Source organism: Geotrypetes seraphini, chromosome 7 (genome assembly GCF_902459505.1).
Source record: "Geotrypetes seraphini chromosome 7, aGeoSer1.1, whole genome shotgun sequence".
In the NCBI taxonomy this organism is placed as follows: domain Eukaryota; kingdom Metazoa; phylum Chordata; class Amphibia; order Gymnophiona; family Dermophiidae; genus Geotrypetes; species Geotrypetes seraphini.
Window position 1 is genome coordinate 109,499,329 of NC_047090.1, and position 1,153,433 is coordinate 110,652,761.

The 1,153,433-nt window shown below is 42.7% G+C and overlaps 3 protein-coding genes across 21 annotated transcripts in view; all 3 read left to right on the top strand.

The window, feature by feature from the left end:
• The first annotated feature begins 17,421 nt into the window (after window positions 1–17,421).
• On the top strand, window positions 17,422–329,405 carry PCNX1 (pecanex 1). The gene is given in 37 exon segments (XM_033952015.1): window positions 17,422–17,828; window positions 67,308–67,516; window positions 87,175–87,280; window positions 99,650–99,689; window positions 103,589–103,678; window positions 108,789–110,465; window positions 129,501–129,633; window positions 164,568–164,752; window positions 189,091–189,184; window positions 189,734–189,791; window positions 204,340–204,557; window positions 205,005–205,158; window positions 217,167–217,199; window positions 221,387–221,558; window positions 226,708–226,818; window positions 230,352–230,443; window positions 240,967–241,076; window positions 253,382–253,421; window positions 253,423–253,488; window positions 257,241–257,333; window positions 258,867–259,017; window positions 261,276–261,417; window positions 263,398–263,575; window positions 263,926–264,034; window positions 273,516–273,645; window positions 278,822–278,880; window positions 281,994–282,209; window positions 288,882–289,135; window positions 290,401–290,631; window positions 294,299–294,399; window positions 298,406–298,556; window positions 309,449–309,679; window positions 317,651–317,925; window positions 319,838–320,046; window positions 321,376–321,815; window positions 323,142–323,282; window positions 327,300–329,405. Coding segments are annotated over 37 exon segments (6,993 nt in total). The 5' UTR covers window positions 17,422–17,675; the 3' UTR covers window positions 327,441–329,405.
• A 142,259-nt stretch (window positions 329,406–471,664) lies between these two features.
• SIPA1L1 (signal induced proliferation associated 1 like 1) lies at window positions 471,665–955,886 on the top strand. 12 transcript variants are annotated; one of them, XR_004540063.1, is made up of 24 exons: window positions 471,665–472,305; window positions 613,268–613,335; window positions 632,257–632,328; window positions 724,180–726,009; window positions 738,355–738,485; window positions 771,325–771,513; window positions 782,363–782,537; window positions 794,838–794,941; window positions 819,274–819,431; window positions 839,962–840,538; window positions 844,772–845,046; window positions 854,816–855,094; window positions 861,205–861,357; window positions 882,211–882,335; window positions 889,959–890,074; window positions 896,101–896,546; window positions 909,991–910,230; window positions 917,369–917,534; window positions 935,323–935,548; window positions 941,593–941,739; window positions 942,062–942,176; window positions 948,132–948,213; window positions 954,205–955,528; window positions 955,669–955,886. XR_004540063.1 is itself a non-coding variant. In XM_033951213.1 (24 exons), the coding sequence occupies exons 5-24, from the start codon at window positions 724,509–724,511 to the stop codon at window positions 954,346–954,348; spliced, it is 5,349 nt and encodes a 1,782-aa protein (XP_033807104.1). In that variant the 5' UTR covers window positions 471,665–472,305; window positions 573,244–573,408; window positions 613,268–613,335; window positions 632,257–632,328; window positions 724,180–724,508; the 3' UTR covers window positions 954,349–955,886. The 12 variants fall into 12 exon arrangements, 11 of the variants coding, with proteins under 11 accessions (XP_033807104.1, XP_033807105.1, XP_033807102.1 ...); XM_033951213.1 differs by adding an exon at window positions 573,244–573,408 and having other exon boundaries at window positions 954,205–955,886; XM_033951214.1 differs by adding an exon at window positions 573,244–573,408 and having other exon boundaries at window positions 613,273–613,335; window positions 954,205–955,886.
• Window positions 955,887–1,066,182: 110,296 nt separating this feature from the next.
• Window positions 1,066,183–1,153,433, top strand: part of RGS6 (regulator of G protein signaling 6) — a 497,670-nt gene continuing 410,419 nt past the window's right edge. For 3 of the 8 annotated variants that reach the window (XM_033952617.1, XM_033952622.1, XM_033952616.1), the window contains exons 1-2: window positions 1,128,679–1,128,784; window positions 1,135,952–1,136,055. In XM_033952617.1, the coding sequence (XP_033808508.1) occupies window positions 1,128,754–1,128,784; window positions 1,135,952–1,136,055 (135 nt within the window). In that variant the 5' untranslated portion in view covers window positions 1,128,679–1,128,753. Of the gene's footprint in view, window positions 1,066,274–1,069,252; window positions 1,069,550–1,069,930; window positions 1,070,182–1,085,642; window positions 1,085,776–1,128,678; window positions 1,128,785–1,135,951; window positions 1,136,056–1,153,433 lie in introns of those variants that run through there. The other 5 variants (XM_033952620.1, XM_033952619.1, XM_033952621.1 and 2 more) reach the window with 5 other exon arrangements.

Consider the following 1,153,433-nt stretch of genomic DNA (forward strand, 5'->3'; position numbering starts at 1 on the left):
TCTTAGGGGCATGGTGTGAAAGAATCATATGGTAGGACTCAGTGACTGTACAGCAGTAGAAATGGCATTAGAAGATTTATGTTGCAAACGGTGGAGGCACATTATCATCTATGCTGCCATATTTATATGGTAGAGGAGGTGTGGTGCTGTGGCTAGATTGGTTTCCCCAAACCCCTGAGGTTGCGAGTTCAATTCCCACTTGATGCTTCATTGAGGCATGTACCAAATAAGCAGCTGTTTAAATATGTTTTCTGAAGGAACAAGATTATTCTTGTGAATTGAAGTGAAAATTCAATAAAGAAATAAAGTATTAAAAAAAATATGTTTTCTGAATTGTATATATTTAGGTCAGATCCTCTTTACACTCCCTCTCCCCACACACAAAGGTTCAAAGAAGAGCAACCAAGATGATAAAGGGCATGGAACGCCTTGCATATGAGGAAAGACTAAAAAGGTTAGGGCTCTTCAGTTTGGAAAAGAGAAGGCTAAGGGGAGATATGATTGAAGTCTACAAAATCCTGAGTGGAGTAGAACGGGTACAAGTGGATTGATTTTTCAATCTATCAAAAATTATAAAGACTAGGGGACACTCGATGAAATTGCAGGGAAATACTTTTAAAACCAATAGGAGGAAAAATTTTTTCAATCAGAGAATAGTTAAGCTCTGGAACATGTTGCCTGAGGTTGTGGTAAAAGCGGATAATTTAGCTGGCTTAAAAAAAGGTTTGGCTAAATTCCTGGAGGAAAAGTCCACAGTGTGTTATTAAGACATGGGGGAGGCCTCTGCTTACCCTGGATGGGTAGCATGGAATATTGCTACTCTTTGGGTTTTACCCAGGTACTAGGGACCTGGATTGGCCACTGTGAGAACAGGCTACTGGCCTTGATGGACCATTGAGTTGACCCAGTAAGCCTATTCTTATGTTCTTAATGAGTTACATATGACCATCATAACACCACTATAAGACAGGGATTGCACCTGGCTTGAGTTTTTTGCCCTTCTGTTGGTGGCCTCATCCAGCCGCTTCCCATTTTCCCTCACCATGTGCACAGTTGAACTGTGCAGTTTCACATTGAACTGTGCAGTTTCACAACATTAGATTGACATGTGCATATATGTTAATCCCAGCTGCCACCACGTACACATTCTTTCAAATATTTTGTTTCATTACCATTGTTGAGGTTCTTTGTGCATTGGAAATGTCCCCTATGATACATGGATGTCCCCATTTGGAGGGACACAGATGATGAAGCTATAGCTATATCATTGAATGTGCTATACTGATGTGTCACCTTACCTATTTCCAAGATATATTCCCCCCCCCCAGTTTTCTGTCGCTAGCTAGAGAATCCTATTTGTCTGATCACAAAGATAAGTAGCTCAACCCCCTATCTTTGCCAAGGGATCCCTTGCCATCAGTTGATCATGACACAAGAATCCTCACATGAAACCTCAGCTTCTGGCGAGATCTTGACAAAAACTGAAGCAGAAAGAGACTTAGGGGTGATTGTCAGGGAAGACATGAAGTCTGCAAATCAAGTTGAGCAAGCTTCATCCAAAGCAAGGCAAATCATAGGTTGCATACGCAGGAGTTTCGTCAGCCGTAGACCTGAAATCATTATGCCACTGTATAGATCCATGGTGAGACCGCACCTGGAGTACTGTGTGCAATTTTGGAGGCCACATTACCGCAAGGATGTACTGAGACTGGAATCGGTCCAGAGAATGGCCACCAGGATGGTCTCGGGACTCAAGGAGCTCCCGTACGAGGAGCGGTTAGGGAAGTTGCAGCTCTACTCACTCGAGGAATGTAGAGAGAGGGGAAATATGATCGAGACATTCAAGTACCTCACGGGTCGCATCGAAGTGGAAGAGGATATCTTCTTTTTCAAGGGTCCCGCGGCAACAAGGGGACATCAGTGGAAAATCAGGGGCGGGAAACTGCACGGTGACACTAGGAAGTTCTTCTTCACCGAAAGGGTGGTTGATCACTGGAATAGTCTTCCACTTCAGGTTATTGAGGCCAGAAGCGTGCCAGATTTTAAAGCCAAATGGGACAAACATGTGGGATCTATCCGCAAAGATAGATAGGGAGGGTCATTGGAGTGGGCAGACTTGATGGGCCGTGGCCCTTATCTGCCGTCTATTTCTATGTTTCTATCCAGCCTGGACCTGACCACTCCATAACAATGCCTACTCTTCAGAGTGCAGGGGGCCCCAGGTGACAGACCTGTGGTCTCTATCAGCGAGACTGGAACATGGATGAATTTTGCTCTAAATGAGCTTGATAATGTTTTCGATTTAAAACGTTTCTTCCGTTTTTTAGCTCTAGCACTGTGACATTTCAAAATACATTGGTAGTTGAAACTATACTTTGAAGTCAAGCAGCCACAGTTAGAATACATGCATTGGTTTGGGAACCACTGCACTAAACCAAGGGAGAAAAAAAAATTACATGTACTTAAAATAATAAGTTTCATTTAAGCTTCACAATTTAGAATATACCAAACGATTCACAAAGAGAGATATGATTTAACTTTTACTAAATGCAATAGAAGCTGCTGTTGGACATCTTAGCTAAATTAAGTTTATGTGTTTCCTACTGCGTGTAGATCAAAATTTGACATAAAAATAGCTAAGAAGAGAAGAACTTAAACCCTAAAGCTGAGAGATTGTGAATTGCATGGCTAGGTGAAACAGAAAGATTCTGGAGCACAAACCTATAGATCAGGGTTGCCCAAGATTGGTCCTCGAGGGCTGCAATCCACTCAGGGTTTTCAGGATTTCCCCAATGAATTTGCATGAGATCTGTTGGTATGCACTGCTTCCATTGTTTGCAAGGTAGATCTTGTGCATATTCAGGGGGAAATCCTGAGAACCTGAACGGGCGAGGGCCAAAATTGGATGCGTAGATCATGGCACAGAACTGCAGATCGTTATACATTTAGTGGCTGGGTGCTGTGTGCTGATGGCCGAAAATCACAGCATAGCTTAAACAACATGAGCACTATGAGAGTGATTTTATCGTGGATTTTATAATACGTGAATGTCCTCTCAATAGTGTACAAGTGGTGCCAGAAGAATATGTACTTACAACTCACGTTGAGGGATGTTGTGGGGGGGGGGATAGTGCAGTGGACCGACTGGAGTCAAAGTATGGATATAGCTTATAAATTATGCACTTATCAGTGTGTTCCAGCTGCACACACTTACACCTGCTCATGGGTGCATTTTAGTTCTTATTATATAATTTTCAGAGACTTTGGTGCTCGTTATCAAAGCAGATGGATGTCTCAAAATGTCCCAAAAGTCCATCTACTAAAAACATCCCAATCTCAATTTTAGAAAGTCAGAATTTGGAACTTTCAAATCACAGTTTGTCCAAATAGCTGGGGGGAGGGGGGGGAGGAGGGGCATACCATAGGCATGTTCTGGATGGGATTAGGGAGGGTCCAACAGCAGGATGTCCAACTGGGATTTTTCAAATGGGAAGAGAAGCCCATGTCTAAAAAGAAGGATGTTTTTCTCAAGACCTGTTTCAGTTATGCTCTGACTGAGTGGCTGACCACTGGATGGACTATTAATCCCTCCTCCAGTGGTGTTCCTGTTCCTCTCCCCTGAGAGTGAAACCGAAAAAGGAAAACCAGGCCGTGTTGTCAGCTGCAAATATTATGGCCATTCTGAACAAAGTAACGGGTCAGTAGCCCGGTGGTTATTGCAGTGGAAGGTAAAGCAAGAGAGAGAATTTCAAATCCGACTGTATCCAGTGGCAGTGTGAGGGACGGTGGTGCCCCCCCTCGCTCCTTCTGCGCCCCCACGCCATATTTGCGTCCTCCCTTCCCACTCCCGTACCTCTTTAAATCTTTGCCGGTTTGGGTAGCTTCTCTGGCCCGCTGCTCGGGCTCGGGCAGGCAGTGGCTTTCCCTCGGACATCACTTCCTGGCCCCACGACCTGGAGGTGATTTCAGAGGGAGCTGGGCCATCTCGAGCAGCGGACTGGAGTAGTTGCTCGTACGGGCAAAGATTTTAATAGAGGTAAGTGGGGAGGGGGCAGGGAAGGGAGGGTGCAAGCATGGTTCTGGGGGAGTGCGGAGAGATGCCGGTGCCCCCACCAAGACGGTGCTTGGGGTGGTTCGCCCCCCCCCCTTTACTATGTCACTGACTGTACCCCTATTTTTTTCTGGGGCTTCCTCTAGCAGTAGAAAAATATCTTGTGTATCTAAAGATGTAAAATATCTACAAAAATCTCATGCACGAATACAGGTTGTCCGGGGCGGTACTTGGAGAGACCTCCCAGGAAAGGGACTTGGGAGTTCTGATCGACAAGTCAATGAAGCCATCCATGCATTGCGCTTCGGCAGCGAAAAGGGCGAACAGAATGCTAGGAATGATAAAGAAGGGGATCACGAACAGATCAGAGATTATCATGCCGCTCTACCGGACCATGGTACGAACTCACCTGGAATACTGCTTCCAGCACTGGTCGCCGTACATGAAGAAGGACACGGTACTACTCGAAAGGGTCCAGAGAAGAGCGACTAAAATGGTTAAGGGGCTGGAGGAGTTGCCGTACAGCGAAAGATTAGGAAAACTCGGCCTCTTCTCCCTCGAAAAGAGGAGATTGAGAGGGGGACATGATCAAAACATTCAAAATATGGACAGGTTGTTCACCCTTTCCAAGGTAGGGAAAACGAGAGGGCACTGTCTAAAATTGAAAGGGGATAGATTTCGTACAAACGTAAGGAAGTTCTTCTTTACCCAGAGAGTGGTAGAGAATTGGAACGCTCTTCCAGAGTCTGTCATAGGGGAAACACCCTCCAGGGATACAAGACAAAGTTAGACAAGTTCCTGCTGAACCAGAACATACGTAGATAGGGCTAGTCTCAGTCAGGGCACTGGTCTTTGACCAGAGGGCCGCCGCGCGAGCGGACTGCTGGGCACGATGGACCATTGGTCTGACCCAGCAGCGGCAATTCTTATGTTCTTATGTCTATTCCATACCAGTTTGGGCACAGAGACATTTTTCATTTAAATGTATTGCAAGGAACGTGTTTGTCAGCTGAAGAGAGAGAAGACACTCCAAGGAGAGTTAGAGTAGTGTGCCTTTTCGGATTATAGGATGGTTATGCTATGTATTATTTGTACATATACTTTACTCATTTGTGCACATGAGAAATACTTCTGGCTCCTTGTAACTGTGTTGGGAATCCATTTGAATACCACATACGATGTTTTTATCTTGCATAATAGTGTGTTTATTTGCAGATTGGTTTTGCCCTAAATCTTGGGCAGACCAAAGAAAGTTTAAAGCCTAAAGGAACTCTGTGTTTTGTCTTGTTTGTATCGTCACCACTGGGGTCCCACAGAACAGCCAACAGCACCCCAAGTGGCCATAGGCAAAACAACTGGACTGGGCATACTACTCAAAATGGAACTAGCCCTGCAGAGTTTAAAAAAAAATAAGGAAAAATAAAGAGTGCAGAAACACCTTCCCCATACAGGTTTATTTGTCAGGAGGCATCAAATCCCTCCAGTGAACTTAAGCACAACAAAAATAACCATCAAGGAGAAAATCCCTTGTAGAGCTGGGGCCAGGAGCCTTGCCACAAGTTTGCCTTTTCAATAGCTTCTCAAGTTGCTTTCAAAATTCCCACCCAAGATAGTGGCAATGCTCAGCTTCCTACTGGCTTGGCTGTAAAGTGAAAAGCCAAGAAAAACCCCCAAAACAAAACAAAGTTTCTTTTTCAGGCATCAGTTAGTGCCCAACCCCCACACAGTCCAAAAACAAACAGCTGGGGTTTTTAAACACAGAGGCCTAAATTCTCTATTACTGCGTTTAACTTAGGCGTGCTTTGGACGTCCGCTGCAAGTGAATAATTACGGAGTTAAGGGTCTTAATTGATGTTAATTGGGTAATTAACGACACATAGACGTCCCTAGGTAGTACATAACGAACTAACGTCTATTGAAAGCATAGTCCCGTCTGCAGCTCTGGACGTGGGCGTTCCGTGGGCGTTCCGTTGGGCGTGCCAAGTGGGGACGCTAGATAGGCGCTACTTGGGCGAACGCGTGCGTCTAAATCTCGTGAATTATGTAGACGTAAGAAACCCTGGTCTAGCTTGGATTTCAATGCCGTTTTAACTATCGTAATTGCGGCTCTTTGTTACACGCGAGGCAGACGTCCACTGTGTTTTTCATCAATAATTCCAATAGTGAATTTCAATAGGTATATTTCATCTTTTCTCTGTCCGAATAAATATAATGACACCATAACAATGGAACACATTATATTGCATGGATAACAAACCACATTTCATCCCAAACCATAATATAATTTTCACATGGCTTTTACAACCCACTTTTTTGTCTCAACAAACAGCACTGCAATCGGCTCTCTTTTGAAAGCAAAGAAAAACCAGCACACATTATCAGCACTTAAAAAGAGAATAAACAGATACACACCTTAACAATCCAGCTTCCCTCATTGCAAAATGGAGGTGTTCAGTTGTACAAAACTGACCTCATTGTGACCTCATCAATCTGCATCTTCCAGTAATATGCCACAATTAAAAGACGTGGTGGGTGTTGAACCCACAACTTCTGGATGTTAGCAGCACAGGCTGGGCTCCTAACCGATAGAGCTACAGCTGCTTGACTGAACTGTCCGTGCTTCATTAGGTATCATATCAGGATGAACTCAAATAAGTTTAAGCAAAGGAATGCCTAAAGATTTGGAACGTTTTCAAGTAGAAAACAAATATGAAATATGTATTAAAGAATTGCAGCACAAATAACGCCTAAACGGAACAGATTATTTACAGTCCTATATGCATTAGTACAGTCCTTAGAATTAAGATTAGCGTGTGAGAAAAACGGAGCTCCACCTCACATGCATTCAAGCACACTTGGGAATATGGGTTTGGGGCTCAGTGAAAGCAGCCTACTATGACATTATAGCTAAACTCCTTTTCCCTTAGCACTTCACTAAGATATGATATGACAAGGGAACCAGAGGAATTGGAGCTGTGGGTCAGTGAGGAAAGGCACTCTCTACCAATTGTCCGGCCTTTGAGGGTTCAAATCCCAGCCTGTATTTTACTTGTGGCGTATCTGCCTTCCAGGTGCACTTTGATGATGCTTTCCACTTCTTATAGGAGTTGAATATAACATTTCTCCATTTAAACATGGCATACGTTGTTAGTTTTTATCGTGGTAAAGTATACATTTCTGAAATGGTGAAGAAATGGCAGAAAGTGGTATAAGCAAATCCAAACTGCTATAAGCACAAGAAAGCATTTGTAGCTCAACACGCTAATGCTCCTTTTCTGAGCTTTGCCATCTAAAACTCCCCAGTTCGACTCCCACCTTTGCTAATTTTAATAAGGTGCTAGTTTTTTGCTATTAGCTCTTATAACATTTCCCTTTGCAGGCAAACCTATTTTCAACTTACCATGGCTCGGACATCCTAAGCAGTGATGAGAGCACATTAACCAGGCGATCCACAAATGTCATCTTGCTGTCAGAGGAAAGGTGTCTCTCATCACTGCTTAGGATGTCCGAGCCATGGTAAGTTGAAAATAGGTTTGCCTGCAAAGGGAAATGTTATAAGATCTAATAGGAAAAAACTAGGACCTTATTAAAATGAGCAAAGGTGGGAGTCAAACCGGGGAGTTTTAGATGGCAAAGCTCAGAAAAGGAGCATTAGCGTGTTGAGCTACAAATGCTTTCTTGCGCTTATAGCAGTTTGGATTTGCTTATACCGCTTACTGACGTTGTATATTATTGTTTCTTCACCATTTCAGAAATGTATACTTTACCACGATCAAAACTAACAACGTATGCCATGTTTAAATGGAGAAATGTTATATTCAACTCCTATAAGAAGTGGAAACCATCATCAAAGTGCACCTGGAAGGCTGATACGCCACAAGTAAAATACAGGCTGGGATTTGAACCCTCAAAGGCCGCACGATTGGTAGAGAGTGCCTTTCCTCACTGACCCACACCTCCAATTCCTCTCGTTCCCTTGTCATATCATATCTTAGTGAAGTGCTAAGGGAAAAGGAGTTTAGCTATAATGTCATAGTAGGCTGAGACAAAAGAGTGTTAGCTCAATGGCTAAAAGCACTGCTTTCACTGAGCCCCAAACCCATATTCCCAAGTGTGCTTGAATGCATGTGAGGTGGAGCTCTGTTTTTCTTACACGCTAATCTTCATTCTGAGCACTGTACTAATGCATATAGGACTGTAAATAATCTGTTCCGTTTAGGCGTTATTTGTGCTGCAATTCTTTAATACATATTTCATATTTGTTTTCTATGAGTTAAATCAAACTTCAGAGGGCTTGGACAGGTGTTGAAGAATGATCCAGTTAGGGGGGGATGTTTTTGGTGGGGGGAGGGTGTTCAGCATGAGAGAGAACAGGTTGCATTACCTATTAGACAATGGGCTGCACATAATAAAAGCTGAAGCAAAATATTGATATGTAAAGGCAAGGCTAAAGAGTTACCATGTGTCCTGGCTGAGAAATGAATATAACCTATTTGCTAACCTTACTCAAGACTTGAACCCCCTGATGTATGGAAGATGAAAAAAAAGCAATGCCTTAAGGCATAGAGCTATAGAGGTAACTTTGTTTAGAACATAGAGCTTAGAGATGTGAAGGAATTGACTACAACGTCACTACAGCTGTATATTGCTAAACCACATCCAATGCACATCCAATTAGATTTGAATCCTAACGGTTCCTATGACGTCCGCCGCTAATTAGGCGTGCTTAGTATATAGAAAGCTTTGGCACAGCCATTTTCCCTATGTAAGACCCCCTCATGTGAGTTGGTGTTTGTGGTGTTCCGTTTCCTCAATGATGAAACTTTGTGCTATGAAACTTGCCTGTTCTCCTTTATACTCCCTTCTGCCTTTGACACTCCTCCCCACCCCCATTATCTGTATTTCTTTCGTTTATGGATTTTTCTGGGTGTTGGTGTGAGGGATTGTTGAGGACTTAAATTTTGTGTTAAGTGTGGAGGGGAATCAATTGTTAGGGAAAAGAAGGGGCCAGGCTAGGTTACACACAGATGCCTACACCCACCACTCTCCCTGCTTTCAAAATGTCATGGTCTGCCCCACTTCCATTTTCCATATCTGCAACTCTCCATGCAAGAAATTCGATTTCCGTTTTGGAGCCATGTTGTAAGGTGAAGATATCTTTTCAGGCTACTTGTAGAACACGTTCAAACACACCCCCATAGAATAGCCAATGAGGTGTGATAGGCGTGGTTAGGAAGCGGGCCAAGGAACCGCACCCGAACGGTGCCCAATAGGCATTGAGAAACCTTTCCCGTCCTACTGACGTCAGACGTTAATTAGGCGTGCATGGGTATAAGAAGGTCCAGGTGAGCAGTGTTTCTTTTCTATTCTGTTCTATTCCTTATGCAGATGTTTGAGACTTTACTCTGTCTTAGTCTTTTACTTTTTTTTTTCCTATCTCTGCCTCCCATTTCTCTCTATTCCACAGAGCCATTAACAAGCTACATGTCATTCTAATATGTTGTTTTATCTTTTCTAGAAGTAGCTCAGATAGTAAGTCCAGGTGAGAATGATATTTTGTAAGCTACTTAGGTGTCCTTATGATAGAACTAAAGAAACCAACCAGCAAAAACTGACTTCTCTTTATGGGCTTTCATTGTGTGCTATTGTTTATAATAGTTATTTTATTTCTGATATCTCTTACTCTTCATTCCACAGGGCTGACAAAAATGACTGAGAAGACTGATAAAGACCATGCTGGTAGAAATTTTGCTGGTAGAAATATGGATATATAAGTAAAATGGATGTGTTCATACATCTGAGAGGGTTTACTCATAGAGCTAAAGTTAATTCTTTGTAGAATCAAATTACAGGCAAGTTAAAATCAGGTGAGGAATGGTTCTGTGTACTAACTCATTGATAAGAACAGGTTGGGTGTGTTGGGGGGGGGAAACACTGCCATTCAGTGGACATCCAATCAGTGTACATGGTTCAGGTGGAAAACTCCTAATGAGTGGCTAATGGCTGCCATTTTTAATAAGGAGTCTAAAGGTATGTTAGCACTTCTGTTACTTCTAGGTGTGTGTTCTGCCACAACTTCAGTGTTTCATTTTGGAGACATAGATCTTTGTTAACAGTTTCTCTATTCTTCATTTCAGGTTAACTCTGCTCATCAGCTCAGCACACCAGCTTGCACCTAGCCAAACAGTTGTAGGTGAGAATGATACTCTACTATTCTTCACTTGAGTCACTCTTCTGATGAGTGAAATAAATGTTTCACACTTCTATTGTTCTCTTCACACAGGTATCCTTGATGACTTTCAGGAACAATAGTAAATTGATAATGTTGGCCTCATAGAACACCATGGCACGCATTCCTGCTGTTATATGCACACAAACAGCAGCTCAACATAAATGAGGTTAACACATTGCTTCAGGGAAGGGAGGATAGATATGGACCTTGGGGGTTGAACCCCCTGTTTGTGAACCTTGTGTAAACCAGCTTCTCCTCTTTTCTGTTTTCAGGTGTCTTAAACAGGCAACTGCAGTATTGTCAGATGGAGTTTTGTATTACTGAGAGCAGTGCAGCTGTGAGCATCTTTGTGGTTTCCACACCTGCTTAACCAAAATAGTGCAGCTCAAGAACCAGGAGGATAGATTGAGGTATGTGGCCTTTACTTCCATCACCTTCCGTGAAAGGAAGAAAAACCCACATGTCTCATTTGGATTCTCCTGGTGTGGAGCCAACTCTTAGTAGCAGTAACCCTATTCCTTAACAACAAATCTACCACAGTGACTTATATTTTCTTCCTTATGTAGCCATTTACTTTGGAACAGGGACTGCCTTATTTTGCACATCATAGCTGAGATGTCGTTATCTACCTATAGTTGCATATACCCTTGCATTCACTTACTTTTTTCCTAGATTCTGCAATGATTTGACATCAGAGTGGCTAGCAGGTAATAGAATGAATGACAGACCCCAATAAAGATTGTCAAACTTTCTATATGTCACCTTCTTGTATATTGAAAAGGGCCCATTCAGCAGTCCCTCCTGAACCCCTATCTACCTTGGACTCTGTCCACTAAACTGCTGATGCTACATGGTTAAAACCACACAGGAAAGTTTAAACTATAACCAACTTTTTTATTAAAATATAAACTTTTTAAAACTTTTAAAAACTTAAAACTTTTTTTTAAATAACTATTTACATACACATAACACAGGGAAAGAGGGTAGGTGCCCCCCAAGAGCAGCTTGAGCTACCTCAGGCGAGGGGGGCGGAAGAGGTGCAGTCAATGAGAGGGTGTATGGCTGCTGGCACCATGCCCTCTTTCGGCTACCAGCCGCAAGAGGGCATGTTCCATCCTCTCCACACACCCTCTCATTACCTGCACCTCCTCCAAGATGGCAGAGTAGGCCGCCATCTCCCTGGCTGCCCCCTCCTGAGGCTGGTCGGGCTGCTCCTGGGGGGGAACAGCAAGGAAAGTGGGTGGGATGGGAACAGGAAGGGCAGGAGAGTGAGGGGAAGGGCTGTGGGTGGGGGAAGGGGAAGGTCCAACAGGGGATGGTGGTGGTGGTCCAGGAGGTAGTGGTGGGGCAGGCGGTGGGGGTCCAGGGGGCAGTGGTGGGGCAGGCAGTCCAGGGGGCAGTGGTGGGGGCAGTGGTGGAGGTCCAGGTGGCAGTGGTGGAGGTCCAGGGGGCAGTGGTGGTGTGGGCGGTCCTGAGGGCTGCCAGGCCTCCTCCTCCTCTTCCTCCTCCTCCATCTCCTCTTCCTCTGCTGAGGACCAGGGTGGGGCTCCCTCCATCACCTGCGGGGCCTCCTGAGGGGGTGCTTGCGGTGCTGCTTGACAAGAGAGAAATAGGATACAGTCAGATATGTCCACAACACTTTTGAACATGACATTATTTACTACGTTATTTTCTTCAAATGCTAATAACAGGATGCAAAGCACCTACTCCACTGTAAACATCAAAATGTAGCGTAAGTAAGTGAGGCAAGTAGAACACCATAAAGCCATTGTGACATGATATCACAATAGCAGCTTTACTGCAGATTTTATGATTAAGAATGGTTGACAGCTACTCAAGCATTTTCATCTATTTATTCTGGTAGGCTGATCACAAAGAAACACACGCTGGACTCATTACTCACCGGCTTCAGCGCGCAATTCCTCCCTCACCCCCTCAAGGAAGGCCCGCTCCTGGCGCCTCAGCAGCCGCCCCCTTTTCCTGAGATCCTCAACCTAGATAATAGAGAGAGAGAGAAAGAACAGAGAGGGAGGGATATGATGAGTGCCATCTAGCACTGTGGCATAACATGTTTACTTAAGTATTGACCTCTATAAGCACATAAAAATGGAGTACGCTGCCCTCCAAGAGCCGCTATCCGCTTTGCTGCCTGCCTCTACCCCCTTCTGCCACATGTTTTACATGAATGTATTCACGTACTCCAGCTCTTTCCCCTTTCTGTGCTGGAGGCATCGCTATCTCTCTACTGTACCTGGGACAGTGGGGGGGGGGGGGGTTTGAGGTGACATGGCCAGCATCACAAGGAGGAGTGTGGGATTGAACTCACAACCCCAGGGTGCTGAGGCTGTAGCCTATCAGCACTGCCCCACATTACAGCATGTCCTGGTGAGCTTACAATCATACAGCAGGGGCAATAACATAGTTTGGTCAGAAGGAGCAGCGTGGCTTGAAACCCCTGACGTCAGGGTACTGACGCTGTCACTTTAAACGTCATGCCACTATCTCCCTAGACCAGCAGATTGATCCAGGAAAGGTGAAGGTATTTGAAATGACATAGCAGCAATTTGGCAAAGTTGATTTCAAGATGTTTCTATTACAAATGCGAAGCTTGTGACCCAAAAATTAGTTGTGTGCATGTTGTGAATGGAATAGATGCCTTCTAGGAGCTGAATTTGACATTTGAAATCCTACTACTGCTCCTTTGGGATGTGCTTTAATTTCAGTATTCAATGTAAAAGATTTATTATGCACAATTGTAGTTTTTAAAAGGAATCAAAATTTACCCACAAAAACATGAACAATTTGATTGAGACAGGTTTCCATCATTACATTTTACATGATTATTTGTGAGGGCCTGACTTGGAATACTTACTTCCCTGGGACAGGAGGCTCTACGATTGAACCGCCGGGTCAGGCGGGTCCAGGAGTCCCTGAACTGCAGGTATGACCTGCGATGGCCTGCCACTCTAAAATAGTGGTGCTCATGCCCTAAAAAGAGCCTGGCCAGCAGCCTGGAGTCCTCTGTGGAGAAATTTGGCTGTCTCCTAGCTGCCATTTTAGAGGAAATAACTGCGTATGAAGAACAGCCGATTCTATGATGTCACAACGCAAAAAAACGCGATGACGTGTTTGTGCCGCTTGGGCGTGCTTGCGGTGGCAGTTCCGCACTACATCAACACTGTTAATTACATCCTAAACCACGCCGATATCGCTGTTATACAAAAAAGTACAGCAGAATGAACCACCTCCACCAAACACAATGACAAATTAAATAAGTGAAGATTGGGAAGTGAGGTTCACATGCTTAGCTATGCATGTTTGGGTGGGTGGAAAAAAAAAATATTATGTCTTTGGTAACCTTAGTCAGGACTTGAACTCCTGACCTTTGGAAGATACAGGCAGTGCTTTTAAGCACTGAGCTATGGTGGGGACTTGGGAATGGGAGTCTCCAGAAATGGCTTTAGGTACAAGATTTGACAAGGGGTAATCATTGCATCACTAAGGTATGCTTTGACAGGGGAACCAGAGACACAAGTGTAGGTTAGTGAGTAAAAGCACTATATTGATCATCTGTAGGTTGTGAGTTCAAGTCCCGGCTTGTCTTTTACTTGTGGCATATCTACCTTCCAGGTGCACCTTGATGATGTCACAATGAGATCAGCATTGTGCTGCTTGCTATTTCCTCTTCCTGTGAACTGGAAGCCACATTCAGGTTTAATCTGTGTTTTGATTCTGTTTCTTGTTGTGAAGAATGAGCTGATTGTTGCAATGTTTTAAGACCAGGAGAGTGTTCTTTCGAGCAAGATATCACTTCTAAACTATCCTCTCTGAAATAATGTCTCTGTGAAATCGAGAGAAAGCTTATTGGATGACTTAGGGTGCCTTTCCTGCCAGTCTTTGTGGAAGTTAAACGAAGTTTATAAAAAAAGTCTATATGGTGTTCAAAGTCCTATCCTTTCCACTTCTAATAGGAGGTGAGTATGACATTCCTGTACAGCTTTCTGTGTAGCACACATCTACCGGTTCCCACCTTTCATACTGATAATGTAAGTTCAACACCCACTAGGTACATTTCATCTTCTAGTTCTCCTTTGAAACATGACATATTTTTTTTCCTTGTATTAATGGTAAACTGTACAATTCTGATATCCTAGAGGAAAAAGATACAACACAGAAGTGTTCTCTGCTAGATTAACTAATATATAGTTTAGAAAATGGTATACTGTGTTTTAGTTATCTTTTTCATCATCCTATACTTACAATGCTGAATGTGTGATAATAAAGAGTATAAATAAAGTATAATTTAACAAAAAAAAAACAACAAAAAAAAACAACGTACCTACGTCTATCATGGGTCCATTGGAGACGTCCAAAAAACCTTACCCACGTCTATCATGGGTCCATTGGAAACGTCTTAATGACGTTTCAGAAACCTGCGTTTATTTTACGCGGCTAGATTGTCGGGACGTCTACCGTACGCCTAAGTACCGGTTAATTGGCCCTGCCGTTTCTGGACGTCTAAAGCACGCCTAACTTAGACGTACTAATAGAGAATTTACTCCAGAGTACTTAACTTTAGTACCAAAGCAGTACAATTCAGTCAGTAAGCAGAAAAATATCCCCAAAAGAAAACAGCAAAACACAGTCATTTCAAAAACAATGTCCCAAACTCAGCACTGCATTTAATAGTGCTTGGCAGCTAGACTCACGTCCATTAACTCAGTTTCCTGGAACAGCTCTCCTGAAATCAGCTCCTCCTGACATTCCCCTCCTGGGTTGGTGCTGCAAATTCTGTAGAACCAGCTTCCTCTATTTCCATAGGGTCCAAGGTATTACCCTGACTTGAGCAGGGAAACTGCTCCTGAAGCAGAAGCTTGTTCCTCCTCCCTATCCTCTCCAACAGCTTAGTCAAATCTGCAGGCTTTTCATGAGAAGAACCACACCTTAATTTGCCTGAGCTTGCGTCTCTCTTGGGCTCCACGGTAGTTGTTAGGGAGACTGCATGACTTCCTGTAAACAGGACTGGATTTAAAACCTATGTTTCTAGGTGGGTTTAAAGGAGTATTGTGACTGGGGAGAGTTTCCATATCTTCCCACTTTGGGTCTGACCCATCCTCAGGTTGTTCTATCTCAGTGGTCTCAAACTCGAAGCCCGGGGGCCACATGCAGCCCGCCAGGTACTATTTTGTGGCCCGCAGCCTGTACTAGTACTGTCTGTACTAGTGCTGCCCACTCTTTGCAACATCCTCTGGCTTCTCCACTGGCCTCCCGTTCTTACCTTCAAATAATTACCGCAGCCTGCAGAGAGAATTGCCATGCTGTAGCGATCCTTGCAGGCTGCTGTCGTCCTCAGCAGCATGTTCCCTCTGCCGCGATCCTGCCCCTGATGTCAGAGGAGGGGCGGGACCATGGCAGAGGGAATGTGCTGCGGAGGCCGATGGCAGCCTGCAAGGAACACTACAGCACCAGCGATCCTCTCTGCAGGCTGCGGTAATTAGCTGAAACTAAGACCGGGAGGCCAGGGGGGAAACTGGAGGATGCTGCAAAGAAGGAGGGAACATGCAGGCCTTCAGGGGGGGGGGAGAAAATTTATAAACTACAAAGAGTTTTACCTCATGCAAAATTGTCATTTCTTTAATAAGACATGAACTATTTTTTCTGCGGCCCTCTAAGTACCTTCAAATCCAAAATATGGCCTTGCAAAGTCTTTGAGTTTGAGACCACTGTTCTATCTGGATCTGTGTTCTAGCTTTCTGGGTTTACCGCCACCTTTCTTATACAATTTCCCTGGGACCACAGGAGGCATGGAGCCTGACTGGTCACAGTATCATGTGGTCTCTGTTTTGTCCGTCTGTTTTAAATTATGAGGTACCCCAGGAAATATAATACATTGTCTATTTCTAGAGCTCTTTCCAAACCAGTTCAAAACTACTTAATTAAGACCTATATCAGATAGCATGTGAATAAAAATCATATCTCCCCTCTCCTGCCTTTCCTCCAAAGTATACATATTGAGATCTTTAAGTCTGTCCTCATACGCCTTATGATGAAGACCACACACCATTTTAGTAGCCTTCCTCTGGACCTACTCCATCCTTTTTATATCTTTTTGAAGGTGCGGTCTCCAGAATTGTACACAATATTCTAAATGAGATCTCACCAGGGTCTTATACCGGGCATCAATACCTCCTTTTTCCTACTAGCCATACCTCTTTCTATGCACTATTATGATGGGGAGCAAGGTCTGTGGGGAGCTTTTGTGCACCCTCAATCATTTTGAAAAGTTGGCTCCTATGTCCACAGGTTCAGGAACAGAGTGTCTGTTGTAGTAAAATGCAATTTTAAAGGGTATTTGAATACAAAGAGTGTAACATGGGAGTTTTTATCAGAAAAATATACAATAAATGTGATTTTCTTTCAGGGCCTTTATCTTGCTTTTGATTATTTTTAACATTCTTCAGGTTAATAATTTTGTCCTAGCAACTCCATCAGTACCAGAACATTGAACACAACTGCCAAAGAGTTAATATTTTGATTTTTTACTGTGCTTTGCCTTTTTCTTTAAATTATACCAAGACAAATTATTGAGCAGTATGCACTATGTTTTACAACTGAGCAGGTCAGCAATAAAACGCCACAATCTCTTGAAATGGAAACCAACCGTGGCCAACAGTAGAGTGCGTCAACATTATAGATGCCAGCATCAGAGAGCTATTCATAGAATCGCTGTACATTGGTACAAAATGTGAATATTTATTAACCCCCAATAGCAATTGAATGGAAAGTATGCATTCTCGGGGAAAGAATTACTTGGGCCTAAGAATTGATAGTTCACATGAGTCAACAATTTCCACAATGCTGCTTTTAAAACGAGATGATCTTGTGCGAGCTCCCCTTTACCGCGGTCGCTTATTTGACAAAGTTTTAGCCTGGACTTCAAGCAAGTCTTTGCCTTATGAAAGGAAACCCTTGGAGGATTTGTGCAGGAAATCGCTCCATATTTTCCCTCCCCAACACCCTTCCACCTAGAAGGCAACAACACGACCCCCAAGTCATTCTCCCCGTGAGTCACCAGGGCGGCGCCCGCGCCACCGCCCTGAACCACCGAGCCCTCACAGAGCCCTTCTAGCCCAACTCTCGTTGGTCTCTTCCTAGTGCAGTCTGTGTTGGAGCTTCGGGCGGTGCGAGCCATGGCAGTCTAGTGGGGGGATCGGCTTTGGAGCACGAGCTCCAGTCTTCCGGCTGCTGGGAGACAAGATGGCTGCCACGAGGGTACCCAGGCCAGTGTCTAGTTACCGAGTCCCGCTGTTCGCTTACAAAGGAGGATAAATGCGCGGAGGAGCGGCCTCCCTCGGGTATCGCGGAGGTTCCCGCTAGTGTTCCGAGGCCACGATGGGCTCGCAGACCCTGCAGATTCTCCGGCAGGGAGTCTGGGCTTCCATCACCGGGGGCTGGTACTACGATCCTCATCAGAATACATTTGTGAATGCCCTCCACCTCTACATCTGGCTTTTCTTCTTGTGTTTTCCCTTCACCCTGTATATGGTGAGTCTGTGCCCTGTAGACACGGAGCTCAGTGGCGTTTCCAGCGCACTTCACTTCTTTGGGAAGGTCCGACGTGGGAAAGCTGTTGAGTGTCTTTACCCTGGGGACCTGCAGTCGTAGGGCTGTGGCCGTTGCTGGTTTTCTATGTTTTGCATGGGAAGAGAACAAGGCGTCCAAGCAGGGACTGTTAGACATGTTCACGTTTTTTTATATATAGTGAATAACCTGAAATGTAGCTTTGATTTCGGGCCTCTGCATTTATGCTGATGGGCTAAGGACTTTTTCACACCAATGTTTAATTTCCGTGGAAATATTAGTTTCGAAGAATGCACTGTATTAAAATGTATTGTAGTATTGTTCTACGTGTGATCGTGTTGGATATAGTTCATGGTTGTGTACACTTCATATGTTCCTTTTTTAAAAGGTATTGTTTTTATAAAAGGTGCGTTGCCAAATTTCTTAAGTTGGCACGCAACATGCTAGAAAAGCTACCATATACCTGTTGTTTTCATTTTTAAACTCTAGTATGTTTTTCTTTGTTATTCCTCAAAGACCCAGGCTTTTTACATTTGGACATCTGCCATGAATGTTGTTGCATAAGAATAAATTGCTTTTTCAAGTTGGCACGATTTAAATCTTTACATTTATTACTACTAGTACTTATTTCTATAGCGCTGCTAGACATATGCAGTGCTGTATATCAAAACATAGAAGAGACCAGTCCCTGTTCAAAAGAGCTTACAATCTAGTCAAGACAGACAAACTAGTCAAGAAAGTACACAATGCTCAGGTGGGGGAAATACAGAGGGGAATGGTAAGACAGGTATTGATGCTTAGCAGGTGGGTTGGACTTTGGAATTGCAAGAATGTAACTTTGGTGTAGCATATTTTGGAGCAGAATAATCTTAATTGTTGATGTAAGCTTTCGTCATCAAACAGTAGCATTATTTCTTAATTACTGAACAGAGTTCCTAGAGAGTATATATTGACTTTCTCTGTGTTGGGTGTGTACGTATGTACATGTATATTATTACATATATGCATATATATTATATATTCAAATAATCCAAATATTTTGCCTGTAAAGACCACCTTCTGACAAATTAAAAACAACAATTTAGAATGGCTATATTAGTGAGATTGTGATCGACAAAAGTACAAATTATTTTACATTTATTGGCTCCCTACTCCATCTAAACTGTAAGGCACAAATGATAATCCACATAGCATAGTGCAGTGTTTTTCAGCCGCCGATCTGTGGACTGGTGCCAGTCCGTGAAGAATTAGTGTCCCCTGCAAGTGCGTGTTATGGTTGGCTGAGACAGGAAGGCATGGGCATCCTTCCTACTGATCTTCACGAGGGGAGGGGACCGGTTAGATAGCAATGAGAGTAGGCATCGCTCTTGCCTTCTGATTTTTTTTTTTAAATGTTTGGGGGTGGGGGAGGGCCCAGTACGACTTTTTAAAATTTTTTAATGGACACAGATATTGAGCGCATTCCCTCTGCTGCATCACTTCCACATCACTGATGATGTCATCAGCAATGTGGCTCATGGAAGGCCCCGGCGGGAGAAGGCAGTGAAGCAGCCTGGTTTGCTGCCGATGCTGCTCTGTGGAGGGAAGTATGTAGGTCTTGCAGTCGGTGGGAGAGAGAGACGGAAGGATGGGAGGGTCAGATGGGGGTGAGGGTGGGAGGAAGCACTGCTGCCAGCGAATCCAGGGACTAGGGCTTATTTTGGGGGGAGGCTTATATTAAGACCTACCCCAAAAATCATGCTAGGTCTTATTTTTGTGGTAAGTCTTATTTTCAGGGAAACACGGTATTATACTACCGTGTTTCCCCGAAAATAAGACAGTGTACTATTAATTTTGGGCCCAAAAAAGGCACTAGGTCTTATTTTCGGGTAGGCCTTATTTTTTTTCATGTATAATGATCATCTACATAAGTACATAAGTAGTCGCCTCCGCCGGGGCAGACCAGAGGTCCATCCTGCCCAGCGGTCCGCTCACGCGGCAGCCCATCAGGCATATTGCCTGAGCAGCAGTCCCTGACTAATTTTATGCCTACCTCTACACTTATCTCTAAACCTTCCACTGCTCTTATCTGTACCCCTCAATCCCTTTGTCCTCCAGGAACCTATCCAGGTCTTCCTTGAAACCCTGTACTGTGCTATTTCCTATCACGGCTTCCGGAAGGGTGTTCCATGTGTCCACCACCCTCTGTGTGAAAAAGAATTTCCTTGCGTTTGTTCTAAACCTGTCCCCCTTCAATTTCATCGAGTGACCCCTTGTTCTTGTGGTTTCTTTCAAATTGAAAAATCTGTCCATGTCAACCTTTTCGATGCCCCTCAGGATCTTGAAGGTCTCTATCATATCTCCTCTGAGTCTGCGCTTCTCCAGGGAGAACAGCCCCAGCTTCTTCAGTCTGTCAGTGTATGTAAGGTTTTCCATACCCTTAATCAGTTTAGTTGCTCTTCTCTGGACTCCCTCAAGCATTGCCATGTCCTTTTTGAGGTATGGTGACCAGTACTGTACACAGTATTCCAGATGCGGGCGCACCATAGCCCGATACAGTGGCAGGATGACTTCCTTCGTTCTGGTCGAGATACCCTTCTTAATGATACCTAACATTTGGTTTGCTTTCCTTGAGGCTGTGGCGCACTGTGCCGACGCCTTCAATGTCGTGTCTACCATCACTCCCAGGTCTCTTTCCAGCTTACTGACCCCTAGCATTGATCCCCCCATTTTGTAAGTGAACATCGGGTTCCTTCTCCCTATATGCATGACCTTGCATTTCCCCACGTTGAAGCTCATTTGCCACTTTATCGCCCATTCTTCCAGTGTCGTAAGATCCCTTTGGAGTTCCTCGCAATCTACCGTGGTTTCAACCTTGCTGAATAGTTTGGTGTCATCTGCGAATTTGATGACCTCACATTTTGTTCCCGCCTCCAGGTCGTCGATGAATATGTTAAACAGGAGCGGTCCCAGCACTGACCCTTGAGGAACCCCGCTCGTGACCCCTTGCCAGTCTGAGTAGTGGCCCTTTACACCAACCCTCTGCTTCCTGTCTGACAGCCAGTTTTTGATCCATCGGTGGACCTCCCCTCGCACCCCGTGATTCCATAGTTTCCTGAGCAACCGCTCATGTGGTACCTTATCGAAGGCTTTCTGGAAGTCTAGGTAAATTATGTCTATGGGTTCACCTTTGTCCACCTGGCTATTTACCCCCTCAAAGAAGTACGGACTCTATCTTCCTTGTGCTGCCGTTGAGTTTCTTCCCCACCATTTTCCTCATTGCATCATAATTCCCTTTTCTGAAGTTGAGCGCTGTTGTTGTGGTTCTTTTCACCCTGGATGATCCCAGTTCTAGTCTGCACTGGATCATGTTATGATCGCTGTTCCCCAGTGGGTCTAATACTGCTACTTCCTTTGCAGGTCCCCCCAGTCCACTGAAGATTAGATCAAGAGTAGCTTCTCCTCGTGTAGGTTTTGTGACCAGCTGCTCCAGGAAACAGTCCCTCGTGGCTTCCAGGAATTTGGTCTCTCTCACGCAACTTGAGTGCCCAATACTCCAGTCTATCCCAGGGTAGTTGAAGTCCCCCATCACCACCACACTTCCATTTTTGCATACCTGCCGCAGTTCAGTCTCCAGGTCCCGGTCGATTTCTTCCGATTGGTCAGGCGGACGATAGTATAGACCCAATTTGACGTCTGCTCCAGATCCTCCTGGTAGCTTAGCCCATATTGATTCCAAGCCGTCCGCCCTTACTGCTGTTTCCATTTTGGTTGAGGGTATGGAGTCCTTTATGTATAGCGCTATTCCTCCACCCTTCTTGTGCGTCCTGTCTCTCCTGTAAAGTTTGTACCCTGGTATGACTACATCCCATTTATTGTCATCAGCCCACCACGTTTCTGTGATTCCAATTATGTCTAGGGCTTTTTGACTGGCTATAATTTCCAACTCTCCCATTTTGGCCCTGAGGCTCCTCGCATTTGTGTAGAGGCAATATAGGTCCTGATTTGTCGCCCGCCCTGCTGTTTTCTTTCCATGGCTCGGCGCTCCCACCTGACTTGCCTTTACTCGGTCATCCACCTCCCGTGGCGTGTCCGTTTTGCCCCCAGCCAGTATCCCCTTCCTCTTCTCCACCCCAATTATTCCTATTTCCTTTCTCTCCCCCACATAGGCAGCATCTTTCCTCCCCTCTCACCCATCCCCTTGTACAGTATCTTTCTATCCCTCCCTCCTCCTCTCCCATCCCCCTATGCAGTAGAATCCTTGCAGCTTCTATCCCTCCCCTTGTGCAGCAGAACCCCCTCCCTTCCTCCCATCCCCCTGTGCAGCATCTTTCTATCCCTACCATCCCCCCCGCTGCCACTGCGCACCGCCTCCCGCTGACCCTTTCATCTCTCCCTCCCATCCAAACCCTGACCACAAGCCGAAATACCTGGAAACAAATGGCAGCACAGGCTACATTGTGGCCTGCCCTTCTCAAGTCCGGGTATTCCTCTGCTGCATCACTGATGATGTCATCAGCAATGCGGCACCGAATAGAAGGACGTGAGAAGGGCAGGCTGATGCTGCCATTTGTTACCAGGTATTTCGGTCTCGCGGTCAGAGTTCGGATGAGAGGGGGAGATGGAAGGGTTGGGGGGAAGCGCTGCTGTCGGCAACTAGGACTTATTTTTGGGGTAGGGCTTATATTAACACCTACCCCAAAAATCATGCTAGGGTTTATTTTCAAGGTAGGTCTTATTTTCGGGGAAATACAGTAATATACTATTTTGAAATGAGACAGTTGGGTGATTGAGTTTTATAATCATTTATATTCTTAGTAAAGAAATATTCTGATGTTTTATCTTTGATGTAGCTAATGAAGTTCTCATCATGTAGGAGGAATGTATTAAATCTCTATGGAGTGGGATTCTTTGACCACATGGGTACAGGGTTGTCTTTTGAACATGTAATTTGTATTGTATGCTTTCTTTCATTCTGTGGATGTATATTGCACTATGTTGGGGGGTGGAGGGGAATGGAGTTTGGTTGTATCTGTTCAATTTTGATGTGATGTGCATTGATTTTTCAATAATAAGATTATTCTCATCTCCATGGAGGTTTGGAAGTCTTAGAGAGAACATTATCAATCACTAAAAAAATTGCAGTGATCAGATACTGTTCTGCTCAAAATATCAGCAGCACTTCCAAATGAGAGTAGAGCAGAAGAAACGAGAAAAAGTTCAATAGGAGAGAAACTCTGATGTGGTGGAGAGAAAAAGGTGTAATCAACGTTCTTTTGGGTGTAAAATTTGCTGAGGATCAGTTCATCCAAATAATTTTTCGGATCAATAATTTTTACAAAACTGTAGCATGTTTTTTTGCATCAGCCTCAGCAGTAACAGCTCCAATGCTCATATGAATTCTATGAGCGTCTGAGCTGTTACTACCACAGCCAGCGCTAAAAAATGTGTTACAGTTTTGTTAAATGTTGAGGGGAGGGGATTTTATAAGGGCTGTTGGATTTTCTGTCCAGTACCACATCTAGTATTTGGTTGAAGTCGCCATCAATAATAACGTGCTGGTGATTAGTGCTAGAGGAGTGTGTGGCGCAGTGGTTGGAGCTACAGTCTCAGCACCCTGGGGTTGCGGGTTCAAACCCCGCGCTGCTCCTTGTGACCCTAGGAAAGTCACTTAATCCTCCATAGCCCCAGGTACGTTAGATAGATTGTGAGCCCACCGGGACAGATAGGGAAAATGCTTGAGTACCTGATTGTAAACCGCTTAGATAACCTTGATAGGCGGTATATAAAATCCTAATAAAATAAATAAAAAATAAAATAAATAAATAGCCAGTTTAGAAGCAATTTCTTGAAAGAAGTTACGAGAGTCTTTGTTGGAAGCATACTTGTATTTAATTGGATATAGTTTATCATCTTGATTTTTAATTCTAATATAACCCATCTTCCCTGAGTATAATTTATCTGTACCAAAAGTGGCTTACAGGGATTTATGAATGAGAATGGTGACACTATTATGTTTGTTAATGTCAGGAGAGAAACCAGAGACTGTATATTTATTATTACATAGCCTCATATTATCTGAGAGATTTAGATGGGTTTCCTGGAGATAAATGATGTCTGCATTAAGTTGATTAAAATATCTATTCAATTTAGTCCTTTTAAACGGGTTATTTAAACCCTTAATATTGAGTGAGATGATTTTTCATCGGGTTCGTATTAATGTAATATATAGCACCTTTTCGTAATTCTATATTGTTGGTATCAGGTGTTATATAATCTTATTTTTAGCAAAGATTAGTGAGTGGAGAGCGTATATAATAGAGCATAAAAAAATATAATAATCAAAACAGTACAACCAGATTTGGAGCAAAACTATGGATCATCGGGTGTTGGATCACATAGAAGTGAGTACCTTAACGAATTAATTGATGCAAAATGCAGCGGTCAAACTGATCTTTGGGCTGAGGAAGTTTGACCACGTGACAACCTACTACCGGCAGCTGCACTGGCTGTCAATGGAGGCGCGCGTAAAGTTTAAATTTGCCTGCTTCTGCTTCAAAGCACTACACGGACTTGCCCCTAAATATATACCGTATTTTTACACATATAACGCGCACGTTATACACGATTTTACAAACCGTGCATAACCTTATGCGTTATACGCGTGAGCGCGTTGTACAATTTTTTTTTACATAGTTCCCTTCCCCCGATGTCCGATTCACCCCCCCCGCAGGACTGCTCGCACCCCACCCCGAAGGACCGCTCGCACGCACTCCCACCCGCACCCTGAAGGACCGCTCGCACCCCCACAGCCTCCCGACCCCACCCCCATCATGTAGAAGCTCCTACCGGTGTCCTGCTGCTTCCTCTTGGCGGTCCCGGCCCTTCTGTGAGCCCTGCGCCTGCGCTGCTTCCTCTTCCGGTGGTCCCGCCCTTTCTCTGATGTCAGAGGGCTCACAGAAGGGCCGGGACCGCCAAGAGGAAGCAGCAGGACACCGGTAGGAGCTTCTACATGATTGGGGGGGGGGGTCGGGAGGCTGTGGGGGTGCGAGCGGTCCTTCAGGGTTGGGGTGCGGGTGGGAGTGCGTGCGAGCGGTCCTTCGGGGTGGGGGTGTGGGTGGGAGTGCGTGCGAGCGGTCCTTTGGGGTGGGGGTGTGAGCGGTCCTGCGGGGGGTGAATCAGACGTTGGGGGCGGGGGCATCAGGCTTTCAGGGTGGGGACAGGACTTCAAGGGGGAGAGGAGAGTCGGGACGGGCGAAAGCAGAGTCGGGGTGGCCTTAGGAGAGTCGGGGCAGGCGAAAGGAGAGTCGGGGCAGCATGCGCGGTATACGGGTGTGCGCTGTATATAAATTTTTTTTTACATATTTTGGTTTCCCGTGCGCTATACCCGTGTGCGCGTTTTACACGGGTGCGCGTTATCTACGTGAAAATACGTTAACTGACCTTTTCGTCTTCTCAGCCAACAGACACAAAAGAAGCTCACATTCCAATTTCGTTTCCCCCCCAGTGAGAGGTTGTAAACTGAAAAAACACCATGAACATCTTCTCTCGCACCAAGCAGCATCATGGGGTAAAGACCTAGAACAATTGCTTTCGCCTACTAATGAGGAATTTAGGAAACGTCTGAAAACACACCTGTTCCTAAAGTATCAAGACAACTGATCCTCTCTTCTCTCTCCCCTCTATAGCGATTAACTTGCTCTATTGATCACTCTCTCCTCAAAAATGGATTTCCTGTCCTATTAACCCTTTTTCTTCCTCCCCTCTTAAAGTCAATCAATTTGTACCTTTGCTTAATCTTTGTAAACCGCATAGAACTTCACGGTATTGTGGTATATAAGCTGTTATTATTATTATTAATAAAATATATTACATATGGTGGAAAGAAAAAAATCAAATAATTTTTGATCATATCAAAAGCGTATTTGTCATGTAAAGGCAATTGATCCCTCTAATCCTATCTACTGTGTTTAACAATCCTCTGCCGCCCAGACCACCAAAGAGAAAATGTCAGGGGCCAAAGCTGCTCCAGAAACAAAGCCTGAAGCCCGACCACCTTACTAACAACATCTAGTAAGTGATATATAACCAGCAAAGATAGATTGTATATAAGCAAATTTATCTAATACATTTTGTTCCAACAGGGAGCAGGAGCCATATGCTCCAGTATGGGCTGACCAGGTCAAGTGAACAATTGCATCGATTAAAGGGAAACTGTTGATCTATTGAAATGGCCAGCACTGAAGATGCTGAGACTGCCCGTCTGAGGGAGAACTCTGAAAAGCATTTAATAAAGAATTCAGAATTGAAGAGATTTTATTGATGAATTGTAGCTGAGCTCCAAATCCCACTCCAAAGTGCCCAACACTCTGCACTGCCCCAACCCCCGAAGGGAAACCCCAGGGGCCAGAGCTGCACCGAGACATTTTGCACCCCAGGCGGCAAACTGAAGCCCAACCGTCCAATCATAACATTAGAAAATGGTGTGGGAACAGCAAAGATAAAAACATCCAATCAGTAATCAACAAGTCCTCTTGATATGTTTTATTCTATCAAAGAATACAAGACCTGCATTTCAACCTAGGTCAACCGAGTTTGACATGTCAGGAGAGATCATTAATGTGCCGAACTGGTTTGTATCCAAATCATACCACTCAGATGGTATGGAAAACATTGAAAGGCATGTTCAATAGACAAAGGAGAATCAAATGATCAATTAACTTTCAATAATATCAAACCTGAAGCCTGTATTGCAGTCCAGAGATGATCAGTGTTTAAGAAGCATGAAGTAGGAATGAATCAAGGTAGAGTTGTAAAGCTGCTGCATTGTTGAAGTTGTGGGTAGAGTTATGGAGAGATTCTCATTCGTGCTGGGTAAAGAATTCCATGTTGTGCACCCAATTTCTTCAAGCAATCTCAAAAAGCCAGGAAGGATTTTCTTTTTTTTTTTGTACTGTGCTTATTAAGGTCAGGAAAAAGCTTCCGCTTCATTTTGTCATGTATTGCAGATGATTTTATTCTAGCCTTTTGTGGTATTTGCAGGGCTTATGGGTAGCGAAGTATTTTAAAATGAATGGTCAGGGATATTTTTTGTTGTTTAGTTTTTGTATAAGGAGTACAATGAGCATGTTCTATTTCCAGTGGTTTGTCTAATTGTAGGTCTAAAAGCTTTGGAAGAAGAGTTTCAAAGTACTTCATTGGATCTGTGCCTTCGAAGCCTTCTCTGATACCTAATAATCTGATATTATTTCCTCTAGACCTGTTTTGATCCTCTGGGTCTCTTTTCAGGATATCTATTTCTTTTATTTTTTTATGAAGCACTAGAATATTCTCTGAATTGACCCTGCATTGTGCTTCAGTAGTAGCAGAGTATGGCTGAACTCACTAAGTTGAGATTTTAATTAATTGGTATCTTCATGAAGAACTGATAGTGCGTTGTGATTATCTTGCAAAATACCTTTATTGGAAAGAATTTTATCCATGTGTGCAGTGAGATAACTTCTTCTTTAAAAGGAGCCATCTTAGTAGGTGACTATGCCTTGTATTTATGCCATTTTGAAACTGGCATTGAGCTGGAAGCCTGTTTTGGCAGACATGAAGGGAGAAGTATGAAAAAGAAAATAGAAAAGAAAGATATTCTTTTTGCTGGAGAAAATGTTATTAATCACCAGGATTTGTAATGGAAACTTGGGAGCTCAGCACTCAAGCTTCCATGTTAGTTGAAGCTCACTAATGTGTACCCTCCTCCCTATTGGCAGGAAATGAAAAACCCCTTTTATCAATCCATGCCATTCTCTAGTATAGCTAGATTTTGAGAAAGCTTTTGACAAAGTGCCTCATGACAGACTCCTGAGAAAAATAAAAAGTCATGGGTGAGGCAGTGTTCTATTGTGGATTAGAAATTAGTTATTGGATGTAAAACAAAGGTTAGAGTTAAATAGCCATTTTTCTAAATGGAAGAGGATAAATTAGAGTGCTGCAGGGATCTGTACTGAGAGCAGTGCTATTTAACATATTTATAAATGATCTGGAAATTGGAATGACAAGTGAGGTGATTAGTTTTGTCATCTACAAATTTATTCAAAGTTGTGCAAACACGTGTGGACTGTGCAAATTTGCAGGAAGATCTTGGGAAATTGGAAGACTGGGCATCCAAATGGCAGATGAAAGTTAATGTGAACAAATGAAAAATGATACACATTGGGGAAAAATAATCCAAATCATAGTTAACAGATTCTAGGGTTTACTTTAGCAATCAGCACCCAAGAAAAAGTGCTGCCATTTGGCCTAGTGTCGGCACCCAGAATATTCACAAAATGTTTAGTTGTAGTGGCTGCAGCACTCCGCTGTTACGGCTTTCATGTATTCCCTTATCTCGACGACTAGCAGATTAAGCTTGTCACCTCAAGCTGCTCACGTAGCAATCAACCATATATCTCCTGGAACTTCTAGGATTTGCAGTCAATTACCAGAAGTTCTATCTCCAACCAACCCAGAAGCTGGAATTCATTGGGGCCCTACTGGTCACAACGCAGACTCAACAGAGACTAGACATTGTTCTTCATCTCTGCAAACATGTTTCTACTCTCCAAATAATCATTGCAAGACAAATGATGCAGCTTTTAGTACACAGGGCGTCCACTGTTCATGTATCTCCATTTGTATGCCTTCATCTCAGAGCCTCAGTGGACTCTTGCCCTTCAATGGGCTCAGTCCACAGATTGGCTATCCCAGAAACTTAGTTACCTCCCTACGTCGGTCTCTTCAGTGGTGGTTAGTACTGACAAATTTATCCAGGGGTCTTTTTTTCCATGTTCCTCTACATCAGTGGTTCCCAATGGGGGCGCTACCACCCACCGGTGAGCGCTGAGAAGTCTAAGGGGGACAGTCATATTTAGGGGGTGTTGAGGACCAGCCACCGCCCCCTTGAGCAATTGGTGAATCCAGTAGCCACTGATGGCAGCACTGCCCCAAAGCTTCTCCTCTGATGCAAGCCGCCCAGGCGAAAACAGGAAGTGCATCAGAGGAGAAACTTTAGGGCAGTCGCACGGGAATTAATAAGAGCGTTGTTGCATCAGGACATCTCAGAAAGAAAAAACTATTAAGAGTGCCCACGAAGGTGAAGGGAAGGGAGGAAGGTGGCCTGATGAGGGGAAGAAGTTGAGTGGCGCTGAAGGGAAGTGGAGGGAGAGGGGGGAAGGGTAACAGACACTGGAGGGGAGAGAGAGGGAAGCAGATGCTGAAGGGAAGTATGTACACTATAGTGTACCAACGGGGGCGCTATCGAATCATTCACTGAAAAAGTGGGCTCTGATTCAAAAAAAGGTTAGGAACCTATGCTGTACATCACAGGTGTCAAATAGAGAATGACACGGTGACAAAATTCATCACCGTTCCAGTCCCCGCGGATAACCGCGGGAAATAAACCCATGTCATTTTCTAGTGTCTATTTCATCCTCTGTCCTTCTACACCAGCATTATTCAAAGCAAAGCTTGCGGGTCAGTGATTGTGGCCATTCATACTCTGATTCTTCCCTCTTTCCTTAAAGTATGACATGAAGATGATTTCCCGCGGTTATCTGCGGGGACGGGAACGGTGATTAATTTTGTCACCGTGTCATTCTCTAGTGTCAATTGTGTCTCTAGTGTGATATTGTTGCTATCACAGAGACATGGTTCAGTGAATCACATGGATGGGATGCAAACATACCGGGATATAATCTTTTTAGGAAGGACAGAGATGGTCATAAAGGTGGAGGAGTAGCTCTCTATGTAAAGATCAATATCCAAGCGACCGAAATGCAAGGGACCTGGGGAGAGGAAGAAGCGATATGGATTGCTCTGAAAAGAGAAGATGGAACTTCTATCTACGTGGGTGTAGTCTACAGACCTCCGACTCAATCGCAGCAAATTGATAAGGATCTGATTGTGGATATCCAAAAGTTTGGAAGGAAAGAGGAGGTTCTGCTGTTGGGAGATTTCAACCTGCCGGATGCGGACTGGAATGTTCCGTCTGCGGAATCGGAAAGAAGTAGGGAGATTGTGGATGCCTTTCAAGAGACTCTGCTCAGACAAATGGTGACGGAACCCACAAGGGAAAAAGCGATATTGGATTTGGTCCTCACAAATGGAGAGAGTATCTCTAATGTGATCATCTAGTAGTGATCATCAAACGGTTTGGTTTGATATAACGGCTAAAGTGGAGAGCGGCCGCACGATACTTAAAGTCCTAGATTTCAAACGTACGGACTTTAATGCAATGGGAAAGTATCTGAAGAAAGAACTGTTAGGATGGGAGGACATAAGAGAAGTGGAAAGACAGTGGTCTAAGCTAAAAGGAGCGATAAAAATGGCTACGGACCTTTATGTGAAGAAAAAAGAAGCCGATATGGTTCTCCAACCTAGTGACTGAGAAAATAAAGGCGAAAGAGTTGGCGTTCATGAAATATAAAAAAACCCAAGAAGAGGAGAGCAGAAAGGACTACAGGGTGAAACTGAAAGAAGCCAAGAGAGAGATACGTTTGGCGAAGGCACAGGCTGAAGAACAAATGGCTAAAAATGTAAAAAAGGGAGATAAAAATTTTTTCAGATATATTAGTGAAAGGAGGAAGATAAAAAATGGAATTGCTAGGCTAAAAGATGCTGGGAACAAATATGTGGAGAGTGATGAGGAGAAAGCAAATGTGCTAAACAAATACTTCTGTTCTGTGTTCACAGAAGAAAATCCTGGAGAAGGACCGAGATTGTCTGGCAAAGTTACACGAGAAAATGGAGTAGATTCTGCGCCGTTCACGGAGGAGGGTGTTTATGAGCAACTTGAAAAACTGAAGGTGGACAAAGCGATGGGACCAGACGGGATCCATCCCAGGATACTAAGGGAGCTCAGAGAGGTTCTGGCGAGTCCTATTAAAGACTTGTTCAACAAATCTCTGGAGACGGGAGTGATTCCTGGGGATTGGAGGAGAGCGGATGTGGTCCCTATTCATAAAAGTGGTCACAGGGATGAAGCAGGAAACTACAGGCCGGTGAGCCTCACTTCAGTTGTTGGAAAAATAATGGAAGTGTTGCTAAAAGAAAGGATAGTGTACTTCCTTGAATCTAATGGGTTACAGGAACCGAGGCAACATGGCTTTACAAAAGGTAAATCGTGCCAAACGAACCTGATTGAATTTTTTGATTGGGTGACCAGAGAGCTGGATCGAGGACATATGCTAGATGTAATTTACTTGGATTTCAGCAAAGCCTTTGATACAGTTCCTCATAGGAGACTGTTGAACAAACTTGAAGGGCTGAAGTTAGGACCCAAAGTGGTGAACTGGGTCAGAAACTGGCTGTCGGACAGACGCCAGAGGGTGGTGGTTAATGGAAGTCGCTCGAAGGAAGGAAAGGTGACTAGTGGAGTCCCACAGGGTTCGGTGCTGGGGCCAATCCTGTTCAATATGTATGTGAGTGACATTGCTGAAGGGTTAGAAGGAAAAGTGTGCCTTTTTGCAGATGATACCAAGATTTGTAACAGAGTAGACACCGAAGAGGGAGTGGAAAACATGAAAAAGGATCTGCAAAAGTTAGAGGAATGGTCTAATGCCTGGCAACTAAAATTCAATGCAAAGAAATGCAGAGTAATGTATTTGGGGATTAATAATAGGAAGGAACCGTATATGCTGGGAGGAGAGAAGCTGATATGCACGGACGGGGAGAGGGACCTTGGGGTGATAGTGTCCGAAGATCTAAAGGCGAAAAAACAGTGTGACAAGGCAGTGGCTGCTGCCAGAAGGATGCTGGGCTGTATAAAGAGAGGCGTAATCAGTAGAAGGAAGAAGGTGTTGATGCCCCTGTACAGGTCATTGGTGAGGCCCCACTTGGAGTACTGTGTTCAGTTTTGGAGACCGTATCTGTCGAAAGACGTAAGAAGACTTGAGGCGGTCCAGAGGAGGGCGACGAAAATGATAGGAGGCTTGCGCCAGAAGACGTATGAGGAGAGACTGGAAGCCCTGAATATGTATACCCTAGAGGAAAGGAGAGACAGGGGAGATATGATTCAGACGTTCAAATACTTGAAGGGTATTAACGTAGAACAAAATCTTTTAAAGAGAAAGGAAAATGGTAAAACCAGAGTACATAATTTGAGATTGAGGGGTGGTAGATTCAGGGGCAATGTTAGGAAATTCTACTTTACGGAGAGGGTAGTGGATGCCTGGAATGCGCTCCCGAGAGAGGTGGTGGAGAGTAAAACTGTGACTGAGTTCAAAGAAGCGTGGGACGAACACAGAAGATTTAGAATCAGAAAGTAATATTAAATATTGAACTAGGCCAGTTACTGGGCAGACTTGCATGGTCTGTGTATAGCCGTTTGGTGGAGGATGGGCAGGGGAGGGCTTCAATGGCTGGGAGGGTATAGATGGGCTGGAGTAAGTCTTAACAGAGATTTTGGCAGTTGGAACCCAAGCACAGTACCGGGTAAAGCTTTGGATTCTTGCCCATAAATAGCTAAGAAGAAAAAATTAAAAAAAAAAAAAAAAATTTAAATTGAATCAGGTTGGGCAGACTGGATGGACCATTCGGGTCTTTATCTGCCGTCATCTACTATGTTACTATGTCAAACTCAAGGCCCGTGGGATAAATCCAGCCCACCGGACTGTTATATTTGGTCCGCGGTCTGATGGTGTTATCTTGTGGTGGCTCCCTCCTCCTCACAGCCGCAGTGTGCACGAGGCCATGTACAGCAGCTCCTCTCGCGTCCTGTGCCTCATCCAGAAGCATTTCCTCTAAGGTTGCGACGTCAGAGAGAAGGCTTCCGGTTCAGGTGCAGAACGCGCACTGCGGATGTGAGGAGGAGGGAGCCGGCCACAAGATAACACCGGGAGTATCAGACTGCGGGCCGCATAAAACGGCCAGGTGGGAGCTGGCTAGAAGGTAAGACACCGGCCAGAGGGAGGCACAGCATGGAGGGAGGGAGACAACAAAGGTAAGGGGGATGATTTTCTTTTCAAGTTAGTGTTTGAATTGTGTCAATTTTGAGAAATTTAATCTGCTGTCTATATTTTGCACTGTTCAGGAAGAAATGCATTTGTTTCTATTTCTTTGGGGTTATACTGCATGCAGAGTCTTGAATCTTAGGGTTTCCTTTTTATATATATTTACTTTTAGTTTTTGGTCCCCTATTTGCATAGGGGTTATCTGTGTTCTGGTAGGAATGAATGTTGAGAAGCATACAGTGTGCTTTGTGTAGTTTAATTTTGTGGTTAACCATTATGTGTTCATAAGATTATATTGTGTGTGTATATATGACAAATGAAAGGAAAAAAATGTGTTATAATTAGTACTATTATGGGGGTGAGGTTTGGGGCGGAGATTGGGTGGGGTCTGGCCCGTGACTTAGCCTGTATTTTGGATTTCAGCCCCTTAATGGGATTGAGTTTGGGTCATTCCATGTCAAGTGATCAGATTCTTGGAAAGTGCCCTGCATGACCATCACAGATTTTGATGAAACTTCATATCAGAGTCCACCATGTCTCAAACGAACTTTGGTAAAGTTTTAGTTTCGCCTGTGGAATATTTGTGGAGATATAGCCATTTGTTTGACCCCATACCACAATGAAATACAGTACGACAATGACATTCTGACAACTTTGAGACACAATATCTCCCGAGCTGTGTTTCCAAAAAAACTGAAACTTAGCTACCCTGCACAACTTTTTGAGCTCTCTTCATTGCTACCAATAACAATTTTTGCCGAGCACTGATTGAATGCCTGAATTACAGTAAACTTGGCCGAAAAAATTAGTGCTCCAAAAAAAGTCAGTTTGACATTACTTAGCTCCCACAATAATTGAGTAATAAATGCGAAATTTGGCGCATAATGTCTCAGTACAACGTTGTTTTCAAAAGTACAATTTCAACCTCCAAGCTCTTTCCATTAGTTTACAAATTAAGTGTAAAGTTGCTAATTTGTGTAAAAAGGCCAAAAATAGGGTATTTTCAGCCTGCTTTTACAGAAAAATACCTTTTAGAAACTCTTTCAAATCAGTCTCATTAGAAAGAGCATATTTCAAACCCCCTAGAAAAGTGGACTTCGTTTTTCAACGCAGGTTAACAATGGCTGAAAAAGGGGGACAAAGTTGGGAGACGTTGCCACGGCAACAACCTCTATTTCAACATAGTTCTGTCATTTTTAAAGTTACAGTTTTGTATTGACGTAGTATTACTACTACTCTATTGCGTTGGTCCATGGTTTCATTGTCACTACCAGTTCAAGAGTTTGAACTGGCAACCCCATCGCCATAGGGGTCACGTCCGATAGCTGTGCAATACCAGCCACGGGTGGGCCACTTCGTCCAGGTTCCCAAGCCTCGCATTTGGTTTCTTTGTCAAGGTTCCAAAGCCTTTTGTTGGTATCTTTCTGGTTCCAAAGCCAATGATTAGGGTGTCTTATCCTAGGTTCCCAAGCCTAAATTGGGTATCTTATATGGTTCCCAAGCCGAAGTGAAGTCCACTTTGATTTTAACTGCCAGCAATTTTTATAACATTCTGTTAAATTTTTGAGCCACTTTCTTCAATGCAGTTTCTGGAAATTGATATTGGCGTCCGGATGATGTAACTGAAGGGGCACAAAGCATGCAGATGAGGTGTTGCTCTGGAACCCAACAAACGTCTTGCCTTTCTGGCCAATAAAACGAATGAGCTGGACCGTGAGGATGCATAAATTTTATCAATCCATCATTTTATTCAATTGAGACTTAAACAACGTTGCCTATCCACCATTGATTATCGTAAGTACAGGCAACGTATCAACCAGGAAAGATTTCGGACACTTTCAAATTTGGAATGGCAGTATCAGAAATTTTGTCAACAAAATTTATTGTGTCATTTGAAACTTTGCTGACACGAACCGAGTTTGAGTCGACTGGTACAAATTGGTGGTGCTCTCTGGTACCGGCTACTATGCTGCTTTCATGCCATCTTTCTTCTTGAAACATTTTGCTTTCTTCAATTTCTTCTTTTGGAATATAAATGTATTTAACTCCGTGTATATTTTGGTCACAAAAGTTAAATAGATCCATTGGCGTCAATATTTGATCCGTTGATGGTCTTTGGAGGCTAGCCCGGGCAGCCAGTCGTTTAGTTGTTCCACCAACTACATCGCAGGGTGATTTTCCGTGGCTAGTTCCAAAAAAATTCCATTCAGCCTCAATGTTGAAATCATTTCTGTGATTGCACAAATTCACAAAGTTCTTGTAGTTTTTATATTGTGCAGCTGAGCCGTCACTGAAGTAGTATATTTTGGTAATGTTTGTTTGAGTTACCAAAAATTCGATCAACTTTTGAATAAACACGTGTACAGATATCGTATCATGTTGCATATGATCAGAAATAATGCAACAGTTTACAACTTGCAATGTGCCCACTTCATTGAGGTAATATGCAACAAAAGGATGTACCGTAGCTTGTGAATTTTCCCAGTGAAAGCCTTGGGCGGCATCCTGTACAACAAATGAGTAATTTTCAGCGAAATCCATCAAAACGATCATTTCCGTTTCTTTTAAGCCTTTCTTCAACATCTTCAAATATTCACTTTGATGTTTTGAAATGAAATGGTGGCTTGACAACTTCCAAATCTTGCTTGCAAGTCTTTCAATAAAGTTGTCCATGGTTAGTACGCTTGTTTCTAATGTTTCACGGTCAGCGTGAACCCATTGCTTAAATTCTATTGATTCTTCTGGATCTAAATCCTTGAATATTTCTTCCAGGTATGCTGTTAGTGCTTCTTCACCAGGGCAGTTTTGACATCGTTGTAGCATACAGTCCTTGACATTTAGGTCGCACACAGTTTTTTCCATAAGAACTTTGTAGTTCTCTTTGACATTGGCGCCTTGTAGCATGAGCTTTACATTTTGATGTATCGTGCAGACACACACGGAGTGTGCACCTTGTCAGTTTTGCATAAAGAATATATTATGTAAATAGGGGAAAAGAAAAGCAATCAGTTTCAGTTAGTGACCCCCCCAATGTATGGTGGTAGGGGTTAAGTGAAAGGCGTCCTGACAAACGCTGGTCCCAGGTTCAGTTCCCTCACAGAAGTTTCATTAGGGATAGAATCAAATAAGAAGCACAGCCAGAGGTGATTATATAAAGAATATATTATAGAAATAGTCTTACAGAAAAGCAATATTTATAATCATTACAATTAAGCATTACAATTAAATAGAGAGCATAGCAGTTTCCCTGCCTTACAGAGTTGAGAGGCAAAGAGGGACATAGAAGCTTGCAGTTCTAGGAAGAGCCAGAGAGAGAGAAAAGGGGGATGGTCTAAGCTTCGTGTTCCATAGATAAAGGGAAGGATAGATAGATAGAGGGAGGACCAAGACAGAACCAGAGTGCCAAGCAAAGAGCCAAGAGATAGCTAGATAGAAAGAGAGATAGATTGATAGAGCAGAGAGCAGGCTTTTATACCTTGGAATCTTATTCTGAATAGAGAAAATATTGTATCTCCCAGTATCTTTCTGTTTAGAACTTGCAAACTGTTTGAGACAATGGTCAATTTAATTGACAAAGGAGGGTGTGATATCTGCAAGCATGGTGATGGGATTAGCCTTTGGCTTCTTTGTCCCATTCAAGCAGGCCATTGTCCTAAGCACCCTCTTAATCAGACATTAACACCTTTTAGCTAGTCATGATTCAATCAGGGAAACTTAAAACATATGAGGGATACTTAAAACAGTTTCCCTGCACTCAGGGTCTATCTGCATTCCCATGCTAGAGTCAGATTGATATAATTTCCCATAAGCCTCGCTGACATAAGTAATGCCAACTAAAATGCTGAATGGTAGCGACAGCTAGGCTGACACACCTGATGCACCAATGGTTACACACCACTTTGGCCTGAGCTCACAGAATTTGGAAAAACCAATTTCAGTTCCGTATTTGTTACAGTACGCCACGTACAGCTCTTTTAAATTACACAACAGCAGCCGCTTTTGCTTTTGTACTTTTAAACCATTGAGGTGGACTGAAATGCAATCTTTTTTGCCAGGACATATTCTGCTGAATTCATCGTCTTCGTAAAAATCTTGAACTCTATTTGCAATTTCTTTTGGAAGGGAATTGCCAATTTTTGCATCAGGTATAGAACAAATGCCTTTCTCTTTCTTTACTTTTTGGGCTGTTCTGACCATGCTCTCTGAAACGCCAAACTTCATTGCTGTTTCCTTTATTGACCAACTTTTTGGGGCCATCGTCAATAATTGAACTTTCATTGACCTGTTGGATATTGCAATTTTCGTTTTCATTTCTTCAATGAGGTCAGTGTAATCTTCACATAACTTGCATTCTACAGACTGACGAGACAGCCCAACTTCTTCAGCTGAAACTCCAGCAGCAGATGTAATCTTCTTGGCTATCACATTCTGCAGAAGTTCAATTTTTCGTATCACATAGCCGGCTTTATCTCTACTAGCTAACCTTCGAATTTTCAATGGAGAGGTTCCTAAAGCAGTCAAGCTTTGATCAACTGCATCGGAGATGCTGATATCAAAATCGTCTGAAGATGAAGATGCTGCAGTAGCTTCACTCATTGAAACGTATTGGGCTTTGCACCTACTGCAAAGTTTCTGACCTGGCTTGATATTTATTTTTGCCACTTTTCTAAAATCATTAGACATGGCAAGATCGACTTTTAACAATCCACTTTGAACAATGTGATTTTTCTTTTCAAATGGATTACAACACGATGTTTGCTTTAATTCGTATTTGTCGAGATACTTTGCTTTGTGGTGGAGGCAGATTTGGTCTTTATCCATCAGTTCAACTTCAGAGCGCCGAGTGATAAGCAATTTTTCATCGGTTGACAAATTATGTAAAAAAATGAGCCCACATTTTTTAGAATAAAATGTGCCGTCATGACACTTTGACAACAATTTTTGCCCAATGGCACAGTCTGGCAGAAAAGGATTATTATTAGTCGATTCGTTGGCATCCATTTTAAACTGAATTAATAATAATGTGGATCTGAAAAAGAAAACAAGTTGTAATTTGTGATCTGCATGCAACAAAATTATCACCTCAATTTCTAGTTAGGAATAGTCATTAATTAAGAACACTATAATTGTACCCAAAGCTTGAGTAAAAATAAACAGGGAAAAACAGTGTGAAAAGTGACATAATTGTAAGTTGAAACGTAGGCCTTTGCCATGGTGACATCTCCCAACTTTGTCCCCCTTTTTCGGGCATTGTTAACCTGCATTGAAAAATGAAGCCCACTTTTCTAGGGGGTTTGAAATATGCTCTTTCTAATGAGACTGATTTGAAAGAGTTTCTGAAAGGTATTTTTCTGTAAAAGCAGGCTGAAAATACCCTATTTTTGGCCTTTTTACACAAATTAGCAACTTTACACTTAATTTGTAAACTAATGGAAAGAGCTTGGAGGTTGAAATTGTACTTTTGAAAACAACGTTGTACTGAGACATTATGCGCCAAATTTCACATTTATTACTCAATTATTGTGGGAGCTAAGTAATGTCAAACTTTGACTTTTTTTGGAGCACTAATTTTTTCGGCCAAGTTTACTGTAATTCAGCCATTCACTCAGTGCTCGACAAAAATTATTATTGGTAGCACTGAATAGAGCTCCAAAAGTTGTGCAGGGTAGCTAAGTTTCAGTTTTTTTGGAAACATAGCTCGTGAGATATTGTGTCTCAAAGTTGTCAGAATGTCACTGTCGTACTGTATGTCATTGCAGTATGGGGTCAAACAAATGGCTATATCTCCACGAATATTCCACAGGCGAAACTAAAACTTTACCAAAGTTTGTTTGATACATGTGGGACTTTGTGCATAAAGTTTTATCAAAATCCGTGATGGTCATGCAGGGAGCCCTTGATCACTTGACATGGAATAACCCGTTTGACACCCTTGCTCTATATCATAAGATACTAGCAACAGATGCCTCCATGTTTGGACGGTGAGCCTACCTAGACAGCCTTCAAACTAGAGCATTTGGAGCGTTCAAGAAAAATCTTTGCACATAAATCTTCTAGAGCTATGAGCGGTTCGTAGTGTTCTTCAGACCTTTCAAGATCACCTTCTCAACCAAGTAATACTGATTCAGACGGACAATCAAATGGCCATGTATTATGTAAATGGGGAGGTGCAGGGTCTCGCCTGTTCTGCCGAGAAGCAATACAGATCTGGAATTGGGCAATTCCGTGCAACATGTTTCTCAAGGCTTTGTACCTAGCTGGCAAACAAAACACTCTGGCAGACAGACTGAGCAGATTCCTTCAACCTCATGAGTGGTCAATCAGCTCGATTGTATTACATAAGATCTTCTCAATCTGGGGAACCTCACAAATAGAACTCTTTGCGTCTCCTAGCAATCACAAGCTTCAACACTTCTGTTCCAAACTATACTCTCCTCTTTATCTGGAGACAGATGCTTTTCTCCTGGATTGGACAAACAATCCCCCATCTGCCTTAATTCTATACCATTTCACATAGCATCATCAATGAAGCTCTGGGTATTGTCTTAGATTGCAAATTAACATTTCACTATCAAATCAGTTCCGTTGGTTCAAAAATGCTTCCACAAGCTATGCCTAATACACTCTCTCTTCAAAGTTCTTGAGTCTCTGCACTGGACACTCTGATACATTCTCTGGTTATTTCATGTTTAGATTACTGTAACTCACTATATAAAAGCATCACACAAAAAGAGGTCGGACGTTTGCAAATTATACAAAATACTACAATAAAACTCATAGAAAATGCAAAAAAATTTGACTTTGTCACACCTCTGCTAATAAAAGTGCACTGACTTCCAGCTACATCAGAGCTATGAAGATCATGGTGGCTGGTTCCGGTTGCAGCTTGAATAGAGCCTTCTTTTTCAGAGGAATTGGAGGGAACGCAAAGAGAAATTTCAAGTTTTAATAAAATTTGATATACTGTCTATCAAACTTCTAGGCAGTTTTTTTTTTTTGCATATTTAAAGCTATAAAATTTGGGTAACGAATATTGTGACATAAAAGACATACTGCATCGATAGAGATGGCCGTCAGTTGTTGAGGCTTGGGGATCCCTACTAGCTACAGCAGGGAAGATATTCATTTTGAGGGCGCCTAAGCTCAAAGTGGGAGGCCCAAAAAAGCAGCAATATTTACCCTGATTAAATGATCCTCCATGTGCGCTGCTGACAGCTGATTCAGCATCCCCGCTCTGATGAGACTCACCTCTGAAGAGGCTCACCGTAGCTGTAATAGAAGTGAATGGGAAAACCAGGACCGCGCATCCCTGCTCATTCGAGTGGGGATGCGGAAGCCTGTGGCTGCTCCCACTGTCGGCGGTGTATGTGGAGGATCACTCAGTCAGGGTAAGTATTACTGCTTTTTTTGGGTTCCTCTCCACAGTGTCCCTTTAATGAAGGTTTATTATTAGATACGAACATCTTCAATATTAGTGATTGCAAATTTGGGACCTGCTCAACCTTTTTTTTGCTCATCAGCTAGTATTAGTATTTGTGCGGCCCCAGAAAAATTTTTTTCGGCCAGTACGGCCCAGGGAAGCCAAAAGGTTGGACACCCCTGCCCTAGGTAATATGGAAAGAGTGGAGGGAAGTTGGCATCTAAACCAAGAATACATTTTGTAGAACTGCCTGGCTGAACTGACTATCCCATTTAGAATGATTCTCCAGACAGTAATGAGATGGGAAGGTATAATTGGGAGGACCAGGTTGTTGCTTTACATATATGTCCTCAATGGGAGTAGAATGAAGATAAGCTACTCAAGTTGCCATTGCTCTAACTTTATGTATGGTGACCCGACCTTTCAGCAGCAGCCCAGCCTGAGCATAACAGAAGGAGATGCAGTCCGGTAACCATGTAGAGATTGTTCTCTTGGTTACCAGAGTTCCTAGCCTGTTAGGATCGAAGGACATGAATCGTTGAGTGAAAGTTCTATGTTGAGTGAAAGTTCTATGAAGCTTGATTTGATCCAGGTAATAAACCAAAGGATGTTTACAGTCCATTGTGTGGAGTGCAGCTTCACCAGGATTAGAATGAGGTCTTGGGGAAATGACAGATAGAACTGTAGACTGGTTGAGATGACATTCTGAGACTACTTTTGGTAGGAATTTGGGATGAGTGTGAAGGACAACGATCATGATTCTATAGGGTGAATCTGAGACAAGTGCTTGTAGTTAACTAAGTGTGCAGAAGTGATGCAGACTAAGAAAATGTACAGTGCTTCCCAAGTGAGGTGCTTGAAAGTTGAAGTCGCAAGTGGTTCAAATGGAGGCTTCATCAAAGTGAAGAAAACAACACTGAGGTCCCAAGCAACTGGAGGAGGTCTGATTGTAGGTTTGAAATGAAGTAAATTCAAAATAAAACAATTTTTTCTACCTGGTTGTCTGGATATTTTGTTTTTCTATCATCTTGGTACCAGTTTCTCTTTCTGCTTTTTGTTGATCTTCTACCAATTATCTTTCCAGTGTCTGATGTCCAGTTTTTCTCCTCTTCTCAATACTGTTCCATTCCTTCCTTATGCCTATTTCCAATGCATTGATTTTTCCCTTTCAGCTTTCTTAACTTTTTCGCCTCTGTCCACTCAAATCTTGCCTTCTTTCTCAACCTTCTTCTTTTTAAATGTTCAGCTACCTCTCAATTATCCATCTTCTCTCAGTCTCTAGCTCTCCCATTTCCCATCTCATTCCTTTCCCAGCCTTCTATTCCCTTCTATCTACTCCCCATTACCACATTTCTACCACTGTACTCACTGCTCTCTCACTCATCTTGTCATCTCCCTTTTAACCTCATCCGCATGGCTCATCACTTTCAGAAATCCCCTCCCTCTCTCCCTGTCCTTTTCTATCCATCCCCTAGCATCATCTTTTATCCCAGGACAAGCAGGCAGGCTATTCTCACATATGGGTGATGTCATCAGCGGAGCCTGGATGCGGAAGCTCGCAAGCAGACTTGCTTGAAGAAACTAGAAGTTTCGAATTGACCGCACCGTGCATGCGTAGGGTGCATCTCCTCAGTTCTCAGTTTTCTGTGGAGCCGAGAAGTCCATCTTTGACTCTCTGCGTTTAACGTCGTTACTTCGTGCCTTCTCTGAACCGCTGTTTGTATTTTTTTCTTCACGAATCGCTGTTCTTACTTTATTTCTAGTTAAAAAAAAAATTTTTTTCAATCTTCCGTACGACTGCTGGGGCAGGCCGCTCGGCCGAAGCCCAAGGGCTTCGATTTTGCGGTGGCCGTTTTTCCTTCTATATCCTGGCCAGTAACGGGCTTCAAGAAGTATAGCCAGTGCCAGCGTGCGATTTCCCTTACGGACCCACACCGTCGGTGCCTCAAGTGCCTTGGGACGGATCATCAACCGAAGTCGTGCGAGCACTGTGCTACTCTTCAACCTCGAGCCCTTAAACGTCGTCATCTTTTGGTGGAGAAGCTCTTCGGGATGAATTCTTCCTCCGATCCCTTGACTTTGAAGGCGACCTCGGACCTTTGACCAGGACTCCTTCTGTTTCTACTGCTTCCACCTCGAGCCTCATCAGACCTTTGTCGTTTGCAGCGGCTCTCTCTTTGACGACATCTATATCTACCCCTATTGTCTCAGGTCAGATAGCTCAGCAGAAAGCTCCAGTGGTGGTGCTTAAAGTGCCTAAGACTTCCAAATGGAAGCACATTTACACTGCCTCGGTGGAACCTCCAACCAAAGCAGGTGGTCCAGTTTCAGACGCGGATCCATCCTTGCCAGCTTCTTTCCAGACCTTGTTGGAGAAGCAATTCATTCAGTTCCTTACTAATATGGGACCGAAGCTTCTTCCTCTTATCCAGGCTGGGCATTCTGCAGACTCCCGCGAGGTCGAGTCGCTTCCTTTGTCTCAGTCTGAGCTTCCACACTCTTTGCAAGGAGCAGAGTCTCTGCAAGTGCCTCGGCAGGAATCCTCACACTCTATACAAGGAGCAGAGTATTTGGGAGTGCATCGAGGTTCCTCCATCAAGCCTCTGGAGCTTCGATCTACAGCCTCCAGTCATATCCATTCTTTGGCATCGGCTGCTTATGTCTCTGAGGCGAAGTCTCCTCGATCTTCGAGATCTGCTTCCAAGCACCGTTCTCACCGATGATCGGAGCCTTCATCGAGGCATACTTCAAGGCATAGTTCTTCTTCTAAAGAAATACCTCACGGGGCTACAGGTTGGACATCCCTGACCTAGGGCGTCCCATCTGTGAGAATATGCTGCCTACTTGTCCTGAGATAAAGCACAGTTACTTACCTGCATCAGGTGTTATCCAGAGACAGCAGGCAGATATTCTCCCAGCCCTTCCACCTCCCCTAGTTGGCTTCTTAGCTTTTTTTTTTTACTCAACTAATGGGTCACACGAGCTGACATCTGGCAGGAAGGCACCAGTGCATGTGCGGTATGGACAGTCTTGCGACTTTTGAAGAAAGTGACAGTACGCTTTGTACTGTCTGTACAAGGGCTCCATGAATGATGTCACTCATCTGTGAGAATATCTGCCTGCTGTCCCTAGATAACACCTGTTATCATTTTTGTCCTGGATCTATAAAGTTATATTGAATTTACCAGTACTTTAGATCCAGAACAAAAACATAAAGCCAAATATCAGTATGAACTGGAAAGTAGAAAAATAGAAGAATTGGAGTTGAAGGTTTGGTGTACCGACTCCATAGCCCTGCTGACAATTCCCCCAAAGATTTTCCAAAACACTGAAACTAATCTTAGTCTCCCTCCACCTCTCCAGTCTGTACGATTTGAATAACTTTATCCCAGATTTCTTGTGGTGGCTTTGTGTTTGGCGTATTTAGATCTTTGCTTTAAATTCACTTTGCATAGCAGAAACAGCTTGATTCTTCATCCAGGAGTATTAGATCTGATCATTTACTGTGATTAGACACAGCTGGTCTTTATTCAATTTATTATGGGCCTTGAAGCAATTTTTAGAAGTGAATCTAATTTCACAAAGGGTATGAAGGATTTGCAATCAAGACATTTTGGTTTTGTATTCCTAATTTACTTTTTGAATATTTCTTTAATTGTTCTGTCACACTAGTTGTGTAGATTGTGCTGTGTAACTTGACGAAATAGCTCCTACTTCAATGATTTTGAATTATGCTTTTTAGACTTCCGAGTGTAAAATATATTGCAAGTATGTAAAGACTTTCAAATTAGAGAGTTGCGCAGGGACAGAAATCCCACCTGTCCCCGTCAAAGTCCCACCCATCCCCACCCGTCCCCGTGAGGAATCCCTCCATCCCCACCCGTCCCCGCGAGGAATCCCCTCTGTCCCCACCCATCCACGCGAGGAATCCCCTCCGTCCCCGCCCGTCCCTATAAACTTCAGAAATAGTTATTTCATTTAATTATGCTACTGAATTAAAGGCTCTGGTAGAAACCCATTTACAAATAAGCAAAGAGACTTTATTAATTTGGAAATATTAATTGGGAAGAATACATACTTTGTAAACGGGTTTCTACCAGAGCCTCTAATGTTTATAAATTTTTATCAACACAACTAATATACTACTTTATCCTGAATTAAAAAAAAAAAAAAAGAAATAGAATTTTTTTTCCTACCTTTGTTGCCTAGTTTCTGCTTTCCTCGTGTTCTCATTCAATTCCTTCCATCCACTATCTCTCTTCTCTCTGCGTCTTCCATTTGCTCTGTTACTCTTCCTTTCTCCCCCCTTCCAAATTGGTCTGGCACCCATCTTCTTCCCTCCGCACCCCCCATAGTCTGGCATCTCTGTCTTCCCTGCCAGCGTCTTCGCCCCACTCTCTCTTCCCCATTTCCTTTCAGCGTCCTTCTCCTCCCTCTGTCTTCCCCATGTGCTTTCAGTATCCTTCTCCCCCTCTGTCTTCTCCATGTCCTTTCAGCATCCTTCTCCCCCCCGTCTTCTCCATGTCCTTTCAGCGTCCTTCTCCACCCTTTTGTTTTCCCCATGTGCTTTCAGCGTCCTTCTCCCCCCCTCTGTCTTCCCCAGTGCTTTCAGCGTCCTTCTCCCCCCTCAGTTTTACCCATTTCCCTTAAGCGTCTTTTCCTCTCCACTCCACCTTTCCTCCCTTTCTCCCTCCCTGCCCCTTACCTTTGTGGCGCTTCCCCGCCTGCCCGACAACAGAACAGGCCCGGTCCAACAAACCTCCCTGCCCTGAATCCAGCTGCTGTAAGAAGGTAATTTAGATTCGTGGCTACAGGGCAGGGAGGTTTGTCGGACCGGGCCTGTTGTCGGTCGGTTGGGGGAAAGTGCCACGAAGGTAAGGGGATCTGGCCAGCTCTGCACCCCCCCCCCCCCGTAAGGCTGCCCCGGGGCGGACCGCCCCCCCCCCCTTGGTACACCAGTGCCGTGAATTTTTCCTACCTGCCCTGCCGCAGCACACAGCCGACCGTAAGTCTTCCCGATGTCAGCGCTGACGTCGGAGGGAGGGAGGGCTTTGCTTAAGCCCTCCCTCCAACGTCAGCGCTGACATTGTGGAAGACATCCGGTCGGCTGTGTGTGGCGGCAGGACAGGTAGGGAAAAGAAGACGAGCCTCGCTGCTCAAGTGCATCCAACCTCGCAGGAATCCCGCGACCCTAGGGGGCGTCCCCACGGGATCCCTGGGACCCGAAGGGAGAACTCACGGGTCCCGCGGGATTCCCGTCGTCCCCGTTCCCGTGCAGCTCTCTATTTCAAATGCACTGTATATTCCATTTTTTCTGCCTGCTGTTTGTATAAATTGGGTTAAAATATGAGAAAATACATATCAGTATTATGACACAAGAATAAAATTGTAAAATGTTAATCCTAAAAGAAAAGCATAAACAATATACAATAAAAGTGTACATAATTGAATAGCTATTTTATGTTTAATAGGCAACTGTTTAGTACAAGTATGGAGGATTACAAATTGTGTAAAACCAGTATATCATCCTAAAGGGGGTAGAAAACAGTCTTTACTAAGGTGCGGTAGCCGATTTAGCGCACGCTAAAAATTAGCGAATGCTAACACGTCCATAGGATATAATCCAGAGTGTTAGCACATGTTAGCATTTTGCGCTTGCTAAAACGGCTAGCACGCCTTAGTAAAAGGACCCCTAAGGGATAATCTTGAAAAGTAGGTAAGGGGTACTGAGCCAGAGAGCTCTTTGGAAATAGTTATAGCAGAGCTGTTAAAAAAGTATGGAAGACTTTTAGGGTTCCTGATTAATGTGAATAAGTCAGGTCTTGAATGTAAATTTGCCACTTGAGCGGGAGGAGGCCCTGTGACACTCATGCCCATTTCGGTGGGTGCAAACCTAGTGCTGCCCAATTCAGGAAAAAAAAAATTTGATTCCTTGCAAGGAAATGCAGAGGAGGGGTGGGACCGCAGCAGAGGAAACAGCTCAAAGCAGTTTGCAAAGACGCTAGTACCGCGATCTGCTCTACAGGCTTCACCTATAAGGTAAACGGTGTGGGGAGGCCAGGGGATAAGCGGGACGCCAGGATGGGAAATCGGACACCAGGGGGGGAACCGGACGCCGGGGGGGAAGCCGACAACAGCACTTCCTGACTGACCCTCCCTCCTCGCCCTCTAAAGCAGGTGCAGCAGCGGCCGGCCAGCAAGCTCAGCGCTGTCGCTCCTGCTTTAGGGGGTGAGGGGGGAGGGTCCGAATCGGGAAGCCGATTTTTGGGAGTTTTAAATCGATTCGAAAAAGATTCACCCAAAGTGAATCAGTGAACCGATTCGAATCATGAATCGGACAGCACTAGTGCAAACAGCAATTTGGACACTTAATCTGGGGTCTCCGGGGACCTCCCTATTTAACTTAAATTATATTCCTTTTGTATGTAGGGCTTGTGTTTTTCGCGGCTAGGTAGGATAGGGATTATTAAACTGATGATCCTACCGTATTTAATTAATTTTGGGCCAGCAGGTAGAGACCAAAATAGAGCTGGTATTTCTCCATCAATTTCCATCTTCCTGGAAGCTGCTGCTGACTGCAGCATGGAAGCAGTCATGCTCATCTGATTGGTGATTCATAAATTAGAAGAATGGCATGCCCTATATAAGCAAACTGTCTTGAAATACCATAAAATGGAGAGTTTTGCCCTCAAATGGCAGTGTTTTGAAAACTGTATGCACATGTTAAAGGGGAGGGGGAAGGGGGAAATTTTGCTTTAAAAGTTTGTGACTAATGATGGGAGCACTGAAGAAACTCTGTCCTATCATTTACTAACAACTTCTTGCTTGTTAAATAGGATGTGTTTTTTACTTGTCTTATGGTTATTGAATAGAACTCAATAAAAATTCTGCTGCAAAGGATATATGAGTCCTGACAATATTCCCATACTTGCGAGTTGGTTGCAGAAGGATGAAATTTATATTCTTCAGATCCGCCTCCTCCAGTGCTGTAGAACCTCCTTCAGTTTTTTTCCTTCTGTAAGCAAGTTGAGACGATGTGATTCTGATCTGCTCTGATATTAATTTATTATTTTTGGGTTGTTTATCAGAGTTCCAGGCTTTTCAGTGCTGGAGAGGTCTCGGGTGACCCCAGGGCAGCTCTGCCTGGGAGAGGACGCAGTCTGGGACAGACATCTGCAGCTGGCAAGGCAACCCTTGGGGTTCTTGTCCAGCTGGCCTGCATTGGATCTTGTGGAACTCGGGGTCCGTTCCCCTTGAAGCTGGCTTATATCCTGATTTATTAGTTGCTTGAAGGCAGGCTGTTTGGCCCCAGTTTTAGTCCAGTTGCCAACAGTTGCCAGCTGGTTAAACTAATCTCTCTGCTCGTGCATAAATCTGCGGGGGTTGAGGACTCGGTCAGACTTTAGTCTGATTGACAGCCCGAAGATCCCAGCATATGGACTGGTTTGCTGAGCAAAAGAGACAATCAATGTCTTCTTCATTTCCAGCGTCTGACAGCTACAGCAGGCTAATTAGCACAGAAAGTGAGTACTGCCTATTGAAGTCTTTGGGGGGGGGGGGTCTGAATTTGCAGGTTCTGAGGATTTCTGGTGCTGTTTTTAGGGTCCCCAACATTTATTGACCCTTAGGTGGGTTTTCCCAGGCTGTTAATTGAAATACATAAAACAAAAATTAACAATTGAAATATAAAACACCATTGTAAATAGTAAAAAAATCAGCATTCTTGTTTATCAAATAAATAAAGTTTTTAATAATTTCCTGAATGAAAAATAAGAATAGGCTTGAGCAATCAACGGACTTATCCAGGAGTTTATCTTCCCTGCCTGATAATCTAATGTCCTGTCCAAGAAAGTCTTATAATGACAGGCCCTTGGGTTAGGGAAGGTGAACATACCTGAATTTCTAGTACATTTTGTTGAATAAAACAATTTTAAATAACATACCAAATAAGAGGGATATAATCCAAAAAGTGCCTTATAACAAATACACCCAAACTTAAAAAACACTCTGGCCCTAAATGGCAGCCAATGCAGTCTGGCATAAAAAGGACTAACATGATCACATTTTTTAAGACCGAAAATCAGACGAACTGTAGCATTCTGAACCAGTTGGAGTCTTAATAAAACCTTTTTTGGTAACCCTAAATAAACACTATTACAATAATCCAGAGTAGACAATATTGTTGACTGAATCAGCAACCGAAAGGACTCTATGTCAAAAAGCTTCTTTATGGTCCTCAATTTCCACAATATTGTATAACTTTTTTAAAATTAACAAATCTGTATGCTTCCTAAAAGTTAAGCTACGATCCCAAAGTTATTCCCAAAATTTTCAAATAAGGCACTATCTCAAAGCTTTGACACTGCAACTGAATAATTGTTTCCTGAATTTTATCATTAGGGCTAGCTAGAAAAATCTTGGTTTTTTTTTTCAGGATTAAGCTTCAACCTAGCCTGTAACATCCATAATTCTACCTTTTCCAAAATATTAGAAATTTGGGTAATCAATTCATTTGAAATTGCCTTGCAGGGTAACAATATAGTAATGTCATCTGCATAAATATGGAAACATTACGTTTAAACTTTGGAGTAAATATGCCAAGGAAACTAAGTATATGTTAAACAATGTTGGAGATAAAGGAGAACCCGGCGGGACTCCACATGAGTTCCTTCATGAAAATGAGTATTTATCTTCAGTAAACACTTCATATGTTCTGTGCTTCAAAACCCACTAAACCAGTTTTTTTACATTACCACTAATCCCAATTGAATCCAAGCAGCTTAACAGTAGATCATGATCCACCAGATCAAAAGCGCTTCTCAGTAGTGCTGTCCGATTCATGATTCAAATCGATTCACCGATTCATTTCGGGTGACTCGATTTGAATAGATTCAAAACCAAAAAAAATCGGCCTCCCAATTCGCTGTATGACTCTCCCCCTTCTCCCCCTAAAGCAGGTTCGGCAGTGCTGCTGCTCCTGCTTTAGAGGGCGAGGGGGGAGGGTCAGTCAGGTCAGTGCTGCAGTGTTCGGCTTCCCCCCTGGCCTCCCGCACCTCCCTTTACCTGATTGCGGCAGAGAGCAGCCTTGCAGGTTGCCATAGACCTCAGGAGCTGTCATCCCTCTGCTGCGATCCTGCCTTTGATGTCGGAGGAGGGGCGGGACCGCGGCAGAAGAACGACAGCTCCTGAGGCCTATAGCAATCTGCAAGGATCGCTAAAGTACCCACGATCCTTTCTGCAGACTGCTCTCTGCCGCAATCAGGTAAAGGGAGGCGCGGGAGGCCAGGAGGGAACACACAGTCCGGGGGGAGAGGTGCAGTCCTGCAGGGGGGTGTAGGCCTTCAGGGAGGGTGCAGGCCTTCAGGAGGGATAGACCTTCGTGGGGGAGGTGCAGGCCTTCAGGGGGGACAGACCTTCGGGGGAGGTGCAGGCCTTCAGGGGGGACAGACCTTTGGGGGGAGGTGCAGTCCTTCGGGGGTGGACAGGCCTTCAGGGGGGGACAGACCTGGGGGGGCAGGACTTCAGGGGTGGGGTGTAGGCCTTCAGGGGGACAGACCTTCGGGAGGGAGGTGCAGTCCTTCGGGGGGACAGGCATTCGGGGGGACAGACCTTCAGGGGAGGGGGGTCCTGGTGTAGAAGTACACGGAGGGAGGGAAGGGGGGGTTCAAAGATACGTGCATATGCTGGACTTTGGGGGGAAGAAATAATGGGTCTAAAAACAGGAGTGGGAGAGAGATGGTGGATAATGGGATTTAGGGAGGGAAGGAACAGAAAGGGAGAGAAGTTGGACACAAGGGATGATGTAGAGGGGGGATAGAGATACTGGATAGGAGGGTAGTTGGGAACAGAAAGGGAAAGATGGTGGACCCTGGGGTGGTGGGGAAGGAGGGAGAGATGCTAGATGAAAGGGATGGATGGAGGCGAAAAAAAGGAAAGATGCCAGACCTCCAGGGAAGGGAAGGGAAACGGAAAGGGAGACAGAGATAGAAGATTGATGGTTAGCACGGAGAAAGAAGAAAAGAAGGAGACCTGGCAAGCAAGTTATCAGAAGACAACCAGAGCCTGGGACCAACAAGATTTGAATATTGACCAGAGAACAGAAGGTAGAAAAAATAATTTTATTTTCTGTTTTGTGATTACAATATGTCAGATTTGAAATGTGTATCCTGCCATAGCTTTTATTAGACTGCAAACATGAGCTAGGATTTAACAGAGAGAGGAAAAGTCTTTTTGTTTGTTTATTTTGTTTACACCACAGCGCAAGTGTGGTTAGGAGAAGGCAAAGTGGGTGAAGAGGCTATAAGATAAGGCCACCAGGATGTTTTATAAAAACACCCAATTGGACAGGAAAATCGAATCGGAAAATTAATTTAAGAGGCTGAATCGAATCAAAAATTTTTTTTTTTGAATCGGGCAGCACTACTACTCAGATCCAACTGCAAGATCAGGGCACTAGCACCAGTGTCAATTAAAAAAAGAAGAAATGAAGTAGTTAAGAGATATACCTTGTTTTTCTTAAGGAAAAGAACGTATTTTCTTCCAAGAGTGCCCAAGAGAGCTAGCTGTAGGTTTTTGTTCTTCAACTATAGAACCCATTAATTGTACCTGATCATTCAGGATACCTTTATAAACAAACCAGAGAAAGCTTGTGGGTTTTTTTTTCCTTTGTAGAGTATTTCTGCATTTGTTAAAATTCTAATTTTTAAATTTTGGAATGAATAAAGTTTACCATGGACTGGGTAAACATTGGGTTTAGGGTACTAGCAATTTAAAGAATGCCAAAATCCTCAGCCTTGGACATCATTGCCAGTTCCCCACTTGGTCCAATTATTAAGTCTTTTCTTTCTCTTTTTCTTTCATCCTCAAATCCTTTAAGCTTAGGTTCTGGCAGCAGCAGCACAGCATGAAGATAGGCTACCGTTAACCAGCCTTGGGTTTTCCCTCTGCCCTGTCCTGCGACCTCTGAAATGTCCTGTGGGCAGAGTAATAATAATAATAACAGCTTATATACCGCAATACCGTGAAGTTCTATGAAAGAAGACCCAGAGGCTAGCTGAAAGCAGCCTGTCTTCATTCTGCTGTTGCCAGCAACCCACATAAAGTTTATATGACCATGGGTGGAGAGGTGGGGGAGAGGTAGCAGTGCTGAATCTGCAGGGAAGGGAAGAAGGTGAAAGAAAAGAAAGATTCCCAAATCAGAAGGAGCAGGAAGCCAGTGGGAATGAGGGATGCAGTTAATGCTGGGGGAGGGGAAGGGGGCTCAAGTGCCTATCTCGGTGTGCCATAATCCCTTAAACTGTCCCTGTTGGTAAAACTAAAAAAAAATAGAAAAAAGTTCATATGTTGATATCCTTTGTTCTAGTATTTGTAAACCACAGCAGGCTCCAGTCCCCCAAAACCGACCTGTTGTCTTCTTTTGTGTGACAATATGTATGATGTTCTGTAGTGGTAGTATGTTTTCAGTAGGGCTCTTGAAAACATTTCTTCCATGATACTGCAGGGTCCCTCATTCCTGTGATGTCAGTCTTTTTTAGCAGATAATAAACAGATCTGCTGGCCAGGCTGCAGCTGGCACAGGATACTTGAAAGAAATTAAATCAGACTGAAAGAAAGCAAAGCCGCTGTTTCTGAACTCTTCCCCAGGCCCATCTTTTCCTTTCACTTAATGGTACACTAGGGATTATATTATGGCGAGTGATGCCTTAATATGCCTTTCTTAAGAAAGCCTACTTAGAAGAAATGGCTTTTTTCCTGTAACTTTTAGCTCACAGTTGGTGAGTTCACTGGTTAAAAAAGAATTTGTTCTCTGAAACATTCTTCCAAATGGTTTTGTAACTTGATCTGATCTGTTTGTTGCTCTTTATAATTTTGCTGCTTTCTTCTTTAATAAACCATCACCTTATTTTGCACTTTTCTGTCACCATAGAGATTCTTGAGCTCAAGCTGTTTATGCCATATATAAAATTATCCCAGGACAAGCAGGCAGGTATTCTCACTAGTGGGTGATGTCATCAGACAGAGCCCCGGTACGGACGTCTCACAAGCACGTGTTGCTTGTAGAAACTTAAAAGTTTCTAGATGCCCGCACCGCGCATGCGCCGGTGCCTTCCCGCCCGGAGGTCCGGGCGTGTCTCCTCAGTTCTTTTCTTTCCGCGGAGCTGAGAAGTTCAACTTCATCATGCGCTAGCTGAATTCAGTTAAATTTGCCTTCCTTGTCCGCGTTTTCGCTTTCTTTTAATTACAGTTAACAGTACTTTTCTTTTTCAGTAAAAAAAAAAAAAAAAAAAGAAGATTATTTCCTCCGGCGGGTCGAACGGGCCGGCCACGTGGCTCAGGCCCACTGGCTTCGACCTCGCGGCGGAGATTTTCCGGCCTATGTCCCGGCCAATCACCGGGTTTAAAAAGTGCAGCAAGTGCCAACGCGCGATTTCACTCACGGACCCTCACCGGCGCTGTTTGCAGTGTTTGGGCCCTGACCACATTCCGAAATCGTGCAGGCCTTGCTCTACCCTTACGGCACGCTCATTCAAGCGGCGTTGCCTATTGTGGGAATCGATGTTCAAGATGGACGCAGCTAAGGATCCCTCAGCCTCCACTTCATCTGATACCTCCCCGGTTCGGGCGAAACCAGTATCGACCCCTCCTGCATCGAGTGTGGTGAAACCGGCATCGTTCATCCCGACACCATCCACGAGCTCGACGTCGGTGCCTGCCCCGGTCTCCTCGGTTCAGGTACCTCTTCCTTCCACAGTGCCACCAGTGGTCATCAAAGTGCCGAAAGCTACTAAGCAGAAGCACTCGACCTCGAAGGAGCGCGATGACCGTGCAGGAGGACCCCCTTTCGGTGCGGATCCCTCCTTATCGGCTTCGCTACGGTCCATGCTGGAAGCTCAATTCGTTGAGCTCATGCAGACCATCGGACCCGGGCTCATCGCTGCCATACAGGGTGACCTCCCGGTACCGGTCCAAAGGGGCGGTCCGCCCCCTCCCCCTCCTCCACGCCGTTCGACCTCGAAAACCGACGAGGACGAACGGGGGAGGGCGGCGATGCCCATGCGGCAAGCCTCGCTTACCGATATGCCGCCATTAGAGCCCATTACGCCTCCGCGCCAACATGGGACCAGACCTCCGATCGATACTCAAAGCCCTGGGCATAGTCAGGAAGAGTTCTTCCGTACTCCTTACCAGACTTGGGTAGCATCGCAAGAATCCGCATCGCAACCCCAGTTGCGATCCACCGCTTCCAGCCCTATCCACCACTTGGGGGCCTCGGGAGACCATGCGATGCACAGACGATCCCGATCCCCGTCCCGCCACCGAGACGGGCACCGATCAAGACACTCATCCTGGCACTCTTCACGCCATTCGGAGGTGTCACCGCAGAAAAAACAGCAACGTATGGGATACTCCTCATCAGAGGTGTCCCCTCCGGAGGGACCGGAGTACGAGGAGACACCCGTACCCGATTCTCCTTGCCACTCCCCGATGTCCATGGACCTGGAGGCCTCCTCCTCCTCCAGCCCGTCCCACAGACCGACGCTGGCGGATCAATTGTCTTTCTCATCATTCCTCCGACAAATGGCGGATGATCTGGATGTGACCCTTGACACGGGCTCCCGATACTCCAAAGAGTATCTGGACACCATGCATTTACCTAACCCTCCAACGGAGTCGCTTCGGCTCCCCCTGCATAAATTGCTGGATCAGACCTTCATGCAGTGTTTCGAAACACCGTACTCCATACCGGCGATTCCCAGCAAACTCGATGCTCGATACCGCATCGTGCACCATAAAGGGTTTGAGGGCCCTCAACTCTCCCACCAATCCCTACTGGTCGAGTCCTCTCTTAAACGCTCTCATCCCTCCCAGGTCTACGCCTCTGTACCGCCGGGCCGAGAGGGGAGAACGATGGACAAATTTGGTAGAAAATTCTATCAAAACTCCATGATGGCGTCACGGGTGCTGAACTACAATTTCTTTTTCTCTTCCTATCTGGAGTTCTTCTTGCCGGTGCTCCGCAAGTTCACTCCGTTCATAGACACCCAAGCTCGATTCGAGTTCGAGGAAGTGGTAGCCTCCCTCTCCCAATTACGCCTCCAGCTGATGCAATCCTCCTTCGATGCATTCGAACTCTCGGCACGTGCTGCCGCAAGCGCGGTAGCCATGCGTCGCCTGGCATGGCTCCGTACAATCGATATGGATCCCAACCTCCAGGACAGACTCGCCAACGTACCATGTGCGGGAGCTGACCTGTTCGATGAGTCTATCGAAACTGTTACCAAGAAGCTGTCGGATCATGAAAAATCTTTTCAATCCATCCTGCGGCCCAAACCCAAACCTCAACAGTCTCGACCTTCCAGGCCACCCCTGATTTACCAGCGGCGTTACATGCCCAGACAAACGCCTGCTGCGAGACAACCTGCGAAGAGACAACCTCCCCAGAAGTCTCAGCAAAAACCTCAGCCACCGGCTGCACCTAAGGCTCCCCAGCCCTTTTGACTCCCCTCCCGGGAGCATAACCGACACCGTTCTGCACTCAGCCTCTCCCATAGGGGGCCGCCTCCATCTTTTTTACCATCGATGGGAGGCCATAACCACGGACCTATGGGTCCTTACCATCATAAGAGAAGGATACTCTCTTCAATTCCATCGGGTCCCCCCGGACCATCCTCCAAGAGAGTATCCTTCAAGCTCGACGCAGACCGCCCTTCTTCTTCAGGAAGTCCAAACCTTACTTCAGCTTCGGGCTGTCGAGCCGGTCCCGTCAGACCAATTGAACCGAGGGTTTTACTCCCGGTACTTCCTCGTCCCGAAGAAAACGGGCGACCTGCGACCCATTTTAGACCTTCGGGCCCTCAACAAGTTTCTGGTCAAAGAGAAGTTTCGCATGTTGACTTTGGCTTCTCTATACCCCCTCCTCGAGCAGAACGACTGGTTATGCTCCCTGGATCTCAAGGAGGCCTACACTCACATCCCCATTCACCCGGCCTCCCGAAAGTTCCTCAGATTTCGGGTGGGAAATCTGCACCTACAGTATCGAGTGCTACCATTCGGCCTATCTTCGTCCCCCAGAGTCTTCACAAAGTGCCTGGTGGTAGTGGCCGCGGCACTCCGGGACAGGGGTCTACAGGTGTTCCCATACCTCGACGACTGGCTCATCAAGGCCCCGTCAGCCCCAGAGGTCACTTCGGCGGCCTTGGCTACAACCTACTTCCTCCAGAATTTGGGCTTCGAGATCAACTTTTCCAAGTCTCATCTACAACCCACCCAGTCCCTCCCCTTCATCGGAGCGGTCCTGGACACCACCCGACTCCGAGCATTCCTGCCTCTGCAACGCATGGAGTCGCTTCTTCATCTCTGCCAGTCGGTGTCTACTCGCCAAACCCTACCGGCGAGACAACTGATGGTGCTCCTGGGCCATATGGCCTCCACAGTACATGTGACACCCTTTGCCAGACTCCATCTCAGGATCCCCCAGTGGACCCTGGCATCACAGTGGAATCAGACGTCCGATCCACTATCCAAACGCATCTTAGTCACACCTGCTCTTCGGCAGTCTCTACTTTGGTGGATGACCTCTTCGAATCTATCCAGAGGTTTGCTGATGCACTCTCCCCCCCATCAGAAAGTTCTCACAACCGATTCGTCGAATTATGCATGGGGGGCCCACCTGGATGGTCTCCGCACCCAAGGATTCTGGACCAGTGCGGAAAGACTACACCAAATCAATCTACTGGAACTCAGAGCCATCTTCAATGCGCTCCAAGCTTTCCAACACCTACTTCACAACATGGTGATCCTCATTCGCACAGACAATCAGGCCGCCATGTATTATATCAACAAGCAAGGAGGCACGGGCTCGGCCCTCCTTTGCCAGGAAGCTCTACGAGTCTGGGACTGGGCGGTGCGCCACAACGCCTTCCTCAGAGCAGTCTACATTCAGGGGGAGAACAACGTCTTAGCAGACAAACTGAGTCGTCTACTACAACCGCACGAATGGACTCTCCATTCCAGCCCCCTTCACCAAATCTTCACACAGTGGGGGACGCCTCAGATAGACCTCTTTGCGGCTCCCCACAACTCCAAACTGCCTCAGTTTTGCTCCAGGATCTACACCCCTCATCGCCTCGAGACAGATGCTTTTCTACTGAACTGGGGGAAACGATTTCTATATGCGTTCCCACCATTCCCGCTGATCCAGAAGACTCTGGTCAAGCTGAAACTCGAACAGGCCACCATGATTCTAATAGCTCCTCGGTGGCCCAGACAACCTTGGTTCTCCCTCCTACTTCAACTCAGCAGCAGGGAACCAGTACCACTTCCAGTGTTTCCTTCACTACTTACTCAACATCAAGGATCACTGCTTCATCCCAACCTGCAGTCTCTCCACCTGACAGCTTGGTTCCTCTCAACGTAACCCCTCACCAATTCTCTCAAGAAGTGAGGGAGGTCTTGGAAGCTTCCAGGAAGCCCGCCACTCGACAATGCTACTCCCAGAAATGGACTAGATTCTCCTCATGGTGTGTTTCTAAATCAAAGGAACCTCAGCGAGCTTCCTTATCCTCCGTGCTGGACTATCTCCTACACCTATCTCAATCCGGGCTCAAGTCTACATCCATACGAGTCCACCTGAGCGCTATTGCGGCGTTCCACCAGCCCCTACAAGGGAAACCCCTCTCGGCCCATCCGGTGGTCGCCAGATTTATGAAAGGACTCTTCCATGTTAACCCTCCTCTCAAACCACCCCCAGTAGTTTGGGACCTCAATGTAGTCCTTTCCCGTCTCATGAAGCCCCCGTTTGAACCACTCAACAGGGCCCCTCTTAAGTATCTCACCTGGAAAGTGCTTTTCCTGGTAGCCCTTACGTCCGCTCGCAGAGTCAGCGAACTCCAGGCATTGATGGCGGATCCACCATTCACAGTATTCCATCATGACAAGGTGGTCCTCCGCACTCACCCGAAATTCCTGCCTAAGGTGGTCTCAGAATTTCATCTCAACCAATCCATCGTACTTCCAGTATTCTTCCCTAAGCCCCATTCTCACCACGGAGAATCGGCCCTTCACACTCTAGACTGTAAACGTGCGTTGGCTTTCTACCTGGATCGCACCAAGCCACACAGAACCACTCCTCAACTTTTTGTCTCCTTCGACCCTAATAAGTTGGGAAGACCCGTATCAAAGCGCACCATCTCTAATTGGATGGCGGCTTGTATCTCTTTCTGCTATGCCCAGGCTGGATTATCACTTCCTTGTAAGGTCACAGCCCATAAGGTCAGAGCAATGGCAGCCTCAGTAGCATTCCTCAGATCAACACCAATCGAGGAAATTTGTAAGGCTGCCACCTGGTCCTCGGTTCACACATTCACCTCACATTATTGTCTGGATACTCTCTCCAGACGGGATGGACAGTTTGGCCAAACAGTATTGAAAAATTTATTCTCTTAAGTCGCCAACTCCCCCTCCATCCCACTGAGGTTAGCTTGGAGGTCACCCACTAGTGAGAACACCTGCCTGCTTGTCCTGGGATAAAGCAATGTTACTTACCGTAACAGTTGTTATCCAGGGACAGCAGGCAGCTATTCTCACGTCCCACCCACCTCCCCTGGGTTGGCTTCTCAGGCTAGCTACCTGAACTGAGGAGACACGCCCGCACCTCCGGGCGGGAAGGCACCGGCGCATGCGCGGTGCGGGCATCTAGAAACTTTTAAGTTTCTACAAGCAACACGTGCTTGTGAGACGTCCGTACCGGGGCTCTGTCTGATGACATCACCCACTAGTGAGAATAGCTGCCTGCTGTCCCTGGATAACAACTGTTACGGTAAGTAACATTGCTTTATTGCTTCTTGTTCCTGGCTAATGTCTTCTTTTTTAATTTACTTGTCTACTGATTGGGAAGAAGGACTATGAAGTCACAACAGTTTGAAAACATCACCATTGTTCTGTGTTGGGCTTTTTTTTTTAAATTAAAGTATTTGCCCCCTAGAAATTTTATTCCAGATGTTTAACGTCTGAAGATTATTCAAGTTGGTTTTCACTTTTCATGTACATCCTCTGACTTGATTATCTATATCATTCTCGTCTTATTAGAGGGCAACTGAATTTAGGTTTTGGATTTCAGCTGAAAATGCCCATGCATTTTTAGCTCAAACTATAACTTGGGGGTGGCACTTTCATTCCCAGGTTGCCCTTCGTGATTTAGTGACCTCCTTCAAGGCAAAATGAACCCTTTCCTCAGTGTTGACGGCAGGTGAATCCAGAAACGTGTGGGTTGTCATTGTGTACCAGCAAGTGGATATAGAGCAGGGGTCTCAAAGTCCCTCCTTGAGGGCCGCAATCCAGTCGGGTTTTCAGGATTTCCCCAATAAATATGCATGAGATCTATGTGCATGCACTGCTTCAATGCATATTCATTGGGGAAATCCTGAAAACCCGACTGGATTGCGGCCCTCAAGGAGGGACTTTGAGATCTCTGATATAGAGAGAGCACTGTACTGTATCTCATAGGATGGCACTACTCCTGGTCAGTTAGTATATCTCTATCTACAGCAGGCGGTAGATAATATTTTTCTCAAGCTCCTAGAATCATTTGTCTGGCAGCTCCAGTTAGTGGTCTCTGTGGGGAAGGGGTAAAACACGGACCTTACGGACCTCGCGGATCTAAAACCTCACGTCCTTAAAAATCCTAGGTCCGTGCATTGACAAATCCGCCTTCGCTTTCCCTGCAGCTCAGCTCAGACCCCCGGCTCCCTCGCAGACCTCACGGATCTGAACTGCACGTCACATCCTTAAAAATCCGAGGTCCGCGCCACTTTTGAGGTCCGTGCTACTTTTAGTCTCTGGCTCTGACAGAGCTCTATGACAATTTAACTCTGACAGATCCTAATGCTTTTCCCTCCCTATGCTAGGATCCGTCAGAGTTAAATTGTCATAGAGCTTTGTCAGAGCCAGAGACTAAAAGTGGCACGGACCTTGGATTTTTAAGGACATGCGGTTTTAGATCTGCGAGGTCCGTAAGGTCCGCGTTTTACCCCTTCCCGTCTTAGGTGGGCTTGCAGGCTCCCGGTTGTGCCTTCAACATAGGCGGCCTGCCTGGGGAGCATTTAAAAAAAAAAAAAGGCATCCCGATTGGCCTACAATTGCCTACAATCGAGATGCAGTTTACAGAATCTGGGCCTAGGTGCCACCTGCTTAATGTAACACTTAAATAGCTTCTACAAGACAGAAGGTTAGGGTTTTCTTTTTCTATAATTTCCTGCTAATCAAGCCTTCCATTTAAATTCTTCATCCACACATACTTGTTCAAAGTAATGCACAATCAATTTTTAATGAACTCTAATTTGCCTATGTTGTTTCACTTTCCATTTTTACATTGGCTTTTTATTGAGTCTCAGATGTGTTTTCAGGGTTTTGATCCTCTATGCTGTCCTTGGCTTAATCTAATGTTTGTCTTGATTTGCTGTCTCATTCTGTTTTGTTTTAGTACGATCTCCTTCAGTGGCAAAAGATTTCTCATGCTGAAACAATATTCTACTATGGGGAATCGGTGTTCTCCCCAGAAATTTTTTCTAGCCGGGTGGCATGAAAAAGTAGCCGGGCGGTACAGGGAAATTTGGTGGTTAGAATAGGGTCATTAAATCAAGTGGCGTACCTAGTATATATGATAGCCAGTGCTGATCATTTTTTAACAGTTCCCTCCTCTATATAAAAAAGTTATTTTTACTAATAATCCTTCAGCCACACAACAAGGGTGCACCTAGGAAAAGACAGCATCTTAAACACTGCAGTGAGCACTAGAACACCAACACACAAATTGTAAAACTAAACAAACCAGATCCTGCAGTCAATTGATTTTGTACAGTCAATGCTAACAGAAAACTCCGAAAAACTAGGTGATTTTTCAAACCCTCCCGTAACACTAGCCTGGACTAGCAGCAGCACCGCTCTCTCCTTATTGTAATTTTCCTGACAGCTGCCGTAGCTTCAGCGAGTCAATTCCCTCCAGCAGCCTTGGGGCCTCTGTTAGGCCGTCCCGCCTCCGAGAAAGAAGGAAGTTGCATCATCGAAGGTAGGGAGGCCTAGCAAAATCTCTGAGGCTGCAGAAGGGAATCGATTCGATAACACTACTGCAGCTGTCAGGCAAGTTGCAATAAGGAGAGAGCGGTGCTGCTGCTAGTCCAGGCTAGTGTTACGGGGAGAATTTGAAAAATTGCCTGGTTTTTTGTTTTTTTTGTTTTTTTACTTTCTTTGGCCGGAGTCGAACACAGAAATTCAGGCTGTGCCGAGTCAGGCCGGGGAATCCCCAAGCCAGTGAGAGGGGTTTTAAAAAATGTTTGAGTTGCTGCATCGGCAGCCACAGGATTCGCGACAACGATGACAGCCGGGCGCTCACCTAAATTAGCCGGGCGGAATGCCTGGCTAAAAAGTGCTAGGGAGAACACTGGTGAATGTTGTTCCCCCAAGTGCTTATTGAATTTTGCCCTCTCTTAACATTTTACTACTGCTTTTTTTTTATTTGATTTTTTTCTTCTGAACTAATGTGGTTTTTATTTTATTTTCTTAGGCTGCTTTTCCTCAAAATTCAAATTCAGTTCCCTTAAATTGTCATTTCTAATCTTCAGTCACTTCCTCAAAAATGCTAAACAATCCATATTTATATTTTTGTGAAACTGTTGAAGAAGACTATCAAAATATCAAATTTAAAAGCTGGTTTTGCATATGGTGTCTAGACAAGAAATGATCAAAAAGAAAAGAGGAAAGATCCCTGCAGAATCACAGATGAAGAACAACACAGCAATATATATAAAATGAAAATATTTCTGGAAGGCTCCTAAAGGTTAGATTTTTGGCATTAGTGGGACAAAAGCAGGAGCAACTTGTAGCAAAAGCTCACTCCAAGATGGAGGAACTCATGTAGGGGGTAATTTATCAACGTGGGCTACCATTAAGACAGGTTATTTTACTACAAGCTGTGCTGTTTTAGCACAGAGTCCCACTTTATGCATTGAGACCCTATGTCAATGAGACCCTGTGTTAAATAGATTATTTTTACCATAAGTTATGCTTGATAACAGCCTCCCTCCCCTTTTAAAGACTTGATTAATGCTGCATTTTTTTTATTTTTTTTTTAATGTGTCACTTTTTATATCCTACGTTTTAAAAAAAATCTAGATTAATTACATTCTTACAGAGGGCCAATTTCCACAAGATCTCACCAAAATCATCATAACCCCCATTCTGAAAGACCCAAAAGGGGCTACAGATCATCCATCCAATTACAGACCTATAGCCTCAATACCGCTTTACGTCAAGCTAATGGAAAGCCTCATAGCAAAACTTCTCACTGAATACTTAGAAAACCACATCATATTCCACCCCTCACAATCAGGTTTCAGAGGCAACTACAGTACAGAGAAGGGGTCTCAAAGTCCCTCCTTGAGGGCCACAATCCAGTCAGTTTTCAAGATTTCCCCAATGAATATGCATGAGATCTATGTGCATGCACTGCTTTCAATGCATATTCATTGGGGAAATCCTGAAAACCCGACTGGATTGCGGCCCTCAAGGAGGGACTTTGAGATCCCTGGTACAGAGATACTACTAGTCTCTCTCCTAGACACAGCCAGACAACACCTGAGCAAAGGCAAACAAATGCTGCTCATACAGCTTAATCTCACTGTGGCATTTGACCTGGTAGATCACAACATCTTACTACAAGCACTGGAAGCAATAGGAATCGCAGGCAAAGTCCACAATTGGTTCAAAGGATTCCTTTGCTCAAGGAGATACAGAGTCAAATCAAACAAAGAACAATCTGAATCCTGGACTAACCCCTGTGGAGTCCCACAAGGCTCTTCACTATCTCCAACACTCTTCAATCTTTACATAGGCACACTCAGCACCTGCTTAGGCAACCTAAAAATAACTTCATCTTCATACAGCTACACAGGTGATATCACCATACTCCTCACTTACAACCAATCCAATCCCAACACTACAAACCAACTACACATAACACTAGAAACAGTGCCACAATGGATGAGAGACCACAAATTAAAGCTGAACCAAGACAAAACCAAATTCCTACTTCTAGAAAAAAACAAAACCCCAACCATAACAAACCTAGAAATAAACTCCATCATATATCCCCTACAACCCAACCTAAAACTGCTGGGAATAATGATAGACAAAGGCTGCATCATGCAACTTCAAATCAGTCCAGAAAGCATTTGCAGTTATGTGCAACTTAAAGGCAAATCTGAAAATACTTCAACAATGAACAGTTCAGGGTTCTGGTCCAGTCCCTAATCCTCGGACTCCTGGACTACTGTAACATCCTTTGCCTGCATCTCCCCCTCCCAAAGGCTGGCCTGCCTATCTCCTCTGAAGGCCTGTATCCCCCTCCCCTGGAAGGCCTGCGTGTTCCCCCAGCTTCCCGGAATGAATTTTCCTAATTTCGGCAGCCTTCAATAAGATCGCTGGCGCTAGTGATCTTTGCAAGCTGCTATACAGCTTTGGAACTCTCTTCTCTCTGCCGCGGTCCCGCCCCTTCTCTTCTGTTTTCATCTGGTGGTCAAGAAGGGGCACAACCACTGGTTTGGATTAGTCTAGCAGGATTGAAGGAAAGGAAATTAACAGGTATGAATAATTTCTACCTTTTGAAATGAAGACATTTGGTCGCAGCTGTGGTACAGTAGCAAGGATATGCAAAGCTAAGCTACTTGATTGGCCCAGGGTACTGAGGTATTTCTGTGGCTGTTTTCTGGGAACCTAACTAGCTAGGTGTGCTTATCAGGGTATGTATAGCGAATGAATATGAGAGACACAATGTATGCAAAATCTGTATATTCATTCCTGAGAACCTGTCTGGGCTAGGTATGCTCTGGAAAAGGATAAGGATAAGCTGTTTTGAAAATTTTCTGAGATTTGGTTTCAGTCTCTAACTTTTGATATAGTAAGTGTAAACCGGTGGCTGTCAATTTAGTCTTGGGCAAAACCTAGCCAGTGAGGCTTCAGGCTATGCACGATGAGTGTGTATGAGAAACATTTGTATGTTCTGTCTCTTGTATGCATATTTCTCATCCATATTCATTGTGAATATCTTGAAGCCTACTGGCTAGGCTGCCACCAAGTCTGTGTTGAAAAGAACCACTGATGTAAGCAAGTATGTTTTGATCTATCACCCAATCCCCAGCCCCCAGTCAAACATTTAAATAAAGCCAACTGTCTGAAAGTAATCCAACATGAATTTGTGACAACAAGGTTAATGAGTGAAGGAGAGTAGCCTTTGGTTAGACCACTGGGCTGACAACCAAGAAAGCCCAGTTCAAATCCTGCTACTGCTTTTAGTCTTGGGCAGCTCACACTCTGTTGCTCCAGGTATGAGCTTAGATTGTAAGCCCTCTGGGAAGAGAGAAATACACTTCTCCCTCATTATTCGCGGGGGATAGGGGTAGAGCCGGACCGCGAATGGTGAAAAACCGCGAATATCTGGCTCTGACCCACCCCCGCCTCCCTTCCGCCTTCCCTTGGCATCCCGTCCTTACCTGGTGGTCTAACTGTTTTTTTGGGCAGGAGCAATCTTCCTACATTCCTGCCCGGTGCAGATAGCCATTAAGAAATGGCTGTGGGGAGTTCCCGTAGTCTCTCGAGAGACTATGGGAACTCCCCACAGCCATTTCCTAATGGCTATCTGCATGGGGCAGGAGTGTAGGAAGATGGCTCCTGCCCCGAAAACCAGCTAGACCACCAGGTAAGGCAAGGATGCCGGGGGGGAAGACAAAAATATGGGTTTTTCCCCCCTCCTCCCCCCCAAAAAATATTGCGATTATGTGAAATCGCGAGTAGGGAAACCGTGAATGGGGAGGGGGAAGTGTACATTCAAGTACACCTTGAGCTATACTGAAAAATGTGTGAGCAAAATCCATATCAATCTTTAAAAGATGTTTAGATTCCATGTGACCAGCTCTGAGACAGTTCTTTTTAATCTGATTTGAAGAGTTCAAAGGAATGGCATGAGAAAAGAATACACAACATCAACAACTTGGACCATATTTTTAGTTTGTAGTGCTTTAATGATTTGAGACTGGGGGAAACCATGGATTTAAAAAAAATCATTTTGATATAGAATTCAGTAATTTCAGAATACAATTATTTATGTTCTCTATATAATTTCATTTTAAAAGAATGCTAATTAGATGGGAAATTTAATTATTTATTTAGTATGAGAACAAAGTTCTGTATATTTTTACTTTTAGCTGTCATGTAACCATTTTAAGGTTTTATTGGTCAGAAGTAAAGGATACAAGGTAAAGAAAGGGTCATGAATCTGATATACCTTCTTTCTGTAGTACAGCCAAAGTAATTTATATATATATATTTTATGCAAGTACCTTCTTTGCCCCTAGTGGGTTCTCACAATCTGTGAAGGTTAATTTTTGTACCTAAGGTACCGTATTTTCACTCATATACCGCGCACCCGTGTAAAATGTGCACACGGGTATAGCGCGCGGGAAACTGTAATTTATGTAAAGAAATTTTTATATACCGCGCACACCCGTATACCGCGCATGCCGCCCCGACTCTCCCGTCGCCGCCAAACTCTCCTTTCGCCCGCCCCGACTCTCCTCTGGCTGCCCCGACTCTCCTTTCGCCCGCCCCGACTCTCCTCTCCCCCTTGAAGTCCTGTCCCCACCCTGAAAGCCTGATACCCCCCCCAATGCCCAATTCACCCCCCCTGCAGGACCGCTCGCACCTCCACAGCCTCCCCCCCCCCCCATCATGGAGAAGCTCCTACCGTTGTCCTGCTGCTTCCTCTGCCGGCGGTCCCGGCCCTTCTGTGAGCCCTGCGTCTGCGCTGCTTCCTCTTCCTCTTCCGGCGGTCCCGCCCTTTCTCTGTCAGAGAAAGGGCGGGACCGCCGGAAGAGGAAGCAGCGCAGACGTAGGGCTCACAGAAGGGCCGGACCGCCGGCTGAGGAAGCAGCAGGACAATGGTAGGAGCTTCTCTATGATGGGGGGTGGGGGTGGGGAGGCTGTGGGGGTGCGAGCGGTCCTTCGGGTTGGGGGTGCGGGTGCGAGTGCGAGCGGTCTTTCGGGGTGGGGGTGCAAGCGGTCCTGCGGGGTGAATCGGGGGGGGGGGAACTATGTAAAAAAAAAGTTGTAAAACGTGCTCACGCGTATAACGCGCATGGTTATGCACGATTTGTAAAATCGTGTATAACGCGCGCGTTATATGCGTGAAAATACGGTAATTGGCTTGCCCAAGGTCACAAACAGCAGCAATGGGAATCAAACCCAAGTTTTCATGTTCTCAGCCCACTGCACCAATTGCATTTTACCACTTTGCTACTGTGTAGACTCAGAGGCCAAGGGCAAAGATGATCCATCTGCTCAAAATCACTGACCATTTTGGCCAGACTATGAAGAAGTGAACATAAGGCGGCTGCTTGGAACGTAGACAGGAAGATTAGTCACCAGTTAAAAACTGAATGCTTTCCTCCTCTGTAAATGTTGTCTAGACATAATCAAAACAATCATCACAAGCAGCTTTTCTGTTTCTTTCTATTACTAATTCCTGTTTGAACATTTTGGAGCACATCCGTTGCAAGACATGCAGTTCTATTCTAATCAACATGCTACATAGAGGGATTAATATGTTCTTCTAGGAAACCACATTTTGTTTTCCTTTTTTGCTTTGGTGCAGAGTAAAAAGCCTGGAGGAATCTTTTTTTCTTTTTTTTTTTTTAAGTTTTCCAGAGACTTCTCAGGTTTCAAGAAATGCTTTTTAGTACAGGTACACCGCTGATTTTCTGGCATCCCCGATTCCAGACCCTTGCCGAATTAATCATTTTGCCAAATCGATGGTCACCCCAGCACCTCTCCTCTTCTCTGTCTTCCCCTCCCCGTACCTCTTTAAATCTTCGTCGGCAGCAAGCAGCATCTGCAACCAGTTGCTCGTGCCGGCCTCAGCTTTCCCTCTGTCACTTCCAGGTTGCAGGACCAGGACGCCACTTCGGAGGGAGAGCCGAGGCGGGAGGGAGCAGCTGATTGCAGATGTTGCTTGCCACTGGACTAAAGGAAGTGCCGGAGCATCCATTGCTGGAAAATTAGTGGTGTACCTGTAAAAGATTTCATAATTGTATATTTCTTGATTTGCTCAGTATTGAGTGTGCAACTTTGTTTCAAGTAACTAGATGCACTAAACATAATCACTAATACTGACTGGATTGCTGTTGGCCAATTGCAGAAGAGCAATCAATGTACCAAAAAGATTGTATACAAATGATTTGCACAAAAAATGGCAGGAGAGATGCTCACTCCCTCCTGCCAAGCTGTCCCCACCACCTTCCCACAAGAGAAAATTGTTAGGAGGGATGGCCACACCCTCCTGCCAATCAAGGCCTTAGGCTCCTCCCTCTGTATCCCATGTGATACATGGGGAGGGGGTCTAAGGTTCTGATTTGCTAAGACGTTGGACATTAGCTCCTCCCTGTGCATCGCATGGAATACAGAGAGAGGAGCCTAAGGACCTGATTGACTCAGAAGCCAAGGTTCCTCCCCTGAGCCAATTAGTGCATCCCCATGCATCACAGTGCACCGGAGAGGGGAAAGCCCATCATTTTCGACGGACAGGCCTTGGAGCTGAAGGGACCGTGCTTCCCTCCAGCTTCCAACGTCTACCAAAGGTACAGGGTGGTGTTCGGGGGAGCATCCGGTAGCAGGAGGGAGAGGGCATCCCTCCTGTCAATTTTCTCTCTCTTTTTTTTTTTGGGGGGGGGGGATTCTCGGTGCTGTGTTCGTCGGGGAGGGCTGTCATCGGTGGAGTGGGACTTTTTTCCATTTTTATTTTATGGGACAGATATTTTGCATATATAACACACATAAAATATCTGTGCTACTGAGAAAAAAACAAAAAAACCCAAGGCAGACCTGTCGTTTTTTTTCTGATCGCTAAAACCCCTGGATTTTTTTTTCTTTTGCATAGCCAAGGCGATGTTAGTGTATCAATCACCTGGTTACTTTGCATAGGTTTCTTCTCTCTTTGCTAATTTTTAATATTTCTCTTCTTTCAAGGCCCTTCCACCTTCTATGGTGATAGTAGCCATCTATTGCCCAGTGGTAGCTGCTGTTTTTATTGTTCTGAAGATGGTAAATTACCGGTTACATAGAGCCCTGGATGAGGGGGAGATTGTGGAAAGAAGTGCCAGTGAGCTGACTGATAGAGCAATCAAAACTGAACGAAGCGATGGCTCAGCTAGGAGAGAGGACAGCAGTGGACCCAGGTAGGTATCTGGGAGCTACCAAATTATGGTAAGAATGACTTTGGTACTATAGAGTAGTGCTGCCTGATTTGTCGATTTGAAGCGATTCATTTAGGTGAATTGATTTGAAGCGATTCATTGTCCTAGAAAATCGGACTCACCGATTCAGCATCCAACCCCACCTCCACCCTGGTGAGACCTGACATACCTCCGAGGCCTCCTTAAGCAAGTGTCATCATTCTGAATGAGCTGCTCATGGCCTGCTTCGCCGGATCCTTCCCTTTGCTGTGTTACTGATGCCGTGGCAGAGGGAGGCCCTAGTGGGGCAGACTGCGAGTAGCCCGTTCAGATTGATGCCGCTGCTGACTGTCCACCGCCACTGCTGCTTTAGGAGGCCTCGGAGGTATGTCAGGTCTCATGATGGGCGAGTCGGTGGGGTTCTGCTGCACAGGGGGATGGGTGGGAGAGATGGAAATCCACTGCACAGGGGGATGAGGGGGTGGGAGGGATGGAAAAGTGCTACACAGGGGAATGAGTGGGAGGGGATGAAAGCTGCTGCTCAGGGGGATGGGAGGGTAGGAACGATCCTACACATGGGGGGGGGGGGCAGAGGAGAGAGGAAGAATTGTTGGGGTGGAGGAGAGGAAGGGAGAAGAGAGGTAGAAAGGGGTGAGGGAGAAACCCTGCATATGGTGGAGGGGAGGAAAACATGCATGGAAAAGAGAGAGAGAGGGAGAAATGTTGGACATAGGGTGGAGGGCAGGGAGAGATGTTGCATGGGAGAGAGAAAGAAATGTTGCATGTGATAATGGAGGGGAAGAAGCAAAATATGCTGGACATGGGGAAATGGAGAAGTTTGACTTAGGGCACAAGGCAGGGAGAGATTTTATTCCCGGTTTTATATCTGCGATATATCAAATAAATTGAACTTGAACTAGAGATGGTAGACAGTAGGAAAGAAACAAATATTGGATATGGCAGTGGAAGGTAGAAAAAAATAATTTTATTTTCTATTTTGTTAAAGGGAAGCAGCCAGCTAGAGAGGAAGTGGGACCGCTGGACGACGGAGACAGGAAGGGAGTGGTGAAGGAGGAGAAGGTAGTGGCAGAAAGGCTTAACATGTTCTTCTCGTCTGTATTTACTAACGAAAACACGTCCAACATGCCGGAACCTGAGCAATTCTTCAACGGAAGTCAAGCAGAAAAATTAACATTCATAGAAGTGAGCATTGAGGACATTCGCAGGCAGATAGAAAAATTAAAAACTGACAAATCCCCGGGTCCGGATGGCGTACATCCAAGGGTTCTGAAGGAATTAAAAGAGGAGATAGCGGAACTACTGCAGCAAATTTGCAACTTATCCCTGAAAACAGGCGAGATCCCGGAGGATTGGAAGATAGCCAACGTTACGCCCATCTTTAAAAAGGGATCAAGAGGTGATCAGGGAAACTACAGGCTGGTGAGCCTGACTTCGGTTCCGGGGAAAATGGCAGAAGCACTGATAAAAGAAAACATTGATCAACATTTTGAAAAACACGAACTTCTGATAGTCAGCCAGCATGGTTTCTGCAAGGGAAGATCGTGCCAAACAAACTTATTGCACTTCTTCGAAGGGATTAACAAACAGATGGACAAAGGAGACCCCATTGACATCATATATCTAGATTTCCAAAAAGCCTTTGACAAGGTGCCCCATGAACGTCTACTCCGGAAACTGAAGAACCATGGGGTGGAAGGAGACGTACATAGATGGATCAGAAACTGGTTGGAGGGTAGAAAACAAAGGGTAGGGGTGAAGGGCCACTACTCCGACTGGAGGAGGGTCACGAGTGGTGTCCCGCAGGGCTCGGTGCTCGGGCCGCTGCTATTTAATATCTTCATAAATGATCTAGAAACAGGGACGAAGTGCGAGATAATAAAATTTGCGGACGACACTAAACTATTTAATGGAGCTCGGACTACAGAGGAATGCGAAAAATTGCAAAGGGACTTGAACAAACTAGAAGAATGGGCGACGAGATGGCAGATGAAGTTTAACGTTGAGAAATGTAAGGTATTACATGTGGGGAGCAGAAACTCGAGGTACAACTATAAAATGGGAGGGATATTATTGAATAAGAGTACCCAGGAAAGGGACTTGGGGGTATTGGTGGACATGACAATGAAGCCGACGGCACAGTGTGCAGCGGCCGCTAAGAGAGCGAATAGAATGCTTGGTATAATCAAAAAGGGTATTACAGCCAGAACGAAAGAGGTTATCCTGCTGTTGTATCGGGCGATGGTGCGCCCGCATTTGGAGTACTGCGTCCAATATTGGTTGCCGTACCTTAAGAAGGATATGGCGATAGTCGAGAGGGTTCAGAGGAGAGCGACACGTCTGATAAAAGGTATGGAAAACCTGTCATATGCTGAGAGATTGGAGAAGCTGGGTCTGTTTTCCCTGGAGAAGAGAAGACTTAGAGGGGATATGATAGAGACTTATAAGATCATGAAGGGCATAGAGAGAGTAGAGAGGGACAGATTCTTCAAACTTTCGAAAAATAAAAGAATAAGAGGGCACTCAGACAAGTTGATAGGAGACAGATTCAAAACAAATACTAGGAAGTTCTTTTTTACCCAACGTGTGGTGGACACCTGGAATGCGCTTCCAGAGGACGTAATTGGGCAGAGTACAGTACTGGGGTTCAAGATAGGATTAGACAAATTCCTACTGGAAAAGGGGATAGAGGGGTATAGATAGAAGATTACTGCGCAGGTCCTGGACCTGTTGGGCCACCGCTTGAGCGGACTGCTGGGCACGATGGACCTCGGGTCTGACCCAGCAGAGGCATTTCTTATGTTCTTATGTGATTACAATATGTCAGATATGAAATGTGTATCTTCCCAGTTCTGGTGTTAAGACAGTGAGCTAGGACCTAACAGAGAGAGGAAAAGTCTTTTTTGTTTATTTTGTTTACACCACAGCACAGGTCTGGGGTTGGAGAGTGAAAGGGGGGTGGGATGGATGGAAAGGCTACAAAATAAACCTTTCAGGATGTTGGAAAAACAATGCCCGATTGGGCAAGAAAAGAGAATTGAATCAAATTGATTCAGTAGGCTGAAATGGGCAGCACTACTGTAGAGACCAATAAATTATTCTGCTTAAGATCAAATATAGTACTTGTGCATGTTTTTGTGTTCTTTTCTTATGTGTGAGATTTATTATATTCGCAGTTGAGTATATATATTTTATTTTATCTTTTTTGCTTTTGTGCACTTCTGCACATTTTGTTTTCATTTTCTGTATTAATACTTAAATCATCTTTTTTTGCATAGAGCTATCTGTTGTTCTGGATGGCTACCCTTTTTAATATCTCTAGGTTGTTTCCAGTGACAAACATAATTGGGCAGCATTTGTTAGAAAAACAAGTCTTACTCAGACCCGCTCTTGGACCTCTGATGCTGCTTTTCAGTGATTGGTATGGTAAGGGCCATACACATAGAAGTGAAGATGCAGGTTTTTTCTTGTGTTGCTATGTAATTCACCTGCCCTCATTTAAATATGAATCTTTGTGGAGTTAAGGTTCCTGACCAATTAGTATACTTTATTTCTTTAAATTGTTAATCAGAAGAATATAATAAGTATATAGCATAAGAATGTAAGAATTGCCATACTGGGACAGACCAAAGGATCATCACGTCCAGTATCCTGATTCCAACAGTGGCCAACCCAGGTCACAAGTACCTGGCAAGATCCCAAGGAGAAAACAAATTTTATTTTGCTTATCCTAAGAATAAGCAATGGATTTCCCCAAGCCATCTTAATAATGGGTTATGGACTTCTCATTTAGGAAATTATCCAAACCTTTCTTAAATCCTGCTAAACTAACTGCTTTTATCTCTGGCAACAAATTCCAGCATTTAATTCCCTGTTGAGTGAAGAAATATTTTCTTCTTGTTGTTTTAAATCTACTACTTAGTAGCATCATCGCATGCCCCATAGTCCTAGTATTTTTTTGAAAGATTAAACAAGTGATTCACATCTACTCATTCCAATAGATCTGTCATATCTCCCCTGAGCTGCCTCTTCTCCAGGCTGAAGAGCCCTAACCGCTTTAGCCTCTCCTCATAGGGATATAATTTTTCCTCATAGTGAAATTGTTCCATCCCTTTTATAATTTTTGTTGCTCTTCTCTGTACCTTTTCTAATTCCACTACACTTCCCCCTCTGAATCTACGGTTTCAGCATCTGCGGATTCGGTTATTCGTGATTTTAAAACAAAAAAAACATTTTAATTTTTCGGGCTATTTTAAGCCCTGCAAGCACCTCCTTAAGCCTTACTTGGTGGTCTGGCGGGTTTTCGGGCAGGAGCGATCTGCCCACACTCCTGCCCCGTGCAGATCGCTCACAGGAAATGGTTGCCTTGAGCTCCTGTCATCTCTCGAAACTCTGACGGGAGCAAGGCAGCCGTTTCCTGTGAGCGATCTGCACGGGGCAGGAGCGTGGGAAGATCGCTCCTGCCCAGAAAACCCACTAGACCACCAGGTAAAGCTTAAGGGGAAGCTTACAGGGCTTAAAATAGCCAGGGGGAAGTGGGGGTTAGGGGCAGAACTGGCCCAAATATTATTCGCGGTTTTTTAATATTCGCGGGCCGGCTCTGCCCCTAACCCCTGTGGCTATGGAGGGAGAAGTGTATATCTTTTTTGAGATGCAGCAACCAGAACTGCACAATACAAAGGCAGGGTAATATTTTCATCTTTGTTTTCCATTCTTTTCCTGATAATTCCTAACATTCTATTTGCTTTCTTAGTCACTGCCACACTCTGAGATGAGGGCTTCAATGTATCCTCAATTATGATACCTAGATCTTTTTCCTAGGTGGTGACTCTTGATGTGGAACCCTTCATCACATAGCTGTAGTTCAGGTTCCTCTTTCCCACATGCATCACTTTGCACTTTTTCACATTAAATATCTGCCATTTTGACGCGCCGTCTCACAAGGTCCTCTTGCAGTTTTTTACAATCCTCTTGTAATTTAACAACTTTGAATAACTTTGTGTCATCTGCAAACTTAATTATTTCACTAGTTATTCCTGTTAAAAAGCAATAGTCCCAACATGTACCCTTGGGGACTCCCACTATATATTATGGTAATAAATACTTCTCAATCTATAAATTGTTTTAAAAATTATCCCAAAAATGGTGATGAATAACCCTTCTTTCCACTGTTACCACTAATATCTTTGGCCGAACTTCAAGTTATATGCAAGACCACTAATGAATAAACCGTTTTTTCGTTGTTATGTTAGTGATCTGATATAGGAGGAAAAAGTCTCAGATCCCCATATGCCACCAGTACTAGACTTTTACAGGATATACTCAAAAGGGAAACTACCCTGTTGGCTTCAAAAAACCCACTATATAACCCTTTCCATTGAGAATACTGACCATTTAACCCTACTCTCTGTTTTCTTTCTTTCAACCAGTTCTTAATCCATAATATGTTGTTACCTCCTATCCCATGATTTTCTAATTTCCTAAGAAATCTTTCATGAGGTACTTTGATGCTTTACCATCCCAGACAGGTGCAAAGTATGTAACAACTGAGATAAGATACCAGTAATCTCTTTTTCTAGTGCAATTACATTACATTAGTGACTTTTATTCCGCCTTTACCTTGCAGATCAAGGCGGATTACATAAGAATTGTTATGATCTTAATACATAAGATTATATAGGAATATTTTCTAATTTGCTAAGGAGTAGATTGGTAATGCCGGTGGAGTTTGGAACTTTCTTGGTAAAGTTATATTGGTTTTATGTGTTTTTTGAAGAGTAAGGTTTTTGTTTCTTTTTTAAAGTTTTGTAGTCTGTAGTTGAAGTCAGCAGATTGGCGAGTTGTCGGTCCATTTTTGCTGCTCTGGTGGCCAGAAGGTTGTCGTATATTTTTCTTCGTTTGACATTTTTGGTTGGCGGGTGTGTGAATATTGTGTGGGTTCTCCTGTGTCTGATTGAGGTGGAAAGAGTTAGTTGATTATTCCAGTAGGAAGGGCTGTTTCCGTTTATAGCTTTGAATAGTATGCAAAGGAATTTGAAGTGTATTCTGGCTTGTATTGGGAGCCAGTGTGTCGTGGTAGGCCTCCGTGATGTGGTCGTATTTTTTCAAAGAGTAGATAAGTCTTAGGGCTGTATTTTGTATTGTTTGGAGTTGTTTCATCTTTGTTGTTGGGCAGGGGAGATATAGTATGTTGCAATAGTCTATTAGGCCTAGGATTAGTGATTGAACCACAAGTTGGAATTGTTTTCTATCAAAGAATTTTTGGACTTGTCTAAGGTTTCTCATAGTGGCGAATGATGTTTTTATAATTTTGTTGATTTATGGTGTAAAACCTCTGTCTACCAGCACTCTGAGGAGTTTTAGCGTGCGTTGAATGGGGTATGAGATCGAGTTAATTTATATGTTTGTCAAGGTTGGGGTTTTGCAGTTTTCCAGGAGGATGAAGTTTGTTTTGTCCGGGTTAAGTTTTAGTTTGTGTTCTTTCATCCATGTTGCTACTGTTTCAAGTGTTCCGCTTATTGTGCTTATCATGGATGGTTCGAGTTGGTCGAAGGGGAGGAGTATGGTGATATCATCTGCGTAACTGTAAGAGGTAATGCCTAGTTTGTCTAGGTAGGAACTTAGTGAGGCAATGTATAGGTTGAAAAGTGTGGGAGATAGGGGAGATCCTTGTGGCACGCCACATGGGTTGGACCAAGGATTCGATTTTTCTTTGTTTGTTTTGACTCTATAAGTTCTGGATTGTAGGAATCCTTTAAACCATGTTAGAACTTTTCCTGTAATTCCTATTGCATCTAGAGTTTATAAGAGGATGTCATGGTCTGCTAGATCAAAAGCTGCAGAGAGGTCTAGTTATATGATCATCATTTTTTTCCATTGCAGAGATGTTGTCTTGCGATGTCCATGAGTGTTCCTAGTAGGGTCTCCGTGCTGTAGTTGGTTCCGAAGCCAGATTGTGTGGGGTGGAGTAAGTTATGGTAATCTAGGTAATTGTTTAGGGCTTTAGCTACTAGGCCTTCCATTAGTTTGACATATAGTGGGTTTGAGGCTATAGGTTTATAGTTTGATGGTTGGTCTGTTGCTCCCTTGGGGTCTTTTAGGATTGGATAAGTGAGACATTCTAGGCAAGTGAGATGTACAAAAGCAGTCCCAAAAGGTTAGGGTGGGCTGACTGCACCGACCCTCAAGGCTGGCTACCATCTCACCGCCACATCCACTCTGTAGAATTTGGCAAATGTGTGCAGAGTAGATCAAGTAGCTGCCCTACAGACCTCCACGAGGCCATGCTTCTGGTAGAATAATAATAACTTTATAATAATAATAACTTTATTTTTCTATACCGCCACAATCTTGCGACTTCTAGGCGGCTTACAATCAAGAGAGCTGGATATTCAGCGAAATACAGTAAGCAGATATTCAGAGGAAATATAGAGAGCAGAGACCTTAAGAGGCAATAGTACAGAAATACAATTTGCTGACCAAAATTATAAGATGTACAATTTGCTGAACAAAATTATAAGATGTACATTTTAGTAGGTGATGTCCGACTGGGCTTGTTGGGAATAAGTAGCAATGTAAAATTATGATAAGAGGAAGATAACAGATTATATATATAACAGTGCTGTGAATTCTGGTGGGATAGGGAGGGGGAGGGGAGAGCGGGTCAATTGTTTAGGTATTTCTGGAACAGGTATGTTTTTAGGCGTTTCCTAAATTCCCCGTAAGTAGTTAGCGAAAGCAGTTGGTCTAGGTCTTTGCCCCATAGGGCTGCTTGGTGAGAGAGAAGGTGTTCATGGTATTTTTTCATTTTGCAGCCTCTAACTGGAGGGGAAATGAATTTAGAGTGTGTGTTTCTCTTGAGTTTGTTGTTAGAGAATGAGAAAAGGTCCGTTATGTATTTGGGGTAAGGCCGTATAGTACTTTGAAGCAGAGGCAGGCAAATTTAAACCTTACTCGGGCTTCCATTGGTAGCCAGTGCAGCTGCCGATAGTAGGGTGTCACGTGGTCGAATTTCTTTAGCCCGAAGATAAGTCTGACCGTAGCATTCTGTTGGAGAAAGTGCAGAGGCGAGCCACGAAACTCGTCAAAGGAATGGAGCATTTGAGCTACAAAGAACAACTCGGGAAACTGGGACTGTTTACCCTCGAGAAGAGAAGACTGAGAGGGGATTTGATAGAGACTTTTAAAATATTAAAAGGATTTGATAAGATAGACCAAGAAGCAGAAATGCTAACATTTTCAGATGTGACACGGACAAGAGGTCATAGCCTGAAACTGAGTGGTAACAAGTTTAGGACAAATCTCAGGAAGTTCTGCTTCACTCAGCGAGTGGTGGGTGCTTGGAATGCACTCCCGGAGGAGGTTGTGGCGGAGACTACGATACTGGGATTCAAGCGCAAGTTGGATGCACACCTTCGTGCATATCATATTGAGGGATACGGTAAAGTCGGGTCTCCAAAAAGGAGTACCTAATTGGGCTGCCACATGTCTGGAGCACAGGACTAGATGGACCTCGGTCTGATCCGGTGAGGGCATTTCTTATGTTCTTATGTTATTTGGAGACGTCTCATATTCTTTTGTGAGATTACTAGATAGGCGATGTTGCAGTAGTCGAGTTGACTCAGTATGAGGGATTGCACTATGGTTCTGAATGTTGGCATATCGAAGTATGATTTAATGGTTCTGAGTTTCCAGAGAGTAATGAAACCTTTTCTGAATAGGGAATCCACTTGTTCTTTCATTGTTAGGCATTGGTCTAGAGTAACTCCTAGTATCTTCATGGTGGGCTGGATAGGGTAGTTGAGTTTATTGATGCATAATGGGATTTTATTGTCAAGCGGGAGAGGGGAGGCAACGAAGAATTTTGTTTTTTCTGGGTTGAGTTTGAGCTTGAAGTCTGTCATCCATTGTTCCATCTCGTTTATGGCCTTAACAGACACAGGAGACTTTTTATCACCAAGAATGTGGGCTGACGAACTGGCCTTACGTATCCACCTGGAAATAGTGGCTTTGGAAGCGGCAATGCCCTGTTTAGAAGAATAAGTCAGCACAAACAGATGGTCAGAGAGGTAAAACTCATTAGTGACCTCCAGATAATGTAGAACTACTCTTCAGACATCCAACTGTCACAACATGTGGTCCTGTATCTTAGAACCTGTAGGCGGAAAAATAGGCAAACGCACTTTCTGATGAACTTGGAATGCTGACACCACCTTTGGTAGAAACAAAACTGTGTGGAGAGAGATCCCCGTCTCCGAGATCCATAAGAAAGGCTCTCTATAAGATAGAGACACGTCTTGCTGAGTTAATGGCGACCAGAAAAACTGCCTTCAGTATCAGATCTAAGAGAGAAGCGTCTTTCAGGAGGTTCAAACAGAGCCTTGGTGACCAAGTTAGGGACTCATGAAGGGAATGGCAGTTTGACTGGTGGTTTAATGCGAAGAGCAGCCTTCAGAAATCTGGCCATGTCAGGTGAGATGCAAGGGAAGGACTATAATCCTAGGTTCTGAAACAAGAGAGCCTGGTGACTTGGACCCACAGAGAAGCCACAATCAAGGCCCACCTAAAGAAAAGCAAGCACCATGGAAATTGGAGTGGAATATGGCTCCTTTCTTGGCCGTACCAATGTTGGCAAGTCTTCCACGCTTTAGCGTAGGCAGACACAGTAGATGACTTCTTAGAGTTCATAAAAGTAGAAATAACTTTATCAGAAAAGTCTTTGCGCTCTAACACTTTGTGCTCAATAGCTATGCCATAAGAGCAAAGCGAGCGGGATCCTCCATGCAGGCTGGACCTTGAGAGAGAAGATCTGGAAGAGGCTGCAAGCGAATGCTACAGTCTATGCGAAGATGCATCAGATCTGTATACCATGGTCTGCGAGGCCAGACTGGAGCCACCAGAGTGACCCTTTCCTTATGGGTCGCAATCTGTGACAGCCTTACTCACTGTGACCTGTGCTGGAAATGTACTGCAGCCTGTCTCAAGCTCTCTCACAATAGCTGGATAGGAAGAAATAAGTGCCTCATGCTGGAAATGCCTCTTCTATGCTGCTCTTTGGGCTGCCAGTCAGACACGGTGCCTGAACTTAGCTCCACCCCTGCGGACCAACGGACACCTTACTTAAAACGGGTGGAGACGAAAACGCAGCTGGCACCCTGCGAGACCCTGCTGAGCCTCCAAAGGACGCCTAACAGTCTGACTCAAACCCCTGCTTAGCAAAGGATGAGAGAAAAGTGGGAATGGCCCCAAGCTCTACAGAACAAATGCAGGCTGGCCAACAGGTACCACCAGGGATTTGCCTGTAAGCTGCAGACCAGAGTCTGCATCTTCTCTACGTAGGAAGAGCTGAAGAAATGCTCCAAGCACAAAAAATCCCAAAAAGGGATGAAAACATCAAAATAACATAAGAAAAAGGGAGAACAGAACAGAAACACTCCTTCGGGCATGCATGAAGAAGGGGCAAAAAACTAGAGGTGGAGCTAGTCACAGAAAAAAATCCAGAGTGAATTCCTTCTGCATAGGGCACGCGGCCATTGGGATACAACCCGCTTGTCTAGAATGTCTCACCTATTGCACTGGAAGCATATTTACATTTAATTTATAAGCACTGAATACTGTATCAGACCAAAGGTATATGAGGGTCGTGTATGAAATGTGTCATGTTTATGAGCATTAGGTATACTGACTGAAAAAAGGTTGAGAACCACTGAAATTGCCTTTGTTCTTTCAAGTCCAATACAACTTCTCTCAGTTCAATAATTTTTATTAAGTATTTTAAAGGATACAAGAATCATTTAAAGTACATAGAAACAAAATAAAGCTTCCTGTATATAAAATATATAAATCTATGTTTAACTGTATAGGAGCAAAGGCTCCAATTATTAAAAATGTATGTAAGGGATATATAAGATGAAGATGAGAGAGAGCAGTAAAGAAAAAGGAAAGAAAAATGAAAGAGAGAAGAGAGGAGAAGAAAAGGATAACAGGAGTGTCTAAGAAGATGAGCGTACATAGGAGTCTAAGAATGACCATGGAGATTTGTTGTATTTCAAGTTCATGCAGGTTCGGAATGTAACTCTCTTCTCATATGCATAGGATTCAAATCTATGATACATACTCAGAGAGTTCCACCAAAAGGTATAATCTAATAGCGAGGGTGATTTCCAATTTTTTAGAATGTGCATGAGAGCAGTCACCAACATGGTATCAATGAGTTTAGGTGGACAATTTGATTGTGTGAAACATGGGTGTTGAGAGCGAAGGATTACAATGTCTATAGAGATTTCTTCTGAGCAGTTAGTAATAGATTGTATGGTGTTCCAGACATAGGTCCAAAAAGAGCGGACTAGAGTACAATGAAATAACATATGATCAAGAGTTCCTTCCTCTTTCAAACAGTTCCAGCAAACAGAGTCTTGCTTTAAGTTAGCTTTCCACATGCGAAGTGGGGTCCATATTGCCTGCCACATAAGAAAGTACATTGATTGTGATACTCTAGAAGATAAAAGCGGGCGATTTGTTGATGACCAGAAAAGCTCCCAATCAATGTCAGAAAGCGGAGTGGTAAGTATAGCGTCCCAGTGCTTCATAGAGTGAGGTGAAAAAGTGAAGGAGTGATCTCTTAAAATACTGTAGAAGGATGATATCGCCTTGCCTTTTAATAGAGACAGAGAAGACCAGTTGTAAATAGTATTTTTGGAAGTCATATAGTCAAATCGTATATGCAAAGAAGGCAATACTCCAGTGAGAGAACGCCATTGTGAATAAGTAGAAGGAGGCAGCGAGTATGTAGAGCACAGTATATCGAATGGAACTAACGAGTTGAGGGTAGACAATTGATGGACAAACCATATACCTGCCCGCTGCCACCTTTTCCATGATAGAGATTTGTCGTGATTTTGAATTTTGGGATTGTTCCAAAGGGACATGAGTGGACTAACATTAACTGAGATTTCAGTCAATGTATCTATAAGATAAAGAGCATGCTGCGTTGCACCCAATAAAGAGTATCTCTTTAAGTGCCTTGGTATTGACACCGTTAGTAAGCATGAGATGTGTAAAGGCGTACATAAAAAAATTCCATTTCAAACCAGGCAGGAAGATCTTGAGTGGGAAGATTTTGAGTGGAGGAGTTAGTGAGCCAGTAAGCTCCATATTTGGCTAATGAAGCAATATAATAGTGATAGAAATCAGGAAAGTTGAGACCACCGTTGATCTTAGAGGCTTTCAGTTTGGCGAGAGCAATTCGAGGTTTTTTCTTGTTCCAAATGAATTCAGATATTTTCATATTTAGCCAATTAAATAATGATTTCCAGCATAACAGAGGGAGCATAGAAAGGATATAATTAATTTGAGGGGCCAGAGTCATTTTGATGGATGCAATTCTACCCCACCAGGATAAAAAGAGTGGAGTCCATCGAGATGTAGTGTTTAGAACTAGATTTTTGACTTTAGATATATTAAGATCTTGAGCATGAACCGAATCTTTATGTATTAAAATCCCCAAGAGCTTCAGCTGGCGATAGTTGAATTTGATACTTGTTCTCTGATATTGGGAGGGGACTTTAATCAAATTCAAGATCTATATATTGACAGATCTTCTTCTTGTAAACCCTCCAAATCCAAGTCTTTCACAGCTCTTCATGCTTTAAAGGACGCCTTTTCTCTTGTGGATCCTTGGCGCTTGCTTTACCCGAAAGGTAGAGAATACACACATTTTTCACCTCCACATAATACATACTCGAGAATCGATTATTTTCTCTTATCCCCTTCTCTTATTCAAGATCTCACCAATACCATTATACATCCAATCTCTCTCACTGATCATGCTGCCATCTCTTTATATATATCCATCTCAGCCCCACATAAGGAATCCCCTTCATGGCGGCTAAACAACGCCTTACTGCTAGACGAGGAAATTATTGAAAAAATCAATTCTTTCACTGCGGAGTTTTTTGAAAATAATTCTAAAGATCCTGAAATTTGCCCTTCCATTGTCTGGGAAGCATACAAAGTAACCCTTAGAGGTGAATTGATTAAAATTGCCTCTTGGAAAAAGAAACAGTCCATGAGAAAGGAAAAAGATTTAGAAAACTCCATCAAAACCTTAGAATTACAACATATGTCTAATCACATACATGACCCAAATACTTTCCAACGTATTCAAAATCTTAAATATGAATATAATACTTTAGTTTCATATATAGCTAGGCGTGATATTTTTATCTCTAACTCTGGTCATTACATGGGAGATAATATAATGGGTCGTCCTTTGGCCAGATACCTTAAAAATAAATCTAAAAGACTACATATAACGGCTATTCAGAATCCATCAGGTCAATTAGTCAAAACCAGATCTCTAATTTCCTCTCAATTTGAAAAATTCTATACTTCTTTATACCAATCCGAATCTACCACTCCTGAAGCAGATATAGACTCATTTCTTACCTCCTTAACTCATCCGACCATTCCAGAATCTGTTAAATTGGAACTTGATTCTCCAATAACTATATTAGAAATTGAAACTGCCATATCTTCCTTACCTGCTGGGAAAGCCCCTGGCCCAGACGGCTTCACGAACGAATTCTTTAAGCAATTTCGCACCCTACTAGCTCCTCATCTCCTTAAATATTATGACTTCCTCCACTCCACTCCGGACAAGCAATTCAATTTCACCGAGGCCACCATTGTAGTAATCCCTAAACCTGACAGAGATGACACTTTAGTTAAAAACTTTCGCCCCATCTCTCTCAATTTAGACTACAAGATAATGGCAAAATTACTTGCATTAAGACTTACCAAAATAATCCCATTGCTTATACATAAAGATCAAACAGGGTTCATTAAACAAAGATATATAGGAGACAACCTGCGCCTATTTCACTATATTAACGCTCATGCTAAAACAATGTCAGACCCTGTAATAGGCCTAGCTATTGATGCTGAAAAAGCCTTTGACCGAGTGGAGTGGCCTTTCCTTTTCCATGTCCTGAAGTGGTATAATTTTGGCCCATTTTTTACAAACTGGATAAAAACGCTATATCATCAACCCACAGCTCGTATTAGGATTAACAATTCTTTATCCAATAAATTTCCCCTCCATAGAGGTACTCGACAAGGCTGTCCTCTCTCACCATTGCTATTTAATTTAGTGTTAGAGCCACTCCTTTCAGCTATACGACAAAGTCCCTCAATTAAAGGTATTCCCTCCTCTGATCGAGATTTCAAATTAGCAGCTTATGCAGATGATGTTTTACTTTTTCTGAGAGACCCTTTACTCTCCCTTCCCAATCTTATTCACATTATCACTCAATACTCCCTCCTTTCCGGATACTCTGTTAATTGGGAGAAATCAGAGATCTTCCCTCTAAATGATAATATACTTCCATCAGATTTGGCTCATTTTCCTTTCTCATGGTCACATGAAGCTGTGGAATACAACTTCTCTCATATTCAGTAACAATCAGCAATACCTAATTTAGGCAACACTTTAAAGCTTTAAGGCTACCAAAGAGAAAAGCACACATTATTTCTTCCTTGTTCAGATACTCAAAGTTGTAGTCATCTCTGTAGGGTGTGAAAATGATCACTGAACTTAATTTCCTGCTATATAATTAAAAAAATGAAAGCAGAAGAGTATAATTAAATTGGTCATGTATTAATGAAACAGAAAATTGGACTTTTAAACTTTTGATAATATATAATAGCTGTAGCAACAGAAAAGATCCTGATGGCTCAGGTATTTACTGTCTCAGTACAAGTGCCGATGAGGTCACCTTTTAGACTATTTACTTAAAGGGGTAAAGAATGATGGATGGACTTGATATACTGCCTTTCTGTGATACATCCAAAGCTGTTCACATTATATGCAGGTCCCTCGTGGGCTCACAATTTAAGCTTTTGTGACTTGCCCAGTTCCCCAGGTTCTCATCCCACTCCACTAACCACTGCACTAAATCATAAGATTACTCCTCCACTCCACTATCTACAATGGCACTCCACAAAAATATGATTTTAATTTGCACTGAATACCACAGTATGAGTAATAAGAGCTTGAAAATACGAGAATACGCCAGCCTGATACTGAGAAATCTTATAACAGCTGCCTATTTGGCAGTCAACCCAATTCAAAATACTGTATTAAAAATCTTTATACTGCTTTCCCAACTCAAAGTTGGCCAAAGCAATTAAACAACTACCGTATTTCCCCATGTATAGGCCACAGGAAATGCCGTTTTAGATTTTAAAACTCTTAGATAAGCCGCCCCATGTTACTAGCCGCGACTTATCTAAGAGTTTTAAAACCTAAAACGGCATTTCCTGTGGCCTATACATGGGGAAATACGGTAGTTGTTTAATTGCTTTGGCCAACTTTGAGTTGGGAAAGCAGTATAAAGATTTTTAATACAGTATTTTGAATTGGGTTGACTGTTGTTAGTTCCCTTTTTTAAAAAAAATTGTACATCGCTTAAAAATTTGGATAATGCGATTTTATCAAATTTTTTATTAAACTTGAAACTTATTAACTAGAGGTAGAGCCAGAGAGCACAGTGAAGTAGAGCAGAGTCACAGAAAAAAATCTGGAGTGGATTCCTTCTGCATATGGCACATGACTATTGAGATACAACTTACGTATCTAGATTGTCTCATCTATCTACTGGAAAAGAGCTTACCAGGGTAAGTACACAATCTCTTTTTTTTGTATCCACAAAAACATTTTCTTCCCAACAACAAGTGCAGATCATAACTAGTACATTTTCTCCTTGGAAGTTACCAAACCAAAAAAGAAATCTGATTCTCATGTCGCCACTGCTAGGCACATTATGACATACAAAACCTGAAAAAATCATTATTCAACATAAATACTACAGCACTACTGCCTATGATTCAAACTTGAACCCTACCTAAGAACAGGCAGCACTGTAAATGTCACATGAATCCCTAGAACATCAATATACCTACTAGTAAAACACATCAAGTGGGACTGCTATAGAGTTCTGCGCAAAAACTACCTTCAAACAGAATACCATACCTTGGACACATGCAAAACTTGGACAAACCCTTTCCCAATACAGAAGAAGGGATAATAAATTAGAAATAGAAATATAGTCAAAACTTGAACTGAAAACCCTAAAAGTTAAAAATAGGCCTTTTCTTCTCTAGTGAACAATATTCAAAGACATCTGTGGTGCACATTTCCCAAAGCTAGCATGTTCCATATAATAATTTCAAAATAAAATGCTTTAAAAAAAATTTCTACCTTTGTTGTTTGGGCATTTTATTTCTTAAAGCATACTGGTCTCGCTATCTCTCTTCTGCTTTTTTGCCTGTGGGTGCTTGTCTGTTTGTTTTTGTCTACTTTCCTCCTATCTTTTTCCATTCTCTCAATACATCTGTTGGATGTATTTCCTCTCTCTCCTTTTTCTGTCTGCCCTCTCTATAGTCCTTTATATTTCACGTACCTATCAACTTTCCATCTCCTCATGTCATCCTCTAGCTCTCCTGTCTCACTCCTTCCGTGGCCTCCTTTTATATTATTTCACCTACCCTCCATTACTATGTTGTTTCCTTCTGTATTTTCTCCATCCTCTTCCTGGTCATCAGAAAACCCTCATGGTCTTTCCCACATGGTTCCACCATGCCAAGCAGCTTCCCTACCTCATCCTTCCTGCACTCTCATAGCCCAGCATCTTCTTTCTTTCTCCACCCACACTTGTAGCCTACATCTACCTGCCCCCCTCTCTGCTTTACCAGTGTTGTCTCTGTTCCCTCCCTAACCCCCCCTCAAAAAAAAAATTAGTGCAGCTTTAATATTCAGCTAGACAGCAGTGATGGCAGGAAATGTGGCTGTACAAATCTTGATGTTCTGGTCCTTCTTTTGTTGTATAGGTGACAGACTGCACACTTACAGTGAGACTGTTAAGTGTGATTTTACTGTCTACACCAGGGATGCCCACACTTTTTGGGCTTGCGAGCTACTTTTAAAAAGACCAAGTCAAAATGATCTACCAACAATAAAATTTTTTAAAAACACAAAGCACACTGTACGCAGAGAAAATGTTAATTATCATTTATATTCTGGGTTTTTTTTCCAAAGAGGTCAAGGCAGATGACTCTATGCACTGTCACCTCAGTAACAACCATACAAAAATAGACAAATATACCCCCCTCCCTTTTTACTAAACCGCAATAGCAGTTTTTAGCACAGGGAGCTGTGCTGAATGCTCCGCGCTGCTCTTGACGCTCATAGACTCCCTGCGCTAAAAACTGCTATTGCGGTTTAGTAAAAGGGGGGGCCATAGTGCAAAATATAGACAGCAGATATAAATTTTCAAAACTGACACATTTTGATCACTAAATTGAAAATAAAATCATTTTTCCTATCTTTATTGTCTGACTGTGCATCCAGTATTTCTTCCCTTCTTTCAGCCTGTATACTTTCAGCCTGTATGCTTCCTCTCCACCAGACTTCATTCCCTCCCCAAACTTTTTCTTCCTCTCTCCCTGCCTCCCTTTCTTTTTTTCTCTCTTCATGCCCCCTTTCTTTCTTTCTGTGTCCCTACCTGCCCCCTTTCTTTCTTTCTCCCTGTCCTCCCGCAAGCCACCGCTGCCCCTATTGGGGAACAGGCCTCCAAGTCACTGCCGCCCCAAGCTCTCCATGCAGAAGCGTTGGGCCGATCAGCATTCCTCTCCCGACGTAAATTCTGCCATTGGAGAGGAAGTTCCGGCACAGCCAGGCAGCGATTGGCTGGCCCAGAATTGACAAAGGGGAGAGGAAGGCTGGTCAGCCCGGTAGATTCTGAAGGCAACGCGAGTCTGTTATAGTAGATAGATATCCAATAAAGAAAAACAGCAGCTTATAAGTCTTTTACTTATCCTTTAATGCAGCGTCTCAAGCATAAGCATGCCCCGACGGGACCCGTTTCGCCCATACAGGCTTTTTCAAGGATTCAAACAGGAGTTCTTATTACAGCTTCCTCACAATTTAGGGGCCTCAGGATTTGGGGTACCTGGGAGTTTGCTTTCACATTGACCAGAACAAAGTGTTCTCATTAGAAGAAGCTCCAACAGGTTATCGGGGACATTCGGCCACACCGGTCCCAATGGCCTGGTAGTACCTCCAGGTTCTGGGGACCATGGTGGTGACGATCGATGTGGTCCCTTGGGCCCATTTGTGTCCGCTACAGGATGCTCTGATTTCTCACTGTAGTCCGCAATGGGATCCATTACAAGCACCCCTGCCCTGGACGACAGTGGCACGGAACAGTGTTGCCTGGTGGCAGCGACCTCTTTTGCTCTCCAGGAGTCTTCCCCTCCGGATTTTGGAGTGGGTGATTCTGACGTTGGATGTGAGTCTCAAAGGCTGGGGTGCGGAGTGTATGCCATCCCTGTTCAAGGCTGGTGGGCTCCCTCAGAGTGCAAGTGATTGAACTTCTATGATCTGTGCTTCAAAATTGTCTGGGGGAGACAGAAATTAACTATACTAATGTTAAAATCATAAAGAAGCGAAACCTGTGCAGAGTGCACATTCAACTCTAGCCTCCTTCAAATTGTCTCTAGGTGTACTTAATGATTATCTTTCTTTCTCATCTCATATTACTTAACAGGTCCAGAAATCATTTCGTGCATTTTAGGAGGATTTGCTCTCTTGGACCTTATTTTAATGATAAAGCTCTAAATGTACATTGGTTCAGATGCTGGTCATAAATCATTTGGATTATAATTCTCTCTTAGTTGTGTTTCCTGTGTTTTGACTTTGTCGCCTTTAGTGCCTTCAAAATACTGCTCTGAAATTCCTTTTATAATTCAAGAAAATATGATCATGTCTCTTATGTTGATTGAACAACATTGGGCTTGTGGGATTTCTAGGGTTCTGACCTTCCAGGCATATTACACTGATATTCTCTCATCTTTAGTTCTTCTGGTCCTTTATTGCCCAGCTCAGTTTCTAAGATAGGCCAGTTCTAATTTATTTGTGGTTTCCTCTGCTTCCTATATCTGGCTCGGTAGTTCTCAGAATATAGCATTCTGTTATATAGCTCTTTCTCTTTGGAACAGTCTCCCCATCCTTGCCCCATCTTTGCTTGATTTCTTCTATCATGAATTCAAAACAGTTCTTAAGACCTGGTTCTTTGAAAAGGCTTTTACCATTGCTATTGCTTGATTTTTCTTTGTTTGTTTTCTTGGCCTTCTTACACCCACCTCCCCCTTCCCTGGTACATGTTTTTGAAATGTATCACCTAAGGGTAATTTATTGTGCTATTCCTCTATCCCCGTTCTTTGTATTTCCTTTTCTTTCATGAGTTGTTGCTGTTGCCTATTTTCTGATTAATTTTTGATTTCTAAAACCACCTTAATATCTTTGGATGATTTAATATAACAAACATGCAAAGTAAAAAATAAATAAAATAAGTTCTGTGAAAAGCAAATGTATTTTGTCTAAATTAATAACTTTAATTGGTTATATTGCCAGCTGACCTAAACTGTTTGTCATGCTCAGATTTTACAAACGTTGCATCATTTTCTATTTTCTTAATAGCCTGTATCAGATACCATAAAGTACAAGAATAAAGAGAACAGTGGAGCACCATACTTAGTTGATTGGTAATGATTTATTGCCCTGATCATTGTGGTTTGTTTTTCAGTGACCCTGGAGGAGGGATTGAGTTGTCAGAGTTCATTCGAGAGGCCACTCCTCCTGTTGGCTGCAGTTCACGTAATTCATATGCTGGTGTGGATTCAATCAACCAAGTAGGATTCTCTTGTTTAGTTTTGTAACCCAATAGTTTGCAGGCTTACTTAACTCTTGTTTCTAGTGCAATGTGTCTATCCCAAACAGTAAGTTGCTTGTAGAAAACTGTCAATCATGTTTTCCAAGTCCTTCTCCTTCCCAGGGAGCTGCTCCTGCCCCCTCTGTTTGTTTTCTGCAAACAAGTTGCTCAGAAGTGTTTTTGAACTGCTCTGCGTTTAGAGAATGACACGGGGAAAAAATTTGTCCCTGTCTCTGCACCGTGAGCTCGGTTCCCTGCCCTGTCCCCGCCCCATCCCCACAAACCATATGATCCCATCCACACAAGCCTAGAATAGTTTTATACTGAACTTATTTTAATAAAGCATAAAAAGAAACAACATTCTGTACAATTGTTATTTTATAAATCAGAGCTATGTCAACACAGCTACATACTGCTTTATTCTAGAGCAAAAAAAAAGAAAAGAAATTATTTTACTACCTTTGTTGTCTACTTTCTGCTTTCCTCATCTTCTCGTCATTCTCTTCCTTCCATCCACTGTGCCTTCTCCCTGCCTCTTCCATATGGCATCTGGGTAACAAAACAGTTAGACTTGGGAGAATCCGTGGACGTCATATACCTAGACTTCAGCAAAGCTTTCGATAGTGTCCCGCATTGCAGGCTGTTGAGCAAGATGAAATCAATGGGGCTGGGAGAAACACTAACTACATGGGTCAATGACTGGCTGAGTGGCAGACTTCAGAGGGTGGTAGTTAACGGTACCCTCTCTAAAACATCGGAGGTGACCAGTGGAGTATCGCAGGGCTCAGTCTTGGGCCTGCTCCTTTTCAACATATTCATAGGGGACCTAACTCAGGGCTTCAAGGTAAGGTAATGTTATTCGCTGACGACGCCAAACTATGCAATATAGTGAGAGACGGCAATTCACCCGATAGTATGACACAGGACCTACATTTGTTGGAGCTTTGGTCCTCGACCTGGCAGCTAGGCTTCAACGCTAAGAAATGCAAGATTATGCACCTCGGCAGCAGAAATCCGTGCAGAACTTACACCTTGAATGGTGAGACCTTAGCTAGAACTTCAACAGAACGAGACTTGGGAGTGATCATCAGCGCAGACATGAAAACTGCTGATCATGTGGAGAAGGCTTCATCTAAGGCAAGACAGTTGTTAGGTTGCAGCCGGAAGCCTGAAGTCATAATGCCATTATACAGAACCATGGTGAGGCCTCATTTGGAATACTGTGTGCAATTCTGGAAGCCACACTACCGAAAAGATGTGCTGAGAGTAGAGTCGGTGCAACGGATGGCCACCAGGATGGTCTCGGGGTTCAAGGACCTATTGTACGAGGAAAGGCTGAAAAATTTGCGGCTGTACTCACTCGAGGAACCTAGGGAGAGAGGAGACATGATCGAGACGTTTAAGTATATTACCTGCTGTATCGAGATGGAAGAAGAGATTCTCTTTCTCAAAGGACCCTCAGCCACAAGAGGGCATCTGCTCAAACTCAGGGGCGGGAAATTTCATGGCGACACCAGGAAATATTTCTTCACCGAGAGAGTGGTTGATCCTTGGAACGAGCTCCCGGTGCAGGTGATTGAGGCAAACAGCGTGCAAGAATTTAAGAGCAAATGGGATGCCCATGTGGGATCCCTTAGAGGGTTAAGCCAAGGGAACCTGTCACCAGGAGTGGGATCCCTAGGATAGTAGACTTGGGGGTGGGTCAGTAGAGTGGGCAGACCTGATGGGCTATGGCCCTTACCTGCCGTCATCTTCTATGTTTCTATGTTATTTCTATTCCTCTACCAGAAACTGTCTGCCTCACCCTTCCATCTCTTCCCCCCCCACCCCATTGGTCTGGCACCCATCTTCTTCCCTCCACTCCCTCCATGGTGTGGTATCTGTCTTCTTCCCTTCCATCTCTCACTCCCTCCCCCAGGTGGTTTTTAGCATCTCCTTTCCTCCCTTCAGATCTGGTATCTGTCTCTTCCCCCTCCCCCAATGCTCTGGTCTCTCTCTCTATCTCTCCTCTCCCTTCCTTTTTCTTTTTTGCTCTTCCTTCTCAATTTGTTTTCTATCTCTTGTCTACTTATGTTCCAGTCCTCAATTTCCCGTTCATTGTCTACCTACAGCTTGCCACCTCTTTCCCTCACCCCTTTCAGTATCTCACTAAATCTATCCTCTTCCCCCAAACCAGTATGTGCTCTTTTTCTTTATCCCCTCCTTCCATCCAGTATGTGCTCTCTCTCTTCTCTCTACTTCCTTCCATAGTCTGCTCCCCTCTCTATCCTCTCCCATCCAGTGTCTGCTCCCCTTTATCTCTTCCCCACTTCCTTCTAGCGTCTGCTCCCTTTCTCTCCACTTTCATCGTCTGCGCCCCTCTCATGCTCCCCTTCCAACTGGCATCTGCTTCCCTCTCTCTCCTCCCCACTTCCATCCAGTGTCTGATCCTCCCTCCCTTCAGTGTCTGTTTCCCTCTGTCTCCTCTCCTCACTTCCCTTCAGTGTCTGTTACCCTTCCCCCCTCTCCCTCTACTTCCCTTCAGTGCCATTCAACCTCTTCCCACTTATCGGGCCACCTTCCTCTCACCTTCGTGGGTGCATTTCATTTTCTGAGGTGTCAGCATTCTTACAAGTCCATGTGACTGCCCCAAAGTTTCTCCTCTGACACAAGCCAGCCAGGTGGAAACAGGAAGTGCATCAGAGGAGAAGCTGTGGGGCAGTTGTGCGGGACTTGTGAGAATGGTTACCACGTCCAGACACCTCAGAAAGAGAAGATTCTGAAGAGAGCCCGCAAAATTGAAGGGAAGGGAGGGAGATGGTTAGACGAGGGGAAGAGACCCTCAAATGTTTTTTGGCGCCAGTGGGAGGGAGAAAGTGTTGCGATCGTGAGGAGGGCTGCTGACTAGAAAGGGGGTGGGAAGGAAAGCAATGCGGCAGATACTTTACTGCGGGAACAAGGCCATTCACCACTCCAAGGGACAGAGAATGGTCTGGTCCCCTTACCTGCGGCAACCAGTTTTTTTCCTCTCTGTTTCGGCAGGTTACCTTTGGCTACCTGCGCTAGCCGCGGGTAACAATCACCTGTGTTTTTTTATTATTTTCATGTATTTTTGCTCAGTGTTTTTTGGTGACTCAATGCTTGGAAGTTCCCATGTGGTGGGCCATCTGCCTGGGAGAAGACACAAATTTGCATGGCAGGATCAGCCCTTCAGGGACACCTAGCTAGCCAGCTTGATGGAATTATTTTTTAAGAGCTCAGTTTGAAATGTCTTCTTTTAAACAATGGCAACAAATATTGTTGTATTCCAATCGGTCACTCCAGCGGGATGAAAGAAGAGTACAAAGCCATCTCTTTAATCTTGGAAAAGATAAATTGCCAAGTCTGGAGGCAAGCAATTCAGAAGACTCCTTGGAAAGATTTAAGTCCATGATCAGATCACTCAATTCATTCTGGTCAAAACATTCACTATGAAGTTGTTTGGGAATCATTGTCATTGCCCTCATTTTCTTTACCTTCAAGATTCGTCTTCTGAGAGCTGTAGTAGTTCACGGAAAGGTGGAAGGGGTACAAGATCCGAGTGTGGAACAGGTCTCCTGGCTGAAGGTAGATCAGGATAAGACCACTTGTCACAATTATTTTGATTGATTGCCTATGATATTAACAGTAATACAAAAATAACAGTCGTCAAAGTGGTTTTTTGGTTCCCTTCAAACCATTGGTACTCCAAATTTCAGGCAGCTTCTCTTTCCATTTGTCCAGTGGCACAAATACTCCATACAAGTTTTGCATACATTATGAGGAGCCCATGGCTTATCTTGATCTCCAAGCTTGACACCAAAATTACCTACATATGTTCTTTTTATAAACTTAGAAATAGGTTTTCTAATTGCTTTCAGTGTGTACGCTCCACAAATATAGCAAAATACATCAGGATGATTCAAGCAACTCCATCTTGAAGTAGCCATAACCTCTACAGTTCACACACCACACACCCAATGTTTTGTGGACTCTCACTATATCTGTTAACGTAAAACCCATTTAAATCTGTACAGTTGTTTTAAACAGATCAGGTTTAGAAACCTTTGAAATACAAATTTGTGTAGTCTAGGGAGACCATGTTTTCCTTCTAAATTTTTTGCACATAATTATGTAATATAACAGAAAAAAAGCAATTTTGTCACTTGAGCTTTACATTTTTATGCCAATGTGCATTATAGGAAAAAAAGTAGATGAACAGTTGTGAAACAAGGGCCTGTTTTACAAAGCTGCGCTAGCGGCTGCCACATGGCAACAACCCCGAAGCCCTTTAAATCTCTATGGGCTTCAGGGCTGCTAGCACGGCTTTGTAAAATAGGCCCAAAGTCATTATACACAAAAAAATATGTGGGTAATTTTAATACATAAATTTCCCATTCAACAAAGAAAGCTTATCACATCCTGGTTCTGCAGAAAAGATCTTTTAAATAGTGATAAAATAATTAATAAATTCAACCATAAACTACAAAACTAGAACTGATGTGGTCTATTCAGTGCAATTTTCTGAATCAGTGCCCCAAATAACCCCAGGAACAGGTCAAAAAACCCAAGGCACCAAGAAAAAAAAATGTTTTTTTGTTGGCCTGTGCTATTGGTGGCAGGTTCTGTGAAACAGTTTAGCACTTGAGGGAGATTAGTTTATACCTTACCTGCTTTGTGACTGTTGCCAGGGTAGCTTCTGCTGTTTAATCATGTTCCTTTGACATTTTTCTGGTTAAATTCTCGGAGCTGGCATAACTAACGTGACCATTTATTTTTTTCATCAAAAGGGGACATCTATTAATTGTCAGTCCCGCCACCAATCCTGCCCTAGCCCCGCCCCCAATCCCACCCCCAATTTCTTCCATTCATTTTTCATGTACACATAATATCTTCATATTAATTCATAATGGTAACCTTAAAATTAAAAAAAACTACAAAGCAAACTATACGCAGAGAAAATGTTAATTATCATTTATATTTGGGGGGGTTTCAAAGATGTCAAGGCAAGTGACTTTAAAATATTCAATGTCACCTCAGTAACTATAGAAAAATAGACAAATATAGTGCAAAATATAGACAGCAGATATAAATTCTCAAAACTGACACGTTTTGATCACTAAATTGAAAATAAAATCATTTTTCCTGCCTTTGCTGTCTGGTGATTTCATGAGTCTCTGGTTGTATTTCCTTCTTACTGTGTATCCTTTCTTTCATTTCTTTCTTTCTTTCTTTACTCAGGCCCAACAATTGTCCCTTTCTATTCCCTCCCTCCTTCTTTCCTATGTCCTTAGTGCCCCCCAGTGCCTCTGTCCTGTGTCCCTAGTGCCCCAGTGCCTCCTTCCCATGTGCATAGTGCCCCCAATGCCTGTCCTGTGTCCTTAGTGCCCCCAGTGCCTACTTTCCATGTCCCTAGTGCCCCCAGTGCCTCCTTCCTATGTCTTCTCTTGCCTTTGTCCCTCCCCGAAGCCAGTCTGCCTCCTTCCCTCTCTCCAGTGCTTGATTCACCACCCCCACCCGCAGATTCTACCCCCCCTGCGCGATTCAACCCCCTGCCCACCCGCCAGCCCGTGTACTGCCGCTGCTTGCCTGTCTGCCTCCCTGCCACGCCGATTGAAACGCTGGGCCACAGCCACTGCTTCTTGGCTTCTTCCGACGTCAATTTTGACGTCGGAGAGGAAGTTCGGGCCAGTCAGGCAGCGATTGGCTGGCCTCGAACTTCCTCTCCAACGTCAAAATTGACGTCGGGAAGAACAAGAAGCAGCAGCGGCGGCCCAGGTTTTCAATCTGAGCGGCAGGGAGGGAAAGTTATCGGCTGTCCTGGTATCCCCGCGCACAGCTTCGGGACGCTGTCCCTGAAAACGGGACATCTTTGGTGTCCCGAAGCGGTGGGCCCGAAAACGGGACATATGGTCACCTTAGGCATAACTGATTTGCTTGCAATGGCACTGTAAGTTGAAATCAGAAATGTGTAAAGACCTATGGCCGGCATAGTTGTACTGCAATGAAAAGTAATATTAAATATACATTTTTAATTTTTTCTGATGTTAATAAGCTTGAAAAGCGAAGATAATCTGTACATTTCATAAATTCTGTTTGGTTATCTTTTTATTCAGAAGAAATGTTAAAATGAAGAGTATATTAAAGGGTTTATATCTTAAGTACAGTATCCCAGTAGTCATGTGGAAAAATTGAAAAGATAGCCACTTAAGCTAAAAGATATATGAAAATAAATCTAATTAGGCTAAGATCTTGACCATGGCTGATGCATAAATAAAGAAATAAAATTCTAGTGCAATAGGCACATCATTCTTGAACCTGTGGGTTGTGTACCTCTTGATTGTGAGATCTGGTGAAGAGAGCTTCATTTACCGTTTTCTGCTCTGCCTCCCATCACTGTGGGCTGCTGTCCTGTAATTCATCAGTTTTACTGTCTACCCGTGAGATGGTAGGAGCCTGTATGACCTGCCCTTGTTTATTTTTCCTTTAATTTTGAGTTTTTTATCCAGTTGTGAGGCTTTTCGTTACAGCAGAGTTATCCCAGTTATGGGATATCTCTGGCTGTAACAGAACCCAGACTCTGAGGGCAGTAGTCTGCAGCCTGCTTGGCCAGCCTACACTACCAGTTCAGGAACTCAGGGACTGTTCCCCTGGGAGCAAGGCTCTCTCCAGGTTTTATCTGCAGATAGCTTGAGTGCAGCTTAGATGACCCATGGTGGTTTTTCACCAGGATCCAGTGCCAGCTGCATTTCCTGCCCCCGACTTTACGCGTGAGCTCTGGGTGGGGGTTTGAGGTCTTAATCCGGCTAGTAGGACTGAGGAACAATCTGAAGAAGCAAGCTATCAGGGTTTCCAGGCTTGTCTGAGGCAGAAGTTCTCTGGCTGCAATTTCAGCCTAAGCAGCACCCAGCGCTTGCATGGCACAGTGAGTACACACTGTAGCAGCCTATGAGAGAAACGGGAGGGTTTTTCTCAAATTATTCCCCAAATTTTTTTTACCCCTTATTTAGATCCCACAGGCTGTTTTTGGTGCTAAAATCACTGCTGGTGCGGCTATCTTAGATTTCTCAATTTTAGAATAAAAGTCTGTATCTGCCTCAGAACACCTTGATTTGGCTCAAAATCAGTCTAGATAGACTCCTCAGGCCAGGATTCATGTCAGATGTTGTGCTGGCTGGCTGGCCGAGGATCTTCCATGGGACACGTGAAGGTTTGGGCGCCATTGTTTGGAGTGTTGTACCGAAGCGTTCAAGTAATGCTGAGCAATGTTCATAGAAGCTGTACAGTGAATTCTTTTTCTGATCCCCAGAGGAAGCTTTTGGTGAAACGGATCCTGTGAGGATCAGGACCTCACAGATAAGCAGGTTTTTTTTTTACAAATATTATATCAAGATAAAAATCATAAGGAGATTTAAAAAAAAAAGACCTGTGATTAAAGATATCCCATTAGATTGGCTTGCATTGTTTGCCTATGAATGTTTGAAGGGAGTCTGAGGTATTTTTTCCTCCTTTATTGGAAGCTCTCAGCATTTATGGCACAAAAAAATATAATATTGATATATTTAACATCCCAGATATTCTGATTTGGGCATCTTATTGAAAGCCAGAGATTTCTGTCTTGATGTTCATTTCCACTAGAGAATATTCATGTAACTAGTCGAAAAGTTTGGATAGCAAGAATATTGGCAATATCCAAAAAGATCTATATCTGTTAAGATAATTAATCATTGTGTTTGGTACCCAAGTATTGCACTTATACCACATAAAATTAAAGTGCTTCACCAGTTTGTATAACCATAACAAAAAGGAACCTTGCTAACACACATCCTTAAAAAAAAAAAAGAAAAAAAGAAAAAAGAAAAGTTGTTTCTTGCTGTGGTAGCCCTGTGACTTGTAATGCAGTTCTGTAATACAAGGACACTTGAGTATGATGATCCTTTAGGATGGGACTATTGGAACCAGGGCTTAGAAATGAAGTCTGCTGCCATGGATGGGATGTGGCTATAACAGGATATAATTTACTATGCCGACACAGAGAAAGCAAAAAAGGATGAGGGGTAGTGCTATATATCAAAGAGAAATCAAAGTTACCAGAATCACAGGTGTCAGGTATCCAGGGGAGTCCCTCTGGGTGAACCTTGCCAGGGGAAGTGGCAAATGCCTGTATTTGGGCATTGTATACAGACCTCTTAAACAACAGGACGACATAGACAAAGAATTAATCGAAGACATCGAGACCATCACTCTACGTGGAGACACTATACTGTTTGGGGACTTCAACATGCCAGATGTAAACTGGAACAAACTTTCAGCTACGACCAGCAGCATCAGAAGGCTACTAACCTCTATAAGGGGAGCACGACTCAAACAAATGGTAGTGGAGCCCACTAGGGATCAAGCAATTCTAGACCCAATACTCACCATTGAAGATAGTGTCACAGAAATTTCAGTAGGTGATGCATTGGCCTCCAGCGACCACAACATGGTGTGGTTCACCGCGGGAAAGGAACCACTAGGTCGAACACATCAACAAAGGTCCTTAACTTTAAGGGCACTAACTTCAAGAGCATGGGAGATTTTGTCTATAAGGTGCTGCAAAACTAGGACACAACAGATAATATGGAAGAAATGTGGTCAGCTCTGAAATCTACCCTACAGGACGCAACAAATCTCTATGTAAAAGCCGTGAGCAAACGACAGAGAAATAACAAACCCCAGTAGTTCTCTGCGGAGATCTTGGAACTCATAAAACAGAAGAAAAGAGCATTTGGATCCTACAAACAATCACAATGACTAAAAGTCAAAGAAGCCTATCTAGAGTTGTCAAAACAGCGGTCAGAAACGCCAAACTCCAGATGGAAGAAAAGTTAGCTGTGAATATAAAAAAAAGGGGATAAATCCTTTTTCAGGTATGTCAGTGATAGAAAGAAGAATACAGACGGGATAGTGCGTCTAAGGAAACCCAACGGTACCTATGCAGAATCGGACTCCGATAAAGCCAAACTACTAAACAAATACTTCTGCTCAGTCTTTACCTGTGAGGCGCCGGGATCCGGTCCACAGCTGCAAACAAGGGAGAGCTCAGAAGACCCATTCAGGAATTTTGAATTTACTACCAGCAGCATCTACCAAGAATTATCAAGGCTCAAAGTGAACAAAGTCGTGGGACTGGATAAATTGCACCCCAGAGTGCTTAGGGAATTGATACACGTCCTGGCAGAACCATTAGCCGCACTCTTCAATCTTTCCCTGAGCATGGGAAAAGTTCCATTAGACTGGAAAACAGCTAACGTCATTCCGCTTCACAAAAAGGGATGCAAGTCAGAGACTGCAAATTATAGGCCGGTAAGTCTTACATCAATAGTGTGTAAAATTATGGAAGCGTTGATTAAACACAAATTAGATATGGTTCTGGACGATGGGAGGCTGAGGGATTCCCACCAGCATTGATTTACAAAGGGAAGGTCCTGCCAATCCAATCTAATCAGCTTCTTTGACTGGGTAACAAAAAAACTAGATAAGGATAAGTCCCTGGATGTGGTGTATCTGGACTTAGTAAAGCTTTTGATAGTGTCCCACACCGTAGATTATTGAACAAGATGAGCTCGCTGGGACTAGGAGAAACATTAACTGCATGGGTTAAAGACTGGCTCAGTGGCAGACTTCAAAGGGTGGTGGTAAACGGGCTCAGTCCAATCCTATTTAATATCTTCGTACGGGATCTGCCTCAGGGCTTCAGAGTAAAATTGCATTATTTGCCGATGATGCTAAATTATGCAATGTAGTGGGCAGAGGAGGTACCTTACCCGACAGTATGACACAGGACCTACTTTTACTGGAGAAATGGTCTACTATTTGGCAGCTGAGCTTTAATGCCAAGAAGTGTAAAGTTATGCACCTTGGTAGCGGAAACCTTTGCAGAACCTATACTCTGAACGGTGAGACCTTAACTAGAACTGTTACAGAACGGGACCTGGGAGTAATCATTAGTGAAGATATGAAGGCTGCCAATCAAGTGGAGAAAGCTTCATCCAAGGCTAGACAAATGCTGTGTTGCATCTGGAGAAGTTTTGTCAGCCGAAAGCCCGAAGTGGTGATGCCGCGTTACAGGTCCATGGTGAGACTGCATCTGGAATACTATGTTCAATTTTGGAGGCCACATTATTGAAAGGATGTGCTGAGAATAGAATCGGTTCAGAGATGGGACACTACGATGGTCTCGGGACTCAAGGATCTCCCATATAAAGAATGTCTAGGTAGGTTGCAGTTATACTCTCTTGAGGAACGTAGAGAGAGGGAAGACATAATAGAGATGTTCAAATATGTTACTGGCCATATGGAGATGGAAGAAGACATCTTTTTCCTTACAGGACCTACGGCGACAAGAGGGCATCCGTTAAAAATCAGGGGTGGGAGATTTCATGTGGATATTAGGAAGTATTTCTTCACCGAAAAGGTGGTTGATCATTGGAATAATCTTCCACTTCAGGTAGTCAAGGCCAGAAATGTGCTCGATTTTAAGAATAAATGGGATAAACATGTGGGTTCACTTTGAGGAAGTGCTTAGGGGGGTGGGTTATTCGAGTGGGCAGACTTGTTGGGCTGTCGGCCCTTTTCTGCCGTCATACTCTATGTTTCTATGTTACTATTGGCTACTCTTAAAAGAAATTGCTTATTATGTGGATGTACTTGCTTGGAGTTCAGATGTTATAAAGAGAGCTTAAAATGAAGTTAAAAATGTTTTTTCACGGAGCTTACCTAAGATGGCACCCTGATACATCTGCGGGAACGCCGTTGAGCTTTTGGTGGAGTGTTTCCTTTTAAGCCCCATGGGGCTCATGCATGCTATGGTGAAACAAAAATCAAAAATTCGGGTGTTTCCCGATGAAGCGGCAGCACCATTTGGCCCGATGGACACCTTCGTGGTTCACGGCTCACAAACTCCACAACTGGAGATTTCCACAGCTGGAGAGAATGTGCAAGCTGAGGCGCGGGATTTCTCCTTCGAGGCTGCCACTCTATCTCTGGATGAGCGGAGCCCACCTAGCTGCCCTATAGCGACAGAGGAGTCGTTTTTTGAATGCCCTCTTGCCGGCCTCTCTGAGTGGGAGGATCCACCCTGGTAGGGGGAAGGAGGAGCTTCAAAGATCACAGCAGTTGGTGAGATTTCAGCAAGCCTAAGAAGTTTCTCTGATTACTAAGGAGGCTACAGTTAGTTTGGGAGCCGAGAAACTTTCCTTGATAACTGAAGTGGCTACAGGTACTTTGGGAGCTACTAGGAATTTTAGAGCTGAGACTGTTCCTTTACAAAGGCCTAAGGTAATTACTATGGAATCCATATGGGAGGCTATATTAAATATGCAAACTACACTGTGGAATCAAATTCAACAGCTTTTTTTGCGTTGTACTATTGCGCTTTCAGAAAATTTGGAACTTAAAAATAAAGTATCAAGTTTGGAGAACAAAACCATTGACTTTGAGATTAGGATAAAAACGTTGGAAGTACAAGCTCTGACTTGGACAAAGGACAGTACTAGTTTGCACTTTAAACAGGAAATGATGGAAAATTCTATTAGGAGATGTAATCTCTGTATTATTAATTTTCTGAAAATTCAACCTACAAATGCCTTAACTATGTTTAAAATATATTTGAATGAAATTCTGAAAGTACCAGAAACCTCACATCCACCTCTCTCAAAAATATATTACCTTCCAATGAGAGTTAAATATCAAAATCCCAATCAGCAGAATTTATCTGCTGATAGTCTGGATTTGACACAGTTTCTAGAGAGGTCCAAAACTGAGGTTCAGGTTTCTGCTACATTAATAGTACAGTTTGCCATTGACTCGGATAGGTATTGGATGCTTAAGATGTTCTTTAAGCATAAAGATGTTCCCTTTTTGAGAAGAAAGCAGTTTCTTATATTGAGACCTCAGGCTGTACAATTAGGGGCAGCTTTTGTTCTAAGATATCCTTGTAAGTGCGTTATGACATTTAGAGGTAATAGATATATATTTTATGAACCACAGCAGTTGTCTAAGTTTATTTCAGATAGAGAAACCACATGAGTCTTGCTGATCTCAAGATAGCTCAGAAAAGAAATGTTCATGAGTAGTCAGGTTACCTCTTTAGTTTGCCTGATATATATTTTCTTTGGTGTCTTATTTTTTTTCTTCAGCTACGTGTAATAAGGAGATATTCTTTAAGTAATTTGCAATGTTAGTTTTATTTACAGTTTCCTTTATTGGCTCATAATGATTGTCAATAGTTAAAAATTATAAACAAAGAATTTAAAAAAAAATGTTTTTTCCCCATTCAAAGCCCATCTTTATTTTTGTGCTTTGCCATCAGATTGGATTGTCTCGGCTTACAGCAACAGCAACAGGTAAAGGTAAGACTTTTGCACAGTCTATAGGGACAGCCATCCCATTGCCAGAAATGGAAGTTTTACTATACGGAGGGACAAAATGAAAGTAACTTATGTGCTCAGAAATAGCACTATTTAGTTGCTGCACAGTTTGACCTCATGATAGCTCAGCATTATGAGAAGCCAAACATTTTCTCCTCAGAAGTGCCATGTGATGCTAGCTGCACCGGATTTTAAACCACTTACATTTTTCTCAGTTATAATGTCAATTTAACTGTTTGAAATGTTAGAGTTTGGAACTGTTTTTAAAAATTGACATAAAAAAATTTTCTTCTTAATACCTCTTAAGTCATCCATTTCTTAAACCCTTTAATCACATGATTCATATATATTTGAGAATTTCTCTTATCAGGTTCGAGGAACTGGTTGCTCTTGTTTTTTTAACATTGTCTTATGTAAAATTTGCAAGTTTGTGTTAACTGTATCATCTGTTTCCTTCAAATATGCTAGAATTGTGCACTGTGGGTAATAAAATGTAGCCAATCTAAAATGTAATATTTGTGCCTCCCCTATTATATAAATATTTTTTAATACATTAGACTCTCCATTAACTAGAACTCAAGCAACTGGCAAAAAGTCTCCCCCCCACCTCGAGACCACCTTTACTGCTACCCTCCACTCCAACACCCCCCCAAAGCCACTGGCATTACTACCCTCCAATTCAAATCCCCCCTCCCCATGGCCACCAACGTTGCTGTCCTCCACTGCAAACCGCCTCCCCCCCCAGACCACCAGCACTGCTCTCCTCCCATCAACGCCCAAGATGATCAGCGCTGTTGTCCACCTCCTCCCCCCAACTGACTGGCACTGTGCTTACCATATACATGCCAGTGCTGAAAGAGCCTGAAACCGATGTTCTATGTGGGCCACTGCGGGGCCTTGAGCATCTGCACATGCTCAAGGCCCCACAGCGGCCTAGCATAGAACATCAGTGGTAGGCTCTTTCAGCACTGGAATGCGTATGGTAAGCACAGTGCCGGTCAGTTGGGGAGAGGAGGTGGACAGCAGCGCTGATCATCTTGAGTGTGAAGAGAGGAAAACAGCGCTGGTGGCCTTGTTGGAGGGGAGGGGGTTGTGCAGTGGAGAATGTCAATGGCCTTGGGGTGGTGGGGGGATGGAGTGGAGGGTAGCAGTGCCAGTGGCCTGGTGGGGTGGAGATTGGAGTGGGAGAACAGCAGCAACAGTGGTATTCGGGGGAGGGGGTGGCTCAAATATAAACTGAGACCCCTAAATCTCAGCCAGAAATCTCAGTTTATATTTGAGTATATACGGTAGGTATTTTTAATAGTAACTCTTAAGCAACCAGAAACTACATTTATCCGGCATCTACCAAATCCCCATGGGTGCCGGTTAACTGAAAGTGTACTGCAGTGGCTCCCAAACTTTTTTAGCTTTGGCACACTAAACAGAGCAAATGTTTCTTGCAGCACATTATATTTGAAATTATAAAATTACAAAACCAACAAAAATTTAAATTTGAGTTATTTATTAAAAGTTCTTTAAGCTATGTATGGGTAATTGTAACAATGGTGAAACTAAAGTAGATAGAATAGAATTGCTATTCAATGCGATGGATGTGCTTATTTTTGAGTGCAAATTAACTCAAAACGGGACTCGATAGTTCATCATCCACCATCTTTTTTTTTTTTTTTTTTTTTAATTTAATTTCTGTCAGCTGAAAATCCAAGTTTGCAAAGATAAGAAGATCCAAACGGTAACAAAGCCTTAATTGCTTTGTTGATCGTTAGGGTAACTACTGCATAAAAAATAAAACTAAAATTACTTGTCATTAATTTTCATGAACCAGTCACATCAAAGAATGATGTTTGTCTGGACGGTGGTCTCCTTACGCACACAGACACTCATAATTTCGTATTTGACGTACATGCCATTTATTCTAGTGTGTTCTTAGGGGGAGTGTGTGGCACAGTGGTTAAAGCTACAGCCTCAGCATTCTGGGGTTGTAGGTGCAAACCTATGCTGCTCCTTGTGACTCTGGGCAAGTCACTTAATCCCCCCCATTGCCCCGGGTACATTAGATAGATTGTGAGCCTGCTGGGACAGACAGGGAAAAATGCTTGAGTGCCTGAATAAATTCATGTAAACCATTCTAAGCTCCCTTGGGAGAGACTCTGGACAATATAGCTGCCCTCAGGATTTCTTGGAAGTTATGAGAGAGTTGCTTAAAAAATGACCTACCAGTAAAACTTTCTATTGCAAATGCAAGCAGTGTCTCACTTCCGGCTCACCACACAATTGTTTCCCACGTATTTACCTTTATAGGACCCCCAGGAACCCCTGAAGAAGACTTTTTGTCGAAACGCCGACCATGTTGGGTCCTGTATCCCTAGCGGACTAGGTCCTTTAAGGCTCTTATGTGGATGATTTATTTTTATGTGGATGGAATTATTTTATGTGGATGATTTCAGTTTACCTATGGAACTTTGACACTTTCAAATAAAGTCCATTTAGGAACATTGTCACTCCACAGAAGTTTTTTTTTTTTTGTTTTCTCTGGATTTTCTTCTTTGTGGATATTTTTGGGTCAATTCCTTTTGTTTTGTGCATTACTGCTTGCCATAGATATGCTTGAAATACTGCAAGTACCCAAAATAATTTTATTTGATCAGGTAGCTGTAGTTTTACAGCAAGTGTATAAAATCAGACAAAAGAAAACTACAAATTTTTCAAATTTTGCTTATCCTTTTCAAAATGGTTTTGCTCTTATATATACCATCTATTGCAGATTACACTAACAGTTTTAGTAACTAGATTTTATCCTCTGGCCAGAGATTTGTTGCTAGCTCTCTCCTGCTTTGTAACTACTGTAACTTGCATCTTCTTTGATTCCTACAGCATACATTTTTTTTGTTACTTCAATCTTGATTTTAACACTAGAATGTTTTATAGTAATCATTTTTTTAATGCTTATTTCCCTAACAAAACCTCTTTGTCCATCTGGCTTTCTTTGCTTATTGATCTCCAGTGTTTTTTCCCTACATATTCTCCCATCCAGAGGTGCAATGCAGGATATCCAAGAAAAAAGAGATCTTCAATGTGGATCCTCTGCACCAGGGGCCTTTTTTTGAAACTGTCATATGGGAATCCCGAATTTGAATTTATGCCACCGTTCTCATGTATAAATTAGCTGTAGCAACGTCTTTGGTTTTAAATGAAACAGTAAATGATATAGCTCTTTTCAGAACCCATTAATAAAAGTGAATTGGATAGGACCATTATACAATCAAACCTTGATTTATGAGTATCGCGGTTTGCAAATGTTTTGCAAAACATTTTTGCAAATCGTGACTCACAAACCGAGCATTGACTCAAATTTGTGAGTCCCTGCGCCCACAAATGCCATCCCCCCCCACGCAAACCGGCATCCCCCGCCCAAACTGAAGGCTTACCCCCAATGTGGCACCAGCACACAGCACCAACCACAGGAGATGCCGGTGCCCTAAGATCCTGCCTCTTCCCGGACTGGGCCTTGAGCATCTGCGCATACTCAGGGCTTTCTGGCTCCCACCTCTCTCCGAGAGAACGAGAGCCAGAAGGCCTTGAGCATGCACAGATGCTCAAGGCCCAGTCCAGCAAGCAGCACGATCTTCGGGCACCTCCTGTGGGTTGGTGCTGTGTGCTGGTACCACACTGGGGGTAAGCCTTCAGTTTCTGCGGATGGGGGATGCCGGTTCACAAGGGGGGTGATGCTGGTTTGTGGATTGCAGCGTTTGCAGGGGGGGGCGATGCCAGTTCACGGGGGGGGGGGGTGAAAGCACACTGGTGGCCTTGGGGGGTAGGGTGGGGTTCTATCTGGCCTACTAGATTTTAAGCTGTTGAGTATTGTCATTTCTGATCTGCAGGTGATACAGATACTGCAAAGACATCAGATGATATAAGCTTAAGTCTTGGGCAGAGCTCTAGCTTATATAAGGAAGGAAGTGAGGAAAGAGGTAAGCCCTATTTCTGTACTATAGTATATGGTTAGGGTATACTTGCATTAGATTCATTTACAATTGTCTATGCTATATTTGATAATAGCTAAACTTATGAAGACTATAGGGAGTCAAATTTTTAGTAAAACAAGCAACTTATTATTTTAAGAATAGCAAATTATACAGAAAGTTGATTACTTGTCACAGATTACTCCAAAGTACTTGATGGGTCAGATACGAAATTGCTGTGAAAACTACTTAAGATGCAGTTATTTGTAGATGCCTTTTTCTAGCTATCTCTAGTAAAATTTATGAACTATCCATGATCTTTAGTATCCAAATTATGATATTCTGCGGATTGTTTGCATGTTTATTTTATCACATGTCTGTTTTATCAAGTATTTGTTTTATCATGTGTTTATTTTTATGTTATGTATGTAAGTTATATAAACCGCTTAGTTTTAAACGGAATATAAATTTTTAAAATAAATAAATAAATGATGTGCCTGAATTCTGTATAAATAAGAAGCAAACTTTTCCATTTCCTGTACTCTAGTTCAGAAACAGTTTCAGATGATTAAGATAAACTTTGTGGCCTTCTACAGTAGATATATAATGTTAATATCTACTGCACCAGAATGTACACCACTACTAATGTTTATAGCCATTGGACTGCTTCCTTAATCTGGAAAGTTTAAATGCAGAGAAGACCTGCAGGGTCTTAAATTTTTCTTTATCATGATGTGAAATTTGTCTTATTATGTCCTCTAGATTTTTCTATTAACGTGATTTGAAATGTTGAAATTAAAAAGTATATATATTTATGGAATTTAGGGCATATCCTATATAATAAAAGGCTAACTCACGCATGTGCACTCCTATTTGCGTGCTTCCATGATCAGTAGTTCCGTGGCTGCATGAGTGCGCATGCGCGAATCCCCAGCACTTCCCTACACTCGCCGGAAAGACTGGACTGTACGAGTCCCCAGCACAAGCATGTAGCCGACCCAGGATTGTGGGAGGATGCGCCGCACACTACTGGAGGGGGAGGGACATACCGGTTCTGCACATACCGGCACAAACCTCCCTCCAGCGTTGGCAGCTGCAGCACGCTAAACTGGCTGCTTCGGGCTTTCTCCTGCAGTTGAGTCCCTCTGCCGCGTCACTGATGACGTCATCAATGACGCGACAGAGGGACTCAACGGCAGAAGAAAGCCGCGAAGCAGCCTGTTTAGCGTGCTGCGGCTGCCAGCGCTGGAGGGAGGTTTGATATTAAAGTCATCTCGCTGGGAGAGAAGCGTCTGCCTCGGGTGCTTCAGGCAACAGCAGCATTTACAATTCGCTGCTGTTGCTGGCTTCAGGCCTTCTCTCTGGCCGGTCCTGCCTATTTCCTGTTTTCATGAAGACAGGACCGGCCAGAGAGAAAGACCTGAAGCCAGCAACAGCAATGAATTGTGAATGCTGCTGCTGACCAATGAAGTAGTTAAATGAGGAAAGGGAGCAGAAGGGGAGAGAATGGCTTGGAGGGAAGGAGGAAGGTATGCCAGACCAAGGGAAAAGGAAGGAGGAGATGGAGAGAGGCCATATGGAACAGAGAGAGAGAGGGCAGACACTGGATGGAAAGAGAAGAGAGGGGCAAGACAGAGGGTGAACAGTAGATGGAAGGGGTAGAGAGAGGGAGACATACCGAATGGAAGTGTGGAGGGCAGGGGGAGCAGACGTTGGAAGGAAGTGGGGAGGAGAAAGAAAAAAGGCCACATGCAGGATTGAGGGAAGAGGATAGAGTTAGAAAAAAGATAGACAGACAGGGGGCCAGGGAAAGACACAGACAGAAAGAATGACAGCGTCCAAGGAGAGAGAGACAAATTAAAAAAAACAAAACAGACAGACAGACATCTACTCTAGCACCCGTTAATGTAACGGGCTAAAACACTAGTTTCTCAATAATACTGTTTTATCTTTAGAAATCAGACATTTTCATAGTTGCAGAAAAGGTAAAGATTGTAATGGAGCAAACTGACCTTTCACTTTGTGTATGTATCAACAAAACACACATCCACTCAAAAAGATAATAATGGACAAGTTGTGGTATGTTGGGACAAAAAGGTACAACATACCAAAATATTCATCAACAGCTTATCATATGTACTCAAATATAAACTGAGATTTTTGGGCCACAAGAATGGCCGAGAAATGGGGGTCTTGGTTTATATTCGGGTCAGCACCCATCCTCCCCAGCTGGGCCTGCGGTAAGACCTGGTGGTCCAGCAGTGGGCTGGGACAGGAGGGATTCCTCCTAACTTCTGTTCTGGCTGACTCTTAACAGCTCTCTCAGCTTTCCTCCCTCCTGCCTCCCTGATGAGTAAAAGGTGTACCTTTAAAATCCCTGGTAGTCCAGCAGTGAGCAGGAGCGATCTATGTTCCTGTCCAGTGCAGAGCCACTATCTGAATGGCTGCTGCGAGTTCTCGCAGTCTCACAAGGTTGCCACGAGAACTCACAGCAGCCATTCAGATAGCAGCTCTGCACAGGGAGGAGCTTAGGAAGATCGCTCCTGCTGCAGTTCACAGCTGGAGCCCCAGGAAGATATACTTTTTCCTAATTGTGGAGGTGAGAATTTAGAGTTGGCCGGGACAGGAGGTGGGAGAGATCCCTCCTATCACAGCCACCAGGGTTTACGGTAGGCCTGGTGGAAGCCTGCAAGGCATTAGGGAGGGGGGAACTACAGGGTACAGAGTCTGACAGGGAGGGGGGCTGGGTGCAGAACCTGACAGGGTATTTGAATATACCCCTCCCCCCATCCCGGTTCATATTTGAGTCAACCTTTTTTCCTCTTTTTTTGGGAGGAAAAGGCTACCTCAGTTTGGTTTATATTCAGGTATACACGGTAAATATATTTTCTATATAATAGGGGGAAAAGGCTTCAAAATCCCTCCTCCACTCTAGTGATTGGATGGTAGAATATCTTGGATGGAAAAACCTCATTGGCATAAAAAAAAAGTCCTCAAATGAAAATACAATTTATAGTCCATGCAATGTATGTGAAATGACAAATCGACAGAAAAACCAAATATGCTTATCTTTGCTGAAGATCAAACACAGCGATGGTGGCCAACGATTCACTTTTAAAGCTGCCTCAGAGTGTGAATATACTACACGGATAAGCACCAACTGCCTGGTGTCTAAATTGCTTCACTTTGTATATGCGTAGCATACATATGCTTGCTAGCACTATACAAAAATAATAAAGCAACTGTAGTAGCATAGTTAGGTCTGAAAAACAAAGAATGTTGGCCTTAATAGACAGTGACATGCAAATTGCTGCACTGGCAGGTTATGCCTGGTGGCCTTTCGGTCTTTGCCTTCAATGGCTGTGTCGCACTTAAGGCTACAGACTGCATCCTACTACACAGCCATTTTATTCTCTGTTAATTGTACTGTATATGTCCCAAGCAGGACTGTCTGAAGGGTTGGGCAAGAATAGCAACTACCATGGATGGCTAAATGGAAGGAAGGGATGGATGCATATACACTTCTCCCTCCATATTCGCGGTTTCAGCAACCGCGGTTTCAATTTTTGCAGTTTTTAGTTTGCTGGCTCCTCCCCCCCAAAATTACATCAGCTTGCATAGAGAAATCGCTGATTCCAAGCATTTACAGGGAAAATCGCCGATTCCCAGCACTTTCTTCACCGTGTTTTGCCTCTCCTTCAGGAACAGGCCAGGTTATTTGCGGTCTCACCATATTCACGATGGTTTTTAATAGAAAACAACGAATAACATATGAAAAAGTTATTTGCGGTTCTGTTAATCCCCTATCACAGCGAATACGGAGAGAGAAGTGTACTACCTTACATTTTTATGTTAACTTTTTGCAAGATATGCTTGAAATACTGCAAGTACCCAAAAGGCTATATTTGGGTTTTTTTTTCTGCCAGGTCAGACTGAAAATACTAACCTGGATTCTATTTGAACTGTGCTAGATTTGTGTTAACATATTTTTTTGGCCGCAGTTCAAGGCTTAGGAATCTGGTGGAAGGTGCCACCTGCTTAATTACCAAGCATTTCCAAAACTCATAGGCTGATGCATCCTGGCCATCAAACTCCCTACAGTGAATTCCAAAAATGATGAATGTGCAGGGATGGGGACCATTTGTGGATCTCGTCTCACTAGCTACAATAGCTAGAAGCTGTCGCCTATTTGGTCTATACTTATGGTGTGGTGAAACTCTTCTTGCCAGCCTTCAAATATATTAGGACACTCTTGGCACCGTAGAAGCTCATTTGATGGGACGATAGGAAGGAGAAGAGAAGGTCAGCATGGTGAGAGAAGAGAGAGTTTGCTTATAGCCCCCTCATGCCCCAGTACCTCTTTGTTTCAAAATCAATGCTGACTAATAACAGTCTTTGCACAAGATGTTGGTCAGCGCAGTAGCTGCCCTGCTTGTGCGCATATATAAGGTATGACATACAGGAGGTTCAGAGTAAAATTTTGTGATCTTTGGGGCAATTACAGGTTATCTTTTGGTAGGCTTATGGAAACACCCTGTAGGAAATATATTGTTTTGGAAGCAGTCCTTTATTTTGATCATGTATTACTGTATTCCCAGTCTGGTTTTGTTTTGTTTGTTCTCACTGATATAGCATGTTAAGTTTATTTCTCAGCATTGCTGTATACTTTGAGCTTCTACTACCTAGCTTATTGATATCCCTGTATGATTATTGTTTCTTGATTGAAGACTATGTCATAGTTTTTATATTGTTGTTTTATAAATGGAATATTGTATTGTGCCTCTTTGAATGCTTTGCATTATCACTGAAATGTTCAGTCCTCTTTGTGAACCGCCTAGAACTTTTTGGGTGTTGGTGGTATAGAAAAATAGTTGTTATTATTATTATTATTACTGTGCCTTCATTCTGGTTAACAAGGTAATCTTACATATACATATGCTACTGAGATGCCTTTCAAGAGATGTATATGCTGTGCCTGTAGCATCCCCAGCCATAGAGAGCAAAGTTGTTTGTATTTATATTTTGCATGTTGTAGTATAAATAGTTTATTTTTCTATAACTAAAACAAAAATCAAAATGTTACTTTTCTCACTAACTTTTCCTGCTGTTTGTTAAACAGATTTGACATCGGATCACAAGCTTTTCCATCTGGTCTCCAATGATTCCTTTGTCTCAATCCAACCTTCATTGTCCTCTGGGGGTCAAGACCTTCCAAGGGACTTAAGTGACAAAGCGTGCCTCTCAAACCATAGCCACCATGTTGATCAGTCACTGTCTAATGCATGTGACATAGAAGTGGCTTCTCTTGTACCTTTGCACTCACACTCTTATAGGAAAGATCACCGGCCACGAGGTGTTCCAAGGACATCCAGCTCTGCTGTAGCGTTTCCAGACACATCCCTTGGTGATTTCCCACTGTATCAACAAAGACGAGGGCTGGACCCTGTTAATGAGTTAGAAGCTTCTAAACCCCATTCTGGTTCCAAAGAATCTTTACCTGGGAATGCTTCTGCTTCAGGCATTTTTCAACTAGATGATATTCTGAAAAGCAGGAGCACACAGCAGTTAGCTAGAAACAATCACAAGACACTAAAACCAGATAAAAGTATGGACAGCTTAAGAAGCCTTAGTACAAGGAGTAGTGCATCAACGGAAAGTTATTGCAGTGGAACAGATCGTGATACCAACAGCACCATCAGCAGTTACAAAAGTGAGCACACCAGTTCAACTCATGTAGAAAGCATTTTGTCAGAACACGAGGAATTGCCGAAAAATGAGGAAGTAAAACACTGTAGTGATCTAGAACCTGAAAGTAGTTCGATTACTGATAAAAGGACTAGTAGTGAAAGGACCGCTGTAGAAATTAGTATTGCTCAGGAAGCCAAGGATGCCAACACATCTGATGATGTGCACAGTCATCAGGGGCTTAGTTCTTCAGGATCAGAAGAAGCAAATAAAAATCCTCATGCAAATGAACTTAGTACACAGACTGATGGACCACTTGACAAAGCTATGGTGAGAAAAGAAGAGGTGGTTGACAAGTCTACAATTTTAGTTGATTCAAGGACTTCTAAAGATGTTGGAGGCAAGCAACGACATAGTGATGTACGACCTAAGTCCTCCAGTTTAATCCATCGAACTGCCTCCACTCATAAATCATGCAAGAGACGGACAGGGAAAAAGCGAGCAAACAGTTTTGACTCCAGCAGGCACAGGGAATTTATGTCCTTCCGTGGTGCAGCTGGTACCAAAACGCACAGCACTGGTTTTTGTCATGATGAAGACTCTAGTGATCAAAGTGACTTGAGTAGGACCTCAAGCATGCAGTCAGCTCACCGTTTCAGTAGTGATAGCTCTTCTAGCACCACCTCTCATTCCTGCCAGTCTCCCGAAGGCAGATATAATGCTCTAAAGACCAAATATCTCATAACAAAAGGAAGAGGCACGGACTCTGAAAATGCCTCTAAAGCCCACTTAGGCTGTGAAGGAACTAGCAAAAAGCGTTCGACACGTAGGACTTCTAACACAAACAGCACAAAAAGTCGTGCTAGAGTGTTAAGCCTGGACAGCAGCACAGTAGTCTGTTTAAATGACCCCAATAGACTGGCAGCTCCAGAAAGCGTAAAGCCCTTAACAACTTCAAAATCTGATTTGGAAGCCAAAGAGGGAGAGGTGCTAGATGAGCTATCTCTCTTGGGAAAAGCTTCTCAATTAGAGTCTGTTACACGCTCTAGGAATAGTTTGCCTAGCCAGGTTACATTTCCTGATGGGGAAGAACGTGGAACAGTAAACGGAGGTAAGTTACAGGAGGCAGTGTTCTTTTGTGACCACAGAGAAAGTATCAGCTTTGTGTTGTGTACGTAGGCAATAATTCATAACTTCGAGGGGGTGTAGAAAAGTTCTCAGCCCAACCAAGAAGAGAATGACGTCAGTGTGGTTCAATCAATGATCTGAAACGATGTCGAAACAGAATTTTGTTTCTGCAAATTGGCACTTAATGAAATAAGATAACACTCTTTTCAGTTACAGTGGCAAAATAACGCTCAGAATTTAGGAAGTTGGGCTGAGAACTTTTCAGTATCCCCTTGTAAAACAGATTCTGTGTGGTCCTTCTTGAGAGTATATGCTTACCAGCCTATAAAATGTTGAAAAATATGTTCTATTGCATTACAGTATTGGTTTATTGTACTTGAGAAAAGGATATTGTTGGAGAAGAAACTCAAGAGAAGTTTGGAGAGAGATTGAGTGTAGGGATCCCATTAGATTCATAGTAGATGGGTCTCCTTTCCTCTTCTTTCTTATCCCTCACCCCTTTTTGATGGGATTTAACTAAAGGACAGAGTGGAGTCCTAGAGTGGTCTGTTTGCAAGTTTTGAACATTAGAACTGGTAAGTGAAATACATCATTAATTATTTGTGAGAAGGTTGGCCACGTTGATGCTTGCATTTGTTTAATGGAGTTTTCCATCTGACCTATGATATAAAATCACTCCCATCCCCTCCTCTTTTCTTTTTTCTTTTCTTCTCTCTATGGGATGGTATCTGCCAAATTGAAAGTGACAAATGATATGTTTGACCAAAATGAGTGTCTTAATCTAGTAATGTAATCAGGAAACATTTCCATTTGATTGAATCTATGGTTGAGCTATATTGATAAGTGAATTAAGAAAAGAAATTTTCAGTTGTATTTCTTTTTTGTAATCTTAATCTTAGGTAAAGAATACTTGACAGTGACAATCATTTAGTTGCAGCTTGGAGCTGTTTTCTAACATAATTGTGATTGTGTAGCCTTACTGGCTTTTGGTGTGTTTTTTTTTTTTTGGGTAGGGGCTGCAGGCATCTCTTCATTATATTTTTATAGAATGCTTCTTGCATGTGACTATTGTATACAATAAACAAAGTTGATCCAGAGAATGATTAACAAATGTTCACATTCATCTAACCCTTTTAGAAATCTCTATTACCAACCCCCAAACAAGTGGCCTAGTTATTTTTAGAATCAGAGTAAGGTGCTTTGTTGGGTGAAGGTATTTGTTTTGTTTTTAATTGTCTATAAATGAATGATTATAATGAGAGACTAAGTTGTCATAAAGATTGAATATCTTATTTTTTTATAGTTGTTTTATAAAAATGTTTCTTGGAAGATGAAACAAAATAGGTAATATAGCCATTTGACTATTTTGACAAGCTTTGACTCTTAACAGATATGTTCTGTGGAATATATGTGACCCACTTAGCAAGCAAGCTGAAAGCAAAACTAATTTAATTGAAAGGATTCTGTTGCTTGTACAAATTGTACAGTCGACTTGCTATTTTTGGAAAAAGCTGTCAAACATCAACGTTTTCTATTCAATTGGACATATAAACAAAAGAGCAGGCCAGTTTATTTGAGTGCTCTTAATCTATATGCATATTTAATTAATTGGTATGTGAGCTTTGGAAAGATGCATTGTATCCATAATGAAAAAAAAAAAAAAAAATTAATGCAGGTCGAGGAGAGGTGAAGGAAAGGGTCAGTATAGGCATACTGGTTTCTTTCACTCTTTCTAAACCTAATTAAAAAGGATGAGTTATACCAGTGTTCTTCAACCACCGGTGCCGGTCCACAGAAATTTCCTGCCAGTCCATAGGGCCAGCATGTGCATCAGGCCCCAAAAAAGTGTTCTTCAACCGCCAGTCCACAGTGCGATCAATGCGGCGTTAGCTTCGAGCCAGCTCCCTCTTCCTCACTGATTCAGTGCACAAAGCCAAGGGCAGTGGTTCCTACGCACATCCTGCGCCTGAACCGGAAGCCTTCTCTCTGACGTTGCAATGTCAGAGGGAAGGCTTTCAGATGAGGCATGGGACATGCAAGGAGCCACTGCCCGCAGCTTTGTGCACTGCATCAATGAGGAAGAGTGAGCCGGCCTGAAGATAATACCGGGGGTGGCATAAAATGGCCAGGTGGGAGCAGGCCAGAAGGTAAGGCATAGCATGGAGGGAGGGAGACAACAAAGGTAGGGGAGAATGATTTTATTTTGAATTTAGTGATTGAACTATGTCAATTTTGAGAATTTTCATTGGCTGTCAGTGTGCTTTGTGTAGTTTAATTTTGTGGTTAATCATTATGTGTTGTTAATAAGATTGTATTGTGTATTTGTGAAAAATGAATGGAAAAAATGGTGTTACAGTTAGTACTATTATCCCAGGACAAGCAGGCAGCATATTCTTAACGCATGGGTGACGTCACCGACGGAGCCCTGGTACGGACACTTTTAACTAGAAAGTTCTAGTTGGCCGCACCGCGCATGCGCGAGTGCCTTCCCGCCCGACGGAGGAGTGCGTGGTCCCCAGTTTCTTCGTTTCCGCGGAGCGAAGAAGACGCATGTCGTTGAAAAACGAATTTTTGCCTTCCCGCTCGCGTATTTTCTAATTTTTTTTTCTATTTTCTCCTTCGGATTATCTTTATTTTACTTTAAAAAAAAAAAACAAAACAAAAAAAAAACCTCGTCGAGTTTTCCTTATTTTTTCAACCCGGCCCCGGCGGGGCCTGTTGCCACCATACAAGCCTCCGGTTTCGATTTTGCGGAGGCCGTCTTTCCCTTCATGCCCCCTCAACCGGGCTTTAAGAAGTGCCAGCGGTGTGCACGCCTGATCTCTCTCACCGACCCGCACAATTGGTGCCTACAGTGCCTGGGTCCGGAGCATTGGGCTGACACCTGCACCCGCTGTGCTACTCTTAAAAAGCGCACATTGAAAAATAGGCAGATCCAACAAAATATTCTTTTTGGCACCGGATCTGCCATGGAATCTGCCGTGACATCGACGGCACCCCAAAAGTCGGCACCGACTACTTCGACGCCACCGGATCCTTCTTCGGGTCGCTGGCCCCAGGTAAGCCGACTAAGAAGCCTTCCACTTCCCTTGAGCGCCCTCCTGCCACGGTTGCGACGCCGGAGCGTAGAGCGGCACCTATGGTACCGAAAAAGAAAAAAGCGGTACCGGTGCCCCCTCTGGACGACCGCATTGCGGCCATACTCCAAACACAGTTACAGGAGCAGCTGCAGCAACAACTCCAACAACTCTTGCCGGCGTTGCTGGCACCGCACCTTTTGGTACAGGACCGGTCCGAGCCTCGCACCGTCCCATCGGTGTCGACCCCCTCGGTACCGCTCAACACTTCCATGCCGGTCCTCTCGGCTGAACCACATCTCTCCCAACCTGCGGTACAGACCCGCTCCGATACCTATCCTTCTCGGTACCACGAACGACACCGGTCTTCCTCTCCCGGTACCGCCTCTATACGCTCCGGCAAGTCTCTCTCTAAGACCCGCCATGCCGAGCCCTCCACACCAATGTCCCGCCGTGCGCACCCCGACATCAGGGACCCAGACTTATGGGAAGATTCCCCACACGGTACCGAGGAAGACGCTTCATTGACGGACGAGGAACCCTCGGTGGCTGATACAGTTTCAAAACCTGAACAGTCCTCGTTCACCAAATTCCTCAGGGAGATGTCAGCTGCTCTTTCTATTCCCTTAGAGTCCGACTCTAAAAAGTCACAGGCCTTTCTCGATGCCCTAGACTTTGAGCAACCTCCCAAAGAATTCCTCAAGTTACCCGTACATGACATCCTACGGGAAACTTTTTATAAGAACTGGGAGAACCCCCTCACTGTCCCTGGGGCCCCTCGCAAATTGGATAGCTTGTACCGGGTCATTCCCATCCCAGGTTTTGACAAGCCGCAATTGCCCCATGAATCTCTCCTGGTGGAGTCCACCTTAAAGAAAACTCAGGGCTCCAGTGTCTATGCCTCCACCCCTCCTGGCAGAGAGGGAAAAACTATGGATAAGTTTGGCAAGCGCCTTTTCCAGAATGCAATGCTGGCCAACAGGGCAAATAATTACTCCTTTCACTTCTCCTTCTACATGAAGTATCTGGTGCAACAACTCTCCTCCTTACAAAAATACATTCCTGAACGTAAGGTCCCTCTTTTTCAACAACAAATTTCCAGTCTGCTCCAACTCCGGAAATTCATGGTGCGCTCTATTTATGACTCATTTGAGCTAACCTCTCGAGCATCTGCCATGGCTGTTGCCATGCGGCGTCTGGCATGGCTGAGAGTTTCTGACCTCGACATTAACCACCAAGACCGCCTGGCTAACGCACCTTGCCTTGGTGATGAACTCTTCAGGGAGTCCCTGGACTCAACAACCCAGAAACTCTCGGCTCACGAGACCAGGTGGGATACTCTGGTAAAACCTAAAAAGAAAACTCCACCTGCTCGCGCCTACAAACAGTAGTCTTCCTACCAACGCAGGTTCTCGGCCAGACCTCTCAACCAGCCTCAACAGCAGCCGCGCCGAACTCGGCAACAGCATCAAACTCAGGCTCGCTCTCAGTCTCACCAACCTGCCAAGCCTCTACCTCTGTCAAAACCATCTCAGCCCTTTTGACTCTTTTCTCCAGGGCATAGCCAGTCTCCCACCATCATTGCCTCTTCCTCAGCCTATTGGAGGTCGCCTCCAACTCTTCCTCAGCTGTTGGGAGGTCATCACATCAGACCAATGGGTCCTCAACATCATTCGCCACGGCTACTCTCTCAACTTCCAGACTCTTCCACCAGACAATCCTCCCATAGAGTCTGCTTCTCACTCCTCCCAATCCCTCCTCCTCTTGAGGGAGGTCCAATCCCTCCTTCTTCTCAATGCCATCGAAGAGGTCCCCTCAAACCAAAGGGGTCAGGGATTCTACTCCCGCTACTTCCTGGTTCCCAAGAAGACAGGAGACCTCCGTCCCATCCTCGATCTCCGGGATCTCAACAAGTGTCTGGTCAAGGAAAAGTTCAGAATGCTCTCCCTTGCCACGCTTTACCCTCTTCTCTCTCAACACGACTGGCTATGTTCCCTGGACCTCAAAGAGGCCTACACTCACATCCCAATCAATCCGACTTCACGTCGCTATCTACGGTTTCAGATACAGCACCATCATTATCAGTACAAAGTGCTACCCTTTGGCCTCGCATCATCACCCAGGGTGTTCACCAAGTGCCTTATTGTGGTGGCGGCCTTCCCCAGGTCTCACGACCTCCAGGTGTTCCCCTACTTGGACGATTGGTTGGTGAAAGCACCTACGTCTCCGCTTGTGCTACAAGCCACTCAACACACCATCTCATTCCTCCCTCTCCTGGGGTTCGAGATCAACTACCCCAAGTTGCACCTGCTTCCCACACAGCGCCTTCAATTCATTGGTGCAGTTCTCGACACCACTCTGATGAGGGCGTTCCTCACCTCCGACCGTCAACGGACCCTGCTCCACCTCTGTCGTCAGGTGCTCCTTCATCACGCCATCTTAGCTCGGCAGATGATGGTCCTCCTGGGCCACATGGCCTCGACGGTCCATGTGCTTCCTCTGGCGCGACTCCACCTCAGTGGACTCTAGCCAACCAATGGTCACAGACTAAGGATCCTCTTTCTCATCCCATCTCTGTGACATCGTCTCTTCAGCAATCTCTTCAATGGTGGTTGAACTCCTCCAATCTTTCCAGGGGTCTACTCTTTCATCTACTCCCTCACTCCATGATCATAACCACAGATGCCTCCCCCTATGCATGGGGAGCTCACCTGGGAGATCTTCGCACCCAGGGACTCTGGACCCCTCAGGAGCGTCAACATCACATCAATTTCCTGGAACTCAGGGCCATGTTCTATGCCCTCAAGGCCTTCCAGCACCTTCTCTACCCTCAGGTTCTTCTCCTGTGCACAGACAACCAAGTCGCCATGTACTACATAAACAAGCAAGGCGGCACCGGATCTCCCCTCCTCTGTCAGGAGGCCATCCGCATCTGGACCTGGGCCACGGCCCACAGTCTCTTCCTCAAGGCTGTCTATATCCAGGGCGAGCAGAACTCCCTGGCCGACAATCTCAGCCGCATCCTTCAACCTCACGAGTGGACTCTGGATCCTCCCACACTCTGCTCCATCTTTGCTCGGTGGGGCACTCCTCAGGTGGACCTTTTTGCAGCTCCTCACAATCATCAGCTGCCCCAGTTCTGTTCCAGACTCTTCTCTCCTCATCGTCTGGCCCCGGATGCCTTCCTGCTCAACTGGACGGATCAGTTCCTCTATGCCTTTCCTCCACTACCTCTGATGTTGCGGACGTTATTCAAACTCCGCAGGGACAGAGCCACCATGATTCTCATCGCCCCTCGGTGGCCTCGCCAACACTGGTTTTCCCTCCTGCTCCAGCTCAGCTCCAAAGAGCCCATTCCTCTTCCTGTGTTTCCTACTCTACTTACACAGCAGCATCAGTTTCTACTGCATCCCAATCTGTCTTCGCTCCACCTGACAGCTTGGTTTCTCTCGGGCTGACCTCTCCAGACAATCTGTCTCAGCCTGTCCGTCGTATTTTGGATGCCTCCAGGAAACCGACCACCCTCCAATGTTACCATCAGAAGTGGACCCGGTTCTCCTCTTGGTGTCTACTACATCACCACGATCCCACCTCATTGGCGGTGGAAGCTGTTCTGGACTATTTGCTCTCTCTATCCGACGCTGGCCTCAAGTCTACCTCAATCAGAGTCCACCTCAGTGCCATCACTGCGTTTCATGAGCCTATCCTCGGAAAACCTCTCACGGCTCATCCACTGGTTTCCCGGTTCATGAGAGGCCTCTTCAATGTCAAACCACCGCTGAAGCCTCCTCCAGTCGTCTGGGACCTGAATGTAGTTTTATCCGCCCTCATGAAACCTCCTTTTGAGCCTCTTGCCTCAAATTCACTCAAATTTCTTACGTGGAAGGTGCTTTTCCTCATTGCCATCACCTCTGCCAGGAGGGTTAGTGAGCTGCATGCACTGGTTGCCGACCCACCTTTCACAGTTTTTCACCATGACAAGGTGGTTCTGCGTACCCATCCTAGATTTCTCCCCAAGGTGATATCGGACTTCCACCTCAACCAGTCCATCGTATTACCTGTCTTTTTCTCTAAGCCCCATTCTCATCCTGGGGAACAGGCGTTACACACACTAGACTGTAAGCGTGCCCTTGCGTACTACCTTGACCGTACCAGGGCTCACCGCTCGTCCTCTCGGCTCTTTCTGTCCTTCGACCCTAACCGTCTAGGTCGTCCTGTCTCTAAATGGACGCTTTCCAACTGGCTTGCTGCCTGCATTGCGTTCTGTTATGCTCGGGCCGGTCTCTCACTGGAAGGTGCTGTCACGGCCCACAGGGTCAGAGCTATGGCTGCTTCTGTGGCTTTCCTCCGCTCCACGCCCATCGAGGAGATCTGCAAGGCTGCCACTTGGTCCTCAGTTCACACGTTCACTACTCACTATTGTCTGGATGCCTTCTCCAGACGGGATGGACACTTCGGCCAATCTGTGTTACAAAATTTATTTTCCTAATGGCCAACCATCCCTCCTCCCTCTCTGTTAGCTTGAAGGTCACCCATGCGTTAAGAATATGCTGCCTGCTTGTCCTGGGATAAAGCACAGTTACTTACCGTAACAGGTGTTATCCAGGGATAGCAGGCAGATATTCTTACGTCCCACCCACCTCCCCGGGTTGGCTTCTTAGCTGGCTTATCTTAACTGGGGACCACGCACTCCTCCGTCGGGCGGGAAGGCACTCGCGCATGCGCGGTGCGGCCAACTAGAACTTTCTAGTTAAAAGTGTCCGTACCGGGGCTCCGTCGGTGACGTCACCCATGCGTTAAGAATATCTGCCTGCTGTCCCTGGATAACACCTGTTACGGTAAGTAACTGTGCTTTATGGGGACGGGGTCTGGGGTGGAGACTGGGTAGAGATGGGTGGGGTCTGGCCCACAACTTAGCCCAGTGTTTTTCAACCACCAGTCCACGGACCAATGCCGGTCCACAGAATAATTCTTTTATTTCTGCCGGTCCATAGGTGTAAAAAGGTTGAAAAACACTGAGTTATATGACTGAATAATTTGTAAGGGTGCTTTTTAATACAAACCATGTGGTCAGGTCAAGTAGAGGAATATCCTCTGAAATACTTGAGGAGACAAAAGAAGGTACAGGCAAGAGAAAAAAATCAAGCTGTGATTTTGTTTGTCATAATGAAAAGTCTTAGGTTATAGACTTTAAAAATTTGTAGTCAGTTGCCCAGTTTAGAGTGGATTAGACAAGTCGGCTTAAACAACGGGAAAGGTACTGTTAAGGCTTTGTTCAGGAATCCTTTGTTAATATACAGTCGAATCCTATAAGCACTCGGTATGGGTGGTCACAGTTTATATGTACTATGGCTCCCATAGTTTCATATGAAAGAAAGAGAAAACAGTTTCAGGCTTGGAACAACATAGGACATACCTGGAATTTTGGCTGCTGTGGGCTCAAGTACTTATGATATGTTTATAGTCAAACTCCTACTGTTTTTCTGAAATTATTATTATTATTTTTTTAGTTCAATATGTTAAGCTTAATATAGTACAGCTTACAAGCATAAACAAACAGTGTATAGGTATATAAATATAAGGTATTATATATATATATATATATATATATATATATATATATATATATATATATATATATACACACACTAGTCGTTAAGCCCGTTACATTAACGGGTGCTAGAATTTATGTCTGTCTGTATTTTTCTTTCTGTCTCTTTCCTCCCTCCATTTCCCTGTGTAGCGCTGTCTCTGCTTTCTTCCTCAGTCTGCACTCTCAAGCTGTAACATTACTGCTTAGCTTTTTCTCCCTGCAAGCATCTCTGCTCTCTTTCTCATCCCCAGTCTCTTTGCTATTTTTCTCTTCTTGCAGGGGTCTCTGCTCTCCTTTCTCTATATGTTCCTGATTCCTGCAAACTTCTGTTTTCTCTGTATGCTCTTGATCCTGTGTTTCCCTGTAGGTGTCTTTTCCCTTTTTTTTTTTTTTTTTTATTCCTTCTTCATGTATGGTTGATTTATTAAAAGTTTTTTTATTTTTCCTATTTGTTGCATGCCTGTCTCCTTGGCCGCTGTATGTTTCTAATTTTTTTGCTTTGTGTGCTTGTTTGTGTTTTTTTGCTGATTGTCTACTTGGTCGCTGTCAGTCTGTCTGTCTCATTGGCTGCTGTATGTCTGTATGCCTTTTTTTCAGTCTAACTCCTTGGCCACTGTATGTCTGGAAGGTTTTTTTTCCTGAATTTATCCTTGGGCATTGTAATTTTTATTTTTTTCTGTTTGTCTCCTTGGCTGTTTGTATTTTTTTGCTGTCTCTCTGTCTGTCTACTTGGACGCTGTATGTAAGTATGTCTGTCTCCTTTGCTGCTGTATGTCTGTTTGTCATTTTTTTTCCTGTGTCTCTCTCTCCTTGTCCTCTGTGTTTTGTTATTTTTTCAATCTGTGTCTTTAGCCCCCTGTCCTTCTGTGACTGTCTGTGTGTCTCTCTCTACTTGTGCACTGTTGTTTGTTTGTTTTTTCAATCTCTCTTTAGCTCCTGATCCCCTCTCACTGACCCTTGCGCGACTGCATGTAATTCCGGTTAGGTTTCCATGGCAACCCTGCTCGCGGGTCTGTGAGTGTAGGGCCGTTTTGTCGGGTCTGGCGGCGCCGGGTTGGGAAAAGTCCTGGCTCCTTTTTTGGTTTGGGCCCGTGCAGAGGGGCTCAACAGCGCACAACCACCTTTCCTTCCCTCCCTCCATCAGGTGCAGTGCAGCTCCACCAATGTTAAAAGCAGCCGCGTCAAAATCGGAGCCCTGCCACTGCCGTAGCACTTTCCCCTCTGCCTTGGTCCCGCCCCTTCTCTGACATATGGGACCGCGGCAGAGGGAACGTGTTACGGTGGCGGCAGGGCTCCAATTTCAAAGCAGCTGCTTTTAACATAGGCGGAGCTGAACTGTACCTGATGGAGGAAGGGAAGGAACGGTGGGGCAAATTTGGTCAAAGGCAGGAATTGTTTGGCGGACCAAACACTGTGAAACCGTGAGGAAGGCCGCCGCAGCCTCGCAGCTAGGTAGGGGGACAACAATGGCGCTTATGCTCAAGCCCCCGCCGCAGCTCCTCTCTCGATCCTGGTGCGGTTCGAGAGAGGATTCGTGGTGGCGGCTTGAGCATAAGCGCAATTGTTGTCCAAGTTGCCGAGTTTGGTGACGTAAACCCGCGCATGCGCACTAAAAAAAGCGCGACGGATCAGGGAACACATTTTTTTTAGTGCGCATGCGCGTCCTACCATTTTATTATATTAGATAGGAACAATTAATCACATCCTGCATGTCAATATCTAGAGCTAATATCAATAATTCTGTTATGTTCCTTCTAGATTCAGTATGCTAGGTGTTCAGTCCCTTTCTGCAATCCAGGAGTTGCAGAAATCATACCACTTTTCTGTAAAAAAATGTTTAGGATCATGTAGATTTGATCTGTATTATTTAGGAAATACAGTATGTCAAACTATGTTAACTCAATGACTGCCCTGTACTAGATTGAAAATGTAATTCTCTGGAAATGGCCAGATATTTATTATTGTAATCCGTCTAGAACTGAAAGTTTAAGGTGGAATAGAAGTCAATAAATGTGCATAATGTAAACAATTGAAAGTCAATTAATAAGGTGACCATAACCCTTTAGTGTCATGAGCCAGAGACAACCTTTACATCCACAGACAGGAGAAAAATAACAATCCGCAGCGTCCCACCACCTAGTCAACAACTAGAACTAAATGAGAAATAAGTACCCCACTGGAGGGGAGAAGCCTATAAGAGGAAAACAAAGAAGGCATGAACCAATCCCCACAAACGTAATCAAACCTGAGAGAGTAATATCAAATGAAATACAACATTAACTGCCAGCAAATAGTGAATGAACAAGTACTTAAGAATATCAATTAAACAATATGGATTAAAGCTCTTAATACAAATATTAATATAAACCATCATTTAGTCTAGGAAGCTATGACTGAGCTGTTACAAACTGCTAGTGTCCATAAGCAGGGCGTCTTGTTCTGTGAGAAATTTATCTAGACCACCTGGATTGAGATAGTTCTTTGTTTTGTTGCGATATGTGATTTTTATCTTGGCTGGTGCTAACAAACCATAGTGGACCTCCAGCAGTTTTAGTCCAGGTCACCGCACTAAGACTTGACAATGTTTCTCTACTGTATTTTTAGTGAAATCTGGAGAATTGTAAATCAGTTGACCATTTCAGTGGATTTTGTGTATTTCTTTCATTTTGGCCATTCGCTTCAACTTGTGGGTAGCGAAGATTTTTTTTTTACTATCGCACGCGGTTGCTGATCACTGCCGGGAGCCCACTCCAGCATATGGTGAGCGCTCGCTGTATCTCAAATGGTCTATCGAAAGATAGATTTCTCATACATTCTTATGATGTGGAGATTATTTCTACGATTGCAATTGTCTTAATTTTCCAGAAGAGATTCAAGATGGCCTATAGTCTTGCGATCCATATGTTGTTGAGCAGCAATATTGTCTTAACATCTTATACTTTTGTTCCAGAATCCCCAGCCAGGCATCCTTGTGTTAAGATGAGATATTTTGGGCTTTCTATCTTTAATGTCTGTTTTGCTTTCTGATAGGAGCATAGATATTTGCTTCAATTGTTTGTCTACCTCAGTCATACTGTCTTTGGGGTAACACTCCATCGTTCTTTTGAGAGTAACGGATGATCTTGTTTGGGTCATTTACCGCTTGGAATAAGTCCAAAAGCTACCTCAGTTTTACTGGTTTTATGTTGAGGCATCTCTTTTGTATTTTAGTAAGGCTCTAACTGATATTAGGCAATTAATAAGTAAAGAAAAGCGGCTATGAGGGAAGGAGCTGACACGTTATCCCTCCATCCCTATACCTCAACCAGACCACTGATCAACATTTACTAGTTATTCCCTCACTTAAAATTATTAACGCACGGCGGCATTTCATCTTTTCCGTTACAGCTCCTCAAACATAGAATTCCCTCCCTATTTACTTAAGGGAAGAAAATTTTTTTTATAAATTTAAGAGCAAACTAAAAAGCTTTCTTTTTAAAGATGCATTTAATAATTAGAAAGCCTGACTAGGAGTTTCATTTCAATCCCATAACTTCTCTGAGATTTATTGTTCTTTCCCTTCCTATTGTGTTGGTTTTTGGTTTTTTTTTTTTTTACCATAATTGTCTTCTCTTTTATCAATTAATTTGTATTTCTTTTCCCATCCTTTCCTCGGGTTTTATTATGTTTGTAAAGTTAGTTTTCAATATGTTTCGTAAGGTTTAGTTCTCTGTTTTGTTGCCCTCTTAATTTTGTAATTTTACTGAGATGTTCATCGCTTAGAATTTTGAATAAGTGATCAATCAAATTTATAATAAACTTGAAACTTGAATATAAACCAAGATTTTTGGGCCAAAAATGGCCCAAAAAATGGGGGGTCTCGTTTTATATTTGGGTCAGTGCCCATCTGCCCCCACTTCTGGACCCTTTTGCAAACCTCCCCTGGGCCTGCCGTAAGCCATGGTGGTCCAGTGGTGAGCCTGGACAGGAGGGATTCCTCCCACTTCCTTTCCCGATTGACTCTGACACATCAGACCTTTTTTTAAAAAAAAAAAACAAAAAACAACCTATCGTTAAATCGCAGTACAGCGGTGAACTGGGCAGGGGCGATATTCCTACACTCCTGCTCTGTGTAAAGCCGCAATCTGAAATGACTGCTGCAAGTCCTCACAGCAACCTCGTGAGTTCCTGCATTCTTGCAAAGTTGCCTCAATAACTCACGGCAGCCATTTCAGATAGTAGCTCTGCACAGAGCAAGAGCATAAGAAAATTGCTCCTGCCCCGGTTCACTGCTGGATCATCAGGTCTTGGGAGGTGGAATGTGTCCGAGTTGGCCAGGACAGAAGATGGGTAGAATCCCTAATGTCCTGGCCTACTACTGGACCACCAGGGCTTATTTCAGACCTGGGGGAAGCCTACAAGGCATCAAGGAAGGGAGGGTGGCTGGGTGCAGAGCCTGGCAGGAAGGGAGGGGGACTGGGTGCAGAGCCTGGCAGAGGAAGGAGTGAGGGAGGGGTATTGGACGCAGAGACTGGCAGGGCACTCAAATATAAACCCATAGTTTATATTTGTCAACATTTTTTCCTCCTTTTGGGGGGGAGGGAAAGGTTATCTCGGTTTATATTCAGATCAGTTTATATTCAAGTATATAATGTAGTTCATTTAACTTCTGAAACTACTGTGTGTTTTGTAGGTTGGAATTTCTTCATGTGCTATTATCTGAGTCCACTTTGCTTCTTGCATGAAAATGTCTGTATGAAACTTGCATGAAACTTAATGACTGTAAGTTCTGCAGATACTCTAGAGAGAAAAGGTAAACTAAAAGAAATGTGCTTTCTAGCTCATTTCTACAACTTATTGGAGAAGGAAAAATAAAAGCACTTAGTATATTATAATTCTCCAATAAACATTTTTAAAATGTGTGAGGAAACAGAGTATACAATATTCATAGTTTAAAAGATATCTTTAATCCAGTAAAGTTTGTTGTAATTTGTGGCTTATTACTGTAGACCAGGGGTGCCCACACTTTTTGGGCTACTTTTAAAATGACCAAATCAAAATGATCTACCAACAATAAAATTTTTTAAAAACCCCACAAAGTACACTGAAAGGCAGAGAAAATGTTAATTCTCAATCAAAATACGGGGTTTTTTTTTCCAAAGAGGTCAAGGCAGATGACTCTATGCAATGTCACCTCAATAACAACCATACAAAAATAGACAAATATACCCCTACCTTTTTACTAAACCGCGATAGCAGTTTTTAGTACAGGGAGCTGCGCTGAATTCCCTGTGCTGCTCTCGATGCTCATAGGCTCCCTGCACTAAAAATGCTATTGCAGTTTGTAAAAGGGGGCCATAGTGCAAAATATAGACAGCAGATATAAATTCTCAAAACAGACACATTTTGATCACTAAATTGAAAATAAAATCATTTTTCCTACCTTTGTTGCCTGATAATTTCATGAGTCTCTGGTTGCACTTTATTCTTCTGACTGTGCATCCAATATTTCTTCCCTACTTTCAGCCTCCTGTATGCTTTCTCTCTTCCAGACCTCATTCTTTCCCCCAACATTTTCTTTCTTTTACCCTGCTTCTTTCTTTCTTTCTTTCTCCATGCCCCCTTTCTGTCTGTCTCCCTGTCTTTCTGTCTCCCTGCCCCCCCTTTCTTTCTTTTTGCCCTCCCCCAAGCCACCGCTGCAGGGGAACAGACCGCCGCCGAGTTCTGAGCTCTCCCTGCTTCCCTTGCCCATAAAGAGGACGCTGAAGCGCTGGGCTGACCAACTTTCGCCACTCGACATCAATTCTGACATCAGAGAGGAAGTTCCCGGCAGCCTGGCAGCGATTGGCTGGCCCGGAACTTCCTCTTCGACGTCAGAATTGACGTTGGGTGGCGAAAGTTAGTCTGCCTGGCGCTTCAGCGTCCTCTTTATGGGGAAGGGAAGTAGGTTGGACACCCCTGCTCTAGCTAGCTGAGCCGCAAGCTGCACTCAAGTGGCTAAAGAGCCGCGGTTTGCCTTCCACTGGTCTAGAGTGATGCTGGAAATTAACAGCAACTCCAGTCTCCAGTCCCTCTATTTCAAACAGTTTACAAAAGATAGGGGTACTTAACATCAATAGATTCTATTCAAGTCTCAAACCTATAAATATGAGAATGATCATCTCAACAAGGCGCCCTGTCTCAGTGAGACTTGGGATGGAGGGCTTAGCTCCCTGCTCCTGGACGTGACTGCAGTGCTATGTGCAATCCCCTCTCTGGTCCTGCCATGCGGCAGAGAGAATGACCTGGAGCCGAATAGGGACTCTTTCACGTTCTCCCTCTTCTCACCCCTGCACCCTCACCTCACCTCTCTGCCTCTCTCGCATGTGCTCGCAACACCTCGCTACTCTTTCACTCATGCATTCCCAAACTTCCCCAAGCCGTGCCTCTAAAATACTTACCCACAACGGTTTGTGGCGTACCTAGCCACCTCTTGCAGTGTGCTAGTGTGCACCAATGGCCTGAAAAACACAGAGGAGCAGCGCATCAGTTTCCTGCTATGTGAGCCTTTGCAGCCCTGAAGAAGTGGCATGTCAGCCACGAAACAATCGTTTTTTGGATGCACATAGTTTGTAGTTCCTGCTAGCACAGTTTTACACAGTGGAATTAGTAATATGATTGATTTTCATGTTTTTATTTTTGCACTTCTCTAGATATGTATAGTACCCACGAAAGGTTTTTCTACCTATTATGGATAGATGGTTGGGTAGTTTTTTCCCCCTTTTGTATAACAGGCTTTTTCTTTTGTTGGTTTTTCATGTGGTATCAGAGTTCAGTGCTTGTTGCTGCGTGTTCAGTTTTCTTTTGGGGAGATTTTGTAAACGGTATTTAGATTGCCTATACCCCCATTTCCTCCTTTTCAAGTTTCTAAATTTATAATCAAAATTTAATCAAGGTTCTAAACTTATGAGCATAAAAAGTGGACGGCAATAGGAGCAGATTTAGGGTAGGAGATAAATAGAAGCTTAACTCTGAACTGCAGCACTGAGGGCATAAATTAGGTTCATAAATCTAAGCAAATGAGAGGCAGGCCTAAGTATTATTAGCTAAAATATTAAGCTCCTAAATTAAGATGCAATTTCAGCTGAAAATGGGGCACAAACTTGGAAGTTTAAATGTCAGCTTTAATATCAGGCGTCAGGCCCCTTGTTTATACTAATATTCACTTAACCAGTGTTTTTTGAATGTCTAGAGTGCTTTAAGGTAAAACTGTTCTATTTCAAGATATATATATAGTACTTGAAAACATGTAGAAGGGCTTTTTTTTTTTTTGTCATACAATTCTGAATTGGGACGTTTTTCTCATTACGTCCAAAAAAGAAAAAAAAATCCATCTTAGATCCATTTTCAAACCGGAAAAATGTCTGGGTTTCCTTTTCAAAAATGGCTCAAAGATGGATGTTTTTGCACAGGTCTAAAAAAGAGAGATTTTCCAAACTGTGTGCCTAAACACACACTCTAAAACCCCCCCCCCCAAAAAAAAACCAGGCACAAGAACATCTGACATCATTTTGAGAGAAATGGCCACACAGATGTTTTCAGATCAGAGGAGCAGCCTAGTGGTCAGTGCAGTGGACTTTTAACAAAGGCACCCAGGTAGAGTTCCCACCATAACTTTTATTTTGTCTTGTGAGCCCTCCACGAACAGAATAAAACCTACTGTAGCTGTGCACCACTGCCATAGGTTCAAGCCTATCTGTGTCTCCTAGATACATTAGATCAGGGATCTCAAAGTCCCTCCTTGAGGGCCGCAATCCAGTCGGGTTTTCAGGATTTCCCCAATGAATATGCATTGAAAGCAGTGCATGCACATAGATCTCATGCATATTCATTATGGAAATCCTGAAAACCCGACTGGATTGCGGCCCTCAAGGACTTTGAGACCCCTGCATTAGATAGTTTGCTTGTATTTAGAGAGCTCACAATTTCCACCACAAATGTACTAGGTAGAGTGAGATTTGGACCTGATCCCTTTGTTCATAGCCTACTTCACTGACAACAAGGCTACTCCTGGGAGCTGCTTGCTGCTCTGTTGCGTATGCCTATAATACATGATGCTGTCATAGTGCCCTGATATACCCTTTGAGTTTTATTTCTTACAGAGTGGAAGGGGGACCACATTTCAGTTTGGGGATTTATGGATGGGTCAAGCCTTAATCCTCCAGTTGGTCAATCAGAGCACCTTCTAGTTAAATGGACATGATTAAAACAGAATGGGATCACTCTAGTCCTGCCCAGAACATGCCTCCAACATGCCTTGTTGTTCTACGAACTGGGTGGAAAATGTTCAAATTCCTTCTTTTCGAAAACCATTTCATACAGCTTTCTGAAATCTCTGACATCAGTGTGGAAATGTTGACAACTTTTTGACAACAGGAGACGACCTTTCTTATGTTATGGAGAACCATTTCTGTAGTAGAAATATTTTTCTACACTAGTTTCATTTATTTTGGTTTTAACTCCTGCTATATAATATGTTGTCATGTTAAGGATATTATAATGGAACTTCATCTGTCATGTATTACTGTAAAATAGTGGGGAGTGGTTTCTGCTGAAGATTTTACCTTTATCTGAATATCATAGGATTGTTGGAATTTTTTAATAGCTTTTTGCACTTAAAAGAACCCTTTTACCAAAGCTTAGGGCTCCTTTTACAAAGCCGCGCTAGCAGTTTTAGCGCGTGCTAGCCGCTACTGCCTCCTTTTAAGCAGGCGGTAATTTTTCAGCTACCGCGCCCTAATCTTGTGCGTGCGCTAAAAACACTAGCGCGCCTTAGTAAAAGGAGCCCTTAATGCGCTAAGTTCCATGTGGCCCTGACCCATATGGCACACAATATTTAGCATGTGCTAATATCCATTAGCATATGCTAAGCTTTAGTAAAAGGACCCCAAAGTTCTTTTCTTCTTCTTGTCACACAGCTCTTGATACCATATTATAATTTTTGCCTCATTATGTAACTGAAATCCAATATCATTAGTATGTGATATGTTATGGGGAGTGGAGCCAAGTTCAGTGCAGTGTTTGTATTCCTACTTTCGGATTTTACATTTTTAAAATTCTTGTGGCTAAGTAGCCAAGTATATTTTCAGGCACAAATATGTGCCTGAAAAAATAGATGTTCACTAAACTACAGAAATATTCTGTAAGACAAAACATTATCCTGTTTGTCAAAAGGGATTATTTTTTGTCATCCAGATATTTACATCAATGTTGAGTGGTTTGTACTTCCTTTTTTTGATGATTAATCTTTCTGATTCCAGCTTTCCGCCACAGTGTGTACACATTAGCTTGAAAGTGTTCTTTGGGTTGTCAACAGGTTAGCGGCATTGTAGGTTTGGTTGCATGCAATTTCATATTAAGATAAAATGTTCTCAGCAGGGCATTTAATTGCAGGCTGCAGAAACAGCACTACTGTTATACTCAAAGAGGATGAGTGAATTAGGTAAATCAATTTGGCATTTTCTGGTTTATATTTCGTAGTGCTGCAGATGGTCACGTAAGTACTGATACATTCGTGTAGCTATGTGCCACCAACAAGGTAAGAGGAAGAAAATAGGAAGAGACTAGCTTCATTGGTGGCACCTACCTACATATAAAGTTATTTTATGTCGATCTTTCTACTTGGGAAGCAGAGCATTATAGTATTTTCCTTCTCGCCTGATTTTCTCTTCTATTTTCCTTCTCCCTTCTTAACTTACCCTTCAAGTCAGTTTATGCTCTTTTTCTAATGTTGCTGAACTCTAGCTTCTCCTCCCTGCACCACCTCTCACGTTTGTTCTCTTTCTCTCTGCTTCGGCTCACTCTATTTTGTTGCTTTTTCTCCCAGTCCATTTCCTTCTCCAACCCCCTTTGCTCTTCCACAAATGGTCCACAGGAAGGGAGCACTTTGCGTTCCTGCTCCTATTTCTGTTACTTCCGTAATCTACTGGTCAGCTAGTAGCCAACAGGCTGCAGGAAGGGTGCTAGCAGCAAAAAGAGCTTCATTTAAATACTGCTATGTCTCCTTCCACAGCATGCTGGAACCAACTTGTTAATCCTTTACTGGTGAGTCACTTGCCAGTGTGACATTTTCCAGTTGCTGGTGACAAGCTGGTGATTGCAGATTTCACACCCTAATTTTAAAAATGTTATATTTGAAAGGAATGCATTGCCATGGTTAGATTTGTTTACAGAAATACCATTATCAAAATAGCATCATGTAAATTGTGTATTTAATTAAAAGCCCTGCTTGTGCTGTTGCTTAGTAAATGCCCATAAAATAAGAGGTATGCTTTTATAACAAGCTGCTTGGCCTGGTCTCCTAATTGACCTCAAGTCTCTTCTGCTGCAGCAGCACAAGCCATTGAGGAGACTGTCGTGTTTCACCGTGAACGCAGTACATTTAGGCGTCAGGCCGTACGGCGCCGACACAATGCAGGGAATAACCCCACCCCTTCTGCTTCGCTCATCGGATCACCTCTCAGGTACGGTATTTCAAATACCACCGTACAGCATGCATTAAGAAAGCCTCTCCCTTATATCTAGTACTTAAGACATCTAAATGCCTTGCTTTCCTGACATTTCCTGTCTTGATCCTTTTGGACTGTCTTGCATGACTCTGGAGGCTCTTTATATGCACTAAGTTGAACTATGCACAACTTTAAAGGGCTTTTTCCTCAGGGGTTTTTTTTTTGTGTGTATGTGTGTGGGGGGGTTTTACAAGTCACTAACTCCCCCCCCTTACAAATCCGCAGAAGATGTTTTTAGTGCCAGCTGGCACGCTAAATGCACTGTGCTGCTCCAACGGTCATAGAGTTCCTATGAGCGTCAGGCAAACAGCGATGAATATTCAGCCTGCTGGCTGGTGCTAAAAAAAACCACTTGCACGGTTTTGTAAAAGGAGTGTGGTAAGAATGAAGTAGTCAAAAATATGATGTATGTTTAAACTAGGCCCTTGCTTGCAAAAATGTATTCCATGCCAGTGTCGGATACATTCCAGCCAAAATAAGCATGTTCTCAGTTTTTGATGACAGACCAGGATAGTGGTATGATGAGTAGGGTCTAAATTGATAGTGAAACATATGTTGAAAGGTGTGATTTTTCCTTATTATCCGTCATCATATTATTTTGTTGTCCCTTTGTAAAGTTTTTGTTAATTCAATAAACCCCAAAATTCTTAAAGTGAAAGCTACCTTTATTATTTCAGCACTGGACTGCATCCCACATGTGTTTTAAAGTTACGTGGAGGAAGACAACCTTGGTCTATTTTGAGGTCCTTCTTAGCTTATTAGGAACAGTGGGTCTAAGATGTAGCTAGGTGAACTTTGTAATGGTGCTCTTTCTAATGGTGAAAAGAAGAAAAGGATTGGAGAATATATAGTTGTGATATATAGCTTCAAACATAGCTAAAATTTGCATACATTTATTTTCATCAGTTTTGATGAAGCTTTTATTTATCTCATTAACAAAAACACTGTGGTCTTTAAAATTTTGTGGGGCATCCACTCTTTTTCCTGAATTCTTAACCCTGGGATGTTTCTAGATTAGGAGGCATGACTAGTCAAACATGCACTTGCGTATTCTGCAACAATCTTTTTTTTACCAACTCTGTGGCTGCCTAGTGATCCAACAAAGCATCTGTCACTGTTCTGAGCAGTATGTTTGGATTAAACCTATAAAGGTGTCCTAGAAATGTGGTTTTCACCCTGGTTGGAAATGACAAAATCCACCAGGAGAATTCCACAGGAAAAGCAAGAAGGCAGGAACAAAAGGAAACAACTGTGAAACTGATAATCTTGATGCAAACTTTATTCAGAAACTCTAGATATGCAAAGTGTAGTTCATAAGACCAAAATGATCATACATAATAATAATAATAATAATAATAACAGTTTATATACCGCAGTACCGTTAAGTTCTATGCGGTTTACAAAAGATTAGTGAAGTACAATTTGAGAGAACTTAAGGGAAAGGGGAACAAGAGGGGGAAAGGGCAAGAGAACCGTTATAGAGGGGAAAGAGAGGAACGGGTCAACTGTCTAGGTACTTCAGGAACAGGTGAGTTTTGAGGCGTTTCCTGAACACCTCGTAAGTGGTGGGTGAGAGGAGTTATTCTAGTTCTTTACCCCATAGAGCTGCTTGATGTGAGAGAAGGTGTCTTTAGTGTTTTTTTAGTTTGCAACCTCTAACCGGGGGAGAAACGAAGTGCAAGTGGGAGCTTCTCTTGTGTCTGTTTGCTGAGAAGGAGAAGAGGTCAGTTATGTATTTAGGGGTTAGACCGTAAAGAACTTTAAAGCAAAGGCAGGCGAACTTAAACTTTACACGAGCTTCCAACGGCAGCCAGTGTAGCTGTATGTAGTACATAGTAGATAAGTTGTTGTATAGACTCAACACGGTTTGTGTTTTGGTCGAAAGTGACCACTAAAGATGCTATGCTGATGAGCAAGACAAAATGCTGTGTATTGGTGAGCATAGCTGATTAAGCGAAGCTGCCTAGTTGGCAGAAAGAAAGACGCCTCAGGAAGAGTGAGCATAAAATGTGCCCCTGGGATAACGTCACTATGTGGACGAGATGACCAACTGTTTTTGGGGTTTTTTTCTATAATCTGAAACCAAAGTTGATATCTTTTTAGTATCTTCCGCGGATTAAAAAAAGTGGCCCAAATAAAGGGGCCCCTAAATCTGGATCTAGTTGCGATTATGCCCCAAAACTTTGATTATCTTCATTAGAGATCTCAACATATCCCCTAAAAAATTTCATCAATTTCTGAGATGGTTGAGTAGGGAGCTCTGGACCACTTGACATGAAATGGCCCCCAGATGGATGAGGACCTACTTTTTGGTGTTCCCTAGGAGGGATGTTCATACCCAAGGCCAGCTTGTGAGGAAGGCTTTACTAGAGTTGCTATGTTTACTTCTGATATAGCTTATCAGTACTTTGTGACCAGTAAATGTAAGATATTGATAAGATAGATCTGTCAGAATTCCTCCTTCAGGGGGAACTTCATAACCTCTCCTCTATCCGTCAGTGACTTGTAGTAGGTTAACCTATGATTTTGAGATGGCATCAAGAGCCTTTGCCATAGGTGTAAGATCCCACAGATACTTGCAGTTGCAGACGTTTGGACCTAAGATGCAGTGTGAAGCAAAAACTTACCAATGTGCCCTGCAAGGGAGAAAATCTCTTTGGAGAAAGTCAAGGAAGCAGTGAATCAGATCGAAGATCACTATTTTGTGCTTCTTTTCCTATATACAGCTATTATTCAGGAATTAATCAAGGAGAGTATCCAGAAGACACTAGCATGCAGTAAAGAGAGATTATCTTCTGCCTCCTTGCTCCCATCAGCATAAATGAGGAGCTTGACCTCACAACAGAGCAGAGGATCCAGAAGCCAGAGTTGGCGCCCCATCTGGGATGTGGTTTTTGAGAAATGCAGGAAATGTTGCCAATATTCCAACCACCATTTCAGAGTATCTTCCTGACAGAGAAAGACTTAAGAGTATATGTACTGTAAATTGTTGGCCTTGTATTTACTGTATTTTCACTCAAATACCGCGCACCCGTGTAAAACGCGCACACTAGTATAGCGCGTGGGAAACTGTAATTTATGTAAATAAATTTTTATATACCGCGCACACCCGTATACTGCGCATGCCGCCCCGACTCTCCCGTCGCCGCCTGACTCTCCTTTCACCCGCCCCGACTCTCCTCTGGCCACCCCGACTCTCCTTTCGACCGCCCCGACTCTCCTCTCCCCCTTGAAGTCCTGTCCCCACCCTTAAAGCCTGATGCCCCCCCGACGTTCGATTCATCCCCCCGCAGGACCGCTTGCACCCCCACCCCGAAGGACCGCTCACACGCACTCACACCCGCACCCCCACCCCGAAGGACCGCTCGCATGCACTCGCACCCGCACCCCCACCCCGAAGGACCGCACTGTATAATGTTGTAGGGCGCTCTCAATGTGAACCCTCAGTGATAGGAGCGCAGCTCCGACACTTCATTTCTGGGTCAAGGCGATAAGCCTCCACCCGCACACCATCATCGAGCGCCCTGTGTGTGCAAGAATCAAACCAATCAACAATCAAAGTGAGTAAATGAAACTCAACACAAACAACCTGAGCGACCCCCACACAAACCCTGCCAGCCAAACCCCCTCAAAAAGCACGCACAAAATCACAAACAAAATCAAAAACCATACCAAAAAGTGAAAAACATATCCCCGCCCTCCAGCCGTCCTCTCTGCTCGTGTTCTGTTGGAGGCCAGGTTCCTGAAGAAGGGCTCCTCCCGAAACCAGCGCGGTTGAACCTTTCCTCCTGGCGCGGTTTTTCCGTTTGTGTGACAGTTTTGGATAAGTATTGCTTATTTTTGGATATGTTTTTCACTTTTTGGTATGGTTTTTGATTTTGTTTGTGATTTTGTGCGTGCTTTTTGAGGGGGTTTGGCTGGCAGGGTTTGTGTGGGGGTCGCTCAGGTTGTTTGTGTTGAGTTTCATTTACTCACTTTGATTGTTGATTGGTTTGATTCTTGCACACACAGGGCGCTCGATGATGGTGTGCGGGTGGAGGCTTATCGCCTTGACCCAGAAGTGAAGTGTCGGAGCTGCGCTCCTATCACTGAGGGTTCACACTGAGAGCGCCCTACAACATTATACAGTGTGACATGCTTTTTGACATGTTACACTGTATTTGGTTTGTAAGTTGTGAGCCAAGTTTGGCACTTTGAGCTTCCCCCACGCAGACCTTGAAGTGACTTGGTTGCCTTCCTTGTTTTTTCTAGTTTGCAATACAATCAAAGCAGACACATTACAAAAGATCTACCTTATAAACATAAAACTGCATTCCCTTCAGTTAGTGAAACAAATGAATTAAACTTACATCGGCACTTAACTCTGTGCTCAAAAGGCTAGTAAACATGGAAACCTTGAGGTCAGATTTTGAACTCGACGGCGTCTGATGTCATAGACCTGCCTACAGCTTGAGCTGTCCAATCCCAGTGCTCCCTGACTCAAACTAGGCTGGCCATTGGCTCAGCCCCACCTTTTCAATCCAGGAACCAAAGCTTCCACAGCGTTCTTAATCCCAAACAGTGTTTAAAATGTATGCTATATACTGTAAAGCATGGATAATGTTCTTATGTGTATGTTGTATACTGTAAAGCATGGACACATGAAGACCCGCCTACAGTTTGGGCTGTCAAGTTTCAAGTTTATTAAAACATTTTTATACTGCTTAATCAAATTTCTAGGCGGTGTACAGAAATAAAAAGTATCTTAAAAAAAAAGTTAAAGTTAAAATACTAAACAGAACCAGGTTAGGTTAGTAGACACATACCAGAGCATATATACTAACTACACACAGTTAGGAAAGAAGGTCGAGAACTACGATCTTTGAGAAAAGAGCACACTTAGGGGAAAAACCCAATGCTCCCTGTCCAATCCCAATGCTCTCTGATTCAAACTAGGCTGGCCATGTTATGTTAATTGGCTCAGCCCATCCTTCTCCATCCAGGAACCAAAGCTTCCACAAACATTCTTGATCCCAAACAGGGTTTAAAAAGTTCTTATATGTATGTTGTGTACTTTAAAGCATGGACACATAAAGATTCTCAGATCGAATTTTAAACTCGACAGCGTCTGTCATTGCAGACCCGCCTACAACCTAAGCAACCCAGTCAATACACTCCCTTACACTGCCCAATCAGAGCACTCCCTTACTGAAACTAGGCTGGCCCTATTGTTAAACATACCATGCCTGTTCACAAATGCCAGACAGTATTTAAATGCAATGGTGTTTTTTGTTTCACAAATACTGTTATTCAAATTCACAAAGGATTTAATTACAAAAGAAGGGGCCATTCCTTTAAACTTACAACGTCTGCCATTGCAGACCCGCCTATAACTTAAGCAACCCAATCCAAGCATTCCCTTACACTGCCCAATCGGAACACTCCCTTACTCAAACTAGGCTGGCCCTGTTGTTAAACATACCCCGCCTACCCTGTTCACAGATGCCAGACAGTGTTTTAAATACAATACTGTTTTTTGTGTCACTGATACTGTTCAAAAATGTGGAATTCAAAAAGGATTTAATCACAGGAAAAGGTGCCAATCTATCCTAGAATTTAGATCTCAGGGTTCCTCTGTACCAAGACGGATGATCCATTCCTGTTCACGCTGTAACAATTTCCTAGTTCTATCTCCTACAGTTTCAGGAATATGATCTATAACACTGCATTTTAAAACGGAGAAGCAATGATTTTCATGTTTACAGTCCTGCACTAATGGCTTTTCCAATCACTCACAGTTAATACTACTCCTGTGCTCTCCAAATCGTGTTTGGAACCGCCGAGTTGTTTGTCCCACATATAACTTTGGGCAAGGGCACCATACTATGTAAACTTCAAATGCAGTTCTGCATGTTGTTCGTTCTAGAAAAAACTTTTCTTTAGTTTGAGGATGTTCAAAATGCTTTTCCCATTCCATGGTAGAATTACACGTCAAACAAGTGTCACACTTCCTGTGCCTACCCACTTCTTTAGGGGTTGTGTGATTGTGGAGTGTTTCACTTAGTAATTAGGATAAAACCCCACTATTTACCCTTCTCCATTGAGAACATTGACCATTTAAATCTACTCTGTTTTCTGTCTTTCAACTAGTTCTTAATCCATAATAGGACATTACCTCCTGTCTCATGACTTTTCTGATTTCTTCACAAGTCTTTCATGAGGTACATTGTCAAATGGCTTTTGAAAATCCAAATACAATATCAACTGATGCACTTTTATCCACGTGTTCATTCACCCCTTCAAAGAAATGCAGTAAATTGGTGAGGTTTCCTTAACTAAATCCATGTTGGCTTTCTTTCATTAATCCATGCTTATGTATATGTTTTTGTTTTTTATAATGGTCTCTACCATTTTGCCCAGCACTGACATCAAGACTCACTTGTCTATAATTTCCCAGATCACCTCTGGAATCCTTTTTAAAAATCAACATCACGTTGGCCATCCTCCAGTCTTCTGGTACTATGCTGGATTTTAAAGAAAAATTACTCAAGCAGCCCCAGCACCATTATCTCCTGTACCAATTCATGCGCTTCACTAAGAACCAGATCTAGAGCTGATTTGCCTCTCATCAGTTCCTGAACTAGCTGCTTCATAAAGCAGTCCTTGATTTCATCAAGGAATATTATCTCTAGCTTGCCCTGATGTTACACATTTATCCAGTTAATATCGGGGTAGTTGAAATCACCCATTATTATTGTGTTTCCCTGTTAGTTAGCCTCCCTAATTTCCGATAACATTTCAGCATCTGTCCATTCATCCTGGTCAGGTGGACTGTAGTATACTCATCACTATCCTTTCCCTCTTTATACATGGAATTTCTAACCATGGGGATTCCAAGGTGTGTTTCTGCTCCTGTAGAATTTTCAGTCCATTCAATTCAAGGCCCTCCTTAACATAAAACACTATGCCTCCACTAATTCGATCCAACTCATCACTGCGATATAGTTTGTTCCCCGATATGACAGTGTTCCATTGGTTATCTTCCTTCCATCAGGTCTCATAGATGTCTATTATATCTATCTTTTCATTTAGTTCAGTATATTCTAACTCTTCCATCTTATTTCTTAGGCTTCTGACATTTGCATACAGATATTTCAAACTTGTTTTTTCAAATCTTTTTACAATTTGCTCAGCAGTTGGCATGGATAATTTGTAATTTTTAAAATCAGCCTGCTCTGTACTTAATAAAACCTGGTCTATTGTGGCCTTTATTGCATTCTTGATAATGGAATGCTCTGTTTTCCTTTTTGTGATGATATCTTTCATCCTTTTTCTGAATCATGCTCTTTTGAGTGACTGTCAGCCTTCCCCCCCCCCCCGTTTCTGCATTCATAAATGACCTAGAGATAGGACTGATGATTGAGATGATCAAATTTGTGTTTGACACAAAATAATTGGGAGGATTTGAAGAAGGATCTAATGAGACTAGGAAACTAGATATCTAAATGGCAGATTAAATTTAATGTAGACAAGTATAATGTGATGCACATAGGTAATAATACCAAATACTGGTACAAATGCTGGGTTCTGAGTTAAATGTTGCAAAGGGTTTTTATGGATAATACACAGGCATTTTCAACCCAGTATGCTGCAGTTGCTGAAAAAGGAAATAGAATATTAGGGATTATTCAAAAAGGTGATGGAAAATAAAACCGTATCATTACCAGGTTCCTGGTGTGATCATGTCTTGAGTACTGTGCGGTTCTGGTCATTCCATTCCAAAAGGATATAACACAACTAGAAAAAGTTCAGAGAAGGATGACAGCATTGAATGGATAGAACAACATCTCCTTCATGAAGAGAGGCTGAACATCTTAGGGCTCTTCTGCTTGAAGAAAAGACAACTTAGAAGGGGATATTGTAAGAGTTTATAAAACTGAATGGGAAGAGTTGTTTAATAGAGAATGACACGGTGAAAAAATTGGTCCCCGTCACCGCCCCGTCCCCGTCTCACCATCCTCTGCACCGCCCCGTCACCGCCATTCCCTTCACCGCCCCGTCACCGCCACTGCCACCCCATTCACCGCCCCGTCACCGCCACTGCAACCCCATTCACCGCCCCGTCACCGTCACCGCTGCATACATAAAAGCCTCAAACGGGTACGATTTTATATACTTTTCTTTATTTACGTATAAAGGAAACATTCTTTAAAACTTTAAAACTTAGTTAAATATTAGTTAATAACTATACAAAAACAAAACACGCAGAGAAAAAATTAATTAATATAAATTCTCAAAACTGACACATTTTGATCACTAAATTTAAAATAGTTATTTTTCATACAGTTTTTCAATCACTAATCTTCCACCACCCCTGGGGCTAGCAATGCAAAAACAAACACGACATGTACTTTAAATGCTTACAATGTTAGCCTACATGGTAAGTAGACGCGGCCGCTGTACCTAATCGCGGCAAAGATCTCCCTGCCGTGATTAGCATAGTGACCGCGGCTACGGCTGCAAGTCTCCCCTCCCCCCAGCGATCACGGCAGGAGGGCACCCAACCCCTCCTGTAGACCCCCCCCAACGGCCCTCCCGACAATCGCAGCAGAAGGGTACCCAACCCCTCCTGCTGGACCCCCCCCCAACGAACCCTCCCACCCCGGAACCCCCTTAGTCTTACTTTCCAAGTTGGACCGGACGGCTCCTCACACGTATGGCCAGCAGGCTTGCCTCCGTCCAAATGAGGCGGGCCCGCCCCTACCCTGCCCAACCCACAGGATCCTAGGGCCTGATTGGTCTAGGCACCTAAAGCCACTCCCGCTATAGGAGGGGCCTTAGGTGCTTGGGCCAATCAGGCCCTAGGATCCTGTGGGTTAGGCAGGGGAGGGGAGGGGCGGGCCCGCCTCATTTGGACGGAGGCAGGCCTGCTGGCCAGACGAGCGAGGAGCTGTCCGGTCCAACTTGGAAAGTAAGACTAAGGGTGGTGTTTCGGGATGGCGGGGTTTGTTGGGGGAGGGTCCGGCAGGAGGGGTTGGGCACCCTCCTATTGGCGATATAGGGGGCCGTTGGGGGTGCCGGCAGGAGGGGTTGGGCACCCTCCTACCAGTGATCATAGGGGAGCTGTTGGGGAGCTGGCAGGAGGGGTTGGATATCCTCCTGCTGCGATCGTCGGGGGGGCTGTTGGGGTAGGCAGGAGGGGATGGGTACCCCCCTGCCGCGATCGTTGGGGAGGGCTGGTTCTGTCGGCATGAAGGGTTGAGCACCTTCCTGCCGGCGATCGTCGGGGGGGGGGGGCGGGTTCTATTGGCAGGAAGGGTTGATCTGACAAATGAGGAGCACGGTGAAACACAGGTAAATAGCGGTTCCTAGAAGGGGGTACATTGGCCTGCGGGGACAAATCTTTTCACCGTTTTTGCGGGCGATGAAAACTTTTGTCCCCGTGTCTGCGGCGATTTGGCTTTGGAGTCTCCATAACCCGCAGCCAAACCGCAGCCACGCTGCAGCTCCCTGCGGGGATCGCTCCCCGTGTCATTCTCTATTGTTTAACTTGTCAAACAATAGGAATCTCCATGAAACTAATGACTAGCAGATTGAAAATAAATTATAGAAATTTTTTTCTTCCATACAGTACCTAATTTAAATTGTGGAATCTGTATTGACCACATTATCTAGCAACAGTCAACATAGTAGGATATAAAAGAGGTTTGGGCAATTTCTATATCAAATCTGTAAAATATTAGCTAGAATTGGTAGAGCCATTGCTCATCTATGAAAATGAACGTGTATGAGAAAAATCTACTTCTTGATATCGGCTGGGCAGTGTGACCCAGTCTGATTGATTGTCATCTCCTAGATTGAATAGAAGATCTTTAGAAGGGACTGAGGAATGACTTACTGATCGAAACATGTGAGGGTTTCCACTCTTGTGGCTGTGGTCTTTCCCAGTTCTAATCCAACATCTTCAAGGAACTCTGTTAGATCTCAGCATCCTCCTATCCCCTAGTCCTGTCTGAATTTTGAAAATATACTTAGTCTAAACTTGTCTGATCATTTTAAATACCTTTGGCTTCTAAGAAAGTCCACTGGATGGCTGACAGTTTTAATAGACACGTCTTATTCACAGAAAATAAAACTATTATTCACAAGCAGGGCTATGGAGTTGATAGATAAATCCTTCGACTCCGACTCCTCAGTTTCTGGTACCCACGACTCCAACTCCAGATACCCAAAATGTCTCCAACTCCTCGACTCCCACTCTGACTCCACAGCCCTGTTCATAGGTGAGTCCAGTATTTAGAGTTTAGATTCTTCAATAACAAATTCTTTAGATAGCTTCAAATTTCAGCCACTAACTATTTTGTCTTGAAATACTTTAATTGACAGCTTTATCCTTCTATTTAATGAAATCTGTTGATAGTTTGAGAAACACTGATTATTTGTATGAGTGACATTACATCATTGTTGCTCATGTTGCACATACATTCTATTGTTTTCAGGTGGACCCCTTTTCCAAATACTGAAAGCTCATTGGGAGAGAAAGAAAATAGTTCCTGTGGTGTAGACTAGTGCTGCCCGATTCACGATTCATATCGGTTCACCGATTCATTTCGGGTGAATCAATTCAAAACAAAACAAAGATTCCCCTCGCCCTCTAAAGCAGGAGCAGCAGCACTGCTCTTGCTGGCTGGCCGCTGCCGCACCTACTTTAGAGGGCGAGGGGGGAGGGTCAGTCGGGAAGTGCTGCTGTCGGCTTCCCCCCTCGGCGTCCAGTTCCCCCCCCCCCTGGCATCCGTTTCCACCCCCTGGCGTTCGGCTTCCCCCCCGGTCTCCCACTTCCCCCTTGGCCTCCCCACACTGTTTACCTTAAAGAAGCAGGCTGCAGACAAGACCGCGATGCTAGCAATCTTTGTATTTCTTTAGAACTGTTTGTTAAGGTTTGAATAACCTCACTTTCATCTTCAACTGGGACTGAGTGTCTACTGTTGTAATTGCCCCGAAGCCCTTAAAGATTTAAAGGGCTTTTGGGCTTTTGCCTCATGGCAGCTGCTAGTGTAGCATAGTAAAAAGGGGAAAGGCGTTAATAAATCCAAATAAATAAATATAACATATCAACATTCATTCTGACAGATAACTTAAGGCAGTTTATTATTAACTATTTAGCTAATAAAACATCAATGTTATCTTTCTCTGCTGAGATTTTTTATTTTTTATTTTTACTTTCATAGCCTAGATTTAGAATGAAAGGCCATACATATTTTCCCCCATAGTGATGATACTGGTGTGTATCCCATGGCAAATATTATGCTATAAGTTTACCATTTAAAATTAAGGGGTCCTTTTATCTAGTCGTGCTAGCGGGGTTAGCGTGTTGGAGATTTCATCACGCGCTAACTCCCGCGGCAAGCAAAAAAACTAACGCCTGGTCAATGGAGGTGTTAGCGACTAGCGCAGCAGGCGGTTTAACGCACGGTATTCTGCGCGTTAAACCCCTACCGTGCCTTGATAAAAGGACCCCTAAATCTTTAATATAGTTTGAGAAAAATATACTATATGTGCCTTGAGTAAATTTAAGGCTAGAAATGGTAGCAAAAGGGACTGCATTGGCTTAGTTTTGCCATTTTAATGACAAATTGTGTCCATATTACTGAAAATTTAACTGTCTGGGCTCTTATGGGTAGAGGTTTTTGTTTTCTCCGAGAACAAGCAGGCATAATTTTAACATATGTGGTTGACATCATCCATGGAACCCAGTACGGGCAATGCCAAGGATACTGTCATTTTAGATCTTTAGGCAGTGCCCATACCATGCGCGTGCTGGTGCCTTCTCACCCAATATCAGCTCAAGGCACTATCAATTCTCAGTTTTCTGCAGAGCCAAGAAGCTATGTCTTCAGTTTCTCTTCAGTGTTTCAAACTTAGAAGTCTTTTTGTGCTGTCATATCTTTATTTTATTGTAGTTTTCTTCATAATTCTTTCTTTTTCTTGTTTTTTGGTCATTCCCAAATTGTCTTCATTTTTTTTTTGTCTTAGTTCCACTTAGTCCTTTTTCACCCCTGTAAGTGTTGGATGTTTTCATCATGTGGGCTATCAAGCCTTTTGACTTTGACATGTAGGGAAAAACATGACACCAAGAGGGTGAAAGCAGCTTCAAGAAATGTACCTGATGTAATTGGACCATTTCAAGCTCTGACCCTCCCCCCCCCCCCAATAATTGGTGTGTTCAGTGTCTAGGCACTGACCATCGGGACATTCATTTTGACCTCTGCCTATGTATGCAAAAGAGGATACTTAAATCCCAACAACTTCAGTGTGAAAGACTTTTTGGTTTGGTATGAACATTGAGTATGATGGGAGATTTGGGATCCAGTGCAAAGTGTGCATTAACACCGTGTGCATCAACGCCGCATAGAGAGTGTCAAGTATCAAGTTCTCTCCAAAGGCAGGACTGAACATCGTCTTCCTCCATGCCTCACCTATCAGGGTGGCAGCACTTAAGAAAGCTAAGAAGCATAAACATTATTCCCCTTCTAGGCATGGCATGACATCATCCCAGGTATTCATCTCCTCAATGCATAGTAGCTTTTGATGTACCATACGTTACTCTTCATCACTGCAGATCATGTCTCCTCCCAGGTTTGCATCGACATTGAGGTCTTCCATGCACAGACAACATTCACTGCAGACTGCTTCCATGCTGATGTCTCTTCAGGTGCAGACACCAACTCTTCAGGAAGAGATCTGGGCTGTGCACAAACAAGGGCTACTGTATATGCAGTTTACAAAGGCTTTAAAGGCGTCCTTGCGTGCCATAGCTCAACCTGAGCATAAGTTGAAGCATCGATTGAGGACAAGGTCATGCACCCCTGCTCATGTTGAGCATTGGAGTTGGCACATATGTCGTCAGCAAAGGAGTTATGTCCTGGATTAAAGTATCAACCCACGCCACGATGCACAGTTGATTCTTCTCTTGACGCCCACTCCCTAACTCCCTTAGAAGGGAATATTTTGAGGAGTCTGATTCATATATCTCCATCCATTCATATATCTCCATCCATTTACCAGACTACTCAGCAGAAGAAATCCTATGGCATACTCTCTGATCCTTCTCCTCTTCCTCAAAGTCATAAGTCTGCACCAGAGAGTATATCCTTTACTGACTTTGTTAATCAGAGAAACATATCCACAGCATTCACTATCTCCTCCTCTCCCTAATAGATCCCATGTGCCCAGGGCTGTGGAGTCGGTAGATAAATGTTCCGACTCCGACTCCTCAGTTTTTTGTACTTCAGACTCCAACTCCGACTCCAGGTACCCGAAATTTCCTCCGACTCCGACTCCACAGCACTGATTAATTTTCAGATCGTTAAAATGGAATGTCAAGTTGAGAGAAATGAGCATTTTCGACACCACCTTCTTTTTGCTTTTAATCAAGGTTCTAAGACCGCAGAAGCTGCTCGCAACATTTGTGCTGTGTATATAGTGGGTGCTATAGCTGAAAGAATCACTCGTGATTGGTATGCCAAGTTCAAAAATGGAGTCGGTAGATAAATGTTCCGACTCCGACTCCTCAGTTTTTTGTACTTCTGACTCCAACTCCGACTCCAGGTACCCGAAATTTCCTCCGACTCCGACTCCACAGCCCTGCATGTGCCTGTCCTACTCTTTGTCCATTAAAATGGAGACAGGAACTAGCTTTTTTGAGCTTCTTGACTATGACTGTATCAAGGTGCTTTCACATAGGGTCACGAGAGAAACCCTATTTAAGAAGTGGGAGACCCCTCTTTCAGTCCAGGTAGCTCTCCCCCTTGCAATCTGTGCAAAACTCTGCCGCACAACTCATCTTCTACCAACCTTACTATGCTCATGTCACCCCTCTTCTTAAGTCACTTCACTGGCTCCCTATCTGCTGTCGCATACAGTTCAAGCTCCTATTGCTGACCTCCAAGTGTTTTCATTCTGCTGCCCCTCAATATATCTCCTCTCTTCTTATATTCATCCCAGAGAACTCCGTTCCTCATATAAGCCACTCTTAGCTTACCCTTCTCCTCCACTGCCAATTCCAGACTTTGTTGCTTTCATCTAGCTGCCCCCTATGTCTGGAATAAATTACCCGAGTTTGTCCATCAAGCCCCTTCCTTTACCTTGTTTAAAAAGCAGACTGAAAACCCACCTTTTTTGATACAGCCTTCAATCCTTAACACTACTACTCTGCCCTCCAACCCAGCCAGCTGATTAACTGTATCCATGACATCCTGTTTGTATGCCTTGGCTGTTTAGATTAGATTGTAAGCTGTTTCGAGCAGGGACTGTTTTCTTCTTCTTTGTGACTCTGTACAGCGCTGCATACATCTGGTAGCACTATAGAAATAATTAATAGTAGTAATAGTAGCTCCTAAAAAAATTCATACAATGTACAGAATACAGAATTATTCAGGATTTGAGAGAGCACAACTTCAACATCACTCTCTAGTTATGGATTCTATTCTAAAACACTCACACAGTTCTAGGTCTTATGTTTCTGCTCCTCTAGGATGGGGAGCCAAAACACTAGACTCCTTTGGTAAATTGATTTTTCAGTCATCCATGGTCATAAATAGAATTAAGGACTACCAATTCTATTTTCCATTTATTTAAAATTCTTGCTTAAACAACTTTCAAAGTATGAGGAATTCCTCCATCAAGAGAAACAAAAACGTGTTCACTACTAGAAAGCTCTTAGCTAGAGACATATTTGATGCATTCAACTTATCTTTTAGAACATCAACAATGGCAATTGGTATGTGCCATTTATCTTTGCTCAGAGTTTCTGATCTAGAAACTTCAGTCTAGGAATGCCTTTCAGATGTTCCTTGCAAAGGAGATGATCTAACTAAACTAAACTAAGCCTTAGGTTTATATACCACATCATCTCCACGGAAGTGGAGCTCGACACGGTTTACAAAGCTTAAAAATATAAGAAGAGAGGAGAATGATTTACAAGAGTGTATGAGTAGAAGGAATATAAACAGGAGAAGAAATGATCTTATGTTAGAAAAAAATGATTATGTGCTAGAAAAGAGCCAGGTTTTCAATTGTTTGCGGAATAATTGGAGGGATCCCAGGTTCCACAGCGGGATAGTGAGATCGTTCCAAAGGCCCGTGATTTTGGAGACGAGGGACTTTCCCAGTTTGCCCGCGTAGAGAATACCGTGCAGAGAGGGGAAGGATAGTTTATGTCTGTGGGCGGATCTGGTGGTAGCAGGCCTTGAGGCGTTAAAAGATAGTGGGATTAGGGGCGGAAGGATGCCGTGAATGATCTTGAAAGCCATACAGGAGCATTTGAAATGAATTCTGGAAAGCACTGGAAGCCAGTGAAGATTGGTGAGTAGTGGGGAGACGTGGTCGAATTTGCGTTTTGCAAAAATCAACTTGGCTGCGGTATTTTGGATAAGCTGGAATCTGTAGAGACTTTTTTTGTAAGTCATAAATAAATGGCATTACAGTAGTCGAGTTTGGAGAGAATGGTGGATTGTACAAGGATGGCGAAATGTTTTTGGTGAAAGTAGGATCTTACTTTCCTCAGCATGTGGAGGCTGAAAAAGCATGATTTTGCCAAGGAATTGAGGTGATTGTTGAGGGAGAGAGAGGAATCGATAATGATGCCGAGGACCTTGCTTGAGAACTCAAGGTGTAGAGCCGAGCCTGTGGGTAGTGTGAAAAGGGTAGGCAGGTATTCTAGTTTTGGGCCGAGCCAGAGTAATTTTGTTTTTGATTCATTTAATTTCATCTGTACTGAGAGGGACCATGTGTGACGTCTCATTATGCATGAAGTAATGTTTTCTTGGAGGTTCTTTAGAGACAAGTTTGAAGAGGTGACTGATAAAATTAAAAAACACACAGACACTATGACAACTTTGTCTAAGCCTCAAACTTATTAGTCATCCTCTTCTAGAAGATATTCTGCTCTATCTAGGCCAGAGTTGTCTGTTGGTCCTTAAGGGCCACAATCCAGTTAAGTTTTAAGGATTTCCTCAGTGAATTTGCATAAGATCTATTTGCATGCACTGCTTCCATTGTATGCAAATAGATCTCATATTCATTTGGGAAATCCTGGAAACCCGACCTGGTGAGGGCCAAGGTTGGATGCCCCTGATCTAGATGTTCATACTATTGCAACATGAAACATTGTTTTAATCAGCCATCTTCATCCTAGAGTCTAGGCCTGCTGGTTAGTGACCTCATAGAAAGCATCAGAAGACACTGAAATCTTAATCCAATTAGCAGTCCTTTTGACTCTACCTCATACTCTTCCCATCGGAGGCTATTGATTCAATTTCACCAGTGTTGAATTCTTGTTGCGACGGATCACAATGTACTTCGAGTCGTCACTCGAAGCTATGTCTTTCATTTGATCAGAAAACCTACAAACCATCCACCAAAAGTCTCCTTTCAACTTCCTCCAGAAGACCTTTCTTCACCATGAACTCTCAGCCCTTTAGCTAAACGCAGGAGAGCCTGTGCCTCTGCAGGAGAGGGGCCAAGCATTCTACTCAGTTATTTCCTGATACCAAAAAAGACTGGAGGCCTTCGACCTATTCTAGACCTCTTAGTCCTAAACAAATTTTTGCTGAAAGAGAAGTTTTGCATAGTCTCTCAGAGAACCCTTCTACTCCTGCCGGATAAAGATCTCAAAGAAACGTACACTCACATTTCCATCCTATCTGCTCACAGGATGTAATCTCCACTTCCACAAAGGTCCCCAACACTTCCAGTACATGGTGTTGTCCTTCAGACTAGCCTACCCTCTGCTCCTCTTGGCTTCTTGAAATGCCTAGTGGTAGTGGCATCAACCCTTTACTCATGGGGTTTTCATATATTTCCCTACTCAGGCTTCATCATTGCAAGCAGCTCAGCATGCCATAATCTCAACAGTTAATTTCCTTGAGCTTCTAGGGTTTGTAGGCAACTACCAAAAGTCATAACCACAGCCATCTCAAACCTTGGCATTCATAGGAGAACTCTTGAACACCATTCAGGGTTGGGCTTTTCTACCCAAGCAGAAGATTGACAATCTCATTCACCTGTATCAATCTCCACCCTCAAGCATACTTCCCACAATCCATATATTATGCCACCTTAATCATGTGATCTAATTTGCATGTTTTCACTTCAGGATTCCATAGTGGACCTAATGGTCCCAAGCCATAGGATCTCCCTCTGCTCCAGTTCGTCACCCAGATCTACAGTGGCCGCTAGCCGTGGGTAACCCGCTGAAACGGTGACCAAAAAAAAAGGTCACCGTGAGATCGGGGACAAGGCTATTCACCACCCCGTGGAGCGGTGAATGGTGAGCACGCACGTTGAACAAGCGTGCGGTCCGGCAGCCCCCTCTCTCCCGCCGGCCGTGCATCTCCATCCGTCCCTCCCTTTCCCTTACCTTCTCTTGTGCCGAAACTATACCTTCTCCTCTCCATCCCCCTATCCCCAGCACCCTTCGCGGTCCAGCAGCTCCCTCCCGCCGGCCAGCCATGCATCTCTCTCCCTCCCTTTCCCTTACCTTCTCTTGTGGCGAAACTGGCGATTTCTATAAGGCTATGCACTGTATTACAGCCGGAGCCTTGAAGTCGCGTCATGTTGCCTGCTGGAAAAGTCTCTTCTGACGCAACTTCCAGTTTACGGTTGCATCAGAGGAGACTTTTCCAGCAGGCAACGCGACGCAACTTCAAGGCTCCGGCTGTAATACAGCGCATAGCCTTATAGAAATTGCCAGTTTCGCCACAAGAGAAGGTAAGGGAAAGGGAGGAAGATGCACGAGTTGCCGATGGCAGGGAGCTGCTGGACCACGTGAAGGGTGCTGGGGGTAGGGGGATGGAGAGGAGAAGACGCTGGAGCAGCCTGAAGGGAACTGGGGAAGAAAGAGAGAGGAGAAGACACTGGGAAATGTGGAAGAGAGAGTAGGGAGAAGACGCTGGGAAATGGGGAAGAGAGAGTGGGGAGAAGACGCTGGGAAATGGGGAAGAGAGAGTGGGGAGAAGACGCTGGGAAATGGGGAAGAGAGAGTGGGGAGAAGATGCTGGAAATGGGGAACAGAGAGTGGGGAGAAGACGCTGGAAGGGAAGAAAATGGGGGGGTGAAGGGAGAGGCACAGTAAGAGCAAATGGAAGGTGCAGAGAGAAGACAGACAGTGGATGGAAGGAATTGAATGAGAAGATGAGGAAAGCAGAAACCAGACAACAAAGGTAGAAAAAAAATTTCTATTTATTTTCTTCTTTTTTTTACTTTAGGATAAAGTAGTATATTAGTTGTGTTGATAAAAATGTATAAACAAAGCCCTGCCAGCTGAACATCTCTTTCTCCAGTTCAGCAGCCAGAGCTTTGATTTATAAGGAAGGAATAAGCTAAATATTGCAGTACTGAGGCTTGTATGGATGCTGCCGGGACGGGGCGGTGAATGGGATGGTAGTGACAGTGACGGGGCGGTGAAGGGGACGGTGGGATAACTTCTAAGGGTTATTTCTATTTTTATCCTTGTCATTCTTGGGTTAATTCCCCCTCCCCCCCCAACAAGTCAACCAAAAATGGTTCATAAAAAAAGGCATATTTTGAATATTTTAACAATTTTTCAGGCTTAAGTTTTCTGCTTTTTAATATATGCTGGTGTATATGAATTCTTTGTGCAAACCCTATTAGAATATGAGCAATAAAATCACATTGGCAAAGCAATCCAAATATGAGGAAATTAAAATTACAGAAAATAGAGAAGAGCCACAAGAAAATTTTGCACTTTGTACAAAGGGGGCACAGTCTTTTGAAAAGGTGTGCACTATGTTCAGAGGGCACCCAGTTTTCATGGTCATATTGTCAGAAAAGAGGACACCCTTTTTGCATAGCGTACAATCTAAGAATGACATTTTTGCAAATGATAACCCATCTGTAGTCAAAAATGTTCTTTACTGTCCATTTGGAAATGTTTTGTAGCCTTTGTGAACAATTGTTCTGTCTTTGCATGATGTGCGTTAGTCTCTTTTTTTTTTTTTTTGCAGTAATTAGCTATAAATCTTGACTTTTTTCTGGTGGTTTTCTAGGAATGTTATTATATACTTGGTTTTAATCCTTTTAGGTTTAGGCAACCATAACTACTTGTTCCCTTCCTACATAAGAACATAAGAATTGCCGCTTCTGGGTCAGACCAGTGGTCCATTATGCCCTGCAGTCCGCTCCTGCGGCAGCCCTTAGGTCAAAGATCAGTGCCTTAACTGAGTCTAGCCTCACCTGCATATGTTCTGGTTTAGGAAGAACTTGTCTAATTTTGTCTTGAATCCCTGGAGGGTGTTTTCCCCTATAACAGCCTCCAGAAGAGCGTTCCAGTTTTCCACCACTCTCTGGGTGAAGAAGAACTTCCTTATGTTTGTACGGAATCTATCCCCTTTTAACTTTAGAGAGTGCCATCTCGTTCTCCCTACCTTGGAGAGGGTGAACAACCTGTCTTTATCTACTAAGTCTATTCCCTTCAGATTTCTCATTGTTGATTGTCAACTATGTAGTAGCTGAACTTCCCCACTGGAGACATGAATCATACCAAATAAGTAAATTTGACTAAAACTACTTTATGGAATTGATTTAGTAAATATAAAACTGAGATGAACTGGTCAATCAAAATCATACATTTTAAGAAAGTGTGTTTTGAATTTTCTGCACTACAGCTTTGCCCTTGTTCCCTACTATAATAACAAACCATATATTTTAAATTCAGTAGTAGAAAAATATTAAGATGTATTTGTATAAAAAATAGTGGGATATCTGTGCAAAAAGTAGTGTGATGATCAGCAAGCCAAGTAGATAATGTCATCTGTGCCAAATATGAAAAAAATCTAGCAAAGTTTAGAAAAGGCTAGAAGGCTTTTCTAAGCATACTTGATAGAAAAGTGATTAGAGCTTCCAGGATTCAAATCCTGCAGTTGCTTCTTGGAATCTTTGGGCCCGCCATTTCTTCTTCGGTTGCTTCAGCTGCAAACTAAGAGGCCCTTTTACTAAAGCTTAGTGTGCACTAGTGCTGCCCGATTCACGATTCGAATTGGTTCACCGATTCACTTCGGGTGAATCGATTTAAAACAAAAATAGGCCTCCTGATTTGATAACTGACCCTTGCCCCCTAAAGCAGGAGCAGCAGCGCTGCCTCTTGCTGGCTGGCAGCTGCCACACCTGCTTTAGAGGGCGAGGGGGGGAGGGTCAGTTGGGAAGTGCTGGTGTCCGGCTTCCCCCCTGGCCTCCTGCTGGTGTCCTGCTTCCCCCCTGGCCTCCCGCTGGTGTCCGGCTTCCCCCCTGGCCTCCCGCTGGTGTCCGGCTTCCCCCTGGCCTCCCGCTGGTGTCCGGCTTCCCCCCTGGCCTCCCGCTGGTGTCCGGCTTCCCCCCTGGCCTCCCGCTGGTGTCCGGCTTCCTCCCTGGCCTCCCGCTGGTGTCCGGCTTCCCCCCTGGCCTCCCGCTGTTGTCCGGCTTCCCGCGCACCATTTACCTACTGTCAGCAGCCTGCAGAGAAGATTGCTGGGGCTAGCTAGCGATCACTGCAAGCTGCTATAGATCCTTGGAGCTGTTTCCTCTGCTGCGATCTTGCCTCTGATGTCAGAAGAGGGGCGGGACCACGACAGGAAACAGCTCCGAAGACCTATAGCAGTTTGCAGAGATCGCTAGCCCCAGCTATATTCTCTGCAGGCTGCTGCTAGTAGGTAAATGCTGCGCGGGAGCCAGGGGGATCACGCAGGCCTTCCCGGGGGGGGGGGGTACAGGCCTTCAGAGGGGACAGGCAGGCCTACAGGGGTGGGGTGCAGGCCTTCAGGGGAAGGGGGCCCTGGTGTAGAAGTACACGGAGGGAGGGAGGGAAGGGGGGGTTCAAAGAGATGTGAATATGCCTGACTTTGGTAGGGATGAAATAATGGGTCTAAAAACAGAAGAGAGGGAGAGAGATGGTGGACAATGGGATTTAGGGAGGGAAGGAACAGAAAGGGAGAGAAGTTGGACACAAGGGATGGTGTGGAGGGGGGGATAGAGATACTGGATAGGAGGGTAGTTGAGAAAAGAAAGGGAGATATGGTGGACCCTGGGGTGGTGGGGAAGGAGGGAGAGATGCAGGATGAAAGAGTAGATGAGAAAAGGTGGATCTGTGTATGGAGATGAAAAAAAGGAAAGATGCCAGATCTCTGGGGGAGGGAAGGAAAACAAAAGGGGAGGATAGAGATAGAAGATGGATGGTTAGCATGGAGAAAGAAGAAAGAAGGAGACCCTGTCAAGTGAGTTATCAGAAGACAACCAGAGCCGGGGACCAACAAGATTTGAGTAATGGCCAGACAATAAAAAGTAGAAAAAATATTTTTATTTTCTGTTTTGTGATTACAATATGTCAGATTTGAAATGTGTATCCTGCCAGAGCTGGTGTTAGACCGCAAACGTGAACTAGGATTTAGCAGAGAGAGGAAAAGTCTTTTTTGTTTGTTTATTTTGTTTATACCACAGCGCCAGTGTGGTTAGGAGAAGGCAAAGGGGGTGAAGAGGCTATAAAAAGGTGAAGAGGTTATAAAATAAACCCACCAGGATGTTTGAAATAAACACCTGCCAATTGGGCAGGAAAATCGAATCGAAAAATCGATTCAGTAGGCTGAATCGAATAGAAATTTTTTTTTTCCTGAATTGGGCAGCACTAGTGTGCACTAAGTGCTATATGACACAACGGCATAAAATAGCACATGCAATATTTAGAACACGCTAATTCCTTTAGCATGTGTTGTGCTTCAGTAAAAGTACCCTTTAGCCTGTTATTTAACAAGCCCCATTAGGTCCAATAAGAAGAATATCTAAACACATATCCTGCATTGACAAGCATTAATGTTTAAAAAGGTAGCAGTAATCTGCAGCTCATTACAAAATGTCACCTTTCCTTTATAAAAAAAAGTTCTTGAGAACTAGAGAATGTACCTTTTATTGCTTAATTGATCTAAAAATATATGTAATAGGAGAAAACCATATGTTCAGATGGGCACTGATTCAGAACATGTCTGTCTAACCACATTGTACCCAATTTAATTATTGCAGCATGAAAAAACTTCAAAACACTTGAAAATTGTGTTCAAACATACAATAATATAGCAATTTAATTTATTTTTTTTAAAAAAGGCACTCACCTGATTAAAAAGTATCAAAACAGCTTGAAAAATAAGGTTTTACAACCCAAGATGAAATACAATAGAGGCCATTCCATGTCAAGTGGTCTAGGCCTCCCCATGTGACCATCTCAGAAGTTGATGAAATTTTTTTCTGAAAGCACAATAGGACATGCAATGAATATGTTCAAAGTCTTAGAGCAGGATCTCAACTTCTTCCAAAGTTTAGGCCACTTTTTTTTGTTCCATAGAAGATAGTAAAAAAAAAAAAGTCAACTTTTGGTTCAAGTTGTGGAAAGGATAGTTGCTCGACCAAGCTATGTTGTATTTATAGTACAACTTTTTGTGCTGAATCCAAATATACCACTCAGATCATTGGCTCATGCTTTGTGTATCACTGGGGAACCACAAAATATATGAAAAAATTTGACGTGGAATGCACAGACAAATATTTGACACAATATAGCTCCTGAACAGAAAGCACAATAGGGCTCAGAGTTTAGGAACTGGAACAGATTACGACCAGTTACTGCCCCATAAACGTTTAGGCACACTGCACTTTTTTTTATGAGATAAATCTTTATTAAGATTGTTGAAAAAAAATGCAAATCTTCACCTATATTTAATGTAATATATTACAATCTCTTGCTTGCACCACCAATTAATATTCTGATACACTCTTGGTTATTTCAAAAATTGATTATTGCAATGCTCTATTCAAGGGCATTACTCAAAAAGAAATAAGACGCTTGCAAATCATCCAAAATGCCTCTATTAAGCTCAACATGAATGCTAAGAAATATGACTTTGTCTCGCCTCTTCTCAAAAAAGCACATTGGCTTCCGGGAGCTCATCGCATTACTTATAAAATATGTCTGTTAACTTTGAAATCTCTTCTTTTTAAAGCTCCAACGTTTATCGATAGACTCTTGGTTCCCTATGCTTCTGCCAGAATGCTCAGATCTAGTGATCAACACTTATTGACAGTTCCTTCTCTTAAAATCATTAGTACACGTTGACAGTATATTTTTTCCTGTCACAGCACCACAAACCTGGAATTCCTTGCCCTTTTATCTAAGAGAAGAACGTCTTATAAACAGATTTAAAAGCAACTTAAAGTGCTTTCTTTTTAAAGATGCCTTTGACTGATTTAGTTTTATTTTTAAAATTTAGTCTTCCCTTTTGAATTTTATACTCCGTTGTTTTTATTTACCCCCTCCTGATGTTTAATCTTGTTTCTTTTCTATTAAATATTGTATTTCTTACCCTTTCCCCCTTTTTGTAATGTATGTCTTGTTCGTTGAGTACTGTTTATGTGTTTGTTCTCCCTGAAAATTGTAAAGTTTTTATAATGTTTGCTTTGAAGTATGATTAAGCGATTAATCAAACTCTAAATAAAACTTGAAAGAGCAATTTTTTGGCTACAAAACTCACCAAGCCACATTTTTGACCCGCTATTCCTAACAGCTTAAAACAGGCCTGAAAGGACACCAAGGTTTCACCCTGCATTTATGTTAAAATATGTTGGAGATGTAGACTGGCACTGGAATAATGAGAGAAACTTGGAATTGGAAATTTGTGGCTTTCTAATAACTAAATTTTTATTAGAATGAAAAATTAATGTGATCAAAGAACAGAGGAAAGAGTAACAATTTCAAAGACAAATTGTACAGGAGGGGTGAGACTAGGAATAAAAAAAATCAAGTGCCGGTTACCCCAACAACATAGAAGATTTCAACACCGCTACACAAGAGAACTCAAACAACAACCCCATCATAATCATTCAGCCCACTTTCTCAAGCGAAGTTTAGTCTTCCATGGTCTAACCTTTAAATAAGCAGTAGGGAGAGTTGTTTTATTGTGCAATAACACACATAGCACAAGTATATAGAAATTAATGTTGGGAGAATGCTAGGTAGTGAATGTATTGCAAAATATGCCTAATTTTTGGTTCAGACTAAGTCCAAATATATATGGGGAAAACCAAAAAACTGGTACTCTACTAAGAAGAGTGATTAAAGGGAAACATACAGAAGTCAAAAAATCACCAAATGGAGCACTCAGCAAAACTCTCAAAAAGTGGTGGTGTTTCAAAAATTCAAGTTTCATTCATATATTTGAGCCGCCTCCACTGATTTCTCATATATATGAATGAAACTTGAATTTTTCAGACACCACCACTTTTTGAGAGTTTTGCTGAGTGCTCCATTTGGTTCCCTGACGCAGGATCGAAACGGGCCCTGTCGGAACCTTTGATCAAGCTAAGGGATTGCTTGTCATTGTTCAAAGTATAAGAGCTTTGTCTATGCTAGTTTGCAGCAAAGAATTTTGTTTTTCACTGGAATTTACAATATGCAATGATTGGGTGGTGAGGCAGTTTTCTCTTGGGGCTGAGGCTCCATGCTGTTGCCTTCGTGTCTCTGAGCATATTTTTGAATTCTAAGTGTGTTCTAGAAGTATTCATTTCACTATTACACCTATTGAGTGATTTTTTGACTTCTGTAATTTTGGGTTCAGGCAAGATCCTTTTTAAACAGCTGGAATGAGTGGGCATGGAAAAGTAAATTATGAGCTATGACTAGTTGGTCGAGAGATGAAGTGAAGTTTTTTGTCTGCACTATGCAATTTCACACTTCTAGTTCATTTTACACATTACACAGTAGGATTCCTAAGATGCCCTTTTTTTACCACTGCATGTATATGGACGTAAATAATGCATGCATTTGAGACCTAACTTCTGACCAAAGCAAGGCCAGGTCAAATGTGAAACAAAATGGCTATTGTAACAAAAAAGAAGCTCTTTCAATCAATATAAAAAATTAAAATAAACTTGGACGATGTACAGTTAAGAGATTTGCACTCAAAAATGGCCAAAATTTGTATAAAACACTAATATTTGTGTAATTATATCTCTTCTTCCAATTGGCTGCAAAGCCTCTTAATGCAAATTGTTCGAATATGTCATATGCCATGACTGCTGGTACAGTTATGACTTGAATCAAAATACAGATCAAGAGCCAATGAGGAGTCAAAGTAGGTATTAAATTTCTTTTATAACATTTTTTGCTGGCTTTGCTGGCTCATAACAGGGGAAGTCAACTAATGTTATATTCCAAACTTTGCACAAAGAAGTTAATGCCAGGGATTGTATTAATCCATAAAATTTCAATTCTCTTGGAGGCTTTGTTAGGCTGTAGTGGCTGGACAAAGTTGCCATTTTCTGTTATGCAGAGCATTGTACTCAGTTATCTACATTCAACAGCCTCTAGGTCTCAAACCAATAGAGATCCAGCTGAAACATTTTACATGGTTTCATTTGAGGCTATAGGGAACATCCACACAAAATTTTATTCAATTTGGAGGAAGTCGAGTGGGGATGAATTTCAATATTGGACCACTTGACATGGAATGACCCATTGGTTTTTCTATCAATTTAAGGTTACTCCAACATGATCCATGTTTCACCTACCAGGAGGGCTTCTCAGGAAGAACATTTCATCTAATAAGATAAAGCTGCAAGATCTCATGTAACCAATTGGGTTTTTAAATTCGATCACTGCTCAGTAATGTAAAAAGTTAAAATGATTCAAATATACAGCTTAAAACAGAAAATATTAAATGGTACAACTTGAAATAAAGCAAGAGACTCCAAAACGGAATAACTGCTTATAAAAATGTAGTATTTCTAAAAGTAACTATCAGAAAACACCTTCACGTAAAGGATTGTGGAGTCACATGGCTATATATGTTACAAGGAATGTTCATGTAATGATGTGTGATGCCCTTGTAGAGACTTGATTATCCCTTGGGGATGAGGCTTTTTTATGTCAATCATGGCCTCCCAGATACACGTTCTTTTGTCACCATCGAGAATGTTGGAAAGGGGGTGGTTTAGCAGTTCTGGTTTCTTCTAAAATTATTACCCATTTGCAAAATCAAAGCTCTGCCCCCACTTCCACTTTAGAGTATTTAATCCTACAAAGTTCCTCTCCTTTTCCATTGACGCTTCTTCTAAGCTACAACCCACCTCCAGTTACTTGCTTCTCTCTCTTAGCTCTGCACAAACTCATCAGCTTTTACTTTACTTCGCCCTCCCTACTTCTCATTTTAGGTGTTCTAAATATTCACTATGACAATCCTTCAGATGTTCTTGCCCAGGACTTTTCAACCTACCTTCGTGATTCTGCTTTCCAACAACTAGTTTGTGGACCAACTCATTCTGCAGGTCACCTTTTAGATATTGTTTTAACCCTTCAATCACATCCCTCCTGCTTCTCTATTCCTGTTACTCTCTCAATACTGTGGACTGAGCATTTCTTTCTGCTCACTAACCTCATGCCCCCCTCCTGTCCATGCTTCTCCTGTAAGACAGGGTAAGAGACTGAAGTGAAGTCCCTCACCCCTGATGCCTTTGTCAAACACTGTTAAGCTTTTCCAGTTCATTTCTCTTCTTACTCTTTTTCTGATCAAATTACCACTTGGAATCAGTCCTTGATTTTTTTGCGCCCTTGCATTCCTTTTCTTTAATGGGTCACTCTTCAAAGCCTTAATACCAGTTGAGTCTTACACCCTTGCACCACCAACTATGATGCACCAAACACTCCTGATGCTGAAACCTTTCTTTTTTCACATTGTGTAACTTTAAAAGTACCTTTCAAACGGTATTCTTACATGTTGTGCAATGCTAAATGCATATACACCTCCAATGTTCTTAAATGTGATCTAAATTTGTCATATTTTTATCGTCTACTCTGTGATCCATCTCCCCTCTTACTCTCCTCCTTCTTTTACTGTTGAAGACTTTGCCTCATTATTTCATGCCAAAATTATTAATTTACAGCATTCATTATCATACACCTTCAACTGTCATTTGTCCTCCAACCTGATTCCCGTTCCCCCTCTATACCTATTTATTTATTTATTTATTCATTCATTTATTTATTCAATTTTCTATACAGTTCTCCCAAGGGAGCTCAGAACGGTTTACATTAATTTATTCAGGTGCTCAAGCATTTTTCCCTGTCTATCCCGGTGGGTTCACAATCTACCTAATGTACCTGGGGCAATGGGGGATTAAGTGACTTGTTCAGGGTCACAAGGAGCAGCGTGGGTTTGAACCCACTACCCCAGGGTGCTGAGGATGTAGCTTTAACCACTGCACCACACACTCCCACCCTATAGTGCTTGTAGCCTCACTAACTTCTTTTAATCTTCAAACCACCATTTTCATGAAGAAAACAATTTCACTTCTAAAACCTTCATCACCGCCCATTGACTCGATCCCTGCTTCTCTTCCCTTGTGCTTTCTAGACCCACTCCTTGAGCCCCTCTTGTCAATGGCCAACAATAGTCTTTCTGTTGTTGACTTTGCAAGCAACTGGAAGAAAGCAATTGTCACTCTTGTGTTAAAGAACCAAAGGTCTGAACCCACTATTATAGCTAATTACAAACCAATTTCTAATCTTCCATTTATTTCCAAAGTCATCGAAAAAGTAGTTGCAATCCAACTGTCAGAGTTCCTAACAAACACCAATTCACTTCACCTGTCAGCTGCAGTATTTCCTGATTATTCCTTTGCATGCTTCAAACAGGATTCAAGGATTTGAGAAATGGATTCCTTATTGCCACCTGTCATTCAGGATAGATATGCAGAACATGAGGTACTGGGGCCACACACATGTTTGGACCAGTCTTGACTGTGGAAGACTATCTATTAAGATGGGCCCCTGAGCAAGAATGTGGATAGAGAGGCTAGGCACAGGGCAGAGTCCAGCAAAGTGGAAACCAGTCGTGGGATAGGAACCACCTATGATGTAGGAATTGGATGCGAGATAGGGTCCAAAGGTAGAATGGGAATTAAATGTAAAGTAGGGAAGAACTGGCACTGAAACAACACAAGGAGCCGAGATAGCAGTAGATAGAGGTGAGGCCCAGTAAAAACTATTGAATCAGCAAGGGTGTGTCTAGCTGGACTTCTTAAATTGCAATTGATAAGACACTCTTTGCTGGTCTAGTAGAGTTTCTCAACTTCTTCAAGCCAAGTACCCCCTATGTCTAACAAATATTAACCAAGTACCCCTGCCACCCAGACCCCACCACCATAATAATAGTAGTACTAATTGTAATGCAGTTTCTTCCATTCATTTTTCATATACACACAATATAACCTTATTAATTCATAATGGTAACCACAAAATTAAAAAAACACAAAGCACACTGTATGCAGAGAAAATGTTAATTATCATTTATATTCATTTTTTCCAAAGAGGTCAAAGCGGATGACTTTAAAATATGCAATGTCACCTCAGTAACAGCTATAAAAATAGACAAGTGTAGTGCAAAATATAGACAGCAGATATAAATTCTCAAAACTGACGCATTTCAATCACTAAATTGAAAATAAAATCATTTTTCCCACTTTTGTTGTCTGGTTGTTTTGTTGTTTCATTAGTCTCTGGTTGCTCTTCTTTCTGACTGTAAATCCAGTATTTTTTTCTTTCTGCCTCCTGCACATTTCCTCTCCTCCAGACCTCATTCCCTTCCCCAACCAACAACTCTCTCTGTACCTCCAACTTTTCTTCCTCTCTCCTCCACCCCTACTGGCAACATGTCTCCCTCTCTCACTGTCCATCTCTCTTTCATTCCCTCTCTTGCTGCAAAGGGAGTGGGGAAAGAGAGATAGAGATCCAGAGTGCATCTGCCCCACCCCCTCTACTGCCACATCCAACATTTCTCCCTCTCTCATCACCCAGATCATGTGAACATTTTTCACCTCTGCCCACCAACCCAATGCCCATTTCTCCTATCACCCCTCTCCAGCACCATGCCACAACTCTTCCTCCATCACTATGTCCACATTCCTCCCCCTTGCATCACCTTCAATCTGTCCCTCTCCACCACCATATCCAACATTTCTCCTTCTCATCTTTCTATTCCCCATACGTCTCTACCTCACTCCTCTCTTTCTCTCTATGCCCAATTTTCCTTTCTTCCTTTCTCCATGTGCACCCATCTCTTTCCCTCTCACTCACACACTCATGTCCAACAATTCTCCTATGTCACAAGTTAGTGCCCCCCATCCTCCCTTGTATTCCAACTTCATGCCATTTCCCTTCTGCCTGTGTCCCAAAATTGTGCCCCTACCATGTCCCAATGCGCTCCTTCCATCCCTTCTTTCTTCCTTTGTTCTAGATCATGTGCCCTCTCTCCCTTACTCGCTCTAGAAAAGTATTCGCTTCCTAAAGGGCCATCCAGCTGCACCGCTCCTTCCTGCCTTCAGCGGCACTTGTTGCAGCAACACAGGCAGTGGCTCTTACATACTGCACGTGGTTGACCCACAAGCCTTCCCTCTGACGTCGGAGAGAAGGCTTCTGGGTCAGCAGCGTGCAAGAGCTGCGTGTCCCTGCAACAAGTGCCACTGAAGGCAGAAAGGAGCAGCCCACCTGGAAGGAGGTAAGAGGGTACCCTGCTGACATGGAAGGCTTCCCTCCGATGTTAGCTCCGATATTGGAGGGAAGCTTTCCAGCTCGGCTTCGGGGAGGAGGGTGAGCAGGAAGAGGGTATGGGATCCCTGGCGGCGGCAGCAGTGGCTTAGGCAAAAGCCAGTGGGCAGGAAGGAGGGCATGGGATCCCTAGCGGTGGTGGCTTTAGGAGAAGTGGCGGGAGACCCACGCAATGCCATGTACCCCCAACAAGCAGCTCTAAACCCACCCAAGCTCTGCCCCAGATCCTGCCCCCTTTACTAATTGTAATGCAATTTTTTCCTTTCATTTTTCATATACACACAGCAACACAGCAGATATAAATTCTCAAACTATAGGCCTATAGCTAATCTTCCTTTTATGGCTAAACTGACGGAAAAGATTGTTTTCAACCAAATTTCCGAATTTGCTGAAAAAACAAACGTGCTTCATCCGAACCAAACAGGATTCCGGCCACACCATAGTACTGAGCATTCATTAATAGGAATGACCTCCTCAATACACTATTACTTAGATCATCACCAATTGGTCTTATTAATATCCATCGACCTTTCTGCGGCTTTCGACACCATAGACCACCATCTTTTATTAGACAGACTTTCTTCAATCGGTATTACTGATCAAGTAATGTCTTGGTTCAAATCTTATTTTACCGAGCGTACTTCTACAGTTCTATTTAATAATTCAAATTCTAAAAGTTCTTTAACCTCCCATGGTATTCCCCAAGGTTCTATTCTGTCCCCCTTGCTCTTCAATATTTTTCTTGCACCACTGATGACCGTTTGTCAATCTATAGGTTTTCACGTATTTGCATATGCTGATGATATTCAACTTTTGCACCCGTTAGATCCTAGCAACCCTTTGGATATCACAGCTATTAATAATAAATTAGAACAAATCCATTATTGGTTAGACACAAATAGGTTAGCTCTTAATATTGAAAAAACAAAAACGGTGCTTTTTCCCTGGAAAGAAAATCCTAAACTTATCACCCCTATTAATATAAAAAATATTCCTTTGCAATTAGTTGATTCAATTAAAATTCTAGGAGTCATATTTGATAGTAAACTTACTTTTCATGAACATATAGGTAGTATCGTAAAATCATCATTCTATAGACTCCGTCAAATTCGCTCTCTGTCACAATATCTTTGTACCAAATCTCTAAATATCCTGATCCACTCTTTAGTAATCTCTAGAATCGATTACTGCAATGCCCTCTATAAAGGAATTGCACAGAATGAAATAAGACGACTTCAAATAATACAAAATACTTCAATTAAATTAATAACAAGGACAAAAAAATTTGATCACGTAACACCACTCCTCAAGAAAGCTCATTGGCTGCCAGTGTCCCATAGAATAACATATAAACTAAGCCTACTCACTTTTAAAGCAATGTTTTTTAAAACACCTGCATTTATTTTTAATACACTAATTCCCTACTCTATAAATAGAACATTACGATCCAACGAACAGCATTTATTAACAATTCCATCTCTCAAAATCATTAACACTAGAAGACAATTTATCTTCTCTGTTACTGCTCCACAAATTTGGAATTCTCTGCCAATATATTTAAGGAAAGAAAATGATATTGAGAAATTTAAAATTAACTTAAAAACATTTCTTTTTAAAGATGCATTTGATTAACAAATTCTTCCCTTGAATTTAATAATGCTGCTTTCGACAATTCTTTGAACTCCCATCCTTATGTTTTTCCCTACCTACTTTTCTATTATAAATTGTATTTCATTTCCCCTTTTTCCCTTCGTTCATGTTTGTTTTTATTTAATGGTTATATATTAATTAATGTTTTATTGTTAATTTTAAAAATGTAATTTTATCTTATAGTTGTAATTTAAATATTTTCTTTTATGTATGTACATCGCTTTGAAGCAAGATTAAGCGATTAATCAAAAATTTTAATAAACTTGAAACTTGAAACTTGATTTCAATCACTAAATTGAAAATAAAATAATTTTTTCTACCCTTATCTGATTTAATTAGTTTCTGGTTGGACTTCCTTCTGACTGTGCATCCAACATTTCTTTCACAATCCAGCCCCATCTCCTTTGGGTCCAGGTCTCTATCTCTGCTTACCCTCCCCAGATCCAGTGTCAGTTTTCCTATGTAACCAACACCACCTTTGTTCCACGTCTCCATCTCTCTTCCTCCTCTGTTATGATCTTGAATATCTCTGTTCTTCCTCAGGGTCTCCCCTCTGTCTGCACCTCCCATAGTCCAGCATCTACCTCCTGTCTTTCCGCTTTGGTCCAGGCCTCTCTCTCTCTCTGTCTTTCTTTGCTTAAAACCCGACCTCCATGTCCAGCATTTGTTCTCCTTTCTTCCAGGTCTTTCTCTGCCGCTTTCTCTCCCCTTCCTTGATCCAAAATCTTTCCACCTCTCTGCAGTCTCTTTCTCTCTCTTCCTTCTAGACACCCCCAAGTCCAACATCTGCCCCCTCTCTTCTGCCTCCCCTTTGTTTCAGGTCTTTCTGTCTCTCTCACTCTCTCTGTCTTCCTCCTCCCCAGGTCCTGGCATCTCTTCATCTTTCTTCTGTCCGCGCCTCGACTTCTCTCCCTCATTCTCAAATGCCTCATCTCTACGTCCTACCTAGAAACCTGTCTCTGAAGTTTCCAACAACACCCAAAACTTTGCTTCTCCAACGTCCCACTCCCTCTGCCGCAACTTTTTTCCATGTGCCACGTCCCGCCCTGCCAGAAACAGGAACTTGCGGCAGAGGGAGTGAAACGTAGCTGCTGGAAAGCTTCGGGGCTGTTTCCTGTTAGTGGGAGAAGTTGGCACGGTAACTGAACCCCCCATGGGCAGGAGAGCGGAGTGAGAACCGTATCAGGTGCGGGCCGCAGTGAGAGCCGTTTTGGGCCACGGGCCATATGTTGTGCAGGGCTGCCATACACCTTTATTTTCTTAATCATCCTGACTGTGCTCCAGAAAATGTTCATGGAGTTTGTAGTTTTTATACCCACCCTCTTATCTGTGCTTTTTCACAATTTTGTCCTAGACATTTTTGCTAACTCTTGGTATGCATGGTATACTTAACATAACATATAACATATCGCAAAAACCTTTCAGTTCTATGCGGTTCACAAAAGAGGTGGACTTTGCTTATCATGTGACCGCACCACAATTTAGCTCTGGTGCAACTAAAATATTTAGAAATGCTATGAAAGTTCATGTAGAGTGGACACATATCAACCCAAGGTGTGTGTTTTTTCCTGTTTTCTTAGGTTTTCTGCATGAGGCTATAGCAGGGGTGTGTAGATATCTGAAACAATGGTTTAATGCACTTTTTTTTCTAGGCTGTAAGGCAGCAAATGGTGAATATTTTGTTTAAAGGGGATATAGCTACATAATAAGTGTTTTTAATCAGAAAATAGATTTCAGCTGCCTATAAACTGAAGAGCACTTTTGCAAATTCACTCATTCCTTTTTCTTTTTTTTTTTTTTTTTTTCATTCCAACACTTTTGTCTTTGTTTTGTTCTATTTCTATCATTTAAATTTCTCCAGAATTCTACTGTTCAACGGTTCCCCTTCTGCTTCTATTCCTTTCTCTTCTCTATTCTACCTTCCAAAGTATTTAGATCAATGCTGTCTTGTTAAAATGTTTATTTTATTTTTATTTTTCCTCTAACTCTACTTTTCACTTCTCTATTACCCTCCAGGTACTTTAGTTAGATTGTGAGCCTTCGGGACAGTAAGGGAATTTTTCAAGTACCTTTCTTATTTCTAATCTTAATGTATATTTTCTGTAAACCGCTTAGAACCTAACGGATGTAGCGGTATATAAGAAATAAATTACATTACATTACATTACATTCCATTGTTTTGTCAGTTTGAAGCTATGTAATTAATTTCATTCAAGGCAAGATTTACTGTAGCTTATTCCTGTGCCAAAACTTATGGACTGAGGGAGTTTTGGAAAATTGGTCTTCACTTGGGAAAGATGGTTAAAACCAATTTTGGTATTGATTTTGACTGTGGTAAATACCCTTTACAAACATTTTGAGTGAAAAGAATATCTCTGGATAATGTGCACAGTCTTAACATCAAAAAAAAGAATTATTGGACTTAAACTAGTTTTTCTTCATCTTAGCAAAGCTGCAGTCTAAAAAAGTCAGAGTTTGTCTATAGACTTCTGTGGAAAACATTTTAAACTAAAATATTCAGAAAGATATACATATTTTCTACACAAAGTGCACCGCTTGAATTGTGTTATGAACTAGTTGTAATAAGACAAAAATTACAGGAAACAGCTAATCTGATGCCTTGTGAAAAATTATTAGATAAAGGAAAAATAAATAGCACCAATGTTATGCTTGAGAATAGTGAATTAAAACTTGATCCAAAATGATTGAGAAACCAAAATGAAACATAAGTGTTTTGAGAAGTATATAAAATGCATTTCTCCCTCCGTATTTGCGGGGGTTAGGGACAGAGCCGACCCGCGAATATGGAAAATCATGAATAACTTTTAAGGCCGACTGACCCACCCCCCGCCTCCCTCCTTCGTTCCTGACCTCCCCAGACCTTACTTGGTGGTCTAGCGGGGCAGTAGCGATCTTCCTACGCTCCTGCCCTGTGCAGAGCCGTCAACAAAAATGGCTGCCACTTTTGTTGACGGCTCTGCACGGGGCAGGAATGTAGGATGATCGCTCCTCCCCTCTTCACCGCTAGACCATTAGGTAAGATCTTGAGAGGTTTGGGACACAGGAGGGAGGCAGGGATGGATCAGAGGCAGCCTTTAAATTTAATTTATGGGGGAGGCAAAAAACCACGAATAATCAAAGTCATGAGTAATAAACCTGCGAATGCGGAGGGAGAAGTGTAGTGTTTGAATATGGGATATACAATTAGGTTCTTCATGTGTTCAATTTTAGAAATATTTAAGTATACTTCCTCTACCAGGGTATGTCAGCCTATATGTTTAAAAATATTTCTTATTGGGGGTAATTTTATAAAGCATTTTCAACATGTAAAGGATTTTTTTATTTGCAGAAAATAAAAATAGCCCTTCCAGGGGTGGCGGGGAACTACCTTGTACAAGCATCAGAGCAGGTGTAAATTTGTGAGAGCATTGTTCACAATTGAGTATAATTATTTTATAATTGCACCTAGGTGCTTATGTATCATTTATGAAAGAGGCATAAGACTGGTACATTTTTGAAACATTTGTTGTACTCGGTTTATAAAATTACCCCCCCTTTTTTGTCTTGGTATTGTTTTATCCAATTGATTTTATCCAATTGTTCCCCAATCCATGTTTTTTTGTAGCCTTCAAGATGGTCAGCAGGGCCAGCAGTCCACATCCCAAGTCAAAGTCCAGTCCCGCCCCCCTTCCCAGGTTGCAGTGCTGAGCGCTAGCGCCTCCTTGCTGGTGAGAAATGGGAGTGTCCTCTTAGAAGCATCACATGACAGTGCATCTGCCGTAGGCAGTAGCAGTTTGCACGATGAACTTGGTATGCAGGCCTTATATAACCTTGGTGACATGGGAATTTTAATACAGCATTTTGTATATAATAATATAGAAGCAGAAAAAAGTGAGGACGAAAGGGTAGTCCTTTCTTAGGAAGGCACAATCTTTATTGGAGAATCACATAAAACAGATTACAGCTCAGCTGACTTCCAGTGTTTCAACATATAAACCATGTGTCTTCATCAGGAGTTGTTACAAATCCTCTTAAATGTGTGAGATTGACAAACTGTAGGCAGTAATCCACAAACGGAGTGATTCAGTTTGTAATCCATTTCATGTGATTCTCTAATGAAGATTTTGTGTTCCTAAGGAAGGACTATCTTTTCGTCCTCACTTTTTTCTGCTTGTGCATATAATAATGTAGTGCATCTAACTTTTCATTTTAGAATTTGTGTATGCATCTCGCAGGATTTAGCGTTCATCTACAAGAGAAAGAATGTTACTATGTTGAAGAAATGTTCCTATTTGTCTACACTTTCCTTCTAGTGTAATTTTGACTAGAAATGTCCTTGGTGTTAAAATTCTAACTCATGAGGCACAGTTGTGATTAACCTGTCTCGTTTCAAGTTTATTATATATTTGAAATCCCGCCTTTCATTACATCTAGGCGGTTTATAATAAAAATTTCCTACTGATATGGCATTTTTTTAGGTAGGACGGAGATGCCAAATGTTTCTCTTTTAACATGTAATAAATTCTGTGAAATCACTTCCCAAGAAGTGAACATAAGACTATCCTTACTGGGTCAGACTAATGGTCCATCTAGCCCAGTATCCTGTCTTCATGATGGCCAATCCAAGTCACAATTAATTTTGCTACATTTCCTTCCATTAGAGCAGCATGAAATGTTTTGTGATGGAAATATTCTAACAGAAGCTTTGATCAGTAAAGGTGTTGTAAAGTATCTTTTATATCAGACAAATATCTGTTCAAGATGGTATAATTTAAATGTGCTATTTGCATAACTATTTACATCTAATAGAAATAGACCAAACCAATGTTTACCTTTGGATCTCATCATAAAGTATACAGTGGTACCTCGGTTTACGAGTGCACCGGTTTGCGAGTGTTTTGCAAGACGAGCAAAACATTTGCAAAATCGGTGCCTCGGAAACCGAGCATGGCTCGATTTACGAGCACCCCCCCCCCCCGCAATCCGGCACCCCCCCTGCGATCCGGAACCCCCCCTGCCTTGAACCGGCACCCCCCACCACGATCCGACCCCCCCGCCACGATTGGGCACCCCCCCCCGCCACGATTCGACCCCCCCCCCGACACAATTGGGCACCCCCCCCCCGCCGCTTCTTACCCTCATCTGGGCACTCTTGAAGATCGGCCTACTCGTCTGCTGGGCCTTGAGCATCTGAGCATGCTCAAGGCCCAGCAGACGAGTAGGCCGATCTTCAAGAGTGCCCAGATGGGGGTAAAAAGCGGCGGGGGGGGTGCCCGATTGTGTCGGGGGGATGTCGAATTGTGTCGGGGGGGGTACCCAATTGTGTCGGGGGGGATGTTGAATCGTGTAGGGGGGGTTCCCAATCGTGGCGGGGGGGGGTTCGGATCGTGGCGGGGTTGGGTGCCGGTTCGAGGCAGGGGGGGTGCCTGATCGCAGGGGGGGCCTTCGAGGGGAGCAATGCCGGTTCTCGGGGTGGGGGGGAACGCATCAAAGCGAGTTTCCATTATTTCCTATGGGGAAACTCACTTTGATAAACGAGCATTTTGGATTACGAGCATGCTCCTGGAACGGACTATGCTCGTAATCCAAGGTACCACTGTATATCATTAGACTGAATAGTTTTTCAAACTAATCTTGAGTTGCAGTCCCATAAATCAGTGTTCTTCAACTGCCGATCCGCATAAATTTCCTGCCGGTCCGCAGGGCCGGCATGCACATTGGGCCCCAGACAGTGCTCATTAGCCGTCGATCCATGGTGCGATCAATGCGGCGTTGTCTTCGAGCCGGCTTCCTCTTCCTCAGTGCTGCAGTGTACAAAGCCATTGGCAGAGTTTCCTACGCGCGTCCTGCACCTGAACCGGAAGCCTTCTCTCTGACGTCGCAACGTCAGTGGGAAGGCTTCCAGATGAGACGCAGGATGCATGAGGAGCCGCTGCTCACGGCTTTGTGCACTGCAACACTGAGGAAGAGGGAGCCGGCCCGAAGATAACACCAGTGGGCAGGCCAGAAGGCAAGGCAAGGCGCAGCATGGAGGGAGGGAGACAACAACGGATAGGGCAAATGATTTTATTTTTTAATTTAGTGATTGATTTATATCTGTTGTCTGTTCAGGAAGAAATGCATTTGTTTCTTTTTCTCTGGGGTTGTACTGCATGCAGAGTCTTGTACCTTAGGGTTTGTTTGTATATATTAGTACTTTTAGTTTTTGGTCCCGTATTGGCATGAGGTTATCTGTGTTCTGGTAGGAATGAATATTGAGAATCATACAGTGTGTTTTGTGTCGTTTAATTTTGTGGTTAACCATTATGTGTTGTTGATACGATTGTATTGTGTGTGTGCATATATATGAAAAATGAATGGAAAAAATGGTATTACAATTAGTACAATTATGGGGGCGGGGTCTGGAGCGGAGATTGGGTGGGGATGGGCAGGGGCTGGCCCACGACTTAGCCCAGTGTTCTTCAACTGCTGGTCCACAAAATAATTATTTTATTTCCGCCGGTCCATAGGTGTCAAAAGGTTGAAGAACACATATAGGTGTGAACCTGCCAAAGTGTAGATAATATGGTATTATGGACATAATCCTTTTTTCTTTTTTAGGACCCATCTTTAGTATGATGGGGAGGAAGGATTGAAAATATAAGAACTATGAGGCCAATGTTCAATGCTATTTAGCTGACCGGGAATGGCTCCCAGACAGGTAAATAGTAGTCTGAATATCCCGATCTCCAGATTGACCAGTGACCTACTTTGTTGCGTGATACAGCTGATTATCACCAATATTTATTAGCTTGCCAGCTAAGTTCTGCAGCCATAAACAACTGCCTGAAAGGATGGTATGTCGTTAGCTGTTGAGACTTAGCTGGCTAGCCGCTGAATGTTGGCATAGTCAGCTATGTTTTGGCCGGCCATAAATAGACCAGAAATTCAGCGTCGGAGGCCGGATACTCCCAAGGTCTGAATATGATGAGCCTGTTTATGTACTTCATTGTAACTGACCTGGAAACCAAGCTTTTGAAATGCTTGGTCTGATTTAAAGCAGCAGTCATCTCTATAGCCCTAAAAAAATTATACATTTTTTAATTTTTATATATTTACTGTATTTTTATTTTCAAAAGTTATATGTACAATACAAAAGGTACAACAATCTGAAAACAACTCAGAACCATAAAGTAACAAAATGATGAGAGTCTACCGCGTGGTTTCTTCACGGAGACATCAGGAACCCATCAAGAACAAACCAGAATCCTCCCCCCCCCCCCCACCACCACCAAAGCACTCCATTGTCAAAAATTCAAAAGAGCACTTTGGGCTCCATGGGATAAACTCTCCCAAACCAGAGCCCAAATAGCCCAGAATGTTTTCCAACGACCAGGGCCACATTAACATCCAAATATTCAAATTTTAACAAAGTAAACATTTCATTTCTCCACATAGTGTAACAGTAGGTACCACAGCCTGCCACCAAAGTAAAAGACTACATTTCCTAGCCAACAAAAATCTTTCTACAATAACAAAGAATTACCCTTAGACAATCCCAAATAAAATATACATGAGAAAATATAGATGAGAAAAATATACATTTAAGAATCTACGTTAGTATGATTACCTTTATATTGGTCCTTTTGTTGTGTTTTTCACTTGGTCTTTTCTTTTCCATCAGCAGTATTTTATGATTTTCTTATTATACCAGTCTTCTTAATATAAATCTGAGCGTTACCTCATTTTCAGTTACCTGTAATGTGTTCTTGTCGTAGTTGTGTCATAGTTGTGTCGTAGTTGTGTAGAAATTTCAGGTTTGCCTATATTGCATGCATCTCTGAGATTATGAAGTGGTTAATAGCATTGCATAAACATAAAAATACAATACAATAAAAACAACATAAAAACAACCCTAAATAAAATAATTCTCAAATAACCAAACATTACTTAAGAAAAGCCAAGAGATTATGCATAGAAAAAGATTGAAAGGAAGCCTATTTCAAAGTAAGGGGCCCACACAGCTTGGTTGTCACTTAGGGCTAGATTCATTAACCTGCCCAATCGTGCCTGATCCGGGCCGGTCTGATGGATTCTTCAAGCCACAATATTCTAATGGAGGCGTTTGGAGGAATTCCCCCATGAGTCGACATGCATGCATGCGCAGCCCATCTGCTTTCCCTGTAGATCAGTGGTTCTCAACCCTATCCTAGGGGACCCCCAGTCAGTTGGGTTTTCAGGATATCCCTAATGAATATGCATAAGAGAGATTTGCATATAATGGAGGAGACAAGCATGCAAATATGTCTTATGCATATTCATTAGGGATATCTTGAAAACCCAACTGGCTGGGGGTCCCCCAGGACAGGGTTAAGAAACACTGCTATAGACGGTCTACGCATGCGTTCGTGTTCATTTGCTGCGGGGTTTTTTTGTTTGGATTTATGGGGGGGCCCAACTTTATCCCTGGTGGCAGCAGCAGCCTCTTTTTTTAAAATTTTTTTCTCAATTTCTTTGCAAGGCCGTGGTTTTAACCCACTTAAACCCGTGGGTTAAAACCACGGGCTCGTTGTGCAGGAGAGATTCAGGGGAGAGCAGGGTGGCAGGCAGGAGAGATTCAGGGGAGAGCAGGACAGCAGACAGGAGAGATTCAGGGGAGAGCAGGGCGGTGATTCGGGGGAGAGCAAGGCAGCGATTCGGGGTGGCAGGCAGGAGAGATTTGGGGCAGAGAGAGATAATTGTCAGGGCATCAGAGAGCAGGGTGGCAATGGAGCTGGAGAGTCGGAAAGGACGTTTGCGACTGGTCCCCAGCAGTCGCTTCTTGGGTTGATCAGCCAGCCCAGTCGATTCGCAAAATTTGTTTTGTGAATCGCGTCCCTGCTTACTTTGCATGCTGTTCCTCTCATTTGCATGCGCGGATCGGAATCGAATCAGCAGAGAGGTAAGTGAATCGGGTCGGAGTAAAATCGGGTCGCAAAGGGGTCGCAAATCGATCGGTTTGCTTAGTGAATCTAACTCTTAGTGCATCAAACCTGAAATTTGAAGAAATGCTTGTTGAAACAAGTACAGACCCATTCATACTCGAGGTCTGCAAAATTATAGTTCTTTTAATTGGAGAGTTAATGCCTATGACATTCCACATCACCAACTTTACCTTATTCCTAAATATGGCTTAGCTTAATGGTAAAATGTACCAAAAATTTATAATAACAACAAAAACAACATAGAGAGACACTAAGATTCTCAAACTGTCAATAACATATTATTATAAGAGAATCCAAATTTTGCATTTTGCAGAATCAGGGCCTTTATGTCAAGTTTGTTTTTATTGAAAAAGAACAATAAATCAGTACAAGAATAACACTACATAGTCTCCAATATGCTTAATATAATAAGTGGGGTCAGATTCCTTAGAACTCCACAGTGTTACAACCACAAAAGAATAGGAAAGTAGGTTGAAATGTACAGCGTCAACATCTGTGAGACAAACATGGTTATTTTTACTACATAGGATTTTTTGGACCCCAGTTCGATTACAAAAAATAGATAATTCTAAATCTAATAGATGCTGGCATTTGTCATATTAATATAGGGACTTTGGATCATCTGTTATATTTTTGTCCATTGATACTTAATTTCTGGAAGTCAATTTGGGGACAAATAAATCTTATTCTTAGATATCTATTCCCTTAACCTATGAAGCTGTAATTTGTGGTACGTTACTACATGTTAAGCCTACTTTAGATAAGTATAAAAGTCGCCTTTTCCTGATCATGACGGGAATAGCTGTTCAACTGATCACACATAATTGGAAGAACCATGACAGGATTATAATATTGAAATCGCATCATATGTATTATTGTATTAATAGTTAAGATGAGGATGGGAGTAAATGACTGTTTAATGTAATAATTGTATAGTTATTAGTGCGTTCTATGTAGTATTTATGATTTACCAATTGTATTGCACTATCAAAGTTTGAAAATCAATAAAGATTTAAACATAAAAAAAGAATAGGAAAGCATTCTCCTGACATCAAATAATGATAAAAAGACATTTTATGCAAAATATCTAGCAGTATTTTATTAAATGAACTTTTAATATCTGCACTTTAATAGAAACTTAACATACTTTGCTAATAGCTAAACATGTACACTTTGGTATAGTCAATGGTGTCACTATCAATGGTGTTCCAAACACTCAAGCGTTCAGTGTCTTGAGATAGTCATAAAGCCTTTGATGCTGTTCAACTCCTTTCAACTGAGTAGAACTGCTCATTGCACAATGTATTGCTAAGACAAGCAAATAAAATTGAGTCTAGTTATGTCAGGGACTGTATGGAGCATAGGAAGAAAATTACCGTATTTTCACTCATATACCGCGCACCCGTGTAAAACGCGCACACGGGTATAGCACGCGAGGAACTGTAATTTATGTAAATAAATTTTTATATACCGCGCACACCTGTATACCGCTCATGCCGCCCCGACTCTCCCGTCGCTGCCCGACTCTCCTTTCGCCCGCCCCAACTCTCCTCTGGCCAGCCCGACTCTCCTTTAGCCCGCCCCAACTCTCCTCTGGCCAGTCCGACTCTCCTTTAGCCTGCCCCAACTCTCCTCTGGACAGCCCACTCTCCTTTAGCCCGCCCCGATTCTCCTCTCCCTCTTGAAGTCCTGTCCCCACCCTGAAAGCATGATGCCCTCCCCCCGACGTCCGATTCCCCCTCCCCCCCCCGCAGGACCACTCGCACACACACCCCGAAGGACCGCTCGCGCTGGAACACGCACCCACAGCTGCACCCCCACCCCGAAGGACCGCTCGCACCCCCACAGCCTCCCCACCCCCCCATCATGTAGAAGTTTCCTACCGTCGTCCTGCTGCTTCCTCTGCCGGCGGTCCTGCCCCTTCTCTTAGCCCTGCGTCTACGCTGTGTCTACCCTGCTTCCTCTTCCGGCGGTCCCGCCCTTTCTCTGACATGAAAATACGGTAAATGAGTTAGTTTCTCCCATCTATGAAATGGTGATGACACAACGCATGTGTATTCCTACAGAATAGTCTGACTTTACTTAAACATCTGTTCAGATTAGTGTTTTCTATAAAGAATTTTGAAAAAATTGTTCTGTTGAGATTATTTTTTTGAAAAGCTATATTTGTCACAGCTACATGGACCTTTTTCACTTTAAGTGGGGTTGGACTCGATCGTTTTTTGTTTTTGAAATTTAGGATTTGCCTGTTTTTGCAAATGCAATGCAAAATGAGCAGCTATACCGCATTGAAAGTCTGCTTTTAAAATGAGTCTCCCCCTGCTGGGGGGAGGGGGGTGTCAAATTTAGCACAGAATTAAACAAAACCATTCTTGAAGACTAAAACTTTTATTTGAATTTGGCTTTCTTGAATATATGTCTCATTGCTGCAGAGACTGTGTATAATAAAGGTTGACTATCGCTATTGTAGATGCTAGACATTAATAAGTATAGAAATTGAGGATTTGAGTGACTGTTCATTGAATGATAGTATAGTTTTGTTGGCTCTTGTTTTGCATTGTGAAAAGTAGCAAGGTATGCTTCCTCTCTTTTTTTTTTGTAAACCATAATATTAAAAGAATATCTAAAACAGGGATGTACAACCTTTTGGCGTCCCTAAGCCGCATTGGACGAAAATAAATTTTCTGGGGCCGCACAAACACTAACACTAGCTGAGCAAAAAAAAAAAAGGCTGAGCAGGTCCCAAATTTACACTCACTAATATAGAAGATGTTCGTATCTAATAATAAACCTTCATTAAAGGGACACTGTGGAGAGGAACCCAAAAAAGCAGTAATGCTTACCCTGACTGAGTGATCCTCCACGTGCACCGCTGACAGTGGGAACAGCCACAGGCTTCCGCATCCCCATTCTGATGATCAGGGATGCGCAGTCCTGGTTTTCCCATTCACTTCTATTATAGCTACGGTGAGCCTCATCAGAGTGGGGATGCTGCATCAGCTGTCAGCGGCGCACATGGAGGATTGTTCAGTCAGGGTAAATATTACTGCTTTTTTGGGCCTCCCACTTTGAGCTTAGGCTCCCTCAAAATGAACATCTCCCCTGCTGTAGCTAGTAGGGATCCCCAAGCCTCACCAACTGATGGCCACCTCCTCCCCCTCCAACTTCCTAAGTTCTGCAGCTGGCAGAAGTATTACAGAGCTGCTGCCTTCCCTCCTCCCTGCCCCCCCTCACCTTGGCTGTCATGCATGCATGAAAGCAATGGCAGCTTGATGATATTGCCATTGTCTGCAAAGCTTAGAGATTTGGGGTTGTCAGACTGGAGGAAGATGTCTTCAGGTGGCAGGGCTTGGGAATCCCCAATAGCTCAAGTATTTGTAAATTGCACTCAGGTGGGAAGAAACTTTGGTACCCATCCACCAATTTTGGGCTCCAGTCTCTCCCTTAAATTAGTGTATATGACTACGCCACTGAATACAAAAATAATTGTGATGCACATATCCCAAAGCTAACATATTCCAGTTAATAAATTCAAAATAAAACCATTTTTTCTACTTTGTTGTCTGGATATTTTGTTTTTCCATCATCTTAGCCCCAGTTTCTCTTTCTGCTTTTTGTCTATCTTCAACTAATTCTCTTTCCAGTGTTTGCTGTTCATTTTTTTCTCCTCTCTTGTTCCATTTCTTCCTTATGCTTGTCTCCAACGTATTGATTTTTCCCTTTCAGCTTTCTTAACTTTCTCTTTTCTTTTTTGCCTGTCCACTCAAATCTTGCCTTCTTTCTCACCCTTCTTCTTTTTAAATGTTCAGCTACCTCTCAATTCTCCATCTTCTCTCAGTCCCTAGCTCTCCCATTTCTCATCTCACTCCTTTCCCAGTCTTCTATTTCCTGCTATCTACTCCCCATTACCACATTTCTACCACTGTACTCACTGCTCTCTCACTCATCTTGTCATCACTCTTTTGACCTCATTCACAAGGCTCACCACTTTCAGAATCCACCTCCCTCTCTCCACTGATCAGACTATAACTCCCTGTCCCTTTCTTTCCATCCTTTTTCTTATCCCAGCTCTCTTCCCTCGTGCCCTCCCATGGGTCCTTCTCTCCTCCTCTATCCCCATGGTCCAACATTTTGCTCCCTCTCTTTTCTGTTTTTATTCTTCCCTCCCCCCTTGATGCTGAACAATAAAATGGAGGGGAAAAAAAGATGCTGCATCTCTCTGCCTTCCATCCACAGACCTAAAATTTCTCAGATCCAACTTATCTCCCTTTCTCTTCCCAACTGCTCCCACCCCCATCTCTCCCCCTGCCTCCCTCCCCCAGGTCTACCATTTCTCCCTTTCTCTTCCCAACAGTTCTCCCTTCAGACCATTGCCCACCATCTCTCTCTCTGTCCTCTGTTTCTGGCCCCATAAGCTCTTCCCTCACATCCAATCTAGCACTTCTTTTAATACCCTCCCCCTCTATACTTAAAAAACAACAACCCCAAAACAGTCCAGGAAGCTTCCTTGGCCTAGCATGTTCTCCCCCTCTTCTCCGCACCCATGCATCTCTACCTCACTCCTCTCCCACCACCATGTACAATAATTCTCTCTCTCCCCCTCCCTCCTCTCTCTGCCTAACAGTTCTCCTCTTTCTTCATCTCTCCATGTGCACCATCTCTTTCCCTCTCTCAGACACCCAGTTCTCCCTTACTGTTCCCTCCCCCTCACTCCCTCCATTCTTCAATCCTAAGGCTCATGCGCTCTCCCTGTTTCCATCATCATTTGTCCAAAGTTTGTGCTCCCTCCCTCTCGAGTCCCAACACAACCTTCTCCCTCCCTTCTGGCCGGCTGCCATGCTGCAATTGTTTTTCTGGTGAAAGCTGCGGGTGGTGGTGGCTGGCTCTTCCTCACGCGATCCGTGGCTGTGCTGGAAGTATTTATTTTGTGGCCGTCGGCGATCTGCGCCTGTGCTGGAAGTGTTTCCTTCCTTCTGTGCCTCCCGGCGAGTATTTATTTTATGGCCAGCTCCCTTGCTGCAGTCATCTGCGAGCGGCATTGGCTCCTCGCGAGCGATTCACGACTGATTCAGAAGCCTTCTCTGACATCTTGATGTCAGAGGGAACGCTACTGACACAGTCGCAGATCACGCACGAGGAGCCGCCGCCCACGGACAACAGCAGCAAGGGAGCCAGCCAGAAAACTACCTGCCGAAGAGAGGGAGGGAGAAGCTGGGCCGCACAGAACTCCTTGTTGGGCTGCGGGTTGGACACCCCTGATCTAAAATATTCTAGGAAAAAGGAACTTTAATTTTTTTGTTATTTTTAACTGGAGTTATAGTTAATATGATGCTCAGAGAATACAGATACCAATGTACAATGCAGGAACTATTCCTGAGGTAATTGTTCCACATGCAAGATTTTCTAATACAGGGGTGTCAAAGTCCCTCCTCAAAGACTGCAATCCAATCGGGTTTTCAGGATTTCCCCACTGAATATGCATGAGATCTATTAGCATACAATGAAAGCAGTGCATGCAAATAGATCTCATGCATATTCATTGGGGAAATCCTGAAAACCCAGCTGGATTTCGGCCCTCGAGGATGGACTTTGACACCCCTGCTCTAATACAACAAGGTACCTGTTCAGTAAGCTGTGTTAGCTGTTAACTGCTAAGGTACCATGTTCTCTCATGGTAATGTAGAATGAGATGGAGAAGGAGTGGGGATGGCATCTCATAGTTTTAACTCAAAAGTAGTTACTGTGCATCATTAATTCAGAAAGCAGCTCGGATAAGTTAATTGCATTATATTATCTACATTGCAATAACACATTAAATTGAATAGAAATTACTGGGAGCATGTCATACAGTTAATGCAGACATTTTGTGGTTACAGCACATTAACTACAAAACCTTACTGCACCAGTAAATAGGTTCCTAAGATAGAATAGTACTTTTGCCTTTTTACAAGTTCTGAAATATCTGTGTGAAGCTTCAAGGGAGACTCAAGAATAATATCAGAAAGTATTACTTTACATTGAGGCTGGTGGAGGCTGGCAGCCTACAGATGGAAATAATTGACATAATGATTCTAGGAGACACAGAATTGCAATTGTAATCGGTCACAGTTTGAGAGGATATGGCAAGTATAGACAATTGAAGCAAAACAGAAAACAGCAAAGGAAAGCCTAAAATCCATGTGGGTTTATGACATCCATTAGGAAGTAGTTATGGTCACTGCTGTCTTAAAACCCAGATACATAGTGCTGGTAGGTTCAACCATTCTTTATGTATTCAATTTATTCACTTTTTCCATATGGGTGTATAGAGTTCCAAAATTTAAAAGAACACCTCCACCCTACTTTGTAACTTACACATTTAAATGTCTCACCTAACACTTGTAGATGACCATGATCCACCATCTTGAGGAAATTTATGGGGGCTTTAAACTCCAGAGGGGGTAAGGATAATCACAGGGTCAAACCCAATGTGAAAACAAGCTGATCTGTTAGTGATTTGTAACCTATCACTAAAATTGTCTGTAGTACCTGAAGATTGGAGGTTGGCCGATGTTACGCTGATTTTTTTAAAAAAAGGGTTCTAGGAGAGATCTGGGGAATTACAGCCTGGTAGGCCTGACTTCAGAGCCGGGCAAAATAGTGGAAACAATTATAAAAAATAAACGTGTGGAACATGTAGACAAACATGATTTAATGAGACAGTTGGCATGGGTTCAGCTGAAAGAGGTCTTGCCTTACCAATTTGCTCGATTTCTAAGAATGTGTGAATAAACATGTGGATAAAGATGAGCTGGTTGATATAGTGTATCTAGATTTCCAGAAAGCTTTTGAAAAAGTTCCTCATGAGAGGCTTCTGAGAAAATTAAAGAGTCATGAGATAGAAGTCAATGTTCAATTGTGGATTAAGAATTAATCGGACAGAAAAGAGGGTAGGGCAATGGAGAAGGACAAATAGTGGTGAGCCACAAGGATCTTTACTGGGACCAATGCTATTTATCTTATTTATAAATGATCTGGAAATTGGAACTACAGTACGAGTGAGGTGATTGAACAGTTTAGTGTCATCTGAAAATTTAAAGTTGTTAAAATGCATTCGGACTGTGAAAAAACTGCAGGAATATCTTAGGAAACTAGAAGACTGGGTGTCCAAATAGCAGATGAAATTCAATGTGGACAAATGCAAAGTGATGCACACTAGGAAGAATAATTTAAATCATAGTTACTGGATGTTAGGGTCTACCTTGGGGGTCAGCACTCAAGAAAAAGATCTGGGTGTCATTGTAGACAATACGCTGAAACCTTCCACTCAATGTGTGTTGCGGCCAAAATAGCAAACAAGATGCTAGGAATTATTAGAAAAAGGATGGTAAACAAGAGTAAGAATGTTATAATGCCTTTGTATCGCTCAATGGTGCGGCCTGACTTTGAGTATTATGTTCAGTTCTGGTCTCCTTATCTAAAAAAAAGATATAGCGGCACTAGAAAAGATTCAAAGAAGAGCGAACAATATGATAGAGGGGATGGAATGCCTCTTGTATGAGGAAATATTGAAGAGGTTAGGGCTCTTCAGCTTGGAAAAGAGACGGCTGAGGGGGGAGATATGATTGAAGTCTACAAAATCCTGAGTGGTATAGGGCGATCGATTTTTTTTTTTTTTTCTCCCCCCCCCCACCCCCCCTTACCGTATCAAGATTTGCAAAGACTGAGATGATTGTTCAGGACATATCCAGAAGATGGAATTTTACTCTAGGTATGATCCAGAGAATGGTTCAGAACAAAGACATGGATGGTGATAACAGCTTTTACTCATCCTCAACATAACACATATTGAGCCTGCTAATAGTGTCTGAGTTGGGAGAAGCTTCATTTGATGAAGACCATTCTTAAATCAATCTCCACCCAGCATTTTTGCACAGTTCATTTCATGCTTGGTAATACTGTCAACCGTATGCCATCTTCATCCATTTAATGATGATGACTATCCAGCTTAAAAGAAGCATTTAGTACTGATCTAAGAGGCCGACTGCTAAACTGGTCCTGGCTGAACACTGCAATTGCGTTGGACCCCTGTTTCAAACTTCTTAAGTATATGCCAAAGTAATGTCTGGAAGGAACTGCAGTCTATAGAGTCATGTGCTGAAACGGATGCTAAAATTGAAACAATATCCACAGAACCATCAAGAAAGAAGCTTTGCTTATATGAAGAACTGCAACCAACATCTGACAATAAAGCTGTTGACTGTTCCATTGCTGATCAAGAGTTAATGCCTACTTCTGTGGCAGAAGTCACATCTAGTCATTGCTAGACTGGCTATGAAAGAATTTCTATCAATGATATTTAAATAAAAAATAAATAAATACTTAGGAACACCAGCAGCAACTGTTCATTGTTAGGAAACAGTAAAAAAATGCAGCTCTTTTGCCAGGTAATGCTGCTTAACATGTGTACCTTAGTGGTTGGTTAAAATATAAGACAATGCATATTTTCTAATATTAGGGTTGTGCCAAATATTCATATTCGATTTGATTTGGCCCCATATGGTGCCCCAAATTCATTATTCATATTTGACTAAATAGTGATTTAAATTTTAAATATAAATAATCTGTGGCTCTACTGTTCTAAATCCTACTGAAATAAACATTTGATCTGTATGCCATCTACTTGGTACGCAGGCAGATTGATAGGTTTAAAATCGAGCTATAGCTGAACTGCTCCAACTAATAGCCATTCTGTCGATCAAATCGGGAAGGATTCCAGAAGACTGGAAAGTGGCAAATTTTATGCTGATCTTCAAAAAAGGTTTGAGGGGAGAATCAGGAAACTACAGACCAGTGAGTCTAATCTCGGTATCGGGAAAGATGGTAGAGGCACTCATAAAGGACCACATCATTGATCATCTAGACAGACACAATCTGATGAGGACCAGCCAGCACAGCTTCAGCAAAGGAAGATCTTGCTTGACGAACTTGCTGCACTTCTTCGAGGGAGACAAGGGTGACCCGGTCAACATTATATATCTGGATTTTCAGAAGGCGTTCGACAAGGTTTCGCATAAACGACTACTTTGAAAAATTGCGAGCCATGAAATCGAGGGTGAAATACTCACGTGGATTAAAAACTGGTTGGCGGATAGGAAACAGAGAGTAGGGGGTAAATGGACAATACTCGGACTGGAAAAGCGTCACAAGTGGAGTGCCGCAGGGTTTGGTGCTTGGACCCGTGCTCTTCAACATATTTATAAGCGACCTGGAAATTGGTACGACGAGCAAGGTGATTAAATTTGCAGACAATAAATACAAAGTTATTCAGAGTAGTGGGGACGCAGAAGGATTCCGAAGACCTACAATGTGAAATAAACACGCTCAAAAAATGTGCTGCGACATGGCAAATGGTTTAACATGGATAAGTGTAAGGTGATGCATGTCGGTAAGAAAAATCTTATACACGAATACTTGATGTCCGGTGCAGTACTTGGAGAGACCCCCCAGGAAAGAGACTTGGGAGTACTGGCCGACAAGTCAATGAAGCCGTCTGTGCAATGTGCGGTGGCAGCGGTGAAAAGGGCAAACAGAATGCTAGGAATGATTAAGAAGGGGATCATGAACAGATTGGAGAACGTTATAATACTGCTGTACCAGGCCATGATACACCCCCACCTGGACTACTGCATCCAGCACTGGTTGCCGTACATGAAGAAGGACATGGTACTACTCGAGAGGGTTCAGAGAAGAGCGAGTAAAATGGTTAAGGGACTGGAGGAGTTGCTGTACAGTGAGAGATTAGAGAAGCTGGGCCTATTCTCCCTTGAAAAGAGGAGATTGAGAGGGGACATGATCGAAACATTTAAGATAATGAAGGGAATAGACATAGTAGATAAAGACAGGTTGTTCACCCTCTCCAAGGTAGAGAGAACGAGAGGGCACTCTCTAAAGTTAAAAGGTGATAGATTCCGTGCAAACGTAAGGAAGTTCTTCTTCACCCAGAGAGTGGTAGAAAACTGGAACGCTCTTCCGGAGTCTATCATAGGGGAAAACACCCTCCAGGGATTCAAGACCAAGTTAGACAAGTTCCTGCTGAACCAGAACGTAAGCAGATAAAGCTAGATTCAGGGCACTGCTCTTTGACCTAAGGGCCACCGCGTGAGCGGACTGCTGGACACAATAGACCACTGGTCTGACCCAGCAGCAGCAATTCTTATGTTCTTTTTGCTTCTTTTGTTATTTATATCAAAGCTCAATGCCTATTTATATTCGACTGAATAGTATTTTTCATTATTCCTATCCAGCCAAATAGTAAAATATTAGTCAGCACAGCTCTATTTTCTATATGTTGAATGCATTTCTTAACTGCTGTTATTGTTAATAATGACAGTATTGTTAAGTTTATTTTGTTTCACTGCTTTCTTCTGATATTGAATTTCGAGTGCGTGATTAAAATTTTTAATTGAAATTGCAGCCTTAATTCTAACCTAATGTGTGAACAGAATGAAATTTATACATAAGTGATCAAAAAGGTCTGCCTGGGGATGAAATTACTTGTGAAAATTTAAAGGCATAAGGCCAAATTATGGCATGGAGGGGAACTGGTGTAAAGTAACATAAAATTTGAAATTGGGAAAGGCTAGACTTAGAGAGTCCAGAGAAATAAATTCCCAAAATATGGCCTAATGCATTTCTATGGGAGAAGCAGTTCCAACTTTTGCAACATAGAAATTTTGACTGAAACCTACCAGAGAACTGCTCCTTTGAAATTGCTTCTCTTTTCTGCTGTTCCAATCAGGCCTACATACACATTAGAAATAATTTCATGAGGATTGCTCTGCTTGCTTTCATGTGTAATCCCCATCCCACTATCACTGATGAGCTGCCTCAGTAATTAATGTGTCATGTTCCTTGTTGCAAGCTCTAAAATGAAACCTATTTGCTGAACTGTATAGCTTTTTTCATGGTTGGAATATGTACTATTAACTAATACATGTTACCACAGAAGTGGCCAAATTATATGTATACCAATATTAACGAAAGTCCAGTCCTGAAGAAATTGGTATAGAATAGTGATAAACTCTCCTTAAACCACACTGGAGACGGTATGAGGAATGTGCTACCAAAGAATAATAAATAAATAAATAAGAATCAATAAATAAGAGGACCAGTCAGTACGGGCCCAGTGCCCTCGTAACAACCAATGGCCCCGGGCAGGTGTTTATGGACTCCATAAACACCTGCCCGGGGCCATTGGTTGTTACGAGGGCACTGGGCCCGTACTGACTGGTCCTCTTATCTATTTATTATTCTTTGGTAGCACATTCCTCATACCGTCTCCAGTGTGGTTTAAGGAGAGTTTATCACTATTTTATACCAATTTCTTCAGGACTGGACCACAGAAGTGGGACATCCTTTAGTTAAAACTGTATGACATCTTAATAATTGGATATATCTTTGCACATGGTTTCATTTTATTATTTCCAAACCAGTGTTTCATTCAGACTGGTCCCTGTTGCTATATGGACAGAAAATCACATCAGTTAAAACTTTCTGGTTAGCTTTTCTTAAGAGTACCTGGAAGTAAGAAATTGTTTACCATAAGCATATTTTAAAGCGAGGAATTCATTTTTGAATATTTTTTTTAAAAATAGAGTTGCACAATAACTGAAAATTTTAGTTACTGTAGGTTACTGTTTTAAGTTGGATTGTTACAACACTGTACTCTGTTCTGAACAAAAAAACAAACTTTTTTTGGTATCAGTGCTATGTTTTTTTGTTTGGTAGTTTTTTTTAAGAAATCTATTTTGCATGTCTGCTAGTATAGATTCAGGTATATAAACTATCCTAACACTGATTTAAAGAAGTTGGATAATTTCTAATAATCTAATAATTCTAGACCATAGAGTTATTTCCCTTTACTCTCATGGGTTGCAGAAGAGAATTATAGTTTTTCACTCTGTCTCTAGGGTACATCACAGGCCAGCTTAGCTCCTCCCATCAGTCTTCTGCATGTGGTTGCAGTGTGTTAGTTCTGCTTTCTTCAATTTATTATTTATAATTCAACGTAGTTTCATAACCTTTCACGGTTCTTTTGCGTTTGACGAAGGTTTGAAGTGCCGCCTGCTTGAGAATTCACAGACTTCGGTCTGTAGCTGAGAGGCTGATCCTTGATCCCTTCGGGGTACCTATCAGCCAGTCTGCTTAGTCTTCCTTGGATGTCAGGGCCATCCCTGACCTTATCTCACTCCCTGTTAAACGGGGGTGGGGGGGTGGGGTATGTGTGTCGAGCGCAGACTGTTCAGCACACTTAGGGGGCTAAGCGGTGTTCCACAGCGTGTAGGCTGTGTTTCAGATCTCCATGCACAGTCGGTGGTCCGCAGAGGTGGAGGCATTGTCAGACAGTGGAATCTGACTTGCCCGAAGATCAGCTTGAGGACAGCTTTTCCAGCAGTGTGGTAATGAATTCTCATTCTGGCTCTTAATCGGGGCTAGAGAGCATCTGCAGTTTCAGTGACCAGTGTTTGTGACTGGCTCCAACAACGATTTCTAAAACTTAATTTTGAGGGATTTTGAGTGTTTTCCACCTGAAAAATGCTCATTTTTTGAAAGGGGCTCTTTGGTCCAGCCACCCCGTTAAGCATTTGTTCCCGATCTGGGACCTTGTCTTAGTTTTGTCAGGCCTTGTCAGAGCTCCTTATGAGCCTCGTCTGGATGTGTTTCTTCTGGACTTAGCTCTCATGACTGTTTTCTGATCGCCAACACTTATGCCCGTAGGGTTTTCAGTATGTGGGCGTTGTCTTGTCAGGATCCCTTTCTCCGCATTTTGGAGATACGAGTTTCTCTACGGACAGTTCCTTTTTGCATATGGTGGTTTCAGCTTTCCCTGCCATTCAGGAAGTGTGTTTGCCTGTTTTTCAGCTGATGAATTCCAAACATCAGGATTGGCTTATGAGGAAACTAGGTATGCGCAGGATGCTTCTACGCTCTCTGGAGAGCACTATCAAATTTTGTCTTTCTGGCCCTCTGTTTTTGCTGACTCATTGTTGAAGCTTTTAGGGCCACAATCTCCAGGTGGATCCGTAGAGCCATTTCATACTCCTACATTCTTGCAGGGAAAGAGCCCCCTGTGTTTGTTTGGGCCTATTTTGCCAGGAGTGTAGCTTCTTTGTGGTTCAAAGCTAGATCTTTTCCTCCTGAGGAGTTTTTTAGGGCGTTGATCTGGTTGTCTCTTCCTCCATTTGCCAAATTTGACAGAGTGGATGGTGCTGTCTGTCAGAACTCTGCTTTTAGGTTCTCAGTCTTGAAGGCCAGCACAGCAAGCCCACCCTGACTAGTTGGGGAACTGCTTTTGTGCGTCCCTATGGTCTAGAACAGGGGTCTGCAACCTTTAAGACATAAAGAGCCACTTGGACCCGTTTTCGAAAAGAAAAAAAAAACTTGGAGCCGCAAAACCATTATAAAACAAATCTAACACTGCATATATTGTTTCTTATCTTAATGCTATATACAGGATCACTAAATTGAAAATAAAATCATTTTTCCTACCTTTGCTATTTGGTGATTTCATGAGTCTCTGGTTGCACTTTCTTCTTCTGACTGTGCATCCAATCTTTCTTCCTTTCTTTCAGCCTCCTGTATGTTTCCTCTCCTCCAGACCTCATTCTCTCCCCCAACTTTTTTTTTCTGTCTCCCTGTTCCCCCTTCTTTCTGTCTCCGTGCCGTCCCCCAAGCCACTCGGTTTGCTGTCACTGCAATCGGGGAACAACCCCCAAGCCACCGCCGTCCCAAGCTTTCCCTGCAGAAGTGTTGCGCTGACCAGCATTCTGCTCCCTGATGTCAATTCTGACGTAGGAGAGGAAGTTCCGGGCCAACAAGGCATTTCTCCTCATTCCATCCAGCCTGAGCCCCATCTCTCCTTGATCCAGCATTTCCCTTCTGTGTCTGTCAGAATTACCATTCCACCTATTTTCCAGCATCACCCTTCTTTGTGTCCATCTCACCTATATCCCTATCTCACCACTTTTTCAGAATCTTCATTTGTCTCTGTCCTTATCTTTATGCCATGTTCACCATTTGCCCTTTCAATGTCTTTATCTCCCCCCACACACTTTTTCAGCATTACTTCTATGTCTCTATTTCACCTCCTCTTCATGTCCCCTCTGTATCTCTATCCTTATTCAGTAGGTCCTGCTTACCCTTTCTCTTCTTTGTATCACTATCTCCATTTTCAGCTTTCCCCCCTTTTCCTTTGTTACTGCACCCTGTAGCTAGAATCTTTCCACCCTCCCTCCACTCCGGCCCAGCCCAGTATGAAATATTTCCTTTTGTTTCCCTCCCCTCTCTCTTTCTCTCTCTCTTCTCCTCCCTCACCCACGAGTCCTGCATCTGGCCCTCTCCCTTCTACCTGCACCTGGCAACACCCCCCTGCTCCGCGGCTCTCTTCAGCAACTCGTCAGCAGCGGTGATCAAGACAAGCTGCCGACATCGAGGCCTTCCCTCTACGAGTCCCGCCTTTGTGGAAAAAGGAAGTTGAAACAAGCGGGACTCGCAGAGGGTAGGCCCCGACGTCAGAAGCTGCTGCTGAGTTGCCGAAGAGAGCCGCGGAGCAGGGGATGTGGCCGGAAGCAGGTAGAAGGGAGAGGGAGATAGGAAGGCTGTAGATCTCCGGAGCATGACACCGACCCCGGCCAGGATGATTTCTTTTTCAGGCGTGCACCTTACAAGTCCAGCGTCGCGGCGGGAAATAGCCATGCTGAGCAGTGAGCTCAGCACTACACAGATGAAAGCCTTGCTTGCTGATTGGTCCGGCGGCACGGCGGGGCGGGGCCGCCGGACCAATCAGCAAGCAAGGCTTTCATCTGTGTAGTGCTGAGCTCACTGCTCAGCATGGCTATTTCCCGCCGCGACGCCGGACTTGTAACTGCATGCCTGCGTGACACACTACCGGAGCCGCAGCAAAGGTGGAAAAGAGCCGCATGCGGCTCTGGAGCCGCAGGTTGCCGACCCCCGGTCTAGAATGTCTCACCTATTGCACTGGAAAAGGAGATTATGTACTTAACCCTGGTAAGCTCTTTTCCAATAGATAGGTGAGACATTCTAGACACCCGCCCTGTCCTTGCTGTGCTTGCTTGCAGATTTCAGAGTTCAGGTCAGATGTCTGTCTCCCTATGCTTCTCCTATCTGTTTGTGGAGACCGGTCAACCCTTTGGGGGCTAGGGAGAGTTTTGTGAATATGTTCTCCATGTTATGGGAGTAATTTTTAAACTTCTTTGAAGTCTATATTGACGGTTAATAGTGCTGTTTGTTTTGGCCAGAACTCTTGTTTAGCTTGTCGTTGCAGATGCTTCAACTTCACAGATGGTAGAGCCTCTCTATGCTTGGGTACGGACTGATGGGAGGAGCAAAGCTAGCCTGTGATGTACCCTAGAGGCAGTGTGAAAAACTTATAATTCTCTTCTGCAACCTATGCGAGTAAAAGGAAATAACCCTATGGTCTTCTAGAATGTCTCACTTATCTACTGGAAAAGGGTTTACCAGGGTAAGTACATAATCTCCTTTTACGCTGTGAAACAAGTAGCCCTAAGCTAGTGGTTCAGGGCACCAGATGGGGTCACATAATCAGTGGATGGGGGACCCAGGAACAGGATTTCTCTCTTCCCTCTGAACCTTCACTATGATCTATACTCAATAGTGGCATTCAGCATGGGGACTAAAAGGGTATGTGTGACCTTGTTATCCTGGAAACCCATGCAGAGTATTTGAGGGGTCCTGTGTTAACGCTGCTGCTTCCATGCTTTGGATAAGTGGCAGAAAGAAAAGTGGATGAGAGAGGAGACAGAGTTAGGGGGTCTTTTGTTTTGTTTTCAAGTACAAAAATAGGATCATATTGGATAAAAGTTCAGGAAGCACTGACTTGGGCATTGAATCAAGAAGAAACAATGGAGCTGAAATTTAAAAAACAAAACCTAACACATTGATATTTTGAAGAACTTGCTTAGTAGCAATGCTTTAAACTGTTTTGGGACCACCAGGCATTGACTAAATAGCTTTTAGTCTGTCAGTAGTTCATGTCTAATTCTGTCTGCCCAGAATTTCTTATGGGTTAATATATTTTTCTGAACAGAAATGTACTTGAAATTGTAATGTAATGCTCAAAATGGAAGTAGCTTATTAATCATAGGATTTCAAAAGAAAAATTGAGTGCAGCATCAGGTGAGCCCTTCCGATAGTAAATTTGTTTTAAAGAAACCAAATAAGCCAACAAAGCCTCTCTGTAAAGATTTCAACAGCACTGAGCCATTTCCATTGTTCACTCTGCCTGGTTGCTTAGATGTTGTCATTGGTTGTAGCTAAGATGATTGTTAATGCAGAGAGGGTAGTGTTGGAGACTATTTAAAAGTGCTGTAATGTGTCTGCTAGGTAATATTAATGTACTGCGGTGAGTTCTAAACTATTGAATTAGTTCCAGCAGACAGGCTTTTGTGAGGGACAATGATCCTGTCAGATTTGCATTTCAAGCTTGAATCCATTATATAGTTGGATTCGAACTTGAAATTTTGAATTAGCAGTTGTGGTTCAGCTCCATGTTAAAACTTTAGGGGGGAATTTGAATCTGGGAGCTAATAGCAACCCACCATGGAGGGAGCAAAGTAGGGAAAGACAAATCAGCTGGAATGTTTGACATATTAGTTTTTCTCGCATGAATGCTAAATTTATAGTAGCATTGGTACAAAATACACCACGAACAGGCAGTAATTAGAAAAACTTGAAGTAATGCTTTTTTATATACTAATGTTTTATTAACATTATAAAACAGCATACAACAGAGAATAAACCAACTACAATCAGCATAGAAAAACAAGCAGAACAAAACAATACAGTTACGTATTGTAATATAAAGTTTAATGGCTGAGAAAGTAAAGTGACAGTTTCAGCACATTAATTAAGCAATCTTAATGAAGTGAGGTGTGAGCTCTGCTGATTTGAAACATTTATATAGGTAATCATTTGCTAGTTGCAGCCTTTAATATCAGTTTGCTACTTTGTTAGAAAACAGTTGGCAAAATTCACGCTGGCTTCTAACTTGACTTTTCTGGGATGTTCACTACAAAAAGGTTCTTTTGAATGTCAGAATTTAGTTGTTTATAGACGCAGGGTGACAAAATTCATCACCGTTCCCGTCCCTGCAGATAACCGCAGGAAATAATCCCAAGTCATTTTCTAGTGTCTATTTCAACCTCAGTCCTTCTACACCAGCATTCTTCAAAGCAAAGCTTGAGGGTCAGTGGTTGTGGCCATTCATACTCTGATTTTTCCCTCTTGCCTTAAAGAATGACATGAAGATGGTTTCCCGCGGGGACAGGAACGGTGATGAATTTTGTCACCATGTCATTCTCTATTCTGGAGTTCTTATGGTTCCATCTAAAACTACCAAAAAGAATTGCGAATTTTAATCTAGTTCGCGTAGAAAATGTGTAGTGAGTGATTCCATATTTTTAATAAAACAATTTTAGGGCCCCTTTTACAAAGCCGCAGTAGCGATGCTGCAACGGTAAATGCACCAAAGCCCATTCAATTCCTATGGTGCATTTACTGGTGCAGTATCACTACTGTGGCATTATAAACGGGGCCCTTAAAGTTTTTCCTTAAAGCCATATCCATTATACATTATAGTGTGCCCATAGGGTTGGTGTATCCTTAAACTGTAGAGCCTTCTGTTAACTTCATGGGGTTCATTCTGTCTAGAACAATGGTCTCAAACTCAAACCCTTTGCAGGGCCACATTTTGGATTTGTCGGTACTTGGAGGGCCTCAGAAAAAATAGTTAATTGTCTTATTAAAGAAATGACAATTTATAGTTTAGAAATCTTTCCTTTTGGCTAAGTCTTCATAATAATATTGTCATTTCTAGCTAAAGAGACATATGATCAAGAAACTGTTTTATTTTACTTTTGTGATTATGAGGGCCTCAAAATAGTACCTGGCAACGCATGTGGCCCCCGGGCCGTGAGTTTGAGACCACTGGGCTAGAATAATGTAGAGCTTACCAAGTGTTTCACCTGTGGAATTGCAGTGCCTCTTTCATGATATAAAAGCTTTAAGCAGTGTGATGTATCTTACAAGTGCACTGTTTGTAACGTAAAATCTTGTTAATGGAATGACTTTGGTTATCCCCCAGGGGGTTATTTGTGCCTGCATCACTACAGATATACTTCCTTTCATTCAAGTTCACAAGATCTAGCACTAGATTTGCATTTACCAGATTTCTATGGAAAGAAGCCTGTTTAACACTTGTTTTATTACAGGGCTGCTTTTATTGGTTCTAGTAGCCCTTCACTGTTGTAAGCTCTATGGTTCAACTGCAGAAAAAAATAGTTTCTATCTTTTATCTTGTTTGGCATGTCAACGAGGGCTAAAAGCCAAATATCCTCTAATAATAATAAGCTTCAACTCATTATGACAGGGGTTGCCATACAACAGATTACGAATAATTGGAAAAATTGGGATAGGCTGATTTAAAGCTTTTGGTGGAACTCTTTGTGTCACATATTCAAAATGGAAAGGATAATTGCTGTGCAGCAGGGAAATTTTTAAAAAATTTCAGGTTATTTGGGAGCCATTAACAAGATACTATAAAGATTGAAATTACTGCATAGAATAAATATTAATTTTTTCCTTTTTGTTCATACACGTCCAGGGTGGTGGTGGGGGGAATATTTTATGATTTCTTTTGCTTATGAATAACTGTTGGGTATAAGGGAGGGGGGATATTTAATGCGAGTTAGAATTTGATGATATATTAAGTGATGTTAAAGTATAAATGATTGTATTATATGTTACACTTATTGTGAGCTTTAAAAATGAATAAAGATTAATTAAAAAAAAAAAAGGAGGGGAGGAGTGAAGGAAGACAGTTGTATCTTAACTTAAATCTTAATATGTTTTGATGCATTTTAAGAGATGTACACAAATATTATAGTTTTGCGGTATATAAACCTAAGGTTTAGTTTAGTTTAGTTATGTGAGATTTTGAGACTGCATGTTTAAGAAGGGGAACTATGTGGTCTCAAAAGCTGATGTACTGCAACACTTTAGAAAGGTATTGCAGCTTACTAAGACTTCAGGACTATTAGAACTAATTGTAGAAAACTTCAAAGCAGTTTTGAATGTTTACCCCATTTTCAACTTTTTATTTGCTAGGCAAGTTTACTCCAACCCTGTATGAGTCAGGTGGATGTGACATGTCTCTGGTGAACTTTGAACCAACAGCAAGAAGAACATCTAATAACCTCTGGTTCGTATAAATTGGTTTGTTAGCCAAGATTTTCTTTTGTAATGGAATATCAGTGGTTACTAAATAATAGTTAAAATAAGTTGCAGTATTTCTCAAAGTCCTTGTTACAGCAGAGAATTCCCTTATTTTATAAGCCAATTTTTATTTTTGTTCTACAGTGTACACAATTTGCTGAATAATTTTGTTTTAATTTCAAATTTATACAATTGTTGGATAGGAAGATGGATTTCTCTAATCTTTAGGTCATTAGACTTAAGAAATGTTTGCCGGCAGGAACATGAACCTTTACCAGGAATCTGTGCTGTACTTAATAAATTGTCTTGTAGGTGCATGCCATTGTAGATTCAGTACTCTTTAAGGACTCAGGTTCAGCTGTAAGATATGAAATAATGATACTTTTGGACTACATAACAAAAATACACCCTCATCAAAAACTAGAAAGGAAAGCGTGACATTAGGAGTTATAGCAATATTTTGCTAGCATTTTTAAGAAAAAATAATTTGCCTCTGATGTAAATGAACCTCAACTTTTTCTTTATTGTAATACAGTGACACAGATTCCCATGTATCAAGTTCTACCTCAGTTCGATTTTATCCCCATGATCTAGTAAGTGTAATATTTAACATGTGAACCGTGTGGGCATCAATTCACTTATTCATTTTCTGAGTATTGGTATATCATAATCCTTATTGCCTTTTGAAAAGATCAGAAAACATTTTTCTAGGTCAGATCTCTGGGGAAGCCCCAATTGTCTTTTGGGCTTTTATTTCCGCTACTCTGTCTCCCTACCCAGGTTCAGGACTGAAAGGGGAAAGTGGATGGGGAGGGGAAGTCACATGCTTGAAGGCATTTCTCAATAGACAAAATGCATTTGGAAATACAGTGATGCCTTGGAATCCGAACTTAATCTGCTCCAGAACCCCATTCGAGTTCTAAAGCGTTTGAGTTCCAAGACAATTTTTCCCATTGAAAATAATAGAAACTGGATTAATCCGTTCCTGGGTCCCACAAACTCAAATTTTAACAGTAAATACACTGGATTTTAAGGTAAAATATTAACAAATATTCCAAAGCAGTATTCAGATTTTGGGGCAGAAACACACACATACAATGTGCAGGGCGTTCGGATTCCAAAGCAGAGTTTGGATTCTGGGGCAAAATTTACTACAAAAAAATGTTTGGATTCCAAAGCGTTCGAGTTCTGGGGCATTCGGATTCTAAGGTACTGCTGTGCTCACAACATTGAGGCTACCCTCCAATGAAGTTTGAAGGTGGGCTGATGAGGATAGATGTCCTTAAGCTTCTGCAGCTGACGTCATGATCGATGCAGTTGTCCAGGTCTTGCTGTGTCTGAATAAGTGGAACCAATGTTTCGGCCATCGTGCTGTGGCTTTTTTTTTTTTCCAGAGTATGAAGAAAGCTCTGTGCAGTGGGTCCAATAATAAACTCCCCCTATGGACTTTTTGGTAACAGAAGAAAGGAGAAAAGTAGTCGCTCTTAAAGGATACATCTGTATAGTCTGATATGGCAAAAAGCCAATCTAATATGCACAAAGTTCTTTGTAGGAAATGTAGATTTTGTCCCAGGCCATGAGAATGCCACATTCAGGAGATGGGAGGGTCAGGGAATCCAGTTGTTGGAGTATTTGATGGGAGAGGATGGCCAGCTTCTGACTTTTGATGATTTTCGACAACGGGTGTCAAGCCACAGTTCAGATTATTTCGCTTTTTGTCAAGTTTCCCATTGCATACATTGTATGAGTCTCTCCCATTTGTCTCTGACTGTGGTTGTGCAAGTAAGGGAGTTTCTGAACGGGTTGAAGATAGGCATGTCACAATATCAGGTCTTCATAAGTTGCTGCTTAAAACTCTTCCTCAGAAAGATTATACTTCGATTCGGGAAACTTGGATGAGAGATTTAAGAGAGTCAGCCCAGCCACTTAATTTTACTGTGTTGGTGGTTTGGATTCCGCAATTAGTCCTTAACGCTGAACTTCAGGAATGCCAATTTAGAGTAGTCTACAGAGCGTATTTTTCCCAACATAGAGCTTATATGGTGGGTTGTGCAAATACAGCACTCTGTGATAAATGTCATTTGGTGCCCAATAACTTTTACCATGGGATCTGGAGTTGCCAGAAGATACAATTGTTTCGGCTGGCTATTTTCCATTATTTGCAATGGGTCTTGAAACATTCTTTGGTGTATTCTGAGTTGGGTATCTTATTTCATGATGGCAGCCGCTTGGATGCCTTGATGAGAAGTGAACATAGGTTTTTAGGGATGGCTTACTTGGAAAAAGAGTATTCTAAATCACTATGTACATGACCAGCCCCCATTGTTTTGTTAATGGCACAACAAACTCCATGCCCTCATGTTGTGGGAATCTTATGGGGCCTGTAGCCATTATAAGAAACAACAAGCTTTCCTACAGATTTGGGACAAATATATACAAACCCTTTCACCGAGAGCTCGCAGCCAAGTATTAAATGGGTTTACGACTCTACACACCAGGATTACTTAGAGAACCACACATGTTGGGAGGATTTGGGGGATGAGAGGTTGGGAAGGGGTTTGATTTCCTAATAAGTTTGTGGATTGGATTTCTTTTCCATTGCTCGGGTACCATAAGAGTCGAGACACCCTGGACCTTTCGGTCTCTGACTAGTTCTGGTACTATCTGTTGGGTACAGTTAAAAATAATTCAATAACTGTATTATCTCTGCTTTATTCTTTGTTCTGATTCTTGTATTGTTGATGTACATTATTTCTTTAATAAAACAAATTTAACATTAAAAAAAAAATTCTTTAAACTATGTATAGGTAATTGTAACAACTGTGAAACTAAAATAGGTAGAATAGAATTGCTAATCAATGCAATAGATGTACTTGTTTTTTTAGTACAAATTAACTCAAAACACTTCTCGATAGTCAACAAGTAAACACACATTTCATCATCCACCATCTGCAATGATTCTCTCTTTTTCAATTTAATTTTTTTGTCAGAGCTGAAATTCCAAGTTTATAAAGATAAGATCCAAATGGTAACAAAGCCTTGATTGCTTTTTTGCTCGTTAAGGTAACTATATCATAAAAAATAAAAATAAAATTACTTGCCATTAGTTTTCAAGGACCAATCACGTCAAAGAATGATGCTTGTCTGGGCTGTTATATCCATATGCTCACAGACACTCATAACATTGACAGATTCTTGCAAACGTGATGTACATATTAATCTATTCTAGTGTATACTTATGAAGGGAATTTTTAAAAATAATATTCTGGAATCTCTCATGGCACATCCAGAATCTCTTCAGGCACGCCTTGGCACACAGTTTGAGAGACACTGATTTAGACTCTAGAGATAAATTTCCTGTAGATGCTGCTGAGATATGTCTATGGTCAGTTTGGGCCTGATTCTCTCTAGGACACCGATCTTGGCAGACATCTAAGTGGCCACTGATCACATGTTAATCACACATTGGTGTCCTAAAGAGAATCGAGTCTACATTGCTGAACAGACGCCTTAAATGTAGGCCAGCATTTTACTGCTTATTCAGGATAGCTATAATACCTACAGCTGACAAAGAGCTTGGATTTCTTTTCCAGTTTCAATTTGGAGGGACAGGGAAGAGACTGCAATCACTGGGGGATTCATGAAAGGTCATGCTTTAATCCCTCTAGTGGTCAGCTGCTCAGTTGGAGCAACTTCTTGTAACTTGGACATGGGTGAAATACATCTAGATTGGTAGTCCTCAAACTTTTTAAACAGGGGGCCACTTCATGATTCCTCAGACTTTTGGGAGCCGGACTATAGTTTGAAAAAAACCCCAAAACATGATGAATTCCTATGCATTCTGCACATATCTTATTTGTAGTGCAAAAAAAATGAAAGAACAATACAATATTTGAAATGAAGAAAAATTTTAACCAACATAAACATATCAGCTTTTGGCTGATGTGATAGTCAATGTCTGGTCCCATGTTTGTCACTATAGCAAAATCTCCAAGACAAAATATCCTTAAAAGACACCAAAATATAAGTTAGGCGTTCCCTAGGGCATTGCAGGAAAGTTAACTCCCTAGACTCCACCAAAAATATATAAACCTCAAATCTAAATTTTTAAGATAAGGAGCACCCTCAGCGTGAGTTTGAAAGCTTTAAAGAGCGACTCAAAGAGCAGCTCTAGTGCTTAGAATAGCAAAGCCAGCAAACACTGAGAAGAGATTACCACTCACTGCCAGCCGCACACCATCATCTGGGTGCTCTTGTGTGCTTTAAAGTGCAAGTCAAGTGCAAACAATGTGCAATAAATTATATATAAAAGTGGAAGACAAAACATTCACTGTCCTGCAATGCCCCAAATGCCTAACCCACTGATATGAACAGAGAATGAAAAAATTAGTCACTTGTCCCTCCAGTCCTGCCAATCATAACAAGTGATGCAAGTGTGTATCAGTCTGGATCTGGTTGGAGATTTCAGATGTTTCATTTGGGAAAAGTCTTCACAATCATAGGTTCTGCCAAAGATGGTTGCCATTTTGAGTTCATGGTTCCTGAGATTAAAATATGTCTAAGAGGGGAGAAATGCATAGAAATTAGTACAGCTGCTTAACTTGAATGCGTCTTTCAGAGAGTCACAATTCTGTAGTTTGGCTAGCTCCATTTGGTAAATAGGATCAACAATTTCAATGTCAACAGAAAATGGGTTCCAGAAAAGCTGTATGTCCTGTTTCATGGAGCTAAAGCACTTTAAATCTCATTTGAAACTCCCTTTGCAACATTTCTAGTGAATCCACACATTTTTTTGTTTGGGAATGCAACTGTTGGTTTCTCAGCTTTTGAGTAGCGGATAGATGGCAGAAGTTTTCCTTCTTCACTTGTTTAATGAGGAGGTCCAATTTTACTTCAAATGCTTTCACATGTGAATGCATATCACAGATGAGCTTTCCCTTTCCTTGACGTTGCACATTGAAACTGTTGAGTAGCTCTGTTACATCTGTTAGAAAGGCAAGGTGCCATTTCCATTCTGCATCTTTAAGCTCTGGTACTTCTTTGTTTTTTGAAAGCAGAAACAAGTAAGTCATAAAAACTCTCCCTCAACTCAACCAACAGACTTCTGTGTGGTACAGAATATCTTCATAGGCAACATTCAGCTCAGACAGAAATTCCTGAAACTGTGGTTTAGTGCATGAGGCCTAATGAAGTTAACACAGGACACCACAACTTTCATGACAAGAGTCCCACTACAGTGATTTACAACACTGCGCTTGTTGGTGGATAAGGCAGTGTATGACTATTGGACACAAATGGTTGTATTTGTCCATCTCTTGGTTAATACGTGCAACCACTCCTTTCATAGACTCCACCATGCTAGGAGCCCCATCAGTTGTAACACTGGCTAGTTTAGCCCAGTCCAGCTCCGAATCATTCACAGTTTTGCGAACCTTTTCATAGATATCATCTCCTGTTGTTCCTTTGATGCTTTGCAGTATAGCAAGCTCCTCTGTAACTTTGAAATGATAATTTGTCCCAGAAATGAAAATTAGAAGTTGTGCAGAATCACAACCATCATTGCTTTTGTCGAGTGCCAACGAAAAATAGCAAAGTTTTTTTGAGGAGTTTTACAGATGCTGATGTAAATTGTCCCCCATTTCTTCAATCCTTCGTATAATTGTAGGTCCTGAAAGACTCACTGTACTAAATAAATCAGCCTTTTCTGGGCATATCTCGTCAGCAACAGAAAGAAGACATTCTTTAACAAATTCTCCCTCTAGGAATGGTCTGCCAGTGCACACTATTAGCTGGGCAACTTGAAAACTTGCTCGCTGTGATGAAATATTTAGCTGCTTCTGCTTCACAAAAGCATTTTGCTGAGTTGTTGATCCATTTTTCAGTTTTAATATTTTGTCTTTTCTCACTTGTCTGCCCAAACAATCATATTTGTATTTATGTCAAGTTTCGTAGTGTCGACGCAAACTGTATTCCTTGAACACAACCACTGAATCCTGGCATACCAGACAAATGGCTCTCTTCTTGTACTGCATGAAAAAATAATCGTAGATCCACTGTTTTTTTAATATCCTGCACTCAGAGTCAATTTTTCTTTTCCTTGACATAATTGTTTCCTAGGGATGCACAATGGCTTTTACTTTTTTGGGATGGGCGCTCACATCTGCTGCTGGCCTTTGCTTCTGGGTATTGGGTGGCAGGAGGTAATGAATACATACACTTTTTGTTGGTGCTGTGGGGCTCTGGTCAGGCCCAGGATGTGGGCAACTGACTGATTTTGGCCTGCTGGCCTGAGCTTAGGGTCAGACTGATGGCATTGCTGGCTTGCTGTTGTGTAGGGGGCCCTGCTCTGGGCCTTGCTACTACCTGTCTGCCTTACATAGTTATGGTGGCTTGGCACGTCCTCATCCCCAGCACGTCGCCTTGTCCCCCCAGCTGACGCTAATGACGCTGGATGCAGCGAGGGGCCGAGTAAATGAACTTGGAGGGCCGTAGTTTGAGGACATCTGGTCTAGAGAAAAACATCCTTCTTTTTAGACATACTGGTAGATGCTTCTTCTATTCAAAAATCCCTGTTGGATGTCCTAATTTTGGGCCCTCCCTAGAAATGCCAAAACACACCCACAGCATGTCTCCTTGCTATTTAGACAAACCGCAGTGTGACGCATCTAAATTCTGACTTTCCAAAATCGGAATTTGGACTTTTATAGCAGATGGACTATTTTTAGGCATTTTAAGATTTCCTTCTGCTTTGACAATGAGCACCATTTTACTTATTTTCAAGAGTTTCTCTATTCCCTCTTTTTTTCACTTGCCTCCTTCCTTTGTTTGCATCTCTTTACCTTTCTGTGGTGGGATAGATCAGAACCTCTTTTCCCTTTTATTGTTATGTTAGCTATTTGTATAAATGCTTAAAAAAGATTAAAGTACTTAAGGTGTGGGAAGGGTTTTAATGTGATAAAGTTGGAGTGTAAAAGTGAACAAACTAGTGTACTTTCTATGCTAATGCATGGAATTAGTCCCAATGTAGAAAAGTGCTTTCAAAAATATCTTTACTTCCATTTCAAAGCTGAATTTTGCTTCATTTCCAGAGAGTGAAGTAAAGATTCAACTTCTCTTTGCTTCCTGAAAAATAATAGAATTTAAATAAGTAAATAATAATAATAAATATCTACTATTTATATATAATCACCTCAGTCCCCCAGTTTGGGATGATCTAGACGTTGATTGGAGAAGCCAATCTATAGGAAACATCACTGGTGGTGGGTAGAGAAGAAGCTGTATTAAAGTAGATGTGGGGAAAGCCATTGTTTAAGCCCTTGAAATAGACCAGTGTTTTTCAACCTTTTTTGGGCAAAGGCACACTTGTTTCATGAAAAAAATCACGAGGCACACCCACCATTAGAAAATGTTAAAAAATTTAACTCTGTGCCTATATTGACTATATATAAAGTAATTCTCTTGAATAGGAATCAAATAAACACAAAGAAAGTATTTTATAATGCTGCCTCTGCCACTGGGGAATAGGCTGCCACTGCCGCCATCGGGAACAGGCCGGCACCGAGTTCTCCCTGCTTCTCTTCCCCGCGGGGCCGACCAACTCTCGCCACCTGTCGTCAATTCTAACGTCGGAGAGGACGTTCTAGGCCAGCCAGGCAGCAATTGGCTGGCCCAGAACGTCTTCTCCGACGTCAGAATTGACGCGAGTGGCGAGAGTTGGCCGGCCCCACAGGGAAAAGCAGGGAGAACTTGGCGCCGGCCTGTTCCCGATGGTGGCGGTGGCACTCAAGTGGCTAAAGAGCTGCAGTTTGCCGGCCTAGGGACAACACTGGAGGGTGGCCAGCTGTGCACCCCCTTGGGACGTAAACCCGGGGTGGGGCAGACCGCCCCCTCCCCACCCTGGTATGCCACTATCTGTACCTCACTCCCTCCCTATGACCAAAAATTCTCCTTTCTTTCTATTCCCTGTGTACACAACCATCTCTTTCCCTCCCTTCCTCTCTCCAAAGTCCATGCCTTCTGTGTCCAAAACACTCTTTCCCTCCCCCACCTCAGCATCTCTTTCCCTCCCTTCCTCTCTCCCAAGTCCATTTCTTCTGTGTCCAAAACGCATTCCCTCCCCCACCTCAGCATCTCTTTCCCTCCCTTCCTCTCTCCCAAGTCCATTTCTTCTGTGTCCAAAACGCATTCCCTCCCCCACCTCAGCATCTCTTTCCCTCCCTTCCTCTCTCCCAAGTCCATTTCTTCTGTGTCCAAAAATGCATTCCCTCCCCCACCTCAGCATCTCTTTCCCTCCCTTCCTCTCTCCCAAGTCCATGCCTTCTGTGTCCAAAAACGCATTCCCTCCCCCACCTCAGCATCTCTTTCCCTCCCTTCCTCTCTCCCAAGTCCATGCCTTCTGTGTCCAAAAACCCATTCCCTCCCCCACCTCAGCATCTCTTTCCCTCCCTTCCCCTCTCCCAAGTTCATGCCTTGTGTCCAAAACGCACTCCCTCCCCCCTTTTGTGTTCCGTGTTTGCCTCCCAGCCCATCTTTGCAACTTTCTCAGCAAAACGAAGCTCAAGCCGCGAGGCTTGTCTTCTGCTTCCTGCCTGCCCTGCCACGCACAAATAGCCGAACGGAAGTATTCTCCGACGTCAGCGCTGACGTCGGAGGGCAGGCTTTGCTTAAGCCCGCCCTCCGACGTCAGCGCTGACATCGGGGAACGCTTGCGATCGGCTATATGTTAGCTGCAGGGCAGGCAGGAACAGAAGACGAGCCTCGCGGCTGGAGATGTATTGAACTCCGCGGGTCCCCTCGTCCAGCTCTCTCCTGTCCACGTGGGGCGGACCGCCCCTCTCCCTAGACTGGTGGTACTGCCCTGATGGCGGCCCTGACCGTACGGCACACCAGGCAACATCTCGCGGCACACTAGTGTGCCGCGGAACAGCGGTTGAAAAACACTGAAATAGACTACCTGCTGCTTATCTACGTTTTGGGATCCTACCAGGTACCTGTGGCCATGGTTGGAAACAAGATTTATCCCAGGACAAGCAGGCAGCATATTCTTGACTGATGGGTGACGGCACCGACGGAGCCCCGGTACGGACAATTTTAGAGTGATTGCACTCTAAGAACTTTTAGAAAGTTCTAGCTCGGCCGCACCGCGCACGCGCGAGTGCCTTCCCGCCCGACAGAGGCGCGCGGTCCCTCAGTTTCTTAGTTTCCGCGGAGCTAAGAAGACGCGTTTTCAACGGCTGTTGAAATTTTCTTAACTTGCCTTCCCGCTCGCGTAAACTTTTTGGCTTACATTGCCTTTTTTCTTTCTTTCCATTTTGTTTAAAAAAAAAAAAAAAAAAAAAAAACTTTCATTTTTTTCTTCAGTTTTCGGTTTTCCCCGGCGGGGCCTTCTGCCACCATCGAAGCCTCGGCCTTCGATTTGGCGGAAGCCGTTTTTACTTTCATGCCCCTCAACCGGGTTTTAAAAAGTGCCAGCGGTGTGCTAGGCCTATATCTCTCACGGACCCACACAACTGGTGTTTACAGTGTTTGGGTCCTGAGCATCAGGCCTCTTCTTGCACCCGCTGTGCTACTTTAAAAAAACGGACATTAAAAAATCGCCAAATTCAGCAGCGATTGTTGTTCGGTGCCGAGATGTCCGACCCCGTTCCTTCGACTCCGGCTTCGGCACCGATTCAGTCGGCTACCCTCGTCTTCGACGCCGCGTGATTCCACACCGGCATCTCAACAGTCAGGTAAGCCGGCTAAGAAGCCTTCCCCGCTGGAACGTCTTCCGGCCTCGAGTGCAGTGAGTCCAATCCTGCCGCCTGTAAGACGCCAGCGGAAGCGCTCCGCCCCTATAGAGGTGAGTCCCTCGACATCGGGCTCCTCATCTCCGGGGCGTCGAGCGGCACCGCAGGTACCGCAGAAGAAAAAAAGCGGTACCGGTGCCATCCCTCGATGACCGCATTACGGCCATCCTTCAGGTGCAGCTTAAGGAGCAATTAGAACGACTCCTTCCTGCTATCATGACACCGAACCTTCCGGTGCCAGTCCGCACCGAGCCACCGGTACCGGTTGTGGATCAACCCGTATCGATACCGGTTGTGGAACCCGTGTTGCCTGCTTCCACTGTCTCGGTACCGCTTCACCTAACCTCATCGGTATCGATGCCAGTCCTTGCACCGGAGCCGAGAGCTCACCATCAATCGGTGCAGACTTCGGCACCGGTGCGACCGATAACTTCTCCTGACTCAGTATCGATGAGGTCGGGTAAGTCGGTGCGCAAAACCCGACACATGCAAACGTCGACACCTGAGTCTCGGGACCATTCTTCCCATGTCAGAGACCCTGATCTGTGGGGAGACTCAGAGGAACCCTTTCTTTCTGAAGGCGAATGTTCCTCAGAGGAGGAGGATTCGGCTGTCCCTGACCCATCCTCCAAACAGGCCACTTCCTCTTTCTCTAGTTTTTTGAAAGAGATGTGTGAGTCCTTGTCCATTCCTTTGGAGGCTGAATCCAAAAAGTCTAAAGCTTTTTTGGATGCCCTTGATTTTGATCAGCCTCCAAAGGAATTCTTGAAACTCCCCTTCATGACATCTTGAGGGAAACTTTCTATAAGAATTTAGAGACTCCTTTAACTGTCCCAGGGGCCCCACGTAAACTGGATTCTCTATATAAGGTAATTCCCATTCCTGGGTTCGACAAACCTCAACTTCCACATGAATCCTTATTTGTCGAATCCACCCTTAAAAAGACTTCAGGAGCCAGTGTATATGCATCTGTCCCTCCTGGCAGAGAAGGAAGGGCCATGGATAAATTTGGTAAGAGGCTCTACCAAAATGCTATGTTGGCAAATAGGGCTGGTAATTATGCTTTTCATTTTTCTTTTTATTTAAAGCATCTCCTTACCACCATGGCTTCTTTCGAAAAATATCTTCCTTCACGAAAGCATCCTGCTTTTCACACATGCTTGTCGTCTCTTCTACAATTACGTAAGTTTATGGTTAGATCCATATATGACACCTTTGAACTAACATCCAGAGCGACAGCAATGTCAGTAGCTATGCGTCGTTTGGCCTGGCTTCGGGTATCCGAGCTTGATGTTAACCATCAAGATCGGTTAGCCAATGCCCCATGCCTAGGGGATGAGCTCTTTGGGGATTCCATGGACTCAACCACACAAAAGCTCTCTGCTCATGAGACGCGCTGGGATACCCTGCTCAAGAATAAAAAGAAGCCTCCTCCGCCAAGACCATATAGGCAGCAATCGGCCTATCAACGCCGCTTCACAGCTCGTCCATTGCCTACCACTGCTCAGCAACCTAGGCGTCACAGGCAACAACAACGTCAGCCTCCCAGACAACAGCAGCAGCAACAAGCTGTAAAACAACCTCCTCAGCAAAAGTCACAGCCCTTTTGACTTCATTCTCCACAGTATAGCCAGTATCCCTATTCCTGCTCTCCTGCCTCAGCCTATAGGAGGTCGACTTTCTCTGTTCCTCAGCCGGTGGGAAGTAATCACATCGGACCAATGGGTCCTCAACATCATCCGCCACGGCTACTCTCTCAACTTTCAGACTCTTCCACCTCAAAGCCTGCCAAAAGAGTCTGCTTTGAACAGTCCTCAATCGGCCCTCCTTATTCAGGAGGTCCAATCCCTCCTCCTTCTGAACGCTATAGAGGAAGTTCCTCTAGATCAAAAGGGGCAGGGATTCTACTTCCCGTTACTTTCTAGTTCCCAAAAAGACAGGAGATCTCAGACCCATCCTAGATCTTCGCGATCTCAACATTCATCTAGTAAAAGAAAAGTTCAAGATGCTTTCTTTAGCCATCCTTTATCCCCTTCTAAATCAAAACGACTGGCTATGCTCCCTCGATCTCAAAGAGGCTTACACTCACATACCGATCAATGTAACCTCAAGACCATATCTCCGATTCATGATCAATCATTGTCATTACCAGTACAAGGTGCTGCCCTTCGGTCTTGCCTCATCTCCAAGGGTATTCACCAAATGTCTCATTGTGGTAGCGGCATTTCTACGCTCTCACCACCTGCATGTATTTCCTTACCTGGACGACTGGTTGATCAAAGACACATCCGCTCAAGCAGTCCTTCTGGCCACCAACCAAACCATCCAGTTTCTACAACTTCTGGGATTCGAGATCAATCTACCCAAATCTCATATCATTCCCACTCAGAGACTGCAATTCATTGGAGCGATCCTGGATACACTCCTAATGAGAGCTTTCCTACCATCCAATCGTCTCCAGACTCTTCAGTCTCTATGTCACCAGGTGCTTCCACTGCCGTCCATCTCAGCAAGACAAATGATGGTACTCTTGGGGCACATGGCATCCACAGTTCATGTCACAGCCTCATGCCCGTCTTCACCTGCGCACTCCTCAATGGACCCTTGCTACCCAGTGGTCCCAAGCGTCGGATCCTTGCTCACGACACATATCTGTGACATCATCTCTTCGTCAGTCTCTTCAATGGTGGTTGGTATCCTCAAATCTATCCAGAGGTCTTCTGTTCCATCAGCCTCCTCATCAACTAGTCATCACCACCGACGCCTCTCTGTACGCATGGGGAGCTCACTTGAACGAGTTCCAGACTCAAGGTCTTTGGTCAGCCCAGGAAAGGAAGCATCAAATCAATTTCCTGGAACTCAGAGCGATGTTTTACACCCTCAAGGCCTTCCAACACCTTCTCTTTCCCTCAGGTCCTTCTGTTGTGCACAGACAATCAGTTGCGATGTACATACATCAACAAACAGGGTGGGACAGGCTCTCGCCTTTTATGCCAGGAAGCCCAGAAGATCTGGACTTGGGCCATAGATCATCATCTCTTCCTCAAAGCTATTTACATTCAGGGGGCTCAGATTCTTTAGCGGACAAACTCAGCAGAATTCTCCAACCTCACGAGTGGACACTCGATCCCGTAACTCTGCAGGTCTATCTTCGATCAATGGGGCACGACCTCAGATAGACCTCTTTGCAGCTCTCACAATCATCAGCTGCCCTATTCTGCTTCCAGACTTTACTCTCCGCACCGTCTAACAGCAGATGCTTTTATCTCCTCGACTGGTCGAATCTGTTCCTGTACGCCTTCCCTCCTCTGCCTCTCATGTTGAGAACCTTGTTCAAGCTTCAAGAGGGAACGAGCCACCATGATTCTGATTGCTCCGAGGTGGCCCAGCAACATTGGTTCTCCCTTCTACTTCAACTCAGTTCCAGGGAACCTTTCTTCTCCTCTGATTCCTTCTCTGCTTACGCAACAGCAGGGAACCCTCTACATCCCAACCTCCAGTCTCTACACCTGACGGCTTGGTATCTCTCGGGCTGAACGCGACTGATACTCTTTGTCTCAGCCCGTTCGTTCCATTCTGGATGCTCCAGGAAACCAGCCACTCTACAATGTTACCATCAAAAGTGGACGAGATTTTCTTCCTGGTGTCTTCTTCACCATCTTGATCCCACTTCCCTAGCAGTGGAGACGTTGTTGGATTATTTGCTTTCTTTGTCTGACTCTGGCCTTAAGTCTTCTTCCATCAGGGTCCACCTCAGTGCCATGCAGCTTTTCATGAGCCAGTCCATGGAAAACTTCTTTCAGCTCATCCCCTGGTGTCCAGGTTCATGCGTGGCTTTTCAATGTTAAACCACCTCTTAAAGCCCCTCCGGTTATCTGGGATCTCAATGTGGGTTCTTTCAGCTTTAATGAAACCTCCATTTGAACCTTTAGCTACTTCTCCTTTCAAGTTTCTCACTTGGAAAGTACTTTTCCTTATTGCTTACTTACCTCTGCAGGAGAGTCAGTGAGCTTCATGCACTGGTTGCAGATCCACCTATTTACGGTTTTTCACCATGACAAGGGTGGTTCTGCGGTACACATCCAAAGTTTCTCCCCAAGTGTTGTTTCTGAATTTCATCTCAACCAATCCATTGTTCTACCGGTTTTCTTTCCAAAACCTCATTCTCATTCTGGGGAACAAGCTCTGCATACTTTGGATTGTAAAAGGGCTCTTGCTTACTATCTGGAGCGTACGAAACCCCACAGATCAGTTCCCCAGCTTTTTCTGTCCTTTGATCCGAATAAATTGGGACGCCCTGTTTTCTAAAACGTACGTTGTCTAATTGGCTGGCAGCGTGCATTTCATTCTGTTATGCTCAGACCGGACTGACACTGGAAGGTTCTGTCACGGCCCATAGAGTCAGAGCAATGGCAGCATCTGTAGCTTTCCTCCGTTCCACTCCTATTGAGGAAATCTGCAAAGCTGCTACTTGGTCCTCAGTTCACACTTTTACATCTCATTATTGTCTGGATGCATTCTCCAGAAGGATGGTCACTTCGGCCAATCTGTTTTTACAAAATTTGTTTCTTAATGGCCAACCTTCCCTCCATCCCTCTTTTGTTAGCTTAGAGGTCACCCATCAGTCAAGAATATGCTGCCTGCTTGTCCTGGGATAAAGCACAGTTACTTACCGTAACAGGTGTATATCCAGGGACAGCAGGCAGATATTCTTGCGTCCCCACCCACCTCCCCGGGTTGGCTTCTTAGCTGGCTTATACTAACTGAGGGACCGCCGCAGCTCTGTCGGGCGGGAAGGCACTCGCGCGCGTGCGCGGTGCGGCCGAGCTAGAACTTTCTAAAAGTTCTATAGAGTGCAATCACTCTAAAATTGTCCGTACCGGGGCTCCGGTCGGTGCCGTCACCCATCAGTCAAGAAATATCTGCTGCCTGCTGTCCCTGGATAACACCTGTTACGGTAAGTAACTGTGGCTATCTGGCTTGATGAAACTTTGTTTTCATATGGTATCTAGAGTAGGAATGGGACCTTGGGAGGTTACAAGACAGAGCAGACTAGAGAGCTTAAAATTATCTTCCTTTTTAATTGAATGACAAGGGTTAATGAGTTGAGTGTTTAACCTCTAATTCTTGATGATAAAGTGGAAACAAAATAAATGGAGGGTTTTAGCACTTCAGTTTTAGTACATAATGTAGAGTAATGGGCTCTATTTATCTCATTAACATATTGAAATCAGAAGTAAAGTAAATAAAAAATCAGCACTAAAAAATGTGGTGGTTGAATTTTTACTAAGAAGCTTTTTATAGATGGGCATATGTAAAAATAATCCTCTTCCTCTTAATGACATTCTAGTAGCTCTCTCTCCCCCAGATCCAGCTGAACAGGCTGCTCACCATAGACACAGATCTTTTGGAACAGCAAGACATTGACCTAAGCCCTGACCTACAGGACCACATACAGCCACAGGAGGAAGCCGCTCATAAAGTCAAACATTACTACCGCTTCTGGATCTTACCCCAACTCTGGATTGGCATTAACTTCGACAGACTGACACTCCTAGCCTTATTTGATAGGTAGGATACTGGTGATCTGACTTTTTTTTTTTAATAATGCCTTTAGCCTGAAGCTTTTGTGAAGAATAGGTGATGACTAGCAAAAGCAGGGTTCAAATCCTGCTTCTTCCCCCTTACTCTTTGTGTCCTTGGGCAAGTCACTTCACACACTTGCTTCAGGTACAATTTAGGTCTTAAGTCCACTTGGGCAGCAAAATAATCTGTGTACCTGAACTTGTAACTGCTTGAACACAGATTTGAAAAGGCAAATCAGAAGATCTCAAATCCAATCCTTAAAGGAGCTTTTAGTTGGCACTATATCTTATTCATATAGGCTTACTAAAGCTATGTTCTCTGTTCTCTTATGATGTGAAATTAGATGGGGGGGGGGGGTTTACTTTCAGGATTAACTTGTGTGTTAGTTTTTAAGTTAGTCCCCATTAAGTACATCTCATTTGTATTTTGCAGGAATCGTGAAGTTCTGGAAAATGTTTTAGCAGTTGTTCTGGCTTTTCTCGTTGCCTTTCTGGGTTCTGTACTCCTTATTGAGGGCTTCTTCAAGGATATCTGTGTCTTCCTGTTTTGTCTGATAATAGCCAGCTGTCAGTACTCTCTGCTTAAGGTATGTATATTTTTTTCCTTTTTCTTTTCAATTTCTGTTGTAAATAATAGCAACATATTCGTTCTTTTAGTACAAAGATTACAAGTTGTCAGATAATGTTTAGTATGATTGAAGACAAGGACTTGATATCCAGGCTGGTGCACATAACTGCTTTATTTTGCTTTCATTTATTATGACAGTCCCCTACTCATGTGTTAACTAGGCATAAAACACACAGAAGATGAACTTTGTCTTTAGATGGGCAAACATAATGATATCCAGAGTAAACAAAAAGTCAAGTCCATTATAATATAGATCCAGCAAAACATCAGAAAACCTTTTGTAACACACCACACACTATTTCATTATGAAAAGCAGTGGCGTGCGGGTAACGATTTATAACAGGAGATTCCGTATACATGCCAAACAATAAGAGGGGCTTGGCACCCCTATGTGGTACTTTCCATTATCACAAAAACAAGGGGTACTCAGCAGCCCCTACGTAGTACTTCCCACCACCAATCCTCCCATTTCAATAAGAACACAAAGAGGGGCTTGGTAGCCCCAAAATAACAGCTCCCACCACTATTGGAAATAGTGGGACTCAGTAACCCCAACAAATCCCCACCTGTATCGCTTCCCAGTCCTCTTTTCTGATGTAAACTGTACCCGACAGCTTATTTCTCGCCCTCTCTTATCCCTTGCACGTCTTCTCACCCTTATCTCCCATTCCTTCACTCACACTGCCCTGCCCCTTATCCTGCTGTCTACTTACACCTCTATTCCCATATCCTCTCACTCTCTCTGCTTTCTCTTTCCCTCCTGTTGCCTTCTTCCTATCCTACCCCCACCCTCTACTCTCCTCTACCCTTATCCCTTTACTCTTTCCTCCTTGTGCCCTGGACTTCATCCCACCACCCCTTCTTTTGCCCCACCTTCCTTTTTTCCATCCTGCCTCTGCTCCAACCCATTTCTCTTCTCCCTCTTGTTACTCTAAATTCTGAACCCCCTCACTATCCCCTCGGTACCCCTTTTTGCCCACATTCCTTTTCTCTAACCATTCCAAGAACCAACCCAAACCTGCACCTCACCTCTTGCTCCCTAAACTCTTCTATCTCCATCACAACCTAACCAGACCAAAATAAGAAATGGAGCCTAGAAGGTCCATTCTCCTTCTATTTCCAAGACGATGATGATCCACCTCTATTTCTTCCTTCAATGACCTGTGGGGAAAAAGAGATGGAGGAGACAAAGCTATAAGGGAAATGCTGCTTGCTGTTGCTTCTCTGGGTTCAGGTTGCTTAGGGTAGCCAATGATTTGAAAGACAAAAAAAAAAAAAGAAAGCCCACACTACCTACCATACCTGTGCTCTGGCCTCTACCTACAATACCTTCCCTGTCCTCCATTCTACCCTCCTCCCTGCCCTGCAAAATACGTGCAGGTAGTGGTAGCAGTACAGGATTCAGCCTGAGGGAAAGGGGAGTTCAAGAGGTTGCACTCTTCAGTATCTATTGAGCTGCTGTCTCCCAAAACATATATGCTTCCTCCATATGGTATTAAAACCAAGCAAATTCTGTATCTACAGACCTCTCTCTCTCTCCCAACAATGAATACAGAGCATAGCTGAGACATTTTCCTATAAAACTCACCATACAAAAAATATTTCTGTTTCTAGTGTAATCTCAGTAACAGCAATATAAATCCTCCCGTATCGGGCATCAATATTAAGAAGTAATATGACTCTAGACAAAAAGTCACTCAGGCTCTAGGTCAAAACCACCATTCCAGCACTAACATCCCAAAAAAAGTACCCTACTGCAAAACGTCAGTAACTAAAATATTGTACGAAAAAACAAGGACCAGGAACTCCACGAAAAACAACTAAAAGCAAGCAAAGTGTGGATGAGACAGTACACATCAACCACAGATAAGTGTATTAAAAAAAGAGGCATGAAATGAATGTTGGTAAAATGAATGTTGTATTCATACAAAGCGGGCACAACTTTTTGTGATTTTCAACACTGATCGCGATATAAGAATCTGCTTTTTGATTGGTGTTTGTTTAGCTTGTTTATGTACCCCTGAGGCAGGCTTTTGAGCTGAGACACAGACTGTGTTGGGTCCATCAATAAAGCACATCTGTTACCAACATTCGTATCAAGCCTTTTTATCCTTGGTTGATATGTACTGTTCCATTCCTACTAAGTAACTTAAATATTTCAGTGAGCCACGGAATCTCAGTAATTCTATTGGGGAAAATTAAGCAAACCAAATTACTACAGATAGCTAAATAGAAAATTTACACTAATAGAGTACCTGGTCTTGGTCAATCACACAGAACACAGATGCCAAATACAAAATACAATAGAAACATGTAGGCATAGAAATACCAAGAAACCAGATTCTGCATGTAGCACAGCACCAGAGAAATAGAAGAAGATGCATTTCCCCTTGTGCTGTGCAAAATAAAAAGATAGCTGATGTTAGAGATGGTGTTAGCGGATGTGTGCAACCAGGAGGCCCCAAGATCTGCCTGAACCTGAAAAAGGTCTCAGCTTGGTAATTAATTGAGCTCTACCCACGTCTAAATGCAAACTCTGACAATTGTATATTACAAAAAACCGACAAAACTAATCAATAAATAGAAAATGAATTAATTTTTCTACCTTTGTTGTCTGATCATTTTATTTTATAAATTGGGTCAAGTCTCTGTTTCTTCTCTCTTTTAGCTTCTCTTTAACCCTTGCTAGCGTCTCCTGTTTAAGTACATTCACACTAAAGATGGCACTATTTAACTCTGTTTCATTAATGGTTGGGAGCTATGCAACACAAGTCTCCAATACTTCACCCAACCTCCACAGTATCCAACATCCCTCTCCACAAAATTACAAGTTGTTCCACATGCTCTCATGTATTCAAATCTGGCAAAAATGTGGCCTCAGGTACACCATCCTCCACCCTTAGTAATGTTCAATAGCGGTAGGGATACCGGTGTTTTTATTCCTCATTGGCCAACATTCTTTTATTGCAGTTTTTTAGGTAAACTTTTTATCCACCATAATCTTTTAGAAGTTTCCTTGAGATTATTCTATTTAAACATATTCAAATAAATTGTATACTTAGCTAGTAATGCTACTGGGTTACATGATCCGACATGTTTCGCAACAATTTGCTTATCAAGGATCCCCCTGTAAAATATTAAAAAAAGCTTTCAGTACTTTATATCTTACTAAACAAACTCAACCCAGACTACCTAATACCTTCCACCAGTAACACACCCTTCAGTGCTTACCAGAGCCATTATGTCCACCATCTTACTCAGAGTTTTTTGCAAGATGGGGGCGGCTCACTTTAGGGCTCCTTTTATAGTACTTCCTCCCATGACTAAAGCCCCTCCCCCATAGAGGAACTAGATCAATGTGGCCCATTCAACCTCAGAATTTAGGCCGTTTGAAGCCACCGTACCCAATCGGTGAATCCAGCCCTGCTCTTTGAAGTTTAAAACTTGTTCCATATTACCCTCCAATGTTTCAATCACACGCCATTTCATATCTTCAACTGTGTGTTGCTTACATATCCAGTGGTGTACCAATGGTGCTTGCTCTTTCTGAGTAACTATATGAGATTTATGTTCGTTCAATCTGGTTTTCACTGCCCTGCTGGTACGTCCTATATGTATCAGTGAACAGGGGCAAACAATTGCATATATTACCCCTGTAGTATTGCAGTTAATGTTACTTTTTGCCTTGATGGTATATCCCTTATTGGGAACTATCCAAATACGTCCCTCTAAAGTTTTATTGCACCATTGGCATCGGCCACAGCTGGTGTGCAGATAAGTATCTTCTCCCCTATTATTCCTATTCTTATTAAGATGTAACCTTTGGCCTATAGTCTTACCCCTGTTGTAAGCTACCATTGGAAATTGTTTCAGAGATAGGTATAGATCCAGGACATGCTAATACTTCCTCATAATCTGAATAAATTTTCCTGCTATTGGCGAATATGGGATAACACATACTAGACTATACTGAGCATTCTCCTCCTCCACTTCCCTTTTCTGTAATAAAAGTTCACGCTGTGCAAAGCGTGCTCTCAAGTGTGCCAATCTAATGGACTTCTTAGAGTAACCTCGTTGTCGAAAACGCTTCTCCAGTGATCTGTCTTGAATTTTGTATTCATCAAGGGTGGAACATAACTTGCTTATTCTTAAAAAATGACTAACTGGCAGGTTGAACTTCAATTTATAGGGGTAAAAGCTGTCAAAATGTAAAAAGGTGTTCCTAGTGACAGGTTTTCTATAAAGTGTGGTTAAAAAAAAAAACCTTCACCCAAGTGTATAGACAAGTCTAAAAATTCAATACATTCACGGCTGGAAGCCATAGTAAACTGGACTTGTCTATTTCTAGCATTTAGATATTCAACAAATTCCAACACCTGCTGAGTGCCTTGGCACAAAAAGAATACGTCATCCAAAAATTTAGTCCATAATAATACCTTTTTTAAGTATTCCACATAATGGCTTTGGGGATCCTTGATAAAGCAAATTGTTGCAAAACATGTCGGATCATGTAACCCAGTAGCATACTAAGCTAAATATACAATTTATTTGAATATGTTTAAATAGAATAATCTCAAGGAAACTTCTAAAAAGATTATGGTGGATAAAAAGTTAAAAAGTTGGGAGGAAGTGACGTCATCGGGAGCGATGGGAGCTTGACATCGTTGCTCCTCCAAATCGCGCTAGAATTATAGCTTTATTTTTGCAATGAGAGGCTAATATTTTTCACTCTATTGATAATTATTGCGTGGAAAACTAGCGAGGTGCAGATGGCAAACCAAGAAGGGCGCGCTGATTTGAAGACTTATGCTTATCAGCCGCCGGACATTTCTGAGGCCTGTGAGGGTGGCGACTCGCAACGCGATCAGGGCGTTGCCCTGGTGAGTGCGGAGTCATCTGCTTTGGCGTCTGATGCTCGTCCCGGCCACATGTGGGGAAATGCGCTTTTGGATGGCTGATTAAAATCTACAATGCTATCTATCCAAAGCTCACTGCAATCGGAGGTGGCTAAGATTGGGCAATCGTGCAGGATATGGGGGCTCGATTGCATGAATTCGAAGAACGAGTGATTGATCACGATACGGATCTTGTGGCCCTACAAACGCGTTGTGCTCATCTTGAACGCAGACAGGAGGATTTTCAACTTCATCTGGAAGATGGAGGGAATCGCAGCCGACGGAGTAATGTGCGGGCTAGAGGAGTTCCTGAATCATTGGCTGCAACTGAGTTACAGGCTCATCTGTCAGATATATGTAACAACGCTTTCTTCAAGCAGCTGACCCAGGGGCTCTCATACCAGCGATGGATTTCGAGAGGGTTCATCGAGCTCTGGGTCCCCGGGTGGGTGATCGGCCCCGGGATGTGGTAGCTTGTTTCTCTCGCTACCCGGTTAAAGCCCAAGTCCTTCAAGCCGCTCGAAAAGTGGGACATATAATTTGGGAAAATTACCAAAGTGGAATTGTTTGCGGATCTGTCAGCGATTACTCTCCGGAAGCGTCGGAACTTTCGGGAGGTTACACACTGTTTACAATCCCATGCCATTAGCTATCGATGGCTTTTTCCTTCTGGACTTGCTTTTCAAATAGCTTCTCAACAGCATAGAGTTACATTGGTGGAGGAAAGCTGTTGTAATATTACAAGAAGCTCAACTTTATTTGCCTCTGGAAGAGCCGGCTACGTCATCTGGAACTGGTGCTTCATCGCAACGCTGGAAGCGGATTCCTACTAATAGCAAGCGGCTACAGCGGCGATCTGGTCCGGAGCAGGGTTCGGCTTCTGGATTTATCTGAATTTTTGTGCTGGTTTGTTCACTAGCTGAAAGACTTGGAGTGTATTTTTCTGGTTTGGCTGATCCCTTTTGATTGATTTTAGAGTGTATGGCATCTTTTTGTACCAACTATTGTATGACTAGCGTGATTTGGGGTCTGCTGGGATGTTACTTTCTTTTCTAGCCCGAATTATTGAGGGCCTTTGTTTTGGTAAGGGTTGGGGGAAGGGGGGTTGGGGGGAGGAATGGGGACTAGGTTTTCTTACTTTGTTGTTGTATATTATTGCGGGGTTTGCTATGTTGGGTTGTGATGGGTTGTTTGCTGGGAGTATGATAGTGTGCGGGTATGTTGGTATGAATGGCTCCTGACGGTATTTGTTTTTTACTTTAAATGTACGGGGTCTAAATGTACCTCGAAAGAGGCAATTGCTTTTTAAAGAGGCTGATAGGTTGAAGGCTGGGGTGGGTTTCTTTCAGGAGACTCATCTTAAACCTCAATATGAGTCGCTATTGAAACATCCTCGTTATCCCCATATCTATTTTGCTTCGAATGAAGAGGGGTCTAAAAAACATGGTGTAGGGATTTTATTTGCTAAGCATCTTGATCCACAGGTTAAACAAGTGGTACGTGACCCGGAGGGTCGTTATTTAATTTTGAAAGTGGAGCTTCAACAAGTGTTATATACTTTGTGTAATCTTTATGCTCCCAATTCAGAGCAAAAAGCTTTTTTGGAGTCTTTAGATCTGGTGTTGCGAGGGGTAGTAGAGGGCCCTTTGCTAGTAGGAGGGGATTTTAATTTGACTTATGATATTGAGTTGGATAACTCGACTCAGTTGATACATTATGGAAAACCTGATAGAAAGCAATTGCACTCTTTCTTTACGTCCTGGGCTTTGATTGATCCTTGGAGACATTTATATCCTTCCACCAAAGATTATACTTATTTTTCAGCAGTGCATGATTCGTATTCTCGTATTGATTTTTGGGGGATTGATAAGGCTTTACTTTCCCAGGTATCTGATGTTTCTATAGCTCAGCGGGTGTGGTCGGATCATGCTTCGGTACATTTTGTTTTGCACCCTCATATGGCTTCTTTTGGACGGCGGTTTTGGCGACTTTGTGATAGCTTATTGGCGGATTCTATAATAGTGTCCAGGATAGAACAGAGCCTAAGGGATTATATTCAGTTTAACACTAGTGATAAGATTTCTCCTTTGATATTTTGGGAAGGTATGAAGGCAGTCTTACGTGGCCATATCATTTCTATTGGGGTACATCGACGGCGGGAACGTGGGCGAAAACAGGAAGCCTTACGACAACAATTGAACTATTTAGAACAAATGCATAAGCAGACTCTTTCTGCTACTTTGTTACCTCGATTGGATAAAGTGTGAAAGGATCTTCAGGTGATGCAGTTAGATGAATTGTCGGACCAATTACAATCGGTTCAACAAAAGCATTTTGAATGTGGCAATCGGGCGAGCCGTCAATTGGCTTACAAGTTGAAGGCTAAAAAATTGAGAAATATGATTACTAAGGTGCGAGCCCCTGATGGTTCTGATTGCTATACTCCGGAATCTATTGCTATTGCTTTCCTTTCATTTTATCAACAACTTTATACCCCTGAGAATATTGTATCTCAGGTTCAAATTGACGATTATTTGGCTAAGGTTCGGCTCCCTCACTTGACACCTGAGGAAGCTGAACAATTATCTGCTCCTATTTTAGAAGATGAAACTCAGTGGGCGATCTCTACTCTAGCTTATGGGAAAGCACCCGGATTAGATGGCTTCACGGATCGATTTTATAAATGTTTTCGGCATCTACTTGTGGGCCCCCTTACTCGGGCTTTTAATAGTTGGATTTGGGTATGGAGCTGCCTCATTCATGGAGATTAGCGGTAGTAACGCTTATTTTGAAACCCGGAAAAGACTCTGCGCAATGTGGATCGTATCGTCCAATCTCACTGCTAGATACCGACTATAAGATCTTTACAAAAAATTTTGGCTCGTAGGTTGCAATGTTATATGCCTATATTTAGTACAAGATGACCAGGCGGGTTTCATTGAAGGGAGACAAACTTTTGACAATATCCGTAGATTGCTTCATTTGATTTGGTTTGTACAGCGCGAACAGTTGCCAGCTTTACTTTTGAGTGTAGATGCCGAAAAGGGCCTTTGATAGGGTGTCTTGGCCGTTTTTGTTGAGCACTCTATCAGCCATGGATGTTGGAGGAAAAATTTTTTACGTGGATTCAGATTCTCTATACAAAACCTTAGCAGCTCTTCGTATTAATGGGAGTTATACGGAAACTTTTCAGTTAGCCCGAGGAACCAGACAAGGCTGTGCGCTTTCGCCGTTACTCTTTGCGTTGGCTATGGAGCCTTTAGCCTCTCATGTTCGTGCTCAGCATTCTATTCACGGAATGATATGTGAAGGGCTTACTACTAAGTTGCTGATGTTTGCTGATGATGTTATTTTCACGATAACTAATCCCCGTTGTTCCCTCTCAGGAATTAATAGACAAATTATCTGGTTATGGTGCAGTTCAGGTTTTCGTACTAATATGGATAAGTCAGAGATATTGAATTTATCAGTGCACTCTAGGGATTGTGATTTTTTGAAGGCTAAATATCCTTTTAAATGGGCGTCTAAATTATACGTTATTTGGGAATAATGTACCAGCACGGCTTTGTTCTTTATTTGAAGTTAATTACCCACCGCTTTTGCAATCCCTTTGGGCTGATTTGGATAGATGGGAGAATACTTCTATATCTTGGTATGGTCGCATCCAAAGTGTAAAGATGTTAGTTTTGCCAAAAATACTTTACCTTTTTCAGGCTTTGCCAATTCCTTTGTCTGCTGCTTTCTTTCGTGGGGTGGCCAGGAAAATCTTTAAATATATTTGGAAGAGTCAACCCCCGCGGGTACCAAAGAGTGTATTGCATCAATTTCGAAATCAGGGGGGTATGGCGGTACCTTGCTTGCGGCGGTATTATGAGGCAGCTCAATTGAAATTTTTTTTGACTTGGTGTAAGGACAGATTCAAGGAGCTGGGTTCGCTGGGAAAAGATTTTGGGTTGGAAGAACTGTGTAGGGTGATCCCTTGGCTAACAGTGGAAGAGGCTCGACAATTATTTAAAGGGGTTAACCCTTTTTTGCATCATACATTTATGATGTGGGTCCGGACGCGTACTCGGTTTTTCCTTTCTCGATTGTATTTTCGTAGTACTCCGTTGTGGGTGGCATGGGGTTTTGCACCTGGTAAGCTTGATCGTTGCTTCCGTGTGTGGGCCCAACAGGGTCTTATGGATTTGGGGGACTTTGTGGAAGACGGCCGATTGCTATCATTTACAGAATTGAGGGAAGCTTATGATCTGCCGTTGACTGATCATTTCCGCTATCGTCAGGTGATGGATTTTATTGGTCGCAGGGCTCTTAGTGATCTTTGTCTGGAGGAAACCACTTTGGAGTGGGCGATTATGGGTAGTAGTGGTAAGGGGTGTATTACTAGATTTTATAAAGCCCTTATTCAACAACAGGCTTCCCCGATTAAATATATATCTCTTTGGGAGGGACTTTTGCGCCCAGTGCCGCCGACTGTTAACTGGGAGCGGGTGTTCAGTCGCCTGCTCCGAGTATCAATTGCTAGTTCTTTGGTGGAAAATGGATACAAGATGCTTTATCAATGGTACCTCACACCCCAGCGTCTTCATCTTATGTTTCCTCAAGTTTCTAACTTATGCTGGAGACGTTGTGGTCAGTTGGGTATCTTTCTTCACATTTGGTGGGACTGTCCGAGGGTGATACCATATTGGGATATGGTTTTTGAGCTATTATCAGATATTTTAAGCACTACGCTTACTCGAACTATGGGTAGTGCTCTTTTACATCTCCCCTTGGTTCCATTGATTGCTAATGCCCATAAATTGGCCTGTTTTATTTTTACTGCTGCTCGACTTTGTTGGCAGCTTATTGGAAGCAGTCTTTTCCTCCAGGGCGGACTCATTTATTACGAAAAAATGGATTTATTTTTCGTATGTCCAAATGACGGCATTGACAAAGACTTGTCTTACTCCTTTTTTTAAGGTTTGGAATCCCTATATTCGGTGGTGTGAAAATCCCTCATGACCTATGGTTAGCTATATTTTTGTTTTTATTATTTGTAATCCTTATATATATCTTTTAGATAAGTTATGTTTTTGATTTTGGGTGGGATGGGTGGGGGTTTGATTTTGATGTATGTGATCTTATGCATTGTACTGAAGAGTTACAGTACGACTTTATGTTTTAAAAAATTTTTACTTTGGATTTGGGGGTGAGGGGTTGGGGAGAATATGTCTTTTTGTGAATTTTTGGATTTATATTTGCTATATCTCTGAGCTTTTGTATTGTAATTTGAAAATCTTTTCAATAAACAAATTATAAACAAAAAAAAGTTTACCTAAATAACTGCAATAAAAGAATGTGGGCCAATGAGGAATAAAAACACCGGTATCCCCACCGCTATTGAACATTACTAAGGGTGGAGGAGATGTACCTGAGGCCACATTTTGCCAGATTTGAAATATATGAGAGAGCATGTGGAACAACTTGTAATTTTGTGGAGAGGGATGTTGGATACTGTGGTGGTTGGGTGAAGTATTAGAGACTCCTGTTTAAGTACATCATCCATCTTCTCTTTGTGTCTCTATCCTCCCCACACCCAAGTTTCAGCATGTCTCTTTTCTATGTCCCTATATCCCTATTCTCCCCCATATCCAGCATTGCCCCCTATATTCAAGCCCCCCTTATTCAGGATTGTTCCCATGTCCCTAAGCTCCCATGTCCAGCATCACCTCATTGGTTTAACACTGTTATTGATTCTGTTCATACATGACTGTGATTCCTTCCTATAACTGTTTGGAATTATTGTCCTTTCAGTTTTGTAAACCACTCTGCCTTGCATGTCAGATGGAGTGGTATATATAATACATTGGAAATAGATTGCTGTCATTATCCCCCAGAGTGTCCATCATGGCCCGTGACCCTACTCCCTCTCTATCCAGTATCACCCCTGTGTATCCATGTCCCAGTGTTCCCACCGTACTCAGCATTTTCCTTCTGTGTTCCTATCCCTTCCTGGATCCAGCTTTCCCTCTCTCTCTTTGCCCTCCTCACCCAACACTTTCTCTCTGTGCCCTATGCTTCCCTCCATGCATATTTGGTCTAGCATCTCTCTTTCTCTCGCTATCCCCCACCTCATCATTTCCCTTCCCTGTTCTGTCCATTCCCTACAGTCTGGCATCCTTCTCTGTCTGTCTTGCTTTTCTCTCCACCTCTCTACCCTCCAACTCCCACAGTTCAGCATCTCTTACTTTGTCCTTCCTCCTTAATCTGGCATCTCCCTGTTCCTCTTCTCACAGAAGTTAAGACCTCTCATTTATCCCCAGCTCTTCTCTGATTTTTGAGCTGCGACTAAATGATGTATGCAGCAAGAAAAGGGGCTTATCCTTGATAAAGCCTTATAGTAAACCTGTGGCATATTGGATAAACAATCTCCTGACTGAGTAGATTATAATAAGATAGGTGGAAACTTAAATGTAGGAGTGACATGTAAAAAGATTATTATAGTAGAGTATATTTTATATAGTAAAAAGAAAATAAGAAAGTGGAAAAGACTAATGAAGAGGTTGGTGCATAAACTTAGTGGCTATGAGATGGTTTGAGCCCCAAGTGGCTCCAATAAAGTCCTTTTGGAAAGAATACTAAGAGGGATGATGAAGCCTTGAAGGTGTATATTAGAGAATGACACAGGGACAAATTTTTCCCGTCCCTGCGAGTTCTTTTCCTGTTCCTACCCTATTCCTGCAAGCTCTGTCCTCATCTGCACAAAGCTCAAACACTTTAAAATCATAAGTGTTTGAGGCTTGTGTGGTTAAGGCAGAGCTTACAGGAATGGGACAGCAACAAAACTTGCTGGGACGGGGAAATTGAGTTCCCGCGAGGGCGGGGAAAAATTTGTCCCCCTGTCATTCTCTAGTCTATATTTAAAAAGCAGCATTTGAATCCCGTATTTCTTTTTTATTTGTTGGGGAGGGGAGAGTTGTTAGCACAACATGTAGACAAGTGTTCTTGTTAGCTACTCAACTGGATCATGTCTGTCATGTTCATTTTTAGACTGTTTCTTAAAATTTAAGCAGTGATATTTGTTTTTCAGAGTGTTCAACCAGACTCTTCTTCCCCTAGACATGTAAGTTATCACTTTTTTTTCCTCTCTGGGGAAAAAACACATTAAATTTATAAGCCATCCATTGCATACATATTCATTTGGCATCTCAGGATAGGTTTGGAAACTACTGATCTCTACTCTTGACTTCTGTTTTGATGCAATTTTACAAGTTCTGGTGTTGACTTAAGCTTGTGAACTTCATATACCTCAGAAACATACCTCCTCTTTTACAAAGCCGCACAGCAACAGCCCCAAAGCCCTTTAAATCTCTATGAGCTTCGGGGCCATTACCTCAGTGGCCCGCACTAAAAGGTTTCGTAAAAGAGGCCCATAGTACCGTATTTTTCACTCCATAAGACACACCCTAGATTTAGAGGAGGAAAACAAGAAAAAAAAACAACATTCTGAACCAAAATATGTACTAATATATACCAGGCTCTGCACCCAGCCCCCCTCAATCCCTGCCAGGCTCTGCACCCAACCCCACATTCCTTGCCAGGCTAAGCACCATTACGTATAAACAATTTTTATTGTTGACATAGCACATCAAAAGCCAAAGCAGTAAATACAGCAAAATTACATAAATATCTCAGCAAAGATAATACAACATACAAAGATCAACATCTTATTCTCCATCACCAATATTTCCATAATAACATAGAAAACCTATAACTCTATACCAGTACACCTCCCCCCATTTTGCAATAACCCCCTCCCCGTCCCTCCAAATAACTACCCTATTCAAGCCAAGCGATCCAACTTATCACCGAGACCCTGTGTTCTTATAGGTCTCAGAAATCAGATAAAAACAACAACAACCCATAAATGCTACCAGTTCCCCAAACCAAAGCTAAACCAATCAACCAACCACCCCCCCCCCCCCACCACCACCACCACATCTGACTGAAGGAGAAATACAATAAGTTCCGGATACCGGGAGGCTGTGCACCATTAATATACTGGTAAATGACATGCTGGCTGAGCTGGAAAAAGTAATTTGCTCCTTACCCAGCAGGTCACCAGTGTATTCCCAGTAGATCAGGTATCCCCTGAATTTGATGCTGCCGGCCCATGCACGTGTCAGCGAGCGCATTAGCTGTATGAGCCCAGGCAGACAGCAAGAGTGGCTACGCTCGTACATGAGCACCGTAGGAACTGCTCCCGTCCCCCAGCTCTGGCTTCCCAATGGAGAATGGAGATCGCCCGCAACAAGTACCGCCCTCTTCTGATGCAGCGTCCTGTTTCTGGCAAATGCAGAACGCCTGCGAGGGAGAGAAATTGTGTCAGTTGTGGTTGGGGGACCGAAAAAGGAAGGCTGCAGGATTTGGTGGTGGGCGAGCTCAGGTACTGGACTTTGACGACGGGAGGAGGAGGGGGAGGAGGGAGAGGTGCTGATGGCAGCCATTTGTATCTTCACTGCATAAGACACACTGACATTTCCACCCACTTTTGGGTGAAAAAAAGGTGCATCTTATGGAGCGAAAAATACGGTATATTCTAGCCATTTATCAACATCAAGCATACTGTACTATAAAGAGACTTGACTGGATTATGTGTTGGTTTTTAGAAGTCTAGATAAGCTGTAATGGCAGTAAGTACCTGGACAATGTCTGGACTTGCTAGTATTGTGAAACCAGTTGCTATCCTAGATAATTTTCCATTAGTTTTAAGAAATAGTTTAAAATTTAAAGCTGTGCTGAGGGTAATTTACTAATAATTTCATGGTATGCTTTATTGCTGTGGGCGTTAACTAACCACAGGGAAAGTGTGAGCACTGTATTTATTCAGTTGTCATAAGTACTGCCTCCATGCTAAAGTGCAGAATATTGGGAACTATAGTTATATGCTGTGAAGTGCTATTGGGAATTGCTAGTGCTATAGCAAGGGTCAATTAGTCTCCATATGAAAAGGGTGGATACTAATCTGTCTTGTTCAGGAAGACAAAAGGTCTTGTAACCCTGAGAAATAAATACTTGTTTTAATAAAACTGGACCCACAGATTTAAACGAAAAAGCTTTCAGCCTTCATGACAGAAAATCAGGATTCACCCCACCTAGAAGATTTATTTAAATTGTTTTCCCATACATGCAGTCGGGTGCTGAAGGAAGTGTTTCTCTAGTCAACTTGCTAGTATGGTTAAATGTTTTAGGCATGGAATTGTTTGTTTTTATAGCAATCAACTTTAAATATCTGTATTAACCTGACAGTTTGACCTAAAGTATGATTTTGCTCCTTTGCAGTTGTAATACTGTACTTTTTCATTGGACAAAATCTAAAGTGGTTGTACACTTCTCCCTCCGGATTCGTGGGGAATAGGGGCAGAGCCGGACCGCAAATGGTGAAAAACTGCGAATATCTGGCTCTGACCCACTCCCGCCTTCCCGGCCTTACCTGGTAGTCTAGCGGGCTTTTGGGGCAGGAGCGATCTTCCTACGCTCCTGCCCCGTGCAGATCGCCATTAGGAAATGGCTGCTGTGAGTTCCCGTAGTCTCTCGAGACTACGACGGGAACTCCCTACAGATATTTCCTAATGGCGATCTGCACGGGGCAGGAGCGTAGGAAGATCGCTCCTGCCCCGAAAGCCCGCTAGACCACCAGGTAAGGCCTGGATGTCGGGAGGAAGACTTAAGGATGTTTTTTTTTTCTTTTTTTTCCCCCTCCCCAAAAAATCACAAATATGTGAAATCGCGATTACTGAAACCGCGAATGGGGAGGGGGAAGTGTAGTAAACAGTACTCATGAGAATATACAAACTGTTTCTCATGTATGAAGAAGGGGTTTTTCTGGAGTCAAGTTAAAGTACTACAATATCCTTTTCTTTTGACTCATCAAATGCTATTGTAGCCTAAAATTTCAATTTTCTCATGTACCAGTATGGGTATTAGAATAGCAAAGACATTTTATTAATAATATTTTAGACTTTATAGTGATTTTTCCTCAGTGAAATATACTATTTAGAGGTTAAGATTAATAAACTTTTGGCCATTTTATCTTGAACCACTGTTTAGTTTTGGATTTGAAGTTTCCTGCAATCTCTAGGTGGATTACATAAAAAATAATTCAGAAAAAAGAGGGACAAAGAACATCTCGTCCTTGGTGCGTGGATTAATTGCACTCTATTACATGAGAGGTTCTTTCCTCTATGAGAAAATGTGTAAATGGGCTTGGTAAGAATGACTGACTGACTTGACTTTGCAGTCCTTTTCTCATGAACCTTCAATATTCATAATGTGTTGAACGCTGTAGTTTTTATATTGGGAAATGATTTTGAATAACTTTGGGCTTTAAGCTCTAATATGCGCAACTGCAGGACTTACTCAGGCGTCCTGTGGTAACTGCCAAATGTGCATGTTAACTGTGTGCTAAAATTTTTCCTTTTTTTTTATTTTGAGAGGGCATGTCGGGGCAGAGAGTGGATGTTCTGTACGAATCGGGTAACGCAACTACGGTTCTGCATGCTAACTGGTTAGCACGTGAGCCCTTACCACCTACAAAACAGATGCCAGTAATTTGACAAAATAGGGTTTAAAAAGATAAGTGTCTATATTTAGTTTTATCATAGTGCCAGATTACTGATGGTTTCCTGCTCTATATTTAAAATTTGGGAGACATAGATATTGGACATTAAATCATTGATAAATATAAAGTATTTAAAAATTGATAAAAAAAAGATTGAATTAACTTAAAAAAATCATAACAGAGGTTTTTGACCTATGATGATACCCTAACCCTAAATTGGAGTCCTAGGGTTGTTTGAGGTCTTTTTCCTCTGCTTTGTAAAAGAATTATGCATTATACATAATTTGATAGTGTTCTATGTTATTTATGACAATCTAAGGATTTTTGGACTTTGAACACTTACTAAAGGTCTCCACCAACTTTGCAACATTTGCACATGACCATTCATACAAAAAAAAACAGGAAAAAAAAACATTTTTCAGCCGAGGTAAAAATGGCTTTAGTGTATGGAAAAAACCATTCCACAGCTTAGTAAAAGGACCCCTTTATAAACCTCCAACAAATATATTTACATTCAGATTACTTAATATGCTTTACAGTGTCTTAAAATAAAAGCTTATATGTCATTATTAAATATTTTAAAAAGTTGAGTAGAATTTCAGATAATTGCTCAAGATTATTATTAATCTTATCTGAAACTACTGTATTTAACATGCCATTGGTTGATTTAAACCTCTATTTACTTTTAGGGTCACAACCGTATTATAGCCTATAGTAGGCCTGTTTATTTCTGCATCTGTTGTGGTCTTATTTGGTTGCTCAATTACGGCAGCAAGAACATGTCTACAACCAAATTCAGGTTATATGGAATGGGTTTCATCAATCCACTGCTGCTCATGTCAGCTAGAGACATAATTATAGGTGAGTACATCACCTCCTTAACTTAGTAACTCACTGATTACACCAGAGTATGTGTTTTCTGTTAAATAAAAACTGAATACTCGCATAAATTTGACTTAACTTGTTTTGTATGTGTCTCAAATTGAGCAGTTTCCCCATCACATGAACTGGTCTGGGTATCATGAAGGGCTTCTCAAACTGCCATTCCCTATGGCCTTTTTGTTTGTTTTCACTCTTTTTTTCCAACTGCCTTCAGCCAAAAATTTTATTGATCTCTTCTTAATTTTCTAGTCAGATGTGTTTTGGCTTTTCCTATTTCTTTCTTTTTTTTTTTTTAAATCTTTATTCATTTTCAAATATTACAAGTGTATAATAGTCAAACAGAAATCTTTAACTAATCACTTGACAATCTTACTTAAATTCCTTCAAACATATAAATATAAAAGAATCCCTACCCACCCACCCATATTAATAATTAACAATTATCAATTATTATCTTTCACCTTCCCACCCCCCCTATATTTAATCTAATACTAAGGTGTTTAAGAGGGTTTTCCTATTTCTTTTTAATATTCTGACAAATTGTTTCTACCTCTTAACTGATATTTTTTCTGTTAGTACTAAATGAAGCATCAAGCAAGTCCTTTGGTTAGATTTTTTTTCTCTCAAGTGTATTTCTGCTCAGATTTCATGTCGCTGTTTTTTCTCTCAGAAAAGCAGGTCGGCAACTTCAAATTCTGTCCCAAGTGTGAGTGATCATGGAAAAGTGGTCTTGTATCTGCCTTATAAAAGAAAAAAATTATTGATGGCCATGAATTTTGCTCTAGGATGACACCCAGAATAGTTGTTTTCAACCTTATATTTTTACTGGCAAGGGAAGCCAGCTCTAAGAAGCTTGCTTCAAATGCTTTGTCCACTAACTGAGATGCCATCCCTTGGTTACCATGTTGGCCAGGCTTTGCAAAAGAGGTTTGCAGCTTCTTTGATGCCTGATTCTAAAGAAGGGCCTAAGATTTAAGCCAAGTCTGTTTTGTTTGAATAGGGGCATCAAAGACAGCAGGTGCTAGCTCTCTAATAGAAGTTTTGACAAGTTAACTCTGTTCCTCAGTAGTTTTGTCTGCATGGTCCACAAAACAATACAGTCATGTGAAAAAATTAGGACACCCCATTAAATATTCAGTTCTTTCTTAAGAAATGTTCACATATCGATGTCAACTCTTTTTTGTATTTATGTCTGGAAAGCAAGTGATGTAATTGCAGGTAAACAACAAAGATTTTCCTTGATTTACTCATGAAACAAATAATATCCACAAAAATGTGTATTCTAACTGAGGAATAAATTAGGACACCCTACGCCCTAATAGCTAGTGTTACCCCCTTTGGCTGAAATAACTGCAGTGAGACTCTTGTAGCCATCTACCAGTCTTTGACATCGGTCTGAAAAAAGTTTGGCCTACTCCTCAATGCAGAATTCTTTCAGTTGTGAGATGTTTGAGCTATAGCAGTTGCGTGACCCCTTATGGAATAGTGTTTAGGATACTTAAATTGCACATAAGTTATTGTTTTTCCTGCATTTACACAAACAATGGACACATAATTGTGGATGATTAATTACAGAATTGCCTTTTATATGGACAGTGTGATATTAAGTAAATCTAACAAAAACAGGGCACAGGTTATAAATTAGAAATCTACATAATTTACAGATTATTTGCATTAACATGAAGAATTAAGGCAGCATCTCATTGCCAGAGAATGTGGTGAAATCAATTAGCTTAGCAGGGTTTTAAAAAGGTTTGGATAATTTCCTAAAAGAGGCCATTATTGAGATAGCTTGGGGAAATCCACTGCATATTCCTAGGATAAGCAGCATGGAATCTGTTTTGCTACTTGGGATCTAGCTAGGTGTTTGGGACTAGAGGTCTGCACGGGAACGGGGATCGCGGGGATCCCGCGGGTCCCGCGGGGATCCCGCGGGTTCCCCCCCTGGCCCACGGGACTCCCACGGGGACGCCCCCTGGCCCACGGGACTCCCACGGGGATGCCCCCCTGACCCACGGGACTCCCACGGGGACGCCCCCTTGCCCACGGGACTCCCACGGGGATGAAAACAACCTACCTAAATTCTGGCGATGCAAGTCTGGCGATGCAAGTCTGGCGTCGGGTCGGGAAATAGCCATGTTGAGCAGTGAGCTCAGCACGTACACAGATGAAAGCCTTGCTTGCTGATTGGTCCGGCGGCCCCGCCCCACCGTGCCGCCGGACCAATCAGCAAGCAAGGCTTTCATCTGTGTACGTGCTGAGCTCACTGCTCAGCATGGCTATTTCCCGACGCGGGCATTAGGCTGTTTTTTGTCATTTCGGGTGGGGGATGGTAGCGGCAGCGGCAGCAGCAGCCTGAAAAAGAAATCATCCTGGCCGGGTTCGGTGTCATGCTCCGGAGCTTCTACAGCCTTCCTATCTCCCTCTCCCTTCTACCTGCGGCTCTCTTCGGCAACAACGATCGACACAAGCTTCTGGCGTCGGGGCCTACCCTCTGCGAGTCCCGCTTGTTTCAACTTCCTTTTTCCACAAAGGTGGGACTCGTAGAGGGAAGGCCTCGATGTCGGCAGCTTGTCTTGATCACCGCTGCTGACGAGTTGCTTAAGAGAGCCGCGGAGCAGGGGGGTGTTGCCAGGTGCAGGTAGAAGGGAGAGGGCCAGATGCAGGACTCGTGGGTGAGGGAGGAGAAGAGAGAGGGGAGAGAAATAAAAGGAAATATTTCATACTGGGCTGGGCCGGAGTGGAGGGAGGGTGGAAAGATTCTGGCTACAGGGTGCATTAACAATGGAAAAGGGGGGAAAGCTGAAAATGGAGATAGTGACACAAAGAAGAGAAAGGGTAAGCAGGACCTTCTGAATAAGGATAGAGATACAGAGGGGACATGAAGAGGAGGTGAAATAGAGACATAGAAGTAATGCTGAAAAAGTGTGTGTGGGGGGGGGGGAGATAAAGACATTGAAAGGGCAAATGGTGAATATGGGGTAAAGACAAGGACAGAGACAAATGAAGATTCTGAAAAAGTGGTGAGATACGGATATAGGTGAGATGGACACAAAGAAGGGTGATGCTGGAAAATAGGTGGAATGGTAATTCTGACAGAAACAGAAGGGAAATGCTGGATCAAGGAGAGATGGGGCTCAGGCTGGATGGAATGAGGAGAAATGCCTTGTTGGCCCGGAACTTCCTCTCCTACGTCAGAATTGACGTCAGGGAGCGGAATGCTGGTCAGCGCGACGCTTCTGCAGGGAAAGCTTGGGACAGCGGTGGCTTGGGGACTATTCCCCGATGGCGGTGGCAGCAAACCGAGTGGCTTGGGGGAGGGCACGGAGAAAGAAAGAAAGGGGGCAGACAGAGAGACAGAAAGAAGGGGGAACAGGGAGACAGAAAGAAAAAGTTGGGGGAGAGAATGAGGTCTGGAGGAGAGGAAACATACAGGAGGCTGAAAGAAAGGAAGAAAGATTGGATGCACAGTCAGAAGAAGAAAGTGCAACCAGAGACTCATGAAATCACCAAACAGCAAAGATAGGAAAAATGATTTTATTTTCAATTTAGTGATCAAAATGTGTCTGTTTTGAGAATTTATATCTGCTGTCTATATTTTGCACTATGGCTCCCTTTTACTAAACCGCAATATTGTTTTTTAGCGCAGGGAGCCTATGAGCATTGAGAGCAGCGCGAGGCATTCAGCGTAACTCCCTGTGCTAAAACCTACTATTGTGGTTTAGTAAAAAGGGAGGGGGTGTATTTGTCTATTTTTGTATTTTGTTACCGAGGTGACATTGCATAGAGTCATCTGCCTTGGGAAATGTATATGGCAGATATCTTTGTTTTGTGTTCAAAAGAAAAGGAAATGCATTTCTGGTTTTATTTCTACAGTGTTGAAGTACTTGTTGGCCCTTGCTGTGACTGGTGGGGATCCCCAAGCACCGCCAGCAGAGGACCTCCTCTAGAGATGGTCAGAACTCCCCTCCACCAAGCGCAGCAGTTGCTGGCAGCAACCATGAGCCACTGAGGTGCCAGCATCTGTGACTCAGGGACGCTACTGCTGCCTGCCAAGCTTGGCAAAAGGGACCCCAGGCCAACTGCAAAGGAAGTCCTCAGCTGACAGTTTGTGGGTTCTCATCAGCTGAGTATTTATATTTTATATTTACATTAGAGGTTCTGGTAGAAACCCATTTACAAAGTATGTATTCTTCCCAATTAATATTTCCAAATTAATAGTCTCTTTGCTTATTTGTAAATGGGTCTCTACCAGAGCCTTTAATTCAGTAGCATAATTAAATAAAATAACTATTTCTGAAGTTTATAGGGAAGGATGGTGACGGAGGGGATTCCTCGCGGGGACGGGTGGGGACGGAGGGGATTCCTCGCGGGGACGGGTGGGGGCGGAGGGGATTCCTCGCGGGGACGGGTGGGGACGGAGGGATTCCTCACGGGGACGGGTGGGGACGGAGGGATTCCTCACGGGGACGGGTGGGGATGGGTGGGATTTTGGCGGGGACGGGTGGGGACGGGTGGGATTTCTGTCCCCGCGCAACTCTCTATTTGGGACCTGGTTTGGCCACTGTTGGAAACAATACTGAGCTTGATGGATCTTCAGTCTGTCCCAGTATGGCAATTCTTATGTTTTTATGTAGGTTCATTACATTTTTCAAAAGCTTTGTTGGAAGTTTGTAGTAGTTCTGAAAAGTATTCCAAACAAATGCAGAAATGGCCACAAGAGGCACGAAAAATAAGTGCTAGCTTTTGCATAAGGAAGTTGAGTTGGGAAAAAGGAGCAGAAGTCATACGTAGGTGTAGAGAGTGATAAATTGTGTAAAATGTCATTGACTGAAGATTCAGGCCAGGCAAAAATCTAAAATGTTACAGAATGCTAGGAACAGTACTGTTGAACTGTCTTATGTCAGAGTCTGCTTATTCCACTGAATATGATATTGTGATTTAGTTAAGTGGCTGTTAGTGAAGCTGAGCTTTATAGTAAGTAAGAGGTAAAAATAAAGCTTGTGTGCAAAGGCACACCAAACAGATATCAATGCACACTGCTCTGTCATCTTGTGCATATGCATAAAGCAGCTGCAGTGAGAATACCTGATTTGCCAGTTTTGTTTTGTTTTTTCTTTACCTCTAGTGTTCACACTGTGTTTTCCAATAGTGTTCTTCATGGGTCTTCTGCCTCAGGTGAACACATTTGTGATGTACATTTGTGAACAGCTGGATATTCATGTTTTTGGTGGTAATGGTAAGTGCAGTTTTAATCCTCTTGTTGATTGATCAGATACATAATATGATCAGAGAGAAGGAGAGAAAACTTATAAACGGCACATTCTCTCCCAAAACTTCAGTGGAGACAGTCTATTTAACATGCAGAATGATGTTTCTTTTGAGGTGAATTTTATATTTATGAAAATAAATGATTAAAATCACTGGGTCCCATAATGAACTGGCAAAGTCATAGTCATAATAAATTAATACCTTGTTTTCCTGAAAATAAGCCCTAGCATGATTTTTGGAGTAGGACTTAATATAAGCCCTACCCTCGAAAATAAGCCATAGTCGCAAGTAGTACGCTTCTCCCCAACCCTCCCCCCAGCCACACCCCCCACTGACCTTTCCATCTCTCCCCCGCCAACTGCAAGACCTTGTAACAAACAGCAACGTCAGTAGCAATCTAGATAGGCTGCTTCGGGCCTTCTCTCGCTCGGGCGTTCCTCTGCCGCATCACTGATGATCTCATCAGCAACGCGGCACATGGAACGGGTGAGAGAAGGCCTGAAGCAGCCTGTCTAGATTGCTGCCGACGTTGCCATTTGTTACAAGTTATTTCGGTCTCGCGGTTGGCAGGGAGAGATGGAAGGGTCAAGGGGATGGGAAGGATAGAAGCTGCAATGGTTCTGCTGCACAAGGGATGGGAGGGAGGGATAGGAGGGAGTGCTAGAAAAATGCTGCACATGTGGGGGAGAGAAAAGAAATAGGAAGAATTGGCGTGGAGGAGAGGAAGGGAAAGATGATAATTGTACATGAAAAAAATAAGATCTGCCCCGAAAATAAGACCTAGTGCCTTTTTTGGCCCCAAAATTAATTTAAGACAGTGTCTTATTTTCATGGAAACACGATATGCGTATTCAATGCCACAACCATGTCAGCACCATCTGTTTAGATTTAGGCCTAGGCCTATTTTCAGACGTTATCTGTTTAGTGGCTGAATATCACTATTAAAACAGAATTTCTAGTGACACCTTCACCTCTCCCTTAATCCCCCCTCCTAATTACATCAATTAAAATCACTGAAAGTTCAGATATTATATTGGTCCAGTATTCATATAACTTTTGAAGATATATGGATAAGAAAACTATGTATTTTACCACTAATTGGCAAATGCAAAGCTTGCTTTTTGTTGATTTTTATAATTATGTTCAAATCAAAAGATTTTGGCACACCAAAGGTAATTCAAGTGATCAAAAACTAGGCAAATACAATGTAATATAAATATTATTTTAGAAATTATACAAGATTAAGTATAATGGATCACCCACATTAGTCCACTAAATAAAGAGGAGAAGATGGAAAAGGAGCCAAAAACAAAATCATTGAAGCTAAGGAGCCCAGTGAAGTTCAGCAGAGGCACAGAGAAAAAATATGGAGTGGATTTCTTCTTCAGTATGCACGCAGCCATGGGGACACAATCCATCTGTCTAGAATGTCTCACCTATCTACTGGAAAAGAGTTTACATAATCTCTTTTTCTTGCAAATGTTCTGAGTGAGTAGTTTGATAATATAGTAACATGTTGTGCTTGTTAAGTATTTACCATGTTTCCCCAAAAAAGGCGGTAGGTCTTGTACAATGATCATCTCTCCCTTCCTCTCCTCCACTCCAATTTTTCCTATTTCCTTTCGCTTCCCCATATATGCAGCATCTTTCCTCCCCTCCCTCCCATCCCTTGTGCAGCAGAGCCCTAGTAGCTTCTATCCCTCCCTCCCACCCCCGCCCCCCACCCCCGCTTGCCCTTCTATCTCTACCCACCAACCACGAGACTGAAATACCTTGTAAGAAACGGTAACGTCGGCAGCAATCTAGATAGGCTGCTTCAGGCCTTCTCCTACACAGGAGTTCCTCTGCTGTATCACTGATGTCATCAGCAATGCGGCACATGGAACGCCCCGACGAGAAAAGGCCCGAAGCAGCCTGTCTAGATTGCTGACCCCGTTTGTTACTAGGTATTTTGGTTTTGTTTTTAGCAGGGGAGAGATGGAAGAGTCAGCGGTGGGTGGGGAGGGGGGCGGGGGGAGCACAGCTGCTGGTGATTAGGGCTTATTTTCAGGGGTAGGGCTTAAATTAAGACCTACCCTGAAAATCATGCTAGGGCTTATTTTCGGGGTAGGTATTATTTTCGGGGAAACACGGTAGTATTACATTTACATGCAGAGAGTTTTTATAGAGTGGCCTTATAAACCTTGTCATTCAATCTTAGTGAAACAGACCATAAGAATCCAAAATTATAACACAAAGCCTTATTATCCTAGGTGCTTGCACCCAGGGTGATAGACAGATACTTCTAAGGAGGCTGTGACAGACACCCTTACTACCTCGGCACCATCAGCTTCACTCCCTCCGACTGCAAGAGTGATAGATTTTAGTTCTCCTGTCTTAACTCCCCTAAAATTCTGCTGCATTTGATCTGGCGAAATCTCTTCCTTGTGTACCAATTGTAAGGGTGTAACACTATAGGTTTAGGATTTACAGTTTCCTCAACATTCTTAATTATACTGACATCATTGGTCTGTGCTCTGTAACTCTGGGAAAGACAGTATTCCTACAGAGATACAGGGGAGAGAGTAACATCCAGCTTAAGTTGGGGAGTAATTCAGACCTCTTTCCAACAGCAGGCTCTCTGCCCATTTGTTGAGCGGTTCCACTAATGAATTTCCCAGTGGTGTGGTATGAGGAATTAAGCTTCATTTCCCCTTCCATTTGATTATCTTGGCAGAAAAAAGTAGGAAAAAAAAATATTTGAGGAAAGTAATAGAAGAACTTAGAATTTGTGTGTGTTCTCAGGATGCCATCTTGGGTCCGCGCTTGAAACCATAACTTTCTTTGAATATCAAATTGAGAATTTGAAGTGAGATTTATTTTGGCTAAGTAAGCTCCATTCTCTTTTCTTCTGTGTTCTTTGGTCCTGATATGCACATCATAGCACTTGTCTACTACTAGAAATTAATACAGCAGTGAGGTGGGTCATACAAAATAGGGGGGTTTTAGCCAAATTTTTAATCCACTCATCAAAACATCTAATAGAGTACAACAAAATATAAAATAACATAAAATCAAAATATATATGAAAGATACATAAAACAAGGTTACAGCATATATCAAACTAAAACTTGCAGGGTTAAAGCAGTAGTTTTGAAGGCTTTTAGAATGATGCCTAATATTTTATCAGTGATATGAGAGAAACATTTTAAATACTAGCTTGCAAAAGTAAACCAAGTACACCAGTGAGTAATCGGTTTCCCTTCTAATCACTGCCACTATTCCTGTTCTCTCTCTGCTGTAATAAAATAACTTTCATTGAGGTTCCTGGAATGCCACTTGATTTGTAAAGGGCTATCTCAAAAGCTTTCAGTTCCAGTGAATTAATTATTTTGGAATAGGTAGGATGTATTCATAAGATGTGTCAAATATCATAAGCCTAGTTGAATATTGTACAGCATGCAGTTTAATATGCACAACCGTATAAAAACTGATTGGTCTTTGTCTCTTTGCTTTGTCTAGCCACCACAAGCCTTTTTGCAGCACTTTACAGTTTTTTCCGTAGTATTGTGACAGTAGCATTACTGTATGGACTCTGCTATGGTGCTTTAAAGGTAGGCAAATAAACTGATGTACCAAATATCTATAAACATGTATTTCTGAAAGTTTGTCTTATTTGTGAATGCTACTAGTAGCCAGTGGTGTACTGGAAACTTATTAACAATAGGTGCGCTCTCTGGGTATAGCCAGTATTGCAGTTTGGAGGGTGGGACTTGTGTGTGTGTGTGTGGTGGGGGGGCAACACATTCCTCTCTTTCCCCCTGTGCAGGCACGTTAGGCATACCTTTGCTGGCAGGGATGCAAAGCCCCGCCAGCCAAATTAATGGACTGCCGTTTCTCCCTGCTGCTTGTTTCTGGTTCTGAGCAGCGTGCCAGAGCTACTTGCACATGCTCAGAGCATGCACAAGAAGCCCAGAGCCAGAAATGTTCAGCGGGGAGCTGCGGCAGTCTGTCTATTTGCTATTTATTTGGCTGGCAGGGCTTGGTATCCCTGCCAGCAAAGGTAAAGGGGAGTTCAGAGATGCCAAGGGTGGGCCATCTCAAAGCTGGAGATTTATGCTGGAGATTGAAGGCCAATGAGTGAGGTTTTTCTCATGGGCCCCAGCCATGTCTAAAAGAAGAAGCACATTCCAAAACCTGAATATACTAATTAATAAATAGAAAATAAAATTCTTTTTTTCTACCTTTGTTGTCTGGTCATTTTATTTTTCTTATTGTATTGATCCCAGTCTCTGGTTTCTGCTTTCTTCTTTTGACTGTTTTATCAGAATCTCCTTGTCCATTTGGCATTTCTTTTCTCTTCATGTCTGCGCTCCATCATCTCTTCATCCCTATCTGACCCAGCATCACCCCCATCTTCCCACCATGTTGAGCACCTACCATCTCTGTGTTCCTGTTCTTGCCCTGCCACTTGCTAGCATTTCTCCCTCTCTCTTCCCTCCCTCTACCACCCCCCAGGGGGTCCAGTAAGTGTTCTACTCTCTTCCCTCATTCCTGTTCTGTCTCTGCTTTGCAGAGCTAGCACCTCTTTCCATTCTTGTCTTCACCCCCCACCCCCCATTGATTCTCTTTCTTCCCAATCTGATCTCCCTGTCCAGTACCTCTTTCCTTCCTTTCCTCCACCCCTGATATAGCACCTCTCTCCTGCTTTGTCCTCCCCCTGCCCCCCACAATCTGGTACCTTTCTTTGCTTCAATTTTTTAATGTAATGTCGGCACTGTCAGCAGTAGCATGGTGCCTCGGCCAGTCCTGCCCTTTCAGTTCCTCCAGGGCAGGGACGCATCTGAAAGAGACCCCCAGGATTGGATGAACCAGCCTGATATTGCTGATGAAGCTGGCACTATATAAAAGAATCACATCAAGGGGTGGTACTGGATTGCAGGGGAGGACAAAGAGGGAGAGAGGTGTTGCATTCAAGGGGAGAGATACCTGAGCTGAGCCTCTGGGGAGGAGGATGCCAGGAAGGGGGGGGGGTCCTGATCCCAAATTTTGGGAATCAGTAGTTAAAATAGCAGCAGGGGGCCTACTTTAACTGGCTCCCATTAAGAACATAAGAAGTTGCCTCCACTGGGTCAGACCAGAGGTCCATCGCGCCCAGCGGTCCGCTCCCGCGACGGCCCATCAGGTGTATGACCTGTGAAGTGGTTCCTGACCATTTCTATAACCTACCTCTACTTCTGTCTGTACCCCTCAATCCCCTTATCGTTTAGGAACCTATTAGAGAATGACACGGTGGCGGTTTACCCGCGGCCACCGTGTTTAGCCGTGGGTAACCCGCCAAAACGGGGAACAAAAACTAGCAGTCGCTGCGGGGACGGGAACAAGGCCATTCACCGCCCCGTGGAGCGGTGAATGGTCTTGGCCCCGCAGTGAGGCATGAAGGATCGCGCGGTCCCCGCAGCCCACATCCGCCTGCTCAATCGATCGTAGTGATTAGCCAGCTCTCTCCCTTCTCCTCACCTTAGTTTGTAGGTTTTCTTTTTCGGCGACCCGCACGCTATCAAAGAGCCGCGCACCCGCTGCTGCTCAGTTTTGATCTTCTGCTCTGACGCAACCGGAAACAGGAAGTTGCAGCAGAGCAGAAGATTGAACACTGAGCAGCCGCGCGTGCGCGGCTCTTTGGGAAACGTGCAGGTCGCCAAAAAAGAAAGCCTGCAAACTAAGGTGAGGAGAAGGGAGAGAGCTGGCTAAACACTAAGATCGATTAGGCAGGCGGGTGGGGGCTGCGGGGACCGTGCGTTCACCCGTGTTCCCGGCTCAAACTGGAAGGAGGGAGTGAAAGGGAAAAGGATTCTGGGCCAAGGAGATGAAGATGGAAAGAAAAACCCACAGCAGGAAAGAAAGGGAAGGACAGGCAGGTGAGCCAGATGCTAGAAGCAGGGGGGGGGGGGGGAAGAAAGAGGGGGAAAAAAGCTAGATGGGGTTGAAAAGAAGAGACACTGGTATGGAAGAGGAAGATAGGGGAGAAATATGGACACAGGAAGGTAACAGAAAGAGGGGAAATTATGTGCATGGGGCATAGGGACAGAGACATAAAGGGGACATGCCATGGGGATGGTATATGGACACAGGGGGGGGGGGGCAAGGCAGATACATAGGGGAGATATTAGAAATGGGGAAAATAGGAGCACAGAAGCGAGATGGTTTGTGGGGATGGGACAGGGACCGAGCTCGCAGGCTCCAGTGACTTGCACAAATTACATTGTAACGTGCCATGAAAATAAGAGGGAGGAAAGTAGATAGATAGGCCACGCGAGAGGAGCTGAAGGTGTGGTAGAAAGGAACAGATGGTAAAGGAGGGAGGGAAGGGTGGTGGTGGAAAGGAATAGGACAGACATTGAAGGAGGGTGGAGAGGAACAGACCCTGAAGGGAAATGTGGAAGACAGAATGGGAAGAAGACAGATGCCAGACTATGGGGGAGCGGAGGGAAGAAGATGGGTGCTAGACCAATTGGGGTGGGTGAAGGGAGAGGCACAGTAACAGCAAATGGAAGACGCAGAGAGAAGACACACAGTGAATGGAAGGAATTGAATGAGAAGATGTGGAAAGCAGAAACCAGACAACAAAGGTAGAAAAAAAATTATATTTATTTATTTTTGCTTTAGGATAAAGTAGTATATTAGTTGTGTTGATAAAAATTTATAAACAAAGCCCTGCCAGCTGAACATCTCTTTCTCTAGTTCAGCAGCAGGAACTTTGATTTATAAGAAAGGAATAAGCTAAATATTACAGTACTAAGGCTTATATGGATGCAGCGGGGACGGTGACGGGGCGGTGAATGGGATGGCAGTGGCGGTGACAGAGCGGTGAAAGGGATGGCGGTGACAGTGACGGGGCGGTGAAGGGAACGGCGGTGACGGGGCAGTGCAGAGGATGGTGGGCCAGGAACGGGGCGGTGACGGGGACAGATTTTTCCCCGTGTCATTCTCTAGAACCTATCTAAACCTTCCTTGAACCCCATTAATAGCTAAAGTTATTGAGAATCCAGTAAAAAACAGGTAGCATGAATCTGAGAGAATGCATAAAAAGATTTTTTAACAATTGTGGAGATGTGGGCTGAGAATGTTAGACAGTTGTCTATGGTAAACCCTAAAATCTTTAGTGTCTTTAAAAGAAATTTGGTCATCATATATGGCTGGTAATCAGAGGAGTGGGGGGGTACTAAAAGGAAAAAGGACAGCGATTTGCTTTAAAGCATCCAGTTTTAGACTATTTTCAGAGAGCCTGATTCCTTTGTGTTATTTTGTAGGTGCTTTGCACTGGCATCCAAGGTGAGAGTTTCAGATTAAAAGGAGAACAAAGGCATGCAGGAATGTTGCATTTTTTGCTAGTGTATCTTGGAGAAAAGTGCAGATTTAGCACAGATACAAATGCAGATCATAAAAGTTATTCAGTTGCAAAAATTATAAAGAAATTGTCATAGATAAATGCAAGAAAATAAGGTAATAAATTTAAAAATATAAAATTTAATCACCACAGAAATGCTCATTGAAGCTTGATGCTAATCTTGAAAAGTAGATTTATAAATGAGACTGATTTGAATTTATTTTACATTTTGATGTCTGTCTTCTAGATCAAACCATTCAACCGAACACTCTATGATAGGACTTACAACCAATATTCAATATCACTTAGAATTCAGGGGTGTCCAACCTTTTGGCTTCCCTGGGCCATATTGGCTGAAAAAAATTTTCTGGGGCTGCACAAACGCGCAAATGCTGCAGCAAGACAGAGGAGGAAGCCGGCAAGACAGTAAACACCCGGGGGCAGCAGAAGAAAGCACTGCATCGCCCTCGACTAGGGCCGCACAAAATACTTCACTGGGCCGCAGGTTGGATACCCCTGACTTAGATCATCACAAGTCTGTTCTTTTGGTTTCACTTGACTTATCTGCGGCATTCGACACCATAGCCCATCATTTACTCATTAAAAGACTATCCTCAATTGGAATCTCTGACCAAGTACTAAACTGGTTCAAATCATAGTTTCAAGATCGTTCAGCTAAAGTTATTTTTAATAGCTCATCATCAAACACTTTCGCCAGTTCATACGGGATTCCTCAAGGTTCAATTCTTTCCCTACTTTTATTTAATATCTTTTTATCACCTCTCATAACCCTCAGTCAATCTATAGGATTCTCCTCCTATGCATATGCAAGATGATATTCAGCTCCTGTACCCCTTAAATACAGCAGATATCAATGAGATAACAACCATAAACAACAAACTAAAACAAATAAGCCAATGGCTAAAGGATAATATATTAGCATTAAATGCAACCAAATCTTCTGTAATGTTTTTCCCATGGAAAAATGATCTTACACTTTCATCACAGATTCTCTTAGACAACACCCCTCTTCAAAAAGTAACCACAAGAAAAATATTGGGAGTAACATTAGATCAAGAACTTACCTATCATGACCAGATTAGTTCAGTGGTTAAAAATTGTTTTTATAAATTATGTCTCATTAGATCCTTATCAAAAGTCTTAAAGCACAAGGCCCTTAACATTCTAATACATTCATTAATCATTTCAAGACTGGATTATTGTAACTTTATATCAGGGCATAACACAAAAAGAAATAAGAAGATTACAGATAATACAAAACACAGCAATAAAAATTATCACTAACTCAAAAAAATTCGATCAAGTTACACCACTTCTACAAGCAGCTCATTGGCTACCAATCACACATAGAATAACCTTTAAAATTTTACTGTTAACTTTTAAAATTCAACAAACTCATGCTCCAACTTTTCTACATCGTTTCTTAACACCGTATTCTCCATCCAGGGCATTGAGTTCAACACAACAACAGCTATTAACTATTCCTTCATTAAAGATAATAGGAACCAGAAGATCTACCATTTTCTCAATTATAGCACCCCAGCTTTGGAACAATTTACCAATTTATATTCGTAATGAATCTTCTTTAGAAAAATTCAAGCGTTCCTTAAAGTTTTTTGTTCAAGGATGCTTTTGAAAAATAGACAACAAAATTTCACAAATCACCAAACTTCTTAGATCTAAATTAGATTTCTGTATAGATTATAGTCATCTTTTCTCTTCTTTTTTTTTTTTTTTTCTTTTTTCTCTCCTTTTGTGTTACCTACCAAATGTGTTCCCCGTTAAATGTTTTCTTTCTCTCTTTAAAGATTGTAGTTCATCCCTTTCACCTTCCGTACCAGTTATGTATTAGAATGGATAGAATTTGATTGTAATTATGTTAAAGAGTTTTGTTCTACCCCCCATTTTTAAAATGTTATACGCTTTGAAGCTTTTGATATTGCGTACATAACAAAAAATTTAATAAACTTGAAACTTGATAAGAGCATTTTATTGGATATGCTTTGTCAAAGGCTTTATGAAAGTAAATTTTTTGTGATCAAATGCATAGTTGTGTTTTATCTTTTGAAAGCCAGTTTCTATATACTGAAAATTTGCATAAAAAAGACACAGTCAAAGTCGTGTTTTTCATATAGAAGATTTTTCAAGATTCTGCAATAAGAGGTAGCAGATTTATCTGGAACACTTACATTACATTAGAATTTATGGATTGCTAATATGTCCCAGAGGGGAGTTCAGTATGATATCTAGTGCAATGTGTCTAGTAGTCCTGAACGCTAGGGGTTATGTCCCTGAACCCACAAGTTGATTGCAAAAGGATATCATACATCTTTCAACTTTTCCTCCTTCCCAGTGGGCTGACCCGTGCTCCTTCAGTTTTCTCTTTTGCACACAAGTTGAGAAGGCATTTTTCTGATCTCTGGGGGCGTTTTTTGAGTTTTGTTTTTGGATCTGATTTTTGAGGCTGGGTGTTCAGAGGTTCTCTTTAATCTGGGACTTCTGCCTTGGAGAAGAGGCAGACTCACTGAGCCGAAATCTGCAGCTAGCAGGATTAATCTTCAAAGATACCCATCTTGCCAGCCTGCTTTAATATTTTTAGAGCTCAGGGGTAGAGAATGACACGGTGGATGTTACCCACGACTAGCCGCGGGTAATCCGCCAAAACAGTGGAAGGGGGAAAGGTGCGCGGCCCCCTCCCTCCTTTCTACGAATCTATCTCCCTCCCTCCCCCTTACCTTTGCTGCACATTTTAAGGTTTCAGAGTACTTGTTGAAAGCTGCCGGAGCCTACGTGCATTACGTGCGTATGTGGGCAGAAGCTTCTCCTCTGACGCAACTTCCGGTTGCGTTAGAGGAGAAGCTTCCACCCACACAGAGAATTTTAAATGAATCAAATGCGGAGTAACATTGGTCATTTAGTTTCGCTTTACAGAGTAATCATGCTGCTGACTTCTGAAGAATTTGAAGACAACATAGATTAGATGAGGAAATCCCACAATATATTGAACTGCAATAATCTATTCTGGATATTACAAATGCATGAATGAACATGTGTTGTGCTTCAAAATCTAGAATAGAATTTATAGATCTAATTCTATGTAGCCAATAATAACTTTTCTTTAGTACCTGGGAAATATGAAAATCAAAGGAAAGTGCTGAAAAAGGGGATAGAAGGGTATAGATAGAGGAATACTGCACAGGTCCTGGACCTGTTGGGCCGCCACATGAGCGGGCTGCTGGGCACGATGGACCCCAGGTCTGACCCAGCGGAGGCATTGCTTATGTGCTGAATCAAAGACTACTCCCAAGTAACAAAATGAATTGACAGGCTGCAAATAAATTCCAAACAGAGATAATTCCAAGGAGATAATAGTCCACCAATCCAACAAACTGTTGTTTTTGAAGGATTAAGAATCATCCCATGAGCTTTGAACCAAATCGATATTGCATCAATACAACTTTGCAATGGTGAAAGGAGAACCCAAACACCATTCATGCACACCTCCCAATCAGAGGTGTCAAATGCAAAAAAATATACAATGGCCTACTGGCCACGCAGGCAGCGAAACTTGACCACCAATTATCCAATCTACTGATAACTACAAAACCTTCAGAAAAGAAATTAAAACCCTACTATTCAAGAAATCCATCAAGACAAACTAACTCCACAGAAAGTATCTTAATCCCCCAAAGTAAACTGCTCAACTAAGTAATCTCTTCCGGAACTGTCCAGATAACCTCTAATGTAATCCGCCTTGAACCGCAAGGTAATGGCGGAATAAAAGTCACAAATGTAATGTAATGAAAGGTCAATATTGAATGGTGAAACAGCAAAGGTCAATAATATGTCATCAACATAAATAAATGCCTTGATATGAAAATCTGAAGTTGTAAGTGGACTTAAAAAAAAATATTAACTAGTAGAGGGGATAGGATTGATCCTTGCGGTACTCCACAATCCAAGTGGATGAAGATGAGGAATAAATGAGGTTAAAACTCAGAATTTTCTATCAGTGAGATACAATTTAAACCATGATAAGACTGTACCATCGATTCCCAATGTAATTAACTGACAGATTAATAATGAATGATTAACCAAATCAAAAGTGGCAGAAAGGTTAAGAGAGACTAATAACACAATTTTACCAGCATCCAAATAAGAATGTAATTCACTATTTAGAGCAGCAGTAGTAGTTTCTTTGCTCTGATTTGTTCGGAATCCCATTTGCCGAGGATGTAAAATAAATTTCTTGTCAATAAAATCCAATAGTTGCTGAAAGACAATCTTTTCTGTAAATTTAGAATACAGAGATTAGAAGTTGGGCAAAAATATTCAGGAAGGTAAGTAATGGTTGATGAATTTTTAGAAACTGGTGATACATTTGCAATTTTCCAAATTGAGGGGATGATACCAGAAGAGAGGCTAAGATTAACTAGATGAAATGCTAAAGACATGAGTCCATGTCTTTCAATTTTCAGCCAGTTTGATGGAAGAGGATCAGAAAATTATGTAGTAGAAATTAATTTGAGAAATGATTTTTGAGAATTGTATGACTGAAGGAATAGAAAAGGAACTCCAAGTTTCCAATCCTGATTTAGAATTCCTCTTACTAACTAAGAAATTAAAGAAGACGCATCAATAGAAATCGGTTTTTGCAGATTTGAAATTTTCATCTTTAAGTAAGATGCAAATTGTTCTGAAGATGGGAGAAGATCTTCATCCAGTTTTGTAAGAGAATTTGATAAAATGAAAAAGATTGTCCTAGATCTCAAGTCTGTCAATGTGGCACTGAAAGTGCTTCATTTCTGAATAGAGGCTATATGTTTGGTTATTGTGGCAAGGTGATTGTGGCAGTTGCCGCTTAGCTCCGCAAGGCAGGGGTACAGGTGCACCCATAATTGGCTGATTGGCTGATGAGAGCACAATCCAGGGTAGAAAGAGAGCAAGCAGTGATGTGTGTGTTCCAGCTTTTTCAGGACCTGGGATGGATAGTTAATTTTTTTTTAAAAACCATTTGGTTCCCATTGGGCTGTGTCTTTCTTCCAGAGCCATGCGGATAGAAGCTTACAAAACAGATATTGGACCTCCTGCAGAGGCCAGTTCCTTCTGCATGGCATTACCTTCAGGTTTTGGGGTCAATGGCAGCGACAATAGAGGTGGTTCCTTGGGCAAAGGCTCTTGGGCATCCTCTTCAAGACTCTCTACTGTCCCGCGCAGACTTGATTTATCTGCAGAAGGACAAGAATCTCCGATTATCAGTCCACATGGGTCTTCTGTATCAAGGTCAGGTTTCATGGAGAACCAGAACATGGCATGGCTCTTGAGCAGGCAGCCATAGTTAGGAAAGGTTATTCGGAAGTGGTCATTGCCACTCCATCGACAGTTGGACAAGTTTCTGGAGGAAAGGTCCATAGTCTGCTATTGAAATAGACATGGTGGGGGAAACTGCTTCTTGCCCTGGGATTGATAGCATGGAATGTTGCTACTATTTGGGTTTCTGTCAAGTATTTGTGACCTGGATTGGCCACTATTAGAAACAGATACTGGCAAGATGGACCATTGGTATGGTCCAATATGGATGTTCTTATGCTCTTAGGATTTAAAGAAAGGTGAAATGTAGACATAACTTTCCTTGAATCCTGCCAGATCATTTCAGGGCCCACCTGGGAAGTCTTAGTAGTAGAAGTAGGGTGTGCTTGTGCTAGTCTGGGCCTGGTGAAAGGGGGAACCAGTGCAGTGTTGAAGAAGAGCCACACATTTTTAGTCTGCCAGGTCTAGAAAGAGAAGCCTTGAATTAAAAAAAAATAAAATAGAAGTGGTTACTTGGATTTTGAGGGTTTAGTTGCAATTGTAAGGGTATGCTTTGACAGTTGACTACTGGCTGCCCAATGCTACTATATTCTGAATTTATCAGAGGCTGGAGATTTGTTATGTCTGGCTCTACCTGCTGATAGGGGGGTATAACTAGATTGTCTTTTACCAGGGGTATCCAGGCTCAACCCTTGAGGGCCACAGTCCAGTCAGGTTTTCAGGATTTCCTCAAAGAATATCATGAGATCTATTTACATGCTTGCATTTTATGCAAATAGATCTCAAGCATAATTGTTGGGGAAATCCTGAAGACCTGACTTAGCCACCCCTGATGTTAACTGATTTGAAAGGAAATTTAACAATCCAAATTTTACCTTATGTAAAGTTTAATTATAATTTTGAATCTATATTAAAACTTCTGCTGGGAGGAAGTAATCCTTTATATAAGAGATTCATATTTGATTATTTTTCTTATCTGCTTGTTGTATTAGTTTTTGATTTGATATCATTTAGATGTCACATAACTATGTCTGTGTTTCAACATATTTATTATAAGAATTGATGATAATATGCTAAATATGCTAAACCATAGCAGATGAAACCCCTGTTCACTGGTCTTTAATATTTTCATGCTGTCACTTATCAGTCCTTGTATTTATGCCCATAGCACATCAGGTTACTGGAGTTCACATTTTGTTAGCTTTGAGGATTGTATGTTCTTTCCCTTGTCCCAATATTGTTAAAAGCTGTATTTGTTGAGCATAGTTGTATAAGAATTTTGTTTGATGTTTAAATCAGTATTTGTGCCTGATTAGCATCGTTTTGATTGAACCCAAGTAAGGCACAAAAAAGTAACATAATCATAGTTAATATTCTACTGTAAAACTGATTTATTCTATTGAATCCCTTTTTGTTCAGGATCCGTGGGACGCCCAACATGTTCCAGTTCTCTTTTCAATTTTTTGTGGTCTGTTAGTGGCGGTATCCTACCATCTCAGCAGACAGAGCAGCGATCCCTCTGTGCTCATGTAAGTGATTTAGAGAAAGAAGAGCATTTTGAGATGATGGGTTCATGAAGAAAAGTACTTCTACTATTAATTATTTCTATAGCGCTACCAGATGCACGCAGCACTGCACAGAGTCACAAAGAGTAAGAAAACAGTATAAACAGGCAAGACAAACAAACAGGATGTCATGGATACAGTTAAGGGGAGCGGTTAATCAGCGGGCTGGTTTGGAGGTCGGAGGAGTAGGGTTAAGGATTGAAAGTTATATAAAAAAGGAGAACCTAGGCCCATAAGCCACTCTAATCACTACTTTTATGGTAGAACATGTGAGCCCACCCAAACCCTGCCATATAGATGCCACCTGCAGCATAAGTGCTATTGGGATGGTACACAGGAGGGTATAGTAGGATTTGGGGGTGTTTTTTGAGGGGGGGCTCACCCTAATTTATGAGGGGGTTATGGTGAGATATATAGCTGGTACCCTTTATGTGACATTCACAGGAGTGCCCTCTAAGGTTTATGTGGCCAGTCTATTACTATTCTTGCCCTGCACACATCCAGATGGTCAAGATTCGGACATTTTCAATCTGGATGTTTTTCTGATTGAAAATGGGGTATACAAAAACATATTTCAGGTAGTCTTGTTTCAGCATGAATAGTATCCAGTTATTCTTAGCCAGCAATTGTGCAGAGGAGCTAGGCAAGCTTCACAAACATTAGTCTTTGTACAGTCTTATCTTGATGTAGGCCACATTGTCTGTTCAGACTTAGTGACATAAACTATCGATGATGCCCAAGTAGGTTTGTGGGTACCATCATGAGATGATTAAGCAGTGATAGGTCATAGCTACCCTTTAAATCTGTCTGAGCTTGATAACAGAAGTGGAAGTAAGCTTCAATTGTAAAGTGAAGTGAGAATCTAAATGACTGTTTTTTTAGCAAGAGTTATAAGTTTAGCACATTATTAGTGTTGTATCAAAGTTGGTGCTGTTCTAAAAAGAGATGTAAAACAGCCTGGGAAGGTTTGCTGATTCCAGAAAGTATTGTAACGTTCTATTCATGTACCTTTAACCAGGAGGGGAAAATTAGTTAGGTAACTTGGCTGTTAAGCAAAATATTTCAGGAGTCTGGGTAAATTTATTTCTCTGTATCCACAGGATAATGCAGACACACTTGGTAGTTACCTCTTTACAGGCTGCTTGCCTGGAGCCATTCTCTCTAGCTTGATTGTCCAATGATGTGCAGGGCTATCCTTTCCACCTTGCTGATGTCCACAAGATCATTAGTTCTTTCTTTTCCGCACTGCACAACAAATGCTGTCCTCTCACAGAAGGAATGGAAAAGCAAATTTTATCACAAAACTCGATGGAAATATCAGTATATGCTGAACCAAAGGGTCTAATAATGGTATCAGAAAGATTACGTTCTGGTACCACTCTAAACACTGACCATATGGGCTCTTCCTGAGTACCAGTGAGCCTCAGCATGTGGACCTTACTCTTGCCAGTCCACCTTTTCTGTCAGCACAGACCTACAGGCTGACATAGAACCAGTCAAACAAAATATGACTGTGGAAGGTATCAACTATAGCAAGTTCATTCAGGAAATTTTAAGAGCTTGCACTGGAAGCCAAAACCACTTCTGCAAGTAAAAAAGATTTTGAAACTATCATGAATGCAGTTGATATGCTTACAGATCCAATAGCTGTGCCTATTCATTCAATGTTAAAGGGTTTTCATTCAAAGATTTGGAAAAACCCATGATCTGCAGCCTGTTTCTATGTGACTTGATGCTAAATATAAATTACAGACTGCACTAGGACACAATAACTCACAGCTGGCCCACCACTCAGTGGTCTTAGAAGCAGAACTCAGTAAATTCAAAACTGTCAAATCCAATGCTTTCTTTAATCCTGGGAAAGATCCCAAAGTCCTGGGCATTGTATGCAGAAATGATTTCTCTTAGTACAATGCTACCTTTAGAATTGCTGTGCATCAGTTATAAATTTTGCACTATCAACATTCCAAGTTATACAAAACCATGAATTCTATTTCTTCCACTCTGCTAGAATCGGTTTCTTCTCTTTTAAGCATTTTAGGGGAAATTACATTCTATCTTATAAAGAATATCTGTGATATTTATGATACCACATCAAGAATATCAGATTTTTCCATAGCTGCCAGATTAATTGCTTGGCTTTCAAGCATCTGTATTGCACAATAACCTTCATGATCTCTGGCAGACACTTCAGGTCTGATTCTGGAAGCTGTGCCTGCTGTGGATAATGCCTGCAAAATGGGCGCCTGCCACATGTCAATCACTGGCAGGCGCTGTGTCCAGAATCGTGTCTTTTTAATCAAAAAGATTTGGGGGCCATTGATTGCATATTCTAATGATTAGACACCTTGGACACCTTTTTATTACATAGGACTATATTTAATGTGGGGATGGGGAGGTATGTTATGTGATTTAATGGGTGGGGGAGGGGTCTTTTTTATATGCATTTGACAATAATTGTTAGAATGTTAAGCGATTTGTACGCATTATCTGATTGAATATTGTACACTTGTTGCAAGAGTTAAAACTGAATAAATAATTTTATTTTTTTTTTTAAAAGGCTTTCCTGTGCACCTCTGTAGGCATCCCTATGTGCCTTTAAAGGCGTGAGACAGGCACCTATGAATGGTGCATCCTGATTGCTTTGTTAGACAGTGGTAGGACGCCTACCGCCACCTAACTTCGGGGATGCCGTTTGAAGAATTTGGCCCTTCCTTTCAAGGCAATAATCTATTTGATAACAAGATAAAAAATGTGGTTTCCCAGGTTAAAAATAACTGCTCCATTCTAAGAGAACTTTCAAATCCTTCATCGGATCCTTCATCTTAGAGAAAATTTTATTCCTCTTCATAGAGATCTACTATTCACAGTATTTTCCTCAGTCTACCTACCATGAATTGTATCAAGCATATACATGCTAACAGCCACTTCAGTCTTCAGACATATTTCAAGTGGCAGAGGTCACATGAGAGAGAGGTCCAGTCTTTAGCATCGGCCATGACCAAACCTAATCCCAGTTTTTGACAATTTTCCACTAGGAGGTTGCATTCACTTCTTTTCAAAGGAATGGCATAACATTACCACAGATAAACGGGTTCTAAAAATTGTCACACAGAATTATAAAATAAATTTCTCAAAATATATTTTCCCCTCTCACATCTTTGCAGCACTCTTCTCTCAAATTCCCAGCATTCTATTGGAGGAAATTCAATCTCTCCTTCATACTCAGGCAGTAGAGCCAGTTCCCATAACAAGTGTCCATTAGGGCTTTTGTTCAGTTATTTTCTAATTCCAAATAAATTGGACAGATTGTGTCCCATATTAGATCTTAGGAAACTAAATCTCTACATTAAAAAGAAAAATTCAGAATGTTGTACTTAACAATGATTTTGCTCTGGATTATCAAAAACAGTTGACTTACAACTCTAGGTCTCATCATTGGTAGTACCCTATTCATCATCATTGGTAGTACCCTTGTTTCACCTTCCAGAATATGCATTTTTAGTATATTAGTATTTTAGTATATGCATTTTAGTATTTTTGAGACTTTCTTCGGCATCTAGAGTATTTACCAAGGGGCTGATTCTATAAATGGGCGTCCCGATTGTAGGCGGTGGTGGCAGGTATCGTACCACCATCTGGAAGCCAATTAAGACATACCCCGAGGTAAGATGCTTACACTGTAGGTGTGGGCGTAGTTTCTCCAGAAGTGGCCTTCGGCGAGTTTAAGCAGCTCTAGGCATCTTAGGCTAAGCCCATTGCACCCCAGTTTGCACCGGGAAGGAGACCTAAGGCATTTGAGCCAATCAGGTCCTTAGGCCCCTCCCCAGTGCATCCTAGGATGAACCAGGAAGGGGAAGGTCCACCATTTTGAAGAGGCACGCATACTAGCCAGAAGAGTAGGCATCCTTCCGGCTGGCTTTTCTTCACAAAGGTATGGGGGGTAGGGGTAGGTGTCGGGATGGGCTTAGGAGTTCTGGGGTGGAATCTTGAAGTTATTTTTTTTGGGGGGGGGCGGGGGTTGGCGGTGGGAGAAGAGATTGGGGAATCAAAGTGGCCGCTCGCAGGAGGAAGTGGGCATCCCTCCTGCCAATCGTGATGGGAGGAGAGTGTTTAGCGTCAGGTGGGCCGGCAGCAGGAGGGAGGGCATCTCTCCTACCATTCGTCATGGGGGTGGCATCAGAGCTTCAGGGGTAGGGGCTGGCAGCAAAGGGAGTGGGTGTCCCTCCTGCCATTCGTCATGGGGGGAAAGATTGTCGGAGCTTCAGGAGAACCAGTGGCAGAAGGGAGTGGGCATCCCTCCTGCTGATTTTGGGGGTATGTGTTGGGAGGGGCCTCTGCCACTGCCAGCTCAGCTGATCACAGCAGGGGTATTTTCCCCCTATCATCTGAGCCGGCAGGACTCTCCACTTCTTAGGTGGCCACCAAGATTGGTGTCCTATACAGAAATGGCCCCCGAGTGTCTTGCAGTTGTAGTTGCCTTTCTCAGAATGGAAGAGTCCTTTGTTACTTAGATGACTAACTCGTCTTTGCAAAATCAAAACATAAATTACTGATTTTGATGCACTTCACCAAGATTACATTCCAGTCCCTGCGTTTTGTCTGAAACACTGAGAAATCCATTCTTACCCTAGACAAATCCATTCAGTTAATCAGATCTATATTGGATATGACTCATGCTCAGGTCTTACTCCCTCAAGATCTTTGTGATACCATCCAACATCTTACATCTTACATCCCTAACACACCAATGTTCAGCCAGATTACTCCTGAAACTCTGTAATGCACATGTCGGGTACAAAAGTATTTAGATCAATGCTGTCTTGTTAAAATGTTTATTTTATTTTTATTTTTCCTCTAACTCTACTTTTCACTTCTCTATTACCCTCCAGGTACTTTAGTTAGATTGTGAGCCTTCGGGACAGTAAGGGAATTTTTCAAGTACCTTTCTTATTTCTAATCTTAATGTATATTTTCTGTAAACCGCTTAGAACCTAACGGATGTAGCGGTATATAAGAAATAAATTACATTACATTACAATAAATTACATTACATTACATTACATTACATTACATTACAAAAGCAGTCATCCCCACTGCAAAGCTATACATGCCACCTATTAAATGGAAACTAAAGTTCCAGTTAGACCAGGGGTAGGGAACTCTGGTCCTCGAGAGCCATATTCCAGTCGGGTTTTCAGGATTTCCCCAATGAATATGCATTGAAAGCAGTGCATGCACATATATCTCATGCATATTCATTGGGGAAATCCTTAAAACCCAACTGGAATACGGCTGTCGAGGACCGGAGTTCCCTACCCCTGAGTTAGACCAATACCACCGACCCCTCAGCCATATCATTCTTGCTCCACAGATGACAAAAGGATTAAATGGCACCATCCGCAAACTTTAATAGTGTGTGCACCTTTTAGATACCCTACACTGACGATGGATGCCTTCCTAAAAGGGTAGGGGGGTGCACCTTCTCCACTGTTGCACCCAAGGACTCTGGACACATGCAGAGAACACACTCCACATCAATATTCTTTAACTTCAGGCATTATGAGGTGTTTAAACTTGCAATAACAGTAGTCAAACATGTCATAATAGTGAAAACTAGTGCTGGCCGATTTGCGATTCGAACCGATTCACTTTGGGTGAATCGATTCATTTTTACAAAAAATCGGCCTCACCGATTCGGTGACCAACCCTCCTCCTCATGCCTTCAGGTCTCCTAAAGCAGGAGCGGCAGCGCTGCCTCTTGCTGGCTGTCCACTGCCGTACCTGCTAGAGGAGGCAAGGGGGTAGGGTTAGTCGGGAAGTGTTGCAGTGCTTAGGTGTTCTTTGCAGCGTCCTCTGGCTTCCCCTTTGGCCTCCCGGGCTTTTCACTCGCATACAACCAGTTGTACTGCATATCTGCGTATAGCACTTTGACTGATCTTCATTTCGGTAAGTCTGTCGGTTTTACTTCATTTTGTTTTTGCTGGCTTTTAGCTTTGACCTGCTGAGTTTAGCTTTTTATGGACCGTTCTTCCTAGTTGGTTTTTGTTCCGTTGAATTCTATGTGGTATTTACCACCTTTACTTTCACTTTGCAAAGTTTGAGACCGCTGCCTCTTAACTCATTGTCAGCATTCCTCTTTTCCCTGCTGTTTTCATGTCAGAGACTTTATTGATTTAGCTTCCCCACACCTTTTTTTCCTAGCCTCTGGGTAGAGTTTTTATTTTTAGTTGCCTTGTAGTTTAGTTTTAGCATATTTCACGATGTCATGTCACCGCGTTTCTATAATTTACGACAGAGGATCGGGCAGTTTTTCTTAGACTCCCCTTTGGTTGATCAGGTATGTGTTACATTTTACTCTATTCATGCCCCGTTTGTTTTCGTGCCCCGTTCCCTGTTTGTTTTATCATAGCCTCTGGGCAGAGGTTCTATTTTTAGTTTTCTAGTGGTTCTGGTTTAGTTTGGCTCTTTGCTCTTTATGCAGTCTTACATCAGCGGCTCTACATTTTATTACAATAGAGGATTGGGTAGTTTTTTCCCACAAACCCCCTTTGGTCTTTTGTGCAGATGTATGATATTTTACATGAGACAGTTTATTTAACAAATGTATATGCAGGTCTTAGATATGTTTTTATGACATTTTTTAGAGAAAATTTTTGGGCTAATTCAGGATCCCCACTTAGTTTTTATTTAGCATACACATATATAAGTTGTTGTTGTTGTTGTTTTACATCTGTTTGTCTTACATTTTTACTTAGGAAATTTGTCTGGCTAATTTGCACACCTTTCCTTATTTTAAGGCCTCCTCAAAACCGCATATCATTTCTGCTATACTAACTATTTGTTAGTTATTGACTGATATGCTTTATTCCTTTACAGCACTTTTTAAGATGTCACAGTCTTCTTATCTCATTTTATGATGCTTCTAATTTTTAACATAATTTGAATAATGACCAGACAACAAAAGGTAGAAAAAATAATTTTATTTTCTGTTTTGTGATCACAATATGTCAGATTTGAAATGTGTATCCTGCCAGAGGTGGTGTTAGACCGCGAATGTGAGCTAGGATTTAGCAAAGAGAGGCAAAGTCTTTTTTGTTTGTTTATTTTGTTTACACCACAGCGCCAGTGTGGGTAGGAGAGGGCAAAAGGGGTGAAAAGGCTATAAAATAAACCCACCAGGATGTTTGTAAAAAAAAACAAAAAACACCAAATTGGGCAGGAAAATCGAATCGAAATTTCGATTCAATAGGTTGAATCGAATTGAAATTTTTTTTTCCTGAATTGGGCAGCACTAGTGAAAACCTATTACACACACAAAATCATCACCATGTTTTATCTGAACAAAAAGGCATGAGATCACCTCCCTCTGAGCCAAGCTACCTACACTTCCGGCATTCACAATGTTCTGATGGACAAACTGAGCACGGTGCTACTACCCTATGAGTGGGCTCTCTCCACATCAATCAAAAACAAAATATTTCTTAGCGATTCTGTTTTCCTTAGAGCAGTGGTTCCCAACCCTGTCCTGGAGGACCACCAGGCAGGTCAGGGTTTTCAGGATAGCCCTGATGAATATGCATGAGAGAGATCTGCATATAATGGAGGTGCCAGGCATGCAGATCTTCTCCGTGCATATTCATTAGGGCTATCCTGAAAACCTGACTGGTCTGGTAGTCCTCCAGGACAGAGTTGGGAACCACTGCCTTAGAGATCAACAGTATCACCTATTTTGTTACAGGATACCCTCCACAAACAGTCTCTCCATTGATGCATTCACCCTCTCATATACCACAGATCACCTTTATGCCTTCCCTCCAACCCCAGTCATTTACAAGATAATTCAAAAGATCATCCAAATGCAGCAGGCATAATTCTTATAGCTCCAGACTGGTCTCCCCAACCCAGGTACCCATGGTTTTCAGTTCTAGCAGTAGCTATCCCATTCACCTTGGATCTTACCTGTCTTTCCTTTCTCAGCACGAAGGCCATCTTCTCTATACCAATCTCAGTGCTTTAGCCCTCCTTCCTGGAGGCTCAAAGGACCATTATACAAGATCTCTCTCCTTTAATTCAGGATATTCTTTTTTTTATTTATTTATAAATTTTCACATTATTTAACAAGCATACCATCTTGTACAGAAAGTGTAATTAAGATAACATAATATTTAAATTACTTTCCATCCAAAAAATAAATCAAAGTATAATAGGAAAATATCTCTCTATTCAATCACACACTAGTCCTCAAAATTAAGATCCAAGATTAGAGAATAGGAGTGATTAAAATATAAAATAATAAGCAAGAAAACACATTATCTGATACTGAAATAGAGCTAAATTATTACTTGGACATAGATATTTCTCCATTTTCAAGGCGCTTCATGGAGAGGAAAGCCGTCAAATGAGCCGGTTCAAAGAACACATATTTTAAAGTATGATAACTCACTACACATTTACAAGGGTATCTAAGGAAAAATAAACCCCCAATCTGAGTCACACCTGGTTTCAATATTAGAAATTCCCTTCTTCTATTTTGAGTCTCCTTAGAGACATCAGGAAAAATTTGAATATGGAAACCAAGGAAGTCTCTAAATCTATTTTTAAAGAAAAGTTTAAGGATCCAATCTTTGTCTGGAGCCAAAGCCACAGATAGTAAGAAAGTAGCTAAAATAGCCACTTCTCTATCTGATTGTTCCAATAAAGCGGAAACATCTAGAGAACTTTCCTGAGGTTTTCCAAGATCTTCTTTCTTCTGAGAATCCTGTAGGTAAATAATACACACTTGTCAATGGTGGTAAAGAATTCTCAGGAATTTTAAGTATTTCCAGAAAGTAGCGCTTTATCATTTCTCTTGGGGAAATTGACGAAACCTTTGGAAAGTTAATTAAGCGTAAATTATTAATGCGACTATTGTTTTCAAGTGCTTCCAATTTTCTCCTTGTAATCAAATTCAGGATATTCTTAAAGTAGCCCACAAACCTTCAACACAAAAATCATATTCCTTAAAAAGAAAAAGATTATCAGTTTGGTGTACATCACATAGATATGATAGTCTCAACTGCTCTGTGCAAACTTTATTACAATATCTTCTCCATCTTTTCTATTCAGGGTCTCAAACCATCTTTTCAGCACCCTGAGGTTGGATCAAATCCCAGCGCTGCTCCTTGTGACCCTGGGCAAGTTACATAATCCTCCTTTGCCCACCGCTTTGAATATATAACCACAAAAAGGCAGTATACAAGCCCCATTCCCTTTCCTTCTCCCCCCCTCCCCCTGTAAGAGTACATCTTGCAGTAATAACTGCTTTCCACATGGTCTCCTGAGGAAAGTCTCTTTCTTATGATCCCTTGATAAGATGTTTTCTCAAAGGACTAATTCATCTTCACTCACCTACACAACTGCCAACTCTTTCATAGGACCTCAATCTTGTTTTATCACAATTATGTCCACCTGTATTTGAACTCCTTTTATCTACATCATTAAGGTTTCTCAGCTGGAAGACTATTTTTCATCGCACTCACTTTAGCATGTAGGATTGGAAAAATACAAGTCTTAGTGCATTGTTCCCTATACATGGAATTTATTTTTCCTATGAATGTAGTTCTATATACTCATCCTAAATTTCTACCCAAGGTAGTCTTGTATTTTCGTCTAAATCAAGACATCATTCTTCTTATATTTTTTTCCAAAGCCACATTCCCCTAGACAGAAGCAACACTGCATAGTCTTCGTTGTAGGACTGCTTTTTTGTACTATTTAGACGACGCAAAAACGCGCAGAAAATTCTCCCTGCTTTTCCTTCCATGTCATCTGTACACAATGGGACTTGCAGTTTCAAAGAATATACTATCATTGTGGTTAACTGACTGAATACCTTTTTGCTACCAACAAGGACAACTTAATCCTTCTCCAAGAATCAGAGCATATGCTTTACATGCCATATCCACTTCTACTACTCATCTGCAGGACATTCCTCTCTTGGACATTTGGAAAGTTGCCATGTGGTCCACATCTAATGCTTTTACTAGACATTACTGTATTGATGCTGCTTTCAGAAATTATGCAAAATTTGGACAAGCTGTCCTCCAAAATCTATTTGCATAACCATGACTTCCAATGCCCTATTTTTTTTTTTCATGACTGGGTTGCAACTACTACTTCATTTCATTATCAGCATCCCTCATCATAGGTTTTTTATTTTTTTTTATTTATTCAATTTTCTATACCATTCTCTCAAGGGAGCTCAGAACGGTTTACATTAATTGATTCAGGTACTCAATATTTTTCCCTGTCTGTCCTGGTGGGCTCACAATCTACCTAATGTACCTGGGGCAATGGGGTCACAAGTGTCTGCATTTTCCTGTGGACACAGAGAAAGCATAGTTGCCTACTTTGAAACATGTGCTCTCCAAGGACTTCATCATAATGCAGACACCTTCCCACACACAATCCCCTATATAAAAATAAAAGATACACACCATTCTATTGACTTCATTAAGACATTCTATTACATATCCTGCATATTCAAGATTACAATTCTTTGCCAGTTACTTACTGAACTTATGATCTCACTGACAACGTTAGCAAGGCCAGAAGGACAGCCCCTCAAATCATTGATTGAACTGTTTGACTATCAAGCTAGAGAGATCAGTTCTGCGCAGGCAGCCTGCAAAGAAGAAACTACCTAGAGCTAGATGCACTAAAATCAGCGACCACCGCTAAAAATGTTTTCACAGCTTTAGCAATGATCGCTTTTATGCACAAACGGTCCACTGCGTGTATTTCCACTCGATCGTCCATTTTCCGAACCGGCCATGCAAATTAGCTAAAACACTGTATATAGTAGCCAAACGATTGATGCACTAACATCATTTGGCTATTTCAAAAAATAGGGTTTTAGCAATTGGTAAAGCTGACTGTCCCAAAATGAAAAAAAGTCCCCCACCGCCGATGACAGCCCTCCCCGATGAACCCCGACAAACGTGACACATGCACACCACCCTTGTGCCATACCCACCCCCCTGTGCCAGGCACCCCCAAGCCACTGTCCTCCCCCGAACCTAAAAAGAATGGCTTTAGGTTCTTCCCTAAGTATCCTGGATACAGAGGGAGGAGCCTAAGGTCTGATTAGTTCAGATGCCTAAGGCCCCACCCCTTGGAAGGAGCCTCGGGCATCTGAACTAATCAGGTGCTTGCGCCGCCCCCGCCCCCCCTGTGCATCACATATCACACATATTATCTTTGCCATTAAATAAAAAGTAGCCCTAACAACAGTGACAGGAGGCCGCTTCCCCTGTCACTGCTGTTAGGGCTCTGCACATGTGTCAATTGCTCACTGAGCGATTGATTGGTCACATTTGCATGCAAACTTGATAATGCATCGATTGCTGCTCGAGAATCTGCCAGAGAATTGACCAACAGCGATCCAGTCAGTATCTTTAGTGCATCTAGACTCTAGTATATACATCATCCTGATGTCTGCAGAGAACACCTATTACAAGTAAGCAACTAATGCATTTTTGCTTATTATCAATCTAAAGTTTTAATTAATTATTTTTTATTTGGTCTATTTTCTGGAATGGTGATTTTTTTTTTGTGCTACCCTCTGTTTAGTCACTTCAACTGCTTCTATCCAGCCTTTCCTATCTCCTACCTCTCACGAGCCTCCCATGTCTTTTTCATCTTCCCTCCCTCCAGCCAACTTCTTTCCCTCCCTCCACAGCCCTTTCTCCAGGGAGTTCTTTTTTCTATCTCTTCTTTTCCAAAACACAGGATCAGGTGCCAGAAGTTAAATTGTTGAATTCATAATGCTTGGCATGTTTATATTACTACCTTAAGCTATCTTGGTTGCTATCTACTGACATTTATTCTGAAAATTAAGATTATCAGAAAAACAACTTTTGGCATGTCTTGCAATTTCTGTAACTGTAACATACCCCCATCTTTTCCTAACGTGTCCATAGACTAACATGCACGCGTTAATGTTTAGCGCGCGCTAAATCGATTAGCGCACCTTAGTAATAGAGGGCCATAATATTTGTAACAGTTAACAGAAATTTTTCAAGCATCACACTTCATCATTGCTTTGTTCCCTTATGACCTGTAAAATGCAAATTTTTTATAACAATTCAGTGGGTCCTGTTGACTAAACAGCACATAAGAAAGCATTTCAAAATGGTCCTGTTCTTCTTTTCTTTTTTATGCATGCATATTACTATGTATGAAAACATTAGTGCACAGTAATCATGATTTCTTTCTTCCCATGTTAGCTCTTTGGTGCAATCAAAGGTTTTTCCGAACTCTGAAGAAAAAAAATCCAGAGGATCCTTTTTCAGAAGTCAAAGACCCTCTTCCTGAAAAGCTTAAGAATTCTGTTGTAAGTTTGTTTTCTATAGTTGTTGTGTGGTGGGGATTATTGGTAGCTACTTCTTTATAGTGTAGTTATACAGTGGTGGTCAAAAAGGTTTTACTGACTATTACTGTCTTTGTCTCATGAAGAATTTCTTAAATGGAAGATCCTAAAAATTGCTTTAATGTAAATATTAAATATGTACTCATTACTAATTAATAAAGATTTTCTTAATCATGTGAGATTGATATCTGATATTAGGTATTTTGTACTCTGACAGTAATTGCTATAAAAAATCATTGAAATGCTTCCAACCTCTTCAAAAATCACTGATTGTATGATATCAATTATATCTTGTTCACCAAAATTAATCAAAAGTATCTAAAGGCAAAAAAATAATTTTATGCAATAGTTTTTATAGTGTTATCTAGTTATTGAAGGGAGTTTCTAAACCCATTGATTGTCAATGAGGCCAGTATGTCAAAATCAAGCCATTGCCAAACCTGGAAAGAGGTTTACTATTATCTCATAGGAACACAGGTGCAAATAACTTTTAAAGGCTTTTCCTCCAGCACATACAATACTTTTTAGATTATGCTGTACAGCTTTAAACACCACTTTCTTGTACTCACCCTGATGTTTAGCTCCTGTACTCAGTGTTTTAAAATTGCGATAGCCAAGGTTTTTATTTTTTTATTACTGCATGTTTAACATCTTGTTATAATCTATGTTCCCATGGAAAACAGGCAAATAGTCACAAATTTGGCATGTTATCCATGTAAGAGCCCCTAGCACTAATGCTTCAATTTTTTTCTTAAATACACATTTCTTAGTTGGTAATGCCCCAACTAATGGGCTGGTATCCCTCCAGCATGAAATGCCAGACCTTGAACTTAATTTCAAGTGCAGTAAGTGAGACATTCTAGACAAGTGGGTTATATCCCAGTGGCCAGGAGAGGAATCCACTCTGGATTTTTTCTCTGACCCTCCTGTATTTCACTGAGAGCTCTACTGCTACCTGTAGTTTTTCCCTTCTGCACGCGATTCTGATGGAGTGTTTCTGTTCTGCTCTCCCTTTTTTATTATATTATTTTCTTCAGTGTTTTTCATCCCTTTTCAGGGTTTTCTTTGTGCTCAGAGCGTTTCTTCAGCTCTGCCTGCGTAGAGAAAACACAGACTCCAGTTTGTAGCTGACTGGACGATCCCAGGTGCTACCTGTTAACCGGCTTGCATTTGTTTCTTTGGAGCTCAGGGCTTTCCCCACTTTTTCTTCACCTTCTCTTTTGCAGGGGTTCGAGTGCAGGCTGTTAGGCATCCTTTGGAGGCTCAGTGGTGTCTCACAGGACACCAGCTACATTTTTGCCTCCACCCTTTCACTAGCATGTCCATTGGTCCATGGAGGTGGCAGTATAGTCAGGCACCATGTCCGACTAGCAGCCCGAAGATCATAATCAAAGAGACATTCCCAGCATGAGGTAGTGATTTTCTGATTTCAGCTACTTTAAGAGAGCTGAGGCAGGCTGCAGCACATTTCCATCACAGGCCACAGTGAGGTGGATTGGGGGGGAATTTCACAGTTTTAGAAATTTCTGCATATCCCCCTGGAAGAAGCAACAGTGCCATTCTTAACCTCTCCCCTGTCTAAGCAGGTGACGAAATGGGCAGTTATTTCTTTTTTCAGGGCTTGGCAAGGCTGAAGGTTCTGTGTGAAAGGATGCAGACACCCCACAGCCCAAGAAGCGCAAGGTCAAGTCATCTAAGGGTGACTCAACCCCCCAGAGGCTGGAGGCCTTCTCAGAATTTATGAAATTCTTGTGGCATTCCTTTCAAGATAGCTGTGCTTCTCCTGCACAGTTCCGCTCCATATCGGACTTGTTTCTCAGCAGTTTTGCCTCTTTAGGCATGTCCTCTTCTCATTCAGCCACTGTTCCTGAGTTAGCTGGCCCTGATTTGGGCGATGCTTATGATGATGATCAGCTTGCAGACCCCTTGTTTTCCAGGGGCGCTCTTTTTGTAGAGGAGGGACAGTATGCTGGATCTTTGGATCCTTCTCTGACTTTAGAACCTGAGAATGAACCCACAGTTCTGCGTTTATTTGTCTGCTGCTTTGCCTGATCTCATTTGGAGACTTTGCAAGAGTTGAATTTAGTCAATTAGTCAGCTCCTTCTGCCTCCTCATCTCTCCTTTGTGTAGTTCAAGCTCAATCTTTTGCTTTTCCCTGGCATCCTGATATGAGCATTCTGATCTCGGAGCAATGGGATTCCCCAGAAGGAGGTGAGGAATATGTCCTATTTGTACCCTATACCGAAGGAGTACCAGCAGCTTCTTGGTTAGCCTAAAGTGACTCTTTTTGGTTGTGCAGGTGACTAAGCACACCTACCTCCCAGTGAGAGTAGCCTTAGAGGTGGACTCACCAGCCCACTGTCTAATCCAGAGCAATCTGCGAGCAGAGATCTAATATGCAGATACCTTATCCAGGACCCACATAAAGTCATATAGGGCATCAGAAACTGGCTATTGGTTGGTTGTTGTTCTAATGTTTCCTTTTTGAGCAGAACAGTTGATTCTTGAGAATGTTCTCATTGGTGACCCTACTTCACATACTAACGGTGGAGCTCTTTGTGCTTGGGTACTAATTACAGGTGGCAGTATAGCTCTCAGTGAAGTACAGGAGGGTCAAAGAAAAAAATCTAGAGTGGATTCCTTCTGCAGATGGCTTGCAGCCATTGGGATATAACCCACTTGTCTAGAATGTCTTACCTATCTCCTGGAAAAGATATTAGCAAGGTAAAACCATATTCTCTTTTTATGAAGGTGTTTTCCAAGAGGCAAATACAGGAGATAAACCTTTTTGATAAATCCTAACCTCTTGAGAATTAAAAAAAACTTGGATGTTTTCCAATAGTGTCCATGTTTCATGCAATGAGTGACACACAAAAAATAAAATATCCATTCAGTTTTGATCAACTGTCAAAATCTGTGCAACGCAGTAACAGAACAAATTGAGCTTTTTCATTGTTCTTATCAATTCAGAGTTATCGCTTCATATGTTAATCCAGGGATGAGCAACCACAATCCTCAAGAGCCACAACCTGGTTGAGTTTTCAGTATTTCCACAATGAATATACATGAGATTGATTTGCATATATTGCTTCCATTGTATGTGGATAGATTTCATTCAAATTCATTCTTGAAAACACAACCGGGTTGTGGCCCTTAAGGACCATGGTTGCCTAGTCCTGTGTGTTAACCATTTTCTTTCTCTCACAATGTGACCATAAACATTTCAGAGAGATCACATCCTGGCATGGCTTTTAGCGCCGTCAATGAAACAATTTTACTACTGAAAATAAGCTGGACTTTCAGAGGTTTCACAATTTCTAGTACCTGAGCTCAAAAGCTTTTCTTATCTCTGTGCTGCAAAATGTTCCGACTACTAGTTTCAAGTTGCATTCTGGCTTCTGCTGCAGTACAACTGGAACAGAATGGGAGTCTAGAACAGTAGATATTAGATTGTTGGGGTTAAAATGCTTTTCGTTCCATCTCCATTGTGCTTTGTCAGAATCAAATTTTGTGTTTGGAAGTGATAATGTCCTCTGAATATGCAAGAGGTAGATGGGAGGAGCTTACTGCTAGGGGTGTAGTAAACTTCAGAAGATTAGAACACAATGTACCTTGTCATTTCTATAAATGTGTATAGATAACCAGTATAGATAACATGGGAACATGTATTTTTCATGTCAATTATTAAAATACTTTTTTCTTTCTTATTCCATAGAATGAGCGATTACAGTCGGATCTGATAGTGTGCATTGTGATTGCTGTGTTATATTTTGCTATACATGTTAGCACAGTGTTTACAGTTCTTCAGGTAACGTGCTATTATTATTATCTTGGATTTTGTCTTCACACTTGGGGGGAGGAAAAGAGGAAAGTTAGATTACAGGAAACCTCTTTTTACTATCCAACCAACCAAATGCAATAATTACTGCTTTCCTAATGAATGGGCAAAATCATTTTTAAAGAGAGAGTGATACTTTTCTCTCCATGGATTAAGGCACTTGTGCCCTTTTAAAAAAAAAAAAAAAAGTACTTATATTGTAAATGCAGCCTATGCACTTATGTGCCTTTTTATAAAACAGGTTCTCAGACTGATCCCCAATAGTGCAGAAATGCTCGTTCACAAATGTCCATGTGCTTGAAGCAGGTGTAAACGTGCATGTATAGCAGGCAGAACAAAAAAGATAACTGCAGAAAATGTAGAAGGTGCCGGAATTTTTAGATGTGGATAGGTACTTCTGCAACTTTTAGTTTGAAGGCCTGTCCCACCCCCCACACCGAAGGACTGCTCACATACCTCCACCCGGAATGCCTGCGAGTTCCCCCTGGCCTCCCACTGGTGTCCGACTTCCCCCCTGGCCTTCCCACACCGTTTACCTTTGAAGAGCAGCCTGCACAGAAGATCGCAGTGTTAGCGATGTTTGCAAACAGCTTCGGAGCTGTTTCCTCTGCCGCCAGACGCCAAGGGGGAGAAAAGCAGATGCCAGGGGGGGAACCGGACAGCAGCACTTCGCGACTGACCCTCCCCCCTCGCCCTCTAAAGCAGGTGCGGCAGCGACCGGCCAACAAGAGCAGCGCTGCTGCTCCTGCTTTAGGGGGCGAGGGGGGAGGGTCAGCCGAATCGGGAAGCCGATTTTTTTTTTTAAAATTTTAAATCGATTCGAATCGATTCACCCAAAGTGAATCGGTGAACCGATTCGAATCGTGAATTGGGCAGCACTAGTCTAAGGAGCTTTAAAAACTTTGTTTTCTTTCAATATTGTGATGATATTATATGAAATTTTTCCTTGTATACTTTAAGCTGTATTACTGTAACAAGAGTTTGTTCTTGTAAATATAATTTGAAATTGGAGAAATAAATATTTTTAAAAAAAGAAAATGGATCCCTAAATGTTTTCCCATAAACACAAAATGAAAGAAACCTTTAGTAAATAAGCCTCCAAGATAATAAGTCCTTGAGAGCACGGAAATACCAGCTACACCTGAAGCATAACTCACCTTAGACTTAAAAAATCCAAAGCCATATTCAACAAGATGAAACAGATTATTTCTGCCACAGCTATATGATACAATGCATACTTTTTAAAAAAAAAATTTTAAATCAAATGACCCATTTTTTTCCCAAGATGAAAACTATGAAAAGCACAGTATTCAGCTTCTTAGAATATAGCCCTTCATATTTTATTTCTTAAACAATATTGGTGATATATCATTTTAAAGAACAAACTGTAAAGTAATGTAAAAGTGTTTGTTTCATTTTAGTGCCATTCTCTTATCTGAAGCTTATGCTTTTGCTGATTTATAGGATGCATAATTGTAACATTTTGTTTTCTTTTTATTTTAGCCTGTCCTGAGTTATGTCCTCTATGCATTGGTGGGCTCAGTAGGCTTTTTAACCCATTATGTGCTGCCCCAGTTCCGAAAACAGCTTCCGTGGCACTGTTTCTCTCACCCACTGTTGAAAACTAAAGAGTACTACCAGTTTGAAGTTAGAAGTAAGTAGTGATTTTACTGAATCATGTATTAAAAGAAGTGGCTCAAAATTACAAAATATTTTCTCCAAGGACAAGCAGATGGTATATTTTTACATGTGTTTAACGTTATTCATGAAACCCAGTACAGACATTGCCAAGCGCACTGTCAACTTAAAATTTTTAGGCAATGCCAGTGCCTTCCTGCCCGATGTCTGCTCCCAGCACCATCAGGTCTAAGTTTTCCACAAAGCCAGAATCTGTGACTTCCTCAGTGCATTAAATTTTAAAGTCTTCCTTTGTGCCTTCCCAATATTGTTTTATCATTCTTTTCTTCAGAAGTCTTCATTTTTATTGTTATCCAGTATTTTCTTTGATTTTGGTTCATTTCTGTCAATTTATTTTTTATTTTTGGCCTAAGGGTCATTCTGAGGCTCTTTTTCTACCCAGGGAGTGTCATTGTTTTTCGGTATACTTTCCACTCTTGTTCCCTGGGCCATCAAGCCCTCCATTTTTCCCTCCATGCCAGAGGATGTCAAATGGCTTCAAAAATACACTCGATGTAACGACCATTTCAGGCCTTGACCCCCACAATTAGTATGTTCAGTGTCTAAGTCTAAGTGTCTAAGACCATTCAAAAACTCAACAAATTTAGTGTGAACTTTTCAGTTCAGCATCAACATCAAGCATTGTGGGAGATTCAGGGCCCGACGCTCAACATGCATTAACACCGGCATCAGTATCGATGCCACGTGCACCAATGCCACATAGAGAACATGGAACATCGGACTCTCTTCAGAGACAAGACTCAACATTGACTTTATCCATGCCTCATGGAGTAGGAGGCGCTTCATGTAAGAAACTTATAGAAACATAGAAATATGATGTCATTCTCTAGTTGTGGAATCTGTTTTAAAACGTCCAAGGTCTTAGCCTCCAAAAAGGGAAGTCAGAACATTAGATTCCTTTGGCAAACACATTTTTAATCATCTATGCTAACAAATAGAATCTTGGATTACCAATTCTAGATTTCCATTTATTTAAAGTCTTTAAACAACATCCAGCCTTTGAGAAATTCCTCCCACAAGAAAAACTTATAAAAGTTGTGTAAAAACTTGTTTACTACAAGGAAGTTTCTGGCTAGAGGCATTTTCGATGCAATTGATGATTCTTCTCGAGCATCATCAGGGGCAGTAGCAATGCGCAGCTTATCTTAGCTCAGGGTATCTGATTTTGAAACCTCAAAACAAGAACGCCTCTCTGATGTCCCATGTAAGGATGATGATCTGTATGGAGACAAAATTGAAGAGGTGGCTGATTGTATTAAAAACATACAGATACTATGACAACTTTGTCAAAGCCACAAACCTCTAGATCTTCTTATAGAATATTCTGTTCCACCCAGACATTCTTACTATTATAATATGAAACAACATTACAATCGGCCATCTTCATCATCTTCTAGGCCTAATCGGTGCTGCCTTGCAAAGCAACAAAAGTTGCAGTCTCATTTGCAATCAAAGCAACAGTCATCCTTCTAACTCTTTTCTAGAGAGCATTTCCAACATCTTCCTGAATCTGTCTCTCGATCTCCCGTTAGGAGGCAGTTTGCTCTTTTATCAATAATGTTGGCCTCTTATTACAACAGACCAGTGGGTTCTTTGAGTTATCACTCAGGACTATAAACCTACATTGGATCAAGTCCTATCCCCTTCTCCCACAGAATACATGCATACATTAAAAAAAAAAAATGGTATGTATACATTCTCTTATCCCCTACTTCCTGCCCTTCTTCCCCCTCCCCTCAAAAGTATGTTTTGTGAACCCTTCACATGCTTTTTAAACGCTCTGAGATGGCCAGTTTACCTTTTGTAAATTAACATTTACTTGTGTAAATAACAAAATGCCATCCTCTGTTTGCTCAAATAAAATTATATATAAGGGAAAATAGACGTTTATTTTTCTTCATGAATTAAAGAGAACTGTAAATACCCAGAGAAGGTTGAATGCAGGGTGCTTCTTTTTGATGAGATAAAATGAAATAAAGTGCTTATTTTTCATGGCATAACAGAAAATATCTGTGATCTGGCTGTCTCTCAAGGTGAGAGAGCAGACGTCCATGAGAAGAGGTTCAAATAATGCTATTTGACAGAGACTGGAAAGAACTTATAAGTGGTGTTGGATGAAAGAGTCTCTTTCCTCAATAAGTTTTTAGTCTGTAAGATGCCATCAGTTTCTAATTTTTGTGACTGCTAACTTGGCTACTCTTCTTTTCTTGTCAGATGCTGCACATGTGATGTGGTTTGAGAAGACTCATGTCTGGCTCCTCTTCCTGGAGAAGAATGTTATTTACCCCTTGATTGTCCTTAATGAGCTCAGCAGTAGCGCCAAGGTCATTACCATCCCAAAGAAACTGGATAAAGAGTAAGCATAAAAGTCTGGAATTGTATGAATAAATTGCAATTCTGGAGTAATCAGATTCTTCAGATATGTGGTCCTACAGTATGTTTTTAATTTTCATCGGAACATTCATTGTTTCTCAATTTTTCTTTTGAGAGCTTTCTATTAATCCTAAACATCACATGGCATGGAACTTGGAGCCCCTCTGGACACCTATACGAAATATTCATAGAGATACGGTGATTAAAGCAAGTGCATTGTTTTCAAATTGTCACATAGAGAGCCAGTAGATCAGGGCTGCCCAAGTCCGGTTCTCGAGATCTACTGGCAGGCCCGGTTTTCAGGATATCCACAGTGAACATGCATGAGAGAGATTTGCCTGCACTGCCTTCTTGGTATGCAAATCTCTCTCATGCATGTTCCTTGTGGATATCTTGAAAACCTGGCCTGCCAGTAGATCTAGAGGACCGGACTTGGGCAACCCTGCAGTAGAGAAAAAGAGTCCATAACTCAGATTTTAGGCTTTCTCAGTTCTAGCCCACTGCACTAAGGGCTCCTTTTACAAAGCCGCATTAACGGCTTTATCGCACGCACATTTTTAGCGCCTGCTAACCCCTGCGCTAGCCGAAAAACTACTGCCTGCTCAAGAGGCAGCTAGCGCGGCCGGCAAATTAGCGTGCGCTATTACGCGTGTTAAACCGCTAACGTGGCTTCATAAAAGAAGCCCTAAATGTTTGGCTGTTGCTTCTCCAAAATTGTGTACGAGTTAATGATCATAAAAATAGGCATCTGACAATTGCTGTTCTAGTTCAATAGGAACAACAGTCTTGGACCTGTGGGCAATGTCTCTCTGATCATGAGATCTAGTGTAGAGAACCTCATTTATATTTTTCTGCTCCACCTCCTATTACTCTGGGCTGTCCTGTAATTCCTCAGTTTTCTTTCTACATGCCAGATGGTAGGAGCCTGTCTGTTCTGCTCGTGTTTATTTTTCTTTAATTTTGGGTTTTTATCCGGTCGTGAGGCTTTTTGGTGCTGCTATAATGGGATCTGTTTATACCTTCTCAGTGCTGTGCTTTATATGTGTTTATGAGAAGTTATTGAGATTTAAAATTGGGTTTTATTTAGTTCAAATCAATAGTAACTCAGATCAACAATCTAAGGTCAGATTAAAGAAATATGTAGAAACTTACAATCTCTATGTCTCAGTAAGACGTTATGTTTAATGTTTCCACACAGAGTCAATTCCGCATATTTACTCTAGTTTACCCCTTGTGTAGTGAATGGACTTGAACTTTGCTGTCAGGCTAGTACTGCTCTAAAATGTCTGCTTTAAAACAGAATTTCACTGTGGCAGCATTTCTGATGTTAGCTCAATTTGAATAGATTTTTCTCACCTCTGCCCAGGAAGAGATTGTCATTTCCTCCCTTTCTGGCAAGGCATCCTTCTCCATGGCAAGGCAAGGCTGGAAACCACTAATTCTATCTCACATTCTGTCATGCTCTCACTCTTTTATTCTGGCTCTCACTCATATTTAATTCTCTCACATTTTCATTCTCGTTCTGCTAATATCCAGGAAATCCATTGTTATATAGGATTTGTCTCCATAGCCATTAATGGTAAATCCCATAATTGGCAGTTGACAGGCTAAGTAATGGAGCTTGGCAGGAGGGTTTAAAATGTGAGAATTATGTGTCACCATCTGAATGGTGCTGGCAGAAGAGATGAGCACAGCAGCAGCAAAAACCAATCTGCTGCTGCTGGAAAGAAACACCAGTAGTAGTGTCCCACTCAGACATCAACCATCCATGAATGCAACTGCGTGATGGCATTAACAACCTGAGGAAAAACGCAGTTATACAACTAGAAACCTCGTTATAGGGGTTTTCCTGGTACAGTGGAAAAATCAAAAGCACTAGCTATAACTCACTGCTGACATTTTGAAATGAACACATTTTGAACACTGTTTTTTTCATTTCCTCACTACTTGGTTGCTTTTTTAGATTTGGAGCATTAATGATCACCATCGCAGGTCTGAAACTGCTTCGATCTTCCTTCAGCAGTCCAACCTGTCAGTACGCCACTGTCATCTTTACAGTGCTCTTCTTCACCTTTGATTACAAAGCTTGGTCTGAGACGCTATTACTAGACCTCTTCTTCATGTCCATATTATTCAGTAAGGTAAGTCCACATGCATGCATACTCGAATAATTCTCAGTTACAGTACTTGCAATCTAATTGGCAGACTAGATGAAATGCATGCCTTTGCCTATTGTCACATTCTCTGTTTTTTGAGCTAGTGAAACTAAAAATAGTGATGCTAATACTATTGCTTTCCAATGAAAGTACAAGTTGTTGAGAGCTCTGCTTTTAAGATACATAAATTTCCAGGTAGTTGAAATTGAGGAACCTGACTGAAAAGAGATATAAGATAGCTCAGAACAAGAAAAGATACTCTGGATTTTTGTACTCTGTGTAAAATGTGGATCTTACTTAGCTAAAGTAATTTATATTTGTTTTTCTTCTCCTAGCTTTGGGAACTCTTTTATAAATTACGGTTTGTGTACACATACATTGCTCCCTGGCAGATTACATGGGGATCTGCTTTCCACGCTTTTGCCCAACCTTTTGCTGTACCTCGTATCCTTCAAATGCCCATGAATTTATCTCTGATTTAATAACACTTTCTTATGGATATACTGCTGCTACTTTCATCCAAGGTTAATTTGTATAAGCTACTTAATGTCATCTATGCTGCAGAAGTGTACTTAGGATGTTACAAACCAGTGACAAAATTTTTCTTGTCTGAGTAAGTCTAAAGCTAATCTGGAAAATATACATTTATAGAACTAGAAGAAAATGATAGGATATATCTTTTTAGATTTCAGAAGGTGAAATGAGGGCATTTATAAACAGTATATAATTTTTAAATATAAAACACTCATTATCCAAGGACAAGCACGCAGCATATTTTCACATGTGGGTGATCTCATCCACAGAGCCTGGTACGGACAGTACAAAAGCGTACCATCACTTTAAAAAAACAAAAAACAAAACTAGAACTGCCCATACTGTGCATGCACAAGTGCCTTCCCACACACTTCTGGCTCGCAAGACCATCATTGGTTCGTTCTTTTCTGTGGAGCAGAGAGGATGCTTTTAGAGTTTCTCTAAGGCTGCCTTTTTTGTATGAATGTTTTATGCATATATTGTATGCGTACTTTTTGTGCCTTCCCGTCGTTTAGTCATAATTTTTAATTCTCTTCTTATCCCTTTCATTTGATAACCAAAATTTTTAATTTTTGACTCTTATTTTTTGGCCTACTGGCCTTTTTCAACCTGTTCTAAAGTGCGGAGTGTCGCCCCTTTTTTCGGTTATCTTGTACTTAACCTCCTAACCATTTAAGTCTTTTTACCTCATGTTGATGATTTTCCCATCCATGTTCAAGGTTTTAAGCGAGTTCAAACAGTGCACTTGGTGTCAAAGGACCATTTCAAATATGGACCCATACAACTGGTGTGTCCATTTCTTGCATGTTCTGCTCTATGTTGCAGAAGAGGTCACTTAAAGCCAGAAAGTTAAGATACAAAAATTTTATCAGGTCAGCTTTGGGGACATTGATAATGTCTGAAAATTCAGATGCTGACACACAGCATCAAACATCTGTTTCTCCAGTGCTGCCTATTTCAGGGGAATCTGGTAAAAAAAAAAACCAAAAAGCTAAAAAGTGTAAACATATTCCTTCCTCGAGGTCTGTATCCACATAGTCTTCACCATCAAAGTGCTCTAAGCACCAACATGCAGAGACTGAATCACCTAAACATAGAAACATAGAGTATGACGGCAGAAGAGGGCCGGTGGCCCAACAAGAAGCATGCCCTAGAGTTGCAGCCCACACCAATGGAACTTTTGCAAGTATTGGTACCAGCGCCCTCAATGCATGATCAGAGAACTATTGCAGAAGGAACTAACTGGACTGCTGCAGGCACATACTATGCAAATTCCTGCCTTGACATTCCAAGCCTCTGCTCAGACTGAGCATCGAGCACCAACCTCATTGATGCACAATGTAGACTCAAATCATAGGTGTTCATTATACACACAACGTTGGTGGATGTCAGATACGTTCAACCTCAATGCACAGTGTCGAAGAACATCGCTACTGTCCTTCAGTGAATGAACTGAGACATATCATCGCTGTCCATCGGTGTACAATGCCGAAGTACAATCCCAGCGGCCACTGGTGCACAATGATACCAAAATCTGCAATGGAGTAGATATGCTAGATGGTGTGAATAACATGAAGAAAGACCTGGCGAAGCTTGAAGAATGGTCTGAAATTTGGCAGCTGAAATTTAATGCTAAGAAATGCAAGGTCATGCATTTGGGCTGCAAAAACCAGAGGGAACGGTACAGTTTAGGGGGTGAAGAACTTATGTGCATGATGGAAGAGCAGGACTTGGGTGTGATTTTATGTGATCTTAAGGTGGCCAAATAGGTTGAAAAGGTAACGGCGAAAGCTAGAAGGATGCTAGGTTGCATAGGGAGAGGTATGGCCAGTAGGAAAAGAGGTATTGATGCCTCTGTATAAGACTAGTGAGACCTCATTTAGAATATTGTGTATAATTCTGGAGGCTGCACCTTCAAAAAGATATAAAAAGGATGGAGTCGGTCCAGAGGAAGGCTACTAAAATGGTGTGTACTTAAAGATCTCAATCTGTATACTTTGGAGGAAAGGCGGGAGAGGTGAGATATGTCGGACGGCATCATCAAAACAAGCTGGCCTAGCAAAGGCCCCGAGACTCCCGGATGAAACCGCTTCTAAATTAATCCTAGCGGCAGCTGTGTGACCAAGTTAAAAAGCATACAGCTGCTGCTAGAGACATGAGAAGTACTGCTGGACAAGGGAGGAAGGAAAGGGAAGGGAGAAGGGGTATTGCTGGGCAGGGGGAAGGGGGAGGATGGAAGGGAGAAGGGGTACTACTGGACATGGGGAGAGGTAGAGGTGCTGCTGGACAGGGGGCAGGGAAGAGAGAAGAGGTGTTGCTGGACCTGGTAGAAGGGGAGGAAAGGAAAGATTCTACACACTGGAGGGGAGGGTGAGATGGTGGATGGGGAGATAGCATATTAGCTGTGAGTGGGGTTGGGGGAGGGAGGGAAGGAAGGAAAATTGTTACAGGAGGAGTGAGAGTAATAGGAGAGGGAGAAATGGAAATGGGGTGGAGGAAAGGGAGAAATGATACATGGGTTGGGGAGTGAGAAGTAAGGATGCCACTCGAGGGAAGAGGCAAGTAGAGAGAGAAAAAGTGTGCAGGAGGCAGAAAGGGTTGGACTCATGGAGAGGGTGAGATGGATGGGAAGGAGAAATGCCACACTCGGGGGGGGGGGGAAGGAGGAGAGGGCAGAGAGTGAAAAGTTGGACTCATGGAGAGAGAGAGAGATGTTGGTTAGGGGAGGGAAGGAAGACCGGAGGAGAAGCATGCAGGAGGAAGAGAAAAAAATGTTGGACTGGTAGAAAGGAGGGAGAAATGTTGGCTGGGAGTGGGACCAGAAAGGAGGAAGAGAAAGGAGATGGACTGCAGGGGGCAGAAAGGAGGGGAAAGAAAAATGTTACACGGGGGGGGGAGGAAAGATGACTAAAGGAAGGAAGAGATACCAGACCAGGGAATAGAAGGGAAGGAGGGGAGTCTGGTAGCGCAATAGTTATAATAATAATAATAGTAGTAGTAGTAGAGAGAGATGCCAGATTATGGGAAGGAGAGAAGAGAGATGCCAGACTGGGAAGAGGGAAAGGAAGGAGAGAAATATCGGACCACTGGGAGGAGGGAGGGAAGGAGAGAGATGTCGGACCACTGGGAGGAGGGAGGGAAGAAGAGAGATGTTGGACCACTGGGAGGAGGGAGGGAAGAAGAGAGATGTCGGACTACTGGGGGGAAAGGAGGTAAGGAGTGCGATGTCAGACCATGAAAACGGTGAAGGAAGGAGAGAGAAGGGAAGGGAAGACATGGAAAAGTAGATTTTGAGAAGAAAGCAGAAAAATGGAACAATTGAATAAGTTAATGTCAAAGATGGATGCAAGGCAGAAAATGAAGAAGGAAAGAAAAACAGGCAATGGATAAAAAGGCACTGGAAACATAGTTAAAAGCACAGAAAAATAAAGTCACCAGACAACAAAGGTAGGGAAAATGATTTTATTTTCAATATAGTGATAGAAATGTGTCAGTTTTGAGAATTTATATTGTATATGTATATGAAAAATGAATGGAAAAAATTGCATTTCAATTTGTAAAGGGGGCGGGATTTGGGGAAGAGTGTGGGTGGGTCTAGCGTGGAGCTTGGGAGGTCTGTGGTTGGGGTACTTAGTTGATATTTGTTAGACTTCCCTGCTGGCATGCCCTACTGGCATTTCAGGGCCTGTCTGGAGGGCCTCTTCGCATGCGTGGATGTTGATGTGATGATGTCATGCATGCGCATGATGTCATCATGGTGACGTCCACGCACTTCCGGGTGCCTCGAGCTGTGGCCACTACCTTTAGTGTGCCCCAGCTCGAGAAAGTTTGAGAGACATTGGTCTAAAAATTCCATTCCATGACCTCATGAAAGAGTCTTTGTTAAAAACAAACAAACCTGGGAATCTCCTCTCAACGTCCAAGTATCACCAAACAAATTGGACAACTTCTATAGAACCCAGTCCTGATTTTGATAGACCACAATTACAACATCAATCTTTGGTCGTAGTCTGCCTTGAAGAAGGCATTCAGTACCAGAAATGCCAGTAATCCCCCAAGGAGAGAAGGTAGAACTCTAGATAAATTTGGATGCAAAATATTCCAAACAACCATGCTGGTAAACAGAATTTTAAACTACAATTTTTACATGACAGTTTATCTAAAATCTCTGGTTCTAAAGATCTCTCTTTATAACCAATATATTACATCAGAATATCTTCACTCGTACTATCATTTAGTCAATAATCTTCTCAAGACAAGGAAATACATGGCTCGTTCTACATTTGATGCCTTTGAGATTACCCCTCAAGCCTCTGCAGTATTCATTGCAATTCGCAAACAAGCTTGGCTGCGGATATCTGATCTGGATGCCAACATTCAAGACCATCTCTCTAACATCCCCTGCATAGGAGATGATTTATTTGGAGAACATAGAAGAGGCCACTCAAAAAAAAAAAAAATCAAACATCATACTGTCTATACGATGACCTTGACCTTAATCTCATCAATCTTATTCTATAAGGAGACTTTCAAGCGCACAAATTTCTACTCAAAACAAATTATATCGCCAGCCTGCTACGTCTACTCGACCAACAACTCAGATGGTCCAGACAACAAAGGCAACAAAAAGCTTCTGTGCCTTCTCAGTCCAGACCATAGCAGTCCTTTTGACTTTCTTCTGGAGAGCATATCCAGTATTTCTCAACCTTCACCTCAGACTCTAGCTATCAGGGGACAACTCATCCATTATCAATGCTGGACCCTTATAACTTCAGATCACTGGGTCCTGCAAGTGATGAGTCAGGGCTATGCCCTTCAATTGCCGAAAAGATTCCCGAATCATCCTCCAAGAGAGTCTTCAACTCCCAGGAAAAGACCCTCATTTGCCAGGAGCTCTTATCCCTACTCCAGCTTAATGCCGTAGAATAAGGTCCCTTACAGGAGAGGGGCAGAGGGTTCTACTCAAAGTATTTTTGCATACTGAAAAAGACCCGAGGTTTCCATCCAATTCTAGATCTCTATACCCTCAACAAATACTTGGTGAAGGAGAAATTTCAAATGGTCTCTTTGGGAATCTTATTACCTCTATTGGAGAAAAATGACTGGCTCTGTTCTCCAGACCTCATATACCCATCCTCCCAGCCCACAGGAAACCTCTTTGTTTTCCACTGGGAGCACAACACTATCAATACAAAATGCTCCCTTTTGGCCTGGCATCTGCACCCAGAGTGTTCACAAAATGCCTTGTAGTAGTGGCAGAAATCCTTCACTCATTTAGTTTTTATGTGTTCCCTTGTCTAGATGACTGGTTGATTAAAGTCTCCACACCTCAACAGGCTGGCCAGGCCATGAATGCAACAATTTGTCTGCTCAAATTTCTAGGATTCACAGTCAGCTACAATAAATCACATCTAAAACCCATGCAGATTCTGGAGTTCATTGTAGCCCTCTTAGACATGTCCCAAACTCAAGCCTATCTGCTTCAACAGAGACTCAATATTCTACTTCAAATTTGTCAGAGGGTCTCCTCATATTGTTGCATAAAAGCACAATAATTGCTACAACTTCTAAGCCACAAGGCCTCTATAGTACATGTAACTCTATTTGCCCATTTATATCTCTACTATTCCAAGCACTGCATCAAAAGATTTGACAACTGATGCTTTCATGATTGGATAGGAAGCCCATCTACTCAAACTTTGCCAGGAACAAGCCACCATGATTCTAATAGCACCTTAGTGGCCACGACAATCATTCCCTTTCCTCGTACAGCTCAGTGTTAAGGAACTCATTACACTTCAAATCTTTCCTACCTTGCTGACACAAAAATGAATGGTCTATACTCGATGGCATCTCACTCTCAGCCACTAAATACCTTAACAACATCTACACCAGTATCAGCCATCATTGAAGCCTCTAGAAAGCCATCTACTCAGTGCTGCTCTCATTTCAAATGGACTTGTTTCACAATCTAGTGCAATAACAAATCTCTAGATCCAATCTCTTGTCCTCTTCCATCGGTCCTGGACTACCTTCACATCTCTCTGACTCTGGTCTAAAAACTAATTCAGTCTGAGTTTATCTCAGTGCTATTAGTGCTTTCCATACACGGCTAGAAACATGATGGCAGATAAAGGCCAAATGGCCCATCTAGTCTGCCCATCTGCAGTAACCATTATCTCTTTCTTTCTCTGAGAGATTCCATGTGCCTATCCCAGGCCCTCTTGAATTCAGACACAGTCTCTGTAGCCACCACCTCTTCCAGGAGACTATTCCATGCTTCTACCACCCTTTCTGTAAAAAAAAGTATTTCCTCTTAACTTCATCCTATGCCCTCTTATTCCAGAGTTTCCTTTCAAATGAAAGAGACTAGACTCATGCGCATTTACACTTCTCCCTACTTATTCGTGGGGGATACGGGCAGAGCCGGACCGCGAATGGCAAAAAACCGCGAATATCCGGCTCTGACCCACCCCCGCCTCCCTTCCGCCTTCCCCTGGCATCCTGGCCTTACCTGGTGGTCTAGCTGGTTTTCGGGCCAGGAATGATCTTCCTACGCTCGTACTCCCCACAGCCATTTCCTAATGGCTATTTGCAATGGGCAGGAGCGTAGGAAGATCACTCCTGCCTCGAAAACCAGCACTCCCAACCGGCAAAGCGCACTATCCCGCAAGCCGGAATTCAGCTCCTGCGCACTACCTCAGACAGGCGCACGCCCGATGCCCGAACTCAAACGGCCAGAAAACAATTGCTCCCTCGTTCCCCGTGCCACCGATACCTCTGTGTCTACAGCAGAGCGACTGTCCCGAACAACGAGGCCTGCACAAAATGGAACACAAAGCCCAAATGACTCACCCAGCTATCCTGCATGACACAGCCAGGTAAGGCCGGAATGCCGGGGGGGAAGACAAAAATGTTTGGGTTTTTTTCCTTCTCCCCCCCCCCCCCAAAAAAAAAATAGTAATTATGTGGAATCGCGAGTAGGGAAACCGCGAATGGGGAGGGGGATGTGTACATTATGTAGGTATTTAAATGTCTCTATCTGCAGATGTGTTATTGCTTTGTACTGTTCTGTATGCTGTTGGCTTGCTCAATAAAGAAATATACACACAAAAAAAAGTCTCTGTTATATGTCCCCTCTCACGCCTTTCCTCCAAAGTATACAGATTGAGATCTTTAAGTCTGTCCCCATAAGCCTTATGATGAAGACCACATACCATTTTAGTAGCCTATCTCTGGACTGACTCCATCCTTTTTATAGCTCTTTGAAGGTGCGGCCTCCAGAATTATACACTATTCTAAATGAGGTCTCACTAGATTCTTATACAGAGACATCAATACCTCCTTTTTCCTACTGGCCATACCTCTCCCTATGCAATCTAGCAGCCTTCTAGCTTTCGCCATCACTTTTTCATCCTGTTTGGCCACCTTAAGATGGAACTCCTCTCGTATAAGGAAAGGCTAAAACGGTTAGGGCTCTTCAGCTTGGAAAAGAGACAGCTGAGGGAAGATATGATTGACGTCTACAAAATCCTGAGTGGAGTAGAACGGGTACAAGTGGATCGATTTTTCACTCCGTCAAAAATTACAAAGACTAGAGAACACTCAATGAAGTTACAGGGAAATACTTTTAAAACCAATAAGAGAAAAAAGTTTTCACTCGGAGAATAGTTAAGCTCTGGAACACGTTGCCAGAGGATGTGGTAAGAGCTGATAGCGTAGCTGGTTTTAAGAAAGGTTTGGACAAGTTTCTGGAGGAAAAGTCCATAGTCTGTTATTAAAGACATGGGGAAGCCACTGCTTGCCCTGTATCAGTAGTGTGGAATAATATTGCTACTCCTTTGGGTTTTGGCCAGGTATTAGTGACCTGGATTGGCCACCGTGAGAATGGGCTACTGAGCTTGATGGATCATTGGTCTGACCCAGTAAGGCTGTTCTTATCACATAAAATCACACCCAAGTCGTGCTCTTCTGTACATCTTTTAGTTTCCAGATTCGTGAAAGGCCTTCTCCATATTAGGCCTCCAATTAAACCTCCTACACTGGTTTAGGACCTTAATTTTGTACTTTCAACTCTTGATAAAGCCTTCATTTGAGCCTCTCTAAAACATCTCATTTAAAAAGTGATATTCTTTGTAGCTATCATATCTGCTTGTGTCAGAGAATTTCAAGCACTTGTATCAGATCCAGCTTATTACAAGATTCTACCATGACAGGATAGATCTTTGAACTCATACAAAATTCCTCCTGAAGATTGACTCGGAATTTCATCTAAGCCAATCTATATTTCTCCCTATCTTTTTTCCAAGACCATACTCTCATCTTGGTGATGTGGCACTACATACATTGGATTGTAAGCATGATTTTGCTTATTATTTGGATCCCACCAAACCTCACAAGACTTGAACTCAAATGTTCCTATCATTCGAACCTAACAGACTAGGAGCTCCTGTCACAAAAAGAACTATCTCCACTTGGTTGACAGACTGTATCTCCTTATGCTGTACTTAGACTGGGCTGATGCTTGAAAGCCATGTTAATGACACATAAATTTTGAGCAATGGCAACTTCAGTAACTCATCTACATTCCACTTCTATCCTACATTCCATTCTCACCTAGTTTTCAATTCATATCTTCATATCCTACTACTATCTAGAGATTCATTCCAGAAGGGATAGTCGGTTCAGCCAAATAGTTCTACAAAATTTATTTTCCATTTAGAAGTCAACTTCCCTCCAACTGTGTTGGTTTTGCTAGGCTCATAGTAGTTGTCAATAACCCTCTTCTGAAAGGCATGAGCCTGGTAGCTAGAGAGTCCATATGTGAGATATGCTGCCTGTTTATCCTTGGATAAAGCAAAGTTACCTACCTGTAGCAGGTGTTATCTGAGAACAGCAGGCTGATATTCTCACAACCCTCCCACCTCCTTTGTTTGGCTTCTTAGCTTTGTAACTGAACTGACGGTTCTGTGAGCCAGGAACAGGCGGGAAGGCACTTGCGCATGCACAGTACAGGCAGGTCAAGATGGATGATGTCACCCACATGTGAGAATACCTTCCTGCTGTCCTCGGATAACACCTGCTACAGGTAAGTAACTTCACTCCCTACTTACAAAAGATGTTTGCTCAGGTTAAGCTAGTTGATTCTATAAGAAATTGTACATGGATGCTTTTGGCATGTGTTGGATTGCTTTGCCAGATAGGGCATGTGCTCTAATAAGAATGTGTTCCTATGCAGTGTTCATCCCTTACTGTAAGCTGTTGTATTTCCTTGAGCATTAGGTGGTGTTGAAAGACATACTTTTTTTAACACCTCATATAGCCCTCACATTTGAACCTCCCTACTTACAAAAGATGTTTAATATAATTTCCTTAACTAGCTTCTGTTTAGATTCTGCAATGCTGTTTGTCCAGGCTGTGATATCTGCTTTCTTCTCTACTCCACTGAATCCCTTTCTTGGAAGCGCTATATTCATCACTTCATATGTCCGTCCAGTCAAATTCTGGGAGAGAGACTACAAGTGAGTGAATCCTAAGCAGTACTGCTTGTATTAATGACTATTTAAAAACATGAGAAAATCTATGCAGAGTCGGACCAAGGTTCATTGAGCGCACATCTAATCTCCGATGGAAGCCAAACCCAGTCATAAGTACACAGTAGATCCTAACAAGACATATTTCTTTTTAGCTCATTTCCAGGGATGAACAGTGGCTCTCCAAGTCTATCTGGCTAAACATTTTTATAAACGTTTCTCTGAGAATTTGTCCAAACATCTTTTGAGCACTTCTTTAGTTAGTCTTGATCATATCCTATGGCAACAAGTACCACAGTTTAATTATACGCTATGTGAAAAAAAATTCTATAATTTTGTTTTCGATCCACTAGGGGGAAAAATCAAATGAACTGATGCTTTTCAGTACTGTTAGGCTAAAGTTCCCAGAAAACTGCCTCTCTCTTTTTTTTATTTTTTTTTTTTTTAAAGGGCCTATAATCACGAGAACTGGTAAGTCCATTATTTCAGTGGTACAGTTCTGTGTTGCCATGTAGAAAATATGTGATGAAAACTTTTGTGTTGGAAGAAGCATTAAACCTCTGGACTCTGGCATCTAATGCTGAAGAGTTTTATGAAAATAGAGCACTTCCATAGGGCTTTGCATCCTACCACTGTTGAAAAAAAGAAAAGTAGAGCAGTGTTTCCCAAACTTGTCCCACAGCCAGTTGTGTTTTCAGGATATCCACTAAGTGAAAATGTTGAAAATGTTTGGTGGTGCTGAACTCATAATTCACAATAAATTTCCCCTTACTGAACAAAGAAAATAAATTTATCTGATAGTGCAGATTCATGAAAGGCCTTCTCCATACTAGGCCTCTGATTATTAACGTTTATCTGTCTTTTATTTTGTTTTAAAACTTATGTATGTAATATTTTGTAAACCATTTAGGCTTTGAAATTTTTAAAATAAAATAATAAAAAAACCTCCTCCACTGGCTTGGTACTTTAATGTTGTACTTTCAACTCTGATGATGCCTCAGTTTGAGCCTCTTTCAACTTCATCTCTTAAACATCTCACTTGGAAAGTGATATTCCTTGTAGCTATCATATGTGCTCGTTGAGTCAGTGAACTTGAAATGCTTGTATCAGATCCACCTTATACAAGATTCTACCATAACAGGGTAATTATTCGAACTCATCTTAAATTCCTACTGAAGATTGTCTCAGAATTTCATCTAAAACAATCTCTTAGTCTCCGTCTTTTTTTTTTCTAAAACCACATTCTCACCCTGGTGAAGCGGCACTACATATGTTGGATTGTAAGCGTGCTCTTGCTTATTACTTGGATCGCACCAAACCTCAAAGGACTTAAACTCAACTATTCCTATTATTCAATCCTAACAGACCAGGAGCTCCTGTCACAAAAAGAACCATCTTCACATACTTTTAGTTGACAGACTATATCTCCTTTTGCTATGCTCGAGCTGGGCTGACACTTGAAGGCCGTGTTACAGCACATAAATTTTGAGCAATTGCAACTTCAATAGCTCATCTGTGTTCCTCTCCTATTGAGGTTAGTTGAGGTTTGTATGTGTGCAATACTGTTGAACACTCAAAATCTCAAGAAATGCACTAGAATTTCAATATCATATAATCAAAAGACAGTCCACCACACAGTGTAAATGTTCAAATCACACTATGTTCCTCAGAATGCCACACGATAGAATTGTGTGGTAGCAGTCCTCACTGGAACTTTTTATGATGTGATATTTTGAACAAGTGTGCAACTATTTGCATTTTAAGTTATAATAATTTATAAAGTGTCAGTGCTTATTTTTATATAAAACATGATGATCACTGTAAAGTTATTCAATGCATAATGAGTAACTTAGCTTTTAAACCGGATCTGCCTTGTTCCCCACCGACGCGTTTCAATATTTCCTCAGGGTCGGGAACAGAGAGAGCTGAAAAAAATATAAATAGATCAGCAAACCGGTAAAAAAAAGTATTCAAGCTAAGAAACAATCATAGGTATGATATATTTACCAGAACTATCCGGGATTTTAGGAAACGCTAATTCTCTATAATTCTCGCCGGAGCTGCAATATGGCTGCGGCGTTCAAAGTGGAACTGATAAAGTCACTCCCCCTGTCATATGACTCAATCTGACCAATGAACTAACTGACAGATCAAAGATGTACGACTCTAAATAAAAAAACTCTGAATGAACCTACTTTAGAAAGATTGTGAGCCCACCGGGACAGAGAGGGAAAACTGCTTGAGTACCTGAATAAATGCATGTAAACCGTTCTGAGCTCCCCTGGGAGAACGATATAGAAAATTGAATTTAAAAAAAACAGCAACAGCTAAAGGGAGTCATGTGACGGAAGTCATCCAATCACTCGTGAGATTGAGTCCATGAGGACTCATGGTGTTCAATTCGAACATCCAGCGAAGTTCTTTGATATTTAGCTTATGTTCTATGTTACGGCACCTCTAGTCCGGCATTGGTCATTACTCAAACATAAAATCATTGACTTGCGGTGGCGGATCATAGACACAGTACATGTGGGGTGGGAGGGAGGCAACATAGAACATAAGCTAAATATCAAAGAACTTCGCTGTATGTTCGAATTGAACACCATGAGTCCTCATGGACTCAATCTCACGAGTGATTGGATGGCTTCCGTCACATGACTACCTTTAGCTGTTGTAGTAGGTTCATTCAGAGTTTTTTATTTAGAGTCGTACATCTTTGATCTGTCAGTTAGTTCATTGGTCAGATTGAGTCATATGACAGGGGGAGTGACTTTATCAGTCCCACTTTGAACGCCGCAGCCATATTGCAGCTCCTGCGAGAATTATAGAGAATTAGCGTTTGCTAAAATCCCGGATAGTTCTGGTAAATATATCATACCTATGATTGTTTCTTAGCTTGAATATTTTTTTTTACTGGTTTGCTGATCTATTTATATTTTTTTCAGCTCTCTCTGTCCCCGACCCTGAGGAAATATTGAAACGCGTCGGTGGGGAACGAGGCAGATCCGGTTTAAAAGCTAAGTTACTCATTATGCATTGAATAACTTTACAGTGATCATCATGTTTTATATAAAAATAAGTACTTTATAAACTTTATAAATTTATAACTTAAAATGCAAACAGTTTCACACTTGTTCAAAATATCACATCATAAAAAGTTCCAGTGAGGACAGCTACCACACAATTCTATCGTGTGGCATTCTGGGGAGCATAGTGTGATTTGAGCATTTTCAATGTGCCTCTCCTATTGAGGACATCTGCAAAGCAGTCACCTAGTCTTTAGTTCATACCTTCTCATCCCATTACTGCCTGGAGATTCATTCCAGAAGGGATAGTCAGTTCGACCAAACAGTTCTATAAAATGTATTTGCCACTTAGAAACCAACTTCCCTCCAACCCTGTTGGTTTCACCAGGCTCATACTAGTTTTGGGTAACCCTCTTCTCAGAGGCATGAGCCTGGCAACTAGGTAGTCCATTATGTGAGATATGCTGCCTGCTTGTCCTCAGATAAAGCAAAGTTACTTACCTGTAGTAGGTGTTATCCAAGGACAGCAGGCAAATAGTCTCGCAACCCACCAACCTCTCTATTTTCAGAAAGCTTTTGATAAAGTTCCTCCTGCGCAAATGCTCAAAGCCTTCTGGTCTCGCTCTCTCCGAGATTATCTCGGAGCATGCGCAAATGCTCAAAGCCTAGTCCAGCCCGGCAGAGGAAGAAGGAGGATCTCTCTCGCACCGCCCGGCCCAGCCCAGCCCAAACCAACGAGGGAAGATCTTCGGGCACTGGCACTGGCACATGCTGTGCATTGGTGCTGGTGCCGGTGCCGGTGCCCAATCGGGTAAGAGTTGTATTTGCAGTGCTGGGGGGGATGTAGGATCGCGGGGGAGGGGGGTGACGCGAGTGGGGGGGGGAGGAGGATGCCGGATCGTAGGGGGAATGCCGGATCAGATTATCTCAGATCAGAGGGGGAGGGGGGGTGACGCGAGCGGGGGGGAGGATGCCGGTTCGGGAGGAGGTTTTAGCATGCGCGGTATACGCGTGCGCATGCTATATTAACATTACATAAATTTGTGTTCCCCATGTGGTATACCCGTGTGCGCGGTATATGAGTGAAAATATGGTAGTTTTTTTTAATAGAGTTCCAATTTTTAACAAAGTCTTCATCTAAAAACATTTTGGGCTCTTTTGATATATGAAGACCTCTTGGGATCATTTTTACTCTGCAGTTTTCAAATAGTGATGCATGAAGAAGTTCTGCTCAAACATCACTTAATCAACTGTTTTCTCCTAGCGGTCTGCCTGATACATATTATCCATCATGTTGAAGATCAACTCTTTTGGGAGTATATCTCCATTAGAACTTAATTGTCTCATGGGTGAGTGGCCTCAAACAAGTCAGCAAGACAACAAATGAGGCAAGGCTTTACAAAATATGTTGAAAAAGCAGAAATACTTAATATAGTTGTATTTATTCTAGTAATGAGCCCTTGAAGCAGAAATTCTTATAATACCCCTTACAAAGCCGCAGTAGAGGTTTCTACCATGGGCTGGCAAGGTAAATGCTCTGACTCTTGTAGAAGTCCTATAAGCATCAAAGCTTTTACCCTGCCAGCCTGCAGTACAAACCTGCAGTACTAGGTTTGTAAAAGCCAGCATAAATCTTGTCGTTGGTGTACTATTTTTAATTTAGTACATATGGGTGTCCTTGAGGACTTGGAGAAAGACCTGTTATAGATAAATAACTGATTTCCCTTTGCCCTGTTTCCCCTCATCTTGAAAGTACTGAATTTGACGAAAGTATGTGTGTTGTGAAACAATGTGCATTCTCTCTTTTTTTTTTTCTTCTTTTTGTTTTAAGTTCAAATCATCTTTCCACAAATAAACAAGAAAAGCAAAAATGTGTGTTATAAATTCTGTATGTTTGTTGGAATCTGCCTAGAAATGTTGATAGAGTGGAATATATATTCTCTTACCTATAGGGAGTATAGACAATTTTCAGACACCTCATTTGCACAAATAACCATTATCCGTATATAAATGGTGCTTGAAATTTGTTTTCTCCACTAGCATTCAAACTTTGGTGCAATTAGAATTATTTATCCAAGCTCTGTAGAATCTGCAAATGCTTGCCACTATTCAGATGAAAAGTGTTTCGTGTTTTTCAGCACCAAGCGTGTGGACCATTCAAACACAAGATTGGCATCCCAGCTTGACAGAAATCCAGGTAATCTTCACTAACAGCACCATGCACAAATATGAAATGAAATTCTTTAAAGCCTCAAGGTTGAATATTAAATTCCTACAATTCCAATTAATATTACTATGCAGATCAAGTTTCAAGTTTATTTAAAATTTATTATACCGCCCACTCAAGCTTTCTAGGCGGTGTACAAAAATGGCATAACAATTAAAATGCAATATTATCAAAAACAAACCGAGGGAAAAGTCAACTTAAGGACAAGAACAAACGGGAACAAAAGGGGAGAAAGGATTGGAACTGCAATGATAAAAATAAAAAAAAGAGAAGACTTAAGGGAAAAAACAAAAGGATGGGGACTATAAAAGAAGTCTTTTTAAAATCTGAATCTAAATCATCCTTAAAAGGACAGATGAATGTTAATATCTTATTGCCAAGAGTTAAAATGTTATAACATTTATTTCTTTATTAAAATCTAATCTAATCTGTTATTTGTGCATCGCACAATCAGTAATTAGACTCAAGTCAACTTACATCAAGAAGGAATTACGTTGGAACATGAAAGGTTCAAATAGGAATGGAGGAATTTAGAGGGATTTGAGATTAGGGCAAAACCTAGACATAATGGAATTTCTGAAAGGGAGGAGAAGGAGGGAAAGAATCAGGAGAGGTTGAACTTAGAGAGATCAGCTATCAAAAAGAAGGGCTTTCAGTTTCTTCCTAAATGTGGTGTGGTCAGATTCTTTTCTGATACGCATTATCCATATCACAATTACACCATGTAACAGTCTAGGAGAGGGTATGAAGGAGGGAGAAGGGTGGTTGGGAATATTTGTTGTTTGTGATTTCAGTGAAACGTTGGAGAATTTAGCTGATGTAAATTTTTTCTTCGATATTAAAACCCGATTATAAGTTCCAAAATTATAGTAAAAAGAATATTATAATGAATATATACTGTATGGTTTAGTCATATATAGGGCTCCTTTTACTAATGTGCGCTAGCATTTTTAGCACAAGCAGGAAATTACCGCGCGCTACACCACGTGCTACGCTTCTAGAACTAATGCCAGCTCATTGCTGGCATTAAGGTCTAGCGCGTGCAGCAATGTAGCGCGTGCTATTCTGCGCATTAAAGCCCTAGCGCACCTTAGTAAAAGGAGCCCATAATCTTTTTGTTTGAAATGAGAGAGGTAGGTCACCCCCCCCCCCCATAATTTATATTTCTTCAGTATCTGTACTATTCATTGATTGTTCAGTTCTATTTTTTGTGAACCGCCTAGAACTGTGTGGTGTGGCAGTATACTAGAATAAAGTTATTGTTATTATTATATGTCAGGGATCTCAAAGTCCCTCCTTGAGGGCCGCAATCCAGTCAGGTTTTCAGGATTTCCCCAATGAATATGCATTGAAAGCAGTGTATGCACATAAATGTCATGCATATTCATTGGGGAAATCCTTAAAACCCGACTGGATTGTGGCCCTCAAGGAGGGACTTTGAGACCCCTGTTATATGTGTATCAGGCTGTATGCACAGTAATTAGCTCATCTTTTTTCTCACAGTATATGACTGACTGCATGGCAAAATGGCAAGTTTCTTCTGCCCTGCTAGAAAGAAAGCCAGGCTTCCCTGGAACTATAAATTGAGCTGACCACAACTGTATACTGTACTTGTCAAGGAGCTGGAGAGCCTTGCCTGATTTGCCATTTTGCATGGAGGAATTCTTAACATTTTTAAAGCAAAAGCAGCACTACCATTCTTAATTTTCTGCTTCATAGAATTCTTTTCTTTAGCAGCTTTTTGTTTGTTTATTTTTTACACGTGGGTCTTTTTTTAACCATATCAGTAATGATAAAATGATAGTGCTAAACCCCGCCCCCCCCACCCAGCAGCCTAAAGAGGAAATGGAAGTCTGTTCAAAAGTACAAAGTAACTTGGCTGTAGCTCCAGGTTAGAAAGGACAGACTGTTATATGAATGGGCTCTTCTCAGCATCATGACCACCATAATTGGTACCTGTGGAAATTTCTTGATATATTCAGAACTGAATACAGATACAAAATGGGGGAGAGGGATTGCTTTGCCAAACTGGTCAGAAGATTGCATTTGTCATTTTGTATGTGACCTAACCGCCATGCCAATTAAACTGTTCTTGGTTGATGCCATTTTATGTGAAGTCTTGATCTTCAAAGAAAAAAATAGACCTACAAAATCATGGATACAGTGCAGGACTGGCTTAGCTTGTCTGCTTGTCATGCAGTCGGTTGAGGAGCTGGTTGAGATGAGCAATGAAAGTTGGTCCTCGAGGACTGCAATCCAGTCGGGCTTTCAGGATTTCACCAATGAATATGCATGAGATCTATTTGCATGCACTTCTTTCATTGTATGCTAGTAGATCTCATGCATATTCATTGGGGAAATCCTGAAAGCCCGGCTGGATGCGGCCCTCGAGGACCGACTTTGACACGTGTGCATTATAGTAATATTTGCAAAAGCTTGTGTAGAGCACTTCCCTAAACTAACATCAGTGAAAATAATTCAAGTATTGTCTTTTTCAGTTGTCTACAATGTTGCTGCTTCAGGAATTTTTATTTTTAAAATGATAAAAGCTATGAGAATTAATGAGCAATTCAGCATTGTTTTTACTGAAGGTTAACCAGCTTCTTGAGAGAATGTCTGTCTTTCAACATTGATTTTCTAAATGATTTTAAAACTTTTGAGCTTTTGTGGAGGAAAATGTTGAAAGTAGCTTTTTCTTTAAGGAACATGAATAAGCCATTTTCTGTTACGGGAATGATCTTGTCTTTAAGAAATAGGTCACTTTCTCAGTATTTTTTCCTTATTCTGTACTAGAATTATAATTGCATTTTTAAAAATGTAAAGATTATGTAGGGTTCAAAGTTCTTCCTGTATTCTTATGATCCAATAGATTTTAATCTGTTCAGCCATTAGCTTAAATCATCCAAATAAGTTGGGCGCTAGGTATCTTTGACTTCCACAGAATATGCTAATCACTTAAAATTCATTTATATATTTCTCACAGGCCAAGAAATTTCATATTTGAGTACATCTGTATGCTTAGCATATTATGGATAAGCTATAATTTTCAGGTCATTAAAGTTTTGGTTAATTTATTTCTCCAGGTTCTGATGACAATAACCTCAATTCAATCTTTTATGAGCATTTGACCCGCTCCTTGCAACACAGCCTATGTGGAGACCTTTTGCTGGGCCGCTGGGGAAACTACAGCACAGGGGACTGTTTCATTCTGGCATCTGACTATCTCAACGCACTTGTGCATCTTATAGAGATTGGCAATGGTTTAGTCACCTTTCAGCTGAGGGGGCTTGAATTCAGAGGTAAAGCATTAATACCTTTGTCAACCCTTTAAAGGCCTGGGTAGATACCTTCAAAAGGTTTTGCTATTTTATAATAATCATCTTCTGTTCCCCATCTAAGCCTCTCAAAAGTAACATGATCCTGGCAAGCTGAAAATATAATATACTGTATAGTGGGAGGAGGAGAGTAATTTTGGTTTAATTTCCTAGTAATCAGTTGAATATGCATACTTTGGATGAAGGGTGTATTTGGCATTAAATATATTTGACTGGTAAGGATGCACTATAAACTGATTATAGCTTTAGTTTTCTAGCTTTCGCATGTCATTATGTCCAGCTTTTATTTGACTAATACTTTATCTGCACTTTTGTATGTATTGTGGAATTCATTTTAATTAGGAACATAAGAAAAGCCTTACTTTGTCAGACCAATGGTTCATCTAGCCCAGTATCCTGTCTTCACAGTGGCAATCCAGGTCACACGTATCTGGCTAAAATTCACATAGCAACATTCCATGCTACTAATCCAGGTCAAGCAATGCCTTCCCCCGTGTCTTTCTCAATAACAGACTATGGGCTTATCCTCCAGGAATTTGTCCAAACCGTTTTAAAAATTAGCTACATTAAATATTCTTACCACATCCTCTGGCAACAGGTTCCAGAGCTTAACTATTCTCTGAGTGAAAAAATATTTCCTCCTATTGATTTTAAAAGTATCTCCCTGTAACTTCATCAAGTGTCCCCTAGTCTTTGTAATTTTTGATGGAGTAAAAAATCAGTCCACTTATCTACACCACTCAGGATTTTGTAGACTTCAATCATATCTCCCCTCAGCCATCTCTTTTCCAATCTGAAGAGCCCTAACCTTTTTGGCTTTCCTCATACGAGAAGAGTTCCATCTTGGTTGCTCTTCTTTGAACCTTTTCTAGTTCCACTATATCTGTTTTTGAGATAGGTGACCAGAATTGAATGCAATACTCAAGGTGAGGTCACATCATGGAGCAGTACAGAGGCATTATAACATTCTTAGAGCCAGATTCTCTAACATTCGCGCTAAAATACGATAGGCTGCTGTCATGGCCGTAAATGTAATGATTTGAAAAATGAGTTATTCTCTAAAGACCATACATGCAAATGAGGTTCGCAGAGGGTCACTAAGTTTACATGGGATGAGTCGCTGGTGATAGCGAATGGCATATGCGCAGAATACACCTCGCAAATTTTTTTTTAAAAAGAGACCTCCCAAATTGAAGATCAGCAGGCAGGATTCCCATTTCCTCTCGTCACCACTGCTGGGGACTCTGACAACCCAACATTCAACTCCCCGACAGTAGGAGGGATGCCCACTCCCTCTCCCCCACCCCCAGACAACCAAACACCCGACACCCTGGCAGCAGGAGGGAACCTTAGGTGTCAGGGACTTGGGCCCTGTCCCGGTGCATCCTGGGATGCGCCAGAGAGAAGCCTAAGGCTGGTCCAGACACCTAAGGCCCCTCCCATTTTGTAAAAGTTACCTAGTGTAAGCCCTGTCCTTTAGAGTCACCCTAGTCAGCTGCCTAGCGTGCACTTTGATATATGAAAGCAGGTTGAGTGCACAGTATGTTTGTTTTAGGGCGTAGGCAAGTACTGGAGATTTCCCCAGGAAGCCAAATAAGACTTCGTCCATGTACCCTACCCACTGCACACTCCTTCCTTATAAAGTCTCAGGTCATGTTGTTAGATGTGCTCTGAGCTATAAGTGTTTACAGAGGAACTTGATGATTGGGACATTAAGAAAAGGCAGTAACAATGCAGATACTTTAGAAAATATTTATTCTTCTCTTTTACAGTATTTCACCTTAGTAGGTGAGGCTCTGTGACGAATCCTCTCATATCTCTCTTTAAAACTTCTCTTCAATCTTACATACAGCCAGCATAATTTTAGAGGTTAAATTGGAAAAGATTTGCAGATCTCAAAAAGGTGTCTGGGCTCAGAACCTGCCTGTCTGCAACAGTAAAGACAAGTCGTCACCTTCTTTGCATATAGGGCCCACATCTTCTGTATAGATAACTCCATAATACCCATCCCCTCTAAGACCTAAAGCCTAATATCTCATATTACTTTGTCAAACTTAAAATCGCCCTCTCTGGCCCTTCTATGTGTTTGGTTAGTATCATAATCACATTCCTCATATTACAAACCCCTGTTATGCCCTCATACAAATTCTGTCTTATTTTTATCTGTCCAACAGAATTATCAAGAGCAATTTTGTGTCTATATTAAGACATGCTATGGGTCCATTTGACCCCCATCTCCTTTGGGTCTCTCTGCTTTTCCGTAGCACTATGATTAGTTCTTGCATCACCTCTGGTAAGAGATTCTCCTGCCAATACACTGCTGTCATATCTTTTAAGGACTACCATGAGTTAAAATTGTAGTATCTTGTAGAACTCTGACTCAAAGCTATCTAACCCAAGACCTTCCTAGCCTTTAATTTCTGATAACTGCATATACCTCTACCTCCCTAATTGCTAATTTGCAAATCAACCTTGGCTCCTCTCATACCTTAAACCAGTGGTTCCCAACCCTGTCCTGGGGGACCTCCAGCCAGTCGAGTTTTCAAGATATCCCTAATGAATATGCATGAGAGAGATTTGCATACAATGGAAGTGACAGGTATGCAGATCTCTCTCATGCATATTCATTAGGGATATCTTGAAAACCCAATTGGCTGGGGGTCCCGCAGGACAGGATTGGGAACCACTGCCTTAAACCACTGCAAACCCAAGCAGAATGCCTCCAATATTTGGTACATGTGACTCCCACTTACCATAGAACTTTCTATAATGCTTCTTCTCTCCTCTTGCTATTGACTCTTCCCACTCTGTCTTTGACCCCTTTAATAAACACTGGTTTCTGTGTTATCATTAAATTAGCTGGAAGCCTTCATATTTTATTTTTATTCAAGTACAGCTGAAATCTGTAATATTGCAGTGGCTTGATTCACATAGAGCAATTGATTTAATGATGCACTGGCATTGTATAATATCTCCCTCTGCTCTTGGGTTAATCTTGCTATATGCTTAATCTGCTTCTCTACTATTCTCTTAAGTGCAGTATTTTCACATCCTTTTTTTCCCTACTTCTTGCTAGTGTAAGCTGTTTCTCCCCCTTCCATAACAAAATGGCACGGGTCTCTTGCAGGTTAAACTCGAGATACTCCCTCCGCTTTCCCTCAGATGTCCTACAAACCATCCACTACAGTACAAACCATATGCATTCACCATCACCTTCTTCCCATTTTTGATTTCCCAATTCCACATCAAGCACCAGTGGCACATGTTCCCTACTTTGCTGTCCTCTTTGCCAAGAACAGTCCTGATGTTAAGACATGATCTTGAATAACTATTGTGAATGTATGAGTAGAAAGTAAACTCTAGGATTCCCAGATATCCAGCGATTCCAGGTGCTTCATTACCAAATTTACACCCTCCTCTCCTTTGGAGCATGCTCAGTTTGCACATCTTCATTCTATCAGATACTGTGTCTTAACACCACCTAATATCTGGAATGTGCAATAACATGAATGATAACATTCCCCCCCCCAAAAAAAAAAACAAAAACAAAACACCCAAATAAATAAATAACCACCTCTAATAAATGTTTGGGACATACTGCACAAGAGCATTTTACAACCATACAGTGTACCCAGCTTGATTGCACAGCACTCTCATCTATTTTCAATATTGCTGACTCCATCTCAACTGGAAGCTTTTTATGTACAAGTTGGCTACTACTCATTGGCCTACTGGAAATTCATGTATTCACCACACTGGCTTATCCATTTTCACTTTCTTAAGCTTCCGATGCTCTGTTGCAGGCAGATGTTTGCAGAAGTACAATATACATTTTTAGTTTATTCTGCAGTATTTTTTTCTTTTGATTGGGAAGTATATGCCATCCACATTAAGCATAAATACAATAACTTCAGCCATCCATTCTCTGTTCACACTTTTTTTTATCTTGTTGAGAGTCAATCCTAGATTGGCCCCCTGCCATAAATCAATGGGCCCAGTATTTTTCAATCTAAGCAATGCACCCTTCCCTCCCCCCTCCACACCCCCAGTTTCCTGCCACTCTTCTATAATGTTCTACCATTTTTACCTTCTGTAGTTTCTTCTCCCTCCTCCACACTTCTCTCCTCACTCACCTACTCATTTATTCCTCTATTCATCCTAGTATAAACACCCATACTTCCATACCTCGCAGTGTCCAAACACTACCATCATTTGGTGCATCCTGGATGAGCTTAGCAGACCACCCACCTTCCAGCCCATAGCTAGAAACTCCAAACTCTTTCCCGAAACAATTATACCAAATCTTCCTTGCCATAATTTTTCTGACAACCCACACTTGAGTCTTTTTACTGTGTGGTCAAAATGTCCTCATTGAGGGCTCTTCTCCCCGTGCCCTCTTGTGTTGAGTCCATTAAGCTAGTTTCTCCCCTCCTTGCACTCCCCATTGATCCAAGAAGGGTTAGCACCTTCACATCACACAAAATATAAAGAAAACAAAATGAAAAATAAGATAATACCATTTTATTTGACTAATATATTTTTCAAATAGTTTTCAGTGCCTAAACCTTCCTCGGGTTAGTATAGTATACCGCTCTTATAGTTTCCTGTCCTGACCTAAGGAAGGGGGTCTTGGTCTCTGAAAGTTAGAAATGTATTAAAATTAGTCCAGTCAAAGGATCACTTATTTCTATTTTCTGTTTATAAACATTTATTAGCACAGTTAAGAAAAAAAAAAGGAAACTTCATTTTTTTACCTTTATCGTTTTCTGCTTTCCTCATATTCTCTTCTCTCTTCCTTCTATCCACCATCTTTCCTCTTTCTCTGTCATTTCCTTTTCTTATATATGGCATCTGCCCTCTGCCCCTTCCATCCAGCATTTCATCTGCCTCTGTTGTCTTGGCATTTTTTCTTGTTTTTGGGCTGGCCCCTTTCCTTTTTTTCTTTCTTTACTAGGTTTGTCTCTCCATTCCTTCTCTACATTTGTCTGCCACTAAATTTCCTGTTTATGTTTTTTCCCTACTTTTCTCTGTTTATATCTGCCCATTTGATTTTACCCTCATTCTTCATTTTTTTAGTCTCCTTTTCTACCTCTCATCTACCTACCAGTTTTTCCCAACTACCTCTATCTATTCTCCAGCACTCCTATTGCTGCCTCTTTCTCTCGTCCTCCAGTCGCCTATCGACCGATTTCAGTTTTACTCTTTATTGAGAAAGTAGTATTAGATCAATTAGTCCAGTTTGTGGGAAAAAGTAGGAGACTTAAGACCATTGACCATTTTCAGTATGGATTAAGGACAGTACATGAAGTAGAAACTTTAATATCTACAAGTCATCAAATTAGAAGGGAGATGGATAAAAAAAAACACCCCAATCGCTAGTCCTGAATTTCCCTTCTGTGTACTCATCCACTCAGTTCTGATTTAGCCTCCAGCGCATCGCATTTCCTCACCATTAAATCTTCATGTCCTTGTCCTCATCTGCTGTTCTCCCACCCCCTAGCCCAGCCGTCTTCTGCTCTGTTCTCCCACCCACCCAGTTAATAGTCAAAAATTGGGAAAAATTTCACTCTTTTGAACTTCCATTTTTGGTGGGAAACAGTATGCCTTTATTAACGATATAAAAGTAATTTAGCTGAAAGATCTGGGAATATTGTCCCCTTTATAGATATATGGGGCCCTTTAGAAGGTTTTGTTAAGCAATGTGTGTGATTGTATGAATGACCTACCAGACAAATGGCAGGAAGGTGAAGGATGGGGTTGGGTAAGGCAGGGATGGGAGGATAAGAAATTGATGTGTTTTTGCTCAGATTTTCTTAATGTATGTATACATATGTTATGATCGACTTTGTCAACACCTGGACTCCATATTTGAACATTTTGTTCCCTATGAATCATAGCCATATCCTGAATAGACTCCAATTGTATTCTGGTATACCTGTTTGACATCTAATTCCCCGTCTGTGTACTGTAGTATTTCTGTTGGTGGGGGTGGGAGGAAAAGGGGGTGGGTGGGGTTCCTTCTGTGGGGTAGGGGTGTTGATCATGACCGTGGAGGACATAACAGTCCAGTCCTCTGCGTTAGTTAGTTTCTATTGTAAACCTTGTCTTATGCTTTTGTTGTTTCTGCTGTTGTCACTGTTTAATAAAAAGATTTAAATATAAGAATTGCATTATTCTGTAAGATGTTAAAATTTAATAAAGATTGAACTAAAAAAAGAAAGCACTAAAAACAAGCTGCTTCGGCTGGTCCCTGTTGTGTCCTGCCTCATGAGACGCACCTTCCTGTGTCCATAAGTTGGACACGAAAGAGGGAATGCTTCCAGGGCCAGCTGTGCAGTTTGTTTGCCTTTCTGACACTGCTGGCAGCCCACAGGATTAGGAACGAGGGAAGCGCTGAGGACCCTGGTCATTGGAACTGGGGTGGCAAGTCATTTTGGGGAGTGGCATTTGGCAACCTGTGCCACCCCCTAGTGCCGTTTGAGCGCACGATGGAAGGCTTGGGTCCGCAGACAGTAAGAGAACTGCAAAGTAGCCCCTTCGGGACTGCACCCAGGGCGGACTGCCGCCCTTGGTACGCCTTGAAATGCCGCGAGCATGGTTTTCTTCACTGTTGTGCTCTTTATTGCTTCTCTCCAGGCACTTACTGTCAGCAGCGGGAAGTTGAGGCCATCACTGAAGGGGTGGAGGAAGATGAAGGGTTCTGCTGTTGCGAGCCTGGTCACATTCCTCACATGCTGTCCTTTAATGCTGCCTTCGGTCAGCGCTGGCTTGCCTGGGAGGTCTTGGTTACAAAGTATGTTCTGGAAGGATACAGCATTACTGACAACAGTGCTGCCTCCATGCTTCAAGTGTTTGATCTACGGAAAATACTGACAACATACTATGTCAAGGTATAGCACCCAGTTGTCTATGAATGTACTGAAAGTATAACCTTGAATAAATTCCAAAACTACTCTTTTAGAACACTGTCTGCAAAAGAAGGGTTCACAGCTACACAAACAGGTGCTAGAAAATGCAGAGACTATATGTATAGGGCAGACATGGGCAACTCCGGTCCTCGAGGGCCGGAATCCAGTCGGGTTTTCAGGATTTCCCCAATGAATATGCATGAGATCTATTTGCATGCACTGCTTTCAATGCATATTCATTGGGGAAATCCTGAAAACCCGACTGGATTCCAGCCCTCGAGGACTGGAGTTGCCTATGTCTGGTATAGGGAATGGAATAGCAGATTATTGGTTAGAACAGGGGTAGGGAACTCCGGTCCTCGAGAGCCGTATTCCAGTCGGGTTTTCAGGATTTCCCCAATGAATATGCATTGAAAGCAGTGCATGCAAATAGATCTCATGCATATTCATTGGGGAAATCCTGAAAACCCGACTGGAATACAGCTCTCAAGGACCAGAGTTCCCTACCCCTGGGTTAGAACATCAGGCTGCTTCAGAATCTTCTTCCCACCTAGTCACTTCTTCTGATGTTACTTCCAGCGAAACCACCATATCATTCTCTCATGCTTGCAAAGCTATATGCGGGGCAAGATTTCTCGGAGAGGGCAGGAACCAACAAGCCTTGAGCCTGCACAGATGCTCAAGTCCCTGCACCAACCCAGTGCATAACTTTGCAAGTGCCTGCTTGGGAAGCAGGTAAGAAATGAATAGCTGGTCATTGGGTGGTTACAGGGTGGAGGAGAAGGTGAGAAATGTCTGTGATGGGGAAGGGGGGGGAGTAGCAGGTTGAGGGAAAAAAATGCCGATCAAACCAAGATCACAATTTTTGATTGTGAGCCCACCGAGACAGATAGGAAAAAATGCTTGAGTACCTGAATAAAGTCATGTAAATCGTTCTGAGCTCCCTTGGGAGAATGGTATAGAAAATTGAATGAATAAATAAAATAAAGCTTTATAAATTACCCTCTTCATGCATTAAGTCACCTACATTTAAGTTGCTTTTCTCGTGATGGTGTGCATTTTTTTCATGTATGTTAACTTATAACGTTTATGAAGTTTATAATTTTTCTGTAATGACCTATGGGTAGAACGCAGGGATGGATTTGTTCTGTTTATTTTATCTGTATGTTTGACTTGGATATAGAGCAGAATGTGTTCATTTTATAAGTAGTTGAATGCGTACACTTCTAATTTCTGCCCTACTTTAGGGCATTATCTACTATGTCACAGCCTCTTCTAAGCTGGAAGACTGGTTGGCCAATGAAACTATGCAGGATGGGCTGCGCACTTGCTCTGACCGCAGTTACGTTGATGTAGATCCTACGTTTAATCCAAACATTGATGAAGATTATGACCTCAGACTGGCAGGAATATCCAGAGATAGTTTCTGTGGGATTTACCTCAACTGGATTGAATATTGCTCCTCAAGGAGAGAAAAGGTATGTTTCCAAATGGGGACTTGTGATATATGTATATTCCTACACTTAAGCTGAGCAATTGTGTAATGATAAAACAATCATGTGACAGTGCTGCATACGGTGAGACCAGCAAAAACAAAAGGTGACCCAAGTTTCCACAGGAGAAACGGTAAACCAAACAAGACAAAAAGTCTCAGAATCTTTAAATAAACCCGATTCTGTAACTGACATCCATGTTGGGTCCATGGAACACAATTTGTGGTTTTTAAGCCTTTTTCTGAAGAAATAATAAAGAAGGTTTTTACATTGTTGTTTTCCACATTTTTTGTCGTCTTTGGTTCACAGTACTGCATACGTCCAGTATAACTATAAAAATATTATGAGCACAACACAAAAGGTTTGTTGCCTATAAATGCTTGTTCAGCTTTAAAATTCATATATTCTGTAATGTTGAGTATTGAATGAGGTGGCACCTACAATGGTGTGCAAAAATCTGAAACCACTTCTGAATTTTGTATTCTTTCAACTTTCTGACCTTTTATTTTAATTTCTTGGTTGACCCAATAGATTTGTCTGTGTACCGTTTTGGGATAAATTTGACTATTAGAATCTACTTTTTAAAATCACTTGTTTCTAACTTTACAATTTTGTTGATACTGGAACATAGCTACCATAACGTTTACAGATTATGCTTCAAAACTGGATCAAGACTGTACAATCAGCATGCGTTTTCTGATCAATCAAGAGGCTGTTTTTATCAGCCAATCATAGGCCAGATGTCTAGGTAACAGGGCAGCTATAAAAAGTGAAGGCTTTTTGGGTTTCATACACTTTCTGCATCAACTATAAACAAGACTCGGAACCTGACTTTGCAGGAGCATGTTCGTGTGTCCATGATAAGCAAAGAAGGATTTTTGTGCTGCCATATTGCTATCAAAGTTGGCTGCAGTTACAATAAAGATTCTACAAAATAAGAAAGTGATGGGTCAATAGTAGACAAGCTGTGGTCCATTCGTCCACATGCATCAATATCACGTCAAGATTGTACACTTTTAACGTATTTCATTGACCAATTGCAAGTTGACCTCACCTCAGCTGTGAGTGATCAGATGAGTTTCATGTCAAGTGTCAGCTCATCAACAGTTCGTTGCCAGTGCCTGCAGTTTGGTATGCGGGGTTGCAAAGCACACAACAAGCCACTGATGATTGACATCCAAAGGCACAACCAGATAGCTGGGCGCAGAAGCACTCAAGCTGGACTTGTAAAATGTGGAAAAAGGTGCTTTTCAGATATGAAAGCACCTTCTGCCTGTTTGGTAACCAGGCAGGCCCACACCTACGTGAGGAGGTTTCCTGGAGAGGAGTTCAAGCTTGAGTGCCTCAATCTCACTGTGAAGCATCCTTTGAAGGTCATGGTCTGGGGCTGCATGGCTGCCAATGGCGATGGACGTCTGCACATCGTCTATGGAATGGTCAGCAGGATTAAGTACATCACAATGTTGCAAAAGTGCATGGTTCTATCAGCTCAGCAGTTGTTTCCAGGCCAGTTCTGTTTCAAGATGACAACGCACCTTGCCATCACTCCAGACAGGTGATCAACTGGAAGCGTCAGAATGACATCAAGTCAATCGTCTGGCCTGCCCAATCTCTGGATCTGAATATGATCAAAAACTTGTGGCGCAAGGTGGCCTGGGAGATACCCAAGATACATCTAACATCAAAATATGAATTGATTGCAGGCTAGAACATGTCACCCATGATCACCACATCAAAGTGGTTCACAATGCCGACACGGTGCAAACAGGTGATCAAGAATAGAGTGGTTCACCAAATACTGAGCCATCACTGGCTTTTTCAAGGCCATCTACATGAATTTGAAGGAGGGCCCTGATTGCCTTAGAAGCCTAAGACCACTCCCCATGCATCACATGATGCACCAAGGAAGGAAAGCCCCCCTATTTTAGATCGGCGAGCCTTGAAGGTGGAGGAACCGTGCTTCGATCTTCAGGATCGAAGGCCTCCTGGTGCCGTGTTAGTTGGGGGTCATCAGGGAGGGCAGTCATTGGTGGGGAGGGGGCTTTTTCTTTTTTAATGGGGCAGATATTGTGCGAGTGTAACACGCACAGCATCTGTGCCCATTAAAAAAAGAAAAGAAAAATTTCCTGCCCTGAACAGCCGAATGACAATGGGAGGCTGCTTTTGGGGCTTCCTCTGCCTCTCAGCTATTCGGGCTTCCCCTGCCAGCTCTGCACATGTGTAAAAGTTACTCCCACAGCAATCAGTCGGACGGCAGAGTCAGGGATTACAACGAACCTCCATGTGAATCATTTGCATTCAAACCTTTTAGTGCATGAATTGCTCTTTTTGAATCGGCCAAAAATCGGATCGGAGCAGACCCACACGGTCTTATTGATCCTCTTTAGTGCATCTAGCCCCCAGAATCTTTCTTGATGTCCGCTTTAACAGCCATTAAATCTACTGATAATGTATTCGGTGTCCTCTGTTTGTCCAGTGCATAATCCCAACTCAGCTCAGAACAGAGTCCTGCCAAAGCTGCCTTTAACATCTTGTCTAAACATGGACATTTCCTTGTTAAGGTCTTTAAAACGAGCAGAGAACATCTTTTTTCAAAATCTCCCAGGTGTCTTCTCCCATCTGCCGGTTGTCATCATCCTCCAATTCTGAGATATCTGCCACTATGTTTTTCCTAGCGCATGTGTCTGCCAATGCATTTTGATGATCACCAGCTTCCAAAGTATAGGAAAACATTTCCAACTTTTGCTTGTAGACATTGTATAGCTATCATATAGAGGAGCTTACCCACTACCAAAAAATGCACTGTGGGGTTGAAGAATAGTGAAAAGTACTGAACCCCTTATGGCAGCCATCACGAAGCGTGATGTCACTTCCTCGCACCCACATTTTATTGTTTTGACATTTTATTTTCCATGTAATACTGTACAGATGTGAACACAAAAGGCTAGATGCAGCATTTTTTTCTTCAGATGAGCCATACCCCTATAATTGTCACCAGTTAATGCATCTCAAAGTGGTGTTCTAGCTGGATTATAGGTGGGTAGTTTTCAGACACTCTTATCTGGATACCCTAGCACAGGAGTGCTTATTGTCGGTCCCAAAACCTGACTGAGTTGCAGCTGTTGAGGATCAACATTGAGCACCCATACCCTAGCATGTACCCAAGCATTTGAAAATGGCTCTTATTTTTTACAAATGTGACGTTCCTCTGATTTTCGCATGCCTGTAGCTTTTTATTTAAAATAATAATTAGCAAGAAAGATTCTTCAGATTTTCTGTGGTCTGCCAGACTTAATGTTTAGGTGCAGGAGAAGTGTAATATTTATTATTCTTAACTTAAGGTATCCTCTTTTAGATAAATCTTCCCATACATGCATGCTTTATGCTTCCTGTACACAATCCACGCATGAGATTACATTCAGACTTTCTGTGATGTCAGGGCTAATGAGATGCAAAGAATATGGTCCTTGAAAGTCTCTCGTTCTGAGCTTCATGATAACCTAAATCCAGATCATTATTGGCATGTAAATGTCAGCAGGTATTTGTCTTACTTTAGGATTTTTTTTCTCACTCTGATATAACTAGCTTAACGGGGATGTTTCATGAGTGCATATGTTAATACTTCTCACTTTGATCTGTCATTCCTTTCAAGCGGCTGGATGCAGGTAAAGACTCAGCCCTGGTGACTCTTTGTTATGGACTCTGTGTTCTCGGAAGGAGAGCTTTGGGAACTGCTTCTCATCATATGTCCAGGTAAATGAATGAATTTATTTTGAGATAGGGGTGTGAGAAAACTCAAAGAAATAGGGCAAGTTCCTTTGCATATAAAAGCTTAAATTTTTTGTTTAAAAGTTTCTGAGAATTCCTTAAGCTAACATATTTATAGCCTTATTTTTCATTGCTGCCAGCTTGAAATATAAAAAAAATTGTCTTCATCTTTGGTGCTCAGAAGTGCTTTGTATATCAGCTTTGTATATATACACTCTTTCATCAGACTATATACAGATTCACATTGTAATAGCATAAGAATAGCCTTACTGGGTAGGACCAATGGTCTATCAAGCCCAGTATCCTGTTCTCATGGTGGCCAATTCATGTCACTATTACCTGGTCAAACCCAAGGAGTAGCAATTTTCCACGCTACTTATCCAGGGCAAGCAGTGGCTTCCCCCATGTCTTTCTCAATAACCAACTATGGGCTTTTCCTCCATGAAATTGTCCAAACTTTTCTTAAAACCAGCTACGCTATCCGTCCTTACCACAACCTCTGGCAATACGTTCCGGAGCTTAACTATTCTCTGAGTGAAAAAAAATTTCCTCCTATTGGTTTTAAAAGTATTTATCTGTAACTCCGAGTGTCTCCTAGTCTTTGTAATTTTTGACGGAGTGAAAACTCGATCCACTTGTACCCATTCTACTTCACTCTGGATTTTATAGACTTCAATTATATCTCCCCTCAGCCGTCTCTTTTCCAAGCTGAAGAGCCCTAACCTTTTAAGTCTTTCCCCATACGAGAGGAGTTCCATCTCCTTTATCATCTTGGCTGCTATTCTTTGAACCTTTTCTACTGCCGCTATATCTTTCTTGAGATAAGGAGACCAGAATTGAACACAATACTCCAGGTGATACTGCACCATGGAGCGATTCAGAGACATTATAATATTCTTAGTCTTGTTAACCATCCCCTTGTTAATAATTCCTAGCATCTTGATTGCTTTTTTGGCCGCTCTCGCACATTGGGCAGAAGATTTCATTGTATTGTCTACAATGACACCCAGATCTTTTTCTTGGGCTCTAATCACCAAGGTGGACCAAACATTTGGATATGGGAGGGGCACTAGATTTGGCGTACTTGGATTGTAGCAAAGCCTTTGACAAGGTTCTGCAAAGGCAGCTGATAAACTAAGTGCCCTCGGTATGGGACCTAAAATGATGGACTGGATTAAAAATTGGTTACATGGAAGGAGATAAAGAGTAGTGGTAAATGGAGTTTGCTCCGTGGAAAAGAAGCATGACAGTGGAGCACTGCAGAGATCCTTGGGCCGTCTCTTTTTAACATCTTTGTGAGTGAGGCTGCGGAAGGACTGTCTTGTAAAGTTTGTCTTGTAAAGTTTGTAGATGATACCAAACTCTGTAACGGTAGACATCCTGGACAGTGTGGATAACATGAGACAGGATCTAGCGAAGTTTGAAAATTGGTCCAAAAACTGGCAATTAAGACTTAATGCTAAAAAATGCAGGATCATGCACTAGGGCTGCATAAATCCAAGAGAATAGTATAGTATAGGAGGTGAGGTACTTTTGTGTACGAAAAAAGAGCAGGTCTTGGGGTGATTGTGTCTGATGATTTCAAGGTGGCAAAACAGGTAGAAAAAGCAATGGTCAATGTCAGGAGGATGATTGGATGCATAGGGAGAGGAATGACCAGTAGGAAAAAGGAGGTGATAGTGCCATTGTATAAATCTCTGGTGAAGCCCCATTTGGAATGCTGTATGCAATTCTAGAGACTGTACCTTCAAGAAAAGATATAAATAGGATGGAGTCAGTCCAGAGAACTACTACAAAATTGGTTAGTGGTATTCGTCATATAGTATATGGGGACAGACCTAGATGCATATACTCTGGAAGAAAGATGGGGGAGAGGAGATACAATACAATACAATTTTTATTTGTATACCGACAATACCTCATTCAAAGTTCACAGCAGTTCACAAACAATGACAAACGAATAGGTGTTTGGGAAAACATCCCTAGCTGTCCAATAGGCTCACAATCTAACTAAAGCACCTGAATAAACAATTGCTTACATACTAAGGAATTAGAGATATGATAGAGACGTTTAGATATCTCTGTGGCATTAATGTACAGGAGGCGAGCCTTTTCCAAATAAAGGAAAACGGCATGAGAGGTCAGGAGTAATCTAAGGAAATACTTTTTTACAGAATGGCTGGTAGATGCATGGATTCTCATGGTAGTGGTGGTGGAGACAAAAACTATGTCTGAATTCAAGAAAGCATAGGGCGGGCATGTGGTATTGCTTAGGGAAAGGAGATAGTGAATGCTGGAGATGGGCAAACTGGATGGGCCATTTGGCCTTTATCTGCTGTCATGTTTCTAACTTTTGTGCAATATTCACTCTGATATTGTATTCTATGTTTGCACCAAAATATTCATCCAGTTCGAATTTTCCAAATACAGCAAATAAGAGTTTTAATCCCTAAACTGTCTTTTGAAAGAGAAAATGCTCTTTAGCAAAGTGTGGTGGGGCTTTAGTTTAAATGGTACCGTATATACTCGCATATAAGTCGATCCAAATATAAGTAGAGACCCCTTTTTTCCCTCCAAAAAGGAGGATAAATGGTTGACTCGAATATAAGTCGGGCGGCTTAATATTCAAGTGTCCTGCCTCGTCAGGCTCTGCACACAGCACCCTTCCATCCTACCCTCCCCTGTCAGGCATTGCACCAGCCCCATTCCTTCCCCCCTCCCCTGTCATGCATTGCACCAGCCCCCTTCCTTCTTTTCCCTGTCACCTCTGCACCCTCCCTCCCTACCCTAGGCTCATACGGTACCTCATCTTGGCGATCCGCAGTGGAGGTTCAGCGGGAAGGAGTGAACTTTCCAAGTTCTGCGCTGCTGCTAACCGGCTACCGCAAATTCTTTCGGCCACTGAGCAACATGAGCAGGAGCGCGATTTGGCGCTGCTGCTCGGTACTGAGAGGCATCCTTACTTGCTCCCGCAAATTCTCGCTTCTCTTTCTATTGTAAGTCCTGTTGAACAGAGAACTAACTTATGAAAATCACCTTGGAAAAGGTGAGTAAATAAATGTAATTATTATATCATTATTAGTATTCACTGTACAATTAGTTCATAGCAATAAAATGAAGTTACTCAGCTATAACAGATATTCTTTGAGGACAGTAGAACACATTAGGCCACATATGAGTTATATCATCCAATAAAGCTTGGCACAGACACTATCCAGTGTTCTAGTGAATTCTTTGTTTTTAATTCTTTATTCAATTTTAACATATTACATGCCTCAGAAAATAGCTATTACATAAAAAATATAATGCAAACATAAAATCATGAAAATCATGTATCAAGAATAGTCATATAGCTAAATCCCCTGTAAGTCCTCAAATAGAAGGGGAGAAAATTATTAGGAAACTGGGATTTGACATTGTCCTCATCGGCACCAAGGAATCCCAAGGTTGCTAACTTCATAGAAGAAGCACAGACAATGGTCCTGCTTGAAGCATGGTGCCAGGCTCTGGGTCATTCGCACTGCCAGTACTAGAGCATTGTTGATGCTTCCCCTCTGTGGAGCCTGTGCCAATAAAGAATGTTGGAATGGATGCTCAGGTGCAGTTTAAGCTTTGTTTGCATTATTTCCTGTAGTTTGACTTTACCAAGAAGGACCTGTAGCTCTAAAAAAAAAACTAGAGCAAGTGAATTTTATCTAAAAATGAAGGATTTTTTTGTTTGGGATGAGAGGGAGATAGGATGTCACCTGCTTCTTGTGTGTCCCAATCTCTGTGGTAATCAATACTACACCTTAAAGGAAAGAGACAATAGTAACTGTGGCCTGGTATCTATTTAACTTAAGAAAATGAACTGCACTTGAAAAGGGAAAATGTTATTTTAGTATTTCACACATTAAACATTTAGAAAAGCAAGTAAATGTAAACTATGCAGATTTGCTCCAATGTTAGAGCCCACCTATGAACTCAATAGTAGTTTGTTGTTCCTTAACAGCAATTTGGAGTCTTTCTTGTATGGACTTCATGCCTTATTTAAAGGAGATTTTCGTATTTCATCAATCCGGGATGAGTGGATTTTTGCGGACATGGAATTATTGAGGAAGGTGGTGGTTCCTGCAATACGCATGTCGCTCAAACTTCATCAAGTAAGTAGTTGTAAGATTACTCTGGCATCTATCCTTTTCAGCTACTGTTTTCCTTATATCTTTTCTCTGCCACAGATACGGCCCTTTCAGCTCTGGGCTCACAGCGACATCCAGAGGCATATCTCTGGATATGTCCAGAAATTCAATTTGATTATCGACACTTAAAAGACCTGTCTTTTAGGTTGTCCAAGTGCCGACTTGGGCAGGTTTTCAGATGTGTTTAAGTTTCAATTATGGGCCCTATAGCCATTAAATATGTTAGGCACTCAATTTCTTTTCTTAAACTATATTGGGAATGTCTTACTTCTGGGGATTTACAACTAGTACTTGATTTCAAGGGTTATTTCAGTGCATGAGAAGGAGGAGGTTTAGGCTTGTTGAAGAATCTCCCGGATGTTATACTTATTTACTTGTCGAGAAAACGGGTAGTTACACCCTACTTGTTCATGGTCAGAAGGAGAATGAGTTTGTTTCTATAGAAATATATTGCTTCATAAAATGTTACAAAAAAAAAAGATGGATATGCACTTAGTCATGTCTGCTATCTTGTAACATTCCACATTCTTGACTTCCTTATTTTTAATTTATTTATCTGCAGAGATGGGCAGTCCCCTTGTAAACCAGCAGAAGGCATTAAGGGAAAACTTGTACAAAAACAATGTAACCAAACTATTTCTGACAAATTTTAATGCAAGTCAGCTTAATTTTTTTTATCACTGGTTAAGTGACTTTTTAATAAGCCTGTTGACATTTGTTTGCAATAAACATAGTTGGCTGATCTGCATTTACACTAAAACACTCTTTATTTCCCATTTAAAATACAAATTTTAATCAACGATGGAATTTTAGTGCAGATGTTGTTGCTTTATTTCCAGTATAATAAACTAATGCAGAAATCACCAAAATAAAATCTGTAGTTAAACTGAAGTAAAATTTAAAAGTCCATTAACTTCTGAAGTTAACTTCATTTTATTTACCATAATTTCACATGCATTTTAACTTCAGGGGTTTTTTGGTCCTGTCCATAATGCCCTTGGAGGAGGGGAGTGGCTTAGTGATAGAGCTGCTGCCTCTGCATGCAGAGGCTGAGGGATCAAATCCCAGGGCTGCTCCTTGTGACCCCAGGCAAGTCACTTAATCCTGCACTGCCCCAGGTATATGTAAACTGCTTTGAGTATGACAGTATAACTAGAAAAAAGGTGGTATTCAAGTCCTAACCCCTTTCCCTAGTACTCCCTGGATTAGCATACCCTGAGGCAGGGACATCCTGCCTGGGACCTTGAGTAAATGTGTCCTGAGACTAGGGAGACCCCCAAACTTGCTCACCTACTCAAGTACCCTTCCCACACATTTATCTACCATCCCCTCCACCCACTCAACCATTACTCGCCTACCCTACAGACTCTCATCCCCCTTAATGGCCCCCCTATGTACAATTTTTAGGAATTGTGATATCCTCCTTCAGTAGTATCTGCTTTTTCTATCCTCGACTTTAAAAATAGTGGAAGTTGATCTGAAGTCAATGGAAGCCAACAGAAGTAGATGTTAAAGAAGAATGGTGCTTTCCCTGTATAAGCTCTGTTAGGAGGATGGGTTAATCAGGGGTAAGGCTATAGAATTGGTTATGTTCTAGGTAGGTAGGGATTAGTGGGAGATTGAGAGTATGGGGGCTAGGTAGCTATGTTATTGGGGAGAATACTTTAGTGGAGTTTGGTGTTTCCTTGTCCTAGAGCACTTTTCCAGGTCAAGCAGGTCTCAATCAATGATCAAACCTTTGAAATCATTCCTTTTATTAGGATCTTAGGGGTTACCGTATTTTCACGCATATAACGCGCGCGTTATACGCGTTTTTACCTACCGCGCATACCCCTCGCGCGTTATATGCGTGAGCGCGGTATACCAAAGTTTTAAAACATAGTTCCCACCCCGCCCGACGCCCGATTCACCCCCCCAGCAGGACCGCTCGCACCCCCACCCCGAACGACCGCTCGCACGCGCTCCCATCCGCACCCGCATCCACGATCGGAGCAAGAGGGAGCCCAAGCCCTCTTGCCCGGCCGACTCCCCGACGTCCGATACATCCCCCCCCCCCCGGCAGGACCACTCGCACCCCCACCCCGAACGACCGCCGACTTCCCGACAATATCGGGCCAGAAGGGAGCCCAAACCCTCCTGGCCACGGCGACCCCCTAACCCCACCCCGCACTACATTACGGGCAGGAGGGATCCCAGGCCCTCCTGCCCTCGACGCAAACCCCCCTCCCCCCCAAGAACCTCCGACCGCCTCCCAGCCGACCCGCGATCCCCCTGGCGACCCCCACGACCCCCCCACCCCCCTTCCCCGTACCTTTGGTAGTTGGGCCAGAAGGGAGCCCAAACCCTCCTGGCCACGGCGACCCCCTAACCCCACCCCGCACTACATTACGGGCAGGAGGGATCCCAGGCCCTCCTGCCCTCGACGCAAACCCCCCTCCCCCCCAAGAACCTCCGACCGCCCCCCAGCCGACCCGCGATCCCCCTGGCGACCCCCACGACCCCCCCACCCCCCTTCCCCGTACCTTTAGTAGTTGGCCGGACAGACGGGAGCCAAACCCGCCTGTCCGGCAGGCAGCCAACGAAGGAATGAGGCCGGATTGGCCCATCCATCCTAAAGCTCCGCCTACTGGTGGGGCCTAAGGCGCGTGGGCCAATCAGAATAGGCCCTGGAGCCTTAGGTCCCACCTGGGGGCGCGGCCTGAGGCACATGGGCCCAACCCGACCATGTGCCTCAGGCCGCGCCCCCAGGTGGGACCTAAGGCTCCAGGGCCTATTCTGATTGGCCCACGCGCCTTAGGCCCCACCAGTAGGCGGAGCTTTAGGATGGATGGGCCAATCCGGCCTCATTCCTTCGTTGGCTGCCTGCCGGACAGGCGGGTTTGGCTCCCGTCTGTCCGGCCAACTACTAAAGGTACGGGGAAGGGGGGTGGGGGGGTCGTGGGGGTCGCCAGGGGGATCGCGGGTCGGCTGGGGGGCGGTCGGAGGTTCTTGGGGGGGAGGGGGGTTTGCGTCGAGGGCAGGAGGGCCTGGGATCCCTCCTGCCCGTAATGTAGTGCGGGGTGGGGTTAGGGGGTCGCCGTGGCCAGGAGGGTTTGGGCTCCCTTCTGGCCCAACTACCAAAGGTACGGGGAAGGGGGGTGGGGGGGTCGTGGGGGTCGCCAGGGGGATCGCGGGTCGGCTGGGGGGCGGTCGGAGGTTCTTGGGGGGGAGGGGGGTTTGCGTCGAGGGCAGGAGGGCCTGGGATCCCTCCTGCCCGTAATGTAGTGCGGGGTGGGGTTAGGGGGTCGCCGTGGCCAGGAGGATTTGGGCTCCCTCCTGGCCCGATATTGTTGGGGAGTCGGCGGTCCTTCGGGGGGGGGGGAGGGATGTATCGGACGTCGGGGGGGGGGGCATCAGGCTTTCAGGATGGGGACAGACCTTCAAGGGGGGACAGTGCACGGAAGTCAGGGGGGATGAACGGAGAGTCGGGACAGCGCACGGAAAGTCAGGGCGGGCGAAAGGAGCGTCGGGCAGCATGCGCGGTATACCAGTGAGCGCGGTATATCAAAGTTTTTGTGCAAATCATCGTGATTTCTGCGCGCTATATTCGTGTGCGCGTTTTATACGGGTGCGTGTTATTTGCGTGAAAATACGGTACACTAGAGACAGCTAACATTTGAGGATCATACCGACCTAAAGATAAAAAGATATTTTACGATCCTCTGGAAACTCAGAACTATCTAAAGATATTTTGATTTTGTTTCTTTCAGAATTTTGGTACAATCTTTAATTCTGTCTGTCCTCAATTATTGTAATATTGTCTATCTCGCATCATTTAAGAAAAATGTACAACGTTTTCGATTAGTACAAAATACGGCAGTGCGCTTAATTTTTGGCCTGAAGAAATATGATCACATTAGCCCATTTTATCGGCAATTACATTGGTTGCCTTTTGAGGCAAGTATTGTTTTTAAATTTGGTTGTCTTTGCTTCAAATCTCTTTTTGGTTTGGCTCCAGGATATCTAGCCTCTCAATTTAATTTTTATAATTTCTAAAAAAAAAAAAAAAATAAAATACCTCATTGAAAAATACTCGTAATAAGTTAATGTTTATGTATCCTTCAGTTAAGAACTGTCATTACAAGAAATTATCCCAGGACAAGCAGGCAGCTATTCTTGACTGATGGGTGACGGCACCGACGGAGCCCCGGTACGGACAATTTTAGAGTGATTGCACTCTAAGAACTTTTTAGAAAGTTCTAGCTCGGCCGCACCGCGCACGCGCGAGTGCCTTCCCGCCCGACAGAGGCGCGCGGTCCCTCAGTTTCTTAGTTTCCGCGGAGCTAAGAAGACGCGTTTTCAACGGCTGTTGAAATTTTTTCCATAACTTGCCTTCCCGCTCGCGTAAACGTTTGGCTTAATTTGCCTTTTTTCTTTCTTTCATTTTGTAAAAAAAAAAAAAAAAATCTTTTATTTTTTTTTCTTCAATTTTCGGTTTTCCCCGGCGGGGCCTTCTGCCACCATCGAAGCCTCGGCCTTCGATTTGGCGGAAGCCGTTTTTCCTTTCATGCCCCCTCAACCGGGTTTTAAAAAGTGCCAGCGGTGTGCTAGACCTATATCTCTCACGGACCCACACAACTGGTGTTTACAGTGTTTGGGTCCTGAGCATCAGGCCTCTTCTTGCACCCGCTGTGCTACTTTGAAAAAACGAACATTAAAAAATCGCTTAATTCAACAGCGATTGTTGTTCGGTGCCGAGATGTCCGACCCCGTTCCTTCAACTCCGGCTTCGGCACCGATTCAGTCGGCACCCTCGTCTTCGACGCCGCGTGATTCCACACCGGCATCCCAACAGTCAGGTAAGCCGGCTAAGAAGCCTTCCCCGCTGGAACGTCTTCCGGCCTCGAGTGCAGTGAGCCCAATCCTGCCGCCGGTTCGACGCCAGCGGAAGCGCTCCGCCCCTATAGAGGTGAGTCCCTCGACATCGGGCTCCTCATCTCCGGGGCGTCGAGCGGCACCGCAGGTACCGCAGAAGAAAAAAGCGGTACCGGTGCCATCCCTCGATGACCGCATTACGGCCATCCTTCAGGTGCAGCTTAAGGAGCAATTAGAACGACTCCTTCCTGCTATCATGACACCGAACCTTCCGGTGCCAGTTCGCACCGAGCCATCGGTACCGGTTGTTGAACAACCTGTATCGGTACCGATTGTGGAACCTGTATTAACCACTTCCACTGTTTCGGTACCGCTTCACCTAACCTCATCGGTATCGATGCCAGTCCTTGCACCGGAGCCGAGAGCTCACCATCAATCGGTGCAGACTTCGGCACCGGCGCGTCCGATAACTTCTCCGGACACGGTATCGATGAGGTCGGGTAAGTCGATGCGCAAAACCCGACACATGCAAACGTCGACACCTGAGTCTCGGGACCATTCTTCCCATGTAAGGGACCCTGATCTGTGGGGAGACTCAGAGGAACCCTTTCTTTCTGAAGGAGAATGTTCCTCAGAGGAGGAGGATTCGGCTGTCCCTGACCCATCCTCCAAACAGGCCACTTCCTCTTTCTCTAGTTTTTTGAAAGAGATGTGTGAGTCCTTGTCCATTCCTTTGGAGGCTGAATCCAAAAAGTCTAAAGCTTTTTTGGATGCCCTTGATTTTGATCAGCCTCCAAAGGAATTTTTGAAACTTCCCCTTCATGACATCCTGAGGGAAACTTTCTATAAGAATTTAGAGACTCCTTTGACTGTCCCAGGGGCCCCACGTAAACTGGATTCTCTATATAAGGTAATTCCCATTCCTGGGTTCGACAAACCTCAACTACCACATGAATCCTTATTTGTCGAATCCACCCTTAAAAAGACTTCAGGAGCCAGTGTATATGCATCTGTCCCTCCTGGCAGAGAAGGAAGGGCCATGGATAAATTTGGTAAGAGGCTCTACCAAAATGCTATGTTAGCTAATAGGGCTAGTAATTATGCTTTTCATTTTTCTTTTTATTTAAAGCATCTCCTTACCACCATGGCTTCTTTCGAGAAATATCTTCCTTCACGAAAGCATTCCGCTTTTCACACATGCTTGTCGTCTCTTCTCCAATTGCGTAAGTTTATGGTAAGATCCATATATGACACTTTTGAACTTACATCCAGAGCGACAGCAATGTCAGTAGCTATGCGTCGTTTGGCCTGGCTTCGGGTATCCGAGCTTGATGTTAACCATCAAGATCGGTTAGCCAATGCCCCATGTCTAGGGGATGAGCTCTTTGGGGATTCCATGGACTCAACCACACAAAAGCTCTCTGCTCATGAGACGCGCTGGGATACCCTGCTCAAGAATAAAAAGAAGCCTCCTCCGCCAAGACCATACAGGCAGCAATCGGCCTATCAACGCCGTTTCACAGCCCGTCCATTGCCTACCACTGCTCAACAACCTAGGCGTCAGAGGCAACAGCAACGTCAGCCTCCCAGACAACTGCAACAGCAACAAGCTGTAAAACAACCTCCTCAGCAAAAGTCACAGCCCTTTTGACTTCATTCTCCGCAGTATAGCCAGTATCCCTATTCCTGCTCTCCTGCCTCAACCAATAGGAGGTCGACTTTCTCTGTTCCTCAGCCGGTGGGAAGTAATCACTTCGGACCAATGGGTCCTCAACATCATCCGCCACGGCTATTCTCTCAACTTTCAGACTCTCCCACCTCAAAGCCTGCCAAAAGAGTCTGCTTTGAACAGTCCTCAATCAGCCCTCCTTATTCAGGAGGTCCAATCCCTCCTCCTTCTGAACGCTATAGAGGAAGTTCCTCTAGATCAAAAGGGGCAGGGATTCTACTCCCGTTACTTTCTAGTTCCCAAAAAGACAGGAGATCTCAGACCCATCCTGGATCTTCGCGATCTCAACATTCATCTAGTAAAAGAAAAATTCAAGATGCTTTCTTTAGCCATCCTTTATCCCCTTCTAAATCAAAACGACTGGCTATGCTCCCTCGATCTCAAAGAGGCTTACACTCACATACCGATCAATGTAACCTCAAGACCATATCTCCGATTCATGATCAATCATTGTCATTACCAGTACAAGGTGCTGCCCTTCGGTCTTGCCTCATCTCCAAGGGTATTCACCAAATGTCTCATTGTGGTGGCGGCTTTTCTACGCTCTCACCACCTGCATGTATTTCCTTATCTGGACGATTGGTTGATCAAAGACACTTCTGCCCAAGCGGTCCTTCTGGCCACCAACCAAACCATCCAGTTTCTACAACTTCTGGGATTCGAGATCAATCTACCCAAATCCCATATCATTCCCACTCAGAGACTTCAATTCATTGGAGCGATCCTAGATACACTCCTCATGAGAGCTTTCCTGCCATCCAATCGTCTTCAGACCCTTCAGTCTCTATGTCACCAGGTACTTCCTCTGCCGTCCATCTCAGCAAGGCAAATGATGGTGCTCTTGGGACACATGGCATCCACAGTTCATGTCACACCTCATGCCCGTCTTCACCTGCGCACTCCTCAATGGACCCTTGCGACCCAGTGGTCCCAAGCGTCGGACCCTTGCTCACGACACATATCTGTGACATCATCTCTTCGTCAGTCTCTGCAATGGTGGTTGGTATCCTCAAATCTATCCAGAGGTCTTCTGTTCCATCAGCCTCCTCATCAACTAGTCATCACCACCGACGCCTCTCTGTATGCATGGGGAGCTCACTTGAACGAGTTCCAGACTCAAGGTCTTTGGTCAGCCCAGGAGAGGAAACATCAAATCAATTTCCTGGAACTCAGAGCGATGTTTTACGCCCTCAAGGCTTTCCAACACCTTCTCTTTCCTCAGGTCCTTCTGTTGTGCACAGACAATCAGGTTGCGATGTACTACATCAACAAACAGGGTGGGACAGGCTCTCGCCTTTTATGCCAGGAAGCTCAGAAGATCTGGACTTGGGCCATAGATCACCATCTATTCCTGAAAGCTATATACATTCAGGGGAAACAGAATTCCTTAGCGGACAAACTCAGCAGAATTCTCCAACCTCACGAGTGGACACTCGATCCCGTAACTCTGCACTCTATCTTCAATCAATGGGGCACTCCTCAGATAGACCTCTTTGCAGCTCCTCACAATCATCAGCTGCCCCTATTCTGCTCCAGACTTTACTCTCCACATCGTCTAACAGCAGATGCTTTTCTCCTCGACTGGTCGAGTCTGTTCCTGTACGCCTTCCCTCCTCTGCCTCTCATGTTGAGAACCTTGTTCAAGCTCAAGAGGGAACGAGCCACCATGATTCTGATTGCTCCGAGGTGGCCCAGGCAACATTGGTTCTCCCTTCTACTTCAACTCAGTTCCAGGGAACCTTTTCTTCTTCCTCTGTTTCCTTCTCTGCTTACGCAACAGCAGGGAACCCTTCTGCATCCCAACCTCCAGTCTCTACACCTGATGGCTTGGTATCTCTCGGGCTGAAATCGACTGATACTCTTTTGTCTCAGCCCGTTCGTTCCATTCTGGATGCCTCCAGGAAACCAGCCACTCTACAATGTTACCATCAAAAGTGGACAAGATTTTCTTCCTGGTGTCTTCTTCATCATCTTGATCCCACTTCCCTAGCAGTGGAGACGTTGTTGGATTATCTTCTTTCTTTGTCTGATTCTGGCCTGAAGTCCTCTTCCATCAGGGTCCACCTCAGTGCCATTGCAGCTTTTCATGAGCCAGTCCATGGAAAACTTCTTTCAGCTCATCCCCTGGTATCCAGGTTCATGCGTGGGCTTTTCAATGTGAAACCACCTCTTAAAGCCCCTCCGGTTATCTGGGATCTCAATGTGGTTCTTTCAGCTTTAATGAAGCCTCCATTTGAACCTTTGGCTACTTCTCATTTCAAATTTCTCACTTGGAAGGTACTTTTCCTTATTGCTCTTACCTCTGCCAGGAGAGTCAGTGAGCTTCATGCACTGGTTGCAGATCCACCTTTTACGGTCTTTCATCATGACAAGGTGGTTTTACGTACACATCCTAAGTTTCTCCCCAAGGTTGTCTCGGAATTTCATCTTAACCAATCCATTGTTCTACCGGTTTTCTTTCCCAAACCTCATTCCCATTCTGGGGAACAAGCTCTGCATACTTTGGATTGTAAAAGGGCTCTTGCTTACTATCTGGAGCGTACGAAACCCCACAGATCAGTTCCCCAACTTTTTCTGTCCTTTGATCCGAACAAATTGGGACGTCCTGTTTCTAAACGCACGTTGTCTAATTGGCTAGCAGCGTGCATTTCTTTCTGTTATGCTCAGACCGGACTGACACTGGAAGGTTCTGTCACGGCCCATCGAGTCAGAGCAATGGCAGCATCTGTAGCTTTCCTCCGTTCCACTCCTATTGAGGAAATCTGCAAAGCTGCTACTTGGTCCTCAGTTCACACTTTTACATCTCATTATTGTCTGGATGCATTCTCCAGAAGGGATGGTCACTTCGGCCAATCTGTATTACAAAATTTGTTTTCTTAATGGCCAACCTTCCCTCCATCCCTCTTTTTGTTAGCTTAGAGGTCACCCATCAGTCAAGAATAGCTGCCTGCTTGTCCTGGGATAAAGCACAGTTACTTACCGTAACAGGTGTTATCCAGGGACAGCAGGCAGATATTCTTGCGTCCCACCCACCTCCCCGGGTTGGCTTCTTAGCTGGCTTATACTAACTGAGGGACCGCGCGCCTCTGTCGGGCGGGAAGGCACTCGCGCGTGCGCGGTGCGGCCGAGCTAGAACTTTCTAAAAAGTTCTTAGAGTGCAATCACTCTAAAATTGTCCGTACCGGGGCTCCGTCGGTGCCGTCACCCATCAGTCAAGAATATCTGCCTGCTGTCCCTGGATAACACCTGTTACGGTAAGTAACTGTGCTTTTTTGAATAGGACATTTGCCTTTCAATTAGGCAAACTAAACGTTTGGTTAAACAGATTCTTATAATGCTTTTACAAAATTTTTAAAAACACACTTGTTAGTTAAATAACTGTAATTTTCTTCTTATCATTCTTTTTTTTTTAACTTGATGTATCTTTCACTGATTGTACAGTTCTTCTTTGCTGTTAACCACCTGGAGCTTTGTGGTTGGGCAGTATACAAGAATAAATTTTTTATTATTATATTTCAACTTGCTAGTTTATTGCATCAGAAGTAATTGCTCATGCAGCTCATTAGCATGCATTTTGCAATAAAGGTAAAGGGGATGGGACTTCATACACCGCTTTTTCTGTGTGGTTTACAAAGCGGTTTACATATTTTAGACAAATACTTATTTTAGACCTGGGGTGATGAAGTGTTGTGACTTGCCAAGAGTCACAAGGAGCTGTAGTGGGAATTGAATTCACAAACTCAGGGTGCTGAGGTAGCTGCTCTAACCACTGGACCACTCCTCCACTCCCAGTAGCCTATGTTGCTAATTCCCCCTTAGCGTGAGCAGAGATTGTGATGTCACAATGCCTCATTCTACCAATAAGAATCAACGTTATCAATGATGTCACAATAGCTTGATTGTAAAGGGTAAAGGACTTGATATATTGCTTTTTCTGTGTGGTTTACACAATTAAGGTGGTTTACTTGGGGCAATGAAGTGTTAAATGGCATGCCCAGAGTCACAAGGAGCTGTAGTGGGAATTGAATTCACAAACTCAGGGTACTGAGGCAGCTGCTCTAACCACTATGCCACTCCTCTACTGCATTACATTCTGATTAATGGCAGATATTTTTATGCATTAAATCTTCACACATACAAGATCAGCAGTAAATTGGAAATAATCTACTGTACTAAACTTAGCACAATTTATTCGTTCTGCTGTTAGATGTTTAGTTTACCTCCTTATTACATTAAACATCTTTTAATTCCTTTGTATTTGTTTTTCATTCAGGATCATTTCACTTCTCCAGATGAATATGAAGATCCTGCTGTTTTGTATGAGGCCATTATGTCTCATGAGCAGAACCTGGTAATAGCACATGAGGGGGATCCAGCTTGGAGAAGTGCTGTGCTGTCCAACTCTCCTTCCCTGCTTGCTCTACGCCATGTGATGGATGAAGGGACCAATGAATATAAAATCATTATGTTAAATAAGCGCTATCTCAGCTTTCGAGTCATCAAGGTAAGACCTTTAGGGTGAAAAGCAATGTTCAATACTGGCTAGTCACATACTGTAAGTTCAACTGAATTGTATTTTCATTTATTACAGCCAAAATCATTGGCATACACATCTGGCTGTTTAAAACTGAGCATACTAATTTTATTTTGTTATCTGCTATCTGGGTGTAAGTGCTTGCTTGTTCTATTAAACTTTTAAAGCACTAGCTTTGTCAGATGATAATGATCAGAATTAGCCAGTGTAGAGGTCAAAATGTTTCCCTCCTATCCTCTCCCCCTACTCATCATGAATGTTCCGTCAACATCATCTGCTCCATTCATAGACTGGCCCTATAGAGCGAAATTCACCTGTATGTGTGTTCCTCTAGTTGCTGACCTTAATTTAAAAATAATTCTAAGTTTAAATAAATGTATGTCTTCAGAATCGCTCATATTGTTCTGTGGAAATTATTTTTACCACTTTTTAGCCTTTTGTTGTTTAATTTATGTGAGTCCTATTGCTGCTTTCTCCATACCCTTTACCTGCCATCCCTGTTTCTTGTAGAGCCAGAGCTCATGTGCCAAACTTATATGAAAAAGGGATTTTGACATCTTTCCCTTGTACATCAGAATAAATCTCTGTGGTAACAAAAAATTGGCACTATTTTTATAGCATATCTAATGACCCAATTCTTGCTATATATAGTGTCAGGGCTGTGTTTCATCAGCTCCTAATAATTACCCTGCTTACACAGTTCATCTGCAGCTCATTCCAGTGGAAAAAGCACATGAGTCCTGAACCCGTGAAGTATGCAGAAGGCATCTACATTTTCAACTGAATCACGAGCCACTGCCCTCTTCTCAGTTTTTTTTCCTTCTGTAAATGAATTGAGAAGGTGTCTTTTTTCATCTGCTCTGCTTAAATTTCTTATTTTCGGTTATTGTTTGACATTTTTCTTAGAGGCTTTGGGTGCTGTAGAGGTTCTCAGTCCTGGGACACCTCTGCCTTGGAGAAGCTGCAGACTCAGTGTTCTGAGGTCTCTAGCTGGGTGGACTACCCTTGCTGCAAGGTACTATCTGGCCAGCCTCTCCTAACACTTGGATTGGCTTGGTGTTCAGCCCTTGGAAGTCTGCTCACCAGGTTTTGACTGAAACGCATGAGCGTAGGTTGTATTTGGACTCCGCGCTGAACGGAAGACCTTGCAGGTGCCAGCCATGTCCCTCGTGTGAGCCTGGTAGGATAGAGGGTTTCAGGCTGTATAAAAGGCATCCAGAAGAGACAAGCCCCTGGAGATCTAGATTGCTTGTCTGAGGCAAAAAAGCTTTTCCTTCAGCCACTACAGTGAGAGCTGATGCAGGCACAGCACATGGCAGCACAGTGAGTATAGCCCATTACTGTCTATAAGAGACATCAGGGTGGAGTTGATTTAGTGGGTTTTAAGAGTTTCTGGGGCTTCTTTGAGGGGGCCCCTCACCTAAAATCCTGTGTTTGAAATTTTTTCTCCATTTTTTTGTAGCTCTCCCAAGCCGTTTTTGGTGCCAAAATTGCTACCACAGCAGCCATCTTGAATTCCTGATTTTATTTTAAAAGCCTCCCCTTGCCTCAAAACACCTTGTTTGTGTCTGGAAACAGTCAGGGTGGACTCCACAGTATCATGTCAGTTTTGTGCGGGATGGGCGCCTGAGGAGTGCCTGTGTGCCACATGCCGTGCCACGTGAGAGGGTGGGAGCAGTGGGCTTAGCATCCTCTCAGGACCCTCCAGAGACAGAGGACTCGAGATGTGGAACATAAATCCCTTCTAGATCTCTCCACGTACAATCCAGCGTTGCTAGCAAAGAGAAAATGTGTGGATGCCACTGTGACAGGGAAGTCCTTTTAGGGAGTCCTAAAAAAGATCACCTGGGGACTCAGGTCATATTTTTGACACTGATTTTGTGGCTCTGATATTTGATGCCTATGTAAATTGCAAACAGTTCCCAAATCCACCTGGTTAGCACGCAGGAAGGTTTATCCCTGCAGTCTCTAGCTCTTTTACAAGAAAAGGATCTCTGGGAATCTGAGATCTAGTCAAAGGAATGATTGAGGATCCAAATCTTTGCCTCTTCTTTCCAGAATTGCTTCCTCTATAAGAGAAACAGGTTCTTGTGGGGGTGAGTACAGCCAGGAAGCTGTAATAGCCCTGGAACAGGGAGAGGACCCAATATTGTAAGGGCTCTTTTAGCTGACCAACTTAAATGAGATCATTGCAATCTCTCTGTGGGAACTAGATTTAGAGGCTCCGCAAACTGCCTCAATGCTGCGTTCACTGCTGAGTAGCTCCAAGACCCAGTCCACATTATTTCTGTCGCATCCTGAGATCATTATGATGCTGATGGAGCATTGGGAAATGCCAGAGACGCCCTTGTGAAGGGGCTAGGGTGAAGACTAAGCCTTATCCTATGGCTTCTGATTTCCAGCAGCTGTTTATGCCACCTAAGGTGGATTCCTTGGTGGCACAAGTCACAAAGTATACTTCTCTGCCCAGTGAAAGCAGTGGGTCTGAGGGATGCACAAGACCACAGACTGGATCTGATTCTAAAAAGGCAATTTGAGGCCTTTGCTTTGTAACATAGTAACATAGTAGATGACGGCAGATAAAGACCCGAATGGTCCATCCAGTCTGCCCAACCTGATTCAATTTAAATTTTTTTTTTTTTTTTTTTTTTTTTTTTTTCTTCTTAGCTATTTCTGGGCGAGAATCCAAAGCTTTACCCGGTACTGTGCTTGAGTTCCAACTGCCAAAATCTCTGTTAAGACTTACTCCAGCCCATCTACACCCTCCCAGCCATTGAAGCCCTCCCCAGCCCATCCTCCACCAAACGGCCATATACAGACACAGACCGTGCAAGTCTGCCCAGTAACTGGCCTAGTTCAATATTTAATATTATTTTCTGATTCTAAATCTTCTGTGTTCATCCCACGCTTCTTTGAACTCAGTCACAGTTTTACTCTCCACCACCTCTCTCGGGAGCGCATTCCAGGCATCCACCACCCTCTCCGTAAAGTAGAATTTCCTAACATTGCCCCTGAATCTACCACCCCTCAACCTCAAATTATGTCCTCTGGTTTTACCATTTTCCTTTCTCTGGAAAAGATTTTGTTCTACGTTAATACCCTTTAAGTATTTGAACGTCTGAATCATATCTCCCCTTTGGGTCTTAAGGCAGTGGCTTCCTTCATGATATGCGCCTGCCATAAAATGCTTTGCCAGGTTTTAGTTTTGGAGGTGAATGCCTACCCCCAGCTGGTTTGCAGACGTCATATATGACTTGTTTCGAGTCATAAGCAAAGTGTTTGCATACTCTATTTCCACCCAAAGGATGCTTTGTATCAGACAATGGGCTTCTAAAGCCATGTTGAGCAAACTGCACTTTAAAGAGCAGATGCTTTTTGGCAAAGGGCTAGATGATCTCATGACCAGTGTGATGAACAGGTGTCCTAAACTTCTCCAAGGTAGCAAGCTATGTGCGCCTCGACGGACAAGTCATGGTTCCTTTTGAGGCTACAGACATCTTTGGCGAACTTCTCTTCGCAGAGATTTGGTGCCTCTAGCCGAAACCCTACATCAGATAATCCGTTCAGCACCCAACTCTAAAAAGTCCCAATGATGCTAAATCCCTCTCTGATCTTCCCTGTGTGTGTGGGGGGGAGCTGGCGGAGTATTGGGAGCACTGATTTGCACGGACCAGTGGGTGCGGGACATCATTCGAGAGGGGTACAAGCTTGAATTTTTTCAGCTGCTTTTTCATAGATTCCCCTGTGGGTAGGCCAGAGAAAGCAGAGTACGAGCAACAGTGAAACAGCTCCAAGCAGTAGAAGAAGTCCTGGATGTCGACTGGGCTCAGGCATATACTCTATATTTCATCATGCCAAAGGAAAATTTGGACGACTGGAGACTGATTCTGGATTTTAGGTCGGTCAATGCAGCCTTAAAAGTGCCCTTGTGCCATATGGAGACAGTAATATCAGTTATTGCATTGGTTGCTCCTGGAGAATATCTAACCTCTCTGGATCTCACAGAGGCTTACTTGCATTTTTCTGTCTCACAGAAGATTTCTCAGATTCCATGTGCTGGAAGGATATTTTCAGTTCTCTGCGCTCCCATTTGGACTATCAACAGCGCCATATGTTTACCAATGTAATGGTGGTGGCAGCAGCACATTCGCACAGAGCTGGGATTCAGGTTAGATATACTTGGATGACTGGCTCATCAGGGCGGCATCCCAAGCAGAGGGCCATAAGAGCTCAAGTAGTCCACCTATTGCAGGAACTGGGCTGGATCATCAATTTGCAAAAGTCATCTGGATTCTCACAAACCCTGAAGTATCTGGGGATTGTAGTCAACACGACAGAGGGTCTTGTCTTCCCCTCAGAGGCTCACCAGCAAAACTTGAGGCAACAGATTTTAGAAATTCTGGCAATGCCATCCCCCATGGCATTTTAATTATATCCAAATATTGGGCAGTTTCTTAACATTCAATAAACTTTCATAACGCTAAGCTTTACACACCCACCTCCTCATTAGCCTTTGATGATTAGTTTATGAGCCATTTTTAAACAGCTTTATCATATAACTATCGCTATAGTAATATAGTTTAACTTTTGTCCATCGGTTAGGGGAGACATGCCCAGCATGTCTCCCCGACAGTACGGCTTTCTCAAGGACATCCCCATACACCACTTCAACCCCTGTTTAGTTCGAACTTATTAAAGTGGTCAGAGTTTTCTTGGACAATACCGTAGCAGTGGCTTATATTGACAGACAAGGAGGCACCAAGAGTGCACATTTAAAATTGGAGGCCCAGCTGTTCTTTCACTGGGCAGAGATCCATCCCAGCAGCACATGTAGAGGGAGTGAACAGTGTTCAGGCCGATTTTCTCAGTCAACAGATGCTGGACCCGGGGGAGTCGACAGGATTGTTCAGTGCTGAAGGCACCTGGCATTCAACCTGATGGCACCAGCCCGTACTCACAAGACCACACAATACTTCAGTCAAATGAGCAAGCAGGGAAGTGCCAATGTAGACACTCTAGTACAGTGTCTCGCAGCACACTTTAAACTGGTGGCCACGGCTCAAAGGCACCCAGAAGTGCGCAGACATTAATGCGATGATGTCATGCGCATGCATGTTATCATCACGTTAACGTCTGCACATGCGCGGAGACCCTACAGACGGGGCCCTGAGTTGCCAATGTGGGGTGCTGCAAAAGAAGATGCACGAAGAGGAAAAGAAATGCTAGGGAAGAAGAGAGGCACGTCCTGTAGGCAGTCAGCCAGCGTTGGCGCCTCTCCTCCCTGGAATCTCGCAGCACACAGTTTGTAATACACTGCTCTAGTACAATATTGGCTCACCATAACCATAACCAATAATAGGCTGAGTCATCCAAAGAATAGCGACGTATTGAGGGCTGGTGATCCTCTTGGCTCCAGTTTGGTCGTGTCATCCATTGTACGAAGATCTAGTCCAACTGTAAAGAGACCAGAGTCTGAGACTCCCTCTCTATCTGATGCTGCTCTCGCAGGGCCGAATCACCTTTGACAATCTGGAATGCTTTGGGCTTACAGCAGTGTGTCGCAAACTGTGTGCCCCAGCAGATTCCAGGTGTGCCTCAACGAGACATCGGTAAGGAGGAGAGGCGCTGGCTGACTGCTTATAGGATGTGCCTCTCATGGCGAGAGGCATGTCCTGTAGGCAGTCAGCCAGCGCCGCTCCTTACCGGTGTCTCGTCAAGGCACACCTGGAATCTGTTGGGTCACACAGTTTGCAATACCACGTCACCCGTTGCTTTGCAGATGCACGGGGCTCTGGCCGTCATGTGGCCGATGAAAGGCCAGCCGCTGGCAAGACCCGGGAGAGCAGGCATGCGCCACTGAGCAGCAGCATTAAAAGCGGTGCATGCAGGTGGCGGATTGGGGGCATTTGCTGAGCTCTGGGGAAAGCATGAGCATGCGGGAAGATGAGGGGTGGGCATCTGCTGCCAGCCAACCAATTAAAAATCACCTTGTTGCTGCCGTTGTCCACTCAGCTTTCCCTCTGCCACCAGAGTCCTTGCTTCTGATGTAACTTCCGGTTTCGCAAAACCGGAAGTTACATTAGATAGAAGGATTCCGGTGGCAGAGGGAAAGCCCGAATGGGTCTCTAGCAAGGGGGCCGACGAATCGGTGAGTTTGATTTTTTTTTTACAAAAAACAAATTGATTCGAATTGATTCACCCGAAGTGAATCAGTGAATCGATTCAAATTGCGACTCAGACAGCACTACTACCCACAATTTCATGTGCTTTTCTACTGGAAAGAAGATTATTGAGGTAAGAACCTAATCCTCTGTTGATTGTTTACTCATCAATGCACTCAGTAACATGATCTACTAAAAACAATATGCATAGTTAAAAAAATATATATAAATATATATATATAAAATGTGGTGTACAGTATTGATTGATGCTACATAGTTCTACAAAGTGGTTCATCTCTATAGAAAACCCTTCTATATTTAACTACATAAAATGTATTTATATGAACATATACACCTGTGCAATTTTATAATGGTCTTTTCTCTTTTAAGAAGTGTCTTTTGCATGTGGAAATCTTTATAAAAAAAAAAAAAATTGCCTGTAAAACTCCCAGAAAATAAATGTGATTTTGGTTCCTTAATATAATTCTTTTGGTTTTTTTCATTGTTTATCCAAATATCATACAAAGCAAACAAACATACTTTGACACAATTTCAAAATTGTGGAATTTAAGAAAAATACAATCAAATCTTCCATAAAAGAAAATAAGTATAATCCAGCATGCTTTCTAGCCCACAAATATGGGAGACCAACGAGGGAATATAATAGCAGTGGGGTACATTGCTTATATACTGTATAATCTGACCTACACAAATCACTAATATCAAATGGTAACCTTAAATAGTCCTCGGTATGATTCTGCTAATTAAAACGTCCATGAAATGGCCAGGGCTGAAATATATGACCTGGAAAGTTCTGCTCTTAGAAGCTGTTACTTCTTTATGAAGAGTAAGCAAACTTCAAAAATTACTGTATTAGTTTCTATATTCCATAGTTCATATCCCAAATTCTTCCACAGTGTTAGTCTCACAAACCCAGATGATCATTACCGTAAGGTGAGCAAGACCTTACGTAGACTGAATGTAAAAGAGTATGGACTTATTTCGTGAACAGTCTTATTGCAATCTACCCAACTTTTCAATTATGTAGAGGTGCAACATGTTTTTATATTTACACAGATTTACCTTTGGGCAAATAGTTCTATGAGGCCTTTTAAATTAATGGTCAATTTTTCCCAAGTTAAGTTGTCTTGAGATTCTGTAAGCTAAATTAAAAGGAGCAATCTTTGGCTATGGGTATTCTCCCTGATTCATCTTGCTTGTCAGAGAAATTAAAGTTGCTTACCTGCAATGGGGATTTTCCATAGTTGGCAGGATAAATTAAAACACACCCACCTACCATCAAAGAGAGTTGACATCTGAGGCTACAGCAGCTGGATAGCATGCAGAAGGCAGTGCCTGTATGGGAAGTGCCATGCATTCTCAGAATAACCTTCAACTCTCAGCTTGTCTACTCTTTCCACAGAAGCCTGAGGAATTCTGGGGGGGGGGGGGTTTGTCTGTGTTCTAAGAGCAATTTGGTTTGGTGCTATCAAATGATATTTCCAACTAACATAATCTAAATTTGTTTTCTAGAAAGAAAACCCTAATTACGGGCAAGCAGCTTTGGTTTTTCAAAGGAGTCTTCATTTCTTGCTGATACTTCACTATTGTCCCTTATTATTTTTTGGTACAATATCACTTTATATTAGTATATTGTAGCTCCAGCTCATAATATTTTGATATTTTAATATCTGAAATATTATCACGAGTCTGTAGTTTGTCTGCATTGTTCTTTTTGTGTTTGCTCTGGCTCATCACTTGGATTTATGTGTCTGTGCAGGTTAATAAAGAATGTGTGCGTGGTTTGTGGGCAGGTCAACAGCAGGAGCTGGTTTTCCTGCGTAACCGCAACCCAGAGAGAGGAAGCATCCAGAATGCCAAGCAGGCTTTGAGAAATATGATCAACTCCTCATGCGACCAGCCGATTGGCTACCCTATTTATGTCTCTCCACTTACAACCTCTTACTCAGATAGCCATGAGCAACTCAAAGATATTCTTGGTGGGCCCATAAGTTTGGGAAATATCAGAAATTTTGTAGTATCTACATGGCATAGGTAAGCAGTTACCATTCTTCTGCAAAATAAAGAAAGAGAAGATGTGCTTACAAATGAATTTTTCCAAATGGATAGACATTGTGAAAACAGAATATTGTGAAATAATGCCTATACTTCAGCTCTTAGCACTGTGAAGTGGTGAAGGAGATTCATGTTTGAGTCTCGGGTGTTTCATGTACATACTATGTTCATCCCCTGCAATAAGAGTAGATAATTGTCATACAACGGCAACCTGTACTGGCATTAGAATAAAAGAGGTTCATTCCTATGGCGGTACAGTAAAACCTTGGTTTGCGAGCATAATACGTTCCGGAAGCATGCTCGTAATCCAAAGCACTCGTATATCAAAGCAAATTTCCCCATAGTAAATAATAGAAACTCAGACAATTCGTTCCACAACTCAGAAACTTTAATACAAAATACTGTATGTTGTGAGCGCTTGAGCTATGGGTAAATTACGTTCAACCATGCTTGGCATAAGATGCGTGTATGTCGTGCGTGCTTGAACTGTGGGTAAATTAGGCATGACGCTTTTTATTACATTCAGCCGTGCTCAGCGTAAGATGTGCACACTTCAACTGTGGGTTCTGATGACGTGGCGCATGATATGTGCTCATACTGCAAGCAAATGCTCGCTTATCGAGTTAAAATTTAATAAAATGTTTTGCTCGCCTTGCAAAATACTTGCAAACCACGTTACTATCTAAGGCAGGGGTGTCCAACCTGCGGCCCGAGGGCTGCATGCGGCCCAGTGAAGTATTTTGTGCGTCCCCGGTCGAGGGCGATGCAGTGTTTTCTTCTGCTTCCCCCGGGTGTTTACCGTCTTGCCGGCTCCTTCCTCTGTCTTGCTGCAGCATTTGCGCATTTGTGCGGCCCCAGAAACATTTTTTTCGGCCAATGCGGCCCAGGGAAGCCAAAAGGTTGGACTCCCCTGATCTAAGGTTTGACTGTATAAGCCTATTTTTGGTCAGCAGGGGACAACCTAAGTGGCCTGGACTCTCATCCCACAGAAGATAGTGAGAAAGATCGCTGGGATGGTTTATAAAGGTGTTGGTAAAGGTTCTGTATATTCATGAAGAAAAATCTACCTTATTTTGTGTTAAAACTGTTAATGTACTTTCATTTGATATCTTTTGCCAGAGCATAGGAAACACTTTACAAAGATTTTAACATGCACCAACCAGAGTAATGGGTGTTTTATTTGTTTATATTGGAGGGGGGTTAAGTATTTCCTACAAGGGTCAGTGATAAATCCTAAAATGAAAAAGAATATCTACTTGAAAGTTACTTTACTTAAGCTTTTAATCCATTATTACCTTTGAAGAAGCAGTAGTCAAGCTGAATTGATTTCAAAATTTTTTTTTTTTTTTCATTTAGCTCATGCCTTTTTCAACAGCATTTTGTGAATCAAAATAAACCTTCTTGTAGAGCAGTGGTTCCCAAACCTGTCCTGGGGGACCCCCAGCCAGTCAGGTTTTCAAGATATCCCTAATGAATATGCATGAGAGAGATTTGCATACCTGTCACTTCCATTATATGCAAATCTCTCTCATGCATATTCATTAGGGATATCTTGAAAACCTGACTGGCTGGGGGTCCCCCAGGACAGGTTTGGGAACCACTGTCTGTAGAAGAAGGATTACAGGGGCTTCATCATTTTGAATGAATGAAAAAAAATTGTGACCTAAGCTTCACCTTGCCAATAAAATATACCATGGAGGTAGATTTGACAATGTTAACAGATAATTATTTGCCATTATTGTGATATTTTTGTTAATATGAATTGCTTTACTGTAAATGCCATAACCTTATAATGGAAGCCTTCTGACATAAGAGTACAGCTTTAGGCCATAATCTTTCATTATTCTCTATCACACTGAACTAATATATATTGTCTGCATTTTATGATCAGATTAAGAAAAGGTTGCGGAGCCGGATGCAACAGTGGTGGAAATATAGAAGATTCAGATGTTGGAGGCGGGGTCTCCAGTACAAATAACAATGCAGCAACCACCAATGAGTCTCAGAACAGCAACATAATGCAAGGAGGTGCTGGAATCACAGGGCAGGGCCCTGGAGTAGGACTTCAGCCACCATTTGTGTCTCACCCTGCAACACTAGGTAAAACCAGCTGTCTTTACATCTGCGTAGAAAGCTCTTCATTTTTCTCTTCATGTTAGGATCACTTGGTATAATTGTGTGGATGACAAATTTCCAGTGATGCAAATTTCTACTTGCCTCAGGCTACTGCTGTTAATGCAATGATTTCTTACAGCACTTACTGCTATACTGTATATTAAAAGTTAACATATTAGAACTTCACATTTGCTTGATTACTGGTGAACCTCTGTATGTCTTGGAGTGCTGGCACCTTCTGGATTGACAATAGGTGGTTTCCTCTAATATCTGGAATGTTGTGTTATATCATCTATTAAAATGAATAGAAAGGGTTTCTTTGAATAAGTGGTATGTGTTTGTATATACAGTGATACCTTGGAATCCAAACTTAATCCATTCCAGAACCCTGTTCGAGTTCCAAGACAATTTTTCTCATTGAAAATAATAGAAACTGGATTAATCCGTTCCTGGGTCCCACAAACTCAAATTTTAACAGGAAATACACTGGATTTTAAGGTAAAATATTAACAAATATTCCTAAGCAGCATTCAGATTCTGGGGCACAAACACACATATACAATATGCAGGACGTTCAGATTCCAAAGCAGAGTTTGGATTCTGGGGCGTTCGGATTCCGAGGTACCACTGTATTTTGTTTGCAGCTTATGGCATTATTCATAAGTTTTACAGAAAAATGGTGTTGATCAAACCAGTAAAGTTTCCCAGTACATTTATAGAGTAACATAGTATATGACAATAGGTACAGATCACATTAGCCTATCCAGTATGCCCAGTTAATAATCTACTTTTTGGTAGATAAGCATACAACTCAACACCCGTTATCCTCCCTCCCAGTATATTTTACCTAACATCTTGTCACTGCCTTCCATATCTGTCCCAGGCATTTCCAAAACATTACAGGTGTTGGTCCTCCACCGCCTTTGCTTTTAGCTCGTTTTAGGACTTTTTCCAGTGCTCAGTCCCCCTTGCATGTCTTCTTACTGTACCAAGAATAATTGACTAAGTATTCAACAGCTAATCGTGTGCACACTGTGTTGATTTCTTGTGCTACATGGTTTTTTATTTTTTGTAAATTCAAATTTTAATAAGTTGTATACCTGATATATTTAGAGTTGTAGGTGTGTAATACTTTTGACAGGGAAATTCAAGTATCAGTTTAGTTTGTAATGCACACAACATATTCAGAATGAGTTGTATTTTTGTGCAGCATCAGACAACTTTCTTCAATAGCCAAACTGTTGCACCAGTATATTTCAAGTAATGTAGAAGTGTTATCTGTTTTTATACTAGAAATATCTTTATTATTTTTAGGCACAAGCCACAGTTCCCACTCTGTACAGTTAAGCCTCATCAGGCAATCTCCTGCCCGTGCATCAGTAGCCAGTCAATCATCTTATTGCTACAACAGTCGCCATTCCTCTCTCCGCACATCCACCACGGGCTTTGTGCCTTGCCGACGCTCCTCCACCAGTCAGATATCACTTCGCAACCTCCCCACATCCATTCAGTCCCGCCTGTCTATGGTGAATCAGACTGATCCCACGGGCCAGTCCGTCATTATTGGTATGCAGCATGGCTTGCCGTCTTCTAGCAGCTCCAGCCAGAGCATCCCAGCCTGCAAACGTCATACCCTGGTGGGCTTTCTGGGGACAGAAGGAGGAAATAATATCAATGATGGACAGTCGGGAAGTAATTCAAGCCCTACAAACAACATACAAGCCAAAAAAGAAGAAGTAGTTTATAGAGTACAGGTGAGCTGGCTACGGTGACTGTTCCTAGATAGCTGTAATCCCCTTGTCTGTGCTTTCAAAAATATTCAGCTCTGTAAGTAAAGAATATTGCTCCTTAGCATTGATGAAATTAATGTCTTTATAAAAAACTGTTTTAACTTTTAGCAAGTTGATGAGACTCAGAAATTCAGAGAGCTTATCTTTGACAGACTGTTGTATACACTTCCCCCTCCCCATTCGCGGTTTCCCTACTCACGATTTCACATAATCGCGATTTTTTTTTGGAGGGGGAGGAGGGAACCCCCCCCCCCCATATTTTTGTCTTCCCCCTGGCATCCTGGCCTTACCTGGTGGTCTAGCTGGTTTTCGGGGCAGGAGCGATCTTCCTACGCTCCTGCCCCGTGCAGATAGCCATTAGGAAATGGCTGTGGGGAGTTCCCGTAGTCTCTCGAGAGATTACGGGAACTCCCCACAGCCATTTCTTAATGGCTATCTGCACGGGGCAGGAGCGTAGGAAGATCGCTCCTGCCCCATAAAACAGCTAGACCACCAGGTAAGGCCGGGATGCCAGGGGAAGGCGGAAGGGAGGCGGGGATGGGTCAGAGCCGGATATTCGTGGTTTTTCGCCATTCGTGGTCCGGCTCTGCCCCATCTCCCGTGAATAACGAGGGAGAAGTGTATGATATTACTTATCAACCAAAATTCAAACAGTTGATAGCTGAAGAATGTTAATAGATTAATAGATGAAAGTCTTAAAAATGAACAAAAAATAGTGAAATCAACCTTTTATTGCTGTTTTTAATTTTCTGGTCATGCAATTTCTTATGAAAAATTGCATTGTTTCTTTGAAAACCATTTTATTTGCTAAACACTTTGAAAATTAATCTTCCGAAACTTAGTCTTATTCTTTAAGGTTTTTATTTGTTAAGTTAATTATTGTAAACCGAGTCGAGCTTTCTTGGACTGATGTCTCGGTATATAAAGCCAAGCATTAGATTAGATTAGATTCTTTACAACCATAGATGAGGCTTTAGCACATTCTATTCCGTTGATTCCACAGTGGATGGCTACTAACAGATTTCAGCCTAATGTTGCTTAAATTTGGGTTCTTTTTTTTTTATTAAAATCTGATTGTTCTACTGGCTTTTGCTAGATGGATGCTCAGTGCCTATTCTTTCTGAAATTCAGTTCTTAGGTGTTTTACTTGATTCCTTTTTGTCCTTAGGAGGTCATTTCTTACCAACATATTCTATTGGTTTTAGCTTCTGTTTATCATTTTTATAGTGTTATCAGAGTAAGAAAAGTGACATGCGGTGTATTTTTTTTCCTTCCTGGCTTTTGGTTTAGCTAGTAGATCTTAGCCAAGTACTGGAAGGAGTTAACGTGTCCAAACGGAAGGAACTGCAGTGGCCAGATGAGGCAATCCGGTTAAAGGCTGGAAGGAACAGCTGGAAGGACTGGAGCCCTCAGGAAGGGATGGAAGGCCATGTAAGTACTCCTAATTGACGCACTGTATTAAGTACCACTGTTCAAGTAGCATGGGATTATCCCATGCTACTTGCAAATAAGGGAGACAACGCAGGAGCAGAAAAAGATACCGTGAAAGAAACAGTAGAGACTGCTAAGCTTAGAAAGTCCAAGGAGGTAACACACAGAGAACTCAAATGTATGTATGTATGTGAATGCTAGAAGTCTGAGAAACAAAATGGGAGAATTAGAGACAATAGCAAGACACGATGAACTGGAAATCATTGGCATAACAGAAACAGTACTTTGCTTCCCCATTCATTCACGGTCATTTTCCGCAAATGACCGGGCAGGAGAGGGCAGCCGGAGAAACAGGAGAGAGCAGCCGGAGTGCCGGCGAGTGATAGAAATTACTTGCGGTATGCTCCGAACGCCTCTTCCTGCATTAAAGTCGGGCCTCACCAATCAGGAGGTGCGCTCTCCTGCCTCTCCGGCTGCCCTCTCCTGTCTCTCCTGCTGAAAACCGTATTTGTGGTTTTTCAAGATTCACAGGGGTTCCTGGAACGGAACCCCCGCGAATATCGGGGGAGTACTGTATACATGGCAACAAGTAGCAAACTAAAGGTTCTGCCACATTGGCCATAAAAAAGCTACAGTCCAGTCGCTGGTTTTCAGACTAGAATTTGCCCTCCCAAAAATGGAATGCACATATAGGTATGGCAGCAGTGGGGGCAAAGCACTAAATTATTTTCAGTAATTTTGTATGTCAATGAGGGAGAGAAGAGAGAGAGAGGAGAAAAGGTTTGAAAGGAGCAAGTTCCCTGATTAATGTGTCTTGTTTATCAAAGTTTCTATGCTATAGCAGCTGAAACTCCTTTTTCCCAAAGAAATACATTGGACTATTTTTGAGGAGATTTATTTCTCTGGAACCCCTGGTCCAGCTTGGCCCATTTTCAAATTCTGTGTATCTTAACTGTTTTTTTCCCCCCATTACCAATTTGATCCCATTTTGTTAAATATGTGAAGTGTTGGTTCACCCCCCCCCCCCCGTACCCCTTTTGCATCCCCTTTTGAATTATTGTCAACATTATATGGGGTTAAAATCTAGCTATTTATTCATTGACACATGAATGCATCAGACATGGTATATATTGGGATAGGAAAGAGAGGATCAGAAGAAGATATAGTAGAGCTAACAAATAGGGGTTTTTAAATTGCCTGTATTATATTGCTTTCTTGGTCCAACACAGCCACCTGACCACCTAAAACAGCAAATTACAAAACAAGTTTCAAGTTTAATGGAGATTTGATTAATTGCTTAATCATAATTCTAAGCGATGTACATAATAATAAAATTACAAAATGTGGGGAACAATACAATAAATAACAAAAATCAGGTCTGACAAGACTATTGACAAACGTAACAAAACTAAGAACATAAGGGAAGAGAGGGATAAGAACTACAAATTATTTAAAAGTTAAAGAGACATATAAGGGAGATAGAGAAGGAAAGGGAAGTTAAAAATTATTTCAATAAAATTAGAGAGAAAAAGTAAAATTGGTTGGAAGACTAAATGGCTAATTTTCAAAGGCGTCTTTAAAAAGAAAGCTCTTTAGTTTACTTTTGAATTTTTCTAAGTTGTGTTCTTCCCTCAAGTGAATAGGAAGTGAGTTCCTCAAGTTTGGGGGGCTGTAACAGAAAAAATCAATACTTATGTTTGTTGCTTGTTTGTTTATTAAAACTTTGATATACCTCTTGGGCTGACTTGTAGATCTCAGTGGTTTTACTTCATCAAAAACCAAAATATAAACATACAATAAAAAGAATAGGACAGAAACTTTTAAACCACAAAAGATGTATAAGCATGGGTGACGGGTCCACGTAGTAACCCCCTCGTCTTTGTATCTTTGGAAAGAATAAACACGCAGTACACTCGTTCCACTTCCCTTTATCATATCTCCCCTTAGCCTTCTCTTCTCCAAGCTGAAGAGCCCTCTTTAGCCTTTCCTCATAGGGAAGTCATCCTATCCCCCCTTTAGCATTTTTGTTGCCCTTCTTGGTACCTTTTCTAACTCTATTACATTGCTTTTGAGATGTGGTGAGTAGAATTGCACCCAATATATGAGGTGTGGTTGCATTATGGAGTGATACAAAGGCATTTTAATATTCTCTATTTTGTTCTCCATTCCTTTTCTAATAAATCTTAAAATTCTATTTGCTTTCTTATCTGCTACTGCACATTGAGCAGAGACTTTCAAAGTATCAACGACAATATCTAAATCAGCGTTCTCAAACTCAAACCCTTTGCAGGGCCACATTTTGGATTTGTAGGTCCTTGGAGGGCCTCAGAAAAAAATAGTCTTATTAAAGAAATGACAATTTTGCATGAGGTAAAACTCTTTATAGTTGATAAATCTTTCCTTTTGGCTAAGTCTTAATAATAATATTGTCGTTTATAGCTAAAGAGACATATGATCAAGAAACTGATTTATTTTACTTTTGTGATTATGATAAACATACCGAGGGCCTCAAAATAGTACCTGGCGGGGCCGCAAGTGGCCCCCAGGCCTCGAGTTTGAGACCACTGATCTAAATCCTTTTCCTGGGTGATGTCTTAACGTGGAACCTTGCATGACCTAGCTAGAGTTGGGTTCCTCTCCCCTACCTGCATCGCAGTCCATTTGCTCACATTAAGGGCTCCTTTTACAAATGTGCATTAGGACCTTAACGCGCAGAATAGCGCGTGTTAAATTGCTGCACGCACTAGACCTTAACGCCAGCATTGAGCTGGCGTTAGTTCTAGAAACATAACGCGGGTTTAGCGCGCACTAAAATCCTGCGTGCTCTATAAACGCTAGCACACCTTAGTAAAAGGAGCCCTAAGTGTCATCTGCCATTTGGATACTAGGTCTCCCAGTCTTGCAATTTTTCACAATCCACTTGTGATTTAACAACTTGGAATAGTTTTGTAATGTTAGCAAATGTGATCACCTCGCTCATTATTCCTGCTTTCAGATCATTTATGAATATATTAAAGAGCAGCAGTCCCAGCACAGATCCCTGAGGAGCCATACTGTTTACTCTTCTCCATTGAGAATATTTACCATTTAACCTTACTCTTTCCATCTTTTATCCAGTTCTTTTTCCTTCTATCCTTTAAGATCATAACAATAGCCTTACTGGGTCAGACCAATGGTCTATCTAGCCCAGTAGCCTGTTCTCATGGTGGCCAGTCCAGGTCACTAGTACCTGGCAAAAACCAAAGAGTAGCAACATTCCATGTTATCGATCCCGGGCAAGTAATGCTTCCCCCATGTCTTTCTCAATAACCGACTGTGGACTTTTTAATTTCCTCAGGAGTCATTCATGAGGTACTTGCCTTCTGAAAATCTAGATAAACTACCAGTATATCAACCGGCTGACCTTTATCCCCTTAGAATGTAATCCACCTAAAGATACCTCTGGATCTGATAGTAGAATGTTGTACATTCTGAACAGAAGAGAGTGTCTGACTGGAAAAGCTAGCATGGCTCAAACCAAACCAATGACAAGGCCTAAATGACTAGAATTGGATTCTAAAACTATTTGGTTTTTCTTTTATTTCATTCTGCTGGTCCCTCCAAATCAAACATATATCTTATTATAATTTTGTGGTAATTTTTTGAGGGTCTGAGCAGGCTATCCCACTTATAATTCCTCCCATCCTAAATCTTATTCTCCCAAACCTTTACTCCCCTTTTATGAAGCAGCGTTAGCATTTTTTATCGCTGGCCATGACGCTAAAAGTTCCGACGCTCATAGGAATTTTATGAGCATCTAAGCTTTTACCGCCATGGCCAGCGATTAAAAAAAAAAAAAAATGCTAACGCAACTTCACAGAAGGGGAGAATTTGTTGTAACTTTGTAGTCATCGCAATACATATAAACTAAAATGTCAGCCTTTTTCCTATTAACTATTTCCATTTTACCAAATCTTTAATATGTACAATCTGTTCATTCATTTTATAAGCAATTCTTTTTTTCTTTTCATGCTACAGGTGATTCACCGCTGGGTGCCTTGCAGTAGAGATCCAGGTAGTAGGTCCCACATAGACAAAACCATCCTGTTGATACAAATTGAGGACAAGTATGTTGCAGTCATTGAAACTGGAATCCTTGAGCTTGGGGCTGAAGTCTAAATTGCCGCTTTAAAAGTTAAAGGATTTGGAAATGAGATAAAAGGAATTTGCAGTTTTGTGCTTTATTGTTGCCATCTCAGCAGTTCAAAGACCAGGCCTATCATGAAGAAGAAACTCTGAAGAGAAGGACTTGCTTTAAACCCTGACATATTTTTTATCATATGTGTACATATATATTTTTATGTTCAGTTACTTGCAGGGAAACATGTGTGATAGTTAAGATCTGTTAAAAACCATGTTATGTTAAAAATTTTCTATGCTTTAAATCAACAATCTACTGTAGTTTAGTTCAAAAATATGATGTCTACATATTTTTCTAATTTTTTTGCCAAAAATATTTTGCCATGATTTCTTATATAGCATGTGAATTTGTTTGCTGTATTTTCTTAGTCTATTCAGTGTACAGAAATTTCCCATTCAGCTAATAAGTCTGTTTTATGTAATGCAGCAAACATAAACATGTTTTATCTCATTTCATTTCTTGTGACCTAAAAAAAGGCAAGGAGAGAACTGCACTTTTTAAAAAAAACAAAAAAAACCTTTTTACAGCAATGCACTAAAAAGAAAATCTGAGATTACTCAGAACATTATTTATATAAAAAGATAAGATACCATTATTTAAATTGCCTTTGGGATTACCCTTTACCTTTGCTGTGTTATAGCCTCAGTTTCCCTTCCTGAGTCTCCTCTTCCACCCTATCCCCTTATTATTATCACAGATGGTAGTGCTGTGGAGCTAACTTTATTTTTTTTTTTTGTACCCATGCTTTAATGTGGCACATTTTATTTACAGTATATGGAAGAATGTTAAATGTCTCAGATGATTTTCCGTGTATGCTATTCTAGTGATGCACACAACACCATGTTATTTTGTCCCTCTGGATTTCAGGTTGTCACTCACTCTGCTGTTTCCCTTTTCAAAGGGAAAAATTACCCCTTTAGCTATTGACTGGTTTAAGGTCTTTTTGCCTACAACTCAAATACAATGTAACACTGCTAAGTCAAACACGTATCGTAATCCTTAATACACTGGAAACAAGGACCATGATCTATGAACCCGAGAGAGAATAAACCTGAGTCGGATAAATGGTTTAGGCCAGGCTTGTCCAAGTTCAGTCCTCAAGGGCCACAAACAGACCAGGGTTTCAGGATATCCCTGTTGAATTCAGTAGGAGCATCCTGAAAACCTTGCCTGTTTATGGCCATCAAGGACTGAACTTGGATAAGCCAATCAAACATCACTTTATACATACAATGGAAAAATGTACATTTTTGTCTCCTTTTTTGGTCTAAAATTGTGTATACTATTTTATATGGAGTTCTTTTGTTTGGAAGCAGCCATCTCTTTCCTCGTGAAGTGGAGAATTGTGAATGATGTTAGTCCACTTGGATATGTGGAGTCCACAACCAACTTGTAGGTGATACCTTTTCATTGGACTGACTAAATGAACATTTAGCAAGCTTTCAAGAGTTAACGCTGACAAAGAGAGGACAACACTTCAAAGCTTGTCAAAGATACCTTTTTATCAGTCTAACAATATATCACCTATAACTTAGGTCTTGACCCTTATATCCTTATGAAGTGGAAATTTGATTTTGATTACTCTTCTATCTCCCTTGCAGCTTCAAAAATAAGGAACTGATCTGTAATAAAATGTCCTAGTATTCAGAGGGTGGGTTAGTCAATAAACAGAAAATATTTGAAATGTTAATTATTATACAGTTCTATAATGACACTAAGCACATAATGTTTGTACTATAAATATTGTGTGCTCAGTTCTGGGAAAGGAGGGAAATGTTGCTGCTAATCTTTTACCCCTGGTGCTTCTTAGAATAAGCTCTTCCAAGCTTTGGGTTTGCAAGGGTTTTAGAGCATTGCTAGCATGCCATATGAGAAAGCTAGTCAAAGATGTTGCAGGAAAGTAGAAAAGGCAACCCCCCCCCCAAAAAAAAAAAAAAAAAAAACACCCTATACCAGATGTTGCCAGTTTAGAAGAACAGTCTGGAATATTCTGTCATGCTACTAAATATGGTCTGACTAAGCTTTTTGTGTTATACTTAGAAAAATGAACTAAGTGTAACAGTATTACAGTATCATAAATCTGTGTACTTTTCTGCATCTGTGATACTTTGTGCAGTATGTTTCAGAATTTGACTGAGAAGATTTAACACTACACACCCATAGGTATCAAGTACTGTAGATATATTGCAAATGTATAAAGCCTTAGGAAATAGTTAGTATGTAATTAGAGTATTTAGTAACTTAAAGAATTAAGATTTTGGGACTGATTTCATCATGTTATGGCATCCAGTAGTATAACCTTCTACTGAACTTCAGTTTATTAGTAGTACAAGAAAATATATAGTGGCCCATCATACTTTAAAGTAACAGTGCCTTCACTTTGTAGAAAGATTCATATTTGCCACAAATAGGATAAGTTTTATTAGTTCAGACCACCAGTTCCATTGTTCTTAAAATCAATGGATAAAAAAAATAAATAAACACTGTTTCTCTATCTGAATTAGAAACATGAAGGTGTCTGTCAGGCTGTGGTTCCCCCACCCCCCAACTTCCTTTCTTACCACATTGTCTTGGGTTTTTTTGTGGGGGGTTTTCATGAAACCTTTACTGCCCTTTGGGTGAGTTTGAATTGGTTTCCAGTTGATAGTATAGAGCAGTGGTCTCAAACTCAAACCCTTTGCAGGGCCACATTTTGGAATTGTAGGTATTTGGAGGGCTTCAGAAAAAAATAGTTAATGTCTTATTAAAGATATAACAATTTTGCATGAGGTAAAACTCTTTATAGTTTATAAATCTTTCCTTTGTAATTTATAGTTAAAGAGACATATGATCAAGAAACTGTTTTATTTCACTTTTGTGATTATGATAAACATACTGAGGGCCTTAAAATAGTACCTGGCGGGCCGAATGTGGCCCCTGGGCTGCAAGTTTGAGACCACTGGTATAGAGCATGGTGACAAGAAGCATTTTTTTCTATTGGTTTTAAAAAAATGTATATACCACCAATTCTCACACCATTAGAGATTTGCAGAAAAACATAGCATGTCATATAAACACTTTACTTCTCCCCTCTCCATCATTATCTAAGATTCCCCCCTCCCCAAAAAAAAAAAAAAAAGATTACTTTTGATAGCAAAAGAAGCTACTACGAGCCAGGCCTTGAATTTTTTTTTTTTATGTGTAATCTTTTAGATCATGCTCTAGCTTTAATTCTGAAGGCAGTGAGTTCCATAAACATGGGCAAGTGATCAAAACTGCATGATTGCATACAGCAAATTAGTGTGCAACCATCAAAGATGGTACTTCTCAGAATCCCTGATTTTGAGAATGCATAGCTCTCTCCAGAAATTGAACATCAAATGTAGAGGCTTTGACAGTCTCAGTTCTTTAGCAAAACCTTGGATTTTGATTGTGCTATCATCGGTAGCTAGTACAGGCCTTGTAACGCTGTAGTAGTATGATCTTTCAAATTTACCCCAGTAAGGAGCAACAACATTTTGAGCTTATCTGCAAAGACCTTATTGTTGGACTAGGAAGATCAAACAATAATGACTAAAAAAAAAAAAATCTAGGGAAGATAAAACTAGATGATATAGAATGAAGAGCAAGAGCTTAGAGGCCATTTTGATTAAGTGTATAACACTGAGACTTAAATGTGAATTTTAAATCTACAAATACACCAAGATACCAAGAGATGATCACTTTGTTCCCAGCACAAGAATTCAGGGTCAGGTATGAGGAGTATTAACTATTATCCTACTTGCTAAGCCTTTCCTCATTGAAGTCAGTACAAGTATATCCTGTTTCATCTTAAGAAAGCCAACCCTAGAAAAATCAAGTGTGCTTCAAAGAAGGATATCAAAACCAAAACTGAATCGATCAAACCTAGAACAAATGTAAAGTACCTTCATATAGCTTGAATAATGTAGTATGTATAACAAAAGTGTTAAAAAGCAGTAACAGACTTAGCTCAATGCCAAAGATTTCTGGAGGGTCCCAAAGATTTTGATGCAAAGGAGTTCTATTTCAACCTCAGAACTTTTCCTGTGTTAAATGTAAATAGGGAACACCGACATAAAGAGGGATACAAATGGACAAGGCATATAGATTTTCTTTCTTTAGGGCTATATCCTACCAAAATATGCTATTATAGATCCCATTGCATTAAACGGGACCTGCAGTAAACTAGCACATATTAATGTAGAGTAATTTAGTAAAGCTGGCTCTTATTGTGATAAAAGCAGACAACATAGAATGACAGTAGGTGGCTATGGCCTTAAAATCTCTGCAGTAACTTATTTGAAAGTTTTCTTCCGTACCTTCGTGGATTTTTGAACTAGCCTTGTTATCTAGTTGTCATTTTGTTGAAATGACTGCTAACTAACTTCAGTTTTCAACCCTCTGCAAAATTGTAGAATAAAAACTGAATTTACTAATAATTATCTTTTTTTTCCCCACAATATGGGACTTTCAAGACCCTACATCTCATTGAGACTAAGCAATCTCCTCCAGCCCTCCCAGGTACCTGTCAGTTCTACAGGTAGTTAAGAAATCCTAGAAACTCCCGTAAGCTCAAATAAAATGCATCAGTCATGTTTATGGTCTTTTATTTAAAACATATACATAATAAAATACACACATACATACATGATAAAATGCATAACCATACAAATACATTGCCATACTGATAAACATAAATACATATAAAATTAAACATAAAAATAGAATCATCGCACCATCTTACTAAATAATAACTCCATTGCACTCATCCCCATCACAATACCTCTTTATAGAATATACAAAACGGTTAAAAGTGTTTCATTTTTTTTCAACACCCATATTTCATTTGGCAAAACAAATGGCATTTTAACAAATGTTTAAACATGCTCAAATTCCCTTGCTGCCGTATATAACCTGGAAATTTGTTCCATTTTGCTGGACCCTCACTTGAAAAGGCCGCAACCCTCATGGAGTCTAGTGTGTTAGTGAGTTGTTTCTGCTGTTTTGCATTTGTTATTTTTGAAAGGGGGGGAGATGGGGTTGGGGAGGGGGGTTTATACATGCTTGTAAGTTGCCTCATGAACATTGAAGGCAAAAAGCCCTATTTCTTAATAATGTATTCCCATTTTTTGCATGATATTTAAAAAAAAAAAATCTTTGAATAGGGTTTTAAAAAGACAGTTTTCTAAGAAAAGATTATTTTTATGAAGTAGGATGGAAAGGCTTTGTATATATATTTCAGGATCCTATATATTAGAAATGGTTAGATCCCCAATATTGTATGGGAAGGGGACAGAATAGGAGCAAATGTTACAGTAGTGTGATTATACTGTGTTTATTAAAGGAAGTGTTACTTATATAGATTTATAAGTTTCAGCTTTCAGTGAAACAGAACCAATTGTAGCATTCAACCAGTTGCTTTGTGTGCCTTTGAGTATTGCTGTGATGAAATATAACACCAGACTAATGGTCTGTTGTATCCTTAGTTTTGCTCTATCTTGCAGACAAAAGTTGAGGATGAGATGGCTGCACCCAGAAATTTCCAGGAAATGTATTATTCTCACTCTCTAAGGCAAGGATGTCAAATGTTGGTCCTCGAGGGCCGCAATCCAGTCAGGTTTTCAGGATTTCCCCAATGAATATGCATGAAATCTATTTGTATGTACTGCTTTCATTGAATGCTAATAGATCTCATGCATATTCATTGGGGAAATCCTGAAAACCCGATTGGATTGCGGACCTTACAAATCGACATTTGACACCCCTGCTCTAAGGTCTTTTACCCCCCCTCCCCCCCAAGATGTGGTAAGCGCTAGCCCACACTTACTGTAAAACACACTTAGGCATCCTGTGGTATTTTTCAAATCTGTGTGTGCAGACCACATGCTGAAAAATATTTTTATTTTTGTCACGGGGATACGTATCGGGGCAGAGAGTGGACGTTTCTGCACTAATCACATCTACATTATTGCATATTAACTGATTAGCACAAAATTAGCATATGAACCCTTATCGCCTACAAAATAGGTGTCGGTAAGCGCTCATGCATTAGTATATTTAATTGCCACGTGCTAATGGCAAAATTAATGCATGGCCATTAATTTTTTTAAAAAAATGGAATATTGGATATTTCCCAGCTGCAATGGCTTTAGCTCATGGAAAAGATACTCATTAAGGGTGTGCTGAGGCCACTTTTTGCTCAAGCTTAGTAAAAGCAGCCCTAAGTGTGCAACCAGCTGTGGGGCCACTTGTCAAAGTAAAATGCAGCCTGTGCATTAGATTTCCCATTCTTTAAGGCAAAACTATTTTTCAAAATAGAAGCCTAGATCATCTGAATGCTATTCAATTTCTAATATTTTCATGCTTACATTTCCAGCAGAAATTATTCCTCTATATGTATGCAACTAATGATGTCACAGAAGTAACAGAACACTTTCAAGGTGTTGACTTAATTCACCGGATTATGTAACAGTCAGAAATTGTGGCTATAAAAGTGAATGAAAAGGTAATAGATTCACACTAAGGGGAAGTAATCTTTAATATGTGGGTAATATTGGGATGCCAAAATCATACTTCACCACTACCAGCATATGGCGCTTGGCCGGGGATAGGGTTTTAAATGTACTTAATGTATGTCTGATATAATATTGTATATATGTGTGTATGTTGGAAGTAGCTTGTAAATACTATATTTGTTTAAAATAAGGAAAACATTTTTTTGAAATGTTGCAGAAAAAGAAAACAGTATTGATAGTGGGAAAACCACTAAGAAATAAAATGATTTTCTTTTTATTTTGTTGCTTCTGGTTTTGTGTGTGTTTTTTTATGGGGCCTTGTTGAAGGTTAGGAAGTAATTAACACTTGAGGGGGGGTTCCATGTAATTATTTCATTCTGTCACTGAATGTGCAGGGATCAGTCCCAAGAAAGAAAATACCGTATTTTTCACTCCATAAGACGCACCTGACCATAAGACGCACCCACCTCTAGAGGAGGAAAAAAACAAGAAAAAAAATTCTGAACCAAATGGTGTGTCCTGTACCCTGTCCCCCCTCTGGTGGTCTAGTGGTAAGCCTGTACAGGGCACATCTAGTGGTGGGCACGTCTAGTGGCAGGCAGCCAGCCTGCCAGCCCCAAACTAGCCCCAAGCAAACCAGCCAGCCCCAGGCAAGTCCCCCCCCCCCCCATTACCTTTTAAATTCTGCCCAGCAGCTCCAGCCGGCTTCCCTCCCTGCCTGCCATGGCAGCCTTCGCTCTTCCGGCATCCTTATTTCCTGGCCAGCGGTGAAACAAATCAGGAGCAAGCTTTACACTCTCCCGCTCGGCCCCGCGCTGCTTTCCGAATGGCTGCTGTAAGTTCTCATCCTGCGAGAACCTACAGCAGCCATTCGGAAAGTAGCGCAGGGCCGAGCGGGAGAGTGTAAAGCTTGCTCCTGACGTCTGCGCTGCTGATCTGTTTTGCCGCTGGTCGGGAAATAAGACGGCGCTGAACCACCAGGTAAAAAGGGGGAGCGACGACCGACGGGCGGGGGGGGGGGTAAAAAAAAAAGATGGTGCGGTAGCAGGTGGGTGGGTTTTACAGGGGGAGGGTAACAAAATATGTACCTTTGCTTCATAAAATGCACCGAGATTTCCACCCACTTTTGGGTGGGAAAAAAGTGCATCTTATGGAGCAAAAGATACGGTATTTATCAAGCCATGAATTTCAACTGAGAACTAACTCATACTCAACCACTTAGGGGTGATATGCTTAATTTAAAAAAATGTAAATCTCTAAAGGTCATTCTTCAAGTGCCTTGATGAACTTCCCATTTATATAGTAGCAAACAAAATTCAGATACAGACCCAAACTGTAGTTAGCATGTAGTAACAAAATTTAACTCTACTAACCATGGAAGAATTTGGCAGAAGCTACTTTTGTTTTGTACTGGTGTACACTTCACCCTGCCAATTTGCACTTTTAAGACTTGCAATTTTGGTTATTCGCAAGTTTTTTTTTAACCCGGAACCACCCCCACCTCCCGGACCTCTATACAGCTTACCTGGTGGTGAAGCGGGGCAGCAGCGCTTTTCCTATGCTCCTGCCCTGTGCAGAGCCTTGTACAAAAATGACAGCTGTGAGTTCCCATGGTCTCACGAGACTTCAGCGGGAACTCAAGGGAGCCATTTTTGTGGACAGCTCTGCATGGGGCAGGAGCGTAGGAAAAGCGTTGTTGCCCCGCTTCACCGCTAGACCACCAGGTAAGCTGTATAGAGGTCCAGGAGGCAGAGGTGGGTCAGAGTCGGTCCTAAAAGTTGTTTGTGGGGTTTTTTTTAATATTCGTGGGCCGGCTCTGCCCCTAACCCCTGCGAATATTGAGGGGGAAGTGTATACTGAAAGTCCATTTGTTTCATAACTCCTTTCCACCTCATTATTTACCCTTATATTAACTGCACTGATCATTTTTTTAACTTCTCTTTAAAAATAAACATTACAGACAATATATTTGGTTTTCCTTCTTCCATCCCAGATTTGGTCACTGAAAAATGAAAACTAAAAGCAATAACGGTTGTGAAGGTTTCTACCTTAACCTTTTAACTCTATTTTTATTTTTATTTTTTGGGGGGGGGAGGGAGATTGACTGTAATAGAAAATGAATAACTTTCTGCTTGCATCAATTTTTCCCAATACATCTTCAGTCTCACCCTAGGCTTATAACTACTGTTTTATGTAAAACTACCTCACTGAGCTAATTTTCCCTCTATCTTTTTGCCTTGACCTGTTCTGCATTTCCTTCTCTTTGTCCCTATTCTTTCCTGAGATCAGCATTGCCCTTCTGTTTCCCTATTCCTTCTCCCTCCACACCTGCATCTCTTCTCTATCTCCTCATCCCTACCACTTCTCACCCTCACCTTGGGGCCAGCATCTCTCCTCTCTCATCCCACTCACCCCACACACAGTTCAGTATGGGGCTCATTTTTTTAAAAAGATAGACGTCCAAAAGGCAGCATAAGCCAGCACTTGGACGTCTTACTAGTCAAAATGCCCAAGTGAGCATTCTCAAAACAGACTTTCTAGATGTCTTTCTGGTTGTTTTGTCTCCAGCATGTTAGAAACGTGTTTTGGGTGGGCTTAGGACTTGGACACTCCTCAGGCATAACCAAACCTTTAACAAAAGTCCTGGAGCTAGATCTGTTTTAAAAGCTAAAAGGTGCCCAAACTGACCAGATGGCCACAGGAGGGATTAAGGCATGACCCCCCCCCCATCCCTTTACTCCCCCAGTGGTCACTGACCCCCTTCCACTAGTAGTGAATGTGTCTCAGAGTGAAAGATGGGGAACTAGACTCCCACGATGTCTCGTGCCTTAAAAGCCAAATAAAATATCTCTCACAAGATGGCAGCATAATCTTATGCCTGAGGTCTTATTGCTGTTAGAGACCTGATAAGTCAGTAAATTAAACACTGAAATTCTCTGACTTAGAACTATTCATTTCTCTGAACAGTGAGCTTCCCCGACAGTAGAAGTGTACCTGAAATGATTTTGGGCATTGCACTGTGTGTGCTGGTACAACAGATTAGATATGTGAAAATAATGAACTTGGTATATCTGATGGAAAAGAAACAGCCACTGTATAAACTCATTTTCCTGTTCTCCAAGACATAATATGGACTCTGCACATTCACTGTGTAAATCTCTCCTTTACTGCCAAATCCAAACACTGTCCCTTGTGAATGGTATAACTATTTTTAATGGATGGGAATTGAGTAGGGGTTTGGAGGGACTTTGGCATTTGGAAAATGGCCATATACCCCAGATGGAGGATGATGGTTGATAGTGTTGGTGTAGGGAGGATGGATACTGGCTTTAGGGAAAGTTGCCAACTCCAACTGGATCCTTATAATGTTGTCCTCTGGCATGGATTTTTCTCTGGGCTGTGTTGAAAAGCTGGGCATCGCAGCTAGGACATTTGTGGGCATTTCTTTTGATTGATCTTGTTCTGTTTTAGGGCCAAGATCCCTAGTAATTGCCTGAAATATTTCTAAGATTACATCACCTATAAAAAGACATTGGATCTTATATGGTCTTGAATGACACTGAGCATCAGAGTTTTAAATGGGATTCCGTGGATGAAGTTATATATCCATCTCAGGGTTTCCGCAGCTGACATTGTGCTTGTTGCAGGGTTTCCAGGTCTCACTGCGTCTTGTCGGATAGAAACTGATGTTTCAGCCACTATGCTATGGCTTTCTTCAGGGTATGCTCTGCAGTTTGACTTTGTAAATAGTGGGTTTACTGACCTGATTGGGAACAGGGCAGTCCACCAATTTGAATTTTGGCAGGAAAGTCAGTTGGTCAGAAATTTGCCAGCTGTGAAAATCCTGAGAGAACATCTAACCCAGTTCCATGGGAAGAGCATCTTTAAACCTGCCAGAGACTTTTCCACTCTATGGACTTTCACAACAAAATTCAAATTTCTGACCAACTGACTTTCCCGCCAAAATTCAAAATGTTGGACTTCCCTGTTCCCAATCAGGATAGTGAACACATTATTTACAAAGACAAACTGCAGACTTCAGAGCCACAGCATGGTGGCTGAAATGTCAGTTTCTACCTGATAAGACACAGCGAGACCTGGAAACCTGCAACAAGCACAATGCCAGCTCTCTCATATAATTTAAAACCAGCTGCAGAAACCCTGAGAGAACATCTGACCCAGCTCCCCTGGAAGAGCATCTTTAAACCTGCTAGAGACTTTTCCACTCTGTGGACTTTCGCAACAAAATTCAACCCTGAGAAAACATTTTGCAAGATAGCTTAAGGTACTTCTTTTTAGCATGGTGTGTGTTTTGCCATTTTATTTACTTGCATACTATGTGGTTTATTAGGTTTTATGGTTTGTGCTAGCTATAGCTCAGTTTTTAGAAGCCCTATTCACTTGTAAATACTGGCATTTACACCTGTATATAACATACACATGCAAGCAAGCCAGAGAAGTCAAATACAAAGAAGTCCAACAAATGGAAAACCCATGAAGGAATAACCAGTGACTATAGTGGGATTGAACAATGGACTTTCAAAAGAGGAGCCAGGAGAAAGAGGCAAACAAGAAGTTTACATGTAATTTCACAGAAATTTAAGCCAGAGAAGTCCATTTGCTATTATTAAGGAGTTGAAGAAATCCACTCCTTATACTTTGGATAAGCAGCACAAATTCAGTTTTACTCTTTGGGATCTTCCCAGGTTTTTGTGATCTGGGTTGGCTACTGCTGAAATCAGGATACTTGGCTTGATTATGAATCCAGAAAAAGGAGGGCGGATTGAGACAACTCGGTTTTACTTCCATTGACAGCAGTGGAAGTAAAACCTGGATGTCTCAATCCATCTTCCTTTTTCTGGAGCCATGTGGTAACCCTAGGTTTGATGGACCTGCGGTTCATCCCAGTATGGCAGCTGATATGTTCTTATGTGTATCTGCACTGCATGTAGATTATAAGGGGGCTTGGTTTGGACAGAACCAAAATCTTTCTCTTCCTTATTTTACAAAGGGAGTGTACAATGTATGTCCTGAATGTGAACATCGGGATCTACAACTGCTCTGACATGTATAAGTTCAATAAAGTACTCGTTTTAGCCAGCCCTTTACAGGAGCAGTTAAGTTTATGATATACCGCTAAGCTTTGTGAAATCCTCCTTATTCTGCCATTTTATATTTCCCTATCCAAATTGAAACTCGCAGTTAAAGTACTTAATTAGGAGTATTCCTAATTGGCAGACATACATGTGCAATTGTTCACACATATGCAAGTTCTGAAATCCAGTTTACGTATGTGCTGAGACTTGAGTCAGTCCAGAGAACGGCCACCAGGATGGTCTCGGGACTTAAGGATCTCCCGTACGAAGAACGGCTGGATAAATTAAAGTTATACTCACTCGAGGAACGCAGAGAGAGGGGTGACATGATCGAGACATTCAAGTATCTCACAGGCCGCATTGAGGTGGAAGAAGATATCTTCTTCTTCAAGGGTCCAGCGGCAACAAGGGGGCATCCGTGGAAAATTAGGGGTGGGAAACTGCACGGGGACACCAGGAAATTCTTTTTCACTGAAAGGGTGATTGATCGCTGGAATAGTCTTCCTATACAGGTTATTGAGGCCAGCAGTGTGCCAGATTTTAAGGCCAAATGGGACAGACACGTGGGATCTATCCACAGAGAAAGGTAGGGGAGGGTCTTTGGGGTGGGCAGACTGGATGGGCCGTGGCTCTTATCTGCCGTCTAGTTCTATGTTTCTATGTGTTGAGATTTAGATGTGAATATTGCAGTTTACTCTATTGATGTTTTCCACATACAAGTGAATTGCATTCCTGCTTGTGTTTTTAGCAAAGGCTTTATGTCAGCAAATCCTTTTCTAAAATACTGGTATACGTCCTGGCCTGGATGGATCAATTCTGATTTCTAGGTTCTATTGCTTTTCTTATCCCCCCAAGGAAAGTAGTTATTTGAATCAATAGATATAAGTGTATACTAAATAAATAGAATACATAAGAGGCTCCTATATTCCACTTTATTTCACCTGCACTATCCAAAATGATTGCACCATCAATTTTACAACTCAAAGGCTACAATTCCCCCCCCCCCCAAAAGTACTATTAGAGCTCTTTTATTAAGAGTTTCTTAAATGACATTCTATCAACAAACAAACAAAAAGTCAACATAGTCCACCTCCGTGGGAAGAAAGTTATTATTAAATGTAACAAAACAAATGAAATTTGGAAATTAAATGTACAATCTACAATCTCTTTCTTCCTCCCCTCTTAAAGTCAATCAATTTGTACCTTTGCTTAATCTTTGTAAACCGCATAGAACTTCACGGTATTGCGGTATATAAGCTGTTATTATTATTATCTCCCTGAGAACTTCTTAAGGCCCTAACTTAATATAACACTACCCAGTAATAAACCCAGTAGTACACATGAACTGACTTCTTCATCCAAAAGTAATCTCTCAAGCTGTGATTGATCATGAAATACCACGAGGTTGTTTTTTTTTTTAATATAACTGGACCCTACTTATCACTATTGAGCAAACCAGTAATTTTCTCATTTCTTCCCTTAAAGATGTGAGTATGCTTCTAGTTCAAACAGCAAAAGCAGAAAGTGTGATCTGACCTTCTGTACCACTCACATCTTCATTTTTATTTTTAATTACTTTAGAGCTCACACTGTCATAAATACCTACCAACAAACCTTTTACGACGTGATAAAACCCTCTTTTAGAGACTGGAGTGTAATTACTGCCCTACTTACACAAAGTTTTTGTGACAACTGACACCAAATATCCTGTAGGTATTGTATATTTCTTAATAGGGAAGCTATTTAATATTTTGATGCAACTTAAAGCCAAAACACAGTATCTCTTGTTAATGGAAGATACATGAAGCCAGAATACAGTACTTGCCAACCATCAAAACTTCTGATTTTATTACATTCAGCTGTAACCTATTTTCCTTGATCCAACCATCCACCCCATATTCCACTGCAATTGAGCCAGGACATCAGTCCCTATGGCTAGATTCACTAGGTCCACCGATCAAGTCCCAACCACTTAGCAACCCCTTTGTGACCCAATTTCCCTCTGACCCGTTTCACTAACCTCTGTCCCGATCATCCTCCGATCCGCACATGCAAATGAGGGAGAACGGCATTCAAATGTATGCAGGCAGCGATTCACTAAAAAAAATGAGGGACACCGACTGGGCTGACTGATCAAAAAATAAGTGACTGCTGAGGACTAGTCACTCAGATCCTTTCTGACTGCCCTGCCTTCTGCCGCCCTGCTCACTGCCCTGCTTCTCTGCAAGCCCCGGTCTCCTGCTTCTCTGCCAGCCCCGATCTTCTGCTTCTCTGCAAGCCCCGGTCTCCTGCTTCTCTGCCAGCCCCGCTCTTCTGCTTCTCTGCAAGCCCCGGTCTCCTGCTTCTCTGTCAGCCCCGATCTACTTCTCTGCCAGCCATGATCTCCTGCTTCTCTGCCAGCCCCGATCTCCTGCTTTTCTGCCAGCCCCGATCTCCTGCTTTTCTGCCAGCCCTGATCTTCTGCTTCTCTGCAAGCCCCGGTCTCCTGCTTCTCTGCCAGCCCCGCTCTTCTGCTTCTCTGCAAGCCCCGGTCTCCTGCTTCTCTGTCAGCCCCGATCTACTTCTCTGCCAGCCATGATCTCCTGCTTCTCTGCCAGCCCCGATCTCCTGCTTTTCTGCCTGCCCTGATCTCCTGCTCTCTGCCCCGGCTCTCCTGCCCTTCCCCACAGTGCAAGCCCGTGGTTTTAACCCACGGGTTAAAACCACGGGCTTGCAAAGTAAAGAAAAAAAAAAGTAAAGTTCCCCCCGACTCAAAACAAAAAAAGTTTCAAGCGCAGCAAGCATGCGCAGACCATCTACAGACAAAGTAGAAGGTCTGCGCATGCGTCAGGATCACCGGAGAGTGATCCGGGTGGTCAATTGGGGACGTGATTCCAAACGCCCTCATTTGCATGAGAGCGCTTCATGAATCAGCTCCCTGGCCATGGATCGGATCACTCACGGATCGGATCCGATCCACGGCCTTAGTGAATCTAGCCCTATGTGAACTGAAAAATAAAACTGCACATCGTCAGCATACATTCAGAACCTTAACCCTAAGTCACTATGCAACCTCCCCGGGGGTGCCATAAAAAGCAATGCAATACTTTTTTTTTTTTTTTAGTAATTGGCATTCCTTTCTTGCTTTTATCTTTTATTGTATGAATAATGAATCTCTAAGTGGATAAGCAAATGGAATGAACCTGAAAGAAATCAGTACTTTGGAATTTTTTTCCATATTTACAGTCTGAACAGTTGCTGTGTGCTGGCTTTTCAGGGCAGAATAAGAATGTACAGTTTAGGGTATCTAAATGTAACTGATGATATGGATGGGCAGACTGGATGGGCCATATAGCCTTTATCTGCAGTCATATTTTCTCTGTTTCAACTTGAGATACTTCCAACAAAAAGGTGTAAGAGAAATATAAATAATTTAAAGCAGTGCAAACTGTGGATGACATATAGAAAGAAAATAATTTTTATATTTTTAGTATGTGCAGAATAGAATTTGTGCATTCAAAATGATTTATGTGTCTGCTAAAATGCAGAAACGGAACAAAAAATGAAAAACATAAGGTTTTCTCAGGCAGATCCCTAATACAAAGGGGAGGGTATTGCAGCCTGATGGTTAGTGCTGCTGCCTCGGTACCCTGAGGTTATGAATTCAATCCCAGCCTGTTCCCTGGGCAAGTCGCCACCATTAGACTGTGAGTCTGCCAGGACAGATAGGGAAAATATCCACGAATACCTGGTTATCATTCAATGTACTGTAAACTATTTTGGGCGAATCTCTATATAAAAAAGGTAGTAAAAATAAATCCCAATAAATACATTTTGTTCCTATTTGTAAATGGCATTTTCTAATTGCTTACACATGAAAATAGCATAGCACTTTTTGCATACAAATATTGCTAATGTTAAGAATTGATTTCAATTTATATATGAATTTTCTTAATACTGCAGAAACTACAGATAACAGTTTGTATTGGCAAAGGTTCATTGTGTGAACTTTATTAGGGAAAGGCAGATGAGTCTCGCTAATATCATCCCTGCGACACTTAAGATCAGCAACTGATTTGCTATGTTAGACTTCTTTGATGCACAAAAGTAAAGGTCAGTAAACCGAAAAACAAAAGTAAAACTTAATGGTTAGTGCAGTGCTCTAAGAACCAAAGGAACAAGGTTTGACTCCCACTACAGCTCCTCTGGGCAAGTCACTTAACCCTCCATTGTCCCAGGTACAAAATAAGTATATGTAAACCACTTTGATCGGAACCACAGATGGCATTCTCTTCCCCTTTATCAGAGCAGGTCATAGAAACAGATACCTAAATATGAAGCGAATATTAGTATTACCGGTAGGACTGATGTTAGGTGGTAGCAATCAAGGCAATTGCCCTGGATATCAAGTCTGCCTCAAGGGGGAATGAAGCATAGCCTGAAGGTGGGATTTGAGGCCCCCCTCCCCAATTTCTGTCCTGAGCCCTTCCATATCTAACTTCAGCCCTGATTACCAGACTTAATTCTGCTGCATCTTTGTTGCCTTAGGACTTTGCTAACACATCAGGGGGCTCATTTACAAAAGAGGAAAAGCGTTCCCAAAATGTCATTAAGTAAATGGCATTTTCTAATTGTTTTCACATGAAAATAGCATCGCAGAAGTGACATTTGGACATTTTTCTTGCTAAAAGGTCCAAATCACTGTTTTGAAAACCCATATTTTAGACATCTTTGTAGGCTGGTTGTCCCCTATTTGTCTAAATTCCAAGGGGGCACGCTGAAGGCTTGTTTTGTGTGGGCTTAGGAGGACTTTTTGCAACAATAGTCAAACATTTAACAAAATATCCAGGGCACCATTTAGATGTTGGGGGCTAGACCCATTTGAAATGAACACGGACCAGATGACCACCAGAGGGATTAAGACATGACTCTCCCCCCCCCCCCTTACTCCCCAGTGGTCACTGACCCCCCTCCTACCACCCAAGTACTTTCCAGCTTGTATTTGTTTTGCTTTTAGGTTTTTTGGGGTATCTGTTTTCCAGTTAATACGACACATAATATAATGCAAACAACAAGCTTTTATTCCCTGTACATCAGTCTAACAAACTGCTCATGCACATATACATAAGTTAAACAGAAATTAAATAAACATCACCGTTGAAGTACATATTACCTATGCCAGTGACTGGAGAGATCCAAGTTGCAGCCAAACACAGAGAACTTCAACGGGCCAAACGCCCTTGGACGTCCACACAGAAAAGATCTCTAAGTCTGAATGCTACCTACTCCCTTTTATACATTATCCAAGCCGGATAATTAACTCATAATTACTAAGGCTGGCATTTTGCAGACAGAACATTTACCATCTCTGGACACACTTAGGAATTAGCCAGATTCCAGAGTGAATCAAAGACAGTGTCATTCCTGTCCTCAGGTCCTAACTTGTCAAGCAATTATGTAAGTTAATTAAACACATGGAATAAATATTGTATGTGTGTTTTCAATTATACTTAAAATTTTTCTTTTCATAATAGCTTGTAATCAAGTTGTATAGCTCATAAGCAGTACTTTTAATTACTAAAGCAGCATTGAACAGGCTTCTACTCAAAACTTTGCTTTTAGTCAGTTTACAAGTAAGTTTGTAATGTAATGTAATCTTATGGTAAGATGTGTACCTGGGACTTTTTAATGTAACGTTCACTGCAGTACCCCCTAAAATGCCCTTCTTTTCTGCTGAAATTTCTCTTTGGCTGCTCTGCTAAAATGCTTGCTGCTTCTATATCCCAATAGCTTATTTGTGTATGTTTTTCTTTTGGATGTTTTGTTTTTTAAAAAAAAATTCATAAAATATAGATGCACTAATCTCAAAAACATCTAGGAAGAAGTCTTTTTCAAAACAAAAAGTTAGATTTTTTTTCCAATTTGCAAATGGTCATTTTCACTACTGGATTTTTTGGATGTTTTTCCCAAAATGTCCAAAATTGGACTTGGATGTCCTATCGAAAATGCCCCTCCAAATCTCCCAACTTCCCCCCCCAGCATATACAGTGAATAGAATCCAATCACACAACTCCTGTAGTGTAAGTGTCTCCATTTTGTTCCCTTGATGATCTGTGGTTTTTCCTTCTATTGAAATATTTTTCCTATTACATATCTCCTACCAGAGCACAATTCAGGTTAAAAAAAAGTTCTACTGTCCTTCCAATCAAACAAATGTACTGCTGTAGAAGTATTACTGAGACCACCATTCACTCAAAACAACACACATTACAAATAATATGTAAAGACAAAAGTGGAGAAAACCAGACCTTAGTTCTCTGGCTTCTCGACTTACAAGTCCATCTGAGTCCTTATCATCATAGGTCTATTTAAAAAAACTCCACATAACATAGAAAATAACTCAGTCTAGAACTAGTGACTCCAAGGAAAAATGAATTGGTTTGAAAAATAAGAAATTATAGACTGTGAGGTATTTCTTATGTTATGTGGAGATTTTTTTTTAAAATAGACCTATGATAAGGGCTCAGATGGACTCATTGTAAGTCAAGAAGCCAGAGAACTAAGGTCTGTTTTTTTCCACTTTTGTCTATACATAATATTTGAGTTTTGAGTGAATGGTGGTTTCAGTAAGGCTGTGGAGAACCACAATGTTCTTGACTTTCCTTTATTTCTTAAGGATATCTTCGGACAATGGTAAAAACTACCATGACCCGACACGGGCCGTGTTTCGGCTGACAAGCCTTTTTCAAGGGTCCTAAAGTTAAAAACAAACAAACAAAAAAAAAAATGTGTACGTCAACAAATGAAAAGAATGTATATAAAAATAATATAATTACAATAAAAAATGTGATAAATGTGAAATTAAAGATAAAAAGAGTGAAGAGGGTATTTATTTATTGGTTAAAATTAACCATGACTGTGAGTGTCATATATGGGAAGTGCATGATGTGAAACATGTGTATGGTATAAAAAATTATGTTGTGGTAGTGTGGCACCTATGGGCTCTTTTTATCAAGCCGTGCTAGCGGGGTTAACATACGCGACTTTTCATCACGCGTTAACCCCTGCACTGGCAAAAAACTACTGCCTGCTCAAGAGGAGCCGGTAGGCTAGCATGGCCATTACACGCGTTAAACCGCTAGCGCGGCTTGATAAAAGGAGCCCTATGTGTGTTAACAGAAAAGTTAATTGAAAAGCTGTGTATATTGGATGACCACAAATCCCTTGTGAATAAATATGATGATAGTGAAACGGAAAAGTGATGGATTAATGAAAAGGTAGGAACTGGTAGCAAACCATTCAAACACTGGTAGTTGGTATAATCAAACTGATAGCAGTGGCGGAGGGTCCTTGAGACAAGGAAAAGTATACCAAATTAAGAAATGACAAAGATTAATTTTAAACCAGTTAGAAATCCAAGTTGAGAGACATACAAAAACTGTGTCATGGAACTGTGTCATCTTTAGGAGCCTTAGAAAAAATGCTATAAGCCCACGTGTCCAAAACAAACATCTCTGTGTAAAAGGACAAGTAAGGTGCTGCTACCTTGGTCCTTAGAGTTCTCCACAGCCTGTTTTCTTTTGGATTGCTTCTTCTTCTTCTGTGGAACATTGGGTCTTTCTGTTTTGGGTTTCAGTAATACTTCTACAGCAGTACGTTTGTTTAAAATTTGTTGTATATTGGAAATGTCTGCGTCCATACAAGTACAGTGCTACTACTATATCTTTCCAACCATCCAAAGGGCCCTTTTACTAAAATGCGATAAAATCTGAGTTTAACGCACTAGAATACAACACTTTACTGCATGCTAAGCTCAGATTTAATATTTTAGGGCGTTTATCTTTTATTTGCAAGTCATGTGCTAATGTTCCCACTAGCATGTGATATCTGCAGAAAGTTAACATGGAAGCACTTAGGTCCAAATTCTGTAACCAGCGCCTAAAGTTAGGCACCTATTTTGGAGACGCCCACCTAGATAGACGCCTTTCTAAATTGAAGAACAAGCTCAATTAAGCTTTTTAATCAGCACTGATTCCAAATTGATTTCCAAAATTCTAGTATATATGGACAATAAAATAACAAGTGATCTAAAGTCCCTGCTTCAAGATGGCAATGCCAGCATCTATCAGATTTAGAGCTATCTAATTTTTTTAAACGAACAGGGGTCCAGAAAGCTCTATGTAATAAGAAAAACCATGTTTGCTTCATAGACGCTGACATTGTACATCTCATCCTCCAAGACCAAATACGTGGCCATTGAGATGCCGTAATTTCGTACTTAATCTCAATGCTCCAAAGGTCTCTAAGACCAGTCCTTGGGTTTTTATTCAACAATCCAGATATTAATTTGTACCACTGTGCGGCCTGGTGTCCCAGAAAGTCCGCTTGGAAGCATAGGAATTCTAAACTATATTGATTATTAAGATTTTTCATAGTAACATAGTAGATGACGGCAGATAAAGACCCGAATGGTCCATCCAGTCTGCCCAACCTATTAAATTTTTATTTTTTTTATTTTTTTTATTTTTTCTTCTTAGCTATTTCTGGACAAGAATCCAAAGCTTTACCCAGTACTGTGCTTGGGTTCCAACTGCCGAAATCTCTGTTAAGACTTACTCCAGCCCATCTACACCCTCCCAGCCATTGAAGCCCTCCCCTGCCCATCCTCCACCTAACGGCCATACACAGACACAGACCGTGCAAGTCTGCGGGGAACCCCGCCTGAATGGCCTGCTTCAGTTGCAGCCATTTATAACTTTGTGATTTATTCAAGCCAAATTTTTGTTCCAACTGGGAAAAATCAAGCAGTTTACCATTGGACATTACATCTTCAAGAGTACGTATCCATATATATTAGAATTTTGGAAATCAATTTGGAACCAAATGAATTGTCTTTTAGAAAATCATGTGGCATTATCATATGACACAGTATTATTTGACATGGAAATGAGGGCAAAGAAACAAATTTCCTCTAATAATAATAAATTATTGCTCATTTTAACAGGGGTTGCCATTCAACAGATCACGTACAACTGGAAAAACTGGACTAGACTCAATTACTGTTTCTGGTGGAACTCTGTGTGCCACATATATAAAATGGAAAGGACATTAGCTGGCCAAAAAGGAAATTATAGCAGATTTCAGGATGTGTGGAGGCCATTGATAGATTATTGCAAAGATTAAAAATATTCTTCCCTGATTATAATATATGACATATGAGGGAGGGTGGGGGGAGGTTAAAATTTAGGATGATACGATCAAATGTAAGAATTTAAGTGTTTTTAAATGTTCAATTGTTAAACATCATTTACTGTACTTGATTTTAAGATATGAAATGAATAAAGATTTAAAAAAAAAATAATAATCAGCACTGATTGAAACATAGGCGCTTATCAAGAAAGTGCGATTCTGTAACATGTTAGGCGTGGGCGTGGCTACGTGTTAGGCGCCTTCTTACAACGCTGCTCTTAAGTGTGCTTAAGTGCTCGCATGGGCGCCTAACTTTTAGTTGTGCCTAGAGCTGGCCTATTTCTTGGGCGCCTCCAAAATAGGTGTCGCTCAGCGCGATTCACTAAACAGCACCCGATTTTACTTGAATCGCGCTGAATGGTGCCGACGTGGGCGCCTAACTTTTGGGCACTTCTTATAGAATTTACCCTTTAGTTCCTCTTATTTAGGAGGTATTAAGTGCTCCCATGTTAACTCTATTAGCCAATTAGTGCACACTCATCATAATGTGATAGCTGGTTAATGCTTCAACACTTATGCTCTGCCTGTCTCCCCCAGAAAAAAATTCTTAAATAATGCGTGGTTTTGTGTGAAAACCCCCCCAGAAAAATAACCATGCCTTATGTGTTTAACATCCTTAAGTAAAAGGGCCCCCAAGTTTGATTGAGCTAGGTGTATTTGTTCAAAAGTTATACAGAAAGACATACTAAGATGTCATCACGATTTGATAAGCCTCTCTGTCTATTGAACCAAGGCTAAAAATAATTCCAGGGAGCAAGAAATGAATACTAGCCTTGACCAAGGAAGGTTAGCAAGAGATAAACTACTTGCATGCTCTGTGCAGTTAAGCCTAGTTTACAAAGAGCCATCAGATGCCAAGTACTGAGTCAGAGGATGCAGAATGTTTTATGGAACCAGTTGTACAGATGGTTTCATAAATGTATGCAAATATGTGCCCTTTATAGCTTTCAGAATTATAAATGTACATGTAACACTCCAGCCTACAAGAGTATGGATTTAGTTCACCATTGACTCATCTGCCTAGAGCTGTGTGCTGTAGACTGCAGTAGTAGGTTGCCTATGTTCAGAAGCTGGCATGCTATTATGGAAACCTTTCTTCTCTCTGATGAGCGAAAAATGAAATACCATACCATACAGTTTCTTATAGCCTGCAAATTTCAGCAAGGATTCAATGCAGTTTACAATAAGATTCTTAACCCTTTCAGGACCAAGGGACATATTTGTCCCATAACTTTAAAATCCTATAAATTTTGATTGGGATAGTCTACAGTTCTAAATTTGATATGTACGGATTCCATATGATACTGCCTTTATGTAAACAAACTGGTTCCGACATTCATTCATTAGCGTCGTTGCCAGATTGACGAGAAGATTGACTTGCCACACTGTCCATAAGCCAGAAGTTTGATTTTTTTTAAAAAAAATAATGATATTTCACAAAAAAAAATCAATTTTTTGGCATCTGCAAGCCCTTTTTACAATAAAAATGTCGTCAAAACCACAAAAATTGGCCTACGATCCTTATGGTCCTGAAAGGGTTAAACCATTAAATATGGACAACAGTTGACAGAATTAAAGAGAGAAGAGGTATGTCTTTAACATTTTCCTGAAGTGCTACTGTGATTCCAGTTGAGAGTGTGGCGCAGTGATTAAAGCTACAGCCTCAGAACCCTGAGGTTATGGATTCAAACCTATGCTGCTCCTTGTGACCCTGGGCAAGTCACTTAATCCCCCCATTGCCTAAGGTACATTAAATAGATTGTGAGCCCGCCGGGACAGACAAGGAAAAATGCTCAAATACCCGAATAAATTAATGTAACCGTTCTGAGCTCCCCTGGGATGACTGAATAAATAATTAGATTCAGCTGTTATTTTCCATGCTAATGTGGTAAACATACAGTGGAATATTATGGCAGCTAAATTGTGGTGGTAATTTATTTTATTTAGAGATTTAGAGATTCTTAGGGATGAGGTACAATAAATTAAGAGGCTGATATTCAAAGGACTAACGCTCCTCTGAGAGTTATTCTCCTAAATTGGTCTCTTGGAAATTTACGAGGGTTGCAAGCCTACCTTTATACAGTGGTGCCTCACACAATGAACTTAATTCGTTCCAGGAGCAAGTTTGTTATGCGAAAAGTTCGTTATGTGAAACGCGTTTTCCCATAACAATACATGTTAAAAAAAATAATTCGTTCTGCAGCATAAAATATGCTAAGATGACATAAAAAAAGATAAATTTGTCAAAATGGTGAAAATGGTGGTCTTGCTGAGGCCAAACTCTTTGACGAGGTCACACTGTTTTACCCCACATTCACTCCTTCTAATTATTTCCCGTTTCATTTCAACAGAAATCACCTTCCTGCTTTTTTTAGAAGCCATGATATATAAAAACTATTGAGTTTATCTTAAAAGGACGACTGTATACAGTGAGAGAGGGCAGAGTCTCAGCGGCAAAAACTGGGACTTAACTTTTCTTTTTTTTTTTTTTCTAGCATCGGGGAAGCGGCAAGAGTAGCTCAGCCCCCCCCAACGCATCAGCAGTAGGCGCCGGGCCCCTCCATTAAAGGAGGCGAGCCGACGGTCCGCCACTGCACAGGGAGCCAGGCGAAGGGCTGTGAGAGAGGGCAGTTAAGCGCAGTGACTAACGACTGCCTGCAGTGCCTGCGCGGAAGGATGCAATACATCGGCAGCTCGGGCGACTTCGTTGTGTGAAACGAAGTTCGTTGTGTGAAACGAAGTTCGTTGTGTGAAACGAAGTTCGTTGTGTGAATCAAGACATGAAGTTCGTTGTGTGCAGCGTTCGTTGTGTGAGGCGTTCGTTATGTGAGGCACCACTGTACTCATAAATTTCATTAAATAGCAGAATTTAGGGACCTAGAAAGTGGGTGGCAGAAAGGATGCATTTAGGATGGGGAAAACAAAGTTAGGAGCTTAGCACTGATTTTCAGCAGTAGGCTCATAAATCTAGGCAAATGAATGGCAGGCTTAAAATTTAGAAGCATATTTTTAAGCTCCTAAATTTATGAGAATTTTCCAAAGCAAACTTAGGGGTCCTTTTACTTAACATTGGGACTCATACATCAGCCATTCAGAAATACAGCACTCATTTATAAATAATAACACAGGACATCATGCATATTGGGCAAATAATGGCCACAGCTTTATTTCATATTATTTCCAAACATTAATTTAAAAAATTTTTGTGAACATCAGCAAACTTCACACTTAACCATTTATGATTTCCCTCAAAGAGCTATTCGGTATCGACAGTAGCTCCCTTATCCCCAACTTTCTCTTAACTCCCAGTGACTTACGGTGTCGTCAAGCCACCTCACCTCGTAGCGGTGTCACACACGAGGACATATTACTATTCAAAATGATAGTACTTCAAATTCTATCAGTCTCTAATAACGGCTCAGCCCTTAGGCACCAATCAACTAGCTGCGACCGACCTCTCCCCCCCCCCAAATTCCCTACCTCCTCCATCGTGCACCTGTCACATCCCTAAATCCCCAATAGCGGTGGGAGAGAGGGAAACTCAAAAAACGTTTACTCTCCTCCCTTGCTCTTTCACCCTTACTTTCTTCTCTAGCCCGCCAATTTCTTTCCTTCTCTCCTCCTCCCAAGCTCCACCCCTTTTTCTTTTCCCCCCAATCCCCTACTCTCACTACCCTCCAATCAGAATTATCCTGCTGTTACTAACCCCTATTCACTCTTCTTTCCCTCCCCCAATTCAAACCCCCTTAACTTCATATTCCCGGCTTCGATGTCGCCCATTGTTAGTGGCCTTTTAAACTACAGTAAGTGCTAGCGCATGTTTACCACATATCTAAAAGGGTTAGTGCAGGATGTGCATTGGCATCCTGAGATAAAATGGCCAATTTACATGCGCACACTAAAATTTTTTTAATTTTCTGGGAAGGAGGTATGTTAGGGGAGTGGAGAGTGGGTATGACCGCTAATCAGTGCATGAGGCACTGTCGCACGCAAATTGATTAGAGCGGAGTTAGCATGGGGGCCCTTACCACCAACAAAACAAGTGATGGTAGGGGCTCACATGACAATTTTTCTTTTTTTAAATGGCTGAACACTAATAGCACAATTAGCAAGTGGCCATTAATTAGGAAGATGGGAAAATCGACCCATTTTCGGCCATGGCAAAAGTGGCCTTGGTGTGTGGCAAAGGCCCACAGTAAGGGCATGCTAAGGCCAGTTTTGCCATGGCTTTGGTAAAAGAACCCCTTAGGCTGTTGTGTTGACTGAAAATAGTGCATAAATTTAGAATCCTAACTTAAGGGCCTTTTTACTACAGTGTGGTAAAACGTGGGCTTAGTGCATTCTAGCGTAGAACTTTCCTGTTTGCAAAGTCAGATTTACCAAGGCATAGTTTATAAGCTTTTACCTTTCCTTTTTTACAGGTCATATACTAATGTTGGCATTAGTTTATGTACAATATGGGCGCACTTACCATAGGGTTACCAGATGTCTGGGTTTCCCAGCTCATGTTTTGCTACTTTTGTCTGGGGAAACTATACATCTAGTAACCCTACAGCAGCAGCAGCAGCACCTATCCAGAGCCCCCTCCCTTGCCCCAGCGAGATCTGGTGCTTTCTCACCATTCTTTCCAGTAGCACCGCTATAACTCTTCAGGCTGATGGCAATGTGAATGAAGTAAACATGCTGCTTTTGACGATCCAGAAGCTTTCTCTCTGCTACTGCTTCCTACATATGTCGGGACTGGAAGCAGTAGTAGAGGAAAGGCTTCTGGGTCACCAAAGGTAGCGTGTTTACTTCACACTGCCATCAGCCTGAAGAGTTATAGCGGTGCTGCTGGAAAGAATGGTGAGCAAGCACTGGATCCCATGGCAGGGGGAGGGGGGATAGCATGGGAAGGGTAAGAGACATGCTAGACCTCCAGAGGAAGAAAGGGAAAGGGCAGGAGAGTTGCCAGACCACAGGATAGGGGGGGAGGAAGGAATGGAAGGAGGGGAGAGAGATATCTGACCGTGGAAAGGAAAAGAAAAAGATCCCAGATCATAGGAGGGGAAGGCAAATGTCAGATCATAGGAGAGAGAAAGAGAGGGAGGAGATGGTACTCAGGGATGGAAGAGAAGGGAAAAGAGACTGAGGACATGGTGCACAGGGATGGGAAAGGGAAGAGAGATGGAAAAAATACAGTCTATGGATTAATGAGAATAGAGGAGAAGAAAGAGAGAGGATATGGCACACATTGAGGGGAAGGGAGGAGAGAGTGCACATGGATAGATGGGAAGAGAAGGGAAGACATGGAAAGGTAGACAGATTTGTGAAAAAGCTGAATTTTCAAACTTAATGTCAAAGATGGATGTAGGGCATAAAGTGAAGAAGGAAAGAAAAACAGCAAATGGATAAGAAGGCCCTGGAAACACAGTTAAGATCATAGACAGAAGGAAGTGCAACCGTATCATATTAATATTACAATAGTTTTCCCTATTGTAATATTAATATGATATAAAATTCTGATAAAGGGTTTATTTAATTCACATTGTAAGAACATTTAATAATAATTTCAAGTGTTTTTTCATAATTGAATGTATTACATGTATTTCACTTGATGTAAGAATTTAAAAAAAGAATAAAAAATATTTATTAAAAAAAAAAAGAAGGAAGTGCAAACAGAGACTGGGAAAAGATGAGTAGAAAAATAAAATCAACAGGCAACAAAGGTAAGAAAAGTGATTTTATTTTCAATTTAGTGATTGATATGTGTCAGTTTTCAGAATTTACATCTTTATTTTGCACTGTTCAAGAAAAAATGCATTTGTTTCTATTTCTCTGGGTGTTGTATTGCATGCAGAGTCTGGAATCTTAGGGTTTCATTTATGTATATTAGGAATTTTAGTTTGAAGTCCTGTATTTGCATAGGGTTTATCCATGTTCTGCAAGTGTGACCAAAGCCAGGTGGTCCGGTAGGAATGAATATCATGGGGCATTATTAGTGTCATAGCCCCAACTAGGAAGATATTTGTCGGCAGTTTGTCCGGGTTTTTGAAGACTCTGAGCTTGGGGCTGCGTCTGGAGGGCCTCTGCGCATGTGCGGACGTCAGTGTGATGATATCGCACGTATTTACACGTGAGCATGATGTCATCACGTTGACAACCACACATGCGTGAAGGCCTAGTCCTGGCTCGGAGCTCGGTGGAAGGACACACAAGGCTCATGCGTGGGTGGAGCGGGGGGAGGGGGCGAAACAGGGCACGGCTAGGTGTAGAATGGGGTGGAGTCACATGTCCTCTTTTTTATAGAGAAAATCTAGTAACCCTAACTTACCACCTTCTATTTGGAGGTGCTAAGGGTTACAATGTTAACCCCGTGTTATCCACTCCACAGAGACTGCCCTCACCGATGTCTGCAGTGACTTGTTCATAGCCAGATCTCAGGATCTTTACTCGATCCTCATCCTCCTTGACCTGTCTGCTGCCTTTGATACTGTTAATCACAGCTTACTCCTTGATACGCTGTCCTCGCTTGAATTCCACAAATCCTCTCCTGGATCGCCTCCTACCTCTCCCATAGCACCTTTAGTATATGTGTTGATGAGCGCTCTTCTGCTGCTAACCCGCTAGCAGTTGATGTACCCCAGGTTTCTTTCTTAGGACCTCTTCTCTCTCTACTCCGTCAAAAATTACAAAGACTAGGGGACACTCAATGAAGTTACAGGGAAATACTTTTAAAACCAATAGGAGGAAATTTTTTTTCACTTGGAGAATAGTTAAGCTCTGCAACGCGTTGCCAGAGGTTATGGTCAGAGTGGATAGCATAGCTGGTTTTAAGAAAGGTTTGGACAAGTTTCTGGAGGAAAAGTCCAAAGTCCGATTGGTAGCATGGAATGTTGCCACTCCTCGGGTTTTGGTCAGGTACCAGGGACCTGGTTTGGCCACCATGAGAACAGGCTACTAGGCTTGATGAACCATTGGTCTGACCCAGTAAGGCTATTCTTATGTTCTTATGCTCTCTTCCCTCATGCTCTGATCTCCTTCCATGGCTTCCAGTATCACCTATATGCTGATGACTCCCAGATCTACCTCTCTACTCCCAAAATTTTACCTAAAGTCCAAGAAAAGTCTCTGCATGTTTGGCTGACATTGCTGCCTGGATGTCCTGCCATCTTCTGAAATTAAACATATCCAAGATTGAGCTGCTCCTCTTTCCTCCTAAACCCTCTACTCCTCCTCCTCTATTCTCCATCTCAGTAAATAATACTGGCATCGTTCCAGTCTCCTCTGCTTGCAACCTTCGAGTCTGACCTCTCATTTTCAACGCACATCCAACAAACCACTAAGGCCTGTCGCTTTTATCTCTACAATATCACCAAAATTTGCCCTTTCCTCTCTGAGCACTCTACCCATAACATCACACTTAGATTACTACAATCTACTTCTAACTGGTCTTCTGCAGTGTTGCCTCTCCCCCCTGCAATCTATCCAAAACTCTACTGTACGACTCATCTTCTACCAACCTCGCTACACTCATATCACCCCCCCTCTCCTTAAATCACTTCACTGGCTCCCTATCCACCTTTGCATACAGTTCAAGCTCCTATTGCTTAACTACAAGTGTGTTCATTCTGCTGCCTCTCAATATCTCTCCTCTATCCTTATACACCTCCCAGAGAACTCCATTCCTCAGATAAGCTGCTCTTAGCTGTACCCTTCTCCTCCACTGCTAATTCCAGACTTCATTCCTTTCCCCTAGCTGCTCCCTATGCCTGGAATAAATTACCTGAGTTTGTCCACCAATCCCCTTCCCTTACCATGTTTAAAAGCAGACTGAAAGCCCACCTTTTTGATATAGCCTTCAAGTCATAACCCTACTCCCCTTCAACCCAGCCAGCAGATTAACTGTTCCCCTTAACTGTATCCATGACATCCTGTTTGTCTTGTCTGTTTAGATTGTAAGCTCTTTGAGCAGGGACTGTCTTCTTTGTGACTCTGAACAGCACTGTGTATATCTGGTAGCGTTATAGAAATAATAGTAATAGTAGTGTTTGTTAGCTGGATAATGCTTCCATATCCATTCTCTGCCTAAGATGTAATCCCTCCCAAAAATATTTTTTACAAATAGCTAGTGCATAGTTTAGCACAGACAACATATCGTAGAACACTTTAATGTAATTTGTGATAAGCTTTTTCTTCTATGCTATGCACGTTAAGGCTTAACACCCTTTAGTAAAGGTCCCCTTAATTGTCTAAATGTAAGCAATCAATTCTTTTTTTAATATCAGACTTTGAATATTTAACTTGGGGAATAACTCCTAACTTGGAAGTGATTTTGGAGATGAGGAACATGACTCTCAAAGTTAGAAGCACTTTGAATATTGGGCCTGTAGATTTTATTTTTTTTTTTAGTTCAGGGTTGGTTTAACTCTATATTGGGCTCTAGGCAACTATATATTTGTGGGCTGCCTCCCCCATCATTAGCGGAAGGAGTAGCTTAGTTGTTAGAGCTACAGCCTCAGCACCCTGAGGTTGTGGGTTGAAGCCCTGTGTTGCTCCTTGTGACCCAGGGCAAGTCACTCAATCCTCCATTGCCCTAGGTATATTAAATAGACTGTGAGCCCACCGGAACAGATAGGGAAAATGCTTGCGTTTCTGATTGTAGACTGCTTAGATAATCTTGATAGGTGGTATATAAATACCTCGCGGCATGGAGCAGTTACAGCATGTTCTGCAGGATGATGGGGCCCTTCTTTCTTGCGATGACCTGGAGCGGCAGGGAATTCCTGAACTTGGCCTTCCTTTTGCCTATTGTCAACTCAGGCATTATGTGGGCTCTCTCCCGGAAGGGTTCCCTGGGTGGGGATTTTGGGACCCGCTTCTGTGCTTTTCTGGCAGGGGATCAGGACACTAGGGTCTCAATTTCTTGCTTTCATAGATTATGGATCTTCGACCGCCTAGGGTTTTCCCCGGGGTTTTGGCAGCCTGGCAGCGTGATTTGGGTAGGGATCTTGGGGACAGATTTTTGTTAAGGATGCTGAAATGCACAGTTGGCTTAGTCTATAATGCTGAATTACGGAAATGTCACTATCGCACAGTCCTGAAGGCTTATGTTTCCCAAAGTCATGCTTATTATATGGGATGTGTGTTGTTCTGTTAAGGTTAACTCTTATTTTCATGGTATCTGGAGTTGTGAGGGATTACAGGCCTTTTGGAAGGCGCTGGCTTCCTTCTTGCAGGACCTTTTGCAGGTTCCCGTGCCTGTATTGGTGTTTTCTATGTTATTTGCTCATTTTTCCTTGCTCTCCGTGTACACTTCTTAAGAAAAACTATTTCTTAGTAAATGTTTCATTTTAGGGAAGAAATGTATCTTATGTTGTTGGCTCTCTTCTGAACCCCCCTCCTTTTGACTTTGGACGAATCGACTACATGAGCTTATGGGCTGGGAGGCCTGCTTGGCCTGTTCTTCTCGTCGCCGGAACAGAGACTTTGTCAATAACTGGACTCCATATTTGAACATTTTGTCCCCTGCGAGTCGTAGCCATATCCTGAATAGACTCCAATTGTATTCTGGTATACCTGTTTGACATCTAACCTCCCTATCTGTACACTGTAGTATTTCTGGTGGTGGGAGAGGGAGGGAAGGGGGGTGGGTGAGGTTCTTTCTGTGGAGTAGGGGTATTGATCATGACTGTGGAGGACATAAGAGTCCAGTCCTCCGCGGTAGCTAGTTTCTATTGTAAACTGTCTTACGCTTTTGTTGTTCTTGATGTTGTCACTGTTTAATAAAAAGATTTAAATCATAAATTATTCACCTCTCCAGAAGTAGCAGGGAACAGTGCAGAGCCTGATGGTGGGTATGATAGCAGTAACAGTATGTGAGTGAGCATAGGAACTGTGCAAGCACATGCTTTGATTAGAGCATAATGGCTAGAGCTGGAGGGTAGCCAAGTTACCCAGTTTAAAAGGGAAACTCAGTCCTGGATTTCTGCAACCCTATCTTGGTATATTAAGAGACCTGAAGTGCTGATTTCAATTGGTGGCATCAGGGACTACAAATAGAAAACTATAAGTTCAAAAATAGGACTGGCCAAAAAGGTCTTCCTCGGTGCTGAGTATCTTGGCATATTTGCAGTAGTGGGCTGAGAATCAGGGAAGCAGGGCAAGTCATTTTCACTCTCCATTGCCTCTGGTGTAAACCAGAGATTCTAAGGGTTGGGTTGCTCAGGAGTAAGATTTAAGGGCAATGTGTACAAGAAATAAATTTACAAAGTTTTATAAGTGAATGAAGGTTCACAAATGGAAAAGGCAAAATAAAATATTTAGGTTTTTTTCTTACTGCTTCTGAAAAGTTACAGTTAAAAGGGTTCAGAGAGTAGCCGCTCAAGGTAAATCACCTGTACACACAACGCAAAACATGCGTAAATTTAATAAAAATAAAGTGTAAGGTGCCCTCAGTGTGAGGGAGCAGCGATGGGAAACAAGGCTCCAACGTTTCACAGAGTCAGGTAAAGGTAATATACCTCCACCCGCACACCATCACTGGGCATCCAATGTGTGCAATAAATGAAAGGTGAAAACTCACAAATCAATAAAGTTGAATTAATATGTGTAACAAGTGAGAACCACTGAGCGACCACTCACTGAACCCCCCAGCCAACTCCCCAACAAAAATAAAAAAATAACGGACTTAGCTGAAAGATGAAAGCATTCCTGAGGCTCAAAAAGCAAAATTCCTGATATCCTGCTTTCATCTTTCAGCTAAGTCCGTTATTTTTTTATTTTTGTTGGGGAGTTGGCTGGGGGGTTCAGTGAGTGGCTGTTCAGTGGTTCTCACTTGTTACACATATTAATTCAACTTTATTGATTTGTGAGTTTTCACCTTTCATTTATTGCACACATTGGGTGCCCAGTGATGGTGTGCGGGTGGAGATATATTACCTTTACCTGACTCTGTGAAGCGTTGGAGCCTTGTCTTGGAGCCTCTTAAGGGGCAGTGGGGAGTAAGGAGAGATGTAATGGGCTAAACCAGGGGTGTCCAACCTTATGGCTTCACTGGGCCGCATTGGCTGAAAAAAATGTTTCTGGGGCCGTACAAACGTGCAAACGCTGCAGCAAGACACAGGAGGGAGCCGGCAAGACGGTAAACACCCAGGGGCAGCAGAGGAAAACACTGCATTGCCCTTGACCGGGGCCACACAAAATACTTCATGGGGCCGCAGGATGGACACCCCTGGGCTAAACTAAAAAAAATCCACCTACCTAGTCATAATTCTGGCTTTGAGGCAGGTAATGTACACTTTTTTTTTAAATCCTGAATATATACAGGCAGCTGGCAAACCTAATTTCCTGACTCTTGAGCACATCTGATAAAGCCCCCCTAAACCTTTGAGCCCAAGGCACATGCCTAATTTGTCTATGCCTTAATGGCTCTGGTTTTAAGTGGGAAGGAAAAAAAGAATGTTCTGCTATAATCCTAACATCAGAAAACTCACTTATTGATTTAGATGAAACATGTTCTCTTGCTAGAAGAAAAGTGATCATTTACCTTGAATTGCCTTTTAGGTTCCAGAGTTATTAGATTCAATAACTCTACTTAAGGGCAGCACTTAGAGTTTTGTATTACTACAAAGAGGAAGGAAGAAGTCTTGACGAATTACCCACAGTTAAGTGATCCAATTCTGCTGAACTTTGTTATTCCAAAATTAACAAAGCAGTTCACTTTAGTTTGTTTGCTTTAGTTAGGCAGTTCATTAATTAATTTGGGGGGGGAGGGGAACCAATGCAGATGCTAGTCATTGTTTTCTGGAGATAAGGAGATTTTATTTTTTTGCACTGGTTTAAATGTTCACCAATCAGTGCTTGTGATCAATGCATCTGCCACTGGCTTACCTCTCTATCCAGAGTTTTAGGAAGGTTTGCTGCTGATACAAATTCTTCAAACCCTCCCCCCTGTCCAATAACTTTTATTCAGTAGTGAGAACTTTCCTGTGGTTAGATGCTGAGGTACACTGAATATAGTAGAGCAGGGGTGTCCAACCTGCGGCCCAAGGGCCGCATGCGGCCCCGTGAAGTATTTTGTGTGGCCCCGGTCGAGGGCGATGCAGTGTTTTCCTCTGCTGCCCCTGGGTGTTTACCGTCTTGCTGGCTCCCTCCTCTGTCTTGCTGCAGTGTTTGCGCGTTTGTGCAGCCCCAGAAAATTTTTTTTCGGCCAATGCGGCCCAGGGAAGCCAAAAGGTTGGACACTCCTGTAGTAGAGGGTGTGTGTAATCGTAGCTTAAAGGGCAAAGTCGTCAAAGAATTACTGTATAACTGGATAAGACTTCTCAGTATGCAAATAAGCAAAATATATATCTGGCTTATAAAATAAGTAAAGTGTTCACATACACTCAGAATTGCGTAGCCCCTCCTTTCCTGGGACTATGCCAGCACATTCACCTTTGGTATTTAAGCCAGCAGTTCACTCGGTGGCTCTACAGCTGTCATATGAATGAAGCAGTGAAGCAAAGTTACGTTATGTATATGGCATTAGTGTGGGGGGGAACAAACAGTATTTTAATACCTTTTTAAACTTCAGTGGCGCTCAGAGTCCAAGATGGAGTAAAAAACCTCAATGTGGGGGTACAAAACCCCTAAAGAGTGTTTTTTGTAGAATCTATCATTGCACCATTGAAAGTGAAAAGGTAATAAAAATGCTTATTCAAAAAACATGCTTAAATTATTATGTCCATATAGCAAAATAATTCTTCAATATGTGAATAAATTCAAAAAACGTGAGTTCATAAAGAACTTATCTTGAATGTTCAGTTAGCGTTGACCCGGCGAGGTTCTGACGCGTTTCGCCAACCCTGGCTGCTTCAGAGAACCCGCTAACATGCTAGTGAACCACTGCTTAAAATGTGTCCTGGTTCAGAGGAACTTCTTTTACATTTCCTGTGACCTCTGAACCAGGACACATTTTAAGCAGTGGTTCACTAGCATGTTAGCGGGTTCTCTGAAGCAGCCAGGGTTGGCGAAACGCGTCAGAACCTCGCCGGGTCAACGCTAACTGAACATTCAAGATAAGTTCTTTATGAACTCACGTTTTTTGAATTTATTCACATATTGAAGAATTATTTTGCTATATGGACATAATAATTTAAGCATGTTTTTTGAATAAGCATTTTTATTACCTTTTCACTTTCAATGGTGCAATGATAGATTCTACAAAAAACACTCTTTAGGGGTTTTGTACCCCCACATTGAGGTTTTTTACTCCATCTTGGACTCTGAGCGCCACTGAAGTTTAAAAAGGTATTTAAAATACTGTTTGTTCCTTCACCAGTTGTTGCTGTATCGATGAATTTTGGGAACAAACCCTGAGTTTGAATCTTCACCCAGTTGTGTGTATTATGGCAATAGTGTGACCATATGGCTCCAGAAAAAAGGGGACGGATTGAGACATCCGGGTTTTACTTCCATTGAATGCAACCAAGATGTCTCAATCTGTTCTCCTTACTTCCATTGCTTTCAATGGAAGTAAAACCCGGATGTCTCAATCCGTCCCCTTTTTTCTGTGTTGCTTTTTGAAGAGTTGTATTATAGAATTTCTCTTTAATCATGGTTATTGTGCAATCACATGTGAGTGACATTTTATATTTTAATTCACAGATTACAAGTGTTTTGCCCGTATCACACTATTCTTATTTCCTTGGCATTTTGAGCAGTTTACATCACCCTCTGGGTCCCTTGAGAAAGAATTTCGAAACATGGTCCATGTCGGGACCTGCTGACACAGTTGAAAGCTAAGTGGGAACTTCTTTCTCTCTTTTGCCATTGAAAATTAGTTGAGCACTTGAACAGTATGTCCTTTTCAAGCTCTTTTTCAAAATAAGTCATACACAGAGATGGGGTGGTGGTTTTGGCTATAGGAGCTAATGCTCTTGGTCAAGTTTCACAATTCTGAGTGTATGTGAACACTTTACTTATTTTATAAGTCAGATATATATTTTGCTTATTTGCATACTGAGAAGTCTTATCCAGTTATATAGATGCTGAGGTAAACACAATATACCTCTGCCCAACAAATCAACTGCTAGGTTAAATTAGCAGCTCTTTATTTCTGCTACCTCTTCGGTTATAGTGAGCAACCATATTGCTAGTTTATCATTCCCATCTTTTCTAAGCTGTATTGCATGTTAGACAGCTGGGTCAGATATACATTTCAGCAAAATCAATCAAAAGAAATATACCAAAGCTCTGTCTAGATTAATTTGCGTGTACTATTTTGGTGGAGTAATTTTATAAAGGCATATAGGGGAGAATTCATTAGGGTTTAATGCACCATAATGTGCGTTAAGGGAATTAGTGCATAGGTATAAAATGGGCTTTAGAATTTAGCACACTAATTCCCTTAATGCTACAGGACTCTCCTCTATATTTTATTCAATATATTACTCTCATCACTAGGGAAAAAAAACTAGAGACAGCAGGTTATCGTGTGTTTATCTATTATGCTGATGACATTACTATCCTGTTACAATTGGAGAATGCATTACAAAATATGAGTCATAAACTTTCACTTTGCTTTCACTTGATTATAGATTGGATGAATGCAACATATCTAAAACTGGACAAAGATAAAACTAACCCCCTCTTTTACAAAACCGTAGCCCGTTATTTAGCGTCAGCTGCAGCAGTGTCAAAACTGTTACCGCTGCGGCCAGCGCTAAAAACCATAGTACGGTTTTGTAATAGGGGGTAAATTCTTATTAATAGGTTCTAGAGATTTGCAAGAGGAAGAATTAAATCTTAAAATAGATGGTCTTCATTACAAGTCAGAATTCTCAGAAACTGTTAGGAATTACTCTAGTTAGCACACAAAACTAACCTGCTGGACTAAACAGCTGCCAAAACGTCCTAATAATAAATAAATCCAAAATGGGCAAACCTGGTTAAATTCTTAGAGGGACTGTTAAAACTTGTGAAAGCCAACATAAAAAATAAGAAGTAGAAATATCAGAAGAGAGGATTTGACTTGCAATTATATTATATATATATATTACAATTTTATATTACACATATTCACTTGCTCAGGTTGTGGCACTTTTTACCTATTGTATTTATTTAGCACTAGCACTTTATTCTAGATATAAGTTAGTAACTTGGGAGTTCTTAAGCCTTTCCATTAGGGTTATCTCTTAAAGGGACTGTTGCATGTGATTTACCTAACACTTTTTTTTACAGTGTGATTGACACAATAATGGATCAAATGATGTATGAGGTAATGCTTATTTAGACTTTGTCTGATGCTGGTCATCCATAAGTCACTACCTGAGCTCAATACCCTTCGTTTAAACCCTAAGAGCTCATACTGAGGCCCTCTGAGTTCAAGTCAGTCAGTTATTTATTATTTTTTATGTTGGCTTTCACAAGTTTTAACAGTCCCTCTAAGAATTTAACCAGGTTTGCCCATTTTGGATTTATTTATTATTAGGAATTACTCTAGACAGCAAACTGACCATGGAAACGCAGATTAATTATCTTGCTAGAAATGCTTTTTGGACTTTAAGAAAATTTAGAAATATTTGCAGCAAGATCAATTTAGATTGGTAGTGCAGGCACTAATATTAAGTAAACTGGATTACTGCAACATAGGCCCTCTTTTACTAAGGTGCGCTGATCGATTTAGCACACGCCAAACGCTAATGCGTGCATGTTAGTCTATGGACGTGTTAGCATTTAGCATGTGCTAATTCAATTAGCACGCTAATAGGTTAGTGCACCTTAGTAAAAGAGGGGGATAGTTTATCTGAGAATTCCTAAGTATTTACTTAAAGGTTTGCAAATACAGAATTTAGCTGTTCGTATAATCTATAAAATTGAGAAAATCAGACATATATGTTCTTGTATAGCTTTACATTGGTTGCCAATCGAGGATAGAGTTATGTTTGGTATGCCGTTTGGAATTTAAAGCCCAGCCTCAATATATAAGGAATTGCAAACCTTATATACATAAACCTTTCTCAATTACAAAATCCTCGCTGAGGAAGATTTATTGAGGGGGGAGGTGGCCTCACTGAGGATCATGTGTCTTGAGAGAGGTTTGCAATTCCTTATATATTGAGGCAGCGAATTATTATTGCCTTTTTCTCTAAGAAGTTATATGAGTTTGATGCTTCTGAGTCCAAATTGTTTAGAATTTAAAAACATGGGGGAAATTCTAAAACTGGCGCCTAAGTTAATTGAAGAATACAATCAAAAATGGCAAAAACAGTTGAAGGTTGAAGCACCTACCGGCACCTAAATAAAAAGCACCGGAATCATACCTATGTAAGCACTTTAGGCTACTGGAAGTGGCATTAGGTGGCTTTAAAGCACCTACGTAGGTGTAAGTCACGCAAAGATAGACCTGGAAAACCCTAGCCTACATTTTCTGCGCCTCTCTTTCCCTTAGGTGCGATTCTGGAACTGGCGCTGATGCATGATTGACAAGTGAATATCGGTAGCCGCTTTTAATGTTTGTAATACTTTAACATTACAGTTTAAAAGGAAGTACGGTATATCTAAAAGGCAGGTTACTAATTACTATCTCTTTTCCCTATCAGGCTGCTTCTGCATGGTCAATTTTATCAATTCAAATACAATCTATAGTGACTTTTACCATTTAAAAAAAAAAAAAAGTGCGGAAAGCTTTCTTGTTTCAGAAATTTACAGCTTCTTGTACAAAGCCACGCTAGCGGCTGCGCTGCGCTAACGGCCCTGAAGCCCATAGAGGCCGTTAATCTCAGTAGTTAATAGTAGAACAATGTTTTGTTATTCATATATATTCTAACCCGTTTAATCTTTTTCTTTGTCTGTAATCCGCTATGAACTACTCGTTGGCAAAAGCAGAATATAGATGATCTAACTGCTCAGAAAGAGCTAGGAATCTTATTGTAAGCCACAATGAATCCTTGTTGAAATTCTGCAGGGTATAAGAAATTGTATGGTATGGTAACTGTACTGTAACTACCTTTATGCCGCTTGATGAATTCCCTCCCCCCAAACACCTAGGTGTTTTTATCAAATAGGTACATATTTGACCTTCACACATGAGTGACTTGTTATAAAATTATTCTCTATAATAGTGGTTCTCAAAATTGTCCTGAGGGACCCCTACCCAGTCGTTTTTTCAAGATAGTCCTAATGAATGAAAGGGAATGTATGTGAATTATTTTGTATTGTTGATAAAGTTGTGATGTTGGTGAGCCTTGCAAACACAGCTCCTGAAGACTCCAGGTGGTGAAACACAGTCTTGTGTTGAGCTGAATGCTTTATGAATTGAAGAACAGGACCATCATGACGACAGAGAGGCCTGCCGATTGTGTTTAAAAGAAACTGTGATTTTCATGTGCTAGACCGGGGTGCCAACACTTTTTGGGCTTGCGAGCTACTTTTAAAATAACCAAGTCAAAATGATCTACCAACAATAAAATTAAAAAAAACACACACACAAAGCACACTGAAAGGCAGAGAAAATGTTAATTATCATTCATATTCCGGGTTTTTACAAAGAGGTCAAGGCAGATGACTCTGTGTAATGTCCCCTCAGTAACAACCATACAAAAATAGACAAATATACCCCCTCCCTTTTTACTAAACCGCGATAGCAGTTTTTAGCGCAGGGAGCTGTGCTGAATGCCCTGCGCTGTTCTCGACGCTCATAGGCTCCTTGCGCTATAAACCGCTATTGCGGTTTAGTAAAAGGGAGCCATAGTGCAAAATATAGACAGCAGATATAAATTCTCAAAACAGACACATTTTGATCACGAAACTGAAAATAAAATCATTTTTCCTACCTTTGTTGTCTGGTGATTTCATGAGTCTCTGGTTACACTTTCTTCTTCTGACTGTGCTTCCAATATTTCTTCCCTTCTTTCAGCCTCCTGTATGCTTCCTCTCCTCCAGACCTCATTCTCTCCCCCAACTTTTTCTTTCTTTCTCCCTGCCCCCTTCTTTTTTTCTGTCTCCCTGCCTTCCTTTCTCTCTCTCTCTCCATGCCCCCTTTCTTTCTGTTTCCCTTCTTTCTTTGTCTCCTTGCCCCCCCCTTCATTCTGTCTTCCTGCCTGCCCCCTTTCTTTCTTCCTGCCCTCCCCCAAGCCACTAGGTTTGCCGCTGCTGCCATCGGGGAACAGACCCCCCAAACCACCACCACCCCAAGCTCTCCCTGCAGAATCGTCGCGCTGACCAGCATTCCACTCCCCAACATCAATTCTGACGTCGGAGAGAAAGTTCCGGGCCAGCCTGGGAGCGCTTGATGTGGCGGTGGGGGACATCGGGGAGAGGAAGGCTGATCGGCCTGGTAGATCAGGATGGCAACATGAGTCTATCACAGAGCCCAGGATGGGGTCCGCGATCAACTTGCATTGCCTTCCCGATCTACCAGTTGATCGCATTCGACATATTGGGCACACCTGTGCTAGACTGTTGTGCAACTCTGTTTGAAGTCTCTCTGACTAGATGATCATGGACTAATGAACTAACCAAGATCCAGTTTTGGATAAAAGTAATCACAATGACTGTAGTATGTGTGTGAAAGTTGGGAAGTGAGTGATGGGGATTAGGTTCACTGACTAAATTATTCTGATATTTATTAATAAATTAAGTATTGGTAAGTTGTAAAAATACTGTAATGAAATGAACTGTGGGAGATAAGATTAAAATTGAATTGAATCAGATAATACTTGTTTGTATTAAATATTTAATAGCTGATTTTAAGAATTTTAGTTAATGAATATGCATGAGGTAGATTTGCATGCCTATTATATGCAAATCTGCCTCATGCATATTCATTAGGGATATCTTGAAAATCTAACTGGCTGGGGGTCCCCAGGATAGGTTCTCTATAAGGTCAGTTTTCAGCAGAATGTTTATGGAATAATGTCAAATGTCTACTTTAGATGATTTAAATTATTCTTATATTCAGTGGTTCTTTACATACACACACACAATTTTGTTTCTCACTAGGATGGTGGGATTTTCTGCTATAAAATTTCTTAGAATGTTTAATTTTAAAAAATAATGCTGTTTGAAAATATATCATGTGAAATATGTTGTGAGAATCTCATACACAGGCATAGGTGAAATAAAGTTATTGTTTACATTATCACAATTTCATTTTGTTCATCTACAGCAGTGGTCTCAAACTCGCGGCCCGGAGGCCACTTGCGGCCCACCAGGGACTATTTTTCGACCCACATTCTGTACTAGTGCTGTCTCTACTAGTGCTGCCCGCTCTTTGCAGTGTCCTCTGGCTTCCCCCTGGCCGTCCGCTCTTACCTTCAGATAATTACCGCAGTCTGCAGAGAGGATCGCCGGTGCTGTAGCGTTCCTTGCAGGCTGCCGTCATCCTCTGCAGCACGTTCCCTCTGCCGCAATCCTACCTCTGACGTCAGAGGAGGGGTGGGACTGTGGCAGAGGGAATATGCTGCAGAGGCTGATGGCAGCCTGCAAGGAACACTACTGCACTGGCGATCCTCTCTGTGGTAATTAGCTGAAACTAAGACCGGGAGGCTGGGGGGGAAGTTGGAGGATGCTGCAAAGAAGAGGGGAACATGCAGGCCTTCGGGTGGGGGGTGGGGGAAGATTTATAAACTAAAGAGAGTTTTACCTCATGTGAAATAGTCATTTCTTTAATAAGACTTTAACTATTTTTTTCAGCGGCCCTACAAGTACCTACAAATCCAAAATGTGGCCCTGCAAAGGGTTTGAGTTTGAGACCACTGATCTACAGGATGGTACAGAGGGGAAAAGAGATCCATGAAGTTTGCTATCCCAAGAACTTGGTGGGAAACCACTGGCCACTTCAGCAACTGCATGGTGGACCCTTCCAAATGTTGAACTGGCAAGCATGCATCTGCAATCACATATCCAGATATTCCTTCATCCATCGCCCCAGTGCCACATTGACCTGATCTCCCCATACTCACTCCCTCAGAGAGAGAGCAGCTGTCTTTAGAACAGAGCAATTCAGATAGTGAGGGAGACGTAGATCCAATTTACAATATCAGTGGTGCAGCTGATGAGAGAAATCCATTCTATCCGAACAAAAAAGACCTCAATGGCTTTATCCGAGATCTTGATTTCACCAAATCCAGTGCTGAGCTTTAGAAGTCTAACTTGACAGTGAAACTTGGATGAAAGTATGTAAGTCAATGATCAGAGGATGCGTCACCAATCTTTTTCTACCTTCACCCATCAAGATGGGCTCTGCTTCTGCCACAATGTGGCCAGTCTGTTTGAGGCAATTGAAATCGCCTGTAACCCAAAAGAGTGGTGTCTCTTCATTGACAGCTCATCCAGGAGTATCAAAGCCATGCTGCTCCATAATGAGAACAAGTACCCATGTCTTCAGTCCACCTCAAAGCGCCTTGAAGTATGATGAGTATGGCTATGAGGTCATCGGAGACTTCAAATGATGGTATTCCTAATAGGTCTCCAAGGTAATTTTACCAAGTTTCTCTGTTATCTCTGCCTTTGGGACAGCAGGCACACAAAGGCACACTACAAAAGATGGGACTGACCACAGCAGTCCGAATTCTTTGTGGGGAGAAACAATGTCAAATGGGAACCACTGGTGGACCCCTGGAAGGTGCTGATGTCATACTTGATCCAACATTCACTGAGCCACTTGGAACAAATTTTTCATTAATGCCATAAAACGGCTGCTTCCGCTGCACATGCTAGAAAATACATGTGTATTTCTGCAAGTATTAAAGAAAAAGACTTTGCATCAGTAAATCCTTTTCCAAAAATCCACCAAAACTGAGCACAACCCAACCTGGACAAATTTCTAGCTATGTGAAAGTTAATGTTCAACTAAAGTTAGCCCATAGTTAAAACATGCCCGAAACCCTATAATAAAAGGCCTGCCAGCCCCATGGTATTTGTCAGTGGGAGAATGCTGATGGAAAGGGGGTTAGAGAAAGAGGGTGGGGCCATCCAGTCAGTTAGGAATTGCTTCAAGCTCTGAGTGGGCTGATGGGCTGAGGTTTTCAGTTGCCTATCAGAACCCTGATGTAGAGAATGACATAGGGACAAATTTTTTCCCGTCCCCATGAGAACTCATTTTCCGATCCCTGCAAGTTCTTTTCCTGTCCCTGCCCCATTCCTGCAAGCTCTGTCCTCATCTGCACAAGCCTCAAACACTTTAAAATCATAAGTATTCATGGCTTGTACGGTTAAGGCAGAGCTTACAGGAATGGGACAGGGACAGCAACAAAACTTGTGGGGACAGAACAGGGAAATTGAGTTCTCGTGTCATTCTCTACCCTGAGGCAGTCAATGGCCAATAAGCTATCCCACTTGCACTTCATGGGAAACTCCATTAAAAATAATCTTATAGACTCACAGCATTGGATGAAAGTTAATCTCCTAGAGCAATGGTCGGCAAACTGCGGCTCACGAGCTGCATGCAGCTCTTTAGCCACTTGAGTATGGCTCGCGGATCGTGGCTCAGCTAGCTAGAGCAGGGGTGCCCATCCTGCTTCTATTCCCCGTAAAGAGGACGATGAAGGACCTGGCCGACCAACCTTCGCCACCCAAAGTCAATTCTGACGTCGGAGAGGAAGTTCTGGGCCTGTCAATCGCTGCCTGGCTGGCCCGGAACTTCCTCTCTGACGTTAGAATTGACATCGGGTGGTGAAAGTTGGTCGGCCCGGTGCTTCAGTGTCCTCTTTATGAAGAAGGGAAGCAGGGAGAGCTCAGAACTCGGTGGTGGCCTTTTCTCTGATGGCGGTTGCAGCGGTGGCGGCTTGTTCCCCTGCGGCAGTGATAGCCTGTTCCTTAATGGCAGTGGCTTGGGGGAGGGCAGGGAAAAAGAAAGAAAGGGGGGAACAGGGAGACAGAAAGAAAGAAAGAAGGGAGACAGGAGACAGAAAGAAAGGGGGCATGGAGACAGAAAGATAGGGAGACAAACAGAAAGGGGGTATGGAGAGAGAAAGACAGACATACAGAAAGAAAGGGGGCATGGAGAGAGAGAGAAAGACAGATATACAGAAAGAAAGGGGGCATGGAGAAAGAAAGAAAGAAGGGGACAGGGTGAAAGAAAGAAAAAATTGGGGAAGGGAATAAGGTCTGGAGGAGAGGAAGCATACAGGAAGCTGAAAGAAGGGAAGAAATATTGGATGCACAGTCAGAAGAATAAAGTGCAACCAGAGACTCATGAAATTATCAGAAAATAAAGGTAGGAAAAATTATTTTATTTTCAATTTAGTGATCAAAATGTGTCCGTTTTGAGAATTTATATTTGCTGTCTATATTTTGCACTATGGCCCCCTTTTACTAAACCTCAATAGCGTTTTTTTAGCACAGGGAGCCTATGAGCATTGAGAGCAGCGCAGGGCATTCAGGGCAGCTCCCTATGCTAAAAAATGCTATCGCGGTTTAGTAAAAAGGGAGGGGGTATATTTGTCTATTTTTGTATAGTTGTTACTGAGGTGACATTGCATAAAGTCATCTGCCTTGACCTTTTTGAAAACCCACAGAATATAAATGATAATTAACATTTTCTCTGCGTACAGTGTGCTTTGTGCTTTTTTTAAAAACTTTTATTTTTGGTAGATCATTTTGCCTTAGCCACGAAGGTAAGGGGGAGGGAAGGAGGGGAGCTGCTGAAAGACATCTAGTAATCTTTGCAGGCTTGACTGTTCAGGGAATTATTTTTCTAAAATCATGTTTTGTTATGTGACTGGCATTATTTAGACTTTAATTTCTATGAATGAATAGAATGAAAATGATATAAAATTGCTTGCTTGTTTTTATGTGCGTGCGCTGAAGGGATGTGGAGAGAGAGTGGGCAGAGAACACTGAAGGGAAATGGGGAAAAGAGATTGGGGAGAAGACGCTGATTTTTAAATTGACAATTGTACAGAATATTGTTTCTTTTTATAATTTAATATAATAAGTTCAGTATAAAACTATTCAAGGCTTGTGTGGATGGGATCAGATGGTTTGCGGGGACGGGGACCGAGCTCACGGGGACAGGGCGGGGACGGAGACAAATTTTTCCCCCGTGTCATTCTCTAGGCTCTACCATGAATCGATTTCGACTACATGTGGGCGAGTGGGGTGTCAATCGGGTTGACATAACCGTCATAGCGCAAATGGGCGCAGGGTATGGCTCTCAAAAAAAATCTTAATCGTTGTACTGCTGATCTTTGGCTCTTTTGACTAATGAGTTTGCCTACCACTGTCCTAGAGGATAAAGTTCAAAGTAATTTACACGGGTTAATATCAATTTAACCATGTAACATGGACGTCTGAAAATTGCCCTATGTTAATAGGGCTAAAAGTACATGCTACATTCCACATATGGATGCATATGGAAGGGGCCTGGGAAGGATTCAAATTTAATGTGTGCATAGATTACATTTCCAAATTTTTGTGCATTATTTTCCATAGAAAGCCTACCTGCACAAAAGCACAAGCGTAAAAAGTACATAGTATTTTGCAGCTGTGGTAAGCTTTTAAGTGGAAACATGTACATATTGAAACTTTGTGCAATGTCTGTGGATAAAAAAAAGTACCCATACGCTTCATCCCAAAGAAGATAGTCTAAAAGTTGTCTTTGTAAAGGTCAAGGGACAAATATGTAGATGGTCTACACAATCTACCAATGTTGGCTCAAATCTGAAACATTAAACTGCTCAAGAGTGAGATTGGATTCTGATTCTTAAGTAATCTTGACTTTCTCCCTAGTTTCTTAGTTGCAAGCTATAGCTATTTGAGAACTTATGGTATAGCTGGTCATTTTCACAAAGTAGTACAAGTGTTTTGTCATAACTAGCATATGAACTTTTGAGACCACATAGACTTCTTCTTTGGATGTCTTTGTGGATGAGGCTGAAATTTAGAGAGTTTTATTATTTGAAATAATTACAAAAAATATAAGAGGATGCAAATAGAAACGTGCACCTTTGAAGAAGTATTGTGAAATGAGGAGCACTACAGTTCTTATGGACAGTTCATGCAAATCATGAAACTTGCTAGATTGTCAATATATACTTATACTGAAAGTCACTATATAGTTCTCATATTGGTATATCAATGAACTGTACTTGTTACAGAGAGGCTTTCTCAAAACTGGTCAAACATTTTTACTATTTTCTACTTTGCCCTCTATAAGTTTACTTTCTCTTGCCTCCTTCAAAGTGAAAGAAATATATCATCCTTTTTAAAAAAAAAAATAACTTCAATCTCCAACTTAAGAGCAGTCTAATATTGGCATATCTGGTGCCATGTCTGGAAGAACTGGGGTTTCAGGTTTCTGCCTATTCACTCTCACTCTTACATCTCTGCTGTGAGTATGAATCAAGTTGCCAATGTGCTTTGATTGAGATGGTACTTGTGATGCAGCTGTCTTTCCACCAAGACTTGAAATAAGACTAAGAACATAAGAATTGCCGCTGCTGGGTCAGACCAGTGCTCCATCATGTTCAGTAGTCCACTCACGCGGCGGCCCTCTGGTCAAAGACTAGCGCCCTAACTGAGACAGCCCTACTTGAGTACATTCCGCTTCAGCAGGAACTTGTCTAACTTTGTCTTGAATCCCTGGAGGGTGTTTTCCCCTATGACAGACTCCGGAAGAACGTTCCAGTTTTCTACCACTCTCTGGGTGAAGAAGAACTTCCTTTTGTTCGTACAAAATCTATCCCTTTTAACTTTAGAGAGAGTGCCCTCTCGTTCTCCCTACCTTGGAGAGGGTGAACAACCTGTCCTTATCTACTAAGTCTATTCCCTTCAGTACCTTGAATGTTTCGATCATGTCCCCTCTCAATCTCCTCTGCTCGAGGGAGAAGAGGCCCAGTTCCTCTAATCTTTCGCTGTACATTTCATCCAGACCAGTACTACAGATTTAAGCTGGATTTGTACAAAGAGATGGAAAGATCTAAGAGCCAGATATACTAAGCAATTTTACTATGGCCATAGAAGAGGGAAGACCTTTCAGTACATCTGGCCTATATGTTTGTACTGAACATCCATTCCCTCTGCGTAAACATTGCTAAATTTACTAGCAGCAAAAATCTGTTTTCAATCTCTCATTGCCTGACACATCAGAAAAGTACAGCAAATTAAGTGCATCAGTCAGCTTTGGGGCAAAATTAACCTTGACAGTTGAAAAGGCCGTTTTGTCTTAACATTAGCTTGTCTTTGAAAGAACAAGAAGACAGTCACGAACCTTGCTGACTCTCGCATGGTCTTACTACAATCAAGAATGACAGCATTACTCTCAGCCTGTGCAATATTATCCTGGCTTGTTATTAAATGAACTGCTTTTTGACCCTACCAACAGAGGGCTCGAGGGCTCAATATGGCAGGATCATTAAGTATTCTATTTATAGAAGATGAGTTCTTTCTTATTTATATACTCTGTAACACACTGGATAATACAGATACATCTCATCACTGGCTTCTTAAAGTACATTAAATTGTCAAAAGACATAAGGGTCACATGTAAAACTGACATTAATAAATTGCACATATCAAATGCAAAAGCCATAGAACTGATAGAAACACTAGATATACTACATGATCTTTCCTGTTTTATGTCTGTGGGAAATTATTTAGTATAGCTGACAATCATTTACAAAGGGGCTGTATTACTTAGAGGCTACTAAACTTCTTTACCCACAAAGAAAAATGGGCATTGGTGCAGATGTCTTGGACTCCCCTGGACTCCTCCTTGAGGGTCCAAGAGGGTGGTTCTTGATTACATTTTATCTTTGACATTTCATAAGAACATAATAGGCATACTGACTAAAAATAATGATCCACCTAGCCCACTTTCCTGTTTCCAGTTCATCACAAGTACCTGGCAGAAACCCAAATAGAAGCAGCATTCCATGCCACCGATCCAGGGCAAGCATTGGCTTCTCCCATGTCTGACTTAACAGCAGTTTATGGACTTTTCCTCCAGGAACTTGTCCAAACCTTTTTTAAAACCAGCTACATTAACCGTTCTTACCACATCCTCTGGTAACATGTTCCAGAGCTTAACTATTCTCCGAGTGAAAAAATGTTTCCTCCTATTGGTTTTAAAAATCTTAGCCTGTAACTTCTAGTGTCTTGATGTAGTGAAAAATCGATCCACTTGTACCTGTTCTACACCACTCAGGATTATGAGGACTTCAATCATATCTCCCCTCAGCCATCTCTTTTCTAAGCTGAAGAGCTAACCTTTTTAGTCTTTCCTCATACAAGAGGAGTTCCATCCCCTTTATAATCTTGCTTGCTTTTCTTTGAACTTTTTCCAGTGCTGCTATATCTTTTTTAAGATAAGGAGACCAGAACTGAGCACAATACTCAAAGTGAGGTCACACCAATGAGCGATGCAGAGGCATTATAACATTTTTAGTCTTGTTTACCATCCCTCTTCTAATAATTCCTAGCACCTGTTTGCCTTCTTAGCCGCCAACGCACATTGGGTAGAAGGCTTCAGCATATTGTCTACGATGACACCCAGATCCTTTTCTTGGGTGCTGACCCCCAAGGTGGTCCCAAGCATCCAATAACTATGATTTGGATTATTCTTCCCAATATGCATCACTTTGCATTTGTCCACATTGAATTTCATCTGCCATTTGGATGCCCAGTCTTCCGATTTCCTAAGGTCTTCCTGTAGTTTTCACATCCACAGGCATTTTAACAACTTTGAACAGTTTAGTATCATATGCAAATGTAATCACCTCGCTCATAGTTCCAATTTCTAGATCATTTATAAATAAGTTAAATAACACTGGTCCCAGCATAGATTCCCACTGCACACCACTATTTACCCTCCTCCACTGATAAAAATGGCCATGCAACCCTACCCTCTGTTTTCTGTCCAATAACCAGTTCTTAATCAAATGAACGTTGCCTCTTATCCCATGACTAATTTTCTCAGGAGTCTCTCATGAGGAACTTTGTCAAAAGCTTTCTGGAAATTTAGACACGCTATATCAACCAGCTCTCTGTTATCCATGTTTCTTCATATCTTCATAGAAGTCAAGCAAATTGGTGAGGCAAGACCTCCCTTGGCTGAACCCATGCTGACTCTGTATCATTAAATCTTGTTTGTCTACATGTCCCACAATTTTATTTTTTATAATTATTTTCTCTATTTTGCCTGGAACTAAGGTCAGGCTTACCGGTCTGTAATTTCCCAAATCTCCCCTGGAACCCTTTTTAAAAATTGGTGTAACATTGGCTACCCTCCAATCTTCAGGTACTACAGACGATTTTAATGATCAGGGCAGGATTAACCAATAGGCCAAGTAGGCACGTGCCTAGGGCCCGAAATGGTCTGGGGGACCCGATGAAGGAAGGCATCAACATTGTTTATTCCAAATGGCGATGGGCCCCTCCAGCATCGATCGGCAATGTGGGCCCCCCGATTGGCAATCCCCCCCCCCCCATCGATGGAAAGTAAGACAAGCAAGCAGCGCGGGTAAGAAAGGCAACGGGAACAGTAATTGTGCAAGCGGTGCTACTTCCCTCTGACACAGCTTCCTGTTTCCACCTGGGCGCGTGGTGGGGTGGGGCGGGGCAGGGGGGCCCAGTGTACTTATGTGCCTAGGGGCCCTCGATGAATTAATCCTGCCCTGTTAACGATAGGTTACAGATCACTAACAGCAGATCAGCAATTTCATGTCTGAGTTCTTTCAGTACCCTGGGATGTATACCATCCAGCCCATGTGATTTATCATTCTTTAACTTGTCAATTTGGCTTAATGCATCTTCCAGGTTCACTGAGATTTTTTTCAATTCCTCCACCTCATCACCCTTGGAAACCATTTCCAGTTCAGGAAGATTTCTTACATCTTCTTCTGTAAAGACTAAAGCAAAGAATTCATTCAGTCTCTTTACTATGGCTCTATCCTCCCTGCGTGCACCTTTTACTCCTTGATCATATGAAGTTCCCACGGATTACCTAACAGGTTTTCTGCTTATGATGTACCTAAAAAAAAATTGTTACTATGAGTTTTTGCCTCTTTGGCAAGTTGTTCTTCATATTCTGTTTTGTTTTCTTTATCAATGCTTTGCATCTAACTTGCCAGTGCTTATGTCTCTTCTTATTTTCTTCATTGGGATCCTTTTTCCATTCTTTAAAGGATGTTTTCTTGGCTGTAATGCCCTTCCACTTCACCTTTAAACCATGCAGGTTCTCATTTTCTCTTCTTTCCACCTTTGTTAATACGTGGAATACATCTGGTCTGTGCTTCTATAATGGTGTATTTGAATAATATCCGTGCCCGGTTTACACTTCTGACCTTTGCCGCAGACCCTTTTAACTTCTTTTTAACCATTTTTCTCATTTTATTGTAGACGCCCTTGCGAAAATTAAATGCCGCTACAGTAGATTTCTTTAGCGACGTCACTCCAGTTATCAACTCAAATTTGATCATGTTATGATTACTGTTTCTCAGCAGGCCCAGCACAGTTACCTCTTGCACTATGTTCTGCATTCCACTAAGGACCAAATCTAAAAAAGCTCCCCCTCTTGTCGGTTCCTGGACCAGTTGCTCCAAGAAGCAGTCATTTATGACATATAGGAATTTTACCTCCCTAGCATTCCCTGATGCAGCATTTGTCCAGTCAATGTTGGGATAGTTGAAATCACAAACTCAAAAGACACACATGCCCTATGTTCAATCACAGCATACCCCTTCTACTCTGCAAAGCCCCCCACAATAATTAAACCCAAAGCAACCACTGAATAATATTTGAAAAGTGGAGCAAAAACTTCAGTTCGACTTCATTGGTAAAAAAACCCAAACAACCAACCCTCCATTCTTCAAACTCAATGGATCTATCAATATCTTCTTATGATTTTTAAAGAATTCAGTGAAGAATTTTATGAAGGAAATCACAGGGCATATTAGCAGTCAGAGAGGAAACTTCCCAATTTCAAAAATTGTTCATTGCTCATCACGGGAAACAATTCAAAGGCATGCATAAGGCATTGATTTAATAATATATTAGACCAGGGGTAGGGAACTCCGGTCCTCGAGAGCCGTATTCCAGTCGGGTTTTCAGGATTTCCCCAATGAATATGCATTGAAAGCAGTGCATGCAAATAGATCTTATGCATATTCATTGGGGAAATCCTGAAAACCTGACTGGAATATGGCTCTCAAGGACCGGAGTTCCCTACCCCTGTATTAGACCCTTCTTTCACTTACTAGTATCAGAGTTCACAACTTCACACAGGTCAAAATGGGAGAGGGGAAAGGTTAAGTGCTTGGCGGTTAATAAGCCAGCTATTTATGTGGCCTATTAGAGTCACCAAACATAGCCAGTTTGGCACTGAAGATCCGTGTCTTGCCAGCTATGTCACAAAATATAGCCACTAACCATAGATATTCAGCGGGAGATAGACAGTTATGTTCCACTGAATATCCATAGTTAGGTAATAAAATACTATTTAACCTGCTAGGAGCCATTTCTAGCCAGTTAAATAGCTTTGAAAATTGGTCTTTTTTAGAGCCATAACTTATGAAATAACATGTTTATTTATGGATGAACTAGATTTAGTGCTGGATTGTATTCAATATTGAAAAAATTAAATTCAAATGGTCTTAGTGGGGGTTAACATTTTGTAATGTACTAAAAATGAAAGCATGTTAGTTCCCTCTTAATATCCATTAGGATAATCAAGCTAATTATGCTGAAATCTTGTGACTGGTGGTGGTTACCTTTTCTCTATTATTAGCTCGCTCCATGAGATTAAAAAAAAAAAAAAATCAAATACAGCATTTAGATTTTGAACTGCAATTAAGCAGAGGTTGCCATGGAGTCTCTTCACACACTGCTTTCTCCTTCTTTATATATGGCTGTAATCCCCAACAAAACCAGAATTTTTCCTTCTGAAGCCATTCTCTCTTTTCCTTAATCTCCTGCTACAGGATTGTTTTAGGCTCTCCCTTTTTTCAGAATATATATATATATAGTACATTTCTGTGGTGATGTCAGAAAACATATTATTTATTCAGACTTTTAATCTGCTCAGACAGAAGTTAAAATACTGGTTGCACATTCTCTACAGCTGAGTCTTCACATGGCTAGAAGGAGGATATACACGTGGTTTACTTATGCATGATTATCAGTTTTATTTCATATGTCATTCATATTCTGAGTGAAAAATATTTGCTATCTATAATATGCATTAGCAACTTTTCCCCCAGCAGTCTTTTTTTCTGTTACTTTAGGTTTCTCAATCAAAACTGACCTCCATCAGGCTGTAGCACTATAAACCTTCATTAAGAAGAAGGGGGAGGAGAGGGAGCTATGCCTATTATTGTTTTCTCAACTCAGCGAGGGTCAATGAGGGTAAAATGACTCCTCATCATTTATCCTTGCCTGCCTTAGATATGGGAAAAGCAATTCTGAAAAATAATTTCCCTGGATATAAGCTTTTTACTCATATAAATTAACTTTTTAAAAATTGCTTACCCTAAATGCAGGAAAAAGCCCACACATTTATTCTACAATATGTGTGTGTTTACCTGCATTGCTCAGGGTCTGCTTAGGTCAAGGATGCAAAGATAGCATTTTCTAATGTGTGAGTGGGTTTCCTTTAAAACTTACCTTGCACAAAAAGCAGGTGAAAATACCATAGCGAGGATCCAAGATGGCTGCACTCACCTGACGCATGGGAGGTCTCTTCTGGGGTTTTTCCTCCAACTTGTAGTTTTCCTGGGTACACAGGAAACTCTTTTCTTCATGCTGAAGCGACGCAGTAGGAGTGCCACTGGAGACTTGCGGCACCCCGAGTCCGCTCAGCTGGGCTCATTGGATAACTTTTTGAAGAGGCTACAGATTGAGATGAAGTCAGAAGGATGCCCTCTGGAGACACCGGCATGGAGTGGAGGCATTGCAGATCTCCCAGGGCTGGATACCACACTGAGTCCTGACTGAAGAGCGCCTCCTCCTCAGCTGCAGATTGCCAATTCTCCGAATTGGGTTCAGGATACACCGAGGTTGGTAGTGGTTCCTGTCCTGGAGGCTTTAGTGGTAGCATCAGCGGGCCTGGATTCTCCTCAATTGGAGGAAGGACCATCTAAGGTAGTAGTCTCAAACTCAAATCCTTTGCAGGACAACATTTTGGATTTGTAGATACTTGGAGGGCCTCAGAAAAAAATAGACACCCTTTTACACCCTGCTCCTGCACACTGCCTCTACCTGACTCCGTGCTGTTGCTAAGTCTCTCCTCACTTAGCAAACCGTTTCACACACGATCCAAACAAGCCCTGCCTCTCAGCTTAAAAGGCTCCCCAAGTTCCACCATGAAGCCTCCCTTCTGGCTCCTATTCCTCCTTCTCTGCTCTTCTCTTAAGATCACCCTCTGTCTGATACCCCCCTCCCCCAATCTACCAGACTCCCCAAATGTCACTATTACCTGCCCCGACCTCAAAATTCCCACGCTGATGCGCACCAGAAGTCACTCTTACAAACAAAAACCCCGCAAAGCCAACCTCGCCTCTTTAAAACCTGTGCCCCCTGCCAACCTTCCCAACCACGCCCCAGATTCTCTAACCCCAGTCCCGTTACTCTACTGCAATGCCAGATCCGTATGCAACAAGACCCAAATTGTGAAAGACCTTCTCGCAGATTCTGATCCTGGATTCTTCTGCATCATAGAGTCCTGGATCACCAAAGACGATCTCTTTACACAAAACGAGCTATGCCCCCAGGGCTACCAAGGCCTCTTTTCTCCTAGATTAAACCGAAAAGGAGGTGGCCTGGCACTCCTCTACAAATCTTTCTTTGATGTTCAGCTTCTCGAAAAAGGCAGTCATCGCTCACTTGAATACATGTTAGCCTCAGTCAACGATGAGCTCCATCTTCACCCACTGGGTATCTTATCATTATATCGCCCGCCCACCCCCTGGAGCAATTCCTCCGAGCTTGTTTACGAGACCATATCTAACGCGTTCCTTAAGTTCCAAAGACTCCTGATCATTGGAGATATCAACCTCCACCTCGATGACTCCACCAGCAAAGATGCATCTGATTTCAATAATTTCCTCACCTCCCTTGGCTTCTCTCCCCCCGCCTCCTCTCCAACCCACGACAGAGGCCACACACTAGACATCATCAGCTTCCTTGATCTCACGGATTACAAAACTTCGACCAATGACATTCGTTGGGACCACGTCCCCTGGTCCGACCACTTCTTAGGAACCTTCTCCCTCCCCATCTTCATGTCACACCTTGGAACCTCATCCCATACCTCTAAGTCCATTACTTTCCGCAAGAAAATTTCAAGTGATCAGTTCTGGTCCAAATTTCTCGACAATCTCTCATCCAAGCCTAAGCCTCCAGATTCTGTAACCAACTGGCACAACTGGATTACTCTCTCAGAATCCACCTACCACTCTCTTGCCCCACTCTCCACCAAAACCGTCACCTACTCCCGTAAGGCCCCCTGGTACCTCCCACACCACAGGGTACTAAAACAAAAATGTCGATCCCTGGAACGCATCTGGAAAAAATCTAAATCCCCCACAGACAAACAAATCTGGAGAGTCAACATTAAATTTTACAACAACGCACTCAAAAGCGCTAGGAAAAACTTTTATGGGGACAAGATCTCCAGATCAAACAACCAGAACAGCATGCTGTTCAATATCTGGCGCTCCCTAATCCCCAACACCAACCCTTCCTTACTCCCCTCCTCCCCATCAGCCGACCTACTAGCAAACTTCTTCAATGGAAAGGTCACCACCTTAAGAAGCTCCTTCCCTCCCGCAGTCTCCTACAATTCTCTAGTGTTCGCCACCCCCAATCCTACTCCAAATGTCATCACCCCTGTCCCAGTCAACAGATCCTGGACTGCCTTTGAGCAAGTATCCGAATCGCAGGTCCTCAAGCTCTGCCAGAAATTGAAATCCTGTAACTGCACCTTGGATCCATTTCCATCCTATCTATTTGAGAAAATACCCACACAGGCCATCTCATCACTCACCAAACTCATAAATTCTGCTCTACTATCGGGCCTCTTCTCACCTGAAATGGGACACATTGCATTGACCCCCCTACTGAAGAAAGCGGACCTAGATCCCTCCATCCCATCCAATTATCGCCCTATAGCGAACATCCCACTCCTAACCAAACTGCTTGAGTCCATTGTCTCCTCCCAACTCTCAGCCTACCTGGAAAGATTCTCTATCCTCCTACCCTATCAATACGGCTTCAGACCTAACTTCAGTACTGAAACCCTCCTGGCCTCCCTAATCTCGAAGATCCAACAACTCCATTCTCACAAAAAATTTGCCGTTCTACTCCAATTCGACCTCTCTGCAGCCTTCGACGTTGTCCATCATGACATTCTAATCTTCCTACTCTCCGAGATAGGCATCAGCTCCACGGTCCTTGACTGGTTCTCGAATTTCTTACGTTCTCGCTCTTACAACGTCACCAAGAATGGTACCTCATCCTCCCCGTGGAAACCGACATGTGGAGTTCCACAAGGCTCCCCCCTATCTCCTATCCTCTTCAACATTTATATGTCCTCCCTGAACCTCCTCCACCTTTCCCCCCTAGAAATACTCTACACTTACGCTGACGATATCCTGGTCCTCCTCGAGACCGACGCAAACCTCACCAATCTCGCAGCAAACATCTCTTCATGCATAACCAAACTTCAATCCTGGGCTCTCGCTGTACAAATGAAACTGAATGAGTCCAAAACCAAACTACTTTGGCTTGGCCCTAAACTTGATCATTTACCCACTTCCATCCCACTGCCCACAGGCTCCTCTCTACAACTAGAGTTCTCTAGCAAAGTTCTGGGCATCACCATAGACTCCTCGCTATCCTTCAACGACCACCTCAACTCCCTGATAAAAACATGCTTTCACAGCCTTCACATGCTGAGGAAAGTGAGGTCCTGCTTCCACCAAAAACACTTTGCCGTGCTCGTACAGTCCATCATCCTCTCCAGATTGGACTATTGCAATTCCATTTACCTTAGTTTAACAAAGAAAAGCCTCCACAAACTCCAACTAATCCAGAACACCGCGGCCAAACTTATCTTCTCAAAAAGCAAATTTGACCACGTCTCTCCGCTCCTGTCCAAGCTGCACTGGCTTCCTGTCATCTCCAGGGTCCATTTTAAATGTGCCTGCTTAACCTTCAAGATACTCCACGGCATCCTTCCACCTCTTATTCCTCTATCCTGGAATTCCTCAAATCCATTCTCCACTAGATCCACGCAAAAATTAAAATTATCCTTCCCCTCCTCAAAAGGTATCTCCCTCGTCGGTAAACTCGGGTCCTCCCTCCACTTCAGAATCGCTCAGCTTTGGAATAGTCTCCCTTCCCCTCTCCGCAACTTGAGCCCCCTCCTACCATTCCGTAAGCTTCTGAAGACTTGGCTCTTCTCCAAAACGTAACCCGTCCCCTCCCTAGTATTATCACACCTAACCTCTCTCTTACTTACTTCTATAAACCCATTGGAGTTCCGTTGCTTCCCTAACCATGTAAACCGTGTCGAGCTCCACCTGTGGAGATGATGCGGTATATAAACCCAAGATTTAGTTTAGTTTAGTTTAGTTTATTAAAGAAATGACAATTTTGCATGAGGTAAAACTCTATGGGTTTCTTATATCAAACTGCGCTAGCAGTTTGTGGCGCAGTGAACCATACTGAATGGTCCGCGCTGCTCCCGATGCTCATAGAGTTCCTATGAACGTCGGGAGCTGTGCGGGCCATTCAGCGCGGCTCTCGGCGCTAAAAACTGCTAGTGCAGTTTGAAAGAAAAGGCCCTTTATAGTTTATAAATCTTTCCTTTTGGATAAGTCTTAATAATAATACTGTATTGTAATTTATAGCTAAAGAGATATATGATCAAGAAACTGTTTTATTTTACTTTTGTGATTATGATAAACATACCGAGGGCCTCAAAATAGTATCTGGCAGGCCCAATTGCTGAGAAGGAGCAGGATCCCAATGGAGGCAATCGGGATGAGAACAAGATTGGTGAACAGTCTATAACTGTGCAATTGCAAAATTATTCCTTGATTAAACCTACTGAAGTAACTCTTGACTCTCTATGGGACTTAGTGGCTAATTTGGAGGAATCATTGTGCCTTCAAATTCAGTGTCTGGAAGGAAGAACTAAAAAGCAAGAAGAACTGAAAGAATTAAAAGTCGAAATGGGTTCTTCTAAACTTCAGCTTGATGAATATGTTAAGGACTTAAGTGAGGTATGTCAAACTCAGGATGTTGTAATTAAAGATAATATGAACGCGAGAAGGAAAGAAGGGGGCAGGGAGAGAGGAAGAAAATGTTGGGGGAGGGAATAAGGTCTGGAGGAGAGGAAGCATACAGGCTGAAAGAAGGGAAGAAAGATTGGATGCACAGTCAGAAGAAGAAAGTGCAACCAGAGACTCACAAAATCACCAGACAAGGTAGGAAAAATGATTTTATTTTCAATTTAATGATCAAAATCTGCTGTCTATATTTTGCACTATGGACCCCTTTTACTAAACCGCAATAGCGGTTTTTAGCGCAGGGAGCCTATGAGTGTTCAGAGCAGCGCTGGACATTCAGCGCAGCTCCCTGCGCTAAAAACTGCTATTGTGGTTTAGTAAAAAGGAAGGAGGTTATATTTGTCTATTTTTGTATGGTTGTTACTGAGGTGACAGTGCATAGAGTCATCTGCCTTGACCTCTTTGAAAAACCCCCAGAATAGGAATGATAATTAACATTTTCTCAGCGTACAGTGTGCTTTGTGTTTTTTTTAAATTTTATTGTTGGTAGATCATTTTGACTTGGTCATTTTAAAAGTAGCTCGCAAGCCCAAAAAGTGTGGGCACCCCTGAGCTAGAGCATTGAAGCTGCGTGTGGCTGCCGTAAAGGTCATCTCTGACACAACCAGAAGTTGCATCAGAGACGACCTTTACGGCAGCCATATGCAGTTTAGACATCGCCGGCCACAGGCAGGGAGGTTTGTCGGACCGGGCCTGTTGTCCGGGGATGGGGGGAGGTGCGTTGCAGATCTTGTTGCCAAAATCAGAAAGGTGAGGAAGGGAGAAAGATGGGCCTATAGTGGATGGAGAGATTTAGAGAAGGGGGCAGATGATGGAAGTGGGTAGAAAGGGGAGAGAGAAGAGGTCAGATGATGGAAGTGGGGAGAAGGGAGAGCAAATGCTGAATGGAAGTGGAGAAAGAGAACACATACTGGATGGAAGGAGGGATAAAGAAAAAGGACATATGCTGGATTGGGTAAGAAGATAAGAGTTAGTGAGATAGTGGAGGGGTGAAGGAAAGGGGTGGCATGCTGTGGGTAGACATAGTGAAAAGAGGGAAACTGAGGACTGCATAGTAAGAAATAATTTAATTTAAATGGAGGCAGAAAATAAAGAAGGAAGACCAGAGAAGGAAAGGGAAAATAAAGAAATGCCAGAGAATGGGGAAGGAGACAGAGATATCAGTTCTGAGTGGAGGAAATGAGAAGAGAGAGATGCTAAAAACCACAGGGGGGAGGGAAAGAGAGATGAAAGGAGAAAGATGCCAGACCATGAGGGAACAGAGGGAAGATGATGGATGCCAGACCAAAGGGGGAGGGGTCTAGAGGAGAGATGAAAGGGGGAGGCATACAGTTTCTGGAAGGGGCATAGAAGGAGAGAAGATGCCATATAGGGAGAGGCAGAGAGATGGCAGACAGTGGATGGAAGTAAGACAGTAACAAAAAGATGAGGAAAGCAGAAACCAGAGAAGACAAAGATAGAACAAAAATTTTCTATTTATTTATTGCTTTAGGAGACATATGTCACTGTTTCTGTGGTGTTGCATTTTATGCAGAGTCCAGCTTCTTGCTGGTTCAATTTAACCTTTGTCTATGTATTTCTATTTTATCCCCCCTTTTACAAAACTGTGGAGCATTTTTTAGCGCCAGCCTTGGTGGTAGCAGCTCTGATGCTCAGAATTCTATGAGCATCAGAGCTGTTACCACCGTGGCTAAAATCCACACTACAGTTTTGTAAAAGGGGGAGGGGTTAGTTTGTGATGACATATTCCATACTAGGCGAAGGTGTTTTCTGTGTTCTGTGTGTTCAAAAGACATGGTTTTCTGTTAGGATTGACGGAGTAGGATTGATCTGTACTGGTCTGGCTTGTTTAGTTTTTCAATGGGTGTATTGATGTTGTACTGCTCACTGCAGTATGTAAGATGCTGCCTTTTCCTAGGTACTCATGTGTGACATGTGGCTTGTTACTAAAAATCATATTTTTCGTACAGATGTGGGGGGGTGCCAAGAAATGATGGGCCCCGGGTGTCACATATGCTAGGTACGCCACTGCCCTAAATATTACTAATACTCTTCCTATGGTCTAGCAGTCATGTGACTCTTATCTTGCAAAAACTTTTCTAAATGACTTGGATCAAAATACCTTGAATTGAAATTGCACTTCTTGAAATGTATAATCCCAATTAATTTCCACACTATCAAGCGTGAGCTGTTACATATAATGCTTAAAGTACATAGAGTCTTCAGATTGCCGATAGTATAGTATAACACAGCATGGCTGCAATCCTCACTAGTCCCCAAACACTCCCCCCCCCGTACCCCCTCCGTACCTTTTCATTAAAGTTGGAGTAGGACGGAAGCTCAGTCTATCTCGCTCATAAACCCACCAGTCCAGAATGGCGGGTCTTTCCCTCCCCGGTGCATTTTGTGATGCACGGAGAGGGGCCTAAGGTCCTGATTGGCTCAGATGCCTAAGGCCCCTCCTCTTATGAGGGGCCATAGGCGTCTGAGCCAATTATGGTCTTAGGCTCCTCCCTCTGTATCCCATGATACAAGGGGGAGGAGTCTAAGGCCTCTTGCCTTTTTTCTTGGGGGAAAAGGGGAGGGGGCACCTGGCGTGGGAGTGGGCCTTCAGTAGCAGGAGGAAATGGGCATCCCCCCTCTATCCCCTTTTCCAGTAGGTAATTGTCCAATCCTTTCTTAAACCCCATTACCATACTCTGCCCTATTACGTCCTCTGGAAGCGCATTCCAGGTGTCCACCACACGTTGGGTAAAGCAGAACTTCCTAGCATTCGTTTTGAATCTGTCCCCTTTCAACTTTTCTGAGTGCCCTCTTGTTCTTTTATTTTTTGAAAGTTTGAAGAATCTGTCTCTCTCTACTTTCTCTATGCCCTTCATGATCTTGTAAGTTTCTATCATATCCCCTCTAAGTCTCCTCTTCTCCAGAGAAAAGAGACCCAATTTTTCCAATCTCTCAGCGTATGAAAGGTTTTCCATACCTTTTATCAGACGTGTCGCTCTCCTCTGGACCCTCTCGAGTAACGCCATATCCTTCTTAAGGTATGGCGACCAAAATTGGACGCAGTACTCCAGACGCACCATCGCCCGATACAACGGGAGAATAACTTCTTTCGTTCTGGTCGCAATACCCTTAAGTTTAAGTTTAAGTTTTAAGTTTAAGTTTAAGTTTATTAGGATTTTTATATACCGCCTATCAAGGTTTTCTAAGCGGTTTTACAATCAGGTACTCAAGCATTTTCCCTATCTGTCCCAGCGGGCTCACAATCTCTCTAACGTACCCTTCTTGATTATACCAAGCATTCTATTCGCTCTCTTAGCGGCCGCTGCGCACTGTGCCATTGGCTTCATTGTTGTGTCCACCATTATCCCCAAGTCCCTTTCCTGTGTACTCTCATTCAATAATATCCCTCCCATCGTATAGTTGTACCTCAAGTTTAGGTTTATTTATTTATTGTATTGGAATTTATTAACCACCTTTTCATGAAGAGATTCACCCAAAGCTTTTCCAAGTTTGGCTTTATTTTAAACAGCTTCTTAACAAATGGCAGAAGCATAGCATGTTTTACATACAGCAAGTTTCAACATAAAGTTCAGACTCTGTTCAAGTTTCTATAATAAGTCTATAATGCAGGCTTACCTGAAGCATGGTTTCAATATATTCTAAATCTTCAGTAATTCAAACAGTATAATTAGTTCAGTTCAGTTCACATAACCTCAGTGCTATTCATTCAATTAACTTAGGTCCAGACATAAACACACAGGTGAAGTCCCTTGGTCAACCCTTAACAACTTCACATCAACAGCTAAGAACTTATGAATAGGTCATTTTACATGGATCACGGTATGCATAAATTGATAACTGGATTAGGAAAACCTCCAGTTGCTAGAACATCCTGTTTCTAGCAATCCCTTGTTTAAGCTTAGTACTTTAACAAAATGACTCGCAGTAAAAAGAGCCCCAATAAAATATATGAAAGACTATATAGTCCTTGACAAAACAGTGTTTGTGTTTAATGTTCCACCTTAGTACCACAACTGTAGGCAAAAAGTAGCCCCAGCAGTGATATGAGTTATCACCAATGGGCTAGACTGCAGGAATAATCAACATAAAGGTTCAGGAAACAGTTCAAAGGGAAAGGTCCTCATTGCAGTGGCTTACCAAGGGGGGGGGGGATGGGGGATGTGGTCCGCCCCAGGTGCAACTCCAAGGGGTGCACAGCTGGCCAGGTCCGGAATCTCCCGCGCTGCTCTAAACGGTACCTCAGTACGGCTGCCGTACATACTCCAGAGCAGAGTTGGCAGCCGCATTGAAGTGCAGGAAGGTCCCGCGATGACTGCGTCTACCACCTCTGCTCCAGAAGAGCTAAGTTGTGTCGGAGGGGGATGGACCGGCAGCTGCAGTCATCGTGGGACCTTGCCGCAACTCCCTGCATCTGCCAGCCCACCCACCTCCAACATCACTTACCTCTTCCGGAGCAGAGACAGCAGAAGTAGTCATCGCAGGACCTTGCTGATTTGGATGGAGAGAGAAAGGAGCAGAGCAGGGTGGTGGAAGAAGAAAAAGGGGGTCAGGGTGGTATGGAAGGGTGGTGGAAAGAGAGAAAGGGGGCAGATGCTGATGGAATTGGTGTGCAGGAAAAGGGGAAAGAGACATAAGGGGGAAGGATACTGCATGGAATTGGGTTAGAGGGAAAGAAAGGGGGCAGATGTTGATGGAAGTGGGAGTAAGGAAGAGGAGAGAGTGAAATGCCAGACCATGGGGGTGTGGGAGAGGGAAGGAGAGGAGAGAGATGCCAGACCATTGGAGGAGGGAAGGAAGAAGATGGATGCCAGACCAATGGGGGTGAAGGGAGAGATGGAAGGGGGAGGCATAAAGATTCTGGAAGGGGAATAGGAGAGAAGATGCCATATAAAAGGGGCAGAGAGAGGGTAGACAATGGATGAAAGGAAGAGAGTGACAAGAAGATGAGGAAAGCAGAAACCAGAGAAGACATGGTAGAAAAAATACTATTTTTTTTTTTTTTTGCTTTAGGGGAGATGCATCGCTATTTTTGTGGTGTTGCATTGTATGCAGAGTCCAGCTTCAGTTTAACCTTTGTCTACGTATTTTTATTCTATCTCCCCATTTACAAAACTGTAGAGCGTTTTTTAGCATTGGCCATGGTGGTAACAGCTCTGATGCTCAGAATTCTATGAGCATCTGAGCTGTTACCACCGTGGCCAAAAACCACACTACAGTTTTGTAAAAGGGGGAGGGGTTAGTTTGTGATTACATATTCCATACTAGGCAAAGGTGTTTTCTATGTTCTGTGTGTTCGAAAGACATGGTTTTCTGTTAGGATTGACTGTGTAGGATTGATCTGTACTAGTCTGGCTTGTTGGCTTGTTTAGTTTTACAATGGGTGTATTGATGTTATATTGCTCACTGCAGTATGTAAGATGCTGCCTTTTCCTAGGTACACTCTTGTGTGACGTGTGGATTGTTACTAAAAATCATGTTTTTCATACAGATGGGGGGGTCAAAAAATTATGGGCCCCAGGTGTCACATATGCTAAGTACGCCACTGCCTCATTGAAGCCCTGAAAAAGTCCACTGAAGTAAGCTGAGGCAGGGTGGTGCCCTAGCAGTATCAGAAATGGCTGCATGGGGTGGAGCAGTGTGGTTGCCTCTCAGTTAATTAGTACCAGGTCTCAATGCCATATCCCTTGTTGGTGCCATGCTTCTGAGAGGCCTCTGTTGCTCCTGTTAGTGTCTGTGCACTGAGTGGCACTGAAAGTAATTGAGGCAAAGAACCGTACACTAGCATAGTTGTGGCAGACCAGCCTGTAGCCCTCCCTTTATAAGTGCTGCAAAATGGAGTCATATAAGGGAAGGTTCCCATGCAATGTCATCCAGCACTGGAGCCAAGAGAGGCCCAGGAGATGGAGCAGGTCCTCAGCCCCAGCAGGGTCAAGAGTTGGAGGCCATGCAGAACATCGACACCAGCAGAGTTAGACACTGGAGGCTGTTGTTGTTGTGACAGAGGAGAAAGTGCAGTATCACAGCTTCTGGTGTGGTGCATACATATTATGCACTAGTCCTTCTGAGGCATTGTGCTGCCATTACGAATAGAGCCAGATGTAGGGATGGAGATCTGATAAGTTCTGATCCAGGGCATCAGAACACAGGCGGGGTCAGCACACAGGCAGTTCTGAACGCAGGCCAGGTCGGCACACTGACCTAGGCCCTGTTTGTGGATCTAGGCCTGTGTGTGGATCTAGGCCTGTGTTTGGATTTGAGGCCTTGTTTCTCATTTCCTTTCCCTTCTTGCCATGCAGCCATTCTAAGTAAAGGAAAAATACTAGTATCTTGTCACAAGACTTTTGTCACATATTAACCTGACACACATTTACCCTTTTTCCTTATCTTGTATAAGCATCCCTTATATGGGCAACAATCAGACTTTGCCAACAGCTTAAGGCTAAGGAGCATGCATTATAACCTTTGGACTGTCACATATTTATCTTATTTGAGCTGTCCTTATTTGGTAAGGACATCAGCTAACAGGCATTGCACAGGCATTGCATATGTGCAAAGACTCGGGCCCTGTCCACGTGTTAATCAGGCCCTTGTCTAAGTGCTGAGTTGGAGGATGATCACGAGGTAAAAGCACGAGGTAATCACGAGGTAAAAAGCATGTACCTATCTTTGTATCCACCAATGTAAAACCATGTACTTTTGTACCCACCAATCATGAGATGTGTAAACGAGGGAATTACTATGATGTCATTAGCTTAGAAGCATAATAAATAGGGACTCGGGAGCTAGTCCTTACTAGCGCCTCCTCCCGATTCTAAGATTGCATGTGTGTTTCTTTTATGGCATTCCTACAAGTGGCGCCCGAACACAGGGACCTTCGCCAACCCTCGCCCTGCTTGCTCCGTCTGACGATTAGACTTGGTGCACCTCATCCTCCGGGATCCCTTCGAGTAAGTATGGGCAATTCCCTGTCAGATTTACAGCATGCTCATGTGACAGAATTGAAGAATATTCTGAGACATACAGATAGAGAGGCCTCTGATTCACAGTTAAACTGTTTAGTACAAGAGATAGGAGAGCACTGCTCCTAGTATTCAGACAAGGGATTATTAACATTAGAAGATTGGCTTAGAGTCGGGAAAGTTTTGTATGCTGAGCCTCTGGCCTCGGCAGCCATATGGGTATGGCCTCAGTGTGAGCGTGCCTTGGAAATTGTAAGGACAGAGACGCATTCCAAGGTGTCCACGGTTTCATTAACCGTTCCCCCACCTGACTATTCAAGTCAGAACACATATCCAAAAATCATACCTCCAGCACAGGTATCCCCAGCTCTTTTACAGGAAAAAAAAGGCAGAAACATCAGTGCAATATATCTCAGAGCAGGTTTAAGAAGTAATTTCACAGCCGGGTTCTTTGAATCCATGGCTGGAGCGCATACTTTCATACCAGACGTTATGCGCATGGTATTGACTACGGGTCAATATGTTATGTGGGATAGTGAAAATAATAAGGAGGCTCAAAGTGATTCAATGATAAAAAAGGCCAGAGATGAAGGGCAATTAGCAACAGAGGCTATGAAAGATTTAATTCCAGCCTGTCCAGTCACATATGCCTAAGATCCTAATGGTCCAGGACAGATAGCTACTTATCAACCATTGTCCTTTGCAATGTTGCGAGAAATCCGTAAATCTATTTCAGAGACAGGTTTAAAACCAGGACACTTCAAACAAAACTTCAAGGCAAAAATTACTAAACTGCCCATATGGAACATAGGCCGACCCCCTAATATTGGCAAGCACAAAGCCAACTTTTCAAGTTAAAAATCTGAAATAGCTCACAGTGCAGGCATAGCTTTATATATTCAAGCAGAACAAGAATTGACAAAAAAGCACCAAGGATTTAGAAGCTGCGTCTGTGTGTGAGGGGGCTGCCTCCCTGAGAGGTTTTTTGTTCTTGTGTGTTTCTTTTGTGGCATTCCTACAGCCAGACACTCGATGAAGTTACAGGGAAATACTTTTAAAACCAATAGAAGGAAAAAAAAATTTCACTCAGAGAATAGTTAAGCTCTGGAATGCGTTGCCAGAGGTTATGGTAAAAGCGGATAGCGTAGCTGGTTTTAAAAAAGGTTTGGACAATTTCCTGGAGGAAAAGTCCATAGTCTGTTATCGAGAAAGATATCGGGGAAACCACTGCTAATAAATTCTTTTTAGTCACTCAACTTTCTAATTAGGTTGAGATTGTTTGCCTCTTTTCTATTTTTGCCCTGGATTGGTAGCATGGAATGTTGTTGCTCCTTGGGTTTTGTCCAGGTACTAGAAACCTGGATTGGCCACCGTGAGAACGGGCCACTGGGCTTGATGGACCATTGGTCTGACCCAGTAAGGCTATTCTTATGTTCTTATGAGAAGGGCACTAAGGTGAGAGCTAAAGCAAGAACCCCAGGGTCTGTGTCAGTGTATCAGCACAATTGGGATTGAGATGGCCATATGGACAGTAAACCAAGCTGCAGACATCTGGGTCCATTTGGCATAAACAACTCCCCATCACTGCAGTCCAGCCTTGTGGAGGTGCTCCCAGTGAAATCAAGGGGACTCCCAAACTAAAATGTTAAGCAGAGAAGGGCATGTGGTTACTTCACAACCCTTATTCTCCATTACCTGAAAATTGAAATTCAGGCGGGATACCTAGACTCAGAGGACTCACAAAAATATAATTTAAAATAAAATAATAAACGGCGAGCAGGGAGTCTCTTCCACTGGGCTTTTATGTCAGGGCTATTTTGTCTTTGAGCTATTTTGGTGGAGTTATTTTGTCAGGACTCTTTTGTTCTGGGCTGTTTTGACTGGTCAGCTCTAATTCCTAGGACCAATCCAGTTCCTCTGCCAGCAGACTCAGCACAAGGTCTTCTCCTTTGTATTAGCTTACTTTCATCAAAGTCCTTGAGTCAAAGCACTGGTTGCCTAGACCAGGGATTCTCAACCCTGTTCTTGGGCCACATCAGCCAGTCAGGTGTTCAGGATATCCAAAATGAATATGCATAAGATAGATTTCCATATACTGCCTCCATCTATCTCATACATATTCATTGTGAGTATCCTGAAAACCTAACTGGATTGAGCATCCCTGTCCTAGACAAGCCAATGGTCAGATCTGACAATAGGGATCTTAAACCAATGGAAGAGATAAAACCACTTTTAATCATCTCACTATAAATAAACATAAGATGGGAGATCTTTCAGGAAATTATGAAAGGCTGTTGTAGGCCTCAGTCACAAGCATAATAAAATTACAACCTCAAATACATACAGGAGTCTCCCCTTATCCGTGGTTTCAGTTATTCACGGTTAACCCCAATCTGAAAATATTAAATGGAAAATTCCTAAAATAAACAAGTCATACGTTTTAAATTGTGTGCCATTCTGAGTAGCACTGTGAAGCACCTCACAGTATTGCTATATTACAATGTCAGCACCTTACTTCATCTCATCACGCATGCATTGTATCATCACAAGGAGAAGGGTGAGTACAGTATATTAAAATATATAGGGTTTGATATTATCTGCGGTTTCAGGTATCCACAAGGGATCTTGAAACATATCCTCTGCAAATAAGGAGGACTTCTGTACATCCAAGTTTCCACGTTTATGGAGAATTTACTATCCAGACCATCACACAAAGACAACTAGACGACTCACAATCTAAATACAGAAAAGAAAAGTAAAAGAGGTGGTATAGACAAAACAAAGTAAGTAAGTAGGGAGAGACTTACAACATTATAGACTAGAAAAGAATGCAACATAAAGGAAGGAATACTATCTCTTTAGGCCTGTCACAGATGAGTGATGATTAGATATAGGTGTCTACAAATAGAAAAGTTTTAAGGCCTAATTTTAAATTTAGTTTGGATGTCTGTTAATGAAGATGTTCTGATAATTGGTTCCAACATTCAGGGCCTTGGACTGAAAAAAAAATGTCTGTCATGGAGTGAGGGGAGGGGTCATTAAATGATGTTGAGAAGAAGGTCTTAAAGTTCTCTGAGTTCAATAGGGGGTCAGTAACTGGGACAGGTAAGGAGTCCCAATACAGATTGACTTTGTATATCAGCAACAGAGTTTTATAAATGATAAGGTGGGGCAATGGTAATCAGTGGGCTGCTTTTAGTAAAGGGGTTTCCTGGTCAAATTTCTGTGCTCCAATAATAAATTTTATAGTGGGTTTTTGTATTAGCTTTAATCATCATATATCCTTTTTCTTAAGACCATTATATAGAGCAGGGGTACCCAACCTTTTGGCTTCGCTGGGCCGCATTGGCCGAAAAAAATGTTTCTGGGGCCGCACAAACACGCAAACACTGCAGCAAGACAGAGGAAGGAGCCGGCAAGACAGTAAATACCCGGGGGCAGCAGAGGAAAACACTGCATCGCCCTCAACCGGGGGCCGCACAAAATACTTCACTGGGCCGCAGGTTGGACACCCCTGATATAGAGCATTATAATAATCTACATGATTGACTGATAAAGAGAGAGTGAATGAATGATTTGAACGAAACTTGGTATGCTTATCCCTCACTACCTGGGGTGATATGTTCTGGGGGTCTCGCAGCCCACCTGCACACGTGGGCGGAGCTACAAACAGAAAATCAGATTTCACCCATTCATGTCAATGGAAAAAATGTAAACAGCTGCCATTCTCACAGTAATTCCAACTACCTGGGGTTATATGTTCTGGGGGTCTCGTGGCCCACCTGCACACGTGGGCGGAGCTACAAACATAAAATCAGATTTCACCCATTCATGTCAATGGAATAAATGTAACAAGCTGCCATTCTCACAGTAATTCAAAAACGGCTTGACCGATTTGAACGAAACTTGGTATGCAGACCCCTCACTACCTGGGGTGATATGTTCTGGGGGTCTCTCGGCCCACCTGCACACGTGGGCAGAGCTACAAACAGAAAATCAGATTTCACCCATTCATGTCAATGGAAAGGATGTAAAAAGCTGCCATTCTCACAGTAATTCCAACTATAAAACACTTTCAATGACACTATAACCACTAGGGACATCGTTTCTATTCTATCACGGACACCATACATATAGAGTTTGTATGTTCTAACTGTGTTTGTAACTGTTTCCTTCATGCACCCCAGTTCATAATGTTATTACATTACATGAGTACTCACATATGCTGAACTAGGAACACAGGTTCCATTCTGAACGGGGAAAAAACTGCATGGAGTTTATTTTCAACCTGAGTTTCCACATATTGAGTTGTTTAAATCAATATTGAAACTTTTGGATGCCACTTATTCCAACAGATCTTCCTTTTCAGTTTAAGAGATTGCAAATTCCAGTGAGACTTGCATTCTCTATCACAATCAACAAATCACAGGGACAGACTATTACATACTGTGGAGTGGATATAAGATCCCCCTGTTTTTCCCATGGACAATTCTATGTTGCTTGCTCAAGGGTGGGTTCACCCATGAATTTATATGTTCTTGCTCCTGGAGGTGAAACTAAAAATGTTGTTTATAATCAAGTTTTGTGTTAGTTGTATTGTATTCATTTTGTCAAATATTTCACATTATAATTTGAATATTGTACTTTTTATAAAGCTGTTAAAAAATAATTTCATTCACCACTATAAAGTATCTTTATTTGAATCCATTTACAGTGTTATTGCTATAATTAAATACCCGTGCAACGCCGGGGCATCAGCTAGTAAAGGAATATAATTAGAAATTTGTTAGCCCTAACAGACTGATACCACAGTCTTTCTGAACCTTATATTAGATAAGAACAAGATGCCAACTGGAAGTGATTAATCTCATTTTTCATCTAGTTACAATATAGAAGGTTAAAGTATATTATTTAATTGGATAATTTACAAGCAGAGCAAATCTCTTTTGGTACACTGTACATTGTAGAATACAAATAAGCAAACTAAAAATGAGAGGGTAGACATACATTGGCAGAATTACGCATTCATATTTGTCAGACTTACACCTCAGATGAGTTGATTCTGCAGAAGGAGATTTAGGCTTGTATTCCAGTTTAAAAAAAGGTTGTTTTTTCTTGAACACAGAGGGGTAGAAATTAATTTGGAAGAATTCAGTTTTCAGGAGACCAATTACTAGACTAGAAAAGAATGCAACATAAAGGAAGGAATACTATCTTTAGGCCTGCCCCAGATGAGTGACGATTAGATATAGGTGTCTACAAATAGAAAAGTTTTAAGGCCTAATTTAAAATTTGGTTTGGATGTCTGTTCATGAAGATGTTGTGATAATTGGTTCCAGCATTCAGGGCCTTGGACTGAAAAAAAAAAAATGTCTGTCACGGAATGAGGGGGGGTCATTAAATGATTAAACAATCACTTAGAATAGCATAGTTATGGGGCTAAACATCACACACTGCGACAGGACTAGTAGTAGGCTAAATCTTAGTATCAACCCACAAATCCACACCAGGAAAGGTGAAACGGTTGACTCTTTGTTTGACTATCACACCACACTTGCATCTTATGGCTCAGGGAACCAGATATGCCTGTTCTGGCTGGGAGGAGTTCCCAGGCATACAGATACTGTTTTCCCATAGGTGGCAGCAGCCAGAAAGTGATTTCAGATTGCCTTGGGTTAGGCCCCTATTTTCAGCCAAATTTAGGCTCTTGGGCTGAAAATAGATGCATGTGCATCTGAACCAATGATCAGGAGTGTGAATTGGGAAAGGAGTCCACGTTTTTGATTTTTCAGTGCTGAAAATCAAATGCTCTGTTAGTCAACTAGATCATTTTGTGATTAATCTTATAGGAATGGAGAAAAGCTTCAGACTGAAAACCAGGGGAGCCTACTGCAGCTCCTTGTGATCTTGGCCAAGTTACTTACCCTTCCACTGCCTCAGGAACAGAAAAATACCTACTATACCTGAATGTATACCAGTTCAATGGCTTTCAGGCTTGTAGGCAACATATAAACATAATAATAATTAGAGCATTTATATTTAAAATCTTGTTTTTTATAATGCTACCATTAAGAACAATGTCTAGTTAAGACATCTGTTAAAAGTCAACGGTGTTAATTATATGGAAAAACTCCAGAAATGTTCTCTTAAATTTTAGCCTTCTTATTAATGCAACAGAATTTATGTGGGAGTCTGTCAGAATTAGATATTATGGTTGGTGAGACTCTACATCAGCGCAGATGTGCCTTAGTAATATAAATTGAGCACAAAACCTAAGGTCTGATTCACAAAGAGGTCAATCTACTATAATAAAATGCTAAGTGCGCATGCGCACTCCTACCTGTGTGTTCCATGATCCGTATGTCTGTGGCAGTCAGGAGTGCGCATGCGCGCTTACAATGGCCCCACTCAGTACTCCAATGAGCGAAATGCCCTGGCAGCTGAACCCAAAGTGAATCGCGGCCCCATATAGTACTCCCGCGCTTACAACAACCCCACAAAGTACTCCAACGTACCCATCCGACCCTCCCACTGCGGTCTGACCCTCCCATACGACCCTCCCTTCCCGTGGACTGGCCGGCTCCTGTAGTCCCTTGCCACACTCCCCCCTTCCCTTCCCGCGGTCCCAACAAACCTCCCGACTCCAGCAGCAGCTGCAGCACTCTATAAATACTGCTTTGTGGCCTTCTACTGCCCTGATTTGCTCTGCCGCGTCTCTGATGATGTCATCAGGGACGTGCCAGAGTAAATCAGCAGTAGAAGGCCGCGAAGCAGCGTGTTTAGAGTGCTGCGGACGCTGCTGGAGTCGGGAGGTTTGTCGGGACCGCAGGAAGAGAAAGGGGGGGGGTAGGGAAAAACGCTGTTATTGCTGCACAGTGATGTGGAGGGGAAGTGAAATGCCGCTAGTGTACAGAGAAGTGGTGAGGGCGGGATGTGGGCCGACCTAGTCTTAGTCATACTGCAGGGATAATTGAAAGTTTTACGAGGCTGCCTAGATGGAACTTATACGTTGTGACAGGCGATCTAAAACCAGGTCTAAGTGCCCAGAAGGTATCCAAAGTGACCAGATAACTACTGCAGACACAATGTACAGACCCCCACACACTCCCCCAGTGATCACTGACCCCCTCACACCCCTATGAAAATCAGAATAAAAACGGACATACCTGTCTCCGGAACATCAACACCTGGTATAGGAAAGCCTAGTAGAAATGCACAGAGGTCTCTTAAGTAGCCTGGGGGGTGGGCTAGTGAACCATAGAGAGGAGGACCCACTACATTCATGGTGGAAAATGTGAGCCCACCAAAAAAAAACAAATCTTACTGTACTGCCATATAGGAGCCACCTGCAGCCATAAGGGTTATTGGGGTATAGTGGGTTTGGGGGGGCTCAATATTACTTATATGGGAGTTCCAGTGAGATATTTATGTGGCACTCTTTTTGTGACGTTCACAGCAGTGCTCTGTAAGGTACTCCACTACTCTGTTGCAATGTCTGGATGGCCAGTCCACCACATTGCTGGCCCCTCCAACATCCAAAAAGTCTTGTTCTGGGCATTTGGGACTTGGACAAATATTTGGATGAGAATGTAGTATAAAGATAGACGATCAAACACCTGGACATACAGATGGACGATTTTCGAGAAAATAATACTTTAGACGTATATTTTTGAGAATGGACATTTGTGCCCTGCCGACTTTGGGCGACTAACACCCTACGTCCAAATTCCAAATTGGACTTAGACGTATATTTTGATTATGCCCCTCAATGTGTATATCTCATAGACACATCCGAAACCTGTCCATACTCTGCTCATGTTTACGCCCCCTCTCACTTATACGCAAAGTGACGTTGGTGCTTTTTTTATAAAATAGTGCCTAGCACCTAATACCAATTAGTGACTTCATTTACATGCACAAGGGCACCAATTCTTAAGCACCTCTTATAAAATTGTCCTTCACGGGCATAAATAACCAAAATGAATTCATTTCTCCTCAAGCTACTTGAGCATTTGTTTTCCTCATTTTTTCAACTAGAGCCCATGAAACCTGGCAGAGGGGAAATGTAAAATTATTCATGATGCAACTTATTTCACACAATGCCAGACAACTGATTAATGAAGCAATATTCTTCCTGCATACAGAGCAAAGAAGTCAAGTTATTAATGATGCATTGACAGCTGCTGACTTCAAGGACCTGTTGGAGCGTCTATAATGTTATTCAGTGACTCTTTTTTTTATGATAAACCTTGCTCATAACTAATATTGTCTCCTACAAATTATGCTTCTTTTGTGTTGGCCATGTCATTAGATATTGCCCTGTAACAAATTTGTTGCTTTTAATTAAAGAATGAACATTTATCACATGTACCTGCCAAACTTGAAAACTTAATAGAGGGACAGACAAAGGGTAAGTAACTTGGAAGAATAGGGAAAGTATGTCGATTTTTCTTTCTTTCTTTTTTTGTAACTAAAATGTGAACTATTTCAAGGTAACAGATATAATTAAGCTGTGTTGGGTTTGCCCTTGTAGTTAAAACCACAGCTCTTTACACTGCTGTATGGAAAATCTAAGTTCAAATTTCCCAGTTATAATGGCCAGTCAAGACTCGGCATGCTATAAGCTGATGTACTCAGGTACAAGGAGAGAGGGAAGATATCAAGTGCTATTGAGATAGCCCTTGTCAACCCACAAGCTGCAGAAGAAAGATCTCCTCTGGACTTCAGGTTTAGGGCTCAGTTACTCCAGGCATATCAAGGGGGGTTTGAAGAACAAAATAGTATCAAAAAGATTTTTAAAAAGTTGTCATTATACAGAGATAGGGAATTTGCAGAACTTTTTTCCACAGGTAAATTATGTTTACTCATGAAAATACACCTTCTGTAAATTTCTCCCTTTCTTCAATGCATGCATTCTCCACAATATATACTGTTCCACATGACAAGCAGGGAAAGTATCTACATCTAAGCTCCCACAATGTTAATAATAGGATACTATAGTATCCAATACTCTCCAGTATTATACTAAAAAGCTCTGAAAACCAAAATTTGACACTTCATTTATGTTTGAAGGCATTGCTCCAGGCCCATATTTTGGCACATGTTTGTGTTTGAAGTACTGTACTTGAAATGTTTAATGTTTGCCTTATTTTGAAATAAAAAAAGGTCTGGTGGCAATTTAGTGGTTTTATGGTCTGTCTTTTTCTGACTTAAAATTATTATTCTAAAATCTGAAAAGTTCCAAAAACTGAAATATGCCTTATCCCAAGGACTTCAGATAAAGGATCTTTATATCTTTCTAAAAAAACATATTTTAAATGTCAGCAAACACAACTGGTTCAATCCATATAAGTTCAGTTTCCTGAACAATTCATTCACTGTGGGAATGCAATGGCCCTTATTTTAGAAGCTCTATTCATGTTTTGGACATCTGAAAAGCAGCATTCAGACTTCCATATCACATAGACATCCAAATTCTTATTTTATAAAACCAGGATATGGATGTCTAAAATTGCATTGAGGGACACTTTTGAAAGGACATCCAAGTCATAATGTCCTAAACGGACATCAGTCTCATATGTATTTTCGAACAGGATACAGACTGGATGTCCATGTGCTGAACATCCATTTTACAAACTTAATCATGCAAAATTTGAACAGGGAGGAAGGGGAACAAGAAACTATCTCTTCCTCTCTCTAACAGATTCCACGTGACTATCCCAGGCTTTCTTGAAATCAGAGACAGTCTCTTTCTCCACCACCTCTACTGGGAGACCGTTCTACGTATCTACCACCCTTTCTTTAAAAAAGTATTTCCTTAGATCAGTGGCGTACCTAGGGTATGTGGCACCCGGGGCCCATCATTTTTTGACACCCCCCCCCCCCCTCATGTAAAATTTTTTTTTTTTTTTTTTTTTTGCAATAACCATGAAATGGAATAAATGGTCAGAATAGAAACAGGCAGTGAAAATTTTCTTTTTTTTTTTTTCAAAGTATTTTTATTGAGAATGGCAAAAGGTCCAGACAAGCAACCATGGTCTGTACAGAAACTTATACATTATCAAAAAGAACACAGAATGAGAGTAACAGCAACAACAAGCATGAACAAGCCTCTCCCAAGAGAAAATTGCCAATGAGAGGCATAGCAATACACAACAAAAGGCCAAAACTTGGGGCAAGCAAACAAATCCCACCCCAGAACCCACAAGAATAATAAGCCGGACTAGACCCTCAGCCATATTTTATAATGAAAAAAACCCCCACAAGCAACAACACCCAGACCGCTCACCAGACACACCAATCCGCACAACAAGCACCCAAGAAACACCCAGCCACCACCCAGACAAAACTACCAGACACACCTACCCCACCAAGCCCAGACCCAACCCCCCCTCCCCAGAGAGTGCAAGCGCAAAGTGGACCGTGAAAAGGGCAGCTGCAGAAGTGGAAAGCCCCAGATAAGTAGGTTAGCTAAAGAAAGCCCACAGATAGAAGAAATCAGGATAACAGAAGTTCCAACAAATGCTCCCACAGAAAATTTTCTTTTATTGAACCTCATTTATGTAACCATTATTCCAAACATAACATAACATAAATTATGTCTGAATTGTCATGACATCAGAAGTACATATGGAGTAGTTGCAGGTGATGCTTGGGACAGTTCTGATTATGTTAGTTTGGTTTTATGTGTTTTTTTAATAGAAGGGTTTTTATTTCTTTTTTTAAGGTTTTGTAGTTTGTGGTCGAGGTCAATAGGTTGTAGAGTTGGGGGTCAAGTGTTGCAGCTCGAATGGCTAGGAGGTTGTCGAACAGTTTTTTTCTTTTGACGTTTTTGGTTGGAGGGTGTGTGAATGGTGCGTGAGTTCTCCTATGTCTGTTTGAAGTGGATTGAATTATTTAGCTGAAGAAATTAGTTACCCCCCCCCATTCCACACACATTAATTCTCTTCCATTTTTGTTCCCATTATAAAAAAACACTGATAAGTTCCCAGGAAAAAAATACATTAAAATAAGAAGTGAAAACAAAGGCCCCTACAGATGAGAACATAACATAAGAATAGCCTAACTGGGTCACACCAATGGTCCATCATGCCCAGTAGCCCATTCTCATGGTAGCCAATAGTGCTGCCCGATTCAGAGAAAAATATTTCATTCGATCCGATTCACCCTGTTGAATCGATTTTTCGATTAGATTCACTGTTAATGACACCGCTTTTTAAGTTTAAACAAAGTATAACAATAAATTTCACAACAACAATAAATTTCACAAAGTACTTTAAAAAAAAAAAATCACATTTTTCCATTAAAGCAGTTCTGGAGACATTTGCTTGAACAGTCTTTTTTCCCAGTCCATAAGCAAGCAATATGAAAAAGATTTCCTTAATTATCTACTCAAACATTTTTGCTATTTACTTTCATTGTACCTAGACTATTATTCAGTAGAAAAAATTTAGTTTGTTCAATCAAGCAGAACATTCACTCATAGAAGTCCAATGTCCACACAGGATTTGATTGAACAAACAAATTTTTTCTACTGAATAATAGTTTAGGTATACTGAATAGCAAAAATGTTAAAGCCACACAGAAAAGCAGTAAAAGTCAATAGGTTCTCCAAGTGGGAACAACTGAGTGCACCAATCCAGGGCAAGCAGACGCTTCCCCCATGTCTTAATAACAGACAATGGACTTTTCCTCCAGGAATTTGTCCAAACCTTTCTTAAAACCAGCTACGCTATCTACTTTTAACATAACTTCTGGCCACTTCATTTTTAAGCTTAGATCTTTCCTTCCAAACAGAGACCTTGCTAGATGTCAAATACAGCACAAGGTAACTTCACATGGACTTAACTGTGCAGGAAATGAATCTCCTCATACACCCACCATATAGTGCAAAAATGTGCAAAGGTCTGTTTTTTTCTTTCGATCACTACATAGCCTAATGCCACACAAGCAGCGCTGTTACAAACATATTCTGAAGGTCAATGCTAAGGTTGACAAAGTTTCCTTCCTTGGACCAGAAGGAGATACTGACAAACCACTGGAAGAGATTCTAAAACAACTACCCAGAAATAACACCCAAAGACCCACTCAGTGTGTGAACCAGTTGAGTGGAGTGGACTAACTGGGGGTGGAAATGGGCCCAGAGTTTGCTCAGCAGAATTTCCCAGACTACCTCTTCCTCTCAACACACTGACATGCTACCACCACCACCAACACTAGGAACACCTCACCGAGTATGCCAGCAATGCTTATAAACTTTATAAAACACATTATTATATTTTCTTATAAAGCATATATTTTAACTGAACTCAGCCTTGCCATTCACAAAAATAGAAAAGTTCCCATTTCAAGCTGTCTCATGTACACTTTTCAAATCTAACATATTGTAATCACAAAACAGAAAATAAAATTATTTTTTCTACCTTTTGTTCTCTGATCAATATTCAAATCTTGTTGGTCCCAGGCTCTTGTTGTCTTGCTTGCCAGGGTCTCCTTTCTCCGTGCTAACCATCCGTCTGCCATCTCTGTTCTCCCCTTCCGTTTCCCTTCCCTCTCCCGGAGATCTGGCATCTTTCCTTTTTTTTGTCTCCATCCACAGATTCACCTTTTCTCAACTCCCCACCACCCCAGGATCCACCATCTCTCCCTTTCTGTTCCCAACTATCCTCCTATCCAGTATCTCTATCCCCCCTCCACACCATCCCCTGTTTCCAAGTTCTCTCCCTTTCTGTTCCTTCCCTCCCTAAATCCCATTATGCACCATCTCTCTCCCACTCCTCTGTTTTTAGACCCATTATTTCTAACCCCCAAAGTCTGGCATATGCACGTATCTTTGAACCCCCCCTTCCCTCTCTCCCTCTGTGTACTTTTACACCAGGACCCCCCTCCCCCGAAGGTCTGTCCCCCCTCCGAAGGGCTACACCCCACCCCTGAAGACCTGCACCCCCCGAAGGACTTTACCTCCCACCCGAAGGTCTGTCCCCCTCTGAAGGCCTAAACCCCCCCCCTGAAGGCCTGCACCCTCCCCGAAGGATTGTACCCCCCACCCGAAGGTCTGTCCCTCCCTGAAGGCCTGCACCCATCCCGAAGGCCTGCACCCACCCCGAATGCCTGCACCCACCCCGAAGGCCTGCACCCACCCCGAAGGCCTGCACCCCCGAAGGCCTGTCCCCCCCCTTGAAGGCCTATCCCCCCTTAAAGGTCTGCCTGTCCCACCCCCTTGTAGGCCTGTCCCCCCTTAAAGGTCTGCCTGTCCCACCCCCTTGTAGGCCTGTCCCCCCCTTGAAGGCCTGCCCCCCCCTTGAAGGCCTGCCTGCTTGTCCCCCCTTGAAGGCCTGCCCCCCCCTTGAAGGTTGGCCCCCCCCCAAAGGCCTGCACCCCCTTGTAGGCCTGTCCCCCCCTTGAAGGCCTGCCTGCTTGTCCCCCCTTGAAGGCCTGTCCCCCCCCTTGAAGGCCTGCACCCCCCCTTGAAGGTTGGCACCCCCCCAAAGGCCTGCACCCCCTTGAAGGCCTGCACCCCCTTGAAGGTCGGCCCCCCCCCCTGAAGGCATGCACCCCCCCTGAAGGCCTGTCCCCCCTTGAAGGCCTGTCCCCCCCCTTGTAGGCCTGCACCCCCTTGTAGGCCTGTCCCCCCCCCCCTTGTAGGCCTGTCCCCCCCTTGAAGGCCTGCCTGCCTGTCCCCCCCTTGAAGGCCTGCACCCCCTTGAAGGTCTGCACCCCCCCCCCCGAAGACCTGCACCCCCCCTCGAAGGCCTGCCTGCCTGCCTGTCACCCCCCTCCCCCTTGAAAGTCTGCCTGCCCGCCCGCCCGCCCCACCCTGAAGGCCTGATGCCCCGACCCACCCCGAAGGACCATTCGCCCCCCTGGCCTCCCCGCACTACCTATGAAGCAGCCGCAGCAGGATCGCGACGTCAGCTATATTTGCGCTACTTAGGAGCTGCTTCCTGCGTCGCGGTCCCGCCCCCTCCTCTGACGTCAGAGGAGGGACGGGACCGCGGCGCAGGAAGCAGCGCCCAAGCAGCTGAGGGATTGCTGACGTCGCGATCCTGCTGCGGGCTGCTTCATAGGTGTGCTGGAAGGTCAGTGGGGCGAGCGGTCCTTCGGGCGTGGGGGGGGACTGAGCGGCAAGGCCGGGAACACCCCCTCAGGGCTGGTACCCGGGGCGGCCCGCCCCCCCCGCACCCCACTAGGTACGCCACTGCACCGAACCAAACTGATAGAAGGAGAATGAGCTTCTTCAGGGATCTGACCCAGTTCTAATACCTCTCCGTCTCCGTGCCGACCGACCCCCTCAAGGACCGACCCTTGGAAACATGTTTTCAGGCTTGGAATCCAGTTAAAAGGCAATAGACGCTCTGTCTATACCTGGGACCAAACTGAAAGAAATTTGTCCAGCCCTGGCAAGTTCAAACCCAACTCAAACCAAATTCTGCACTCCTGGGGAAGGGGGAGGTTTTGCTTCTGAGAAAGTGCTCCTTAGTACATCAGAATCTCTGTCTGCTTCTTGGCACCAGCACTGGAGAAATAATGAGACGCCCTACTTTCTTTCTGCATGTGAAGCCATCTGGAGGGGGGGGGTGTGTGTTTGTGAGTACCAGAAGGCACTGCGAGGAAGGAACGGGGTATATTAGTAGATCTGTGTGTGATGGAGGGCACTAGGGCCAGCAGGAGTGAGGTACATAGTTAGAGCTGTAGAGGGGGGGGGGGGAGAAGGAGGGTGTCCCTATTGCAAGGGAGGAGTGAGGTTTTCCCTCGCCTTTTCTTCAGTCCTAAAGTTCACATTTTCTGGCTTTGGCTGCCTTCAGCAGTCATGCGACCGGGTAACAAAGCCCCCTGACCCTGCACGCTGTCTGATTCGGCTGCTGTTGAACAGTTTGCGTGCCGGAACCCTTCTCAGGCTGAGTGGAATTTGGGTTATGAGCTGCAGGGAGTGGTTGTGAATTTCTCCGTGAGAACCTTGTGCATCCTCCTCCAGCTTGAGTTCCGATCCTCCCCGAGGCTGACGTATTTCCTGTTGCCTCAGCTTTCAACAGCAATCTGACCTGGAGGAGGGGAGAACAAGGCCTGGGAATGCATTTATCTGAGTTTGGGGTTTAGGTTTCTGCCACTTGGTGCTGAATGTAAGACGCGCGCACGAGGACGCGCACGCGTAGACGTCCGCACGTAGACGCCCGCACTAGACGTCCCCACGTAGACGTCCGCACTAGACGTCCGCACTAGACGTCCCCACGTAGACGTCCCCACGTAGACGTCCGCACTAGACGTCCCCACGTAGACGTCCGCACTAGACGTCTAGTGCGGGCGTCTAGTGCGGACGTCTACGTGGGGACGTCTAGTGCGGACGTCTATTGCGGACGTCTATTGCGGACGTCTAGTGGGGACGTCTATTGCGGACGTCTATTGCGGACGTCTAGTGGGGACGTCTATTGCGGGCGTCTAGTGGGGACGTCTATTGCGGACGTCTAGTGGGGACGTCTAGTGCGGGCGTCTAGTGGGGACGTCTAGTGCGGACGTCTATTGCGGACGTCTAGTGGGGACGTCTATTGCGGACGTCTAGTGGGGATGTCTATTGCGGACGTCTATTGCGGACGTCTAGTGGGGACGTCTATTGCGGGCGTCTAGTGGGGACGTCTATTGCGGACGTCTAGTGGGGACGTCTAGTGCGGGCGTCTAGTGGGGACGTCTAGTGCGGACGTCTATTGCGGACGTCTAGTGCGGGCGTCTAGTGGGGACGTCTATTGCGGACGTCTAGTGGGGACGTCTATTGCGGACGTCTACGTGGGGACGTCTAGTGCGGACTCAAGCTGGAGGAGGATGCACAAGGTTCTCACGGAGAAATTCACAACCACTCCCTGCAGCTCATAACCCAAATTCCACTCAGCCTGAGAAGGGTTCCGGCACGCAAACTGTTCAACAGCAGCCGAATCAGACAGCGTGCAGGGTCAGGGGGGCTTTGTTACCCGGTCGCATGACTGCTGAAGGCAGCCAAAGCCAGAAAATGTGAACTTTAGGACTGAAGAAAAGGCGAGGGAAAACCTCACTCCTCCCTTGCAATAGGGACACCCTCCTTCTCCCCCCCCCCCCTCTACAGCTCTAACTATGTACCTCACTCCTGCTGGCCCTAGTGCCCTCCATCACACACAGATCTACTAATATACCCCGTTCCTTCCTCGCAGTGCCTTCTGGTACTCACAAACACCCCCCCCCCCCTCCAGATGGCTTCACATGCAGAAAGAAAGTAGGGCGTCTCATTATTTCTCCAGTGCTGGTGCCAAGAAGCAGACAGAGATTCTGATGTACTAAGGAGCACTTTCTCAGAAGCAAAACCTCCCCCTTCCCCAGGAGTGCAGAATTTGGTTTGAGTTGGGTTTGAACTTGCCAGGGCTGGACAAATTTCTTTCAGTTTGGTCCCAGGTATAGACAGAGCGTCTATTGCCTTTTAACTGGATTCCAAGCCTGAAAACATGTTTCCAAGGGTCGGTCCTTGAGGGGGTCGGTCGGCACGGAGACGGAGAGGTATTAGAACTGGGTCAGATCCCCGACCCACCCCGAAGGACCATTCGCCCCCCTGGCCTCCCCGCACTACCTATGAAGCAGCCGCAGCAGGATCGCGACGTCAGCTATATTTGCGCTACTTAGGAGCTGCTTCCTGCGTCGCGGTCCCGCCCCCTCCTCTGACGTCAGAGGAGGGACTGGACCGCGGCGCAGGAAGCAGCGCCCAAGCAGCTGAGGGATTGCTTACGTCGCGATCCTGCTGCGGGCTGCTTCATAGGTGTGCTGGAAGGTCAGTGGGGCGAGCGGTCCTTCGGGCGTGGGGGGGGACTGAGCGGCAAGGCCGGGAACACCCCCTCAGGGCTGGTACCCGGGGCGGCCCGCCCCCCCCGCCCCCCCCTAGGTACGCCACTGCCTTAGATTACTCCTGAGCCTATAACCTCTTAACTTCATCCTATGTCCTCTCATTCCAGAGCTTCCTTTCAAATGATAGAGACTCGACTCATGTGTATTTACATCACGTAGGTATTTAAACATCTCTATCATATCTCCCTTCTCCCGCATTTCCTCCAAAGTATAAAGATTGAGATCTTTAAGTCTGTTCTCATATGCCTTATGACGAAGACCACGCACCATTTTAGTAGCCTTCCTCTGGACTGACTCCATCCTTTTTATATCTTTTTGAAGGTGTAACCTCCAGAATTGTACACAATATTCTAAATGAGGTCTCACCAAAGTCTTATACAGGGGCATCAATATCTCCTTTTTCCTTCTGCCATACTTCTCCCTATGAATCCTAGCATCCTTCTAGCTTTCATCATCACCTTTTCAACTTGTTTGGCCACCTTAAGGTCATCACATACAATCACACCCAAGTCCCGCTCTTCTGTTGTGCACATACGGTAAGTTCTTCTCCCCTAAACTGTACCGTTCCCTCGGGTTTTTTCAGCCCAAATGCATGACCTTGTATTTCTTAGAATTAAATTTTAGCTGCCAAATTTCAGACCATTCTTCAAGCTTCACCAGGTCTTTCTTCATGTTATTCACACCATCCTGAGTGTCTACTCTATTGCAGATTTTAGAGTCTGTACAGTAGCATTCTTAGAAAATGGCCACAAAGGTGTCCATGCAGAGCAGAGGGCCAGCTTAGAGATTAATGCAATAGACTTGTAAACCGAGGGACCCAGGTTCAAATCCACTATAACTCTGTTTTTGTAATTGTTAGCCCTCCAGGAAAAGAAAATTACCTACTTACCTAAATGTACACCATATGAATAGCCTTCAGGCTTACAGGTATCTTATATATTTAGATACAATAGGTATTTTTCTGTTTCTGAAGGGCTCACAATTAAAAATAAAGTTTCAACCTGGAGACCTTAGTTACAGTCTTCTACTGTACTGACCATTAGGCTATTTCTCAGACCTGCTTTCTTAATGCCCATAATTGTAGCCACGTTGCAGTCCCAGACCGGGGCTCAACAGCACTCCCTGTGGCTGAACATAGAAAGAACACCAGCGTGTGACCCGGCCTGGAGTCACCCTGCAGGATTGAACTGACACAAAAAAGTGGGAAAAAAAATCAAAACACACATAGAAGGTTTAAATGAAAAAGACTTCAATTTACTGATCAAAATATAAAGGTCAGGATGACAGTTAACACAGTCCATAATGTTCAATGCAAAATTAATCTGTCTGAGTCAGCATGGAACTGGGTAGCTCTTGGGCTCCTCTGATGGTGACCTAAATACTGACTACCAGGAAGTTTCTTAGTTAGCTCAGGCTCCCCCTGGTGGTCAGCTGGGAAATTATCATGATCCGGGCCAGGTCGGACTTTGTAAACTCTCTTCCTGGGTTTCCTATTCACTTTCCCATCAACCTTTACTAGGACGCTGGCAGGCATGGCGCCTGACTGGTCACATAATACATGAATCTTCATCATACAGCCGGGTATCCTCTTCTGGTTTCACTTTCAGGGGAGAAGGAGAGGGACAGCAACTACTGGGAGATTAAGGAAGTGTCATGCCTTAATGCTACCAGTGGACAGCTGCTCAATCAGAGCACTTTTCTATAACCTAGACATTCCTGAAACAGGTCTAAATAAGAATGTCCTTATTTTTAGACATGGAGTAACATAGTAACATAGTAACATAGTAGATGACGGCAGATAAAGACCCGAATGGTCCATCCAGTCTGCCCAACCTGATTCAATTTAAAAAATTTTTTTTTTTTTTTTTTTTTTTTTTTTTTCTTCTTCTTAGCTATTTCTGGGCGAGAATCCAAAGCTTTACCCAGTACTGTGCTTGGGTTCCAACTGCCGAAATCTCAGTTAAGACTTACTCCAGCCCATCTACACCCTCCCGGCCATTGAAGCCCTCCCCTGCCCATCCTCCTCCAAACGGCCATACACAGACACAGACCGTACAAGTCTGCCCAGTAACTGGCCTAGTTCAATCTTTAATATTATTTTCTGATTCTAAATCTTTTGTGTTCATCCCACACTTCTTTGAACTCAGTCACAGTTTTACTCTCCACCACCTCTCTCGGGAGCGCATTCCAGGCATCCACCACCCTCTCCGTAAAGTAGAATTTCCTAACATTGCCCCTGAATCTACCACCCCTCAACCTCAAATTATGTCCTCTGGTTTTACCATTTTCCTTTCTCTGGAAAAGATTTTGTTCTACGTTAATACCCTTTAAGTATTTGAACGTCTGAATCATATCTCCCCTGCCTCTCCTTTCCTCTAGGGTATACATATTCAGGGCTTCCAGTCTCTCCTCATACGTCTTCTGGCGCAAGCCTCCTATCATTTTCGTCGCCCTCCTCTGGACCGCCTCAAGTCTTCTTACGTCTTTCGCCAGATACGGTCTCCAAAACTGAACACAATACTCCAAGTGGGGCCTCACCAATGACCTGTACAGGGGCATCAACACCTTCTTTCTTCTACTGACTACGCCTCTCTTTATACAGCCCAGAATCCTTCTGGCAGCAGCCACTGCCTTGTCACACTGTTTTTTCGCCTTTAGATCTTCGGACACTATCACCCCAAGGTCCCTCTCCCCGTCCGTGCATATCAGCTTCTCTCCTCCCAGCATATACGGTTCCTTCCTATTATTAATCCCCAAATGCATTACTCTGCATTTCTTTGCATTGAATTTTAGTTGCCAGGCATTAGACCATTCCTCTAACTTTTGCAGATCCTTTTTCATATTTTCCACTCCCTCTTCGGTGTCTACTCTGTTACAAATCTTGGTATCATCTGCAAAAAGGCACACTTTTCCTTCTAACCCTTCAGCAATGTCACTTACATACATATTGAACAGGATTGGCCCCAGCACCGAACCCTGAGGGACTCCACTAGTCACCTTTCCTTCCTTCGAGCGACTTCCATTAACCACCACCCTCTGGCGTCTGTCCGACAGCCAGTTTCTGACCCAGTTCACCACTTTGGGTCCTAACTTCAGCCCTTCAAGTTTGTTCAACAGCCTCCTATGAGGAACTGTATCAAAGGCTTTGCTGAAATCCAAGTAAATTACATCTAGCATATGTCCTCGATCCAGCTCTCTGGTCACCCAATCAAAAAATTCAATCAGGTTCGTTTGGCACTATTTACCTTTTGTAAAGCCATGTTCTTTGTAAAGCATTATCTTTGGGACATTGCTGAAACAAGGCTGCCCTGTGATCTTCTAAAAGCTAAGTTACTCACCATTTCATATTCTGCTCTTTTCACTGGTTTTCAGCATTATATCTGCTTAATTTCTCTTCTCCTCCCTGTTTCTTACTAAAAAAAAAAAATATAAAAAAGCACAAAAAAATCCTTCTCTTTCCTCTGTTAAATCTTATTTCCTCTTTCTGCAGTTTTGTTTAAAATACTGTGTTTTAGGTGGTATAGAGCCTATATTTCTGGTGCCTGTGGCTCAGAGTGACTAAAGTAGGGAAAATCCTGTTATAAATCCTGTGTTTTAGGGTAGCACTGATAGAACCTGCAGTTTTGTTTAAAATACTGTGTTTTAGGTGGTATAGAGCCTATATTTCTGGTGCCTGTGGCTCAGGGTGACTAAAGTAGGGAAAATCCTGTTATAAATCCTGTGTTTTAGGGTAGCACTGATAGAACCTGCATTTTTGTTTAAAATACTGTGTTTTAGGTGGTATAGAGCCTATATTTCTGGTGCCTGTGGCTCAGAGTGACTAAAGTAGGGAAAATCCTGTTATAAATCCTGTGTTTTAGGGTAGCACTGATAGAACCTGCAGTTTTGTTTAAAATACTGTGTTTTAGGTGGTATAGAGCCTATATTTCTGGTGCCTGTGGCTCAGGGTGACTAAAGTAGGGAAAATCCTGTTATAAATCCTGTGTTTTAGGGTAGCACTGATAGAACCTGCATTTTTGTTTAAAATACTGTGTTTTAGGTGGTATAGAGCCTATATTTCTGACTCACTAGTTTTTAGCCATTGTGTTTGATTAGGTGGAGAAGGGAGGGGTTCTGTTTTACTTCTAAGGTTAATTGCATTATCTTTGGGACATTGCTGAAACAAGGCTGCCCTGTGATCTTCTAAAAGCTAAGTTACTCACCATTTCATATTCTGCTCTTTTCACTGGTTTTCAGCATTATATCTGCTTAATTTCTCTTCTCCTCCCTGTTTCTTACTAAAAAAAAAAATATAAAAAAGCACAAAAAAATCCTTCTCTTTCACAAGCCAGCTCGAACTGGCCGGCGTGGGAGCCCTGCTCCGCCCCCCCGTTCCCGCAGGAGGACACCATTTTAAAAAAAAGACCCGACGCCAGCACCACACAAGCCAGCTCGAACGGGCCGGCGTGGGAGCCCTGCTCCGCCCCCCCGTTCCCGCAGGAGGACACCATTTTAAAAAAAAAGACCCGACGCCAGCACCACACAAGCCAGCTCGAACGGGCCGGCGTGGGAGCCCTGCTCCGCCCCCCCGTTCCCGCAGGAGGACACCATTTTAAAAAAAAGACCCGACGCCAGCACCACACAAGCCAGCTCGAACGGGCCGGCGTGGGAGCCCTGCTCCGCCCCCCCGTTCCCGCAGGAGGACACCATTTTAAAAAAAAGACCCGACGCCAGCACCACACAAGCCAGCTCGAACGGGCCGGCGTGGGAGCCCTGCTCCGCCCCCCCGTTCCCGCAGGAGGACACCATTTTAAAAAAAAAGACCCGACGCCAGCACCACACAAGCCAGCTCGAACGGGCCGGCGTGGGAGCCCTGCTCCGCCCCCCCGTTCCCGCAGGAGGACACCATTTTAAAAAAAAGACCCGACGCCAGCACCACACAAGCCAGCTCGAACGGGCCGGCGTGGGAGCCCTGCTCCGCCCCCCCGTTCCCGCAGGAGGACACCATTTTAAAAAAAAGACCCGACGCCAGCACCACACAAGCCAGCTCGAACGGGCCGGCGTGGGAGCCCTGCTCCGCCCCCCCCGTTCCCGCAGGAGGACACCATTTTTAAAAAAAAGACCCGACGCCAGCACCACACAAGCCAGCTCGAACGGGCCGGCGTGGGAGCCCTGCTCCGCCCCCCCGTTCCCGCAGGAGGACACCATTTTAAAAAAAGACCCGACGCCAGCACCACACAAGCCAGCTCGAACGGGCCGGCGTGGGAGCCCTGCTCCGCCCCCCCGTTCCCGCAGGAGGACACCATTTTAAAAAAAAGACCCGACGCCAGCACCACACAAGCTAGCTCGAACGGGCCGGCGTGGGAGCCCTGCTCCGCCCCCCCGTTCCCGCAGGAGGACACCATATTTAATTTGACCCAGGGTCAACGGCGCACCGCCGTTCGGCGCGCCGACGAAGGCGCACGACAAAGGCGCCTGCGCCTTAGTGAGCGCCTTCGTGGAGCACCTGAGAGGAGCACTTGCGGACCTAGGAACCGGGAACACCTACGCCCCAAAGACCACTCCACAGGACCTCCTGCCGACCTCCAACATAAGGTAAGGAGCGTAAGATCCCCGCTCCTCCCACTCCTCCCAGCACGAAAAAACCAGCCACTCCCGATCCAGCTGGGACTCAAAGGGAGAACCATTCCTTCTACCTAACACTCCGAACCAGTCATCAAAAATGAAGTTCTCCTTGCATACACACACTCTAGCCACCCTTTTGATAATCCTCCTCATTTCTAGTTGGAAAGCAGCAGCAAACAACTTACCCACCACAACCACATCCTCCAGTACAACCAACTTCCAACTCCCCAACAGAAGAATAATCACAACAAGAAACTCGAACCACCACACCAGCACTCAACACTCCATCACTGTTACCTGGAGAAGAAGATCAACACTTCCGAAAACAAAATCTCATCCATCTCCCACAACACTCATATACCCGGAAACAACACACATTCCCCAGACTGACACGACCTCCCTTACATGTGCCTATGTTAACATCAGAGCACTAGGACCCAAAACAGAAAACATAAAAAATTGGATAAAAACAGAAAAACTTGACTGCCTATTCCTCACTGAAACCTGGTTAACCTCAGACACAGACCCAAGAATAAAAGAAGTATGCCCGCCGGGATACAAAATAACAGTAACCTGCAGAGAAAAAAAAAGAGGAGGAGGACTAGCAATAATAATCAAGAATTCCCTAACTCTAAACATACTTGAAAAAACATCCACCCCGCAAATGGATTTCCTAGCATGTCATCTCACAAACCCAACACTAAAAAACTCACTAAACTGCTTGCTCTGCTACATAACACCAGGAAACTGGACCACAGTGAGACCTGAATTTGAAAACTTCATCTACCAAAACTCATTAACAGCAGAATATAACCTCATCCTAGGAGACCTAAACCTACACCTAGAAGACACAACCTCCACACCAGCAAATAACTGTCTATCCTTCCTCAATGCCTTATCCTTCCAGATCCTAAATCCACAAACCACCCATGAAAAAGGTCATCAACTGGACATTGCTGCATTCATGACTCACCAACCATCCAATCCAGCAATCCAAACTCCTAACGGAACATGGTCCCCTTCCCTATGGTCAGACCACTACACATACAACTTCAACATCAACTGGACCATGACCAAACACACACCTCAATCAAAAAAAACCACATATACCACACGCAAACATATCGACCCAACCATTTTTTGGTCAAATGTAGACGAAACTATCCAAGACTGCGACCCAAAAAACTTCATCTCCCACTGGAAAAATATGTCCACCAACATCCTTGATGATCTGGCCCCCCTACAAACCAAAACCAGAACCAGCAGGAAATCAGACCAATGGTTTGATAATGAACTACTCCAACTCAAAAGACAGTGTAGAAGATTAGAAAGAAAATGGAGAAAAAAGAACCAAGATCAAACAAAAACCGAATGGAAAAAAATCAACAAACAATACAAAATTCAACTAAGGGATAAGAGGAAAAGCTACTATACTAATCTCATAGGCACGGAAACCCAAGACTCCAAAAAAATATTCCAAATCCTGAAAGAATTAACAGACACCAAACCATACACAACCACCACGAACACACCTCCACCATCACCCACCCTCTTAGCAGAACACTTCAAGAACAAAATTACCAACACCAGAGCCACTCTCATCCTTAACCCATCCCATCAAAACCCAATCACAATCCACCCTTCAGGAAAAGAGGCATCTGCAGCAGACAGAATTTGGACTCAATTCCCCAACATACAATGGTCAGAATTCAACAAATTCTACAAAAAATACAGCCATGCCTCCTGTGACCTCAACCATTGCCCCTCATATCTCCTTACCACCTCGAGTGTAAAATTCCGCACCATAATTCTACAATGGATTCAATTCACGCTCACAGAAGGCACATTCCCTGCTGACCTCAGCGAAATCATCATCACCCCAATCCAAAAAGACCCAAAAGCACCACAAAACCTCCCATCTAACTTTAGACCTATAGCATCAATTCCGCTATATGTCAAAATTATAGAAGGCCTAGTAGCCAAACTCCTCACCAACTACATAGATGACCACAACCTACTCCACCCCATGCAATCAGGCTTCAGAACAAATTTCAGTACAGAGACACTACTAGGCTCCCTTATGGATACCGTCAGACAACACCTTAGTACAGGGAAAAAAATGCTTCTCATACAACTGGACCTAACTGCGGCATTCGACTTAGTGGATCACAACATCCTTCTACAGATCTTAGACGCAATAGGCATCTCAGATAAAGTATACTCTTGGTTTGAAGGATTCCTAAAACTCAGAACCTACAGTGTAAAATCAAACAAAGAAAAGTCAGAATCCTGGTCAAACCCCTGCGGCGTACCACAAGGATCTCCACTATCCCCCACCCTCTTCAATCTCTACACTGCTTCTCTAGGAACGCATCTGACAATCTAGGCATAACCACTTATAGTTATGCTGATGACATCACCATCCTCATCCCATACGATCATTCTAAACCTACCATGACAGACAAACTTCACCAAACACTTGAAACAGTCACAACCTGGATGAAAAATCACAAACTTAAACTCAACCAAGACAAAACAAAATTCATCCTTCTCGAAAATGACAAGATCCAAACCACAACCAACTTAGACATAAACGCAATCAAATATCCCATCCAAACCACCATAAAACTACTTGGCATGACCATAGACAGATGCTGCACTATGCAACCGCAAATAAATAAAACAATTCAGAAATCATTCGCAGTCATGAGAAATCTGAGACAAGTCCGAAAATTCTTTGAAAGAACACAATTCCAACTTATAGTACAATCCCTAATACTAGGTATACTGGACTACTGCAACATCCTCTTCCTTCCTTGCCCTGCAACTACGATCAAACAACTCCAAACAATCCAAAATACAGCATTGAGACTCATCTACTCATTGAAAAAACATGACCACATCACTGAAGCCTTCATCAACTCACACTGGCTTCCAATCCAAGAAAGAATCCAATTCAAATTCTACTGCATACTATTTAAAACCCTACACGGAGACAGCCCATCATACTTGAACAATCGCCTCATCCAAGCACCCACTACAAGACACAGAAAAACGCACTCCCCATTCATACCCCCCCCAATCAAGGAAGTAAAAAGAACAAAACTACACGACGGCCTCCTAGCCACCCGAGCCGCAAGGCTGGACAACAAGATCTCCAACCTCTTGATGACCACCCCAGACTATAGGACGTTCAGAAAAGAATTAAAAACCACACTTTTCAAGAAATTCCTGAAGCAGCAATAACATCACGACCGTTTAATAACTCTAAAACTGACATTTGACCTACCCATTACTGCACGAATAATAACAAAAGAACTTCCACTATGACCACCTATTAACTCTTTCACAAATCACCTCACCCTCAACAACCCGCTAAATGTTTATAAGATCTACAACTTACCTCTCTTGCTAATCATTGTAACTCTGTTTTTTTAAATTAACCTTTTGTAATCCGCCTTGAACCGCAAGGTAATGGCGGAATAGAAATCCCTAATGTAATGTAATGTAATGTAATGTAATTTCATATTCTGCTCTTTTCACTGGTTTTCAGCATTATATCTGCTTAATTTCTCTTCTCCTCCCTGTTTCTTACTAAAAAAAAAAAAATATAAAAAAGCACAAAAAAATCCTTCTCTTTCCTCTGTTAAATCTTATTTCCTCTTCCTGCAGTTTTGTTTAAAATACTGTGTTTTAGGTGGTATAGAGCCTATATTTCTGGTGCCTGTGGCTCAGAGTGACTAAAGTAGGGAAAATCCTGTTATAAATCCTGAGTTTTAGGGTAGCACTGATAGAACCTGCAGTTTTGTTTAAAATACTGTGTTTTAGGTGGTATAGAGCCTATATTTCTGGTGCCTGTGGCTCAGGGTGACTAAAGTAGGGAAAATCCTGTTATAAATCCTGTGTTTTAGGGTAGCACTGATAGAACCTGCATTTTTGTTTAAAATACTGTGTTTTAGGTGGTATAGAGCCTATATTTCTGACTCACTAGTTTTTAGCCATTGTGTTTGATTAGGTGGAGAAGGGAGGGGTTCTGTTTTACTTCTAAGGTTAATTGCATTATCTTTGGGACATTGCTGAAACAAGGCTGCCCTGTGATCTTCTAAAAGCTAAGTTACTCACCATTTCATATTCTGCTCTTTTCACTGGTTTTCAGCATTATATCTGCTTAATTTCTCTTCTCCTCCCTGTTTCTTACTAAAAAAAAAAAAATATAAAAAAGCACAAAAAATCCTTCTCTTTCCTCTGTTAAATCTTATTTCCTCTTCCTGCAGTTTTGTTTAAAATACTGTGTTTTAGGTGGTATAGAGCCTATATTTCTGCCTTACTAGTAGTCTTACTTATAGTCCCACCAACCCCAGGGACCACTATTCATATATAGAGACCCATATAATCAGGACTTCACAACCAATCAAGATGACCTTTATTCTATGCAATCACTGTGGTGCTTTAATTCCAAGACATACTATTTGGAGGCTTAAGGCTTGCCCCATCTGTCTTCAACTTGCCAGTATTAAGGAGGAGCTCTGCAAACTTAAACAGGAATTGAATACAATTAAAGCAGCTTCCATCACTCCACAAAATCATACCAAGTTACCACCTCTACCTCAAAGAATAAAACAGCCCAGGAATAAATGGGTCACAGTAGGCTCAGGAAGACTGCGACATGTAACACAGAAACATCCACCTTCACTAATATTACCTCTACAGAATTCCTTCGCTCCACTAGTGCACTGCGATATTCAGGAAAACAGAAGGGAGGTGGGACTGGAACCAATGAAGGTAACTCAAGAGAACAAGCGCATCCTAAGTACAAATAAAAAAGCCAAAAACAGAAAACTATTACTGTTGGGGGATTCCATCATCAGAGGCATTAACCTTGGAACACAGGGCGAGGAGTCCAAAATAGTGAAATGTCTTCCAGGATCCTCAGCTACCAGGAGTTCCAGGCAAATACTGACTATAATTAAGGAAGAAACTAAGGATTTTAACACTGATGTTGTTATCCATCTGGGAACAAATGACCTGGCCAACAACTCCACACTTGCAGCACAGAAAGCTTTTCGGGAGCTTGGTGAGGGCGTGAAACCTTTTGTAAAGACTTTAGCTTTTTCTGAAATACTGCCTGCACATGGAAAAGGAGAGCAAAGAATGAAAAACACAGAGGACTTTAATAGATGGCTCAGAGCCTGGTGTCATCAAGAAGGCTTCAGGTACATAGGAGGATGGAGAAATACATGGAAGGACAAGAAGCTATATTGCACTGATGGGCTACATATTACTACAGCAGGAAAAAGAAACCTTGCAGAGAAATTCAGACAATATTTTTCCAGGCATTTAAACTAGAAGGTGGGGGTGGTGTATGTACGAAGGACAATTATAGAGACCACCCCCGGCAAAAGAAAAGATGTGATAGTAGTAAAGGCTGCAACATAAGCAATATCAGCAACTCATTTCTTAGTATTGCAACGGAAAGTGAAACGACACAAAAATCCATACGAAAAAGGAGATTATCGCTGAAAAATAGCTGGAAAGCGATGACCACAAATGCTCGCAGTCTAAGCAACAAAGTTCATGATCTGCAAGCCCTGATATTAGAGGCAGATCTAGATATTGTTGCTATCACAGAGACATGGTTCAGTGAATCACATGGATGGGATGCAAACATACCGGGATATAATCTTTTTAGGAAGGACAGAGATGGTCATAAAGGTGGAGGAGTAGCTCTCTATGTAAAGATCAATATCCAAGCGACCGAAATGCAAGGGACCTGGGGAGAGGAAGAAGCGATATGGATTGCTCTGAAAAGAGAAGATGGAACTTCTATCTACGTGGGTGTAGTCTACAGACCTCCGACTCAATCGCAGCAAATTGATAAGGATCTGATTGTGGATATCCAAAAGTTTGGAAGGAAAGAGGAGGTTCTGCTGTTGGGAGATTTCAACCTGCCGGATGCGGACTGGAATGTTCCGTCTGCGGAATCGGAAAGAAGTAGGGAGATTGTGGATGCCTTTCAAGAGGCTCTGCTCAGACAAATGGTGACGGAACCCACAAGGGAAAAAGCGATATTGGATCTGGTCCTCACAAATGGAGAGAGTATCTCTAATGTTCGAGTGGGTGCTCACCTGGGTAGTAGCGATCATCAAACGGTTTGGTTTGATATAACGGCTAAAGTGGAGAGCGGCCGCACGATACTTAAAGTCCTAGATTTCAAACGTACGGACTTTAATGCAATGGGAAAGTACCTGAAGAAAGAGCTGTTAGGATGGGAGGACATAAGAGAAGTGGAAAGACAGTGGTCTAAGCTGAAAGGAGCGATAAAAATGGCTACGGACCTTTATGTGAAGAAAATCAATAAAAACAAAAGAAAAAGGAAGCCGATATGGTTCTCCAACCTAGTGGCTGAGAAAATAAAGGCGAAAGAGTTGGCGTTCATGAAATATAAAAAAAACCCAAGAAGAGGAGAGCAGAAAGGACTACAGGGTGAAACTGAAAGAAGCCAAGAGAGAGATACGTTTGGCGAAGGCACAGGCGGAAGAACAAATGGCTAAAAATGTAAAAAAGGGAGATAAAAATTTTTTCAGATATATTAGTGAAAGGAGGAAGATAAAAAATGGAATTGCTAGGCTAAAAGATGCTGGGAACAAATATGTGGAGAGTGATGAGGAGAAAGCAAATGTGCTAAACAAATACTTCTGTTCTGTGTTCACAGAAGAAAATCCTGGAGAAGGACCGAGATTGTCCGGCAAAGTTACACGAGAAAATGGAGTAGATTCTGCGCCATTCACGGAGGAGGGTGTTTATGAGCAACTTGAAAAACTGAAGGTGGACAAAGCGATGGGACCAGACGGGATCCATCCCAGGATACTAAGGGAACTCAGAGAGGTTCTGGCGAGTCCTATTAAAGACTTGTTCAACAAATCTCTGGAGACGGGAGTGATTCCTGGGGATTGGAGGAGAGCGGATGTGGTCCCTATTCATAAAAGTGGTCACAGGGATGAAGCAGGAAACTACAGGCCGGTGAGCCTCACTTCAGTTGTTGGAAAAATAATGGAAGTGTTGCTGAAAGAAAGGATAGTGTATTTCCTTGAATCTAATGGGTTACAGGAGGTTTCTTCCCTTTCAATAATTGCTGTTGAATATCCAGATTTCAGACCCTCCCTAGTTCCATCCAAAATATCCCCTTGCTATTTAGATACTGTAGTGTTAGACATCCCTGTGCTGCCTTTGCAAAATTGGAATTTGACCATTTCAAGCACATGGATATCCATTTTGGCCTTTTGAGATATCCATATGATTTGAAAATGAGTGCTAGTATTTCCTTAGAGCAAAGTGGCATGGTGTGGGTGTAATGTGTTGGGGAGAACTAGGGAGGGCCAAAATATGGACATCAACTTGAGAAGGGGAAGGGATGTCTAAGAGTATATCCAAAAAGATAGATGTTATTTACATCTGATACTTAATGTCCAGGTTACAAAGAGGTGCTCTGATTGAGCAGCAATGGTTGCTATTCCCCTCCCTCTCCCAAATGTGAAACTAGGAAGAGATAACAGGCTGTAAGTATGACAGCTTTAAGAACTATGGATGATAATTTAAAAAAAGATTTTAGTATAATAAACTTCTTAATAGATCTCCATGCAGAATTGAAGAGTAGCCTAATGATTAGTGTAGTAGACTGAGACCCAAGGAACCCATTTTCAAATCTCACGTTAGTTCTTTGTGATTTATTTTTATAAATGGGAGCCCTCCGGGGACAGAAAAATACCCACTATACATGGAGGAGTGTCCTAGTGGTTAAAGCAGCTGCCTCAGCACTCTGAGGTTGTGAGCTCCATTCCCATTGCAGTTCCTTGTGACTTCATTGCCCCAGGTAAAAAATAAGTACCTGTCTAAAATATGTAAACCACTTTGATTGTTTAAACCACACAGAAAAAGTGGCTAGGGCTCTTCAGCTTGGAGAAGAGACCACTCAGGGGTGATATGATACATGTCTATAAAATACTGAGCGGAGTGGAAATGGTAGCTGTGAATCGCTTGTTTACTCTTTCCAAAAACACTAGGACTAGGGGACATGCAATTAAGCTACTAAGTAGTAGATTTAAAACAAACTAGAGAAAATATTTCTTCACACAATGTGTAGTTAAACTCTGGAATTCATTGCCGGAGAATGTGGTGAAATCAATTAGCTTAGCAGGGTTTAAAAGAGGTTTGGATAATTTCCTAAAAGAGAAGTCCAGAGGCCATTATTGAGATGGCTTGGGGAAATCCACTGCTTATTCCTAGAATAAGCAGCATAGAATCTGTTTTGCTACGTGGGATCTAGCTAGGTGCTTGGGACCTGGATTGGCCACTGTTCAAAACAGGATACTGGGCTTGATGGATTTTCAGTCTGTCCTAGTATGGCAATTCTTATGTTCTTACAAGTCCCATCCCCTTTACTATTGAAGCAATATACATTCAGGTTCAGTAGGTATTTTTCTGTCTCTGGACAGCTCACAATTAAAAAATAAAATCCAAAAGAACTGAAGTGAGATTTAAGGCTAAGTCCCCTGGTTCGCTGCCTACTACTCTAACTACTCTTCTACTCTGCATCAACATCTATGTGGCCATTTTATAACATGGATGTTCTTATGCTGCCACAAGGATGTCTATGTCCTTTGTTTTCCCCATTCATAATTTGAACATTTCAGTTTGTTAAATCAGTGATCAGGATGGATGTCACCAGCACATGCATATCCATTTCTCATGTGTTTTAGAACAGGCTGTATGTCGACAGGGTCATTGGGGTGGGCAGACTAGATGGGCCATGGCCCTTATGTGCTGTTTATTTCTATGTTTCTATCCTGTTCTAAAATATATTAGAAATGGAAGGCCACATGTGAGGTACTGATTTGGATGTCCATATTCTGGGTTGGACATCTATATATATAAAATCGGAGGTATGTATGTGTGTATGTGTGTGTGTGTGTATGTGCCGCGATCACGCAAAAACGGCTTGACCGATTTGAACGAAACTTGGTATGCAGATCCCTCACTACCTGGGATGATATGTTCTGGGGGTCTCGCGGCCCACCTGCACACGTGGGCGGAGCTACAAACAGAAAATCAGATTTCACCCATTCATGTCAATGGAAAAAATGTAAAAAGCTGCCAACGCAAAAACGGCTTGCCCGATTTGAACGAAACTTGGTATGCTGATCCCTCACTACCTGGGGTGATATGTTCTGGGGGTCTCACTGCCCACCTGCACACGTGGGCGGAGCTACAAACTGAAAATCAGATTTCACCCATTCATGTCAATGGCAAAAATGTAAAAAGCTGCCAACGAAAAAACGGCTTGCCCGATTTGAACGAAACTTGGTATGCAGATCCCTCACTACCTGGGGTGATATATTCTGGGGGTCTCGCGGCCCTTCTGCACACGTGGACGGAGCTACAAACAGAAAATCAGATTTCACCCATTCATGTCAATGGCAAAAATGTAAAAATCTGCCAATGCAAAAACGGCTTGCCCGATTTGAACTAAACTTGGTATGCAGATCCCTCACTACCTGGGGTGATATGTTCTGGGGGTCTCATGGCCCACCTGCACACATGGGCGGAGCTACAAACAGAAAATCTGATTTCACCCATTCATGTCAATGGAAAAATTGTAAAAAGCTGCCAACGCAAAAACGGCTTGCCCGATTTGAACGAAACTTGCAACACATCTTCCTTTTCAGTTTAAGAGCTTGCAAATTCCAGTGAGACTTGCATTCTCTATCACAATCAACAAATCACAGGGACAGACTATTACATACTGTGGAGTGGATTTAAGATCCCCCTGTTTTTCCCATGGTCAACTCTATGTTGCTTGCTCAAGGGTGGGTTCACCCAAGAATTTATATGTTCTTGCTCCTGGAGTTGAAACCAAAAATGTTGTATATAATCAATTTTTGTGTTAGTTGTATTGTATTCATTTTGTCAAATATTTCACATTATAATTTGAATATTGTACTTTTTATAAAGCTGTAAAAAAATAATTTCATTCACCACTATAAAGTATCTTTATTTGAATCCATTTACAGTGTTATTGCTATAATTAAATACCCATGCAACGCCGGGGCATCAGCTAGTCCTTTATAAAATGTTGTTCAATCTATGTGATTCTCCAATGCTTAATATAATTTAAAACAAAATTCTCAAATAATCATCTCACGAACAAATAAGGGGGGGGGGCACCATTGTTCTGCAGTCACAAGATAACTATATATAAGAAGCATATGATCAACTAAATGACAATAGACATTATACTCGATTACCATCTAACCCCATGGAAAAAGTTAAAGTACAAATTGAACAACTGGTGAAAACAGCTTTAAAAGAAAAGATAATTGCCCAGAAAGAAGCAGAATTTTTGATGAAAAAACATCCATGTACTCCTAAAATTTATTTTCTCCCAAAAATCCACTGGCCGCCCAATTGTCTCTATGAGAAATTCTTTATTGGATCTTCTGTCCAAATTTTGGATGTGTTTTTGAACCAGGCAGCTATAAAGATAATAACATATTTGAAAAACTCTACCCATGTGTTAAATTTGTTGAAAGATATGGGTGAATTAAGTGAGGACTGCTGATTAGTAACAATGGATATCATAGCATTATATACAATGATTTCACCAGAAAAAGCATTGCAAGCCATAGAAATAATTAAATCAAAACAGAACAACCACCCTAGTATATCAGTAGCGTTCTTAATACAACTAGCACAGTTATAATGCTATGATATCCAGAAAAATTTCTTCTGGTTCAATGGGGAATTTTTTGAACAAACTCATGGGATTGCAATGGGTGCATCCTCTGCCCCATCATTGGCGACTATATATGTTGCAATGTTAGAAAGAATAAATCTACATGGCTGAGTCGTTTAAATTTGTTAAATTTTGGAAGCGGTTTTTAGACGATATCCTCTTCATCTGGTCATCTACCAAGGAGAAACTATTAGAGTTTATAAAATGGATCAATACATTGGATCCATGTATTAAGTTTACAGCCTCATATAATCAAGAAAGCATTACTTTTCTGGACATACTTATCTATAAACATTATACAGGTTTGAGTACTTCACTATACCATAAAGCGACTGATAGAAACAATTTTTGTGCTATCATGGTCATCAACCATATCGCCTCAGAACAAGCCTACTTCAGTCAGTTTTTATGAATTAGAAGAATATGTTCATGATTTAAGATATAGGCAAAGATATTGAAAGCCAGATTTTTACAGCGAGGGCACCCACAAGATGTGATTAGATCAGCATACTTAAGAGCTAAATATGCCCAGTGGTTATTATTATTACAACAAAAGGAGAAAGAATCCGACAGCAGACTTATCTATATTCATAAATTTACTCCCTTATCCACCAGCATAAATTGAATAATCAAGAATCATTGACATGTGTTACAACTGATAGAAGAACTGCAGGAATTTTCACTTTTTGCACATCAGCAAATGGTAAATTTGGCTGAAATGCTTAAAACCATTATATCACCAACCACTGACAAAGTACAAATGGGCTATCATGGCACTTACGGTCGTTGCCAGTGGTGTCACTTAGCGGTGACTAGTGAGACTTGGAAATAATAAAAGCAAAGCAAAAAAACGGATTGTGACACTAGAAATGTGATATGTCATCCAATGTTCATGTGACAAACTATATGTTGGACATACATACAGATCCATCAAAACGCAACTCACAGAATATAAATCTAGGGTCCATACAGTCATTGAAACAGCTCCGATAATAAATCATTGGAAATCAATGGGACACTTTAAATGATTTTCGTTGGCGTATTATTGATTCAGTATCAGAAAGGTGGGAGAGAGGCAATATTAAAAGTAGGCTTAATTTAAAAGAACAACATTTGATCATTTGACGAAATACCCTGGTACCGGAAGATCTGAATGAGGAAATAGATTGGATGTCTAATATTTAACATAGTCCCCCTCTTCTACAAAGCCGCGCTAGCAGCTGCCGCGTGGTAACGGCCCTGAAGCCCATAGAGATTTGAAGGGCTTCAGGGCTGTTGCCATGTAGTTTTGTAGAAGAGGGGGATAGTATTAACACAGCTGTATCGCTGAAGCTGTATAACTCATGGTATGAAATGTCAGATGACCAGATCAAACGATCAGATGAAGATGGTAACATAGCAAGGCACCTAAAGTTGGGTAAGAATATTTCATCTTAAACAGATATTAAAACTTGCAAGATATTCTCTTTGTAATGTTGTTTAAAAGTGAAAGATTGGTTTTAATGGATTCATTCTTTGTAGATATAGTATCAGTAAGGAACCTCGACCCTGAAGAAAGGAATTGAAACGTCATGTCAGAAGGGGAAATCCTTGCAAAGCCTTGATAAAACAGATAAGTGGTTTTCACTAATTATAAGTTGCACATCACTTTAAATAAATATGAATATATAGGGGAAGGATGGGTGGGAATGTTATTCTATATCGTTTGTACATTTCTCTGTTCAACTGCAAATTGTTTCTTATTTGCTGCTTTTATATATATTGGAAACTTTCAATAAAATATACTTTTAAAAAATATGAATATTACTGAACAGAAATTTATATAAAATGAAAGAACCTATGAAGAAATGAGCTGTTGAAACAGGATATTAAGCCCTTGTGGAAACAGTCATCTGAGGATCCAAAATAAATTTATATATGATATAAGAGTTGATCATAGATTGATAAGAATTGTTGTAGTCAGAACCCAGCAATGGTCATATATTTCAGAAAAGCTTGCAATGAAATACATCCAAAAAAAGGAAGTTGTCTGCCAATAGGGTTCAATCATGCTCAATCCAGGATAACAGGAAACTGGACCATATAGGGTCCAGTGATTGACAATGGAGGAGCTTTGAAGTAGGTATATTTTAGTACCACTTTATGCTACTAGTCTAAAGATCCAACCATATATATATATATATTTTTTTTTTTTTTTTGTTATTCTGAGTGGGAAATGTTTGTTGCTGTTTTGGTTGTTAAACTGTTTACAGAGATTCCTACTTGTGAGTATTTTTTTATGGTGGCATTTTTGGAGAGGTGGGGAAGGGGCAATACTGGGACCATCCCAGCAAAGGTGCCCCCAAGAGTTTATTTTCAAGCTCTCTGCACCTGTTTCTCAGTGGAGAGTTTGGACTAGAAAACTCTGAAGGTACTTATTACCCATTGTCCCAGCAATCCCAAATTATTTTTACACCAGAGGAATACAATAAAAAGCACACCAGTAGTAAATTCATAATGCCCAACAGCAGATGATTTATTAAAACAGTGCGTTTCAACGGTAATGCGGCCTCCAGAATTGCACACAGTGGGGCCTCACCATGGATCTATACAATGGCATAATGACTTCAGGCTTACGGCTGACGAAACTCCTGCGTATACAACCTATGATTTGCGTTGCCTTGGATGAAGCTTGCTCCACTTGATTGGCAGTCTTCATGTTCTCACTGACGATCACCCCTAAGTCTCGTTCTGCTTCAGTTCTTGTTAGGATCTTGCCATTAAGGGTGTAAGTTTTGCATGGATTTTGGCTGCCCAGGTGCATGACTTTGTATTTTTTGCATTGAAGCTGAGTTGCCAGGACCTAGACCAGCGCTCCAGTAGGAGTAGGTCGTGCATCATGTTGTCGGACATTGAATTTATGTCTGTTGTGCTTTTGCCCACTACATTGCTTAGTTTGGCATCATCGGCGAATAATGTTATTTTACCTCACAGCTCTTCTGCCAAGTCTCTTATAAAGATGTTGAATAGGATTGGGCCCAGGACCGAGCCCTGCGGCACTCCACTGATTACCTCCGTCATTTCGGAGGGGGTGCCGTTCACCACTACCCTCTGAAGCCTACCTCCAAGCCAGTTCCCAACCCATTTCGTCAATGTGTCGCCCAATCCTATAGAACTCATCTTGCTCAGCAACCTGCGGTGTGGTACGCTATCAAATGCTTTACTGAAGTCCAGGTATACGATGTCCAGGGACTCCCCAACATCCAGCTTCCTCGTCACCCAGTCAAAGAAGCTGATCAGGTTGGATTGGCAGGATCTCCCCTTAGTAAATCCATGTTGACGGGGATCCCGTAGATTCTCCTCGTTCAGGCTCGTATCCAATTGGCGTTTGATTAGAGTTTCCATTAGTTTGCACACTATTGATGTGAGACTCACCGGTCTGTAGTTTGCTGTCTCCATCTTGGAGCCTTTCTTGTGGAGTGGAATGGCGTTAGCCGTCTTCCAGTCCAACGGGACGTTACCCGTACTAAGGGAGAGATTGAAGACCGCGGATAGCAGTTCCGCCAACACATCACACAACTCCCTGAGCACCCTGGGGTGTAGGTTGTCAGGCCCCATTGCCTTGTTAACCTTAAGCTTTGACAGCTCGCAGTAGACACCGCTGGGTGTAAACTCGAAATTACTAAATGGGTCATCTGCGTCAACCCTTGTCTGTAGCTGAGGGCCGAGTCCTGGCGCCTCGCGGGTGAAGACTGAGCAGAAGTATTCATTTAACAGTTGGGCTTTTTCCGAGTCCGCTTCTACATAGTCTCCGTCTGGTTTCCTAAGATGTACTATCCCGCCTGAGTTCTTATTTCTGTCACTGATATACCTGAAGAAGGATTTATCTCCTTTCTGGATGTTCTTCGCTAGAGACTCCTCAATGCGGAATTTGGCCTCCCTAACTGCTGTTTTGACGGCTTTTGACTTGGCCAGATAGACTTCCCTAGAGTCCTTTTTCCCTGATTGTTTGTAAGAGATGAATGCTTTTTTCTTCTCCTTGATGAGGTCTGAAATCTCCGCAGAGAACCACTGTGGCTTATTGTTCCTTCGCCGTTTACTTACTGATTTAACATAGCGGTTTGTTGCTTCTTGTATGGTGGTTTTCAAAGTCGACCACATTTCTTCCACGTTATCGGTTTCAGCTTGGCTTTGTAGCGCCTGGTGAACGAAGTCTCCCATTTCTTTGAAGTTTATGTCCTTGAATTTGAGGACCTTGGTCAGTGTGGTAGATTTAGTGAAACCTTTCCTGAGATTGAACCATACCATGTTGTGGTTCCAAGATTTGCAATATGAGCTTTTACAGTCAAGTGAGGCTGAAAATATGACTATCCAAAAAAAATGGCTTTATGCATTTCTGCAAATTTTCACCGTTTTTCTTATTCAAATATTTCAAATGTGTAGTTTTTGGTTTGTTTGTTTGTTTTTTTCGGGGGGGAGGGGGGTTATATCATTTGAAAGAGCATGTTTTTTGCTACAGAAGCTATCCTGTTTCATCTTGGACCCGAGAATTCACAGGAGCAAATCAAAGAAACCGCTGCGTGCCAAGCAAGCAAAGCCAAAGCACACTCCTGCTGGTTGCCGCTCAGCAGCAGAAGAAATCAGCTGCCATTGATCGGGAGGAGGTAGGAGGATGGGGCAGGGTGCAATGCAGAGCCTGGGAGGGAGGGGGGTCTGGGTGCAGAGTCTGACAGGGGTTTGGAGGGAAGGGAGCTGGGTGCAGTCTGACAGGGGAGGGAGGAAGGAAGGGGGCTGGGTTAAGAGCCTGACAGGAATTGGGAGGGAGGGAAGAGGGCTGGGTGCAGTGCCTGATGGGAGGGAGGGAGGGAAGAGGGTTGGGGGCAGGGCCTGGCAGAGAGAGGCTGTGTGCAGGGGTAAGGCGTTGGGAATACGGGAAGGACAGATGCTCAGGGGGTTGGGAAAGACAGATACTGCACGTACTGGGAGAGGGTTGGGAAGGACAAATGCATGGGCTGGGGGGAGTTTAGGCAAGGAGGAATAGAGAGATGCTGCACAGGTACAGTAGTGGGAAGGGAGAGAAATATATGCTGCCGATGGGGGAGGGAAAAGGAACGGAGAATTGTTAGACATAGGTGTGTGGCATGAGAGGGAAAGAGAGATGATGTTTATGGGGAAAGGAAGAAAGAGGGAGAATTGTTGGACATAATACTGGTGGAGAGGAGGGAGGGAGAAATATTACACTGGGAAGGAGGAGAGATGACCCAAAGAAGGGAGAGATGTCAGACCACTGGAATGGGAAGGAGAGAAAGAGAGAGAGAGATGCCAGATCCCAGAAGGGAAGGGAGGAGGGAGAGAGAGATGCCAGACCACAGAAAGGAGAGGAGAGAGATGTTAGACCTCGGGAAGAGAGAGGGAAGGAGAGAGAGAGATGTCAGACCATGGGAGATGAGAGAGATTCCAGGCTATGGGAAGGAGAGGTTGATAGATGGGACTAGAGGAGAAGAAAGAGGGAGGAGATGGTACACATGGATAGATGGGAAGGGAAGGCATGGAAAAGTAGATTTTGAGAAGAAAGCAGAAAAATGGAAGAAAGTTGAATGTTAAAAGTTAGTGCTCAAGACGGATTTATGGCAGAAAGGAGAGAAAAACAGCAGATAAGGTGTCCCTGGATACACAGTTAAGAGCACAGACAGAAGGACATGTAGCCAGAGACTGGGAAAGATAGTTTGAAAACCAAAATCACCAGGTAACAAAGGTAGGAGAAAATATTTTATTTTTAATTTAGTGATTGAATTGTGTCAGTTTTGAGAAATTACATCTGCTGTCTATATTTTGCACTGTTCAGGAAGAAATTCATTTGTTTCTATTTCTCTGGGGTTGTACTGCATGCAGAGTCTTGCATCTTAGGGTTTTGTTTGTATATATTAGTACTTTTAGTTTGTGGTTCTGTATTTGCATAGGGGTTATCTGTGTTCTGCATGTGTGACCAAGGCCAGGTGTTCTGGTAGGAATGAATGTTGAGAAACATACAGTGTGCTTTGCGTAGTTTAATTTTGTGGTTAACCATTACGTATTGTTAATAAGATTATTTTATGTTATATATGAAAAATGAATGGAAAAAATGGTATTACAATTACAGTAGTACTATTATGGGGTGGGGTCTGGGGCTGAGCTTGCGGGGGCCCCCCCAAACAAAAAAGCATTCCGCTGCCTATGTGTCAACCCAAATTTCACCCGCTTCCTCACTCTGCAGTCCTCCATCTCCTTCTTTTTACTTTTCACCTGCTTATCAACCCCTAGCTCTCCCAGTTCTTGTCTAATTCCTTTCCTAGCCTCCTAATCCCTTCTATCTTTCATCTACTCCCTATTGATACATTTTTACTTACTATGGGCTATATTCACTAAGCAAACCGATCATGTACCGATCGGTTTGCGACCACTTAACTATCAAATTTCCATCCAGCAAGATTCACTCACCTCCTCTGTGATCCGCTTGGAATCCGTGCATGCAAATGAGGTGAAATGCATGCAAATTGGACAGCGACCCAATTTACTACCCAAAATTTTGGATCCAACTGGGCTGGCCGCTTAATCCAAGAAGCGACTGCTGGAGACCAGCTCCATAGAAGTCCTGCTCTGCCCCGTATCTCCTGCCTGCTCACCCCGATCTTCCAGCCCTGCTTTCTGCCCTGAGCTCCTACTCTCTACTCGCTTTCCCTGCAGTGCGAGCCCGCAGGTTTAAAGCGGGACTGAACTGCGGGGAACGGCGGCAGAGAGCGTGAGAGATCTGCCCGACACACCCCAGGCCATGATCTCTCCTGCCTGCCCTGCCTCCCCAGAGAAAAAAGAAGGAGGGATGCCAACTCCCTCCTACCATCATGTTAAAACAGAATAAAAAAAATTATAGAAAAGCAGCATAGCACTCCTCCCGACCAGCACGCCCCTCCCGACCCAGCACAGCCCCCCTCCCCCGGCACAGCCCACCCCCGACACCAAAGTTGGGAGCAGGAGGGGTGCTCGGTCCCTCCTGCTCCTAGGCCTACCACCCCCCTCCCGGTTCTGATCGGGCCCAGCCCGGCCCACCCACCCCGGTACCTGTAAAATTGTTGGGAGCAGGAGGGTGCCTGGTCTCTCCTGCTCCTTGGGCAAGGCTCTCCCAACATCTTTGGGAGCAGGAGGGGGTGCCCGGACCCTCCTCCTGCTCCTACGCACCGGCAATATCTTCAGGAGCAGGAGCAAACTCCTCCTGCTCCTACTCTCCTGCCCTGCCGCCGCCAATAGTGGCCTTAGCCCTGCTCCGGTGCGCCTCAGGCTCCGCTCTTTGGAGGGGCCGGGGCACCTCAGCCAATCAGGGACTTCCTTAGGGAGGAATCTAGAGAAGTCCCTGATTGGCCATTGTTTAAACAATCAGTTTTCACTTTCTTCCTTCCCTCCCTCCCATTCTTCTACCTTTGTATCCATCAATTCTCTGTTTCTTCCTTCTTTTCCACCCTTGGATCCATCATTTCCCCCCCTCCCCCTTCTACTCCACTCTCTGGTCCACATTTCTCTCTCATTCTTCTTCCTTCCCTTCCATTCTCCTAGACCATCATTTCTATCTTTCTTCCCTCTCTCCCTGGTCTTGTGGTTCAAGATCTCTTCTTCTCTCTTCCCTCCTTCCCTCCCTTCCTTACACTCCAGTCCATTATTTCTCTCTTTCTTCTTCACTCCCCTTAATCCTTCACCTGGTTGATTATTTCTCTCTCTTTATTCTCTCCTTCCTGCCCTTGTAATCCAACCTTTCTTTTTCCTTCTTCCCCTTGGGTCCATAATTTATATTTCTTCTCTCCCTGCCCTCTTCCTTCCTGAGGCCATTATTTCTCACTTTCTTCCCTTCTCCTCCACCCTGGGCCATCATGTCTTCTTCTATCCACATCTACCTTACATTGTGTATTCCAGCAGATCCCCTGCAGCAGCAACATTTGACAGATGCTACTTGTAGCCTGGCTGGAACCTACCATGACCTGTGCCCACTTAAACAGGAAGTTTCATAGAGGGTCAGGTCATGGCAGAAGAAGATGCAAGCAGCATCTATCAAGTGCTGTCACTGCCAGGGACTTCCTTGGAAACATGGTGTAAGGTAAATGGAGGGATGACAAATCACAGAAGGAGAGGAGTGAAAGAGACAGGAAAAAATGCTGGGTGGAGAGAAGACAGAGATAGCATGCTGGATTGGATATGGGGAGGCACTGGGCCCCCAGCTTCTCTGGGCCCTTGGGTGCATTGCCTATCCAAGTGATCAATCTGCCCCTGCCTAGGATCAACAGGGCTATCACTGGCCATTAGGACTTACAAAGAAAAACATTGGCCTATTTTATGCCTCTGGTCCTTACTTTGGGCTAGATTCACTAAGCAAACCAATTGTGTACCGATTGGTTTACGAGCCCTTGCGACCCGATTTCCCTCCGACCCGATTCACTAACCTCTGTCCCGATCATCCTCCGATCTGCGTATGCAAATGAGGGGGAACGGCATTCAAATGCAGTAACACCGACTGGACTGGCCGATCCAAAATAAGCAACTGCTGAGGACCAGTCACTGAGTTTCTTTCCGACTGCCCTGCCTTCTGCCACACTGCTCTCTGCCCCGCTTCTCTGCCCCGATCTGCTGCCCTGTCTCAGCCCCGATCTCCTTCCTGCATCGATCTCGTGCTCTGCCCCAAATCTCTCCTGCCTGCTGTCCTGCTCTCACCCCCAAATCTCTCACCCCAAATCTCCTGCCTGCTGTCCTGCTCTCACCCCAAATCTCTCCTGCCGCCCTGACTCTCCTACCCTTCCCTGCACTGCGAGCCCGTGGTTTTAACTCGCGGGTTTAAAGCGGTTTAAAACCACGGGCTTGCTGGGCTAGTAAAAGTAAAAAAATTAAAAAGTTGCGGCTCTAGACGGCTCTTAGATGCATGCGCAGACCATATACAGATGGTCTGCGCATGCATCAGGATCACACTAGCGATCCGTGCGGTCAGAGGGAGGTATTCCTCCGATCACTCTCATTTTAATTTTTTGGTTTTGTAAATTGGTCAGGCCTGTACGGATCAGCCAAAGATCGAGCATGCAAAGGAGGTTAGTGAATCTAGCCCTTTCTAATATCCTTTGGTTAATTCAAAGAATTAACCAAAGCAGTTTCTGTAATTTGCTTACCTTCTTCTTCCAAAAGTTTAGTTTGCTTTTCTGTTGAATGGAATTCCACCTAAATTTCATTAATCTTATCAGAAGAAGTTATAACCTCCTTCTCACATGTTATATGTCAGATTCAATGGAAATGTGTCTCCAGCTGGTAAGCTGTTTAACTACTATCTTAAGGTGTTTTCCATTTGAAAATGAGATTGGGTCTGCAAGCTCAGTGCAAACTAATATAATTAACTGCCCTAATAGTGATTTCTGTTTAAGATAAAGTTGATGGAAAATTTGTCAAGGACCAAATGTCAAGCTCTTTCATGACAAGAGATTTATTTGTTCACATTTTAGTGTTCTAAATTCAGACTGATACTTTTATCTATCTATGGTATTTATATGCACTCTGTACCCTGCAAAGACTTAATTTGACAATCTAAAAGACAGTGCAGAAACAATTATAATGATGAAAACTGGGCAAATGTTAAGCAGAAAAGATAGTCCTTCGGCTTAGATTTCAAAGTGTTAAGATATTCTGAATTTCAAGGAGAGAGATTATTCCAGGTTGTACAGCGCTTTTTCTCTTTTTTTTTTTATTTTTTGCTTCATTGATATTTTTCATGCTGTTATTTTTTTGTTGTTTTTCAGTTTTAGTACATATTAAATAATTTTAAAATACACTAATATCATCATTTACCCCCCCTTTTTTTTTTCTTTTACAAAACCACTGAAGTGGTTTTTAGCATAAGCCGGGGTGCTGAATGCTCTGCGCAGCTCCCAACACTCAAAGGAACTCTATTAGTGTCGGGAGCAGTGCAGATCTTTCAGCGCACTGGCCTGTGCTAAAAAACATTTTTGCGGTTTTGTAAAAGGGGAAGTTAGTGTATGGTTAAAGCAATTTAAAATATAAATATCATTTTAGCACACATAATATTTATTTAACATACATTAAAACTGAAAAACAAATTTAACTTAGGGTATATTGTAACCCTTGGTTCCCTCTTTTGTGGAAATTAGGAGTTCTTGTGAGTAAAGACTGGTATTCCCTACCCCTGATGCTTGGGGCTGTGTTGCGTGGAGGGAAAGGTTTTCTTTCAAAGCCCTGCCTCTATTTTCTGTCTCTTCCACCCCTCCAAATCTTATTTTCACACACAATCACTTCCAATAAAATTTACTGCTCAGATTAATGAGAAAGCCAACATGGATTTAGTCAAGAGAAATCTTGCCTCATCAATCTACAGCATTTCTTTGAAGGGTTGAATGAACATGTGGATAAAGGTGAGTTGGTTGATATTGTGTATTTGGATTTTCAAAAGGCATTTGGCAATGTACCTCATGAAAGACTTCTGAGGAAATTAGAAAGTCATGGAATATGAGGTAATGTCTTATTATGGTTTAAGAACTGGTTGAAAGACAGAAAACAGAGAGTAGGCTTAAATGGTCAATATTCTCAATGGAGAAGGGTAAATAGTGGGGTGCCCCAGGGGTCTGTGCTGGGACCACTGCTTTTTAACATATTTATCAATGCTGTAGAGATGGGAATAACTAGTGAGATAATTAAATTTGCTGATGACACAAAGTTGTTCAAAGTTGTTAAATCGCAGGAGGATTTTGAAAAAATGCAGGAGGACTTTATTGAGATGTCTTGGGGAAATCAACTGCTTATTCCTAGGATAAGCAACATAAAATCTGTTTTAATACTTGGGATCTAGCTAGGTACTTGGTACCTGTGTTGGCTACTGTTGGAAACAAGATACTGGGCTTGATGGACCTTTGATCTGTCCCAGAACGGCAATTCTTATGTCCTCATTGAAAATCACATGTCCAGATAGCCATATCTGCTACACACAGGTTGCTAACCAGAATCCTTTGTTGATTTTCAGATAGTGCCACTGAAAATCATTACAGATCACCCCAGCACTATCCAGAATGCTGGAATGGTATAGGGACAGTAAATGGGTAGAGGCAAGAAAACTGTCCTAAGCTATCCAGATAGGTTATCTAAATAGTGGACTGAGTATCGTTGCTATCTGTATATTCAATACCACTCAGTAGTGCTAAATGTCCAAATTTCGTTTAAACCCTGTGGCCGGCATTTAGGATGGTCACCAATCACAGAGTTTAAATATTGGACTGATGTGAATATAGTGGTAAATGAAGATTGTCATCCCTGTTCCAGGACACTTTTGTGCCATCAAGCTGTTTCTTAACCTGCTTCTGTACTGCAGATTCTACTGGATCTGTCTTTACCCTCACATTCCAATCATTGACATAAGAACATAAGAACATAAGCGTTGCCTCTGCCGGGTCAGACCAGGGGTCCATCGTGCCCGGCAGTCCGCTCCCGCGGCGGCCCCCCAGGTCCATAATGGACTCTTGTCCGTAAAAGCTCCTACCTCCTTAATCTGGATAGGCTATAAGAAGCCACCTGCTTCTGTCATTTTTTCTATGTCAGATTAACACAGCTGCCCCTCTGGAAGTTTCCTTCACTATTGTTAGGTTATACTTGTCCCATTTTTTCTTGAATTCTGATATCATATTTGCCCCACCACCATCATTTGAAGACTATCATACATCCACCACCCTTCTGTGAATGTGAGAAAAGAACCCACATAATAGAAACTGGTAAACTCATAGCAAAGGATTGTTACAGTTACTGTTTTAATTTTTTTGTTTGGTTGGATGGTTGGTTGGGGTTTTTTTTTAATAATTCTGCTTAACATCCTGTCTCAAGCCAACATTTGCATAAAGTAACATTTCAAGGACAGACAATCTGAAGGAACTATGAACCTTACCACTGAATGGCAGATGCTACATATAACACCATAAGTCTATTTTTGCATTTCAGTTTCAGTTGTTGGCTTGGAAACCAGTTTTAATTTTTTTTTCTCTCTCTTTTTTTCATATCATGTTCTGCATAGGCCTCATTCAACACTTATTTGCACATAAGAAGGGAACACATTTTAGTTCCTACTTAATAATTTAAGCTGTTATGCTACGATGGCATTTCTTTGCTAAACCTGTATATAGGTGATAGTGGAATGATGTTCAGGTGGGTAAAAATAAGACTTTTCAAGGTGTTTCACAATATACCCTGATAATATGCTGTGATCACTGATAGTTAATGTTTTTCTTACAACCCAATAAAGTGTATAATGTAAGGTAAAGAAGAGAGAAAATGACAACAGATACAAGAAGTCTATATGGCTCATCCAGGCTATCTATCCATACTAATACACTTTACAGTCTCTTTCTCTCCCTCAAAGATCTCTGTGCTTGTCTCACACTGTCTAGAACAGAGGTTCCCAACCCTGTCTTGGAGGACCACCAGCCAGTCAGATTTTCAGGATAGCCCTAATGAATATGCATAGGAAAGATTTGCATGCCTGTCACCTCTATTATATGCAAATCTCTCTCTTGCATATTCATTAGGGCTATCCTGAAAACCTGACTGGCTGGTGGTCCTCCAGGACAAGGTTGGGAACCACTGGTCTAGAATACTGTCCTTGTTTCCTAGGTTTACCAGATTTCTTTGTTTAAAAAAAAGAGGGTACATGGCCCTGCTCCGTTCTGCACCAAGCCCCACCTTGTTCTGCCCCAGCTCCACCCCCACACGGACCTCATCTCTTCTTCCCTAAATTCAGGGTCGTATCTAGAGGGCCTCTAAGCATGCATGGCTGCAATGTGATGATGTTACACTCATGCGCGCATGCATGACATCATTGCTCCCATCCGTGCATGCTCTGAGGCCCTCCAGATATGGGCCCAAGCTCAGGGTTTTCCAAAACCTGGACAAACTGCCAGATTTTGGAAATCTGACTGAGCACCTGGACAGTCCTCTATGAAGAGGCCATGTCTGGGTTTTCCCGAACATCTGGTAACCCTATTGATTCCATCATGTGCACTGGGAAGTTGTTCCATGCATCCATTACCCTTTTTATAAAGAAATAGCTTCTTAGATCACTCCTGAATTATAAACTCTTTTCGCCTCATTCTTGTTACAGAGCTTTCTTTTCTTTGAAAGAGGTCTACCTCCTGTCATTTATACAATATGATTGATATTTAAATGGAGGTAATTTAAATGTCTATATATAAAAATAGTACCCTTTTAAATTCTTGTACAGTAAATGGGGTTACTAGACGTCCAGATTTCTATAGACATGTCCTCCTTTTTTGACAAGCTTCCTTGAAATTGCGTCGGGCATGAGAGCACCCGTGCATGCGGGGATGCCCTCCTGCCTGATGAGAACAGGCAGTGGGGGACGTGGATGGGGTGTAACAGGGTGGGGATGGGAGGAACTAGGCAGGCCTGGGGGCTAAAGTAAAATCTGGTAACCTCAATTTGTACCATATTTTGTCGGTTGGTGACTGGTTCACAGTTTGTGTCTTCACATAGTAGCATGCAGGAGATAAAGGCCATTATGATCCATCCAAACTACCCAGCAAAACAGCTAGTCATAGCTGCTTTGTAAAGAGTACCTCTTCCCTTTTAAGATTGTACCTTTCCACTTTGTTAAGGTTACATCCCCTCTTTTTTTATTCTTTTCTTTGAATGGAAGATTAGGTTTTCACCTTCGATAATCTTCTTTCTGTTAGTCCCTGAAAGATTCAGTTCAGTACACTAGGTGTTCAATCCCTTCCGCAATCCGGAAGTTGCAGAAATCCAAGCACTTTTCTGAGCACATGCTCCTCCCAACTTAAAGAGAGAGTTAGAATGCCCTGCAGTTCAGTCCCAAAGCCGTAACAAGGGATTCCCATCAACATAAACAATTTATGAACAGGTATGCTCTGCAAAACATGAAAACAAGTATTAAACATGTACAAAGGCAACACAGAAAAACATTGAGGAACAATGTAGAACAAACCTGCTGTGTGCAGCAAGCACCCACATGAAGCAGTGAGCACCCCACAGGAACCATCAACTGGCTGGAAGATCCTGAAGCCTGTAAGGAGAATAACCAAGGCCAAAGAAAGCAGGTGATTCAGAACAATTGAGAGGGCGAACCTTACTGAATACTCCAGGGACTAGCAGAAAGAAGACAAAGATGAAAACTTAATGTTCCATTCTGTTAGATTCCTTCCAGAATCAGTACGTTAGGTGAAGTAGCAAAGCAATGATAGAGTCTAGGGAGGGACAAAAGAGCCTACCCTCAACACCGAGGTCCCAAAAGTGGCATTTGAACGAGCCACCACATCCACTCAGCTTAACCGGGTAAAGGCATGAAGAGAGGACCAAATAGCCACCATGCAAATTTCATCTAGATGAATCACGTCAGACTCCATCCATGAAGCAGCAACACTTCTAGTTGAGTGGGCCTTAAGGGAAACCAGCAGCTACTTGCTGCAGGTGATATAGGCCGCGGAAATGGCCATACAAATCCATTGAGCAATTGAGGTCTTAGGACAAAGAGGTGATCAGACAGCCAAAAATCATTAGTCCTCTCCAAATAGTGGAGCAGGACTCTCTTGACACCCAACTTGTGTAAGATCTGATTCTGTCGCTTTGAGTCTGTGGAATGAAATGCAGGCAAATGAACCTCCTGGTTGACCTGGAAGGCAGAAACTACCTTCAGTAGAAAGGAAGGTTCAACTCCAAAATACACTGTGCCGAGACAAAAATGACCAGAAAGATAGTCTTGATCATTTTCGACTCTGGACAGTGTGGTGCCAAGAGAGACAGAAGATGTAACTCCACCCAAAGAAACAGCAGGCAAGCTTCCTGGCCCAAGGGAGCACTTCTTGTGCCTCCTTGGTGATTCACATACACCACCAGCGTAGTGTTGTTTGAAAACACTCTCACCGTTTATCCTCATGGAATGGACTGGAGAGTGAGCAACACCAGCCGAATAGCCCGAAGCTCTAGACCACTGATCAACCAGTGCTTCTGATGTGGAATCCACTGACCCTGAATGAAGCGGTATCCTCAGTGAGCATCCCAGACCTACAGGCTGGCATCCATCACAAGAATGATTCACTCCGTGAGTCGAAGAGGCTTGCACCAACGGAAAGCCTCCCCCTGAAACAACCAGCTCAGACTGCTGTGAACTGCTTCCATCCAGGGGAGGGCGCATGTGCACGCTGATCTAGAGGACTGCTCCAAGGAGGCTGCCATGGACCCCAGCAACTGCTGATAGTTCAGGAGATCTCTGATCTGCTGCTAAAATTTCTGTCTACATGGCTCAGGAAGAAACATACGTCCCTGCTTTATGTTGAAGAGAAGGCCCAGATACTCCAACAGTGTCAACTGGCTCTTCTTGAAGTAGACAATCCAACCCAAGTGATGTAGCAGAGACACCACCATCTCCACCGCTCATTAACACTCCTGTCAAAATGGAGCCCAGATCAATCAGTCATCCCAGTAAAGATGGACCTGGACACCCTGCCTGCAGAGAAATGCCACAAGGATTACCATCTTCTTGGTAAAAGTGCAGGGAGCTATGATGTTCCAGGTAGATTAGAATATTGAGGAAGCCTCCATGAAATCTAAGGATGCTAGAAACTCCCCAGGAGAAACAGCAGCTATGACTGCGTGCATGATTTCCATCTGGAAATGAGGAATCTGCAGGAAGCGATTGATCAATTTGAGATCCAGAATGGGCCTCCAGTCTTCCTAGCCTTTCTTTGACACAATGAAATATAAGGAGTATCTGTCTCAACCCGATTCATGTTCTAGAACAGGTTTTATCACTTGAATGTTCAAGAGATGCTGCAGGGTAGTGCGGACCTTTGACTCCTTTTCTGGCTGACCTGTTGGAGAGTCCAGAAACAAATCTGGAGGTAGGCAAAATAAATCTATCTTGTGCCCCTCCCGAATGACGTCCAGCACCCATTGATCTGAGGATATGCGAACCCACTCTTGGTAAAACTGAGAGAGCTAGCCCCCGATATGAGGAAACCCCACCCGACTTCTGGCGTCATTGGGACTTTTTAGGGGCAGCAGGTGCACAGAATCCGGATGCTTGTGGACATCTGGAATTGGAATTGTTGTAATGAGGACAGTATCCCTGGGAATATCTCTGAGAAGAAGAACTCAAGGATTCCTGATGAAATCTGATAGAGGGACGACAAGTACTACGGTCCCCCCCTGAAGCCTGACGAGATTTTTTTCACAGGGAGAGACTTAGGGCGGCGATCCGCCACACTGGCCATGAAGTCAACTATATTCTTCCCAAAAAGAAGCAGACCCTTGAAAGGAAGTTGTCAGTCTAGCTATCGCTACCATTCGGGGTTAAGTGCGAGGCGTACTGACAGACAGGTCACAACAAAAAGAAGGAAACGGATATGAATTAAAATAGCAAGGGCATGCTATACGATAGCTGCAGTGAATTGAGAGACAAATTTTCACCTCCGCTTACAAAAATATATCCTCACTTACCTTCTGGCAAATTAAAGGGATTATGCTGCAGAGCTGGAACTGGGAATTGCTATGCCATACCTTGAGTCCTCAGCCAGTATGGGGGAGAATTGGGCTCTCTGTGCTGCATAAGCCTGCTATTGTTCTTGAAGATGCAGCAGCAACATGCACTGTTTGCCAGGAAAAGGAGATAACTGTAAAGTATTAAGTGCTTAAACTTATTCTTAGCCCCTACACAGCTATTGCAAGAAGATTCTGAAATACCAAAGAAAAGGGGAATAGCTCACATAATGAGTAACAGTGGCAGCAGAAAACCTTTTTTATTTGGAAGTGCCCTACACAAACCAATCTCTAGCATCACTCCCAGGCTTTCTATCTGCTGATACTGTGTTAGGTAAAAATAGTAGTTGGGCTGTGGCTCAAGTGGCCTATGCACTGTAAAGGAAAACTATAAATGAACCTATGGACCCTACAAATTATAACATTTGCCATAGTGTTAACCCTGTAATTAACCAAACCACAACTGGGTATTGAAAATGTTTAATTCTGGCAAATAGGGAAAAATATTTCAATAATAAGATAAGGTTTCCTGTTTTGACTAGAACAATGCAATTGTGTGCAGAGATTTTTGGACTATAGTCAAGAGGTAGTGGCTACAGGAGCTGAGTTACGAGTATCATCCACCCCTCCACAATGCAATGTTTTAGAAACAAAAAATCTTTTGTAGCCAATATTCATATTCACTGCAAAGAGGGATATTCAGCTGCATTAACTGGATATCTCTTCTAGCTGACTTAGCGCTATCTGGCAGGTTTTAGAAAGATTGTTCTGATTTCAGCAGTTTCTCCAAGTGTCTCATCACCTTGTGGTTGCTTCTTATGTCCTTTTCTATTATTACAGAACAAAACTGTATCTATTCTCTATTGTGAGCTTCCTCTGAGTCATGTGCAATGTCGCTCCCCTATTATCCTTTTGTCTGTTTGGCCAAGATGCTTTGTTTATTTTTTTTTTCTCCCTTTTTATGAGTTTTCTATACTGCCTTAATGTTTCTGTTAATAAACTTTAAATCTTATAATCTACCGTGTTTCTCAGAAAATAAGACAGTGTCTTATATTCATTTAGGGCCCAATAAAGGCACTGGGTCTTATTTTTAGGTAGGGCTTATTTTTTCATGTACGTGATCTCCCCTTCCTCTCCTTCATCCCAATTTTTCCTCTTTCCTCTCTCTCCCCCACATGTGCAACATCTTTCCTCCCCTCTCAGCCATTCCCTTGTGCAGTATCTTTCTATCCCTCCCTCCCATCCCTTGTGCAGAACCATTGCAGCTTCTATCCCTCCCTTCCTCCCATCCCCAGAAGCCTGTCTAGCTTGCTGCCGACACTGCTGGTTTGTTATAAGCTACATTTCTTTCTGTCTCATGGTCAGAGGGAGAGATGGGTTGGCAAGGGGGGGAGCGCTGCTGCTGCTGCCGTCGGCGATTAGGGCTTATTTTCGGGAATAGGACTTATATTAAGACCTACCCAGAAAATCATGCTAGGGCTTATTTTTGGGGTAGGTCTTATTTTCAGGGAAACACGGTAGTTAAATCAGGACAGGACACAAAAAGAAGTAAACGGATATGAATTAAAATTGCAAGGGCATGCTATACGATAGCTGCAGTGAATTGAGAGACAGTTTTAATTGAGTAAAGCTATAGAATATTAATATGGAATATAAATGTTGAATCAATGAGAAATAAATTTTACTCTAGAAACAACTGAGTCCATATTTATAAGCACTTACATGGACAGCATCAGGTGATGGTCATATACAGTAAGGACCTGATATTACTCTTATATATGACACCTAGAAAATTGGCACCAACTAATGCTGCGCTAAGTGCAATTCTAAAAAAAACTATGCGCAACTTAGAGAATCATGCTTAGCGTTGCCAGCGGTTGTGGTAAAAGCAGTTAGCGTAGCTGGTTTTAAGATAGGTTTGGACAAATTCCTGGAGGAAAAGTCCATAGTCTGTTATTAAGACATGGGGGAAGTCTCTGCTTGCCCTGGATCAGTAGCATGGAATGTTGCTACTCTTTGGATTTTGGCCAGGTACTAGTGACCTGGATTGGCCACTGTGAGAACGGGCTACTGGGCTTGATGGATCGTTGGGCTGACCCAGTAAGGCTATCCTTATGTTAACTTTTAGGCATACCTATTGAGGCCAGAGCTTTCATGGCCTAAATGCCTACCCACAAGTCGTGCACACATCGGTGCATAAGTCAAAAACTTGCACATAACTTGAAAGAATGCTCACGATCTGCCCCTAACCATGTTCCCTTTCCAGATTCTCACACTCGCTCTGATGCATAACATTATGGGCAGTGCACCCACTAAAGGCCAGATTGACAAAGCAAACCGATCGTGTACCGATCGGTTTGCGACCCCTTTGCCACCAGATTTCCCTCCTGCACTATTCACTAACCTCTCCAGCGATCCGCTTCATATCCATGCATGCAAATGAGGGGAAACGCATGCAAAGTAGGCAGGGACACGATTCATCATTTAAGTGTTTAGTACTGAAAATTAGTCTTAAGCTCCTAACTTCCCCCCCCAACCACGCCCTATATTGACCTCCTACTTTTATGGATCCTACTACTACTGCTATCGCTACCTATCATGTCTATAATGCTGCCAGACATACGCAGTGCTGTACATTAAACATGTAAGAGACAAATCCTGCTTGATAGAGCTTACAATATAATCAAAACAGAAAACCAGGACAAATAGGGGCCTAAATGTAGCCCTAGCAGATTTTCAAAGAAGCCTAACTCTCAAAGTTAGAAGCTTCCAATATTGGCTTCTATAATTTAAACTAAGCTTAAATAGTATGTTTGAAATGCCTGTACATTTTATATCTTTTCAGATAGAAATATTTGAAATCACTTAGCACAGTGGTTCTCAACCGTGTTCTAGGGTCGGGTTTTCAAGATATCCCTAATAAATATGCATAAGACATATTTGCATGCCTGTCTCCTCCATTATATGCAAATCTCTTTCATGTATATTCATTAGGTATATCTTGAAAACCCGACTGGCTGGGGGTCCTCTAGGACACGGTTGAGAACCACTGACTTAGCAGAATTCATGAAATAAGAATAAATAAAAACAGAAGAGGATACTTCTCTCTGCTAGTTACTCTGACCTGAAAGCTTGTCATTTTTCCTCCATTGTCTTCTGCCCTTTCTCTGTAGGTTAGCAGATACCTCTCGCTCAGAGGCATGAAATTCTGTTTCTTTCTTTTGTTTGTGTGTTGTAGCTCCTAGTGAATATATATAGAACAACTGTGCAGTATACTAAAGGTTACAAGTTTTCTATTTAGTATAATGAAGCACAATAGATTATGTATGCCACTTGCAATGATATCACAATTATTGCTTGTGTTGTATTGCTCTGCTTCCAGTACCAAGGTGAATGACTTCTCCAGAATGATCACAGTTTTCTGGCTAATTTACATGTTATGTTGCTAGGCAACATTAAATAACATCTTTCCAACACTTTGCTTCTTATATTTGATGCACAACACATTTTGCTCTATTTCTTAAGTACAGCAACATGGCTCAATTTTTTGAAGATGCCAAACAGTACATCATCCAGAGAAGCAATGTGCATTTCAGTTAGTAGGGTATGGTCAACATTCATAAGCTTTTTATGCCACACCTTTTTCAGCATGGTTGAACTGGATTGCCAGTTCTTTTGATAACCACATGAATGGAGTTCTGCTCGGAGTCAATATGCTCCATATTCCTCCATACCTAATCATTTCAGGCCGCCAAATTGAATACATGGCTCGGCAAAATGATGTTAGAAGCTACTTCTTATTTAGATTTTAGAAAATTGCTAAAGACACAACTATTCAACAGGCTGGTATCTTAACGTTCTTTGCTTTTTTAACATATTTTTCCAATTTTATTCACATGTTTATTTTATCTTGATGTATTTATTAGAATTGTATGTATTGCTTTCCTGTTGTTAGCCGCTTAGAACCTTCCTGGTATGGTGGCATATAAATAAATAATAATTATTATTATTATTATTATTACAGTGGCCCTCTTTGATAGAGGAAATAGAGACTGCTTCCTTTGAAGTTGATCTGATGTTGCTCATATGACCAACAGATGTCACCTAACTGCTTCCCACTTCCCCTTAATTCTATAGTTAAGTGCAGCTCTTTCTATGGCTAAGTGCAGCCCTCTAGCATTTTCAGCCAAACTGGCCAGCATAGTAATAACCAAGATGCAAACTTGATTCTTCTGTATGTCCAGCATGTCAATAACATGCTTGGAAGTAGGGTTACCACATGGCTCCAGAAAAAAAGAGGATGGATTAAGACATCCGGGTTTTACTTCCATTGAAAGCAAAGGAAGTAAGTAGGGCAGATTGACACATCTGGGTTTTACTTCTGTTGAAAGCAATGGAAGTAAAACCCGGATGACTCAATCCATCTTCCTTTTTCTGGAGCCATATGGTAACCCTAAGTAGATTATTGAAGGGTGGTGTTTCAATAACTTATTGAGCCAGCCGCAATGATATATTTATATTTAGCTCACACCTTTATCAGTAGCTGTTTCACATTCAAGTAAACTGACCTGCTGTTAGTGATCTGTAACCTGTCGCTAAAATCATTTGTAGTACCTGAAGATTGGAGGGTGGCCAATGTTATGCCGATTTTTAAAAAGGGCTCCAGGAGAGATCCGGGAAATTACAGACCGGTAAGCCTCACTTCGGTGCCGGGCAAAATGGTAGAAATGATTATAAAAAATAAAATTGTGGAACACGTAGACAAACATGATTTAATGAGACTGAGTCAGCATGGGTGCAGCCAAGGGAGATCGTGCCTCACAAATTTGCTTGACTTCTTTCAAGGTGTGAATAAACATGTGGATAAAGGTGAGCCGGTTGCTATGATATGTCACGTAGCCTTCGAAGTTTCAATTATAGTCTGGCCATAGGCATAATAACATGTTAACCAAATCCATATTTCCATGTGTATAAAAGAGGCATGTAGATAGTGTGGTAGAGGCAGCACTGTGACATACTGTATATACAGAATGTACTTTGCAAAGCACATTGATTTACAGGGTGATATATGTAAACCTGCTCATTTACAACTGCTACATATTATTTACAAGCACCAATCTCACTTGCCTTGTGGGATTGACTGAACTGCTGATGGTTGGGGGAGATCTGATTGTGAGTGTGTGGACTGATTGTCATGTATGTCTAAATTGGCCTACCCATAGCTAAAATTGAAAGGGGATAGATTCCGTACGAATGTAAGAAAGTTCTTCTTCACTCAGAGAGTGTAGAAAACTGGAACACTCTTCCGGAGTCTGTCGTAGGGGAAAACACCCTCCAGGGATTCAAGACAAAGTTAGACAAGTTCCTGCTGAACCAGAACGTATGCAGGTAGGGCTAGTCTCAGTTAGGGTGCTGGTCTTTGACCAAGGGCTGCCGCGTGAGCGGACTGCTGGGCACGATGGACCACTGATCTGACCCAACAGCGGCAATTCTTATCTTCTTATGATCTATATTCCTCTGCTTGGTACCCTATCCTTATTATCCTTTGTAGGCTTATCCTTCAAACCCTTCTGTGCTTTTAATCCTACCCCCCCCACACACACACCAGTTGAGCCCCTCTCAGATTATTTGTCTGCTAGTCTTTCCCTAGATGTGTCTGGCTTGTTGTATCTCTGCTGCTGTGGTGAATTACTCAGAGTGTAGGTATCGAGAGCCAGGAGCCATAAGTGACCTGAATAAATAGTTTGTACAGGCTATGCTGCATAAGGCACACATGGCTAAAAGGACAGCCAAAAGAAGGGATCTCTATCAGAGGATTTGTAGGCCTAGGACTCAATTTATAAACCTCATAGATGACTAGTACCTCATCAGGATTTGTTTTGAAAGGGAAATGAGATAGGATTTGATATACTGCCTTTCTGTGGTTACAAAGTGGTTTACACATTATATACAGGTATTTATTTTGTACCTGGGACAATGGAGGGTTAACTTGCCCAATGTCTAGTGTGACCATATGGCTCCAGAAAAAAGGGGATGGATTGAGACATCCGGGTTTTACTTCCATTGAAAGCAATGGAAGTAAGGAGAACAGATTGAGACATCTTGGTTGCTTTCAATGGAAGTAAAACCCGGATGTCTCAATCCGTTCTCTTTTTTCTGGAGCCATATGGTCACACTACCAATGTCACAAGGAGCTGCAGTGGGAATTGACAAGGCTTCCATCCATCATCTCTGCCAGCAGCTAAAGTCTCTCTTTTCTGTTCCATCACACAGAGGGGCAGCGCTCCTTGCTTTTTCCCACTGGTAGTTTCCAGTCTGTGTTGGCTGCCACTATGGGCTTCAGTTAATTTGCTATTTCACAATGCATCTCCCAGTTTCTGAGGACCTTTTTTTGCTGATATCTCTAATTACATATCCTTTCCCTCAGAGTGTGCAGCATAGACAGCAAACTGCAAATTCTAATTCTGTGCAACAAAAAGGCTTTTTACTCCGTCAATGTGCAGGTGGTCTGCAGCTCCCTGGGTGCATACATCCTTTCACACTCTGAAATCTCTGTTTCAGACTTTCCATCTCATCAGTACTTGGTTTCTTGGTAAGCCTTGCAAGACCCTGCACAGACACCTCTTCATGCACATGCTGCAAAGTTCCAGGGCTCTCTCAAGGCACACGGCCTGTTTCTCATTTTATGACTGTTGTCTGGTTTTATTTTTCCTTTCCCACACAGATGATAGGGGCATAGGAACCAAAATGATTGGGGATGCCAAACCTGATGGAAATTACTCCTTTCTGGACACAATCAAGAGATTTGTTCAATATTGGGGTGCTCAAGTACCAGCAGCAACCACATAGCTGGCTCCTAGGGATAGGGGCTACCTTCAAATGTGGTGGTTCATGACCCTCATACTAACACTCCACACAGATGTAGAGGAGCATTACAATAGGGCCCACTGTTAAATACGTGCCATCATAGAGAGGAGATTTAGCTTGAATAGCCTCTTCCAGTGCCTGGACCAATCAGGAGGTGGGAGGTGAGGACTGGAATTCCTGTATAGCCTAGTCAACATATATCACATATTCATGGTATGCTGTATACTCCATAATGTGGCACAAATGCAGACTACACCTTCCTGAGGCAATGGAAGTGCAAGAGCAGACACAAAGGAGAATGTCAAACCACCAACACAGAAAGAGCTAGCCCATTTCTACCAGCTTGCCAGACAGCAAGAAACAAACTCATACAGAGGCATTTTCGCTGAAGCTATGTGCATGTATTTAAGGTAGGAGTGAATGCAGCGGTTATAATCCCTTTTCTCTTTCCATCTCCCCAATGGTGAAGTGATGACATTTTCTCCCTTACATTTCCCCATCTCGTACACATCTTCACATTTTTGCCCCCCACCATTTGCAAACCCTGGCTGCCATGATGTACAGGGTGCTAGGTGAGGTGCCATTGCTCTCAGAAGAACTCTATGATACATCATCCAGCAGCCCAGTAGCATACCAAGGGAGGGGCGGGGGGGGGACGGTCTGCTACTGGGCTGTAGGGGGGGTGCATAGCCGGCCTGGTTCCTATCACACTCCCACCCTCCCAGCGAGAGCAGCAAACCTCCCTACAGTAGCGTTGGCTGCTTCGCGGCTTTCTCTTCCCTCTGCTGTGTCACTGATGATGTCATCAGTGACGCTTCACCGGCATGAGAAAGCCGCGAAGCAGCTAACGCTACTGGAGGGAGGTTTGCTACTCTCGCTGGGAGGGTCGGAAAGGTTCACTTGGGGGGGAGAGATAGGAGGGTCAGCGGGGGTTCGACTGGGAGGGGGCAGAAGCAGTCTGCCTCGGTGCTCCAAGGCCTGGCGCCATTACCTTCAGGCAGCAGCAGCTTTTACAATTCACTGCTGTTGCCGGCTTCAGGCCTTCCTCTCTGCCGGGTCCTGCCTACTTCCTGTTTTCATGAAGACAGGACCCGACAGAGAGGAAGGCCTGAAGCGGGCAACAGCAGTGAATTGTGAATGCTGCTTCTGCCCAATGAAGTTCAGGATACCAGGCCTTGGATGACAGAAGGAGGAAAGGGAGCAGAAGGGGAGAGAATTGGAGAGAGTGTTGCTGTACCCAACTGGAGGGAATGAAAGGAGATGCCAGGGCTTGGAGGGAAGAAGAGATGCAAGGGCATGGAGGGAAGGAGGAAGGTATGCCAGATCATAGGAAAAGGAAGGGGGAAAGGAAGAAGGAGATGTCAGAGCATGGAGGGGGAGGGATAGATGGAAGAAAAGGAAAGGAAAGAGATGCCGGGAATCAGGGAAGGGATGATGCCAGACCGTGAGGTGGGAAGGAAAGAAAGGAGAAGAGGAAGCTGCCAGAGCATAGGGGAGGGGGTGGTGACAGAGAGAAAAACGGAGAGGTGACAGGGTTGAAATCAATCATGTACAAAGGAGAGAAGGGGCACGGGATAGATAGTTTATGGAAGGAGCATAGAAAGAGGGAAGATGCCATATGGAAGAGAGAGAGAGAGGGTGGCACACTGGATAGAAAGAGCACAGAGGGCAGTGTATGGAAGGGGCGAGATAGAGTGTGAGCGGTAGATGGAAGGGGAAGAGAGAGGGAAACAGACACTGAATGGAAGTGTGGGGGAAAGGAAGGACAGCTGCTGAATGGAAGTGTGAGGGAAAGGGGGAGCAGATGCTGGAAGGAAATGGGGAGGAGAAAGAAAAAAGGGCACATGCAGGATTGAGGGAAGAGGATAGAGTTAGTTACTGGAAGGGGTGAGGGAAAGAGGTGGCAAGCTATAGGTAGACACAGTGAAAGAGGGAAATTGAGGACTGAATAGTAAAAAAGAATTTAGACAGAGGCAGAAAATAAATTGAGAAGGAAGACCAGGGAAGAACAGGAGGAAGGGAGCGGAAGAGAGATGCCAGAGCAGGGGGGAAGGAGAGGAGACAGATACCAGATCAATGGGGGTGAAAGGAGAGATGGAAGGGGGAGGCATACAGTTTCTGGAAGGGGCATAGAAGGAGAGAAGATGCCATATAGGAGAAGAGAGATGGCAGACAGTGGATGGAAGGAAGAGAGTAACAAGAAGATGAGGAAAGCAGAAACCAGAGAAAACAAAGGTAGAACAAAAATTTTCTATTTATTGCTTTAGGAGACATGTTTCTGTGGTATTGCATTGTATGCAGAGTCCAGCTTCTTGCTGGTTCAATTTAACCTTTGTCCATGTATTTCTATTTTATCCTCCCTTTTACAAAACTGTGGAGCGTTTTTTTAGCACTAGCCGTGGTGGTAGCAGCTCTGATGCTCAGAATTCTATGAGCGTCAGAGCTGTTACCACCGTGGTTAAAATCCATACTACGGTTTTGTAAAAGGGGGAGGGGTAAGTTTGTGATGACATTTCATAATAGGCGAAGGTGTTTCCTGTGTTCTGTGTGTTCGAAAGACATAGTTTTCTGTTAGGATTTATCTGTACTAGTCTGGTTTTAGTTTTACAATGGGTGTATTGCTGTTGTACTTCTCACTGCAGTATGTAAGATGCTGCCTTTTCCTAGGTACTCATGTGTGACGTGTGGCTTGTTACTAAAAATCATGTTTTTCTTACAGATGGGGGGGGGGGGGTGCCAAAAAATGATGGGCCCCGGGTGTCACACATGCTAGGTACGCCACTGCAGCAGCCCTGCCAGGCCCATGAAAGTTAGGAAACAACAGAAGGCCATGTAGCCCACTGGAGTGTGCTGGCAATTGACGTGACATTGGAAGTGCCTCACTGGTGGCAGCAGGCACCAGGACAGTAAACCTGAAGAGATGCTTGATAATGCTTGGAGACTGGGTGCCTCAACAATGCACCTATAATACTGGTCTCTTTGGGTAGGGTACCCCAACCAGGATCTGCAAAACAAGAATCTGTTTTCAAGCTGGGTAAAGTCTGGGGCTGGGCTAAATCCCAGTAGGTCAAAGGGTACTCTTTCCTGGGCACCTTTTTGTTTTACTCTTATCAAATAAGCAGTTAGAAGTCTCAGTGGTTAACTTCAACTTCTTTTAGTAACAGGAACTCAATAAACAAAGTTCATAATGATAAACTTCATATTTATAGTTTTCTTTCTCAATGGGTAAGAAGTTGTTGGTTTTGCTCCAGAAGGTGCTCTCCACAGCTAACCAGTCCTTGACTTTATCAGCCTGCATAATGGTGATTCTCTTGTTCTGCCCTTGTGGCACTTTTAGCTGGTTCAAAAAGCTCATTTGAAGGATGAATGGAGTTGTGTAGGCTTATAACCCTCCTCTTCCTTGTGCTTCTCTGGGGCTCATGATAGACCTTCCCTGTTGCAATTTTCCTTTGGTGTCTTTGGATAGACGGCCACTATCTCTCCTGTCCTTGCTGCTTTCACCCTCTTTACTATCCATATGTATGATCTCATCTGCAGATAAGGAAACAGTTGCATACCTAGGCAGCTACACACAAATGAGGTAATTCTATAACTGTGCACCTATTTATATAGGCACCAAGATTCCTGATTAGCACATATTCTATATAAAATATATACTGTATATGTCTACTATTCTTCAGAGACTATAAACTTAACAGGATATATACATATGCATGCACTTAAGCAAAATATTTATGCCAGAAGTAGAACTGGTGCTCATGACTAAGTTCTGGTGATATGCACATAATTTACAGTATTCTATAAGTTATGTGTGTAATTGTGCACCCTGCTGCCCATGTGAATGCCTACCTGCAAACTACGCACTATTGAAGATATGGACATAGTTATACTATTGGTATACATGCATGAAAATGTGCACATAAGCGTGCATATGCTAGTATTTTAAATATTTATGCTCATAACTGGTGTGCAAATATTAGCACTCACTTTATAGAATTACCCCAAAATGATCAAAGGTTTTCTGTCCTATAGACTCTCTCTCTTTCTCCATATAATCATGAGTGTGTGACTCAAGAGGCATTCACTATATCCTTTAATGCTTCACCTGGTTGTATGCGCCTACCTTTCGAATAAAAGGCCACCATATGATCCCATCATATCCTACACATTCCCTATGCCCACAGATCAATTACAGCCTTCAGGCAATAATCTGGAATTCTTTGCATACAGCAAGTTATGGCACTCTCCAACTATAATGTCTATATAGCCCTCAAACAGCTTAACACCTACATGCTTGTAGTACTGACCAGATCAGAAATTAGGAATTTTTGCTATCTAAGTCCAGGTGGAAGTCAAGATGGACCCAGTTGCACAGTTTCTAAAGCTCACCAATTGATGACATGTCATGTGATGATGTGTGATATGCATGCCAAAATTGCAGGCCCATTTACTGGCCAATGCTAAAGACATACTTGTACTCGAGTTATTGATCTGTACTCTGTATGGTTATAGGGTGGAGTACAGAAAAGCCCTAGAAACATGAAAATGTACTTACTAAGTCAACCAGCACAGCTCATAATATACTAGTCTACATGGAGACCATGTATGCAGGCCAGCAATGAGACTATCACAAGGTAGCATATGCAGTGAAATGGGGGTACACAGCACCATGTCAATAGAAAACACAGCAAATGCAGAGAGCTCAAGAGATAGCAGCCCACATGAGGAAAAGGATTTTATTCATCATTGGGTGGTGTTCAAGGGCAAATCTCTGTGAGTGATATCAGACAGCAATATATAGTTAAAAGTGAAGGATGGAGGTTTATAAGATAGAGGGTGAGAGTGCAGAGAGTAAGGGGATGAGATTGCATAGATGTGTAAGATATACTTTCAGGTGGCCACTATACCATGTGTTCATCAGCCCCCCTCCCCAGGTCTTCTAATTGAGGTATCCAGCATCTGGCACTCCTGTTAAGTGAGTGAATGTCCTTAGATAGACTGGGATTTGCCATGTGCCCTACTGCCCTCTATTTTCTTTTCAGATCTTATGCATCTCTATGCATCATACTCAACCTGAGATTTTGCTTATTCTCTGATTAGGAAGGCTAAATAGAGTTCTGTGATGTGTAAGGACTTCTCACACCATCACATCCACCTCTGCAGTCTAAAATTAACTTTTCTGGTCAATGTTTTCTGTTTGGATGTCACAGTTATCTGTCTTCAAAAAATATCCTTTAGCTTTAGCTAATACTATAAGCTGACTACAAATATATGAAATATAAGGAAGGACTCTCATATCAGAAATAAAGCAATCAACTCAGTCAGTTCTCCAACTGCTTTAAACTGAATATTCATTTATAACAATAATCTCCTGAAGTGTGAAGAAAAGCATTCAAATGTGTTCTAATGTGTCCATTCTAACTTAAAAACATACAAAAATTAAAGCTAACTCCAGTGTCTTAATGCTGAAAATTAACGCTTTATTTATCTAGAGCTGGTCTGCTTTAAACAATGAACTTGTCACAGCTAGTCCCTGAAACCTGACTCACCAAGTTTCATTAGTAGTGCTTTAGAGGTTGGGGAAAGTTTGCTGCTTCATCCATTCACCTTCAAAACACTGCAGCGAAGCAGTATTGACAAAACTCAGCAAGTCAGATTTCAGGCATTTAGTGGAGCTCAGCAAACACAACCAGTCTTCTTTTAATCAGCATGCACACTTTTAAAAACATAAGAATAGCCTTACTGGGTCAGACCAATGGTCCATCTAGCCTAGTATCCCATCTTCAAAGAGGCCAATCCAAATCACAAGTACCTGGCACAAACCCAAATAGTAGCAGCATTCCATGCCACTAATCTAGGGCAAGCAGTGGCTTCCCCCATGTTTGTCTCAACAGCAGACTATGGACTTTTCCTCCAGGAACTTGTCCAAACCTTTTTTAAAACCAGCTACATTAACTACTCTTACCACATCCTCTGGCAACACATTCCGGTGTTTAACTTTTCTCTGAGTGAAAAAATATTTCCTCCTATTGGTATTAAAAATATTACTCTGTAACTTCAAGTGTCCCCCCCTACTCTTTGTAAATCTTTACTGTTGCATTGTGGAGAAAGATGGTAGGAAGTTTATTAAGCAATCTAATTAATTAAAAAGCTTTATAAAAGCAAATTAAAATAATTTTTAAAAAGTAATAATTTTCTTTGGAAGAACAGAGCAAAAAGCAGTTTACTATTTTATACTTGTGCTTGAATCTCTGGTTATCCATTTTAATCTTTCCTGGAGGATCATGTACATTATTAATGTGACAGGATTAGCTCCATCTGCTGATGAGCTGCAGTCGCTTTTTCAGTTCACATACCTTTGGTTTACCACCATGGTTCAACAGCAATGTCAGGCATTCCCATTTTACTAATCTTACCCATATTCATTTAACTTTTACTTAAGAGGAAGCATCAGAGGCTTTTCAACCCTTTAGAATTAGATGACTCAGATAGTACATTACAAGGATGGCATAGCAGACCTTTCTGTGGCAGACTGGAAGTATCCCTTGCTCATGGTATTTAACAGTTTATATGTACTTTATGATATGATAGCAGATGTTGCCGACATATAATATTTATATAGAGAGAAATTTTCCTAGGTTTAAATCTTGTATGTTTATTGTTTCTCTTGGTGGCCAGCAATGGCACAGGTGCTTACATTAAAAAATGATTTGACTTAACAACCTTTTTTACAGATGCTCCATATTGCCTATGAAAAACATTTTTACATCTATTTACACCAGGCTGCCCGAGTCCGGTCCTCGAGATCTACTGTCAGGCCAGGTTTTCAGAATATCCACAATGAATATGCATAAGAGAGAGATTTGCATACCAAGATGGCAGTGCAAGCAGATCTCTCTCATGCATATTCATTGTGGATATCCTAAAAACCTGGCCTGCTAGTAGATCTCAAGAATCGGACTTGGGCATCCCTGATTTACACTATACAGGAAAACAACATGAGTATCCTGACCATTGAGAAATGCAGACATAAAATATGATCTGTAAATCTATAGTACTCGGAATTTTCTGTAAATGAAGGGGACAAACTTCTAAGAAAGACTACTGTGAACCATAAATCAGGAATGGAAATCTGCAATGTGTATTATGGTGAAAGAGAAAGAATTAGATTAATGGAACACATATGATGTAGGGGCAAGGAGGGAGCATAACAAGTCTCTGAACAACTGTTTCAGCATTACTGTGATAGATTATATGTCAACTGTCTTTGATAGCTGTGGCATCCTCAGTCATTAATACTAAATAGTGGGGGGGAAAAACCCTTGTAAAATGTAAAATTCAGGGTTTAATATTACAGAAAACCTTATACTGTAGCTGTGGTTAACCCAGTGCTCAGGGTACCTACTAAAGCAGCTGGTTATGGTGCCCATTTTAAGCCTTTTCTATAAAGAAAAGTAGTACCCATTTTTCTCTATAGAATACTAGTGCACAGTAGCAGACACTATCAGGGGAATTCTATATATGATGCCAAATATTAGGTGGTACTTCTGTGTTGAAAATTTGGTGCAGAAAATCGTTCTAATGCATGCTAAGCACCAAAACAAGGAAGAAATGGTAGATCCATGCAAAAACATACTTACGTGCTATTCAAAAAGTATCAGACCTTTATTCATAAAAAATACTTGTATTCAGATACAACAATCTTATACTAATCTCCTTCAAAGTAGTCCCTTTGGGCTGCCACACACACCTTCCAATGGTTCTGCCACTGTCGGAAGCAGTGCTGGAACACTTCTTTTGAGATTGTTCGCAACTGGTCCGTCGCATTATGCATGATGTCTTCTCTTGACTGAAATCTGGTCCCTTTCAGGGGCATTTTCAGCTTGGGGAAAAGCCAGAAGTCACATGGAGCCATGTCAAGAGGGTAGGGAGCCTGAGGAATCACAGGTGTGTTGTGTTTGGCCAGGAAACTCCATATCAAATGTAAACAATGGGCAGGTGCGTTATCCTGATGGGGCTGCCAATTGCCCACTGCCCACAGGTCCGTCCGTTTGCATCTCACACCATTACGAAGGTGGCACAGAACTTCTTTGTATTACCCCTTGGTGATGGTTGTGCTGTTTGGTGCTTACTCGTGATGAACCACGCCACTGGAGTCAAAGAAGATGATCAGCATGACTTTGACATTGCTGCAGACCTGCCTTGCTTTTTTTGGCTGAATGCTTCCATTGTGATGACATCAACTTGGTTTCTGTTTTGTACCCATAAACCCAGGACTCATCGCCAGTGATCACTGTGCTGAGGAAGTTGGGATCACTGTTCAGTCTCCAGCATGTTCTATGCGATCTCCAAACGCAGTTGCTGCTGCTCGATCGTTAGCAGCTTTGGTACGAACTTCGCTGAAATTCTCCAAAAGCCCAAATTCTCAGTCAAAATGGAATGAACAGATCCAACGCTGATACTCGCCTTGTCTGCAAGTTCTCTGATTGTGATTCAATGATCCTGCATCACCAGGGTCCTTACTTGGAATGATGATCTCATTTCTAGATTGTGAAGGCCTACCAGAACATGCTTCACTCTCCACTGATGTGCGGCCATATCTGAAGCGGTTGTACCACTCCTTTATCTGTGTGGCGTCGAAGGCCTGTTGAATCTTGTGGATTGTTTCTACTTGGGAATTGCCAAGCTTTATACAAAATTTAATGTAGTAGCATAGTTCAACTTTTTCTGTCATTTTGTCAAAAATGAAAATCAAACGGCGCTCACTTACACTTCCTCACTCATCGGTTGTTTGCCGGTGACTGACAGCTTCTGTAGGCGGGAAAAAATTCAAGAATGCACATTAGGGTCGCCTACATATGTGCACCAAACCACGCCTCCCTAGCTTTATTTGTTTACGCAAGAAAAATTAAGGTCCGATTCTTTTTGAACAGCCCTCGTATGTGCCTATTTACAGAATAGTGCCTAAGTGTTTTTATGTGATTCTACAAGGGGCGGGGTCATGGGAGGGGCATGGGCAGCTCAGAGGTATCCCTTTGAAATATGTGCATTGATACAGAATAGTGCAGATCTACTTTTGGCATAACTTGTCACACCAAAGTTGAGCATGGATCCCAGTGCCACATGATATTCTATATAGGGCTCCAATCCTAGAATACTCGTTATAGAATACCCTTCAGCACAGATTTTATTTTTTGGTGCTGAATTTTAAGTGTCATTTACTGAATCTAGTCCTGTGTGTACATCTAGGTATGACCACTTTTACCAGCCCTATAGCTGATGTAAATGCCTACACTTAGATATGCATATGCATGAACTGCATAATTGATAGTATTCTATATTTTACACATGTATATATCCATCCCACCCATGCTTCACCCAAACTACATCTATGCATATATCCACTGTCAAGGTACATAACATCAAAGCATGGTGCATACTTTTCCTCTGGTCAATATTCTACATAAAAGAAATTGTTTGTATGCAAAGGTTTCCACAAAAGGACCACTATGCAACCATTTATGCAGATTCTTGCTGCCTAAAACCAGATAGCTCCTTACAGAATTATCCCCTTGTGCCCTAGTAGACTGAAATCTTGCATTGGAAGAAAGTAGGTGCCTTCCAATATAAACACTAAGATTGACAAGGCAGGTAGCCCTGGATGAGCATATTATAAAGGCAATTCTATAACTTAAAGGCTAATTCTTTAAATAGTACACTAGTTAGGCACCGCTAGGTACTGTAATTAAGGCCGCCTAGTGATGCCTAACTAACATCCACACCTAACTTAAATCAATTAGCTTAAATGGCAGAGTTGACTGTGCAGTTGAAGTTAACTGAATAATTAATTTAAAAAAATTAAAAGTTAAGCATGGAAATCCATAAGTGAAGGCACCTAACAATGTCTAACAATACCTAACTGAAAAGTAGGCGTAGTTAGGGACATAAGATAGGTGTAGTAGACTTAGGCGTCACTAGGCATCCAAGTTAGGCAGAAGAGTAAGAGATGATGGAAAGCTAGGAAGTGGCCAAAATATGGAAAAATTATGTTCTTACCTGTTAATTTTCTTTCCTTTAGACGCAGCAGATGAATCCAGAGACCAATGGGATAGCACACATCTACCAGCAGACGGAGATAGAGAAACTGATTAACAGGTGGTCCTATTGGCTGGCACTCCTCCTTTATCTCCAGTATAGCTCCTTGCCCAAGCATCCGTAACCATCAATAGGCATAGCATGTAAAAAACTTCTTTCCCATAACAAATCTCAAAAGGCAATAATACAGAATACAACCTTCAATAATAACAAACTTCGAAAGTTGGAAAATAAAATCCGACAGACAATATCCAGAAAGGGTGGGGCTCTGGATTCATTTGCTGCGTCTATAGGAAAGAAAATTAACAGGTAAGAACATAATTTTTCCTTCCTTAGCAACAGCAGCAGATGAATCCAGAGAACAATGGGATGTAGCAAAGCAATCCTCAATCTGGTTGGGAAGCAAACGCCACCTCCGCAACAACCGAAGCACTAAACGCATCTACCGCATGCGCCCCCACATCCAACCAGTAATGATGAAAGCACTCTCGGAAGACCAAGTAGCCATGAGACAAAACTCCTCCAAGGAAAAAACCTCTGGACCGAGTCCAAGAAGTAGCCATCGTTCTGACGGAATGGTCATGAAGTTCTTTCGTCAACCGCTTCCCTGTCATCAAGCAAGCATAAAGAATGTCCTCCTGGACCCATCGAGCGATGGAGGCTTTGGACGCCGCCATATGTTTGAGGCGTCCCGTGAAGAATACAAAAAGGTGATCTAAACAACTAAAAGTCGTTAGAAACCTAGCTCGCAGAGAACGCTACATGCAGTGAATAAAAGTACGTCTCCCCATTTCTCCTCCCAGGAAGAAGGAAGGAAAAGTGAGCGTGTCATAAAAGAAAGGATGACACCTCCTTAGAAAGAAAGTGTGGTACTGTACGAACTGACACCCCAGATTTTGTAAATCAGAAATAGAAATCCCTGCCAAACAAGTCCTGCAACTCAGAAAACCGCCGAGCTGAAGCCATGGCCACAAGAAACCCCGTGTTCAATGGCACAGCCCTTTAGAGTCTCAAAAGACAAGGATGAAATGAGGCCTTCAGTAAACTGCGAAGAAGTACCTTAAGACTGTACTCCGGACAGGGCTTTCTAAGAGGTGTACATTTAGGAACTGAACTATATGAAGCTGAGAAGTAATCGAAGAGCAATATACCTAGCCCTTGTAACAAGCTAAGAATGGCACTTGAAGCTGAAGGGAATTGAATGCTAAGCCCTTGGCAATACACTTGTGCCAAAAAAGAACCCTGGAAGGGTGCAAATGTTGAGAAGTACCCAAGAAAGGAAAAACCTCCAAAAGGAAGAAGCCACAGGTGAAGACATCTGTATCGCCTGGATAAGAGAAGAAACAACCTGCTTCGCATAACCCTTACACATCAGCCATGACTTTTCAAAAGCTAGGTCGCAATACCAAAGTAGTATGAATATCCATGTTGATCGGACCATAGGTGAGCAAATCCAGAGATACCAGGAAACTCAACAGTCCAGCTGTCGAAAGACTCATCAGATCCGCATAGCAAGAATGGCGCAGCCAATCCAGAGATTCTACAAATACTGTGCCCTGAAAGTGAGCTTTAGATGGCAAATCCAAGCCATCATCAGCCAGGGGAAAACACTGAAAAAAAGAGAAACCAGAGGCGAGAAAGAAGCCACGCTGCTACCCCCTCTGGCTCCCACTCTCTGTGCCTGCCAAAGAAGCTAGGAAGCTTAGAATTTTGAGACGAGGCCATGAGGTCTAGTTCCAGGAGATCTCACTTCCATAAAAAGAGCTGGAATGCCTGAGCCAAAATTCTCAATATCCAGGATGTAAAAGATTTCACCTTTACACTTTCTAGAGCGTACACAGCGCTGTACACTGTAACATACAATAAATGGGCCATGCACAGATTTCACAGAGAGAAAGTCTATCCAAACTCTTTTCCTGCCCCATAAAATGATCTGCCAACAGAAGAGGAAGATGAGGGTCCACCCATTGAAATAGAACCACAACTTTACCCGCCAACTGAGTACATCACCTAGTGCCCAGGCTGTAGAGAAATACCTCCATCATAATACTGACTGAAAAGACCTTCAGCGTCATTCCGGAAGAAGGTCTGAAGCTCCAGAAACAGTAGCCTGACCATGCTCCAGAGTAGAAGAATGAACAAGTACTGAGTCGCCTCTTAAGACCAGACTCCTGGAGCTAAGGATGGAAGGCACCGAGCCCCCCAACCCGACAGCCCGGGATTATTGGTGGCCATGAGTTAGTCCAACAAAGACCGAGGCATGCCTTTGAAAAGAGAAATCTCGCCGAGCCACCAAATCATACAGAGCGATGCTTGAGGAGCCTACCAAATAATTGGAGCCCTGAGATACCGGGAACCACTGGAACAAAAGCGACTGCTGTAGCATTATAATGGGAAAGCAAGCTGAAGTTCCCAGTGGAGTCAGCAACATGGATCCTAGAACCTGTACAGAATACCATATTCTTGGTCTTGGTGACCGAAGAAGAATGCAAACCTGAGACTGTGACCCATCGCCCTAGTCTCTGGGAAGAAACACATTTCTCTCCTATATGAATAAAAACATATCCCCGATATACCTATAAATAGTATAGGAGAAAAGAGCGCTGTGCAGATTCGAAGGTTCACATCCAAAGAACTGAGGAAAAAAACCACCCTTTTCGTGTCAATCAAATGGCCCAACTGGAAGACGTCCGAATCGAGCAGTCAGTCAAGAAGAAATTAGGTGAATCACCTTGTAGTGCCAAAATGGTACCACTGCCCACATTTTCTAAAATGTTTGTGAAGCCTTGGGTAGGCGAAATGGCATGTGCCAAAACCAAAAACGCTGCTCCAAGAGAGGCAAGCAAACCTAGTGCAGATTTGAAGTCCATAATATGTAAATATTCTCCCAGTGTTTCTGCAGAAATGTGTAACCCTGAGAAACTAATTCAGCAGAATGGGATCCAGCCTGCCCAATGCCCCCATCTTGGGCACCATGCAGTAAGTGGAACAATGTCCCTTAGTTCCTGAAGAACTACAACAACTGCCCTGAGGACTAGTAACACTTAAAAGGGAAACACAAAACATAGAGACTTCAAGAACGAACCGGAAACCTGAGGAGGATGCAAAGTTGCAAGCATCCTGAAAAATGTTTACAGCCCCCTGACCTGACATTATAGCGTTTTCTCCCTCATGAGAAAGCCTGAAGAGTCATTGGAAGAAGTCAAGATCCCCTCAGAATGAAGTGCAGAAGATCAGGGAATGGCAGGATGAGAACTGTAGGATCTGTAAGAAGAAAGAAATTCTCCAGGGAAAAATCAAGTTTCGCAATGTAAAGAGGAGTATACTGGAACCATGAAAACAGTACTAACTCCATGCAATGTGAGCGAAATACATATGTCCTTTAAAGTGAATACGTACTAGACGTAATCAAGATGCTGCATCTACCGCCCTGTGGAAAACAACAGCATCCTAACAGGTATCAGGCAAATCTCACATCGCTAATAAGAGCTTCAGGGATGAGGCTAACTGCCACATAGCGCGTGCTCCTCCGTGGGTTTGATAGAATAGGCAACTGGCTCCTGGTTAGAAGGAGCTGCACAGCCCTTCCTGTCTGGTCGGGGGGTCCGTCTAGCATGTGCCATGAGAAGATGGCGACAGGAGAAACCAGCATGATAAGCATGGAAATCTGAAGTCCAGGCCCTCTCAGAAATAGAGAAATAGAGTCCTGGCCGCAGGAAGATGCGAAGTGTCATTTTGCCCATAGAGACAGCCCAAATTTGGAAACTGTTAGTACTACCTTTAGGAATATATATCCTATGCCACTACTAGACACATGCAGCACAGCACAGAGGCCCAAATAAGAAGGACAGTTACCAACAGACAAAGGCTCAATTTGCAGGGACCCCAAGAGAGACAATGAGATACCCGTGTGAAATACAGGGCACTATCTTACTCCTGATCTCACTGTGCCATGAGTTGCCGTATGTCGGCTCAATCTGAAGACAAACCGAGACTGGGTGACTTAGCACAGGTCGGAATCTGTCTGGTAATCTCCTTGAGTGCTAACCCCAGAGTCTGATTAAACTAGCAGCTTCCTTCAAGGGAATACAGCAGGAACACAGACATAGACATATAAATCTGCCAAAGCTTGACCCAAAGCTAGTGAAACACGTACAACTTGTCTGAACTGGAAAGGAGAGAAGCCGCGGCATACCCTGACCAAAGTCAGCTGTAAATAAACTACCGTAACGCTGCAGCTCTCCCGCCATCGCCGGAGACCCAAGCGCACGCCTGATTCTCGCTGACACGTGGCTGCTGCATCAACGCTCCTAGAAACATAGTCGGATTCAAGCCCTGCAAAATTTTCCCTGCCGCGGCCTGCATAGAAAGAAAAACAGACTCGGGGAATAACCAGAAGAACGGTGCGGTGCTTCCCATAGCGCTGGAAAAAACATGTCCCATCTCAATCGCGCTGCTATAAACCGGCTGCACATGGCCGTGACAAACACCTAAGAAAGAGAGCCTCAGAATAAACAGGACCACTACTGCTGCACTGAAACCCAACGAGGAGAACAAGTGCGAGCATGAAATCGCACCGCTACTGCCGCGCTGTAACCAACAAGGAAACCAAGCGCGTGCATGCAAAGGGCGGGAAAGTCCCGGCTCCCTCAACGGATTTCTAGTCATAAAACTTAGCCTCAATAAAATATCCATTAAACGTACGTTGACCGTACCCACAGTACTAAGTACTAAGACTCCCAATCAGAACCTGAAGTTAAAACAACAGTAAAAAACACAAACATTCTCACAAGCATGTTGTTAGGGCCGGTTGAAGCCAGTTAGAGCTGGATGTACAGCACTAACAGAGCAGAATGTAGCAACTGTGGTCTCCTTTTTTTTTTTTTTAACAGAGAAGGGAAAGAAGAAAAAAAATCGAGACCCAGTCAGACCCTCTAGCAATGGAGGGAGGGTGAGGCAGGGACCTGGGGGGGGGGGCCCAGGTGTAACCCCTAAAGCCGGCACCGTTCAGCCGGACACCCCTGTCTCACTGAAGAGAAAATCTCAACAGGAGAAATAGCATTGCCAGCTCACTGAAGAGAAACCTCAACAGGAGAAACAGAATGGCAGACTCACTGAAGAGAAACCTCAACAGGAGAAAATAAAGTTCCAGTCATAGCCAGAATCCAAGAGCTATTTGAATAGCGACCATCACCTACTGGGAGATAGAGCATACTGGAGATAAAGGAGGAGTGCCAGCCAATAAGACCACCTATTAATCAGTTTCTCTATCTCCGCCTGCTGGTAGATGTGTGCTATCCCATTGGTCTCTGGATTCATCTGCTGCTGTTAAAGAAAATATAATACTGAAGATATAACCAACATAGCCCTCGCCAGTTTAAAGCATACTTGACTGAGAGAGACAGCAAAGATGGCTACTGGTGCCTGGATTGAAAGAGCTAATCTGCATACCATCTTGCTAAGGCTGCTGTGAGCTGTCCACTCACCCTGAGAGAACAATGGTGCTAAAAATTACATTTCCCAAGCTGAGAGCTAAGAAAAGCAGAAGCTTCTTTGGGAGCTAGGTGACAGTAAATTCAATTACCCTGACCGAAATCAGTGCTTTAGTTAAAAAATGTTTCTACTGTCTGCGATTGATCTGCTCTCTTTCTAAAGTACTTGAACTCTCATCTGTCAATATTCTAATTCATTCTCTAGTGATCTTCTGTATTGATTATTATAATGCTTTATACAAAGGGATCACCCAGAAAGAAATCTGAGGAATGCAGATTATTCAAAATACTTCTGTAAAAATTATCTTCCAGGCAAGGAAATTCAACCATGCTTCACCTCTACTAATTAAAGCACACTGGTTCCCCATCGAACACAGAATCACTTATAAAATTCTTCTACTTACATTCAAAACTAGAACTTGTAATCAACCGGAATTCATAAACAGACTTCTTATACCCTATGCCCCCCTCAGATCACTCCGCTCTGCTACACAACATTTTCTCAATATCCCCTCTTAGAAAAATATAAATACCATGCACTTAAACATCTTTTTGGTCACTGCACCCTCCCTCTGGAACTCCATACCCAATTACATAAGAGAGGAAACAAACTTAAACCAATTTAAATCCAAATTAAAAACCTTCTTATTTAAAGACACCTTCGAGTAGCATCTACTCTTTTAAAGATACTGTTTAATAGCAACTGTCCTTCTAAGGACATTTCGACTTCCCTCCTTTTGGTCTTTCCCCTACTTCTTGTTCTCTCCTTCAGTGTCTCTTTCCTATAATATTGTAGATCGACCCCTTTTTTCCTTTTGTACAAGTTTGTCTGTTTGGTTAATTAGTCCCCCAAATATGTTTGTTAACTTGACTATTTTTATTGATTAATGTACACCGCCTAGAAGCCTGATTAGGCGGTATAATAAATTTTTAAATAAACTTGAAGGAATGCTGGTCTCTGATCTCAACCTTAGGAAGCTTAATAGACAGGCCTGCTCAGTAGACCTTAGAAAAAACTAGGAGGGTACCCTAGAGCTGATGACTAGTAGAGGACCTGGTGGTAGTTAGGGAGACTACAGGAGTGAGAGACTGCCTGGAAGGTTGGCAGAGTTCTCAGTATGTACATCCAGGATATGATGACTGAGTGACTGTGAGAAGCCTGGAAGAAGAAGTAGCTGAAGGACCCATTAGAGCCTTGGGCTCAGGTTTGACAATAGGTGGTGGGACCAGCAAAGTTCCAGAGAGTAGGAGACCCAAGAGGCCAGGGAGCATAGGATCTGACAGTGATCCCACAAGAAGCAGCCAGGATAGTCAAGGTCCAAGGCTGAGGGGTCTGGCAAGCAACCAGTGGAGGGACTGGTGGGATCGGTGGTGACCAGCAGAGAGACCAGTGATGGCATAGGAAGCTGCCAGAGGACCCCAGAGTAAGCAGCCTGACAGACCTAGGAGAATGTTGGATAATCAAGGTTCAAGGTTGAGGGGGTCTGGCGAGCAACCAGCGGAGGGACCGACAGGGCCAGTGGTGACCGATAGAGAGACCAGTGATGGCACTGGGAGCTGCCAGAGGGCCAATGAGATGTCAGGAGAGGACCTGAAAGAGCTGGAAGATCTATGGAGTCCAGGGGGGGAGGACTCGGGGGAAAGACCTGGTCAAGAGTGAATAAAGGATTTAGAACTGTATATAACCTTGTATGTGTTGTGTTTTAGCTGGGTCAGTGGGAAACCAGAAGGACCTGGGGGAGATATGTGATGGGTACTAACCACCCAGCCTGGTTACATGATCACAGACCCACTGGAAAAATGCTGGATTTTGCTACTGAACTGGAAATAAATCCTGACATACTAAAATCTCTGTTGGTCCTGATCTTCCTCAGCTCAGCGATAAAGTGATCAAAGACTTAAGCACAGATCAAAGCTATGACAGTAGAATTGTAACTATTATTAGACAGGTTTCTTGCCAAGAGTTGGAAATAGGACATGAGTCATATAATAGATGGCTCACAACAGCTCTAAGATTCATGAGAATATGGTTTTCCAACCATAATCTGAAAACTTAAGAATGATTGTGAAGTTCTGTGTTGGGATTTACATGGTAAACAGGTTCAATATAAAAATAAATACCAATTGGCATCACCTCTTCCAGCTGCAACTGTTGAAAGAACAGTGTGAAGAGGTAAGGAAGACAGTCATGCTTACAGTGAGAAGGTCAGTTTGGTATGGTTACAGTGTCTATTCTGCAAATTATGTTGTGCAGTTAAGAGGAACAGGAGAAAAGAGATGCAGTGGAGAAGATATTAAAGATCAGAGGTGAAGGATATGAGAAGACACAGCTTGGAGCTAGGCTGAGACATAGGAAAACACCATCCATCAACCATCCAGCCAATTACTTGACTGGAGCTCCGGAGTAGAGAGTTGCACGGGGACATAAATCCCGCCCGTCCCCACCCGTTCCCATCAGGATCCTCTCTGTCCCCACCCATCCCCGCAAGGAATTACCTCCATTCCCGCCTGTCCCCATAAAAAGCAGCAATTACTTCTGACATGATCATCAATTCCACAGTTTCTTTGGTGTTTGCGCTGCCATTTTCCTTGTGGAATCTCTTTGGTGGAACCCTTTTTTGTTTTCTGTTCAGGTAATTAACTTATAAACTCCCTCTTTTACTAAGGCTGACGTGTCCATTATATTATATGGACGAACCCTGCTTCCAAAGCCTTCCATCCCCGTGGGAGTCCCATTGGCTAGAGGTGGGTCCCCGTGGGAGTCCCATGGGCCAGAGGGGGGTCCCCGTGGGAGTCCCATGGGTTAGGGGGGATTCCCGCAGGAACCCCGCGGGACCCGTGGGATTCATGCGATCCCCGTTCCTGTGCAGATCTCTACTCCGGAGTCTCTGAGCCTCCTCTTAGCTGTACCATGACAACAAAAGCGATCAGGGCATTTCTGAGTAAGCCCATGGTTGTTCCATACTGGCCTCTCATACCCAGTCAATAGAATGGTGTATAAAATGACAATTGAGGCTGCTGGTCATATGTACAATCATGAGAGGAGAGAACACTATATTAGGGGTCAGATGGTCAGCAGGAAGCTCATGAACTGAAACAAAAGCATACAAGACATGGCCTCTGCTGGATTTTATGAATATGTAACATTGAATTAATGGCATACATTACATTTTAAAGACAATTATGTGGCTACAGATGTAATTCAGACTATTTGTACATTCAAATAAATATTACTTAGGGCTCCTTTTACAAAGTGGCAGTAGCATCTGTTGCTGCGGTAATTGCTCCACCGCCTATAGGGATTTAATAGGCATTGGAACATTTGCCATGTGGCAGTTGCTACCACCGCTTTGTAAAAGGGGGGTTATTTTCTACATATTTCAGCTGTTATTTGATGTAGGTACGATTAACTTTAACCAGATTCTGAAGATAGATTTAGATTCAGCATGCAAAGCTGCATAATTTGGTCACTATTAGTTTGTAAAGTTTGAATAAAATAAAATCTACCTGTGACAGGGTGAAGTTCCTGTCCCAAGCCAGCAGAGGGAGCCTGAGTAATGGTATGTGGAGCTCATCTGCATAACATCCTGTAAAGACTGCTGGGAGCTGTCCACAAACCCTGAGGAAACAGTGGTGTTGAAAAGAATAGGTCCCAAGCAGAGCACACTAAAAACCAAGAGTTTTTTTAGGAGCTAGGTGTTTCTTAAGAAGAAGAAGATGACAACGGAGGAGAAGGAGGAGAAGAATGCTGGCTTTGGCCTAACACCAGGGTAGCTATAAGAGACCTTGTCCTGCATTCATCTATCTGGTAGAGTTTGATATCCAGTAAGAGAGCATTTGAATGACCTTGAAAGTGTCTGCGAGACCAGAGAGTTTGTGGAGGAACTAGTTCGTTTATTTTATATACCACTTTTCTTAATAATTTTTGTCAAATCAAGGCAGTTAATAAAGTTAAAATAATAGGCACTTCAAAACTACTCTCTCTATCTCAATTGGGCTCACAATCCAAACTACGGGTAAGTTCCTGGGATGAAAACAATGCTTTTGTAAAAGATAAAGAACCCCCCCAGAGGAAGCACAGAATACAACCATATGGAACCCCAGCATATATAAAAAAATATTTAATAAGAATAAAATGAAAAAAAACCCCAATAAATATATAAATTACAATCAGTCAAAATAGAAAAATGAGAATAAGGAGGTAAAAGAAAAATTAAACAAGAAAAGTAAGGAGTCCAAAGCAGGATTATCCCCAGCAAGACAGGCCAGTTAGATGGATGATAAGGTGGAGAAAAAGGAAGGATTCAAAAAGTCCGGCTGGCAGCATCAAGATCTCCAACTACAGGGGAGCGGCACACTCTGCTTGACACTAGCAAGACTAGTGTACTAAGGAAGTTCAGGTTGATAGTGGATGGTAAAGAGACCAGTGAGATGACTTGACTAGCAGAGGAATTTGAGGGACCAGCTGGAGTTAAGAGGCCAGAGGGACTGGTGGCATCCAGGACCAGTGGGAACCCAAGAGGCCAGCAACCAGTAGGGCCCAGAGGAGAGTAAGTGACCACTGGTGACCAGAGGGACTGGCTACCAGAATATCTGGAGATGACCGTAGTGAGTGACCAGTGGCAACCAGAGGGACTGGAATGGTTGGAATAATCTCTGGCAGCCCAAGAGACCAGGAAGGTCAAGGTGTTAGAACGGTACCTGGAAGACCTGAAGCATCTGAGAGTGGAGAGGTGAAGGGCAATGACCACTCAACCCATTCACACTACCCCTATAACTTACACATCCTACCCTACCATCATCCATTATATAGGCAGTAAAAGCTCATGCGCTAAGCACGTAGTAATTAGTTAGTGTGCAGTAATGTAGCTGCGCTAACTGATTAGTGCAGAACACACCCACTATCTGCCCCTCCCAACCTGTCTCCAGCACTAAATAATAAATTTTATTTTTTTAATATACACATATCCCAAAATTACCACATGATGCCTCAGTGGGCCCTGTGATAAGCCATGTTTTGCTGCAGTAAGTACACGTTAATGCTTATCACAACTTTGTAAAGGGGCCTCTTTATTTTTACCTTTTTTTAACAGGTACCTAAAAAATCTGCTCTGGAATAAAAAGAGCTGGAATCAGTTCAGCTGGATAGGTATCTGTATGAGAACATTTGCCTAGCTTATTCTGTAGAGGACATCCATTTAGGCTAGGATCTTATCATTATCATCATCATTACTAATAGTCATAGTTTTGCAAAAAGCTGCTTAGATTAATGCGGTATTTGAGAGAAAGTTATAACTTTGCCCATCTTTAAAGTGACCATTTCCAAACTGTTTTACAATGGTTTGTAAAAACAAGGGAGGAGGATCCAGCTGATTATTCAGACAGTCCAAAGGTCAGTTCTCCAGCATAGGCTGAAAGATTCCAGGCAATGATACTGGCTGCAAACTGTGGTAGGAACGGGAAGCACATATTGTAAAAAGAGTCAGCAGAAAAAAATCTAGGGTGAAGAGTCAAAATAGAAGTGGCCTACACAGAACCTAGAGAACAGATTTCCAGTATGCTGTAAGCAATGTAAACAAACCAGATAAGGGTCTGCAATGGGTGTTATTCCTAGTAGGGATGCATATTCATTTTGAAAAAAATGCAGTGACATAGATTTGTTTTGTTCTGAAGCAAACCAAAATGAAAACAACTTTTTCTTTTCATTTAATTTTTAATGTATGCTATTTGCAAATCATACATGCCAAAAACAAATATTAAACACAAAAATCAAACAAACCTCTAGAAAATTAATGAAAAATTGTCAGCGTCTACATTCCTACAAAACAACAGATACAAAATGAATGGACCCTTTTAACATTAATTTTCATAGACAAACCAGTTGATTTAACACAAAATTAATGTAAGGTAAGTAAGTGTAAAGGCTGTGTGGTGAATGCAGGGGGCATGACCATATTCTGCCCTGGATTTACCACACAGGGCAGGTTACTATAAAGGCACCCTGATACATACAGTGCCAGATACCAGAAACTGCATATAATGAGGTGCAGGCCTAGACCCTAAATAATAAGCTCAAAGCTACATTGGCACATTCTACCCCTCTAAAAACATTCCCCAGATCCTGGTTCCCTTCCCCCAAATTGAAACTCCCCCATTTTGACCTCCAACATAAGCACCCTAATCACTTTTCTCAAAATCCAGCCCCAGTGGTCAAACACCCCAAACCCTGAAGTTACAACTTATTCTCCCTTCGTGAAGCACTCTGACCTCACCCCCACAAGTCTCTATCTCCTAGGTTAAGCCCTCTAAACCCCTAGCCAAAACCCCCCAGTCACAAATTTGCCTTTCTACACCTGAAATTTCTATAGGAATCCAGGACTGTGTCTCAGCCTGCCTGCCTCTGCTTCTTATCTTTCCTCCTAAACCCACCTCTCCTCTTCCTCTGTTCTCTATTTCTGTGGATAATGCTCTCATATATCCTATCTCATCAGCTTGCAATCTTGGGGGTCATCTTTGACTCATCTGTCTCCTTCTCTTCACATATCCACAGACTGCAAAAACCTGTTGTTTTTTTCTCTACAACATCGCTAAAACCCGACCTTTCCTTTCTCAGCACACTGCTAAAACCCTCATCCACACTCTCATCACCTTTCACAGCTCTTCCACTAAACCATCTCTCTCCCCTTCAATCTGTTCAGAATTCTGCTGCATGCCTCATATTCCACCAGTGTCGTTGTCCGAGTCTTGCCGTGGTGAGACCCAGACAATTGCAACAATCAAGAAAAATTTGTTGTGAGTTATAAGTTGAATACCCCCAATCATTTTCAAAAGTTGGCTCCTATGAGCATTAATATACTATGAACCATACACACAAATTCTTCATGACACATAGACCCCAGATTTCTACCAAAGGTGGTATTGGAGTTCCATCTTAACCAAGTGATAACATTACCAAGTTTCCACCTGCCCCCACACAATAATGATCAAGAGTGGCATTGACATACTTTGGACTGTACCAGAGCCTTAAATGTTATCTTAAGAAAACAGATTATACACAGACCGACTTAATTATTTTTCTCTTTTTAAGAGCCTTTTAACATACAACTGGTGACCAAGAGGACTCTTTTGAATTGGACTGTTAGTTGTAAACCGTTTTGCTACAAGATATCTTCTGATAAACACCATTCAGCTATTCCAAGGATTATTGCTCATTTGCTTTGCTCTGTTGCAGCAACTCAGGCTCACTTACATAGAGCCTCCCCGCAAAAGATATGTATAGCAACTACCTGGTCCATCCCTCATATGTTCACAAAACATTACTCCTTGGATTCTTCTTTTGGACAACCAGTCCTATTTTCTGTATTATGACACTTCAAATCACCTCCACCTCCAGGAGTACAGGTAGCAGTCATCTACTATATTATTCAGTATTACCTACTTACCTATATTTTGTTTCTGCTACCTTTAGCTTGGTTTCTTTTTAAAGATGCCTTTGAGTCTTAGACTTTTTACAGCCTCTCCAGTTTTCCAACTCTTATCCATCTCTGGTTAACAGCTCAAATATCCCTCCTTCCTATTGTTTTTACCTTTTATGTTTGCTTTTCTTGAATTATTGTAGTTCTACCTCCTCCCACTTTGTCTTGTGCTACGTCTGTTATTGTCCATGATAGCTGTTTTTATGTTTTTATTATTAATGATTACAAGTATCGCTATTTTATTTGTACATCGCCAAGAAATCACGATAGGTGATTAATCAAACATTTTAATAAACTTGAAACCACTTGTGTGTTTGTAAGATCAATGTCCATAGAGAAAGTAGTTGCTTACCTGTAACGATGGTTCTCTGTAGACAAATGATCTAACAGACATACAGTCCATCCCTACCCTCCCAGAGTTGAAGTGAACTACCATATTTAATTTAACTGATTTTTAATGGGTCGAACAGAGTTTTCTGAGCATGGAGCTGCCAGGTCAGCTCCCACACAGTAAGCAACTCTACAGCAGCTCCCTCCTCCAACTAGAGCCCATCAGTCAAACACAATCAGCAATAGGCTATAAATCAGCTCTCTCCATCTTCTTCCTGTAGTCTATTTGTCAGATATTATAGCCAACAGGGAGGTGGGAGCAGTAACTGGGATACAGAAACGTTTCCTTCTTTGCTGCCCTGCAGCATGGAGGCATCAGCACAAAATTTAATATAATAAAAATATTGGGGGTGTCCAAGCACCCACAGAGCTAGGGCTTATGTCCACCATAGAATACAACTACACCACCCATCTTGTGGCTGCCTCAAAATAACTGTCTGTTCTTTTTTTTGTTCTGTGTTGGAAACTATAATTAAAACCATGCACTATCTGAAATTTAGATGTCATTTAAAAACAAGCTTTTTAATGAAATATTCAACTACAGGAGTATTTTTAAACTTGAATAATTACTTACCTAGCCAAACTTCAGAGATTTGCAAAAGGCTTTTACTTAGAATAAGGGGATTTTATTCCAAATTATGCTTGTTTCTTCTGGTTTTATTATTATTATTACAATTTCATGGTTGTAAAACTTTTTTCAAGAAAGTTTGTTTCGGTTTTGTATTAAACTTCTTTTGCAACCTAATTAGAGAACTATCTTGGTTTAGCGGAATATAAATATTTAAATTAAATTGTTCAGTTTAGAGGAAACGTTTAAATAAATTCCATCAACGTACCGGCACACCTTTAAAAAAACAATCACCCCAACCCCCAAACACTGGCAGACGACATAGCCTCTCTCGCTTATTAAAGTAACTTCCCAAGCTTTGCCTTGTTGCTATAGCAACACGCAACTCTCCGCAAATCCGTCGTCATCTTCTTCGCTCTCCGAACTACTGGTAGCTAGAACGGCGCGAGTCTCGCGAGACTTTCTTGTGCGGTGATCTCATCCCGCGAGCCGCGTTGGTGGGCAGGCGGAGAGAAAGCGGCGGAGCAACTTTGTTTCTAAGTTATGTTGAGGGTAGAGAACGAGGCGGACGGAGAGGCAGGCTTAGACCCGCGCGTGCACGCATGCACATAAAGCAGGAGGAGGAAGGGAGAAGCCGCAGCACTTGGTGTTTCCTGCAGGGAGCAAAGGGATTAAGTACCGGCCTTTTTTTTTTTTTTTTTTCCTTCCTCTCGCTCCCTCTTCCTCCGTAAAGCTCTGCTACCTTGAAAAATAACCGCCTCTTTCACACACGGACTACATGAAGCCGAAGGAACTGTAGGTACTGCCTTCCCGGGAGACGGCGGTGAATTGCATGGAAACGGTCTTCTTGCCTTTCACCGCTTCACCTCGGGGTTGGAGGAAAAAAGACAATTAAGTTTTCACTAATCTGCTCCTGCTCGGTTATCTTCCAAGGAAAAACTATTCGACTGAATTCCTCTCTTCCCTCCCTCCATACATTTGATTTGTGCGTGTGTGTGCAGTGCTGGAGAAAGGAGGCTTCCCCCCCCCCCCCTCATTTTACCAGGAGCACAGACGGTCCTTTCTCTCCCACGGGGTAGAGGAGGAGGTGAGTAGGAGAAGCAGTCGGTAGAGGCTGCAGCAGTTAAATGGGGGAGGGGGGGGGGAGGCGGGTTTGTTGTTTGTTTGCTTTGGTAAATTCAGGATGAAATCGATGAAGCTATTCGATGCGTAGCAATGATTGTATTTATTTTGTTAGATGTGCTTTTCCCGTCGGGACTAGTTTGCTTTGCTTTTCATTAACTTGCTTTTAAGTGCTTTCAAAATCGAGCGGACGATGATAATATGCAACATTCTTTTGGTAGGGGAGGGAAGAGAAAAGAGATAAAGGAAATGTTTACGAGGTTAATGGATCCCTCGAGAGCGAATTGCTGAAATCTCGGGGGCACCTTGTTTTGGGTCTAGTGAACAGCAAAATAATAGTGCCCTGGTTTAAGTCTTTTCATTTGTTAGGATATGCACAACTCTGCCACCCATAAAAAGACAAAATTAGTCGATCTCTTTTGTATGGGGCAATAAACAGGTTTACCTAGCACTTAACATATTGGTACTGCGCTACCTCACCCTCGAAGAAATTCCTTGCGGCCAAAGAATGGAATGGAATTCAGTTTACATTTGGTCTTTTTTTAAAATCCTACTGACTTGTGACTCTGGAAGTGGCATTTTATGTTGTTGAACTGACCATTTGACAGATGCTGCAGTGAAATCAAACCCTGGCGATGCGCAAGTCGATCCAGTCTAGTAGTGAATTTGTGTACTAGGTCGGATCCTTAACTGACAATGCACTGCCGCAGATATGTTTTCCGGAGGCCAAGTGTCGGGTTTCTCCAGACTCCTGCCCCCTCCCCCCTCCAATCAGTTTACCTTGGAATTCCCTTTGTAGGGCAAGTCATTCAGGATGACGCTGGCTCGGTGGCCGCCTTGGTTGAATGCACACTACGTGTGGGAATTTTTGTTCCTGCCATGAATCGTTTGAGAATCCTCTTTTGAGATTTCTAACACTTTAGCGTGATTAATATTATAAAATCAGTACATTTAAGTTGTTTTTTTTTTTTTTAAATTTCTTTGAATAAACGCTTATCCTAAGGTACAAAGCGTTGTATAAAATAAGACTTTTGAGCCTACTGTGCTTGCATCAACGACTTGACATCTGGAGTAAGATTTTAGTCTAGCTTCCACAGAGTGAATATGTTTTTGTTTTGTTTTATAATTGCGTCTCTAACAATTTTTGTGTCTTTTTGTCCTCTTCATACCATTATCAAGAAATTTCTGTGGTTTCAGAGGATTCTGCCAGGCCTTGTTTATGCGCAGTTGTGTACACCTAAGAAAGTAACCTGCTTTAGTTCTGTGTCTGTATTTTGTAATTTTAATAAAAAGGCCGCTTAAAAAACAAACTTTCCTTGAGAGCTTCTCAGTTGATGCTTAAGTCAAGTCTGTTCACTATTAAATAGTGAAAAGTTTTCAGCCAAATTTAACAGCATCTTAAATCTGTCCGGTTTAGTGCTATTTCATTACAATTAAGTATTCATATTTATTTTTTGTTTTTTCACATCTGGTATGGAAAAATTTTTGTTTAAAAAAACGAATCTCTTTCCATTAGAATAAACACATGCAATGTACAAGGCATGGTTACTATTATATGACACAATATTTTAATTCAACTGTAACATTGTGAACTTTTCTTTTTTTTTTCAAACTTAGCTGATTACAGAATATGAAAATATGCAAAGAAATTCAACATACATGTACAAAATTTTGTTCTAAAAAGGAGTGAAGAAGCGTTAGGCTTCATTCTGGCAACGATCCACCGATGCTGTCTTTACTTTTCCTATTAAGACTGTCAGGAGCTTGGCCTAATCTGTGGAAAAATATTTGACTAAAATTAGCTACCCCGTGTTAAATGAAGGTTGCACATATGTTTCATTTTGCAGAAAAATGTCAATTTACATGGAAATGCAGTCTTTTGTGCCTTACAATAGGGTTGTAGGCACCATAATGATGGTCATCATTTACTTATATCCCCATGCTTTTCTAACTAAAAAGTTCAAAATGACTTACACCTGATTAGAAAACTACAGCCAAAAATACATAAACTAGATAACACAACAGAGTTAAAAAGTGAGTAAGGCACAGTTATGTGAAAGGTTTAATAGCATAATGTGACTCAGAAGTGCAGTAGCTGAACAGTGCTGAGGAAGGCAGTATTTATTTCTTCTCCTAAAGGGAAAGGAAGGATGTCTTCCCCCCTCTCCTTCTCCACCAGTAGCTGTTCTACAGTAGTCCCCTAGAACACATGGGCTTTTACTGTTGGTTGTTTCCCACTCCTCCTACATTTCTTCTTTTTGAAGTTTGGCATTTAATTGTTCTTGCTGGCTTCTCCCCCACCTTGTTATTGTATGTTTTTATTCCTTTCCCAGCTCACCCCCAGTCCCTCTTTTGAAGTCTTCCTGTTTAGGAAGTGAAGGAAGCCTAAAGTTGATAATACTCCTGTATATTGATTTTGGTAGGGTTTATTCATAGAGTGTATTCATTTTTGTTCTTCTTTTATCATTTATGGACTGTTAGTTGTGGTGGTTTTTGTTTACTCTGTATTCTTCTGCTTCCAAACACTTTGCCCTATCCATGCATCCCTAGATGTAAACGGACATGTGTTTCCTTATATTTTATATTTTGTTTGTGATTTTTAGCTATTCCTCTCTACTCCTTCACCTGACTTTTTTCCCCCTTGGCTAGGGCTAGGGCAAGTGGAGCTGCCTCTCTAATCTTTTTCTGTTCATTTCACCCCTCCCCCTTACTTGAAGAAGTTACTAATGCATGCATTGGAGCCAGTTCTGTGGGTGCTGAACAGCCCCTAATATTGAGTAGATTCCATTGTTCAGGCAGGGGTAATTTGTATTGTGCTTAGCACCCCCCAGTCATTTTGAATTGTTGGCACACGGCATTTTTTTTCTCAATTTTTCACTAGTACTGCTTCCTTTTCCTTCCCAGGAAAGGATCCCTGGGAAGGTGTTTAAATTCTAAGAACGGGCTGAGAGAGCTCCATCTTAACCCTTTTGTGCACCTTGGAGTTTAGTCTCCTCTTCTCTTCCTTAAGCCCATTTTTCACTGAAGCTTATCTGATAAATTAGGTACCCGGTGGGACACCCTACCTTATATATGCTGATGCAGAAAGCAACACATCAGAGCTGCTGATGGCACACAGTGTTCTGCAAAAAAAAAAAAATTGCTGGGGCATGTAATAATCAGTGAGCGTGTAAATTACTACTGTGTTAAAATCATGGCAGTAATCTTCAGCTCATTGCCAAATGTCATCCTTTCTCAGTGCTTGATCTGTGATTGGTGACCATAAAAAAAAAATTGCTGATTTTGCACTAGCCCTTGACTGATCTCCTATTCCCCCATCAAAATAAATAAATATAAATATGTAATATCTATCCCCAGCGACTAGGAGCCCTCCCATCTCTAAAGTGACTGGTACTAACCCAGTCTTAACCCACCTCACTCCCTTCCAGGATCAGCTGCCTTAGTATCTTGTGGTATCCCTCCTAGACTTTATTTAAAAATTAAAGTCCCTGGTATCTATTGGAACCCTTCCCCTCCAGCCCACTCAAAACCATTTGATATGCCCACTCGCCCCTGCTCTTGGCATCACCATTTGGAAAAATGGTGGTGCTTTGCATTGCATTTAGGAGATTAGGGCTTGCTGCTACATAGGAGTTGGGTAAGGGTGCAGGTAGGCATCCATTCCTCTCGAACAACACTTTTACACTGTCCTGGACCCTGGTGTAAATTTTACCGTGGTAATTGTGTGGCTAAAGCTTTCTTTTGTTTGGTTTTTAAAAAAAATATTTTGCATCCCACCAGATAGCAAATGCACTGCATTTATTTTGATGCAATTGCAGTCGGGGGTTTCTGCTGCAAGTTAACATCTGTACTAAAAAACCCTCTCTGCATTGCTGTCCCATGGAAAAAGTTTGTTAAACCTGTGGTAATATGGTGGGAAGCTTTCTGAGTTGTCCTTATAGTGAGGTTTTGCAAGTTGCATCCTTACTTCTGAGAATTTGCTCCCCTTTTTTGTTTCTTCATTGTGCTCAGCTTAGATGGTAGGTGGAAATAAAAATAAAGAGTGGGCCATGTGGCAGAGCTGGAGAAGCTAATGGATAAACATCATGGTCGCTATGACTACTCACGAACTATGAACTCAATTAAACTTGATTTTTGAATTCTTGAACTGAGATGATGAGGATATGACTTCACTGTTTAATGCTGTTGGTCTTCTGTAACTCTTGTGGTTGGTTGAATAATTTTTCTATCTTATGTCATGTTCTTTGACACTTCTGCTCGTTGGGAGGGGGCTTGGGAGATTAGGGTGGGAAGGGGGTCTTCTATTATTTTGTTATGTGTTGCTTTGTATACATTGTTTGCATACAATTCAACCAACTGAAAAATAAACAATGTCAAAACATTCTTTTTTTCAATAAAAATTTATTGATACAAAAGCATAGAGTTGGGGCATAGGTGCCTCTACAGAAGATCACAGCTCAAGGCTCTCCTACCGTTCTGACACCACCTACCGTGTTTCCCCGAAAATAAGCATGATTTTTAAAGATGCTTCTAATATAAGCCATACCCCAAAAATAAGCCGTAGTTAAGATATCCCTGAAAATAAACCCTAATGCATTTTTGGAGCCAAAATGAATATAAGACCTGGTCTTATTTTTGGGGAAACACGGTATGCCCCCATCTCCACTGCCGACTGCCATAGCTATTATCAAACTGCCTTCGAGATGGGTTGCGTATGCCTCTGGAAAAGAGGAGGACATTTTTAAAATTTATTTATTCAATTTTCTCTACTATTCTCCCAGGGGAACTCAGAACAGTTTCTATGAATTTATTCAGGTATTCAAACATTTTTCCCTGTCTGGGTGATGGTGGAAGTCCAGTCAGCTGCACCCTGATACAAGGTATCTGCTTATAGTGGGATAGAAGATGACAGTGGGAGGGAAGAAATACCACCCAGTATTGTAGGGATGACTTGATAGAATAAAAGAGGCAGGTGACCCTTGTTTCCTATCCAGGGAGCAAGAGTCACCAACATGGAGCTGTTCCAGAAAATGAGAGCTCCTTAGCCCACTCAGAACAAAACCTGGGCACAGTCTGTCTCCCAAACTTTAATGTGAGCGCAAGGAATCCTCAACCATTAAAAGGGGGGGGGGGGGAGCTGTGCCCAGTAAACCAATCATTGAGGCTTTATTCTACCTCTCAGCCAGTAGGAGGCAAGACTAACTAGTAGTACCCCCTCAGGACCAGAGGGACAGAACTACATAGCACTGATGGCACCCAACCTCTGCTTCCTCCACAACAGTGACAGACAGGTGGTGACCATTGTCCCCTGCTGCCTGCTAGGATTTACACTTCTCCCTCCGTATTCATGGTGGATGCGGGTGGCACAAAGCCGCGAATATGGAAAAACCATGAATAACTTTTTATGTGTTATTTGCATTTTTTTGTAAAAGTTAGTGTTTTTAGTATTGAAACCGCAAATGTTTCAACAGTTATTTGTGGTTTGAGGAAACAGCCACTATTATTACTATTGAAATTCGCAATTTTAGAGGAATAACAATATTTATTGCACAACAATACAGTAGTGTACGTACAGAAATAATGTCAGGGTAGAAAAGTTCAATACTGTTTTCTCAACAAGGAAAAAAAGAAATGTTCAATATTGTACTCAGGCAGTGTCTTCATCCTCATCGTCCTGTCCAAGTACTGCAGGAGGAGGAGACGAAGAGGATATAGAAGGCATGCAGCGATTCCTAGATATTTTTGGGCTTATGGCAGGCAAGCAGCGATTCCCAAAGCTTTTTGGGCTTATTGCAGGCAAGCAGCGATTCCCAGCGATTTTCAGGGTACAGTAATAGCGATTTTCTCCATGTATGCTGGCAAGCAGCATTTCTCTCTCTGGATGCTGGGAAGCAGTGATTTTCAGGGTGAAACTTTGAATCAGCGATTTTGTGGGAGAAAGCATATAAACAGCGATTTTCAGAGTGAATATTGGTAAGCGCTAAACTTTTTTTTTATCGGTACAGTAAAAGAAAAGGAACTTTACTTATGATGTAATTTTTTGTGGCGGAGTCAGCATGCGATAAGTCACGTATAAGCAAAACTGCGAGTGCCGAAACTGCTTCAGTTCTTCCATAAGTATTTCTCTTGTTCATTAAAGATAAAGAAACATTTAGATCAGGGTGCCCACACTTTTTGGGCTTGCGAGCTACTTTTAAAATGACCAAGTCAAAATGATCTACCAACAATAAAATTAAAAAAAAACACAAAGCACACTGTATGCATTATCATTCCTATTCCGGGGGTTCCTATGTAGGAATTATCATTCCTATTCCGGAGTTTTTTCAAAGAGGTCAAAGCAGATGACTCTATGCACTGTCACCTCAGCAACAACCGTACAAAAATAGACAAATACCCCTCCCTTTTTACTAAACCACAATAGCAGTTTTTAGTGCAGGGAGCTCCCTGCGCTAATAGGCTAATAGTGCAAATAGACTCCCTGCGCTAAAAACCTCTATTGCAGTTTAGTAAAAGGGGACCTTAGTGTAAAATATAGGCAGCAGATATAAATTCAGACACATTTTGATCACTAAATTTAAAATAAAATAATTTTTCCTACCTTGTCTGGTGATTTCATGAGTCTCTGGTTGCACTTTCTTCTTCTGACTGTGCATCCAATCTTTCTTCCCTTCTTTTAGCCTGTATGCTTTCTCTCTTCCAGACCTCATTCCCTCTCCCAACTTTTCCTTCCTCTCTCCCTGTCCTTTCTTTCTCTCTGCCTCCCTTTCTTTTTTTTCTGTTTCTCTTCTTTCCTTCTGTCTCCCTCCTTGCCCTTTTTCTTTCTTTCTCCCTGCCCTCCCCCAAGCCACTGCCATTGGGGACCAGGACCCAAACCACCATCAATAACAGGCCCGAAAGCCGACGCCACCCCAAGCTCTCCCTGCTTCGGCCGACCAGCACTCCTCTCCCCGACGTCAATTCTGCCGTCGGGGAGAGGAAGGCTGATCGGCCCAAGATCGCGATCAACCTATTGGGGAAAATGCTGCCGGGTCCTGCCTTCGCGGAAACAGAAAGTAGGCAGGACCCGGCAGCAAGAAGAGCAAATGCTTCACTAACCTGTCTCCAGCCTTAGCCCGTAGCTTGCTTCAGGGCTCTCAACATGTGCGCGCCGGCTTCCCTTTTCCCCCCCCCCGGACATAACTTCCGGTTTCGGAGGGACAAGAAGGGAAGCCGGCACGCACACGTTAGAGCCCGGAGCATAAGTTTGCTGCAGGCTGAAATCTCCAAGCCGGGTTTTTTGTTTTTTGTTTTTAAATGTTCAGCGGCGGCAGCAGCAGCAGATGACAGCTGGGCGGACCGCCCAGCTAAAAGGCTCTAGGGAGAACGTTGGAGGGGAAGGCTGATCGGCCCGGTAGATCAGGACGGTAACACGAGTCTATCACGGAGCCCGGGATGGGCTTCGCGATTGACTCACGTTGCCTTCCTGAGCTACCGGTCGATCGCGATCGACGCATTGGGCACCCCTGATTTAGATTCAATTCTTCTTTGACCTCAGCGGCTACACTTGAACATCTTATTTCATGTAAAGTTTAAGTTATACTGTAGCCAGCCTCCTTATCGTCCACTTACTTATTAATTTATAATTTTTTAAATACTTTTGTGCTTTATAACCCATAAATAGACTTATCTTAAAGTTGATACACTGAATGAGACTCCAACGTGAATTCAGTGTTTTGCAGAGAAGCTGTTTCAAGGAGCATCCACTAAAACATTAAACAAATTTTCAGTGCACCCCCAAGCATAATCAGTAGATTTAAGCATAAATATGTAAAAGATAGGCTAAAGCAGTACTCTCTCACCATTTAAAGACTTCACACCATTCTCTCCATGTAGATCTAAAATGGCCTTGGCGTCTTAGGTCTCATTCTTATCTACACGCTTTAAACATTCAACCAATCACAGAACTCACCAGCACCACCACTACCTAAGATGCTGCGGCCATTGTAGACCTACATGGAGATAATGGTGTAAAGTCTTTAAATGATGAGAGAGTACTCCAACTCCAAATGCCTTGCAAGAGGTGAACTAGTCCTAATGTTCTACCCTCCCTTTTCCTTCTTTTTTAGTTTTTTTTTTTAAATCACGAATGTATTTTTTGCCACCTCTTGTACCTTCCGTCCCTATGTTGCCAGTCTTATGTCATGTTACTCCCCCCCTCATTGAATTATGTGATTTATTATTATTTTTTTTAAATTCCCTTTTAATATCTGTTTTTAAATGTATTTTATTGACTGTAAACCATCAAGATATGTTTCGATGGATGGTATATCAAGAAAATAATAAACTTGAACTTGTACCACTTAAGTTAGTGTAGGAGAGATGAGGCATGTGCCCTACTCTTCCTGATGTTAATTTTCAGGACCATCCCTCTGCCCTCCAAACCTCTCCTGCATTTCATGCAAATGGAGGAGAAAGATTATGCTCTTCTATGGGAAGTTTCACCTCTTCACAGGAGGGGCAAGAATCGCTGGCCTACACCCCTTCTAAAACACTCCCACTGGCTACCAATTCCACATAGGATAACCTATAAACTAGCGCTTCTGACATTTAAAATTCGGCAAACGCAACAACCTATCTTTCTTGACAGATTACTGTTGCCTTATGTTCCTTCACGAACACTTGGATCTGCGGAACAAAATCTTTTAACACTTCCACGAGAAGAGCGGAGATTTTCTCCTTTACAGTCCTACAAATTTGGAATCGACTTCCATCTTTCTTAAGAGAAGAAAGGCAGTTAGATAAATTCAAAGTTGCTCTTAAAAGCATTTTTATTTAATGATGCTTTTTAGAATTAAGTTCAGAAACGATTGTTATTATCCATTAACAGGGATACATAGACTCTTTAAAATACCAGAAACTAGCCTTATAAGGATAAAAACCTTACCCTCCCTTAATGTGTTTATCTTGAATGTTTCTTTGCTTTAAAAATTGGAGTTCTTCCCCTTTCTTTCCTTATGTTTCTTGTAAATCAGTATTTTAACATTATTACTGTCTATATGTCTTTGTAGATATTATTTTTAATGTAAATCGCTTAAAAATTATATAAGCGTTTAATAAAACTTGGAACTAGAGAAGTGTCTGGGTCTGCCTTTGCTTTATGTTGGAGGGAAAAAGACCCAGAGTGTTAAGAGTTAGAAAGGAAATGTTCTAGGTTGGCAAAGGAGACAGAAGAGCGGGTTCTTTCTGCAACATGGTTAGTCTGATGGTAAGTAACAGTTAAGTTCCACACTGATCTTGGGACTGATCTTGAGAAGGTTCAACTAGGGGGCCTAGGGGAAAAAAAATGCTGTGGGAAGCATATTTGTTCTAAAATAACTACTCGGGTAGAAGTGCTGCCCAAATTTTGAGGGACTTTTCAGGCTACCATTAAGATTTTGAACTTCACACATAGGCCATACAGTCTCCTGTTGACATGTTCTGTTGTCATGTTCAGTTTTTAGTCTGCCTATCCAAACCAATTGCTCAGCTCTGTAATCTCTTTAAGAAGCTTTGTGCTTGTCCCTTACTTTCTTGAATTCAGATACTGTCCTCATTTCCACCACTTTCACTGGGAGGCTGTTCTATGAAATCACCACCTTTTTCTCTAAAGATTACTGCTGAGTCATACTCCATTTCATATTCTTCCTATAACCTGATACGGTATTTCTTTTCTTTGAATGAGGCCTCCTCTTAAATGGTTCTAGCTCCCTTATCTTGACTTTGTGTTGATTTCTACAGTATCACAAGACAGTATAAAGATTCTGCTGTACAATGGAGGTGATGTTTTTCCATTTTCTTATACCCGGGCAGCATTTGAGCTGCAGAATTGTGGATGAGTTGCAGATTCTGGAATGAGGGATGTAGTGTACCTGGTTGATTATGGCAGAGTTAGGGCTATTGAAGAAGGGACAGAGATGACATAGCTGATAAGGTAGAAGAGCGCTAATTTATCTAATGCTAGTCCCTTTACCCTCCATTGCCTCAGGTACAAAATTAGCTTGTAAAACTAACAGGAATCCTTCTTTCAGAACAGCAACATTCCACACAGATCCATCTTATTGCCCGCATTATCCAACATCTATATGGCCACTGCTAGGTCAACTGATTTGAGACTCAGATGACTTCTATGGGGATGATGTACAGTATAGCTACTAGCTCTTCTTGGCCCAGACCACAACACAGTGATTGCCAACCTAAATGGATGCCTGGAATGATCTTGAACTGGTATCCCAAAACAAACTTAAACTACAGTAAATCCAAAGACAGAAGTACACTGTGTATGAAAAATAGGACTTCAACTGCTTAGGTGACAAAGATATTCAAGGAGGAGTCACTCTACCACTTAACCTTTTTTAAGCAGTAGCTCAAAGTGGTACAGTAGATATTTTCCTATTCTGTGTACAGTCCAGACTTCATTTACTAACTTACTGGTGGTGCAGATCCTCCTCATTTCTCCTCTTTAATAAACCAAAACCCATATTATATCTCCCTACACACCTACTCTTATCTATATCCACCTTCTCTACTGCCAGCTCCAGTTTCCATTCTTTCTAATGAGTGACAGTGTTAGTATGGGCAGTCACTCATATTATAGTTCACTTTCTTTATTTCACTGATTAGTATAGTGTGTAAGCCACTTTGTTAATATAGTTTGAAGGACAGTATAGTAGGTATTTAACAAGCATAAACTTGCTGCAACGCACACCTGGAATAGACTTCCTGAATTAGTACGGTGGAACACCAGTAATATGCACTTCCAAGGTCTTTTCCTCCCATCTACTGTATATTATTAGTGAGTGTATAAGCTAAACTGCCTCAAAAGTTGTAAAAGAAGCACTCATTCAACTCCGAAGGCAGACAATTTGATTAAAATAAAAAAGAATAACAACCCCCTCCAAAAAAAACAAAACGCACAACCAAACAAAAACCAACAATTAGGCATCAAGGAATATGGTACTGTATTGTTCTACATATAACCGAGTCCCGAGTACAAACCTATTGTCAGTGGGAGGCGTTGTCGCGTAATAATGGTGTGCATAAAGCAGTGTTTCACAGTTTGTCACTTTTTTTTCTCTTTCTCTCCATTCAAATTCAGGTCGAGTCCACCTTTTTAGAGACTGCTTTTAACTCTTAACTCCTTATTCACCAGTTCAGTATTCAAATTGTCTTCATCATTCTCATAATAAAATGTAACTTCCTATTTTCTTAGTTGCTCCATTTGTCTCTTTTGAAAAGGTTATGAAGTCTATAACAGACAGTGTCTTTTACATACTGTGTACAGTGCTGCATGTCTCTTGTGCTATAGAAATTATTATCGTTAATAGTAGTAACCAGGCTGGCACTAGCTTGCAAGCCCCAGACCCTTGGAGGGTAATTTAATAATAGGGTGGGAGGCTAAGTGTTTTTTTTTTAATTTTATTTTAAAATAAGCACGTTCCTTTCCTATTCCTTAAAAACACGGGCACCTATGTGCTTTTTAAAAAATTACTAGCCAAAATTCTTCCAGATTGAAGGAAATGTGTGTATTTTATAAAATATGGGTATAAGTACTGACTTTGGCTGTGCCCCTTCCTTGGTCATGCCTACAGTACAAGTTTGTGCTGGTTGCGCCCCATGAATATAGGCATGCCCTCGATTTTAAAGTCTGTTTATGCACATAAAACTGTTTTGTATGTGAAAATACTTTATTAGATTAGTATCTTTGTCTTGAAGCGGACAATGACAGCTTTGTGTTTTTTATAAATATTAGTTATCTTAAAAATGCTTTTGTAAATTGTCATCATATTACAGGGAAAATATATATTTATGTCTAATACAATATGCTAATTTTACAGTAGTCTTATAGCCTCTGACTTACCAAAGTGGCATTACTATATTTTGTTAGTGCGGTTTTATGTATAAATTTTATAAATAAATAAACAAACAATCTTATAATTCTAGGTGGTGTCACTATTTGCTTATGATTCTTAAGCTTTTTCCTTAGGTAGTACTTAGGCAGCCAAACAGTTTAAGCTGCAAAAAATTATTTTTGCACGGGTTACCCCACAATTTGAAATAGAGTTGGTTTAAGGATGTTGACTGCCAAATTTTGTGTAGAGTTGTAATATCCTGAGGTGACCTGTTCTCTTTTTTTTCTTTTTATAGTTTTTGACATAAGTCTGGTTAGACTCTTAAGGAATCCTTTTACTAAAGCTGGTCCAAAAAGAGTCCTTAACATACCACTTATGTTTGTCTTTCCTGTTCGCAAAGGCCACGTGTGCTGCGGCTGGAAGATGGCACAGTTTCTCAAGTTCAGAATTAATGGCCATGCGCTAATTTCAGAATTGGCACACAGCCATTAAAAAAAAAGTTACTGTGTGAGCCCCTACCGACACATTTTTTTTAAACTGGTAAAGGTCCATGTGCTAACCCCACGCTAATCAATTAGCACGCTACACTGCTTCACATGCTAGCTAATTAGCACTGTCACGCCCACTCTCTGCCCCCAAACACACCCCTTCAAGAAAAATAATAGGAAATATTTTTTTAGCATGCAGTGTACACGCATAGAAAGGTAAATTTACCATGGGATGCCAGCACACGTCCTGCAGTAAGCTTTTTTAATGTGTGGTACGGCTAAATTATTCAAAGCTATGGTGCAGTAAATAAACTGCCAAACTGAAGTGCAAAGAGAGGTCAGTCTTTGCAGTGGTTTCTCTAGGTTGGGGAAGAGCTAGTAAGAAAATGCTTATGCAAGCATAGCTTTGCAGTTCTTAACATGATGATCATTACTTTAAAACCTAAATTAAGAATTTGGGGTTTGCTAATCAGTATTTTTGACAAATGTTGGGCTAGCTCCAAGTAGACAGTTGCAAAGGCATATATCAATATATGCAATGTTAGTTGTCAGTTTCTGTATGCAGTCGATTTACACTATCTAATGTATTAAATTTTCATGCTTTTATATTACTACTATTTCTCATTTTTTTATAGCACTGAAAGGTTATGCAGCGCTGTACATTTAACATTTTAACAGACTGTCCATGTTCAGAAGAGCTTACAATCTAATTTGGACCAACGGGACATCTCAGGGTTGGGGAGTTTCTAGCAGAAGGGATGATATGATGGGTAAAGGTATCCGACGGTGAGTGGGAGTTAAGAGTTGAAAGCAGATTCAAAAAAGTAAGCTTTTAGCTTGGATTTGAATCCTGTTACAGACAGAGCATGACTTTTTGACTCTGACAGCCTGTTCAGGCATATGGTGTGGCAAGAAAGAATATAGTCAATAAGACTTAAATCAGATTAAAACAATAAATTGTTTTGATCACTGTAAGTTTTTTTTTAATTTTTTTAACAATTAACATGCTTGTGTGTAATTGCAATTTTTTTCCAGTTTAGATTTACAATTTGTGGTAACTAATTCCATAAAGTTATGGAAGTTTGTAGGCACTGACTATTATGCAGATTTTCCTAAGTAATGTACATGGAGTGGAAGTGTATTTAGAGAACAGAAGGATCAGGAAAAAAGTTTTCCTTCCTACCACCTGGTTGTTGCTATTTCATTTGTTTTCTGATTTTTGTTTTGCTTCTAGTTTTTGCTGGCTCTTTATTTTTGCTTTACTGAATTTTAGACACCAAGAGGGAATTCTATTTATAGGGCATGCAGGCACCTATTTGAAGCCTATTCTATAAAGAAAAGAACAGTAGGCGCCTAATTTTCTCTATAAAATACTTTCAGAAGTGGGTGAAAATGTGTATACACTTCCCCCTCCCCATTCGCGGTTTCGGCAATCGCGATTTTTTGGGGAGGGGGAAAAAGAAAAAAAAAACCCATCGTTAAGTCTTCCCCCCGGCATCCCGGTCTTACCTGGTGGTCTAGCGGGCTTTCGGAGCAGGAGCAATCTTCCTACGCTCCTGCCCCGTGCAGATCGCCATTAGGAAATAGCTGTAGGGAGTTCCCGTCGTAGTTTCGAGAGACTACGGGAACTCACAGCAGCCATTTCCTAATGGCGATCTGCACGAGGCAGGAGCGTAGGAAGATCGCTCCTGCCCCGAAAGCTCGCTAGACCACCAGGGAAGGCGGGAGGAAGGCGGGGGTGGATCAGAGCCGGATATTCGCGATTTTTTGCCATTCGCGGTCCGGCTCTGTCCCTATCCCCCGCGAATCCGGAGGGAGAAGTGTACATTTATGGCACAGTCTCTTACACCAGTATTTCCCAAATTGGTCCTGGAGTACCCCCTTGCTAGTCAAGTTTTCTGGATATCCACAATGAATATACGTAAAAGAGATTCGCATATAATGGAGATAGTGTATGCAAATCAATTTCATGCATATTCGTTTTGGGTATCCCGAAAACTGAATTGGTAAGCAGGTATTTTAGGACTGACTGTCCTATACCATTCCTCTTTCAAATGTAAATGCCTGCATATAAATGTTGGGAATACACTATACTTTGTGCACAGATTTACATCCTGTGCCCAGGTGCTTGCCCACCGGCAGAATACATGCCATCAAAATATTATACATGTTTTTTTTCGCTAGTTGGTATTATATGAGTTAATTTACATTTGTAGATGACTCAAGTACCATTGTTTTATGGCTTTATGCCACCTACAACTAAGCAGCTCCTTATAGAATTAACCTTGTCCTCCAGGTGTACTATATTTTAGGTGATGTAGAGATGTGGCTCCCAGGAGATTTCCAGATTGCATTTTTATATGGCTTCAGAATAAAATTGCCTGTTTAAAATGTCTGGATATAAACAAAAGGGGTTTTCTGATTGTTGCCACTGAGTAAAGCATATAGTAACAGAAACAAGATCTAGTATGCCTGGATTATAATACCAAGTATATTTTATAATGTAACTTGAATAAATGTCAGAGGAAAAAAATCCTTGACCATTGGATTAGAGTGTGTTGGAGGGAGGTAAGAAGCATACTGGGAAATACTCATGTAAATACTGCGATATTATATTGTATTTTTTTAATAGCCTTTCTCCTCTTAAGTTCTAAATAGGAATAGTTGCTTTTGCTGCTATTCAGAGTCTTTAGTAATAACCCTTTATGAAAATATGGCCCTAGGGCAGCAACCTTTTTAAAGCAAAGAGCCATTTTATCCTAGATGTTTGACTCAAGATTTACAAAGAGCCACTGTGGGTAGAGAATGGGGTTTGAGATATGATTTTTAATGCAATGTGTGTAGTATATGCATTTAACACAAAGATAAAACTTCAAGTACTTGCGGAAAATAAAAAACAATTTAATGGGACTTTGACACTATATTTCCACACAGAGTTGTTTCATATCCATTTCTTCTCTCTCCTCATGCACCTTCTAGAAACATAGAAACATAGAAATAGACGGCAGATAAGGGCCACGGCCCATCAAGTCTGCCCACTCCAGTGATCCTCGCTATCTATCTTTGCGGATAGATCCCACATGTCTATCCCATCTGGCCTTAAAATCCGCCACACTGGTGGCCTCAATAACCCGAAGTGGAAGACTATTCCAGCGATCAACCACCCTTTCAGTGAAGAAGAACTTTCTAGTGTCACTATGCAGTTTCCTGCCCCTGATTTTCCACGAATGCCCCCTTGTTGCCGCGGGACCCTTGAAGAAGAAGATGTCTTCTTCCACCTTGATGCGGCCCGTGAGATATTTGAATGTCTCGATCATATCTCCCCTCTCTCGACGCTCCTCGAGTGAGTAGAGCTGCTTCTAAGAACATAAGAACATAAGCAATGCCTCTGCTGGGCCAGACCTGAGGTCCATCGTGCCCAGCAGTCCGCTCACGCAGTAATCCTCTATCTATACCCCTCTATCCCCTTTTCCAGCAGGAAATTGTCCAATCCTTTCTTGAACCCCAGTACCGTACTCTGCCCTATTACGCTCTCTGGAAGCGCATTCCAGGTGTCTACCACACGTTGGGTAAAGAAGAACTTCCTAGCATTCGTTTTGAATCTGTCCCCTTTCAACTTTTCTGAATGCCCTCTTGGTCTTATATTATTTGAAAGTTTGAAGAATCTGTCCCTCTCTACTCTCTCTATGCCCTTCGTGATCTTGTAAGTCTCTAAGTCTCCTCTTCTCCAAGGAAGAGAGACCCAGTTTCTCCAATCTCTCAGCGTATGAAAGGTTTTCCATCCCCTTTATCAGACGCGTCGCTCTCCTCTGAACCCTCTTGAGTAACGCCATGTCCTTCTTAAGGTACGGCGACCAGTTTTGGACGCAGTACTCCAGATGCGGATGCACCATCGCCCGATACAATGGCAGGATAACTTCTTTCGTTCTGGTTGTAATACACTTCTTGATTATGCCTAGCATTCTGTTTGCCTTCTTAGCGGCCGCTGCGCAATGTGCCGTCAGCTTCATTGTCATGTCCACCATTACCCCCAAGTCCCTTTCTTGGGTACTCTCATTTAATAGCATCCCTCCTATTGTATAGTTGTACCTCGGGTTTCTGTTTCCCACATGTAATACTTTACATTTCTCAACATTGAATTTCATCTGCCATCTCGTCGCACATTCCCCTAGTTTGTTCAAGTCCCCTTGCAATTCTTTGCAGTACTCTTTAGTCCGAGCTCCACTAAATAGTTTGGTGTCGTCTGTAAATTTGATTCTCACACTTCGTCCCCGTTTCTAGATCATTTATGAATATATTAAATAGCAGCGGCCCGAGCATCGAGCCCTGCGGGACCCCACTCGTTCCCTTCCCTATATTCATATCTCCCTCTCTCTCAATACCTAATCTTTCCCTCCCTTCTACACTTATGTCCGTTTCTCCCTCTCTCACCACTCTTATCCATCGTGCCACTCTTATCCCTCGTGCAACATATTTCCTTATCCCCACCCCCTACTCACAAATATGCTTTTTCTTGCTTCAGCGGGTCAGTAGCGATTCTTAATATCTACCAGCCACTAACCTTGAAGCCTTTCCTCTATCGCGTCCCACCTGGGCAGAAACAGGAAATTCTGACAGAGGGTGGGACGTGGCAGAGGAGAAGCTTCCGGGTTAGCAGCAGGCAGCTGTAGGAATCACTTCCACTTACCCATTTAAACAAGAGCCACAGCTGCATGGTAAGAGAGCCACAGGTTGCTGAGCCTTGCCCTAGAGCAGTGGTTTCAAACTCAAACCCTTAGTGGGGCCACATTTTGGATTTGTAGGTACTTGAAGGGCCGCAGAAAAAAATAGTTAATGTCTTTATTAAAGAAATGGCAACTTTGCATGAGGTAAAACTCTTTATAGTTTATAAATCTTTCCTTTAACAGTTAAAGGAAAGATTTATAAACTATAAAGAGTTTTACCTTATGCAAAATTGTCATTAACTATTTTTTCTGTGGCCTTCCAAGTACCCTATTTTTTCTGTAGCCCTCACATTTAAAGTTTAATATCTTTCCTTTCTTAAAACTGACACATTTCAATCACTATATTCAAAATAAAATCATTTTCCTTACCTTTGTTGGCTGGTGACTTTATTTTTCTGTGCTTTTAACTATGTTTCCAGGGCCTTCTTGTCCTTTGACTGTTTTTCTCTCCATCTTAACTTTTTGCCTTGCATCCATCTTTGGCATTAACTTAATATTCAATTTTTCTGCTTTCTTTTCAAAATCTATGTTTCCATGTCTTACCTTCCCTTCTATCTCTCTCTCTTCTTCCTTCCCTATTTCCATGGTCTGACATCCCTTTCTTTCCTTTCTCTCCCTCTCTCCTTCCTTCCTTCCTTCCTTTCCCCTGGTCTGGCATCTGTCTCCTTCCCTCCCCCAACTTTTTATTTCTTTCACCCTGCTCCCTTCTTTCTTTCTCTTTCTCTTTCTCCATGTCCTCTTTTCTTTTTTTTTTTTTATTTTCTTTCTCCATGCCCGCCCTTTCTTCTGTCTTTCTCTCTCCATGCCCCTTTCTTTCTGTCTCCCTGTCCTCCCCCAAGCCACCACCATTGGGGAACAGGCCAGCGCCGAGGTTTTAGCTCTCCCTGCTTATCTTCCTCAGCACGGGGCTGACCAATTCTCGCCACCCGATGTCAATTCTAACATCGGAGAGGAAGTTCTGGGCCAGCCAGGCAGCAATTGGCTGGCCCGGAACTTACTCCCCAATGTTAGAATTGACGTTGGGTGTCGAGAATTGGTCGGCTCCGAACTGGGGAAGATAAGCAGGGAGAGCTAAGACCCCGGCGCTGGCCTGTTCCCTGATTGCGGTGACTTGGGGGAGGGCAGTGAGAAGGGAACGGAAGCAGATTGGGGACCCCTGCTTTAGGCGAGCCATTTGCCGACATTCCCTCCAGAGAAACTTCTGCAAGTCCAATTACAGCAGTTGCGGTCTGTACGCGATTTGTCTTCCCCACAATTGGAAAACTTGTGAAGTGGAGAGGACAGATCGTGGGCCACAAAATAGTCCCTGGCGGGCCGTGTGTTTGAGACCGCTGCCCTAGAGTAAAGAATATTGAAATTCATTTTCATACTAATATAATTTTTGGAGATAAAGTTGACAAATCTCAGTCTCTTATTTTTATTTCTCTTGATGTGCTGTGAACAATTTTCATATTTGATATCTCTATATATGAAAGAAAAAAAATGCAAATATTGAAATGCATTTCTTTCTTAGTTTCCAAGGAGATATGATTCATGTTTTTCTAAACAGAGAAATAAATTGGTGCCAAATTTAGTAAGTAAATACTTGATTTTACTGCTCAAGTAATGAAGATTGTGCCATCTTTTGTGTGTGAAAATTGTGAAGTATTTCTAGGTCTTTCTGTAGCAGGTGATGGAGGAATACTGCACTGTTATTGTTGCCCACTTAGTAACTATGTAGATTAGTTGTTTTGGAAGCGTTTGACTCTAAAGGAATTTTTATTTAGTGAACACATCAAAGGAAACACATTGATTTTTCTTTGGTTTCTTTCTTTTTTCCTTCCCCTTCCCCCCATACATTTGCTTATGTAATTAAAGATAACAGGGCTGTCGTAGAGATCACAAGGTAGAACACAGTATTTCACTGTTAGGATTTTGGTACTCCTTTAGGAGAGCTGAATTTTTCCCCATATCCCACTCTACCATCTTGTTTACAGTTATTCATACAGGTACAAGATCCTATATCTGAAATCCATGGGAGCAGGCAATTGAAACACAAACTAGTTCAGATTTGGGGAATTTTTTGGTTTTCAGAATGGTAATGTTAAGTCAGAAAAAGACAGACCATAAGTCCATAAACTTGCCACCAAACCTTTTTTTTTTATTTCAAAATAAGGCAAACATTAAACATTTCAAGCAATTCAAACACAAAACTTTCTCACCAAAAAGCCTTTAGTCTGTCATATGTCCACACTGGCTGACATGCCTCTGCCTCAAATTTTCATGTAGGACAGATATAAAGTAAAAAATTTAGGAGTGCACATCGCAACAATTTTCCAACAGCTGATGGAACGAGCTCCACGTTGTTTATGGAAAGAGTGTGCACCACTAGGAAACAGTCGCACTATTCACAAAGGGTTCCTTTTACAAAACAGCTACCGCGGTTTTGTAAAAGGGACCAAAAGAATGCGCAGTTCTGGGGAAAGAGTCACTTTAAACACAAACTTGTTCCAAACATAGACTGTGTGACTAAAGACCTTCTTGATCAAAAACGTCCAACAAGCATCAACATCTGTCTGTATTTGGCTATCTGATGATGGTGCAAGAACAGTGGCAGTAAGACTTCCTCCAGTGTCATCTGTCTAATTAGCAAAGTTTTCTGTTTCAGTAGTCTCTTTGATTATTTATTTATTTAATTTTCTATCCCATTCTCCCTGAAGAGCTCAAAATGGGTTAAAGTTAAACACGGCAATAAAACTCATTTACAAAATAGGCAAATATGATCATGTTACCCCTCTTTTGAAAGAAGCACATTGGCTTACTTATAAAACTATCCTGCTAACCTTTAAAATAAAACTCTCTCATCAGCCTTCATATCTTGATAAGCTTCTCATTCCTCAATGCCCAACATGTACACTAAGGTCAGCAGATCAGAAGCTCTTTTTAATTCTTTCCATAAAAGATTTCTTTTACACCAGGAAAATAAATTTCGCAGTAGTCGCTCCAACATTGTGGAATGCTCTGCCACATCAACTCCGATTCGAACAACAACTTGATAAATTCAAGATATGCCTGAAGACTTTTTTATTTCGTGACGCTTTTACCTGTGCTTAGAGCATCTCTTTTTTACTCAACCAACCGCTTTTATAAAGCGACCCCACCCCATATGTTTTATCCTATTCCCTCTTTTCCTTCTTCTTCTAATTATGTAACTTTTCCCCTCCTTTCCCTCTTACCCTCACTTTCAAGTCCGTCCAGTTAATGTCCTTAATGTACACTTTTATTATCTTTTTAAAATATTTATTATCTTTATTATCTTTTTAAATATTTTATTGTAAACCGGCCAGATACTTGTTGATGGTCGGTATATTAAAAGTCAATAAACTTGAAACTTGAAACTAGACTGTCCTAATCTCATGCTCACTGATAATTGTTTATAAGTTCCATGCCAGCAATTAACTGGTCACACATTTTCATCATATCTATAAGGATTTTTTTTTCTCCAGTGTTCCCAAGGTCTTCATCACTACTATCCTCAAGCTTTTTCTTTATTTAATACTATTTCATCAGTTTTGCCATCACTGAAGAAATGTACAACAGGTGCATCTTTGTAAATATTCAGCACTTTATTAATATCAGCTGCCTCTAACTTATTAACATTTTCAGATGATAAACCTTTGGCATAAGCAATGAGGTTTGATATCATTCGCATTTCATCACTTACTTGGAAACCTTCAAATGCTTCCTCTACAGCAGTGTGTCTCAAACTTTTTTTTAGCTCAGACACTAAATGGAGCAAATGTTTTTTGTGGCACATTATAATTGAAATTTTAAAATTGTAAAAACCAACAAAAAATTTAAATTTGAGTTATTTGTATAAAGTTCTTTAAGCTATGTATGGGTAATTGTAACAACTGTGAAACTAAGTAGATAGAATTGCTAATCAATGCGATGGATGTACTTTAACTGCCTTTTTTTACAAAGCTGCGCAGCAACAGCCCTGAAACCCTTTAAATCTCTATGGGCTTCGGGGCCGTTACCTTTGTAAAACAGGCCCTAAGTGTAAATTAACTCAAAACATGGCTCCATAATTGATAAGCAAGCACACATTTCATCATTTACCATCTGCAGTTCTTTTTTTTTTTTTTTTATTTAATTTCTGTTGGAGCTAAAAATCCAAGTTCATAAAGATAAGAAGATCCAAAAGCCTTGATTGCTTTGTTGCTCAAATTAGGATAACTACTGCATAAGAAATAGAATTTCTTGCAGTTAGTTTGTAAGGACCAATCACGTCAAAGAATGATGCTTGTCTGAGTAGTTGTATCATTACGCACACAGACACTCATAATACTCATAACATCAGATCTTGTGTACACAACGTACATATCATCTATTCTAGGAAGAGATTGTGGCATAGTGGTTAGAGCTTCAGCCTCAGCACCCTGAGGTTGTAGATTCAAACCCTGTGCTGCTTCTCCTGTGACCCTGGGCAAGTCACTTAATCCTCCATTGCCCCAGGTACATTAGATAGATTTGTGAGCCCACTGGTACAGATGAGGGAAAATGCTAGAAGTACCTGTATGTAAACTGCTTGAGTGTGGTTGTAAAACTACAAAAAGGTGGCATACCAGTCCCAATCCCTTTTCCTTACTTATGGCAATAATTTTTTTTAAAATAAATAATGAAAAATAAGTGTGTGTATATGATTCCCTCATATGAAATCTACAAAAAGGTCTTATGATAGCATGATGACATGATATAGTATACAAGGAAGGCAACCAGAAAACTGATAATGTGAAAACCACTTATCTGTATGCTGCAAATTTTCTTCGGTTGAACAGTCCTTATTTTGATTGGCACTTTCTCAAGAACTGTGACTCAAAGTGCATGGAAAAGCATTGCCACACCTTCAAACAAAACTTGAGTTCACTTGAGCGATCATGACGGATAGCCCAGACTGCAAGCTAATTTCATTAATACAGCTCATTGACTTGGGGCTCAGTACCTATAGCTTCCTTGTCTTCATACTGACATGCCCCAGTTTCCACATTTAAGTTAATAATTTTCTCTTAACATTTTTTAGTCAGGTGGAACTTTCTTTAGAGTTTTGGTGGTTTTCACCTTCTGTAGGTTAATTTTTGTTGTGAAACAAATGTGTAGCTTGGCAAGATGGTGCCTGGTGAAGGGAATTGAGCACAAAGGCGGGGGGACGACAACTATGGAGGGGAGCCAAACAATACTGGACTCCTTGAGGGCAGAAATTCAGATTACCATTAATAAGCTACATCATCTAAAATGATGTTGTGGCCATTAGATAGGAGCTCCAAGAAGAGGTAGGTGAATTAGAAAATGTGGAGCACTTTTTCTATTTGCTATCCTATTTAATATTCTTTTTCTTATTAATTAGTGTGTAAACCCTCTGCTAATGTTGGTTGAAGGGCGGTATAGTAAATACTTAATAAACATAAACATCTCCACTGCTGAGGATGATCTCGATGAGCTATAACAGAGGTCTTGTGGTCTTGGAGAAGCATCTCAGAAAGTTATCCAAAAGAGAGGATTTTGAGAACCATTTCTGCTGGAATAATATGTCAATGATTGAAATCCCTAAGGAGGCTGAAGTGAGTTTGTTTGATTTTATTGGTTTTTATAGACCTGCCTTTCATAAGAACAGTATCCTGTCTACATGGAGGCCAATCCAAGTCACAAGTACCTGGCAAAAGCCCAAATAGTAGCAGCATTCCATTCCACTAATCCAAGGCAAGCAGTGGCTTCCCCCATGTCTGTCTCAACAGCAGACTATGGACTTTTCCTCCAGGAACTTGTCCAAACCTTTTTTTAAACCAGCTACATTAACTGCTCTAACCACATCCTCTGGCAATGCGTTCCAGAACTTAACTATTTTCTGAATGAAAAAATATTTCCTCCTATTGGTTTAAAAGTATTATTCTGTAATTTCGAGTGTTCCCTCGTCTTTGTAAATCTTGATGCAATTAAAAAAAAATTGATCTGGTTGTAAAGAAGAATACATAGGGTGCTTTTGCAGAAAACTACTACCATTTCTGGGCCAGTCTTGGGAATTCTGGTTAAGCTGCTGAATTACTAAATTTTTGCAGTAACAGTCTACTGAAAAGTTTTATTTTGATAATAGTAAAGTGGTGATGTTTGCTGACTTTTTCAATTCTGAGGTAGATAAATTGCACATGCAATATAGGAAACTTTAAAGACGGTTTCCCTTGCGACATACGAGGCAGGCAGCTGATTCCTCCTGGCAGTGGCCACAACAATCTTCTATGCTGTTTGCCGGCTATCAGAAGGAGGGGGAACTGAGGAGTCAGCGGCACATCCGGGTTGTAATCAGCTCTGCCTTTGGTCCCAGTCCCACTAAACCAGCTGGCAATAATAAAGCTTGACGCTACATGGATCTTCCCTCTTGTCAAGTCACTAAAGGCTCTGCCAGTCTCAAATCCACCCTTGATTTTGAGGGACGGGATCAAGACTGGCAGAGCCTATAGCAACTTGGCAAGAGTGAAGCCCTGTGGCTTCTGACTTCATTATTGTCAGCCGATTTAGCGGGACCGGGACCAAAGACAGGGCTGATCACAACCCAGATGCACCACTGACTCCTCAGTCCCTCTTCCGCCTGGCAGCCGGCAAACAGCATGGATGACCATGGTGGCTGCCGAGAGGAATCAGATGACTACCTCATATGTCGGGCCTGCCCCTGCCCCATGATTCCATTCCCCACAGCCAGGTAGGTAGTGTTGGAAGAAGCAAAGAGAGTTGGAGGAAAGAGGGAAGAAGATATGCTGGATAGAGGGGCAAGAGAGTAGATACTGGTTAGAGTGAAAATAAAGGAGGGGAGACAAAAAGATGCTGGAAGAGAGGGAAGAGTTATCAAAAAAACTGCAGAATAATAGGATGAGGGAGATGGACAGCTGTAAATAGAAGTAGATGGAGATGCAGAATAATAAATGGAGGAAAACTGAAAGGAAAAGGTTAAAGTAAAAGATGGATGTAATAGAGGAAGTGAAGACAGGAAGGAGAGAAGAGGCAGATAGACTGAAGACCCTGAAAAGAAAATACTGAAGAAAGCAAAAACTACTGGGTAAACCATGAATAACATGACTAGACAACAAAGGTAGACAAAAAATTATTTTTAATTTCATGAACAGAAAATACAGTTTTACAGTAACCCCCTCTAATTTTAAACTACACTAGGAGTTTTTAACGCAGAGAGCTGCGCTGAATGGCCCACGCTGCTTCCAACACTCATAGGAGGAACTCTATGAGCGTTGGGAGGAGCGCGGGCCATTCAGCATGGCTCCCCATGCTAGAAACTGCTAGCGCAGTTTAATAGAAGAGGCCCTAAATTTCCATTGCTTTCTTTTTATTTTTATTTCCCAAAGTGTAGAGTATGCTGTTTCTCTTTCTCTGGTGTTAAACTGTATATGTCTTCTTGAGGTTTCAGTTTGATTTTTGTCTACATTTATTTTAGTTTGTAGTTGTGTTTTTCTGTGTAGGGGCCATGTAAATTTGCTTCACAGATATTTGCAGAAATCAAGGACTGGCGGCCCAAATAGGGGATGGCAAGAGGAGCAAATCACATGCAAAACCAGCAGAGAAAAGAAAAGACCGGGACTTAAATTGTTTGTATGCAAATGCAAGGAGCCTAAAGTACAAAATGGGAGAGTTAGAAGTCAAAGCCAAAAAAGAGGACCTAGACATCATTGGAATCACGGAAACATGGTGGAACGAGGATAACCAATGGGACGTAGTACTGCCAGGGTACAAACTCTATAGAAGAGACAGGACTCACAAGAAGGGTGGAGGAATAGCACTATACATAAGACGCCATTCCTTCGTCCGCAGTGGATATAGAACCAAAGGCGGAAGGATTGGAGTCATTGTGGGTAAAATTACCGTGAAAAAATGGCCTTGACATAAGACTGGGTCTATACTATCGTCCACCTGGACAAACGGAAGCAAACGACAAAGATCTGGCAGCAGAATTGAGGCGGGAAGGCACCAAAAGGAATGTGACAGTAATGGGAGATTTTAACTACCCCGGGATAAACTGGAGTATTGGAAACTCGAACTGTGCAAGGGAAACAAAATTCTTAGAGGCTGTGAGGGACTGCTTTATGGATCAGCTTGTCAAGGAACCAACAAGAGGGAATGCCACTCTTGACCTAATCCTCAACGGACTAGGGGGACCAGCAAAGGAAGTGGAAATAGTAGGACCACTGGGAAACAGCGATCACAACATGATCCAGTACAAATTAGAAGTAGGTACAGCAAAAGGGAAGAGAACCAAAGCGACAATGTTCAACTTCAAGAAAGGGAACTATGATGCTATGAGAGCAATGGTAAGGAAAAAACTCAGAAACAGCTCAAGAAAAACAGAAACAGCTCAAGAAAAACAGAAACAGTAGAGCAAGCCTGGTCTCTATTCAAGGGCACAGTGCAAGAAGCACAACATATGTACATCCCCAGATTTAGAAAAGGTTGCAAAAAAACCCGAGCAAAAGATCCCGCATGGATAAACGATGAGGTGAAGAAAGCGATAGGAGACAAGAAAAAATCATTCCGGAAATGGAAAAAGGACCAAACTGGGGAGAACTGGAAAGAACACAGGAAAAGTCAAAAAGAGTGTCATCAAGTGGTTAGGAGAGCGAAAAGAGAATACGAAGAGAGGCTGGCCAGGGAGCTAAAAAACTTCAAATCATTCTTCAGATATGTTAAAGGGAAGCAACCTGCGAGGGAGGAAGTAGGACCTTTGGATGATGGAGACAGAAAGGGAGTGATAAAGGAGGAAACAGAGGTAGCCGACAGGTTAAACAAATTTTTCTCGTCAGTCTTCACAAGCGAGGACACATCCAGTATACCAGAAACCGACGTGATCTTCCATGGAGACCAAGAAGAAAAACTGTCAACAATAGAGGTGAGCCATGAGGATGTCCTCCAACAGATAGATAGATTGAAAAGCGACAAATCACCAGGCCCGGACGGTATCCACCCTAGGATACTAAAAGAACTAAGAAACGAGATAGCGGGAATACTCCAACGAGTTTGCAACCTATCCTTAAAAACTGGAGAGATCCCGGAGGACTGGAAGATAGCAAATGTTACACCTATCTTTAAAAAGGGGTCAAGAGGAGACCCGGGAAACTATAGGCCGGTCAATTTGACATCGGTTGCGGGCAAGATGGTAGAAGCACTGATAAAGGACAGCATCTGTGAGCACATCGAAAAAAATGGGCTGATGAAAGTGAGCCAACATGGCTTGCTGCAAGGGAAGATCGTGCCAAACAAACTTACTGCACTTCTTTGAGGGGGTAAACAGTCAGTTGGACAAAGGGGAACCCGTAGACATCATTTACCTCGACTTCAAAAAGGCCTTTGACAAGGTACCCCATGAGCGGCTACTTAGGAAGCTGTGGAACCACGGGGTGGAAGGGGACGTGCACAGATGGGTCAAACACTGGTTGGCAGGCAGAAGGCAGAGGGTTGGAGTGAAGGGTCATTACTCGAGCTGGAGGAAGGTCACGAGCGGGGTTCTGCAGGGGTCTGTACTCGGACCGCTGCTGTTCAATGTATTTATCAATGACCTGGAAACGGGGACGAAGTGTGAAGTTATCAAATTTGCGGATGACACTAAACTCTGTAGAAGGGTTAGAAATGCGGAAGAGTGTGAGGACCTACAAAGGGACCTAAGCAAACTGGAGGAGTGGGCGAATAAATGGCAGATGGACTTCAATGTGGGGAAATGCAAGGTCATGCATTTAGGGAGAAAACCCCCCGATGTTCAGCTACCAAATGGGGGGATTAGTGTTAGAGAGAAGTAGCCTTGAAAGAGATTTGGGTGTACTGGTGGACACAACAACGAAGTCAACAGCACAATACGCAGCAGCCACGAAGAAGGCAAACAGAATGTTGGGTATTATTAAGAAGGGTATTACGACCAGAACGAGAGAAGTCATACTGCCGTTGTATCGGGCAATGGTGCGCCCGCATCTGGAGTACTGTGTTCAGTATTGGTCACCGTACCTTAAGAAGGATATGACAATACTTGAGAGGGTCCAGAGGAGAGCGACACGAATGATTAAGGGCATGGAAAACCTTTCATACACTAAAAGATTGGAGAGACTGGGGCTCTTCTCCCTGGAAAAGCGGAGATTCAGAGGAGACATGATAGAGACCTACAAGATCATGAAGGGCATAGAGAGAGTAGAGAGGGACAGATTCTTCAAACTTTCAAAACATAAAAGAACAAGAGGGCATTCGGAAAAGTTGGAAGGAGACAGATTCAGAACGAATGCTAGGAAGTTTTTCTTTACCCAGCGTGTGGTGGACACCTGGAATGCGCTTCCAGAAGACGTAATAGGACAGAGTACGGTACTGGAGTTCAAGAAAGGATTAGACAATTTCCTGCTGGAAAAAGGGATAGAGGGATATAGATAGAGGGCTACTGTACAGGTCCTGGACCTGTTGGGCCTGCTGGGCACGATGGACCTCGGATCTGACCCAGTAGAGGCACTGCTTATGTTCTTATGTTTAGTGACTTATGAGAGAGCTGATGGGAAGGGAGGGTGAGCAGACTTTGGCTCACCACTATAAATTTCTAACCTCTGGTTTATATTTGAGTCAACCTTTTTCCTACCTATTTGGGGGGGAAAAGGATACCTGGGTTTAAATTTGGATCTGTTTATATTCAAGTATACAGTAGATCCAATGGTCTAGGTTTATTATAATAATACTCCTAGGTTGACACCTAGATTCCTTTTTAATGTATTTTTTACTGGTCCTCTCCTACTTCTCTTTTGTATGAAGATCTGTGATGCTCACCACATTGATATAATTCTGTGTGTAAGCTAATATTTGAGGAACAAATTCAATTGTAGCTTAAAAAAGGTTTAGGGTTCTAAGAAACTTAGGGCTAGATTCACTAAGCTCACTGATTAAGTCCCGACCACTTAGCGATCCCTTTCTGACCCAATCATCCTCTGATCCGCACATGCAAATGAGGGGGAACGACGTTCAAATGTAGGCAGACTGCGATTCACTAAAAAAAAAAAAAAAATGAGAGACACTGACTGGGCTGACCGATCAAAAAATAAGCGACTGCTGAGGACTGGTCACTCGGGTCCTTTCCGACTGCCCTGTCTTCTGCTGCCCTGCTCTCTGTCCCGATCTCCTGCTCTCTGCCTTGACACTCCTGCCCTTCCCCGTATTGCAAGCCCGTGGTTTTAACCCTCTCAAAAGTAAAGTTAAAAGGAAAAAAAAATTTGCTGCTTTTGTAAGCATGTGCAGACCATCTACAGGCAAAGAAGATGGTCTGCGCATGCTTCAGGATTGCTCACTAGTCGGAGGGAGGTGTTCCTCCAATCGCCTCCCATTTAAATACTGACCCTTTCTGGATCAGTCGGCCTGCTGAGATTATGGTAATTTGGTGTATGGAAAGTTAAAGTACCCGCAAACCCTTCAAAATGCTGCTATTTGCATATGAGGTAGAACCTACATCAGGGAGCATGTGACCCCATTGTTTTTAAGCTTTCATTGGTTTCCTGTAAAATAGGATTTTACGATATCATTGTTTTAAATTGGAGCCTTCTTACCTTTCATAATTAGCAATGGTGTAGTAGACTTCTAGATCATCAAATGATAATAGAATGATTATGCTACGTATCTTTAGAGCAAGTTTATAAGGGACTGTGCATTTTTCTGTTTAGCACCAACATAGAACAGCTTGGCTATAGTATTGCATAAAAAGGAATCTTTGAAGAATTTTAAAAGGCAACTTAAGGCCCACTATTTTGAATTGGTTTTTATTTGAGATTGAAAGGACTTGACCAGGGATATCATCTGAAATTAGAATCATTCATCACATTCATACTATCTGTTATGTGCTTCTATAGTGATCTATTCCTATTTTAATGGAATTCTTTCAATTTTATTTATTATTTTGGAAACTTCTTCGGTTTTTTCATTTAGCCAAGCATATCTTTCTAACTTGCTGTTATTTTATGCACCGAGGCATTTACTATGATCTTTAAACGATAACAGGGTAGCAGTTCCCCATTATTGAAGGCTCATCTTGCCTCAACTAGAGACTGTGCATCTGAGCATGGAGGCTGAGAATGTCTCAGCATTTGAGATGACTATTTTGTATTATAAGTGTCATAAGGTGTCATAAGGTCATAAGGTGGTGTTGGGGGTTTGGGGGAAGGTGACAAGATGAATTTTATAAGTTAGGGTATTGGGAGTCTCAGACTTGGGGGAGATTGAAGGAGAGGGATCCTTTTTGGAGGATGTGAGGGGCAGGGGTGGAAGAGGATACGTTGCATATGCACTTTGAATGCAGAAGTGGTACGTCATGTCATCTTTAGCCATGTCTTTTGATGCCTGGAAATTGGGAACTGGTATGAAGTGGAGGAGAGTGCTTGCTTACCTAGAGAAAATGCCTGCTGATTGGGTGGTGTGTGTGTGTGTGTGGGTGGGTGGGTGGGGGGGGGGGACTGTTTCCCTCTCCCCTTATAAGAGACTCATTTGGATGCCTGTGGTGCTAGTTAGTTGCAGGCTTCTTGGATGGAGATGGTTTATTGTTTCCCAGGCTAATCTTAACAGTACAGGAGTTGTTGTTTCATAAAAAATTGGGGATACTTTTACTAAGCTGCAGTAGAAGTGGCCATAAAGCACCCTTATATGGGATTTTCCTGTAGTAGTAAAACGGCCAGTTTTCTTTTTTTCTTTTTTGTAATTACTGGCCATGCGTTAATGTTGATATTGACACACTACCCTCTTCCTTTATGATACTAATAGGAAGTAAGCTCTTTGCTTTTTATTATTGCTCATTCTTTATTAATTCTTTTTTGCTGGGGAACAGTGACTTCAAGTGCCCACAGTTGTTTGACTTCACAAGTCTTGTCAACGTATCCATTTCATGAGCTATCACAGGTCTCATGTAACCCCCTATTCCTTAGCGCAGCAGCAGATGAATCCAGAGACTAGTGGGATAGCTCACATCGACCAGTAGGTGGAGATAGAGAAACTGATTAACAGGTGGTCTTATAGACTGCCATTCCTCCTGTCCATCCAGTATGCTCTATCTCCCAGCAGGGGTTAGTCGCTATCCATCTAGCTCCTGGATTCTGGCTGTGCCGGGTGAATTTTCTATAAATTTTCATTTCTTCTGTTGAGATTTTTCTCTTCAGAGAGAAAGGAATGTCTGGCTGTGCAGTGCCAGCTTTGGGAGCTGGCCCCCCCAGGTCCCTTCTCCACCCTCCCCTCCAGTGGATTGAGGGGTTTCCTTTGGGCTCTGCTTTTTCTTCTTTCCAGTTTAAAAAAACAACAACAACAATATAACCAGAGCCTCACTGTGCTGTGCTGTGCTGTGCCTTCAGGTCAGCTTACAGTTTGCAACTGCCAGCCTTAACTTATTTGCTGTTGTGCTAGGTGGAAGGTTTGAGTGAGTAGAAGTTCCTTGTTTGTGTGTGTTGGGCGCGTCTTGGCTGATACCTGGTGGTTTGTTGGAGCAGCGTCGTTTGTTTGGCGGGCTTTCTCTATTTCGCCAAAAAAAAAAAAAAAAAAAGGCGGCTGAGTCGGTTAAACGGTGTTCGCGCTGTGGGAAGCGCAGAACACCGTCAGGGCTGTGCTCCGCTGGCTGTGCTGGTGCGCCGGCCGAAGATGCGTTGCTGCCGGCCAGTGATTTTGAGTTTTCCTGTGCTGGGGAGGCGCGATCGAGCTCCTTTTCCCTCATGGTTGAGCCGGCCACGCTTCAGGGCGCGTCTGTGTCCGAAGGGAGTTCGGCGGCTGTTGGAGCGTCGGGAGCGCTGGGGGAAGACGCGGTTTCACTCCATTATGCGGTGCAGGCCGGGCCGGCGGGATTTGGGCAGGGCTCGTTTTTCGCCAGAGTTTATAATGCTGATGCACGTGCCTTCCTCTTGCAGAGCTCTCATGTGCTTTTGAATGTTCCTTTGCTGCCTGCTCCGGCTACTACTACTACTACTACTACTGCTATTGCTAATGTTTCCCCTCCAGTGCAGTCCCAGGTGGTGAAGCGTCGCAGACTTGCACCCGCGGATGAGGGGGACCCTGCCTCGGTCTCTCCCTTGTCTCTATCTCTTCCAGAGTCATTGGAGGAAGGTGAGGTGACGGAATGGGACGCGGAGGAGCCGATTGGTAGGGACGTGGATGATCCTCCCGCGCTCCGGCTTTTTCACAGGGAAGAAGTTTCCTCTTTAATTTCTAAGGGTTTGCAGGGGTTGCACATCTCCAGGAGGATCCGCAGGTTTCTGGGTCCGCAAACCCCCTTATGGCTGGGACGCGAAAGCCGCCTAGATCCTTTCCAGTTCATGAAGCCATGCAGGAGCTTATTGCGATGCAATGGGACACGCCAAAGGCCAGTCTGCAGGTGTCGAAAGCCATGCAGCAGTTGTACCCTATTGCTCTGAATGAACTGGAGAAATTTAAGCTGCCTAGGGTTGACGCGTTGGTGGCCGCAGTCACCAAAAAGACTACCTTGCCAGTTGAGGGGGGTGTTGCACTGAAGGATGTACAGGATAGGAAGATTGAATCTTCACTTAAAATGTCCTTTGTAGTGGCAGCGGTCACCTTGCAAGGGGCGGTTTGCAGTTCATATGCTGCCTGTGCATGTCTGCAGTGGTCTCAAGTGATGGCGGATAACAAGATGAAGTCCGGGAGTTCTGTTCCCTCTGAATTGGCAGATCTGGTCTGGCGTATTTGGCGGATGCCTTGTATGATATTATTCGTGCTTCTGCCAAACAAATGTCTCTGTCCGTGGTTTCTCGCAGATCTTTGTGGCTCCGTCATTGGGCGGCGGATGCGGCGTCCAAGCTTCGGTTCATGAAACTCCCTTTTAAAGGTCAATTGTTATTTGGGGAGGATTTGGATAAGTTGGTGAAGGATTTTGGTGATACCAAAACACAGCGGTTGCCGGAGGACAGGCCTAGACCGCTTTTGAAACCCTCGTCTGCCAGACCTCGCTTCCGGGATGTTAAGAGATATAGGCCGGGTAAGCCATCCTTTCAACCCTCTTACGGATCCTTCGCAAATTAGGGCGGCAAAACCCCCAACAATTCAGCCAGCCTGTGCTCCAGCAAATCGCAATCCACAATGACGGGGTCTCGGCTCCCTCCGCCATTCCCTTGGGGGGGCGACTGTCTGCCTTTCTTGCGGAGTGGGCCAAGATAACGTCAGATCAGTGGGTTTTGGACATTATTCGAGACGGTTACAAGTTAGAATTTTCCTCTCCCATCGCCGATTCTTGGTGTCTCAGTGCAATGGGGCGGCCAAATGGGACTTGGTGCGTCTCACGCTTCAAGTGCTTCTGGATCTGGGGGCTGTGGTGCCAGTTCCCCCAGAGGAGATGGGTCTCGGCAGGTATTCCATTTACTTCATTGTGCCCAAGAAGGGGGGGTCAGTAAGACCAGTGCTGGATCTCAAGCGGATCAACAAATTTCTCAGGGTCAGACATTTTCGTATGGAGACGGTTCGTTCAGTCATTGCTGCGGTTCAGCCAGGGGAGTTCCTCATGTCCCTCGATCTCAAAGAGGCATACCTCCATATACCAATATGGCCTCCGCTTCAGAAATTTCTTCGGTTTGCGATCTTCTTGACTAATAACTTTTAAACCATAATTTAAGTTAAATTCATTGTGCTTTCTAACTAGTTATATTGTCAAGACATAATAAAGTAAAGCTGCTTTCTCATAAGTAAATTGAAAATCAGATGACAATTTCTGCTTGCTACACAATTAAGAGGGTTGTTTGCTAATGATTAATATATGCTAATGACCACAGGACCTATAGAAATGAGATCATCCCTGCGGCAGAGAGCATGTGCTAACCATTAGCAAATGCCCCCCCCCCTTAATGAGTTCAGTATCTATGGGACTAATTCTCAATCATGTCATGTCATTAAAACAAAAGAATGTAAATTGGAAGTGTGGTCTTTAATGTGTTACAAAATAAATTGGTAAAAGTTAAAACATCTGTTCACTTCTAGTATGATGGTTTAGTGTGTTTCTACATGTATTTTATTTTGAGTTTATAGAAATAAAAGATTTTTATGTCTCAAGGTTGACATGTTCTATCCCTCTTCCCAATTGTTCTCTTTCTGTTAGTGTAGCCTGCCAATTTCTGAAAGAATGGTAAATGCTATCCCCCTTTGGATTTGCCATGATGAAATATTTCTTTCTGACTTTGAAAGAAATTGATAGGGCTGACTTGGCAAATCAGTATGTAATTGAGAATGTCTTCAAACTAGTGCTGCCCAATTTGAATTGATTCACTGATTTACTTTGGTGAATCAATTTGTTCAAGAAAATCAGACTCGCCGATTCAGAGACCAGCACGCCCCCAACCCTGGTGAAACTTGACATATCTCCAGGCTTCCTAAAGCAGCGGCGGCAGCCTTCAGCAGCAGCAGTGCTCTGAACGGGCTGCTTCGCAGCCTGCCTTGCCAGGGCCTTCCCTCTTCTGCGTCACAGATGACATCATCAGTGATGTGGCAGAGGGAAGCCCTAGTGGGGCAAGCCATGAAACAGCCCGTTCAGAGTGCTGCCACCGTTGCTGCTGGTCTGGCGAGATTCAAAGAAAGGAACTTTTACAGGTAAATTTTACAGGCAGTTTTTTTAAGTGCATTATTTTGTTGATTCATAGATACAGACTTGTGTTTTTGCCAGTTTTGGCTAGACTACCACAAAAAGGCAGATCTGGTGATTTGGCAATGCTTGAACTTCTTGTATATAACTTGGATCTGTTTCCTGTGTCAGGTGCTCTGCTTCTCCATTCTCTGAGTTGGGGGAGTCCCAGGCACTGGCTGAGAGGAGAATAGAGATCTACAAAATTCTGAGTGGTGTGTAATGGCTAACTGCAAATTGATTTAAAGAGTACCTTGTGCAAAGACTAAGGGACATGCTTGGAGTTAAATTGTAGTACTTGGATAGTTAAGCTCTGGAACTAGTTGCTGGAGGATGTTCCTACTCTCACTTCATACTGAGCCACAGATCAGATCCCTTGAAAGACTCCAACTTTAGGAAAGCAAATAAAAACATACCTCTTCACCTAACTTGCTCATGACTGATGGATTACAAAGAAATGTATATTGGTACTAGATCCTGGTAAGAGTTGTGTTAGGATAAAAACTTGTATTGACAATTTTTGCATTGTAACTATATGGCAAATTTAACCTGTAAACTGTGTAATATGTATATTAGTATTAGATCCCTAGTATGTGTTGTTAGGATAAAAAACTTATATTGATAAATCTTGCACTGCAACTATGGCAAACTGTAACATGTAAACTGCATATTATGTATGTTTAACCTGAAACCGCTCTGAGCTCTTTGGGGAGAACGGGATAGAAAATGAATTAAATAAATAAATGTAGTAAGAGCAGTTAATGTATCTTTATGTAAAAAAAAAGATAAAAGTTTGGTCAAAATCCTGGAAGTAAAGTCTGTAAACCTGTACAGTAATTAAAGGGGATCTCAGGAAAACTACTGCTTATCAATTTTTTTAATTTTTTTTTTGGGGGGGAGGGAAGTATAACGGTGATTTGAAAAGTTTGGTTAAAAATACAAGTTAAACAACTATTAAATAAACAACCCCCAAACCCCCCAATAGTTATTTCTCAACATAGTCTCCAGTGAGTATCCAGTTTTTCCATCCTGACAAAAAAATAGGTTTTGTCAAATTAAAAAAAAAATATTAAACTTTTTTTTAAAGAACTTTTTCAAAACTGTCCTTGTAGAATTTGGCTACATTTTAGTACTTGTGACTTGGATTGGCCACTGTTAGAAATCATGATAATGGGCTACATGAGCCTTTAGGCTAACCTGGTATAGCAACTCTTAGTCTTATAATGACTGAGACTTATGACTTCTAGGATCTGGGAGGAGCTTGAGTGAATTGTCTTTCGGCCACAGACTGTTGCTGCAGTGACTGGGTTGAATTAAGTTGGGAGAGGATATAAACTGGGGAAAAGAATCTTCAGGTATTTTCAAGTATCCCCAAGTATGGAAGGAATTCTGAACCCCTTATTTTGGCAAAAAACACAGCTTGCAGCTTCTCCTCAACAGATTGCCTTCTCTTATTGTTTCTTAAACATTAGCTGCTCTGTCACACTGAAGACCAAACAGCCAAATACATGCACCCTCTTTGACAAGAGAAAACTTGTTATCAGTCAGTTTCTTTCCTTTTAGAGATGTTATCAAGTTGGTTCTTGTCAAAGAGACTGCATGAACTTGACTGTTTTGTTTTGTGATGTCATAACGGATGATATGGTCACAAATTTTCCAATTGCAGAAAACAAAACTTCAAAACTAATTCATTAGATTTGCTGTCAAAAATATTATGCAAAACCACTTACCAATTTGAAAATTATGGAGAACTGAACAAACATATGCTGCTGCTTCAGGATTTTATACATTTGATGGTTATTTTTTAAAATCTTTTTTTGTACTGTAGGGTTACTATTTAAGTTTATAAGATTCAACTAAAGAACAAGTACATTATATAAATTAGGAGCCTTGCATTGGAGGTTACTATGGAGGGAATGAAGTCTAGCCAGCATTCTACAACAGTGTTCTTTAGTGTATGGCCTAATGGCCAGTGGTGGTCCTAGAGACTTCTGGGGCAGCCCTCCATTTTTTAAAATTGCTTTTTTTTTTTTCCTTGCCTCTCTACCAAGTTCATGATTGGGGGGGAGTGGATGAGGGGAAGGGTGCTTGGAGGAGAAGGCATTTCTCAATAGTTGAAGAGAATGAATTTGTAAATGATCCACCACCTTCAGGATATGCCCAATAAAAGGTTTGAAGGTTGGTGAGGTTGATGTCATTGACACATTCTGGTCAACAGTGTCATGGCCTTACATGGGAAGATATTTGGCAGCTCTTCTTTAGCGCATATGGATCCAAAGTGGCCAGACAAAATGAATGAAGACAACTGCTCTACAGGGTTCTCTACCCAATCCTAGGAATATACACAGCTTGTCTAGATTTCAGGATATTCACAATGAATATGCATGAGATTGCATGCACTGTTTCTGCTTTATACAGATCTCTTATATAAAAGTTCATTGTGGATATCTGTAGACTTGACTGCCTGGATGTGTCTGGGTAACTAGGTTGAGAACATGTAGTGTCTGTACTTAATAGGTTTTAGAGGGCACCTTTGTGTACTGGCTTCTGACTGGGAATGAAACTGGTGGTTGGGTAAGATTGGGGGGTGTGTGGAAGGATTAGTAATGGAAGAAAATTCCTAGGTAGTTTCTATAGTATGGTATTCTTCTCTTCTCTTAGCCTAGTTTAAAGATAGTATAGACAGGTCTATATACAATAATAAAGCTGTGGGTGAGGAAAGTGGAATACTGATGCAAGCATAGGTAATATCAAACAAGTCCTACAAGTGCATATTCTCGTCCTACATTTTGAGGGAAAATTTGTTTAAAGTAATTTATCAATGGGTAAAGGTTGTTGAACATCTGTGTGCTTGTTCTATTACTATATTAGTACCTGCGTTGCAACAATACTCATGAACAAGTTAAAAAAAAATCTGAAGCATTTCCTTCATTTTTCTTTCCTTGCTAAGGTATTTTGTATGGAAGAATTTTTAGTGCCACTTTTCTTTTTTTACAGTGAAACAAACCCAAAGGAGGAGTATGTAATGTAATATTACCCTAGAAAGATAGTGTGTTTGTGTGTGTTTATTTGTAAAGTGATATTTTTGATAGGTATATTCTCTTTAAACCAAATTCCAGTTTTAGCAGCAAGTTTACAGCAAAAATTTTAAGCTATTCATTGACTTGAAATGGGGGAGGGGATGTTTCCCAGGCTCTGCTCAACGAATAAGTCCCTTCTATCTGTTCCCTTCTCTTCCTCTGTCAACTCCAGACTCTGTCCTTTTAATCTTACTGCACCATATGCCTGGAATAAACTGCCTGAATCCCTACGGCGGGCTTTGTCTCTGCCAGTGTTCAAGTCCAAGTTAAGTCTACCTTTTCGAGACTGCTTTCAATTCCTAACTCTTCTCTGCATCCCCAACCCTCTATATCAGGGGTGCCCAAACTTTTTGGGCTTGCGAGCTACTTTTAAAATGACCAAGTCAAAATGATCTACCAACAATAAACCACAAAGCACACTGAAAGGCAGAGAAAATGTTAATTATCATTCCTATTCCGGTCAAGGTAGATGACTATTCAATGTCACCTGAGTAACAACCATACAAAAATAGACAAATATACCCCCTCCCTTATTACTAAACTGCGATAGCAGTTTTTAGCGCAGGGAGCTGCGCTGAATGCCCTGCACTGCTCTCGACGCTCATAGGCTCCCTGCGCTAAAAACTGCTATTGCAGTTTAGTAAAAGGGAGCCAAAGTCAAAATATAGATAGCAGACATAAATTCTCAAAACGGACACATTTTGATCACTAAATTGAAAATAAAATCATTTTCCTACCCTTATTGTCTGGTGATTTCATGAATCTCTGGTTGCACTTTCTTCTTCTGACGGTGCATCCAATATTTCTTCCCTTCTTTCAGCCTCCTGTATGCTTCCTCTCCTCCAGACTTCATTCTCTCTCCCAACTTTTTCTTTCTTTTTCCCTGCCCCCTTCTTTTTTTCTGTCTCCCTGCCTCCCTTTCTTTCTTTCTCTCTCTCTCTCCATGCCCCCTTTCTTTCTGTTTCCCTTCTTTCTTTGTCTCCCTGCCCCCCTTCTTTCTGTCTCCGTGCCTGCCCCCTTTCTTTCTTTCTCCCTGCCCTCACCCAAGCCACTAGGTTTGCCACCGCTGCAATCGGAGAACAGGCCCCCAATCCACTAGGTTTACCGCTGCCACCAGCGGGGAATAGGCCCCCATGCCACCGCTGCCCCAAGATCTCCCTGCAGAAGCATCGCGTTTACCAGCATTCCACTCCCCGATGTAAATTCTGACGTCAGAGAGGAAGTTCCGTGTCAGCCAGGCAGTGATTGGCTGGCCCAAAACTTCCTCTCCGACATCAGAATTGATGTCGGGGAGAGGAATGCTGGTTGGTTCAACGCTTCTGCAGGGAGAGCTTGGGGCGGCGGTGGGGGATGTCGGGGAGAGGAAGGCTGATCGGTCCAGTAGATTGGGATGGCAACATGAGTCTATCAGGGAGCCCGGGATGGGCTCTGCGATCGACTCGTGTTGCCTTCCTGATCTATTGGTCAATCACGATCGACATATTGAGCACCCCTGCTCTACATGGGTTAAAGACTGGCTCAGTGGCAGACTTCAAAGGTGGTGATAAATGGCACTCCCTCCGAAACGTCGGAGGTGTTCAGTGGAGTACCGCAGGGCTTGGTCCTGCGTCCAATCCTATTTAATATCTTCGTAAGGGATCTATCTCAGGGACTTCAGGGTAAAATTGCATTATTTGCCAATGATGCTAAATTATGTAATGTAGTGGGCGGAGGTACCGTACCCGTCAGTATGACACAGGACCTATTGGAGAAATTGTCTACTATTTGGCAGCCGAGTTTTAATGCCAAGAAGTGTAAAGTTATGCACCTTGGTAACGGAAACCCTTGCAGAACCTACATTCTGAACGGTAAGACCTTAACTAGAACCGTTACAGAACGGGACCTGGGAGTAATCATTAGTGAAGATATGAAGGCTGCCAATCAAGTGGAGAAAGCTTCAGCCAAGGCTAGACAAATGCTAGGTTGCATCCGGAGAAGGTTCGTCAGCCGAAAACCCGGTGATAATGCTGCTTTACAGGTCCATGGCCAGACCACATCTGGAATACTGTGTTCAATTTTGGAGGCCACATTATCAAAAGGATGTGCTGAGAATAGAGTCGGTTCAGAGATTGGCCACTAGGATGGTCTCAGGACTCAAGGATCTCCCATATGAAGAACGTCTAGGTAGATTGCAGCTATACTCTCTCGAGGAACGCAGAGAGAGGGGAGACATGATAGAGAAGTTCAAATATGTTACTGGCCTTATGGAGATGGAAGAAGACATCTTTTTCCTTACAGGACGTATGGCAACAAGAGGGCATCCGCTAAAAATCAGGGGTGAGAGATTTCATGGGGACATTAGAAAGCATTTCTTCACCAAAAGGGTGGTTGATCTTTGGAATGATCTTCCACTTCAGGTAGCAGAGGCCAACAATGTGCTCGCTTTTAAGAATAAATGGGATAAACATTTGGGTTCACTTCGAGGAAGTGCTTAGGGGGGTGGGTTATCCAAGTGGGCAGACTTGTTGGGCCGTTGGCCATTTTCTGCCGTCATACTCTGTTTCTATGTTTATATCATGTCTGTCTGTCCAAGTTAGTCCCTGCTCAGAAGAGCTTACAATCTATCTATTTAATGTCAAAATGTACAGTGCTGCGTACACCCTTCAGCATTATAGAAGTGTTAAATAGTAGTAGTAGTAGTAGTATGTTTTCCTGCTTCCCCGCCACACACTGAGCAACCTTTTTGTAGCTGCGTATTGTCAAGATATGTTTTTAATTTTGGAGTCTCTCTCCTTTCCATCTCATAATCTCTGTTGCAGGAAGTGTCGTTATCTTGTCTTTGCCTGGGCAAGTTTTAAATCCCAGTGGGAAATTTTTTGATAGGATATTTGCATTTGGAACTGTCTTTAACAGATACTGTCATATATGCAAGAAGAAATAGTACAGCTGGGGGATGCAGTGCAACACATAACTCAGTTTAGCAATTAAATGTGGGAGTAGCAAACATTTTGTTTCTGACCTAACCGTGAGAAAATCCTAGGTGCTACACCTTTGGGTGTTCCACACTTTTGCCTAAAGCATGTTCAGAATGTTTGGTTTTCTTAGATGGGAGGGCAGTTGTATCCATGTTAGCATCTCCTTAGTTAGTTATTGGCACCCTGTATATGAAGAAACCAGTTTGACTCCTGGAAAACCTTGGACATGTCATTATGAACTGTTATGAGAAAAAGAAGCATTTAAGGTCTCAGGGCAATGAGTTGGCAGGATTCAAATGATTTCTTCTGCACAATAAGTAACAAACAGAAATAAAGCATTGTTTCTCCTTCAGGTCATTGCTAATGCTAAGGTTTGGATTGAGGAACCGTAGTTCTAGAGAAGTGATAAAAAATGTAATTGGTGGTATGCTAGTGTAAAACTTAATCTAGTCTTTAGCAGTTCAAATAATAAGTTTGGTGTAAAAAAAAAAAAAAAGATTTATGCTGGGTTTTACTAAATGGCGCTAAGAGGTTTATAGCATGGGCTGGTGAGGTAAATGCTCTGACACTCATAAGAATTCTGTTAGCATTCGAGCATTTACCTTGCTGGCCTGTACTTTAAACCTCTAGTACCGTTTAGTAAAAGGAGCCATTAATTAACCATCCCTTTTATAAAACCGTTTTTTAGCACTGGCCACAATGGTAACAGCTCCGATGCTCATAGGAATTCTATGAGCATTGGAGCATATTGCTTTATGATGCCTCTAAAGGCATGGTGAGTAGTGATTAAGATTAATCTATGATCTATGAAAATCTAAGATTTCTTAGCAACAGCAGAACATAAATCCAGAGACCAAAGGGATAGCACACATCTACCAGCAGGTGGAGATAGAGAAACTGATTAACAGGTGGTCCTATTGGCTGGCACGCCTTCTGCATCTTCAGTATGCTCTATCTCCCAGCAGGTGATGGTTGCTATTCAACTAGCTCCTGGATTCTGGATATGACTGGATAGTTATTTTCTCCTGTTGAGGTTTCTCTTCAGTGAGACAGGGGTGTCCGGCTGAACGGTGCCGGCGTTAGGGGTTACACCTGCCCCCCCCCCCCAGGTCCCTGCCTTACTCTCCCTCCAATGATAGAGGGTCTGACTGGGTCTCAATTTTTCTTCTTTCCCTTCACTGTAAAAAAAAAAAAAAGACCAAAGTAATTATTAAATATTTCTGCCTTCATAGTGCTGAGCAACCGGTATCTGCCGGTACTATCAACAAAGTTGTGAGTATATGTTTTATTTGAACTTCTTTTCTGGTTTCTGGTTGTGGTGGAGCTGTGGGCTTGGTGTGAATCTACAGAAGGAATATGTTTTTTTATCAAATGCTATCTTTTGTAGAGTTGTGGAAATGGTTTATCGACTGACTAGTAAATTTACATTTGTATGAAGTTTATTCAGTAAAGGGCTTCGGATATGTGGATAGAGAGCTCAATTGATAGAACTGGTGCCTTGCCGCGTGTTGTAGGCGCGTGCTTGTTTTCATACTCTGGCAGCAGCGCCACAGCGATAGTGAGATTTCTCTCCGAGGCGGACTGTGCTTGGCAGTTCCCATTGCTGGGTGGAGGTGAATATTTGGACGGCTCCGGGTGTGTTCTTCACATAGCTGGTTCCTGACTGAGTGCAAGAGGCACGTGCTTATTTTCCTAAGTTGAGGAGAACGAAGCAGCGTTCATTTATTTCTCTCCAATGTTCATTTTAAGCATTTTATGCCATGACAGTGGGAAAAATATTTTAATAGTTGGCTTAGGGTAGGTTTTTAATGCACTTTTGATAGAGCTGGCTCATTTCAGCATGAAACAGGCACACACTTGCGTCTCCGGCGCTAGCAGGAGCACTGCAGCATTCACAGGGTTTATTTTGCAGCTGACTTAGGTCACTGTATCCCATGGCTTCCATGTTTTTGGGGTTCTATGCATTGGGAGTGTTTAAACAGTTTTTGCCAATTGCTGTGATATACCTTGTATGTGTGTTTCCCCACTCTCTCTACTTGAAAAGACTTAACTACTTTAATTGGGACTGTACTGTTACACCTCACAATGCTTAAGAAAGAGATTCTGCCCTGTGCTCAGCCACCCAATTTTGTTTTTTTTTTTTTTTGCCGTAATGGGTCGGCAGAAGGCAAATTACTGCACAGTGATGTCAGCGGCATGAGAGTACCCTGTGTTTCATACGGGTATCTTCTTGTCTCTCTTGGGGTCCCTGAAGGGTGAGTCTATGGAGGTTTAGAGATTTTTCCGGAGCTAAGGGAAGTTATTCCATTTACTTCATAGTGCCTAAGACAGGGGAATTGATCAGATGGGGGCTGGCTTTCTCAGAGTTAGACATTTAGTTTCTCAGAGTTAGACATTTCCGGAGAAAAACTGAGAATATTTACAATTTCCCTATGAACACCGAATTAGCACTATCTTTGCTTGGCTCTCATTGTACAGCGCTATTAGTTTTGGGAGATGCCATTTGGCCTAGTCATGGCTCCACGACCATTTTAGAAAATGTGGGCAGTAGTGGTGTTTTGGCGCAAACAGGAGATTTCTTTTATTTGAACTTCTTTTCTTCAATTCTTTGATGTGAATCTTCAAATTTCCAAAGAGCTCTTTTCTCCTGTACTAATTATTGGAATACTGGGGGATGTTCACGTAGGAGAGGAATGTGTTTCTTCCCAGAGACTGGGACGACAGGTTACAGTCTCAGGTTTGCCTTGTTCCGTCACCAAGAACAAGAGTATGGGATTCTATACAGGTTCTAGGATCTATGGTAATGATTCCACTGGGAACTTTGGCTAGCTTTCACGTGAGAACGCTACAGCAGTTGCTTTTGTTCCAGTGGTTCGCAGTATCTCAAAGCTCCAATTGTAGTATCTAGTAGGCTCCTCAAGCATCGCTCAATATAATTTGGTGGCTTATCAAGATTAATATTTTCAAAGGCATGCCTCGGTCTTTGCTGGACTGGCTCATAGTCACCAAACATCCCAGGCTGTCCCCATATTTACAATTTTTTTTTATTTTTTTGCAGGACGGTTGTGCTAAGGGACTGTCTCTCAGTTCGTTGAATATGCAGGTTGCAGCCTTAGCCTGTTTCTGGGGGCATCTTCAAAATTCTTCTATTGCAGCATATCCTGATATGGTGCGGATTCTCAAAGGAGTCATTTGCCCTCCAAAACAGTATCTGTCCTGAATGGAACCTTAACTTCACTGCTAACTTGTCAGGGCTGTGAAGTCGGAGGAAATTTTGGGTACCTGGAGTCGGAGTCGGAGTTGCCAAACAATGCACCGACTCCGACTAAATTTAGATTGGAAATAAAAAAAGCAAGTTTAAATGTCCCAATTCACAAAAAGTTATAATTAATGACTTCTCTACTGTAAGAATAAAGACCAATGCATGCAGTGCCTCACGTAACCGCAAAACGAACACGTGCTTCACTATATGGCACGCAACGCACAATTCGGAGCACCAATACTTATAAATGTATTCTCCCTTGTTGTTGTTTACAACTTATTTCCAACGTTCAACAAGGTTTTCAATACCTTGTTGGTAGAAATCACCTGGTGTAGACTCGAAAAATTCATCCAACCAAGCTCTCCCACCATACGCACAACATCTTTATAAGCGGATGAAGATCTTGTTTCACGTGCAGGGTCGTTTGTTTACCGGAGTCGGAATCAGAAGTACAAAAAACTGAGGAGTCGGAGTCGGATCATTTATCTACCGACTCCACAGCCCTGAACTTGGTGCTGTGTGCTTTTCAAGCCCCTTCACAAGTCTACACTGAAAGATTTTACTCTGAAGGCAGTGTTTCTGGTGATGATCACCTCTTCAAGTCATATTTGAGCATCATGCTGTTTCGTATAGGAACCTCTTTCTTTGGTTTTCAGAGGCCAGGGTTACGGTTCGTCCCATGCCCTCCTTTTTGCCTAAGATTGTGTCTAGCTTCCATTTGAATCAGCCTGTATTTCTTCTATCCTTTTGTGAGGAGGATTATCTGGAGGGCTTTGAGCAGCTCCGTCTGTTGGATGTGAAACAGGTTTTGCATTGATATCTGCAAGTGACAAACGAGTTTTGCCAGTTGGATCACCTGTTTGTGCTTTTTGGTGGGGGTCGTCCTAGGGGTGACTTCCAAAGCCTCCATTGCTCACTGGGTTCAAGAGGCAATTTCATCTGCCTATATTTTTGGCATGCAGGTCAGCCCTGGTGCATTCCTGGTATTATTGGTGCATTCCACAAGAGCTCTTGTGACTTTGTGGGCGGAGTTGTGTATGTTTTCTTTCGATAAGATTTGTCGCGTGCCCACTTGGTTGTTGGTGCATACCTTTCCTAAGCATTACAGAGTAGATTTGGTGGCACAGTAATATGTCCTATGGGACATTGGTTATCTCGGGGGGGGGGGGGTGTATGTGTGTTATCTTCCCTCCCTAGTTGAGGATTGCTTTACTACATCTCATCCTTCTGGATTCATTTGCTGCTGATGACTGGGAAGATGGGGCTTCCCTGACAATTTTATTTCCCTTAGTCGCAGCAGATGAATCTAGAGTCCCATCCTGGTCTCTTTTTGGCTGCTGATCGGTTACTGCAAGTACAGTTGATGTCTGTTTCAATATCTTCAGGTTAGGTTTTGTTAAGGTTTGTTCCAATTTTACACAGTTGTTATTGTTGCTGCCAGAAGTTGATAACATTGTGCAGAGGAGGGAGCCGGGATTAACAGTTAGGTTTCTTCTGCTTTGGGACGAGTAGTACTGAGGAGCCAGAGAACATGCCATCCTACTGTATAGACATCTCGTGCAGCTCTGTGCTTTCTATCTCAGTCTTCTGGTAGATGGACATAACCTATCTGTCTGGATTTGTTTGCTGTGACTAAGGGAAAGAAAATTATCAGTTAAGCCCTAATTTTACCTTCACTTAAATCCAAATGCAGCTTCTGCAGTTTTTTGGGGTTTTTTTTTTTATGACATCATTTGTGTCTTGTCTGCCTTCAAGTTCAAGTTTCAAGTTTTATTTATATTTGATTAATCGCTTAATTAAAATTGTTTCTAAGCGAATTACAATATATAAAAGTAACATATAACTAAACATATTATTAAAATAGGAGATAACATATAAGATGTTATAAAACTAGCAATTTATACAATAAATACAATTTAAAAAAAAAAGGGAGAATTTACATAACAAGTATATAATGAGCTAATAAATTTATACAATAATGAAAATGATATCAACATAAAAGATTCAAGAAAAAAGCATGGAAAAGAAGAAGAAAGAGAACGAGAGAGAGCTCAAAAGTAATTTATAAGTTATAAGTTAAATGATGTGGCAACAAGAGTCTTGTCTGCTGATCAGATTCCTACCACTTGCAATGTCTGATAGACAATCCAATTATCTTCCCAGATAATGTAAAAATACAGGAAAACAAATCTTTGGGAAGGTTCTACCAAAACCAGATCAAAATGGAAGGCTCTATTGTATTTAATATTGTCCCTTTTTATCCTCTATAATAAAATCCTAAGTGCGCATGCCACTGTGGTCCCTGGGTCCGTACCGAATTTGATTTTCAAACACGGAGGCAGGGAACACGCCAGCGACTTCCCCCTCCCGCCCTCACTCCATCTAACAGCGGTTTCAGACTTGCGGCCCCACAGGAACTGTTCTGCGGCCCGCGGTCTGACCGGCTCCCTTACCCTTGCTGAAGTTATTTTTAAGTTTAAAGCCGCCGTGGCAGCTCCTCTCACGAGCCGCACCTGACGTCACGTCAGAGAGAAGGCTTCCTATGCAGGCGCGGATCGTTAGAGGAGCAGAGGAGGCAGCTTTAAACTCAAAAATAACTTTGGCAAGGGTAAGGGAGCTGGCCAGAAATGCTGCTGCACAGGAAAGTGGGCTGGGGGAGGGAAATGCTGCTGCTGCTGCACAGGGAAATGGAGTGGGAGGGAATGCTGCTGTTGCACAGGGAAGTGGGGTGGGGGAGGGAAATGCTGCTGCACAAGGAAATGGAGGGGGAGGGATGCTGCTGCTACACAGGGAAGTGGGGGGGAGGGAAATACTGCTGCTGCATAGGGAAGGATGGGAGGGAAATGCTTCTGTAGCACAGGGAAGTGGGATGGGGGAGGGAAATGCTGCTGCTGCACAGGGAAATGGAGGGGGAGAGAATGCTGTTGCTGCTGCTGCACAGGGAAGTGGGGTGGGGAGGGAAATGCTGCTGCACAGGGAAGGGTGGGAGGGAAATGCTGCTGCACTTGGAAGTGGGTGGGGGGGAGAGGGAAAGCGGGCCATGGGAGGGAAATACTGCTGCTGCATAGGGAAGGATGGGAGGGAAATGCTGCTGCACAGGGAAGGGTGGGAGGGAAATGCTGCTGCACTTGGAAGTGGGCGGGGGGAGAGGGAAAGCGGGCCATGGGAGGGAAATACTGCTGCTGCATAGGGAAGGATGGGAGGGAAATGCTTCTGTAGCACAGGGAAGTGGGATGGGGGAGGGAAATGCTGCTGCTGCACAGGGAAATGGAGGGGGAGAGAATGCTGTTGTTGCTGCTGCACAGGGAAGTGGGGTGGGGAGGGAAATGCTGCTGCACAGGGAAGGGTGGGAGGGAAATGCTGCTGCACTTGGAAGTGGGCGGGGGGGGGAGAGGGAATGCGGGCCATGGAGAGAACTTGCTTTGCTTTGGGGGGAGGGGTGTGCTGGGGGCCAGTGAGCAATCTTGGTTTGCTTTGGGGGGAGACAGAAGGGGGCCAAGGAGAAAGACAGAAAGACAGGCAGGCAGCACACGAGAACGAAAGACAGCGGGCAGGGAGAGAGACAGAAAGAAAGACAGGGGGCAGAGAGAGAGAGACAGACAGAAAGAAAGACAAGACAGTGGGAGGGAGAGAGAGAAAAAGAAAGATAGACAGCGGGAGAGAGACAGAAAGAAAGGAAAAAAGAGACAGGGGCCGGGAGAGAGACAGACAGAAAGAAAGAAAGAAAGACAGACAGCGGGAGGGAGAGAGACAGGAAGAAAGAGACAGGGGCAGAGAGAGAGACAGAAAGAAAGAAAGACACAGACATCTATTCTAGCACCCGTTAATGTAATGGGCTTAAGCACTAGTATTTTAATAATAGGCTTGTGCAGATGGGGGACAAAGTTCACAGGGATGGGGACAAACATTGTCCCTGTGTAATTCTCTAGCTGTGTCACAGAATATTCCTAAAAAAGTAGTCGGGAGGAGAACCTTTGTTTCATTTTATGTGAATAATCTTGACTCAACACAGGTCTCTGCAATAATACCTGCATCAGATGTCCATGAATTCTGAGGCAACACCGTGAGCAATGTAAACATATGTTTATGAAAACACAATTAAAACAGGAAAAAGGCAGCATGTCTCTGTAAAACCACTGTTTTTCTTTGTGAGTATAGCCTGGCGCATTAACACATTTTTTCTGTTTTTAATTGTGGTTTCATAAATGTATCTTACTGCTGTCTCAGAATTTATAGACTTTTGATACAGGTATTATCCCAGGACAAGCAGGCAGCATATTCTTAATGCATGGGTGACGTCACCGACGGAGCCCCGGTACGGACCTTTTTAACTAGAAAGTTCTAGTTGGCCGCACCGCGCATGCGCGAGTGCCTTCCCGCCCGACGGAGGAGTGCGTGGTCCCCAGTTTCTTCGTTTCCGCGGAGCGAAGAAGACGCATGTGTTTTCAACAGCCGTTGAAAAACTAATTTTTGCCTTCCCGCTCGTGTATTTTCTCACTTTTTCCTATTTTTCTTATCGGATTCCCTTATTTTTGTTTTAATAAAAAAAAAAGTCGAGTTTTCCTTATTTTTTCAGGCCGGCCCCGGCGGGGCCTGTTGCCACCATACAGGCCTCCGGATTCAATTTTGCGGAGGCCGTGTTTCCCTTCATGCCCCCTCAACCGGGTTTTAAGAAGTGCCAGCGGTGTGCACGCCTGATCTCCTTCACCGACCCACACAATTGGTGCCTCCAGTGCTTGGGTCCAGAGCATCGGGCTGACACCTGCACCCGCTGTGCTATGCTTAAAAAGCGTACTTTGAAAAATCGGCAGATCCAGCAAAATATTTTGTTTGGTACCGGATCTGCCATGGAACCAGCTGCGACGTTGACGGCACCACAAAAGTCGGCACCGACGACATCGACACTTCCTCGGGGTCGTTGGGCCCAGGTAAGCCGGCTAAGAAGCCTCCCACTTCCCTTGAGCGCCCTCCTGCCACGGTTGCGACACCGGCCCTCCCGGCCCCGCACCAGCCCCGCAAACGCTCCGCTCCGATCTCGGTGAGTGCCTCATCATCGGCCTCCTCATCGCCGGAGCGTAGAGCGGCACCTATGGCACCGAAGAAGAAAAAAGCGGTACCGGTGCCTCCCCTGGACGACCGCATCGCGGCCATACTCCAAACACAGTTACAGGAGCAGCTGCAACAACAGCTCCAACAACTGTTGCCGGCGTTGCTGGCACCGCACCTTCCAGTACAGGACCGGTCCGAGCCTCACACTGTCCCATCGGTGTCGACCCCCTCGGTACCGATTAATACTTCCATGCCGGTGCTCTTGGCAGAAACACCTACAGTACATACCCGTGATGCTGCCAACCCTGTCCGGTCCCAGGAACGACATCGGTCTTCCTCACCCGGTACCGCCTAGGTGCGCTCAGGCAAATCTCTTTCAAAGACCCGCCATGCCGAGCCCTCCACACCGATGTCCAAACGTACGCACCCCGACGTTAGGGACCCAGATTTGTGGGAAGACTCCCCTCACGGTACCGAGGAGGACCCTTCATCAACCGATGAAGAACCCTCCAAGACCGACACCGTCTCAAAACCAGAGCAATCCTCTTTCTCCAAATTCCTTAGGGAGATGTCAGCAGCTCTTTCCATTCCCTTAGAGTCCGACTCTAAAAAGTCTCAGGCTTTCCTCGATGCCCTAGACTTTGAGCAACCTCCCAAAGAATTTCTGAAGTTGCCCGTCCACGACATCTTACGGGAAACTTTCTATAAAAACTGGGAAGCTCCCCTCACGGTTCCTGGAGCCCCTCGTAAATTGGATAGCTTGTACCGGGTTATTCCAATCCCAGGGTTTGACAAACCTCAATTGCCCCACGAGTCCCTCCTGGTGGAATCTACTTTGAAAAAATCTCAGGGTTCCAGTGTATATGCCTCCACCCCTCCTGGCAGAGAGGGAAAAACCATGGATAAATTTGGTAAGCGCCTTTTCCAAAATGCCATGTTAGCCAATAGAGCCAACAACTACACTTTCCACTTCTCCTTCTACATGAAGCATCTGGTGCAACAGCTCTCCTCCTTTCAGAAATATCTTCCTGATCGTAAGGTCCCTCTTTTCCAGCAACATATTTCCAGCCTCCTCCAACTCAGGAAATTCATGGTTCGCTCCATCTACGACTCATTTGAGCTGACCTCTCGCGCATCTGCCATGGCGGTGGCCATGCGCCGTTTGGCATGGCTGAGAGTCTCTGACCTAGACATTAACCACCAGGACCGCCTGGCTAACGCACCTTGTCTGGGTGATGAACTCTTCGAAGAGTCCCTGGACTCAACAACCCAGAAACTCTCAGCACATGAGACCAGGTGGGACACTCTGATTAAACCTAAAAAGAAGACTCCACCTGCTCGCACCTACAGACAGCAGTCTTCCTACCAGCGCAGGTTCTCGGCCAGACCTCTCAACCCGCCTCAACAGCAGCCACGTCGACCTCGGCAACAACATCAAACTCAGGCTCGCTCTCAGTCTCACCAACCTGCCAAGCCTCTACCTCCGTCAAAACCATCTCAGCCCTTTTGACTCTTTTCTCCAGGGCATAGCCAGTCTCCCAACATCATTGCCTCTTCCTCAGCCTATCGGAGGACGCCTCCAACTCTTCCTCAGCCGTTGGAAGGTCATCACATCAGACCAATGGGTCCTCAACATCATTCGCCACGGCTACTCTCTCAACTTCCAGACTCTTCCACCAAACAATCCTCCCGTAGAGTCTGCTTCTCACTCCTCCCAAACCCCCCTCCTTCTGAGGGAGGTCCAATCCCTCCTTCTTCTCAATGCCATCGAAGAGGTGCCTCCGGACCAAAGGGGTCAGGGATTCTACTCCCGCTACTTCCTGGTTCCCAAGAAGACAGGAGACCTCCGCCCCATCCTCGATCTCAGGGACCTCAACAAGTGTCTGGTCAAAGAGAAGTTCAGAATGCTCTCCCTGGCCACGCTTTACCCTCTTCTCTCTCAACACGACTGGCTATGTTCCCTGGACCTCAAAGAGGCCTACACTCACATCCCCATCAATCTGAATTCACGTCGCTACCTCCGCTTTCAGATTCAGCACCGCCACTATCAGTACAAGGTACTACCTTTTGGCTTCGCATCATCGCCCAGGGTGTTCACCAAGTGCCTTATTGTGGTAGCGGCCTTCCTCAGGTCTCACAACCTCCAGGTGTTCCCCTACTTGGACGATTAGTTGGTGAAAGCAACTACATCTCCACTTGTGCTGCAAGCCACTCATCGCACCATTTCTTTCCTCCATCTCTTGGGGTTCGAGATCAACTACCCCAAGTCGCATCTGCTTCCCACACAGCGACTTCAGTTCATCGGAGCAGTTCTCGACACCACTCTGATGAGGGCGTTTCTCCCCTTCGACCGACACCGGACCCTGCTCCACCTCTGTCGTCAGGTGCTCCTTCATCAAACCATCCCAGCTCGACAGATTATGGTTCTCTTGGGCCACATGGCCTCGACAGTCCATGTACTTCCTCTGGCGCGACTCCACCTCAGGACACCTCAGTGGACTCTAGCCAACCAATGGTCACAGACCACGGATCCTCTTTCTCATCCCATCTCTGTGACATCGTCTCTTCAGCAATCTCTTCAATGGTGGTTGAACTCCTCCAATCTTTCCAGGGGGTCTACTCTTTCATCTACCCCCTCACTCCATGATCATAACCAAGGATGCCTCCCCCTATGCGTGGGGAGCTCACCTGGGAGATCTATGCACCCAGGGACTCTGGACCCCTCAGGAGCGTCAACATCACATCAATTTCCTGGAACTCAGAGCCATGTTCTATGTGCTCTCAAGGCCTTCCAGCACCTTCTCTGCCCTCAGGTTCTTCTCCTGTGCACAGACAATCAAGTCGCCATGTACTACATAAACAAGCAAGGCGGCACCGGATCTCGCCTCCTCTGTCAGGAGGCTCTCCGCATCTGGACCTGGGCCACGGACCACAGTCTCTTCCTCAAGGCTGTCTACATCCAGGGCGAACAGAACTCCCTGGCCGACAATCTCAGCCGCATCCTTCAACCTCACGAGTGGACTCTGGACCCCCCAACACTCCGCTCCATCTTTGCTCGCTGGGGCACTCCACAGGTGGACCTTTTTGCAGCTCCTCACAACCATCAGCTGCCCCAGTTCTGTTCTAGACTCTTCTCTCCTCACCGTCTGGCCCCGGATGCATTCCTGCTCGACTGGACGGATCAGTTCCTCTATGCCTTTCCTCCACTGCCTCTGATGTTGCGGACTTTATACAAACTCCGCAGGGACAGGGCCACCATGATTCTCATCGCTCCTCGGTGGCCTCGCCAACACTGGTTCTCCTTCCTGCTTCAGCTCAGCTCCAGGGAGCCCATTCCTCTTCCTGTGTTTCCTACTCTACTTACACAGCAGCATCAGTCTCTACTACATCCCAATCTGTCTTCGCTCCACCTGACAGCTTGGTTTCTCTCGGGCTGACCTCTCCAGAGAATCTGTCTCAGCCTGTCCGTCGCATTTTGGATGCCTCCAGGAAACCGGCCACTCTCCAATGTTACCATCAGAAGTGGACCCGGTTTTCCTCTTGGTGTCTCCTGCATCATCACGATCCCACCTCATTGGCAGTGGAAACTGTACTGGACTATTTGCTCTCTCTGTCCGATGCTGGCCTCAAGTCTACCTCAATCAGAGTCCACCTCAGTGCCATCACTGCGTTTCATGAGCCTATCCTCGGAAAACCTCTCACGGCTCATCCTCTGGTTTCCCGGTTCATGAGAGGCCTCTTCAATATCAAACCACCTCTGAAGCCTCCTCCTGTCGTCTGGGACCTGAATGTGGTTTTATCAGCCCTCATGAAACCTCCTTTTGAGCCTCTTGCCACAACTTCGCTCAAACTTCTAACATGGAAGGTGCTTTTCCTCATTGCCATCACCTCTGCCAGGAGGGTTAGTGAGCTGCATGCACTGGTCGCCGATCCACCATTCACTGTTTTTCACCATGACAAGGTGGTTCTGCGTACCCATCCTAAATTCCTCCCCAAGGTGGTCTCGGCTTTTCACCTCAACCAGTCCATTGTGTTGCCTGTCTTTTTCCCTAAACCCCATTCTCATCCTGGGGAACAGGCGTTGCACACACTGGATTGTAAGCGTGCCCTTGCATACTACCTTGACCGTACCAGGGCTCACTGCTCATCTCCTCAGCTCTTTCTGACCTTCGATCCTAACCGTCTAGGTCGTCCTGTCTCTAAACGGACGCTTTCCAACTGGCTTGCTGCCTGCATTGCGTTCTGTTATGCTCGGGCCGGTCTCTCACTGGAAGGTGCTGTCACGGCCCACAGGGTCAGAGCTATGGCTGCTTCTGTGGCTTTCCTCCGTTCCACGCCCATCGAGGAAATCTGCAAGGCTGCCACTTGGTCCTCAGTTCACACGTTCACTACTCACTACTGTCTGGATGCCTTCTCCAGACGGGATGGACACTTCGGCCAATCTGTGTTACAAAATTTATTTTCCTAATGGCCAACCATCCCTCCTCCCTCTCTGTTAGCTTGGAGGTCACCCATGCGTTAAGAATATGCTGCCTGCTTGTCCTGGGATAAAGCACAGTTACTTACAGTAACAGGTGTTATCCAGGGACAGCAGGCAGATATTCTTACGTCCCACCCTCCTCCCCGGGTTGGCTTCTTAGCTGGCTTATCTTAACTGGGGCCCACGCACTCCTCCGTCGGGCGGGAAGGCACTCGCGCATGCGCGGTGCGGCCAACTAGAACTTTCTAGTTAAAAAGGTCCGTACCGGGGCTCCGTCGGTGACGTCACCCATGCGTTAAGAATATCTGCCTGCTGTCCCTGGATAACACCTGTTACTGTAAGTAACTGTGCTTTATTGCCAAAACACAGCCTGTGTTGAATCTTGAGATTTTCATTTGGAACCAGGTTCTCCTACTCACCTCCCTACTATTCTTGGTTGTTTTGATGTTCCTTGAGGAAGTTGCTCTTCTCCTTTTGTTGCATTCATAGAATATATGCATGACAGAAGGACGGGACTTGGGTGTGATAGTATGTGATGATCTTAAGGTGGCCAAACAGGTTGAAAAAATACTGCGAAAGCTAGAAGGATGTTAGGGTGCATAGGGAGAGGTATGGCCAGTAGGAAAAAGGAGGTATTGATGCCCTTGCAGTGTTCTCCCCAGAAGATTTTTCCAGCCGGGTGGCATGAAAAAGTAGCCGGGTGGGGCGGGACAGGGAAATTTGGTGGTGGGGAAAATTAAGGGCTCCTTTTACTAAGATGCAATAGCGTTTTTAGAGCGTGCAGAATTGCCGCGCTACACGGCTAGAACTAACCCCAGCTCAATGCTGACGTTAGTGTCTAGCATGTGCGGCAATTCTGCGTGAGCTAAGCGCGCGGTAAACCCGCTATCGCAGCTTAGTAAAAGGAGCCCTAAATGTGTACTATTTGTGTTAGTTAATTATTATTAGTTATTTTCCAATGCTCAATATGACTGCCTTTCTTAAGGTTTGACACCTGTTCCATAATTTTTTATTAAATTTAAGAAGTATCCAATTCTAGAAGTGAATAATTAGATATTTGCCCTCTTTCAAATGGTATAGAGCAGCGTCTCTCAAACTTTTTTAACTCCGGCACACTAAACGGAGCAAATGTTTTTTGTGGCACACTAAATGCAGCAAATGTTTTTCATGGCTGAATTTGTCATGAATACCCTGTAGGTCCTAAAAGCAGGCTTGTGGATTAGATATAAATTATGAAGGCAGTGGTATACCTAGCATATGTATAACCAACACTTTCAATTGGAGACTAATGTGGTCATAAGATGTTATAGTGAGAAAATTTTGTAGAAGCAATGTGGAGCAAGTAACAGCTCTAGATGCGCTCTAAAAGAAGGAAAAAGCCTCAGAAAAGGCCCTCCCACCGCCACAAAGGTGGAAATAAAGGTGGTTAAGCGGTAACCTCACAGGCAAAACCTTCGTTTCAAAATGAGCATTTTGAGCAAAAAACTATGCTTCACATATGCAAAACACTTGATAGAGGATAAAACCACTTATCTTAAGCCGATCAGCTTAAGATAAGTGGTTTTATCCTCTATCAAGTGTTTTGCATATGTGAAGCATAGTTTTTTGCTCAAAATGCTCATTTTGAAACGAAGGTTTTGCCTGTGAGGTTACCGCTTAACCACCTTTATTTCCACCTTTGTGGCGGTGGGAGGGCCTTTTCTGAGGCTTTTTCCTTCTTTTAGAGTGCATCTAGAGCTGTTACTTGCTCCACATTGCTTCTACAAAATTTTCTCACTATAACATCTTATGACCACATTAGTCTCCAATTGAAAGTGTTGGTTATACATACAATGGTTTTCAATACATCTGAGTTTTTGTAGATACCTAGCATATGTGACACCGAGGCCTATCATTTTTTGACACCCCCCATCTGTATGGAAAACATGATTTTTAGTAACAATCCACACATCACACAAGAGTGTACCTAGGAAAAGGCAGCATCTTACATACTGCAGTGAGCAGTACATCAGTATACCCATTGTAAAACTAAGCAAGCCAGACTAGTACAGATCAATCCTACACAGTCAAGTCTAACTGAAAACCATGTCTTTCGAACACACAGAACACAGAAAACACTTTCGCCTAGTATGGAATATGTAATCACAAACTAATCCCTCTCCCTTTTACAAAACTGTAATGTGGTTTTTAGCCATGGTGGTGACAGCTCAGACTCTCATAAAATTCTGAGCAATTACCACCATGGCTGGTGCTAAAAAAACGCTCTACAGTTTTGTGAAAGGGGGGATAAAATAGAAAAACGTAGACAAAGGTTAAATTGAACCACCAAGAAGCTGGACTCTGCATACAAAGCAACACCACAGAAACAGCGATGCATCTCCCCTAAAGCAAAAAAATAAATAAATAGAATTTTTTTCTACATTGTCTTCTCTGGTTTCAGCTTTCCTCATAGTCTTGTCACTCTCTTCCTTTCATCCACTGTCTACCCTCTCTCTGCCACTTCTATATGGCATCTTCTCTCCTTGTATTCCCCTTCCATCTCTCCCTTCACCCCTATTATTCTGGCATCCATCTTCTTCCCTTCCCTCCTCCAATGGTCTGGCATCTCTCTCTTCTTCTTCCCTTCCCTCTCCCACACCCCCATGGTCTGGCATTTCACTCTCTCCTCTCCCTTCCCCCACTTCCATCAGCATCTGCCCCCTTTCTTTCCCTCCAACCCAATTCCATCCAGTATCCTTCCCCCTTATGTCTCTCTCTCCTTTCCCTGCACACCAATTCCATCAGCATCTGCCCCCTTTCTCTCCCTCCACCACCCTTCCATACCACCCTGACCCCCTTTTTCTCCCTCCACCACCCTTCTATGCTCCTCTCTCCCTCCAAACCAGCAAGATCCCATGATGACTGCTTCTGTTTCCTCTGCCCCTGGAAGATGTAAGTGACGTTGGAGGGGGTGGGCCGGCAGACGCAGGGAGTTGCGGCAAGGTTCTGCAATGACTGCAGCTGCCGGTCCACCCCTTCCGACGTCACTTACATCTTCCGGAGGCAGAGGCAGCAAATGCAGTCATCGCGGGACCTTCCTGCACTTCAGTGCGGCTGCCGACTCTGCTTCAGAATAAGTACGGCAGCTGCGCTGAGGTGCCATTTAGAGCAGCTCGGAAGGTTCTGGATCCAGCCGGCTGTGTACCACCCTAGGGCTGGCACCCGGGGCGGTCTGCCACTGTATGAGGGGACAAAAAATAATAAAAAGAATGGATAACTTGACCGATTTAGACATGTCATACAATTATAACCAAAAAAAGTCATAAAATGTAATTCTAAACTCAAAAGACTCCAGACGAAAAGCAGACTATGGAAAGGAAACCAGAAAAGACCAATCCCATAGTACTAAGATCCAAATGCTAAAATCGGGCATGTCCATTACGAAGAGACGTGTAGATCACCGCTAATCATAATGAGTGAGTCTTTAAAATATGAGATGGTAACGGATAGCCAGACCTGGTGGACGGAAGTGACAAATACTGGAGCCAAAACCAGAGCACCGTGATGAAACTTGAATGGAAATATGGATACCTATTTATACTTTTGAGTAAAACTGCAATGCGAACATGTCATAGAAAAGAATAAATAATGTGTAAACTAAAAACCAAGAACAACATATTGTAACACCGAACTCAGAATTAATGAAATAACATGCTAAAAGAACTTAACCCCCCCTAAAATAGGGCATATACATACTTAAAATGATGGCTGGTTACAAACAGTATGCCTAGACTATATAGACCTAAACAGGGCAAAAGTAAACCTATGGGAAATAAACATCTGATAATACAGAGTGTATCTTGAAAACATAAGCTGATATAGCTCAAAGACCAGCCGACCGGGTAGATGAAAAGTGAAACCTGGGAAAGATCTAAATTATTGTTCAAATGAGCTTCTATTAAAACCAAAGAATAAAACCACAGCACTCGGGAAAGTAAAAAAGGGAGAGTAAAATGGACTTACCGAAAAGGTCTCTGCACTGATGAGATAAACTCGTATGCAGAATAAATGTGAACATGCGACAGTGGGGCTATGATATTTGATCTGTTGAAAGAGGCACCAAAAAAGTGTCGGCAGTGGATTGAATGCACACTAATAGGGGAGGGGCATCGGGCTGTTAAAAAGGCTGCTTTAATAAATAAATGAAAATACTGGTGAAAAACTAAATAAAAATCCAAAACCTTGATAAAATGCCGAACCTGACTGCAAGTGGTAGTGAAAGTAGCATAAGGCACCCGTAGTACTGTTAGTGCCAGAGCTGCTTAGAATAAAGAACCGTGCTGTACATGAGGAGAAAAAAGAAAGAATGAGGTGATAAGATGTAAAGTGCTGGTTCCTCACTGCACCACTTGATAAAACTAAGGAGCGATGTTCTAGAACAAGGGTGCTCACACTTTTGGGCATGCGAGCTACTTTTAAAATGACCAAGTCAAAATGATCTACCAACAATAAAATTAAAAAAAAACACAAAGCACACTGTACGCATAGAAAATGTTAATTATCATTACTATTCCGGTTTTTTTCCAAAGAGGTCAAAGCAGATGACTATGCACCATAACCTCAGTAACAACCATACAAAAATAGACAAATACCCCCTCCCTTTTTACTAAACCACGATAGCAGTTTTTAGAACAGGGAGCTGCGCTGAATGCCCAGCGCTGCTCTTGACGCTCATAGGCTCCCTGCGCTAAAAACCACTATTGCGGTTTAGTAAAAGGGGACCATAGTATAAAATATAGACAGCAGATATAAATTCAGACACATTTTGATCACTAAATTGAAAATAAAATCATTTTTCCTACCTGTGTTGTCTGGTGATTTCATGAGTCTCTAGTTGCACTTTCTTCTTCTGACTACATCCAATCTTTCTTCCCTTCATTCAGCCTGTATGCTTCCTCTCCTCTAGACCTCATTCCCTTCCCCAACTTTTTCCTCCTCTCTCCCTGCCCTTTCTTTCTTTCTCTCTTCCTTCATGCCCCTTTCTTTTTTTCTGTTTCTCTTCTTTCTTTTTGTCTCCTGCCTGCCCTCTTTTTTTCTTTCTCCCTGCACTCCCCCAAGCCACTGCCAATGCCGCTGCCATCGGGGAACAGGCCCCCCCAAGCCGCCGCCATCGGATAACAGGCCCCAAAGCCGCCGCCGCCCCAAGCTCTCCCTGCTTTGGGCCAACCAGCATTCCTTTTTCCGACTTCAATTCTGCCTTCGGAGAGGAAGTTTCGGCCCAGCCAGGCAGCGATTGGCTGGCCAGAACTTCCTCTCCAACGGCAGAATTGACGTCGGGGAGAGAGGAAGGCTGATTGGCCCAAGATCGCGATCGACCTATTGGGAAAAATGCTGCCGGGTCCTGCCTTCGTGGAAACAGAAAGTAGGCAGGACCCGGCAGCAAGAAGAGCAAATTGTAAGCTTCACTGACCTGTCTCCCGCCTTAGCCCGTAGTGAACGCATGCTTCGGGGATCTAACATGTGCATGCTGGCTTCCCTTCTCTTCCCCCCCCCCCCCACCGTCATAACTTCCAGTTTCGGAGGGAAGAGAAGGGAAGCCGGCATGAATACGTTAGAGCCCCGGAGCATAAGTTCGCTACTGGCTAAGGCCTGAAATCTCCAAGCCGGGTTTTTTTTTTTTTTTTTTAAATGTTGAGCAGCGGCGGCAGCAGCTGAATTTAGTCGGGCGGTCATCTAAATTACCCGGCCAGCCACCCGGCTAAAAGGCCCTAGGGAGAACACTGCCCTCTATAAGACTCTGGTGAGACCTCATTTAGAATATTGTGCACAATTCTGCAAGCTGCACCTTCAAAAAGATATAAAAAGGATGGGAGTCGGTCCAGAGGAAGGCTATTAAAATGGTGAGTGGTCTTCGTTATAAGGCATATGGGGACAGACTTAAAGATCACAATCTGTATACTTTGGAGGAAAGGCAAGAGAGGGGAGATATGATAGAGACATGTAGATACCTTTGTGGTATAAATGCGCATGAGTTGAGTCTCTTTCAATTGAGAGGAAGCTTTGGAATGAGAGGGCATAGAATGACATTGAGGTGGTAGGCTCAGGAGTAATCTAAGGAAACACATTTTTATAGAAAGGGTGTTAGATGCATGGAACAGTCTTCCAGTAGAGGAGGTGGAGACAGAGACTGTCTGATTTCAGGAAAGCCTGGGATAGGCACGTGGGATCTCTTGGAGAGAGGAAGAGATAATGGTTACTGCGGATGGGCAGACTGGATGGTCCATTTGGCCTTTATGTGTCATCATATTTCTATGAATGAATATGTACTTAGCTTGGTCATATAATTATGATGAGTAGAAGACATCTGTATGGCCTTTTTGTTCTTTAGCTTTGACACCATACAATAGCACAGCCATTCCCAACCCAGTCCACACCCCTTCACTGCTAATTGAAGAGAACTAAAATTAGATTGCTTGGTTATAGACTTGTCTGTGCACAATAGAGTCTTTATCTTTTGACCTTCCACTACCCTTTTTGGCTTGGCCAAGTCTTTTGGCATGGGAGACTTGATGAGCCACCCACTACATGCACTGGCAATACTTTGCAGCTTTTCACTTGTGTATTAAATACTAGTGCAGCTATATCCAACCCAGTCCTCGGGGCACAGCTAGTCCTTTGGGGTTTCTGGACATCCACAGTGAATATGCATGAGATTGAGGTAGTACATGCAAATCTAACTCATGCTTATTCATTGTGGATATCTTGAAAACCCAACTAGATGTGCCCTGAGGACTGGGCTGGTTTTTGTTGCCAGTGCATGTAGTTAGTGGCTCATCAAGGCTCCTGTGCAAAAAGGCTTGTCCAAGCCAAATTGGAGAGTAGAGGGTCCAAAGATAATCTCTCTTGTACACCGGCAAGTCTGTAACCAAGCAGTCTAATTTTAGTTCTCTTCAATTAACAGTGTGAGTAAAAGGGGGAGTGGAAAGGAGGGGTGAAAAAAGGGGGCAAATTTGAAGGAGTAAAATCAGAGAACTAAAAGGATGTGAGAAAATGAAATAAGTGAGAAGAGAGTGGTTTTAAGAAGGCATTATGGGAATATTGCCAACGGCTATATAGTATTATGATGGCTGTGGCTATATAAGATATTTTGAGAAACTGGAAATCTTTGGGAAATCTCAGTGTTCATTTATGGTGGTGTTTGCTTTGCTTGATTTATAAATAAGCCATAGTGGCAGAGAAATCTGGGAGCTATCAAATTCAAGGACAATCTGGTCATTCTTGTGTACATTTGTAAAACCTCCTTTTAAACATATGACACAATCTGCAGCATTTCTCATTGTACTGATATGTACAAAATGCTACATCTTTCACCTTCATTGTGTAGGAGTTACCTCTGTTTTGCTTGTGTGAATCAACACTATCTGGTATTTCAGTTTTTTACTATCTTTCATGGATGTTTTGCTTGTAAATTTGCAAAACTTTAATACAAAGTTTGAACTTTTATTGCCCAATGGTATATATGTATGAGTACATTTTCCTATAACATGGCAGGTGTGCCACCTGTAGATGTTCGTGGGGGTCTAAATGGAGCAGGAGCGGATTTGCATTGAATTCACATACGTTATAAAATATACGCACATACACACACAGTTAACATGCATGTACTTAAGGTCCCTTTTACAAAAAGGGGTGAGAGGGAGAAACCCTGAATTGGGCAGCACTACCGTAAATCTGTTTTATAAAGGCACAAAGGTATCTGTTACCTTTTATAAAACAGATTTACCATAGGTTCCTTTTTTGGACTTCTCATGTTGATGTTCTGTTATAAAAACAGACCCTATATTTTTATTGAAACAAAATTAATTGAACAAAACTAAATAAATGCCTGAAAATTGAAAAAAAACAACCCCACTTCCTTAGTGTTGGCCTTTCTGAAGGGACTTTAGTCTACAGTAGTCTTATTTCAGGGGCATAAGGAAAATATTTACATGCCCCTCACCTCAGGGTGTGCCCATACACTTCACAGAAGAGCAATAAAGGGTGAATAAGAATGCATTAAAATGGACAAAGAAGAGGAGAAAGTGGAGCTAGAGTTGTAAGTGTCATCATAGTCATAGCTACACCCTCCCCTTGTCTTCTATGGCCATTGTAGAAGCTGCATATTACTGCACAATAAACAAGACATCACAGAATGTGTATAACAGCTGGCTCCCTGCTGTGGAATGCAATTAACTTGTGTGCTGGCATTATGCTGAAAACAGCTGCTTCCTCTTCCACTCCCTCCCCCTCCCCCACCCAACCCCAAAGTTAGTGGCAGTAGTTGGCGCTTTCCTCCAATCACATTACCACCAGTGGGAAAGATCCAATCAACATAGCTCTGGGGAAAAGTCCCAAGTAAATAAGAAGCAATGACAGAATTCTTTTGATTCCGAGTACATTGCTAGTACTGTATTGCTGATGAAGGGAAATCTGCGGCCTGTTGCTGTTGTTCCTGATGTACCTGGAAAACAGAGGCTTGTATGTTTTCGGCATGTTTCTTTTAGCTACTGTTTTCATGCTTCTATATTTAAAAAATACTGTAATGTAGAAATGCATTTTTTAATCATATCCTGTCCTAGCCTACTTTCCAAAGTGTTTTTATCAAATTTTCAGGACATGAAAACTGTGACTATGTGTATGTGTGTTAGGGGTTTTTTAAATGGATTTTTGTAAGTGTGTTGGCTGCAAAATGTGTGTGACCTGGAAATGAAACTCCTTTGGTTTTAGGAATTATTTACTCTGATTTTTGTTTAAAAGTGTGATTCTGTAATTCGAAATATTGTAAGTCGCCTTGAAGCTATTTAGGCGACTCAGAAATAACAGATTAGATTACTACTACTAATCATTTCTCTAGCACAGGGGTGTAAAACTCAATCACGTTAAGGAGCCAAAATCCAACACACAGGCTAAGTTGTGGGCCAAACCCAGCCCCATCTCCACCTAATCTCCGCCCCCACCCCCATAATAGTACTAATTGTAAAACCATTTTTTCTATTCATTTTTCATACACACACACACTCACACTCTCTCACACACACTCTCACTCTCTCTCTCTTACACACTCTCACTCTCTCTCTCTTACACACTCTCACTCTCTCTCTCTTACACACTCTCACTCTCTCTCTCTTACACACTCTCACTCTCTCTCTTACACACTCTCACTCTCTCTCTTACACACTCTCACTCTCTCTCTTACACACTCTCACTCACACTCACTCTCTCTCTCTTACACACACTCTCACTCTCTCTCTCTTACACACACTCTCTCTCTCACACACACTCTCACACTCTCACTCACACTCTTTCTCACTCCTACCAGAACACAGATACCCCCCATGCAAATATGAAACCAAAAACTAAAAGTATTAATATATACAAACAAAATCCTAAGATTCAAGACTCTGCATACAGTACAACCCCAAAGAAACAAATGCAATTCTTCCTGAACAGTGCAAAATAACAGACAGCAGATGTAAATTCTCAAAATTGACACAATTCAATCACTAAATTTAAAAATAAAATCATTTCCTCTACTTTTGTTGTCTCCCTACCTCCCTCTGGCAGGTGTCTTACTTTCTGGCCGGCTCCTGCCTGTCTGTTTTATGCGGCCCGCGGTGCGGTGCCCCCGGTGTTATCTTCTGGCCGGCTTCCTCTTCCTCACTACCATAGTATGCAGAAAGCCGCGGGTGGTGGATCCTCAAGTCCTGCGCCTGAATCGGAAGCCTTCTCTCTGACGTTGCAGCGTCAGAGGGAATGCTTTCGGATGCGGCGTGGGACACGCGAGGAGCCACGGCAGATTTGTGCATACTGCGGCAGTGAGGAGGAAGGAGCTGGCATAGAGAAGGTGGAGAGGGACAGATTCTTCAGATTAGCGGGGACAACAAAAAGGAAAGGTCATTCAGAAAAACTGAGAGGAGACAGATTCAAAACAAACGCAAGGAAGTTCTTTTTCACTCAGAGGGTGGTGGACACCTGGAACATGCTTCCAGGAGAGGTGGTAGGACAGAGTACAATACTGGGGTTCAAAAAGAGACTGGATGACTTCCTGGAAGCGAAGGGGATTGCAGAGTACAGATAGAGGGTTACTTTACAGGATATTAAATGAATAGGGTCTGAACATTTTAGGTAAGGAGCACTTACAGGTCATGGACCTGGGGGCTGCCACGGAAGCGGACTGCTGGGCACGATGGACCCTGGTCTGACCCGGCAGGGGCAATGCTTATGTTCTTAGAAGATAACACTCGGAGCATTGCACTATGGGCCGCCGGATTTGGCCCGCAGGCTTTGAGTTTGATACCTGTTCTCTAGCGCTACTAGATGTATGCAGCACGGTGTCAGGTCAAAAGTGCACCGGGACAAAGGCGTGCCCAGACAATTGAGCGCAGCGTGGAGGCGCGCGCCGCACTAAATTACTGTTTTTTAGGGCTCTGACGGGGGTGTGTGTATGGGGAACCCCCCCACTTTACTTAATAGACATCGCGCCACGTTGTGGGGGGTGTGGGGGGTTGTAACCCCCCACATTTTACTGAAAACTTCACTTTTTCCCTGTTTTTAGGGATGTCTATTAAGTAAACTGGGGGGGCTCCCCAACAAAAACCCCCGTCTGATCCCCTAAAAACTGTAATTTAGTGCGGCGCGCACCTCTGCGCTGCGCTCAATTGTCTGGGCGCGCCTTTGTCTTTCGCGCCGTTGTCTATGAACCATGCAGCACTGTACACATTATATGCAGGTAATTTCTCTATTCCAAGTGGGCTCACAATCTAAGTTTTTGTACCTGGGGCAGTGGCTTGCCCAGTGGCTTGCCCAGGGTCATAAGGAGCTGCAGTGGGACTTGAACCTAGAATCACAGTCCTCAGCACCACCTATTAAGTTACTCCTCCTCTCCTCACATTCCCCAGATGGCGTACCTTTGTAAGTTAGGAAATTTTCAGTGGTCAAGGGGTTGTAGGGTCGCCTCCGAGATTTTTCCTCATAGCTGCCGGGTGGCAACAATAGAGGCAACATCTGCCCTTTTTCCCTAGGCTTGAGCTCATCATGCATGTGAAATCTCCTACACTCTAGGCAAAAGTGGTATAGCATAAACCACTGGGGCATTGATGCTCTAAACTCACCATGCCTTAATGATTGACACTAAACCAGACTTTACTGGTTTAGCATCATAGTATTTTACCTACTGACGCACATAATGGCTCACCGCGGTCTTTTCTGCGCTTCGTAGCAGCCTCTGACAATACAACGAGGTCATTAATATTAATGCAAGCACTCTGGGCGATGCTCTGACATCCCTTGGTGATGCACAAACTGAAGCGCTGACTTTTAATGCTCCAAAATTACCTCCTGGTCTGGGGGTGCTGGTATTGTTAAAAGTGCATCTTGGGCACATGTGTCTGGGTCTGACAATTGCATTACATGGAAGTTTAAAAAAAAAAAAAAAATCCAAAACCTGGCAGGTGTCACCACCATTATTTCAGATACAAATTGTATTACCAGTGGAAAGAAAAATCTCAAAATAGCAAATGAAAAAGCAAACAAACTGGAGTCATTTATTGATGCATTCATTGGGGTTATAGCACCATATACGTATACACGTGTTTAAAACTGCATCTTGAGCGCATGTATTAAAGGCGAGTTTTATGTGCGTTCATTGAAAACTGCTGATTGCGTGGTGGTTTGCTGTTAGTTCTTAACCCTTCTCCTTACCTCCATCCAGTAGTATCAACAATAAGTCACGCCTATGATGTGTGACTACCACGTTGCATTTCCTGGCGCATATGCACATTTTATGTTGCTTTCTATGGACTGCGCATGTATTAATCACTTTTTCCGACTGATCTGGTGGGATTTACATGCAAGGTTCTTTGGGGATTGCTCACCATTTTGAAATGGTTAAATTTACTGGCACTGCAGCGACCGACGGGATTTTAACAGCTATTTTAGAGCAGTGTTTTGCAACCTTTTTACACCTATAGACTGGTAGAAATAAAATAATTATTCTGTGGACCGGCATCGGTCCGTGGACGGCGGTTGAAGAACACGGGGCTAAGTCGTGAGCCAGACCCCGCCCATCTCTACCCAGTCTCCACCCCAGACCCCGCCCCTTTAATAGTACTAATTGTACCTTGCACATCTGGAAGCCTTCCATCTGACGTTGCAACGTAGATGGTCTGCGCATGCGTCAAGACCCCTGTGAGCCGTGAGTTTAAAAATAATTTTTTTTTATTTTTACTTTTGTAGCCCAGTGAGCCCGTGGTTTTAACCCACTTTAAACCCGCGGGTTAAAACCACGGGCTCTTAGAGCGGGGCAGAGCAGGCAGGAGACAGATGGGGCAGAGCAGGGCTTGCAGAGAACAGGAGAGTCAGAAAGACGTTTTTGACTGGTCCCCAAGAGTCGCTTCTTGCGTTGATCGGCCAGCACAAAATTTCTTTGGTGAATCACGTCCCTGTCTACTTTGCATGCGGTTCCCCTCATTTGCATGCATGGATTGGAAGCGGCTCGCAGGAGAGATAAGTGAATCAGGCTGGAGGGAAATTTGGTTGTAAAGGGTTCGCAAACCGATCGGTAAACGATCAGTTTGCTTTGTGAATCTAGCCCATAGAACCTCTTTCCAACATGCATCACTTTGCGCTTCCTCACATTAAACAACATCTGGCATTTTCATGCTATTTTCCGGTCTCACAAGGTCCTGTTGCAATTTTTCACAATCCTCTTACAGTTTAACAACTTTGAACAACTTTGTGTCATCAGCAAATTTAGTTGAGGTGTACAATTTTTTTTAATAAGGTACTCTTAAGTCTAGGTACTCTAGGTCTAGGCTTACAATCTAACTATGGTACCTGGAGCAATTGAAGGTTAAGTGATTTGCTCAGGGTCATAGGGAGCCGCACCTGGATCAAACCTGTAACCTCTGTGTGCTGAGGCAGCAGTTTTAACCACTTGGTCAAACCTCCTCATGATAACTGGTTCCCGACTCCAGCTCTGAGCTGGAAGTCCAAAGGAACGGAGGAAACTGGCTTCCTCCTCCCAACATAATGTGGAAATTTGTTAATGATTTCCTGTTTCTTTAAATGTGTCTCGACTGTGCTGTGTGAATTTGCAGACCAAAATATACCTAAACTGCTAGTCACTGGTTCATTGTATGTAAAAATATATAGGGGGTTGATATTCAGCTTGTTACCATTAGTGGCTGGTAAGCCTACTTCTAGCTACTTGCTGAAGTAATCCTGAATATTTAATTCTGGGCATGTGCGGCTTCCAGCATTGAATATCCAGGTTTCCAGTGCAATAGGTATGTCATTCTGGAGAAGTGGGTGTCCACTCTATTGCAGATTTTGGTATCATCCGCAAAGAGGCAAATTTTACTGAACAACCCTTCAGCAATATCGCTTACAAAATGTTAAAAAGAACAGACCCAAGAACTGAACCTTGAAACACACCACTGGTAACATCCCTTTCCTTCAAGCAATCTCCATTGATCACTACCCTCTGTCGCCTTCCTCACCTAGTGCATAACTTTGGGGCCCATAACAAGGGCACTTATTTTATTTATTAGATGCCTGTGTAAGCGTTTCCATTAATTTACTTAATAAAGAAGTCAGACTTATTGGCCTGTAGTCCCCTAAGTCTTTCTTTCTTTCACTTTTGTGGAGAGGGACCACTTCTGCCCTTTTCTAATACCACTCCCAACTCTAGAGAAGTATTGAAAAGGTCAGCCAGCGGAGCCACCAGAACTTCCTCAACGTTTTTATGTACTCTCGGATGTATGCCATCCAACCCTATTGCTTTGTCCACCTTTAGTTTAGCTAGCTTCTCTCAAACACAAGCCTCTGAAAATCGGTCAGGGTCTATCTCATCTCCAGCCCTATATGCATTTGTTTTCTGCGGTCCCGTTCCCGTCACTTCAGTTGTGAACACGAACCAGAAATATGTGTTAAGCAATTCAGCCATATCCTTATCAGCTTCTACATATTTCTCCCTTCACCTTTAAGTCTCACAATTTCACTTTTGTACTTCTTCCTATTACTTATATATCTAAAAAAGTTTCCCTCCCTCCACACAGTTTTGCTGTCTGACTATTTTTTCTTCTGTTTGCATCTGTATTTTCCTGACTACTCAAGCTTCTAAACTTTTCCAGATATTTTTGCCTATCTTCTTTCTGCGATCGTCTGTAGTTTATGAAAGCTAACTTTTTTTCCCCTTACCTTCTCAGCTACTACTTTTGAGGACCAAAGTGGCCTTTTCTTCTTACTTTCCTTTGTTGCCCTTACAATAGCTTCTTTCATTTTTGCCCACTGTTTTCCTGCTTCTTCCAGATGTTTCCATCCTGATAACAATTCCTTGATGTAATACCTCATCTGGACAAAGGGTTGTTGTTTTTTTTTTTTAAAGTGTAGAACTTTCACCCTCTCTACACCTGTCTTAATATTAAACCACACCATGCAGTGATCATTGGATGCCAGATGATTGCCCACTATAACATCCAAAACACTTTCCCAGTTTGTAAGCACTATGGCCCCATCCTGCATGGGTTCCATTATCTACTGCTGGAACAGTTCTCCTTGTAGAGAATCCAGGATCTCCCTACTTATAGGAGACCCTAGAATAGGGATACTCCAATCAACATCTGGCATATTAAAATCACCTGTTAGTAATACTTCCCCTTTTCCAGCTATATTTTGAATGTCTGCTATTAAATCTCTGTCTGCTTCTTCTGTCAGTGAAGGAGGCATGTATATCGCACTAATGTAAATAAATATTCTATTCCCTCTTTCCAGATTGACCCACAGTGCCTCTTCCTTACCCTGCAGATCCTGCAATTGTGTGACTTTAATATGATCTTTAACATATAACACCCCTCTTCCTCCTTTTCTTCCTATCCTCTTTCCTGAACAGATTATAGCCTGGTATAACTATATCCCAGTCATGGTTCTCCATTAACCACATCTCTGTATCATTACTAAATCCAACTCAGCCTCTACCATCAGAGCTTCTAGATCCAGAACCTTGTTTCCCATACTTCGAACACTAGTATATACTGCTTTCCAGACATTGTCCTTTTTCTCCCATTTGTGTAGAGGTATTTAGTGATTCATTTACCTAAGGCCTAATACTTATTTGTGGGCTTTGATCACCTTGCCCCAGCGATTCTAGTTTAAAGCTGTCTTCAATAGGTTACATCAGTGGTCTCAAACTCAAACCCTTTACAGGGCCACATTTTGGATTAGTAGGTACTTGGAAGGCCTCAGAAAAACATAGCTAATGTCTTATTAAATAAATTACAATTTTGCATGAGGTAAAACTTTTTATAGTTTATAAATCTTTCCATTTGGCTAAGTCTTAATAATAATATTGTAATTTATAGGTAAAGAGACATATGATCAAGAAACTGTTTTATTTTACTTTTGTGATTATGATAAACATACTGAGGGCCTCAAAATAGTACCTGGTGGGCCACATGTGGTCCCCGGGCCGCAAGTTTGAGACCACTGGGTTAGATGGTCTGCTGATGAAGACGCTTCACTTCTTTGATGCACACCATCCCTGCTAAGCAGCCCTTGGAAAACCATCCCATGGTCCAGGAAGACAAAACATTCAGTATCACATCCATGCAGCCACACATTCATCGCTAGAGTGCGAGCTTCTCTGCCTTGGCCTTTATCCTCAACAGGGAGGATTGACAAGAACACCACCTGTGCACCTGATTGCCTTACCTTCTCTCCCAAAGCCGCAAAGTCACGTTTGATTCATTCAAAGGAGTACCTCAAGCTCTCTGTAACATCTAGGATTGTGGTACCAGGCAGACAGCACACCTCCCCTTACAGAATTTCCTGTTTCCAGCGCTACAGAGAGGCTTCAAGCCTGGCGAAAAGCAGCCTGCTTTCAGTGCAGTGGTGGTGAAGTTCCTAGGGCCACAAGGGGCACAGAGAAGGAGCGAGCAGGGGAGAGAGAGCTGCTGGAGTGTGCATTGAGATATAAGTGCCAGGAGAAAAAGAGAGAAAAGTGAATTGTGAGGAAGGAGGGGGAGGCAGTGGGAAAAAGAGGATGAGAGGGAGATGCTGGGAGAGAGGGAGATGGCAGTGGCAGTTGAAAGAGGATGCGACAGAGATCAGGGGTGGGGGTGGGTTGTCTCCAGAGACTTATCCTGAAATTGAGGCTAAGAGGCAGATTTCCTGTGAAGAGGAGGAGAGAGAAGGAGGAGATGAGAGGAGATGGTAGCCATAGAGAGGAGGAAATAGGAAGAGATGGTGCCCACAGAGGGGAGTTGATTATAAAATTTAAAATCACCAGATTTTATTTTTAGTAGGACTGTACAAACTAAATTTTATTTCAAATCTTTTACATTTGGTTCATGTGATTAAACATTTTAATTGATGTATAGCCCTACTCATTTTTCATGAATTGCTGTTAAGTCATTTTTATTGTATTAGATTCCTGACTAAAAGGAAAACTGAATTGGTTAATCCTATCTTTCTCTTATACTGACCTGTAAACTGTGTAAATGTTCCACTTTTGTAAGTATTAAGTATGAACTAGACCGAATACAGTATATTGAAATGAAAAAAAAAAAGGATTAACCAATTCAGTTTTCCTTTTAGTCAGGAATCTAATACAATAAAAATGACTTAACAGCAATTTTATATATATATATATATATATATATATAAAATGATGTTTTAAAGTTCTGAAGCCAGCTGTCTCTGTGCCCAACTGAAAACAAGGCCTTTGTCTTAGGTTGCATTTTGGTCATTGGATTTTAAATACTGTGCTGGCAGGCAAGTGTTTTGCTTAGTAATTCAATTAACTATCCCCAGGCTACAGGACCTGAGATTTTTCAAATTGATTCTGCTTTGTGGAAGAGACAAAAGAATGACTATATGTTGTTGGAATGTGAATAATTTGTAGTGCATTCAGATTTGAATAGGGTCTCTTGTTGAGAGCAAGCAATAACTTTCACATAACAGTTAAACAAATCTAACTGGGACTAGTGTTGGGCATTCTCAAACATATTTTTGGTGTGATGAATTTATGAAATGCTAAGTTACAGAATATATTACTAAGTTAAGTCATAATACATGTCTGTGATTTTAGTTTATGATTTATTTTTCTGATTGAGTGACATCAATGGGTTTGTGTCTTGTGGCCTGGGATGCTGATTTTAATCTATTTTTATCCCAGGATAAGCAGGCAGCATATTCTCTACATGTGGGTGATGTCATCCATGGAGCCCCGTCGCGGACAGCTTTTCAAGCAAACTTGATTGAAGATCTTGAAGTTTGCTAATGCTGCACCGCGCATGCTTGTGCCTTCCCGCTCAACTAGGGGGCGAGTCTCCTCAACGTGGTCCTCAGTTTTTAGTTTTCCGCGGAGCCAGAAAGCCCTGTCTCTCTTCTCTGCATCAATTTTTTTGTACCTTTCTTGCACCTCAGCTTCTTTTATTGTTTTTTTATGATCGGAAGTCGCTGTGACCCGCTTTTTTATTGTTTATGTAAAAAACCCCCAACAACTTTTAATATCCTTGTTCGCGACCAGGGGACCCCGTTTTTTTTCCTTGGCCACCTGGCCTCGCGTGGCCACGGCCTTTTTTTCCTGCCTTATGTCCCGTTCTGTTACCGGATTCAAAAAGTGCACGCATTGCGGTCGGGTGCTTTCGATAACTGACCCTCATCGTTGGTGTATGCTTTGTCTCGGTGTTGATCACCCTACAGCTTCTTGCCCACATTGTGCCACTCTTCAGCCTCGGGCTCTTTGTCGATAGCTGAGCCACTTCGACAAATATGCAACCTATCATTAAACTATCATTAAACCTATCATTAAAACCTATCATTAAACAAATATGCAACCTATCATCCAAAAACTGGAGAGATCCCAGAGGACTGGAAAATAGAAAATGTCATGCCCATTTTCAAGAAAGGCTCAAGGGGAGACCCGGGAAACTACAGGCCGGTGAGCTTGACCTCGGACCCGGGAAAGATGATGGAAGCGCTGATTAAAGACAGCATCTGGGAACACATAAAAAAAAATGGGCAGCTAAAGTCGAGCAAGCATGGTTTCTGCAAGGGCAGGTCATGCCTCACGAACTTATTATACTTCTTTGAGGGGGTAAACAGCCAGGTGGATAAAGGGGAATCCATAGACATCATTTACCTCGCCTTTCAAAAAGCCTTCGACAAGGTGCCACACGAAAGACTGCTAAGGAAGCTATGGAACCATGGGTTGCAAGGGGAGGTCCACCGATGGATCAAAAACTGGCTGGCGGACAGGAAACAGAGGGTTGGAGTAAAGGGCCATTACTCAGACTGGCAATGGGTCACGAGCGGAGTTCCGCAGGGGTCGGTGCTGGGACTGCTTCTGTTCAATATATTTATTAACGACCTGGAGGCGGGAACAAAATGTGAGGTTATTAAATTTGCGGATGACACTAAATTGTACAGCAGGGTCAAAACCATGGAGAACTGTGAAGACCTCCAAAAAGATCTGACAACGCTGGAAGAGTGGGCCAAAAAGTGGCAAATGAGCTTCAACATAGGGAAATGCAAGGTTATGCATGTTGGGAAAAAGAACCCGATGTTCACTTACAAGATGGGAGGATCACCACTAGGGGTGAGCACCCTTTAAAGAGACCTGGGAGTGATGGTAGACACAACATTGAAGGCGTCGGCGCAGTGCACCACAGCCTCAAGGAAAGCAAACAAAATGTTGGGTATCATTAAGAAAGGTATCACGACCAGGACGAAGGAAGTCATCCTGCCACTGTATCGTGCAATGGTGCGCCCGCACCTGGAGTAGTGTCCAGTACTGGTCGCCGTACCTCAAGAAGGACATGGCGGTACTTGAGAGAGTCCAGAGAAGAGCAACTAAGCTAATAAAGGGTATGGGGGACCTCCCATATACTGACAGACTGAAAAAGCTGGGGCTTTTCTCGCTGGAAAAGCAACGACTTAGAGGAGACATGATAGAAACCTTCAAGATCATGAAGGGCATAGAAAAAGTGGATAGGGACAGATTTTTCAAACTATGGGGAACCACAAGCACAAGGGGACACTCAGAGAAATTGAAAGGGGAGAGGTTTAGAACAAAAGCCAGGAAATTATTTTTCACCCAGAGGGTGGTGGATACATGGAATGTGCTACCGGAGGATGTGATAAGCAGAAGCATGCTACAGGGCTTCAAAGAAGGTCTGGACAGGTACCTGGAGGACAAAGGGATAGAGGGGTGCAGATAAGAGTAGAGGTAAGGTTATAGGGATAGGATTAGAGGTAAATGGTAAAATTAGTCAGAGTCCACTGTTCAGGCAGTGGGCCTGATGGGCCGCCGCGGAAGCGGCCCGCTGGGCGAGATGGACCTCTGGTCTGCCCCAGCGGAGGCAACTTCTTATGTTCTTAATTAGTCACTTAAAACGTTCTGGTGGTCAAGACATCTATATTTATTTGCCATTTTTGACCACAAAAATGTTCAAGTTAGAAATGTTCAAATCTGTACCATTTAGATGTGGGAGGGGCCACCATTGTAATGGACTGGCCACATAGACATGCCGACAGAGCAGTGAGGCAGTCAGGAAAATGCTGTGAACTTCACATAAAGGGTGCCAGACATACATCTCACCATAACTCTCCTATAATTTATGATAAACTCTCCAAAACTCCCCCAAATCTACTTTACCCACTTATTTATCACCCAATAGCCCTTATGACTACAGGTGGCACCTATAAGGCAGTATAATTGGGTTTTGGAGGACTCATAGCTTTCACCATAAATGTAGTGGTTAGAGTGGCTTTTGGGCCTGGCCCCTTCTCTCTGTGGTTTACTAGCCCACCCATCTGGCTACTTATGACACCTGTGTGGAGTTCTACTTGGCTTCCCTATGCCAGATGCTGCTATTCAGATCTTTGTGGGGTGGGAGTGTGTGTGTGTGTGTGGGTCATTACTTTATCCCTCAAGTGGTCATCTGTTCAGTTTGGGTACCTTTTTGGCACTTGGACATTTTAGGTTAGACCTGTTTTAGAAACGTCCAAGTTCCATCCAGGACTTCTTGCAAAAGGTTCAATTATAGCTGTTAGACGTCCAAATATAAACCTCCCCCAAAACTGCCCCTAACACTCCTCTGGATGCACAGCGGGAAAAACGTCCAGGAAAATTGACGTCCCAGCAATTAGTATGTCCAAATGCCAAGTTAGGCGTTTTTTTGGCCGTCTTTGTTTTGATTATGCTCCTATATAGGTTTCCAGAATTCTGTGGCTGGCTTCCCCATGACATTGTAAATGCAGCATTATGGTGTCCAACTTTTTGGCTAAACAATTTTCAGTGTTGCTTATTGCGATCTGAATCTAGCCACTGGTCCATAGAAGGGTAATAAAAAGAAAATTATTTGAATACCTATAAACTGTGAGTCATAAGTTGTGTTGTATTGATGTATAGTGTCTCTCACAGGATATAGTATACTGGTTTATTATTGACTGCTTGGACTAGGCAAATAAGACGGCTCCAATCAACTTAAATAAACAGGCTGGCAATTAAGATGAGCACAATGGGGTTAACTTGAAAATCTTGAATTTAATCCTCTGAAAACTGGCAACCAATGATACTGCTTAAATAAAGGTGTGATGTACTCCTGCCTCTTCTCATATTGGTATTTTGGAATGTCTGTAACCACTTGAGATTAAACTGAGCCAACCATGCAGAAACAAGTTTCCCATAATCAAGTTCAGAAATAACAAAAGCATAAATAAGTACATGTAAAGATGTACATCATTTTTTCAGTGGCTTACACCATTTAATTTTGTAAACAATATAAGAAAGAGAAGCAAACTCGGAAATACAGAATATATGATGACATTTTACATTTAATCTCGCTCCACTATATATTCTCTCTCCTCCTCAAAAAGGCCTCCTAAGCAAATAGCTAGAAAAACAAGCATCTCATAAATCCCAGTACTCCAGTCGTCATTACTTCCTTCTTCATTCCATGAAGCCAAAAGAGAGAGGTTAAACCTCTAAATCAGCAGAACAGATCAAACTCTCTTTGCCAGTGTCGTAAAAAATGCATCCCAAGTTTGTCAAAGTATTCCTTGATTTCTGGCCCGCTGTGCCAACTGATAGGTGCTCCATGTGTAACAACTTGTGTGTATAATTGTGCCGTTGACTCAAGATGGGTGGGTCTGTTTGTATCCATTGTATAAGAATACATCCCTTAGCAATCATGTACAACACGGGGCTAAGTCGTGAGCCAGACCCCGCCCATCTCTACCCAGTCTCCACCCCAGACCCCGCCCCTTTAATAGTACTAATTGTACCTTGCACATCTGGAAGCCTTCCATCTGACGTTGCAACGTAGATGGTCTGCGCATGCGTCAAGACCCCTGTGAGCCGTGAGTTTAAAAATAATTTTTTTTTATTTTTACTTTTGTAGCCCAGTGAGCCCGTGGTTTTAACCCACTTTAAACCCGCGGGTTAAAACCACGGGCTCTTAGAGCGGGGCAGAGCAGGCAGGAGACAGATGGGGCAGAGCAGGGCTTGCAGAGAACAGGAGAGTCAGAAAGACGTTTTTGACTGGTCCCCAAGAGTCGCTTCTTGCGTTGATCGGCCAGCACAAAATTTCTTTGGTGAATCACGTCCCTGTCTACTTTGCATGCGGTTCCCCTCATTTGCATGCATGGATTGGAAGCGGCTCGCAGGAGAGATAAGTGAATCAGGCTGGAGGGAAATTTGGTTGTAAAGGGTTCGCAAACCGATCGGTAAACGATCAGTTTGCTTTGTGAATCTAGCCCATAGAACCTCTTTCCAACATGCATCACTTTGCGCTTCCTCACATTAAACAACATCTGGCATTTTCATGCTATTTTCCGGTCTCACAAGGTCCTGTTGCAATTTTTCACAATCCTCTTACAGTTTAACAACTTTGAACAACTTTGTGTCATCAGCAAATTTAGTTGAGGTGTACAATTTTTTTTAATAAGGTACTCTTAAGTCTAGGTACTCTAGGTCTAGGCTTACAATCTAACTATGGTACCTGGAGCAATTGAAGGTTAAGTGATTTGCTCAGGGTCATAGGGAGCCGCACCTGGATCAAACCTGTAACCTCTGTGTGCTGAGGCAGCAGTTTTAACCACTTGGTCAAACCTCCTCATGATAACTGGTTCCCGACTCCAGCTCTGAGCTGGAAGTCCAAAGGAACGGAGGAAACTGGCTTCCTCCTCCCAACATAATGTGGAAATTTGTTAATGATTTCCTGTTTCTTTAAATGTGTCTCGACTGTGCTGTGTGAATTTGCAGACCAAAATATACCTAAACTGCTAGTCACTGGTTCATTGTATGTAAAAATATATAGGGGGTTGATATTCAGCTTGTTACCATTAGTGGCTGGTAAGCCTACTTCTAGCTACTTGCTGAAGTAATCCTGAATATTTAATTCTGGGCATGTGCGGCTTCCAGCATTGAATATCCAGGTTTCCAGTGCAATAGGTATGTCATTCTGGAGAAGTGGGTGTCCACTCTATTGCAGATTTTGGTATCATCCGCAAAGAGGCAAATTTTACTGAACAACCCTTCAGCAATATCGCTTACAAAATGTTAAAAAGAACAGACCCAAGAACTGAACCTTGAAACACACCACTGGTAACATCCCTTTCCTTCAAGCAATCTCCATTGATCACTACCCTCTGTCGCCTTCCTCACCTAGTGCATAACTTTGGGGCCCATAACAAGGGCACTTATTTTATTTATTAGATGCCTGTGTAAGCGTTTCCATTAATTTACTTAATAAAGAAGTCAGACTTATTGGCCTGTAGTCCCCTAAGTCTTTCTTTCTTTCACTTTTGTGGAGAGGGACCACTTCTGCCCTTTTCTAATACCACTCCCAACTCTAGAGAAGTATTGAAAAGGTCAGCCAGCGGAGCCACCAGAACTTCCTCAACGTTTTTATGTACTCTCGGATGTATGCCATCCAACCCTATTGCTTTGTCCACCTTTAGTTTAGCTAGCTTCTCTCAAACACAAGCCTCTGAAAATCGGTCAGGGTCTATCTCATCTCCAGCCCTATATGCATTTGTTTTCTGCGGTCCCGTTCCCGTCACTTCAGTTGTGAACACGAACCAGAAATATGTGTTAAGCAATTCAGCCATATCCTTATCAGCTTCTACATATTTCTCCCTTCACCTTTAAGTCTCACAATTTCACTTTTGTACTTCTTCCTATTACTTATATATCTAAAAAAGTTTCCCTCCCTCCACACAGTTTTGCTGTCTGACTATTTTTTCTTCTGTTTGCATCTGTATTTTCCTGACTACTCAAGCTTCTAAACTTTTCCAGATATTTTTGCCTATCTTCTTTCTGCGATCGTCTGTAGTTTATGAAAGCTAACTTTTTTTCCCCTTACCTTCTCAGCTACTACTTTTGAGGACCAAAGTGGCCTTTTCTTCTTACTTTCCTTTGTTGCCCTTACAATAGCTTCTTTCATTTTTGCCCACTGTTTTCCTGCTTCTTCCAGATGTTTCCATCCTGATAACAATTCCTTGATGTAATACCTCATCTGGACAAAGGGTTGTTGTTTTTTTTTTTTAAAGTGTAGAACTTTCACCCTCTCTACACCTGTCTTAATATTAAACCACACCATGCAGTGATCATTGGATGCCAGATGATTGCCCACTATAACATCCAAAACACTTTCCCAGTTTGTAAGCACTATGGCCCCATCCTGCATGGGTTCCATTATCTACTGCTGGAACAGTTCTCCTTGTAGAGAATCCAGGATCTCCCTACTTATAGGAGACCCTAGAATAGGGATACTCCAATCAACATCTGGCATATTAAAATCACCTGTTAGTAATACTTCCCCTTTTCCAGCTATATTTTGAATGTCTGCTATTAAATCTCTGTCTGCTTCTTCTGTCAGTGAAGGAGGCATGTATATCGCACTAATGTAAATAAATATTCTATTCCCTCTTTCCAGATTGACCCACAGTGCCTCTTCCTTACCCTGCAGATCCTGCAATTGTGTGACTTTAATATGATCTTTAACATATAACACCCCTCTTCCTCCTTTTCTTCCTATCCTCTTTCCTGAACAGATTATAGCCTGGTATAACTATATCCCAGTCATGGTTCTCCATTAACCACATCTCTGTATCATTACTAAATCCAACTCAGCCTCTACCATCAGAGCTTCTAGATCCAGAACCTTGTTTCCCATACTTCGAACACTAGTATATACTGCTTTCCAGACATTGTCCTTTTTCTCCCATTTGTGTAGAGGTATTTAGTGATTCATTTACCTAAGGCCTAATACTTATTTGTGGGCTTTGATCACCTTGCCCCAGCGATTCTAGTTTAAAGCTGTCTTCAATAGGTTACATCAGTGGTCTCAAACTCAAACCCTTTACAGGGCCACATTTTGGATTAGTAGGTACTTGGAAGGCCTCAGAAAAACATAGCTAATGTCTTATTAAATAAATTACAATTTTGCATGAGGTAAAACTTTTTATAGTTTATAAATCTTTCCATTTGGCTAAGTCTTAATAATAATATTGTAATTTATAGGTAAAGAGACATATGATCAAGAAACTGTTTTATTTTACTTTTGTGATTATGATAAACATACTGAGGGCCTCAAAATAGTACCTGGTGGGCCACATGTGGTCCCCGGGCCGCAAGTTTGAGACCACTGGGTTAGATGGTCTGCTGATGAAGACGCTTCACTTCTTTGATGCACACCATCCCTGCTAAGCAGCCCTTGGAAAACCATCCCATGGTCCAGGAAGACAAAACATTCAGTATCACATCCATGCAGCCACACATTCATCGCTAGAGTGCGAGCTTCTCTGCCTTGGCCTTTATCCTCAACAGGGAGGATTGACAAGAACACCACCTGTGCACCTGATTGCCTTACCTTCTCTCCCAAAGCCGCAAAGTCACGTTTGATTCATTCAAAGGAGTACCTCAAGCTCTCTGTAACATCTAGGATTGTGGTACCAGGCAGACAGCACACCTCCCCTTACAGAATTTCCTGTTTCCAGCGCTACAGAGAGGCTTCAAGCCTGGCGAAAAGCAGCCTGCTTTCAGTGCAGTGGTGGTGAAGTTCCTAGGGCCACAAGGGGCACAGAGAAGGAGCGAGCAGGGGAGAGAGAGCTGCTGGAGTGTGCATTGAGATATAAGTGCCAGGAGAAAAAGAGAGAAAAGTGAATTGTGAGGAAGGAGGGGGAGGCAGTGGGAAAAAGAGGATGAGAGGGAGATGCTGGGAGAGAGGGAGATGGCAGTGGCAGTTGAAAGAGGATGCGACAGAGATCAGGGGTGGGGGTGGGTTGTCTCCAGAGACTTATCCTGAAATTGAGGCTAAGAGGCAGATTTCCTGTGAAGAGGAGGAGAGAGAAGGAGGAGATGAGAGGAGATGGTAGCCATAGAGAGGAGGAAATAGGAAGAGATGGTGCCCACAGAGGGGAGTTGATTATAAAATTTAAAATCACCAGATTTTATTTTTAGTAGGACTGTACAAACTAAATTTTATTTCAAATCTTTTACATTTGGTTCATGTGATTAAACATTTTAATTGATGTATAGCCCTACTCATTTTTCATGAATTGCTGTTAAGTCATTTTTATTGTATTAGATTCCTGACTAAAAGGAAAACTGAATTGGTTAATCCTATCTTTCTCTTATACTGACCTGTAAACTGTGTAAATGTTCCACTTTTGTAAGTATTAAGTATGAACTAGACCGAATACAGTATATTGAAATGAAAAAAAAAAAGGATTAACCAATTCAGTTTTCCTTTTAGTCAGGAATCTAATACAATAAAAATGACTTAACAGCAATTTTATATATATATATATATATATATATATAAAATGATGTTTTAAAGTTCTGAAGCCAGCTGTCTCTGTGCCCAACTGAAAACAAGGCCTTTGTCTTAGGTTGCATTTTGGTCATTGGATTTTAAATACTGTGCTGGCAGGCAAGTGTTTTGCTTAGTAATTCAATTAACTATCCCCAGGCTACAGGACCTGAGATTTTTCAAATTGATTCTGCTTTGTGGAAGAGACAAAAGAATGACTATATGTTGTTGGAATGTGAATAATTTGTAGTGCATTCAGATTTGAATAGGGTCTCTTGTTGAGAGCAAGCAATAACTTTCACATAACAGTTAAACAAATCTAACTGGGACTAGTGTTGGGCATTCTCAAACATATTTTTGGTGTGATGAATTTATGAAATGCTAAGTTACAGAATATATTACTAAGTTAAGTCATAATACATGTCTGTGATTTTAGTTTATGATTTATTTTTCTGATTGAGTGACATCAATGGGTTTGTGTCTTGTGGCCTGGGATGCTGATTTTAATCTATTTTTATCCCAGGATAAGCAGGCAGCATATTCTCTACATGTGGGTGATGTCATCCATGGAGCCCCGTCGCGGACAGCTTTTCAAGCAAACTTGATTGAAGATCTTGAAGTTTGCTAATGCTGCACCGCGCATGCTTGTGCCTTCCCGCTCAACTAGGGGGCGAGTCTCCTCAACGTGGTCCTCAGTTTTTAGTTTTCCGCGGAGCCAGAAAGCCCTGTCTCTCTTCTCTGCATCAATTTTTTTGTACCTTTCTTGCACCTCAGCTTCTTTTATTGTTTTTTTATGATCGGAAGTCGCTGTGACCCGCTTTTTTATTGTTTATGTAAAAAACCCCCAACAACTTTTAATATCCTTGTTCGCGACCAGGGGACCCCGTTTTTTTCCTTGGCCACCTGGCCTCGCGTGGCCACGGCCTTTTTTTCCTGCCTTATGTCCCGTTCTGTTACCGGATTCAAAAAGTGCACGCATTGCGGTCGGGTGCTTTCGATAACTGACCCTCATCGTTGGTGTATGCTTTGTCTCGGTGTTGATCACCCTACAGCTTCTTGCCCACATTGTGCCACTCTTCAGCCTCGGGCTCTTTGTCGATAGCTGAGCCACTTCGACAAATATGCAACCTATCATTAAACTATCATTAAACCTATCATTAAAACCTATCATTAAACAAATATGCAACCTATCATCCAAAAACTGGAGAGATCCCAGAGGACTGGAAAATAGAAAATGTCATGCCCATTTTCAAGAAAGGCTCAAGGGGAGACCCGGGAAACTACAGGCCGGTGAGCTTGACCTCGGACCCGGGAAAGATGATGGAAGCGCTGATTAAAGACAGCATCTGGGAACACATAAAAAAAAATGGGCAGCTAAAGTCGAGCAAGCATGGTTTCTGCAAGGGCAGGTCATGCCTCACGAACTTATTATACTTCTTTGAGGGGGTAAACAGCCAGGTGGATAAAGGGGAATCCATAGACATCATTTACCTCGCCTTTCAAAAAGCCTTCGACAAGGTGCCACACGAAAGACTGCTAAGGAAGCTATGGAACCATGGGTTGCAAGGGGAGGTCCACCGATGGATCAAAAACTGGCTGGCGGACAGGAAACAGAGGGTTGGAGTAAAGGGCCATTACTCAGACTGGCAATGGGTCACGAGCGGAGTTCCGCAGGGGTCGGTGCTGGGACTGCTTCTGTTCAATATATTTATTAACGACCTGGAGGCGGGAACAAAATGTGAGGTTATTAAATTTGCGGATGACACTAAATTGTACAGCAGGGTCAAAACCATGGAGAACTGTGAAGACCTCCAAAAAGATCTGACAACGCTGGAAGAGTGGGCCAAAAAGTGGCAAATGAGCTTCAACATAGGGAAATGCAAGGTTATGCATGTTGGGAAAAAGAACCCGATGTTCACTTACAAGATGGGAGGATCACCACTAGGGGTGAGCACCCTTTAAAGAGACCTGGGAGTGATGGTAGACACAACATTGAAGGCGTCGGCGCAGTGCACCACAGCCTCAAGGAAAGCAAACAAAATGTTGGGTATCATTAAGAAAGGTATCACGACCAGGACGAAGGAAGTCATCCTGCCACTGTATCGTGCAATGGTGCGCCCGCACCTGGAGTAGTGTCCAGTACTGGTCGCCGTACCTCAAGAAGGACATGGCGGTACTTGAGAGAGTCCAGAGAAGAGCAACTAAGCTAATAAAGGGTATGGGGGACCTCCCATATACTGACAGACTGAAAAAGCTGGGGCTTTTCTCGCTGGAAAAGCAACGACTTAGAGGAGACATGATAGAAACCTTCAAGATCATGAAGGGCATAGAAAAAGTGGATAGGGACAGATTTTTCAAACTATGGGGAACCACAAGCACAAGGGGACACTCAGAGAAATTGAAAGGGGAGAGGTTTAGAACAAAAGCCAGGAAATTATTTTTCACCCAGAGGGTGGTGGATACATGGAATGTGCTACCGGAGGATGTGATAAGCAGAAGCATGCTACAGGGCTTCAAAGAAGGTCTGGACAGGTACCTGGAGGACAAAGGGATAGAGGGGTGCAGATAAGAGTAGAGGTAAGGTTATAGGGATAGGATTAGAGGTAAATGGTAAAATTAGTCAGAGTCCACTGTTCAGGCAGTGGGCCTGATGGGCCGCCGCGGAAGCGGCCCGCTGGGCGAGATGGACCTCTGGTCTGCCCCAGCGGAGGCAACTTCTTATGTTCTTAATTAGTCACTTAAAACGTTCTGGTGGTCAAGACATCTATATTTATTTGCCATTTTTGACCACAAAAATGTTCAAGTTAGAAATGTTCAAATCTGTACCATTTAGATGTGGGAGGGGCCACCATTGTAATGGACTGGCCACATAGACATGCCGACAGAGCAGTGAGGCAGTCAGGAAAATGCTGTGAACTTCACATAAAGGGTGCCAGACATACATCTCACCATAACTCTCCTATAATTTATGATAAACTCTCCAAAACTCCCCCAAATCTACTTTACCCACTTATTTATCACCCAATAGCCCTTATGACTACAGGTGGCACCTATAAGGCAGTATAATTGGGTTTTGGAGGACTCATAGCTTTCACCATAAATGTAGTGGTTAGAGTGGCTTTTGGGCCTGGCCCCTTCTCTCTGTGGTTTACTAGCCCACCCATCTGGCTACTTATGACACCTGTGTGGAGTTCTACTTGGCTTCCCTATGCCAGATGCTGCTATTCAGATCTTTGTGGGGTGGGAGTGTGTGTGTGTGTGTGGGTCATTACTTTATCCCTCAAGTGGTCATCTGTTCAGTTTGGGTACCTTTTTGGCACTTGGACATTTTAGGTTAGACCTGTTTTAGAAACGTCCAAGTTCCATCCAGGACTTCTTGCAAAAGGTTCAATTATAGCTGTTAGACGTCCAAATATAAACCTCCCCCAAAACTGCCCCTAACACTCCTCTGGATGCACAGCGGGAAAAACGTCCAGGAAAATTGACGTCCCAGCAATTAGTATGTCCAAATGCCAAGTTAGGCGTTTTTTTTGGCCGTCTTTGTTTTGATTATGCTCCTATATAGGTTTCCAGAATTCTGTGGCTGGCTTCCCCATGACATTGTAAATGCAGCATTATGGTGTCCAACTTTTTGGCTAAACAATTTTCAGTGTTGCTTATTGCGATCTGAATCTAGCCACTGGTCCATAGAAGGGTAATAAAAAGAAAATTATTTGAATACCTATAAACTGTGAGTCATAAGTTGTGTTGTATTGATGTATAGTGTCTCTCACAGGATATAGTATACTGGTTTATTATTGACTGCTTGGACTAGGCAAATAAGACGGCTCCAATCAACTTAAATAAACAGGCTGGCAATTAAGATGAGCACAATGGGGTTAACTTGAAAATCTTGAATTTAATCCTCTGAAAACTGGCAACCAATGATACTGCTTAAATAAAGGTGTGATGTACTCCTGCCTCTTCTCATATTGGTATTTTGGAATGTCTGTAACCACTTGAGATTAAACTGAGCCAACCATGCAGAAACAAGTTTCCCATAATCAAGTTCAGAAATAACAAAAGCATAAATAAGTACATGTAAAGATGTACATCATTTTTTCAGTGGCTTACACCATTTAATTTTGTAAACAATATAAGAAAGAGAAGCAAACTCGGAAATACAGAATATATGATGACATTTTACATTTAATCTCGCTCCACTATATATTCTCTCTCCTCCTCAAAAAGGCCTCCTAAGCAAATAGCTAGAAAAACAAGCATCTCATAAATCCCAGTACTCCAGTCGTCATTACTTCCTTCTTCATTCCATGAAGCCAAAAGAGAGAGGTTAAACCTCTAAATCAGCAGAACAGATCAAACTCTCTTTGCCAGTGTCGTAAAAAATGCATCCCAAGTTTGTCAAAGTATTCCTTGATTTCTGGCCCGCTGTGCCAACTGATAGGTGCTCCATGTGTAACAACTTGTGTGTATAATTGTGCCGTTGACTCAAGATGGGTGGGTCTGTTTGTATCCATTGTATAAGAATACATCCCTTAGCAATCATGTACAACTACATTTGGATTTATGGAAAGCACTGAAATTGCGGGGATAGCGAGTGAGGACACATTTTGGCAGTTACCTTCAAGATAAGCGCTTATTTCTTTATCTGCTTACCTGCTGATTTGCTTACCTGATTGTAGTAGATACATTTCAAATCTGCGTTTAGATACTACGCTTGAAGTCTGCTTTTCTAACTTACGTGTATATAAGGAGGTTTTTTTGTGGCCTATGATAATAGTGTTGGAGGGGAGCCAGTAAAGTTGTGCAGCTCTTCCCTTCATGGCTGAGGTGTAGCATTTGTTCTCCAAAGCTCCAGAGGCCTTTTTCCTCCTTTTAGAAACGCTTTATAGTTGACAAAGAAGTTAAAGGCAATACACTCGGTATATAACACTGGAGGTCAGCTGTTGTTTGATAAGGTATTTATACTCCAGTTCTTCCATTCATTTTTTTTTTCCCTTAGCAATCAGACGTTCCTTGTACAGAAAACAGCAGAGATCACACACACTCCCTCCACAATATCATCCATTAAATCCAATAAACACTTGCGTGGAGTTGCTTCACAATTCTGGTGATAGAGAGCTCAGACCGTGCCACAGTGATTGCTAAAAATTAGAACTTGCTGAACAGTCCCATATGCAATGTTTATAGGTGGCATTTGGCAGTCCACGTTTGGGACACTTGCCATCTGAGGCAAGAGAGCAAATATCTATTTTTTTAAAATTATTTTAATACACTAAACTTAGTTTTTAAAAACACATTTAAAGTAAAATCACAAATGATTTTGGATCTATGTACCCTTTCTCCTTTAGATAGAAAATAGGTAATTTTTAAACTTATGGGGGTAACCTGTATGCCCTAGAGCCTGTAGGCATGTTTTTGTTAGGGTAGGTGGTTGGTTCGAATGAATGCATTCTTTAAGAAGTAACCACAATGTGCACAAAGTGCACTCTGTTAATGACATTCATCTCCAACTGAGAAAACCCATAAAAATGAAAAATTCTGGATGCCCGTCCCTAGTTTTGTTATGTACTACTATTATTGAACAAAATGTTTAACCCAAAACAGTTCTAATTGTTTGGCTTGCAATGCAAATGTGGTATATCAAAACCTAAGGGGTTCACAAGATTTAAAATCAGTCTATAGAAGAAATAAAACTCCATAAGAAGCTAGAAAAGCACAGAATCATACAGATTTACTTTATAGGTCTTAGAGCAGTATCTTCAAAATTGTTAACGAACAAAGCTCCTGCATTTTTAGACAGACTCTTAATCCCTTATACTCCTATAAAATCTTTAAGATCGGAAGAGAAATCACTCCTCCTAGTCCCCTCATTAAGAGTCATCTATTCTAGGAGAGACACGATCTTTTCCGTCATGGCCCCCCAAATCTGGAATTCGCTCCCAACTAATATAAGGAAAGAAAAATTACTTTGCAAATTCAAAATTCTCTTGAAAAGCTGGCTTTTTAAGGATGCTTTTAACTGAGATATGCTTATTTTATATCCCCAGGATACTCGTTAGAGTAATAGTAAGGTCGATAAGCGAAAATTGAGTGGGTAACCTTTCCCCCATCCTTTTGTTTCATTATCTTGCCTTTTTTTGATTTGATTTACAAATTGTATTTAATCTTTTTTTTACTTTTCCTTTTTGTGTTTGTCCGGTACATAGGTGTGTGAATTGTCTTGTTTGAAGTAATGTGTTTTTTGGTTTTTTTACCCCAATTTTACTAGTACTTGTAAATTGCATTGAATTAAGATTTTGCGCTGAAATCAAAACTTTATTAAACTTGGAAACTTACCATTCACAGGGAAATCAGTACATCAGAATAGTACAGTCAAGTGCATGATAAACAGTGCATCAGGCCTGTTTAATTCTAACCTCGCATTCTTCCTTCATTTCAGCATGTTGCTTGTGCTGACTATGAAAATGCATAGAAAGCAAGAACTAATTTGGGCTCCATATGATTTGCAGTGCAGTGCATTCTCTTCACTTTCTTTTACTCTTTATGAAAGCCTTATGAAATGTGATAATACTACATTTTCTCTGGGGATATGTGGTGCCAGCCAGCACCTGTGGATGGATACTTCAGCTCCTGGAGACTTGGTATCATAAACAACAGGCAAGGATTTCTTTCTTAAATCCCCATGAATTGTCAGTGGCTCTGCTTCACAGGCCCTGCATCTCGGATAAAATTATATATGCTATGAAATGGAGCCATGTACTTCATCCTTCAGAGGGAGAGGACAGATTTCAGCCTCTGATGATTAATTGTTTGGAAACCTTGGTGAAATCTTTGAAAAAATGCCCTCTTAAATACATACCTAGGGATTTTGATTTTCAGTTGTAACTGAAAAACTCCAATAAAACACCCCTGAAAGAGAATTTTAAGATTTCTGGCTCTAACCAAAAGAATCCTCAGAATCATCCATCCTTGGACCTGCTCACATTATTTGTCAATACCTGTTACACCTTGATGATGTCACCAGAGCAGGACTTGCCTGTTTCCCCTTCTACTCCGGCTGCTACTATTGGCAAAGCCACCTCCCCTGCAGCAGTGGAGTATGGAATCGTCCACTTTAGCTTCTCACTTTAAAGCTGCCTGTTCTAGCATTTCTAATTCCTCTGTGGTGATGGCAGCAAAGGCACAAGCTCCTGTGCCAAGGATTTTTTGTATTGAGACTGGAACAGAGACAAGTGTCTAATGCTGGGGCAGGTAGGAGAAGGACTGGTGTTAGCAGATGTTAGGAGTGGAGGTGTGAGAAGTCTGTCATTGTATAACTGTCAAGGTAATTGCTTTAAAAATCCTTGCTATACTCAAATACCTAACATTACCAAATAAGGCTTTATATGTAAGGCTTCTGATTCTAGGGGATTATAAATTCTAATGTAGTCATGACCGATTTCTTTAGGGAAAAATATATAAACTAAATTAACAGTAGTGAATCAGCATTCTGACTAAAATCATAACATAAGAATAGCCTTACTGGGTCAGACCAATGGTTCATCAAGTCCAGTAGCCCATTCTCACGATGGCCAATCCAGGTCCCTAGTACCTGGCCAAACCCCATAGAGTAGCAACATTCCATGCTACTGATCCAGGGCAAGCAGTGGCTTCTCCCATGTCTTTCTTAATTACAGACTATGGACTTTTCCTTCAGGAAATTGTCCAAACCTTTCTTAAAACCAGCTACCCTATCCGCTCTTACCGCAACCTCTGGCAATGCGTTCCAGAGCTTAACTATTCTCCGAGTGAAAAATATTTTCTCCTATTGGTTTAAAGAGTATTTCCCTGTAACTTTGAGTGTCCCCTAGTCTTTGTAATTTTTGACAGAGTGAAAAATCAATTCACTTGTACCCGTTTTACTCCATTCTGGATTTTGTAGATTTCAATCATATCTCCCCTCAGCCGTCTCTTTTCCAAGGTGAAGAGCCCTATCCTTTTAAGTCATTCCTCATACGAGAGGAGTCCCATCCCCTTTATCATCTTGGTCGCTCTTCTTTGAACTTTTTTTTGTGCTGCTATATCTTTCTTGAGATAAAGGTGCCCAGCATTGAATGCAATACTCTAGGTGAGGTCGCACCATGGAGTGATACAGGGGCATTATAACATTCTTAGTCTTGTTAACCATCCCATTTTAAATAATTAATTGACCATGGTAAGTTTTGTTTTATTGGAGGTTCCTTATGAGAGGACACACAAAGTTTGTACATGACTCAAGTTAGGATTTATGGTAAGTTGGAAACGATAGTAATTTTATTGACCAGACAGCTGTTATTGGTGTTATCAGGTGGATTTTTTTCTTGTAAAACCTTATTTTTTCTTTGAAGATATTTGAGTGGGCAGCCATCAAGTCCAAGGTACAACATTCCACGTTGCCTGTATTTTGGGATATTTAATGTGCAGTGAATTATAGAGAAAAGCATGTATCAGAAGTTCAACAAACACTAACCCCTCTGTTGGTCAACATAAAAAAAAAAATCCTGTAAATTTAATCTTAACCAAATTTAGATTCCTCCAATAATAGCCCCCCCCACCTCCCTAGAATTCACAGTAATGGGCATTGCTGTCCTCCACCCTCGCGATGACTGGTCCCTCTTAACTTTTCTCATAGTTCTGGTACTGAGTTGATGCAGGGCCTTGCATATGCACTGATACTCAAGGTTTTGAGCATGTGTAAGTGCTCAAGACCTTGCAAACGCCAAATCCATGAGGAGAAGTAAGAAGAGATTCTTTTTTGGGATGGGGGAGACAGTAGAAGAGAGCAGTGCTGGTTACCATGGAGCAGCAGGGTGGAGGAGAGAAACTGCCTGTATTAATAGCCCACCCTAGATTTATGAAAAGCCTTTTGTTTCTAATAATAACCCGGGTGATTATTAGACAGAATATGGTAACTTTAATGCTGGCTAGTACAAAATATTTTAAAATCTTGCAGTTAAAAACAGCATTTAACTGCAGCCTTGTAGTATAGGATTGACACTTCTAAAGAAAAATTTCCTTTCCCTAAAGGATTTAATGTAACTGTACGCTAGATGTGGTGTATTTAGATTTTAGCAAAGCCTTTGACAGTGTTCCAGATAGACGTCTAATAAATAAATTGAGGTCAGGAACTGGTTGAGTGGAAGGCGATAGAGCGGGGGTGTCAAAGTCTCTCCTCGAGGGCCGCAATCCAGTCAGATTTTCAGGAGTTCCCCAATGAATATGCATGAGATCTATTTGCATGCACTGCTTTCATTGTATGCTAATAGATCTCATGTATATTCATTGGGGAAATCCTGAAAACCTGACTGGATTGCGGCCCTCGAGGAGGGACTTTGACATCCCTGCGATAGAGGGTAGTGGTCATTGGAGATTGCACTGAGGAAAGGGATGTGCTTCAAGGATAAGGTGGTCCTGGAAATAGAGAGAAGAGCACAGACAGAAGGAAGTGTAGCCAGAGACTGGGAAAAGTTGATTAGAAAAATAAAATCACCAGACAACAAAGGTAGGAAAATGATTTTATTTTCAGTTCAGTGATTGAAATCTGTCAGTTTTGAGAATTTACTTTTCTGTCTATATTTTACACTGTTCAGGAAGAAATGCATTTCTATTTCTCTGGTGGTGTACTGCATGCAGAGTCTGACATCATAGTAGGTGTTATTTGTGTATATTAGTTTGTGGTTCCTTGAAAACTTTTCTATTTAAGGACGCGTTTGAAATCTAAGAATATTAATCCAATCCTGTCCAAACAGAACAATGCTTATTCCTTTGCCCTATACTACCTCCTCTTAAAGATTTTGATCTTATTGTGTCCCCAAACCATTTTTCCATTATTGTTCACTCCTATAACCATTGTAGTTCTGTCATGCTTCTTTTAGTAAATCATCCATTATTCGTTAGGTCTGTTTTAACTTTAATTGTTAGTATTCCCCATTTCCCTAGCAACAGCAGCAGATGAATCCAGAGACCAATGGGATAGCACACATACATCTACCAGCAGGCGGAGATAGAGAAACTGATTAACAGGTGGTCCCATTGGCTGGCACTCCTCCTGTATCTCCAGTATTCTCTATCTTCCAGCAGGAAATGGTCGCTATTCAACTAGCTCCTGAATTCTCGCTGTGACTGGAACTTTATTTTCTCTTGTTGAGGTTTCTCTTCAGCGAGACTGCCATTCTGTTTCTCCTGTTGAGGTCTGTTTTAACTTTAATTGTTGGTATTCCCCATTTCTATAGTTTTGGATTCAAACGTTCCACTATCATATGAGGCTATAATTTGTGGAACAATATTACATGTGAAACCCACTCTAGATAAATATAAGAGTTGTCTATTTATGATCATGACAGGTATAGCCATTCAACTGATAATGAGTAACTGGAAGAACCATGACAGAATAAGTTATACTTTTTGGTGGGTGAACGTGTGCACCACATACAGATATGAAAGAATTAATGCAGAGTGTAGGGGATTTAGTAGTGTATTTAATAAAGTTTGGAGCCCATTGACTAAATTTGTAAAATTATAATAATGTTTATTTATCTTATCTTTCCTTTTGTTCATTTACCTTTACACATCCATGGGGGGTGGGGGGTTGGAGGGAGGGGAATAAATATTGATGGGGACATTTGGGTAACTTTATTCTTCATTTATACTATACTATATATTATGTTATATTATGTTGTTGTTATATGTAGTATAATTGAACATCTTGAATGATATATATGTTACCTATACAGATATTAGTGTAATGTATGTAATACCTACTGTTTGTTCATTTGCATGACATTGTTTTTGATTAAAAATCAATAAAGATTAAAAAAAAAAATTCTTTATATAAGTGTTTTTATCAAATTTTGAATAAACTTGAAACTTTATTTGCATAGGGTTCATCTGTGTTCTGCATTGTGTGACCAAGGCCAGGTATTGGTAGGAATGAATGTCGAGAAGCATTATTGGCATCATGGCCCCAAGTAGGAAGATATTTGTTGGCTCTCCCAAAATGGTCCTCACTTAAAAATTAGCGAAGACTACTGCTCTATATGGTATGTGAGGATTGAATGCAGTTTTTTGCTAGGAGCAAAACAGTACTAGCATCTTTTTAAGACAGACACAGGTAATGGCTCTGTTCACAGGTCCAAGTAAAAAAAATTGTATGTGCTGAAATGTTATGTGTATAAATTAACATCACAAAAAATTTTGTAGACAATAACTCCCTCTTTTACGAAACTGCGATAGCAAGTTTCTAGCGCGGGGAGCCGCGCTGAATGGCCTGCGCTGCTCCCGACGCTCACAGGAACTCAGTGAGCAACACAGGCCATTCAGCACGGCTCCCGGTGCTAAAAACTGCTATCGCAGTTTTGTAAAAGGAGGCCTAAATTTTTTTAATGCTGATATTGTATCTATAGAACATTCAGCATGTGTGCAGATATGTGCCAGTACTTTTTTGTTAGCTGACCTCAGTGCAGGGCCTTGTGAGCATACATCGGGTGTGCTCACACTGATTAGTGCACAATTTTTATGTGTTAAAAATTAGCACTGGTGAGCAAATACTGTACTTCATTAGAAGCTGCGCACTTAACACATGACTCAAATGTACAATTTTCTGCATTGGTTCCTGGTTGTGGTTTGTTTCAAGTTTATTTAGAATTTCTTATACCACCTAATCAAACCTTCTAGGCGGTGTACAAAAATATTAAAACCATCTACTGACTAAAATACAGTTTAAAAAAACACACAACACTAGGGCAAATATTAGCTTTTAAGGACTAATAAACTAACAAAAAAAATTAACGAACAGAGATAAGCGGGAAAGGAGGGCTGGAACTACAATATGTAAAGAAAAAGAGAACATGTAAGACAGAAGAACAATAGGAAGGGGAACAGGTACACTTCCCCCTCCCCATTCGCGGTTCCTGCACTCGCGGTTTCATATAATCGTGATTTTTTTCTGGGGAGGGGGAAAATAAAAAAAACAGTCTTAATGTAAAAAAAATCCATCTTTTTTTCCCTCCCTGCCGCCTTCCCGGCCTTATCTGGTGGTCTCGAGACTGTCGGGAACTCCCTACAGCCATTTCCTGATGGCGATCTGCACGGGGCAGGAGCGTAGGAAGATCGCTCCTGCCCCGAAAGCCCTCTAGACCACCAGGTAAGGCCGGGAAGGCGGCAGGGAGGTGGGGGGTGGGTCAGAGCCGGATAATCGCGGTTTTTTGGCATTCGCGGTCCGGCTCTGCCCGTATCCCACGCAAATGACGAGGGAGAAGTGTATTAAGATTCTTTCTAAATACGGGGTAGTCCTTAAAAGGGCAATTAGGAGTCAAAGCGTCGAGAAAGAGAAATGTCTTTAGTTTTGACTTAAAAGTCTGTATGGTTTTCACCTCAGATTTGCTTGCCACTTATATTCCCAGGGTGAATTAAAAGGAACCATTTATGCCACAGAGAGGACTGCACAAGAATGATTGCATAGTGGCTACCTTTCAGTGCACAAATTATGGCCATCACAATGGGAAGCAGTGCTTTGTTGGTCTCTGCAATTTTCACAGTATTGTGAATACCTTTTAAATGAGTGGAAAACAATTATCTTGAAAGTACAAACAGAATCGTCCTGCTTTATTTTTATTTGTATTAATAACGCTGGCTTTTTTTGTAAAGACACTTAAGTCCAGTATACCTAAATCACAAATCAATGTCTTTTGACAACTGGACCCAAAAAGGCTTAGAGTCACTTGAGTAAGGAATTAAGGACGCCTCAGCCCCACCACTCCACCGTTGTAATTTTATTTAATATTACACCGGGAAGGCTGTGTGGTGCCTCATCATCGGCAGTCCATTGAAATTAATTTTTTATTTATTTTTGTTTAGCCGTTTTATCTTTTTTCAAATTTTATTAATCCATTATTAATATAAATATTAGATTCAATAAAATTATAAATATTGACTTATCTCAGCCGCCTTGGGAGCCAGACCCGACATGTTTCGCACTGCTTGAGTGCTGTTTCAAGGGTCTCCCTGCGAGAGTAGAAAGGAGAAAAAACTAAGTCAAAACAGTTCGTTCTTAGTCTCCCCCCTTTTTTTCGTTAAAAAGTTTCCTAATCCAGTACTTTACGTCCCCTAAAGAACTTAATTCTGAACCAAACTAAAGGACTCACCGGGGCTGCCGCTGTCATCCGACTCCTGCTATAAATTTTTCATGATGGCGGCGGCGTCTCCCGGGTCCATTTAAATAACAGCTGTGATCGTATCTTAAACCCTCCTACTTGATGATGAAATCCTGTATCTCAGCCTATCAGCGTGCCCCATTCAACTTCACTATTGAGCCCACGTGGTGTCACAGTATCAAGCTCAAAAATGTAGCGTTGTTCCATCTCGTTTAGTTTAGTTAAATTTTTCCCACCCTCCATACCCATGATCACATCTATGACACGCCATCTAATGTCTCCACTGGTGTGTTTATACTTTTCCCAATGTTCCACCAATGGGGCCTGCATGATCTTATTATTTATGCGGGATTTATGTTCTGTGAGCCTGACCTTGATTTTCCTGTTAGTTCGTCCTATATAAACCAGATCACAAGGGCAGACTATTGCATAGATCACATTTGTAGAGTCACAGTCTGTATCCGATTTGGACCTAAGTATCCTCGTTCTATCTGGGACCCTCCAAGTATCCCCTTGAATACCCGAAGGGCACCATTGGCATTTTCCACATGCCCTATGGTATCCTAATTCTACCTTAGTTTTGATACCATACTTCTGGAAATTACAACGTTGGGCCAAGGTGGTACCTCGCGAATATGCTATCATAGGGAATCTTTCCAATGGGGTGTGAGATTGAACTACATGCCAATATTTTCTTAACAAGCCTTCCACCATTCTAGAAGCCCTTGAAAACGGAAGAATACAAGTAAGCAAATTTTCATCCAGCTTCTGAGAGTTTTTAGATTCTAAAAGGAGAAGCTCACGTTGGGCATATCTTCCCCTTTTATACGCTAATCGGATAGCTCGCTCCGGATACCCTCTGTCTCTAAGTCTATCTGCTAGTTTGTTAGCATGTATGTTATACTCGCTCATTGAAGAACAAACCCTGCGAATCCTTAAAAATTGGGCAATCGGTAGATTAAACCTTAGTTTATACGGGTGGAAACTTTCGTAATGTAAGATGGTATTGCGTGCAATTGATTTCCTATACAGTGAGGTAGCTATTTTTCCTTCCTGTGTATAGATGGAAATATCCAAAAACTGTATAGATTGTTGATTACATGTCATAGTAAAACTTATATTCAGATCTACTGAATTTAAGTATTGCAAAAAAGAGTCAAGTTCAAGTATGGTGCCATCCCAGATGAAAAAAATGTCATCTAGAAAACGGCACCAAAAACAGACGTGAGGGTACCAGCCTGAACCGTATACCCACTTTTCCTCAAATTTTGCCATGTATAGGGATGCAGCAGAGGGAGCCAATGTGGCCCCCATTGCCACCCCCTGTATCTGTTGGAAAAATGTGCCTTGATATTCAAAATAATTGCTATTGATGACCCATTTTGCCAATTGTAGTAGAAAATCAATCGTCATGCGATGAGGGGGGTTCTTTTGTAGGGTCTCTCTGATAACTTCCAAAGATTCTGTCTGGGGGATTTTGGTATAGAGAGAGACAACGTCAAGAGTTACCATCCATTTGTTTGTCATATCTAGCTGAAGGTGAAAAAGATTTCTAATAAAGTGGGACGAGTCCCTAATATAAGATCTTATCCGAGGGACTTGATCTCTCAGAAAATAATCCACCACTTTCGATAGAGGTTCTAAAATGGACTGGCGGGTATTGACTATAGGACGCCCTGGGGGATTAGTAATGGTCTTATGAATTTTTGGCACAAAGGAAATACGAGGGATCTTAGGATTCTTCTCAAACAAGAAAGAATACTCCTTCTGAGTGATGGTACCTTCTGTTAGATGGTAATTCAGAAATTTGAGAATATCTTCACCCAGCTTTGTAGTGGGATCTTCGGACAAGGGGACATATGCTTGTCTATCTGAGAGTTGGCGATTTGCTTCCACCTCATAATCAGTTCTATTGAGGATAACCGTGGCCCCACCTTTATCTGCTTTTATTATCACTATATTTTCATTTTTTAGCAGTTCATTAAAGCCTTGGTGTTGTGATTTGGTGGTGTTATAAGGGCCCCTATTCACCCATTGGTTTTGTAATTCCTTTAACCCTTGGCTCACCAACTGGCGAAAGGTGAAGATCAAGGGGTCCATTGGGCCAGGCGGTATCCAAGATGATTTTACCTTGCATACTTCAATGGACTTGGGTTTAGGTTGAGGCTGATCCTCTTGTTCTTCTTCTCTCTCTTCCTCAATTACTATTGCATTTTCCAGTCCCATGTCGGTATGGAAGAACACCTTCAATTGCATTTTCCTGATGAATGAGTGAAATGCCACATGCAGCCTAAAAAAATCTGGAGGTTGGGTCATCACAAACCCCAATCCTCTTTCCATAATTTCTTCTTGGTGGACAGTAAGTCTTAAAGAGGATAGATTCATCATGGTCGATTGGTCCCCGTCCGAGTTTTCATTGTTGGTTGTTGTAACATTGCTCTTCCTCGTGGTTGTCGTGTCCGTCCTCTGCCCCGTCTTTCCACATTGGTGGACTCCCCTGGTTTTTCACTACTTGCTTCCATAGAGGATTCACCGGTAGAGTCTGAGTCTCCTGAAGTGCTGTCGAATGCTACTTTCTTTTTTATTGGAGCTGCAGAGTATCTTCTCTGCCAGGTGTATACCTGATCATTCAAGTAATCACGTTCGTCACGTTTCCATTTTTTTATTTTATTCGCTTTTATCTCTTCTCTAAACTTTTTCATAGACATCTTCAGATCTTGTAGTTTAGAATCAAAATCAGATATATCAGGTCTTTGCTTTAAATCACTCTCCATCACACTCGCTTTAGCACAAAGTTCTTTCTCTGTCCCTTCAGTAGTCTCCACCAGGAGGATCATTAAATCTCTGGAGCATTTGTTTAAAATGGCTGTCCACCGGTCCGAAAAAGATTTGTCCGTGGAAATCATCTTGGGCTCTTTTATAATACGTAATCCCCTGGGTATCATCGTCCGCTTGAGATATTGTACCAACGTGCTACTGTGTAGCTCTGCCCTGATTGCCCTCTTCATTGTGTTTTCTAATTCCAGCCAAGAGGCCTCCCCAGACGGTATATCTTCTTCATCAAGTAGGGCTGGTTTTGAAAGAATACATTTGAAATATTCTTCAGTGTACCCTTCAAATGAAGTCTCTTTTTGAGCCATCTTCAATTCCACTTGAAGCTAGTATTAATAACGCTGGCTTTTGTAGCATATTGTTGAATTTATAATGTAAGAGCTGGGAAAGAAATTGATTTGCCGCCTTTGAACATTGGGGAGAAAGTTTTAGCTTGTTGCGAAACAAACAAATTAAAATATCCTCTTGGACATCAGTCTTGCCTGAAAACCGAAATGCAGTGCAAGAGAGATGCCAGTGGTCTGATTCTCCTTGTGCGCTGATGGCGTGCCGCTGTGTGTGTGCTGCATTGGCACCTGTGTTCCTTAATGCTAATGATTTAGACTTGGTTTCCATGGCCATAGCTGTGGGTGGTAGGATGATTCATTCTAGTAGTTCCCACAGACTTGCTCATAAATTTCTGAGCTGCTTTTAATCTCATTCCCGCATCTCCCCTATTTCCTTTCTGGCACAGTTATCCATTTTCCCCCTTTGGACTAACAAAGGTCTTGCGATACATGTCTGCCCATCTCGGGTCCTCTGGTTCTTTCATCTTAGGAAAAGTATAAATTGCTCTGTTTCGATTTAGTTCTCTGTTCATGGACACAAGCCTACAGTTTCTAATCTCCTTACATAGCTCTCCCTAACCACTCTGAACTTCTGCTTTGTTATTACTTATGGCTGTTTCCTATCATGCTCTAAACTAGATGGCATCTTTTGCATTCCTTTCCGTCTCACATTTTCTCTCCTCCTCCCCACCCCCCAGGTGTCTAATTTAAACACTACTTTGGTGCAGTGTTGATGAAATGTTTAGAAAAACTTGAGTGCCAGTCAAAATGCTTAGAAGCAGAGTGGGGATAAAATTTGATTTAATGTCTCATCCATTTAGGCTGACCCTTTTTGTTTGCTTTCCTTGCCCCTTTCACCTTCTGCTGCCTCTTAAGTCTCAAAGGAGCCACCTCTTTCTTTAGTCTTTCATCTTCCTTGCAGACTGGTGAACAGGTGTTAGGTGCTAACTCTTACCTGCCTAGGTGATTTGCCATCTGAGATTTTTCCATTTCTTGCTACAGTAGAGTCTTAGTTAACCGGGACTCTCACAACCAGCAAAAACTTTGCCGGTGGAGAAAAAAAGGTCCCCCAAAGCACCAGCAGCAGCATTCTGAGCCATAAATTAGAGAATGACAAAGTGACAAAATTCATCACTGTTCCCGTCCCCGCGGATAACTGCGGGGAAACCATCTTCATGTCATTCTTTAAGGAGAGAGGGAAGAATCGGAGTACGAATGGCCACAACCACTGATCCTCAAGCTTTGCTGTGAAGAATGCTGGTGTAGAAGGACTGAAGTTGAAATAGACACTAGAAAATGGCATAGGATTATTTCCCGCGGTTATCCGCGGGGACGGGAACGGTGTCATTCTCTACCACAAATTCTCCCTTCCTCAAGCCCCAAAGCAGCTATGAACCCCCCTCTATCCCTCCCTGAAGCACCAATGCAGCAGCGGTCTTGAACTGCAAATGCCTCCTCCCTCAAGCCCTGAAGTGGCCGAAGCAAGCAGCAGTCCTGAACCGCAAACTCCCTTGCTCCTTCCTTCTCTCCCTTCCTTACTTGAGCGCAGCAAATCAGTAGGAGGTAGCCTCAAAACAGGCTGCTCGCAGCCAGCTCTGGCAGGGCCTTTTCTCTAGTGCATCACTGTTGTAGTAGCATTTAATTTTTTAAAGGGTTTTCAGGATGTCCACAGTGAATATGCCTGAAATAAATTTACATATAATGGATGCAGTGTATGCAGATCAAATTTATGCATGTTCATTGTGGATATCCTAAGACCTGAGTGGCAGAGGGGTTTTTCAAGGATCAAGTTGAGAAACACTGGATTACAGGACCTGAAGCAACGTGGATTCACTAGAGGCAAGTCTTTTAGACAAATCCGATCAATTTCTTTGACTGGGTGACCAGAGAATTGGATAGAGGTAGTGCATTTAGATTTTAGTAAGGCCTTTGACAGGCGTCTAATAAATAAACTGGCGTCTAATAAATAAACTGAGTGCCCTTGGGATGGACCCCAAAGTGACAGGCTGGATCAGGAACTGGCTGAGTGGAAGGTGACTGAGGGTAGTGATCAATGTAGATCACTCTGAAGAAAGGGATGTTACCAATGGTGTGCCTCAAGTTTTTGTTTTTGGGTCTGTTCTTTTTAACATTTTATAAACAATATTGCTGAAGGGCATTCAGGTAAGATTTGCTTCTTTGCGGATGATACCAAAATCTGCAATAGAGTAGACATTCTGGATGGTGTGAATAAAATGAAGAAAGACCTAGCAAAGCTTGAAGAATGGTCTAAAATTTGACAGCTAAAATTTAATGCTAAGAAATGCAAGGTCATGCATTTGGGCTGCAAAAACAAGAGGAAACAGTACAGTTTAGGGGATGAAGAACTTATGTGCACTACAGGAGAGCGGGACTTGGGTGTGATTGTATGTGATGATCTTAAGGTGGCCAAACAGGTTGAAAAAGTGACAGCAAAAGCTAGAAGGATATTAGGGTGTATAGGAAGAGGTATGGCTAGTAGGAAAAAGGAAGTATTGATGCCCCTCTATAAGACTTCTGGTGAGATTTCATTTAGAATACTGTGTACAATTCTGGAGACCGCACCTTCAAAAAGATATAAAAAGGATGGAGTCAATCCAGAAGAAGGCTACTAAAATGGTACGTGGTCTTCATCATAAGGTGTATGGGGACAGACTTAAAGATCTCAATCTTTATACTTTGGAGGAAATGCGGGAGAGGGGAGATATGATAGAGACGTTTAAATACCTATGTGGTGTTAATGCTCATGAGTCTCTTTCATTTGAAAGGAAGCTCTGAGATGGGAGGGCATAGGATGAAGTGAAGAGGTGATAGGCTCAGGAGTGAGCTAAAGAAATACATTTTTACAGAAAGGGTAATAGATGCACGGAATAGTCTCCTGGTAGAGGTGGTGGAGACAGACTGTGTCTGAATTCAAGAAAGCATGGGATAGGCACATGGGATCTCTTAGAGAGAGGAAGAGGTAATAGTTACTGTGGATGGGCAGACTGGATGGACCATTTGACCTTTATCTGCCATCATATTTCTATGTGAACTCACCGCAGTCATTCAGATAGTGGCTCTGCATGGGGCAGGAGCCTAGGAAGATCACTCCTGCTCCGGTTCACTGCTGGACCACTGGGGCTTTAAAGGTAGATTTTTAAAAAAATCTGGAAGGTGGGAGGGAGGTGGGATGTGTCAAAGTTGGCTGGCTGGGACAGGAGACGTGAGGGATTATGCTAATTGCAGAGCCTGGCATGGAGAGAGGGGAAGGGGCTGGGTGCAGAGCCTGACAGTTCAGGGGAGGAATTGGGGGGGGGGGGAACAGCTGGATGCCCCAGTTTATGTTCGAGTCAAGCTTTTTTTCCTCATTTTTTGATGGATAAAAGGTCACCTTAGTTTATATTTGGATCGGTTTATATTCAAGTATATATGGTAATAGGGAAATGAGCTAGTATGCTCTATTGTGCAATTACCACCCTCTTTGTATAAGTAATCCTAAGAAACACATTTGTCTGCAGTCAGATTCTGAAGGTAAGGTAGATGGGCCCCAGTCCCCAGATGTACAAAATATAAATCATTTCCTTGAAAGATGCCGACTTTTATCTGTAAGGTTTTCTTGTAAAAGTGTTAAGAACCACAACAAAAATTTGCTTATTACTGCATGAGCTTTGATGTTAAGGAGACAGATGCCTGGAGTTAGTATTGAGAATCCTAACAGCCTTGTAACTGTTAACATGGCCTTTTGTACGCTGTTGAAGTGTAAACAAAAATGTGTAGTTGACTCTGTTTATAGCTGGTCTCTTTGGAAGCTTACCAAGAAGTAGCTCTAATGACACCAATAAAAGACATTGATTGCCTGTCCAGAGTCCTACTGAGCAAAGCCCTTGCACAGTGCATCCCAAAATCCACATATATATTGCTGGAGGACTGGGAGGGGGAAGGGAAGTTAGTCAATTTGGTTTACACTGAAGATCAGTGAGGAGTTGGCTTTTTTGAATTTTTAGTCTTAATGCAGTGAATTTTTTATTAATATTTTTGGAAATACATTTGAAAATAAAATCATAAAATAAAGAAGTCGTTATTACATCAACACAATTTAGAAAACGTCCATTTAAATAACCAGCAAGCCCTCATCTAGGGGAGGACAGAGTAATACAAATACAAAGAAAAAAAATCCATTGCATTTTTAAATTTTTACTAGATCCTCATCCAAATCCGTGCCATTAATTCAATTTCAGACTTCCTAAACACACAAGTCTGCTCCTTCTAAAGTTATTCCTTCTAATGTTTATCTATAAATTTCTCTAATTGAACTGAATCCACAAACATATTACTATTATCTTAATGATACTAAACATTTACATGGCAGTTTAAAAAAGCTGTAGTCCCAAAGCCAACACCTAAGGTTTCAAGAGGAGAAAAGCTTTTTTGTGAAGCTAACGCTAAATGGACTACATTAGGAAATACTTGAAATTTTCCTACCACAAAATATGAAGTTTGCTTTTAAAACAGACACTTATCTTTCTCATAAGTAATGAGAATTATTCTAGAAGAAATATTATGTTGGGAATTTTTTAAAGACCCAGGAAGGTCAAAATTGTGTATAACAAACAGTATTAAACTCCTCATGATGTGCAACACTAGTCCAGCACTTATTAGGAATACAGTAAAACCTTGGATTGCAAGTAATTTGGTTTGCAAGTGTTTTGCAAGACAAAACATTTTATTACATTTTAACTTGATATACAAGCAATGTCTTGCAATTCGAGTACATACAGTGTACACGTGTCACATTATCATAACTGAGCCGATGGTTCTTCTCTCTCTGACGCTGCGGGAGTGTAGTGACTGTTCTAAATGAGCACAGTCATGCAATACAAGTACGCATATTATTTTGTATCAGAGTTTTTGGGTTGTGGAACGAATTGTCTGGAGTTTCCATTATTTCTTATGGGGAAATTCGCTTTAATATATGAGTGCTTTGGATTACAAGCATGCTTCTGGAACGAATTATGCTTGCAAACCAAGATTTGACTGTATACTGTAATAACAATTTGGTATATGCAAAGTATTGTTAGATAATTATAGGTAAAGACACTGTTAATACATTTGTTCAAGCTTTTTTCTCAAATTGATGTGCTTGTAGCTAGCAGCAGGAATAAGAGATTGTGTTTTGTGATATTTGGCTGGTGTTTGTATTGTGTATGTATGTTTTTATTGTGACCTGCTTAGGCTTTAAGCGGAATCTAAGCTTTTAAAATAAAATTTTTAAAACCTGAAATATTTTTCTATTAAAATTTAGAGTAGCAATAAGTAATTGAAAGGAGAAAGCAGCATTTAGAAATAGCAGATTTCTTTCCATCAAACCTTAAGTGCAAAGTGAACACATCTGTAATAGCAGGAAAAACTCTGAAGAGATGAAATCTGTGGCTTTAAATTATGATGACCCATTTATCCAATGCAGAAATATGAGTTCACATTTGAAAATTGAGCAATAGGTTCTTGAGAAAAAGAAAATAGGTAAGTGACAAAGCAATTCCACTAGTCCTCCATTATAGCTTGCAAAACATCATTTAAAGTAACCTCTTAATTCCTTATATCCAGCTTTGGAAACTGTACTTGAGAAGGCAAAGTTACTGCTTTTGGAAGATCGCTAGGATACAAAAGAAAAGCATACGAACCCGGTAATCTTGACAAAAATAACTGAGATGGAGATAATATAGTACCCAATGGACATTTGAGAGATGCAGATATAGAAACTCTGGATGTTGAAGGGGGGGGGGGGATCTATTTCAGTAGAGATCCGATGGATTGGTGGACTGGACCAGAGGTTTCTTTGTTTCCTCTCCCGCCGTAATATGGTTTCTAGGTGCAGCCTCTTTAATGGATGGCTTCTGGGATGGCAGTGGGCAGAACGACTTGGACCTTTCCCTTCAGTATCAGTCTTTATGGAAATTCAGGATTATGCATTACTCCTATCCAGCTGCAGGGGCTGGCCTAGTTTTTACATGTCTCTACAGTTAACTTAGCTAAAAAAATTGTAAGTTTTATGCCTTTTTCTTTAACCTTAGGTTAGTATAGTTCATTGGAACTTTTCAGATGTTGGGGGAAGGACAGATAGAGAATTAGACTTTGCAGATTACAGTTCTATTCTGAGATCAAGTGTTGGTGTTTGTGTCTCTTCTCCAGTGGCCTCTTCAAAGTCTCTCTTCTGACGGGATCTGCCTGGCCTCTGCCATTGTCCTAAGCCTGTTCTTTGGAGCCTGCTGATGAGGCATTCTGTACTTCACCCTGACAGTAGCTGGTGTCTTTACAGCAGCTGGTGTCTTTAGCATCTGGTTTTGCTGTTTTTTGGTAAGGTTTTTTAGACCCTTTTTAATATTTGTCATTCGGAGACGTGTTGAATTGATATCCATGCATGTTCCAAGAGTTGGGTGGTATGCTTGATCTGGGAAAAACAAAATAATGGTGATTTTACTCATAAGAATAGCTATACTGGGTCAGACCTTCTGGCCTAGTCTCCTGTTTCTGCAGTAGCCAATCCAGGTTACAAGTATCTGGCCAAACCCAAATAATAAGAGCATTCCATTCTGCCTTTTCTAGGGCAAGCAGTGGCATGCCAATCTCAGTACCTCCCAGTGGGACTATTTCTAGTTTGGACTGGTCATATTCTGGGGATCAGTTGCTACTTGTTCCAGTGAGCTATGTGTGCATGGTATTTTCTGGCAGTTGTCTTGACTAGGTCCTAGGTCACAAGAATATGCTCCTATGTTGATCACCTATGTTTTCTGTTTTCCTCAGGGAATATATGCCCCCTTCAATGTTCCCTGTTTTTATAGGCAGGCACAATGTGCAATAGCAGCATTTTGGGCACCATCTTTTTTCCATCTCCTATCATCTATGGCAGCATAGCCCTTCTTTAAAAAAAAAGAGGGGGGGCAGATGCAGTCTATTTTGTATGCATGTGGTGGTCCTTGAGTAACAGATTTTCTCTTCTCAGGAGAGGCATCTTGTTTTTCCGAGGTGGAAAGAGCAAGCTCTGCTCCCTACACTCTGGCCTCCTTCTCTGGAGGTCGAGCATCATGGGTGATAGCACGGATCTCTGTCTGGTTGGACTGCTTCATTCCCCTTTAAGTGGGTGCAACTTCTCCTGTCAGTTCCTGTAGTCTCTCTTGTGGAAGGGTAAGCATAATCCTGCCTAGTGGGCAACTTTGTTCCATCACTGGTCGACCACCTGGTTGTTTATGCTGGCTCCATATCCATTGATTTTGAAGCATGATGCTGCCTTCCTGTTGACCCAGCAAGAGCGGTTAGTTGTAGCTCCAGTCTGGAATGAGGAGCGTAGTGGTTCCAAACTACTCAGCACATCCCCTTCTCTGGGGCCTCCTGCCCTTTCAGCTCGATTCTATCTCTGAATATGGAATGGAGCACCTACTGCCCATTCAACACAGCCCATCTCTAGATGTAGAGTGTGGCATTGCATACCTAGCTGACTCTGCTTCCTTTTGGAACAAGGTGCTATCTGCTTTTCAATGCTGCTGCATCTCTGTATGTAGGACATGGTGCCTCTTGTCTGTTTAGCACTCTTTCTTCTCTGGATGAGGAGAGGGACAGATTCTTCAAACTTTCGACAACTACAAGAACGAAAGGACATTCCGAAAAATTAAAAGGAGACAGATTCAGAACCAATGCTAGGAAGTTCTTCTTCACCCAACGGGTGGTGGACTCCTGGAACGTGCTTCCAGAGGGAGTGATAGGAGTTCAACCCGATTCACTAAACAGCTTCTCGATCAATCTCCGATCCGATCCACCCATACAAATGAGGGGAAATGGCATGCAAAAGTAGGAAGCCATCGATTCACTAAGCAGAAGAAGAAACACAGATTGAATTTGCCGATTCGAAAAGAAGCGACTGCTGAGGACCAGTCGCTTACTATCCTTGCCGACTCTCCTGCCCTTTCCCACCCTGAAATATCAGTATCGAGGTTACAACCCCATATAAAACAACCATCAAAATTAAAAATAAAACTTTTAAATATCTTTACATATGTGTAAAAATTCCTTTTTTATATATTCTGTTAAAAGCGCATTGCGAGCCCATGGTTTTAACCTGCGGGTTTATAGCGTGTTTTGTTCGATAATCTGGCTACACAAAATAATTCACTGTGTCGGTCACAAATTATTCCTTTTTAAAAATGTCCAACTCGTAGGGCCAGCAAAAGTAAACTGCAGCCACCCCTCCCCCTTTCTTTTGAGCTTGATTGTGCTTTACTGCCAGTGTTGTGCGGGAATAAACCCCGCCCACTAACTATGTAGTAAGGGTGAAGAGCTAGCGCACACGTAAATTGCATCAACAACAAGGATACTCTGCGCATGCGTTTCGATCGCTCTTACAGCAATCAGTGGGATCGCAATAGGGCGTTTGTCCGATCAGATCATTTGCATATAGAATCTGTAGTGAATTGGGGGGCATTTTTACCTTTCTGCTGAAGCATGCTCAGTGTGGTTTTGTTGTCTTTTGCTGTTGGGAACCAGTGCACCTCTGAATGCCTCAAACTCATGATGAGAAAATGAGACACATAATATATTCTGTGTATTTGGTGTCTTACTGCAAAGTCAGTCTGAATTTCTTGTTATACTCCATATTATTCAGCCTCCTGCGTAGCCTCTGCCTTAGCTCTGAATAACAAATATATTCAGAAAAGCAACCAAGAAAAATTTTTTCATGCTGTCAACCTCAAAATAAGTAAATCGACCAAATGCCACCCACCATTTCAACATATGTGAAATGTACAATTATAGTCACTGAATTAGCCCAAGTAATCTGTAAGTAGTAAAAAGGAACAAAGTATCAGTTGTTGTATGGCCAAATAATGGCTTGAAGAAAAAACCCTTAAGGCTTTCACTTTAGAAACAGTTGTGGATATTGGCATATTGCCATAAAGAACACTGACACAGTAGGAGGAGAGATGTAAACAAAATGCCTCAGGCTTAAACTAATTTTTGATACTTAGCAAACCTTTTGTAACTTCTGTGCTTTTTAAATTAATGCATAAAACATTTTCCTTAGCAACAGCAGCAAATGAATTCAGAGACTAGTGGGATAGCACACTTCTACCAGCAGGTGGAGATAGAGAAACTGATTAACAGGTGGTCCTATTGGCTGGCATTCCTCCTGTATCTTCAGTATGCTCTGTCTCCAGCAGGCGGACAGTTGCTATTCAACTAGCTCCTGAATGCTGGCTGTGACTGGGCAATCTATTTCTACTGTTGAGGTTTCTCTTCAGTAAGACAGCAATTTTATTCTCCTGTTGAGGTTTCTCTTTAGTGAGACAGGGGTGTCTGGCTGAACGGTGCCGGCTTTAGGGGTTATACCTGGGCCCCCCCAGGTTCCTGCCTCACCCTCTCTCCAGTCGCTATATATTTTTCATTTTTCCCATCATTAAAAAAAAAAAATATAGGGGGAGACCAAAGCCCTTCCAGTACTGAAGCAGCTACAACAAATGTAATTTGCTCAGCTTTGCGAGTATATTGGCTCTGCCAGTACTAAACAATCAGTGGCTTCAAGCCTTAACCTTAACAGGTTTAATGTAAGTATGTTTTGTTAGAATGATTTTAGGCTCTGGGTTCCTGCATCGAGTGTGTGGTTTCTTATGGAAATTTTAGGCTGTGGGTTTCTGAGTCATGAGTGGGTATGTTAGAGACATTTTTGAAGGCAGGTTCCTGCCTCGAGTGTGTGTAATTTTATTTTCAAGCTTGCTGTGACTTGCAGTGCTACAGATGAAGTGAAGCCGTATTTGTGTGCGAGTGAATGACAAACATGTTTGACACTGGTCTTAACGGTGGCTCGGAAAGCTCCAGCAATGCATTTCCATAACAAGTTGGAGGGGTTAGCCATTTGCCATGCTTGAAAAGCACGCGCATTTGATTTGGTAACTTTCGCAAACCACACTGAATTCGTGAAGAACGGGTGTGACTCAATTTACAATGGCGTCAAAGGAGTTGGGTTTTGTTCCTGCTCGCTGAAGGTGCGAGTGTGTGTTATTTTCTTCTGGCAGTCCCTCTGCAACAGTCGCAGCTTTCCTCCCCAAACACTAAAATTATTGCTGTTTGCCACAGCTGCTGTGTGATCGGAGGCAACAGTGTCGGAGAGATTGGGGCATGCTTTCCTGATGCCGCTGCAGTCAAGTTCACTGGGTTTTCTGTCTCAGCGGCTTAATTTGTTGAACGGTACAATTTTCTTTAGTGGGGCCCATTGTGCTCTGCATAAGGAGTTGTTTCAGGAGAGACTCAATTCTATTCTCTGCTGCCCAGTTTCGACTGGTTCTGGACTAGGTCAGCAGGAGGTGCATCGCCGCTGAGTGTGGTCAGCAGCAGGAGACTACTCTGTTTTCAGGACTGATATCTCTTCCTCTCTCCTAAGGTCCCTGTCTGGTGAGGATATCACCACACTGGTAAGCATAGACAGGCTTGTCTGTTTTATTCTTCTTTCATCATGTGTGCAGCGCTGCAGGTGTCTGGTAATGCTATAGAAATTATTACTAGTAGTAGTACTAGGGTGAGATTTCAGTTCGAGCACTCTCTGGCAACAGAGTAAGATGACCTGGCAGCACTTCACATCGTCAGATAGGAGGGGCTGACTTTATGTTTCAGGCGATGCAGGGCTTTCATATTCAAATGATGTTACACAGGCTTATGCGGTTTACAACCCTCTCATGGCGAGTGATAGACCTTATATTCTCTGGCCACAATGCTTGGCGGACACTCGTTTCAGTTCTGGGCCATGTTTGAAAGAAGTCTTAGGGTACTGTAGGCTATATGATTTAAAAAAAAAAAGAAATGTCCACCTGTCTCGGTAATGGAAGGGTGGTACTGATGGATAAGCGGGATTGGAGTGGGAATCATCCCTGCAGTTATCCTTTGCGGCTTTGCTGTTGCAGGCCACCAGATGCACCTCTTATGCTGTTGGGCAGAGATTAGACTTTCTAACTTGCACTTAGTACGACTTTCCTATTAGCGCCATTTGGGTTGAACAGAGATGGATACTATGAGTTCCACATTCTCAGGATATCAACTGATATAGACCAGGTGGACTGTTTTATGGGCCTAATCATACTTCTCCTTCCCGTGCTAACCCAAATTTGAACTGTACAGTTCCTTTATTCCGTCCATGGATTCCATGTATCATCCTGACTGTGCCCAGGACACCAGCGTTTCGCTCTGAAGGTGCATCGTTGATGTCCGGTCTGTGGGTCATGAACATTATTCGATACGATAGCAACTTACATTTCTTCTTTTAGGTTGCAGATTCTTTTTTGAGGTCATAGTGTCATGTGCAGCCAAAAATGGTGTTCGAGCGTCCCCCTTCAAGTGTTCCTGTACTTAGGGCTGGTAGCTACAGTTTCTCCAGAACAAGGAAGCCAGGCAAGCTATTCCATTTACTCATAGTGCCCAAGAAGGGGGAGTCAGTCAGATTGGTTATGGATCTAAAGTCAGACTGGTAATGAATCTAAAAAGGGTCAATTAGTTTCTCAACATCAGACATTTTTGAACAGAGATAGTGAGATGATTTTTTTTTTTTTTTGCAGCGGTTCCATCAGGGGAGTTCTTTACATCGCTCAATTTCAAAGAAACCTATTTACATGCTTTCATTTAGCCACCGCATCAGCGGTATATTCGCTTTGCTGTCCTCTGCCAGCACTTTCAGTATAGAATGATTCCATTTGGACTAGACACAGCTCCATGAACATTTTCAAAGGTCATAGTAGTAGTGACAACATTTCATTGCAAAGAGGGGATTCAGGTACATCTTTTCATGGACGTCTGGTTCATTCGGCCATAATCCAGACAGGACTGTTTCCCAGTGTCACAAATGAGTGATTTCTCTTCTACAATATTTGGGCTGGATCTTCCAATTTACAAAGACCTCTCTTATTCCGTTCCAATCATTTTAACATCTAGGGGGTGTTGTTTGACAACCAGGTAGGAAATATGTTTATTCCCAGAGAACGGGGTGATGAGATACAATCTCAGGTTCTTTTTCAATCATCCAGCCTGAGAGTATGGGATTATCTACAGGTTCTAGGATCCATGGTGGCATCTGTAGATGTAGGGCATTGAGATCAATTTCACATGAAACTGATGCAGCAGTTGCTTCTGTCCTGGTGATTCTGGGTATCTCAAGGCTGCAACCGTGCTCTCCTGTAGACTCCTCAGGCACCGCTCAGCATGAATTGGTGGCGCAGTGAGATCAATCTGTTCAAAGGCATGCTATGGTCATAGTTGGACTGGCTCATAGTTATGAAGGATGCCAGTCTGTTGGGATGGGAAGCTCACTGCCTTCAGTCCTCAGCGCACAGAGTCCAGTCTCAGAAGGAGGCTCAGTGCTTGTTCAACATTCTGGAGTTGTGAGGTACTTTAGGTGTTTTAGACCATGCTTCAGCAATGGCTGATGATAATCTTTTAGGTGAGTGTCATGGCGGTGGTATATCTCAACAGGCAGGGAGTTAAGCGAACTCCTCAGTTGGCGAGCGAGGTAATGGTTCTGCTTCAAGCGGCAGAAACTCATCTTCCTCTTCTATCAGTGGCTAATAGTGCGGGTCCGGAAAAATGTTTAGGCAGACTTCCTTAGCAAAAATCTTCTACATCTGAGAAAATGAGAACTGTCCACTCAGGCGTCCCAACTCCCATTTTATACAGCTGGTGATTCTTAAAACTAGACCTCAGTGTCTCTTCTTGAAATGCAAAGCTCCCTCGGTTATTCAGCAGATGCAGGGAGCGGGAGTCAGAGGGGGTAGACGCGTTGGCTCTTTCATAACCTCTGAGTTCTCTCCTTTATATGTTTCACCTTTGGCAGATGCTCGGCTGTGGGTTACATCGCATAGCTCGTTTTCAGGGCAAGGTGATCCTAGTAACTCTGGATTGACTGCGTCTTCTATTGTATGCAGATAACATGGATCTTTAGACGGGTGAACAGTTGAGATTCTGTTGATTCCAGATTTACTCACTTAGGCTCCAATCAACATGGAAAATCTGTCCCACTTTGGTCGACGGTGTATGCTAGAGTCTGGGGAGTTTTTGATCCTTGCAGTAGTGCTCAGGGTATTTCACTCTTCCAGGCTTCTCTGTCTCACATTCTTTCTTTTTGGCAGAATGGTGTGCCCAAGGGCTTGGCTTTTAATTCCCTGAAGATTCAAGTGCTTTTCAGCATAATGTAGTTCGGTTCTAGAAAGGTGTATTGCATATTCATCCACCTGTTAAGAATCCCTGATTGGAGTATAGTTTTAGGTTACACTTCCCCCTCCCCATTCGCGGTTTCCACATTCGGCGGTTTCACAAATTCGTACTTATTTTTTTTGTGGGGGGAACCCATATTTTAGCACGTTCTCACCTCTCTCCAGCCTTCCTCCCGGCATCTCGGCTTTACCTGGTGGTCTAGCAGGCTTTCGGGGCAGGAGCAATCTTCCTACGCTCCTGCCCCCGTGTAGATCGCCAATAGGAAATGGCTGCTGTGAGCTCCCGCCGTAGTCTCGAGAGTGGTCTGGTAGATGTGTGCTATCCCTTTGGTCTCTGGATTCATCTGCTGCGTCTAAAGGAAAGAAAATTAACAGGTAAGAACATAATTTTTCCATTTTCATTATCCTGCTAGACCAGTCCAGGTCTATGGGTTATGTCCCCCTTACTAGCAGATGAAAGCAGAGACTTGATTGAACATATCCATGTCATTCTCTTGGTTGAGCTGAGAACTTTTCAGCACCCTCTCATATACTGCTTGTGGGGTTTTTCTGCACTTAAGACATTTATATCTCATATATATTTGCCTGTACAGTAGAATAATTTTTTATTCATTGTATTGTGCTGACATTATGAACATCATATGTTTGACTGCTCTAATGTATGTCTATTAAGGTGTGTCATTTGTATTGTGCTGAAAACATGCCATATCTGTGTTATATGGATATTTAAGATTTGGTTCAAGTATTTAAAATTTTTAGCTTTTAAGTGTGCTACATTCAGATAAAGCAAGCATTTTCCTGTCTCAAGGGTCACAGTCTGAGGCACAATGGAGGGTTAATTGACTTGCTCAAGGACACAAGGAGATTTGAACTGGGCTTCCATGAGGACATCCCACTGTCTTCATGCTGCCAAGTGTGATGTATAATTTGTACTGCACTCACATTTTGATATTTGTGTTGCACCTCTCCCTCCAAATTTGCGGGTTTAGGACTCTTGACTTTGGTTTTTCGTGAGTTTCTAAACTCTGACCTACCTCTGCCTCCATCCCGCCTCCTGGAAATCTCCACACTTTACCTGGTGGTCTAGTGATGGTCTCACAAAACTACAGTAGAAACTCATGAAAACCAGTTTTTTTTTTTCTCAAGGGGCAGGAGTGTAGGAAGATCACTCCTCCCTGCTTTACCGTTAGACCACCAGGTGAGATGTAGAGAGGTTCGAGAGGTGGGAGGGAGATGGGGGGTGGGTCATTCAGCCCTAAGGTTATTCGCAATTTTTCCATATTCGCAGGCCGGCTCTGCCCCTAACTATTCTCTAATGAATTTGGAGGGGGGAAGTGTATTTGATTATTGTTCTATTCAATTTTAATGTGTATATATGCATTAGAAACATGGAATATGACGGCAGAAAAGGGCTATAGCCCATCAAGTCTGCCCACTCTAATGACCCACCCCCCTGACTTTACTCCCTTAGAGATCCCACGTGAATGTCCCATTTTCTCTTAAAATCTGACACGCTGCTGGCCTCAATCACCTGCAGAGGTAGACTGGTCCAATGATCGACCACCCTCTCTGTGAAGAAGTATTTCCTGGAATCACTAAGAAATTTCCCTCCCCTGATTTTCAGCGGATGCCCTCTGGTGGTCGAAGGACCTATAGGAAAGAAGATATCATCTTCCACCTCGATACGGCCCGTAACATATTTGAACGTCTCAATCATGTCCCCCCTCTCTCTTCGTTCCTCTAGTGAGATAGAAACATAGAATAAGACGATAGAAACATAGAATATGTTGTGTTGTTTCTATTAAGATTTCAATTTTCCTATCTTCTAGTTTACCTCATTGATTGAATTTATATTTACATTTGGTCATTTCACTATTTTTATACTGTTAACAAAATTGTAAGCTCTCTCTCAAACTATAACTGCTGTACACCCATAAATACATAAGTAATGGTAGGAGATATATTCCTGTTTAACAGCAGAAAGTAACTCACTTCAGTTGTAGAAAAGCAGCGAAAAGGTTACTGAAGATGGTTGCTTATGAAATAGCAGGTGTGGAGTAATTTCTGCTTCTGTAAGCCAATATGTTTTCAGTCACGCTTGGACACAGCACCTTGTCATTAATTCTTTACCGACTTGCAGACAAAGGAAATGTTAAGAAAGGAGTGCCCCTGTGAGTCTGCACTTTGTTATATTATTAATCTTGGGAAAATAGTTCACAGAAGGGTAAACTTGGAGGCAATGTTGTTTTTCAGGCAGCAGTTTTGGTTTTGGTTTTGAACATCTTGAAGTGGCAAAGCACTTGATAACTTTCCATTAATTTAATATACACTTCTCCCTCTGTATTCGCGGTTTCGGTTATTCACGTTTTTTTAGCTTGCTGGCTCCTCCCCCCCAAATTACATCAGCTTGCATAGAGAAATTGCTGATTCCAAGCATATACAGAGAAAATCGCTGATTCCCAGCACTTTCTTCACCGTGTTTTGCCTCTCCTTCAGGATAGAGAATGACACGGGGAAAAAAAATCTGTCCCCGTCACTGGACCACCGTCCCCTTCACTGCTCCGTCCCCATAGCATCCCCCCTTCCTAATGAAACTAGTTACTGTTTTAAATTACTTTTAAAAGTAATAGATTATGCTGAAGTAAATAATGAAGGAATTTATAACTGAATTTGATACTAAAGGAAAAGGAGAATAAAGTAATTTGCTTAATATCCCAAAGAATGTCAGAGGATACAAAATTTGAGCGGTGTTTTGCAGTGCCTCCTACAGGAAAAAGCTGGAAACTGAACTAAGCAGCAGCTCTTGTTAGATCAGATCAGGATTTCAATTACATGGGCTACTAGAAAACAAAGAATTTGAGGTAGATGAACTGTGGCAAATTAGTTGGTACTTATTTACTGCCAACCTGCGCTGCTGGCAAAATTTCTGAAGTCTGTCTGATTTGAGTTAAGGAGGGCTTTACTCTCTTCATAATGAGTCACCTCTGGGGTAAGAGTAGACACTCTGCCCAAAATCTTGTGTGGTCCGTGCATCTCCCTTCCTCCCCCCCCTTACCTTCTCGGCGCGTTTTAAGGTTTTTTCAGAGTACTTGTTGAAAGCCACCGGAGCCTACGTGCATCGCGTGCGTGTGTGAGCGGAAGCTTTTTCTCTGACGCAACTGAATGTGATTGGTAGAATCAAGAAGCCTTAAAAGAATGACTCGTTCATCTTTTTGTTGTTGCTACCAGTGATGCATTAGTCACAATGAAAATCGAAGAAGATAGACAGTTTCTAATCATGCAGATGCAAGATGTTTCGTCACGCAGCAGGGCTCTTCAGCTAGGAAAAGAGACAGCTGAGGAGGAGATATGATTGAAGTCTACGAAATCCTGAGTGTAGTAGAATGGGAACAAGTGGATCGATTTTTCACTCCGTTAAAAATTACAAAGACTAGGGGACACTCGATGAAGTTACAGGGAAATACTTTTAAAACCAATAGGAGGAAAATAGTTAAGTACTGTGGAATGACATTAGTTACCAGTCATTGAACAATGCTTAATAAATTGTTAGGCCAACAAGCCTGTAAGTAGCACAGTATGTACTTTAACTTCTTTCCATGTGCATTTGCTCACAGTTCAGGTTTAGATGGAAAATTAATATAAATTCTGAATTTGCATTTTATGTCTTAAATTAAAAATTGTTGAGCGACCTCTAAATGTCCACCAAATGGCTTATAATTTGGCACATTTAACAGTAACCATAAATAGAACAAAAATAGACTTGTGAAGGTCATGTCCCATGAAATTGATTTTATGGGGGGCCATGTTGCTGTTTCTAGCCTCAGAGCATGCTGGCATCTCTGGCCATTGAACATGACTCTATAGCTAGCTTTGGAGTGAGCATGCTATACAGTACGGTTCTGCCCTTGGATGTGGGGCACATCTTTTTTCTGGCATTGCAGCTCATCTTCATTGCTAAATGTAGAGCTAAATGACGCCGCCTGGCTATACTGAATGTCCCCATCTCTGTACATGGAGTAAAGACCATGTTGCAGGCCTCCATCTTTGAATATAGAGCTCAACTTCTGGATGTGTTGCATGGCTCCACCTGGCAGTTCAGCATGACCCCCATCTCTGGTTGTGGAGCATGGCTGCACCCAGCAGTACAACTTCACTCCACCTCTGGATATAGATTGTGGTGCCACCTATTCATTCAGCATGGCTCTGTCTCTGATTGTAGAGCACAGCTCTACCTAGAAGTACCGCATGGCTCTGTCTCTAGAGGTAGAAGATGGTTTCACCTGACTGTTGAGTGTAGCTCCAGCTCTAGATAAAGAGCATAACTCTACCTGGCTCTTCTACATGGATATACCTCTGGAAGTAGGGAGTGGCGGCTCCTGGCTGTTCAGCGTGAATCCTTCTCTAGGAGTAGAATGCAGTTCTACTTGATTGTTTAACATGGTTCCCTCTCTGTATGTTGGGCACACATCTCTAGATGTAGAGCATGTCTCTGTCTGGCTTAGCTCCATCTCCATCTCTGGTTGTAGTGTGTGGCCTGTTTGGCATGGCTCCATCTCTGGATATAGAGCATGGGTCTATCACTTGAGACCATCTGTGGCTCCATCGTAGAACACAGCTCGGTTGCTGGCTGTCGAACATAGTCCTGTTTCAGACATTTCTGGCACCAAGCACAACCCCATGTCTTGCTGTTGGGCACAATCCCATCTTTCAGGTGCATATTCTTTGCTGGCTGCCAAGTGAGATGCCTTTCTTGGCTATTGAGTACTTATCCTTGGCATAGCTGCATCCCTAGGGGGGCATTCATGATGTCTTCCCTGATGTTTTTCCTAGACTTTGGACACTGTTCGTCCTTTACATCATAGAGTATACTTTGCTGTCTCCTCTGGGTGCTCTGGTGGCTCAGGTTGTTTATTCGACACTGAATTTAACAGGCTTGTCCTAGCGGTTTAATTCTTTGCATTGAGTGGAACAAGTCTTGCTCCTTGGAGGCCTGGTGTGCAGTTTTTGGTCATTCCTATGGTGGGACAGATGGTTCTTTCTGAGGTAGAGCTCCTTCAGTTAAGTGGTTCTTGTGGTGTTTCTTAGAGATGGCAATTCTATTTTGGCCCATCCTTCAATTCCTTGGGGAATGGCTGACCACTTGGCTTCTTAAATTTTGGCCACCAACTTTGAAACCAATATTCTCTTCTTCCAAATTTGCTTTTCTGGAAATGACTTTGCCATAAAGATTGAACAGCTAAGATTCATATTTCCCTTGTGGTCGGTGCTGTGTCGGGGCTTCTGCTGGGCACTGGCCGGTTGGCTCGGCGTCGTGCGTGTGTGAGGAGTGACAGGGCGGCGGGCAGGGAGAGAGCTTGCCTGCGCTTCTTCCAGCGGTTGGTGAGTGAGTGCGGGAGGAGGGAAGTGGCCAGAGTGTTCCCTGCCACCGGGTTCTAAAATAGAATCTGGCCATGGATCAGAAAACACGGCCACGGGGATCATGAAACCCTAAGGGCCTGATTCTCTAAAAGTGCGTCCCGATTTTAGGCAGCTGTAGGCGTCCTACAGCTGTCTAATCAGCCAATCGGGATGCACGTTTTAAAAAAAAAATGCTCCCCAGGCAGGCCGCCTATATTGAAGGCGAAGCCCGCAAGACACCTAGGCCCTGATTCTGAATAGGACGCCCGGGAGAGGCGTCCTATTCAGAATCGGCCTAAACTAAACCCCGATTCTGTAACCGGCGTCCATGTTACAGACGCGGGTTAGAGAAACGGGTTAGATTAGACACGGCCCGCTACACTTATCGCGGCAAGGGATCTCTCTGCCGCTATAAGTATAGCGGGCTGCGGCCCCCTTACCAGGAGGGTGCCCAAACCCTCTGCCCGAAGACGCACCCCCCTCCACACACTACCGACCGCCCCCCGACACTACCGACCTCCCCCCCCGACATTACCGATCTCCCCCCCCCGACAATATCTTTCGCTGGCAGGAGGGTGTCCAATCCCTCCTGCCCGAAGACGCACCCCACCCCCCGGCGCTAACATTCCCCAAACCTCCACTCCACCAAACCTGTTCTTAGATGGGTCTTGCACGTCTTGAGCCGGCAGGCACGCCTCGTCGAAATGAAGCGGGCCCGCCCCTTCCCGGTCCATCCCACCGAAGCCTAAGGCCTGATTGGCTCAGGCTCTAGAAGCCTGGACCAATCAGGCCTTAGGCATAGCGGGTCCGCCCATCCCCACTAAGTTTAAGGTCTGATTGGCCAATCAGGCCTTAGATTAAGTCTAAGGTCTGTTTGGCCAATCAGGCCTTAGATTAAGTGGGGATGGGCGGACCCGCTATGCCTAAGGCCTGATTGGTCCAGGCTTCTAGAGCCTGGGCCAATCAGGCCTTAGGCTTCGGCGGGATGAGCTGGGAAGGGGCGGGCCCGCTTCATTTCGACGAGGCGTGCCTGCCGGCTCAAGACGTGCAAGACCCATCTAAGAACAGGTTTGGTGGAGTGGAGGTTTGGGGGTTGTTAGCGCCGGGGAGGGGGGTGCGTCTTCGGGCAGGAGGGATTGGGCACCCTCCTGCCAGCTATCGATATTGTCGGGGGGAGATCGGTAATGTCGGGGGGGGGGGGCGGTCGGTAGTATCGGGGGGGGCGGTCGGTAGTGTCGGAGGGTGCGTCTTCGGGCAGAGGGTTTGGGCACTCTCCTGGTCAGGGGGCCACGGCCCGCTATACTTATAGCGGCAGAGAGATCCCTTGCCGCGATAAGTATAGCGGCCGCGTCTACTTACAATGTAGGCCAGCATTTTGCTGGCCTACATTTTAAGCTTCTCCTCTACTAGGGAGACGCGTAGGGCCGCCTAGGTTCAGCCTAAGGCCCTTAGACAAGCTTAGGCATCTTGCGGGTCTCCCTAGGCGCCTTCAGGCTTTCCTGGGGAGCATTTTTTTTTTAAAAACGTGCATCCCGATTGGCTGATTAGACAGCTGTAGGACGCCTACAGCTGCCTAAAATCGGGATGCACTTTGGAGAATCAGGGCCTAAGTGCGCATGCGCACTTAGGGTTTTATTATATAGGATACATAGTCACCTTATCTGCAGGCAGGATATTAGTTCAACTTCTTTTAAATCTCCTCTCTTCAAACCTCTGAATTAGTCTGGGGCAAATTATCCAATTTAGATTTATCTTGCAAAAATATTTCCAATTGCGATGAATCAACAAAAATGTATTTATTGTTCTCATGTGTGACCAAGCATTTGCGGGGAAATTTAAGAAAGAATTAAGCTCCCACACGGGCCTTTAGCTGTAGGAACTGTTTTCGCCTATATTGTGTTTGCTTGGAGACATCGGGGAACACATTTATATTTTGCCCGCAGAACAGGGTCTGTCTATTTGAAAAATAAAGTTTAAGAACAGCTTGCTTCTCTAATTCAGTTTTGAAGGTGACTAACAGGGTAGCTCTTTTAGCAATATAGTCATTAGATGACTCCAAAAATTGTGATATATTTAAACTGTCTGAGGATACAAGCTGATCTGTTCCCCCTTCTTCTGATATAATCTTAGAGCTTCTCGGGACATAATACAAATTATCAGGGAGAAAACCTTCTGTTGTGAATTTAAGCTTGTGAGTCTTTTAGTTTATTAAGCAGATTATAAATATTTTAAATAAATAAGAAGATCCAGATGGTAATAAAACCTTGACTTCTTTTGATGCTCAAGTTAGGATAACTAATGCATAAAAAATAAAATTGCTTGCCGTTAGTTTTTAAGAACCAATCGCATCAAAGAACGATGCTTGTCTGGGCAGTAATATCCTTACGCACACAGATATTCATAACATTGACTGACTCTTGCGTACACAACATACATGTCATCTCTTGTGGTGTTTACTTATGAAGGGAATTTTTAAATATAAAATAAATTTCTGGAATCTCTCGTGGCACACCCGGAATCTCTTTAGGGCACACAGTTTGAGAGACACTGTGCTAGAGTAAGAACATAAGAACTTGCCTCCGCTGGGTCAGAACAGAGGTCCATCCCGCCCAGCGGTCCGCTCCCGCGGCGGCCCTCCAGGCCCATCACCTGTGCAATGGTCTCTGACTATTTCTATAGCCTACCTCAACTCCTATCCGTACCCCTCAATCCCCTTATCTTCTAGGAACCTATCCAAACCTGCTTTGAAGCCCTGTAATGTGCTCTGGCCTATCACAACCTCCCGGAAGCGCGTTCCATGTGTCCACCACCCTCTGGGTGAAAAAGAACTTCCTAGCGTTTGTTCTAAACCTACCCCCTTTTAATTTCTCCGAGTGCCCCCTTGTACTCGTGGTTCCCCACAGTGTGAAGAATCTGTCACTGTCTATCTTTTCTATGCCCTTCAGGATTTTGAAGGTTTCTATCATGTCTCCTCTAAGTTTCCGCTTTTCCAGGGAGAATAGCCCCAGCTTTTTCAACTTGTCAGCATATGAGAAGTTTTCCATACCCCTTATCAGTTTAGTCGCTCTTCTTTGGACTCCCTCAAGTACTGCCATGTCCTTCTTGAGGTATGGCGACCAGTACTGGACACAGTACTCCAGATGCGGGCGCACCATTGCACGATACAGTGGCAAGATGACTTCCTTCGTCCTGGCCGTGATACCCTTCTTAATGATACCCAACATTTGGTTTGCTTTCCTTGAGGCTGTCGCGCATTGTGCCGACGCCTTCAATGTTGTGTCTACCATCACCCCCAGGTCTCTTTCAAGGTTACTTACCCCCAGTAGTGATCCCCCCCATTTTGTAGATGAATGTCGGGTTCTTTTTCCCTACATGCATGACCTTGCATTTCTCTATGTTAAAGCTCATTTGCCACTTTTTTGCCCACTCTTCCAGTATCGTTAGGTCCCTTTGCAGGTCCTCGCAGTCTTCTGTGGTCCTAACCCTGCTGCAGAGTTTGGTGTCATCCGCAAATTTTATAACCTCACATTTTGTTCCCGCCTCCAGGTCATTAATAAATATATTGAACAGGAGCGGTCCAAGCACCAACCCCTGTGGGACTCCGCTCGTGACCCATAGCCAGTCTGAGTAGTGGCCCTTTACTCCAACCCTCTGTTTCCTGCCTGCCAGCCAGTTTTTGATCCATCCATAGTTTATCATGGTCAAAAGCTTTGCTGTAGTCGATGAAACAAAAGTATTGGGGCTTTTGGTATTTTTTGCTCTTCTCCAATATCCATCTTAACATTGGCAATAATGTCTCTTGTTCCTCGACTTTTTCTGAAACCAGTCTGAACTTTGAGTACCGTATTTTTCGCTCCATAAGACACACCAGACCATAAGACGCACTCTAGATTTAGAGTAGGAAAACCAGAAAAAAAACCCATTCTGAACCAAATTGTGTACTAATATATACCAGGCTCTGCATCCTGTCTTCCCTTCCCTGCCAGGCTGTTTCTTTCATTTTTCATATACACACAATACACACAACAGATATAAATTATCAAAACTGACACATTTTGATTATTAAATTGAAAATAAAATCATTTTTCCTACCTTTGTTGTCTGATTTCATGAGTCTCCTTCCTTCCTTTCTTCACTCAGGCCAAACAATTGTCCCTTTCCATTTCCTTCCTTCCATGTTCCAAGTTCGTGGACCCCCCTCACTGCCTTCCAGCCTTTGTTCTTTGACCTACCTACTCCCATGTTCCGAGTTTGAGCCCCTTCACTGCCTTCCAGCCTTAGTCCTTCGTCCTCCTTGCCACGCCGGAAACTGCCTTCCTCCCTCCCTGCCATGCTGAAGCCTGTCTTACCCTCCGCCGATTCCTCCTCCTCTGGCCCCGGTCTGCCGCTGCTGCCATGCCGCAACTCAAGGAAGGGAAGGGAAGGGCCAGCGTGCAGCGATTGGATGTCGCCGGCCCACAAGCTTTCTCCTGATGTCAGAACTGACATCAGTTCTGACATCGGGAGAAGGCTTGTGGGCCAGCGACGTGCAATCGCTGCACACTGGCCCTTCCCTTCCATTCCTGGTGTTGCAGTGAAGTGGCGGTAAGCAGGGATTAGGAGCAGCGGCGGGCAGCAGTCAGCCCGTGTACCCCCAACAAGTGGGACATTGTAAAAAGCTACAACGGGGTGGGTGGGGGTGTTTAAAAAAAGTTACCTTCGCTTCATAAGACGCATCGAATTTTCCACCCAATTTTGGGTGGAAAAAAGTGCATCGTATGAAGTGAAAAATACGGTAGTTCTTGCTCAGTGTATGATATGTACAAATTGAAGCATTTATAAAAGAAAACCTCCTTTCAAGGATCTATTTCATAGTCCTATATTACACTAATTAAAATCAGACCACTGAAAAGTTATTTGCTCTACAAAAATACTGATCAGTTTTTCTGAGTTAGGCTCTCCTAGGGGTTCTTTTACTAAGCTGCAGCAAAAAGGTGGCCTTAACACACCCTTACACAGGTTTTCCCTGTGCACTATGGCCAGGTTTTACCATATTGTATACTAGGGAGATTCAAATTACCCAATGGTGACAAACTAACAGCTCTATCACTGATCACCTTAAATAGATAATAATAAATATAATATATATAATAAAATTACACTATCAAACTGGCTTCAAAAAGTGCTATTAAGTGAATGCTGCATAAATCTATTTTTACTAGCAAGTTTTGAAACAGTACATTTATGGCTTAAGAATCCAATTTCCTTCAAATTCAGAACTTTACACCTGCAAAATTTTATTAAAACTCTGAATTAGCTGCTTTGATATAATATTGTGCAACTTTTTAAATACTGCCTGTCTTATTTTCACTAGTGTAGTTTACAGGTAGTTATATAGACCAAGTATAGAAAATAATAGAGAATCTGTGAAAAAGAAGAGACAGACTTGACAGAATGGGATGAAAAGAGGGGTTTAGATAGGCATTGAGAAGGGTTTCTAGTTGAGCTGCTTCTTACCCAAATTCATCCAGTTTTCTCACATACAAAGCAGCTCATTAATTCAGCAAAAATTGGTGTGACTGCAGGTTAGTAACAGAGGAAATACAGTATTTGATTGGTTAGTAAATCAACCTTTTAGCAAAGCTACATACATTTGGCCAGGGGAGAAAGAATCTGAACCCCCCCCTCTACCTGGTGAACCTTTAGGCCTCCTAAAGCGGTGGCCGATCCACAAAGACAGCACTCTGAATGGGCTGCTTGTGGCCTGGAGGGGCGAAAGGGATAGAGAGGTTTGACCCAGGGCACCAGGGAGGGAGAGAGAGAGAGATGGTAGACAGTGGAAAAGAAACAAATGTTGGATATGGCAGTAGATGGTAGAAAAAAATAATTCTTTTCTATTTTGTGATTAACAATATGTCAGATTTGAAATGTGTTACCTGGTGTTAGACAGCAAGCATAAGCTAGGATCTAAGAAAGAGAGAGAGAGTCTTTTTTTGTTTATTTTGTTTACAACATAGTGCTGGCATATGGTTGGAGAGGGCAAAAAGGGATGGGGCAGTGGGGGGGGGGGAGGGGATAGGAAGTGGGAAAGGCTTTAAAATAAACCTGCCAGGATATTGGGGAAAAAAATGCCTGATTTGGTGGGAAAAACGAATTGAACTGAAAATCAATTTAATATGCCAAATCGAATTGAAAAATTTTTCCCTGAATCGGGCAGCACTAGTAAATAGTTCAAAAAAAACAAACAAACAACACATTTCCTGAACCAATTTAAATACACAATGCTCCACTCTAACTTGGATACTCATAAAAATGACAAATGCTTTACACTACCAAACTCTCACAGCAACAGATTCAGTCCATATACCGTAGCCAGAATTTCATTTATACCGGCTGAAAGGTTAGATAGAGGACCTATGGGATATCAGACAGCCCTCCAAACAACATAGTTTGGATGGGTAAATTCCTCATTTGTCCCAAGGTACCTCCTCCACCTAATTTTATCTATATCTTTTTCTTATTCTTAATTTCTAAGAAATTAAGAATAAGAAAAAGATATAGATAAAATTAGGTTTGGTAGTGTAAAGCATTTGTCATTTTTATGAGTATCCAAGTTAGAGTGGAGCATTGTGTATTTAAATTGGTTCAGAATAAGAAAAAGATATAGATAAAATTAGGTGGAGGAGGTACCTTGGGACAAATGAGGAATTTACCCATCCAAACTATGTTTTTTGGAGGGCTGTCTGATATCCCATAGGTCCTCTATCTAACCTTTCAGCCGGTATAAATGAAATTCTGGCTACGGTATATGGACTGAATCTGTTGCTGTGAGAGTTTGCTTTATGGTCTGAAATAAGGAAGTTTACTGTAAGATGGCTCAATTACACTACCAAAGCAAATGTACTCAACTGAAAGAACACAGTAGAATGCTTATGCTTTATTATTTCAAGATTTTGGTGTACGCATAATTAACTGTGGAAAATAAGTTAACTTGTAAGACCTTATATGCAGTAAATTACTTGAAATAGTAACAACAGCAGCTAGTAACACCTTATAAAAACTAAGGGAATGGGATGTGATAACATGCCTTTTCTTATTTTGTACCTGGGGCAATGAGCTGCATCGAGATTTGAACCCAGTTCCCCAGGTACTCGGGCTGCTGCACTAACCACTAGGTTACCAATTTATTAAAGAAAATAATCTGAAACCAATCTGAAATAATCTGAAACCAATCTGAAACCGCTTTGTTATGAGAGGCAGAATAGACAGATATGCCAGGGAGAGGAAGAGGGAAGCTACTGAAGATAAACTGGAAATAAAAAATTTCAAGAAACAAAAATATGAGCAAAATAAGCAAAACCATGTTGACAAACAAGGCTTAATTCTTTCAAGTTTATTTCCCATTCTATCTCAGTGGGAGGAGAAGAAGTTTAATGAACAAGGCCCAAGAAGAGCAGCGCACAGGGCCATAAGGAAGAAGCCCAGTTTGAAAAAGAGTTGAGTCTTCCACTCTTTTGGCTAGTGGACCTAGGTAAGGCTGGAGTGCTGTAGTGATTTTATGCACAACCACCAAAGGAGGCAAGGGGGAAGGGACAGAGTGGATAATGTCTCATGGGTAATGGTTCTCCACTTAATTCTCGGGATACACCCAGCCAGTTGGGTTTTCAGGATATCTGCAATGAAATGTGACAGGTCTGGTGTCCTCCCAAAGACTGGGTTGAGAACCAGTTCATGTGACATCCAGTAGCCAAATTAAGGACACAGGACTGCAAGGTTCCTAAAGGAGAACCGGTACACAGCCCAAAATGTGATGAAATTACTAGGTTAGGTTATGTTGTGGCTAGGAGACATAAGATGGAGGAGGAAAAAAAAGACACATTTAGTTATAAAGGCAGATTCAAGATACCAACATCCTAGGCTTGGCTCTGAGGTTTTTAATGGGTCACAGGCCCACTTGAAGGAAAAAAGGAGACAACTCATCTGGTAGAAAAATAAAGTGCAAACAGAAAAAAAAAATAGTTGAGAGATTTTTTTTTTAATTCTTTATTCATTTTTACACTTTCAATAAGTGAAAACAGTAAAGAATACATTTTATACGTAAAACAACACTTAATATCTTTACATGACTTATAAAGAGTTATAACCTCCCCCCTACCCCACATTATCCATCAAGTTATCCATTAGTTATCATAGTTTATGGTAAGTGCTCTATATCAAATATATCCTATCCACATATTAAACATTTATAAACCTTAAGAAACTGTTACATAATCCTTCCCCCCCAAGGAAGATAAGAATTAGTGTAAAAACTTTATTCCCACCCTCCCCTTTCCCTGGATATGCAAATTAATACATCAATAAAAATCAAACAATAATGATTCTACAAAAGACATCAATGGGCCCATATTAATTTGAAATTTTTTGTGTTCCCTGACAGATCAGCATTCCTTTTCTCTAATTTATAAATTAACATAAATTTGCCCACCAAAATGTAAAGTTAAGTCGATCCCAATTTTTCCAATTTCGTGTGATTAATTGTATAGCTGTACCCGTCATAATTAAAAAAAGTCTTTTATATTTATCTAAGGGATCCTTAACATATAATAGTGTACCACAAATCACAACTTCATAAGTCAAAGGGATCGCAACTTCTAAAATATTATTAATATGTCCCCAAATCGACTTCCAAAAAATCTGAATCATAGGGCAATAAAACAGTAAGTGATCCAATGTCCCCCATGTCTAGATGACAATGCCAAAGAACGAAAAACTCCCAAGCCCCAAGGCGAAAACTGTGATCAGGGGTAGAGACCGCCCACAAAGAGAATGGAGGAACTAAAATGTTCCGCTAAAAATAACCTAAAAAAATATAACTTAGAGTTGTGTAGAGAGCCCTCAGTCACACAGCCACCTCCGAACGGAGGCAACAGCTGTCACTGGCTTACACCAAAAGGTGTCAACTGTGGAACATCCTTGGGCTCTCAGTGAATTTAGTGCAAAATAACACGAAAAGTGCTTAAAGTGCTTACTTAATCTTCACTCGAAGTGAGTAGTCTCTACCCCTGACCCATTTTCTTCTATTGCTTTCACGCAGCAGCCGTAAGATTGACCGGCTCCTGCCTAGCGTCAGCTGTTCCTGAGGAAGGGGGAGTACTCCCCCGAAACGGAGTCCCGTTGGACGTGTGGTGATATGCTGATCGCCTTTTTGAAGAAGCTAAGTATCTTCTTTTGAATTTGCTGGTCGAATTTGGACACTTGTTTTCTGGTAGCCCCTCTCGATCAGGGGTAGAGACTACTCACTTCGAGTGAAGATTAAGTAAGCACTTTAAGCACTTTTCGTGTTATTTTGCACTAAATTCACTGAGAGCCCAAGGATGTTCCACAGTTGACACCTTTTGGTGTAAGCCAGTGACAGCCGTTGCCTCCGTTCGGAGGTGGCTGTGTGACTGAGGGCTCTCTACACAACTCTAAGTTATATTTTTTTAGGTTATTTTTAGCGGAACATTTTAGTTCCTCCATTCTCTTTGTGGGCGGTCTCTACCCCTGATCACAGTTTTCGCCTTGGGGCTTGGGAGTTTTTCGTTCTTTGAGTTTTGCAGCTCCCATTTTTTCGGGTTTTTCCAGCTTTAGATGACAATGCCAGCATCTATTATACTTTGAATTATCTAATTTATTCAATCTAACCGGGGTCCAAAAGGAGCGATGTAACAAAAACAAACAAACCAAGTTTGCTTCATAGATGCCGACGCAGTATATTTCATCCTCCAAGACCAAATCCGTGGCCATCGAGATACAGAAATGTACTGTTTAATCTGGATGCTCCAAATGTCTCTAAGAGCATTTTTGGGTTTCTTATGTACAAATTCCAATATTAATTTATACCATCTGGGCAGCTTGATGCCCAAGCATATCTATCTGAAAGCAGAGGAATTGCAAGCTGTAGTAATTTTTAAAATTATGCCAATCAGGGAACCCTTTCTGAATAGCTTACTTCAGCTGCAACCATTTATAAAATTGAAATTTTGAGAGACCAAAAGATTGTTGCAACCGTGAAAAGTCAAGCAATTTTCCATTTAAAATGACATCTTCTAGTGTTCTCATGCCAACCTCCATCCAATCCTTCCAGGCAATTTTAGAGCCGCCTATTTGTACCTTGGAGTTTAGCCATATGGATTGACATAAAGACTGTTCTATAGGAATTTCAGTTAGCTTATTAATATATCTCAAAGTCTTCCAAGAATCTAAGGTAATATAATTATCCTTAGCGTAACTAGGTAACTTAATGTCCAAAACATGAGACAGACGCATTGGGGACATAATTTTCCACTCCAAAATTAACCAATCTGGATAATGCTCCATGAGGTCAGGCAGGATCCAATACATACTCTTGACGCAGAATATAGGCCTGATATCTATGAAAATTTACCCCTCCCTCCACAATCGGTTTTTGTAGAGATACTAGAGCAATTCTAGCAGTTTTGCCCATCCAAACAAACTTGATAAGAATACTATTCAATTTCTTATAAAATGACCCCTGAAAATAAATTGGCAACATACCCATTTGGTAACAAACCACAGGCAAGATAATCATTTTGACTGTTTGGACTCTCCCCCACCAAGATAAATGTAATGGGTTCCATTGCTCACACAATTGAGTAACCTTCAGTAATGAAGATTTTTCATTTATTTTCATCGTTTCTTCCAGCGTCTTATGGATCCATATTCCTAGATATTTTATACCCTCATCTTTCCAAAGAAAAGGGAATGACTCAAACAATCCTTTTTGGCAATGTATATTGAGCGGAAGAATTTCTGATTTACTCCAATTTATTTTATATCCTGAAAATTTTCCAAATCTTTCAATCAAATCAAGTTGAGAGATTTTTATTTTCATACACTCCGATAGCCAGTCAAGTTTTTAAGATACTCTTAATAAATGTGCATGTGTAAGCAAACTTATTTCATGCACATTCACTGTAGATATTCAAAAAACATGACTGGTTATATAATCCCCAGGATGGGGTTAGGAGGTCCTGCTCTAAGGAAAGATATTTTCAAACAAGTAAATCACTGTCATCACTCAAGGATGATGCCAGTTTGGGGGCCATGATTGTAGGAGCCAGAGAAAGAAAGTGCCTTGAAAGGAGAGAGAATGGATGAGGCTAGGGAATGGGTTAATGAGAAATATAAACGGGGGCTTAGGCTATGGTGAGATGTGTATGAAGAATGGCAAAAGGCGTTTGCCTCTGGCACGGCTATCAGCTTGGGTGGTGGATTGACTTGAGTGAGGGAGGCTACTGGCTTCTGCTGGTACTGTGTAAAGTTGCATTGAAAGGCCGTATCCATTAAGCTTGCTTTTCCCATAGTCATAGAGTGGGAAAAACAAACAAGACTTAACTCTGGCTTTAAAATAACTGCAATAAGCCTTGTGGTCAGTTGATGGCTTTTAAGTTTTTTTTAGAATGGCTCCTAAATTAAAAAAAAAAAAAAAAAAAATTTGCCAAGTGTTGTTCTATAGCAAGGGTCTCAAAGTCCCTTCTTGAGAGCCACAATCCAGTATGAATATGCATGAGATCTATGTGCATGCACTGCTTTCAATGCATATTCATTGGGAAATTCCTGAAAAAACCCGACTGGATTGCGGCCCTTAAGGAAGGACTTTGAGATCCCTGTTCTATAGCATAGCTTCCCAAAACAGTCAAAAACCCTGCATTTGGGGACCCAATCTAGATACGTGTGCCTCACTTCAATCTGAGCCACAACAATAAGAGCTCCCGTAGAATAAACCTGTTCGCTTTTCCCTCACTAAAATCGTGCCACCTGAAAAGATTTTTTGAAAGAACCTTCTCCTTTCAAGCGGCTAAACTAAATACATGGCTCGCCCAAATTATACTTGATGCCCCTTCATATCTCAATTTTAGAAAGCAGATTAAAACTCAGCTATTCAACAGACCGAATCCTTAATCATACCCATGACCGCCCCCTCTCACCCTTCTAAGATTGTGGCTCCCTCCTTCTCCTTATAGGCTCCTTCCTTATGGCGTGTATGCAGTTCTCCTTCTCTTAAACTGTATGCATGTACTTATTGTATCTATTGCATGTATTTTGTTGTATGTACTTTCTAGTGCATGTACTTATGCATGTTCTTATTCCTTGTACTTATTGTACTCTTTGTTCATATTGCATGTATTTTTTGCTCCCTTCACTTAAATTGTAGACGTATAACCAGCATGTTACTTTTATAATTGATTTGCTCATTTTTGTTGTCAATTTCAACTGCACTATTTGTACTGAATCTATCTGCTGTGAACCACCTAGAACTCCCTGGGTATGGCGGCATACAAAATAAAATAAAAAAATATTATTATAAACGTTATCGGCCTGGACCTCTGGGGGATTGTTGCGTGCTTTCTGTGGCCATGATAATGGGATTACAGACGGAGAAAGTTTGATACCTGCTATTCTACTGCATAGGCTGAGGTTTGCAACCCTTGCTAAGGCATTGTGGGTGAGCGGGGGATTTGGACAGACATTCAAAACTGATGCTTTATTATTGCTGCAGCCAGACTGGTACTAGCTAGGATGACTGGAATAGATAAGGGCATTATCAAAGCATCTGAAAGCTGCCCTTCCCCCAGTGTCTTTATTTTAAGGAGGAGGGAGGTATGTGAACAAAAGTAGCTCTGAATGAAGTATTTATGAATCACCATTTTATGGCAGCAGGCAATTTCTCTGTCTTGTTACAACTCCAATAACTGTATTAACATTGATGATTAAGTTACAGTATAGAAGTCAGGTTTTCCTGAACAATACTACGTAAGGAACAAAGGCAAGTTTTTGGCAAGTGGAAATTAAAGATCAAAGGCACAGTTATTTGCAGTGCACAGCAGTAGGGTTATAGGACAAATCTGAATAGCCTGTGATTTAATCTCCTATTTCAGGGCCATGGGTTACTAAAGGTTCCCCCCCCCCCCAATTTTGCATTCATAGGGTGAAAAAAAAAGCTCTACTGTATGTCTTAGGTCCTATTTTAGCCATGTAGATTAATGACACTCACATTTTATAAAAAATAATTTCCAAACCTAGGGTAAAGCACATAGACGGAGAGGGCAGTTTTTAAGTTCCCTGTGAAATGCAACTTGAAATGTAATGGTCAATTTTTATGACCCTAGTCAACTTAAACAATTTAGTGAGAAGTCCAAGCATCCGGGTTGATAGCCCCTCAGTCAGCAAGGTTTGATATTGTTTAAACTGCTATGATTAGTTTGACTTATGGCCTGCTTTCTTTCATTGGCTGTATTTTTTAACATTTTGAACTAAAAATATATATTTATTTCTTCTCCTCCTTACCATTCTTTTCTTTTCCTTTCATTTTTTGGAATCTAGATGATTCTGAAATTATTTCTATTTTGTGTTTCAGGTTGTCATTTTTCTAATTATTTCTGGATAATCATCCTAATAGATTTAATATATTATGGAGTGAAGTGGAGGAAATGGTTATTAGTGCTTTAGCTTGAGAACCAAGGGAACTGGGTACAATTCCCACTGCAGCTCCCTGTGACTCTGGGATCTCAGTTAACCCTTTATCGCTCCAAGTATCTATATAAAATATGTAAACTGCTTTAATTGTAACTAAAGAGCTGCACAGGAATGGGGTTGGTGGGAATCATGAGAGGATTTCCCTAGCTCTGCGGGGATCCTGTGGGAATTTCCCCAGACTTGAGGGAATCCCGGTGGGATGGATGATGATTCTTGGGGGCTCCTGCAGGAGTGTATCTGGCCAGCTTGCCTGCCTTCAGCGCTGCATCAACATGGCCTGCCTTCAATGCCCCTTCCTCCTACATGTTGTGACTAACCTGGAAGGCTTCCCTCGGGCAGTGTGTTTTAGTATAAGGAACTAGAACTGCATGAGAGGATAAAATAGATGCTGCATAAACTAGGAAGAACGTAAGGTAAAAGAAATGCTGCATAGGCTGGAGGGCAGGAAAGGAGGGCAAGAGAAATGCTGCTAGTGGGGGAAGGGAAGAGAATAGTGGTAGGGGAGGGAGAAATATTAGATGGTATGGAGAGAGAAGGGAGGGACAGATGGAAAGGGATGCAAGAGGGAGGAATGTTGGCTATTTTGGTGGAGAGAAGAGAGGGAGAGATGTGGCACCATGTGGGAGAGGTGGGGGTTGGTAGGGAAATGAATGAGCAGAGGATAGTGATTATAGTGGGTAAAAATTTGGTAATGGGGAGTAGACTGAAGATGGAAGGTAGTGTGTCTCTGGAATAAGTTGCCTGGACACCTGAGACTATGTACTGACCCTTATAGTTTAAGAAACTGTCAAAAACCAAGCTGTTTGTAGATGCTTATTTGTAGAGACACTCCAGCTCAAGTTAAGTTTGTTCCTTATGAAAAATAGTTTCTGTATTGGTTTTTGGAGCCCACAAGCAGACAGTCTTGCTCATCTGTTTGTAGGAACTTCTAGTTTGTGAATTGGTTTAGTTGAGAGTGAGTGAAGTTATAATTTCAGTTTGGAGTGAACAGAAGTTTGTTAATTTTAAGTTTTGTGTTTAAACTATGTATGTTCATTTTATGGAAACTGCTCAGATCTTAGGTGATATATAAATTTTGAAATAAATAAGAGGGGTAGCTGAACAGTGGGGGGAGAAAGGGTTTGCTTGATGGAAAAATAAATCTTTAGACAACAAAGGTAAAAAATGGAATTTATTGATTGAAATGCGTTAGTTTTGGGAAATGCAGTATATAGCAAATGTCTTTGTATTGTGCTCAGCAGAAAAGAAAATGTATTTCTGTTTATATTTCTCCAGTGTTGAAGTATTTGCTGACCCTTGCTGTAGCTTCCTTGAGCCACTGAGGTGCCAGCAGCTGTGGCTTAGGGACATTGCTGCTGCTTGCCAAGCTTGGTAAAAGGGATTTTTGGCAACTTTCAGAAGAAGTCTTCAGCTGACATAGCTTGAGGGTCCTCATCAGCTGGAGTATTTTATATTTTATATATACATTAAAGATTCTAGCAGAGACCAATTTACAAAGTATGTATTCTTCCCAAGTAAAAATTCCAAATTTAAAAAAACTTTTTGTGTATTTGTAAATTGGTTTCCACCAGAGCCTCTAATTCAGTAGTATAATTAAATGAAATAACTACTTCTGAAGTTTATGGGAACGGACTGGGATGGAAGAGATTACTTACAGGGATGGATTGGGATGGGTTCAAGTCCAGCAGAGACAGGTGGGGATGAGTTTGATTCCAGTGGGGACTGGCTTGACTTCTGTCCCCAAGCAACTTTCTAATTGTAACCTCAGAAAGGATAGTACTGTATATCAAATACGATTCAATTTCTCTTTCTTGTCCTTATGTAATTTAATTCAAAATTTCTATAAATAAAAAAAATCCTAATGTTTTTGGATTATTAGATATAAAGTATTTTTAGTTTGTCATGCATAGAGCTACCTACAAAGATTCTGACTAAGCTAAATTGTGATAAGTATCACAGTTTTTGATTCCTGGTTTTGTTGAAATTGTTTAATAAAGGTATAAACTGGGACTCTCCAAATATGCAAGTCCAAAAGAATGGGATAAAGCATGTCGTTCCCTTCTCGACAAAATCACCCCAGTCAGCACTTGCACAATTTCAGCAAAAAAGCAGAAAACCCCTTGGTTCAAGCACTCCTCAAGCATCAGTTGCGTTCCCTTGAACGTAAATGGTGCTCAAATCCAAATATACTCAATCTTAGCAAATACAAACAACATTCTCATTTCTATAAAACTTCATTAAATGCTTTAAAGAAGAAATATTACTCTAAATGCATCTCTAATGATAAGAATTCAGCCGCTCTATTTACTATCCTCAAAAAACTTACACAATTCAAACATATACAGACTGCTCAACCTAAGGTTTTCTTTCTGCTCAACAACTTGCAGATTTTTTTGTAAGAAAAAATCAACACCATCAGAAATAACTCAGGATGAGGAAGAAACTACTAGTACTCTTTGTTCTGCTTGCATGCACTTTACCCTGTTGGGCCACCGCATGTGCGGACTGCTGGGCACGATGGACCTCTGGTCTGACCCAGCAGAGGCATTGCTTATGTTCTTATGTACCCTCCCTTCTCTGAAAGACATTCACTGTGTAATTCAATCGCTTAATTCAAAAGGGACCAAATCAGAAATCATTCCCTTATTCATTCTTAAAAATTTTTTTTTGCCACCTTTGGACCCTACATTCATAAGCTCATTTGTAGTAGTCTGCAGGCTTCGTCATTGCCAAATCTTGGAAACATTCCACTATCTATCCGATCTTAAAAAAACCATAAAGGGAATATCTCATATTGTTCAAATTACAGACCAATTACTAACTTACCATTCCTAGCTAAAATAACAGAAAAAATCATATTCAATCAGTTCACGGATTTTGTTACCAAAACAAAAATCCTACATCCAAATCAAATGGGATTTTGCCAGCATTATTCCACTGAACATTCTCTGTTAGGCTTAACGACCTTCATTCAGTATTACCTCAATCAACATAAGTCAGTTATTCTTGTCTCATTGGATCTTGCAGCAGCCTTTGATGCCATTGATCATTACCTTCTGCTTAAAAGATTAGCCTCAGTTGGTATTTTCGATCAAATTTTGGAATGGTTCCATTCCTACTTCACTGACCGTTCTTCTACTGTTATTTTCGATAACGCTTCCTCTGAACCTTTTTCAAATAATTCTGGAATTCCTCAGGGTTCTATACTTTCTCCCCTTCTGTTTAATATTTATATGGCCATTCTATGCCAGTCTATTGGGTTCAAAGCCTACGCATATGCGGATGACTTTCAAATTATTCATCCTTTGGACTCTTCTAATAATAATGACCTTAATGCCATAAACCTGAAACTTGACTGCATCAGCGACTGGTTAAAAGAAAACATGTTGTCCTTGAGCTTCTCCAAAACTAATAGTCTTTTTTTCCCTTGGAAAGATAATATTCACCTTGTATCCCCAGTTTGCATTAACAATATTCCAATCAATTCAGTCGAAACAGTAAAAATCCTGGGTGTAATCATAGTTAACAGACTTAATTTTCGTGCACAAATTGGAGCTGTAATTAGAAGTTGCTTTCACAGACTAGAATGATCAGATCGCTAGCAAAAATCTTGGAACCATCTTCACTAAACATCTTGATCCATTCTCTTATTTTGAAAATAGACTGTAATTCCCTATATAAGGAAATTTATCAAAAAGACATCAGGCGCCTGAAGCTAATACAAAATACAGCTATTAAAGTCATCGCAAACATGAAAAAATGTGACACGTCGCCTCCCCATCTTGAAGAAAACTCACTGGCTTCCCGTCCATATAGAATAACTTACAAGATCGCCATGCTAACATTTAAAACTCTCAAATCAAAGGAACCAGCATTCATTGATAAATATCTGATCCTGCATGAACCTAACAGATCCCTAAGATCTTCCAATCAACACCTGCTTTGGGTCCCCTCAATGAAAATCATAAATACTCGCCGGACATCAATATTTTCAATTATGGCTCCCACAATCTGGAATGCCCTTCCTACTCATCTTTGATCAGAACAGAAGACAAATTTAAGGAAAGCTTAAAAAGCTTCTTATGTTATACTTGGTAATTAAGATTGAAATTAATAAATAAAATAATAATTAAAAAAAAGCTAATTATTTAAAGACGCCTTTGTATATTGAACTCTGCTCTCTATTTTCACTTATCTGCCATCATGTTTCTCTATTTCTATGGTGTTTGAATTCAAAAGGGCCTGGGATAGCACATGGGATCTCTCAGAGAGAGAGAAAGAGATAATGGTTACTGCAGACTAGATGGGCCATTTGGCATTTATCTGCCATCATGTTTCTAAGTTTCTATTAACTCCAACTCTTCTTTTTTTTTTCTATTCCTCCCATTACCCCTTTTGTTATTTTCCTTATTTGTTCTCTTTTCTAGAATCCATTGCAGTTCTCCCCAGGGCAGGATTAATTCATCGAGGGCCCCTAGGCACACAAGTACACTGGGCCCCATGCCCGCCCTGCCCCACCCCACCCCACCCCATCATGCGCCCAGGTGAAAACAGGAAGCTGCGTCAGAGGGAAGCTTTGGGCAGGCAGCACCGCTGGCACAATTATAGTTCCTGTTGCCTTTCTTACCTGCATTGCTTGCTTGTCTTACTTTCTGTCGATTGGGGGGGAGGGGGAGTGCATTGCCAATTGGGGTGGGGCCCACGTTGCCGATCAATGCTGGAGTGGCCCATCGCCGATTGGAAAAAAACAATGTTGATGCCCTCCTTCATCGGGCCTCCCTGACCATTTCGGGCCCTAGGCACATGCCTACTTGGCCTATTGGTTAATCCTGCCCTGGTTCTCCCCCATTTCCTAGTGTTAAACGTATCTGTTATTATGGGTCCTGTCATATGTCTTTGTTTATAATTGTTATTTTGTTTTTAAATTGTCCCCCTTTAATATTATGAATGTGCAACACTTAGTATTTGATAGGCGTTTAATCAAATTTTTAAATAAACTTGGAAACTAAAATTTTTATGCCTGATACTCTTTTGCTCCTTTGGACTTTTATTATAATTGGGCAATATCACTATGAATTTCCATCTGCAACTTCCTAGGGACTACAGATTGTGAACTACCACTGAAAAATCTTGTTTTAAAGATGTATCGTTTCTACACTAATTTAATATGAAGGACACATGCAATTAAAACCTCAGTTTATGTACATTATTATTGTTGCAAATACTGGTTGACAGTTAAAACATATGTGATATTCATGCTAAACACTAACAGCATGGGTAAAAGACTGGCTTAGCGGCAGACTTCAAAGGGTAATGGTAAACAGTACTCCCTCAAAAATGTCGGAAGTGACCAGTGGAGTACCGCAGGGATTGGTCTTGGGCCCGATACGATTCAATATCTTTGTAAGGGATCTGCCTCATGGACTTCGAGGCAAAATTACATTATTCGCTGATGACGCTAAGCTATGCAACGTTGTGAGCAGCGCAGCAGAACCTAATGGCGCAACCGTGCCAGACATCATGGAACTGGACCTACTTTTACTAGAACAATGGTCCAGTACTTGGCAACTGAATTTTAATGCCAAAAAATGTAAGGTAATGGACCTTGGTAACGGAAATCCATGCAGAACATATACCCTGAACGGTGAAAACCTAACAAGAACTGCAGCAGAACGGGATTTGGGAGTAATTATCCGGAATGATATGAAAGTTGCCAATCAGGTGGAGAAAGCGTCAGCAAAGGCCAAACAAATGCTGGGATGCATTAGAAGAAGCTTTATCAGCCGAAAGCCTGAAGTTATACTGCCGTTAGACAGATCCATGGTGAGACCTCACCTGGAGGACTGTGTTCAGTTTTGGAGGCCACATTATCAAAAGGATGTGAAGAGAATGGAATCGATTCAGCGAATGGCCACTAGGATGGTCTCAAGACTCAAATATCTCCCATATGAAGAACGTCTGAACAGGCTACGCTTATATTCTCTCGAAGAGCGCAGAGAAAGGGGGGACATGATAGAAACATTCAAATACATCACGGGCCGCATTGAGGTGGAGGAAGAAATCTTTTATCTTACGGGTCCCATGATGACAAGAGGGCACCCGCTAAAGCTCAGGGGGGGGGAAGATTTCATGGGGACACCAGGAAATACTTCTTCACTGAATGGATAATTGATCGATGGAATGGTCTTCCACGTCAGGTAGTTGAGGCCAGTACCACGCTCGACTTTAAGGGACGATGGGACCGTCTGGTGGGGTCGCTCCAGAAGAATGTTTAAAGGATGGATTCTCGAGGAGGGAGGGATCTTGAGTGGGCAGACTTGTTGGGCCGTCGGCCCTTTTCTGCCGTCATACTCTGTTTCTATGTTTCTATTCTCAGACTGCAGAAGTAAGCTGGGCCGAGTCCTGTGGTTGGTTCGGATATTCAATGCCAGACTGTTTCTGAAGACTGACATTGAATATTCAGGTGGTTTCTGGAGGTACTTGTGACATCTGAGAACACTTGGGTAGAGCATAACAAATGTGGTAAATGCATTATATGCCCTTTAAGTTTGAACATCACACAATTTATTTGCAATACCTCTGGAGTCATCTACATAATAATGTATCCTTGAAACTCATCTATGTGGGTAAAACCAAGAGATCCATAAAGATGCAGATTATAGAACATCCAGAGCAGAATCAATAGCCAAATTACATCAGCTCCATTAAGAGCACATTGGGAGGAGATGCAACATGCCACAAATGAATTGAGGGTTTTTTTGTGATAAGATCATCAGACCAAATCCAAGAGGAGTCAACATTGATTCTATCCTCTTAAGGGAAGAACAAAAGATGATTTTTGATTTGATGACAGTGCATTCAGAAGGGCTAACTATGGAAATAGATTATAATGTCTTTCTTTGAGCTGCCTATATTGTTTTAGAATACTTGTAATATTAACTAGGGTGATTGTCAGGGGAATAAACATAATTCCTTGTTGCATTTCAGATAACGTTTACGCAGAAACCTATTCAAATAGACTTTGCCCAAAAATTTCTTCTGTTTTACAATTAACTAATACCTTGTTTTGCAAGCATATTTTTTTTACCTTTGCACTAATACCTCAGTGCATTGGTATTCATTCTTCATGAACTAGATTTTGGAGCTCCATCTATATGCGCTGTATCTATTTTCTATAAATATTTACTTTGGCACACAACCTTTATGCAGTTCATTTATTAGGATTATTCAGTACTTTTTTATGCTTTCAGCAGCTTTAATATTCATGAGTACTCACCTCATGCACATTACCAATGAGAAAATTTTTATGATTTAAAATGCTAAACTCCCAATGTTATATGCAGCAATTTATGATGGTTTTTTCGTCATTAGATTAATATGTAGTCTTTTGGTGTTGAAACCTTTTATGAAAAATTGTTATATATATATTTTTTTCATATCTTCATTATGTCATTGACAGTTCCTACATTTACAAGCAACCCTCTCATGCACGTCACCATGCGCATATCTTGAAGGATTAGATGTTAGACTCTTGACTCACATATGCAACGCTTAATGAGGTCTACTTATTAAATCAATATACATGCTCCCACGATGGCACCTTGCTCTTAAAATTCCATATACTGTACTTTAGGTATTTACACTACAGTTGGGCTACACACCTCTTTATAAATCATGGTTGCCTTTTTTCTTTTTAAGAAGACATGCAGCTCCAATTTTAAGTGTGAAGCTCATTATATTTAAATCGGTGTATCGTAAACTTGTGTGCTGCGGCACAATAGTGTGCCATGGTGAGATTCCAGGTGTACCACGAAAGAGACAAGTTGGTTACTTCCAGCAATTCTCCTCCTTTTTGCCCCCCCTGGCGATTTCCAAAACCTGGCAGCTTGTCCGTGTTTTGGACACCCCCAAGCTCAGGGCCTTGTCTACAGGACCTCTGAGCATGCATGGACGTCAACGTGATGACTATCATATACATGTGTGTGACATCACCAGTCGATGGCTATGCATGCTCAGAGGTCCTGTAGATTTGGACCTGAGCTTGGGGTCCTTCCAAAACCCTCAATAGAAAAAGTTTGTGAGACACTGCTTTAAATACACTTTTTTGCGTAAAGAACCCTGTTCTTCAGAAAATCTATTTAGTTTATTTATTTTTAGCTGGTTCTATTTGCATGATTTTTATTCTTTAGAAGGCACTAACCTTGATGTTATACTTATTCTTCAGTACAATTGTTTTATTTTGGGGCTTTAGTCTCATTAAGTTTCTAAGATCTTGGTTTTGGTGTTTATTTTTTATGTATTGCATTCACCATGATCACTCAGCAGTTTTTATACTTAACAGTATCTACCTAATGCATGGCATCAATGATTGTTGTTAAAATTTAAATGCCAGTATCCAACATTTTTTTTTTTTTTAATTCGTCGAACTGTATGTCCAGCCATCTGATCGTCCAGAACGCTAAGTCATCCATCTTTATATCCCATTTTTGTCCATAAATTCGTCCAAGTTACAAATGTCTAGAAAAAGACCTTTTGGGGTGCGGGAGGGGCCAGAAAAGTGATGGACTGGACACCCAGACATGGCACCAGAGTATTGGGGTACCTTACAGGGCACTGCTGTAAACTTTACAAAAAGGGTCCCACTTAAACATCTCACTACAGCTCCCTTATGGTGAGCCCCCAGAATCTACTAGACCCACCTATCTACCACCCTAATAGCCCTTATGGCTGTAGGAGCCACTTATGTGGCAGTACAAAAGGGTTAGGAGGTTTTTTGAGGGGTGCACATTTTTCACCATTAATGCAGTGATTAGAGTGGCTTATGGGCCTGGGTCCTCCTCTCCATGCTTCACTAACCCACTCCCAAGACCACTTAAGCCACCTCTGTACAGCTCTACTAGGCTTTCCTATGCCAGGCTGATGTTCTGGAGGCAGATATGTAAAGTTATTATTACGATTTTTATGGGGGTGTGGGTGGGGTCAGTGATCACTGGGGCAGTGTGTGGGGGTCTGTACTTTGTGTCTGCAGTGCTTATCTGGTCACTTTGGATACCTTCTTGTGACTTAGACCTGGTTTTAGATGGCCTAAGTCACAACTTCCAGGATCCATCTAGGCCAGTGGTCTCAAACTCACGGGTCGCATGTGGCCCCCTATTTTGCGGCCCGCAGTCTAGTACCCGATCCCGCACTCTGAGCAGAAAGAAAGGCACTGGCGTCAGCTGACTTGCAATTGCCTGCTACCGTCGTTGACTGTGCATCCTTTCTTTCATTTCTTTTTTTCAACAATTGTCCTTTTCTATTCCCTCCCTCCTTCCCATGTCTTCAGTGCCTCCTTCCTATGTCCTTAGTGCCCCCCAGGGCCTCCTTCCCATGTCCTTGGTGCCCCCAGTGCCTCCTTCCCATGTCCTTAGTGCCCCCAGTACCTCCTTCCCCATGTCCTTAGTGCCTCCTTCCCATGTCTTTCGAGCCCCCAATGCCTCCTTCCCATGTCTTTAGTGCCCCCAGGGTCTCCTTCCCATGTCCTTAGTGCCCCCCAGGGCCTCCTTCCCATGTCCTTGGTGCCCCCAGTGCCTCCTTCCCATGCCTTAGTGCTCCTTCCCATGTCCTTAGTGCCTTCAGTGCATCTTTACCATGTCCTTAGTGCTCCTTCCCATGTTCTTAGAGCCTTCAGTGCATCTTTACCATGTCCTTAGTGCCCCCAGTGCCTCCTTCCCATGTCCTTAGTGCCCCTTCCCATGTCCTTAGTGCCCCCAGTGCCTCCTTCCCATGTCCTTAGTGCCCCTTCCCATGTCTTTAGTGCCCCCAGTGCCTCCTTCCTATGTCCTTAGTGCCCCTTCCTATGTCCATAGTGCCCCCCCAGTGCCTCTGTCCTATGTCCATAGTGCCCCCCCAGTTCCGCTGTCCTTAGTGTCCCAGTGCCTCCTTCCCATGTTTTTAGTGCCCTCAGTGCCTCCTTCCTATGTCCTTGGTGCTCCCAGTGCCTCCTTCCCATGTCCTTAATGCCCCTTCCTATTTCCTTAGTGCCCCCCAGTGCCTCCTTCCCATGTCCTTAGGGCCCTCAGTGCCTCCTTCCCATGTCCTTAGGCCCTCAATGCCTCCTTCCCATGTCCTTAGGCCCTCAATGCCTCCTTCCCATGTCCTTAGGCCCTCAATGCCTCCTTCCCATGTCCTTAGGCCCTCAATGCCTCCTTCCCATGTCCTTAGGCCCTCAATGCCTCCTTCCCATGTCCTTAGGCCCTCAATGCCTCCTTCCCATGTCCTTAGGCCCTCAATGCCTCCTTCCCATGTCCTTAGGCCCTCAATGCCTCCTTCCCATGTCCTTAGGCCCTCAATGCCTCCTTCCCATGTTTTTAGTGCCCCCAGTGCCTCCTTCCCATGTCCTTAGTGCCCCCAGTGCCTCCTTCCCATGTCCTTAGTGCCCCTTCCCATGTCTTTAGTGCCCCCAGTGCCTCCTTCCTATGTCCTTAGTGCCCCTTTCTATGTCCATAGTGTCGCCCAGTGCCTCTGTCCTATGTCCATAGTGCCCCCCCAGTTCCTCTGTCCACTCTCCTTAGTGTCCCAGAGCCTCCTTCCCATGTTTTTAGTGCCCCCAGTGCCTCCTTCCTATGTCCTTGGTGCCCCCAGTGCCTCCTTCCCATGTCCTTAGTGCTCCTTCCTATGTCCTTAGTGCCCCCCAGTGCCTCCTTCCCATGTCCTTAGTGCCCCCCAGTGCCTCCTTCCCATGTCCTTAGGGCCCTCAGTGCCTCCTTCCCATGTCTTTATGCCCCCAGTGCCCCCTTTCCATGTCTTTAGTGCCCCCCAGTGCCTCCTTTCCATGTCCCTCTCACAGCATTCCAGACTTTGTCCCACCCCCCACCCCAGAAGCCAGCCTGCCTGCCTGTCTACCTCACTCCCTCCCTGGCCAAAGCCAGCCTACCTCCTTCTCTCCCTGCCGCGCACGCAAAAAAAAAAAAGCCTCCCTCTTTCCTTTCCCCGGGTCCGCTGCTATCTTACGCCCTGCTGCTGCTAATACCAACACGAAGTCTTCTTTCCGACGTCAATTCTGACATTGGAGAGGATGTTCTGGGCCAGCCAGGTAGCGATTGGCTGGCCCAGAACGTCCTCTCTGACGTCAGAATTGACGTCGGAAAGAAGACTTCGTGTCGGCGTTAGCAGCAGCAACAGGGCGGTAAGATAGCAGTGGATTGGGGGAAAGGAAGGAGGGAGTCTTTTTTTTTTTTTTTTGCGGCAGGTAAGGACAGGAAGTGATCTCCTGTCCTGTTGTCCCTGAGCACAGTTTCGGGACGCTGTCATTGAAAACCGGACATTTCGGTGTCCCTAAGCTGTGTGTGGGGACAGCGGGTCTGAAAATGGGACGGTCCCGTTCAAAACGGGACGTATGGTCACCTTAGTTATACATGCAGTACGACTAAATCTAGGACAGCCCAAGTCCCATCTCAATCCCTCCCTCGACACTCCTCCTGACGCGCCCCTTTTAGCTCTGGTCGTTTAGCAGCACTGTGAAGGCCTAGGTCATTTTGAAATACGTCTAAAACCCGGTTCGATTATCGACACTTGGATGACTTGTGTTTTAGATCGTCCAAGTGGGTCTGTCTGTCTCGAGGCTCTGTCTTCATCCCCCGAGTCACCTGTAACTTTTTGGGGATCCAGGCCAGGGGGCCGTTTTTTCCCCGCTACTTTGTCGAGGTTTGCCCCTCCTAAAAAAGCCCCGGTCTTCTCCGCCCCTTTGGGGCAGGTCTCCGACCTCGAAACCTTCTAGACACAGGCTTGTCTTTGAGTTGGACTCTTGGTTGTGTTCCCCATCGAGGCAGCTACCAGCCTTTAAGGGGTCTTTGAAACCGGTGGAGGAATTTTCCTTTACCCAGTCTTCCCCGAGGCGTCACCAGCTAATTCTTCAGCCCCCGGGGTCTTCCCCAGCCCACCTAGCAAGAGGTCATTCCTCGACGCCCTCCAGACACTTTAATAGAGCCTCTTCAGTCTCCCATTCATGGGACTCTGAGGGAAATTTCTCCCTCTTTCTCGGCTGCCCCCAGATCTCACTCGGGGTCTCCTCAGGAGGATGAGTCTTCTTCTCGAAACTCCTCCTTTACTCGTTTCATCTCTGACAAGGGTAGGCCTTGAAACTGGACCTCCAGTCTGAGTCCCGTTATACCTGGGAATATCTGGAGGAGATGGGTGTTGATTGTCTACCCCGCGAGGCGTTGCGCTTGCCATTGCACCAGGTTTTCCAGCAAACCTTTCTCCGGAACCTGGAGACCCCCTATGCGGTCATGGCCATTCCCTCCAAGTTGGAGTCCCGTTACTGGATAATTCCGGTAAAGGGGTTTGAAAGTTCTCAGCTTTCTCATCAGTCCTTGGTGGTTGAGTCTTACTTGAAGAAGTCCAATTCCTCCAAGGTTTACGCTGCTGTCCCTCCAGGCCGTGAGGGCCATATGATGGACAAGTTTGGTCGCCGTCTTTACCAAAACTCCATGATGACAAATCGTATCTTCACATCCTACCTCCGGTTCTATGTGGACGCCCTCCGCTCGTTCCGGGAGGACATACCGGATTCTCGGCATCAGGAGTTTCATCTCCTCGAGGAGACCCTCTCCCATTTCTGCCTCTATATGTTTCAGGCGGCCTAAAATGGTTAGGGCTCTTCAGCTTGGCTGAGAGGAGATATGATTGAAGTCTACAAAATCCTGAGTGGAGTAGAACGGGTACAAGTGGATTGATTTTTCGCTCTGTCAAAAATGACAAAGACTAGGGGACACTCGATGAAGTTACACAGAAATACTTTTAAAACTAATAGGAGGAAATTTTTTTTTCACTCAGAGAATAGTTAAACTCTGGAATGCATTGCCAAAGGATGTGGTAAGAGCGGATCGCATAGATGGTTTTAAGAAAGGTTTGGACAAGTACCTGGAGGAAAAGTCCATAGTCTGTTATTGAGAAAGACATGGGGGAAGACACTGCTTGCCCTGTATTGGTAGCATGGAATATTGCTACTCCTTGGGTTTTGGCCAGGTACTAGTGACCTGGATTGGCCACCGTGAGAACAGGCTACTGGGCTTGATGAACTAATGGTCTGACCCAGTAAGGCTATTCTTATGTTCTGATCTTTCATACTCAATGTTGAGTCTAACCAGACCCCTAGAATTTTCAATTTTCTATGCATCAGGAGTTTCTGGTAATTCGCCACAATGTCCTTAGGCCATGGTGGATTTTTATTCCTCCCTATCAGCATCAGATCTTACTTTGACAAATTCAATACTAATTTATGGGCAACCATCCAATTATTTACTGCTTTCAAGCATACTGATAACCCCTCTTGTAGATCACTTTCCACTCCTTCATAGGGAAAAAGAATTGTATGTTGTCAGCATATAGATGATAGGCCACACATAGTCGTTGAAACACCTCCCCCAGTGAAGACGTATAGAAATTAAAAAGCAAGGCCGAAAGTGCCAATCCTTATGGCACACCTTTGGTCACAGATCTAGTATTGGCCAAATGACCATTACTTTTTCCTAAATCTTTTCTGTATTCATAACATATCATTGGGTTGTAATGTGTTGCCTGAAAAGTTTTTGAACTCGGGAGCCTGTGGTTGGGGCTTCAATGTGTAGCAGATGAATTTGTTTTTTGATGTCTCTTCCATTGAAGTCAGTTTGCATAGGCATGTTGTAGAAGCAGGTGTCTTCAGGCCCAGAGAGTCTGGTACTGTGATAGCCCCTGGTGGTTGAATAGTACTAAGAGGAGGCAGCCCACAAACTTTGGGCTAGAGAGGGTTTTCCGAAATGTTTTTAGACATGCTGGCCAACAGAAATGAAATATATATTTTTTAAACAAATCTGATTTTTGCAGATGCATTCTGATTTACTGTTGCAAATGTTTAAGTTTAAAATATATTTCCTTTTGAGATGGGGAGATTTTTGAAACAAAGACCAGGCTAGATTTGTAAATCTCTAATACAACATAAATAATTCTGCAATGAAATTATTAAATTTCTGTTATCTAGAATATATACATAATTCTTATGGTTGAAAATTACAGCCGCTTTTCTTTCTTTTTGTGTCTAGAACAGAATTTGTGAAACTTGCCCTGGATCCTCAGTGAGTCAAGAGAATATGCGTACATTGGAAACAGTGTATGTAAATTTACTTTATGCATACTTATTGTAGATATCCTGAAAACTCTATGGTTCCCAGGGTAGAGGCTGGTCTGAAGACTTCTGTTGTTGCTTTGAAATGAATGATGAGTATTTGAAAATTATTCCTGTTGGATTTCTGAGTGAAGGGGGGAGATAAGTTTTAATCATTGTGAGAAACTGGAGAGAAAGGAAGAGGGGGCTTTGTAAAGGGATTGGGGGGGGGGGGGCTTGAAAATTTAAATAAAAGGAAAATTGAAAACAACCCAAAACCAACAAAAAATATTATGCTGGTGCCAGTAGCCACAATAAATAAGTAGCTTAAAATGGCTTTTGAGCTGTCCTAAATTAGGCTGCTTAGCTATGCGGGTGCCAGCACTGAATACTGCGGGCAGCTGCATAACCCCAAGCATCTCCCTAATGCTTCCCTCTGTATTGGGGAGCTGCCCCCGATCTGCTCATATTTTTTCTGTGGTGGTCAGAGGCGATATTCAATGTCACTGCCCAGTTCAGTACCATTGAATATTGGGGGTTAAGTGAACAATGTGGGTTTAATGCACTGTTACTAGCAGTATGCAAGAAAAAGTGATTAGATCACTTCTATTTCTGTCTTCTATTATCTTCTGCAGTCCCATTTCATGTGAGAATCCAGAATTGTAGTTTTTAACCACTTCCACTTTATCCTCATCAGCTTCTGTATATGCCTGTTATCCACTCTTGGATCTCGCAATACTGTATTTGTACTTCCTCCTATCACTAACAAATCCTAATAAAAAAGTCAACCCCCACGTTACCATATTGACTGTTTTTCTTCCATTTGCATCTTTGTTTTCCTGACTACTTTACTAGCTTCTCTTAGCTTTAACATGGGAAGAGATCAGCTAAATTTAAATAGTTTTCAATATTGTAAATCAGGATAGGTTTTTTTACTTTTTAATAATCCCTAGGGAGTTGATGAAGACATGCTGAGAAGGCAAAATGGACATGGGAACGAGGTGGGATAAAAAAAGAAGTGGGAGGACCATGTGATTTGCAATGATAGCACGCCAAAGCAATGCGATTACCCACTGATTCATTCAGTAATTCCAGAGTTATAAAAATACCCTCCTGCAGTTGTATACTCTTAGTTGGAATAGACATTTTGTACACATTGAAAACACTTGCTTCTAACCTGACTTACACTCAATATGCAAGGTCTCATGAGAGACTTTAACAAATATAGTATTAGAATTTCTCTTTACAATGTTGATGCCTCTGTAAATCCATGTGTGGTATTGGCCAAGGATTGAAAAGTACAGATGGCACAATTCAGTTTATATATGCTGCAGGTAAGAACTGATAAACAATCCTTGTTTCTGTATAGAAGCAGCAGAGCAAGGCTATGGCGAAGCATTCCAACCTCAGGAGCAGTACAGTGGAGTTGTGGGAAACACACAGGTGAAACATGACTATGTCACTTGTGTATGCTCTGCAGTGCTATAGAAGTGTATAGTAGTAATATTAGCATACTCCTTCCTTCAGGAAGCACTCCTCTATAGCTTTAAGTGCAAACAATTTTTATTGAACAGTAAAGGAAGATACACTCAACAAACGAACAGTGGTGGTGGTCAATATAATACAGAAAGACTCCCAACCCAAACCCCTCCCCCTCCCATTATGCAAAACAATTAATATTGATGATAAAAGAACAAGAATAACAGCAGAAACAAAAAGGTACAGTCATAGCATCAACAATTTTCCCACATGTTCCAAACTGATAGAACCCCCCCCCCCAACACATGTCCAGTCCCATATCCCAAGGACCCGTAGCAAGAGAGAGAGAGAGAAAAAAAAGGGACCAGACAGGAAATAACCATAAATAACACCTAAGTCCCGCCCAACACGTCCCACCCCAAGCTAGCCTCCCCAACCCCCCAGAATAGAGACGAGGTAGAAGGAAACAAAAAACAGTGGAAAACAGGGTAGACTTAAAGCAAATTCAAAATTTGGTTGCACTTTTGAGGTGGTAGAGAATTAAGATAGGGATCCCAAACAGCGAAAAACTGCTTATTCTGCCTAGAGGTACCTCGTGCATCCTTAGCCTCCCAACCCAATAACTCAAGGATAGCCAGTCTCCAACCCCAATAGGAGGGGGAATCTGGTGAGGTCCACACTTTCAAAATCGCTTTCAAACCCAAAATACCAAGCTTCCGAACCCACAATCGAGCTCCCCTTCCCTCGAACCCCACATGAACCCAAGAAGCCCAAAAGGAGCACCTCGGGAGATAGCAGCAAGGGCTGGCCCAGAATGTGTCTAAATAGGCTCCAGCACGCTTCCAAAAGGTTTGCACAGAGGTACAATGCCAAAAAACATGAAAGAAAGTGGCCTCTGCCAAGGTACATTTCAAACAAAGAGGATCCGGGGCATAGCCCATTCTAGAAAACTGGGAGGAGCACAACAAAGAAAAATGGGGGAGACCCAATGATCCACAGTGAAAACAATCCACCAATGAAAACAAAAACTGGATACAGATGTTCTGGAGATAATTTATTAAACACTGACATATAAAACCATGAAAATTCAATTAAAAAAGTACAATGATAAAAAATACTGTGATAAAAATCCAACCGGTTGGATTTTTATCACAGTATTTTTTATCATTGCACTTTTTTAATTGAATTTTCATGGTTTTATATGTCAGTGTTTAATAAATTATCTCCAGAACATCTGTATCCACAGTTTTTGTTTTTGTTTTCATCAGGGGATAATATAGGACCTATGTATGACCTGCAAGGCACATTCCCGTAAACAGCACAACGGACCTCAGACCTAAGCTGAATCATCCATGTAGACACCACACCCCCAAGATCACTCTCCCATTTACCATGGAACAGCAGGAAGTCCTTAGCAGGACTCAATGCCAGCAGTGCTTTGTGAAGAAGAGAAATAGAGAAGAGTCCCTCAAAGATCGGATCAAAAAACTGATGTAACCGCTTCCCCAAAGGAAAGCTCATCGCCATCTTATCCAAGGAAAGGTAATAATGTTTAAGTTGGCAGAAAGCATAACAGTCCCCCCAGGTGTCCTCTATCCTGCGAGAAAAATCGGCATAAGCAAGCAAGGTCCCCTCTGGGCCCCTAAGATGTTCATGCAAGGTAACGCCAAGCTCCTCCCAGCGCTGTTCTCCCTTCCCGGCAAAAAAGCCACATTTCCCCTAATGGGCAATAAAGACGATACCTGCGAATTGCCTCCCAAGCACAATATCAAAACCCGCCAGGCCTCACGTAAAGGAGAAATGAGTCAACTGGTTCTAAGATCTCTAGGCAGAAGCTTCCGGGGAGCCTGCAAGAGCGAATAAAAGTGATATGGGGTCACAAAAGCTTGCTCTAAATCTAAAGGACTGTAACTTGCTGTGCCATAAAACCAGTCCGCTACATGGCAAAGCAGACAAGCCAGATTGTATAGTGCTAGATCGGGAAGCCCCAAACCGCCCGAAGCCCAATTAATGAATAACGAGGGAAAACGAATCTTAGGTTTTTTATTCGCCCAACAAAACCGACAAAGCAGCCGATTAAGTTGAGAAAGATCCCTAGCACACAATTTCAGAGGGAGAACCTGCAGCAGAAAGAGCCATTTGGGAAATAGGATCAGTTTATAAAGATTAATTCTACCAAATAAGGACAGAGGTAGATTATGCCACTGCTCAAACCGACACTTAATCTCCGCCAGTAATAGTTGGCACTCCTCTGTAGCTTAAGAGAAGTAGAAGGCATAGCACATGGAACCGTCTCTCTCTAATTCCCAGAGGAGAGAAGGAGCAAAGTCCTGAGGTCTTGGAGAAGGGAGAGAAAAGAACTTAGGGCTAGATTCACTAAGCCCACTGATCAAGTCCCGACCACAGAGCGACCCCTTTGCGACCCGATTTTCCTCCGACCCAATTCACTAACCTCCGATCCGCACATGCAAATAAGGGGGAATGGCATTCAAATGTAGGCAGACAGTGATTCACTAAAAAAAATGAGGGATACCAACTGGGCTGACCGATCCAAAAATAAGCGACTGCTGAGGACCAGTCACTCGGGTCCTTTCCGACTGCCCTGCCTTCTGCCGCCCTGCTTCTCTGCTCTCTGCCCTGATCTCCTGCTCTCTGCTCCAACTCTCCTGCCCTTCCCCGCCGTGAAAGCCCGTGGTTTTAACTCGCGGGTTAAAACCACAGGCTCGCGAAGTAAAAAAAAAAAGTAAAGCGAAGTTCATCCCGACAAAAAAAAAAAAAGCCATGGATTAGATCAGATCGCTAACGGATCTGATCTGATCCATGGCCTTAGTGAATCTAGCCCTTACTCAGTGGGAAGACTTCCCCTGAGCTGGGGAAGGGGTGGATGGAAGGGAAGGCCACACATGAATGTAGAGTTTGGGAATGAGAGGGCCATATTCAAGCAGGGTGAAAGGGGGGTAAGGAGGAGAGCAAGAGGGGCTGCATGGAAGTGAGAATAAGTAGTGATCGCTCTGCAGCAAAGAAATAGTTACCATCATCATTCCATTCCTGAAAAAAAATATTATTGGGTGGGAGCAGGGCTAGGAGTGCATGGTAAGTTCATTTTGTTCCTTGCAAGTAAGGCAGGAGAAATGCTTCATACTTTATTTACTTTTCAGAGTGCTTTATTTTGCTGCCTGCCTCCCCTGATGTTATCAGAGGTGATAACATCCACATCTGTCTATTTGGCAACTGATAGTTCTATCCTCTAAGAACCCTATTTTGCAGCATTGCTGAATTAACTCCTCGGTGTTGGTCATTATTTGTTCTTTTGTGAAGTCCTGATGTAAAATTGCATGTTGCTGAAGCGCTTTTCTAACTGGAAAAGGCATTTTTTTTTTTAGACATCAACGCCAAAATAGTTTGTGTGATGATTTGCTTTCTGCCTCTGTGTAGGCAGCAATCTCTATCTGAATTTTAGTAGAAGAGAATATTGCAAAGGTTCCTGCATAATTTTAAGAAAAAAAATAAACAAAGAGCTATTCTATTCTGTTCTAGGGAATTTCTAGGACATGACAATGCCAGGGGCAAAAACAAGAGTTTTGCTTGTTTATAAAAATAGGCCATTATTTGAAAATAGTAATATTGCCAGCATTATGGCTGGCTGCATAGATACCTTTTTGCTGTTAGGCTAAACAGAAAATTTTTGTCTGTATTAAGTTGATAATGTTGCAAAAATGTATCCATATATCAGGGGGAACGGCTAGGAGTATTCTAAGTACAGTCAAACCTCGGTTTGCGAGTAACGCGATTTGCGAGTGTTTTGCAAGATGAGCAAAACACTCCCGCAAAACAAGCATTGGCGCGCTAAACGAGCTTTCAGCTGTGGTGGCCTAGGAGTGGGTACCTGCCTGTGGGTACCACAGCTCCTTCAGTGGGGTGGCTTCCTTCCCTCGGGGTCCTTGTGCGGCTGCCCTCCTACTTTGGCCGATGCCTCTGCTGTCCGCCAGCGCCTCCCGGCTCCCGATTCAAGCCGGCCGCCATCCTGTGGAAGCATGTGCAGGACCTCTCAGCTCCTGAGGCTTGCCGGCCGCCGCCCTGACAACATGCGCGCCACGTACAAGCAGACAGACCTGCATGTGTCTGCCACATGGTGGAGCATGTTGGCATCACATGTTGCACAGCCTTCAGAGCCAGTAGCTGAGCAGGGATAACGGATAATTTTTATTGCCTGTCTCTCTTTTCTTAGTGAGCATATTACATGTACTGTCATCTTCCTCCTGCAGCTCAAATGGATACATTTCACTTTTTCACAGAATGTCTACCAAGGCACATTGGCAGTTAGAAGCCTCTTTCTCTGTTTTCACCGAGACTAGGTGGAAAAATCCCTGATCATGGGATGGACCTTTTTATTATTGTCCACCTTGGAGCCTTCTGCAGGAGGATTTACAGGGGGTCCTGGCAGATATTTGGCTGCAGAGCTTGACCCAGATGGTTAAACAAGTCTCCTCTTGGGACTAACACTAGCCCTTACCCTAACCCTCATTTTCTTGGTGGCGGCCCCACGGGGATTGACCGCTGTGCCTATCCAAGGGGGCTTTTCCCTTAGAGAGCTCCATGAAAAGTATATGGAGCAGTGGCTGCTATTTCTGATGGTCACATTGCTCCATGCTGTTAGTTTCAGCAGTTGCTGGAGTCCCTGGAAACTTCTCACCTAGGGTCTGGGTAGCCCTTTTTGGGTAATTCTACTGTATATGATCTCGTCTGTCTGGCTTCCCGCTCAGTGGCATTGAAGGTCACTAGTGGTTGTGGCTTCACTCAGTGGTGTACCTAGCATATGTGACACCCGGGGCCCATCATTTTTTGACACCCCCCCCATCTGTACGAAAAACATGATTTTTAGTAACAAGCCACATGTCACACATGAGTACCTAGAAAAGGCAGCATCTTACATACTGCATTGAGCAGTACAACATCAATACACCCATTGTAAAACTAAACAAGCCAGACTAGTGCAGATCAATCCTGCAGTCAATCCTAACAAAAAAACATGTCTTTCGAACACACAGAAAACACCTTCGCTTAGTATGGAATATGTAATCACAAACTAACCCCTCCCCCTTTTACAAAACTGTAGTGTGGATTTTAGCCACAGTGGTAACAGCTCTGATGCTCATAGAATTCTGAGCATCAGAGCTGCTACCACCATGGCTGGCGCTAAAAAACGCTCCACAGTTTTGTAAAAGGGGGGATAAAATAGAAATTCATAGACAAAGGTTATTGATTTAGGAGACATGTGTCACTGTTTCTGTGGTGAACCTTAGTGCCCCCAGTGCCTCCTTATGTCCCCCCACTATCTTCCAGATTTTTTACACCCCCAAAGACAGCCTGCCTGCCTGCCTACCTATCTCCCTCCCTCCCTGCTGCTCTAAAGCCAGCCAACTTGCCTGCCTACATCCTTCCCTCCCTGCCGCGGGAAAAAAAAGTGCCTCTCCCCTTCCTTTCCCCCAGCCCGCGCATCCTTTGGACTGTTGGTAGAATAGATCCTTCAAGCAAAGGTTCTTTTGAGGGCCCAAAGTGAGCCAGGCCCCTAGGTCCCTCTGAGGGACTGTAGCCTGCCCAATGAGGGAACTCCAGGTTGGAGTTGAAGTTGATATACCATAGATAAATGAGTTGGAGTCAGAAGGTTTTGTGTAACGACTCCACAGCACTGAATAAAACTGCTGCCACAACCGACTGGAAGAATTTGTATTGTCTAGTGCCCTTTTTTTCTGGTGGTAAATTGTTCATTTAATAGAGAATTTTTAAAATTCTCATAAGGAATTGATTAGTTTAATTAGATTTCCTTTTGACTAGATCTTCTGTTTTGTCTTAGCATTTTTTTTGGCTTTTATATACACTATGACTGGGGGTGGGAGGGGGTGGGATGGAAGAGAAACCCATTATATTGTTTAAAATACTTTGTAATTGTTTAAATATTTAGTATGACCTTTGAAAATATATTAGTATATTAGTTCATAATTTGTGTTAACCCGGGACAAGCATGGGTGACATCACCGACGGAGCCCCGGTACGGACCACTTTAAAAGTGCATCACCACTTTGAGATCTTAGAAAGTTCGCGATAGCCTGAACCATGCATGCGCGAGTGCCTTCCCGCCCAAAGTAGGGTGCGCGATTCCTCAGTTTTCTAGTTTCTGTGGAGCTAATAAGACGTGCTTCAGCTTCAGTTGAACTTTTTTCTCTTTGCTTGCCTTCCAGCTCTTTTAGTTTTAAAATTTTTTTGTTTTAATTTCTTCCATTGTGGGCTTTGGCTCTCTAGGGCCTTATGGACCTTTCTAACCATAAAGTTTAATTTGTCAACAGCTGTCTTCCTGTCCATGTCATGCCTGTCGACGGGTTTCAAAAAGTGTGGTTGCTGTGCTCGGGCCATTTTGTTAACTGACCCTCACCATTAGTGTTTACGGTGTCTGGGACCCGAGCACTATGCTGACTCTTGCTCCCGCTGCTCATCCCTTCAGAAGTGCACCCTCAAAAACCGGCTGTTTCAACAAAGACAATTGTTTGGCGCCGCAATGGACACGGAGCCCAGCTCATCTCCGACTCTGTCTGTACCGTCCGTGCCGCCCAAGACCGCACCGACCAAGACGACACCAAGAGTAGACCCTCCAATATCGGCTCTGGTGTCATAACTCATGATGGGTAAGCCGGCTAAGACGACTTCCCCAACTCCCTCTGGGCCTCAGGTCAAACCGGCAGTGAGCCAAGTCCTGTTGACCTCGAGGAGACCCAAAAAACGCTTGGCTCCGATTTCGTGAGTGGCTCGACATCGGCCTCCTCATCGCCGGAGCACTGAGCTACACCGTCAAAAAAGCCAGCGCTACCGGTGCATTCCGTTAAACAGCAGATTCAAGAATTGCTGCATGTGGAGTTACGGGAACAGTTACAACTACTTCTTCCCGTCATGGTGACACCAGCTTCTCCAGTGCCAGTAACATCTGAGCCCTCGACAATGGCACTGACTTTTCGAGAGTACATCAGTGCCGACTCCTCTGGCTACGGAACCGGTATCGGAGATGATCCGGCACCAATCTTCTTCTCAGACATCTCCCGAGACGGTGTCAGTCAAATCAGGCAAGGTATTAACAAAAATAATGAGAATGCACAAAAGGGAAAAAGAAAAACCAACGTAGTCTGCAATAAACAACAGCAAGCAGAAAACAACGAACAGACTGCAGATAATGTACAAGATGCAGGCATTGTTTATTAATAAATGCAGTAACATATATAACCTTATAGCCAACCAAGGAACCCGACACGGTCTGTGTTTCGGATAACACGCCTTCCTCAGGGGTCCATGGTGGTTAAGGTATAAAGCAAACTGCATAAAAGATAACAAACACACGTCAATCACGATCAAATGGGGTCAAGTAAGTCTTGCACAATGCTTGACCCCATTTGATCGTGATTGGCGTGTGTTTGTTATCTTTTATGCAGTTTGCTTTATACCTTAACCACCATGGACCCCTGAGGAAGGCGTGTTATCCGAAACACAGACCGTGTCGGGTTCCTTGGTTGGCTATAAGTTTCAAGTTCAAGTTTCAAGTTTATTAGCATTTGATGAATCGCTTATATAAGATTTCTAAGCGATGTACAGTTTAAAAGCCACCAGGTGGTGGTCTCACATACAATTTGAACGAGTTAATCGTAAGACAAACAATTTACATCAATTGGCATTATAACAGTTGAATTAAGGACAAACATGAGTGAGTAGGAAAGGAGGGGAAAGTTACAATATCATTATCTGTTGAAGTTTACATAAAAGGGAAAACACATTAAGGAGCGAAGGGGATTGGAGAGTTTAATAGTCACAACAGAATGTAAAAAATTAAGGTGTGAAATATTACGTATCAAACGCGTCTTGAAATAGAAAGGTTTTTAAAATTTTCTTAAAGGATAAAAGATCTTTTTCATTTCTAATATAGTTTGGTAGGGAATTCCATAATGTAGGGGCCATAACGGAAAATATATAATTTCTTCTTGTGCCAATAATTTTCAAGGAGGGAATTGATAATAAGTTTGAGGAGGATGATCGTAACGAGCGCGAGGTTGTATATGTTACTGCATTTATTAATAAACAACGCCTGCATCTTGTACATTATCTGCAGTCTGTTCGTTGTTTTCCATTAACAAAAATAAAACATCTCCAGGCCTCAATACCCAGTTCTCGGCACCGACCTCCATCAACTCGAGATTCAGATCTCTGGGGTGATTCTGATCAAGAACCTCTTGTATCTGATGATGAGGTTTCTTCGGATGAGGATTCTCATTTACCATCTTTTCAGCTACTTTCAAATCTGACACATCCTTTTCGAGATTTTGAAGGAAATGTCTGAGTCTCTTTCTATTCCACTTGAAGCTGATTCCAAAAAATCTAAGCAGTTTTCAGATGCCTTATGACCAGCCACCTAAGGAGTTTCTCAAGCTACCTCTTCACGACATCTTAAGAGAGACTTTTTATAAAAATCTTGAAACTCCTTTAACCATTCCAGTGGCTCCTCATAAACTTAAGTCACTTTATAGGGTGGTTCCCATTCCATGGTTTGACAAATCCCAACTTCCGCATGAGTCACTACTGGTAGAATCAACCCTGAAGAAATCTGCGGGAGCCAGCGTCTATGCCTTAGTACCTCCTGGCAGAAAAGGGAAGACCATGGACAAGTTTGGCAAAAGACTGTTCCAGAACACTATGCTGGCCAACCGGTCAGGCAACTATGCTTTTCATTTCTCTTTTTATTTAAAGCACTTAGTTAGCCAGGTTGCTAAATTTCATAAATATTTGCCTGACGCAAACTCCCTGCTTTTCAGCATTTCATCTCTGACTTACTTCAACTTCGTAAGTACCTTGTTCACTCTACTTATGATACCTTTGAACTCTCCTCACGTGCTGCAGCCATGTCAGGAAAATACCTCCTGTTTCTGAATATAACTGATCTTGAGATACCGCTGAAAAGGTGGAGCTAAATTCATGAAAAAAAAAATTTGCACTGGAAAGCAATATGGAAATCCTTTCATGTCTAAAGGATTTATGGAATCCAAATCTGCATATTCAGTATATCAGATACTACAGTGACTTGTGTAAATATGTAATTTTGAAATAAAAAGCTAACAAATTGAGGAGAGAGACGATGGAGGCAGGATAAAATGGCTCGGAGGCAACTGAACAAAGAATAGAAGAATTGCATAATCATTAGTCCTGGTTGTCAAGATGGAGTTTATCAAAGGACATTAGGCACCAGTGTTCCCGCTAAGCTGCGCTGGCGTGCGCTGGCGCACAAAATATTACATCGCAGCGCACAAGTTTCTTGTCACAGCGCACGGCGTACGGCAGATGGCAGGGCGGCGAGAGGAGAATCGGGCGAGTTGGCTCATAACTTGCTGGCGCCCGATATTTTTAGCTCACAGCGAAAAAAGTTTGCTCACAACACCCGCCCGCTTAGAGGGAGCACTGTTAGGCACACCAAGAGATTGAATTAGTAAAGGTTTAAGATTTCTGAATAGCAGTGTCAATTATCAGAGCTTCATGAGTTACTACTCACAAGTTTAAAACTTGTGCTAATTTAGGCCCCTTGCATGCCTGCTGGCATGTGCCCATGTTGCTGGCACCATTTTTTTTGAAAGATGGGCTAAGTTTAAGAAGGCTTTTTTGCATTTTAAATCAGGCTGCCGCCCTGATGCAGGAACCGAAACACTGGCAGTGTTGACAGCGAGTCTGGTGGATTTTCTACAAGCTAAGTGGGGGTTTAATTTTCGCATTAATTTTTATATAAAGTTTTGAAAAAAATATAATGTTCATAAGGAGTCTAGAAGATTTCATTGGAGACCGATGAAGAGACGGGTGGCTATGAACAGATCAGTGGACATACTGTATAGAGTACACCATAGAGGATCTCCTTATTTTGCTTTAAAATTTTAGTTGATGCAAACATTTTAATTAAATACTCTTTATGGAATAAGAACGTGAATATATACTGGGTTTGGACTGTGCATATATGTTTTTCTTTGTAATAAAATGGCATGAAATGAGAATGTTTGAGCGACATAGCCTTGAGGATATCAGTAAAAATATTTGGCTGTAGGATTTGTTATGCATAGTAAACTACAACAGATAAAGATCCAAAATGGGCTAACCAGACTGCCAGGTTAAGATTTGCCACTCTGGGTAAATGAACATACAATATATACTTCCGGACATCTGCTCCCCTTTCTCCTGTGTCTTAAACTCTCAACCTTTTTCCCAACGCAGTTCTTCTAGGTATATTTCAGAAGCTGATAAGCATGGTAGTCATAATGCATATGCATTGATTTTTGTAGCGTTTCTACTTTTTCAGTAGGTGATGGAGCTGGCTGATTATTTCTGAGTGGGTATCTTTTACTGCAGGATAGGGGAGGAGAGGTGGTGGAAGTACTTTTAACCCCGTTTTAGATAGAATTTAGAAATCAGAACTGAAATGTCCAGGTTGGGATGTGCACAGTTCAGTAGTATTTAGAACACGATCTTCTGACATAGAACCAGTTATAAAACATGCATGAATAGACATGTATGCACAAATTATATACAGTGGGACCATACAAAGATGAACGTGGATAAAATCAACAGGGGGACAACATTTCCTAATCCCTCTATTACAGTGCTACAGTGCTGTTCAAAACAAACACCTTTAATTAACCTAGACATCCCTGGGAGTCTCCCAATAGGAAAAATACACAGGAATGTTTTAGCCCTATTGCCATATGCATGCATTTCTGACTTGAACACACATGTTCTTGCTTTTCTTAGTATCAGCTCCACTGTTCTGCACAAGTGGGTAATATCCCCTCCTATCAGCAGATGGAGTATAGAAATAAAAATAAACCATGAGCTTTACCAGTGTCTTTACCAGTATTAGCACAACATACCTTTTGCTGAAGTAGAGAAAACGCTGGATTTTTCCAGGGAGCACCACCAGCTGTCTGGTGCCCTTGTTCCCTGGCCTAGCTCCCCGCTTTGCTTGCTAGGATCTTTATAACCTTTATAGAATTGTGCTTTGTGCAGATCTTTTCTGGCACCATTTTTGAATGCCATTTATAGAATTCAACCCTTGGCTCTCTACTGTGTCTATTCACTAAATTCTTTTGTCATTCTTAACTATTCCAGGAACTTACTCTCACACCCCAAGCATACATTCCATCAGTGAAACACACCTTAGTGCAAAGCTTGCGAGCTACTTTTAAAATGACCAAGTCAAAATGATCTACCAACAATAAAATTAAAAAAAACCCAAAAACAACTCAACACAAAGCACACTGTACCAAGAGAAAATGTTAATTATCATTTATATTCTGGGTTTTTTTCAAAGAGATCAAGGCAGATGACTTTATGCAATGTCACTTCAGTAACAGTTATACATAAATAGACAAATATACCCCCTCCCTTTTTACTAAACCTCGATAGCGGTTTTTAGTGCAGGGAGCTGTGCTGAATGCCTTGCTGCTCTTGCTGCTCATAGGCTTCCTGCGCTAAAAACCGCTATTGCAGTTTTGTAAAAGGGGCCATAGTGCAAAATACAGACAGCAGATATAAATTCTCAAAACGGCTACATTTTGATCACTAAATTGAAAATAAAATCATTTTTCCTACCTTTGTTGTCTGGTCATTATTCAAATCTTGTTGTTCCCAGGCTCTGGTTGTCTTCTGATAACTTGCTTGCCAGAGTCTCCTTCTTTCTTCTTTCTCCGTGCTAACCATCCATCTTCTATCTCTGTCCTCCCTTTCTGTTTCCCTTCCCTCCCCTGGAGATCTGGCATCTTTCCTTTTTTTCATCTCCATCCACAGATCCACCTTTTCTCAACTACCCTTTCATCCAGCATCTCTCCCTCCTTCCCCACCACCCCAGGGTCCACCATCTCTCCCTTTCTTTTCCAACTACCCTCCTATCCAGTATCTCTATCCCCCTCCACACTATTCCTTATGTCCAACTTCTCTCCCTTTCTGTTCCTTTCCTCCCATTGTCCACCATCTCTTTTCCACTCCTCTGTTTTTAGACCCATTATTTCTTCCCCCAAATTCCAGCATATGCGCGTCTCTTTGAACCCCCCCTTCCTTCCCTCCCTTCTACACTAGGGCCCTCCTCCCCCAAAGACCTGTCCCCCCCCTGAAGGCCTGCACCGTCCCCCCCGAAGGCCTGCACCATCCCCCCTGAAGTCCTGCACCCCTTCCCTGAAGGCCTGCCTGTCCCCCATGAAGGCCTGCACCCCATCCCTGAAGGCCTGCCTGTCCCCCTTGAATGCCTGCACCCCACCCCTGAATGCCTGCACTCTCCCCCCTGAAGGCCTTCCTATCCCCCTGAAAGTCTGCATTCCCCCCAAAGGCCTGCACCACCACCCCCGAAGACCTGTCCCCCCACCCCACCCGAAGGACTACCTTCCCCTACCCGGAAGGCCTGTGTGTTCCTCCCTGACCTCACGCACATCCCTTTACCTAACTTTAGCAGGGAGCAGCCTGCAGAGAGGATCACCAGTACTTTAGCGATCCTTGCAGGTTGCCATAGGCCTCAGGAGCTGTCGTCCCTCTGCCGCGGTCCTGCCCCTCCTCTGATGTCAGAGGCAGGATTGCGGCAGACGGAAGACAGTTCCTGAGGCCTATGGCAACCTGCAAGGATCGCTAAAGTCCTGGCGATCCTCTCTGCAGGCTGCTCCCTGCTAAAATTAGGTAAAGGGATGCATGGGAGGCCAGAGAGAAATCCGGACAGCACAGAAGGGAAACCGCATGGCTCAGTGATCGACCGGTCAATCGCGATTGACGTATTAGGCACCCCTGGTTTAAAGCATACGCAAAGTTCAGCTAGCAAAGTTAGATCTGCAGGCATCAATGAGTCAGATGTGTCAAACCATATTTATTACCTTGGTCCCTTAGTTTTTATAAGCATTTCGTTCCCCAAATCTAGTTTACATACATAGAAGATAAATGGAGTCCACTTTACAGGTGAGGGTCTAAAAGGGAGGTAAAGTTGAGCAGAGTGCAGTGATAGGGTGGGTGAGAAAAATGCAAGGAAAGAGAAGTTTGTTACATTCAGAAGGGGGAAACAGGCATGTTAGGTGAGGGAAAGGAAGGAGGATAGAATACATAGATCTTAAAGGATGGTTAAAATGGTAAAATAAAGGGAGAATCAGAAATTTCAGTGACTGAATTCTCATTTGCCCAGTTAAATGTCTAAGTTTCAAGTTTAATAAAAATTTGATTAATCGCTTTATCTGGATTCAAAGCGATAAACATTTTGATAAAATTACATTATTAAAATTGTTACTACAATAAATAAAACAAACTCAGCTTAAGACAAATGCGACAAAATTGGAAACATAAGGAATTAGGGGGAGAATTTACATTGTATTAAAAGTCTGGAGAGACATATAGGGAAAGTACATAAGGGAGGGTAGGGTGATGGAAAAAAAGTGATTTATGATTTTTTGAAAATCAAGTTATAATTAATTTATAAATGCATCATTGAAAAGAAAAGTTTTCAATTTACTTTTGAATTTTTCTATATTAGTTTCTTCTCTTAAGTAACTAGGGAAAGAATTCCAAGTTTGGGGAGCAATAACGGAGAACATAAACTGACGGCGCGTATTTATTATTTTTAAAGATGGGATAGATAATAACTGTTGTTCTGCAGATCTTAAAGTTCTGTTGGTAGTGTAAGGTATTAATAATTTGTGAATGAAAGCTGGAGTTTTAAAAAAAAGAGATTTGAAAGTGAGCAGACCAAGTTTGTATAATATTCTATGGGCAACTGGTAGCCAATGAGCTTCTTTGAGAAGGGGTGTTACATGGTCGAATTTTTTGGCTTTACAAATAAGTTTTATAGATGTGTTTTGTATCATTTGTAATCGTTTAATTTCTTTTTGTGCTGTTCCTATAAGCAACGCATTACAATAGTCAATTTTTGAAATGACAAGAGAATGAATAAGAATGTTAAGAGATTTAATACTAAGAAATTGTGACACAGAGCGGATTTTGATTTTATAGTTAGTTTATTAAAATTTGATATACTGCCTGACCTTATTGGATCAAGGTGGCTTACAAGAACGATATGCTGAAGGTTCTATGGTTTAAGGATGCCAGAATTGTTCCTAATTTGCTATCCTTTTGGTAAGTCCTTACCAGCTGAAAATAAATTGAAAGATCTTGGAATCATCCTAGACTCCCCATTGTTTGAGTCTCAGATCAATCATCTAAGAGAAAAAAAACCCAAACCTTTTATCAAAATGAGACAGCTTTGCCTTATCAGATCTTATTTTGATAAAGAGCACTTGCTATGGTGGTCCAGATGTTGATATCACAATTGGAGTACTGCAATGTTATCTGAGGCTGTCTTCTAGGTTACTGAACAAACTTCAACTTATTCAAAATGAGAACGGTGGTCTCAAACTTGCAGCCCGCCAGGTACTATTTTGAGGCCCTTGGTATGTTTATCGTTATCACAAAAGTAAAATAAAACAGTTTCTTGATCGTATGTTTCTTTAGCTATAACTTACAATATTATTATTAAGACTTAGCCAAAAGGAAAGTTTTATAAACTATGAAGAGTTTTACCTCATGCAAAATTGTCTTTTCTTTAATAAGACATTAACTATTTTTTCTGAGGCTCTCCAAGTACCTACAAATCCAAAATGTGGCCCTGCAAAGGGTTTGAGTTTGAGACCACTGATCTAGAATTAGGAAGTTTGATAATGTTTCACCTTTTTTAGCTGTGCTCCACTGGTTACCTGTGTGAGCCTGAATATTTTTCAAATCAGCATGTTTTGGTTTTTAAATTTTCTATGGTCTTGCGTCTGAATTTGTAATTAAATTGCTTCCTGTTCGATTATTTAGATGCCCACGTCTAAAGGAGCAAGTGCTGTTTTGCCCTCATACTTATAAATAGAGAATGGCACAGGGACAAATATGGGGAGATATGAAAAGAGACATTTAAATACCTATGTGGTGTAAATGCGTATGAATTGAGTCTTTTTCATTTAAAAGGAAGCTCTGGAATGAGAGGGCATAGGTTGAAGTTAAGAGGTGATAGGCTCAGGCGTAATTTAAGGAAATACTTTTTTACTGAAAGGGTGGTAGATGTGTGGAACAGTCTCTTGGAAGAGGTGGTGGAGACAGAGACGGTAACTGAATTCAAGAATGTGTGAGATAGGTACATGGGATCTCTTAGAGCAGGGGTAGGGAACTCCGGTCCTCGAGAACCGTATTCCAGTTGGGTTTTCAGGATTTCCTCAATGAATATGCATTGAAAGCAGTGCATGCAAATAGATCTCATGCATATTCATTGGGGAAATCCTGAAAACCCGACTGGAATACGGCTCTCGAGGACCGGAGTTCCCTACCCCTGTCTTAGAGAGAGGAAGAGGTAATGGTTACTGCGGATGGGCCAACTGGATGGGCCATTTGGTCTTTCTCTGCCATTATGTTTCTATAAAAGCACATCTACTATCACTTACATGCAAGCATGCATTGACACAGGAGCATACAAGCAAGCATGCACAGTTATACCAACCGCAAGCATATATACAGCAAAATACATACTCAAAAGAGAAATAATGAATAGAAAACTCAGACAGAAATGCAGATGTACATACATAACACACCCACGCACAAAGGGGTTGTAAAGAATTTCATGAGCAATGCTCTGTATGTTATCCCCACTTGTTGAACCTCCTAAATTTATTTATTTTTTTGCAGTTAATGTGTTTTTCTTTTGTACAGTGCATTAATCAAGAATATAAATAAATTCACAGTATAGAATGCAGAAGCATTGTCTAATCTATCAGTCAACTTTCATTGACCAAAAGCAAGTCACTGCAATCGTTTGCATTTTTTAATTGATATTTAAAGTATGTATTCAAAAATTCTGCCAAGGCAAAACAATCTCGGAGTCTTCTCAACTCATTACACTCATTATATTTACAAATAATTTCATTTAGAGACAATGTAATAATTAGAAAAGGTACAGAGGGAGGGCACTGAAAATGATAAAGGGGAATGGGTTGACTTCCCTTTGAGGAAAGGCTAAAGTGGCTAGGGCTCTTCAGCTTGGAAGTGAGGCAGCTAAAGAAAGATATGATAGGGGTCTATAAAATACAGAGTGGATTGGAACGGGTAGATATGAATCACATTCTTATTCTTTCCAAAAATACTAGGACTTAGTGGATGCATTTGATAATTAGAAAGCCTGACTAGTAGCCTTATTTCAATTGCATTTCTTTACTTCTCTGAAGTACATGATCTCTCCCTTCCCAGTGTAGTTTCCCATATATGTCTTATTTACTATCAAACAACTTGTATTCCTCTTCCCTTTCTTTCCTTTTGTTTTAATATGTTTATAATATTAGTTTTTAATATCTCTTACAAGATTTAGTTTGTGTTTGTTTTGTTGTCCCCAAATTTTGTAATTTTACTGATTTGTACATCACTTAGAACTTTGAATAAGCGATCAATCAAATTTATATTAAACTTGAAACTTGATATGCAGTGAAGCTAAGTAGTAAATTTTAAAAAGGAACAAATATTTTTTCACTCAGCATACCCTGGAATTTGTTGCCAGAGAATGTGGTAAAAACTGTTGGTTTAGCAGGATTTAAAAAAGGATTGGATACTAAGAAAAGTGCATAAGCCATTATTAAGATGGACTTGGGAAAATCCATTTTTATTTCTAGTATAAGCAGCATAAAATCTGCTTTACATTTTTTAGCTCTTGCCAGGTCATGCTTGTGACCTGGATTGGCCATTGTTAGAAATAGGATTCTGGGGTTGGTGGACTTTTGATCTGTCCTAGTATGGTAAAGCTTATGTCCTTAGATAGTATCCGGCCCATGTATCTAAGAAGGAAAACTCCTTCAAAGAAAGCCCAGTTGGACATCCAGTTAATGTATCCAAAGAGGCAAACTTCCAGCTTCACAACAAAGGACTACATAAACTGCATCTTTACCATAGGTCCTCGAGAGCCGTATTCCAGTCAGGTTTTCAGGATTTTCCCAATGAATATGCCTTGAAAGCAGTGCATGCAAATAGATCTCATGCATGTTCATTGGGGAAATCCTGAAAACCCGAGTGGAATACGGCTCTCGAGGACCAGAGTTCCCTACCCCTGGCATAGTCCCTTATACAAGAACTTAACATGGGCTTTGTTTCATTGGTTTACCGGGTTCATCAGGGAAACTATCAACCACTAAATGATATTCCTATGTCACCACATATTGAATATTTTTTAAATAAAACTGTGACATTATTCAAAACAAGGGTGGTGAGTGTTAGTGGTATGGAGCTTATTCTTGTACTGTTTTTTGCTTTTGCATATTTGTTTGAGAAAATAAAATTTAGATAAACCATTTTTTAGTAATCATTCACTTATTTATTTACTTATGGGGTTTTTTTTTGTAGATTTGCACTAACAGTTTCCTATGGGGAGAGGTTCTTGAGATCCAGGACAGATACCACAATACAGGATAAGAGGTAAATTAGTTCCTATTTCAACCCACGTGTTCCATTTGTATCTTCCTTCTGTTTGGCATCTTTCATTTGTGTCATAATTGACTATATACATGCACACCTGTTTATTTTAAAGCTGTGCATGGTTTTGGAGCATGGAAGTTCGGGCACTTGGTCCTCATAATGAGGAATATGATTGATTGATTAGATTAAAATTCCCTTACTGTATATAGTAAATGAACTAAATGATCTTTTCACTAGAGCACGCTGATCAATTAGAACAGGGGTGTCCAACCTTTTGGCTTCCCTGGGCCGCATTGGCCGAAAAAAATGTTTCTGGGGCCGCACAATGCTACAGCAAGACAGAGGAGGGAGCCGGCAGATGGTAAACACCTGGAGGCAGCAGAGGAAAACACTGCATCGCCCTCGACCGGGGCCGCACAAAATACTTCACGGTGCCGCATGCGGCCTTCGGGCCACAGGTTGGACACCCCTGAATTAGAAGGCATTTCTATAACTGTGCTCCTATATTATGCAAGTTTTCTATAAGGGAAAGTAGATACCTGCTTTTCTTTAGAGAATTTTAGCATAACAGATAGAATACGTGCCTGTATCTTAGGTACAAGTACTTGTACCAACCATAAAACACGCGTGTAAATCATAGCATTCTATAGTTTATGCATAGAGCTATGTACCCTTCAAAATATAAGCTATTGCAGTTTGACATGTTTTTATAAAGGAGCACTTACTGTATATACTCGAATATAAATCGATCCGAATATAAACTGGAGTAACCCTTTTTCCCCCAAGAACGAGGAAAAAAGGTTGACTTGAATATAACCTGGGGGGGGGGTTATATTTAAGTGCCCCACTTTGCACCCAGCTCACTACAGGCCTGCCTGAAGCCCTGGTGGTCCAGCGGTGAGCCAGGACAGGAGCAATCCTTCCTGCATCTTGTCCCAGCTGACTCTAAACCACCTTGCTTCCCTGACCCCTGCAGACCTTGCCTTTAAAGCCCTGGTGGTCTAGCAGTGAAGCGGAGAAGGAATGATCTTCCTATGCTCCTGCCATGAGTTCCTGTGGTCTTGTGAGACTGCAACGGGAACTCACGGCAGGCATTTTTGATCACGGCTCTCATGGGGCAAGATGTAGGAAGATCATTTCTGCCTCACTGCACTCCAGGGCTTTAAGGGTTAGGGATGTAGGAGAGAGGTGGGGTGGTTTTAAGTTGGCTGTAACGGGATGCGGAAAGGATTTCTTCTGTCCTGACATACCGCTGGACCACCAAGGCTTCATGCAGGCCTGGGCGGGGATAGAACGGGCACAGGAACAGAATATAAAGTGAGACCCCATTTTTTGGCCCCCAAATCTCAGTTAATATTCGAGTATATACGGTAGTCATTTTTTTTACATTTATGCAGGTATGTGCAAACACATGTGCTTGCATGCCAGCATTCTAATCATTTACATAGATTATTGGCATCTACGTTACAGAAAATAGGGGTAGCCTTCTATAAAATGGATGCCAAAATTTACAGTGCTGGCATGACAGTGCGAGTTTATTCATGTGCTAACTGTGTGGCGTATTGTGGGGCAGGAAATGAACAAGGATTTCACATTGCAACTAGCACATGGTATTTTTCTGAGCACTTTTCATTAATGCAGGAGACAGTGAGTCCATCTGTGCTATCTGCAATTGCCCATACCACTTAGAAAAGCTTTTTCTGCCTGTAGCTCAAAATGCTCTGAACAGTTAAGTACAAAGGAGGGTTGGATTCTGCAAATGCCACCTATATCAACGGCTTACTAAAGAAACGCTGCTGATGGTGTGTCAATCATGCTATAGCGCTGTTTGCAGAATCTCAGCTACCATTGAACATAGGTGCCGGTAATGTAGGCCAGGGTTTTGAAGGCCTACATTCCCTAGTGTTATCTTGTGGCAGGCTCCCTCCTGCTCACAGCCACAGTGTGCACGATGCCACATGCAGCGGCTCCTCACGTGTCCCGCACCTCATCCAGAAGCATTCCCTCTGACATTGCAACGTCAGAGAGAAGGCTTCCAGTTCAGGCATAGGATGCACTAGTAGCCGTTGCACACGGCTTCATTCACACTGTGGCTGTGAGGAGGAGGGAGCCGACCACAAGATAACACCGGGGGCATTAGACCACGGGCCGCATAAAATGACCAGGTTGGAGCCGGCCAGAAGGTAAGATACCATCCAGAGGGAGGGAGACATCAAAGGGAGGGGGAATTATTTTATATTCAATTTAGTGTTTGAATTGTGTCAATTTTGAAAATTTTAACCTGCTTTCTATCTTTTGCACTGCTCAGGAAGAAATACATTTGTTTCTTTATCTCTGGGGGTTGTACTGCATGCAGAGTCTTGAATCTTAGGGCTTTTAAAAAATATATTAGTGCTTTAATTTTTGGTCCTGTATTTGCATAGGGGGTAGGGTCTGGCCCGCGACTTAGGTTTTGGATTTTGGCCCCTTAATGTGATTGAGTTTGACATTCATGCTTTAGACTAAATCACTCCACTAAAGAAATATTAAAGAACTATTCATTGAGTAATTACTGAAGAGTTTAAAAATTACCGTATTGAAAGTTATTGAAATATTGAAAGGGGGGGGATCAGTGAAGATAAAATATGTAAAATCCTTGCAATTTAAAAAAGTTTAAATCGCAAAGGGGTAGCATTGCTGAGATCCTGAACAAGACTGAGAAAATGTAATTAAGAAGTAGTTTAGGAGTGGGTTAATTAATTCATTTGATGTATGTAATTTAATTTTGTCGTTGTGCAGGTCTGTTTTAAGTGCTCACTCAGTTCCTTCCAAGTTTAACAGCATCAGCAATAAAACAACTATTTTTCTGTATTTTGTATAAAGCTTCAGAAATGGGTTTCAGGATTCTCAGCATATCTTTAACATTTCTCATAAGGATTTTGGTCATAATAGTGTCATCTATTTTCTCTCAAATTTATTCACAAAGTGTCATCAGAATAGGCCAGTTCTTGATATACTGCTGAAAACAATCTACTACAGAGTTCCATCTAACATTTTGTGGGAGCGCTAGCTTGGTTACACCCATTCTTTTCATAGCTGCTACTGAAAAAAGATTGTTACGGAAGTATTTAGTAGTTTCAATGTTATTCTTTATTTATGAGACACTGAAGTGTTGAGGGAGATTCAACAAATAAGCCCTGTAACCAGATTCTGTTAGTTTGGTATTCACCAGCAAAGAGAGGGACAGAGCATACCAAATACAATATGGCAAAAAAAAGAACAAAGGGCCTCAATGAACAGGAACTTGTCTTTATTAACCCAACACGAGCAAAATATGATTACCAAACTTCGGGGGATCACAATTGGTCCTAAAGCCCAAGCACAGAGAGCAATCTCTTAGTCCTGTGTTGCTTCAGCAGGAAAGTGAAATTGAAATCAACACAAGACTAAGAGATTACTCTATGTGCATGGGCATTTGTTCACATTTTATTATAGCTTTTGTTGCTACGTCCTGTAAGTATTCTGCTGTATGCACGTTTCCTGAGGTACTAATTGTTTCTGCAAGAAAGTCATTCCCCCCCTTCTGTTAGATATGCATTGTGGACATTGCTCTACCCATCAAGACTTAGGTTAACAAGTTTACTCTCTAGACCTGTTGCACATTGCTCTATTTCTCTGTCAGCATGATTTAAAAATGCGTGAGGCTTAGCCAAGGCATAAAGCGAAGTGCGTCCACTTTGCTTCATGCCTTGTTGGCTCAGCCTCACGCATTTAAAAAGGAATTGTTTTTATATGTGGATTCCATATCAGAGTCCTGTGGTATGCGTAGGCGTTTATGTAGGTATGTATGGTAGGCGTTTATGTTCGCTGAAACACAGTACTGTGTTGGGCCCATGTTACTGTATGTCCTAGATTGAAATAAACAAGACTTTCTTCATCTTACTGGCTCATGTGGAGTGCTCATTGTCCGTTCCCACTATCTTCTTTGCTGTTTGGTACCTGTGGGTTCTCATCCTGTTGGACTTTTGGTGGACGATTCATTTGGGTCACCAGGCCTTGCATTTCTTTGTTGCCGTGTTTGCATTTTGCACGCATGCCTGCCTTATCCATATACAAGAACATAAGAATAACCATACTGGATAAGATCAATGACTTCGCCCTCATCTGTCTCAATAGCAGATTATGGACTTTTCATCCAGGAACTTGTCTAAACCTTTTTTAAAACTATCTATGTTAACCACTATTACCACATACTCTGGCAATGCTTTCTAGAGCTTAGCTATTCTCTGAGTAAAAAAATATTTTCTCCTGTTTGTTTTAAAGGCATTTCCCTGCAACTTCATTGAGTGTCTCCTAGTCTTTGTAATTTTTGATGCAGTAAAAAATTAATTCACTTGTACTTCTTCTATACCAGTCAGAAGTTTGTAGACTTCAATCATATATTCCCCCCACCCTTTTTTATCATCTTGGTAGGAATTGTGCACAAAATTTTAGAAAATTTTGCGCTGAGTATTTCAAAATTATACAAAGTTTATTTGTAGTGTTTTGCGGAGCATTCTCCTATCTTGAGGCCTGAAATTCCCTCCTTAGGTTCCAGCCTCCTTTGTTGCAATCTGCGGGCTCCTGCGCAGCGAGCCTGGGCCAGAGCGACCAATACTATTCTTAGCGCATTCCCTTGAACTAGGGAATCCTTCAGGCGTCCTAGGCATCAGCCTAGGATGAAAATAGCAGGTAGAAATAACCACAGTGAAAACAGGCAAGGAATACACACACACACACCACACACACACACCACACCCCACCACAACACACAACACACAACACACAACACACAACACACCACACACCACACACCACACACCACACACCACACACCACACACCACACACCACACACCACACACCACACACCACACACCACACACCACACACCACACACACCACCACACCACACACACCACCACAACACACGCACACCCCACAACACACGCACACCCCACAACACACGCACACCCCACAACACGCACACCCCACAACACGCACACCCCACAACACACCACAACACACCACACACCACAACACCACACACCACAACACCACACACCACAACACACACACACCACAACACACACACACCACAACACACACACACACACACACACACCACAACCAATACTATTCTTAGCGCATTCCCTTGAACTAGGGAATCCTTCAGGCGTCCTAGGCATCAGCCTAGGATGAAAATAGCAGGTAGAAATAACCACAGTGAAAACAGGCAAGGAATACACACACACACCACACCCCACCACAACACACCACACACCACACACACCACAACACACGCACACACCACAACACACGCACACACCACAACACACGCACACACCACAACACACGCACACCCCACAACACACGCACACCCCACAACACGCACACACCACAACACGCGCACACCCCACAACACGCACACACCCCACAACACGCACACACCCCACAACACGCACACACCCCACAACACGCACACAACACGCACACACACCACAACACGCACACACACCACAACACACACACACCACAACACACACACACCACAACACACACCCCATAACACGCACACCCCACAACACGCACACCCCACAACACGCACACCACAACACGCACGCACACCACAACACGCACGCACACGACAACACGCACACCACAACACACAACACACCACACACCACAACACACACACCACAACACACACACCACAACACACACCACAACACACACACCACAACACACACACCACAACACACACCACAACACACACAACACACACACCACAACACACACACCACAACACACACACCACACACACCACAACACACACACCACACACACCACAACACACACACCACAACACACACCACAACACACACACCACAACACACACCACAACACACACACCACAACACACACACCACAACACACACACCACAACACACACACCACAACACACACAACACACACACCACAACACACACACCACAACACACACACACCACAACACCCCCCCCACAACACACACCCCACAACACACACACCACAACACACACACCAACAACACACACCACAACAACACACACACCACAACACACACACACCACAACACCCCCCCCACAACACACACCCCACAACACACACACCACAACACACACACCAACAACACACACCACAACAACACACACACCACAACACACACACACCACAACACACACACACACACCACAACAACACACACACACACCACAACAACACACACACACACCACAACACACACACACACACACCACAACACACACACACCACAACACACACACACCACAACACACACAACACAACACAACAACACACACAACAACACACACACAACACAACACAACAACACACACACACACCAAACAACACACACACACAACACAACACAACAACACACACAACACAACAACACACACAACACAACACAACAACACACACACCAAACAACAACACACACACAACACAACAACACACACACAACACAACAACACACACACAACACAACAACACACACAACAACACACACACACCACAACAACACACACACACAACACAACACAACAACACACACAACAACACACACACACAACACAACACAACAACACACACACACAACACAACACAACAACACACACAACACACACAACACAACAACACACACAACACCACAACACACACACCAAACAACACACACACACCACAACAACACACACACACAACAACACACACACACCACAACAACACACACACACCACAACAACACACACACACCACAACACACACACACACCACAACAACACACACAACACACACACACAACAACACACACACACAACACAACAACACACAACACAACACAACAACACACACACACAACACAACAACACACACACACAACACACAACACAACACACACACAACACAACACAACAACACACACACCACAACAACACACACACCACAACAACACACACACACCACAACACAACAACAACACACACCACAACACAACAACAACACACACACAACACAACACAACAACACACACACAACACAACAACACACACACAACACAACACACACACAACACAACAACACACACAACACAACAACACACACAACACAACAACACACACACCACAACAACACACACACAACACAACAACACAACAACACACACACGCCACAACAACACACACACGCCACAACAACACACACACAACACAACAACACACACACAACACAACAACACACACACAACAACACAACACACACACAACAACACAACAACACAACACACACACACATACACAACACAACACAACAACACACACACAACACAACACAACAACACACACACAACACAACACAACAACACACACACAACACAACACAACAACACACACACAACACAACAACACACACACAACACAACAACACACACACAACACAACAACACACACACAACACAACAACACACACACACACAACACAACAACACACACACAACACAACAACACACACACACAACACACACACAACACAACACAACACACACACACAACACAACAACACACACACAACACAACAACACACACACACAACACAACACACACACAACACCACAACACACACACAACACCACAACACACACACAACACCACAACACACACACAACACAACACAACAACACACACAACACCACAACACACACACAACACCACAACACACACACAACACCACAACACACACACAACACAACACAACAACACACACACACAACACAACAACACACACACAACACAACACACACAACACAACAACACACACACAACACAACACACACACAACACAACACACACACAACACAACACACACACAACACAACACACACACAACACAACACAACAACACACAACACAACACAACAACACACAACACACAACACAACAACACACAACACACAACACACACAACACAACACAACAACACACACAACACAACACAACAACACACAACACAACAACACACACACACAACACACACACAACACAACACAACAACACACACACAACACAACACAACAACACACACACAACACAACAACACACAACACAACACAACAACACACACAACACAACACAACAACACACACACAACACAACACACACACAACACAACAACACACACAACACAACAACACACACAACACAACAACACACACACCACAACAACACACACACACCACAACAACACACACACACCACAACAACACACACACAACACAACAACACACACACGCCACAACAACACACACACAACACAACAACACACACACAACACAACAACACACACACAACACAACAACACACACACACAACACAACAACACACACACAACACAACAACACACACAACAACACAACAACACAACACACACACACATACACAACACAACACAACAACACACACATACACAACACAACACAACAACACACACACAACACAACAACACACACACAACACAACAACACACACACACAACACAACAACACACACACAACACAACAACACACACACACACAACACAACATTACACACAACACAACACAACAACACAACAACACACACAACACAACAACACACACACAACACACAACACACACACAACACCACAACACACACACAACACCACAACACACACACACAACACAACACACACACAACACAACACAACAACACACACACACAACACAACAACACACACACAACACAACAACACACACACAACACAACAACACACACACAACACAACACACACACAACACAACACAACAACACACAACACACAACACAACAACACACACAACACAACACAACAACACACAACACACAACACAACAACACACACACACAACACAACACAACAACACACAACACAACAACACACACACAACACAACACAACAACACACACACACCACAACAACACACACACACAACACACACACAACACAACACAACAACACACACACACAACACAACAACACACACACAACACAACAACACACACAACACAACACAACACAACAACACAACACAACAACACACAACACAACAACACACACGCAACACAACAACACACACACACCACAACAACACACACACAACACACACAACACACAACACAACACACACAACACACAACACAACAACACACACACACCACAACAACACACACACACCACAACAACACACACACACCACAACAACACACACACACCACAACAACACACACACACACAACACAACAACACACACACAACACACACACAACACACACAACACACACAACACACACAACACAACAACACACACACACCACAACAACACACACAACACACACAACACACACACCACAACAACACACACACACAACACAACAACACACACACACAACAACACACACACAACAACACACACAACATAACAACACACACAACACACACACACAACACACACACACAACAACACACACACAACACACACACACAACACAACAACACACACACAACACAACACACACACACAACACAACACAACAACACACACACACAACACAACACAACAACACACACACAACACAACAACACACACACAACACAACAACACACACACACAACACAACACAACAACACACACACACAACACAACACAACACACACAACACAACACAACAACACACACACACCACACAACACACACACACAACACAACACAACAACACACACACACCACACAACAACACACACACACCACACAACACAACAACACACACACACCACACAACAACACACACACACCACACAACACAACAACACACACACACACCACACAACACAACAACACACACACACCACACAACACAACAACACACACACACCACACAACACAACAACACACACACCACACAACACAACAACACACACACACCACACAACACAACAACACACACACCACACAACACAACAACACACACACACACCACACAACACAACAACACACACACACACCACACAACACAACAACACACACACACCACACAACACAACAACACACACACACACCACACAACACAACAACACACACACACCACACAACACAACAACACACACACACCACACAACACAACAACACACACACACCACACAACACAACAACACACACACACCACACAACACAACAACACACACACACCACACAACACAACAACACACACACACAACACAACAACACACACACACAACACACAACACAACACACACACAACACAACAACACACACACCACAACAACACACACACCACAACAACACACACACACCACAACACAACAACAACACACACACACCACAACACAACAACAACACACACACAACACAACACAACAACACACACACAACACAACACACACAACACAACAACACACACAACACAACAACACACACAACACAACAACACACACACCACAACAACACACACACACCACAACAACACACACACAACACAACAACACAACAACACACACACGCCACAACAACACACACACGCCACAACAACACACACACAACACAACAACACACACACAACACAACAACACACACACAACACAACAACACACACACAACAACACAACACACACACAACAACACAACACACACACAACAACACAACAACACAACACACACACATACACAACACAACAACACACACACAACACAACAACAACACACACACAACACAACAACACACACACAACACAACAACACACACACACAACAACACACACACAACACAACAACACACACACAACACAACAACACACACACACAACAACACAACAACACACACACACAACAACACAACAACACAACAACACACACACAACACAACAACACACACACACAACACAACATTACACACAACACAACACAACAACACAACAACACACACAACACAACAACACACACACAACACAACAACACACACACAACACAACAACACACACAACACAACACACACACAACACCACAACACACACACACAACACAACAACACACACAACACAACAACACACACAACACAACACACACACAACACCACAACACACACACACAACACAACAACACACACAACACCACAACACACACACACAACACAACAACACACACAACACAACACACACACAACACCACAACACACACACACAACACAACAACACACACACAACACAACAACACACACACACAACACAACACACACACAACACCACAACACACACACAACACCACAACACACACACAACACCACAACACACACACACAACACACACACACAACACAACACACACACAACACAACACAACAACACACACACACAACACAACAACACACACACAACACAACACACACACAACACAACAACACACACACAACACAACACACACACAACACAACACAACAACACACAACACACAACACAACAACACACACACACAACACAACACAACAACACACAACACAACAACACACACACAACACAACACAACAACACACACACAACACAACACAACAACACACACACACCACAACAACACACACACACAACACAACACAACAACACACACACAACACAACACAACAACACACACACAACACAACAACACACACACAACACAACACAACAACACACAACACAACACAACAACACACACAACACAACACAACAACACACAACACAACAACACACACGCAACACAACAACACACACACACCACAACAACACACACACAACACACACAACACACACACAACACACACAACACAACAACACACACACACCACAACAACACACACACACCACAACAACACACACACACCACAACAACACACACACACCACAACAACACACACACACACAACACAACAACACACACACAACACACACAACACACACAACACAACAACACACACACACCACAACAACACACACAACACACACAACACACACACCACAACAACACACACACACCACAACAACACACACACACAACAACACACACACAACAACACACACACAACACAACAACACACACACACAACAACACACACACAACAACACACACAACATAACAACACACACAACACACACACACAACACACACACACAACAACACACACACAACACAACAACACACACACACAACAACACACACACAACACAACAACACACACACACAACACAACAACACACACACACACACAACACAACACAACAACACACACACACAACACAACATAACAACACACACAACACACACACAACACACACCACACAACATAACAACACACACAACACACACACACAACACACACACACAACAACACACACACACAACACAACACAACAACACACACACACAACACAACACAACAACACACACACACAACACAACACACACACACAACACAACACACACACACAACACAACACAACAACACACACAACAACACACACACAACACAACAACACACACACAACACAACAACACACACACACAACACAACACAACAACACACACACACAACACAACACACACAACACAACACAACAACACACACACACCACACAACAACACACACACAACACACAACACAACAACACACACACACCACACAACAACACACACACACCACACAACACAACAACACACACACACACCACACAACACAACAACACACACACACCACACAACACAACAACACACACACACACCACACAACACAACAACACACACACACCACACAACACAACAACACACACACCACACAACACAACAACACACACACACCACACAACACAACAACACACACACACACCACACAACACAACAACACACAACACAATACAACGCACGCGTCAAAAATACAAATAGGCTTTTTTTTCCAGACCCTGAGTCAGGTTGCTCTGAGGTTCTTAGAAGACTGTAATATTTCTCAATACAGTAGTGCAAAAACCAAAACATGCAATGTTGGGCCAACCGGGCCTCACTGGTTTCACAAATGTCAGAATGGCTCTTAATTTTAAAGTCCAAAAGAAACAGAAACACAAAACCAAAATTATGGTTGGACTTCAGTCTTTATCACTCAGTCCTCTTCACCAGCCTTAATAGGTAAAGGTAAGTTCATCAATACTCTCTTTTCTGGGAAAGAGCAATAAGGAAAAATATACACAGATCTTGTTGCTTGGAAAATAAGCTTTTCATAAACTCAAAGGTAAACTGCGAAAGCTAGGGAACTCCAGCACTGGCTGACTGCAGCTAAGGATCTTATACACATGGAGCTCTTCTGTGGCTGACATTCCCTGCAGTAGCTTATCAGTATCTAATTAGTCTCCAGCTGTGTGAAGAGGAGCATAAGGAAAAGGCTCCGTAGTTAAATGTTCAAGCAGTTTAGCAAAAGCAATGTAACAGGATGCTTCAGAGGTTAGCACTGAAAGTCAGACAATTCTGCAGTACACAAAAATAAACAGTCTCAGGACTTTATAAAAAAAACCACAGGTAAGAAAAAGTATCAAAATTCTTCCCACCTTTCAGCTTGTGTCCATAACTTCTAACCTCTTACTAGGCTCACTGGGCAAACCAATATCCATAGGTTCACAGCTTTCCAACTGCTTCTCAATGGTGGGTTCAGACTCTTTTGTCATGTCCACCATCTCCCAGCTCCTCAGCATTCAGCCGGGGAGAGAAGTCATGCTGCCTTTCAGGATTACATTCCCAGCTTCTCTGCTCCTCCCCCCTCTCTGGGTCTCAGCTGCCTCAATTTAACAGGCTCCAAGCCGTCCCTCCCTGCTCTGAATAGGGGGAAGGGAGATAGCTCCCTCTGCAGCTGTGTCTGCTTACATGACAGCTTCCTGCAAGTACTCTGGCTTTCTGGGAGCTGTAGTTTCCTGGCTCCTGAGTTCTTTTGTGAGCTAATAGCAGGCTTGGTAGCATAACCTGCCGCTGGCCTGGACTCTCCCTGGCAGTCACTGTCTAGCTCATCAATGTCAATGAAAGGGAAATTAGCGTTTCATACTCGGCAGAGCCAACCTGGTCAGCTCTCTTGCATAGGGGCTTACAGCTCTTCCTAGTTAAACCTGAGACAAAGCTAGGAGGAGAGCTAGATTTGTCACATCTTCCAATTGCAGTTCTGTCTCCTTTTAAATCCCACACCTCTCTCACTTACATCCTGAATCCCGTCTTTAGACCCCCTTAGTCTGGTGTCTATCTCTCTCCCTCTGTCCACTGGTTAAGAATCTCTTCTTCCCTTCCTGGTTTTGGTCACTGTCTCTTCTTTCTACAATCTCCCCCACCCCTACTTGTGGGTCTAGAATCCATGTCCCTTTACCCCATCCACCACCTCTTTTGCTTGCACCTTGAATCCCTTCCCTACTCCCCATGGTCTCCATTTCTCTCTCCCTCTCTCTACGGTCCTTCTTACCCCTTTCCTCTCTACTTGTGGGTCCAATATTCATGTCCCTTCCCCTCTCCTCTTCCCTCTGCAGGTCTAGCTTCCATGTCCCCTCCTCTCCCAAACACACTTGCAGTGCAACATCCATTTCCCCTCCCCTCTAAGAACATAAAAACTGCCATCTCCGGATCAAACATTCGGTCCATCAAGTCCGGCAATCCGCACACGCGGAGGCCCAGCCAGGTGTACTCCTCCCACTGAAGGTCTAGCATCCATTTCCCCTCCTCACTTCCCCCCCTACTTGTAGTCCAGCATCCGTGTCCCCTGCTCTCTCCCCCACCACAGATTTAGCATCCATGTTTACTTCCCCCCTAAAAAAAAAAAGTTTGTGGTCTAGAATTCATGTCCCCATCTCCTCCTCCTCCCTCACATGGGTGTTTTTTCTCTCTCATCCCTGATCCCCTCCACCAATGAGATCAGATATACCTGCAGTCCTTCCATAGCGACAGAAGGCTGACAGAGGTAGTTCTGTGAATGGGCTGCTTGCGGCTGGCCCTGCCAGGACTTCCCTCTGTCACGTCATCTATCTATAGGAGGTGATACAGCAGAGGGAAGGGGAGCCGAAAGCAGCCCGTTCACAGTGCTGCCTCTGCAAGCTGGCTTTTGCTGCTGCTTCCTTGGGAGGCTCTCAGGTATGTCTGATCTTACTGGGTGAGGGGGAGCTGGTCAGAAGGAGAGAAGCCAGACCTGTGCAGGGAGGGGGGAGGAGGGGACAGGGGCATAATGGAAGGTTTGAAGAGAATTCCGCACAGCATGTGCAGAATTCTGCATGGATGAGGGATTCTGCACCAGGAGTAGCAGATATATAAATTTAGCACTTAAAAGTTAAGGTGTTGATTCTGTGTACATAGATTTTTAACAATGGGAGCTAAGCTTTTTTTCTCAGCTCTGTATATTTTATAACATTTTTACTGTGAAAAGCGTGGAGGGGCATAATCAAAACATACGTCTAAGTCTGATATGGGTGGATGGTGCTAGACGCCCAAAGTCAGCAGTGGAAAAATGGCCATTTTCAAAAAATACATCTAGAAAATATATATATATTTTTTTCCTCCAAAAATCATTTATCTGAATATCAAAGGTTATTGTTCGTCCAGACCACCAGGACGTCTATCTTTATACCACATTTTCGACCAAAATTAGACCAAGTCCCAAACACTCAGAACAAGACCATTTGGATGTGGGAAGGAGCCAGTATTGTGATGGACATGACAGCAGAGCAGTGGGGCACCTTACAGAGCACTGCTGTGAACTTCATATAAAGGGTGCTAGATAAACATCTCACCAGAACTCCCTTATAGTTATGTTGAGCCCCCCAACACACCCCAAAACCCACTATACCCACCTGTCTACAACTCCAATAGCCCTTATGGCTGCAGGTGGCACCTATATATCAGTAGAGTAGGGTTTTTGGTGGGCGCACATACTACACCATAAATGTAGTGGTTAGAGTGGCTTATGGGCCTGGGTTCTCCTCTCTATGGTTCAAAAGCCCACCTCCCAGGCTATTTAAGAGACCTGTGTGCAGCTCTACTAGGCTTTCCTATACCAAGTACTGCTGATCTGGAGACAAGTGTATACTTTTTTATTCTGATCTTTGTGGGGGTGTGAGGGCGGGAGTCAGTGAACACTGGGGGAATGTGTAGGGTTTTTACTTTGTCTCTGCAGTGGCTATCTGGTCACATTGGATACTTTTTTGGCACTTAAACCTGTTTTTACATTGTCTAACTCTGACATTTAAGTTTCATCCAGGATGTCTAGCAAAACATCCCTGCAGGATGACTAAGGGGTCCTTTTGCTAAGGCGCGCTAGCTGTTTTAGCACACGCTAACACGTGCTAACGTGTTCATTATATCCTATGGACGCATTAGCACATGCTAATTTTTAGCGTGCGCTAAATCGGCTACCACACCTTAGTAAAAGGACCCCATAGTCATCCTGCAGGGATGTTTTGCTAGACATCCTGGATGAAACTTAAATGTTGTGAGAGTTAGACAATGTAAAAACAGGTTTAATTGCCAAAAAAGTATACAATGTGACCATGTTGTGCATGGGAAATTTTATGCCAAGTCTAGGGCAGCATAGATGGGTTGGTTGAGAGGAATGGATGTCTAGTGGCACCCCCTATTTCACACTCACCTGACCATCCCACCCACCTCCCCCTTCATCACTCAACAGCACAAAAAAAAAAAATTCCTGGTGGCCCCCTGACCCTAATATCAGCACAAAAATCTTAGTTTAGTAGGCTTACCTCCCTTTCCCCATCCCGACAAGTTCCTCCTAATTGTAAATTTCTCCCTTATACAGGCAGTCCCCGAGTTAAGAATGTATGACTTATGTTGGACTTGTACTTACGAACTGGGGTCCTGCCTCTCCCTGTACCAAAGCGATCATCTTCCTCCTTTCTTGTCCCAACGCGCCCCTCATCGTCCTCCCCTCTCTCTGTTCTGGGCCCCAAATTTATTTCACCCTCCCTCTCCCCCTCCTGTGGGTGTTTACCTCCTCTGGCCAACTCCATCCCAGCCATACTTCTCTTCACAAAACCAATAACAGCAGCTCCTGCATGCTGCCTGCGGCTGACCTGGAAGCCTTCTCTCTGATGTCGGAGGGAAGGCTTCCAGGTCATCTGCAGGCCACTTGTAGGAACAGTGGCTGCGACTTTGTGAAGAGAATTGCAGCTGGTAGGAAGGAGCCGGCCTGAATAACCAAAAAGGGGGGTGGGAGCTGTTCGTTCTGGGTTCAGCCAGCGTAGTGAACTTCAGAAGTGGCAGCACAATTCACTGCTCTGTTGGTGTTGGCCCTTCCTTTTTGCTGGGTGCTGCCAGGTCTGGAGGCATACAACTGCAGAGGAGAATGAAGGCAGAACGTAAGTGAAACCTATCTTTTCTTTCTATTTAAACTAAAGTACTTTAATTTGAGGACTGTTTTTATAGACTGTATTATACAGGAGAACATAAATATACATATGATCCGAGTTGCATGCAAATTCAACTTAAGAACGGTTTCAAAAATGGAACTTGTTCTTAACCTGGGGATTGCTTGTATTGTAAACTGACTCCACCCACTACATCTCAGGATATACTGTATTCGGTAGGGCGCTACCATTTTTAAGGTGGTGTTGCCAGAGATAGGAGTGAGAGGGCATCATTCTTGCCTTCAGGTACTAAGAGGGGTTGGGAGTTTTGAAAAAAGGGTTGGGGTACATAAGAACATAAGAATCCGCTCACGCCGTGGCCCTCTGGTCTAAGACCAGCAACCTAACTGAGACTAGCCCTACCAGTGCAAGTTCTTGTTCAGCAGAAACTTGTCTAACTTTGTCTTGAATCCTTGGAGGGTGTTTTCCCCTATAACAGCCTCTGGAAGAGCGTTCCAGCTTTCTACCACTCTCTGGGTGAAGAAGAACTTCCTTACGTTTGTACGGAATCTATCTCCTTTCAACTTTAGAGAGTGCCTTCTTGTTCTCCCTACCTTGGAGAGGGTGAACAACCTGTTCTTATCTACTAAGTCTATCCCCTTCAGTACCTTGAATGTTTTGATCATGTCCCCTCTCAATCTCCTCTGTTTGTGGGAGAAGAGGCCCAGTTTCTGTAATCTTTCACTGTAAGGCAGCTCCTCCAGCCCCTTAGCCATCTTAGTCGCTCTTCTCTGGACCCTTTCGAGTAGTACCGTGTCCTTCTTTATGTACGGCGACCAGTGCTGGACGCAGTACTCCAGGTGAGGGCGTACCATGGCCCGGTACAGCGGCATGATAACCTTCTCTGATCTGTTCGTGATCCCTTTCTTTATCATTCCTAGCATTCTGTTTGCCCTTTTTGCTGCCGCCGCACATTGTGTGGACGGCTTCATCGACTTGTCGATCAGAACTCCCAAGTCCCTTTCCTGGGAGGTCTCTCGTGCATGAGATTTTTGTTACCGACATGCATCACTTTACACTTATCCACGTTGAACCTCATCTGCCATGTCGATGTCCATTCCTCGAGCTTGATTATGTCACGTTGCAGATCTTCGCAATCCCCCTGCGTCTTTACTACTCTGAATAACTTCGTATCATCCGCAAATTTAATCACCTCGCTCGTCGTACCTATGTCCAGATCATTTATAAAGATGTTAAAGAGCACGGGTCCAAGCACCGAGCCCTGCGGCACCCCACTGGTGACGCTCTTCCAATCCGAGTATTGTCCATTTACCCCCACTCTCTGTTTCCTATGCTCCAGCCAGTTTTTAATCCACGTGAGTATTTCACCCTCAATTCCATGGCTTGCAATTTTCCGAAGTAGTCATTCATGCGGAACCTTGTCAAACGCCTTCTGAAAATCCAGATATACAATGTCGACCTGATCGCCCTTGTCTATCTGTCTGTTTACTCCCTCAAAGAAGTGCAGCAAGTTTGTCAAACACGATCTGCCTTTGCTAAAAACGTGCTGACTGGTCCTCATCATCTCATGTCCATCAAGGTGATCAATGATGCTGTCCTTTATCAGTGACTCTACCATCTTTCCCGGTACCGAGGTCAGATTCACCGGTCTGTAGTTCCCCGGATCTCCCCTCGAACCTTTCTTGAAGATCGGTGTAACATTCGCCACTTTCCAGTCTTCCGGAATCTTTCCCGATTTGATCGACAGATTGGCTATTAGTTGAAGAGTTCAGCTATGGTCCCTTTCAGTTCCTTGATGACCCTTGGATGGATGCCATCCGGTCCCGGGGATTTGTCGCTCTTAAGCATATCAATCTTCATACATGCCTCCTCTAGACTGACCGTCAATCCTGTCGCCTTTCCGTCTTCATTTCCGGCATATAGCCTGATGGGTTCTGGTATGCTGCGTACATCTTCTTCGGTAAATACAGATGCAAAAAATGTGTTCAGTTTGTCAGCGATTGCTTTGTCCTCCTTTAGCGCTCCCTTTATTCCATGGTCATCCAACGGTCCCACCACTTCCTTTGCGGGTCGTTTCCCCTTAATATATTGAAAGAACGGCTTGAAGTTCTTTGCCTCCTTGGCTATTTTTTCCTCGTAGTCTCTTTTGGCCCCTTTTACCACCTTATGGCACCTGTGTTGATATTTTTGTGCTTGTTCCAGTTTTCATCCGTTTTTGACCTTTTCCATTCCTTAAATGAAATTTTCTTGTCTCTGATTGCTTCCTTCACCTCTACAGTGAGCCACGCCGGTTCTTTGTTCTTTTTCCTCTTGGATCCCTTGTTGATACGTGGTATATATAGATTTTGCACCTCGGTGACTGTGTCCTTAAAAAGGGACGCTAGATACTGGTGAAGTTTGTGAACAATTGCAAGAAGACCTTATGAGACTGGACATACAGATGTCAGATGACATCTAATGTGAGCAGGTGCAAAGTGGTGCAGGTAGGCAAGAGCAACCCAGCTTTCAACTCCTAATTCCTCTCCTCTCCTCTCACCTCACCCATCCCCAACCCTATATGTCATGTCTGTCTGTCCAAGTTAGATTGTAAGCTCTTCCGAGTAGGAAGTGTCTATAAATGTCAAAATGTGTAGCGCTGTGTATGCCTTTCAGCACTATATAAGTGATTTAGTAGTAGTAGTAGCTACAAGATCCAAGCTTCCACATTAAGTCACTGCCCAGGAAAAGGGATTTAGATGTTGTCATCAATAATATATTTGAAACCCTCTGCTTGGTGTGCAGCATTGGCACAGAAAACAAATGGAATGCTTGCAACTATTAACAAAGGAAAGGAGAACAAAACTGATAATATAGTATTTTTATATCGTGCCATGGTGTGACCTCACCTTGAATATTGTGTGCAGTTTGGTCATTGCATCTGAAAAAATATTTGGTGGAATTAGAAAAGATACAGAGAAGGGAGGCAAAAATGATAAAGGGGACAGGATGACTTTTCTGAGGAAAGGCTAAATTAGTTAGGACTTTTTAGATTGAAAAAGGTAGCTGAGGGGAGATATGATAGAGGTCTGTAAAATACTGAACAGAGTGGAACAGATAGACACAGATCACTTGTTTACTCTTTCTAAAAATACAAGGACTAGGGGGCACACAATGAAGCTACTAAGTAGTAAATTTAAAAATCCCCCCCACCAAATTTCTTCACTCAACATGTAATTAAACTTTGCAAACTCATTGCCTGAATCTGTGCTAAAAGTGATTAGCATAGTAGAGTTTAAAAAAAGGTTAGGACAAGCTCCTAAAAAAGAAAAAAGTCTAAGTCCTTATTAAGATGGACTTGTGAAAATCCATTGCTCATACCTGGAATAAGCTGCATAAAATCTGTTCTCTCTTGGGATCTTGCCAGGTTTGTGACCTAGATTGGCCACTGCTGGAAACAGAATACTGGGCTTGATGGATCGATCCTTCCATCTGTCCCAGTATGGCAATGCATATCTTTTTATGGTCTTAAAACAGAACAAGCAGATATTCCTTTTACAATGCCACTTAGGGCTAGATTCACTAAGCAAACCGATCATGTACCAATCAGTTTGTGATTCCTTTGCAACCCGATTCACTAACCTCTGTCCTGATCATCCTCCGATCCGTGCATGCAAATGAGGGGGAATGGCATTCAAATGATGGCAGGCAGCGATTCACTAACAAAAAAACCTGCAAAACCGACTGGGCTGGTTGATCACAAACAAGCGACTGCTGGGGACCAGTCATTCACTGCTTTCCGACTGCCATCTCCTGCTCTCTGCCTGTTGTCTACCCCGACTCTCCTGCTCTCTCTGCCCTGACTCTCTGCCTTTTTCTCCTGCCGCCCTGTTGTGCCCCGAATCTCCTGTCCTGTTCCTAGTCCCGACTCTGCCTTTTTCTCCTGCCGCCCTGCTCTGCCCCGAGTCTCCTCTCCTGTTCCTTACTCTGCCTTTTTCTCCTACCGCCCTGCTCTGCCCTGAATCTCCTGCACGGCGCTCTGCCCCTGACTCGCCTGCTCTCTGCTCCAAGCGCTGCCCTGGCCTTCCCCCACAGTGCGAGCCTGTGGTTTTAACCCGCGGGTTTAAAACGGATTAAAACAATGGGCTCGCTGGGCTCGTAAAAGTAAAAAAAAAAAAAAAGTCGCTGCTCTTCGACTCATGCGCAGACCATCTACAGATGGTCTGCGCATGCATCGGGATCACTACAGAGCGATCCCGGCGGTCAGTTGGGGACGTGATTCTGATCGCCCTCATGATTCGTGAATCAGCTCCCTGGACACGGATTGGATCCAATCCGTGCCCTTAGTGAATCTAGGTCTTAGTGCAGAATCTTCTCAACTAATGATTTATACCTTGAACACTGGTTAAAATCCCGCTGTTTACCTTGTGATCTAGGGCAAATCGCCCTCCATTGCCTCAACTACAAAAGTAGATTGTAAGTCCTCTAAGGACAGAGAAATTGCTGTTGTACCTAAATATAACGCACCTTGAAGTACCAATTAGAGAATGACATGGGGACAAATTTTTCCCCATCCCCGCGGGAATTCATTTTCCCATCCCCGCGAGTTCTTTTCCTGTCCCTGCCCAATTCTTGCAAGTTCCGTCCATCTGCACAAGCCTCAAACATTTTAAAATCATAAGTGTTTGAGGCTTGTGTGGTTAAGGCAGAGCTTACAGGAATGGGGCAGGGACAGCGAAAGCGACAAACTCGGGACGGAACGGGGAAATTGAGTTCCTGTGAGGATGGGTACAAATCTGTCCCTTTGTCATTCTCTAGTACCAATCAAAGGAAGAGACAGAATTGGCAAATTTACCTGAGGGGACCTGGAAGGGGGAGGCAGTGAAATGTTCTCCAAAAAATGGCATAGAGACAAGGGCTCACTGAAACATAGCAGCTGGGGAATTGCAACCTTTTAAACTGTATCTCCCTTCTGTATTCTGTCACTCAAACATAGACTCGGCACAGATATGTCCACAAATAGCCCCCTCCCACACAATATGATTGAAAACAATTTCATGACACATTCTTTTTCTACTATGCGTCTCCTTGCTCCTACCCACCTCATGCAGTCACAGTCCTATTCCTGCTGGGGTGCCTTTTATTGATTCAGTATGATTCAGTTGTATATTTCATTTCTTTCTTTGTGCATTCTACTTGACTGAACCATATATTTTTCTTAATGATTGCTGTGCACTGTAACATCTAGTAACCATACTGTGTACTGTGCTACCAGTTTCCATGTGCGTTGCCAACTAGTAGTACAGAAACAGAGCAATATCTGTTGCAGTGGTATAGTTGGCAACCTTTGGTTAAATTGTAAAATTCATCCTTTGCAATCTGACCGTGCACAGCTCCCTCTAACGGGTTAATACACTTTGAAAATGGTGATGTCAGCTGTTTCCATATGTAGAAATGTGGAGCACACAGTGTCAAAGGGGGTGTGCCATGATTTTTGTTAGGTTGGGCCAAAAAATTATATGTGTGTTTCCCATTTTTCAATGGGAATAAAAGTATAAGTTTAAAAACGTCTGCATCGGCTTTTCTGACCCCTCAAGCTGCTTGTAAGTTTTGTCAAAGTGCTTATTTTCTCAAGGGCTTGAAGCAATGGACTGAAAAGACAATTGTGCTTAGTTCCTCTGTACTTTATTCAGCCTTTAAAATGTAAAATTTTACTTTTGGGGGCTTTGCTGTTTAATTCACAGCACTTATATGTACAAAGTGTTTAAAATGTGACTCTTATACGACATGGAACATGCCAGGGGATACCCTTTTTTTTTTTTTTTGGACTTGTAGGTTCTTGAAGTCCTGCAATATATGGCCTTATATGTATTCTACAAGATTACATAGAAACATGATGGCAGATAAAGGCCAAATGGCCCATCTAGTCTGTCCATCTGCAGTGACCGTTATCTCTTCCTCTCTAAGAGATCTCACGTGCCTATTGCTCTTGCTTGTTGTCTATGCCAATGTTTCTCAACTTGGTCCTGGAGTACCCTTTTGCCAGTCAGGTTTTCAGGATAGCCACAATAAATATGCACAAACTTGATTTGCATACTGCCTCCATTATATGCAAATTTCTTTCACGTATGTTCATTGTGGATATCCTGAAATCCCGATTGGCAAAGGGGTACTCCAGGACCAAGTTGAGAAACACTGGTCTATTCTTCAAATACAAGCCATGACTGAGAGTTGTGGGGGGAGGGGGGGTTGCTTCTCTCTGCCAGTGGCTTCTTTAAATCTGATGGATTGACATTTGACCTGATTAATTGCTCCAAATCAAATCAGTGTGGCTTTCTTGGCTGAGTCAATGCTATTGTCTGGTTGATGCAATGTCGTACCTTGGCTTGGATATACAGTATTTGTATGCCCTAACCTGTAATAACTCTCAAGCTACAGGATGATATAGTGGGGTCTGTACCTGCAGCCCTATGAGAGTTGAGAAGTATGGTGGTTGTAGTGGGAGGAGAAGGACCTGGCACTGGTGCTGTGGCTGCTGAAACTCCTGGAGGGAATTTGGAGAGAGCAATGGGATTACTTGAAATCCCTGTTGAGGGCTCTGCAGCGCTTATGAAGGAGATCTAATGCTTCTTTGGTGATAACTCCTGTTTTTCCTTTTCAACAGCAAACAACTTTCTTCATGGAATCTGGGATGCTATTCAGATTTTGGGAACAGCTGTCTGTTCTCAAGTATGTGAGATTAAAGTTAAAATTCAATTGCAGGAACAAGATTGTGAAGATGGGGTTAAAGGTTACTGAAGAATTGGTTGAACTAAAGGGAAACACTTGCCATTCAGAATCACCAGTTTCTTATGATTAAAGATGTTTCTGCCTTAGCACTTAAAATTGAAAGACTGAAAATTCTGTTCTCAGTGTTAATTTGAGATTAAATATTTCGGTGTCAGGTCAAAAACGCGCCGGTACAAAGGCGCGAGCAGACAATTAAGTGCACACCCCCACGCCCCTCCATCGGAGCCCTTAAAAAAATGGTCGACAGTTTATCCTATTTTTTATAATGTTAAGTTTCATATCCTCTTTTTTATAATCTTTTTTGGGTGCTCCGATGGGGGTGTGTGGGGGGAACCCCCCCACTTTACTTTATACACATCGCGCCGCGTTGTGGGGGCGTTGTGCTGAGAACTTCACTGGTTAAGGTTGCGTGCGCTGGCAAAAGGTGGCAGGGCTTAACTTTCGGCGCGTGCACTTTTTCCATTAGTGGCGGGGCTTATCTGGAAAAGATCCTTTTTTTTTTTTTTTAACTCAAAATTTTCTTGGAAATTCATTGTTAAATATAAGGATAGAAAGTACAGGGTGCCCACAAAAACATTTCTTGATTTTAAATGGTTACAGAACCAAAAAATTATTGGAATATTCTTTCACCTTTGAGGCTACAGTTTCATCAACTCATAAAGTTTCATATGGCATCTGTTGATTACATACACTCGGCAAACATCGATGCGATAATCGAGCTTGGACAAGACTCTCCGAAGCGTTTATAGCGTCAGTGATGCATTCCTGCAGATCATCCTTAATTGTGGGTAGTGGAGGTACGTACACTCTCTCTTTCACGTACCCCCAAAGGAGAAAGTCGCAAACAGTGATCTTGGGGGCCACTTGAGGAACACCTGGTCATTTTGTTGCATTGCATTGTCTGAAGGTTGTAACTTCTGCACCAATTGCAGCTTATAAGGGTGAAAGTGCAAGCGATTGTGTAAGATCTTGCTAACCATGCTTTTTGGGACTTGTATTTGCTGTCATCTTATTTATAAACGTATTCCAAAAAGTTTTGATTTTGTAACCATTTAAAATCAAGGAGTGCTTTTGTGTGCACTCCTTTGTATATTTTCTTTGATTCCTCTCATTTGTCTGTACTTGTTGCCACTGACAGACCTGAGAGCTGGGGTTACTGTTAATTTTCTTCACAGTGATTTCTTGTTCTTTTCTGTGAAAAATTAATATACATAATAAAATGGCACTCGGTCTATTCACTGTTTTTATCATGTGCATGTTAAAGCAAAAACAAAAAGACTATGCCAATTCATAAAACTAAAGTGTTTGCAAGCTTAAACATGCTCATAATAATTGAGTATACGCAACTCTCTTTTTCCTCATTGCTCTGCCCCCTTTCTGCAACCTATTTAAAAATAAGCCTGGCTCATAGAACTGCCTATCAGTGCTCAGAACAGAATCTAGAAAATACCTGAACCCCAGGAAACGATGCAAATGAAGAAATGTTTTTCCATTGTTTTTGTTGTATTTCTACATATTACCAAAGAAATAAAAATAAGCAGACCAAAATCGCTTGCTTTCAGAGTTCTTTCAAGGAGAACGAATGTTATCTCTCATGTCTGGATAGGAAATCTGCCAACTCTGTTAGGACGTCAATATGCAACCATCCTTCCTCTGAGTGATGGAGCAGCAATGACACATTGCCAGCTGTTCATGTTAAAGCTCTGAGTGCCAGCAGTTTAGCTTGGACAGAGTGATAACAGCAATAGCCATCACCATCTCAGCAAAGCAAGTTCAGGTGAATGACATACCACTCGTGACCCTTGGCTTCGCTTTGGACACCAGATATTTTCCTGTTCTTTCTAAATGCTCTTGACAAAGGCATAGATGCTGAAACACTGTTAGTGTCGAGTCTTCAAGTCCTTGCAGCGCTACTATCAATAAAGTGAACTTTGTACTTTACACCCGTGGCTGAATTATTGACATATTCTCACGACTCCTTTGTTGTGCCTTGTTATACCACTCTGTGCACCCTCGGCAACCAGTTTTTTCCCTCCACGTTTTTTGTCGGGTTACCTGTGGCTAGCTGTGGGTAACAATGTGTCAGCAGGTTACCTGCAGCTGCCCACCGATAACAATTACTGTGTCATTCTCTAGCCTGTACCGAGGGCAGTCAGTTTGTTTATTATATGCCTGTATGGAACACTGTCAAAGGCTTTGCTAAAATCTAAATACACTACATCTAGTGCGTTGCCTCTATCCAGTTCTCTGGGCACTCAGTCAAAGAAATTGATCAGATTTGTCTGATAAGACCTGCCTCAAGTGAATCCATGTTGCCTCGGGTCCTAGATTTCAGAAATATCACTAGTCTCTGTTTTAAAAGCTTTTCCATTGATTTACTTACCACAGAAGCCAGACTTATGGGTCTGCAGGTTCCTACTACTTCTTTACTTTCACTTTCCAAGTTTATGGAATTTTTACTACCTGCATCAATGACGAACTTTCTGGGTGGCTTACAGTCTAAAATATATGAAAATGAAAAAGGTAGGGTAGTGAATAGAGAGGAACTGTGTCACAAAAGTGAGGGTGAACTGCAAATACTGAAAGGAAAGAGGGTGGGTAAACACATTAAGGAATAATTGTATCCTGCAAAACTCATCTGCTGTTAATGATAGTAACATAGTAACATAATAGATGACGGCAGATAAAGACCCGAATGGTCCATCCAGTCTGCCCAACCTGATTCAATTTAAATTTTTTATTTTTTTTTAATTTTTTTTCTTCTTAGCTATTTCTGGGCGAGAATCCAAAGCTTTACCCGGTACTATGCTTGGGTTCCAACTGCCGAAATCTCTGTTAAGACTTACTCCAGCCCATCTACACCCTCCCAGCCATTGAAGCCCTCCCCTGCCCATCCTCCACCAAACGGCCATACACAGACACAGACCGTGCAAGTCTGCCCAGTAACTGGCCTAGTTCAATATTTAATATTATTTTCTGATTCTAAATCTTCTGTGTTCATCCCACACTTCTTTGAACTCAGTCACAGTTTTACTCTCCACCACCTCTCTTGGGAGTGCATTCCAGGCATCCACTACCCTCTCCGTAAAGTAGAATTTCCTAACATTGCCCCTGAATCTACCATCCCTCAACCTCAAATTATGTCCTCTGGTTTTACCATTTTCCTTTCTCTGGAAAAGATTTTGTTCTACGTTAATACCCTTTAAGTATTTGAACATCTGAATCATATCTCCCCTGTCTCTCCTTTCCTCTAGGGTATACATATTCAGGGCTTCCAGTCTCTCCTCATACGTCTTCTGGTGCAAGCCTCCTATCATTTTCGTCGCCCTCCTCTGGACCGCCTCAAGTCTTCTTACGTCTTTCGCCAGATACGGTCTCCAAAACTGAACACAATGCTCCAAGTGGGGCCTCACCAATGACCTGTACAGGGGCATCAACACCTTCTTCCTTCTACTGACTACGCCTCTCTTTATACAGCCCAGAATCCTTCTGGCAGCAGCCACTGCCTTGTCACACTGTTTTTTTGCCTTTAGATCTTCGGACACTATCACCCCAAGGTCCCTCTCCCCGTCCGTGCATATCAGCTTCTCTCCTCCCAGCATATACGGTTCCTTCCTATTATTAATCCCCAAATGCATTACTCTGCATTTCTTTGCATTGAATTTTAGTTGCCAGGCATTAGACCATTCCTCTAACTTTTGCAGATCCTTTTTCATATTTTCCACTCCCTCTTCGGTGTCTACTCTGTTACAAATCTTGGTATCATCTGCAAAAAGGTATCTATAACATCGAATCTGGTATGCATCTTGAAAGAGAAATGTTTTAAATATGCTTTATCTAAGGATGTTTGAAGAGAAAGTGATATAGGAAAATGGTTCCAGAGCAGTGGTCCATTTACCAAAAAAGTAGTACTTTTGATCATGTACCATTTCATGGTGTGATGGAATTGAGAACAGATTTTGTTGTGCTGATCTAAGGGATCTTGAAGGGGCATAGGGAGTGATCTGATTCATGAATACAGAGGTGTTTAGATTTTAATCTTTTGAAGATCAGTAAAAGTATTTTGTAAGTGATATATGATGCTTTACAGGAAGCCAGTATGCTTCCTTTAATAATAGAGTAATGTGGTCAAATTTACAAGCTATTTTGAACTATCTGTAGTCTATGGATTTCTTTTTGGCAGATGCCTGCTTATATAGAGTTGCAGTAGTCTAATTGTTGAATTACTAATGAATGTACAAGAATATTCAGTGGAGAGAGACCATATTTGCCCTTCTCCAGTAATCCGGTATCACTCCCAGCATTGAAAAGGTCAGCCATTGGTATCACCAGAACTTCCCTAAGTTCCTTCAGTACCCTCGGATGTAAGCTATCTGGCCCCCATCAATATGTGCATCTCCTCACGAACATAATCCTCTTAAAATCCCTGTTTGTTTTTGTCTTCTGCGGTCCGGCTTCCAGCATTTCAGCTGTGAACACAGATTAGAACCTTCACTTTCAAATGAGCCCTCACCAGTCTTGATATTAAACTACACCAAATGATCACTAATTATAACATTAGAAACACTTTTTACGTTTGTAAGCACTAAATCCAGTATGGCCCCATCCTACGTGAGTTCCATTACCAACTTCTGGAACAGTTCTCCTTGTAGAGAATCCAGGATCTCCCTACTTCTATTAGGTCCCTCAATAGGAATACCCCAATCAACATTTGGCTTATTAAAATCACCTATTGGTAGTACTTCTGCTTTTACAGCTATATTTTGAATGTCTTCTATTAAATCTCTGTCCACTTCTGTCTGTGAAGGAGGTCTATATATCACACCAAACTAAATACATTTTCCATTCCCACTTTCCAGTTTGACCCACAGTGCCTCTTCCTTTCCCTGTAGATCTTGCAATTGTGTGGCTTTAATATGATCTTTAATATACACATTTCCCCAAGGGCACTAAAGGAGTTTTTGAAATTGTATCAACCCAGAAAATGTTTGAGATCTGAAAATGGTATGAAGTTGAATTTGGAGGGTAAGATGTTAGTCTCTCATGTAAAGATCAGGGCAAAAATGCTGTCTGTAGCAGGTGCCAAGCTTTGGAATGCGCTGCCTGGTATTCTGCGATTTTGTGATGGGAGACTGAATTTGCTGCTGAGGCCTTACCGTCTTGTAAATGCTTTTTTGGGATTTTGTCTTTCCAGCTTGTTGGATGAATTTGAAAAAAAGGTTTTAAAAATGGTACTGTTAGTTAATGTTTTATTGTGTTTGTTCTGTTGAAACATGTTTTAGTATTTTTAATATGGATGTATGTAATTTTGTAAACCGCATAGTTTTTATGTGGTATATAAATTTTTAAATAAATAAATAAATAAATTCAATGCCACTTCCCCTCCTTTTCTTCTTACTCTGTCTTTCCTAAATAGATTATAGCCCAGTATAATATATCCTAGTCATGGTTCTCCGTGAACCAGGTCTCCATAATCACCACTAAAATCCAGATCAGCTTCTAGATCCAGAACTTTGTTTCCCACACTTCAAGATATATACTGTTTTCCAGACATTGCCCCCGTTTCTGTAGAGGTGTTACTTAAGGGCTTATACTAGGGACTTTCATAACTCTGCTCCAATGATTATAGTTTAAAGCCCCCTTTAGTAGATTAGCCAGTCTGCTGATGAAGACAGTTCTTCCCTTCTATGATGCACACCATCCCTTCTCAGCAGCCCTTGGAAAATCATTCCATGGTCCAGGAAGCCAAAACGCTCTCAATAACACCATCCATGCAGCCATGTAGTCATCTCCTAGATGTGAACTTCTCTACTTTGGCCTTTACTTTTGACAGGGAGGATGAACAAGAACACCACCTGCACACCTGACTGCTTCACCTTCTCTCCTTGAAATAACATGCAAGCTTAAATATTAACATTTTGGAGGAGAGTATGCCATTCTATGTAGCATGCAGCTGTTATAGCTTATATATATATATATATTCCTTCATTTGCATTCACATAAATACCGATAATCTTTGATAGGATTAATATACCTGATAACCTATTATTAAGGGGAAGGGATTGGGACTTGTATACCACCTTTGTGTATACCTTTGACGCAGTGTGTGGTGCAGCGGTTAAAGCGGAGTCCCTTGGTCGGTAATAAGGTTGTATGTTTCATTTATGTTATAATAAATAGTGCCTGCATCTTGTACATAGCCGGCAGTATTTGTTTTGGTTTTTGCAGTGGTTAAAGCTACAGCTTCACCACCCTGAGGTTGTGGGTTCAAACCCACACTGCTCCTTGTGACCCTGGGCAAGTCACTTAATCCCCCCATTGCCCCAGGCACATTAGATAGATTGTGAGCCCACCGGGACAGACAAGGAAAAATGCTTGAGTACCTGAATAAATTCATGTAAACCGTTCTGAGCTCCCTTGGGAGAATGGTATAGAAAATTGATCAAATAAATAAATAAACCACACTCAAAGCAGTTTCCCTATCTGTCCCAGTGGGCTCACAATCTATCTAATGTAATGCTGCTTGTTTTAGAATGCACTAAATAATTTTAATTTGCTTTCTAGACTTTATTATGTAGGTCTTATTGTCAGTGACCCAGACAAATATTGGGATGCTCCTTCAAAAGAAGTAACTTATAAACGTATTCAAAATGCACTGTATTTGAAGAAAAGGGCAAGTTAAATCTACTGCATGTTGTAGTCATAATTTAGGGCTTCTTTTATCAAGGTGCGCTAGTGGGGTTAGCGCGTTGGACATTTCATCACGCGCTAACTCCTGCGACAAGCCAAAAAACTAACGCTCGTCAATGGAGGCGTTAGCGAAGCGACTAGCGTGGCAGGTGGTTTAACGTGCGGTATTTCGCGCGTTAAACCCCTACTGCAGCTTGATAAAAGGAGCCCTTAATGTATTGTAATTAAAAATTGGTTTAGGAAAAACATGATTATTTTATGGACACAGCTTTGGAGACAGCTTTTGCGCCTTTTTAATACTTTTTTGGATTATGCATTCTAGCCTATTTTGTAGTGCCTTTGAGAACAAATATTTTTTTTTCTCTGTGCTCTGTAAAGTCATTGGATTTCATATAAATTCAGGTAAGTGAACAGCAAAACTTATCCAGGAAGATTATTGGCATCTATGTAAAGCTAGAACACACATTCTGAAGCTGCCTGAAGACTATTTGGGCTGAATGTATATAAAACATAGCATCAGGGTTTCCAGGGAGCTGATGTAAAAGTAGTTTCAAATGTCTCTGAGATTAGAAGGGAATGTGTACCTGTTTGCAGGTGTGGAAGACCTGCATAAGAGCAGGTCTGCCTTGGGGACAGATAAAACGAAAGGTGAGAAGCATGGTAAAGGATTTGGTAGTCATGCTTTAATCTTTTAAGGTGTGCATTTTGTTTTATTAAAGGCTGAATACTTACAAGAGTTAAATAACCTAAACATAGCACAGTGTTATGAGAAATATCACAGAAAAATTAAAAGGGAAACCAGACAAATACTAGTTACTCGAACTCCACCTCCACCATGTTTTAGCCCTTTAAACATTTTAAACATTTAATAAGGCCAAATATCCTTTTGAAAGTGTAAAGCTTGCAGTCTCTAAACAGGAGAGAGGCCTGAGGGTCATCATTTCCCATCAGCTCAAAATATTTTATATAGCAAAGCAGTTGGGAATATCTTTAGAGAATAATTTGGGGACAAAGACTGTATCCATTCCCACTGTCTCCACCAGTTCTATCCCCATCCTTATGTGCACAAGCCTCAAACACTTATTTTTTTTAATCGTTTTATTAAAATATAAAAAGGGACAATATTCTGTTTAGCTTTTTATAAATCATAAATAGAGCCTTCCATTTTGATGTGATTTTGGTACAACTTTCCCAAAAATTTGGTTGCCTTTGTTTTTACATCATCTGGGAAGATAATTGGACTGTCTTTCTGACATGGGTGAAGAAAAGAACCACAAAACAAACACATTTCAGCACAGATTGAAAATCAACACAGTGTACTACTACTACTATTACTATTTATCATTTCTATAGTGCTGAAAGGCATACGCAGCGCTGTGCATTTAACATGCAATAGATAATCCCTGCTCAGAAAAGTCTAATTTTGCTTGATAGACAAGACATATAGGGATTGGGGAGTTTTTTTGTAGAGAAAATAATAGGTTGGACATAGGCAATTTTATGGAGAGTGGGAGTTAGGAGTTGAAAGCAGCCTCGAAAAAGTGGGCCTTTAGCTTGTATTTGAATACAGCTAGAGACAGAGCCTGATGTCATTTATTTATTTAATTTGTTTTCTAACCCAGGCAGTCTGTTGCATTCATATGCTGCATCAAGATGAAAGGGACAGAATCTGGAGTTGGCAGTGGAGGAAAAGGGTATGGATAGGAGGGACTTGCCTGATGAACAGAGTTCATTGGGGGGGGGAAGCATGAGGAGAGAGGGAGATGAGTGAGGAGAGAGATTGAGGGTCTGTAGAGTGAGTGCACTTGTAGGTCAGTAAGAGAAGTTTGAACTGTATTTGGAAATGGATGGGGAGCCTTTGAAGTGACTTGGGGAGAGGAGTAATGTGAGTGTGGCGGCTCTTACAGAATATAAGTCATGCAGCAGAATTTTGCATGGGTTGAAGGGGAGAGAGAGATGGTGGAGTGGAAGACCTGAGAAAAGCAAGTTGCTGTAATCTAAGTGGGAGATAATGAGTGTGGATAAAGGTTTGGTAGTGTGCTCGGAAAGGAGAGGTCTGATTTTGATAATATTATAGAGGAAGAAGTGACAGGTGATTCCAAGGTTATCCCAGGACAAGCAGGCATGATATTCTCACATGTGGGTGACGTCATCTACGGAGCCCCGATGCGGAAGCATTTTCAAGCAAACTTGATTGAAGATTTAAGTTTGCTCTGCTGCTCCACGCATGCGTGCCTTCCTGCTCCACTAGAGGGTGCATCCCCTCGTGGTCTCCAGTTCAAAATTTTCCGCGAGCCTAGAAGACGTGTTTTTCAGGCTCTGCCCCAACTGCCTTCTAGCACCGCGATTTTTTTCTTGTTTTTTCACGAATTAAGTCGCTGTGCGCGAATTCCTTACCTTTTTACTTGATTCCTGCTTCGTTTTCAACGACCCGGAGGCTTCCGGGTCCCCGTGGCCGCGTGGCTAATCGAGCCGCGGCTACTTTCGATTTAATGTCCCGGCCTTTGACCGGCTTTAAAAGTGCACCCGGTGCGAGCGGCTTCTTTCTCTCACAGACCCGCATCGCCGGTGCATCCTTTGTCTGGGGGCGACTCATCCAACCGACTCCTGCCCCCAGTGCGCTATTTTCCAAAACCGGGCCCTCCGCCGAAGAAAAGCCCGCATGGCGGATCTCTTCACCCCGGACCAACCCCCCACTCCGGCCTCGAAGTCGGCCCTGGCCTCGGCCCCGGCCTTGACCTCGGCCCCGGAAACCTCGGCATCGCCTCGAGACTCGACCCCGAAGCCCTCGGGACAACAGAAAGCCTCGGCTCCGGGTAAGTCCCCTCTTCCCTCTTCAGGTTCTGTAACAGCGAAGAAGCCAGCCTCGGGGACAACGGCGACGCATGGCGGAAGCCCCATGCTTACAGCCCCGTCTAAGCCCTCCAAGCCTTCGGGCCGTGCCTCCACCACACGGGAATACTCTGATACGAGGTCGCCCCCGGTGGAGCGCACAGAGGCAGGGGACATGCCTTCGATGCTGTCCGTGCCCGTCTTCCAGGACCTACTCCGAGCGATGATCACGTCGGAGCTGTCCGCTGCAATGGCCCAGTTTCAATCGGCCTCGACCTCGAATGTGCCAGACCAACCTGAGCCTCACACCGAACAACCTCGAGGAAAGGTGTGCAATCCTCGCCGCATCCCATCCTCCTCGGACTCCTCGCCGAGACGCCCGAGACGTTCCCCCTCTGCGCACCGCCGAGGGGCAAAACGTCGGGCTAGAACGACAGAAACCTCGAACCGCCGTACCTCCAAGAAGGCCCGAGGTTCACCAACCCTACGAGGCCGTTCTCCCACACCTCGTACAGGACCACTAAGGGTGGCTGAGTTATCACTCTCCAACCCGCGTATCCTCCGAACTCCCCCCCGGACGCATTCTCCGAGGGAGTCCGGATCGAGGTCACCAACTCGACATCGATCGGTACCCCTAACCCCGGCATCGTCTCCGAGGGACTCCTCGAGACGCCGAAGATCGACAACCCCGGAACACTCTCACAGTGCTTCCCCAACCTCGGAACATGGATCAGAGCATGAACCTCGATACTCGAGGGAAGCCTCCTTATCCTTCTCCACCCGGCGAAGGTCTCGTTCCCTGACCCCGCACGGGGCTCCGGGGACATCTCGCCCATCCTTCACTCGCTTTGTCCAAGACATGGGTCACGCATTGGACTTAGACCTCCAGTCCGACTCCAGATACTCTAAGGAGTACCTGGCGGAGCTGGATATGCCATCACTGCCCAGAGAGTCCCTTCGCTTACCACCTAACCCGGTACTCCAACAGGCCTTCTTCAGAAACCTGGAGACCCCCTACATGGTCACGGCCGTACCCTCCAAAATGGAGGCCAAGTACCGCACAGTACCTTATCCGGGATTCGAGCAACCACAGCTCTCCCACCAATCGCTGCTAGTGGAATCCTCCTTGAAAAAGGCTCACCCGTCCCGGGTCTCAGCAGCGGTACCCCCAGGCCGGGAAGGCCGAACCCTGGACAAGTTCGGCAGGAGACTATACCAAAACGCAATGATGGCCTCTAGGGTGCAAAGCTACACTTTCACCTTCACATCATACCTCAAACACCTCATTGGACTATTGAGAGCCTTTGAGACTGACCTACCGGCCTCCCGGCAGGAAACGTTCGGCCTGCTTTTAGAGTCCCTCTCCAACCTGCGCCTTCATCTATTCCACGCGGCCTACGATGGCTTCGAACTCTCCTCCAGAGAAGCAGCCTTCGCTATCGCCATGCGCCGACTAGCTTGGCTGCGCCTGGTCGACATGGACCCCAACTTACAGGACCGGTTAGCTAACCTCCCCTGCGTGGGAAAGGAATTGTTCGATGACACTATCGAGGCGGCGACAAAACGCCTCTCCGAGCATGAACGCTCATTTGCCTCCCTTGTCCGGCAAAAGCCCAAACCGCCAGCGCCCAGGCCATACAGGGCCCCTCCGCGCCGCTACCCACAAAAGTCCACCCCTGCTTTCTCGCGGCCCCCACCCAGACGTCCGCAAGCCCATCACAGGGCCATGCCCAAGTCCCAACCGCCCGCGACCACCAAACCATCCCCGTCCTTTTGACGGGACACGCGGAAGGGGGCGGGCCCCCTCCGCCATAGTCCCAGGCCGCCTTCCCATCGGAGGTCGACTCAAAGCCTTTTACCCTCGCTGGGAACAACTCACGACGGACGCATGGGTCCTTGGCGTGATCTCATCAGGGTACTCTCTCAACTTTCGGGCCATTCCCCCGGACAACCCCCCAAGGAATTGCCCTCCCAACAGGACTCAGCTACCTCTACTCCTCTCCGAAGCTCGAGACCTGCTTCGCCTGAGAGCAGTGGAGAAGGTCCCCCCCGACCAACGGGGGAAGGGCTTCTACTCCCGTTACTTTCTGGTACCGAAAAAAACGGGAGACCTACGCCCAATACTAGACTTGAGACGCCTCAACAAATTCCTGGTACGGGAAAAGTTTCGGATGCTCTCACTACCAACACTCTACCCCCTGATCGACGAGGGCGACTGGCTCTGCTCCCTCGATCTCAAGGAGGCGTACACACATGTCCCAGTGCACCCCGCTCACCGCAAGTTTTTGCGTTTCCAAGTAGGGGACTGGCACCTACAATACCGAGTCCTCCCCTTCGGACTAGCATCATCACCTCGGGTCTTCACCAAGTGCCTTGTGGTGGTAGCAGCAGCCTTACGCTCCCAGGGCCTCCAGGTATTCCCCTACCTGGACGACTGGCTAATCAAAGCCCCGTCCAAAGAAGGGGCTATCTCAGCGACCCAACAGACTATTACCTACCTACAAAGTCTGGGGTTCGAAATAAACTTCCCAAAATCTCAACTACGCCCCTCACAATCCCTACAGTTCATCGGGGCCACGCTGGACACGGTTCGCCTCCGTTCCTTCCTCCCCCCTCCGCGCCTGGAGGCGTTAGTAAGTCTGAGCCGAAGGATCTCTCGGCTGACCTCAGTATCAGCCCGACAGATGATGATCCTCCTGGGCCACATGGCCTCCACCGTCCATGTCACACCCTTCGCCCGCCTCCATCTGAGAATCCCTCAATGGACCCTGGCGTCTCAATGGCGTCAAGACCGGGACCCGATCGACCGCTCCGTGACAGTGACTCCTTCATTGCAACGATCGCTCCGCTGGTGGGCCGACTCTTCAAATCTTTCCAAAGGTTTGCTCTTCCTCACCCCACCCCACAGCAAGGTACTCACCACGGACTCGTCGGAGTACGCTTGGGGAGCCCATCTGGACGGCCTGCGCACCCAAGGAATGTGGTCAGCACAAGACCGCCGCTGCCACATCAACGTGCTAGAACTTCGGGCCATCTACCTCGCAGCAGTAGCCTTCCAACATCTGCTCCGCGACCGAGTGGTTCTCATCTGAACCGACAATCAAGTAGCGATGTACTACGTAAACAAACAAGGGGGCACAGGGTCTTGGCCCCTTTGCCGGGAAGCCCTGCGCCTCTGGAAATGGGCAATCTCCAACAACACCTTCCTTCGGGCGGTGTACATACAAGGAGAACAAAACTGCCTGGCGGACAGACTCAGCCGCCTCCTCCAGCCACACGAGTGGTCACTACACTCTCAGGCCCTACGAGGAGTGTTCGAACAGTGGGGGACGCCTCAAATAGACCTGTTCGCGTCCCCTCACAATCACAAGCTGCCTCTCTTCTGCTCCCGGATATACTCCCCGGACCGGCTCGAGGCCGACGCCTTCCTCCTCGATTGGGAGGGAAGGTTCCTGTACGCGTTCCCGCCGTTCCCTCTGATACTGCGGACGCTTGTCCACCTGAAAACAGTACAAGCCACCCTGATCCTGATTGCCCCTCGCTGGCCACGCCAGCCGTGGTTTTCCCTTCTACTTCAACTCAGTGTCAGAGATCCACTGCCTCTGCCTCTGTTTCCCTCTCTACTGTCACAGGGTCAGGGTTCACTGTTACATCCCAATCTTCAATCTCTTCATCTGAATGCTTGGTTTCTCTCCCCCTGACTGCTCTCCCCGTGTCTCAATCAGTCAAGGAGATATTGGAGGCCTCCAGAAAAACCTCGACGAGAACCTGCTACTCCCAAAAGTGGACCAGATTCTCAACCTGGTGCTCCTCCCACAGCCAGGACCCGGTGTCGGTCCCCGTCCCCCTGGTCCTTGACTATCTACTTCAACTATCTCATTCCGGCCTAAAGACCAACTCCATTCGAGTACACCTCAGTGCGATTGCGGCCTTTCATCAGCCCCTGGAAGGGAAAGCCCTCTCGCTCCATCCCTTAGTCACTCGCTTCATGAAGGGCCTGCTGAACGTCCACCCCCCTCTCAAACCTCCCCCGGTGGTTTGGGACCTTAACGTGGTTCTGGCTCAACTAATGAAACCTCCATTTGAGCCCCTAGATAAATGCCATCCAAAATTCCTCACTTGGAAGGTAATTTTCCTACTTGCACTCACGTCCGCACGGCGGGTTAGTGAGCTACAAGCCCTGGTAGCGGACCCACCCTTCACGGTATTCCATCACGACAAGGTGGTACTCCGCACCCATCCAAAGTTCCTACCTAAAGTAGTGTCTGATTTCCATCTCAATCAGTCCATTGTCTTACCTGTGTTTTTTCCCAAGCCCCACTCTCACCCCGGAGAAGTGGCGCTCCACACTCTTGACTGCAAAAGAGCGTTGGCCTTTTACCTCCAACGCACTCAGCCACACCGGAAAGTCACACAACTGTTTTTGTCCTTCGACCCAAACCGGTTAGGCCACCCAGTTTCCAAACGCACCTTGTCCAACTGGTTGGCCGATTGCATCTCCTTTTGCTACGCTCAGGCTGGTCTCGCGCTACATGGTCGAGTAACGGGACACAAAGTCCGAGCGATGGCAGCCTCCGTAGCCTTCCTCAGGTCAACACCTATTGAGGAAATCTGCAAGGCTGCCACATGGTCTTCGGTTCATACCTTCACCTCCCACTACTGTCTGGACTCCCTGTCCAGAAGCGATGGCCGGTTCGGCCAATCGGTGTTGCGAAATCTATTTGCTTAAATTGCCAACTTCCCTCCATCCCTCTGCAGTAAGCTTGGAGGTCACCCACATGTGAGAATATCATGCCTGCTTGTCCTGGGATAAAGCACAGTTACTTACCGTAACAGGTGTTATCCAGGGACAGCAGGCATATATTCTCACAACCCACCCACCTCCCCGAGGTTGGCTTCTTGGCTAGTTAAGTGAACTGGAGACCACGAGGGGATGCACCCCCTAGTGGAGCAGGAAGGCACGCATGCGTGGAGCAGCAGAGCAAACTTAAATCTTCAATCAAGTTTGCTTGAAAATGCTTCCGCATCGGGGCTCCGTAGATGACGTCACCCACATGTGAGAATATATGCCTGCTGTCCCTGGATAACACCTGTTACGGTAAGTAACTGTGCTTTACGAGCTGATGAGACAGGGAGGAGGAGTGTGTTGTCCACAGAAATAGAGAATGGAGGAGGGGGATGTGGGTGTATACAGAAAGATAAGGAGCTCAGTCTTGGCCATATTCAGTTTTAGATGGCAGTGAGAAATCCAGGCAGCAATGTCAGACAGGCAGGCTGAGGTTTGGGATTCTTGCAGAAATAGATGATGTGAATAGGTAGATCTGGGAGTTGTCATATATGGAGATAACAGTGGAGGAGGATCCACCATTGCATATGCTGAAAGTGCTATGAGAGAGAGAGGAAGTAAACCAGGAGAAGACAGAGCCCTGAAATCCCAGCGAGGACAATGTATCGAGGAGTAGGTGGTGATCAACAGTATCAAAGGCGGCAGATAGATTAAGAAGGATGAGGGTGGATGAACTGGAAAATAAGTGTCTATTAAATGTTGGAAATGCTCCTTGATACCAGCAGTGATGGATGAATCTGTTGCAGAAATAGTAAGACGCTGAGCAACTGGGCATGTGATGAAAGGCAGCCATTTCCTATAAGTGATCTGCACGGGGCAGGAGCTTAGGAAGATTGCTCCTGCCCCCAAAACCCGCTAGACCACCAGGTAAGACTTAAGGGATGCAGGGTCAGAGCCAGCCCAAATATTATTCGTGGTTTTTTTAATATTCGCGAGCCAGCTCTGCCCCTAACCCCCCGTGGATACGGAGGGAGAAGTGTATATTACCTCTCTAATGAAAAAAATCCTTCTTTTAAGATGAGACAACTGGGGGTAATTAGACCAGTCCTAACAGAGACCAGTTTCAGAACAATAGCACAATCTATCCTAATACCCCACTTGGACTACTGCAATTCACTATATGGTGGCTTCACAGAAAAAGAACGCAAGAGACTCCAACTACTAAAAAACATAGCTGTTGGACTAATTCTCAAAAAGAATTGATATGATAGGGCAAGTCCTCTATTAGAACAACTATTTTGGAAGCTTCTACTCCGAATGAGATTTAAGGAGATAAAAGGGAGGATCTAGATTTGACAACCTTTCTAGAGAGTTCACTGGAGGTGGTAACTGAAAGAAGAACTCTATTAGTTGCATTAGCATTGGAAAGTGACCGTGAATATATTTTGCGTTTGTATTTTCGCCATTTAAATAATCAGTTTTTTGGAGCCAAAATTCATATATTTCCTCACATGGCTCATAAATCCCAGAAGCGGAGGAAGGAGTTCTTGGCATTAAGGCCAATAATCCTTGCTTTGGGTGGCATATTTTTGTTAAAATTTCCAGTAAAATGTTTTATTACATATCAAAAGAAGAATTACTTATTTTTTGAACCCAAACAGCTGTTAGAATTTATTGTATTGAAAGAAGGAGGAACACCTATAGCCAATAATGTTTAGCTTGCTATACCAGCAGTAGGTAACCCAGAATTATGTCTCTTTTTTAATGTTTTGTTTTACTTCACTAATGCTATTTCCTGTTGATCCTCTCTAAAATTGTGAACTAAATATCTAATAATTGTTTTTTCCTGATTTTTTTTGAGTTACTATTATGTTATATTGATCTAGTCAAGTTGTAAGTATTCTGCTTGATTGTAATTAGAAAATTGCTATAAATTTAAAAAAATCCCAAAAACTACTACATTGGCTACCAATGAACAAGAGAATCCAATTCAAGATAGCCATAGATTATGGAGTAAACTCTGAGGGACTAACATCTGATATCAAGGTCCCACATTTCTTCTTCAATTCATATATATCACAAAGCTTCAACTACCTCTCCTATCACCTCAGAAAAATACAGTGAAAGAAGATATTTGAAGCTACTTTCGAATACCAAGCTCCCCACATTTGGAACAAACTGCCAGTACAACTAAGACAACCCACCATAACTTGACTTCAGGAAGAAACTAAAGACATACCTCTTCTCCCTATAACCACTCTCTTATCTTTGCCCCTTCCTCCTAACAATTACCTCCCACTCTGAGAATGTAACTTCCAAAACTTGATCTAACTCTTATTGTAAACTGCACAGATTCCTTGCAGAGAATTGTGGTATTTAAGACACTGTATTATAATTGTATTATTGTACAGTATTGTATTAAGTGATTCATATCTGTCTATTTTCTGTTTTTCTTGTGTGTATGTGTTTGGAAATTATATCACTGATTGACCACAGTAAGTTTTAAGTTATAGTAGTAGAAAATGAGAATAGATGTACTGGTAAAGCCATAATGCCAAATAAGTCCATCACTGCCTTTCTTATCCAAAGCTGAGAGCTTTTCTGATTGGGCATTATCCAGAAATCTGAAATATCTGCAGTTCTGAGTGTTTAAACAGCTGCTTGGCAAATACTTTTTGTAAGAATCATGGAAAATAGTATTTTTAAAGTCTCACTGGCTTAGATATTAAGTCCATCAGTCAGGAACTAATAACTTTGTATTTGTGTGTTGAGCATGGGGCATTGACGCCATTTGTGAAAGCTTCAGGTTTGAAAATAATTTTACATGCAAAATGACACCAGCGCAAGGTTTTAAAATTATAACCAGGATTTATTGAATTATTGGTTCTATTTTCCCATTATTAGATCAAAAGAACAGCATAATTGCTTACGTTGCGCTCATGGGAGATCATCATCGTGGCCAAAGACTGGCCTTCTCACAATGGTCTCGTCTTTCTATCTCATTACAGTCTATTATATAACTTTTGGTTTAGTGACATCATCAAGTTTGACGACCAATAACATTTCTCTGGGTGGTCTTAAAGTTTAGACAAAGAAACATTCCTCCATGTTTAAAAGTTATACAAAGTTTTCAGAAAATTACTTTTGATTTCTGAATTAACATTATAACATTCAAGAGAATTCACAATTATTAACATGGTAAATTCTCAGTCCTTCCATGCTGACAAGTTCTGAGCCTTAAAGGAAAAAAAACTCCTAAGCTGACAGATTCAAATTGCACAGCCTTACACAGAAATCTTACTCAGGAGAAAAAGGGGGGGGTTAAATCCCCCTCTCCTCTTCCTGAAGCGTGGGCTTCCAATGCAGCCCTTTTCCCTATTCTTGAGACTGACTCTAATCACTTCCAGATGTTGTGCTCAAGATTTTTTCTTAATGTTTATGCTTATAAAACCATTTATATTTCATTCATATTTCCACAATCATATCACCACATATTACATTCAGGGGCCCCAAACATTCATAATTTCATTCATATCTTGGCCATTCATACTTCATACATTTTATATCTCAGTTTAGGACACGTGATCTTCCTAGCCAGTCTACAGTACATGTGGTATTATCCCAGGACAAGCAGGCATGATATTCTCACATGTGGGTGACGTCATCTACGGAGCCCCGGCGCGGACAGCTTTTCAAGCAAACTTGATTGAAGTTTCAAGTTTGCACACTGCACCACGCATGTGCATGCCTTCTCGCCCACTAGAGGGCGCATCCCACCTCGTGGTCCTCAGTTCAAATTTTTCCGCGGAGCAAGAAAGCCCTGTGGATCTGAGCTCCAGTGTTTTTGCCTTCTAGCTGCCGCGTTTAGTTTGTTTTCCCTTCGAATTAGTTCGCGGTGCTGTTTTTCTTTTCGGTTCCTTTCAAAAAAAAAAAAAAAGTATTTCGTTTTTCCTCGGACTCCGGGGGCTCCCGGAATCCGTGGCCGCGGGACGTCGGTACGTTCCCGGCCTTCTTCTTTTTCTTCGTGGATGTCCCGTCCTGTTACGGGATTCAAAAAGTGCAGCCGGTGTGAAAGGTTGCTTTCCATCACCGACCCTCACCGGTGGTGCATTGTCTGTCTTGGGCCCGAACATCCGACAGACTCGTGTGATCGCTGTGCTACATTCCAAAACAGGGCCCTCCGTCGCCGTAAGGCAAGAATGGCCGAATTGTTCGCCGTCGACGCACCTAAGGCCTCGACGTCGGCCTCGGCTTCGGCCCCGGCCTTGACCTCGGCCTCGGCGTCCTCGGGGGCCTCGGCCTCGCCTCGGCCCTCTTCCTCGAAGGCGTCGTCAGTGAAGCAAGCTTCGGGTAAGTCCTCTGTTCCATCCCCTTCAGCAAAGAAGCCATCCTCGAGTCAGGCCAAGGCGGGTGGGTCGACCCCGGCCCCGCATCAGACCTCGACTCCGCACACCCCGAGGGAATACTCGAGACCGAGGTCGCCCTCCAGGGAGTGTGCCCCGGACTCGGAACTCCCCACCTTCGTGGGGATTCCGGCCTTCCAGGATCTCCTCCGAGCTCTGATCTCATCGGAGCTGTCGGGAGCCCTGGAAGTGTTGCAGCGTGCTGCGGTTCCGGCGGCCTCGACCTCGGCCGGGGCGCCTTCGGTCTCGGAGGCCCCGGCCTCGGCTCCCTCGGGAGCCCCGACCTCGGCGACCTCGGTCTCGGGTACGGTGGCCCCGTTCACCTCGGTCTCGGCCCCGCCCCGGACCTCGACCTCGGGGGAACCCCCTGAGCGGAGTGTAAGGCCCAAGGAAAAGTTGCGCAGAGTGCGCCGTCTTTCCTCCTCTTCCTCCGGGTCTTCCAGACACGCCTCGCCCTCGACGCGACCTCGGACGGGGCGTCGATCGAGGAAGTCTAAACGACCCCGAGGCTCGCCTTGGCGCGACCGCTCCTCGTCGTTCGGGGGCGAGGCGCTGCAGGTGTCGGAGTTGCGCCTCGACAACCCGAGGCTCCTCCGCTCACCTCATGGGAAGTTTTCCCGGGCCGCCTCGCCGAGGAAACGGGAGAGTGTCCCACGAACCCCTGGGTCCTCACCCAAGGGCTCTGCGAGGAGGATAACTTCCCCTTCCCCCTCGAGGGCCCTCGAGAGGGGATCCTGGGATTCGGGATCTGTTAGGGATCCTCATTATTCCCATGAGGCCTCCCCCCTCTCCTCGGTAGGGCGGTCGAGAACCCCGTCTCCCCAGGCTAGGCCGTCCTCATTTTCATCCTTCGTTCAGGACATGGCCCAAGCCCTGGGGATTGACCTGATGGTAGGCTCTCGGTATTCCAAAGAATTTTTGGAGGAACAGGACCTCCCCACTCTTCCTAGGGAGGTGCCTAGACTCCCTCTCAACAGTGTCCTTCTGCAAACCTGGCTGAATAACCTGTCAAACCCTCTTACAGTCACGTCTGTGCCTTCAAAAATGGAATCGAAGTATAGGACGATTCCCCCTAAAGGGTTCGATAAGGCGCAGCTCTCACACCAGTCTCTTCTGGTGGAGTCTGCTCTTAAAAAATCACAGCCCTCACGGGTTTCTGCGGCGGTTCCACCAGGCAGGGAGGGGCGGACCCTGGACAAGTTTGGCCGTCGCCTCTATTCAAATTCCCTGATGGCCACCAGGGTTCTAAATTACGCCTTCACCTTTTCCTCCTATTTGCGGGGTATGGTGAAGGACCTTCCTCAATATCGAAACTCGTTACCGGACTCCCAAAGAGCAGGATTCGATAAGTTTATGTCCAACCTGTCTCAATTGCGGTTGTACCTATTCCACGCAGTGTACGACGCCTTTGAGCTGGTTTCGAGGGTGTCGGCCCTCGCGGTGGCCATGCGCCGCTTGGCCTGGCTTCGCACCCTCGACATGGACCCAAACCTGCAGGAACGCCTGGCAGACTTGCCTTGTGTGGGGTCCGAGTTATTCGACGAGTCACTGGATGCGGCGACCAAACGCTTGTCGGAACAGGAGCGCTCTCTAGCATCCCTGGTCCGCCCCAAACCTAGGCCCCCGCCGCAGAAACCCTTTCGGCCTCCCGCCGCGCCGATACCCTCAGAAGTCGACCCCGGCTTTCTCGAGACCGCCTCCGAGACGTCCGTCTCAGCGAGGCAGAGGGGGACAAACCCAAGCCCAGGCGCAGGGCCCTTCTAAGCCCGCGCCTTCCTTTTGACGGGCTGAGCGGACGGGGCGGGTTCCCCTCCGCAATTTCACAGGAACCCCTTCCTATCGGGGGCCGTCTTCGGTCCTTCCGGGACGCATGGACCGGGATTACCTCAGACGCTTGGGTGCTCCGGATCGTCTCCGAGGGCTACTCGCTCAACTTTGTGTCCTCGCCGCCGGACAGTCCCCCAAGTTTAGTCCCCTGCAACCGTTCGCAGCTACCGACCCTTATAACCGAAGCCAAAGCCCTCTTGAAGCTTCGGGCGGTCGAGCCGGTCCCCAAGGACCAGTGGGGTACGGGGTTTTACTCCCGCTACTTTTTGGTCCCAAAAAAGACCGGGGACCTGCGCCCCATACTGGACCTCAGGAAGCTCAACAAATTCCTGGCCCGGGAGAAGTTTCGAATGCTATCTCTCCCGGTTTTGTACCCCCTCTTGGGGGAAGGGGACTGGATGTGCTCCCTCGACCTGAAGGAAGCATACACCCATGTTCCGGTGCACCCCGCCTGTCGAAGATTCTTACGATTCCAGGTGGGGGACCTCCACCTCCAGTACAGGGTACTGCCCTTCGGCCTGGCCGCGTCCCCACGAGTATTCACGAAGTGCATGGTGGTGGTTGCAGCAGCCCTCAGGTCACGTGGACTCCATGTGTTCCCTTACCTGGACGATTGGCTCATCAAAGCCCCGACCAGGGAGGGGGTTATCTCAGCGACCCGACAGTCTATTGCCTTCCTGCAAACTCTCGGGTTCGAGATAAACTTTCCAAAGTCTCAGTTGAGGCCGTCGCAGTCTCTTCAATTCATAGGTGCGGTGCTGGACACGGTGCGCCTACGCTCCTACCTGCCGACCCAGCGGTTGGAAACCTTGGTACGGATGAGCCGCCAGGTCTCTCAACTATCGAGGGTGTCGGCCAAGCGCATGATGATGCTGCTGGGCCATATGGCCTCGACGGTACATGTCACGCCATTTGCGAGGCTACATCTGAGGATCCCTCAGTGGACCCTCGCGTCCCAGTGGCGTCAGGAGTGCGACCCGGTGTCTCGCCTCATTTCGGTAACTCCGCCCTTGCGGAAATCGCTGCGTTGGTGGACAGACTCTTCAAATCTGTCCATGGGGCTATTGTTCCGCACTCCGCCTTTTCGCAAGGTCCTGACCACGGACTCCTCGGAGTACGCGTGGGGAGCCCATCTCGACGGTCTTCGCACGCAGGGCCTGTGGTCGACAGAAGACCGTCAGTGTCATATCAACGTGCTAGAGCTGCGAGCCATCTTCCTAGCACTTCGAGCCTTCGTTCACATATTACAGGACCAGGTGGTCCTCGTCCGCACGGACAATCAGGTGGCAATGTATTATGTGAACAAGCAGGGAGGAACGGGGTCATGGCCCCTCTGCTCCGAAGCTCTTCGCCTCTGGGAGTGGGCGGCCTCCCGGAACATCTTCCTCCGGGCGGTCTACATCCAAGGAGAACGGAATTGCCTGGCGGACAAACTGAGTCGACTTCTGCAACCGCACGAGTGGACTCTACACTCAGCAGTTCTACGCGAGGTTTTCGCTCGCTGGGGAACGCCACAGGTGGATCTGTTTGCCTCTCCGGAGACACACAAACTACCACTATATTGTTCTCGGATGTACTCGCAGGACCGTCTGGAAGCGGATGCCTTCCTACTCGACTGGGAAGGGAGGTTCCTGTATGCATTCCCTCCGTTCCCTCTGATCATGCGAACGTTGGTACACCTAAAATCGTCCACGGCCACGATGATTCTCATAGCACCTCGGTGGCCGCGTCAGCACTGGTTCTCCCTGCTGCTCCAGCTCAGTGCCAGAGAGCCTCTTCCCCTGCCTGTCTCTCCTTCTCTGCTGTCTCAGAGTCAAGGATCCATGTTACATCCCAATCTGCAGTCATTGCACCTGACAGCCTGGTTTCTTGTTCCCTGACTCCTCCGGACCTGTCTCAATCGGTGAAGGAGGTGTTGGAAGCCTCCCGCAAGATCTCGACGAGGCTTTGCTATGCGCAGAAATGGACCAGGTTTTCCACCTGGTGCTCGTCTTTTCACCTGGATCCGGTATCAGTTCCGGTATCCTCGGTTTTAGAATATTTATTTCATTTGTCGCGCTCCGGCTTGAAAACCACTTCGGTGCGGGTTCATCTCAGTGCGATTTCTGCTTTCCACCAACCTCTGGAGGGACGCCCTCTGTCACTCCATCCCTTGGTGACACGCTTCATGAAAGGGCTACTCAGGGTTTGCCCCCCTCTTAAGCCTCCGTCTGTCGTGTGGAATTTGAATGTAGTTCTGGCTCAACTGATAAAACCCCCTTTTGAGCCACTCAACAAGTCCCTCTTGAAATTTCTGACTTGGAAGGCGGTGTTTCTAATTGCCCTCACCTCCGCCAGGCGGATTGGGGAGTTGCAAGCCTTGGTTGCGGACCCTCCTTTCACGGTCTTTCATCACGACAAGGTGGTTCTCCGCACCCATCCTAAGTTTGTACCTAAAGTTGTTTCGGACTTCCACCTCAATCAGTCCATTGTCCTTCCTGTGTTCTTCCCGAAGCCCCACTCCCATCCTGGCGAGACGGCGCTTCACACGCTTGACTGTAAGAGGGCGTTGGCATATTATCTTCAACGCACCAGGTCTCATCGGAAGGTCCCTCAATTGTTTTTGTCCTTCGATCCCAATCGATTAGGGCATCCAGTTTCCAAGCGCACTCTGTCTAACTGGTTGGCCGCTTGCATTTCCTTTTGCTACGCTCAGGCTGGCCTTCCTCCCCCGGGTCGGGTCACGGGTCACAAGGTCCGAGCAATGGCAGCTTCGATAGCTTTTCTCCGATCCACTCCGATGGAGGACATATGTAAGGCTGCCACTTGGTCTTCGGTTCATACATTCACCTCTCACTACTGTCTGGACACTCTATCCAGGAGTGACGGCCGGTTTGGCCAGTCAGTATTGCAAAATCTGTTTTCCTAAATTGCCATCCTCCCACCTGCCCTAATTTGGTTAGCTTGGAGGTCACCCACATGTGAGAATATCATGCCTGCTTGTCCTGGGATAAAGCACAGTTACTTACCGTAACAGGTGTTATCCAGGGACAGCAGGCATATATTCTCACAACCCGCCCGCCTTCCCGGGGATGGCTTCCTTGCTAGTTATGGAACTGAGGACCACGAGGTGGGATGCGCCCTCTAGTGGGCGAGAAGGCATGCACATGCGTGGTGCAGTGTGCAAACTTGAAACTTCAATCAAGTTTGCTTGAAAAGCTGTCCGCGCCGGGGCTCCGTAGATGACGTCACCCACATGTGAGAATATATGCCTGCTGTCCCTGGATAACACCTGTTACGGTAAGTAACTGTGCTTTACTTAACACCACGCTGCTGGGAGCGGGAAAAATTCAGAGAGGACAAAGAAGACAGAAACTAGTCACTGGTAAACACAAAGAACCCAAAATGGATTCCATGTAATCCTGTAGTCATGATTTCCACCATGATTTAGCTCAAACAGCAAAGTACACAAAAAAACACCATTCTTTTCCTTATATTAATCTTTAGTGTGTTTTTTCTTCTGGCCTTAGCTACATTATATTTAAATGTTTTATTCACCTATTTTTCGTACGCTTCTATTTGGGCGCGGTCCTTAACTAACACAGATGTTTGTCTAACTAGAATTACCCAGAATCATACGAAAAACTGGCGCTACAAAAATACTGCACTATCATGCTTCTGACCTCATTATCGTCCCATAAACAGCACCCTCTGCTGGCCACGAGCCACTACTCCTCAATCCCCTCTTGAATATTACTGAATTTATGAAGTAATATTCATAATTGAGCTCGTGGTCTTATCTGTGGCGCTGGGGTTCACTCAGGGTACGGTTCTTCTTATGGATCAGTGTGTCTGTGCAAGTATATTCTTTTAAATGCCAATTAGATAGCAAAAGCCAGAAAAATGTATTACCTAGGCCTGCAACGGCAGGTGCCTAGAAGATCTTACCCAAAGCTTACTTGAATTCTCTAGTGAGAATGCAAGCAAATCCCATCCACTATTCTAGATAAAACCCATCTAAGTGTACATTTATGTAAGTTGCTGTCTAAACCATATCATATAGGAAACTTACCATTCCAATGATAGCTAGACAGTCAGTGTCTGTTCTAGGTGCAAGTACAGTCCTAGAGCAGAGACTAACCTAGTGTCTGTTGTCTTTTTCATAGAGGTATTCATGAAACTCCAGTACTTTTAAAGTTTAAAAGTCAGAAAATTTAGAGAAAGTATAACTAAAGAAAAATAGAACCCTAGATTTCCCTAAGATAAAGAGAACCTCAGTATTACCTAATTTAATTAGTCCCTATTCTCAAAAGTGTTATGTTATAAAATTTTGGAATTAAATCAATAAAGTGTAAAATAATGCACAGTGTTAAGAAAACCCAAATATATGCTTAATATGGAAATGTATTCATGTGCAGATAATGCATGCACATCAGATATAAGTTTTCTTTTTCTGTGTGTGTTGCAGGAACTCATTTCTCAAATTTAAATTAAAATCATTAAAAGGACTGATGATATCATCTGTTAAACCCAATTAAACAATATTGTGGCACTGTGTTACAGCTTAGAAGCTGCCACTGTGTATAGAAATACAGTCATATGAAATAAAATTTAAAATACAGGATAAACAAAATATTTTCTGAGAACAATGCATGAAGACAATGATAAAGAAAATACAGTTATTAATACAATATCAGAATAAGTCTATGAAATTATGCAAAAGCATAATTAAAGTTCAGAAGCCTAATTCAAATGAAATGATTTAAAGTAACGTGGTTTAAGATAAAGTCTGTTTTTTCGTTCAAAATTTTTTTATATGAGTCCAGAAATGTCTTTTGCAAATAGTTTTAGCAACTTGTAAGGTCGGAGTCTCTAAATTAATTTCAGTGAAATTTAAATCATGGCTTTAAAAAGTTCATGCTGCAACGTTTTCAGAATTCAAGCTTGGCTTTTCTGTAACTATGGAACTGCTTTTCTTTACACCCGTACTGGTACAACTGAAAGGTAAGCACAGCTCATTAGTTGAAGACAAAGGAACACTGAAATTCCCGCCGAAAATTCAGCATCGGAATTTTTCTCTGTGTTCTCCACAGCTCTAGTGGTGGAATGTGGTACTGCGGGTCAGTGTAAATCCTGGAAGGAAAGCACATGTTCATTAACAAAAGAACAAAGAAAAGAGAAACACATGGCACTTTATCACGTTATCCCCTCTGCAAACAGTACTAATTCTTGTATTGCAGAGTCTTCTGTGTAGAATTGTTGAAAAGATTCAAAGAAGGTTCTTAACTGAAACACAAAACATACAGATTAAATAGACTTTTTTCAGGGTCCTGTAGTACCAAAATATGGCCACAGGAAAATTTAAACATGCAGACACATTCTCTACATGGTAAAATTAGACTTTCTTTTTTTCTAACATCAGGGAATTATTCTCAATTCCATATTCTTTATTAGGTTCCTATCCTGAAGAGCTTACTTGTAAAAAGTAAGCAAAATTTCAATTCCGAATTCATCCACTTACATAAAAGTTTATTATAATTGTTCTTTTCCGTTAACTAAGTTAGCAAGCCCTTTGTTTCACATTTATTTCGATTTTCAAAAAAATATAGTTACTTAACCTCTATTTTTCTTAATCTTTTTATTTTAAAAAAGTTTAAAAATACTTTATAAACCATGCAGGGGCACAAAAATTCATATTCAAAATTAATTTGAACCCTGAGATAAAACACAAAGGCAGGAATTTTTTTTTTTTCTTATGCACACTTGCCTGCTTTTAAGCATGGTATCTGTTTTTTGGAATAAATCTTTTTCTTTTCCACAAAATTATCCTTTCACTGTTGAATACATTCCCAAGTCCAGCAGAATTCTTTCTTTTCTCCCATCTTCCCTATCGAACTCCTCCATATCAGATCCCTTACAATCAGGTCATAATTCATAGCACATCCTTCCTTAACACGTCTCACAAAACTTTCTTCCACATTCTTGTACGTTCGTTCTACAGACTATCTCCCTGCTTTGAAATCGCCAGACATTTAATTTTCTTTTCCTTTTCACTTCACTTTCTCGTTTAAATATCACTTTCCAATTACAGTTCTGTTCTTCCAACATTCTAATAACCTTTTTTAAAATATAAAGGAACAAGGGAAAAATTCAAGCTACATAACGTCTTTTTTTTTTTTTTTCTAGAATGCATCTTGTACAGAGCCCTTAGGCTACAAACAGCTTCTGAAACTCTCCCAAAGTACCTCCATTGTTCCTAACACCGCAGGGATCACTTAGCTATGTAAACTCTGCTCTCCCAATACACTGCATTTTGAACTTAAATCAACATATTCAACTTCTCGACATCAAAACAATTGAATTACATGCTCGTGCTTAGCTGGTAAATACCTGTTGGAAATCTGTAGCCCTGAGACAAAAGAACTCCATTGCTGCTATTCCCTCCCCCTCTTTCCTCCCCCTTCCCCTCTTCCTGGTAATGAACAAAGGAGAACACGTGATAGCTCTGTAGAAGGCATAGAGGGAGGTAAAAGGTGGGGGTGAAAATCCCCCATTTGCAGCCCGCTCTTTCAAACAAAGAAGACTGAAGGGAACGGGAAGCCATTAACTTTATTTTTCTTTTTCCAGAGACAAGAGAAAAAGTTAGGGCAGAGCAAAAAAAGACAAAGAGAGACAGAACTGGAGTTTAGAAAGACAAAGCTGAGAAACACAATTTCTTTTTTCTTTTCAAAGTAGTTACTTCAGATAGGCACTGAAAATGCACAGAGGGAGACAAAGAAAGAGGGGGGGTGCCCTCAGCCCGTTTTTTCAAACAAAGAGACGGGACAGAGGGAAACTTTTCAAAGTCAGATTAAAACAGACAGTTTTCTTTTTCACAGAGAGAAAGAGTTAGTTCAGAGACAAAGCTTAGACACACAGCAGGAAAGAACAAATTTGTTTTTTTTCTTCAAACTTAATAACGCATTTTCAAACAAGCAAAAACTTACGTTCACAGAGGAGACCTGCTCAGATGGAAAAATGCCAGCACTGCAAGGGATTTTTTTATTTCTTTTCACAACATTCTTTCTGTGTTACTTTTATTTCTAATTTTTTTCTTTTTCTTTTTCCATTAATATTTAATTTCCACTAACTTCATATCCCTCTACCCACAAATTTATTATGTACAGATATATACAAGCAGCATGCTCAAATAATTTTTTTTTATTATTATTTTTAATTTTTTTTATTAATTTTTTTTTCTTTAAACAGGCGTAATACTCACAATTTTCCAGTTTTCCGGTCCCGTTTTATCTCTAATTTCCGCCATATTCCTGCGCAGCCAGTCAACCTGTGACTACCTTTTGTTACACAACCATGCGAAATCTCTAAAGTTCCTAGAGGTTCTATGAATAACCTATAAGCTTTTTCAAGGCGTCAAATTAGTTAGTTCCCGGGTTTCGGCACCAATTGAGCATGGGGCATTGACGCCATTTGTGAAAGCTTCAGGTTTGAAAATAATTCTACATGCAAAATGACACCAGCGCAAGGTTTTAAAATTATAACCAGGATTTATTGAATTATTGGTTCTATTTTCCCATTATTAGATCAAAAGAACAGCATAATTGCTTACGTTGCGCTCATGGGAGATCATCATCGTGGCCAAAGACTGGCCTTCTCACAATGGTCTCGTCTTTCTATCTCATTACAGTCTATTATATAACTTTTGGTTTAGTGACATCATCAAGTTTGACGACCAATAACATTTCTCTGGGTGGTCTTAAAGTTTAGACAAAGAAACATTCCTCCATGTTTAAAAGTTATACAAAGTTTTCAGAAAATTACTTTTGATTTCTGAATTAACATTATAACATTCAAGAGAATTCACAATTATTAACATGGTAAATTCTCAGTCCTTCCATGCTGACAAGTTCTGAGCCTTAAAGGAAAAAAAACTCCTAAGCTGACAGATTCAAATTGCACAGCCTTACACAGAAATCTTACTCAGGAGAAAAAGGGGGGGTTAAATCCCCCTCTCCTCTTCCTGAAGCGTGGGCTTCCAATGCAGCCCTTTTCCCTATTCTTGAGACTGACTCTAATCACTTCCAGATGTTGTGCTCAAGATTTTTTCTTAATGTTTATGCTTATAAAACCATTTATATTTCATTCATATTTCCACAATCATATCACCACATATTACATTCAGGGGCCCCAAACATTCATAATTTCATTCATATCTTGGCCATTCATACTTCATACATTTTATATCTCAGTTTAGGACACGTGATCTTCCTAGCCAGTCTACAGTACATGTGGTATTACTTAACACCACGCTGCTGGGAGCGGGAAAAATTCAGAGAGGACAAAGAAGACAGAAACTAGTCACTGGTAAACACAAAGAACCCAAAATGGATTCCATGTAATCCTGTAGTCATGATTTCCACCATGATTTAGCTCAAACAGCAAAGTACACAAAAAAACACCATTCTTTTCCTTATATTAATCTTTAGTGTGTTTTTTCTTCTGGCCTTAGCTACATTATATTTAAATGTTTTATTCACCTATTTTTCGTACGCTTCTATTTGGGCGCGGTCCTTAACTAACACAGATGTTTGTCTAACTAGAATTACCCAGAATCATACGAAAAACTGGCGCTACAAAAATACTGCACTATCATGCTTCTGACCTCATTATCGTCCCATAAACAGCACCCCCTGCTGGCCACGAGCCACTACTCCTCAGTGTATATATAGGTAGTTCATCGAGGGGTAGAGCAAGGTAGGGAGAACGAGAGGGCACTCTCTAAAGTTGAAAGGCGATAGATTCCATACAAACATAAGGAAGTTCTTTTTCACCCAGAGAGTGGTGGAAAACTGGAACGTTCTTCTGGAGTCTGTCATAGGTGAAAACACCCTCCAGGGATTCAAGGCAAAGTTAGAAAAGTTCCTGCTGAACAAGGACGTACGCTGATAAGGCTAGTCTCAGTTAGGGCGCTGGTCTTTGACCAGAGGGCTGCCACGTGAGTGGACTGCTGGGCATGATGGACCACTGGTCTGACCCAGCAGCGGCAATTCTTATGTTCTTATGTACTGCCCTTCAGTGGCAGAAGAAAGTCCATTCTGGCTAATATGTGGGAAAATATAAAAAGGCCATATTTTGTTTGGTTTCTTTTTCAATGAACTTACTGCCCTCTGCTTCTGAAATGTTGGGGACCCTGAAAGAGCAATGCAGAAATCCAATATGCATTATGACGGAGCATACTTCATAGATTACAGATATGCACTTAACTTATTTTCAGCATAAGTGGACATATCTCCTTGTGCCATTGTAGGGCAGAAGGTATGATAGTAAAGTTAATTACAAAAAAAGAGAGGTTCATTTTAATTTTTACAACAGCATGCTTTCAGTGATGGTAGTGATGTTGTTTTGATGAAATATACAGAACGTCTCTTTGGAGCAGTGATCTTTAGTGCTTTTCAAGGGAGCCACTTCAGCCAAAAAAAATCCTTGTTGTGAGAGTAAAGATTGTTGGGCATACTAGGGATGGGGGGGATATCCTCTCCAGTGACCCAGCTAGCCTGTGGCTTCCCCTTTTGATGTGGGCAGCCTGGCTGCTTACACACATTTAAAGTGGCTCGTGAAGCTGAAACATTCTACTCCCTTACACACTTTTCTTAAGTTTGTGTCCCTGCCAGCCCTTCCATCTCCACATGTTATCTTCTGCTTTTCTCCCCTGCCCACTCTTCTCCATCCAAACCCCAAACTAGTCTCAGTTCTTGTTCTTATCAGTCAGTATCTTTACCCTCAACCTTTTCAAGTGGGCCTTATTCCAGGTTTTTTTTTTTTTTTACTTTTTATGTATTGAAACTTTAATATAATAAACAAGCAAAATACACTTGCAAGAGAATTAGGAAATTGAAACCTAAAGTCACAATTATTTAGTCCACAAATTAGATCCAAGAACAAAGAAATATAACAAATACATGAGGTATATATAAATCTCAATTAGACGGATTAGAAGGCATGATATCTCCCCCCGACAGCCAGTTTGTTATACTGTGGACATAGCTGTTAAACCAATAGTTACCCCCTCCCTCTTCTCCAGCTACAATAAATTCTAGCAATTGCTTAGGTTCATAAAATAAGAAATTTTTCCCTTGCAAAGACACACAGCATATAACAGGAAATTTTAAGACAAGACGCCCCTAGGGCAACCGCTCTGGGGCAATATAATAGGAAATTCTTCCTTTTCTTTTGCATTTCTTTGGAAATATCAGGAAAAATTCTTACTGTTGAGCCAAGGAAAGAGTCCTTCATGTGCCTGAAATAAGAGCGAAAAACTAAGTCCCTATCAAACTCCAAGGCGAATGTCACTATAAGGGTAATTCTCTCTATTATTACATCCAGGGAACTTTCCAGAAAGTTTGTCAGGTCTAATTTACTCTCTTGCATCTCCGGTTCTCCTGTTGGAGTAGAAGCTATTTGTTTCTGAGTACCCATAGAGATACTCTGGACTCTTGTGGCAGTCTTTCTTCCGGGATTAACAGAATCTCCTTCAGATATTTCCTCACCATTTCCAAAGGAGAAATCACCGGAAATTTAGTAATTTTAGATTATTCCTTCTCTGTTTATTCTCCATGTATTCTAACTTTTTCTGGATAACAACCCTTTCTTTTATAATCTCAGTCTCTAATGATTTTATTTGAGAGATTTGTTCTTCATGTTGTTTAATAATTACAGAATGTTCCTTCAGAGTTACTCCTTGTACATTAACCTGGGAGCTTGTAGCAGCACAGTCAGAATGTACCATATTAATAGCTTTTCTAAGGTTGGAGTCCATAGTTATGGCCTTCCACAGGTCGTCCATACTGAGTTTATCAGGCTTAGTAATCTCCCCAAACTGTTCAAATGAAACAGGCAGTATCTCACCCATTCCTGCAGCGGGCGTTGTGGCTCTTCAGTGACTTTGAGCTACATGTGACCTTGATTCCTTCACTTCTCTTTGTCTCTTGAGAAATGAGTTTGAGAAGTACACAGTTCAAACCTTCAGAAAGCTAACAGAACAGTTGATATGGGTGCAGTCTCGGAAGAGTGTGCATGGGGAAGAGCCAGGGGGCAGTCTTTAGGACAGTGAGAGCTGCAACAGGCCCCTGGACTTTGCAATGAAAACAACTGATTTAGAGTAACTATTATGAATGAGAGAGGGCAAAAGGGTTTGGACATCGATGTAAACCTTTGCATATAAGTGCTACAGTGGGGTATTGGTAGAGGTCAGCAGTTACATAATAATGTAGTAAATGTCATCAAATAAAGATCTGTATGGTCCATCTAGGCTGCCCAACAAGATGTTCAGAATTGTATCTGGCACTCTGTGCACTTTCCAGGTCTTCATGATTAAACACACTGGCATCATAAACAGGGCAATTAGCAACTTGCCCAGCTAACCTTGTATGGGCAGTTATATGATGCAGTCTTGGAACATAATACTGTTGGCCAGATTATTATGGATTTTGGCAATGCTGAGAGCATGCCGACAGTAAAATCAGTATAAACTGCTGTGTTTAGCTGACGCTTACAGCATGGAATGTTTTCCGGGAACAGGTGTGCTGCCTGAGAATGACAGTTGAGATAGAAGATTACTATCGCTTTCATTGGCTGTCCAGGCCAGCTCACTTACATTTCAGCACAGATGGACAACTGCAGCAAATTATTATATACTACTACTTATTTCTATGTAATGCTGCACATTTGATTAATATTACAAACTGAAACACCTCATTTTTGGGTGTTCTTGGTATTTAACAAACCTTTTCTAGTTATTAACAAGTGTTACTGACTTGTATATTAATTCTTGAACATGAGACTCTAGTAATGGGTAAGAATTGTGATATCAGTTCAAAGAAGGGGTGTGTGTGTGGGGGGGGGTGTCAGGTTCTTGTTCTTTTGGAAGAAACAACGCAGGAGGAAATTGCATGGAAGCTGAACATTTCAACACAGTTTGTGAGTGTCTGTCAAAAAAAAGTTGGCAAGAGATGAAACTACTTCACTAAGAAGGGCTTGTTGTCACAAGCTCTTGTCCAGTGCCAGAGATGACTGAATATTGGTCAACACGTATGTGCAGAACAGGAAGAAGATGAGTTCACAGAGCTTGCAGCAGGAGTGGAGAGAATGTGCAGTGGCAGCAAGTGTGAGAACTAATCATTGTGAGCTTTTTAGAGCAGGGTTGAGGCCATGTCATCCTTTGAGAAAGCTATTGCTCGCACAGAAGGCATGAAGAAGAACATAATATCATGGGTCAATAAATATTCATCCTGGACTACAGAAGACTGGGCCAAGCTACAGAATTACTTCCTTTTGAATAAATTAATTTTAAAACTTTTATTATGCATTTCAGCTGCTCATGTCATAGTGAAATCATCTTACATTGTGTTTGTATTTTGTACAGGTTGCCTTTTTGGATAAGAGCACAATGCAAATCCTTGATGATTGTTGTGCTCAACTGGTGCGTGGACATTCTGGTGTTGAAAGAGGTTAATGAAAAATTAGAGAAATTGTATGAGTGGTATGGAGAACATGATTGTGTTGAATGTGAGAAAAATCAGTAGTAACGTGGATATCGCATCAGAATAGACCATTATGGTCTATGTCTAAGATTAATGAAATGAATTTGATACTGGTAGACAAAATTAAGACCTTGGAATTCACTGTGATAGTTCTTTGGATTTTCATTCTTAAATAGGTATTGTAGTCAAGGGTTGCCTTTTTTCATTTGTGGTCTATTAAATAAGTCCAATTTTGAATTAATCTAATTTGGTAAAGATTGTGCAAGAATTGTTTAGCAAGATTGCATCTACAGTAGTTTCAAAATATTGCTGCTAAATTGATAACTGGAAAATAGATCATGTTATACCTATGTTAATTTGTATCGGTTGCCTATTACAGGGCAAATTACTTTGAAAATTTTGTGTTTGTTGTTTAAAGCTTTGAAGTGGAATGTCCAGAGTATTTGTCAAATAAATTGAGTAAATATGCTCCAACAAGTGTTCAGTATTCATATCAAAAGAACTTGCGTCAATTACCATTATTGGATAAAGTGAGATTGACTGGAACGCGAAAAAGAGTATTCTATTATGCTGGACCTAACTTGTGAAATAAGCTGCCAATTGAATTATAGTTGATGGAAAATTACTTGGGTTTTCATAAGCTATTGACAATGTGGCTTTTTGCTGAAAACTTTTGTATTGTGGAATGAACACTATAACGTGGAGAGTAAGGAGAATCAGAATGCTATGGGTGACCGCTATTTATTGAGGTCTTTTATATAGTTAACGAGTGGATTTGATAATGAGGGTTGCAATTAGATGATTATATTTGGGGTAGGTCCTATGGATGTGATAGTATAATTAGTATAATAATCATTTTGCACAATGAGATGTTATTAAGTTTGAAACTTGTTAATAATGAGCTGTTTTTAGAATTGTAAACCGCTATATAGTTTTTATGTTATAAAATCCATAATTTGGCCAGCACTATAATGCCACAGTACCATTGCTTTCAAACCTAATAATGTTTTCTCTTTCCGTTCCTCTGACTACCAACATTTAATTGCTAATATTTTTATTTTATAAATCTGTCCTTCCCATAGAGATACACAGTACCTGTAGTCATAGCCTACGCTTTGAATGTTATATGATATACGCATTCTTAATCTCTCTCTCCCTGTCAATTTTGGGGCCTAGAATGTAAAAGTTAGCCCAGCACTCGTACTGAAGTTGTCGTTGAAACCCATTCCAGCTCTGATTTTGATCTGATTTTGCCATTACGGGACCCTTATCAGATCTCTGCAATTATGAAACCTACCGTATTTTCGCGGATATAATGCGCGCGTTATACGTGATTTTACGTACCGCGCATACCCCTCGCGCGTTATATGCCTGAGCGCGGTATACAAAAGTTTTTAAACATAGTTCCCACCCCACCCGACGCCCGATTCACCCCCCCAGCAGGACCGCTCGCACCCCCACCCCGAACGACCGCTCGCACGCGCTCCCACCCGCACCCGCATCCACGATCGGAGCAAGAGGGAGCCCAAGCCCTCTTGCCCGGCCGACTCCCCGACGTCCGATACATCCCCCCCCCCGGCAGGACCACTCGCACCCTCACCCCGAAGGACCGCCGACTCCCCAACAATATCGGGCCAGGAGGGAGCCCAAACCCTCCTGGCCACGGCGACCCCCTACCCCCACCCCGCACTACATTACGGGCAGGAGGGATCCCAGGCCCTCCTGCCCTCGACGCAAACCCCCCTCCCTCCAACGACCGCCCCCCCCCAAGAACCTCCGACCTCCCCCCCAGCCGACCCGCGACCCCCCTGGCCGACCCCCACGACCCCCCCACCCCCCTTCCCCGTACCTTTGGAAGTTGGCCGGACAGACGGGAGCCAAACCCGCCTGTCCGGCAGGCAGCCAACGAAGGAATGAGGCCGGATTGGCCCATCCGTCCTAAAGCTCCGCCTACTGGTGGGGCCTAAGGCGCGTGGGCCAATCAGAATAGGCCCTGGAGCCTTAGGTCCCACCTGGGGGCGCGGCCTGAGGCACATGGGCCAAACCCGACCATGTGTCTCAGGCCGCGCCCCCAGGTGGGACCTAAGGCTCCAGGGCCTATTCTGATTGGCCCACGCGCCTTAGGCCCCACCAGTAGGCGGAGCTTTAGGACGGATGGGCCAATCCGGCCTCATTCCTTCGTTGGCTGCCTGCCGGACAGGCGGGTTTGGCTCCCGTCTGTCCGGCCAACTTCCAAAGGTACGGGGAAGGGGGGGTGGGGGGGTCGTGGGGGTCGGCCAGGGGGGTCGCGGGTCGGCTGGGGGGGGGGGGGGTTTGCGTCGAGGGCAGGAGGGCCTGGGATCCCTCCTGCCCGTAATGTAGTGCGGGGTGGGGTTAGGGGGTCGCCGTGGCCAGGAGGATTTGGGCTCCCTCCTGGCCCAATATTGTCGGGGAGTCGGCGGTCCTTCGGGGTGGGGGTGCGAGTGGTCCTGCCGAGGGGGGAGAAGAATCGGACGTCGAGGGGGGGCATCAGGCTTTCAGGATGGGGACAGGACTTCAAGGGGGGACAGGCAGATCTTCAAGGGGGACAGGCAGACCTTCAAGGGGGACAGGACTTCAAGGGGGGACAGGCAGACCTTCAAGGGGGGACAGGCAGACCTTCAAGGGGGGACAGGACTTCAAGGGGGACAGGCAGATCTTCAAGGGGGACAGGCAGATCGGGGCAACCAGAGGAGAGTCGGGGCAGTGCACCGAAAGTCAGGGTGAGTCAGGGCAACCAGATGAGAGTCGGGGAGGGCGAAAGGAGAGTCGGGGTGGCCAGAGGAGAGTCGGGCAGCATGCGCGTTATATGCCTGAGCGCGGTATAGAAAAGTTTTTGTACATATCATCGTGATTTCTGCGCGCTATACCCCTGTGCGCGTTTTACAATGGTGCGCGTTATATCCGCGAAAATACGGTAAACCCACCCATTAGGTGTTGCCATCTCACAGTGATCTTCAAATCTATTCCTCTGGACTATGAATGCTCTCTCTACAGCAATGTTTCTCAACTTGGTCCTGGAGTACCTCCTTGCCCGTCAGGTTTTCAAGATATCCACAGTGAATATGCATGAAATCCATTTGCATATAATAGAGGCAATGTATGCAAATCAAGTTTATGCAAATTCATTGTGGATATCCTGAAAACCTGACTGGTAAGGGGGTACTCCTGGACTGAGTTGAGAAACACTGCTCTACAGTAGCTCCTTCAGTCCTGGGTAATAGAAAGTCTGAGCCAATCTTATGTATGATAGTGTGCAGCACTTATTGCTGAGTCGCCAAGCTAGTCCAGAATAGGTATTACATTTTTTGTTTCTGAAATAAAGCATTTAAAACTTATATTTAAGCTCACAAAAATTATTTATGCTCATATTATCAATAGATGCAAGCTTTAGGAAATGACTCCCTGAATTGTCATATAGACTCTTCAAAATGGTGCCACATAATTTTTTAACCTTTATAGAATTTAATCTTAAATTGCTCTAGGGAACGGAGAATTCTGAGAATAACCTAGGAGGGAATTTAATTTCAGTTTCATAGCTTTATTGTGCCTTTGCCATTACACTTTGCTGAGCAGATTAAAAAAAAAGAGTTTGCTGTTCGAGATTGAAGGAATATGATCTACTGCTAATTTTTTTCACTATTATCTCCTGTCCTTTCAATTTAAGCCTGAAATCTAACTTCTTGTTCACATGTATTCCATACTAAAAATTCTTTTTATTGGTCTTTTGGGTGTGGGTTTTCTTAAAACTTAGACTTAAACAGTTTGTGTTCCAAAGATGGGAATTTGGTTTAGGATCGGATGGAGAGAGCTTTGCAGGAAATTCCAGTAATTTGGAACATGAGGACAGTGCCAGGCAGGCTTTTACAGTCTGTGTCCTGTAAATGACAAAATTATTCAGATAGGTTGGAGTGGGCTTCGACATTAACTCCTATAGTTGGAATCTAAGAATAGTGCCAGGGGGACTTCTATGTTCTATGTCCCAGAAATGCTAAAAAAAGCCAAAACCCCAAACAATTTAATCATAAATTTATGAGTGTGACATGTTTATTGCCTTCCCCCCTGCCAGTTTAAGGATATTTCAGGATGCTATTAGGTTAGTGCATTTCAAAGGATACTAACCTGTGTTTGAACCATGGGTTACTATAGTCCAGAGGAAGGAAGCAAAACCTGTGCAACTGTAACCATATGTAATGCAACTTGTAAGATTTTATTATTATTATTTTTTTTTAATTTATGCTTTTGAGCTTGCAACTGATATATAAAAAATATCAGTCATTTTTCAATGCAAAAGGCACATGAATCTTGAACCAGTGGGTTATTCACTTCTAGTAATGAGTTGTGCAGAAGGAATCTACATTTTTTCCTCTTGGCTCTGCCTCCTGCCTCACAGGGCTGTGCTGTAGCACCTCAGTTTTTTTCTTCTACACACAAGTTGAAGGCATCTTTCTGATCTGATTCTGGTTTATTATTGTCAAGTTTTTATCTGGATTTTCTCAGTGCTCCAGAGATCCCCAGAATTACTGGGGGCAGCTCTGCTTGGGCACCACCTGGTCAGCTTGCTTTAATAATTTTGGTGACTTGGGAACCGTTCTCCTGATTTTAAGGCACACTTCTGATTGTTACCAGAGCTTAAGTGCAAGCTGTTTGGCCCCTTGTCAGTCCTAAGGACTTTATTGGGTGTCGGTTGCATCCCCTTCACTCCCGAAGACGGTTTGTGGAGCTGTGGGGTGTTGGGTTCTCAGGCTCTGTTTCAGTGTTTGACTGACAGCCTGAAGACACAAGCTTTTGGGTTATGTTTGCATGCTTGTCTGAGGCAGGATTCTTCTCCATATCCCAGCTGTTGTCTCTGCTGATGCAGGCACAGCACCAGTATAACTGTAAGTACAGTACAGTCTATTGAACCCTATAGGAGAAATTGGGGGATGTCTTAAATTGCAGTTTTGGTGGTTCTGGGGCTTGCTGTAGGGTCCCCCACCTCCACCTTCATGGGTGAAGTCCTGGTTAATTCTGCCTAAGGAGATCGGACTAATCAGAGCTTCATCCAAAGCTGATGGCGAGGAAGTAGTGGTGACCATTGCCTAACTCAGGGGTGCCCAACTTCGGCCCTTGCCAGGTTAGGTTTTCAGGATTTCCTAAATGAATATGCATGAGATCAATATGCATACAATGGAAGCAGTGCAGGCAAATAGATCTCATACAAATTCACTGGGGAAATCCTGAAAACCCGACTGGATTACGGCCCTTGAGGGCCGGAGTTGAGCACCCCTGGCCTAACTGCTATAGGACCTGGGTTGGATCATCAATGAATTATTTGAACTTTTATTCAGCTCTCCTGAGCTGTCTGGTAGCACTATAGAAATAATTAGTAGTAGGAGTACCAAAAGGCTGCCAAGGTGGCCATCTTGGATTTCCTGATTTGATTTTAAAAGTCTTTGTCTCAAAAACACCTCTATTTGGATTAAAATCAATAGAGATTGACTGTTCAGGCTGTTGTACCCAGATTTGTGCTGGCTACAGCAGGAACTCAGCTTAGCTATTTTTGTTCCCAGCTCTGCACAGGGCAGGAGCGTAGGAAGATCGCTTCTGCCCTGCTTCACCGCTAGACCACCAGGCATTACAAAGTAAGTTCTGGAGGGGTCCGGGAGGCGGATGGGTCAGTCAGCCCTAAGAAGGTTGTGATGAGATCCGGGAGGGAGCTTGGGGTGGGTCAGTCAGCCCTAAAGTTATTCACAAATTTTTGTTATTCGCGGACTGGCTTTGCCCCTAACCCCTGCCAATATTGAGGGGGAAATGTACTGTTAAATGACATCATTTGTGTCTTGTCTACCTTTGATGTGGCAACAAGAATCTTGTTTGCTGATCAGACTTCTACCATCTACAATGTCCTTCCATCATGTGCCCAACTACTCAAGCATCTTACTGTTATTGCAATAGAGTCATCCATTATTGCTGGCATGAAGGAACATTCCAACACTTAATAGACAATTTTATTTTCCTGTTCATCCACTACACAATTTAGATTCTCTTCTACATCTACGTCTGAAAGACAATCCAGTTAGCTTTCCAGATGATGTAAAAATATAGGCAACTGAATCTTTGGAACGGTTATACCAAAACCAGATCAAAATGGAAGGCTCTATTTGTGATTTATAAACAATTGTACAGAATATTGTCCCTTTTTAATAAGATCATTAGAATAGCCTTATTGGGTCAGACCAATGGTTTATCTAGCCCAGTAGCCCATCCTCATGGGGGCCAATCAAGGTTACTAGTACCTGGCAAAATTCCAAAAAGTAGCAACATTCCCTTAGGGGACTTTAATAAAAAGATTTAAATATAAAATCATATGTGTTTGAGGCGTGTGCAAATAAAGGAGAGAGTCTGTGGGGATGGAGCAGGGACAGGGGACAAACTTTCTCCACATGTTATACCCTCTAATACCAACAGTGCCTCCTAAACATGCAGTGAGTCCTTTCTGGTCACATAAGTCAATGCATATACTTTTCCCTCCGACCTATAGAAGGATCCACAGAATGTGGGAATTGATGGGCAACATACTAGGCAGAGTGAGAAACATCTTGCTTTTTGCACCACCCACTTTGAATACAGCACCACTCAACACAACTTCCTTCTCCTTCTCTTCCCTCTTTTAAGCCTTCATTTTTGTGGTGCGTTTTCCTGCAAGTAGAGGGAGACTGAGTAGTGGGGACGTCTGATCTTGGTGAGAAACTCAGAGGACAGCATAAAAAAGTCTATGCATGATAAGAGGCTGAGGATAGGGAGGGAGCCAAGAAGCCTGCAGGCAATGAGTAACCAGGATCATCTGCAGCAGTGGTTCCCAGCCCTATCCTGGAGGACCACCAGCTAGTAATGAAGATGATAGGAGTGCAGATCGGTCTCATGCATATTCATTAGGGCTATCCCAAAAACCCAGCTGGGTAGTGGTCCTCCAGGACAGGGTTGGAGACCACTGATCTACAGAGTGATAAGCTGGAGCTGCCTGGTTATTGTACCACTGAGAGTGGAGAGCATTAGAAGGTGAGAAGGGGCCTTTAGATGATGGTCCTCTGTACCCAGCAACAGGGTCAATTTATGGGTGAAGCCCAAGGAAATTGTACTGAAAAATGTGCTAAAGTGGTGTGGAATTTATAAATGGAATAGAGAAGCCCAAGGAAATTCATGAGTAGTAACTGGAAGAACAAAACCAACAGCAGGTTTCTATGGGCTGTTCATGACCTCATGACTGAAGTTCAATTTTCATATAACTGATGCAATCATTTCTGAACGGGCTTGCTACCACACCACACAACCAGTTGAACACTATTTATTAATAGGACAGTAGACAATTGTCTAAAAATGTCAGACTAATCACAGGTAATATAGTCAAACTTTTAGCAGTTTGTTAAATGACAGAAAAAAAATCTGCAATAGCTTTCTGTATAGTGTTCTTACTATTTGTATTTTAAATGAGGTCAAGCAGGTCATAAGTGTTTGTAGCTCTGACACCTATTATCCCCCCCCCCCTGCCCACTGTTCAAGCGCTGTAATACTAGCAAATGTAATGCTGGGGATATTGCATTTCACTCACTGTCCGCTTCCTGCTTTGCCAGCCTATCGTCTAAATCTTCAGCTGCTAACTGCTAGCTGATAGCAGATGTCTGATGGTCATTATCTACTGCCACATAGCAATTAAACTCCTCTGCTGTCACTTCAGCTGGGAAATCAACAGGTGACTTGTCTGTATTCATCACAGTGGCTGCAGGAGTTTCAGCATCATTAACTGCTTTCACAAAGCTAGCCTGCCTGTAGCATTTGGCAATCATATTCTGAGAAATATGATGCCAAGCTGTCTCCTACATGTGTAGTGAGTCCAGCAGCTTTAGCTTTCAAGCCATTTCAGCTGCTTGCTTACCTATGTTATCTATTGTGCCCGCCAGATGGTGCAGCACCAACTTCAAGTGTTGCTTGAAGTTGGCTATGATACCCAGCTCCATCAGCTGAATCAGAGAGAGTGTGTTGTGTTGGATGGCATGAAGTCTGACTTTATTGCTGTGTGCCATACAGTATCAGAATGTTATGCTTCTGCCTTTGCATTGACTTATCCAGTTTCTTTAGCCACTCGTCAAATCTTTCGTGTCATCAAAGCATTTTTGTTTGCCTCATGTGTCTCTAGAAGCTGTTCCATGTTCTTGAAGCAATTATGTACTTTTCCCAATTATCAGTGGTTTATTAGTCCTAATATACTGCTGTTCATGGGCAAATACACAGTGGTTGTAATTTTCCATGTTGCATGATAACAGTAGCTTCAGTCTTTTCTTTGACACTTTACTTGCAGCAGCCTCACCTTGCTTGAATGCTAGTGTCTTGTCAGGAACTGCTCTTTAATATAGACTTGTTTCATCTGCATTAAAATGTTGCACGATTTATTATTCTTCATGATACCTGGGAGAGTATCTACAACCAATTTATCTGCACTAAACTCAATCTGCATCTTGTCAGTTGCATGCAAAGTTGCCAACTGATTCACTTTCTCCATCAGTAGCGTAACTCAGTAGTTAAAGTAACTTGCTAAGAACCAAAGGAGCCTGGTTCAAATCTCACTGCAGCTCCTTGTGATCTTGGAGGAAGTCACTTAAACCTTTGTTGCCTCAGGTACAAACTTAGTGAGACCTCCAAGGACAGAAAATTACTTACAGTACGTGAATATATACCACATTAATAGCTTTTGGGCTTGCAATTGATACATAGGAAATTTATATAAGAGGAACACAGATAGAAAGCTGGCCCTGGCTTGTGAAAACTGCTGAAGAACTTCTTCCACATCTTCAGCCATGTCAGCTCTCATGTTTTCTTTCAGGGTTGATGGGTCATCTTAATTTGGTCTTGACTGCTTTAATGGGTTCTTTAGAACAGTGGTTCCCAACCCTGTCCTGGAGGACCCCCAGGCTAGTTAGGTTTTCAGGATAACCCTAATAAATATTAACTTGGAGCAGATTTGCATGCCTGGCACTTTCATTATATGCAGATCTCTCTCATGCATATTCATTAGGGCTATCCTGAAAACCCGACTGGCCTGGGGGTCCTCCAGGACAGGGTTGGGAACCACTGCTTTAGAATGCATGCAACACTGTAGGATGATATTTGTGCAGCAAGATGTATGCCAGAGCTCCAACCCCTTAACTTTTGCTGCAGCTTCATTGACCCTTCATACAGTTCTGTCTTTTATCTAAAGCCCTTTCTTCATTCCACCTCAATTGGGTCATCTGTCTGCCAGCTTTCCCCAGAGAGGAGCAGGAAGGTTCCAGAATTTTTCATATCTAGATGTTCAAAAAGTCTTGCTTTGGTACTTGAATCAACTTTTAGGTAAGATGATCTCTCTGCCATGTTTAGCATACCGTGGCAGGGTTGAGGTGCCCTCTCTTAATTTCCTGGTGGATTAGGAAAGCCAGTATATTGATATTACATGAAATTACTGAAGGGTTGTTGGGTAAAATTTGCCTCTTTGCAGATGATACCAAAATCTGCAATAGAGTAGACATGCCGGATGGTGTGAATAACGTGAAGAAAGACCTGGCAAAGCTTGAAGAATGGTCTGAAATTTGACAGCTAAAATTTAATGCTAAGAAATGCAAGGTCATGCATTTGGGCTGCAAAAACCCGATGGAACAGTACAGTTTAGGGGGTGAAGAACTTGTGTTTTGTTTGTTTGTTTATTTATCCCCAACCCTTATCCAGGGCAAGTTACACACTTACATAATAAATATAAAAAACCCCACAAAACATACAGGTTGCATCAACAACAAACATCACTATAACCATAAAACAATCCAGACCACAGAATCCATCAGTGACCAGCACAACAGAAGAGCAGGACTTGGGTGTGATTGTTTGTGATGATCTTAAGGGGGGCCAAACAGGTTGAAAAGGTGACAGTGAAAGCTAGCAAGATGCTAGGTTGCATAGGGAGAGGTATGGCCAATAGGAAAAAGGAGGCATTGATGCCCCTGTATAAGGCTCTGGTGAAACCTAATTTAGAATATTGTGTACAATTCTGGAGGCCGCACCTTCAAAAGGATGGAGTCGATCCAGAGGAAGGCTACTAAAATGGTTCGTTGTCTTCGTCATAAGGTATATGGGGACATACTTAATGATCTCAAGTTGTATACTTTGGAGGAAAAGCGGGAGAGGGGAGATATGATAGAGATGTTTAAATGCCTACGTGATATAAATGCGCATGAGTTGAGTCTCTTTCATTTGAAAGGAAACTCTGCAATGAGAGGTCATAGGATGAAGTTAAGAGGTGATAAACTCCGGTAATCTAAGGAAATATTTTTTTACAGAAAGGGTTGTAGATGCATGGAACAGTCTCCCACAAGAGGTGGTGGAGACAGGGACTGTGTCTGAATTCAAAAGGGCCTGGGATGGGCACATGGGATCTCTCGGAGAGAGAAAGAGATAGTAGTTACTGCGGATGGGCAGACTAGATGGGCCATTTGTCCTTTATCTGCCATTATATTTCTATTCTTGTCCTGTTTGTACATTTGGGTTTCATCAGTTTAATTCCACAGAGCTTTAATAATGTATGTTGTTTTGGTACAGCAAATAGTTTGTTAAATTCACATTTTGTAGAATACCAGATTGCCTAAATGGCACAGACAGTTCACTGTAAATACTAATCCACAGCTTATTTTTAGTAATGTTAATATCTCACCGAGAATGTGGGAGTAATTGTGAGTGCTGACAAATACTTGCTATTAAAGAAAACTCCAAAGCAGGTGTTGGGTGGGATCTCCTTCAGTCTTGTCAATTAGCTAGGAGTGGTTTTATATTCTGTTTAAGATGTAGAAATAACATTTCTTAAGTAGCTATTTACATACACTTGAATTTAAGGTGGCGTGTTTTGTTTTTAGCCAGGTTCCCCTTTCTGCTTGAGTACACCTTTTAATTTACCCTGTTATCAGTGTATGTTTACATCCATTAATGGTGGTTCTCTATGAAGAATTTTAGGTAGCACATAAGGCCCTTTTGTATGCTTAGCAATGTAATTTAAGGATTTTTGCAGTTGAGGTCAGTGTGAACTACATGCAAAAATAAGCAGCAAATAGACCATAAAATCCTTTTAAGTCAATAATTTGCATGTACTGTAATATAAAAATTATGGTTTAGGAGACAGTGCTGAGGAGATGAATGCTGAACTCAAGTGCCAGGTGTTAATTGACAGTCATCGATTGCATATGGGAAAAGGAATAAACTTCTGCTTTATTTTGAAAGTCAGAGGCTAGATCAATAAGGAATAATGATAGCCATAAGATGGCGTTTAATGCATTTAATTGTGTAATAAAATGCTTAATATATCAAACTATGAAGCAGTTATTTTATGGTAAAAGTAGGAATATTTAAAATAGTGATTAAAGAGAGAATCACTTTGGGTCACTGAAAATTGCTGATCTAAAGCAAAAAAAATGGGAAGTTGATTTATTAAATGCCATTCAAGTTTAAATGATATCCACTATAGAAAACACTTCTAGAATGTGCAGAATTGCTCTGGAATTTAGACAGGTGCTTCATCGCTCTCCTTTTTTTTTTTTTTTTTGACCTGGCAACCAATTTCTTCCTTCTTGAAGAAAAAACTAAACTGTTTCAGTTTGTTCTGCAACTGACAGCTGTTTCACATGGCTGATTTATAGTGATAGAAGAAAAAGTTTTGAAAGGAGTAGAATTCTAGATGGTTATGTAGGGGTTTAAACATTCCTCTATAATTTTCTTGTTGTACATGCCTGACATTTTCTTGCCTCTCAATCTGCTTTAAGAAGTATGATGGAGTGGCAAGCGTACAGTTCTTCAGCATTATGCAGTTTCCATTCCACCCCAACTAGGTGCAGTTTTCTCTTCTAGCCTCTTCCTTCACCTCTTTTCAGACCCTCTACTTTTTTCCTTCCCATAGAAACATAGAATATGACGGCAGAAAAGGGCCATTGGCCCAATAAGTCTGCCCACTCAAGAACCCTCCCCCTTAAGCACTTCCTCGAAGTGAACCCACATGTTTATTCCATCTTTTCTTAAAATTGAACACGTTGCTGGCCTCAACTACCTGAAGTGGAAGATCATTCCAATGATCAACCACCCTTTCAGTGAAGAAATACTTCCTAATATCACCATGAAATCTCCCACCCTTGATTTTTAACGATGCCCTCTTGTTATCGTAGGTCCTGTAAGGAAAGATGTCTTCTTCCACCTCAATACGGCCAGTAACATATTTGAACATCTCTATCATGTCTCCCCTCTGCGTTCCTCGAGAGAGTATAGCTGCAACTTACCTAGACGTTCTTCATAGGAGAGATCCTTGAGCCTTCTCAGCTTATCCTTTTGATAATGTGGCCTCCAAAATTGAACACAATATTCCAGATGAGGTATCACCATGGACCTGTACAATGGCATCACAACTTCAGGCTTTCGGCTGACAAAACTTCTGCGGATGCAACCCAGCATTTGTCTAGCCTTGGATGAAGCTTTCTCCACCTGATTGGCAGTCTTCATATCTTCACTAATGATTACTCCTAGGTCCCGTTCTGCCACAGTTCTGCCATAGGTTTCCACTGCCAAGGTGCATAATCTTACAGTTTTTGGCATTAAAACTCAGTTGCCAAATTGTGGACCATTGTTCCAGTAAAACCCCCAAACCCCCCCAAATGGCAGGAGAGATGCCCAATCCCTCCTGCCATGCAGAACACCCCCGCACCATGACCCCCCCCCCCGCCAGGCACCCCAGTGCCACTGCCCCCCCAAACCCCCCTAAAATGGCAGGAGGGATGTCCACTCGCCACGGGATGCCACCTCCCCCAGAACCTATTGGAAACAGAAAGCCCGCTCTCAGGCTCCTGCTTTGGGCCTGCCTGTCTAAATGACGGGCCATCCCCTCCCCAGTTACATACCTCCTGCCATTTTTTTCAGGGTTCTGGGGGGGGCAGCAGCTCTGAGGTGCCTAGTGCAAGGGGGTATTCTGTATGGCAGGAGGGATTGGGCATTCCTCTTGCCATTTGTTTTGGGTTCAAGGGGGACAGTATCTCTGGGGTGCCTGACTTGGGGAGGGGGTGTGTGTGTTTGTTGGGGGGGCTGTCATTGGCAGTGGGGGACCTTTTTTTTTCTTTTTTTTAATGTGACAGATATTTTGCATGTGTAACACACGCAAAATATCTGAAACCCCTTTTTTTGGGGGGGGGGAATAGCCAAGCAATGTTAGTGCATCAATCACTTGGCTATTTTGCTTCGGGTTTTAGCTAATTTTTATGGCCAGATCAGAAAATGGGAGATCGAGGGGAAAAACATGCAGCGGGCCGTTTTATGCATTGGGTTAGTAGTAACAGCGATCAGTTTATAACAAAAGGGAGGGAGTCCAAAGCACAGAAAACCAAACCAGGCAAAAAGAGCCCAATGGGCCTCCAAGAGTGGCTTGGCAACATTCAGTACTGACACAGGACGTGTTTCAGCGGAATGCCTGTCAAGAGGTTGTCAATATTGGCCATACAGTCTGGTAATGTCCTCTGTCCTATCAGTCTCAGTAGGCAAGACCAATACATATAAACATAAAAGCAACAATTAAAATCCAGGGTACTATCAATTAGGGCTACGTATTACTTGAAATTTCCCTGCAAGTGTATCGTAAAGCACCAAGATAATGAATATATAATTTGGGTTGTTAACCAATGGAACAGTTTGTATTCCTACGAGAGCAACATTAGGGCAATTTGATTTACTGTACTCATTGAGAGTCAAGAATAGGAATTGCACCATTGATGGTTGAGCAGTAATAATTTTTTCTTTAATTATAAGATATGAGTATAACTAATACTAATACTCTTTGGATTATTGAATAATGATTTATGATTTATAAATGTGATGAATGGTCCTCCATTAATGTGGGCTATAGGTATAAGAATGTAAATTACAGTAATTGCAATGGAAAATTTTTTTTCTTAGCTTTCTTTTTTCTTCTGTAACCATTTCCTTTGGTGTTATTTTAGCAATTTGTAATAAAAATGATTAAAAAAAAAAATTTATTCAAATAAGAAAAATTGCTGCCAAGACCCTAAGGCAATGGTTCTCAAATGGTGTGATGCATACAGTAGTGTGCCGCAAGAGATGGCCAGATATGCCATGAACTGTTGTGTGTAAGCATTTTAGAGGCAAGGCTTGGGGAGGGTGTGAGAGAGGTGTGCCGATTCTCAGGAATGTATAAGTGAGAGAGTAGTGAGGCTGGGGAGGACATGCGAGAGAGGTGAGTCAAGCAAGGTAAGGATAAGTGGAGGGAGCACGTGAAAGGTGATCCGGTGGGCGGGAGCACCTGAGCATCACCAGTCATTGCCAGTTGACCTCTCTGCCACATGGCAGGACCAGAGAGGGGACTGCACAATGCATGGCAGTCAGACCTGGGAGCAGGGAGCTAGGCCTGCTTTCCCTAGTCTCTCTGGAATGAAGCACCTCGCTGGTATGGTCATTCTTGGTTATACCCTTTGCCAGTCACTGTTTGCTTCTTAGTTCTCTCTGATGGGACACACCTGTGGGTTTTTTATTCCTTTCTGTGAGTGTTTCACTGTAAATGACTGAACTCCATGCAAATGAAAGTTTCCTTCATTAACATTAAATGCAAAAAAAGAGAGAGAACTTCAGTGCATTGAAGATGCAATGAGAATATACTTGTCTCATATATGTCCTAATATTGAAAAAGTCGCCAAAAAAATCAAGCTTTTGTTTCACACAACTATATGGTACCTATAAGGCATAAATGTGCATAAGGTGAGTCATTTGAAAAGAAGCTCCAGAATGAGAGGGCATTGGATGAAGTTAAGAGGTGATAGGCTGAAGAGTAATCTAAGGAAATACCATATTTTTCGCTCCATAAGATGCACTTTTTCCATCCAAAAAAGTGGGTGGAAAAAAGGGTGTGTCCTATGTATCGAATACCCAAATCAACCACCTTACCTTCCAGGACTGCTGCCCGCCACCACTGCTGGTTGCTCACTGCCGAAATTAGAAGAAAGGAAAGGCCAGGTGGGTGCAGCGATTGCACGCCACTGGCCCAGAAGCCTTACCCCCGACATCAGAATTGACATCGGGAGTAAGGCTTCTGGGACTATGGCATGCAATCGCTGCAGCCACCTGGCCTTTCTGGGTGCCTCGCTGCTCAGCCTGCAGTCCGCTGTTCGGGGTGCCGCACTGCTGAGCCAGGAGCGCCCCCCCCCCTCCCTCCGCTGCTGCTGCTTCGGCGACATGTCCTCACAGCAGCAGCAGCAGCAGGAGGTTATTAAATGCAGCAGGTGGGCAGGCAGGCTGGGGGAGAAAAATTTGTGAATGCCACCGGACAACTCTTGCATAATCCGGACCTATCCTATTAAAGGTGCCAAAGATGAAAGACGTCTAGTCGAAAAGTACATTTCTGAAACTCACAGAGACTTCTACCACTGGATTCTAGTTAAAGACAGGTGAGCAGAAGACAGAGGCTGGAAGGCAGTGAGGGGAACATAGGACGGAAGGAGGAAGGGACAATTGTTGGGGGAGGAAGAGGACAAAGGCTGGAAGGCATTGAAGGGGACATAGGAAGGAAGGAGGGAGGAAGGGACAATTGTTGGGCTTGAGGAAGGAAAGAAAGAAAGAAATCACCAGACAACGGGGGGAGGAAGAGGACAAAAGCTGGAAGGCATTGAGGGGATCATAGGAAGGAGGGAGGGAGGATGGGACAATTGTTGGGCCTGAGGAAAGAAAGAAAGAAATCACCAGACAATAAAGGTAGGAAAAATGATTTTATTTTCAATTTAGTGATCAAAATGTGTCAGTTTTGAGAATTTATATCTGCTGTCTATATTTTACACTATATTTGTCTATTTTTCTATAGTTGTTACTGAGGTGACATTGCATATTTTAAAAAGTCATCTGCCTTGACATCTGTGTCCTGTCCCTGACTGCCCTATGCCATGTCCCTGCCCGTCCTGTCCTGGCCTACCACTAGACCACCAGAGGGGGGACAGGGTACAGAGTCTGACAGGGAAGGGGGACAGGGTACAGAGTCTGACAAGAAGTGTGGGGTTGGGTGCAGAGCCTGGTAGGGAGAACTTTGTTCAGAATGTTTTTTTCTTGTTTTCCTCTTCTAAATCTAGGGCGCGTCTTATGGTTAGGTGCATCTTATGGAGCGAAAAATACAGTACTTTTTTACAGAAAGGGTGATAGATGTGTGGAATAGTCTCCCAGTAGAGGTGGTGGAGACGGACTGTATCTGAGTTCAAGAAAATGTGAGACAGACAAGTGAGATTTCTTAGGGCGAGAAGGAGATAGTGGATGCAGTGGATGGGCAGACTAGATGGGCCATTTGGCCTTTATTACATTACATTACATTAGTGTCTTCTATCTCGCCAATGCCTTCATGTTTCTATATTTGGCTGCCTATATGGTTGGCATGACTTCACAACCAGCATTTAAACATGGTTGACCTGGGCTTACATGGAGTGGTAGGCGAGGTTCTGGTCACCTTGTTGGGCAGACTGGATGAACTGTGAGGGTCTTTTTCTGCCATCATTTACTGTATATTATTTATCTATTAATGTGCTAAGGTAGGCTTCAGAAGGTAAGGACCATGATACGATGGCCTCTGATTATGATTTAGTCTTGACTACATTTTTGCGAACATTCAAGATGTGGTCACTTCACATGCTACCCTTCTGGTAACCTTTGTTATCCAGAAAGAGTGTTCCTTTTTTGTGGAAAAAAATTGTAGTTGCTTCTGTATGTGGCTAGGTTCATGCAAGTGAGGCATAAGGTAAAGAAAGGCTCAAACATTTGGATTGAGAGTCTTTTATATGAGTTTCCTCTGTAAGAGTTTAATTACCAAGGAAATAGGTAATGTATATCTTTCTCAAATCATCACAGTTGGAATAATTTGTTGGATAAAGAATTAGTATAACTTTAGACTGGGGAATCCGGAGCTTTTTGGCCTCATTTAGGCATGGCTGTATAGAGGTTTTGGACCTCCTAAGATTGGTGGTGGTTTTTTTTTTTCTTTTGGTTTTCCCTTCTGTAAATGTGGACTTGTATCTTGGTATATTAGGTTTTGCTTATTGGTTGTTTTCTTTTGTGTAACACATAATTTATTATATAATACTCTGTTACATATTCAAAATATTGCTTGAAATATTTCTTTGTAAAATGTTGGTTTATGAAAAAATAGAGAAAATTAATCGTATAGCTGTTTATTTGCCACCGTATTCTGTTTTTATTTTTCACATTGCAGGTATCTTTTTGCAAAAAAATTATCCATAATGAGAAGTTGACAGTTTTCTTTAACTGTGGATGCTGCCCTGAAAAATCAGTTCTTTGTATTTAGAAGATTTTTCTACAAAGAGAGCGTTTTCTTATGTGCCATAATAAATCTATTCTGGCAGTAATATAGTACCTGAAAACAAAAGTAATTTGATATTTTTCATCCAGCTTTTAGTTTTACATAGGTAAGGTTCTCTAAAATTGTTCCAGGATTTTAATCACTAGTTGCCAACACCTTGTTCCTTTGAAAAGAATAGAATAGCTGATTATTACATGCTCTGAGTACCTGATTACAAGCATAGTTCACAAGTCAGTATTTTCCCCCCTTGCTTGCTTCTTTATTTAAAATTGTATTTCTTCTTCCTTTACTCTGAAATTTAGTTATATGTTTTCAGGAGAACAGGCTTGACTTCCTTGTTAACACATGCTACTTCAAAGCAATATTTCTGTGTAGACATGAGAGAGCCTGGTGTTCTGGAAATATGCAATACTTATATGACAGTTATAGTTTATAGTTTTAGTTATAATTTGTCCTTATCCATAGCAGGGGTTAATCATACATATACAATATGAAATCTAACACTAAAAAATTAAAAACAGTTATTTGTACAAATAGATAAAGTAAAAAGAGAAGCTCAGAAGTAGTGCATTTAGGCTTTCCTAAATCATTTTCTATTGTGAATGGTTCCTACTCAAGATGGTGGCCTGGCTTAGTGATCAAGTAGCAGTCATTTATAGTTGGTTAGGCCCGTTACATGGCATAAACTGATTTTCCTTGTGATGTCTAAGTTAACTGGTTACTGTCTGAGACTCAGGGATCCTTTTATCAAGCTGTGGTAGGGGTTTAACGCTCGTTAAACCGCCTGCCACGCTAGCCGCTAACGCCTGCATTGAGCAGGCGTTAGTTTTTTAGCCTGCCGCGGGGGTTAGTGCATGATGAAATGTCCGCACTAATCCCGCTAGCGCAGCTTGATAAAAGGACCCCTCAGTTTAAAGGGAATCTCAAATGATATAACGGTAGATAGACGCAAAGGTAAACCGTGGTGCTCAGTCTCTTTATTGTATAGAGACTCAACATATATATTTTTTGGCCAAATTGCCTGCTTCTGGAGTCTATAAACATAAGGAACATAAATATACTTAAAATATATTTTACACAAAGTTTTTGTACAATATTCATATTTAAAAATTTGGTATATCAATCAAACTATGTGCAAAAATAGAGAAAAGAAATTAAAACATTAAAAAAAAAAGTAATAAAATTAAAATTGAATATAAATGCAACATTTAAACATTAGAAGTTAACAGACAAGGAAGGAGATGAAGCCTACAAACAGGGTTTTGTAGCTACAAGGGGAAAAGGTATGTCTTTAACTGCTTCCTGATGTGACAGTATATTATTTTTAAAGCCTTTTATAACTAATCTTCAAAAACATTCAATTGTCTTACTGTACAGACCAATCTCAACTCCTTTAATTCTCATTGCTGGAAGTTAGTTTTCTTCAGCTAAGGGAGTTTCTTATAAAAGGCATTTGAATAGTTCTTCTCTTTTCCAATCTGCACATCTTTGAAATAACCTTCCAATAGACTGGAAAGATCTTATAAATTGATCCATAAGCTGTTAATCAAAAACCTTTCTCATAAATCTTTATAACCATATATAGCCACTATATTTACCATATATATCCACTATATTTATTTTTAACTTTTCTTTTCCCAATGTTGCAATAGACTTCTTTTAGTTGTATACCACTCTGGACCTTCAGGAGAATAAGCAGCCTATAAAAGCCTAGATTAGATTAGAAAAAAAAAAGTTAAAGCATTTAGCTCAAATTACAGAGACATCTATTCTTTGTCAACTGCTAGAACACTGAAACTAAACTAAAAGCAAAGTAGCACACAAAAGACTGGAAAGCAAAACTGAAGTCTAGATAATATTAAACAAACAAAAAAGAAAGTTGTACAGTACAGCTTCAAAACAGATTGGGTGACTGGACATTCAAATGGCAGATGACATTTAGGGCCTGTTTTACAAAGCCGCGCTAGCGGCTGCAGCGTGGGAACGGCCCCGAAGCCCATAGAGATTTAAAGGGCTTCGGGGCAGCCACTAGCGCGGCTTTGTAAAACAGGCCCTTAATGTGAGCAATTACAGAAGAGGAACCAACACTATATAGTCCAACATTAAGAGTCACTGCCTAGAAAAAGGATTTAGTCACTATCAAGATAGTACTCCCATTATTTCTTAATAAGTCAACTAAATATTTCAATAGATCCTCAGCAGGCTCTTCTTTCACTGTTCATGTACAAATTGCATGAACCACAATCGTAATTCTAAAAGGAAGATGACCAAGTTGTCCATTGGAATTGGTGCTAGTGATTCCATTCACTAACATGGTGATCCACAGTAATATAATTCAAGGAGGATTGTTCAGTAAAGATGATGGACAGCTATCCAAAATATAGTGGGGGTGGGCAAGTTTGGTTGAGAGTGAATCTTATTAGCAGTAAAAACAACAAAAGTGGTCCAAGTTCAATCAGTTGAAATATTAGATTCTTTGTCCAGGAGGGGAACAGAGCTCTACTCTGTGCTTAACAGGCTCCTGAAGTAGAATGTTTCATTGACTCACTAGTGTAGTAATATCAGGCATATGAAGGAGGTGTTTGCAAGTTTTTGAACCATTCTGAAATAGAGATTCCAATTAGCCTAGCAAAGTAGGATCATTTAGCTAGATAAGTTCAGCCTTGTAGTAAAGTTGGATTTTTCAAGAATGTTTTATAGATGGGTTCTTTTGATGTACACCAGGTTCTTTCCAAATGGCGACAGTCTTGTTTTAATTTCTGTAATTCTTGGGTATACCTCAGAGAAGAAGAATAATTTTTAAATTTTGTGCCTTTTTGTGCTTAATCTTTCCCTAAATAAGCATATACTGTACAGTTGCTTAAGCCAGAATTCTATCAATGTATGAGCTGAAGGCCAGGAAATAATATTTCCATGTGAAACATGGAGAGCTTTGTTTAGGCTGGAAATAATAGGCAAATGTTCAAATGAGTTGTACAATGTGAGCTTGTAAGGCTAGAACTCAAAATAGTTCATTCTGTTATTAAAAAAATAACAAAGTGTGGATCTCTTTTATTTCTTTTTATATCAGGGTGGGTAAAAATCAATGATTTAAAAAAAAAAAAAAAGCTTTTATTTGAGGGAAAATCTATAAAGATAGTTTTTTGTTTAAGTTACATTATAGTCTAAAAGTTATTCATCATGAAATAAGGATTAGTTTTTAATTATGTAGCATGAGGTTGCACAATGCTTTAACTGACATTTCCTTCACCTCAACAAGTCCATTGGAAAAAAAATTAATTGAATCTACCTTTGATTTTCATGGTCCCAAAGTCTGAACAACCTACCAGACTATTTGTGCCAACTCTCTTCCTACTACCACATCAGGAAACTATTAGACATATCTGTACTCATTTATAAGCTAAACACCATAATGTGACTTCAATGAATGAAAAGCTTTTGTAAATTGCAATGAATCCTTGCGGAAACTTGCGGGGTATAAGAAACTGTATGGTATGATATGTTCATGCAATGTTTAATTTTTTTGGTAAGTCTTGATGGGTGAAATAAATGTCCACAATGATCTGTGCTTTTATAACAGAAGAAGAGAATGTCTTTCTTGCAGAAACAATTGATACCTCAGGAAATGCACACACAGCAGAATACTTACAGGAAATAGTAGCAAAAGCTATAATAAAATGTGGTCAAAAATTTAAGTGTCTAGCACACAGTTTAGTCACAGATGCTGCTGCAAATGTATCCAAGATGAGAAGAAATTTAGAAGAGCATGAAGAGAATACCAAGCTAATAACTTGGTTGCAGTTCTCATTTGCTGCACCTCCTAGCCAAAGACTTCAGTGTCCCAGAAATAAAGACTAATGTTGAAATTGCAAAATACTTATGTAACAATCATTTTGCTGCAGCAGCAGCCGCTCTTAAAAAAATAGGTGGGACCTAGCTATTGCTCCCACAAGATGTTAGATGGAACTCTGTAGTGGACTGTTTTGAGCAGTATATAAAAAAATTGGCCTATTCTGATGACATCTGGTTGTAAATATTAAGATTATACTAGCAAGAATGAGTCTGTAGAAAACCATGATTTAAATTGAGTTTTAACTAGTGATTTAAATTGAGATTTAAATTAATTTGATTGAAATCAAATCCTCCTCCCTGTTTTATATTAACCCAAATTGAATGCCAATGTTAAGCAAATTATTTGTCACAAAGATAAAATATGAACATGAGGAAGAACTTATGGAAATTTTACTTATAGGGGGTCACCATGTGAAGATTTTGATAACTTTTTTTGTCTGTAGGAAAAGACCTTGATGGATAAGGTTCTAACCTATTTGATGTAATCACAAAGACTGTTGGTATTTTTACTTTTTTTCTGTATCATTCAGATTTTTAAAATTTGATTCATTATTGGCATCTAAATTCGCTCCTGCTGCCTCTGATGGATGGGGGCGCTTTCCTCTTTCTCTACAGAGAGAATTGTAATGAAATGAATAAAGAGGAACATTTATCAAATTTCATTTTTTTTTTCAGCGGGTGTTCCAGAACATATGAAAACTTCACACACAGTATTATCTTTGACATCCCATGGCAGATCTTGTGTTCTTGAAGTATAGCTCTTTATTTTTCTTGGACAGATTGACCTAATGCTGGTGCATTTTTTTTTTTTAAAAAAAAGGTTTATTACTCACGTTTTCCAAACCTAAACTTAAGGCATGTTACTTTCAGATACACAAATATTTATCTGCCCAAATGGGCTTACAGTCTTAAGTTGCATCAGAGATGGTAGAGGATGAAGTTATTTGCCTAGGGTCACAAAGGGCTCCTTTTACTAAGCCGCATTAGCACATTAACTCGCGGAATAGTGCACGCTAAATTGCCATGCACGCTAGATGCTAACACCAGCATTGAGCTGGCGTTAGTTCTAGCTGCGTAGTGCGGGTTTAGCGTGTGTTAAAATGCGTGCGCCAAAAACACTAACACAGCTTAGTAAAAGGAGCCCAAAGTGTCAGTGACAGAAGCAGGATTGAAGCCGTGGCTTCCCTAGTTTCAGCCTGCTTCTCTAGACTTTAAATTCCTCCTCTAATTTCCTGCATTGAATGGCATGGTATTGACATGCTGTCATGCTACTCTTGCAGAACATTAATTATATCAATTTTATCATTACCTGGTTCCTATTATCTATTTGCTACTATGAATCAGAGAAGCAATTGTCAATGCATCAGCTCTACCCTTTTGTAAAACATGAGGTCCAAACTCCCAGTAGTCGATGATATAGGTGAGTTGAGGTTCATTTATTTGCAAAACAGTTTCTATAATCCTGGTTGAAATTACTATGTGCTTAACTTTGGGCTGACAAAGTGGAATTTTTTCAGAACTTTTGTCATAGTAACATAGTAGATGACGGCAGATAAAGACCCGAATGGTCCATCCAGTCTGCCCAACCTGATTCAATTTAAATTTTTAAATTTTTTCTTCTTAGCTATTTCTTGGCAAGAATCCAAAGCTTTACCCGGTACTGTGCTTGGATTCCAACTGCCGAAATCTCTGTTAAGACTTACTCCAGCCCATCTACACCCTCCCAGCCATTGAAGCCCTCCCCAGCCCATCCTCCAACAAACGGCCATATACAGACACAGACCGTGCAAGTCTGCCCAGTACTGGCCTTAGTCTGGTTTCTTTGAAAAATTAAAGCAAGAATGTAAAAGGTAAACATAGTAAATGACAGCACATAAAAACCTGAATGGTCCATTCAGTCTGCTCAATCATACTCACTATCAATTCATGATTAAATCTAAAAGGAATGTGATATAAAATACTTGATCATTGTCTGTTTTAGTCATTTCTGGGACATAGGCTGTAGAAGTCCACCTGGCAGTGTCCTTAGGTTCCAACTACTTGAGTTGCCATCGAAGCCCACTCCAGCCTATCTGAATATATCTTGTCATTTGCAGGGGACAGACCATAAGAGTCAGCCCGGCACCATCCTCCCATTCAAATTACTGGAGTTTCCACTGATGCTTTCTCCAGTCGTAAATGGATTGCCATATATAGGAAACAAACCACAGAAGTCAATTTGACACTGACCTTAGTTCTTCACAGCTGAAGTCACCATCTATGCACCACTTGACACATCAAACATACATGCAGTTAGTTAAGTTTTTTTGTTGTTTTTTTATGTATTCTGTATTCATTCCATGCTTTTTTTGAATTCCATCACCATTGTTATCACCACCTCCCTCAGGAGGGCATTCCAGGCATCAGCCCCTTTCTCTGTGAGAAATCATTTCCCGACATCACCCCCAAGTCTGCCACCCGACAGCCTCTATTCATAGAGGGGCATCATCGATAGTGTGCCTAAGTCTGAGGTTGGATGCTTTGTGCAAGACGTCCATTTTAAAAGCTGCCAAATGTCTTATCTTTTATTTTTGAAATGAGCTAGGTATAAGTTTTGGTCCTTAGGACGTCTACCTTTTCTGCCCATTTTCAAAAATAAAAATGTCCACGTGAAAAACGCACAAAAGCAAGTTTTGTAGATGTACCCACCAACTGATCACAGCAGAGGAATCCCCATCAGCTGAGCTGGTTTCAGAGAGTTCTGTGAACTGCCCACTTGCATCATATACCTTGATCTGTAAGTGATAACTGCACCATCAGGGTTTTGCTGATTACAACAGTATCTCCATTTGACTCAAAACATTTAGGGCTCCTTTTACAAAGGTGCGCTAGCGTTTTTAGCGCAAGCTCCGGATTAGCACGCGCTAGCCGAAAAACTACCGCCTGCTCAAGAGGAGGCGGTAGCGGCTAGCATGCGGGGCATTTTAGCGCGTGCTATTCCACGCGTTAAGGCCCTAACGCACCTTTGTAAAAGGAGCCCTTAATATATAATGTTAATATACAACTCATATATTGATTGATGCTAATTTGGGGAACAGCAATAGCTGCACTGTATAATGTTTAAAGAAATATACTTAGAACATTAAGGACGGATTTGATTCTTATTCTCATATACAGAGGAAGTTTGTTTACAATACTGTGCAGGTAATGCAGTATTTTAGCTTTCAATGTAGAGATTTTTTTGCAAGGGGAACATGCCACAAGATAATTATTGTTAGAAAGTCTGAATGATTAATTATGCTGGTTTAGGAGAAAATCGCTGATTAAGGCCCAGATGTGTTCTTTCTTATTGTTGCTTCTTGTTGGAGTGGTGAAGGAGGTCTTGTGTCTGCAAAGGACAGCTTGAGATGTGGATCCTTGCAAGAAGAGAGGTCTTCTATTTCAGAGTGGTTGGGAGTGGAACATGGAGTCTTGGGTGCAGATGAGACATTCAACAAGAGGTTCAGTGAGAGTCCAGCAAAGGTCCAGAGAGAGAGGGAGCTTTTGTGATGTTTGCATGTGATGTTTGTTTTTATAATTCTTATGGGCTTTAGTCAAAATTCAGGAATAGTTACAACTGGTTCTTTCTGGGTTTTGAGATGGAGGCATGGTGAGCTGGTTTGATTGGTTACATGTTTCCTGCTGGCTAGATACCGAGATACACATCCCAGAATGCACCTGACAAGATTAATAAGGGCTTCCAAGAGATTCAGGTGGGAGGTCTTTTTTTTTTTTTTACACCCCATCCTCTTTGATTGATGTCAATATATTGATACTGTTCATGGAGACTGAAAGTAGTTAACTCTGCTGTACCTTTTTTTTTTGTTAGTCACTGGTTGACCATTTAACATTCTTTTGTTTCTGGCTTTCAGCAGGCTAAAGGAGGAGAGGGGGCCAGATTCTCTCAGAACTGAGTTCAAGTAATACTTTTTATAATTCCTAAATCCAACAAAATTAATCACATTGTATTACAAATTATATCCTACAAGTTATACAATCTTTTTTTTTTTAATTATTTTTTTTTATTGAGAAAGTAAATCACTTACAGATAGCAAGATATACACCTCAACCACAACTAAACCCCCTCCCCCCCAACATCCCAACTCAGTAAAATGTTGTACAGTAACTCTTCAAGTTTATTGTATATTTGATTAATCGCTTACTCAAATTTCTAAGCAATGAACATATCATTAAAATTACATACAATCAAGGGGGTAGCAAAACAAGTAAAAACTAAACATACGTAACGTGTTAAAGACTAATATTACAAACATGTAAAAATGAGAGGAAAGGATAGGTAGATAAATACAAATTGCTGATAGAAAAGAAGACAATTATGGTAAAAAAAACAATAGGGAGGGAATAAACAATCAGCCTTAACAAGGTTATGGAAATAAAACTCTTAATCAAGGTTTTTAAGTATCAAAAGCATCCTTGAAAAGAAAGCTTTTTACTTTGCTCTTAAATTTATCTAAATTGTTTTCTCCTCTTAAGTAAATGGGAAGGGTGTTCCATGTTTGAGGAGCTATAATAGAAAAAATAGAATGCCGCCGTGTATTAATAATTTTAAGTGAGGGAATAACTAATCAATGTTGATCATTAGACCTCAGTAATCTGGTTGGGGTATAGGGAATCAATGATTTGTAAACAAAAGCCGGAGTTTTATACAACAGAGACTTAAAGGTAAGCAAACTTAATTTATACTGTATATGATGCGCGACTGGGAGCCAATGCGCTTTCTTAAGAAGGGGAGTGACATGATCAAATTTCTTAGCTTTCATTATAAGTTTAATTGAAGCATTTTGAATGATCTGTAAATGTCTAATTTCATTTTAGGCTATTCCCTTGAGTAGGGCATTGCAATAATTGATTTTTTGAAATAACCAAGGAGTGAATCAGTACAATGCTCAATAACATAACTCAGAGAAGCATCCAAATCCCCCCCCCAGAGCCATTGTCACTAGCACAAAATGTATAGATAGGGATGCAACAGGTCTATACAAAACGCCACAAGTCTCAAGAAGGACTCTTTAACCATCGTATATAAGTGTCCCATACTTTGAAAAAGATGTAGTACGATTATGCAGTAAAGCTGTTAATTTAGACTTTAGAAAAATAAAGTCCAATTTATCCAATTGGCTCCAAACCGGAGGATGAGCCTGCCTCCAGTGGACAGCCAATAAAAGTCTACTAGCCGTAAAAATATAGCAGGCCAGCTTATGGACTTTATTTGAAAGCACACCGATAAGAAGATGCAAAAGAGCACCTCCCAAATATTGGGGGACATTATTTCAAAAACCATATCCCAATATGTAACCACCCTCGGGCAATCCCACCAAATGTGGAGAAACAATCCCTTCTGCCCACAGTTTCTCCAACACTAATCAGAGACCTGAGGATACATTTTATGGAGCCGCTGTGGGGTAAGATACCACTGGTATAGCATTTTATATCAGTTTTCCACCAAAGAACTCTCTATAGAAGTGTGTAGCAGTGGGGAAATACTCGCTCCCGTTTTATAGCTGTCACGGAGGGACTCAAAAGCGCCTCCCAAAGCGCTGTATATTTAATAGGGGCATTTTGTTGAATTAGAATCTTATAAAACCGAGACACACATCCCCTTCCACTACTACCCATAAATGCCCATTCTAATGGGGTCTCAGGCAGTTAGCGTTCTCCAATAGCCCTACGTCTAAGAAAATCTACCACTTGATGATAACAAAAATGATCTTAAACCCCCAAGCCATAGGCCTCCAACAAATCCATCTTCCACCAGATCCCCCAATTCTACAATCTTTGATTATAATTTGCTGCCTTTTATTTTTGCGGCATGAAAATAATTGCCCAGCATTCTATGTTGAGATATGTATTGTGTATTTTCTTCCAATATTATTTTTATGTGTATTTAAAGATACCTGTATATTGTAATGTTTTGTGTGATGTACATTTAATGAAACTGTAAAATTGTTATTTATAGCAGCAAATCCTTTAATCTGTGTTTTGGGAGAGCGGGTTTTTGTTTTTACTTCAGTCAGATGAAAATTAAAGCCTTATAAGTAGGACTTCAGATATAGTGCATTAAAATATGCATGAAAAAATATACCGTATATTTTCGTTCCATAAGACGCACCCTAAATTTAGAGGAGAAAAACAAGAAAATCCCCCCATTCTAAACCAAATTCTCCCTGCCTGGCTCTGTACCCTGTCCCCCCCTCTGGTGGTCTAGTGGTAGGCCGGGACAGGGCACAAGGCAGGCCGACCTAGTGGCTGGCATGCAGGTAGGGATAGGGCAGGCAGGCCTAGTGGCAAGCAGACAGGGGCTATCTGCCCCCCCCCCCCCCGTACCTTTTAAATCCCGGCAGGGCCCTCCATACCTTTTTGTACTTCCCTCTGTACTCAACACCCCCCTCCCCCCGTGTACTATTTTTAAAATCCCGGCAGGGCCCCCATGCCTATTTGTACTTCATCCTCCCGTACTCCCTCCTCCCGTACTCCCTCCTTTACCATTTTTACTTTTTTAAATCCTGGCAGGGCCCCCCGTACCTTTTTGTTCTCCCCATCGGTACCTTTTTGTATTCCCAGTACTTCCCCTGCTGGACGGCTGCGGCAGCGAGAGTCAGAGTGGTGAACAAGGCAGGCATGAGCTTTTCGCGCGCCTACCTAGTCCCACGCCGCTGCATGAATGGCTGCCATCAGTTCTCACAAGAACTGATTGCAACCATTCAGGCAGCGGTGTGGGACCAGGCAGGCGCATGTGAAGCTTGTGCCTGCCTTGTTCGCCGCTCTGCCTCTCACTGCCGTCCAGTGGGGGAAGTGCCGGGAGTACAGAAAGGTCACTGCCGCAGACGATCAGCAAGGGACGCGCCGGGAGTGCAAAAAGGTATGGGGGGATGAGGTTGTGGTATTCACTCCATAAGACGCATCCTTATTTCCACCCACTATTTTGGAACGAAATATACAGTAATCACAATTAAAGCAATTACCTGGGCTCCTGCTCAGTGTCGGCGTGTGTGTGCTGCTGCTGGCTTTGTCCAACCCAGAACTAGGAAGTTCCATTATGTCTATGCCAGACCAGTCCAGAATGAATGGGTTGTGTCTATTTACCAGTGGATGGAGATGTAGAAAAAAATAGTACTAAGAGCTTTGTCCTTTAAGAGTATCATGCAGCCTGGAATGTTCACTATTTTTTTCTGTCTCCAAGCGGATGGTGGATGGAACATGTACCTCCTCCTTGGTGTTTGGTAGCTCCTGACCCAGTTAATTCTGGACATTTGATCAAGGGATTATGCTGGTCCTCTTTGCTCAGTTTATAGTCTGAACTTCATTGTGCTCGGATAATACCCAGAGCTTCTGGGTCCCTCATCCTCCAGCTTGAGTGATACCTGGTGGTGCCAAATCCCTCCCTTCAAATCCACTCCTAACTTCTGAGGTGACTGGAGTATAAAATGAGGCAAAAATTTATTGGAACTTGTATGTATGGCAGTCTCCTGAAGAGCAAGTATGCATTTACTTTTCCTGCTTCTAGTTTTATTTCATTGAGGTAAATTACTATTTTTTCCTTGTTTGCTGGTGGACAAGACACTTCTGCGTCTGAAATGTAAGTGTGTTTGGGGGTTTTAATCGCCAGTAACCAAAAGGAATTATACAGTTGCTGCCTTTCCAGTATCTGTGTTTTCAGTGTGGCAGTTTTCTTTTCTCCTCAGGAGGGCTGGTTTAATTTTTTCTGTCATTAGCTGCCTCAGTTTTCTTTTGGGCTGAGGGGTCATTCGCTTTTCAGTCTGTGATGAGCATGATTTCCTTTTTCGCTTATCTATATATATAAAATCAGAGGTATGTATGTGTGTGTGTGTGTATGTGCCGCGATCACGCAAAAACGGCTTGACCGATTTGAACGAAACTTGGTATGCAGATCCCTCACTACCTGGGATGATATGTTCTGGGGGTCTCGCGGCCCACCTGCACACATGGGCGGAGCTACAAACAGAAAATCAGATTTCACCCATTCATGTCAATGGAAAAAATGTAAAAAGCTGCCAACGCAAAAACGGCTTGACCGATTTGAACGAAACTTGGTATGCTGATCCCTCACTACCTGGGGTGATATGTTCTGGGGGTCTCGCGGCCCACCTGCACACATGGGCGGAGCTACAAACTGAAAATCAGATTTCACCCATTCATGTCAATGGAAAAAATGTAAAAAGCTGCCAATGCAAAACGGCTTGCCCGATTTGAACGAAACTTGGTATGCAGATCCCTCACTACCTGGGGTGATATGTTCTGGGGGTCTCGCGGCCCACCTGCACACGTGGGCGGAGCTACAAACAAAATCAGATTTCACCCATTCATGTCAATGGAAAAAATGTAAAAAGCTGCCAACGCAAAAAACGGCTTGCCCGATTTGAACAAAACTTGGTATGCTGATCCCTCACTACCTGGGGTGATATGTTCTGGGGTCTAGCGGCCCACCTGCACACATGGGCGGAGCTACAAACAGAAAATCAGATTTCACCCATTCATGTCAATGGAAAAATGTAAAAAGCTGCCAATGCAAAACGGCTTGCCCGATTTGAACGAAACTTGGTATGCAGATCCCTCACTACCTGGGGTGATATGTTCTGGGGGTCTCGCGGCCCACCTGCACACGTGGGCGGAGCTACAAACAAAATCAGATTTCACCCATTCATGTCAATGGAAAAAATGTAAAAAGCTGCCAACGCAAAAACGGCTTGCCCGATTTGAACAAAACTTGGTATGCTGATCCCTCACTACCTGGGGTGATATGTTCTGGGGGTCTAGCGGCCCACCTGCACACATGGGCGGAGCTACAAACAGAAAATCAGATTTCACCCATTCATGTCAATGGAAAAAATGTAAAAGCTGCCAACGCAAAACGGCTTGCCCGATTTGAACGAAACTTGGTATGCAGATCCCTCACTACCTGGGGTGATATGTTCTGGGGGTCTCGCGGCCCACCTGCACACATGGGCGGAGCTACAAACTGAAAATCAGATTTCACCCATTCATGTCAATGGAAAAAATGTAAAAAGCTGCCATTCTCACAGTAATTCCAACTATAAAACACTTTCTATGACACTATAACCACTAGGGACATCGTTTCTATTCTACCACGGACACCATACATATAGAGTTTGTATGTTCTAACTGTGTTTGTAACTGTTTCCTTCATGCACCCCAGTTCATAATGTTATTACATTACATGAGTACTTACATATCCTGAACTAGGAACACAGGTTCCATTCTGAACCGGGAACAAACTGTATGGAGTTTCTTTTCAACCTGAGTTTCCACATGTTGAGTTGTTTAAATCAATACTGAAACTTTTGGATGCCACTTATTCCAACAGATCTTCCTTTTCAGTTTAAGAGATTGCAAATTCCAGTGAGACTTGCATTCTCTATCACAATCAACAAATCACAGGGACAGACTATTACATACTGTGGAGTGGATTTAAGATCCCCCTGTTTTTCCCATGGACAACTCTATGTTGCTTGATCAAGGTTGGGTTCACCCAAGAATTTATATGTTCTTGCTCCTGGAGGTGAAACTAAAATTGTTGTTTATAATCAAGTTTTGTGTTAGTTGTATTGTATTCATTTTGTCAAATATTTCACATTATAATTTGATTATTGTACTTTTTATAAAGCTGTAAAAAAATAATTTCATTCACCACTATAAAGTATCTTTATTTCAATCCATTTACTGTGTTATTGCTATAATTAAATACCCGTGCAACGCCGGGGCATCAGCTAGTTTCTAATATTAAAAAAAAAAGTCTTCTCTTGAGCACATGTTCTGTCTTAACCTTCCACTTTTGTAGCTGGCAGGTCAATGAAATGTCTTATATGCACAGTTCCTGCACTTTCACATTTTGTTAGTCAGTGGTGCTCAAATACATTTTCTAATCTTGCTCAAATACATTTTCTAATCTGTCCTTAATATGACAGTTAATGCTAAGTCCTTTTGTGTTATGCAAATGCAGCTGTTCCTTCTCCTGGAGTCTTTGGTCCAGTTTTGTGCTGTTTTAACTTCTAAGGTCATTCTTAGAGCTTTTGGCTGAGCTCATAGGTAAAGTTTTAGCTACCATACTTTGAGTTTGTCTCACTGCCTTTAGCATTGCTATGGGACAATGTTGTCCTGTGTGGGCTTATAGCTCGCATTGCAGAGATCCTGTGTGAGTATCATCTGCATGGGCTGCTTATGGTGTCTGTCTCCTATGACATGTACCATATTTTTCACTCCATAAGACATACCCTAGATTTAGAGTAGGAAAACAAGCAAAAAAACATTCTGAACCAAATTGTGCACCCAGCCTCCCTCACTCCCTACCAGACTCTGCACCCAACCCCACACTCCTTTCCAGGCTCTTCACCCTGTCCCCCCTCCCTACCAGGCTCTGCACCCTATCCTCCCTTCCCTGACCTGCAACCTGCTACTAGGGGAACTGTCGGCAGCCATTTTGATGATGGCTCAGCACGGAGCAGGAGCATAGGATGATCGATCCTGCCCCGCATCGCTGCTAGATTACCAGATAAGGTCCGGGGAGGTTCAGGTAGCCTGCAAAAGGAAGAAAAAAAAAATTGTGAATAATCGAATTCACGAGTAAGGAAACTGCGCATCCAGAGGGAGAGCTGTATATTATAAATAGCAGCTGACTATTAACATTGTCTTTTTTGGGTGACTTGTATTATTAGTCTGAGTCTCTTTGGACCTCTGGCAGAGATTTCTTAAAAAGCCATGTTTTTAGATTTTTGCGAAACAGTGTGTATATTGTGGTTGTGTGAATTTCAATGAGATAAGTAAGTTCCACACTTTTGTTATTTGGTAGTTGATTGATTTGCTGTGAGATGTCTTATTTCATACCTTTTCAGGGTTGGGAACAATAGTCAGATTGTTAGTTATTGCTCCACAAATCTACGAGATATTTCAGTAAATTTGGAGAAGCTATTAGGGACATTACTTTAGAGCAGGGGTGTCCAACCTTTTGGCTTCCCTGGGCCGCATTGGTCGAAAAAAAATGTTTCTGGGGCTGCGCAAATGCTGCTGCAATACAGAGGAGGGAGCCGGCAAGATGGTAAACACCCAGAGGCAGCAGAGGAAAACACAGCATCGCCCTTGACCGATGCCGCACAAAATACTTCACGGGGCCGCAGGTTGGACACCCCTGCTTTAGAGCGTTTTAAATGCTACACAGCATAGTTTGAATTATTTTCTATTTTCTATCGGTACTATAAATGGTGGTGTGACATGGTGAAATCTTGATTTGTAGTACAGTGTCCCCCCGGTCATTCGTGGTATTTTCCAATCGCGAACCACCGACAAGGAGAGGGCAGCAGGAGAGGCAGGAGAGAGCAGCTGGAGCACCGCGAGTGCAGGAAATCACTCACGGTACGCTCCGACCGCCTCTTCCTGCACTAAGTCGGACCTTATCCAATCAGGAGCTGCTTTGACACACAGCTCCTGATTGGATAAGGCCCAACTTAGTGCAGGAAGAGGAGGTCGGAGCGTACCGTGAGTGATTTCCTGCACTTGCGGCACTCCGGCTGCTCTCCTGCTGCCCTCTTCAGGCTCCCCCCATAAAAAAAATGTATTTGTGGTTTTTCGAGATTCGCGGGGGTTCCTGGAACGGAACCCCCACGAATATCGATCGGGAGAGTATTGTAAATGAGTTTTGCTGCAGTGTTTTGTATCAGAGGTTTGTTTTTTTTCATTAATTTCACAGAGATACCCAAGAATAGAGTTTCAAGTTTATTTCATACAGTATTTGATAAAATTGCTTTTTTCATAGATTACAAAGAGACAGACGTTCTCTTCATGGGGAAATCAGGGAAGAACTACAATTTGATATAGGAAAGAGAACAAATAAGGATAAAACAATAGAAGTTGGGAATGTCAACTCAGTTTAAGGGGCTCACTAATTCTGTAGTGTTGTTAGAAGAAGTAGTTTTTAATTTAATTTCCATATTTATATTCTGCTTAACCACAAAGGGCCTGTTTTACAAAGCCGCGCTAGCGGCTGCAGCGCGTTAACGGCCCCGAAGCCCATAAAGATTTAAAGGGCTTTGGGGCTGCTGCTGCGCGGCTTTGTAAAACAGGCCCAAAGTTTCAAGTGGATTTCAATAAGAGATAATTCAGTAGAAAAAATTTACAAACCAGTAAAATGCATCTTAAAATATAATCATAATATCCACCCTACTTAATCAAAAATAATCTGAAATAGTCATGCTTTTAGCACTTTCCTAAAAAGTCTGATATTAGACAAATTTCTGATTTCACTGGGCAGAGGATTTTTGGACTCATTTGTTAATGTGATTTTCAAAACTGAGCTACCTAAAGTGACTCCCAGTATTTTGGAGGTTTTCTCAATGTTGAAGCAGGTTCCAGTTGTCAGAGTAATAGTAAATGGGATTAGGTGTGTGTGTCGCCCAAACCATAATTGCTTTATTTCAATGTTTAGGTTGAGATGGCATCTCCCTGCACATTCTTGCACTTTAGTTATCATTCTGGACAATATTGTAGTCATGCTTGCTTGGTTCAGACTTGCAAGGATTAGTGGAAAGACATAATCTGCATATGAGAAGAGCCATTCCTCTGCTCCGAGGCTTATCGAGTTCAATGTGGTCATGAAGATGTTATATAATAGTGGTGAGATGGGAGATCCTTGTGGCATTCCGCATGGTGGAGACCAATAGTCAGAAAAGGCACTATCTTTTAATACTTTGTATTGTCTCTTTGTACACATAGATGCCAAAGTTGCACCTAATTCTGTAAATATGAACATATTTTATATAGCATGTATTTTACAGGTAGATACACATACATGCAAGTAGAGTCTTGGCGGGGCCTATACTTGTATGTATGCAACTTAAAATACTGTAAGCTATGTGCACACTTAAGCCAGATTTCTGTGGCTGGTATAAGTGCTTGTGTCTTAACGTATAGGTGAACATTTTTACCATTACACTAGTATTCTTTAAAGGAAAATAGGCACCTATATTCCTTTATAGAATAGGTTTCTACCAGGTGCTCCTGTTTCTAGGTGTCCAGTTATAAAATTTCCCCCTAACTGTGAACATTTTAATAAACCAATTAGCCATTTTCTTGAGGTAAGGAACTGGTTCAAAAATAAAAGCCTGTTTGGATCTATGGTACCGATGTTTTGTTTGCTGTTCCATTTGTGTGTGTGCTGTTCCATTTTTTAAAAATTTTGTGTTTTTTTTTTTCTCTTTCAGGTGTAAAATCAGAGAGACAAAATTCATGGAATAAATACAGCAGAGACCAAGTGATGCCAACATTTTGGTATCTCACAACATGAACCAACAATGAAGAAATTGGATATTGAGGATTATAGCACTCTAAAGACTGAAATTACTTTGGTCAACATTGTACCATATCATTCGATATTGCTTACTTTTATTCATTTCTTTAAATGAACACATTTTGGATCTCATGCAACCTTTGTATTTTTCAAAGATCCTTCTCCAGAAAGGAGTTGTGCATTTGAGCAACAACAATGACTGCTTATTCTTTTGGAAGTTAAAGCTAAATATATTATCAAATCATGACCAGCTTGAAGCGGTCCCAGACTGAAAGAGCTGTTGCTAGTGGGACACAAGGTGTTGGGCCAGATGTCTCCTCTAAGGCCCGCTCTGATGACTTCTATATGAGACGGTTTAGGTCGCAGAATGGCAGTTTAGGGTCTTCAGCAATGTCTCCTGTTGGGCCACCACGCAGTGAAAGTTCGCACCATGTTACTTCTATGCCTGGAGTTCCAAAGATGGGGGTTAGAGCAAGAATAGCAGACTGGCCTCCAAGGAAGGACAATGTCAAAGAAATGAACAGAACCAGTCAGGAAATGGAAACAGGAAGTTGTGTTGATACTATGTCTATTAAAAGTAGCCCTGGGAGCCAAGCTAGTTCAACTAGCTTGAACTCTAGTGACTCCGCCATGCTGAAGAGTATCCAAAACACTCTTAAGACCAAAACAAGACAAGCCGAGAGCTTAGACTCCAGGTTTTTGACACCTGACGGCTATCCTAGTTCTCCTAGAAAAGCTCTTCGTCGCATAAGACAGCGTAGTAATAGTGATATTACCATAAGTGAACTTGACATGGACAATTTTGATGAGTGTTTGTCACCCACCTTTAAAACAGGGCCATCCTTGCACAGAGAATATGGCAGTACATCTTCAATAGATAAACAAGGGACTTCAGGGGAAAGTTTTTTTCATTTGCTAAAGGGATATAAAAATGAAAAGTCTGATCATAGGGCTCCAGCACCAGGAAAGCTTAGTGAACTACTACTAAGTAGTGGAAGCAGAGGTTCAGGGTTCTCTCTGGATGTGATAGATGGATCTGTTAGCCAGAGAGACAACCATAGAGCCTTCAAGGACAGAGAGAAACCACTCAAAAGACGATCAAAATCAGAGACAGGAGATTCTTCAATATTCCGCAAATTACGTAATGCCAAAGGTGAAGGAGAACTTGGAAAGGGTTCAGATCTTGAGGATAATCGTTCAGAAGACAGTATTAAGCCTTGGACCTGTCCAAGGTGTTTTGCTCATTATGATGTCCAGAGCATATTGTTTGACTTAAATGAAGCTGTGATAAATAGACATAATGTTATTAAAAGAAGAAACACCACTACAGGAGCTTCAGCTGCTGCTGTAGCTTCTTTGGTTTCTGGACCCATGTCACATTCTTCAAGTTTTAATTCTCCAAGTGGTAGCATAGAGGACTTGAACTCTAAAGAGAACCTAAACTTGGACCAGGGTGATGACAAAAGCAATGAGCTTGTGATGAGTTGCCCTTATTTTCGTAATGAGATGGGTGGAGAAGGGGAGAGGAAGGTCAGCTTGTCTAAATCCAATTCGGGTTCTTTCTTGAATTGTGAAAGTGCCTCTTTTGAGTCTACTCTTAGCTCACATTGCACAAATGCAGGTGTAGCAGTGCTTGAAGTTCCTAAGGAAAATCTGATATTGCATATAGACCGAGTGAAAAGATACATTGTTGAGCATGTGGATCTCGGTGCATACTATTATCGAAAATACTTCTATCAGAAGGGTAAGTTTTTATTTCAACTTTCAGGTTTTTCTTTTCAGTGCCATGTGTAGAAGTAATTATGAGGAGGTTAATAAAAATAAAATTTCTTTATTTACTCTACATAAATAGTGTAATGTGAACAGCTGTTTCTGTGGTTTTAAAATATCTTCTTATAGAAATCAAATATTTTGCTTTCTTGGCCTCTGTAGGATTATTAAAAAACAAACCAACCCAAAACAAATAAACACTCAACCCAATTTTGTCTGCCAAAAAGATGGTTTTCACTCATGTACTTAATTTATTACTGAGGCTTGGTTATAATTGTGGTTCAGATATTTAGTCCCTGTGATACACCCAAATAATCGAGTTTTCAGGATATCCTTAATAAATATGCGTAACTGATATCTGCATGCACTGCCTCCATTATTTGCAAACTGTTCTCATGAATATTCACTATGGATACTCTGAAAACACAAATAGCAGGATGTCCCAGAAGCCTCAATTGAGAACCAGTGATGTAAAATGATGAAGTAGACTGTACACACAATTGGATTATCTTTAAGAATTTGTGGCTTTAGCAGTTTCTGTGACCTATGTCCATGACCCTAACCAGAGAAAGAAACCGATATCCTTGAGAGAACACAGGTACTTAATTTACCAATGGATATGTGAAATGTTGCCCCATGGTTTTTTTTTGTTAATGTTGGAAAATTGCATCAGCTGTCTTCATTGAATTGCAATGTCTATTTTAGGTGGCAGTCTGCCTTGGAAGTATGGGAAATATTTCCAGAGTAGAATTATCTGGTCATATAATACTGTATGAGATTCAATTGCTTACATACAAGCAGTGCTTAGAATTTAGGACTGCAATTACTAGACAGCTTAAATTACATCAAATATATTATCTAGTGACTTTACAGGCATGGTATCTTAGTTATTTTGCTGTTAAAAACTACCCTAGTGTTGAGTGTTTATCAGATATTTTATAATTGTTTTGAAACTTTATTTTTCAGATAAACAAGTTATTTGTAGAGTGGTGACATTCAACTTGGTTTGAAATGTGTGTTGTAAACTTTTATGAAAGAAAATCTGACTTTAATTACTCTAATTGTTCTATTTTCCCCTCTTTCCATTATCCAGCTGCTTTCTTCCAAACAAATCCACACCTAGAGGAAGTTTACTTGTAAATTGAGTTGTAACCATTGGGTAGTAACCTAACATGTTCTTTCAAGCTGCAAGCTGTATACCGGTGTTTCTCAACTTGGTCCTGGAGTTCCCCCCTTGTAAGTCAGATTTTCAGGATATCCACAATGAATATGCATAAACTTGATTTGCATGCACTGCCTTCATTATATGTACATTTTTTTAATGCATGTTCATTATGGATATCCTGAAAACCTGACTGGCAAGGAGGCACTCCAGAACTGAGTTGAAAAACACTGCTATATACCATGAGTAAAAATGCTGCTACATTTTACATAGCTGCCTGATTGTCAAGTAATCTGAATGAGGTTGGATAGATATAGACCAGTGTGTCTCAAACTTTTTTTTAGCTCTGGCACACTAAACAGAACAAATGTTTTTTGCGGCACACTAAACGGAGCTAATGTTTTTTGCAACACATTATAATTGAAATTATAAAATTGCAAAAACAACAAAAAATAAAATTTGAGAGTTATTTATTTTAATTTCTTTAAGCTATGTAATTGTAATAACGGAGAAATTAAAGTACCGTATATACTCGAATATAAACTGAGATTTTGGGGCCAAAAATATGACCCAAAAATGAAGGTCTCGGCTTATATTTGGGTCATCGCCCACCTGCCCCCCTCCCAGATATTACAGGCCTCCACCGAGCCTGCCGTATGTTCTGGTGGGGTGGGCTGAGACAGGAGGGATAACCTGGTCCTAATCACAGCTGACTCTACTAATTTTTTTTTTAACCTCTCTCCCCCCTTGTACCTTTGAATACCTGGTGGTCCAACGGTGTACCAGGCAGGAGCGAACTTTTCTTGTCCCTGTTCCATGCTGAGCCCCTTCCTGAATGGCCGCCTAGAGTTCTCGCAGCCCAGTGTACCAGGCATGAGCAAGCTTTCACGCTCTTGCCCAGCACTGGAGCCACTCGCTAAATGGCTTCCCGAGTTCTTGCAGGACTCATGAGAACTCGCTGCAGCCATTCAGTGAGTGGCTCCAGTGCTGGGCAGGAGTGTGAAAGCTCGCTCATGCATGGTACACTGGGCTGCGAGAAATCTAGGAAGCCATTCAGGGAGGGGCTCAGCACGGAACAGGAGCACGGGAAGCTCGCTCCTGCCCAGTATACCATTGGACCACCAGGGATTCAAAAAGGTGCACAGGAGGAGGCGGGGGGAGAGGTAAAAAAAATTGACAGAATCAAAAGGAGACAGGAGGAATCCCTTTCTGTTCCGGCCCACCAGGTCATACGGCAGGCCCAGTGGAGGACCATCGGGAGTGAGGGGGAACAAGGCACAGGGCAGGGAAGGGGGCTGGATGCAGAGCTTGGCAGGGAGGGGGGACAGGGTGGAGAGTCTGGCAGGGAGGGAGGGGGACAGAGTAGAGAGCCTGGTAGGGGAGGGAGTGAGGGGGGACCAGGCACAGATCCTGGCAGGGCACATGAATATTAACCCCCTCTCTCCCATCTTATATTTGAGTCAACCTTTATTCCTCCATTTTTTATGGGGGGGGAGAGTGCCTAGTCTTATATTTGGATCAACTTATATTCGAGTATATACGGGTAGATAGAATAGAATTGTTGATCAATGTGATGAATGTGCTTGTTTTTGAGTGCAAATTAACTCAAAACGCAGCTTGATGGTCAACAAACACATTTCATTGCATTCTTTTTTAATTTCTCTCAGAGCTGAAAATCCAAGTTCACAAAGATAAATCCAAATGGTAACAAAGCCTTGATTGCTTTGTTGCTCATATTACGATAACTACTTAATAAAAATAAAATTACTTGCCATTAGTTTTCAAAGATCAATCACATCAAAGAATGATACTTGTCTGGGCAGTTGTATCCTTACGCACACAGATGCTTATAACATTGATAGACTCTTGCCTACACGATGTACATGTTATCTATTCTAGTATATACTTATGGAAGGAATTTGTAAAAATTAAGTAAAATTCTGGAATCTCTTGTGGCACATCCAGAATCTCTTCGGGACACATCACTGTGCCATGGCACACAGTTTGAGACATTTACACTTCTCCCTCTATATTCGCGGTGATTGGGGCTGAACTTACCCGCGAATATGGCAAAACCGCAAATAACTTTTGCAACCAAACTTCTATTTGCATGCTAGATGAATGTGATGCGTTCATTGTATGTACGAGCTTTAAGAAGGTTTTACGCTCAAGGGAGAGGGGAGGGCCGATTTCGTACGGCAAAAACAAACACAAATCTCGTATCACCATATGCCAAAAGGGAGGTGCTTGCACAGAAGGGGATCAAGCTGGGTTTGCTGTGCTGTGGGGCTGTAGAAAGTTGAACTCCTTTCTCGCTTCACTGCTCTGCAGATTTATGGCAGCGCTTAGTCACCTTTTTTGCCCAGCTGTTCGATTGACTTTCCTTTTTCTCCTGTAGTTTAGGCTTATTGAAACTTTTTGGTGCGTCTGGCAATTGTTGTGAAATAGCAATTTGATGCAGAAAAGGGGAGGGGGAGAGAGGCAGCGCCTCAGATCACCACAATGGGAGGCGGTCATGCATTGATTGTGGGAGGGGGATTGCAATTGTATGAGAAATGTTCTTAGATAAATAAGCACACGAGCCTTGGAAGGTGAGAAAAAAATAGAGCGAAAAAATGAGGAGAGAGAGGGCTTTGATTACCTGCTGTCCTTTTTCACTACTGATTGCTCTCCCATGACTTTGCTTCCTGGTTTTTCAGTTTAGATGATGTAATTTGGGGGGAGAAGCCAGAAAGCCAACAACCGTGAATAAGCGAAATTGTGAGTGCAGAAACCGCAAATACGGAGGGAGAAATGTAGTTATCTCCAACAATTTGAATAAATTTCAATGAATGATGGTATCATAAGCTGCCATTAATTAAGTCTTTCTAGAATCATCTCTTATGTAGCATGGAAGATTGGTGTCTGATATATTTAGGTGATCTAAACCAGTGATTCCCAAGTCAGTCCCAGAGAACCCCCATGCCTATCAGGTTTTCACGATATCCAAAATGAATATGAATATATATATATATATATACAGTGGTGCCTCGCATAACGGACGCCTCGCACAGCGAACGCTGCGCACAACGAACTTTATGTCTTGATCCGTACAACGAACTTCGTTTCACACAACGAAGTCGCCCGAGCTGCATCCTTCCGCGCAGGCACTGCGCTTAACTGCCCTCTCTCCGCCTGGTTCCCTCTTGCCCCCCCGACTCCCCGACACGATCGGGGCAAGAGGGAGCTCAAGCCCTCTTGCCCCCCCCGACTCCCCGACACGATCGGGGCAAGAGGGAGCTCAAGCCCTCTTGCCCCCCCGACTCCCCGACACGATCGGGGCAAGAGGGAGCTCAAGCCCTCTTGCCCCCCCGACTCCCCGACACGATCGGGGCAAAAGGGAGCTCAAGCCCTCTTGCCCTCCCGACTCCCCGACACGATCGGGGCAAAAGGGAGCCCAAGCCCTCTTGCCCCGCCGATTCCCCAACTCCCCGACAATATCGGGCCAGGAGGGAGCCCAAGTCCTCCTGGCCACGGCGACCCCCTAACCCCACCCTGCACTACATTACGGGCAGGAGGGATCCCAGGCCCTCCTGCCCTCGACGCAAACCCCCCTCCCCCCAACGACCGCCCCCCCCCCAAGAACCTCCGACCGCCCCCCCAGCCGACCCGCGACCCCCCTGGCCGACCCCCACGACACCCCCAACCCCCTTCCCCGTACCTTTCTGTAGTTGGCCGGACAGACGGGAGCCAAACCCGCCTGTCCGGCAGGCAGCCATCGACGGAATGAGGCCGGATTGGCCCATCCGTCCCAAAGCTCCGCCTACTGGTGGGGCCTAAGGCGCCTGGGCCAATCAGAATAGGCCCGGGAGCCTTAGGTCCCTCCTGGGGGCGGGGCCTGAGGCACATGGGCCCAACCCGACCATGTGCCTCAGGCCCTGCCCCCAGGAGGGACCTAAGGCTCCCGGGCCTATTCTGATTGGCCCAGGCGCCTTAGGCCCCACCAGTAGGCGGAGCTTTGGGACGGATGGGCCAATCCGGCCTCATTCCGTCGATGGCTGCCTGCCGGACAGGCGGGTTTGGCTCCCGTCTGTCCGGCCAACTACAGAAAGGTACGGGGAAGGGGGTTGGGGGTGTCGTGGGGGTCGGCCAGGGGGGTCGCGGTCGGCTGGGGGGGCGGTCGGAGGTTCTTGGGGGGGGCGGTCGTTGGGGGGAGGGGGGGTTTGCATCGAGGGCAGGAGGGCCTGGGATCCCTCCTGCCCGTAATGTAGTGCAGGGTGGGGTTAGGGGGTCGCCGTGGCCAGGAGGACTTGGGCTCCCTCCTGGCCCGATATTGTCGGGGAGTTGGGGAATCGGCGGGGCAAGAGGGCTTGGGCTCCCTTTTGCCCCGATCGTGTCGGGGAGTCGGGGGGGGCAAGAGGGCTTGAGCTCCCTTTTGCCCCGATCGTGTCGGGGAGTCGGGGGGGCAAGAGGGCTTGAGCTCCCTCTTGCCCCGATCGTGTCGGGGAGGCGGGGGGGCAAGAGGGCTTGAGCTCCCTCTTGCCCCGATCGTGTCGGGGAGTCGGGGGGGGCAAGAGGGCTTGAGCTCCCTCTTGCCCCGATCGTGTCGGGGAGTCGGGGGGGCAAGAGGGCTTGAGCTCCCTCTTGCCCCGATCGTGTCGGGGGTGCCAGGGACCACACGGAGTCACCCACCGTACCACCCGATTCGGGTAAGCGCAGGTATCGGTGGGTGGCTTATTTGCGGGGGGGTGCCTTATTTTACATTTTTTTCTAAAAAGGGGGGGCTGTCTTATTTGATGGCCCTGCCTTATCATCGGGGAAACACGGTAGAAAAAAAAAAAAATGAACAGTTAAGTCCCAGTTTTTGCCGCTGAGACTCTGCCCTCTCACTGTAAAATTAGACTCTACTTAGTCTGTCTTTAAATTTAAAAAATGTGTGTTGTTTTAAAAAACAATTATGTTTTTAGATGTATCTAAATAAAAATAATAACCAAAAATTTATCTTTTTTTATGTCATCTTAGCATATTTTATGCTACAGAACGAATTATTTTTTTTAACATGTATTGTTATGGGAAAACGCGTTTCACACAACGAACGTTTCACATAACAAACTTGCTCCTGGAACGGATTAAGTTCGTTGTGTGAGGCACCACTGTATATATATAAGAAATATGTATATCATAGAGGCAGTGCATGCAAATCAATCTCATGCATATTCATTGTGGCTATCATGAAAACCTGTCTGGAAGGGGATGGATACTCCAGGACAAACTTGGGAAACACTGATCTAAACTTCTGGAATCAAGGCTTTAATCGAGAGGTGATGCTATGCAGTGCAGTTCAATATAGACCTTTCAAACAATTTATACATGTGCAACAGGAATAAAATAGGTAGTAAACTACAGGTCTCTAATGGGCCTTTTTCAGGTAAAGTGGTGACCAACTGTTTGGCTTGCTGCCAGGCTATGGAGATTTTTATGAGTTATGATTCTATTGACTTATTTTGATTCTTGAGGGCTAATTTGAGGTAGGTGTTTGAAAGGGGCTTTACTGCCCTTAAAGGCTATTGCTGTATGTATGCTGTGTTAAATTTTTAATGTGGAAAAGCTGTGCTGTTTACTGCATAGCCCATTTGTGGAAGCGGTGACGATATGCACTAATGTGGTTTTTCTGTGTTAAAAACTTAACACAGTGTACTGTTTCTTACTGAATCAGTCTCCTAATGGCCTTATTGATTTAAACTAAAGATGGCACTATTTAACTCTGTTTCATTAATGGTTGGGAGTTATGCAACACAAGTCTCCAATACTTCACCCAACCTCCACAGTATCCAACATCCCTCTCCACAAAATTACAAGTTGTTCCACATGCTCTCATGTATTTCAAATCTGGCAAAATGTGGCCTCAGGTACACCTCCTCCACCCTTAGTAATGTTCAATAGCGGTAGGGATACCGGTGTTTTTATTCCTCATTGGCCCACATTCTTTTATTGCAGTTATTTAGGTAAACTTTTTATCCGCCATAATCTTTTTAGAAGTTTTAGAAGTTTCCTTGAGATTATTCTATTTAAACATAATCAAATAAATTGTAAACTTAGCTTAGTATGCTACTGGGTTACATGATCCGACATATTTCGCAACAATTTGCTTTATCAAGGATCCCCCCAGAGCCATTATGTTCACCATCTTATTCAGAGTTTTTTGCAATTGGTTAATGATGTAACCTCTGTTTCAGATAGTAAGAGAGTGAGAAAATTACTCTTATGCTTATGTTAATGCAGAGTAATTTAGTGTATGATCATATTTCTTGATGCAAATTGTATGGTTTTTGTTGAAGTTGGAAGAAGGTTGCAGATCAGCAGTGGATGTCAGCATGAACCTCTAAACTAAAGTTTACTTGATGTGGACTTGTTTTATGAGCAAAAAGCATTTTGGGGCAAACAATGTATTATTGAATCTGAAAGTTTTACAAAGAGGCCTTTCTTGAGAAAAATACTATTTTAGAGAAGCCAAGGGAGTGAAATTTGTGAACACAGCTTTGACGATTCTCTTAATTTTTGTCAAATAGCTTTGTTTGTGGTTTCCAGAACAAGCAAAGACTACAGAGTTTGCTCCGGGGCCAAGCCAAACTGTTTTTATGCAAAGAGATCTGTAGTAGAATTTTGCTCTAGGGTCAGCTGGGGATGCTGGAAAGGCAGCATTTATACCCCTGGGAGGGTGGGAGAATAATGGTTACAAGGATGACACCAGGGACCATTCTGAATGAAACCTGGTGCAGGGGCTAGTATGGCTTCTGGCTGCAGAACTGTTGATGCAGTGATCCTATCAAGAATGGTAAGGAATGTGAAGTCAGATAAAATAGAGGGAACAAACTCCTTGGGTAATTGCAAGTGAAAGCTGATATTACAAGGATTCCAGCACTGTTTCTGATTAAACTGGAAGAAGGATGAAAGAATAAGCAAATAGTCAAAGTATTTTTGTTCATAAAGTTCTATCAAAATGTCAAGTATATCTTTGTAAGTACATGTGTTGAGATGAATTCTTCATGAGATAATAATGTTTAACTTAATGGTACTGTTATAGTTTGCCTTACATTAAAGAATGGGTGAGAATTGCAATGAAAACTTAACCACTCAGATTGTTTCTCCTTTCTTCCCATATAAAACTGAGCAGCCTTGTTAGGGATTGAAGGGTAAGTGCAACAGCCTTCCAGTAAAGGTAATAGAAACAGGGACAGTGTCTCAATTCCAGAAAGCATAGGACAAACACAGGATCTTTGAGGAGAAAGAAGAATTGTAGATGGGCAAACTAGAAAGACCCCCTATGGCCTCTTTCTGCTGTCATGTTCTATAAATATTTTATCTCGAACATATTTAAATGAATAGAATTCAGCTTTCAAATCTGTTTCTAGGGTGTTCAAGCTTTTTGTAGAATGTCTCCTTAGTTGTGTTGATATTTAACTTTAAAAGAGTGATTATATTAGATGCTACGGGAGTTGGATATTGGTAATAGCTCTAAAATATATAGGGGTCAATATTTGAAGGCAGTGTGTGTTCTCTGGTGGCCAGTGAATGTACAACTTGCCTGCCAGTTTTTAGTCACTATGAGGCATTTCTACAACTGGGTACCTCCATTTAGGAACCCCAAGGAAAGGCAGTAGGAGCATCTTCTGTAATGGATCCTGGGTAGCACGCACACATTTACACTATCTTCAGAGCAAGTATAAATTTGTATGTTGGCATTTACAAGATATTGGGGTCGGCTCTGACAGCCTATGTTATAAAGGCACATAAGCATCTGTTTCCTTTATCAAATAGCCTTAAAGTAATTGCCTTTTTGAGTACCCCCTTTGGAAGGTACTGTATTTTTCTCTCCGTAAGACGCACCCTAGATTTAGAAGAGGAAAACAAGAAAAAAATTATTCTGAACCAAATTATGTACTAATATATACCAGGCTCTGCACCCAGCCCCCCTCACTTCCTGCCAGGCTCTGCATCCTGCCCTCTTCCCTCCCTGCCCTACCAGGCTAATCTGGACCAACAGGAGATGCAGCTAATCAAACCCTAATGCAGGGGTGCCCACACTTTTTTGTAATATAAAGCAGTTACTGTACCTCTTTCCAGGTTTGGCCAAACTAGTCTTTAGTGGAGGGACATAATCCCATGTCTGGAGAAGAACCTTAAAGCAGCCCTGCTTTCTGACAATACTTCTGGCTACCAATTAAAGCCCGGCTATAAATGATATAACCCACTACAAAACAGTCAGGAGCTCCTGGAGCATTGGTCTCCGCGCCTTCTTCATATCAGCTCTGAGAAGTGGTGATTGCTGTGGATCCAGTTCACAGGCTTCTTGCTCCTCCTCAAGCGCTCAAGCAGACTCGGGACAAACTCGATAGAGCCCCATTGCCGCGGCCTGGAGATTCTCAGTGCCCAGGAAGATGCAGGGCCTGACAGAGAAGAACACGAGTGGAAAGCGAAGGCTTCCAAGGCAAATAAGGGAAAAAGAATAAACAATATTAAGATCGAATAAAGAAGAAGAGAGCAGGAAGAGAATCAAAAACAGAGGAAAAAATTGTATGAAATAAAAATAAAATAAATAAAAACAAAAACAAATGTAAGAAGAAGAAAAAATAAACAAAAATAAACCAGGGGTAAATTTAAATCAGTTAATTAAGCAGCTTGGGAGATCTCTGCATGGTTGGCTCAATCACCAGTGACAGGTCCTGAAGCAGCCGAAGGCAAGGAGGCAGACGCAGGATGGGCCCAATGGCCGAAGTTAGAAGGCCAAGGAGAGAAGGTGGGCTGTTTCAGGGCCCAACTGTCAGCTGTTTCCATCAGGGCTGACTCATCGGCTGTATGCTGCATTTGAATCCAACACCCTCGTCTCCGGCTCCGTCAGCTGCAGGCGCCGGCCGCTCCCCATCTCTGGTCTTCATGGCAACACTGAAAGACTGCACCCTCGACAGTATGCAGGATGCCTCTGCAAGCTGCCTCCTCCATCGACACACACCCTCCAAGCTGCTCACGATGCGTCGCTCTCAACCTGGCAAGCCAAATGTCAATCTCCCCATCGCTGACCTCCATCAAATTGGCACACTTTCCAATACCACTCCCCAGCCGCACGCTTCTACCGGCCAGTTAGTAGCTGCCTGTCTCCACACGCCCTTTAACCCAATGGAGCCTCAGTCCACGAGGGAGACCAGCATGCTGCTACTGCGTGCAGCCCCACCGAAAACGTCACAGTTTTGTAAGATTGAAAGATATCGGGGGGGGGAGGGTTTACATTCACTCCATAAGGCGCACCGACATTTCTACCCACTTTGAGGGGGGGGGGGAGCGTGTCTTATGGAGAGGAAAATACGGTAATTTTCTAATTGTGTGCACACAAAAAGTGTACATGCATGCTTTTCCATGTGTAGTCATTAGAGTTTCAAGTTTTTATTAAAATTTTGATGTATCGCAATATCATTAATTCAAAGCGATTTACAATTAAAACAGGGTCTTAATTATTAACTAAAACCAACATACATGGACATGACATACCAGTACATAAGGGAAGTAGGGACAACTACAATAAGTATAGTAAAGGATACATAAAAGGAAAATACAAACTGAGGGTAAGAAATTTTTAAAAGTATTGATAAAAGTATAATAGAAAATTAAGAACTTTAAAAAAAAAAAAAAATTTAATTCAATTTCTCAGAGCCTAAGACAGAGGACAAGTGAGTTTAAGCAACGAATGGGATCAAAAGAGACTCCGATGATTAGGACTCAAAAGCATCCTTGTACAGCCAGCATTTTAGCAGTCCTTTAAATTTACTTAGCAATTTTTCTTCCTTAATAAATCATGGTAAGGAATTCCATATTCTGGGCGCTGTAACCGCAAAGATCGTATCTTGTCTTGTATTTATTATACTAAGTGGTGGAATTACTAGAAGATTTTTGTCCTCTGATCTCAAACTTCTAGTAGGAATATATGGAATGATGGAGCTTTAGTTGTTAATATATTGAATGTTAATATTGATAATTTGTAGGAGATTCTGTGAACAATTGGAAGCCAATGGGCTTCCTTAAGAAGAGGTGTCACATGATCAAATTTTTTCTTATTCGTTATAATCTTAATTGAGGTGTTTTGAATTAATTGTAATTGAAGGATTTCTTTAAGAGCTACTCCTTTATAGAGTGAGTTGCAATAGTCTATCTTTGAAATGATCAGCGAGTGTACAAGGATATTCAGTGATGATGAGTCCAAAAAGGGGAGATTCAAAACTAAAGTATGTATGTACTTCTACTTGAAAATCACCCCAGTGAATTTGTAGTTGCATTTACACCTGCTCTTTTAACATGTACAAATTTTCTGGATAAATTTATGTGCATGCAGCTAAATTTTCACCAATGTGTCCCTGAGACTGCTTCCACTCAGTTCTGCTAAACTTACACATTTACCAGTGGCGTAGCTGTGGGTGGTCCCAAGTAGGTCTTAGCCCACCCACTTTGGGCTCAGGTTCACCCAGATTTCTCACACCCTTGTTATGGTTGGTGGGGATCCCCCAAAGCCCCACCTGCAGAGGTCCTCCGGTAGCAAGAGCAGCTCTCTTTCCTTCTTGCTCCAGCCAGAGCCACAGTCTACAGCTGTTATTGCACTGGTCTTCTCCTGCCACACTTGTTCAGTTTTTGCGCATGCATGAAAACCGAGCATGGGGGAGGGGGAGGGGGTGAGGGCAGGGCAGGGGTAGCACATGAACAGTTCTATTGGCTGGAGCAAGTAGGAAAGAGAACTCTTCTTGCTGCCGGAGGACCTCTGCAACTGATGGGGCTTGGAAATCTCCATCAACTCATGTATTGAAAGTTGATACAGAGGTGTGGTTTTGGTGGGGGAGATGTGGGGATTACATATGTCCACTCAGTTGGCCCATTGACCCATCTGAAATTTGAGGTTTGGCTACTGAGTTATGTAAAAGTTGAATGTGCAAATGTTTATAAGCATGGTGGGCACACGTTTAGAAAAGCATATTTCTTTAGTTAAAGAATTTCTCTTGAAAATTATATTCTTGGTGGTTCTTGTGTTCTAATTAAATTTATCAATTGCTTCAATAAAGAAAATATTAATTACATAAAAAAGGTGTATACATATTTGTATATATAAAGCACTAAGGGTTGTTGGTTCTTGTTTTGAAGAACATTGGAACTATTTTGGAGCAGATGAAAACCTGGGTCCAGTAGCTGTGAGCATTCGTAGAGAAAAATTAGATGACACAAAAGAAAACGTTCCTCAGTATAATTACCGCACCATTTTAAGAACCAGTGAGGTAAGTAGCATAAGAGCACATATAAATGATCAAGTTTAAGTGGTGTATTAGGGCATAGATTGAAAGTGTTAATGGCAAACTTTCTTTGTAAATTATAACTATTCAAGGTATGAAATTCTACTACCGTGTTTCCCCGAAAATAAGACACTGTCTTAAATTAATTTTGGATCAAGAAAACGCACTAGGGCTTATTTTCAGGGGATGTCTTATTTATTTTATTTTTGTGTAAAATGATCATCTCTCACCCATCCCCTTGTGCAGCATCTTTCTATCCCTCCCTCCCATCCCCTTCCGTGCAGCAGAATCCTGAAAGTAATTTCATTGTTTTTCGTTAGATCTAATCTAAGCATTGTTCTTATATGCCACATCTTCCCTATAAAATAGAGCTTTAAATGGTTAACAAATAAACAAATTACAGATCATCCTTAAACAAACTGAATTTCAGATGTCATAACATTTCTGAAATAAAAAAGTCTTGAAATCATTGTAGAACAGATAATACGAAGCCATTCCCCCTGTGCGGCAGAACCCCGATGACTTTGCCAACCCATCCTCATGCGCAGCATATTTCCATCTCTCCCTCCCATCCCCTCGTTCATCAGAACCCCAATGACCCTTCCACCGCGAGGTCAACATACCTCCGTTCCAAACAGCAGCTGTGGCAGCACTGAAAAGGCTGCATTGCGGCCTTCCCCGCTGGGGCCTTCTCTGTGCCGAGCAGGAGTTCCAAAACACGCTCCTGCTTGTTACCGCTGAGTGGCAGAAGAAAGCCGATTCCGTGGGTGAAGAGCCTGACAGGGTTTGAGAGGGAAGGGGGCTGGGGCAGTGCTCGCTGCTGCTGAGCGGCAGAAGAAAGCTGATCCCGCAGGTGAAGAGCCTGATGGGGACTGGGGCATTGTTCGTTGCCGCTGAGTGGCAGAAGAAAGCTAATCCCATGGGTGAAGAGCCTGACAGGGGTTGGGAGGGAAGGGGGCTGGGGCAGTGCTTATTGCCGCTGAGCGGCAGAAGAGAGCCGATCCTGCAGGTGAAGAGCCTGATAGGGGAGGGAGGGAAGGAGGCTGGGTGCAGAGCCTGAGTAGGTGGGGGGGGGCTTGTTGCAGAGCCTGACAGGGGAGAGGGCTAGGTGCATTGCCTGACAGGTGGGGAGGGAATGGAGCTGGATGCAGAGCCTGACAGGGAGAGGCTAGGTGCAGGAGGTAGGGAGTTAGAAGTTGGGAAGACAGGGATGCTCAGGGGATTGGGAAGACAGATACTGCACATGCTGGGAGAGGGTTGGGAAGTCAAATGCAGGGGCTTGGGGGTAGGAAAGGAGGAAAAGAGGGGAGGGGGCTAATGCAGTGCCTGACAGAGGGAGGAGGGAAGGGGGCTGGGTGAAGAGCCTGACGGAAGGGAGGGAAGGAGGCTGGGTGCAGAACCTGACAAGGAGAGGCTGGGAGTAGGGAGTGGGAAGACAGGGAGGAGAAATGCTCAGGAGGTTGGGAAGACACATACTGGGAGAGGGTTGGGAAGAATAAATGCAGGAGCTGGTGGGGGGGGGGTAGGAAAGGCGGAAAAGAGAAATGCTGCACTGGTGGAGTAGTGGGAAGGATGAGAAAGAAATGCTTCCAGTGGGAGAGGGAAAAGGAATGGAGAATTGTTGGACATAGGTGTTTGGCATGAGAGGGAAAGAGAGATGATGTATATGGGAAAAGGAAGAAAGAGAGAGAATTGTTGGACATGATAGTGGTGGAGAGGAAGGAGGGAGAAATATTACACTGGGTGGGAGAAGAGATGACCCAAAGAAGGGAGAGATGTCAGACCACTGGAATGGCAAGGAGAGAGAGAGAGATGCCAGACCACAGAATGGAAGGGAAGGAGGGGAGAGAGAGATGCCAGACCATGGGAGAGGAGAGAGATTCCAGGCTATGGGAAGGAGAGGAGAAAGATGCCAGACCATATGAGGGGGGAAGGGGGAAGACAGGGATGTCTGACCATGGAAGAGGGATTAGATGGTGCATAGGAATGGAGGGGAAGGGGTGACAGAGGGAGGAGATGGTGCACAGCAATGGGGTGCGACAGGGAAAAGTTAAGAAGAAATGCATCTTATGGATAGATGAGAGTAGGGGAGAAGAAAGAGGGAGGAGATGGTACACATGGATAGATGGGAAGGAAAAGCATTGAAAAGTAGATTTTAAGAAGAAAGCAGAAAAATGGAAGAATGTTAAAAGTTAACGATGGATGTATGGCAGAAAGTGAAAGAAAGAAAAACAGCCCTGGATACACAGTTAAGAGCACAGACAGAAGGAAGTTCAGCTGAGACTGGGAAAGATAGTTTGAAAACCAAAATCACTAGACAACAAAGGTAGGGGAAATGATTTTATTTTCAATTTAGTGATTGAATTTTGGGAATTTATATCTGCTTTCTATATTTTGCACTGTTCAGGAAGAAATGCATTTGTTTCTATTTCTCTGGGGTTGTACTGCATGCAGTCTTGAATCTTAGGATTTCATTTAGATATATTAGTACTTTTAGTTTGTGGTCCTGTATGTGCATACGGGTTATCTGTGTTCTGCATGTGTGACCAGTGTGCTTTGCGCAGTTTAACTTTGTGGTTAAACATTATGTATTGTTAATGAGATTATATTGTGTGTATATATGAAAAATGAATGGAAAAAATGTTATTACAATTAGTACTATTATGGGGGTGGGGTCTGGGGTGGAGCTTGTGGGCTCCCCAAACAAAAAAGCGTTCCGCTGCCTATGGCGCTATATGTTGGAGAATTTGAAAGTTTCAGCTCATGCTTTACCACTACTCTCAAAAGAGTTCTATTTGCTTTCATATCAAAAGAGAACAGTACAGGGGACTGATCTCCCTTCTTCCTATCTCCCATGATAGTTTGGATTTAACAACTTTTTTGCAATCCTCTACCCAAGAAGCACTTTGATGCTAACACTTTATGCCACCTCTCCCCCCTGCAATCTGTGCAAAACTCTGCTGCATGACTCATCTTCTACCAACCTCATGTCACCCCTCTTCTTAAATCACTTCACTGGCTCCCTATCTGCCTTCACATACATTTCATGCTCCTATTGCTGAACTACAAGAGTGTAAATTCTGCTGCCCCTAAATATCGCTCCTCTGTTCTCTCTCCTTATACACCTACCAGAGAACTCCATTCCTTAGATAAGCTGCTCTTAGCTATACCCTTCTCCACTGCCAAGTATACACTTCATTCCTTTCATGTAGCTGCCCCCTATGCCTGGAATAAACTACCTGAGTTTGTCTGCCACATCCCTTCCCTTCCCTTGTTTAAAAGCAGACTGAAAACCCACCTTTTTATATAGCCTTCAATCCTTAACCCTGCTCCCCACTGCACTCCAACCTAGCCAACAGATTGTCCATTTCCCCTAACTCTATTCCCACCCTGGCATCTTGTTTGTCTGTCTTGTCTAGTTAGATTGTAAACTCCTTTGAGCAGAGACTGTCTTCTTTGTGACTCTGTACAGCACTGCATACGTCTGGTAGTGCTTTAGAAATAATTAATATGAGGGTCATGTCGTAAATAATGCACACTATTTTTTTAAATTTACATATTTTATTTTTTTTTTTCAAGTATTTTTTTACAATCCTTCAATATAATCTCCCTGCTGTGCAATGACCGAGCCCCAGCGTCTGGGAAGCTTCATTATTACATCCAAGACACTTTTTTTGTTCAGTTGCTGAATGGCTCGGGTACCAGCGGATAAAAGCTCTTCCAGAGATGCTAAATGATGTCCATGCATAAGTTGTTTCAACTTTGGAAAAAGGTCGAAGTCTGGTCGACTCTTGTCTAGACTAGGGAGCATGTGGTAACACCTCCCATATTTGTGTAGTTTTTCAATGACAAACTCAATTAAAAGTCAAACAAATGATGATTTTTGCTTATGATTATGAAGGCATCATCATCACAGACAAAGTTCCATGTGGAAGAAGTGTCACAGCAGTGTATTATCGTGATTAATTTGCAAACAATGCACAGAAAAATGCACAAAACCCAACCTCAATTGCTCTTGGCTGGACCACTCATTCTTCACAACAACACTCACCCGCACATAGGGAATGTCATCATTGAAAAACTACGCAAATACGGCTGGGAGATGTTACCTCAAACTCCCTACAGTCTAGACATGAGTCCACCAGACTTTGACCTTTTTTCAAAGTTGAAACAACCTATGCATGGACATCATTTAAGCATCTCTGAAAGAGCTTTTTTCTGCTGGTACCCCAGCCATTCGGCAACTGAACAAAAACGGTGTCTTGGATGTAATAATGAAGCTTTCCGGACGTTGGGACTCGGTCATTGCAAAGCGGGGAGATTATATTGAAGGATTGTAAAGAAATACTTGGAAAAAAACCCAAAAAAAACATGTAATTAAAAAAAAAAAAAAATAGAGTGCATTATTTATGAAATGACCCTCGTATTAGTAGTACTTAAAGTTCAGGTTTTCCCAGGTGTGGCAAAACTGACTCAGAAGCACAGTTTTTGTTTATTAGCCCCAGGGTCTTGGCCCTAATAGTCTTATTCTTTATGAAGTTTCCTTGCAAATATCATAAAATATTAATCTCAACTTTACATCTTCCAGTCCCCTCAATTCACGTTATTTCTGATTAATAAAATAGTTTCAGCTGGATAAGAACCTGTGTCTGCTGCAGTGGGATCATAGCTGATGGATTAGCTTTCAATTGGAGAAAATATTGTCAAGCTCTAGTCTTTCTTTTGATGAAATATTTTTGTTCCCAAGTTCTCGTTTGACCTCCAGGAAATTATTCAAACCTTTCTTAAAACTAGTTATATTAACCAATTGTTGAACACCTATATTCCAGGATTTGACAGTTTCATCAGAAAAAACATTCACATTTAAATTATTAAGTAGCTGAGAAATGCCAAAGGCAAAAACCTCAGAATCTACTGTGTCAGAATTAAATACTTTTTTTTTTTTTTCATATGAATGCCATCCAACCTATTCCAAATCAAAAGATTAAATGTGATTAGATAGTGGTCAGTCCAAGGGATTGGCAAGCTAACACAACGGAAAGAATCAGAATATTATAAAAGTCTGCCCAAAACAAACACTAAGCTGAAGACATATCCAGAAGAGTATATAGGGAACCCAACTATCTGGATAATACCTAAATCAGATGGTTCATAGTCAGTCGCGTGCGACAATGGAGGGCAGACAATTCAGCGCAAGACACCAGCGCGCCATGGGAAAACTTAGTTTTAAAGAGCTCTGAAGCGGGGTGTGAGTGGGGAACCCCTCCACTTTATTGCATAGTATTCGCGCTACTGTTGGGGGGATGGATTTGGGGGGTTGGAACCCTCCATCATAGAGAAAATGGAACGTTTTCCAATTTTTTTCAGGAAAAGTTCAGTTTTCTCTATAATTTGGGAGGTTGCAAAATGCAAAGTGATGCACCTGGGCAGGAAAAACAAGGAGCACCAGTATACCTTATTTGATGCAACTTTGGGCAAAAGCGAACAAGAAAGGGACCTGGGGGTATTGATAGACAGGACCCTGAAGCTGTCGGCTTAATGCACAGCGGCGGCAAAAAAAGCAAACAGGATGTTGGGCATGATAAAGAAGGGTATCATGAGTAGATCTGAGGATGTAATAATGCCGTTATACAGAACGATGGTAAGACCACACTTGGAATACTGTGTCCAACATTGATCTCCCTATCTAAAGAAGGATATAATACTACTGGAGAGGGTGCAGAGGTGAGCGACGAAGCCAGTAAAAGATATGGAGAATTTGAGCTACAAAGATCGCCTCAGAAAACTGGGACTTTTCACCCTCGAGAAGAGGAGACTGCGAGGGGATCTGATCGAGACTTTTAAAATACTGAAAGTATTCGACAAAATAGAACAGGAAACACCTTTATTCACATTGTCAAAGGTGACTCGGACAAGAGGTCATGGACTGAAGCTGTGGGGAGACAGGGCCAGGACAAATGTCAGAAAGTTCTGCTTCACACAGCGAGTGGCGAATGCCTGGAACGCTCTCCCGGAAGAGGTTGTGGAGGAAACCACCATTCCAGGATTTAAGGGCAAGTTGGATGCATATCTTCTTGAAAGACACATTGAGTAACTAAGGTATTCGCCAGGGTAGACCTGGCTGGGCCTCCGCGTGTGCGGATCGACGGACTAGATGGACCCATGGTCTGATCCGGTGCAGGCATTTCTTATGTTCTTATGTTGAACCCCCCCACACACACACACACCTCCCCCAACGGCAGCGCGAACAGTATGCAGTAAAGTGGGGGGGGGGGGTTTCCCCCTATACACACCCCGTCAGAGCTCTTTAAAAACTAAGTTTTCCCGTGGCGTGCTTGTGTCTTGCGCCAAATTGTCAGTGCTAGATTGTTGGCGCGCTGGTGTCTGGCGCACGATTGTCCCATCACCAATCAGACAATACTACAAAATATAGCAGAAGGATAAACATAAAGGAATCCTGTTTGGAAGGCATGGAGCCAAACAAGTTTAGTGGTGATTAAATGGTGACACTAGTAATTGAGAAGCAAGCCAGTGCTGGGCAGATTGTGAATGACTAGATAGGCCAACGCCAGGCAGACTTCTGTGATGTGTGCCCTGAAAATGGCAAGGGAAAATCGATTATGTATATGTAGTATCACATCATACCTTATGTGTTTGTTTTGTTGGACAGATTTGTTGGTCTTTATCTTCCATCATCTAATATGTTAATATATGTATTGTGTTAATATGTTAAGGAAATGGAGACCGTGTGGCATAGTGAGGGGAATGGTTCAAGAAGGCAGTTTGATTCTCATTACCTTTCTTTTATGCATAATCAATTTTTATTTTCAAAAATGAAATCCAGCCTACAAATACAATCAACCATAGAATAAAACCAAAGACAACCAGAATACAACGATACAGCTCGAACACCCATCCCTCCCCCCCCAATCCCCACCCCAGAACTGGATGCAAAGCATATACCAGAAAGGAGTAGACTTGGACTCTGATAGCCCACTACCAAGGCATGAAACCCCAGTCTCCACAGTCCCCCAAAGCCACAGTGTAAAATAAAAGCAAAAAAAAAAAAAAGGGGGGGGGGAATAGGGTCTCATTACCCTTCTTAAAGATATCACATGCCTTTTGAACAGTAATCTCTCATGTATTGCTTTTAATTCCATTTCAAAATTCCCTGCCCAACTGTGGGATCTATTTTTGCTGCGAAAAATATAGCTTCATATAAATAGACATACTTACTCTATTTTCCAAAGAAAACCTGATTACTGCCAGGCTGAATTTTATATCTGTACATCAGAATTCAAATGCAGATCAATACACAAGTATGACTCTTTCCTACTGTACTTAAAAATTAAAGCAATAAAACGGTACATTTACCTTTCTGATTGAGTGATGTTCAAACTTGGCATTCAGCACCAGTAACCACTTTGTTTTTGAGACTTTAGATAATCGGATGCTAATACCAAATTTAAAAAACAAACAAACATTTTTTCGTTGAGTGCATATTTAGAAATGTTGAAATCAATCAAAAATTAAGATTGACGTGACTAATTGGACTTTGTGAGCTACAAGAAAGTACATAGTCTTTTTCTCCAGGTCACCAAATCTCTCCTCATACATCTTATGGTGCAAACCCCATTCTATTTTTGTCACTTTTCTGTGAACTGTTTCAAGTTTCATTAGACAAAAGAGAGGGAAACAAACTAGTTAAAAAGTGTACACTAGGGTGGTCCATGCAAAAAAAAAAAAAATAAAAATCAATCAACCTTGTCAAATCTTGTCTCCACAAGGCTTATTTTTGTTCACTTGGTATGTCTTACTCATGTGTAAAATTTCAACGTGATTATACAATATTTAGTAGTCACCCCAGCATGCATTGTTTGCTTGTGTGTTGTGTATGTAGGTGATTGTGCTTAATTAGTTTGTATGGTGTTGTCTAGTTTGTGGTCTGCATCCGAAAACTGACTCCTTGAGAAGTTAGTCTGTCAGTTGTCGACTGCTAGACTGCCATGACAAAACGTATCTTTATTGTAACCCATGTACTGACTAAATGTATCTTTATGGTAATCCACCTGTATCCCTTACACTGACAAAATGCACCTTGATAGTAAACCACTTGTATTGTAACCCACTTGCATCCCATGTACTGACAAAATATATCTTTACTGTAACCCACTTGTATCCCATGTACTGACAAAATGAATCTTTAATGTAAACCACTTGCATCCCATGTACTGTCAAATGTATCTTTATTGTAAACCGTTTCTATCCCATGTACTGTCAAATGTATCTTTATTGTAAACCGCTTCGAACTTCACGGTATATAAGCGGTATATAAGAAATAAATTATTATTATTATGTGGGCTGGATGTTCTTCGATGGGTCAATTTTCATCACTATGACAAAAGAAAACCTTTACCGGAAAGCTATAAATTGGTGTGAGTCAGCGATGGTAGTATGGGATCGATCCAGGATACCAACATAACACATAGATTCTTGCGTTAGGAAGTTGAAGAAACTACGTGAAGAGCAATTGTCCCTAAAGAAACACAAAACTCGTCAACAAGAAGGTGATAAACAGATTAAAGAAATCTTTAAAAGTGAACTCAGTTTGATATTTCAAAAAAAGACATTATGACTAAAATTAAAAATGGAGAACACATTTTCTTGCTGTATTGTGTGGAGTTGACTTTCAAACAACTGCAAAAAAATAAAAAAATAATGCAGAAAGAGGCAGCGTGTGAAAAAGAAAATCATGACAAAAGCAAGTTATGAGGAAAGATAGACCAAAGCAGAGGTACTCATATAACATCTGAATTTTCTTCAATATCATCTGGCAGTCTGAAAGTGAAGATGAATTATCAGCCTATGAAATCAGTGTTTACTGAGGTTGCCAGTACTGCATCATTGACAAAAACACCTAAGAATATCTTGACATCTCCTGTGGTTGTTGGTTTCTGTCTGAGCACCTAGCAGCACTTGTCTTTTTTTATGACGAATCGTACCAGGAACAAAGCTACGAATGGTGCAAAACTTACAGCGCTCATCATTGCCAGACATTTCACAACGTCTCATGTGTACAGATGAAACTGAACCTGTGACCTTTGAAAGTCTTGTAACACACAGAACACAACCATTTTTTGATCTCTTGATTGATGGAGGATCAATAAAAGTGAAAATATTCCTGAAGAAACATCCCACAGAGTGGACTGACAACCCAGTTTTCAAGGAACTTTGAAATCGGGCATCCAAACTGACTGTTAATGATGCAACAGAACGAGGGATAAGCCTCACCAAAAAATACAATACTTTGACAAAAGATAAACAGAAGCAATTTGTTCTTTGGCTAGTGGCCAGCTACCGAAAGAGATTTCCTTCTGCATCAAAAGTGACTCTTATGTCATAGACCGTTGATTATTTGTCAAGTGTACAAGAATTACAATATACTGTACTATTAAGCTTAGCAGTAGTTTAAAAAAAAAAAAACAACAGCAGCAAAGTGGGGTGACCCCTAAACTTTGTTTAAGTAAAATTGTGTTTTAGGGTAGCACTGATAGAACCTGCAGTTTTGTTTAAAATACTGTGTTTTAGGTGGTATAGAGCCTATATTTCTGACTCACTAGTTTTTAGCCATTGTGTCTGATTAGGTGGAGAAGGGAGGGGCTCTGTTTTACTTTTAAGGATAATTGCATTATCTTTGGGACATTGCTGAAACAAGGCTGCCCTGTGAACTTCTAAAAGCTAAGTTACTCAGATTTTCATATTTCAGCATTTCATATTTCAGCTTTTCACTGGTTTTCAGCATTATATCTGCTTAATTTCTCTTCTCCTCCCTGTTTCTTACTAAAAAAATATAAAAAAGCACAAAAAATCCTTCTCTTTCCTCTGTTAAATCTTATTTCCTCTTCCTGCAGTTTTGTTTAAAATACTGTGTTTTAGGTGGTATAGAGCCTATATTTCTGGTGCCTGTGGCTCAGGGTGACTAAAGTAGGGAAAATCCTGTTATAAATCCTGTGTTTTAGGGTAGCACTGATAGAACCTGCAGTTTTGTTTAAAATACTGTGTTTTAGGTGGTATAGAGCCTATATTTCTGGTGCCTGTGGCTCAGGGTGACTAAAGTAGGGAAAATCCTGTTATAAATCCTGTGTTTTAGGGTAGCACTGATAGAACCTGCAGTTTTGTTTAAAATACTGTGTTTTAGGTGGTATAGAGCCTATATTTCTGACTCACTAGTTTTTAGCCATTGTGTCTGATTAGGTGGAGAAGGGAGGGGCTCTGTTTTACTTCTAAGGTTAATTGCATTATCTTTGGGACATTGCTGAAACAAGGCTGCCCTGTGAACTTCTAAAAGCTAAGTTACTCAGATTTTCATATTTCAGCATTTCATATTTCAGCTTTTCACTGGTTTTCAGCATTATATCTGCTTAATTTCTCTTCTCCTCCCTGTTTCTTACTAAAAAAAAATATAAAAAAAGCACAAAAAAATCCTTCTCTTTCCTCTGTTAAATCTTATTTCCTCTTCCTGCAGCTTTGTTTAAAATACTGTGTTTTAGGTGGTATAGAGCCTATATTTCTGGTGCCTGTGGCTCAGGGTGACTAAAGTAGGGAAAATCCTGTTATAAATCCTGTGTTTTAGGGTAGCACTGATAGAACCTGCAGTTTTGTTTAAAATACTGTGTTTTAGGTGGTATAGAGCCTATATTTCTGCCTTACTAGTAGTCTTACTTATAGTCCCACCAACCCCAGGGACCACTATTCATATATAGAGACCCATATAATCAGGACTACTCAAATCAAGTCACTTCACAACCAATCAAGATGACCTTTATTCTATGCAATCACTGTGGTGCTTTAATTCCAAGACATACTATTTGGAGGCTTAAGGCTTGCCCCATCTGTCTTCAACTTGCCAGTATTAAGGAGGAGCTCTGTAAACTTAAACAGGAATTGAATACAATTAAAGCAGCTTCCATCACTCCACAAAATCATACCAACTTACCACCTCTACCTCAAAGAATAAAACAACCCAGGAACAAATGGGTCACAGTAGGCTCAGGAAGATTGCGACATGTAACACAGAAACATCCACCTTCACTAATATTACCTCTACAGAATTCCTTCGCTCCACTAGTGCACTGCGATACTCAGGAAAACAGAAGGGAGGTGGGACTGGAACCAATGAAAGAAACTCAAGAGAACAAGAGCACCCTAAGTACAAATAAAAAAGCCAAAAACAGAAAACTATTACTGTTGGGAGATTCCATCATCAGAGGCATTAACCTTGGAACACAGGGCGAGGAGTCCAAAATAGTGAAATGTCTTCCAGGATCCTCAGCTACCAGGAGTTCCAGGCAAATACTGACTATAATTAAGGAAGAAACTAAGGATTTTAACACTGATGTTGTTATCCATCTGGGAACAAATGACCTGGCCAACAACTCCACACTTGCAGCACAGAAAGCTTTTCGGGAGCTTGGTGAGGGCGTGAAACCTTTTGTAAAGACTTTAGCTTTTTCTGAAATACTGCCTGCATATGGAAAAGGAGAGCAAAGAATGAAAAACACAGAGGACTTTAATAGATGGCTCAGAGCCTGGTGTCATCAAGAAGACTTCAGGTACATAGGAGGATGGGGAAATACATGGAAGGACAAGAAGCTATATTGCACTGATGGGCTACATATTACTACAGCAGGAAAAAGAAACCTTGCAGAGAAATTTAGACAATATTTTTCTAGGCATTTAAACTAGAAGGTGGGGGTGGTGTATGTAGAGACCACCCCCGGCAAAAGAAAAGATGTGATAGTAGTAAAGGCTGCAACAAAAGCAATATCAGCAACTCATTTCTTAGTATTGCAGCGGAAAGTGAAACGACACAAAAATCCATACGAAAAAGGAGATTATCGCTGAAAAATAGCTGGAAAGCGATGACCACAAATGCTCGCAGTCTAAGCAACAAAGTTCATGATCTGCAAGCCCTGATATTAGAGGCAGATCTAGATATTGTTGCTATCACAGAGACATGGTTCAGTGAATCACATGGATGGGATGCAAACATACCGGGATATAATCTTTTTAGGAAGGACAGAGATGGTCATAAAGGTGGAGGAGTAGCTCTCTATGTAAAGATCAATATCCAAGCGACCGAAATGCAAGGGACCTGGGGAGAGGAAGAAGCGATATGGATTGCTCTGAAAAGAGAAGATGGAACTTCTATCTACGTGGGTGTAGTCTACAGACCTCCGACTCAATCGCAGCAAATTGATAAGGATCTGATTGTGGATATCCAAAAGTTTGGAAGGAAAGAGGAGGTTCTGCTGTTGGGAGATTTCAACCTGCCGGATGCGGACTGGAATGTTCCGACTGCGGAATCGGAAAGAAGTAGGGAGATTGTGGATGCCTTTCAAGAGGCTCTGCTCAGACAAATGGTGACGGAACCCACAAGGGAAAAAGCGATATTGGATCTGGTCCTCACAAATGGAGAGAGTATATCTAATGTTCGAGTGGGTGCTCACCTGGGTAGTAGCGATCATCAAACGGTTTGGTTTGATATAACGGCTAAAGTGGAGAGCGGCCGCACGATACTTAAAGTCCTAGATTTCAAACGTACGGACTTTAATGCAATGGGAAAGTACCTGAAGAAAGAGCTGTTAGGATGGGAGGACATAAGAGAAGTGGAAAGACAGTGGTCTAAGCTGAAAGGAGCGATAAAAATGGCTACGGACCTTTATGTGAAGAAAATCAATAAAAACAAGAGAAAAAGGAAGCCGATATGGTTCTCCAACCTAGTGGCTGAGAAAATAAAGGCGAAAGAGTTGGCGTTCATGAAATATAAAAAAACCCAAGAAGAGGAGAGCAGAAAGGACTACAGGGTGAAACTGAAAGAAGCCAAGAGAGAGATACGTTTAGCGAAGGCACAGGCGGAAGAACAAATGGCTAAAAATGTCAAAAAGGGAGATAAAAATTTTTTCAGATATATTAGTGAAAGGAGGAAGATAAAAAATGGAATTGCTAGGCTAAAAGATGCTGGGAACAAATATGTGGAGAGTGATGAGGAGAAAGCAAATGTGCTAAACAAATACTTCTGTTCTGTGTTCACAGAAGAAAATCCTGGAGAAGGACCGAGATTGTCCGGCAAAGTTACACGAGAAAATGGAGTAGATTCTGCGCCGTTCACGGAGGAGGGTGTTTATGAGCAACTTGAAAAACTGAAGGTGGACAAAGCGATGGGACCAGACGGGATCCATCCCAGGATACTAAGGGAACTCAGAGAGGTTCTGGCGAGTCCTATTAAAGACTTGTTCAACAAATCTCTGGAGACGGGAGTGATTCCTGGGGATTGGAGGAGAGCGGATGTGGTCCCTATTCATAAAAGTGGTCACAGGGATGAAGCAGGAAACTACAGGCCGGTGAGCCTCACTTCAGTTGTTGGAAAAATAATGGAAGTGTTGCTGAAAGAAAGGATAGTGTATTTCCTTGAATCTAATGGGTTACAGGATCCGAGGCAACATGGCTTTACAAAAGGTAAATCGTGCCAAACGAACCTGATTGAATTTTTTGATTGGGTGACCAGAGAGCTGGATCAAGGACATATGCTAGATGTAATTTACTTGGATTTCAGCAAAGCCTTTGATACAGTTCCTCATAGGAGGCTGTTGAACAAACTTGAAGGGCTGAAGTTAGGACCCAAAGTGGTGAACTGGGTCAGAAACTGGCTATCGGACAGACGCCAGAGGGTGGTGGTTAATGGAAGTCGCTCGAAGGAAGGAAAGGTGACTAGTGGAGTCCCTCAGGGTTCGGTGCTGGGGCCAATCCTGTTCAATATGTATGTAAGTGACATTGCTGAAGGGCTAGAAGGAAAAGTGTGCCTTTTTGCAGATGATACCAAGATTTGTAACAGAGTAGACACCGAAGAGGGAGTGGAAAATATGAAAAAGGATCTGCAAAAGTTAGAGGAATGGTCTAATGCCTGGCAACTAAAATTCAATGCAAAGAAATGCAGAGTAATGCATTTGGGGATTAATAATAGGAAGGAACCGTATATGCTGGGAGGAGAGAAGCTGATATGCACGGACGGAGAGAGGGACCTTGGGGTGATAGTGTCCGAAGATCTAAAGGCGAAAAAACAGTGTGATAAGGCAGTGGCTGCTGCCAGAAGGATTCTGGGCTGTATAAAGAGAGGCGTAGTCAGTAGAAGGAAGAAGGTGTTGATGCCCCTGTACAGGTCATTGGTGAGGCCCCACTTGGAGTATTGTGTTCAGTTTTGGAGACCGTATCTGGCGAAAGACATAAGAAGACTTGAGGCGGTCCAGAGGAGGGCGACGAAAATGATAGGAGGCTTGCGCCAGAAGACGTATGAGGAGAGACTGGAAGACCTGAATATGTATACCCTAGAGGAAAGGAGAGACAGGGGAGATATGATTCAGACGTTCAAATACTTAAAGGGTATTAACGTAGAACAAAATCTTTTCCAGAGAAAGGAAAATGGTAAAACCAGAGGACATAATTTGAGGTTGAGGGGTGGTAGATTCAGGGGCAATGTTAGGAAATTCTACTTTACGGAGAGGGTGGTGGATGCCTGGAATGCGCTCCCGAGAGAGGTGGTGGAGAGTAAAACTGTGACTGAGTTCAAAGAAGCGTGGGATGAACACAGAGGATTTAGAATCAGAAAATAATATTAAATATTGAACTAGGCCAGTTACTGGGCAGACTTGCACGGTCTGTGTCTGTGTATGGCCGTTTGGTGGAGGATGGGCTGGGGAGGGCTTCAATGGCTGGGAGGGTGTAGATGGGCTGGAGTGGGTCTTGATGGAGATTTTGGCAGTTGGAACTCAGGCACAGTACCGGGTAGAGCTTTGGATTCTCGCCCAGAAATAGCTAAGAAGGAAAAAAAAAAAAAAAAAAATTTAAATTGAATCAGGTTGGGCAGACTGGATGGACCATTCGGGTCTTTATCTGCCGTCATCTACTATGTGTGTCTTTTATTTAAAGGAATAAAATTAGCCTTGTGGACAAATGAAATATGTTAATTTTTGGGACCACCCTAGTGTACACTTATGGTGTGGCAAACTGTTCATTTCACTGTCTTCCATTTGAAAACCAATTTATGTCTGTTAGGTACTGGGTGTGCCAAAACATGATCAAGTTGTCTTGATAGGGTGACAGATGCTGTATGAGGAGGGTATGTGTTTCTTTGTGCTTCTGTGTACAGACATACGAACAGTTGGAGCTTTCCCAGTAAGTTCTGTCAGTGGAGCAAAATAAGCCTATAAAAGAACTTATATAGCTAAACAGCCAAGAAAAAAAAATGAAAGGTTCCTATCGGTTTGTAAATGTTATGTACTAGTTTACAAATCTTCTAGAAAGGAAGTATCCCAAGGGAGAGCTAAGCAAAGGTGTTGACAAAAGTCTCTTAAAATTATTAGGATATTAATATATCTAACCCCTGGAAATTCATTCAGACACTTAAATAAAACTGATCACCTATAGAAAAAAAACCCTATACTTAGAATATAATCTGTCACATTCATTGTGAATGAGACCAATAAGTTAGCTTGCTCAACTTCTGCTTCAGTGGAAGTCTGAAGTGACTGGCTAGCCTGAAAACTGATCATAGTCAAATGTCTAGCTTGAATACTTTATTTAAGTTTGTGGTTGCTTGTAGTTGCATTTTTCTATGTAGGGGCCTTGTTGTGAATATGTTAGCTTTGGAATATATGCAGTGGCGTACCAAAAGGGGGGTGGGAGTACGCCCTGGGTGTACGCCCCAAGGGGGTGCACAGCCGGCCACCCTCCCTATTCTGCCGCTGCTCCGTCTAACCACCGCATCCCGGCACCAGCTCCCCCGCAGAGTCACTCTTTAACCCGGCCGGCAACATGACTTCAATCCATCGTGCGGCCTCACTGGTGGGCGAGTGAGCTAAGTCTCCTCTCATTGGCTGCCTTTGCCGACTCGCTGCGTGATAGGTGGAGGCAAAAGGTGAGGCGGGCTGGTGGGTGGGGAAAAAGTGCAGGGCCCACAAGACTTCATCTCCGGCGTCAATTCTAACATCGGAGAGAAAGTTCTGGGTCAGCCAATCACTATCTGGCTGGCCTGAAACTTCCTCCCCGTTAGAACTGATGCCGGAGGTGAAGTCTTGTGGGCCCGACGCTTGTACACGCCAGGCCTGGCTTAGGGAAGGTGCAGGGAGAAATCGGCTGCTGGCTTGGGGGTGGGGGTAGAGAAAAAATCGGGGAAGTGGAGAAATTGGCACAATGGCTTTGTGGGGGCTAGGGGGAGCGAGAAAGAAAGAGGAGGACCAGGGGGGGAGAGAGTGAAAGAAAGGCAAAAATAAAGAGGGGGGCCGGGGGAGAGAGAGAGAGAGAGAGAAATAAAGGCAGAAATAAAGAGGGGGGGCCAGAGGGAGAGAGAAAGAAAGGCAGAAATAAAGAGGGGGACCAGGGGGAGAGAAAAAGAAAGGCAGAAATAAAGAGGGGGGGCCAGGGGGAGAGAGAAAGAAAGGAAGAAATAAAGAGAGGGGGCCAGGGGAAGAGAGAAAGAAAGGCAGAAAGAAAGAGGGAGGGGGGAAGGAGGAGAAAGAAAGGCAGAAAGAAAAAAAATATTGGTTTTACAGAAGGACCAGAGACTCTTGAAATAACCAAAAAGGTAGGAAAAATAATTTTATTTTCAATTTAGTGATCAAAATGTGTCTGTTTTCAGAATTTATATCTGCTGTCTATATTTTGCACTATGGCCCCCTTTTACTAAACCTCAATAGCGTTTTTTAGCGCAGGGAGCCTATGAGCATCGAGAGCAGCGCGGGGTATTCAGCACAGCTCCCTGCATTAAAAACCACTATCGTGGTTTGGTAAAAAGGGCGGGGATATTTGTCTATTTTTGTATAGTTGTTGCTGAGGTGACATTGCATAGAGTCATCTGCCTTGACCTCTTTGAAAACCCCCCGAATATAAATGATAATTAACATTTTCTCTGCGTACAGTGTGCTTTGTGGTTTTTTATTTAATTTTATCATTTTGACTTGGTCATTTTAAAAGTAGCTCGCAAGCCCAAAAAATGTGGGCATCCCTGCTGTAAACAGTGGTGTCCGTCCCAGCTTATGCTCCCTCAGGTGGTTGTTTCACTTCTGGCCGGCTTCCCTGCTCAAAGCCACGGACGTCGGCTCCCTGCACAATCCGTGGCTGCGTTGGAAGTGTTCCTTCTGACGACACAACATCAGAGAGAAGGCTTCTGACGCAGCCGCAGATCTTGTGAGGTGTAGACGCCTGCTGCTTTGAGCAGGGGAACTGGCCAGACATGCTGGGCAGGGAAGAGATGTTGCTGCTGCACAGGCAAGGGGGAGAAATTTTGCGGCTGCACAGGGGAGGGGGGAGAAATGCTGCTGCTGTACAGGGAAGGGTGGAGAAATGCTGCTGCTGCACAGGGAAGGGGGGAGAAATGCTGCTGCTGCACAGGGAAGGGGATGAGAGAAATGCTGCTGCTGCAGCACCCAATTGGGGAGAGAGAGGGAAGGAGGGAGAAGGATGACAAGGGAGAGGAACCAGAGATGGCAAGTCCATGGGAGGGAGGGAAAGGAAAAAAAGGAGATACCAGACCATGGAGGAGGAGGAAGAGATGCCATGGCATGGGAGGAGGGAAGGGAAGGAGATAGAGCTACCACACCATGGTGTGGAGTGGGAAGGAAGGAAGGAAAGGAAAAAAGAAAGAGAGAGATGCCAAAGCATATGGGAGGGGGTGGAGACAGAAAAATGGAGAGGGGGTGAAGCTGAAATGAATCATGTGCAAAGGAGAGAAGGGACCCCGGATATACAGTTTATTGAAGGGACATAGAAAGAGGGAAGATGCCATATGGAAGAGAGAGAGGGTGGACAGTAGATGGAAGGGGCAGAGAGAGTGTGGGCAGTAGATGGAAGGGGTAGAGAGAGAGGTCAGAAGCTGGGTGGAAGGGGCAAAGAGGGCAGATGTTTCATGGAAGGGAGAGAGGACAAATGCTGTATAGAAAGAAGAGAGCAAAGAGAAGATGATTAAAGCAGAAATGACGAAAGGTAGAAATATTTTTTTGTTGCTTTACTTAGAATCAAGTAGTATTGTAACTGTATTGATAAAAGTTTATAAATAGGAAATGGAAATAAGGCAATTTTTTGGACTAAACCCCTTTCCTCAGGACAGGATAGCATAACAGAAGTATACTGTACTTTTCTGAAGAAAGATTTGGCCTCTGAAAGCTAATTGAAAAATGGATTAGTCCAATAAAATGGTATTTTCTTATTTCTCATTATTTGTTTTATTTTTATTTGTTAATTTGTAAAGTGGTGATTGTTATGTATCAGTTTTTTCAAATTTACATCTACTGTCTTTATATTTTGCACAGTATTAGGGGACACGTGTCACTGTTTTTGTGGTGTTGTGGTGTTGCATTGTATGCAGAGTCTGGTTTCTTGGCGGTTCAGTTTAACTTTTGTCTACATATTTCTATTTTTAGTTTGTGATTATTCCATATTGGGCGAGGGTGTATCTCTGTTCTGTGTGTATGAAAAAGACATAGTTTTCAGTTGGCATTGACTGCAGGATAAATTTACTGTGCGGGATCTGGCTTGTTTAGTTTTACAATGTATGTATTGGTGTTCTAGTGCTCACTGCAGTGTTTAAGATGCTGCCTTTTCCTAGGTACACTCTTGTTGTGCGATATGTGGATTGTTATTAAAAATCATATTTTTTATATAGCTGGGGGGGGAGGTATCAAAAAATGATGGGCCCCAGGTGTCACATATACTAGGTACGCCATTGGATATATGTATCATAGATCTTTGTATTATGTTTAGTGACTTACGAGATAGCTGATGGGGAAGAAGTCTTTATTGATTGGCTTACCATGACAACCCAAATTTTAACCTACGGTTTATATTTGAGACAACCTTTTCCCCCTTTTTTGGGAGGAAAAATGGATACCTTGATTTATATTCGGATCAGTTTATATTAGAGCATATATAGTACAATAACTATCTTAAGTTTAAATATTGTTTAAGAAACACTATCCCAAAATTACAAAGATTTCAGAAATATAAAAGATTTTATACCTTTACCCACACTCTGAATCACTCTGAAAATGAAAGTAAAAGTGCTACCACAACTCTAAAATGGCAGCAGTTTAAGTAGAATGCTGAACTACTGACTTAATCCCAGACTGAATCCCAAGATAGACATCCCTCCAGGTTTCATTTTAATTAATCTTACTTAATTGCATCTCTTCTGTATCTACTGTAAACCGCTTTGAACCTCACGGTATAGCGGTATACAAGAAATAAAATTATTATTATTATTATTATTAATCAAAATCTAAAGGGATTCATTTACAAAAAGGACCACCAGTCAATACTGAGATTTTCACCTGGTTCTAGACCAGAGGTGGGCAAACGTTTTGATTTGTGGGCCACAATGAGTTCTTAAATTTGATAAAGGGGCCGGATGATCGGGAGTGTGTGTGTGTGTGTGTGTGTGCCCTTCCATCCACTATCTGCCCTCTCTCCCTTCCATATGGTATCTGCCTTCTTTTTATACCCCTCTCCCCTTTCCATCCAGCCTGCGCCTCCTCTTGTTTTTACATGATTCATTCCAGCTTCACTGCCCTCTTCATTTTTATCTCTCCTACATCAGATCTAGCATCTTTGTCCCTCTCTCCTTATTCCTCTGCTGACCCCCTTCCCAGCATCAATCTCTCTCTACTTTCTCATTCCTCTGTCTTTCCCCTTTCCCTCATCTGATCTCTCCATTCCACCCTGACCCCTTCCCCTCCTCTCAGGCACATACTTCAAAGTGTACCCACTACTCACAGTGCCTCAAGCAGCCTCCTAAACAAAGCAGCAGACCTCTTTGGGGGTGTGTGCACAATACTTACAACCCCTTCCAGCCTTAAACCCTACTGGAGGTGAGGTGAGGTGAGATGAATGCCCTAGTGGTAGAGCTGCTGCTTCTGCACCCAGTGCTGCTCCTTGTAGCCCAGGGCAAGTTACTCAACCCTCCATTGCCCCAGGTACAAAATACTTGTTTATATTTAAAGTGCTGTATAACTCCAAAAAAGGTGGTATACAAGTCTCAATCCCCCTTAGAGACGGTGGAGTGGAAAACCATCCAAACTCCCTCTGCAAAACACTGCTGTAGCCTGTTCATTTCCTGCCCCTCACCTCTGAGGGCTAACACCCTCTGCCCCCAGCACAGCAGGGCAGCGTCCGACCCAGGTACAAGTACAGGATATGCAGCAAGGAAACAGAACAGAAGCAACTCCCACCTTTTGCCAGTCCGTCTTCATCCCCGTTGAGTAAAAGACCAATAAAACTGCTCTTCAATCGTATGCCACTAGCAGTCCTCTTCCAGGGCAGCGCGAATGACCATGCACAAGGATACTAGCAGTATGGAACCGGAAGCAGAGGCAGTTATTTGGCAGGCTGCAACTTTTTTTTTTGTTGTTGTTGTTGATGCACATGTGCTTAAATAAAAGCGGCTTCAGCACCTTCCCACCTCGTTCCCATGTTCTCCTGTTCTATTAGGGATGAAGAAAGGTGGGACCCAGTTTATTTCGATCCACCCCTTATAGCCCTCTTTCTTTTGACCTCCTGTAGCGTGATTGGTGGTTCTCGGAGGGGACGGAGGTTTATTTGCACCATAAGACGGGCTCTTTTCCACCCCCCTTTTTGGGGGTGGAAAAAGTGCGTCTTCTGGAGCGAAAAATACGGTAACTATTTTTTCTGCGGCCCTCCAAGTACCTACAAATCCAAAATGTGGCCCTGCAAAAGGTTTGAGTTTGAGACCGCTGGGATGGGAGGTCATGTCCTATTATGGATTAAAAACTGGTTGAAAGAAAACAGAGAGTAGGTTTAATGGAGAATGGAGAAGGATAAATAGTGGGGTTCACAATAAACCTATCCCACCTTTTTAAAATATACAATCCTGGGTTCTCGGAGAGGGATGTTCAATGACCTGACTCACTTATATGTACACACAAACCAACTTCCTTCAGAAGAGGAGGAAAAGCCTCATACTCCAAACCATCTGTACTGTACTGTATATGTGCAGATAGGCTATAACTTAGGGAAAAACCTCCTCTTCATAGTCAGTCAGGTATATTAATATTTAGAATGCTTATTCATAAAGGTTCAGTTATTTAAATTTTTGTTTGTTTAATTATGTTGAATATACCTTTTATATAAAGTGTCTATCAATGTTTTGTCCATTTATGCTGTGCTCCTACAATACATTCACAAATACTTTTCAAAATGGGGGGAAAACAATGAAAATTCAATAGTTCTTCAATTTTTCAAAATCTTTAATTTTTACTTATCTAAGCAGGGAACCCGTTGATCTTCACCGTTCATCCCACATCGAAAAAGTTGACAATGGCCAGCCAGCATTTCGCTATAGCTTTATCAGGGTTATAACGATTTCAAAACTCCAACACAAATTTAACTTCATTCCTGCACCTCACTGTGGCACTTCAGCTTTCTCTGTCATGCTCACCAAGATCAGGCGCCTCTTCATTGTGCTCAAACTGCTGTGCTCACTGGCACTGCAAAACCAAAAGTAAAGTAAAAAAAAAAAAAAGGATTAGTAAAAAAGCAAAACAACCCTCTTTAATAACATTGAACTGAGCCTTCTCAAGAACTGAAATGAGAAAAATCTTTACTCACTCAGGTACTGCTTCTCTGTGCTCACTTCGACATTGCAAAAATGGCTGCCGAACTGGTTTCATTTAAACTCTTACATCTGACATCAGATGTCACTTCATTAACGTTCTTCTGTCAAACTCTTCTTCTGGAATATAATATATAATACAACATTTCAAAGAGGAAAGTTGGTGTTAAAAAAAATAAACAGTGCTGCACAAGGGGGCTCGTCAACCTTCTCAAAATCTTGTTCTAAACCGCTTTGTGATTTGACCCAGATAAATTTTGGGACATGTGCAGATGATAACATAAGCTACAAAACTGAAATCGCAGGTTGTATGATATTTCAGGAGGAATAACTTCTTTGTAATAGGTTGCTCAAATACCTAATCCAATTCCAAAGTAGATTTGCACCACATCCGCTCCTTGGAAAACGACTTGTAGAGTCCCGCAGGGATCACCCCTATTCTCTTCAACATCTATATGTCTTCCCTGAAACTCTTCCATCTATCTTCTCTTGAAACACTCTATACATATGCTGATGACATCCATGTCTTCCTCGAGACAGACTCGAACCTTACCAACCTCTCTGAGAACATAACAGCATGCATAACGAAACTCCAGTCCTGGTCCCTCTCAGTACAAATGAAACTGAACGAGTCCAAAATGAAACTACTCTGGCTCGGCCCAAAATTAGAACAGCTACCTACCCTTTTCTCACTGCCTTCTGGCGCCACACTGCAGCTTGAGTTCTCAAACAAAGTTCTAGGCATCATTATCGACTCTTCTCTTTCCTTCAATGACCATCTCAACTCCTTTGTAAAATCATGCTTTTTTAACCTCCACATGCTGAGGAAAGTGAGATCCTGCTTCCGCAAACAACATTTTGCCGTCCTTGTTCAATCTGTTATCCTCTCCAGACTAGACTACTGTAATTCCATCTATCTAAGTCTAACTAAAAAAAGTCTTCAAAGACTTCAGCTAATTCAGAACACTGCGGCCAAGCTGATCTTCGCAAAAAGCAAATTTGATCATGTTTCCCCACTTCTGTCCAAACTTCACTGGCTTCCAGTAATTTCCAGGGTTCATTTTAAATGCACCTGCCTAGCTTAAGATCCTACATGGCATCCTTCCTCCCCTAATTCCACTATCTTGGAACTCCTCAAGTGCTCATACACCAGGTCCACCCAAAAATTTAAACTATCCTTCCCCTCGCTATGCAGGAAAATTGGGGAATTCTCTCTTCTTCAGAATCACAGGGCTTTGGCATAATCTTACTGCCCCACTACGGAATCTGGGCTCCTTCCAACTATTCCGAAAGCACTTGAAAACTAGGCTATTCACAAAAATGTAATGCTCTCTTCCTCCCTATACTCATCCTCCAAGCGCATTATGCTGTTCCTTCCTATATTAAGCTCTTGTAAACCGTGCCGAGCTCTATAATTATGGAGAGGATGCGGTATATAAACTTAAGGTTTAGTTTACTTTAGTTTACAGGTTCCATACTGCTTATGACTGCCTTTAATAATTTCTGTTCCATGATTGGTTACATCTGCTGGACATAAAATCTCTTTAAGATTATGATTCCTGCTAAAGGCAGTCCTTATGTCTTTCTCCTGGAAATAAAAACTTAATGAGGTAGAAGGATTGACCACTGTCTTTTTATAATGGAAACAATTTTCCCCACTCTATTGGAATATCTCAAATCACAAGTTCAGGTCCAGTCATTTTCCACAGATCTTTTTTCTTCAAACAATAAATCCCTGTTACAAAATTTCACCCTTTTATGTGCATTGTCAACAATCTTCTTCAGATGACCTCTTTGGAGCAGAACCTGAGATTTTATATTTAAAAAGAAAGACATACTACACAAAGCAAACAGGAGAAAGATCCCAAGACACAAAAAAGCTATTCCAGTTACTAAAAGAACTCACAGACACCACACCCTATCTGACCAAAAAACAACTCCCCCCCTCCCTCAGCCACCCTCTTAGCCGAATTCTTCAAAAACAAGATCACAACTATCAGAGCCACATTCAATGGAACACCTACGCGCCTAGAAGAAATCTTAACTCCCCCCACAGAGAAAGAATCAGTTGCAGCAGACAGAACCTAGTCCCACTTTTCACCTATACAATGGTCAGACCTCAACAAACTATATAATAAATACTGCCACGCAGCCTGTGACCTTAACCACTTCCCCCCCTACCTACTGAAAACCTCCAGTACACTATTTCTCGCCCTGCTCCTACAATGGATACAAACTTTACTCACAGATGGCCTTTTCCCACAAGACCTCAGCAAAATCATCATAACTCCGATCCCAAAAGACCACAAAGGAGCAATGGACTAACCATCCAACTACAGACCCATAGCCTTAATCCCACTTTACGTCAAACTAATGGAAGGCCTCGTAGCTAAAGCCCTAACCTTATACCTAGAAAACCACAACCTACTCCACCCCACACAATCTGGCTTTAGAACCAACTACAGCACAGAGACTCTACTAGGAATACTCATGGACACCGCTAGACAACACCTCAGCACAGGCAAGAAAATGCTGATCATACAGCTAGACCTCTCCACAGCCTTTGACCTAGTAGAGCATAACATCCTTTTACAAACACTAGACTCATTAGGAATCACAGGCAAGGTTCTATCATGGTTTAAAGGATTCCTACAATCCAGAACTTAGAGTTAAAACAAACAAAGAAAAATCAGAACCATGGTCCAACCCCTGCAGAGTACCCCAAAGTTCCTTAGCTCCTACCTAGACAAACAAGGCCTAACCTCCTACAGCTATGCCGATGACATCACCATTCTCCTCCCCTTCGACCAACCAGCGTCTTCCATGATAGGCACAATACACAGAACACTTGAAACAGTAGCAACATGGATGAAAGAACACAAACTAAAGCTTAACCCTGACAAACAAATTTCATCCTCCTAGAAAACAGTAAAACCCCAACCTTAACAAACATAGTAATAAACTCGATCCCATACACCATTCAACCCACACTAAAACTCCTTGGAGAGCTGATAGAGGCTGTACCATGCAACCACAAATCAACAAAATAATAAAAACATCATTCGTAATTATGAGAAACTTAAGACAAGTTCGAAAATCCTTCAACAGAAAACAATTCCAACTCGTGGTACAATCACTAATCCTTGGCCTAATAGACTACTGCAACATATTATATCTCCCATGCCCAGCAACTACGATAAAACAACTACAAACAATACAAAACACAGCCCTAAGACTTATCTATTCACTGAAAAAATACGACCACATCACAGAGGCATACCACGACTCACACTGGCTCCCAATACAAGCTAGAATACAATTCAAATTCCAATGCTTACTATTCAAAGCCCAACCTATTGGAACAATCGACTACTTCAATCCACCTCAACCAGACACAGGAGAACCCACACACTATTCACACACCCGCCTACCAAAAATGTCAAACGAAGAAAACTATATGACAACCTACTGGCCACCAGAGCAGTAAAACTGGACAGACAACTCATCAATCTGCTGATTTCGACCACAGACTGCAAAACCTTCAAGAAAGAAACAAAAACCCTACTCTTCAAAAAATGCATAAAACCAATATAACACATCCAGACATGTCCCAAGCTTCACTTACAATACTACCCACTCTTAGCAAATTAGAAAATGTTCACACTTTTCCTTATGTACTTCCTAATATCATAACAGTTCTTGTGTAATCCGCCTTGAATCGCAAGTTAATGGCGGAATAGAAATCACTAATGTAATGTAATGTAAAAAAGGTGGGATAGGTTTATTGTGATTATTTTGTACTTTTTCTTGCCTGCAAAGATTATTTTTGGTGTTTTAAATAGTTGTGCTCCTAGGGTGTCTGTGCTGGGACTGCTGCTTTTTAACATTTTAATCAATGATCTAGAGATGGGAATAATTAGTGAATAGGTATGTGGGATCTCTCAGAGAGAGAGAAAGAGATAATGCTTATTGAGCATGGGCAGACTAGATTGGCCATTTGGTCTTTATCTACCATCAAGTTTCTATGTTTCTAATTAAATCTGCTGATGACACAAAGTTGTTAAATTGTAAGAGGATTGTGAAAAACTACAAGAGACTGGATGTCAAAATGGCAGATGATGATTAATGTGAACAAGTGCAAAATGATGCATGTGGGTGGCGTCATCCAAGGAACCTGGTGCAAACAGTGAAAAGTGTATTGTCACTTAAAATTTTAAGAACTGCCTGTACCATGTGCATGCTGGTGCATAGTGATGGATTCAGTCGTCAAACATGTTGATCAAGGTGGTCCCAAATGTACTTGATTGGGTTAAGGTCTGGAGAATTCAGAGACCAGAGAAGTAGCTGGAAGTCTCGGTAATGCTCTGTGAACCATTTGCGAACAATCTTGATAGTATGACATGTTGCATTCTTCTGTTGAAAGATCCCATCAGCCATAGGAAATACCATCAACATATACAGGTGTACTTGATTGGTAAGAATGGAGAGATACCCATATCAGTTGAGAGTGCCTTACAAAGGTATCAAAGGACCCAGACCATACCAAGAAAACATTCTTCAGACCATAACACTGCCGCCACCAGCTTGTGTATATCCAACAATGGTTGCTGGTTGTTTGTTCTTGTCGTTCACACCTGAAACACCAATGTCCATCCATTTGATAGAGCTCAAAACGTGACTCATCAGAGAAGGCAACCCTCTGTCAGTCAATGCATGTCCAATGTCAGTACTCCTGTGCAAATTGCAGCCATTTATTTATTTATTTATTTTTTTTGCAATGAACCCTCATGAGCAGGAGTGTAATCACGAGCCATATGCTCTGGAGCCCCATTTAAAACAGGGTTCACTGCATAGTCATTTTGGACACACATCTGGAAGCCCCCTGGTTCATTTAGACAGTGAGTTGCTCCATGGTAGCATGCCAATTGGCCCACACCAACCTGCGCAGCCAGTATTCATCCTCACATCGATGGCTCATGCTGCCCCACAGTTACCACATTGGTTCATCAAAGAGGTTTCATTTGTCCATTCATGATACACAGCAGCCTATGAACAGTTCACAAACTCCACCATTTCCAAAATAATGCCATGGATCATGCCTTTTTAAATGTCTGATAAATCGCGCTTTTTTTCCCCATGGCAGCTACGGAATCTGCACGTGACACGTGCATTCTGTCATTAGCTGTACATTACTGACGTCAGAGGAAGTGGTGGGTATAATAATGTGAATTGACCATGGGCTCCTTTTACAAAGGTGCACTAGCGGTTTTAGCGTGCGCTAAAATGCTACGCGCACTAGCCGCTAACGCCTCTTTTTAAGCAGGCGGTAATTTTTCGGCTAGCGCGTGCTACTCTTCTGCGTGTGCTAAAATCGCTAGCGCACCATAGTAAAAGGAGCCCTTTAGTGTGTATGTATGTATATTTCTCAATAGCCGTCTATTTATATTTACTCGTATCTGTGCGTGTACAGTAATGATGATGAATTTACAATTCTATATACGTAATTTGTTTAGAGTATTTTTAAATTTTAAATGTTTGCTGTAAGAATTCCAAGTGGGTTCACAGTATTTTTCTGGTTAAAGGCTTTGTTTTTGTCATGTTTGCTCATTTTAATTCACTGATGAGGCTAAATTCTCTCAGTAGTTTATAACATATACAGTGATCATGTGCAGGTTTTGATATTCACACTGTAAACAAAGCTGTGTTGCCGTTGAGCAGCTAGTGCAATGTTTCTAATGGGTACCGTGTCTTTAGAATCTGAATGAAAGTGAGTGGAAGACAGTGGTGACTTAACATCATGCTTCTATGCCACATAACCATAAGGTTGCGGTTTACAAAAGATTAGTAATCAAAAAATAAAATAGAAAGCAGTATAAAGTTAAATGATCAGAGCTGACGTCAGCCATTCATCAGGCTGTGCAGGGGCAGGCTGGATGCTGAAGAGATTGCGGCTGCCCTGCACCTCTGGAAACCCGAGCCATGCGCCAGCGAGGGGGCTTCCTAAAAAAAGTACTGGGGGGGGGGATGAATGTAAAATACAGGGGAGGTACCAGAAGACAAGCCACAGCTAATACCATGGGGCGGCTTATCTTCCGGTTTTTAAACATAGGCCGCCCTTTTCTGCGGCCTATACATGGGTGCGGCCTATATGTGGGGAAATACGGTAATACTTATTTTTTTTTAAAAAACAACTTTCTATTCTGCTTAATTTCTAAGGAGGTTACAATAAAACATACATAACTTTATCACATCAATAAAACATCAGTACATCAATATTTATTTTCATTTGGTGTTAAACTGAATTTTTTTTTTTTTTAATGTAATTTGTATTGGCTTTGAAGTGCTGCTTTAATCCTATGAAAAATGATTCAAGATGTTGGATGTACAGTAGTTGCTGTTTTGAGGGTGACTACTGGTTATCACACACAAATTATTATGCATAATAATTTCTGGGCTATGCTTCTTGCATTTAGGTTACATGCTTTTTTTATTTGCAACATGCATTTCTAGTGCATTTATGCCTCATGTGTTCCTTAACATGTTCTGAAGTTAATTACCTTATTGACATTGTAAAATGCTTGTGCTAATAGCCTCCATCAACCACTGTTAGCAGTGCTTTATCACTTATTTCTATATACGAGTATCAGTCTTTTTCTAAGATAGTGATTGCAGTGATCTCCAGTGGCCAAAAGAACTTCCTTTTCAGTTCCATCCAGTGTTATTTGATCAGGTGATGCATTTGATCAGGTGATTCACTTTTTTATGTCACTTCCCCTGGTGATTGAGGATTAGAAGGGTTTTTTTTTTGAGGGCCTAACCCAGGGGTGGGCAATTCCAGTCCTCGAGGGCTGGAATCCACTCGGGTTTTCAGGATTTCCCCAATGAATATGCATGAGATCTATTTGTATGCACTGCTTTCAATGAATATTCATTGGGGAAATCCTGAAAACCCGACTGGATTCCGGCCCTCGAGGACCGGAGTTGCCCACCCCTGGCCTAACCAACTTCTACATAATTAAGAGCATAAGAGCACAGTCTCCTTCTCTGCATGTTTTTTTTTTGTTATTTATTTAGCTTTTTTATTTTCTAACTAGTTTTTTATCCCATTACATTAACGTGTGCTTGAAAAGATGTATAGACATAGGCATTTCTTTCTTTCTTTCTCCCTGCCCGTCTTTCTTTCTGTATTTCTCCCTGCACCCTGCCTGCCTATCTTTCTTTCTGTCTCTCTCCCTGGCCCCCTGTCTGTCTGTCTCTCCCCCCTGTCTAGCAGCACCCCTTCCCAACTCCCCCTGTCCAGCAGTAGCCCTTCTCCATTCCTTTTACCTCCCCCCCTGTCCAGCAGCACCCCTTCCCTGCTCCTCCTGTCCAGCAGTAGCCCTTCTTCCTTCCTTTTACCTCCCCTCTATCCAGCTGCTCCCCTTTCCCTGCTCCCCCTATCCAGTAGTACCCCTTCTCCCTTCCCTGCTCCCTGTCCAGCATCCGCTAGGACGGGCAACCTCGGGGCTTTTGCTAGGCCGGCCCGCCTTGAATTATTGAAGTGAGCCAGCCTAGCAAATGCCCCGCGGGTGAGAAGAAGAGGCATCGGCAATGTAGTCAGAAGGCAGAAAGTCAGCTGGCGTCGGAGATCGGGGCAGGAAATCAGCTGAGGCAGGCACTGCGCATGCGCAGCACAGAAGCACGAAGCACGGATGCATGGAGATTAAAGTGCGCATGCGCGCTAAGGGTTTTATTATAGAGATATGTATTTTAATTTTGTAAACTGTGCCATGTCCTCGCAAAATGCTCCATTTACTAAGGTGCGCTAATGCAGTGGTTCCAAACCCTGTCCTGGAGGACCACCAGGCCAATCGGGTTTTCAGGCTAGCCATAATGAATATGCATGGAGCAGATTTGCATGCCTCTCACTTTCATTATGTGCAAATCTCTCTCATGCATATTCATTAGGGCTAGCCTGAAAACCCGATTGGCCTAGTGGTCCTCCAGGACATAGTTGGGAACCACTGCTCTAATGGATTTAGCATTGGCACAGTTGTTTAAGCTGTAGTGTTAACACAACTAGATTATTGTAATGCTATTTATGTGGGCCTTCAAAGTATGTTTTGTGGAAATTACAACATATTCTGAATGTGGCTTCAAGTATGGTTAGATATAGAAAGCTGTGGGACAGATTTACACCATAGTTTTATGCGTTACATTGGCCACAATTAGAGGTCACCTTTAATATGTGTGCTGTTTAGCTTTTAAGACACTTTTAAGGACCCCAGTGTTTGATGGACTTCTTGCAGTATTGCAGGCTTTATCCTGACTATCTTAAGAAGACATTGAATGCTTGAGTGTTTGGAATACCATTGCTAGATGACTACACCAAAGTGTACATGCTTAGCTATTAGCGAAGTATGCTAAATTTCTGTTCTTTTCCACAATAAAGCGGATATTGAAGGATCATTTAATACTGCACTAGTGGCCCGCAGACCAGGGGTTGGGGACCCCTGTTGTAACACAATCCTTTCATATGGTTGAACAGTGTTATCATAAAAGGAATGTAAAACACACATTTTCCATGCTTGCATGATTTGATTAATACCGTGTTTCCCCCCAAATAATACAGTGTCTTATTAGTTTTGGTCCAAAACACACTAGGGCTTATTTTCAGAGATGTTTTATTTTTTTCATATACAACAATCATCTCTCCCTTCCTCTCCTCTACCTCAATTCTTCCTCTTTCCTTTCTCTACCCCCCCCCCATGTGCAGCATCGTTCCTCCCCTCTCACCCATCCCCTTGTTCAGCAGAGCCCCACTGATCCTCCCACCGAGAGACTGACATACCTCCGCTCCGAGGCTTCCTAAAGCAGCAGGGGTGGGGGATCACTGAATAGACGAGTCCAATTTTTTTCGGCGAATCAGGCAGTACTAGTGTCAGGGATAGAGTCAGGGAGTGTCGGGGACATTCAGGAGGGGAGGGGCTTCGGGGGTTGATCTTAACTAGGGCTTATTTTGGGGGTAGGGCTTATATTAGGAGCTTCTTTTAAAAAAATCATGCTAGGTCTTATTTTCGGGGAAACAAGGTAGTAAGAAGAGAAGACCAAAAGAGAGAAGGAAAAATCCCTCAGTGTCTTCTGAGAAACAGAGCAGAGAGGCAATATATTGAAAAACCAAATTCAAAAAAAGTATGTACTTCAAAAGTTTAATTGAATCCAACAATAAATAATACAAAGTAGTATCACTTTACTACAAGCTTTAATGGCACAAATGATCAAGACATGAAACAGCCATACTTCAGTGATGATGCTTGCGTCAGGAGTCGTATGATCCAAAGTTGTCACTTAGATATATTGTAGTGAATTCTCTGTAATCCAAATCACAGGTGAGCACAATAAACATGTCAACATATGAACTGTCAGCATTGATTTATAGTAAACGAGGAAAGCTTAGAATTGCCTATAAGTCAGCCTCAAGTTCTACAAGAATGTCAACTTGTCTTTATACCTAATATTAAACACTAGGGCTGTGCCAAATATTTGCATTTGATTTAGTCCTGAATAGTGCCCCGAATACATTATTCATATTTGTCCGAATAGTGATTTTAAATCTGACTAGTAATAATCCATGGTTCTTCTATGCTAAATCCTACTGAAATAAACACTTGAACTCTGATTTCATGTTGCTTTTTTATTTTAAAGCTCAATGCCCATTATTCGTATTTGGCTGAAGAATAATTTTCATTATCTGTATTTGGCCAATTAGTAAAATATTCTATTCGGTACAGTTCCATAATAAACACCAATGTCAACTTTGTCATAGGTTTTACAGTTGTGTATGTATCCCTTTTGTGTGTCTGTGTGTTGTTCTTTTCATACACAAATGCTTTATTTTATTGTAAACTGCTATGGCCTATTTTAGTCAAGTGGTACAGTAGATTTTTAATAAATCATAAACTATTTTGTGCAGTCTCCTTATAGTTGATATGGGTTAGTGGTATCATTGAATGAGATTGGCACTTCATTTTGTGCTGGAAGAGGATAGGAGCGAAGTGTGTGTAAGTCAGAAAGCATGGGTTTGTGCATTCTTTTCTTTTTTGTATATTAATACATTCAATAATGAAGCATCCATATTAAAATCTGCCAACCATGTAAAGACTTCAGGAGAGAGCCAATATAATTTTGCTTTTTTTCCCCTTACAAGACCACATTACAACAGTACACTATAGCCCCCTAATTCTATGTAAGGTGCTCAAAATTGCATGCACAATTTAATTACCAAACTAGCTAATTAGCCTGGGTGCTAATAATTATTGGAACTAATTTACATTAATTTAAATTTACACATGCATCCTTAGGTGCCAGGATCTGTGCATGCAGATCTGAAAAGGGGGTGTGGCCACGGGAGAGGCATGGATGAATTAGGGGCGTACCTGGAATTTGCACACAATGTTAAAAATAAGGAAGATCCATGCCTAATTTAGGTGTAAGAATTTATAACAGGTTTCAGTAGGTGTGAATCCTGGCACCAAACATTATTCTATAAATGGTACCTTATGAGTGCAATTTATAGAATAGTGCTTAGTGCTTTTTTTTTTTTTTTTTAATCAGTGGCGATCTTTTAGTACAGAATATAGAACTTAGTCCTATATATGACTGTCTTTGGGAAAAGGTGCCTAAAGTAGCAGATCTAAAATGCTGAAAATGTCCAGTTTTTCATGTCTTGGGTTTATAAGCAGTCTGAAAAAGCTATTAGTTTGAACTTCTAAAAAAATCATTTCACATAAAAGGATGAGGCTTGGACTGTTGTATTAAATTGTTTGCTCTAACAGAATTGATTAAAACCTAATTTTTTGTTTCTGGTGACTTTAATCACCTTTCTCGGAGATGGTTGCATATAGTCAGTGTTTACTTAGTATATCCACAGTCATGCTTTGTGGCCTGTACTTAATTTTCCATGGTGTCTTTAAAGACTGTCAAAGCCAGAGGGATATAATCTTTGGGTATGGCCGACTAAAGAAAATGATCAGGAAAGACTTAATGTCACCTTCCTTGATGTCTGGTCTACTGTTCTGCACAAGTGTGATGTTTGCATTAAAATAAAAATGAAGTCCAGTTGTATTATAAAAATACATTGCCTTACTGAGTCTAATTCTACATTTCTAGCTTTTGACATTGAGGGGGTCTGTGCTAGAAGATGCTGTCCCTTCCACTGCAAAGCATTGCACGGCCAGGGGTCTACCTCTGAAAGAAGTTCTTGAGCATGTTGTTCCTGAGTTGAATGTTCAATGTCTCCGCCTGGCCTTCAACACTCCAAAAGTCACAGAGCAGCTTATGAAGCTGGATGAGCAAGGGGTAAGTCTGCCTATAATGTTTAGAAATCTTGTTTCCTCTTTTCTACCTTTCCACTCTTTACTTTCATATCTGAATTGTAGTTCCTTTCTATCTGATATTTTTAAAATTGTAAATTGTTTTATTTGATTTACCCCCGCCCTCTCCTCGGGCTGCAGGTTTCTACCGTGGCCCGGATTGCTAAATGCTCTGACACTGCTCCGACACTCATAGAATTCCTATGAATGCTAGAGCATTTAGTGCCCCCGGGCCGTGGTAGAAACCTCTACCGCGGCTTAGTAAAAAAAGGGGGTTGGGGGATTAGAAAAGTAAAATATCAAGAGTACAATAAGTGATAATATTGCAGTGGAAAATTTACTGGTGTTTAGTAGAATATTGTATATAACTGTGTGAGTAAATTTTTTTTTTTTTTTTACTTAACTAAGGCCTACAGATGAGTCACAGCCTCCCTGCAGCATAATTCTTTGGAACTCATTGACAGTGGAATTAGAGAATGATACGGGGACTGCTTCCTGCGGATAGCTTTGGCTAACCCGCAGGAATGTGGGGAAAAAATTTGACCCTTTGCAGTGGGTACAGGAACAAGGCTTTTCAAGGCCTGCAGGAAGGAAGAGAGAGAAAGGGAAAGAGAAAAGCTGAACCAAGGGGATAAAGGAAGAGTGAGTGAAATATTGAACATAGCAGAGGGAGGGAGGAAAAAGAGAGTGTGAGAGACACATTGGTATAAGGGAGTAAGAGAGGGGAGAAGCTGGACACGGAGAAATACTAAAAGAGGGAAGATGGCATGGATGGGAGCATAGGAACAGGGACAAAAAGTGGAATGCTGCATCTGCATAGGGGTGTATATGGACACAGAGAGAAGATGGCTAGACATGGGGGAGATTTAAGAACACAGAAGGAAGATGCTGGGGGGCATAAGGATATAGAAGAGTGATACTGTACACAGGGGGAAGGTATCATAGAATGGTGAGTTGATGACAGCAGGGAGATGGGTACAGGGCAAATACTAAAAATGGGACGTATAGGAGACATAGAGAAGGGAGATGCTGAACATGGGGAACAATGCATACTGTACATAGAGATAGAAAATGAATGGTGCGCATGGGGAAAGAAGAAATGTCAAATGATCAGGAGACACTGGCAAGGGAGTTAAGACAAAACAGAGACTAGCACCTGAGGCCAACATGATTTAAAGAAAAAAATGACAAAGAGACAAAAGGTAGAAAAAAAAATTTTATTTTCTATTTTGTGATTAGAATATATCAGATTTGAAATATGTATCCTACTAGAGCTGGTGTTAGACATAACTGGGGACTGCAAAGCCCAGGTTGTACTTCTTTAGCTTCCAGCTGACTTATTAGGGCTCTCTGTGACCAGGGGGCAATTGCCTTAGTTGCACTCTCCTAACACTATTCCTGTCATGATTTTTCTGTGTAGTGTTCTGTAGTAATTTGGCTTATCAATTTTCTCAATAATGGAAGGGATATTTGTGAAGGGGAGGGGAAACAGGGGTTTTGTTGATCCTTGCTCTGTATTTGTGTTTTTTAAAATGACAATTGTACAGAATATTGTTTCTTTTTATACTTTAATAACATAAGTTCAATATAAAATCATAACTATTCGAGACTTGTGCAGATGGGATCAGATGGTTTGCAGGGATGGGAACCAAGCTCGCGAGGATGGGGACTGAGCTTGTGGGGATGGGGTGGAGACAGGGACTGAGCTTGCTGAGATGGGGACAAATATTTTCCCCATGTCATTCTTTAAGTGGAATGTTGTATACTTTAACCAGTTTTTTTTCCTTCAGAAAGCAGTTAAATGCACATTTATTTCAACAGACATTCTGCAATATTATATAAGATGTAATAGTTTTATACTAAAGCATATTTTAACCTCTTTAAGTAGCAGTCATAGACTTATGTTTTTCTTTTATGTATTATTTGTTTATTACTAGAGGAAATGGAATGAGTAGATAACATTTCTGCCAAAATCTCAGTTTAGAAGACCTTGTGGTATTTGGTCCAAATGTTCCATTGATATTCATGGCCAACATCTCAAGATTTGTAAGGCATTTGAGGTTCCAATTGTTGAACAGTGTTGCACATGGAAATAAATATTGCACGGCTGACATAATTGTCACAATGGTTTTTAAATATATACCTCCCAAATTTTATAACAATTCAGTTGATCCTGCCATTTATTCCTCTCCACCAGAAGAAAGTAGAAACAGCTACTATGCATATTTATCTTGAATTAAAATTTCTAATTGCAAAGGATCTAAAAAAAGCCCAAAACTTATTTCCCTGAAAACTAATCACATACATACAATGTAATCTTAAGCACCTGGGCTTTCTTTTGAAGAAAATATGCTCTTTGAAACAGCTTAGTATGATTTACAGCTAGAATTGTTTGAGTTTTCTACTCGCAAAGCAGTGCCATCTTGAACATAACAATTCAGTTGACCCTGCCATTTATTCCTCTCCACCAGAAGAAAGTGGAAACAGCTATTATGCATATGTATCCTGAATTAATATTTGTAATTGCAAAGGATCTTAAAAAAAAAAATACTGATTTCCCTGAAAACTAATCGCATACATACAATGTAATCTTAAGGAAAAAGAAGTACCTGGGCTTTCTTTTGAAGAAAAGATGCTCTTTGAAATAGCATAGTATGATTTACAGCTAAAATTGTTTGAGTTTTCTACTCACAAAGCAGTGCCATCTTGAAGTAAGCGCTAATAATAAGCAATTCATTTTGTTTATAAAAAGAGCAGATTAGCAGGTTGGTGCTCTCACCATTGTCATCAAAAAACCCTGAAAGGTAAAAACTAGCAGGAGTCTTCACCAAATCCATTCTTCTTTCATCTTACGTGAAAGGAAAATATTTCTTAGACATCTTAGTCACATTCATATTGGATATTCTATACTTAGGACATCCTGCAAATATTTTATTAATGAAACATTGGGGGGCGGGAAAGCAATTACATTATAGGAAATTTAAGACACTGGCAGAACAAAAAATTTCTTTATAATATGTACATAAGTATTGCTGTATTGGGACAGAACAAAAGTCTATCGAGTCCAGTATCAAGGTGTGGTAAAAAGATCACCTTTTACTGCACCTTGATAACTCCCTCCCCATCTAAATTTGCATTTTTAGCACCATTTCCTCTTCTCTCTTTTTTTTCTGTTTGATTCATCTGTCTTTTCTGTTTTCTTGCTATACCTTTCAGGTGCACTCTTAGCACTGTGGTACTTGGGTTTAAGCCATTTGCTGATGTAGACATGTTGCAGTTCAATAGGCCAAAAAACAGAATAGGGACAGACCAAAGAATTTCCAAAGACCAGAGATAAAAATATATCTTTAATAACCAAGCCCAAACATTACAAAGACCCAACACAGACTGTGTTTCGTCAGGGAAACCGCTTGCTTCAGGGGTCAACAATATTCTGTTGAATATGTAAATGAATATGAGAGGTGCAGTTGTAACAGCATCCGGTATAAGATAGCCACTAGGAGTCACTTGCCTTTGAGTGGTGTTGTAGATTCAAAGTAACAAAAACACTGGGCAGCATAGTGCATAATATCAGTGTACTTGAACTTTGCTGTTTTGCCATGTCTATCCAGCCTAAGAGCTTTTTTCCTTTTCCAGTGCAATAGGGGTAGTATGCTGAACCAAGGGTCATGCATCCGCTCTCGTGAGTCCACTGTAGGAGATAACTAATAACTGTTTTCAGTTCCTCCTCCTCCTCCCAGTTAGTTATTTCTTCTGCAAGTAAACCTGCAGGATCAGCTTTGATCTGCTCGGTCTTCTTTTTTGTGTTTTGTGTATTTTTGCCACATTCGTGGCATATGCCAAAGCGTGGGATATCTTCCAACGTTGGTGCTGCAAGGAGCCATGGCTTCGGTATCTGCTTTCCTTTCTTCAAGAAGGTTTGGATATTGGGCTGGCGGTTTCTTCACTGAACAAGTGGCTGGAATTTCCTATTTCAGGTTCCAGGGTGCTAGTTGTTTTCTTTCTGCACATCTGGATGTGAGGTACTTCAAGGTTGCTCTGAGGTTATGGCCCCTGGTTCACCAGCCCTGTCCATCCTGGAATCTGAACCTCATGTTGGAGGGGCTCTTGAGGGCTCCATTTGAGCCCTTATAGGATGCCACCTTAATAGAATTGGCTATCAAGATGGTGTTTCTGGTTGTCATCAGATCTGCAAGACATGTCTCCGAACTTCAAGCCTTGTCTTGCAGGGATTCATAGCTGTATATAAAAGAGGCTGGAGTTTCCTTGAGGACCATTTTTCTTGCCAAAGGTGGTCTTGGCATTTCACATCAACCAGGAAGTTTACTTTCCAGCTCTCCAGCCCTTAGATTCTAAGAGGATGGAGAAAGTCTTGAAGGTGCTGGATATCTGGAGGGCTAGTTTGAATTATCTGGAGGTCACGAATGACTTTTGTCTCTTGGACCACCTCTTCATGTTGACAAATCTGGCTAAGAAGCGGAGGCTGGCTTCTAAGACTACCATTTCAAGATGGATTAAGTCACCCATTTCATCCTGCTACATTGTCTGCGGTAGGCAGCCTCCATTCGATGAGAGGGATTGCCTCTTCCTGGGTTGAAGCCAGGACGATTCCTCCAGATGAGATTTGTAGGGCAGTGATTTGGTCGTCCCTTTATACTTTCACCAAGTTTTATAGGGTGAACTTAGCAGCTCAAGGAATCCTCCTTTAGAGCCTTAGTTTTGAAGGCAGACTTATCTTTCCCACCCGGGGTTTCTGGGAATGCTTAGGTACGCCCCTTGGTTCAGCATACCATCCCTATTGCACTGGAAAAAGGGATTAGGTTCTTACATTGATAATATTTTTTCCAGTAGATAGGGATGGTATGCTGAACCCACTACCCATCATATGCCTGCCTGGACCTCCTGCTACTTAAAGGCTGTGTCCCTGCCAGCTATCGTAAATTGGACAACTTTGTATATTGTCTGTATATATTTACCTGGGGTTTCCCCCCAGTTCCACAGTTTCTGATGACTTTTTGATAATAAAGTTTATTTGTTCCTTCCTCTATGTGTTTATATTTATGAGCAGGTCAAAGTAATGGGGGGTAGGTTATCTTATTTTACATTTATTTACATTTACATTTTACATCTATGCTGACGACATCACCTTAGTCTTCCCCCTCTCCAACATAACCCCCGAGATAAACAACCACCTAGCTTCAATCCTAACGCAAATCGAACTATGGATGGCCGACTTCAAACTGAAACTCAACTCAGATAAAACCAAATTCTTCCTGGCAAGCCCAAACGACAAAATCAAAGACACCTCAATCTCCCTGAATGGCCAAGTCTTTCTCTTAACCCTTTCAGGACCATAAGGATCGTAGGCCAATTTTTGTGGTTTTGACGACATTTTTATGGTAAAAAGGGCTTGCAGATGCCAAAAAATTGATTTTTTTTGTGAAATATCATTATTTTTTTTTTTTTAAATCACACTTCTGGCTTATGGACAGTGTGGCAAGTGAATCTTCTCGTCAATCTGGCAACGACGCTAATGAATGAATGTCGGAACCAGTTTGTTTACATAAAGGCAGTATCATATGGAATCCGTACATATCAAATTTAGAACTGTAGACTATCCCAATCAAAATTTATAGGATTTTAAAGTTATGGGACAAATATGTCCCTTGGTCCTGAAAGGGTTAACAAACTCCTTAAAAATCCTCGGAGTGACTCTCGACCGCAACCTTACCTTCAAAGCTCACACCGACCTTCTGGTCAAAAAAGGCTTCGCCACCTTATGGAAGCTAAGATCCATCAGAAAATACTTTGACGCCCCCTCATTCCGCCTACTTGTGCAATCCTCCATCTTAAGTCTAATCAACTACTGCAACATCATCTACCTGGGATCTTTCAAAAAAACCACACAAAGATTGCGAATCATTCAAAACACGGCAATCCGACTGATCTTCGGACTAAAAAAATGGGAACACATAACTCCCTATTACCACAAACTTCACTGGCTACCCCTGGAAGCAAGAGTGCTATTCAAGTTAGTCTGTTTCTGCTACAAATCCATCCTTGGCTCGGCCCCCCTTTACTTAGTACCCCATTTTATCCTAGTCCGCCCATCCAAACTCGCACGTAGAACCCACCTTTTTAGCTACCCTACCCTAAGGACCTGCCGTTACAAAAGATATCTAAATAGAACTCTTGCCTTCCAAGCAGGTCAGCACAATAACTGGCTGGCCCACATCATCTCATGCATTTCATCCTACTTAAACTTCAGGAAACTACTAAAAACTAATATTTTCACCTGATTCATACCCTAAAACACCTATGCCCATCCTGGCCCCTTCTATCTCAACATGTCCTTTAAGCAGATTGTCTTGACCTTCTTCCCTGTACCATTTTTTTTTCATTGCCATAATTGTACCCATCTTTGCTGACTGTACCATCCTTCGCCGATTGCACCACTGCTCGCTGATTATTCTATTTTTTCTCTCTGTTTGTACCATTTTTTTTTCTCTGCCACCTATTTTCTCTGATTGTAACATTGTACCATTTTCGCTGATTGTCCAGCCCTTCTTCGTTGTAAACCGCCTCGAACTACTATGGCTTTGGCGGTATATAAGAAATAAAATTATTATTATTATTATTATTCACTCAAAAACAAGCCCCACACGGACAAACGATACACACACCCAGCAACACTACAAGGCCTTACTTACAACCCACAACATTCACACTCCCCAAAGAGAGGGGAGGAACTTTTGGCCTTTTTAAGAGCCGAGGTGAAGATTCTCTCTGCGCCAGTTTTGATCGATGAAGTGGTGAGGATGTTTGAGAAGTATGGTGGGTCTGGAATATCTGGATGTGAAGCAATGATATGAGCACCCCTGATGCAGCGATTTGATGCAAAATGGAGGGTTCCCCGTTGGGTGTAAGGACTGCCTGGCCTGGATTTGGAGGCCATTAGCAGCTAAGTTATTTTTTCTTGCTTTTGCTGTGAATGTTATGAGCTGGACTATACTGCCACTGACTTTCATTTGTATTAGGTGTGCTGTTTGATACCACCTGGCAGGCTACTTTAGTTGCCTTGTTTTCTTGGACTATTTTTCAGCATTTACACATAAACAGCTTTTGTAGGAGTGGAGTTTTTTTTGGCCAGATGAAGCTGAACTTAGGCCTTTTTCTCCACTTCTTTTCTTTTTCCTTTTTCCCTTTCTCTTTGGGGAATGTGAATGTTGTGGGTTGTAAGTAAGTAGTGTTGCTGGGTGTGTGTATCGTTTGTCCATGTGGGGCTTGTTTTTGAGTGAATAAGGGATATATTCGGGCCCTAATCCTTGAGTATTTATTTCTAGGGGTAGGTTCTCCCCATTCTCCTTCTCCTGTTCTGTCCTGTAGGACTGTCACCGGCTTTGAAACTAACTGACTAGGGGCAGCAGGGAGAAGGAAAAGGTACTGAAAACAGTGATCAGTATCTCCATCAATGTACTTGTGGGAGCGAATGCAAGACCCTTGGTTCAGCATACTATCCCTATCTACTGAAAATATATTATCAAGGTAAGAACCTAATTTCTTTTTATAATTAACATGCCTATTTTTTCTTTGTATAACCTAATAGATGCCATCTATATTAACACCTGTAAAAATAGATCTTATTCATTAATAAAGAGATAAGGAAACTTCCAGGCTTTACCAAACCCCTTTGGAAGAAAATAACATTGTAGATGAATGAGTGGAATTGTATGGCATTATTAATGAAGAGTTAAGCCTTGCGAAATGCAAGCATTGTAATGGGTATCCATGGTTCTATTTAGAGAAGCTTGCATGAAAGCCTACATTTAGGTATTATCTAGCCAAAAAATGCTGTCTTAATCACTTGTCGCACATATTCTGTATTTTGTTTCTTCACAACATGCTTTACTCAGTTCTGAATTAGAGATCCTTAAATATTATCTTAAATTTTTTAATTTCTATTTTTATTCTCCAAATTATATTATCTAATGATTTTGAAACAGCTTCCACTTTATCACATAAGAACATAAGAACTGCCATCTCCAGATCAGACCTTTGGTCCATCGAGTCTGGCGATCCGCACATGCGGAGGTGTACACCTGGTGTAATTTTAGTCACCCATATCCCTCTATCCCTCTCGTAAGGAGATGTACATCTAGTTTGCTTTTAAATCCTAGAACGGTGGATTCCGCAATAACCTCCTCTGGGAGAGTATTCCAAGTGTCCACCACTCGTTGCATGAAGCAGAACTTCCTGATATTTGTACTGGACTTGTCCCCCCTTAGCTTCAGTCCATGTCCTCTTGTCCGTGTCACATTGGACATTGTAAATATTTTTTTTTTCCTGCTCTATTTTGTCGATTCCTTTCAGTATTTTGAAAGTCTCTATCATAACCCCTCGCAGTCTCCTTTTCTCAAGGGAGAACAATCCCAGTTTCTTAAGTCATTCCTCGTATTCCAAGTTCTCCATACCTTTTATTAGCTTCATTGCTCATCTCTGCACCCTCTCCAGCAGTTTTATATCCTCCTTTAGGTTGGGAGACCAATGTTGGACACAGTATTCCAAGTGTGGTCTGACCATTGCTCTATAAAGCGGCATTATAACTTTCTCCATCTACTCGTGATTCCTTTCTTTATCATGCCTAACATTCTATTTGCTTTCTTTGTTGCTGCTGCGCATCATGCTGACAGTTTCAGAGTCCTATCTATCAGTACACCCAGGTCCTTTTCTTGTTCACTCTTACCCAGAGTTGCACCTGACATTCTATACTCGTGTTCCTTGTTCTTTCTACCTAAATGCATTACTTTGCACTTTTCCACATTAAACTTCGTCTGCCATTTCTCCGCCCATTTCTCTAAGTGACATAAGTCACTCTGGAGTTCCTTGATATCCTTCTGCAATCTGATTGCCCGACATGATTGTGTCATCTGCAAACTTGATGATCTCACTGGATGTTCCTTCTTCTAGGTCATTGATGAAAATATTAAATAAGATGGGCCCAAGTACCGAGCCCTGGGGCACTACTTTCTCCCAGTCTGAGAACTTCCCATTTATGCCCACTCTCTGCTTTCTGTTCTCCAACCATTTGCCTATCCATCTTAGTATATCTCCCTCTATTCCATGGTTTGTAGTTTCCTGAGAAGTCTTTCATGTGGAACCTTGTCAAACGCTTTCTGGGAGTCCAAGTATATTATGTTCACCGGTTCTCCACTATCAATTTGTTTGTTCACGGTTCTCAAAAAATTGAAGTAAATTCGTCAAACATGATTTCCCTATTCTGAAACTTGGGTAAGTTGGAATGCTGCCGCATTAGTGGGAACTTTTCAGTTTTCTGGAATGAGAGATAAATAGATTCTACTTAAGCTGTTGTTTTAATTTCTGTTATGTAGAGATCGTAAAAAAGGATTTTATGTTAATGGGGCTTAGAATGTAACACCTGTTAGAGAAGGGAAATGAGGGTGAGCAATTAATATTCCACTGGTTATAAAACCTGTGGCTGTGTGGTTTGAAGGACAAAATCTTTTCTGTGCTTGTGTAACAGCTTCTGGAAGAAAATGTCTTTTGAGGAGAAAAACACAAATGCTATTGTGAATGCTATACTTGGCATAACACCTTCTAAACACTTTATTCTTGTACAGATTGTTATTTTACTTAGTAAACTAAAGTAAAATTCAACCGGTTCACAGTTGTGGAATGAATTGAGGAATAATGATAGTGGTACAAGAAGAAAATTAATCAAAAGCACACTATAATTTGTATGGCAAGAGCTTGTTTATTTAAAAAGCTTAATTCTGATTGGTAATCTGTTTAAATAATCTTGGATCTTTGGCAGTGGACCTTGGAACCTTGAATACTGTTCACACTGCCAGTACTCTTGGTGGCAATGTACAGTAGGGACATCCCATGTGTTAGTCTCAAGGCAACCATTATCTCAGGGGCCAGAGCATAGGGTAGAATCCTGTGCAGCCCTAGAAAGTAGTGCTGTCTGAATCGGAGGAAAAACTTTTAATTCGATTTTACCAATTGAATTGATTTTTCGATGTGATATGATTAGATTCACTTTCAATGACATAGCTTTTTAAGTTTATTGACAAGGCATCAGTGACATAGACATATGAATAACAGCAGTTCAAACTTTTCAATTTTCCCCCTCAACGCCACCCCCTTGAGATCTCTAGTCCCTATCCCTTCCACATAACAGCATCGAGTATTATGTCAAAGATAGGAACATCCAGTGTATGACATAGCTTTAAAACTTGAATTACATTTTCCAGTTCTTATTGTCAACCAGATATCTGAAACCTGTTAAGATGTTTGTTCTATTCCATGTTGCTTAAAGTCTGTGATCTCCTGTGTTTTGTATTTACTCTACTCTCAAATGTCTAACTGTCCGTCATTGAAAGCGAATCAAATTGTATTAAATTGAAAAATCGATTCAGTTGACAAAATTGAATTGAGTCAAAAACATTTTTCTTGAATTGGACAGCACTTCATATCTAATCAATCAATCTCTCAAATAATTGTGGGTCCTTAATGTAGCTCATACAGGCCTGGTTTACTGAGGCCTTTTTTCCCATTCAGTGTAGATTAGTGTCTAGATATCAGGTGGTGGATGGGACTTCTTTGAAACCAGGAATTATATGCATTCCTTGTGTGGCAGCGTACAATGCTACCACTGAGCCTCCAAGGTGGTCAAACTGCAGTGTTAAAATTTCAGTACAATTTAGTGATGAAATATTTTAAAGCTCAATCAGGGATGTGGCAAATAAGTAAGCTCTAATTCTCAAAAGCTACTTCACAAAATAGGTTATAAAAATGTGGTTTTTGTCTTACAGCTTAGCTATCAGCTAAAAGTAGGGATCATGTACTGCAAAGCAGGGCAGAGCACAGAGGAGGAGATGTACAATAATGAGTCTGCAGGAACAGCCTTTGAAGAGTTTCTTCAGCTCTTGGGAGATCGCATTCGACTCAAGGGATTTGAAAAGTACCGTGCACAGCTGGACACTAAAAGTAAGGTGTTTGTTACTGCTCAGCATAACATATTGTGTGTCATTTGCCTGTTTATTGGCGTTCAAAATAATGGTTATAAAATATTTGACTATAGCACTATATACCTTCTAACTAAAAGGTGCTGAAAATTTATGACAGACTTATCACCTTGCTGGTTCATAGATTTTACTAATTAGAAAGGGTTTCAATTGATAACAATCCATTCAACTTATTTTGGAAGAACCCATTAAGTCATCAGTCAACTGTGTTGGTAATGATTTTAACAATAATCTCCTAGAATGGAAGAGGATAATTTTGTATGGATTGTGTAGGTTGGAAAATAGTCATCTATATTCCACTCGTTAAAAACTAGATCAGTATTTTTTTAGTTGAAATATCTTTATTGTCTGAGGACAAGCAAACAGTATATTTTCACATATGGCGATATCATCCAAGGAGCCCGGCATGAACATGCACCGAAATGTACTGTCACTTTAAAACTTTAGTACTACTCAAACTGCTTATGTGCGTGTGCCTTCCTGCCCAACATCAGCTCTTGGGACCTTCAGTTCTTCATTTTCAACACTAGTCTCCTTAAAGCCCCTACTAGAAAAGGGCAAATCGTTTTGCTCTCTAGATCTAAAAGAAGCATACACTCACATTTCCATCCTACCTGTGCTCAGGAAGTACCTCTGCTTCCTTATAGGATCTTGGCATTTTCAGTACAAAGTCTTACTATTCAGTCTGGCCTCTGTTCTAATCTAATATTCAGTCTTGTATACCGGATCATTCTCCAAGGGGACTCGACCTGGTTAACAAACTTTAGGTTATTAATACATTATTGACAACCCTTCACACATGGGGGTTTCATGTATTTTCCTATTTATACAACTGGTTGATCAAGGCCTCATCATTGCAAACAGCTCAGAGTGCTATAAATTGAAAGGTTTGCTTGATAGGGTTTGCCAGTAACCAAAAGTCACATCTACATCCATCACAAACCTTAGAGTTCATAGGAGCTCCCTTGGATACAACTTAGGGTTGAGGTTTTCTGCTCAGACAGAGTAGACTAATCTCATTCACCTGTACTGGACAATATCTAACCTCAAATACACTTCTGCAACCCAGATAATAATGCCTTCTCAGTCACATGGTATCAAAAGTTCACATGACCCTATATGCACATCTTCATTTCAGAATCCCACAGTGAACTCTCAGCCCAGTGGTCCCAGACCAAGGGATCCCTGTCTGCTCTGATTACATGAGACCCTGGATCTACATCACTTCCTCAGCCAATCCTTTATTTTCAAATTAACAGAATTATGAAATGGAGTCCCTCATATCCTAAGGATCTCCAGTTCGTTTCAACTTTTTCGTAAAGCTTTAAAAACAATTTTGTTTTCTAATCACCTTAGAAATCTTTCCTAGCTGTGTCTTTTCTCACTCACTGGATTTTTTTCCTTCCCTTCATTTTGATTTTTTAAATACTGTTAACCAAATTGAGCTCCTTGTTTGGAGGTGATCCGGTTTATAAAGCTAAGTTTTAGTTTAGTTTATTTTTACTCCAATGGTGGCATGTAGTACACATTCTTACTAATGGTCTACCTTTCCAGCCCCCTAAGTATCAAAAACTCTTAACCACAAATGTTTCAGTGCTGGGCTGGGAAGCTCATCTGGATGGTCTACATACTTGGGGCAGATAAGAGGCACAGTGAGTCCGATCCTTGCCTTCCTTCAAGAGAATTGTAATCCCTACTATTTTCATAAAATATGGTAGAGGGGATCCCACCTCCAATGAGTTCACAAATCTCACCAATGGCAGAATGAGCAGATCCTGATAATGCTTATAAAACCCCTCTGAGAACCCATCTAATCCCGGAGCCTTCCTACTCTTCATGGAACTCAATGCCTGCCAAATTTCTATTCCCGTAATTGGCCGATTGAAACGCCTCACATCTTCCTCAGAGACCCTCGGAAACTGCACCTATTACAAGTACCCATCTACCTTTACCCCCAGCAGTCCCTGGTCTGGATTATAGAGAGACCAATAATACTTGACAAATTGGTCCCTAATCTCTGAGGTTTTGGTATGGAGCGCCCTCTCTCCCGACCTTATTTGTGATGGATATTATTCTGTGTTCTCCATTTCCACAGCCCTATGGGCCAGCAGCTGACTAGTTTTATCCCCAAATTTAAAGAGCTGCTGTTTCAGCAACCACAACTTAAATTCCAAATCCTCCATGGCCAGACCTTGCAATTTATTGCAGACCAGCTTTAACCATCCCAGCAACTCACCATCCCAAGGCACCCGCTTATGCTCCTCTTCCAATATTCCCAATTCTTGAGCCAAGTGAACCTGCTCCGCCCTCTTGCATTTCAAGCGATAGAAGGCTAAGGATATAATTTTTCCCCAAACTGTAGCTTTCATCCCTTCCCACCCCACCTCTGGTGACACCTCCCCACCATCATTAAGAATAAAGTTATCCCCCCTCCCTCCCCCCGAATCTGCTCAGCCAGATCTGGGTCCGCAAGCACGCTATCATTAAAATGCCAGTAGCGAAGCCCCAGGTCCTCCTCTGTTCTACACACCTTGACCCACACCGGAACATGATCTGACCAGGTTATAGACTCAATGCCCACCTTGTGCACCGAGTCAAGCAACATTTTCTCCTTAAACAAATAATGCGTGAATAAGACTGATGGACCTGTGAAAAAAAGTGTAATCTCTACCTCTAGGGTTTAGCTACCACCACGTTTAACTCTTCCAGAAATTTCCCAAAGTCTTTCCGATTCTTGCTATGATAGCTAGCCCCAGAGCCCGAGTTATCCAAATGAGGAGCCCTAGTAAGATTAAAGTCCACACCCAAAATCAGGTAACCCCCCTTACTCTTAACAATAAACAGCAAACAATTCCGCAAAAACCCTCCCTGCTGCTCATTCAGGACATAGAGGTTGGCTAGGGTAACCAGCTTTCCCTGAAGATCTCTGATCAACAGCAGATACCTGCCCTCAGGATCACTTATCTTGCATTTAAGCTCAAACCCCAAACCTTTTGTAAACAGAATCCCGATGCCCCCTCCCCCTTTCTTCTACCTTCTGTAGCTGAAGCCTAGTACTGTTCTGGAAAGTGGGGATCTACCACATGCTTTTCATGTGCCTTTTTCAAATAGGTCTCTTGTACAAAACAAATGTTAGCTTTCAATCTCCACAATTCCTTAAACAGTGCCCTGCATTTCAAAGGAGAATTAAAACCTCTCACATTATGAGAGACCACTGTTAAATGCCTTCCCCCCATTTATCCCCAGCCAAGCAAGAATCCATTCCCCCCATCCCTCTCTCCCCAAACTCCCGTGAGAAGCCCCGCGCTTTCCCAAGTACACAGAAGGAAGAACCCATCCAGGAGGCCAACTGACACCATCCCACCACTCACCAACACACTGAACCCCTCAAACACACATCCTCCCCAGCTCCCACAGCAACTCTATTTTCCCATTACAAACATTCGCTCCTTCAACCCATACAGGCCAAAGATCGCTACCAAGCCAGACCCCCCACACCCCGCAGCACTCAAGCAAAAGACCCCCCCCCCTGCACTCATACCACTCCAGCAACTCACTGCACCAAATAACACTTAAAGAATAGCATGCCAAAGGTGCACATAAAGTCTCAAGTCTTAGGAGTTGAGTCCACTCGTCGCCGCCACTCTGATCTCTGCCAGGGAAATTCTGCCAACCGCTAGTGCACATGCCTGTTCCGCAAGTCTCCTTTGGCAGTAGACGAACACTCCACTCCCGCCTTCTGCAGCACCTCTTGGGCCACAGACAACGTAGTCACTCGGGTATGCATTCCATTGATAGTAATCACCAAACCAAAGGGGAAGGTCCATTGATATCTTAAGTTCGCTCGGGTCAGCGCCTTGGTCACCTCCCGAAAAGTCTGTCTTCTCTGCAGAGTCGCTGTGGCCAAATCCTGGAACAGCTCCATATGCATCTCATTCCACTCCATCTTGCCCAGAGCCCGAGCCTTCTGCAGCAACCATACCTTCAGGGCAAAGCTCTGAAAATACGCCACGATATCTCAGGGACGATTCTGCACACAGGGTCCCAGTGCCCTATGCGTTCTTTCCACCTGTGGATCCAATGAGTCATCCTGGAGTCACCACCTGCCTAGTCGAGTCATCACCTCCTTAGCATCCATATAATCTGCAGACTCTGGCAAACCCCACACCCGCATGTTGTTGCAGCAATTTCAGTTACTCCACCCAAGCTCGGAGATCTGCTTTCATGGATGAGTCAGGCCGGGTCATGTGCTCCTTATCAGTTTCCATCGAGGTGGTAGCTGCCACAGAGCACGATGGGACCGCTCTGTCCTCCCCCATCAAACCAGCTCCACGTGGCCGTGCTTCCCTGCTTTCGCTGTAGATTTCACTGCCCCCCCCTCCCTTCAGTATCAGATTGGAGCTTCAATGCCATCCATGGTGTCCAGGTATGGACTCACAAAAAACCACCAGGGAATGAGCTAAGAGTCTTTGCCAATTATAGGGTTTGCTATGGCCAAAGATGGAGCACAGAAACTATGCTTCCATCTTTCCCGATGACATCACTTCCTCCTTCATTTCCATTTCAGCTCAAATTTTTAACTAGTATGCAATTCGAGAAGCCTTTAGAATGATTCGATATATTGAGCATCTGATATTTTATCATGCATAGTTAGAAATTGTAAGATAGTCTCTGCTCAGATGAATTTACAATCTTCTGTGTTTTGATGTACAGCGCTGCATATGTCTAGTAGCGTTATATACATGATTAGTAGTAGATTACATGAAGAGCCAATTTATTTTAATTATTTTCTCAGATTTATTAGTAGTGTATGTTTTGAAAAACCGAAGAAAACAGTTGAGAAACCATCATTTTATTTCAGAGAGCACAGCACAGTATTGCATCTTTTGGAAAATGGTGAATAGAAACAAACGAATTCTGCAGAGCAAATACTAATTAGGTTAAATATTGGCATTTAAGATGACAGTGTTCTGGAAGGTGTTGACATTTGGATAAAATATAAGGTTCTCCCTAGTAATTTCCTGCATTGTTCCTAAAGTCATCTCCTTTTTGTATTCTGAAATTCTTCAAACAGCAGCACTAGCCAGAATCTTTTCAGAGGATTCAGTTGGTAGTTAAAAGAAAGTGTGTGTTCTCACTTTGATTTTGCTCCTATGGAGCAAAAGGGTTGAATTTTCTCAGGCTTTCCAGCCTAGTTGCCTCTGTTATTTTGAGTTCAGTTTAAGTGGAGCTTTCCTGTGCTGATACTTTGAAATGCAACCCTGAAAAATGTAAAGTATGAATGTATCACAAATATCCAACGAGTACACAACATCGGAGCCCCAGCAGATTTCATCACTTTGCTGTCAGACCTAGGCTTCCAACAAATGGTCTCCTCACCAACTCACTCTTTGGGCTACATCCTAGACCAGGGGTAGGCAATTTCGGTCCTCGAGAGCCGGAGCCAGATCAGGTTTTCAAGATATCCACAATGAATATATATGAGATGGATTTGCATGCACTACCTCCTTGGGATGCAAATCTGTCTCATGCATATTTATTGTGGATATCCTGAAAGCTTGAACTGGCTCCGGCTCTCGAAGAGAAGAATTGCCTACCCCTGTCCTAGACCTAATCTTTACTCAAAAAGACACTTTACTCAACACACAGACCCCAACCTGCACCACCAAACCTGTACCCTGGTCTGATCACCATTTGATCACATTCTACCATACCTACACAACTAAGCAACCATCAGCCAGGAAGCAACCCCAACATAAGATGATGTACAACAACGCAATCAACCTGGAAAATCTCTCCACAGGCCTTTCTAACCTAACAGGATCATCAAATTCAAACTCTCAATATAGTGACGAAGCTGCCATGAACTGGCATACTGAGGTAAAAACCCTATATGAAAGGATAGTCCCGATCCAAAAAAAAATCAAATACTACCCCCGCAAATATTCCTCCCCCTAGCTAACTGACGACTTAAGAACTAAGAAAAGAGAACTAAGGCGAGCGGAAAGAAAATGGTACAAATCCAGACTTAACCAGTGACAGGTTCAAATGGAAGGAACTACATGAAGAATATAAAAAAGCCACCCTAGAGGCTAAAAAGAAGTACTATGCTGAACAACTATCAAAGGCCTCCAATAGATCAAAAAATCTTTTGAAAACAAAAAAGATATTTGCAACATCACAAGGAGATAATCAGTACCTTAACACTGAACTTGACAGCGAAACACTCTCAGACTACTTCACTGACCCAGTAGACAAAATACAGTCTCACCTTTACTCTGTCATGCTGCAGACATTGTCCCCTCGTGACTTTAATAAAACAATTAAAACCACAACTGGGAACCTAACTAACTTCAATACAGTCTCCCGCGATGACATTACTGAAATACTGGACATAATTCATCCTTCTGGCTCCAAGCAGGAACCCTGTCCACCACATCTCCTAATGACGGTGAAAGACACCTTTGTAGACTCTATCCTTCTTCTCATTAACACCTCACTACAAACAGGCATAGTACCCTCAAACTGGAAGTCGGCGGTTATCAGACCAATCTTGGAAAAAACCAACACTCAACCCTAATGTGCCCAGCAACTTTATATCTGTCTCCAACCTACCCTTCCTCTCTAAGATCCTGGAGAAAACAGTGTTAAACCAATTACTCTCCTTCAACAACAAACAAGGAGCCCTATCTGCCTTCCAATCAGGATTCAGGAAATTCCACAGTACTGAAACCGTCCATCTAGACATAATCGATGACTTCTGGAAACTCATGAACAAGGGTAATGATGTCCTTTTGGTGCTTCTAGATTTCAATGTGGCATTCGACACTATTGACCATTCTCGTCTCATTGAATGGCTCTCTGAAATTGGAATCCGAGACGTTGTGCTACAATGGCTGTCCTCATTCCTGGAAAACAGATCCCAAAATGTTCTGCTCAATGACATGCTATCAAAACCGAAACCAATCAAATCTCTACATTAGACCTGTCCTACACATAACCCGCAAATATCAAATACAGATTCACTCCTTCGTGGATGACATCCAACTGTACCTACCACTAGGAGAAGCCCATGACACCCAGATTGAGAAACTCCTAAACTGCCTTTCGGAAATCAAAAACTGGATGTCCATCAATAAACTTCAACTAAATGCCTCCAAGATGGAACTCCTTTGGATCCGCAAAGAACGCTGAAACCATGCCCATCCCTCACTGTGCTGGGAATTCAACTACTCTAACTGCAAAAGAGCAAGTGCACAGCTTAGAAACACTCCTTGACTGCAATCTGTCGCTCTCCGACCATATCTCTCAGGTGGTATCTTCCTCATTTTACTACCTGCAACAACTCTGAAAAATAAGGAACTACTTTTCAGAGTCTGACTTTGCCCAACTATTCTATTCCCTAATACTCTCCTGCATGGATTAGTGAAATGCGCTATTCATTGGTCTCACGGCAAAGAATGTACGACAGTTCCAGTATGTTCAAAATGCAGCAATCGGGCTTCTAAAAAACCTCCGTGCCTGTGACCCTGTCTCCCAGGCTCTAGCGTTGGCTCACTTGCTGCCTGTAGCTAAACGTTGTGTCTTCAAGGCCCTGATGCTAGCGTTCAAATCCTTGCATGACATGGCACCAGGATATGTGATAGCTAAACTTCCTCCGTATGTGCCTTCGCTCCTAGGATGAAATTTGCTTCAAAACGCCCCCTGGTTGTGCCTTTCAACTACAAACTGCCAAACAACTGTCCTATTCCCACTTCATACCGAGTCACTGGAATCAACTGCCATCGCAGATCAGATCTCTTGAAGATCTCCTCAACTTCAGAAAAACAATAAAACATACCTCTTCATCTGACCCCCCCCCTGCCCTTCATCCATGTACTACAAAGAATTGTATATTTGATAACTGAACCAGTCTGTGTCACATAAGGATAACCACACCTAATATGTGCCAACTAGGATGAAAATTTGTATTCTAATCTTGTGCTGATATTATGTATGTTTAACCTGTAACCTGTTCTACGCTCTTTGGGGACAATGGGATAGAAAATACATGGAGGAGGATCTCGGCGAGAGCAGGAGCCAGAAGGCCTTGAGCATGCGCAGATGCTCAAAGCCCAACAGAGATCAGCGGCAAGCTCTTTCGGCACTGGCACATCCTGTGGGTTGGTGCTGCGTGTCGGTGTCCAATCGCGGTAAAGGCTTAGGCAGGTGGGTAGACAGGCGGGGGAGCAATGCCAGTTCTCGAGGTTGAGGTGGGCGAAGCTGGTTCCCAGGGATGGGGTGGAAATGCGCCAGTGGCCTCGGGGGTGGGGGGTCTTTTGGGGATGTAGTGGGGTGGAAGCGCACCAGTGGCCTTTGGCGGGGGGGGGAGGAGGATTTGGGATGTGGAACGAATCGCCTGCGTTTCCATTCACTCCTATGGGGAAAGTTGCTTTGATATACGAGCACTTTGGTTTACGAGCATGCTTCTGGAACGAATTATGCTCGCAAACCAAGGTTCCACTGTAATTTTATTATATCCTGTTTTAATGGATTGGGCCTATTGCATGTGGTAGTATGGATTCAAAAGATTTTACTGGGTAATTTCAAGAATTAACCAAATGGGTATTTAAAAGCTTTTACTAATTAAAAGTTAACCAGTTAAGTACAAAAGGGGGGGGGGGTGAATTTAACTATTTAGCACCAATATTTAGCACTGTTTATTTTTAAGCATTAATAATCAACCCAAGTGGAGTATAGTAAAATGTAAGAAATAATTAAAATATAGGCACTAGTCGTCATAAAACAAAATTCAGAGAACGTAAATTTGGTTGAAAAAAAGCCCACCTCTCCTTAAGTCCAGGACAAATATCAGGAAGTTCTGCTTCACGCAACGAGTGGTGGACACCTGGAATGCTCTCCCAGAGGAGGTTATTGCGGAATCCACCGTTCTAGGATTTAAAAGCAGACTAGATGCACATCTCCTTACGAGAGGCATAGAGGGATATGGGTGACTAAAATTACGCCAGGTGTACACCTGGCTGGGCCTCTGCGTGTGCAGATCGCTAGAATTGATGGACCGAAGGTCTGATCCGGAGATGGCAGTTCTTATGTTCTTAAGGTAACCAAGCCTAGACTTAACTAGTTATCTTCCTAAATATTTAGTTAAAAATTACAGGATAATATCTGGTTATTATTAACCAGGTACTGAGGTCTGGATATTAACTTATTTCCATACATAATTGCAGATATTTCAGGAATAGCAGGCTACTGGGCAGGGCTCTGGTTTTCTGGCCCAGATATATCTAAGAAAAAGGACCATTTAAACTAAATTAATTTATGGCGCATGTATGGTTGGGCAGACTGGATGGACCACTTGGGTCTTTATTTGCTGTCATTTACTATGTTACTATGTTATCTATATAAGGGGCAAATAAAATAATCACAAGCTAGTGTCCCTACGTGCCATTGCATAGCCAAGCTGTACCAACAGGTATCCACCCCAGAAAATACAATGCCTTGTAAAACTCTTCATACCTTGTACATATTTCATGTTTAATAAAAAAAAGAAAAATACAGTTCAGAAAGCATTAAAGTAGGAGTTTGTTTCAATGCTGTACACATTCAACATAAAAAACCAATTATAGACCTATTAAAATAGTAATTAAGAACAAGAAACAAAGCGAGACATGCCATTGTAATAGCATTTATGAGAGGTCAAGAGAGGATGTTGTAGTCAGGGCTGTGACAGTGGTACAGCAAACCTTCGACTCTCGACTCCTTTATTTTTCTACTGTCTGACCCCCAACTCCTAGTACATGTAAGAGAAATTTGACTAATTATAGAAACATATGATATTTTTATGTTCAAAATTAGGACTAATGAACCATGAAATGTATTTGAATCTGAACAAGGAACCTGAACAAAAAATGTATATTAAAATATAAAATGATAAATTTTTATATTGAAGCTGGAGTCAGTATATTTTTTACCAACTGACACCACAGCCCTGGTTGTAAGGAGGATGTTAGAAGGGTAGGGGATGGAAACCTCCTTCTTCTTTTTTTTTTCTTTTTTTATAATCTTATCTGTTCCATCATATTCTGTGGAATCATTTGTTCCCATATATCTGAATTCAGACAGTTCTTTACGCAGTGTTATTGAATATTATAACATGTTTTTTTCAATCTGTGTAACCAGTAAGGACCAGTAAGTTAAGCTGTTTGTCACCACATCAAGAAAGTATATATTGCAACAACTAATGAAAGGGAGATGCAGCTGTTAGGCTCGTGTTCTCCACAAATGACAGTGAAAAACCATACCCGTTTGAAACCAATATTTTCTTTGCTATTTGTTTGTCCCTTACATTGGTATTAGTCTCTGTAATCAAACAATTGATTTGCCAGTTCAGCAATTTTGAATAAACAGAATGGCTTGGTACTCTAGAAGTATTTAGATATGTTGCAGAAAAGCTACATTTTTCTGAGGTGGAAAACTTTTTTTCCCCCCATGAATTTAGGTGTTCTTAGACCGATTTTATTCTGCATTTTATCGTGGATACATTGGAAGTTTATTCTTAAGATTCAATGTGCAGATATGTATGGGGAGGAATTAACAATAGTCTGTTTTATGAGTTACACTGACAAAACTAAAGAAATTCAGAACTTAGGCTAGGATTTACTTAGCGGGGTGAGTCCATCTACTCCAGATCAGTGGAAGTATTTTAGATTTTATGTTTGATTGGGGAAGTCCTAGTTTAGTTATGGGGGAAGTAGTAGTTATCCCTTTATCCTGGGTTGACCATAAGTCATGGTTGTTCATCTGCATCATATGTTTGTGTTGGAGCCTTCTCTTTGGTCATTACATAGTTGAGTATCAGTGACCCCATTGACAGTTCAGGTCTGGATTACATGGTTAAGCATTTGAGACTATTCTCTCCTGACAAGTAAGTTGATTTTGCAGAATAGAATTTTTCCAAATATTTTGAAGAAACTGGCACCCATTGGGAAAATTCAGGTTAGCCATGATGTTCATAGGTCTGTTATCTTTATGAGGAACTTTTGTTCCTAAAGTGATGGGGATGCCAGTTTAAACAGAGTTTGAAAAAAAAAAAAATTCCCATTTGATAGATTTGCTAGCTATATGTAAGACTTATGCCCATTTCTATTGGAATGAAGAAGTGAAGGCCATTTATTGGGGTATACAATATGTAGGCCATCTGCATGTGCAAATAACTTTATTTACAAGTGGGGATCGCTGTTTTTGAGTAGGCTAGATTACTGTAATTCGTTGTTATTGGGATTAGTGAAAGCTAAGCTGAGAGCATTACAGGATGAACTCAGCAGCTAGACTGATTAGTGGGGTTATGAGAACATCTCATATTACCCCTATATTGAAAAGTCTTTACTGGTTACCAATCGAACAAAGAAATCACTTTCGTGTTATCTTTGGTGCATCAAATCTTGCTTCGATCAGTACCATATTGGTTCCAGTGTCTCTGGGAGGTGTACAGACCCGGTAGAGCTCTGTGATCAGATGGTAGTATGAAGTTAGTAGTATATCAATCAATTATGAATATAAGATATGTGGCTACAAAAATAAAAATGTTTACAACTGCTGGGATGTTTTTGTGGAATAAGCTATCCAGTCAATTAAGATTATGTGTGGAATATACTAGCTTTAAGAAATTGCTTAAAACTAAGCTATTCAACTGCAGCTGGTCAGCAGGAGGCAATCTCAAAATATGCTGCTTATGGCCAGCCCCAGCAGGACCCTTCCTCTGATGCGTCGGAAGTGATGCATCAGAGGAAACTGCCGGGACTGGCAGCGAGCAGTCTGTTTTGAGGCTGCCTCCTACTGACTGGCTGCGCTTGGGTAAGAAAGGGAGAGAGGGAGGGAGCGAGGGGTTTTGCGGCTCAGGACCACCATCTGCTTCTGCCACTAAGGGGCTTGAGGGAGGAGGGCTTTGCGGCTCAGGACCGCTGCCGTGTTAGTGCATCAGAAATGGAGGGTGGGTTCCTCTCAGCTGCTTGATGGCTTGAGGGGGGAGGGAGGTTACAGCTCAGGACTGGTGCCACTGGTGCTTTTTTTTTGCCCACCAGTGATTTATGGTTGGTTTAGAGTGCCAGTCAACTGAGACCCGGTTAACTGAGATTCTACTGTATAAGTGTTCATCATTTAGGCTGCCATAGAATACTTGATAAAAGTTGACCTTGATATTGATGTAGCACGAGCTTTTTAGAGTTGACATAAATTTCATATAATTGTTCAATTTTTGTTGCAGCTGATTCAACTGGCACCCACTCTCTCTACACAACTTATAAGGACTATGAAATCATGTTCCATGTTTCCACCATGCTGCCGTATACACCAAACAACAAGCAACAGGTAAGTAAAGTTGTTGCTTAGAACTGCAGATGTCAGCACCTCTCTGCCTTCACTCCTCTCTCACCTTTGTTCTGAGTTGGAATTTTTTGCATTATAGCACAGCAAGGAATAGCTGAAATATCCACACTGCCACGATATGTGTCTAGCCCTCTAAGTTAGTGAAGAACGAAGGACACAGGAAAAGTAATCTAATCTAGTCTTCGATTTAGATACCAGGTCATCTCCCAATGGTTCACATGTAATTAAGACTAGAGTACATAAGAAGAAGAACATGAGAGAAGTAAGAGCTGTATTATCATCATTTCGTTGATACTATAGTTAAGCCGTTTAAATATTGTGTGAACAGCAGTTTTCAAGGCTTTACTAAATTGTTGTAGCTGGCCTAGAGTCAGGAAGTCCATTCCAAATCTCTACCAGCTTGAAGACAAGAGATTGACTAAGCTTCCCAGCAAATTTAATTCCCTTAAAGGAGGGGGAAAGATAGCTTATATCTCTGAATATTCCTCAAATCTAAAGGTATTCCAATATAAGGGGACTAAAGGGTCAAATATTCCATATAGAAGCTTGAAGATTATGCATGCACATTTAAACTGGATCCTAAAGTGGACTGGGAGCCAGTGAAGCTTTCTCAACAGAGAAAAAAAATGATCATACTTTTGTTTCCCGAAAATACGCTTAGCTGCCATATTTTGTATTAACTGAAGTCGTTTTAGACTGACCTGCTTAATGCCCAGATAAACTGAATTACAATAGTCTAGCTGGGCAAGCACAGTGGATTGTACCAACACTGAAAAATGTTCTTGATGGAATAATGATCTAACTTTCCTCAACATATGCAGACTGAAAAAACTCTTTATTATCAAAAAATTTATCTGTTTGTGAAATGTAAGTTATGAGTCCAGGATGACACCCAGGACTCTGGAAGAACATAAGAATTGCCGCAGTTGGGTCAGACCAATGGTCCATCGTGCCCAGCAGTCCGTTTGATGGCCCCTAGGTCAAAGACCAGCGCTCCAACCGAGACCAGCCCTTCCTGTGTACGTTCTGGTTCAGCAGGAAGTTGTCCAACTTTGTCTTGAACCCCTGGAGGGTGTTCTCCCTATAACAGACTCCGGAAGAGCGTTCCAGTTCTCTACCACTCTCTGGGTGAAGAACTTCCTTACGTTTGTACGGAATCTATCCCCTTTTAACTTTAGAGAGTGCCCTTTCATTCTCCCTACCTTGGAAAGGATGAACAACCTGTCTTTATCTACTAAGTCTATTCCCTTCAGTATCTTGAATGTTTCGATCATGTCCCCTCTCAGTCTCCTCTTTTCAAGGGAGAAGAGACCCAGTTTCTCAAATCTCTCACTGTACGTCAACTCCTCCAGTCTCTTAACCATTTTAGTCACTCTTCTCTGGACCCTTTTGAGTAGTACTATATCCTTCTTCATGTACGGCAACCAGTGCTGGACGCAGTACTCCTGGTGAGGGCGCACCATGGCCCGGTACAGTGGCATGATAACCTTCTCTGATCTGTTCGTGATCCCCTTCTTAATCATTCCTAGCATTTTGTTCGTCTTTTTCGCCGCCGTGCATTGCATGGACGGCTTCATCGACTTGTCGACTAGTACTCCCAAGTCTCTTTCCTGGGGGGTCTCTCCAAGTACTTCCCCGGACATCCTGTATTCGTGTATGAGATTTTTGTTACTGACATGCATCACCTTACAGTTATCCATGTTGAACCTCATTTGCCATGTTGCTGCCCATTTCTCAAGTGTGGTTATGTCACGTTGCAGATCTTCGCAGTCCCCCTGCATCTTCACTACTCTGAATAACTTCGTATCATCCGCAAATTTAATCACCTTGCTCATTGTACCAATTTCCAGATCGTTTATAAATATATTAAAGAGCAGGGGTCCAAGCACTGAGCCCTGCGGCACCCCACTGGTGACGTTCTTCCGGTCCAAGTATTGTCCATTTACCCTCTCTCTCTGTTTCCTATCCGCCAACCAGTTTTTAATCCACGTAAGTATTTCACCCTCAATTCCATGGCTTGCAATTTTCCAAAGTAGCCGTTCATGCAGAACCTTGTCGAATGCCTTCTGAAAATCCAGATATACAATGTCGACTGGGTCACCCTTGTCAATCCGCCTGTTTACTCCCTCGAAGAAGTGCAACAAGTTAATCAAGCAAGATCTTCCTTTGCTGAAGCCGTGCTGGCTGATCCTCATCAGATCGTGTCCGTCAAGGTGATCAATGATGCGGTCCTTTATCAGCGCCTCTACCGTCTTTCCCGGTACTGAGGTCAGACTCACCGGTCTGTAGTTTCTCGGATCTCCCCTCGAACTTTTTTTGAAGATTGGCTACATTCCAGTCTTCCGGAATCTTTCCTGATTTGACTGACAGATTGGTTGATCGACAGGTTAGTTGAAGCAGTTCAGCTATAGTCCTTTTCAGTTCCTTGATAACCCTCGAATGGATGCCATCCGGTCCCGGGGATTTATCGCTCTTAAGCCTATCAATTTTCCTACATACCTCTTCTAGACTGACTGTCAACCCTGTCAGTTTCCCGTCTTCGTTTCCAGTGTATAGCCTGTCGGGTTCCGGTATGTTGAGTATATCCTCTTTGGTTAATACAGATGCAAAAAATGTGTTCAGTTTATCGGCGATGGCTTTGTCCTCCTTTAGCACTCCCTTTATTCCATGGTCATCCAACGGTTTCACCGCTTCCTTCGCGGGTTGCTTCCCCTTAATATATCGAAAGAATGGCTTGAAGTTTTTTGCCTCCTTGGCTATTTTTTCCTCGTAGTCTCTTTTGGCCCCTTTTACCGCCTTATGGAATCTGAGTTGATGCTGCTTGTGCTTTTTCCAATTTCTTCCGTTTTTGACCTTTTCCATTTCTTAAATGAAGTCTTCTTGTCTCTGATCGCTTCCTTCACCGCTACAGTGAACCACGCTGGCTCTTTGTTCTTTTTCCTCTTGGAAATACCTGTTTTCAGTATAATAGAGGAAGGGAGTTTTTCTAATCTTGGCCTAACCCAAAGCAATTTGGTTTTAGCAGCGTTCAATTTCATTTGGATGGACAATGCCCACATATTGCTATTCATCTGATGTTTGTGGTTCCTTTTTAAAAATGAGATAGCAGGAACAGTCAGTGGAATGTTTCTATTTCTGAGTTCTTTCTCTTTGCCCAAGTAACTTCTCTTTTTAATGTCCTATCCACACCAAATTTTCATACACATTAGAGGGTGCAAGGAGATTGTGACTGGGGTATTTTTATTAATTTTTTTTATAACTCAACAATGTCTTTATTGAAAATAGTGCAAGCAACAATAAAGCCAGAAGAGAATTCCCACAAATTAAATGATCGAAAAGCAGTTATATAGCATGTAAAAACATTTCTTAATTGTCTGGCCACACTATTCTCCCCTCTTGTCAGCAGATGCAGGTAAAGAAAAACCTGATCTTTACCAGTGAACTTACTGGTATAAACTACTGGTGTTCAGTGGAAAGATCCAGTATATTCTCTATTTCTAACTGATAGTAAGTTGTGTTGACTTGTGCTCCTGGTCTCTGGTATAGCTTTCCTGCTGTGCTAGTCAAGGCCATACAGTGTGCTTGAGCCTAATGGCTGCTCCCAGGTTACCTGGTCCCTGGACCACACCTTATTGTACCCATAGCTCAGCTTTGTTGCTTCTAGTCATGTATTTTTGCTGTTACTGTGTGAGTCTTTGGCTCAGTCCTGCAGGATCCTGTCTGAGGCGTATGGGTCCCTGTCCCCATCCCCTACCCCTCCTTGCCGTTCACCCTATTTGGGTGTTTTTTCCCCCAAGCTCCCAATTTTGTCCTGGTTTAGCTTTATTCCCCTATTCAGGGAAAAGGGGGAGTGATATATTTGGGGGAATTTGGGTTGGGAGAAGATTGGGGGTAGGATTTTGATGTGGTCCAGTTAGGTAAGATGTTAGTCTGTAAAAGGACACTATGAGATGCAATCTCCACTGCCTCTGAAAGTTGATTAATCTACCTCCCTAAAGCAGGATGAGCATGTTAAAAGTGAATTTTGTTTCACTTAATGATTAGAGTTGAGTTTACCCTATAAACGCCAGCTCTACTTTAAGGAAACCAAGAGGCTACTTATGGCAGTTGGTTTTGTGCAAGAAATTCACCTGTTGGTTGCCCATGAAACACTATTTACTCATTAAAGGTACCCACATGTTGGTTTGTTTGTTTATTTCTCACCCGCTCTTATCTAGGGCGAGTTACATATTAACATACAAAATAAAAGATTTACATTTATCATACAAAACACTTCAGAGACACACATGTATATTTGGCTTCAAACAGTGTTGGGGGGGAGTGAGGGGGGAACTAATTGGGTAGAAGTTCTTTTTGCACAGCATTTGAATTATCAGGTTCTAGACACTGTTATAGACAGAGAAAGTTGCTATATTGGCTTAAAAGTAGTAATAGATCAGCAGAGATATACACCACTTAGGGCTTCTTTTACTAAGGTGCGCTAGGGTTTTTAGCTCGCGCTGAAGATTAGCGCGCGCAAACCCCGCGCTAAATGAAAAATGCTACTGTACGCAGAGAAAATGTTAATTATCATTCCTATTCCGGGGCTTTTTCAAAGAGGTCAAGGCAGGTGACTCTATGCATAGTCACTTCAGTAACAACCATACAAAAATAGACAAATATACCCCCTCTCTTTTTACTAAACCACTGCTCTCGACGCTCATAGGCGCCCTGTGCTAAAATCCGCTACTGTGGTTTAGTAAAAGGGGACCATAGTGCAAAATATAGACACATTTTGATCATTAAATTGAAACTCTGGTTGCACTTTCTTCTTCTAACTGTGCATCCAATCTTTCTTCCCTTTTTTCAGCCTGTATGCTTCCTTTCCTCCAGACCTCATTCCCTCCCCCAACTTTTTCTTCCTCTCTCCCTGCCCTTTCTTTCTCCCTGCCTCCTTTTCTTTTTTTTCTCTGTTCATGCCCCCTTTCTTTCTGATTCCCTTCTTTCCTTCTGTCTTCCTGCCTGCCCCCTTTCTTTCTTTCTCCCTGCTCTCCTCCAAGCCGCCGCCGCCGCCATCGGAGAAAAGGCCCCAAAGCCACCACCGCCCCAAGCTCTCCCTGCATCGGGCCGACCAGCATTCCTCTCCCCGATGTCAATTCTGCTGTTGGAGAGGAAGTTCCGGGCCAGCCAGGCAGCGATTGGCTAGCCCGGAACTTCCTCTCTGACGGCAGAATTGACGTCGGGGAGAGGAAGGCTGATCAGCCCGGTAGATTGTGAAGGCAACGCAAGTCTATCACGGAGCTCGGGATGGGATCTGCAATCGACTCACTTTGCCTTCGCAATCTACCAGTCGATCGCGATCGACGTATTGGGCACCCTTGGTCTATACCTTCTAAATGTAGATCAGGGCAAGTTTTATGAGAAATTGACTGAGCTTCTGGGGGCACAACCCAGTGGCGTACCTAGGGTATGTGGCACCCGGGGCCCATCATTTTTTGACACCCCCCCCATGTAAAAAAATATTTTTTGTAATGACCATGAAACGGAATAAATGGTCAGAATAGAAACAGGCAGTGAAAATTTTCTTATATTCCAAACATAACATAACATAAATTATGTCTGAATTGTCATGACATCAGAAGTACATATGGAGTAGTTGCAGGTGATGCTTGGGACAGTTCTGATTGTGTTAGTTCGGTTTTATGTGTTTTTTGAATAGAAGGGTTTTTATTTCCTTTTGAAGGTTTTGCAGTCTGTGGTCGATGTCAATTGGTTGTAGAGTTGGGGGTCGAGTGTTGCAGCTCGAATGGCTAGGAGGTTGTCGAACAGTTTTTTTTCTTTTGACGTTTTTGGTTGGAGGGTGTGTGAATGGTGCGTGAGTTCTCCTATGTCTGTTTGAAGTGGATTGAATTATTTAGCTGAAGAAATTAGTTACCCCCTCATCCCACACACATTAATTCTCTTCCATTTTTGTTCCCATTATAAAAAACACTGATAAGTTCCCAGAAAAAAAATACATTAAAATAAGAAATGAAAACAAAAGCCCCTACAGATGAGAACATAACATAAGAATAGCCTAACTGGGTCAGACCAATGGTCCATCATGCCCAGTAGCCCATTCTCATGGTAGCCAATCCAGGACACTAATACCTGGTCAAAACCCAAAGAGTAGCAACATTCCATGCTACCGATCCAGGGCAAGCAGACACTTCCCCCATGTCTTAATAACAGATTATGGACTTTTCCTCCAGGAATTTGTCCAAATCTTTCTTAAAACCAGCTACACTATCTGCTTTTACCATAACTTCTGGCCACTTCATTTTTAAGTTTAGATCTTTCCTTTCAAACAGAGACCTTGCTAGATGTCAAATACAGCACAAGGTAACTTCACATGGACTTAGCTGTGCAGGAAATGTGAATCTCCTCATACACCCACCATATAGTGCAAAAATGTGCAAAGGTCTGTTTTTTTCTTTCGATCACTACATAGCCTAATGCCACACAAGCAGCGCTGTTATAAACATATTCTGTAGGTCAATGCTAAGGATAACAAAGTTTCCTTCCTTGGACCAGAAGGAGATACTGATAAACCACTGGAAGAGATCCCAACACAACACCCAAAGACCCACTCAGTATGTGAACCAGTTGAGTGGACTAACTGGACTAACTGGGGGGTGGAAATGGGCCCGGAGTTTGCTCAGCAGAATTTCCCAGACCACCTCTTCCTCTCAACACATTAACACACTGCCACCACCACCACTAGGAACACCTCACTGGGTAGGCCAGCTATGCTATAAACTTTATAAAACACATTATTATATTTTCTTATAAAGCACATATTTTAACTGAACTCTCTGACATCCTCAGCCTTTCCATTCACAAAAATAGAAGGAAGAAAAGTTCCCATTTCCTGCTGTCTCATGTCCCCGGCCTATACAATATTTTTTTTCTGCAGACCCTTCAAAAGTCTGACCAAATTCTCGTTTCACTTGCATTATAAAGTACTGAGGATGCCATCTCTCCCCAATCCCAGGTCCTAAAGTCTAAGACAGTAGCGCAAACTAATGGTGCCAGATTCAGGAAAAAAAAATTTCGATTCGATACAGCCTATTGAATTGGTTTTTCAATTCGATTTTCCTGCCCAGTTGGGTGATTTTTTTCAAAACTCCTGGTGGGTTTTATAGCTTTTTCACCCCCTTTGGCTTCTCCTAACCACACTGGCACCAGTGTTCCCGCTAAGCTGCGCTGGCGTGCGCTGGCGCACAAAATATTACATCGCAGCGCACAAGTTTCTCGTCACAGCGCACACACGCGTCGCAAAGGTAAGGGGAGGCTGGGGGAGGAATCGGACGTCGGGGTGGGGGTGCGAGGGTTCACGGTCCTCTGTTCTCCCTAGAGTGCGGCTCGTCTAGAGCAGTGGTGCCCAACCTGCTTCCCTTCCCTTCTCACTGCTGCCATCGGGGATCAGGCCGACACCGTGTCTTTGATCTCCCTGCTTCTCTTCCCTGCTGGGCTGACCAACTCTCGTGGCGGCCCGACGTCAATTCTGACGTCAAGAGGACATTCTGGCTAGCCAATCGCTGCCTGGCTGCCCGGAACGTCCTTTCCGACGTTAGAATTGACGTCGGGCGGCGAGAGTTGATAGGCCCTGTGCAGAAGAGAAGCAGGGAGATTTCGGCCTGTTCCCGATTGCGGCAGCAGCAGCCTATTCCGCGGCGGTGGTGGCATGGGGGAGGTAGGAAGGAAGAAAGAAAGAAAGAAGGTGGGGTGGGGGGGACAGGGAGCCAGAAAAAAAAGCAAAAAATGGGGCACGGAGGAAGGAAGGAAGAAAGAAAGAAGGGGGGGGGGACAGGGAACCAGAAACAAAGCAAAAAAATGGGGCATAGAATCAGAGAAAGACAGACAGAGAAAGAAAGAAAAAGTTGGGGGAGGGAATGAGGTCTGGAGGAGAGGAAGCATACAGGAGGCTGAAAGAAGGGAAGAAATATTGGATGCACAGTCAGAAGAATAAAGTGCAACCAGATGAAATTACCAAACAAAGGTAGGAAAATGATTTTATTTTTAATTTAGTGATCAAAATGTGTCTGAATTTATATATGCTGTCTATATTTTGCACTATGGCCCCCTTTTACTAAATTGCAATAGTGTTTTTTAGCGCAGGGAGCCTATGAGCGTCGAGAGCAGCGCTGGGCATTTAGCACAGTTCCCTGCGCTAAAAACTGCTATTGTGGTTTAATAAAAAGGATGGGGGGTATATTTGTCTATTTTTGTATGGTTGTTACTGAGGTGACAATGCATAGAGTCATCTGCCTTGACTTCTTTGAAAAAAACCCAGAATAGGAATGATAATTAACATTTTCTCAGCATATAGTGTGCTTTGTGTTTTTTAATTTTATTTTTGGTAGATCATTTTGACTTGGTCATTTTAAAGTAGCTCGCAAGCCCAAAAAGTTTGGGCATCTCTGAGCTAGAGCGTTGAAACTGTGTATTTCTATTTTATCCCCCCTTTTACAAAACTGTGGAGCGTTTTTTAGCGCCAGCCGTGGTGGTAGCAGCTCTGATGCTCAGAATTCTATGAGCGTCAGGGCTGTTACCACCGTGGCTAAAATCCACAGTACAGTTTTGTAAAAGGGGGAGGGGTTAGTTTGTGATGACATATTCCATACTAGGCGAAGGTGTTTTCTGTGTTCTGTGTGTTTGAAAGACATGGTTTTCATTAGCAGTTCCAATACTCTGGATCCTTTCACTATTTTGGTTGTATACAAATGATTGTAGATATGGATTTTTTCTACACCAAATGTTTTTACTCTGATTCTATGTGTTTGAACTGCTTTCTGTATATTTCTCATAATATTCAATAAAATTATTGAACTAAAAAAAAAAAAGACATGGTTTTCTGTTAGGATTGACAATGTAGGATTGATCTGTGCTGGTCTGGCTTGTTTAGTTTTACAATGGGTGTATTGATGTACTGCTCACTGCAATATGTAAGATGCTGCCTTTTCCTAGGTACTCATGTGTGACGTGTGGTTTGTTACTAAAAATCATGTTTTTCTTACAGATGGGGGGGGGTGCCAAAAAATGATGGGCCCCGGATGTTACATATGCTAGGTACGCCACTGTATGTAAAGATACCAGAAAGCTGGCGTAGCAAAAACTTCTAAGTTTTGAGTATTTAACCCTCCCACAATCTCACGGGCACTCGTTTCAAGTTTATTGAGATTTTGATTTAAACGCAATATCAAATATTTTCAATGCGTATAACAAAAATAAATTTGGGGAAATAAATAAAACCATTTGAACAATAAACATACAAACATATCCATAGATGATTAAAATTACATAAGTAGTACAAGGATAAACTACATTTGTTTAAAAATGCATCCTCCGCACCTGCTCATAAATTTGTGGAGTATGTAACTTGTCGCTCATGCATATTTTTTTTTGCACACACCTCATCAAACCTTAGAGGGAACATTGACTGGCACTATGGTGTAAATAAAATAAAGAAACAAAAAGGACTTTTCCTCTCTCTGTTAAATCCTAGCTCACGTTTGCAGTCCAACACCAGCTCTGGCAGGATACACATTTCAAATCTGACATATTATAATCACAAAACAGAAAATAAAATTAATTTTTCTACCTTTTGTTGTCTGGTTATATTTCAAATCTTGTTGGTCCAAGGCTCTGGTTTTTTTCCGATAACTTGCTTGCCAGGGTCTCCTTCTTTCTTCTTTCTGCATGCTAACCATCCATCTGCCAACTCTGTCCTCCCTTTCCATTTCCCTTCCCTCCCCAGGAAGTCTGGTATCTTTCCTTTTTTTCATCTCCCTCCACAGATCCACCTTTTCTTAACTACCCTTTCATCCGACATCTCTCCCTCTTTCCCCACCACCCCAGAGTCCACCATCTCTCCCTTTCTTTTCCCAATTACCCTTCTATCCAGTATCTCTATCCCTCCTCCACACCATCCCTTGTGTCCAATTTCTCTCCCTTTCTGTTCCTTCCCTCCCTAAATCCCATGGTCCATCATCTCTCTCCCTCTCCTCTATTTTCAGACCCATTATTTCTTTCCCCCCCCAAAGTTTGGCATATGCACGTCTCTTTGAACACCCCCTTCCCTCTGTGTACTTCTAAACCAGGGTCCCCCCCAAATGCCTGTCCCCCCTTAAAGGTCTGCCTGTCCCCCCTTGAAGGCCTGCACCCCCCTTGAAGGCCTGTCCCACCCCCTTGTAGGCCTGTCCCCCCCTTGAAGGCCTGTCCCACCCCCTTGTAGGCCTGTCCCACCCCCTTTAAGGCCTGTCCCCCCCTTGAAGGCCTGCCTGCCTGTCCCCCCCCCCCTTGAAGGCCTGCCTGCCGGTCCCCCCCTTGAAGGCCTGTCCCCTCCCTTGAAGGCCTGCACCCCCTTGAAGGCCTGTCCCCCCCCTTGAAGGCCTGCACCCCCCTGAAGGCCTGTCCCCCCCTTGAAGGCCTGTCCCACCCCCTTGTAGGCCTGTCCCACCCCCTTTTAGGCCTGTCCCCCCCCTTGAAGGCCTGCCTGCCTGTCCCCCCCCCTTGAAGACCTGCCTGCCTGTCCCCCCCTTGAAGGCCTGTCCCCTCCCTTGAAGGCCTGTCCCCTCCCTTGAAGGCCTGCACCCCCTTGAAGGTTGGCACCCCCCCAAAGGCTTGCACCCCCCTGAAGGCCTGTCCCCCCCTTGAAGGCCTGCCTGCCTGTCCCCCCCCCCTTGAAGGCCTGTCCCCCCCCTTGAAGGCCTGCACCCCCCGAAGGCCTGCACCCCCACTTGAAGGCCTGCCTGTCCCCCCCTTGAAGGCCTGCCCCCCCCTTGAAGGCCTGCACCCCCCCTGAATGCCTGTCCCCCCCATGAAGGCCTGTCCCACCCCCTTGTAGGCCTGTCCCCCTCCTTGAAGACCTGTCCCACCCCCTTATAGGCCTGTCCCCCCCTTGAAGGCCTGCCTGCCTGTCCCCCCCTTGAAGGCCTGCACCCCCTTGAAGACCTGCACCCCCTTGAAGGTCTGCACCTCCCCCCGAAGGCCTGCAACCCCCTTGAAGGCCTGCATGCCTGTCACCCCCCTCCCCCTTGAAAGCCTGCCTGCCTGCCTGCCCGCCCGCTCCACCCTGAAGGCCTGATGCCCTGACCCACCCCGAAGGACCGTTCGCCCCCCTGGCCTCCCCGCACTACCTATGAAGCAGCCGCAGCAGGATCGCGACATCAGCTATCCCTGCGCTGCTTAGGAGCTGCTTCCTGCGCCGCGGTCCCACCCCCTCCTCTGACATCAGAGGAGGGGTGGGACCGCGGCGCAGGAAGCAGCGCCCAAGCAGCTCAGGGATTGCTGACGTCGCGATCCTGCTGCGGGCTGCTTCATAGGTGTGCTGGAAGGTCAGTGGGGCGAGCGGTCCTTCGGGCGTGGGGGGGGGACTGAGCGGCAAGGCCGGGAACACCCCCTCAGAGCTGGCACCCGAGGCGGACCGCCCCCACCTTGGTACGCCACTGGCACAACCATAGGGAGAGACTTAAATTTAACAATGGATACTCAGAGGGAATACAGCAATGGAGAGTCAAGTGTGCTTACTTGGATAGGATGCAGAAATCTGGTACTGAACTCTTTCATGAATTCAGATGACTTATTTGAAATGTTTCACCTTCAGTTGGAGCCATTTGAATTTAGTTCCTGGAGCTTTCTCGCAGTCTACTGCCTTGATCTTCACTCCCAGTTTTCAAAGTCCAGGTTTTCAGGATATTCCTAATAAATATGCATATCTTACTCAAAAAAGCTGTATAGAACATATTTTCATTTATTTAACAAATCTTTATACATAATCATTATATCATACTCTAAAAATAATTCAAATATCCTCTTAACTTTATTTATAAATACTTTTCTAAAGAATTAATCTAATCTTCTATTTGTGCATCGCTCATACATATACAGGCTCAAGGCGAATGTAAAGAGAGGTAAGAGGGGAGATAAGGAGAGGAGGAAGGGAAAGGGAGAGAAGAGAGGGCAAAGGAGATTACCGTATTTTCGCGGATATAACGCGCACCATTGTAAAACGCGCACAGGGGTATAGCGCGCAGAAATCACGATGATATGTACAAAAACTTTTCTATACCGCGCTCAGGCATATAACGCGCATGCTGCCCGACTCTCCTTTCGCCCGCCCTGACTTTCCGTGCCTGTCCCGACTCTCCGTTCACCCCCCCTGACTTCCGTGCACTGTCCTCCCTTGAAGTCCTGTCCCCCCTTGAAGGTCTGTCCCCATCCTGAAAGCCTGATGCCCCCCCCCGACGTCCGATACATCCCCCCCCCCCGGCAGGACCACTCGCACCCTCACCCCGAAGGACCGCCGACTCCCCAACAATATCGGGCCAGGAGGGAGCCCAAACCCTCCTGGCCACGGCGACCCCCTAACCCCACCCCGCACTACATTACGGGCAGGAGGGATCCCAGGCCCTCCTGCCCTCGACGCAAACCCCCTCCCCCCAACGACCGCCCCCCCCCAAGAACCTCCGCCCGTCCCCCAGCCGACCCGCGACCCCCCTGGCCGACCCCCACGACACCCCCACCCGCCTTCCCCGTACCTTTGTGTAGTTGGGCCAGAAGGGAGCCCAAACCCTCCTGGCCACGGCGACCCCCTAACCCCACCCCGCACTACATTACGGGCAGGAGGGATCCCAGGCCCTCCTGCCCTCGACGCAAACCCCCCTCCCCCCCAGCCGACCCGCGACCCCCCTGGCCGACCCCCACGACCCCCCCACCCCCCTTCCCCGTACCTTTGGAAGTTGGCCGGACAGACGGGAGCCAAACCCGCCTGTCCGGCAGGCAGCCAACGAAGGAATGAGGCCGGATTGGCCCATCCGTCCTAAAGCTCCGCCTACTGGTGGGGCCTAAGGCGCGTGGGCCAATCAGAATAGGCCCTGGAGCCTTAGGTCCCACCTGGGGGCGCGGCCTGAGACACATGGTCGGGTTTGGCCCATGTGCCTCAGGCCGCGCCCCCAGGTGGGACCTAAGGCTCCAGGGCCTATTCTGATTGGCCCACGCGCCTTAGGCCCCACCAGTAGGCGGAGCTTTAGGACGGATGGGCCAATCCGGCCTCATTCCTTCGTTGGCTGCCTGCCGGACAGGCGGGTTTGGCTCCCGTCTGTCCGGCCAACTTCCAAAGGTACGGGGAAGGGGGGTGGGGGGGTCGTGGGGGTCGGCCAGGGGGGTCGCGGGTCGGCTGGGGGGGAGGGGGGTTTGCGTCGAGGGCAGGAGGGCCTGGGATCCCTCCTGCCCGTAATGTAGTGCGGGGTGGGGTTAGGGTGTCGCCGTGGCCAGGAGGGTTTGGGCTCCCTTCTGGCCCAACTACACAAAGGTACGGGGAAGGCGGGTGGGGGTGTCGTGGGGGTCGGCCAGGGGGGTCGCGGGTCGGCGGGGGGACGGGCGGAGGTTCTTGGGGGGGGGCGGTCGTTGGAGGGAGGGGGGTTTGCGTCGAGGGCAGGAGGGCCTGGGATCCCTCCTGCCCGTAATGTAGTGCGGGGTGGGGTTAGGGGGTTGCCGTGGCCAGGAGGGTTTGGGCTCCCTCCTGGCCCGATATTGTTGGGGAGTCGGCGGTCCTTCGGGGTGAGGGTGCGAGTGGTCCTGCCGGGGGGGGGATGTATCGGACGTCGGGGAGTCGGCCGGGCAAGAGGGCTTGGGCTCCCTCTTGCTCCGATCGTGGATGCGGGTGCGGGTGGGAGCGCGTAGCGAGCGGTCGTTCGGGGTGGGGGTGCGAGCGGTCCTGCTGGGGGGGTGAATCGGGCGTCGGGCGGGGTGGGAACTATGTTTAAAAACTTTTGTATACCGCGCTCAGGCATATAACGCGCGAGGGGTATGCGCGGTACGTAAAATCACGTATAACGTGCGCGTTATATCCGCGAAAATACGGTAATTAATTAGAATCCCCTTCTTAATTATAATGACAGATAAATATCCCATAAAATGTTCAATTCTCAGAATGTTTCAAACCACAATCTTCTTTCTATCTCCTTAAATTCGGTTATCTTGTTTGCTGTAAAATGTTTGTAATTGAATGCTGGCTATCTTGTTTCCAAAATCCATTGGGAAGTAGTGACTATGCAGCTCTCTCTCATGTATATTTGGGATCTGTTGCTGAAAATAACATATGGAACTGATGTTTAGACGTACTGAGGCAGTGTTTTAAAGACATGTTAATAGGCATTAATTTCTACTTTAGAAACCAGACTGACATTTTGATCTTGAGGATCCAGAAACACAATGTTTCATCTACAGTACTAGCCTTGGAAACTTACTTAGCCTGTTATCAAACTGGGATTACTTTTCCTGTTTGTGGTGTCATGTGGGCTTGTTTATCTTTTAGAATTAAAAAAATTGTTATTGGTCATATACTCGTATTAATGTATCTTGCTAAATTTGAATGAAAAAATGACATTTGTAAAGAATCATGCAGATTCATAGCTATTAAGACATGCCTATGTTAAGATGGAATATATTTAAAAGGATCGTAGTTTAAAGATCAAACTAAATGCTTGCTACCATGGAAACTGAACAAGCAGATCATGGATTTAACAGCTTTATATTTAAAGCATTTGTATAAATAACACAATTCTTTTCAGGCTGACACCTTAAGAGCTGGCGAGCCATTGGACAGACTATGCAGTCATTTAGGGGAACTGCTCTAGGGGTAGCAAAGAATCAAAGTGATAGGCCCAGACAGTCGCACAAACTCAAAGAACCATCAATGTGCACTTTTTACACTTTTATGCATTTTACTTGATTGTTTTAAGAGTGGTGGCATTGAAGTGATCATTATTGAGTTTAATTATCAAAATCTTGTGGGAGAGGAACCTGTGGGCCTAAAAGGTACTTGAGACACAAAGCTGAAGGTTCACCTAATATGCTTGCACTAGACCCTGATATCATCAAACAATTACTGTTTTTTTATGGATGATATCACCAGAAGAATCAAAGTTTGAGCTGAAATTAGGGATGCCACTAGCAGCCGCAAAAGGTCAAGGCAGCCATTTTAGAAGGCAGCCACATGGAGGCAGGAGCGTGAGGATCACGCTCCTGCCACGAAGACCTCGCTGGATCACCAGGTTCCTTGGTAGGCTCAGGGGGAGGGGGAGATTGTGAGGTTGGGAGAGAGATTAAAGGGTCCAAGTCTGGAGAAGAGAGAGAATCTTGGTTGGGGGAGGGGGACAGGCAGGGACGGGAGGGAAGAGAGGTGCAGATACCTGAGAGGGGTTTGAAGGAAGAAAGAGGGGAGAGAGAGAGACTTGGAATATCTCAAACTCTCTTCTCTACCCATTGTGGCTCTTTGTAAATCTTTGTAAAAAGGTTGCCGACCCCTGGCCTAGCCTATTACGTGCAGAGTAAATTATTTGGAAGTAACATATTTACAAAACAAAGTAGTCTTGATTGCTTTATGAAAACAAAATAGCTAATTATATAGGTCACTGTCGTAGGCAGTGAGTTTTATAACTTTGCAGCACAATAAGAGAATAGCATAGAACAGAATTTCTTAGGTTTAACACCCTTGCAAGGTGGAAGCATTCATTTTAATTGATTGCAAGTCTCATGTCTAGGATGTAAGAAGTTAATAAGATGGTACAAATAGAGTGGAGCTATCCCATGAAGATCTTGAATATAAAACAATCTTATTTAAACTTGATCCTAGCTTCGATTGGCAACAAATGAAAATATATGTACTGTAAAGAGCCTATCAATCGAACAGCAGCATTTTGGATATTTAGAGCAACCTAAGTAGATGATACTATAATCTAGTTTTGACAGGATCAATGCCTGCATTAGCAACTTGAATTGATAATACAGGCATTTCTCAATAACCTGAAATGGTTATTAACCAGGTAATTTACTGATCGCTCTCAAAGCGACAAATTCAAAATCTGAAAATCCGTTAACCTGAAACTTAAATTACCTGGAAAATTAACCTGCTTTTCCTGCCACTCTTCCTCTCTCCCCTGAAATTAACCATTCAGATCATCTGTTTGAATTGTGGCTTACCCAACATTAAACTATGGAAGCACCATAAGCAGTGAAATAGCAGAGTAGTGGTTAGAGAAGCAGGGGAAGATTTGAGAACCAAAGGAGCTGGGAGCAAATGTCACTGATGCATCCTGTGACCTTGGATGTCATTTCACCCTCAATTGCCTCAGGTATAAACTTAACAGCAAGAATCACTAGCACATGCTAATGCAGTTAACCTTCATTATTAGTAACTAAATTCCATAAAATGGAACTTTCACTAAAATAACACACCTTAACAGCATTAGCGAAGAATAGCAAAATATCTAACTGAATTTAACTTGCCTTGAGCTGGCAATGAAAAGGGTCAAACAGCTGATCTGAACTGTGAATCTTCCAAGAGAAAGAGGCATTGATGATAGTGAGAAGTGTTTATCTAAAGAAAATCATAATCCAGTACAGTGGTATTCCTAACTTTTCTGGGTAAATTGTGCCCTGCTGTGTAGAAACAGAGAACCTGATGACAGATGAGTATAAAGAGGAAATCAAAATACACACCAAATAATGGACTGAAAAACAGCACCAAGGCCTCATAGATTGGGATAGCAGAGTTCACTTTATTGAAAGACCCAAGATGGACCATGTTTTGGCAAACAGTGTCTGCATCAGGGATCCATACAACTCCAAATGGGATGAACAATTAGCCAGATTGTGTGAACTCTCAAAGAACAGTCCAAACTGTCTAATGAATGTTGGCACTGTCATCTCGAAGCAGGATACTTTAGATCATTTATTATTCTATTGTCCATTCATTATGAATTTTTGGAAATCAATTTGGGACCAAATTAACTGTTTATTAGATAACCCTGTGGCATTATCATATGATACTGTGCTGTTTGGTATGGCAATGAGAGCAAAAAGTCAGATATCTACAAATAATAACAAATTATTACTTATAATGACTGGGGTTGCCATTCAACAAATTACATATAATTGGAAAAATTGGAATAGATTAAATTATAATTTTGGGTGGAACTCCTTATGTCATATTTATAAAATGGAGAGACTTATTGCAATACAACAGGGTTGTTTTAGGAAATTTCAAGATATTTGGGAGCCATTAACAAAATATTGTAATGATTAGAAAAATCTTGTTTCCCTTAAATTTACAAGTTCAATTATGGGGTAGGAGGGAGGGTATTTTTATTGTTACATGTTGTATAAGTATTGATTATATGAAAGATACGGGTGGGGAGGGGGGGAGATAAGGGAATATTATATGTATCATTGTTGATTATTAAGTGATATATTTATGGTTATTTGTATGGATATGTTATCACATTTATTCTAAGTTTAAAAATGAATAAAGATTAAAAAAAAAAAAATAGAAAAAAAAAAGAGCATCAATTATCTGATGACAGCTATTCCACAATGCGTTTTGAAAAAAACCCCATTTGTACAAATAACAAGCTGCAGATCACTCACATTTAGTCAAAAGCTTTAATAATGTGAACTCTGCTATCCCAATCTACAAGGCCCATGATGCTGAGATAAGTATAAAGCCCATCTAATCTTTCAACCTTGTTTCTTAGTATAGTTCTGTTGACTGGTGTTTCTGAAGATGGGTTTGGAGTATTCTCTTGCCAGTCTGGTTTTGAGGATATTCATAATGAATATGTATGAAAATAGATGTGTGTGCAGTGGAGGATGTGCAAGCAATAATTAAGCCCAACAAAGGGGAGGCAAAACCTAAGGGTTGCTACAAAACCAGCCATTTACCGTATATACTCTAATATAAACTGGAATTTTGGGACCAAAAAATTGGCCCAAAAATGGGGGTCCCGGTTTATATTAGGGCAGCGCCCCTCCCAGAATTATTGCAAGCCGCCACCAGGCTCTGCACCCTGTCCCCCCTCCCTGCCCTGTCCATTCTCCTCTGTCGATCCCTGGTGGTCCAGAGGTGCAGCGGGCAGGAGCGAGCTTTCCACGCTCCTGCCCCACTGCTAACCTGGTTGGTGGTGGCTGCTGCGAGATCCAGTTTCTTCTGCTGCTGAGCGGCAACAAGCAGAAGCACATTTTGGCGCACCTGCTTGGTGCTGAGTGGCTTCTTAATTGGTTACCGGGTCGGCTACATATGGCGTGCTGATGGCTGCCTCCAACCCCTGCTGTTGTCTGGACTCGAATGAAGGGGTGGGAGGGAGTGCATTTTTGGACACAGAAGGCATGAACTTGGAAGAGAGGATGGAGGAAGGGAGGAAAAGAGATGCTGAAGTGGGTGAGGGAACAGATAGGGAGAATTGAGTGTGGGTGTGTCAGTGAGCGAGAAAGAGAGATGGTTGTGTACACATGGGGAATGGAAGAAAGAGGAGAATTTTTGGTCATAGGGAGGGAGTGAGGTACAGATGATAGGGAAGAGAAAGATGAGAGTGAGAAATGTGGTGGAAAGGGAACAGTGGGACAGACTGAAAGGGATGCAAGAGGGAGGAATATTGGACATAGTGGTGAAGGGAATGGAGGGAGAGATGTGGCATGGTGCTGGAGAGGGGTGATAGAACAGAAGGAGAAATGTTGAGCATGGGGCTGGTGGGCAGACACAAAAGACGAGAAAGGGATAAATGCTGAACCATGGTAGGAGGAACCAATGGACAGCAACAGAAGAATTTACAGAAGATGGGAAAGCGGAAAAAAGAAACTGGGACCAACTTGATGGAAAAATAAGTTTCCAGACAACAAAGGTAAAAAGAGGAATTTATTGACTAAAATATGTTAGCTTTGGAAAATGTATATAGCAGATGTATTTGTATTGTGTTCAAAAGAAAAGGTTTTATTTCTACAGTGTTGAAGTACTTGCTGACCTTTGCTGTGGCTGGTGGGGATCCCCAAGCACCGCCAGCAGAGGACCTCCTCTAGAGATGACCAGAACTCCCCTCCACCAAGCGTAGTAGTCGCTGGCAGCATCCATGAGCCACTAAGGTGCCAGCATCTGTGACTCAGGGACGCTACTGCTGCCTGCCAAGCTTGGCAAAAGGGACCCCCAGCCAACTGCAGAGGAAGCCCTCAGCTGAAAGCTTGGGGGTCCTTATCAGCTGAGTATTTATATTTTATATTTACATTACAGATTCTAGTAGAAACCCGTTTACAAAGTATGTATTATTCCCAATTAATATTTCCAAATTAATAAAGTGTCTTTGCTTATTTGTAAATGGGTCTCTACCAGAGCCTTTAATTCAGTAACATAATTAAATGAAATAACTATTTCTGAAGTTTATGGGGACGGGTGAGGACAGAGGGATTCCTCGCAGGGACGGGTGAGATTTTGGTGGGGATGGGTGGGATTTCTGTCCCCGCGCAACCCTCGCCTAAATTTTGTCTACCACCATTTGCCTATTGGAGAATTAAGAGAATTGTTTTCCACCAAAACATGGTATTAAGGAGGTCAGCCGATTTCCAGTTGTGAAGTATCATTTGTATGGTAAGGGCAATGAGGAAACTGTTGACATTTATCTAGCTCATCAGGACTAGGGATCTAAAAATAATGATGGCAGGCTTGAGCTGGGAATGAATAGGTAGGATCTTGATATGTCACTGAAAAATTTTATTATGATTTTGAAAACAAAAACAGAAGCACAAAGTAGATGATCAATTAATCTAAGAGGTTTGACTAATTGTAAAGTAAATATCCAATATTCTTTCAAAAGGAGACAAGTCCTCTTGCCCTCAACGTATGAACTAGGAATTTGTTAATAATAAACCAGGTAAGTTGAGTAAATTTATGATGGAAGTCCAAATATCAGGTAACCACAGAAGACACCATCTGCTGAGTATTCAGCCAGCTGTGATATTCACACAACCTAAGTTTAACTGGTCTAATAGTGCAAACAATATGCTGTTTTTGCAAAGATATTTATAAATGAAGAGATCTGATACGGGGCACTTAATTCACATTTTGAGTTTGAGCACATGATTGGAAAGCACTGTTGATGTAGGGAGAGCAGTCGTGAGTAGCTCCTGAGTCATGGCAACCTCATATTACATGCTCTCGGATGAGTCCTGCTGAAAGTCCTTCATACTCTCTATAAAATTTATAAAATGTATTTTGATTGAAGTTTTTGGAAAATCTGTATCACATTATTTTGATTATAGGGCAGATTTTATAGAAATTAAATAGAAGAGGTGCATGCAAAGCTGTTCTAGGACCAGCTTGAGAAACACTGCCATAGGCTTTCTTTCCTTTTAAGTCTCCTAACCTGAGATCATCTGTGTCAGTCCCATGCTTGCTTAAATTCCATTACTGTACTATAGTTTCCTTCTTTATCACAACCTCAGAAGGCCTTTAGATTCATCCACCATTTTTTTTTTCATGAAGAAACAACAATCCAGAACTGTTTCAAGGAAGGGTTTTAATGACAACAAAATAAATCCCAATGTATTCTGTCAGCTTGTTTCTTTCTCCATTTTTTTCTTGTAGTTCATGTTGGAATTCAGCATTAGGTCACACAGGACCCCAATAAGAGCTTGCACAGGTTCACTATGGTATCAACCTTATATTCAACTTATCGCTTCAGTATAAATCCCTTAATAGTTAAAAATTAATAGCATTAGTAATTGTTCACAGTCCTTCTTACCTTCAGTTGCTGCTACATTCTTCTATTCTCTTCACCACCTATAGTCAACATTCCTTAGATCCTTCCTGTCTTCCTTCACCTCATTCTACAGTTCATTCCTCCTCCCCATTCCTGTGCTGTTGCTACTCTTGCCCACTTCTCTGTCTCATGTGGTTACTAAAATTCTTGAGGTTATTGCCCATTGCAAACAAAAACAAAGAACTGTGGATATAGATGTTCTGGAGATAATTTATTATACACTGACAAATAAAAATTCAATGAAAAAAGTACAATGATAAAAAATACAGTGGTAAAAATCCAACCGGACCCTACATGGTCCGTGTTTGGGCGAACACGCCTTCCTCAGGGGTCCAATGGTTTGCAACCTCACATATAAAGAATTGGACTGAAAACAGTCTATTATCTTTAAATATGTGAGCAAAGAACACCGCAGACGTTGTTTTGCTACTTCAGCTTGTCTGTGGTGTTCTTTGCTCACATGTTTAAAGACAATAGACTGCTTTCAGTCCAATTCTTTATATGTGAGGTTGCAAACCATTGGCGTATTCGCCCAAACATGGACCGTGTAGGGTCCGGTTGGATTTTTACCACTGTATTTTTTATCATTGTACTTTTTTCATTGAATTTTTATATGTCAGTGTATAATAAATTATCTCCAGAACATCTGTATCCACAGTTCTTTGTTTTTGTTTTCACTGTAGATCACTGGGTCTCCCCATTTTTCTTTGTTGTATTGCCCATTGCAGCCATTTCATAAGACAATTATAGCACTCACAGTCTTCAGTAGCTGCCCCCAGAGCTTTTTCTGTCTACTTTGCACATACTCTAGTCCAGGGGTAGGGAACTCCGGTCCTCGAGAGCCCTATTCCAGTCGGGTTTTCAGGACATCCCCAATGAATATGCATGAGATCTATTTGCATGCACTGCTTTCAATGCATAGTCATTGGGGAAATCCTGAAAACCCGACTGGAATAGGGCTCTCGAGGACCGGAGTTCCCTACCCCTGCTCTAGTCCTTTCAGCAGTTGTAGATGGTGTCTACTTCCTGCCAACTCTGGTCCTTTTCTCGTACAGCAGTGCTTCTCAACCCAGTTCTCAGGGCACAGTTAACCAGTAATGTTTTCAGGATAGTTACAATGACTATGTACTGCTTTCTTAGCATGATAATCTTATCTCATGCATTTCATTGCAGATATCCTGACAATCCCACTGGCTGAGTATTCTCTGAGGGCAGCATTGAGAACCAATGTTGTCCATAATTTTTCTGTAGTGGTGGCAATTGATACATATTGTTGCATTACCCAACATCCCCTGTAACAGCAAACACATTATACCAAAAAGTGATGGTTTGCAGAGAAAAGAGGAATGATAACCTAAGACATATTTATTGGTCAGGTACTAGCCAATTTAAAATAGTGAGCCTTAAATTAAGAAGAATTAGGTTCACGGTTGCCCAACCACAAAATAATTAAGTCTTGAAAAAAACAATTAAGAGCAGGCCTTCCCTTCAATAAATAAAGAGGAAAAGTGAGTTAACTTAGAAATCTTGTCAGATCTGAATGCTTGCGTTCCACTTCTGAAGAGCATCACTAAAAGCAGGTTTTATCCCTTCTGAGTTTACATAAAAACTGAGTGTTCTGGTGCTTTTTCCCCCACTTAAAGTAAAAACATGAAACAAAATCAGTGCTGCTTGGCTGAAGGTCTAAAGTAAACCCTGCAGGAAGTTACTTGCAAAGGCTGGAATGCATTCGTGTAAATTGTACATCTGGAAATAGAGGAAACTGCTTGATTTCACTCTGCACAAGTCCAGTGAGTGGGTTAACTTCCACATGCTGCTATGAATTGTGAGATGCCTCTCTAAGGGAAGGGAGAATCACATAGGGCTAGATTTGCTAAACCTTCCGATCCTGTAGCTTTACTGGTTTTGCGATCGTTTCCCGACCCGATTCACTAAACTGCTTACCACTCAATCTCCTATCTGATCCACCCATGCAAATGAGTAAAACCCCATACAAAATAGCCAAGCGATTGATTCACTAACAGTTGCTTAGCTATTTTGAATCGGATTTTACTATCATAAAATCTGACTGCTGCAGACCTGTCAGTAACTGTGTTACCAATCAAAGAGAAAAAGGGGGTATAAAGGATAATTTATACAAATCTACTTCAATTAATTTTCTACACATAAATGTCTAACTTCTTTGTTGTAGTTGATATATTATTTCTAATAACCCACTTTTTATCATACAAGTACAACTCGAAGTACAACCCCTTTATAACAACAAACTTACCCCAGCATATAAACTAAGAGGTTGAAGTATCATAAAGAACGCATTGTTCTCAGTAAAGAGACCTCTTATAACTTGGATGTTATTTCAAGTCTTCATCCTGAATGCACGTGTTATAATCATTTACTTCAAAACCTCCTTCCTACCGAAATTATTGTAAATTAATTTAGTTTATTAATTTAATTAAGAGACTATCAACTAATTAACTAAGGGCTCCTTTTATCAAGGCACGCTATGGGGGTTAGCGCATTGGACATTTCATCACGCTGTAACCCCCGCGGCAGCCTAAAATCCTAACGCCTCGTCAATGGAGGCGTTAGGTACTAGCACGGCAGATACAGTTTAACGCGCGGTGTTCCGCGCGTTAAACCTCTACCGCCCCTTTGTAAAAGGACCCCTAAGAGTTCAAACCTATATTTTATTTAATTAATTAAACATATATTATTAATTTAATTTAATTGTAATATCCAAACCTAAAATCGATTCATTCAATTCACCAGTATGTCTATATGTATTGAAGAAGAACAGCAACTCTTATCTTAATGGCTTCCCAGCCAGAACCAACGTTGGTGGGTCATGAACTACCCTACGCTCAAACTGTTTTAGAGCGTTTCAGCTATTAACTAGCCTTCATCGGGGGATAATGTTGCTGCTGTGCCACTTCTTAGTTTATCAACCTCGTTCCCATAAGTGTTTTCCCTCCTTTTTTTTCTTAAGAGGTACCCCATTTAATAATTATTCTGACCAGGTTTCCATTGCTTGAAAAATGCCTTCTTTGTTTATGTATTTGTTGGCTGGAATCTAACCTGTTATTTTATTTTCCTGTAAATATTATTACATTATGATGCTTTTATTGTGGTTAACCACTAGCCCCCTGTTTTACGAAGCCGCACATCAACGGCCCCAAAGCCCTTTAAATCTCTGGGCTTCGGGCCGTTACTGCAGCGCAACGCTAGCGCGGCTTCGTAAAACAGGCCCTAGATTGTTTGCAAAGTTGTGTTTGATAAGAATCATCATGTCTACAGCATTACCACAGGAGGATTTCTACGAAGATATCACTCACAATATAGTACAGAACTTCTATTAACCATAACCACCAAAATCAAACAAACCATAACCATGGGACTCATTTAACTAGTAGGAAATCAGTGCACACTATAGTGATTTTAAATGTTATGTTTACGGGTCACTTACATTCATTTGTCTTTTGGAAGAAATACCCCTTTCCTTACTAGTGTGTTTACATTTCACAGGTGCAGTTTGAAAAATTATCTTAAGATAGATTTCCATAGATGTACCTGCTTTGCAGTTCTCCCTTTTGATACATGTCGTTACATTTTATGTTCCTTTTTTTTTTTTTTTTTTTGCTATAACATTGTCAAAAAATACAGCTTCTTAAAAAATATAGACTTACTGTTCATTTTTATTTTTTGTAGCTCTTACGGAAACGTCACATTGGGAATGACATTGTGACCATAGTTTTCCAGGAACCAGGGGCACAGCCATTCAGCCCAAAGAATATTCGTTCTCACTTCCAACATGTCTTTGTCATTGTGAAGACACACAATCCCTGCACTGATGGTGTCTGTTACAGGTATTTGTTGTGTATATAGATGTAGCTTCTTATTTTTTTTAAAAAAAAATATCTAAATATGAATTTATGTGAGAAGACTTACATTAAATCAAGTGTTTGGTTTTTGAAAAATGGACTGATGAACTTAACACTGTGTTTCAAAGGTATATGAAGAAGCTTATTTTAGACAAGGCAGCAAGGATAGTTAACTTTTCAAATTTGCTGATGTCAATGTGGCGCTAAATTTACTTAAAGGTTCAAGTTTTTTTTTATTTTTTATTTTTTGATTGTCCACTTAAGGCTAACCATCAAAAAGGGTCACATTCAATAGAAATGAAGACTGTTGTGTTCCACAAACCCTGGGGACAGAAGTTAACCAGTCACTGTCTTAAAAGCTAAATGAAATATATTTTCAATATCACCTTAAACTTGTAGAGGGGTACTTTCCTTACTTAGTGACAACGAAAGGGTTTTCCACAGGGAGGGCCCTCCTAAACTAAAAGTTGGTTTCTGGATTGTACCCAAATGCACTTCCTGAACCGAAGGCACAACAGCAACAGTGAAATGTTGCTGACTGGAGCGCAAAACCCTAGAGGGAATATAAAGCAACAAATAGGAAAATAAGATAATCGGGTAACCTGATTGTAATTTATGTTGCAAAGACGTAGGATTCTGTACTGAAGCTGTCCTCCTTTAGTCATGAACTTTGCAGAAGAGTGTCACTCGTATCTTTCAATTCCTCCCCTTCACCAGTGGAAAATAGCTCCCTTTTCAGTTTTTCCTTCTGCAGGTGAACTGAGAAGGTGGATTCTGTCTGGAGCAACTAAGCTTCAGCTGCAGCTAGTGAGAGAGCATCAGCTGATAGTAAAGGCACCAAAATCTGGTCGTCAGCATAGATACACAGTATCAACCCCAAAGTCTGTTTCCTAGAGGCCAGTGGAGACATATGTATATTAAACAGCATAAGTGTAAGAAGAGGTATTTGAGGAAAATCCACAAGGGAAGGCTTGCGAGCTGGCCACGTGCCGCATATGAGTCAAAGAGGCTCTGCAAGAAAATGGGATGTCAGTACATTCCAATCTGTAAATAAGTCAGCAGAGCTAATTACACCCCAGAAAAATTAAATAAGAAGGAAAAGATTTCAAGAACTCAGAGGACCTGGTTGTCTGATAGACCACACCTGAGTCCCTCCCACCTTTTTTTTTTTTTTTAACCTTCCTAGTGACATTGTTAATCAGTCCTACACAGTACTATTGATAAACAATTTACAGTTTGGTGTATTACTGTTTTATAAGTTAGGGTGTGTTAACAGAAGAGTATGTCCAGTACATTCACATTTCCCCAAGTATTTGACAAAAGGCTGAGCTGGACACCGGTCCTTTTGTAAAACATATACAGAAACACGCACAAATGCATGTGCATTTTCCATCCTAGCGAGAGCAGCAATTTCAGAAACCTCCATGTGAAGAAAAAGTACGGCAACATTCAGCAGCTTCCAAAAATAAGTTTAGTGATTATGCATAGGTGTGTTGATTTTCATCACTTTGGGCTCCTTTTACAAAGCCGCGCTAGTGGTTTAACACGCGTAATGGCGCGCACTAAACCGCTGGACGCGCTAGCCGCTACCGCCTCCTCTTGAGCAGGCGGTAGTTTTTCGGCCATCGCTGGGGTTAGCGCGTGATGAAAAGTCGCGCGCGTTAAACCCGCTAGCGCGGCTTTGTAAAAGGAGCCCTTTATGTATGTGCCAGCATTAGTATGTATAAAAGCTATCCAGTCATTATGTTCCCTTGAGTCAAACTGACTCCTGGTAACTACATCCTTGTGGTCTTCTTGGTACAATATTGAAGAGGGTTGTAATTGCCTTTTCTCTTGCAGTATGAGGCATCACTATGTTGTTACTTCCCAACACGGTGGGTTGGGGTGGGAGACATGAACCGTACAAGCAATGTTGCCAGCATCAGCTCAGCATCAGATTCAAGGCATGGAGGGGTTAAGTGACTTCCCCAGGGCCACAACTACTACAGTGGATTTGAACCTGGGCTTCCTGGTTCCCATTCTACTGCTCTAATATTAGGTTATTCCTCATAAGAGCTATTTTGAGACAATTATATGCATAAATTCAGCCAATTAAATAGCAAAGTTCCCAAGAGTGAATATTTTAAAAGCTATAAAAGAGCATCAGGAGAATAAGCACAATTGCCTCCTTAATCACTTTTGTTTCCAGACTTGACAAAAATGAGCACTTTGCTAAAACTTATGCATGCCTCCAAAGAGGTACAAAAAATGATGGTGAAATTTTTAAAAACTATACATCTAGATCACCGTTTGTAAAATTAGAATGCTTGTATAATTTTTGGTCCTTCTGAATCTGAGCATTTTGGGCTTTTTACATGTTTAAAGAGTAGCATTCTGAAATTGTCAGTTGCATGTGTGACCAGTCAAGTCAAAGTAAATCACCTGTAAAATTAATCTGGATGACATTTAAACAGAAGTTATAAGATGTGTACTTTTATTCACTTTTAATACAACATGTGTTTCCATAGCCCTTCAGTTCATTATGTTGTTTAACATTTAAGGTAGTTCAGTAGCTTTTTGTAAAATATTAACAAATGTTTCCGAGTTGTCTGAGCTGTACTTTTCTGAAAAAGTAGATTTTTATACCCTCTTACCAGCAGATGATTATTGCTGATGCTCAGTGGGAAAACTCCAGTATTTTCTCTATCTCTAGCAGATGGTAGGTTGTTCAGGCTGGTGTTCCTAGTTCCTGGCCTAGCTCCTTACTCAGTTGACCGAGAACACACAGTGAGGTTGAGCTAATGGCTGGTCCCTGGTCCAGACCATGTTGAGCACAGAGTGCCTCACTAGGTGAGGCATTAGCTCAGACATGTGAGACCCTGCCTAGATATATAGGTTCCCATCCCCCTTCCCTCTTTGCCTGTACACCCTTTTGGAGTGTTTTTCTCCTTTGCAAGCTCCCAGATATGAGAAGTGGATGGAGCAGCAGTTTTGATTTGCCTTTACTGTTGGGGCATCTGATGTTAAGGCTGCCATCTGAACCTGGAAAAACTAATTACACACACAAACAACTATGGTGAATTTAGGAAACACCTAAAAACATACCTGTTCTTGAAATACCTAGGTAACGAATCTGGACAATAGACCCCATCACAATCCCACCCCCAAATCTGATCTTGTAAACTGTTAACCACTAATCTCTAACTATGAATGTTCCATTCAATTTGTAGAATCTATCTAATTCATTGTAAACCGCATAGAACTTCACGTCCTGCGGTATATAAACTGTTGTTATTATTATTATCTGTGGCAGCTATGTGCTAGGGCCATGGTCAGTTGCCAAAGTTCCCTGAAGTTTCTCATCTGGAATCAGTGGCAGCCTTCCTGGTGAACATTCTTTGATTTGATCCTTCTTTCATCCTGGTCTGTGGCGGTCTCTGTAGTGGGTTATTGGGTTGCAGTTGCAGCTTCTAGGAAGCTTCTCAGCCAGCTGCCTTTTCGGGGACACTTGCTGTTTGGGGATACCCTAGAGAAGAATATAGGGGAGGCTCAGCCTTTCCATTTCCAGAGCTGAGGGAGAAGTGTTCTCTTTGGTCCTTAGCCTTTATACAGCCTGATATTGTTGATGTTTCTCACAGATAATGAGAGAGTAGATGTAGTAGTAGTAATGGTAGTAGAAAACATAGTAGTAGTAGATCTGTTTTAATTTGCACAAGAGGATTAGATTTCATAATTATGAGTGGCCATTACTTTTTATATAAAAGAGTGTGTTTTTTGGGGGTTTTTTTGATTGTTTACTTTAAAGTTTAATAATACTTTGTGCATGTCATAATTGCCACATTCTGGCAATTTAGGAAAGGGGTGAAAACTGTGGTTGAGCGCTTTTTTTGTTGTTTGCTCTGTAACAGCTTGAGTGAAGGTGGTTCTTTTTTATGCTGTTTTTTTGTCATCTTGTATGTATTATTTGTTGCTATTTTTAATGTGATTTTTGTTCCCTGAGGATTTGTGGAAAGGCAGGTTATAAATACATATATATATATATATATATATATATATATATTTTTTTTTTTTTTTTTTTTTAAGTTCAAGAAAATTTTGTATTGATTTTTAAGAAAACACAATAACAAAATATGTATGGCATAATACAACAATTACATTCATACATAAATATGTATGAGATAATCAAATCTCGATAAATAAAGTACATAATATTCATTGCATGCAAAGTTGTGTTTATGTGAATGTTTCTGGGGAAGGGGGTCCATAGCTTTCATCAGATTCTTAAAGGGGTCCGTGACTCAAAATAAAGTTAAGAATCACTGCTCTAGGTGCTGCTTCAGGAGAATGGGTTGTTTTCAGCTGACTTGGTGCTTGGCGATCCAAGCTTTGGGCTTAGGTAGGTCCATTAAGCTGTTCTTTTCATGGGCCCAAAGGATCCAGTGACAGGTTCCACCAGTGAGACTGGAGCGACCTAGCCTACCCATTGAGGGTGTGCTGAACTTCTTGTTTTCAGTGGGAGGCAGGTTGTCCTTCTCTACAAGTGGGCCCGCATCACCTCAGATCAGTAGGTTCTGGGAATGGTTGAAAAGTTTATTCCCTAGAGCAGTGGTCTTCATTGCAAGGCCCACAAGCCAATGGTGGCCCTCCGAGATCTCTGTGGCAGCCTGCGGAGCCTGTGCAGGCTATCATTCCCCTCCCCCTCCAAATCAGGATCTGGCACTTTTTCTTTCGGTAATGAAGTAAACATGCTGCCTTTGGTAGCATCGGAAGCTTTTCTTCTGTAACAGCTTCTTGTTCCCACAATAGGAAGCTGTAGCAGAGGGAAAGCTTCCAGGGCTGCCAAAGGCAGCATGTTTACTTCATTCATGCTGCCCATAGCCCGAAGAGTTCAGGATTGCTGGGAGGAGGGTAAGGGAAAGAAGATGTCAGATCGCTATGGGAAGAGAAATGGGGAGGAAAGGGGAAGAAGATGTTTATTGATGTACGGGAAGATAGCCAATTTTGGGTGGGCCTGAGCCTAAACCGGGCAGGCCCGCCCTGGAGGAATGCAATTCTGTGAGTGTGCCTTCGAGTCCTGTATGTCCCCCTCCTCTGGAGTTGGGGCTTCGGCGGGCAGTGACTTGCTTTTTCTTGGAGGTGGCGCGCTGGGCTGCATGCGCAGTATAACTGCTGCAGCCTGGCCGTGGTGCCACAACATGCTCATGCCATGTGAGAGACTGGGTGGGACTGAGCCAAGATTAGGCACCCAGGCCTACCCATAGCTACATCCCTGATACAGAGTCTCCTGTCCATTTGACATTTCTTCTCTTTCTATTTTCACAATCCATCTTCCCTTTGTGTCCCTGTCCTCCCCATAGTGTATGTCCAACATCTCTCATCTATGTCCCTGTCCTTAAATATATGAATATTCTCACAGGAACCTTCAGGGCACCAGCTCTTGGGAATGCCTGTGACAGGACTTTGGTTTGCCTATGGGCCAATTTGGACCACACAGGAATGTCAAGAGGCAAGTGAGCATAAACATCACATAGACACTAGCTGTAGTACAGTTTGGTACTGATTATTCTTTATTATGCTCAGCAAAAAGGGAAAACAAACTTTAGTGAGACCTTATTTAGAATATGGTGTACAATTCTGGAGGCTGCACCTTCAAAAAGATATAAAAAGGATGGAGTCGGTCAAGAGGAAGGCTACTAAAATGGTATGTGGCCTTCGTCATAAGGTGTATGGAGACAGACTTAAAGATCTCAATCTGTATACTTTGGAGGAAAGGCCGGGAGAGGGGAAGATATGATAGAGACGTTTAAATACCTATGTAATGTAAATGCAGATGAGTTGAGTCTCTTCGTTTGAAAGGAAACTCTGCAATGAGAGGGCATAGGATGAAGTTAAGAAGTGATAGGCTCCGGAGTAATCTAAGGAAATACTTTTTTACAGAAGGGATGGTAGATGAGGAAGGAACCGGAGGAAGGAGGAAGTGATCAGGCAGAGTACGGTACAGGGATTCAAACAGGGATTGGACGGATTCCTGAGGGATAAAGGGATCGTGGGATACTGAGAGAGGTGCTGGGATGTAACACAGGTATAGAAAGCTAACCAGGTAATAAGTATAGAAACCCAACCAGGTAGTGCATGTGCAAGACCGGAGGGTTAGGACTTCGATGGGAAGATAAAACTCAAATGGGAAACCAAGGTGGCAAGGGGGCCCCTTCTGGTGTCTCAGACAGGCCGTGACCTGTTCGGGCCGCCGCGGGAGCGGACTGCTGGGCAAGATGGACCTGTGGTCTGACCCAGCGGAGGCACTGCTTATGTTCTTATGTTCTTATGTTTGTTTTATCTGCATTATACTTAAATCTTACCTGAGGTAATTATATCTTCATATTTTATCTATTTAGTCATTTTTTATCTATTTAATTTGATTTTCTGTTAATTTTACCCGTTTTACCAACTGTCTGTATTGTTTCTCCATTCACCTTGCTAATGTTTGTCCTTTCCACTCTCTACAGGCCCTCTTGCTCTTTTGAAAGACCGCCGCCGCTGACCCCGCCCACATTTCCTCGCTGGTAACCTCCCCTATATATTTCTCTGCTTTGCGGCGCACGCCAAAGGAGCGCACCTAAGGAGCAGGTCCTGCTCCTTTATGCGCTCCTTCATGCAGCTCCTTTATTCTTTCTTATCCTTATTACTCCTGTTTACTCTCTCTTCTTTCTTCACCCTCTTAAACCGTCTTCTCAAACCATACATCTTTTTCACCACATTTCTTTTAATACTGCACAGCTCTGAAACCCTTTGTTCTTTCTCATTCACAACCCCTAACATAATGTCTTCTATTCCAACTATTTGGGGCCGTCGCTATATCAGCCCTTCAGCTTGCAAAAATCAAATCAAACTTCAATCCAGACATCTCATTTCCATACCGATACAACCTTCCTCCACTTCTTATCATAATCAACCACAGCACTCCCTTACATTAAATTCAGGCCTAATAAATGTCCGTTCTATAAAAAATAAACATCATCTAATTCATGACATTATCACTCAACATAACCTTCAAATTTTATTCCTTACAGAAATATGGTTAACTCAGGGAGACGATGCTTATATCAATCAGGCTTGCCCACCCAATTATACAGCATATTTTCTACCCCGCCCAAACAAAAAGGGAGGTGGACTAGCAATTATATATGTTACCTCAATCCCTATTCAGATAAATACCGCTAACCTCTTTTCTCACACTCCTATTGAATCTCTTCAATTTTCTATTAAACTCCATTCTCCTCTTAACTTTCTTCTTATCTATTTACCTCCTCCAATAACTAAAGACTCACTATCATCTCTTATTTCCACTCTAACTGACTTCAACATTGCTTATCCTGAGTCAATTGTTCTCGGAGATTTTAATATCCACTTTAACTGTCCTAATCACTTTAATACTTCCGAACTCTTAACCTTGATAGCTGATCTATCTCTATCTCCTCTTATTCATACTCCCACTCATTCAGCAGGAAATACTTTAGACATGATTCTTTGTCCTATCACCATGACCCATTTTTTCCACACTTTCAATTTTATTTCGGTACCATGGTCAGACCACAGACTAATAATATGGCAATCAAATTTTCCAAAACATCCAAATTCCATTAACCACACAAATAATTCTTCATTTTCTCGTAATCTAAATAACATCACTCTCTCTGCTATACAATCCTCTTTTGCCTTAAATCTCACAGATTTCTCTTCTCTTCCAGTCACGGAACAATTTTCTAATTGGGAAACAGCTACGAAATCCCTCTTAGACACTTTAGCCCCTTCATCTGACAAACAAAATAAACCCACTCTCAACTCTTCCTCAAGAAAACATCAACCCTGGTTCAATGAAAATCTGATCCTTCTCCGACGACAAGTCCGGACTGCAGAAAATAAATGGCGCAAATCTCGTTCTAACATACATCTTCTTTCTTTTAAAAAAAATCCTCTCACTATAAAAAGATCATTCAGCAGACTAAAAAGGACTACTACTCAAAACTCATCTCTACTACTAGCAATTCATCCACTCTTTTTAGTATTGCCCAATCTCTCTCTAAGTATTCTAAAAAAAAAACTTCCTCCCCCCGCCTCAGATATACCATCTGCCGATGAACTCTCCTTATTCTTTGACAACAAAGTCACTACTATTCGCACCCATCTTGGACCTTCCCCTCCTGCTTTTAAGGTCTCTAATAATAATGATTCAACTTTTCTACCTCTCAGTTCTCTCTCAAACTTCAAAGTACCTTCACTAACACAACTATCCACTGTTCTACAATCTATCAACTTACCTAACAACATTACTGAAAGTTTTCCTCCTCATCTTATCAAAAAATTTTTTTCTTTCTTCGGACCCTATATAAGGGAAATGATTTCCACATCCTTTTCTGACTGTTGCGTTCCTACAGTATGGAAATCAGCACTAGTCTTTCCGAAATTGAAACAATATAATTCTGATCCTTCTTTACCAAACAATTATCGTCCTATTGCTAATTTGCCCTTCATCTCCAAACTTACTGAAAAAGTGATTCATTCTCAATTATCAGACTTCTTTGATCAAACACATGCGCTACATCCCTATCAGACTGGCTTTCGAACCTCTCATTCTACAGAATTATCATTATTAGGTCTCATCTCCACTATACAATATTCTCATGATCATCTAAAATCAGTTATATTAATCTCACTTGACTTATCTTCAGCTTTCGATACCATTGACCATTCTTTACTTCTATCTAGACTAGCAGACTGCAACATCACAGGTCCTGCTCTCAATTGGTTTGTTTCTTATTTTCATCACCGCAATTTCAAAGTTCATGTAAAAAACCAAACTTCCTCTTCAGTAACACAAACCTTTGGAGTTCCTCAAGGTTCTATCTTATCCCCACTTCTATTCAACATTTTTCTTTCCCCTCTCCTTTCTCTAGCTCAATCACTAGGATTCTCAATTTTCGCTTATGCTGACGATATCCAGCTACTCTACCCCATTAATACTTCCAATTCATCGGATATTCATGATCTTAACTCTAAATTAGACATCTTAAGTGATTGGCTGTTTTCCAATAAACTTTCACTTAATGTTTCTAAATCTTGTGGTTTACTCCTTCCTGGAACTATCTACATCAAATCCACACCCTTACATATGGACACTAAAATAAAATTACTGGGCGTCACTCTAGACAGAGATCTCACCTTCCATGATCACATAAGTACAATAGTAAGAACTTGTTTCTTTAAACTTCGTATCATTCGTTCACTTACCTCTATCCTAAATACCGATTCGATCAATACCCTTATTCACTCATTAGTTATCTCCAATTTAGATTACTGCAATTCATTACTAAATGGACTACCCCAAAAAGAACTACGCCGTTTGCAGATAATACAAAACACCGCTATTAAACTCATTTATAAAACAGGTAAATTCGAGCACGTTACTCCACTACTTAAAGAGGCTCATTGGCTCCCAGTCACACACCGTATAATTTATAAAATCCTACTACTCTCCTTCAAAATCAAACTTTCTCATCTGCCCCTATTTTTAGACAAGTTGCTAATTCCTCAAAGTTCTCCCCGTATCTTACGATCTACGGACCAAAAACTCCTTTTCATCCCCTCCCTAAAAGAATCCTACTATACAAGAAAGACTAATTTCGCCATAACAGCACCTACGCTATGGAACTCTCTCCCTCAATTTCTTCGGGATGAAATTCATTTAACTAAATTCAAAACCAATCTTAAAACTTTTCTATTCCAAGATGCCTTTAATAAATCCTAATCTTTTCTAACCTCTTATATATTCACTCTAGTCTAAATTTCTCTTATATTCCAGCGCATAACTCTTTTACCAAGCACCCTTTCCCTTTATGTCCTATCCTCCCCCTCTATCTCATTTCCTCTTATATTATGTAACTTTTCCCTACCTTCCCTTTTTTCCCTCACAGTCACGTCCGTCTGTATATGTCTAATATGTTTTCACTAACTTTCCCAACACACCAATAACTAATTCTTATTCTCCTATTTTAAACAAATTGTTTTTAAATTGTTAACCGGTCAGATATTTGTTTTATGATCGGTATATCAAAAACCAATAAACTTGAAACTTGAAACTTATGAGTGGAACAGTCTCCCAGAAGAGGTGGTGGAGACAGAGACTGTGTCTGAATTCAAGAGGGCCTGGGATAGGCACATGGGATCTCTCGAAGAGAGAAAGAGATAATGGTTACTGTGGATGGGCAGACTGGATGGGCCATTTGGCCTTTATCTACCGTCATGTTTCTATGTTAGCAAAGAGGAAATAAAAAACTTTCACTGTTTTCTCCAAGGTTTTGTATCTCCCAGTCTTTAGCAAGCATTACCAGCACAATGCCTACTGTCTTTTCAATCTCTTCAGGCAAAATACAGTTTGAAAAGTTCTTTCAAACTCAAGCATTAATTCTTGCTGGCTTTAACAGAGCAGCATACCTCCATGTCCTGCTCCTGGTTTATCAGGCTCTCATCTGGCCCCACCTCCATAGGCTGTTCCATTCGGGTCTCAGATTCAATCAACTCCTGCTCAGGCTACCCCAACTCTATAGCCTAAGATGGTTGTAAGCCATTCAGAGCTCTCAGCCCTTCCCGCTCTCTCCGTTTTTCCAGTCTGGCCTCCCTTTGTTCTAACTGCTCAGCTCTCTCGTGCAGCAAGGAGAAACCACACCCCAAACCACCAGGTGAAGTAAATTCCCTGGTAGTTCTAGTTACTTCCCCCATGTGACTACAGGGGAAAATTCTGACATGACGTGTACTGGTGGATGCAGATAGTCCTGTGCTCCTTCTTCCTCTAGTGGCTCTGACAGGAACACCCTTAGACTGTCTAAATTGAATTTTAAATTCAGGTATAGTGTATGTGTCAGGCTCCTGTGTATGCACTGCCTCAGGGATACAGCTAGCAGGCATGGGCTGTATATCACAATATGTATATGTACTTTGGAAGGAAGTCAAGGGAGGGAAGAAATGATAGGCATGTTTAAATACCTCTATATATTGAAAAATATTCACTCAAGTTTAAACCATTAGCCCCCACTTTACAAAAACAACAATGAAAGGCTAAACACAAAACGTAGAATACCTTCACTAAAACAAATGAAATTGTATTCTTTATGTGAATGATCTTCAATATGCCACTGCTAAATATTCTAGCTTAATTGGCATCATGCAATCATCATAGCTTAATTGGCATCATTGTATTACATGTAAGTGCTTATCAAAGTACTTTTTATATTTCATATAATTGTAACTTTTCTTCTCTATATCTTTCAGACTTCAAAATCTGTATAACTTCAAAGTAATTTTCAGATGAGATCAAAGCTTATTTGATGAAGAATTCTCAAAAGGCTCTTTGATAAGCACTGCCATATGCATATGGACTAATGACGATATGGTGCTAATTGGGCTTGAAGTTTTAAGCTTTTTAAGCGATGGCATATTGAAGCCCATTCACTTATACAGTACACCATAAAATTTGTTTCAGTAAAGGTGTTCAACATTTGTTTTGTTTAGCCTTTTAACATTATTTTAAATACTTCTGTGGCATAAATGCATAGGAGGTGATTCTCTTTCACTTGAAAGGAAACTCTGGAATGAGGGAGCTTAGGATAAAGGTGAAAGGGAACAGACTCAGGATTATGCTAGTGAAATACTTCTTCACAGAAAGGGTGGTGAATTAATAGCATGGCCTTTCAGTGGAGGCAGCAGATACAACTGTACCTGAATTCAAGAAAGCTTATGACAAGTACATGGGGTCTCAAAGGAAGGGATAATAGATGGTATGCTTGGGCACACTGGATAGACCACATGGTCTTTATCTGCCTTCATTTTTCTTTGTCTCTCTTCTCTGTGTCCCTGTCCTTATCCTCACGTCTAGCATCTCCTCCTCTTCCCTCCTTCCCCTGTTGATCCAGATTCTTCCTTCAAACCTTTTAAGTGTCTTTGCTGCTGTATACATTCCCAGTAAATGGAAATTAGTTGTGGGACCTCATCCATGAGCAGCTTATGGGCTGCTGCTACTACTTATTTCTGTGGCGCTGCTAGTTGTACGCTGACCTGTACATTAAATACGTAAGAGGCAGTTCCTGCTCAACAGAGTTTACATGTAATCAAAACAGACAAACAGGACAAATAAGGGATTAGGAAATTGCTTACAATGGGAATGATTCCCAGACAAGGATACTTTACAAGTAAGAGGGAGTTAAAAGCAGCTTCAAAAAAATAGGTACATTAGAAAATGTATATCGGGGAGAAGGACTAGTAAGAGTCTCACAGATGCTTATGTGCGAGGTTCTTTTCTCTGTTTTCTCTCATTGGATTATGGCAGGGGTAGGCAATTCCGGTCCTGGAGAGCCACAGGCAGGTCAGGGTTTCAGGATATCCACAATAAATATGCATGAGAGAGATTTGCATCTCAAGGAGGCAGTGCATGCAAATCCATCTCATACATTTTCATTGTGGATATCCTGAAAACCTGACCTGCCTGTAGCTCTCCAGGACTGGAATTGCCCACCCCTGGATTATGGACAAGGCAGTGAAAAGGTTTGAAGGGAAGAGCTTAATTGTCAGGAAATGAAGGATGAGGGAGTGTTGGCAGACTCTGATAGTGGGGAAGGCAAAAATTTTCAATAAGGCAGTAAATAAATCCAATGAAATAAAAGGGAGGATATGTTGGACCATGACGGTGGGGGAGGGGGGAGCTGAACATATGAAATTATATAGAGTGCTGATACTTGTAGGAAGCCCTAATTGTGGCACATGTCATTGCCCTGCACTGTCTATCCTAAAGGATTAAGAGTTGTTTTTCTCTTTCTTGCAACTTCTGTAAGTTCATTATCTTAATTAAAGCTATATATATATATATATATATATATTCTTATCATGGTGGGAGAAGGAGTCACCATCTTTCTAGGTCTGCAGTTAAATAGGTTTCTCAATTCTGCTGAACATACATGTTCAGATATCAAATGCTACCATCTGCCACGACCCAAATCACCCAGCAAGTTATTAAATATTACCTCTGTCTTGTCAGTGTTGACTTTAAAACCCGAGATTTCCCCAAAATCCAACATTTCCTGTAGAAAAGCTTTTATATCAGGGATATTGGATCTGTCATAAAGATTAGTGTCATCTGCTTATAGTAGTATGCTGTGTTTTCTCCCCATGCACATGCACCAGACTTATTCTGGTATTTGCTCAAACTTTACTAGGAAACTGCTCCATCACCATCGCAAACAATACCCCGTGACACATGCCACATTCTAAACATAATTCCTCTGATTTCATCTCATTGACCACTATTGAGCTGTTCATATCCTTATTGATAGATTGTGAGCCCACCGAGATGGACAGGAAAAAATACACGAGTACCTAAATAAATTAATATAAGCCTTTCTGAGCTCTGCTGGGAGAATGGTATAGAAAATTGAATAAATAAATAGAGGACTTTCACCCAAGTTAAAATTTGCCCTTACTTACCCCCTAACCATCCCTAATATAATGTTTCAAACAAAAATGCTGACTCAACTCTTTCAAATGCTGATTCAGTGTCCAACACCACACAAAGTGCCTGGGTTGCACTGTATCTCCTCTGTTAGATCCATTAGCTACCTAATATCTCCCAACTGTCTTTCTTTCACAAACCTCATTTGATCCCATTGTATTATTTTGGGCAGGAGTTATTTTTAAGGGATTTGCCAAAATCTTTGCAATATCTTCATTTCTGTGTTTAACATAACTGGTACACTTAGGGCTCCTTTTACTAAGGTGTGCTAGCGGTTTTAGTGCACGCTTAGCGCGTGCTACAATGCCACACGTTAACGCCTCCATAGAGCTTGCGTTAGTATTTTTCATTTAGCGCATGGTTTGCACACGCTAAAAACGCTAGTGCACCTTAGTAAAAGGAGCCCTTAGACTCATCCTTCCCAGGCATAAGCAGCACCGCTATATTTGCTGCATACATGGAAGAGAGTGGCCATCTTAACAGCAATTCATTAAGAAGCTTCATCATAAAATCTGCTATCTCTGGTACCAGTCCTTACTGTCTTGCACTGGCTACCAGCTAAAAAAGCAATATAAATTTGAATTGTTGGTTCTTGCTTTTAAAATTTTTCATGAGATGGCTTCAGGCTATTTTTGATGAAGGTGTCATATGTTTCTAATCGCCCATTGCACTCCCAAGGAGAAAGGCTTCTTGTTCTCCTGTCAGTTAAATCATTGCCATCTGGAACAAGTGCTGTTGTCCTCTCATAGTCGTGAACTTTGCAGAAGGATGTCACTCATCTTTCAACTCCTCCCTTCACCAATGAAGAATAGTTCCCTTTTTGGTTCATGATAATTATTGTTACTTATTCTTTTGCCATGATTTACAGAGCAGAACAGAAATGTAGTTCCCCGAGATACTCCTCTTTTCTTCTGTTTCAATGGAGTTCGATTGCTTTGATATTAACTGAAGAGAGCTATTCTCCTCTGGTGAAGGGGAGAAGTTGAAAGAGATGAGTGCCACCCTTCTGCAAAGTTCACAACTATGGGGAGGACTTCTCAGTACTGTTGAGAGAGTTGAACTTGTAGGGTGAAAATCAGGCAAACTAATCTCTTGATTGACCAGAGAAAACCAGTAATTCTGAGGATGTAGTAATAGCAGTTAGGTTAAGTTTCTGGAGGAAAAGTTCATAACCTGCTATTGAGACAGACATGGAAGAAGCCAGTGCTTGCACTGGGATCGGTAGCATGGAATGTTGCTACTATTTAGGTTTCTGCCCGGTACTTGTGACCTGGACTGGCCACTGTTGGAAAGAGGATACTGGGCTAGAGGGACCATTGGTTTGACCCAGTGTAACTATTATATTCTTTTGGGTGCTTTGAGAAGTACTCTGTGAATGTACAGACTCCTTCTCAGAGCTCGCTCAACTTTAAGTTCTTACTGTCCAGTATAGCAAATTACTTTTGGTATCATATTTGAGGCTGAGGGTTCTAAGAGGTATCAACTTCTCTGCTAGCCAAATTTGTCTTTCAGGTTTCTGTCTCATGTTTGTTCCTTTCTGTCTACCAGAGCTGGCCTCTGACAAATTCCCTTTTCCTTCCTTCCATTGCTGGAGAGTGATATCCTGTGCTTTTAATAAACAATTCAATTTCTTGTGGCAACTATAGAAATCTTCTTTTCCCATCTTTGTTTACTACAGGTTTAGCTGGGAACCAAATCTCTGTAGGCACCCCTCTATTAAAAGTGCCTGCTTTGAGTGCAAAAGGTCTTTTCATCACTATATTAGAAATATGCATCTGGTTGGCTTCTTGAATCTCCACACTCATTTCTGCCTGTCTTGCTGGAACACAAGGTCTGCTTCTTGATAGTTGACCAATTTAATTATAACTGCTTACGGAGGCATGCTTGGATTGGGCCTAGCTCATAATACAGTGGTGCCTCGCATAACGAACGCCTCGCACAACGAACGCTGCACACAACGAACTTCATGTCTTGATTCACACAACGAACTTCGTTTCACACAACGAACTTCACACAACGAACTTCGTTTCACACAACGAACTTCGTTTCACACAACGAAGTCGCCCGAGCTGCCGATGTATTGCATCCTTCCGCGCAGGCACTGCAGGCAGTCGTTAGTCACTGCGCTTAACTGCCCTCTCTCACTGTATACAGTCGTCCTTTTAAGATAAACTCAATATTTTTTATATATCATGGCTTCTAAAAAAAAGCAGGAAGGTGATTTCTGTTGAAATGAAACGGGAAATAATTAGAAGGAGTGAATGTGGGGTAAAACAGTGTGACCTCGTCAAAGAGTTTGGCCTCAGCAAGACCACCATTTTCACCATTTTGACAAATTTATCTTTTTTTATGTCATCTTAGCATATTTTATGCTGCAGAACGAATTATTTTTTTTAACATGTATTGTTATGGGAAAACGCGTTTCACATAACGAACTTTTCGCATAACAAATTTACTCCTGGAACGAATTAAGTTCGTTGTGTGAGGCACCACTTGTATATAGTGCACTTAATCCAATTCATACTTTGGGATGGCAGGGGAATCTGGGAAGCAATGAATTAAGATATTTTTTTTCCCACATAGGAGAGTATATCTCCAGCTTCATTTCCTTCAGGGATTTCCATAATACAGATGTTCGACCATCTTCTATTTTCTTGGTCCTAATCTTTTCTCCCAGGTGATTGTCTGATTAGTAGCACTCTTCATCTCTGAAGCTGCCAACTGATTGCCATCTTAACACCATCATGTAATTTTCCATCTCCTCCATTTATTCCTTCAGCTCCACCAGCTCTTATTCAGTACGTATGATCTGTTCTATGATCTCTAGCTTTGCTGCACAGATCTCCGGTAGGATCACTGCCAGAATGTCGGGCTGCTCACTCCTCTTCACTTCTGCTGCTCCCCCCCCACCAAGGGATGTACAGGGAGATCACTCCATTCACCCTCTCTCCAGTGTCACTTGGACCTTTCACTCTGATCATCTTTGCCAACTTCACCACATACATATCCTTTATCATGTGGGAGGGTTTTGACTTCAAAATGTACAACATTCCAGCCCTAAAAAAAATGACATCAAAATCTTTGCTTGTGACTTTGGGCCATGCAACCCAAATGGGGGAAAAAGAGAGAAGTAAAATGAAGCAGATGCAGCCTTTTTCCCCCCCCTCTTTATTTGATTATTCGTTACAATTCATTGATAACAAATATTCATGAATATCCACAAAAGCTCCATACAGAGAACATTAAAACATATATAAGGTAATTAATCAACCGTGATCTAGTCCACATTCTCATGGTCGCCAGCATTTTAAATAGGAAATCAAATCTATCTATCAAACTCATCTTCTCAAAAAGCAAATTTGACCATGCCTCTCCACTCCTGTCCAAGCTGCACTGGCTTCCTGTCATCTCCAGGGTACATTTTAAATGTGCCTGCTTAACCTTCAAGATGCTCTACGGCATCCTTCCACCTCTTATTCCTCTATCCTGGAATTCCTCGAGTCCATTCTCCACCAGATCCACGCAAAAATTAAAACTATCCTTCCCCTCCTCAAAGGGTATCTCCCTCGTCGGTAAACTCGGGTCCTCCCTCCACTTCAGAATTGCTCAGCTCTGGAATAGTCTCCCTTCCCCTCTCCGCAACTTGAGCCCCCTTCTACCATTCCGTAAGCTTCTGAAGACTTGGCTCTTCTCCAAAACGTAACCCGTCCCCTCCCTATTATTATCACACCTAACCTCTCTCTTACTTACTTTTATAAACCCACTGGAGTTCCGTTGCTTCCTATCCATGTAAACCGTGTCGAGCTCCACCTGTGGAGATGATGCGGTATATAAACCCAAGATTTAGATTAGATTAGATTAGATCATCTAAAGACAAGCAAATGGTTTTTATATATTGTTCATCATCCTCCAAAAATACAAATCAATACTAGATTTAAACTTTCAGCAAAGGTTTCTCTTTAATAAAATCTTCTAACTGGACTGGATCATAAAACACATTTATCACTTCCATACGATATAAGGCATTTGCATGGGAATTTCAAAAAGAAAGTAGCTCCAACTGCCAAAACCTTAGGTTTTAGCTGGAGGAATTGCTTCCTTTTAAACTGGGTTTGTCTAGAGACATCCGGAAAAAGCAGATGCAGCCTTATTCTTCCAGCATGGCTGCCAACTAGAAGTCCTAGAATGTCTGTTCTTGTGATGGCCAGGGTAATCTTTAACTTTTTCCATTTGTAGACTCTTATAGGGATGGACGAAGTCTCAGATGTTTAAAAAATAGTCTTATAGCACTGTCCAGACAAATTAATATAAACTGCTTCCTTTTGTGGGCAAAGACCTAAAGTCAGCTGCTCATGCAGGGAAGCTTTAAAATGTCTAAAACAGTTCTTCATGGGAGAGGGAACCATGTGCGAGTGAAACATTGCTTTATCTGTTATTGCTTAGAAATGTCACCAGTTACTGAATGAAGGGTTCACTTAATTTGCTTAAACAGAGAAAAAGAATATATTTTGATTACTTATGTAGGGTCTTTCTTACTAAGCTGTGTTATGCTAACGCACACTTAACACAAGAAAAATAGCCTAGCACAGGATGTGCTAAAGGGTTCTGTATTAGTTTTGCTATCTGCGTGTGCTAAGTATGTGGTATTTATTTGGGTTTTTTTTTGTTTTTGGAAGGGACATATCGGGCATTCAGCTAGCGTGGTTACTGCATCCATAATGTTGAAGCCCTTAGTTCCCATGTTGTTGTTTTGGTTTTTTTTTTTTTTTTAGTCATGCACTAATGCTTACATTAGCACGTGGCCACAAATTTTGCAGATAGAAAAATGGCTCTTACTAGAGATGGGCTTAGCAAGTGCAAAGGTCCTGTGTTAGGATGTGTTAAGTCCTTTTACTAGTGCAGCTTAGTAAAAGGGTCCCTTAATCAGTGAGGAGGTCGCAAACCTTTCTCAGCATTGTCTGTTTGTCTCCTGTTGCATATATGGTTATCTTTTATTTGATATACCACCTTTCCTCCATGAAAGCAGTAGTTTCCCTATTTGTCTTGGTGGGCTCACAATCTAACCATGGTACCTGGAGCAATGGAGGGTTAGGTGGCATACCAAGAGTCATAGGGAACAGCACTAGGATTGAATCCGCAACCAAAGGGTGCTGATGCAGCAGCTCTAACCACTAGGCCATTCCTCTACTCCATGTACTCACTCAGTGAAATACAAGTGTGTAACTGTCAAGTCTTAACCATCTGTTGTCTTTGATTTGTTTAAATGCATCGCCTGTGTGAAAACAAAAAAGAAGACGCAACAGATCTGCAGTGAAGATACGATAAACCAAGGCCAAAGAAAAGAACTGCAGACAGGTGTACAAGATACAGGCAAAATTTATTATGAACAAACAAATAGTTGCGTACAAATAAAACACTTGCTGCAATATGGGAGCCAACACAGTGTGTTTTGATCAACACGTCTTCTTCAGGGGTCCCCTAAAAAGGTGGTGTCAAAACAAAATGCCACAAATATGCCCGATCTGTATACTGTGTAGTGCACAAACAAAATGTCCTACTGAAAAGAGCCTGTGTGAAATGCATACCACTGCAAATAGTTTCAATAAATTTAATTATTTCAGCTAAGATTTGACAAAATGTATGATGTTACAGACATACAGGTATACTGCATATTACAGCTAATATATAAGCAGTGATTTAGTTTATTGGATGGTACACTAAAATATAAGCTTTTCATTGCATTGCATGCTTGTATTCTAGTATCTATAATAATAATCCTCTAAGCGTGCATGCGCACTTAGGAGGATGTGGGGACCCGACATGTGCTGTGTCCGTCCGTGGCGGTGGCTTGAGGCGCATGCGCCACAGCACAGCCGGTGAATCCCCCCCCCTCCCACCCTCACTCACAGCCAAAACCTTCTCGCCGGCTCACTCACCACCAAAACCTTCCCGCAGCCCCCTTCCCAGCCGCCACTTTTAAATTCATAGACAAGCGCTACACCGCGCTACCGCTGGCCTCGTCGTCTTCTGTCCACTGTGGCCCGCCTACTTCCTGTTTGTGCTAGGGTTGGCCGCAGTGGAAAGAAGATGCCGAAGACAGCGGTAGTGCGGCGCAGCGCTTTTCTGTGAATTTAAATGCGGCGGCTGGGAAGGAGGCTGCGGGAAATGCTGCTGCTGCACAGGAAAGGCCAGGAAATGCTGCTGCTGCACAGGAAAGTGGGTGGGTGGGGGGGAAATGCTGCTTCTGCACAGGGAAGTGTGTGTGTGTGTGTGGGGGAATGCTGCTTCTGCACAGGGAAGGCCGGGAAATGATGCTGCTGCACAGGGAAGGGTGGGAAATGCTGCTGCTGCACAGGGAAGTGTGTGTGTGTGGGGAAAATGCTGCTTCTGCACAGGGAAGGCTGGGAAATGCTGCTGCACAGGGAAGTGTGTGTGTGGGGGGGGGGAATGCTGCTTCTGAACAGAGAAAGGTGGGAGGGAAATGCTGCTGCTGCTACACAGGGAAGTGGAGAGGGAAAGGGGGCCTGGGAGCAATCTTGGTTTGCTTTGGGGGAGGGGAGACAGAAGGGGGCCATGGAGAGACAGAAAGATAGGCAGGCAGGCAGCGCATTAGAACGAAAGACAGACACACAGAAAGACAGCGGGCAGGGAGACAGACAGAAAGAAAGAAGGACAGACAGCAGGAGGGAGAAAGAAAGGAAGGAAGAGAGAGACAGGGACAGGGAGAGACACAGAAGATAGAAGGACAGACAGCGGGAGGGTGAAAGAAAGAAAGGAAGAGAGAGACAGGGGCAGGGAGAGACACAGAAAGAAAGAAAAACAGACAGACGTATATTCTAGCACCAGTTAATGTAACGGGCTTAAACACTAATATATAATATATTTGATTACTATCTGTCTAAAAGGCAACAGTTTGAATACTTTTTATACAACATTTCCAATGTAAACTCCATTCAGTATACTTTCATGTTTTTTTTATAGTGTTGCTGTAACAAGATCCAGAGATGTACCTTCCTTTGGACCACCAATTCCAAAAGGCGTTACCTTCCCTAAATCAACAGTATTCAGGGACTTCCTGTTGGCCAAAGTCATTAATGCAGAAAATGCTGCTCATAAGTCAGAGAAATTTCGTGCTATGGCCACTAGGACTCGCCAGGAGTACTTGAAAGACTTAGCTGAGAAGAATGTCACAAATACTTCTATTGATCCATCAGGGAAGTTTCCTTTCATCTCACTTGCATCAAAAAAGAAAGAAAAATCAAAACCTTATCCAGGAGCAGAACTCCATAGCCTTGGTGCCATCATATGGAATGTTCATGCTGATGATTATAGTGCTGCTGTAGAAATAGAATGTCTGCTGGCTATTTCCAATGAGATTGTGGCCCTAGTTGAGCAGGACTCCAAAAGCGTGGTATTTAACTGTTCCTGCAGAGATGCGATAGGCTGGACCTCCACTGATACTTCTGTCAAAATCTTCTATGAGAGGGGCGAGTACATTTTTGTGAGGAGCTTCAACAACAACACTGAGGATATTAAGGAGATTGTCAAAAGGTTGGAGGTTAGTGTATTTTCTTTAATTATTACACTCATGAACTTAAATCATTGTGAAAATAGGGGGGTTGTAAACTTGGAATGCAAAGCTTCCATTAGAAATATCAGTATAATTCTTCAAGTATTGAGTTGCATTAGTAGTAGATAATTCCTTGAAAAGGAAACAAAAGATGGAATTACCTGCCTCTAACCTAGTGATAGGTTTTCCAGATATAGGAATGTGCCCCAAAAAATGTGTTGGGTGTAGACTTGGACAGTTTTTGCAACAGTGAGGGAATTTTTTAAGTACCTACTTACTTCTCATTTATAATCTTAATGTATATTTTCTTCAAACCGCTTAGAACCTAACGGATGTAGCGGTATATAAGAAATGAATTACATTACATTACGTTACCAGTGTTTCCCAACCAGAGGGAACCTTACTTTTTTTTCTTCATCCTTAAATGAAATACTAAGAAAGATGATTGGTTGAGCCTAATTTCCTCTCTTCAGTAGAGGCCAATCTGGCTCACACTAACTTTATTGTGCATTTCACACTCATTTCATGCTCTCTTCTACTTCATGTGGTTAATGCCAAAAATACTATACACTAAGGGGCTCATAATCAAAAGTTTAAAACATCCAAAAACCAACCTAAGTAGGCACTTTGACATCCTAATAGCAGGGACGTCCAAGTGCTAATAATTAAAACCAACTTTCTGGATGTACAGCAGCACTTCTAAGCTGCTGTGCGTCCAAAGAGCAGAGGTGTGTTGGGAGGGGTGTGTTATGGGTGGGAATTGGTCGGGCTTCAATCTGGACGTACAACAGCCATAATCAAAACTTTCCTAAAGGGAACTTAGACGCTGGTAGCTAAGTTCCACAAAGGTGCCCAAACTAAGAAGAAGACCACTGGAGGATTTAAGGCATGACTTCCCCCCCTTACTCCCCTAGTGATCTTGGGATGCAGTGGGAGGGGGAATCCCCAGTCATTGTAGCACGCGGCCCTGTAGGCAAGAGGGTTAGTATGATCTTTTTGAGTGATATTAAGCAACAAATGTAGGGAAAGAGGTAATTACTAAAGATATGCCAGACTAAGATTAGGAAAGAGAAGATATTGTACTTCCCCCAATATCTCCGCCCCCCCACATCCACGGACACCCCCCCCCCGTACTTTTGGAAGAGCAAACGGCAGGAGAGAAGCTCACTAGCTTCTCTCCTGCCGTTTGCTCTTCCAAAAGTACGGGGGGGGGGGGTGTCCGTGGATGTGGGGGGGCGGAGATATTGGGGGAAGTACAGGATATATCAGGGGGTCTTGGGATGTGGGGATATCAGGGGAAGGGGGCATAGGGTTCTGTGGCTCAGCTGATCCTAGGAGTGGGAGTCCCCATCAGCTGAGCCACCAGGAATACCCCAAAACTGGTTCTGCTGATGGAGATTCCTTCTGCCGCGATCATACTAACCCTTCCCTCCAGTGGTCTGACTTCTTTCTCCTTCCCTCCCTCCCTTTCCAGTGGTCCGACCTTTCTCCTCTCCTTCTCTTCTCTTTCCTAATCTTAGTCTGGCATATCTTTAGTAATTACCTCTTTCCCTACATTTGTTGCTTAATATCACTCAAAAAGAAAAACGTCAACTGCAAATTGTTCAAAATACTGCTATAAAATTAATCTATGATGCCAGGAAATTCGACCATGTAACTCCATTTTTTATTGATGCACATTGGCTCCCTATTTGCCAGCGCATACAGTTTAAGGTTTTGCTACTTATATTTAAAAATTTGATATTCAATGAACCTCAGTGCATTTCAAAAATGTTAATTCCCCATAGTTCCGCACGCACACTTAGATCATCTTCCCAAAATCTTTTAATTGTTCCCTCTTTAAAAATAATAGGCACCCGTAGATTAGATATGTTCTCTGTAGTGGGCCCCCAATGGTGGAATTCATTGCCCCAATACATAAAAATTGAAAAAGACATTTCCTCCTTCAAGAAAGCCCTGAAAACATTTCTTTTTAAACAGGCTTTTAATATATAAAATTTATTTTATTATATGAATTTTTGTTTTAAGAATCCCCTTGCTCCTCAATGTTTTTCCCTTAAATGTGTTTCTCAATATAACAGATGTAACTTTAATCCCTCTTCCCTTCCAATTTTTGTTTGTCTTGTCTTACTTCTAATGTTTATATATATACTGTATGTATTTTAACTTAACTTATTTTATTATTATGTACATCGCTTTGTATTAAGATATAGCGATTCATCAAATATTTAATAAACATTGAACCTTGAAACCTTGAACCTTGAATCTCCCCCTCCATGGGATCCAGTAGGTCCTCACCCTTCTCCTTCCCAACAGCTGAGGTAAACACTCTGCCTTTGGCAGTCTGGAAGCTTTCCTTCTGCTACTGCTTCCTGCCTTTGTGGGTTCAGGAAGCAGTAGCTAAGGGAAAGCTTCCAGGCAGCTGAAGGCAGCATGTTTATCGCACTCACTGCCGGTGTCCCAAAGAGTAGCTTCCTGGAAGAAGCGTTGGATCCTGCGGGGGAGGGGGGACCATGGAAACCTGGACCGCAGCAGTCTCCTTGGGCCGCCATTGACTCGTGGGCCTATCTAATGTGTTAGAGGAAAAAAAAAGGTCCTGTTATTTTGAAACACGGTGTGTGTGTATATGTATAGATATAGATAGATAGATTTTCAGCCTGTTGCTCATTTTCTTAATTTAGGATTGCAGAACTATAACTAAATCTGAAGCAATTAAGCATATTTGTGGCTGTCACCCTCCATTTCCCCACTCCCACTTTGATCCCTTCTCCTCTGCTACAACTGATCCCAGTCCTTGTTTGCTCTTCTCTTCCTGTGTGATGAAAGCAGAGCTACAATTTTCTAGGTTTTTCATATGCTTCCAGCCCACACTTTTCAGTGAGTTTTCAAACCCCAGAGGTCTTTGCGTCTTGGTTGACTGTTCCTATTCCCCTCTAGTTATAGCTTGGTTGATTTGAATGATGATGATGATGATTATTAGGTATTTATATACTGCCTATTAAGGTTATCTAAATATTTTACAATTAGGTACTCAAGCATTTTCCCTATCTGTCCTAGTGGACTCACAATCTAGCTAATGTACCTGGGGCAATTGAGGATTGCCCAGAGTGACAAGAAGCAGTGGAGGGTTTGAACCCACAACCTCAGGATGCTGAGGCTGTAGCTCTAACCATTAGACCAGTGGTCCCCAACCTTTCTGACATCAAGGACCACTTTAATAGAAGCAAATTTTTCCAGAGACCGATAAAAGGGTGGGGGGAGAGAAATTTGGGCAGGTTCATAGGGCAGTTTTATACACAATATACATTACATTTCTATTATTATTAAGTTATAATATTGTAATAGAAATTATGCAACTTGCCATAATGCAGAATCAGTGGGAGCCCTGAGCTTGGAGAACCCCGATGACCCCGCCAACCCATTCCCCTGCGCAGCAACTTTCCATCTCTCATCCCATCCCATCCCAAACAGCATAACCCCACCAACCTTCCCACAAAGAGGCTGACATACCTCCGCTCCAAACAGCACTGAATAGGCTACTTCACTGCCTTCCCTGCCAGGGCCTTTCCTGTGCCGCCGCATTACTGATGCTGTCCTCAGTGATGCGGCGGCAGAGGGAAGGCCCCGGCAGGGAAGACAGCGAAGCAGCCTATTTAGTGCTGCTGTTGCTGCTGTTTGGAACGGAGGTATGTCAGCCTCGCTGTGGGAGGGTTGGCGAGGTTCTGCTTTGCGGGATGGGAAGGAGGGATGGAAAGATGTTGAGCAAGAGGATCTCTTGCGGCCCGGCTGTTAGGCGGCAGCAGCCCGGTGACCCCTGCTCTAGACTACATGGGTCTGTAAAAAGGATTTTTGACAAATTAATTGTAGTAAAATTTACAATAATCATTTTTTTTCAATGGTTTGTTACATTTTAGCCTTTGTTTTAGTCATTCTCCCTAAGAATTCCCACTGTTTGTTCATAACATAAACAAATGTAATATTATATTGAGGAGAGAGTTCTGTGGCTTGTGAATATCTTAGGCTTTTACAGTTTTGGCACCGCATTTCTTTCCCATTTTAAGAAAATTGTTTAAGCACGCTTATTTAAGAATTCTCTTTTAAAATGACTTCTGTAATTAAATGAAACCATGGTAATTTTGATAAATATTTAGTTTATATATTAAGTATGCATGATATCACTTAAGTGACTGCTAACAATATGCCTTGGGGTTTTTTGAACAGATTGTGACAAAAGGCTGTGAGACAGTGGAAATGACTCTGAGAAGGAATGGGCTGGGCCAGCTTGGCTTTCATGTGAATTATGAGGGCATTGTAGCAGATGTTGAGCCCTATGGGTATGCCTGGCAGGCTGGGTTAAGACAGGGCAGTCGCCTTGTAGAGATTTGCAAAGTTGCTGTGGCCACGCTCAGTCATGACCAGATGATAGATTTGCTGAGAACCTCTGTTACTGTGAAAGTGGTCATCATTCTGCCACATGAGGACGGCGTTCCACGCAGGTATGTTGAGAAGAACAGTTAATGATATTTATTACACACATAAAGATGATTTATTTTTCCTATTTAAAATACCCAGAATGAATACAAACAGTTGTAAAACTAGAGAAGGTGAACTGATAACCATTTACTTATTAAGATTTATTAACTGCTTTTATGAAGAGATTCACCCCAAGGGTAACTTACATTGTAGTAACAGAATAACATTACATTAGAGATTTCTATTCCGCCAATGCCTTGATTGCTAAATGTCAATGTAGTAAAGTAAATTTGGTAATAGGTAAGTTTAAATTGTAATTGTAGCAATAATATGATAGTGTTATTAAAATAGCACAGTAGTAGAATATTCATATAACAGACGTAATCCCTGCGCTAAAAAACGCTATCACAATTTAGTAAAAAGGGAGGGGGTATATTTGTCTATTTTTGTATAGTTGTTACTGAGGAGACATTGCATAGAGTTATCTGCCTTGACCTCTTTGAAAAAACCCTGGAATATGTTTTAACTTTATTGTTGGTAGATCATTTTGACTTGGTCGCAAGCCCCAAAAGTGTGGGCACCCCTGCTCTATATCATCAGCAAAGTAATAGCCATTTACTCCAAAGGCTTGAACCAGTGTGGCTAAAGGACTGATAAATACATTGACTAGCCTTGTTGCAAGAATATATGTATGCAAATATCCACAATGAAAGTTATAAATGGAGGAACCTTTGGACCCTAAGGAAATATAAAACAATTCTGGAATCCCAAGTAGTATGCAAACAAATGGAATATTTTTCCAAATCAAAAAGATGCAATAACACTAGATGATGATCCACCAAATCAAAGGCCAAGAAATTCTAAAGATATAAGAAGTACTGTACATACTTACCTTTGTCTAGTGTGCCAGGTGTATCCCTACATAGAGCAGTAAGGTTATTTAAGTACTGTAGTCCTGCCTGAAGCCAGGTTGTTGGGGAATGTAAGGTACTGGTCTTTTCCAAAAATTAATTTGAGAGAGAACTATCTTTTTCTGTTAATTTTGACACAGAATGTTAGAAATGGATCTATAATGTGAGAATTGATCCACATTATAGATCTTTTTTGGAGCCTGTTTCCATGAGAGACTATTGTGTTTTATCTCGGGGCATAATACCAGAGATCACAAATTTTTCGCTCCATAAGACACACTTTTTTTCCACCCAAAAGGGAGTGGAAATGTTGGTGCGTCTTATGCAGCAAATATGCATTTTTATTTATTTTTTTTTTTAAACACCCCACTCCTACCACGTTGTACCTTTTTAAATGCCCTAGCATCAGTGAGCGCCCAGCTGTCTTCCTTGGCTTCCCCCTCAGCGTCCTCCGGATTCTCCCCTTTACAGCTAATTACAGCTGTCTAGATCCAGCGTCCCACCTGGGCCCTCGCAATGGGCAGGGCATAACCTCTAAGCTGCTTCCCACACCCAGTAAGAGAGGTCATCTTCTGCGCTGTGACCACCGCTGAGCTAATTATGGCAGCCTGCAGAGCAAATCTAGCAGGCTGCCGTTAGCCTCCGAAGCTCATTGCCTCTGCCGTGATCCTGCCCCTGATGTCAGAGGAGGGGCGGGACCGCGGTCCTGTTAGGTTCACTCTGCAGGCTGCCGTAATTAGTTTAGCAGCAGTCATAGCGTGGAAAATGACCTTTCGACCTAAATAGTTACTGGAAAAATCTTCTGCATCAATAGGCTGATCAATAACAGGAAACATCAGAAACACCTGGTTACAGGGAAGACAAAAAGGGAGAGCTGTGTCTCCCCCGATCTCCTGCCCCAGCTAGCGAGCAAGAAAGAGCAACTGCTGGGGAAGCGATGAGAGCCTGCCAACTCCGGAGCATGCATTTGGACCCAAGCAGAAGCTGCAGCCCTGCACTGTGAGGGCTTGTGCCACCAATCCCAGCTCAACCTAGCACTGTCTCGGAGCCGGAGAGAACGACCTCACAGGTAGGGTCTCTTTCTCTGCTTCTCTCTCCCCCCTTCCTTCCTCCCTCGCTGATCCAGAATCTTTCCACCTCTCTGCAGTCTCTCTCTCTTCCCTCTATACACTCCCAAGTCCAACATCTGCCTCCCCTTTGATTCAGGTTTCTCCCTCTCTCTATCTTCCTTCTGCTAACATTTTGAATCCTCCCCTCTCTACCCCCTCTAGTCCAGCATCTGCCCCGTCTTCAAGTCTGTTTCCTGGACTTTGAGGAGTAACAGGAAACAGACTTGAAGACGGGGCAGATGCTGGACTAGAGGGGGTAGAGAGGGGAGGATTCAAAATGTTAGCAGAAGGAAGATAGAGAGAGGGAGAAACCTGAATCAAAGGGGAGGCAGATGTTGGACTTGGGAGTGTATAGAGGGAAGAGAGAGAGACTGCAGAGAGGTGGAAAGATTCTGGATCAGCGAGGGAGGAAGGAAGGGGGGAGAGAGAAGCAGAGAAAGAGAAAGACCTGGAAGAAAAGAGAACAAATGCTGGGTGTTGTAAGCAGAAGAAAGATAGAGAGAAGCCTGGACCAAAGGGCAAAGACAGGAGGCAAATGCTGGACTATGAGAGGTGCAGACAGAAAAGACAGGGGGAGAGACCCTGAGAAAGAACAGAGAGATGCATAATCATAACAGAGGAGGGAGAGAGAGGGAGACCTGGAATTAAGGTGGTGGTAGGTACAAAGGAGAACTGACATTAGATCTAGGGAGGGTAAGCAGAGGGAAAAGAGATAGAGACCTGGACCCAAAGGGGTTAGGCTGTATTGTGAAAGAATGTTGGATGCACAGTCAGAAGGAAGTCCAACCAGAAACTAATTAAATTACCAGACAACAAAGGTAGGAAAATTATTTTATTTTCAATTTAGTGAACGAAATATGTCAGTTTTGAGAATTTATATCTGCTGTGTATATATGAAAAATGAAAGGAAAAAATTGCATTGCATTGTAGGGAAGGGGGAACAGGGTGCAGAGCCTGGCAAGGAGTATGGGATTGGGTGCAGAGCCTGGCAGGGAGTGAGGGGGCTGGGTGCAGAGCCTGGTATTTGTTAGTACACAATTTGGATAAGAATGCTTTTTTTCCTACTCTAAATTTAGGATGCGTCTTATGGTCAGGTGTGTCTTATGGAGCAAAAAATATGGTAATTCTATTGATGGATTTTTTTTTTACATATTGTGCAGAAAATGGATTTATAGGTGAATTAGATCTCATTGTAACTTTTTCTCTAAAAAAAAACCAGTAGCCAGATAAGATAAATCAGAGACTAGTTTATATATACAGTGCACCCTTGGTTTACGAGCATAATTCGTTCCAGAAGCATGCTTGTAAACCAATTTACTTGTATATCAAAGCGAGTTTCCCCATAGGAAGTAAGGGAAACTCGCTTGATTCATTCCCCCCCGCCCCCCGAGACTACTGGTGCTGCTCCACCTTACCCCCATCCCTGAGGCCACCGGCACTGCTCCATCTTACCCCCCACCCCCACCCCTGAGGCCACCAGCGTTGCTCCACACCCCACCGCGATCTGGCAACCCCCCACCCGCTCGCATCACCCACCCGCCGCGATCTGGCATCCCCCACTCACCCACCCACCCAAACACAATCTCTTACCCCGATCTGGCACTGGCACCAGCACCAACGCAAAGGACATGCCGGTGCCTGAAGATCCTCCCTCTTGCTTGGGCTGGGCTATGAGCATCTGCGCATGGTCAAGGCCTTCTAATTCTCGCTCTCTCCAAGATTCTCAGAGATCTCCAAGAATCTCGATTGCAAAGCACTTGCAAACCGAGGTTTGACTCTATATATTTAAATTATGATTAGTCTGAATAATAGTAGTAGTAGTAGAATAATTAGTTGATTTTACTCCCTTACAATATAAGTGAAGACACTTCTTAAAATGTGACAGACCAGTCAGGAACATATGTCTATGCCAGAGCTGCTCAGTTCTGAATTTTAAGCAAGTAAAATACTCAGTGATACCAGAGATATCTATGCTGAGAAAAGCACTGTAAAGAGGCTTCTGATTCCAGAGCTCTGACAATCATATTCCAAAGCCTGACTTGCTCAGTTGACTTCATTAAAGTCAGGAGAAAACTGTATATTTAGACACCAAATTGTCCAGATTGAGATTCTTTAGATTTCTAGTCAAAAATGGTTTGATAGAGAACTGAAGGCAAAGATAATAAGAAAATGATCTGTCCATGTTAGAGGAAAAGTTGAAAGCTGATCTAATTAAAGATGTTTCTTAATAGAATACTAAATCAAGAGCATCTCCTACAGTATATGTTGAAGCAATCATGCATTGTTGAAAGCCAAAGTTGTTCTTTGATCTTAAGGTAATAGTCGGCTTCAACAGTAAAATCACTGAGTATTAAAAGCTCATGTTAGTGAGTAGAAAGTAAGGAGATTGTGAAAGATGTATCAGCCCAACTAGTGGAAAACAATGGGAGAGCACAGTTGCCACTGCAGCTCCCTGTGACTGGACAAGTTACTTAACCCTCCAGGTACAAAAACAGATTGTGAGCCCATTAGGGACAGGAAGAGTATCTGCATGTAATAAATGCACCTCAGAAAGGTGGTATATCAAATAGAGCAATTAAAAAAAACAGCAGACAGTAAGCCTACATTAATAAATAAAATTTTGAATAGGAAAAATATATAGACTTAATAACACGAATAGGAAGACTATGATAACAGAAAGTGGTAACGTCACCTGCTCGATGGGATCTATTTCTAAAGGCAAAGGATTAGTCTAGAGGAGCATTTTGATGCAATAATGTAGACTGTATCACCATCTTTGAGCCATGCCTCAGTGGTAAAAAAAAAAATTGAGCTTATAAAGGAGTATTGCATCGTGAATATTTTTCTTCCCACACTGACAAACAGGAAGGGCAACAGGACAAGGTAATGGCAGAACTTGTGTTCAGTTTGAGGGGGCCAGTCGAGTATGAATCCTCCCTCCAAGAATTCTGGGTTTCCCATACTTCCAGCCACTTTGGGCTGGGACTGAGTAACCATGGGTTGAGGTGGAGTAGATCTGATCCCTGGACCCAGGGAGGGGCCAGACTCTGGGGAGAACAATGACAGATTAGGTGTAATCTCCACCAGCACCATTACATGTTTGCCCCTAGGGCCTAAAATTTTAGAAGTCAGAACAATGTGTAGTTTTGCTTTCCATTTACCCCTAATATAAAACAAGACCTGGAAGATGGTTTAGAGTCACACCTTTCGGCTCCTCAAGGCTCCAAAGGACATTCTCTATTATAGGTATTCAATTTGATAATTTACTTTCTCGTTCTTTATCATTTATTTTTACTTCTATTTGGAGTGAATTACACTTCTCCCTCTGTATTTGCTGTGATAGGGGATTAATAGACCCGCGAATACAGAAAAAACGCAAATAACTTTTTCATATATTATTTGCTGTTTTCTATTAAAAAACCATCATGAATATGGTGAAACCACAAATAACGTGGCCTGTTCTTGAAGGAGAGGCAAAGCACGGTGAAGAAAGTACTGGGAATCGACGATTTTCTCTGTAAACGCTTAGAATCTGCGATTTCTCTATGCAAAGTGATGTAATTGGGGGGGGGGGGGAGGAGGAGCCAGCAAGCTAGAAACCGCAAATAATCAAAACCGTGAATACGGAGGGAGAAGTGTACCAGTCAATCTAAGATCTTTGTATATCTTATCAAATCTTTCGTAAATGCCTGAAAACTTTTCTTTTTCAAACATTTTTAGAATGATAATCTTAATATATTATTGTTTTTGTTTTTAATAATTCTTATTGTGATCCGCTTCAAGCCCTTACTTTGGTCAAAGATGAAAGATTAGATTAGATTATCATCCCAACAAGAATGCACGGAGCTGTCCTCTCTCCAACAAGTCTCTGCAAGCAGTGCTGTTCTTACACTACACCCTTCATGGCATTGGGAAGCTGTTCCGGGGTAAACACCGATCAGCTGTTATCTCCCAACAGAGTCCTCTCACCAAGCTCACATGGAACTATCCTCTCTCCCTACATTTGTTTCTTTATGTTGAAATTTGTCTGATAATATTTTTAAACTCTGTGTTCATGCTTTAAGAAAACCAGTGTGACATTTTTAGAGTGACCCTAGCCATTAAAGCATTAGGCAGAAGTAGACATGTCAACTAAAGTGAAAATGTTGTTTTCTTTGTTTTAATTAGTATGTTGCAATCTTTATTTCTAGAGGTGCAAGTGGCCCATTGATTGCTTCTTCAGACACTCCCAGTTAATGGTTCAGCCTCTATAAAGTGTTGCAAAACCGAGCAGGAGTGGGAAATGTGCTGCCAACATTGTGCTTGTGCCCAGCTAATTTCTCAGTTGGAGCTCAGATTACAGGTTCACTAGTTCATTTTGAGGGGGGGAAAAAAAACCAGACTGTTAGAAAAATTTTCACTTTCTATCCACCTTCAGTCTCCTAGGTGCAGCAAAATTAATATTTGTAGCTAATGGATGGAACATTTGTCTGTTTTTGCAGGTGTGGTGGTGGTTAGGCTACTAAAAGCTTCTGGGTTCCTGCAGAAAGAGAATAATGTAATTTTATATTCAGACGCCCACAGGTTTCCATAGAAGTCTGGCATGGTTTAGATGTTATGTACTCTTCTAACTGTTTTCACCTGTTTGGTGATTTTTTCCTTCCTCTTGGAGCCTTACAGGCAAGTACGAGTGATGGAGAAAGCTGTGTGTTAGAGCTGCACGCTGATAGCTGAGTGCACAGCTTCTGGCATAAACATAATGCAAAACATTTGCTTGCTGATGCAGTAAGTTAATTGTTTGCAAATCAGAAATACAAAGAACTTTGTGCACTAATCAGGGTAAGCATGCATACACAATTTTGCATCAAGGGCAGCTAGTACTGTGCGCGAGTTCAAGGAAAACAAGTCAGATAAATATCAGTATCAAAAAAAATTTCTTTCACATAAAATGTTTGCCAGGTTAATATTTATGCACAGAACAACATTCTAGTTTGGTTTTGTTTTTTGCTGCTCAGAATTTTGCACAGAAATATCACCTCCTGTTGTGTCTTAATAGTTGTGTGAACAGTTATGTGCGCTGCAAAACCCCCAAGAAACTGACATTAAAAAAACCTCACAGACCCTACTGCAGAAGAATGAGCTAACTATTCTATGCTTCCTCAAACCTATAGAGTTTGTTCTCACTTTGTGCTCACCTTAATGTTTTCTATGTACTTCTCTGCAATGGGACCAAATAGATAATAACCTCATTGCCATTCATTTTAATATACTTGTATCTGCAGTGGTACCTTGGTTTACGAGCATAATCCGTTCCAGGATCATGCTCGTAATCCAAAATGCTCGTTTTGCAAAGCAAAGTTCCCCATAGGCTTTAATGCAAACTCAGAAGATTCGTTCCACAACCGAAGTTTGCAATGGTGGCCCAGGGGTGAGTACCTGCTTGCGGGTGCTTCACAGCGATTCGAAAGTGGTGCCTTGTACGTGGTGAGCGTGTTGTCGGTGCAGCATCCTGCGTGCTTGTACGTGGTGAGCGTGTTGTCGGGGCAGCGTCTGACTTAGGAGAGAAGAGAGGTGAAGTCGCGCATGCTCATTCAGGATGGCGGCCGGTTTAGATGGGAGCCAGGAGAGCGCTGACAGACAGCAGAGGCATCGCCGAAGCAGGAGGGCAGCCGCACGGGGACCCCGAGGCAAGGAAGGCGCCACTTTCAAATCACTGTGCAGCACCCGCAGGCAGGTACTCACCCCTGGGCCACCATTGCTGAGTGCTCGTTTATCGAGACAAAAGTTTGCTGAGTGTTTTGCTCGTCTTGCAAAACACTCGAAAACTGAGGGTACCATTGTATTATGAGATTTTGAGCAGAGCTAATTTCTGCACAACCCACTTTTCAGCATTATGTCTTACTAATGTATGGTTCTACCTAATACTGAAACTGCAGGAAAAGATTTAATGCTCCCAGTTGAAGAAATAGAGCACATAGTTGCTTTTGAACTATTTAAAACTTCTTTGGAAAAAAAAAAAAAAATCCTTTAAAAATAAAAGAGTGAATACTACAGATATAGTTCATATTGGCAGAGGATTGTTTTAAGGCAGTACTTTCAAGTCTTTTTGTGGCTATGATCCCATTATTGCAGCCAAATAAAATTGTGTGCAAAATAATGATGTACTTGTGGGTAGCCCATCTATATCATAACCTCAAACATGGGTTTTGTGACCCCTTTTGGGGTCTTGACCCACAATATGGGAGCCCTGTCTTAATAGAAACAGAACAGATATGGCTTGCTCTTTTTACAATAAATCTGTTCTAGGGTGTATACACCAGCAAAATGCTATATAGGAAACATACCATTAATTGTAGCAGTGATAACTTGGTTTACTATAGTAATTATGTGGAATGACAGCTATGAAAAGACCAGCGAGAAATGTGTCACCCAAATTCTGGGGACCTTGCTTGCAAGCTTTGGACAAATATATTACAGTTTTCCAGATCCAGTAGTTTTAGATATTTCTTTTTAAGGCACCATGAGTAAGATAGCAAACCAACTAAGAGGGAAGACCAGAAAAATCTTCTACTAGAAAGACGCCTTTAAATCTAATATTTCCATGCACATTATTAAAGGGTGAAGGGGGATGGGACTTGATATACAGTTTTCTGTGTGCTTATTGTGTACTTGGAGCAATGAAGTGTTAAATGACTTTGTCCAGAGTCACAAGGAGCTGCAGTGGGAATTACTCATAACCTCAGAGTGCTGAGGCAGCTGCTCTGACTATTAGGCCATTCCTCCGCTCCGTTATTAAGGACTGATTAGAACAAATCTGTATTGTTCGCTTTATTTGTTGCAAGCTTTCTTTCCCTTAAAGAAACGGAAGCAGACTATTATATATTTATATTGTGATTAAATTGATTTAATCTCCAGTTTATCTTGGACCAGCTTTGATCATGTGGACATCCAAATTTTACTTTGCTTTGTCCTTTGTTCAGAAAGTTCTTAGTCAAGTGTGCAGTGATAGCTGTGCCTATGTGGCATCACTTTGGCAATATTTGCAATCAGATCAGTTAAGGAATTTTTGACCAATCAAATCAATCATTATCTATAATGGTGGTTTTCAGCCTCACCCTCGAGGACCTGACCAGTCAAGTTATCAGGTTATACATAATGAATATATATAGGGGGTTGTATTAAGCCTGCTGTAGTCAGCGTTTTTTTAAGCCACCAACAACTGCCAGCTGAACTGAGCCTGGGTATTTAATGTTGGGCTATGTCTAGGCTCTGGAAGTGAATATCCAGTTACTGTGGCCAGACAGAAGATATTTAGACCGGTGTTCAGTTTATCTGCTGACTTAAATAGATCACAGTTGGCATATCTCTGCTAGCTGGTACTGGCTCTACCCACAGTCTACCTTGGCATTAACAGGACAGTGCAGGGGTGGTTAGAGCTGATGCTCTGCAGCACTGTCTGGTTAAGGGCAATTGAATTTCAGTGAATAGACACACAAACAGTTTAACCAGGCAAGAGGTTTTCTACCTGGTTAAATAGCTTTGAATCGCAACCCCTTATAGTATAATCACACTGCCTGCACTGAATGTAGAGATTTCTCATACATATTCATTGATGATATACTAAAAACCAGACTTATCAGAGGGTCTTTATAGAAGAAAACAAATCTGATGACTAGAATCGGTTAAATTGTGACCTGAGGTTGGTCATCTCCAGCAGGACTTTGTGAAAAGTAGAGGTATCTTTAAAACACTTGTACTGCATAAAGTATCACTCATTTATTCTTACCATCTAGGGGCTGTTCAGAAACATACCGACTGCCGATGGTGGAATACAAAGTGAATGAGGGGATTCCATATGAACTTAAATTTCCCTTCAGAAATAACAACAAATGGCAGCGGAATGCAGCTAAGGGACAGGTGCCTCAGCTGGGTCAAGTACCATCACAACTACAAAGTCCAGTGAATTCGAGGGTTGCATCAGGGAAAGGAGAAACAAAAATACTACCTCCAGAACGATCGATCAATATCCCACGCAGTATTTCCAGTGATGGGCGTCCACTGGACAATAAGAGGTATGCAGTTCATGTGTTGTTGGAATGAGTTTTCATGTGCTAGGTATTTTTTTTTTGTATATCTTTATTGAATTTTCAAACTACAATTGTACAATAAGTAATTCATATACATATAATATTACAAGAAAAGCACAATAAACTTTTCAGACATTAATGTACAATTATATTTTCCCCCCACCCTCCCACCTAATATTCAAATAAAATAAAAACCTTTTTTTACAGGTCAATGAAATAAAATCAGTTATCATTCCTTACAAAATTTAGGGCTCCTTTTAATGACGGCACGTTAGCGTAATAGTGTGCACTAAACCGCTGGACGCGCTAGCTGCTACCGCCTCTTCTTGAGCAGGCAGCAGAATGGCAGCGGTAGAGGATCCTCCAGAGCTTATACTAAAGGTGTGATGGGAAAGAAAGGAAGAAACCATGAAATAACAGAGCCCTGAAACCCAAGCAAAGACAGCGCATTAATGAGTAGGCAGTGATCTACGGTGTCAAATGCCACAGATAGCTCAAGAAGGATAAGGATGGAGTAGAATCTTTTGGATTCTAGGCGAGGCGTATGGGAGAAGTAGTAACCTCCATGACACAGGCAGTGACTGAAGTAAGTCGGTGTCGCAGAGGCAAAACAAAAAACACACACAGAAGTAGGGGTGGACCATGAACTTTCTTACATATGAATATATAATATAAAACACTTATTAGCAAAGCACAGACAGATAAAAACCATGCTAATCAAGAAATCCTGGAAGACAAACTAACACTGCAAGACTCATTCCAATTTCTCTGAAGCAACCCGCTCTTCTCTTCAATTCCTCTGGAAATGGCCAGATAACTTCTTTTGTAATCCGCCTTGAACCGCAAGGTATTGGCAGAATAGAAATCACTAATGGAATGTAATAAAAACACCAGACAAGGGGCTGTGTTTCGGTGGATAACCACCTGCTTCAGTGGTCACCAATACTCTACTGGATGTATTATGTCAAAAGATGTCAAAGAACAGAGTTAGCATCTAATAGCACCTATCGTATTCCAAAAAGAAAAGCAAGAAAACCAAACTGACAGTCTCATAGCCAGTGCTGCAAAAGCGTCTCCGCATACAATTCAAACTCCTCTTGCTGATTTTCAAATGTACTCGCTCTGCAGCTCCTCAGTATCTCTTCTCTCATATTACTCCCTATACTCCCCCCCCCCCAGGAACTCCATTCATCAGACAATGTTAGTCAGTCAACGTTCGTCAACCCTTCTCCTCTACTGCTAACTCCCATCTCCATCCCTTCTACCTTGATGCTTGGAACAACCTGCCTAGCTCGTTACATCAGGCTCTGTCTCTGGTAGTATTCAAATCCAGACTGAAAGCCCATTTATTTGAAATTGCATTAAATCTTAACCCTACCAATGTATCTGTCATCCCCTCTATAGTTCCCTACCACCCCTTCAGCCCCCTGTAATTCCCTACACTGGCACTATGTTCTGGCTCCCCTGTTGTCCTGTGTATCTGTCATAATTAGATTGTAAGCTCTTTTGAGAAGGAGCCATCTCTTTCATGTACAATGCTGTGTGCACCTGGTAGCGTTACAGAAATAATAAACTATTATTTGCTACTTGGGGGGTTTTCTCCTTCCTTTGGGGTTTTTTCATTAACTTGTTATTTCTATTTCTATACCATACTACACTAACATGTGAGACCTTCATAATCTCTTGAGTAGAGAAGCCATTTTGTTTGATTTTTCAATTTAGTATATTCTAAGGGTTTGGTTTGTTTGTTTTTAGCTTAAATCAAATGCATTAGAGAAAATTTATGAATTTGCAACAAGATTATTTTAATTTGGGATATGCTAAATTAAGAATAGAATTAAATGGAAAGGATTATATGTTTTGTGACTCTGACAATGCAGAACGTTCCCTGAACAAAAAAAAGATTGAATAGTAGCATCCAGAAATTGTTTTTGCTGAGTTTATACTGTTTTTCAGATCATGTACCTCACATCCTCTGACATACTACATAATATCCACATATTGCAATATTTTTTGTATATTTAAATGCTTGTTTTTATAATGATATATCAGGCTAATTAATTTCATAACTACTTATGAATTTGATTTCTGTCATGGTAACTGGAATATTTTAGAGAGCATCAATAAACTTAATTAAAATTCACAAAAGAATAACATTTCTTTGTTGATGTTCAAGAAGTTCACATCTAAATTCAAACAAATAAAGGGGTTTGTGTATTTTTTATTTTTTTTTTTACCTTGGGCTTCTTTTGTTTTCATTCAAAAATTTTAATTATTTCTTTTTTCTTGAAGTTTTGTGGGCTTTTAAAATGTCTTGAGGCCCATTTAAAAATCCATTCAAATTAATGTTTTAGAAAATTGCCCTCATATAAGGGCCCTTTTACTAAAGTGCAGTAGGTTTTTGCACTTAGTTACAGCACCCCCCCATCTGATCCTCCCAATCTGATTTGCACAGATCTCTTTCAATTCTCTTTGCCACCTTAAAGCCCCCTCCCCCATACCCAACCTTCCTCCCACCCCTATTACCAGGGAGTGGCTCCCCCTGCTTCTGTCACAGTATTCGGTGAAGACCCTCATTAGCAGTCTTGTAGTAATACCTCGGGGGAGGGGGACTGTCATTCTTCCATATAAAGAGAATTGTGCTACCTGCTTTAATATAACTTAGTTAGCTTTGTCTTCCTAAATAGTTAAATTTCTATAGCACCCAGTCTTTTAGCTTCATTGAAGAATAGCATTCCCAAGGATATATTTAGAACAGGATAAGAAAACAAAGTACAGTAAAACCTTGGATTGCAAGTAACTTGGTTTGCAAGTGTTTTGCAAAACAAGCAAAACATTTTATTAAATTTTAACTTAATATACAAGCAATGCCTTGCAATACAAGTACATACAGTATACAAACATCACAACTGAGCCGATGGTTCTTCTCTCTCTCTGACGCTGCGGGAGTGTAGAGAAACAAGCGAAGTCTAAACAAGCGAAGTCTAGAGAAGAGCGACTAAGATGGTTAAGGGGCTGGAGGAGTTGCTGTACAACGAAAGATTAGAGAAACTGGGCTTCTTCTCCCTCGAACAGAGGAGATTGAGAGGGGACATGATTGAAACATTCAAGGTACTGAAGGGAATAGACTTAGTAGATAAGGACAGGTTGTTCACCCTCCAAGGTAGGGAGAACGAGAGGGCACTCTCTAAAATTGAAAGGGGATAGATTCCATACAAACGTAAGGAAGTTCTTCTTCACCCAGAGAGTGGTGGAAAACTAGAACGCTCTCCCGAAGGCTGTCATAGGGGAAAACGCCCTCCAGGGATTCAAGACTAAGTTAGACAAGTTCCTGCTGAACAAGAATGTACACTGGTAGGGCTAGTCTCAGTTAGAGGGCTCTGGTCTTTGACCAGAGGGCCGCCGCGTGAGCGGACTGCTGGGCACGATGGACTTCTGATCTGACCCAACAGCGGCAATTCTTATGTTCTTACAGTATAGACACATCACAACTGAGCCAATGTTTCTTCTCTCTCTGATGCTGCGGGAGTGTAGTGACTGTTCTAAATGAGCAAGGTCTTGCAATACAAGACTTGTGTGGGGGAATCGCCCCACCGAAACCCCACCCGTACCCGGCTGACCTGATCGAGGCAGGAGGGAGCCTAACTCCTCCTGCCCCACTGAAACCCCCTACCCCCCACCCCCACTAAGATACGGGCAGGAGGGATGATAGGCCCTCCTGCCCTTGATGAACCACCCTCACAATCGCCCCCCTGAACCCCGCGACCCTCCCCACCTGGCGATCTCCTACAAACCTGAACAAAGTTGGATGGATGGACGGGACCCAAACCCGTCTGGCAGGTTGCCTTAGGGCCTGATTGGCCCAGGCGCCTCAAGCCCCGCCCACAGGTGGGGCCTTAGGCACCTGGGCCAACCAGAATTGGCCCAGTTGCTTTAGGCCCCTCCTGTGGGCAGGGCCTTAGGAACATGGATTGGGTCCATGTGCCTAAGGCCCCACCCACAGGAGGGGCCTAAGGCAACTGGGCCAATTCCAGTTGGCCCAGGCGCCTAAGGCCTCACCTGTGGGCAGGGCTTGAGGCGCCTGGGCTAATCAGGCACTAAGGCCCTCCATTTTGATGAAGGTGGGCCTGCCGGATGGACGGGTTTGGGACTCGTCCATCTGGCCAACTTTGTTCAGGTACTCGGGGGTTGAGGGGTCACCAGTTGGGGGATCACAGGGTTTAGGGGATGATCGGGGGGGGTACATCGAGGGCAGGAGGGCCCGGGATCCCTCCTGCACATATCTTAGTGGGGGATTGGCGGTAGGGGTTTCGGCGGGCAGGAGTGGTTGAGCTCCCTCCTGCCCCGATCATGTCAGGGGAATTGCCAGTCGCCGGGGCGGGAGGGCCTGGGCTCCCTCCTGCCCCGATCATGTCGGGGGGGAGGTCGCTGGGGCAGGAGGAATTGGGCTCCCTCCTGCCCCGATGGTGTCAGGGGGTCGCCGGGACAGGAGGGCCTGGGCTTCCTCCAGCCCGATCCGATTGGGGGAGGGGGATGGATTCTGTAACCGGTGTTCTTTTTGACAGACACCGGTTACAGAATCCAGCTTTTAGGCAAAGGACTAGCCCCTCTTTCGCCTAAGAGCTCTTGTGTTGGGCATTTGGGACTTTAGGCTTTTTTTTGGTTGTTTATATGTTGTTGGTGTAGACATAGTGATGATCTGGGCATTTAAGCAGCTGAACATAGAGACAGGCCATTATAAAAAAAACCTCCTTTTGGACATTTTTTTGAGAATGGACATTTTCCCTGCTTCTACTTTCAGGGTTTAGGGCCTAGGCCAAAAGGGGACTTAGACATTTTTTTTTTATTATGCCCCTCCACACGTAGTTGTATTGCAAGACCTCACTCATTTAGAACAGTCACTACACTCTTGCAGCGTCAGAGAGAGAAGAACCATTGGCTCAGTTGTGATGAGTGTATACTGTATGTACTTGTATTGCAAGACATTGCTTTTATAGCAAACCAAGTTACTGGCAATCCAAGGTTTTACTGTAATTACAAATGTCCTCATTTGTGTATGTTAATTTACTTTGGGTTTAATATTAATCAGGTAAGCTAAGTTTTTAACCAGGCATAAAAATAATATTCTATAATGTGGAATTGTTTACTATTGCATATGGAAGTACAGGATATATAATTGGATGGAATGAAGCTATTTTGCCTTGGGAAGGCTTTATGTAGTTTAGCTTGGTTCTAGCTCACACCTTTTCAGTAGCAGATCAAGGATAGGTATTTCCCTTGATTATTCAGCACAAAGCTTTGAACACAGTTTTGTTTTGATTTAGTGTGGGTGTGGGTGGAGGGGAGGGGATTGTTTGTGTAGTATAATGATAAAACAGTTTTTCATATCACACATCAGTCAGATTGTCTTGGTTACAACTAACCATATACCCAGTCAGAATACATCGCTGTCTCCCACTCTTCTTTATCATTTATAATTATGATTTAAAACTGAAGTCTCAGAAGTTATATAGTATCTAACTGATGCTGATATATTTTCAATTCACACACAAGATGTGTTGCTGATAGAGAAATGGGACATACTGATAAATATGACAAGTATCTAAGCCTTTTTGTAATATTTTTTTGTCTTGTTCAGTGCCTTCTGCTAATATGGTTTCAGGAGCTGATTTACCAGTGATCTGTTGCTAACTGCGAGGAATTGTACACCATTTTAATTGTTATCTAATTTCTGGCCACCACCTGCAGAACTCGACACTATTATAACTTAGCTTGCTATAAATTTTAAGGGTCTCCTCTGCTCAAATTAAAGACTTTCTGGTCTCAAGTACAGCAAATAGGTCCGTTTTCATGATTTCCCTAATAAATATGCATCAGAGAGATCTACGTGAATACTATTTGTATTATGCACAAATCTACCTCATGCATATTCCTTAAGGATATCCTGAACACCTGGCCTCTTGCCAGTAATCGACACCTGAACTCCTATGTCCCTGCAATAAGGTGATTGAGGTATCTGTGCTTGAATGGGGGCCTGACCACAAGGATAATCTTGACTCCCTTGTTCTTGTGTTTGTATTTTTCCCCCTCAACAGGCTGTCTCCAGGCTCAGACATATATGTCACAGTTTCGTCCACTGCGTTGGGAAGATCCCAGCAGTGTCGCAACTCTCCTGGCAGCCTCTCATCTTCCAGTGACACTGGATCTGGTGGAGGTACTCACAGGCGACAAAAGTCCATGCCAGAAGGGTAGGCTACTACTTTAATGCCTGTATCTTTGTTTGGTTCCTGTTTTATGTTGTGGTGGTGGTGAACAGCAGAGATGGACATTAGAAAGCTATTGCTATTACTTCTTCTGAAAGAGACAATGCCCTGCTGTAGGTGTCATTGTTTCACTTTTGTTTGTAGAGTGTTCTCTTCACATATAAATATAACTCTTGGTTTTCTCACCTTTATTTTTTCAGAAAAATAACTGATTTTGAACATTTGGTGGCAGGATCTCTTACTCGGTTACATGGCTGGCAGGAGCACTGATTGCTAGACTTGGGGACAGTCTGAAATGTTTTAATGTCTTTGGCTTAATTGCGCAAAAGGCTTTACTTTACACCTTTAGCTTGTAAACTGGGATTGCCAATACATGCTATTAAGATGAGGGTTCTCAGGTTTCTCACTTTGCTGCTTGCAGTGCTGTTTTCCTGTAAGAAAACAGCTCTTATGTCTCTGGCTTGTTGCTATGGAGCTTCAGATCTGAGGGTAGAAAGGCAGCAGTGGCCAACAGGCTCTTCAAACCTTCAATTTCTTTCACAGATGGAAGGTCTCTCTGGTTTCAACCTGTTTCCTCCATTCTTCCTGAAATCCAAGGAAAAGCTACCTGAAATGAATCAACTTTTCACCTTGGAGAAATTCAAGGAGGAAGACTTAAAACCCCAGAGTGTTTTTCAGTGAAAACCTTGAAAGGAGCACACACATCAAATGTGTAGACAGAAGAGATGAAGGTTAACTGCAGCCCACTTAAGGCAGGAAGGGAGAAAACTACCAGCATATGTGCCCACTTGGAAAGTGCTATATGAATTTCAGTATGATGGAGCCTGTGAAGTGTATTGTAAAGTTAGTTCCATATTTCTGTGTTTGATTATACAGTAAACCATCTTGGATGGGTTGACCAAAGGAATGGAGCCAAGCAAACCTGAGCTAAAAACATTTCACCAAGCTGAGCAAACACAGCTGCAAGTGTCTGCCACTTTGTCTTTTACGGTTATGCTTTTTGATTTTTAAAAAATTTTTTTTCAACCAATGTATTTTTTATTTTATTTACTGTCTTTGGTTTTGTATATAAAATTCATAATACTGAAGCACTTTCAGATATCAGGTTAGCGAGATTGCTAACCATTTCCTCCCTTATTTTAGGCTTGTTTTGTTTAGGATTTAGCATATCAGACTTTAACTGAGCCCATGCTTTTAACACTAATTTTAGTTTAATAAAAAATGATTTTACTTGAACTTAAAAGATTTGTAAGCGTTGATATAATTCTAAAAAATAGCACATCTTTTTTATTTCTTGTGTAAGATAATATGTACATGTATATACAATTTTTAGATTTTGGAGAGGATGGAGGAAGAAGCTAGGCACTGTTTTATTCTGGAGGTTTCAGTTGTATTTTGAAAAAACAATCCCAAATCTGCTTTCTAATTTTTCCTAGTTACCTGTGCCCTGTGCATTTTGACTGCCTGAGGAGTTCTGCACAGGTTTGACACCGTGGCACCCTCATTTACTTAGATTCATATTAGAAAAGTAGAAAGAACTTTCAAAGTATATAAGCATGAATAATATTTCCAGAGGGATGAGTTTTTTTTAAAAGGAAGAGATTTTATCTGAATTGCCAAATGTATTTTTTAGTGCAGCAGTTATGGGCAAACCACAGCTATTTCTGCAAACTTCTTAGTCATTATTGATTTCAGGGATGAAACTAGATAATTGATAGCATGAAGGAGGTTGCCAATACAGTATTTGCCGCTGCTCTAAGGAATCGCATATAAAGATTTATTTTTAGAGAAATTTCACATAAGGAGTCACTTACTGCCATTTGTCCAAATGGATCTAATCCTGGCAGGAATAGAGGAAACATTAGTGAACTAAACTAAATTAAGTCCTAATTAATCTAGAATGACACTGGCTATAGTCTTAGCACAGTAATTTTGAACTGGTGATAGAATATTTTTCCCTTCATATTAAAATCATCTTGGGTTGCATTAGTTATCTGCAGCAAGCTACAGTAAAGGAAAAAGTGCACTAGGTATATTTTAACCCCCCTGGCTTCATTTTCCTTATAGCTCCTATTTTAAAAAAACTAAAAAATCTTGCAGAATGCTGCAGGTCAGATCTGCTTCACATATGACATTCCTGCTGCTAGATTACAGCTTTACCAACTAGTTGCAGAAGTTGTTGAGGAAGCTCTTAGAAAATATCAAAACCAGTCTTAAAGGTTTTAATTTTTTTTTCTTTATATCCCATTGCTTCATCTTCAAAGGAATTGTGTGGAACAGTTTAAAATGGACAAAAAGCTGGTGTTACGCCCTGAGCTCATTAACTAATGGGTTTGCCATCTCACTTATGGCAACATGAACTGTTTCACTAACTGTGTTCTGTAGAATCTGTCATGTAATTCAATGCCTCCTACAGAAGAAAGATAATTTAAATGAATACCGTAAAACTGATCTTTCTTTGGGGTATTTGGTACAGAACTGCTCTTTCTCATACACCCTTAATACAAGGGCATGAACTCATTCATTGTTTTTTTAGGTAGATTTAAGGATGAAATTGTTTCACATCCTTGAAGCACAAATAAAAACAGCCTATCATGTTATAGACACAGCTGTTTTCTCAAATGAAAAAGCAAACTATATACCATTGTTTTCACCCACACTCTCCTGCTGCTCCTACAAATGTCAGTTCTGTCATCACCTGCTGTATATACCACACTTCTGCAGGTGCAATTGAGCCAGTCAGTGTGTAAATTAAGATATTTCTTTCCTGAGCCTGATAACATCATGGAAATTTCTGCCTTGTGTCTTTTTCAAAAAACCTTTAGGAAATTACTGGAATAAAACACTAGCCCAGGGCAACGTTACCTCTAAAGTTTTGCTGGCCCATGTGTGCATGACAGTGTGGATAACATGAAGAGGAGATCTAATGAAGATTAAGGAATGGTCCAGAATTTGACAGCTAAGATTTAATGCTAAAACAAAACAAAAAAATTCAGGGTCATGCATTTGGGCTGTAAAACCCAAGGAAGAGGTATAGTATAGGGGGAAAAAGTACTTCTGTGCACAAAAGAAGAGCGGGACTTGGGCATGTTTGTACCTGATGATCTTAACACGGCCAAACAAATAGAAAAGGCGGCAGCAAAAGCCAGAAGGATGTACCTCTGCTTAAGTCTCTGGTGAGCCCTCATTTACACTACTTTAAAAATATATTATCAAGATGGAATTGGTCCAGAAGGCAACTAATAAAAACGGAAGAAAGGTGAGAGAAGGGAAATATGATAGAGACATTTAAATACCTCTGTGGCATAAACAAATAAGAATCTCTTTGTGTTGAAAGGAAGCTCTGGAATGAGGGAGGCATAGGATGAAGATGAAAGGCAGCAGACTCAGGTTTAATCTAAGGAAATACTTGTTTATGGAAATGGTGGCGGATGCGTGGAATGACCTTCCAGTGGAGTGGTAGTGAAGACAGACTATATCCTAATTCAAGAAAGCGTGGGACAAACAGAGGATCTATGAGGGAGAGAAAAGAGGAGTAGACTACAATGGTATGTGGTCAGGTTGTGTAAGGGATTCAGTGAATTCCCAGCCCCCTGCCATGATAGTTGTTTGGTTGGATGGTTTTCATTATTTTATTTATACAGTTAGTGCAGTATACAATCTTATTATCTATTTTGTAAAGTTTGCAGCATCTCTTTGTTTTCTTTTTTTTTCTCTCCTGCTGCCCCTCCCCATAAATCCAGTACTTCTTCCCCCTCAGCCTTTTCTCCCTCCTTTAAACCTGACTTATTTGCCAGCAATGGCCACAATGTCACACTGCCTAGGCTGGCCTCATATCCATCCCTTTGCTTGGCCCCACCATGTATAAACTAGAAGTTGTGGCATAGGGGAAGGAACTGGGAACATCCAAAGCAGAATGTTATTACTGTCACTGCCAGAAAAGAAGTAAGGTTTGCTGATGGAGGAAGACAGAGAACTACTGTACCCCTAATAGAGGTAGGGGCGCTAGATCCACAGGGGAGGGGAAGAGTGAGAGAGATGCTGGACAGGAGAGATGCCATACTATGCGTGAGGGAACAAGGAGAAATGCTAAATTATGAGGGGGAGTGAGAGAGCAAGAAAAGAGATGCTGAACTGTGGAGGATGAAGGGATGAGGCACAGAGATCTTTGACTGGGGGAAGGAATGGGACAGGGAGATGTGCTGGCCCATAGGGAATGGAGAGACTGGGCACATGAAGAGGAAAGTGTTAGATGGGGTGGAGAAAAGAGAGACGGATGCTAGATCACATGGGAGTGGTGAAAGGATCGTGCAGAGAGACCATGTTTGATGGGGAGAGCAGAGAGAGGGGAGAAGCTGAATACATGGAGGGATAAGGACACAAAAGGGAGATGCTGGGCATAGGGGAAGCAAAGGGATATGGACACAGATGAGTGATGCTGGACAGGGAGGGAGTGGGGACACAAAGCTAGGCATGGCAGGGAGCATAGGGACAAAGACAGAGACTCAGTGGTGATTCTGGACACTGAGTGGGGATAGGGACACAGAGGGGGGTAATGCTGGACATGGGAGGATAAGGAAGCATTGCGAACAAGGTGGTGAGGCAGAGTAGAAGGGACAATGTTGGATATAATAATAATAATTTATTTTCTTATATACCGCCAAAGCCATGGTAGTTCAAGGCAGTTTACAACAAGAGGAGCTGGACAGTCAGCAATAAGTTACAAAATAGAATCAATGAATACAAGTACACTGGAAGCAAGTACAAATAAGAGGCGCTGGACAGTCAGCGATAAGTTACAATATAGAGTCGATGAATAAAAGTACACTGAAAGCAAGTACAAATAAGAAGAGCTGGACAGTCAGCGACATAGCTATGAATTGAATACAGAATACGAGAGATAATGAACAACAAATTCTTAGGTGACAAATCGGTTGAACAGTTTCGTTTTTACAAATTTTCTGAAGCCTTGATAGGAAGATGAGAGCATGATAATGTTATCCAGCCAGTCGTTCAGTTTACCTGCCTGGAAGGCTAGAGTTCTGTCCAGGAATCTTTTGTAACAGCAGGCCTTTATTGTTGGGTGTGTAAATAAGTGGATTTTATGTGAGGGCCTGATAGTGCGACCCAGATTGAAGTGGGAGACCAGGTACATAGGGGCCAGACCAAAGATTGATTTGAAGCAGAGACAAGAGAATTTAAATATTACTCTGGCCTCGAGGGGTAACCAGTGAAGTTTTAGATAATAGGGGGTAATGTGTTCCCATTTTTTTAAACCGAAAATCAGACGTACTGCCGAATTTTGAATAATTCGGAGTTTTTGAAGGGTTTTCTTGAAGGATCCTAAGTAAATAATGTAGCAATAGTCCAGCATGCTTAGAATGGAAGATTGTACCAGTAGACAGAATGATGCTGCATCAAAGTATTTTTTGATGGTTCTTAGCTTCCATAATGTTGAGAAGCATTTTCTGGTCAGTAGATCCGTGTGAGCGTCAAAAATAAGGTATCGGTCGAGGGTCACTCCTAGAATTTTTATGGAATCAACAATAGGGAAGTCCTGACCGTTCAAGGAAATTTTAGAATCTTGATGGGGATAGGGCTACATGGGGAAATCCTGAATACATAGGGAGGGATAGGAACAAAAAGTTGCTATTCAGGGAAAAATAGGGAGATGTCGAGTATGGGAGAAAATAGTGGACCATCCCCACTGCCCTGCCCTTGATACACCACTGTTTTTTCTCTGAGTGCAGGCAATAATAGGAGTAAGTGCCCTGTAGCAGGGTCACTCAGATGCCTTCCCTACCTCCCTCTTTTCCCCTCTGACATCATCTTCTTGTTCTGAGGTAGATCAGCAGTCACACATATGCAGACTAGGGCCTTACAATATTTTTAACTTGCTTTGCTGCCGGTCAGGAAAAACAGCAGGAGCAAGGGTATTGGGGCATGGGGGGGGGGAACTGTTGGAAGGAGAAAGAGAGAGTATAGATGCTCAATGGAAGGGGGAGATGAGAGAGAGGAGGAAGATGCGTTATGGAAGGGCAGTAGACACTAGATAAAAGGGGGAAAGAGAGATCAGGCAGTGTATGGAAGGGAGAAACCTGGGGCAGATGCTGGATGGAAGGAGAGGGAGAGAGAGAACAGGGAGACTGTAGAGTGAAACTTGAGAGCTGGGGGTGAGGGAAGGAAACAGAAAGCTATTGGTAGATACATTAAAAAGAGAATAATTGATGACTGGTTAGTGAGAAATAAATCTGGACAGAAAGGAGGAAAAATAAATTGAAGAAATCTGAAAGGAAAAGAAGAAAAGAAAATGACAAATGGATACGAAATCCTGACAAAAGAATTAAGAGAAGATGAGGAAAGCAAAAACCAAAGACTGGAACTAACACAGAAAAAAGTATATAGCTATGTAAAAAATGTAGAAAAAGGAATTTTAGTTTAGGATAAAGTAGTGTGGTAGTTGTGTTAATAAACTTTAATAAATTTAAATAGAAAATGGAAACAAGATGATATTTTTTTTTAAATTTGTACTAGTTTTAATACATTTTTAACTAACTTTCAGAAACCAAAACCACCTTCCTCAGGTGAGGACAGGATACCTTAACAGTAGCTTACTGCCCTGACCTGAAGAAGAAGGTTTGACAGCTAAAAGCTAATTAAAAATGTGTTTAGTCCAACAAAATAGTATCATCTTTTCCATTTGTTTTATTTGTTAATTTATAATGCAGTGATTGGAATATGTCAGTTTATGTAATTTATATTTTCTCTCTTTAAATTTTGCACAATATAGGGGGGCATGCATCACTTTCTTTTCTCTGGTGTTGCACTTTATCCATAGCCTGGCTTCTTGGGAGTTCAGTTTAATTTTTCTCTACATATTTCTATCTTTAGTTTGTTATTACTAAGTAGTATTCTGAGTGAGGGTCTATCTCTATTTTGCATGAGTGAAAGAGACATGGGGCTTCTTTTACTAAGGTGCGCTAGTGTTTTTAGTGCACGCACAAGATTAGTGCATGCTAGCCAAAATATTACCACCTGCTTAAAAGGAGGCGATAGCGGCTAGCATGCGCTAAAACCGTTAGCGCGCCTTTGTAAAAGGAACCCATGTTTTTTTGTTAGCATCGATTATGCAAGATCTATCTGTACAAATCTGGTTTGTAAAATTTTTCAAAAGGTGCGTTGACCTAATGCCACTGCAATGTTTATGGTGCTGCCTTTCTGTAGGTTGGCCTTTGTTATATCTGTCTCTGGGTAGGGCAGGCAGTGGGTCACTGTTAGAAGATCAAAGGGGCATTCAGTCAGATATTATGAATCTTACTGGATTTCTGGAGAGTTCTCTTGAGATGATAACTGAGAGAACAATCCTAGTGGTTGGGTTTATAATTAAACAGGAATGGAACTTTGTGAAAAGATAGACAGAATTTGTTCTCTTAGCCTTGGATGCGACTTTCATGGTAAAATGACCTTGTTATGTGTGGCTTGAGGACAGGACCTTTTTGGTTTTGAAGTTGGGGGGGGGGGGGGGTTGCCCCAAACAGGTCTTTAAATTTCTTGTAGCTGGAGAGATATCTAGAGGTTTTTTTATGGACAATCCAGCTTAGATTCACTTGCATCAGTTGTAATGACTTAGGGGCCCTTTTATTAAACTGTGGTAAGGAATAACATGTTTACCACAGCTAAAAATGACATATCATGGAGTGCGCTGAGGCATCCCATGGGATGTGTGCACATTACTTGTCTGATAAAAAATATTTTGGGGGGTCATATTTGTGGCAGAGAGTGGATGTGTTCTGCCATTTTACCCCAGCGGTATAAATGGCCTTAGCACATGGAAAAGACCTGAATAAAAATTCTCTAAGGCCACATTTTCTGCTTTTTGGTAAGAGTCCCTAAATTTATTTTTCCAACTCTTTCCTCTTTTTTTTTTTTTTAACTTGCTCTTGGTCCTTCTGTTGATTAAAATATATATTTATAATTGTTTTGTAATATTATGTTCCCATTTGGAATATTTTTGATATGCCTATCATTCAGTATTATATGAATGTAATTATGAAAACCAGTAACATAAAAAAGGCAAAGCATAAATGGTGAAAAATGTGATAGTTCAAACAGCAATTGTCAAGCATTTTATTACAGTGCACAAGAAATTGATTCAAACCTGGTTCTCTGAAGGACATGCACAATCCAAAACAACTCGGGCCTCAGAAAGGCACAGAATATCACAAGAATTATTCATTAGAAATCCTATCTTAACGTAGATTTTTCCTTTTGCCAAATTAATATTTAATAAACCTACTGACAAGAACTTCTTTACTAATTCAAAAATAATTGGGCAAAGGATTAAGCAGTGTGTTGCTGTCATAAATTTCAGTAAATGTTGGACGGACTGATACCAGTGATTATAGGTATCTTGCCCACAATCACCTTATAAATCCTTAAGTGGCCTCTGTAATCAAAATCAATATTTAAAAAGAAGATACAAATTAAAAAAATGGAAAACGGAATACTCTTAATAATATGCATGAAGAGATTCATAAGAGGCATGTGTGTTTGGTAATACAGTGGTGAACCACCCTCGGCTAGCTTTTTAATGATGTTTACAAGTGTGCAGAAATTAGAGTGCTGATGTACAAGAGGACGCTAACTGCTGGCGGCTGGTTTTTTTTTTTTGGGGGGGGGAAGGGGGATGCACAAATAATAGACTGGCGTAATCTTACCCTGGCATAAGCTCACCTTTGAGAGCTGTTTAAGAACAGTGCTCAATTCCCCATCTAAATAATAATAATAATAATTTTATCCTTATATACCGCCAAAGGCATAGAAGTTCGAGGCGGTTTACAGCAAGAAGCGCTGGACAATCAGCGAAGAGGTTACAGTCAAAGTCAGCGAAGAGGTTACAATCAAAGTCAGCAATATAATCTTACATAATGAAGGAATATGAGAGTTATACAATCTTACATAAAGAAGGAATATGAAAGCTGTGTGGTTCATTAGGGATAATTGATGAGTAAGCAGAGCTGAGAAGATTCTTAGTTAACAAATCGATTGAACAAGCTCGTTTTTACCTGTTTTCTAAAATTGAAGTAGAATGATGAGAGCGCGAAAACGTTACTAAGCCAATTGTTCCATGTACCTGCCTGGAAGGCAAGAATTCTGTCCAAGAATCTTTTGTAGTGGCAGGCTTTTATTGTCGGATAGGAGAACAGAGCAACAGAAGCCACAGGAACCTGTGAAAACTTGTAATGTTAAGGATTACATGCAATTAGTGCATAAATATGTATGCAAATAAAAAAATTGTTTTCTAAAACTCTCACTGTTAAATAATCAAAGAATCTTGAATGATAGTTATTTTTTGCAAGGCCATGTGATGTATTAAACCATTTTGCACCTTGACAACAAAATTGCTTCAGTTATGCATGATACTTCCATTATTAATCTCTAGCAGTGTGTGCATTGATATAAAACATGAATTATATGCACCATCTAGAAACATTTAAGGGTAATTTATTTGTTCTCTGACGACAAGCAAGCATAATATTCTCACATGGGGTGATGTCATCCATGGAACCGGTATGGACACTACCAAATGCTCTGTTACTTTAAATCTGTAGACAGTGCCTTCAAACCTGATGTTGGCTCGTGGGACCATCTGTTTTCTGTGGAGGAGAAGCTGTGTCTTCAGTTTTCTCTTTAGTGCATCAGACCTTTGCTGTTCTTTTGTGCGTTCTTGTATTTACTATTCATTGTTTTCCACAAAATTCATTCTTTTTATTCTGTTCTAATATTTTACATGTTTGGTTCATTTTTGTTGACTTTTTGTTTTTTGGCTTTCGTGCCATTCCGAGCCATATTTATCCTCCCAGGAGCGTCAACCAAGCTCCCTGGGCCATTGAGCCCTTTGAGTTGGCGTTAACTGTTTATCCCTCCATGTCAAAGAGGGTACTGAGTAGCTTTAAGAAATGTTCCTGATGTAATCGGATCCACATAACTAGTATGTCCAGTGTCTAGGTCCTGAACATCGGGACATTCACTGTAACCTCTGCTCCCACATGCAAAAGAGATCATTGAAATCCCCAAAACTTCAGTTTGTAAACTTTTGCGGTATTGCATCAAGCATGGCAGGGGACTTGGAACCCGACACTCAACCTCCTATGACACAGGCATAGACATCAGCTCCAAGAACATCAACAATGTATCCAGAGCGGTGGACATCAGGTTCCTTACAGAGGTAGGACTCTACATCATCTTCATCTGTGCCTTGAACATCAAGGGACGTGGCACATAAAGCTAAGAAGCACAAACATCCTTCCCCTTCTAAGCATGAAACTGCGTCCTCCCAAGCAGCAATTTCTTTGATGCATACTAAGCATCGACACACCAAAGACTGCTCTCCTTTGATCCAGCTGATATTTCCCTGAACACCAAGGTCTCCCACTCCCTCCCTGACATCTGGTATAACGGACTGCTTCCTTGCCAACATCTCTTCTGGTACCGGCACCGTCTCTCCAAGAGGAGTTCTGGCTATGCTCGGATGAGAGCTGTCAGAACTACTGCAGATGCAGTCTTCACAGATGTTAGAGTTCCATGCCTGCTTCAGCCCAGCTTGAGGATGCATCGAAGCAACTATCAAGGATGAGGTCGCACACCCCTGCTCGACATTGAGCATTGAGGTTGGCACAGTTATCTCTTGGGTCAGTCCATTAACCTGTACCTTGACACAAGTAAACGCTCCTCTTGATGCACACTCCCTGATTCATCTACCAGGGAATACTTCAAGGAGTCTGACTCAGTTATTTCCAATCATTCAGAAGAGGATTTGTCAGAATATTCAGCAGAAAAATTCTATGGTATACCTTCTGATCCTTCTTCTCCACCTCCAATGGAGCAAATTTCCACCAGAATGTATATCTTTTACTGGCTTTGTCAAACAAATGGTCAGCCTTGCCCATTAAAATGGAAACAGAGGAAGAACTTCCCTCTGAGCTTTTTGACCTCCTTGACTTTGAAGCTCCACAAAATGAATGCATTAAAGTGCCTTTGCATAGGGTCGTGAAGGATGCTTTATTTAAGAACTGGGAGAACCCCCTCTCAGTCCAGGTAGTTTTTTAGATTTATAGATTACTTGGATTTAATTTTTTTTTTTTTTTTTTTGCTTTGTCTTTTCTTTGATTTCCTATTTTAAGTGGTGGTCTTTTCGTTTCTTGTTTTTATATATTTTGTACACCGTGCTGTTGTTAAATCGAATTGTGGTTAAAACTTTTAATAAGCAAAAACATTAAAAGGTAGACACAATGTATAGAATACAAAAGTGAATAAGCAAAAATGGTAACACTGCCAAACCTGATAGAATACAAACGTGTCCAGGATTTGAATGAACAAACTCAACTTCAACACCATTCATTAGTTGTGGAATCTACCCTCAAGCATTCACACAACTCACAATCTTATGCTTCTGCTCCTCCAGGCAGAAAAAGCAGGACATTAGACTCCTTTGGCAAATGCATTTTCCAAGCATCTATGCTCATCAATATAATTATGGACTACCAATTCTATATGTCCATTTATTTAAAATCCTTACTTAAAAAATTCTGAGTTTGAGGAATTCTTTTCTCCAGACAAACTAAAATAGTTTCAATAATTATATAAGAACTTGTTCACTACGAGAAAGTATATGGCTAGATAAATTTGCAATGTGCCATTTAGCCCTTACTCAGAGTCTCTGATTTGGAAACTTTGGTTCAAGAATGCCTTTCGACTGTATTTTGTAAAGGAGATTACCTGCTAGGGGATAAAATTGAAGAGTTTGCAGATAAGGTTAAAAAAAAAACAACCCACCAAAACCACCACAGATACTATGACGGAGGAGAGTGTTTATGAGCAACTTGAAAAACTGAAAGTGAACAAAGCGATGGGACCAGACGGGATCCATCCCAGGATACTAAGGGAGCTCAGAGAGGTTCTGGCGAGTCCTATTAAAGACTTGTTCAACAAATCTCTGGAGACGGGAGTGATTCCTGGGGATTGGAGGAGAGTGGATGTGATCCCTATACATAAAGTGGTCACAGGGATGAAGCAGGAAACTACAGACCGGTGAGCCTCACTTCAGTTGTTGGAAAAATAATGGAAGTATTGCTGAAAGAAAGGATAGTGTACTTTCTTGAATCTAATGGGTTACAGGATCCGAGGCAACATGGATTTACAAAAGGTAAATCGTGCCAAACGAACCTGATTGAATTTTTTGATTGGGTGACTAGAGAGCTGGATCGAGGACATATGCTAGATGTAATTTACTTGGATTTCAGCAAAGCCTTTGATACAGTTCCTCATAGGAGGCTGTTGAACAAACTTGAAGGGCTGAAGTTAGGACCCAAAGTGGTGAATTGGGTTAGAAACTGGCTGTCGGACAGACGTCAGAGGGTGGTAGTTAATGGAAGTCGCTCAGAGGAAGGAAAGGTGAGTAGTGGAGTCCCTCAGGGTTCAGTGCTGGGGCCAATCCTGTTCAATATGTTTATGAGTGACATTGCTGAAGGGTTAGAAGGAAAAGTGTGCCTTTTTGCAGATGATACCAAGATTTGTAACAGAGTAGACATCGAAGAGAGAGTGGTAAATATGAAAAAGGATCTTCAAAAGTTAGAGGAATGGTCTAATGCCTGGCAACTAAAATTCAATGCAAAGAAATGCATTTGGGGATTAATAATCAGAAGGAACCGTATATGCTGGGAGGAGAGAAGCTGATATGCCCGGACGGGGAGAGGGACCTTGGGGTGATAGTGTCCGAAGATCTAAAGGCGAAAAAACAGTGTGACAAGGCAGTGGCTGCTGCCAGAAGGATGCTGGGCTGTAAAAAGAGAGGTGTAGCCAGTAGAAGGTGTTGATGCCCCTGTACAGGTCATTGGTAAGGCCCCACTTGGAGTATTGTGTTCAGTTTTGGAGACCGTATCTGGCGAAGGACGTAAGAAGACTTGAAGCGGTCCAGAGGAGGGCAACGAAAATGATAGGAGGCTTGCGCCAGAAGACGTATGAGGAGAGACTGGAAACCCTGAATATGTATACCCTAGAGGAAAGGAGAGACAGGGGAGATATGATTCAGCCGTTCAAATACTTGAAGGGTATTAACGTAGAACATAATCTTTTCCAGAGAAAAGAAAATGGTAAAACCAGAGGACATAATTTGAGGTTGAGGGGTAGTAGATTCAAAGGCAATGTTAGGAAATTCTACTTTACGGAGAGGGTGGTGGATGCCTGGAATGCACTCCCGAGAGAGGTGGTGGAGAGTAAAACTGTGACTGAGTTCAAAGAAGCGTGGGATGAACACAGAGGATCTAGAATCAGAAAATAATATAAAAAATTGAACTAAGGCCAGTACTGGGCAGACTTGCATGGTCTGTGTCTGTATATGGCCATTTGGTAGAGGATGGGCTGGGGTGGCCATTTGGTCTGTGTCTGTATATGGCCATTTGGTGGAGGATGGGCTGGGGAGGGCTTCAATGGCCGGGAGGGTGTAGATGGGCTGGAGCAGGTTTTAACGGAGATTTCGGCAGTAGGAACCCAAGCACAGTACCAGGTAGAGCTTTGGATTCTTGCCCAGAAATAGCTATGAAGAAAAAATTAAAAAAATTTAAATTGAATCAGATTGGGCAGACTGGATGGATCTTTCGGGACTTTATCTGCCGTCATCTACTATGTTACTATGATAGTGGCAGACAAACTGATCAGCTGCTCTTTGAACATAGGGGTTTCACATATTTCCCTGTTTGTACAACTGATTGATCAAGGCTTCATCTTCGCAAACAGCTCAGCATGCCATCAGCTCTAGTTTGTCTTCATCTACCAAAAGCCACATCGCTAAGGCGCTGGAGTTCATAGGAACTCTCTTGGATGCTACGCAGGGTCAAGCTTTTCTACTGGAGCAGAGAGTCTACAATCTCATTCACATCTGTCAAGCAGTCTCCACCTTTCAATGCACTTCCACACGTCAGATGTTATGCTTTCTTGGTCACATGATGTCAATGATACATGTTACACCATTTGCATGTCTTCACCTCAGGGTCCCACAATGGACCCTGTCGATCCAATGGCCTCAAGCCATGAATCTAAGTCACCTCTGACCTCTTTCATTCTCTCCAATGCTGGATGGCTCCTCACAGTTTCACTCGCAGTCTTCCCTTCCAGCCCCCTACCCTGCGCTTTCAAAAGCTTATAACAGATGTTTTGATGTTAGAATGGGGTGCTCATCTGGAAGGCCTCCACAATCAAGTATAGTCAAACCTTGGATAACAAATAACGTGATTTGCGAGTGTTTTGCAAGACGAGCAAACATTTTATTAAATTTTAATTTGATAAACGAACATTGTCTTGTAGTACGAGCGCATATCGCGCATCACATCATCAGAACCCACAGTTAAAGCGTACACATCTTACGCTGAGCACAGCTGAACGTAATAAAAGTACCAGGTTCTGTGGATGACATCACCCATATGTGAAAATATATGCCTGCTGTCCTTGGGAACACCAATCTTTGCTATATACTGCCTAAATATGGCATTGTTGCCCAAGATGGTCCTGGAGTACTCTCTTGTCAAGATTTTAGGATATCTACAATGAAGGTGCATGAGATTGATTTGCATACACTACCTTCACTATATGCAGATCTTTTTCATGCATATTCATTGTGTATATCTTGGCCTGACTGGCAATAGGGGAATCCTGGACCTAGGGCCGCCATCAGGGCAGTACTACCAGTCCTGCATTCAGGGGCCCGGAGCTGACAGGGGGCCCGGGCTCCCCCAGGGTCCTAGGCCACAGTTCTTCAACCGCCGGTCCGCGGACCGGTGCTGGTCCCAGTGGCGTACCTAGGGGGGGGCGGTCCGCCCCAGGTGCACAGGAGAGAACTGGATGGGGGACCTGCGGAGTTCAATACATCTCGAGCCGCGAGGCTCGTCTTCTGTTCCTACCTGCCCTGCCACTCACATATAGCCAATCGGAAGTGTTCCCCGATGTCAGTGCTGAATACTTCCGGTCGGCTATTTGTGCGCGGCAGGGCAGGCAGGAAACAGGAGACAAGCCTCTCGGCTCGAGCTCCGTTTTGCTGAGAAAGTTGCAAAGATGGGCTGGGAGGCACAAAAGGGGGGAGGGAGTGCGTTTTGGACACAAGGCATGAACTTGGGAGAAAGGAAGGGAGGGAAAGAGATGCTGAGGTGGGGGATGGAATGGGTTTTTGGACACAGAAGGCATGGACTTGGGAGAGAGGAAGGGAGGGAAAGAGATACTGAGGTGGGGGAGGGAATGGGTTTTTGGACATAGAAGGCATGGACTTGGGAGAGGGGAAGGGAGGGAAAGAGATGCTGAGGTGGGGGAGGGAATAGGTTTTTGGACACAGAAGGCATGGACTTGGGAGAGAGGAAGGGAGGGAAAGGATGCTGAGATGGGGGATGGAATGGGTTTTTGGACACAGAAGGCATGGACTTGGGAGAGAAGAAGGGAGGGAAAGAGATGCTGAGATGGGGGAGGGAATGGGTTTTTGGACACAGAAGGCATGGACTTGGGAGAGAGGAAGGGAGGGAAAGAGATGGTTGTGTAAACGGGGAATAGAAGAAAGGAGAAATTTTGGTCATAGGGAGGGAGTGAGGTACAGATAGTGGCATATCAAGGTGGGGGAGGGTGGGGGGTGGGCGGTCCGCCCCGCCACGGGTTTACGTCCCAAGGGGATACACAGCTGGCCACCCTCCAGTGTTCTCCCTAGACTGGCAAACTGCGGCTCTTTAGCCGCTTGAGTGCCACTACCGCCATCGTGAACAGGCTGGCGCCAAGTTCTCCCTGCTTTTCCCCGTGGGGCCAACCAACTCTTGCCACTCGCATCAATTTTGACGTCGGAGAGGACGTTCTGGGCCAGCCAATCGCTGCCTGGCTGGCCTAGAACATCCTCGCCGACGTTAGAATTGAGGTCGGGTGGCGAGAGTTGGTCGGCCCCGCGGGGAAGAGAAGCAGGGCGAACTCGGCGCCGGCCTGTTTCCGATGGCGGCAGTGGCAGCCTATTCCCCAGTGGTGGTGGCAGCATTTTCCCAATGGTGGTGGCATAGGGGAAGGCAGGGAGAAAGAAAGAAAGGGGGGACAGGAAGCCAGAAAGAAAGAAAGGGGGCAGGGTGAAACAAAGAAAAATGGGGCACGGAGAGAGAGAGAAAGACAGACATACAGAATGAAAGAGGGTGTGGAGAGAGATAGAAAGAATGGGACAGGGTGAGAGAGAGAGAAAAACAAGGCATACAGAAAGAAAGGGGGTATGGAGAGAGAGAAAAAGAAAGAAGGGGCAGGGTGAAACAAAGAAAAAGTTTGGGGAGGGAATGAGGTCTGGAGGAGAGGAAGCATACAGGAGGCTGAAAGAAGGGAAGAAATATTGGATGCACAGTCAGAAGAATAAAGTGCAACCAGAGACTGATGAAATTACCAAAGGTAGGAAAAATGATTTTATTTTCAATTTAGTGATCAAAATGTGTCTGCTTTGAGAATTTATATATGCTGTCTATATTTTGCACAATGGCCCCCTTTTACTAAACCGCAATAGCGTTTTTTAGTGCAGGGAGCCTATGAGCGTTGAGAGCAGCGTGGGGCATTCAGCGCAGCTCCCTGCGCTAAAAACCGCTATTGCGGTTTAGTAAAAAGGGAGAGGGAATATTTGTCTATTTTTGTATAGTTGTTACTGAGGTGACATTGCATAAAGTCATCTGCCTTGACCTCTTTGAAAACCCGCGGAATATAAATGATAATTAACATTTTCTCTGCGTACAACGTGCTTTGTGTTTTTAAAATTTTATTGTTGGTAGATCATTTTGACTTGGCTACGAAGGTAAGGGAGAGGGAGAGAGGGGAGCTGCTGAAAGACATCTAGTAATCCTTGCAGGCTTGACTGTGCAGGGAATTATTTTTGTAAAATCATGTTTTGTTATGTGACTGGCATTATTTAGACTTTAATTTCTATGAATGAATAGAATGAAAATGATATAAATTACTTGCTTGTTTTTATGTGCGTGCGCTGAAGGAAAGTGGAGAGAGAGTGGGATGAGGACGCTGAAGGGAAATGGGGAAGAGAGAGTGGGGAGAAGACGCTGATTTATAAATTGACAATTGTACAGAATATTGGTTTTTTTTATATTCATCCACAGCTGCATGTTAATGATGTGCTCATATGCACTTATTTATCATCATAACATATAAATCATCATTAACATGCAGCTGTGGATGTGTAAGGACAGGCTGAGGAGGATGGATGGGAAGGAAGGAAGGTGCACATATCAACATATCGTACATTTTTAACATGCATGATGCAGCTATAGGCAAGCTAAGGAGGATGGGATCATACAGATGTGTATGTTCAGATATGCGCTCAGATGTGTAGTTTTTTCTGATATATTTATTAAGCTTACAGTATTTATAAAAACACATTTAATACTTGTTACAAAAAATATTGTGCAATTGTGATCTACTTCTGGCCTACAAAGGTGAAAAGAAATCCTTAACTGAGATTTTACATTCAAAAGTGAATTATAGCTTCTAGCACTATTGTTTATTAGTTATTTATTATGCAGATGTTTGTTAGTTTGTTATTAGTTCAGTATTAGACATATGTTAGTTTAGAATAGATAGGTATAGATTAGTTTAGTTTAGGGCCCTGCTGAAAGAGTCTACCTTGACGTGGTTGCAGGCTTACAAATCTTTTGGTCAAAGAGTTCGGCGACAGAGAAAAGTATGTGTGTATTCGGCCCATGGAAGAAGGGGGGGGGGGGGGTCAGGGGGGAAGGGGTGCGTGGGGGGCCCAATAGGATTGCTCAGTAAGGGGCCCAGAAATTTCTGATGGCGGCCCTGCCTGGACCAACTAAGGAAACACTGCTCTGTGGTACAACCAAAGCTGTTTTAATATGATGTACCTGAATCAAAAACAACCCGAAAAAATAGGGAGCTAACAAAACTGTAACAAAACAAGTCTCCCTAGCCCCGAGAAGGAAAACTGTGTGCAGGGGAAGAGACTGCCTGCACGAGCAATTGGAGTACAAAGGTACTTGATTAAAGTAATCCTAGTAAATAATTTATAAGGAGAGCCCTCAGTCGCACAACCAACCTCCGACCTAGGAGGAAACGGCTGCCACTGGTTTGCACAGCAGTCCTCAAGGTCCACAGCCCAGCCTGGTTTTCAGGATTTCCACATTTGCATTCACTGCTTCCATTGTATGCAAATAAATCTCATACATATTTGTTGTGGCAATCCTGAAAATAAGGCAAGGTTATGGAGTTCAAAGACTGGATTTGATGACCCCTGATTTAGAGGTACTTTCTCTGTGTCTAGTGCAGAGGTAGGCAATTCCGGTCCTCAAGAGCCACAGGCAAGTCAGGTTTTCAGGATATCCACAATAAATATGCATGAGATAGATTTGCATCTCAAGGAGGCAGTGCATGCAAATCCATCTCATACATATTCATTGTGGATATCCTGAAAACCTGACCTGCCTGTGGCTCTCGAGGACCAGAATTGCCTACCCCTGATCTAGTGGGCTCACAATCTTAATTTTTTTTGTACCTGGGGCAATAAAGGATTAAGTGCTACCCAGAGTCATAAGGAGCTACAACTGGAATTGAACCCAGTTCTTATGGTTTGCAACCCACTGCACTAATTATTGGACTGTTCCTTCATTCCACAATTGCTCCATCTTCTCATTTCATTCTTTAAAAGAAAGCATGCTTGAATAGTCTTTGCATTTGTCCATTTGTGTCATCATTGAGCCTATTTGGTAACAGTGATAAAGCAAATGTGAACTCTTCCACTTATTGAAACTTAATAGCTAAACTGTACTCCAGGTCATAATGTTTGACTAGCATTTTCAGTTGCACTATGAAAATGAAATGTAGCACTTGGTATGCAGTGAATGCAGCACTCAGCCTCAGGGTGAGGGTGCCGTAGTCTTGGTACAAAGTGATACCTAGTGGCATGAATTTAGAGCCCATGATTACCTGGTTCCCAGAAGAGTTTGGTGTGTGATGTCTTGCTGGGGTTTAGACTAAGGTAAATTGAAAGGAAATAAGGAAAAATATTTCCAGGTAGCTGCAAAGGCTCATGGTGTCGCATCTCAGTCCTAGTTATAATTGAGCTGGAAGCATAAAGAAGCAAGAGGTAATGGAAAACATTGGCACAGATATAACTAGTTACGAGATGTGCCTTAAAAGTTAAAATGCAACATTTTATCAAGAAAATGTTTTTTCAATGTTATAACATTTCTTAAAAGAACATAAAACCTTGTTGTTTTATATAAAACAATTCAAATTACACTCAAGGACTAACACCAGCTGCACATACTGTAGCAGGATTTGCTTACCACATGTATTCTGATATCATTTTCAGGCACTCTTTCTCCATGTGCATTTTTTTTTCTTAAGTTAGTCACTAACTCCTGTTACTCTATCTTATATGTCTATATGTTCTACCTCCTCTTATATTCTTTGCTGTCATTTAAAGGTTTTAATGTCTTTTGTGTTGATATATGTAGCATATGATGCTATGGGTACTGTTGTTTAAATATGTTTACTGCTGTAATTGTTTATTGCCTCTGTCTGGGTTATACTTGCTGTACGCTGCCCGAGTGAACTTCTTCTTAAAGGCAATACATAGATCCTAATAAATTAATTACTTGTTACTAGGCTTGCTTTTCTGAAGTAGGCTGTTTATACATATTCTGCTTGCTGTTTTAGATTCTTTCATTTGTAATACTCAGTAACACAGTAAATGACAGCAGAAAAAGACCCTCATGATCCATCCAGTCTGCCCAACAAGGTAGCCAGAGTCTCTTCCACTACTCCATTTAGACCTAGGTCACCCATGTTTAGATGCTGGTTGTGAAGTCACCATCATGCTAACCATATCCAAACATGATGGGGTGATATGTGGTGTATTCCCCTCCCTCCTAAGCTGCACAGCTTCCTCACTCACAGTGTGTGACAATACAATGATCAATATACTAGAGTTGTTGAACCTTCACCTGTCTCGTGCTATGTATAGGATACAGACAATACAAATTTGTCCGGCATCAGCCTCCTTGCGTCCATTCTGGATTTGGCCCACCCTTCTATGTCTCTTGCCATGTGCAGGCCACAGACCCTACATTTTTTATTTTTTATCTTTTCATTATTTTTATTCTTAAACTTTTATTTTTTTTTTTTTTTTTTTTGGGGGGGGGGTCTGCATTTTGATTACAATATGTAATCGTGATTAATCATTTAATTAAAGGTGTGTTATTTTTCTTTTCCCCTTTTCAGCTCCTTGTGACTCTGGACAATGGAGGGTTAAGTGACTTGCCCAGAGTCACAAGGAGCTACAGTATGAAAAAATGAACTAACATACCTTTAATTGTGCAATTAATCATGCTTACAAATGTTAATCAAAATTCAACCCACTTGTTACCTATTTTCGTTGCCTAGGCAAAAACCATTACTAAATTAAAGTATCAATTGACTTTAAAAATCTGAAATGATACCTGAGGAAATTAATTCTTTATACTGGTGTCCATCTTAATCTACTGATGAGTTCTTGGGGGTGGGGGTGGGGGGAAGGCACAGGTTTCTGTGATAGGGTTCAACAACACCTCAAGACCTTGCCTATCCAACTCTTGTCCCAGCCTCCATTTATGTTTTAGCTTGAAGCTTTTCTTTCAATGTAAACACTTTATAATGTTCTGTGCAAATGTTTATATGACATTTTCTCATGAGACAAACAAATAGTGACTGAAAACGAAATTAAACGTTATTTTACTCTTTTACCTTAGTGTGTATTTTTTTTTTATTGGATGGAATGACCAGGTTTGGCGTTAGTCGTAGATCACCTGCCTCCACTGACCGTCAGATCACCCAGGCTGACACTGGTGGTAGTGGCAAATCCACACCCAATTGGCAGAGGAGTGAGGATAGTATCACTGACCAACTAGGTAAGTAGTTAAGTTGTTTAAAATTTGTCCCAGATACTTATGGTAACAACATAGAAATTTATTTCAATGTAGTCTTGTAAGCTGTGCTGCTTGTTCGTAGCCTCTTAACTTCTTGATTTGTTGTGACCTTTATGTTTTTAAATTTAAGACAGCCAAGGACCCTAGAAGACCCCTGAGGAAGGCATTTCTATTTTGCCAAAATACAGCCCATGTTGGGCCATTTTTATTGGATACATTATTTGGTTTCTATCCTGTGGGTCACTTGTGACTGTATACACCTTTTGTGGATTGTTTATAGTTTTTAAGTTATTTGGACGCTTAGAAAACTACAAACTGGTACATCTGATCTTCTGTTCCACAATCTTTTTTTTGTTTTTTTTTTTTTGTTTTCCATACATACATCTAATTTTCTGTAAGTTTCGAATCTTTGGGGTGTCTGATGTAGATCAAATGAAACTATTCTTCGAGTAGAGGCTAGAATCCTTAGTTCTTTGATCATAATTTGTGATCATAATAGGCTGAGTAGGATTTGTATTCTAATCTTTTCCTGAAAGAATCATTTCTTTCAATTTGCTCTTGTTTTTGCTCGATTTACTCTAAATGCACACATTTCTTCCTCGGTGCCAGTAAAATTCTGGGAGTTACGTTAGATCGTCACCTAACTCTAGTTGAGCATACTGACCTACTGGTAAAAAAATGCTTTTTTGTTTTGTGGAAATTGAGGACCATCAAAAATATTTTGATCTAGCATCATTTAGATTACTGATACAGTCATTAATTTTGTCCATTTTGGATGACTGTAATATCATTTACTTAGGATCTCGCAAGAAAATTTTAAGAAGACTGAGGATAATCCAGAATACAGTTGTCTGTTTAATCTTTGGCTTAAAAAGAACGACTATTGTACTGGTTATCTATTGAAGCAAGAGTATTATTCAAATTCACTTGCATTTGCTTTAAACTAGTATCGGGATTGTCTCCAACTTATCTTTCCTCCCACTTTGAATTATACAGGCCTTTGAGGGAAACTCATTTATTTACGTAAAAGCTTGCTGTGCTTTTGTGCTTGCAAATTCAAAGGTTCCTGATGAAGGATAATTCTCCAAAACTGAAGCTCAGTTAAACCCTTTATTTTGAAGCAGTCACATGCAGTTTCCCATTGGGCTTGTTTGTCCCGCTTCACTTTGGGAGTTTTGACATCTCGCACTGAGCCCCGATTGCGATAAGTGATTTTTTTCATGTTTGTGTAGTTTTTCTGTGTTGGAGCAGCTTTGGAGCAATTATTTTGATTAACACTGGTGTCATTACACTTTTTTCATTGCTAATCATACAATGAGGTTTCTATGAAGGTGTGGTGTGTTGGGTGGGTGCCCTCACACGGATTGTAATATTGAGCGAGTCGTCGTTTTATTTGATTTCACAATCCACACTGAGATCCTCATAATCACATTAATTATTTATTGTTGGTTCTCAATTATTTGGTTATTTGTTAGCTCCGACGCTGCTCCTCACACACTTGTCTCTCAGCGACACTATTGGGACTTTTTTCTATAGTTGATAGTACATGTCCTAACTGATTTGGGTTTTGTTAATATTGATTGTTCCTACTTTGCATGCCATTTCCCCTCATTTTCATGTGTGGATTGGAATGGGATTGGATCGGGAGGAAGGTTAGTGAATTGGGTCAGGGTCTGGTCAGGTGAGCTTAGTGAATCTAGGCCAAAGTCACCTTGAGCCTGCGTAGGTATGCGTGACACAGAAATAAAAAATTAGATTAGACTAGCTTGCCTGATTAGAAGATTACAAGGAGGGTTATAAGGGCGATAAGAGAGAGTCATGGATTTGATATAACACCTTTCTCTGGTATAGCCAAAGCAGTTTACTTTTCTTATATGCAGATACTTTCTCTGTCTCTGGTGGGCTCATACTAGTAAGTTTTTGTGCCTTGGGCAATGTAAGGTTAAGTGACTTGCCAAGAGTCACAAGGAGCTGCAGTGGGAATCAAACCCAGTTCCCCAGGTTCTCCACCCATTGCACTAACCATTATATTCCTCCACTCAAAGAATGAGTTGCTGCATAGTGAATGAATTTGCAGGTAAGTTGAAGAGATTTGAATTTTGTGCAGTAGCATATGGAATTCCTTTGCAGTGAATTGAAGAAAAGGTTGCACTGTCATAGTGGCATTGGAAGAGTATGTCTCCTTTTCTGTTTGTTTCTTAAGTAGACTGCTATTTAATTTTTTAATCTCCTTCTGTACTCCGCCACCCTCAAAATTTATGCCCCAGTTATCCATTTATCTGGCAGCAACTGACCGGGTCTAGGTTTTCCTGGCCAACTGAAAGGAAGACCGCATCCGTTCCTCATTCTCAGATTAAAGTTTAAATAGTGAAATTAATGTATAACTTTTTTTAGATCTACATTCCAGAAGTATTTTACATTTTCATTGCATTGTGTAATTAAGCTGTCAGTTGAGGTAACACATGAACCCCATAAAACAGCTGGGTGTTGAGGATTTGAATATTTAAACCTGCATTTCTAGTGCAGACATTTTTTCATTAAATAATGCAGTGGTATACTGAGGCTTCATGTTGGCAATAGAAATACTATAATTTCTGGTAGGCCTTTCTTTGGTGGTTGATTTCTGTTGTTCAATTATCCTTTCAGCTCTCAATAGATGGTAGTTTTTCCCTTTTTGCAATTTGCAGCTAATCCCCTTTCTGATGTGTAAGAATGACCACTGAAACTTGCATTATACCAGGAACATTTTACACGTGTTGCTGGTTACCATATTAACTGGTTGAGACAATACGGAGAAGCAGAGAACATGTACTTGATTGACAAACCTGTCATCAAAGAAGACCAGCAACTCCTGACCAGCTTACCATTTAAACTGTGAATTAGGCTAGTCTGGATGTAGATACTCCCCTGCCTGACTTCTTATCCTTTCCTCTGCTTATCTCTAGGTGCATTCTCCTAAATCCTATAATGTGAGAAGTGATGTGCCTCTGTATTCATTTCTAACAAAGTATTCTGCACATTATCCCCAAAGGAATAAGAAAATGCTTCACTTCAAGAAAGCTTTTAAAAGCTAGCACTACAAACCTTTCACTTCAAAGTGGAAGAACTAGGGAAAATAAGTCAATCTTGCAGGGCAGGGAAAATTCATAAGCAGTAAAATTTAATTCATTGCATCTGAAAGGCTTGCTTTGTTTCAGCTACAGTAGAGCTTTATTCAGCTAGTATTTGTTATTGACACCAGCCTTTTGCTCTCGCCTCTCTCTTTTTAACATGGGAAAACTATTATGTTAATGTAGTTAATAAATCCCAATAATTTTTTGCCAGAAAATGTTTGTACATGCTAATGCTATCTTACTACTGTTGCGATGGTAACGATGCATGTGGTATTGAATGCAATTCTCCTTGAGCTACCAATGAAACAGTGTGAGCAGAATCTAAAAAAAACTCCATCTTTTCCATTTGAATTGGGAAAACTTTGTACTGTTCTCAAAGGATAGAAATTATAAAGAACTCTTTTTTTCTATTGCCTTCTTTATGTTCATTAACATTATTTCACATAATCTTAAATTTATTTATTTATTGGGATTTAAAGGGTCCTAAGTAAGGCTTTGATTGGCCTGGCTGCCTAAGGCCCTGCCTATGGGGTGTCCAGGCCAATCAGCGCCTTAGGATCCTTCCAGATGCATCTGGGGAGAGGCCTGAAGCTCTGATTGGCCCAGGGTGTTTAAAGCCCCTTCCATAGGAGAGCCATAGGAGAGGCCTTAAACACTCTGGACCAATCAGAGCCTCAGGCTTCCCGATGCATCCAGAGAGGGTCTTGAGGCTCTGATTTGCCCTAGTTGTTTAAGGTCCCTCCCATAGGAGGAGCCTTAAACATATTGGGCCAATCAGAATTCCTGGTATATCCCAGGAGGGGAATTACCATTTTAGATGATGCAGCAGCTGCTGGTGATGACCAGAATATAGGATGAGACCCCCATTTTTGGGTCATATTTTTGGCCCAAAATTCTCATCTTATATTCAAGTATATACGGTACTTATTTCTACTTTTTACATTTCTTTATCTTTATCTAATTATTAAATTGTAAGCTACTCAGACATTTATTCGATGAGTGTGATAGCAAATATTGAATCAAACTTGAAACTAATGCAATATGCAGTCCACTCCCATTCTCTTGTCCATTTCCCACCTCATAACACAGTATGCAATTCATGTGCAAATTAGTGCATGCTAGCCTGCCAATATGGAAGCAGTTACTGCCCTTTAGTAAACTTTTATTTCACAGGCACTCAGCCTTATGAAAATACGAGGGGGTGCTGAAAAGTTTTCAGCCCAAGCAACTTTCTCAATTCTGAGCATTATTTTGTCACTGTAGCTGAAAAGAGTGTTATTTTATTTTGCAAAGTGCCAATTTGCAGAATCGTCAGATCATTGATTTAACCATGTCAATGAAAAGTGTGGATTTTTCAAGTGTGGAACTCTGCGTCGTCATGAAATTCTTATTCCTGCAGAAAAAAACTTCAAAGGACATCCATGAATGTATGATGCAAACACTGAGTGAAAAATGTGAAGAAGTGATGTGCAAACTTTCAGCGTGGAGATTGAGACCGAAGATGCAACAGGGTCTGGAAGACCTCAAATGGTGTCAACTCCTGAAATTCTTCACCATGCCAATATTCTGCTTTTGGCAGATCAGTGAATACCGGCTAAAACAATTGCTGTGACACTACAGATATTCAGGGAATGAGTTGGGTGTATAATCCACAAGCAACTGAGTATGCAGAAGCTTTCAGCCAAGTGGGTGCCCAAATATTTGAATGCTGATGAGAAATGGCATCGAGTAGACGCTTCCAAGTTGATTTTGCTGCATTTTCATTGAGCTGGTGCCACCTTTTTTTGGGAATGTTACTGTTAATGAAGCATTGTTACACCACTATGATAATGAGACAAAACAACAGTCCATGCAATGGCAGCACTCGGGTTTTCCAATGCCAAAGAAATCGAAAACCCAGAAGTTGGCAGGAAAGATCATGGTCACAGTGTTTTGGGATCTGGAAGGTGTTGTAATGGCTGACTATATTCCAAGGGGCCAAACAGTTAATGCAGAATACTACTGTAACTTGTTGCGCCAATTAAAGGAGGCATTGAAAGAAAAAAGGAGATGGAAGTTGCGGAAAGGAGGTCTCTTTTTGCAAGACAAAGCTCACAAGGCTAGCAAAACGATGGATGTTTTGACACAGTTGGGGTTTCAGTGCATAGATTGTCTTTTCTACTCTCCAGATCTTGCTCCATCTGACTATTTTTCTAAACCTTAAAAGGTTTCAAAGAGTGATTAGAGGTGATTGCAGCAGCAGAGCAGTATTTCAGTGATCAGACATCAGAATATTTTTTTGGAAGGGTTACAGAAACGTCAGACATGATGTGCCAAGTCTGTTGAACTTAGGGGTCAATATGTGGAATAACTTGAAAGTTTTATTGCTCCACGTTATTCCTTTCTTGGATTGGCTGAGAACTTTTCAGCACCCCCCTCATAAGGAATATTTTAGAAGTATAAGAATTTATACTTGTCAAATAATTATCATAAAGAAATATGGTGCTTAGTTTTTCACCTATCTTTCATCTGTAAAGGAATTCCTTGCCAAATTTTACTTGCATTTTACATACATAAACTGATTTCAGTTGCTTGTGTTTCTTCAAGACTGCAGGATAGAAACATAGAAAGATGACGGCAGAAAAGGGCTACAGCCCATCAAGTCTGCCCACTCCATTTACCCACCCTATTAAGTCTGAGTGCTAATGACCTAGTTCCTTAACTCGACCGTCGTAGGGATCCCACATGGATGTCCCATTTATTCTTAAAGTCGAGCACACTGGTGGCCTTGATCACCTGCACCGGAAGTTTGTTCCAGTGATCTACCACCCTTTCTGTGAAGAAATACTTCCTGATTTTACCACTAAATTTCCCTCCTCTGAGTTTGAGCGGGTGCCCCCTTGTGACCGAGGGTCCCTTGGGAAAGAATATATCGTTTTCCACCTCTACACGACCTGTGACGTACTTGAATGTCTCAATCATGTCACCCCTTTCCCTACGCTCCTCTAGGGTATAGAGCTGCAGTTTGCCCAGTCTTTCTTCGTATGAGAGACCCTTGAGTCCAGCGACCATCCTAGTGGCCATCCGCTGGACCGACTCAGCTCGAAGCACATCTTTCCGGTAATGTGGCCTCCAGAATTGCACACAGTATTTCAGATGAGGTCTCACCATGGTTCTGTAGAGTGGCATTATGACTTCAGGTTTGCGGCTGACGAAGCTTCTATTGATACATCCCATCATTTGCCTTGGATGAGGCCTTCTCTACTTGTTTGGCAGCCTTTATGTCTGCGCTGATGATTACTCCCAAGTCCCGTTCTTCTGAAGTCCTAGCTAGTGTTTCTCCATTCAAGGTGTATGTTCTGCATGGATTTCTGCTACCGAGATGCATGACCTTACACTTCTTAGCGTTGAAGTCCAGCTGCCATGTCGAGGACCAGTTTTCCAACATGATCAGATCCTGCGTCATACTATCCTTGAGATTGCTTTCACCTACTATATTACACAGTTTGGCGTCGTCGGCAAACAGTGCTACTTTACCCTGAAGCCCTCGGGTCAAGTCCCTTATGATGTGTTTAATTTAGAGAATGTTGATTGAATAGAAGCCCTAATACCTCTTGCATAGCAGTTTTATTGCTATGTATAGTTTTAAATTGCACAAAGAATATTTTTTTACATTGCAGAAATTCATAAGATATTGAATGCTATGAACAGAGAGACTTGAACCTCTTATGGCTTTATATTTAAATCTCTCTTGGAGTTAAACATAAAAGGGGGCCCAGAAAACCTATTGTTGCAGCTTTTTTTATAAGAAGAAATGCTTTACAAGATTGCTAAAAAATCATTGTAATGAAATTCTGAGCTCAAACTGATTCTATCAGGACTTTGTATCAAACAGTATAATGTGATAAAGAGCTATCATGATCCCTAAAAGCTATTTTCACTGTTTCATTTTAAGAGGGCATTGCATGGTGTTATATGCTGTACAGTACACCCATAACATTACATTACATTACATTAATGACTTCTATTCCACCCGTACCTTGCAGTTCTGGGCGGATTACAAAAGAAACAGCTGGACATTTCCAGGAGGATTACAAGAAGATTGGAGAATTACAATTTAGGATTTAGGATGCAAAAAAAGAGCTGTACAAATAGGAGATAGTACAATTCCAGTAAATATACAATTTGGGTAGCAGTTGACATGCTTGAGTCTTTGAAGAGAAAGAATAACTGGAGATGAGGAGATGTTAGGGGGGAATACACGGAGGTAAAATCAGGGTTAGAGTTAAGACATCTGGATAAATGTTTTAAATAGCCTTTTCACATTTCATGACTAGTAGCAGTTTGTTGTGTAAATGTAGTTTCATATCACTGAATGTAAATTTTTTTTTTTAAACCTTGGATTAGCTACAAATTATCAATGTTGACAACCAATTTAGAGGAATCATTTTTGTTACCTAAGAGTTCTCCATGGCAGTATCTACATTACATTGATGTCTGTGTTGCATTTCAGAACCAACTTGCCATCTTCCAGCTGTTTCAAAGGTTCTGCCTTCCTTTCGAGAGAGCCCTACTGGGAGATTAATAAGACAGGAGCCTGTGGTCCACTTGTCTCCTCATAAACAGCAAGTAAGTTCATTTGAACATTTTACTTCCATTCGGGCCATAAACATCCCCATCTATTTCACTTTGTTAAATTCTGTTCAAAATTAGTATTATAAAATCAAATGAAACTGGTTCCCAGGTGTGAAATAAAGAGCTTAGGCTAGAGTAGATTTGTTATTGTCCTAGCATTCTGAACCTTAAATATAACTTAATAGTAATTATTTTAGTAGGGTCACATTGCTGCTAGGTAAGGATTTTGTTTCCTATTTGTTGAGAAGCAATGGATTGCACCGAAAATATTGCTGGTCTGCTTTTTTTCTATAGCTAAAACTGTTGTTTAGTATGGGCAAGGCTGAAGCAGCTAAGGGTCTTCAACTTGGAGAAGAGATGGCTCAGGGGAGATATGATAGAAGTCTATAAAATACTTAGTGGAGTGGCAAGGGTAGTTTACTCTTTTGTTTACTCTTTCCAAAAATACTAGGACTAGGGGCATGCAATGAAGCCACTAAGTAGTAGTTTTAAAACAAACCAGAAAAAATAGTCCTTCACTCAACGTGTAATTAATCTCTGAAATTTGATGCCGGAGAATGTGGTGAAAGCGGTTAGCTTAGCATGGTTTAAAAAAGGTTTCAACAATTTCCTAAAACAAAAGTTCATAAGCCATTATTGAGATGGCTTGGGGAAATCCACTGCTTATTCCTAGGATAAGCAGCATCAAATTTGTTTTACTCCATGGGATCTTTCCAGGTATACATGAACTGGGTTGGCCACTATTGGAAACAGGTGGGCTTGATGGACCTTTGGTCTTTCCCAGTATGGCAACTCTTATGTTCTTATCTTTTGGACTGTTGATGCCAGTATGTATACAGATCATTTTAGTTTTCATTGTTAGGTCATTGTCATATTGCAGATCTCTTTGAGAGCTGTTTTCAAAGTCATATATGATTTATCCATATATATTTGATGTGTGAAAATTGTGACTCCTGTAATCCACTTTATTGTATATGTGGAATTCCATCCCACACATACTTTTAGCTTTATTACTACAAGTATACCTGGGTTCCTAGCATGATCCCTGGGGCACTCTATTAAATACTTCTTTAAAACTGTCCATTTCATTTTAGTTTCCTATCATTTAACTGGTTACTAGTATATAACAAGACATTGGCCCAGTGTCATGACTTTAATTTCCAAAGAAGGTCTTTCGTAAAGAACTCTTGTCAAATTCCCTCTGAAAATCCTGATATACTGACTCACCGATATGCACATGCTTGTTTATATCTTCAGATTAAATTGTCTCAGCTTCCCTTGCTTAATCTGCATTGGCTCTTTCTCGTTAAGCAGACAAGAAAAAGAAGAATACCTCGCTTTAAAATATCAACAGTACAACAGAAAGGCAAGGGCAGCGTCCTGTCAGCCAATAAAAACGGTCTTTATTTGAAAGTGTAGTCCAAAGAAGTATCCTAGTTTTGGCACCTGAACAACGCCTTCCTTAGGGGACACTGGTGTATGGCACTGAAAGAAGTGAGTAATTCAACTCCAAACTGGAAAAGGGAAGACGTGCTGGATTTGATGTGCTTAAAGAATGAAACATCGAGTCCAGCGCGCCTTCCCTTTTCCAGTTTAGAGTCAGATTACTCACTTCTTTCAGCAAATTATACGAGGATGCACAACATATAATATGTTCATAGAATGATTCAAAATGTTGTGTGATCGTGGCACCGAGGCACCCCCCCCCTCTTCAAACCCAGCATGCACCCAAAAAGAGGGAGAAAAAGCCTCATACTAATGTAGCAGTATAGAACCAAAAGGTACAAATCAAAACTGCTTTTGATACTTTCACAGGCTAAAAAAATTCCCTCACAGAACAGCTCAGGTTTAGAAAAGGGCAAAGTCACCTGGAGGCACATTCAGGGACTTAGCTGACAAAAGACGACTTGAGCTCCAACGCTATCACGTCTTCTCCAATCTTCCCAACAAGAGACCTTGTTTCACCAATGTTTGGCTTATCAGGGGAACAAACAATACAGCATGGCTGCACTTTTCAAGGCTGTATTGTTTGTTCCCCTGATGAGCCAAACATTGGTGAAACAAGGTCGCTAGTTGGGAAGATTGGAGAAGACGTGACAGCGTTGGAGCTCAAGTCGTCTTTTGTCAGCTAAGTCCTTGAATGTGCCTCCGGGTGACTTTACCCTTTTCTAAACCTGAGCTGTTCTGTGAGGGAGTTTTTTGCCAGTGAAAGCACTCAAAGTGGTTTACATAGAGATACTTCAAGCATTTTCCCTATCTGTCCCGGTGGACTCACATTCTATCTAATTTGCCTGGGGCAGTGGAGGATTAAGTGACTTGCTCAGGGTCACAAGGAACAGCACGGGGTTTGAACCCACAACCTTAGTATGCTGAATCTGTAGCTCTAACCACTACGCCACTCTCTCCTCCGCATGTATCTTATAAGGCGTATAATTTACAGGTATCTGTATTCTCATAATTTATAAAATAGCGGAAGTTACACATTTATCGCCAGCATTTAAGTGCAAGTACTTTCAACGCTTAATATACTACATTTTTCTGTTGTAGTAATTACTATTGTATTTCCATGTTTAGCCTTTATAATCCATGTTGGCATGCCACAGTCTATTTTACCATCCAGTAAGATAAACAGCAATAACCCCTCACTGCTATTTTTTTCTAACATTGAACTTCTGTTCATAAGATTTTTAGTGTGCTTCATTGCCTTCAAAGTTTAAATCTTACTTAGCTATATGGAATTCTCAATGGATTGTGTAGTGCCATACTATCACTATTTCTGTGCCTTCTGTCATTTATCCCTCTCTTTTACAAAAACATAGCGCAGTATTTAGCGCCGGCCACTACGGTCACAGCTCCTATGCTCATAGGAATTCTATGAGCATCGGAGCTGTTACCGCCACAGCAGGTACGAAAAACTGTGCTATGCTTTTGTAAAGGGAGGGCGGGTTAGTTATATTTTGTACCCTGGTTTCTTAGGCCCTGATTCTCCAAAAGTGCGTCCCGATTTTAGACAGCTGTAGGCGTCCTACAGCTGTCTAATCAGCCAATCGGAATGCACGTTTTTTTAAAAAAATGCTCCCCAGGCAGGCCGCCTATATTGAAGGCGAGGCCCGCAAGACACCTAGGCCCTGATTCTGTATAGGACGCCCGGGAGAGGCGTCCTATTCAGAATCGGCCTACACTAAAACCCCGATTCTGTAACCGACGTCCATGTTACAGACGCTGGTTAGAGAATCGGGTTAGATTAGACACGGCCCACTACACTTATCGCGGCAAGGGATCTCTCTGCCGCTATAAGTATAGCGGGCCGCGGCCTGTCCGATCGGATGCCCCCCCTCCCACACTACCGACCGCCCCCCCCGACATTACCAATCTCCCTCCCACCCCGACACTACCGATTGCTGGCAGGAGGGTGTCCAATCCCTCCTGCCCGAAGACGCACCCCCCCGCCCTCCCCGGCGCTAACAACCCCCAAACCTCCAAACTAACCTGTTCTTCAGGCCAGACGGTTCTTGCCCGTCCAGCCTGTAGGCCCGCCTCGTCGAAATGAGGCGGGCTCGCCCCTTCCCGGCCCATCCCGCCGAAGCCTAAGGCCTGATTGGCCCAGGCTCTAGAAGCCTGGACCAATCAGGCCTTAGGCATAGCGGGTCCGCCCATCCCCACTAAGTCTAAGATCTGATTGGCCAATCAGGCCTTAAATTAAGTGGGGATGGGCGGACCCGCTATGCCTAAGGCCTGATTGGTCCAGGCTTCTAGAGCCTGGGCCAATCAGGCCTTAGGCTTCGGCGGGATGGGCGAGCCCACCTCATTTCGACGAGGCGGGCCTACAGGCTGGACGGGCAAGAACCGTCTGGCCTGAAGAACAGGTTATTTTGGAGGTTTGGGGGTTGTTAGCGCCGGGGGGGGGTGCTTCTTCGGGCAGGAGGGATTGGACACCCTCCTGCCAGCAATCGGTAGTGTCGGGGTGGGAGGGAGATCGGTAATGTCGGGGGGGGGGGGTCGGTAGTGTCGGAGGAGGGGCATCCGATTGGACAGGCCGCGGCCCACTATACTTATAGCGGCAGAGAGATCCCTTGCCGCGATAAGTATAGCAGCTGCGTCTACTTACAATGTAGACCAGCATTTTGCTGGCCTACATTTTAAGGTTTCTTCCTCTACTAGGGAGACGCTTAGGGCCTCCTAGGTTCGCCTAAGGCCCTTAGGCGAGCTTAGGCGTCTTGCGGGTCTCCCTAGGCTCCCGGAGGCGCCTTCAGGCCTGCCTGGAGAGCATTTTTTTAAAAAACGTGCATCCCGATTGGCTGATTAGACAGCTGTAGGACGCCTACAGCTGCCTAAAATCGGGACGCACTTTTGGAGAATCAGGGCCTTAGTGTCTCATTTTTGGGACTCTGAAATGCTCATTGTCAGTCTCCATTTAACATCATCCACTCCAACTCTGCCTCTTATTTTTTTAGACTTGTTGCATTTTTACATTGAAACGTTATTGGTTTTATTTCTTTTCACAAACTGCATATTAGCAACTGATATTTTTTTTTTTTTTTGTCTTTTCTCTTTAAATCTACGTGAGCTACCTTGGCTTTTTCAAAATCCTGGCTGTCAATATACACTAAGTGCTCCTTTTACTAAGGTGCGCTAGCGTTTTTAGCGCACTCACAAAATTAGCGCGTGCTATAGCGCGCGCTAACTGAAAAACTACCGCCTGCTGAAAAGGAGGCAGTAGCGGCTAGCGCGTGCGATATTTTAGCACGCGCTAAACGCACGCTAAAACCGCTAGCGCTCCTTTGTAAAAGGAGCCCTAAATTCCCTGTTTTAACAGTATCCTCTAACATATTTTCTTGGCATCAGAGGACTGCAACTAGCTTTATGAAAAAGATCTATTTTTCCCCCCCCCATTTTGACAACTATTCTTTGTCAGTTATTGCTATGTAGCAATTCCAGCCAGATTCCTCAAAACATTACCATTTCTGTCCCATTACTTTGTGTTTCCTGTCGGAGTCTTAACTGCTTTGCTTTTCCTTTTTGCCATGGCAAATTTGGGCTGTGTTTTTTTGTCATGGCAGATCTGTGCCTTGTTAACCCTTTCAGGACCAAGGGACATATTTGTCCCATAACTTTAAAATCCTATAAATTTTGATTGGGATAGTCTACAGTTCTAAATTTGATATGTACGGATTCCATATGATACTGCCTTTATCAGTAAACAAACTGGTTCCGACATTCATTCATTAGCGTCGTTGCTAGATTGACGAGAAGATTCACTTGCCACACTGTCCATAAGCCAGAAGTGTGATTTTTTAAAATAAAAATAATGATATTTCACAAAAAAAATCAATTTTTTGGCATCTGCAAGCCCTTTTTACCATAAAAATGTCGTCAAAACCACAAAAATTGGCCTACGATCCTTATGGTCCTGAAAGGGTTAAAGCCATATGCTATTTTAAAATCTTGAGGCTGTGTTCCAGTTCTGTGCATTAGTTGTTTCTTGCCTGTGGATGATCTGTACATGTGACACAGAGCCAGAAAGCACAGCAGAATTTAGATTCATGAATGTGAGAATGTTTAAGCAGATGCTTTCAAAAGCATTTAAACATTCATGCTCAGGAAGGGAATATAAAGAAAAGATAATCGTGGTTTGGTTTGATGACAGTTGGTTAGTTGAGTCATGGAAAGTGTAGCTGTGCTTTTTGGAAAATATTGAGCACCTATACAGCACTGCACAACCAAACATTTCAGCACCAGAATATTTATTACAGTGGGGGCTTTATATTAAGTTTATTTCTTGCCTCTGTCTGAGAGGATGGAAAAACATTGCACTCCGTTCAATCAACAGCATATACATTCAGATTTTTTAAATGCTATTTTTGATTCGGAATTGAATCTTCTGTTTCCCTTATTTTATAATGACTAGCAATATATTCCAGTTAAATATTCCCATTGCATTAAAAAAAAACCAAATGTTGCTTCAATTTTTTTTTTTTTCATCTGTTAAAATAATTGATTTTTCTGAACTTCTTTTCTAGACTGACAGCCACTATTCTAGCCACTCCAGTAGCAATACTCTCTCCAGCAATGCCTCAAGCGCCCACAGTGATGAGAAGTGGTACGATAATGGAGACCGCACCGATTTGGAGCTGAACAGCTATAACTACCTTCAGGGAACCTCAGCTGATAGTGGCATTGATGCAACGTCCTACGGCCCCAGTCATGCAAGTACAGCGTCCCTCGGGGCCTCTGCAACGTCCCCTCGCTCAGGGCCTGCAAAGGAGAAAGTGCCTCCTTTGTGGCACAGCTCGAGTGATGTGGGTCCCGTAGCTGATAGGACTACTGACAAAGAATCACATGCTGTAGAACGAAAACTGGATTCTCCGCTAAGTATGGAAATTCACAGCAAGGGTCACCCAGGCTCCGGCCCTTTGACAAGAGAGAACAGTGCTTACAGTCTCAGTGATGCTGCTTCTCATACAAGGTAATATTTATGGTCATATTATTTTTTTCTTCACTCATCTCACTTTTTGGGTGTAACGGCAGAGGTGTGGAGGTGATGGAGCCTAGCAATCACTTGTTGCTTTTATTTTATTTTTTATTGTGTGTCTTATTTATTGGGCTTGTGGAATCAGCCTCTTTCTTACCAAATGCACAGGGTGTCTAGAATTAAAAAAAAAAAAAAAAAAAAGATTAACTAAATATTACCAGAGACTATACAAATAGGTGCTGCCTATTGATAATGTCATCACCCAGGTTGTTTACACTTAAATGGCATAGGTATTTGGAAAGCTCTGAGTAATCTGAGATGACACTATAGAGCTTGTGTTACATTACCAGGAGGTTTGCTATAGTTCCAGTGAGTTTGCAGAAGGAGGTCAAAGGAATTTCTACTACAATATTTTAAAGTGCTACAGACCTCCTTATCCCTTCTGCAGATTTGCAGCTGTAGTTGTGATGCATTTGGCTGTCCAATGTGCAAAATTCCAGGTGCTATTTTTTAAAATCTTTGGCCTTTAGTTATAGCGATTGTCATATTCCATGTTTCACTTAGCCATTTTTCCCATCCCCACCTATTGTGATTCCATTTTTCTCTCACCATCACTTGTATAACACACAAGCGTATTATATCGCACCTATGCAGTATATTTTTACTTCTTCCAAATTGGTTATTGCTTGAATTTGGAGGTTAAATCCTTAGAACTGGTTATTTGTTTGTTTACCTATTTATTTATTTTTTTTTTTGTAAATCATTTTTATTAGAAAGGGTTCAACAAGATAACAGGAACAACAGTGACCCAAAAGTGCGAATACAAAAATGCAAATACAAACAGCGAATTATAAACAAGAACTGCACCCCAGGAGAAGTCCACAGAGATGGTACAGTTACAGTAGAACATCAGAGGGAAAATAGCCTCACCCAGCATACTAAAACAGGGAAATATCTGATATCCAATACAGAGGGATAAGATGCAGACAAGTCCCACCACACCAGTGGCGGGAAAAGATACAAAGCCCCCAAAATCTAATTTAGCAAGCAAATAACCTGTTTTTGTGATTCTTGCACTTAATTATCACTGTAGCAATAATCACTAGACCTGAGCTGAATTTATAATTATACTTAATAGACAGGAATAAAACAAAGAAAATAAGATAATACCCTTTTTTATTGGACTAAATATATTTTTGGATTAGCTTCCGAAGGCAATTACCCCCACCTTCAGATTTCTGTTCTGAAGAAGATATTACCTACAAAAGCTACTGAAAAATACATTAACCCCCTGTTTTACTAAGGTGTACTATGCATTTTAGCACACGCTAACCGCTAATGCGTCCATAGACAAATATGCACGTGTTAGCGTTTAGCGCGTGGTTAGCTCACGCTAAAATGCTTAGCGCACCATTGTAAAAGGAACCCTAAGTTAATCCAATAAAAAGAGTAGTATCTTAGTTTCTTTTCTTTGTGTTGTTTCCATTTTTTACCTTTAAAAGTAGACTAACACGATTACCATACCACTTCAAAAACTGCAGACTATGTACAGGATGCAAGCGTTGTTTATTATACCGTTAATAAAATGCAGTGAATATACAACCTTATTACCAACCAAGGGACCCGACACGGTCCATGTTTCGGACAACACGCCTTCCTCAGGTCGCCATGGTGGATAAAAATGAATATGAATAACAATGTCATTTTCATTTTTATTGTTATATTTAGCATCGGACTTGAATAGGCGTTTGTTTGATACCCCTTTTTTTTTTGCGGTTTGTTTCAACACCTTATCCACCATTGAAAAAATAATACTTTTTTTATTGGACTGAGGAAGAAGGGGTTACCTTCGAAAGCTAATCATAAACTGCATTAAGTTAGTCCAATAAAAAGGTGGTATTTTTTTCCCTTTATGTTTTTGTTTCATTTAAACATATTCCCCTCAGATTTTAGAAATCAGAATTCAGTTTAAGTAAGGGTTGGTCTTTTAAGTGAATGTGGGGTTGGGGGCAGATCAGCCTGGCTGGGACCCCTGCTAGTCTCCCAATGTGATTCTGTTCTATATCATCCTCCTACCAGTAGGAGAGCAACTTTGGTGGGAAAAAATCTGCCACTACTGTTTGCCTATAACACAGCAAGGAAGGATTGTGTTACGGGCAGCATACCCAGCCAGTCTGCTGGTAGTTATTTTATCATCTGTATTAATAACCCATATTTATCTTACCAAAATAGCTTGCAGTTGTTGCATAGTATCAGTTTTCATAATTAAAATAAACAGCTATAGACATCAGTAAGCAGGACCCTGTTCATCCAGGCAGTTACCTTGACTTCACCCACCCCTCCCCCATCCCATAAGAGACAGACTGTGCATGTAACTTTATAGTGATGCTTGTAAGCAAAAGACAATCTTCTGCTGGAACCTGAGCACACCAGAGCTAGACTAGAGGTCTGCCTGGGAACAGGGATCCCACAGGTCCCATGGGTATCCCCCAAGGTCCATGGGACGCCCAGGGGGATGGACGCTGGTTCTCTGGGGTTCCCACAGAAATATCAGTCTACCATTGTTCCCTCTAAGCTTCTTCAATCCCTCAGTGCACCAGTTGCTGATTGCTGCTCACATGGGAGAGCTCTGTACATCCACCAATCAAGGAGACAGAGCTGGAGCTTGATGGCCAATCAGGAGCACTTCCTACGCTCCTGTCCCGTGCTGATCGCCAATAGGAAATGACTGCCGTGGAGAAACAGGAATGTGTTAAACTATGAGGGGGGGAGGTTCCCCCTCTCCCTCCCCCCAAAAAAAATCGGTTCACGGAAGTTTCGCCCCCCACATTTCGCCCCCAGCAATTCGCCCCTCACATTTCGCCCCCAGGTATGTTTTGCCCCCGGAACTTTCGCCCCCACACATTTCGCCCCCCGGATGTTTTGCCCCCACACATTTCGCCCCCGCACATTTCGCCCCTGCCAACGAGTGGAGATTGGAGAGCAATGCCATACATGAATGCCATACACACACAATCATTTCCTGCATGCACATGAATGTTACCCAGAATAAGTAGTCTGAATTTGCATAGGGCATCTAGGCAGGGATTGAGATGTCCTGATTAGCATGTGCACAATCCCCTGTGTAGTTTACAAAAGGCTCACTGAGCACAGAACCTTTTGTAATATATGGGGATGTCCAAAATATGCCTCCAAGTTACAGCACATCAGTGGGAACAGCCATTTTAGTTGTAAATGCACTCAACAAGCATTCAAATGTTTTTGAATGTGTAGGAACTGTTTCCACATGCTGAAGTTAAGGAGCCATTTTTTTTTTTTAAATTACATTTCAAGTGGTTTTAAATACCAAAGCGGTAAGCACAGTTTTATCCTCAATAACTGGTATAAATGTCAGGGTCACAGAAGTATTTAGCCTGCTTTAAAAGCATTTATCCTAAAATTTAAGCCTGACTTTGAATGAATGCACCTATTGCCAGTATAAAATTGCCGTCGGAAAGACTGCCTGAACTTTGTTGGTTGGGCTGAGAACTTTTCAGCGGCCCCTCATATTAAACGGCTGTCTTGTTTATTTAAGTAGAGAAATTTTGTGTAATGTGGGTAGTTTTGAGAGAACTATCCACTATTCTATAAGGTTTGGACAATTTCCTGGAGGAAAAATCATAACAACTGGCAAAAAAAATACCTACTTAATCATTTTACCTTTTTTTTATTTTATTTTATTTTTTCATCATTACACATAATCCAACGCTCAGGGGCGAAATGTGCGGGGGCGAAATGTGTGGGGGCAAAACATCCGGGGGGCGAAATGTGTAGGGGCGAAATGTGTGGGGGCAAAACATCCGGGGGGCGAAATGTGTAGGGGCGAAATGTGAGGGGCGAATTGCTGGGGGCGAAATGCTGGGGGCGAACCTTCCGGATCCCAAAAAAATCACAAATATGTGAAACCGTGAATGGGGAGGGGGAAGTGTATAATATCTGTGCCATTAAAAAAAAAACTCTAACAGCATGTGTCAACCACTCATTGAGCGATTGATTGGTCACATTTGCATGCAAATAATTTGCACCTCCGTACAAATTTGCATGCAAACTTGATAACGCATCGATTGCTGCTGGAAAATCAGCCAGAAAATCGGCCAACAGTGATCGATTTGGTATCTTTAGTGCATACAGCCCTTTGTGTCTTTATAAAATACTTTTCACTTTAGCACCAGCTTCTAAATGTCAAACTTATAATGAGAACATTCAGTGTGACTAAGATGTATTCAGTAGAATATCTTTTTGTTCTGCCTTCGGTTCTCATCCAAAAATTTCTTTATATGATCCTCAGAAACACCACCTCAGACTCCTTTACTTCATTGTCCCAGGCTTCCTCACTGGATCCTATATTATTATCAAAAGTGTTTAAATATGGAAGGGCATAATCAAAAGAAACGTCTAAGACTGTTTTGGCCTAACTCACAAGTCATCCAAAGTTGGACACAGGAAAAGGTCCATTTTCAAAAAATACATCCAGCATATTTTTTTTTTTGAAAATCGTCCAACTGTACGTCCAGTCGTCTGATCATCCAGACCGCTAAGTCATCCATCTTTATACCCATTTTCGGCCAAAAATTTGTCCAAGTCAAAAACGCCTAGAAAAAGACCTTTTGGATGTGGGAGGGGCAAAAAAGTAAGGGACTGGACACCCAGACATGGCAGTAGAGTAGTGGGGCACCTTACAGGGCACTGCTGTGAACTTTACAAAAAGGGTGCCACATAAACATCTCGCAGCAGCTCCCTTATAGATAGATCATTGTGAGCCCCCCAAAACATCCCTAGAATCTACTAGATCCACCTAAGTATCACCCCAATAGTCCTTATGACTGCAGGAGCCATTTATATGGAAGTACAAAAGGGTTTGGGGGGGCACATGTTTCTCCATGAATGCAGTGTCTCTCTCCCTAGCCCCCTGTCTTGTCTTTCTTTCTGTCTCTCTCCCTGCCCCCTGTCTGTCTGTCTTTCTTTCTTTCTGTCTCTCCACCCTCCTGTCCAGCAGTAGCTCTTCTCCCTTCCTTTTACCTCCCCCCTTCCAGCAGCACCCCTTCCTTGCTCCCCCCTGCCCAGCAGTAGCCCTTCTCCCTTACTTTTACCTCCCCCCTGTCCAGCAGCACCTCTTCCCTGCTCCTCTTGTCCAACAGTAGCCCTTCTCCCTTACTTTTACCTCCTGTCTAGTAGTACCCCTTCTCCCTTCCCTGCTCCCTGTCTAGCATCTGCAAGGCCAGGCAGCCTCGGGGCTTTTGCTAGACCAGCCCGCCTTGTGTTATCGAAGTGGGCCTGCCTAGCAAATGCCCCATGGCTGCTTGATGAAACCACAGCTGCTGCTGCTGGTCCGGGGGTGAGAAGAAGAGGTGTCCCGGCAGTGTATTCAGAAGGCGGAAAGTCAGCCGGAGTCGGAGATCAGGGCAAGAAATCAGCACAGATCACGAAGCACGGACACACGGAGATTGAAGTGCGCATGTGCGCTAAGGGTTTTATTATAGTGGATGGGAAATTTCTAATTCCCACCTAAATATCCAGTTGTTAACGTCTTACAAATACCACTTTCAACTAACTTTATCGTGCTGCATCAACCATATATGCCCCTGATCTTTTCGGCACCAAAATGGCCAGGTGCTAAGAAGTCTGGAGTCTTCCTTTTCATTATGTAGCACCTAGTCATGTGGTTAGCAGAAATACATCGCACCAAGGCTGTTTCTGTTCCCTGGATCCCGATGGCAGTCAACATGGAGGGAGCAATTCAGATAAGAGTGAGCTATAATAACTTAACTGTTAGCTAGCAACTTGTTGATAACCTTAAGCTATCCTGTATTGCAATCTTAAAACAAAACATGCAAACATGAGAGTTCAAGTTCACACTACCTCTGCCTTTTGAATAAAGAGTTGTTTCTGGAGTATTATGTTTCAGGAAATAAAGGGGAAAGCCACATAATGGCACAATATAGATACAAGTGCACATTTATTTTACCACAGTGCTTTCCTTTAAGCGATATTCTTGCCACGTGATTGCAGGTTCAATCTAACTTTAAACCTCATTAATTTTAAGAGTATACGCTGTAGCCTGACCTCTTAAGTTCATCGAATGTTGTTTGGTTTGTAAGGTCAAACACGTTTTTCTGTTGCACTGAACATTTTGTAAAGGGTGCATTTTCAAACCCACCAAATATTTGGGGGGAGTTGTACCCTCATTTTATGTTTGACTCATGATTTGTTTCTCTTCAAAGGGTCAGAGCATAATTTATTTGGCAAATTTTGTAGCTTGACAGTTAAACGATTGCATTGTAAATTGAAATATCTGGTTGTAAGCTAGTGTGTGTGCTTCAGTGCTGGCCTTTGACAGGAAAATCATGTGCTAATAAATATGCATTTTGCTTTCTTTTCTGATTTTTTTTTTTCTTCAAAAAAAAAAAAGTAAAGGCTAGCTATAATATAAGACTATTCTGTTGCAAAAGATTTTGATACAAAATGCTAAAAGTAGCAGAATCTTTAACGACCAAGGGCTCCTTTTACGAAGCCGCGGTAGCGGCTTTAACGCGCACGACTTTTAATTACGCGCTAACCCCCGCGCTAGCCGAAAAACTACCGCCTGCTCAAGAGGAGGCGATAGCGGCTAGTGCGGCCGTCAGTTTAGCGCGCGCTATTACGCGCGTTAAACCGCTACTGCGGCTTTGTAAAAGGAGCCCCAAGAGTTAGCATTTTTATACTTAAGACAGAAATGTAAATTAGCTTTCAGATCATCCAAAATAGCAGAAAAACTGTAGCTAATATTTGCTGATGAACTGCAAATTGCAGTGATTACATTTGGAGCCTTGTTTCTAGCTGAGTCTCTGTGGATGACTCGGCAAGTTTGTTGGGTTTTTTTCCCCCCCTAGCTTCCCATGGGGTCAGTATTAAAGTAGGGTAGCAATTACATGAATCGTTATAGTCAAATGTCATTGACTGAAAGCTTGAATGGCAGAGTATTAAACAAATATATGAGAATATTAATTAATTTCTTTATGTTGCGAAATATGACTTTCACCAGAGGAGAAAACCAAAAATGTTAATGAACGTTGCATATGTATCAATGGGACTTTGAGTTAGAGCTAATTATGTGCCCCAGTGGATTTTTATTGTTGAATAGTTTGACAGTAATTCTTTTTATATAATCCAGTCATCCTGAATTGTCTGTTAAAAGTTTGTATGTCAGAACTAACACAGATGCGTTTGTAGACAGCAGCTCTTAAACTGTTATACCTGCTGTCTATTGGATCCCCCCAATAGTCACCCTCTCTTTTTCCCAGATCAGATTTTATACCTAAAATAATTCTTTCCGTTCCTTTTTAGTGATTAATCTATGGAAAGCCAATTAAAAATTCATTATTTATACTGTAGGGTGGAAGATCATTTCCTGCTTAACTCTCAAATAAGGATGCAAAAATTGACAGGAATGTTTCCATCCTCAAGGAAAAGGGGAGCATCCTCTTGGGATGTGAATTCATTCTGAATTATTGAATATAAATAAAAAGCCACTGTTTCTCGTATGAAACACATGTGCTTCTTTGTCCTGTACCTTCTGGTTTTAGTTAGTGGCTGGGCATTTTGCAGACAGTTCTGTTTATCCAGCACACGTAGGAGTTTGGCCCAGTTTCTTTAGCTTTAATTCACTCAGATGTAAAAAATGTGGTGTTGAGTTTCGTAGGCTTTTTTTTTTTCCAGCTTAGGCTTTTGAAGAGTCCTGGGCTTTTCATAACGCAAACTGTTTATTTCATCTGATAAAAGCACATGAAATAATTATATATAGAGTGCAATGAAATGTTCAGCCAGTGTGATTGCTTTATTGATGGGTCTGTCCAAGATCTCGTAACCTGCATACAGCTATGACCTTGTGAAATAGAGCTTTAATGGATCCGTCTCATGCACATCATGGAAACATATTTTTTTTGCAAAGGAACTTTTTTTTGTTATTCACGGAAGTATATTCCAATGTTTGAGATGGGAATTCAGAACTCTTGAGACATATGCAGTCAACATTAGTTCTGCCACTGACTGTGATTCTTATGTTAATTACATCCTGGTACCGTGCACACACTCTGGAAATTGTTATCCAGTGTGCAAGTAATTGTGCAGAAATATCTTTGTAGGAGATGTTAATTTTGGAAGAACGGTGATTGTATGGTATATTAGATTAAATACATTATAATGTAAATAATTTACAGCATACAAATAGAAACATTTAATAGCATCTCAAACTAGGTTTTTTATAAAGTGGTTTTGCATATGTTCAGTACCATTGAGCAAAATGTTTACATTCAATTAGTGAGAGTATTATTTGTGAAACATTTGATCCTGGCGCATTCAGAAATTTTCTGTGAAAAATTACCTCAGAATGTATGGCAATCAATTGTTAAAACATGTTCAAAATAGCATACTGTCAAAATGCTTTCCAAGCATTTTGTTTTAAGGGAAAAAGCAAAAAATCATTAAAATATCTTAAGACAATATAAGTAACTCCCATAAAATACAATATGATTTGACATCAGGAGCACTATACCTTTACAGAACATTAGCTAATACTCACATTTTTTTGGGAAATCCAATTTTGTACACTAAAGAAAAACACTTATGGTTGTACTTAAGTATTCAGTGAAAAATAACATTTATTTCCTTTATGTATCTTATGTTATTAAATAGCCTTAAAAAAACTGAATGGGGCCGATATTGTAGCCAGTGAACATGTGATGCTAGAGTCTGGATTTTCAGCAGCTCTAGTGATGAAATCATGCTGAAACTGTCTTACCAACCTGAAACAATCCAGAAGGTCAATTTTTGCAGCACTTTATTTTCTGAATGGAAGTGCTATTCAGCTGCTAGCCAGATAAGATATGCATTTGCTTCTTATTTTTACATTTTCTGTACCACTCTTCCAACAGATCAGAGAAGGCTTAAACAAAAACTTCCTTATTGTCTGGCCATGCCAATCTGCACAACGGAACTGTGTCCTTTCCTACCAGCAGATGGAGGTAGAGATCTCCTATGACATTGCCAGTACATAGACTGGTGCCTCCTGGAACTGTTCAGTATTTCTCTACTTCAGCAGATGTTAAGGGTGTGCAGGCTGATGCAGGTCTGAGGATTAGCTCCCAGGTGTGTACCCTAAGGTCCGCAATCAGAGATCGAGCCTGATGGCTTTGTTCCCAGCTGGGGGCAGTTGAATATGGAATTCAGTCTCTCCTGCCCTCAACTAGTGCTGAAGGGTGCCTGCTGGGTGGCTTCTAGGCTCAGTTCCCCTCCCCCACCTTGTAATCCTTCCCTTTGAGTTATCAGGAGTGCTCTACAGTCTAGGGCGTTTGTTTGTTTTTATAAAAACTAATTCCCCTAATATTACTTTATTTCCCTGCTGTTAAGGGAAATAAAGCTCTTTAAAAAACATTTTAAAGAAGGACTGACCCAGCCACACAAACCCAGGGGATCCTGTGAGAAACAGGTACATCCTGGGCCACAGGTTGTAAAGAGAGTGACAGCAGAGGAAAGGCTTGGTCTGTCTGACCATGTGGTCAACCATGGCTGTTGCTGGAGGTGTGCTATTTGCAAGAGCCAGCAGCTTAGTATGGCTGCTGGTCCCTCAGCGCTGGGTGTGATGGACCATTTCCATCTGTGGTAATAAGCGGGAGGTGTGTCAGGGGAGGCTTGCAGAGAAGCTGCCAGGACATGTCTGCTGTGCCCATGGAACCCACAGTCCCATTGGATTGGGGACCAGCAGCCAATTTCTCCTTTGCTTTCTCTACTGTGCTCTAGTGATGGGGGGAGTCCTTGCAGCAGGGGTGCTGACCCTTGTGTAGCTTTAAGACCTTTCTTACCAAATGGTTCTAACAAATTGTCCTCCGTGTAAAAGAGATAGTGGCAAGGAAGAAGTTCAGTAGAGGGGGTTGAGCTGAAGGGGAGCTGTGGGAATCTTGAAGAGCCAGAACACCCCATGATCTCTGGGGAAGCCCAAGTATGAGGTAGGTTCTGAGGAGATGCTCACTCGTCAGTCATACATTTTTCAGGAGAAAGGAGCTTTTTTAACATCATAGATGCTATTTTGGAGGCCCTGGATACGTCTTCTTTCACCACTAAAGCCAGAGAAAGAGACCATCTCTTGGAGGGTCTGGTGGGGCCACCCAGGGAGTTGTCTCTATACAAGGCTCTCATGCGCATGATACTGACAGAGCAGAAGAACCCAGATGTACTGGTAGGTACCCAAGGTGGATGCCACAATTTCAGAGATGACTGAGAAGACAAGATTATCCCTGTGGATGGGAGGAGTCTGCGCTGAAGAAGACCGAGGAGAGGAAGGTGGAGCGCCCTCTGAAGCAGACCATCTTCTTAACAGTGTTGGGTGTTTAGACTGCAACATATGAGGTCTGTATAGCCTGAGCCATGCTCTGCTGACTTCAACAAATTCTAGACTCCCCTGAGGTGGCATTCCTGGAGTCCAGTGCTACCTTTCTGGTGGATGTCCTGTGCAACCTAGTCTGCATCTCTTCACAATCAGTGGTCTCTGTTGTTGCAGCCAGAAGATGGCTGTGGCTTTGGCAGTGGGCATATCCTCCAAAATGTACTTGAGCAGATTTCCCTTTTGAGGAGGATCTGGAGAGGCTGGTACAGGACCTTGGGGAGGCTTGGACTGTCTGCCTCACAGAGATTTGCCATTAGGGCTTTGGCCACTTGGGGCCAGGCAAGGCATGCTTCAAGGAAGGGCAGGGGAGGCTGTCTGATCAAGGCTAACAGGCCAAGAGTGTTGTCTGGTCAGGATTAATAGGCCAAGAGTGAGCTCTTTTATGGTTCAAGAACCAGGAACCAGTGAGGGTGCGCTAGACCCCCCTCATTGGTTCCTGTAGGAAGTAGGCTTCCACCCCTTTTCTACTATAAGTGGGCCCACTTCACCTCAGACAGTGGGTTCTGGAGGTTATCGGTCAAGGTTACATGCTAGACTTGGGTGTCTTCCTGTGAGTCAGTCATTCTGGGATATGGCTAACATGCTTCAATATCTGCCTACCTTGGGAGCAATACTCCATGTATTATGTGATGCCAAAGAAAGGGAATGCCTATTAACCCATTCTCAATCTCAAAGGAGTCAGTGCAGATCTCTGGATACTAAGATCCAGAATGGAGACTTTACACTTTGTCATGGCTTTGATACACCTGGGTGAGTTTCTCACATCTATAGATCTAGTGTAGGCTTACCTCCATTTGCACATAAGGTTAGTCCACAAGTAGTTTCTGTGCTTTTGCATCCTTAGGACATTTCTAGTCTTGGGCTTTATTCTTTGAACTGGTAACTGCACTGTGCACCTTTGAAGGTAATTGTAATGGTGGCAGCCAAGCTGCACTCTCAGGGCATTTGGATGCACCCGTACCTGGATGATAGGCTGATCAGAGCCAACTCACAGGGCTGACATTTTGCAAGTCGTTCAACTGTTGGAATCCCTAGGATGGGTAGTAAATTGTCCCCGAGAGCCACTTGATTCTCTCTGAGAACCTGGAGTGCTCGGAAGTCCTGTTTAACACAGCAAAAGGAACCGTATTTCTCTCCATGTAGAGCATGCTCAAGCCGCAGGAGTGAGCCACCCTTGGGACAATAGCAGCAACCCTGGAGGTATTCCCATGGATGGGTGTATACATGAGACTCTTAAGGGCAGCCCAGTTGTGTCCCAGTGGCAGCCAAAGTCTCTTCCCTTTCCAGGGAAAGTTCAAAGGAGCTTGTCCTTATGGGAACATTCACCTCATGTGTTAAAGGAAATTGGACTGTGGCAACTACCAATGCCAGCCTCTCAGGCTGGGGAACCTATTATAGGGCTTTGTTTAATACATGGACTATGGTCTGACTGGGAAGCAGCCTGGACCATCGGTCTCTTCGAGATGAGAACACTCTACTACCTTACTGCCTTATTCCTCCTCCTTTGAGGGAGAACAGTCCATGTAATGTCAGACAATGCCATGGCAGTTACCTTTGTCAACATGCAGAGGACACCAGGAGCAAGGCAGTAGCACTAGATGCTACAACCATTTGTTGTTGAGCAGAGAGGCACTTGATGATGCTCTCAGGAGTCAATATTGTAAGCCAGGACAATACTCAGGCAGAGTTCCTCAGCTGGTCTACCCTGGATCTAGGTGAATGGGAGCTGAGCCAGTCAGCCTTCCAACCTAGTGGACAAGTGGGGATTGCCAGTGTTCAGTCTCCTGCTATGTTGAGGCAAATCACTTCTTCAGTTATAGAAGGAAGTCTGGCTTGATAGCTCTGGTGCAGAACTTCTCTGAGGACAATTGTAGAGCAGCAACTTGGTCATCACTTCATTCTTTTGCACAGCATTACAGGGTAAATGTGTGCCAGAGACCCAGCCGGTCTTTGGCAGAGCTGTTATTAAGGGTGCCTTGTCTTTGTCCTCCCATTGAGTTTCTGCTTGGGTACATCCCAGTTCCATAGGCTGGTAGGGCAAGATAATAAGGAAGGTGAAATTTGGTCATGTCTGTTAAGTTCTTTTCCTTGAGTCCTGCCATACAAGTCTGAGATCTGCCCTGGAAGATTTTGGCAGTGTTGGATGCATTATGTGACTTATACTACAGTGAAATATGGGGCTTTGGTGTGGCACAGTAGAGCTTATGCTGGCATTTACAAGAAGAGTTCTAGGAGGCACCAGCCTAAGTACTAGTGATACCACTGGAAATCTCTGCCTCCATCTGCTGGTTGAAAAGGGACACAACCCATTGTAAAGATTAGTGGCGTAATAATGGGGAGTGAAGTGCCCTAGGCACCATCTTGGCAGGGACGCTGGCACCTCTCGTCTTCCTGCCCCTCCCCCCCATGCAATTGGAAGAGGTCTCTTCAATGTCCCCCAAACCTCTTCAAATATTTGCCAGCAGTGAGAAGCATCTCCTAGCCACTGCTTGAGTAGTACTTCTAAAAACTCATGAAGGATTACTGCGCTAGACTCCGGTGATCCTGAATAGTGAGAAATGAATACAGAAACTGCTTAAATTAAGGAAGATTGCATATTTTTATGATATTTATATTTCTGTATTGAAGCATAAAGAGAATATTCTGAAATTTTATTTTCTGACTGTAGAAACATGTATTCTCAAATCATTCCTTGTAGACATATTTAGTTCAATGGCAATTAGTAGCTCTGTTAGACTATTCAAGAGTTCTGGCTGCGCAATACAGCATCTTAAAATATGCAGATGCTGATAATGACAGAATATGTCCATTAAGATATATCAAAAGCAGGACATATCAAAGGATTGACTAAATTCTTTACATTTGCAAACTTTAAGTATCATAAAAATTACTTTGTTCCTGGTAACAGATTGCAACTTTGCACAGGATGCATACACACCCGGTTTAAGTCAAGCTTTGTCTTTGTGTTGCTTCTCCCACCAGTACCATGAGTTCACGGCACTCGGCCAGCCCAGTTGTTTTCACTAGTACCAGAAGTTCACCCAAGGAAGAGCCTCATTCTGCTACTTCCCCACAGCTCGCACCTTCTTTCTCCTCCTCCTCTTCCTCCTCTTCTGGTCCTAGGACTTTCTACCCTCGCCAGGGCGCTACTAGCAAGTACCTGATTGGATGGAAAAAACCTGAAGGGACAATAAACTCTGTGGGGTTTATGGATTCAAGAAAGTAAGAGCATTTTTGCTTTTATTTTTTGGTTGTTCGTTTTGAAAAGCATAAGGAGGGTTAATGTGGATGAATGTCAATACTGAGGAATGCCTTGCTGGAAATCCCGTGACTGTTAAGGAAGTGAATAGAAAGCACCTGAATATCTGAATGGAGAGCTTGTACTGCATCTCCTCCCAGTGATTCAAGGATGTGTAAGCTAAACACTCCAGTGCATAGTTTTGAGATGTATAATTATTTCAGCATTTTGGATGTTTGTATTTTTATAACCTAGAGAGCATTTCTTGCACATCCTTTTGGTTTTACGACTTGAAATGAAGCTAATCAGATAAAATAAAAGTAATGCTTTTGCAGATATCAGACTATCAACAGAGAGATGACATTTCTTTGGCAAATACAAAAAATAGAATGTGAAGTGGTCCTTTTTTTCTAAGAAATAGGCTGAGCGATAAATTTAATGAAATGGTCCTTTACAAAAGTACTGCAGTTATATCGGGGAACAAAATTTTGATGTTTAAGAGAGCTGACATAACAGCATATAAAAGCTCTGCAGAGTCTAGTTCTCAGTTGATCACAGATGGAGTCTGTGTTGGCTTCTAGCATTACTTGCTAGAACAGGAGAGGGAAGAGGCCACCATGGCTATGACTGACAGTCAGGCCCCTGGCGCTTTGAGATGCTGATGATTAGCTTTCTTAAAGTTAATTTATTAGCTGAAATAAGTACTTACATTACATTACATTACATTAGGGACTTCTATTCCGCCTATACCTTGCAGTTCAAGGCGGATTACAAAAGAGCTAACTGGACATTTCCAGTGAAGTTACAACAGTTTTGGGTTTTTTTGGGGTTTTTTCGGTTACAAGGGAGGAGAGGTAGCTGGATTAATTCCGGAAGAACTTGCAAATTGGATATTAAATTGACTGTACGTTACTGTGTGATATAACAAATAGATTACAGTTAGAGTACAAATAAGATTACTAGTAAGACTGCAATATTTAGAAAAGTATATATGAAAGGAGGCATGCCACAGAGTGGTATGTAGAATCCCACAATAAAAGGTTTTATTACAGCAGGGTTTAAGTAATTTATTGAAGCATCCAGGTTGTTACATCCATGGTTTATTTTCGGGAGAATCTTCTATAGTTTAAAGTACGCATTTGATTACTTAATGTAAACGTGCATAATCCAATTTTGACACATTTTATTAAAATACAATGGGGCTCATTTTCAAAGCATTTAGACTTTGAAAATGAGCCCCTAAGTGTTTGCTTTACCTCATGCATTGGAATTGCTTTGGTGTATACCATTTTTGGCACATTTTGCTTAAGCGATAGGGGCTGTTGGGGAAGTTCATTCTGTCTGTCTATTCATCCAGCTTTATATGCAGCAAGTTAGGGTACTTGTAACCTCATTACCACTTTTAATATGACATGCGCACTAGCTCTTTTCAGTGAGGACATGCACTTCTGGGGCAGGTCTTATTGGTTTGGTTTTGGTCAATAGAAGGGTTTATTAATTGTCTATTCATACTCATCAATTTGTTGGGGGCATGCACCAACAAACAAATTCATAGGGCTTCTACAAAACAGCAGCAAATACTGAAGAGCCAATGGCAAAGTGGAGAGAGTGAGCAACCCTGAATAGCTGGTGGGAGTCTCCATGTTTTGCCAGCAGTGAGTAAAATGAGTGTGCAGCGTTGAAATGCCAGCGGGAGTCCCCAGGTCCTGGCAGGACTTTGTGGGAAGAAGGAATTATGCTGAAAACCTGTCGAGAATCCTCAGGTCCTGCTGGTATTGAGTAGGAAGAGTGAACGGTGCTGAAAGAACTGGCTGGAATCTCCAGGTCTCTATGCCAATGAGTGCTCAGGCAATAGAAAAGGGAAAGGAGGAAACAAAAGAGGGAGGGGGGTAATATCAGGTTGGAGAGAAGGTATAGAAAAGAGGGGTGATATGAAGGAGTATAGAAAAAGAGAAGGGGTAAGGTTTAGGGGGGCAGGGTGAGGAGCAGAGCATAAACAAAGGGACAGAGTTAGAAGGTTCCTTCTCCTCCTACTCAGCTCACCTCTCTTTACTTCCCTCTGTCTGAAACCTCCCTCTCCCAACCTACTCGACCCCGCAAATACCAATAACATCTGCCCTGGCCTCAGAATCCCCACACTGATACGCAACAGAAACCCCCCTTTTAAGAAAAACCCCCGAAAAGTCAACCAGGATTCACTAAAGCCCTTGCCCCCTGCCAATCTTCCCAACACTGCCTCTGACTCTCTCACCCCAGTCCCAACACTTTATTGCAATGCCAGATCTGCATGTAACAAGACCCAAAACTTGAAGGACCTTCTAGACGAGCTCGACCCTGGATTCCTGTGCATCACGGAATCATGGATCGCCAAAGACGATCTATTCACACAAAACGAACTCCTCTCCCCCGGTTATCAAGGTCTCTTCTCTCCCAGATCCAATCGAAAAGGAGGAGGACTGGCACTCCTCTGTAAATCTTTCTTTGACGTCCAGCTCCTCGAGAAGGGCACTCACGCTTCTCTAGAATATATGCTCGCCTCAGTCAATGATGAACTCCGCACTCACCCATTGGGCATATTGTTACTATACCGCCCACCTACCCCTTGGATCAACTCCTCCAATCTCGTCTTTGAGGCCATAACAAATGCCTTCCTTAAATTTCAAAGACTATTGATCGTTGGTGATATTAATCTCCACCTTGACGATACCACCAGCAAGGAAACGATTGAATTTAACAATTTCCTTACCTCTCTAGGTTTCCCCTCACCTACCTCTTCTCCAATCCACGAAAAGGGGCACACACTAGACTTCACCACATTCCTCGATCTTACCGCCTTCAAAACTTCAACCGATGACACTCGTTGGGAACAAGTCCCTTGGTCTGACCACTTCTTAGGGGCTACCTGTCTCCCCATTTTCATGTCACACCTTGAATCCCCATCCCGCTCCTCCCATTCCATAACCTCCCGCAAAAAAACTTTGAGCGATCTATTCTGGTCCAAATTCCTCAACCAACTCTCCTCCAATCCTAAGCCTACAGACTCCGAATCCTACTGGCGCAACTGGATCTCCCTCTCTGAATCCATCTACCACTCCCTTGCTCTAATATCCACTAAAACCATCTCCTACCCCCGAAAGGCCTCCTGGTACCTACACAGAAAACTACACAGAAACAGAAATGTCGCGCTCTGGAGCGCAAATGGAAAAAATCTAAATCCCCTTCAGATAGACAGACCTGGAGGGTCAATATCAAACTCTACAATTCAACACTAAAAAAAGCCAGGAAGAACTTCTTCGGAGATAAGATCTCCAGATCCAACAACCAGATCAGTGCGTTGTTTAACATTTGGCGCTCCTTAACTACATAAAAGGACCCATCCTTGCTCCCCTCGTCTCTATCAGCCGATGCCCTAGCAAAATTCTTCAATGAAAAGGTTACCACCCTAAGATGCTCCTTCCCTCCTACAGTCTCCTACAACTCCCTGACCTCTACTGACTTCAACCCTACCCTACCTGTCTCCAATCCCATTCCAGCTGACAAATCTTGGACTGTCTTTGAGCTTGTTTCCAAATCGCAAGACTCCAAACTCTGCCTCAAACTAAAAACTTGCAAGTGTACCTTGGATCCTTTCCCGTCCTACCTATTTGAGAATATCTCTACACAGGCCATCACTTCCCTCACCAAACTTATAAACTCTGCCCTAACATCGGGCCTTTTCTCCTCCGAAATGGGACATATTGCACTGACCCCCCCTACTGAAAAAGACCGACCTTGACCCCTCCATACCATCCAATTACCGCCCAATAGCAAACATCCCTCTCCTAACCAAGATGTTAGAATCTATCAAATCCACTCAACTCTCATCCTACCTAGAAAGATTCTCTATTCTCCTACCCCACCAATTCGGCTTCAGACCCAACTTCAGCACCGAATCCCTATTGGCCTCACTAATCTCCAAGGTGCAACAACTCCATTCCCGCAATAAATTTGCTGTTCTTTTACAATTCGACCTCTCCGCAGCTTTCGACGTCATCCATCATGATATCCTAATCTTCCAATTCTCCGAAATAGGCATAAGCTCCACAGTCCTAGATTGGTTCTCGAAATTCCTACGTTTCCGCTCCTACACCGTTAACAGAAACGGCACCTCATCCTCCCCCTGGAAGCCGATATGTGGAGTCCCGCAAGGCTCACCCCTCTCTCCTATCCTTTTGAACATCTACATGTCCTCTCTGAAACTCCTCCACCTATCCACCCTAGAAACTCTCTACACCTATGCTGACGACATCCTCATCCTCCTCGAGACAGACTCGAACCTCACTAACCTCACTGAGAACATATCCGCATGTATAATGAACCTCCAATCCTGGGCCCAATCTGTACAAATGAAACTGAATGAGTCCAAAACAAAATTACTTTGGCTCGGCCCAATATTAGATCATTTACCCACCTCCATCCCTTTATCCTCCGGCCCCACTCTTCAGCTCGAGTTTTCAAGCAAAGTCCTGGGCATCATCATAGACTCCTCTCTCTCCTTCAATGACCACCTCAACTCCTTGGTAAAAAAAATGCTTCTTTAGCCTTCATATGCTGAGGAAAGTGAGATCCTGCTTTCTCACTTCGCCGTCCTTGTTCAATCCACCATCCTCTCTAGACTGGATTATTGCAACTCCATCTTTATAAGCCTAACTAAGAAAAACCTCCATAGACTTCAGCTAATTCAGAACGCCGCAGCTAAGCTTATTTTCGCAAAAGGCAAGTTCGACCACGTCTCTCCGCTCCTGTCCAAACTCCACTGGCTTCCAGTACACTCCAGAGTCCTCTTTAAATGTGCCTGCTTAGCCTTCAAGATTCTACATGGCATCCTTCCTCCCGTTATTCCACTCCTTTGGAATTCCTCTAACCCTAACTCCACAAGATCTTCCCAAAAACTGAAACTGTCATTCCCTTCTACAAAAGGTATATCCTGCACAGGAAAACTAGGAACATCCCTCCCTTTAGAACCACAGAACTCTGGAACAATCTCACATCCTCGCTCAGAAATTCAAACTCCCTCCAATTCTTCCGCAAACACCTGAAAACTTGGCCCTTTTCAAAAATCTAACACCTCCTGCTCTCTGGGACCCTTGTCCCTCTTTTTCTTCTTGTTCCTTTCCTATAACCCTTCATTGGAGTTCCTTTCTTCCTAACTCTGTAAACCGTGCCGAGCTCTAAGCTTGTGGAGATGGCACGGTATACAAACCTAAGGTTTAGTTTAGTTTAGGGTATAGAAGGAAAGGGAACAAATTTAGGGGAAAAACAGCGAATGGGGAGGTATGAAATTGGGACACTAAGGCCTCCCGACGCTCATTGAGTTCCTATGAGTTTCGGGAGCAGCGCGGGCCATTCAGCGCAGCTCCCCGCGCTAGAAACTGCTCTCACAGTTTCGTAAAAGAGGGGGTAAGTGAGCTATGAAAGGAAGAGAATTAAGGGGTGACAGGGTAAGGATACAGTGCAAGGCTGGCTGGCAAGTGAAGAGGGGGGGGATAATGAGTGCACGAATAAGGAATGGTAGGGAAGGGAAATAGTGTAAGAGGGCAGGAGGCCATGGGAAAGTGCAAGGGAGAGGGAAGCTTGTGTTCACTGTCAACACATGCATTCCCACCAACACTTACAGGCCCCAAGATACTGCAACAGACACACACACACAATCATGAGTCACACACATACATGCACAGTCTTTGACATATACTGCAAATTAACCCCCCCCCACACACACACACACATTTGCAAACAGCCTTATAACACCCTCTGACCTCCCATCTTCACATCCCCACAGACAGCTAAACTATCCCTATGGAGATAAACACATCATACCATATATAAGATGTACACCTTGCACACAGTCAGTCAGTCAGTCAATCACTAACTCCATACTGTGCTTACCCAGCTAATTACCTGCTACCCTACTGAGATACTTTGTGACTGCTTCAGCTGAGTCCCTTAAACAAGCATGCCTTAGTCTGCAATTGGGAAATACGCTGTAGTGTCATTCTGTGTGTGTTTTTCAACTTGTTATAATGTGTTGGGGAAGGTGTACATAATTTGATTTTGGTTCCGTGTTTTTTTAGGGCAAAGATTGACAAATTGGTGTCATCTTTTATGTTTTGAAACACTGTGTAAGATGTGTTTCTAATGAGAAGAAAACTAGAATTTTTACAGGGTGCACTATTTTCATTGTACCTCCTGGAAAAGGTATTATGGTACATAAGTTTTCACGGGTGCCACCTTTAGATTTGCAAAGAGGAGATCAATATGGTCTTTGAACAGAGCTACAGCTACCTTTATTTTGGTTTGATAAGACCTATAAATACTCTGGTTTTATCATAGATGAATGCATCTAATAGAAATCTGTTTTTTTATTATTCCTTTCACTTCATGCCAAATTTCTGTTGCACTTTTCATTCACAATTCCCCTTTTTCTTGTTATTTTTTCTATTAATCATGATATACATAAACATCTTCCAAAATTGAAAGAAACACTATCTTTGGGCCAATACTAGAAAATTTATTTATTTTGAAGAATGAAGAGATGAGCTTGAAAGTGAATGGAGACATGGTAGTTGTGAAGTGGTTGGCAGATGATCTTCCTTTTTTGTTAATTTTTGCACATTATAAAAATGAAAGTACAGTTTTTCACTGTTTTAGGAAAACTTGGTATCGGCAGTATTCCTAGGTGGTACCTACTATTGCATGTATCTGGACCTGAAAATATTTGAGAGAGAATGCCCAAAATTGAATCTATTTTTAACAACGATAATGATGTGAGTTAAATGTGTTTATGCACCAAGTTTATGTCAGAAAGATTTTTTAGCCAGTGATTTTGAGGCATTAGAATGACCTTGTTTTTATGTACCTTCCCTTTCTTTCATTTTTGTTTTTTTAATTAAATAGGTATGTATGTTCATTTGATAAATCTTAACTCCACAGGTCTCTTTGGTATTTCATGTAATACTTGAATCTTATTCTTCTCTTTCCCTGTTTCTGACAGTTTTTCTCTTAAAATGGTGTTTAATATTTGGAAGCCACCATTATGTCATGAATATAGTAGATTCTGATGGTCTCTTTCTCTTCCTTTAAAAGACGTCACCAAAGTGATGAAAATGAAATGTCCCACACCAGGTTACGTGCAGCAGTCAGAAATCTCCAGGCATCTCCAAAGAGGGTGTTAAAATCAACTATCCAGGAAGAGCTGAAGAAGTTGATTGATCTAGATAGTCCTCCACCAGGATCTGAGAAGGATTTCATGGTATGTCAGAGAGAATGAAAAGTCTCTTGCATGGAGATTGCCCTTATTGATTGAACTCTAATTTTATGAGATATGGAAAGGTATGTGTAACTAAAACTGAGAAGCAGGAGGAAAAGTAATCTTGAAGAGTATGATTATATTATTCATAAATGACAAAATGAATGTGAAGAGCATTCTGTCTGTTGACTTCTATCAATCAAAACAGCATAATGGTACAAATTCTGATTGATAGGTATTTATAGCCCTAACTTCTTAGTTCCTAAAAAATGACACATTGGGCTGATTGCCACAGGCCCCATGGTCTAACATCATGTCGGCAAGCAGTGTTGCCACTAATCCAGTGCTTCTCAATTTATTCTATTCTATAGAAACATGATAGCAGATAAAGGCCAAATGGCCCATCCAATCTGCCCTTCACACCATCCACTATCTCCTCCTCTCCCTAAGAGATCCCATTGCCTGTCCCATGCTTTCTTGAATTCAGACACAGTCTTGGCTTTACCACCTCTACTGTGAGACTTTTCCATGCATCTACACCATAGGTGTCAAAGTCGGTCCTTGAGGGCTGCAATCCAAACTATTTAGTGGAGTTGGGACTAAAGAGGACTGTGAAGATTTACAAAGGGACCTGAACAAACTAGAAGAGTGGACGATGAGATGGCAGATGAAGTTTAATGTAGAGAAATGTAAAGTCTTACATGTAGGAAACAGAAACCCGAAGTACAGCTATACGATGGGAGGGCTGGTAATGGGTGAAAGTACCCAAGAAAAGGACTTAGGGGTAATAGTGGACAAGACAATGAAGCCGTCGGCACAGTGCACAGCGGCCTCTAAGAAGGCGAATAGAATGCTGGGTACTATCAAGAAAGGTATTACAACCAGAACGAAAGAAGTTATCCTGCCATTGTATCAGGCAATGGTGCACCCGCATCTGGAGTACTGCGTCCAATATTGGTTGCCGTATCTTAAGAAGGATATGGCGGTACTCGAGAGGGTTCAGATAAGAGCGACACGATTGATAAAAGTTATGGAAAACCTTTCATATTCTGAAAGATTAGAGAAACTGGGGCTCTTTTCCCTGGAAAAGCGGAGACTTAGAGTGGACATGATAGAGGTTTACAAGATCATGAATGGCATGGAGAAAGTGGAGAGGGACAGAGTCTTCAAACTTTCAAAAACTACAAGAACGAGAGGGCATTTGGAAAAATTAAGAGGGGACAGATTCAGAACCAATGCTAGGAAGTTCTTCTTCACCCAAAGGGTGGTGGACACCTGGAATGCGCTTCCGGAGGGTGTGATAGGACAGAGTACGGTTTTGTGGTTCAAGAAGGGATTAAATAATTTCCTGAAGGAAAAGGGGATAGAAAGGTATAGATAGAGGATTACTATACAGGTCCTGGACCTGATGGGCCTTCGCGTGAGCGGACTGCTGGGCGTGATGGACCTCTGGTCTGACTCAGCAGAGGCACTGCTTATGTTCTTATGTACCATACTGGGACAGACCAAAAGTTCCATCAAGCCCAGTATCCTTTTCCAACAGTGATCAACACAGATCACAAGTACCTGGCAAGATCCCAAAAAGCAAAACAGATTTTATGCTGCTTATCTTCAGAATAAGCCATGGATTTCCACAAGTCTACCTTAATAATGGTTTATGGACCTTTTTTTAAGGAAGTTATCCAAGCCCTTTTTAACCCCTGCTAAGCTAAATTCTTTCACCACATTCTCAGGCAACAAATTCCAGAGTTTAATTATACATTGAGTAAAGAAATATCTTCTCTGATTTATTTTAAATCTACCACTTAGTAAGCTTCACTGCATATTCCCTAGCTCTAGTATTTGTGGAAAGAGTAAACAAGTGATTTGCATCTACCCATTCCACTCAGTATTTTATAGACCTCTATCATATCTCCCCTGAGTCATCTCTTCTCCAGGCTGAAGAGCCCTAGCCACTTTAGCCTTTCCTCATAGTCTTTCCTTACCTTTTATTATTTTTGTCACCCTTCTCTGTACCTTTACTAATTCCACTATATTTTTTTGATGTGTTGACCAGAATTGCACACATTATTCAAGGTGCAGTCACACCCTGGAGCAACACAAAGGCATTATATCATTCTCCTTTTTTGCTTTCCATTCCTTTCCTAATAATTTCTAGCATTATATTTGCTTTCTTAGCCATGGTTGCAAGCTGAGTGTTTCAACGTATCAATGATGACACCTAGATTCTTTACCAGGGTGGTGACTCCTAATTTGGATCATTGCATCACCTTGCATAATTTAGGTTCCTCTTTCCCACATGAATTTGCTTTGTACTTGCTCACATTAAACATAATTTACCATTTTGATACCCAGTTTCACAAGGTCCTCTTGCAATTTTTCACAGTCCTCTTGTGATTGAACAACTTTGTGTCATCAGCAAATTTATTTATTTATTTTAAAATTCTCTATACTATTTAAAACTAAACGGTTTACATGAATTACATACATAAATTATAAAAGAACATAATAAAACAAACAGTCCTAAAAACATATCTGCAAAATAGCAGCAGAAGCTTAAATAAAAAGATCATGAATAATTCTTCAGCTAAACCAGAGAAAATTACTGACTAGAAAAAAGGCGTCTATAAATAATTGTGTCTTTAGCAATTTTCTAAACAGGCCCCTTTCACGACAATTTTGTATTTGGCCCACAAGGAAGTTCCATATTTTAACTCCTGCACAACAGAAAATCATTTTACCAATCTCCACCAACCTCGGGTTATTTATCTCGCTAGTATTTCCTATCTCTAGATTATTGATAAATACTTGTATGTTAAAAAGTAGCAGTTCCAACAGGAACCCTGGGGAACCCCACTATTTACCCTTCTCCGTTAGGAATATTGTTTTCTGTCCTTTAATCCATAATAGGATATTACCTCCTGTTCATGACTAATTTCTTCAGAAGTCTTTCATGAGGTACTTTGTCAAATTCCTTTTGAAAATCCAGATACATAATATTGACTGGCTCAACTTTATCCAAATGTTTATTCACCCCTTTGACAAAATATAGTAGATTGGTAAGGCAAGATTTCCCTTGACTAAATCCATGTTAGCTTTGTCCATTAATCCATGCTTAGGTATATGCTCTGTATATATTACTGCCCTGACTATCTTTGACCAACTCAGTCTGCCATCACAGTGCAGGAGTTGCAAGCAGCAAACAAGTACAACTCGAGAAAACTGTATTTGTGTTCAAATATGAAATTGCATTACTAATGTCAAAAAGTTCATCCGAAAGCTTTCCTTTGGAAAACAAATAGCATGACGAAAATATTTACTCACCTGCAGTTTCTGGATGTTCAGATTTGCTTCCATCAGTGTCTTCAAAGCAGGAGCCATTCTCATGATGCTGCTTCATTTGGGCACTGAGCTTTGTATTAGAGAATGACATGGGGACAAATTTCTCCCCGTCCCTACCCCATTCCTGTAAGCTCTGCCTTAATTGCACAAGCCTCAAACACTTATGATTTTAAAGTGTTAGAACTTGCAGGAATGGGGCAGGAGCAGGAAAAGAACTCGCCGGGATGGGAAAATGAGTTTCCACAGGGACAGGGAAAAATTTGTCCCTGTGTCATTCTCTGCTTTGTATTTCTCCAGTGCACTGTTGGCATTTTGCATGTATGCATACTTTCATAGCTGCAGAAAATTAAGATATTTCCAGATGGGATCTCATTTATGGCTTCTTGCCATAATAGGTTTTCCCTTCTATAGTTTCATCAATAGAATTCAAAAATCAGTGGAAATTGCATTCGGAATCAGAAACTTATTCCTCAGGACTGCAAGAATGTCCCGCTGCTGACTTTTTGTTTCACTTTGTGTTCCTCTGTTCTATCCCTTGCATTTATATCTAGACCTTTTCTTCCTGTTCTATCCTTCCCAAATCCTCCGTTCATTAAACTTATTGTCCTTTACCCCTCTCTAACCATTCAAGGACTTGTTAGATCTATTATCGTGTGATTAGGCCGTATTTTAATAATAACCCTTTCAGATTATTAGTTCAATCTCTTGTTTTAAGTATTTTAGATTATTGCAACATTGTTCACCCGGCAGGTTAGCGTAAAAATCTTTGTTGATTATGACTAATACAAAACACAGCAGTTCATTTGATTTTTAAACTGAAGAAGTCAGATCATATAACGCCCTATTACAAGGAAATACACTGGCTCCCTGTTGAGACTAGAGTATGTTTTAAGTTTGGATGTTTGTGTTATAAAGTTTTTACTTGGTTTGGGTCCTAATTATCTAGTGAATCATTTTAAATTTCCTAGTTTGACATTCCTCGCATATATCAACATTATTTGATTTTCCATCGGTCAGAGGTTGTATTTATAAAAGATATCATAATCGACTACTATCATTTCAAGCAGCTATTTGGGAAACTGGTCTTCGCCAGTTATTTTCTATCTCTATACTATTTGCATTTCAGAAAATTGTTAAAAACTTACTTACTTATATGGGAAGTTTCTGAAAGATTAATCTTTATACTTCACTGTACATGTTCAGGTTCTTTTTATTTGTTGAACCGCATAGATCTGCAAAGTATTGCTGTATACAAATGCTATTTTATGTTATGTTATTTTTCATCTTCATGATAATAGCAGATAATCTCAGAAGTTATGATTGCCTATATACTCGAATATAAACTGAGGTAACCTTTTTTTCCCCCCAAAAAAAGTTGACTAGAATATAAACCGGGGGGGGGGGGTTAATATTCAAGTGCAGTACCTTGCCTTGCCAGGCTCTGCGCCCTGTTCCCCCTCCCTCGTTGCTCTGCACCCAGCCCCTCACTCCCTCCCCTTCCCTGCCCTGCCCAGCTCTGCACCCAGCCCCTTCCTCCCTACCAGGTTCTGTACCCTGTCCCCCCTCCATCCCAATGACTTCCAGGCCTCCACCAGGCCTGCTGTGAGACCTGGCGGTCCAGAAGTGGCTGAGACAGGAGGGATCCCTCGTGCCTCCTGTCCCATCTGATTCTAAGAATTTTTACTTCCCTCCCGCCTCTCCCACATACCTTTAGTGTATCCCTAGTAGTTCAGCTTTGAACCATGGCAGGAGCGACCTTCCTTTGCTTCTGCCCGTGCAGAGCCGCAGCTGATTGGCTGCTGTGAATTGTGTATAGAATCCTAGCAGCACCAATGTTTTCTAAAGTCACTATAGATAGAGTGGCACTGTAGAGAGAGAGAATGCTTCCCCTGTACCCCAGGAAGCACTGTAGCTGGCAGGATGCATAGCTTATCAAAGTTTAGAAGATGTTCGTTTGCTAGATATTTTATATCCCACAAATGCAGAAAAGATTAAAGCGGCTAAAATGACCCTTGGGCCAAGTTATACAGGTAAAATTTGGCATAAAGAAAACCTTGGGATTAGCTAGAAGGAAAAATAGTTTACAGAATTTCTCTTGAGCACATTAACTAACGTCCTAGTGCATTTCCCTGGGAGTAGTAGGAGGAAGTAAATCTTTTCATCTTTGCACTATGAACTAATTTTCATAATGGAAAAATATTACAGCATTTTAAATTTTAAGATTAGAGGGAGGGTAAAATATTTTTGCTAATTTACCCTCTCCTTTACAAAGCCGCACTAGTGTTTTTGGCACTGGTCACGGAGGTAACAGCTCACGCTCATAGGAATTCTATGAGCATTGGAGCTGTGACCCCAGCGCCTGGCACTAAAAACGCTAGCATGGCTTTGTAAAGGAGGGGTTAAATAGTTATATTTTGCCTTTTCTTTCATTCAAATGTACAAAGTGTGTTGCAAATTAAAGCCATTCTCACATGTATTGTAAAATATACAGTGAAAATACAAAATCAAAAGAAAATATAAATAAAACTAAAATATAAACTAGCATACATAAAGGGAAACATAAAATATCTCCAAAACAATTATACTGCAGTTCGTCTTCATCCACTTCAATATTTCAAAGAACAAAGGGCTCCTTTTACTAAGGTGCGCTTGCGTTTTTAACACGTGCTCAAGATTATCGCGCGCTAACCACGCGCTAAACAAAAAGTACTAACGCAAGCTCTATGGAGTCGTTGGCGTTTAGCGTGTGCGGCATTGTAGTGCGCGCTAAGCACGTGCTAAAACCACTAGCGCACCTTAGTAAAAGGAGCCCTAAGTCACGGTAGTGAACTGAATAGGATACGTCACATTTGCCGCACAGGAGTCTCTACTTCAGCTTTGTAAAGCGGAACCAAAGTCTTTAGCTGATGACGAAAAACCATGTAATTTAGTGTCATCTTTGTCTCCCATGGAAGACAGTTCCATAGAGCTAGTGCTCCACCTGATAAACCTCTCTGCTGAGTTCAAATTAATAAAAAGTTGCTTGGACTTGGAATAATAAAATTCCCTGTCCGACTAGATTGAAGGGCCAATGCCACTATCAGCTTTGCTCCACAGGACAGCAAGGACAGGATTGCGTTCTATGATATATATTACCATAATACATATGCTGCTTAAATCTCACTGAATTTGTAATAAATCAAAACAGTTCTGCAGTATACATATCTGATATGTTTACCTAATTCACATGTTAACCTGTTACATTTCTTAGAAGGTAAGCTTTGTCCCATAAGCAATGAAATGAAAACTACTGAATAATGTGGACTTTTTTTTGATCATTCTTTTTTTTATAAATTATTTCAAAGACTGCTTTTATTTATTAGGCATACTTTTCTAATTTAAACAGATCATGAACTACTTCCACACAAGTATTGTGATAACTTTTTTTTATGAGAACTACCATATATAGCTAAACACAGTGGTGTAATTTGACTGTGTATGCTTAAACTCTAATCATTGGTGGGAACTTCTGTGCTACCTTGCTTCAAAGAAGAAGCCCACAGAGCAGGGAATTCTGGTACCTCTAACATAGGCTAGTACAGACATGGGCAAACTACGGCCCACGGGCCATATCCGGCCCGCTGAATTTGTCCGAACCCCGCCGATCGTGAGCTCTACACACCTCCCTCCAGAGCAGGGTCAGGCCGGCAGCACTCTAAATAGACTGCTTTGCGGTCTCCTCTCGTTGGGGAATTCCCTCTGCCTCATCACTGATGATGTCATCAGTAATGCGACACACAGAAGGCCCCGATGAGAGAAGGCTGCAAAGCAGCCTGTTTAGAGTGCTACCGGCCTGACACTGCTCTGGTGGGATGTATTTAGGGCTCGCGGTTGGCGGGGTTCAGATGGAAGGGAAGGATGAAAGGTCAGCGGGGGTTCAGCTGCGCGGTGGGGGCCGGTGTTCAAGGGTTCTGCTGCACAAGGGATGGGAGGGAAGGATGGAAGCTCGGCAAGGTTTCTGCTGCACGAGGGATGGGAGGGAGGGAAGGATAGAAGCTGGGCAAGGGTTCTGCTGCACAGGGGGATGGGAGGGATGGAGGGCTAGAAAGATGCTGCTGAGGGAAGGCACAAGGGGATGGGTGAGAGGGGAGGAATGATGCTGCACATGTGGATGAGAAAAAGGAAAGAGGAAGAATGCACGCTCCGTTGGCCCGACTCCTTTTATGGAGGAGCCCGGACGCTGGCTGCTGATGCGGTGGTGGTGGGCGGAGTTACTCTCGCCGCTGCCCCGATGATCTTACTGCTCCTCTCTGCCGGCCCGACTCTCCTCTCCGTTGGCCCGACTCTCCCCCACCTCTCTGCACTGCTCTGGTTTTTTATAGTTTGGAATTATCATACAATTGATCTGCACAAAATATGGTTAATATCTTTCAGCCTTCTAACCAGCGAATATAGCTTGCACTTTTGTTTATGCACTGTGTGTGTTTGTACTTCAGAATCTCGCAATCGTGGTATGACTTTAAGTTTAACACAAGTCATTTTGTATGGTTGAGAAAATATCAGAAAATTGATGAGCACTACAAATGGCACATTAGTCCACAGTCAAAATGGTAAACATATTGTCCAACATTTGAATTTATCGCGTTAATATTAGTAACATTAGCGATTTAGGGCTCCTTTTACAAAGCCGCGCTAGGGCCTTAACACGCGGAATAGCACGTGCTAAATTGCCGCATGCGCTAGCCGCTACTGCCTCCTTTGGAGCAGGCGGTAGATTTCCAGCTAGCGCGCACTAATCTGGTGCATGCATTAAAACCGCTAGCGTGGCTTTGTAAAAGGAGCCCTTAGTTTCCAATATTAAAATATTGCTTATGATATATGATTTGAGTTTAATAATCTACTATAATAAAATGCTAAGCGCGCATGCGCACTCCTACCTGCGTGATCTGTGATCCGTATGTCCGTGGCAGGCAGGAGTGCGCATGTGCACATAAAACAGTCCCTGCGGTCTTGCCAGCTCCCCCCTCACTCACAGTAAGTAATTTCTTCAACGGCACCCCCCACACACCCCTCCTCGAAGCACCCGAACCCCCGTTGACCCTCCCATCCCTTCCCACTGGCTGACTTAGTCCCTTGCCACCCCCTTCCCTTCCCGCGGTCACAACAAACCTACCGACTGAAGCAGCATCCGCAGCACTCTACACACGCTGCTTCGGGGCCTTCTACTGCCCTGATTTGCTCTGCTGCCATCAGGGACGTGCCAGAGTAAATCAAGACAGTAGAAGGCCCCAAAGCAGCATGTATAGAGTGCTGCGGACGCTGCTTCAGTCGGCAGTTTTGTCGGGACCGCGAGAAGGGAAGGGGGGCGGCAAGGGACTAACTAATCTTTTTTTAGTTATATTTAACTAATGAATATTTATGGATATAATTGTTTTACATAAGAATTATGAGTTTATACTGATATTTATAATTTGTGTTGTTTATTCGCTGGGTTTTGCTAAACCACAGAAGAATTTCTTCTCATTTGTCAGCAAGGTAAATTGAATGAGCATTGAAGCATTTGCCTTGCTGGCCTTGTTTCTTATCAAGGATTGTTGCAGATGTTACTGTTTTTTAATTGTTCTCCTTGTGATTGTGTATGTGTTGTGTGTGTGTGTGTGTGTGTGTATATATATATATATTTATATATATGTTTTATGATTTTTGGGTTTTTTTTAATATTGTTTCTTATTAAGGATTGTTACAGGTATTATTTTAACATTTCTGCTTCAATGATTTTGCCTTTTATATGTTCATTCATTATAGACCCCTGACGCAGGCTTCTTGCCAAAACATGGTCAGGTCATCAAATAAAAGTAATTTTATTCTCTGTTTCTTCAGGCCACTGTGCTTCTTTATTTCTGTATATGCTGGTTTTTTCAGCACTACTTGTTATCCCTTTCTGCTAGTTATCTTAAACAAGATATATCTAGCATTTAAATGTGAGAGATTGACAAAAAAATCCTTTTCCCCAAAACCTTTCCACACAGCTTCAGCCTAGCAAACAAAACTTCTCACATTGTGCACATCAGAAGTAGGTAGTGTACTCTGCATTGCACAACCTCTGTCTATGTCTTCCCATGCGAGCTTAACACCCAGTCACAATTCCTTTCTGCATCACTCGGCACATAACACTGTGACTAAACCTACAGATACTTTCTGCATTGGCCCCTTGGAATGTTAGTAAGTCTGGCACTTTTGGTATATATCAAGCCTTTTATTGTTTTCTTAGTTGGTTAAAAATGTATTTTTAATGGATTTTATTTCTATATACATGCAGTCCCTGAGTTACAAACGCCTGACTTAAGTATAACTCGTACTTAAGAAAGCGGTTGCCGTTTCATTTGATTTCAATGAGCAGTATTTCCAGTGGCATAGGCTCCTACATGTCTCCTGTAGCAGATTCAGGAATGATGCATGGTCAAATTAAGAACAGAGTGTGGTTGTGCATGCTGTACCTCAGAGGGAATACTGGTAGGGACAGTTGGCATTTTTGTCAGCTGAGAGCAGAGGTAAGAAGCAAGAATCTTAAACTCTTCACCAAGGGTGTCCAACCTTTTGGCTTCCCTGGGCTGCATTGGCCCCAAAAAAAATTTTTCTGGGGCCGCACAAACACTAACACTAGCCGATGAGCAAAAGGATGGTTGAGCAGGTCCCAGGTTTGCCATCACTAATATAGAAGATGTGTGTATATAATAATAAACCTTAATTAAAGAGATACTGTGGAGAGGAACCCAAAAAAGCAGTAATGCTTACCCTGACTGAGTGATCCTCCCTATGCACCGCTGACAGTGGGAACAGCCATAGGCTTCCGCATCCCCATTCTGATGAGCAGGGATGTGCGCTCCTGGTTCTCCCATTCACTTCTATTACAACTAAGGTGAGCCTCTTCAAAGGTGAGCCTCATCAGAGCGGGGATGCTGAATCAGCTGTCAGCAGCGTATGTGGAGGATCGTTTAATCAGGGTAAATATTACTGCTTTTTTGAGCCTCCCACTTTGAGCTTAGGCTCCCTCAAAATTAATATCTCCCCTGCTGTAGCTAGTAGGGATCCCCAAGCCTCACCAACTGACGGCCACCTCCTCCCCCTCCAACTTCCCAAGTTCTGCAGCTGGCAGCAATATTGCAGAGCGGCTGCCTTCCCTCCCCCCCCCCCTTGGCTTTCATGCATGCATAAAAGGAGGGGCAGCTTGAGGATATTGCCTATGGCTGCAAAGCTTGGAGATTTTGAGTTGCCAGACTGGAGGAAGATGTCTTCAGTTGGCAGGGCTTGGGAATCACCACTAGCTCAAGTATTTGTAAATTGCACTCAGGTGGAGAGAAACTTTGGTGCCCATCCACTGATTTTTGGCTCCAATCCTCCCCAAAATCAACTGTACAATATATGACTACGCCACTGAATACAAAAATAATTGTGATGCACATATCCCAAAGCTAACATATTCCAGTTAATAAATTCTAAATAAAACAATTTTTTTCTACCTTGTTGTCTGGATGTTTTGTTTTTCCATCATTTTGGTCCCAGTGTCTCTTTCTGCTTTTTGTCTATCTTCAACTAATTCTCTTTCCAGTGTCTGCTGTCCATTTTTTTTCTCCTATTCTGTCATTCCATTTCCCTCTTATGCCTATCTCCAACGTATTGAGACAAATTGAGATTTTTCCCTTTCAGCTTTCTTAATTTTTTCTTTTCTGCCTCTGTCCACTCAAATCTTGCCTTCTTTTTCACCCTACTTTTTAAATGTTCAGCTACACGTCTCAATTCTCCATCTTCTCTCAGTCCCTAGCTCTCCCATTGCCCATCTCATTCCTTTCCCAGCCTCCTATTCCCTTCTATCTACTCCCATTACCATATTTCTAACACTGTACTCACTGCTCTCTCACTCATCTTGTCATCTCCCTTTTGACCTCATCCACATGGCTCACCACTTTCAGAATCCCCCTCCCTCTCTCCACTGGTCAGGCTTGTCCCTTTCTTTCCATCCCCTAGAATCATCTTATCCCAGCTCTCTTCCCTCCTGCATTCCCATGGTTCCATCTCTCCTCTTTCTCCATGGTTCAACATTTTGCTCCCTCTCTTTTCTGTTTTTCTTCTTCTCTCCCCCCTTGATGCTGAACAATGAAATGGAGAAAAAAAAGAGAGATGCATCTTTCTGCCTTCCATCTATAGGCCTAACATTTCTCCCTCCCATCCCTAGATCCAACTTCTCTCCCTTTCTCTTCCCAACTGCCCCCATACCATCTCTCCCCCTGCCTGCTTGCCTCTCTTCCCCAGGTCCACCATTTCTTTCTTTCTCTTCCTAACAGTTCTCCCTTCAAGTATCTCTTTCCCTCTTCCTCTACACCATCCCTGATCCAACTTATCTCTCTTCAGACCATTGCCCACCATCTCTCTCGCTGTCCTTTGTTTCTGGCCCCATAAGCTCTCCCCCCAGGCCCAATCTGGCACTTCTTTTAATACCCTTCCCCCCCAAAAAAAAACCACATCCAGGCTGGGCTTCTTCGGCCCAGCATGTTCTTTCCCCTTTTCTCTGCACCCATGCATCTCTACCTCACTCCTCTCCCACCACCATGTCCAATAATTCTCTCCATGTCTCCGTCCCTCCTCTCTCTGCCCAACAGTTTTCCTCTTTCTTTATCTCCCCAATTGCGCCATCTCTTTCCCTCTCTGACACCCAATTCTCCCTTTATATTATCTCCCTCACCTCAGCATCTCTTTCCCTCACTTCCTCCATTCTTCTATCTTATGGCTCATGCTCCCCCTCCCTCCCTCTTTCCCTTCATTCTGTTCCTAAGTTCATGCCCCTCCCTCCTTCCTTCCATCATTTTTCCTAAGTTTGTGCACCCTCCCTCTCAAGTCCCAACATGCCCTTCTCCCTCCCTCCCTTCTATGCCCCGGGTGTTTACCTTCAGGCTGACTCCCTCCTTACTGCTACAGTCATTTTTTTGCTGAAAGCCGCGGGCAGCGCTTCTCTCTCAAGTTCCAACACGCCCTTCTCCCTTTCTCCTTTCTGTGTTTACCTTCTTGCCTGCTCCCTCCTCATCTTGCAGTGTTCGCTCAAAGCCGCAGGCAGCGGCTCCCACGCGTCTCTCGCAGCTGATCTGGAAGCGTTCCCTCTGACGTCATGACTTCAGAGGGAATGCTTCTGGGTCAGCCTGCAGCTTTGAGCGAACGCTGCACCAAAACAGAGGAGGGAGCCAGCAAGATGGTAAACACCTGGGGGCGGCAGAGGAAAACACCGCATCGTCCTCGAGCTGGGCCGAACAAAATACCTCACAGGGCCGCACATGGGCCACAGGTTGGACACCCCTGCTCTACACGTTCTGAGTTGCATACAAATCTGATTTAAGAACAGCTTTAAAAACGTAACTCGTTCTTAACCCGGGACTAGAGCTGAGGTCATAAATAAAAAGTATTTTTAAACTCTTTTTGTAAGTGTAGTACTTGACTCAGTCCTTATTTATTCTTAAATCCGAGTATAGTAACAACTCTAAATATGGAGGAGGACACAAAAAATATCATACCAAAGTAGTAAAGAGTAAAAATTTTATGGCACCCACTTTGAAATATCCATTTTTGCTTACAAATGAACAACTAATTGAAATACCTAAGACCTAACAATGTAGAGGATATGTGGTTGACTCTGAAGTCCACCCTACACGAAGCAACAAACCGCTACATAAGAACAGTAAGTAAGCGCAGGAGGAACAAAAGACCCCAATGGTTCAGCGCAGAAATTTCGGACCTCGTTAAAAAGAAAAAAGAAGCATTTATCACCTACAAACATTTAGGAAAACAAGAGGCGGAAAAAGACTATCTGGACAGGTCAAAAGCTGTCAAAATAGCAGTCAGGGAGGCCAAACTCAAAATGGAAGAAGATCTAGCACGGAACATTAAGAAAGGGGATAAATCCTTCTTCAGCTATATTAGTCACAGGAAAAGAAACAAAGATGGGATAGAACGCCTGAAGAAATCGGACGGTAACCTTGTAGAATCAGATTCTGCCAAGGCAGAATTACTAAACGAATACTTCTGCTCAGTCTTCACCTGTGAAGCGCCGGGAGCTGGTCCACAGCTTCAGATGGGAGACAGCCAGAATGACCCGTTTCTGGACTTCGAGTTTACGCCCAGTAGCGTCTACTACGAACTATCAAGACTCAAGGTGAACAAAGCCATGGGACCGGACAACCTACATCCCAGAGTGCTCAGGGAATTGAGAGAAGTCCTGGCAGAACCACTATCTGTTCTTTTCAATCTTTCCCTACGCACAGGAAGAGTCCCCTTGGACTGGAAAACCGCCAACGTTATCCCACTCCACAAAAAGGGCTGCAGAACAGAGACGGCAAACTACAGACCGGTGAGTCTCACATCTATAGTGTGCAAGCTCATGGAAACACTGATTAAACAAAATATTGATACAATCCTAGACGAGGAAAACCTACGTGATCCCCACCAGCACGGATTCACCCAGGGCAGATCCTGCCAATCTAACCTAATCAGCTTTTTCGACTGGGTTACTAGACAATTGGATGCCGGAGAGTCATTGGATGTGGTATATCTAGACTTCAGTAAAGCTTTTGATAGCGTCCCACACAGAAGGTTATTGAACAAGCTGAAGTCGATAGGATTAGGGGACACTCTAACTACATGGATTGAGGATTGGCTGAGTGGTAGACTTCAGAGGGTGGTGGTAAACGGTACCCCGTCCAAAATGTCAGGCGTGATCAGTGGAGTGCCGCAGGGGTCGGTCTTGGGCCCGATTCTATTCAACCTATTCATAAGAGATATGACCCAAGGACTTAGAGGAAGGGTATCACTGTTCGCCGACGACGCCAAACTTTGCAACATAGTAGGTAAAAACACCATGCCTGATAATATGACACAGGATCTACTGCTGCTGGAACGGTGGTCAGCAACATGGCAGCTAGGCTTCAATGCTAAAAAGTGTAAGGTAATGCACCTGGGAAAGAAAAACCCGCACAGAACTTACATACTAAATGGTGAGACCTTGGCCAGGACCACGACGGAACGAGATCTAGGGGTGATCATTAGTGATAACATGAAGGTTGCAAATCAAGTGGAGAAAGCTACCTCCAAGGCAAGGCAAATGATGGGTTGTATTCGTAGAGGTTTTGTCAGCAGGAGACCTGAAGTTATGATGCCGCTGTACAGGACCATGGTGAGGCCTCACTTGGAGTACTGCGTTCAATTCTGGAGACCTCACTACCGGAAGGATGTGCAGAGAATCGAGTCGGTTCAGCGAATGGCCACAAAGATGGTCTGGGGGCTCAAAGATCTCACGTATGAAGAAAGACTGAATAAACTGAGGCTGTACTCACTTGAGGAACGAAGAGAGAGGGGTGATATGATTGAAACGTTTAAGTACATCACGGGCCGTATCGAGTCGGAAGAAGATATCTTCTACCTCATGGGACCCTCGAACACCAGGGGGCATCCGCTAAAAATCAGGGGAGGGAAGTTCCATAGCGACTCCAGAAAATACTTCTTCACTGAAAGAGTGGTGGATCATTGGAACAAACTCCCACTGCAGGTGATTGAGGCCAACAGCGTGTCGGACTTTAAGAGAAGGTGGGATATTCACAGGGGATCCCTAGGGGAGTGAAATCAGTGGGATATTCACAGGGGATCCCTAGGGGAGTGAAATCAGAGGGCGGGTATTTGGAGTGGGCAGACTTGGTGGGCTATAGCCCTTTTCTGCCGTCTTTTTCTATGTTTCTATGTTTCTCCACAAATGTGGGAAAATGCCTGTATAGTCCTCTAGAATTTAGACTTTTATATTATTTTCAGCATGAGTCCCAATCCTCTGCTTCATTACCTTTCTCTATCATCTGATATACAACTCATTTCTTTCAACATGTACCACAGTGCTTTTCAAGAAATATTAGGCAGTTATGATGTTGCAGGAGCAGCAAAGGAGAGGGGGGGTGCCAGTTCAAGCGGGAGGGGGGGCTTTGCGAGTGGGGCGGAGCGATGCTGGTTCTCAGGGGGGGTGCTCGCAAATCGAGTCAACACTCGGTTTGTGAGACAAGTTTTGCGAGAATGTTTTGCTCATCTTGCAAAACACTCGCAAACCAGGTTACTCGCAAACCGAAGTTTGACTGTATTTGGTTTACGAGCATGCTTCTGGAACAAATTATGCTTGTAAACCAAATTGCTCGTATATCAAAGCGAGTTTCCCCATAGGAAGTAAGGGAAACTCGCTTTGATTCGTTCTACCTCCTCCTTCCCCTGAGGCTACCAGCGCTGCTCCATCATGTCCTCCTCCCCGCTCGAACCAGCATTACACCCCCCTGCAAATGCACCCCCGCGAGAACCGCATCGCACCCCCGTGCTGGAAGCGGCATCCGCCCGCCCTCCTTCCCAAACAAGCTCCTTCCTTAGCAACAGCAGCAGATGAATCCAGAGACCAAAGGGATAGCACACATCTATAAACTAAGAAGGAAATTTTCTAACAGAGCAGCATGGATGGGCATCTACTTAGGCTTTGCTTTTATAAAGAGTAGTAGGCTTGTATTCATCTATAAAATACTAGCATGTGTGTCCGAGTGCGTCTGAAATGTAGGCATTATCACGTATACTTGCTCCAGTGCTGCTGTAAGTGAAGGTGCATGTTTTATGCGTGTAGATTAAGGTGTTTCTTGATATGTGTGCATATTTCTGAACTCTGTCTTTGTGCATACCCACCATTAAAGTGCAGACTTGTTAAGTAAAAACCGATGTTTGATTTGTGTAAATCTTCATGTAACCAAAAAAGTGTAAGGTTTTCTTAAGTACTATTATGTAATATATCAACCCAATATTTTTAATGCACAGTAGGGGAAATGTTGGTTACATATCTATAATGGTTTCTAAACATACTCTATTAATCTTCGTATTTTAAGAACAAGATAGAGTGTTGGCAGTGTTCCGGAATTCATCTTTCTCTTCAATTATGTATTGTTTCATGCTTAGTAAACTGTACATTTTATATATTCAACATTGTTCCAGCCCTCCTTGCTTTGCCCACCAGTTATTCATTAGCTTTCAAAGTACCAGGGATCGGTCCAGCTACTGAGAGGAGATGTCCCTATACTCCTTTTACTGTGTGCAATCACTACAGCAGCTATAGATTAAAAAAAAAAAAAAAAACAACCCACAAATATGAAAACATTGATGCAGACAAGTTGCATTTGCATTCTTGCATAAAAATGTCAGTCATATATTATATTATACCTTAAAATTGTATATCTCCGAACAGGCAGACTTATCAAGTAAAAAGCTTGGTTCTAGCTTTATCATTTAAATTAAGTTCTACGTTTTTAAGCCTGCTGAAACCCAAATACATGCAAATATTTCTTGGGTTCATTAGGTTGGTGTTGCCTAGCTGTCTACCTTGAAAGTTCCACACACCCCCATCTCTCCTTTCTAAATAGCTTTTGTTCCAATGCCATCTTAAATATTTGATTTAATAGTTGGAGTAAATCCCATTTGTTCTAACAGTTGACTGGAATGCCATTTGCCAGAACAGCTCATGCGGGGGTGGGGGGTGGGGGGTTATTTATTAACAGATGATTACTTGTTGTAATAAATGGTTCCCCATCAAGCATTTAATGGGTAAAATATGCTCCAAAATGGTTAATTTGTTTTGTAAGATTTTTTTTTAAATCTAGACATTGCAATTTAAAACATGGTTCAGTGGCATGCAGAGGAGACTTGTTTGGCAATTGGTAATCAGCTCTCTGACTAAAATAAAAATATAAAGCAGATGCTTGAGTACCTGATTGTAAAACCACTTAGATAACCTTGATAGGCGGTATATAAAATCCTAATAAAACTTGAAACTTGATGATACAGAAGTCTAGAGTAAGGTGTTGTACAGCATAAGATATGAGTGCAGTATTTTGACTACTACTGTTTCATGTTGTTTTAGCTTCCAAACAGGAATGCTGCTTTAGGATGTTGCTGTTGCTGAGTGCGTACAGTTATAATCATGGAACAGTTAAATTAGTCTATGCTTTACCACTATTTGAGGAGGGGATGAGGGGGGGGGAGCTGGCAGCTTCCTCCTCTTTTCTGGGTTTCCAACTCAGTCAGGGTTGGGATCAGGTACCATGAGCCTTCATTGGCAGCTAGCTCACGTAGTCCAATCATTGCAGCAAGGGCTCACTGCACTAGGATTCTTTCTGCAATCATGGAATCATGTACTCTAAAACTAGCCACTAGGTGGTGCTGTTGTATGATGACTGGGATTACCTTTTAGCTTCCAGTCTTCCTGTTCCCAAGACTGTGAATATTGTCTCTTCAGCAATCGTAGTCAGGCTGGGAATCAAATTTTGGCCTTCTACATGGCTGAGCAGAGTACTGCCAGCGAGCTACTGACCTGCATTTTGATCCTTCTAATATGACCTTGTTCTGATATGTTTTCTTCCCACAGTCTCCTTTCCCAACCACCCCTACCACAAGGCGTTCCTTGCATAGAACTCTTTCAGATGAAAGTATTTATAGCAGTCAAAGGGACTTTGCCTTTGTGAACGCTAGAACTTTGCTTCTGGATCAAGCACTGCCAAATGATGTCCTCTTCAGCAGCACTTACCCATCTCTCCACAAATCGCTGCCATTACGAAGGCCTTCATATACTTTAGGCATGAAGTCTGTACATGGTAAGAGCATATTTTTATTCTTTAACCTAGCTTGTGAACTGATTATTTTGCAAAGGTCAGGTTAAATATCTTAATTGGATCAGAGCCATATAAATGATATAATATTGATAAAGATTATTTAATATGAGGAAAACCACACAATTTATTTGTATGTCATTTAGACAAAAAAACCACCTAAATCCTCATAATGCCAGAAACTGACTCCAAAATCAAGGTACTTCCCTTTTTCTTGGTAGGTATTTACCCTGTAGCAAGCAGTTAGGAAGCATTCAGTTGTTTGTTGCAAATAATATTTATGTCAGTAATACCTTGATAACTGCATGTGCATATTATAATATGACACATTTTACAAACCATTATAGTTGATTATATATTGCATGTTTTGGCAATGCTGCATTGTGAATAACTAAAAAAATATAATTAGTGTTTCTGTTCCCAGGTGTTATATATAAATTTAGGTGCTTATTTTCTGGCTAATTAGAAGTTCTCTGAGGGTACAGAATATTGATGTTTTTCCGAGGACAAGAAGGACACAGTTTTCTTACATGTGGTTGACATCCATGGAGCTCTGGTGTGGATGCTGTCTGGCATTGTACTGTTTCCAGAAGCCTTTAGTAGGCCCCCACAATACATTTGTGAGTGCCTTCCTGCCTGCCCAGCTCAGGTGAGACCCATAGTTTTTTTGGGGGTTTTTTGAGGGGGGGGTTCTCCTTGGAGCAGTGAAGATGTGCCTTCTATCACTGTTGTTCGTTTTCTTATTAGAGTTTCCTGCCTCACATTTTTTCTACTGTGAGTATCACAGGGCCTCTTTTTTTTTTTCTTTCATTTATTCCTTTCCAATTTTTGCATAGATTTATTGGCCCCTCTTTTAGTTTTTGTTTTTCTACAGCACCCAGCCACTTTAGGCATGGACAGCTGGCTGGTATTTTCTTTACAATTTTTTTTTTTTTTTTTTAACAATTGCACCATTTGATTTTACTATTGCTAATTTTCCTGTGAAGTCCTTCCAGTCCTTGGCCCTCATGGCTTAGATGTCAAAAGCATACCATTTGCATCCCTTCAACTTCCTGAGGGTGTCTTCAGAATCTTACTGACTTCCAGGTAAGATTCCACCAAGAGGTGATGCACTTTTCAGTGGAAGAGGTTTGTCATTTGGTATAAGGGAAGAGCCCTAAATCCTCTCTCTTGTCCTACACAAGAGCTACTTGAGTACCTTCTACACTTCTCTGAGTCTGGTTTAAAAAAAAAAAACAGCTCTGGAAGGGTTCACCTCAATGCAATTAGTGTTTACCATCACCATGTAGAAGGTAAGCTCATCTCTGTGCTGCATCTAGTTGTTTGCTTCATGAGAGGTTTGTTCCCAAAGCCCCTCAGACCTCATGGGACCTCAATGTCATCTTCACCCAACTGATGAAAATTCCTCTTCAACTACTTGATTCATGTCATCTGAATCTAATCTAATCTAATCTTTAGATTTACATACCGAATCTTCTTCCAAAATAGAAACTCGACTTGGTTTACATAAAGATACTTAACATACTTAGATCAGATCTAATTAGCAGTAATAAGAAAAGTGATTTAACAAGATCCACAACCACAGTAGATCTATTAAAAAGATGTGTTTTTAAAAATTTCACAAAACTTGGAAGAATTCTAATATTTACTGGAAGTTCATTCCAAATAGATGTAAAAGCATATGAAAAAGATCCAGAGAAGTAACATAAAATATTCATTCCTTTAAGTGAAGAAAAAGATAGTTTATACATCTGGAAGTTTCTTGGCTTCATGGACCGTAATGAGTTTAAAGAAATTGAGACCAAAGGCATAAGAATTCCCTACAAAATTTTAAAAGTGATTTTGGCGTATTTAAATTGGATTCTGAAACCAACTGGAAGCCAATGAAGTGCTTTCAGGAAAAGGGTACTTGATCATATTTCTTTTTTTACCATAAATCAATTTAGCAGCCATATTCTGGATTAACTGTAGTCTTTTTAGATTTCCCTTGCTTAAACAGATGTAGAGAGAATTACAGTAATCTAGTAGTGCTAATATAATTGTTTGTATCAGAAATGTAAAATGCTGCTGATAAAAAAGATGACAAACCTTTCTCAACATACAGAGACTGAATAAGCATTTCTTAGAAAGAGTGTTAACCTGACATTTGAGAGAAAGTGAGGAATCCAACATAAAGACCAGTACTTTAGAAGAGTGCTCAACATTCGAAGAGTCTCCAGCAGTCAAGTTCACCGAAGATGGCAAATGATCTATTTTTGGGCCAAACCACAAAAGCTTAGTTTTTGTTGAGTTAAGTTTCATTCGAACTGAAGTAGCCCAACTTTGGAGCCTGGAAATACATAATTTTATATTTGTTATCATATCAGTCAGTGTTTGATCTAATTCAAGTAATATGAAAATATCATCAGCATAATTGAAATAGTTTCCAGTTTTGTTAACTTAATGTAGTCATGTACAGTATATGTTGAACAACAGTGGAGACAAAGGAGAACCCTGTGGCACCCCACACATTGACCTCCACTCAAAAGATGATTTCTTATCTACATGTACCTGGTAAGATCATAATGTTAGGAATCCTCTGAACCAATTTAATACTTTATGGTCGATCCCTATCTCGGATAGTAATTGTTTAAGGATATCATGATGTACTACATCGAAAGCAGCAGAAAGATCAAATTGTAAAAGTATTGCATAATGATTTCAGGATAGCAAACTTTGAATCTTAGCAGCCAAAGATATCAATAAGGTTTCCATGTTATAATTAGGACAGAAACCGTGCCGAAAAGAGAGAAGGGTGGAAAATTTATGTAAATAGTCCATGAGTTGTTTGGAGATGATAGATTCAATCATTTTTGTTAATATTGGTATATTGGCAATAGGTCAATAGTGAGCTGCATTTATTGGATCTAAATCAATAGAGGGGTTAATGCAATATGGCCCATTTCACTAGAGAAATAACCATTAGTCAAAACATGATTGATCATCAATGTCAACCATGAGATGGCTTGAGAGGAAATGTTGCAGAAAATATAAGATGGAAACAGGTCCAATGGACAATTTTTAGGGCCAAATTTATCACATAATTTCTTTATTTGGTAATCATCTACAAGATTGAAAGTATACCAAATTTTATCTACTGGAATATCTGACTGACTATGTTCGGTGTCTGACCTGAAAGGTCTTATTTTTGGTGGTGATCACTTCGGCTTGAGAATCAGTGAGCTTCAGTCCCTAGTAGCAGATGACTTTTCATCATAACAAAGTAGTTCTCCTCATGTATCCTAAGTTCTTTCCTAAGGTGGTGTCACAGTTCCATCTTAACCAGTCAATTGTCCTACGAACATTTTCCCAAAACCTCATGCTCATCCTGGTGAAAGTGCACTGCACACCTTGGACTGCAAGAGAGCCTTGGCTTGCCTTCTGGAGCAGACTAAAGCCCATACACAGCTTTTTGTTTATTTTGACCTAAACAGGATGAGGGCAGGCATCAGTAAACGTACTTTGTCCAATTAGCTAGCAAACTGCATCTCCTTCACTTACACCCAGGATGGGCTGACTCTTGAGGGCCATGTCACACTCACAATATGAGAGCTATGACTGTGCCAGTAGCCCATTTGAGATCACCCTCCATTGAAGAGATATGCAGTGCTGCAATGTAATCTTTAGTCCACATAAAAAACATCCAGCACAATAGCCAGCTTGGTCAGACAGCTCTGCAAAATTTATTTGGAGTCTAGAATCCAATTCCACCCTCCTTATAAGCCCATTCTTTTCTGTTCCAGACCTGTTGATTGTTCCTGTTGACCATTGTTGTTTTCAATGAACCTAAAGCTAGGGATTCCCACATATGAGAAGACTATGTTCTGCTTGTCCCTGGAGAAACTAAAGTTATCTGTAGCAGGTGTTCTCCGAGGACAGCAGGTCAAGTATTCTCACATACCCTCTCACTTCCTCTAGGAATTATATTCTTTATGCTTTTTTTATCCAACTGTGGATGCCAAGCAAGTTGGGTAGGCTGGAAGGCACTTGCACATGTATGGTGAAAGCCTGCCAAAGGCTTCTGGAAACAGTAGAATGCTGGGCAGCGTCCACATTGGAGCTCCATGAATGACATCACCCACATGTGAGAAATACTTATCCTGTTGTCTTTGGAGAACACCTGCTACAGTTAAGTAACTTCACTTTATGCACCACAGGTACTGTTGCTAACATGTTTGTTTATGTCACATAAGATTCATTAGTACAGAAAAGACACAAAAACTGAGTGGAGATATGAGACCAGCTAGGGGAAGGGTGGTGTTTTTTTTATTGCCCAATATTCAGTCCATGGCATTCGGTGATTATAAAACTGCTGACCACCACAGGCCAAAATGTAACCCACTACTCAGTAATCATGTAGTGCCACAATGGTCAACAGCACTATGCAGTTAACTGTTACTGAATATTTAAGGACAGCCCACTGAATATCAACCCCCTCGGTGTTTATCCAGTAAACACCTTGTTTAATAATTTTTTTTCATCAAAAGTTCTTTATTGGTGCTTATCATTTAAAAGCTAATATGAAATGCCATAAATATATTGGTTCACCACTATCATGCATTTTACTGGGGTTAGCAAATAGGAGTAATAAACTTTATTTTTTATTGTAAAGAGACATTATGCAGCATATGTAGGAGTTCATTTTTCATGAACATAAGAGTCCTTGTCTTCTGCATTGTCACTGGGAAAACCTGTTCCTTATCTGGATATCATTTCCAAATGATAGTGGCAGTCAAGAACCACATCTTTCAGTCAAAACTGAACTCATACTGTGGCCCAACTCTTACTAATTTGGTAATTCTAGATATTTGGCACTATCTGTGAGTCATAGAAACTTGAGCCCTGGTAGTTCACTAGCATCCTGGGTTTCTGAGAATATAAATTCATAATCTTAATCCAGCACTTGGTTTCCTGCTTCCTACCTTGCTTTGTAATCTAAAGAGTTGCCAAAGCTAAGAGATTCAAGTGCACCTTTTCAGAATATGAAAGTGCAACAAAGAGATGTCCTCTCCATGAGAGGAAGTCTTCGCCAAAGTCATGGACTTTTCTGTTCTACTTGCTGGTCATCCGTCTGAGACTGCTGTACCATCTTAATAAATTCATCCCTTAAATAGAGTCAGGGCATAGGCCGCTGAAAACTAGTGAGCCTGCCGCCCAATCATTTGACTTTCTACATACTCATGGTCTAAAATTGGATCTCAACCTAGTACACAGGATATAGCCAGCCAGTCTGGATTTCAGGATATCCACAATATATGTGGGGAGAGTGTGGTGCAGTGATTCAAGCTACATCCTCAGCACCCTGAGTTTGTGGGTTCAAACCCGTGCTGCTCCTTGTGACCCTGGGCAAGTCACCTAACTGGCAGGACAGACAGGGAAAAATGCTTGAGTAACTGGGAGAATGAGAGAGGGAGGCAAAGGGAATGGAGACTTTGAAGCTGGAGGATTAAGGGACTTGCCCAGGGTCACAAGGAGCAGCACCAGGATTTGATCTCATAGAGGCAGCAGCTCAACCAGTGAGCCACAGCCCCTTCCTAGAATAAATAAATATGTAGATAAAATAGATTTTCATTTACTGCCTCAACATGCAGTTGTGTTCCGAGATCTAGATTGAGAATCACTCACTTAGATGACTGGAACTAATGTACTGATCCAGTGGTAGCTGTGTTTTGGCAAAGTAAACAAAAGAAATTCCTCTCTTTTTGAACTATTACATTTTTTTAGTTACATGAATCCCAAGGCAGTGGCCTCTAGCTTTTATGCTTTGGAGTTTCTTTTAGACCATTTAATTAAATAGAGTCTGCAATTCTTCCAATAGATTACATCCAAAACATTGATGTTAGTTTTATTGACAGTGGTTATATGATGAATCGGTCTTCTGGACTAGAGAAGAGCCATTAAAGTTAAGACATGTGGATTTAGCTTGGGTTATTATTTGGCAAGAAAAAGTCACTGTCTGAAGTTGCATGTTTTGTTCTGAAATTTCCCAGGAGAATTCTCTGCCTCTGATAGCTCCCTCACAGATATCCAAGAGCAGAGAGCGCAACCTATGCCAGACCCTGGCCTTATGCCCCTTCCAGATGTTGCATCCGATATGGATTGGTCAAATTTGGTAGATGCTGCCAAAGCTTTTGAGGGTACGTGTTCACTACTAATATATAGTCAAACAAATTACTAATGAACTGGTTTTCTTTGTATGGTAGAGCAAAGCTCTGAGTTGGTTGAGAGGATTTTTGGTCAAACTAACTGTACATAATGTACCTATTTGTCTGCTATAAGCTAAAACTGGTTCTAACCTCAATAAACAGATCAAATAATTTTTTTTTTAAATTAAACATTCTGTGAATAAACTATAAATCTCAGAACCTATCAAAAGTTTGTCAAGTGTATTTTATACAAACTGATTTGATAATCTACTCTGCACAGTATTTACAGATCTATTTTTATTTTTCTCTGTAGTTCAACGAGCCTCATTCTTTACTAGTACTGAAGAAAACCACAGACCAATGAGTGCTGGGTCCATGAGTGATCAAACAGAGGGCCAGCCAGCCCCACATAGCAAAGCTTATATAGGGTATGTGTCTATATCATATAGTACATAGTGGGACCAGGATCCTGGCGAGGCCTAGTAGCTCCACAGAATCCTAGTCTTGGCGCGAGCATAAAGGTGGTGGAACACAACATGCCTGGTGTCTCCCATAAATTGCACACCAAAATGGCCTGGTTTGTCTAAATATCACACTTTTATTGAACATCAATGAAAGTTCCAAACAAAAAGGTCAAAATTTGGCATCAATAAAAAACCAAACGTTCCAGTTTTCTCTGCTGCTTCTTTCCTCATACACGCCAGTTCTAATCCCAGCACCGGCTGTGCTTTCAGAAATAAGTTCAAAACAATAATAATACAAAACCCCATTCATCCTATATGCCACCTTCAAGGTAAGATAGAACAGTTCATGCCTCTGGTAATAGTTTAGGATATAAGGCTTTTAACAGTTTTGGCACTAATTATGCTTGTGGTAACCTTGAACAGCCATTCCCCTTAATAGGAGCAGAGAGGCCGGTTCTCCTACAGGTGTTGCCACTCTTTCCAATCATATAAGATCAAGGTAAATTCTGTAGCTCCCAACACAGGTTCAAAACAGTGTGCAAAAATACTTTCAAAACACAAAACTCCAAAAAGGAAAAAAAAAACCATCACAAAGGAAAAGAAAATTCAGGCTTTCCCAAACCTACTCCCATTCCATGGGGTGCTCTTCCCCCTGAGGCATAACATTGTTCTCCAGCCAGTCCATATCACAAACCTCAGACTGTACTTCAGGATTTTCCATTTCCCAATCCTTGTGAGAACCTTCCTGTGCTGGCCATAAGTTAGCTGCTCCAGATGACTTCCTTCTCAGCTTTTCCTCAGCTTCCAGTCCCAGCTGCCTCTCCCCTCCTTCTGACAAGGGAAGCTCAGAAAAAGGGAGACTGGGCCAGCAACCACGCCCCCTAACAGCAGAGTCAGCTAAATTCTTAAAGAGCCCTGTCCTTCTAGTTCCTGCCTGAGCTCTGTGAACTTTTAAAGGGGCAGGCTCACTCTTGACATTGTGTACAGGATTTCCACTATACCCAGGATGTTTCTTCCACTTAGTCACTGGAACTTTAGTGATACTTACAGGAGCTTTTCCCTTGGCTTTATTAGGCCTAGCCGGATCCCTGTCACAATCTCTACTTTGCATATCCTGCGTGGAAGCCAAAGCTCCACATTCTTATGAGGTATTATATTACAAAAGAATAGAATCATGAATTACAGAAGGTGTGTGTGAGAGAGTTATTAAATAATAAAATTTCCTTAAAACTTGTTGCAAAAATAAGAGGTCTGTGACCTACATGTAAATATTTGTTACAGTGCAGAAGAAAATTAAGGGAATTTGATAGGCTCCTCCAAATTCAGCTAAAGTTTATTCATTCTTTTTTTTTTTTGCTATACCATTCTCCCAGGAGAGCTCAGAACGGTTTACATGAGTTTATTCAGGTACTCAAGCATTTTATTGGTATGATTATATCCTATTGTCAGGGAGTGGGTGGTATAAGGCCAGGTTTCCTTAGGATAGGGTTACCATATTTGTGAATATAAAAACAAGGACACATGACCCTACCCTGTCTGTCATTGCCACCCCCCCCCCCAACTGAGTCATATGCACAGGTGACAGAGTGACATACATAGTGTATTTGATAGTAAGGGCCAATCATTTTTAACGCCTTCTCTTCTCTATGAAAAAATTATTTTTAGTAATAACCCACGAGTCACACAACAAGGGTGTACCTAGGAAAAGGCAGCATCTTACACACTGCAGTGAACACTAAAACATCAATACACCCATTATAAAACTAAGCAAGCCAGATTAGTATAAATCAATTCTGCACAGTGAATGCTAACATATGTCTTTTTCATATACTGTACATAGAACACAGATGCACCCTCACCCAGTATGGAAGAAGTAATCACAAACTAAAATTAGAAATAAGTGGACAAAAGTGAAACTGAACTGCCAAGAGCCCATACAGTGCATCACCACAGAAATAATGACGCATGTCCCCTAATACTGTGCAAAATATAACTATAAAGATAGATATAAATTTTAAAAAAAACTGACAAAACAACCATCACTTCACAAATTAACAAATAGAAATAAAACAAAAGATGGAAAATAAGATAATACCATTTTATTGAACTAATATATTTTCAGTTAGCTTTCAGAGGTCAAAACCTCCTTCCACAAGTCAGTATACTGTTCTGACCCGAGGAAAGCGGTTTTGGTTTCTGAAAGTTAGAAAAAAAATATTACATTTAGTCCAATAGAAAGATCAACTTATTTCTATTTTCTATTTATAAAGCAATAAAAGTTCTCTTTTTCTACTTCTGTCATCTCTGGTTTCTTCTCTTCCATCCAGCCCCTTCCACCCAGTGTCTGCCCTCTTCCTCTGCCCCTTCCATCCAGCATCTGCCCTCTCTCTCTTCCATCCAGCGTCTGCCCTCTCTCTTCCATCCAGCGTCTGCCCTCTTAATATTTCTATTCTATAAACTGTCTACTCTCTCCCTCTTCATTTCAGCTTGTGCCCCCTCTTCCTTTTTATCTCTCCTTTATCTGTCTTCCCCCCTCCTCCCATGCTCTGGCATATCTCTTTTCCTTCCTTCCCCATCCCGTGGTCTGGCATCTCTCTTTCTCTTCCATCTCTCCCTCCTATCTTCTATTCCTCCCCTCCCCCGATTGGTTTGGCATCTCTCTCCTTTCCATGTCCAAGGTCTGGTATCTCACTCTTCCTCCTTTCCATCTCTCCCACCCCACAGTCTGGCATCTCTGTCTCTTTTCCTTCCATCTTTTCCCTATGCTCTGGCATCTCTATCCTCTCCATCCCTCCCTCTCATCTGGCCTCTTTCTCTCTTCACCCTTCCTTTTTCTTTTCTTTCCTTCCTTGGTCTTCCTTCTCCCTCCCTCACCCAATTTGGCAGCTTTATCCCTTACCCCTCCCTCCATCCACTGGGTATGTAATTCCCCCCTCCCCCCAGCAGGATGAATATCTCTTTATCTTCTCATCCCTGCAGGCTGAGGCTGCTGATTGTAATCTTTAGGTTACCAGCAGCATCAGTGAGCTGAATACACTGCCTTCGACAACACCAGAATCTTTCCCTCTTCTTCAACTACTTGTCCCTACAGAGGACAGGATGCTGCAGAGGGAAAGCTTCCAAGCCACTGAAGGCACCTCACTGAAGCTGCCAGTGGCCCAAAGATTACAGGCTACAGCGTGGGGAAAGGACCAAAGTACTATGTGTGTGTCTCAGGTTGCTGCCCTGGCACCCGGACAAAACAAATTTGTAAAACTGCCTGGACGCCCAACAGAGTGCGTAAAATGTAGGACATGTCTGAGGAAACCTGGACTTATGGTAACCCTATCTTAGAAACTCTCCTTCACTGATGTGGAGCCACCTTAAGAATAGGTGTAGTAGCCTGTCTGGCCAGACGGGCTGGCTCAAAAGGAGAGCAGAAAAACAAAAGCCCTCTGACAGATCAGGACAGAGAGGCTCTGACTGAAGAAATTCTCCCAGGGTGTTCCCGTTGGCTGCAGTTCTTGAGAGCCTGGGGAACTTACTACCATGTATTTTGCCAGAAGCAGACGTTTATTTGAGGTAGGCACAGTTTATCTTGGATCCTGTTTTGACATTATGACTTTGGAAATCAGGGCCAAACTAGATCCAATTGTGCTAAATATTGAAAGAGAGAACTTGAACTTTGGGAACTCCAGAAAAAGAGCCAATTTGTTTGTGTTGCCTTTTGGAGAGACAGATTAGTGCATGTTTTGGGCCTACAGGAGCAGGCCACAGGAGAAAACTTATGAACGTAAGGAGTGACTTTACAAGTATATTTTCTCCTGACCTATGAAGGGGAATAAGTCAACTATTACTCTGCATGAAAAAAAAATATTTTCTTTCACACTCAACCTTCTCTTTGGCTGTATTTATTAAGGGCCTAAGCCTTCCTGCTAGCCACACTGTCATACCAATGTATACATAGGGAAGGAGTTTTTAATGGACAATTATTATAAAGGGAAATAAAGATGGCATACAGATGTGATTTGTATAAAACAGATTAAGAGTTGAATGTTTTGGCAAGGGTGACAAAATTAAGTGGAAAAGTATTCAGGCATCTATTTACTAAGTCTGCATTAGCTGTGTAATGCAGGAATAACAGTATGGCACGCACTGATAATTTAGTTTTGGTATAAGTTCCTGTGTTGAATAGTTAGTGTAAATTAGTGAAGAATTATGGTGGAGAATGGGACATAACTGCACCTCACAGTGAAGACGGAGGTCATTACGGCAACTAATGTGGTGCAGTTATCTACACCTCAACAACTAACTACATCCTGTGTTACTTGCTGTGTAGTCCATGTGATAGTCACTTTCTCTGTGTTAACTGCACACTGTCCATCCTTAAAATGCTGGTAACACCCTCAACAGTTAACATGGAGGTTTTGCAGTTACAGCACTTTGATTTTTGAATTGCCATGAAGTAACTACAAATATAAAACCCTACTGCACTTTAGATATATTGGTCTCAGTGAACATGAGCCAGTAAGTGGATTTGATGTATCACAAGAATGAAGAGGATGGTATCTGCGACTTCGCTAGAACACATTAGACTTTTTAAAGTAAAGTTTATTCCTTCATTGTACTATGGAAAACTAGCATCTCAACCCCAAAATGAGCTAGTTTACTTTGCTTGTCTGTCCAAGTTCATCATTTTCAGCCCCTTGACTGAGCAGAAATGAATTCTGTTCCTTTGGAATTTTTTATTTTTTTTTTTAAACCCAGATAGTAAGTTATGACAGATTGGCTGATGTGCTTAATAAACTTTTGTAATTTTGTTCATAGTCTCTCTGAGTTTGATACAACTAAATCAGAATTTAAATTAAGCTGAGCTACTGTCCTTTTCTCATAGAGTTAATCTTTTTCCATGTGGATTATAGTTGTGTACCTCCTAAAGGATGAATGTATCCTTGGTGAAGCTTTTCAACCCAGTGGTACTCTGCTTTTTTCTTAGGAAAGAAGTACATAGTATTACATTAGAGTAGATGATGTCAGGTGAACACTAATAGACCCACTGAATCACTGAATAGCGAAAGATTAGAGAAACTGGGCTTCTTCTCCCTCGAAAAGAGGAGATCGAGAGGGGACATAATGGAAATATTCAAGGTACTGAAGGGGATAGACTTAGTAGATAAGGACAGATTGTTCACCCTCTCCAAGGGAGGGAGAACAAGAGGACACTCTCTAAAGTTGAAAGGGGATAGATTCCATACAAACGTAAGAAAGTTCTTCTTCACCCAGAGAATGGTAGAAAACTGGAACGCTCTTCCAGAGGCTGTTATAGGGGAAAACAGCCTCCAGGGATTCAAGACAAAGTTAGACAAGTTCCTGCTGAACAAGAACGTACACTGGTAGGGCTAGTCTCAGTTAGGGTGCTGGTCTTTTGACCAGAGGGCCGCCGCGGGAGCGGACTGCTGGGCACGATGGACCACTGGTCTGACTCAACAGTGGCAATTCTTATGTTCTTATGAATATGCCCAGTTATCATTTTCATTGCTGAAACCAAGGATATATCCCAAATATAGGTAATAAGGCTTGACCACATCCTGGAATATTGTTCCCTAATCAATTTAATTTTGTTATCTCTCCTGTCTGGTCCTCTGCATCTATATTTAAGCCATACAAAGATCCCAAATTCTTTCACCCAAACTTTCAGCCCTGTTCTTGCCATTCCTCTCTACATCTTTCCTCAGAATGCTTACATTTGGTTGCTGAGCTGGGTTCATCCAAGTCTCTACCACCATCTCAGCAAAGAAACATTTCCTCCTATTCCTTCCAAGTCGCCCTCCTTCCAGGTTAATATCGATCCTTGTCCTTGAAATTTTTCAATCTAATAGATGGTGTGCAGAAATCTGAATATGTAAACATTTACAGTACTTGCATTTATTTTTTGTGCAGTAAGGAATCCCCTACCAGTCTTGCTTCCAAGGTGGACCAGCTGGAGAGTATGCTGAAGATGCTACATGAAGACTTGAGAAAGGTAAAAAGCTTGACTTTTTTTGTTGTTGTTGTTAACATAGGCACATAGCATTCTAATAGAAAGCTGTATTTTGTTTAAAACAAAAATACAGATTATAAAAGCTGTGGCAATCTTTTTTTTTTTTTTTTAGCTTGAATGATCTCAAAAATAAATAAATATACATTAAAGTTATCTAATAAATGTATTTCTGTATAATCATTATGAATCATGGATGAGAAAACCTGGTAAATTCGCAGGTAATGCAGATTTAACTGTAAAGCAATCTGTTACACCCTTCCCCTCACCTTTTATCTCTGTGTGTCTTGGGTCTAAAATGTTTTGCTGGCTGACTTAGGCCCTCTTTTACAAAGGCATTTTAGCACGGATTTAGCGCTAACTGCTAATGCGTCCATCGGATAGCATACACGTGTTAGCATTTAGCGCGCGTTAATATTTAGCACGCGCTAAAAAGCTTAGGGGAAGGGAGGGAGAAAGGGAGGAAAGGTGGGGTGGAGAGGAACAGACAATGAAGGAACTATGGAAGGGAGAGAAGGAGGGAAGGTGGGTTGGAGATGAACAGACTCTGAAGGGAACTGGGGAAGGGAGGGAGGGAAGGTGGGGTGGAGAGGAACAGACGCTGAAGAGAACTGGGAAAGGGAGAGATCCCAGACTATGGGGGGGCAGAGGGAAGAAGATTGGTTCTAGACCAATTGGGGGGGTGGAGGGAGAGATGGAAGGGAGAGGCTCAGTAACAGAGCATATGGAAGAGGCAGAGAGAAGGCAGGCAGTGGATAGAAGGAAATGAATGAGAAGATGAGGAAAGCAAAAACCAGGCAACAAAGGTAGAAAAAAACTTTCAATTTATTTTCTTTTTTTTTTTTTTTTTTTTGTTTTTGCTTTAGGATAAGTAGTATATTAGTTGTGTTGATAAACATTTATAAACAAAGCCCTGCCAGCTGAACATCTTTCTCTAGTTAAGCAGCCAGAACTTTGATTTATAAAATTACAATTGTACAGAATATTGTTTCTTTTTATACTTTAATAAAATAAGTTCAGTATAAAACTATTTGAGGCTTGTCTGGATGGGATCTGATGGTTTGCGGGGATGGGGACCAAGCTTGTGGGGACGGGACTGGGACACAATTTTTCTCCATGTCATTCTCTATTACCATATACTTTTTTTTTTTTTCCATTTTAATGTTTATTAATTTTCATTTTCATAATCAACAAAAATCAACATTTTAACAGTTACACTTCAAATATCATAAAAGTAACAATAAAATTAAATCATTGGAAAATGTCTTCAATTGTACTGTTAGTTAGTCCACTATATTTAAGGAGTGAGCTTTAAGAAAAATCGGTATAATTATAATTCTTTAAACATTCTTTACCATATACTTTTGTATCAAGAGAAACAGGCTTTTTTGACCCTTTGGATGCATAGACCACTTATGTGTGTCTCTTCAGTGTTGCATGTCTGTTATTCACTGAGCACATAAAGGATGGTAATAATTTCTTCCAGAAAAACAGAATTATAGTATTCTCTGTTGGTGTGGTAGAGTAGAATCAGAACTTCATCATCTGGTCTCCCTTGATCTTGATTTATATTCAGCATGCATGCAAATTTTGGTATGGCTTTGGTTTTGTTTTGCTTTATTAGGATTTTATATACCGCCTATCAAGGTTATCTAAGCGGTTTTACAATCAGGTACTCAAGCATTTTCCCTATCTGTCCTGGTGGGCTCACAATCTATCTAACGTACCTGGGGCAATGATATTGTGACTGCTTGAATGGTGAGGAGTCCCAGGGTTCAAATCCCACTAATGCAGAGCTAATCTTGAACAAGTCACTTTAGTCCTGAATTGTCTGAGGTACAAATTTAAGGCCCCTTTTACAAAGCCACGGTAGCAAGTGCCACGCTGCAAATGCACCGAAGCCCCATTCAATCCCTATCGGTTTCAGTGCTTTGACCAAGCCGGCTCACACTATTCAGCTTGATAAAAGAGGCCCTTAGACTGTAAGCCCTCCAAGGCCAGGAGAATAATTAACTATACCTGAATGTAATTTACCTTGAGCTTAATCCAGATCCCTTCATGCTTTATTGGGTCTTCACTTTATGACCTGCATATTTCTTTTAATGTTTTCTATTAATTCAGTTAAATATTTTAATAACTGCTTGAATTCTTATTTATTTATAATGTTTATGTTCCATTTTTTTGTGTGTTCAAAGTGGAAAGCAGAGCACGTTTACATCAGTCATGCAATCAAACAAAAAAAAAGTAAATATAAAAATGCCAAGAATATCAGAGCAGATCAATAGCAACAATGTAAAATACATACTGAAGTTAAAACAGCTATCAATTAATATAAATTATATATAAAAAAGACCAGCTAGCAGTTAAATATCAAGAGCAAACAAAATAAGAAAATGGGTTCTAAAAAAGGCTGTAAGAGCTTGAGATCTACCATGCAATCACACCAATAACTTGGGGATTAGTGCCCAAGAAAAGGATCTGGGTATCATCGTAGACAATACGATGAAACCGTCCACCCAATGTGTGGCGGCGTCCAAAAATGCAAACAGGATGCTAGGAATTATTAAAAAAGGGATGGTTAACAAGACTAAGAATGTCATAATGCCCCTGTATCCATGGTGTGACCTCATCTGGAGTATTACATTCAATTCTGGTGTCCTTGTCTCAAGAAAGATATAGTGAAGCTAGAAAAGCTTCAAAGAAGAACGACCAAGATGGTAAAGGGGATGGAACTCCTCTCATATGAGGAAAGACTAAAACGGTTAGGGCTCTTCAGCTTGGAAAAGAGATGACTGAGGGGAGATATGATTGAAGTCTATAAAATCCTGAGTAGAGTAGAACGGGTACAAGTGGATCAATTTTTCACCCTGTCACAAATTACAAAGACTAGGGGACACTCGATGAAGTTAAAACCAATAGGAGGAAATTTTTTTTTTTTCACTCAGAGAATAGTGAAGCTCTGGACACATTGTCAGAGGTTGTGGTAAGAGCAGATAGCATAGCTGGTTTTAAGAAAGGTTTGGACAGCAGAGATCCAAGATGGCCGCTGTCTATGCAATCGGGTAACACATATCTGACCAGAGCTCTCTTTTTACCTGATTCAGGCTGGTGACACTTGTTTCCAGCCTAATTGTGCCTTTTTTTTGGACGCGATGCCAAAGAGGAGAGGCCGGAGTGCTGCTGGTGCCTCACGGCGCTCCGGGGGGCTGACTCTTGGCAGTATTGAGGATTTGCTCCGGAGGATGCAGGGAGTTGCGTCCACAAATCCGGACGCTAGTCTGTTGAGGATCCCAGGTGTGAGCGAGACCGGTGGGATTTCTCTCGGGCCTGATAGCACCCTTAGCCCGGAGATTAGAGCACCACCCCCTCCACCACAGTCTGCCAGCTCTCCCAGGGGCTGGGAAACCCTGAAGGAAAGGGTGGTACTATCCCCAAAGGCGGACGATTCAACAGCAGGGAGTCTGGAATTGGAGATCCTGGCTCGGGCAATCTCTGAAGAGGATTCTGTGGGAATTACAGCAGAAGGAGGAGGATTGATTCAGAAAGAACAAAGCCCAGGATATCTTAAGGAAGGTGAGAGACTATGCATTTCAATACAGGTTTCTTTCTGGGATAGGCCAGCTGACGTGACCTTGGAACCCCTTTGGGACCTGGTAGCAAATTTTGGAAAGACAATTAGTCCAAATTTCCAACAAATTGAAAATAAATTGATTCACCATTCAGAAGAGCTAGGAAAACTAAAATTGGATATGACTTCTTCCAACAATTTACTCCAAAAGACTCAGCAGGATATGCTTTCAGTTAAACAACTCCATGAAACTGTAATTAAAGATAATTTGAATCTTAGAAGAAAAGTAGTCATTAGAGAATCAGGCGCGTATTAATAACTTGAGACTGATAAACTTTCCAAGAGTAACTATGGTTACACCTAGAGAAATGCTTAGGAGATATTTATTGGAAATTTTGGAAGTCCCGGAAGGTAATCTTCCACCATTCTCTCAAGTGTATTATCTCCCTAGCAAAACTCCATCGCAACAGCAACCAGAACATACTGAAGGACAAGCATTGAGTATCACTGAGATTCTGGAGAAGTCAGACACGGAGGTGGTAACACCTGCATTAGTTGTTACATTGGCTCTTTCTATTGATAAATCATGACTATTGAGACTATTTCTAAAGAATAAACAGAAGGAATTTCTTGGTTGTAAAATTCAAATGTCCCCTAACGTTTCAAGGGAAACGCAAAAATGTAGGCATTACTTTCTTCTATTAAAACCAGGGGTCATCTGACTAGGGGCTACATTTTATTTAAGACACCCTTGTAAGTGCATTGTTCATTACCACTCAACTAAATATGTATTCTTTGAGCCTCAACATTTGACTAATTTTGTGGCTATGTCCCATCTGGACAAGGAAAAATTTCAATCTAGAGCTCTAAAAGAAAATTGTAACTCTGTTCCTGAAGTATAGGAACAGCATTCCTTTGTTGTATTGATTATCCTTTCTTTAGCTCGCTAGTAAATTTATTGGATCCAAAGAGGACTTGAGCTAATTTCACCATAATTTATTTTGTAATTTTGCTTAACTTTTGTTAAGTATGGAGTTATTGACTAATGATTGTTTTATGTTTTGGTTAAATTTGCTTTCTGTATAAGTTACACTTGACAATATATTGAAATCCAATAAAAAATACTTACAGATAAAAAAAAAAAAAAAGAAAGGTTTGGACAAGTTCCTGGAGGAAAAGTCATAGTCTGTTATTGAAAAAGACATGGGGGAAGCTACTGCTTGCCCTGGATCAGTAGCATGGAATATTGCTGCTACTTGGGTTTTGGCCAGGTACTAGTGACCTGGATTGGCCACTGTGAAAATGGGCTACTGGGCTTGATGGACCATTGGTCTGACCCAGTAAGGCTGTTCTTATGTCTTACACCCAAGTGAGCTAACCTTCAATTTGGCCAATTTGTAGCATTTTGGATCTATTGCATCAAAACATCAATATTTATGAATGGACAAGCTAAAAACCAATGAATTGCACAGATTTTTGTATGCGATTGCATGAGCTGGCCACATGGACAACTGGGCCAGCCACCTCAGGTTTAAAAAATAGGTCAGCCCACTTGTCTCTCTGTAACACCACCCAATTTCCTTTTTCTTTCTTTCTTCCTTTTTTTCCCCCGTAAACCTCATATTTGAATTGTAACTTTTTCTGTCTCTGTTTTCAATCTCTTCTATGTTATAAATTTTAGTGTTGTAAATCATCTAGCTGGTATCCCCACAAGGCCGGCTTAACCTATGGACCAGGTGAGGCTCTGGCCCAGGGAGCCAGCACTAAAGGGTGCTAAACGCCTGGGGCCATGACATCACCGGTCCATAAGTTAAGCTATGGACTGCTTTTCATCCGCCCCCCTCCGATGCTGCTGCCTGGTCTCGACAGGATGTGATTTCATGGCTCAGAATCAATGTCACTGTCAGGAGGGAAGTGCAGCACTTCCTTATTCCCTTCTAACTCTGCTGCTAGGCCCTCCCTCCTCACGGCAGCTGGCCTGTGAAGCTGCATTCTGTCAGAACCAGGCAGTAACATCTGAGGGTAGACTGGAGGAGCAGGACATGGGGGTGCCAAAACAGAAGTGAGTCTGGGCACGGCGGGGCATCATAACGTCTTGAACTGACCCTGTGTCCCTGATATACAATATGTTAAGAAATAAATAAACTTGAAATGCACCCAGAATTTTCTACTTAACAAAATGTACAAAACACCTTTGCTAATGTGCATTGCTAATGTACATTGAGAATTCTTCATGTTTCAGTAGCATCCATATATGGTAACAGTCAGGATTTTCCTTGTCAGAAGAAGAGACGTTACTTGGTACTATTACAAAAATACAGGGATTAAATCCTAGCAGGGACCTTTTATTTGTTGTGGAAAGAACTTTAACAGTGTCAAAATTTATATTCTTCTTTAACTCCTATCAGGAAAAAGAAGATAAAGCCAACCTTCAACTTGAAGTTCAGCATCTGCGTGAAGACAATTTACGATTACAGGAAGAATCCCAGAGTGCTTCAGCCAAGTTGAAGAAGTTTACAGAATGGGTTTTCAACACCATTGACATGAACTGAGAAAGCATTTCCGTGCAACATTAAAGGGAAAATCAACTCAACCAAGCAAAACTCTTCTGTCTGTATTGCTAGTAGGACTTGGCTTTAATTCCATCTTGACTCAGTGTAAAATATAAATAAAATAATAATTGGAGCACTTTTCCCAACTTGCCCATATGCAGACTAGCTCACAGAATAATTGTAGATCAACAGTCACTGCCCAGTTTTTTAGTTTTGTTTTAATGCCTAAAAGGTAAAATGTTAAACAGTTTTACTGCTAAAATGTGAATGTTTTTTTTGCACAATATCTCTTTAACTACTCCATTGTATAGAATAATTGGAGATTAGATCATCTGTTTAATCTTTGTCTAACCCCTCTGCCTCTGTTCCAGGCCATACACAGTTTTCTGTATTCCAAGGAAGGGAAATGAGAAGAAATATTGCTTTTTGTGTTCAGTTGCTAGTGATTTTTGCTAATGTGTCACAGATGAGATCAATGCATCTATGTGCATTGATTCCCCCCCTCCCCACCCATTTTGCCTCAATCCCTGCTCCCATTTATAAGGAGATCGTATTTGTTGCTATAGCCCATAAACACCAAATTCTACAGTCCGAGACATGTTTTTGCATTTTCTCCTCCTTTTCATACTTTGAGTGGAATTATATTAACTATGAGACTAAACATAATCACTGTTATACAAACAACATGATTTAAGTACATTCTGATTGTTACAAGTATAGGCTTCAATGACTTGTGCTAAACATGCTTTTTTTTTTTATTTATTTTTTTTTTTAAACTTTCCATGCTGGTGCTGCTAAGAGTTCCTGACACCCAAACCTGATTAGTTCTCATGTAAATATTATAGGTTAGGGTGGACTTAGCACAGCCACATGGTTTTGCCCTGCTTGATTAACATTAGGCTTAAAAATAGAATGAAACGGTTCACTCTTTTTGTTAATAGTTTCTGTTGCTAAATGTTGCATGGCTGAAAAAAAAAGCTGCATAATAGACTGCCCTGATACAGATCTATATCACTGCTGAAAGGCTCTATAAAATGCAGGGCCTAATTCATTAAGATCTTTTCCAGTAGACACAGAATGAGAGAAAAGCCTTTGTGAATCAGACCTTAAAGGGGACATTTTATAACATCATTTTCACCAACATGTGACCACAAATCTACATATGCCAGGGGGTCTCAAAGTCCCTCCTTGAGAGCCGCAATCCAGTGGGGTTTTCAGGATTTCCCCAATGAATATGCATGAGATCTATGTGCATGCACTGCTTTCAATGCCTATTCATTGGGGAAATCCTGAAAACCCCACTGGATTGCGGCCCTCAAGGAGGGACTTTGAGATCCGTAACATATGCGGTCTCATATAAAATACCAGGCAGCATAAAAGTGCATATATTGACATGCTGGTAGGGTGTGTACATGGACACAGGTCTTTGGAATGACCTCACCACCCCGCTGCGGAACCTGAGCTCCCTTCAGTTATTCCGCAAACAACTGAAAACCTGGCTTTTCAGCAAATTGTAGCTCTATCCTTCCCCCCCTTCTCTCCCCCCTTCTACACATAAGTTCATGTAATCCTTTTTCTTCTTCTCTACCCACTATTTTAAGTTCTTGTAAACCGTGTCGAGCTCCATTCTCATGGAGATGATGCGGTATATAAACTTAAGGTTTAGATTAGATTAGACACATAGATTATGGAATATGCTAATATGGGGATAATTTTATAGAGTGTCAAATGTTAGGTGCCAAAATGCTGGGCAAATTCTAGGAATTGGACACCCAGATTCTGTGTTAGAATGCTAACATGTTAACCACCAAAATTTACATCCACATTAAGTCCACGTCTATGGCAGGTGTGAATGCACTTGTCTAAGTGCTGCACTTTTGCACTATTCTATAATCTGTGCATGTGATTGTGGGAAATGTCCATGATTTATCCATGTGAAACCCCCCCCCCTTGCATTTAAGCACTAAAATTATTGCTTAGGGCCCAACTTGTGTTTACGTGTGAATTTGTAACATTTTGGACACACAAATGCTATTATTCTATAATCTGAGTGCGCACTTGGTGCATACATTTAGCTGCTCGTGTTACAGAATGAGGGCTATATGTACATCGCTGAGTAATCTAGTTGTGGAAATTTACATTTTCTTAAGAGCAGGTGGAAATGTCTGCATTTGAGAAGGTAGGTGTGATTTCTACTGCTTTTGCTTGTGTTTTATAAAGACATATTGGCACATGTGTCTTTATAAAAGAGTTCCCAAGCAGGTGGCTATGTGCCCTCTTAACTACATGCCCTGTTATAAAATTACTCACCACATGCATTTTGCATATCTCACCAAACACTGGTGCTTTTTTCTTTTCCTTACTCCTGCTCTGTTAGTATATCTAGTCAGGCAGCAGTGTAAGCTATGAGTTAAACCCAGTACAAGTTACGAGTACAGAAAAAGAATTGAGTTGGTTGAGAATACATTTAATATTTTTTAAATGCTTCAGAGTTTTTAGTTCTCCCTCATTTCCAAAAATAAACAACCTTAACTAGTGCTGCACTGTGTCACTACACATCTGAGCCAATGCAGTACGGCAGGGCTAAAAAAATTAAAATCCACGCTGTATTCTGAACAGCTGCAACTGTGGCTAGGGAATATATAGCATTAGATCACTATTTTCATTCAACATTGCTAGTAGAGCTCTGGTTTTAATTGTAACAGTCCTAAATAAGTATAGCTATTCATTGCCCCTTCTGTCATAACAGTTGGTGAACATGGTTTTCCATTGTCTCTTATCTCAGTAACAGAGCTGTGTTGCAGGACGTGGCTGTCATTGTCTAGGGTTGTGCAGAGCCAACACCACGGTTTTATCTACAAGGGGTTGTCACATATGATACAGGGTCTTGTTAAGAAGAAGCCGGGAATGTTTTACCATTCTGAGCCCATATAACTTCTGAGTTAGTGGCTTGATGCTGTTAAGGCTTTTTCCTGATTAAAGCTTTTAATAGGCTTGCCTTTGATAACGCACAGTGGGACACTATTGAAATGAAAGATAATATTTTTAAAATATATATATATTTATCAGGAGCAGAGTATAATTCAATTTCTTTAACGATGATGGGAAATATAGCTTCAGTGCAGTGCTTACACTTGCTCTCCAAGTTATCATTCATTGGATCTTCTCACTGCTGTGTTGGAGGTGAGATGGGGATTTATTTTTTTTTTAATAAATTATGTTCATTATTTTTGTGTTTATGCTGCTTGCCTCACTGCTCAGTGATTTCATGAGAACATTTTGCTTATTGCTGATGTGCAGTTTTTCTCTGCTTCCTTGTACAGCAAGAGTTCAGGGGGAGATGGGGTTAAAACAGACATGAATCTGATCCATAGCTATTTTTAGGTTAGTTGGTATTAGACATACTCAGGCTATTTGGAAGAGAAAAACAAATTATTGCTTACAGGAGTGACAGGGAGGAGAAAAGAGAGAACCTAATTAGCCCCCTCTTTTATCAAGCTGCGCTAGAGGTTTCTAACGTGGGCCGGTGAGATAAATGCTCCGACGCTCATAGGAATTATATGAGCGTCTGAGCATTTACCGTACCAGCCCGCGGTAAAAACCTCTAGCGCAGCTTGATAAATGGAGCCCTATATGTGGCACATATTGATTATTCTGGAAGGTCGGGATTTAAAAAAAAAAGAAATTAAAAAGCCCAATAACAAGGAGGTAAAAATGGAAACAATGTTTCCTATCTTTGAAGAGACAGTGCAGTAGAACTCATCCTGTGATATTTTGAGCCACTTGATGGTTTGTACTTTTTGAGTATAAGGAACTGCACAAGAGTCTTCATCTGACATGCATCTTTGCCACAGTCCATGATGGAGAACTCCCATTGCATTACATGATTGTTTTCCTTGCTTTTCTAGCCTTCAATGGTCTCATCATTCCCTTCCCCACCTCCACAAATCCTGCTCCCTCATAACTAGAACAAGCTCCGAACCACCTAGGGAGGAGCGATGACAAATCGGCCGAAGCCTTGGGGGCCAATCGGCTAGGCGCAGGGGGGGGGGGGAAGGGGGGTAGGATAGATTAGGGTGAGCGGAGGGGAGGTCGCCCCTTTCGATCCGGCTTCACATGAGGCGGACGCGGCTTCCCTCCCGCTCACCCTCGACTGCACAGGCCGGCAGCAACGGGCTTTGCCGTCGTCTTCGCTTGCAGGGATTTGGGTGGCTGGTCGCCACGGAGGGAGGTTCTCTCTCTGGCTCTGTGCATTGGGGTGGGCGGAGTGCGGCCGTGTCTTGGTGGCCCCGACGGCCCAGGCGTTGCCAGTGGACCGGCGGGTGGGGGCGCTGGGGGCCTCGGCGGGGATGGGCCGCTGCACGGGCAGCCTGGGCGCGTGGCCGGGAGCTCCCGTCTGCGGCTCCTTTTCGCCGAGTGTCCTCTCTTGCTGCGTGCGCTCTCTCCGTCCGGGTGCGCGCACGGGGCGGACGCGACTTCCTTCCCGCTCACTCTCAAAAAAAAAAAAAAAAAAAAAAAATAAGGCATTGGGTTCCTCACCTCGTTTGTTGCCCTCTCTGGCTCTGTGCCTTGCGGTGGGCGGGGGGACGGCCGCGGCTTCGGGGTCCCAGCGGCCCGGGCGCTGTGAGGGGACCTGCGGGTGTGAGCGCTGGGGGCTGCTGCACGGGCAGCGTTGCGGGCCCGTCTGTGCCGCGAGGGGGGGATTTGCCTCTGTTGCCGGGGGCGCCGGGAGCGGCAGCCAACTGCTCGTCCCGACGCGGCCGGTTTTAGCTGCGCGGCCCATCTCCTGCTGCGGCGAGGCGGCGGTCCCTGGCGCCATCCCTCCCGCGATGCGTGGCTATCTTCCTTCCCCTCCCTGAACAATCCGGCGGTGGGGAAAGGGGGGATAGGGGTCTCCTGCCACGCGGGGCCCATTGCAGCAGCGTCCTTCCCCTCCCTAAGCACTCCGGCGGTGGGGGAAGGGGATTGGGGTCGCTGCCTCCCAGCTGCCATGCTCCCACCCCGAACCAGGCATCATGGCAGCCTGCGGCCGCACTGGGCCGCGTGGCATCCCGACTACGGCCGGCCGCTAACGGTTGCTGTCCGTGCCCTGGGCCCATGGCTGGGGCGTTGTACGCGGCGGTATGTCCCGACGGGGGCCCATTGCGGATCGGGTGTGGTTCGGAGCTTAAAAGCAATTGGAAGAGGGGTCCTTTTATTTGGTGCATCAGTATTTCTTAGTTACTCGTGCTGATTATAGCATAGTACCATTTTCAAAAAAAAAAAAAATTTTTTCTCCATGATGAACTGAACAGAATTAGGAGAAAAATAATGTTTCTATGTTCAAATGTTTAATTTTCTTCATTTCTCTTTCTGTGTTCTCTTCTTCAGTATAAACTATGCAGGAATCATACTTCTTAACAGAGCTCCAGTGTCTTAATTACCCCAAATAAAGAACGTATAATCTAATCATTAATCAGATTTAACAAAAATGCTAATTAACCCAAACATGACTAATGTTATTAAACTGAAACTGTTACAGCCACCGTGTGGCTTGAAACTTCCTCAGAAAGGGACAGAGCTTCAATTGAACTAATTTCAGTTCATCCTTACCCTGATTACTTCCTACAAACTAATACGAGGGCGAATCAAAAATTAAAGGCAATTGTTAAATTACGCAAGAACCGGAACATATGTACTCGCACGTTGCCTGTCGGATTGTTTATCCACGCTCGGTGTAGCACTCGGAGTTTAGTCATGTGGCAGCCGCGAGGTCAGAAACATAGGCGCTCCTTTGCAAGATTACACCATCGAAGAACAGCGTACAGTAGTGCGCTTTTCTTTGGACAGAGGGAGTAAAACCTGTGGAAATGCACCATTGGATATTGACTCAGTCTGGACGTAACACCAGGAATCTACCTGTGTCCGACGAGGCAGATGACGGTTGACCGCTTTGGGCACCCGCCCAGGGTCTCAGTGGCAGCCATGAGCTGTTCCTCCAGGAACTTGTCCTAATTTTCTTTTAACTATAGAAAAGTGCATTTGCATTTCTACCTGGGTCCGACGAGGCAGATGGCGGGTGACCGCTCCGGGCACCCGGGAGGCTGCCAGCCACGGCCACATGTCTCGGCACGGCCATCGCTGCGGTTTCTGCAGGGAGGGATCGACAAATTTAATTATCTTGACAATTCCCTGCATTCGGATTCCCCTATTGCTATCTGAGTGTAATTCTCTGCATTCTGTGCTTTCCTTATTGCTAAAATGGAAACAATGTTTCCTATCTTTGAAGAGACAGTGCAGTAGAACTCATCCTGTGATATTTTGAGCCACTTGATGGTTTGTACTTTTTGAGTATAAGGAACTGCACAAGAGTCTTCATCTGACATGCATCTTTGCCACAGTCCATGATGGAGAACTCCCATTGCATTACATGATTGTTTTCCTTGCTTTTCTAGCCTTCAATGGTCTCATCATTCCCTTCCCCACCTCCACAAATCCTGCTCCCTCATAACTTTGACATAAAATCTTTATACCTTTCTGTGATTAAAATACATGTAATTTTTTTTTTTCTGAAATCAGCCTTTGTTGTAAAGTATACTTTATAGTTATCTCAGCAAACAGCATTTCTAGTAACATTTTATCATGCAAAACTTACTTTTTAAGTGTTGTTGTTTTTTTTTGTTGTTTTTTTTTTGTAAAAGTTGATAGTCTTTTTTAATGACTTGTGTATGAAGGAGATTTATATGATGCCTGATATATGTAAATGGGAATTATTGCGATTTATCTCTTGAGTATTCTGAAGTCTAGCTTTATTCTTTTAATTTTAGGGGGAACTTGAGGCAAACTATTTATTAGAGTTTTGCAACAGAGTTCTTCTTGTATGAAGCCCACAGAGGTCACTTGTAAAATTCTGACAATAAAATACGTTTCAAAGATTCTTCTAAAAATATTGTCCATTGTCTTGCTTTCTCTTTGTATCACAGGAAGTAAAAGAGCCCTCCCCTCCTCCCCCCTCCTCCCGGTTAGCACATTCTAGCACAGTAGTAACACCAGTTGTCTAATGCATGTAAACTAATTCTCTATACAATTGCTAATTTACATGATGACATCAGGAATCAGCAAGTTAGGTTAAATGATACTTCTCCCCCCCCCCCCCTTATACAAAGTCGCTATAGGTTTTTTTTACCACTGGTCACAGCCGTAATGGCTCCAACACTTATAGAATTCCTTTGAACATTGGAGCTAATACCACCATGGCCGGCGTTAAAAAAGAAAAGCCTAACAGCTACATAAAAAGGGGAGGAGGGTAATTTGCTACTCATATTTGTACATACTAATGCTCAAGTTATATTGAAGTACCAGTCCTCAGTTTATTTCAAGTTTCTTTTATTGGAGAGGCAATATTTTTTCTCTCTTGAACATTTCAAGCAAACTCCTACTAGCAGATCATTTTCTAATCAAAATTACTATGAAAGACTACCTAAAACAAAGATGCCTAACTAGACCCTGATTGATTTTTCACAGGGTTGTGTTCGTGAAAGGTAGACAAAGTGATGGGGCTAAATGTTGTACATCTGAGGGTGCTGAAGGAACTTAGGTAAGTTCTGGTAGCTCTACTGACTGACGTTTTCAATGCTTCTCTAAAGTTGGGAGTGGTACCGGGGGACTGGAGAAGGGCAGATGTAGTCCCTTTACATAAAAGTAGAAGTAGGGAAGAAGTAGGGAATTACAGGCTGGTAAGTGTGACTTCTTTGGTAAGCAAATTAATGGAAACACTTAAAACAGAGAATGTGTTTCTGGAATCCGGTGGATTACAGGACCACAGGTAACATGGATTTACTAGAGGTGGGTCTTGTCAGACAAATCTGATCAATTTCTATGACTGGGTGATCAGAGAATTTGATGTAGGGAGTGAGCTAGATATGGTGTATTTAGATTTTAGCAAAGCCTTTGATGGTGTTCCACACAGACGTCTAATAAACTGAGTGCCCTCGGGATGGGCCCCAAAGTGACAGAAACTGGTTGAGTGGAAGATGACAGAGGGTAGTGATCAATAGAGTTTGCTCTGAGGAAAGGGATGTTGCCAGTGCTGTGCCTCAAGGCTCTGTTCTTGGGCCTGTTCTTTTTAAAATTTTTATAAGCGATATTGCTGTCGGGTAAGATTTGCCTCTTTGCGGATGATACCAAAATCTGCAATAGAGTAGACACCCTGGATGGTGTGAATGACATGATGGTGTGAATGATATGAAAAAAGACCTAGCAAAGCTTGAAGAATGGTTTGAAATTTGGCAGCTAAAATCTAATGCTAAGAAGGACAGTACAGTTTAGGGGGTGAAGAACTTATGTGCAAGACAAAAGAGCGGAACTTTTGTGTCATAGTAAATGATGATCTTAAGGTGGCCAAACAGGTTGAAAAGGTGACAGCGAAACTTAGAAGGATTCTAGGGTGCATAGGAAGAGGTATGGCTAGTAGAAAAAAGGAAGTATTGACACCACTGTATAAGACTCTGGTGAGACCTCATTTAGAATATTGTGTACAATTCTGCAGACAGCATTTTCAAAAGGATATAAAAAGGTTGGAGTTGGTCCAGAGGAAGGCTACTAAAATGGTGCATGGTCTTCATCAAAAGACGTATGGGGACAGATTTACGTGGTATAAATGCACATGAGTCGAATGTCTTTCATTTGAAAGGAAGCTCTGGAATGAGAGAGCGTAGGGTGAAGTTAAAAGGTGATAGGTTCAGGAGTAATCTAAGGAAATACTTTTTTACAGAAAGGGTGGTAGATGTGTGGAAGAGTCTCCCGGAATAGGTGATAAAAACAGAGAGTGTGTCTAAATTCAAGAAAGTATGGGATAGACTGGAACCTAGGCACATCTAGCTGCAGTAGGGAGACCAAGTTCCTGGATGCTGTAGGCAATTGCTTTCTGGAACAACTTGTCAAGGAAAATATGAGAGGAAATGCAATTCTGGACTTAATTCTAAATGGACTACGAGGACTGGTGCAAGGTGTAGAAGTAGAGGGGACGCTAGGAACCAGTGATCACAATATGATCTGCTTCAACCTGAACACAGGGGCAAAACATCAATCCAGAACAACGGCCACGGCACTGAACTTCCAAAAAGGGAATTCCGAAGGAATGAGACTCATGGTGGGGAAGAAGATTAAGAAGAGGATAAGCACTGTAAAAATGCTAGAGCAAGCATGGTCCCTTTTTAAGGACACAGTCACCAAGGTGCAAAATCTATATATACCGCGTATCAACAAGGGATCTAAGAGGAAAAAAACAAGGAATTGGTGTGGCTCACTGTAGTGGTTAAGGAAGCGATCAGAGACAAGAAGACTTTGTGTAAGGAATGGAAAAGGTCAAAAACGGACGAAAACTGGAAAAAGCACAAAAAGCATCAAAGCAGGTGCCATAAGGCGAAAAGAGGGGCCAAAAGAGACTACAAGGAAATAATAGCCAAAGAGGCGAAAAACTTCAAGCCGTTCTTTCAATATATTAAGGGGAAACAACCCGCGAAGGAAGCAGTGGGGCCATTGGATGACCATGGAATAAAGGGAGTGCTAAAGGAGGACAAAGCCATCGCCAACAAACTGAACACATTTTTTGCATCTGTATTTACCAAAGAGGATATACACAACATACCGGAAGCTGACAGGCTATACCCAGGAAATGAAGACAGGAAACTGTGACAGTCTAGAAGAGATATGCAGGCAGATTAATAGGCTTAAAAACGATAAATCCCCGGGACCAGATGGCATCCATCCGAGGATAATCAAGGAACTGAAAGGGACTGTAGCTGAACTGCTTCAACTAATAGCCAATCTGTCGATCAAATCGGGAAAGATTCCAGAAGACTGGAAAGTGGCGAATGTTACGCCGATCTTCAAGAAAGGTTCGAGGGGAGATCTGGGAAACTACAGACCGGTGAGTCTGACCTCAGTACCGGGAAAGATGGTAGAAGCACTGATAAAGGACCGCATCATTGATCACCTTGACGGACACGACTTGAGGACCAGCCAGCACAGCTTCATCAAGGGAAGATCTTGCATGACAAACTTGCTGCACTTCTTCGAGGGAGTATACAGGCAGATAGACAAGGGCGAGCTGGTCGACATTGTATATCTGGATTTTCAGAAGGCATTTGACAAGGTCCCACATGAACGACTACTTTGAAAAATTACAAGCCATGGAATCGAGGGTGAAATACTCATGTGGATAAAAAAACTGGTTGGCGGATAGGAAACAGAGTGGGGGTAAATGGACAATACTCGGACTGGGAAAGCATCACTAGTGGAGTGCCACAGGGTTCGGTGCTTGGACTCGTGCTCTTCAACATATTTATAAACGACCTGGAAATTGGTACAACGAGCAAGGTGATTAAATTTGCGGATGATACGAAGCTATTCAGAATAGTGAAGACACAGAAGGATTGTGAAGACCTGCAACGGGACATAAACACGCTCAAGAAATGGGCACGACATGGCAAATGAGGTTTACCCTGGATAAGTGTAAGGTGATGCATGTAGGTAACAAAAATCTTATACACGAATACAGGATGTCTGGTGCAGTACTCAGAAAGACTCCCCTGAAAAGAGACTTGGGAGTACTAGTTAACAAGTCGATGAAGCCGTCTGCGCAATGCGTGGTGGTGGCAAAAAGGGTGAATGCTAGGAATGATTAAAAAGGGGATCACAAACAGATCGGAGAAGGTTATCATGCCACTGTACCGGGCCACCTGGAAAACTGCGTCCACCACTGGTTGCCATACATGAAGAAAGACACGGTACTATTCGAATGGGTCCAGAGAATAGCGACTAAAATGGTTAGGGGGCTGGAGAAGTTGACGTACTGCGAGAGGTTAGAGAAACTAGGCCTCTTCTCCCTTGTAAAAAGGAGACTGAGAGGGGACATGATCGAAACATTCAAAGATAATGAAGGGAATAGACTTAGTAGATAAAGACAGGTTGTTCACCCTCTCCAAGGTAGGGAAAACTAGAAGGCACTCTCTAAAGTTAAAAGGGGATAGACTCAGTACAAACGTAAGGAAGTTCTTCTTCACCAAGAGTAGTGGAAAACTGGAATGCTCTTCCGGAGTCTGTTATAAGAGAAAACACCCTCCAGGGATTCAAACAAAGTTACAAGTTCCTGCTGAACCGGAACGTACGCAGGTAGGGCTGGTCTCAGTTAGGGCACTGGTCTTTGACCTAGGGGCCGCCTCAAGAGCACACTGCTGGGCACAGTGGACCACTGGTCTGACACAGCAGTGGCAATTCTTATGTTCTTATGAGAGAGGAAAAGATAATGGCAGAAGGGTGGTTTGGGGGAGCATCCAGTGACAGGAGGGAGTGGGCATCCCTCCTGCCTTTTTGGGGGAAGGGGAGGGAGAGGGTATTTGTGGGGGGCCTCCATTGGCAGGAGGGAGTAGGCATCCCTCCTGCCAATTTTCTGTCACTTGGGTTTGCCATGGCAGTAGGGAGTGGGCATCCTGCCTGCCACTTTTTCTCATGCGGGGGGGGGGGGGGGGGGGGGCGGGGGTAGGGCTGGCATGGCAGGAGGGAGTGGGCATCCCTCCTGTTCTTTTTGCTGCCAGAGGAGGGGTCGGTTCCCTGTGCTGGTTCATCAGGAAGGACTTTGGGGAGGGCCATCATCAGCAAGGGGGGGGGGAGAGCTTTTTTTCTTTTTTAATGGGGCATGCACAGCATCTGTGCACATTAAAAAAAAAAAAAAGGCTAACTGATTAGGTAAGCGACTGGTCTTGACCAGTTGCTTTTTTGGATCACTAAATGTGCTCACTTTTTTTGTGCTTCAGGAAGCCATGTTAGAGCATCGTTCTGCTAGTTTACATGGCATTTCAATATTAATGAGCTTATTTGCATGTTCAGATCGGAGAACGAGCAATCGTGCAGAAAACCACATGGTGAGCCATTTTCTGCATCGGGTCAAAAAAGACGATCGTTGCTAATGGTTTAGCGATGATAGACGATTGCTGACTTTAGTGCATCTGGCCCTCGGTCTTTCCAGTCACAAGTAATGAGCAGTGATTTGCCATATATTTTACCAACCAAATTAAAGGTCTCCATCAGGACCTACAGAGACATTACCATCAAGTGTCCCACTTGCTAATGAGGAGGACACTCCCTGCCATGCACAGTCATGCTAGTCTACTCCATTTCTGGGCACCACAACTTGGTCTGCTCTGCCTAGTGTTGTATTCTACTTGCTTATTCTAGCAGCTAAAATGGGCATAGAATGATCCTTTAGGTCTCTCTCTGCAGAACTGGGACGTGGCAATTAGGGAACTCTGGTTATTTAATAAAATTACAAAGAAACTGCAGGGCAATGCCCATATACACTCACAGACATGGCAGGGAATTGAGGTACAGAATTTGTAGTGCTTAAGTCTATAAGTTAGACACTTTAAAGCAGTATTTCCCAACCCTGTCCTGGAGGACCACCAGAACATAACCCTAATGAATATGCATGAGAGAGATTTGCATATAATGGAGGTGAAAGGCATGCAAATATCCTCCATACATATTCATTAGGCTATCCTGAAAACCTAACTGGCTGGTGGTCCTCCAGGACAGGGTTGGGAACCACTGCTTTAAAGAACCAAAGAACCTCTCCATTCCAGCCCGTTTTCAAAGGGAAAGTTTATTTATATGTCTCTCCAGAAACACAGAAACATACAGAAGTGCATGCACTGTCTAGCTCTCTTTTCTAATGCTGTCCTGTTGCTCATGTGCTCCTTCAGGCAGAGCTCCACCATCATGTAAATTCTGGCATTTGCTGCCAGTTATTTTTTTCTTTTCTTTTTTTTTTCAGCTGACAGCAAAATCTTCACATTTCTCCCATTTTTCAGTCTTATCTTTTCAACAGCCCCCACCAAACCACTCACTAGTTCCACTGATGCTCTCCAAAGACTCTGTGCCGAGAGAACTGCTTTCCCCACAGCTCTTGCAACTCAGCCTCTCCTTCCTGTGAAGTCACTAGAAACAGCCTTCCCATTCACTGGAGCCTACCACAGTCTGTGCAGTGGAAGGGGGAAGCATGGAGAGCTGTAGTGGGTTAAACTGAAAAATATCCACACACTTTGCCATCCTTCTGGCTTTGAGACAGGTAAGTTTTATCTTTTAAGAATTCTGGAAAAATCCAGACAGTTTGCAATAATAACTTCCTGAAGCCTGAGCACGGCTGAAGGCCCCCCCTCCCCCTAAACTTTTGGGTCTGAGGCACACTGGTGTAGTGAGGGTAAGAGGCACCTGGGGCGATGGTGCCCCTCCCCTGCCCTCCTCTCTTCCCCCCCCCCCACCCCATCTGCTTGTTCCCCTCCCTCTCAAGCCGCACACATATGCCTCTTCCCTTCCCCTGTACCTCTTTAACGTTCCCAGCATAAGCAACCCCATCTGCTGCTCGCACCAGCATCGGCTCTTCCTCTGATGTCACTTCTAGGTGCAGGTCCAGGAAGTGAAGTCAGAGGAAGAACTGATGTGAGCAGCAGATTGGAGTTGCTGCTCACACCAGGAACATTAAAGAGGTATGTAGGATGGAGCAAGCGTGCAGTAGTGGGGAGGAGGCAGGGAAGGAGCGGGAGGGTGGCACCCCTACCACGATGACACCTGAAGCAGACTGTTCCCCCCCCCCCTCATACTACGCCATGGAGACATATGCTTATTTTGTCTATGCCTTAATCTGGCTCTGGCTATCAACCTATTTTCTTTCACCTAGGATTACCATATGTTTGGGAAAACCTGGACACATCCTCTTTTTAGAAAACTGTCTGGGTGTCCGGACTGGTTTTTTAGATTGAGGGAATCTGTCCCAGTTTAACTGGCTCTCCCAACTCCCCCCACCTACCTCCTCTCTGGCCGCTTCATTGAATCTTTGGGCAGCCAGGCATAGGTTACCATATTTTTCTCCGAGAAACCCCTGTCACATGACCCCGCCCCGTTCCGCCTCCAGCCCCATCCCATTCTGCCCCACCCCCACAATGCCTCCTGTCTCCTACCGGATGAGCTCCAACCATATCTGGAGGGCCTGGAGCTTGTGTGGATGTGTGTGACATCATCTGCGCATGGTCTGAGGCCCTCCAGATGTGGCCGGAGCTCGTCTGGGCTTTCCAAAACCTGGATAAATGCTGGATTTTGGAAAGTCTATCCGGAAACCCAGACCATCTTCTGAAAAAGGACATGTCCGGGTTTTCCCAGATGTCTAGTAACCCTAGCCAGGCAGTGTTAACAAGGTGAGTCTGCTGTCGTCAGCATGCCCCAGAAGTCGCTTTTCTGCAGGTCCTGCCTATGCGAGAACAGGAAGTCACAGCAGAGAAGTGACTTCTGGAGCATGCCAACAGCAGCAGGCTCACCTTGTTGCTACTGCTGGGCTGCCCAAAGATTCAACGCAGCAGCCAGGGAGGAGGTAGGTGGGGGGCTGGAATTGGAAAGAGAGAGAAACAGAGAGGCATCTGTGGTGGGGGGGGGGGGGAGTTGGAAGGAGAGAGAGAAAAGCACCCATGGGTAGGGGTATGGAGAGATGTTAACAAATTCAAGGAAGCACTAAATGTTGGCTCTATAAAGATGCATTCAAAACTTGAATTTTGTACGAAGCTATCGTAATCTTAATTTTAATGGATAAAGTTACCCCTTCCCTTCTTGTTTTAACCTCTTTTTTGTCTCTCTTTTCTTTAAATTAATTTGTAGCTCCACCCTTTTTGTACTAGTCTGTTTGGCATACGTCTTATTGTAATAAATGCAGTCCGTCTTCCCTATTTTTATACTGTACATCACTTTGAAATATGAAACTGCAATTTAATCAAATTGTTAATTATACTTGAAACCACAGGCAGCTTTTCGGGACTAGAAGGGGAAGGGAGGAGAGAGAGGCAGATGCAGGGAGGTGGAGACTGAGAAAGATTATGGATTTGGAGAGGGCGAGAGAAGCAGTACCATGGGGAGGGGACAAGGGAGAGAAGAGATAGTGGTCCTGGGGTGGGGGTACATGAGAGAGGGTAAGGAAGGAAGAGAAGCTGGAATATGGGGATAGGGATTGAAGAATGGCCTTGGAGGCAAGAGAAGGAAGAAAAGATAAGGATGGAGCTGGGACTGATAACTACTAATTTCTGTAGCGTTATTAGACATACGCATCGCTGTACACATTCTATGTAGGTAAAGGGGTGCAGAGGATGGGAAGGGGACCTAAGAAAGTGAGTGAAAAGTGTGGGGGGTATGGGAGAGGCCATGATGGGGTTTGAGAGGGGCCTGAGGTGGGGTCAGGTGTCCTCTTTTTTGTCTTCACAAATATGGTAACCCTAATTTCTCCTAGAATTTAAGTGTCATAGAATGGAGTTCAATTTAGTTTAGTTTCTCTTTATCACAGGTGGGGAGGGTGGGGACTAATTAGAGACATGCTATCAATATGTTTATTTTTCACAATTGCTATTAACTCTGTGAGAATCAACTGTTACTCTTGTAACATATTTTTTGTTGGATGTTTGTAAAATTCACAATAAAATTTTAAATGGAAAAAAACATATTTGTTTCTGACACAATTTCATATTCATCCTATTGTTCGGTGCCATTGACTCATGTTCGAGTCCTAGCGACTTGATGAACATCATCAAGTTTTTGTGGCGGAATACAGAAGTTCAATTGCCGGGCCTTTCTTCTGCACAGTATAAATTCAACGTTGTCATCGTTGTTTCATCAAGCGTGATCCTCCGCCGCCAACGCTGCCCGTCTGCTGCTGCCCAGAGGGGTGGTACATCGTGAATCGGGCATCTCTGCTGAAACCTGTCCACCGTGGGAGGCCCTGCTGGTAGTGAAACTACTGACAGCATAGCTTCTCAGATGGGTTCATAGACAACGGCGCGAAAGACAAAAGCGCGCACCGACAATTGAGCGCAGCATGGAGGCGCGCACCGCACAAAATTACAGTTTTTAGGGGCTCCGAAGGGGGGTTTTGTTGGGGAACCCCCCCCCCAGTTTACTTAATAGACTTCGCGCCGGCGTTATGGGGGGTTTGGGGATTTGTAACCCTCCACATTTTACTGTAAACTGAACTTTTTCCCTAAAAACAGGGAAAAAGTTGTTTTCAGTAAAATGTGGGGGTTTTGGCTCTGTAGAAGGCAGAGAGGAGGCAGAGAAGCGAGAGGAGAAGAACAGGGGAGCAAAACCAGGAAAACAAACAAAACCGGAGGAGAAAGCAGGAGCAGAGGAGGAAGGATCGACTGGGGCAGCGGCGAGAGTTAGCTCCGCCCACCCCCGACGTCATCCGAGTAGCGTCCCCTTAAAAGGGGCGGAGCCAACGGCGCCCAGCCGTTTGGCTCTGTAGAAGGCAGAGAGGAGGCAGAGAAGCGAGAGGAGAAGAACAGGGGAGCAAAACCAGGAAAACAAACAAAACCGGAGGAGAAAGCAGGAGCAGAGGAGGAAGGATCGACTGGGGCAGCGGCGAGAGTTAGCTCCGCCCACCCCCGACGTCATCCGAGTAGCGTCCCCTTAAAAGGGGCGGAGCCAACGGCGCCCAGCCGTTTGGCTCTGTAGAAGGCAGAGAGGAGGCAGAGAAGCGAGAGGAGAAGAACAGGGGAGCAAAACCAGGAAAACAAACAAAACCGGAGGAGAAAGCAGGAGCAGAGGAGGAAGGATCGACTGGGGCAGCGGCGAGAGTTAGCTCCGCCCACCCCCGACGTCATCCGAGTAGCGTCCCCTTAAAAGGGGCGGAGCCAACGGCGCCCAGCCGTTCGGCGCGCGGCGAAGGCGACGAGTATCTACTATCAAGAACACCGAGGAGGACTGAACGGTAAGGAAGCGACAAACACAGAAGGTAAGGAAGAGACAGACGCCAAAGGAACAAACCCACACATACAATCAAGGTGAAGTAGAGCGGAGACAGCACACACAAAAGAGACAACAAGGCAAGCAACATAAGGAAGCAGCAGGCAAGGGACACAAGCACACACGAGGCAAGCAAGAAATGGAAGCCCAAGGAAGTCAGAAGGTGAGCTTTCCAGTCTTCTGTATCGGCTGCAATATGTATGACTACCTCCCTTCGGGGATCCAGGCATACATTTGCAATCGATGCATGGAGATGGATAACTTGAAATATCAGGTAAGACTACTGGAAGGAACAGTGATGGAACTCGAAGACAGAATCCGAGCACAGGAGAAGATTCTAGTGGAGTACAGCCCAAACGACGAGGTCAAGGAACTAGAAATGTTCATAGAGGAAGCTCATCAGCACCACGTAGAGATCCCAGGGCTGGAAAACTGTACTCAGGAAACCGATGTGAGGAGAGAAGACACCCATGCAAACACAGAAGAAACTGAAGACGAGGTAGGAGACAACCGCACACAAGGAGGAATAGTGAGAGCACAGGAAGACATCGCCCCACCCAAAGAACAGGAAACAATTTCAAGAGTATCATTGGAGGAAGAAGACTAGCCCTACTCCAAGGACGTGGACCTACGCCCCCCAAGGAACTCCCGAATAAAGAAGATGGGGATCATCGTAGGCGACTCCATCATACGACATGTGGACAGCCACACCGCAGGAGGAAGAGAGGACAGAGTTGTCACCTGTCTGCCTGGAGCAAGAGTGAAGGATGTGACCAACAGGATCTCCAGGATCATAGATGGAGCAGGGGGAGAGGACACCGCTGTACTTATCCACGTGGGAACAAATGATGTGAGCGGGCGGAAGTATGACAGGGAAGAGATGAAGGGCCAGCTCCGCTCACTCGGAAGACAACTGAAGATCAGGGAGGTGAAGGTGGCCTTCTCTGAGATCCTCCCAGTACCAAGAGCGGATGGAAAGAGACAAGGGGAATTGCAAGTAATCAACGCCTGGATGAGACGATGGTGCGAAGAAGAAGGCTTCGACTTCGTGCGCAACTGGACGGCGTTCTGGGGAAAAAGCAAGTACTACAGAAGGGACGGACTACACCTCAACAAGGAAGGAGCAAGAGTTTTGGCAGGCAACATGAAGAAGGCAATCGAGAAGGCTTTAAACTGAAAGATAGGGGAAAGCCGACAGTCGACCACCGGTCGATGGTACGGATAGCAGGATGCCCCGACGAAGAAGCCAAGGACAACTACACCTACACAAGAGAAGACGACCTCACAGCCAATAAGGGAGAAAAAGCAGGAAGGGACAACTCAGACACAGGAGGGGACGACCACACAGCAAACAAGGGTGATAACACAGGAGCAGTAAAGGATACCGTAATTGAAACTACAGGGACGGCCAAGAGTAGAAGGTCCAAAAAGGTAACACGAAGGGAACTTAGATGTATGTATACGAATGCTAGAAGTCTGGGTAACAAAATGGGGGAACTAGAGACAATAGCAAGACATGACATATTGGATATCATTGGCATAACAGAAACATGGTGGAATGAAGAAAACAAATGGGACACAGTACTACAGGGATACAAACTGTATAGAAGAGATCGAGTAGGGCAGAAAGGTGGAGGTATTGCTCTATATGTTAAGGAGGGAATAGATTCTGTTGAAATGGTTACAACAGAAATGAAAGAGAAGCTTGAGTCACTCTGGATCAAAATTCCTGGTCAATATGGCGCAGATACGAAAATTGGCCTTTACTATCGTCCACCAGGACAGGCGGAGGAAACTGACTCAGAAATGATGGAGGAAATCAAACAAGAATGCAAGACAGGCAATGTAATTATATTGGGAGACTTCAATTTCCCAGGGATAGACTGGAAACTAGCAACCTCCAACTGCGGCAAGGAAGCCAAGTTCCTGGAGGTGCTAGGGGATTGCTTCCTGGAACAAATGGTAAAAGAGCCGACAAGAGGCAACGCCACCTTGGACTTGGTCCTAAATGGCCTCACGGGACCGATAACAGAAGTGGAAGTCATGGTTCCACTGGGAACGAGTGATCACAATGTAATCAACTTTAAACTTGACATCGGGAAAGGGAAACATGCCAAAACCTTAACCACCACCTTGAACTTTAAAAAGGGTAAATACGATAGCATGAGAACCATGGTAGAAAAACGACTCGAGAAGATGGTGGACAAACTTGAAACGGTTGATCAGGCATGGACCCTACTGAAAAATACTATCACAGAATCACAAGATCTCTACATTCCGAGGATTTCCAAAGATCGGAGAACAAAGAGCAAAAGAGAACCGGCATGGCTTACCATACAGGTGAAGGAAGCCATAAAAGAAAAGAAGGACTCTTTCAAAAAATGGAAATGCATAAAGACAACCGAAGCCTGGAACAAACATAAAGATGATCAGAAGAAATGTCACAAGGCGGTGAGGGATGCAAAACAGGAATATGAGGAAAAAATAGCCCAGGAGGCCAAAAACTTCAAGCCCTTCTTTAGATACGTGAAAGGGAAAAAACCTGCAAAAGAGGCAGTGGGACCCCTGGACGACCAGGGAAGAAAAGGGTACATCAAGGAAGATAAACAAATCACAGACAAACTAAATTCCTTCTTTGCGTCCGTCTTTACGAAGGAGGACACCTCAACAATACCTGAAGCGGAGAAAGTGTTTGCAGGAGAAATAGAAGACAGCCTCACCACAGTTGAAGTGGACTTAGACCAGATATACTATCAGATCGACAAACTTAAAAGTGACAAATCCCCTGGACCGGATGGGATTCATCCGAGAGTCTTAAAGGAATTGAAGGTTGAAATCGGAGAGTTATTGCAAAAACTTGCAAACCTGACAATCAGAACTGGACAGATACCGGACGACTGGAGGATAGCGAACGTCACCCCAATTTTCAAAAAAGGATCGAGAGGGGAACCGGGCAACTATAGACCTGTGAGTCTTACGTCTGTCCCTGGCAAGATGGTTGAAGCACTGATCAAGGATAGCATAGTCCGGCACTTGGACGCACATGACTTGATGAAACCCAGTCAACATGGATTCAGGAAAGGGAAATCATGTTTGACGAATTTACTCCAATTTTTTGAGACCGTGAACGAGCAAATTGATAGTGGGAAGCCGGTGGACATAATATACTTGGACTTCCAGAAAGCGTTCGACAAAGTTCCACACGAAAGACTTCTCAGGAAACTACAAAGCCATGGCATAGAGGGGGATATACAAAGATGGATAGGCAAATGGCTGGAAAACCGAAAGCAGAGAGTGGGCATAAATGGGAAGTTCTCCGACTGGGAGAAAGTGACTAGTGGTGTACCCCAGGGCTCGGTACTTGGGCCGATCCTTTTTAATATTTACATCAATGACCTGGAGGAAGGAACATCCAGTGAGATCATCAAGTTTGCAGACGATACAAAACTATGCCGGGCAATCAGATCGCAGGATGATAGAGAGAAACTCCAGAGCGACTTGTGTCGGTTAGAAACATGGGCGGAGAAATGGCAGATGAAGTTCAATGTGGAGAAATGCAAGGTAATGCATTTAGGCAATAAAAATAAGGAATACGAGTATACAATGTCAGGTGCAACTCTGGGAAGAGTGAACAAGAAAAGGACCTGGGTGTACTGATAGATAGGACCCTGAAGCCGTCGGCACAATGCGCGGCAGCGGCAAAGAAGGCAAATAGAATGTTGGGCATGATAAAGAAAGGAATCTCGAGTAGATCGGAGAAAGTTATAATGCCGCTTTATAGGGCAATGGTCAGACCACACTTGGAATACTGCATCCAACATTGGTCTCCCTACCTAAAGAAGGATATAAAACTGCTGGAGAGGGTGCAGAGACGAGCAACAAAACTGGTGAAGGGTATGGAGAAACTGGAATACGAGGACAGACTTATAACACTAGGATTGTTCTCCCTTGAGAAAAGGAGACTGCGTGGGGATATGATCGAGACCTTCAAAATACTGAAAGGAATCGACAAAATAGAGCAGAGAAGATTATTTACATTGTCCAATTTGACACGGACTAGAGGACATGTAATGAAGCTAAGGGGGGACAGGTTCAGGACTAATGTCAGGAAGTTCTGCTTCACTCAGAGAGTGGTTGACACCTGGAATGCCCTCCCAGAGGAGATTATGACGGAATCGACCGTCCTAGGCTTCAAGAGCAAACTAGATGCATATCTCCTTAAGAGAGGCATATAAGGATATGGTGGACTATAAATTAAGCCAGGTGTACACCTGGCAGGGCCTCCGCGTGTGCGGATCGCCGGACTTGATGGACCGAAGGTCTGATCCGGAGAAGGCAGTTCTTATGTTCTTATGTTCTTATGTTCACACTCCCCACAATACCCCCACAACGCGGCGCGATGTCTATTAAGTAAAGTGGGGGGGGTTCCCCCACGCCCCCCCCTTCGGAGCCCTAAAAACTAATTTAGAGTGGCGCGCACCTCCGCGCTGCACTCGATTGTCTGGGCGCGCCTTTGTCGTGGCGCGCTTTTGACCTGACACCTCTCAGATGCGTGCAAACCCCAGTGGCACAACAAGCCCTTGTATCATCCTATTACTAGGTTTCAATTTGAAATTTCCAGGTTTACATCATTGATTCATTTTATTATTCTTGTGCTGATAACAAAATTGTATGGTGCGTTTTATGTAAACTGATGTACACTGTGTTTGGTGAATTTCTTCAAGGGGTTAATAAATTCCAATATATAAATTAAATTATATGTACACGTACAGACATATATGTAGATAGATATAGTTAATATATAGTTCATTTGGAGACCAGCTTTTCCAATGTTTCTCTTATGGCCCCCTGATTTCTGTCACACAAAATATATAGTTTTAAGTCTGTTTTTGATGCTTATAAATCTGGAGTGCAATTCATTGCTTTTGTAAAAGTGGTCAGCATAAGTTGAAAAATGTTGCACTCGGGGGCGCTGGTGAGCCCGATGGGATAGGAAGCAGCAGACACGAGCTCCCACGGTGAGTCCCGATCTTCACCCGATTATAGGCACTAAAAACCGTTCCTGCCGGCAACTCTTCGTCTCTGTCCCGGGCTGATATGGCTGCCAGTAAGCCTTCAAAGCGCAAAAGCGCTGAACCCCCGTCTCCGACGAAATCCGGAGCGAGCAAGCCCGAAGGCGCTACTGCCGCGGCCATTTTAGAAGAGCTGCGCTCGATCCGTGCCCTGCTCGTGGACACTAAGCAGGACGTAAAAGATATAAAAGACGAGATCGCAGCGATAAAAGAAGATTTGAACACAGCTCAAGAGAAAACTGACTTGATGGATAACAGATTGGTAGCGGCTGAATCTTCAATCAAGCATTTATCTAAACAAACCTCCCGGATCGCCATTTTGGAACGTGCGCTGGAGGCGGCTGACAACCATGCCAGAAAGAACAGCTTCAGGTTACTTGGCCTTCCTGACGGGAGGGAGGCCTGTGATTTGGTGGATTTCCTGGCAGCACTTCTACCTCAATTGTTGAAATTGCCGGATGATTTAAAAATTGATTTTGAAAGTGCTTTCAGACTGCCTCAACCTGCTATATCTCACAAGAAGTTTCCCAGACCTATATTGGTCTCTCTCCTGAAACATCATCAAGTTCTTCAAATAATGAAACAGGCCAAACTTCACTCTCCTATAATATTTGAAGGCAATAAGATCATCTTTCTCCCAGACCTTGCCAAGGAAACAGCTAAGAAAAGGAAACTGCTGCTCTCATACCGTCCTCAACTAAAAAGTATGGGTGCTAAATTTGGCATGTTTTATCCTGCACGACTCAGGGTGACATATAATAATGTCACTAAGGACTTCTTACAACCTGCTGAACTTGCTGACTATATTGAATCTGTGAGACCTACAGCAATAGATAAAACTTGATATATGTAAGCCTTCAAGGATGGCACTACTTCCTCAGTTGCACTTATGCCTTTGGTTTATATCAGGTTAAATGTTTTAATTAACAATTTTGTTTTATAAGATGATATTAACTAATACATTTAATACCTTAGTATTTCATATGCTGCCTATTAGACTCATTTTCTCACTGTTTGGAGCAGTACTGTCTGTCTTCTCTTTCCCCTTTGCTCTCTAACCCATAGAATGGTTAGTTTGTCTGTTATGGTTTTGTACCTTATTCTGGTATGCACTGTCTATAATGTTTGCAGATGTCTCCAACTGTTCATCTCTACACTTATTATGCTGTTTCTTTTCTTACGATGGTACCTATTTCTGAATTACACCTTTTTGATATTGCAGGTTGAACCACTGTATATTATATGTCCATGGCACTAACATGCTTTTCATTGAATGTAAAAGGATTTCACAATCCGATTAAAAGACTCAAAATCCTCCGCTATACTGAACATTATCAACCTGATATAGTCTTCTATCAGGAGACACACCTTACAGCGGAGGAATCAGTAAAAGTGGCACCTTCATGGGCTCATTCGCCCTTATTCTCCCCGTCCTCTGGTAGAAAGAATGGTGTCATTACATTGATACGAAGACGTCCGGACATTGTAATTGTCTCTTCTTCACATGATTTAGAGGGAAGATGGCTTAAAACTATTCTTACTGTGGGTAATACCCAGATCACAATATGTAATATCTATGCACCAAATCAAGATTGTCCCTCCTTTTTTGAAATTCTAGCATCTGAAATGGGTTCTTCCCCCTCTCCAGGTTATCTAATAGGAGGTGATTTCAATTTGATATTATCGCCAGAGAAGGATAGGAAATCGACAGTTACCTATAAAAAATCCAAAGCGTGGCATTATCTCCAAGATTTGCTCTTTCAATTAAAATTGGTTGATCCATGGCGAATGGTGCATCCAGATGACTCATCATTTACTTACTTCTCGCCGCCTCATGTATCCTACTCTCGAATAGATTTTTTCTTACTCAGCTATTCATTGGTAAACAAGTTAACATCTGCGGATATACAGCCAATTACTATATCCGATCATTCCTCTATTACTCTTTCACTACAGAATCTGAACTCTACACCGTCTAGAGGTCCTTGGAGATTTAATTCTTCTTTGTTGTCAGATACACAATTTATTGAACATGTGAATGTCCATATTCGAGAATATTTCGATCTTAATCAGATAAAGGACACCTCGTGGCAAGTTACATGGGATGCTTTCAAATCCTACATTAGAGGGGTAATCATAGAGTATGCATCTCGGAAGAAGAAAGCAGTTCGAGTGAGTCTACAGAAATTGGAGTCTGATATTTCCAAATTAGAATCTTTACATCATTCTAACCTCTCTAATACGAAATTACAAACTCAACTGAATAAACTTAGATTCTTATATAATGACAAACTTAGCGTCAATGCGTTAGCGGAACTCTTTTTGCAAGCTGCACACTATTATGCATCTAATAATAAGGCTGGACATCTATTAGCCAACTACTTGAAACTGAAATCTGAAAGAACTAATATTCCTGCTATTAAATCAGAATCACATGATGTTTTAGTAAAAGGCCCTGAAATCTGCCAACGCTTTCAAGACTACTATAAAGAGCTCTACACTTCGGAACACCCACAATTGGATTCGATTAAGGCTTATTTACAAGAATTGAAAGGCCCTAAACTGGACGATACTGATAATGCTGCACTCTTAAAACCTCTTTCATTGGAAAACATCACGGACACTTTGTGCTCTATGGCGAAGCGTAAGACACCAGGTCCAGATGGGCTCCCAGTAGAATTTTATATTGCATTTCAATCTCTACTCCTCACAATATTGCTATGCTACTTTAATCATCTAATTTCTCATGGCTCCGCTTTGGGATCGTTCACAGAAGCTACAATAATTGTTCTTTTGAAGCCTGACAAAGATCCTTTGTTGGTCCAAAATTATCGCCCTTTATCAATGATAAACGTTGATGCGAAATTATACGCTAAGCTCTTGGCAGCTAGACTTCAATTGGTACTACCGAAACTAATCAACACTGATCAAAATGGATTCATGAAGGGAAGATTGGCTAGCGACAACACCAGACTTTTTTCTCATATTATTTCTTTAGCTGCATCCCATATGCCGGATGGTGTCACCATGGCTTTAGACGCAGAAAAAGCTTTTGACCGGGTGGAATGGTGTTTTATGTTCCAAACTATGACTTGGTTTGGATTCCATGCTGACTTTCTGCGTATGATCCAAGTTCTTTACTCTAATCCTTCCACGCGTATTCGTATCAATAATATGCTATCTACTCCGTTTAATCCATCCAGGGGCACTCGTCAAGGCTGTCCCCTTTCACCCCTTCTATTCAACCTGGCACTCGAACCGCTTCTCATCTCCATCAGAAACAATCCTGCAATTCCTGGATTTCAGTTACAAGACCTGACGGTCAAGTTATCAGCATACGCTGATGATGTGCAAATATATTCTACACTGGACTCCCTTCCTCAAGTTATTAGTACAATCAAATGTTACTCTGATGTGTCTGGATATAAATTAAATGCATCAAAGACTGAAGTGATGCCTCTAGCTGGCAATCTATGTGGTGATATTATTAAAACACTGAATTTAAAGTATGCTCCTTCGAAAATAAAATATCTTGGGGTGTACTTCGGGGATTCACTTAAAGAAACTATGATGTATAATGTGGAATATATTTCACAAATAATACAATCTAATACCTCTCGCTGGTCTCCCTTAAAACTGACTTGGTGGGGACGTCTGGATTCCCTAAAGATGGTGTTGGTGCCGAAAATTACTTATATTCTGTCTATGATTCCTGTTTTGTTAGCACCAGGAGATTACAAGAAATTTGAATCCAAGATGTCGAACTTCCTATGGAACAATAAAGTCCCACGTATAGCATTGAAAAAGTTGAAATGCACGAAAGAAAATGGAGGTGTTAATTTTCCTAGTCTATATGACTACCATTTGTCCTTTCTCTGCAGACAAGGATCGAATTGGATAACTCACCAGCCATCTTCTTCTACTCCTGCCTGGCTACAATTGGAATCAAAGTTAATGGACAGTCATTATTTAAAATATGTATCATTTATGCAATCAGATGACAGCAATAGATTGAATCCTATTATATGCGCCACCAAAACTGCACTGACTACTGTGGATAGTATGGCAGATATTAAATGGAATAATTCCTCCAGTTTATCTTTGTGGCGAAATCCACATCTGAAAATACAAGGTCAATACATTGAGTGGAAATCATGGCGTAAAAAGGGCTTATGGTCTATTAATCAAATCAGACCTGAAGGAATCTTTTTAGAGTTTTCTAAATTGTCTGCTATTTATGATATTGATGATACTCAACACTATCAGTGGCTGCAGCTGAAACATTGCGTTTCCACGTTCTTGAAGTCTCATGTCATTTCTTATGAAGTTCCATCTATTCTAACTTGGTCTTCCAAGATTGGTTCCTGTTCTGGCCAAGCTTCAAAATGGTATAAGCTCATACACAAAGGGAAATTCACTCCTCCTAAAGTGCTTCAGGATATATGGTTGCAAGATTCAGGCACACCGGATTTGGATATTGTATGGACAGAACATTGGCTCTCATCTTTTAAAGCTTTGAAATCCTCTGCCTTATTACATATGGTTCTCTTTCTTTATCATAGAGCATACTGGACGCCACTTAAGTTATCTCGAATGGACCCCTCAGTCTCCAATAAATGTTGGTCCTGCTTACTTTCCATTGGCACTTTTGATCATATGATATTCAAATGCCCTCAATTGCAAATCTTTTGGCAGAATGTTTGGTCCACAATTTGTAAAATACTGTCTATTAATGAGGAGCTCTCTTATCCAATATTAGTTTTTGGTGCACAGGCTTTGAAGACACCGCTAGACAAATATGAAGCCAAATTGTTGAAATGTTGTTTATTATTAGCCTTTAAGTCAATTCTCTCATGCTGGAAAGATTTCTCCTCCATCAGTCACGTTATGTGGTGGAATATGGTTTGTTTGTATTCTAAATATGAAAAAGTGGCTGCTGAAAAATGTAATGCACTTACTGTATATAATAGAGTATGGTCTCCGGTGGTGAATTTCTGTTCTTCATGAATATTCCCTTTCTTTGCTTATTCCTTTACTTATTATTATGTTTTGTAGAAAGATTGTTTCCTTCTCCTTTCTATGATCTTGCCATTGACAAAACTAGGGAATCTTACCTGTTTAATTTTAACAATACAGTTGGTACTATGCTATTTTAGTGTGTGAACTTTATCTGCACTTGATATTGCTGTTTTATCTCTGCATACCATGTGAGGTGCTTGAGCATTGTTGCGAATTGTTATCTGTTTTTGTTAACTATTGTTTGGTTTAAAACAATAAAAAAAGATTGAACTTAAAAAGAAAAATGTTGCACTCTTCTGACCCTTTCAAGAAAACTGAACTGCCAATGTGCCAATGTTCCTTCAGTTCATCTCTCATGGGGCTGCATAAGAAAAGGTAATGAACATGCTAAATCCAGGATCTGCCTGCTAATTTCTTAAAAGCAATACTTGTAAGACTTTGGGCTCTTTTTACTAAGCTGTGATAGCAGTTTTAGCGCATGCGCGCTAGACCTTAATGCCAGCATTGAGCTGGTGTTCTAGCAGCGTAGCGCAGGTTTAGCGTGCGCTAAAATCCTGCATGTGCTAAAAACGGTATCGCAGCTTAGTAAAAGGAGCCCTTTGTCTTCTGTTTTTTGTTTTTTTAAATGATAATTTCACAGTACAAATAAAAGAACTAAGCTACCCATTTTCATTCTGAGTTTTACTTCATTCCTGGGGAGAAATGTTCACAGTCAACAGTGATTCCTACTTAGCTACTCCTACAACTATGTATGTGTGTATCTTGCTAAAGTGTGATCACAGCGTGAATGCTAAAGAATGAACACTAAGAAAAGAGTGATTTGGGTTTATAGAATATGGTGATAAATTGTTTTATCCCTTAAAATCGCTTGGTGTGTGTCTGGATGGTGTTCGTGTGGGGATTATATGGAGTGGCTAGTATGGTATGCCTGGCTGGCTGCTGCCTATTGGAATGATTATGAGTGGGGGTGGGGCATTTCTTTCTACTACAAAATTGTTATTGCAGCTTTAGTTAGTTCTCCAGGGGGGTAACTGCCCCATCGTTAGATAGAGGTGTTAGATAGAGTTCGCTACAGGATTTACTATTATACCCTTGCTTCCCGTGGGTATTCTGTTGGCGGGCATGGCCTTGCTGATTCATCCTGATTGTTTACTGTTACCATTCCGGGACCATTTGCACTGTTTTTGTATAACCTTATTTCATGGCTTTTGTTTGTTGCTGTGATTTTGGCTGCATTACCAATAAAAATAATTTAAAAAAAAATAAAAAGAATTGAAAATAAATACAATCTTGCTTACAAAAAGAAACACCACAAATATATTTCCTTATAACATTGGAATGTTTTTTTTTTTAATTCTTTATTAATTTTCAAAATTAATTCAAAGTGACATGAATTTTATAAACATTAATAAAACAAGCACTTAAATTCCATCAATAACACTACAGAAGAAAAATATCCCACCCCTTTCTTCCAACAATTCAATCAAGAAATAAATCAAAAAGATAACTCCCCACCCACCCACCCTGTTCTCGAATTCGCGGGAGCCAGTTAGGAAGCCGCTGAGCGCCGAAAAGCAGCTCAGATGAAGAAATTGGATCATGCAGCGGGGCAGGAGTTTGGAAAGCTTGCTCCTGCCCGCTGCACCTCCACCAGCGATCGGCAGAGGACTTGCTGCACCTCCACCAAGGATCGGCAGAGGTATGATAGGGCGGGAGGAGGAGGGACAGAGCCCAGTGATGGCGGCCTTAAAAAATTCTGGGAGGAGACATTGACCTGAATATAAACCGGGATCCCCATTTTTGGCCCCAAAATCCTAGTTTATATTCGGGTATATACGGTAATTCCTAGCATTTTGTTTGTTTTCATGGCCACCGCCGCACATTGGGTGGAAGGTTTCAGCATATTGTCTATGATGACACCCAGACTTTTTTCTTGAGTGTTGACCCCTCCCACGTCCAAAAGGCATTGTTCTAGGCATTTGGGACTTGGACAGTTTTTGGGATGAGAATGTAGTGGTCTGGACAATCAAAAGGCTGACGAGAAGTAGACGATTTGCGGAAAAAAAAAAGATTTTGGATGTATTGTTTGAGAATGGACTTTAGATGCTGCTGACTTTGGACGACTAGCGCCCTAGGCCCAAAATGGACTTAGATGTATTTTTTGATTATGCCCCTCCACGTATTGCATACACAAAGGGGAAAAATGTGGCCAATTATCTGGTTTCATCTGTGATTCAATTTGATTTTTCTCCCAGTAAAGTACAGGGGAGCCATTCAGCGTGTGGACATTGTGCTATGTGTAATACGACCATTGAGGGAGATTCATGGATCCATCCTACTACTAACAAGGTTTACAAACTAAAGAACATTACGACATGTGCTTCTATCCATGTTGTATAAGTGATGACATGCCCATGTGAATTTTTATATGTAGGATGTTCTATATGTCCCATACAGACCAGACTTATTGAGCACAAAAGTTGTCTTCACACAGAGATTTACAGCACAATGTTCAACAGGGTCACCAGTTCTCAGATCTCTGTTGGTGTGTCTTGGAACAATAGCCCCACATTCAATGAAGCCAAAGGATCTTTTCTCCTAATACGAAAAACAATATTGGATTTTCCATTTTCAATCTTATTAACCATATGGGTTAAACAAAAAAGTGGAGTGGTTGATGAAGTGAAGTATACAAGAGTTGTAATTTGATCTTGAACAATAAAGTTTTTTGCAAGTGACATCAACACGTTTTATCTTTAAGAGAGTACGTTGTCTAGTACTGGCAGAGAAAGGTATTCAGAGAAGCTGTTACCATTGCGGTTGGATATACAAAATTTTTTCAAACCCAGAGATCAGGCTTTCTTAGTTGTGTACATTATATACATCAGTACTTGAAAATATATTACTTTATTATACATTTAGAACTTGTCTATAGAGAGTGGTATGATGTAGCAGTGGACTCATATTACTTTTGCTTGCAGGCACCATATAGAATTTGAGCCAGTGTCCAGATGGTCTGTAGGGATACTTGGTGGCACTATCCAGATAGTTTTAAATATCCAGGTCAATAGCACTCTAGATAGTGGGTACTGTTTGCTGGTTGTGTTTGAAATAGTGTGACCTGTTATATGTTTGCAGTCACTGACCTCAGGAAGATTGTTGCCAGAAGGTAAGTTTTTGCTATTTAGTTTTAGAAATTATACATATGGCAGTCTAATTCTTCTTGTAGATCGCAGTGGGTAGGACATGCAAATGTTTATTCCCATGTTTCATGTTGGTGATGCAATTGCATTTTACTACAGTATAATCTCGTTATAATGGACTCACTTATAACGGAACCTCGCCTATAGCGGACGAGGTCCACTGCTCCCGGCCGTGCACCATTATAAACATACAGAAAATCATCGCATATAGCGGACTTGCATATAACGGACTTTCGGATATAACAGACAACCAATTTTGTCCCCAGAGCCGCTTTTAGCTGTAGTTTTCTTCGGCTATGACAGACATGCAGGCTCCGCCGCCTACAAGGCACTTGGCATGCCAGTGATATAGTATCAAAATGCAGCCCAGAAGAAAATGACAAGAGTATTTTTCTTTCCAGTACAGTACGACATAATGCTTTAGAACATCTTTTAGTGTTCTGGTTTTGCAATCATTTTGTGCCTTACCAATGATTTTGCTGAGTTTTGTTCTTGATGTTGCTGATATGATTGTGCAGTGACTGTTGTTCGTTGACTGAACGTTGTTTCAAGTTGACCTAAATAAAGTTTTTAAAAAACACAACTCTGGATATAATGGACCGTTTTTCCAGGTCCCTTGAAGTCCATTATAACGAGATTATATTGTATTCTAATTTGTATTACATTTTGGACTAATTGGTGAGGAGTGCAATCAATTACTAGAAATAAATAGAATAAATACACTTTCCACTCAGCACTGTTGTGGCTTTGCAAAGAGAAATGTCTCCAGTTGTTTTGGAACAGCATGGGAATAATGAAAGTGGCCTTGTAGCAGCTGCACACACAGCATTGGTCAGCACTTGCATTTTGTAACGATGAACACCTGACAGACGTCAATCCCTGTGTGCAGCAAGTTAGCATAAGTTGTAGCTTGCAGGTATCCACAGCCTGTGGAGTTATGTTCAACCTGTAACACTGCACTAATTTACTAAAGATTAATGCATGCTATCTGCCACAGGACCCATTTTATTCCTATGGGCCCTACTGTAGATAAAATGTGGTAATCTTTAGGAAAGCAACCCCTAAATGCAGTATATAATTTGCAGAACCAAAACCAACCACCAGGAAACAGTAGACAACACAGAGTTCTGCGTCAGTCATTTCCATTCCAGGGCATGGGAAATATGAATACATACACTAGTTACCAGATTTCCTCATTAAAAAAACAGGACACATGGCCCCGCCCCATTCTGCTTTCAGCCCCGCCTAGCCCAACCCTGCCCCTACACGAACCTAGCCTCTTCTTCCCTGATCTCAGAGTTGTCTGGAGGGCCTCTGAACATGAGCTGAGGCAGCACAATGACATCACACATTGCGTCGCATCTGCACATGCTCGGAGGCCCTCCAGACGTGGCCCCCAAGCACTAGTTACCAGATTTCCTCGTTAAAAAAAAGACACATGGCCCTGCCCCATTCTGTCCCTAGTCCGGCCTATCCCTGCCCAAAACTGCCCCCACACAAACCTTGTCTCTTATTCCCTGAGCTCGAAGCTGTGTCTGGAGGGCCTCCGAACATGAGCTGAGGCGACGCAATGACATCGCACATCATGCCACATCTGCACCAGATATGGCCCCCCAAGCTCGAGGTTTTCTAAAATCCAGACAAACTCTGGGTTTTCAAAATCCGTCCAGGCACCCAGACATTCCCCTAAAAAGAGGACATATCCGGGTTTTCCCAGATATCTGGTAACCCTAGCATATACTAATGGCCAACTTAGACTGGAAATCTTGGGCCCTTTAGAGAGGCAGCTGCATGTTGTTTGTATATTACACAAAAGGTATAGATATGTGCATTAATTAGCGTGCATTAGACCAGTGTGTCTCAAACTTTTTTAGCTCTGGCATAGTAAATGGAGCAAATGTTTTTTGCGGCACATTATAATTGAAATTATTAAACTGCAAAAACTAACAAAAAATTAAATATGATAGTTATATATATAAAGTTCTTTAAGCTATGTACGGGTAATTGTAACAACAATAAAAGTAAAGTAGATAGAACAAAATTGCTAATTAATGCTATGGATGAGCTTGCTTTTGAGTGCAAATTAACTCGAAATGTGGCTCGATAGTCGACAAGCAAACACGCATTTCATCATCCTCCATCTGCAGTCATTTTCTTTTTTTCAATTTAATTTCTGTCAAAGGTGAAAATCCTAATTTTGCAAAGATAAGAAGATCCAAATGGTAACAAAGCGTTGATTGCTTTGTTGTTCAAGTTAGGATAACTACTGCATAAAAAATAAAATTACTTGCCATTAGTTTTCAAGAACCAATCAAGTCAAAGAATGATGCTTGTCTAAGCGGTTGTATCCTTATGCAAGCAGACACTCATAACATTGACAGACTCTTGCATACGTAATGTAGATGTCATCTATTCTAGTGTATACTTATGAAGGGAATAAAAAATAATGATTCTTGAATCTCTCGTGGTACACCCAGAATCTCTTTGGGGCACACCACTGTGCCATGGCACACATTTTGAGAGACACTGCCTTAGACAATTCATATTAAATTGATTTGACACTTCTTAACCTATGAATTAGAAACGGAGAAAAATTAACAGTAGATAAAGATTATATGGCTTATGCTGTCTCCCCATCTTTATCATCAACTAAGCACTATGACCCCTTACCTGCCACTCAGAGATTCTCTATATTTGTTACATGCTTTCTTAAACTCATCTCCACCACCTCCAGCTGAGGCTGTTTCATACATTCACAAGCATTTCCATAAAGAAATGTTTGTTTTAGATTACTTCTGGGTCTATTCCCTTTTACCCTCATCTATGACCCCACCCCCACCTTGTTCCAGAGCTTCCTTTTATTTGAAAGAGGTCCAGCTCATGTGCATTTATACCATAGGTGTATTTAAATGGCTCTTTCATATATTTGCATTGAGATCTTTAAGTCTGTCTCCATATGCTTTATGATAAAGACCACTAATCATTTTAGGTGCCTCTCTCTGGTTTATATCCTTTTGATGGTGTGGTTTCCAGAACTGCACACTGTATTCCAAATGAGGTCGCACCAGAGGCTTGCAGCAATGGTAAAGTGGTGGTGGAGGGAGTGGACTGCCCCGGGCAACATCTTTGCAGGGGGAGGTGCGTCGGCACCTCCTTTCCGCCCCTGCATTCCTCTTGAAATGTTCGCCAGCGTGAGCAGCCTCTGTTCCTTTCTGACATTACTTCCTGGTCATTACTTCTGCTCGCACCAGCCTCTGTTCCTTTTGTACATTACTTCCTGGTCATGGGACCAGGACGTTGCATCAGAAGGAAGCTGAGACGGGTACGAGCATCAGATGGAAGATGCTCACACCGGCGAACATTTCAAGAGGTGTGTGGGGGACAGGGCGTGCACTCGGGCAGGGGGCACTCGGTTTACAGAGAGGCATTATCACAACATTTTTCCCCATTGCTTTTCCTACGCACCCAACCATCCTTCTGGCTTTTGCCATTGCCTTATCTGTTTCACTACCTTTCTCAAGATCACTGTATATGATCACCAGATGCCGGATTTACCCAGACATGTCCTCTTTTTAAAGGACTATCTGGGCGTCCAGACAGGTTTTCAAAACCCGGCAGTTTGTCTGGGTTTTGAAAACTAATAAGAGATTAGGGCCGCAAATGGTACTGGAAGTAGCTAGAAGACTCAGAAGGAAGCAGCCCAAATGAACCAGAGATCATTGGCTGAAAGTGACTTGGCAAGTGACTGGCGGAGGGACTGGTAATGTTACCGGAAGCAGCCAGAAGACTCAGAAGTCCAATGAGGATTGGAGATGACCCAGTGGTGACCAGAGGGACCAATGGAGGCTGGACAATCTTTAATGGCCAGAGATAGACCAGGGAAGTGTCTGGAGGAGCCTGGTCATGTTTTGAAAAGCATAGAGTATGAAGCCTATAGAAGAACCTGGTGCTGGAAAAAAGACCAGATGTGCCTGGTGGTGGCAAAGTGATGGGCCAGACTGTAAAGGTCCATTGGCATCATCTTCACGTCCCCGCTGCTAAGCTTCCATTTAAGTACCACTCTTGCGCATCATAAATGAAGTTATAGTTTTTGATCAGTCGAGTTTTGTGTCTATACTATCCTCTTTCTATTTAGGGATCCTTTGTGTTTATCCCACGCATTTTTGAACTCCGTCACTGTTTTGCCTCCACCACCTCTACAGGGAAGGCATTCCTGGCATCCACCACCCTCTCCGACAAGAAGTATTTTCTGATATTATTCCTAAGTCTACCACCCTGCAACCTCATATTTATGTCCTCTAGTTTTAGTGCTTCTCTGTCTCTGAAATAGATTTGTTTCTGTTTCTTACTCCCCAAGCAGTGGATTGTGAATTCAGCTTGGTGGGAAGAAAACCGAGTCCCGGGCTGAGAGAAGAGGGTGAGACCCAGTATGGCTCTCTAAGAGATAAAGCAAGGGGACTTTACATCCAGACCATTGCCAGGAGGGAAGAGATAGACTCTGGATACCAGTCCCTGTGGGATAAGTGCATGAGCAATTCTGCATATAGCAGACCCTTTGGAATGTTTCAGCTTGGTGGGAAGATAGCATAATCCCAGGCTGAGGAACAAAGGTGGGATCCGGAGTGGCTCACCATGAGTATTAAAGGAATTGTGTGAAGAGGTTGGTGAAATTAAGAAGGATTGATGTAAAGCTCCTGTGAACTGGAATGTGATTGAAAACTGGATTTAAATACTCTCCTTGTAAATAGTTTGAAAATTTGCAACTGCAACTCAAATCTTCAAGTAAAGTTCAAGTTATTAATTTTTCATCAGTCTCAACTTGATTTTATTTCATTAAGTACCAGACTGTGTGACGTGATTGAACCCCAGGGGAAATAATCCTTTGGACTACTGGAATAAGTCTGGCCCCCGGCCTGTGTCCAGCTTGAAATCAGACTTTTGTACCTCGTACATACTAGTCACGGGTACCTGACCTGAAGAGCTAACTGATGCCAAAAAGAGTGTTTGTGATACCAAGAACATAAGAATAGCCTTATTGGGTCAGACCAATGGTCCATCAAGCCCAGTAGCCCGTTCTCACGGTGGCCAATCCAGGTCACTAGTACCTGGCCAAAACCCAAGGTGTAGCAATATTCTGTGCTACTGATACAGGGCAAATAGTGGCTTCCTCCGTGTCTTTCTCAATAACAGACTATGGACTTTTCCTCCAGGAACTTATCCAAACCTTTCTTAAAACCAGTTACACTTTCCACTCTTACCACATCCTCTGGCAATGGGTTCCAGAGCTTAACTGTTCTCTGAGTGAAAAAAAATTTCCTCCAATTGGTTATACACACAGCTTCATCCCCTGACTCATGCTAAGTTAGTGAAAATGGTGCATTCATTTGTCTCAAGCATGCTTGATTACTGCAATTGCTTGTATCTGAGACTCACTAAAACTAGTCTGAAAAGACTTTAGTTAGTTCAAAATACCGCAGCTCACTTGATGATGGTAAAAAAACAGATCATGTATTGCCAATTTTAATGGACTTACGCTGGTTACGCAGCCAGAATTACTTTAAAAGTTTTGTGTTTGGGTTTTACAATCTTTTTCCAGGACACTCCAAAGTACCTCTTTGATATGCTAGCCAGACAAGATCATCAATGAACTTTACGCTCTTTACAATCTATTACATCTTCCTTCTTTACGAACAATCAAACTACCACGAGGAATAGAGTGTTTATAGGACCATCTTTGTGGAACTCATTACCTAGTAACATTAGTAGTATGACCAGTTATGGTTTTCACAAGCTTCTCAAAACCTGGACTTTTCAGAATGCCTTTCAATTGCTTATTTTTACATTATGGTTTGCTGCTTAAGATCTTTGTGTAAAGTGTGCAGGTTGATTTATTTCTGTATAAATTCATTATTTTATTTTTATTTTATTTTCTGTATTTTGCTTTAAAACATAGGTGTAAAGTGGTAATTTAAATGAATAAATCCAAGTCAAAGCCTATATTGTACCACTCCCTTGGGTTTTTGTAGTCTAAATGCATGATCCTGAATTTTGTTTCATTAAATCTTAGTTGGAACCAGTGGCGTACCTAGGGGGGGGGCGGGGGGGGGGCGGGCCGCCCCGGGTACCAGCCCTGAGGGGGTGTTCCCGGCCTTGCCGCTCAGTCCCCCCCCACGCCCGAAGGACCGCTCGCCCCACTGACCTTCCAGCACACCTATGAAGCAGCCCGCAGCAGGATCGCGACGTCAGCAATCCCTCAGCTGCTTGGGCGCTGCTTCCTCTGACGTCAGAGGAGGGGGCGGGACCGCGACGCAGGAAGCAGCTCCTAAGTAGCGCAAATATAGCTGACGTCGCGATCCTGCTGCGGCTGCTTCATAGGTAGTGCGGGGAGGCCAGGGGGGCGAATGGTCCTTCGGGGTGGGTCGGGGATCTGACCCAGTTCTAATACCTCTCCGTCTCCGTGCCGACCGACCCCCTCAAGGACCGACCCTTGGAAACATGTTTTCAGGCTTGGAATCCAGTTAAAAGGCAATAGACGCTCTGTCTATACCTGGGACCAAACTGAAAGAAATTTGTCCAGCCCTGGCAAGTTCAAACCCAACTCAAACCAAATTCTGCACTCCTGGGGAAGGGGGAGGTTTTGCTTCTGAGAAAGTGCTCCTTAGTACATCAGAATCTCTGTCTGCTTCTTGGCACCAGCACTGGAGAAATAATGAGACGCCCTACTTTCTTTCTGCATGTGAAGCCATCTGGAGGGGGGGGGGGGGTGTTTGTGAGTACCAGAAGGCACTGCGAGGAAGGAACGGGGTATATTAGTAGATCTGTGTGTGATGGAGGGCACTAGGGCCAGCAGGAGTGAGGTACATAGTTAGAGCTGTAGAGGGGGGGGGGGGAGAAGGAGGGTGTCCCTATTGCAAGGGAGGAGTGAGGTTTTCCCTCGCCTTTTCTTCAGTCCTAAAGTTCACATTTTCTGGCTTTGGCTGCCTTCAGCAGTCATGCGACCGGGTAACAAAGCCCCCCTGACCCTGCACGCTGTCTGATTCGGCTGCTGTTGAACAGTTTGCGTGCCGGAAACCCTTCTCAGGCTGAGTGGAATTTGGGTTATGAGCTGCAGGGAGTGGTTGTGAATTTCTCCGTGAGAACCTTGTGCATCCTCCTCCAGCTTGAGTCCGCACTAGACGCCCGCACTAGACGTCCCCACGTAGACGTCCGCACTAGACGCCCGCACTAGACGTCCCCACTAGACGCCCGCACTAGACGTCCCCACTAGACGTCCGCAATAGACGTCCCCACTAGACGTCCGCAATAGACGTCCCCACTAGACGCCCGCACTAGACGCCCGCACTAGACGTCCCCACTAGACGTCCCCACTAGACGTCCGCACTAGACGTCCCCACTAGACGTCCGCACTAGACGTCCCCACTAGACGTCCGCAATAGACGTCCCCACTAGACGTCCGCAATAGACGTCCGCACTAGACGTCCCCACTAGACGTCCGCAATAGACGTCCGCAATAGACGTCGACACTAGACGTCCGCAATAGACGTCCGCACTAGACGTCCCCACTAGACGTCCGCAATAGACGTCCGCAATAGACGTCCCCACTAGACGTCCGCACTAGACGCCCGCACTAGACGTCCCCACGTAGACGTCCCCACTAGACGTCCCCACTAGACGTCCCCACGTAGACGCCCGCACTAGACGTCCCCACTAGACGTCCGCACTAGACGTCCCCACGTAGACGTCCGCACTAGACGCCCGCACTAGACGTCTAGTGCGGACGTCTACGTGGGGACGTCTAGTGCGGACGTCTAGTGCGGACGTCTACGTGGGGACGTCTACGTGGGGACGTCTAGTGCGGACGTCTACGTGGGGACGTCTAGTGCGGGCGTCTACGTGCGGACGTCTACGCGTGCGCGTCCTCGTGCGCGCGTCTTACATTCAGCACCAAGTGGCAGAAACCTAAACCCCAAACTCAGATAAATGCATTCCCAGGCCTTGTTCTCCCCTCCTCCAGGTCAGATTGCTGTTGAAAGCTGAGGCAACAGGAAATACGTCAGCCTCGGGGAGGATCGGAACTCAAGCTGGAGGAGGATGCACAAGGTTCTCACGGAGAAATTCACAACCACTCCCTGCAGCTCATAACCCAAATTCCACTCAGCCTGAGAAGGGTTCCGGCACGCAAACTGTTCAACAGCAGCCGAATCAGACAGCGTGCAGGGTCAGGGGGGCTTTGTTACCCGGTCGCATGACTGCTGAAGGCAGCCAAAGCCAGAAAATGTGAACTTTAGGACTGAAGAAAAGGCGAGGGAAAACCTCACTCCTCCCTTGCAATAGGGACACTCTCCTTCTCCCCCCCCCCCTCTACAGCTCTAACTATGTACCTCACTCCTGCTGGCCCTAGTGCCCTCCATCACACACAGATCTACTAATATACCCCGTTCCTTCCTCGCAGTGCCTTCTGGTACTCACAAACACACCCCCCCCCCCCTCCAGATGGCTTCACATGCAGAAAGAAAGTAGGGCGTCTCATTATTTCTCCAGTGCTGGTGCCAAGAAGCAGACAGAGATTCTGATGTACTAAGGAGCACTTTCTCAGAAGCAAAACCTCCCCCTTCCCCAGGAGTGCAGAATTTGGTTTGAGTTGGGTTTGAACTTGCCAGGGCTGGACAAATTTCTTTCAGTTTGGTCCCAGGTATAGACAGAGCGTCTATTGCCTTTTAACTGGATTCCAAGCCTGAAAACATGTTTCCAAGGGTCGGTCCTTGAGGGGGTCGGTCGGCACGGAGACGGAGAGGTATTAGAACTGGGTCAGATCCCTGAAGAAGCTCATTCTCCTTCTATCAGTTTGGTTCGGTGCAGTGGCGTACCTAGGGGGGTGCGGGGGGGGGCGGGCCGCCCCGGGTACCAGCCCTGAGGGGGTGTTCCCGGCCTTGCCGCTCAGTCCCCCCCCACGCCCGAAGGACCGCTCGCCCCACTGACCTTCCAGCACACCTATGAAGCAGCCCGCAGCAGGATCGCGACGTCAGCAATCCCTCAGCTGCTTGGGCGCTGCTTCCTGCGCCGCGGTCCCGTCCCTCCTCTGACGTCAGAGGAGGGGGCGGGACCGCGACGCAGGAAGCAGCTCCTAAGTAGCGCAAATATAGCTGACGTCGCGATCCTGCTGCGGCTGCTTCATAGGTAGTGCGGGGAGGCCAGGGGGGCGAATGGTCCTTCGGGGTGGGTCGGGGCATCAGGCCTTCAGGGTGGGGCGGGCGGGCGGGCAGGCAGACTTTCAAGGGGGAGGGGGGGTGACAGGCAGGCAGGCAGGCCTTCAAGGGGGGGTGCAGGTCTTCGGGGGGGGTGCAGACCTTCAAGGGGGTGCAGGCCTTCAAGGGGGGGACAGGCAGGCAGGCCTTCAAGGGGGGGACAGGCCTACAAGGGGGGGGGGGCCAGGCCTACAAGGGGGTGCAGGCCTACAAGGGGGGGGACAGGCCTTCAAGGGGGGACAGGCCTTCAGGGGGGGTGCATGCCTTCAGGGGGGGTGCCGACCTTCAAGGGGGTGCAGGCCTTCAAGGGGGTGCAGGCCTTTGGGGGGGTGCCAACCTTCAAGGGGGGGTGCAGGCCTTCAAGGGGGGGGGACAGGCCTTCAAGGGGGGACAAGCAGGCAGGCCTTCAAGGGGGGGACAGGCCTACAAGGGGGTGCAGGCCTTTGGGGGGGTGCCAACCTTCAAGGGGGGGGACAGGCCTTCAAGGGGGGACAAGCAGGCAGGCCTTCAAGGGGGGGTCAGGCCTTCAAGGGGGGGACAGGCCTACAAGGGGGTGGGACAGGCAGACCTTTAAGGGGGGACAGGCCTACAAGGGGGTGGGACAGGCAGACCTTTAAGGGGGGATAGGCCTTCAAGGGGGGACAAGCAGGCAGGCCTTCAAGGGGGGGGTCAGGCCTTCAAGGGGGGGGACAGGCCTTCGGGGGTGCAGGCCTTCGGGGTGGGTGCAGGCCTTCGGGGTGGGTGCAGGCATTCGGGGTGGGTGCAGGCCTTCGGGATGGGTGCAGGCCTTCAGGGAGGGACAGACCTTCGGGTGGGGGGTACAATCCTTCGGGGAGGGTGCAGGCCTTCAGGGGTGGGGTTTAGGCCTTCAGAGGGGGACAGACCTTCGGGGGGGAGGTAAAGTCCTTCGGGGGGTGCAGGTCTTCAGGGGTGGGGTGTAGCCCTTCTGAGGGGGGACAGACCTTCGGGGGAGGGGGGTCCTGGTGTAAAAGTACACAGAGGGAGAGAGGGAAGGGGGGGTTCAAAGATACGTGCATATGCCAGACTTTGGGGGTTAGAAATAATGGGTCTAAAAACAGAGGAGTGGGTGAGAGATGGTGCATAATGGGATTTAGGGAGGGAAGGAACAGAAAGGGAGAGAACTTGGAAACAGGGGATGGTGTGGAGGGGGGATAGAGATACTGGATAGGAGGATAGTTGGGAACAGAAAGGGAGAGATGGTGGATCCTGGGGTGGTGGGGAGTTGAGAAAAGGTGAATCTGTGGATGGAGACAAAAAAAAGGAAAGATGCCAGATCTCCGGGAGAGGGAAGGGAAACGGAAGGGGAGAACAGAGATGGCAGACGGATGGTTAGCACGGAGAAAGGAGACCCTGGCAAGCAAGACAACAAGAGCCTGGGACCAACAAGATTTGAATATTGATCAGAGAACAAAAGGTAGAAAAAATAATTTTATTTTCTGTTTTGTGATTACAATATGTTAGATTTGAAAAGTGTACATGAGACAGCTTGAAATGGGAACTTTTCTATTTTTGTGAATGGCAAGGCTGAGTTCAGTTAAAATATATGCTTTATAAGAAAATATAATAATGTGTTTTATAAAGTTTATAAGCATTGCTGGCATACTCGGTGAGGTGTTCCTAGTGTTGGTGGTGGTGGTAGCATGTCAGTGTGTTGAGAGGAAGAGGTAGTCTGGGAAATTCTGCTGAGCAAACTCTGGGCCCATTTCCACCCCCAGTTAGTCCACTCCACTCAACTGGTTCACACACTGAGTGGGTCTTTGGGTGTTATTTCTGGGTAGTTGTTTTAGAATCTCTTCCAGTGGTTTGTCAGTATCTCCTTCTGGTCCAAGGAAGGAAACTTTGTCAACCTTAGCATTGACCTTCAGAATATGTTTGTAACAGCGCTGCTTGTGTGGCATTAGGCTATGTAGTGATCGAAAGAAAAAAACAGACCTTTGCACATTTTTGCACTATATGGTGGGTGTATGAGGAGATTCATTTCCTGCACAGTTAAGTCCATGTGAAGTTACCTTGTGCTGTATTTGACATCTAGCAAGGTCTCTGTTTGGAAGGAAAGATCTAAGCTTAAAAATGAAGTGGCCAGAAGTTATGTTAAAAGTAGATAGCGTAGCTGGTTTTAAGAAAGGTTTGGACAAATTCCTGGAGGAAAAGTCCATTGTCTGTTATTAAGACATGGGGGAAGCGTCTGCTTGCCCTGGATTGGTGCACTCAGTTGTTCCCACTTGGAGAACCTATTGACTTTTACTGCTTTTCTGTGTGGCTTTAACATTTTTGCTATTCAGTATACCTAAACTATTATTCAGTAGAAAAAATTTGTTTGTTCAATCAAATCCTGTGTGGACATTGGACTTCTATGAGTGAATGTTCTGCTTGATTGAACAAACTAAATTTTTTCTACTGAATAATAGTCTAGGTACAATGAAAGTAAATAGCAAAAATGTTTGAGTAGATAATTAAGGAAATCTTTTTCATATTGCTTGCTTATGGACTGGGAAAAAAGACTGTTCAAGCAAATGTCTCCAGAACTGCTTTAATGGAAAAATGTGATTTTTTTTTTTTAAAGTACTTTGTGAAATTTATTGTTGTTGTGAAATTTATTGTTATACTTTGTTTAAACTTAAAAAGCGGTGTCATTAACAGTGAATCTAATCGAAAAATCGATTCAACAGGGTGAATCGGATCGAATGAAATATTTTTCTCTGAATCGGGCAGCACTATTGACTACCATGAGAATGGGCTACTGGGCATGATGGACCATTGGTGTGACCCAGTTAGGCTATTCTTATGTTATGTTCTCATCTGTAGGGGCCTTTGTTTTCACTTCTTATTTTAATGTATTTTTTTCCTGGGAACTTATCAGTGTTTTTTTATAATGGGAACAAAAATGGAAGAGAATTAATGTGTGTGGAATGGGGGGGGGGTAACTAATTTCTTCAGCTAAATAATTCAATCCACTTCAAACAGACATAGGAGAACTCACGCACCATTCACACACCCTCCAACCAAAAACGTCAAAAGAAAAAAACTGTTCGACAACCTCCTAGCCATTCGAGCTGCAACACTTGACCCCCAACTCTACAACCTATTGACCTCGACCACAAACTACAAAACCTTAAAAAAAGAAATAAAAACCCTTCTATTAAAAAAACACATAAAACCAAACTAACATAATCAGAACTGTCCCAAGCATCACCTGCAACTACTCCATATGTACTTCTGATGTCATGACAATTCAGACATAATTTATGTTATGTTATGTTTGGAATAATGGTTACATAAATGAGGTTCAATAAAAGAAAATTTTCTGTGGGAGCATTTGTTGGAACTTCTGTTATCCTGATTTCTTCTATCTGTGGGCTTTCTTTAGCTAACCTACTTATCTGGGGCTTTCCACTTCTGCAGCTGCCCTTTTCACGGTCCACTTTGCGCTTGCACTCTCTGGGGAGGGGGGGTTGGGTCTGGGCTTGGTGGGGTAGGTGTGTCTGGTAGTTTTGTCTGGGTGGTGGCTGGGTGTTTCTTGGGTGCTTGTTGTGCGGATTGGTGTGTCTGGTGAGCGGTCTGGGTGTTGTTGCTTGTGGGGGTTTTTTTCATTATAAAATATGGCTGAGGGTCTAGTCCGGCTTATTATTCTTGTGGGTTCTGGGGTGGGATTTGTTTGCTTGCCCCAAGTTTTGGCCTTTTGTTGTGTATTGCTATGCCTCTCATTGGCAATTTTCTCTTGGGAGAGGCTTGTTCATGCTTGTTGTTGCTGTTACTCTCATTCTGTGTTCTTTTTGATAATGTATAAGTTTCTGTACAGACCATGGTTGCTTGTCTGGACCTTTTGCCATTCTCAATAAAAATACTTTGAAAAAAAAAAAAAAAAAAGAAAATTTTCACTGCCTGTTTCTATTCTGACCATTTATTCCATTTCATGGTTATTGCAAAAAAAAAAAAAAAAAAAAATTTTACATGAGGGGGGGGGGGGGTGTCAAAAAATGATGGGCCCCGGGTGCCACATACCCTAGGTACGCCACTGGTTGGAACACTCTATTCCTCAAGCTTTGCTACATTCTTCCTTATGTTTTCCAAACCTTCAAGAGCACATATCCTGTTTCAGATTTTGATATTAATTTCAAAAAGCAAAGCATTCCAGAGACTCCTTCCCAATGCCACTTACCAGAATGTTGAAAAGTGCTTTCCTAAATCTAATGGGTGAATTACGAGGGGGTGCTGAAAAGTTCTTAGCCCAAAAAGAAGGGAATGATGTGAAGACATGAAACTTACAAGTTATTCTATACATTCACCCCTAAGTTCAACACACTTGGCACATTGTGTCAGAAGTTTCTGTAACCCTGTAACCCTTCCAAAAAAATACTCTTATGCAGTGGTGTACCAAGGGGGGTGGGGGAGTCCGTCCCGGGTGCAGACCATGAGGGGGTGCTCCTGGCATTGGAGTCATGGTTTGGGAACTTCCCCATCTGGTAGTGCTGATGTCAGGCCTGCCTTCATGGAAGCAGGAATTAGGCAGTACTCAGCAGAGCAGCGAATTGACAGAGCAGGCTGTTTGTGGCCTACTCTGCTGGGGCCTTCCCTCTGCCATGCCACTGATGACGCGACAAAAAGAAGCCCTGGCAGAATAGGCCACAAACAACCTGTTCATAGCAGCTGCCTTTAACGCAATCAGAGGCAGATGTCAGAGGGAAGCTTCCGGGTCAGCATATGCAGCATGCAGGAACTGCCACCCGCAGCCCTGCGAAAAAGCGAATAAGGCTGGAAGGAGGTGGCCCACCTGGAGGCTCTGTCTGGTAACACACTCGTGGAAGGGGGCGCAAGTACTTGGGCCACAGAAGGGAGGGAGGGAGCGCATTGGGACAAGGAAGGGAGAGAGGGTGCATGAACTTGGGACAAAGCAGGGAGCATGTTGGGACATGGGAGGAGCACAAACTTTGGGCAAAGTCTGGAAGGAAGGAAGGAAGGAGAGAGGGAGGGGGCATGAACTTGGGACTCAGAAGGGAGGATGGGAACACGTTTGGCTTCTGCTTTAGGAGGCAGGCCTGGAGGTATGTCGAATCTCATGGGGGGGGGGTCGGTCAGGAGGTGTTGTAAAGAAGGATGGAAGGAAGGGATGGAAAGCTGCTACACAGAGTGCTAAGATGGAGGGAGGGATGGAAAACCACTGCACATAGGGGGAGAAAGAGGAAGAAGAATTGTTGGACATGGGGTGGAGGAGAGGAAATGAGATGTAACAAAGAAGTAGAAATGGGTGAGGGAGAAATCCTGCATATGGTGGAGGGGAAGGGGACATGCATGGAGAATAGAGAAGGAAAAATGTTGGATATAGGGTGGAGGGCAGGGAGAGAGAAAGAAATGTTACTCATGATAATGGAAGCAAAGAAGGGAGAGATGCTGAATGGAGGTATGACCCAGGGCATTATTGTAGGTTTTTACCCTTTCCTATTGTTTGAGCTTAGTCTTTGTTAGAATACTTGTTTCATTACTACCTTGGTAGTATTGATGTCTGTAATGTTGTATTTGTACAATTTTATTTTTTTAATTTATATTGGATGTAAACCGCCTAGAAGTATAATTAGGCGGTATAATGAATCTTTTAATAAACATAAAACATAAACAATGGGAAAGAAACAGAAATGTTAGATATGGCAGTGGAAGGGAAGGTACAGAGATGGAAGATGGATGGTGAACACGGAGAAAGAAGAAAATGTCAAATGGGCAGGAGACCCTGGTGAGCGAGTTAACAGAAGAGAAACAGAAACCAGGGCCTGGGACCAACATGATTTGAGTAATCAAGTGACCAGACAACAAAAGGTAGAAAAATAATTTTATTTTCTATTTTGTGATTACAATATGTCAGATTTGAAATGTGTATCCTGCCAGAGCTGGTGTTAGACAGCCAGCTTGAGCCAGGACCTATCAGAGAGAGGAAAAGTCTTTTTTGTTTATACCACAGCGCCGGCGTGGGGTTACAGAGGTTGTAACCCTAGATAATGTTGTATTATAACACTATGAATGTTAAACTGTAACCCATTCTGAGCTCTCTGGGAAGGATTGTCTCTAAAAATAAATACAATTACTACAAATATTTTTTTATATTGGAGGGGGGGGGGTGTAAAAAAATTATCGGCCCCTAGGTACGCTACTGCTCTGATGTCTGGTCACTGAAATATTACTCTGCTGTTGCAATCACCTCTGAATCACTTAAAAATTGCCATCCTTTCAAACTCTTTTTAAGGTTTGGAATCAGAAAATAGTCAGTTGGAGCAAGATCTGGAGAGTAGGGTAGATGGTCTATGCACTGAAATCCCAACAGTGTCAAAACATCAATCATTTTGCCAGCCTTGTGAACAGGTGCATTGTCTTGCAAAAAGAGAACTCCTTTCTGCAACTTCCAACATAAGAACATAAGAATTGCCATCTCCGGATCAGACCCTGGGTCCATTAAGTTCGGTGATCCGCACACACGGAGGCCTCGCCAGGTGTACCCTGACATAGTTTTAGTCCCCATATCACTGTATGCTTCTCAAGGGAGATGTGCATCTAATTTACCCTTACCCGTATCACTCAATGCCACTCTTAAGGAGATATGCATCTAGTTTACCCTTAAATCCTAGAACGGTGGATTCTGCAATTACTTCCTCTGGGAGAGCATTCCAGGTGTCCACCACTCACTGCGTGAACCAGAACTTCCTGATATTCGTCCTGGACTTGTCCCCCCTCAGCTTCAGTCTATGTCCTCTTGTCCGTGTCACATTGGACATTGTAAATAACTGCTTTTCCTCTCCTTTTTTCTTTCAATGCCTCTTTTAATTGGCACAGCAAGTTACAGTAGTATTCTGCATTAACTGTTTGACCCCTTGGAAGATAGTCAATCATTACAACACCTTCCTGATCCCAAAACACTGTGATCATGACTTTTCCTGCTGCCTTTTGGGTCTTGAATTGGCCTTGGAGAACCTGAGTGTTGCCATTGCATGGACTGCTGTTTTGTCTCAGGATCATTACATTACATTAGTGATTTCTATTCTGCCAATACCTTGTGGTTCAAGGCGGATTACAAAAGAATTGTCAGGACATTTAGAAGTACATAAGTAGTAGTCTGGACATTTTCTAAGTTGCTAAGGATTAGAGAGTATTGCAGGTGATTCTTGGGATGGTTCTACATAAGAACATAAGAATTGCCGCTGCTGGGTCAGACCAGTGGTCCATCGTGCCCAGCAGACCACTCACGCGGCGGCCATCTGGTCAAAGACCTGCGCCCTAACTGAGACTAGCCCTACCTGTGTACGTTCCAGTTCAGCAGGAACTTTTCTAACTTTGTCTTGAATCCCTCTGGCTGTGTTAGTTTGGTTTTATGTATTTTTTGAATAGTAGGGTTTTTGTTTCTTTTTTGAAGGTTTTGTAGTCTGTGGTTGAGGTCACTAAATTGGAGAGTTGGTGGTCTAGTTTTGCTGCTCGAGTGGCTAGGTTGTTGTACAGTTTTTTTTGTTTGACGTTTTTGGTTGGAGGGTGCGTGAACGGTGTATGTGCTCTCCTGTGTCTGGTTGAGGTGGATTGAATTAGTTGGTTGTTCCAGTAGGCTGGGCTGTCTCCATTTATGGCTTTAAATAGTAGGCAGTAGAATTGTATTGTATTGCTTGTATTGGGAGCCAGTGTGAGTCATGCCATGCCTCTGTGATGTGGTTGTATTTCTTCAGTGAGTAGATAAGTCTTAGGGCTGTGTTTTGCATTGTTTGTAGTTGTTTTATCATGGTTGCTGGGCAAGGGAGGTACAGTATGTTGCAGTAGTCAATTAGACCTAGGACTAGGGATTGTACCATGAGTTGGAACTGTTTTCTGTCGAAGAATTTTCAAATTTGCCTTAGGTTTCTCATGACTGCAAATGATTTTTTTTATTGTTTTGTTGATTTGTGGCTACATGGTACAGCCTCTATCAGCACTCCCAGGAGTTTTAAAATGGGTTGAATTGGGTATGAGATTGAGTTTATTACTAGGTTTGTTATGGTTGGGGTTTTACTATTTTCAAGGAGGATGAAGTTTGTTTTGTCAGAATTTAGTTTTATTTTATGTTCTTTCATCCATGTTGCTACTGTTTCAAGTGTTCTGTGTATTGTGTCTGCCATGGAGGGCGCTGGTTGGTTGAAAGGAAGGAGAATGGTGATGTCGTCTGCATAGCTGTAGGAGGTTAGGCCTAGTTTGTCTAGGCAGGAGCTGAGGGAAGCAATGTATAGGCTGAAGAAACATAGAAACATGATGGCAGATAAAGGCCAAATGGCCCATCCAGAATAACCATTATTTCATTAACAGTAACTAGTCGGTCCAAAAAGTTGACACCAGCTCATTGAAAATGTTGCAAAATCAACTAGGAAGAGTCCACTCAACATCGTTTCTCATCAGCATTCAAACATTTAGGCACCCACTTGCTTGACAGCTGCTGCATACTCAGCTGCTTGTGGATTATACAGTACACCCAACATGTTCCCTGAATATCTGTAGTGTCTCAGTAATGGTTTTAGCAGATATTCTATGATCTGCCAAAATCAGGTCATGGCCATGGTCAACAGTTTCAGTAGTTGACACCGTTTGAGGCTACATCTTTGGTCTCAAAATCTCCACACTGAAAGTTTGCATACCACTTCTTCAGTGTGGAGTATGATGGACTTTTTTCACTCAATGTTTGCATCATACATTCATGGATTTCCTTCGGACTTTTCTTCTGCAGGAATAGGAACTTCATGACGGCATGGAGTTCCATGCTTGAAAATGTCACACTTTTCGTGGACATGATTCAATCAATAATCTGAAACAATGTTAAATCATACCATTACGATTCTGCAAATTGGCACGTAGCAAAATAAAATAACACTCTTTTCAGCTACAGTGGCAAAATAACACTCAGAATTTAGCAAGCTGGTTGGGTTAAGAACTTTTCAGCACCTCTCACATTCTTTAGGGTATATACTTTTTTTCCTTAACTTTTTCTAGAGCTGAGGAAAGCAATTATGAGGGTATGGGTTTAAGAAAATCTCTTAATTGATGAGACTTTGACAGTCATTCAAATTTCATTTAAGGCAAATGCCACCTTGTTAGTTATATGCTATCTCAGCAAGTTGATGCAAAAGAGTGCTATAGCTGTTGGGAGGTCAACTAAAGCTAATGTAATCAATCATTAATGATAGTATTGATCTGTGGCTTCAGAAACAAGCAGTTTATATCTTAAATAACTCACACCTGCACTTTCTACGATCATACAGATTGCTTTCATTTACTGCTCTTCTGAATTCCCAAGAGAGGAACAATGAGCTTAATTCAAGTCAGCTGGCATGAGTTTCCCATTTCTCCTGGCAATTTTCTTTCTGTACAGCCCTTCAGTCAAGTGCTGCTGGAAATAAAAGAAGGCTTCTAGCACCCTCTAGTGTTAGCCTTTAGAGCAAGATAAAATATGCACCATATTCCCGGCAAGAAATAAAATACCGTAATGTGGTTGTGTGTTTGCACAATTAGATAGAAAGAAATAACAGTTTAGAAACAAATTTTAGGTGGACTAATTTAACACATTTATGTCTAGCTTTGACTTCCTTTCTTAAAAAGGCATCACTTACTTCTTTGACCTTTACTTTCTTTTGAACTGCTTCTCTGTACTTCTAACTCAGTTTGAATGAGGGCTGGGATCTGGTGGCATCAGCCTTCAATCATAATTGTCCAGGGATATTCACCTATTTTATATTCCAGCATACATAGTCTAGTAACTATTGTGATGGTCCTTGGCCAGATACTATGTAAACAGAACTCACTGCAGTCATGGGTCCTAAATTTGGCCATTAGGTGTGGCCTTGATTTCTCTGGAGGGAATAGACACAGTCTCTACATCATGCAGATCCCTAGACCACCAAGGCAATGAAAATCAGACTTTAGGATGGACCCAGGAACAGAACATCTTAAGGTATGGTCTAAAATGCTTTGGCCCAAAGCTAAATATAAGTAAGGGACTTCAGAAGCCCCAACCCCTCCTCATAATTACCAAATCTCACTGGCCCCAGACATCGAGAAAAAATCCCTATATCCTGCTTCATTGTCTCCACGCTGCAGCCCAGAATCTCCTGACTCTTCCCCTGCCCTCTGTCCTTCATCTCAAAGTCTCAAGGAACTCCACTTTCGGGTACATTGAACCCCTTCCCATTAGAAACCAACTGATATATGCAATGCCACCAGAGATTTGTTGTCGTCTGCTGAAAAATGTAGTGCAAGATTGATGAATTTTCCCAGGAAAAGGGCGGGAAATTCAGACAATCAATAGAGGTCAAGTCTGAACCTAGGCAAATTTAACATTGCTGATTTAACAAAATGTTAAGAATTCCCTCAGTTTTCCTGGGAAAATTCATCAAACTTGGCTGATGCACTACATTTTTCAGATAATTACAACAAATCTCAATAGAATTTCAGTACTCTGGTGACATTGAATAAATTTTTTTCTGGATATATCTTGTACTGTCATTGGTTAATGAGGAATTTACCATTAAAATGTGTTAAATTAACAATGTTTATTCATATGTCTCCAACTGATTATACAAAATCGTCCCAAATAGCAGTTCTCTGATTTTATAAATGGTTCTGTTACTGCAGAATAAGAATGAAAACAATCAGGATTTAATAGTCTATGTAATGCACTGGACTGAAAAAGAACTATGCTTTTGTAGCTATATTGAGGCTTTATCACATTTTTACATACACAAAAGAAAGCAGTGCACAAATTAGTTATGATTATTAAGCACTCATAACGTTTTGCTGTAGGCATGCTTTTTTTATCATCAATACCCACACATTTTGTGCAGTTTCCTCAAATTGAGAAATCCAAGCATTCTATGCCAATCCTCTGTGCTCTCACAAGTCCACAGGCATGGGAAATGAAGCTTAATCTGGCTTTCCCGCTGGAAATGACCAGTTGCTGTCAACAGAGACAGACCCAGATTGGGAGGGTGGAGGTCAGCCACCTGCATATTTCAAAACTTTCCCTCGCACCCTCACCAATTTTTGCTTCCTACAATAATTCATGAGCAGACTACCTGGCCAAATCAAAAGCCGTCAAAACAGCAGTCAGGGAAGCTAAATTCCTCATGGAGGAGTCTCTAGCAAAGAACATCCAGAAGGGAGATAAATCCTTCTTCAGGTATATCAGTGATAGAAGAAAAAACTCAGGCGGGATTGTACGTCTTAGGAAACCAGACAGAGACTATGTGGAAAAGGATTCGGAAAAAGCCCAACTATTAAATGAATACTTCTGCTCAGTCTTCACCCGAGAAGCGCCAGGGCTCGGCCCTCAGCTACAGACAAGGGTTGGCTCAGTTGACCCGTTTAGTAACTTTGAGTTTACGCCCAGCAGTGTCTACAGTGAGCTGTCAAAGCTCAAGGTTAACAAAGCAATGGGGCCGGACAACCTGCACCCCAGGGTGCTTAGGGAGCTGAGTGATGTCTTGGCGGAGCCACTGTCCGCGCTCTTCAACCTCTCCCTTAGTACAGGCAGCGTCCCGTTGGACTGGAGGACGGCTAACATCATTCCACTCCACAAGAAAGGCTCAAAGATGGAGACAGCAAACTACAGACCAGTGAGTCTAACATCGATAGTGAGCAAACTAATGGAAACTCTAATCAAACACCAATTAGATAAGATCCTGGATGAGGAGAATCTACGGGATCCCCGACAACATGGATTTACTAAGGGGAGATCCTGCCAATCCAACCTGATCAGCTTCTTTGACTGGGTAACGGGGAAGCTGGATATTGGGGAGTCCCTGGACATCGTGTACCTGGACTTTAGCAAAGCATTCGATAGCGTACCACACCGCAGGTTACTGAGCAAGATGAGTTCTATAGGATTAGGTAACACATTGACGAAATGAGTTGGGAGCTGGCTTGGAGGTAGGCTCCAAAGGGTGGTGGTGAACGGCACCCCCTCCGAAATGACGGAGGTGATTAGTGGAGTACCACAGGGCTCAGTCTTGGGCCCAATCCTATTCAACATCTTTATAAGAGACTTGGCAGAAGGGCTTCGAGGTAAAATAACATTATTCGCCGATGACGCCAAACTGAGCAATGTAGTGGGCAAATGCACAACAGACGAAGATTCAGTGCCCGACAAAATGATGCACGACCTACTCCTACTGGAGCGATGGTCTAGGACATGGCAACTCAACTTCAATGCCAAAAAATGCAAAATTATGCACCTGGGCAGCCAGAATCCATGCAAGTCTTATACCCTTAATGGCGAGATCCTAGCAAAAACGGTAGCAGAACGAGACTTGGGGGTAATCGTCAGTGAGGACATGAAGTCTGCCAATCAAGTGGAGCAGGCTTCGTCCAAGGCAAGACAAATCATGGGCTGCATACGAAGGGGTTTTGTCAGTCGTAAGGCGGAAGTCATTATGCCATTCAACTTCAATGCCAAAAAATGCAAAGTTATGCACCTGGGCAGCCAGAATCCATGCAAGTCTTATACCCTTAATGGCGAGATCCTAGCAAAAATGGTAGCAGAACGAGACTTGGGGGTAATCGTCAGTGAGGACATGAAGTCTGCCAATCAAGTGGAGCAGGCTTCGTCCAAGGCAAGACAAATCATGGGCTGCATACGAAGGGGTTTTGTCAGTCGTAAGATGGAGACAGCAAACTACAGACCAGTGAGTCTAACATCGATAGTGAGCAAACTAATGGAAACTCTAATCAAACACCAATTAGATAAGATCCTGGATGAGGAGAATCTACGGGATCCCCGACAACATGGATTTACTAAGGGGAGATCCTGCCAATCCAACCTGATCAGCTTCTTTGACTGGGTAACGGGGAAGCTGGATATTGGGGAGTCCCTGGACATCGTGTACCTGGACTTTAGCAAAGCATTCGATAGCGTACCACACCGCAGGTTACTGAGCAAGATGAGTTCTATAGGATTAGGTAACACATTGACGAAATGGGTTGGGAGCTGGCTTGGAGGTAGGCTCCAAAGGGTGGTGGTGAACGGCACCCCCTCCGAAATGACGGAGGTGATTAGTGGAGTACCACAGGGCTCAGTCTTGGGCCCAATCCTATTCAACATCTTTATAAGAGACTTGGCAGAAGGGCTTCGAGGTAAAATAACATTATTCGCCGATGACGCCAAACTGAGCAATGTAGTGGGCAAATGCACAACAGACGAAGATTCAGTGCCCGACAACATGATGCACGACCTACTCCTACTGGAGCGATGGTCTAGGACATGGCAACTCAACTTCAATGCCAAAAAATGCAAAGTTATGCACCTGGGCAGCCAGAATCCATGCAAGTCTTATACCCTTAATGGCGAGATCCTAGCAAAAACGGTAGCAGAACGAGACTTGGGGGTAATCGTCAGTGAGGACATGAAGTCTGCCAATCAAGTGGAGCAGGCTTCGTCCAAGGCAAGACAAATCATGGGCTGCATACGAAGGGGTTTTGTCAGTCGTAAGATGGAGACAGCAAACTACAGACCAGTGAGTCTAACATCGATAGTGAGCAAACTAATGGAAACTCTAATCAAACACCAATTAGATAAGATCCTGGATGAGGAGAATCTACGGGATCCCCGACAACATGGATTTACTAAGGGGAGATCCTGCCAATCCAACCTGATCAGCTTCTTTGACTGGGTAACGGGGAAGCTGGATATTGGGGAGTCCCTGGACATCGTGTACCTGGACTTTAGCAAAGCATTCGATAGCGTACCACACCGCAGGTTACTGAGCAAGATGAGTTCTATAGGATTAGGTAACACATTGACGAAATGGGTTGGGAGCTGGCTTGGAGGTAGGCTCCAAAGGGTGGTGGTGAACGGCACCCCCTCCGAAATGACGGAGGTGATTAGTGGAGTACCACAGGGCTCAGTCTTGGGCCCAATCCTATTCAACATCTTTATAAGAGACTTGGCAGAAGGGCTTCGAGGTAAAATAACATTATTCGCCGATGACGCCAAACTGAGCAATGTAGTGGGCAAATGCACAACAGACGAAGATTCAGTGCCCGACAACATGATGCACGACCTACTCCTACTGGAGCGATGGTCTAGGACATGGCAACTCAACTTCAATGCCAAAAAAATGCAAAGTTATGCACCTGGGCAGCCAGAATCCATGCAAGTCTTATACCCTTAATGGCGAGATCCTAGCAAAAACGGTAGCAGAACGAGACTTGGGGGTAATCGTCAGTGAGGACATGAAGTCTGCCAATCAAGTGGAGCAGGCTTCGTCCAAGGCAAGACAAATCATGGGCTGCATACGAAGGGGTTTTGTCAGTCGTAAGGCGGAAGTCATTATGCCATTGTATAGATCCATGGTGAGGCCCCACCTGGAATACTGTGTGCAATTCTGGAGGCCGCATTATCGCAAGGATGTGCTGAGACTGGAGTCGGTGCAAAGAATGGCCACCCGGATGGTCTCGGGACTCAAGGATCTACCATACGAAAAACGGCTTGACAAATTACAGCTATACTCGCTCGAGGAGCGCAGAGAGAGGGGGGACATGATCGAGACGTTCAAGTATCTTACGGGCCGCATCGAGGCGGAGGAAGATATCTTCTTTTTCAAGGGTCCCACGACAACAAGAGGGCATCCGTTGAAAATCAGGGGCGGGAAACTACGAGGTGACACCAGGAAATTCTTTTTCACTGAAAGAGTGGTTGATCGCTGGAATAGTCTTCCACTACAGGTGATTGAGGCCAGCAGCGTGCCTGATTTTAAGGCCAAATGGGATCGGCACATGGGATCTATTCACAGGGCAAAGGTAGGGGAGGGACATTAAGGTGGGCAGACTAGATGGGCCGTGGGCCCTTATCTGCCGTCTATTTCTATGTTTCTATGTCGCAGGAGGTGAAGAACAGCTTTGCTGCCTGGGACCTGGCCTGCTCCTTTGAACTGTACAGCTAAATGGTGTCCTATAGGCGCAGAGCACAAGTTGGGCCCCGAGAAGCGGAGAAGAAAGGCAATTCTTGATCTCCTCTTTCGTGATGGCCCATATTAATGCAGAAATGGGGAGGGGGAAATTTCGGCAGTGGAGAGAAATCAGATGACTAAAAAGGGGCTGAGGCTTGAGAAGGGATGGCTGTGAGAAAGATAGGGTGGGGTTAGAAGCAAGATAAAGTTGTGAAATGGGGATGTGTGAAACTAAGGGTTGTAGGGATCAAAGTGTATTTCAAAATGGAGATAGAGTGAAGGTGGGTGTATGATACCTGGGAAGGAAAGAAGAAAGGGGAGGTAAATGAACACCTCTTCTTTCTAGACTCTGTATGGAGATGTAATATTAATAGAATAGAATACCATTGGCAGTTACCACATACATGTGTGGCCTCATCCTGACACTCTTCCCAATCAAGTCACCCAGAGTTTTCCCTAAGTTTAAGAAATTATTAAAAACTCAGTTGTTCATTGATGCCTATATGTAGAGGCTGCAATAAATTTCATATGTTCAACTCCTGGAAACTTTACTACTCCAGCTGCTTGTTACTGCATGTATATAGATTGCAGAAAATCCTGTATGCTGTATGCAGATAAGATGGTTGAAAGTTATTTTTATGAATGTTTACTGCTTGAAAACTGCTTAGAAAATAAGGCAGTATACAATTTTTTTAAATAAATATAAATGCAAAACTTGGGTCCTGCTGAAAGACTTCATGCAGTTGTAAAATTCTCCCGTGAAAGCGTACGACTGACACAAAGAAAGCATTGAGGGTGTTGCACGTTGTGCAGAATGCAGCAAGTGCTGTAGAGCGATTGGAGGTCTCCCTCGTAAACAGGGCAGGATTAATTCCTTGAGGGCCCCTAGGCGCACAAGTACATTGGACCCCCTAGCCCTTCCCTGCCCCATTTATTTACTTTTTTATTTCCACTTGTGTTTCTTTTTTTCTTTTATTTTAAAATAACCGCCCCTCCCCACCCCCAAGATTACCATACCAGTGCCAGTGTACAGTTTTAGTTCTATTTTTTGGGACTAATAGATTTTTAAATTAGCTTTCAGAGGTCAAAACCTCTTTCCTTAGGTCAGTAAAGTATATTGCTGTTACAGTATCCTGTCCTGACCTGAGGAAGGAGAATTTGGACTCTGAAAGTTAGTCAAAAATGTATTAAAATTAGTATCTTGCCTTGTTAACATTTGTTGTACTGTTTGTATATTAAAATCAATAAAAATATTTGAATGAAAAAAATAGTCTAAAACAATCACCATATTTCCATTTTCTATTTATAAACATGTATCAACACAGCTACAATACAACTTTATCCTAAAGCAAAAAAAAATTTAAAAATATAAATTTTTTTCTACCTTTGCCATCTTGATTTTCATATAGGCTCTCTATCAGGTGAATTATGTGTTTGGATATTATCATTGCACTAGTGTTCTCCATAGTTTATTGTAATCCACACAGTCAAAAGCTTTGCTATAGTCGATGAAGCATGACGTTGACGGCACAAGTTCTTCCCACTTCCATCATCAGCCCTCTTCTCGCTTTCTCTCTTCTCCCCACTTTTTTCATCCGCCCCCTTCTCCATTCCCCACTTCCATCATCAGCCCTGCCTCCTTCCCTCTCTCCCTTAAGTTCTCCCCACTTCCATCATCTGCCTGACTACCAAGGTACAGGCGAAATAGAAGTCACTAATGTAATGTAATGTACCACTGGGTCTCTCTTTCTCCCGGCTCCACCCCAGGCCCATCTCCCTCCCAGGCCCATCTCCCTCCCTACCCCTCACCTTTGCATGGATCACCACTCACCTTCTTTCTGATTTTTTTTTTTTTTTCAAACGGCCATGGACTCCGACATTGACGTAAGATTGGCAGGCAAGTAAGACCTGCAATGCGGACCCCCGGCATTGGCAGCAACTGTTATGTTGCAAGCGGTGCTGCTGCTCCGCCAAAGCTACCCTCTGATGCGAACCATCCAGATGGAAACAGGAAGCTGCATCATAGGGGAAGCTTTGGGCTGAGCACCGCAACATAACAGTTGCCGCCGATGCTGGACAGGGGGCTCGATGCGAGGAGGGCAATGCCAGTGGGGGGGGGGGGTGGGGGGGCTGAATTGCAGATCTTACTTTCCCGGGGGCCCGTCGCCATTTGAAAAAAAAATGCTGAGTCTTCTGTTACCGTATTTTTGCTCTATAAAACACACCTGATCATATGACGCACCTACCGGTAGAGGAGGAAAAAAAAAAAGTTTTGAACCCTGCCCTGTATCCTGTCCCCCCTCTGGTGGTCGAGTGTTAGGCCAGGCCTTGAGAGAACTGACGGAAGCCATTCAGGGAGCGGCGCGGGACCAGACAGGCACACGAAAAGCTCGCACCGCTCTGCCGCTGCTGGAAGAGATCAATAAGAATTAAAAAAAGGAACCAGGGGGGAGGGGGGGAGGCCCTGCCCTGCCCTGACAGAATTTTAAAAAAGTATGGGGGGAAGGGGCCTTGCTGGAATTTTAAAAAAGGTACAGGGAGGGTTGTTATATTCACTCCATAAGACTTACCCTTATTTCCATCCACTTTTTGGGGGGAAAAAGTACGTCTTATGGAGCGAAAAATATGGGTACTTGTTTGCCGTCCTTGAGCGTGCCCCCCAGACAAGTTCGGGCCCTAGGCACTTTCCTACTGGGCCTACCAGGGGTGTCAAAGCTCCTCCTTGAGGGCCGAAATCCAGTCGGGTTTTCAGGATTTCCCCAATGAATATGCATGAGATCTATTAGCATACAATGAAAGCAGTGCATGCAAATAAATTTCATGCATATTCATTGGGGAAATCCTGGAAACTCGACTGGATTGTGGCTCTCAATGAGAGACTTTGACATCCCTGCGTTAATCCAACCCTGCTCGTAAAGAGCTTATGATGCCTTTGTTGGCTAAGTTGCTTTGGTTACCAAACAATGTAGAGCACTCGAGTGATAAAAATGCACAATGATGCCCACAGAGGAAAAAGATCTCAATACACCTCTGGGGTCCAATCAATAAAAGGACACCAAATTTTGGGGTTAGGGTATCATCATTGATCAAAACCTTGTAGAAATTTATCAATAATTTAATTTTAATTAGTTTTTACAATATGTTATTTTTATAAATATTTATGTAATTTTAAATATGTTTCAACAGTTCCTATTTCTCCCATGTGTAGGAATTTAAAGAGCTGGCAACAATCACAATGTCACATAGGACATAAAGTCTGGCATACTGTATTGTAACTAACTGCAAGCACTTATCTTTTTAGACCTGACGGAGGCCTTATTTCGTACGGAAGTGATAAATATGTGTTTTTGTGATCCAACCCAGCTAGAAGATTTTATTAAGGAAAAACCTTTGTTAAAAGTTTAATTTCTATTATCGCTGTTTTTTGGGGGGAGGATGATGTATGATATATAAAAGTAATACTACTATATTTAATCTGTGAAGCATACCATTTCAGATATTGCTATAAGCCGCACTTTCTAAGATGGCCTATCCGAGATAGCTGAGGCTGAGCCAGCCAATCAAAGAAGAGCAGCCTACGTTCTCCACGTATTTGACGTGGTGTGATCTGATAGGTGAAGCTCTCTTTAAATTACAAATGAGAAATGGCCACCACGACAGGACACTGGTGAGAACGAGCAAGCAACTCAGTGAGTACTCTCATTAGAGACTTTTAAGAAACACTGTGGTGAGTGAATTAGACACATGTAGTATTTATATATTTATTTTCACAGAAACGTATTGGAGAGTGAAAGTTAAGATGCCCTGAAGAAACGGTTTTTACCGTGAAACGTTGGCTATTATTTAAATATCACTTGTTTCCTTACAATATAGAGGCAGCAGCTATTTTAGTCCTGCACTAACAAATTGTGTGGTATTTGCACATTCTCCTCGGAAGTTTTTTGCCGATGATGTGGGTGGAGGAGGTTTGAGCATTTATGCTCTACATAAAACAAAAACCTGAGGTTTTTTCCTTACGTTGAGATAGTGCTCTCAAATGAAATAGTAGAGTTATTCATACAGATTATTTATTATGATATATAAAGTAAGCCATAATTTAGCCTGTCCGCCATGATAGATTATATATAGAGTTGATTTCCTAATTTAAATTCTGGCGACCAGTTTAATGTGGACTAGATCAAGTTGATTTATTACCTTATACATGTCTCAATGTATTTTATATACAGAGTTTTTGTGGATATTCATAAATATTTGTTATTATTGCAATGAATAATCATAATAAAGCATTAAAAAAAAAGAGAGATACAAATTGACGCTATTCACATTGATTTGGAGATTTTATGCACATAAAGTCAATTTAATGCACATTTTCATGTAGATAACATTTTCTGAGCCAAAAGCCCATCCCTAAGGAACTCTGCAGAAGAGGGTGGTGGGCAGTCTTTTGAGACTCGAGTCTGCAATTCTAATAAATGGCGGTCCAGCCTTCTAACTCACAAAAGCTGAATATCACTGGTGTAGTGTAATACGGTTCATAGATAACGGTGCGAAAAACAAAAGCGCGCGCCGACAATTGAGTGCAGCGCGGAGGCGCGTGCCGCATAAAATTACAGTTTTTAGGGGCTCTGACGGGGGGTTTTGTTGGAGAACCCCCCCAGTTTACTTAATAGACATCGCGCCGGCGCTATGGGGGGCTTGGGGGGTTGTAACCCTCCACATTTTACTGTAAACTGAACTTTTTCCCTAAAAACAGGGAAAAAGTGAAGTTTTCACTAAAATGTGGGGGGTTACAACCCCCCACAATGCCCCCACAATGCGGCGCAATGTCTATTAAGTAAAGTGGGGGGTCCCCCCCCAAACCCCCCCCCGTCGGAGCCCTAAAAACAGTAATTTAGAGCTGCACGCGCCTCCACGCTGCGCTCAATTGTCTGGGCGCGCCTTTGTCGCGGCGCGCTTTTGACCTGACACCGTGTAATACATAGATTAAACTCAGACCTATTCCTGGGTGAACACTAAATAAATGCATTCTGTTTAATAGAAAGGGAAAGGGACTTGTATACTGCCTTTTTGTAGTTATACAACTGCTATCAAAGTGATTTACATTCAGGTACTTCAAGCATTTTCCCTATCTGTTCCGGTGGGCGCACAGTTTATCTAATGTACTGGGGCAGTGGAGGATTAAGTGACTTGTCCAGGGTCGCAGGGAGCAGTGCAGGTTTTGAACCCAAAACCTCAGGGTGCTGAGGCAGTAGCTCTAACCACTACGCCACTCTCTCCTCCTAGAAGCAAACTATGTTTAAATCACTGTAGACCAAATTTCAGTGATGCAAGAAAACAAAACATATTTATTATTTAATGAACCCCTGTCATTATCATGAGCCTAATGAGCTCCAAAAGGTCAAACACCATAGGGGCTCCTCAGTAGAGAATATGTTTAAAAAAGGTGAGGGACAGGATGTTGCCTCTCTGTGCATGAAGTGCTAACGCTTATTTACAGCACTACTGGGTGAATGCAGTGTTGATAAGTATTCAGGTATAATGGGGGTAATGCTTCAAAGTCATTTGCCAAATTTGGCACCCCGCTGGCACATGTTGTGCACCAATTCTGTAACAGCACCTTGGCGCCAAGATTCTGCTAAAAAATACTATCACAAGCCACCTTTGGCATGCCAAAAATGTAAAGTGCCATCAATTACACCTGCCATAGATATGGTACAACTGTTGATGCATTAGTCAATGGGTGCCCTGCCCACATTCCACCCACTGGCATACCCCCTAGCACTTATGCTCCTTTATAGAACATCCTTAAGCCCACTTACTCACATAAGCTACTTTTAATTCGTAACCCTTTTTCAATACCCATATTTTAATCATTTCCATAATAAATTTACTCTCTAATTCTTGATGTGTCCTACATGAGAACATAAGAATTGCCATACTGGGACAGACAGAAGGTCCATGAAGCCCAGTATTCTGTTTCCAATATGGCCAACCCAGGTCCCAAGTACCTAGTTAGATCTTAAGTAGTAAAACAGATTTTATGCTGTTTTTCCTAGGAATAAGCAGTGGATTTTCCCAAACCATCTCAATATTGGCCTATAGACTTCTCTTTTAGGAAATTATCCAAGCCTTTTTTAAACCCTGCTAAGCTAACTGTTTTGCCTTGAATAGATTAGAGCAAGGACTGTCTCTTATGTAACTCTATATAAATTAGTAGTAGTAATTGCCAATTTTCTTGGCAGTGACACACAACTGTATGTAGGTTCAATTTATAATGTTGCCTCCAATCTGTCTTCATTCCAAAGAGCTTCGGACAACGGAAGATAAAGGTCCCTTCCATTCCACACACCCCTCCCAACCCCAGAGATGATTCTCCAACTTCCAAGGTATGTCAGTGGCAGAAGCAAGATTTGAACCACATCTTTCAGCCCATTACTCAAACCACTTTTTATCTGACAAAATAAGATAAGCAATGAGTTTATGATGTTCATCCAGCAGGGAAGTCATATATATGTAAACTAGTTGTCTTAAATCCTAGAAAGGCTTGCAGCTTTATACTAGAAACACAGAAACATGATGGCAGATAAAGGCCAAATGGCCCATCCAGTCTGAGCGATTGAGTTGGGGAGTTTGAATGCAAATGATTTGCACCTCCATGCAAAAAAAGATAGTGAATCAATCGCTGTTTAAAAATCAGCCAACAGCGATTGAGTCTCTATCGTTAGTGAATCAGGGCCCTTATCTTTATCTGTTCTACGGAGATGTCAAAATCATGCAAAAAGCATAATGATAAATGTTTCAACCTACATAAATTCTGTTGAATGGCACTTAGTCTAAAATGTTGAATTTATATTGATAATGTGAAAGGAGAGAACCTCATAGTTCAAAACCAAGCCATCAGTACATAAGTACTGTAGTTGTTCATATGCTAACTCTAATTATAATCATAGGTATTCTCCATAAGCCAGATCTTGAGAGGATAACCTGCAGGAGAGAACAGAAGAGAAATGAGTTGGTGTGTTCTTGGTATGAAGATAATCCTTTGCCTTGTGTACAAATCTCTCCTTCCCCTCAGCTCCTGCCTATTTCAACACCATGCTGATTTCCTTTAATCCAAGGTGTTCCTTTCGCTCTTCCACTGCTAACTTTCTGACCGTGCCTGTTCTTCCTGCCTTCGGCATGACAGTCTCTTGTGAAACTTCCTTCAGTTTCCTTGACTCGGCTCTGGAATGCATAGTCACCTGGAACTCTCCTTGGCCAAATTGAAGTTATTGCTCAAAACCCATCTTTTATGAGGCCTTTGACCTTACCCGCCTCTAGGGCTGCCCTCTCGGTCTCTTTCCTACTTGAACAGTCCAATAAGATAACATTCAACTGACTACCCAAAGACCCCCCCCTGTCCTCTAAAGCCTATGAGAAAGGGAATGGGGACTTGTATACCACCTTTTTGTGACTTTGGCATTTTAAAGCTGACAAAGCAGTAGGCACTGGAGGTAAAGTGACTTGCCCAGGGTCTCAAGGAGCAGCACTGGGATTTGATCTCACAACCTCTGGGTGCAGAGGCAGCAGCACTCCCAGTGAGTCACACCTGCTCTAAATATTCACATTTCCTCCTGTTTCCCTTCCTTATATTTTGTTTTAATACTGTAAACTGCATAGTAGACTGAATGAACCCCATGTGGTATATCAAATGCTGGAAATAAATAAAAATAGCTGGCCCCTGATGCTTCCAGTGCTGGCTGATATACATTGCTTTTTGTTTTTTAAAAACAATTTATTATTACAGTAAATTATTATATCTATTTGTTACATAACATAACATAACAAAAAAATCATGAAAATCAATATCAAGAAAAGAAAAACCATAGGTAACATCCATTAATTTTAACCCACATTATTGGGACTGTCTTGTGCCTTAATGGGGAAAGAATTATTACTAAAATAAACATTTTCATTATTATTACAGGCAAAAAAAAAAAAGAATCAAAGTCACTTTTATCATCAACCTCTCCAGGTGCCTCAATATAGGTTTTAGTGTAGTTTAGTTTAGGTCTGCAGTTTGTCCTTGTAAATAGTGGGTCCACTGACAAATTAGAATTTTGGTGGGAAATGGGAAAATTAGTTAGGGCTCCTTTTACGAAGGTGCGCTAGGGGCTTAACGCGCGGAATAGCGTGCGTGCTAGCCGCTACCGCCTCCTTTTGAGAAGGTGGTAGATTTTTGGCTAGCGCGTGCTGTAGTGCGCGCTAATCTGGTGCATACAATAAAACCGCTAGTGCACCTTCGTAAAAAGAACCCTTAGTCTCTTTTTTTTTTTTTTTTTTCACAGAATGGAAAAGTCTCTGAGTTTAACAATGTTCTCCCCGTGAAGCTGAGTTATATGTTCTCTCAGAGTTTCCTTAGCTGGCATCGGGCTTGTTGCAGGTTTCCGGGTCTCATTGCATCTTGTCGGGTAATGTAATGTAATGTAATGTAATTTATTTCTTATATACCGCTACATCCGTTAGGTTCTAAGCGGTTTACAGAAAATATACATTAAGATTAGAAATAAGAAAGGTACTTGAAAAATTCCCTTACTGTCCCGAAGGCTCACAATCTAACTAAAGTACCTGGAGGGTAATAGAGAAGTGAAAAGTAGAGTTAGAGGAAAAATAAAATAAAAAATTCTGGAGAAATTTAAATGATAGAAATAGAACAAAACAAAGCCAAAAGGCAAAACAATAGATAAGATTAAAGATAAATCATAAGCTGGAAAGAAAAATAAAATAAAACTTTGTCTTCAATCCACGGTTTCAGCGTCAGTGATGAAGTAGAGCAATTAAGTTTAGGAGGAGCGATTGACGTTTCCAGAAAGGGCTTCTTCAGGGAAGAGACTTGGCAGACAGTCCCAGGATGCCTATGTCTCCTCCCCTGCGATGTTCTCCCATCCATGCATTCCCTCCCAGACACACTGCCCGTGCCCCAGCCGCTCCAAGGAGGCTGCCCCAGATGAGGTCCACGGTGAATGCAGGATTCTCTCCTCTGCGGGAAAGCCGCCCGGAGCCGACAGTCGATCTTCTTAGCGGATTGCATGGGGGGAAGAGTTCACACTCTTGGTAGGATCGGGTCTGTGTGCTCTCGGTGGTTGTGGCTGGTCTCGTTGCTGCTTAGGTGTAAAAGCAGTTGATCTCCACTGCTGCTGATATTTAAAAGCAGGCAGATTGATCTTCAGCCATCATGCTCTGGCTTTCTTCAGCAGCAGCAAGGGGATAAAAACTGCGCCCCCTTGCTGCTGTTGTTGCTAATAAACATTTATTGGATTATTATCTTCTGGACTGGAGAATGACACGGGGACAAATTAGTCCCCGTCCCCGCAGGAATTCAGTTTCCCTGTCCTGTCCCCGTGAGTTTTGTCACTGTCGCTGTCCCTTTCCTGTAAGCTCTGCCTTAATTGCACAAGCCTGGAACACTTATGATTTTAAAGTGTTTGAGGTTTTTGCAGATGAGGACAGAGCTTGCAGAGATGGGGCAGGGACAGGATAAGAACTCACCGGGATGGGGGAAAATTTGTCCCCGTGTCATTCTCTATTCTGGACTTCTTTCATCTGGTTTTGGTCTGCTCACTTTTTCTATTGCTAAGGGTCCATTATAGCCATGTAAACATTTTCATTATTCACCATTATAGTGCATGAGAAATTCTCTTTTCATCAGTGTTTTCGTAGATGCCCACGAAGAACTGTAAGTGCTCCTTTTCTTTGGAACAGTATCCCTAACTACTTGCGGGATAATACATCACTGATAAAATTTAAGGAAATGCTAAAGACATTCTTATTCCACGATGTCTTTGCAACCTAAATGTCCTTTTAAGGACAACTTTAGTTTTTAGAAAAATCTTTTAGTATCATTTCCCCAACCTTGTGTTTTTACCTTTAAGTGTTTTCTTTTCTCTCTAACAATTGGAGTTCCTATCCCTTCTTTCTTCTTGTTCCTGTTCATCTTTGTCCTTGAATTGTTCTTTTCCCTTGGTCTGTTTTAGATTAAATTATACTTTTACTGGTATATTATTATGACATGTTTGTAGAAGTCTTGAGTAGGCGGTAGAGTAAATTTTAAATAAACTTGAAACTTGAACTGATATAGTGTACCTTATTGATTATACAGTAAATGAACATATTAAAAAATATATATTTTTTGCAGCTCAGTGTTGTGAACTGCCGCATTGAAGACCTGGCTCAGGTCACCTCACTGAAAAAATGGTGCTACATTTCACTCAGAATAAGGGACATAGAAAACCTCTTCTGGAACCTCAGCTGTGTATGGGTTAAACTGGGCTTGAAGTGTATCTTTAGAGGAGATTATCAGGCACTGGCAGGCAGTGTGTTCAGTGTGTTAATTAACTGTGGGAAAAGGACTGCTTTTTATTAATTATTCAGGTCTCTGGCCAGGAGAAGTTTCTTTTCTCGCCCTTTAATCATGGAAATTGGTTTAACTGGAACTATCAATCACTTGTCATTTTTCATTTATTTCCATCTCTGTAAATTATTGTGAAATACTTTTTGGATTGTGAACCATCCAATTTTCATAGTTACTTAAGTTTCACCTTTTTAATGACTGCAAAGCGGTAAATATCTTTCCATTCGCATAAGACTACCATTGAACTCCCATGAGAAAACTAGAGCTGGTGCACATTCAGCAAAGCAGCAGTGATGCCTTTTTATCCTGCCAGCCCAAAATACAGTCTTCGTGTGCTGTTTAGATACTTCTATTCCACAAATGAATTCTTTAAGTGGCGCCCAAAATTCAGTGCTAGAAAAAATCTATAAGGAGCACTTGCCCAGTGGCATAGTAAGGGGGGTGGACCACCCTCGGCACCATCTTCACGGGGGCACCGGCGCCAGCTCAAGCAGCATCTTCCACCTGCTGCTTGTGCTGGCCTCGACTCCCTTCTGATGTCACTTCCTGGTTCCAGGACCAGGCCATGATGTCATAAGGGAGCTGAAGCCGGCGCAAACAGCAAGTGGAAGATGCTGTTTGTGCCAGCGAACATTTCAAGAAGTATACAGAGGGTGGGGAGCACATGGCATGGCGATGCCATGCACCACTGCCCAGAATACCAACCTCCCTCGCAGCGCCACTTAACATGCCTAAGTTCAGGCACTAGATTTATGCCTGCTGAAACCTGGGCCCAGATTCTATAAAAGACACCTAAAGTTAGGCACTTAGATCAGCACGTCTAGTCAATCTAGGTGCCTAACTTATTTATAAAGTTTAAGTAGCACCAGTAATGAACAATTAGCACCTAATAATTGGCTTAAATTGCAGTTAATTGAATGGTAGGCATCTACCACTTTTATGTAGACGCAAGATGCCTACCAGAAAGTAGGTCTGGTTAGGGGCAGATCATGGGCGTGTCTAGTATGTAGGCACCTGTTTTGGAGTTAGGCACACTCATTTAGGCCAAGAAAACCCTGGCCTAAATAGGGTGCGCCTAAGGTAAGGACACCTATGGGTGCCTAAGCCCACTTTAGGCACCACTAGGCATGATTCTATAAATGGCGCCTAACTTACAATTGACGTGCGCCTTGTGCTGCACTACTTGTCGCCTATGTTTTCCGCACCTTTTATAGAATTACGGCTCTAGTGCCGAAGTTAGGCAGGCTGTCCCAGTATACTATAACTACACACACAACTATCCCTGACACGCCCATTGCCACACCCCCTTTTTGAGTTATGCACTAGCAGAGTTAAGACACATGGCCTTTTGGAATGGCGTGCAACCAAAAGCATGTACCAATTAACTGCAATAATTGGTTGTTAGCTCTCAATTATTAATAGCTAAGGGCTTGTTAATTAATTTGCGTGCGCTTCCATATATAGAAGGCTAAACTGGTGAACTCTTACATGTTTAAATTAATGGAGGCTTGGAATGCAATTCCATCTATGATAAGAGACTTACTTAAACTCCCTCCAACTATTTCATAAAACACTGAAAATATTCTTATTTTTAAACATCTGGTAACTCATTTTGTTTAATTTCTGTACTGTTATTTTCTCTTTTAGCTCATCTTTATTTGTTTCTCTTTCTTTTCAATCTTTTATCTTAGCATTGTTGATTTACCTTATGATTGTTAACCGAGTCGAGCAGCCAGTTGGGTTTCCAGTATATGCATGAGTTGCATACAATGGAGATAGTACTTGAAAATCCATCTTATACATATTAATTGTGGACATCCTGAAAACCTGACTGGCTAGATGTGTCTCAAGGTCTTGGTTGAGAACTACAGATCTAGTGGTACAGTATATTTTCATATCAAACTCCTACACCTAGTCACACTCCTGAATGTTACATTACAAAACTTCTGTTTACCATATTTTGTCATATTATGTTTTGTTTTGTTTTTACCATGCATTGTTTACTATGTTTTGCTATCTTTCTCTCTGTTTGCCATGCTATCTTTTCTCATACTATGTCTGAGTATGTGGCACAGCGGTTAGAGCTGCAGCTTCAGTAACCTGGGGTTGTGGGTTCAAACCCACACTGCTCCTTGTGACCCAGGGCAAATCACCTAATTCCCCCCTTTGCCCCAGGTGCATTAGATAGATTGTGAGCCCGCCGGGACAGACAGGAAAAAATGCTTGAGTGCCTGAATAGGTTTGTGTAAACCATTCTGAGCTCCCCTGGGAGAATGGCATAGAAAATTAAATAAATGCATACTAATGTGCAATGCAAGCTGCTAAAACTTCCATGCAGTGCAAAATGATATCCAGGGCTGGCCCTGCCACTAGGCATCTGTACAGATATGCAGCATTTCCTCTTTGCTTTCCTACCTCTCCATCCCATGGTCAACACTCATGTGCTGTCTGACAGGAAACGATGGGGATAGAGAGAGTAGGACGCAGCAACACTTGAGCGCCGGCCTGTGTGTAAAGTCTCGTGCTGGATGTACTTGTGACTTGGGTTGAGGAACAGGTAGGGCACAAGGAGGGAGAAGTGGACATGGGACAGGAAGAGTAGATGCTGAATTGGGGGGGGGGGGAAGGGGAAAGGAGAGCAAATTGGCTGTTGGATTATGGGTGGGCGAGAGGATTAGGGAAAGAGAGATGCTGGGGGTACAGTGGCAGAGGGCCTTGAGCCATCCAAGGGGAGAGTTTTTCACAGCTAAAGGATCACCTAGAGCAGTTGTCTCAAACCTGCGGCCCTCCGGGTACTATTTTGAGGCCTTCATTATGTTTATCACAATCACAAAAGTAAAATAAAACAGTTTCTTGATCATATGTCTCTTTAGCTATAAATGACAATATTGTTATTAAGATATAGCCAAAAGGAAAGATTTATAAACTAGAAAGAGTTTTACCTCATGCAAAACTGCCATTTCTATACTAAGATATGAACTACAGTATTTTTTTCTGAGGCCCTCCAAGTACCTACAAATCCAAAATGTGGCCCTGCAAAGGGTTTGAGTTTGAGACCACTGACCTAGAGTATCGGGTACCCTTGGACCAGCCCCAATTTCCTCTTTTTTAACCCCTGCCGTATGCACACCCCTTCCCTTCCCCATACCTCTTTAATTTTCCTGGCACAAGCAGCGTTACGAACTTGCTGCCCAAGTCAGTATCGGTTTAGGAAACGACGTCAGAGGGAGAGCCGACACCAGTGTGGGCAACAAGTGTGTGACGCTGCTCGCACCGGGAACATGAAAGAGGTACGGGAAAGGGGGGTGTGCATGCGGGGGAGGGAGGGCAGAGAATAGGGCGGGAGGTGGAGAAGAGGGTGGGGGAGGGGCACCACTCATCCTCTCTATGCCACTGGTTGGAGGGGCTCTTACGTGACCGAACGCAGCGAAGACTGAATTGGAGCCATTACTGCCGCAGTCGGTGCTAAAAACCACGCCACAGTTTTGAGTATGCTTCTCCCTCCGTATTCGCGGTTTCAGCAATTGTGGTTTTGATTATTTGCGGTTTTTAGCTTGCTGGCTCCTCCCCCCAAATTACATCAGCTTGCATAGAGAAATTGCTGATTCCAAGCGTTTCCAGAGAAAATCACCGATTCCCGGCACTTTCTCCACCGTGTTTGGCCTCTCCTTCAGGAATAGGCCAGGTCTCCCACCATGTTATTCACAGTTTCACCATATTCACAATGGTTTTTAATAGAAAATAGCGACTAACATAAAAAAGTTATTTGTTGTTTTTCTGTATTTATGGTTCTGTTAATCCCCTATCACAGCGAACACAGAGGGAGAAGTGTACAGGATGTTCCCAATGAACTGAGGTTCTTCAGTCCTCCTAGAATGACATTTTATTATTAAATTTGATGTACTGCATGTATTTCTGCAAGTGCTTCATCAATATCCCAAGTTGGCATTGATTGCAGAAACCTGCCTGCATGGCAGAGAAAAAGCGGTTCATAGTCGGTCGCGGGCGAGACACCAGCGCACCGACAATGGAGGGCAAACAGTTCAGCGCAAGACACCAGCGCGCCACGGAAAAACTTAGTTTTAAAGAGCTCCGAAGTGGGGTATGAGTGGGGGAAACCCCCCCCCCCACTTTACTGCATATTGTTTGCGCTGCTGTTGGGGGGGGGGCTTGGGGAGTTGGAACCCTCCATTATAGAGAAAACAGAACTTTTTCCGATTTTTGGGGGGAAAAGTTCCGTTTTCTCTATAATGGGGGGGTTGCACCCCCCCACACACACCCACACACAGCAGCGTGAACAGTATGCAGTAAAGTGTGGGGGGGTTCCCACTCACACCCCGCTTCGGAGCTCTTTAAAACTAAGTTTTCCCGCAGCGCGCTTGTGTCTTGCGCCGAATTGTCAGCACTCGATTGTCGGTGCGCTGGTGTCTGGCGCGTGATTGTCCCATCACCGAAAAAGCACTACCACTAAGTTACTTGGCTGGCCTTTTATTTTCAGTTGCTGGAAGCTGGGTTTGGAAATGATTCCAAGGGCTGGTCCATTATATGTTACTAAGTAGATTTGCTACAGCAAGTGTGCAGCAGCCCCGATGAATGATGGCCAGTAATAAAATTGGGAGAAGTTCTATTAATTTTTTCCATTTTCTCCTTTCAAGCCCAGAATCTATTCAATTTAAACTTTCATCAAAATGGTCTGGGTATAATATCCTACCATCAATTTCTTATAACTATCATATATTTTACCATCAATTTCCAATTCTAAATTGGCAAATATAAATGGTAATGTGTGTGCCCGGAAAATTATTTTGTGTCAATAATCTCACCACATGAAAGGCACCTTTAGTTATAAAGCCCAAACTTAAGGGCCCTGTTAATAAAATGTGCTTAAACCCTAGTGTGGGTTTTAATGTACGAGAAAAGGCTTATTGCAAAAAGTGTTCAAACATTTGCACTAATTTGCCTGTTTGCGTGTGCTAACATGCAAGATACATATTTTAAAAATATATATATTTTTAACAGGGGGGGTGTTATGGGCAGAGAATGGGCATAGACGTGTTATCCAATTAGCATGTTCATATTAGTACGAGTTAACTGGATAACATGGGACCACTTAGGGGGGGAATTCATCAATGTGTGGGTTACTTTACAACAAGCTGTGCTATTTTCGCCCAAATGGTCTCATTGGATAAAATGGGACCCTGTGTTAAAATAGCATGACTTGTGGTAAAATAACCTGCCTTAACAGTAGCACACATTGATGAATTTCCCCCTTTAGAGTCTCTTAAATAGGAAGCAGTAAGGCCCGGATTCTGTAAACAGTGCTTTTATTGTTGGCCGCCTTAAAAATGGCCGCTGATCGCTTATCAGTCATGCAACGGCGCTATTCACAAAATCATGGCTATGTGAAAGATAGGCGCCGGAAATGTAGGCCAGAGTTTTTAAGGCCTACATTTCCAATGCCTATCTTCCAAGAGAATCATGTCCATGGAGGTGCTTTACGATGCCTAAAGCCACTTCCAGCATTAACCATGCCTGCAATGGCATTAGACATTGTTAAGGATGCCCACTCTCTCTTGCCTTACCGACCGCCACCCACATGTGAGAAATAATTGGCAGGAGGGATGCCCACTCTCTCATGCCAACAGAGGCACCAGCGCCCCCCAAACCATCCCCTACCCTACCCACTTCCCCTCCCCCCAAAAGCAGGAGGGATGCCCACTCCCTCCTGCCACCAGATGCTCCCCTGAACCTCCTCCCCCCCCCCCCCCGGTACCTTTGTAAGACATTGGGAACAGGAGGAGAGATACTCCCTCCTGCCCTGATTGGGTCTGATGCCTAAGGGCCTTAGGCTCCTCCTTCTGTATCCCAGGAATGGTACAGTTTAGGGGGTGAAGAGGTTTTGTCATGGCAGGAGGGAGTGGACATCCCTCCTGCTGATTTTTGCTGGCATGGGGGAAGTGGAGTCGGTCCTCAGTGCTGGTTCATTGGGGGATGTTGGGGAAAGCCGTAATTGGCAGTGGGGGCTTTTTTCTTTTTTAATGAGACAGATATTGTGCATGTGTAACACACGCACAGCATCTATGCCTATGAACAAAAAAGGTTTCCTTCCCCGAACAGCTGAGTGGCAGGGGGCTTCTCCTACCTTTCAGCTGTTGGCTTTCCTTGCCAGTTCTGCACATGGATGAGAGTCACTCTCACAGCGATCGAATGGACAGGAGAGACGGGGATTATGACAAACCTCATTTGCATGCAAACTTTTTTGTGCATCTATAGCTCTTTTGGAATTAGTCAAAAATCAGATTGGATCGGACCCATGCAGTCTTACCGACCCTGTTTAGTGCCTCTAGCCGTCAGATAGTAACAACGCTTCCTTTAAAAAGCAGCACCTTAGAATGCTGGTGTACGAGTACTTCCTGCTGGAAAAACAGAACATATCAGACTGCTACAGATCCCTACACAGAAACTAAACAGTAGCATATAGACAGAGCCTCATTTACATAATAAACAACCACAAACTAGAAATAGGAATTCTGAGAAGTCTGAATACAATGCAACACTGCAGAAACAGAAATATATTTCCTTCTGTACTGTTTAAAAATATACAGTTATCAGATGCTGCACATTTCAAGATGGTATTTTCCAGCATCTTTATTCTACCTTTGATGTCCAGGCATTGTATTTTACTAATCTGCATGGTCCCAGCCTCTCCTTTTAACTTTTATTGTGTCGCCTTCATCTACATTCATTTTTCTTTCTTCTCCTTTCTTCTTTTCCTCCCTGTCTCTGTCTCTGACATTAATTGTTTCCTTAATAATTTTTCCCTGTTTCTTTTCTGTGAATCTCCATTCAGCAGCAATGTTTTACCCCTCATTCCTCCTTTTTCTCACTCTCTAGTCTTCAATTTCCCTCTTTTCATATCTCACCTACTTATGAGCTTTCGATCTTAGGGCTCCTTTTACTAAGCTGTGATAGCATTTTTAGTGCACGCAGAATTTTAGCGTGCGCTAAACCCACGCTATGCAGCTAGAACTAATGCCAGCTCAATGCTGGTGTTAGCGTCTAGCGCGTGTGCTTAAACCGCTATCGCAGCTTAGTAAAAGGAGCCCCTCGCCAGCCCTAATTAATCTTCCTCTAAGGGCTCCTTTTACTAAGGTACGCTAGCGGTTACGCCTCCATAGAGTTTGCGTTAGTATTTTTCATTTAGTGCATGGTTAGCGCGTGCTAATCTTTAGCATGCGCTAAAAACGCTCACGCACCTTAGTAAAAGGAGCCCTAAGTCTCATTCCCTCACTAACCTCGGCTCATAACCTGTCATTCAACCCTTAACTGGTATTCAGCCACCATCTTTGTTCTCTTACCTGCTACCTAGCTTCCTTATTCCACTTCAGATTTTTCCCTTTCATTTGCTAATTTCCTGTGCTTCTCAACTCTTTTGTACTCCCTTCTTCCACACTTTTCCCTTCTTGCCCCCTCTTCTTCCATTCTGATCCCTTTCACTACTTCTCTCCCTCTTTACTTCCATTCTGACTCCTTCCTTCCAGTCCATTCTACACACTCTTCTTCCTCCCTATCTCTACTCAGAGCTCTTTCTTGCCCTCTGCCTTATCCCTTATAAAACACTTTGCATCTTTAAAACATCATAGTCAATTAAACTGATACCTTATTACAATAATATTAAGATGAGACATGACCACTCTGGCATATGTGGGCGTTTTGAGTCTTTCAACATTTGGCTGAATGCCTGACAATGCTCCCAAGATGTGCCAGGTCAAGCACTGCCTATTTGCGTTAAAGTTACATTAATGAATGATGCTTCCAGTGCATTATTGAATATTCTAAAATGGAAAGAAAAGTGCTGCTAGGTTGACTACCAAATGTTATTCTGTGTACTGATTGTCTGTTGAACAAAATAGAATATAATATACATTTTTACAAAGTGATCTTTACATATAAGTTGCTGTCAGTCTCAAACAACTTGCAATGCAAGGGGTTCCAGTAAGATAGTAGTGTGGAACATTGCTACTCCTTGGGGTTTGGTACTAGGGACCTGGATGGGCCACTGTGAGAATGGGCTACTGGGCCTGATGAACCATTGGTCTGACCCAGTAAGGCTATTCTTATGTTCTTCCAGTCTTGTAAAGTCCTCTTGAACTTTTTCACAATCCTGGTTGCCGTACATGAAGAAGGACACGGGTCCAGAGAAGAGCGACTAAGATGGTTAAGGGGCTGGAGAAGTTGCCGTACAGTGAAAGTTTAGAGAAACTGGGCCTTTTCTCCCTCAAACAGAGGAGATTGAGAGGGGACATGATCAAAACATTCAAGGTACTAGACTTAGTAGATAAGGACAGGTTGTTCACCCTCTCCAAGGTAGGGAGAACGAGAGGGCACTCTCTCTAAAGTTAAAAGGGATAGATTTCGTACGAACATAAGGAAGTTCTTCTTCACCCAGAGAGTGGTAGAAAACTGGAACGCTCTTCCGGAGTCTGTCATAGGGGAAAACACCCTCCAGGGATTCAAGGCAAAGTTAGATAAGTTCCTGCTGAACCAGAACGTACGCAGGTAGGGCTAGTCTCAGGGCGCTGGTCTTTGACCAGAGGGCCGCCATGTGAGTGGACTGCTGGGCACGATGGACCACTGGTCTGACCCAGCAGCGGCAATTCTTATGTTCTTAACAACTTTGAATAACTTTGTGTCATCAGCAAATTTAATTGTCTTACTCATTATTCCTGTTCCTAGATCGCTTAAAGAGCAGCAGTCTTAGCACACACACCTAAGGAGCTCACTATTTATCCTTCCTATTATGAATGTTGACCATTTAACCATTATTTTCTATCTTCTAGCCCAGTGGTCTCAAATTCGCGGCCCAGGGGCCACATATGGCCTGCCAGGTACTATTTTGAGGCCCTCAGTATGTTTATCATAATCCCCAAAGTAAAATAAAACAGTTTCTTGATCATATGTCTCTTTAGCTATAAATTACATTATTATTATTAAGACTTAACCAAAAGGAAAGATTTATAAGATATAAAGAGTTTTACCTCATGCAAAATTGTCATTTCTTTAATAAGACATTAACTATTTTTTCTGAGGCCCTCCAAGTACCTACAAATCCACAATGTGACCCTGCAAAGGGTTTGAGTTTGAGACCACGATTCTAGCCAGTTCTTAATCCACAATAGGACACTGTCCCCTATCCCATGACTTTCTAATTTCTTCAGGAGTCATTCATGAGGTATTTTGTCAAATGCCTTTTGAAAATTGGAAATCAACCAGTTCACCTATATCCACATACTTATTCACTCCTTCAAAGAAATGTAGCAGATTAGTGAGGCAAGATTTTCCTTGATTGAATCCTTGTTGGCTTGGTTCCATTTATTCATATCTATGTATATGTCCAATTTTGTTCTTTATACAAGTCTATCATTTTGCCTGGCACCAAGATAAATTTAAATCTAAGGATGAGAGGGATCAATGCAGTCCAAGAAAGCAGATTATTTGCTACTGCTCATAGAAAGCAAAGAAATTTGGAAAAGATGTAGATTGTATAATGAAGTGTCGGAAACGGTTACTGATTTCATAACTTGCTGCAAAGTTCTGTACAGAGACAAAGTGGCATATCATCAGTGGCGTACCAAGGGGGGGGGAAGTCCTCCCCGGGTGCACGCCCCAAGGGGGTGCACAGCTGGCCACCCACCGGGGAATAGGCTGCCGCCGGGGAAAGGCTTCCACTGCCATCATCGGGAACAAGCCAGCTGAGTTCTCCCTTCTTTTCTTCCCTGCAGGGCCGACCCCGTCAATTCTGACATCAGAGAGAACATTCTGGGCCAGCCAATCGTTGCCTGGCTGGCCCGGAACGTCCTTTCCAACGTTAGAATTGACGTTAGGCGGCGAGAGTTGGTCGGCCCCACAGGGAAGAGAAGCAGGGCGAACTCGGAGTCGGCCTGTTTCCGATGGCGGCGGTGGCAGCATTTTCCCAAAGGCGGTGGCATGGGGGAGGGGAGGGAGAAAGAAAGAAATGGGAGGGGGGGGGACAGGGAGCCAGAAAGAAAGGGAGCAAGGTGAAACAAAGAAAAAGAAAAAAATGGGGCATGGAGAGAGAGAGAGAGAAAGACAGACAGAGAGAAAGAAAGGGGGCATAGAGAGAGAAAGAAAGAAGGGGGCAGGGTGAAAGAAAGAAAGAAATGGGGCATGAAGAGAGAGAGAGAAAGACAGACATACAGAAAGAAAGGGGGCATGGAGAGAGAAAGAAAGAAGGGGGCAAGGTGAAATAAAGAAAAAGTTTGGAGAGGGAATGAGGTCTGGAGGAGAGGAAGCATACAGGAGGCTGAAAGAAGGGAAGAAATATTGGATGCACAGTGAGAAGAATAAAGTGCAACCAGAGACTGATGAAATTACCAAACAAAGGTAGGAAAAATGATTTTATTTTCAATTTAGTGATCAAAATGTGTCTGTTTTGAGAATTTATATATGCTGTCTATATTATGCACTATGGCCCCCTTTTACTAAACCGCATTAGCGGTTTTTAGCGCAGGGAGCCTATGAGCGTTGAGAGCAGTGTGGGGCATTCAGCGCAGCTCCCTGCGCTAAAAACTGCTATTGCGGTTTAGTAAAAAGGGAGGGGGTATATTTGTCTATTTTTGTATAGTTGTTACTGAGGTGACATTGCATAAAGCCATCTGCCTTGACCTCTTTGAAAACCCGCGGAATATAAATGATAATTAACATTTTCTCTGCGTACAGTGTGCTTTGTGTTTTTAAAATTTTATTGTTGGTAGATCATTTTGACTTGGCCACGAAGGTAAGGGGGAGGGAGGGAGGGGAGCTGCTGAAAGACATCTAGTAATCCTTGCAGGCTTGACTATGCAGGGAATTATTTTTGTAAAATCATGTTTTGTTATGTGACTGGCATTATTTAGACTTTAATTTCTATGAATGAATAGAATGAAAATGATATAAAATTACTTGCTTGTTTTTATGTGTGTGCGCTGAAGGAAAGTGGAGAGAGAGTGGGCTGAGGACGCTGAGAAGAAATGAGGAAGAGAGAGTGGGGAGAAGACGCTGATTTATAAATTGACAATTGTACAGAATATTGTTTCTTTTTATACTTTAATATAATAAGTTCAATATAAACAATTCAAGGCTTGTGTGGATGGAATCAGGTGGTTTGCAGGGATGGGGACCAAGCTTACGGGGATTAGTCCAATAAAATGGTATTTTCTTATTTCTCATTATTTGTTTTATTTTTATTTGTTAATTGTTAAGTGGTGATTGTTATGTATCAGTTTTTTCAGATTTACATCTACTGTCTTTATATTTTGTACAGTATTAGAGGACATGTATTACTGTTTTTATGGTGTTGTAGTGTTGCATTGTATGCAAAGTCTGGTTTCTTGGCAGTTCAGTTTAACTTTTGTCTACATATTTCTATTTTTAGTTTGTGATTATTCCATATTGGGCGAGGGTGTATCTGTCTGTGTGTATGAAAGGGACATAGCTTTCTGATAGCATCGACTGTACAGGATCAATTGACTGTGCAGGATCTGGCTTGTTTAGTTTTACAATGTATGTGTTGGGTGGTGGGTGCTTGGAATGCACTCCTGGAGGAGGTTGTGGCGGAGACTACTGTACTGGGATTCAAGCGCAGGTTGGATGCACACTGACATGGATACCCTGGACATACAGATGATTCAACTGGACACTACAGACCTATATTCTCACTTGTGTATGCTGGACACTACAGACCTATATTTTCCCATAGCCAGGCCCAGCCTGTACCTTGCTGTCTGTAAACATCTGCAGCCTTTGCAATGCTAACAATGTTTTTGTTTCCATTCCCTGCTGGGAGGATATCTATCCAAGGTTCTGCTGAACTGTTATCAGTGCTGTATGACTTCATATGCCAGGCACCCTGGAAAGCCATAAAACCTTTATAATGAGCAAGGATCCCTGCTCATGTGGGTATAGCGAGATGAAAGAACTTGGTACCAAAACATTTGCTCCCTGTCTCTGAACCAAGCTATGGGAACCAAGCAGCTGGATTGTTGAGAGGTCACCTTTGCCAACTTTCAGCATACAAGGACGCCATCCCGAATATGCACAGAATTGTAAAACCACTAATTAGCATCTACAAAGTAATAAAGATCTTAGCGCTGGGAGAAAGAAAGTTCACCAAGAGTTCTCTGTTTGTGCAAGGCCCCCCCCCCTACTGGGAAGGGGGGGGGGTTGGAGGTGAGAGAGGCGTGGACTGAGAGGAGGAGTTAGCTATACATTATTTTATGTACCAATAGGGAATTACATAACCAGAATTCGGGAATGGACTTTCTTGGAACAAAGGAAGAATTGCTCTGTATAAAAATCACGTGTATTTTAGGTAGAGCCAGAGAGATTCACTTACTTATGCTACGGGGAACTGCTAGCCCCCTGCTAAGCATATGGGTGCAAATTCTTCTCTCCATTGCATATTCTGAACTGACAATATATTTTTCTGATATGCCTTTGCTGCTGTAATACTGTAAGTTTTTATACTAACAATAAACGAATATTGTCTGTTTTGGAAGATACAATGCCGTCTTGTAGTTATTCCAATGAGGTAAACAAAGCAACCTTTACTTCAACACCTTCTTGCATATCATATTGAGGGATACGGTAAAGTCGGGTCTCCAAAAAGGAGTACCTAAATGGGCCGCCGCGTGTGCGGAGCACCGGACTAGATGGACCTAGGTCTGATCCGGTGAAGGCGTTTCTTATGTTCTTATGTTCTAGTGCTCACTGCAGTGTTTAAGATGCTGCCTTTTCCTAGGTACACTCTTGTTGTGCGATTTTTCATATAGATGGGATGGGGGTGTCAAAAAATAATGGGCCCCAGGTGTCACATAAGCTAGGTACGCTACTGCATATCATATCTATGGGAAAATTAGTAAACGCTACAATATCACTGTAGTGGAAAAGCACAGAGTTCACAACTCTAAGGGCTCCTTTTACTAAGCTGCGCTAGCGGTTTTAGCGTGCGCTTAGTGTGCGCTGCAACGCCATGTGCGCTAGATGCTAACACCTCCATTGAGCTGGTGTTAGTTTTTGGCACGTAGCGTGGGGTTACCGCACATGGCAATGTAGCGTGCGCTAAAAACGCTAGCGCACCTTAGTAAAAGGAGCCCTAAGTGAATTGAGAGCTTATGATCATATGAGGCATTCCCATTTAAATTGATAAGCTTAATGCAAGATGTACATAGGGAAAGGGGGTAGGCTTTGATATACTGTCTTTCTGTGGTTACAATCAAAGCAATTTACATATTATATACAGGTTTTTATTTTGTACCTGGGACAATGGAGGGTTAAGTGACTTGCCCAGGGTCACAAGCAGCTACTGTGGGAATACAGCCCTATTCCCTAGCCACCAGTGGTACAGCAGAAAAACACAAACAGTATTGATAATAGCCATCAGTGCCAAGTGATTATTCTGTGCATCATGTGTGGTGAGAAGATCTCAAGTAGCAACATATACAGTCAGACCAGAAACATAAATAAATTTCCCATCATATTGGGTTCCATGTGCTTGAGTTGCACGTACATGTTAGATCTTTTTTTTTTTTTCTTAATAATTTTTATTGAGAAAGCAGTCAAATACAAACAACAAGGTCCAAGCAGAGGACCAAAAAAACTGATACAGATCTTATGAACTCTAAAAAATATGTTCTCTTACATGATGGAAGTCTTACATAGTAACATAGTAAATGATGGCTGATAAAGACCTGAATGGTCCATCCAGTCTGCCCAACCATACATGCTCCATAAATCAACCATTTAATTTAAATGGTCCTTTTTCATAGATATTCCCAGAGCCTTGCCCATGAGTGTGCTTAGGTTCTATCTACTGGAGTCTCCGTCAAAGCTCACTCCAGCCCATCTTAACCATAACAGCCATCAAAGCCCCCCCCCCCCCAGCCCGTCCTCAACTGAATATCCATATACGGGACACAAGCCGTGCAAGCCTGCCCAGTACTGGCCTTGGTTCCTTCAATGTATACCCATTGTTTTCTGATTAGAGATCCTCTGTGTTCATCCCACACTGTCACCGTTTTCTTCTCCACCACCTCCCTTGGGAGCACATTCCATGCATCAACCACCCTCTCCGTAAAGAAGAATTTCCTAACATTACACTACAGTAAGCCCTAGCAGTCAATTTGAGAGACAGAAGCAGGCTGGAGTGATTAGCGAGGCTTACCAATAAGGGGGGCCTCCTGGATCGGGAAGGGAGGAAGAACAGAGGGGAAGGAGGGGATGGGGCAAGGTGAGCGGCGGGACTCTTTTAAAGTAGTCTTCACATAGTGCAGCCATCTTTTCAGCAGCGTGTCAGGAGGACAAGAACCCAAGAAGTAACCAATGGTACCCACTCGCTTGAACAGTGATAGGGGCACAGGGGCAGTCACCGGGGCCTAAGAAGCTTGGACAGTGGCTCGAGCCAACTGGAGGTAGAGCATGGCTTGAACAGTGGTGCCTACTCATATACAATCAGAACACACTTGGAGAATAAGAACATAAGAACCGCCACTGCTTGGTCAGATCAGTGGTCCATCATGCCCAGCAGACCGCTCACACGGCGGCCCTCTGGTCAAAGACCAGCACCCTAACTGAGACTAGCCCTACCTGCGTACGTCCTTATTTAGCAGGAACTTGTCTAACTTTGTCTTGAGTCCCTGGAGGGTGTTTTCCCCTATGACAAACTCCAGAAGAGCGTTCCAGTTTTCCACCACTCTCTGGGTGAAGAAGAACTTCCTTACGTTTGTATGGAATCTATCCCCTTTCAACTTTAGAGAGTGCCCTCTCGTTCTCCATACTTTGGAGAGGGTGAACAACCTGTCCTTATCTACTAAGTCTATCCCCTTCAGTACCTTAAATGTTTTGATCATGTCACTTCATGCCTAATGTTAATGGCAGCAGCCCTATTTTCCCCCCACTTTGTGTGATAGTGCGGCCCCCAGGTCTATATTAGGACAGCTACTAGCCAGGGTAGAAATTAGTGATAGATAAGTAGTTATTGTTAGTGCTAGGCACTGTTATACCTAAGTAGGAATTAAGTTGCAAGTTGGTGATAATTACTATATTGCTTATATTGCTTATCTGGGGTCTCTCAAGAAAACCATTCAAAGACTCCGAATCATACAAAACTCAGCTGTGCGACTGATTTTCAGCATAAAGAAATGGGATCACATAACCCCCTACTACCAAAAACTCCACTGGTTGCCCCTGGAGGCAAGAGTACTGTTCAAATTCGCCTGTCTCTGTTTCAAATCCAGTCTCGGTTTGGCCTCTCTGTACCTGGTCTCTCACTTTAAACTAGACGGCTCCACCAGGCCTACATGTAGAATACGCATGTATAGCCACCCTACAATAAAAACCTGCCGATACAAAAGATTCCTTGACCGAACGCTTGCCTTCCAAGCAAGTCTACAGAACGACTGGCTAAGCATCATCATCATGCACTCCTCATCCTACCTCAACTTCAGAAAACTAATTAAAACCAACCTGTTCAACCGATTTGTGACCAAGAATTTCCTAGAACTCCTAAAGTCTTCACTGCTTATCCCACACTGTATGACCAGCCCTTCTTATTGTAAATCACCTCGATCTACTTCCTATTCACCAAGAATTCCTAAAGTCTTCACTGCTTATCCCACACTGTATGACCAGCCCTTCCTATTGTAAATCGCCTCGACCTACTTTTTATTGTAAACCTGCCCCTACAATGTTACCTTACTCTGTACAAATATTCATGTACTCAAAGACTTCATTGTTTTTTTCGCTGTATGTCCAGCTCTTCTTTATTGTAAACCGCCTCGAACTACTTTGGCTTTGGTGGTATATAAATAATAAATTATTATTATTATGTAACTAACCATGCTGCAGCATCACAATAAACTTCTCTTAGCAGAAATCTACCACAAGCTCAGACTGCAGTTTGTTGGAAGGATAAAGGGGGAAGAGGAATGGGAATGGAGTCCCGGCTGAGGCCTCCCCAATTTTGTGAGACCATGTGTAGTGGCATATTGACGGTGAGGCATATACCAGCCACAGGATACAGAGAACCCCACAAATAGATATCATTAGCAGCAGAAGTAGGTGCATGCATTGAAAATTATTTCATGTATTTTGGGGCCACTTTTTTTTTACAGTTTCTGTAAACAAAAAAAAATGACCTCTTCATATCTAAAACCTCTCATATACTGACAGACTGAAAAAGCTGGGGCTTTTCTCCCTGGAAAAGCGACGACTCAGGGGAGACATGATAGAAACCTTCAAGATCATGAAGGGCATAGAAAAAGTGGACAGGGACAGATTTTTCAAACTAAGGGGAACCACAAGTACAAGGGGGCACTCGGAGAAATTGAAAGGGGAAAGGTTTAGAACAAACGCCAGGAAGTTCTTTTTCACCCAGAGAGTGGTGGATACATGGAACGCGCTGCCGGAGGATGTGATAGGCAGAAATACGCTACAGGGTTTCAAAGAAGGTCTGGACAGGTACCTAGAGGCCAAAGGGATTGAGGGGTACAGATAGGAGTAGAGGTAAGGTTATAGGGACAGGATTAGAGGTAAATTATAAAATTAGTCAGAGACCACTGTTCAGGCAGTGGGCCTGATGGGCCGCCGCGGGAGTGGACCGCTGGGCAGGATGGACCTCTGGTCTGCCCCAGCGGAGGCAACTTCTTATGTTCTTACAAAAAGAAAACTTCCTTTACAAACACCCCTATTATGCAACGCACAGCTGGGCTGAGCTCAAATGTTTCACAAAATGCACATTTTTTTCCTATTCGTCCTCTTGTGCAGTTCTTGCTTTAGCTTTAAAAAGCATTAAAAAAAAAAAGCTATTTACTTCTAGCTGGTTTCCAGTAGTGAAATAAGCAAATTATCCCCTAAACCTTTAATAAGCTTTGAAAGGCTTCCCAAAGAGAGACAAACAGTCCAGCCTGCTAATTTCCAGATGAGGGAGAATGTCTGGTCTGTTTTCTTTTAACCCTTTCAGGACCAAGGGACATATTTGTCCCATAACTTTAAAATCCTATAAATTTTGATTGGGATAGTCTACAGTTCTAAATTTGATATGTACGGATTCCATATGATACTGCCTTTATGTAAACAAACTGGTTCCGACATTCATTCATTAGCGTCGTTGCCAGATTGACGAGAAGATTCACTTGCCACACTGTCCATAAGCCAGAAGTGTGATTTTTTAAATAAAAATAATGATATTTCACAAAAAAAAATCAATTTTTTGGCATCTGCAAGCCCTTTTTACCATAAAAATGTCGTCAAAACCACAAAAATTGGCCTACGATCCTTATGGTCCTGAAAGAGTTAAGAATTAAAAAAAAAAAAAAAAAAATCTTCACATAACTTGAATAAGCTATTGTTTGCCAGATTAATGGGGATAAATGATGGTGGTATATCTGATTTCCTTAAAATGAGCATGCCACCTTTTCAGGAAGGAGCTGGAAGGTTTACAGACTAGATACGTGCAAGAAGTATCTGTAAATGAAGTCTCCTTCTTTCTTTTCCTAGGGTCCAGTTTGAAAACAGATGGAGGCGGGAGAAAGCACAATATGCGCAGAGCGATTAAACTAGATTCGTTTTTGCTTACTGTAATCACTTTCTGCTAATGGTAAGCACAGGCTGAGCACTTTGGAGGAATTGAATGGAAGCATGATCATTCTTTCTGAAAACTCCTTTGGCTGCTGCATTACAGTTCTAGTAAAACATTGATCCGGTTCTTACTTACTGCTTCCACCACTCTGGCCCTCTTCCCTACCGCTTTTTGAATTCTTTGCTTTAATGTTGCTGCAGCTTGGTTGCTTCTGGCAGGGCTAGTTTTGTAGTGGGAGTTTTCTTTGTGAGATTAACTAGGGAAAATTTACTAAGGGTGTTAAGCCCTAATGCGCGTTTAGCACATGTAAAAAGCCTTACCAGAAAACACATTAAAGTGTTGTGTTTTTTATTTTTTTTTTTTGGGGGGGGGGGTAATTTGCCACTTTTCATGCATAATCACGGGTTATTTATTTTTGAAAAATATTTTTGTGAGGAGTGTGTGGCGCAGCCTCAGCACCCTGGGGTTGTGGGTTCAAACCCCGCGCTGCTCCTTGTGACCCTGGGCAAGTCACTCAGTCCTCAATAGCCCCAGGTACGTTAGATAGATTGTGAGCCCACCGGGACAGAGAGGGAAAATGCTTGAGTACCTGATTGTAAAAACCGCTTAGATAACCTTGATAGGCGGTATATAAAAAAAACCTAATAAACTTGAAACATGATAATGTGCTTTCACGGACCTGCTCGGGGGCCCCTCTGCCTCTGATCGCACCCAGGGACATCTCAAGGGCTGTGCGAGCCGTGCAGCCGCACAGAGTCCAGTTGACTAGGGGTGCTCATTTCCTAACCACTGGTCCTGCTTCTTCAGCTTTTCCTTTGCTTAGTTTTATACTTGCAAAGAATGCAAGTAAAAGGCTGGCCAATGAATGTTAACAGGGAAATGCTCTGGAAAGCTTGTCTGCAAAAAGCTATATGCAGACCTGCAGATACAAATAGGTGTAGACCTGCTAGTTAATATCGTCTTTTTATGGCATAACTGATATGGACTAATTAGATCCAGCATGTGAGCTAATTTATAACACTAATGCTCACATAGTTGTTGCCAAGGTTTAGAACAATTTAAAGGGAATAGCTTAGGGTTTCGTGAATAAATAGTGGTCTTAATTGAGAATAGGATACATTTACTTACCTATGCAGTTCTGGAACACGGATTAATCCAATGTCCTTTGAAGCGTTTCATTAAACCTACAGATGGGTTTGATGTGTAAACTAGACCCTGCCTAGTTGACTTAAAACAGCTGACTGGACAAATCACTTTGGGGGGGGGGTCTTTTACTAAGGCGCGCTAACCAACTTAGAGCGTGCCAAATGCTTAAGTGCCCATTATATTCTATGGACGCGTTAGCATTTAACGTGTGCTAATATTTAGCACGTGCTAAATCGGCTAATGCTCCTTTATCTATGTTCTTTAAACCACTCACCTGTGTGTAACCAATCTTCAGTGATCTCCCTAGGAACTTGCTTTCCTACGCTTCAAGGAAAACCTGGCTAGATTTTCTGATGGGGAGAGGAGTAATCAAGTATCGAAGAGGATTCAGACAAGGAGTATAATCTTCCCAAACAGAAATCTATACTGAATAAAAAGGTCTTCAACTCAGAGTTTCCAATACAATTGAGCCTTATCCAACTCAAGCATTGGCTAAATGAGAGAAGCTGCATAGGTCAGTGAGTCTGTCTTCATCTCTGGCTATGGAACAGACAGCTCTTAAATCCCTGCTTGACAATCTCCACAGAAACAATGACAGGGGCTCTGCTTTGATACTAGAGCTGCTGGATTTCTCAGCAGCCTTCAGGGCTCTGTCCCATAATATGCAGATCTGCTGGACACAAGTTTTGGTAACATGCTATTTGCATGGTTTAAATCCAATCTATTATACAGACAACAATCAGTTCAGTATCGTTACCTTAGACACTGAACTGCAGGGTAACACAGGGATGCTTACCATCATTACTTTACTTAATATCTAATATCTAACTCAAGCCTCTAGCTTTGCGGGTATAAAAATCACCCTAAATCAGTCCTGCCTAAACTCTCCATTTATGCCAACCTGTGATCATTTCCTACCATTTGTGAGAAATTGCTAAACCTGTCTTTCTACTGTAAATTGTCCCGACACCTATGTTAGAATTGGGAATAATTATTCAAACTGTCTTTCTACAGTAAATAGTCCAAGCGTTTATGTTAGATCTGTCCTTTTGTGCATGGGAATTGTCCTACCACTGTAAGAAGGCTGAGCTTATTCTATCATAACTATTAGAAGCCACTTTTAAACTATCTTTTCGCTTCCCACTATTAGGATCTCAATCTGTATACTTTGGTGGGAGATACGATAGAGACGTTAAAATACCTATTTTGCGTAAATTTGCATAACTGGAGAGAAATAGAAATATAGATGTAAACAGATCTATTTATCTAGTCAGTAATCAAACATTTGTGTTGATATCATACGTATTAAGTACTGGGTTTTAAAAAAAAAATGTTGCCAGTGGCAAATGGATAGATTTGCCTATATAAGCAGATATACAGCCAAAATATATCCATCTCAGCTGAAGAGGCTCCAGGGTGTTCCCAGGGCACAGCTGAAGATTGCAGGTCTCGCTCAGTTTGCTATGGGGAAAAGTCTAGTAATTACTCAAGTTAGGTGGGTTCTCTCTTCACCGTTTCTGTATTCCTGACTGGAAATGGGGTGAAGTTAAAGGTAGCAAAACATTAGAAATGGAATACTGACAATATGAATTTTGAAGCAAAAGGAAGAAACCTGAATCTGCTTATTGATGTTTGTTAAAGTGACTGGGAGTAAAGACTAAATTGTTTGTTGTGGAAAAATCAGTGCTCTATCTGGCTCCGGGCCAGCATAGAAGCTGGGACTGGGACCTATAAACTTAAAGAATTTTTTTGTTGTTGTTACTTTGTTTTTTTAAGCCATGGTTGCCAGCTGCAAGGAAGTGCATGAGGTAGAATTGGAAATGATGATTGTTTTTATTTTGATAAATTGGGGAAGGGAATTGTCACTATATCAATTAAATCCAATCAATTCAGAACCAGTCACTACCAATACATCCAACTATAATGGAGAAAACGCCTCAGCTATAATCTGCATTAACATACCCTCATATAAAGAACTGCAATAGCCTAGCCCAGGCTAGTCCTAGTCCTTGAGAGCCGGAGCCAGATATCCACAATGACTATGTATGAGATGGATTTGCATGCACTACCTCCTTGAGATGCAAATCTATCTCATGTATATTTATTGTGGATATCCTGAAAACCTGACCTGGCTCCGGCTCTCGAGGACTGGCATTGCCTACCCCTGGCCTAGCCTATTTAAGACAAGAGTGAATGTCAGCAATTATAAATATTTCAGTTCAAGAAGTAATTTAACCACATAAAAAAGTGTGGTTTAAGTGGGCAGGAGCTTAAAACCAAGCTGAGCTGGCTAAGGTGGTTGGGTGGGGGGGGGGGGAACAGTTCTAGAAGTTATGTTGGCATCGGCAATATTCAGTACCATTGACCACATAGTTACAGTAACTGGGCAAGTAGGATGGCATAAATAACAGCTCAAACTTTATCTGATTAGCTATGTAGGTAAAGCTTTGAATATCGGTTGTACCCACATACTCATAACTTCTGGGTACTACTACTCACCCAGATATTCAATACCAGTCCATGGATATGGCCCAGTATTGGATATCTGGGAATAATTTGGCCAGTGATGGTAAGAATTTAGAAAAAAAAACCACTCACTGCCACCTGACTAAATATTGATTGGGAAGATCTATCATAGCTAAGATTTCTGAGTCAAAGGTCAGGAGTCCAAATAGATTCCTTAAGTTGTAATAAACTCCATAATAAAACAGAATTGACTGGATGCAGAATAGGAAAAGCTTGATTCCTGGTTATCTGTACGGCTTCTGAGTTGTTCAGGTTCAATTGGAGTCCATTACCGTCAACCAGTCCAACACTGTATCTAGACAAGTATTGAGGGGACTTATATCAAGGAGATCAATGTTCTGTTTAGGCTAGGGTTACCATATGGCTTCAGAAAAAGGAGGACAGATTGAGACATCCTGGTTTTACTTCCATTGCTTTCAACGGAAGAAACACCTCCTTTTTCTGGACCCATATGGTAACCCTAAATTTTAGGCTATAATCTGAATGAACTCACTCAGCCCATGTAAAGAACTAATAAAACCACAACTAAAGGGAAAAGTAAATTAACCGAGCTAAACCACTGTAGAAAACGGTACCTCACAGGTCAAAGTAAAGGTCTTTGGAACAGAAAAACCAATAGACAAGGAATATTCCTTTAAATATGAAGAGAGCCATCTCAATATTGCATCTCTAAGGTCTAAGCTGAGTGGACAGGAAATTAATGACTTTAACTTGTGGTTTGTGAAGCTGAAAGCTGAACTTAGATTTAGTGATACCGCTAATGTCACTTTTCCAACACACAGATTACAATTGATTTAATTTAACATAGCTGAAAGAAGGGCTTCCAAGCTGTGACTATATCCAACCCTGTCTGCAATGGATGTAAAACATTTTGTATTATCAAGGAATTTAGACAGTTCAAAATGTATTTCTCTACTCCCTTTGAAAAGAACTGCAAACTAGAAATTGGTCTGTAGTTGCAGATAAGAGAGCAATATAAAGAATATTGGCCTTTATCTAAACTGCCAGAATCGTATTTTTAAGGCTAGAGTATAGAGTTTTAATCAGTTTCTTTATAACCGCATCTACTTGACATGTGGTAGCCTTCAGGATAATACCAAATTAAGGGTCCCTTTTACTGAAGAGCGTAAGGCATTTAACACATATTTAATACATGAAAACTGGCTTCTGCACAAATGCGTTAAAGTGTTTTGCAATAGTTTTCCTGTTTATGCAAGCTAAAACACATGTTGTTGCATTTTTAAAGAATTTTTCTATAGGGGGTATGGTATGGGTGGCGAGTGGGTGTGAAAGCATTAAGACCCGTATAAACGGCACCTTAAGTTAGATGCTGATAGGTGCCTAACAAGTGGAAAATGCCATTTAAAAATGAGTAATAGCATTTAAAAAAAAATGTAGGCGCCTGCATCGTGACTATGGATATCACTGTAGGTGTGGCTAACTCTGGAAGTCCTCACCAAATATGTAGTGAATATATAACCACCAAAAGGGGAACCAATCCAATATCAATAATAGTGGGCAAATTGCAAAACAAGTGATTCATCAATTTTTATCAATTTTTATCAGGGATATCAGAATGACCCCTGGAGTCGATTAACTCCTTAGGTCAGGTAATTCCTCACACATCCCATGTTTTTTGAAAAGTTTGTAAATAGTTATTATAAATAATTAATGTATTAATGAAGTAACTTAGCTTTTGTATATTATTATCTCCAGCATGAATGCTTGGAAAGCGAAATCTGCCCATCAGTCAATTTCTGCGTTTGCGAAGAATTTGCCATTCTTTGGATGAATTTCGTTTCCAGGCTAAATCCATGAAGAAGAGGTTTTATCACAGAGGTTATCCCCGCGAAGTAGTAAAGAAAGCTTACACAAGGGCTAAGTACGCCCACTGGGAATGGCTTCTATTGGAGCAGAAGAAGTCATCAGACTCCAATGAAGGGATTGCTTTTATCCAACAACATTCCACTTTAGCTCACAAGATCACTCAAATTGTTGCCAAACATTGGCACATTGCACGGTTAGCCAACCCTGCCCTAGAAGTTCACCCTATTTTCTCTTATAAAAGAAAGAAGAACATCGGGGAATATGTTAATCACAATATTTTGAGGGACCCCTCCCCCAGGTATTCTGGCTGTCATCTACCCTGTGGGAACTGTCAGTGGTGTCCCTTTACCCTGTCTGGGGAAACATGGATTCACCCCAGTACAGGAGATGTCTATCGTTCAAGAGCTAATACTAAATGTGATTCTAGCAGGGTCATATATATTATCCAATGTCCCTGTCCGAAATTATATGTTGGACGTACTTTGAGATCTATTAAAATGCGTCTAACGGAACATAAGTCCCGAATCCATACTAAAAATGAATCCTCTCCTTTGATACGGCACTGGAAACTGTGTGGCCATACCTTAGGTGATTTTAAATGGAGAGTAGTGGATACTGTTACTGTAGGGTGGGAGGGTGGCAACATTGAAAGAAATTTAAATTTAAAAGAACTCCGGTGGATGTTTTTGTTAAAATCTATGAACCCGGAGGGACTCAACAAAACCTCTGACTGGTTAGCCCAGGTAGATCTATAAATAACCATTTATTCCTTTATTTCCCCTTCTCTAGTGGAGTTTTCCGCTTAGTAGATGTCACTGGTTCTGGATGTGACGTCAGGGGCGGGTGATATATTAGTGGGTGCAAGAATGCCGTGGCCATCTTTGTTGGATGCCGACGGCTTAGTAGACAGTTAGGAATACTGATGCAGGTATGTTTCTGACTAATTTTTGCATTTATTGCGACTTGACAAAATATTCTAAATTGCTTTTGTTTGATTTCTTGTAGTGCCCCCAGCCTTGATAAAGCATGGCGAAATGCGTTGGCCAGGGGAGCGTTATTTGAACGCTGAAGCATCTTTCCAAGCATTCATGCTGGAGATAATAATATACAAAAGCTAAGTTACTTAATTAATACTTATAAATTATTTATAATAACTATTTATAAACTTTTCAAAAAACATGGGATGTGTGAGGAATTACCTGACCTAAGGAGTTAATCGACTCCAGGGGTCATTCTGATATCCCTTATAAAAATTGATGAATCACTTGTTTTGCGATTTGCACACTACTATTGATATTGGATTAACTCTGGAAGTGTCACTAGGCTTCATAAAGTGCCTTCTTAGCCACGATTCACATGAAAAGTAGGCGCTGGAAAATGTAGACATTGAAAACCCTGGCCTACGTTTCCAGTGCCTACCTTTCACGAAGCCACAATTCTATAAATGATGTGGTTGCATGATTGACATGTGATTGGCGGCCATTTTTTAGATGGCTGAGGATGACGGCACAATTTATAGAATCTGGGCCTAACTGGCTGGTGCGTTGTAATTATCATAAACTAACTGGCTAATGCACTTTTAACGCTGGAGTCATTAGGCCCAGATTCTCTAACTGACGCCAATATTTTAGGCACCGGTAGGCACCCAAGCTCAGTAGAAATGCTGTTCAATAACATTTATTGCTGAGTTTCAAGGTGCCAGAATTTTGCATGATTAACGGAGATAGTGGGGTTATGTGGCCTAAAGCGCCTATGTAGGCGCAATTACATCAAAGATAGATGCCGGGCAAATAGACCTGGAAAACCCTGGCCTATATTTCCAGTGCCTATCTTTCCCAGAGGCATGATTCTCTATACCAGGGGTGTCAAACTCGATCACATTAAGGGACCAAAATCTAAAACACAGGCTAAGTCACAGGCTAGACACCGCCCAATCTCCACCCCAGACCCTGCCCCCATAATAGTACTAATTGCAATACCATTTGTTCCATTCATTTTTTATATATATACACACAATAAATTTTATTAACAACACACAATGGTTAACCACAAAATTAAACTACACAAAGCACACTCTATGCTTCTCAACATTCATTCCTACCAGAACACAGATGGATTCAAACAGGGATTGGACGGATTCCTGAGGGATAAGGGGATCGTGGGATACTGAGAGAGGTGCTGGGATGTAACACAAGTATAGAAAGCTAACCAGGTAATAAGTATAGAAAGCCAACCAGGTCGTGCATGGGCAAGACCGGAGGGTTAGGACTTCGATGGGAAGATAGGACTTTAATGAGAAACCAAGGTGGCAAGGGGGCCCCTTCTGGTGATTCAGACAGGTCGTGACCTGTTTGGGCCGCCGCGGGAGCGGACTGCTGGGCAGGATGGACCTATGGTCTGACCCGGCGGAGGCACTGCTTATGTTCTTATGTTCTTATGTTAACCCCTATGCAAATACGGGACCACAAACTAAAAGTACTAATATATACAAACGAAACCCTAAGATTCAAAACTCTGCATGTAGTACAACCCCCAGATAAAAATAAATAAATGCATTTCTTCCTGAACAGTGCAAAATTTAGACAACAGATGTATATTCCCAATATTGGCACAATTCAATCACTAAATTGAAAATAAAATAATTTCCCTCCTGCGTCTGAACCGGAAGCCTTCTATCTGACGTTGCAACATCAAATGGAAAGCTTCCGGATGAGGCGCGGGACGCGCAAGGAGTCACTGCAAGCGACTTTGTGCCAGAAACCCGAATGCGGCAGTGAGGAGGAGGGAGCCAGCCACAAGGTAAAACACCCAGGGGCGGCAATGATCAAAACATCACATCGCCCTCAAGCCGACGTACAGTCACAGCGGGCCGCATAAAATGGCCAGGCGGGCCGGATTCGAGCCTTGTGTTTGACACGTGCTCTATACAGTGCCATTGTGTGACTGACATGCAATCGGTGACCACTTTTTAGGTGGCAGCTGATATTGGTGGCATATAGAGAATCTAGGCCTTACTGCCTCCTAAGGCAGTAACTGCCCCCGTGTTAATATTCCTCACAACAACCAAAACATTTAGAGAGGCAGAAAATATCCCAAAACAACAAAAACAGTCTCCAAAGAGACACTAGATGGGAATCCACATCATAAATAAATTGAATACTCAATATTTATTTATATAGAGAAGAGGTATCAGTGAGCATGGTGCATACCAGCATCTCAATGTGAAAAGACCCTCACTTGTTAGGGTTAAATTGTAAATCAAATTATTTCTTGATCAGTCAATGTAAGGAAATTCTTCTTCAAATTCAAAAACTGACCATAAACTCATAGTATATTAATGAATTATTCTTTATTACTTGCCCCAACAACAATGTGCCCGACAGGACCCGTTTCGCCCACACAGGCTTTTTCAAGGGTTTGTAACATGGAGCACTCTTATTTTTGGCATCCTCATGTTTCGGGGCAGGAGCTGCTTTTTCCACATCATAAATAAATTGAATACTCAAATATTTATTTATATAGAGAGGAGGTATCAGTGAGCATGGTGCATACCAGCACCCTCAAGAAATGACAAATTGGGAGCAAGAAAGCTCTACTCATCAGAATTTGTCAATAACCCCCCTCTTTTACAAAACCATGAAAGCAGTTTTTAGCGTCGGCTGGTGCGCTGAATGCTTTGCGCTGCTCCCAACATTCATAGAGTTTCTATGAGCATCGGGAGCAGCGCCGGCCTGCACTAAAAACCGCTTCCGTGGTTTTGTAAAATGGGGGATGGGGGTAAACGAGGGTGCTGGTATGCACCATGCTCACTGATACCTCCTCTCTATATAAATAAATATTTTGGTATTCAATTTATTTATGACTTGGATTCCCTTCTAGTGTCTCTTTGGAGAGTGTTTTTGTTGGTTTTGGATATCTTGTGTTACAATTCAGCAGGCTATGTGTACTAATGGGAACATTAGTGTATGACTTGCATAAAAAAAAAATGGGAAAGCCCTCAAAAAAGTTGCATAAAATTTGTGGTTATTATTACACATTAAAATCCCACACTAAAATGCATTTTTAGCACACTGTACTAAAAGGACTCCTAGGAGAACTATCTTTTTGATTAAATGTCCACCAGGTTGTATTGATAATCAAATTAGACAGTAATTGAAGATCCAATCCTTCTTCCTCTCTAGAGAGTATGACATTTTTAGGTTTTCTGTTTTAGATGCAAAGAATTCATGGGCTTTGCGCAGCTTTGTATGGTAAATATATGGCTTTTTATTTTAAGTCTACAGACAGTCATTCTAGAAAAAAAAAAAAAGTCTCCTTTTCTTAATTCCTCTCTGCCTGTCTTGGTTTTAAGAAGGCATAGGCCCAGGTGGAACCTAGGATGAATGCCTAGTTGGTAACAGGTGTTCTCTAAGTGAGGCCTGTTTATCCAGAGTTGAAAGCAGAATGCCACACACATTACCTGATAAGTCTTGACACCTCTGGTGGGAGATCTTCAGATACAGCCACTAAGTCATCAGGTTACAGGTTGTGGATATTTCTAATAAGGAGACCTTTCAGTGCAATGGGTTTGGGTGTATCAAGTAATAAACTGTATTTCATATAATTTATTAAAATTTATAACCTGCCTTATTCAAAAGCGAGGTACAGAAAAAGAACATATGAATCTTAGATTTATAAATTTTGTTTTATTAACGCTAGGCTTAATATCCCTTAATTTCGCTTTTTTCCCTTCCCTGAGTTATTTTTTCCCTTAAATGTATATTTTCCTCTACCCGCTTGTAAATGTAACTTTTCCCCTCTACCCGCTTGTTTCATGTGTGTTAACCCAGTATGTTTTTTTGTTTTTTTTAATTTAAAGGTCAATGTATTTGTATTTATATTTTACCTGAATTGTACATCGCTTAGGTATTTAATAAGCGATTTATCAAGCACTAATAAAACTTGGAAACTTGGAAACTTATAAGCATAATCACATTTCTGTGATCAGAAATGTCAGAAGAGTCCAGAGTACTGCAACTTATTGAAAATTAGCCTGAATCAATAGATGCTGCTTCAACAGAAGCTTAAATGCTGATAGAGTCTTCTGCTGGCACAATTCCACGGGCAATCTATTCTATTCAATTGGACCTGCTCCAACTGGGCATATACTCCAATCGAGCGGTCCTAAAACTTGGTACAACCAACTTCTGAATGAAGTGACTGGCATACCAATGAATATTTTCAGAGAGAAAATGACATAATTCTTGATACAAGTTCTTATGCACCATCAATAGCAATTTAAATTGAATTCTTTGTGCCACAGACAACCATTGTAATTTCTTGATGAAAGGTTTCACATATTCATTCACTTGCAGAAAATAAATCAGTTTTGTGGGGAGGCCCATATATCCCACATTACAATAGTCCAAGCCATTCAACACTAAACTTTGCAAAACGTTTTGAACGTCTCCCAATAATGAACACAACTTACTCAGAACTCTCAGTTTTAAAAGAGTTTTTCCACAACAGATTCCTAAATGTTAACTCTGTATGCAAGATAACCTGATCAAACCATTATCAATAACTATAGAACTCAGGATATAAACTATATGCAATGGTACAATTAAAATTGGGACAACATGTTTCTGAAGGCCTAAAATCTAAGGGTGAAGTGACTCCTTTGTGAGAAGTTGCAGTTCATTTGCATTCGTCACACAATTGCTTTGGTGGTGGAGTCTGATCTAGAGAATGTCACAGGGACACATTTTCTCCATCTCCACAGGATCTCTCTATCCCTGTCCTGTCCCCATGAGCTCTGTCCCTGCAAGCTCTGACCTCATCTGCACAAGCCTCAAACACTTTAAAATCTTAAGTGTTCAAAGCTTGTGTGGTTAAGGCCGAGCTTGCAGGAATGGGACAGGGTCAGAACTCATGGGGATGGGACGGGGAAAGAGAGATCCCTCAGGGGTGGGGAAAATGTGTCCCTGTATCATTCTCTATTCTGATCGCCCAACCCAAACCAATTCTGAGCTGCAGCTACTTTATACTCGGAGCAGGGGTGTCAAAGTCCCTCCTCGAGGGCCGCAATCCAGTCGGGTTTTCAGGATTTCCCCAATGAATATGCATGAGATCTATTTGCATGCACTGGTTTCATGGTATGCTAATAGATCTCATGCATATTCATTGGGGAAATCCTGAAAACTCAACTGGATTGCGGCCCTCGAGAAGGGACTTTGACACCCCTGCCTTAGACTTAAGTGTTTCAGTTAGCCCTTGGGGCAGGGGCATTTTGATTTTGACTTTTGGACTTCCAAATAGGGGAGAGCAGCTGGTAGATGTGCCAGGTTTCTGTTTTGGCTTGTTATTCTGAGCTCTAGAAGAGGGCCAGTTCATCCTGTAACTCAGGGGTATCCAATGTCGGTCCTCAAGGGCCGCAGTCCAGTCTGGTTTTCAGGATTTCCCCAATGAATATACATGAGGTCTATTTGCATGCACTGCTTTCATTGTATGCTAATAGATCTCATGCATATTCATTGGGGAAATCCTGAAAACCCGACTGGACTGCGGCCCTCGAGGACCGACATTGGACACCCCTGCTGTAACTAGTCCTGGAGATTGCAGACTGTAAAAGGTTTATATCTATTTTATAAGCCAGAGAAATGATAAAGACTGACTGGAATTTAAAGTATTGATTTTCTTTAAACCTTGATGAGAGTGTTGAGTATAAAAGAGGATCCTATAACCAGCTCAGGGAGTGACCTCACCAGCCAATTCACCAGCAGGTCACAACAACCTCCCTGCATCTCATCTGCTGCTTCTCTACACTCCTTGCTCCTCCTCATCACCAACCTGTAAAGTGTACTAAATCTCAGGCTTAGCTGACCTTCAGAATTTTCTTTCTACATTCCTGTGCCTGCTCTCCAGCACATCTCTGGCTAAAATTGTGTTCATATGATGACCTTCTTCCCAGTCTACCATATTAGTCTTGTGAAGCCAACTATGTCTGTCTGCAAAACTCCTTGATTCCAAACCGCTTTGCTATACTCAACTCCCTTTCATCTTTTTTTTCTCTAGTCAGATGGCGGCTGACTACTTCCATGACGAGGTTTATAAGATTAATCTTCAGTTCTCCTCCAGGTCTACTCTCTCCCCCCTCTTCCCCTCTCCAACTTCATTTCTCTCCTCTTTCTTTAGTCACTGAAATCACAGAAGAGGAAAACACCCTTCATCTCTCCAATCTAACTATTTGAACCTTCAATCACATTTCCACCCAGCTCATCAGCTCTCTTTCCCCTGTAGTCATGCCCTCATCAATGAATTGCTACTGCAACTGTTATGGCTGCCTTAAAATATGCTGTGATAACATTCCTCAATTTCCTTTACTGGGTCATACTAGCCCTGCTATCATCCTGTACTCAAGGTATTCTCAATCCACTCCTCATCTTCCTACTGCTTTGAGGTCGATCACTACCTTCTCCTTGATATGTCATCCTCACTTGGAGCTGAGACTCATTACCAAGACCTACATCCACTTTCATCAACTCCTACTTAGAGTACTGCAACCTGACCCTCAGATCTTCCAGTGACCATGTCTCTCTACTGCAATGTATTCAAAATTCAGCTGAGCAGCTTATCTTTTTCCATACAAATATTCATGAGCCACTGCACTGGGTCCCTATTTGCTTATGCATACAGGTCAAAGTGTTTTTACTCAACTAAAAGTTTATTCTACAGTACACTAACTGCCTTTATTATGAACTACTGAAAGAAGCATTGATGATGATTTTATATATATACATACAACATAGATGCGTGTGTAAACTAATTAGTCAATTAGGCATTAACAATATATTATTGGAGTTAATTGGCACTAGTTAGGAGTTACCGGTATATATAGATCTGCTCTACACTCTATTCTATAATATTTGTGCCTAAATTTCATAGCACTTCAAAATAGGGGTGTGGCCATGGCAGTGGCATGGTGGGTTAGGGACATTCCCAGAATTTAGGTATGAAGTCATACAATACTTGCATTTATGAGCCTAATTGCTATCAGCTGGGTGCAAGGATTTATACCAGTTTTGGGCAAATGTAAGTCCTCACATCCATAGTTACATGTAGGAAGTGCACTACACTAGTATCTTATAAGGGGTGCTCTGCACAGAGTGCCCTTTACTGAACACCAGCTTAGCATGGGTCTTAATGGTGCCTAACTTTGGGTGTCATTTACTGAATCTGGCCCATTAAGCTTTCATTTAACCTTTCCAAATGTAGTTTTAGATGTTTCTCATTTTCTATGGCACAAATTAGATCTGATCTTTCTTGGAGATGTTATGCATTATTGTTGAAATGTTTTGTTTGCTATGTCTCAGTATGGTAAGATCAGTTTAAGCTTTTCTTTCATTTGGGATTACCTGTGGTTATAGAACCTCCTATAATTAGTAGATCTTGTTTAACCAGGTAAAGATACTCTTTAGAAGACTTAAAGTCAAAGTAGTTACCTTACCTTAACTGAAAAATATTTCTAACTCAGATACAGTTGATGCAACTTTTGGTTGACTTCTTTAGAAAGTTCATTAGACACGAAGTGGGGTTTTGTTTTTTTTTTTTTTATCTGAAGACACTATTGGGCTCATAATTGAAACTTAAATACGTCTTAACAACCCGCCCAAGTTGGCACTTGGACGATCTAAAAGACAGGTCGTCCAAGTGCCGATAATCAAAACGGCTTTTTGGATGTATCCAGAGATATTTTAGACCGCTGAATGCCACTGTGCGCCCGGAGCTGAAATCGGTTCTTTTGGAGGAGTGGTTAGGGTGGGATGTGGGCTGACCTAGACTTAGTCGTCCTGCAGGGATAATCGAATGTTTGACAAGACTGCCTAGACGAAACTTATACGTTATGAGTTAGACGATGTAAAGACAGGTATAAGTGCCCAAAAGGTATCCAAAGTGACCAGATAACCACTGCAGGGACAAAGTAAAGACCCCCCCCCACACTTCCCCCATGTTTACTGACCCTGTTGCACCCCCACAAAGTTCAGAATAAAAACGTACATACCTGCCTTTGGAACATCAGCACCTGGCATAGGAAAGCCTAATAGAAAATGTGAGCCCCCCCAAACCCCTACTCTACTGCCATATAGGTACCACCTGCAGCCAAAAGGGCTATTGGGGTTGTAGACAGGTGGCTATAGTGTGTTTTGGGGGGGTTCACCATAGCCAATAAGGGAGTTCTGGTGAGATGTTTATGTGGCAACCTTTTTGTGACATTCACAGCTGTGCTCTGTAAGGTGCCTCACTACTCTATTGCCATGTCTAGGTGGCTAGTCTATCACAATCCTGGTCCCTCCCACATCCAAAAGGTCTTGTTCTGGGTGTTTGGGACTTGGATGAATTTTTTGTTGAGAATGTGGTATAAAGATAGACCTAGTGGCAGTCTGGACGTCCAAACGTCTGGATGTACAGATAGATGATTTAAAAAAAAAAAAAAAAAATTATTTTGGATGTACTTTTTGAGAATGAATATTTTGCTGCTGCCGACTTTGAGCAACTAGCGCCCTTAGTCCAAATTGGACTTAGACATATCTTTTGATTATGCCCTCTACGTTGCTTGGTGTACTCCTAATATGAAATCTGCAAAGTAGTATCTGAGGGAAAAGAAAAGAGATGGAAAAAAATCCACCAGAAGTGACTACACAAGCATCATAAAATCAATGCCTTTTGGCATATCGTGAGAAAGTTCTTAATATAAACAGAAATAATATTGAGCAGTATACGGAAATGCCAGGTTGTCGGGTCTGGTTTTGAACTTACATCCCAAAGCAGTGTGGAATCTGTAGTACCTGATCCTGCCTTTTGAAATTAGTGATGCAAGCCCATAATGCACCAGTATGGAGTGGTCAGAAATGCAGGACCGGCTCAAAATCTGAATAACCTGGCATCTCTGAATCTATTAAAATTAGCTGTTCTCAACCAAAAGCTTTACAAGTGAAGTTGTCAAAAAACCCGCACTTCAGAGGGTAAGGGGCATTCTAACAGTCACACCTAAAAAACTAGGATTTTCCATTAACCGTTCATGGCAAAATATCTAAGATTTGTAAACACATTTCAGAATCAGTGTTATATTCTATGGGTGCCTTAGCATTTAGTGTGCACTAATCTTTAGCGCGTTAAATCGTTTAGCGCACCTTAATAAAAGGACCCCTTTATGAGAAGTAATTATGCCAAATATGTGGCAATTATTGTAGAGAAATCATTGACTTTTGGACAAGTACCTAGTTCTTTCAAAAGAGCAGTATTTGTCCTGTATTGAAGAAATGTGATGATGATCCTCTCTTTGGCAAAAAATTATAGAGAAACTGGTCTAGCACAGCTTCAGGACTTTGTAATTGCAGAGGATATATTGAATTTTGGGCACAACAGAGTTCTAAGATATTGTTATTATCTAACTTTGAGATAGCAGAAACAAAGTGGAAGAAACTGTGGAATACAATGTTCTTGAAATGTTTATTAAAAAGGTAAAATCAAGGTGAGTACATCCACTGTGGGAGCAGATGACCCAATCGATAGTAACAGACAGAGCTTTTGTTCTCGCATTCACATCCATCTCAGTATATCAATCGTATGTATACTGCCCTGGACCCCTGAGGAAGGCTTGTGTTAGCTGAAACATGGACCTTGTTGGGTCTGTTACTATCAATAGGGTCAGCTGCTCCCCACAGTGGATGTACTTGCCTTGATTTTACCTTTTTAATAAACAACATTTCAAGAACATTGTATTCCACAGTTTCTGCCCCTTTGTTTATGGTGTCCCTTTTCTCACTGTGGAGCCCTTGGGCTTCTTTTTGTTGCTTGCCATTATCTAACTTTGAGAAATGTTATGGGTTTGAGGGTGGTACTTTAAGAATCTGTTTTCCTTCTTTCTTAATTGATTGATTCCAACAAGTATGCATATGTGAAGACGTTTCCTTGTGGTTTACATTATCTACTGGTGTTCCTCAGGGGTCTTTATTGTTTGCATTACAGGCAGTCCCTGGGTTAAGAACGCATTATGTTTTTAAAGATGCTCTTAAACTGGATTTGTACATAACTCAGAACTTGGAGATTTTAAGACTCTTGCCGCTTACCTCTGCTCCCAGCTGACAAAAAGGGTCAACTGTCCCTACCAGTGTTCATTCTAAGGCACGGCATGCACAACCACACTCTGTTCTTAAGGTGACTATGCATCATTTCTGTATCTGTTACAGAAGAAGTGTAAGAGTTTATAACACTGGAAATACTGCTCAGTGAAGTCAAATGCAGCCACAACCGCATTCTTAAGTATAAGTCGTACTTAAGTCGGGTGTCTGTAACTCAGGAACTGCCTGTACTTTTTAACATGTGTGTACAGCCTATTATTGTTAGGGCTGGGCATGATGTACACAATCTACCCTGATGACTTTCAATTAATCATTCCATAATGATTAATATGGATCCATAATTGTCTGTGAAGGTATTATCTGAAAAAAAGATCACTTAGAAATGAGGCACTTTGAATTTTTTTATATGCCGTTGTGGATTGATGGTGTATAATAATTGATGATGTCATACTTCCAATAAAATGGCCAGTCACTTGTAATTCAGGGAGACTCTTGGATGGTTTCCTACCATTTAGTAGAATGTTAAGAACTCCCAATGCCTTAAATATTTAAACTACATTTTTGTGTCTGGGAGTTTTTTCCTTGACCTCCTCTAGAGATAGAATATAAGCTGAGGGGGGGGAGGTTATGAAGTCTGTTCATGTAGTTATTTAGAGCAAACAGTTATCCTAGCCACTTAAGAGCTCAATATTAAGACTTAATTGACTAAGTGCTAGCTTTGCCCTGGGAATGCCCACAAAATAGCTAGTTCCAGGTTTGGTGCTAACTGAGCATTTTAAGTGGCGCTCTTTGGTTAATTTCTGCTAAGTGTGTCTGGTTAGCCCCAGACATGCAATTTAAAGGGCCAGAAACCATTTCTGGCTGTTTAAATTGCTTTGAATATCTACCCCACTGTGTGTAATAGTGCTGTAAGTCATAAGCAGTATCTGTAGAAGTATTATTAATGATCTGAAGGGAGATAATCACATTTATATATTTGTGGCTGTCCTAACTTAGCAGTATATGATGTCAGCAATTTATGAGGGGGGAAAAAGAGGTGGTATCAATTATCCAAAACATTCTCAGTTACTGTGAAATATAGGATGGATACTAAATCAGGCCCTTAGGATGTAAAAGCCTTCTATGCAATATTGATTGCCCATTTTATAGTCTGCTGCCTGAGCTCTATTTCTTAATGTGGTTATAGCAAGATGTACTAGAAAAAAAATCATACTGAATTGAATTTATCATACTGAGGAATAGGAAAAAAAAAGTTTGAAAAAAGTACCCAAAAGAGTTAATCTGATTTGATTTCTTAGTCACTGGGTATTTTCTCAAATGCAATATACAGTACATGTTTGCAGTGGCCACCCCGCCAATCCTCAGGACACACCTAGCCAGTCAAGTTTTCAGCACACCCTCAATGAATATGCATGAGCTAGATTTGCATACAATTAAGACCATTCATGCAAATCTAGCTCATGCATATTCACTGAGGGTGTGCTGAAAATCTGATTGGCTAGGTGTGTCCAGAGGACTGGGTTCAGAACCCCTGGTCTAGACTCTAGAGGGGACAATTCTTATGCAGCCATGCACTACAAAATCAATTATTCACACATCTTCTTCCATTTTCATACACTTTAATTATAGTTTCAGTATTTTATGTGTCTGTAGAGATGAATCAATATGCCCTTCTGATGGAACTAACATCAGATTATCACTCAGAGTCATTTTTTGAAGGAGAGTGCACAAATCTACAACATAGGAGTTGTAAATAAAGGTGATTTCTAGAATGGTCAAGGACACAGTAAAGACCAAATCAATTGACAGAGAACCTATTATCCAGTTGCAGGTTATTCATGACTTCCCCTCTGCAAAGTCAGTCAGACTGTGAAACTATTTAAACTGGCAATTCTGTACATCACTAGGTACCCTTGCATCCTTCCACAATATATTTACAAACAAGGGTTGTGTTTGTGGGCTGCACGGGTCAAATTATGATAGAGGATTATTGATTATGATACTACGTATTTTGCAGGGGAATTCATGGTTCCTTATACACAATAAAGATATCCCATTGATTATCAATATTATGTCCTGTACTATGTGCTACAGCTCTGTTCTCCAACCTTTTTCATGTAAGGGTTGCATTCTGAATATGAGGAAGCTCTGAGGCCAGCAAAAGATTTCAAGTTTACACATACTACTACTTTATCTGCTGTCATTTACTATGTTACTATGGTCTGCTAACTGACTAAGTAAGCACATAAATGCTGGCTTTTACAGAGCCATGGTAGAGGTTTCCACTGTGGGCCGGCAAGGTACATGCTTGATGCACATAGAATTCGTATAAGGGTCAAAGCATTTACCTTGCTGGCCCACGATGGAAAACTCTACCACGTCTTTATAAAAGGAGCCCAAAGTTAGGACGGCAAAAAGATTGTCCTAACTTTAGGCACTGAGTTATCTGCCAGTGCCTGGTTAACTTCTGGGTTGTAACCCCCCTCATTTACTGGAAACTTAACTTTTTCCCTCTTTTTTAGGGAAAAAGTGTTCAGTATAATGTGGGGGGTTACAACCCCCCACAATGCTGGCGCGATCTCAGTTAAGTAAAGTGTGGGGTGGGGGGGGTTCCCCCCCTGTCGGTGCCCTTTAAAATACTGTTTTTCTTCGGCGCGCTTCCGCCTTGCGCTCAGTTGTCTGCGCTGGGTTGTCGGCGCGCGCTTTTGACCTGTCGCCCCATACCTCTCCCTATGTAACCTAGCACCCTTCTAGCTATCGCCTGTTTGGCCACCTTAAGATCATCACATACAATCACACTCAAGTCCCGCTCTTCCATTGTGCACATAAGTTCTTCACCCCCTAAACCGTACCGTTCCCTCAGGTTTTTGCAGCCCAAATGCAAGACCTTTCATTTCTCAACATTAAATTTTAGCTGCCAAATTTCAGGCCATTCTTCAAGCTGCGCCAGGTCTTTTTTCATGTTATTCACACCATCTGGCGTATCTACTCTATTGCAGATTATGTATCATCCACAAAGAGGCAAATCTTACCCAACAACCCTTCAGCAATATCGTTTATAAAAATGTTAAAAAGAACAGGCCCACGAACAGAACCTTGAGGCACACCATTGGTAACATCCCTTTCCTCAGAGCAATCTCCATTGATCACTACCCTCTGTCGCCTTCCACTCAACCAGTTCTTGACTCAGCCTGTCACTTTGGGACCCATCCTTGCCGTCGGAAGGAAGGAAGGAGGAAACGGGATACAATCCCCACCTGCGTCGGAAGTCTGCAGTCGGGGATCTTGAGAGGAGCCGCCGCTGCGTCTTTAGAGAGACAGCCGGGACCGAAGGAGCCAACGGCAGAAATCGTAGCTCGGGGAGCCGCAGCTCTGCCTCTTCCGACCCCGCCGTTCCTCCTCTTCGGGCAACAGCAGCGTTTAAAATTTGCTGCTGTTGCCGGCTTCAGGCCTTCCTCTCTGGCGGGTCCTGCCTACTTCATGTTTTCATGAAGACAGGACCCGCCAGAGAGGAAGACCTGAAGCCGGTAACAGCAATTAATTGTAAATGCTGCTGCTGCCCAATGAAGTTCAAGGAGGAAAGGGAGCCGAGGGGGAGAGAATGGTAGGGCATGGAGGTAAGGAGGAAGGTATGGGGGAGGAAAATGCTGCATGCACATGCGCACTCCTACCTGCGGGTCCCTACAGCTCACGGAAAACGGGCTCACGCATATGGGAGTGCGCATGCGCGGCTTAGGGTTTTATTATATTAGAATATGTAAATTGAAAATTATAAATAAATAATAAAAAAAAAGAAAGAAAGTGTGGGGCGCTATGAAAACTTGAAAAAATGAAACCATTGCTCTTCAAAGCCAGACCAGGTGGATTCAGAATTCCATGTACATTTTATACACTTATTTTGGGATAAAGATGACGAGATAAAAAACTTGTAATACAGCGAGGTCGTATGACCCTGAGTAGTACCTATTGACAAAATTCCAAAAACTTAGAAACTAAAGAAGTTTTAGACTTTAAAAGCCATTCCAATTTTTTTAAACAATGATGTAACTGAAAACATCTGTAAAATTTGATAGAAGAAAGGCCAAATTTAGATTGCAGTTGTTGAAAGGTCAGTAGAGATTTATTTTCTAAATGGTTGACTAATACACCAAATGCCTTTTTCCATCCATGAAGACCAGTGCAATGGTTCCCCTCCAACAATGATATTTGAATTATGCCAAATAGGACCACATCCGCCCTTCTCCAATCCTCCGGTACCACTCCCGACTCTAGAGACGCATTGAAAAGGTCAGTCAGCGGAGCTACCAGAACTTCCCCAAGTTCTTTCAGCACCCTCAGATGTACACCATCTGGCCCCATCGCTTTGTCTACCTTTATTCTAGCTAGCTCCTCACAAACACAACCTTCTGAAAATCTAGCTGCTAATTACTGGGGTTAACAGTAAAATAATGTCTTAATGGTAGCCCACATTCATAACTCCCCCACCATAAGTTTGGACCTGAGTTAATGTGTGATTAAATGAGTTGCCAAAGAACACAAGGAGCTGCAGTGAGATTTGAAGCAGGCTTCAGTGGTTCTTAGTACTCTGCTCTAACCATTAGGCCACCCCTCCACTCCATTTTAATTTTTTTTCCAAATGACACTGAAGATTGTTTGCAGCATTATTTTAATTCACACTAAGGGCTCCTTTTACAAAGCCACAGCAGTGATGCTGCCGTGGTCAATGCACTGAAGCCAATTTCAGCCCTATGGGTTCCGGTGCATTTCCACAGCAGAACCACTACTTGCAGCTTTGTAAATGTGGCATAGTAAGGGGGTGCAGGGGTGCGGTCGACCCTGAGCGTGGTCTTCCTAAGGGCACAGAACCCCTCCTCCTCTCTGCTCCCCCCCTGCTCCTCTCCTTGCTGCGTGCATGCGCCCCTTGTCTTCCCCGTATCTATTTTACTTCCCCGGCGTGAGGTTGCTGCCTGCATAAGCGCTCTCTCTGACATCACTTCTGGGACCCGTGCCTAGGAAGTTACCTCAAAGGATGAGCCAACACTGATGTGGGCATTCTGCTCACACCAGAGAAATTGTAAAGGGAAAGGGAAAGGGAAAGGGAAAGGGAGGCGTGCCTCAGGTGCCACTTACCTTTACTACGCCGCTGGGGCCCATAAATATTTAAGCAGGTGCTTGAGGCAATAGGAATAAAGAGAATAATTTGTGCAGAGTCAGACAGCAGGTGTTCAGGTCTGTGTACTTAAAAAAACAAAACCAAAGTATTTTATAAAAGACTACTGGAACACAAATAAGCCATATCAGGCAGCGCTGAAAATACAGCGATTTCTTACTACTCACTGCCCAACGTGTGATGTGCAATTCTATAACTGGGGCCCATATTTATGTTCCTCTTGCTTCCACAAAAATACAGAATATCAGCATAGAGAATGACACGAGGACAAATTTTCCCCGTCCCTGTGGAATCTCTCTGTCCCTGTCCCCGTGCGCTCTGTCTCTGTTCCTGTCCCATTCCTTCAAGCTCTGCCTTAATCACACAAGCCTCGAATACTTATGATTTTACAGTGCTCGAGGCTTGTGCAGATGAGGACAGAGCTTGCAGGAATGGGGCAGGGACAGGGACAGAGCTCACGAGGATGGGAAGGGGGACAGAGAGATTCCGCAGGGACGTGGAAAATTTGTCCTCTCTTCATTCTCTTTGCACGCCAATGCCTAGATTCTGTAAATGGCGTGCTATGCTTGAATTCTATAAAGAATGCTCTGCATGGAACAACTTTTATAGAATACTTGAACAAGCTTTTGTGAAATGGCTGCAGTATAAATACCACTATCTACGCAACAAGATCAACCATCACTGATCAACCATGCCCTGCCATAAATTCCATACTATGTCATGCCTAACACATCTGATCATGCACCATCATGTACTATCTTGCCATGCCACGTACTGTCATGCACTGTTATTGCTGATACTTCCACACTTTATCAGACATTCCATGCTATACCACACCTAGCATATATTATCATTCACAGGTATGTATTTTCCTGCCATGCTCCTGTATGTATTATCTTTCATACCACGTACTGTCATGCTCTGTTATGTACTGCCTTACCATGCTTCGTACTGTCAAGCTCTATTAGTTACCGCAATGTCATATCAAACTCATAACATCACCACCCCATGCTGTATGAGGTCTTGTCCTGTCATATCCTATTAAGTATTGCCATGCTTTTTGAGTACTATATTGCTCCCCTATGTATTGTCCTATCATGTCATGATCTAAAATGTACTACCAAGCTCTACATTACTTTATTATGTAAACCCTGTTATGTCTTATTATGTATGTAAAAGTATAACCCCTTCTGAGCACTTCTGGGAGGATAGGATATAAATCTAAATCAATCAATCAATTGTATGCATTTCCCTCCGGATTGTAAATATGGCACTCAAATTGGGGTGCACTGCTGAGATGTGTACATGGGTTACCTGGATAACAAGCAGACCTGGCTAGGCAAATACATCAACAGAGCTAGGTTGACCTATGGCGCATTTCGGAAAGAAATTAAGACAGCACTATTCAATAGATAACTTGAGAAATATGTGTATTGCACTAATTGTATTGTATTTTGCTAATTGTATTCTGTAATTCGCTGACTGTACTGTGACATCCTCGCTATTTGTATTGTGTAATTCGCTGACTGTCCAGCTCTCTTCACTGTAAACCGCCTAGAAGTTGTAAGATTGTGGCGGTATAGAAAAAATAAAGTTATTATTATTATTATTAACAACAATTACTGATGTTAATTGGCACTCATTACAATTTGCGTGCTTATCTGGCTGCACACTGCTCTATAAGACAGGGCATCTAACTCTGATAGTGCGTAACTCAAAAAGGGACATGGCATAGGTGTCTCGGGGCATTCCAAAAGTTGCATGTGTAGTTAGAGAATACTGTCTCAGTAAGTCAGCAGTTATACCGGGTTTCAGCAGGCATAAGTCTGGCACCTGAAGTTATGCACGGGAATTGGCACTATATAATATTCTGTAAAGGGTATGTGCTCATATTCTCTAAATGGCGCCTTAACTTAGATGCCAGCAGATGCCTAAGTTAAGTGAAAAAACACAATTTAAAATGCTACTTAAAACAAATTTTAGGATATCTACCAGCGCCTAAAAATGGTGCTGGAATTGCACCATTGGAGGTGCCATCAGTGCCTAATGCTACTGTAGGTGTGGCTAACGCTGGAAGTGGCTTAAGGCACCTCCGGTGGTGCAATTCACGTCATAGATAGGCACAGGAAATGTAGGCCTTGAAAACCCTGGCCTACATTTCCAGCACCTATCTTTGCCAGAGGTAGTGTTACCAAATGTCTGGGGAAACCCAGACATGTCCTCTTTTTAGAGGACTGTCCGGGCGCCCAGAGGGATTTCCAAAACCCAGCAGTTTGTCCGGATTTTGGAAATCCTGATCTCAGAGGCCGTGTCGGGAAGCCTTTGTGCATGCGCGGCCGTCACTGTGATGATGTTATATGCGCACGCAAAATAAACACTAACCGCTTTTAAGAAGCGATCCCCATTCCTGGTGTTTTATCCTCCTCCTCTCTTCCCTTTAATTAATTTGTTTTTAATGATGTAATTATTAACTCTCCCCTCAAGCTCATGTCTGTATTTGTAATTTGTCTATTTAATGTTCAAATTTCAACCCCCTACAAAAATTAATTTTAACCTTTCATTTTTAGCATTGTAAATCGGCCAGGTGCACGTCGATGGTCGGTATATTAAAATTAATTAAACTTGAAACTTGACATCATTGCATTGATGTCCATGTATGCGCGAAGGCTTCCAAATACGGCCTTTGAACTTGGGGAGGTTCGTGGAGGGGTGGGACTGGGGAGGAATGGGGTGGAGCCGGAGGTGGAATGGGGCAGGACTGGAGGCGGAATAAAGCGGGACCAGGCATCCTTTTTTTTCAAAGAGGAAATCTGACAACACTAATCAGAGGCACGATTCTCTAAACAGCACGGTTGCATTAATGACATACGACTGGCAGCCACTTTTAAGGCGGCTGCTGACAATGGTGCCATTTAGAGAATTCAGGCCTTAATGCCTAAGTTTGGGCATGAGCATTCATACCTGCTGGCTCCCTCAGCAGGGCTTGATTGGGAAAAAGCCTTTTTTTATGTTATGTTCTTATGTTCTTGCCCAGTTAAACCCTTTTAAATATTGATCTCCAAATGGTAAAGTGATTAAACACAATATAAAGGAATGTTAAGCATCTGTCTCCTCATGATTGCCCAAATTTCAGCAGTTTACTTGGTTAGCAACTCACTCTGCTAAAAGCAGTGGTGTACCTAGCATATGTGACACCCAAGGCCCATCATTTTTTGACACCCCCCATCTGTATGAAAAACATGATTTTTAGTAACAAGCCACATGTCACACATGAGTACCTAGGAAAAGGCAGCATCTTACATACTGCAGTGAGCAGTACATCAATACACCCATTGTAAAACTAAACAAGACAGAGTAGTACAGATCAGTCCTACACCATCAATCCTAACAGAAAACCATGTCTTTCGAACACACAGAACACAGAAAACACCTTCGCCTAGTATGGAATATGTCATCACAAACTAACCCCTCCTCCTTTTACAAACTGTAGTGTGGATTTTAGCCACTGTGGTAACAGCTCTGACGCTCATAGAATTCTGAGCATCAGAGCTGCTACCACCAAGACTGGCGCTAAAAAATGCTCCACAGTTTTGTAAAAGGGGGGATAAAATAGAAATACATAGACAAAGGTTAAATTGAACCAGCAAGAAGCTGGACTCTGCATACAATGCAACACCACAGAAACAGTGACACATGTCTCCTAAAGCAATAAATAAATAGAAAATTTTTGTTCTACATTTGTCTTCTCTGGTTTCTGCTTTCCTCATCTTCTTGTTGCTCTCTTCTTTCCATCCACTGTCTGCCATCTCTCTGCCCCTTTATGGCATCTTATCTCCTTCTATGCCCCTTCCAGAAACTGTATGCCTCCCCCTTCCATCTCTCCTTTCACCCCATTGGTCTGGCATCTCTCTCCTCTCCTTCCCTCTCCCACACCTCTCTTCTGCAATCCCTTTCTTCCCTCATTTTCCTTTTTAATTTATTTTCTGCATCCATCTAGATTACGTTCTTACTACCCTCTCATCAATTTCCTTTTTTACTGTCTACCTACAGCTCGCCACCTCTTTCCCTTACCACCTTCAGTTTTTCCCTAACTCAATCCTTTTCCCCCCATCATGTGCCCTCTTTTTATTTATCACCTCCTTGCATCATGTGCCCTTCTTCTCTACCCCTTCCATCTAGTTAAAGAAGCACTGCCTGGGCTTTGCAGTCCCCAGATATGTCTCTAGCAGGATATATATCTCAAATCTGATATATTCTAATGACAAAATAGAAATAAAATGATTTTTTTCTACCTTTTGTTGTCTATGGTTTCTGCTTTTATCTTCTTTTCACTCTTTTCCTTCCAGCGTCTGCCCTGTCTCTTCAATCCAGCATCTGCCCGTTCCATCCACAGTCTGCCCCTTCCAGAAACTGTCTGTCTCCCTCTGCCATCTCTCCTCTAGATCCCCACCCCCTTTGGTCTGGCATTCATCATCTTCCCTCTTTTACCTCATGGTCTGGCGTCTTTCTCCTTTCATCTCTCTTTCCCTTCCCCCTGTGGTTTTTAGCATCTCTCTCTTATTTCCTCCACTCAGATCTGATATCTCTGTCTCCTTCCCCGTTCTCTGGCATCTCTCTCTCCTCTCTCTTCCCTTTCCTTCTCTGGTCTTCTTTATTTTCTGCCTCCGTCTAAATTAAATTATTTCTTACTATGCAGTCCTCAGTTTCCCTCTTTTCACTGTGTGTACCCACAGCATGCCACCCCTTTCCTTCACCCCTCCACTATCTCACTAACTCTTTCTTCTTCCCCCATCCAGCATATATCCTTTTTCTTTATCCCTCCTTCCATCCAGTATGTGTTCTCTTTCTCCACTTCCATTCAGAATTTGCTCTCCCTTCTCCCCACTTCCATCATCTGCCCTCTTCTCTCTCCCCACTTCTATCATTTGCCCTCTTCTCTCTCCCCCTTCTCCCAACTTCCATCATCTGCCCTCTTCTCTCTCCCCCTTCTCCCCACTTCCATCTTCTGCCCTCTTCTCTCCACTTCCATCATCTGCCCTCTTCTCTCAATCTCTCCATCCACCACAGGCCCATCTCTCTCCCTTCCTCTCACCTTTCATATTTTGGCAACAAGATCGGCAACGGGCCTCCTTCTACCCCCGGCATCAACAGAACTTCAGATCGGCAACTTGGTGCTCAGTCCAAAGCTCCCTCTGACTCAGCTTCCTGTTTCCGCCCAGGCAGTTCAGTCAAAGGGGAAGCTTTTGACTGAGCACCGCGTTGCCAATCTGAAGTTCTGTGGATGCCAGGGGTAGGAGGCCCATTGCTGATCTTAAGTGTCATCATGGGGGTGGAGGGGGCATTGTCGATCATGAATTGCATCGCGGGGGGGGGGGTCAGGGGGGGGCGCCGATGCTGCTCATCGCCGTTGCAGCCCAGACGCTGCCGATGGACCCAATGCGATCTTGCTGGCCCTGGGCGGACCGGCACCGGACGAATGGGACCTGGCCGGCTATACACCCCCCCTAAGGTGTGCACCAGGGGGGGGCTCCCCCCCTCCCTTGGTACTCCACTGGCTAAAAGTGCTTTCTAGGGAAGCACTTCTTGTACTTTATTTAAGCTGCTGTATTGCTGTATGACTGCTGGAATGAATTGTCAGCAGCAGCTTACTGAAGATAGCCAATATTTTACTCCAAAACTTAGGAATGGTCTCTTTTGAAAATTGTTCCTCCTAAATATCATGGCTGGGTCTTCTTGAGGGAGATGTTGAAGTCAGGTGCTAAGGGCTGTATCACGCTCTACATCAGGGCTGCCCAAGTCCGGTCCTCGAGATCTACTGGCAGGCCAGGTTTTCAGGATATCCACAATGAATATGCATGAGAGAGATTTGCCTGCACTGCCTTCTTGGTATGCAAATCTCTCTCTCATGCATATTCATTGTGGATATCCTGAAAACCTAGCCTGCCAGTAGATCTCAAGGACCGGACTTGGGCAACCCTGATCTACATCATGGGTCTCAAAGTCCCTCCTTGAGGGCCGCAATCCAGTCAGGTTTTTAGGATTGCCCCAATGAATATGCACTGCTTTCAATGCATATTCATTGGGGAAATCCTGAAAACCCGACTGGATTGCGGCCCTCAAGGAGGGACTTTGAGATCCCTGCTCTACATGAATACTCGCTGCACATTCAGCACAGCCCTTCTTCTGCCACCACATTCCTCTCCTGGCCTTTGCTCTTCATAATTAGCACCACCAGCGCTTCCACTGCTCTTTCTCTCTCAACATTTGGGTGTTGCCTGAGAAGAAAAGAAAATATCAACATACATAAAATATGTACACTGTGTTTCAAGAAAGCTATAGCTTGTTTTCTACATAATTCTGTCAAACCTAGACCAGTCTCAATAAATTTGAAATATATCAGCCTGAATAAGTTTTCAATAAGCCTTCACTCATGTCGGCCACCTCTCTCAAACAAGGGGGGTCTTTTACTAAGGTGTGGTAGCTGATTTAGCGTCCACTATATATTAGCATGTGCTAAATGCTAACGCTTCCATAGAATATAATGGGCATGTTAGCATTTAGCGCACGCTAAATCGGCTAGCGCGCCTTAGTCAAAGGACCCCAACGTCACTTCACCGCCTGGTTTTTCAACTGTTGCGAGGTTATCTTCAGTGCAAACTGATCAAGCCCTGCTGCTTCCTGACTGGTGATCAGTTGAACCTGTTTCTCACAATTTCTTCATAACATATTCTAGGCTTACCCTCTTCTGTCTCTTTTCTGGAAACTCTTGCACTAGTCTACAAGAACTATAACCCTTTTTCCAGATCCAAATTTTTTATTAAGGATCAGATCCTTCTCACTGAAAACCATGGTAACTGTTTTATGTTTAAAGCAGAATGGCATCTATGCATATTATGATGATAATCATTAGGTGATGATGATGTCATTTAAGTGAGGTGGCCAGTGTGAATAAAGGCTTATTGCAAATTTATTCAGAGTGTGTGGCACAGTGGTTAAAGCTACAGCCTCAGCACCCTGAGGTTGTGGGTTCAAACCCACGCTCCTTCTTGTGACCCTGGGCAAGTCACTTAATCCCCCCATTGCCCCAGGTACATTAGATAGATTGTGAGCTCGCCAGGACAGACAGGGAAAACTGCTTGAGGACCTAAATAAATGCATGTAAACTGTTCTGAGCCCCCCTGGGAGAATAGTATAGAAAATTGAATAAATAAATAAAGAATGTTATATTCCAAATTTTATTGAAATTGGTCATTTTGACAGTTATGCAGAAAATAAGCTTTGCATAGTTTTTTTAAAAAATATGGTGTGATGTGATATAATAGTAAATCAAAATATTTGTTAACAGAATAGAAAAACATTTGAGAAGTGAGAACACAATTATGCAGATCAGTATCTTAACATAGTATAACATAAGTAAGCTGAAATATTCTATTCTGACCACTAGAGGTCAGATGAAATGCAAACCAGACTTGCTGCTTCTAACCTACTCAGGGCCATCACACATTTAGTATTTGGAATAAATAGATATTAAAGGATAAGGGACTTGATATAGGGTCTATATATTTTAGATAGGTACTTATTTTGTACCTGGGCAATGATGTGTTAAGTGACTCACAAGGAGCTGCAATGGGGATTGAACTCACAACCTCAAAGTGCTGAGGCAGCTGCTCTAATCAATATGCCACTCCTCTGCTCGTTTATTAGATGGAACCAACAGAGCAAACAGTACTTCTAGGTCATAGCATTTCATTCGATTCAAGCTTGATAAAAATCAGAGTTCTCTGTGTGGAAGTATCAAAACAAGGATAGGTAAGTTTCCTTTGTCTATAAACTGACTTTGGGAGGAATGAAATTCACTCTCTCTAAACCTGACCTAAAGGGAGAAATTAATTCACATTGTTAATCCACTTGGCTCAGTCCCTAGCTATCTGAGTTCTGGTTGTTATTGGACCATGCTGAATTTGAGAAGATCTAAGCTAATGTGAAGGAGGATCTAATGATGCTTGACCCTACAGTACTACAAAGGCTATTTTCTGTGGGGCCATAGGGAGGATGTGGGTAGGGTTACCTATGGCTCCAGAAAAAGGAAGACAAATTGAAACATCCACTTAAAGCAATGGAAGTAAGGAGGACATATAGAGACATCTGTCCTATGGGAAGTATAATGAAGGTCATTAAGCCAACAGGGAAATCTTCAGGATGGGAGGTCAGGAACCAGGTGCTACTTGAGCCATCACAGATTTGGGGTTATTTGAGCTGAAGTGTCATACTTAATCTCAGATGGTCCCTTTACTCCAACGCTAAATGTTTCTCCATCCCTGAGCAGCTGAAAAGATTCAACATTAAGGAAAGAATTTCAAAAAATGTGCTAAAAGTTTCAGCAGAATTTTTTAAAATATCGGGAACAATTTCCTATTCTTCATTTACATGTGATTTGCATACCTACTCTGCTATCCTTTGGAGCAGTGGTTTTGTTTGATTTTCCTACTCTAGAAGTCTTTCTTCAGTGACTCAGTATGCTTACATGTCTGGATGAGGAGTCTGTGAGGGCAGATGTAGGGGTGTGTGGGTATATCTAAAGGGAGTTATGGGGGCCAGAAGGTGGTTTGTGTAGTAGGGCAGTGAATATTTATTGGTGTTTAGATATTCTATAATATGCAGGGATGTGGGTGGATTCACATATGGATCAGAGAGCGCTGTTGAATGTAAGGTCTTGAAAGTCACGTGCTAAATGTAAAAAATAACATGTGTTTTTCTGTGGTAGAGATCTGTGTACAGTCGCTCTTCCATACTCTTCTCCGTGTTGTACAGACTCTTTCTCTTTTCAACCATTCAAAACCTTCTTTGGTTGCCATTTTTCCTCATCCTCCGTTACCATCTTCTCCTTGCCTCTCCCCCGCCCTTTAGCCCCCTTTTCATATTACCCGTGAGGTTCTCCGTTTTCGGGTTTGGGTGGCAGGACTGGGACTCATAGCTTCAGTGCCAAAGGGCGCTTTCTCTGATAATGCTGCCAGGATTTGTGGCCTCACCAGCAAGCTCATTTCTAATCACCATACACCTCCTCTTCTGATGCCGGTGGAGTTTGGTCCCTTTATCTTTTGCCAAGAGGTTGGGGTTATGACTCTACTGCCTTTATCCATGTGTTCTTCACATGTTATGGAATGGTCTCTCTGCCACCCCATGGCTCATTGATTCCTTGCTTGCATATATTTTTCTGCTCCACCTGCATCTGTTTGTGCATATGCAGAGTTGATGAAATGGTCGGAGAGACAGGAAGACCAACCTTCATCAGGCACTTTGGGTACAATTCTACAACTGGGCACCTTGAGATAGGCATGCCAATGCTAAGTGCTGAGTGCCAAGTCTACAATATAATAGCATCTGTGTGTCAATATGGTATTATAGAATATGTACTAACATAAGTTGGCCCTGATACACTTAAAGTGGTAAGAGAGGATAGCGTAGCTGCTTTTAAGAAAGGTTTGGACAAGTTCCTGGAGGAAAAGTCCATAGTCTGTTACTGAGAAAGACATGGGGGAAGCCAGTGCTTGTTCTGAATCGATAGCATGGAATACTGCTACTCCTTGGGTTTTGGCCAGGTACTAGTGACCTGGATTAGCCATCTTGAGAATGGGCTACTGGGCTTGATGGGCTATTCTTATGTAAAGTTAGGTGTAAACACCAGGTCAATGGCAGATGTATTTGTTCACACATAAGTGTTCATTATATGTACAGATGCTGACATGCCTCACATGTTCTGCTAGTATACACATCCTTGCACTTAAGAGTTAATGCAATTATGTACTGTTCCATAGACTAGCATGAAGTTTATAAATATCAATTACCTTGGCACTTACATATGTATGGCATGCATAATTACATATGCATAATTACAGAACTGCCCCCCTCTTTTTTTTGGTGGGGGAAGGAATATACTTCAACCATAGTGAAATATGGTGCTTCTCATGCATGTAAACTTAGTTTTCTTAACAACTGTTAAAAAAATACCAAAAAAACTGTCAATCCGATTACTTGAAAGAGCTGATAGCCCGTCTCTGAGGGCACCAAAGGTTGGTTGTGGCAATCCCTGTAATAAACATTTCCAAAATATTAAACTTCAACAGAGTTTGGTAACACTGGACATTTTTACTTTGGGATACTTTTTTCTTCCTTGTCTTTGCCTCCCCAAAATGAACAGGCCAAGGGAGACAACTACTTAACCCAGTAGGTGCTGGACTCGGACAAGCTACAGGCAGTGGCACTTTCTCCCTTGGTTCTTGGGTGTACTCACTTTCACCCCTGAAGTCAATGCAAAACAGGTGTTCATCAGTGCTCCCTCCCACCCAAACCCATCTACAGAAGACACCAGGGGTCCCTGAAAGAGTTTCTCAGGGTGTAAAGCCTCTGGAGATAGAAAGTTGATTAAGCTATATCTATAGATTATGCAAAGTCAGAAAGAGTGCTAATCTCATCCTACCAGAGAACTGGAGAAAGACCGGTGTGAACTAGAGGCAGGCAAAGAGGGGGGAGAGGAGCAGGAATCGGGCTGGGGCTGGATTGCAAATAAACTTGCCTGCCCTGGGTGCTGAAGTATTGTCTAGCCAGGGCTCTGGCAAGACGCTGCTGCTGCTCTTTTGCTCGTGGGAGCAAATCTCTTCACTTAAAGCTGCAGCCTCTGCTTCTTCGCCTTTCTCCCACCTTTAGCTCTGTCTTCTGTGGCACAGGACTTCACACAGTTGGGGGTGGGGGTGGGGGGAGCTCTCGGTTTGCATCCAGGAGGAGAAAAAAAAAAGGACATGCTGAGCTGGTGTAGGTGTGTGAGGGAGAAATGAATGTGATGCCACAGGCTCGTCAACCTTCCTTATCTACCTTTCCCTAACAACCGTGAATCTGAAAGTCCAAATCTCTTCTCCAGCTGGAAACGCCGACAGGAGAATATTTCTGAGAGGCGAAAGCCTTAAGGGACTGGAAGTGTCTTTCGGATTTCTCGCTTGCAACCATGATCCAGGAGGCTCGACCCTGTGTCTGAGGAGAAACCAAAAGCAGAAGGGAGAGTGAGAGAGGGGCAATCCTTTGGTTGCTAAGGTAATGGTAGCTCCTACTATTAACGTTGCCAAGAATGTTTTCCATGCTTCTTCCCCCCTCCCTCTCTTCTTCCCCCTAAATGCCTCTCGAATTATTTGCAAAAAAAAAAAAAAAGAAGTGAAATCCTGTGTGTTTGGTTTTCAAAATCAGAAATATTAGACGGGAAGACTCGCGGGTGTCCCTTCCGCAGCTACAGGGATTTTCCCAGTCTCGGATGGATCCACAAGGTGGTGTGTGGTGGGGCTGGAACGCAGGCGACAGAACGTTCGGTTGAAGCGAAATGCCGTTTGCACATGGCAGGCCGGCCGCGGCTGCGTTCCAGCTGGATCGTGAACGCGCGTCAGCATTTCCCACAGCTTAATGGGGTTTTCAGGACGCGGCTGAAAGGCGACCGAACGAAATAATAATAATAAAGGCGAGGGAAAGTGGAAGCTGGAAAAGCCAGCCACAGTGGAAATAGTTTGCTGGATGATCAAATGGTTTCCCTCCGTCTCGAACTCTCAAATCTGTAGTTTTTTGGGGGTTGTCAAGTTATCTGACGGTTCCAGGTGTCGGTTGTGCTGACATTTGGGAGATCACCGGGAAATGGGTAACAAGTGAATAATGAGTGTCATACAGAGATCTAAGGACAGGTACTGATCTGGCAAAGCAAAAAAAAAAAAAAAAAAAAAAAAAAAGTGGGGAAATAGAGGACATTATTGTGTACTTTTTATGTAGGTCTTTTTTTAATTTCTACCCATTGATATGTATAAGGTAAGGATCACTTTATTAATTCAAATATTGCTGTGAAAAGATGGGCCTGAAATTTCCCTGTACTGTACATTTCTGGGGGATTGCAGATCTGAACAAGATATATATATATATTTGTGAGCTAGAGGGAAATGCCACTTTGATAAAGGAAATGAAGTGCTATCTATGCTGGACTCTTCAACCGGCTAAATAAATGAAGACCAGGTTGGTAGTGGGTGTGAAGAAATGCTCTTTAACTGTCAGACACAGTTATAAGTGGAGACAGTGGGTAAGGGAGTAAGGCTGCCATCACCTAATTACTATAGATTAATATTAGATAGGTCCACTTACTACATACTGCTACATATGCCTGGCTTGGGTACTTAATCTCCAAAATGCCTGTATATCATCTTCAACATTCATCCTTCTCTCTTTCAAAAGACTGCATTTTTGGACTTTTTAACATCTGGGAGCCTTTATTTTTACATTTTGGCAGTATTTTAGGGCGAAATGTAAGCCACTGTAATGACACTGTTAGTTTTTCTAATGGCACAATTATGTATCAGAATCCAGTAAATATTCACAGTGGTATATACTGACTTATTTATTTTACGTGTTTATTACACTTGATATATTGCAAGGGGCCTGAAAGGCATCTATGCTGTTCACAAGTCATAAAACAAAAGCAGGATAAAAGATTGGAGAAGGCAAAAATGGGAGTGAGAGGGAGAGGGATTAAGTGAAAGCGGAAAGGGTGTCAGTCCAGAGGGTAGTTGAAAGTCTCTTTGAAATAGGTGGGTTTTGAGACAGGCAGCCTATTACTTGGAACTTACCAATAGAGCAAGAGAAAAAGGACTATTTCTAATTTAAGGCATTCAATATTTACTCACCTATTTACAGTATACTATATCCCACAATTTTTCTTCAATAATTCAATACAAGTAACATAGAAACATGATGGCAGATAAAGGCCAAATAGCCAATCTAGTCTGCCCATCTGCAGTAACCATTATCTCTTCCTCTCTTAAAGATACCACATGCCTATCCCATGCCTCTCTGTCTCCACTTTTTCCTCTGGGAGACTGTTCCACACATCTTCCACCCTTTCTGTAAAAAAGTATTTCCTTAGATTATTCCTGAGCCTATCATCTCTTAACTTCATCTTATGTTCTCTCATTCCAGAGCTTCCTTTCAAATGATAGAGACGCGACTCGTGCGCATTTACATCACGTAGGTATTTAAATGTCTCTATCATATCTCCCCTCTCCTGCATTTCCTCCAAAGTATACAGATTGAGATCTTTAAGTCTGTCCCCATACACCTTATGACGAATATCACACACCATTTTACTAGCCTTCCTCTGGACCGACTCCATCCTTTTTTATATTTTTTTGTAGGTTTAACTCCAGAATTGTATACAATATTCTAAATGAGGTCTCACCAGATTCTTGTAGAGGGGAATCAATATCTCCTTTTTTTGTACTGGTCATACCTCTTCCTGTGCACCCTAGCATCCTTCTAGCTTTCACCATCACCTTTTCAACCTGTTTGGCCACAATCACACCCAAGTCCTGCTTTTTTGTCATGCACATAAGTTCTTCACCCCTACACTGCACTGTTCTTTAGGGTTTTTGTAGCCTAAATGCATGACCTTGCATTTCTTAGCATTACATTTTAGCTGCCAAATTTCAGACTATTTTTCAAGCTTCGCTAGGTCTTTCTTCGTGTTATTCACTCCATCCAGGGTGTCCTCTATTGCAGATTTTGGTATCATCCACAAAGAGGCAAATCTTACCTGACAGCCCTTCAGCAATATCACTTATAAAAATGCTAAAAAGAACAGTCCCAAGAACAGAACCTTGTGGCATACCATTGGTAAAATCCCTTTCCTCAGAGCGATCTCCATTAACCACTACCTTGTGTTGTCTACCACTCAACCAGTTCTTGACCCAGCCCATCACTTTGGGGCCCATCCCAAGAGCACTCAGTTTATTTATTAGACATCTGTGTGGAACACTGTGAAAGGCTTTGGTAAAATCTAAATACACCACATCTAGCACACTCCATCTATCCAATCCTCTGATCACCTAGTCAAAGAAATTGATCAGATTTGTTTGACAAGACCTACCTCTAGTGAATCCATGTTGCCTCGGTTCATGTAATCCATCAGATTCCAGAAACTTCACCATTCTCAGTTTTAAAAGCATTTCCATTAATCTGCTTACCAGAGAAGTCAAACTTTCTGGCCTGTAATTCCCTATTTCTTTCTTTCTTCCACCTTTGTGTAGAGAAGGGGTGTCAAAGTCCCTCCTCGAGGGCCGCAATCCAGTCGGGTTTTCAGGATTTACCCAATGAATATGCAGGAGATCTATTAGCACAGTGAAAGCAGTGCATGCAAATAGATCTCATGCATATTCATTGGGGAAATCCTGAAAACCCGACTGGATTGTGGCCCTCGAGGAAAGACTTTGACACCTCTGAGGGACCATATCTACCCTTCTTCAGTCCTCCAGTACCACTTACGACTCTAGAGTACAGTGTTTAGTAGGAACAATGTTTGAGGTACAAGTGATTGATAAAGACATCTGTACAAACCAAAATCATATTATGTTATATGGAAAATAGATATGTCTTAAGTGTCTTTGGGAAGCAGAAGTATGTAGATATCTGTCATATATATGTTGGGAGTTTATTCCAAATGTATGGAGCTTGGAATTTGAAGGCTGACTTGAACATTCTTTTCCTGCGGACTTGTTGAGAGGATGGGAAAGGAATCTTGCGCTGTTGTGTTAATCTTGAGTTGAGGATGGAGAGTGTGACCCATAGAAGTTTTCACTATGTATGACCATGTATGCAGGTCATCTTGAACTGTATTCGTTTCTTTATTAGCAGCCCATGTAGTTCTTTCAGTAGTGGAGTGGCTGTCTCCAGTTTTCTGGCTCTTGAACATTTGTCTGGCTGCTGTATTCTGAAGTGTCTATAATTTTTTTAGTTCTTTTTTTGCGATTCTACTGTATAGAGAGTTACAGTAGTCTAAGTACAACAGTACTATTACTTGACTGATTGTCCTAAAGTTGTCTTGAGTTAGGACTGATTGTTCTCAGCTGGCTTAGTCTGAAAAAGAATTTTCTCATTACTGTGTTGATTTGGTGTTCATAGGTTAGGGCAGAGTCAAGAATAACTCCCAGTGCTTTGGAAGTTTTCTCTATTTTTAGCTTCTCTCCTGTAGTCAGTTCTATTTCTGTGCATGGTAATGAGTCAACTTCACCGAACCAGAGAATCTTAGTCTTGGACTTGTTTAGTTTGAGGTAGTTTTTCTGTGTCCAGTCACTTAGGTATTCTATTGTATTTTTTTACCTGCTGTAGTGTATTATCCAATGTATTTCTGGCATCGCAAAGGAGAAAGATGTCGTCTTCATACGAGAGGATGTGGACTTGTAGAAGGGTGAAGCTTTTGCCTAGAATGCAAATGTATAGATTGAATAAAGAGGGGGAGAGTGTGGATTCTTTTGGAACCCTGCAGGTGGCCCTCCAGCTTTGTGATTTTTTTTTTTTCCATCCTTCCATACATCATAAGATCTAATTTTCAGGAACTGTTCCTTGAACTCCTAATTCATTTAGCCTCATAATAGTAGTGAATGGTCTGCTGCATCAAATGCTGCAGATATGTCGAACTGGAGTAGAATAGTTTGAATACCTTTATTTAGATTGTTTTACCTTACAATAATTGTGGAAAGGGAGGGTGTGGGAGCGGCTTAAAATATGTATTGAAATAATAATAGGAAATAATTTCAAGTGATGTATATGATTTAATTGATGTAATATTGTACACTTGATATAAGATGTGGAAAAAAAAAAGAACAGTAGAAGACCTCATGCCCTTTTCATATTTCCCTCCATTAAGGGTTGTAAAAGCAAGAAATATGATCATACACTCTTATTTCAGGCAGCTTTCTATGATAAGGATTTCCGACAGCTGTTATTTACATCTCACTCCTATGTACTTTTTAGAAAACAATTGAAGACTTATCTCTTTTCAAAATATTTGTTTGATTAGATCCTCATTGCTTTCTTCCTTTGTTATTATTTAACTTTTTTTATAAACTGCATTGAACTTCAAGGTTATGCGGTCTAGAAATGTGATTTGGACTGTGATCAGAATAGCCCTTTCACAAGATGTTTTGTTGGGAGACAATAATTTAGGGTGATGAAGTGGCCATACTTGATGATGGCCTGTTATATGGTTGAAGCGTGGCAGGTGTTTGGGAGGTGTGGTATGGCTTTTAGGCCTGTTTGGTTGGGATGGAAACAGAGTATATTTATAGGAGGCTAATCTAGAGTAGTCTCTATGTATGATCCAGTGTGGATTACCAATGCAAACGAGTGATTATCTCAGATACCTTTGTAAGAGGTCAAATGCTTCTGGAAGTCCAAGGGCAGCAGAACACCTTTTTGGTTGGAGGGACCATACAGTAGAAAAAATCTCCAGCACCTACCCCTAAGCAAAATATTATTCCACTCTTGTTTTACATTTTACCAGGCAACATTAAAAAAAATATATTTTACTTGTGCCGCTATTTAATTTCTGTTTTAATGTCTTTATATAATATGTATAGTTAAACATACATTTTTATATTTTGTGTAAGCATAATACCGTATATACTCGAATATTAGACAACCCAAATATAAGCCGAGGTAGCCCCTTCCCCCTAAAAATGAGGAAAAAAAAAAGGTAGACTCAAATATAAGCCAGGGTGGGGGGTTAATATTCAAGTGCTTTGCCCTGCCAGGCCCTGCACCCAGCCCCCTCCCTCCCCTGCTCTGCCAGGCTTAGCACTCTAATCTATCTTCAAGTAACAACTCCTCAACTGTTGCTAAATCCCAGAATATTAAGCTATGCTGATTAAAAAAAAAACTTCTTTATTTATCAGCATAAAATACACACGTTTTAACCATTTAACAAAATGTTTAGATAATCTAATTTTAGACCGAGGTGGGCAGCATTCGCCCTGCTATTGAATTTTCTGTGCAAGACCACAGGAAATTTACACAGTAAATGGCCAACACAAACATCATTAACCAGAGTTTTCTTGTCAGTGGAAATATTGAAGGATACTTGTTTGACAGTGTTAGTAACTGTTTGGAAAGACAGAAGTATATGGTAACAGCCCATTTGGGTAATAATTTATGTTTGTTCAGTGATCACATTGAGTTTTTGCTGGCAGTATATTATATGGTATTAAACATAATAAGGAACTTCACCATTAAGTGAAACTCACGCAAGTGCTCAGAACCTTTTATAAGGTAGAAGAACCACAAACCGGGGACAAGACCCTAAATGTGGATGCCTTAATCTTTCATTGCACCGCTGCAAGTTACTTTGGTGTGATGATATAACTTTGCTCAAAAATTGTGATAATAAACAATTATTATAAAGTCTGTAAGGCTTAAATGTTAAACTTAGCTTCAAAAGGACACCACGCTTTCTAGTGAGTGAAGCTGTGAAAACTCAAGCGGGTTCTGACATGTTTTACCCAAAAAGGCTGCTTCAGAGAACCCCCTCAGTGGACTCTCCCCGGATCAAGTGGTGAAGATACTCTCAGTCTTCTAATTGCTCTTCCTCATATCGGATATTGCTGAAGGGGGGAAAGGTGCTCACCGCAGGTGCGGGGACAAGGCCATCCACCACCCCGTGGAGCGGTGACTGGCCTTGTCCCCGCAGTTAAGGGAGGGAACGCGCGTGGTCACCAATCGTGCGCGGCCCCCTCCTGCCTTCCTTCCTACCCAAATTTATTATGAGAGGACATCAGTGTACCAAGAGAGCGGGTATATATACCAAGAGAGCGGGTATCTGTACTCTTCTCTTCTACTGCCAACTTCAGACTCTGTCCCTTCTTTCTTGCAGCGCGGTATTCCTGGAACAGGCTACCTATTCTTTATTCAATGGAAGACCTAAGGTCTACAGTACCTAGGGTCTTCCATTGAATAAAGAATCATTTGTCCCAGTTCTCTTGGCTTGTACACGTCTTTGTGGGTGTTATGCACATCCACATTTATACCAGGTTTGGTGTCACTTCATCACTGAGACATTTAATCACTTGGATATTTCATCACGTGTTCATGCTAAATGTATTCTAATATGTGCAGAAAAATTGTAGCAAGATGGGGGTAGAGTACAGTGGCATAGCGAGAGGGGGTGGGGGTGGAGATCACCCCGTGTACCATCTTGGCGGGGATGCCGGCACCACTCCTCCTCTTCACCCACCCAACTACCTCTTTGAATGATCACCAGAGCGAGCAGCTTCTCTTACCTGCTGCTCATGCTGGCCTCAGCTCTCCCTCTGACATCACTTCCTGATCACGGTAGGAGAGGAAAGGGAAAGCAAGGAAGTATAGAGAAAAATATCCTCTATATGGTAGATTGGCCCTGCTTGGTGTATGATGCACAGGGTGGTGCTGATTGCCACCATTTTGTAGATGAAGTGCTGAAGGCAGAAATGAGTGGGCACTGCTTTTGCATCTATGGGTCTGGGGGGGTGGGGGTGCTTCTGAAAAGGGTCAGCAGTTGAGTGCCAAGGAGTGGTTTTTTCCCCTGATGGGGGCAGGTAGGGAGGGATGAGGGAAAGGGGAAAAACTCACTAGATGACCAGGGACTACTTTTTGATTTGTGTTAGGTCAGGTCAGGAGGGGGCTGATCATGTGGGGAGAGAGTATCAGTTATGTTGGAGCAAAATTTTTAGGGAGGGAACTGGTCCTTTTGGAGGTGGGGGTGCTGGAGGGACAGAAGTGGGGTTATAAGGGCTAGTGGGGCAGAAGGGAGAGAGATGGGGCTAATGCTGACTAGGTACCCCCCCAGTCAGCATCAGTTCTACACCAGCCTCAGGCCTGGTGATAGGTTTCTGGCATTGAGCTCACTCAGTAATCAGTGCACAGCCCTGCATGCTTTAGGGTAGCTGATCGGCTCTTTAGCTTGCATTTTAATATGCTGTGTGCCAATATCTACCAAGGGAGTAAACCTAAGTGCAGAAACCCATTTAGCATGCAGCAGTCAGTAACGAGCAGGCAAACTGTTCATTAAGGGTATGCTGCACCCCACAGTAGCTTTCTGCATTGACTGCTGTTTTCAATCTAAAATAATACATTACTTCCATGGAAAAATCTCTCTACTATATTGGTAGGGATTTTGGATTTACATAAGCACATAAGAATTGCCATACTGGGACAGACTGAAGATCCATCAAGCCCAATATTGTTTCCAACAGTGGCCAAACCAGGTCCCAAACACCTAGCTAGATCCCAAGTAGTAAAACAGATTCTATGCTGCTTATCCTAGGAATAAGCAGTGGATTTCCCCAAGCCATCTCAATAATGGCATATGGACTTCTTTTTAGAAATTATCCAAACTTTTTTTAAACCCTGCTAAGCTAACTCATGCATTTTTCAAAAGTAGGTCAAGGTGCGTTACATTCAGATACAGTAGGTGTTTTTCTGTCTCCAGAGATCCTACAAGCTACGTTTGTACATGAGACAATGGGAGGGTTAATCCCCCGATTCTCTAAAGTTCGCCACCCAGATTTATATTTAAGGCCTGATTCTGTTTATGGCGCCTAAACAATCAGTGCTGACCAGCAAGGTTCTAAGCATGATTCTGTAAAAGTTACGTTCTTCTTATAGAATCATGCTTAGCACCAGTACTTTTAGGGGCACCCATTTAGACTAGCTAAAACCTGGCCTAAATGCCTGTTAGCTATTAGGAATGCCCATAATCCACTCGCAACCTGCCCCTTGCTACACCCCCTTTTAGTATCACGCACTAGTCATGGTGCATAACACTTTGTGCAATGCGCCTACCAAGTTGTGAGTGTATCTTCTAATTGATTCCAATTAGCTTGAATTAATTGGTATTAATTGACAATCAGCGCTGATTAAGCCAATTAATCAGTTAAGTTGTACGTGCATATTGGCTGTGCATGCTGATGTGTGCCCATAACCCCCCTAAATTCCCTTTAGCAGTAAAAAAAAACCCTCAGATTCTACCAAAACAAACTCCTATATTACTCAAAAAATGGATAGGCACTGGATAAAATGATAAACAATGGAATACTTTTATCTTATTTAATATCTACATAAATGACCTAGAGGATGGAACATCCAGTGAGATCATCAAGTTTGCAGATGACACAAAGCTAAGCCGGGCCATCAGAGTGACTTGAGCCGATTGGAGAATTGGGCAGATAAATGGCAGATGAAGTTTAATGTGGAAAAATGCAAAGTGATGCACTTAGGCAGAAATAATAAGGAACACAAGTATAGTATGTCAGGTGCAACTCTGGGAAAATCTGAACAGGAAAAGGACCTGGGAGTATTAATAGGACACTGAAGCCGTCGGTGCAATGTGCAGCGGCAGCAAAGAACGCGAATAGAATGCTAGGCATGATAAAGAAGGGAATCACGAGTAGATCGGAGAAAGTCATAATGCCGCTTTATAGAGCGATGGTCAGACCACACTTGGAATACTGCGTCCAGCATTGGTCTCCATAACTAAAGAAGGATATCATACTGCTAGAGAGGGTGCAGAGACGAGCAACAAAGCTGGTGAAAGGTATGGAGAACCTGGATTACGAGGAAAGACTTAAGAGACTGGGGTTGTTCTCCCTTGAGAAAAGGAGACTACGAGGGGATATGATCGAGACATTCAAAATACTGAAAGGAATTGACAAAATAGAGCAGGAAAAAACGTTATTTACAATGTCCAATGTGGCACGGACAAGAGGACATGGGCTGAAGCTAAGGGGGGACAAGTTCAAGACAAATATCAGGAAGTTCTGCTTCACGCAACGAGTGGTGGACACCTGGAATGCTCTCCCAGAAGAGGTAATTGCGGAATCCACCATTCTAGGATTTAAGGGTAAGTTAGATGTACATCTCCTTATGAGTGGCATGAAGTGACATGGGTAGGGGTAGGCTAGATGCACTTCTCTTTACGAGAAGCTTGGAGTGATATGGGGACCAAAACTATGCCAGGGTACACCTGGCGGGGCCTCCGCATGTGCGGATCGCCGGACTTGATGGACCTAGGGTCTGTTCCGGAGATGGCGCTTCTTATGTTCTTTTGTGATATGAGAGAACTTCAGTAACTTTGGCAGTCTAAACTAGAGGTCTGCACGGAAACGGGGATTGCAGGAATCCTGCGGATTCTGCGGGGGTCCTACGGGAACCCTTCCTAACCCACGGGACTCCCACGGGGATCCCCCTCTGACCCGCAGGACTCCCACGGGGACCCCCCTCTAGCCAACGGGACTCCCACGGGGATGGAAGGCTTTGGAAGCAGGGTTCATCCATATAATACAATGGACATGTCAGCCTTAGTAAAAGAGGGGGTTTATAAGTTAATTACCTGAACAGAAAACAAAAAAAGGGTTCCACCAAAGAGATTCCACAAGGAAAACAGCAAAAGAAACTGTGGAATTGATGATCCTGTCAGAAGTAATTGCTACTTTGTATGGGAACGGGTGGGGATGGAGGTAATTCCTTGTGGGGACGGGTGGGGACGGAGAGGATCCTGATGGAGACGGGTGGGGACGGAGAGGATCCTGGCGGGGACGGGTGGGGACGGAGAGGATCCTGGCGGGGACGGGCGGAAATGGGTGGGATTTCTGTCCCCGCGTAACTCTCTAGTCTAAACTGCTCAAAATAGCTGCAAGTGGGAGAAACCCCCAAATAGCTGATGCAGTGGTTACATCACAAGTGTTCTCTCATATTAATGTTATACCCCAACGTGCTAATCAAAAATGTCTCAGATATTTCCAGTATCATAGTGTCCATCCAAAAGAAGTCAAATTTCATTTATATGCCCAGACGAGAGCCTCGTTTCATTTTCTGCCTCAGGGCCATGCAGAGCTCAAACAAACCATTTTTCTCTGATTAATCTTTAAACTACCAGTTGTTGAATTGCAGTGTCCACAACCTTAGGCGCCATATACAGAATTTGGGGGTTAGTGTGCAAAGTTGTACGTGTAACTTAATTTAATAATTGGCTGTTACTTGGAGTCGGCTATAATTGGTACCAATTAACAGTCGCTATTCCAGTGTCTCTCAGACTAGTGTGCCATGGCACAGTGGTGTGCCCTGAAGAGATTTTGGGTGTGCCACAACAGATTCCAGAATTTTACTTTATTTTTAAAAAATTCTCTTCATAAGTATACAGTACACTAGAATAGATGACATCTACGTTGCATATGCAAGAGTCTGCCAATGTTATGAGTGTCTGCTTGCATAAGGATACAACTGCCTAGACAAGCATCATTCTTTGACTTGATTGGTTCTTGAAAACTAATGGCAAGTAATTTTATTTTTATGTTTTATGCAGTAGTTATCCTAACTTGGACAACAAAGCAATCAACGCTTTGTCACCATTTGGATCTTCTTATCTTTGCAAAACTAGGATTTTCAGCTTTGATAGAAATTAAATTAAAAAAAGAGAACGACTTTAGATGGTGGATGATGAAATGCGTGTTTATTTGTCGACTATCAAGCCACGTTTTAAGTTAATTTGAACTTATAAACTAGCTCGTCCATAGCATTAATTAGCAATTCTATTCTATCTACTTTAGTTTCACCATTGTTACAATTACCCATACATAGCTTAAAGAACTTTACATAAATAGCTATCATATTCGATTTTTTGTTGGTTTTCCAATTTTATAATTTCAATTATAATGTGCCGCAAAAACACATTTGCTCCATTTAGTATGCCAGAGCTAAAAAGTTTGAGATACACTGTGCTATTCTATAAGTTGCACACTGAAATTCCAGAGCAGCAACTTATATAGGGTGTGGACATAGGAGGGACATGGGTGGATTGGGGGCATGTCAGGTGTGCAGGTTATAGAACTGCCTACAATTAGGTGTGCCCACTTCATTTGAGCTGGTGTAACTGCTCATGCCCAAAGTTGAGCAAGTACCGTATTTGCCGGCGTATAAGACGACTGGGCGTATAAGACGACCCCCCAACTTTTACAGTTAAAATATAGAGTTTGTTATATACTCGCCATATAAGACTACCCCTTCTTCCGCACACCTTCTGCACAACAAATAAAACTTAAAAGAACATCAGAATTTATTTCAATAATTTTAATTAATTCACTAAAGCTGAATAGAACAATAAACCCATGGGAGCTGCCATGCTATTTGTTTTCTAAACTGTTAACCAAACTGAAACTGTCAATGATAGAAGGAAGATAACACATAGAGGGAGAGAGCAAGTGCCGGGCAAGTCCCTAGCAAGTTTGCTGGCATGACAGTTTCCCTTTAAAAGCCTTCAAAAGCCTCCTGTTCGCCCCCGCAACTTCCTTAAGGGCTAGACTCCACACACGGCCGCATGTGCGAGAGACGTAGTAAAGAGAAAAGGGGTGGGGCCAGAGCGCCGCTGCTTCCCGCTGCGCAGGATGAAGGAGATGGCACCCTTGTCACACTGATGTCCCGCCATGGCCCCGCTGATGTCCCGGCAGGTTTACTAGTACCGTAAGCACCGTAAGGAGGTAAGGAAGGAGATGTTAGGGCATGTAAAGTAAGGGCATGTAAACAGTACCCGGCGTATAAGACGACCCCCGACTTTGGGGAGGATTTTAAGGTACTGAAAAGTCGTCTTATACGCCGGCAAATATGGTATTCTCTTTTTTTTAACTTTATTTAGTTTTTAATGCCAACAAAAAGTGCAATACAATTTATATACAAATAATGATAATCAACCAAGCACTTATAATCAATCAGTATCAATCAGTATACAAAATATAAAAATTCCCTCCCCCTTCTATCATTACCATCAGGAATAATACCAAAAACAAAAGATATACCCCCCTCCTGCTCCTACCCCCCCCCTGGATGTGTGGGTAAAAAACAACAGAAGATAAAGATAAAGGACAACTATAGCAAATCTACAAAAGACGTCAATGGACCCCCAAACTAATTTGAATACCTTATTATGTCCCAGCATGTCAGCATTCAGGTTCTCATATTTATAAGTTAAACATAAGCTCGCCCACCAAAAAGGAAAGCTAAGGTGATCCCAGTTCTTCCAATTGCGAGTAAGCAGTTCCGTGCACAACTGTCATTATAGAATTCATACTCGGCATTCATTTTTATTTTGGGATTTATTAACGGCCTTTTCATGAAGAAATTCACCCAAAGCGGTTTACAATACATTGAATAGAAATCAGGTACTCTTAAGTATTTTTCCCTATCTGTCCTTACCAGTGGCATGCAGTGAGGCTTTCAGGGGATTCAGGGAATCCCCAGCTCTGCATCCTTGCTTTTTTATTTATTTTTTGCTTGATGCGGTTTGATTTATTGAATAAGCAGTCTGCTCAACCAGTCAAACAGTATTAAACAAAAAGTAACCTCTCTCCCCCCCCTTAAAAAGTAGGGCTCTTGGCCTGGGGAGTCTCTGAACCTCCTGAGGGCCCTGACAGTACTGAATTTTATTGAGCAGCATCTGCCTGTTGCCTGCTTGACCCATCAAATTCAGAGCAGTGCCCTTAGGGCCTTTAGGGGCTGGGATGAATTCCCCGAAGACTCTGACCACATGCCACTGGTTTTGGCAGGCTCACCTGGGGCAATATTGGATTACCATAGGGCTACCAGACGTCCAGATTTCCCCGGACATGTCCCTTCTTTTGAGGCCATGTCCAGGGAAAGAAGGACATGTCCAGGGGTCTGGACGGCTTTAAAAACCCGGCACTTTGTCTGGGTTTTGAAAAGCCTCCTCAAATCGCGTCGGGCAGGGAGGAAATCCGCGCATCCACAAGAGCAGGCAGCGGGGGCAGGGCTGGGGTGGGACTAGGGTGGGGATGGGATTAGGGCATTATAGGGCAGGGATGGGTGGAACTGGGCGGGCCTGGGGGCGGGCCTAGGGGGGGTGTCCAGATTTTCCGACTGAAAAATCTGGCAATCCTAGATTACCAGGCTGGGATTGATCTCACAACCTCAGGGTGCTGAGGCAGCAGCGCTAACCACTAGGCCAGTTCCCTCCCTGGGCACCTAAATTTCAGTACCATTTCTTCAATTTACCCCTAATCTGGCTTTTCTGGGTCTCAAAGGCAATAGAATAATGACTCATAATAGATCTCAACATCAACACTTTCAATCCTGCATACTAATCTTGGTGACTTTTGTGCTCAGAATCATGTAGACAATAACAGGGACGAAAACCTCAGCACTACTGTCTCGCCACCCAATCATCGCATCTAAAAGCACCGTTTGTAGATAGTATGGATGTTTAAATAATTAGCTTCAGGAGCCACTAAGGCAAAACTATTTGTTCTTCTTTATGCGTTTAAACAAACCTTGTAGCTTGCGGGTGTCAGGTTCCGACGTGACACGTTTCGTATCTGCTTCAGGGAACCCACAATATTACGAAAGATTTTTGGTTATGAGCGGTGCAGACTCGCACATCAAACACTCTTTTCTTGCTGATCAAACAAAAATGTTAAAACTTTCTGGGTCTCAGGCTGCGGCCTCTCCACTCTATGGTGTATAGAAGGGTAAATGGGAACAAAAGCAAAAGAGGGAAGGATCCTTCCATTTGTTATTTCAGGGACCCCCATCTTGCCTGCAAAGTATCTTCCTTCAGAATGGAAATATTTAGCAAAGTGTGGGGGCGGGAAGAGTACTCCTGTAGTAAATTCACATGTAATGTTATGGAAAACAAATCAGTGTGGCCACACAAGATCTGGTAGTAGCATTCTGATGGCACTAAATAGCTTATGAGAACCCTGTTGAAACCGCCCCTAAAATTTAACTTTAAAAATATTTTTTTAAATTAGAAAACTATTTAACTTCCAAGATAGCAAGCTTTAACAAGTAATACTGACACATTTTTTTCTATCTAATTTTCTCATAATATCTGGACCTGGAAAGACCTGGAAGATCCCCCCCCACCCTCAAATTCTCCCTTCAAACTTCTTACCCAATGCCAGACCCCCATCCTCCCCTTTTTCTCCAACCCCCTACTTGAATATTCTTCATTTAATTACAAGCATACTGTAAACAAAATACAAACTTTTTCTGAAGGAAAACCAGGCCGCAGTTCTATGTATTGGAAACCAACATTGCAAACATTACAGTAGAATAATAACTCCCAAGCTACATTATGTGCCATAAGTAACCAAATTACAGTCCCCTGACCCCACCATGTCATCTAGGCCCTAACCCTATTGCATCCGCTCCCTGAGCTTGCTGCTAGCCAACCGCTCATCGCCGGATGAGCCCCAATGCTCAGGATCTCCACCACTGTGACATACACAAGCCCCACTGAGAATAGAAAACTACCAGTGCTGATAATGGGGAGGGAGGGAGGGAAAAAACTGCCTCCAAGGAACAAGAACAAGTTTTGAGCCTCAGAGGTCCTGGTTTATATACCTCCTTCCAAGAACCCCCAGCTCCTTGCCCCTTTAGCCAATCCCTTTGGAAATTTTATGGCAGAAAGTCAACCACCACTCGTGCCTCTGCTTCTGGCCCACTAACCCACCCCTCTATCTATCCCCACCCTCCAAGCAAATCTTCACAGGTGACCAATGCGGGCCTACTAGCACCATCTTAAAGTCGCCCGTCGAGACAAGCGCTTGGGCTTTTCCTTGCCTCTGAAAATGTCTCCCAAAAGCAAAACACCGAGGAAGGCTGCTGCTCATTCTGGAAAGTTCTGGACTTAGCCGAGCTGTACACTCCAAGCCAAGCTGTGCACTCCTTCCTCCTCTTCCTCCATTCAATGCAAGACAAAAGTCTGCACCAGGATGCTTCTCCACTTCACTTCGTAGAGCAGCCATCCAGGGTGCAAAGACCTTTGAGGATGGATAAAGAGGACCAGGAGCAGATGAACAGTCTGGAAGTACAAAGCTCTCCTCTTGTCTTCTGAGTTGAGAAGAAAAGAGAGGGAAGCAGATTGGAAGAGGTGAAGAGAGAGAGGAGCAGGAATCGAGTTGGGGTTGGGTTGCAAATAAACTTGCCTGCCCTGGGTGCTGAAGTGTTGTCTAGTTAGGGCTCTGGCAGAAGCTGCTGCTCTTTGCTCGCGTGAGTCAATGTCTTCCCTTGCAGCAGCAGCTTCTGTTTCTCCTTTCTCCCACCTTTGCCGGTAGCTCTGTCAGGACTCGCACAGTTGGAGGCTCTCTGCTTGCATCTAGGAAGAGAGAAAAAAAAAAAGGACAATTGAACCACTGCAGGTGTCTGCGAGAGAGATGAACGTGGTTCCAGCTGCAACTCAGCCTTCTTTATTGATTTTTCTCTAACCGTGAATCTGAAAGTCCAAATCTTTTCTCCAACTGGAAACATTGACAGGAGAATATTTCTGAGAGGCGAAAACGCTCCCTGAAAGCCTTAAGGGACTGCAAGTGTCTTTCGGATTTCTCGCTTGCAACCATGATCCAGGAGGCTCGACCCTGTGTCTGAGGAGAAACAGAAAGCAGAAGGGAGAGTGAGAGAGGGGCAATCCTTTGGTTGCTAAGGTAATGGTAGCTCCTACTATTAACGTTGCCAAGAATGTTTTCCATGCTGCTTCCCCCCCCCCCAAGTAACTGCCTCTTGAATTTCAGTTTTGCAAAGAAAGAAAGAAAATCATCGGGTACAGAGTGAAATTCTATGGATTTGTTTTCACAAAATCAGGAATGTTATAAGCTAAATATTAGATGGGAATGAGCTGTAGACTCGCGGATGTCTGTTCTGCTGTTACGTGTGCCATTGCTGCTGCAGCTACAGGATTTTCCAGTCTCGTACGGATCCAGCGGATGGTGTGTGGTGGGGACGGTAACGCAGGAGATAACATGTTCGTTTAAAGCTAAATGGCCTTTACACAGGGCAAATGTCCACTGCGTTTAATTTAGGAAGGTTCATTCTGAATGCACGTCAGCGTTTCCGACAGCTTGACGGGGTCTTCAGGAAGCAATTGGAGCGGTTGAAAGGCAACCAAACAAAATAAAATAAAATGCCAAGATAGAACAGAAATTGCGTGGCAGGCACAGTGGGGGTGTTTTCCTTGATTAAACCTTTCCTCTGGTCTTATCGGAAAGAAACTGGGAACCTCGGAGTTTATCTGCTTAGAATGCGCAGCCTCACTTTTGTTCCAGCTGCCAGTTATGCTGCAATTTGACATTTGGGTGATCTTCAGGAAATGGGTAACAGGTGAATGAGAGGCAAACAGACCTGAGGACAGGGTACAGCTCTAGCAAAATGTGGTTTGGAAGCATGAATTTTGTGCTTTTTATATATAGGCACTGGCTTTTTTGTATATAGGCACTGGCTTTTTTGTATATGGGCACTGGCTTTTTTGTATATAGGCACTGGCTTTTTTGTATATAGGCACTGGCTTTTTTATATAGGCACTGGCAGGCTCCGTGAAAATGGTGGTGAAAACAGGGTCAATTACTCTGGGTCCCGTGTTAGGGGGGGACCCCTAAGCCTGCTTAAAGCTGAAGGAGATGTGGCTTTCTACTGGGGTAGTACTGGCCCTGGGCATTGGATAATGGGCGAATGGTCTTATTGACATATATAGCTGAGATAACAATCACATTTGAATAATTCAAAATTGCAGTGAAAATATTAGGCCTAAGCCTGAGGAGTTACAGATCTGAATAAGCTTTGTATTCTGAGTGTTAGAATATGTAATACACACTTTCACATGGAACATACTTTTCCAAATTACCCTGTACATATGGCTCAGGACGGGGATGATGGTAATGAGGATGGATGCCTCATCAATTCTTGTGAACACTTAACTTTCAGAGCTGCTTACTGGAATTTCGAAAGGTTGCTGTTAAACTTGTTGTGTGCTTGTATCGTTTTTTTTTTAAATTCATGAGTGACAGCTTTTATATCAGCTAATCTTAGCACTTTGGGCACATGTTCTGGAAAATCCGTCATTAGAAATGAAGCCCTGTATTCTCGGATACATTTTCTAGACAGAACGAAAAGCTTTTCTTGAATCTCTAATGCAGACGGGGAAACAGACGCCCAAGACATTCTTTTAAAACCATTTAATTAAATATGGATTTTATAGTCTGCTTTGATCAAAGTAGATTTGAGGGGGGTGGGGCTATAGAAAATACAGCATTAAAATAAATACCTATCTAAAATGTAACAGACTACCCCCCAATCATAACAAAATGTACCATTACTAGCAATGACCCGATATATAAAAGTTCATCAGCTAACCATTAATTTCAACCCCCCCCCCCTAAAGAGCTAAAATTAAGAATCATCAAATTAGTCCTTCCCTATGCCAGAAGATGTTAACTCACTAAAGGGCCCTTTTACTAAAATGCATTAAGATTTGGATTTAAGGCAGCTCAACAGGGGATTTTCCCATGTGTTAAACCCAAATCTAATGTGGCAGGTTTCAAGGCATTTTCAATTCTTTTTTTTTTTGTTTTAATATAGATTGAGTGTTAATGTTGTCAGGAGTTAATACAGGAATAATTAGGGCCAAATTCTATAAACAGCCTAACTTTGGTGGGCACCGAACAAAGCAGTACCTACCGTATGTCAATTAAGATTCGAGTTTCAAGTTTATTAAAATTTGATGCAACGCTAATCATAAAGTCTAACGCGTTTAACTATTAAAAAATTAAAATGGGGAACAATTAACATACTTGTTAAAGACAAGACGTAACTTACATGAAAACAAAAGGAAAGTAGGCGGATAACAATTTAAAAAGAAAAAGTGTACAATTAAGGTTAAAAACAAGAGGGCAATGGGAGAGATCATATCAATATTGAATGTGATTAATACAGAAATCATCAAGGATGGACCCAGAGATCATTTAGCATTCAAATTTTTCTCAGACCTTAAATGTGAAGGTAATGAGTTCCAAATTGAAGGAGATATAGTTGCAAATGAAGTAGCCCTATGGGTACCAATGGTTTTTAAAGATGGGACGTGAAGAAGGTGCTGAGATGCTGATCTTAAGGTTCTCAAAGGGGATCAGCAGCTTATGAATGAAAGCAAGTTCTTTGGTGTTCATGGTTTTAAAGGAAATTAAAGCAATTTTTTATGTAATTCGATAAGGAATTGGTAACCATTGTGCACTCTTTAGCAAGGGGGAAAATGTGATCAAATTTTTTCTTGTTCTTTATCATTTTTATGGCAGTGTTTTGTATTAATTGTAGACGGATGTCTATATCTTTATATAAGGAATTATAATAGACAAGCTTGGAAATCATAAGGGAGTAAATTAGAGTGAGAGACTGAGGGTCAAGAATGTTTGCTAAGGATCTGATCATTCTGAGCTTGAGAAAACAGTTCTTAACAACTGCACTAATCTGAAGGCGGTAGGACAGTTTACTGTTGATCATCACACCAAGGATTTTAACTGAACTGACGGAGTTTATTGGTGTGCTATTGATAGTAATAGGAGATGTTAAGTGAATATTTTCTTTCCATGGAAAGAGAAGACAGTTGGTTTTGGTGGTACTTAACAAGAACATATTATCACAGAACCATTGGCTGATTTTATCTAATTTTGAGTTGACGAGATTAATGTCATTAGGATGGGATGCATCAATGGGATGGATAATCTGAATATCATCCACATAAGCGGTAAGACCGATAGATTGGCATAAAGTAAGTAAAGGGGCCAGGTAGATATTGAAGAGTAGAGGGGAGAGTATTGATCCTTGTGGGATACCAAAGTTATTTTTGAAAACAGTTGATGATGTGTTAGGTTAGGTGCTATTTGTAGACTTGCACCTAGAGGCACCTAAATTGACTTAGGTAGCGGTAGGCTTTATAATGCGCCCCCCTTTACTAAACCGTGATAACAGTTATTAGCACAGGGAGCCACGCTGAATGCTCTGCGCTGCTCCTGATGCTCAAAGAAACTCTATGAATGTCAGGAGCAGCGCAGAGCATTCAACGCCCTGCGCTAGTAACTGCTATCACAGTTTAGTAAAAGGGGGGGGGGGGAGTTAGGTGCTGGTATATTAAGCCAGGGTTTCCTTGGCCTAATATGCTGGCGCCTAACTAAATCCATGCCTAAACTCTGCCCCTAACCACGCCTACTGTCCATGTAGACGCCTCGGTGTAAATTTTTAAAATTGTTTTTAATGCTGCTTTCAATTATCGGTGACAACCAATTTTTTAAAAATTAAGTTAGGCACCTAGATCAATAGGTGCCCCAATCTAGGCATGTAGAATCAGGGCCTTGCTGCCTCCTATTTAAAATGCACTAAGTCATTGGTTGCCAACCTTTTTCATGTGAAGAGATGCAGTGTGAGCACGAGAAAGCTCTGAGGGTCACCAAAAGATTTCATATTTACATACAGTATACTACTAATCTCGTAAACTGCCTTACCTGCTTGTTCATACTGGCTATTAAATATTATAAATTAATTCTAATATTGATTCTACATGACTTCAAGGATATACTTTTTTTTTTTAAACCCACTTTATTTTAGATTGTAAGCAGTAGTAAATTCCATAAATGAGATACCTGAGTTACAAGAGACTGTTTGCAGTTACTATATCAAGTGGGCAAGATTGAAATTAACACACTTACAAGATTTGAAAAGCATTTCAGCCAACTGTTTGTTTGAGCGATGCAATGGAGGACATTGGGGGCCATGTGCAGTGCTGGGGCTGCACATTGGAGTCCACTGCACTAAGTGCTCCCACGTTAAATCTGCAGAATGCAGTCAGCATGCCCTAATCATAATGCACTAGTTGGATAATGCAAAGGCTGCAGCAATTGTAATGGCTTGCAGTAATGAGGTAATTTTATAATAGGGGGAGTCATGAGGTTTGTATGAAAGCTATAAAACACATATCCATTTACACTTGCGCCTCTGTGCAAATACTTTCCATGGCCTAATTTTGAAAATAGTTGCATACGTTCTCTTAGGAAATTGGTAGAATTTATGCACATAACTCAGGGGAAGGGTTACCATTATGGCTAGTCAGGTGGTGTATGCATAAAATTATCCGCATACTTGCCATATCTTCATCAAGTTTGATTGTTGCAGTTGTCCAGGTCTCACCGCATCTAGGAAGCTAGAACCGATGTTTTAGCCATCATGCTGTGGCTTTCTTTAGGGTGTGGCTGAGACCTGGACAGCTGCAACAAATCATGACACCAGCCACGGAAGCCTAAGAGAACTTCATCGAGTTTATCTATCAGTGTCTTCTCAGGTGGGACGAATCAGTGGCATAGCAAGGGTGAGAGGCGCTCGGAGTGGAGACGCCTCTCCCCGCCCTCTTATCCTTCTCCTACCTCCACACGCTCTTTCCCTTCCCCCGTACCTCTGTAACATTCCTGGCACGAGCAGCAACCCCCAAGGTGCTGTCGTGCCAGCGTTGGCTCTTCCTCTGATGTCACTTCCTAAGTGCGGGTCCAGGATGTGACATCAGAGGAAGAGCCGATGCTGGCATGACAGCTGCTTGGAGGTTGCTGCTCACACCAGGAGCATTACAGAGGTATGGGGGAAGGGAAGCAGCGCGTACGTGTGACAGTGTGGGAAGAGGCAGAGAGGAGGACGGATGGCTGCACCCTTTGCAGAATGTTCTTTTCAATCAACTGGTTCAATCAACTGGTTCAATCAACTGGCGATGCAGTGTTTTCCTCTGCTGCCCCCGGGTGTTTACAGTCTTGCCAGCTCCCTCCTCTGTCTCGCTGCAGCGTTTGCGTGTTTGTGCGGCCCCAGAAATATTTTTTTCGGCCAATGCGGCCCAGGGAAGACACCCCTGGTCTACACCTTTGGGTCCCAATTTAAAATACCTCTAAAATTTTATCATATGGAATTGTGTGACCACAGAGGAGATATCCTATGCAAGACTGGCACAGTTGTGGTCAGATGATCTACACGTTGAACTCACAGAGGATATTTGGGAAACATATAAAACTATGATGAAGGGGGGCACATGATGCCGGGAGGGTGAACAGATGTGCCTCTGCGTAGCTCCGGGCCACGCCGCCAATCTTTTCATTTTAATCTGCACCCGACTGACCCCATTCAAAAGAATGTTCTTTTCAATCAACTGGTTATGATGGCTTGGCAGTAGAATTTTCAGGAATGAACTTAACAGTGGCGTACCAAGGGGTGAGGAGGAGGAGGGGGGGCGGACCACCCCCAGGTACCAGCTATAAGAGGGTGTTCCCAGCCTTGGAGTCACAGCCCAGCCCCAAGGCTCTGGGCAGCCCCCGTGGCCCAGCATGTTCCCAACCTTCTCATACGGTCCGATGTCCCTTTATCTTCCATCAAGCTGAAAAAACTGCCGGCCTCAGCAGTGATTCAGCTACATCGCCCACGGCTCCCATTCTTGCTTTCCATGTCTGCCAATGATGCAACTTCCTGTTCTGCTCGTGTGGATTGCGGCAGAGGCAGATGGAAAGCAGGAAGGGGAGCCATGGGCAACGTAGCAGAATCACTGCCGAGGCCGGCTGTTTTTTCAGCTTGATGGAAGGTAAAGCATCGAAGTTATTACTAAAAATATTTTTTTACGTGTGTGTGTGTGTGTGTATGTGTCAAAAAATGATGGGCCACAGGTGTCATATACCCTAGGTACGCCACTGGAGCTTAGTATGTTCAGTGCTTGTTATAGAGCTTCAACTTAGCCTTCTGAACTTGTTTATTTATTTGACTTTTTAGCCTGTCTTCCCAAAAAAGCTCAGAATGGGTTAAAATCAGGTACTTAAGCATTTTCCCTAACTGTGCCAGCAGGCTCACAATCTATCTAATGTACCTGGGGCAGTGGAGGATTAAGTGACTTGCCCAGGGTCACAGGGAGCAGTGCAGGGTTTGAACCCACAACCTCAGGGTGCTGAGGCTGTAGCTTTAACTCACTACCCCATACTCTCCTCTGCCAGATTCTATAAATGATGGCCAAACGTAGATTGTCGTTGGGTGCACAGTTATTGAATCAGGTCAGTAGCACATGTAACTTTGGGCTTCTTTTACTAAGGTGTGCTTATGATGTAGCACACACTTATGATTAGTGCATGCTAAATGCTAAGAAGCCCATAGGAATAAAATCACGTATAACCTCAATGACCTCAACAACTTGCCTCTGGGAGGAGAGACAGCTATAAAACATCCCAATACATTGCATAACTAATAGGCAAAGGAAAGGGGTCCCCTACTCAAGACACTCAACTCAGGTCAACTGCACTGCACACTCAGGCTCCTATTGTATTTTTGAGAAGCTTTTGTGACCTGGATCTTATGTAGAAATCACAAAAAGGTTTGGTTTATGTTGATTGTTAATGCTAAAATGATGTGTAGATACACAATTTTGTGCCATACGGTGTTAATGTAGAAACTATATCCATCAAGCAAGAGCAAAAGTGGAAATGTCCAATCAGAATGGTGCACAAAAAGTGTCTTTCAACTCATCTGATAAATCCAAATGTCTTTATTCATCCAAAATAACTCATTCATCCAAAGTAACTCAATGACTCGACATGATCATGTTTCGGCCACCCGGCCTGTATCAGGAGTCTTAGGAGTCTTTGGGTATCAATTGGATAAATATGCTCTAAAACACAACGATCAAACCGTTGCTCCGAATCTTGTGACGCTACAAACCAACACGACCTTGCGGTTCTCCAACTCCAGCTGAGTTTCTTGTTACATCATCAGGGAGACTCTGTATAAGTTGAACCATATTCTACTTCAGTTCACTCTGAATTGCCATTGTCAGCAGCACCTGGGTGGAGGAGCACTGAGCACATTGTAAAGAGTCTTTCACTCAATAAATGTTGTAGATATAGAACATTATGAAAGCATATAAAAAATATCAAAAATAGTAAAAAGCAATAAGAAGCATAACAGCATAATACGTTGATGGATATAGTGTGAATGCTGTACAGCATAAATGAAGATCCCAAGCAAAATAAGGTTAATGTAGAAATGTCACATGATTGTAAATAAAGATTATATGGTGTCTCCAATTTATTTCCTGTAATGTGCCGAGGGGGAGGGAAGTTATCAACTTGGGCTACCATTAAGACAGATTATTTTAGCACAGAGACCCTGTGCAAAAGAGACCCTGTGCAAAAATAGCATAACTTGTGCTAAGATAACTCATCTTAATGGTAGCCTATGTTGATAACGTCTACCCATAATTTGTAAATGATATCTGTTCATTGCTTATGTTAAACTTCTTATTGATCAGTTAGCTTTGACTAAAATTCTCTATAAAGCCGAGATAACACTTGCATAAAACTTGAAAAACTGCAAATCTCAAAACAAGTACAGTGAAATACAAACATCCCAATTACCCACAATCATTAGGAAGAAAAACTTAAAATAACATGGAAGAGAAAATGATTTTCTGACATTACTCTTGATTTTAACTTGTTGCTTCTTTCTATCAAGACCTTTTACGCTAGAAAGAATTTTTCAACTGAACAAGTTTTCCCTATTGTGTATTATTTCACACTTTCAGATATTGAACTATTTCTATTTATTTTTTTATTCAATTTTCTAACCCCGAATGGGTTACAAGTTTACATACATAATAAAGGTTAGTGATAAGATAATTGGAGTAAGGACTTTAAATGAAGATAAGGCAGTTTTAGCAATATGGGCACATTCTTCTTGCAGTAGTAATAAGACAATTTCTATACACAGTCTGAAATAGGACAATTTCTGTTTGCAGTATGAAATCTAGCATATGAGTTGGGACTGATTGCAGCAACAAAACAATACTTTGTTACAACAGTAGGAGAGTTTTAACAGTTCTTTATAAATCATCAGGGATGGATCCTGGGATAACATAAGAACATAAGCATAAGCAGTCTGCTCCGCGGCGGTCTATAGGTCAAAGATCAGTGCCCTGAGTCTAGCCTTACCTGCGTATGTTCTGGTTTAGCAGGAACTTGTCTAACTTTGTCTTGAATCCCTGGAGGGTGTTTTCCCCTATAACAGCCTCCGGAAGAGCGTTCCAGTTTTCCACCACTCTCTGGGTGAAGAAGAACTTCCTTACGTTTGTACAGAATCTATCCCCTTTTAACTTCAGAAAGTGTCCTCTCAATTCTCCCTACCTTGGAGAGGGTGAACAACCTGTCTTTATCTACTAAGTCTATTCCCTTCAGTATCTTGAACGTTTCGATCATGTCCCCTCTCAGTCTCCTCTTTTCTCCTCTAATCTCACGCTGTACGATTTAGTCAAGTTGGTTTAGGGTTAGGAATGATCTTTATGGGGGTAATGAAATAAAAAAGGTGAATTTTTACCACTTTCCTGAAATTTAATAATCCTGCCAGGGATCTGATTGCTGGCAGTATTTCGTTCCATAGTCTGTGTTAAAAGTGGGCATTTTCTAGCAGAAGAGCTTGTGCTGACAGAGTAGATAGTTTTCTTTCACCTTTTGATCGCAGAGGTCAGTTTGGGATGTAGGTTGATAGTTTTCCTGCCTTGCAGGGTGGACCCATTTTGTCAAAGAATTTGAAGGCTAGTGTCAGAGCTTTAAAGATGCAGCGTCTTCGGATGGGCAGCCAATGTACAGTGGCCAGAGCTGTAGTGATGGGGTTGCAAATGGTTAGGTTCTTCAGTAGGTGAACTGCTGCATTTTGCAAGCATTATAATCATTGTAGATTCTTTGTGGATAGCCCCACTAATAATGAATTACGTCCATGTAGGATAAGACAAAGGCGTAGAGCAGTTGCGTAAATTCTCCTTTAGAGAAGTATGTACAGATCTTTCATAGTTGGTTCAGGTAGTAGGAGGAGGTCGATACCACCTGGGAGGCATAACTCATAAGTGACAGGTCAGCATCAAGTATAATTCAAAGTCTGAGGACTTGGTCCTTAACTATGAGGGTTGCATTATCCCAGGAGAAAATAGGACAAGGGTCGGTGCAGTTCAGTTTTGGATGCATTTAGTTGTAGCTTGTTTACAGTCATCCAGTTTTTGATTTTGGATAGGCAGCATTGTAATTTTTTGAGTGTCCCGGTTTATTCCCAGCAGAAGGTAAAGCTGGATATCATCTGCGAAGGAATGAATCTTAATGCTGTATTTTAAAAGAGAAGTCGAGTGCTGGTCTGATGTACAGGAGGAGTGGTGATAGTAAGGCATCTTGGGGTATGCCAAATTTAAGTGGTTTGGGTTGTGACATGTCGGACCCAATCTATTGTCTAAAAAAGAGGAGAACCAGCATAATGCAATGTCACAGATACCAATGTTAACTAGCCTGAATAGGAGAAGAGTGTGGTCCATGGTATTAAAGGTGGCTCTTGGGTCTAAGAGAACAAGCCATACATCTTCTCCTTTGTCCAGAAATTTTCAGCAGTCATCAATAATGTCTGATTATAAGACTGTTTCAGTACTGTGGAATTTTCTGAACCCTGATTGGTAGATTGACAGAGCTTTTTGGTTGTCTATGACTTTTTTTCAGGATCTTTGATAAGGATGGAAGATTTGAGACTGGTCTAAAATTGCTTGGTTGATCGGGGACTGTGTTAGGTTTCTTTTGGATAGGTCAGACTATGGCCAGTTTCCAATTCACAGGTGCCTCTCCGGACTCTAGGGATTCATTGATTAGATGAAGAATTGATTGTAAGAAGGCTTCTTTAGCTGATAACAGCAGATTTGGTGGGCAGGGGTCTAGGGTTGAGCCTAAGGGACACAGTGAGTCTACTGTTTTGTTCAGGTCAGCATAAGAGATTGCTTTAAAGTGATTGAAGGTATCAGCTCCTGAATTAATATCCAGTGGTGTTTCGATAGGAGCATTCCTGGTCATGGTCTTCCTTTTTGCAGTATGATAATGAGACTCTAAATATGAGTTTTAGCTCAGAGCTGGGCTTCTTTATGAAGGAAGAAGTGATAGCACACAAAGATACCACTTATTAAAAAAATGAAAAAGACTTTGATCATTTTTCTGTTCACTGGTTTATTATACTATGGGGCATTAATGCTGCAATACAGGTGGCTGAAACAGCTGCTCTTAGGCAAAAATAAGTGTCATGCCAACAGAAATTTTAGCACTGCTGCCAAACCAATGAAGGTCAATGCATTCAATGAGTCCACTTGGAAGCTGGCACTGTACATATAGCACTGTAACCACAAGGCTCTGAGCTCACAGAGAAGAAGGTGTGAGAACAGATTTTCCCACCATAGGAACAGGCAGCTAAAAGTTTTACAGAACTATCTCCACGTAAATAGCGCCGTTATCAGCAGCCACCTAAAAAATGGCCGATCGCATGTCAATCACGCAACGGCACTGTTTGCAGAAATCACGGCCATGTGAAAGGTAGGCGCCAGAAATGTCGGCCAGGGTTTTAAGGCCTACATTTCTGGGGCCTACCTGTCTTAAGAATTGCAACTACAGTGGCGTTTTATGATGCTTACTACCATTTCCAGTATTAACCATGCCTACGGGGGGCATTAGGCATTGTAAGGCGCCTCCATAGGTGGGAAATGGCGGCCTTTTCGTAGGCATCCTTAGGAGCTTCCCTTTTTTTTTTTTGTAATTGAGTTTTACTTGTTTTTAAATTGGTGCAGCCAATTAGTGCGTCAATTAAACCACTTAAGCTAGATGGCGGTAGGGCGCCATTTTTAGAATCGGGCCCTTAATAGGTTTCTGAATCCTGGTTTAACTTGTACACCTCTGCTTTGGCAATGTATCCTGCAGTGTCAAGACTTCGCTAAATTGAATTAAGCATTTTTTAGCACTGAAAAACTTCCTTTTTAAAATGTGTTTGCTTTTTCTGTAATCTTCTGAATATTCAAACTAAAGGCCAACTGCATAAAGATAGGACTGACTTTCATTTGGTCCTATTTATCTGGTTTCTCTGGCCGGTTAAGTGCTGAATATCGGCACTTAACCTGCCAGGTGTTGACTCTACCCACAAATAGTCGATTTTGAGTTAGGTGCTAGCTGGACATTTTTAGTGGCAGTAACCAGTTAACTGCCACTGAAAATGAGTAGGTAGCTCCATGAACAAGTGATTTAACCAGCCAGGAGCTTTTCTGGCCAGCTAAATCACTTTGAATATTTACCTCCTCATCTCCTGTTAAAAACTGGAGTAACTTATACATATATTAGTTGCCATACAAGTTAGGCACCCTGTTACAAAATGCTCTCTGAGAGCAAATTTCAAAATGGCCCATTTTGAAACTTGATGAAGTTGTGAAAAAGTCACTTGTGAATTGTTTGCTGAAAACTCTGTTCAGAGAAGGAAGGGGAAAGAGAAATGAGCTCTTGCTTCTAAATGAGTGCATCTCAGCTGTAATTCAGTCTCTCTGGGCCCAGTGGTTTACCTAGGCCCTAGGGTATGTTACACCTAGGGCTGATAATTTATTAACACCCTCCATATAAAAAGGGATCAGAGGAGCACCCCCCCCAGAAGCTGCACCCAGAGCAGACCACCCATCCAGCCCAGCTCCCCCCCCCCCATGGTATGCTTCTGCCTGAGGAAGGGGATTTTGGTCTTTTGGTCTCCAAATGTTAGTAAAAAATGTATTAAGATTAGTCCAATAAAAAGATTACCTTATTTCCATTTTCTATTTATAAATGTTTATTAATACAGCTACAATATTGTTTTATTCTAAAGCAACAAATAAAAATAAAACCTTTTGTCATCTCTGATTTGCATGGGAAGGTTTCCTCATCTTCTCTTCACTCTCCATTTTATCCAGCACCCGCCCTCTTTCCCTTTCCCTTCCATTTTTCTCTTTCTGTCTCCACTCACTCCCCCATGCTCTGTCATTTCTCTCTTCTCCTGTCCTTCCTTCCCACCCCAACTCATCCCATGGTCTGGCATCTATCTGCTTCCCTTCCTCCATGCCCTGGGATCTCTCTCGTCCTTCCACCTCTCCCTCTTCCTCCATGCTCTGGCATCTCCTTTCCCTCCCTCCCCTTCTCATTGGTCTGGCATCTTAGTCTCCTTCCCTTCCCTCATGTCCTAGCATCTCTACTCTCCTCTCCTTCCCTTCCATCTCTCCCTCCCCCTCCTTGCTTTGGTATCTCCTCTCATTCCTTTCCCTCTCTCCCTTTATCCCTAGTCTGGCATCGCTGTCTCCTTTCCTTCCCTTCCACATGGTCTGGCATCTCTCTCTTGTCTCCTTTCCCTTCCCCCCTCCCTCACTCTCCCCAATCGGGTGTAGAATTTCTCTATCTCTATCTTTCCCTCCCCTCTCCTCCCTTCCTCCCTCCAGTTGGCAGTGCAGTGTTCACAATTCACTGCTCTTGCCAGCATTGGGCCTTCCTCTCTGCCGGATCCTGCCTACTTTCTGTTTCTGTGAAGGCAGGACTGATAAAGAGGAAGGCCCGATGCCAGCAGAGCAACAGATTGTGAATGCTGTAACTGTACTGCTGCTGCCAAAAGGAAAAGACACCAGCTCTCAAAGTACCCTCTTATGGGCTGCACCCGGGGTGGACTGCCCTCCTCTTGGTACGCCACTGCCTTGACCCCTGCACAGTATAGTCCCCTTAGAAAAGTCAGACTGTGGCCCCATCCAAAACTGCTGTTGCTGCTCCCAGACCTGACCTTTGCTTAAAGACCTCAAAGTCCTGTAAGTGACTTTCCTAATGGAAACTGCCCACTCAGCTTCTTTTTTTTTTTTTTTTTTTAAATAAATCTTTATTGATTTTTAAACTTTGACAATGCAATGCAAATATCTGAACATAAATACTAATTATGTAATTATAATATTATAATTAAGTATTTTAATAAACAAAATATCTTTCCCTCCCCCCTCCCATGTGTAAGGAATTCTACCAACCTCAAAAATAAATAAATAAATAAATACATTACAAATATTATGATGTAACAAATATAGTCAATGGACTCCACACTGCTAAACCCCAAACACTTTGGAAATTTTGATGTGCAAAGTCAGAGCAGTGATGCATGCTTGGGGATTTCAAGATGAAATCTCCGTACATTATCTGCCGGCTGAACCCTTTGTCACAGAACTAGAAGTACCTAAACTATGAAACAGCATGTACTGATTACATGCAAAGGGAGAGAGTAGCATTCAACTGCTTAATTATCTGAATAAAACTGTTTGAAAATTGACACTTCAATAGACAATTAACATCTTTTGATGCCTTAAGCACTTCCATTACAACTAGCTTTAAACTCTGATAAATCAGAATCTTGCATGGGAAGGTTTGCTCATATTGAGTATGAAGCAATTATCTTTGTAAATATATTCGGACCTGGATTTTCTATATGGTGCTGATCAGCGGCCGCCGATTGCGTGTCAATCGTGCGATGGCACCGTATAGAGAATCATGCCTCCAGGAAAGATAGCCACCGAAAATGTAGGCCAGGGTTTTGCAGGCCTACATTTTTTGGCACCTATTTTTTGTCGGGAATCACACCTGCACAGGTGCTTTATAATGCGTAATGGCACTTCTGGCGTTAGCTATGCCTATAATGGTGTTAAGCGCCACAAAGCACCTATGTAGGCGTCATTCCGGCACCTTTTATTTAGATGCCAGTAGGTGCTTTAACTGTAATGTTTTTTGACATTTTAAACATTTCTCAATTAATGTAGGCGCCGGTAGAATTTTCCCCTCTCTGTGTTTCAGTAAAGAAATATATATACATATGGAACGTAGAACATTTTTTAGCAGAAAATTATCTGCTTTTCAACAAGTCTGCATTCTGTATTTCAAAGTATTGTGTAGACTCCTTCAGCAGGAGGGATTAGGCAGCAGCACTCCAAATGTTAAATGCAGGATCATTTCATTTATTCCTCCAGCGTCCCTGGAGTGGCATGGGGGGACCACATGACAAATGCTCAGAATCTGATGGCTGCATGAGGGGGACACACAAAGTCATACACTGATTCCTACGCTTCAGCACGTAACATGTCCCTGGTTAGTGTGTTTCAAAAAGGTGAAAGGCACTATTAACTTTTATGTGGTTGTCTTTTGCTGCTGTCTAGACCATGATGCTGACGAGCCGTGAAATACACCTTAATAAACCCAAGGTTTATTGGTCATTCTGGTTCTCTTTTTAGATGTAGTCCGGGATGCATAACTTCATATCAAGTTAGCTGGAAATATGAGATGAGGTACTGAAGTAGAAATGGGTTGAACAGTATACCACAAATCATGCATTGAATAAATATCATATGATGCCACCGAGTACAGTCTAGATTTACAACACTATATTAACATTTTGAAATAAAAAGCAAAATTATTTTATCTTTATATGATGATGTAACTTCTCAAGCAGAAAGCACATCTGGCATAGCCAATCTGCTTACAATCTCTGTATTTCTACAACCCTGTTGCAAAATAACTCAACTCTATAAATGGTACACCGTCATTAGTGCGCAGGACATTGGCGTGCAGACAATTCTGCTTCATCAAATGCGCGCACTGGCAAGTGCGCGCATGAACAGAGGGGAATTATCAAGGTGGAAATGTAAGTATAGTGTATGTGTGTATGTGTGTGTGTGTGTGTGTGGGGATTTCCAGGAAACACCCCCTCAATCAAAGTGCAAGAGTTTGGGGGGGGGGGGGTTCCCCCCGAGTGCAAAATGCCTTGTATGGTTAGGTCATGCTTGAGTTGTAAGTTTAGTGGTGGGGGTTCCCCCCAGACCACAAAAAAAGGAATATGGCGGCATGCACTTATCCTGCACACAAATGTCAAGGCGGAATAGTCAGTGCACTAATTTCCTGCACGCATTTGACGGGTCACCCAATAAATTGCCATCATTCTCCAGTTTCCCTCTTTTATGGTATGAAGAATGTCAGATATTTTCTTCTTTAGTCAACTGTATACTGTCCTGAAATGGCAGACGGAAATACTGTAAGTCCATTTTGGCCGATTTCTGGGAAAGTGGAAAAACATGTTTTGATTGGTATCTCTGCAATGAACTTGGTGTCAGATTCTATAAAAGGCACCCTAATCGCGGATGCCTAGCAACACCTAACTTTGGGATCTGCATGCAACTTTTGTAATTGGCATGGTAATTGATCATACCAGTTTTCAGCCAGTCAAAAAAAATGACCAATTACGAGTTCAGCACTGAACTGTTAGGATGCCTAGCAATGCCTAGGTGGAGGTGCCTCCAACACCTGAAAAGTAGGCGTGGTTGATTTAGGCTAGGTGTATGAGTTAGGTGCCAGTAAATTAGGCCAAGTAAATCCTGGCCTATTATAGTGGTCTAATAATAGGAGATTAGTATTTTTCTTGATTTTGCAAACATTTTGCCTTTTATTTTTACTTTCTGTATTTACTGAAGAAGATTTACACAGCATTTTGGAACCCATCAGGCTATATGCTGGAAACAAAGATAGAAAGCTGGCAGGATTGATGGTCAGTCTAGAGGAGGTGTGTAGACAGATTGATAGGCTTAAGAGTGTTAAATCCCCGGACTGGATGGCATCCATCTAAGGGTCATCAAAGAACTGAAAGGGACTATAGCTGAACTGCTTTAACTAATAGCCAATCTGTCGATTGAATCGGGAAAGATTCCGGAAGACTGGAAGGTGGTGAATGTTATGCCTATCTTCAAGAAAGGTTCGAGGGGAGAACTGGGAAACTACAGACCAGTGAGTCTGACTTCGATACCGGGAAAGATGGTAGAGTCACTGATAAAGGACCGCATCATTGATCACCTTGACGGAAACGGGCTGATAAGAACCAGTCAGCATGGTTTTAGCAAAGGCAGATCGTGTTTGATGAACTTGCTGCACTTCTTTGAGGGAGTAAACAGACAGCTAGACAAGGGCGACCCGGTAGACATTGTGTATCTGGATTTTCAGAAGGCGTTTGACAAGGTTCCTCATGAACGACTTACTTCAGAAAATTGCGAGCCATGGAATCGAGGGTGAAATACTCACGTAGATTAAAAACTGGCTGGAGCAAAGGAAACAGAGAGTGGAGGGGAAATGGACAATACTCGGACTGGAAGAGCGTCACCAGTGGGGTGCTGCAGGGCTCGGTGCTTAGACCCATGCTCTTCAACATCTTTATAAATGATCTGGACATTGGTACGACGAGCGAGGTGATTAAATTTGCGGACGATACGAAGTTATTTAGGTGGTGAATACACAAGGGGATTGCAAAGATCTGCAACGTGACATAATCAGACTTGAGGAATGGGCATCAACATGGCAGATGAGGTTCAATGTGGATAAGTGTAAAGTGATGAATGTAGGTAACAAAAATCTCATGCATGAATACAGGATGTCCAGGGCGGTACTTGGAGAGACCTCCCAGGAGAGACTTGGAAGTTTTGATTGACAAGTTGATGAAGCCGTCCTCGTAATGTGCGGCGGCGAAAAAGGCGAACAGAATGCTAGGAATGATAAATAAAGGGATCACGAGCAGATCGGAGAGAGTTATCATGCCGCCCAGGCCATGGTACACCTCACCTGTAGTACTGCATCCAGCTCTGGTCGCCGTACATGAAGAAGGACATGGTACTATTTGAAAGGGTCCAGAGAAGAGCTGCCGTACAGCGTAAGATTAGAGAAACTGGGCCTCTTCTCCCTCGAACAGAGGAGACTGAGAGGGGACATGATCGAAACATTCAAGGTACTGAAGGGAATAGACTCAGTAGATAGGGGCAGGTTGTTCACTTTCTCCAAGGCAGGGAGAACGAGAGGGCACCCTCTAAAATTGAAAGGGGATAGATTTTGTACGAACATAAGGAAGTTCTTTACCAAGAGAGTGGTAGAAAACTGGAACGCTCTGCCGGAGTCTGTAATGGGGGAAAACACCCTCCAGGGATTCAAGACAAAGTTAGACAAGTTCCTGCTGAACCAGAACGTATGCAGGTTGGGCTAGTCTCAGGGCGCTAGTCTTTGACCAGAGGGCCGCTGCGTGAGCGGACTGCTGGGCACGATGGACCCCGGGTCTGACCTAGCAGTGGCAGTCCTTATGTTCATATGTTTCTGCAACAAATGGATATTTGTGTATTGAATTTGGAAATCAATCAATAACCCTTCCTTTTACTAAACTGTGATAGCGGTTATTAGCGCAGGGAGCCATGCTGAATGCTCTGCACTACTCCCAACACTCATAGAGTTCCTATGAGCATTGGGAGCAGCGCAGAACATTCAGCACAGCTCCCTGCGCTAATAACCACTATCGCGGTTTAGTAAAAGGGAGGGGGGTTAAATAAATAGAAAATTAAATTCTGGTTTAATATACCTGCGTCTACCTCTAGGACATCTAGTAATGCCTAAGCATGCCTAGGTACTGGCAGACAGGATTCTATAAGCAGCACCTAACAGGTGACAACCACATTAAGTGGCACCTACAATATAGGTATGCTTAGGTGCCATTTATAGAACTTGGCCCTTACCAGTGACATAGTAGGGGGGGGTGGACTGCCCCAGGCACCGTCTTCATGGAAGGCACCAGTGCCTCTCCCTCTTTCTGCCTCCCTACATACCTCCTTAAACATTCAACGGCGCAAGCAGCATCTTCCACTTGCTGCTCGCACTGGCCTCAGCTCCCTTATGATGTCACTTCCAGGTCGCCGGATCATGTTGTGACATCAGAAGGGAGTCGAGGCCGTTGCGAACAGCAGGTGGAAGATGCTACTCGCACATTTCATGAGGTACACAGAGGGCGGGGGCTTCTCAAGTGGTGGGAAAAGTGTGTGTGAGGGGCACGGCATGGCGATGCAGGGTGCTGTTGCCCCAGCCACTAACCTCCCTTACTACAACACTGCCTTCACTGCCTTTTACCTCTGAAATACTGGGGATCCTGAAGGGACTCTGCAGACGTCCAATCTACATTGATAGAACATACTTCCTAGGCCGTCATTTTTTAGTATAAGTGGACTGATTTCCTTCTGCTAATGCAGGGCAGCACAGTGGTGGGAAAAGAAATGGATTTCTGGTTAGAAAAATCTGGTCATTTTCCACAAGTTGTATAACTATCCACAGGGCTTAATTTGTGAGGGAACGACCTAGAATGCGGTTTTACAACTTATTTTCAGACTCCAGTGCAGCTGCTCTATCCTCCCTTCCGAGCAGCCTGCAGGGAGGAGGAGGGAACATGGTGATCGTGAAGCAGAGTAAAGAACAACATCTGTGACTTAATCCAGCTCCTCTTCTCCTGTTGCTCCTGGCCCACCTAAGTTTCTCCCGGCTCCACTTCCTTTTTAAAACTACAAATTAAGCTTGGTGTAAAAGAATAAGGGTTTATCTTCCGCTAATGCTACCATTCTACCTCCATACAGCAAGACTTAGCGGACTACATATCCCAGACCGCACCAGGCTTTACAGCTCAGTGCTGTGCTACCTTAACATGGTAACCCTGCTGAATCGGGGGTGGGATTCAGCAGGGAGGTGTTTATTTGCCACAGAGGAGAATCATTGGGGAGAGGTTCCCACGAGAGAGAAAAGCCTCTAAGGAAGGAAGAAACTCCAGGGAGAGAAAGATTTTCCCTTTCCTAGCTGTAGGCTGAGGGAGCCTTGGAAAGGTTTGGGCCATGTGCAAGAAACTCCAGGGGTAGCTGGTCTCTATTGAAGCAGGGTAAGCCAAGTCCATAAGGAAAATAAATGTGGAAGTGACTTTGTGTATGGGACACTATCAGTTCTTTGATGGAAATAAAGGAATCACGTTAAATATTATAATATTGAGTAATATGGGTCTTCAGCAACCCATACCTGAGAATCATTTAAAATTACAAAGAATTTTGCTCAATTTAAGAACATAAGAACATAAGAAGTTGCCTCCGCTGGGTCAGACCAGAGGTCCATCGCGCCCAGCAGTCCGCTCCCGCGGCGGCCCATCAGGTCCATGACCTGTAAGGTGATCCTTTGTCTAAAACACTTCAATCCCCTTTATCCTTCTATCTATACCCTTTCATAATCCTATCTCTACCTCTATCTGTATCCCTCAATCCCCCTATCCTTCAGGAATTTATCCAATCCTTCTTTGAAACCCCGTAATGTACTCTGTCCTATCATAACCTCCGGAAGCGCATTCCAGGTGCCCACCACCATCTGAGTGAAAAAGAATTTCCTAGCATTGGTTCTAAACCTGTCCCCTTTCAATTTCTCCGAGTGCCCCCTTGTTCTTGTGGTTCCCAATAGGCTGAAGAATCTGTCTCTCTCCACCTTCTATATGCCCTTCATGATCTTGTAAGTCTCTATTGTCAGCATAGCTATTGCTAGCAATCAGCATTTTCAGTTAGCATAACTAATGTCAGCAAAGGCCTATGGGAAATTATATCAATCTGACTCTGGCATTTGAATGCAGATAGACCCTGAGTGCAGGCAGCCCTAAAAGACAGTTTTAAATAGCCCTGATTAAATCATGATTAGCTAAAAGGTGTTAATGTGTTAATGTCTGATTAAGAGGGTGCTTAGGACAATGGGTCCAGGTGCACAGATAACTAAAGTTAATCAGAAACTATTGTCAGAGACATACTGGATATCACATATGATTTCAGTCTATTCTTTATTCTGTCTAGCACAAGTTTACTAAGGAGGGGGAGATTTAACTTCTATTGAAGCTCAATAGTTTTCTATATTCAGAATAAGATTCAAAACTATAAGAGCCTCCTCTCTGCAACACACATCTCTCTCTTTCTCTGTCTATCTCTCTGTCTATCCTTCTCTTTATCTATGGAACCCGAAGCTTAAGAACATAAGAACATAAGCAATGCCTCTGCTGGGTCAGACCTGAGGTCCATCATGCCCAGCAGTCCGCTCACGCGGCGGCCCAACAGGTCCAGGACCTGTGCAGTAATCCTCTATTTATACCCCTCTATCCCCTTTTCCAGCAGGAAATTGTCCAATCCTTTCTTAAACCCCTGTACTGTACTCTGTCCTATTACTCCCTCTGGAAGCGCATTCCAGGTGTCCACCACTCGTTGGGTAAAGAAGAACTTCCTAGCATTCGTTTTAAATCTGTCCCCTTTCAACTTTTCCAAGTGTCCTCTTGTTCTTTTATTTTTCGAAAGTTTGAAGAATCTGTCCTTCTCTACTCTCTCTATGCCCTTCATGATCTTATAAGTCTCTATCATATCCCCTCTAAGTCTCCTCTTCTCCAGGGAAAAGAGACCCAGTTTCTCCAATCTCTCAGCGTATGAGAGGTTTTCCATCCCTTTTATCAAGCGTGTCGCTCTCCTCTGAACCCTCTCGAGTAACGCCATATCCTTCCTAAGGTACGGAGACCAATATTGGACGCAGTATTCCAGATGCGGGCGCACCATCGCCCGATACAATGGCAGGATAACTTCTTTTGTCCTTGTTGTAATACCCTTCTTGATTATGCCTAGCATTCTATTTGCTTTCTTAGCGGCTGTTGCGCACTGTGCCGTCGGCTTCATTGTCATGTCCACCATTACCCCCAAGTCCCTTTCTTGGTTGCTCTCATTCAATAATATCCCTCCCATCGTATAGTTGTACCTCGGGTTTCTGTTTCCAACATGCAATACTTTACATTTCTCAACGTTGAACTTCATCTGCCATCTCGCCGCCCATTCCCCCAATTTGTTCAAGTCCCTTTGCAATTCTTCGCATTCCTCTTTAGTCCCAGCTCCACTAAATAGTTTTGTATCGTCCGCAAATTTTATTATCTCACACTTCGTGCCTGTTTCTAGATCATTTATGAATATATTAAATAGCAGCGGCCCGAGCACTGAGCCCTGCGGAACACCACTCGTGACCCCCATCCAGTCCGAGTAGTGGCCCTTCACCCCTACCCTCTGTTTCCTACCCGCCAACCAGTTTCTGATCCATCTATGTACGTCTCCGTCCACTCCATGGTTCTTCAGTTTCCGGAGTAGACGTTCGTGAGGCACCTTGTCAAAGGCTTTTTGGAAATCAAGGTATATGATGTCTATGGGGTCTCCTCTGTCCATCCGTTTGTTAATTCCTTCGAAGAAGTGCAATAAGTTCGTTAGGCACGATCTCCCCCTGCAGAAACCATGTTGGGTTGTTTTCAAAAGTTCGTTTCTTTCCAGATGTTCATCGATGTGTTCTTTAATCAGTGCTTCCGTCAGTTTCCCCGGAACCGAGGTCAAACTCACTGGTCTGTAGTTTCCCGGGTCACCTCTTGATCCCTTTTTAAAGATGGGCGTGACATTGGCTATCTTCCAATCCTCCGGGATCATGCCCGTTTTCAAGGATAGGTTGCAAATTTGCTGCAGTAGTTCCGCTATCTCCTCCTTTAATTCCTTCAGAACCCTGGGATGGATTCCGTCCGGACCCGGGGATTTGTCAGTTTTAAGTTTTTCTATCTGCCTGTGTACATCATCAAGGCTCACTTCCATGGATGTTAATTTTTCTGCTTGATTTCCATTGAAGATTTGTTCAGGTTCCGGTATGTTGGTTGTGTCTTCGTTTGTAAATACAGACGAGAAGAACATGTTGAGTCTTTCTGCGACTTCTTTCTCCTCCTTCACCGCTCCCTTCCTGTCTCCTTCGTCCAGCGGTCCTACCTCCTCCCTAGCTGGCTGTTTCCCTTTAACATATCTGAAGAACGGTTTGAAATTTCGTGCCTCCCTGGCTAGCCTCTCTTCATACTCTCTTTTGGCTTTTCGAACCACACGGTGACATTCTTTTTGATACTTCCTGTGCTCCTTCTGGTTCCCTTCAGTTTTGTCCTTTTTCCATTCCCTGAATGAATTTTTCTTATTGCCTATCGCTTCCTTCACTATTTTAGTCATCCATACTGGGTCTTTTGTTCGACCCTTTTTGCACCCCTTTCTGAATCTGGGGATGTGCAGATTTTGTGCCTCGCTCACTGTGTCTTTGAAAAAAGACCAGGCATGTTCTACTGTTTGCCATTTTTTGGAAGTGTTCCTAAGTTTCTTCCTTACCATTTCCCTCATTGCTTCATAGTTTCCTTTCCTGAAGTTGAAAGATGTCGCTATGGTTCTCTTTCTGTTCGGTATGCCTACTTCAACCTTGAACTTGATCATATTATGATCACTGTTTCCCAACGGTCCCACTACTTCCACTTCCTTTGCAGGTCCCCTTAGTCCATTTAGGATTAAATCCAGAGTGGCATTTCCTCTCGTCGGTTCTCTAACAAGCTTAGACCATCCCCCCATCCCCCTTTCTCAATCTCTCTCTGGATCTCCCTGGAACTTCAGGCCTCTCTGTCTCTTTGCCTCTGAACTCTGTAAGGCAGGGAAACTACTTTGCTCTCTGCTTAATTGTAATACTTTTCTGTAAGACTATTTATATAATATATTCTTTATGCAATCATTCTGGCTGTGCTTCTTATTTGAGTCTACTTCCTAGTGAATCTTCAGTGAGGGAACTGAACCTGGCGTGTGTAAGGGCGCCTCTCACGTAACCCCTACAACCATACATTGTGGGGACCCGACATTCCAAACCTTACATCTATCATGTCTCCTCTGAGTCTCTGCTTCTTGAGGGAGAAGAGCCCCAGCCTTTCTAACCTGTCTGCGTATGAAAGGTTTTCCATACCTTTTATCATTCTTGTCGCTCTTCTCTGAACCCTCTCAAGTATTGCCATGTCCTTCTTAAAGTATGGTGACCAATATTGGACACAGTACTCCAGATGCGGGCGCACCATCGCACGATACAACGGCATGATGACTTCCTTCGTTCTGGATGTAATACCCTTCTTAATACTACCCAACATTCTGTTTGCTTTCTATGAGGCTGTTGCGCATTGTGCCGTTGACTTCATTGTTGTATCCACCAGCACACTCAAGTCTTTTTCAAGGTTACTTTCCCCTAGTACTAATCCCCCCATTTTGTAGCTGAACATCGGGTTCTTTTTCCCTATATACATGACCTTGCATTTCTCTACATTGAAGTTCATCTGCCATTTATTCACCCACTCCTCCAGTTTTTTCAGGTCCCTTTGTAGGTCTTCACATTCTTCCGCAGTTCTAACCCTGCTACAGAGTTTAGTGTCATCCGCAAATTTTATAACTTCACACTTCGTCCCTGTTTCTAGGTCATTAATAAATATATTGAACAGCAGCGGTCCGAATACTGACCCCTGTGGAACACCGCTCGTGACCCTCCTCCAGTCCGAGTAGTGGCCCTTCACTTCAACCCTTTGCTTTCTGCCTGCCAACCAGTGTTTAACCCATCTGTATACATCCCCTTCCATCCCGTGGTTCCATAGCTTCCTAAGTAGCTGCTCATGGGGTACCTTGTCAAAGGCTTTTTGGGAAGTTGAGATAAATGATGTTTATGGGTTCCCCTTTGTCCATCTGGCTGTTTATCCCTTCAAAGAAGTGCAGTAAGTTCATTTGGCACGATCTTCCTTTGCAGAAGCCATGTTGGCTCTCTTTCATTAGTCCATTTTTTTCTATGTGCTCACAGATGCTGTCTTTTATCAGTGCTTCTACCATCTTGCCCGGAACTGAAGTCAAGCTTACCGGCCTGTAGTTCCCCGGGTCACCTCTCGATCCCTTTTTAAAGGCTATTAAAATTATTTTGCAAATTGGAAAGACACATCAATAGGGGAATATATAACTTGGTGGAACACTGTCTGTATAACTGCCAAATAGGAGTGTGTCACTGCAGAAAGATCCAATTGTTTACATAAATTTAATAAAACATAGGAGCCACTGGAATCCTATAGCCATGCGCCTTATAAACCATAATGATTATGATTTGTCTGAAGAAGATGCACATCTATACTTTACTTTTGTTGTATTTATGATAGTATCAATGAACATTATTTTAATTGTTAATTTGCTGTTTTTCTAGTTCTGTTTTTTTGTCTTGTTTTTTGTTATTCATACATATGTTCTAATTTATATTATATTGTGATTCATAGATGTATGATTTCTTTTAAATACCAATAAAATGTATTGAACTGAAAAAAAGGCTATGGAAACTAAGCAATTGTTCGTATCTTCGCTGAGTCTGTGAGGAACCAGACTTGGGTCTCTAGGAAAATTAAAGCTTTCATGTTGGTTGTGCTGTTTTGAGGGCATGTGGGTAGTGCTCCGGGTGAGTCTTAACTGAACTCTGCCACACTCTGGATATCCATGAAACAAACCAGAAGCATATAGATGAGCACACAACTATGATTCTCAATATTCTTAAGTTGACTTTGAACCTCTTCATACTTTCCTTCAACAAAGCAACTGGCTGAAGTATTCAGTCAAATGTGGAGTGTCTAGGATGCAGTTACATTAGTTAATGTCTCTCCTTCCTTGAGTCTGACATTTCACCTTGTAAGCCTGTCTATGGGGAAAGGATAGTAATGAGATTTTAGACTGATGCAAAATGCTTACATACTTGACCTGCTTTTTTAGAGAAGGCTAAGAATCTATGAGGTATCGGAATAAAAAGCATTCTTCTGAAAGTTATGATATATGAGTAAGGATTGCTGTGAAAGGTACGGTGTTTCTGTGGCAAGCATTTTGATATGCATCCATTTGTAAAGCTTTAATGGATACTTATTGAGTGTCATACGTTTGGCTGTGGAAAACATGATCAAAGGATGTGCTAATGTGCATCATTTGGAAATACTCTTCCTGCCTGTATGGTCAGTGAAAATTAAAAGCACCAAGTTTATAATAGCTGCACTTAAGTGTGTGATTTGCAGCACAAATTGGTAATTACATGAACAAATGCTAGGAACTGTTCTATAAACTTGGTGTGCACGTTGCTTAGTGTGTAATCACAAGTGGATTGTATTCATGAGTGAGTCACGGGCATTCTGCTTAGCAATGTGCATAATTGAAAGAATGCTATCAGTTGTGTGCATTGCATGGCACACATAGGTGCTCCAACCTAAGGCAGCGCATTCCAGGTTATACAACCTGTTATAAAAGCGCCTAATTTGCACCACACCAAATTGGATTTACATTAGAGTTCTACGAGGGTCATTTCATTAAAAATGCATACTATTTTTTAAAATTTATGTTTGTTTTTTTTTCAAGTATTTCTTTACAATCCTTCACTATATTCCCCCTGCTTTACAATGACCGAGTCGCAACGTCCGGAAAGTTTCATTATTCCATCCAAGACACCATTTTTATTCAGTTGACGAATGGCTCGGGTACCGGCTGAAGAAAGATCTTCCAGAGATGCAAAACGATGTCCATGCATAGGTTGTTTCCTTGGTAAAAGGTCAAAGTCTGGTGGTCTCATGGCTGGAATGCCGTACAGTGAGAGATTAGAGAAACTGGGCCTCTTCTCCCTTGAAAAGAGGAGACTGAGAGGGGGACATGATCGAAACATTCAAGATAATGAAGGGAATAGACTTAGTAGATAAAGACAGGTTGTTCACCCTCTCCAAGGTAGAGAGAACGAGAGGGGATAGATTCCGTACAAACGTAAGGAAGTTCTTCTTCACTCAGAGAGTGGTAGAAAACTGGAACACTCTTCTGGAGGCTGTTATAGGTGAAAACTCCCTCCAGGGATTCAAGACAAAGACAAGTTCCTGCTAACAAGGACGTACACTGGTAAGGCTAGTCTCAGTTAGGGTACTGGTCTTTGACCTAAGGGCTGCTGCAGGAGCGTATTTCTGGGCACGATGGACCATTGGTCTGACCCAGCGGTGGCAATTATGTTCTTATAAAAATTGCATGTGCAAATCTGTGCATGTACCCAGTTTGTGTGTGCAATTTAATTGAATAACAAGTTAATTATCACCAATAATTGTGAATTAGTGAGCAATTATTGGTGCAAATTAGAATTAATTACACATGTAAATATAGGCATGTGATCTGCACCTAAATTTTACACCCGAGTCATAAAAGGGGGTGCAGCCATGGGCGGGGGGGGGGGGCGTTCTATTAAGTTAAGCATATAGTTATAGACTAAGATGCAGATTCTATAAACAGTGCTGAGTGGCGCCTACATTCCAGGTGCTGCTTGGCGTGGTTGTCAATCAAAACATAGTGCCATTTATAGAATCACGCCTAGCGGCACCTAAGCAGACTTAGGCATTGCTAAGTATTCTATACATAGGCGATGCTCCATTAGGCCAACTTTTCACTCGCCTAATTTGGCGGTGCCTATGTTGGATGCCTAATGATGCCTAAGTCAACCACACCTATTCTTCACCCATAATCATGCCTACTTTTTTTTTTTCTACATAATCAGTATTAGGCGGCCTTAGGCGTGCAAGGGCGCCTCCACTTAGTAATTGTTATGTGTCCTGAGAGTTCAGCACCAAACTCTTAAATTGTTTAACTATATATATTTTTTTTTTGGGGGGGGGGTTGTACTGGCTGAAAACCGGCATAGTTTAATTTAATTTTGGCACTTATATTATGCTTGACAAAAAATAGTTCTAGGTGGATCACAACATTTAAATGTACAAGCAATGTACATGAAAAACACAAATATCAAATTAAAAAAAAATTGAACCTATATCCCTCCCCCCCCAATCCCAATATCACAATATTAGGTTCCAAAGAATTTTCAAAATAGCCCGGTCTTCACAGCCCATCCAAATCTCACATACCCCTCCCCCTCCCCTTTTACTAAGCTGCTGTAGAGGTTTCTACCACGGCCCAGAGTGCTAAATGCGCTGATGCTGCTCCGACGCTCATAGAACTCCTATAAGCGTCGGAGCATGTAGCGCCCCCATGATGCGGTAGAAACCTCTACCACGGCTTAGTAAAAGAGGGCCATAATTTGATATAACTCTGATATTTAATGGCAAAGAGTTCCAAAATTATTGAATATGCCTTTTAGATCAAGTAAGTGATGAGACGTGCAGGAGAACTGTATAAGGACTGAAGAAGGAAAGAGTGAGAAGCCTTTTCATTCGCTCTTTTACCCCGTGCCTTCATACTTTCATGTGCCACACAGCACTGGTGCACACAGAACAAGATAGCAAAAAAGTCAATTACTTTGAAATAAACTTCTCTGCATCAGCACAAATTACTGTACAGTGCTTTTATACAAGCCAGTGGTGGCAATTTTCATTTAAGTAGCTCTCATTATTCATGGTGATAAACGATTGTGTCTTTTATTTTGCCTAGCTCATGAAAATGATACATTATTCCTTACATAAGTAGTCACTGATGTTCAGACTGGGGGAAATAGTTTACAACAGTGAGAATAAAAACACACAATACCACGGAGTCTATGGTGAGCAGAATTGCAAGCCCAAATTTGTGCACCCGCCTTAGATGCATGTGCAAATTAATTGAATAATGAATCAATTATCATCAAAAACTGGGTGCCAGCAATCAATTACTGATGTTAATTAGCACTCATTACATATGCATTTGGTGTGCTCTATTCTATAATATCTATTTTGATCGTAAACTCTCTTTTGATTTCCATATTAATTCTCTAGTTAGAAAATCTCATTTTTTACTCTGGAAACTAAGAACAATTAAGTCGTACTTCAACGTTTTCTCATTTAGATTGCTGGTTCAATCTCTTGTTCTCAGTACATCGGATTATTGTAATGTGCTCTATCTTTCGATATCAAAGAAAAATCTAAAAAGGTTGCAGATTATCCAGAATACTGCTGTGCGTTGATTTTTGGACTGAAAAGATCCGATCACGTGACTTTGTATTACCATAAACTGCACTGGTTGCCAATGGAGGCAAGAGTGATCTTTAAGTTTGTCTGTATATGTTTTAAGGCTCTCAGTGGGTTATTTCCCAGTTACCTCATGGACCATTTTAAATTTTCCAATAGAAAACATCTACGTGATCTTCATATCTTTGATTTTCCTACTGTAAAAAGATGTGTGTATAAGATCTTAGCGTATCAGGCAGCATTACGGGATAAACTGGAAAGCTCTTCCGGAGTCTGTCATAAGGGAAAACACCCTACAGAGATTCAAGACAAAGTTAGACAAGTTCCTGCTGAACCAGAATGTACGCAGGTAGGGCTAGTCTCAGTTTGGGCGCTGGTCTTTGACCAGAGAGCTGCCACGTGAGCGGACTGCTGGGCACGATGGACCACGGGTCTGACCCAGCAGCAGCAATTCTTATGTTCTTATGTTTTTTCTTTCTCTACTTCTTATGTGGCATTTAGAAAATCTATGAAGACTGATGTATTTAGCAAATATTTTAATTAATTAACTGTTCTTATACCATGTATATTTGTTTTTTAATTTTTGTTAACCACACAGAAAAAGGCATGGCATCTAACTCTACTAGCATGTAACTCAAAAGAGGAAGTGGTTACAGGTACACCAAGGGCTTTTTTAAAAAATTGCATGTGGAATGATATAATACGGCCTCAGCTTGCCTAATGTGGATGCCAACATTTATACCAGGTTCCAGCAGGCACTAAAGTTAGGCACAGAAATTGGCACTAAGGGAGGAATTCATAAAAGAGTGCTACTAATCGTATTAGCGTACTGTTGTGGGTTCAAACCCACGCTGCTCCTTGTGACCCTGGGCAAGTCACTTGATCCCCCCAATTGCCCCAGGTACAAGTTTCCAAGTTTATTTAAAAATTTCTATCCCGCCCAAGGGGGGAACCTTCTGGGCGGCTTACAATCTAGACAAATTATAATTACAACACATTGTAAACAATAATAGACCGTAAATTAACAAACGGGAACTCAGCCACCAATAATTACTCTATAGTACTACCCAACTTGACATGAGAAAGTTTGGCATCATGGTCACAAGAAACTGAACGGTAATGCAGTTAATAATACAAGCATTAGGAGGCAATATGTGCAACTGTGCTATCAGCAGTGCGGTACCATGACCATGACCCTAATGTAGATGCATCTCTACCCCTTCGATCCTCCCGTCACTCCTAATGCGAGTTTCAGATACCCCCCTATCACAGCCTCAACCCCCAACACAACCCAGTCACAACCTGGAACCACCCTATCACAATCCTGAAACCCTGACAGGAAAAGCCCCCACCTAACAGGAAAACCCCATACTGGGGAATCTCCCCTCCCCACCCCCCTCCCTCCCTGGCACCTACTTGGGGGAGGTCATGTTGGTAGATCAGGGGTTCCTCTACTACTACTACTATTTATCACTTATATAGCACTGAAAGGCTTCTGAAACACTGCACATATTGCCATTTAATAGACAGTCCCTGCTGAGAAGAGCTTACAATCTAACTTGGATGGACAGACATGACATATAGGGTCAAAGCTGCAGAATCCAAGGTGAAAGGAGTTAGGAGTTGAAAGCGGTATCAAAGAGGTTGTTTTTTAATTGGGCCATGAACACTGCCAGAGATGGAGCCCGCCGTATGGATTTGGGCAGCTTGTTCCAAGCATATGGTGCAGCAAGGTAGAAGGGACAGAGTCTGGAGTTGGCAGAGACAGGGCACAGAGAGGAGAAACTTACCGGCTGAGCAGAGCTCACAGGGTGGAACATAGGGGGAGATAAGTAAAGAGAGATATTGAGGGGCAGCTGAGTGAATACATTTGTAGGTCAGTAAGAGGAATTGGAATTGCATTCAGAAATGGATGAGAAGTCAATGAAGTGACTTTAAGAGAGGGGGTACCATGAGTAAAGTGGCGGCTCCCAGAATATGAATCATGCAGCCGAATCCTGGACAGATGGCTAAGCAGAAGGCCTGAGAGTAGTGAGTTGCAATAGTCTAAGTGCGAAGTGATGAGGACATGGATAAGGGTTTTGATAGTGTGCTCAGAGAGGAAGGGTTGGATTTTGGTATTATTATAGAGAAAGAAGTAGCAGGTTTTAGCGATGTGTTGTATCTGGGCGGCAAAGGAGAGAGAGGAATCAAAGATGACCTCAAGATTGCAAGCAGACAAGACGGGATGAGAGCTACTACTACTACTACTATTTATAATTTTTATAGTGCTTGAAGGCGTACGCAGCGCTGTACATTTAATATACAATAGACAGTTCCTGCTCAGAAGAGCTTACAATCTAATTTGGACAGACAGACAGGACATCTCAGGGTTGGGGAGATTCTGGTAGAGGAAATAATACAATGGGTATAGGTATCTGACAGCAGTGAGTGGGAGTTAAGAGTTGAAAGCAGTTTCAAAAAAGTGGGCTTTTAGCTTGGATTTGAATACTGCTAGAGATGGAGCATGACATATTGATTCAGGCAGCCTGTTACAGGCATATGGCGCGGCAAGAAAGAAGGGACAGAGTCTGGAGTTGGAAGTGGAGGAGAAGGGTACAGATAAGAGGAACTCGCCCGATGAACGGAGTTCACTGTGAGGCGCATAGGGGGAAATAAGTGAAGTGAGATATTGAGGGGCTACAGAGTGAATGCGCTTGTAAGTCAGTAAGAGGAGTTTGAACTGTATTCGGAAATGGATAGGGAGCCAATAAAGTGACTTGAGAGGGGTAATGTGAGAATATCGGCTCTCATGGAATATGAGTCATGCAGCAGCATTTTGAACGGATTGAAGGGTGAGAGATGGATGTGCAAGAGGCCTGAGAGAAGTACATTACAGTAGTCTAAGTGTGAGGTGTTAAGAGCGTGGATAAAGGGTTTTGGTAGTGTGTTCAGAGAAGAGAGGTTGGATTTTGGTAATATTATAGAGGAGGAAGTGACAGGTTTTGGTGGTTTGTTGGATCTGAGCAGAGAAGGAATCAAAGATCACCCTGAGGCTGTGAGCTGATGAGACAGGGAAGAGGAGAGTGTTATCCACAGAAATAGAGACTGACGAGAGGGGAGAGGTAAATATAGGTGGAAAGATAAGGAGTTCAGTTTTAGTCATATTCAGTTTAAGATGGTGGTGAGACATATCAGACAGACAGGCTGAGATTTGGGCCTGAATTCCTGTAGAGATATCTGGTGTGGAGAGGCAGATCTGGGAGTCATCAGCATAGAGGTGATATTGAAAACCATGGGAGATTAGTGGACCGAGAGAACGAGTATATAAGGTAAAGAGGAAAGGGCCCAGGACGGAGCCTTGAGGTATACCAATAGACAATAGGATGGCAACAGAGGAGGATCCACTGTAACATACACTGAACGTATGATGGGAGAGATAGGCAGAAAACCAGGAGAGAACAGAACCCTGGAATCCCAGTGAGGACAGCGTGTCCAGAAGGAGGTGGTGATCAACAGTATCAAAGGCAGCAGACAGATCTAGAAAGATGAAGATGGAGTAAAGGCATTGGATTTGACTAGGAACAAGTTATTAGAGACTTTAGCAAGGGCAGTTTCTGTAGAATGGAGAGGGCAAAAGCCTGTTTGAAGCAGATCAAAAATATTATCAGAAGAAAGGAAGTCCAGACAATGGTGGTGAACAGTACATTTGAATAGTTTGGATAGGAAGGGGAGGAGGGAGATGGGGTGGTAGTTGGAGGGGGATGTGGGTCTAGGGAGGGTTTTTTTTTTTTTTTGAGGAGGGGTGTAACTATGGCATGTTTGAAGACATCAGGAACTGTAGCAGTGGAGAGAAAAAGGTTGAGGATGTTACAAATGGGAGCGATTATAGTGGGAGTGATGGCTCCAAAGAAGTGGGTAGGAATTGGATCAGAGGAACAGGTGGTGGGTTTGGAAGAGCGAAGAAGGTGAGCAGTTTCCTATTCCGTGACTTCAGAAAAGGAGGAAAGGGTGGTAGGGGTTGTTGAAGGGAGGTTAGCAGAGTGGACAGCCAGAAGGGGTGGTGGGGGAGGTAACATGGTTGAGAATTCAAGGTGGACCTTGTGAATCTTTGTCATGGAAGAACTCTGCCATCGTCTGGGAGGAAAGTGAGGAAGGGATAGGAGGCAGGGGCACTTTGAGTAGAGAACTGAGTGTGGCAAAAAGATGTCAAGGGTTGGCACTATGAAAATTAGTTAAATGGTTGTAGTATTCTTGTTTAGCAAGTGAGAGGGTATATGGTGAGGATGTCAGCATGAATTTGAAATGTATGAAGTCAGCATGTGTGCAGGATTTAAGCCAAAGATGTTCAGCAGCTCGGGAACACGATCACAGGTAACATATTTTGGGGGTCAACCAGGGCTGGGGTTTGGCACATCTTACAGGACATGACATGGGAGGGGTAAGGGTATCAATAGAAGAAGAAAGAATGGAGTTATAGGAGAGGACAGCTTCATTGACAGACTTTTTTGACATAGTAGTAGAAAGGAAGGATGAGACAGTGGTAGAGAGCATGTCAGGGTCAATAGCCTGAAGGTTCCTAAATGTATGGGCAGTGATTGGTCTGGTTTGGGGGGGAGGGTGATGAGTTGTGTAGGTTAACAGCTGATGGTCAGAGATAGTAAGATTTGAGGTGCAGAATTTGGTGATAGAGCAGTTGGAGGAGAGGATGAATTCAAGGCAGTAGCCTTTCTGGTGAATAGGGGCGGTGGAGCACAGGTGGAGATCATATAAGGATGTTAGAGCAAGAAACCTGGACGAATAGGAGTCAGAGGGATCATCGGCATGGATGTTGAAGTTGTTGAGGATAAGGAAGGGAGATGAGGGTTCAAGGAAGAAGGAGAGCCAGGAGTCAAAGTCAGTGAGGAAGGAGAAGGACTTATCAGGGGGTTGGTAAATACTACTCTGAGAGACAAAGGAGCAAATAGATGGATAGAGTGACCTTCAAAGGAAGGAGAACTGTGAGATTGAGGCAGAAGAAGGGGTTGATATTTACAAGATGGTGAGAGTAAGAATCCAATACCACCTCTATGACCATCTGGGCGAGGCGTGTGTGAGAAAAGGTACCCTCCATGACACAGGGCAGCAGCTGAAGCAGTCTTCAGGGCAGATCCAGGTTTCAGTTAGTGCTAGCAGGTGGCATTGTCTAGAGATAAAGAGGTCATGGATGAAGGTAAGTTTATTGGAGCTGGAGCTGGCATTCCACAGGGCACATAAGAAGGGCAGGGAGGAACAGGGGAGGAGAGGAACAGAAATAAGATTGGTTTGATTGCGGTGTGATTGGGATGATTGGGAGGACCGAAGTTAGGATTGATGTCCCCAGCAGAGAGAAAAAGTAGGAGAATACAAGTATGTGTGGGAGAGGCATGGGGGCTACGCTGTGGTTGAGATACATATAGGTAGAGTGGGGATATCTGAATGAAAAGGAAAGTGTAGTAGCTGTAGGGCTGAGAAGGGTGGGGAACAAGAGGGAGGGTGAGGTGTTGAAGTTGAAAAGTGAGTGGTGTGGTGGCGGCAGGTTAGGTGGCTTGGGATGGGGGAGGGGATGGGATGGGATGGGGAAGTTCAGTAGAAGCAAGAGGAATTAGTAAACAGGGGTCATTGGGGTAGAGAGGGAATAAGTAGTACCTGCCTCCTAATTGGACAGTGAGGATTGTCCTGGATATGATGGTGCAAGACAGATGAATGGGATCTGAAAATAGTGGTGCCAACTTAATCTCATAAGATGAAAGGAGAATAAATTTTTTAAATAAACTCACTAGGGAGAGTCCACATGCGAAGGTAATAGCCATATGAGTGCTACAGAAAAGTAAGAATAAGTAAAGGTAAAAATTTTGCTCACGCCATCCCCACTGAAACAGAATGAGTGAATGGAGCTATATAAACCTTTAAAAGTACTGCTCCATTATGCCTGGAGAAGGGATTTTGGCAGGGAATGAATTGATCGCAAGGGATATGTAAAAGCCTGGTTGGGTGAAAATCTTGTCAGTCAATGAATATATGGAAACAGGGCATGTCTTGGATTAATCAATTAGCAGATAAGCTAAGATTGAAGATAAGAAGTCACAGAAAAGTCAAAGAAGAGAAGAGAATTTCATATGCATTTCAAAATACAGCATTAACAGAAATAGCCAAAATTTAAAATCCTATTTTAAGGTTCAGGAGCAGTTTTATAAGAAAGAGACAGAATTTCAAATGCAATTAGGCACAGAGTATATTACCAAAAGAGACAAGATGTGTATATTAGATCAAATGAAATCCCCACTGAAACAGAATGAGTGAATGGAACTATTAGTCTTTTAAAAGTACTGCTCCATTGTGCCTGGAGGAGGGACTCTGGCAGGAAATGAGTTAGTTGCAGGGTTGTGTTAAGCCTGGTTGGGTGAAAATCCAAAATGGTACCTTTGTCCCTTAGTGATAGTCTTGTGGTACTACTGCTAGAGGTCATGAACCCCAGTGGTAGTACCATGATATTACTGCAGAGGGATGGAGGAGCCATATTGGATGATTGCATTGACCTGGGTGATAGTAAAGAGTAACTACTGCCAGAAGGCAGGGACCCCTGGAATACCAATGCAGACCACTGGATAGGTCTTGGGGGGAGGAAAGGTTCTGAAACAGGGGAGGGGTTTCCTTCTCTAGGGGTGGAATTCTTCTATCGGGGGAAGGGGAGGGTCTGAATTGTGATTGGGTTGTGTTGGAGTTGTGGGCTAGGTTGGCAGGGGTAAGGGTTGTGATTGAGTAGAAGGATTGGATCAGGGGGAGGGGATTGTGCTAGCAGCTTTTCACTTTTATTTATTCATAGTAAATGGGCCCCACACTGCATTACATGCATTGTTAGATACCACAGGTGCTCCTGTGCTATCTGCCACTGCAAACGTCCTCCGCCCTGTGTGTTAAATACAGGACAGATACTGGTTATGTCCCCAGCATTTTCTGCACAGGCTCTGCACTGACCATATTCATTTATGCCGTTAACATTTGAAATGAATAAAACTTACCACATTTTGGTAAACAGAACCCATTGTTCAATTTTTAAAAGGTTTAGACACACTTCTGGAGGACAGGTCTATTAACCAGACAGACCTGGGCATCAGCACCTCTTATTTTGAGGGGTGAAGTGTATGGAAAGGATTTCCCCATTAGTCTCTGTCAGGGACTTCCAAGCATAGGCACACAAGTACACTGGGCCCTCTCTCCCCTCCCCCCCCCCCCCCCCGTCCCCATTTATCTGTTTTCTTATTTACTTCTTCATTTCTACTTGTATTTCTTTCTTTTTTTAAAAAATTCAAAACAAACAAAGATTAGCACACCAGCGCACAGTTTTTCTTCTATGCAACCCCCAAACATCTCTGAACAAATCTCCCTTCCTTCCCTTCCCACCTACTTACTCAGGACTTTAACTCTGAACTCTTTCCATACATATATAAAAGTGTTCAAATATATTGTAAAGCAGTAATACTATCTGAAATACTGTATAAGTCTATATTAATAACCAAGTTTACAATGCCTCTCAACTAACTGTAACCCATATGTTTGTATAAACAACCAAATCTGTAACTCCTCTAGTACGTTCCACTCCATGTATGTTAACTTGTAACGAAACAACAAGGCAAGCAGTCCACCAAAGAATCCAACATGAAACAAAAGAAGATCGGCAGGAAATAAGGAGATTCAAATCAGGTTTATTGAAGGTACTCCCAAGAACCATGCTCGATGCATTTCGTCAAACAAGGCTAGTCAACGCTAACAGAAAACCATGTCTTTCATGCACACAGAACACAGATACATCCTCACCCAGTTTGGAATAAGTACTGTAATCACAAACTAAAAATAGAAATATGTAGATAAAGGTTAAACTGAGCCGCCAAGAAGTCAAACAGCATACAGTGAAACACCACAGAAACAATGACACATAGCCCCTTAATACTCCGCAAAATAAAAATATAGCAGATGTAAATTTGAAGAAACTGACATACAATGACCATTTTACAAATTAAAAAATAGAAATAAAACAAAAATTGAAAATAAGAATATACCATTTTATTGGACTAATCCATTTTTCAATTAGCTTTCAGAGGCCATAGCTTCCTTCAGGTCAGTATAGTATACTGCTAATACATTATACTGTCCTGACCTGAGAAAGGGGGTTTTGGTCTCTAAAAGTTAGTAAAAAAATGTATTAAAATTAGTCCAATAAAAAGATTACCTTATTTTCTGTTTATAAAAGTTTTATCAATACAACTACAATACTATTTTATTCTAAAGCAAAAAAAAAAAAGAAAATCTTTTTTCTACCTTTTGTCGTATCTGCTTTAATCATCTTGTCTTCACTCTTTTCTTTCTAGCTAACATCTGTCCTCTCTCTGTCTTCCATGCAGCATAAGCCCCTTCCATCCATTGTCTGCCCTCTCTCTCTCTGCCCCTTCCATCCATTGTCTGCCCTCTCCTCATTCCATATGGTAACTTCCCTCTTTCTATGCTCCTTCCATAAACTGTCTATCCTCTGCCCCCTTCTCTCCTTTTGTACATGATTCATTTCTGCTTCACCCCCTGTCCATTTTTCTGTCTCCACCCCCTCCTCTATGCTCTGGCATCTCTCTCTTCTCCTTTCCTTCCTTCCTTCCCACTCCACCTCATGGTCTGGCATCTCTTATCTCCTTCCTTTCCCTCCCCCCATGCCCTAGCATCTCTCTCCTCTCCTTCCAACTCCCCCTCCATTATCTGGCATCTCCTCTTCTTTTTTTCTCTGCTTCCCTCCTTCCTTCCTTTCCCCTGGTCTAGCATTTGTCTCCTTCCCTCCCCCCATGCTCTGGCATCTCCCCCTCCCCCTTCATGTCTGGTATCTCCTTTCCTTCTTTCCTCCCTCCTATGGACTTGGCATCTCATGTTCCTCTCCTTTTTCCTTCTCCCTCCTTCCCTCTTTCTCAGTTGGGTGCAGCAGTAGCATTTCTCTTCCCCCTTCCCTGTGCAGTAGCATCACTTCTCCCCCCCTTCCCTTCCCTGTGCAGCAGCAGCTTTTCTCCCCCCTTCGCTGTGCAGCAGCAGTAGCATTTCTTCTGTGCCTTCCTTCTGAGTGTTCAGCTGCTGGTCAGCTCCCTTGCTGCCTACAGTGGTTTTACACTCAAAGCCACAAGCGTCGACTCCTCTCGCGATCCGCGGCTGTGTCGGAAGTCTTCTCTCTGACATCGTGACTTTGAGTGGAAAAACCACTGTAGGCAGCAAAGGAGCTGGCCAGCAGCTAAATACCCGCCAGAGGGAGGCACCGAAGGAACGAAGGGAGAAGGTCGTGTTGGGATCCTCCTGATTTAAAGTTTACTGCCGCTGCTGCTGGTTAAGAAAAGCAGCAGCGGCAGAATAGGGAGGGTGGTTCCGGCAGCGGGCCTCCTTAACCATTTCGGGCCCTAGGCCTGTGCCTACTGGGCCTACCCTTTAATCCGGCCTTGACTATGAATGCAGTGGGTGTGGAGCACCACCGATATTGAGCAAGATAATTTATTTATTAAGGGAAGGGTAATTTGAATCATTATGAAATGTTGACACCAATGTTTCCCAGTGACCTGGAATGGCCAGTGTCAGAGTCGGGCTCTTGGACTCAGCAGATAATTGGTCTCACCCACCATCACCAACTATATTTTTGTTATAAAATAACTCCACTAATGTCTATCCAAAACTAGTTTTTCACTACTCTGTGTACTGCTAGAACAAATTTAAACTTCCTTAGAGGTACAGCATTTCCCCTGAAGTCCTTGTCACGGTGTCAGATAGCCAGACAAAGGGCACTTGAATACAATTCCTTGTAGGTTCAATGCTAGATGATTATTCATCGTTATCATCATTTCACCCTAGAGTCCTTTTGGACTGTCTACTTTAGTGGTGGGAACCATCCTTCTTGTTCAAGGTCCTATCGTGTCCTGAGCTATGTCTGGTTGAAAAGGAGGAGCAAATTCTTTTCACCTTGTTAATTAAACATAGCTTGTGGGATCTCCTAAGGCACAGGGTGCAGATGCTTCTCAGCATTCCAATCCAATAACGACAAAGCAAATCAGAAATCACAGTTCAGCCAATCAATCCAGCCCGAGTCAAAATAGAGGGTGTTAGCAAGGTTATGTGATCCAAGGCAAAGGCTACATTTCTTACAAACAGTTCGACAAGCAAGAGTTACTGTTTCACTAGCATCTGCAATCCACAGTATAGCTCACAGCCTCTGACTGAGGCATTTCCCATTCATTATTCTATGCATGTAAATGTTTTATGCATGTAAAATCCATGTTTCTGCACACTCAGCAACAAAATGAAACAAATGGATAAAAGTAAAGAAGAAAAGAAAGAAAGCAAACTAAAATAAATAAATATTATATATTACACACTTCTAGCCCTCGATTTGCTGGGTACCATGTTCTGTTCTAAGCAACCCCCTTTTCAATCCCTGAGAACTAATCAGGGTCCTGCAGGATGTAGATGCAGGTCTAAATTTGGAAAAACAGGCAACCTTTTTTTTATTTTTTTTTCCTACTTGCTTGGCTTCATTTTAACACAGCCACAGAATAGCTCAAGGGCAGAGTTCCAGCTACTGACAACTCCAGGCAAGAGCCAGGCAAGAACTTTTGCAGTAATACACATTGACTAGACTTAACTATCTATAAATTAGCTGAGTTTCACCCAGGCAGAACAAACTATCCCCCTCTTTTACAAAAGCCGGCAGTGTGGGCCAGCGCGGTAAATGCTCCGATACCCATAGAAATTGAATGGGCGTCGGAGCATTTGCTGTGTGGCACTCGGCTATATGACGCAGCAATATCCTTCCTTATATTTTCACTTATAAAATTTTATTGGCATAAACACACAAACAGTAGGAGCTAGGCAATACTCCCTCTAAGGTGTGTGCAAACCTTTTTTTTTTTCTTTGAACAAGTTCTAAAAACCAATAATGCAATGCATTTCTGTATATAACATAAAATCAGCTCGCACCTATAGTAATTGATTTTGTTTAGCTTAATTAAATTTCTATAGTTTAATTTTGTTTGAAAGTCAGCTTGGGTCAGTAATTTTGTGAGTTTACCTCATAGTATAAGAGAATTGGATTCTTATTTAGCTTTTCTTAAAGCACTTAAACATATTTGTTTGGAATTAGTTATAGACAGTTTAATTGAAAGCCCAACTGTATAATCCAGTTTTTATATATATGTAATTCCTATTGCATTTAAGGAGTTTGGGATAGATTCACTAAGGACGTCGATTGTGTCCCGATCACTTAGCGACCCTGACCCGATTCACTAACCTTACTCCAGATCCGCGCCCGATCCGATCCGATCCGTGCATGCAAATGAGGGGGAACGGCGTGCAAATATAGGCAGGCAGTGATTCATTAAAAAAAAAAAAAAAATGAGGGACACCAACTGGACTGGCTGATCAAAAAATAAGCGACTGCTGAGGACCAGTCACTCAGGCCCTTTCCGACTGCCCTGCTCTCTGCCCCGACTGTCCTTTCCTTCTCTCTGCTGCCCTGAAATCCTACCTCTCTGCCTTTCCCCAGAGTCTGTCTCCCTTGTTGGATGCTTCTAAAGTTTAATGTCCTTTTCTGAAAAAGGAATAAGATTAATACAGTGTTCTTCTGCCCTGATCACCACCCTGTTTCTGCCCCGATTCTCCTGCTTTCTGCCCTGTGCTCTTCAACATCTTTATAAACGATCTGGACATTGGTACACGAGTGAGGTGATTAAATTTGTGGACAATACGAAGTTATACAGAGTAGTGAAGACACAGGGGGATTGCGAAGATCTGAAACGTAACATAATCAAGCTCAAGAAATGAGCATCGACTTGGCAAATGAGGTTCAATGTGGGTAAGTGCAAAGTGATGCACATCGGGAACAAAAATCTCATGCACTAATACAGGATGTCTGGGGCGGTACTTGGAGAGACATCCCAGGAAAGGGGCTTGGGAGTTCTGATCGACAAGTCCATGAAGCCATCTGCACAATGCGCTGCGGTGGTGAAAACGGCGAACAGAATGCTAGGAATGATCAAGAAGGGGATCACGAACAGATCAGAGAAGGTTATCATGCCGCTGTACCGGGCCATGGTGCGCCCTCACCTGAAGTACTGTGTCCAGCACTGGTTGCCGTACATGAAGAAGGACACGAAAGGGTAGTACTCGAAAGGGTCCAGAGAAGAGCAACTAAAATGTTTAAGGCGATGGAGGAGTTGCCGTACAGTGAGAGATTGGAGAAGCTGGGCCTCTTCTCCTCCCTTGAAAAGAGGAGACATTCAAAATACTGACGGGAATAGATTTAGTAGAGAAAGACAGACTGTTCACCCTCTCCAAGGTAGAGAGAATGAGAGGACACTCTAAAGTTGAAAGGGGACAGATTCCGTACAAATGTAAGGAAATTCTTCTTCACCCAGAGAGTGGTAGAAAACTGGAATGCTCTTCCGGAGTCTGTTATAGGGGAAAACACCCTCCAGGGTTTCAAGACAAAGTTGGACAAGTTCACGTTAAACTGGTGAGACTTGACTCATTTGAAGCACTGGTCTTGACCTTGGGGCTGCCGCGTGAGTGGACTGCTGGGCAGGATGGACCATTGGTCTGACCCAGCAGTGGCAATTCTTATGTTTCCTGCTTCTGGCCCAACTCGCCGCCCTGCTTCTGCCCCAACTCTCCTTGCCTTGCCTTGCGGGTTTAAAATGGGTTAAAACCATGGGCTTGCGAAAAAGTAAAAAAAAAACAAGTAAAAAAAGTTTTCTTTCTCTGCCGGGCATGAAGGGCCAGAGCATGCACAGACCATCTACAGATGATCTGCACATGTATTGGGATCGCTGGAGAGCGATCCGTGCGGTCGGTTGCATGAGGGCGATTTGTGAATCAGCCTCCGGGCCACGGATTGGATCGGATCGCTCACGGATCGGATCTGTGGCCTTAGTGAATCTAGCTCTTTGTCCTTTTGTAATCCGCACTGAATCAAACTGGATTTAAAGTGCTTCAGGGCTTTTGCTTTGCGGCAGCCACTGGCTTGGCTTTGTAAAAGAGGAGGGGAGGTAAATTACGAGCAATTATGAAAAATGAAACAATTTTGAATTCCTAAAAGACCATCAAGGATAATCACTTTATGATAATTCAAAGTGATTGAGCTAAAAAAAAATATCCCTGATGGTCACTTAGGAATTCAAAATTGCTTCATTTTTCATAATTCCTTGTAATGATGAAGCAGGCCTGCCACTGAATGAATGATCGTATTCAATGGCAGGCCTGCATCATCATTAGTCCATCAAAATTGCTTTTTCATAATTGTTATATATAATTTTCATTCTTGCCATCAAGACAGTAAATGGTCATGAAAACTTATCCTAGTTACTCCTAGGAGACATCACCTCTGACATGAACCATGTTTCACTACTTTTGATGGGGAGGTCTCCTTAGAAAATACTTCTTTCAATTGAGCATCTGGGGAAACCTCTGTGACACAGATAGCGAAACGTGACTCATGTCGGAGATGGTGTCTCCTAGGAGCAACTAGGATAAGTTGTTATGGTCATCTACTCTCTGAAAGCAAACATGGAATATGGCAGTACTTCTGGAAGTTATTCCCTCCCCCTGTGCAAAGCCGTGCTAGCGTTTTTAGCGCCGGCTGCCGCAGTAACAACTCCAACATTCATTCAGTCCTCTCAAGGGATTTAGGGAAATCAAGATGATTTTGCTGAAATAAACTGGGGAAATAAAGGAAAGGCCTATTTTTTTTAAAGCTGGAATAAACAGCACAGAAGAGCAAAAGTTAGAAACTGTAATATGTGATTAACCAGGTAATGGATGCACCCAAGCTATAAAAAACTGCAGGGGTGGTCATGCAAATTGCTGACTTGAACTGAGGGGAGGAAATCACATATCACTATCTGCACATTTTAATATCATTCAGAGTTGAAGGGTATGAATATATGTGTCACAATCTAAGAAAAGGTACCGAATCTTAGTGCACGCTTACTTGAGAAACGAGGCAGCAATGTCAGTTGGGTTCTATTTACAACTAAAGATTTTTCTTAATTGAAATGGTATATCTCTGGCAAATTAAATGATAGAAAGAGGTGGTTTGTTGCATTTGAATCAGCATCTTCTTGATTACTTAGCCGTAACTCAATTTCTAAGACTTATGGTTTATGGTTTGTTTATTTATAATTCGCCTTTTACAAGGCGAAGTATAACACAGCGGTTCCCAACCCTGTCCTGGAGGACCACCAGGCCAATCGGGTTTTCGGGATAGCCCTAATGAATATGCATGGAGCAGATTTGCATGCCTGTCACTTCCATTATATGCAAATCTCTCTCATGCATATTCATTAGGGCTAGCCGATTGGCCTGGTGGTCCTCCAGGACAGGGTTGGGAACCACAGGTATAACACACACAATAATACTTCACAAACAGTTCAGACATCTTATACAAAAAAAAATAGAAATATACATCGTATTCAGCATAAAATCAAAATAAAATACCAGCCTGACAAAAATAGCAACACCAATCACTTCTATACCAAAAATCAATCTCAAGCAACCTAATACAACTCAGGTTTTCAACGGCCAACATCTCATACTGTGTATTAATCATTTTTATTGTTTAATTTAGATTATTTTTTTAGTTCCTTTATATTATGCTATCATTTAGGGATCCTTTTACTAAGCTGCGATAGCGGTTATAGCGCACGCGTAACGCACACTAAATTGCCCTGTGCGCTAGACGCTAACGCCAGCATTGAGCTGGCATTAGTTCCAGCCGTGCTGCATGGGTTTAGCGTGTGCAGCAATTCTGCGCACGTTAAAAACGCTATTGCAGGTTAGTAAATGGAGCCCTTAGTGTTAACTGAGTCGAGCTCCAATTTGGGTTGATTACTCGGTCTATAAAACTAAGTTTTAATTAGTTAGTTTTTAGTTTTGTATTTCATACAACAACACAGATGTCTTTTCAACAATTTCTTAAAGGCATCCAAATTTTGTTGATGTGCAATGTAAGACGGGAGTCTGTTCCACTCTTCCGGACCACAACACGAAAATGCCCCCACTCTCACAGTCTGCAGACTCAGCTCTTTTCTTGATGGAATCGCCAGGTCATGTTGCCGAGCGCAGCTTTTGCAACCCAATGTAAGGAAATACGCTGCCCATCAGATATCGTGGGGCACACCCTTGTATACTTAGCTAAACCAGTAGTAACAGTTTATACTTAATTCTGAACTCAATTTTCAGCCATTAAAGATTGATATAATAATCTGTTACATGTTCATTTTTCTGGAGCCGGAATAAAACCCTGATAACGGAGTTTTGTGCTATCTGAAAAAGTTTTCAACATCACTCCCGGAACACTCAACAGTACCACATTATAACACTAGCGCCTGGAGTATACTTGTGAAATCCCCCCATGACACATAATGGTACTGCTCACTTAGGGCTTGATTCACTAACCCTCCGATCCATGTGGGATTGGAGGCAGGCTGACCGATTCGCCAACCATCTGCATGCAAATGGGGGCGATCAGAGGCATGCCCCCAACCGACTGCATGGATTGCTAAAGCCCTAACAATAGTGACAGGAGAAACAGCCTCCTGTCACTACTGTCAGGGCTTCTGCCGGCTTTAAAAATTTTTTTTTTAATTGGGCAGATATTTTACGTGTTTTAAACATGCAAAATATCTGCCCAATTAATAAAAAAATTAACTCCCCCCTCCCAAAAAGTGACCCGAACCCCCAAAAAAATTTGACCCGCAGCCGCGTTTAGAAAAATTATGGCAGGAGGGTTCTCACTCCTTCCTGTCATATCTAGAACTACTAACCTCTCCTCCCAAAAAGTGTCCCTAACCCTCCTCTCTCTCCGAACCACCCCAAAAATGTGCCCTGCAGCCGCGTTGAAAAAAATTATGGCAGGAGGGTTCCCACTCCCTCGCCATCTGTCCCACCCAAAAACTAACATAACGGCAGGAGGGATGCCAACTCCCTGATGCCATCCCCCCAGATGCCCCCTCCCCCATCCCCGGTCCTCTCCCCACCCCCCTCCCTGTACCTTTAACGGAGCAGGAGGGGTGCTCAATCCCTCTTGCTCCAATGCCTCCCGCGGGAGGAGCCCAAGGCGCCTCAACCAATCAGGGCCTTAGGCCACACCCTGTGCATCACATGATGCACCGGGGTGGGGCCTAAGGCTGCACTTGTCGGCGAAGGAGGCTAGGAGCAGGAGGGACTGGGCACCCCTCCTGCTTTCAAAGATCACCGGTGGCCTGTGGAGCAGGAGAGACTGGGCACCCCTCCTGCTCTCAACAGTTTTATAGGTATGGGGAGGGGGTGGGCCCAGCAGGGAGTGGGTGGTCCGGCCGTGTGTGATGGCAGGAAGGAGATGGCATCCCTCCTGTCATATTCCTTCGGTTCAGGGGGGGTGGACAGCAGTGACGGCAGGCATCAGTGCGGGGGGGGGGTCAGGTTTTTTTGGTTCGGGGAAGGAGGACACGGGTTAAAATCACAGGCTTGCAATGCAGTTTGCTGAATATATAAAAAAGGAAAAATTTCATTTTTATATATTCAGCTAAAAGCATTGCAAGCCTGTGATTTTAAAGGGCCAGAGAATTGGCCAGGATAGAAGTGACTGGTCATAGAAACATAGAAAGATGACGGCAGATAAGGGCTATAGCCCATCAAGTCTGCCCACACTATTTACCCACCCTCTTTAGCCTACTGACCCCCTAAAGTATAATTGTAATTATACTGTCACTCTACTGACCCACTCATTCAAGTCCTAGTGTCTCTATCCCTTGGCATGACCTCGTAGGGATCCCACATAGGTATCCCATTTGTTCTTGAAGTCTGGGATGCTGCGTGCTTCGACCACCTGCACTGGAAGCTTGTTCCACTGCTCAATCACTCTCTCCGTGAAGAAGTACTTCCTGTCGTCTCCACGAAACTTCCCTCCCCTGAGCTTGAGTGGATGTCCTCTTGTGGTCGAGGGTCCCTTGAGAAGAAAGATATCATCTTCCACCTTGACCCGTCCCGTGATGTACTTAAATGTCTCAATCATGTCTCCCCTCTCCCTACGCTCTTCGAGAGTGTAGAGCTGCAATTTATTCAGTCTTTCTTCGCACGGGAGACCCTTTAGCCCCGAGACCATCCTGGTGGCCATCCGCTGAACCGATTCAATTCTGAGCACATCCTTACGGTAATGTGGCCTCCAGAATTGCACACAGTATTCCAGATGAGGTCTCACCATGGCTCTGTACAATGGCATCATGACTTCAGGTTTCCTGTTGACGAAGCTTCTCTTGATACAACCTATCATCTGCCGTGCTTTAGATGAAGCCTTCTCCACTTGAGTGGCAGCAGTCGCTTCTTTTCTGATCGGCAAGCCCAATCGGTTTAGTACAAATTGTTTAGTGAATCGCTGCCTTACAAAATTTGCATACCATTTCCCTCATTTGCATGCAGCTAATCGGATCGGGTGTTGATCAGATCGGAAGGAGGGTTAGTGAATCGGTTTGGGGAACAATTGGGTCGCAAATGAGTGACAAACTGATCCGTACACGATCGGTTTGCATAGTGAATCTAGCCCTTACTAAGTGCAAATTGTAGTACATCCTTTTGATCAAACTTGACACATGCTGCCTGGAAGGAAGGGGCAGAAATATATTTACATGGAAGGCAGGCAGGCCATCCCGCCTCAACCAGAAAGGGTAGAATTTCACCCTAGTACCTGGTTTCAGAGTGAATTGGAGTTAAACAAAAATAAGCAGGTGAGATCTTGCATAGCTTCTGCCTGGCTCTTGGCTTTTTGGTTGCATGTGAAAGACTGCATAAGATATACTGGTGGGCTCTGTGAGCTAGAGTCCTTGAGAATTGAAATCACAGAGAGCTTAATTAACTAAAAGCTGTAGCCTCTGAACGTTAGACCTAGCCGGCATGCAACCCAAGGCAATGGAAACTCATCCTGCCAGATTTTCAGCTGGAGAAGAGGCTGCAATTACTGAGAGGCAGGCACTAGGCGGCTCAGGTACCTGCGGGGTCCTGTTCCTGGTTCTTAGAGTAGTGACACCTCCAGACAGAAGTGAGGTCCAACAGCTAAGAGGTAATAGAGCCACAGCTACAGAGCATGGTTCATAGTTCATTTTTATTTGTTATACTGCAAAATCTACCAAAAATCTAAGTGGTTTCCAATGTCGATATAAAGTGAGTATTTAAGAAATACTTTGAAAAGCCCTTTTCAAAAAAAAAAAAGAGCAGCAGAGCCAGGATACACCAAGCACCACAGATCCTCCCGAGATTCCCAGCAGTCATCTGTCCAGTAGCACTCCTGTCTATGGTTGGAACTTGGAGTATGGTGGGAATGAGAATGGGAAGACAAATTAGTAATTGGACATGAGAGAGGTGCAAGCGCTCCTTGTCTATCTGGTAATATTGCGTTGGGATTGGTACCTGACACCTTTTTTTAATTTGGAACACACCCGATAGACGATGCTCATAGATGTGACACACCGCACATCTGAGCCATGCTCAGCAAGCTTTCCTTGTACTATCTTTAATGCTTCTGTGAAAAACAGATCACTAGCTGTTTGAGAATGACTTCTCCCTGCTTGTAGACAAATTTTATCTTTATTTACAGTACATTTTTTGCTGTCTATCTTAACACAAAGTAATCCTTTTACTAAGGTGTGCTAGCCGTTATAGCGCATGCTAAACGCTAATGCGTGCTAATGCATCCATCGGATATAATAAACGGATACTAAATAATGCTAATAAACAGCACACTAAATGCTAATGCCTACTAACACATCCATAGATATAATAAATGACTAATAAATAAACACTAATAAACGGTTAATAAATGGTGATGGGATAATCGCACGCCAGCACGCCGACAATTCGGCGCAAGACAGAAGTGTGCGGGGGAAAAATAATTTTTAAAGAGCTCTGACTGGGGGTTTGGGGTGGCAACCCCCCCTTTTATTGGTTAGTGTTTGCGCTACCGTTGCGGGGGGGGGGTGAAACCCCCCACATTATAGAGAAAATGGAACTTTTCCCAAAAAAATCAGAAAAAGTTCCATTTTCTCTATAATGGAGGTTTCCAACCCCCCGAACCCCCCCTCCAACACTAACCAATAAAGTGGGGGGGTTGCCACCCCAAACCCCCCGTCGGAGCTCTTTAAAAATTACTTTTTCCCCCACGTGCTTCTGTCTTGCGCCAAATTGTCGGTGCTGGATTGTCAGCATGCTGGCGTCTTGCGCGCCACTGACTATGAACCTAATAAATGGCTAGCACACCTTAGTAAAAGGACCCCTGGGTAAACCCCCTGAGGATCCCTGAGAACCTTCATGCACCTCCCCGTGTGGATTGTGATGTGTGAATTCTTACTAAAAATCATGTTTTTCATACAGATTGGGGGGATGGGGAGGGTTGTCAACAAATGGTGGGCCCCGGGTGTCACATATGCTAGGTAACCGCTAATGACCCAGATGTGATGAAAAACCAATGTATGATAGAGTAAACACTTTCAACACTGAATATGAAGATGTCCAAAAAATGTAAGACAGAAACAGCATAGCCCAGGGGTCTCAAACTCAAACCCTTTACAGGGCCACATTTTGGATTTGTAGGCACTTGGAGGGCCTCAGAAAAAATAGTTAATGTCTTATTAAAGAAATGATAATTTTGTATGAGGTAAAACTCTTTATAGTTTATAAATCTTTCCTTTTGGCTAAGTCTTAATAATAATATTGTCATTTATAGCTAAAGAGGCATATGATCAAGAAACTGTTTGTTTTATTTTACTTTTGTGATTATGATAAACATATTGAGGGCCTCAAACTAATACCTGGCGGGCCGCATGTGGCCCCCAGACCACGAGTTTGAGACCACTGGCATAGACCTAACTCTGTCCAAAATATGAAGGAAAAAGCCTCAGAAAGGGTCTTTGATGACGCACTTCCTGTGCTTACGTCTCACTATCAGGATCATTCAAATCGAGTGTCACCGTGTGGAAGCCATCTCAGAAGCAAGAGGTGTTTTGGCGTCCTGTTCTGAAAGAAACCTGATCGGTCGGGATACACCCTGAGGCAGCATGAATTTGTGAAACGCTGGCCACCGTTGGTGTACCGATCAGTGAAGATAAGTGGAATATTTCCTGTATTATTTAATTTTCACTACAGCACAGCATAAGACTTTATCACATAATGAAGGTTTTTTGCCAGTGAGGTGAACGCTCGACCACCTCTTTGAGCCATTTTGTTGAGGTGGAAGGGCCCTTTCTGAGGCTTTTTCCTTCATTTTTTGGATTGAGTTAGGTCTATGCTGTTTCTGTCTTACATTTTTTGGACATCTTCATATTCAGTGCTGAAAGTGTTTACGCTAACATATGCTAGGTAAGCCACTGCTTGGTAGTATGATTTCCTAGCTGTCTTGCCCCTGACACTATCGTCTTTGGTGTAACGTGGCCACTTTGGGCATTTTATCTATAATCTTGTACATTGAATAAAGATTGTTTCCCCGCTAAATATACGCTAATAAACAGCTAGAACGCCTCAGTAAAAGGACCCCAGAGTAAACTTAAGGGCCCTTTTACTTTTACATTTTGCTATGCATTTGACCAATTTATCAAGACGAGAGAAAAAGTATTTCATAGAAGCATCTGCTAAGACGTGCGATGCCTACAAGGCATATTTTGGCATGCCCGTTGATCAAGACAAACCTTGGGCACCTCACTTCACATGCGAGCACTTCCCCCCAAAACTCTGAAAGGTAAGACAATTTCTCACTAGGGTGGTGGGATTTTCTGTCAACAAGCTCCCATTGTCTGCGGTGATACAGAAAATTCAATGCCAGCACCGTATTTGGCAACCGGCATTGAATTTCTAATTTAGATTAGACAGGCTGAGATATAGCCAGCTAGGCCAGTATTCAAGGCTAGCCGGCTAAGTCTTAATGGCCAAAGATAGACCATTGAACTTAGCTTGCGAGCCACTGAATATTGGTGATGACGTGCTGTAATTTTTAGGTCAACTAACCTAGCTATTAATTTCTGTATTCTGTTCTTGAACTAAATAGGTAAAGGTGGAATAGAAGTGTATGCATAATAATAATGATAATAATAGCCAGTTACTGGCCAATCCAATAAGTCAAATATTCAGTGGGAGATAGCTGGCTATCTCCTGCTGAATAACTCTGGATGGCTAGCTATGTGCTATTTAGCTGGCCGAGAGCCGTACCTGGACAGTTAGATAGTGCTGATTATCGGGCCCTGTGTTTCTTTATATGGTCTGCTTTTCTTCTATCTTCCATGTTGGATTTAGTGGACCAAGTGCCTTATTGTTGATTTACTCTTGTATATCACTTTTGCACCCTTCTGAATTTTGCAGAGTAGATCACTGTCTAAGTATATCTTTAGACTAAAGATAATTTGTCAGGATGCAGTGGAGCAAAGCATAAGGGGGGACTTGTTCTTGAGAAAACCTTCGGGCAAAACATGTTGAACTGATAGGTCCTACTCAATGTTTAAAGACTTAGCAGACAAAACTACGAGTGAAGCTAAGTAAAAAGTTTTGAAGTGATTTGCACATATGAATTAAGCATATGAATTGCACAGAGAACTTTACAAAAGAAATAATTTAAGCCTGATGATGAGATACACGCCAAAAAAATAAGCCTAAGCCTAAGCCTAAGAATAAGTTGGCTGGTGGTTGGCATGATCTGAAGACTTTAAATTAAATATAAATTCATACTCGAGATAAGTTTTCAAAGAATATTAAATGCTTTTTTTTGTTTTGGATTAATTATCTGAGTAAATAGTCATAACAACATTAATTAAGTCTATATTTCATGATTTTATGAAAATTGATTTTGGATGTTCTTCATCTTTCACAACACGGAACATGCATTTATATACTATACAATTGTATAGTATCCCCAAATTGTATCCGTTTCCCCAAATGGCTACATTGTACATGCTTTAGGATGGTGGCATCAGCAAATTATCCCAAAAACGCACCACTTAAAATTGAACTAAACGGTAATAAAAAATATTACAGTAAAAGTTTACTTCATAATAAGTTTGCTTTCAATTTGTTTGTTTGTTTTTTAATTTGGGTGCCTTGAATAAATGAATGTTAACACCATATATATTATTTTCAAATAGATTTGCATGTTATCCACAATTCCCCATTCCTTTCGCCTAGTTTTCCTAAAGAATAGTACATGGCATTCCCTCTGTCCCATCCTGGTACAGCTGCTTTTGAAGATGGAATGTGCCTTTATCGTAGTTCTGAATACTATTCTTGTCCTTGCAGTGGGGGTTAGAAACGCAGACATGGCCCAAGGATCAAGCGAGCCAAGTCCTGTAGGAGCAGTGGATCCTGAAGAAACCACGCCAAACATGATTGTCTACAGAAAAGTAAGAACTTGCTTGGTTTTCCCTATCCTATGCATTTTGGATGGATTGAGTTAGATGTTGAGATTTAATAGCATTTTTGCTGCTATTTCTTCTTCTTGAGGTCTTGCTTTGGATGCTTGTCTTGAAACAAAGCAAGCATGTCGTTTTAGATATATAGAGAGAGATCTCCAAGTCACAAACAGACCACTTTTGGTGGCTATTAGGTGTTTGAGTGAGATTGTAGTGAGTTTTTCTCTCTCAGAAAGATTTTTGATGGTTTGGAACTGAGGGGTTTTGAGATGCATTTATTATCATCAGGGCAGACTTCTGCTTGTTAATTGTACTGGTGTTTTGGCTAAGGTATGTCACAATTGCTTCTAATTACCGTATTTTCACGTAGATAACGCGCACCCGTGTAAAACGCGCACACGGGTATAGCGCGCGAAAAATACAAATTTATGTACAGAAATTTTTATATACCGCGCACACCTGTATACCGCGCATGCTGCCCGACTCTCCTTTCGCCCGCCCCGACTCTCCTCTGGCCACCCCGACTCTCCTTTCGCCCGCCCCGACTCTCCTCTCCCCCTTGAAGTCCTGTCCCCACCCTGAAAGCCTGATGCCCCCCCCCGACGTCCGATTCACCCTCTCCCCGCAGGACCGCACGCACCCGCACCCCGAAGGACCGCTCGCACGCACTCCCACCCGCACCCGCACCCCCACCCTGAAGGACCGCTCGCACCCCTACAGCCTCCCGAGCCCCCCCATCATGTACAAGCTCCTACCGGTGTCCTGCTGCTTCCTCTTGGCGGTCCCGACTCCCCGACATGATCGGGGCAAGAGGGAGCTCAAGCCCTCTTGCCCCCCCCGACTCCCCGACACGATCGGGGCAAGAGGGAGCTCAAGCCCTCTTGCCCCAGCCAACCACGCCACCCCCGACACGATCGGGGCAAAAGGGAGCCCAAGCCCTCTTGCCCCGCCGACTCCCCAACTCCCTGACAATATCGGGCCAGGAGGGCCAGGAGGGAGCCCAAGTCCTCCTGGCCCTGGCGACCCCCCCCGCTAGTTGTTCGGGCCAGGAGGGAGCCCAAACCCTCCTGGCCACGGCGACCCCCTACCCTCACCCCGCACTACATTACGGGTAGGAGGGATCCCAGGCCCTCCTGCCCTCGACGCAAACCCCCCTCCCCCCAACGACCGCCCCCCCCAAGAACCTCCGACCGCCCCCCCCGCCGACCCGCGACCCCCCTGGCCGACCCCCACGACACCCTCACCCCCCTTCCCCGTACCTTTCTGTAGTTGGCCGGACAGACGGGAGCCAAACCCGCCTGTCCGGCAGGCAGCCAACGACGGAATGAGGCCGGATTGGCCCATCCGTCCCAAAGCTCCGCCTACTAGTGGGGCCTAAGGCGCCTGGGCCAATCAGAATAGGCCCAAGAGCCTTAGGTCCCTCCTGGGGTTGGGCCCATGTGCCTCGGGCCCCGCCCCCAGGTGGGACCTAAGGCTCCCAGGCCTATTCTGATTGGCACAGGCGCCTTAGGCCCCACCAGTAGGCGGAGCTTTGGGACGGATGGGCCAATCCGGCCTCATTCCGTCGTTGGCTGCCTGCCGGACAGGCGAGTTTGACTCCCGTCTGTCTGGCCAACCACAGAAAGGTACGGGGAAGGGGGGTGGGGGTGTCATGGGGGTCGGCCAGGGGGGTCACGGGTCGGCTGGGGGGGCGGTCGGAGGTTCTTGGGGGGGGGCGGTCGTTGGGGGGAGGGGGGTTTGCGTCGAGGGCAGGAGGGCCTGGGATCCCTCCTGCCCATAATGTAGTGCGGGATGGGGGTAGGGGGTCGCCGTGGCCAGGAGGGTTTGGGCTCCCTCCTGGCCCGAACAACTAGCGGGGGGGGGGGTCGCCAGGGCCAGGAGGACTTGGACTCCCTCCCGGCCCGATATTGTCGGGGAGTTGGGGAGTCGGCGGGGCAAGAGGGCTTGGGCTCCCTTTTGCCCCGATCGTGTCGGGGAGTCGGGGGGGGGGCAAGAGGGCTTGAGCTCCCTCTTGCCCCAATCGTGTCGGGGGTGCCGCGGTTGGCTGGGCAAGAGGGCTTGAGCTCCCTCTTGCCCCGATCGTGTCGGGGAGTCGGGGGGGCAAAAGGGCTTGAGCTCCCTCTTGCCCCGATTGTGTCGGGTGTCGGGACCGCCAAGAGGAAGCAGCAGGACACCGGTAGGAGCTTGTACATGATGGGGGGGGGGGGTCGGGAGGCTGTGGGGGTGCGAGCGGTCCTTCAGGGTGGGGGTGCGGGTGGGAGTGCGTGCTAGCGGTCCTGCGGGGGGGTGAATCGGACGTCGGGGGGGAACTATGTAGAAAAAATTTTGTACAACGCGCTCACGCGTATAACGCGCAAGGGTATGCGCGGTATGTAAAAACCACGTATAACGCGCGCATTATATGCGAGAAAATACGGTATATACAATGTCAATCATATGTATTTTTAAAAGATAAAAATGAATTCTGAAATAATGCATCACTAAAAGGTGACAACGGCCACACTTAGGATCCACATTAGCTGGGTTCTGGAGGGAGCAAAGGTTCATGTCCTTTAGCCAGGGACACATTGTGACTGCTAGGCTTAGTACACTTGGATAGGAATATAGAAAAGGAAAGAAAATCATGGGTATCTGTGAATTGAAGTTTTGACTCCAAATCCTTGCCCCAGTTTCTTCTATGCGATACACGGAAAATACTAATGCCAGCTCTATGGAGGCGTTAGTGTCTAGCACGCCTTCGTAAAAGGAGCCCTTAGAGTCTCATTGCATAAAATGAAATTATGTACAAAAATAGCCTGATTTATAGTAAAATAACCCAAATTAACAGTAGTCCATGTTTATAACTTATTCCCCTAAAGTGCTAAGAATAGTTTTTAAGGTGGTGAATTTGGTGTTCTGAAACAGAAATATGAACCTGTATGATGCTTCACATCTCAAGAGTTTGTGTTGAAACTATTAGGGGTTTTTGATTTGAGGTAGTTCAATACTTGGAAGAGGGCCTTGTCTAGTTATGATCATGAAATTACCTGCTCAAATCAGGTCACTGGACTCGTTAATGGCCTTTCGGAGAGCAACAAAGACCTTCTTTTTTACCAAAGATACTGGCACCTTGTAAACCAGTGGTCTCAAACTCAAACCCTTTGCAGGGCCACATTTTGGATTTGTAGGTACTTGGAGAGCCTCAGAAAAAATAGTTAATGTCTTATTAAAGAAATGACAATTTTGCATGAGGTAAAGCTCTTTATAGTTTATAAATCTTTCCTTTTGGCTAATTCAATAATAATATTGTAATTTATAGCTAAAGAGACATATGATCAAGAAACTGTTTTATTTTACTTTTGTGATTGTGATAAACATACCGAGGGCCTCAAAATAGTACCTTGTGGGCCGCAGGTTTGAGACCACTGTTGTAAACTGACTCCTTTGAAAGCTTCTATCTGCATCCTCTCGCTCCTATATAGTTAGGAAACTGTCTCCTTGTGTCCCCTCTTCCTTTTTTTAATTCTTTTGCCCTCTGTAGTCCCTATCTTTAACTTCATATCCTCCTTCTACACTGTGAATGTCCTTTTGTAACCAGTTCTGAGCTGTTGGGAGGATGGGATAGAAATCTAAATAAATATGAATGCAGCTATTGCTTTTATTTTTGGTGGGAGTTTTTAATCCTTGCTTATGACTTATTTTTCTGCCTAAGGTATTTCATTGTCATGAATCACAGAAAGCAGTTCCTAAACAGCTCTACTCAGGGCATAATTATTTTGCCTTTCATAATACATGTAGGAACTAGTTATTATTGGAAGTGTTTATTTATTTATTTAAAAATGTACTGTACCACTTAATCTGACATTGATTTTATATTGTACTAGTATTTAAGCCCGTTACATTAATGGGTGCTAGAATATATGTCTGTCTGTCTCTCTCCCTCCCACTGTCTTTCTTTCTGTCTGTCTGTCTCTCTCCCTGACCCCTTTGTCTGTCTGTCTTTCTGTGTCTCTCCCTGCCCCTGTGTCTTTCTTCTTTTCTTTCTGTCTCCCTCCCTTCCACTGTCTGTCTTTCCTTCTATCCCTCCCTCCTACAGCAGCAGCATTTCCCTCCCCCACCCCACTTCCCTGTGCAGCAACAACAGCATTTTCCTCCCCCCTCTTCCCTGTACAGCAGCCGCAGCAGCATTCAATCCCCCTCCATTTCCCTCCCCCCACCCACTTCCCTGTGCAGCAGCAGCGTTTTCCCCTACCTCCCCTTTCCCTTCCCGCGGTCTGGCCGGCTCCCTTCCCTTCCCGTGGTCCCAACAAACCTGCCGACTCAAGCAGCGTCCGCAGCATTCTACACACGCTGCTTCGGGGCTTTCTACTGCCATGATTTACTCTGGCATGTCCCTGATGACATCATCAAAGACGTGGCAGAACAAATTAGGGCATTAGAAGGCCCCGAAGCAGCGTGTGTAGAGTGCTGCGGACACTGCTTGAGTCGGCAGGTTTGTTGGGACCACGGGAAGGGAAGGGGGGCGGCAAGGGACTACATGAGCCGGTCAGACAGCGGGAAGGGATGGAAGGGTCAGACTGCGATGGGAGGGTCAACGGGGGTTCGGGTGCTTCAAGGAGGGGTGCGATGGGGAGGGGGGTGCCAACGAAGAAATTACTTACTGAATGAGGGGGGAGCCGGCAAAACCGCAGGGACCGTTTTATGCGCGCATGCGCACTCCTGCCTGCCACAGACATACGGATCACAGAACACGCAGGTAGGAGTGCGCATGTGCGCTTAGCATTTTTGATTATAGTACGCAATTTGATTGTTTGTATATTTGTAAGTTGCCTGGCGCATCCTGGGGCAGGTGTTTCATTTTCATAAAGGTAATTTTCCTGGTTATGGAAATTTAGGGGTATAATTTTAAAGGCATAGGTGAACAATATTTATTAGGGGCATCTTGAAAATCTGACCTGTTAGTGGTCCTCGGACTGGGAGTGAAGCCCAAGGCCATAGTATTTAAGTGGGTTCATTATGGCTTTCTATATATAGACCTCTGACGTCAGCACATCATACCAAGCGATGAAATGTAGGAGCTGCCAGTGGTGAACTATCTTGTTCATAGACCATTGTCCTGTGCTGCAAATACCAATCTCTCATTGACTGAATTTGTTATTATCTGATAGTCTTTATACTGCTTTAACACTATGTACAAGTATATAAAATTAATAAAGCCAATGCCAATCTACAAGTTTAAGTTTATTTCTCCATAATCATTTCTGTATGAGATTTGGATCCACTCCTAGTTGTCAGAGTAATTATACTGTATTTTGTGCTGTGTTTGTGCTTTGGCCAATCCTTTTTTCCTTGCTTTTCAGGCCAGTTCTTGTAATGCAAATTCTTTTACCTCTTTTTTTTTCCCACTTATTCCTTGTAGCTTAACAATAGAGATTTATTTTGTCCAATCACTTTTGTCTTTCGCTGCTTTTTGAATATTTGGATCTATTTATGCTTTTAAAGATGCATGGAGACCTCTAGTACTAGAGGAATATGTGTGATTTTTATATGGCCCATATCTCCTTCAGTCAGTCCTTCTTATACATACCTGGTTAGGATGAAGGAGTTTTTCTTGGACCTTGAACAGTTCATGGTTTTTGTGTCTTGAGTTTACAAATTTAACACATTTATATTCAACTGATCCAACAATCTGTGTCTTAGGTGGGTTTATTCTGAGATAGATATGCGGGGCTGCTGAAAAGTTCTCAGCCCAACCAACAAAGTTGGGACAGTTTCCATCGGGGGCCTAACACTTAGGGCTCCTTTTACTAAGCTACGCTAGTGGTTTTAGCGCGCGCGCTAGGCGCTAATGCCACCATTGAGCTGGCATTAGTTTTTACGTGTAGCGCGGGGATTAGTGCGCGCTAATCGGCAGCGCGTGCTAAAAACGCTAGCACACCTTAGTAAAAGGAGCACTTAGTCCAGCAATTTTTCACTTTGTTCATTGCATATTTTTCCAATGGAATGAGGACAAGTGAATAATCACTGGACTAAGGGTATAGTCCTCATTGGAGACTGCCCCAACTTTGTTGGTGGGGCTGAAAACTTTTCTGCTTCTCCTCGTAGTAGAATAAATAAAAAAATATTGCAAGCAATATAAGATGCATCCACACAGAGGACTAATGACCATCCAGATAATTAAAGGTGCCAATATTCAACTGAATAAGACCTGGTGGGAGAGACTCCTACATAGTTATCTCCCACTGACTGGGTTATAATTGGATTCTCAGTAGCATATAACTGTATAGTGTCACTGAAAAAAACCAAAAAACTCTGTGGAGTGACGATGTTCCTAAATGGACTTTATTTGATATTTTGGGGTCAATTCCTTTTGGGTTTTTTTTATTTTTTATTTTTTTTATGTCACTATAAAAACCAAAAAAACTCTGTGGAGTGATGATGTTCCTAAATGGACTTTATTTAATATTTTGGGGTCATTTCCTTTTGGCGTTTTTTTTTTTTTTAGTGTCACTGAAAATCCAGGCAGATTTCTGTGGCACTGTCTGGTTAGTACTGAGCAATCCAGGACACAGTTGGAGCGGAGTTGGTAGTTACCCTGTATGAAAAAAAAATCTAAAGGGAATAGTTACTTGGGTTACCCCCTCTTCTACGAAACCACACTAGAACAGGGAGCCGCGCTGAATGGCCCGCGCTGCTCCCGACACTCATTGAGTTCCTATGAGCGTCAGGAGCAGCGCAGGCCATTCAGCGCGGCTCCCCGTGCTGAAACTGCTAGCGCAGTTTCGTAGAAGGAGGGAGTTAGAGGTTTGCATAATTTATAGGGCTTTGCATTCATTAGTGTGCCTTAAATTTACCCCACCCCTTTTTTTTACAAAAGCTTAGCGCAGTTTATAGCACCTGGCGGTAACAGCTCCTACACTTATAGAAACCACGCTACGCTTTTGTAAAAGGGGGTGGGGTTAGTGTGTACATATATTAACTAATGAATTAGCATACATTAAAATGTTCTAGTGTTTTATTAATATGAATGTATAAAACAAACTGAAAAAACATCCAAAAATCAGGAAAATAGGCCAACTGAACCTGAAGCAAACTGAAAATGTTTGCCCTCTACACAAAAACTCATTTGAAAAGAGAGAAGCAATGCTATGAACAAGGGCTCAGTTCTGTGGCTCAGTCTGCTGCCGTGGCTACTGACAGTGATAAAAACACTTTTGCTTTTACACAGGTTCAGAACTGAGCCAGAAGCTGCATTCTTATTTCACTGCTGACCTGAAATATTTTCCACATGAGCACAAAACGTCCTAAAGAGAAGGATAAAAGAGAAAAGCCAAGTTGGTCATGGAATATGTGCCAACTTGGGATAAACTTTTACTTCACCCTAATCGTATGATCATTTTGAAAGCTGAGGAATACATAGTAACATAGTAACATAGTAGATGACGGCAGATAAAGACCCGAATGGTCCATCCAGTCTGCCCAACCTGATTCAATTTAAAAATTTTTTTTTTTTTTTTTTTTTTTTTCTTCTTAGCTATTTCTGGGCGAGAATCCAAAGCTTTACCCGGTACTGTGCTTGGGTTCCAACTGCCGAAATCTCTGTTAAGACTTACTCCAGCCCATCTACACCCTCCCAGCCATTGAAGCCCTCCCCTGCCCATCCTCCTCCAAACGGCCATACACAGACACAGACCGTACAAGTCTGCCCAGTAACTGGCCTAGTTCAATCTTTAATATTATTTTCTGATTCTAAATCTTCTGTGTTCATCCCACGCTTCTTTGAACTCAGTCACAGTTTTACTCTCCACCACCTCTCCCGGGAGCGCATTCCAGGCATCCACCTGTCTCTTGGTGCGAGGGAAAAAAAAAAAAAGAAAGAAAGCGGGGGAGGAAAGTGTACGCATCAACCTGTGACAGCGTTGAGTTGCAGATAATTTGTTAAATACAACACATATATAAATGAACTAGTCTTTAAGCCCGTTACATTAACGGGTGCTAGAATAGACGTGTGTCTGTCTTTCTTTCTTTCTCTCTCCCTCCTTGGCCGCTTTCTGTTTGTCTGTCTTTCTTTCTTTCTCTCTCTCTCCTTGACCGCTGTCTGTCTTTCTTTCTTTCTTTTTTTCTTTGTCTCTCTCTTTCTTCGGCTGTCCACCACCACCCCTTGCTTGCTCCCCCTATCCAGTAGTAGCCCTTCTCCCTTACTTTTACCTTCCCCCTGTCCAGCAGCACCCCTTCCCAGCTCCCCCTGTCGAGTAGCAGGCCTTCTCTCTTCCTTTTACCTCCCCCCTGTCCAGCAGCTCCCCTTACCTGATCCTCCTGCCCAGTAGTACCCCTTCTCTTTTCCCTGCTCCCCCTGTCCAGCATTCGCTAGCCCGAGCAGCCTTGGGGCTTTTGCTAGGCCGGCCTACCTCGCATTATGGAAGTGGGCCAGCCTAGCAAATGCCCTGTGGCTGCTGCGCTTGCTGGTCCGGGGGTGAGAAGAGGCATCCTGGCAGCAGCAGCGCAGGAGTCAAACTGCCACCACCGCTGAACTCGCTGCACGCACCCCAAGCCTCCCCACGCGCCGGAAATTGAATTTGGTATGGATTGAGATCTCACGGACGGATTACAGATTTTCTATTGCGCATGTGTGGTAAGGGTTTTATTATTAAGGATATCAGTCCATATGACATATCCTCTTTATGGATCCTTCCGGACTCTCTTGTACAGTTCCCTCCCCTGCTTTCTTTCTTTTTTTGGTCTTCACCAAGGGGTTGTTGGCTTTGTTTTTGTGTTTACTCATGGTGAGAGGAATCATTTCTGCATCTCCCAGCATCAGAATGAAGTGATCAGCTCATAGCCTTGCTAAATGAATATCCCCCAACCACAGATGCCCTAATTATTGGTCACATTTTGCACCTCTCCCTTCTACACTGAGAATGAGGCCACTCTCTATTGTACAAGAGAAGATATGCATCTATTCATTATTTATAGATGATAGAGTGCCGTTTGCTCTTGACATGAAAAATGAATATGAAAAGCTTACCATTCCACGGAGGAATAAAGGCAGGATTGAACAAGGGGTACTTGAATGTTTAATCAATCAAGTCATCATTTTATTTATTTTATTTTAAAAATTTATATACTATCTACACCTAGGTGGTTTCCAGAAAAAAAACATACGACATAATAAAGTAAAGCAATACAATAAGAACTGTATCTTCACTGCTTTCTGCCTCCAGAGCTTCTTAAGCGTCATCAAAATGCGGCTACAAATAAATGAGATGTCGACAGTCTTTTAAATCCAACTCTATTAGCATATATCTTCAACAGTCCAGAAGGGAATTCCAAAATTTAACTTCTACACAACAAAAAGCAGCTTGCTCTAGTTTCTGCATACCTCGAGCTAACATTACGTATGAAAAGTGAAACATTTTCTGGTCTTAATGACAAACCAGAATGGTAAATGGTTACCGCCTTTTTAAAATACACTGAAATGGCATAGCATTTGGTGTATGATCATCGACGCTTTATATTGTGCCCTGAACATCACAGGCAACCAATGCATATTGGTTTAATCGCCTTGAACAAATTTATACAGTACATAGGAAATTCAAGTAAGACTTTTGAAACAGTATGTCAAAGAATATATGTCCTTCCTTATACATTGTCTTCATTATCTAATAGTTGTACCCAGCCTGTGCTCTAAGGGGCTGATTCTATAAATGGGCGTCCGATTGCAGACAGTGGTAGGCGTCCTACTGCTGTCTAGCAGCTAATCGGGACGTGCGTAAGAAAAAAAACAATCAAGGCAGGACGCCTACATTGTAGGTTCATGGAGATGCGGTGGGACACTATGGCTAGGGGTGGGAGTGGTTTTATCTAGAAATAGTCTTGGGCAAGCTTAAGCAGTCCTAGGGCCGTGACAGATGCCTGAAATGTAGGCCAGCAAAATGCTGGTGTACAATTTCAAATAGATGCAGCTGCTGAGCTGTTCGCAGCAAGGAAATTCTCCTGCCGTGATCAGCTGAGCTGCTGTGGCAGAGAAACCCCCCTCCCCGCAAAGTCCCATAGTAAGAGGGATTCCCATTCTCCTAGACCAGGAATGGGCAACTTCTATACATACACAGAGGGCCCCTAGAGGGCTGCAACATTATGTAATTGGACATGCACAGAGCTCTATAAACCTTCTGTGCTAAATAAAAACTGAATTGAAAATTATAAAAACAAACTGCTAATCTGAAAATATTTGTGACATACAATATTTCAAATTATGAAGACTCTGATCAATGATGTGTTCTGTGTACATTTTTCATAGCCAGATGCATAAAATTCAGTGGTGGGCTGCAGCTTGCCCATAGCTATGCTAGACTGATTTTAAGGGAATTGTTCTTTTTACCTTCTTATCATCTTTAAAATATGAAGATTCTAATTTCCTTTTCTTCCCTTGCTTTCATATTATTAAAAAAAAAAAAAAAAAAAAAAAACTCATAAATCGCTCAGAAAGTTTTCTTTTAGATGTTATATTAAATTTTATTAAACTTGAACGCACTTCCATATTAGAAGCTGGATCAGTAGAAGTGCAATATTGTCATTTTTCCTAAAATCACTACACAAAAAGGCAATCAGATTCTGCAGCAGTATAAGACTGAAGACTAGCATAGTGCAGATAACAAAAGGAAAGAACTGGGACTTATATATTGCAATTTTGTGGTTACACATTCAAAGTATTTTACTTTTATACTTTTTTTGTACCTGGAGCAATGGAGGATTAAGTGACTTTGCCTAGGTCACGAGGAGCAGCGCTGGGATTTGATCCCACAACCTCAGGGTGCGGAGGTAGCAGCTCTACCACTAGGCCACTCCTCACCTCTAAAGTGGATTATAAATATTAAACTATAAACCAGGGGTGTCCAACCTGTGGCTCCGTGAAGTATTTTGTGAAGCCCCAGTCGAGGGCGATGCAGTGTTTTCATCTGATGCCCCCGGGTGTTTACCATCTTGCTGGTTCCCTCCTCTGTCTTGATGTAGCGTTTGCGCGGCCCCAGAAAATTTTTTTTCGGCCAATGCGGCCCAGGGAAGCCAAAAAGTTGGACACTCCTGCTATAAACTGTAATAATAATAAACTATAAGCCAGTAATAATCACTGCAAAGTGTGGCTTGGGCCCTCTGGTCAAGAATTTATTTCGAAATGACTGGACTAGACTAGAAGGAGGAATTATAGAATGGGAAATTGTTAAATACAGTAAAACCTTGGTTTGCGAGCATAATTCATTCCGAAACATAGAAACATGATGGCAGATAAAGGCCAAATGGCCCATCTAGTCTGCCCAGCCGCAGTAACCATTATCTCTTTCTCTCTCCGAGAGATCCCACGTGCCTATCCCAGGCCCTTTTGAATTCAGACATAGTCTCTGTAATCCAAAACACTCATATATCAAAGCAAATTTCCCCCATAAGACATAATGGAAACTCCACAACCCCCAAAACTTTAATACAAAATACTATGTACTTGTGTGGCAAGACCTTGCTTTTTTTTTTTTTAGAACAGTCACTACTCTCCTGCAGTGTCAGAGAGAGAGAGAGAGAGAGAGAGAGAGTGAAGACCCATCGGCTCAGTTGTTATGATGTGATGTCTGTTGTACTTGTATTGCAAGACCTTGCTTGTATATCAAGTTAAAATTTAATAAAATGTTTTGCTTGTCTTGCAAAACACTTACAACCCAGGTTACTTGCACTAGTTGAAGGCTCATGTTGCCGTGACATGACGGAGCTGGGTTCAGATTGCTCCGGAAGCTGAAAGCAATAAGAGAAAATTGCTTTATCTGAAACAATTATATCTACTGTTTTCTGCCAACCCACTAGTTTATACAGTAAGAATAATAGTAGTAAAAAAAAAAAAAGGTATATAAATCAATGCAAAATAGGACTTAATGCAAGCACCTACTGTAAAAGCTTCACAGTATTCAATAATTTAAAAATCTTGTCAACAGACCAGATAAAAAGGGAAAATTATTAGCAGGCTCTCAGCTAATGACAATATTGAGCTTTACAATATCTAGTGGCAGTAGGTGTTCAATGGGAGCAGGAGCTCGAGATTTCTGCATTTATTATTGAATAATTTATTTTGACAAGTACAATGTGAAAAGATAGGTGAAAATGAAAATTATACAATCATTTAGGCATCTTGTACTACTCGTCCACATTTCGGGCTCCTTTTACGAAGGTGCGCTTGCGTTTTTAGCGCACGCACCAGATTAGCGTGCGCTAGCTGAAAAACTACCGCCTGCTCAAGAGGAGGCGGTAGCGGCTAGCGCGCGCTATTCCGCGCGTTAAGGCCCTAACGCACCTTTGTAAAAGGAGCCCTTAATCTTCTATAAAACTATTCAGGGTCTGCTGTTTTAGGCATAGACATTTAGGCCAGGCATATTCTATAACTTTTAGGAATGCCCCTAATCCACCCCAGCCATGGGTGTCAGGTCAAAAGCGCGCCGGGACAAAGGCGCGAGCAGACAATTGAGCGCAGCGCGGAGGCGCGCACCGAAGAAAATTACTGTTTTTAGGGCTCAGACGGGGGGGCGGGGAACCTCCCCCACTTTACTTAATACAGATTGCGCCGCGTTGTGGGGCATTGTGGGGGGTTTGGGGGGTTGTAACCCCCCACATTTTACTGAAAACTTCACTTTTTCCCTGTTTTAGGGAAAAAGTTAAGTTTACAGTAAAATGTGGGGGGTTACAACCCCCCAAACCCCCACAACGCCGGCGCGATTTGTATTAAGTAAACTGGGGGTGCTCCCCAACAAAACCCCCCGTCGGAGCCCCTAAAAACAATAATTTTCTTCGGTGCGCACCTCCGTCTTGCGCTCAGTTGTCGGCGCGCGCCTTTGTCTTCTGCGTTGTTGTTTATGAACCCCAGCCATGCTCCCTTTTCAAATTCACCCACTTCAACTGGTGCATACGTTTTATAAAATCATGCTGACTTTTATGTATTCAAATTATCGGCACTGATTAGGGCAATTAATTAAGTTGTGTGTGTATATCAGCTACGTGCACCAATGTATGAGTACAACTGTAGGCACCATATGTAGAATTTGGGGGTTAGTGCACAAAACAGGACACCCAAATTATAGAATAAGGTCGGGTGTGTGTGCAACTTAATTTAATAATTGGCATTAATAGCTGAGGATTTCACTGTATCCTCAACACTGACACCTAGATCCTGTTCCTGGACAGTGACTCCTAACACAGAACCCAGCATGAGCTATAGTTCAGCTTCCTCTTTCCCACATGCATCACTTTGCACTTGCTTACTTTGTACATCATCTGCCATTTTGATGCCCAGTTTCACAAGGTCCTCTTGCAATTTTTCACAATCCTCTTGCGATTTAGCAACTTTGTGTCATCATCCAAATGGATGGAAGAAATTGCATTACAATTAGTACTATTATTATGGGGGTGGGGTCAAGGGTGGAGCTTAGGTGGGTCTGGGGTGGAGCTTGGGCGGGGGTACTCGGTTGGTATTTGTTAGGCTTAGGGGGTACTTGGCTTGAAGAAGTTGAGAAACACTGTGTTATAGCATGGGGAAGGGAGTAGAAACAGAGAGAAATGGAAGGGACAGAGAAAGTGGGTGGACGCTGGATGGAATGGAAAGTGAAGACAGTGACGTAGCAAGGGTAGGAGGTGCCTGGGGAGGTGATGCCCCCCTGAGCCCGCCTCTCTGCCCCCTGCTCTTTCTGTGCCACTCCCTGCTCCGTCCACACATCCCATGGAACACTCGCACCCTCCCTTCTCACCCCGTACCTCTTTAGATCTTCACCAGTGCGAGCAGCTTCTCTGGCCTGCTGGTCACGCCGACATTAGCTTTCCCTCTGACATCACTTCCTGGACCCATGACCCAGAAGTGATATTAGAGGGAGCCAGGCTAGCATGGGCAGCAAGTCAGAGTACTTGCTCACACTGGTGAAGTTTTAAATGGGTAGGGGGGGCAGGGAAGGGAGGGCATGAGCATGGTTCAGGGGGTGGAGAGGTGCAAGCATCCCCACCAAGATGGCACCTGGGGTGGTCCGCCCCCCCTGCCCTCCCCTTTTACTATGAGTGAAGAGAAGATGAGGAAAGCAGAAACCAGAGATGACAAAAGGTAGGAAAAAAAAAAATATATATATATATATATATATATATATATTTTGTTGTTTTAGAATAAAGTAGTATTGTAGATGTATTGATAAACATTTATAAATAGAAAATGAAAATAAGAATTTTTATTGGACTAATTTTAATACACATTTTACTATCTTTTGGAGACCACAATCCCCTTCCTCAGGCAGTACATACCAAGGTGGGGAGGGGGGCGGGGGGGTGGTCTGCCCCAGGTGCAGCTTCTAAGAGGTGCTCCTCTGATCCCTTTTTATTTGGGGGGAAGTGAGGTGTTAAAAAATGATCAGTCTCCGGTGTCACATACCCTAGGTATGCCACTGATGCATTGTAAGGGAATGCCCCTAACCTTTTGCAGATTCACATGGAAACACTTAGCCAGTATTCTATAAATGGATGCATAAGTTTATCTTTGCACAGCTCTGCTGTTTCTGCCCTGTTTCAGCACCTTACATCCCTCAGAACGCTTTTCTGTGCCTAACATTTGGCATTAAATATAAAATTCCCCCAATAGTGAGTTTTCAAAGAGGGTGCACTATCTGGAAATAGGAACATAAGAGCTTCCTTACTGGGACAGACTGAAGGCCCATCAAATCTAGTATCCTGTTTCCAGTGGTGGCCAACCAAGTTCCCAAGTACCTGGGAAAATCTTAAGAACTAAAACAGATTTTATGCTGCTTATCCTAGGAATAAGCAGTGGATTTTCCCAAGTCCATCTTAATAATGAGAAATGATATGAAACTAAATTTTCCTGGCTGCCCATCCCAATCAATAGCTAGATCAAATTTAAAATGTGCACTAGGAAATGTGGGACCAATTTTCAGACTGCGTGAGGCAAGCCCGGCTACCTCCCACAGTCATCAGCAAACCTGGAAATTCAATGCCAGGGCCATATCTGGCTATCAGCATTGAGTTTCCGGTCTAAGTTCAGCAGAGGTAGATATAGCCAGCCAAGCTGATATTCATTGACTGGCAAAGTCATAGTGGCCAAAGATAGACCTGCCATTTAGGTGGGAACTTAGCCGGTCAGTTGATGAATACTGGGGCTGACTGACTGACATAGCTGCTGATCGGGATATTTAACAGGAGCTAGCTGATTATCTCATAAGAACCTAAGAATTGCCATACTGGGACAGATTGAAGGTCCATGAAGCCCAGTATCCTGCTTCCAATGGTGGCCAACCCAGGTTCCAAGTACCTGGCAGAAACCCAAAGAATAGTAACATTCTAGAGCTCTTATTGTGATGTCATAATGCCTCATTCCACAAATGCCTAAGAGGCAAACTCATCAGTGATGTCACAAAGGCTTGATTGTCCTATACATGGCTCACACAAGAACATAAGAGCTGCCATACTGGGATAGACTGAAGGTCCATCAAGTCTAGTATCCTGTTTCCAACAGTGGCCAAACCAGGTCCCAAGCACCTAGCTAGATCCCAAGTAGTAAGTAGATCCCAAGTAGCTTCTTGAGATCTAGCTAACTAGTTAACTAGTTCAGTGCTATTTAGCGAGCAAGGAGTCATTCCTGGCCGGCAAAATAGCTCTGAATAATAATAATAATAACTTTAATAATAATACCACAAACAGTTCAGAGCGGTTTACAATAGAAAAGAGACTGCATACAGACAGCGATATTACAGAAGGCATTCAGAAATACATCAGCAAGGGTATACAATGAAACAAATTTATCAAGAAGACAAGTTTTAACTGATTTTTTTAAAAGTTTGGTAAGAAAATGTATTTAAGATAAACTCACTGAGTCATTTGCTTCATATTAGGTGGTGTGTACTCACTCACTTTAGGGCATTGGCATAGCGAGGGTGGGAGGCGCCCCTCCTTCTCTGTTTCCCGCTCCATCCCCACTCCCCTGCTGCGCACACACTCCCCTTCCCTCGTACCTCTTTAACTTCCCCGGTGTGAGCAGCAGCACCAACTTGCTGCCCACACCGGTGTCGGCTTTCCCTCTGACATCACTTCCTAGGAGCGGGACCGGGGAGTAATGTTATAGGAGCAGCAGGTTGGAGTTGCTGTTCTCGCTGGCGAAAAGCTAAAGGTAAGGTGGGGGTGAATGCATGCACGCAGCGGGGGAGCAATGGGAAGGACTGGGGGTGGGGGAGAGGAGAAGAAGTGCTGGTGTCCCCACCAAGACGGTGACCTGTCAAAAGTGCACCAGACATTGGCGTGCTGACAATCCAGTGGCGACATTTGCATGCAGGACTACTGCGTGCCACCACTTCTGCTGGTTTCAGGCCTTCAGGTTTGCACTCTGAGGGTGGAGTGGGGGGAACCCCCCCACTACACTTAGATCCTGGCGCTCCCATTGTGGGGGGAATCCCCCCATTCTCCTTTCTTCAGGAGTTTTCAGGGAGTTTTCAGTGTAGTGGGGGGGGGTCTCCTCAACCCCCCCCAATGGGAGCGCCAGGACTTCAAAGTGTACTGGGGGGTTCCCCCAACACCCCCCTCAAAGTGCAAACCTGAAGGCCTGAAACCGTCAGAAGCGGTAGTGCGCATTATTCCTGCGTGCAAATGTCGCCACGGGTTTGTCAGCACACCAATGTCCGGCGCGCTTTAGTTATGGTACCCACCAAGAGGCACCCGGGGCGGACCTCCCCCCCTCCCTTACTATGCCACTGCTTTAGAGCATACATTTCTTAGTGCCTGTTTCATAGGTGGAAATCCAAGATGGCCACTTCATTTTTATTACAACTTGAATTTCATATAGGATAGTTTGAGGGGCTACCTGAACAGTCTGGATTGGACATGAGAAGAGATTTTCTCCTTAGTTTAACTCCTCTTATCACCCTTTTCACAGCTGTTATCCCTCATTAACTGCAGGTATGAAAATTTTGAAGTCAAGCAATGCGATTTTGCAATAAATAGAAATGAATCCCCGTGGAACAAGCAGCATACCTCAACCATGGAGGATAATTAAGTTTCCATTACTTCTGAAATATAAATTGTGTTTTCTTCACTTTGGGGAAAAGCCTTTTCTAAGGTAGCTCCTGAGTCTTCATAATAGCTAAATGGCATAATTTTTCCTTTATGAGCAAACAAACCATAGTATAAGTTTATCTTTATTTGTTGTTTCATACTGAAAATCTCTCATAGAAGGATCCAAATAAGGACACAAGGAGAGAGAGATTGCAAGGAAGAAACTAATGAATTTGGAATAATCTGTGCTTCACATATATTAGGTTTGAAATGCTTTCCATCTGATCTTCATATGTGTTTGAGAAAATGTGCTCAAATGGCCTCCGTTG

Excerpts from the sequence above, each read along its gene's own strand:
- SIPA1L1 (XM_033951213.1), top strand. The coding sequence starts at position 724,509 with ATGACCAGCTTGAAGCGGTCCCAGACTGAAAGAGCTGTTGCTAGTGGG. Across the intron at positions 771,514-782,362 it reads TGAAGCTGGATGAGCAAGGG|CTTAGCTATCAGCTAAAAGT; the intron begins GTAAGTCTGCCT and ends TTTGTCTTACAG. Across the intron at positions 935,549-941,592 it reads AGGCATGAAGTCTGTACATG|GAGAATTCTCTGCCTCTGAT; the intron begins GTAAGAGCATAT and ends GAAATTTCCCAG.